Source organism: Tachyglossus aculeatus, chromosome 1 (assembly GCF_015852505.1).
Source record: "Tachyglossus aculeatus isolate mTacAcu1 chromosome 1, mTacAcu1.pri, whole genome shotgun sequence".
Lineage (NCBI taxonomy): Eukaryota > Metazoa > Chordata > Mammalia > Monotremata > Tachyglossidae > Tachyglossus > Tachyglossus aculeatus.
The window spans coordinates 132,417,561-133,549,123 of NC_052066.1; the positions used below are offsets into that span (position 1 = coordinate 132,417,561).

The 1,131,563-nt window shown below is 41.6% G+C and overlaps 4 protein-coding genes and 6 non-coding genes across 34 annotated transcripts; 4 read left to right on the top strand and 6 right to left on the bottom strand.

Annotated features, from left to right (window-relative positions):
• Window positions 1-388: 388 nt before the first annotated feature.
• LOC119928180 (E3 SUMO-protein ligase ZNF451-like) lies at window positions 389-69,277 on the bottom strand. 2 transcript variants are annotated; one of them, XM_038746190.1, is made up of 14 exons: window positions 69,127-69,277; window positions 52,435-52,515; window positions 47,948-48,070; window positions 44,805-44,916; window positions 42,470-42,620; window positions 41,634-41,760; window positions 35,340-35,493; window positions 34,633-34,780; window positions 28,719-30,316; window positions 25,372-25,515; window positions 19,067-19,197; window positions 18,554-18,740; window positions 13,353-13,430; window positions 389-1,177 (listed from the first exon to the last, which is right to left on the bottom strand). In XM_038746190.1, exons 1-14 carry the CDS (start codon window positions 69,259-69,261, stop codon window positions 1,131-1,133), a joined length of 3,216 nt encoding a protein of 1,071 aa, XP_038602118.1. In that variant the 5' UTR covers window positions 69,262-69,277; the 3' UTR covers window positions 389-1,130. The 2 variants fall into 2 exon arrangements, 1 of the variants encoding a protein (XP_038602118.1); XR_005451055.1 differs by lacking the exons at window positions 389-1,177; window positions 13,353-13,430; window positions 18,554-18,740 and adding an exon at window positions 23,967-24,093 and having other exon boundaries at window positions 19,113-19,197.
• A 7,578-nt stretch (window positions 69,278-76,855) lies between these two features.
• On the bottom strand, window positions 76,856-76,993 carry LOC119938081. The gene has a single exon (XR_005454342.1). It is a non-coding gene; the product is annotated as a small nucleolar RNA SNORA7 (small nucleolar RNA).
• A 5,977-nt stretch (window positions 76,994-82,970) lies between these two features.
• On the bottom strand, window positions 82,971-83,107 carry LOC119938525. Its single transcript, XR_005454452.1, has one exon. It is a non-coding gene; the product is annotated as a small nucleolar RNA SNORA7 (small nucleolar RNA).
• Window positions 83,108-92,332: 9,225 nt separating this feature from the next.
• On the bottom strand, window positions 92,333-96,611 carry BEND6 (BEN domain containing 6). The gene is given in 3 exon segments (XM_038745897.1): window positions 92,333-92,483; window positions 95,325-95,473; window positions 95,475-96,611. Coding segments are annotated over 3 exon segments (1,437 nt in total).
• Window positions 96,612-121,451: 24,840 nt separating this feature from the next.
• LOC119938226 lies at window positions 121,452-121,589 on the bottom strand. The gene has a single exon (XR_005454378.1). It is a non-coding gene; the product is annotated as a small nucleolar RNA SNORA7 (small nucleolar RNA).
• Window positions 121,590-131,752: 10,163 nt separating this feature from the next.
• DST (dystonin) lies at window positions 131,753-652,254 on the top strand. Of its 24 annotated transcripts, none has more exons than XM_038770518.1 (104): window positions 131,753-131,942; window positions 133,573-133,634; window positions 180,595-180,783; window positions 225,567-225,774; window positions 328,201-328,262; window positions 365,259-365,348; window positions 365,897-365,995; window positions 367,654-367,731; window positions 369,337-369,429; window positions 400,413-400,579; window positions 427,579-427,691; window positions 427,786-427,892; window positions 429,581-429,700; window positions 431,725-431,820; window positions 431,908-432,035; window positions 436,688-436,781; window positions 437,561-437,715; window positions 438,647-439,085; window positions 439,186-439,314; window positions 439,520-439,597; window positions 439,680-439,841; window positions 440,269-440,373; window positions 442,478-442,573; window positions 444,570-444,695; window positions 446,557-446,709; window positions 446,923-447,077; window positions 448,596-448,722; window positions 450,226-450,409; window positions 451,205-451,362; window positions 452,343-452,521; window positions 453,762-453,900; window positions 454,596-454,789; window positions 455,540-455,702; window positions 458,132-458,215; window positions 460,124-460,231; window positions 460,553-460,651; window positions 471,733-471,861; window positions 475,438-475,526; window positions 476,077-476,209; window positions 477,300-482,786; window positions 483,349-483,498; window positions 483,719-483,934; window positions 484,112-484,258; window positions 485,678-485,911; window positions 486,947-487,099; window positions 488,033-488,266; window positions 492,719-493,000; window positions 495,639-496,184; window positions 498,672-498,848; window positions 506,420-506,543; window positions 509,978-510,186; window positions 510,765-511,082; window positions 511,837-512,003; window positions 518,522-518,678; window positions 519,977-520,103; window positions 521,898-521,960; window positions 522,611-522,846; window positions 523,689-523,818; window positions 526,121-526,320; window positions 528,582-529,077; window positions 532,902-534,373; window positions 556,595-556,756; window positions 557,755-557,925; window positions 559,950-560,116; window positions 564,983-565,142; window positions 565,402-565,728; window positions 566,124-566,208; window positions 567,035-567,276; window positions 568,318-568,524; window positions 581,673-581,792; window positions 581,921-582,028; window positions 585,882-586,100; window positions 589,573-589,776; window positions 590,831-591,062; window positions 591,463-591,689; window positions 592,733-592,855; window positions 593,001-593,102; window positions 595,797-595,898; window positions 598,547-598,720; window positions 600,529-600,684; window positions 603,377-603,574; window positions 605,517-605,645; window positions 608,439-608,609; window positions 609,462-609,617; window positions 609,837-610,043; window positions 611,399-611,518; window positions 620,893-621,062; window positions 622,550-622,709; window positions 625,411-625,605; window positions 626,106-626,234; window positions 628,969-629,112; window positions 630,176-630,364; window positions 630,948-631,077; window positions 633,066-633,229; window positions 633,457-633,619; window positions 635,667-635,821; window positions 635,964-636,038; window positions 636,846-636,863; window positions 640,476-640,593; window positions 642,560-642,631; window positions 643,519-643,721; window positions 644,118-644,228; window positions 648,147-648,270; window positions 651,229-651,494. In XM_038770518.1, exons 1-104 carry the CDS (start codon window positions 131,762-131,764, stop codon window positions 651,492-651,494), a joined length of 23,451 nt encoding a protein of 7,816 aa, XP_038626446.1. In that variant the 5' UTR covers window positions 131,753-131,761. The 24 variants fall into 24 exon arrangements, with proteins under 24 accessions (XP_038626446.1, XP_038626520.1, XP_038627895.1 ...); XM_038770592.1 differs by having other exon boundaries at window positions 365,897-365,932; window positions 471,730-471,861; XM_038770442.1 differs by having other exon boundaries at window positions 131,762-131,942; window positions 471,730-471,861; window positions 651,229-652,254.
• LOC119938246 lies at window positions 543,925-544,030 on the bottom strand. Its single transcript, XR_005454382.1, has one exon. It is a non-coding gene; the product is annotated as a U6 spliceosomal RNA (small nuclear RNA).
• Window positions 652,255-812,564: 160,310 nt separating the features above from the next.
• Window positions 812,565-812,702, top strand: LOC119936365. The gene has a single exon (XR_005453711.1). It is a non-coding gene; the product is annotated as a small nucleolar RNA SNORA7 (small nucleolar RNA).
• A 37,723-nt stretch (window positions 812,703-850,425) lies between these two features.
• COL21A1 (collagen type XXI alpha 1 chain) lies at window positions 850,426-1,016,268 on the top strand. Its single transcript, XM_038742664.1, has 30 exons — window positions 850,426-850,525; window positions 908,192-908,315; window positions 908,576-909,127; window positions 922,625-922,793; window positions 922,890-923,106; window positions 924,429-924,602; window positions 925,011-925,088; window positions 927,798-927,806; window positions 928,243-928,326; window positions 934,056-934,118; window positions 951,875-951,928; window positions 952,024-952,077; window positions 969,239-969,292; window positions 969,946-969,999; window positions 970,802-970,855; window positions 970,947-971,000; window positions 981,386-981,439; window positions 993,970-994,014; window positions 994,640-994,693; window positions 996,165-996,218; window positions 997,776-997,829; window positions 999,956-1,000,027; window positions 1,004,566-1,004,601; window positions 1,005,483-1,005,527; window positions 1,008,322-1,008,354; window positions 1,008,835-1,008,981; window positions 1,009,661-1,009,715; window positions 1,009,878-1,010,078; window positions 1,014,211-1,014,288; window positions 1,015,046-1,016,268. Exons 2-30 carry the CDS (start codon window positions 908,219-908,221, stop codon window positions 1,015,231-1,015,233), a joined length of 2,883 nt encoding a protein of 960 aa, XP_038598592.1. The 5' UTR covers window positions 850,426-850,525; window positions 908,192-908,218; the 3' UTR covers window positions 1,015,234-1,016,268.
• A 96,915-nt stretch (window positions 1,016,269-1,113,183) lies between these two features.
• On the top strand, window positions 1,113,184-1,113,321 carry LOC119937254. The gene has a single exon (XR_005453960.1). It is a non-coding gene; the product is annotated as a small nucleolar RNA SNORA7 (small nucleolar RNA).
• Window positions 1,113,322-1,131,563: the final 18,242 nt, after the last annotated feature.

Below are 1,131,563 nucleotides of genomic sequence, written 5' to 3' on the forward strand. Positions count from 1 at the left end.
CACCCCAGAAAACCTGCTTGCCACTACAGCCATCACTCCCACGACTTACCTTTTCTCCTACCAATGCCTCACCAGAAGGCCTGAAGAATTTTTTTTCTTTCAATGCCATTTGTATAAGAGATGTAAGGAAACTCTTTGTGGTGCTTTGCATTTCTATGTCAGGTGCTCCATTTCCTGGTACTTTCAAAACAATGAAGACTGACAAGTTGAAAGCAAAGTTAAGTAAAATTGTTTTTCAATACTTTTAGAAAACCAAGGATTTCAATGTTTATGTCTGAAAAACTATTCTAAGAAGGAATACTGTTGAATACACTTTGGTTGGTTTTATGTTTTGCTTTTTAAATAGATCTGAAGGGAAATACAGCTATTATAAAAATAAAGACAAAAGTTGTTAAAAATAAATTTAATTCTATTCAAATGTTTTACCACCACCCCTTTAAACAAAAGACAAGATATATATTAGAACATACAGAAATCCAGTATGGATAAAATAACATCAAAATTTTACATAACCAAGGACCCTTTCTTCCTAAACTTTTTTTTTGAAAGGGGAATAAAGAAAATACAGGACTTAAAACTTGTCTAATTAAAGCAGATCACATAAAGCTGCATTCACAGCAGTGGGGATAAAGCCCGTAAAATTAAAAAAAGAAAGAAACTAAACAGGCATCCAAATTTACCAAATACCAAGGACATTAGAGTAGTAAGATGAATACTATGAAATAGGGACTTTCCAATAATTAGGTAAACATAGTTTTACTTGTATCTGAAATAACAAGTCACCTAAAAACTGAGAATGAAATTAAAGGCTATTAAAGATGATACAGAAAAAGCTAAGCATTCTCCTCAGCCAACTATTCAGAGTTATATGTCTCCTAGGGGAATTGTTAACAACTCAAAGTAAAACATAATAATGTTTTATTTATATTTTCTTTGCATATGTCTCATAGCAAATCTAGATGACTGGTATTGGTATAGCTAGAAATGGATGTTAGATTGAAATCAAACGAGGCAGCAATATTTTCCAAAAGCAGTTTTACTAGCGAAGTTCTTGTCCTTAAGTTGAGTGCGGGATTCCATGATCCCGAGACAATTCAATGCCAGGAGTTCATTTACAGGTGTAACTTCAACTACATTTCCTCAAGGCTGCGTTTGATAGCTTCTTGTAGTTCTGCATCTGTGAAAGAGGATTAAAATGTATTAGTTTGGGGACTGGAACCCATCACAGGTGTGATCTACACCAGAATTTCTGAGCCTGGTAATAGCACCTTCCAAATTACATCTTATAACGCATTTCTGTCAAGAGGAAAAGACAATTGTAAAGAGTAAGAATCCAGCATGCTAGCTATTCAACAATTCAAAATACGGAATGGGGTGAACATAAGCTTAAATCTTCCCTTCAAACAAATACAGTGATTTAATATGCTCTGGAATTTGTAGAAGTCTGCATAATACTGTAGTTGCGTTGCTGGATAATACAAATGTCCTATGCAATAGTTTCTTCTGAATCACTGTATTAACCCTAGATATACCTCCGGCCTGCAACTCCCAATTCCGTTCCCCAGTTTCCTGGAACTAGAGGAATTAATTGCGGGGCAGATATTTGAGGACCTTCACATTTACTTTACTCACAAGACTGTAAGGTACATGCTGCCGAAAAAAGTACTCACGGAGAGGGGAACCAGCTTTTAATTTCAAAAGGGAGAGTGAATTTGATGGAATGAAGGAAAAAATGAGGCAGAGACACCAAATCACGGAGCTACACACCCCAAAGTCAAGGAAATGGGCATGCACAGTAACACAAACACCCCACCCATCCCCACCACCTTGACCTAGAAGGTCATATACAGAAAGCAGTCCAGACTTGGTGGACTCACACACAAGGCAAGAAGGCCACACGGAGAGAGCAGTCCATGTTTGGAGTTCATCCTCCAGTGTCTCTGGGAATGGAGCAGAGTGCCTGTTTCTGGCCTGTGGCCAACATGCCCAGTTGCCTAAGTTGAGCAAGACAGGGGCTGCTGATTTCTGGCTTGAAGTAGGGGATGGGAGAAAGCAGACAGAAGCCCTGTTGCAGCTAATTTGATTGGGAGTCACAAGGAACAGGGGCCATGTCTAATTCCTACCTGTGTATTCTCTCTCAGTGCTTAGTACAGTGCTGTACGCATGGTCAGAACTTAATAAATTCTATTACACTACTACCTACCAACCCCCTTCTTGTTGAGAGGGACAGGGCAGTCCAGGGAAGCGGTGGGGGTGAAGCTAATAAAATTGGTCACAGGGTCAATGGCTTCCATTCATTCATTCAATCATATTTATTGAGCGCTTACTGTGTGCAGAGCACTGTACTAAGCGCTGGGGAAGTACAAGTTGGCAACATAGCAACATATAGAGACGGTCCCTACCCAACAACGGGCTCACAGTCTACAGGGGGGAGACAGACAACAAAACAAAACATGTGGACAGGTGTCAAGTCATCAGAATAAATAGAAGTAAAGCTAGATGCACATCATTAACAAAATAGAATAGTAAATATGTACAAGTAAAATAGAGTAGTAAATATGTACAAACATATATACAGGTGCTGTGGGGAGGGGAGGAGGTAGGGCAGGGGGGATGGGGAGGGGGAGAGGAAGGAGGAGGCTCAATCTGGGAAGGCCTCCTGGAGGAGGTGAGCTCTCAGTAGGGCTTTGTAGGGAGAAAGAGAGCTAGCTTGACGGATGTTGGGAGGGAGGGCATTTCAGGCCAGGGGGAGGACGTGGACCAGGGGTCGACGGCGGGACAGGCGAGAACGAGTGAGGAGGTTAGAGGGCAGAGGAGCAGAGGGTGTGGGTTGGGCTGTAGAAGGAAAGAAGGGAGGTGAGGTAGGAGGGGGCGAGGTGATGGAGAGCCTTGAAGCCGAGAGTGAGGAGTTTCTGCCTGATGCGTATGTTGACTGGTAGCCACTGGAGATTTTTGAGGAGGGGAGTAACATGCCCAGAGCATTTCCCTACAAAGATAATCCGGGCAGCAGAGTGAAGTGTAGACTGAAGTGGGGAAAGACAGGAGGATGGGAGATCAGCGAGGAGGCTGATACAGTAATCCAGTCGGGATATGATGAGAGATTGAACCAGCAGGGTAGTGGTTTGGATGGAGAGGAAAGGGCGGATCTTGGCGATGTTGCTGAGGTGAGACGGGCAGGTTTTGGTGACGGATTGGATGTGAGGGGTGAACGAGAGTGCAGAGTTGAGGATGACACCAAGGTTGCGGGCTTGTGAGACGGGAAGGATGGTAGTGCCGTCTACAGTGATGGGAAAGTCAGGGAGAGAGCAGCGTTTGGGAGGGAAGATAAGGAGTTCAATCTTGAACATACTGAGTTTTAGATGGTGGGCAGACATCCAGATGGAGATGTCCTGAAAGCAGGAGGAGACATGAGCCCGAAGGGAGGGAGAGAGAGCAGGGGCAGAGATGTAGATTTGGGTGTCATCAGTGTAGAGATGATAGCTGAAGCCATGGGAGTGAATGAGTTCACCAAGGGAGTGTAGATAGAGAACAGAAGGGGACCAAGAACTGACCCTTGAGGAACCCCTTGAGGAGCCTGCAAAGGAGACTGAGAATGAATGGCCGGAGAGATAAAAGGAGAACCAGGAGAGGACAGAGTCTGTGAAGCCAAGGTTGGATAGTGTGTTAAGGAGAAGGGGGTGGTCCGCAGTGTCAAAGGCACCTGAGAGGTCAAGGAGGATTAGGATAGAGTAGGACCCGTTGGATTTGGCAAGCAGGAGGTCACTGGTGACCTTTGAGAGGGCAGTTTCGGTGGAATGTAGGGGACAGAAGCCAGATTGGAGGGGGTCGAGGAGAGAGTTGGCGTTGAGGAATTCGAGGCAGCAGGTGTAGACGACTCATTCAAGGAGTTTGGAAAGGAATGGTAGGAGGGAGATAGGGCAATAACTAGAAGGAGAGGTGGGGTCAAGAGAGGGCTTTTTTAGGATGGGGAGACGTGAGCATGTTTGAAGGCAGAGGGGAAGGAACCAGTGGAGAGTGAGCAGTTGAAGATGGAAGTTAAGGAGGGGAGGAGGGAAGGGGCGAGAGATTTCATAAGATGAGAGGGAATGGGGTCAGAAGCACAGGTGGCCGGGGTAGCGCTTGAGAGGAGGGAGGAGAGCTCCTCTGCGGAGAGGGTTGAGAGCAGGGGGGTTGGAGAAGGGGGAGGAGTGACTTTGGGGAGCTCAGACCTGATGGAGTTAATTTTACTAATGAAGTAGAAGGCCAGATCGTTGGGGGTGAGGGCCTGGCCTCCTCCCCACCACTTCACCATTCCCAACTCCCACGCACCTCACCCAAGCTGGCTACTAGCCATAGTCCAACCCCTCCTTGCCTTTGGGTGCCCATTTAAACCCAACCCTTGCTTTGTTTTTAAAAACACCATTGTCAAAAAATTCCTAATACTGCAATCCAAAATACAATTTCTTCTATACTCAATGACAATGAAAAATGGATCCCTCTTCTGTATAACCTTCATACACCTGATCATTAACATCCCCTCAACTTCTATTTTGTTCATATTTGCATTATGCTCTTGAACTGTTACTCATGGGCCTACATTCATTCAATCAATCAATCAATCGTATTTATTGAGCGCCTACTGTGTGCAGAGCACTGTACTAAGCGCTTGGAAAGTACAAGTTGGCAACATATAGAGACGGTCCCTACCCAACAGTGGGCTCACAGTCTAGAAGGGGGAGACAGAGAACAAAACAAAACATATTAGCAAAATAAAATAGAATAGATATGTACAAGTAAAATAGAGTAATAAATACGTACAAACATACACATATATACAGGTGCTGTGGGGAAGGGAGGGAGGTGAGGCGGAGGGAATGGAGAGGGGGAGGAGGGGGAGAGGAAGGAGGGGGAGGGAAAGGAGGGGGCTCAGTCTGGGAAGGCCTCCTGGAGGAGGTGAGCTCTCAGTAGGGCCTTGAAGGGAGGAAGAGAGCTAGCTTGGCAGATGTGGGGAGGGAGGGCATTCCAGGCCAGGGGGAAACTCTTCCATTATTCTGAAGACCAAATAAGAAATGGATGGACCTGCTTTGAAGACTTATTTCAGGATTAGTCTTTCAAATTGGGAATTTACCCTAAAGTTCCAGAAAGGGCCCTACACAGCTTATTTGTATCCTACATTGACTCCTGTAAATTCATTTCTTGGAGCCATCATGCTTATTTAGATCGGGTTTTTTAAATTTTTACTTCCTGGCCAACTGAATTTTACCTGATCCTTCTTTTTTCAACTGCTTCTGCTACACAATGTATATATCTATCTCCTCTGTTAGATGGCAAACTCCTCCTGGGTGGGGATATGGGTTTTGCTTCTGTTGTTCTTTCCCAAATGCTTAGTATGGTGTGTTGCACTCAGTATGCTCTCAAACACCATTACACCTCCCATTACATCCCAGAAAATGAGCTTCATTACATCTCATACACAAATGACAACCAAAAAGTTAAACAGCATCTTCCTCTGCCATCCATTTTATTCCAAATTAATAGCCCTTTAATCTTCAAAATAGAGAGATGTTGTACTAGCTTATCTACATAATATCTTAGGCAAAATAAAACAGCCCCAAACTAACAAGAGATGATGAAATGGTATGAATTTTATTTCTGATTCAGTTTTAAAGCCAGATTTCTTTGGATAAATACTAATCCAAAAATACTGAAAGGGACCATGGGAAATGGTCATTTTAAATGGACTATACAACTAGACTGGCATGTTTAAAGGACTTTTGAAAAGAACTGAATAAAGGTTGCCAAGGCTGAACTTCATGAATGTTTTACAGAGAACATTCTTCGCTGGTTTCCTCGATAAACATTCTTTTGTTTAAAACATTCAAAAGCAGTCTCGGTTGCATAATTCAGTATTATGTGGCTGCTAAGCACTGTCCAAGACTTTGATTGACCATGTTGGGAAAACAAGCTCACTAAAAACCTTGTCTCCAACTCTGTCAGGTTTCACTACCAGCCAGATCTGGCATCTACAGCGAGAGTCAAAATGTTGTATTTTCTACTTCACTAAATCCATGTCTACTGCTGTGATTAAAACTTGCCAACAGTACAAAACTGTAGTATACTCTCAAAATTAACTGCAGTGGATGCATATACAACCAAAAAGGTGTTGAAAGATATGGTCCATTCATTCATTCATATTTATTGAGCACTTACTGTGTGCAGAGCACTGTACTAAGCACTTGGAAAGTACAATTCGGGAACAGAGACAATCCCTACCCAATGGGCTCACAGTCTAGAAGGGGGGAGACAGACAAAAAAACAAGTGGACAGGCATCAACAGCATCAGTATAAATAAACAGAATTATGGATATATGCACATCATTAATAAAATAAATAGAATAATAAATATGTACATATATACACAAGTGCTGTGGGGCAGAGAGGGGGGTAGAGCAGAGGCATGGAGTAGGGGCTATAGGGAGTGGAGGAGGAGCAGAGGAAAAGGGGTGCTCAGTCTGGGAAGGTCTCCTGGAGGAGGTGAGCTTTCAGTAGGGCTTTGAAGGGGGAAAGAGAGCTAGTTTGGTGGATGTGAGGAGGGAGGGCATTCCAGGCCAGAGGTAGGACGTGGGTCGGGGTTGACGGCGGGACAGGCGAGAACGAGACACAGTGAGAAGGTTAGTAGCAGAGGATCAGCGTGTGCGGACTGGGCTGTAGAAGGAGAGAAGGGAGATGAGGTAAAAGGGGACAAGATGATGGAGTGCTTTGAAGCCAATAGTAAGGAGTTTTTGCTTGATACAAAGGTTGATAGGCAACCACTGGAGATTTTTGAGGAGGGGGGTGACATGCCCAGAGAGTTTCTGTAGAAAGATAATCCAGGCAGTAGAGTGAAGTACAGACTGAAGTGGGGAGAGAAAGGAGGTTGGGAGATCAGAAAGGATGCTGACGCAGTAATCCAGTCAGGATAGGATGACTGATTGTACCAACAAGGTAGCAGTTTGGATGGAGAAGAAAGGGTGGATCTTGGCGATGTTGTGAAGGTGAGACCGGCAGGTTTTGGTGACAGACTGGATGTGTGGGGTGAATGAGAGCAGAGTCAAGGATGTCACCAAAGTTGTTGGCTTGTGAGACAGGAAGGATGGTAGTGCCGTCCACAGTGACGGGAAAGACAGGGAGATGACAGGGTTTGGAAGGGAAGATAAGGAGCTCAGTCTTAGACGTTGAGTTTTAGGTGGTAGGTGGACGTTCAGGTGGAAATGTCCTGAAGGCAGGAGGAGATATGAGCCTGGAAGGAGGGAGAGAGAATAGAGGAGGAGATGTAGATTTGGGTATTATCTGTGTAGAGATGATAGTTGAAGCCATGGGAGCGAATGAGTTCATCAAAGGAGTGAGTACAGATGGAGAATAGAAAGGGACCAAGAAGTGACCCTTGAGGAACCCCTACAGTTAAGGGATGGGAAGGGGAGGAGGAGCCCGTGAAGGAGACTGAGAATGAATGGCCAGAGAGATAAGAGGAGAACCAGGAGAGGTCGGAGTCCGTGAAGCCAAGGTTGGATAACATGTTGAGGAGAAAGGGATGGTCAACAGTGTCAAAGGCAGCTGAGAGGTCGAGGATTACGATAGAGTAGGAGCCATTGGATTTGGCAAGAAGGAGGTCATTGGTGACCTTTGAGAGGGTAGTTTCAGTGGAGTGGAGGGGACGGAAGCCAGACTGAAGTGGGTACAGGAGAGAGTTAAAGTTGAGGAATTCGAAGGAGCAAGTGTAGATGACTCGCTCTAGGAGTTTGGAAAGGAAGGGTAGGAGGGAGATGGGGCAATAACTGGAGGGGGCAGTGGGGTCAAGAGACGGTTTTTTTAGGATGGGGGGATGTGGGCATGTTTGAAAGCAGAGGGGAAGAAGGCATTGGAGAGTGATCGGTTGAAGATGGAAGTTAAAGAAGGGAGGAGGGAAGGGGTGAGAGTTTTTATAAGGTGAGAGGGAATGGGGTCAGAAGCACAGATGGAGGGTGTGGCACCTGAGAGGAGCGAGAAGATCTCATCTGAAGATACTGCTGGGAAGGATGGGAAAGTAGAGGAGGGGGTTGAGAGCAGGGGGGATGGAGAAGGGGGAGAGGTGCCTTGGGGAGCTCGGACTTCATGGTGTTAATTTTCCTAATGAATTGGGTGGCCAGATGGTTGGCGGTGAGGGATGGGGGAGGGGGAGGAACAGGGGACCTGAGGAGGGAGTTAAATGTCCAGAACAGCTCATGGGGGTGATGGGCATGGGTGTCAATACGGAAAGAGAGATAGTTTTCCCTGGCAGAGGAGGGGGCAGAGTTAAGGCAAGAAAGGATAAATTTAAGTTTAGACTTTCACCAGCAGCGTTCAGCAGCTTGAGCATAAGAGTGAAGTAGGCGGACAGTGGCAGTAATCCAGGGCTATGGGTTAGTGGTGTGAGAACGATGAAGGGAGAGGGGAGCGAATGAGTTGAGAGCATCAATTTGGTCATCAAGAGTGGGTACAGTGGATAGGGAGGCAAGGTGGGATGTGCTGCGCTGAGAGAGATGGATGGGGTCGAGAGAGTAGAGGCCTCTGTGGGGGAGTAATACAGATTTACGGGGAGGGGGATTGTGAGAGAGGAGGCAGGTGAGAAGGTTATGGTCAGAGAGAGGGATTTCAGAGTTGGTGAGGGTCGAGATAGAGCTAGCAGTTAGAGATGATGAGATCGAGGGTATAACCAAGTTAGCGAGTGGGCGAGGTGGGTTGGAGCAGGAGGTTGGCAGAGTCAAGGAGTGATAGAAGGTGGGCGGCAGAGGAGTCACTGTACATCCACGTGGATGTTGACGTCTCCGAGGATCAGAGTGGGCATGGAAAAAGAGAGAAGCAAAGTGAGAAAGGGATCAAAATGGTTAAAGAAGTTGGAGGTGGGACCAAGGAGGCGGTAGATGACGGCTACAAGAATCTGGAGGGGGTGGGAGAGGCAGATAATATGGGCTTCAAAGGAGGGGAAGGAAAGGGAAGGAGGAGGAGGGACGGTGCAAAAGTGGCATTGAGGTGCAAGAAGGAACCCGACACCTCCTCCTTTCCCAGTGAGTCTGGGGGAGTGGAGAAGAAGCAGGAGAAGAGACGGTGTTGTCAGAGGTTTGCCAGGTTTCAGTGATGGTGAGGAGCCGGGGTCGGGGGAGGGAAAGGAATAGGTCAAGGATGAAGGGGAGCTTACCTATAATGGAGCAGAGGTTCCATAGGCCACACTTGGCAGCAGCTGCAGAGGTAGGGGAGAGGGGGAAGGGTGCGGCAGGTGGGGAAGGTTTTGATGGGAATGAGTTGGCGGGGGCCTGGGTTGGGGGAGGAGGATGAGGGGTGGCATTGAGACAGGAGGACACGGATGGGATAGGGGCGAGAGGGAAGGGAAGGGGTTGGAAGGCAGGGGTTTGGTGGGGGCCTGCGCAAGAGGAGGGGGCAGGGAAAGGTAAAGACTGGGATGGGAAGATGGGAGCAGGAGAATTGAAAGGTCATGGTGAGGTCAGTGAGGTAAATGACAGCACTAAGAGCAGTTAACAATTAACATGCAATAACAACAATAACATAAATCGGGTGATGCCCAGATTTTTGGGTTAATTAAAAGGTTAAAAATAAATCACACACCCCCAAAACAAAAAGACCAAACCACAGCACAAACTCTCACTCACTTTATACCCATATTATTTCCTTCTAAAGATGTTTCTCCTCAAAAGCTCAAAGTTTTTGCCCCTGTATCTTGTACATCCCATAATATCCATGTAAGCTAAAATAAAAAGCAGAGATTTTCTTCTCAGATCCCAGATCAGTGATTTCTTTACAATCACTAGTCTATTGAAATATTGTTTGCAATTTCAAGTACTGTACTGGGCTTTACTCTATTCCTAATCCTCCTAGACCTCTCAGCTGCCTTCAACACTTTAGACCACCCACTTCTTCTTGCAACTTTATCCAACCTTGTATTCACAAACTCTCCTCTCCTGGTATCTCTCTCACCGCTCCTTCTGTTTCTTTTGCTGGCTTCTCCTATGCCTCTCACCCTCTGACAGTGGGGGTCTCTAAGGTTCAGTTCTAGGTCCCCTTCTATTTTCCATCTACACTCAGTGACTAGGAGAACTTATTCACTCCCATGGCTTCAACTGCCATCTCTATGCAGATGGTTCCCAAACCTACATCTTCAGCCCTGATCTCTCTCCTTCCCTGCAATCTCACATTTCATTCTGCCTTCATGACATCGCTACCTGGATGTCCTGCCAACATCTCAAACTGAACAGACTGAACTCTTTGTCTTCCCTCCCAAACCTTGCCCTCTCCCTGACTTTCCCATCTCTGTTGACGGCACTACCATCCTTCCCGTCTCACAAGCCCGCAACCTTGGTGTCATCCTCGACTCCGCTCTCTCATTCACCCCTCACATCCGAGCCGTGACCAAAACCTGCCAGTCTCAGCTCCACAACATTGCCAAGATCCGCCCTTTCCTCTCCATCCCAACCGCTACCCTGCTCGTTCAAGCTCTCATCCTATCCCGTCTGGACTACTGCATCAGCCTTCTCTCTGATCTCCCATCCTCGTGTCTCTCTCCACTTCAATCCATACTTCATGCTGCTGCCTGGATTATCTTTGTCCAGAAACGCTCTGGGCATATTACTCCCCTCCTCAAAAATCTCCAGTGGCTAACAATCAATCTGCGCATCAGGCAGAAACTCCTCACCCTGGGCTTCAAGGCTCTCCATCACCTCGCCCCCTCCTACCTCACCTCCCTTCTCTCCTTCTACAGCCCAGCCCGCACCCTCCGCTCCTCCGCCACTAATCTCCTCACTGTGCCTCGCTCTCGCCTGTCCCGCCATCGACCCCCGGCCCATGTCCTCCCCCGGGCCTGGAATGCCCTCCCTCTGCCCATCCGCCAAGCTAGCTCTCTTCCTCCCTTCAAGGTCCTGCTGAGAGCTCACCTCCTCCAGGAGGCCTTCCCAGACTGAGCCCCTTCCTTCCTCTCCCCCTCATCCCCCTCTCCATCCCCCCATCTTACCTCCTTCCCTTCCCCACAGCACCTGTATATATGTATATATGTTTGTACATATTTATTACTCTATTTATTTATTTATTTTATTTGTACATATCTATTGTTAGTATGTTTGGTTTTGTTCTCTGTCTCCCCCTTTTATACTGTGAGCCCACTGTTGGGTAGGGACTGTCTCTATAAGTTGTCAATTTGTACTTCCCAAGCGCTTAGTGCAGTGCTCTGCACATAGTAAATGCTCAATAAATACGATTGATGATGATGATGATGATCTCAAACTGAACATGTCCAGAACTGCACGCATCTTTCTCCCCCTGTCTTTCCTATCACCAAAGACAACACCACTATCCTCCCTATCTCACAAGTCTGTAACCCTGGCATTCTCCTCAACTCCCCCATCTCATCCTACGCACATATTCAATCTGTCACCAAATTCTGTTGGTTCTACCTTCACAACATCAAGTAAAATCCACCCTTTCTTCTCCATCCAAACTGGCACAGTGGATAGGCACGGGCCTAGGAAGAGTCAGAAGGTCATGAGTCCTAATCCCGGCTCCGCTACTTGTCTGCTGTGTGACCTTGGACAAGTTACTTCACTTCTCTGTGCCTCAGTTCCCTCATCTGTAAAATGGGGATTGAGATTGTGAGCCCCACATGGGACAGGGACTGTGTCCAAACCAATTTGCTTGTATCCACCCCAGCACTTAGTACAGTGCCTAGTGCTTAACAAATACCATTATTATTATTACCACCATGCTGATCCAAGCAATTATCCTATCCTGCCTTGACTACTCCACCTGCCTCCTCGCTGACCTCCCAGCCTCCCATCTTTCCCCACTCCAGTCCATACTTCACTCTGCTACATGGATCATTTTTCAACAAAATCATTCAGTTCATTTCTCCCTACTCCTCCTGAACCTCCAATGGCTATCCTTTCCACCACGGCAGCAAGCACAAACTCACCATTGGCTTTAAGATGCTCAGCTAGCCCCATCCTACCTCACCTCACTGATTTCGTACTCCAGCCCAGCCTGCACACTCTGTTCCTCTAGCACCAGCTTACTCACCGTGCCCCAATCTTATTTATCTCGCCACCGACCCCTTTTCCACATTCTCCCCCTAGTCTGGAAATCCCTCTCCCTCCATATACGCCAGACCAAAATTCGCTCCACCTTAAAAGAATTATTAAGGTCAAATCTCCTCCAAGAGGTCTTCCCTGATTAAGCCTTCTTTTCCCCGGCTTGCTCTCCCTTCTGCGTCATCTATGCACTTGAATCTGTGACTATCGACATATATTAACCCCACCCTAACCCCACAGCATTTATGTACATAACTTTATATTATATGTTACTTATTTACTCATATTAATATGTCTCCCCTTCTTGACCATAAACTCATGAGCAGGGACCCTACCTGCTGTTAATTCTGTGGTACTGTTCTCTCCCAAGCTCTTAGTACAGTGACTACACATAGTAAGCACTCAAAAAATACCACTGATTGACCTGTACTTCATGGGACTGGTCCATCACATCCTTCAGATAAATGTAAAGGCTTGTTAAATTCCCCACCTCACCTGTAGAAGTGGCCATAGTTCTTTATTCCATCTATTTAGGTAAGATTTTAACAGATCAGAAATTGAATAAATGAAAATATTTCTCAAGTTAAATGGAAACAGTTAATGATGAAAGGTAAGATTAATCCAGGCACCTAATTTTTCACAGGAATTTGTGACTTGCTAACGAAAAAATTTTCAAATTTTTCAAATTTTTTCAAATCATTCTTTCAAGAATGATTTTATGATTCTAATCTCACATTTGAGAAGCAATGTGGTCCAGTGGAAACAGCAAAGGCTTGGGAGAGAGGACCTAGCCAGCTGCCTGCTGTGTGACCTTGGGTAAGGCACTTAACATTTTTCTGCTTCAGTTTCCTCATCAGTAAAATGGGGATTAAATACACGTTTTCCCTCCTACTAAGTAGCACAGCACCTACTGTGAGCACCATGTGGAACAGGAACTGTGTCCAGCCTGATAACCTTATACCTACTCCGGCACTAAGAACAAACACCATAATTATTATTTCCCTTTTTCTATTTTATTTATTCCTTACTTCTTTCCAAGAAAATTTTCAATTGGTCAACACACAAATAAGGTGCAAATTTTTTTGCTTATGCAAATTACAATTTTAATCAAATGATCCTTATTGATAAATACAAGAGTGCATAAAACAGAGCCATTCAACATCTTTCTCCAATTCTGTAAATCCAATTAATATATAATAGATTTGAAGCAATACAAATGAACCAGGTGAACAATCTTGCTACATTTTATCTTGTCTCATCTAAATAGTAACATGATAATTTTTTTACCTTCTTTAGACACTTCTGCTTCCTCTAAGCTATTTTTGATTGTCTTTATCATGTCATCATCATCTTCACCATCACTGCCTATAATAAAATAACAGTAAGTGAAACAATTTTTGAAAAAGTATTTCATTTTCCACAAACATCAATATGAATAGGCTTCTTTAAAGTTTAGCTAAGCATCTTTAGCTGAAATATTTAACCATAAAAATTGTTCCAAATAATTTTTTTCCAAAAAGTGAATTCATACTGAAAACCCCAAATCACACTTTTTACTTTTTTTAATGGTATTTGTTATGTGCTTACTATGTTGTAAGCACTGGGGTAAATTCATTCATTCAATCGTATTTACTTGTTAGCCACTTGTTAGCCACTCCGCCACTTGTTAGCTGTGTGACTTTGGGGAAGTCACTTCACTTCTCTGTGCCTCAGTTACCTCATCTGTAAAATGGGGATGAAGACTGGGAGCCCCACGTGGGACAACCTGATCACCTTGGAAGCAGCGTGGCTCAGTGGAAAGAGCACGGGCTTTGGAGTCAGAGGTCATGGGCTCGAACCCTGGCTCCACCACGTGTCTGCTGTGTGACCCTGGGCAAGTCACTTAACTTCTCGGAGCCTCAGTTACCTCATCTGTAAAATGGGGATGAAGCCTGTGAGCCCCATGCCCCATGCGGGACAACCTGGTCACCTTGTATCCCCCCCCCCCCCCCCCCCAGCACTTAGAACAGTGCTTTGCACATTGTAAGCGCTTAACAAGTGTGAGCCCACTCTTTTAGACTGTGAGCCCACTCTTTTAGACTGTGCGCCCACTGTTGGGTAGGGACTGTCTCTATATGTTGCCAACTTGTACTTCCCAAGCGCTTAGTACAGTGCTCTGCACACAGTAAGCGCTCAATAAATACGATTGATTGATTGATTGATTAACAAGTGCCATTATTATTCTTATTATTGGATCACCCCCAGCGCTTAGAGGAGTGCTTGGCACATAGTAAGCGCTAAACAAGTGCCATTATTATTATTATTGGATCTTCCCCAGCGCTTAGAGAAGTGCTTGGCACATAGCAGGCGCTTAACAAATACCATCATTGTGATTATTATTATTAATAATCAATACGGTGGAATGAAGGAATGAATGAAAGGTGCTGTTGCGGGCAGTGGGTTCAGTTTTTGCCTGGTTTGTTGGGTGAGGTCCGGGCGGGACACTGCCCAAGGGCTGCGGCCCCACCCGATCGGGATCGGGACTCAATTTCTAGATTGTGAGCCCACTGTTGGGTAGGGACCGTCTCTATATGTTGCCAACTTCCCAAGCGCTTAGTACAGTGCTCTGCACACAGTAAGCACTCAATAAATATGATTTATTTATTTATTTATTTTACTTATACATATCTATTCTATTTATTTTATTTTGTTAGTATGTTTGGTTTTGTTCTCTGTCTCCCCCTTTTAGACTGTGAGCCCACTGTTGGGTAGGGACTGTCTCTATATGTTGCCAACTTGTACTTCCCAAGCGCCTAGTACAGTGCTCTGCACACAGTAAGCGCTCAATAAATACGATTGATGATGATGATGATTGAGCGCTTACTCTGTGCAAATCATTGTACCAGATGCTTGGGAGAGCACAATATATCAAGACACCACATTCCTGCCCAGGCTGAGCTCACAGTCTAGATGCAAGATAATCACGTTGGACATAGTCCCTGTCTCATATCGGTCTCACAGTCTTAATCCCCATTTTACAGATATGGTAACTGAGGAACAGGCACTTCCTTAATCTACAGTTACCATCTACAGGGAATAATGCACCAAGGTAGGACAAAAGGCTATAATTTTTTAAAAGCTGGCAAGAGAAATATGAAGATGAAAAGAACACCTTGCCCAATTCACTCACAATAAACAAAACAGTTAGCGACACCAGACTCTCATGTTGTCATGATTTGTGTTCCCCTCCCATTCCTACCATATGATTAGAGCAGCCAACGCCTCATACCGAGGCTTTTCCACTAATGTCCTCACTGTGCCTTGTTCTCGCCTGTCCTGCCATCAACTCCCGACCCACGTTTTCCCCTTGGCTTGGAATACCCTCCCTCCACACATCCACCCAATTAGCTCTCTTCCTCCCTTCAAAAACCTACTGAGAGCTCACCTCCTCCAGGAGGCCTTCCCAGACTGAGCCCCCTTCTTCTTCTCCTCCTCCCCATCCCCCTCAGCCCTACCTCCTTCTCCTCCCCACAGCCCTTGTATATATTTGTATAGATTTATTACTCTATTTTACTTGTACATATTTACTACTCTGTTTTGTTAATGATGTGCACATAGCTATAATTCTACTTATTCTGACAGTTTTGACACCTGTCTACATGTTTTGTTTTGTTGTCTGTCTCCCCCTTTCATTTATTCATTCAATCATATTTATTGAGCACTTACTGTGTGCAGAGCACTGTACTAAGTGCTTGGGAAGTACAAGTTGGCAACATATAGAGACAGTCCCTACCCAACAGTGGGCTCACGTCTAGAAGGGGGAGACAGAGAACAAAGCAAAACATATTAACAAAATAAAATAAGTATCTAGACTGCGAGCCCGCTGTTGGGTAGGGACCGTCTCTATATGTTGCCGACTTGTACTTCCCAAGTGCTTAGTACAGTGCTCTGCACACAGTTAGAGATCAATAAATACGACTGAATGAATGAACGAATCAAACATGCTCTGAGAAGAAGAAAATGAAGAACCTGCAATAAGGGAATAAGATCAAACCACATAAACCTTTACAGTTTTTCAGGCTGAACATGCCCTTTAGAGAGTTGGGCTGGGGGTAGGGGATGGAAACAGAGTGAAACCATTTGAAAATATCAAGTCAAATTAGGGAAACCAACAAAATAAAATCCAGGAAAAGAAGGACTAATTAGGATGTCAGGATGAAGAAAAAAGTTTTTTCCTATCGGGTTGTCCTCACGTAATGCTTAAATTAGACAATTTGTCAAAGAACTCTTAAGTCCCATCTTGGAGCTACAAGTTTAAATTCAGTATATGGACGTTAGTAAATAAAAGTGGTTATAACCTTATGACAGCTGCTTTGCCTCAAGAGTACTTTGCTTGGTATTGCCCAATCCAGACTGGGGACCTTAAGGTACTATGATGGTACTAGGTACCAAGTACTAGGTGTCTCTTCTCTGTGCCTCAGTTACCACATCTGTAATGGGATTAAAACTGTGAGCCCTATGTGGGATAGGGGTTGTGTCCAATTCATTTACCTCGAACCTACACCACTGTTTCGTACAGTGCCTGGTGCATAGTGCTTAACAAATAACATTAAAAAAAAATTCAATCCCCATGACACTCCCCCCTTCCTTCCTCCCTCCCTTACTTTCTTTTAAGAAAGAAAGAAGGAAAAAAGAAAAGAAGGAAAGGAAACAAGGAAAGGAGTAAAGGAAAGAAGGAAAGGAAAAGAGCAAAGGAAAGAAGGAAAGGAAAGGAGCAAAGGAAAGAAGGAAACGAAAGGAGCAAAGGAAAGAAGGAAAGGAACAAAGGAAAGAAGGAAAGGAGCAAAGGAAAGAAGGAAAGGAAAGAAGGAAAGGAAGAAAGAAGGGGTATCATGGTGGTGGAGCTTTTTTTTTAAATGGTATTTGTTAAGCACTATATGCTGGACACTGTTCTAAGCACTGGGGTAAATACAAGCTAATCAGATTGGACACAGTCCATGTCCCACAGTATGGCTCACAGTCTTAATCCCCATTTTTCAGATGAGGTAACAAGCACAGAGAAGTTACTTGCCCAAGGTCACACAGCAGACAAGTGACAGAGCTATGATTAGAACCCAGGTCCTTCTGATCCCAGGCCCATGCTCTATCATCATCATCAATCATATTTATTGAGCGCTTACTATGTGCAGAGCACTGTACTAAGCGCTTGGGAAGTACAAATTGGCAACATATAGAGACAGTCCCTACCCAACAGTGGGCTCACTATCCACTAGGCCAGGCTGCTTCTCATGAGTACAAAATAAAAATGGATGTGTCCCAAGGTTTTTCGTATGCCAAATACATTTACTTTCAGAAAAAGAGCAACTAGTACCAACTTTTAAGCTTCAGACAGTGTGGATAGTTTAAAAACTGTTAACTATCCTTGGATTAGCTTCAAATACCTATTCTTCTTTCCTTTTCTTCCTGAACTGTACTAGGATAAAAGGTCTTTTTTAAAAAAATGAGAAAAATTTGGAACATTCAACCTGAATCACTGGAGGCAGGGTAATCTAGTAGAAAGAGCCTGGGTCTGTGGATCAGGAGACCAGGATGCTAATACTAAGTTCTACCATTGGCCAGCTTGGGCTTGTGGGGTGGGAGGGGGGAAGGAGAAGGAACAAAAAATAAATAATAATTAAAAAAAAAAATCACTTCGTGACTCAGTTTCCCCAACTGTTAAAAAGGGGGATATTACTACTTCCTTCTCCCTTCCTTATTGGGATGTTAGGTGATTAACATGAGGTAACTTCTGTGAAAGAGCTTTGGAAAAATAAAAGTATTGTACAGATTTGGTGTACTGTTGACAACCTCTGATTTTCAACATCAGTGTTACTTTAGGGAAGAAAACTATAGTCATTTTAAAGAAACACTGATGTTGCAAATCAGAGGTTGTCAACAGTACACCAAATTTGTACAATAGTACAAATTCAATAGTACTTTAGGGACGAAAACTATAGTTATTTCAAAGAACTATTCGTTCATAAGACTATTACTGGGTACAATTTTAACTTTCAAGCAGAACTACAAATATTTAAATCAAGAAAATCCAATTAACTTTTTATTTCCAAAATACGAACCTGGCCCGTGACAAGTTATAGTAGCATATATGGGGGAAAGGGCTTCAGTCACTGTAAAGGCTTTGGCAACACGGCAGTTTCCTAAACAAAACTCTCCTTAAGGGCAGGAATTGTGTCTACCAAACTCTACTGTACTCTCCCAAGCACTTAGTACAATGCTCTCCATAAAGAAAGTATTCAGTAAATACCACTGACTGACTGTGCTCGATCAAGGGAAAAATTAACATGAATAGGGATACCAAACCCAGATTCAAGAAACTGATCCTTTCTCTATATTACCAATGACCATGTAAGGAAAAGAAAAGGAGAATTTGTAGCTGTCAGCCTTTTATTTGTTCCTCAATATTGATGCCTCTTTCTTTGACTTTCTGAACTCATTGTCACCCAGCATACCTTTGGTTGTATCAGAAATGCTGTTTAGTAAGGCCCACATCATGTCCCCCTCTACGTGATGAGGGTTGAGGATGTGAGCTGGCCTTTGAGTCTTCTTGAATTGATTCTCCAGCTCCAGAAAGCCTTTATCTCCTGAAAGAATGGTAAAAGGAATCTGCTTGGGTAGCTGTTCATCTAGGCGGCCGGCCTGAGTGGAAAGAGCATAGAGAGTACCGTAAACTTGGTATTAGCTCCAGTGCCAGCTACTTCTGCTACATAAACCTCCTCCACCAATGAAATATGTGCATGTTTTTCTGCTAATATTCTGAGGCTAGAACAAGGCCTCTATACTTGAAGCTTTTTTAATTTTTTTTTCCCTTTATAAATAAGAGAGTCTTCTGCCTGAATTCTTGAGGCAAAAACACATCTCTAAATTCAAAATCTCAAGTGACAGTTAATCAGGCAGCAGCACTCCTTTCACTGGTTGCAATGGGTTGGGGGCCAAAAAAAGATTTCAACAAAGTGAGGACTCACATGCATACAGATGGCAAAGTCAGCAGCATCTTTTCTTTTACTGCAGCGTGGGTGAAGGAAGAAGCATCCAATCTTATTAATGTAATTAAAGATCTTGCAGTTCACTGGAGGTTTCCAATTGGTGCCTCCCCCTTATAAGTTAAAATGAATGAAGAGTAAACAAATGAGGAGGCAGGCAAAAGAAGAAGAAAAATAATGATTTTAAAAGAAACTAACACTTTGAATTCTAAAAAAGAAATATATTACGGGGGATATCTACTAGCGAAACACAACTAAATCCATCCCTTTTCCATTTTCGTTTAAATTATGACTGCTTTTCTATAGCTGGAGAGATTAAGTTCCCTGATTATTTCATTAAGCATAAACTAAATAATTTTAATTAAAAACCTGTCTGCAAATCAATTCAATCTGACAATGACCACTGTTAAATTCCCATGTGCTTATTACTACTAAACACGCCTTTAAAATATGCAAAGATCATTTACTCAAAATGGACACACGCCTCCCACCATCTTCTGGAGTCTTATCTTGAGTCAATTTCCCAGTTTTCATATTGTTTGAGCTCTGGTTCTTCTACCATGATTTACCCGCTAGGTCCCATGCAGGTATATAAAAATGTATGGAAAAATTTATTTTATCCTTCAGAATTGTAGTCTATTCCATCAGGTTATGAACTCCTTGAATGCTAGGATCATGTCTATTAATGCTATTGAACTCTCCCATGTGCTTAGTATTCATTCATTCATTCATTCATTCAATCGTATTTATTAAGCACTTACTGTGTGCAAAGCACTGTAACAAGCACTTGGGAAGAGTACAATAGACACATTCTCTGCCCACAACGATCTTATAGTCTAGAAGGGGAGACTGACATTAATATAGATTACAGATAAGCACACAAGTGCGGTGGGACTGCGGGGGAGAGGGATGAATAAAGAGAGCAAGTCATGGCAATACAGAAAGGAGTGGGAGAAGAGGAAAAGAGGGCTTAGTCATGTAAGGCCTCCAGAGGAGATGTGCCTTCAGTATGGCTTTGAAGGTAGGACGAGTAATTGTAGAATTTGAGGAAGTAGGGCATTCCAGCCCAGAGGCAGGACATGTGCAAGGGGTTGGCGGAGAGTTAGACAGATCGGGGTACAGTGAGAAGGTTAACATTAGAGAAGCCAGGTGTGAGGGCTTGGTTGTAGTAGAAGGGTGGTGAGGTAAGACGGGGCAAGGTGATTGAATGCTTTAAAGTACTCAATAGGCACCTAGTAAAACACTTTTCTTTGGTTCCCGGGAACTTTTAAGTTCATAATTTATTAATTCCACCCATGATGGTTACTTCTTAAATTTCCTCTCTATCCCTTTTCACTCACTCATTGTATACGACCCAGATCCCACAACCAGGAGTGAACACAAGTCAGACGGTGAGTGAAGGACAATTTTCTGGACCACTATAAAATTTTGTTAAATTAGTAACCACTAAATAATAGCTTGGAGAGCAACTGGTTGACACTGGTTTCAGTTTAGAGAATAACTAAGAAGTCTTTCTCCTCATGCTGCAGCATTACATTTACTCGATTTATATTTAGAGACACTCATCCTCTTGGATCTAAAAATGAACCAAATGACATGGATGATCATTTCCTTCAAGATTAGTTTCCCCCAAATTAAGCTTGATGTTTGTCGTTTGATTTAGGGTGATTCTGTACTTTTCTTCCTGCAAAAACTTCCAAGAGATGTGTATTTTCATGCCCAAGTCTAGCTTGAAATACAACCAAACCGTGGGCATTCAGTAACACTGGTCCCAAATACAAGTGGTTTTTTTTTTCAAAGTTTTCTCAACCACAACCCCCAAGGGATTTCTCTTCAGCCACTGAGATACTGGTAATTCAAGATATAAGGAGACCAAGAGAAATAAACAGTGAGTTTATTTAAACAATATATGACTGATTCAGAAGTTTCAGCCTCATTTTAATAAGGTAAAGCCACTGGCCTAAAAGAAATCAAATGGCTAATGTCAGCACCTCAGTTGAACACTAAGCTAATGACAGATTAATCAACAATCCAATTGGGAAAGAGGGTGTGAGATCACACCAACGTTTTAACAAATATACAACTTCAGAGTGTCAACCGAGTTCACCCCACAGAAGTCCTCCACGCTGCATTTTGAGAATGGAATCCCGATGAAGACTAGCACCAAAGCTAATCTGTGACAGGCAAATTAAGAAAACTTTCCCATCTTCTGAAGCACTGTGCCACTCCTCACCAAACCCCATATGTGCCAAGGAAGTGGACTGGCTTTCATCTATCCAATGTGCCTGATGGATATTGAGGCTACAGCTGACAATCAACTAATTGTATTACTTCCTGCGTGCACAGCACTGTAATAATAACAATAATGATGGCATTTATTAAGTGCTTACAATGTGCAAAGCACTGTTCTAAGCACTGGGGAGGTTACAAGGTGATCAGATTGTCCTATGGAGGGCACACAGTCTTAATCCCCATTTTACAGATGAGGTACTGAGGCACAGAGAAGTTAAGTGACTTGCCCAAAGTCACATAGCTGATGATTGGTGGAGCCGGGGTTTGAGCCCAGGACCTCTGACTCCAAAGCCCGTGCTTTCCACTGAGCCACGCTGCTCCACTGTACTAAGCACTTGGGAGAGTACAGAGTAGGCAGACCTGTTGCCTGCCCCAACAAGCTTACAGTTGATATTCCTGACACCCAATTGTTTTATGTGGAGGGGGTGGTGGTGGGGCAGTCCTTCATCTTTATTTACCTTAGTGGTAATGGAATTTAAGCACTGGAAACGGACAACAGAAGCTACTGCCTGCTCATGAGGTGCTTACAATATACCCGAGTCAGACTATACTTCATCCCAACCTTAATCCCTCAACCTAGATTTCTTTCTTTCTTTCTTTTTTTTTAAAGAACTGGGTTTTCGTAAGTTCATTTTTTTTGTAAAGGTGTTGTCAACTGAGCATTCATCTAGAGCTTGTCTTGTCTTCAGTGATTACTGGAAAATTTTTTTTGGTCACGGCATTGGCGGGATGGTACTTTGCCAGCCTCCTCTATCTAGGTTTTTTCCTCTCCTATTGTTCGCTAACACCACTCTGCATGTTAAGTTTTTTCACCTTAGATTCAGCCTGTTCCTACAGGAAAAAAGAGTCCTGTGTTGATTTATTATTGCTCTAATTATTTGACACTTGTTATAGATGTTTCCAGAGTTCCAGGTCATCATTTATATTGTCAATTACTGGCATAAAACTACAACGGAAACAAGCGTCATAGTTCACCATAACATGGCAATCAATAAAAGGGTAGAAGTTTGTCACTCCACTAACTTCAGGCCAGAGACAACTGATTGAAGAAATGTGGCAGATCAATACAGAGGGTGGCCTCTTAATGGCCTATCACTTTATCCAAATGAGATGCTTCACTAAGGTGACAAGTAAAATCTTAGGCTTCAGCTACATTAGAACTGGACAATGTGTTTTCAGTCCTCAAATCCAACTGAATGACAATGGAAAAGTGAACTAATGAGATAAATCCTTATATCTTAAAGGCTCAACTATAAACAAGTGCAGGGTGATAAATGTATATTTCAATCACACTTATTTAGTGCTTATTGTATGCAAAGCACTGCACTAGACACTTGGGAGAGTACAATAACAGATTTAGTAGACATGCTCCCTGTCCACAGGGAGCAACATGGTCTAATGGATAGAGCAGGGATCTGGCAGTTGGAAGGCCCTGAGTTCTAATCCCAGCTTCACCACTTGCCTGCTGTGTGATCTTGGGCAAGTCACTTAATTTCTCTGGGCCTCAGTTACCTCATCTGTAAAATGGGGATTAAGAATGTGAGCCCCATATGATACGGACTGTGTCCTACTTGATTAGCTTGTTTCTAGCCCAGCGTTTAGTACCGTGCCTGGCACAGAGTAAGTTCTTAAATACTTTTTAAAAAAAAAATAACTTATTTTTCAAGTTCAGTGAAATTTTTATGAGTGTGACTGATAAAAAGCCCTTAATATTCTTGAAGTTATTAATCATGCATAGATGTTCTCCATATCCTCAAAGGACTAATTTATCCTGCATTTATCAGGTGCGCACGATATGCAGAGTGATGTACTAAGCGTTTGGGAGCGTGCGATATGACAACTAGCAGAAACATCCCCTGTCCTCAGTGAGCCTACTGTCTAGTGTCTGGATCAGTGTTTAATTTACAAATTGGTAATGCAGTCATAATTCATCAGGACTTGCTGAATTTGCCCGTTCTATTCACTGGGAAAATACTCCCCCGCCAAAAAAGCTTTTATTTTTTATTTTCCCACCCAAGGCATTCATCTTCCCACGCGTCCGGAGCAGACTGTGAACCCGTTGCTTGGTAGGGACTGTCTCTATATGTTGCCGACTTGTACTTCCCAAGCGCTTAGTACAGTGCTCTGCACACAGTAAGCGCTCAATAAATACGATTGAATGAATGAATAAATGAATGAATGAACTAAACAGAAATTGGGCTTAAGTGAAAGTAGGAAATTTTGGTTGGGCATGGGAACTTTCGGGCAATGCTTCACTGGTATCAGCTACCAAGACAGGTTATGTCAATTCCCAAAATATTAAATGGAATCCCCAGAACACCTGAGTTCTTTGTCAAAGCAAACTTAAAGAGAAAAACAGTGTTGGTTTACTAAGTTCTAGTAACAGTAATGTTCTACATTATGAAACCAAAAACTTCTCCCGCACGAATGCCTGGAGCAATATTTCTCAAGATCAAATCCATCATAAAGGATCCAAGCTTCCTGCCCATCTACCCCTGAGACAGTAATAAAAGGGGTTAGCTGCAGATTTTCCAGGGTATTTATTTTAAGGTTACTTTCCAGAGCCCTGTGGTTCCTGCTAATTCCATACCTGTTCGGAACTGGAATTACGCATCTTTGCCATCTCTTCGTCTCAAATTCTCCCTCCCACTTGCTAGGTGAGAGGAAGCTGGACTGAGGACCTTACACGCTAGCATAGCCAGAAGCAACATGGTCTACTGGAAAAAGAGCACAAGCCTGGGAGTCAGAAGATGTGAGTTCTAATCTCGGATCTGCCACTTGCCTGCTGTGGGAGTTTAGGCAACTTACATCTTCTCCATGCTTCGATTTCCTCATTTGTAAAATGTGGATTCAATGCTTGATCTTCTTTCTACTTAGACCGTGAGCTCTGTGAGGGCAGGGGGATTGTGTCCATCCCAACTATCTTGTATCTACCCCAGTGTTTAGTGCATAGAATGTGCTTAAATACCACAATTATTACTAGCAAGCTCTAGTAAATATTGATTTATTTGGCCATGCTTTGCTCCATCTCTTCCACCATACCCCAGCTCACTCACTTTGTTCCTCTCAAACCAACCTACTTACTGTGCTCCATTCTTGTCTCTTTCACCACCAACCTCTTGCTCACGCCTTCCCTCCTTCCTGGATCTCCCTCCCACTTCATATCAGGCAGACTACTACTCTAATAACAATAATAATAATAACAATAATGATCTTCAAAATGCACCTCCTTCAGGAGATCTTCCATGTTTAATCTCTCAGCTTCTCACCCTAATTCCCTCTTAGTACCACTTTAATCCTTCCCTATCACTTAAGCGCTTGGATTACACCCCCATATTTCCACCCCCTTAGCTCTATAAGAAGCACAGTTTAGTGGGCCTGGGAGTCAGAGGACCTGGATTCTAATTCCAGTTATGCCACTGGTCTGCTGTGTGACCTTAGGCAAGTCATTTCACTTTGCTGTGCCGCAGTTCCCTTATCTGTAAAATGGGGATTGAAACTGTGAGCCCCATGTCGGACAGGGACTGTGCCCAACCCAATATGCTTGTAACCACCCCAGCGATTAGTACAGTGCCTGGCACACAGTAAGCGCTTAACAAATACCACAGTTATTATTATTATACCCTTTAAACTGTTTCTGCCCTCACTTGCAATTTTAGGGTCTATCTCCCTGCTAGATTGTAAGCTCTTTCCGGACAATGTTCACATCTATTAACTCTACTGTATTCTCTCAAATGCTTATTATAGTGCTTGACCAGAAGTAATGCTCAATAAATACTATTTTTGATTTTTTAAGTTTGAAAGTTCCTAGATATTTTTAATTCACTTGCGCTTGCTGATAAACTGCATTCATGATTTAAAACAAAAGCCTACAATAGTTCTGGATGGTTCAAAAGCACCTCCGTTTTAAAAAAAATATTAATTTAAAAGGGGATTCATGAAGTGGAACTCTAAATATTCTTAAACAGCCTGATATTTTTCTTGGCATCCGTTACCTTGAAAGCCCCAGATATACGTTCCTTGATTAAGATGTCCTGGCAGATGACCAAAGAAGTTTGACCAGTTATCAAAATCCACAAAGACTATGTGAGTCATGGTCCTTAAGTACTCCAGGTCAGGTAGTTCAATATTCTCTTCCGCTGGTAAAAAGAAACCCAAGTTCTCATGTTAGCTCTTCATTTAGCATAAATTTCACTGCAACCTCTTCACCAAACTACATTTTCACATCCCAGTCGCCCACTTCTTGGCATGTTTCCAGATTTCCCAGGAAATGTCAAGAAAACTGAAAAAACTAAGAGGATATAAATTATCCTGTATTTGTCAACATGTACTTTTTCTCTTCTCTCCCTGAAATTCAGGGAAATCAGAATGTGCACCAAGAATTTAAACACTCCATAGGGTTTAGAACTCAAGTCGGGAAGGATGGAAGCTTCATCCTGACCTGTCTTCTACCATCTTCGCATGAAAGACAGAAGCACGTGCAGCAAGCCTTTGGCATCTCCCCAATCCTTACCAGACCGACATATTAGCTCCCCTTCATTCAACCTACAGCCTCCATCCCAACTTGCCTCGCACTCACCACCCCAGAAGAAAAATCAGAAGTTGCCCCTGCACAAGAGGCCTCCACAAACCTATAATCTTGGGAATGCTAAGTGGATGCTGTAGCTGTTACTATGACTAGCATTACTGGACTGAGTCGCGAGAAGCCTACCACTGTTTCTTTTTATTTTGTGTCCTTGTCTTTTATGTTACTTTAGTGCTTTGTTTCAACTTTCTTAATGTGTCTGTCTCCAGTCACATACTTATACTCCAGTCCTTATACTCTTAAACCCTGAGCACTTTGACAGCCAGGAACCATTCTAATTCTCACTTGTGTAATTTTTCCCAGCACTTAGTACGGTGCCTAAGTATAGTCAGTGCCTAATACCATCACTACATATTCATTTAATGATAAAAAATGAACTTCTAAAAGATTAAACACACTAAAGGTCACATTTGAGATGTAAATTCCCAAGCCTATACAACTGACAACCTGAGCTTGCTAAGAAGAAAATTCCTATTCAAGGTTCCTTTGGGAATGCCCTTAAACTATTCTACTCTAAAATGAAGACTCTCAATCTGCAATATTTTCCAAGTTTACTGTACTATTATTCTGACTACTTTATATCATATGAAGACATAGAAAGAAATCCATGTTCCTGAAACATTTCCCAGAATGGGTGCATGGAGACTGACTTTAATGGCCACTTTTAAAATCAGAAGCCCAGCTTTTAAAACCAGAATCCTAGGGGACCCAGAAATCCACATCCAAGTTAGGGAATCTCTTGGGGTTCTATGTTATGTACCCCAAGACAGCCCCAGTAGTTTGCTGCCACCATCATCCCGTGACTCTGATTTGGAATCCCCAAACCTCCTGAGAAGTATTTGGAATTCAGCTCCCAATCCTGTGCCCTAAAAGCTGGCTGCTGAGGCTAGGAGGAATAGCAAGTGCCTCATTTTCTCCAATACTGCTGGTTCCACACACGCAGTTCATTTTGACACACTCTTTGGTAAGAAACAGAATAAAAGCACCCAGTTTAATAATGGGTTCAACAGTAACATACACCTATGTCTTTCCCAGGCACTGCAAAACATTGCCACAGAACAATACAGTATATTAGTACAAGCAATCGAATTAGATCCAGAACCATCCATCTAATCCATCTCTGATACTTGTTCCTAACAAAGGTCTGAAGCCATTGTTACACTTTTGTGGCAAACTGTACATAGTCCTTCCCCTGGTATTTCAGCTTTCTTGAAAAAATCAGCTTCCCTCACCCTTTTCCTTCAAATAATTATCAGGAATTCTCCTCTCTGGGATTTTCCCCCACTCTCCCACTTCCCTCCTCCTTGTCCAAATCCTCCCCCATAACTAAGTTCTCCCCAGGTCAGTGACTGACAGCCACGTGGCTTGGCAAGAAAGAACAAGGGCCTGAGAATCAGAGGATATGAGTTCTCTTCCCGGCTCCACCATTTGCCTGCAATGTTACCTAAAGTCACAATTTCTCAATACCACAGTTTCCTCATCTATAAAACGTTCTTCCTCCCGTTAGACTGTAAGCCACAAGTGGGGCAAGGACTATATTTAGTCCTTACTAAGCATTCAGTACAGTTTTTAGCGCATAGTAAACACTTAATAAATGTAATTATTACTACTACCACTATGCAAAAGAACTTTCCCTTTAGGGACAGATTGGAGGAGTAACTTACTATGTTGGGGACTAGCCTAGTTTAGGCTGTCACAGAGCTATCTTAACTGGTCATGTCATTTTTAAAAAATCACTAGGCAAAACATATGAGAGGAAACATCCTTAAGTTTTAGTGCCTAAGTCAGTGAATTTTTTTTGTGTAACAGCTTTGGCTGGTGGATTTTTAGCATCTTCAGTGAGTAGCCAAACATCTGCCTCACTTTTTCAAACCATTCTGTCTGGTTCCAGCGTCCTTATTTTAGCACGCCAAAAGTTTCCCCTAAATTTGATAATAGGAGAAGCATCCTCTTAGAATCATAAACAGCTACATTCTAAAAAGGCCTTGGGAATGCCTCAGAGCTGGACAGAGAAGCCAAGGCACACAAGGTTTTTCTTTCATTAGAAAAATCAAAGGTCAGATTGTTCATTCCTTACCGCTCTAATGCTGTAGAGAGCTTACCAACCCCATAAAAGCACAAGATGACCCCTCAATATATTTTTTATGCCTTCCCCATGTCTTCTGAAAAGCCAGAAAGAAATGAGTGAAGGATGGAATCAGAAAATGCCTGTTAAGTTTTAGCCAACAATTGTGCTCAGCCTCCTCAAGCTTGATATCAGAATCAAACTGTGGTAAAGGAAATTTACGTATATCCATTAAAAACTACAACTTCATTTTATAGTCACAAACCTGCCCCCTCATATATACATATATAGGAATATTATATTACGTATATGCGTGTATATACATAATTGGAATCGTTGTCAGAAATTGGACCCAGCTGTCTCCTTCAATCTTATTAAATAAAACACAAAATAAGAATCTTATAACACATTTATAAATATTAACTTTATATAGACATTAAACAGCAGTATTAAAAAATATTACATACTATTCTGGATTAGACTGAGGTCAGGATTCTGCCTCCAACAGTGGCTTAAGTGACATCAACTGCAAGATTAGGGGTGTACTTCCTAGCAGCCTTAGCTTTTTCTTCAACACCACATTATGAACTTTTCACCTGTTACTATATCCAAAGCTTCTTTAAACCCACTGACACTTTCTGCCTTCACTATTACATAGGAACTAATTGCATATGCTTCCAACCTATGCATACCTATATTCTGATGGTCTCTATCATCCTCTGGTCCCATGTCCACATCTAATAGCTTACTGGAAGGAGCTTCTGATATTTTGGGATTGGCTGCTGACCGTTTCAGTTTCTTGTCTCGTGGAGCATCACCGGCTGTGAACCTGAATACATTCACTTTTGCAGATCCAAAATGGTCTAAACTAGGTTTCTGCAGAAAGCAGTGTTTGGTGTGAAAATGCTGCTGTGCACTTTCAGCATCACGGAAACTTTTGCTGCAGATCCCACACTTCACTAAAAAAAGTTCTTTAACTTCCTCTGCGTTGTGACCTCTGTGAAGATGGGCCTTCATATCTGCGACATTTTGTGCTGTTGCTTTACAAAGCTTGCAGTGAAACCACAGACGACCCTTGTCAAGCATGACTTGAAAACATCGACTATAATCTTCCTTTTTGTTCACTTTGCATCTGTAACTTTCCCGGCAGCCACAAGTTAACCTTTTTTCCACAGGCAGGAAATCATCCTCATTTTTAATGGAAATTTTATTTTGTTCAGACACAAACACATAATCAATGTTATGGAGATCCTCGTAATGATTCAAAAATTCTTCCTCCAAATCGAAGCTGAGGTCACAGAGCCCACAGCAGTATTTAATCCTTATTTCCTGTCCATGTTGGTCTTGGCAATGGCGATATAACGTTTCTAGCTTATGAAAACATTTTTTACAATGTCCACAGCTATACCTATGAAACCGATGGCTTTCTAGAGACCTGCAGTGCTGCTGAACCAACTCCTCGGAATCAAACATATCTTCACAGATCCGGCATTGCCATTTCCCTTGGGGAGGACTACTCGAGTGCTGGTTTAGATGAGAGATGGCCGAATTATTCCCCAGGGTCCTAGAAGACGATGGCAAAGGGTCATCTTCCAAAGTGTCATGCTCGTAAAAGAAACCATGTCCACTATGAAATTCGGTGGCATGAGTCATAATGCTCTCTCTGTTGCTCAGCTCTTTCTTGCACGTTCGACACCAGAGGAGAAAATTGCTCAAGTGTGCTCCTCCATGGAATCGGCTCATGTGCAGGCGGATAACACCCGGATCCTCAGAAAACTTCCCACATACAACACACTTGTAACACATAGTGTTGGCAGAGAAAATGTGCTTTTCTACTGCATCTTCAGTTAAAAACTTTAGATGGCATTCACAAAACCAGGCTTTTGTGGGTCTTTTCTTCTCCTGCTTGACACATGCTCCACCATCGCTGATCTTGCCTTCCAAACTCTTTTTCTTCTTTGGAGAGATGCTGCATTTCTGTTTCTCAGAAGGGTCTTTGGTAGGAATCAATCTCTTAAGTGATGAAAATTTTGAATGATCTAGTAGGAGATGCAAGTCAGAGGGAGAATGGTTGCTTTCATTAATGTGGCAGTACAGTAAGATAGATTCTTCCATCGAGGAAATAAGTTTGACATTGTGCCCTGAATTCTGTTTGTGCTGTTTTGCACTGCTTTCATCCACGTACAATTGGTTGCAATTTGGACAGTAGCCTCTTGCTTTGAATGTTTCCGCAACTTGAGAGATGCTCTTCTCTGCTATTGCAATGGGACCAGCATTCCGGCACTGGACTCTGCATGGGATACAAAGATACACTTTCACTCAACGTTCACAATTCCTGCATGCTTTGTGGCGGGGGGGGGGGGGGGGGGGGGGGGGGGGGGAGAGGGAGAGAGAGAGAGAGAGAGAGAGAGAGAGAGACACACACACACACACACACACGCAGCTGCCCTACGCTGTTCACATTCCTGGGCAGTCCCCATGCCTCCTACCTAACAGCATCCTCTTACAGGCTCTCTGGACGTACTCACTTGTTATTTCAGAGCTAAAAAGTTACCTGGTAATACTAAAGAGGGAAATATGCAAAATGAAGTGAGGAGCATGAATGTTGGCATGGGAGTGTTGGGGTGAACTCTGGTCTGGATACTCCTATTATCCTGGGATCACTAGTAGAATAACAATAACAACAATAATAACAAAAGCAAGCCTCTGCACACTTTAAGTGCTCAATAAACACCACTGATTAACTTTCTTAATGCTACCCATATACCTAATGCCTAAGTGCTGGAGTAGATGCAATAGCATCAGAATATGAGAAACAGCACGGCCTAGGCCTAGTTAAACGAACATGGACCTGGGAATTCAGAGGTCTTGGGTTCTAATTCTGGCTCCACCACCAGTCTTCTGCCTGACGTTGGGCAAGTCACTTCACTTGTGGGCCTTAGTTCCCTCATCTCCAAAATGGGGATTCAATACCTATTCTCCCTCCTACTTAGCTTGTGAGCCCCAGATGGGACCTGATTATCTTGCATCAACCCCAGTACCTAGTACAATGCTTGGCACATGCTAAGTGCTTAATAAATACCACAGTTATTATCAACATTACTAAAATAGACTGTCTCTGTCCCACCTGGGGCTCACAATCTAAAAGGGAGAATGTAGACTGTGATAATAATAATAATTATAATATTTGTTAAGCACTTATGTGCCAGACACTCTACTAAGCGTTGGGCTGGACACAAACAAATTGTGTTGGACACAATCCCTGTTCCACATGGGGCTCACAGTCTTAATCCCCATTTTATAGATGAGGTAACAGGCACAGAGAAGTGAAGTGACTTGCCCAAGGTCACACAGCAAAGTGGTAGGGCTGGGATTTGAACCCATGACCTTCTGATTCCCAACCCCTTGCTCTATCTACTATGCCACTATGCTTCACTAACTGTACGCTGTAAACTCATTGTGGGCAAGGAATGTGTCTATTATATTGTTATACTGCCCTCTCCCTAGCGCTTAGTACAGTGCTCTGCACAGTGAGCAGTCAATAAATATGATTGATTGACAGAGAACAGACTTTCCCCCCATTTTATAAATGAGGAAATTGAGGAAGAAGAAAGTTAAAATGAAAAACCAAGACCTCACTGGCCACTTCCATATATGGTAATTTTCCTTCTGGCAATAAGAAGTTAAAAGAAGCATAGAAAAAAAACAAATGAACAAAAAAAATCACAAAATGATTTTCCAAGATCAAAGAAAACACTAAATACCTGGCATCATCATCTAAGTGCTGAGCAACATAAGAGTTAGAAGATAGGGACTCTACTCCCACTTTCCCCACCTTTCCTGCCCTTGGTGAAATGCCAAACAATGATCCCTTCCAAGATGTTTTTGGCTATGTCGTTGGAAACTGGCTTTTGTGCCTGGGATTTGCTCTGACTCAGAAGTGCCTGGGTGATGAGGGGAGGGATCTCGAAGGGAAAGGTAGGGACTTGAAGGGTGGAAACTACAGGTCTTTCAAAATGGAGCTACCTCCTGGATAGCTTGCTGGACGACTAGTTTCTGACACCCAGAACCAGCCTGGGAAGGCTAAGGTAGGCCCAATCAGGGCAATATGCCCTATGAACAGCACAAATGTACAGTGTAGGATTTCTAGGGCAGGGAATTTCTTCTATAGATGCCCACTGGCACAGCTAAAAGGGGCATTTGTTTCAGCCTCGCTGCTCAATTGCTTCAAGGGGAAAAAAAAATGACACGAAAAACACACCATGGGGGATATAGCCCCTACAGCTCTCTGACCTGGGCTCCCAGCCCTTCTCATCCCAGGTCTCTGACAAGGACAGTTTCAATTAGGGCTGAAAAGTCCTTAAAAGGTGGATTTATGGCCTCTTAGCTCAAGGACGCCTGTACTTGCTCTGTCATCAGCAACTCTACTTGCATATCTCAAAGAACCTTCAAATTCTACATGTCTACAACAAAATTTCTCATCTTCCTTCCTAAATCTACTCCTTTACTGAGCTTTCCCATGTCCAATAGATAACATCACTCCCCTCCCTTCCCAGACGGAGGCCATCTTAGGGTCATCGAGACTCCCATCTTTTATCTCACACATCTGTTCTACTCCCAAATCTTAAGTAGTTAACAGTGCCTCACACATAGTGGGTACATAATAAAGCCATCACTACTACAATTACGCTACAATGAAGACAGTCCCTACTTCAAAAGAATGTTCAGATACAGGAGATATTACATAGGAAATTTTTTAAGCTCTTTCAAGAAGAAAATTCTGTAACTTCAAGGGAATGATACTGCTGCCTTGTGGCTTTTCAAAGGCTATAATTTGTGGTGAATGAGAAAGTAGGAAGTTTTAAACAGTCTTCAAAATAGCGCTAAAGAAACAGAAGTGATTAACCAGTCTTAACTTTAAATTTCATAAAAAGGTTGTTAGTGAGTAGAACCATGAAAAAAGGTTAACCATGCCACTTTTCCCCTGCTCTTAAATCTATCTGCATTGCTGGAGGATATAAATGCAAAGCCCCACTTCTGGAATTCAAAAGCAACTCCAGGATCCTCCAAACAGGAGACTAACAATAAGGTTTTTGGCAAAAGACAGATAAAGAAAGGCCATCTACTGCATACGACAGATTCTAACGCACAAAATCATTAGAGATATAAGGGACAGCTAACAACAGCTAGGAGAGAGCAACAGAGCAATATTCTCAAAAGGCTACATCTGGAGAAGTTAGACACATAAGACTGCAGGACACTTGATATTAACACTGACTCACATGGAGGCTGTTCAGACCTGGGGGCACAACCTTGGCAGGCTTGCTTAGCTCATTCCCCACATATGAAGACACCCACTTAATTCTTCCCCAACCATGAATTCTGTAATTGTAGTGTGTTATTTTTTCAGGGCGTAGGATGAGGAGCTAAAACATAAACCCTTCCAATCACTGTTGTCATGCCGTCCTTCCAGAATCAGACACTAAAATCAACTTTGTGCACTAGCTGGTTGCCTTCCTTGAGTTGCAGCTACCTTTAATAGTCCTGAACAGGTAATCTAACCTGCTTCTAGAGGCCAGGGTACAGGAGCCAGAGCCTCCTTTGGGAACCCACTCCCTTTCAGAACACCCTTCCTGACAGCTTGAGGTCACAGGTTAGGCCTGTTTGTTCCAATTGGGTCCTCAGAGGCAAGTGTCTAATTTTTTAAGCCTTTGGATTATGAAAAAAGGTTAATTATCAAAGAGGATAAAACACTCTATAGAAAAGGCACATCGGTTACTGCTAATATACGTGGGGGTAAAATGTGGATGGTCAAAACAACAAATACTATAGTATACCTGTAAATGAGATGTAGGCCCAAACATTACAAAGAAACACATCGGTATTAAAAATTGCTAACAGCCTCAAAACATAGAGGAAACGCAGTTCCCTAGGTTTCCATTTCCTTCAAACCAAGAAACACTGCAGCAAAGTCCCAGGCAGTGTGGCTCCATGGAAATAAAGGACAGGACAGTGTTCAAATATTATTGATTAAGAATTAGGAGACCTAAGTTCTAAATCCTGGCTCTGCCTCTTACCTGTTGGGGGACTTAGACAGATACCTTAACTTCCTTGTGCTTTAATCTCCTCCTCTCTAAAATGAGGATAAAAATAACTGCTCTCCTCCCTCTTAGACCAGTACATTGTTCAATTTGATCGTATTATATCTAGCACAGGGTTTGCCACGTAATAAGCGCTTAGTAAACAGCATTATTATAGGACATGTTTTCACTTTCTCATTCTCACTCACAGAATGCTTTTGAGGGATTAAGGAACTTTCTTCTCACAAAACGCATCCTCATGGGTACAGGGGGATGTGGCATCCGAAGAAGCAGTTTGGCACATGTCCGTAGCATTAGTCAAGGTGCGAATACTACGTGCAAGTTCTCGGGAATGTGCAGTTTTTATATGTGAAGTTACAGAAGAACAACTGACTTTATCATGCCTCACAGAGTAGGAAAACAACAATGAATTTGGTACAGGTTAATATCAAACTCTACAACTTTTGACAGTACATTCCATTATTAAAGAATCGATCCCTTTATCTTAGGCCGCAGATGTACAAACCTGAAATGAGCTGTTAGTTCCATGTGGGAGTGTAATCTCTGGTGACAGGCTATACATTTCACTTGAAATATGACATCTTTGCAGAAAGATATTAGAAGTTTCTTTGCGTAAGATGGAAAAGGTATAGGTTGTGCCACTTCTTTGTTATCTGGAAAACAGGATTGGACAAAAGAAAAAAAAGACACAAATTTAATAGCTGGGTTGGACATGAATGAGTGTCACAACCCTTCCCCCTCCCCCAATATTGAATTCAATAAAAAGAGGCATATATGTTGTTTAGGTGATATGGTTGTCATCATCTAACACTGAGCAGTAGTGGTTGGCCTATTTTTAGACAACTGAACTGATGTCCTCAAGGGTCAGGAAACCTCCTCCGGCCCGAGGGTACCGTGGATTAAAAAAAAAAAGGGGGTCTGCAGAGAAGCTCCCTTCACAAGGAGGGTGCTCCCACAGATGCATGGAATTGGTTCTTCAGTTACAACCAACAAGAGTTAAAACTTCATTTCCCTCACTAGATCTTTTCTCAAAGTTAGCGAAAGGACCACCATGGGTCTTGGATTCTGTTCTTGAGCATAAGCAGAGGGCTATTTGGGATGAAGTTAGGATGCAGGTTATCTAGGAAACTTATAATGGGTCTGTGAGAAAACCTGAACTGAGAACTACTAAACTACCAGAAGGTAGCTTAAAAAAACCAGGAGTTAACATACCACTCAGTTTAAATGTCTGAAGGAAATGATTCTTTCCAGACATATGCTGCAAGCACTCATCCCTGATACTGAAAAGAAGAAAACAATTCGGACATGCGAAGCACTGAATAAGTTGGGGAGGAAGATTGCTTCTGTGTCCATCGGCTGCAGCCACCTAAGAGATAAGATAGAGATAGAAATACTTTTACTAACACATATGAATAATGAAACTTTGACTCGAGAAAACTATGACCCCTATGCCTACAACCCTTCTGCTCCTTTTTCTGCCTGCTTGACTGACAGCGGCATTTGAAAAGAGTTGCTGCTCGGCGAAATGGATCTTTGAAATGCACACTGCTGTTACCAGGCAGGTAGGAAGGCTGTCAGAGCCCTGGACTACTGTAGTAATACCTCGACTCACTCAAAGTCCCCTTTCCAGCAGCAATTTCACATGGCAAGGTGCCAGAAAGAGGGCTCCAGAGCCCTAGGTACCCGGAAGAAGCCCCTTTAAGGATCTCATTCAGCAAACACTAGTTAAAACAAATTCTTCCATTTGGGAAATACTCCCTAGTAAACTAGGATCTAGGTGAGCTATTCAAATGTACATACATTTCCATTTCTAGTCAAATGTGGTTTTTGAAAATACTTCGGCAGAATATCAGGCAGAAACTCCTAACCCTGGGCTTCAAGGCTGTCCATCACCTCGCCCCCTCCTACCTCACCTCCCATCTCTCCTTCTACAGCCCAGCCCGCAGCCTCCGCTCCTCTGCTGCTAATCTCCTCACCGTGCCTCGTTCTCGCCTGTCCCGCCGTCGACCCCCGGCCCACATCATCCCCCAGGCCTGGAATGGCCTCCCTCTGCCCATCCGCCAAGCTAGCTCTCTTCCTCCCTTCAAGGCCCTACTGAGAGCTCACCTCCTCCAGAAGGCCTTCCCAGACTGAGCCCCCTCCTTCCTCTCCCCCGTTCCCCTCTCCATCCCCCCGTCTTGCCTCCTTCCCTTCCCCAGAGCACCTGTATATATGTATATATGTTTGTACATATTTATTACTCTATTTATTTTACTTGTACATATCTATTCTATTTATTTTATTTTGTTAATATGTTTGGTTTTGTTCTCTGTCTCCCCCTTCTAGACTGTGAGCCCACTGTTGGGTAGGGACTGTCTCTATATGTTGTCAACTTGTACTTCCCAAGCGCTTAGTACAATGCTCTGCACACAGTAAGCGCTCAATAAATATGACTGATTGATTGATTCGGCTGTTATGTCATTGATTTTATCAATAATATGACAGTGAAACCTAATAACACCCTGGCAAGGAACTGTGACATTTCACAGCCATGGTTCTGGAGGTTTGTGCTGGTCATCTTAATATTTAAACTGGAAATAAGTGTGCACAGCCAACACTGGAAGCTTGTTGTGGGCAGGGAACGTGTCTACTAACTCTGTTATAGTGTTATATTCTTAAATGCTTAGAACAGTGCTCTTTGCGCCGTAAGTGCTCAATAAATACAACTGATTGATTTTCAATCAGATTTTTCCTTTATTTAGAGGGAATGGGGTGAACTCCCAGCCCATTCTATCTGTACGCTTTCTTGAAAGGAACTTGCAAACTTGTTCTCAAAAATCATAATTGTTTTTTCACTGAGCTGAATTATCGAAGAACGGTGCTTTCCAAATCAACCATCTCATCTGCATTTTCAACTCTGGCATGGAGAACAGACAATGGGACAGACAGACCTGATTGTTGACAGTGTTTCTTCCCAGTTCATCCCCATGTATGCATGAAAAAGCCAGGCAGCGTATAGCAGCCAAGCCAGATCCAGCCAAATAAGCATAGGAGGAAACATTCAAGACTCTGGGTTTTTTAAATGTCAACACTACCGCTGGTTTTCTCTACACAAACAGATCACACTTATGTTTGAAGACTATGAACTGATAGGAGACAATTAATTCCAGGGAAATTCTACTTTTCCACAACATTTAGCATATGAGGGAAATGTCAACTAACAACAATAATGACGATGCGTAAGTGCCTACTATGTGTCAAGCATTGTACTAAGCACTGGGGTAGATACAAACTAATCAGGTTGAACACAGTCCCTGTCCCACATAGAGTAGGAGGGAATAAAAGTACTGATTTACCATTTCACAGATGAGGAAACTGAGGCACAGAGAAACTCAGTGACTTGCCCAAGGTCACACAGCAGACAAATAGCAGAGCTGGGATTAGAACCCAGGTGCTCTGAGTTCCAGAACTGTGCTCTTTCCACTAGGTCACGTTGTTGCTTCATGTGCTTGGAATGTACTGAAGAACATTTTGTACTCTAACTTTAGATACAAGAGCACATAGAAACCTGGGTGGAGAGAGTCAAAGTTTCCATTTTGTAAAAACTGCTTCGTGGCCTAAGAGGAATGTTTCAACTTGATCTAGGTCCAAGAAGGCTCGTCTTCACTCTGGGCAACCAAAAGCATCACAGGAAGACACTTATTGGCACTCTCTGCAAACTACAGAGGACTACAAAGCTTGCACTCAAGTTTGTCCCGACAAAGACAATAGGGAAGAGGAAGGTAAGAGAGGTTGCTGTTGTTGGGAATGATTCCCCACACATTTAAAAGTTAGAATGCTTCTAACAATGTTGAAATCACATCACATTCAACTTTCCTCTTAAAATCAGTTGGAAAAAAGTAGGCCAAGATGAACTAGTTCTTCCATTGTACACTAGCTTGCTGTCATAATTGCTTTTTCATCATTTCTACTCTGCACTCTAGGTAAAGGTTCCACAAAAGCACACTGGCAGTGGGAAGGACTGAGGGCAAAATGAGTTGGTATGGGAAAAGAAGGAAAAGACTGCTGCTGTGACATTTTTTTTTTTTAATCAACAGAAAAATATTTCTTGTGTTTTGGATTAAAACACAAACTGATGAGAATGAAATGATCCATATTACTTTGTGAGCAGCCCCGTGAAATGACACAATGGCAACATAAACAGGGAGAGGCTTCAGTCATCTGTGTGGGGACCACAGGCCTGAAGGTTCTGCTTGAGAGTAGAACCTTTTAGACTGTGAGCCCCCTCTTTTAGACTGTGAGCCCACTCTTTTAGACTGTGAGCCCACTGTTGGGTAGGGACTGTCTCTATATGTTGCCAACTTGTTCTTCCCAAGCGCTTAGTACAGTGCTCTGCACAAAGTAAGCGCTCAATAAATACGATTGATTGATTGATTGAGAGTAGGGACCAGGAATTGGCAGGGGAATGGGAGAATGACTCAGGTATTTTCAAGGGAATAGGAGAAACTGGCAGCTTGATATCTACGAACAGACACTGAATGTGGGGAAGGAGAAAGTGAACTTTAACCTTGGAATACAGATCCATGAGAATTAATTAGACACCAAGTAAAATCCTTGGGTGAAAAAGCAATGGAGACAACAATGTTCATTTCCTCTGATCCAGGACCAGATTAGAAGCTACAGTAAGTTCTCGGGAGACCTACTGGACTATGTGCAGCGCTCTAGTGACTTCCTGTGGCTGACGGTAGGATTTCCCTGGAATGAAAGTCCGTCACAAAATTCAGAGAGGAGGAAAAAAAAATGCCACTGTCACTATGGTAGAGGGGGAGGAATATTGACAATTTCTTCCACGAGAAACAAAACCCAGCACCTATGCCCATAAAAAGAAATGGGAGTCAGAAAGTAAGGGTGGCATTTCCACTTGTGCCTTTTCTTAGAGAAAACTTCAGTCAATTCCATTTTAAAAACAAAAACAAAATTCAGAAAAACAGAAGCTAAAAGGGTTATTTTCTTAAAGAACATTGACCAAAAAAAGGCCACAAACACTGAGGGATTAATGAATCCTAATGATTGTTCCCCATTCTTATTTTCCAATCCACCCATTATTTGTGCTGATGAAATTAAGCAATAACAATAATGATATTTAAGAGCTTACTATGTGCCAGGCACTGTACTAAGTGCTGGGATGGACACAAGCAAATCAGGTTGGATACAGTCCCTGTCTTCCACAGGACTCACAGTCTCAATCCTCATTCTAGACTGTGAGCCCGTTGCTGGAGAGGGATTATCTCTGTTGCCGAATTGTACTCTCCAAGCACTTAGTACAGTGCTCTGCACACAGTACACACTCAATACGATTGAATGAATTTTACGATGAGGAAACTGAGGCACAGAGAAGTGAAGTGACTTGTCCGAAGTCACACAGCAAACCAGTGGCAGAGCTGGGATAAAAACCCATGACCTTCTCACTCCCAGGCCCCGTGCTCTATCCACTACGCCATGCAGAAGTCAGTCATGGTTCTCATACCCATTTCCGTTTCAAGTGAGGACCGGTAAATGGGGAAGAGTGGGGAATTTCATAGAAATGGAGTGCAGATTAGGTTGAAATAGCAAACTCTCCTGAGCCACTGAAGTCCTCGTACTGTGAAGTTGGAACAGTAGACGCAAAGTGACAGACAAGCTGAGCTTGTCCCAGGACTTTTCCCTAGCTGTTATTCGAACAGTAGAAGTCAAAGACCTTCAACATGGTAAGAAGTGCTATATGCTGTTGCCCAATATTAGTCCTTCAATCTCCCCAGAGCCATGCTGGCCTTTCCTAGTTCTGTCTTCCAATTCTCTATTTACACCTCGGAATAATGATGAATGTTAAGAATTGTGATACGGTTCCAAGGGGACACTGCAGGCAACCAGACTGCATCCAGGAATGTGTCTTTGAGAAAGAATTTCTTGCACACTATGACCATGAAAATACAGTATTTTTTTCTGGCTCCTTGCCATTGTGGATATCTCAGCCACAATCGTTAAGAGGAGAAGGGACTGTCCTGTACTAGAAGTTCTTTTTGCAGCAGTGGGAATGACTGGCGAAAAACCATCCACACTCTCTCACATCGGGTCTCCCTATCCCAGAGGCAGACGGTATGAGATGGCTGGTAGGTGGAGTGTATATTATCTAGCTATAATATGATAACTGTTTTCTGTGGCAGATGAAAAGCTTCGGCTAAGTGAAGGGCTAGTATCTAAGCTCAGTTTTCTTAGGGCTGTCAGTTCACATCCTGCACTGACTCTGCAAAGAACACAGTCCTTGGTACTAAAAAGGACACATCTGACCTTTTCAAAGACCACTTGGATGGTTTTTGAACATCAAAACATCAAATATCAAGCACCCTATTTCCAGGTAGATTCCTCAGGGAAATCTTCAGATTCAGGGCTTGACTGCAATAATGACCTCCTCAAAAGTTGAGGCTAAAAACAAAGTAGTGAAGTAGTGGCCATCACCACAAGAATCCCTCTTTTACCTGGGATGAAGATGGAGCTACCTGCAGTCTTCAAAAACGCTATGGTAGTTTTTCAGAGCCAGACATATAGCTTCCTTAGTGATGAATAAAGTGTATTATTTGGTCAACTGCTAAGCTTTGAGCTTTTGGACAGTATCAGCAGGAGTGTAACAAGTGAAATTTCACCCACTTACAAGTTTTAAATTATTATTATTGTATTTGTTAAATGCTTACTCTGTGTTGAGCGCTGTTCTAAACAATGGGATACATATAAGTTAATCAGGTTGAACACAGTCCCTGACCCACATGGGGCTCACAGTTTAAGTAGGTGGGGAGAACAAGTACTGAATCCCTATTTTACAGAGTAGAAAACTGAGGCACAGAGAAGTGACTTGCCCATGGTCACATTGCACAACTGGCAGAGGCATGATTAGAACCCAGGTGTCCTCTGACGCCCAGGCCCATGCTGCTTCCTACATATCCAGTACCTCTATACTTCTTCTATATCTATATTGTCTAAAATTAGGGTGAAAGCTCCTTGTGCACTTCAGTACTCACCCCGGCCCCCTAGCTCTTATGTAAGTATCCTTATACTCTCCCATTTCCCCTATCTGTAATGTATATTAATGCCTGTCTCCCTCTCTAGACTATACGCTCCTTGTGGGGAGAGAACATATGTCTACCAAATCTGTTGTACTGTATTTTCACAAGCACTTATTACAATGCTCTGAACGGAGTAAGTGCTCAGTAAATACCACTGATTTATGGTGGGCAGGGAATGTGTCACTTGTTCATTCTGTACATCCCAAACGTTTAGTAGAGTGCATTGTACCCAGCAGGTGCTCAATACATGCTATTACTACTATCACTGTGGTATCTAGGTATTTTAGTCGGAACCTTATGACATTTCCTTTTACATCAGGAAATTTACAAATTTACAACTTTTTGAAAGTTTAAGAGCAGTTGAAATAATAATCAAAAAGTAACCCACCTTCTTTACTTGGCACCAAACAAAAAGAACGTCTGCCCTTACCTTAGACAGAAGGTGATCCCTGTATTGCTGTTGGGTGGTAAATCTTTTAAAACACATCACACAAACAAAGGAATTGGTGGGAGATCCATGCAGTGTAATTGTTGGGTCACATGGAGAGTGATCAAACCTACAAAGCAAAGATGCTTATCATAATAAAAACCCACCCTCTAAGGTAGACCAAATGGTTTAGTGCATATGGACTTAGGAGTGGTGCCTCTCTAAGCAGAGTTCTGAGTGGAGTAGCAGGCGGAAAAACCTATGCTGGAAGAGCTCCAACAGTTGTTTGGCTCTTTTCTCTCTCTGCCTCCCTGCCCTTCTTTGTAATAATAACAACTGTGGCGTTAGCTAAGCATTTACTATACACCAAGTACCATACTAAGTGCTGGGACAGATACAATAGGGTCAGACACAGCCACTGTCCCATATGAGACTCAAAGTCTAAAGCATAGAAAGAACGGATATTTAATCCCCGTTTTACAGAAGAGGAAACTGTGGCACAGAGAAGCTAAGGGATTTACCCTAGGTCAAACAGCAAGCAAGTGCCAGAGCCAGAATTAGAACCCAGGTCTCCGGATTCCCAGACCTGCACCCTTCATGCTGCTATGCTGCTTCTCTGCCTCATCCCTCCTTTTCTCCATAGCATTGCCCGTACTCTCCTCTCACCTATCATTGGAGATGAAGACGTAACTATGGCTCATCCTTTCTTAATATAGAAATATCATCAGTTTTATTCTTTATTAAAATGAGGGTGAATTTGAGAAATGGATGGGTGAAGGGGTCCCTAACAATGGGTGATAGTATAAGAAAGATTGGGATAGTTTCATTGCCAAACATACCTTTTCAAGTGACCTAACAGAAGGTGTCCATTGTCAAACTTCTTGTTACAGTGCATTATGGGGCATGACATGGGTCTACTGGCCAAGGGTGTTTGCCCTGTTCTTCGGACTGCACTTTTTCTTCCAGAATTTACTACGCCTGGTTTGAGTCCTATGGCAAAAAAACAATTTTAAATAAAATGCTATTCCTAGCTCGAATTCAAAATGTTTTGAAAATATTTTTGAGGATGCTCTTATGCTATCCAAATTTCAAAAGAGTATTAGGCACTATAAAAAAAAAAGTAACATTGACCTTGCCCTTAGCCAAATGCATCTGCTTGGACAAAAGTCTTTCATAAAAAAGTAGATGCTCAAGAGACAATACCAAAAATACCATCCTCATAAGAAGTATCTTGCAAGTCAACCTCATACTAAAATGTAAGCCATACAAAAAAAAAGGGGAAAAAAATCAATTTTCTTAAAGGAAATGATATGAAACAAAACTGAATATTCCCCCTTACAGTGGCGCAGGGACTGAGTCTGACATGATTAGGGACTGAGACTGATGTGATTATCTGATATCTAGTCCAACACTTAGTACAGTAAAGCACTACATTAAGTGCTGGGAAAGCCCTGGATGAAAATTAGACACTGTCCTGGAGGAATATGTGAATGGGTTGCAGGGGTCTATAATTAAGGATGTTTTTCCAGATCTTTATAACAATGGGCAGTTGCAAATCCTTCTCCTTAATAACCTTCTGCCTTTTCTTTCCCTGATTCTACACCCCCATCCCCAGAAACCCAATCTTTCCACTAGGTGTGCTTCAATGGGGCACGTGGCACTGCCCCTTTATAGCCCCAGAAGCTTCTGAAACTCTCCCTACCCCATATAGTGCCCGTGGGCACTACTTCCTATAGGCTGTGGAGAGGAAGTGGAGTAGGCTTCTCTGGAGGTTTGATGAATGAACTGAGGCCCAGTCAAGTGACTTGGCCAAGACAGCAGACAAGTTGGTATGACCTTCTGACTCCCGGGCCACGATGCCATGCTGCTTCTCTCATCCAGTGATCAGCACACGGCTAGGCGGGGCCTAGAGTCGGTCTGTGCCTGGAGACATCGTGAAGGACGGAGTCGAGTGTCATGTCCTTGAGCCTCGTGGTTGGAATTCAGGTCCAGGATCAGTTCAATGAAGTGGACCCAGATGATACAATACAGGCAAAAGCACTAGAAATACAGCCCTGAAGAGCCTGCCCTTCACAGATTTTCCCCTCGGGCTCTCCTGCCGGGAGTACCACCCTCAGCAGATTGACAATGAAGATGTGCTGTGCAGAACTAACTAGCTGACGAGATACTTAGCCGAGTGCGACAGGAAACTTAACATTCACCCTTCGTCTCCCGAAGCTGTCAAGCGAGAATGAGCGATGTGGGGAAGACTGTAGCGGGGATTGCTGGCATCCTGGGTCCGAGGGGAATATGCAGGAGCAGCAGTCGGGGAGGTTCGATTAATGGGGAAGCTTGAGACTGATCTACCAAACCCCTGCCCCTCCCCCTGGAGTGTTTGTTTGCTTGTTTGTTTTATTACACTGGTATGTACAATTCATAGGATGTTTGTTACTCATTGACTAGGTAGAGGTTATCTGTCTACAAGACTTTCTCCAAACAATGAAATTCACTTCATGTAGGTTGCTTAAAAGATTGACAGCTTCTTCCTACACAAGCTATCCATACAGATGGAGTTTAACATCAATTGATGTGTAGGTCTTCAGGTTGGCTTGAAATTCAATTCCTCTTACGGCACATTTAAACTCTATCTTTGCCTAATGAGGAATACCAAGGGAAAATAATAGAATTCAAGTAATGAAAATGTTTTAAAGCACTTAAACTACTAGAACATAACTACTTCCTATGACAAAATTTATTCTGCAGGTATTATCCCCCAGGGTAAAAAATAATTGAAAATGGCATTTGATTGTTCAAATCTGTCCAAGCCTATGGATTATGCTCACAGGAATGTTATAAAAATTGAATTTTTCATATTATTTTGAAATCCCTAAAATCCTGGCATTTTAAAGCATAGTACAGAAGCTTTACATATTTTTCAAACGGCAAAGCTTTTGAACTCTTTACGTGGACTGTACACAGTCACTGTTTGAAAGGAAACTTTTAAATAGAAAAATAATCATTCCGGAGTATGCTGCCTTGTGACTGGTATTTTTCTGCTAAAGGGGTACATATCCAAGTATGTAGACAAATAGGCTACAGCAGTGCTGCTTATATGGTTCCTCTACATTGTCTTTTCAACAAAAAAATTGTATTTAATTCAGTGTTTCTGAACCTTCCCTCTTTCCTTTGACTTACCTGGCATTTTTAGCCACTGGTCCACGCAAAGTCTTGCTGCTTCTGTGTCTGTACGCCCACGAATAAACTCCAATTCTTGTAGTCCATGAGCATGCTGAGAATCTACTTTTTCCTATAGAAGGTAAATATTAACAGGTAATTATGATTTTCCAACCAAATTACACTTTTAAAAAAGCATCTCTGAACACAAAGATTATTCAACTGCACTCATACACATACTGCTGTGCTCAATTCCATTCAAAGACAAAAACTAAAACCTCAGCTACTCAAACTTTATATTATCAAAATAGGCTTGCATATACTGAAAGTTTCTAAGTCAAAGAAAGCCATCAGCACAGAAGGGTAAAATATAGATAATGTCCTGCCTGGTCATTCTTGACTACAAACATGAATTTGTATTCATGTATGTAGTATATCAAAAATGACTAACAGGTGTTGAAAAAGAAAGATGGGAAAAATAAAATTCTTCTTAACCTTGTAAATTAGAACTTACCATCAATTTTTTAATCTCTCAGAGATCTACTCTGGAGCAGAAGTATTTTTTTAGTAGATGTGGCTTTTTTTCCCCAATACTTTTGATGAGGCCAATAATGAACACCACATTGTATCAATTTTTTCTCTATAACACTGAGGTTGCATCTCTACAGAGAAATGATTCAAGCGAGTTTTTTGGTTTTTCTAATTCTGTTATTTTTTTCTCAAGTCCTTAGAACAGTGCTCTACACAAGGTAAGTGCTCAATAAATACCACTGAATGATTCACAAAACAGAAACAAGCCAAATTTTTATAGAACAGATTTGGCCTGGCCTTTTCACCCCTTGATGATCTTGGTGTTGGTAATGCCAAAGCTGCTGCAGATTTATTTATGAGGAAATCTATTTGAAAAAGGAGTAAAATATTATTAGCAGCCCTGCTATAGGTTATTTCCCCTATTTGTCTGTGCACTTGGGTCTGTACTTCTTTAGTACTTGACCTTAACTCCATCCTCAGGGAAGCAGTGTGGCTCAGTGGAAAGAGCACGGGCTTTGGAGTCAGAGGTCATGGGTTCAAACCCCGGCTCCGCCAACTGTAAGCTGTGTGACTTTGGGCAAGTCACTTAACTTCTCTGGGCCTCAGTTACCTCATCTGTAAAATGGGGATTAAGACTGTGAGTCCCCCTTGGGACAACCTGATCATCTTGTAACCTCCCCAGCGCTTAGAGCAGTGCTCTGCACATAGTAGGCACTTAATAAATGCCATTATTAAAATTTTCCAATGCTTAGAACAGTGCTTTGCACATAGTAAGCGCTTAATAAATGCCATCGTCATTATTTATTATTATTATCCTCAGCCCCATAGCACTTTTGTGCATATCCATTTCCCATATCTGTAATATATCTGAATTTCTGTCTCCCCCACTGTAAACTCCTTGTGGGCAGGGATAGTGTCTACCAGCTCTACTTTATCACATTTTCCCAGGCACACAGTAGCTCTATTGTACCACATTTTCCCAGGCACACAGTACAGTGTTCGGTGCACAGTAAGCACGCAAATGCAAAATGATCAATTGGCTACTTATACTACAGAAACTTCCAAAACAAAAATTGTAAAAAAAAAAAAAAAAAGTTTTCCCACATCAACTGCCCCTATTTTGCTCTCCTGAAGTCATAAACAATTACTAATAATGGGATCTACCTCTGAATGCAGCTTCCAAACTCTAAGTTTGTTGTGGAAACAGAATGTGTCTACCAACTCTGTAATTTTGTTACACTGTTCTCTCCCAAGTGATTACTACAGTGCTCTGCACATTAAGCGCTCAATAAATATGATTGATGGATTGATCTAGCATTTGTGCTTCGTTTTCAGCTTGTTAGTTACAACTTATTAAGTATGCTTAGACTATCACAGTAGAAAGCAAGAAAAGTTAGACAACATTTGATAGTCTCCCAATTTACTACAGCTTCTACCAAGGTGGATCTGAATGATTTCTTCCATCATAACAAAATTTCTTCAACAGAAAAACTCTGCTAGGAAGTGTAAGACATGTAAAATTAACCAACTGAACCTAGAACAGCTAATATGAGATATTTCAAGGTGATGAAAACGGCAACTTTGATTTTAAGTGAAGACTTTTTGCCTCTGGTGCTTTTTTAATCCTCGATTCCATTCTTTGGGGTTTTTTGGGGGGGTTTTTTTGGTTGTGTTTTTTGGTGCGAGACAAGTTCAAAATAATTATGGGGAAGATAGGATCAGGCCAAAGGGAAAGGACATCTGAGTGGACATGGTTTCATTTCCCCTGGGTTCACCAACAATAAAGTCAACCCAAGAGAAAGGGGAGGTTCTCATTTCAGAGCCAACATGATACCATTTACTCTCGTTAGAGAATTAAACAGACAAAAAAAGAGCTGTTTGTTATGATGACTGTAACAAATTAAGTTGCGTCACAAAGTTTACCATCCACGCGGCATTTAAATTGTTGGGGAAAAGAAGCCAGAATGATTCAGGATACTTAAGCGGCCAACTGGGAAATTTGAGGAGAAGCACAGTGGCCGCTCCTCCACATCCCCCTCCTCCATCACTAAATAGGATTTCTTTCAAGATTCATGTATGAATACCTGTTTATAAACAGGTCTGTTATTATCCGTTCCAGTTCTGAACCAGGACCTCCCTCAGAGTGAAGGGCAAACAGTACAGCAATACTTTTTTCAGATACTCTTCTGCCCCATATGTTTTACCAGAAAAATTTGAGCAAATATCTCCAGTAACAATTCTACAGCAGAAACAATCCAGAACAGCAAGTCAGGCTGGGAGCCAGGACCAGGAATTTCCCATTTTTTCAATGAAAAACAAGGAAGCACCTTTTAGGAAATAGGAAGGATGTGGAACACCACCGGAGAAAGAACAGAGTACTACTCTGGGCTGCCGGTAGTGGGGAGTACTCCTCTCACTCCTCCCTTTGCCCTCTAGTTTTCTAGATTAACACTACTATGAAGGTAAATTTACAGAGAAAGCAAAAAAGCTAAAAATTCATAATCCATCTATTTGATTCAATTCTGTTTGATTGTAATTATGTTCAGCATTTTGAGTTGAGTTTTCATAACTGGATCAAAGATCCAAAGGATTCTACAATAAAAATAGGAACTGAGGTTCTGTATTCACCTTACCCTGAAAGCTTTGTTTTTCTCTTCTTTCTGTTGCTTTTCCACCTCCACATGGCGAGCTAAACGAGCAAGAGTCAAAGTAACTTTATCCTTCTGATGGTCAAGGAAATCTTTAGTCTTCACCTCCTATAATGAAAGATCAATTCTATGAGATCTTTGATTATTAGCAAGTTACGATATATATGTTTATTGGTAATTACAATTAAAGTACTTAAGACCTGTATAACGCTGCTCATTTGCCACTGTTCAATTAACTTCAATTACAATCAACAAGTTTTAATTTAATGCCTACTCTTGGCCCTTAAGAGGTTACCTAGGCCGAATAAAGAGTTATTTTAAAAAATCATAAATGCATAATATTGCACATCATTAACCAGTGGTGGCAGCTGCTAGATCTTACAGCAGCCACTTGCCAATACCTGTCTGAGCACCTGCCAATACTTGAGCACCTGTGTGCAAAACACTCTACTATGCACTTGGTTGGGTAATAATAATAATAATGATGATGGCATTTATTAAGCGCTTACTATGTGCAAAGCACTATTCTAATCAATCAATCAATCGTATTTATTGAGCGCTTACTGTGTGCAGAGCACTGTACTAAGTGCTTGGGAAGTACAAGTTGGCAACATATAGAGACGGTCCCTACCCAACAGTGGGCTCACGGTCTAGAAGGGGGAGACAGAGAACAAAACATATTAACAAAATAAAATAAATAGAATAGATATGTACAAGTAAAATAGAGTAATAAATACATACAAACATATAAACATATATACAGGTGCTGTGGGGAAGGGAAGGAGGTAAGGCGGGGGGGATGGAGAGGGGTAGGAGGGGGAGAGGAAGGAGGGGGCTCAGTCTGGGAAGGCCTCCTGGAGGAAGTAAGCTCTCAGTAGGGCCTTGAAGGGAGGAAGAGAGCTACCTTGGCGGATGTGGGGATGGGGGGCATTCCAGGCCAGGGGGATGACGTGGGCCGGGGGTCGATGGCGGGACAGGCGAGAACAAGGCACGGTGAGGAGATTAGCGGCGGAGGAGCGGAGGGTGTGGGCTGGGCTGTAGAAGGAGAGAAGGGAGGTGAGGTAGCAGGGGCAAGGTAATGGAGAGCCTTGAAGCCGAGGGTGAGGAGTTTCTGCCTGATGCGCAGGTTGATTGGTAGCCACTGGAGATTTTTGAGGAGGGGAGTAACATGCCCAGAGCATTTCTGGACAAAGACAATCCGGGCAGCGGCGTGAAGTATGGATTGAAGTGGGGAGAGACAAGAGGATGGGAGATCGGAGAGGAGGCTGATACAGTAGTCCAGACGGGATAGGATGAGAGCTTGAATGAGCAGGGTAGCGGTATGGATGGAGAGGAAAGGGCGGATCTTGGCAATGTTGCGGAGCTGAGACCGGCAGGTTTTGGTGACGGCTTGGATGTGAGGGGTGAATGCGACAGCGAAGTCGAGGATGACACCAAGGTTGTGGGCTTGTGAGACTGGAAGGATGGTAGTGCCGTCAACAGTGATGGGAAAGTCAGGGAGAGGGCAGGGTTTGAGAGGGATGACAAGGAGTTCAGTCTTGGCCATGTTGAGTTTTAGGTGGTGGGCAGACATCCAGATGAAGACGTCCTGAAGGCAGGAGGTGATGCGAGCCTGAAGGGAGGGAGAGAGAGCAGGGGCAGAGATGTAGATTTGGGTGTCATCAGCATAGAGATGATAGTTGAAGCCATGGGAGCGAATGAGTTCACCAAGGGGGTGAGTGTAAATCGAGAAAAGAAGGGGACCAAGAACTGACCCTTGAGGACCCCCTACAGTAAGGGGATGGGAGGGGGAGGAGGAGCCTGCAAAAGAGACTGAGAATGAACTACCGGAGAGGACGGAGTCTGTGAAGCCATGGTTGGATAGCATGTTGAGGAGAAGGGGGTGGTCCACAGTGTCGAAGGCAGCTGAGAGGTCGAGGAGGATTAGGATAGAGTAGGAGCTGTTGGATTTGGCAAGCAGGAGGTCATTGGTGACGTTTGAGAGGGCAGTTTCCATGGAATGTAGGGGACGGAAGCCAGACTGGAGGGGGGTCGAGGTGAGAGTCGGTGTTGAGGAATTCGTGGCAGCGTGTGTAGACGACTCGTCAAGGAGTTTGGAAAGGAATGGTAGGAGGGAGATGAGGCGATAACTAGAAGGTGAGGTGGGGTCCAAAGACGGGTTTTTTAGGATGGGAGAGACATGGGCATGTTTGAAGGCAGAGGGGAAGGAACCAGTGGAGAGTGAGCAGTTGAAGATGGAAGTTAAGGAGGGGGGAAGCGACAGAGTGAGAGATTTCATGAGATGAGAGGGAATGGGGTCAGAAGCACAGGTGGCCGGAGTAGCACTTGAGAGGAGGGAGGAGAGCTCCTCAGGATATTGCTGGGAAGGACGGGAGAGTAGCAGAGAGTGTTGAGAGCCGGGGGGCTGGAGAAGGGGGGGGAGTGACTTTGGGGATGATCTGGCACTGGGACCCACCAGGAGAGTTTGTGTGGGGGAAAGGAGAAAGTGAGGCTGGTTAAAATGATTGAAGCTCCTAGGACATTCCATTTGTGGGAGTGGTTCTGGGGTAGGATGCTCACTTCAGGGGTATGACTTTCTGCCCCAGACCCATGAGGGTCCCAAACTGAGCAATCCAGGAGCTTGCACCAGAAGTCCGGGCAAGTGGATTGCTCTACCGGAGTGGTTTGTTGCACGGGCCAAAGGGCAAGCGGTCCAGGGTGCCCCAGTGCGTGGATGATCACGAGGTAGGGACAAGACAGCACTCAGCATCTGCTCATCTGGTGAAAGAGTTTAAGAACTCAGTCTGAGCTGGGGTTGTCTGTAGCTACTACACAGAGGACACCAGTTGGTCTGGGCCTGATGCACCTAACCAGTGAGACGGGGGATGTCCACATCATCACCAGCTCGACAGGGAACGCCCACACTGTGACCAGCTCAATGGAGGACAGGGAACTCAGGAGGTTGGTAACCACTGAAGCTGTATCGAACTACTGCATTCAGCTTTCCCTGAGGCATGCAAGGAAAGAGATAGGAGAGCCGCAACTACATCAAGCTAAGTATAAGTAGCTTCAGAGAATTAAATGGAAGCACTTGTCTGATCATTTATATCGGCTGTTGACTGTAACTAGTAAACACCTGTCCATCGTGAAAGGCCTGGGGTCTTTCATTCATTCTTGAATTGTAATTCAAAACAAACTCGGTCCTGACTCTCCCTGTTCGAGGTTGGTCAATGACAAGATGTGAAATGGATTTATACAATGATCACCTTGCACAGATTTTAGGAATATGAGACTGGGGCAGGGGGTCATGCCAAGTGCCTGTAGTCTATGCTTTTTTTTATAAACATTCTGGAAGGTATCAATTGGAATGAATAGGATTTGTCTACTAAAGGAGTGGCATTTTTGAGACCTGCTAGAGGTTTTGCCTCAGTTTACATTAGGATTGCCTCAGTTTACATTTTAGACTGTGAGCCCACTGTTGGGTAGGGACTGTCTCTATATGTTGCCAACTTGTACTTCCCAAGCGCTTAGTACAGTGCTGTGCACACAGTAAGCGCTCAATAAATACGATTGATGATGATTGCATTCTGGGAAAAGGCAGTGCAAAACTAATCATTGTAGAGTTGATCAAACTCTCACTGGGTTTAGTTCGAGACCCCTTTAGGCTGAGTTTTTCTGCATTCTTCCAATGATCTGATCTAAAAGGGGAGGTTCCCCTGCTCCTGACTTCCTGTCAGGGATGATCAAGAGCCTGAACTTTTCTCTCTCAGATTTCTAGCATTCCTTCAGCGATTCCTTCACTATTTAGAAAACAGCACTTCCACACAGTCTTTCTTTCTTACTGCAATGCTGAGGGAAGTTGGGAACAGTCATTGCCCAGAGGGCATGGAGTCATTTGTTAGGGCATCACATGGGCTCACTAGCTGGGGAAGAGATTTCACAGCACTGGGGGTTGAATAGACCTTGTTCTGGAGAGGTCTTTCCTCTCCTCTAGTAGCTGTTGTGGGGGTAGGGAGGCATTCTGCAGCCAGACAAGCAGTTCTTCTAAACCTTCCAAAAGATAAACTCATATGACAGAGGATAAACTCCCACCATTTTTCCAGCTCTGAAGTCTAGTTGTAGGAGGACAAGTTTTTGTTATTCTTTGCTCCATGCAGGAAAGGGAAATGATTTTCCAGTCTCTTTCCCCCATTGAACCAATGAAGCCTTACTAAATCCTGCTGGGTTTCATATTAATGCTGTCTGCTGCTATTGAGGACTCATATCTCCTACTCTAACGAGACTTCCCACCTGTTCTCTCTACAGCCATCGCATCTTGGAAGACAAGCAAGCCCGCTGCCATAAGCAGCCTAACTCTCTGGCCCAGGCCAGCCTGAAGGCTTGGAATGATCCAATTCGGAGCTGATCTGGAACTCAACCCACACTTCAAGGCCCAGAATGATACCTACCCTGGGCAAACGCCATTTGCAAAAGGATGAAACTGTGGTACTCACGTTACCATGGGAGGTGCTAGGTTCTTCCTCATCACTACTGACCAGATCAATGTACTCCAAAACTGGTCTTTGTAGTCCCTCCTAAAAAAGAATTGAATGAATTTAAAAATCAATACTGAGTATCAATCAAGCCACCAATCAATCAATGGAACTTACTTGAGTGTTTGTGTGTAGAGCACTGTATTAAGTGCTTGGGAAAGTGCAATACAATGGAATTGGCAAACACAATCCCTGTTCACAAGAAGCTTACAGTTTAGAGGCAACAGTAAAAATCAGAATGCTGGTCTTTATATTTTCATGCAGAAGTTGGTTTAAAATAACTTATGCAGCAGAAGCATGCATACATTATTCTCGACCTTTTCTAAAAATCAAACCCATAAGTTAAGTGCCTGTTCTCAAAACATTGTTATGCTCTGAGAGGGTACCCTCATCTACCCAATTGAAAATATTCACGTTGTGTTTCTGGCAAAGTGCTTTACAACATTCAAATAGAAGGGAAAACTTCTTTTTTGAGAGTCAAACAAATGGATGCAGAGGTTCATACATAAGCCAAAGCATGATGAGGGACTTAAAGTTACAATTTTTTCCAAATATTCTGTAGCCAACAAAATAATTTTGTTGCCCTTCCTCTGAAGAGTGGACACTGAGGCAGTACTGACTTTTCAAGAATGCAAGATTTTTAAGAATGCAGTATACAAAAGTCAGAGCAAAGGGGAAATTAATGCATCATTTTTTTAAGGTACAGTCCTGTGGAAACACAGATGCAAATCTGTTCAAGGTGAATGCAAAATTACTTTGGTATCTAATGTAGTATGAAGTATCAATGCAAATAGTATTCCGCTTTGGAGCAACAAGCTGCTAACTTTATCTCAGGAACTATGTCAACAAGCCCATCTGTTTGATGAATAAACCTTACGTCTGGTTTTCCTGCCACCCATGAAATTTTGGGGAAGGGGAGAAAAAAAAAATCAAGGCTGCTGGCCCCTTCTAGGAAAGAGCTGTCAACAATGTTTATTTTGTTATATTGTACTCTCCCAAGTGCTTAGTACAGTGCTCTGCACAGAGTACATGCTCAATAAATACATTTGAATGAAAAGGCCAATTCTATAGGCAAGCAAGAGGCATATATAAAGCCACTATCCCTTAAACACTGCCTGTCTATACAGAGCAGCTTCCAACTAGTAATTTACCATGCTAAACCATGATTTTAAAAAACTGATCGCTACCGACCACTGAGTTATAGTTGAGATACACACAGTGTTTGGAAAGCTTTCAAACAGTCATTAGGTTTGTCCTGTGCAGGCCTGACCAATAAATAGCTTACCAGACACTAAATGTAACTAGAAGCCCTTACAAATGGTGAAAGTGGGAGTGGAAAGATCAGAAGGAGTACAGTACCAACTGTTGCATTTCCACTGTACAATCTGGAACTTGATCAAAACCTACAAGCATTTCCCTTAGTAGGGATGTGTCCAAGCCATAGTTTCAAGCAGGAGGTAAGCTCAGATTGCCCGACTTTGACCCACACCCTAGCTAAAGAACAGAGATCTATTCTTCACACATACTAGAGGTTTTAATCATTTTTGAATGGATTTCTTTGAGAGGCCCAACACTTCAAAAATTCATACGCTTAAGTGGACGCCAGACCCAGATTATCTGGGGGTCAAAATGGAATGTAGAGTTAAAATAGGAATGTTGTGGACCAAAATTCAGTGCCTGAAGTATGGCCGTAAGTGTCCATTTCCCAGCCTGAAGCACTCTTTGGCAGCCACACTCCAAGTTCCCATGAGAAAGTCAAAGGGACACACAATGCCAGCTAGGAATCTTCCAAGCCAAAGACATAATGCAGGTTTCCACCCATAATTCAATTACTTCAAGTACAGCCAAATTCACACTCAGTTCTGCCATGATGATGTGTGTTTTCATTTTATATTTTGACTAGAATCCTATTATTTTTTGTTTAATGGTATTTTGTCAAGCACTTATTATATGCATCGTACTGTACTAAGCCTTAGGGTAGGTACCAGCTAATCAGGTCGGATTTAGTCCCTGTCCCACACAGGTCTCGCAATCTATCAGGGAATCTTTTTCCCAAAACCTGTGCCTGTCTGGGTTCTGCATCATGTTCTCTGAAGCTGCTTGATCATGTGGTGTTGGAACTTTGGCCTAATGGGAGGATTTGCAAGGATGAAACCCTTCCCCACCTCAAAAATAAATCAATAAATAAAAGTTAAAACCTGTTTTCAAATTTTAGGAAATGATTCATTCTTTCTTGGTTACTCATTTTAATGGGTATAGCCTGCAACATGAAATTCTAATGCCTAAATCATCCATGATTTTAAAAATTCTTTTATTTTTCAATCCTCCATGAATATGAGCATTTTATATGTGTGAAGATTGTTGTAAAATAATCACCCTTAGTCTTCAATTCCCCAGTTTTGGGTCGAAATTAAAATCTCTCCTCCCAGGATTTAATTTCCAATCCTTTATATTTCCTTTGTGGCCCTCCTACAGATACTTTTCCATTTCCTTCTAAATATGGAGCCTCAACCTGGATGTAGCAATTTAGAATTAAATTTTACTGACCAAAGAGTAATAAGTGGAATGAAAGAAAAAAAGGCATAAAACATTTATATTTGGGATCTGAGAGCAAAATTGGGAAAATTTAATACGTTAAAACTCTACACATTTTTATCATTAGAGTATTCAATTTTATTTTTGCTCTTTACTTACCACAAAATGTAATATTCATTAATAACTCTACCCAAATGAATAAACAATAGTGGACTGGAACTAACAGAAGTTGTAGAACTGAAGTTGTAGAACTGAAGTTGTAGAATTGGACAATCAATACAGTTGCCAAAATAAATCCCTTCCAATTTGAGAAATGAGTGAAAATTTCAAAAAACCCCAAAACAACCACCTCCTTTGGGGAGGTTCTGTCCAATTTAATTGGATTGAAAGATAAGTACAAATTATAAAAAAAAAACACTGACTTCGCTGTTCTTTCTTTTCTTCATACAGAAATTGCCCAGGGTGACTTTCAAAAACAGAAGTTATATTTTCTAATTGCAGTTTACGTTTATCTGGGACTCATTAACCTTGTACCTCTAAGGTTAATGAGTCCCAGATAAACCTAAACTAAAATTCATGCTGTAATTTTAACCAGTCATTCTCCTGCTGAATAGACATTTCATACTAAAACAATCTCTGATACATGACAAAAAAAATGTAGTGCATGCTAATTTATCTATATGTTCTTAGGAGGATTATCCACAAAGGTTTTTTCTTAGTTTTGTAAATAGCCACACTGACAGCAACTTGAGGCAAAACTTTTTGTTGTTTTTACAGGAATCTGAGTTGTGGTCTTATTTGAGTGTGACTGTCTACAAACAGCATATTAACTACTGTCATGACACCCAAATCTACATCTCCACCCCTGTTCTCTCTCCCTCCCTCCAGGCTCATATCTCCTCCTGCCTTCAGGACATCTCCATCTGGATGTCTGCCCGCCACCTAAAACTCAACATGTCCAAGACTGAGCTCCTTATCGTACCTCCCAAACCCTGTCCTCTCCCTGAATTTCCCATCACTGTGGATGGCACTACCATCCTTCCCACCTCACAAGCCCGCAACCTTGGTGTCATCCTTGACTCCGTTCTCTCATTCACCCCACACATCCAATCCGTCACCAAAACCTGCCGGTCTCACCTCCACAAGATTGCCAAGATCCGCCCTTTCCTCTCCATCCAAACCGCTACCTTGCTGGTTCAATCTCTCATCCTATCCCAACTGGATTACTGCATCAGCCTCCTTTCTGATCTCCCTGCTTCAGTCTATACTTCACTCTGCTGCCCGGATTATCTCTGTATGGAAACGCTCTGGGCATGTCACTCCCCTCCTCAAAAATCTCCAGTGGTTGCCTATCAACCTTCGAATCAAGCAAAAACTCCTCACTCTTGGCTTCAGGGCTTCCCATCACCTTGCCCCCTCCTACCTCACCTCCCTTCTCTCCTTCTACAGCTCAGCCAGCATATTCTGCTCCTCTTCTGCTAACCGCCTCACTGTGCCTTGTTCTCGCCTGCCCCGCCATCGACCCCTGGCACATGTCCTACCTCTGATCTGGAATGCCCTCCCTCCACACATCCGCCAAACTAGCTCTCTTCCTCCCTTCAAAGCCCTACTGAGAGCTCACCTTCTCCAGGAGGCCTTCCCAGACTGAGTCCTTCTTTTTCTCTCCTCCTCCTTCCCCCCCACATCGCCCCCCCCACCCTACGCCCTTCCCCTTCCCACAGCACATGTATATTTGTATATATTACTCTATTTTTTAATATGTTTATAGCTATAATTCTATTTATTCTGATGGGACTGACACCTGTCTGCTTGTTTTGTTTTGCTGTCTGTCTCCCCCTTCTAGACTGTGAGCCCGCTGTTGGGTAGGGACCGTCTCTATATGTTGCCAATTTGTACTTCCCAAGCACTTAGTACAGTGCTCTGCACACAGTAAGCGCTCAATAAATACAATTAAATGAATGAATCAACAGCATTTCATGAATGCATATTAGGTACCAAAAACAGTAGGGGAGTATTAAAGAAAGGATCCCTAATCTGGAATAGTTTACAAACTCATGGGGAAAGCAGAGTTTACTCAAGACAACGCAAGCAGTTATGTACATATCTACAAATCATTTTGTTGCTGTCCATGCCCAGGACCACATCAATTCTGTGTTCTCCGAGTTTATGTCACTGCTCCCAAGACTTATATAGCAACTATGAGTCACCCCTGGTGCCAGATTTAGGTCACTGACCTCAAGATTTGCTTGAGGGAGCTCATGATGAGTCCTGCTCCTTTGCTTTCCTCCCTGCCATCTTGGCATAACCATTTTTGGTTGCCAGAGCCTGCTCTTGGTTTAAGAAAAACTTGTATGAGCTACAACTTCAAATCAACCATGACTATTTTTATTTTATCCTGCATTACCTTGCCATTTTCTGCCCTACGCTAGCCCTCCTGTGGATGCCTATTATAAAATTAAACTTCCTGAAGGCCAATTACTATATACTTAGTTTTCTTTTGGTCCACAGAAACAGACTCTCCTATTATCATCATGTTCACTATCCACCCATCCCACTCTGATAAATGGGCTCAAAATGACAAGCTGATTTGTGCCCCTCTGTCAACCATTTATTCAATGGGAACTACAGACAATGGAACCTCATGTTTAGGAGAAATTGCATTACAGTACTTATGTGTTGACTGGAATCAGATGGACATGCACAACCATTTCTTCTGACCCTGCATTCATTCACTCAGTCATATTTATTGAGCGCTTACTGTGTGCAGAGCACTGTACTAAGCACTTGGGAAGTACAAGTTAGCAACATATAGAGACATTCCCTACCCAGCAACGGGCTCACAGTCTAGAAGGGGGAGACGGAGAACAAAACGAAACAAGTGGTCAGGTGTCAAGTCATCAGAATAAATAGAAGTAAAACTAAATGCACATCATTGACAAAATAAATAGAACAGTAAATATGTACAAGTAGAATAAATGGAGTAAAAAAGTCTGTACTAACATATATACAGGTGCTGTAGGGAGGGGAAGGAGGTAGGGCAGGGGGGATGGGGAGGGGGAGAGGAAAAAGGGGGCTCAGGCTGGGAAGGCCTCCTGGAGGAGGTGAGCTCTCAGCAGGGCCTTGAAGGGAGGAAGAAAGCGAGTTTCACAGCTGTGAGGAGGGAGGGCATTCCAGGCCAGGGGGAGGACTTGGGCCGGGGGTCGACGGCAGGACAGGCGAGAACGAGGCACAGTGAGGAGGTTAGCGGCTGAGGAGCAGAGGGTGCCATACCAAGACAGACCAGGCTTGCTGAAGAATGTTCCCTTATTCCTCAAGATCAATCTACTGAAAATACATAATATTTTCCAATCTTTACAATGTCAAAGCTCTCAAAACTACAAGTCAGGCAGTGCCTGATTTTTAATAAACAAAATTTGGCAATTTCACAATAATACCATAAAATAAAGTGGGATTGATGTCCCTAAACACCACACTGGAAAAGCTTGTTACCTCCTAAACTGTCTACAGGCCAGAGGACACTGAAGTATGGCCACAGGGGTTGAGTGAGCTTGAGAAGCAGCATGACTCAGCAGAAAGAGCACAGGCTTGGGAGTCAGAGGTCATGGGTTCAAATCCCCGCTCCACCAAGTGTCAGCTGTGTGACTTTGGGCAAGTCACTTAACTTCTCTATGCCTCAGTTACCTCATCTGTAAAATGGGGACGAAGACTGTGAGCCCCACATGGGACAACCGGATCACCTTGTATTCCCCCCCCACCTCACTCCAGTGCAGTGCTTGGCACATAGTAAGTGCTTAATAAATGGCATCATTATTATTATTAGTATCCCTGCCCTGTGGTCTGAACAATATCACGTATTGCAATTTCCCAAGTGCTCAAGTACACTAAGCACTCAATGGATTGTTGAAGAGTGCAGACATTTTACCTATGGCAACCCTTTCTTCAACCCCAATGCCAGCTGAGGTACTTAGTAACCCCCATATGTTGTCGTTTCTGGGACTGCAGCACGTTGTAAAGTTATTAATTCATTCATTCAGTCATATTTCATTAGTAAAATTAACTCCATCAGGTCTGAGCTCCCCAAAGTCACTCCTCCTCCTTCTCCACCCCTCGGCTCTCAACCCTTTCCGCTACTCTCCCATCCTTCCCAGCAGTATCCTCAGATGAGATGTCCTCCCTCCTCTCAAGTGCTACTCCGGCCACCTATGCTTCTGACCCCATTCCCTCTCATTTTATGAAATCTCTCGCTCTGTCCCTCCTCCACTCCTTAACTTCCATCTTCAACCGCTCACCCTCCACTGGTTCCTTCCCCTCGGCCTTCAAACATGCCCACGTCTCCCCCATACTAAAAAAAACCCTCTCTTGAACCCACCTCCCCTTCTAGTTATTGCCCTATCTCCCTCCTACCATTACTTTCCAAAATCCTTGAATGAGTCGTCTACACGCACTGCCTCGAATTCCTCAATGCCAACTCTCTCCTCGACCCCCTCCAATCTGGCTCCCGTCCCCTACATTCCACCAAAACTCCCTTTCAAAGGTCACCAATGACCTCCTGCTTGCCAAATCCAACGGCTCCTACTCTATCCTAATCCTCCTCGACCTCTCAGCTGCCTTCGACACTATGGACCACCCCCTTCTCCTCAACACGCTATCCTACCTTGGCTTCACAGATGCTGTCCTCTCCTGGTTCTCCTCTTATCTCTCCGGCCGTTCATTCTCAGTCTCTTTTGCGGGCTCCTCCTCCCCCTCACATCCCCTTACTGTAGGGGTTCCTCAAGGGTCAGTTCTTGGTCCCCTTCTGTTCTCTATCTACACTCACTCCCTTGGTGAACTCATTCGCTCCCACGGCTTCAGCTACCATCTCTACGCTGATGACACCCAAATCTACATCTCTGCCCCTGCTCTCTCTCCCTCCCTTCAGGCTCATGTCTCCTCCTGCCTTCAAGACATCTCCATCTGGATGTCTGCCCGCCATCTAAAACTCAATATGTCCAAGACTGAACTCCTTATCTTCCCTCCCAAACTCTGCTCTCTCCCTGACTTTCCTATCACTGTTGACGGCACTACCATCCTTCCAGTTTCACAAGCCTGCAACCGTGGTGTCATCTTCGACTGTGCTCTCTTGTTCACCCCTCACATCCAATCCGTCACCAAAACTTGCCGGTCTCACCTCTGCAACATCGCCAAGACCCACCCTTTCTTCTCCATCCAAACCGCTACCCTGCTGGTTCAATCTCTCATCCTATCCCGATGGGATTACTGCATCAGCCTCCTCTCTGATCTCCCATCCTCCTGTCTCTCCCCACTTCAATCTATACTTCACACTGCTGCCCGGATCATCTTTGTGCAGAAACATTCTGGGCATGTTACTCCCCTCCTCAAAAATCTCCAGTGGCTACCAATCAACCTACACCTACGCATCAGGCAAAAACTCCTCACTCTCGGCTTCAAGGCTTTCCATCACCTCGCCCCCTCCTATTCAGTCATTCAATTGTATTTACTGAGCGCTTACTGTGCGCAGAGCACTATACTAAGCGCTTGGGAAGTACATGTTGGCAACATATAGAGACGGTCCCTATCCAACATTGGGCTCACAGTCTAGAAGGGGGAGACACAGAACAAAACAAAACATATTAACAAAATAAAATAAATAGAATAAATATGTACAAATAAAATAGAGTAATAAATACATACAAACATCTATACATATATACAGGTGCTGTGGGGAGGGGAAGGAGGTAAGGCAGGGGGGATGGTGAGAGGGAAGAGGGGGAGAGGAAGGAGGGGGCTCAGTCTGGGAAGGCCTCTTGGAGGAGGTGAGCTCTCAGTAGGGCCTTGAAGGGAGGAAGAGAGCTAGCTTGGCGGATGTGCGGAGGGAGGGCATTCCAGGCCAGGGGGAGGACGTGGGCCGGGGGTCGACAGCGGGACAGGCGAGAACGAGGCCCGGTGAGGAGATTAGCGGCAGAGGAGCGGAGGGTGCGGGCTGGGCTGTAGAAGGAGAGAAGGGAGGTGAGGTAGGAGGGGCTGAGGTGATGGAGAGCCTTGAAGCCCAGGGTGAGGAGTTTTTGCCACCTCCCTTCTTTCCTTCTACAGCCCAGCCCGCACCATTCGCTCCTCTGCCGCTAACCTCCTCACTGTGCCTTGTTCTCACCTGCCCCGCCCGTCAACCCCCGGCCCACATCCTCCCCCTGGCCTGGAATGTCCTCCCTCCGCACATCCGCCAAGCTAGCTCTCTTCCTCCCTTCAAAGCCCTATTGAGAGCTCACCTCCTCCAGGAGGCCTTCCCAGACTGAGCCCCCTTCTTCCTCCCCTCTCCTCCCCCTCCCCATTCCCCCCACCCTACCTCTTTCTCCTCCCCACAGCACCTGTGTATATGTTTGTACATATTTACTATTCTATTTATTTTGTTAATATGTTTTGTTTTGTTGTCTGTCTCCTCCTTCTAGACTGTGAGCCTGCTGTTGAGTAGGGACCGTCTCTATATGTTGCCAACCTGTACTTCCCAAGCGCTTAGTACAGTGCTCTGCACACAGTAAATGCTCAATAAATACGATTGAATGAATGAATGAATCTACTGAGTGCATACTGTGTGCAGAGCCCTGTACTAAGCACTTGGAAAGTAAAATTCAGCAATAAAGAGACAATCCCTGCCCACAACGGGCTTACAGTCTAGAAAGGGGTAGAGAGGGGAGTCAGACACCAAAACAAGCCAACAGGCATCAACAGCATCAATATAAATAGAATTATAGATATACACACCTCAAAACAAGTAAACAGGCATTAATAGAAATAGAATTACAGATATGTACATATATACACAAGTGCTCTGGGGCAGAGGGGGATACAGCAAAGTGAGCAAGATGGGGTGATGGGGAGGGGAAGCTGAGGAAAAGGAAAGCTCAGTTTGGGAAGGCCTCCTGGAGGAGGTGAATCTCCAGTAGGGCTTTGAAAGGGGGGAAGTGTAATTGGCGGATTTAATTGCACCTGCACCTGGCTCAGAACCAACTGGGAGTCAGGGAGGAGGGCAGTAGCCTGTTTGGAAGTCAGGCTAGATACAGCTGGGGATATATGGATTGGTTCTGGGGGAAGAGAAAGAAGAAAGGAAAGGGATCTGAAGCCTAAATAATAATAATAATAATAATATTTGTTAAGCACATCCTATGTGCCAAGCACTGTTCTAACCACTGGAGTAGATACAGCATAATGAGGTTATCCCATGTGGGGTTCATATTCTTAATCCCCATTTTACAGATGAGGTCACTGAGGTCCAGAGAAGTTAAATGACTTGCTCAAGGTCACCCAGCAGACGAGTGGCGGATGAGGGATTAGAATCCACATCCTCTGATTCCCAGGCCCAGGCTCGTGCCACTAAACCACGAGAAACTACCATTGAATCAACCTGCTCCAGTTCAGCACACTGTTAGAAATGGCCTGGGCTTCGTCCATAACAAATGGCTCTCGGCACCACCAGACATTTCAACTCTTTCATTCATTCAAACGTATTTACTGAGTGCTTACTGAGTGCAGAGCACTGTACCAAGTGCTTGGGAAGTACAAGTTGGCAACATATAGAGATAGTCCCTGCCCAACAACGGGCTCATAGTCTAGTTCACGCCCTATCTCCCTCCTACCCTTCCTTTCCAAACTCCTAGAATGAGTTGTCTAGACCCGCTGCCTCAAATTCCTCAATGCCAACTCTCTCCTTGACCCCCTCCTATCTGGCTTCTGTCCCCTATAGTCCACCGAAACTGCCCTCTCAAAGGTTACCAATGACCTCCTTCTTGCCAAATCCAACAGCTCCTACTCTATCCTAATCCTCCTCGACCTCTCAGCTGCCTTCGACACTTTGGACCACCCCCTTCTCCTCAACATGCTATCCAACCTTGGCTTCACAGACTCTGTCCTCTCCTGGTTCTCCTCTTATCTTTCCGGCCGTTCATTCTCAGTCTCTTTTGGGGGCTCCTCCACCCCTGCCCATCCCCTTACTGTAGGGGTCCCTCAAGGGTCAGTTCTTAGTCCCCTTCTGTTCTCTACACTCACTCCCTTGATGAACTCATTCACTCCCAAGGCTTCAACTATCATCTCTATGCTGATGACACCCAAATCTACATCTCTGCCCCTACTCTCTCTCCCTCCCTTCAGGCCTGGGTCTCCTCCTGCCTTCAGGACATCTCCATCTGGATGTCTGCCTGCCATCTACAACTCAATATGGCGAAGACTGAACTCCTTTTCTTCCCTCCCAAACCCTGCCCTTTCCCTGACTTTCCCATCACTGTAGACAGCACTACCATCTTTCCCGTCTCACAAGCCCGCAACCTTGGAGCATATCTTGACTCCGCTCTCACGTTCACCCCACACATCCAATCCGTCACCAAAATCTGCCGGTCTCACCTCCACAACATCGCCAAGATCCACTCTTTCCTCTCCACCCAAACCGCTACCTTGCTGGTTCAATCTCTCATCCTATCCCGACTGGACTACTGCATCAGCCTCCTCTCTGATCTCCCATCCTCCTGTCTTTCCTCACTTCAGTCTACATTTCACTCTGCTGCCCAGATTATCTTGAATGGAAATGCTCTGGGCATGTTACTCCCCTCCTCAAAAATCTCCAGTGGCTGCCTGTCAACCTACGAATCAAGCAAAAGCTCCTCACTCTTGGCTTCAAGGGCTCTCCATCACCTCTCCCCCTCCTACCTCACCTCTCTTCTCTCCTTCTACAGCCCAGCCTGCACTCTCTGCTCCTCTGCCACTAACCTCCTCACTGTGCCTCATTCTCGTCTGTCCCACCATTGACCCCCAGCCCAAGTCCATCCCCTGGCCTGGAATGCCCTCCCTCTGCACATCCGCCAAGCTAGCTCTCTTCCTCCCTTCAAAGCCCTACTGAGAGTTCACCTCCTCCAGGAGGCCTTCCCAGACTGAGCCCCCTTTTTCCTCTCCTCCTCCCCATCCCCCCTGCCCTACCTCCTTCCCCTCCCCATAGCACTAGTATATATTTGTACAGATTTACTACACTATTTGTACATATTTACTATTCTATTTACTTTGTTAATGATGTCCATATAGCTTTAATTCTATTTGTTCTGACGATTTTGACACCTGTCTACACGTTTTCTTTTGTTGTCTGTCTCCCCATTCTAGGCTGTGAGCCCACTGTTGGGTAGGGACCGCCTCTATATGTTGCCGACTTGTACTTCCCAAGTGCTTAGCACGGTGCTCCGCACACAGCAAGCGTGCAATAAATACAATTGAATGAATGAAGGTGGACAGACAACAAAACATGTAGACAGGTGTCAAAACTGTCAGAATAAATAGAATTATAGCTATTATAGCTATATAATAGTAATAATAATAATAATTTTGGTATTTGTTATGCACTTACTATGTGCAAAGCACTACTCTAGGCTCTGGGGAGGACACAAGGTGATCAGGTTGTCCCACGAGGGGCTCACAGTCTTAATCCCCATTTTACATCTGAGGTAACTGAGGCGCAGAGAATTTAGGTGACTTGCCCACAGTCACACAGCTGACAAGTGGCGGCGCCGAGATTTGAACCCATGACCTCTGACTCCCAAGCCCGTGCTCTTTCCACTGAGCCGTGCTGATATAGTAAATATGTACAAGTAAAATAGAGTAATAAATCTATACAAGTATTGTGTGGCGGGGAAGGGGGCGGGGCAGAGGGAGGGCGATGGGGAGGAGGAGAGGGAAAAGGGGGCTCAGTCTGGGAAGGCCTCCTGGAGGAGGTGGGCTCTCGGTAGGGCTTTGAAGGGAGGAAGAGAGCTAGCTTGGCGAATCAATCAATCATATTTATTGAGCGCTTACTGTGTGCAGAGCACTGTCCTAAGCGCTTGGGAAGTACAAGTTGGCAACATGTAATGTGAGGAGGGAGGGCATTCCAGGCCAGGGGAAGGACAGTACGAAATGAAGGAGTGCAGTACGAAATGAGAACGCTCTACAGGTGCCTCGAGTTGCTGCATCTAACTGGAAGCACAGCTAATGTCTATTTGGAATACATCCAACGAAATTTACCTGAAGGGGTTGCCATGGAAGTAACCAAGACCAGATTAGAAAAACTACCAGAACATATCAAGACTCCCATTTGGGACACGGAGCCACAGGAAGAAGAAAAGGCAAAACCTGAAGTTTGAAAACGCTCCCCCAACTGTGTCTGTGTAAGCCTCAAGGATGGGACCTTGCACCGAGAAGGCAAGACTCCATCGCTGGAAAAAATACAAGCAGAAAGAAAGAGATCACCTCACTTACACCCTTTACAATCTCATAGCCCCACAGTTTAAAAAAAACTTCAGCTGTTGGGAATGAACAGTTGACTTTATACTTTATTTACCTTTGTGTTAAATACATCATTACCATACAAAGAAAAGGCTATGTTAAATTTGCTTGCATCAAATAAGATTAACTTATAAAGATAATAGAATCTGTCATCCCCTAGATTTCAATTAATTTGATTGTTTTTTTAACATGCTTTGTTCCCGGGCCTGGAATGCCCTCCCTCTGCCCATCCACCAAGCTAGCTCTCTTCCTCCCTTCAAGGCCCTATTGAGAGCTCACCTCCTCCAGGAGGCCTTCCCAGACTGAGCCCCTTCCTTCCTCTTCCCCTTGTTCCCCCTCCATCCCCCCCTTCTTACCTCCTTCCCTTCCCCACAGCACCTGTATATATGTATATATGTTTTTACATATTTATTACTCTATTTATTTATTTTACTTGTACATATCTATTCTATTTATTTTATTTTGTTAGTATGTTTGGTTTTGTTCCCTGTCTCCCCCTTTTAGACTGTGAGCCCACTGATGGGTAGGGACTGTCTCTATATGTTGCCAATTTGTACTTCCCAAGCGCTTAGTACAGTGCTCTGCACATAGTAAGTGCTCAATAAATACGATTGATGATGATGATGATGATTATAAAGATAACAGAATCTGTCATCCCCTAGATTTCAATTAATTTGATTATTTTTTTAACATGCTTTGTTGACCGCTAACTCCACAGAGCACTTGTACAATGTTCACGATTTTTAGACTGTGAGCCCACTGTTGGGTAGGGACTGTCTCTGTACGTTGCCAATTTGTACTTCCCAAGCGCTTAGTACAGTGCTCTGCACATAGTAAGCGCTCAATAAATACGATTGATGATTGATGATGATGATTATAAAAATAACAGAATCTGTCATCCCCTAGATTTCAATTAATTTGATTATTTTTTTTAACACGCTTTGTTGACCGCTCACTCTGCAGAGCAGTTGTACAATGTTTACGATATGTAGACTGTGAGCCCACTGTTGGGTAGGGGCTGTCTCTATATGTTGCCAACTTGGACTTCCCAGGCGCTTAGTACAGTGCTCTGCACATAGTAAGCGCTCACTGTGGAGCCTAAGTTGAACAGGAAAGGATGAATCCATTATACTGTGAGCCCCATGTGGGACAGGGACTGTGTCCAAACTTATTACCTTGTATCTATCTCAATGCTTTAGTGCAGTGTTTGACATATAGTAAGTGTTTAACACATACAATATCATTATATGACCCAACTTGTACTTCCCAAGCGCTTAGTACAGTGCTCTGCACACAGTAAGCGCTCAATAAATATGATTGAATGAATGAATAAATACGATTGATGATGATGATGTTGATGATGATGATGACCGCTCACTCCACAGAGCAGTTGTACAATGTTTACGATATGTAGACTGTGAGCCCACTGTTGGGTAGGGGCTGTCTCTATATGTTGCCAACTTGGACTTCCCAAGCGCTTAGTACAGTGCTCTGCACATAGTAAGCGCTCAATAAATACGATTGATGATGATGTTGATGATGATGATGACCGCTCACTCCACAGAGCAGTTGTACAATGTTTACGATATGTAGACTGTGAGCCCACTGTTGGGTAGGGGCTGTCTCTATATGTTGCCAACTTGGACTTCCCAAGCACTTAGTCCAGTGCTCTGCACACAGTAAGCGCTCAATAAATACGACTGATTGATTGATTGACTGACGTGGGCCACGGACAATCTTGTCCCATCAACCCAAGAGCCGGGGGGCCCTAGAAACGACTCTCAATTTCCACCTCTTGGGACGACTTATCATCATCATCAATCATATTTATTGAGGGCTTACTGTGTGCAGAGCACTGTACTAAGCGCTTAGGAAGTACAAATTGGCAGCACATAGAGACAGCCCCTACCCAAAAGTGGGCTCCCAGTCTAAAAGGGGGAGACAGAGAACAGAACCAAACATACTAACAAAATAAAATAAATAGGATAGGTATGTACAAATAAAATAAATAGAGTAATAAATATGTACAACCATATATCCATAGATACAGGTGCTGTGGGGAAGGGAAGGAGGTAAGATGGGGGGGATGGAGAAGGGGACGAGGGGGAGAGGAAGGAAGGTCCCTTCCCTTCTCCCCCACTAAGCATCATCATCATCATCATCAATCGTATTTATTGAGCGCTTACTGTGTGCAGAGCACTGTACTAAGCGCTTGGGAAGGACAAATTGGCAACATATAGAGATAGTCCCTACCCAACAGTGGGTTCACAGTCTAAAAAGGGGGAGACAGAGAACAAAACCAAACATACTAACAAAATGAAATAAATAGAATAGATATGTACAATTAAAATAAATAAATAGAGTAATAAATATGTACAACCATATATACATAGATACAGGTGCTGTGGGGAAGGGAAGGAGGTAAGATGGGGGGGATGGAGAAACTGCTACCCTGCTCATTCAAGCTCTCATCCTATCCCGTCTGGACTACTGCATCAGCCTTCTCTCTGATCTCCCATCCTCGTGTCTCTCTCCACTTCAATCCATACTTCATGCTGCTGCCCGGATTATCTTTGTCCAGAAACGCTCTGGACATATTACTCCCCTCCTCAAAAACCTCCAATGGCTACCGATCAATCTGCGCATCAGGCAGAAACTCCTCACCCTGGGCTTCAAGGCTTCACCTCGCCCCCTCCTACCTCACCTCCCTTCTCTCCTTCTCCAGCGCAGCCCGCACCCTCCGCTCCTCCACCGCTAATCTCCTCACTGTACCTCGTTCTCGCCTGTCCCGCCATCGACCCCCGGCCCACGTCATCCCCCGGGCCTGGAATGGCCTCCCTCTGCCCATCCGCCAAGCTAGCTCTCTTCCTCCCTTCAAGGCCCTGCTGAGAGCTCACCTCCTCCAGGAGGCCTTCCCAGACTGAGCCCCTTCCTTCCTCTCCCCCTCGTCCCCCTCTCCATCCCCCCGTCTTACCTCCTTCCCTTCCCCACAGCACCTGTATATATGTATATATGGTTGTACATATTTATTACTCTATTTATTTATTTATGTATTTTACTTGTACATGTCTATTCTATTTATTTTGTTAGTATGTTTGGTTCTGTTCTCTGTCTCCCCCTTTTAGACTGTGAGCCCACTGTTGGGTAGGGACTGTCTCTATGTGATGCCAATTTGTACTTCCCAAGCGCTTAGTACAGTGCTCTGCACATAGTAAGCGCTCAATAAATACGATTGATTGATTGATTGATTGATTGATTGACGAGGGGGAGAGGAAGGAAGGTCCCTTCCCTTCTCCCCCACTAAGCAGGTGAAGGACTGCAGGCCCCCGCCAACGACAGCCAAGTTCCCGACGCCATCGACCCCCGGCCCACGTCCTCCCCCGGGCCTGGAATGCCCCCAATCCCTCTGCCCATCCGCCAAGCTAGCTCTCTTCCTCCCTTCAAGGCCCTGCTGAGAGCTCACCTCCTCCAGGAGGCCTTCCCAGACTGAGCCCCCTCCTTCGTCTCCACCTCTCCATCCCCCCATCTTACCTCCTTCCCTTCCCCACAGCACCTGTATATATGTATATACGTTTGTACATATTTACTACTCTATTTATTTTACTTGTACATATCTATCCTATTTATTTTATTTTGTTAGTATATCTGGTTTTGTTCTCCGTCTCCCCCTTTTAGACTGGGAGCCCACTGTTGGGTAGGGCCTGTCTCTAGATGTTGCCAACTTGTCCTTCCCAAGCGCTTAGCACAGTGCTCTGCACATAGTAAGCGCTCAATAAATCCGATTGATGATGATGATGAGGATGATGAGTCGGCTCTAGGGCCCCTACTTACACACACGAATTGGATATCGTCTTCGCCCAGGGCGGACGCCCCTTCGCCTTCCGTCCGGTCCCTCTCCTCTTTGATTGCGTCCTCTGCCATCGACTCGGGTTCGCCGGTGGCGGGACGGGGGGGAGAATCCATCATCTGGGCGGGAGGAAACCCGAGGTTCGCTCGGGCGCCGTCCTAAATGGGGGGGGGGGGGAATGAACCAACTTTTTTTTTGGGGGGGGAGGTGAGAGTTCGGCCAGAAATCCCCGTTCTTGGGGGGGGGGGCGTGGGAGGGACCGGAAGTGAAGAGGGGTTCCCCCCCCCCCCCCATAGAGGCGCCTCTACCTCATAATGCGGGAGCGGCGGGCTGGGCGCGGACCCTCCGACCCCGGCCCCGTTTGCAGCCGCCCCTCGAGGATCTTCTTTAAACGTAGCGGTTGCCGAGGCGCGGGCAGCAGGCACATCCGGGTCACGGCCCCCCGCCCCGCAAAGGCGTCTGGGAACTGTAGTTCGGCCGGCCTGCCGCCGAGGAGCTAGAGCGCATGCGCCCGAGGAACGGCCCAAGGCGCCGTCTGCGCCCGCTGCCAGTGTCCGACCACGATACTAATAGTGATGGCGTTTATTAAGCGCTTACTATGTGCAAAGCGCTGTTCGAAACAATGGGGGGGGGTTTACAAGGGGATCAGGTTGTCCCACGTGGGGCTTACAGTCTTAATGATGATGATGATGATGATGGAGGCCTTCCCAGACTGAGCCCCTTCTTTCCTCTCCCCCTCGTCCCCCTCTCCATCCCCGTCTTACCTCCTTCCCTTCCCCACAGCACCTGTATATATGTATATATGGTTGTACATATTTATTACTCTATTTATTTATTTATTTATTTATTTTACTTGTACATTTCTATCCTACTTATTTTATTTTGTTGGTATGTTTGGTTCTGTTCTCTGTCTCCCCCTTTTAGACTGTGAGCCCACTGTTGGGTAGGGACTGTCTCTATGTGATGCCAATTTGTACTTCCCAAGCGCTTAGTACAGTGCTCTGCACATAGTAAGCGCTCAATAAATACGATTGATTGATTGATGGCATTTATTAAGCGCTTACTACGTGCAAAGCACTGTTCTAAGCGCTGGGGGGGATGCGAGGTCATGAGGTTGTCCCACGTGGGGCTCATAGTCAATCCCCATTTTACAGATGAGGGAACTGAGGCTCAGAGAAGTTAAGTGACTTGCCCAAGGTCACACAGCAGACACGTGGCGGAGTCGGGATTCGAACCCATGACCTCTGACTCCAAAGCCCGGGCTCTTTCCACGGAGCCACGCTGCTTCTCTTAATCCCCATTTTACGAGAAGCAGCGTGGCTCAGTGGAAAGAGCCCGGGCTTTGGAGTCAGAGGTCATCATCATCATCAATCGTATTTATTGAGCGCTTACTATGTGCAGAGCACTGGACTAAGCGCTTGGGAAGTACAAATTGGCAACACATAGAGACAGTCCCTACCCAACAGTGGGCTCACAGTCTAAAAGGGGGAGACAGAGAACAGAACCAAACATACCAACAAAATAAAATAAATAGGATAGAAATGTACAAGTAAAATAAATAAATAAATAAATAGAGTAATAAATATGTACAACCATAATAAATATGTACAACCATAATAAATATGTACAACCATAAGCGCTTACTATGTGCAAAGCACTGTTCTAAGCGCTGGGGGGGATACAAGGTCATGAGGTTGTCCCACGTGGGGCTCACAGTCTTCATCCCCATTTTACAGATGAGGGAACTGAGGCCCAGAGAAGTGAAGTGACTCAATCAATCAATCAATCAGTCAGTCGTATTTATTGAGCGCTTACTGTGTGCAGAGCACTGGACTAAGCGCTTGGGAAGTACAAATTGGCAACACATAGAGACAGTCCCTACCCAACAGTGGGCTCACAGTCTAAAAGGGGGAGACAGAGAACAGAACCAAACATACCAACAAAATAAAATAAATAGGATAGAAATGTACAAGTAAAATAAATAAATAAATAAATAAATAGAGTAATAAATATGTACAACCATAATAAATATGTACAACCATAATAAATATGTACAACCATAAGCGCTTACTATGTGCAAAGCACTGTTCTAAGCGCTGGGGGGGATGCAAGGTCATGAGGTTGTCCCACGTGGGGCTCACAGTCTTCATCCCCATTTTACAGATGAGGGAACTGAGGCCCAGAGAAGTGAAGTGACTCAATCATTCAATCAATCAGTCAATCGTATTTATTGAGCGCTTACTATGTGCAGAGCACTGTACTAAGCGCTTGGGAAGTACAAATTGGCAACACATAGAGACAGTCCCTACCCAACAGTGGGCTCACAGTCTAAAAGGGGGAGACAGAGAACAGAACCAAACATACCAACAAAATAAAATAAATAGGATAGAAATGTACAAGTAAAATAAATAAATAAATAAATAGAGTAATAAATATGTACAACCATAATAAATATGTACAACCATAATAAATATGTACAACCATAAGCGCTTTCTATGTGCAAAGCACTGTTCTAAGCGCTGGGGGGGGATACAAGGTCATGAGGTTGTCCCACGTGGGGCTCACAGTCTTCATCCCCATTTTACAGATGAGGGAACTGAGGCCCAGAGAAGTGAAGTGACTCAATCAATCAATCAATCAGTCAATCGTATTTATTGAGCGCTTACTGTGTGCAGAGCACTGGACTAAGCGCTTGGGAAGTACAAATTGGCAACAACTAGAGACGGCCCCTACCCAACAGTGGGCTCACAGTCTAAAAGGGGGAGACGGAGAACAAAACCAAACATACTAACAAAATAAAATGAATAGATATGTACAAATAAAATGAATAAATAAATAAATAGAGTAATAAATATGTACAAACATATATACATATACACAGGTGCTGTGGGGAAGGGAAGGAGGTAAGATGGGGGGGATGGAGAGGGGGACGAGGGGGAGAGGAAGGAAGGGGCTCAGTCTGGGAAGGCCTCCTAAATACCAGATACATCAAATACATACTAAATACAGATACTAAATACATCATTTCCATTCAATAATAGTAATGATGACATTTATTAAGCGCTTACTATGTGCAAAGCGCCGTTCTAAGCGCTGAGGGGGGGGATACAAGGTCATGAGGTTGTCCCACGTGGGGCTCACAGTCTTCATCCCCATTTTACAGATGAGGGAACTGAGGCCCAGAGAAGTGAAGTGACTCGCCCAAAGTCACACAGCTGACAAGCGGCGGAGCCGGGCTTTGAACCCGTGACCTCTGACTCCAAAGCCCGGGCTCTTTTCCACTGAGCCACACTGCTTCTCCTGAGAATTAGTATTCTCACAATGCTAATAATGATGGCATGTATTAAGCACTTACTATGGGCAAAGCGTTGTTTGAAGCGCTGGGGGGGTTTACAAGGGGATCAGGTGGTCCCACGTGGGGCTTACAGTCTTAACCCCCATTTTACGAGAAGCAGCGTGGCTCAGTGGAAAGAGCACAGGCTTTGGAGTCAGAGGTCATCATCATCATCATCAATCGTATTTATTGAGCGCTTACTATGTGCAGAGCACTGTACTAAGCGCTTGGGAAGGACAAATTGGCAACATATAGAGACAGTCCCTACCCAACATTGGGCTCACAGTCTAAGAGGGGGAGACAGAGAACAAAACCAAACATACTGAACAAAATAAAATAAATAGAATAGATATGTACAAGTAAAATAAATAAATAAATAAATAGAGTAATAAATATGTACAAACATATATACATATATACAGGTCATGGGTTCGTATCCCAGCTCCACCACAAGTCTGCTGTGTGACCTTGGGCATGTCATTTAACTCTTCTCTGAGCCTCAGTTACCTCATCTGTAAAAATGAGGATTAAGACTGTGAGCCCCACGTGGGACAACTTGATCACATTGTATACCCCCAGTGCTTAGAACAGTGCTTTGCACATAGCACTTAACAAATGCCATCATTATTATTATTATTATTATTATTATTATTATTTACAGATGAGGGAACTGGGGCACAGAGAAGTTGAGTGACTTGCCCAAAGTCACACAGCTGACAAGTGGTGGAGACAGGATTCAAACCCATGACCTCTGACTCCCAAGCCCGGGCTCTTTCCACTGAGCCACGCTGCTTCCCATCAGGAGTGGTGCGGGGTTAGACGCGTATGCATTCGTGTTAAGGTCGGCCTCCAGAGGGGCAACTGTCTTCGCTTCTTTGAGAAAGTTAAAAATAATAATAATAATAATAATAATAATAATAATAATAATAATAATAATAATAATGGCATTTGTTAATGCCGGGCCTGGAATACCCTCCCTCTGCCCATCCGCCAAGCTAGCTCTCTTCCTCCCTACAAGGCCCTACTGAGAGCTCACCTCCTCCAGGAGGCCTTCCCAGACTGAGCCCCCTCCTTCCTCTCCCCCTCATCTCCCTCTCCATCCCCCCCATCTTACCTCCTTCCCTTCCCCACAGCACCTGCATATATGTTTGTACATATTTATTACTCTATTTATTTATTTTACTTGTACATATCTATTCTATTTATTTTATTTTGTTAGTATGTTTGGTTTTGTTCTCTGTTTCCCCCTTTTAGACTGTGAACCCACTGTTGGGTAGGGACTGTCTCTATATGTTGCCAACTTGTACTTCCCAAGCGCTTAGTACAGTGCTCTGCACACAGTAAGTGCTCAATAAATACAATTGATTGATTGATTGTTAAGCGCTTACTTTGTGCGAAGCACTGTTCTAAGCGCTGAGGGGGGATACAAGGTGATCAGGTTGTCCCACGTGGGGCGCACAGTCTTCATCCCCATTTGACAGATGAGGTAACTGAGGCTCAGACAAGTGAAGTGACTTGCCCAAGGTCACACAGCAGACATGTGGGGGAACCGGAATTAGAACCCATGACCTCTGACTCCCAAGCCCGGGCTCTTTCCACTGAGCCACCCTGCCTAAACTCTGGAAAGGAAAAAGTGGGAGAAGTGTCTTGTGATCCCCTGCTTGCGTATGTGCACCAGATGTTCAAACGCATGTGACATCCCAGGCGTTACCCAGGATTGTAACTCTCCACAGCACTTGCATGAATTTGTATATATTTATTACTCCATTTTATTTGTATGTATTTACTGTACTGTACTGCACTCTTCTAGACTGTGAGCCCACTGTTGGGTAGGGACTGTCTCTATATGTTGCCAACTTGTACTTCCCAAGCGCTTAGTACAGTGCTTTGCACACAGTAATCGCTCAATAAATACGATTGATTGATTGTATTTTATTAATGACGTGTATATAGCTATAATTCTATTTGTTCTGACGATTTTCACACCTGTCTACTTGTTTTGTTTCGTTGTCTGTCTCCCCCTTCTAGACTGTGAGCCTTTTGGTGGGTAGGGACCATCTCTATATGTTGCTGATTTGTCCTTCCCAAGCACTTAGTACAGAGCTCTGTACACAGTAAGCACTCAATAAATACGATTGAATGAATTGTAACCTGACATGATGATGTCATGCGCACTTGTAACATAGTTATTGGGGGTTACCGCAACCAGAGCGTTTGTTCAATAATAATAATAATCATGGCATTTGTTAATTGCTTACTATGTGCAAAGCATTGTTCTTAGTGCTGGGGAGGATACAAGAAGCAGCTTGGCTCAGTGGAAAGACTTGGACTTGGAGCTCAGAGGTCATAGGTTCTTATCCCGGCTCTATCACTTGTTTGCTGTGTGACTTTGGGCAAGTCACTTAACTTCTCTGTGCCTCAGTTCCCCCATCTGTAAAATGGGGATTAAGACTGTGAGCCCCACGTGGGACAACCTGATTACCTTGTTTCCCCCCCTCAGCGCATTAACAAATGCCATTATTGTTATTACAAGTTGATCAGATTGTCCCACATCGGGCTCACAGTCTTCATCCCCATTTTACAGATGAGGTAACAGGCACAGAGAAGTGAAGTGACTTGCCCAAAGTCACACAGCTGAGAATTGGCAGAGCTGGGATTTGAACCCATATAATAATACTAATAATGATGGCATTTGTTAAGCACTTACTATGTGCCAAGCACTGTTCTAAGCACTGGTGGGGGGGGGGGGTACAGGGTGATCAGTTTGTCCCACAGGGGGCTCACAGCCTTCATCCCCATTTTACAGATGAGGTAACTGAGGCATAGAGAAGTTAGGTGACTTGCCCAAAGGCACACAGCTGACACATGGCAGAGCTGGGAACTCTGACTCACAAGCCTGGGCTCTTTCCATTGAGCCACGCTGTTTCTCTCGTTCAATCGTATTGAACGCTTACTGTGTGCAGAGCACTGTACTAAGTGCTTGGAAAGTACAATTCGGCAACAAATCGAGACAATCCCTATTCTATGGACCCCCCACCTCAATGTGTTGTGGGGACTCTATGTTCCTTTCTCAGGTCCCTGAGAATGTAGGTACCGTTTCTGAGCCAGGGAGTTCGGCCGCAGAAGCCAAGGCACAGGGAAAGCAGCTGCTTAAAATCTCCAAGCATAAAGCCAGCTGGTGCCCTAGGCCTCCTGGACCAGGGATAGAGCAGCAGAAAATCAGCTGACTAAACACTCTAATATCTCCCTCCCCTCTAGAGCTGCTTGACAAAGAAGTGGGTGGAGAAATTGGGGATATCTGAAAGAAAAACTATGCCTGAAGGCTGGGGGAAGGAGAGCAACTGGCTGTGACATGTAGGAAGTCTCCATCTCCTTCCAGGCCCTATATTTCCAAAGGAAAGAGACCATCTAGGAACGACTCCCTTCCTTTGCTCTTCCCCCCTCTCCCCGCCCCACAGTATATATATATATATCTCCCCCCTCTCTATATATATAGACATATATATATGTCTATATACATATAGACATATATGCATATACATATATGTATATATATGTATATATATACATATATATATGTCTCCCCCCTCTAGACTGAGCCCATTGTGGGCAGGGATCATCTCTATTGGTGTATTGTACTTTCCAAGCACTTAATACAGTGCTCTGTACATGGTAAGCTCTCAATCAATATGATCAAATGAATGAATGAATCAATCAATCAATCAGTAAATGGCTCCTTGAGCAAATTGTCTGCACCTGCTCCCTCTACTGCTCCTCCAGTTCTCTCCTTGAGCCCCTCCAATCTGGCTTCACCCTCCCCTTCCCTCCACAGAAACCATCACTGTGACTTAGTGGAAAGGGCCCAGGCTTGGGAGTCAGAGGACATGGGTTCTTACCCGACTCCACCACTTGTCCGCTGTGTGATGTTGGGCAAGTCACTTAGCTTCTCTGTGCTTCAGTTACCTCTTCTGGAAAATGGGGATTACAGGTGTGAGCCCCACGTGGGACAACCTGATTACCCAGTATCTACTCCAGCGCTTAGAACAGTGCTTGGCACATAGGAAGCACTTAGCAAATACCATTATTATTATTATTAAATAATATTCAAAGGTCACCAATGACCTTCTTGCCAACTCCAACAGTTTCTTTTCTTGTCTTGGCTTATGCTGTGGAGTCATGTGACCCATAGCGATGCCATGGACACATCTCTCTCCCAGAACACTCCACCTCCATCTGCAATCATTCTGGTAGTGTATCCATAGGGTTTACTTGGTAAAAATAAGGAAGTAGTTTTCCATTGCCTTTTTCCCCACAGGAAACTTGAGTCTCCACCACTGACTCTCTCCCATGCCGCAGCTGCCCAGCACAGGTGAGTTTTGACTGGTAGCAGATTGCCTTCCACTCGCTAACCACTGCCCAAGCTAGGAATTGAATGGGTATGCCTCTGCTTGACTCTCCCTCCCATAGTCAAGTCTGGAAGAGTACTGGAAACTCTCCAGGTGCGACCCTGAGAGGGGCAACAGCCTCTACTCTGTCCTAATTCTTCTCAACTTTTCAACTGTCTTCAACTGTTGGACCACACCCTTCTTCTGGAAACATCAGCCAACTTTAGCTTCACTGACACTGTTCTCTCCTGGTTTTCCTTCTATTTCAGACTACTCCTTCTCAGTCTCTCTCCCAGGTTTAATAATAATAATGATGATGATGGTATTCATTAAGCACTTACTATGTGCAAAGCACTGTTCTAAGCACTGGGGAGGTTACAAGGTGATCAGGTTGTCCCATGGGTGTGCTCACAGGGGGTGCTCATCTGTAAAATTCCCCATTTTACAGATGAGGTAACTGAGTCCCAGAGAAGTTAAGTGACTTGCCCAAAGTCACATAGCTGACAATTGGTGGAGCTGGGATTTGAACCCAGGTTTCTTCTCTGTCTCCCACCCCCCAACTGTGGAAATCCCTCACGGCTCAGTTCTGAGTCCCCTTCCATTCTTCAACTACACACATTTCTGTATAGAACTCATATGCTCCCATGGCTTCAAGTACCATAGCTGTGTGGAAGATTCCCAAATCTACATTTCCAGCCCTGCTCTTACTCCTCCTCTGCAGTCTTATATTTCCTCCTGCCTCTAGGACACCTCTACTCAAGCTTAACATATCCAAAACAGAACTCCTCGTCTTCCCACCCAAACCCTTGACTTTCCCATCACTGTAGGGAGCCTCACCATTCTCCATCTCAAAGCTGGTAACCTTGATGTTACCCTGTACTTCTTCCTCCTTCAACCACGTTTTCAACACTTCAGCACTGCTAAAATCAACCCTTTTCTCTCCATCCAAACTGCTACCATGTTAATCCACCCTCCTTGTTGACCTCCCTGCTTCCTGTCTCTCCATACTTCCTGCCTAGTCCATACTTTACTTTGCAGCCTGCCTAATTTTTCTATAAAACCATTCAGTCCATGTTTCCCCACTCCTCAAGAACATCTAGTGGTTGCTCATCCACCTCCACATCAAACAGAAACTCTTTACCTTAGGCTTTAAAGCACTCAATCACCTTGCCCCCACCTTACCTACCTCCCTGATTTCCTACTACAATCCATCCTACACACTTTGCTCCTCTAATGCTGGCCTACTCACTATACCCCGATCTCATCTATCTCACTTCGGACCTCTCGCCCACATTCTGCCTCTAGCCTGAAACTCCCACCCTCTTCAATCACGCTCTCCACCTTCAAAACCTTGTTAAAAACACATCTCCAAGAGGCTTTCCCTCACTAAGCCGTCTTTTCCTCTTCCCCCACCCACTTCTGTGTTGCCCTTGCACTTGGATTTCCACATTTTATTCACTCCTCTCTGGGTCCCTCAGCTCTCAAGTACATATCTGTAATTGGTTTATATTAACACCTGCCCCGCCCAGACTGTAAGGTTATTGTGGGCAGGGGAAATTTCTACCAACTTCGTTCTACTATACTCTCTCAAATACTCAGTACACAGTAAATTATCATAAATATGATTGATTGTTGATCAATTAAAAGGGAGAACTGGTACAGAATCCCCATGCAGTGAAGGAGCTGAGGCAAAGAGAAGTTAAGTGATTTGTCCAATGTCACACAGCAGGTAAGTGGCGGAGCTGGGATTAGAACCCAGGTCCTCTTGACACCCAACCATGAGCTCTTTCCACTAGGCCACACTGCTTTTCTTAATCCAAGCACTTACCCTATCCCATCTTGATTACTATATCAGCCTCTTTGCTGACCTCCCTGCCTCCTGTCTCTCTCCAGTCCATAATTCACAAATCATTTTTCAAAAAAATGTTTTCAGTCCACATTTCCCCATTCCTTATGCACTTCCACATATAACAGAAACTCTTTACCATTGGCTTTATAGCACTCAATCACTTTACCCCTCCTATCTTATTTCACGGATTATCTATTACAACCTAATCAATCAATCATTCACTCAATAATATTTACTGAACACTTACTCTGTTCAGAGCACTGTACTAAGCACTTGAGAGAGTACAATATAACAGAGTTAGGATGGACCTTAGAGAATGCCTGAAGGTCCATGACTTGGCTCTGAGAGTAGACTTTTTCTTTGAACTTGATATATGTTATATTACCATTTGATTCTTTCTCTTGGAAAATATGTAATAGATTTCTGTTGGATAGCTATATACATGTACCCCAGAGATGTTAAAATGAGTTATTAGATGTTGAATTACAGACACTAGTAAAAGTAAATATAAAGTCATATTTGATGCTATGAAAGGTAATAAAACCACAGAGAGGTTCCTGGCAAGGCTGATGACTTAAGAAAGAGGGGTAAGGGTACAGAACTAGATGTAAGAAACTTGGGCCATTTTTTCTAATGGTATTTGTTAAGTGCTTATTATATGCCAGACACTGTACTAAGTGCTGGAGTAGATAAAGCTGATCCCACATGGGGCTCACAGTCTTGCAGATGAGCTAACTGAGGCACAGATAGTTTGGATGTCTACCCCAGGGTCACACAGGGAGTGACAGGGATGATGGAGTCAGGATTGAAGCCCAGGTCTTCTGACTCCCTTAGTCCACTTTGTTTCTTACTGCTTAAATCAGTGTCTTGCCACTGATTTGCCAATTGCGGGGTCAACAATTTTGATAAGTTGAAAATTTTTCCAACTAAAAGTTGCGATTTGTCTAAAGGGTAAAAATTTGTTTTGGGGTGGAATATTTTCAAGCTTGACTAGCATTTTTCCAGTCACCTACCAATTTCTGCTTTCTCTTTCTCACCACATTTCCCACTTTCATTAGAGACAGCAGCGTGGCTTAGTGGAAAGAGCCCGGGTTTGGGAGTCAGAGGTCATGGGTTCTAATCCCAGCTCTGCCATTTGTCAGCTGTGTGACTTTGGGCAAGTCACTTAACTTCTCTATGCCTCAGTTACGTCATCTGTAAAATGGGGATGAAGACTGTGAGCCCCACGTGGGACAACCTGAACACCTTGTATCCCCCATTGCTTAGAACAGTGCTTCGCACATAGTAAGCGCTTAACAAATACCATCATTATTTTTAAGCGCTTACTGTGGGCAGAGCACTGTATTAAGCACTTGGGAAAGAACAATACAACAATAAACAGTGACAATTCCTGCCCACAGTTTACAGTGGGGAAGACAGATATCAATGCAAATAAATAAATTACAGATATATACATAAGTGCTGTGGGGCTGGGAGTGGGAAAGAGCAAAGGGAAAAAGGCAGGGCGATGCAGAAGGGAGTGGGAAATGAGGAAAAGTGGGCTTAGTCTGGGAAGGCCTCTTGGAGGAGATGTGCCTTCAATAATGCTTTGAAGAGGTGGGGAATAATGGTCTGTCGGATTTGAGGAGGGAGGGCATTCCAGGCCAGAAGCAGGATTTGGGCCAGGGATTGGCAGTGAGAGAGGAGAGATTAAGGTACAGTGAGAAGGTTAGCACCACAGGAGCGAAGCATGTGGGTTGGGTTGTAGAAGGAGAGAAGCGAGGTGAGATAGGAGGGGGCAAGGTGATGGAATGCTTTAGAGCCAATGGTGAGAAGTTTTTGTTTGATACGGAGGTGGATAAGCAACCACTGGAGATTTTTGAGGAGGGGAGGCGACGTGTTCTGAACGTTTTTGTAGAAGTATGATCCGGGCAGCAGAATGAAGTGTGTACTGGAGTGGGGAGAGGCAGGAGGTTGGGAGGACAGCAAGGAGGCTAAGGTTCCCAGAACCCTCCCCCTCCTACCACTCCCCCACTTTCCCAACTTTTTGTCCATCTCCTCCCCCTCTAGACTGTAAGCTTATGTTGGGCAGGGAATGTGTCTGCTATATTGTTATATTATACTCTCCCAAGTGCTTAGTACAGTGCTCTGCACACAGTGAGCGCTCAATAAATACAGCTGACTGAATGACTAGACACATTCCCTGCTCACAAGGAACTTACATTCTAGAGAGGAAGATGGACTTAAATGTAAACAAATTATGAATATGTACATAAGTGCTGTGGGACTGAGGGTGGGATGAATAAAGGACGTAAGTTCAAACACAAAGGTGATTCAGAAGAGAATGAGAGAAGAGGAAATGAGGGCTTAGTCAAGCAAGTCCTCATGGAGGAGATGTGATTTTAATAAATCTTTGAAGGTGGGGAGAGTGATCATCTGTGGAACATGAAAGTGGAGAGAGTTCCAGACCAGAAGCAGAACATAGCTAAGGTGTCAGTGCAGAGATAGATGAGATCGAGGTACAGCAAGTACATTGGCATTAGAGGAGCGAAGTGGGTGGACTCGGTTTACAGTAGGAAAACAGAGAGGTAAGTTAGGAGGGGGCAAGTTGATTGAGTGCTTTAGCAGACTATATATATATATGTATGCATACATGCGTGTGTATACATATACACACATGTATGTATGTATACACACACATACATGTATGTGTGTGTTTATATATACATACACTTCCCTTTGCAAAATCATCCAACAATATCCCCAGGACCTGTTATCATCTTTGAATGAATATTTTTCCTCATATGCACAAATAGTAGTTAACCCAGCTGTACCTTTCGAATACAGGACTGGACCTAACATGCCAGAAACATTTGTGTGTGCACTAGCAGAAAAGTGTTCTCTTCTGTCTCTAACACCAGGTTAAAGAAGAGTAGCACTTCATTTCTAGAGATGAGAATGACAATAGCTTGGAATCCATCAGATTTTGAGTGAACTCAGGAATCTTGGAGTTGCCTATCCACCTCCACATCAAACAAAAATTGCTCACCATTGGCTTTAAAGCACTCAATCACCTTACCCTCTCCTACCTCGCTTCACTACTCCCCTACAACCCACTGGCACACTTCACTCCTCTAATGCTAACCTTCACACTGTACCTCGATCTCATCTATCTCACTGCCAACTCCTTGCCCACATCCTGCCTGTGGCCTGGAGTGCCCTCCCTCCTCAAGTACAACAGACAATTACTCTCCCCTGCTTCAAAACCTCACTGAAGGCACATCTCCTCCAAGAGGCCTTCCCTGATTAAGCCCTTTACCATTTCTCCCACTCCCTTCTGCATCGCCCTAACTTGCTCCCTTTATTCATCCCCCCTCCCAGCCCCACAGCACTTATGTACGCATCTGTAATTTATTTATTTATATTAATATGTATCCCCCTCTAGACTGTAAGCTCGTGGGCAGGGAATGTGTCTGTTTATTGTTGTATTGTACTCTCCCGAGTATTTAGTGCAGTGCTCTGCACACAGTGAGCGCTCAATAAGTATGAATGAATGAATTGAATGAATGAGTTTGAGAGATGGAATGAGCCCAAGTTAAACAAAAACCGCTGTGCCCTGCTCTTAGCTCATTATGGGAAGGGAACCTATCTGCTAATTCTGCTATATTGTACTCTACCAAGTGCTTAGTACAGTGCTGTAAGTACTCACAGTGTGGCCTGGGAGTCAGAAGGACCTGGTTTTTAATCCCAGCTCTGCCATTTGTCTGCTGTGCGACTTTGGACAAGTCACTTCACTTCTTTGAGCTTCAGTTACCTCATCTGTAAAATGGGGATTAAGACTGTGAGCCCCATATGAGACATGGACTGTGTCCAACCTGATTACCTTGTATCTACCCCAGCTTTTAGAACAGTGCCTGGCATATAGTAAGCACTAAACAAATACCACTTAAAAACATTATTGCTTTATTGATTGGTTGTTGGTAATCCCTAAAGCAAAGGAAATAACCATTCATCTTCTTAGAAATCAACAGGAATCACCCTCTACAGTCTAGAGGGTGAGTTGTTGTTGTCTTATGCTGCTGTGTTTGACCCATAGGGACACCATGGACACATCTCTCCCAAAACGCCCTGTCTCCATCTGCAATCGTTCTGGTAGTGTATCCATAGAGTTTTCTTGGTAAAAATATGGAAGCTGTTTACCACTGCCTCCATCTGCACAGTAAACAAGTCTCTGCCCTTGACTCTCTCCCATGCCGCTGCTGCCAAGCACAGATGAGTTTTGATTGTAGCAGATTGCCTTCCACTCACTAGCCACTGGCCAAGCTAGAAATTGAATGGGCAGGCCTCTGCTTGGCTCTCCCTCCATAGTCGAGACTGGTAGAGTACTGGAAACTCCCCAGGTGTGACCCTGAGAGGTGCTGGAGGGTGAGACGGATGTTAAAATAAATTATGGATATGTACATAAGTGCTTTGGGGCTGAGGGAGGGGTGAATAGAGGGTGCAAATCCAAGTACACGGGTGGCACAAGGGAGTGGGAGTAGGGGAAACGAGGCCTTATTCAGGGAAGGTTTCTTGGAGGAGATGTGCTTTTAATAAGGCTTTGAAGGGGGAGGAGAGAAATAACCTGTTGGATATTAAAGAGGAGGGAATTCCAGGCCAAAGGCAGGACATGGGCGAGGGGTTAGTGGTAAAATAAGTGAGATTGAAGTACAGTGTGTAGATTGGTGTTAGATGATCAGACCGAATAAGCTGGGTTGTAATAGGAAATAGTGAGGTAAGATAGGAAAAGGCAAAGTGACTGAATGCTAAAGTCAATGGTAAGGCATTTCTGTTGGATGCAAAGGTAGATGGGCAGCCATTGGAAGTTCTTGAGGAATGGGGCAACATGGACTGATTTTTTTTAAAAAAAGATCTAGGTAGCAGTATGCAATATGGACTGGAGAAAGGAGAATCTATAATTTACAGTTAAAGAAAGTGTTACCCCGAATGTATGGAACAGGTATTCCGGATTGTGCTGCAGTGTTATCGAAGGAGCAGTTGGGCTATCCTTTCTCTGATCCAAGTGCAGTAAGGGTCTCAAAGACCCCAACCAGACCTCTGGAATGAATCAAGGGAAGTTATTTAGAGTTGCCCCAAGGCTGAGTCACTGTCTTCTAGACTGTAAGCTCCTTGTGCGCAGGAAACATGTCTGCCAACTCTGTATCTTACTGTCCCAAGCCCTTATTACAGTGCTCTGCACACAGTAAGTGTTCAATAAATATGAATGATTGATTGACCTTGAGTTCCCAGTTGTAAAGAGGGAAAGTTGATTGCTCCTCTGGTAAAGGTCTCATACTTCCAGATCAGTCAATTAATAAATCATACTCACTGAGTGCTCATTCTGTTTAGAGCACTGACTGTTTGGGAAAGTACAGTATAACAGAGTTGCTACACATGTCTCCACCCACAAGGAGCTTACAGTCTGGAGTGGGAGACACACATTAATATGAATAAATAAATTTTGGATCAATAAATAATGTCTCTGTATATAAATGCTGTGGGGCTGAGGGTGGGGTTAATAAAAGGTGGAAATCCAAGTGCAAAGTTGACACAGGAGTGGCAGAAGACGAGTTTCAGGGCAGAGGCATGATATGGATGAGGGGCAGCGAGATAGGCGAGATCAAGGTACACTGAATAGTTTGGCACTAGATGAGCAAAGTGTTAAGGCTGGATTACAGTGGGAAATCAGAGAAGTAAGTAGAAGAGGGCAAGGTGACTGAATGCTATTAAGTCAATGAAAAGGAGTTTCTGTTGATGTGGAGGTGGATGGGCAACTCTGGAGGTTCTTGAGAATGGGGGAACCATGGACTGACAGTTTTGTAGACAAATGATACAGTCAGCAGAGTGAAGCATGGCCTGGAGTGGGGAGAGACAGGAGGCAGGGAGGTCAGCGAGAAGTCTGATGCAATAATCAAGGCAGGATAGGATAAGTGATTGGATTAATGTGGTAGCCATTTGAATGGCGAGGAATGGGCAGATTTTAGCGATTTTTTGAAGGTTGAACCGACAGGATTTGATGGCAGATTGAATATGTGGGTTGAATGAGAAAGATGAATTTCTATCAACTGTTGTATTGAACTCTCCCAAGCCTTTGGTATACAGTAAGCATTCAATAAATACCATTGATGATGATGATGATGATCAAGGTCAAGGGCTTGTGAGACACAGAGGATAGTAGTGCTGTCCACAGTGATGGGAAAGCTAAGTGGAGGGCAAGGTTTGGGTGGGAAGATGAGGAGTTCTGTTTTGGACATGTCAAGTTGGAGGTGTTGGCAGGCATCCAAGTAGAGATGTCCAGAAGGCAGGAGGAAATACAAGACAGCAGAGGAGAAAGATCAAGGCCGTTGATGTAGATTTGGGAATCATCCACCTAGATGGTAACTGAAGCCATGGGAGAAAATGAGTTCTCCAAGAGAGTGGGTGTAGCTCTATGAGTGTTGTCTCTGCCTGTCCTTCCAACCATATCTGTCTCTCTTCTTTTCCTGCTCTTTTCTCCCCACCTCATTCATTTGTACCTCTCTTTTCTCCCCACCTCATTCATTTGTACCTCTGACCCTCTGTTGGACATAGAAACCATTCCCATTAGGGTGTGGGACTAGGAACAATTCCCAATGGTCTCAGCATGGGGAGTATGCATTAGAGAATAGAAATTGCACCTTTAAATGTCTCCTTGGTGTGGAGTCTCCTGTCCCAGCCCTTCCTATTGGGATTCTGGTCAGCCCTGGGCCCCACCCCACCCGTCAAGGAGGAGTAGGAATAATAACAATTAACAAGCACCTGTTTGGTGTGGTTCACTGTACTAGGCGCTTTTTAAAAAAAGCATTCCAGAGTCTCACTCTCTAGGAGGGTCCTTAGAGAGGGTGCTTCTTTTGAGCGCTTCAGCTCCCGGAAGCCCCTGCCTTCTTGTTCCCCTGACCAGATGATATAGCCACCTTATATGGAGTAATGTCATCATCTTTGTTTAAAGAACAAATAGGAAAAAGTTAACTCAAGTTTGGGGTTGAGACTAACGTGATTTATTAATGTAGGTAAAACAATATAGGTAAAACAATCATGACATTTACTTACCCTCAGTTACAGGGACTTTAAGGGAAATTATCTTTCACTGGTTCTAAAGGAACTCTAAGGTGCATTGAGGAGGTAAATGAGAAGCTAAAAACCTTGGATTATAGTGCCTTTCAAAATGTCCTATAATCAAAATATTGGAATGTTGTAAGGACCATACAAAAACCAGTAGAACGAGTCATTTTTTGAAAAAGCAATTTATTTAAATTGAAGTACAGTGCCATTTTGACAACCAGCCACCTCACCAGCTAATGATAGGGTGAACTTTTGTTTCAAATCTTAAATTCAGTCAAAACTTTCTTTCGGGACATGGGTGGTCTACACTTTGACATGCACTCTGATTTCATTGAGATTGATGGTGCCAAGCTTTTAAAGTGTTAAAAGCAAATAAATAAATTAAGACATCTCTATAATATTGTTATAATTATTTCCTATAGAAAATATCACCTGCTCTGATTGTTTTTCTTCACACATTCTCTAGATCCTATATAGTAGAGTACGATACATTAAACTGACTGACGTTACGGAGCTGACAAACCAGCATTGTCAGGAAAAAAAACTGAAATTCATCTACTTTAAAAATACCTTTTCTTTTATAAAGATTAAAATTAGAAACAGTGTAATGTTCTGACACAATTTCCACTACTTGATGATTCTCACTGCACAGAAACTCAAGAATATTTATTACATCAATAGCCACTATTTATCCATATTTATTAATTGCCACTGGGTGCTTGATAATTAGAACTAAGATAGCAGCAGAATAATTTAAGTAGACTGAGATGAACAAGAACAAAGGAAAGATGATAGAATTGTTACATGTATATTAGATGTAGGATGGCTGGGGTCACCTTGATTTACACTGAACAAAGATTCAAATGAAAACTACTGTGGACCCCTCCATATTTGTCATACCCCAAAGGAAAAGATGGAGTGGGGAAGCTGGTGAGGATCTGATTGATTGATTGACTGATTGATCTGTTGCTAGCTCTAGAAAAGCCCTGGCAACCATAGCCAAACAAGGAACCCACCCAGAAAAAAAGTGGCCAATGTTTACTCAATATTACAATTGGAAAGAATAATAACAGAGGGATTAAAACAAAGGTTACACACAAATGGAGATTTACCCTGTATATACCAGGACTAACTAACGGATCAACATATGGCTTTGGCTAAGGCCTGCACAGTCCTCATGCTTTTGTTTGGGGAAAAAGGTAGAATCTATCATCCCCAAAAGCAATCCTTATGTCTCTGGTCTATTTTATCAGAGATAGTGGTTAAGCACAGAGAAACAATATTATGTGGCCTCTCCTCTGCTGGCAGGGACTCCAGCAGTAGGCACAGACCAGGGAGCAGCCATCCAGGAGGTAGACAAACAACTAGCTGAGGTAAAAGCAGCTAACAGAGGTTTTCCTCTGGGAAATCCTTTAGGTATAAACAAAACTCCACCCCAGGTCTGCCCGGGGTATATTTAAGCTGCCATCTATGGCAGCAAAGTCAAACCCCTCCCTGCATGTCCCAGTGGCCTTTGGGAAATGGAGGTCAAACAACCCCTTTGTTCCCTGGGTAACGCGGCTCTTTTTCTCTCTTTCTGCTGAACTGTAAGCTCACTGTGGGCAGGAAGCATGTCTACAACCTCCGTAATAATAATAATAGTGGCATTTGTTAAGCGCTTACTACATGCAAAGCACTGTTCTAAGTGCTGAGGAGGATACAAGGTAATCAAGTTGTCCCACATGGGGCTCAGTCTTAATCCCCATTTTACCGATGAGGTAACCGAGGCACAGAGAAGCTAAGTGACTTGCCCAAAGTCACACAGCTGACAGGTGGTGGAGCCGGGATGAGAATCCATGACCTCTGACTCCCAAGCCCAGGCTCTTTCCATTGAGCCATGCTGCTTCCCTTAATACAGTGCTCTGCAGACAGTAAGCGCTCAATAAATACCACTGATTGATTTTGCCCTGTTATTCCCATGCCACTTTCAACCATTCATGGACATAAATTCTCTGTGACTCAGTTACTCATCTGTAAAATAGGGATTGACTGAGAGACCTACATGGGACAAGAACCCTATTTTCTTGTATCAATCCAAGAACTTAGTACAGTGCCTGGCACATAGTAAATGCTTAACAAATGCCATAAAAAATACACACACACACAAGTCAACAAACAAAAAACAAGGTCTGTTTGGAATGTTTAGAAGCACCCCACTCTACTCAAGAGACTACCTGTGATTCAGCCATCTAACAGTATTGCAGGGTAAGTTTGTTAGACAAGGAAACACTGTTAAATTCTGCAGACAACTCTGCTGGCTTAGAGAATGGTACTTCTCTTTACATGCAATCAGCAGACCCATACTGATTTAGTTTTTTGGTACTTTTGGGATGATTAATGATTAAAAATGATTTTTTTCTGACCAGTTCAATCTTTTAATGTCAAATTCATAGCTCATAGATGCATAACTCATGCCCTAAATGTTTCTTGTTTGGGCCCATTAAAGTTTCATGAAAAGGTTGCATGATTTATTCATTCCAAGTATGAATATCTGTCTTCTAAAAGCTGATATTTTCATTTTAACAGACAAAAAAATTGGAACTGCTTGTCTTCAGGGGATAATTAGAGCATTTTATTAATATTTTGAAAATAATATCTTGACAGCCTTGAATTTTTCACATTTTTATTTTGATCCAGGTAAAAGCATGGCATGAATAATTTTGCATTGGTGGCCAAAACATTATTACTCCACTGAACATTTTTGTTACTTACAAATAAAAATGCTGATTCTAACAAGATCTCAAATATGTTAGAACTGCTTTCAAGACTTCACAATACTGAGACGTATCCTCCTCAGGTACCACTGGACTCTTCAAGACTAGAGTATCAGAAATATAGAGAGACAGTTATCAGATACCAATATCAAAACAACCCATCTGGACTCAGATAACCTGGAGAAATCTTAACTTATTAAAGTTTCTTTCGAGTGTTTGTTGAAAGAGCATGAGGTAAAACTGGGTTTATCCATACAATCTTATTACACTGAACAAGAGTTAAGCAGTTCAACCAATAAAGACATATGCTACAAAACAGGCCTCATTTTTATGGAAGCAGTTGCAGTAGTCAATCTTTTTGATTTGACAATAACAGTGGTAGTCAGGATAGGGCCACACTCAATTGCTTCTGTAGATTCTTTTTCTCTTGCAGAAAAGTACATTCATCATGTTCTTCCAGCTGTCTCACCACTCTCTTCAATTTTTTATCTGTTTATGAAATTAAGTACTTACTATGTGCCAGGCACTGTACTAAACTCTGGGGTAGATACAATTTAATCTTGTTGGACGCAGTCCCTGTCCCAGATAATAATAATGATAGCATTTATTAAGTGCTTACTATGTGCAAAGCACTGTTCTAAGCGCTGGGGAGGTTACAAAGTGATCAGGTTGTCCCACGGGGGGCTCACAGTCTTAATCCCAATTTTACAGATGAGGTAACTGAGGCCCAGAGAAGTGAAGTGACTTGCCCAAAGTCACACAGCTGACAATTGGTGGACCCGGGATTTGAACCCATGACCTCTGACTCCAAAGCCCGGCTCATAGTCTTAATCCCCATTTTACAGATGAGGTAACTGAGGCGCAGAGAAGTTAAGTGACTTGCCCAAAGTCACACAGCTGACAAGTGGCGGAGTCAGAATTTGAACCCATGACCTCTGACTCCAAAGCCCGGCTCTTTCCATTGAGCCACGCTGCTTCTCATACCACAATTTACTGTGGTTAAACTTTTAAGTTAAACTTTTTTTTGGAAGTGAATCAATAGCAGGTCCTGGAAAAAAAACAAAACAATAAACTCTACACTAAGGTAAGAGGATGAAAAATGTCCCCCAAAAGACAGCACTCATTTGTTGAAACAGCTGTTGGCAGTTGGATCAATCAATGCTACATCAACCTACACATACTCAGAATTTTGGACCTGCTTAGTTAACTCTGTTTTTGCATTACATTTACTAATATGAGTTTGCTGTAAGCTGACTGTTTAAAAATTGCCAGGCTCATGTCCAACATAATTCAAAGATTTAACATTAATCAATCAATGGTATTTAATGAGCGCTTACTGTATGCAGAGCACTGTACTAAGTGTTTGGGAGAGTACAGTATAACTGAGTTGGTAGACACATTTCCTGTCAACAACGAGTTTACAGTGTAGAGGAGGAGACAGACATTAATATAAACAAATTTTGGATATGTACATAAGTGCTGTGGAGCTGAGGGAGGGGTGAATAAAGGAAGCAAATCAGAGCAATGCAGAAAGGAGTGGGAGAAGAGGAAATGAGGGCTTAGTCAAGGAAGGCGTCGTAAAGGAGATGTGCCTTCAGTAAGGCTTTGAAGCAGGTGAGAGGGAGAGTGTTCCAGGCCAGAGGCAGAATCTAAGTAGTCTTCCAATAGTTCATTTGTGCATCCAAGAACTAAATGAGTAAGAGAAGCGAAGTTTAGTATGAAGGAGTGGTCTAAGACTCACAAGATTGGACAAATTCCTCATTTTTTTAAAAATGGTATTTGTTAAGCACTCAGCTGCCTTCAACGCTTTTGACCACCCCCTTCTCCTGGAAACATTATCTACCCTCGGCTTCACTGACATTGTCCTCTCCTGGTTCTCCTCCTAGCTCTCCGGTCGCTCATTCTCAGTCTCTTTTGCGAGCTCCTCTTCCGCCTCGCACCTCTTAACTGTGGGGGTCCCTGACGGTTCACTTCTAGGTACCCTTCTATTCTCTCTCTACAGCCACTCCCTTAGACAACTCATTCGCTCCCATGACTTTAACTACCACCTCTATGTGGATGATTCCCAAATCTACATTTTTAACCCTGATCTCTCTCCCTCTCTCCAGTCTCCTGCTTTCAAGGCATCTTTATGTGGCTGTCCTGCCATCACTTCAAACTTAACGTGTCCAAAACAGGACTCCTTATCTTCCCATCCAAACCCTGTCCTATCCCTGACTTTTCCATCACTGTAAACAGCACCACCATTCTCCCTGTCTCACAAGCCCACAACCTTGGTTATCCTTGACTCCTCTCTCCCATTCATCCCAAATAATCTATCACTAAATCCTGTCAGTTCAACCTTCACAACATCACTAAAATCAGTCTTTTCCTCTCCATCCAAACTGCTACCATGTTAATCCATATACTCACCCTATCCCATCTTGACTACTGTACAGCCTCCTTGCTGACCTCCCTGCCTCCTCGCTCTTCCCACCCATCTATATTTCACTCTGCTGTCTGCAACACTTTTCAGCAAAAACAATAAAGCCATGTTTCCCCACTCTCCAAGAACCTCCAGTGATTGTCCATCCATCTCATCAAACAGAAACTCCTTATCATTGGCTTTAAAGCACTCGATCACCTTGTCCCTCCTACCTCATCTCATTACTCTCTTATTACAAACCAGCCCACACACTTCACTCCTCTATTGCTAACCTGCTTACTGTAACTCGATCTCATCTATCTCACTGCTGACTTCTCACCCAAGTCCTGCCTCTGGCCTGGATCACCCTCCCTTTACTTATCTGACAGGCTGAAGGCACATTAAATAATGATAATAATAATAACAGCATTTGTTAAGCACTTACTATGTGCCAGGCACTCTTCTAAGAGCTCGGGTGGATACAAGCAAATCGAGTTGGACACAGTCTCTGTCCCACATGGGGCTCACAGTCTCAATTCCCCTATGACTGATGAGGTAACTAAGGCACAGAGAAGGGAAATGACTTGCCTAAGGTCACACAGAAGACAAGTGGAGAAGCTGGGATTAGAGCCCATGACCCTTTGACTCCCAAGCCCATGCTCTACCCACTATACCATGCTGCTTCTCTGACTAAACCCCCATTTCCTTTTTTTAAATGGTATTTAAGTGCTTACTATTCATTCAGTTGTATTTACTGAGCGCTTACTGTGCCAGGCACTGTTGTAAGTCCTGAGGTAGATACAAGGTAATCAGGTTGGACACAGTCCATGTCCCATAAGGGGCTTGCAGTCATAATCCCCATTTTACAGATGAGGTAACTGAGGCATAGAGAAGTGAAGTGACTTGCCCAAGGTCACACAGCACACACATGGCAAAGCTAAGACTAGAACCAAATTCTTCTGACTTTCAGGCCTGTGCTCTATACACTAGGCCAAGCTACTTCTCATGAGTATAAAATAAAAATGGATATGTCCAAAACTTCTTCATATGTTAAATATGTTCAGTTTCAGAAAAAGAGCAAATTCAACAAATTGGTATATAGGATGATGAAAAAACACTATCTACTCAAGTTAGTCAACTAAAGTAGTAGACATTATTTTCCAGGGACAACCTAGAATTGGCAAGAAGATGAATAAGTGACTTGACAAAGATTTTCTATCTATAAATCAGTGAGCTGATGACTTCCTTATTTAGTGATGTGATTTGACTGAATTGACCTTTAATCTCTGAATCTTTATTCAGACTGCTTTCCCATCCACCAGAAATGTCAATCTCACCCTTATTTTACCTTGACGCATACTCAATGATTACTGAAGGCGACAGTTTTCTCTTGCAGTGTCTTTCAATTTTCTATTTAGACTTTTTACTTTGGCACATAATTCTACTTTAGATAAGTGAAGAAAAGGCTCTTCATCTTCACGGCTACTTTCGCTGTACACTCTCAGAGTAGGGTTCTTTCTGAAAAGTAAGGCAAAAGTGGTACAAATTAAAGCATCTTATATGCTCCATTACATCAGATAACCATCTCTCTAAATGTAGCCAGATGTGCTCAACATACTTTAAATTGGCCATATAAATTTCCACTCAGCAGGGAAAAGGAAAAAGGCAATTCCCCTGAGAGATGTCACTGTCCTAACCGCACTGTGTAATTTGAGAAGCCCTTGGTACAATGGAAAGAGCACTGCTCCGGCAATCAGGAGACCTGGATTCAAGTACCAGCTCTCCCGTTAGAGGGCCAGTTTGGGCAAAAGACAGCACAAGCAGCTTGCAATATACTGCACACCTGACCACCTATTACTTTATGACAGTCCATGCAGGGAAGAGAGAGTGTAACTAGGTCTGTAAATGCCAGAGGCATTATAATGAATTCCTCTGATCAGGTTCTTGGGCCTGAAGTCATAGGACCAAGACTAATCTAGCCTTGTTGTCTGGGGTTTCCATTAGCTATTTTGAGGGCTGCTATTGTGGCTCTGAAACTTGGTAACAATCTCAGGCTTGCTCAACTCAGCCCAACCTTGTCCCTCTCCTGCCAGAACTCTGCCTTGACTGTCCAAATCCTCAGTAGATGAAAGGGAAGTGGAGATGTAATTAATCACCTCTCCAGCTCCTCCTCTCTACCTGGAAGTCATCAGCCTCATCCAATCAATCAATCATATTTATTGAGTGCTTACTGTGTGCAGAGATCTGTACTAAGCACTTGGGAGAATATAATACAACAGAGTTGGTAGACCCAATCCCGGCCCACAACGAGGTTACAGTTTAGAGGGGGAGACTGACAGACAGGCATTAATATAAATAAATGAATTGTCATGCTGTTGAGTTGTCTCTGACCCATAGCGATGCCATGGACACATCTCTCCCAGAACTCCCCACCTTCACCTGCAATCATTCTGGTAGTTTATCCACAGAATTTTCTTGGTAAAAATATGGACGTGCTTTACCATTGCCTCGTTCCATGCGGTAAACTTGAGTCTTTGCCCTAGACTCTCTTCCATGCCACTGCTGCCCAATATAGGTGAGTTTTGACTTGCAGCAGATTGCCTTCCACTTGCTAGTCACTGTCAGGCTAGGAATGGAATGGATATATCTCTGTTGACTCTCCTGCCTGTAGTCGAGACTGGTAGAGGACTGGAAACTCTCCAGGTGTGACCCTGAGAGGAAAAATAAATGAATTACAGATATGTATATAAGTGCTGTGGGGCTGAGGAGTGAATAAAGGGTGCAAATCCAAATGCAGGGGTGACACAGAAGAGAGTGGGAGAAAAGGAAATGAAGTCTTAGTAAGAGATGGACTCTTGGAGTAGATGTACTTTTAATAAGGTTTTGAAAGTGGGGAGAGTGATCATCTTTCGGATATTGAGAGAGACAGCATTCCAGGCCATAGGAAGGATGTGGGCAAGAGGTCGGCAGTGAGATAGATGAGATAGAGGTACAGCATGTAGGTTGGCATTAGAGGAACAGATCATCCACCTCTGCAGGACGGAATGAACAATCAATCAGTTTGGTCACTCCTCCTTGTCTCTTTTGCTGGCTCCTCCTCTGCCTCCCACCCTCTGACAGTTCTAGGTCCCCTTCTATTCTTCATCTACACCTACTCCCTTAGAGAACTCATTTGCTCCCATGGCATCAACTATCATCTTTATGCAGATGACTCCCAAATTTGCCTTTCCAGCCCTGATCTTTCTCCTTCTCTGCAGACTTGCATTTCCTCCTGTCTTCAGTACTTCCCTACTTGGATGTCCCACAGACACCTCAAACTTTTATTATTATTATCAATTATTAAATTATTAATTATTATTTAATTATTTGTTATTAATATTATTAAGTGTCGTCATTTCCAATTGGAGTCATAGCGACTCCATGGATATACTTCTCCTGAATGTCCTGTCCTCTGCCATAATCGGCAACCTTTCTAACAGTTCTTCCATTAGCATTGTTGTGGTCTCTATCCATCTAATAATAATAATAATAATAATAATGATGGTATTTGTTAAGTGCTTACTATGTGCAAAGCACTGTTCTAAGCACTGGGGGGATACAAGGTGATCAGGTTGTCCCAAGTGGGGCTCACAGTCTTAATCCCCATTTTACAGATGAGGGAACTGAGGCACAGAGAAGTTAAGTGACTTGCCCAAAGTCACACAGCTGACAATCGGCGGAGCCGGGATTTCAACCCATGACCTCTGACTCCAAAGCCCATGCTCTTTCCACTGAGCCACGCTGCTTCTCTAGCTGCTGCTGGTCTGCCTCTTCCATGTTTTCCCTGCACATTTCCTAGCATTAGTGTCTTCCATTTCAGTTCACTTATTCCTAGGATGTTGCTCTCAATTGGTCCATTTCATTCTTGACTATTTCCAACTCTCCCTGGTTCATACTTTGCATATTCCATGTTCCAGTAATAAGGGTATCTTTACACCTTCGGACACTCATTTCTCATATGGCAACATCAGCTACCAGAGGTCCCAAAGGTATTATTCCAGCCACGTCATAAACACCCACAATACCCTGAGGCATAGCCTGCTCTTCCCCAGTAGCTCCTGGAGTGCCTTCCGACCTGAGGGACTCCTTAATTCATTCAATCGTATTTATTGAGCGCTTACTGTGTGCACAGCACTGTACTAAGCACTTGGGAAGTACAAGTCAGCAACAGATAGAGACAATCCCTACCCAACAACGGGCTCACAGTCTAGAAGGGGGAGACAGACAACAAAACAAAACAAGTAGACAGGCATCGCTAGCATCAAAATGGTCTGTCGGAGATGGGAAGTTTGGCCTCTACTTTGTATTCTTCAAACAAACACAAAGGACCCGTGCAAACACCAACTCCGGCTCCTTTCCTTGAGAGCCTGGAGGGAGACGAGAGGAGATGGAGAACAAAATGACAATGGAATACTGAATGGGAGGAAAGTTTCGTTCCGATTGGTCTCGGCCAGCGCTGAAGCATGAGAGAGAGACATGATCCTGGTCAGCTTGGTCTTCTTCCTGATGGGAGGTGAACTCTTTAAGTTGTTCATCTTCCGAAAGGGTTTGGCTGTGTAGGGAGCAAGAGTCGTCGTTGGACTGGCTGCCTCTTCAACTAATGACCCGATAGATGCCAGAGTCCAGGATGCTGAAACTTTCGTGCGATGAAATGGAGCTCCTTCTGCTGCTGCAGGCAGAACCTAGAGGTTCCAGCGTGGAAATTGTTTTGTCCAGTTGAGCAATGAGATAGCCTTGGGTGGAGGCGTCGAGTTGGGGTTTCAAGTGCTCCAGCTTGTCGACGGGTAAAGTTTTCCGTACTCTGCTGGGAAGGATGGAGTTCTGGAAGGGCCAGCAGACTCGGGCAGCCAAGCCCAAGAAGCCTCTCCTGAGCAGGCGGCTCGTGCACTGCTCCACAGGCAGCAATGACAAATGTGACATTTTCCCAGTTGTGTGCAGGCAGAACAGCTTGTTCCTGTGGACGTCCATGTCTTGAATATCTTTGACTTCGCTCCACAACAGAACGTGGACGCTCTGAGGCACGAAGATGTAAATGCCCCTTCTGGTCCAGGTCATCACACAGTGCTCACTCAAGTACAAGAGTTTAGCAAAGGACAGAGACTGGGGTGATCCAGGCACGTTGTAATACTGAAGGTCAGTCCTGAGCGAAACCATGGGAAGAGGAGGGGACACGAGCAGCTGCTTGAACTGATGCGTGCTGAGAGCCTCGCCTTCCAAGTTCACCTCCCACATGCGCGAGATAGGGCGGGCGCAGTAGATGAGCGGCGCCTGGCCTGCGCTACTCCGGCCCGGGAAGAAACACGCTCTGTAGTCGCCGTCTCGCTCTTTGTTCCCAATTTTCCAGAACTTTTCCCTCTCGGTATCGCATAAGAAGGAGCGAGTAAGTGACGATATCAGCAGTCTCCCCTCCAAATAATCGAGCTACACGATTCGCAAGTCAACTGTGGTTATAACCTGGCCTGGGAACATCACAAAGGCAGCCGTGGCCTTTCCTTGTTTGGATGTATTGATCTTCATGGCGGACACTTACCCCACGTGATCACACGTGAAGACTCGGAAAGCGGCCGTGTCCTAACAGAAAGCCATAACGGACTCATCTTCCAGCATTATAGAGAAGCTATAGCACTATAGAGAAGCAGCGTGGCTCAGTGGAAAGACCATGGACTTCGGAGTCAGAGGTCATAGGTTCAAATCCCAACTCCACCACTTGTCAGCTGTGTGACTTTGGGCAAGTCACTTAACTTCTCTGGGCCTGTTACCTCATCTGGAAAATGGGGACTAAGACTGTGAGCCCCACGTGGGACAACCTGATCACCTTATATCCCCCCCCCCAGTGCTTAGAACAGTGCTTTGCACATAGTAAGCGCTTAATAAATGTCATTATCATCATCACTATATCTGTAGTCGTTCTGGTATGTGTATCCATAGAGTTTTCTTGGTAAAAATTCAGAAGTAGTTTACCATTGCCTCCTTCCACTCAGTGAAACCTTCAGTCTCTGCCGTTGTCTTTGATCAACAGCCTTTGACTCTTTCCCATACTGCTGCTGCCCAGCACAGGTGAATCAACTTTGTCTAATGCTTCCACTTAGACCTTTCCATTATGGGTAACCCTAGTGAGAGTATCTCTCAGTGGCATGGCTCTAAGCTTCATTGGCGTATGCAAACTCTTCTGCCACAGTAAGGTGTTGATTCATAGGAGAGACCTCAAATGTAACATGTCCAAAACAGAAATCCTCATCTTTCTCACCCAAACCTTGTCCTTTCCCTTGACTCAATCTTCCCATCATCACTGTAGACACACCACCAATCTCCCTGTCTCACAAGCCCATTACTTTTGACATTGTCCTTGATTCAACTCTTTCACTCAACCCACATATTCAATCACCAAAATCTGTTCATGCCACCTTCATAACATCACTAAAATCCACCTATTCCTTTCCATTCAAACTGCTACCTTGATAATCCAAGCACTTATCTGTTTCGCCACCTACTCGTCACCCAGGTGCTGCCTCTGGCCTGAAATTTCCTCCCCCTTCATACCTGAAAGATGATCACTCTCCCCAACTTCAAAGTCTTATTGAACTCACATCTTCTCCAAGAGGCCTTTTATGGCTAAGCCCCCATTTTCCCTATTCCCTTTCCTTGCTGTGACATAGATGCATTCAAATTTGTATCCTTTATTTACTTTAATCTCAGCCTTACAGCACTAATGTACATATCCAAAATTTATTTTAATGTCTGTCTCCCCTTCTACACTCTGAGCTCCTTGTGGGCTGGGAACATGTCTATCATCTGTTATATTGTACTCTCCTAAATGCTTAGGACATTGGTCTGCATACAGTAAGTGCTCAATAAATATGATTGACCTATTTGCCAATTAAGAGAAACAGCATTGCCTAGTGGAAAAAAGATGGGTCTGGGGGTCAGAGGTCCTGGGTTCTAATCCTGACTCTGTCAAATTGTTTGTCATGTGACCTTGGCCAAGTTACTTAACTTCTCTTTGCTTCAATTTCCTCAACTGTAAAATGGGGATTTAATTGGATTCAATACCTATTCTCCCTCCTGATTACAGACTGTGAGCCACATGTGGGACAGGGACTCTGTCCAACCTGATTAACTGCATCTACCTCAGTGCTTAGAACAGTGCTTGACACATAGTAAGTTCTTACATACCATAAAAAATACCTACTGTGTGCATGACTTTGTACTAAATGCTTAGGAGAATCTAATACAAAATAATTAGTAGATGTGATCCCTGCCTTCAGGGAACTTACACTTTAGCAGGGAAAGCAGACGCAGTAATTTACAGTTTAGGAGGAAAAAGGGAAAGGGGCTATGTTTAAAAAGAGGCTCACAGAATGACAAAGATGAGAACAAGGCACAGTGACTACCTAGTTTTAAAGGAACAAGGACTGTGAAGTGGGGTGTAGTAGGAGAATAGGGGGTATAAGTAGGAAGGTGAGATGACTGGATGCTTTAAAGACAATGGTCAGGAGTTACTAGTTGATATGGAGGGGAGGAGAAGTATGAACTGCAGGGGACAGACTGGAGGTAGGGACAGTGAGAAGCTGATGTAAGTAATGAAGGGAAGAAGAATAGAGTCCTTCACTGAGCCTCTTCTCCACTTCTCGATTCTGTTATATCCTGTCTGTTGTGTCAGTTCCCTGCAGCTTTGGGAAGCAGCTCTCCTGCTCTCACATTCCCAGCAGGTTCTAGACTGTCATCAATTTTTTATGGTATTAAGTTATTCATTCATTCTTTCATTTATACAGTCATATTTACTGAGCATTGGGTGCAGAGCACTGTCCTAAGCATTTAGTAGAGTACAATGTAACAATAAGCAGACACATTCTCTACCCACAATGAGCTTACAGTCTAGAGTGGGAGACAGACATTAATATAAATAAATAAATTACAGACATGTACATAAGTGCTGTGAGCCGGGGAGTGGGGATGAATAAAGGGAAAAAGTCAGGGTAATGCAGAAGAGAGGGGAAATGAGGGCTTAGTCAGGGAAGGCCTCTTGGAGTAGATGTACCTTCAATAAGGCTTTGAAGTTGAGCGTAGAAATTGTCTGTTGGATTTAAGGAGGGAGGGCATTCCCGGCCAGAGTCAGATGTGGGCGAGGAGTCGGAGGTGAGATACATGAAATCGAGGTGCAATGAGAAGGTTAGCATTTGAAGAGGCAGTGTTGTAGTAGGACAATAGGGAGGTTAAGCGCTTACTTTGTGCCAGGCACTGTACTGTGTGCTAGGGTAGATTCAAATTAATCACCTTGGACACAGTCTCTATACATGTTCCCTATACATTATGAGTTTAAGGCAGCAAGTCTGAGGAAGGGGTACAGAGTTATAAGCAGCACGTTAGAAGTAATGAGAAGAAAAAAATGGTTATAAGAGGTGGTAAGAATCAGAAAGGGATGGACATGCTGGTGGACAATTTTGGAAGAGTTGATAGGTTTTTCAAATATACCTGCAGGGCCGAATAAAATAGTTGTCATCTAGAGAACAGAAAGCTTATAGTATCTTCCACATGTGAGACAAGTGATGTCTCACCTTGTGAGGTGTTTTGTGAAAATACTGATTGACCATTATAAAATATTGTGAAAGTAGAACATTTTTAATGGTATCTGTTAAGTGCTCACTATGTGTTAAATAGTAATAATAACTGTTAAATAAGTCATTACGAAAAACATGTTCAAATTTTGAAGAGTAATCTAGGTTATAACTCTTAGAAAGCAGCAATGGACACTTGCTAATGATAACTCAAAATGCCCTGTTAGGGATAAAATTAGTCACTTGCATTTTAGTTTGACTCCAGAACAAAAAAAGAAAACAAGAAAGAGGAAGAGCCTTTTGAAATGTCCCTTTGGGTACTGTCATGCTTAGAACTCAGCAAAACATTAGCCCAAACCCCTCAGTGAGAGTCTCCATTCTATATCAGCAGGGGATTTTCCATGTTAGAGACTTGCTAGCCAGGATAATCTTATCAATCAATCAACTGATCAATCATATCTATTGCACACTTACCGTGCGCAGAACACTGTACCAAGCTCTTGGGAGAGTACAATACAGCAGAGTTGGCAAACACATTCCCTGCCAATTCAGGGCCAGAACTTCCATTTATGAGAACTCCAGTACTTGGAAACAAATTTAGATTCAGTGGAAAAAAAGCAGAGCAAGGGACATATGGGTGGCCAGGGAACAAATGATGCTTTCTAAATAGGTCAACCCAAAAGGAGGCTTGTGAGCTGAGGTAACCGATGTGTCAGAATTAGGCAGGATTTCCATTTTGCCAGTGAAAAGAAGTTGGCAAATTTTCTAACTAATGTGCTTGTAGATTTTTGCAGTGTAGAAAAATATCTTTTTACTAAGTTATTTTTACTCAAAATTTCCTCTGCTCAAAATGGAAACCAGAAGAGCTTTTCTCTTGCCTAAAATAAATGGGCTGAATCTATGTTTTTTAATCCAAGTTATTCTATCATAGATCCAACAATAGGAAACAGCAATGCATGTTAGGTCCTCCAGAAGAAGGGAAGGCTAGAACACTAAGAGGTGGGCGAAACAGAGCCAGTTACTAAAGACCCTATCCAGGAGTAGAGATTTCTGTAAGGATGCTACTAGGGAACTAGCATTATTGAGATGATTTTTAAAAAATAATCAAAGAGAGATTTCTAGAGTTCAGTTTTATTTACTCATATTTACATAACAAACTTTAAGAGGCACTGGCCCTTGATAAAAGCCTAAAATACCTGGGCTCATCAGTCACTGAATTTTGTGAGTTCCCAAGTTGATTTGATACTTCGTAGACATTTTTATTTTCCAATATGTGAGAGCAGAAGCCTCCATTTCTGGCATTTCTTCTGGGTTTTAATTAGTAGTAATCTAACACTATTTGTGTGCATGTCCTGTCTGGTTGTTATGGCAACAGGCAATGGATGGTGAAACAGATGTACGAATGAATAACATAAAATGATTCTGCATAAGGAGAAAAAGGGATGTTGCTCTAGACCAAGTTCCTTGAGACAGCAAGAGTGACCTCACCATCATGGGGATGGTGGGAGGAAGGGTGGAAGAGCACAACTCATTTCCTGCTCTGTGTGCACAATGGAGTGAGAGGAGGGGGGCGGAAGGAAAGATGGAGAACTGGAGAAGGCACAGTCTTTCAATACAACCATGATATCTTTTCTGGGTTTCTCAGAGCGAGCTATGAGGAAACTGATGGTGGGGAGAGGGAGTTAAGGGAGGGGCAGGCACTGGAGCAATTTACAAATTAGGATCATGGGGAAGCACTGGGCAAGTACGCATAAAAGTACACAGCAAGCAGCAGGGTCATTGGCAGGGAACAGCGGCACATAGCAATTGGTGTAGGACCATAGTTTTAGGGAGCGGAGCAACTTATCTGGACCAGATGGAAAGGAGAGAGAGGCTCCTTAAAGAGGGGCTCTTGCCCCAAACTGTTCTATGGGAGGGACAGCCTTATTTTTTCTTATGCTCTTTGTTAAGAGCTTACTATGTGCCAAGCACCATACTAAGCGCTGGGGAAGATATAAACTAATCTGATTGGACACAGTCCATGTGCCACACAGGACTCACAGTTTTAATCCCCATTTTATAGATGAGGGAACTGAGGCACAGAGAAGTTAAGTGGCTTGCCCAAGGTCACACAGCAGACAAGTGGTGGAGCTGGAATAAGAACCCAGGTTCTTCTAACTCTCAGGCCCGTGCTTTTTCTACCAGGCCACACTGCTTCTTGTGGCTGGCCACTACTACTTAGTAGCTCCTGGCCAGCAGCCACTATCATGGCACCCTACTAGCCAAAATGGAACCAGAAAAAGACACAAGAGCACAAGGTCTAGGGGGTGGGTGGAGTGGAAGGCTGGACCAGGATTATTAGACTTTTATTAGTGTAATATTCTCCTTATATTTCTAAACACCTATAGGATACAAGGGTATTAAACTAAGGGCTTGATACAGGATAAATCTAAGTTTACTGAACAGAGATCCAATCAATGCCTCAGAGGCCTTCCATTCCAAGATTTTAAAAAATGGCATTGACATTTTGGAAGAGAGTTAAATAATGAATATATATTGAAGAGGTTTTCCAAATGTAGCTTTAACTAACTTCCTGCCATATGTTAGCAGTCCCAGAATTAATCCGACACAAACTTGATACGTGTTTTATCTTCAAGTAAAAATCACCGAGTATCTTCCCCTGTACAGAGATTAAGAGAGGATGTTTGCAGGACTTTGGGATTTTACTTAATCAGCTGTCCGGTGGAAGGCATTGGTAAAATACAACAGAAGCATATTAAGTTGAGAAGTTTTAAGAAAATGAAACCAACCTGGTGTTTATCAGTGTTACTATCTTCACTGTCTGAGAATATCATCTCAATCCTTTTTCTCTTTCCTTTTCCAAGAATTTATACTTTGGTAATTTCACTGGCCTGCAGGATCTTCTGCATCACCTTTACAAGCTCTTGAGGATCATCTAAAATGAGGGAGGGAAATGACCAGATGTTGCTACTCTAGAGGTAGCCAAAGTAGTATTTTTTTACTAAAAACAAAAACCAAGAAAAATTCATTTAAAACTGGATGCTTCGTAATAGCATTCACCACTCATGTATACTACCTTCACCACATGTTTCTCTGTTATTCTTTCTCCCATTGCCCAGTTCACTAACATACTCTCATTTGGCTTTATGATTTTTTTTCAATTTCACTGTCATCAGTCAGGTCCTATATCCATGAATTCTCTCCATTCTGTAGTGAGTTGTCATTTACAAAAATCAAATAGTGTGAACTTTTTCTTCTTTTGAGTTTCTTTTCATTCAGTTTTGTAGAATATAAAAAAAGAGCAATATGAATTTATGACTCATTTGACATTTATGAGCACTCAAATGTACCCAAAATGAGTAATAGAAAATCTGGTTTGGGACCAAAGTTTTGAAACATAAGACTTAGACCAATAACAGTTGGTAGTTGGAGATTTTAAAAACATTTTCAGTGCAAAGTTAAAGAATATTACAAACAAACAAAGACAATTACAAACTGAAATCCTACGAATCATAGGCATCCCCATTCTGGTCTGACGTTGAGGAGCGGCAGTGCCAAGGTAATGCTCATTCTGTAGGGAAAGGGGTCGAAAATCACGAATTACTATATTTTTCTCAATCATAATCTATTTTTCCCTCTGTAGAGTAAGGTCCTTGTGAGCAAGGATCGCATCTACCAACTCTATTCAGTCGTATTTAATGAGCGCTTACTGTGTGCAGAGCACTGTAATGGTGATGATGATGGTATTTATTAAGCGCTTACTATGTGCAAAGCACTGTTCTAAGCACTGGGGAGGTTACAAAGTGATCAAGTTGTCCCATAGGGGGCTCACAGTCTTAATCCCCATTTTTTACAGATGAGGTAACTGAGGCACAGAGAAGTTAAGTGACTTGCCCAAAGTCACACAGCTGACATTTGGCGGAGCCAGGTTTTGAACCCATGAATTCTGACTCCAAAGCCTGTGCTCTTTCCACTGAGCCACTCTGCTTCTCTGTACTAAGAGATTCAACTCTACTGAATTGTAGAACTATTGAACTCTATTGTACTGTACTTTCCCAAATACTTAATACAGTGCTCTGCACACAACAGGCACTAAATAAGTACAATTGTTTGAGTGTAAAAGATTGTATTGCAACAGCACTCACAACCATGGATGCGAACACACTACAGCCATGTCATTCATTCATTCAATCGTGTTTATTGAGCGCTTACTGTCTGCAAAGCACTGTACGAAGCTCTTGGGAAAGTACAATACAACAACAGACACATTCCCTGCCCACAACTAGCTCACAGTCTAGAGGGGGAGAAAGACATTAATATACAAAAATAAATGAATAAGTAAATAAATAATTTACAGATAAACACATATGTGCTGTGGGGCTGGGAGTGAGGATGAATGAAGGGAGCAAGTCATTTTCAATCACAAAGGGGAGGTACATACATGCCATACATAGGATACCAAGCCAAAGCAGGATCTCTGCAGCTATAGAAATTTATATGAAATAAATTTATTTCATATCAGTTTTAGCAGTAGACTTGTGCTTCGATTGGAAGATGGTGCGGTTGATAGTGAGACCACACCCATGATAGTATCTTCAAGATAATCTCTTGCATACTTCTACACTTGATCCTAGATGTTTTGTGGTGACACCTCAATGAAAGCGTTCTATATATGGCTATGGAAAAAAATTCTGAGGCTACATTAAAAGTCCCCCCAAATTTTCAATTCATGACTTGAATACCTGATAGCTCCAGAGATTAGTCTTCAGAATTATCAAAAATGGCTGAATTTAAAGATAACAGTAAACTACTGTACTGCAGTTGACACACTCTGGCTATGTTGATTATGAATTATAAACTATCTTAAAAACAATTTTGGCATCTTATTTCCCTATGCAATTTGATGACGTGAATGGTGAATATCATGGAGAGTAATGAATGATCAAAGAGGTGGCATATGTTTTTCAGAACTGTATTTTTCAATAATTTTGTGGTGGAGATGCTGCTTGATATATGTAAACACTCTGGAGATTATTTTGTTAAATCAATGTAGAACTTCCTTGAAAAACTTTAGGATTTTTGATTGCATATTACTTGGACAATTTAGAAAGAATGGACTTTATGCAAGGGTTATCAATTGTAAATTATTTTGGCTGAACTTTAGTATGCATCCCTTACAGCAAACAAAATAAATACAAAATTTGGAATTATGATTTAATTAAATTTTGCTGTAATGAAAATGTAAAATGATTTAAAACATGACAACAAAAATATACGTTTTTCTGCATTGTTTGTTTTTAACTGCTCAGTGTCCATTCATTCAATCGTATTTATTGAGCGCTTACTGTGTGCAGAGCACTGTACTAAGCGCTTGGGAAGTACAAGTTGGCAACATAGAGAGATGGTCCCTACCCAACAGTGGGCTCACAGTCAATTATGAGAGATACAAAGTGAAGGGAGAACTGTACAGGAAAGAAGGTAGGGTTATAAAGACTTTAAACTCTAGACCATCAGTCAAATTTAATTCAAGGTGGCATCAGCAAACCACCTTTATATTTCTGAATGCTAATTATTTACTTTCTACAACAAAAATCAGTGGTTTCAACTTGTTTTCATGGGACAAATTCCCCTGTTCCCAAATAATTCAGTTATAATTGATGTTCTTCTGAACATTTTTTTATCAAAGGCAAGACAAGGTTGAATGAGTCTATGAATAAAAACATTCCAGTAGTATAAAGCTGAGAAGTAGGGGTATGGGGAAACTTGGTTTTGGGTATGGGGAAACTTGGTTTTCTAATATTAGTCATGCCATTTTGTCTCCAAAGATAAACCACAGTCTTCCTGGATATTTAAGAAGTAAGCCATACTTTATAACCAAATCTTCTTAAATAGCTCTGTTTTAAAATTATATTAGTACATTAATCTTCCCTTTCCAAGTTGTTGCTGCATTAACTTGATGAAAGAGACAACCTCAGTGCCTTGGAAAATTCTAATGGTTCTGCCAAACTTTATGCACTTACACATATTAAAATCCAGGCTAGAATTATCCATCAGCTTGAGATGCTAAATCCTCTGTGAGGGGCTATAAACACATTCTTCTTAAACTGTGGGGATGGCTCAGTACAAACCACCCACACTACTGCCAAGACAACTTAAATGCAAGTCCTATTGGTGGTGGGTCATATCTTCCCCATCTTAAATACTGTTTTCTGATTAATGCTCATTCTGAGTGGCAAAGAGATAGCAAAAGTGCCCTATTATAATTTCATAGGCACAGTAGGCAAAGGATTCTCAGAGTGACCACCACCATGGATACACCAAAGGACAACTTTTATGTCTACAAAACCATCTGACTTGAATTGGCCAATCACGTCTCCCTTAAGTTGCACCAGTGTTTCATCCCACTAGATTCTAAACAACACGATGGCAGGGATCAGGTCTACTGATGCTATCATATTCTTCCGACAATTCTGGTGATATTTGTTAAGTGCTATGTGCCAAGCACTGAAAGAGATACAAGACAATCACACTGGATCTAGTGCTTGTCTCATTTTTTTTAATGGTATTTGCTAAGCACTCACTGTGCCAGGTGCTGTTCTAAGCGCAGGGGTAGATACAAGATAATCAGGTTGGGACACAGTCCATGTCTCACATTGGGCTCACAGTCTTAATCCCCATTTTACAGATGAGGTAACTGAGGCACAGAGAAGTTAAGTGAGCTGCCCAAGGTCACACGGCAGACAAGTGGTGTTGCCAGGATTAGGACCCAGGTCCTTCTACTTCCAGGCCTATGTGCAATCCATTAGGCCACACTGCTTCTACTTGGGGCTCACAGACTAAGGGAGAGGGAGAACAGACATTTAATCCCCATTTTCACAGATTAGGAAACTGAGACCCAGATAAGTAAAGAGACTTGTGCAAGGTCACACTGCAGATATGTGGCAGAGCTCGGATTAGAAACCAGGTCCTCTGACTCCCTCCAAGTACTTTGTAAAGTGCTCTGCATAAAGTAAATGCTCAATAAATACTATTGGTTGATTGACTGGTAAAGTGCCCCTCTATCAAATATGAAACTAGGACTTTCAAGAGGAATACACTACTTAAGATCATTAGTACATGATAACGAAATGGCCAATCTTGAAAATGCAAAAGAAGTGCCAACAGCCTTACTAATCAATCAATGACATTTAGTGAGTACCTGCTATGTGCAGGGCCCTGTACTAAGTGCTTGGGAAGGAGCCCCACATGGGACAGGGACTGTGTCCAACCCTATTTGCTTGTTTCCACCCTAGCACTTAGTACAGTGCCTGGCAAATAGTAAGTGCTTCACAAATACCGTAATTATTATAAACAATAAAATAGAGTTGGTAGACGTGATCCCTGTCCACAAGGAGCTTACATTCTACTGGGGAAGACAGACATTAAAATGATTGGGGCTAAAAGAGATTAGTAGATGTTGTAATACTGACCCACTAAGGAGAAGGGGAGGGAGTTTCACTTTGGTAAGTGTGTAAAGTAATATTCATATCAGATTTAGCTATATTAAATGTTCCAGTTACTGAAGTGATGCCCAGGTTGTGATATCAAACATCTGATCCTACTCCTCAAGACCAATCAAAATTCATGGTGAAATTTGAAGAAAATCATGAAACCAAGATTTAGAGCCAGAGGATCCTAATATGGCTTCAACCTGAGGAAATCAAATTAATGTATTATTTACTGAGTGAATTCTTCATTCACAGCACCTGTGAAGGCACAAAGAAATGAAGAAATTAGATGAAAATGTCTCTCGAAGAGTTTACAATTAAAGGGAGAAATTCAATATGTTGAGATTTTCTCTGTTTCCAGACTAAGGTGAGTGTACGAGGAGGCTCAATGAGCTCCAAACTATTCAATTCCGCCCAGTACAGGCACCTGGGTCCTATGTTTGCAAATAGTTAACAGACTCTAAAATGGAAGATGTTAAGAAAATTCCAGAAATGACATTGTTGCTTGGTCAGTTATTACAAAGAACTCTGAACAGATGAAAACGCCAAGCAGTGTCGGCCAAATGGTTAAGTCTTGTAGTCAAGAACGCACTTTCAGTTCTAAGTTTAAAGCAGATTCCTTCACTCTGATCATTTCTGATCCTTGCCTCAATAGTCCTTTTTAGCATGCACATGTATTCCCTACAAAAATACTTTATCTCCAATTTACTATTTTTCCTTGCTATGAAAAAAATGGGTTCTGAAACAAGACAGTCTGAGGAAAACAGTAAAGTACAAGGAAGAACCATTAATTTACACTCTGAATGGAGGAAATGTAAATCAATTGAACATTTTATTTTTCAAGCTAATTCCAACACCATCACAACAAATGTAAATTTCTGCCTACAAATAATTAGAAGTACAATTTTAGTAAAAATAAAATTCTATAAAGTCTTGGCTTCTTGAAAATGACACAGTGTTCTCTTCCACATGGAATAGGTACAAGAGATTTTTGCTCTCACCCATTTTAAAATAGTGTGCTGAAAAATTCACACACTGTCATTATTATTATTATTGCAATATTTATTAAGCATTCATTAAGTGTAAATCACTGGGGTAGATACAAGGTTATCAGACTGGATAGTGCCTTTGACCCAAATGGGGCTCATAACATAATTATTTTATCTCCAGTTTACAGATGAGAAAACTGAGGCCCAAGGAGTTAAGTGATTTCCCAAGATCACATAGCAGGTCAGTGGCAGAGTTGAGACTGGAAGACTCACAACCCATGTTGTACCACTACACATTATACACTTTCTTCCCCACAAAATCTGTCTATGCATAAGAATCATAGGCACAAAATGAAATCATCCAGAAAATAATTCATAACAATTTCCAACACGAAAGATTAGTGCAATTTTCCTTGATGTGTTCAATCTGTCATACTGTATAGTAACATTATATATTAATAGGTTAACTTTTACCAAAAGTACCATCAGTCCTACTCTTACATACTTTGAAAATTTAAGATTTAACAGCCATTATATTAACAGTCTGGATCATTACAAATTTAATTGCTCTCCCCTTGAAGTGAATTCCCTTCTGTGGTAATTTATTAAAAAAAAAATGCCTCTTCTCATCTTCACCCTCCCCACCTAAAACACACCAGCTAGCCACTATCCCTACAAAATCGTCTGCAGCTAGAATTTTTCCTTAGGGAAAAATTTCCTTAGGGAAACTTCCTTAGGGAAGTTTCCTTAGGGAACTTTCCAATCTTAGGAGGCTCCTTAGGCCACTTCCCTAAAATGGAAGCTTCTCCTGCAGTTCCTTTGTTCTGTCGTGCTTCTGTCCCATGCTCTCTCCTCTAGGACACACTGCCACCGAAGGAAGAATTTTGATACATAGGAATGGAATTTTTTCTCCTGCTCTTTCATTCATATCCCACTTCCTCCAGACAGAAAGCTCGTTTTGGGCAGGGGACATGAATACCAACTCTACTGTCTTTTACTCTCCCAAGTGCTTAGTACAGTGCTCTGCACAAAGTAAGTGCTCAATAAATACCTCTGATTGATTGATTCCCCTGAGCATATTCCCAGCTTTCTGTTTCCTGTTTATTTTTTTCAATGCAAAGGAAATGAATTAGTTTGCCTTTAGAAAGTTAGCTTTCACACTTTCTCTAAAAAAGGTACCTTGTGAAAAAAAAAATCTCCATGATGTAAGTGGTATCAACAGGAATGAAGGAAGGAAGAATCCAAGATGGATCACTGGATCCATCTCTGTCTACCTAATGACCTCAGCTGGGCAATGTAAACCCGTTGTGGGCAGGGATTGTCTCTCTTTATTGCTGAACTGTAATTTCCAAGTGCTTAGTACAGTGCTCTGCACACAGTAAGCGCTCAATAAATACAACTGAATGAGTGAATGAATGAAATGGCTATTTTAAAATACTTCCAAGGAAGGAGATGTCACTAACTTCCTCAGTAACCCATCCTGGTGTTTAGAAATCCTCACTCTCAAAATGATTATCCTTATTTCAAGCTAAATCCCTCATGATACAGTTTAATATTTGTAGTGTCCTTAATTAAACAAGGAACAGCTGCTGATTCCCTGCTTTTATATTAGAATCCTTCATAAAATACGCTGAAGGAATGACTGAAGTTACCTTCCAGACATTTACAATTTTTCTAGGGTAACCTTTGACTTACATGTTTAAATTTGTGGCACTCCTCTAAACCTGCTCCACTGTTTCGATATCTTTTTTAAGCTTTGGGTTTAGAACCACAAACAGTACTATTCCAATGTGAATTCAGTAAATAAGAGGATTTCCTCGAATTTTCTCTCGGCTTGTTTCCAGCCATACATCCCAGTATCCTGTTAGCTATTCTAGGAAGTTACACTGCTGATGAATGTTCAGCTTATGATCATAATGACTACTGGGAACATTCATTAATTCATTCATTCAATTGTATTTATTGAACACTTAACTTACTGTGTGCACAGCACTGTACTAAGTGCTTGGGAAGTACAAGTTGGCAACATATAGAGATGGTCCCTACCCAACAATGGGCTCACAGTCTAGAGGGAACATGCTGTCATATGAGTGAAAACAACAGACCTGCAAAAGAACTCACTACATTTACAGGTGGAATGTTACCATAATGAAATCTATTATAACGAAACTCCATCACAATTAAAGTACCTTTGTGTTGAATTATTTCAGTGATTTCATATCCAATATTTTTCACGACAAAAGAATAACTTGAAAACCACCTTAGATCTTGTAGCAATGAAATTTCACAGATAATGTTACATTTGCAATCTGCATTAATGTTCAGGATAATTTAGTGGGTTACCTAGTACTCTTTTAGAATTTTAAACACTAATTTAATTGGTTTGAGATATGGCTCACTATAATGAACTCATTATCAGAACAATCCTGTCCTAAAATGCTATCCACAAATAGTACCCAATATAATGATGGCATTTGTTAAGCGCTTAACTATGTGCAAGCAGTGTTATAAAATAAACAATTATCCAATGGTAAATTTACAGGTTGTTGAAGGGTTTTTTTTTTGTTTTAATAAATGGCTTTTAGCATGATGCAGCAGTCACCTTTCCAGAATGTTGTATATAGAAGCTGAAATCACACTCCTTTAAATTTTTTAAAACTCATCCAGAGCCAGATCATTACTAATATGTGTGATAAATGAAATAAAAAATGCATTGCTCAGCATACATTAGAATGTCAAAGTTCTATGATTTTAATTTATTAGCTAGCCCATATACTTTATTTGGGAAGCTTTGAGTAAATTTCTCTTTCAGTAAGGATTTAGCTGCATGACACAATTCTATTTCTGAGTCAGAACAATGGTCTACTCAGCCTAGTATTCTTTCTCTTACAGAGGAAGTGGTGATGGTACCCTTTTTAAAGTTGGACCCTTCAATTGATTACTATTGTTTGTCTATGAATAAAAATTGATTTTAAAAAAATGCCTGAAAAGTAAAGCAATACTTGGGTCTTTGGGATAATGCTGAAGATAACACTGTATGAACAAAGAAAATTAATTTCTTCAAACTGCAGCAGGTTGCTTGGAGAAATCTGTGGAAGTCATGGCAGGATGATTATTTTCATGGGGTGACTAAAATATCTAAAAATCTACAGGCAAAACAATTATTAGGAATTTCTAAACACTTTAAAATATTAAAATGAGGCTCAATAATCAGGTGGAAAACTGAGCTTAGGAAACCCCGAGTCAGAGCAGCAGCGTGGCTTAGTGGAAAGAGCATGGGTATGGGGGTTAGAGGTCGTGGGTTCTAATCCAGGCTCTGCCACTTGTCAGCTATGTGACTTTGGGCAGGTAACTTAATTTCTCTGGGCCTCAGTTACCTCATCTGTAAAATGGGGATGAAAATCTGTAAAATGGGAATGAAGACGGTAAGCCCCATGTGGGACAACCTGATGACCTTGTATCTACCCCAGCACTTAGAACAGTGCTTTGCACATAATAAGCACTTAACAAATGCCAACATTATTATTATATGAATGCCTAATTTTTCCTAAAATCTTATATAGCAATGATTTGTCTTGAAAAAACATTGACCAGTCAAAAGCCTTACTTATAAAGAAAAAAATCAAAAATACATTAATAGTTATAGCCCCCAAATGCCTCCACTAGCCCCAAGGACTGGCTAGCCTTTATTATACAGTATTTGTATTATATTAACCAAAGATGACTTCCAGAATCAGATCAGATGACATATGGTATCCCTGGGAATGCCATTCCTTTGGCTTTCAATACCCTTGCAGGCATGCTTAACTGGCCCTGGACCAGTATCCAGTAGATGCATTAAATAACCCTGGAAAATTACAGAAAGGATTTGGAAATGGTAAATCCCAGAGTCTCCCCAAATGCATTTGCTTCATCTCAATCAATCAATCGAGTGAATATTTGAGTGTTTATTCTGTTTGAGCACTTTACTAGGTCCTTGAGAGAGTACAGTATACAATATGAGTAGACATGGTCCCTGTCCTCATATGCAAAGTTGCATGCTGAGCTACAAAATAAATTCATAAAAAGACTAGAGAAAGTTTCAGGACATCTTCCTACATCATTTTTCACTCAATAGTATTTATTCAGTGCTTACTATGTGCAAAGCCCTTGACTAATCACTTGGGCGGGTACAATATAGTTAGTACACATGATTTCCGCTTTCAAGGAACTTACAGTCTAGCAGGGGACACTAAACTAAATTACAGGTATGAGGGAGCAATGGAGAATAAAGATATGTATATAAATGCATGGGGAAGATATGTGAGTACCAAACGTCCCATCTCTCTCCTACCCATCCTTTCTTCTTTTAAGAAGCAGCATGGCTCAGCGGAAAGAGCCTGGACTTGGGAGTCAGAGGTCATGGGTTCAAATCCCGGCTCCGCCAACTGTCAGCTGTGTGACTGTGGGCAAGTCACTTAACTTCTCTGTGCCTCAGTTACCTCATCTTCAAAATGGGGATTAAGACTGTGAGCTCCATGTGGGACAACCCAATTACCTTGTATCTCCCCCAGTGCTTAGAACAGTGCTTGGCAAATAGCGCTTAAAAAATGCCATCAGTATCATTAAACTCCTGGAGCGAGTCATGTACACTCACTGTTTCTATTTTCTCTCCTCCAACTCTCTCCTGGACCCCTTCCAATCTGGCTTCTGCTCCCTCCACTCCACTGAAACCACCTCCTCAAAGGTCACCAATGACTTCCTTCTTGCCAAATCCAGCGGCTCCTACTCCATCCTAACCCTCCTCGACCTCTCAGCTGCCTTTGACACTGTGGACAATCCCCTTCTCAATACACTATTCAACCTTGGCTTCACTGACTCTAATCTCTACTGGTTCTCCTCTTATCTCTCTGGCGATTCATTCTCAGTCTCCTTCAGAGGTTCCTCCTCCCACTCCCATCTCCTAACTGTAGGGGGTCCTCAAACGTCAGTTTTTGGTACCCTTCTATTCTCCATGTACACTCCCGTTGAGAACTCATTTGCTCCCACTGATTCAACTATCATTTCTATGTGGATGACACTCAAATCTGTATCTCCTCTCCTGTTCTCTCTCCTTCCCTCAAGGCTCGCATCTCCTCCTGCCTTCAGAACATCTCTACTTGGATGTCCTCATGCCACCTCAAACATCTCGAAAGCTCCTTATCTTCCCCCCCAAACCCGGTCCTCTCCATGACTTTCCCATTACTGTGGACAGCACTACCATCCTTCCCTTCTCACAAGCCTGCAAACTTGGTGTCATCCTTGACTCTGCTCTCTCATTCACCCCATGAGATTTTCATCTCATTCATAACCAATCCGTCATCAGATCCTGCCAGTCTCACCTTTACAACATCACCAAGATCCGGCCTTTCCTCTCCATCCAAACTGCTACCAAGTTAGTACAATCACTTATCCTATCACAACTGGATTACTGCATCAGCCTCCTTTCTGACCTCCTAACCTCCTGTCCCTCCCCACTTCAATCCATACTTCACTCTGCTGTCCAGATTATCTTTCTAAAGAAATGTTCTGGGCAAGTCACCCCCCTCCTCAAAAATCTCCAATGGCTGCCTATCAACCTCCATATCAAACAAAAGCTCCTCACTACTGGCTTCAAAGCTCTCCATCAACTTGCCCCTTCTTACTTCACCTCCCTTCTCTCCTTCTCCATCACAACCTGCACACTCAGCTCCTCTGGTGCTAATCTTCTCACTCTGCCTCGTTCTCACCTGTCCCACCGTCGACCCCTGGCCCATGTCCTACCTCTGGCCTGGAACACGCTCCCTTCCCAAATCTGCCAAACAATCACAATTCCCTCCTTCAAAGCCCTACTGAAAGCTCACCTCCTCCAAGAGGCCTCCTTTTCATCAGCTCCCCCTCCCTTTCGCACTGCCCCGACTTGCTCCCTTGGCTCCACCCTCGTCCCCACCCCACAGCACTTGTGTATATACATACACCTCTATAATTCTATCTATTTATATTGATGCCTGTTTACTTGTTTTGATATGTATATATCTATAATTCTATTTAATTATATTGATGCCTGTTTACTTGTTTTGATGTCTGTCTCCCCCTTCTAGACTGGAAGCCCGGTGTGGGCAAGGTTTGTCTCTATTGCTGAACTGTACTTTCCAAGCACTTAGTACAGTGTTCTGCACACAATAAGTGCTCAATAAATACAATTGAAGTGCTTGGTTGTCACAGAAGTGTCACAGTGGCAGCAGGTGGGGTTATAAGAGATCAAACAGGTGAAGCCGTCAAAGGAAATGCGATTTTGGAAAATTAATGGCATCACATTGACCTACTTAGATAATCTGCTATGGTACACTACAACTCTGTACATTTACACAAAAGTGTAAAGTGAAGAACTGAAAACAGCATTAAAATGCCTGTCTCATCATCAACTGCATTTTTACTCTATGCATAATACTGTACCACGCATCATACAGGGTCCTTATTCTGGAGAAGGTACAGCATTAATGATCATCGTCAGACTGTCAACTACATTCTGTATAAATAGTCCAGCTCTTCTGCAGTTGCAGTGGGAAGAGCACTACTCTGGAAGCCACACTGTCCAATCTACTCCAGCTCTAGTCCTGGTTCTGCTTCTTACTAGTTAACGGGGGGAACGTCCCCACATGAATGTCCCAATGTTCCATTCCCTTCCCCGGCCGCCCACTCATTCATGCACTCTGTGCTTCAGCAGGAACGTGACAGGCAGAGATGAGAGCCCATGTGCATGATGTGTTGTCTGAAGCCCCTAGCACCAAGATCAATTCCTCATGCAGCCTCGTGGTCTTGAAGTCACAGAGCCAAGATTCATCTGCCAGCCTCATGAGAAGATTCCATCATTATGTAAACAGCCACTTCACCATTGTAGATTCATTCAATCGTATTTACTGAGCACTTACTGTATGCAGAGCACTGTACTAAGCACTTGGAAAGTACAATTCGGCAACAGATAGAAACAGTCCCTACTCAACGATGGATGCCTGCAAGCACTTGGCTTATAAGCACTTAGTACAGTGCTTTGCACAAAGTAGGCACTCAATCTCCTCCCTCCTCTCAAGAGCTACTCCGGCCACTGTGCTTCAGACCCCATTCCCACTCATCTTATGAAATCTTTCGCCCCATCCCTCCTCCCCTCCTTAACTTCCATCTTCAACCGCTCACTCTCCACTGGTTCCCTCCCCTCTGCCTTCAAACATGCCCACATCTCCCCCATCCTAAAAAAACCCTCTCTTGACCCCATCTCCCCTTCTAGTTATCGCCCTATCTCCCTCCTACCATTCCTTTCCAAACTCCTTGAACGAGTCGTCTACACCTGCTGCCTCGAATTCTCCAATGCCAACTCTCTCCTCGACCCCCTCCATTCTGGCTTCCGTTCCCTGCATTCCACCGAAACTGCCCTCTCAAAGGTCACCAATGACCTCCTGCTTGCCAAAACCAACGGCTCCTACTCTATCCTAATCCTCCTCGACCTCTCAGCTGCCTTTGACACTGTCGACCACCCCCTTCTCCTCAACACACTATCCAACCTTGGCTTCACAGACTCTGTTCTTTCCTGGTTCTCCTCTTATCTTTCCGGCCGCTCATTCTCAGTCTCTTTTGCGGGCTCCTCCTCCCTCTCACATCCCCTTACTGTAAGGGTTCCTCAAGGGTCAGTTCTTGGTCCCCTTCTGTTCTCTATCTATACTCACTCCCTTGGTGAACCTATTCGCTCCCACGGCTTCAACTATCATCTCTACACTGATGACACCCAAATCTACATCTCTGCCCCTGCTCTCTCTCCCTCCCTCCAGGCTCGTGTCTCCTCCTGCCTTCAAGAGATCTCCATCTGGATGTCTGCCTGCCATCTAAAACTCAATATGTCCAAGACTGAACTCCTTATCTTCCCTCCCAAACTCTGCCCTCTCCCTGACTTTCCCATCTCTGTTGACGGCACTACCATCCTTCCCGTCTCACAAGCCCGCAACCTTGGTGTCATCCTCGACTCTGCTCTCTCGTTCACCCCTCACATCCAATCCGTCACCAAAAACTGCCACTCTCACCTCCGCAACATCGCCAAGATCTGCCCTTTCCTCTCTATCCAAACTGCTACCCTACCAGTTCAATCTCTCATCCTATCTCAACTGGATTACTGCATCAGCCTCCTCTCTGATCTCCCATCCTCCTGTCTCTCCCCACTTCAATCTACACTTCACGCTGCTGCCCGGATCATCTTTGTGCAGAAACGCTCTGGGCATGTTACTCCCCTCCTCAAAAATCTCCAGTGGCTACCAATCAACCTATGCATCAGGCAAAAACTCCTCATTCTCGGCTTCAAGGCTCTCCATCACCTCGCCCCCTCCTACCTCTCCTCCCTTCTTTCCTTCTACAGCCCAGCCCGCACTCACCGCTCCTCTGCCGCTAACCTCCTCACTGTGCCTTGTTCTCGCCTGTCCTGCCGTCGACCCCAGCCCACGTCCTCCCCCTGGCCTGGAATGCCCTCCCTCCGCACATCCGCCAAGGTAGCTCTCTTCCTCCCTTCAAAGCCCTACTGAGAGCTCACCTCCTCCAGGAGGCCTTCCCAGACTGAGTCCCCTTCTTCCTCTCCCCCTCCTCCCCCTCCCCATCCCCTCCACCTTACCTCCTTCCCCTCCCCACAGCACCTGTATATATGTATATATGTTTGTACATATTTATTACTCTATTTTACTTGTACATATTTATTCTATTTATTTCATTTGGTTTATATGTTTTGTTTTGTTGTCTGTCTCCCCCTTCTAGACTGTGAGCCCGCTGTTGGGTAGGGGCCGTCCCTATATGTTGCCAACTTGTACTTCCCAAGCGCTTAGTACAGTGCTCTGCACACAGTAAGTGCTCAATAAACACGACTGACAATGAATGAATGAATAAATAGGATTGAATGAATGAATGAGTAGTGGATAGAGCATGGCCCTGGGACTCAGAAGGTCTTGGGTTCTGATACTGGCTCTACCCCTTGCCTTCTGGGTGACCTTGGGCAAGTCACTTCCCTTCTCTGTGCCTCATAGCCTCATCTGTAAAGTGGGGATTAAGACTGTGAGCACCATATGGGACAGGGACTGTGTCCAACTTCATTTTTCATTCATTCAATCATATATATTAAACGCTTACTATGTGTAGAGCACTGACTAGCTTGTATCTACCTCAGTGCTAAGAATAGTGCTTGGCACACAGTAAGCTCTTAAATACCATTAAAAACCCCCCAAAGAATGGATACATTACTTTCTACCCAGTAATTAGTGATAGCTGGTGATTTTTCTTTTCTTTTTTTCTTTTTTTTAGCAATACAGGGATTCTCTATGATATAGTAAGATTGTGTTCCTTGAAAATGTGGTTGTGTCATGAATGGCTGTATCATGGGGTACGTTTTCCCACAGGAATTAGGATTCATTCCAGAATCCCTCAAAAAATAATATGCTATTCCTTTACATGCCACGTATCAGGAATAGCCAAACTGTACCTCATGAGCCAGGCAGTAACTGTAATTATAATAATGAGTATGGCATTTATAAGACACATGTGTCTCTTCACTTTTGGTGCAGCTTATGCTAAAAATCAAGGATAACAAATACTTTCTTAATGAATGGCATTAAGCTGCATGGCATTGCAGCTGTGGCAGACTGTAGAGTCCCACTGCTCCAGCCTTGTGGCTGAGCAGCACCTCCACCCACATGGGATCAGGTTGGGACATGTACAGGTGCCTGGCCTGGTTCTCTGTCCCAGCTGTCTCTTGCTCACAGACATCATTTGCCCCCTCATCCCAAGAACTTAATCTCTGCCACTCTTTGCCACCCCTTTGGAATGCCCACTCATCATTCCAGTTAAAGGAATTTTTTGGACTATGTGACTCTTACCAAAATTACGTTCTTTAGGCTAGAGGCTCTTTAATTCATGAGGCTTGACCATCACTGAAATTTCTTGTAACGCTAAACATCACTGAACTGTCATTTAGTCTTTGTTCCATTGAAACCATAACATCACAACATTAACTAAAAGAGGAGTTTCCCAGGAGGCTGCAGAAGCAGACATTTGAGATGCGATTTTTCACCTTTAGTGAAGAATTTGTACAACTTTAGTCTTCTTGTTGTCATAAAGCACTTTGCAGCAGACTAATCCTTCTGGACACCTGTGAAACTTTGAACTCCTCACCAAGGATAATGCCCAGAGCCTTGCTGCTTATTGCACACAAGCCTGGACGCCCAGGTTCATGGGTATTGTTTCCAACTGCAGCTTTTCTATCTGAAATCTTTTAGCTTCACTTCCTCAAAATCTTCCTGTCAAAGAATCACAACAGACCAGACCTTGCTGACGGAGGAAGCTGCTAAATGTAAATTGGGTTGGTGACAGTGCTACCCACCTCCTTCCTCCCTCCCCTTTTCCCAGCAGCTTTTCTGTAATTTCTCCATCTGTAGACTCTAAGATCCTTGTGGGCATGGATTGTATCTACCAACTCTGTTGTATTGTTCTTTCCCAAGGATTCAGTAGGCTGCTCTGCACACAGTAAGCACTCAAGTACCATTGGCTGATTGATTTTCTGTCTCCCTTCCCCCCCATACTCCCTTTGAATGGTATCTTGAATATTTCTTTCATCTTTAATTCTAACTTTTATACTGCTGTCCCCTGTACCTCCACCTGTGCTCTTTGCTCACTGGCTTGTTGCCCTGCCTCACCAAAAGCCAAGGGGATATGTCAGTGATGGTTTGAGGCAGGATGGGTCAGATGATACAGAAGCAGCATGGCTTAGTGGAAAGAGCACAGGCTTGGGAGTCAGAGGTCGTGGGTTCTAATCCTGATTCTGCCACTTGTCAGCTGTGTGGCTTTGGGCTAGTTACTTAACTTCTCTGGGTCTCAGTTACCTCATCTGTAAAATAGGGATTAAGACTGTGAGCCCCATGTGGGACAACCTGATGACCTTGTATCTACCCCAGTGCTTAGAACAGTGCTTGGCACACAGTAAGCGCTTAACAAATACCAACATTATTATTATTATTATTATTATGATGGCCTTTTGGAAGATTGAGAAAAAGGACAGACACCTTACCTGTAACCCCGTGTCTCCTAAGGAAGTGCACTGAATATTTCTAGTTGATGTTCCTCATAACATTCAGACCTAAGGAAAAAAACCCAGAGGATCACTTCTACTCCTTTCTAGCTACACATTAATAAAGCTTAATGAAAAAGTCAAAACAGTAAACCTATCTTGCATTACAGATTTTGATGCTTCTACCTTCAACCTTTCACTCAAAAGTTCTCTTTAGGCTAAAGTAGAACTACTAGCCAGAACACAGAAATTCACGGAACAAGATGGAGGTAACTCTGCAAAGTCAGCAACTAAAGTTCATGATCAATCATCCTAGGTTAACTCAAGGATAAAAAACCCCAGTCTCCTAAAATACTGGACATCTCTTTTGTAAATATAACAATAAATCAATCCATAATCATATTTACTGAGTACTTATTGTGTACAGAGCACTGCACTAACTGCTTCAGAGAGTACAACAGAACAGAGTTGGTAGACATGTTCCCTACCCACGATGAGCTTGTAGTCTTCAGGGAGAGACAGACATTAAAAAAATAAATAAACTACAGAAATGCATAGAAGGGAGGCATTGTGCTGTAGGAGAGATGAATAAAGGGTGCAAAAGAAGTGCAAGAGCGACACAGACGGGAGTGGGAGAAGAAATGAGGGCTTAGTCAGGGAAGGCCTCTTGGAGGAAATATGCTTTTAATAAGGTTAATGTCAGTAAAAAAAACTTGTGGGTCACAATCAGGGAAAAGTATAGAAAATATAAATATTTTCCTTATCAAGACCTCTCAAAGTTGATAAACAGTTTGGGAAGGCATTGAAGACAGAAATTCTGAAGCAACGGTTTACGTTAGCCATAGATGTCCCCATAAACGGGAAGTGCTTTGTTTTTAGAGGTTATTACCTGCAACAGTAGGTGACTAAACTACCTAAGAAAGGTTAAGCCCATAAAAATCCTAATGCCATAAACTACTACCATTCTCCACAGTATATGTTGTGGAGAATTATGGGAGAAGGTAAAGGTAACATTACTTCACTACTCTCACTTGAACTTGGAAAGTAGTTTTCATTCATTCAATTGTATTTATTGAGCGCTTACTGTGTGCACAGCACTGTCCTGAGTGCTTGGGAAGTACAAATCAGCAACATATAGAGATGGTCCCTACCCAACAACGGGCTCATAGAAAGAGCATAGAACAGTCAGGAGACTTGAGCTCTAGTCCTGGCTCTGCTACTTGCCTGATTCATGACCTTGGGTAAGTCACTTAAATATTCTATGCCTGTTTCTATATTTTTATCCTTAAAATGGGGATAAAATTCCAGTTCTACTTCCCTCTTAGACTGTGGGGATGGGAGCTGTGTTTATTTATTAGGTTATTAACTCAATAAATCTATGTATTTATCTCATTGCCTAGCACCGTGCTTGGAACATAGTAAATGCGTAAGAAATATCATCATTTATTAAATGCCCTGTAACAGTGATTGCCTGATTATACACCCACCTCCGAAGAGGGAAACCCTCTGAATCCAGCACTATCTCCATGAGAAGCAGCATGGCTTAGAGGAAAGAGCATGGGCTTGGGAATCAGAGGTTATTGGTTCTAATCCCTGCTCCGCCACTTATCAGCTGTGTGACTCTATGTAAGTCACTTAACTTCTCTGTGCCTCAGTTACCTCAACTGTAAAATGGGGATTAAGACTGTGAGCCCCACATGGGACAACCTGATTACCTTGTATCTACCCCAGTGCTTAGAACAGTGCTTGGCACATAGTAAGTGCTTAACAAATGCCATCATTATTACTATTATTATTATTGTCCTGCCCACTGTTGGGTAGGGACTGTCTCTATATGTTGCCAATTTGTACTTCCCAAACGCTTAGTACAGTGCTCTGCACATAGTAAGCACTCAATAAATACGATTGATGATGATGATGATGGTCCTCCTTCCAGAAGTCTAGCCTAGGTCGGTGCTGTGATAGTGACTCTGTACCTGGCCAGTTCATGTATACTCTGCACACCCTAAGCGCTCAGTAAATACTACTGATTGGTATTAGACTTGCTCATTGTGAGCAGGGAGCAGCATGTGTCTATGAACACAGAGTAAGTGCTCAATAAATACTTGTCGTCTTATGCTGTCGAGTTGTCGCCGACCCTTAGTGACACCATGCACATATCTCTCCCAGAACACCCCAACTCCATCTGCAATTGTTCTGGGAGTGTATCCACAGAGTTTTCTTGGTAAAAATCCAAAGTGGTTTACCATTGCCTCCGTCTGTGCAGCAAACTTGGGTCTCTGCCCTTGAGTCTCTCCCATGCCGCTGCTGCCCAGCACAGAGGAGTTTTGACTTGTAGCAGACTGCCTTCCACTTTCTAGCCACTGCCCAAGCTAGGACTGGAATGGGTATGCCTCTGCTTGACTCTTCCTTCCGTAGTTGAGACTGGTAGAGTACTGGGAACTCTCCAGCTGCGACCCTGAGAGGGGCTCAATAAATACTATTGACTGATTAATTCTGATAGCTTGAAAACTATCATCATTAAGTAGGACCCCCATATTCCATGATAATAATAATAATTGTGGTATTTGACAAATGCTTACTATGTGTCAAGCACTGTACTAAGTGCTGGGGTAGATACAAGATAATCAGCTCCCACACGGGACTCAGTCTAAGTGGGAGAACAATGGATTATTTTCTTAGTATGTATTTTAAATATATTTGTTTTTATTTACCGTAGTTTATCTATTTGACCTACATATTGGCAGATCTCTATTGTGTTAGGTGCTTTTTTCTGCTGAGAAGGAGGTAAAACTTACACTTTAAAAGAGGAGTAGCCAGACTGAGTGAAAACATTCACAAAACCAAAAGCACTTTTGCAATATATTCACTCTTCAATTAAGTTGGGTGCATATAAGAATAAGGAGCAACCTCATGAACTCATTGAGGGGCCAGATATTGATAGGTAAAAAAAAAAATCATTTTCAAAATCTTTCATTGCTGATACATGTTTACATTGCTATTTGATTAGGTAACTGTTGGTTTTCCTCACTGTTTATCATCTTAATGTTAGTTTGGTCATTTTTAGATTTTAGGAATGGGAAGCAGTGTGGCTTAATAGAAAGAACATGGGCTGGAGAGTCAGAGAACCTGGGTGCTAATGCTGCCTCTGCCATTTGTCTGCTGGGTGACCTTGGACAACTCATTTAACTTCTCTGTACCTCAGTTACCTCACCTGTAAAAATGGGGATTAAACTGTTCTCCTCCCTACTTAGACTGTGATCCCCATTTGGGACAGATTATGTCCAATCTCATTATCTTTTAAAACTACCTCAGCACTTAGTACAGTGCCTCAGCACATAGTATGCGCTAACAAGTACCATAAAAAATTCACTTTACATTATTTTCTGTGGAAAGCTATTCTTTGTTTAATATTCAATTTCCTAACATCCTGTTTTCATGAGATCAACTGAGTGGTAATTAGGGTACAGTAATATATCTGGGACAAGTTTCACCAACTTGTGCCTAAGGTTTTATATAATCTAAATATAATGAATTTCAAAGAAATAACATTTAAATACAAAACATCGTGTAACAGTATGTTCAGAACAAATATGTGCTAGATGTTCTGAAAATAGCAAAAATAAAAAGCCTCATTTCTTGGTCTCGGATCATGGATTTTTGGTCTTCTTTCACCATCCTTAGGTTCCTCCTTGAAGTCAATTTATGATTTAGATCCTTAGTTTAATGAACGCTCAAGGGATGAATCTCAGCACAGTCATACATAGTAAATTCATTCGGCTGTCACTTAACTGAAATTATCCCCGCTTTAGGGAAGAACACACAGGACCGGGATTCTCAATGATATATTCCCCTGCTACTGGAGCACAGCTGAGTCATGATTTTATGAAAAAAAAATAATTGTGGCATTTAAGTTCTTAATATGTTCCAAGCACTGAACTAAGCCTTGGGGTAGAAACAACATAATCAGGTCAGACATAGTCCCTGTCCCACATGAGGCTCCCAGTTTAAGGGGGCAGGAGAATAAGTATTTGATCCCTCTTTTATAGATAAGGAAGCTTATGCATAGAGAAGTTTAATGACTTGCCCAAGGCCACATAGCAGGCAAGTAGAAGAGCCAGAAATAGAACTCAGGTCCCCAACTCCCAGGGGTTTACCCAAGGAAAACAGGTAATATGGGGGAAACTCCAACACTATGAAATGACAAAATTACCCAAACTGAACTTCCTACAGGGTTATTTGACTGATTTAATATCTTTCACATACACACTAGGTTCTGTGCAGGGAGGTTATTTTAAAATTTAATCTTGGAAGAAAAAAAATAGTTTGAAATAGGAGTCAGAGCCTCCAGAAAAAGAGAGGGTTCACATAAAGTGGAATCTTTCATTTTGGTTATTTTCAGTGACTAAAATTTTGGAAGCAAAACAGGGAAATAATAATTACAGAATTTTATTATTCACTCATTCATCGAATCAATCTTATTTATTGAGCATTTACTGTGTGCAGAACACTGTACTAAGCACTTGGAAAGTACAATTCGCTAACAAAGAGAGAGAATCCCTGCCCACAATGGGCTCATGGTCTAGAAGGGGGGAGACAGACATCAAAACAAGTAAACACGCATCAATAGCATCAATATAGACAGAATTATATATATATGTATATATATATATATATATATATATATATACACACACACACACACATCAGAACAAGTAAACCAGCATTAATATAAACAGAATTATAGATCTGTACATATATACACAAGTGCTGTGGGGCGGGGAGGGGGGATAGAGCAAAGGGGGCAAGTTGGGGCAATGGGGATGGAAGGGGGACCTGCGGAAAAGTGGGGCTTAGTCTGGGAAGGCCTCCTGGAGGAGGTGAACCTTCAGTAGGGCTTTGAAGGGGGCGAGGGGGAACTGTGATTGTTGTGAAGCACCTACTATGCGCTATATATCCCTTGTATATATCCCTGTTCCATAAAGGGCTCACAATATGAGAGGTATGAAGATTTGGTATTTCATTCCTGTTTCACAGATGGGAAAACTGATGCACGCAAAGGTTACGTGATTTACCCAAGATCACACATAAAACAGCCTGGTGGCAGAGCTGGAACTAGAACCAGAGTATCCTGACTCTGAGGTACACATTCTTCCTACCTGGGCTTAGCTGCCAATCCAAATGAATCTATTTTCTGGGGCACAGAATGGTAATCAGTGCAAGAACTTGGACCTCTGAGGTCCTTCGGTGAAACCACTCTTCCTCTCTCACCACTGGTAAAGTGAAGATCATCCTGCAGGAATGGGCCAGGGGAAACTGGAGCTTCTGGACACCTAGAACAACTATTAGAACATTGGGAAGGTTATGACCGTTGGACTCGAGAAAGCCCTGCTGGACAGTGAGAAACCTGGAGACTGTAACATACTGCAGCTTTTACTGTATTTACTATTTTTTTCAACTGCTTCATTGATTCCAACCAATTTACAGTGAAAATCAATTTAAAAAAGAGATAAAACGGTATTTCCACAAATTTGTGTCTTCAATCAAATTTATTGATCACATACTGTGTGCAGAACACTGTACTAAGTACTTGGGGTAGTACAATATAACAAAGTATATTGACGCTTTCTCTGCCCACAGCAGCGTGGCTCAGTGGAAAGAGCCTGGGCTTTGGAGTCAGAGGTCATGGGTTCAAATCCCAACTCCGCCAACTGTCAGCTGTGTGACTTTGGGCAAGTCACTTAACTTCTCTGGGCCTCAGTTACCTCATCTGGAAAATGGGGAATAAGACTGTGAGCTCCTCGTGGGACAACCTGATCACCTTGTATCCCCCTACCCTAGCATTTAGAACAGTGCTTGGCACATAGTAAGCGCTTAACAAACGCCATTATAATAACAAGCATACCATCTAGAGGACTTGTGAGTGAAGATTTTTTTTCAAAGTTTCTTGTATTTGCAGCATACTATAACTTGGTATCTGTTGTAGTACATATTTACTTTTATGTAGTGAACCATAAATAATCTTTTCTCAATAATCTCCATTTAATCTGTATTAACACACTTGTCTTACTGCAGTAACAGGAAACCTTAGTGTATCACATGAGGCAATGCTACTTGTTAGCATCTGTCAGTTTCCAGAGAAATGACAGTAATGTAATAGAATGACTGCTACACAAAAACTCAATTTTCCTGGGCTATTCCCAGATTTTGTAGACTCAGCATACAGGCTGCATCCAGTCACTTTGCCCCCTCCTACCTCACCTCGCTGGTCTTCTACTATCACCCAGCCTTCACACTTAACTCCCCTAACACCAACCTTCTCCCTGTACCTCGATCTCATCTATCTTGCCTCTAACCTTTCATCCACAACCTGCCTATGGCTTGGAATGCCCTCTTCATCTCTGACAGACAACTACTCTCCCTGCCTTCAAAGTCTTAACGAAGGCACATCTCCTCCAAGAAGCCTTCCTGACTAAGCCCCCCTTTCCTCTTCTCCCACTCCCTTCTGCTTCATCTTGACTTGCTCCCTTTGTTCTTCCCCCCTCTCAGCCCCACAGCACTTATGTACATATCTGTAATTTATTTATTGATATTACCATCTGTCTCCCCTGGCCTAGACTGTAAGCTCGTTGTGGGCAAGGAATGTGTCTTCAATATTGTTGTGTCGTACTCTCCCAAGCACTTAGTACAGTGCTCTGCGCACAGTAAGTGCTTAATAAATATGATTGATCGAATGACACACAATATTTAAAAAGCTAATCTTTCTGTGAGCCTGAACACCAATGTCTTACTTTTTGAAAAAGAAAAAAAATCTGGTCTGAAAGAGATATTTTAAGTTTATGCAATTACAAATAATTTATTGTACTTTCCAAGACATTGATTACATTCCCTGTATTCCATATGTACATTTATGCATCAGTCCACAGAACATTAATTTTAACATTAAAATACTATAACTCAACATCAAATTATGTTGATAGGACTATATAATATTATATTAAATAGTAACAATGAGATATTGACATGTTGAAAATTAAAATATTAAAAATAGAGCATAGGCTTGGGAGTCAGAAGGACCTGGGTTCTTATTTGAGCTCCACCATGTCTGCTGTGTGAACTTGGGCAAGTCACTTCACTTCTCTATGCCTCAGTTACCCCATCTATAAAATGGTGATTAAGACTGTGAGCCCTACATGGGACAGGGCGATTAGCTTGTATCTACCCCAGCACTTAGTACAGTGCCTGAACATAGTAAGCGCTTAACAAATACCATTAAAGCAAACAAACAAACCTCCAGTAGTTAAATTAATAATAATATAATAATAATAATTATGGTATTTGTTAAGTGCTCACTATGTGCTAAGCATTTTTCTAAGCGCTGGGGTAGATACAAGGTAATCAGGTTGTCCTATGTGGGGTTCACAGTCTTAATCCCCATTTTACAGATGAGGGAATTGAGGCACAGAAAAGTTAAGTGACTTGCCCAAGGTCACACAGCAGACAAGTGGCAGAGGCAGGATTAGAACCCATGTCCCCTGACTCCCAAGCCCATGCTCTTGCCACTAAGCCACAGAAGCCTTAAAGTTACCAAGAAAACCCTGGATACACACACAAGAATGACTTTAAGACAGAAGATGGGGCATTCTAAAAAGGCATTTGAAGAAATTGAACATACCCACTCCCTTCTCTCACTACACCTCAGTTCACACTTTCATTCCTTTCAAGATAACAAAATCATCATGCCCTACTCTCATTTCTTGCACTGATCTCGTGTTCACACACTTCCCCCCTGCCTTCACATCTGACAGACTACTACCATCTACAGTTTCAAAGCTCTTCATAAATCTTATCTCCCCTGGATGGCTTTCCCCGATTAATATATCTAGTCTCCCCACTTTATTCATTCATTCAATCGTATTTATTGAGCGCTTACTGTGTGCAGTGCAATGTACTATGCGCTTGGGAAGTACAAGTCGGCAACACAGAGACGGTCCTATCCCCCCTATTGCCTCTTTCACTACTTCTGGGAACTCCCTCTCCCCTTGTTTCCATGACATTTAGCACATATCTTTACATTCTCCTGCTTCCTCCTATCTGGAATTTATTTTAGTGTCTTCCCCTCTCACACTAAATTGTAAACTTTTGGAGGGCAGTTATTCTGCTACTAAATTTAGTGCACTATCCCAAAATCTTACTACAGTACCCCGCATATCGTAGGCTTTCAATAGATGTTTTTGATTTGAGTGAATAGTTGACTAAAGTTTTTGAAAAACACACCCCCTTATTTCAGTAGTATATAATTATCATAACCTAATATCCCTGAACATTCACTGAGTTGATAATCAATGCTACCTATTGAGTGCTTACAGTGTGGAGAGCACTGTAGTAAGCACTTGGGAGAGTACAATATAATCTTGCACATCAGATATCAGAGAAGCAGTGTGGCTCAGTGGAAAGGGCACGGGTTTTTGGAGTCAGAGGTCGTGGGTTCAAATCCCAGCTCTATCAATTGTCAGCTGTGTGACTTGGGCAAGTCACTTAACTTCCCTGTGCCTTAGTTACTTCATCTGTAAAATGGGGATTAAGACTGTGAACCCCCCCGTGGGACAACCTGATCACCTTGTAACCTCCCCAGCGCTTAGAACAGTGCTTTGTACATGGTAAGTGTTTAATAAATGCCATAATTATTATTATTATTATTATATCTGATAAAGGCTTTGGTAGCAAAACTAGGGATTGGAAAACTCTAGACTGTAAGCTCAATCAATCAATCAATCAATCAATCGTATTTATTGAGCGCTTACTATGTGCAGAGCACTGTACTAAGCGCTTGGGAAGTACAAATTGGCATCACATAGAGACAGTCCCTACCCAACAGTGGGCTCACAGTCTAAAAGGGGGAGACAGAGAACAGAACCAAACATACCAACAAAATAAAATAAGTAGGATAGAAATGTACAAGTAAAATAAATAAATAAATAAATAAATAGAGTAATAAATATGTACAACCATATATACATATATACAGGTGCTGTGGGGAAGGGAAGGAGGTAAGACGGGGGGATGGAGAGGGGGACGAGGGGAGAGGAAAGAAGCTCGTTGTGAGGAGGGAATGTGTCTGTTTATGGTTACACTGACCTCTCCCAAGCTGTTAGTACAGTGCTCTGCACTCAGTAAGTGTTCAATAAATACAGTTGAATTAAAAAAGTCACCGCTGAATGATCTTTGAGTAGAATACCACAATATTTACAAATGTGACCCAAACATAGAGAAACCTGAATTGCTCAACTCCATGATTTAAGTTTTGAGGCGATTGCACAAGGAAGGACCGAGAAGGCTTTAAGTATGGCTGTAACATGCTGCAGTTCACTGCAGAAGGCAATTTCTCTTTACTGCAGTACTTGGTATAACGGGAAGCTTCCGGGAGCTTTCCAAATACTTTCGAGGGATTAAAATGTCATCCTGAGGCAAATCACAACTTCAGGATATTATGTTCACCTGGATTTTGCAACAGCAAGAAAACTTTTTGCATGGCGTAGTGGATAGAGCACGGGCCTGGGAGTCGGAAGATCATGGGTTCTAATCCAGGCTCCGCCACTTTGATTGTGCGACCTCGGGCAAATCACTTCACTTCTCTGGGCCTCAGTGACCTCATCTGTAAAATGGGGATTGAGCCTGTGAGCCTCACATCGGCCAGGGACTGTGTCCAACCCGATTTACTTGTATCCACCCCAGCGCTTTGTACAGTGCCTGGCACATGATTAAGCCCATCACAAACAAATATTATTATTTTTTAAAAGCCAACGACCATAAAGTGCACTATACTTCACTTTACGTTCTGGGGAAATGCGGGGTATGATGCAGGTACGTTGTTTCGGTATTCCAATTTGCCCAAAGCTTGCCAAAGAAATAATAAAGAAAAAGAGGTATCAAACCAGAGGCTGAAGCAAAAGAAACACCCAAATCCAAGTCCCTTTTTGTAAAACAATCCCTTGTCAATCCCCAGTGCCCTTCAGATGCTCCGTTCAGAGAGATGCTCCTCTCTGAGCTTGCGGGAGCGGTTGCCATTCGAGGAGGCAATAGAAGAACCAGGGAAATCAGGTGCACTCAACTCCACCCTGCTGCATGAATGCCCCCCCTCTCCAACTGGCCCCAAAGTTTGGGGGTTGCAGATTCCACTTGGAAGAGTTGGGACCCCGACCACCGGGAGTTGGGCTGGGCCTGGGGGCCGAGGCAGGGGGCTTCCCCAGGACCGCCTCCCCCTGGTTAACGGGATTCCCTCCTTCCCCCCCTGCTCCTGCAAGAGAGACCCAGCCCCCAAGCAGCATGTAAACTCTTCTGGATAGGGCCTATGTCTACCAACCCTCTTCTAGCCTAATTTTTTTTGTTTTCTGTTTTATTTTGTGGTCTGTCTCCCCCGTTGTTGGGTAGGGACCGTCTCAATATAATAATCATGGCATATGTATGTTGCCGACTTGTACTTCCCAAGCTCTTAGTACAGTGCTCTGCACACAGTAAGCGCTCAATTACTACAATTGAATAATACCAATAATTATTATGGTGTTTATTCATTCAATTGTATTTATCGAGCGCTTACTGTGTGCAGAGCACTGTACTAAGCACTTGGGAAGTACAAGTTGGCAACATATAGAGACGGTCCCTACCCAAGTGGGCTCACAGTCTAGAAGGCCGTCGCCTCCGGGGGTGGAGACGGGGGGGGGGGGGAGAGAAAAGAGATGGGGGCTCCCTCCCTCATTTATTATTATAAATAAATAAGTTTATTAAGAGCTTACTAGGCGCCAAACACTGTTCTAAGCGTCGGGGTAGATACAAGGTCATCAAGTTGCCCACGTGGGGCTCACAATCCTCATCCCCATCTTCCAGGGGAGGTAACTGAGGCCCAGAGAAGTGAAGTGGCTTGCCCCAGGTCACACAGCAGCCAGGTAGCGGGGGCGACAACAGAACCCATGTCCTCCGACTCCCAAGCCCGGGCTCTCGCCACTAGGGCCTGGGGAGTGTCTCCCTTTATTGCTGAAGTGGACTTTCCAGGCGCTTAGCACAGTGCTGTGCACACAGGAAGCGCTCGGTAAATACGGTTGACTAAATGAGGCGCGCTGCTCGGCAGCCTAAGCACTCCACCAATCAATCAATCGCATTTATTGAGCGCTTACTGTGTGCAGAGCACTGTACTAAGCGCTTGGGAAGTCCAAGTTGGCAACCTACAGAGACAGTCCCTACCCACCAGTGGGCTCACAGTCTAAAAGGGGGAGACAGAGAACAAAACCTTGATTCATTCCTTCATTCAATTGTATTTATTGAGCGCTTACTGTGTGCAGAGCACTGTACTAAGCGCTTGGCAAGTGCAAGTTTGCAGCATATAGAGACGGTCCCTACCCAACAGCGGGCTCACAGTCTAGAAGGGGGAGACAGAGAACAAAACCTTGATTCATTCATTCTTTCAATTGTATTTATTGAGCGCTTACTGTGTGCAGAGCACTGTACTAAGCGCTTGGCAAGTACAAGTTTGCAGCATATAGAGACGGTCCCTACCCAACTGCGGGCTCACAGTCTAGAAGGGGGAGACAGACAACAAAACAAAGCATATAAACCAAATAAAATAAATAGAATAAATATGTACAAGTAAAATAAATAGAGTAATAAATATGTACAAACATATATACAGGTGCTGTGGGGAGGGGAAGGAGGTAAGGTGGGGAACGGGGAGGAAGGGGAGAGGAAGGAGGGGGCTCAGTCTGGGAAGGCCTCCTGGAGGAGGTGAGCTCTCAGTAGGGCTTGGAAGGGAGGAAGAGAGCGAGCTTGGTCGATTGCTGGACTTACTTTTCGCCGCCGCTTGTTTCTCGTCATCATCATCAATCGTATTTATTGAGCGCTTACTATGTGCAGAGCACTGTACTAGGCGCTTGGGAAGTACAAATTGGCAACATATAGAGACGGTCCCTACCCAACAGTGGGCTCACAGTCTCGTCGTCCTCGGCGGGGCGGCCGGGGGCCCCCCGCAAGGTGGTGCAGGGCATAGCGCCCGCCCCGCTGCAGCGGCTGCAGATCTGCAGCAGTTGTAGCAGGATTTGCAGCGGCCGTGATGTCATCCTGCAGCCCAGCCCCCTGCTCCCGCCCCCGCCCGCCCGCCGCGGGAGGCCGAGAACTTGGGGGTCCCTCCTCCGCGGCGCCCCGTGTCCCCGTGCGGAGGGTCGGCGGTCCGCTCCGGGGCCCGGGGCGCGCTGCTGCCGGCGGGCCCGAGGCCATGCCTCCCTGCCCGGCCGGCGGGCGCGCCAGGGACTCCGGCTCCCGGGCTCCCCGGACGCCTGGGTCCGAACCGCCGCCGCCGCCGGGCGCCCCCGCCGCGGGGAGCGGAGGCGGGCGGGGGCGGGGGCGGGAGGGGGCGGCCGGGGAGGAGGGGGCGGGGGAACAGAAACCCCAGCCGCTGCCTCCCGGCCGGCTGCTGACTCATGGAGTGAGCGACCCGCAGCCCTGAAACACCGCCGACAGACAGAGACAGCGCGGGAGGGCGGCGGCGGGGAGATGCAGCCGCCGCTCCTCTCTGCCCGTGTGTGACTGGTGTGTCTGTGAGACGGAGCTTAGCTCCGCACCCCCCCCCCCCCCGCCGCCCCCCACCCTCACCATGATCGCCGCCGCTTTCCTGGTTCTGCTGAGACCCTACAGCATCCAATGCGCCCTCTTCCTCCTGCTGCTCCTGCTGGGGACCATCGCCACCATCCTCTTTTTTTGCTGCTGGCACCGCAAGCTCCAGAAGGGGAGGCACCCCATGAAATCGGTCTTCTCGGGCCGTTCTCGGAGCCGAGGTAAGGGACAAGGGGACCGGCAGCCCCGGCGCCCCCCCGCCCTGCCCAGCCCAGCCTCTCCGAGGTCGATTTTTCCCCCTTCCCCGGCTTCGGATGGGCCTGGGCTCGGCGGCGGGCGGGGGTCATCATCATCATCATCATCATCGATCGTATGTATTGAGCGCTTACTATGGGCAGAGCACTGGACTAAGCGCTTGGGAAGTACAAGTTGGCAACATAGAGAGACAGGCCCTACCCAACGGTGGGCTCACGGTCTAAAAGGGGGAGACGGAGAACAAAACCAAACATACTAATAAAATAAATAGAATGGATATGTACAAGTAAAATAAATAAATAAATAAATCGTATTTATTGAGCGCTTACTGTGTGCAGAGCACTGGACTAAGCGCTCGGGAAGGACAAGTTGGCAACATAGAGAGACAGGCCCTACCCAACGGTGGGCTCACAGTCTAAAAGGGGGAGACGGAGAACAAAACCGAACATACTAACAAAATAAAATAAATAGAATAGATATGTACAAGTCAAAGAAATAGAGTAATAAATATGTACAAACATATATACATATATACAGGTATATATGGGGGTCAGGCCCCGAAAATCCTCTGCTGTCCGCTATGCTGGAGTGGGGGGGATTCCAGCGGACTGCGGCACCTTCGTCCCCACCCAGACTTTCCGGGATCATCAGCCTGGGGGGTGGCAATGCCCCCCGGGTTTCCTCAACGACCGCCCTCCTCCTCACCCACCCATCCATCCATCCATCCATCCCCAGCAGCATCCCCACCACCAGCACCCGCAGCCTGGCCCAGTGGAAAGAGCCCGGGCTCGGCAGTCAGAGGTCGTAGGTTCTAATCCCGACCCTACCACTCGTCAGCTGTGTGACTCTGGGCAACTCCCTTAACTTCTCTGTGCCTCAGTTCCCTCATCTGTAAAATGGGGGTTAAGATCGTGAGCCCCAGGTGGGACAACCTGATTACCTTGTATCCCCCTCCCAGCGCTTAGAACAGTGCTTGGCACATAGTAAGCGCTTAGCAAATACCATCGTCATCATTCATCTTTTAGACTGTGAGCCCACTGTTGGGTAGGGACTGTCTCTATATGTTGCCAATTTGTACTTCCCAAGCGCTTAGTACAGTGCTCTGCACATAGTAAGCGCTCAATAAATACGATTGATGATGATGGTTCATTCAATCGTATTTATTGAGCGCTTACTGTGTGCAGAGCACTGTACTAAGCTCTTGGAAAGTACGAATCGGCAACAGAGACTGTCCCTACCCACCAACGGGTTCGCAGTCTAGAAGCACCACCACCAGCATCTTCTCTGGGCCTCAGTTCCCTCATCTGCGAAATGGGGATTAAGACTGTGAGCCCCATGTGGGACAACCTATTGACCTTGTATTTATCCCAGCGCTTAGAACAGTGCTTGGCACATAGTAAGCGCTTAACAAATACCACCATTATTATTATCACCACCACTGCCACCACCAACAGAATTTGGCCGGAGCTCCCAGTGCCCAAATCCCGTTTGGGCGACCCCGTAGCTCCCTCCAATCGCCCAGAGTCACCAGAAACCTGGCCCGTTAGCGAGTCCGAGACCAATGCAGACCCCTTGTCTTTCTGCTTCCTTCCCCAGATGCTGTCATGAGATCCCACCACTTTCGCTCCGAGGTAATTTATTTAGCGCGCACTCTCAAGGTCAGAAGAAGTTATTTCCCCAGTACCACTATTAATTGCGATCTTCGTGATGAAATCGGTGGGGCACGGTAGTCGTTGAAAGGACTCTTCCAGCGACTCCAGTGTGTCACCGCTCACCCTCCTCAAGCAACCTCAGTGCATTGGTGCAAAATCGGCCAAAATTCCGTCTCGGGAGTTGAGTTTGGAATCCATGTCATGGGCCCAGCAGACCCTTGCTGCCTATTGTGAACTTGCTACCGTTGCCAAATTGTTCACTTGCAGGTTGAAAAAGAGGAGGGGGGGCTTGGAAAACTGATTAGGATTGAGATTTTGATTTAATTTGCCCTTCTCTTTCAGCTCTCACAAAAAATATTCCTAAATTCTCCACGGACGATCATCCTTATGCAGTGACTCAGTGATAATACTTCCAGAGTTGTGATAGTGGTGACTGGACCTTAGGTGTGTGGGTGACAGGCTACGTTTTCATGCTTGAGCTAGTCTCTCGACATTTGGACCAGCCCTCCTGAAGAAAGTGATCTCCGTGACAGTTGAGAGGCGTTTCTTTCTCACCGTTAGAGAAGTAATTGACTCTCACAAGACAAACAGTTCCACGTTAAAAGTACGGTCCAAACTCACTGGGCCTGTTTCCTAGCCTTCCTCCATCCCGTCCGTAGAATGGAATGACTATTTTCTGCATAATGTTTAATTACATCATCGGTCCTGCCTTCAATCAATGTTATTTGATCGAGGTGTGCTAGGACAGACACTGTCCTAGCAGTCTCTGCTAGGACATCAGCATCAGGACAGCATCAGCTAGGACAGCATTAGCTGTGCTAGGACAGCATCAGCCTAGCTGATGGCTCGACTACTAATAATAATGTGGTATTTGTTAAGTGCTTCCTAGGTGTCAAACGCTGTTCTAAATGCTGGGCACTGTTCTAAACTGAGGCAAGACTGTACAGATCCAATGCAAAGAACTGGTATTCTTTTTAGTCAATAACATTTATTGTGCACTTACTGTGTAGCACTGTACTAAACTCTTGGGAGAGTACAGTACAACAGAGCTGGTAGACGTGTTCCCTGCCCATAAGCGGAAGTATGCAGTTTTACTCATAATAAAGACAAAACTAGCCTATAATTATTCTTGCCCACGTGGGCATTTTTCCTGATGTATAAACCGTTAGAAGTTTTCCATGTGAGTCCGTTGTGGGCATGGATTGTTCTGTTGCTGAATTGTACTTTCCAAGCGATTAGTACAGTGGTCTGAACACAGGAAGTGCTTAATAAATGCGATCGAATGAGTGAATGAATGAATCTCATCGTACTCATGAATGGAAATTCAGTTTTCCGAACTCCAAGTGCTATACCTACGCTTAGAACGGTGCTTTGCACATAGTAAGCGCTTAATAAATGCCATCATCATCATCATCATCATTGTACATGGGTTCTAATCCTGGCTCTGCCACTCGTCTACTGTGTGGCCTTGGGCAAGTCATTTTTCAGTGCCTCAGTTACCTCATCTGTAAATTGGGGATTGAGACTGTGAGCCCCACGTGGGACAGGGACTTTGTGCTTGTATCTGCTCCCCCCCCCCCCCCGCAGCGTTTACTACAGTGCCTGGCACAAAGTAAGCACTTAACAAATACCACAATTATTATTATTATTATTATTGCTGTAGGACTTTTTGCTTGAAATTTGTAACTGTATTAAATTGTAACCACACTCTGGGGGTGTAGCATTTGAAGTACTGATCCTGTAAAGTCATTGGAAAGTGCCTACTCTGTATTCAGTTTAAAGTTCTTGGTATATTGGCCAATCAGATATTATGAAGTTTAACTTTGGAAAAAAAATATGAAAATAAATGTTTATTTTAGAAAACTTTCAAGGCCAGTATCAAACATCTCAATTGCAATGTATTGTAAATACCCATACACAAATATCTGCCTGTAATTAAACAGAACCTGTTGTATTTTTTAGAAACAGCCAAAATGTTTGCGATTATCTCTGTAGCACAATCAGAGCTGACGAAAAGCAGATACAGTCAGACTGTGGTGACATTAGGGCTTTGCAGAGTTTTTTAATCTTAAAAAATATTCCTAGACATGAAGTCCTAGTAGAGTAGGATTTTTTTTCCTGATCCTGAGACTGATAATTTATACTTATCAGTTTCATATTCTAAATGCATACCTACCTGTTAACGGGTTCTTGTAAAGTGCTGCAAGGTAAAGTGAGTTCATGCTTTAGGTTAAAACAATTTTTGTAGCTTACGACTGTAAACTCATTGTGGGTGGGGAATGTATCTACTAACTCTGTTGTATTGTACCCTCCCAAGTGCTTAGTACAGTGCTCTGTGCACAGTTAGTGCTCAGTAAATACCATCGATTGTTGTCAAGCTTATGGGTTAAAAGCAAGTCACTTAACTTCTCTGTACCTCAGTTATCTTATCTGCAAAATGGGGGATTGAGGCTATGAGCCCGATTTGGGACAGGGACTGTGTCCAACCTGTTTAATTTGTGTCTACTCCAGCACTTAGTACAGTGCCTGGCACATTGTAAATGTTTAACAGATCAGTCCCATTAAATGATCTTAATGGTTTTACGCACAGTTAGGGCTGCATTAGAGCCTAATTTTCTGAGACCCAGGTTCATGTTCCAAAAAAGCATTCATTATATAATTTGAAAAATCCCATAGTGGATTGTTCTTGTCAGAATCACGCAGTGGTTAGTAACCTAGTCCTGTAACTTGGCCAAGAGGAACTCAACTTCTGGAAGACGGAAATGATGCAGGTCCACAGGTCCTGCTGTAAAGGGAAGTCTGCAGAGGGTCTGCCTTTGCTGAGTTTCAGTATTTCTTTTTCTTCCCAAAGTCTAAGGACACCCCTAGGTAAGGGTATATTGTTAGAGCGCCCATGTTGCTAAGGTATTTAATCAATCAATCGATTGTAATTATTGAGCACTATGTGCAGAGCCCTGTACTAAGTGCTTGGGAGAGTACAATACAATAGAATTAGCAGACACTTTCCCTGTCCATAACGAGCTGACAGTCTACTGCACGGCAGAGTGGATAGAGCATGGGTGTAGGAGTCAAGGTCGTGGATTCTAATCCCGGTGTGACCTTGGGTAAGTCATTTCACTTCTCTGGGCCTCAGTTACCTCATTTGTAAAATGGGGTTTGAGACTGGGAGCCCCATGTGGGACAGGGACTCTGTCCAACCCGATTTGCTTGTATCCACCCCAACGTTTAGTATTGCGCCTGGCACAGAGTATATGCTTAACAAATATGACTAATATTATCATTATTAGAGAGGAGATGGATATTAATAGGAATAAATAAATAATTTATAATATTTAAATATATGTATATATGTGCTGTGGGGTTAGGGGTGGGGTTAGATTGAAGTGCATAAATGATGCGATAGTGAGCCAGAGAAAAGAGGGCTTAATCAGGGAAGGCTCCCTCGAGGAGATGTGACCTTATCAATGCCTGGAAGGTGGTCTGGCATCTATGGAGGGGGGAGGGTAATTCCAGGCTAGGGAGAGGGTTGGGAAAGGGGTCGGTGGTGAGATAGATGAGATCGGGCCAGAGTGAGGAAGCTGGTGTTAGAGGAGCAGAGTGTGCGGACTGGGCTGCAGTAGGAGGAGATTAGTGAGGTGAGGTAGGATGGAGCAATCTGAGTGCTTTAAAGCCAAGGGTAAGGAGTTTCTGTTTGAAGCGGAGGTGGATGGGCAGCCATCGGAGGTTCTTGAGGAGTACGGAGTCATGAACTGAACGTTGATGTTGATAAATGATTTGTGTAGCAGAGTCCAGTATGGATTGGAGTGGGGAGAGAAAGGGGGCTGGGAGGTTAGTGAGGAGGCAGATGCAGGCGTCAAGGTAGGGCTGTGAGCTCGTCATGGTCAGGGAATGTCACTGTTTATTGTTGTAGTGTACTTTCCCAAGCGCTTAGGTCAGTGCTGTGCACACAGTAAGCTCTTAGTAAATACGACTGAATGAATGATCAATGAATCAGCATGGAAACAGTTGGGATGGAGAGGAAAGGGCAGATTTTAGCAATGTTGTGGAGGTAGATCGACAGGATTTGGTGACAGATTAAATATGTGGCTGGAATGAGGGAGATAAATCGAGGACAACACCAAGGTTGAGAGGCTTGTGAAGTAAGGAGGATAGTAGTGTTGTCTACAGTGATGGGAAAGACATGAGGAGAACAGGGTTTGGGTGGAAAGATAAGCAGTTCAGTTTTGAACATGTCTAATTTGAGGTGTCGGCGAGGCACCCGAATAGATATGGCCTGAAGGCAGGAGAAAATGCGAGATTGCAGGGAAGGAGAGAGGTCAGGGCTGGAGGCGTAGATATGAGAACCAACTGCATAGGGGTGGAAATTGAAGCCATGGGAGCAGTTGAGTTCTTCAGGGGGGTGGGTGTAGAGGGACAATAGGTCTGAGTCTTGAGGGACCCCCACTGTGAGAGGGTGAGAGGCAGAGGAGGAGCCAGCAAAAGGGACTGAAAAGGAGCAGTCAGAGAGAAAGGAGGAGAACCAGGACTGGACAGTGCCAGTGAATAATTCTGGTATTTGTTAAGTGCTTACTATGTGCCAGGCACTGTACTGAGCGCTGGGGTGGATACAAGCAAACTGGGTTGTGGAGCAGAGGCTGTCAGATTTGGAGAGAAGAGTGGAGTGAAGGGGGCAAAACCAGATTAGAGGGGATCTAGAAAAGAACTGGAGGAGAAGAATGGAGACAGCGGGGATAAACAACTCTCAAGAAATTTGGAGAGAAATGGTAGGAGGGAGATGGGGCGATAACTGGAAGGAGCCTTGGAGTCAAGGGAGGGCTTTTTTAAGGATGGGGAATAAATAAGCATGTTTGAAAGCAGTGGGGCCCACGTCATCCCCCTGGCCTGGAATGCCCTCCCTCTGCCCATCCGCCAAACTAGCTCTCTTCCTCCCTTCAATCAATCAATCAATCAATCAATCGTATTTATTGAGTGCTTACTGTGTGCAGAGCACTGTACTAAGCGCTTGGGAAGTACAAGTTGGCAACATATAGAGACAGTCTCTACCCAACAGTGGGCTCACTGAGAGCTCACCTCCTCCAGGAGGCCTTCCCAGATTGAGCCCCCTCCTTCCTCTCCCCCTCGTCCCCCTCTCCATCCCCCCGTCTTACCTCCTTCCCTTCCCCACAGCACCTGTATATATGTATATATGTTTGTACATATTTATTACTCTATTTTACTTGTACATATCTATTCTATTTATTTTATTTTGTTAATATGTTTAGTTTTGTTCTCTGTCTCCCCTTTCTAGACTGTGAGCCCACTGTTGGGTAGGGACTGTCTCTATATGTTGCCAACTTGTACTTCCCAAGTGCTTAGTACAGTGCTCTGCACACAGTAAGCGCTCAATAAATACGATTGGGGAAGGAGCCGTTCGAAGGAAAACAGTTGAAGATAGCAGTCTAGGAGAGGGTTGGGAGCGCATGAAGTTTGAGAAGGAAGTTAAATCTCGGGAACAGCTGGCGCGGGCAGTGGGTATGGGAGTGAATTAGGAAAGAGAAGTTGTTGAGCAATAGAGAGGGCTGTACTGAAGCAGATAAGAACGAATTTAAGGTGGACAAGGTCAGAGAGTTGTCTGGATTATCTCCAGCAGTGCTGCAGTTTGGGCACAGGAGCGGAGGAAGCTTTTTGTAGAGCTGATTCAGGGTTGCAGGATCATAATAATAATAGTAATGATGGCATTTATTAAGTGCTTACTATGTGCAAAGCACTTTTCTAAGCGCTGGGGAGGTTACAAGGTGATCAGGTTGTCCCAAGGGGGGCTCACAGTCTTAATCCCCACTTTACAAATGAGGGAACTGAGGCCCAGAGAAGTTAAGCGATTTGCCCAAAGCCACACAGCTGACAATTGGTGGAGCCGGGATTTGAACCCATGACCTCTGACTCCAAAGCCTGTTTTCTTTCCACTGAGCCACATTGCTTCTCATAGCAGTAGGAGACCGGCGGAGGGACCCGGGAGCGAGGGAGTTCAGTTCAGTGGGAAGAGTGGTGTTGAGGGTGTCGATTTGCCCTTCAGGAGAAGGTAGTTTGGAGTAATTAACAAACGGAGTAGGATGGTCATAGAACACTGGAGGGGGGGTCTAAGGGAAACTGCCGAGGCCTAGTGGATAGAGTCAGAAGAACCTGGGTTTTATCCTGTCTTCACCGCTTGTCTGCATTATGACCTTGGGGAAGTCTCTTAACTTCTCTATGCCTCAGTTAACTCATCTGTAAAATGGGGATTTAGACTGGGAGCCCTATGTTGGGACAGGGGCTGTGTCCCTCCCAATTACCTTGTATCTACCCCAGTGCTTACCAAAGTGCCTGGCACATAGTAGGCGCTTAACAAATGCCATTATTATTAATAATAATACCATTATTATTATTAACAATAATAATGTATTTATTAGATATTTAGTTATTATTACTACTAATAATAATTATGGTGGTCTCCGTGGGGGGTAGAGGACAGATTTGTGGGGTGTGGGTGTATGAGAAGAGAGCAGGTGAGGAGGTTGTGGTCAAATAGAGGAATTTCAGAATTAGTGAGGGTAGGGATTGAAGTTACTGGAGATTATAAAATCAACTGTGAGCTCAAGTTGGTGAATGTGTGAAATGGGAGGAGCAGGAGGTCATTGGAGTAGAGGAGTGAGAAGAAGTGAAAAGTGGAAGGGTTGTTGGGGACATCCAAATTCATTCATTCATTCAATCATTTATTGAGCGCTTACTGTGTGCAAAGCACTGTACCAAGCGCTTGGGAGAGTACAATATAATAACAGATACATTCCTGCCCACAACGAGCTCACAATATTGAAGTCCTCAGGGATCAGTGTGGGGTTGGAAAATGAGACAAGGAATGTAAGAAAGGGATCAAAATGATTCAGAAAGTTGAAAGTGGGACCTGGGGGGTGGTAGATGACCGTGACTAGTAACTGGAGTGGATGGAGAAGGTGGATGATATGGACTTAAAAGGAAGGGAAAGAGAGGTTTGGGAGAGGTGGAGAAGCAGCGTGGTTTAGTGGATACAGCACAGGCCTGGGAGTCAGAAGGACCTGTGTTCTAATCCTGCCTCCACCACATATCTGCTGTGTGACTTTGGGCAAGTCACTTCACTTCTCTGTGTCTTAGTTTCCTCATCTGTAAAATGGGGATAAGAGGTGAGCCCTGTGTAGGAAGGAGACTGTGTCTGCCCTGATTAATTTGCAGCTTCCCCAGAGCTTAGAACAGTGCTTGGCATATAGTAAGGGCTTAACAAGTACCACAATCATTTATTATTATTATTATTAGGTGGGGTGGGGTGAAAACAGCATTAGGGAGCGAGAAGGAAGCCAACACCTCCTTCTTTCCCACTGAGTCTGGGGGAGTGGGAGAAGATGAGGCACCCTCTAGAGAGCTCAGCAAGGAAGACCTTGTTGTCTGGGGAGATCCAGGGTTCAGCGACGGCGAGGAGGAGTGACTGAGATAGGAACAGGGATGAAGGGGAACTTTCCCATGATGGAGTGGGGGTTCCACAGGCTGCATTTGGCTGAGGCTGTGGGGAGGGTGGGTGGGGTGGGAGCGATGCAAGGGGTTGAATAGTGGTGAGCTGGCAGGGAGTGTGCAGGGAGGGGGATGAGGAGCGTTAGGACAGGATGACAGATATGGGGAGGGGGAAATGGATGGGGTGGCTCAAGGGGTGGGGAGGAGTTGGATGGGAGGGCACTAAGGAGGCCCGGCCTCTGGGGAGGGTGATGAGGAGTGGTGCTGAATGTGAGGGACTGGGGATGGGAGGTCAGAAGGAGAGGACTGGAGGCGTATAGAGGGGCTAGGGCTTTAGTATGGCATAATGGATAGAGCACAGGCCTGGATGTCAGAAGGTTATGGGTTCATTCATTCATTCATTCATTCAATCGTATTTATTGAGTGCTTACTGTGTGCAGAGCACAGTACTAAGCGCTTGGGAAGTACAAGTTGGCAACATATAGAGACGGTCCCTACCCGACAACGGGCTCACAGTCTAGAAGGGGGAGACAGACAACAGAACAAAACATGTAGACAGGTGTCAAAATCATCAGAACAAATAGAATTAAAGCTATATGCACATCATTAACAAAATAAATAGAATAGTAAATATGTACAAGTAAAATAGAGTAGTAAATCTGTACAAATATATATACAAGTGCTGAGGAGAATCAATCAATCAATCAATTGTATTTATTGAGCGCTTACTGTGTGCAGAGCACTGTACTAAGCGCTTGGGAAGTACAAGTTGGCAACATATAGAGACAGTCCCCACCCAACAGTGGGCTCACAGTCTAGAAGGGGGAGACAGAGAACAAAACCAAACATATTAACAAAATAAAATAAATAGAATAGATATGTACAAATAAAATAAATAGAGTAATAAATATGTACAAACATATACATATATACAGGTGCTGTGGGGAAGGGAAGGAGGTAAGACGAGGGGATGGGGGGGCGAGGGGGAGAGGAAGGAGGCGGCTCAGTCTGGGAAGGCCTCCTGGAGGAGGTGAGCTCTCAGTAGGGCCTTGAAGGGAGGAAGAGAGCTAGCTTGGCGGATGTGCGGAGGGAGGGCATTCCAGGCCAGGGGGATGAAGTGGGCCGGGGGTCGACGGCAGGACAGGCGAGAACGAGGCACGGTGAGGAGTTTAGCGGCAGAGGAGTGGAGGGTGCGGGCTGGGCTGTAGAAGGAGAGAAGGGAGGTGAGGTAGGAGGGGGTGAGGTGATGGAGAGCCTTGAAGCCGCGGGTGAGGAGTTTCTGCCTGATGCGTAGATTGATTGGCAGATTGATTGATTGATGGGAAGAGAAGGAGGCAGGGCGGATGGGGAGGAGGAGAGGAAAAAGGGGGCTCAGTCTGGGAAGGCCTCCTGAAGGCCGTGAGCTCTCAGTAGAGCTTTGAAGGGAGGAAGAGAGCTAGCTTGGCAGATGTGTGGAGGGAGGGCATTCCAGGCCAGGAGAAGGACTTGGGCTGGTGGTCGATGGTGGGGATAGGTTAGAACGAGGCACAGTGAGGAGGTTAGTGGCAGAGGAGCGGTGGGTGTGGGCTGGCCTGTAGAAGGAGAGAAGGGAGTTGAGGTAGGAGGGGGCAAGGTGATGGAGAGCTTTGAAGCTAATAGGAGATTTTGCCTGATACAAATGTTGATAGGCAACCACTGGAGATTTTTGAGGAGGGGGGGTGACATGCCCAGAGTGTTTCTGTAGAAAGATAATCCAGGCAGTAGAGTGAAGTATAGACTAAAGCGGGGAGAGACAGGAGGTTGGGAGATCAGGAAGGATGCTGATGCGGTAATCCAGTCCTGACTCCACCACCTGTCTGCTCTGTGACCTTGGGCAAGTTGCTTAACTTCTCTGTGTCTTACCTCATCTATAAAATGGGAATCGAGACTGTGAGCCCCATGTGGGTCAGGGACTGTGTCCAACCCGATTTGCTTTTATTCATCCCAGAGCTTAGTACAATGCTGGCACATGGTGAGAGCTCAAGAAATGCTATTATTATTTTTAAGAGAAAGAAAGTTCTGAGCTGCAGCAGCTGATCTGTAGACTCAATGGGCTGTCAGAAGTTCCTCTAGGAGGGAGCGTACTCAGCAACTCCCAGCTGGGGGGAAATCCACAAGTTCTGAGGTGCTGTTAGCGAGTCTGTGTGGAGTGATTGGGTAAGTGCTTTTAAGACCTTAGTTGTTGTTAGATGACCGTTGGCACACTGTTATTAGAGAAGGGTAAGTACTGACTCCATACATTTATTCAAATAAGTATATTTCCTCTAATATATATTACATCAGTGATATGTCCAGTAACATATTTCAGTTTTTCTAGGGAATACCAAAAGACTCTTCTTATTCATCATTAATGCTATTTCTTTCAGAGCTTTTAGAAGCAGAAATACTCTGGATTTCTCTAAAATGCAGGATTTGGGCAGCACTGGGTTAAGAAACATACTGCTGAAAAGCAAAGGTATCATTTTCCTGGCAGTTCACCACCAAACCACTCTGTGAGTTAGATGATCCTTTTTCCTTACTCTAATATAACCATGGACAAGCCATATAAACACATTTACAGTGGTCAAATGAGACGGCAGGTTCAGAATATCTTGCCTCATTTTGAAGACAAATTGTAAGGTCGTTATGGAATGTGTCTGCTAGTTTTGTTGTTCTCTCCCAAGCTCCTAGTACACTGCTCTGCACATAAATACAATTGATTGATTGATTGAAAAGGGCTGCCGAGATGGGGCTGGAACAGCCCCAGGAGAGAAATAACCACTACTCTTAATAATAATAATTGTGGTATTTGTTAAGCACTTACTATGTGTTAGGCACTGTACTAAGCGCTGGGTTGGATACAAGCAAATCGGCTTGGACACAGTCACTGTCCCACGTGAGGCTCAATCTCCATTTTACAGATAAGGTAACTGAGGCACAGAGAAGTGAAATGATGTATCCAAGGTCATACAGCAGACAAATGGCAGAGCAGGAGTTAGAACGCACGACCTTCCTAATCCCAGGCCCGTACCCTATCCACTATGCCATATACTCTTAAAACTACCACGTCTTTTGAAAATGAAGAACATTTCCCTTCAAACTTACTCTGCCCTTATTAGCCAAAAGATTTTGTGAGATTTCCTGCCAAGGAATCCCCATTGCAAAGCTGTGTCACCTGGATCCAGACTGCCATGGAAGCACCACAGCACCAGAGCCTGCTGCTACTCTCCCGGGTGAATTTGTAAATATCATAATCTCTTTTCCACTCAGTTTCCTTAACTGCAAAGGGGGATTCCTAAATCATGCCAGAAGAGTAATGCATGTTAAACGACATTGCCTAAAAACACTTGTATGTTTTTTTATTTCATCAAATTATCCTATATGGTCCCTAATCTGAATCTTCCCAACTTTAAGACTCGGTATCCATCAGTCAACCCAAAGATATTGTTTGAATGCTTATTCATTCAATCGTATTTATTGAGCACTTACTATGTGCAGAGCACTGTACTAAGTGCTTGGGAAGTACAATTCAGCAACAGAGACAATCCCTGTCCATAATGGGCTCACAGTCTAGAAGAGGGGAGACAGACATCAAAACAAGTAAACAGGCATCAATAACATCAACATAAATAAATAGAATTATAGATATATACACATCATGAATAGATAGAATTACTGTATGCAGAGCACTGTACTAAGTGCTTGGGAGAGTGCAATACAATGGAGTTGGCAGGCATGTTCTGTGCCCGCAACAAACTTTACAGTAGTCTATGAAAGGATGACTACTGGCATCTCACTGATGATTGCCAGAGCCTGGTCTGTTAACAAAGGGCATTGTTTTGAGGGTGAAGGTTGATTCCCCAGACTCTGTAGGTAGAACCAGAAGAGGGGCCATTCTAAAACTTGTATGAAAATTTCAGAAAGCATTGCATTCCCTTATGTGGCTGCCTAGACTAGGTGACAATGAAATTAAGTTGTCAAATTGTGAGATCACTTTCTCCAGAGTCCTTAAGGAGGTTATGGTAATATATTGAGAGGTTATGGTAATACATTGATTAGTGAGTGAAGGTATCCTAAATATTCATTCATTCAGTCAGCCAATCGTATTTATTGAGTGCCTTCTGTGTGTAGAGCACTGTAATAAGCGCTTAATTTGCCAGCAGACCCTGGCAAATTGTCAGATCATATATTCCAGAACTCTTGAGGATGTTATGACAATATATTGATGAATGAGTGAGGGTGCCTAAAGGATAACAACTTGTGAAAAATATTTTTTGGCAGCAATGGTTTCTGGGATTTTCTGTTTTCAGGTTGACTGATTGATACCCCCTTGGCTCTTTCTTTATGAGAGAGTTAACTGGTACTGTTTGTCACGGGATAGTGAGCAGGGAACATGTTTTCCAACTTTGTTGTATTATACTCTCAAATGCTTACCTACTATGTTTTGCACATAGTAAGTGTTCAATAAGTAGCACTGATTGATTGATGGAGGACAGGAATAAAACTCTATAGCCATTCCTTCATGAGCAATTACATGGGCTTTGGAACTGTTGTGCCAAAATTACTGTTAGAACAGAGAAGTGAAACTATTTCCAACATTGGAGTGAGTTCACATGATCACAATGACCATAATTGTGCTGAAAGTGCCTGCCACTCACTGTTCCAACTTAAAATTACTTTCAAGGGAGAGCGATTCCATGGCTCATTTAATTCAGTAAGTGCTGAAATAACTATCTACTAAACTTTCCCATTTGTTGCCATTTTACCTTCCTGCCAAGAAAGCAAAATTTCTGCAATCTTCAGATAATGAAGGAAAACAAAATGAAAGTGATTGTTTATTGAATGGACATTTTTCTCAACTAAAGGGTCAAATCCAGTCCTCAGAGAGGGTGGCACTCTTGCATTTATTGAAGACCTAAAACTGTTCACTATCCCATATTGCTGTTGCCAATTTCTCAGAACTGTTCTCACCTAACCAGAAGAGGAAAGTTTGCAGAAAAATTGAAAGTCATAATTTTGTGTTAAATTTACATGTTCCCATTTCACTAATAATTGCCTATATAGTGGATCTGTGGCCTTGGGGATTGGTAAGAGTGTGATCTAGGTTAATGCATTGGTGTACATATCTATAAATTATATATACTATAAATTATTTATGTTAATATCTGTCTCCCCCTCTAGACTGTAAACTCATTCTTGTAGCACAATTTCCCAAGCCTTTTGTTGGCAATTTGTACTTCCCAAGCGCTTAGTACAGTGCTCTGCACACAGTAAGCGCTCAATAAATACGATTGATTTAGTACAGTGCTCTCCACACACTAAGTGCTCAATAAATGATTCATGGTGATGATCCCCCTTTTAGACTGTGAGCCCACTGTTGGGTAGGGACTGTCTCTATGTGTTGCCAATTTGTACTTCCCAAGCGCTTAGTACAGTGCTCTGCACATAGTAAGCGCTCAATAAATATGATTGATGATGATGATGATGATGATTGATGATCATTCCCATGTGTTTGACTTGGAGTTGCCAGGCAAAGCTAACAAAAGATGATATTTAACCCCTGCCCAACTCAAACAACTCAACGAGATATCATCCTCTTTATTCAGGCCGCTTCTGAGCCTGAGCTTTTCTGATTGGTCCAGATATAGAGACTGTAGTTTACAGGGCTTTGAAGTATTTTTCTACCTCCGCTAATTCCTGACCTGATCTTTCCAATTGTGGTGGAAAGAAGGGAAGATTCGGGGTACAGGAGGAGGGGGGTTTTCTGGCCTAAGATGGCCCTGTTTAGCAAATGTCACAGGTCCTCCAAAATATTTCAAAGAAGCAGTGTGGTCTGGTGGATAGAACACGGGCCTGGGAGTCAGAGGGATCTGGATTCTAATCCTGGCTCTACCTCTTGTCTGCTGTGTGACTTGTGACAAGTCACTTCACTTCTCTGGGCCTCAGTTACCTCAACTCTGAACTGTAGATTGTCTATGGCCCTCATATGGGACAAGTACTCTGTCCGACCTTATTACCTTATATTTACCCCAGCACTTAGAAAAGTGCCTGGCACATAATAATCGCTTAAAAAATACCACAATTAAAAATAATGATAATAATGATGGCATTGTTAAGCACTTACCATGTGCCAAGCACTGTTCTAAGCACTGGGATAGATACAAGGTCATCAGGTTGTCCCACATGGGGCTCACAGTCTTAATCCCCTTTTACAGATGAGGGAACTGAGGCACAGGGAAGTGAAGTGACTTGCCCAAAGTCCCACACTTTACAAGTGGCAGAAGGATTAGAACCCATGACCTCTGACTCCCAAGCCCGGCTCTTGCCACTAAGCCAAGCTGCTTCCCCATGATTATTATTATTATTATTATTAAATATTCCAGCAGATCTAAAAGGTTGAGGGAGAGGCAATGCAGTTACATAAATCATGGAGGAAGTGGTCAGTGTTCATATCTACCGCTGCCAAATGACTGTTCAGACCTCTGCGGTTATAGTCTCAGTATTGACCCTAGGCTCCCGACCCACCATTTGTGAAATAAGAATATAAGTATTTTTAAAATTTTGTTATTTAAGAAAGTGAATCGTCTACCTAGGGTACTATCCAAAGTCTGATTTTGAGTGGTAATTACTCTATTTACTAAGTGCTTACCATGTGCCAAGCATAAGAGTAGACATGAGATTTTCAAATTGGATGCAATCCCTATCCCACGTGGAGCTCATAATCTATTTTATGCCCATTTTATAGATGAGGAAATGGAGGCAAAGAGATGTTAACTGACTTGCCCAGGGTCACAAAATAGGCTAGTGCAGAGTTGGGCAAGGCCCCAGAGGTTTCCCATGCTCTTTCCATTAGGCAACATTGCCTCCATATACTGAACACTTTATGTTAGGATTCTTCACAAAAGGCAATTTACAACTCTAGGTTTTGTTCCTCTTTATTATACAGAGCTTTGTTTTCAAAACTGCAAACCATCTGCTCTCCTACATTCCTGTAATTGAACGGTTGTTTCTCTTAGTGATTCAGGAAATCTGGCACATATATGCTCATGCAAATAAGCACGTGCATGTCCACATTCATGGGATTCTCATCACTTCGTCACTCCAAAATAATCACTATTATTTAATGATCATAAACCCATTTCATAATTTCATGGCAACAAGGCAGTGAAGCGGAATAAACCGGAAAGAAAAAAATGTTTTGTTAAAAAACCCGACAAACCTTTCAATCTATTCACTCACAAAGTCCAATAAAATTCACCATATGGTCTAATTTTTTCATTGAGATCAAACAAGACTTTGATTCAGCCAAAGAATAGCCACCTTAAACAGCAAAGGCAAATGCTAAACCTACGATTCTCTTAAATTCACTGTACAAATTTGTGTTTTAAGGATTAATGATGTACATAAACTTTTCATAATTGTGCATTTGGCTATGCATGATACTACAGTTTATAAAGCCTTTTGAAAATGCAGATAACAGTTGTCTATGTTAACATATAAAGTTGAAGTTGTCTTGGTCACCACTAAATGCTCTGTTGGGCTCAGAGACCGGCAGAATTACGGTTAGGAGGGCTGGGCCACTGAAATAGCAGGGAGGATAGAGTTAGTAGCAGGGGCCATGGGGTGGGGTGAAGAAGCCTGAGGTCATGAGGAAGAGGAAGGATGCTAGCCAGGTAGGTGTAACCTTCTCCCTCTAGACTGTAAGGTCCTTGTGGACAGGGAATGCATGTCTACACTTACTCTTATAGAACTGAAAAATGAACACTACTGGAGAAACCTATGGCTTTAACCTACCCTATTTTGAAGAGCTCATCAACAGAACATCACAATAATTAGATTGAAAGATTTTCAAGGTGTTAGGAAATATGAGATACGGCTTAATAGTAAATGTGGTATTTATTAAGAGTTTACTCTGTGCTAAGCACTGTACTAAACTGTGGGCTAGATACAAGTTAATCAGGTTGTACCCAGTCCTTGTCCCATATGGACAGTCTAAAGGGAAGATTAAATAGGTATTAATTCCCTATTTTACAGAGGAGGAAACTGAAGCATAAAGGAAAATGGTTTGCCAAAAGTGCCTCAGCAGGCAAGTGGAAGAGCCTGGATTAGAAATCCAGGATTTCTGACTCCCAGGCCCATTATCTTTCCACTAAACCATACTGCCTGTGTTCGAGCCCTGATATTTCCACATTCTCCTGGACTGACATTGATTGGCAGTTCTTTGACTAAAGACTTTTGCAGAGATGCATTGAAAAGCCATGCTTTAATGGCATTAAGCCAGTTCAAACAGCTGTTAGTTACTCTCTCAACACGTAACAGACCATCACATAATGATCTTGTGCAGATGATGCAAATCTCCCAGTGGATTGGTTTATGTTCTAGCCAGCAATTAGAGCACGTGGATGAGCTGAGAACAAGCTGAGTAATACATTGCCCTTCCATTCTTTGCATATAATTTGGTTTAATGATCATCTCTTCCTTTCAGTTCTTTGTATTTCTCATTCCCTAGCCTCTTGGCTACTTTCTTGAAAAGAGTTACCTGAAGTCCTAAATAGCTAATAAAATTACAGGCAGTGAAAGATTTATGTTGCCTAGCAGTATCTTACGAAAAGCACTTATAATTCTGCCCACTTAAAAGGCTATCCTGCCTTTAGAGTATTAGGAATTATTCTTCACCCAGCATTTTCCAGTTATTCTTCACCATTCCTTATTTGGGCTTTCAGATCTAAAACTTAAATAGATCAGTTCCATTGGACATCACCAGTTTGATTTCATGAAGAATTAGACACTTTTCTTTTTGCCAGTTACGGCAACATGAGTAACTGCTAAATAAGCATGTTATGCAAAAAGCTGAGGGGTCTATGGGTGTATTTGAATATTTAATTATAATAATGATAAGAATAGGCTTGATCCTTCCTCCCCGGTATAGAATACTCAGTGCCCTAGTGAAAGCAATGCACCCAGTTAATCAATCAATGGTATTTACTGGGCACCTGCTGTTTGCAAAGCTCCATACTTAGTGCTTGGGAGAGTACAATACAATAGAATTGTTAGATATGAACCTGACCACAAGGAGCTTACAGACTATGGCTGGAGGGATGGGGACAGACATTAACATACATTAACTAGGGGAAATAGCAGAGTATAAGGACAAGTCCATTCATTCATTCATTCAATCGTATTTATTGAGCGCTTACTGTGTGCAGAGCACTGTACTAAACGATTGGGAAATACAAGTCGGCAACGTATAGAGACGGTCCCTACCCAACAACGGGCTCACAGTCTAGAAGGGGGACGGGCTCACAGTCTAGAAGGGGGTTATGCTGAGGAGTTGTGTTTACAGACTCAAGTGCATGATGCAGAGGAAAAGGAGCTTGGCCTAGTGGATAGAGCACAGGTGTGGGAGTCAGAGGGATCTAGAGTCTAATCTTGGATCTGCGCCTTCTCATCTTGGGCAAAATACTTAACTTCTCTGCGCCTCAGTTACCTTGTCTGTAAAATGGGGATTAAGATTGTCAGCCTGATGTGGGACATGGGCTGTGTCCAACCTAATTACCTTGTGTCTACCCCAGTGCTTTGTACAGTGCCTGGCATGTACTACAAATATTATTTTAAAAAAAGTTGTAGGAGAGGGCTAACGGTGGTGAAATAAGGGGTTAGAGAAGACATCTTAGAGGAGTTATGATTTTACTAGGCTCTGAAAATGGGGAGAATGGTGATCTATCTGATATGAAGGGGGAGGGAGTTCCAGGCCAGAGGGAAGATATGGGCAAAGCATCAGGGAGAGACAGATGAGATCGAGGTACAGTGAGTAGGTTTGCATTAAAGGAGACAAGGTGTGCGGGCTGGGTTGTAGTAGGGGATTAGGGAGGTAAGGTAGGAGAGGATGAGCTGATTGAGGCCTATCCTTAGGCATAGCCAAACTAGAGCTTTATCAGCTAGTTTTTCCCACTCATCAGGGAGGAGGTGGGTTGAACAGGTGTTTGGATGATTATTCAGCAAAAACTGTACACATATACTGGTCCCTGATTGCACTAGATGCCCAATAACTTTGGGACTCTTTTTTACTCTCAAAGCATTTAGCACAGTGCAGTTCCCTGGGGGAGCCCCCAAACTGATCAAGGCTTACCAAGGTCCAGGACTGGGAATGAGCTGGGAATCATTTTGGACTGTCTCCCTGCCCCAGGGTTGACCTCAAGTTCAAAGGGTTCACCCAAGACTATTCCGGCCTTGTTAATATGGAGAACTGAATACTTATATCATCAATCGTATTTATTGAGCGCTTACTATGTGCAGAGCACTGTACTAAGCGCTTGGGAAGTACAAATTGGCAACATATAGAGACAGTCCCTACCCAACAGTGGGCTCACAGTCTAAAAGACTGTGATTTATATGACTCACTGAGTTCAAATCAGTCAGAATTCAGGAATGTGCAAGGAGTATAGTTTGTGGGTCAGATAACATCCACTGCTCTGCTCGGCATGATCACATCCCACCTTGTCTTGGGCCATGGCCCTTTTTCTCTTTCTGCTTGTAAGGAAACCCAAGGCATCTACTGTTTTCTACTTAGACTGTGAGCCTTATGTTGAACAGGGACTCTGTCCAAACTGATTAACTTGTATCTACCCCACTGCTTAGAACAGTGCTTGGCACACAGTGAGTACCTAACAAGTACCATAATTATTAATTATTATCATATATATCATTAAGATTCTAATCTATGGGATAGTGGGTGAATGAGAATAGGTCTATTTCCCTAAGGTAAAGAACAATATGTGATTATCTCTTTAGTTGCCCTGGGTTCAAGAAGTGTTTTACAGTTGCAATTATTTCACAATTGTCTGTCTCCAGTGGTGTGTTGTGAGCACATAGAGACAAAAGCAGACCTTTCCCAGGAGGAATTACAGTCTAAAAGCCATTTGGGCATATAAAGAATTGGAATAGCTGAAACAACTTGGATTCTATTAAAGGTCATGTACTTCAAGTCTGTGTTCAAGGATGAAGTTTGCTACCCCTTTTTATGAGTTTCCATTGATTGGTCTCCCCTTTAAGGATTTCTGCCTTTAAAATATTAAATATTAATATTTAAATATTAATTATATTCCTCAAGATTTCTAGAATTAGGAAAACTTTCTACCCCAAAAAGCAGAAAAAAAGCACACATTAATATCATTGCCAATTAAGTCTTTCATAGTTTTAACTGCATTTATGAATTTGGCTTTTCCCTGCCTAGATCGATTTATTTTACTTGGACTTTTGATACTATAAATTAGTGTGGTATGAAAGACCAAAAGAAGACTTTTACAACATACTTTGACTGGGGAGTGAAACCTCAAATAGTTTTAGAGTATTCTGCATATGGGCCTGAATTTTAAGGGAGAGATAATGAGGACAAAATTAGTACCGTTTATTGGTATGTTACTGCCTTTTCCCAAACCTTAAGAAAAGAACTACAAGCTCAGAAATGCTCTTTTGAGAAACTATGGCAACATGAACTGTAATTAAAGTTAGAGTAATATCTGTATCTTAGAAAAACAGTGAGCTAGGTTGTCAACTGATACAGAACCAAGATTACATTACTCAGATTTCCAAGAATAGCGGGGAGGTATGCTCTAATGGAATGAAATCTGTTTGTCAAAGAAGATTTATTAAAATACTTTTTTTGTGTAATTATACAGTTCTTGAAATGAGAAGGTATACATTGGTATTCCATGCTGGGACTTCTAACTTTTTGTATGCTACCCCCAGAGTTGCAGAGAAGAAAGGATCCTGATTCTACTCTGGGATAAAGGAAGAAGAGGTTCCATATGTCTTTAATTCATTAATTCAGTAGTATTTATTGAGTGCTTATTGTGTTCAGAGCACTGTACTAAGTGCTTGGGCGAGTACAAAATAACAATAAAGAGACACATTCCCTGCCCACAACACGCTTACAGTTTAGAGAGGGGGAAACACAGAAGCTCCAAAATTATCAGCAGATCCCAGCCAAAGAGCAGATATCAAGGATGGGAAAAGATCAGTGCTAAGAAGAACTATTGTAAAGAGCTACCTTGCCCTTTTCACCACCAAATCTATAAACAGAGCCTAATAGTTCCATTTCTTGGGCCCCGGTTGAGGTCCAGCTAGTTCACCCTGGAAGCCAGCTGTCATAGGACTTTTTAAAGTTTTTCAGGAAAAAGGAAAGCATAAAACAGTATACATTGAGTGGTCCCTTCAGGTTCCCAATGTATTAGGCATGTGTAGTCTAATAATAATAGTGATAATACTAATAATAATCATGGTATTTGTTAAGCACTTACTATGTGCCAAGCAGTGTTCTCAGTGCTGGGGTAATCAGGTTGGACACAGTCCCTGTCCCACATGGGGTTCACAGTCTTAATCCCCATTTAATGGATGAAGGAATTGAGGCCCAGAGAAGTGAAGTGACTTGCCCAAGGTCACAGCAGACGTGTGGCAGAGCTGGGATTAGAACCTTTGTCCTCTGACTCCCAGGCCCTTGCTCTTTCGGATAAAAATCCTGTATTCGTTATAAACCAATCTTGTGGATAGGTTTACACATTTTGGGGGGACTATAAGAATGTTCACCAACCCTCCAAAATTTGAATTTATCCTCTCCATGCTTGCCACTTAGTATTGGTATTTATTAAGGTCCAAACCAAGCACTGTACTAAGCTATGGGGTAGATAGTAGATACAAGATAATAAGATCAAACATAGCCACAGTCCCATACGGCACTCACAATCTAAGAGGTAGGGTGACTCTTATCCCCATTTATCATATGAGGAAACTGAAGCAGAGGGGGAGACAGATATTAATATAAATAAATGATTTATACATATGTAAATAAGTGCTGTGAGGGTGGGAAAATATCAGGTAATTCATAACCATAGACCATCCCTTCCCTGCTCCGCATCCTCTTCCACCCCTGCCCTTCTGGCCTCTCTTTAAAAGCCTCTTCTTCTTCTTCCCACTTCCCCATTGCAGCATTTAGAATGATTTCCTGATTCGCTGCACCTACCCCTATCCATCCTGTAGAATGTAAGATTGTTGTGGTCAGGGAATGTCTACCAACTCTGTTGTACTGTACTCTCCTAATCATTTAGTAGTGCTTGGCATACAGTAAGCACTCAGTAAATACCACTGATTGACTGTTCAGTCCGTGTTTCCCCGTGTCCTGAGACCCTCCAGTGGTTGCCCATCCACCTCTGCATTAAATAGAAACTCCTTACCATAGGCTTAAAAACCTCAGTCACTTTGCCCCCTCCTACCTTACCTCCCTGATTTCCTACTACAGCCCAGCCTGCACACTTTCTTCGTCTAATGCCAGCCTACTCACTGTACCTTAATATCCTGAATGAGAAGGTTAGCATTAGAGGAGGAAGTGGGCGGGCTGGACCTCATATCTGACAGATGATCACTCTCCCCACATTCAAAGCCCTATTAAAGCATACCTTCTCCAACAGGCCATCCTGATAGCCCTTGTTTCCTCTTCTCCCACTCCCTTCTGTGTTACCCTTGCACTTGGATTTGCACCCTTTATTCACCCCTCCCTCAGCCCCGCAGCTCTTGTGCACATATCTTTAACATTTATTTATATTAATGTCTGTATCCCATCTAGACTGTAAGCTCAGTTTACTTAGTACAGTGCTCTGCACACAGTAAGCACTCAATAGAGAGGTTTGATTGAGCGATTACAACTTAGGGATACTAGCATGGGGTGACAAGATAATTTTACTTCTAGTAGAAGTAAAAGTCACCATGCTGTCCTCTATCTACTACTGCCTAGTTGGTAAGTGCTGATCCACAAACTTCTTCAACTTTGAGATGATAGAAAACAACAACTAGCTAATAGGGACGGAGGAATAGGTCTGGTATGGAAGTACAAAACAATCTGTATGTGGCACCATTAGGGAATGGTTTGAAGAAACTTCTGAAACTGTTCTCGTTTCTTGATTATAAGCGATTTTCTGCTCTGACAGACTTATCTGATAAGAATCTGGCTTTAATCAATTACTTGGATCCCTCAAGCACTTAGTACAGTGCTCTGCACACAGTAAGCACTCAGTAAATATGATTGAATTGAATGAATGAATGATGGGCTTTGGGACAGTGAGTTCAACTGATCTAATACACTAATTACCACTCACATGAACATTACCAGGTGTTCCTTCACATACATTCGTGGAGTAGGTTTTTTTTTTTGCCTGGATCTGGACAAAATCAGCAATAATGCTTTCAAGATTACCTTCATGTACCTTCAGATCACCCTAAATTTTCTGCAACAGAGAATTTGTGAGCATTTCTGTCCTCATATTAGTATACTATCATTTCCCAGACAACTCCCTCCCTGTAGAATGTCTCATTACCCCACAGAAACCCTTGATTTCTTGACTCCTGCCAATTATCCCGAGCTATCATACCCAATTTAGTCTCCTTACCCAACCTTATCACACAAACCCATACCCTCAACTTTGCCATCTCCACTGAACTCAGCTTCATTGCTTTCCTATGCCTCCATCACATTTGGTTTTGTACCACCAGTCTGCAGCCCTGGTTTACTTCCTCAGCATGTGTCTTTAGCTCTTGTGCTTGAGCAATAGAGTGCTGCTGGCAGTAATCCAGTCAGCAGGCCAACCATGTCGCACTTAATTCATCCTCCCCTGTTTTAATTCTGCTCAGCAACAATACTTCTCCACCTATATTGACCCCTATACTCATCATCATCGTCATCAATCGTATTTATTGAGCGCTTACTGTGTGCAGAGCACTGTACTAAGTGGTCATTGCCCACACCAGCTGTTTCAGACTTTAAAATTCCTCCTTAAACTCCATTCCCCAGCCTCCCATATCCCTTGCCCCAAGTGACCTTACTAGACTGTAGACTCTAGTCTTTAAGGCTGTTGTGGGCAGGGATTGTCTCTCTTTATTACTATATTGTACTTTCCAAGTGCTTAGTACAATGTTCTGTACACGGTAAGCACTCAATAAATACAATTGAACACTACCTATTTCATTGATAAATGAAACCATTAGCTGTGACAAACCCTAAAATCTTCTGTATACCCCTCCAGTCCCAATCTCCTTCTACCCCCTTTTTGAGTCCCCCATCCTCCCCAGGAGTATCTGAAGAGGTGATCTCCCACTTCTGATTAAAATCCAGGGCCCTCCATCTGGGCCCTTTGCATCTTATTGAAACATTTGCTGCTTCCTGTCATCTCTCCCTGACTGCCATCTTCAACTTCTCATTCTTCAATGACTCCTTCCCCACTGCTTTGAAACATTCCCATATATCCCTATCTTAAAAAAAAACCCTCTCCCTTAATCCCACAGAATTCCCCAGTTATCGCCCCATCCTTCTCCCATTACCTCTAGATTTTAAGTGCCTTGCAAGAGGGAATCATGCCTACCAACTCTACTGTACAGTACCTTTCCAAAAACTTAGTACAGTGCTCTTCACACGGTAAATGTTCAATAAATACCACTGATTGATTGACTGATTGATTCCAAACTCCTCTAGCAAGTTGTTCCACCCATTGCCCCCACTTCCTCTCCACCAGTTCTCTCCCTGAGGCTCTGCAATCCAACTTCTACCCACTCCTTTCCACAGAAACTGTAATCTGTAAAGTGATGAACGACCTCATTGTTGCCAAATCTAGCAGCCTCTCTTCCATCCTAATCCTTCTTGACCTCTCAGCAGCCTTTAGCTCCATGGACCACCCCTTTCTCCTGGAAACAGTCTTTGGCTTCACTGACACTATCCTCTCCTGGATCTCCTCCTACCTCTCTGACCTCTCAGTCTCAGTCTCTTTTTCTGGCTCTTCCTCCACCTCCCACCCTCTAGCTGTGCGTGTCCCTCATAGGTCAGCCCTGGGTCCCCTTCTATTCTCCATTTACACCCACTCCCTTGGAGAACTCATTCATCCCCATGGCTTCAGTTACCATCACTATGTAGGTGATTCTCAATCTACTTCTCCAGCCCTGACCTCTATTGTTCTTGGAAGCCTCACATTTCCTCCTGCCTTCAGGATGTCTCTTCTGGGCATCACCATTATTTCCTCTCCAGGGAAATGGCTTTCAATTTCTACCATTTTAATTGTGAATCTCATTGGTGTTAACTTGTGATTTTCAACAGGCAAAAACCTATAGGTGAAGGGCGAGTGTCTAAACTGAGCATACTAAAATAGCAGTGATAAACATCCTATTTCAAGTACCACAAATAAATATGATTTTTTTTCTCTTAGAGAAAAATTTTAATTGATTCCAGGTCACAGACACAGTCCTGTAACACATCTTTTCTGTTACCCTTCTTGCTGTGGATGGCATCCATGAGCGAGATAGGCTTTTAAATATAAAATGTTAGGATTCTATGATAGGTAACTTTGCAATAGGAATGTAATTACTGCTTCAGGCAATGATGATAGAAGGAAAAAACTCTAAACAAATAATGAAAGATGCTAAACAAAAAGGCATATTCAAAGTCTGGGCCAGAGCTACACACCTCAGAATATGTAATGTAAGTTGAGTTACAATTCAACTGGATGCTTGCTATTGCTTCTGACAATTTATGTATTTATTTTACTTGTACATATCTATTCTATTTATTTTATTTTGTTAATATGTTTGGTTTTGTTCTCAGTCTCTCCCTTCTAGACTGGGTAGGGACTGTCTCTATATGTTGCCAACTTGTACTTCCCAAGTGCTTAGTACAGTGCTCTGCACACTGTAAGTGCTCAATAAATATGATTGATTGATTGACTGACAAGAGTGTGTGGAGGTAAAATGAATTGAATTCTAAACATTGAGCAGAAAAAATAGGTGGAGGGAAAAGTGTTTTTAAAATATTACCATCTGGAAAGTACAAATATAAATGGACTGGACTGTGGAGTGATAGTCTACACTTCAAGTTTTTTCTGTCATGGCATGCTCAGGTAGTATTCATTGACATGCTGGTTGTAAATGAAATAGGGAAGAATTTAAAATTCTCTGGGGCCAGTTCAGTCTCCAGCAATAAAATTGAACTCTGCTAATACTCAGTGATCTTATTTGCCTAGAGCATACATTTATCATTTGTTCAAAAATTATTTCCACTTCTCTTTATAAGTCGATCCATTATGTTGTGACTTCTCTGCTATATGAATTTTAATCAATCAATTAGTGGTATTTATTGAAGCCTTAATGTGTGCAGAGCACTGTACTAAGTGCTTGGGAGAGGCCAATAAAACAGAGTTGATAGACACTATTTCTGCCCTCAAAGAACTTATAATCGACTGGAGAGACACTCATCTGGAAAATGGGGATTAAGACTGTGAGCCCCACATGGGACAACATGATCACCTTGTATCCCCCCAGCACTTAGAACAGTGCTTCGCACATAGTAAGAGCTTAACAAATACCATCATTATTAAAATAAAATAAAGAGGAGAGTATAAGGGTATGTAAAAAAGTGCTTTTGGTTTGGGGTTGGGTGAGAAATAAAGTGCTCGAGGGGTGCATACTCAAGGGCGTAGCTGACACTGAAAGGAGAATGAAAAGGGTGGGGAAGTGAGAGGTTAGTTAGGGAAGGCCTCTTGGAGGAGATGTGATCTTAGGAGTGTTTTGAAGGTGGGTGAATAGTAGTCTTCCAGGTATAAAGGGGGAGGGAGTTCCAAGCCAGAAGGAGAACATGAGCAATGAGTCCTTAGAGAGGCAAGATCAAGGCAAAGTAATTAGGGGAGTCAGATTTGACTCTTCTTGGAGAATATGTATCTCCAAATCTAAATCTGGTCACATTTATACTAATATATTTATTGCTTATCTCAAAACTCAAGAAACTCCAAAAACTCAAGTTGGCTAGCCTGAAAAAGAGAATGCTATTTAATGGCTAGCATGCATTTTTAGTCACCTTGTTCCCTCATGGCTTTCCTTATATTTTGTAACCACTCCATACCTCAGTTTTAATTCTTGCAAAGTTAAAGATTAAAATTCCTTCATGTAAAGTAATATGTGTTCTTTGGATAAAAGCCAGCAAACAAAAACAAATGCTAATATAACTGAATTCCATTAGAGGTACCATTCACTTGGCAAGAAAATTCTGGTCAAGATCCCGTACATTTGGGTTTTTCTTCAATTCAAATATCTACCAATATGAAGATTGGTAGATTCCATAACTATTTGAAAACTTTTGTAAAATTACTTAATGGCAACAACAATAAGGATCTATTTTGTTTTCTAAAATTGTTCCGGGAATTCCATTTTCTTTCATGTGCTTCAGGTGTTCAGGCCATGTGATGTGTGACTTAATCATTTACAACATTTCCACAGTGCTGGAAGCTTCCCAAAGCAGGGTCTGTATTTTTCCTCATTTTATGTTTCCTAAAATGGGTTTGAAAGACTTTCTCTCCATAGGTGCAGCAATACCCCTTTTTCTCCTAAGACTATAAGAAATACTGTTAATAAGTCAGACAATGAGTCAAAAATATGAACTAGTATATTTCTGAGAGTGGCAATAGGTTGCTTGGGGGAACCATGGGCAGGTTGCCTTAATTTAATAATCATGGTATTTGTTAAGTGCTTGCCAGACAGTGTACTATGCGCTGAAGTGGATACAAGCAAATTGGGTTGGACATGGCCCGTGTCCCACTTGGGGCTCACAGTCTCAATCCCCATTTTACAGATGAGGGAACTGAGGCCCAGAGAAGAGAAATGACTTGGCCAAGGTCACACAGCAGATGCGTGGTGGAACCGTGGCATAATGTGACCTTCTGACTTGCAGGCCCTTGCTCTGTCCACTACACCACCCATTATGGACCATTAGTCCATTATTAAGATGTTCAAATCCCTCTTGAACCTGATGATCATTTTCAGCCCACACAGTTTCCTTTAGTACTGAATTCCACTTCGTTCAAAGAAGACACCACTCATGGTGTAATTTACCTGTGGGTTGGTGTGTGGTGGAAAAGACCATTGTGGGACCTGCAGTTCTAGATACAGTGTGCACATAACCATATGCATATTCTTTACTTATATAAAGGAATATTTCCTTCTCTTGTTTTGAACCTTCCCACCCCCTTTCAAGTTTCAGTGAGTGTCCCTTCAGTCTGGTGCTGTGGGATTTGGTGAACATCAACTCCACATTCACCCTTCCCACCCCTTAAATTATTTTGTGGACATCAATCTTGTCTACTCATAAACTGTGGTTTCCCAGACCAGAGTCCTAAGCTTTTCTGTAGGAAGCTTTCCATTTCTTTGATCATCTTGGTGGCTTTTCTCTGCACCTTTTCCCAGTTCTATTATGACATTCCTAAAATGCAACGAAGAGAATTGCATCTAGTATTTTGAGGACAGGCAGACCATGCCTTCACATTAGCACAACTAAGCCTTCTTGTGTTTCCATCCATTCCTGATCCTGCCCAACTTATGGCTGTTTTTTATTTGATTGCTGTGGCACATTGTACAAGAATTTTGAAAGAACAGTCAACAATGACTCCAAGATCTTTTCTCATGAGTGACTGGCAGGTAGCTACAAACCAATCAATCCCCATTTTACAGATTGAGGCACAGAAAAGGCACAGAAAAGTGAAGTGACTTGCCCAAGGTCACACAGCATTCATTCATTCATTCATTCAGTCGTATTTATTGAGTGCTTACTGTGTGCAGAGCACTGTACTAAGTGCTTGGGAAGTACAAGTTGAAGGTTGGCAACATATAGAGACGGTCCCTACCCAACAACAGGCTCACAGTCTAGAAGGGGGAGACAGAAAACGAAACAAAACATGTAGACAGGTGTCAAAATCGTCAGAACAAATAGATAAGTGGTGGAGTCAGGATTAGAACCCATGACCTTCTAACTCCCAGGCCCCTGCTCTATCCACTACATCAGGCTCCCAAGTGCGTAGTACAGTGGTCTGCGCATAGGAAATGCTCAAAAGGTACTGTTGATTGATTGATTACAAAAACCTGTGTTTTTAAATGTCTTATCCCCAACCCACCCTGCTTGGTGGTGGTTGGGCTAGATTAATTCCCTCTCCAGGGCCCAGGGATACTCAGTTTTATGTTGCCCCTAAGTAACATGATTTAGGGAACGGATTGCTTCTTTTTAAATTCCTTCACTACTTCTTGAAAACACAACATTAAAAGGCGTGGTTTATTAGGCAATTCATAGGTCTCACTCTGAAACGAGAGATTAATTTGTCACTGAAGAAAATAAGAGTCTGAGGAAACTATAGGCTCTATTCTCTAAATTTTGGTGGGCAATCAAGGCTTACAAGGCTAACTTCTTCCTCCAGTGCACAAAGCATTCCCATCTTGTGTCTTGGGGATACAGAAATATCTTGAACATGTTTCATTTTTCCCAAAAGATTTGTGTACCCATCAACAATCATACTGTTTTTATTATACGAGATAAATGTCTGGAGCACAAACTGGATGGTAATTACAATTAATATGGTAATTACAATTAATATTACAAATTCATTCATTCATTCAATCATTTATTTAGTGCGTACTGTGTGCAGAGCACTGTACTAAGTGCTTGAGAAGTACAAATCGGCAACATACAGAGATGCTCCCTACCCAACAACAGGCCCACAGTCTAGAAGTACAAATTATGTATGCTTATGTACATATCTTTACATTATGTTATAAAATCTTTATATTAATGTCTGTCTCCCTGTCTAGACTGTAAACTTGTTGTTGGCAGGAAACATATCTGCTAACTCTGTTTACTGTACTTTCCCAATAACCTAATACAATGCACTGCACATAGTAAGTGCTCAATAAATATCATTGATGATAGTACAAATTCAGATTACCAAAGCCTCACAAGATCAACTGTTAATAATGAATGACCGATGTTGGTTATTAGAAATGGAAGTCAGTCCCGAGATATTTCATCAGGTGACCAGTGAGGTGCTCCAGTGGTAATACTGACAGTAGCCCTGGAATACCAGACCACTGTACCAGGAAGGACTTGGAAAAGTACAGAAAGGCCAGAGGGTTGGGAAGCACTGGTACTCATGGGTGCTAGAAATTCTATCTGGGAGAACTATTTTAGCCATAAATCCTGTCTCAGGGACAGTAATGAATCCCTTTGGGTAATGCTATCCTTAGTGGGCTTTAACCCTGAGTCCACTAAAAAATCTTATTTAATAGTAAGAGAAGGCTTTGGTTCTGATAAACTTTTAATAGCCATAAATGATATATAGCCTTCTCTTTGGCAGTTTTCTTATCATACTTCTGTTATACTTTATAGTGAATGACTTCTGGTAGTGACAATTGGTGATTCCTGGTTCAGAGGTTTGGTAATGCAGGACTCATCAAAATTACCACTGATCCTGAGGGAGTGGGAATCGTTAATTTCTAGCTGTCACCAGCCCCAGCAGTAGGGAGTTCACCACCTCTGAGGAAAGCCCAGCTTGACGGATTCCTCTCCCATGCTCCTTACCCAGTCCTATTCCCAGCTCTAGACTCCCTAACTCATTCAGTACAATCAATGCATTCCATTGATTGATTGATTGGTTGATTAAGGAAATGATACAACTCATTCAGCTGGGATTCTTCAAGCAGGTCTTGCCAAATTCAGCCTCAGAGCCTGCATGCATACACAGATCAGCCCCTCCATTCGGTCCATTCCCTCAAAGTTGCTTGCAATCTATAATTCTCCTAGTTCTGCCACTTGCTAATTTAATAAGGAGGCAATATCAATTACCATTTTCAGAGAATTCACTCATTCAGTTGTATTTATTAAACACTTGGTATGTGGAGAGCACTGTACTAAGCGCTTGGGAAAGTACAATACAATAAACAGTGAAAATGCCTGCTCACAACAAGCTCACAGTCTAGAATGGGGGAGGCAGACACCAGTACAAATAAATGGAATTACAAATATATACATAAGTGCTGTGGGGGCTGGGACTAGGGGGAAGATTGAAGGGAACAAGTCAGGGTGACACAGAAGGGAGTGGGAGATGAGGAAAAGCAGGAGTTAGTCTGGGAAGGCCTCCTGGAAAAGATGTGCCTTCAATAAGGCTTTGAAGGTGGGCAGAATAATTCTCAGGTGGATTTTAGCGGGGAGGATGTTCCAGGCCAGAGGCAGGACGTGGGCCAGAGTTGGTGGCGAGACAGGCAAGATTGGGACAAGGTGAGAAGTAAAGCACTAAAGGAGTGAAGTATGTGGGCTGGGTTGTAGAAGGAGAGAAATGAGGTGAGGTAGGAGGAGTCATGGTGATAGAGAATCTCATGCACCTTTCTGTTTTAGAGCCCTTTATAGGTCAAAATTCCAGGGCTTAGCCAGGATAAATGAAATCCAACCCAAACTCAAGATAAATCGGTATATTGAGTGCTGTGAGGATGGGGCTGAACCTGGACCATAACCTACTTCTCTGCTGCCTACCCGGCCCGGCCCAGACTGTTTTCCTGTTCTACCAGAACATAACAGAGTACAGCCCCACAGGCCTCAAGTCTCATCCTGACCCAGCTTTGCATTTGGCTCAGTCTGAAGTTTCAGGTCAATCAATCAATCAATCAATCGTATTTATTGAGCGCTTACTGTGTGCAGAGCACTGTACTAAGTGCTTGGGAAGTACAAGTCGGCAACACATCATCATCATCATCATCAATCGTATTTATTGAGCGCTTACTATGTGCAGAGCACTGTACTAAGCGCTTGGGAAGTACAAATTGGCAACATATAGAGACAGTCCCTACCCAACAGTGGGCTCACAGTCTAAAAGGGGGAGACAGAGAACAAAACCAAACATACTAACAAAATAAAATAAATAGAATAGATATGTACAAATAAAATAAATAAATAAATAAATAGAGTAATAAATATGTACAAACAAATATACATATATACAGGTGCTGTGGGGAAGGGAAGGAGGTAAGATGGGGGGATGGAGAGGGGGACGAGGGGGAGAGGAAGGAAGAGGCTCAGTCTGGGAAGGCCTCCTGGAGGAGGTGAGCTCTCAGCAGGGCCTTGAAGGGAGGAAGAGAGCTAGCTTGGCGGATGGGCAGAGGGAGGACATTCCAGGCCTGGGGGATGACTTGGGCCGGGGGTCGATGGCGGGACAGGTGAGAGCGAGGTACGGTGAGGAGATTAGCGGTGGAGGAGCGGAGGGTGTGGGGTGGGCTGTAGAAGGAGAGAAGGGAGGTGAGGTAGGAGGGGGTGAGGTGATGGAGAGCCTTGAAGCCGAGGGTGAGGAGTTTCTGCCTGATGCGCAGATTGATTGGTAGCCACTGGAGATTTTTGAGGTCAATGTAAGGCTCTGTTCTACTAGCGTAAAGGGAAATAAATTGGGGCCAATAGAAAGACAGAAATTGGTCTGGGATTGGCTCAATTCATTGCATCCATTAGGTTGGATCGGCACTTTCAGGTTCTTCCTGCAAGAATGAGAACAACGACACAATGCTATGTGTCCTGCGGTGGCTCAGTCAACATCCGTTGGCCGATTAGTTTTTCAGCACAATGCACACTCTATCAGCATCAGGTAGGAAGTGGTACTAGATGAAACATTGTCTCTGACACTTCCTTGCTGCAGCCTTAGAGACACTCTAACTGAGTTAGCTGGAAAAAGTGGGTCAGCAAAAGATGGTGAGTAGCTCCCTGCTCGTTCAATCTCTCATCCTATCCTGTCTGGATTACTGTATCAGCCTCCTTTCCGATTTCCCATCGTCTTGTCTCTCCCCACTTCAATCCATACTTCACGCCGCTGCCCAGATTGTCTTTGTCCAAAAACGCTCTGGGCATGTTACTCCCCTCCTCAAAAATCTCCAGTGGCTACCAATCAACCTACGCATCAGGCAGAAACTCCTCAACGTCGGCTTCAAGGCTCTCCATCACCTCGCCCCCTCCTACCTCACCTCCCTTCTCTCCTTCTACCGCCCAGCCCACACCCTCCGCTCCTCTGCCACTAATCTCCTCACTGTGCCTCGTTCTCGGCTGTCCCGCCGTCGACCCCCGGCCCACATCATCCCCCTGGCCTGGAACGCCCTCCCTCCGCACATCCGCCAAGCTAGCTCTCTTCCTTCCTTCAAGGCCCTACTGAGAGCTCACCTCCTCCAGGAGGTCTTCCCAGACTGAGCCCCCTCCTTCCTCTCCCCCATTCCCCCTCCCCATCTTCCCCACCTTACCTCCTTCCCCACCCCACAGCACCTGTATATATGTATATATGTTTGTATGTATTTATTACTCTATTTATTTATTTTATTTGTACATATTTATTCTATTTATTTTGTTAATATGTTTTGTTGTCTGTCTCCCCCTTCTAGACTGTGAGCCCACTGTTGGGTAGGGACCATCTCTATATGTTGCCAACTTGTACTTCCCAAGCGCTTAGTACAGTGCTCTGCACACAGTAAGCACTCAATAAATACGATTGAATGAATGAATGAATGAATCCCTTTGCTGAAGATGTATGACATTTTTCAGTAATGGGAGAAGTACCTCAGTTACCTCATCTGTAAAATGGGGATTGAGACTGTGAGCCCCAGGTGGGACATGAACTGTGCCCAACCTGGTCATCTTGTGTCCACCGCAGTGCTTAGTACAGTGCCTGCTTGACCCAAATCCAAAAAGTGGGAAGGAAAATCCAGGTGCTAAAGAAGGAAATGTGCAAGTTTAGGCCAGAAATGGGTCCATCGAAAGCTAATTTTACTAAGGGATGAAGACAGATAAGGTCAAAAGTGAAGAAAATAAATAGGTTGCTAGATCTATCAGCTTGCTGTCATAGTTTCTCAGCATTCAGTCAATTAATCAATCAGTGGTATTTGTTGAGCACATGCTATGTGCAGAGCACTGTACTAAGCGCTTGGGAGAATACATTAAAATAAAGTTGGAAGACACAATCCCTGCCTTCAAGATGTTTACAATTTTGTTGGAGAGCCAGACATTAAAATAAATTACTTATAGGGGAAGCAGAGTGATAAAGATACATAAACAAGTGCTATGGGCTGGGTTGGGGGGATGAGTTTAAAAGTGCTTACGGACTAGCCTATCCTATACTGCTTACATTACTGCATCAGCCTCCTTGCTGACCTCCCAACCTCTCCCCGCTCCAGTCCATACTTCACTCTGCTGCCCAGATCATCTTTCTACAGAAACATTCAGGACATGTCACCCTCCTCCTCAGAAACCTCCAGTGGTTGTCTGTCCACCTCCGTATCAAACAAAAACTCCTCACCATTGGCTTTAAAGCACTCCATCATCTTGCCCCTTCCTACTTCATCTTGCTTCTCTGCTTCTACAACCCAGCCCTCATACTTCTCTCTTTTGGTGCTAACCTTCTCACTGTGCCTCCATCTCGCCTGTTTTGCCACTGACCCCTAGCCCACATCTTGCCTCTGGCACGGAATGCCCTCCCTCATCAATTTGACTGACAATTACTCTCCTGGCCTTCAAAGCCTTATTGAAGGCACATCTCCTCCAAGAGGCCTTCCCAGGCTAAGCCCCACTTTTCCTCATCTCTCACTCCTTTCTGCATTGCCCTGACTTGCCCCCTTTGCTCTTCCCCCCAGCTCCATCCCCACAGCACTTATGTATATATGTGTAATTGCATTGATGCCTGTCTCCCCACCTCTAGACTGGGAGCTTGTTGTGGGCAGGAATTGTCACTGTTTATTGTTGTATTGTACTTTCCCAAACAGTGCTCTGCACACAGTAAGCACTCAATAAATATGATTGAATGAATGAATGGCTACAGATCCAAATACATAGGCGACGCAGAAGGGAGGGCTAATAGTGTGGGGAAATGATGGGCTAGTCTGAAAGGGTTCTTGGGATAGATAAGATTTTAGTTAGGTTTTGAAAATAGAGAGAGTGATAGTCTGTTTTATATGAAATGGGGAGAGAGTTCCAGGCTAGAGGGAGGATGTCATCGAGGCATCAGTGGTGAAAGAGATGGGATGAAGGTATAGTCAGTAGGTTGGTGTTTTGGTGTTAGAGGAGGCTAGCATGCAGTCTGGGTTGAGGTAGATCAGTGAGGTTAGGTAGGAAGGAGTGATGATTGAGCACCTCAAAACTAATAGTAAGGAGTTTCTGTTTGTTGAGAAGATGGATGGGCAACCATTGGAGTCTTTGAGAAGAGGAGAGATACATGGAGATGTCGGCTTACTGGTGGGCTAGCTGGTGAAATGACTCTCTCTGGAGCACACCTGAAGTAAGAGGCAGCGAGGGATGTAGAAGTAAAGTTTATTCTTATGACTGCCATGGGACTAAGGTTCTTTGCTAGAGAGGGAAACATTATCAGAGCTCTTGGCCACCGGAGATGTGTATTCCGCGTGGCTTAGTGGATAGAGCACGGGCCTGGGAATCAGGAGGTCATGGGTTCTAATCCCGGCTCCGCCACCTTTCTGCTGTGTGATTGGGCAAGTCACTTCACTTCTCTGGGCCTCAGTTACCTCATCTGTAAAATGGGGATTGAGACTGTGAGCCCCACAGGAGACAGGGACTGTGTCCAATCTGATCTGCTTGTATCCACCCCAGCACTTAGTACAGCATCTGGCACATAATTAAGTGCTAAACAAATACCATAATTATAATTATCATTAGTAGTATTATTACTATTAGTGTCAACTAACATTATTGTATTGTACTCTCCCAGGCAAATAGTATAGTGTTCTACACGGTAAACATTCAGAAAATACTACTGATTGATTGATGGAATAGTCAGTGGAAAGAGATGGTTTAGGTGGAAAGACACCGAGTTATGTTTTGGACATGTTAGAATTGAGGTGTTGGCGGGACATCCAAGCAGAGATGAAGAGCAGGAAGAAAAGCGAGACCAGAGGAGAGAGAGATCAGGCTGGGGAGGTAGATTTGGGAATCAGCCACATAGAGATGGTATTTGAAGATGTAGAAGTAAGAGTTCTCCTAGGGAGAGGGTGAAGACTGACAATAGAAGGGACCCAAAACTGAGTCTTGAGGGACACTGGAGGTGAGAGGGAGAGGAAGAGCTGGCAAAAGTCATTGAGAAGGATCAGCCAGAGAGATAGAACCAGGAAAGGACAGTATCAGTGAATCCAAGTTCAGATATTGTTTACAGAAGAGCTTGATCCACAGTGTCAGAGGCAGCTGAGAAGTCTAGGAGGATTAGGATGGAGTAGTGGCCATTAGATTTGGCAAGGAGTAGATCATTAGTGACCATGGAGAGGGCAGTTTCCATGGAATGGATGGGGCAGAAGCCAAATTGCAGAGGGTCAAAGATATATTTGGAGGAGAGCAAGTGGAGGCAGAGGGTGTAAACAACTTGCTTGAGGAGTTAGGAAAGGAACGGTAAGATTGAGATGGGGCAATAACTGGAGAGTCCTGTAGAGTCAAGGGAGATTTTTTTTAGGATACATGAGCATGTTTGAAAGCAGTGGGGAAGGAGCCACTGGAGAGTGAGCAATTGAAGATGACAGTCAGGTAGGGAAGAAGGGAAGGGCAAGTGTTTATGATCTGTCCAGCAGAGAGGTGTTGACCAAGCATCACTTCTGGTCTGCCAGACTGACAGTGTTTTATGATATGACGGTGAAGCTATCTTGCCATATAAGTTAAGGGTAGTTTTAGGACAAGAAGCTGGCTGTGACATCCAAATCTCTCACCCATTAACAAAGGTAGACACTACTGAGCTCTCAAGCCATTTGGTTAGGGGTTTGCTGTCTCGTTTTTAAAATACTTTGTCTCCCAAAAGACATTTAACTTAGTCGACAAATCAATAAGGCCAACCCATATGGTGACAAATGCAATAAAAATAGAAACGAATCCTGGCACCATTTCAACAATAGCAACAAAAGTTATTACTGTATTAAAAATTCCCCTGGAAAACTAGAAGAGTGTTCTTCAATTCTACTGTCAAATATGTTTACAGTCTACTGCAATCTCCATAAATGTGCTGATTTACCACATTTCTCAAAGAAGAAAATAGGCTATCATTCATTTGTGCAAAATCTCACTTTACAGCAGCACAAAAGTTAATTATCACAACTGACATTCAGTAATTATGTGCTTATAATGCGCCAAGCCTTGTATCAAGTGCCAGTGTAATTACACAAAAATCAAATTAAGATATAGTTCCTGGCCCACAAGGGGCTCATAATCTAAGCGTGGGAGGACAAACAGACAATGAAAGCATTGCGAAATTAAGCAATTCAAAAATAACAACAGAAAAACAGGTTAGTTGACCACTTCTTGTGGGGAGTACTCAATCAATCAGCAGTCAATAGTACTTATTTACCCCTTAGTGCTCTGGTCTGTCTTCTCCTACCTCACTGCTACAGCCAACACATATGTATATATCCATAATTTATTTTAATGTCTGTTTACCCCTCTATACTGAAAAATCCTTGTGGGCAGGGAACATGTCTACCAACTCAGTTTTATTGTACTCTCAAGTGCTCAGCACACAGTAAATGCTCAATGAATATGACTGATTAATTGATTAGTGGTATCTATTAAGCACCCATTGAATGTGAAGTATTGTTTTAGAGCTTAGGGACATACAACAGAAGGAAGACCCCTGATTACTCACCTTCTGGAATTTACAGTCTTACCTCACTAATGAGAAGCCAACCTTTTACTCTTGTGGGGATAGGGCATGTCACTGTGGTCTCAGACGACTGGGCCTCTGAGCTTTTAGAAGCGGGAGAGTTTGGTCCTGGTGTTTTGTAGTTTTTGGCCATCCTTCATTCCTGCCTGGAAGACAGCAGGGTTGGGGTGCTGTGGGGATGAGTGGGGATGGCTCAAGGTGAGAAATATAATCAATCAATCACTTTTATTTATTTAGCACTTATTATATGTAGTAGAGCATGAGACGTAATCAGAAGAATCTGGGTTCTAATCTGGCTCTGCCAATTGTCTGCTGTGTGACCTTGGGCAAGTCACTTAACTTCTCTGTGCTTAAATCATCTGTAAAACAGGGATTAAGATTGAGCGATGTGACACATGGACTGTGTCCAACTTGATTAGTTTGTATCAACTAACAAGCAAAACAAACAAATTTGAATTAGCTTAACAAATGCTAGTGAAAAAAAAAGAAAAAAAGGAACCGTCCAGGCAACCCCCCCACCCCAAACAAACAAACAAAAACCACCAACTGTATTAAAGCCCTTGGGAGGGTACAGTATAATAGAATTGGCAGAAATGTTCCCTGTCCATAAGAAATTTACTGTCTGAGGGAGCATTAGGGTTGGAGGCAAGGTTTAGATCAAGGAGTGATGGGGTAGATTCATTCAGTTCATTCAGTTGTATTTATTGAGTGCTTACTGTGCACAAAGAATGTGGAACACCTTTTCCCTGGGCTGGTAGTCCATGGGACAGTGGAGGTAGAGGTGGGCATTCCAAGGATGGGGGTGGTGAGGACTGGGGCGTGGAATGGCTTGGAAGCTACAAGAGTGTGGTGGTGGAAGTGTGGGCTGAGTTGGTAGCTTCCTGAGCTGGGGGTGGACTGGACCCTGGATGGCTCATCTCCTAGCTCCCTGTCTGCCCAGTTTTACGGCCTTCAGGCCTTGAAAGAAGGGGTCAGAAAGGCATCGGGACATAGTCCATACCCCTCACCCCCGCAGTTCTCATTTCCACTGCAACTAGTTCATGTCCATCATTCCCACTGTTGAGACTCCTGACCTTTTCTCTCCAGCTCCCCACTCCTCTGCCCTGAACTCTGAAGAGCGAGGGTCATTGGTGGAAGTAACCCACTGTGCACCTGAGACAGGGCTCTGGATTGAAAATGAAAGCCGGAACCACTGCTCTGGCTCTGTTGTGGCTGCCCCAAACATACCCTGCCCAGGAGGGGCTGTAAAGCCCTTGTACAGGGTGGTGGTTGCAAGCATCTCAGATGCTCTGCAATGTCCTATGCTACTGTAGAAAAGTTTGCATGAGTCCAGGTGGGAAAGGCAGAAGGGGCAGCGGACCAGGTACCCAGGGGAATAACCAGGTTTTTTTTTTGTTTTTTAATGGTATTAAGTGCTTACCATAGTAAGGTACTGTACTTAGCAGGTACTGTATTCAGCAGTGAGGTAGATGCAAATTAATCAGAGCGATACAGTCCCTATCCCACATCAGGCTCACAGTCTCTATGCCCATTGTACAGATGGGGTAACTGAAGCACAGAGAAGTAAATTCACTTATCCAAGGTCACACAGCAGATGAGTGGCAGAGCTAGGATTAGGATGCAGGTCCTGCTGACTCCGTGGCCCCTCTGGTTGAGGAGCTGGGGTGAGAGGTACCAAAAAGTGCAACTCTGCCCTCAAAACAGCCTTACCCACAGACAGTGCCTCTGGCGAGGCTCGTTCCCGCAAATGTCCGCAGGGGTGGTCTGTTCTTCTGGGCTGGGTGCCACTGCTCCAGCCCCTCAGCCACCACCTCACCATCCACCCAAGTGCCCCCTGCCCCGAGCCCGGTTTCTGGAGTGAAGGAAGCGATGATGACCGGCTTGTATTTTCTCTCCTTTTACCTTCCTTTCCTTTCCCTCACTCCACCTTTCTTGCTGTTGTTGCCATCACCACTTTTGGGGCAGGAGCTAGGGATGGGGCTCAGGGAAGAGATGGTTGGGTAAGTGGGTGAGGGGTGGTGAGAAGGGAAGGGATACCTTGGGTCTGAAAGAAAGGAACTGGCTCAGCCCCCTGACCACTGAGTGATCCAAACTGAATGCCCGGCTCTTCCCTCCCTCAGGCAACGGGGACAACTGCTCTGCCTGTTGGGTGGGGGAAAGTGGAGAGAGATAGAGGTAGCTTCATGGGGGTTCATTATTATTATTACTATTATTATTATTACCAATAATAATAATAATAATTGTATTTGTTAAGCACTTACCACATGTCGAGCTTGTTCTACGCAGTGGGGAAGATACAAGATAATCAGGTTATCACAGCACCTGTCCCAAACAGGGCTCACAATATAAGTAGGAAGGAGAACAGGTATTGTAGTTACCATTTTACAGATGAGGTACTTGAAGAACAGAGAAGTTAAGTGACTTACTCAAGGTCACACAGCAGGCTTGTGCCATACCTGGGGTTAGAACCCAGGTCCTTCTAACTCTCAGGAACATGCTCTATCCACTAGGCAACACTGCTCCTCAAAATGTTTCTGCCCTCTGCCTGACAGGTGGAGTCTGGAGAAGGGTTTGAGTGCTCTGCTTCAGGTGTGGTGTAATAAGTGATGTCATGGATACACAGGCAAGATTTTTTTTTTCTTTTATCACATTTGAGGATGCAGTGGAATAGGACAATAGATCAGGGAAGTAAGGCAGAATGGTTTGGAATAGAGTACTGAAAAGAATAAGTCCTGGATCACCCTTACAGTTTGGAATTGTTTCACAACCACTGTTTGTGGGGGTGATTTTTTTTGACACCAAGATGAATCACCTGGATTGCGACACAGGGGCTGGGCTGCTTCTTGTGGCCAAGAAGTGGCTTGGGTCCTGATGCAGCACCAGCCCTGTACCAAGACTGCAGTGTGGGACTGGGCTGTAGTGGGCCAGGCAGCCTGTCAGCTCTCGCAGCGAGTTAGGCTGGCCCCACGTGGGTGCAGAGGCCTCTGTAGATTTTTATTTTTTTTGGCATTTGTTAAGTGCTTACTATGTTCCAGGCACTATACTAAGCACTGGGGTAGATACCAGAAAGTTGGGTTGGACACAGTCCATATCCCACATGGGCTGACAGTCTTCATTTCCATTTTACAGGTGAGGAACTGCGTCACAGAGGTGTTAAGTGACTTGCCTGAGGTCACACAGCAGACAAGCAGCAGAGTGGGGATTAGAACCCAGGTCCTTCTGACTCCCAAGCCTGTGTCCCATCCTCTAGGCCGTGCTTCTCTTGGGTTGAGGACAGGGAAAGACCAACTTGAACTTCTGCTGTTCATTCAATCGTATTTATTGAGCGCTTACTGTGTGCAGAGCACTGTTCTTCCACTTCCTTCCAGCAGGATATGGCCTCTGGCCCGGGCTGGGAAACTGTAGTTTCCCCAGGTTCACATAGGGCTGCAGGGTGAGCAGAAGTTCTCCTGCTTTTGGGTTTTGAAATGGCCTCATCCTGGTCTTATCAGAGTGGCCAGGCTTTTAAAGGTGCCTTTGTCCCATCCCATTCCAGTGTGAATCAAGTTCTACTTTCATCCCTGAGCAGGGATGGATACCAGAACCCTAGACATTATCCTAATCTCCTAAGCAATAGAAAATAGATACAATCCATATCTCTTTCCTATAATATGTTTTCCCTATTGCTTCTCTTTGTGTCAAGGCCCTCCTTGACACATCCTCATGGTTAGGAAGAATGTACTAGCTGGCTTCACTCACCTTTCCATCCTCATCCCTAATGTTCCCTCTAGTGTACCTGTTACGGACCACTTGTCCATAAATTGATCCAAATCCTTCTTGACCAAACATGTTTTTGGCTTTCATGCAACTTTCCTGTGATAACAAACTTCAGCTGCTCTATTACCTGCTGGGAGACTGAATGTCCTTTTGTTTTGAATTAATGGCTTCAACTACATCCTCTTTGTGGATGATACCTGAGTCTACACCTCCATTCCTGATCTCTCACCTTCTCTGCAGTCTCGCAATTCCTTCTGCCTTCCAGACATTTCCAACTGGATGTCCTCCTGTCACCTCAAACTTAATATGTCTAAAACAGAACTTTTCTTCCCACCCAAACTTTGTCCTCCCTGTCACTTTCCCATCATTGAAACAGCACCACCATCCTTCCTGTCTCTCAAGTCTGTAACTAATCTTGGTGTTATCCTTGACTTCTCTCTCTCATTCATTCCACATAATGAATTTTGGAATCCTGTTGGTTCCATCTTCACAACATCGAAAAAATCTGCTGTTTCCTCTCCATCCAAACTGCTATCACATTAATCCAAGGATTTATCCTATCCCACCTTGATTACTGTATCATCCTCCTTACTGACTTCCCTTGCCTCCAGCTGCCTGGATCATTTTCCTACAAAACCATTCAGTACATGTTTCCCCTCTCCTCAAGAAACTCTAGTAGTTGCCCATCCACTTCCACATCAAACAAAAACTCCTCCCCATGTGCTTTAAATCACTCAATCACCTTGCCCCCTCCTACCTCATTTCACTACACTCCTACTACAACCCAGCCCTCACACTTAGTTCCTCTAATGCTAACCGTCTCATTGTACCTCGTTCTCATCTATCGTGCCGCCGACCTCTTGTCCACATCCTGCCTGACCTGGAGTGCCCCTGAACACCCTTTCCCCTGAATCAAAGCCTAATTGAAGGCATATATCTTCCAAGAGGCCTTTTCTGACTAAGCCCTCCTTTCATCTTTTCCCATTCCTTTCTGTGTCACCCTGACTTGCCCCTTTATTCCTCCCCCATCCCATCCCCAAAGCACTTGTGTACATATCTGTAATTTATTTATTTAATATTGTCTATCTCCCCCTCCATTCATTCACTCATTCATTCATTCATTCATTCATTCAATTGTATTTATTGAGCGCTTACTGTGTGCTGAGCACTGTACTAAGCGCTTGGGAAGTACAAGTTGGCAACATACCCAACAGCGGGCTTACAGTCTAGAAGGGGGAGACAGACAACAAAACAAAACATATTTACAAAATAAAATAAATAGAATAGTAAGTAAGTACAAGTAAAATAAATAGAGTAATAAATATGTACAAACATATATACAGGTGCTGTGGGGAGGGGAAGGAGGTAAGGTGGGGTGGATAGGGAGGGGGAGGATGGGGAGAGGAAGGAGGGGGCTCAGTCTGGGAAGGCCTCCTGGAGGAGGTGAGCTCTCAGTAGGGCTTTGAAGGGAGGAAGAGAGCTAGCTTGGCGGACGTGGGCCAGGGGTCAAAGGAGGGACAGGCGAGAACGAGGCATAGTGAGGAGGTTAGCGGCAGAGGAGCGGAGAGTGCGGGCTGGGCTGTAGAAGGAAAGAAGGGAGGTGAGGTAGGAGGGGGTGAGGTGATGGAGAGCCTTGAAGCCAAGAGTGAGGAGTTTTTGCCTGATGGCAGCCACTGGTAGCCACTGGAGATTTTTGAGGAGGGGAGTAACATGCCCAGAGCGTTTCCACACAAAGATGATCCGGGCAGCAGCATGAAGTATAGATTGAAGTGGGGAGAGACAGGAGGATGGGAGATCAGAGAGGAGGCTGATGCAGTAATCCGGTCGGGATATGATGAGAGATTGAGCCAGCAGGGTAGCAATTTGGATGGAAAGGAAAGGGCGGATCTCAATCATATTTATTGAGCACTTACTGTGTGCAGAGCACTGTACTAAGCACTTGGAAAGTACAATTCAGCACTGTAAGCTTGTTGTGGGCAGGGAATGTGTCTGTTTATTGTTATAGTTTTCTCTCACAAGAGCTTAATACAGTAAGTAATAAATAGGATTGAATGAATCGAATGAATACAGTGTTTTTCCCTCAGTAAGCACTCAATAAATACTATTGATTGATTGATAGTAAGCACAAATACCACAGTTGTAATTATTATTACTTATTCTTATTGCCATGTGAGTCAGTTTAATAATTCATTTCTGGCTTTTCTTATTGTCTTTGCATCTGTGTTGTCTGTGCAGTTAGATCCGTACCCTTTGGGCATTTGGTATTCACCCCACCCTTAGCCCCACAGCACTTATGTGCATATCCATAAATCATTCATTTATATTACTGTCTGTCTCCCCTTCTATACCTTAACTTTGTAGTGAGCAGGGAACATATCAACGCAGTTGTATTGTACTCTCCCCAGAGCATAGTACCTTTCTCTGCACCCAGTAAGTAGTCAATAAATACCATTGATTGATTGTCTCATTCAGGGAATGAGAATCTGTGTATTCTCTATTTTTTAGAATTTCTGGAAAGTTAGGGAACTTCAGGTTAAAATGATCAAAAAGTCATATGGCCTAGTGAAAAAAACACAGGCCTGGATGCCAGAAGACCTGGATTCCAATACTGATTCACCACTTGCCTGCTGTGTGACCTCGGGCAAGTCATTTAACTTTTCTGTGGCTCAGTTTCCTCAACTGCAAAATGGGGAGTCAATGCCTTTTCCCCCTCCTACTTAGACTGGGAGCCCCATGTGGGACAAGGACTGTATCTGGCCTGCTTAATTTGTACCTACCCCAGTGCTTAGCGCAGTGCTTGACACAGTAAGCACTTAACAAATACCATAAAAAAGTTCCATGATGCACAATAATTTATCACTTGACTCTGACCTGCATTTTCTTGGAGCACATCTAGCTTCATTGGTTTGTGATGATTATCTTCTCATTCATTCATTAATTTATTCAATTAATGGTCTATATTGAGTGCTTCCTGCATGCAGAACACAGTACTAAGCATTTTGGAGAGTACGGTACAGTAGAGTCGATAGACAAGATCCTTGCCCTCAGGCGCTTTCAGCTTCATTAGTTAAACCTTGGCAGCATCAGTATCTTCATTTTTTCTTTCCACTTCCAGTCAGCAGGGGTGGAAGTAAGCGGGAATGGTCTGGGATGGGGCACTGATGAAACAGGAAGTGCCATTGTGCCCCTTCCAATTTTAATTATTTCAGAACAGACACTTTTTTCTGGGACTAAACTGAGTCCCTGGACCAGGAGGGACTTTGGCGTTTTGGGATCTGGGCTGCCCCTCGCTGAAATGTGTGCCAAGGAGTGGGCTTGGCTGTGACATAGTTCCAGTTCCCGGCCGAGGCTCTGGGGCAGGGCCCATCCATACTGTCTGAGTGCCAGGCAGCCAGTCAGCCCCCAGCCTCACCATCTGCTCCCTTAGAGAGCAGGCACAACTCCAAGAAGGGCGGGTAGGGAAACGGCCTGGAGAGATGAGCTGTTCTCCTCCTACTCCAGCTCTGCTCGGACCTGGGGGGATTTGGGGGCCTACTCCGCCTGGCCCACCCACACCATGAACCTTGGTAACCCTGGTGCTACTTCCACTGCTGCCTCTCTAAATGCCTCATCCTTACTCTCAGTTCTGGTGCCAGTCGAGTTCTTTCTTTCATCTCTGTCACTTCTGAGGTACACCTGTGCTTCTCCTTTATTTTATTGTTTTATTTTTCTTGATTTTTATCTGTGCTCTTTTCCCACTCCTTTCTGCATCCCCCTCACTTGCTCCCTTTATTCACTCCCCTCCTGCCCCCAGCCCAGCACTTATGTACATATCCATAATTTATTTATTTATATTAATGTCTGTCTCTCCTTCTAGACTGCAAGCTCACAGAGTCAAGAAGGAAGTAGTAAGAATGTGATTTGGGATGATTTTGGATGTACTAAGCTCTAAGCACTTAGTACAGGTTATGAGTGATTTATATTGTTGTGTTGTGCTCACCCAAGAGTTTAGTACAGAACTCTGCACACGGTAATCAATCAATCAATCAATTGTATTTATTGAGCACTTACTGTGTGCAGAGCACTGTACTAAGCGCTTGGGAAGTACAAGTTGGCAACATATTGAGACAGTTCCTACCCAACAGTGGGCTCACAGTCTAGAAGCTCTCAATAAATACAACTGATTGATTGACTCTTACTCCCTGAAAGAATTCTGGAGTCAGTTCAGTTCTGTTCCCCTGAAGACTCAATCAAAGGTATTTATTGAGTACTTATTGTTCGCAGAGAGCTGTACATAGCCCTTGAGAGAGTATAATACAACAATCAATAGTCAATCTCTGGTAGCTATTGAGTGCTCACTGTATGTAGGGTACTGTACTAGAGGAACAAACAATAGTTGGAGCCACTTAAAGAATGGCTCTTTTTATTCCCTAGTTCCTCTCTTCAGTTTTTCAGTACTAGGATGTCAGCTCCGCAGGAAGACTTTAAGTTTAGGCACTATTGACCTCTTACTGTAATTTTAGGAATATTTTATTCTTACAATGATTTACTTATATTTTCTCTTCTATTTCTATAATTTTCTAGTAAGAAAATAGGCATAATGTTGTTTTAAAAATTTTGTAACTTTACCCCTTCTTTCTCACCTGACATCATAATACTATATTTAAGACAACAAAATTTACAGAGGCCAAAGAAATGATTATGACTCTGTGAGAGTTAAGAATTGTAAGTAGGTCTTAAAGGAGTCTAGAACAACCAAGATTGTCACTGCATGCAGATATTTTTAGTAAGAATTCTCCCACCATAAAAAAGGAGGGAAAATATTGCGTTTTGCTTGAAGAGTATTCTAGTAGGTGTTACTGGCTTGTTAATACTATTTTAACATGTTCATTACTTTGAATTTGTATTAATATTAAATGTGATTCCATTGAGTGTAATCTTACATGTGTTCCCCCATTTTGTGAATTCGTGTTTAACAACGTTTTCCAATTTTTTCTTCTTTAATGCACAATTCAATTTAAAAAGCCTTCTGTAAATATTATATAGCTGGGTTGCTGTTTTCATGAGCTCATCCATTTTTTCAGATGTTAGGGGAAAAATGCATGATTTTAAAAGGACTTGTTTGAAAATTATTAGATTTTTTTGTAACGGGCCCCTAAAATCTACACAGAAAAGATGAAAATCTGGTGATCGTATGTATGTGAGTGTGTATGCTTCTGGTGGATGGGTCCTGAGACCAGGGGCAAAATAAAAATAGCACCAGGTGTTGTAAATTGTATTTATTGGTCATCTGCTATGTGCAGAGCTCCCTACTAAGTACTAAAAAATGAAACAAAACCGAAAACAAACTGGTATTTGCTAAGTGCTTACTATGTATGTGCCAGACACTGAACTAAACTCTGGTTTAGATACGAGATAACCAGGTGGGACACAGTCCGTGTCTGACTTGGGGCTCACAGTCTTAATCCCCATTTTATACATCAGGTAACTGAGGCCAGAGAAGTTAAGTGACTTGACCACGGTCACACAGCAGGCAAAAGGCTGTTGCATCGTATTCTCTCAAGCACTTAGTACAGTGCTCTGTACATAGTAAGTGCTCAATAAATACAATTGACTGATTAATTGCGATTAGAACCCTTGTCCTCTGACTCCCAGGCCCATGATCTTCCCTTCAAAGCCCTACTGAGAGCTCACCTCCTCCAGGAGGCCTTCCCAGACTGAGCCCCCTCCTTCCTCTCCCCCACCACCCCCTCTCCATCACCCCACCTTACCTCCTTCCCCTCCCCAAAGCACCTGTATATATGTATATATGTTTGTACGTATTTATTACTCTATTTATTTATTTTATTTGTACATATTTATTCTATTTATGTTTTGTTGTCGGGTCTCCCCCTTCTAGACTGTGAGCCCGCTGTTGGGTAGGGACCGTCTCTATATGTTGCCAACTTGTACTTCCCAAGCGCTTAGTACAGTGCTCTGCACACAGTAAGCGCTCAATAAATACGATTGAATGAATGAATGAATGAATGATCTTTCCATTGGGCTTCATTAGAGCTTGGGACAGTAAAGGAGAAAAGACATGATCTCTGCCCACAAGAAGTTTACAATTTAGCAGGAGAGAAAGATATAAAATAAAGTACAAGTGAGAGCGGGAAGTGCTCAAAGACTAGACTGTGTAAAATGAGCTGTACATAAGCACAGTGGGATATAAGCACAGCAAAAGTGCTGAGGAGCAAAAGCTCTGAGGTGATAGTAGTAGTATGTGACTTGGAGAGAATAAAAAATAATCAGCAAGCGCTTTCTTTACGGAGGTAAGATTTTGGAAGGCTTTTGAAGATGGGGAAAGCCATGGACTTCCAGATTCAAAGAAGGAGGGGGTTCCAGGCAGGAGGAAGAGTGTGAGCCAGGGGCCAGAGGTGGGAGAGTCAAGAAGGAAGTAGTGAAAATGTGATTTGGGATGAAGAATGCTGGCGTTGTGTGTCTCGGGGCTGTTTAGCCATTGTTATCCTTCTGATCTGCCTGGAATTTTTCGGAGGTCAAATTGAAAGGATAAAAAATACACTGATGGCAACCCTACATTATAATAAGAGCAAGAATTATAAAACCATAATTTGCATTTCCCAAGCTTGTGGTTTTCAAAGGTAAACTAATAGTAACTGCAGGGTAAATTAAGTCTACAAGACAACCCAAATATTGTTATTAGCTTGCATTTTATTAAGCCTGGAGAGTGACTTTGGTTGGTCTTTTCAATTTCATTTTCTGGTTTCATGAAATGACGTAGCCCAATAGCAATGAAGAGGAAGGCTAATGAGCAAAGAGGAAAAACCAGTAGCAATTTTCACTGAAAGCCATGAGCTCTTTTCTGTTAATCTGAGATTCAATGAAACCATTAAAAAAACCCCAACAAAACATAAAAATAGAGGCCATTTACCAGAGTCACTTTAAATTTCATCATCCGGTTGATAGTCCAGCACAACTGGGCACCTTTGGTACTCTGCTTAGCTTTCAGAATTCCCACTGCCCTGGGAATGGAGAGAGTGATATTCCAAGAGTTATTCAATAGAGACTTTTCTAGAAATGAGATTATCTTGCATACAAGTTAAGCACAATTGTAGATGTCCACTTGGGAAATGCCAATCTTTCCATCAAGCGTGTTGACTTTTATATATCTTTGTACACATTTCTTCTGAGGCTTTCCAGATAAATAATGCATCCCTCACCCTTTTTTTTTGGCACAGGGTTATAGACCAAGTCCTCGTCATGCTAGAAGACGGGTAACAGCCCGTCTTGAAGAATCCCAGCCTATAGTGGAAGTACACCACCAGAGTGAGCAAGAAACTTCCATGAGGAAACGGAAAATCAAAAAAAGCAGTCGTGTCCAACCAGAATTTTACCACTCTGTTCAAGTCACTCCAACTCGAAAGCCTGTAAGTATAAAAGTGGCATACAAGTAAACTTGAAACCTGATCAAATTGTAAAATAATTTATATTGATTTTTTTTCTGTTTCCTTATCATGTTTAAAGTAAATGTCATGTGTACTTGGTATATTTTATCAGAAGAGAAGCAGTGTAGCCTAGAGTATGTGCCTGGCAGTCAGAGAACCTGGGTTCTAATGCCGACTCCACCACTGGTCTGCTGTGTGATCTTGGGCAACTTCTCTGTATTTCAGTTACTTCATCTGTGTAAAGGGGATTAAGACTGTGAGCCCCATGTGGGACAGGGACTATGTCCAACTTGATTAGCTTGTATCTACCCCACTGCTAGCACAGTGCCTGGCACATATTGAGCACTTAACAAATTCCATTGAAATATATATGAAAAAGCCGATGTACGAAGTACACTATTATGGATTTAAAAAATTTTGGATTTCAAACTGTATTTGATATTTTATGTTTGATGTAGCAAAGTATGTTTAAATTCACTGTGGCTCTTGGTTTTCCAAAGTTGAGCCAGTAACTAAGACATGCATTATCCTTGTCATTCGTGGGCAAACTTCCATGATGGCATTAAGACATGATTCAAAAGCTGAGTCACTTTAAACCGATCAATCAAATCAGTGGCATTTATTGAACAATTATTGAGGGCAGAGCACTGTACTAAGTGCTTGGGTGAGTTGAATACAATAGGGTTGGTGGACATGGTCCCTATCTTCAAGGAGCTAAGATAAATTATAAAAGGGGGAAGGTTCAAAATGTACAAATAGGTACATAAGTGCTATAGGGCTGGGAATGGGGTGAGTATCAGAGTGCTTACGTGGTACAGACCCACATTCATAGGCAACATGGAAGGGAGGGCAAAAGGGGTGGGGAAATATAAGGTTAGTCAGGGAAGACTTCTCAGAGGAGACATGACTTTGAGGGTGTGGAGAATGGTAGTCTGTTGGTTATGAAGGACAGGATGGGGGGATATTCCAGGCCAGACAGACAGTGACAGCAATGGCTCAACAGCAAGAGAGATGTTATTGAGGTAGTTTAGTAAGTAGGTTGATGTTAGAGGAGCAAAGCGTGTGGACTGGGTTGTAGTAGATTAGTGAGGTAAGGTATTAGGGGGAAAGCTGACTACCTTAAAGCTAATGGTAAGGAGCTTCGGTTTGATGCGAAGGTGGAATGGGAACCACTGAAGATTTTTAAGGAGTCGGGAGATGTATTGTTTGCAGAATTATTTTTTAGTAAAGTCATCTGAGACGCAGATTGAAGTATAGACTCTAGCAGAGCAAGGCTGGAAGCCAGGATGTTAGGAGGCTGATGCAGAAACGGAGGTGGAAAATGGCAAATGTTTGGACCAGCGTGCTAGGAATTTAGATGGTACAGAAGGGGTGGATTTAGAGATGTTGTAAAGGTAGAACTAGATGAATCGACGATAAAGCCAAGTCTGTGGGCTTGCGAGAAAGAAGGAGGGTAGTGTTGCCCTCTGTGTTGGGAAATTAGTCTTGTTCTGCCGTGGAAAACAATGTGGCAGCCTCTAAGGGTCACCACATGCAGCAACTGCTGGGATGAGACCCTATCCAAACTAACCACTGGACAGGGAAGAAGTAGCCTCTGTTTGATACCGATGTGCGGTCATGCCACCTGCAGATTGGGCAAAGCAGAGAGCTGTCAGCTAGGGAATCTGGCATGATGAGACTGTGGGCAAGAAATTAACTTTGAGAGATCAATTTTATCTACCTCTGAGGGACATCATGAGGGGAAAAAGAGACAAAAAAGGGAATGTACTAGGGTTTTTTTGAGGGCACCGTCTTCAAATAGTAGGCTTGCCAGAGAAATACAGAATGTGTGTATCTCTATCTTCTGGAGAGAGGCACAATAGAAACACAAGTCATTATTTATTAATAATAGTGATTATTATCCTGCATTAAAGCTTTCAAAGCACCCTGATTCAGATCAGTGCTTTGCATCATTGCCTGCTTGTGGTGATTACTGGCTGCCCGGTTCCTCCGCCGTATCCTGAACAATTAAGATCCAGGCAGGGCAGGGTGGGATTGGTGCTGTGTGTATTCAATCTTATTTAGTCAGTAGATGTCCCAGTTTCTCATGGCAGGGCCTTTATCTCTAGAGGCTGTCACCTTGTCTCTAGGGTTGGCTTGGGCCTTGCAAATTCAAAGGGAGTTTCCAAGAGAAAGAGATACGTTCTAACTGCATAAAGCCCCATGTGTTTATCGTTGTCAGTCTCTGTCCTTAGCAAGGTGGAAACTGAATCACTTTGCAAGTGAAAACATTGCTGACATCAGGGAGTCACTAGGCTCAATACAAGAAACCATCCTCTGATAATCTGCATCTTCTTTCTGTTCCTTTCCCCGTACCAACTTCTTCCCGATGGTTTCTGATCTCCTCTTCCCTAGGTGGTTGAAATGTTGTGGAAAAAACGTCTCCACTGTCAGTTACAGAACCTAGATTAGTCATCTTTCACTATCATTTCAGCCCCAAATTTGTTGAACATTACCATTCGTAGAGGTGAAAGATAATAGTTAGTGTTCTGCCCACAGTAAAAGCTTAATAAGTACCATTTTAAATGGTATTTGTTAAGGGCTTACTATGTCAGGCATTGTAGTAAGCACTGGGGTAGATGGAAGGTAATCAGGTTGGACACAGTCCATGTACCACATGGAACTCAGTCTTAATTTCCATTTTACAGATGAGGTAACTGAGGCACAGAGAACTTAAGTGATTTACCCGAGGTCACACAGCAGACGGGGCAGAGGTGGGATTAGAACCTGTATATATGTATATACGTTTGTACATATTTATTACTCTATTTATTTATTTATTTTACTTGTACATATCTACTCTATTTTACTTTGTTAGTATGTTTGGTTTTGTTCTCTGTCTCCCCCTTTTAGACTGTGAGCCCACTGTTGGATAGGGACTGTCTCTATATGTTGCCAACTTGTACTTCCCAAGCGCTTAGTACAGTGCTCTGCACACAGTAAGCGCTCAATAAATACAATTGATTGATTGATTAGAACTCAAGTTCTCCAACTCCCCAAACTCGTGCTCTTTCCACTAGGCCATGCTATTTCCCATCGATTGATTGGTTGCAGAAGTAAAGTTGGCAACATTCTCTTTCCTTGTTTCTTACCCTTGAGGAAGAGGCAGAACATGATCTGAGGCAATTATTCAAGAAACAGATTCACTTGTAGCTCAACTTTCTTTGGTGAGATCTCCCATGGGGATCCTAGTGACTGGCTGTCTTTGGGACAGCAGTGGAAATGGATTGATCAAGGCTCAGTCCATTATGGAAGGGTGCTGATAAGAAAGAGGAAGCATCTGGGAAGCATGACAAAGCAATCTCAGCCCCCGGGCCCCTCCCCACATGCAATTCCTGCAGGATCTAGCCTTGCAACTAAATAATGGATATGGGGAGCAGAGAACTCATTATCCTTTGGCTCATCTGGAGCCACCAGCCATCCATTTGCTTTGGGTTGGACTTTCATATTTTATATAGTAGCTATGCCCAGAAGCCATTATTCCGGATATGTCAATTACAAAGCCATTAAGCGATAAAAGCAAATGCGATTGAAACTCTCAAGAGAATTAAATCATTTTCAAAGATTCTGTGAACTGGGAATGTCAGAAGATTTGCTTCCATAAATAAAGTTTGGGCCACAAACTATGGGTACAGCCCTCCAGGAAAAAATAATCTTTTCTGTTGCCAATGACAAAATGAAATCAACTCTCAGCTCATTCAATTGAGCAATATTTTGTGTTTAAGAGACGTTTTTAATTCACTTGAAAGAGCCTTTCAAGCATTTTAATTGGATGGGGCACTGGATTGGGGGCCTGGAGGTTTAGGTAGTCTCAGTTTGTTACAATTGCTGTGTGATTGTGAGCAAGTCACTTAACCTCTCTAGAACTCAATTTCTTGTAATGTGAAATAAGGCTAAACACAGGTACCCCTCTCTACTTCATACAGGGAACTGAGATAAAGGCATTTCAAGCTCTTTGACGAAGGCACTCTATCATTTAAAGTTTTACGGTAGCTCTTGGCTCTCCATGGTAATGGCGGGGCAGGAGATTCATGGGAATTGAAATCCTTAGCCTTCTCTTTTGGCCATTTATTTGAACCTTTTCCCTCACCTATCGATCTCAGACCTTTTTCTAAGTAGCAAAACTGATTCATTGGCCAAGGCTGCAGAGAGAGAGTCCATTCTCCTCTGTTTTAATTTTTTTCCTCCCAAACTATTCAAGTTGACTCTGAATTTACATAAGTTAAAATTAACCCCTAGATGTAACTCTAAAACAGTGTGAGCCCCATTTGGGCCAGGGACTGTCTGTCCTGATCATTCTGTGTCCATGTCAGCGTTTAGTATAATGCTTGACACTTAGTAATCACTTAACAAATGCTATCATTATCATTGTGGTTATTATTTTATCATTATTATTACATGTGAGTGATGTGTTATGCAGAATAAAAGGAGTGTTTTTGAGCCTGTTGTTGGGTAGGGATTGTCTCTATTTGTTGCCATATTGTACTTTCCAAGTGCTTAGTACAGTGCTCTGCCCACAGTAACTGCTCAATAAATATGATTGAATGAATGAATGAATGAATGAATAGTGCACTTGCCTCTAGACTGATTCAGAGCCAACCCATACCTCTGAACTAACAATATGCATTTACACATACTATCTACAGTTTCCTTGTGCTATTTTTGAATCTTTCATTAGTGTCTAGTCTCATCATATCATTAAGGAATATTCTTTTTGTTTTCTTTCCCCCTTTCCCCTATCCATTCATTCATTCATTCAATCGTATTTATTGAGCACTTACTGTGTGCAGAGCACTGTACTAAGTGCTTGGGGAGTACAAATTGGCAACATATAGAGATGGTGCCTACCCAACAATGGGCTCACAGTCTAGAAGGGGGAGACAGACAACAAAACAAGTAGACAGGTGTTGATACCATCAGAGTAAATAGAATTATAGTTATATATACATCATTAATAAAATAAACGGAGTGATAAATATGAACAAATATACACAAGTGTGGGGAGGGGAAGGGGGTAGGGCAGAAGGAGGGAATGGGGGTGATAGGGAGGGGAGGAGAGCAGAGGAAAAGGGGGTTGAGTTTGAAAGGCCTCCTGGAGGAGGTGAGCTCTCAGTAGGGCTTTGAAGGGAGGAAGAGAGCTAATTTGGCGGATGTGTGGAGGGAGGGCATTCCAGGCCAGGGTTAGGACATGGGCCAGGGATCGATGGCGGGACAGGCGAGAACGAGGTACAGTGAGGATGTTAGCGGCAGAGGACCGGAGTGTGTGGGCTGGGCTGTAGAAGGACATGAGGTGAGGTTGGACGGGGCGAGGTGATGAAGAGCTTTTAAAGCCGATAGTGAGGAGTTTTTTCTTCATGCGAAGGTTGATAGGTAACCACTGGAGATCTTTGAGGAGGGGAGTGACATGCCCAGAGCGTTTCTGTACAAAGGTAATCCAGGCAGCAGAGTGAAGAATAGACTGAAGCTGGGAGAGACAGGAGGATGGGAGATCAGAAAGGAGGCCAATGCAGTAATCAAGTCAGGATAGGATGAGAGATTGAACCAAACTATCCTGGGTTCTATAATTTCCCTCCTTCCCTTTTTCTTTGTCTCCTTACCTCCATCAAATACATACAGATAGGAGAGTGAGAAAGGAATGAGGGAAGAGGTTAAAGAGAGGTGGAGTCTGATACTACAGAGATTATTCAGGTTAGGAAAACATCAGGAAAATGTGAAGATCTTACTTATGGGACGAATCAATCAATCAATCAATCAATCGTATTTATTGAGCGCTTACTATGTGCAGAGCACTGTACTAAGCGCTTGGGAAGTACAAATTGGCATCACATAGAGACAGTCCCTACCCGATAGTGGGCTCACAGTCTAAAAAGTGGGCTCACAGTCTAAAAGCCAGCAAAGGCAATGGTTTCGCTCCTGAAATGCATTGGCTCTGCAGAGTCTGGGAGATGGCTGGAGACTTTATAAACCTGTCATTCTACAAGTTTGTTGAAATAATTAGTCCTTAAAGTTAACAGACAATTAAAAGGAACAAGAAGAGTACACACATTAATCTCTACCATTGCTTAGGTTCCTGAGTTAATTCAGCTCATCTGGGGCAATGTGGCCCTTTCAGTCTAGAATGCAACTGAAAATTGCATTCTGAAAAATTGCAACTTAAAAACAAAGTAGTGTGGTCTAGGTGATAGAGCCCTGGCCAGGGAGTTAGAAGGACCTGTGTTCTGATCCCTATTCTACCAGTTGTCTGCTGTGTGACCTTGGGAAGTCACTTCACTTCTCTTGTCCTCAGTTCCCTCAACTGTAAACTGAGGATTGAGACTGTGAGCCCGATGGCGGACAGGGACTGTGTCCAACCCGATTTGCTTGTATCTACCCAAGTGTTTAGTACGGTGCCTGATACATAGTAATAATAATAATAATAACAATTATAGTAGTTTTAGTATAGTAGTTTTAGACTGTGAGCCCACTGTTGGGTAGGGACTGTCTCTATATGTTGCCAATTTGTACTTCCCAAGCGCTTAGTACAGTGCTCTGCACATAGTAAGCGCTCAATAAATACGATTGATGATGATGATGATAGTATTTGTTAAGCACTTACCATTTGCCAGGCACTGTACTAAGTGCTGGGGTGGAGACAAGCAAATCAGGTTGGACACAACCCCTGTCCCACATGGGGCTCACAGTCTTAATCCCCACTTTACAGATGAGATAACTGAGTCATGGAGAAGTTAAGTTGCTTGCCCATGGCCACATAGCAGACAAGTGGCAGAGCTGGGATTAGAACCCATGACTTCTGACTCCCAGGCCTGGGCTTTATCCACTATACCATGTAAGCACTTAACAAATGCCATAAAAAAATAAGGGGGAGCAATTTTCCAGTCCAGTTTGGATGATCAAAGGAGAAGTCACACTTCTAACTAAGAACCTGTTTGAAAGGATTCCAATGGATATAAACTGATACACGGACTGCATTACACATCCTTGCTTTATCTCACTGAACACTGGGTTGAAAATGTTTCTGCTGCTAAGGAATATAGAGATTTTGGTATTTACTGTAACGTCTCCGTGGTCAGGGACTGTACCTAGCAACTCCATTGCACTGTACTTTCCCAAACACTTAATATAGTGCTGTACACACAGTAAGCACTCAGAAATGCCACTGATTGATTGATTCAAAGCTAAAATCCTTCTTTGCTGTGTGCAGGCTCATTCACTGTGTTTCAGCTTTTCTTTCTGCTCTTGTACACCATCTGGTGGAGGGATTAACAAGCAAGAAAATATCCAAAAGGCAATCTGATAAGCGGAAGATGAGAAAAAGGGACTTTGCTGCTTATTCCACAGGTTGGATAGTCAGACGCCCAATAAATGAGTTAGATTTTTATCATTTTCAGGGTTGTCCTCCACCTTTCTCTCCCTTTTTTCCTCCAATCCCACCCTAAAAAAGTCTAAATAATTAATAATAATAATAATAATAATAATTAAAGGATTAATATTCACAAAATGGAGAATGGATACTTAAGGTGTTTAATTAGATTCCCCAAACTGCAAAGAGAAATAACAAGTGGAGGTGAAAGAAAAGATTCAGGTTCCTAGCTCCCTCTTGTGTCCTGCCTAGAGATGTGATGGTTGGACACAGTCAGGTTGGACACCATCCCTGTCCCACATGTCCAAAACTGTCCAAAAATTAGGGGTAGGGAAACCTGTTTTTTTTTCCCCTCAAAGATGCTATCCCTCAAATATATTAGTCTTTTGTTTCCTTTAGAACACTTGGAAATGTTTGGAAAAATTTTAAAAAATCTTATGCAACATCTCTCAAAATAATGAACAAAATTATTTTAAGCAAATGAGGTATTCACATTTTGTTACAGTTGTGCCCTGAAATTTCCCATAGATAATTTCTATCATCTATGAAAAGGTGCTTTGTCTGAGACAATGTACAGCAAGAAAACCCAACCTGGTTGAATTGTAACCATTTGCCGTTTGTTTGCAGACCATACAAGTTATGCAGTGGGTTCATTCAATCAATCGTATTTATTGAGCACTTACTGTATGCAGAGCACTGTACTAAGCGCTTGGGAAGTACAAGTTGGCAACATATAGAGACAGTCCCTACCCAACAGCAGGCTCACAGTCTAGAAGGGGGAGACAGACAACAGAACAAAACATATTAACATAATAAAATAGAATAAATATGTACAAGTAAAAATAGAGTAATAAATCTGTACAAACATATTCATTCATTCAGTCATATTGAGCGATTGCAGTTGCTATAGGCCACTGAAGTCTAGCTTTGTGCTATTTGTTAAGTGTTTATTATGAGCCAAATATTGTTGTGAGCTCTGGGGTAGATAAGGACATTCAGGATAGGACAGCACAGGACAGAAAAGCAGAATGACCTAGAGGATAGAGCAAGTGCCTGGGAGTCAGAAGGCCCTGGGTTCTAATCCCGGCTCTGTCACTTGTCTGCTGTGTGACCTGGGGTAAGTCTTTTAATTTCTCTGAGCCTCAACTACCGCAGCTGAAAAATGGGGATTAGCCTGTGAACCTCATGAGAGACAGGGACTGTGTCCATTTTGATTAACTTTCATCTTGGTAAGGGCTTAACAAGTGCCTTAAAAAATAAAAATAAATACCATTGATTTATTGATGGATTGATTGAGCTAATGTTCAGCTAATTGTCAATTGTAAGCTCATTGTGGGCCAGGAATGTGTTTCTTTCTCCCTTCCTCATCCTCCCTTCCTCCCTTCAAAGCCCTGCTGAGAGCTCACCTCCTCCAGGAGGCCTTCCCAGACTGAGCCCCCCTTTTTTCCTCTGCTCTTCCTCCCCTCCCCACCACTCCTACTCCCTCCCTCTGCCCTTCCCCGTTCCCCTCCCCGCAGCACTTGTGTATACTTGTACATATTTATTACTCTATTAATGATGTGTATATATCTACAATTCTATTTATCTATTTTGATGGTATTGACACTGTCTACTTGTTTAGTTTTATTGTCTGTCCCCCCTTCTAGACTGTGAGCACGTTGTTGAATAGGGACTGTCTCTATCTGTTGCCGAATTGTACTTTCCAAGTGCTTAGTACAGTGCTCTGCACACAGTAAGTGCTCAATAAATATGATTGAATGAATGAGTAAATACAATTGCTTGATTGACTTTTCTCTGTATGCATTAATGGAGGTTTTAGGAGAAGTTGTTGGGCCTAAAATGGTTCCCTCATCTTTCAGGAGTTGGGGCATCCTTGACCAATTTACTGCTGACTTACTGTTAATCTATTCATCCAGTCCTCAAAGAACAGTATCTTGAAGCTGCAAAATCTCAGCTTTGAAAATGAGCTCTTTGTTTTTTCCCAAATAGCTGTTGCTTGAACTTTGATGACATCATGAGATATGTCATGCAAACTTGAGCCCTTTCAACCTCTTCTAGGGCTGCTACATTCCAGGAAGGTTAACCATTACTGGAGATTACCCCGCTCCAAGGTTTCTTGGAGAATCTTCTCATAGTGTAGATGCAGAGAAGCTCAGGAGGGTGTGTACGCATAGACCAGTGTTGAGAGGTTGTCACTTGTGTGTAGATGGTCCAGTGCTTGTTGCGGTGCTTGGTTTGGACTCTTTATCACCTCAGAAGAGGCAGTAATAATAGTAATATCATCATCATTATAAGCATAATTGAAGTATTTGAAGGTAATAATAATAATATTTATTAGGCGGTTACTATGTGTCAAGCACTGTACTAAGAGCTGGGTAGATACAACATATTCAGATTGGACTCAGTCCCTCTTTCAAATGGAGCCTCCGAAGGAGGAGAGAGAACAGGTACTTAATCCCCATTTTACCAATGAGGAAACTGAGGTCCAGAGAAGTTAAGTGACTTGTTCAAGATAATGTAGCAAGCATTTGGCCAAGCTGGGACTAGAATCCAGGGCTTCTGACTCCGAGCCTTTACCCTTTCTATTAGGCCATACTACCTCGCTGCTATAGGAATTTGGGAATGATTCTTCTCAGTGAGGAAGGTGATCAATAGAACATCTCTGAGTCTGCTTTTAGTTTTGTTTGAAACTGAGTCTGGGACATCAATCGATGGCCTTTATTTTAGCACTTGCTCTGGGTTAATAATAATAATGATGGCATTTATTAAGCGCTTACTATGTGCAAAGCACTGTTCTAAGCACTGGGGAGGTTACAAGGTGATAAGGTTATCCTACAGGGGGCTCACAGCCTTAATCCCCATTTTACAGATGAGGTAACTGAGGCACAGAGAAGTTAAGTGACTTGCCCAAAGTCACACAGTTGACAATTGGCGGAGCTGGGATTCGAACCCATGACCTCTGACTCCAAAGCCCATGCTCTTTCCACTGAGCCACGCTGCTTCTCTGAGCAATGGGTTGAACAATGTACTAAGAACTTGTGAGAGTTGAATACAGTAGGCCTTTCCTCTCCATCCAAATTACTACCACTTTAATTCAGTCACTTACCCTATCTGGCCTTGATTACTGTATCAGCCTCCGTGTTGACCTCCCAGGCTCCTCTCTCTCCCCATTCCAGTCCATACTTCACTCTACTGCCCAGATCATTTTTCTGCGGAAGCATTCAGTACATGATTCCCCACTCCTCAAGAAACTGCAATGGTTGCCCGTCCACCTCTGCATCATACAGAATCTCCTTACCAACGGTTTTTAAGCACACAGTCACCTTGCCCCCTCCTACTTTACCTCGCTTCTCTCCTACTACAACCCAGCCTGCACACTTTGCTCCTCTAATGCCAACCTTCTCACTGTACCTCAATCTTGTTTCTCTCTCCATCAGCCTCTTGGCCACGTCCTACCTCTGGCCTGGAATGCCCTCCCTCCTCATGTCTGGCAGACAAAGCCTTATTGAAGGCACATTTCCTCCAAGAGGCCTTCTCTGACTAAGCCCTTCTTTCCTCTTATCCCACTCTCTTCTGCTTTGCTCTGACTTGCTTCCTTTATTCATCCCCTTCCCAACCTCACAGTCCTTTTTTAAATATTTATAGTTTATGTTATTTATACCTGTCTCCCCTTCTAGACTGTAAACTCATTGTGGGGAGAGAATGTGTCTACTTAGTTTTATAGTATACTCTCCTAAGTGCTTTGTACAGTGCTCTGCACACAGTAAGTGCTAAATAAATATGATTGATAAATGAATGAAACAAACTGATCCGCCATTTGAAACATTTAAAGAGACTGGGCAAGGACAAATCGGTGGTGATAGTGGCTCAGGCCCTGCTACTGCACCACCCCAAAGGTGACTTTGCCAGGCTTTGAGGGTGGTAATAATAATAATAATAATAATGATAATAACAATATTAACATCTGTTAAGCACTTACTATGTGCCAAGCACTGTTCTGAGAACCATAGTAGTCACTGATCCAAAGCAGTGGCAATGAAATGCTTCCTTTTCCAGAAGTTCCCACCATTCCTTCTCTCCCCCATACACTTTCCTCAGTATGACAAGGTCCCCTGGCTAGAGAGGCACAGACTGGCTTCTTCTAGCACAAAGGCAGAGTGTCTCCTTTCACCATATCTTTCTCTCTGTATCTTTGTTTCTGTTTCTCTCTCTGTGCTGCTTCCCTGTCTTTTCTTTTCCCTCTTTCCCCTTTTTCACTGTGTTCCCTCTCTTTCCCCTCAGATATGAACACCTGGGCTTCCTACCTCTTTGATTGTGAGCCCTGATTAGGACAGGGTCAGTGTATCTGATTTGATTGTCTTCTCTGTAAGCCAGTGCTTAGCACATAGTGAGGACTTAGTAAATACCATAAAGTACAGCCCTATGGCTGGTCTGGTGGAGAGAGCAGTGCTCTGGGAATCAGAAGACCTGAGTTTTAGTCCTTGTTGTGCCTATTTAGCTGCCATGGGCAAAGGCTATGCATGCAGTTCACAATGTGCTGCACACCTACTCTCTTGTTCAACTCCGTGCCCCACAGGGAACATGACTGGCAGGGAGGAGAGAGTAGCGGTGGTACTGTGGAAGCTGCTAACACCATAATTAATTCCTTTGCACAGATTCACATTTCTGAATTGTCAGGACTGAGGTTCAGCAGTTATTCCTGATGGGAGGCTCCATCTTCACCATATGCTAGTACTATTGTCTGGGCTGGGCTAGGGGTAAAGAAGCCCCATTTCCCTAGAAGTATAAGTAGTGGAGTGAGATGAATGGGGACCAAAGAACCTTATGCTCCTGTTGGGGAAGTTGTGTTGGAGAGAGTGAGGAAGTAGAAAGGCATTAGCGCTGCTGTCTTGCCCAAGTATCAAGGCAGATAATTAAATCTGGACTTTCCTAAATTTCCCTCCCCTCTAAATTAAGAAAGTTGATCATTCACAAGGGGAACAGAAGATCCTGTAATATAGTTCTGACTGTTTGATTTTTCTGACCAGTTTTAACTTCGAAACTTTGCTAGAATTCCCCTCACAAAAAAATGTGCAGTCAATTCTTCTGTAGGAGGTGTTTTTGGTAGATTATTTAGATAGTTGCTGGTGGAAAATTAGGGCACATTTCTCCATCAAATGTTTTCTGTATGGAGAAGACATGATGCAGTTGTGCACTTGCACATGATATCCCCAAGTATACTTTCTAACATGAGGATTCATGAGTTTGTCAAGAACCTAATCTCTATTTTATAGGAGAACTGAGTGTACAGTTAAAAAATATCTACCTATCTTTAGATAGATATTTTATACTTCAAGCCTCCAGATTGATGTTCTTGAGAAATTGATTTCTTTCATTACTGATCCCATATTTGAAAAAATGTGTTGTCACGTATTTACCCACATGCTCCTTAGATAACCAGGTACACTTGATGTGGATAATAATAATTTTCATCTATCTGTTCCACTAGCAGTAGACTAGGTCTTTAGTATTTAGGCCAAAGAAGATGTGTTTTTATTAGTAAATACTTAAATGCCATGCAAGGGCCTTTGGTTGGTTAAAGTTGGTAGCCTTGGGGCCGGAGGGGAAGGAAGGGGGATAGGAAGGGCATCCTGCTACCCCCGATACATCACATCAATCGTATTTATTGAGCACTTACTGTGTGCAGAGCACTGTACTAAGCACTTAGGAAGTACAAGTTGGCAACATATAGAGACAGTCCCTACCCAACAGTGGGCTCACAGTCTAAAAAGGGGAGACAGAGAACAGAACCAAACATACTAACAAAATAAAATAAATAGAATAGATATGTACAAGTAAAATAAATCAATCAATAAGTAGAGTAATAAATATGTACAAACATATATACATATATACAGGTGCTGTGGGGAAGGGAAGGAGGTAAGATGGGGGGATGGAGAGGGGGACGAGGGGGAGAGGAAGGAAGGGGCTCAGTCTGGGAAGGCCTCCTGGAGGAGGTGAGCTCTCAGTCGGGCCTTGAAGGGAGGAAGAGAGCTAGCTTGGCGGATGGGCAGAGGGATGGCATTCCAGGTCCGGGGGATGACGTGGGCCGGGGGTCGATGGCGGGACAGGCGAGAACGAGGTACAGTGAGGAGATTAGCGGCAGAGGAGCAGAGGGTGCGGGGTGGGGTGTAGAAGGAGAGAAGGGAGGTGAGGTAGGAGGGGGCGAGGTGATGGAGAGCCTTGAAGCCCAGGGTGAGGAGTTTCTGCCTGATGCGCAGATTGATTGGTAGCCATTGGAGATTTTTGAGGAGGGGAGTAACATGCCCAGAGCGTTTCTGGACAAAGACAATCTGGGCAGCAGCATGAAGTATGGATTGAAGTGGGGAGAGACACGAGGATAGGAGATCAGAAAGAAGGCTGATGCAGTAGTCCAGACGGGATAGGATAAGAGCTTGAATGAGCAGGGTAGCGGTTGGGATGGAGAGGAAAGGGCGGATACCTAAGGGAGACCCCAGACTGGTCAAAGAGACTTCACCCAGGCCCCACACACCCTTGCTGCCAGGTTTGCACTGCCACCACCTCCAAAGAGGGTGCTGACTCAGGCAGAAACTCTAATCAGGAAACCACACAGCCCGGGGAATGGGGGAGGTGAGTAGCAGAAGTGGTGGCAGTTCCAGGGACTGGCATGTGTCCTGGCAATCCCCAGTCTGGAAAGGAGCAGTCTTGTGAGGAAGCGACAGTGCCGTGCTTCCCCCAGCCTGAGGGAGGCTGCTGCCATCTCTGGAGATGGCTCCATCCTGATTGGAGTTCCTGCTGGGAAGTAACTCAGCTCTGGGACTGGGGAGACCCTATGCTGACCCCAGAAAGTTGATGCAATCTAGTCCAGCCAACAGTTTTGCCTTGATTACTTGCTTCCTGGCAGAAATTCTAGTCTCAGTTGGTGCCAACAACAGTAATAGTAGTATTTCTTTAGTGTTTATTGTGTGCAGAGCACTAGGAAAAAGTATACAAGTGGGAATTAGACACAGACCCTGTTCCTGGAGGGGTTCAGAATCTCTGAAGGCAGTGACAGCATGAAATCAGGTATCCGATACCATCCCTTGTATAATGCTATAAGTTCCCCAAGTGCCGACACATCAATGATCTCATTTTATTCTTAGAATATTCCTGGAAGGTGGGAGAGACAGGTATTACTCTCCTTATTTTATAAATGAAGAAACTGAGGCATAGAGAGGCTAAGTGACTTGCCCAAGGTCCCACATCAGGCCCATGGCAGAGCTGGGACTAGAGGTCATGGTATTATAACCCCATGCCCTTTATAGTGGAGGTTGCTGTCTCCCTATTCATAATGCTTCAACACTGTGGCAACATTACATGACTTTTTTTTTAATTGTTCAGAAGCCCATGCAATTTCCAGCTCTCTCTGCCCAAACCCTTATCAAGGGGACGCTGGGGGCCTGAACCCCCCCGCAGTGGTTGGTTGGCAGGTTGGTTGCCTGCTGTGCTTGAGCTCAGAGGATAATTGCTGGTTTTTTGACTTTGAAAAGCCCGTGTCAATCTGTGGCCTAGTAGTTTATTTTTAGTAGCGAGATTAAAAGGTAGTTCAAACATTCAGAATCGCTTTATTCTCCTCTAGACTTATTCTGTCTTCTCTGGTTACATTAGAGGTAAATCGACAAATTCAACTTAACTCTTTCTGTAGACGAGGGGAGCCCTTCTAGTTCTGGACTTTTGAGGGGTTGGAGGCTTTTAGGCTGTGAACCCCCTGTGGAGCAGATACTGTGTCCAACCTGATTATTGTATATCTATGCCAGCACTTAGTATAGTACTCAGCACACCGTAAGTGCTTTACAAGTATTAATATTATTATTATGGTACTTTTTAGCACTTACCTGCCCACACGGAGTTTACAGACTAGCTTCCTTCAAACCAAAGGGTACTTCAGACCCACACCCCATACGGGTTTCCCAAAAAGTTAATAGCTATTAAGGTAATTTGGATTGACCTGATCTTGGTCAACTGGAAGGATTATAGAAGCAACAAAAGTTATAGAAAGAGATACAGTTACCCACATGGATTTACAATGGTGTAGATTAGCCCATAGCCACCTGTGAGTTGTGGATGAGAAGTGACTTCTCTTAAGTGGAAAAATTGGTGGCAGGGGAAGAAGTTGCAATTTGCAGGTCTACTGGTGTAATTGCCATGTTGTGAGTGCTGTCTCACCCTGGACGCTTTTCTTGCTGAGAATCAGTGGAGTATGTGTAAAGAGAAGCAGAGACTCATAGAGTATTTGGTAAGGAGAAAGCTATTTCTGCCTCTGAAAATATTCATTCATTCAATCGTATTTATTGAGAACTTACTGTATGCAGAGCACTGTACTAAGGGCCTGGGGTGAGTTTTCAGTAGGGCTTTGAAGGGAGGAAGAGAGCTAGTTTGGCAGATGTATGGAGGGAGGGCATTCCAGGCCAGGAGAAGGACGTGGGCCAGGGGTCGACGGCGGGACAGGCAAGAACGAGGCACAGTGAGGAGGTTAGCAGCAGAGGAGCAGAGGGTGTGGGCTGGGCTGTAGAAGGAGAGAAGAGAGGTGAGGTAGGAGGGGGCGAGGTGATGGAGAGCCTTGAAGCTGAGAGTGAGGAGTTTTTTCTTGATTCATAGGTTGACAGGTAACCACTGGAGATTTTTGAGGAGGGGAGTGACATGCCCAGTGCATTTCTGTACAAAGATAATCCGGGCAGCGGAGTGAAGCATAGACTGAAGCGGGGAGAGACAGGAGGACGGGAGATCAGAGAGGAGGCTGATGCAGTAATCCAGTCGGGATGAAAGATTGAACCAGCAAGGTAGTGGTTTGGGTGGATAGGAAAGGGTCGATCTTGGCGATATTGTGGAGGTGAGACTGGCAGGTTTTGGTGACGGATTGGATGTGTGGGGTGAATGAGCCCACTGTTGGGTAGGGACTGTCTCTATATGTTGCCAATTTGTACTTCCCAAGCGCTTAGTACAGTGCTCTGCACACAGTAAGCGCTCAATAAATATGATTGATGATGATGATGAGAGAGCGGAGTCGAGGATGACACCAAGGTTGCGGGCTTGTGAGACGGGAAGGGTGGTAGTGCCGTCTACAGTGACGGGAAAGTCAGGGAAAGACAGGGTTTGGGAGGGAAGATAAGGAGTTTAGTCTTGGACATATTGAGTTTTAGATGGCGGGCAGACATCCAGATGAAGGCAGGAAGAGATACGAGCCTTGAGGGAGGAAGAGAGAGCAGGGGTGGAGAAAATATGACTGGTAGCAAGTAGAAGTGGTTGAATAGGATGCCAGGAAGTTGGAAGAGTTTTGGAGGATGGTCAGGAGGGACCAGAGGAATGATGGGCTTGGGGGTTGAAGGGATTGGTAAGTGAGGGCAGCGGTGTAGATTCCAGAAGCGAAAGTGACTGGTGGCTATAAATAAAATAGGCCAGTATGACTTGAAATCTCTGACTAGTGATCCCATTGCTAGCAAGGAAGATAATAGTGATTTTTTTTAATGGTATTTGTTAAGTGCTTACTATGTGCAAGGCACTGGGCTAAGTGCTGGGGTAGATACTGGCTAATCAGGTTGGATGCAGTCCGTCCCACATGGGACTTACAGCTTTAATTCTCATTTTACAGATGAGGTAACTGAGGCTCAGAAAAGTTAAGTGACTTGCCCAAGGTCACACAGCAGACAAGTGGTGGAGTCAAGATTAGACCCCAGGTCTTTCTGACTCTTAGGACTGTGCTCTATCCACTAGGCCTTACTGCTTCTCTAGCGTTGTTCATTATTCATTTTCGGGTCAGACTGTCTTGGATTACTCTATTTGTTTCTGATTCTTATTAGTACTTGAGCCCAACAGAAAAGGGGGAAAAAAAACCCCTCCCTACCTAGAATTGACTAGTTTCTGTTTGTAATTATTTGACCACCCAGAGAGCAGTTGCTATTCTCAACAACTGATGCCTACACAAATGGGGAAAAAGGGATTTATTTTAAGGCTCATATGTGGTATATTTTCAATTGTTTTAAATGCTTTCCAGTACAATCATCCAATTCACCCAGTCCCTTGCTTTTCATGTGGATGACACAGTAACCTTTGTTCCCTGTTAAGGGATAGAATGCATTTTTATGTCAAACAATGAGAGTAAGTATACTAATGGTTTCTTATTCATCAGAGTTTTTGACTCAGTCAGAATTAAACTATGAAACTTATTTGTACTTGTTTTACCACAGGCTGATGTTGCTGACCTAGAAAAAGACTCATTATATTCCGAAAGTATGGATAATTTAATCATTTTAAAAGCTAAATGTACTTTCTAGCTGTAATGTCGCATGGACTTTGATTTCCAAAGATAACGATACAACACATGGCAAAATCTGCCCTTTTATGGTAGCAGTCCCAATAACTTCAGGTAAAGGAATGTTACAGTTGTAAGTGAACTTTCTTTATATATTCTTGTTTTTATTTTTGCCATGGGAAAAAACATTCTGGGCAGAAAAACACAGGAATAGTCCTGCAAGTATGAATTGCCTACATTCATCCTTTTTGACTTGAGAGAAGATCCTTTTCCATTTTGCTCATGTACTATGGTACATAGATCATAAATCACTTAGTACAGTAAAATGTAAAACTTGCTTCATGAAAAATTTGAGGAGAAATTATCAAAGATATTGCAGCATTACAGCCTATCATAGTTGTCCAATGCAAACTAACAATTGGCTGGAATTTTAGTCTCTATTTGTACTGCTGGCAGGACTTAAGGCTGTTTTGCCCAGAAAGCCAATTAAATGCAAATTCTTGCAGCAGAACAGTGTCAAAATTATCTTGCTAAGCTATGAAGAAGCCAAGATGGTTGTGTTACTGGGATGCATTTTGCGAACTGTGCCCCCACTTTGCATAACTAAAGCAGAAAAATCTTGTCAACCTATTTAATTCCCCTCACCATTCGGTGCCCGTTTCCAAATCAAAGCTGTTCCAGAGTTTCCGTCTCCTCCTCCTCCCTGATTCTGCGACTAAGAGTTACAGATTCTTTCTTAAAAATCAAAAACAGGAATGAGGTAACTTTCATTTCAGCACATAAGATCTTGAAGTTTTTTTTTTTCATTAATGACTTCCACAAATTCTAAAGAAAGAGTGGCGACTTGGGTTACTTAAATTAATATTCCAGAGCAAGTGACATCACTTCAACCCCTTTGTTTATTGCAGCAATGAGCATGAAGCAATGGAATCAGGAAGTCTGTGGGTTAGTTTCCAGGATCCCAGGGAAGTGAAATTAGCTTCTTCATGGACCAAAACTTCAAGGACCATTTCTTTTTATAAACAACGGCTATCATTGCTTCCTGTTTTGAATCATATTTAACAGATCTTTGGAATTTGATCAAAACTCTTGTATAGCAATTTGGTAGTTTGAAAAGGGCACACACAAGCAAGGAAACTGAAAAATTAAAGCTGTGGTAGTAGTATTGACTTTTTTTATGGCATTTGTTAAGTGCTTACTATGTGACAGGCACTGTACTGAGCACTGGGTTAAATACAAGCTAATCAGGTGGGACACAGTTCCTGTACCACATGGGATTTACTGTTTACCCTATTTTACCCCATTTTACAGATGCCCCATTTAACTGAGGCACAGAGAAATTAAGTGACTTGTTCAGGACCACCCAGCAGACAAGTGGTGGAGCCAACTTTGTGTGTTTTCAATTATACGGTATTTAGGATGATAATAAATTATCCCAAAAGGACGTGTGGAAGAGCTAGGAGAACCTTAACCTATGTTTTTTTTCAGTGTTCATTCTTTCTGAGCTAGGAGCCATTACAATAGGGCCAAATTCTCAGACTCCATTTTTCTGGAGTGTAATAATAATAATAGTAATAATAATGGTTGTGGTATTTGTTAAGTGCTTACTATATGCCAGGTACTGTACTAAGCTCTGGAGTGCATACAAGTAAATTGGGTTGGGGACAGTTCCGTCTCACATAAGGCTCACAGTCTTAATCTCCATTTTACAGTGAGGTAACTGAGGCACAGAGAAGTGAAGTGACTTGCCCAAGGACATTCAACAGACAAGTGGCAGAGCTAGGATTAGAACCCATGACCACCTGATCCCAGGCCCATTGTCTATCCACTACGCCATGCAGCTGTTACCTTGCATTCCCATACTCCAGTACATTGTCATGAAAGATCTGTCCTGTAAATGCCTTATTTAATGTGCTGAGACAAGTAGCAGCCCTGGGATTAGAACCCAGGTCTACCAACTCCCAGGCCCATGCTTGTGGGCAGGGAATGTATCTACCAACTCTGTTATATTGTATTCTCCCAAGTGCTTAGTGCGGGGCTGTGCACAAGTAAGCACTCAATAAATACAATTGGTTTTGATTAGGCAGTTATGAGTGCATAGATGGGTGGTTATGAACGGTTGCTGAACACTCTGCTGGGCACTGAGGTAGATACAAGACGTGATGAGACATTCTGATTTGGGCAGGATGGTCTTATTTTGGGGGTTTCTCATCAGCTGCTCAGGGAGCTCAAGACGGACTCCATTAGGGTTGGTCTTTTGGCCAGGTGGAAAGACAATAATAATAATGACGGTATTTATTAAGCGCTTACTATATGCCAAGCACTGTTCTAAGCGCTGGGGTAGAAACAAAGTAATCAGGTTGTGCCACGTGGGGCTCACAGTCTTAATCCCCATTTTACAGTTGAGGTAACTGAGAAGTGAAGTGACTTGCCCAAAGTCACACAGCTGACAAGTGGCAGAATCAGGATTAGAACCCACAACTCCTGACTCCCAAGGCTGGGCTCTTTCCACTAAGCCATGCTGCTTCAAGCCATCACTCTCAGCTGCGGCAGTGGTGGTAGTATAACATCAGGGAAGCAGCATGGCATGGGGGATAGAGCACAGGCCTAGGACTCAGAAGGTCATGGGTTCTAATTCTGGCTCCGCCACTTGCCTGTATAACCGTGGGCAAGTCACTTCACTTCTCTGGGTCTCAGTTACTTCATCTGTGAAATGAGGATTGAGACTGTGAGCTTCACATGGTACAGGGACTGTGTCCAAACTGATTTGCTTGTATCCATTTCAGCGCTTAGTACAGTGCCTGGCACCTAGTAAGTGCTTAACAAATGCCACAATTATGATTACTATTATTATCAGGGAGGAAGAGGTGGAGTCCACTTGTCAGGTTTCCTTGCCAGTTCTGGGGCTGTGCATGCTGGGCATTTCAAATGCACCCAAACCTACGTGTTTCTCGTTGTCATGGAAACTATCCCCTCTCTCCCCTTTTTTTCTTCTCTCTCTCTTCTCTCTTTGATCTATTTTTCCTCTCTTCCTTTTTTCCTTTTCTGCCTTCCTCCTTGCTTCTCTTTCCCTTTGGCCTCCTTTCTCCCTCTCCTTCTCTAACCCTGTCCTAAGGTGATTAGAATTATGGTCATCTTAATCATATTTAATCATGAGCAGAGTGTCAGCTGAGGGCTAGATGTCCCCAAGTCTAGGGCTGCTAGCAGCCCATCACAAGGAAAGATTGAAGCAGACAACTACCCCTGCCCCAGTCTCAAGTGTCTTGGGTTTGCTCATGTAGTAATGAAGTAGGGGAGGTGTCAGGAGAAGCAGGCCTTAGGATGGGTTTAATAACAATAATGATGATGGCATTTGGTAGGCACTCACTATGTGTCAAGTACCTTTCTAAGCACTGGGGTAGATACAAGCTGATGAGGTTAGACACAGTCCCTGTCCCACATAGGACTCACAGTCTTAATCCCCATTTTACAGGTGAGGTAACTGAGACACAGAGAAATGAACTGATTTGCCCAAGGTCACACAGCAGACAAGGGGCAGAGCCAAGATTAGAACCCAGGTCCATGCTATATCTACTAGGCCATGCTGCTTTCCTTTAGTGTGGGAGCAGCTCCCATTCTCCAACAAAGAGAGCGCATGGAGAAAGTCTGTAGTCTAGGCCCCACGTGCAACTGGGGTTTATGAATTTTATTTCCATTTCTGTTGTGATAAATCTGCATATTGCCCCATCTCTCCTACCCTTCCTGATTGCCATTTTCACATACTCATTTTCCAGTGCCTTCTTTCCCACTGCTTTCAAGCATGCCCGAAAGTCACCTAACCTAAAAACCCCTCCCTTGACCCCATAAATTCCTCCAGTTCTCACCGTGTCTCCCTCCTACTTTTCTTAAATTACTCCTTGAGTAATGTGGTTACACTTGCTGCCTCCACTTCTTCCCTTCCAACTCTCTCCTTGATCGATCAATCAATCAATCGTATTTATTGAGCGCTTACTATGTGCAGAGCACTGTACTAAGCGCTTGGGAAGTACAAATTGGCTACATATAGAGACAGTCCCTACCCAACAGTGGGCTCACAGTCTAAAAGGGGGAGACAGAGAACAAAACCAAACATACTAACAAAATAAAATAAATAGAATAGATATGTACAAGTAAAATAAATAAATAAATAAATAGAGTAATAAATATGTACAAACATATATACATATATACAGGTGCTCTGGGGAAGGGAAGGAGGTAAGATGGGGGGGATGGAGAGGGGGACGAGGGGGAGAGGAAGGAAGGGGCTCAGTCTGGGAAGGCCTCCTGGAGGAGGTGAGCTCTCAGTAGGGCCTTGAAGGGAGGAAGAGAGCTAGCTTGGCGGATGGGCAGAGGGAGGGCATTCCAGGCCCGGGGGATGACGTGAGCTGGGGGTCGATGGTGGGACAGGCGAGAACGAGGTACGGTGAGGAGATTAGTGGCGGAGGAGCGGAGGGTGCGGGCTGGGCTGTAGAAGGAGAGAAGGGAGGTGAGATAGGAGAGGGCGAGGTGATGGAGAGCCTTGAAGCCCAGGGGGAGAGCCTTGAAGCCCAGGGATCCTTTGCAGTCTGGCTGCCTCTCCCTCCACTCCATGGCAATGGCCCCCTTTAAAGTCACCAGTGACCTCCTTCTTGCCAAATCCAATGACCACTAATTCTGTTCTAATTCTTCTCAGTGTTTTTGCTATCTTTGACACTTGAGGATCACTCCCTTTCTCCTGGAAACATTATCTCACCTTGGCCTCACTGACACTGTCTTCTGGTAGTTCTCCTTTTTCTCAGACAACTCCTGCTCAGTCTCACTCACAGGTTCCTCCTTGGTTCCCACCAACTGCAGTGTGTCTCAAGGTTCAGTTCTGGGTCCTTTTCTATTTTCCATCCACAGCCACTCACTTGGAGAGCTCCTTCACTCCCATGGCTTCAACTACCACCTCGTCGTAGATGATTCCCAAATATATCTTGGCAGCCCTGACCTCTGTCCTTCTTTGTGGTCTCACATGTCCTCCTACCTTGAGGACATCTCTATTTGGATGTTCCACCACCACCTCAAACTTAGCATGTCCAAAATAACTCTTCAACTTCATCCCCCTGACTTTTCTATCACCGTAGATTGTACCACCAGCCTCCCTGTCTCACAAAGCAGCATTATCTTTCTCATCTCTCTCATTCAACCCACACATTCAGTCTGTCATGAAATCTTGTCAGTTCTACCTTCATAGCATCTCTAGAATCTTTCTCTTCCTGTTCACCCAAACTGTTACCAAGCTGTTTATCATATCCCCCCTTGACTATTACAACAACCACCATGTTCATCTCCTCCAAGAGGCCTTCCCTGACTAAACACTCCTCTCCTCTTCTCCCACTTCCTTCTGTGTTGTTCTGGCTTGCTCTCTTTATTTCTCCCCCCGCTCCAAGCCCCACAGCACTTGTGTAAATAACTATAATTTACTTATTTATATTAATGCCTGTCTCTTCCTCTAGACTTTAAGCTCATTGTGTGCAGGGAATGTGTCTATTTGTATACTGTACTCTCCCAAGCATTTAATAATAATAACAATAATAATGATGGCATTTATTAAGCGCTTACTATGTGCAATGCAATGTTCTAAGCACTGGGGAGGTTACAAGGTGATCAGGTTGTCCCACGGGGGGCTCACAGTCTTAATCCCCATTTTACAGATGAGGTAACTGAGGCACAGAGAAGTTAAGTGCCTTGCCCAAAGTCACACAGCTGACAATTGGCAGAGTGGGGATTTGAACGCATGACCTCTGACTCCAAAGCCCGTGCTCTATCCACTGAGCCATGCTGCTTCACTATACTATTTAGTATAGTGCTGTGCACATAGTAAGTGCTCAATAAATATGATTGAGTGAGTGACTATCTTCTGGTCACTATGACTGTAAGTGGGACCTGTGTGAAGAAAACAGAAACAAAAAAAATCTTTGCTTGCACCCTGCCTACCTACTTTCCTTGCATTCTGTGTGCATCAGTGTGAATGCCTGGCAGGGATGAGAGAATGTGAGTGGAGCTGTGCAAATCACTAGCACTGTAATCCCTCCATGTGTATTCTCTGACCTGAGGTCTCAGAACTGCGGCTCATCCTGTAGGCTGTAAGCGCCTTGTGGGCAGGGAATGCATCTACCAATTCTGTTGTATTGTACTCTACCAAGCATCTGTGCAGCAGCAGCGTGGGAGAGAGTCAAGATTGGATACTCAAGTTTACTGCACGGAAGGAGGCAATGGTAAACCATTTCAGTATTTTTACCAAGAAAACTCCATGCATACACTACCAGAACAATTGCAAATGGAGTTGGGGCGTTCTGGGAGAGATGTGCCCATGGCATCGCAATGCATTATCCTTTGGCTGACTACCTCTCACTTAGCTTTCACCAGTACAGTAAGAAGATTTACATGATGTCATGGGTGCTATTTTTTTGAAGAATGAGAACGTCCTGTAATCCTAGAGTGTTTCTCTGGGAAGACCCTTGAGTTCTCCACTGGTCCTACTATTTAAGCGTTTACTCATCCATGTATTCATTTTTCCTTGTCTTTTTGTAAAATATTTTGTGTGCCACCCCTACTGGGCTGTAGGTTCTTTGAGTAGAAGTAGTTTGTATTAAGTATTTATTATGTGCAGAGCCCTGTACCAAGGGGTGGAAAAGAATACTCAGGAAGAAAATAGACCAAGGTTTTTTTTTTTTATTAATGGTATTTGTTAAGCACTTACTATATGTCAAACACCGTTCTAAACACTGGGATAGATACAAGCTAATCAGGTTGGACATAGTCCCTGTTCCACGTGGGACTCACAGTCTTAATCTACATTTTACAGATGAGGTAACTGAGGCACAGAGAAGTTAAGTGACTTGCCCAAAGTCACACAGCAGGCAAATGGCAGAGCCAGGATTAGAACCCAGGCCCTCTGGCTCCCAGGCCCATGCTCTTTCTACTAGGCCATGTTGCTTCCCTGAGGTCTCTGAAGAGTGGTAATAATAATGATGGTGTTTGTCAGGCGCTTACTATGTGCCGAGCACTGTTCTAAGTGCTGGGGTTGATACAAGGTTAACAGGTTGTCCCACGTGGGGCTCACAGTCTTAATCCCCATTTTAAAGATGAGGTCACTGAGACCCAGAAAAGTTAAGTGACTTGCCCAAATTCATGCAGCTGACAAGTGGTGGAGCCGGAATTCGAACTCATGACCTCTGACTCCCAAGCCTGGGCTCTTTCCACTAAGCCACACAGCTTCTAATGAAACAGTAAAAATGTAAGGTAAAGATATAAATACCAAAATAAAAACAAAAATCAGTAAGGTAATGTAGGCAGAGGCAAAGAATTCAAGCTCCTCTCGGTTCAGGGTCCAAGGCACACCTTTAGCCACAGTGATCACTGCAGCAGCTCCCAGTTTTCCTGAAGTTTTGTGGAGTCCTCATGCTGTGGGTGCTTTTCTCTTTCCCGCCAAGAATGTGCATGACACAAAGGAAAGTTGATGCCAGTTCCTGGAGAGATGGCATAGTGGTCCAGGAAGGGGGATGCTGAGGGTGCCTTGCTGAAATTTTAATCCCCATGGCCCGTAGCACATTAAGCATGCCAGTAGTAGGGTCTCTTGGTGGTGCAGGGAGAAGCAGTGGTTACTGGTTGCCTCATTTGACTGTGATGGAGAGGGAAGGAATCATCTTTATAACCCTTCCAAGTACTTAGTACAGTACTTTGCACATAGAGAGAGCCCAATAAATACCATGGATTAGTTGTGCCAGAGCATTTACATTCCCCTCACAGATCAGTGTGAGGTAGTAGCAGCAGTAGTAGTAGTAGTAGTAGTAATGATAATAATGATAATTGTGGTATTTAAGTGCTTACTGTATGCAGAGCATTGTACTAAGTGCTTGGAAGACTACAATACAATAGAATTAGTAATAATAATAGTGTTTAAGTGCTTATTATGTACCAAGTGCTGGAGTAGATACATGATAATCAGTTCCCACATGGGGCTCACAGTGTAATGGGGAGAGAGAACTGGTATTGAATCCTCATTTTGCACATTCATTCATTCATTCAATCGTATTTATTGAGCACTTACTGTGTGCAGAGCACTGTGCTAAGCACTTGGGAAGTACAAGGCGGCAGCATATAGAGAACTATATACAGTTCTCTCACTATATATAGCATTAGAGGAGCAAAGTATATATATATATAAATATGCATATATCAATCAATCGTATTTATTGAGCGCTTACTATGTGCAGAGCACTGTACTAAGTGCTTGGGAAGTACAATTTGGCAACATATAGAGACAGTCCCTACCCAACAGTGGGCTCATATATATATATATATATATATAGAGAGAGAGAGAGAGAGAGAGAGAGAGAGAGAGAGAGAGAGAGAGAGAGAGAGAACAATATATAGAGAACAGATGAGAGAACAGGCACAGAGAAGTTGTGGCTTTTCCTAGGTCACACAGCAGACAAGTGATGGGATTAGAACTCAGGTCTTCTGACTCCCAGGCCCTTGCTCTTTCCAGTAGGCCATACTCCCATAACCCTTGTCCTCAAGGAACTTTTTGCATATGGGTACTAAGTCAGAATAGGCCAGCTATAAACCTGATAGACTAGTATAAATACAGGTCTATATTTTGGTAATATTGTCTTGGGTGATTTAATCTATGACTTTGTGGCGGCCCTTGGAAGCAATGAGCTCTTGGATCAGGATGACTGAAAAAGGGATTTTCTTGGCTTGAGGGCTTTTTCCTTGAGCGATTTTGCAGTGCATTTCTGCAGTTTCCATTTTTGAATTTATAGATTCAGCAAGTGTCTGAACCAGTATGCTGGCATATCACCGTATTGTAGGGTTCACCAAAGCTAGCTATTCGGCTAGAGAAACACCCAATCAGCTCACCCCCTCCTTCTGTAGCTTGGCAATCTCCTACCACAACCCAATCCGCACACTCTGCTTCTCTAATGCTAACCCCTTTGTACCTCAATCTCATCTATTTCATCACTGATCCCTTGCCCATAGCCTCATTCTGGCCTGAAATTTCCTCCTCCTCCATATCTGACAGCCCACCACACTCCCCACCATTAAAGCCTTATTAAAATCATATCTCCTCCAAAAGGCCTTCTCTGACTAAGCCCTCATTCGTTCATTCACTCAATCATATTTATTAAGCATTAACTGTGTGCAGAGCTCAGTACTAAGAGTTTGGGAAAGTAAAATTCAGCAATAAACAATGACATTCCCTGACCACAACGAGCTCACAGTCTTAAGGCGCAGAGATGGACATCAATACAGATAAATAAAATTACAGATATACACATAAGTGCTGTGGAGCTGGGAGTTGGAGGAAGAGCAAAGGGAGCAAGTCAGGGTGAAGCAGGAGGGAGTGAGAGATGAAGAAAAGTGGGGTTTAGTCTGGGAAGGCCTCTTGGAGGAGATGGGCCTTCAATAAAGCTTTGAAGAGGGGAAGGGTAATTGCCAGATTTGAGGAGGGAGGGCGTTCCAGGCCAGAGGCAGGACGTGGGCCAGGGGCTGGCTGCGAGATAGGTGAGATTGAGGCACTGTGAGAAGGTTAGCACTAGATGAGCGAAGTATGCGGGCTGGATTGTAGAAGGAGAGAAGCGAGGTAAGGTAGGAGGGAGGCAAGGTGATGGAGTGCTTTAAAACAAGTGGTGAGTAGTTTTTGTTTGAAATGGAGGTGGAGATTTTGGAGGAGGAGGGTAACATGTCCTGAACTTTTTTGTAGAAAGATAATCGGAGTGGTGCAGTGAAGTATGGCCTGGAGTGGGGAGAGGCAGGAGGTTGGAAGGTCAGCAAGGAGACTGATGCAGTAATATAGGCGGGTTAGGATGAGTGATTATATTAACATGGTACCAATTTGGATGGAGAGGAAAGGGTGGATTTTAGTAATGTTGTGAAAGTGGAACCAACAGGATTTGATGATGGATTGAATATGTGGGTTGAATGAGCGATAGGAGTCAAGGGTAATGCCAAATTTATGGGCTTGTGAGACGGGAAGGGTGGTGGTGCCATCTACAGTGATGAGAAAGTCTGGGAGAAGACAGGGTATTGGAGGGAAGATAAGGAGCTCTTGATTTGGACATGTTAAGTTTGAGGTGACAGGAGGACATCCAAGTAGAGGTGTCTTAAAGATGTCTTGAAGCCCTCATTTTCCCTACTACCCTTCTGCATCACCCGTTCACTTGTATCTGTACCCTTTAAGCATTCGATATATTCACCGCACCCTCAGCCCCAGAGAACCTATGTACATATCCTTATATCCTGCCATTTCTCCTATCTGTAATTTATTTTAGTGTCTGAATCTCCCTCTAGACTGTAAGATCATTATGGTCAGTGATCATGTCTACCAACTCTATTGTATTCTCCTAAATGTGCAGTATAGTGTGCTACACTTTGTAATTGCTCAATAAATAATAATAATAATAAACGAATCTATCAGTTGATATACATTTGACTGCACCAAACATTATGAGAGCTCCACAAACGCAGCTTTTAATGAAAACAAAGGAGAATGTCAAAGCACAGTAATTTTATGCAGGCCTGCTATTGGACTTCCACTGGGCCTCTCTTGATTTCTTGTAGGCCCCAGGCACATGGGAGAGGGATCACTTTCAAGGCTGCTCCATCCTCATCTCCGTACTGCAGTTTATCCTGACTTTGAATCCATGGACTTCAGTGACGTTTCGGGAGTAGTTTTAGACTGTGAGCCCACTGTTGGGTAGGGACTGTCTCTATATGTTGCCAATTTGTACTTCCCAAGTGCTTAGTACAGTGCTCTGCACATAGTAAGCGCTCAATAAATACGATTGATGAGTAGTAAGGGATAAATTTTGCTCTTCTTGTCAGTGTGACTTTTGATGGATGCAGCCTAAAAAGATCAAGCTGGAGCTCCCTGTATTAGTCTTAACAAACAAGTTGGTAAACGAATATTCAAATCCACAGTTTAATTGCTTGACACTTTCTTCAGTGATTTGAAATGGAAACTAGGGAAAAACATTAATCTCCTTTCAGTTTGGTAACCAGATTTCTCTAGCAGAGATGAGAAGCTTTTTTAAAGTATTGTTCTAGTTGAAATACATAAACTGTGGTCCTTAAAACCCTTGCATAGCCAATATAGCATTTTACTCCAGAATTATAGAGCTCTGATGTTAGGGCCCATGGGTCTTCTAAAAAATGAATAGGATAGCTGGGTTTGATCACTTCTAACACTGTGTACAGACTAAAAAGCGCGTCCGTCCCTAAACAATTTTCTTTCTGCCTTGTAAGGCAAGCATGTTTAAAACTGTAATCTGCAGTATCTTCATTTGCATAGCACCAGCTGCAGGTAAGATAGTTTATTGAGGTTGGATATAGAATCACTTTTCCCAGTGGGTTTTAGAATAGGATAGACTCACATCTGCCTGGGATGACTTGGGTGTGGTCCTGGCTAAAGTACAAGGTCACTCCAGCCCCATGTGATTGGAGGCCAGCTCAGTAGGAGAAACAAACTCTTACTGCTCAGTACAATATAGTTAATCAACTGCAATGAAAAGAACCATAGGAGTACTGGTTTTGCAGACATCTCATCAAGGAATCATCAACTAGAATCATGTAATTATGTGCCTGTCTTTCTGGAGTAAAGGCCCTCTCCACCCAGGTGAAATAGGTAATTGTGGTAGTCTAGAGCCTTACATCTCAGTTGATAATGCAACTTTATGATGGGTAGGTTTTTGATGATAATAATTGCAGCATTTAAGAGCCTACTTTGTGCCAAGCACTGTAATGAGTATTAGGGTAGATCCAATATAAAAAGATTGGATACAGTCCCTGTCCCACATGGAGCTCTAAGTGGGAGAGAGTATTCATTCATTCAATCTTACTTACTGAGCGCTTACTGTGTGCAGAGCACTGTACTAAGCGCTTGGAAAGTACAATTCGGCAACAGAGACAATTCCTACACAACAATGGGCTCACGGTCTAAAAGGGGGAGACAGACAACAAAACAAAACAAGTAGACAGGCATCAATACCAGCAAAATAGGTAAGTAGAATTATAGATATATACACATAATTGATAAAATAATTATAATAATAAATATGTACAAATATACACAAGTGCTGTGGGGAGGGGAATGGGGTAGGGTAGAGGAAGGGAGTGGGGGTGATGGGGAGGGGAGGAGGAGCAGAGGAAAAGGGGGGCTCAGTCTGGGAAGGCTTCCTGGAGAAGGTGAACTCTCAGTAGGGCTTTGAAGGGACGAAGAGAGCTAGTTTGGCGGATGTGTGGAGGGAGGGCATTCCAGGCCAGAGGTAGGATGTGGGCCAGGGGTCGATGGCGGGACAGGTGAAAATGAGGCACAGTGAGGAGGTAAGCAGCAGTGGAGCAGAGTGTGCGGGATGGGCTGTACAAGGAGAAAAGGGAGGTGAGGTTGGAGGGGGCAAGGTGATGGAGAGCTTTGAAGTATCTTATCCCCATTTTACAGTCGAGCTAGCGGAGGCACAGGGATGTTAAGTGATATGCCCAGGGTCATACTTCATTCATTAAATTGTATTTATTGAGAACCTACCGTGTGCAGAGAATTGTTCTAAGCACTTGGAAGAGTAGAATCTGTTAAGCCGGGCAGGGAATGTGTCTGTTTATTGTTATATTGTACTATCCTAAGGGCTTAATACAGTGCTCTGCACACAGTAAGTACTTAATAAATACAATTGAATGAATAAATATAACAATAAACTAACACATTTTCTGCCCACAACGAGCTTACAGTCTAGCGGGTAAGAGTCAGAGTCGGGAATAGGGCCCAGCTCTTCTGATTCCCAGGTCCGTGCTTATTCTGTTAGATTACTGTGCTTCTCCATCGGGCTGGAAGACCACTTGCAGATAGATCCTTGGGGATTTGCGCAGTGGAAGGAACAAGGCAGCTCATGTCTGTAAGCCATCAATGGATATAGTTAGAAACTCCTTTCCGCCTTCCCACCAAGGCTGCCGTTCTTAGGTCATAAAGGTTAAGGAGGCTAATTGTTACATTTGCAGCTGGTCCAGAGCCAGGGTATGTATATATGCTCCTGTGTATATATAGTTTGTGTTGTCATTCTTAGTAAAAGAAGACATCACTGATGGTGAAATGAGACAGATAGGAACCACTGTGGACCAAAGTAGTTTGGATTCTGGCTGTGTCTTGGCCTGGGGCTGAATTTGGCTTATCCCTGCTCTAACATCATAATTCTGGTTTCACTCTGAATTGTCCTGTCAAAATCAGGGTAACAGATCAGTCAGGAAGGTCTGCCTCATCCCTATTTGTTCTTCACCCCTTTACTGACAGTAGTCAGTATGTGACACTTCTTTCAGGCCAGTACTGATGCACGTTCCATTTGCTGTGCAAGATTCCCACTGCCTGAGGCGAGAGATTATTTTGTTACATTGCTCGTTATGGGCAGAAAACATTTCTGCTGATTCTATTTTGTACTCTCCCAAGTACTTAGTACAGCGCTCTACACATAGTAAGCGATCAATAAATACCACTGGTTGATTGATTCACCCAAGTACATGGTAGTGTTTTGTACACAATAGATGCTCAATAAATATGAATAGATTGAAATATAGTCACTCCAAAAACCAAGATGCACGTGACATCATGCACATTATTCTGGCATACAAACAAATGTGATGATGTAATAATAATTATTCTGGTACTTGTTCAGTGCTTTCTATGTACCAAGCACTGTTTTAAGTGCTGGAGAAAATACAAGTTAATCAGTTTGAACATAGGCCCTGTCCCATGTGGGTAGGAAGGAGTAGGATCAAATGAACACCATTTTTGTGGGAGTTGGCCAGAACTTAGAGCATTTCTTCAGTGTACTTTGACCCCCTGTCTTGCTTCAGACCCTTTACATTTCCCTCCCAGTTCCCTCTGAATACAGACACCACTTCTGGGTCATAGAACTTGCTGGTAGGAAAGGAAGCTTGTTGCTGGAAATGTAAATAATAGACATAAAGATGTTCCATGTCAAATTTGTACTGGAACAAGAGATAGACCAGCTGAAAGCCAGGCCATGACTAATCTATAGTTACCTCCCTAAACAGCCAACATCCAAGGAGTTTTTTTTTTAAAATAGTATTTGTTAAGCATTTACTATGCACCAGGCATAGTACGAAGCACTGGGGTAGATTTAGACAGCAGTTTTTAGCCCATTATTTCTTCTTTCCACCTATTCTTCCCTGCCAGCATCTACAACCACCGTCCCTCCCTCTCCCCCCACCTCCCCCAAACCATTTTACTTCTCCACTTGCAATCTTATCTTATTGTTGCAACTGGGTGTGGGAGAGCTATAGTTTTTTCTCCATTTCTTCCAGTTCTTCGTCACTGTCTCTATTTTTTTCTTCCAATAGCTCTCTCTCTGTTAATTCTCATTCATCCTTAATCAATCAATCAAACAACCAATCATATTTATTGAGTGCTTACTGTGTGCAGAGCACTGTACTAAGCACTTGGGAAGTACAAGTTGGCAACATATAGAGATAGTCCCTACCCAACAGTGGGCTCACCGTCTAAAAGGGGGAGACAGAGACCAAAACCAAACATACTAACAAAATAAAATAAATAGAATAGATATGTACAAGTAAAATAAATAAATAAATAGAGTAATAAATATGTACAAACATATATACAGGTGCTGTGGGGAAGGGAAGGAGGTAAGATGGGGGGGTTGGAGAGGGGGATGGGGGGAGAGGAAGGAAGGGGCTCAGTCTGGGAAGGCCTCCTGGAGGAGGTGAGCTCTCAGTAGGCCTTGAAGGGAGAAAGAGAGCTAGTTTGGCGGATGGGCAGAGGGAGGGCATTCCAGGCCTGGGGGATGACGTGGGCCAGGGGTCGATGGTGGGACAGGCGAGAACGAGGTACGGTGAGGAGATTAGCGGCGGAGGAGCGGAGGGTGCGGGGTGGGCTGTAGAAGGAGAGAAGGGAGGTGAGGTAGGAGGGGGCGAAGTGATGGAGAGCCTTGAAGCCCAGGGTGAGGAGTTTCTGCCTGATGCGCAGATTGATTGGTAGCCACTGGAGATTTTTGAGAAGGGGAGTAACATGCCCAGAGTGTTTCTGGACAAAGACATTCTGGGCAGCAGCATGAAGTATGGATTGAAGTGGGGAGAGACACGAGGATGGGAGATCAGAGAGAAGGCTGGTGCAGTAGTCCAGACGGGATAGGATGAGAGCTTGAACGAGCAGGGTAGCAGAATGGATGGAGAGGAAAGGGCGGATATTGGCAATGTTGCGGAGCTGAGACCGGCAGGTTTTGGTGACGGCTTGGATGTGAGGGGTGAATGAGAGAGCGGAGTCGAGGATGACACCAAAGTTGCGGGCTTGTGAGACGGGAAGAATGGTAGTGCCGTCAACAGAGATGGGAAAGTCATGGAGAGGGCAGGGTTTGGGAGGGAAGACAAGGAGTTCAGTCTTGGACATGTTGAGTTTTAGGTGGCGGGCAGACATTCAGATGGAGATGTCCTGAAGGCAGGAGAAGATGCGAGCCTGGAGAGAGGGGGAGAGAGCAGGGGCAGAAATGTTGATCTGGGTGTCATCAGCGTAGAGATGATAGTTGAAGCCTTGGGAGCGAATGAGGTCACCAAGGGAGTGTGTGTAGATCAAGAACAGAAGGGGACCAAGCACTGAACCTTGGGGAACCCCCACAGTGAGAGAATGGGAGGGGGAGGAGGAGCCTGCAAAAGAGACTGAGAATGAACGACCGGAGAGATAAGAGGAGAACCAGGAGAGGACGGAGTCTGTGAAGCCAAGGTCAGATAGCGTGTTGAGGAGAAGGGGGTGGTCATTCCCTAGTGATTTGAAAGAGGTATAACACCTAACTAAACAAATCATTCCCTAGTGATTTGAAAGAGGTATAACACCTAACTAAACACTACCAGAAATGATTTACTCATTGAGGAAAATGGAAACCCAAGAATAATTAGGATGGATTTTCAGAGTTTTACGCAGTTAACCTAACTTTTATCCCTGAATATTCTTTTAAGAATCCAGGTAACCCCCACCAAAATAACTCATTTAAAGTATTAAGTCTATTTAGGGCAGTAAAAATGTCAAGGAGAAACTTAGTTTGATTTAGGAATCCATCCTAGTTCTTTGACCAGTGTGTCATTTTAGCACATATGGGGTGACGTATAAATATTTCCTCCATGATCGATAGCATCAATCATGTATTTTGGAATGTGATATCTGATAGGTCTGATAATTTTTTTCAGTGCATCACGAATATATGGCAAGCATAGGACAGATCTGTTTCAGAGGAAAAACCTGCAAGATTTGGAGAAAGACTGATTATTGCTTGTGGTAAACCAGAACTGAATAGGGGCCAGCAGTCAGTCAGTACCTTGTACTCTTTGTATCTCCATTTCTTCATCGGTAAAATGAGGCAGAAATATCAGCCTCCTGTCTCTCCCCACTCCAGTCCATACTTCACTCTGCCACCTAGATCATTTTTCTACAAAAACATTCAGGCCATGTTACCCCACTCCTCAAGAACCTCCAGTGGTTGCCTTTCCACCTCCATAGCAAACAGAAACTCCTCACCATTTGTTTTAAAGAACTCAATCACCTTAACTGCTTCTACCTCACCTCGCCACTCTCCTACCGCAACCCAGCCCACACATTTCGCTCCTCTAATGCTAACTTCACTGTACCTTGATCTTGTCTATCTCACTGTTAATGTCTACTTCATGTCCTGCCTCTGGCGTGGAATGCCCTCCCTCTTCATATCTGACAGGCAATTACTCCCCCAACCCCCAAAGCCTTACTGAAGGCACATCTCCTTCAGGGGGTCTTCCCTAAGCCATCTTTAGCTTTTCTTCAGCTCTCTTCTGTGTTGCTTCAACTCTCCTCTGTGTCACCCTGACTTGCTCCCTTTATTCATCCCTCCTCCCAGCCCTAAAGCACTTATGTGCATATCTGTAATTTATTTATATTTAAGTCTGTTTCCCCCTCTAGAATGTAAGCTTATTGTGGGTGGGGAATGTTGTACTGTTATATTGTACTCTCCCAAGCGCTTAATACAGTGCTGTGCACACAGTAAGCACTCAATAAGCATGAGTGACTGACTGTTCTCCCACCCCTTAATAATAATAATGCAATTATTATTATTATTTTGGTATTTAATAAGCACTTACTTTGTGCCATCGACCCCCGGCCCATGTCATCCCCAGGGCCTGGAATGCCCTCCCTCTGCCCATCCGCCAAGCTAGCTCTCTTCCTCCCTTCAAGGCCCTACTGAGAGCTCACCTCCTCCAGGAGACCTTTCCAGACTGAGCCCCTTCCTTCCTTTCCCCCTCGTCCCCCTCTCCATCTCCCCCATCTTTCCTCCTTCCCTTCCCCACAGCACCTGTATATATGTATATTTGTTTGTACATATTTATTACTCTATTTATTTATTTATTTATTTATCTTACTTGTACATATCTATTCTATTTATTTTATTTTGTTAGTATGTTTGGTTTTGTTCTCTGTCTCCCCCTTCTAGACTGTGAGCCCGCTGTTGGGTAGGGACTGTCTCTATGTGTTGCCGACTTGTACTTGTACTTCCCAAGCGCTTAGTACAGTGCTCTGCACACAGTAAGCGCTCAATAAATACGATTAATTAATTAATTAATTAATTGCTAGACACTGTTCTAAGGCCTGGACTAGATATAAGATAGTCAGGTTGGACACGGTCCCTATCCCACATAGGGCTCACAGTCTTAATCCCCATTTTACAGATGAGGAAACTGGGGCCTAGATAATTTAAGTGACTTGTCTAAGGTCACATAGCAGACAAGTGGACAAGTGGTGGATCTGGGATTAGAACCCAAGAGCTTGTGACGCCCAGGCCTGTGCTCTATCCACTAGGCTATGCTGCTTCTATTGTCATCCCCATGTGGGACTGGAACTGTGTCTGGTGTGACTGCATTTTATCTACCACACTGTTTGGCACATAGTAAGCACTTAATAAATACCAAAATTATTATTTTACAAGCCAATGGTAAGGAGTTTCTATATGATGTGAGAAAAATGTGTCAGCTGAAATTTTTAAAATAGGATATTTGATTCTTGGTTGTTCCTTTTCATTTCTCTTTGGGGTTAATTCACCTCTGTTAAGTTTGTCACCTTTGTTAGTAATATAGCATTGTATTCATCTGTAGTTTAAAGATATGATTCTGTATGTTTTGCTCTTGGCACTCATTTCCAAATGTATAACTAAAGTTAGAAATAATAAATGAATAAGAACCCTTAGTACTTTTTGAACTATGCAGTCAGACCTCTTAAATCAGGAGAAGGGCACCACGCACTTCTAATTTCTATAAATTTCAGGTTCTGATTTTTTTTTAACAGTATGAATAATATCTAATAAGTTTAGATTTTGTATTAGCACCAAAGTCTTTTTATGCTTATTGTTATTTGTTTCCTCTAGAAAATTGCTGACAATTTAGAAACAATCAAGGTGCTAAGCCTTGCTATGTTTCAGTTTAGGAGAAAAAACTCTCCATCATGGTTTTACTGGTCATTGTTATTCACTTACCTCCTAAACGGTTGAATGATTCTGGCTTGGCAAAACTCATTCCAGGATCCTTTTAAAAACAGAAAATTCAGTTTGGAAAATTTTAGTGTGAAAGGAGTCCTGCAAGATCTTACTAAACTTATTAAAGTAACAAATGAATGAAGACAAGAATTTCATAAAGCGAACCAAAAATCAGTGCCTTTTCAAGTTGTTTGAGGAGTCAAATTTAGCTTGTTCAAAACTAATAACCATGCATTTTATAAAGTAAAAATAGAGCTTTGGAGATGTTAACACTTTTAAATCTGGACTATTGTAATTACACCAATTTGTTTGCATGATATCACCCTGAGAGGGGCACCTAGAAAATGTTACTGTTTGGTTTATTGCTGGAAGAATTAATTAATTAATTAATTCAATCGTATTTATTAAGTGCTTACTGTGTGCACAGCACTGTACTAAGTGCTTGGAAAGTACAATTCGGCAAAATATAGAGACAATCCCTACCCAACAATGGGCTCATATTCTAGAAAGGGGAGACAGTTAACAAAACAAAACAAGTGGACAGGCATCAATAGTGTCAACATAAATAAATAGAATTATAGCTATATACACATCATTAATAAAATAAATAGAATAATAAATAATAAATATGTACATATATTCACCAGTGCTGTTGGGCAGGGGGAGAGGGAGAGCAGAGGGAGGGAGTAGGGGTGTTGGGGAGGGGAGGAGGAGAAGAGGAAAAGGGGAGATCAGCCTGGGAAGACCTCCTGGAGGAAGTGTGCTTTCAGTAGGGCTTTGAAGGGGGGGAAGCGTGCTAGTTTGGTGGATGTAAGGAGGGAGGGCATTCCAGGCAAAAGGTAGGACATGGGCCAGGGGTCGATGGCGGTACAGGAGAGAATGAGGCTCAGTGAGGAGGTTAGCAGCAGAGGAGTGGAGTGTGCGGGCTGGGCTGTAGAAGGAGAGAAGGGAGGTGAGGTAAGAGGGGGCAAGGTGATGGAGAACTTTGAAGCCAATACTGAGGAGTTTTGCTTGATACAAAGGTTGATAGGCAACCACTGGACATCATTGAGGAGGGGGGTGACATACCCAGAAACGTTTCTGTAGAAAGATAATCTGGGCAGCAGAATGAAGTATAGACTGAAGTGAGAAGAGACAGGGGGTTGGGAGGTCAGAAAGAAGGCTGATACAGTAATCCAGTTGGGACAGGATGAGAGATTGTACCAACAAGGTTGTGGTTTGGATGGAGAGGAAAGGGCGGATCTTGGCGATGTTGTGAAGGTGAGACCAGAAGGTTTTGGTGATGGATTGGATATGTAGGGTGAATGAGCGAGCGGAGTCAAGGATGACACCAAGGTTGTGGGCTTGTGAGTCAGGAAGGATGGTAGTGCCATCCACAGTGATGGGAAAGTCAGGGAGAGGACAGGGTTTGGGAAGGAAGATAAGGAACTCAGTCTTGGACATGTTGAGTTGTAGGTGGCTGGAGGACATCCAGATGGAGATATCCTGAAGGCAGGAGGAGATACAGGGGAGGAGATGTTGATTTGGGTACCATCCACGTAGAGAGGATAGTTGAAGCTGTGGGAGCGAATGAGTTCACCAAAGGAATGAGTATAGATGGAGAAGAGTGTGTATAGAGGGAAAACAGAAGGGGACCAAGCACTGACCCTTAAGGAATCCCTACAGTTAGGGAATGGGATGGGGAGGAGGAGCCCGCGAAGGAGACTGAGAATGAACGGCCAGAGAGATGAGGAAAACTAGGGGAGGGCTGAGTCCGTGAAGCCAAGGTTGAATGAAAAAAGTGACTAGCCTACAGGGTTGCTTAAACCATTGGGAAAATGGGAAATTCTCAGGCCCACTGAGAAAACTGATTAAGCGTCTTAAAGCAAATAGGTGTTCCTGCTTGATGTGAATAGGAATTGGTAAATTACTGAAGGTTTTTGAAAAGTGGGGAGAATGTTTACAGAATGATATTTTAGAAAAATCATATGGACAGAAGGGCAAAGTAGTCCTGGAGAGGGGAGAAACTGGAGGCCAGAAGAGCAAGTAAGGATGTTGGTGTAATAATGAAGCCAAGATATATGTGCTGGGACCAGCCTAGTGGCCGATGGTTAGAGAGGAAGGAGCAGCTTCTGGAAATGCCATGAAAGAATTAATAGGATTTGGTGACCAACTGAATATGGGGTCTTATGAAGAGGGAAGACTCAAGGATAATGTCAAGGTTTTGGGCTTGAGAGATGTAAAAGACCATGGTAAAGTCATCTGTGATGAGAAAGGTGTGTGAGAGGATTTTGGAGGGAAGAAGGGGAATTCAATATTGAGCTTAAGGTGCCAGCAGACCATCCATACAGAATGTCCAGGAGGCAGGAGGAGGTGTGAAGTTGCAGAGATGGAGAAAGGTCAGGGCTAGTGATGTAGATTTGGGAGGCATCTACCTAATCAACAAAACAGTAGTATTTTTGAGCCCTTACTCTATGCAGAACACTACTAAGTAATAGTAGTGTTAATAAATAATAATCTCTTAATAAATGCTATAAATCCTTAATAAATGCTATTTAAAAAAGTGCTTACAGTACTGAAGCCATGAAAGTGGATGATTCCCCAAAGGAGTGAATGTAAGTGATAAGAGAAAAGGACTCATAAAGGGACTCACAGGGAGTGGAGGCAGAAGAGCCAGTGAAAGAGATTTAGATGAATTGACCAGAAAGGTAAGAGAACCAGAATAGAACTCTGTCACAGAAACTAAAGTTAGTGTTTCCAGTTCAAGAAGGCAATCAATCAGTCATATTTATTGAGCAGTTACTATGTGCAGAGCAGTGTACTAAGAGCTTGGGAGAATATAATGCAGCAGAATTAGCAGTCACATTCCCTGCCAATAATGAGCTTACAATATAGAGGGGGAAACAGCCATTAATATGAATAAATAATTTTTAATATGTAATTTAAAGGTATGTATTTAAGTGCTGTGGGCTTGGGGGTGGGTGAATTGAAGTGCATAGATGACACAGGTAAGGAAAGAAGGCAGGTGAAGAAGTTGGGGTTGGAACATGGGATTTCAGAGTTGTTGAGGGTAGTGACTGTTCAGGGACCAGTGGTGGTGAGATCCTGCTTATGTTCAGATTGGGGAGTGGTTGAGTTGGGATGGAACAGGAGCTTGGCAAAGTTGAGGAGTGAGAAGAAGTGAACAGTTGGTCATCAGAAATGTTCACATGAATATTGGTATTTCTGAGGATTAGTGTAGGACCAGAGATGAGAGCAGGAAGGTAAAGGGCTTCAAAATGGCTCAGAAAATTGGAGGTGGAGCCCAGAATACTGTACATGTTGGGAACTAGTAATTGAAGTGAGAGGTAGAGGTGGATGATATGTGTGTGTGAAATGTGTGTGTCTATCTGTATATCTATATCTATAACTATATATATCTCAATTTTTGTGATTATGCTACTGATGGTGAATTCCATGTGTGCATTTGTGCTACTGAGAGATTCCCTTTCCCACTGTGTCCATGAAAATATAGTAAGGCACACTTTCTTGTCCTTTGCCTTTGAGATGAATGATGCCCTTAAGTAGGGCTTCTTGGTACTGTTAAAATGCAATTCTCTCTCCCTCAACAAAAGACCAATATTGGGGTGTGCTGTAGTACAGAGGACTTTAGGGTTGGAGAGTATCCTCCTGGTGACCATGGGCATGTCACATTTCTGTGCCTCATTTTCCTCATCTGTACAATGGTACATCCATACTGATCTCCCTCCATCTTAGACAGTGAGCCCCATGTGTGGCAGGGACTGTGTCTGATTGTCTTATCTACCTTAGTAGTTAGTACAATGATTGGCTCAGAATAAGCCCTTTAACTAATAGCAATAGGCTAATGATGATGATGATGATGATGGTATTTGTTAAGCGCTTACTATGTGCCAAGCACTGTTCTAAGCGCTGGGGGAGATACAAGGTGATCAGGTTGTCCCTCGTGGGGCTCACAGTCTTCACCCCCATTTTACAGATGAGGGAACTGAGGCCCAGAGAATAATAATAATAATGGTTTTGGTATTTGTTAAGCACTTACTATGTGCAAAGCACTGTTCTAAGCACTGGGGAGGATACAAGGTGATCAGGTTGTCCATGTGGGGCTCACAATCTTAATCCCCATTTTCCAGATGAGGGAACTGAGGCCCAGAGAAGCAAAATGACTCGCCCAAAGTCACCCAGCTGACAAGCGGTGGGGCCGGGATTTGAACCCATGACCTCTGACTCCCAAGCCCGGGCTCTTTCCACTGAGCCACGCTGCTTCACGTGAAGTGACTTGCCCAAGGTCACCCAGTAACACGTGGCAGAGCCGGGAATAGAACTCACATCCTCTGACCAAATCAGATCCAACACTGTGGCAGGAAGGGGTGGGCCTCTCCTCCCTCCTCTTTCTTTGCTCATTCATTCCATCATATTTTATCGAGCCCTTTCTGCGTGCGGAGCACTGTACTAAGCGCTTGGGAGAGGATGACAGAACAATACACAGATGCATTCCCCGCCCACACCGAGCTTCCAGTCTGGAGGTGAGTTGAGACTGCGGGAACAGGGTCTGACCTGCTGATCTTGGCTCGACTCCGGCGCTCAGCACAGGGCTCGGCACATAGCAGGTGTTTGACGAAGCGCTCGCGTCACCGTGGGACGGAGGAGAGGAACGAGTTGTCCAAGAGCTGCGGGGAGGGGAGGGGGAAAGCCCCGGGAGAAGAGTAAACGCACCTTCGTCCAAGAAACGCCGCTCTCGTCGGCAGCGATCGAGTTGAGGAATTCGACGTTCGGTCGGAGGCCCCATGCTCAATTTTCTCTTTATGGTACTAATGATAATGGGAAGCAGCATGGCCTATTGGATACAGCACAGGCTTGGGAGTCAGAAGGACCTGGGTTCTAATACCAGCTCTGCCATTTGTTAGCTGTGTGACCTTGGGCAGGTCACCTAACTTCACTATGCCTCAGTTACTTCATCTGTAAAATGAAGACTAAGACCGTGAGCCCCATGTGTCCAACCCGATTAGCTAGTTTCTACCCCAGTGCTTAGAACAGTTCTTGGCACATAGTAAGCACATAACATATACCCTTATTATTATTATTGGTTGTATTTGAGCTCTCCACACTCTCCTCTGGCTCCCTTGAGTGTAGCAGCATGCACTAGGTCAGCTAGCTAAACTAGGTAGCTGGTGCAATCTGTGGTTATGGAACAGAGTAAATTTTGTGGACACTCAGCAGCAGGTGATACTGCTCTGCCCTTACCTATTTCATCAGCTTTTAAGTATGGCACTCAGATTGGAGGTAGTAGAAGCTGGGTTTTTTTTTTCATAAAATTCACAGTGTGCTGCACCCTTTCCCACCTACTCCATTGTTGCCCCCTCTGCTCCAGAGGGAACATGACTGGGAGTGATATGAGGGTGGTGCTGCACAATCTACTGGTACTATGAACTGCACAAGTTCTCGGTTCCAAAGTCTTTATGACTGGATCGAAACTCATCTGCCGTTTACCGTGGGAGACTCCACCATCTTTTGTGAAGGCTGGATGGTCCTTTTCTGGTTCTTGAAAAAAACTTCTTACTAAAGAGTACTTCTAAAAATAAAGCAAACCAGAAAGAAAATGGTTGGAGAAAAGTACCTGTTGGGTAAATTTTAGGTCATTGGAATTATGGGTTAACTTTGGTTACCCATGCAATTGCTGTCTACAGGTTACTGAGGCCTGGCTGTATTGTTTTGGAATCCAACATCATTTACCTTCCACAGAGAAATTAGGTCAAGTTCTTGGTAGGACTTCTGAATACTCAAAGACACTTCCTCTTTCGGCATTGTTAATTCTTCTATCCCTTCCTTCTTTGGGCTAATTTGGCTCTGCTATTGACTTTTTTTTTCTATTTTTTTCCCAGCTAAAATTGTGCTTCAAGGAGCAGCCAGTTGGACTTAGGCCTCTTTGTTTTTTTGTGATTTTTTTTTTAAAGTAATTTTTCTTAGCATAATTTCTCCTTGTCAACCTAGTCTTTATAGGAATCTGATTCAAATCCCTTGGTCAAGTAGGTTGGGCAGAAAAAGCAGCAAAGAGAGCACTGTGGCATAGTGGAAAGAGCACTGGCTTGGGAGTCAGAGGATGTGGATTCTAGTCCTGGCTCTGCCACTTGTCTGCTGTGTGACCTTGGGAAGCCACTTCACTTCTCTGTGCCTCAGTTACCTTCTCTGTAAAATGGGGATTAAGACTGCGAGCCCCATGTGGGACAGCATGATTACCTTGTATCTACCCCAGCGCTTAGAACAGTGCTTGGCACATAGTAAGCGCTTAACAAATACTATTATTATTATTATTTAAAAAGAACTATAACCTTTCAAACAAAGGATGAATCTACAGTAAATTACATCCTTACAAAAGGAATATATGGAATCATTCTAGGAACAAAACAACAAAAGAAAACATAAGCCATTCCAGAGTCTCTAAGGGGGTCACCTCTCTAATTATCGAACAAAAATACAATCCCAGAGAGGGAGAAAAAGTTTCAAGATTATTTTCAAAGGAAAATGAAACACGTTGGTAATTGTATATACTGTTACTAATGTCATTGTCAACCATATTACACAGAAAATGTATTCAGTTTATTTATAATGTGCCCATGGTTTTGGGGCATCCAGAAACAGGCACAAGAAAGGAAGAAAAGTTAAATTTAATCTAGAAGTTAAATGAAAATTAAGAGCAACCATAAGACTACCTGCTTGGAAGTACCAGACTAAAAAAATAGTTCTTACCTCTATCAAAATGATGCTACTGATTATTTGGCTACGTAAAGATGTGAATGAGATGAACTAGACTGGTCCAGGGCTAGGAGCTCTATGGAGTATTCATTCATTCATTCATTCAATCATATTTATTGAGCGCTTACTGTGTGCAGAGCACTGTACTAAGCGCTTGGGAAGTACAAGTTGGCAACATATAGAGACGGTCCCTACCCAATAGTGGACTCACAGTCTAGAAGGGGGAGAAAGACAACAAAACAAAACATATTAACAAAATAAAATAAATAGAATAAATATGTACAAATAAAATAAATAGAGTAATAAATGCGTACAAACATATATACAGGTGCTGTGGGGAGGGGAAGGAGGTAAGGCCGGGGGGAGGGGGAAGGGGAGGAGGGGGAGAGGAAGGAGGGGGTTCAGTCTGGAGTATGAGTCACCTGCCCTTTTCAGTAATATTTGACTGCTTTGGGAACCTTTTATTGGTGAAACTGCCTTGACTTCATGGACAGCCCATGGTTTTACATAAATTGATTGTAAATGAATTTCTTGTTAGGAACCCTGGCTTCACGTTATGCAGACTATGCATCTTGAGTTGAAGGTCAGAAAGTAGAACTCAAGATGGGGAGATAAAGACTCCCTGCTTGATGCTTTATTTATGTTCCTGTCCTGAAGTTCCGATTGCAGCGGTTGTCCTTGTTATGTTAGTTAACCATCCGTTTTGGAAAAATAAACATAAACTAAGTGGCAAATTTCCCCAATAAACAAGAGACAACTAGCCGTCAGGCTGCATTTTCCTAGCTTGGGTAGTGTGACCCTGAAGATTTGTTCGTGATAGATGAACAGAGTACCAGCTTTTGGTCTAAAGTGCTTAGGCTAAAGGATCAAATTTCCCATTTCAGTGGGTAATGATTAGGAGCCCAGAAATGACACTGTTTCCTGCCACTGCACTGCATCATCCTTATTTACATTAACGGCAGCTGCTGCTTTTACTGTGCGTATCTGGAAGTTTAAACCATCAGAAAGATTTTAAACTGGTCTGAGATGCCTGTTTATGGAAGCCGAGTTGGCAGAGACTTCTAAAAAAGCAGGCTTTTGTGACTCTCTCCGTCTTGAGCTAAGCCTGTTCTGGGAAACGTTGCTTCCTCCTCCTTTGAGGTTGGAGGCATTTTTTTTTTCTGAGAACCTACGGCTATCAAAAAAGCCAGAGGGAGAAAGGCGATCAGATGATCAGGACTTTGAAGGAAGGAGACTTGAAAGGGTGTGGCTTCAGAAACATACATAAACAAAGAATCGACACCCTGCATCCCTGAGGGTTTTTTTTTTTTTCCTTTTTGATTTCGTGCCCGTTTTTGGTTTTTAAAACTTAGGAAAAAGAGTTGCGGTAATGAATTAACCAGCAGTCAAGTGGTAAAATCTTTCCTTTGTCCTGGTGGGGGAGCCAGCCGCTGTTGATTTGTAACCAGGAAGGTTGTTGCTTCTGGCTTCATTGTTGGGCAGGTCATTTGTGAGCCGGTTGCCTGACCGACTGCAGGCCACACACTTCTTCGGGATAAATCTTCCATGAATTTCTCCTGCCAGGATATCGCTTGTACGGTCTGAGCGCTCCTCAAGCCAAAATGGTGAGTCCTGTGTGTTTCCCCCCCCCTTTTTTTTCTTTAGTTTTCATTTGAATCTCCTCCAGCCGGCAGTGATGGCGAGGATGGACCAGTTGTGGGGCCCCTAGGTCTGGGTGGTTATTCATGCTCTCTCTCTCTTTCTCTCTCTATCTCTCTCTTTCTATCTCTCTCTCCAGAGCTCTGGCAACGCTTCTTACCGCTGCTCGATGTCTTCCTCGGCGGATTTTTCCGACGAAGATGATTTCAGCCAGAAGTCGGGCTCTGCCTCTCCAGCCCCGGGAGACACTCTTCCCTGGAACCTACCCAAACACGAGCGGTCCAAGAGGAAGATCCAAGGCGGCTCAGTGCTGGACCCCGCCGAGAGGGCCGTGCTCAGGATCGCAGGTAAAAGCAGTCGCCGGGTTAGGGATGGGAATGGGAATGGGAATGGGATCCCCCAGCCAGCCAGCCAGCCAGCCAGAAGTCCCCCGTGGAGCCTCAATTCCGTACGGAGCTAATGTACATCCCTTCTGCAGGTTGGTCGGGCCGAGGGGGAGGAGAGCCGAAATTGCCATGGAAAGATTTTTCTTTATTCATGTGCAGAGCTTCTTTTTTTTTTTTTACCTTTCCCACGTCTGTAGTCGTGACTAAGCTCTTCGGCCTGTCTTCTGGTTGGCTGAATCCAAGCATCCGAAATGCCGGAAAATATTTCCAGCCACCTGCATTAAACTTTCATGCCTAAACGCAAGTGCCAGGACGTGGGAATTTCGAAGCATCGATTTAGATGTCTCCCAGTCTTTTTTTTTTTTTTTGCCTCCTGTCCAGACAGTCCTGAGTGAGCATTTTTATTTGCCATTTCGGCCTCGAGGCATATGGCTGCGTAGAATAAACTGGGGTGGGTTTTTTTTTTGTGTGTGTGTGTATTGATGTCTGTTCCATGGCTTGTGGGGGCGGTCATCCAGATAATTTCTAGGTAAAATCCGACTCCGCGGCTTTTATGGCAGTACTGCGCGTCCATCTGTAAGGCCGCTTTGTCCCCATTCCCATTTGGGGGAAGCAGCGAAAGAGGCTTTGATTAATTAATGGGGGGAGGGAGTGCTGGTGTTTCTGTTCAGCCGGATCTGGTGTTGCCTTGCATTAGCGCTGCTACTAAACGAAACGGGGCCGAGAGCTTGTTTTACCCTGCTGAAAGGGGATAACAGTGTGTAAACGAATCCTGGGATCAGCAGGGTTTTTTTTTTTTTTTGGTGTTGCTCCTCACCCCGCCCCCAATAATTGCAAAGAAGGGTTTATAGGGGAGTGACAGTCGGGCAGGACTGTGTGTGGCCTGATGGCGCCTTCCCGAAGAGACCAAAGCATCTTTCGAAGGGGTGTCGAGGCAATCAGCCCTTCCCCCGTTTTCCCAATCCTCCCGCACCCCCTTCTGTCCCTTGATTTCTCACTTCCCCTCCCGTCCCCCCACTGCTTTTTTTACTGCTAGTTTCAGTCCTCGGCCGCAAGTACAATACAATGGTGGGACTTTCCCTGCCTCTAAGCCCAGTCCTGTAGGGAATTGGCCAAGCGAGTCCCCGCAGCTGGGATCCGGCAGCAACAGCCGCAGACCACAAGGGAGACAGGAAATCTGCCCCCTCCCCATCTTCCCATGGGACGTAGGAAAAACTGTCCAAAGCCAGCAGCTTTGTAAACCGTGTTACTGGGACAACCCCTGTTTCTGGGACAACAGCAGAAGTCCTGCTGGTCTTGAACTTCTGGCCTATGCCTCTTCCTTGGCTGGGAGGGAAGAGGGTGAAGGAAGAAAAGACAGAGTGAGAGAGGCTCTTTGTTTTGTTTTATGCTATTCATAAAGCGCTTACTATGTGGCAAGTGTGTTTTAAGCGCTGGGGTAGATAGAAGTTTATCAGACTGGCCCACGTGGGGCTCACAGTCTAAGTAGGAGGGAATAGGATATAATCCCCATTTTACAGTTGAGGAAACCGAGGCGTAGAGAAGTGAAGTAACTTGCCCAAGGTCACACAGCTTGCAATTGGCAGACCCGGCATTAAAATCCAGGCCTATGCTCTTTCCACTAGGCCACACTGCAGGAGAGGCTGGTAAAATCCAGGGCAAGGAATGGAAGTACCATTCCCAGCTTTAGTGAGCAGCCCTCCATGAGAGGTTAGTCACTCAGGGTTGAGTCATTTCCCAGCACAATCCTGCTGTCTAGATCTGAGGCAGGAGGAACAAGGGCGCTGCTGTTGATGCCAGATGGAGAGCCCAGGAAAGGAAGGGAAACAAGGAGATGGAGCAGAGAGCAGCAGACTACAGTAAAGAGACAGGTCAAAAGCTTAGTGAGCAGCCTGCTGTTTGCACACATTATTGGAGGTCTTGAAAGTCTTGAGGATTGGTGGGGCATTCACTGGGTTTTTATTATTAAGGCAACTAGTGAGGAGATGGTAAGCCACAGGAGGGATAAAAGGAAACTGTGTCGATTTGATAACTAATGTGCATAAAGCAGTAAGAGCTGCAGTAAGATGTAGTAGTTGTGGTCTCAGTGCTTACTACTTGCCAGTCGCTACTCTGGGGTAGATACAGTATAAGCTGATTGGACCCCGTCTTGCCCCACATGGGGTTCACAGTTCAAGAGGGTGGAAGAACAGGTATTTAATTCCCATTCTACAGATGAAAAAACTAGGACACACAGAAGTTTGAATAACTTGCTTGGATCACACAGCAGGAAATCGGTGGAATTGGGCTTGGAGTCTAGGTCTTGGAGTCCAAATCTTCTGATTCCCAAGCCCATGAGAAGCAGCGTGGTTCAGTGGAAAGAGCACGGACTTGGGAATCAGAGGTCGTGGGTTCTAATTCCGACTCCTCCACTTATCAGCTGTGTAACTTTGGGCAATTCACTTACCTTCTCTGTGCCTCAGTTCCCTCATCTGTAAAATAGGGATTAAGACTGTGAGCCCCACGTGTGACAACCTTGATTACCTTGTATCCCCCCAGTGCTTAGAACGGTGCTTGGCACATAGTAAGCGCGTAACAAATACCAACATTATTATTATGTGCTTTCAATTAGACCATTCTAATTCTGGTGGCTAATGTGTGTGGTAGTTGCAGAAGGAAGAAACATGGGGAGTATGGACACTGACCCTATTTCAGTGCTTTTCAACTAGAGAAGTGACATGGCCTAGTGGATGGAGCATGGGCCTGGGATTCCGAACCACCTCCGTTCTAATCCAGGCTCTGCCAGTTGTCTGCTGTGTGAATTTGGGCAAGTCACTTCACTTCTCTTTGCCTCAGTTACCTCACCTGTAAAATGGGGCTTAATACTGTGTGTTCCATGTGGGACATGGACTGTATCCAACCTTATCAGCTTGTATCTACCTCAGGGTTTAGTACAGTGCCTGGCACATAGAAAAGGCGTAACAAATGCCATCAAAAACAAACTAGTATCCAAACAATCAGTAGTACTTTATACCAGCTAGGTTCAAGCATTTTGCTTAAACACTGTAGTTTCACACTCAGAATGAGGATGATAAAATAATAATTTTGGTATTTGTAAAGTGCTTAATGTTTGCCAGGCACTCTACTAAGTGCTGGTGTGGATACAAGCATATCAGGTTGGACACAGTCCCTGTCCCATGTGGGGCTCACAGTCTCAATGTACATGCTTTCTTCCTTGCTTTTGATTTCTAATGTAAAAGAGTGGTTGTACTGTTTAAAGTTTGGTTTAGGTGTTGATTTAGTTCTTGATTACAGGCCTATCAGTGGTCTTTCCCCACCCTCTACCCACTTTCATCTGTCTGGCCTCAGGTGAAAAGAGAGAGATGGTGGTGTCAGTGCTTATTGGAAGTGTATGGCACATGGGGCTGTGTGACCTTAAGGCCCCTTCCTCACTCCTCTTACATGACCCTGGTTCAAGTCCTCATTCACCATCAGCTGATGGATGGCCTCCTTAACTTCAGTCTCTTTTCCTTCTGTCTGTTTTACCTGCAGCTGCACATATCCTGCTTTGGACCACTTCCCTCTCAAAAATCTCCAAATATTTTTTCTCATAAAAAAATCCCAAACTCTAGATCTTCACCATCAGCAACATATATAGAGCCAACCGTGCACAGAGCACTGAACTGGACATTTGGGAACATACAAAAAAAGTGAAAGACGTGGTCTTTGGTCTCAAGAAGTGTATAGTCTAATGGGCAAGCTTCAAAAACCCTACTGAGAGCTCACCTCCTCCAGGAGGCCTTCCCAGACTGAGCCCCCTTTTTCCTCTCCTCCTCCCCATCTGCCCCGCCCTACCTCCTTCCCCTCCCCACAGAATCTGTATATATGTTTGTACAGATTTATTACTCTATTTTACTTGTACATATTTACTATTCTATTTATTTTGTTAATGATGTGCATTTAGCTTTAATTCTGTTTGTTCTGACGACTTGACACCTGTCCACATGTTTTGTTTTGTTGTCTGTTTCCTCCTTCTAGACTGAGAGCCCGTTGTTGGGTAGGGACCATCCCTATATGTTGCCAACTTGTACTTCCCAAGCACTTAGTACAGTGCTCTGCACACAGTAAGTGCTCAATAAATACGACTGAATGAATGAATGAAAGAATCTCCATCAACTTGATTCCCTCTTGCCGATCTGCTCTCCTCTCTCATTACCTCCCAACTCTTGTTCTTCTTCCCTGGCAGTAACTCGGACTGTGGCTAACCTAATTATCACACAACCTGCCCTCTTGGGCTAAATCACGTTCCTCTCCTTCTTTAAACACCTTCTAAAAGGCCTCCCTCTCAAGGTTTTCCCTGTTTGATCTTGCTACTTCCTCGGCCATCTCTGCACTCTTGTACACTTATCTACGTATTGATTGATTTATTCTTATCCTTGATATTTATATCTGCTTTTGCACTCAGCTCTAATATATTATTAGCTCTTCTTCCCCATTAGATTGCAAGCATTCAATAGTATTTATAGAGCACTGACTCTGTGCAGAACACTGTACTAAACGCTTGGGAAAGTAAGTTCCTTGAGGGCAGGTATCACCTCTTACACTTCCAAGTGTCCTCCAAAAGCCCAGTGCAGTACTCGACACACTGGAAGTACTTAAGTGTTGGTAAAGTGAGAGTGTTCTGAATTTTAAAAAGGTTGATAAGCGTTGCTGTAATATATTCTGATGTATGAGATAACATCTTTGAACTGTGTGTGGGCAGGGATTCATTCATTCAGTTGTATTTATTGAGCGCTTACTGTGTGCAGAGCACTGTATTAAGCACTTGGGAAGTACAAATCAGAAACATATAGAGACAGTCCCTACCCAACAACAGGCTCACAGTCTAGAAGGGGGCGACAGACAACAAAACAAAACAACCTCAGCCCCAACAGCATCGTCTCTGTTGCTGACTTGTACTTTCCAAGTTCTTAGTACAGTGCTCAGCGCACACTAAGTGTTCAATAAAAATGACTGAATGAATAAACTGTGCCCTGCAGGTGCATGACTTGGTGTTTTGGTGGGCTAGCAAGGAAGATGTATTCCTGAGGTGGGGATCCTCTGGGAAAACTTCCTGCTCTGGTCCTCTTAAATTGGAACTGGGGAACTAGGTAGGTCCATTCAATCAATCAATGATATTTGAGCATTTACTGTGGACAAAGCACAATTCAACAGAGTTTGTAGATGGGAACCCTACCTACAAGGAACTTACAGTCTACAAAGGAGAGAGATGAATAACACCTATCTAATCATTACCGTGTTAGATAAAATATGGCTTCTACCCTCAAGAAGATTGCAACCTCTGTAAGGGAGAAAAAACAAGATATGAATGCAAATCACTGTTGACAACACCACCATCCTCTCTGTCTTACAAACCTACATTCATGGCATTATCTTCAATTCATCTCTCTTCTTCAACCTGCATATTCAGTCAGTCACCAGATCCTGCCGATTCAGTGTTCCCATCTCTAGAATCCACCCCTTCCTTTCTGTGCAATAACATAATAAACTTCTATTATGCTGGTCCAAGCACTTAGCACTTGTCATATCTCATATCAAATACAGCTTCCTTGCTGACCTGTTCCCTCGGTCCTTTTCCCCTTCCAGTCCTCCCTACTTCACTTCACTGCTGCATTATTTTTGTAAAAATAGAAAATAAATCATTCTGAGCACATTTCTCCCCTACCCACTCCTCAACCCCCCGCCACCCCCCCAATGATTACTCATTCATCTCTGCATCAAGCAAAAACTCCTTACCATTGGCTTTAAGGCATTCAACCAGCTCTCTACTTCTGTTTATCATTGCTCTCCTCCAGGAACAACCCAGCCAGCATACTTCCCTTCCCTAATACCACCCTAATTGCTGTGTCTCTTTCTTAACTCGCTTACTATTGGTCCCTTGATCACACCCTCCCTCTTGCTCGGAACTCTCTCCCCCTTCTTATCTGACAGCCTACCACTCTCTCAGTCTTCAAAACCCTGCTAAAATCCCATCCCCTCCAGGAAGCCTCTCTGACTAATCTTTCATCTCCCCACTCTATTTATCACTCCCTGCTACGCCATCTTTGCTTTTGAGCCCATACATACATAGACTATGAGCCTGTTGTTGGGTAGGCACTGTCTCTGTATGTTGCCGACTTGTACTTCCCAAGTGGTTAGTACAGTGCTCTGCACACAGTAAGCACTCAATAAATACGATTGAATGAATGGGTGAATAAGCACTGAGGCACCCCCCCACCCCGATCATTTATATTTTCAAAACTTGGTCCCCCTGTCACCTGTCTTTATAATTTATTTTCATGCCTGTATCCCCTCCTTGACTGTAAATTCCTCGAGGACAGGGATCACATCTACTTTACTGTAATAATAGTTATTAAGTGCTGTGTGCAGAACTCTAAGTGCTGGGGAAGAATGTACAGGTGGAAATCAGACAGGCTCCCTGTCCCCTCAGAAGGCTCACAATCTAATAATGAAATGGAGGTGAGGGGATTGAGGACAGGTACGTGAGGAGAGATGACATGAAAATCCTAAAACAACATAAAGACAAAACAAAGATTAGTAGGGTACTGTGGCTAGAGGAACAGAATTTCAGGCTCCTCAAGTCTCCATCTACAGCCACAGCTGCAGCCATGGTGGCCACTACATTAGCAGCTCCACAGCCTTCACGAGGTTTGGGATGGGGGGCGGGGAGAAGGGGGTGGGCGGAGGAGGGGTGGCATCATTTTGCGGCTGCCTGTTTTCATTCTGCCGGGATGGTGTGAGACAGGTTGGGATGGAGGTTTCTCGGGAGAGCCAGTACTGGATTCCAGGGAGGCAGCGATGTGGTCCAGTAGAGGAAGGCACGGAGGACTTTAGGAGCTATGTTTGGGAGGCGGCAGGTACCTGGAGGAGTCATGCAGCCATGTGGTGGAGAGAGAGGCACGGTGAAAGCCCAGGAATGCCCTAAATCCACTTGGCTGGAGACCTACCTTACGCTCTCAATGCCCTAAATCCACGTGTTCTGATGATGATGGTATTGGTTTAGCGCTTACTACGTGTCAAGCTCTGTTCTAAGTGCTGAGGTAGATACAAGCTAATCAGATTGGACATAGTCCCTGTCCCACGTGGGGCTCACAGTCTCAATCCCAATTTTACAAATGAGGTAAGTGAGGCACAGAGAAGTGAAGTGACTTGCCCAAGGTCACACAGCAAACAAGTGGCGGAGCTGGTATAAGAACCCTGGTCCTCCTGTCTTCCAGGTCTGTGCTCTATCTACTAGACCATGCTGCTTCCCTGTTCTGCAATCAGTAAGTGCTCAAATACTGTCGATCGATTTATGTACCCCGCTAAGTGATGATGGGAAGTTGAGTCATAGTAATGGAGTGGTATCAATCAATGGTATTTGAGTGCGTACTGTGGGCAGAGCAGTGTACTAAGTGCTTGAACACTGTGCTCTGAGGGAAGCAGCTAGGTGTAGTGGATAGAGCATGGGCCTGGGAGTCAGACGGTCCTGGGTTCTAATCCTGGCTCCACCACTTGTCTCTGTGTGACCTTGGGCAAATCGCTTCACTTCTTTGTGCCCCAGTTACCTCATCTGGAAAATGAGGATTGAGCCCATGAGCCCCGACAGGGGACCGGGACTGTGTCCGACGTGTGGCTCAGTGGAAAGAACCCGGGCTTGGGAGTCAGAAGTTGTGGGTTATAATAATAATAATAATGGCATTTATTAAGCACTTACTATGTGCAAAGCACTGTTCTAAGCACTGGGGAGGTTACAAAGTGATTAGGTTGCCCCACGGGGGGCAGATGAGTGAACTTAGGCCCAGAGAAGTTGTGACTTGCCCAAAGTCACACAGCTGACAATTGGCGGAGCAGGGATTTGAACCCATGACCTCTGACTCCAAAGCATGGGCTCTTTCCATTGAGCCACGCTGATTCTAATCCCGGTTTCACCATTTGTCAGCCATGTGACTTTGGGCAAGTCACTTCACTTCTCTGTGCCTCAGTTCCCTCATCTGTAAAATGGGGATTAAGATTTGTGAGCCCCACATGGGACCACCTGATCCCCTTGAATCCCCACAGCACTTAGAACAGTGCTTTGCATATAGTAAGCGCTTCACAAAAGCCATCGTCATCATTATTATTATTTCTATCCACCTCAGTGCTTAATACAGTGCCTGGCACATAGCAAGTGCTTAACAAATATTATGACTAAGAGCTGGTATATAGGGAGAAAGATCAAAGGTAATGGAGAAAAAAGGAAAGTTGAGAAGGTCTGTGCTTTTCTTGTGCATTATGAGATGCTTTCCGAATACGGGCCAGAAGGGCAGAATTTAGCACTGGTACAGGCCAGGTCTTAGTGTCAAAAACGTGATCTGTCTGATAAACACAGCCATACTTCTGGTGCCATCTAGGGGTTTAATTATTTTTGGCTACAGATTTTAATAGCCACTGGGCGGGGACGGGGAGCTAGGCTACAGACATGGAATAAGCTGGATTTTCTTATGAGGCAGGGATGGAAGATTCCGGGAAGGGAGCCACTTGAGATCATATCACCAGCACAGCATTGCCTGTCCCCACCCCTAAAGGCCTCATCGCCGAAGTGTACAGCGGGCTAGGTGGGCCTTCAAACTGGGCGAGGAGCCAGTAAATATTCCAGTTTTAGGGGAGGAATATTTAAGAAACGAATCCATTTCCCAGCCGTGGGGGATCGGGGGGCTGTAGGAAATGAGGGAATATGGGGTGGGGGTTAGCAATAGGGAACGGGGAGGCATATTTAAGAAACGAATCCATTTCCCAGCCGTAGGGGATCGGGGGGCTGTAGGAAATGAGGGAATATGGGGTGGGGGTTAGCAATAGGGAACGGGGAGGAATATTTAAGAAACGAATCCATTTCCCAGTCGTAGGGGATCGGGGGGCTGTAGGAAATGAGGGAATATGGGGTGGGGGTTCGCAATAGGGAACGGGGAGGAATAAAAAATCCAGAGGTGGAGACGAAGAAACAGGAGAGAAGCTGGAGGAGGCAGTTGGCTGCGGCGTTTAGTGGGGACAGGGGGTGGGGTGTGAGCCTGGAAAAACGCAGCAGCCCCTCGGGCTCAATGGGTGACAATGGGACGGGGGTTGGAGATTTAGTACAGTGCTCTGCACACAATAAATAAGCGCTCAATAAATACGATTGAAGGAACGGATGGAGACGCAGGGAGGGAGGATGTGGGCGCTCCGGCCTGCGGTGCCACCTGCAGAGCCCGCCCCTCCTCCTGCGCCTCCCCTCCCTGGGGGCGCCTGCTGCGCGTTATATCGAGAGTTCGTGTTGCGGGAGGGGCGGGGCTTTGGTCCCTCTGGTGGGCTCCCGCTGCGGTGCTGGGGGGGAGGGAGCCCCGCCTGACCCCTCGGGCAGCTGCGGCCAGGAAATGCGGCACAGACCGAGCTCGTTTGCAGCCGTTGCAGCAGCGCCGCAGGGCGTCGAGGGAAACCGGGCCGGGCCAGACCGGGGCGGAGGGGGTGGGGGGGGGTCATCATCATCATCAATCGTATTTATTGAGCGCTTACTACGTGCAGAGCACTGTACCGGCTCGGGGCCCGCAAAAAGGGGGCGGGGCCCGGACAAAAGGGGGCGGGGCCTGTGCGGGGGAGCGCTGCGATTGGAGGCGCGCCGCTCAGTGTATCCGGGTTGGGGCAATCAGCGCGCTTCCTCTGACAGCTGCAGCTGTCCGGCCCCGCCCCTCTCCGTCGGCCCCGGCAGCAGCCGGCTGTCCGGGCCTTTCTCTCTGTCGTTGTCTCTGTCTCTCTCCCCCCCCTCTCGGGCCCGGCCCGCGGCCCGCCGGGCCTGACCATGGCCGGCTACCTGTCCCCGGCCGCCTACCTCTATGCCGAGGAGCAGGAGTACCTCCAGGCCTACGAAGATGTGCTGGAGCGATACAAAGGTAACCGGCATGAGCCCACTCTTTTACACTGTGAGCCCACTGTTGGGTAGGGACTGTCTCTCTATGTCGCCAGATTGGACTTCCCAAGCGCTTAGTACAGTGCTCTGCGCACAGGAAGCGCTCAATAAATACGATTGATGAGGACCGGCGCCTAACGGGACCCGCGGGGGCGGGCGTGGGCACAAAGCAGGTGCCCGGAGCAGCCCCGCGGATCTGCCGGCTGCGGGGGCCGTAGCGACATGATTAACATATCATAACGCACAGACCTTATCAATTTTCCTTTTTTCTCCATTATCTTTAATAATAATAATAATAGTGGCATGTATTAAGCGCTTACTATCATCATCAATCGTGTTTATTGAGCGCTTACTGTGTGCAGAGCACCGTGCTAAGCGCTTGGGAAGTACAAGTTGGCAACATATAGAGACAGTCCCTACCCAATAGTGGGCTCACAGTCTACTATGTGCAAAGCACTGTTGTAAGCGCAGGGGAGGTTACCAGGTGATCAGGTGGGCCCACGGGGGGGCTCACAGTCTTAATCCCCATTTTTACAGATGGGGTAACTGAGGCACAGAGAAGTTAAGTGACTTGCCCAGAGTCACACAGCCGACAAGCGGCGGAGTCGGGATTTGAACCCATGACGTCTGACTCCAAAGCCCGTCCTTTTTAATGATAATAATGGCATTTATTAAGCGCCTACTATGTGCAAAGCACTGTTCTAAGCGCTGGACTCCACTGAGCCACGCTTCCCATATACCAGCTCTTAGTCATAATAGTCATATTGGTGAAGCACTTACTAAGTGCCAGGCACTGTATTAAGCGCTTCCAAAGAGTGTGTTTTTCTACTGCTACGCCGCCGAGCCTTCGCTAACGCTCTTAAATAATAATGATGGTATTTGCTAAGCGCTTAGTATGTGCCGAGCACTGTCCTTATCAGTCTGCCTTCATGTTCAGATCTCTCCATCCCCTGTATATATGTTTGTCCATATTTATTACTCTATTTTACTTGTACATATTTATTCTATTTATTTTATTTTGTTGATATGTTTTGCTTTGTTGTCTGTCTCCCCCTTCTAGACTGTGAGCCCGTTGTTGGGTAGGGACCGTCTCTAGATGTTGTCAACTTGTACTTCCTAAGCGCTTAGTACAGTGCTCTGCACACAGCGCTCAATAAATGCGATTGAATGAATGAATGTCGTTTTCCTCTGGGCGCGGGGATTTCGCTGATTTGGCTAAACAATCCCATTGCATTTACTCCAGACCTTGGTGTAGCTCCCTTGACGGGTTGGGTGGGGATGTCCGGGTGTTCATGCTAGAGGAGCGAACCTCTCGGGTGGCAAATATTCCCATTTTTTTCATGTCAGGCCATTAAAGAGTGTTTTGATCCTCAAACACATTTTATTTTAAAGTATTTCATGTTGCCCTTTTCGCTGGTACCCTATCGAAGCGACTTGATATAATGTCTGAAACTCGGTTATCTCAAACGTCTGTGATTTTTTTCTCACCAATATTCCTATCTTACCCCCAGAAAAATAAAGCAGTGTTGTAACATCTTTAAGTGCTTGAAGTGTGAAGTCAAGTAATGAAAAAAATCCGTTCAATCTAGGAATCGAACATTCCGTCCTATGCGTAAGAGTTGCAGCATCTTTGAATGTGTTGTTTTAATTCTTAAAATACTCAGGATTGCTCCGCACACAGTAAGCGCTTAATAAATACGACCGACAAAATGAATGAAGAGGTGGGGTGCATATGGTTTGCAGATTGTAATAATTACAAGGGTTTTTGCCATGTAACTTTCACTGGTTTCACGGCGATTATAAGCAACTGTATGAAAATATCATCAGTCATATTCTAGAGGATAAAAGAAAAACTAAAATGAAAAATATTCCCGTGTGCAGGATTTCAACACACGTTTTACACCTGTGCACTTGTTCTCCATAAGAAATTTCCTGGCATGCGTAAATGGTAATGATTCCTTTGTGTTGAGGGTATTGTGTTAGTGCAGCCCCTATACACGTGCAGCAACATTTTGGACTAAAGCGCATTAGAACATTTCTATGAAAGATAACGTAGTGTCAATGCAGGATTTGCATTTTGGATGAATATTTTTCATAACCTTCTAAAATACAGAATTTTATTTTCCAAAACCCCAAGGCCCTCGAATGAAGAATTCAAGAATTCATTTGTTCTATCTTGTAAATTCTGTAGGTGAAGCATTTAGTTTGTAACATGAACAAATTAAAGTTTTGATTAGAATATGCTCTATTGAGCTTCAGCCCAAAACAAACTCATTATATGATATGGTTCTTGAAAATAAAGGTGCGTAAATGATGCCTGTTTAACTTTACCTGAATTAGTGGACATTGCTTTGTAGTGTTTTGGAAGAGTTTAAGGAAAATACCTCATTGGAATTTTCCTTGCATTTTAACGATCAGAGCGGTGTGCATTATATTCATTCAAGTATAATCCTGCAAGTTGCACAATAAAATATCTCATTCATTTTTCATTTTCGAAAAAAAAGCAACACCTTTTTCATCTGAACTTGGATGGTCAGTTTTACTCTGATTACATTTATGCAGCGAGAAGAAGCCTAAAAATTTTGACTACTGTTAAGCATTGAAATGCAGAGACCTGGAAAATACATTATTTCCAATGTTTTTTCAAGCTGGTTATGATTTCCCATCAGTGTCCCAGTAGTATGACTTCACCGAAGGGTTTGTTATTCTTGATGACTTACTATGGGAGCTGATCTAATCAGAAAAGAATTGTGTGCTTTGACTAGGGAGTGCCAGTTCTCTAAACTTTGCAAATGCAGTTGCTGATTTTCTGAAACATATATTGTATGAGAGATCCTAACTTTCCATTTCAGTTGCTACAATCTTGATTATTTTTTGTTTTTGACATAGCTCGTTGGTGACGGAGTTTACATACTGCAGTCCTCTCTGATGTTTTTGGACTGCCAAGTTATCTTATGCCCCAGCTGTTGAATGGTGAAAATTGGTAGAGTCAGCTGAAGCATATTTACTATCTGCCTGTCAAAGGAGACTTAGAAATGTGTGACTCCGCAAGGTTCAGAATGATGGCTTTTGGATTTTTAAGTTAGGGATTTAATGAATCCATATTGCTCCTGTTTACTATTTTCAGATGGTCCAAATGTCCATAAGTCAGGAACACCTCAAAAATGTAAACACTCTAGCGATGTAACTTAAGTATTTGTAAGGGTGTCTTCTCATACTGTCAGCTGTCTGACTGTGAAAAATAATTAGGGAACTGTTTGCTGAAGGGGGGGGAGAACAAAGGAGAAGTTTTGCTGTGGAGAAGGAAACCAACCATTTTCTGATTCTGGATTCAGTCTTGATCCCATAATTCCAATTCACAGACAGAATCACTAAGTCCTTCTGATGAAAAGCAAAATTGCATTACTTCAGCCAGAACCAAAATCAGATGGAATAAAATCAGTTTTTCATGAGGAAAAAAATTGCTTTTGTTGTTATTTACACTAGGAGTTGTCAAGGGCAATGTTTTGCTTTCTGCAATGAATTATCCTTTGCATTTGTTGTAGAACATAAAATATTTTAGTCTTTGTTCTAGTGCGGTAAAGGAGCCTTTGAAGGATATGTACAGAGACAAAAGCTATATGATCAAAGTAGGCTATAACAATGTATTATGTAAGCCATGAAAAATAATTAGATAAATGCAATTTCTTGATTTTAACACGCAAGTGTTAGACTGGCTAAATTTTGTGTTCTTCCCCTCTCATGTTTTAATAATAAGAATTATCATGGCATTTGTTAAGCCTTTACTATGTACCAGGCCCTGTATTAAGCACTGGGGTGGATACAAGCAAATCAGGTTGGATCCCATCCCTGTCCCTCATGGAGCTCACAGTCTTAATACCCATTTTACAGATGAGGGAAATGAGGAACAGAGAGGCTAAGTGACTTGTCCAGGGTCATACAGCAAACAAGTAAGTGGTCAAGCTCGGATTAGACTGGAGGTTGTTCTGACACCCAGGCCCATGCTCTCTATCCACTAGGCCATGCTGCTTTTGAATTGCATTAGTAATTGTGGTTATAATAATAATTGTGGTATTGGTTAAGCATTTACTATGTGCCAGGCACTGTACTGAGCGCTGGGGTGGATTGAAACAAATAGGGTTGGGCATGGTCCCTGTCCCATGTGGGACACACAGTCTCAATCTCCATTTTGCAGATGAGGTAACTGAGGCACAGAGAAGTGAAATGAATTTACCAAAGTCACACAGCAGACAAGTGGCAGAGCAGGGATTAGAACCCATGACCCTCTGACTCCTAGGCCTGTGCTCTTTCCACTGTGCCATGCTGCTTCTCCAGTTATGATATGGTCAGTACAATTATCTATCTATAAATCATAGCTTATCAATAAAGCACAGTGTGACAGATGGATTTAATTTTTTGCAACCAAAATTGCAGTAGAACTAACTTTATCAAACTCTCACAAGGTCTCCACCGTCAATGAAAAGTAGAAGATTGAGGTAATTATACATTTGATTAACTGTGTTTTTATTTAGCTAATTGCAGACTTTGGGTGCTTAAAGTCATTTAGGCCATTTCCTCGACTCTCACTTCTTGTTGTGTACATCTATTATATTGTCAATTCCCTAGTCCCTAGTACAGTTCTGTACACATAGACTTACAAAAAAACAAAAACAGACTGATGTCATCATTATTCAGCACCATTGATAACCCTCTGGATAGCTTGGTCAAGTGTCAGTTAGTCAGCCAATCATATTTGAGTAGTTACTGTGTGCAGAGCACTGTACTAAGTTCTGGGGAGAGTATATTATATCAATAAACAGACACATTCCCTGCTCACAATGAGCTTACAGTCTTGAGGGGGAGGCAGAACTTAATATAAATTAAATGAATTATGGACAAGTACATAAGTGCTGTGGGGAAGTGCTTGGTGTCCTACTAGGTACTTAATTTGTATAGCATTTTTGGCTGCACACACATATTTCAGGTGACTTTGCAACTGAATCTGGAAGAAATAGCCATGCATTGTTGGGCAGAGTGATATGCATTCAGATTATTTTATCTTCTCATTTCTTTACCCCCCCCCAGTGTAAGCTTTTGAAGGGCAGAAATCATGTCTATTTATTGTATTCTCCCAAGTGCTTAGTACATTGCCTTGCACCTAGGCTTTCAATAAATACTATTCATATTTTTGCAACCAAAGTGCAGTGGGAGGCTTATCAGTTATTTAGTAAATTTGGACGCTGTAGATAGCTTTAATTTATTGCACTGATTGTTTCAACAGCCACAATTCATTGGATAATTGCTACACTCCATTTACTTTGGTTGTACTCCTATTGCCCCAGGTAGAATAAAAATAATCAAACTTTTTTTGATGGCTAAATTAAATACAACAGATGTTTACTTAATCAACTTTTAAAATTTTACTTCATCAAATTGAAACTCCCCTTCCTCCCAGTCAGTCTATACGTCTATAGTGTATGTTAATTAATACCATTGATTGGTTAGTAAAATACCTGAAATGAGCTTTGGGTTTTGTTTTTTTTTGTCTGTTGTTGGCATGTGGACCCCCTGAAATCCTGCTCTAAACAGTGTTGGAAAAGTAATAAGCCTTTTGTCTTGCCCATAGCCAGAGCTGTTAGGAAGCAGTGTGGCCTGCAGGGGCCTGGGAGTTGGAGGATCTGGATTCTAATTCTGACTCCTCCACTTGCCTGGTATGTAACCAGCAATTGCGTGGCTCAATGGAAAGAGCACGGGCTTGGGAGTCAGAGGTCATGGGTTCAAATTCCAGCTCTGCCAATTGTCAGCTATGTGACTTTGGGCAAGTCACTTCACTTCTCTGGGCCTCAGTTACCTCATCTGTAAAATGGGGATTAAAACTGTGAGCCCCCTGTGGGACAACCTGATCACCTTGTATCGTCCCTTGCACTTAGAACAGTGCTTTGCACATAGTAAGCGCTTAACAAATGCCATTATTATTATTATTATTTTGTGCTTCAGTCTCCTCATCTGTAAAATGGGCACTCAATGCCTGTTCACCCTTCCCTTTACATTGTGAGCCCATGTAGGACAACGACTGTGTCTGACCTCTGTTTATCTTGTATCTATCCCAGCAGTTGCTGCAGTGCTTGGAATATTGAAAATGCTTAGCAAATGCTTTTATTATTTTAGAAAAGGTCAGGGTACCCAGAAATAGGATTTTTAAAAAATCCCCCAAGCCTATATATGTAACATGTTGTCCCAATAATGTTGTCTTCAAAGTGGGGTGGGAGATGTAACTGTGTCCTTGATGAAGCAGCATGGTATAATGGATAGAACATGGGCTTGGGAGTCAGAAAGTCATGGGTTCCAGTCCCAGCTCCGCCACGTCTGCTGTGTGACATTGGGCAAGTCACCTCACTTCTCTGTGCCTGTTACCTCATCTGCAAAATGGGGATTGAGACTGTGAGCCCCACATGGGACAGGGACTGTGTCCAACCCTATTTGCTTCTATCCACCCCTCTACTTAGTACATTGCCTGGCATTGAGTTAGTGCTTAACAAATAGCATTATTATTATTAGTATGAGGTCCCTCTGCGGTAATCTAAAAAGGAACTTCAGGTTACTGACACAAGTTGCCTCACAGTGACTTGGAGAAACAGCTTTCCACCAAGTGGTATTGGCTGTGCCACAGAGGCCTGATGCAGGGTACCGTTTCAGCTTGCACCTCTGGACAATCGTGGCAACAGCTGTGCTGCGGCAGGGGCAATGAAGGTCGTAGTGTAGGCTGGCTCCATATGGTGCCCCACTTACTGCCCTCCCCTCTTCTGGTTTTGGGACTTACTCAGGGCTAAGGTTATAGATGAAAACAATGATTATGCATTTTATAAGAATGTTTTTAACCTTTTCCTAACTTAATGGATTTTTTTCTTACTTTGCTCTCCTTTTAAGGTGAGGTCCTAAAATTCAGAGGTACTGAGTTTAGTACAGTGCTTTGCACACATTAAGCGCTCAATAAATACGATTGAAAGAATGAATGAATGAGCTTTCTGGCAGCATGGGGACAGGGCCACTAGGGTAGAGAGAAAGGAAAGAGGTAAAGAGGGAGGGACAAAGGGAATGACACTTCTTTGTTTTCTACTTCTCAAGCGCTTTAATACAGTACATTGCATCAGGTGAACACTCAAATACTGATACTATTGTATGGGCAGCAGAGCAAAGGGAAGCTCTTATCTGCTCCGGGTGGAGACATGGTCCAGGACAGGCCAGTTTATTCAGGACCAACTTTGCTGCTTCTGCCCCGTTTGCGAAAGAGGGCAGGGATTGCATCTACCAACTCTTAGTGCAGTGCTTCGCACACAGTAAGTGCTCAATCAAGAGAGCAGCATCACCTGGTGGATAGAGCACGGGTCTGGGAGCCCGAGGGCCTGGGTTATAATTCTGTCTCCACCACTTGTCTGTTTTCTGACCTTGAGCAAGTAAATTCATTTCTCTGTGCTCCAGTTACCTCACCTGTAAAATAGGGATTAAGACTGTGAGCCCCGCATGAGGCATGGACTGTGTCCAATCTGTTAACTTGTATCTATTCCCATACTTGATGCCTTATCGTGGCAGGAGAGTTTACATACTCTGAGGAAGCTTAGAACTGTGCCTTATAAGGTTACCCATATGGAAAGGTCTAAGCTGAAGCATCAGATAAAGTCGATTCACCTGTGCTGGACAGCCGTGGCATGGGAAAGAGTCAAAGGCGGATGATCAAGTGATCAAAGTGTTGATCAAAGACAACAGCAGAGACTCAAGTTTTTACTGCGTGGAAGAAGGCCATGGTAGACCACTTGCATATCTTTACCAAGAAAACTCTGTGGATCCACATACCAGAATGACCTTATGACAGAAGTTGGGATGTTCTGAAGAGGGTGTGTCCGTGGAGTTGCTGTGGGTCAGAAATGACTCGACGGCATTTGAAGAAGAAGAACCCCCAGCACTTAATCAGTCAATCGTATTTATTGAGCGCTTACTGTGTGCAGAGCACTGTACTAAGCGCTTGGGAAGTACAAGCTGGCAACATATAGAGACAGTCCCTACCCAACAGTGGGCTAACAGTCTAGAAGGGGGAGACAGAACAAAACCAAACATACTAACAAAATAAAACAAATTGAATAGATAGGTACAAGTAAAATAAATAAATAAATACATACTTAGTTCAATGCCTGGCACAGATCACCTAACAAATGCCATTAAAACAAGTGAATACCATTGATTGATAGGGACAGGATAGGCTTGGAACAACTGGCTAGTTGGGGGTCCTGTCTCTGGTGGTTCTCTCCGTTGTTTGCAGGTCTGGAGCTTGTGGGGTGTCCCTTCCTGTGTCTTTCATCTAGCGCTTAGAACAGTGCTTGGCACATAGTAAGCGCTTAACAAATACCATAATAATAATAATAATCCCCTCATCCCCTGTGTCAGAGAGGGAGACACATGCTGGGCCACTCAGGCACTTTCCTCCTATGTGTTGCCTTCCATTGGCTGCGATATGGGTTTTTTTTTAATGTTTATGGGGATAATCAAAAATCACCTCAGATGAGAGCTGTTTGTCAGCTTCTAGTGTTCCCTGGGTAGTAGCAGTATTTGTATGGAAATGGCCAACTGGTGGCTGCTGTAGAGACCATGAGTCTTTCCCTGGAGAACTGGAATATTTAACCAAATATTATTCTTGATGCGGAAAGCTGTAATTATGTTTAATTGCCCCCAAACTACATGCCGCAGAGCACATTAGCAAGTAGAAGGCCCAGGCCAGGCCACCTTGTTGCCATTTTGTGACTTTCAGTCTTTTAGTCTTGGTTTTTAAATTTTTCCCTACCTGCTATTGACTCTGCAGCAAGAGGAAATTTAAAATTTGGAATGGGTCTGATCTAAAAAACAAACAAAAAATCCCTTTGTTTTTTTAGCTTTTCCCTCCTTTTGCAGAAAAAGATGTTGACTTGTGCATTCTGCTTCAGCTCATAGGTTTCATGGTTTATGAAAAGCAGCATCATGGCTTAGTGGAAAGAGCATGGGCTTGGAAGTCAGAGGTTGTGGGTTCTAATCCCAGCTCTGCCACTTATCAGCTGTGTGACTTTGACAAATTACTTAACAACTTTGTGCCTCAATTACCTCATGTATAAAATGGGGATTAAGACTGTGAAACCCAGTTGGGTCAGCCTCATTACCTTGTATCTACCTCAGCGCATAGAACAGTGCTTGGCTCATAGTAAGCGATTAACAAATACCATCATTATCATTATTAAAGTGCTGTTTATCAGGACACTAGGGTAGGACATTTCCCCTTCTATTTGTTAATGCCATACCCAATCTAATGTAAAGTTTGTCAGGGTGGATGGTAGTGCCGTCAACAGAGATGGGAAAGTCAGGGAGAGGGTAGCACATTTTCTTGCAGGACTTATGCTTTGTGGAGAGTGTGTAGAAAATTAAAGCTTCTTTTTAACATTTGACTATCCAGTTTAATTTTGAATGAGGTTTTTGTGTCCCTTATTTTGTCTACACTGGCTTGTCCATTCCAAATGATATAATTTATTTCCCTTTCATGGATCTTTGAATGTGGACACTTTCAGTGTGACTTCAGATTTATGGGAGGTGAAAGAATAGAGTTTTGTAAATGTCAGCTATGAAAGCCCTGTTACATGCCTGAAATGTTTCTTGGAGAGAATTGTTAAAGGGTGTGGACCTGACAAAGCCTTGATTTTTCTCTAGTGGGTGAAAGTATTTCACACAGAGAATGCCGGAAGGCAGAGGAATATTTAAATAAATGAAACAATGTTCACAAAGACAGTACTGAATTAAGCCATGTTACTGTATTCAATTTTTTCTCTAAATTGAATAAAATGTCTGTATGCCAGATGCACTTTTGGTATATTCTTTTGGAATTTTTAGGCTACTCTGCCATGCATAGTGGCCATTTTAAATACCCTCTTGCCTGCTACAAATCACTCATTGCAACCTATGAGTTTATCTTTTTTAAAAAATTCTTGCTTATATCTTCCTACACTGTAGAAATAGTCCTGTAGTTCATTTAAGAATTATGTGACCAGTAATTCACCCACCTAATTTGTGGATTAGAGTTCAAGCCTGCTAGCCGTCCTCAGGCTCAGGGGATATGTAAGGTGTAAGATTACATTTCCTTGCCACAAATTAATATTCAGGTAGCCAGTTACTTGGCAGCTCTGACATTTTACACCACTTGGATCTAAAATTAGTTGGGATCTATTTTGGGAGTAGATAGCCTACTAATTTCCATGTCCTGCAAAATGTGTGAAAGTCAAACTCCCTCTAGGTTTTGAATTGTTCCTTCAAAAAATATAGTTGAAAGTACAGCTGGCCAGAAAAGGATGCAAAACCAGTCAGAGTGCAGTGAAGTTCCTTTACTTCATAGCTGTGGTTCTTGCTAGAGGGTGAATGCTCCTTCTGTGATTCTGTCTCTTTCAGGAGCTGCAGCAGCTCAATACCTGTGAGTACCAGAATCAATCAGTCAGTATTATTTATTGAGCTTTTATTGTGTGCAGAGCACTATACTAAAGCACTTGGTAGAGTACAATAGAGTTGGTAGACACAGTCTCTGCCAACAAGGAATTTATAGTCTACTGGAATAGTTTAGAGTCCAAAAATAAATGCACCTTATTCCATGATGATTGATTTATTCCCTAAGTGCTCCTTATACTGTAAGCAGAGTAAAACCATTGATTGTATAAAAATTTGAACTGTAAAATTCTTGGATTATTCTGTAAATTTATGGCCATGGAGACATTTTGCTGTGATGTGCTGACTGTATTGTACCTTCTGTGTGTGTGTGTGTGTGTGTGTGTGTGTATACGATTGAATGAATGACTATATATATATATATATATGTGTGTGTGTGTATATACATATATATTTTTTGGTATTTGATAAGCACTTACTATGTGCCAGGCACTGGACTAAGTGTTGAGGGTAGATGCAAGATAATCAGGTTAGATTCAGTCCAGGTCCTATATGGGGCTCACAGCTTTAATCCTCATTTTACTGATGAGGTAAGAGGCACAGAGAAGTTAAGCAATTTGCCCAAGGTCACACAGCAGACGTGGTGGCAGCAGGATTAGAATCCAGGTCCTACAACTCCTGGGGCCAAGCTCTTTCCACTAGGCCAAACTGCTTCTCTATTTCTGGAAAATACAGTAAAGTAACGTTTTAAGACTGAAGCAGCATCATATAAAGTTAGCTGGCATCTTTAAAATCACATAGAGCTATCTTTTTGTTCAAAGATGTCACTGCTGATGGTGAGATTGCAAGTCATTGAGAGAGCATTCTTGCATACTGTGTCCTTGAATATATAATGGGGCATGTTTTCTGGTCCTTGGCCATTAGGAGTGAGGCACTACTTAGAAACTGATCACGCTGATTAATGTCTGGGTCTTTCTTCAGGAAAGAGATGAGACTGAGGATTTATCTTTCATAGGACTTAGTTTAGTGCTGTGAGATGAGCTGGGGGTGGGAGGAAGCAGAGGGAAGTATATTCTGCTGCTTACGAGGCATAGCTCAGTTGTTTTTGCAGTAGAGGTGATGATTTGTGCCATCCATACTCTCCAACCAAATTCCTCTGTGCCTGCTTGCATACTTTGTGAGAGATCTGGCAGGTCAAGAAACTGTATGCCTTAGAGTGTGAGCCCCATGTAGAACTAGGGCTGTGTCTGACCGGATTGACTTGTTTTTACCTCAGTGCTTAAAGTACTGTTTGACACATGGTAAATGCTTAACAAATACCATAATAATAATAATATATTGAGACCTCAACACCAGCCTATCCTCATTATGTTTCCACTATTTTCCAGGGGGAAAAAAGCAGAAGGCGGAATTAACAAAAACCCAGATTTACCCATCTGTGAGCCTGATTAGTTAAAGTTTACTTTGATTCATATTTGCTGTTTCCATGTTTTAGATTACTTTGCCTAGTAGAAGCGCTAAATTAAAATAATGACTGTGAGCATCTGGTACAGTGAATAGTATCTTAATCAGCATCAGGGTAATTGTAGAAGCTAGTGCTTATTGGAGAATATACCTACAACATAATAATTTGTCTACTGTCAAAATCCTAAGCAGCACGTGGGCTTCAGTGAAATTTAATGGAACAAATCATCATCTGTCCAGGTTTCTCTCTGTCTCTCTTGTTTTTTAGAGTTCTTAATTTCCAATTTCTTCATTCTATTTGATACTGCTGGCTGTAGACATTGTAGGCATTTTTCTTCTTAGCTAGATCTCTCTCCCTCTAGAGTAATAGGCTAAGTAGAGGCTAAGTAGCTTGTTAAATGCATCTCTCCTCTGCTGGTCTCCCATGTTTGGTGTTGAACTCATCTCTCTGGCCATTCATTCTCATTCTTCTTCGCAGGCTCCTCCTCCCACTCATTCATTCATTCAGTCGTATTTATTAAGCACTTACTGTGTGCAGAGCACTGTACTAAGCAGTTGGGAAGTACATATTGGCAACATATAGAGATGGTCTCTACCCAACAATGGGCTCACAGTCTAGAAGACAGGCACTCCCATCCCTAACTCTAGAAGTCCCTCAAGGTTCAGTTCTTGGTCCCCGACTATTCGCCATCTACACTCACTCCCTTGGAGAACTCATTCGCTCCCACGGCTTCAACTATCATCTCTGTCTGGATGACACCCAAATCTATATCTCCTCCCCTGTTCACTCTCCCTCCCTCCAGGCTCACATCTCTTTCTTCCTTCAGGACATCTGTACTTGAATGTCCTCCCACCGCCTAAAACTCAACATGTCCAAGACAGGGCTCCTTATCTTCCCTTACAAACCCTTCCCTCTCCCTGACTTTGCTGTCACTGTTAATGGCACAACCATCCTTCCCGTCTCACAAGCCTTCAGCCTTGGTGTCATCCTTGTCTTTGCTCTCATTAACCCCACATATCCAGTCTGTCACCAAATCCTGTTGGTCTCACCTTCACATCACCAAGATCCAGCCTTTCCTCTCCTTCCAAACCACTACCATATTAATCAATCAATCAATCAATCACATTTATTGAACGCTTACTGTGTGCAGAGCACTGTACTAAGCACTTGGGAAGTACAAGTTGGCAACATATAGAGACAGTCCCTACCCAACAGTGGGCTCACAGTCTAGAAGGGGGAGACAGATAACAAAACCAAACATATTAACAAAATAAAATAAATAGAATAGATATGTACAAGTAAAATAAATAGAGTAATAAATATGTACAAACATATATACATATATACAGGTGCTGTGGGGAAGGGAAGGAGCTAAGACGGGGATGGAGAGGGCAAGGAGGGGGAGAGGAAGGAGGGGGCTCAGTCTGGGAAGGCCTTCTGGAGGAGGTGAGCTCTCAGTAGGGCCTTGAAGGGAAGAAGAGAGCTAGCTTGGCGGATGTGGGGAGGGAGGGCATTCCAGGCCAGGGGGATGACGTGGACCGGGGGTCGACGGCGGGACAGGCGAGAACGGGGCACGGTGAGGAGATTAGTGGCAGAGGAGCAGAGGGTGCGGGCTGGGCTGTAGAAGGAGAGAAGGGAGGTGAGGTGGGGGGGGCAAGGTGATGGACAGCCTTGAAGCCGAGGGTGAGGAGTTTCTGCCTGATGAGCAGATTGATTGGTAGCCACTGGAGATTTTTGAGGAGGGGAGTAACATGCCCAGAGCGTCTCTGGACAAAGACAATCCGGGCAGCAGCATAAAGTATGGATTGAAGTGGGGAGAGACACAAGGATGGGAGATCAGAGAGAAGGCTGATGCAGTAGTCCAGACGGGATAGGATGAGAGCTTGAACGAGCAGGGTAGTGGTTTGGATGGAGAGGAAAGGGCGGATCTTGGCAATGTTGCGGAGCTGAGACCAGCAGGTTTTGGTGACAGCTTGGATGTGAGGGGTGAATGAGAGAGCGGAGTCGAGGATGACACCAAGTTTGCGGGCTTGTGAGACGGGAAGGATGGTAGTGCCATCAACGGTGATGGGAAAGTCAAGGAGAGGGCAGGGTTTGGGAGGGAAGGCAATGAGTTCAGTCTTGGACATGTTGAGTTTTAGGTGGCGGGCAGACATCCAGATGGAGATGTCCTGAAGGCAGGAGGAGATGCGAGCCTGGAGGGAGGGGGCGAGAGCAGGGGCAGAGATGTAGATTTGGGTGTCATCAGCATAGAGATGATAGTTGAAGCCGTGGGAGTGAATGAGGTCACCAAGGGAGTGAGTGTGGATCGAGAACAGAAGGGGACCGATAACTGAACCTTGGAGAACCCCCACAGTAAGGGGATGGGAGGGGGAGGAGGAGCCTGCAAAAGAGACTGAGAATGAACGACCGGAAAGTTAAGAACAATCACTCATCCCATCCTGACTGGATTACTGCATCAGCCTCCTATCTTACCTCCCATCCACTTGCCTCTCTCCACTTCAGTCCATACTTCACTCTGCTGCCCAGATTATCTTTCTACAAAAGCGTTCAGGGCATATTATCCCCCTCCTCAAAAATCTCCAGTGGTTGCCTGTCAACCTCTGTATCAAACAAAAACTCCTCACTATTGGCTTCAAAGCTCTCCATCACCTTACCCCTTCTTATGTTGCTTCCCTTCTATCCTTCTACATCCCATTCTGCACACTCCGTTCCTCTGGTGCTAACCTTTTCACTGTTCCTTGATCTTGCCTGTCTCGCTGCCGACCCCTGGCCCACATCCTACCTCCTCAAATCTGCCAAATAATCACTCTTCCCCGCTTCAAAGCTCTAATAAAGGTGCACCTCCTCTAAGAAGCCTTCTCAGACTAAGCCCCCTTTTCCTCAGCTTCCTCTCCCTTCTGTGTCACCTCAACTTGCTCCCTTTGCTTCCCCCCAACCCCACAGCCCTTATGTATATATGTACATATCTTTAATTTTATTTATTTATATTGATGCCTGTTTACTTGTTTTGATGTCTGTCTCCTCTTTCTAGACTGTAAGCCCATTTTGGGCAGGGATTGTCTCTATTGCTGAATAGTACTTTCCAAGTGCTTACTACAGTGCTCTGCACACAGTAAGCCCTCAATAAAATGATTGAATGAATGAATGATGATTGGACTACCCCAAAGGATTACCTCTGTGAATCTTAGCAAATCAATCATATTTATTGAACACTTACTGTGTGCAGAGCTCTTGGGAGGGTACATCATAACAATGTACCAGGCACATTCTGTACCGAAAATGATCTTTCAGCAGTGAGTTATTAACCATCCTCTCCTTGGGTTGACAACCTTTCACACCCTTGACATTCCTCTTATCCATCGCCATCAGTAGCAGCAACAGGATTTATTGGACACCATTTGTGCACAGAGCCCTGTACTAAAGGGCTTGAAAATATACCTTAGAAGTAAAAGATGTAGTAACTGTCACTCAAGGCTCTTACAGTCTAAAGGAGATGTGATCACAAACTGACAAACATCCAATAGAGTAGTACTCATGATTTAAAACCAAAGATTAATATAGGCAACTAGGACTAGCCAACACTCTGAGGCATAAATGAAACCATAACCTGGGGAGATAGTAGCGTTGATTGAAAATATATCACTCCTGCTCAGAGTAAGTGTTTTGAGGGCTTGTTTATAGGCTGTTATGAATTAAGACTGAAAAAGGTAATTCAGCACTTCAGCAGTAAGGAAGAAATATGTAGTCTTGTATGGCATGTTGCTTCAAAATTAGTTTTCAATGTGTTTTGTGAACACCTTATTTTGAATTACTGTTGCCATAGTCTTCAAAATAATAATAATAGCATTTGTTAAGCACTTACTATGTGCGAAGCACTGTTCTAAGCGCTGTGGGGGATACAAGGTGATCAGGTTGTCCCACATGGGGCTCACAGTCTTAATCCCCATTTTACAGATGAGGTAACTGAAGCACAGAGAAGTTAAGTGACTTGCCCAAAGTCACACAGCTGACAAGTGGCAGAGTCATGATTAGAACCTATAACCTCTGGCTCCCAAGCCCGTGCTCTTTCCACTGCACCACACTGTTTTTCCTGAACCACGCTGCTTTTAAATAGAACATGAGATATTGTTAATAAAAGTATTCTTTGTACATATTTTTTGCCAAATTGAAACTACTCACACTTAAATAATTCCATACCCTATATATTAAGAAATGCAATAATCTTTGGGTGAATAATTGCTTTTTTCAAGTAACGCTGTTAATTCATATGGATGGACAGGAGGTACAATTGATTGCTGGTTCTGCCTCATGTTGGGGAGATTAACTGCCAGTTATATTTTGTAAGGGAAGATACATTTTACTTATTTTTGTGCATGTCCTTTGTAGATTTGTACTGCTTAATGCCACTGTTTAATGCCACACACATTCTGAAAAGTTCCAACCAAGGGAGGTCATTGGTGAGAGAGTTCACATCTTGAGTGGATTTGGCTCCCATTAAAAAAAAAAAAATCCTTCTTTGTGTTGTCTTTCCACTTCTGAGGCAATTTTTAAATGATAGTGTAGCATGTTAAGCTTATTGTGAGGCACAATTTCTGTGTCAGCTGAAATATTAGCTCTGCAAATAGTAATTGTCACTGACAACAAATAAATTATTTTAGTGGTATTTGGAGAAAAACTACAAGTTAGGGATATTTAATCTGCATTACAATTGCTAGGGGAAATTATTCATCATGACCCTAGAAAAAAATCACTTTAATTTAATAGATTTGTTTTTATTGTCCTTTTTTAACTTATTTTTTATTTTTTTAAATTTACTTAATAGTAAAGTAAATGAGGAACTAGAACAAAAAGATTAAGTGAGTTTCATAAAAAAGCATACAGCAAATTGATGACAGCAAATAAAATGTACAGCTCTTGCAATTTTAGTCTGTCATTTAGTCTATCAAACCTTCTTGTATCATGCCTTTGGATGTTGATTTGTTTTCTTGTGTCATTTAAGTTCATATAATCTTAAATTAGCTTGCATTTGAGAGACAAGTTCTGGAAATGAATCCTCAGTTTCCTCTTAAAGTACTGTATGAAAATATCCACTCATTTTAAATAACTTGATATCTTATTTCTGTAATTGTATTTTGACATTGGCCCCTAAAGAATGAGCAGAGGCCAAGTAACTCTTAATGAAGTCCATATTCTGTAGGTGACTCACATCATGTCTAGGAAGTGGACAGAAATACTGAATACATTTCTGAAAGCTGATGTTAGCTTCACCTCTGCCGTGGCTGCTTTTATTTTTCAAACGGAAAAATGCTAAATATTATTGCTGAAATTCCTGCAGTAGGGTTGACTACCAAAAGGTTTCAGGTATCAGATTGTGGTTAAACATTGTTAGAAAATAACAGTAATGTTAGCAAAAATGTTTTACAGAGTATAGAAAAAACACATTTTCTTTCTGGGAAACCAGTAGATACCAAAGGCTAGAAAATAAATTTAGAAAAAGGGAATTTCTCTGCCTGCCCTATCACCACTAAAGAATAATGTTTTCCTATATAATTATGGGACAGTCAGACAGTTTTCATAGATACCAGGAAGGAGACTTGTGTGATGTCATATGTCTTGCTGGGCACATAATGAATATAAAAGTAATTATGTTATTAAGCACTTACTATGTGCCAAACACTATACCAAATGCTGGGATAAATACAGTCTAATCAGGTCAGACAAAGTTCCTGTACCATTTTGGGCTCACAGTCCAAGTAGGAAGGAGTAGGATTTAATTCCCATTTTACAGGTAAGAAAACTGAGGCACAGAGAAGTTAAGTGGTTTGCCTAAGGGCAAGTAGCAAGCAAGTAGCAGAGCCTGGATTAGAACCCAGGTCCCCTGACTCCCTTGCTGTTGCCACTGGGCTATGCTGCTTCTCACTGTAATGATGCTATATGTGCCCACTTTGCAGAAATGTGCCTGAAACCATCTGAATCTAGACCATTTCTCTGTGGGGGACTCCCTCGTCTTCCCTTTATTCTATCTTAGTTTCCTCCCCTCCCCCCTCCAATTTTTTCAGAGTCCTTGATTTCTCCTTCCAGGACAGTATGAACATAGACATATTACTGAGCTAGAGTTTGGTGGCAGGAGGCTGGACTCTGGAAAAAAATAAAGGATATGGTACAAAAGGGTATCTAGTGCTGTAGCCTTACTTGGCAAAGGAGAGACTTTCTGACTACAAGACTATCCAGTTATAAACTGGATGACTGGCCATCCTAATATAACCCCACAAAAATAAATCGTTTCCATACTTTTGTGTCTCTGCTTCCTTTTCTCATTTTTTGAGACTCATGTTTTAAGAACATAACTCCAGAAATACATTGTCTTTTATTCCTTTTAAAATGATCAAAATCCTTATTTGCTGCTTTTTAGCAGCAAATTAGAAATTAGAAAATTAGACAATTGAAGATTTTACTGGATAATCACAATAAAGATAATCATGCTGCCTCTTGGAATTTTAGATTGAGTGCTGTTCTTTGGGAAACTTTGGAAGAAGGGGATAGGAAAAGAATCTTAGGCAGTTAAAATGAACTTGGAACCTTTTAGAAAGAACTAAAACCTAGTTTTTACAGTAAACTAAATTAAATTACTGTTCTTATACTGTTTAACTTGACTGAGTGGTCTTTAGGGATTGAAACAATCTCTTAATTTTCTGTAAATCTTAATATCACTGATATGCTACTAGTTCTTAATGTAAACTGAAATCAATGTTCCAAGAATATTCCTGTTTCTCATCAATTGATCAGTGTTATTTATTGAGCACTTACTGTGTGTAAAGCTCTGTACCAAGTGCTTAGGAGAGTACAATACAAGAAGTTGGTAAACATGTTCCCTGCCCTCCAGGACTTAACAGTTTAGAGGGGGAAACATTAATATAAATGAATAGATATAGGATATATACATAAGTGCAGTGGAGCTGAGGGTGAGATGAATATCAAGTGCTTAAAGGGTGCAGATCTAAGTACACAGGCAACACAGAAGCAGGAGGGAGTAGGAGAAATGAGGGCTTAGTTGGAAAAGGTCTCCTGGAGCTAATGTTTGAAGGTGGGGAGAGTTGGTGGGGGGTGTCTGTCGGTTTTGAAGGGCAAAGGCATTCAAGGCAAAGGGCAGGAGGTGGGTAACAGGTTGACTGTGTCCAACCTGATTATCTTGTATCTACCGCAGTGCTTAGTACATAATAAAGGCTAACAGTTACCATAATTATTCATTCACTATAGTTTACTATATATGTACATATATAGTATATAATGCATGTGTATGTATACATATATACTATACTATATACTATAGTACTATATATATATATATCTACTATATACCTGTATTAAGGGCAGAGATGTTTTATGTGCCCATTTTATGCTTAGTCCTAGCTAGATGACAACCATGCCATGATGCATGCAACTCAGGGATGCAGCGGTTTATTGCTTGATACCTTGCATCAGTTTACAGCGAAACCCTGACACGTACAACTTGCAGCAATAGTCACTATTGCTGTAATGCCGTACTTTTCCTTTGAGCTGAGCATTATAGGTAAGTAAATCCCTCTTACCACATTCTTTATTGAAATGAGATTAAACAATCAACAGTGAATGAATCTTGGAGGAAGCTGTGCTCATGCTTTTCAAGGCATAAAAGAAACGCCTGAGCGTGTCATAAGTTACAGAACAGGGCCTTTTTCTAACACAGTCCTTTCCTGGTTCTCTTTCCTTTCCAGGCAGCCCTTCTCAGTCTTGTTCATTGGGTCATCCTCTGCCTTTCCCCAATTCCCAAACTGTCTGGATTCCTCCAGATCTGGTTCCCCTTTTCTGAATTAACATTCACCCCCTTGAGGAACTCATGCCCTCCTATTGCTTTAGTTACCGTGTCTGTGCAGATGATGCCAAAAACCTATCTTGTTATCCCTGGCCTCTTTTCTAATCTTCTAGTTTGCATATCCTCCTGCCTCATGAACATCCTTATATAGATGTCCTACTACCACTTCAAGCTCAATATATCCTAAATTGAACTTATTTTCCTTCCAAAATTTTCCCCACTGAACTTTCCTATCACAGTTGCCAACACCACTATCTTCATTTTCTCTCATCTATAAGTAGTAGTAATAATAATAACAATAATAATAATGGCATTTATTAAGTGCTTACTATGTGTAAAGCACTGTTCTAAGTGCTGGGGAGGTTACAAGGTGATCAGGTTGTCCCCCAGGGTGCTCACAGTCTTAATCCCCATTTTACAGATGAGGTAACTGAGGCACAGAGAAGTTAAGTGACTTGCCCAAAGTCACCCAGCTGACAATTGGCGGAGTTGGAATTTGAACCCATGACCTCTGAATCCAAAGCCCGTGCTCTTTCCACTGAGCTACGCTGCTTCTCAGTGTGGCATTATCCGACAAGTGTCAGAGCCAGGATTAGAACCCAGATCCTTCTGACGCCTACCAATTTTCTCCAAACTCCTTGAGTGAGTTGTCTAAACCTACTGTCTCAAATTCCTCTCCTCCAGTTATCTCCTTGACCCCCTCCAATCTGGCTTCTTTCCCCTTCACTCCACAGAAACTGCCCTCTCAAAGGTCATCAATGATCTCCTTTTTGCCAAATTCAGTGACCGCTACTCCATCCTAATCCTCCTAGACCTCTGAAATGCCTTTGTTACTGTGGACCACCCCATTCTCCTCAAAATGTTGTCCAACCTTGGCTTCACTGATTCTCTCCTCTCCTGGTTTTCCTCTTATCTTTCTGGCCATTCGTTCTCAGTCTCTATTACGGGCTCTTCCTTGGCCTCCCACCCCATAACTGTGGATGTTCCTCGTTCTATTCCCCCTGTACACCCACTACCTTGAGAACTCATTCACTCCTAAGGCTTCAACTACCAACTCTAAAAGGATGATACCCAAATCTACATCTCTGGCCCTGATCTCTCTCCCTCTCTCTAGTCTCGCATCTCCTGCCTTAAAGACATCACTACTTGGATGTCCTCCCTTCACCTCAAACTTAACATGTCCAAAACAGAGCTCCTTATCTTCCTCCCCAAACCCTGTCCTTCCTGAGACTTTCCCCATCACAGTAGACGGCATCACTATCCTTCTTGTCTCACCTGTCCATAGCCTTGGCGTTATCCTTGACTCCTCTCTCATCCAATTCACATATTCAGTCAATCACTAAATTCTGTTGGTCCCATCTTCCCAGCATCACTGAAAACCACCCTTTTCTCTCCATCCAAACTGCTACCACGTTAATACAGTTACTCATCCTATCCCACTGGGATTATTGCGTCAGCCTCCTTGCTGACCTTCCGGCCTCCTACCTCTCCCCACTCCAGTCCATACTTCACTATGCTGTCTGGATCATTTTTCTACAAAAACGTTCAGGACATGTCACCCTAATCCTCAAAAAAATACCAGTGGTTGCCCAGCCAACTCCTTGTCAAACAAAAACTCCTCTCCACTGGCTTTAAAGCAGTCTACCACCTTGCCCCCTCCTACCTCACCTTGCTTCTCTCCTCCTACAACCCAACCCACACACTTTGCTCCTCTATTGTTAACCTTTTCACTGTGATCAATTTCACCTGTCTCTCCGACAACCCTAAGTCCACATCCTGCCTCTGGCCTGGAACACCCTCCCTCCTGTATCCTACAGGTAATAACTCTCCTCCCCTTCAAAGCCTTATTGAAGATACTTCTCCTCCAAGTGGGCTTCCCAGACTAAGCCCCTCGTTTCCTCATCTCCTACTGCCTGACTTGCTCCCTTCGCTCTTCCCCTCTCCCAGCCCCACAGCACTTATGTACATATCTGTAATTTTATTTTATGCATTTGTATTGCTGTCTCCCCCCATCTAGGCTGTAATAATAATAATAATAATAATAATAATAATGATGGCATTTGTTAAGTGCTTACTGTATGTAAAGCACTGTTCAGAGCGCTGGGGAGGATACAAAGTGATGAGGTTTTCCCACATGGGGCTCACAGTCTTAATCCCCATTTTACAAATGAGGGAACTGAGGCACAGAGAAGCTACATGACTTGCCTAAGGTCACACAGCTGACAATTGGCAGAGTGGGGTTTGAACCTATGACCTCTGACTCCCAAGCCTGTGCTCTTTTCCACTGAGCCACTCTGCTTCTCTAATAATGATGATGACATTTGTTAAGCAATCAATCAGTCAATCGTATTTATTGAGTGCTTACTGTGTGCAGAGCACTGTACTAAGCACTTGGGAAGTACAAGTTAGCAACATATAGAGACAGTCCCTACCCAACAGTGGGTTCACAGTCTAAAAGGGGGAGACAGAGAATAAAACCAAACATATTAATCAAAATAAAATAAATAGAATAGATATGTACAAGTAAAATAAATAAATAAATAGAGTAATAAATATGTACAAACATATATACATATATACAGGTGCTGTGGGGAAGGGAAGGAGGTAAGATGCGGGGGATGGAGAGGGGGATGAGGGGGAGAGGAAGGAAGGGGCTCAGCCTGGGAAGGCCTCCTGGAGGAGGTGAGCTCTCAGTAGGGCCTTGAAGGGAGGAAGAGAGCTAGCTTGGCAGATGGGCAGAGGGAGGGCATTCCAGGCCTGGGGGATGACGTGGGCTGGGGGTCGATGGCGGGACAGGCAAGAATGAGGCACGGTGAGGAGACTAGCGGCGGAGGAGCAGAGGGTGCGGGGTGGGCTGTAGAAGGAGAGAAGGGAGGTGAGGTAGGAGGGAGCGAGGTGATGGAGAGCCTTGAAACCGAGGGTGAGGAGTTTCTGCCTGATGCGCAGATTGATTGGTAGCCACTGGAGATTTTTGAGGAGCGGAGTAACGTGCCCAGAGCGTTTCTGGACAAAGACAATCTGGGCAGCAGCCTGAAGTATGGATTGAAGTGGGGAGAGATATGAGGATGGGAGATCAGAGAGAAGGCTGATGCAGTAGTCCAGGCGGGATAGGATGAGAGCTTGAACGAGAAGGGTAGCAGTTTGGATGGAGAGGAAAGGGCGGATCTTGGCAATGTTGCGGAGCTGAGACCGGCAGGTTTTGGTGACGGCTTGGATGTGAGGGGTGAATGAGAGAGCGGAGTCGAGGATGACACCAAGGTTGCGGACTTGTGAGACGGGAAGGATGGTAGTGCCGTCAACAGAGATGGGAAAGTCAGGGAGAGGGCAGGGTTTGGGAGGGAAGACAAGAAGTTCAGTCTTGAACATGTTGAGTTTTAGGTCGCGGGCAGACATCCAGATGAAGTTGTCCTGAAGGCAGGAGGAGATGTGAGCCTGGAGAGAGGGGGAGAGAGCAGGGGCAGAGATGTAGGTCTGGGTGTCATCAGCGTAGAGATGATAGTTGAAGCCGTGGGAGCGAATGAGGTCACCAAGGGAGTGAGTGTAGATCGAGAACAGAAGGGGACCAAGCACTGAACCTTGGGGAACCCCCACAGTAAGGGGATGGGAGGGGGAGGAGGAGCCTGCAAAAGAGACTGAGAATGAACGACCGGAGAGGTAAGAGGAGAACCAGGAAAGGACAGAGTCTGTGAAGCCAAGGTCGGATAGCGTGTTGAGTAGAAGGGGGTGGTCCACAGTGTCGAAGGCAGCTGAGAGGTCGAGGAGGATTAGGATAGAGTATGAGCCGTTGGATTTGTCAAGCAGGAGGTCATTGGTGACCTTTGAGAGGGCAGTTTCCATGGAATGTAGGGGACGGAAGCCAGACTGGAGGGGGTCGAGGAGAGAGTTGGTGTTGAGGAATTCGAGGCAGCGCGTGTAGACGTGTAATAATGATGGTATTAAGTGCTTACTATGTGCAAACACTGTTCTAAGCGCTAGGGAGGTTACAAGGTGATCAGGTTGTCCCACAGGGGGCTCATAGTTTTCATCCCCATTTTACAGATGAGGTAAGTGAGGCACAGAGAAGTTAAGTGACTTGCTCAAAGTCACACAGCTGACAGTTGGCGGAGCTGGGATTTGAACCCATGACCTCTGACTCCAAAGCCCGTGCTCTTTCCACTGAGCCATGCTGTTCTAAGTGCTGGGGAGGATACAAGGTGATCAGGTTGTCCCATGTGGGGCTCACAGTCTTAATCCCCATTTTACAGATGAGGGAACTGAGGCACAGAGAAGTTGAGGGACTTGCCCAAAGTCAAACAGATGTCAAGTGGAAGAGCTGGGATTTGAACCCATGACCTCTGACTTCCAAACCAGTGCTCTTTCCACTAAGTCACTGTAACCTTGTTGTGGGCAGGGAATGTGACCGTTTATTGCTGTAATGCACTCTCCCAAGTGCTTAGTATAGTGCTCTGCACACAGTAAGTGCTCAATAAATATGATTGAATGAGTGAATATTGAAGAACCCAGCACTTAGTACAGTGCCTGACACATGGTAAGCGCTTAACATATACTATAAAAGATGTAGTGGTTGTGATTTTAATTCTAATAGTCTTAGCAATGGTTTAGAGACCGCTAAATGTAAAAGGTTTTTTTGTATAGTATGTAAAATAATTTCATATTGTCCTTCCAGATGATGTCTATGGAAAATTTACCATGCAATACAGCCATTTTCATAACATTCACAGCTTTGCCAAACACATCATGGCCGAATCGTGGGATATGTCTATACTCTGGAACATTTTTCTAGGTATTCAATCAGTTGTGTTTAGTGCTTACTGTGTGCAGAGCTGTGTACAAAGTACTTGTGAGAGTACAGTACAAAAGAGTAGGTATAGATGATCCCTTCCCACAAGGAGCTTACAGATTTGAGGGAGGAGAGAAACATTAAAATAAATTGCAAGTTGATATGTACATAAATGCTGTGGGAGAGGAGGTAATTTTATCATTGAACTGCCTTATATTTTTTTTTAAGTATTTCAGTTTCATTAGGTAACAAGCATTATATTTGTAGTAAGACTAAGGCTTGTTCTGTACCTAATTTTCTGTAGGAATCAAATGTCTTAAACTCATTCTTTTCATTGATAGTTTAAGCCTTTTTTATATTCTTTTAATGTTTAGTGTACTTTAAAGAAATGCATATGTGTTGCCTTAAAGCGAACTCTTGGGCTCTCCTGAAGAGGAAGCAGCATGTCCCAATGGAAAGAGCAAAGGCCTAGGTGTCGGAAGACCTTGGTTTTAATCCCAGCTCCACTGCTTGCCTGCTGTGTGACCTTAGGCAAGCCACTTAAGTTTTCTGTACCTCAGTTTCCTCAGTTGTAAAATAGGGATTCAGTACCTGTTACTCCTACCATTTAGGATGTGACCCCATATGGGACAGGGATTGTATCTGACCTGAATAACTTATATCTACCCCAGTGCTTAGAACAGTGCTTGTTATATAGTAAGCGCTTAACAAATACCATGGAAAAAAAGAAATACATCTACGTTTTCCATTTCTCATTTAATTGGTGATGTAATGCTCATAGAATGTTTTAGTATTCTACCAGAACACTTTGACTTGAAAAATCATCTTTTCAAGCAGTAAGGCAGAAGTTATATCTGGAGCTGGCATATGTTCTGGTAATTTTGAAAGAAGTTATTGTTAAATGAATTGACTACTTTTTAAGCTTTTAATGCATATTTTCCAGCCATAAACTTCATAAATCAAAATGGTTTACTAAAATATTCCAGACTCGTCTTTAGGCTTCATAGTGCATTTATTGTCTGGTTTTTTTTGAAGCCAGAACTTTCTAAAGACAGAAAAGTCATTCTCTCCTTCCAGCTTTCTATTCATCTTGAGAAACGGGGAACATATTGAGTGATATACATAAGAATCATTTCTAAAGGCTGGTTTTATTTTATTACCTTCATCATTTTGTTTTTATCTTTCTCTTTCAGTGATTAAATTGAGAATATCCCCATTTAGTTTTCTGATGGCCAGCACCATGTTTTGAAACTAAATGATCTGTGGTAGCCTTCTCCTTCTTGACTAACTCACCAACTGGACCACTTGAGAAGAGCAGGTCAAGAAAGAAGGCAGTAATCCCTGGTTCCACAGCCTGGCCCAACACCCAATTCTTGGGGAAAACCCTGGGCAGGTTCCCAGGATTCAGTGGCCCCATGACTGGTGGAACTCTGGCTCCAGCCCCATTGCAGGACACCCCAGGCTAATTCAGTGGCTGGGGATGGGTGTGTAGTGCAACATCTCTGTGCCTCAATTTCCTCAACTGCAAAATGGGGATTCAGTATCTTTTCTCCCAGAGGCTATATCTGGACTAAATAACTTGTATCTACTCCAGTGCTTAGAATAGTGCTTGACACCTAGTAAACGCTTAACAAATACCCTAAAAAATGATCTGGGAGTTGGGCTACATGCACCACAGTCTTCCTAAGTAACTGTTAGTCTTCATATCTGCCTTCACCCAGCTCGCCCTCCCTATCTCAGCCCCTTATTCTGTATCCTTTCCCGTACTCAGAGGAGAGAACGGAAGGATGAGCCCTTATCCCTCCCCTCCCTACTTCTGCAGAGAGCAAGTCCCATGTGATCCATGGATATAGATTGTGGAGTGCAACCATATCAGGGGCCCCTCTACTACCCTCCAGAAGTCTGCCTTATGGACTGTTTGTTAGATTCTTCCATTCTCCCAGTCTTGACTCTCCTGTAGCCATCTTCAGAGACCAGGCAGCCTCTGGCCGGGGACACTGAGGGTCACTTGCCACCTAGACAGAAGCTGTTAATCAGGCAGATTCCCAATCCTATTAAGGAAGCACACATGAGACTGGAATCTGGTCCGGACTTCTTTATCTTCTGGATCCTAGTCTGTTTTTTTCAGGTGAATCTCATTAATGGGTCCTGTAAACCAGTCCTCTATCCACCTATTGAATCAATAGTTGACATGTTAGGCTCTTTTTGATTTCGTGTTTTGTATTTTTATTGTTTTTCTGGTGGGGAGCATAGAGCTGTAATTCCTTCCTCAAGTCAGGCAGAGAGAGAAATTTGGAATTATTTCTGCAATCTTTAGGAGAGAGTGTATGCATCTTGTGGGCAGGGAATGTCTGCCAACTCTGTTTTATGGTACTCTCCCAAGTGCTTAGTACAGTGCTCTGCACATAGTAAACTCTCAATAAATATAATTGGTTGAATTCAGCATTCCCTGGAAGGTGGATTCTGTCCTAAAAGAGAAGACTAACTAGCAGAGTGAAGTTATTGCGGGGTGAGGATGAGATTCAGTTTGAATAGTGTAACATGATATGAGGCCTGCAAAAAATAACCGTAGGCAGAAGCTCAAAAGTGTAGCAAGTTCCCTAGAGAATAGTGGTGCCTGTGAGGATTGGAGAGTGGTGGTAGATGATAGTTTAGTTATGAGCTCAGCCTAAAAAGCTAACATGTATTTTTGAAATGCCATTTAATGGGTTTAGAAAAGTGGCAGTATGTGTCTTTAATGAAGTCATAGTGTTTTTGGAATGTTTGCATAGCTGATCTTTTCTTAAAAATGAGACATTTTAATTTGGAAAGCCCTGTGAAAATATTTGAAATAGCGGTATTAAAGAAATGCACTTTTTTGTACTTTTAGTGGTTTTTTTTGTAATTAGGAGCATTTTGAATTCAATGATCTTCTTGCCAAAACTAATCGACTCTCTCCGAATCCATCCTGACCTCAGCTGCCTTTTACATTAACCACTCCCTTATTCTGGGAATGCCATCTTACCCTGATTTTTACCCATCCAATTCCCTCATGATTCTCCTCTTACAACTCTGGCTAATCTTTCTTAGTCTCTCTCTAACTAGTTTCTCTTCTAATCTCTCATATCCTGAGTGTGACTGTCCCTCAAAGCTCACTACTGGTCCCCTTTTCTTTCCACTCACTCATTCATTCCTGAGGCTTTGGCTACCACCTCTCTGCCCCAACCTCTCATCATCTCCTCTGAAATCTCCACATCTTTATATCTAAAACTGAACTCCTCACCTTCCCTCTTAAATTTATATCTTCATTTAACTTCTCCATCACAGTTGGTAATACTATCCTTCCTGTTTCTGAAGCCTATAATCTCGACATTTTCCATGATTCGTTATTCTTTTACAAATCTTATATTTAGTTTATTGCCAAATCCTATCAGGTTTTCCTCCATAACATTTCTCCGATCTGCCTCTTTTTCTCCATCTTAATGAACACCACCCTAGCCCTCAGTACTTGTCGTTCTGGCTTGTCTACTGCATCAGCCACTTTGCTGATCTCCCTTCATCCAGTCTCTCCCATCTCCAGTTCACAGTTTACTTTGCTGCCCAAATCATTTTTTCTAAAATGTCGTTCTGAACCATCTACAATGGTTTCCTGTTTCTTTCTGCAGTAAGTAGAGACTCTTGGCCATTGGGTTTAAGATTCTCCCTCAGCTCTATTTTACTTTCCCACTTTTTCCCCCCCTACACTTCAGCTCGCACTTTTCACTTCTCCAAGTTGCCTTCTTCACTGTGTCTTCTTGTCATCTTGCCACCCACTGAGCCGTTCCCCACTCACTTTCTCCTGTTTAGAATTCCCTTCCTCTTTAAACCTGCTGACCACAGCTCTTTCCATCTTCAAAGCCCTTTTGAATCTCACCACCTTCAGGAGATTTTCCTCAATTCTTTTTCTTGCTAGACCGTAAACTCCAAATTAACACTTCCCAACTCATGACCAATAATATTTAATGATAGAATCCTCAAAATTTGTTATGTCTTCCATAGATTGCATCTACTTTAATGCAATCAAGTTCAAGTTATTGCAGGTAGAAATGTTTCATTACAGTATCATTTTTTTAAGTTTGTGGACTTGTAGTCAATACTATTGAATGCAAGTAAATGCTCATGCATTTGGGACACCTGGAAATGTAATTAAATCTGTTGGTAATGACAAATTCTTTTTTTCTTTTCCTTGAAGTACAGAGAAGCAGGATGGTGCAGTGGATAGAGCATGGGCCTGGGAGTCAGAAGGTCATGGATTCTAATCCCTGCTCTTCCACTTGTCTGCTGTGTGATATTGGGCAAGTCACTTCACTTCTCTGTGCCTGTTAACTCATCTGTAGAATGGGGATTGAGACTGTGAGCCCCATGTGGGACAGGGCTGTGTCCATTGAATCCACCTCAGTGGATAGTGCCTTGCACATAGTAAGTACGTAATACTATAATTGCTATAACAAATACGATAACTGCTAAAACATATTCATGAAACTATTTGTAGCTTGTTTTCTAAACAGTTTTTGGACTCCTGCTAGCGCGCGTGTGTGTGTGTATTTTAAAGTGAATTTTCAGCCTCTTTCACTTTGGTCAGAAATTTTCATGTTTCCATAAATATAAAGCTAGGCACCTCAAATTTTTCCTTAGTGTGACACAATTATAAGAACACTTTGTGCACTGAACAGTTGCAGGGCAGTTGACCAGATGAAAGTTAGTATTTGTGTTTTCCCTAGAATGTTTGTGGGCCCGTTTGATTAGTATGAGTTGCTAAGTAATATTTAGAGGTCAAGGCAGTTTTAAAAGATGCCATCAATTGTATCTGATGACCGTTAAGTAGACTCGGCCTGAACCAAGGTGGAATTATTTGTTGTTATTTTGAAGGAGCATTGAATCTGGCCTCTGGCTTTTGCTTTGAGAAATTGAGAGTCAAAGGAATGCTGTCCCTAAGGAACATGTACTTAACTTTTAAGTGTGTGTGCACACAGTCATTTGTAGGCCCTTGTAAGAAAAGGAAGCCAAGAGGGGACGAAATGACTATTTTCAAGTGCATGAAGGAATCTTGTGAGGAGAAAAGGAAAGTCATAGGAAAGAGTGGGCAATTGAAGATGGCAGTCAGGGAGGGAGCAAATCTTTTAAAGATGTGGAGGGATGAGATTGGAGGCACAGTTGGAGTCTGGGCACAAATTTTAAGGGAAGATGAGAGATCTCTCAAGATATGGTTGGGAAGGATGGGAGAATCAAAAAGGGGACAGAAGGAGCATGGGACTAGAGAGGTGCAGAGGAGATGGTTTCAGTTTTATCGATGAAATATGTGGCAAGGTCATTGGGAGCAGGAGATGGGGGAGACTGGGGAACAGGGGTGCCAAGTGGCAAAAGTTTGGGGGTGTGTGAAGGAACATTCAAATTCTTTTGCCACTGCAGAATTGAATTCTCCTTTCAAATGTAGTACCTAGAGCATATTGCTAGGCTACCTCTTTGAGGTCTTGTACCTATCAGAACGGGAGGCATCATGGCCTAGTGGAAGAGCATAGGACTAGAAGTCAGGAGTTCTGGGTTCAAGTCACAACTCTACCACCTGTACTTGACCTCTCCGGGCCTCAATTTCCTTATCTGTAAAATAGAGATGAGAAAGACTGAGTCCCATGTCAGACAGGGACTGAATTCCATCTGTTAGCACCTTATCTATTCCAGCACTTAGCACACAGTAAGCACCTAATAAATGCCACAGTTAATAATTGAACCATTGCCATGCCTACACCAGGAAAACACACTTGATGAAAGATACAGTACTATAGGAAATTTAAATCTTGGGCCCAAGTCTACATGTTAATCACTCCTTCAGAAAGGATCATGCCTACCAACTCTATTGTATTCCCCTATGTACTTTGTTTAGTGCCCCCTGCATACAGTAAGCACTCAGTAAATACCATTGAATACTAATAGGCCTGCCTTTGGTGTTTAGAATGTCTGTCTGCTGGCATTTTCCAAATTTCCGGCTCCTAATCCTGTTCTCCCATCCCCCTACCATACTGTGGCTTGTGGTGTGAGGGAAGTAACATGGAGTCACCAGGTTTTCAGGACAGCAGCTGTCATTGCAGCAGATTCTTGGGACACTCTGGAGACACACACAGGGATGTCTGTCAGCATCTAAGATCCAGTGTCTCAGTGTCTGCAAGACTGTTAGTCATTTTTCACCAATTACATACTTTAATGTGACAAAATGCACTAGTAGAAAATCTTTCTGTTGTTTGTGGCTTGATCCATCAGTTTTTATGAGGTCTGGTATAAACAATTGGCTATTTCTTTTAAATCACCTATCTTTTTTCTTTTCCATCTTGGTCAGAGAAGTTTGAATGAAGGACTCCAGTTAGACCTTTTTAGTCTATTTATAATGGAAAATACAAATGTGCCGTTAGTGCAATTTTTTTAATCAAATGTATATAGTAGTCAACAACATTTACTAAGTGCCCATTTGGTTCACTATACTAGATGCTTTAGAAGTATGGAATAAAGAAGTGACACAGTCACTGTCCAGAAAGAGCTTGTACTCTAACAGAGAAGACAGACATAAACATGTTTACAACTCTCAAGTGGTCAGAATAAAAAGATTCAGAAGAAGCTGAGAAACCATAAACTTGTGGACTAAAATAAATAGAAGGGACCCTAATAATACTAAAAACTGTAATTGTTCTTTGTTACTTTTGTTATCCTGTTAATTTTGTGGTGCTTCCATAATTCCTGAAATTTAGGTATCAACTGTTTTAGCCCAAAATTTCTAATGAAAGGAACCCAGAATAATAACAGTAAACCATTCCAGAAAGTAAATATTTAGGCTTCCTACTTCTCCTCCATTTCAAATGGGCACCGGCAATCCAGTACGTTCTCTGGAATGGCTTGTTCCACAATTGAGACGACGATAAATTACTAGGCTGTTACATGGATCCTCTAGAGAGATCTCTAGAATACCTTGTTGCTATGAAGACAGAGAATGGGTCTATAATGAGACATAAGGGTGAGTCCTGTGTGTAACAGAGTTTTCCCCTGCCCGTTACAATTTGGTGTTTGAATTTTTGTTGGAAATGTTTCCTATTGTTCTTTAAATAAATGATAGATTGATTTATTTGAGGGACCTTACTTCATATTCAAATAATGGCATCACACCCACACTACTCAATCACTCTTTTGAAATGATATTTAGTTACCAAGTGGGTGGGGATTGCAATGGTAAAAATATGCCAGCTTTTTCACAGACTTATTTATGTCCATGGGCATACTGCTTATTCTCTTTGCCCCTCAGTTGGCCCATCTAAAACTAGGAAACAGTATTCTCCTTTGTAATGTGCATTAGACACCCTTCTAGACTATGAGCTTGCTATGGGCAGGGAGTGTTTGCCAGTGGGTTGTATTATACTTTCCCAAGTGCTTAATACAGTGCTCTGTACCTAATAAGTGCTAAATAAATGCCATTGTTGATGATGATGATGAAGGGTCTAGAGATATTTTGATGTTATTGTTGTTCCTGCAGAAGTATCTTTTGCATGTCACCAAATATGTAAGCGCTTAGTGCAGTGTTCTGCACACAGTAAGTGCTCAATAAATGTGATTGAGTGAATGAATTATGCCTTCTTGCTATATGTATTATTTGAAAAATACTCTCAAACTGCAAATGTTTTCCTAGGTCCACCAAAACTTTCCAGGTCATATACTTACCAATGCCATCCTCTTTTCTTCCTATTCCTATCTATTCTAATTCTTTCCTGTCACTTTACATAGCAGGTAGGAAGCGTAAAATATTTTCTACTGAGAAGCATTGTTGGCTAGTGGATAGAGCTTGGGCTAGGGAGTCACATGGACCAGGGTTCTAATACTGGCTCCATCACTTCTACTGTGTGATTTTAGGCAAGTCACTTATCTTCTCTGTTCCTGTTACCTCATCTGTGAAATGGGAATTAAGACTGTGAGCCCAGTGTGGGACATGGACTGTGTCCATTGTGATTATCTTGTATCTATCTACCCCAGTGCTTAGAACAGTGCCTGGCATATAGTAAGTGCTTAACAAATACCATTTTTTTTAAAAAAAGGAAGTTATGAAGGCAGACGATACAAAGAGTGATTTAGGTAATTGATGGACAAACAGTCCACAGTGGATTTCTAAAAAGGAAGTTAGGGATGTAGATGGGAAATTTAAGGATGGATATCAAGGAAGGCACCCTTTGCATGATTGTTCTAACCAACTGTTTTGTTACTGTTGGAAGCAATGCTGGACTTGTGGTCTTATGTTCTAAGTGCAGAGGTATGCGTTCATATATGCTGAGTCCATCCACTCCATCCACAAACTGAAACTTCTAGGAAAACATAGAGATAATGTATTAAAATACTTTCTGGCTTGCCTACTCACTTCTTTGAAGTCCTAGACATGTGGGCAAAACTGAAAGTTTCACATGTAAATTACCGAAAATGTTTAGAGCTTTCATTATTTCAGAAACATGGGGACTCGATTGGTGTCCAGTGAAATTGTTCATAACTTTTGGAAATTAGCATTTTTTTTCTATTGCTAAATTTTACAAGAACTTAAAGCTTTATATTTTATATCAGAGGTGTTCAAGGCCTGTCCTTTCCAATATTACCATTTCTTTGGACATAATTTATTTCACATTTCTTAGGTAGTGATAGAAGACATTTCAGCTTCTGTGTTTCCTTCTGTGTTTCCACGCTTGCATTCTCTGCATCATTTATGTTTGCCAACCTTATTGGACAACTGTGCTAGTTTATCTTCGCTGCACCAGTTGGTGGCTTCATTCTGTCCGCAAGCCTGAAGTTAGAATTGAACCAAGATGTCTGGGCTTTGCCTATGAGAGTATTTCAGAGGATCTTCATTTTGGGCATACCTAAAATGCCCTTATATTTAATCTCAGAGTAAGCAGGTTCACTGAGTCTTTGAAGTTACTGAGTCAACTATATTTCTTTATTGAAGACTCTGTCTAGTCTACGCTTTTAAAAATATAAATGCCTCAGGCTGTACAGGTGCCAGTCAGATAGAACACTTGACTTTCAAATTTAGCCAGTTCATCAAAGAGCTTTCATTGGTGGTGGCAGGGGGGGCATGGAATATAAAGCCAACAATGGAGCTGGAGTATTGGAGCATTATTATCAGAAAGACCTGTGTAGGTTCGGTGGTTCAGGGGACTGTAAATCGTATTTGGAAATTTTTTTGGTCAAAATTCCATCTGGGTGAGGGAAGATGAGTATTCCCTGGGATAGTGTGACCTAATAGCGCTGATTAATTTTGTCATAGTAAGGTTCTATCTCTACTGGCACATGGATACATTTTTCAAAAATTTTTTATAGGATATAATTGTGGCATTAACATTTACTCTGTGCCAAGCACTGTACTAAGCACTGGGGTAGATACAAGATAATCAGGTTGGACACTGTCCCTTTCCCAGATGGAGCTCACAGACCTTCTAGGAAGGAGGGAACAGGTATTCAATCACAAGTTTACAAATAAAGATCCTGAGACATGGAGAAATTAACTGATTTGCCCAAGGTCACACAGCAGGTAAGTGGCAGATTTGGGATTAGAACCCACATCCTTTCATCCATTCATTCATTCAATCATATTTATTGAGTGCTTACTGTGTGCAGGGCACTGTGCTAAGCACTTGGGAAGTACAAGTTGGCAACATATAGAGACAGTCCCCACCCAACAGTGGGCTCACAGTCTAGAAGGGGAAGACAGATAACAAAACAAAGCATATTAACAAAATAAAATAAATAGAATAAATATGTACAAGTAAAATAAATAAATAGAGTAATAAGTATGTACAAACATATATACGTATATACAGGTACTGTGGGGAGGGGAAGGAGGCAGGGCGGGGGGATGGGGATGGGGAGGAGGGGGAGAGGAAGGGGGGGCTCACTCTGGGAAGGCCTCCTGGAGGAGGTGAGCTCTTCAGTAGGGCTTTGAAGGGAGGAAGAGAGCTAGCTTGGCGGATGTGGGGAGGGAGGGCATTCCAGGCCAGGGGGAAGACGTGGGCGGGACAGGCGAGAACGAGGCACAGTGAGGAGGTTAGCGGCAGAGGAGCGGAGGGTGTGGGTCGGGCTGTAGAAGGAAAGAAGGGAGGTGAGGTAGGAGGGGGCGAGGTGATGGAGAGCCTTGAAGCCGAGAGTGAGGAGTTTTTGCCTGATGCGTAGGTTGATTGGTAGCCACTGGAGATTTTTGAAGAGGGTGGTAACATGCCCAGAGCGTTTCTGCATAAAGATGATCCGGGCAGCAGCGTGAAGTATAGATTGAAGTGGGGAGAGACAGGAGGATGGGAGATCAGAGAGCAGGCTGATGCAGTAATCCAGTCGGGATAGGATGAGAGATTGAACCATCCTCCCAAGGCCATGCTCTTTCTACTAGGTCACACTGCTCTTCTACCCTACTGTACTGCATTATTTGCAGAAACACCGATGCATTTGGTGCCCTTTTTAGTCCTCTTTGTATAGTAATAGTCTCTAAGTTATGCCTGTTTCCCCAGCAAGTGGTCTGTTCTGGGGTAAGGCACTATAACCCTCTGAAATTTTGGAAAATGTACTGTTTACTTCTGTTGAAGCAGCTTTAAAGCACCAATCAATCAATCGTATTTATTGAGCGCTTACTGTGTGCAGAGCACTGTACTAAGCGCTTGGGAAGTACAAGTTAGCAGCATATAGAGACGGTCCCCACCCAACAGTGGGCTCACAGTCTAGAAGGGGGAGACAGAGAACAAAACAAAACATATTAACAAAATAAAATAAATAGGATAGATATGTACAAGTAAAATAAATAGAGTAATGAATACGTACAAACATATATACAGGTGCTGTGGGGAAGGGAAGGAGGTAAGGTGGGAGAGATGGAGAGGGGGAGGAGGGGGAGAGGAAGGAGGGGGCTCAGTCTGGAAAGGCCTCCTGGAGGAGGTGAGTCTCAGTAGGGCCCTGAAGGGAGGAAGAAAGCTAGCTTGGCCGATGTGGGGAGGGAGGGCATACCAGGCCAGGGGGATGACGTGGGCTGGGGGTTGACGGCGGGACAGGCGAGAACGAGGCACGGTGAGGAGATTAGTGGCAGAGGAGCGGAGGGTGCGGGCTGGGCTGGAGAAGGAGAGAAGGGAGGTGAGGTAGGAGGGGGCGAGGTGATGGAGAGCCTTGAAGCCGAGCGTGAGGAGTTTCTGCCTGATGCGTAGGTTGATTGGTAGCCACTGGAGATTTTTGAGGAGGGGAGTTACATGCCCAGAGCGTGTACCAGTCCCAGAAAGTCCTTATTCTGACAATTATTCCTTGTTGGAAATTGATTAATTTTGTATTTTCAGGACTAGCTTTTGATGTGCCCTTTGTTTTATTTAGATAGAAGCAGTGTGACTCAGTGGAAAGATCTTGGACTTTGGAGTCAGATGTCATGGGTTCAAATCCCTGCTCCACCACTTGTCAGCTGTGTGACTTTGGGCAAGTCACTTAACTTCTCTGTGCCTCTGTCCCCTCATCTGTAAAATGGGGATTAAGCTGTGAGCCCCACGTGGAACAACCTGATCACCTTGTACCCTCCCCAGTGCTTAGAACAGTGCTTTGCACATAGTAACGCTTAATAAATGCCAGTATTATTATTTTTTCTGTTCTCTCAGCCCATAGCTGTAATTGTTGCTTAGCTTAATGCTTTTAGGATAACTTTTGCCTTGCAATTTGGGTAGGGCTAAATGGTTGTGTATGTATTGTACATTTTCCTCCCATCAGTTATGGGCACAATAAGAGATTACAATCCTGTCTTGAAGGATTGTCAGGAGCAGGTGCTATTTGATGCAGTATGCCATCGCCAGTAGGCTCTGTTTAAAATTTTAAAATCAGTGACATCTAAAAATAGATATTGTGTCTTATTGCATTAAACTCTGCATCTTCTTATTGTTGAATCAACACAATTTTTGCTGCTTTGAAAATAATTAATATCTCTGACCAACTATCCATAACCAAAAAAAATTCTGTATAGTAGGACTTGGCATTTCAGAGAATTCATCATATTCCGTGGAAAAACAGAAAACTTAGATGGCTACAAAAGGTAGGAGTGCAATTTTGGCAGAAAGTGAAAAATACACTGTGTTTGGCATATATGAGCAAAGTATTGGCAAGACTTCAAAACATTAAAAACCCACAAATATTACGACATATGTCTGCTCTTTACTGCCGTTGGGTTTTATAGTAAATGTAAAGCAGTATGATCTAGTGGAAAGAGCATGGGCCTGGAGTTAGAGGAACTGGGTTCTAACCCTGACCTTGGACAACTCAACTTCTCTGTGCCTGTTTCGTTATCTGTGAAAATGGGGATTCAATACCTGTCCCCTTCTACCTAAACTGTGAGCTCCATTAGGGAAAGGAACTGTGTCCAATCTAAAAATCTTTTTTCTTCCCCAGAGCTTAATATAGTGGTTGGCACATAGTAAGCATTTAGCAAATGCCACAGCTAATATTATTCATTGAAAGGTAATTGATATATAAAACTCCAGAATCATTTGCAAGTATATTCTATCAGATCTGTACTAACAGCTGTTTGCTAAACAGATTACAATATTTCTGTTCAATTTCCTTTTTCGCTTACGGAGGTTATTTAACCCCAGCACGAAACAAGTTTATGTTGTCGAGTTAATAATGAAAGCTAAGTACCTTTGTTTTACTTCCCTTTAAGTGTAGGACAGAATTAAACTGTAACTGGTAAAATTTTGTTCTTCTTTGCACTTCATTTGCCATGTGAAACTGACAAATATTCCATTTGATTTTTTCAAAAATTTACTTTAGTTTTCAGTTTCATATGCAGATAATTGTTTTTGCCCAGTTTTTTTTATATCTCCTAAACCTTTTACAGACCCAAAATATGAATGTTAAAAATTGAAGGGATAAATTCAATAGGACTCTCTTACTACAGTTGTGACAAGTGTTGAATAAATAGTACGATGCTAGTGAATATTTTTAAAGTATATTATCAGCTCTCCCTATTTATCACTAAAAAGTAGGAGTTTTGCCAAATCTAATCCAAGACATTCATAGTACCACAATTATGACTTCTATTAGCAACAGAATGCACTTTTCTTTTCATTTCAGCAAAGCTTTCACACTGTCATACCCTGTTCTAACTTGCTGAAAATGAAGAAGACTTGATATTTTACCATATGCACAGTCAGCAAATGTGGAAACTTGTCCCATGTTCTTTCGTTTCAAGCTGGCAACTCCTTTTAATTGCCTTTTCTAAACATAATGTATTGTAGGGCTTCAGATACTCAGGGATTTTAAAAGATAGCATGAAATGTATAGATCTGGATTAGAGAATATATGTCTGTATATTATTTCAAAATCATGTAACCAGTAGCTCATAATTTTTAGTTTTTAATGTTTATTTTATTGTTGTATGCTTTTATGTTTTACATACTTGAAGAAATTTTGAAATTCATATTGGTAAATTTTCAGTCCATTTCTGACAATATAAAAAATTAATAGCATTATATAGAAAATACTGTCATTTGGAAGGTTATTCATATATTCTTCAATTTTGTAGAATTACAGTGCATTTTACTAAAGAAAAAGTAGAAAAAATGATCGTAGGAAACTGGGGAAATTGAGAAAGATAAGTGCCTTATCTGTTAGATTATCATTTGAAAAAAAATGCCCTCAAAGTTTTACAGATATTTTCAGAATATTGAAACAATATGATTGGTTAAGACTCTTCCTTACAATCCTAATGCTTAAATTCTGAAACAAGGCCTAAATTTAAATGCCATTTCTTTGATTTGTTCATTAGTAGGCCTAGGGCCCATTTTCAAAAGCTAGGCAGTAAAGGGAGGACTCATACTAGCACTTTGGGGTATACTCCCTGCTTTTTCCTTTCCTATCAGACTTTCTGGAGGAAAGACAAAATGGTGGAGGAGAGACCAAGATGGAATGGGTAACATGGTGATGAGGTGAAATATACAATCCAAAGGGAAAAAATGAAGGATGAATTTGGGATTGAGGGAGAGTGGGAAATTGAAGAAGGTTGTAGGAGCATAGAAGATTCCACAGAGAGCTGCTCTTGTCATTGTGATTTGCCTCTTCCTAAATTTAATATTGAACTTTTCTTTGTAGTGAATTATGTGGCAACATGAATGGAGATGTTCACAGAAAGTTGGAAGGGAACCAGCTGAAAGGCAGCATTATGAAGGGCACAACTTATTTTTTCTACCAAGATCTGTTATGCTCCTTTTATGCCTAGAGATTTTGCAAGTCAAGGGGTTTTTGTGCCGGGTTCAGGTTGAAGGGTGGACCTCTAGTAAATACATAAGGTTATGGGATACATGAAATAAATTGGCTAACATGTACCAGTGAGATCATGTGTTGATCTGAATGATAGCTTTGTCCTGATTTCCCGTTCAGAGAGTTTGGTAATTTGAGAATGGGAATGTAGTGTTCCGTGGTAGAATGGTTTCTGTGTAGGGCTGGGAAACCTATGATGCCCCTTGTTTCAAATTTTATGGACTCTGATTCAAATCTCAACTGGTTGCTTAAAATTCCACTGTAATTCTTGTCCCGATCTTTATGCAAGACAGTTTTCAAGAATCAGTTTGGATAATGATATAAGAATTGGTTAAAATATGATTGTAAAAAAAATCAACTCAAACATTTGGAATAATTTTATGCTTATATCCATGAAAGAAAATCAGCAGCTCCAATTTTCAGCATTATTTGCACTTAGAGAGTATGAACAGAATCAGAGGAAGTTTGATCTTGCACTGTGGAACTACTTTTTGAATTTGGCCAAGTAGCTTATGTCACATCTTCTGTTTTCATTAAAATAAGCATAGTAGTCGTATCTCTTTACCGCTCTCTCTCTCTCTGGGACGTGCCATTGCTTTGGAATTTTACTATGTATTTCAAAACCCTCAAACCTTTTTCAAGCCCAATATTCACTTCTGCTGAGACATGGAATGAAGAGAAAAGATCAAGAAAAATATTTTAATGTTCAAATGGAAAAGCATTTGCTGCAAGTTTTCTGTTAAAATTTAATATTTTTATATTTAATATTTTAATAGTATTTGTTAAGTATTTACTTTGTGCCAGGCACTGTACTTAAGCCATTGGGTAGATACAAGCTAATCAGATTGGACACAGTGTGTGTCCCACGTGGATCTTACACTCTTAATCCCCATTTTACAGATGAGGTAACTGAGGCATAGAGAAGTTGAGTAAATTGCCCGGGGTCACACGACAGACAAGTGGTGGAAATGGAATTAGAACCCATGTTCTTCTGACTCCCAGTCTCCCGCTCTACTAGGCTATGCTACTATAAATGAAAGAAGCAGTGTGGCGTAGTGGAAAGAGCCCAGCCTTGGGAGTCAGAGGTCATGGGCTCCGCCACTGTTCAGCTATATGACTTTGGGCAAGTCACTTGACTTCTTTGGGCCTCAGTTCCCTCATCTGTAAAATGGGGATGAAGACTGTGAGCCCCATGTGGGACAATGTCATTACCTTGTACCTACCCTAGCACTTAAAACAGTGCTTGGCACATAGTAAGTGCTTAAGAAATAGCATTATTATTATTAATACATATTTTAATATTTGAAACTAGATAAAATTAGAATATTTAAATATTGTGTCATTGCTTATAATCTCTTACTAGGTTACTGAATCCTATTATGTTCTGACATTTAAAGAAACATGTCATAGTTTTTGTTGACTAGGCTAATGTAATTTGGAGATTTTCAGCTGCACATGTGGAAAGGATCTATCAATAATGTCATCTCAGAATGCACTGAGAAAAATATTCCCTTCCCCCTCCACGACTCCATGTCTCCCTTTCCCTCCTTGAAGAAAATTAGTTTTAAGAGAAATCTATGGAAAATTGATTTTGCCTGTTTTTCACTTTTGAATAAATGCACAATGAATTACTATGTGTGCTCTGAGTGAAGTGGCCATTTAGGAAATGAAGCCATAGTCGGGTACTTAAGCAAATCCTAAAACATAAATTAGAATAGTACATTTTTTATACATTTATGGAAAAAAAAGTTTGAGTTTACAAGGAAAAGAAGAATCAAAATAGTTCCTTTTCAGTAAATTACAATTGGATAAATTGAAGTCAAATATAGTGCTAAATGACAAGTAGGCTGTAATTCTTGGCTCCTCAGTCCTGTAAATTTGCTGTCTTTAATAGAAAAGCAGATAGGTTGTCTGGTATGGAGAGCCCAAAAGAAACCAAAGGCAGACAATCCCTGGAAGAGTCACTTAGTGCAATAATGAGGACTTTTTCTTTGCCTGGCCTGGACATTATAGACTTTTGTCATTGATCTGAAGAGGTCCTGTATGTCCAAACTGATGCAATACAATAGGTCCTTGTCTATCTTCACAGTGTTCCTGAAATCTATCTTTTCCTCACAATTTAAACTATTACACTTATCCAAGCACTTGTCCTACCCTGCCTTGACCATTGCATCAGCCTCCTTGCTTAGTTCCCTGTCTCCTGTCTTTCCTCTTCAGTCCTTCATTCTGCTGCCTGGATCATTTTTCTTAAAAATACGGTGGGATCACATCTGTCCACTCCTCAAGAAACTCAGTGGTTGCACATCTAGCTCTACATCAAGCAGATATTTCTTAACACTGGCTTTAAAGCACTCAATCAACTCACTTCTGCCTAATTTACCCCACTGATTTCCTACTGTGACCCTGCCCGCACACTTTGCTCCTCTAATGCCAACCTTTTCACCAAACCCCGATCTCATCTATCTCGCCACCAACACCTTGCCCACTTTCTCCCTCTGCCCTGAAACTCCCTTCCCCTTCATGGAAGCACCATGGCTTAGTGGATAGAGGACAAGGGAGTCATAAGGACCTGGTTCTAATACCGGCTTAGCCACATGTCTGCTGTGTGACCTTGGGCAAGTCAGTTCATGTCTCTAGGCCTCAGTTACCTCATCTGTAAAATGGGGATTAAGATTGTCCATGTGGGACAGGGACAATGTCCAACCTGATTAACTTGTATCTACCCCAGCCCTTAAAACAGTACTTTGCACATAGTAAGTACTTAACAAGTACCATAATTATTATTATGACTATATGCAACAGACTACCACTCTCCCTATCTTCCAAGTCTTACTAAAATCACATCTCCTCCAAGGGGCCTTCCCCAACAGAGCCTTCGTTTCCCCTATTTCCCATTCATTCATTCAGTTGTATTTATTGAGCTCTTACAGTGTGCAGAGCACTGTACTATGCGTTTGGGAAAGTACAATCCAACAATAAACAGTGATATTCCCTTCCCACAATGATTTTATAATCTAGAGGAGGGAACGACATCTATGCAAATTAGTAAAGTTAACGATATGTACATAAATGTTGTGGGACCTTAGGGGGTGGAGGGAAGAGAGCTAAGGGAGCAAGTCAGGAAGATGTGAGACGAGGAAAGGAGGGGCTTAGCCTAGGAAGGCCTCTTGGGTGAGGCGTACCTTCAGTAAGACTGTGAAGGGGTGGGAGAGTAATTCATCTTTATTTTGTGGCTGCTATGCACTTGGATCTCTACTCTTTAAGTGCCCAATATTTAATCCACCCTTCAGCCCCACAGTAGTTATATACATAACCATAATTTGTTTTAATCCTTGTCTCCCCCTGTTCACTGTAAGCGCTTTGTGAGCAGGGAGCATTTCTATCAATTACATTGTATTGTACTCTCCCAGTAGTTTAGGACACAATAAGTACACAGTCAATACCATTGATTGATCCTAAAGATGCCCATTAAATCCAGATGCAATCAAACCAAATCAAGTATAGGCCTTTCATTTACATTGAACAAGTAAATAGTGTTGTCTTTACCCGTGCAAACAGCATTTCTCACATGTAAGTATATTTATATGTTTGTGCGACTGTAGGAAAATGGATAGGAACAACACTTTGGCCAGTGCAGATGTAATTTTGGTTCTTTGATGGAGATTTCTGATTTGAAAAGCCTCAGTTCTTCATTAGCTTCCTATGTATGCATTATAATGTTCTGCAGTTGCTTTCAGTGCCAAGAAATAATTCTGGTATAATTGATATGCTAATAAAGACGTAGTAGTGGATTAAATCTTTATCCACACTTCTTGGCTGGAAATATTTCAGTAATGACAATGCTGTTACTGTTCGAAGAGGGCGTGATTGCTTCTCTTTTTAGTTGGAAGCAATTCCTTATGTAACGTTTCTTAAATGAGAAGCAGTACAGCAAAATATATATTCACTAAATATGTGATCACTTCGTTTTAACAGTGATATTTAGGGTCCTGCTATTTTATTGCAGATATTTCAGCCTCCCCACTTTTCTTTTTAGAAAAATAAAAGATTCTTTTGCTCAGTGATAGTGTAGGCTAAATTGAGAAAAAAAAAACCCAAAATCAATGTTTAGTTCAATTGGCTCTCCATCCAGCAGGCACTGAGTACATTTAGGTTGATGTTGCAGTTAAAAAAAAAAACTGTAGGCAAACAAAGGACTAGAAAAAAAATACTTATTACTAATACGTTTATTCTGGCAGCCCCATATGGGAGAGGGGCCGTATCAACTTTATGCAGTACTTAGTAAATGCATAACAAATGCCATAATTACTATTTCTGTTTTTGTGATTCTTTCTGTGTTACAGTTGAACTCAATGTGGCCCTAGTGGATAGCTCACATTACTCTGGGATATGGGCTATTCAAGTTCAAACTCCTCTGTGACTGATATGGGGCCTGTTCTTGGGCATATCACTTAACCTCTCTTTGCCTCAGTTTCCTCATTTGTGAAATGGGTCTGTTCCAAGCTTTCTTTACCTCTTAGACTGTTAGTTCTGTATGGAACACAGACTGTAGCTGAACTTCTTATCTTGAATCTACTCCAGTGCCTAGCACAGTCCTTAGTACATAAGTGCTTAATAAATACTACAATACTAATGATGATAATAATAACTCCAGTATTCTCCAGTTAACCACTTCAAGAATATTTGACCAAGTACTGAAAATAAATCACAAAAAAGCTTATATGTTAGTCAATTCTGTTGTGTAAGGTCTTATTCCATATTGATTTACTAAATCCTGCAACAAACCAATCAACATACTTATATCCACCATTAACTTAATGAAATGTGCTTGTTATCATCTCTGAAGAAATTTACATAATACATTTGAATGTTCTCCATACAGTATCAGTATATTTATAAAAGGTGTCTCATCTAGGTCAATTTCTGACAGCACCCATAATGCATGAAGAAGAAGCAGCATAGCTCACTCGAAAGAGCATGGGCTATGGAGTCAGAGTTCATGGGTTCAAATCCCGGCTCCGCCAATTGTCAGCTGTGTGACTTTGGGCAAGTCACTTAGCTTCTCTGTGCCTCAGTTACCTCATCTGTAAAATGAGGATTAAGACTGTGAGCCCCGCATGGGACAACCTGATTACCTTGTAACCTCCCCAGCACTTAGAACAGTGCTTTGCACCTAGTAAGCGCTTTATAAATGCCATCGTTGTTATTATTATTATGATGATGATGAAGGTTAAGCAATACCTAAGGAATAAGAAATAATCCCTCCCTAGATGTAGTAAGCTGAAATATTGCATTCGTGCTTTTAACTATGCCTCATTTTGTAGCACTTTTTGGGCCTTACTCTATTGCGATCCTCAAATTAATGTATCTACTTTATCTAGATGGGGAAGGAATTATGTATGTAAAATTGTTCTTTATAAAATTTAAAATGGCACATGCCCCTCCCTATAATCTGAATGAGCACATTTAATCTTTATAACATATAGCATTCTTCAGACCTATGGCATTTTTCTAGTTTATAAGAAAATTAAAACATTTTTGTGACTAAATTTGATAATGATGAGTATTTATGTTTTAATCCTTATGGCAGCAAATACATTTCTGTATGGCAGCTGCATTAGTTTGTGAGGGAAGATTTATCTACTCAGGGAGCTAACACTGATGATCAATTTTTCCTTTCTATGACTTGAAGAAAACTAGATTTGTACAACCTAAAATATATACCACTTTCATTGTCCTATCCAAGGTCCAGGGCCATTTGAGTCCATTTGTGCCTGTGTCCATTATGGCTAGAATAGACCTCAGATCAGCCTAGACTCTAGACAGAAGATCTCAGGGCAGCCCAAGCTAGAGATGGAAGGAAACAGAGAAGGGAAGAGGGCCATGGAGGGCTAGACCAATGGAATCTTGGTTTTGTTTGCAGTGACTATAGCTGTCGGAGTGAGCAAGATTTAGCTTTCATTAGCATTCCACTGCTGCTAACCTCCTCACTTTACTTCATTCTCGCCTGTCCTGCCGTCAACCCCTGGCCACGTCCTTCCCCTGGCCTGGAATGCTCTCCCTCCACATATCTGCCAAGCTAGCTCTCTTCCTCCCTTCAAAGCCCTACTGAGAGCTCACCTCCTCCAGGAGGCCTTCCCAGACTGAGCCCCCTTTTTCCTCTCTTCTTCCCCATCCTCCCGCCCTGCCTCCTTCCCCTCCCCACAGCACTTGTATATATATATATTTGTACAGATTTATTACTGTATTTATTGTACTTGTACATATTTACTATTCTATTTATTTTGTTAATGATGTACATATAGCTTTAATTCTATTTGTTCCACACCCATCTACATGTTTTGTTTTGTTGCCCGTTTCCCCCTTCTAGACTGTGAGCCCATTGTTGGGTAGGGAACGTCTCTATATGTTGCCAACTTGTACTTCCCAAGTGCTTAGTACAGTGCTCTGCACATAGTAAGTGCTCAATAAATATGATTGAATGAATGAATTAGGTTTCTACTGTAGGCTACAAGCCACTTATGGGCCGGGATCAGATCTGCGAACTATTTTTTAATCATTTTTTCCCAAAAGCATAGTATGCCACTCTGCACACTCCAAGCACTTAATGAACACCATTTATGGATTGATTCCACTGTATAACCAATGTATGTGCCACCGCTCCAGCCCTTTCAGTCCCTTATCACTCTACCCATCCTTCTCAGTCTTTCACCAGCTTTTCTTTAGCTTTCAACATCCTAACTGTAGATGCCCCTCAACACCCTTTTCTGGGGGCCTTTCCTCTTCTCCATGTAATAATAATATTATCATTATATAATTATATACACATTATTATTAATATTATTGTTATGGTATTTAAGTGCTTACTGTGTGCCAGGCACTGTAAACTTACTCTCTCCCTTGGGTAGCTTGATGGATCCCATGACTGCTTTTAGTACAGTGTGGTGTACTCAGCTACTCCATTAACACCATTGACTGACTGGATGAGTCACTCCTCTATCGATCAAGATGTTACTCTGACATCTCTTGGGGCAGATGGAATCCCCTTCTGGTCAGGGTCTTTCTCCAACTTATGCAACTAGAGCTGGCTCTAGAATGGATGAAGGACCCATACTCTGTGGCAGGAGAAGTCATTAAACTGATTCCATATATGTTCCCACACAATAGGACTTCATAGTTGAGTTGATGTTGAATTAGATTACTTGATATTTGGTGTTATATGACTCTTTTCCTTTTTTTTTATGGCATTTGCTAAGCACTTACTATGTGCCAGGCTCTGTTTTAAGCGCTGGGATAAATACAAGGTAATCTGGTTGGACAGAGTTCTTGTCCCTCATGGGTCTCACGGTCTTAACCCCATTTTACAGATGAAGTAACTGACACACAGAGAAGTTAAGTGGCTTGCCCAAGGTCACATAGCAGACAAGTTGCAGAGCAGGGATTGGAGCCTAGGTCCTTCTGACTAACAGGCCCATGCTCTATCCACTAGGCCATGCTGCTTCTAATGGTCAATCAAATTCCTCCATCAAGAATGTCCCAACAAAAGCATTTCCTTTCAACAATAATAATAATAATAATTGTGGTATTTGCTAAGTGCTTACTGTGTGCCAGGCACTGTACTAAGTGCTGGGGTGGATACAAGCAAATTGGGTTGGACAGAATCTCTGTCCCACATGGGGCTCACAGTCTTAATCCCCATTTTACAGATGAGGTAACCCTGGGGAACAGATAAGTTAAGCTACTTGCCTAGGGTCACACAGACAAGTGGCGGAGCCAGGATTAGAGCCCATGTTTTTCGTAAAACAGGCTCTATCCACTAGGTCATGCTGTTTCTGAATCCCTTTCATAATATTGCCTAGTTTATAGGCTCATACAGTGCCAGCACATTTTAAATCATCCACATCAGCAGCAGCATTTGAGGAATCTTTGGGGAGGGCACTGTACTAATTGCTGGCTGGAGTTTGAAAGGAAACAGGAGGAAACCTGAAGTCTGAGGAGAATTTACGAAGCACATGCACGTAGAGAGACATAATGATGGTGTTTAAATGCTTACTATGTGCCAGGCACTGTACTAAGTGCCAGGGTGGATACAAGCAAATCAAGTTGGACACAGTCCCTGTCCCATGTGGGGCTCACAGTCTCAATCCCCATTTTACTGATGAGGTAACTGAAGCACAGAAAAGTGAAGTGACTTGCCCAGAGTCACATGAATTAAATATGCCACAGAACTATTTAATCATTACGTAAGTGACTGCAGTTGTGCAGAGCTATTCACAAATGAGTGGGTACTGCTTGAATGACTGCAGCACCTGCTCTGCCCGGACTTTAAAATCAGCTATCTATTTTGAGATGACTATAAAATCCTGGAAATGTTTTGGGAGACTGGAGAAGTGACCCAAGTTGCTTGGCCTGAGATACAATCTGTGTGGGGTTACAATCTGTGTGGGTTTGACTATTGAACTTGGCGGTGAGGGGTGGGGACAAAACATGCAGAAGAAGTAGCTAAATAGAGCCCCTCCGGTGGGGGTGGGGGGGGAGAGAGAGAGTGTGTATGTGTGTGTGTGTTTGTGTATAGCTGATGGTGCTCTACAGACCATAAAAGGAAATAGGTTCTGCTTCTACCCAAGGAGAGAAAGGCTGTTGATTACTCTGTTATTGACAGCTGCCTCTAGACCTCAGGGATCTTTAATGGGTTGGTCAGTAAGCCAGTTATTAATGGAGCTAGGATGTAGGTTGTCTGGATTTCTAGTCATTTGCTCTTGTCCCTGGAGCCTGGCCCCAGACTCCCTACCATGTCACCCATTAATAACAAAATAAAATACATAAAATGTAAAAGACAATGTCATTAAGTCAAAACAGCCATTGCCCCCGGCTCTAAAAAGCACAGATGTGAGCTCACTGAAGTAGAATCAAAGTCATCAAGCTGATATGCCTCTGCTTGACTCTCTCTCCCATAGCTGAGACTGATAGAGTAGTGAAACTCTCCAGGTACAACCCCGAGAGGAGAAATGGTTGGTAGAGTACAGTATATCAGAGTTGGTTGACATGTTCCCTGCTCACAATGAGCTTACAGTTTAAGGGGGGACAGAAATTAATATAAATAAATGAGTAATAATAATAATAATAATAATGGCATTTAAGTTCTTACTATGTGCAGAGCACTGTTCTAAGCACTGAGAGGGAATACAAGGTGATCAAGTTGTCCCACGTGGGGCTCACAGTCTTAATTCCCATTTTACAGATGAGGTAACTGAGGCTCAGAGAAGTTAAGTGCCTTGCCCAAGGTCACACGGCAGACATGTTGTGGAGTGGGATTCGAACCCATGACCTCTGACTCCAAAGCCCATGCTCATTCCACTGAGCCACACTGCTTCTCTAATAAATTTTAGTTATTGAGTACATACTTTGTGCAGAGCAATGTACTAAGTGCTTGAGAGTGTACAATATAACAGAATTGATAAACTCATTCCCTTCCCACAGTGAGCTTACAGTCTAGAGGGGGACAGAAATTAGTATAAATAAGCTCAATCGTCTTTATTGAGTGCTTATTGTGTGCTGAATACTGTACAAAGCGCTTGGGAGAGCATTGTATAACAATACAAAAGAAACATTTCCTGCCCACAATGCTAGGCGATAACTTGGATAAGCTGTCTAGAAATATTTCTCAAATAATCCTAGTGACTTTCTTAGAGCGTATACTCAGTCATATTTAGTGCTTACGGTGTTCAGGGCACAGTACTAAGTGTTTGGGAGAGTGCAATACAGTAGTGAACAGATACATTCCCTCCCCAAGATGAGCTTACAGCCTGGAGGGGGAGAATATATACATTGTTACTAGTTTGATCTCCTACAAAGGTTAATTACCACCGTTTACAGGCTATGGTTTTGGACTTCCAGATTCCTTTCAACCTAGGGTCTGGAGTAGAAGTGAGAGGTGCCTGTAATGAAGTAACATCATAGTGAGGAGGTCTATAGGTTCATTCATTCATATTTATTGTGCACTTACTGTGTGCAGAACACTGTGCTAAGCGCTTATGTGTGTCACTGGTAGGGGTGCTGATACTGCTAATTGACTGATTAATTAAGGGTATGCTGCTGTCTGTCTTTCCACACACACAATTCTCTCATGGATTACCAGTAGCCTAAGCTTCCAGCAGCCCATGGGGATGGTCAGACCGGCATAACAAAAGTGAGGTCCAGGCTACTTCTAGGCTGTCCCTGTCTCACTTCCCCACCTGTTTGGATCATTCATTCATTCATCCATTCAATTGTATTTACTGAGTGCTTACTGTGTGCAGAACACTGTACTAAGCACTTGGGAAGTATGGGTGTTTCTTAACTCTCTACTGTCTTAATTGCTATACTGCTTGTTGTGGGCAGGGAACGTGTCTACCAACTCTGCTACACTGTACTCTCCCAAGCACTTAAGTACAGTGCCCTGGACAAAGTAATCACTCAATAATTTCGATTGATCGAATGATTGAAGCTCCGTCAAAGAATACAGTAAATGATGTTCCTCAGGGAGTTCACAGTCTAAAAGGGAAGCTAGGAGACTGGTGATGAGCACACAAAGAAATATTGACTATGGAAAGACACAAACATTGCAGACCAACAACAATTATCAGACTGAAAACACAAAATCTGGGCTAGATTCAATCCCTGCAGTTTGGGCTTTTATTCAGGCAAGGGACAAGTTGGAATTGTCTGGCCTTAGTAGGACAATACAACTATAGTTCAAAACAGCAGAAACTGCAGGACAGTATTCCTTTAAATAATATCTGGAGCCATGTCTCTGGGGAGGACAATAATGTATTTTCGTGGAGCAGCCTAGTTGGAAACCAGCACAACACCAACCAGATTGCTGTGGCTTATCTGGATTTTAATGGGAAAAAAAAAGCACATTTACTGGGTTTATCAGTCTTGCCCAGCTCTAATCCCCACCACTGCAGGCATGAATGCATTTCCCAAACCCTGTTCGCATGCCTGTCCTATGAAAACATTGGCTATGGCATCATCATCCTTACAGTGATTTACTAAGCACATGTGAGGTGCGTAGGGCTATGTAAGGGGCTGGGAAAGTTGCCAAAGACTTGGTTCTGGCCCTTCCCAGAGTGTGTACAACCTAAAGAGGAAAGACACCCCCACCCCCCGCAACAAAAACAAAGGGAAAGCTAGAACCACCTGTAAACCTACAGCCCGGCATGATCAAACAGGAGCTGCCTCTTGGACCACACTGGAGTACTGTCCACCTCAGGGCTCTCTGTTTTCACTCTGTGCCAACATTTGAAACTGGGCGAATGAAGAAAAAGACTGCTACTGCCCACCCCTTGGTTCTGTGGGGGTGAAGCCCTTGCACCTGTGGTGGTAAACTGGTTGAGTCCTCCCCAAGCTCCAGAAGGAGGAAGGAGGATTCCCTGGGCCAGGTGCCGGGTGGCTGCTTCTGCCTACTGCTCAGGGGTCAGTTCCTTGGCTTCCCTGGTGTGAGTCTTTGAACTCATTCATTCTGCGTTTTGGGGTGCAGTAAAGTGGGAAGGTTTGATGTAGGAGGTGTTAAAACAATGAGAGGATTGATAGGTGTGACTCCCTCTAGCATCAGACAAGATCATCATCATCAAAGATGTGATGACCCAGAGTGTACATTACAGGATTCTTGGGCAAACTTTAAAGATGAAATATACCCTTTGAAAAACTGTGTGTTCGATCCTGAGTCCAGTACGCTAGGAACCAGTTTTTGGGTGCCAGCTGGTGAGTTAATCCCTCTCAAGGGAAGCTGGAAATACAGGAACTTTTAAGCAGCATGGCTCAACGGAAAGAGCACAGGCTTAGGAGTCAGAGGTCATGGGTTCAGATCCTGGCTCTGCCAGTTGTCAGCTGTGTGACTTTGGGCAAGTCACTTAACTTCTCTGTGCCTCAGTTACCTCATCTGTAAAATGGGGATGAAAACTGTGAGCCCCATATGGAACAATCTGATCACCTTGTATCTTCCCCTGTGCTTAGAACAGTGCTTTGCACATAGTAAGTGCCTAACAAATGCTATTATTATTATTATTATTATTATTTTAAATAGTTGATAAGAGAAAAAGTCTGTGAGGTAAAAAAATATTATAAATTATGGAACAAACTTTCCATTTGGGTATTTTTAGATACTACAAATGTACTACACAAAGCCCAAGGAGTTCATTTTAAAAGGAATTGTGCTTTTCAGGAATTTAATGCCTAAATTATTTGAACTGTAATGCTGCAGTACATTTCTTGAAAGTTCTCTAGGCTTGTTCTTGGATTCCAAATGAATCTCAGTATGACTTGAAAGGGAAATGAACTCTCTGTAGGTTTGTTTTATAAACTTTCAGTGAATTCAGTCATTAACCCTGAAGTGTAAAAAAATAAAAGAGCCCTCCTGACATCCTTTCTCTTACCCACAGTTGTAATCCCACAGTAACAAAACATGTGATTACAAATTGGCTAGTGTCTGCCATATGCCATTACTGCTTTATGTCTTTAAGTCTTGTTAAATTGTGACAGGTTTGGGGAATTCAGGAGCTAGGAGGAGTTCAGGAGGGATTTCTCAACAGAAGCAATTTCTAATTTTGGGTCTTGTCAAGAGTTTGGTCCACTTTTGGCACTCAGTAAGTGATTGCCAAGAAACAGAAGGAGCTGGTAAAATATAGTAACACATGGCTAGTGTTTCTAGACAGTGAGGCAGCAAAGAAAGAAGTTCCTCATCAACAGCCAAAAAACCATTTCATACCATCTGATTTTTAAAATGATTGGGAAAAATAGGCAATATGTATTTTTAATATATTTGGATGATGGTTGGAAGACTTCTTGCCCATGCAATATAATTTGGATAGTCTAAGGATGGTTCCTTTCCAGATTTGCTTCAACTACTGTCTCTCTGTGGATGATTCCCAAATCTGTCTCTCCAGCTCTGACCTCTCTCCTTCTCTGCAGTCTCACATGTCTCTTGCTTTCAGGACATCTCTACTTGGATGCCCCACCATCATCTCAAATTTAACATGTCCAAGACAGAATTTCACATCTTCCCACCCAAATCCTGATCTCTTTCAAACTTTTCCAATACAGTAGACAACATTACCATCCTTCCCTGTCTCACAAGCCTATAATCATGGCATTGTCCTTGATCATCCCTCTCATTCAACCCACACACTCAGGCTGTCTTCAAATCTTGGTTGTTCCAACTTCCCAACATCTCTAGACTCCATCCCTTCCTTTCCATCCAAGCTGCCTACCATACTGTTCCAAGCACTCATCATTTTACATCTTCACTATTGTATCAACCTCTTTACTGACCTCACTGACTCCTGTCTCTCCTCTCTCCAGTTCTTTCTTCTTGCTGCCTCTCAGGTCATTTTTCTAAAGAAAACAGTCAATTCATGTCTTCCCTTTCCTCAAGAGCTCCAGTAGTTGGCCATCCACCTCTGTATCCTTACCATCAAGTTTAAGGTACTCAATCAGCTCTCCCCATCATTACCATACCACACTGATTTTCTATTACAACACATCCTGCACATTTCATACCAACTTATTTTCTTTACTGAGATCTTGTCTGTCTCACCAACAACCCTTCCCCATATCCCCCCTCTGGTCTTGAACTCCTTCTCCCTCATATATGACAGACCCCACCCCCCATTCTACCCACCTTCAAAGTTCTGCTTAAATTACATCTCTTCCACAAGGCCTTCCTTAACTAGGCCATCAATTCCTCTATTTGTCTCCCAGTGCCTCAGCACTAAAATAATAATAGTGATTATAATTGTGATATTTAACTGCTTTCTATATGCCAGGCTCTTTACTTTGCTCTGGGGTGGATACAAGAAATTCGGGTTGGGCACAGTACTTGTCCCACATGGGGCTCAGTCTCAAACCCCATTTTGCAGATGAGGTAACAGAGGCAAAGAGAAGTGAAGTGACTTGCCCAAGGTCACACAGCAGACAGGTGGTGGAATCGGGATTAGACTTCCAGGCTTCTGCTCATGTATGTGTCAATTAATCAGTCAGTCATGTTTATTGAGCTCTTACTGTGTGCAAAGCACTGAACTAAGTGCTTGGGAGAGTACAGTAAAACAATAAACAAGACACATTCCTTGCCCACAGTGAGGTTACAGTCTAGAGGGGGAGACAGACATTAGTATAAATAAATTACAGATATGGACACAAGAATCAAGCAATCGTTTTTTAATGGTATTTGTATATATAACCCTATATCCTCCTTTTTCCCTTAATTGTAATTTACTTTGATGTTTGTCTCCCCATCTAAACAATCGTATTTATTGAGTGCTTACTGTGTACAGAGGACTGTACTAAATGCTTGGGACACATTCCTGCCCAGATAAGCTTACAGTCAAGAGGGAGAGGCAGATATTAATATAAATACATAAATTAGGATATGTACGTAAGTGCTTTGGAGCTGGGAGGGGGGAAGAACAGAGGGAGCAAGGCAGGGTGACACCAAAGGGAGTGGAAGAAAAGGAAAGGAAGATTTAGGGAAAGCCTCTTGGAGGAGATGTTTCTTCAATTAGACTTTGAAGGCGGGGAGAGTAATTGTCAAATATGAAGAGAGAGGGTGTTCCAGGCCAGAGGCAGGATGTGGGGGAGAGATTGGCAGGGAGATAGACGAGATCGAGATTACAGTGAGTAGGTTGGCATTAGAGGAGTGAAGTGTGTGGGCTGGTTGTAGTAGGGGAGTTGTGAGGTAAGGTAGGAGGGGGCGAAGTGATTGAATGTTTTTTAACAGATGGTAAGGAATTGCTGTTGGATGCGGAGGTAGATGGGCGACCACTGGAGGTTCTTGAGGAGTGGGGAAACATGGACTGAATGTTTTTGTAGAAAACTGATCCAGGCTTTGGGGTGAACTATGGACTGGTGTGGGAAGAGACAGGAGACAGGAAGATAAGCAAGGAGACTAATATAGTAAATCAAGCCAGGATAGGATAAGGGCTTGAGTTACTGTGTTAGTAGTTTGAATGGAGAGGAAATGGTGGATTTTAGCAACGTTGTGTAGATTGGACTGACAGAATTTAGTGACAAGTTGACAGGTTGAGTTTGTGGGTTGAATGAGAGAGAAAAAATGTCAACTTTCTGTGCTCAGGGATCATATCTTCCAACTTTATTGTATTGTACTCTCCCATGTACTTAGTACAGTGCTCTGGACACAACAGGTGCTCAGTGAATACCACTGGTTGGTTGATTATTCATTCTGGTTCTGCCAAGGATTTTGAAACGTGGACACTTTTGACAGGTGTAGGAAGGAGAAAGTCATTGCTACTGATATTTTGGCTTGTGTTGAAGGTCTGCCTGAAGTCATACCCTTACACTTATTTAGAATTTGGTATGGTACTTCAGTAGATTTCATGATTAGGTCTCTGTGCTTTTGAGCAGTTTCTGATTGAGGAAAACAAATCATTAGGTCAGAGTGTCTGGTTTTGCAAAAGACCTGCCTTATCTCATACTACTTTTTTGATTTATAAAATTTTGCATATTTAGGTGAGTTTGGGATTTCTTACCTTTGAAAAAAGTATAGGAGACAATTTGAGTTCCCCTTCCCCACCTTTTTTTTTTCCTTAACAAAGAACAAGGAGAGGAGGACACAGGCATAGGGAATGTTTGCAATCAAACTATTATGCAAATAAAATTTATGCAGACATGTTTGCTCATGTGCAAGTCATCATTTTGAAGATAAAGAGATTTGAGCAGTACAAGAACCTTTTCTGAATTCCCATTCTCTTTTTAAAAAGCTTTCTGTTGGTCACATGACAAACGAGTCATTTCCTATTTCAAATTGTTTTCATTTTTCTGGCAAGGGTTTTATGCTTAAATTGACTCAAAACTCTGACCTCACCTCAGTGTTTAATATTACAGAGATAAAAATATTCGCTTCCTTTTGAAATATTTTATTAATTCCCAATAAATAACTTCTAGATCTCATTGATCAGGAGTAAAGTGCTCTTAATAAAACAGAACCATTATATGCAAAATATATCAGTATACTCATCTTGGATAGAAGATCAATTTTTGATTTGTTAGCTCTACTAGTCCTAATCAACATGTTTCAAACAGCTTAGGACTCTAAGAAGAGTACAGATATGTTGCGCTTTCCTTCTGATCCTCCTTGTGGAGTGCATCCAGTTAGTGAAGATTAATTTTTTTGGCTGCAAAGAGTGACGTTTGGTATTTCATTGGTTTGCAGGCCTGTGCTTACAGTTAGTGACTTTTCAATGCAACCAGTAAGAATGGAAGTGCCTTGAGGACAAGGAACTTATACCTGGCTTCTGTTGTATTCACCTAAATGCCTAAGTATAATACTTGACATTTAGCAGGCACTCTGTAAAGACCATGTGTAATTTAGTTGTCCCCAGTTATCATTTGGCTTGAGAATTTCAGCTAGGTTTGTGGGGGGAAAAAAGTAAAATAGAATTTTCTGTTAATGATTCAGAAACTGAGACATCATTCCTTAACCACAGGGCTGAGTCAGTTTAGGCAAGATATACTATTACCTGTTTTCTTGATTCCCAGTGGAAGTGGAATCTACTGAACTGAATTCTTAAAGCAGTGATAAATACAGGTGACAGAAGGTCCATTTGGACAATCATGTAATTATTACAACTAACCTTGAGGGGTCCAATTATAAATCAGTCATTTATAACTTGAAAGAGCAAGAGCTACTGACTTTGAAGTTAAATATCTTCTCATTTTTGTGAGGATTTTATTTGTGCTACTGCACTTTCGCTCATTATATGGATTTGCAATGTCTCCTTAGATGACCACAGGATTCCTTTACTGCTACATTACAGACGGATCCAAAATGCCAGTCTGACATTTGCTCTTTACAAACCATTTTGGTCACATTCCAGAGTAAGGATTAGCTTGTCCTAAAATTGGTGGCCACGTGTAAAAGATACCACTGACATCTAAAATAATACTCGTCCCGTGGTGTGTTTTACCTAAATTAATGTTTATGATTTCAGACCCATTTGAAGTTTTTCTGTATTTGTCCAAATGAGTTATATGTAAGTCTACTCATGTTGATTGTTTAATCAAAATTGTTTTAAAAGGTACATGATTCTTCACGGACTAGAGAAGACATTTATAAATAGAACACTTTATTCAGTAGCCAGCAATAGACTAGTTTTTGGGTTCATGGTTTTAAAAGCAACTGATTTGCTGGAAATTTCATCAACATTCTAAAGGACATCAAAATCACAGGATTTTGAAATTGGGCCAAGGGCATTTATAGCTCTATAGCTCATTTTTAATCAATCAATCAATCAATCGTATTTATTGAGCGCTTACTGTGTGCAGAGCACTGTACTAAGCACTTGGGAAGTACAAGCTGGCAACATATAGAGACAGTCCGTACCCAACAGGGGGCTCACAGTCTAGAAGGGGGAGACAGAGAACAAAACCAAACATATTAACAAAATTAAATAATTAGAATAGATATGTACAAGTAAAATAAATAGAGTAATAAATATGTACAAACATATATACATATATACAGGTGCTGTGGGGAAGGGAAGGAGGTAGCTCCCCCTCTTTTAGACAATAAGCTCTGCTCTGGACTATAAACTCCCCTGTACATGCTAAGCTCCTTCCTAGACAGTAAGCTCATTGTGGGCAGGGATCATGTCTACCAACTCTGTTATATTGTACTCTCCCAAGGGCTTAGTATAGTGCTTTGCATGCCAGAAGTGGTCAACATATATGACTGATTGATTGACAGCTACACCCTAGATGTAGGCATCTAAGCACTATATGATGTGTCTGTGGATTCACAGCCTTTCTAAGTTTGTTTTTTGGGTCAAGTATGAGACAGTTGGAAGTGATATGATTGGAGGCTTCTTGATCCTTGAGAATCACTAAATACTCTGCGTATGCGCCAAATGTTTTGTACAGTGTTCTGCCCACATGACCACCGATTGATTGATCTGATGAGTTGCTTTTTTGGATACATTAGACTGAATTATAATTCCTTTACATTTTGCAGAAACTTTTGGTTTTGTAGTGGGTTTTTTTCATAGTATTTAAGGGTTCACTATGTGTCATGTACTGTTCTAATTGATGGGGTAAGTACAAGATAGGCCAGATACAGTCCCTGTTCCACAAGGGGCTCGCTGTCGAAGTAGGAGGGAGAAGAGGTATTGAATCACATTTTTGCATTTGAGGAAACTGAGGCCTTAGAGAAGTCAAGTGAGTTGCCCAGGTTTTCACAGCAGGCAAATTGCAGAGCCGGGATTAGAAGCCAAGTCTTCTGGCTCTCAGGTCTGTGCTTTATCCACTAGGCCATGTTGCTTCCCAATGCTTATTCCTACAAATGGTAAATTCCTCATACTCATAAAGATTTTGAGTTGTTGTGTTTAAGCATATATCTGCTTTGTTTGGAAATAGTTCATTCAGTTCACTCATTCATTCGGTCATATTTGTTGAGCATTTAATAGTTCATTGATAATTCTTTTTTTTTTGAACATGCTGTCCTTTATAAGCAAACAATAATTTCTAAATTGACAGTCCCAAATTGGGTCAAACAGACAGAAAATAGCAATTAAAGGCAATTAAGAATGGCTAGGAAATTACCCATTTGTTTAGACAATGAATTCTATTTTCCTGATTTGTCTTCCATAAAACTCTTGTTGAGTTGGATGAAAGAAGTGAAATCCTCAAAAACAGCAGGGGTGAGAGAATGAAGGTGCGTGTTTCAAAACTGGGCACTTTCTCCATTCAAACTGGTACTGATATCAGCACCAGTTTGAATCGCTCAGTACAGTGCTCTGCACACGTAAGTGCTCAATAAATACGATTGAATGAATGAATACTGGACCTTCTGGAAATGCCAGGGCTACTATGGTCAGTGTGTGTTGAACACACTGTGAGACTATCTTTGTTGACTAGCAACACTTATATTTTCTCCCTTATCTTGAAAGCTTACAGGAATGTAATTACGTCCACTAAAAGTCATCCCAGACCTGTCAGCAGCAGGAAGTCCATTTGATTAAAAATGATTAGGTGTGACAATTTTTAAGGTATACTTGAAATTCTGGTGTATGGCTGCCCATCAACATGTTGCCTGATTAGGGATTTTTCATAGCACATTGAAATGGCAGTGTTCATTTAAAATGCAAATGAGGATCTGTTGTTGTAGGACATGCAAGAGAAAGCACAAGCTTTGGAATTTTAGTTTTGAAAATCTGGTTTATCTCATATGTTAGAATCCTAAGAATGATGCAAATTAGAAAAAAGTCAGCAAAAGGAAGGAAAAAAGGAAGATGCTCAGGAATAGTGGGATGAAGCTTTTCCAGATGTGGATCTTTTAGGAACTCCAGTTGGAATTCCAAAAAATATGAACAGGCTGGCTGCTCCCAATGCAGGTCTTGGGGCACACAGGTCGACAGGATCCACTTTGGGCGGTTCTGTCCCATCAGCCCCATTTCCCTGACAACACAGACCTGGCCCTGGAGCAGAAGGAGTCATGCCTACCAAAAGGTACACGCTTTGCTGCTTGACTGAAGATTGGCTGAGTGTTGATGAGTTGGCAAAAAAGCTTTTGTAGATAGATGCTTTTTCTCCCTAGGTTTGCCAGATCTCAGCTGCTGCCTCTCACTAGGTTAGGGTCTGAGTTGGTATGGAATTGTGTAGCTGGAGGAGAGGGGAGAAGAGGGGCACTGGATCACACAGTTAATTCATCCCATATTATTTTCAATCAATCATTGTGTTTGAGTGCTTACTCTGGGCAAAGAACTCTAATAATAATAATTATGGTATTTGTTAAGTGCTTACTATGTGCCAAGCACTGTTCTAAACACTGGAGTAGATACAAGGTAATCGGGTTGTCCCACATCGGACTCACAGTCTCAATTCCCATTTTACAGATGAGGTAACTGAGGCACAGAGAAGTTGGCTTGCCCAAAGGCACACAGCTGTTAAGTGGTGGAGTGGGGATTAGTACTCATGACCTCTGACTCCCAAGCCCGTGCTCTTTCCACTAAGCCACGCTGCTTCTCTGTCTGTTCTCTACTAATCACCTTGGAGAGTACAATAGAATTAATAGCCACGATCCCTGCCTTCAAGTCACATAAAATCTAGCAGGGAATAATAATAATAATTGTGGCATTTGTTAAGCACTTTGTATATGCCAAGAAGTATACTAAATCCTGGGGTAGATGCAAGATAATCAGATTGGACGTACTCTCTGTATCACACACTGTCTCACACTGGTTTCACAGTTTAACAGGGAGGGAGAACAGGTAATTTATAAGAGTTTTACAGGTGAAGGAGCTGAGTTGCAGAGAAGTTAGTGAATTGCCCGGGGTTATATAGCTGGCAAGTGACAAAGCTGGGATTAGAACCTGGGTATCCTGACTTCCAGTCCCGTGCTTTTAGTAACAATGTGAAAGAAGGATTTGAGCAACAGCGGGTTTGGAAAATGTAGCCATCTTCACATAATCTCATCTGCAAGAAACAAGAGGTCAAACCGAATGGAAAAAAAAAAACAACCTATAAAGATGATACGTTGACTTCATTATACCCATTACGTATCTGCATTGGTATTAAAATAAATATTTCTGTTAGTCATTTTATTGCATTCTGTTGAAGTTATCTCTGTAAACAATGTAGCTTTGATACATATAAAAACTGCAAGAAAATGAATAAAATAAATTTTCCCAGGCTCTGCCTATTCTTTCTTAGATGAAATTTTTTTTTTAAAATGGTCATTACCGACACTTTTTTCCAGCTTATGCTTTCCTAAGTTTCTGAAATTTATATTGAGGACACCCATTATGGTTAATGTCTTTCAGCATATCTTCGTCAGTGTGCTAGAACACGAACTAATTATTTACAAACAAAATAGGTAGTTTGGTCCAATGAAGGAAATAAATTAGACATTTATTCAGAATCTTCAATTGTTATATGCATCAAGTAGACACATTAATGAATTTGGGAAAATAGCAACTTGGCTATATTTAGGATTCTAAAAACTATGCAAGGTTAGGGCAGATGGGGAAGGCTGCAAGTTAGGAAATGTATTTTGACCTAGTATCTTGAGAGTAGCTTTTGGTCTGTTCTGATGACTAGTTTTCATAAGTGTGCTTTCATCACAGTGTGTGAAGAGAAGCAAACATGACTGCATTCATTCATTCAATCGTATTTATTGAGTGCTTACTGTGTGCAGAGCTCCATACTAAGTGCTTGGGAAGTACAGTTCAGCAACAAGTAAAGACAGACCCTGCCCACCACTGGCTCACAGTCCAGAAGGGGGAAGACAGATATCAAAACAAGTAAACAGGCATCAGTAACACTATTATAAATAAATAGAATTATAGATATATACGTGTCATTAATAAATATGTACATATATACACAAGTGCTGTAGGGTGGGGTGGGGGGGTAGAGCAGAGGGAGCAGGTCGGGGTAATGGGGAGGGGGGGCATTCTTGAAATGGCCATGCATTTCAAAAAGAGCCCCCTATTCTTCTGCTCACCCTCCCCTCCCCATTACCCCGACCTGCTCCCTCTGCTCTATCCCCTCCCCCCAGGGGAGGGTGAGCAGAAGAAAATGGGGCTCTGACTTTTTGAAATGCATGGCCATTTCAAGAATGCCCCCCTCTCCCCCTGCCCCCCGCAAAACCCTTTTATTACCTGATGTTGAAAAAATGACAAATCACTCTGTTGATAAATGTCACCAGAAAATCCAAAGCTAAGATATTCCTGTTGATATTTGGGTAACACCAAAGAGATTGGTGTGAAAGGCCTGGTCAGTAGCATTTTATACCATCTTAGTTATTCAACCCAAGGCAATATGGTGTATACAGGTTCAGCTGTGCTTTCTCACATTACCCTTTCAGACTTTGCCAGGCAAAAGGGTGAGACAAACTTTATGAAGGATGAGCTATTTTATTCCCTACACTGGGGGGACTTGTTCAGAGTCATCTTCTGATCAATATCTGATGGCCACTCTAGATCTTTGTGAAGCCATGGACAGCCCATTTAGCAAGTGGCTAGGGACATTATGAAAATGTTCATGTACATGCATTATGCAGGAAAATTAATGGATCAACAGACCATTATGACCACTTGTATTAACCTTAGTTGTCATGTGATTACTTTGGGCTTCTTTTAACTGTCTCTGATTTTAGCTCAGTGGCCTTTCAAAATGTGTAATTTCTAGAAGTGAAATCCGGTCTTGTAGGTGATTCTTCTGGCCCAATCAGTTTAGGATGGAGGATATCCTGGTACTGTACGGAAGAGGGAAGCGACATTAAAAACAAAAAAAACCCCAAAAACCTAATGAACTCTTCATGTCTCCCATCCCCTGCCTTCACTCCCCATGCCCAGAATTGGGGTTTGAGAGAGGCTTGATGACCTGCTATGCTGGTACTTTTCTTGGATTCTGTCCAACATGTAACAATATTTTACCAGCAGTTTGTTGCACACTGTTTTCTTGAGTATTGTATTTGCATCGAGACCATCATATTTTCATTATAAGATAGTACATTAGCAGACTTCTTAATGAATGGGGAGATTTGAGTTTAGGTATGTCACCTGTCGTCCCGGGAGACGGGTTCGTTCAGTAACCGGTGCGGCGAGAGAGAGAGAAAGGCCAGGGACGGAAAGCCTGAGTTTTATATAAAATTTATTCTGCGAGGCAAATTGAATTATGTAATTGTTTAGGTGCAATGGATTGAACTTCCCTTTCGGGAAAAATGTACTCAATTAGTAATATTAGAGCTTCCCTAATGGGAGGAACACATGTATACATTCCTCACGCGAGGCAGAACCCCCAGGTCCCACCCAGGTGTAATTCCCTTACAGTTTGTTTGCACTCATGTTCACTTCTCTCTTGGGAGGAATCCACTTGAGTTACACACCCATGGGGGAAGCCCCTATCTCCCACCCACGAGGATTTTCCATTTGGGAGGAATCCATTCATTCATTACATACCCATGGCGAAGCGCCTGGCTTCCAGCCCCACGAGCATCCAGTGGGACGGGAGCCTCACTCCCCCATCGCACGGCTCCTCATTTGGTGCAAGTCTCGTCCTCTGCCTAGAGGGCCAGAGGCCACATGTATTTATCACCTGTGCTCCTAGGCCTTTCCAGCTTCTGGCCTTAGTTTATCCAGTCTCTGCCCTCCCCCTCCTCCATACCTAATTTGATTGGAACGGGGGCAAGGGACACCTTCTGTATTCCCAGCTTGGGCTGTCAATCTAGCAGTTTTGGTTGTGGGGGCGGTATCCCACCCTCACTTCTGAGTTCCACCTGCTGGCTCAGGTGGCCACAAGATAGCATTTGACCTTGAGATGGCTGGTACCCAAGGGTCACCTTGGGACAAGGTATTACTCCAGAGTCTCAGAATCACACACCTATTTTACTAGTGAAAGCAAGATGGCTGAAGCTTGTGTTTTCAGAGTGACATTTAAGAGTTATAAACATGCACCCTGGGTGTTTGTCATAGTTTAACCTTCGAAGAAACAGCAGGGTGTAGTGGATAGAGCAAGGGCCTGGGTGTCAGAAGGTCATGGGTTATAATCTGCACTCCACCACTTTTGTCTGATGGGTGACCTTGGGCAAGTCACTTCGATTTTCTGTGCCTCAGTTACCTTATCTGTAAAATGGGGATTAAGACTATGAGCCCCACATAGAACAGGGACTGTGTTCAATCTGATTTGCTTGTGTCCACCCCAGTGCTTAGTACAGTGCTTGGCACCTACTAAGCACTTAATAAATACCACAATAATAATGATGATTATTAGTGTTTTTAATAGTTATTATTAAAGGAAAACATGGCAGTTTGAGCAATCAACGAGAATGTATTCCTAAGGCAAAAGATCATTCATTGTACTCTTTGTAGAATTTTGATTTTTACTTGACTTCGATTTTATTTTACAAACAAAAACCATTTTGTAAAAGCAGCAAGCAGTCCGGGCCCTTGCTGGATCCGGTAAAAACATTGCAGGTTCCATTAGGCAGCAGGGCAGTGGTACCACTGAGTTATTATACTGCCATTAATATATGATCATTCATTAGTGTTCCAGGAAGAGAGACAGGGTTCACAGAAGCTCTTTGTGAATGTCTCTTGGGAATAGTCACATCACTGAATTGCTGTCAGAGGCTGCATTATTGAATAGCTGTCTCTCAGATGGGTAAGATCAGAAAGGAAACAAATGAATATGCACTTGCACCATTTGAGGCCCCCACCCTCACAAGGGCAGAAAAATGAACAAAAGGGCAAAATTGTGTATCAGAAGCAGAAATGGACCCCTCTACTTCCTGGGCAACAACACTTGATCGATGTTTGGATCAAATTATGTCTGCCAGTTGTTTGTCTTGAGCAGTCAGAATGCTTTCTTTTCTAACTGTTCTTGGAGTAGAATGTCGGATTGTTTACGAAGTTGAAGGAGGACAAAGAATTCAGTGTACAGCGAGAAGTAGCTGCATTGGGACTAATAAAATGTGGGTCTTTAGTCTGAACATTGGGTGATAACTCTTTTTAGTATCTTTTATTCCTTTTGGATAAGGGCGTTTCGTCATTTTATTGGCAAAATAGCAAATGTGGAATGTTTTTAGTTTCTTTTAGCAGTATTAGTCCATTAATCCTAATATTTGTTGTAATAATAATTGTAGTGTTTGTTAAGTACCTACTATGTGCCAGGCACTGCACTGAGTGCTGGGGTGGATTCAAGAAAATTGGGTTGGACCCAGTCCCATATGGGGCTCACAGTTTCAACCACCATTTTACAGATTCATTCATTCATTCGTATTTATTAAGCACTTACTGTGTGCAGAGTACTGTACTAAGCGCTTGGGTAGTACAAGTCGGCAACACATAGAGACAGTCCCTACCCAACAATGGGCTCACAGTCTAGAAGGGGGAGACAGACAACAAAACATGTAGACAGGTGTTAAAATTGTCAGAACAATAGAATTAAAGCTATATGCACATCATTAACAAAATATATAATAAATATGTACAAGTAAAATAGAGTAATAAATCTGTACAAATATATATGCAGGTGCTGTGGGGAGGGGAAGGAGGTGGGGCGGGGGGATGGGGAGGAGGAGAGGAAAAAGGGGGCTCAGTCTGGGAAGGCCTTCTGGAGGAGGTGTGCTCTCAGTAGGGCTTCGAAGGGAGGAAGAGAGCTAGCTTGGCAAATGTGTGGAGGGAGGGCATTCCAGGCCAGGGGAAGGACGTGGGCCAGGGGTCGATGGCGGGACAGGTGAGAACGAGGTACAATGAGGAGGTTAGCGGCAGAGGAGCGGAGGGTGCGGGCTGGGCTGTAGAAGGAGAGATGGGAGGTGAGGTAGGAGGGGGCGAGGTGATGGAGAGCCTTGAAGCTGAGAGTGAGGAGTTTTTGCTTGATTCGTAGGTTGACAGGCAGATGAGGTAACTGAGGCACAGAGAAGTGAAGTGACTTGCCCAAGGTCACAGAGCAGCCAGTGGTGGAGGTGGGACTAGAACCCATGACCTTGTGATTCCCAGGCCCATGGGAATCCACTATTCCATGCTACTTCTTCATATCTTCTGTTTGAATGCAGTAAGAATGCTGGTTGGTTGTTCAACATTCCCATAACTGTGTGGAAGTTTCTGACCTGTTGGCGCAGAGTGTCAGACAGCTGGGGAGTGAGCCAGCTAGGGGAGCTTGGGAAGCAGTGGTAGGCAGGCTGTACTACCTACAATCTACCTTTCTCCTTCTCTGCAGTCTCACATTTCCAACTGCTTTCAGGACATCTCTACTTGGGTATCCCGCCAACACTTCAAACTTAACATGTCCACAGTAGAACTCATCTTCCCACCGAAACCCTGTCCTCTCTGCTAACTCCCAACTTTCCCATCATAGACGACAGCACCATCCTTCCTGTTTTATAAGCCTGTGACCTTGGCATTATCCTCCACTCATCTCTCTCATTCAATTCACATAGACAACCTGTCACCAAATTCTGCCATTTCTGTGTTCACAACATCTTGAAAATCAGCCCTTTTCTCTCCATCCAAACTGCTACCACGCTGATCCAAAGACTAATAGTTCACCTTGACTACTGCATCAGAATCTTTGCTGACCTACCCTGCCTCCTGTCTCTCCCCAGTTCAGTCAATCAATCAATGCTCGTGGGCGAGTACAATACAACAGAGTTGGTAGACACATTCTCGGCTTACAAAGGGCTTACATCTAGCAGGGAGACAGTCATTCTAATAAATTTCTGATGGGCCTCTAAGTACTGTGGGAATGAAGGTGGAGTGTATAATTGATATACACCCCAATTTAAGTTCCATACTTTTTGCAATCCAGAAAGCATAACGGTGTCATAAGGACACACAAAAGTTCTTCCCAGAAGTTTGCAGAACTGTATTGTTGAAGATGTTACCAGATAGAACCCAGGCTCCTGATCCCCCTGCATTGCTCTGGAACCATTACAATTCCTCCCAATCCCTGTAAACATGGGCACCACTTCTGAGTCAGGAATCAAGGCAGAGGGATGCTGGATGTTAAAAATAAAAATCTCGACATAAAGGCATCCAGTGACATATCTGAAACAAGCAGGGGACGATCAGTTGAAAATTGGTTGAATAGCTGCACTACTGCTGCCCTTCCCAGTTCATCTGAATCCTAGAAGGCTATTCAGATTGGCTGTTTATATGAAAAATAATTCGAAGCTAACTTACTGAAAACTCTACAATTAGCTAAATGAGAAAGAATCGGACTCCACATTCAGGAACGCCCAGTTTCAGATTCAACCTTGTTGCCTTATTTTTGTGGCTGGATTTGAGCAGATTATTTCATTCTTATGGGCTTTCTTCACTGTAAAATGGAGTCAATCTAATGACTAACCAATATAAATGATATCCTGTGGAAAACAGATATAAATGATTGATATAAATGATGATTACCAATACTAATACAACAGTTTTTATCTAATAAACAGCTACATTCATCCCACAAAAGAGTGGGTATCTAAGTATAGCTATTTGAAGATTTGAAGGTAGTTTTTCAGTTATTTCTGCTATATTGTATCACTGCTTATTTTTCTGAGACTGCAAAATGCAACTCTGAATTCGGTTAGATTCAGTAACTGCAGGGCCCAAATGGACTGTAGACATCTATAATTAAGTTGGTTACTGTAAGAATAAAGCAGTTATAAAGTCTATTGTCAACAAAAAAACTGAAAAGTTAAAGAACGATTCAGATTTTGTGGTTATGTTGAAATAGTGCATTGGACTTTAGTGATTTTACTCCAAAAAAACCAACCCCCACCCCAAAAAACCCTCAAGAAACAACCCCCACCACCCCCCAATCAGAGTTGCTCTTCCAGCCCTGGTTTTGCAGGTGCCTTAGATGTATTTGCCTGCCTTGTAGGCTTTAAGGCTACATAGACTATAATTAGTGGACCATTCGAATCTGCACAGCTGGACAATCTATATATTTTTTAATCAATCAGTAGTATTTATTGAGCACATACTGTGTGAAGAGTACTGTACCAAGTTCTTAGGTGAGACAAGGTCCAGTTTTCCAGACAAACCCAAAGGGCTCATTAATATACGACTGTGCTATGCTGATGGTATGGCCAGGGTAGCAAGTGCCACATCTGACACCTGCTGGGGGAATGTGGAATGGCACCTCTCTCAAAGACTGCTGAGAGCCAGGAAGGTGGCAGGCACCCTTACTAGATGGAATCAATCATTGTATTTATTGAGCGCTTACCGTGTAAGCAGAGAGCATTGTTCTAAATGCTTAGGAGGTACAATATAGCCAGACACATTCCTTGCCCACAACGAGCTTACAGTCTATAGGGGGAGACAGACATTAATATAAATCAATAAATTACACATATATACCTAAGTGCTGTGAGTCTGGAAGTGGGGATGAATAAAGGGAGCAAGTCAGGGTGATGCCATAGGGAGTGGAAGAAAAGGAAAAGAGGGCTTAGGCAGGGAAGGCCTCTTGGAGGAGGTGTGCCTTCAGTAAAACTTTGAAAGCGGGGAGAGAAATTTTCTGTCAGATATGAAGAGTAAGGACATTGCAGGCCAGAGGCAGGACATAGGCAAGGGATGAGGGTTTGGCAGTGAGTTAGATGAGATCAGGGTTCAGTGAATATAGGAGTGAAACATTAGAGAAGTGAAGTGTGCGGGTTGGGTTGTAGTAGGCGAGTAGCGAGGTGAGGTAGGAGGGGGCAAAGTGATTGAGTGCTCTTAAACTGATGGTAAGGAGTTGCTGTTGGATGTGGAAGTGGATGGGCAACCACTGGACATGCTTGAGGAGTGGGGAAACATGGACTGAACGTTTCTGTAGGAAAGTGATCTGGGAACTGGAGTGAATTATGAACTGAAGTTGGGAGAGACAGGAGGGAGGGCGGTTAGCAATGGAGGCTGATAGAGTAATCAAGCTGGGATAGGACAAGTGCTTGAGTAAATGTATTGGTTTGAATGGAGAGGAACGGACAGATTTTGTTGATGTTGTGGAAGCTGAACTGACATCATTTAATGATAGAATGACTATGTGGTTTGAATGAAAGAGAGGAGTCAAGGATAATGCCAAGGTTATGGACTTGTGAGACAGAAAGGATGGGGGTGCCGACTACAGTGATGGGAAAGACAGGCGAAGGACAGGGTTTGGGTAGGGAGATAAGAAGTTCTGTTTTTGACGTGTTAAGTTTGTGGTGACAGCAGACATCCAAGAAGAGATGTCTTGAAGGCAGAAGGAAAAGTGAGACTGCGGAGAGGGAGAGAGATCAGGGCTGGAGATGTTGATTTGGGAATCATCTGCGGGAGGTGGTAGTAGAAACCATGGGAACGAATGAGTTCTCCAAGGGAGTGGGTGTAGATGGAGAATAAAAAGGGACCCAGAACTGAATCTTGAAGGACACCCACAGTTAGGGAGTGGGAGGCAGAGGAGGACCATGCTAAAGAGACTGAGAATGAGCAGCCAGAGAGATAGGAGAACTAGAAGAGGACAGTGTCGTTGAAGCTTAGGGCAGCTAGTGTTTCCAGGAGAAGGGGGTGGTGGACAGTGTCAAAGGCAGATGAGAGGTACAGGAGGAATAGGGTGGAGTTGAGGCTGTTGGACTTGGCAAGAAGGAGATTGTTTGTGACCTTTGAGTGGGGAGTTTCTGTGGAGTGAAGGGGATGGTAGCCAGATTGGAGGGAGTCAAGGAGAGAATTGGAGGAGAGGAACTTGAGACAGAGGATACAGATAACTTGCTCAAGGTGTTTGAAGAGGAATGGTATGAGGGAGATGGGGTAATAACTGGTGGGAATTGTGGGGTCAAGGAAGGGTTTTTTTAGGGTAAGAAGACAGGGACACGTTTGAAAACAGTGAGGAAGGAGCCTTTGAATCTGGCGGTTAGTCAAGGAAGAAGGGAAGGGGCAAATGTTTTAATAAGGTGCGAAGGGATGGGGCAGATGCACAGGTGGGGATGGATTTCAAGAGAAGGCAGGGGATCTCCTCTTGAGATGCTGCTGGGAAAGATGGGAGAGTTGAAGGTGGGGAAAGGTAAGGCAGGGACTGGGAAAATTTAGGGGAGACATCACCACATTTGTCTCTGCCTCTCAGCTAAAGAGCTGGGCTGGCTGAGGTTGAGAGGAGATCTAAGATGGCAGGTGGAGAGGTCAGGAACATAATAGCAAAGGGGTGGAACATGGAGGAGGGCCAGGCCCCAGTTACCACAAGGCTTGCAGGGTGCTTTGGTCCCAAGGATGACTCGGTGAATTCTCAAGAGGTGGGGGCCAGGTTGTGCACTTCATTACTCTTACCTTTTAGCTAAGACTGAAATTCTGCTTCAGAGAGAGGTCACTGGGATCAATCAACTTGCCTGAGGGTACTGGAACTAGGTATTCTTTAGGGTGGGGAAAATAGACTGCCCCAAGGCAAAGCCTCTGAAGTGGGACTGCTTCAATCCTTACCCAAACTACCCACAGAGATTCGAAGGGGCCTCCCAGCTCCCCCCTCCACCACTCCCAGGCCATTCTGCACCTGCTACCAGAGGCCTCCTCAGCCTCCAGTCTACTAAACTGCTGTTGCTAATGAAAATTCTCCTTGATTTGAGGGCAAGATGGCTTTCAAGCACCTATGTCCTATATTTACTAGCATATGTGTGTGTGTGTCTGACAGCCTGGATGGTGTGGACTGCTGCTACAAATAGAAAGCATTAGAGTAATCCTTTCTAGAGGCCAGAAAGGTCATTAATCACTCTGGCAAGGTCTGCATCTGTCTACCTGCAGATGAAGCAGTGTTTTGTTTTGCCACACTTGGTTCCTATTTTCTGAGACTGTTAACCGAGAGGAAAATATGGGCGTGACAACCTTCTTTCACTAACCAAATCTCTTGCCTGCTGCATCCTCTGCCACCTAGAGGGAGCAGTTTATGAAATGCATGGAAGACAGGAACATTATTCCTTAAGTCAGAACGTGTGGTTTGGGCTTGGAGCAGATGTAAATAATACATGAATTTGAGAAATTGCCCGTGGAGCTCAAATTTCTCACATTGATTCTTCCTCATTACTTGCCACGGGATCCATATGTTGGGGGATAGAAGCAGGCATTGAGGAAGTCACCCCTATCTGCATTTTCAGGGGAGGAGTTTAAGGAATATCCTGTCGGCTCCCTTGCTCATGATAATGATGACATTTGTTAAGCGCTCACTATGTTAAGGCATTGTTCTAAGCACTGGGGAGAATACAGAGCAAGTTAGGTTGGACACTGTCCCTGTCCCACATGGGTCTCACAGTCTTAATCCTCATTTTAGAGATGAGAGGTACCTGAGGCACGGAGAAGTGAAGTGACTTGCCCAAAGTCACACAGCAGACGCGTGGTGGAGCTGGGATTAGAACCCAGATCCTTCCGACACCCAGGCCCATGCTCTACCCACTAGGTCATGCTGCTTCTCCATGATAATATGACCTCATTGATAGACCTGATTGGTTGGTGGATAGAGACAGAAAATAGAACTGAGGTCTGTTGACTGACTGTGAGGGCTTGCCATGAGAACTTTGATAAGTAGTGAGGGGTCAGCTCTTCCTCTAGATGGTAAGATTGTTGTGGGCAGGAAATGTCTACCAACTCTGTTATTTTGTTATGTTCTCCCAGTCACACAAGTGCTCAGTAAATTCAATTGATGGATTGATTGAGTCCATCTCCCAGAGGTTGTTAACTTGGACCAAATCCACAGCCTGCTCCTCCCATTCAGGGCTCCTGCTGGGATGATCTGTGTTCTAGCCCATGAGAGTAGTGCAGGAAAGCTCAGCTTCTGAGCCCTCTCTCCCCACCAGCCCATCCCATTGTCTAAATAGTGACAGCCCATTCTGGTCCGCTTCACTGCAGTAACGAACCTTCGAGCCAGAGGATGAACCGTACGTAGCTCAAGGAAGTTGGTGACCAGAGCTAGCGTCCGCATGTTCATCTGGGATTCTCCAGTCCCCTCTGGCTGAGTTCAGCCACAGAACCTGTGCTCAGGTCCAGAGCGGTTTATCCTATTGCTCAACAGTACTTCTTGTTGGCATTTGGGAGGAACTTGGATGTTTATGTTGTTTAAATTACTCAGAATCAGGGGAGAAAGTGTACATCAGAATTTTAAGATTCTTTTTTGGTTTTATGGTGCATTAACAAATCAAGCAGCTCTCTCCACTCCTCTCAAACTAATGTTCTAGACTCTCCCTTCTCCATCCCCTGGCTCACGATGTTCCACCAACACAGAGTCTGACAAAACAGAGGTCTCCCTACCTTTCAAGGCTCTCAAAAAAATCCCACCTCCTCCAGCAAGCCTCCTCTGAATTGTCACCCCTGAGTCACATCAACCCATCAGCCACTTCCAGAGCTTACATATTTATTTGCATCCTCAACAATTATGTATTCTGATTACCCCACTTGAAAACATTTTTTGTCTATTTCCTGTTAGAAATTAATCTCCTTGAAGGCCGGTGATAGGCCTCATGCTTCTATCGTGCTTTCTCAACTGCTTACTTGTGTTGAACTCAGTAGGCACCAAATGAAGAGTTTTATTACTAATATAGCATTATTATTTTTAATGGTATTTGTTAAGTACTTACAGTTTGCTAGGCACTGGACTAAACACTGGGGCAGGTACAAGATTAATACCCATTTTGCATTTGAGGGAACTGAGGCACAGAGAAGGTAAATGATCTTCCAAGGTCACACAACAGACAAGTGGTGGAGCCAGAATTAGAACCAAGGTCCTTTGGACTCCCAGGTCTGTGCCACACTGCTTCTCATCTACATAATACTACATATTATGTATATTCTGGTATTTGTTAGGTGTTTACTATGTATCAAGCACTGTTCTAAGCACTAGGGTAGATGCATATTATCAGGTCAGTTACAGTCTCTATCCCACATGGGGCTCACAGTCTTAAGTAGGAGTGAGAACAGGTATTGCATCCATATTTTTACAGTAGAGGAAACTGAGGCACAGAGAAATTAAGAGACTTGTTCAAGGTTACACAGAAGCAAGTGGCATAGCCAGCAGTAGAACCCAGGTCCTCTGATTTCTAGGCCCGTTCTTTCTCCACTAGGCCAAGCTGCTTCTCTGCTACTATGCAGATTAGAGATCCTGAGGCTATCATGAAGATGTTATCTTTGTAGCTGGTTCTGAGGTAATTGATCTTCCCACCTCTAAAATTATCTGACAAAACAGTACAATCAGTCAGCAACATTTATTGAACTCCTCTTAGTGAAAGAGATAAGAATGAGGCTGAGTAGATAAGCCTGAGAGGAAAGTGCCAGAGTCTATTGCATTTTAATGCCACTATTCCATACAGAGTTCTCTTATTTCGTGATAGCCCTGCAAAATTTATCTAGCTTAAATCCCTTTGCTGAGTGTTTTCTCAGGTCTTGAGATTCAGGGATTGTGTTTGTGAAATAGTTTGAATTTCTACATGGTGTGTCAGAAGTCTTCCTGCTGAGTGGATTTGCCAGAGAAAAATCCAGAAAGAGAGAAAGCCAGGTGAAAGAGCTCAATAAATCTTTGGCATTTACTGAACACCTTCTGTGAATTAGGCACTGTACTAAGTGCTTGGGAGAGTACCACAGCAAGATATGCCTGTGTTGTTGGCCATCAAGCTTATACTTTACTGAGGTGGAGAAAGACAAAAATTAAATAGTTAATGAAAGTCAGAGGAAGAATGTATGAACAGAAATCAATATAAATATAATTAAATGCTAAATTATTCATATATTAATGTCTGTCTCCCCCTCTGGTCTGTAAGATTGTGGGCAAGGAATGCATCTACCAGCTCGTGTTGTGGTTTCCCAAATGCTTAGTATAGTACTCATCACACAGTAAGCACTTAATAAACGCCATTGATTTATTGATAAGTGCAGCAGGGTATAGTAGTTGAAAACAATGATTTGGATGATAATTTGGATGATAATGTGGATGTATAGGTAAACAATGTTTCAGTAAAAATGAATGCGGAAAACTGATGAAAATACAATTGCTCAAAATACGTCAGTACTGAGGGTGGGTGTTAATATGATGCAACTGGAATGTTGCGAGTTAATCTGGGAAGCTTCCAAAGTAACTCCAACATGAGGGAGTCTGGGATCTCTCCAGGCAGGCCTGTGTGGAGTTTTGTAATTCTCCTGTTTTAATCCAGGTGATTTCTGCCACCTCACCAGTTTTGCTGCCCAGGCTGCAGTGAGAAACTGTAAGGAAAGATTGATTGACTAGCATGTCAAGTGAATGAGTTTCAAAAAGAAGAAATTGTATGTCCCAGAGAGGTAGGAATTGGAAAGTCCAGACAAAAAGATCCAGGTGGTTTTTCACATGGCAAATAAGGACAGGTTCTTTAATATGGGACTAATACAGTGTCATTACCTGTATTAGTGAGCCCTCCTCTTTCCAGAAAATGAAGTACATTAATCAGCCACAATCTTAAAGAACCTCAGATCCTAAATGGGTATGAGGAGAAAACACTAGAATAATTATGATCTTGGCAGGAGGAGTGGAAAAGGGCAATCTTATTCTTTACCACAAAATCCTAACAACACTGGATTATTTTATAGGCAAGTCTAAGATTGACATTTAGGGCTGAAGAAGATGATGAGGGTCTGTTCTGAAGAGAAGCAGCATGGCTACTAGAAAGATCAAGGGTCTGGGAGTCAGAGGACCTGGGTTCTAATTCTGACTCTGTCAATTTCTTGCTGTGTGACTTGGGGCAAGTCACTTAACTTTTCTGTGCCTCAGTTTCCTCAACTGTAAAATGAGGATTCATTACCTGATCTCTCTCCTTCCTAGACTGTGAGTCCCATGTGGGACAGGAGCTACATCCAAGACTGAACTCCTTGTCTTCCCTCCCAAACCCTGCCCTCTGCCTGACTTTCCCATCTCTGTTGATGGCACTACCATCCTTCCCGTCTCACAAACCCGCAACCTTGGTGTCATCCTCGACTCCACTCTCTCATTCACCCCTCACATCCAACTTTCACCAAAACCTGCCGGTCTCAGCTCCGCAACATTGCCAAGATCCGCCCTTTCCTCTCCATCCAAACTGCTACCCTTCTCGTTCAAGCTCTCATCCTATCCCGTCTGGACTACTGTATCAGCCTTCTCTCTGATCTCCCATCCTCATGTCTCTCCCCACTTCAACCCATGCTTCATGCTGCTGCCCAGATTGTCTTTGTCCAGAAACGCTCTGGGCATGTTACTCCCCTCCTCAGAAATCTCCTGTGGCTACCAATCAATCTGCGCATCAGGCAGAAACTCCTCACCCTGGGCTTCAAGGCTGTCCATCACCTCGCCCCCTTTTACCTCACCTCCCTTCTCTCCTTCTCCAGCCCAGCCCGCACCCTCCGCTCCTCTGCCGCTAATCTCCTCACCGTGCCTCGTTCTCACCTGTCCCGCCATCGACCCCCAGCCCCCGTCCTCCCCCGGGCCTGGAATGCCCTCCCTCTGCCCATCCGCCAAGGTAGCTCTCTTCCTCCCTTCAAGGCCCTACTGAGAGCTCACTTCCTCCAGGAGGCCTTCTCAGACTGAGCCCCTTCCTTCCTCCCTCTCCCCCTCGTCCCCCTCTCCATTCCCCTCATCTTACCTCCTTCCCTTCCCCACAGCACCTGTATATATGTATATATGTTTGTACATATTTGTTACTCTATTTATTTATTTATTTTACTTGTACATATCTATTCTATTTATTTTATTTTTTTAGTATGTTTGGTTTTGTTCTCTGTCTCCCCCCTTTAGACTGTGAGCCCACTGTTGGGTAGGGACTGTCTCTATATGTTGCCAACTTGTACTTCCCAAAGGCTTAGTACAGTGCTCTGCACACAGTAAGCGCTCAATAAATACGATTGATTGATTGATTGATTGATTACATCCAACCTGACTAACATATCTACCCCAGCACTTAGAGCAGTGCTTGACACACAGTAGTAAGCCCTGAAAAAATACCATTAAAAAATATGGTTTCGATCATATATTCCTACCTGAGTAAAATTAGCTTATGCGCAAGAGGCTATGTTTGCCTGGTTATTATTTTGGAATTTAAATTGAGGGTTATAGCAGAATAAGGCTGTGTGTGTGTGCATGTGTGTGTGTAAGTTCATAGGAGATCTCAAAGGAACTGAATTCTTTGGCCTTTAAGGGCGGGCAAAGAGTTTTATTGGGAATATGCACCAAAGGGAGAGAAATTTTATGCATATTTGATAACATTAACATTCTTATTACTGTAGTGCGCCAAGATTATTTTTATGGAATTGTTAAGACAGGCACTGTACTAAGAGCTGAGTTAGATGCAAGGTAATCCAATGTCCATGTCCCATGTGAGGCTCACAGTCTTAATTCCCATTTTACAGATGAGGTAACTGAAGCATGGAGAAGCTAAGTGACTTGCCCAAGGTCACAAAGCAGACAAGTGATGATGCCGGGATTAGAACTGATGTCCTTCTGATTTCCAGGCCTGTGCCCTATTCACTAGGCAATGCTGCTTTTCAGCATGAAAGTAATATTAGTAACAATATATGATAGGTGGTGCAGACCTACTGGAAAGAGCACAGGCCTCAGAGCCAGGGGAGCTGAGTTCTAAACCTAGATCTGCTGCTTCATCTGCTGTATGATCTTGGGCAAGTCACTTAACTTCTCTGTCCCTCAGTTTCCTCCTCTGTGAAATAGATTCAGTATCTGTTCACCCTCTTCCTTAGACTGTGAACCCCATATGGCACAAATACAGAGTCCGACCTGACCATCAGCTATCTAGCCCAGTTCTTAAAACAGTGCTTGACCCATAATAAACACTTGAAAATGCCAAAATTATTGTTGGTACTATTATTATCATCTCAGGGGAAAAGTAGCTATTGAATTTTAGTTATAGGATACAGCATAGTGAGCTAACTTCTTTCAGATTCCAGTTTCTCTCATGTGGTATCCATCTCACATTATTTTCACAAAAGGCCAGGTAGAAAGAAGCAGCAGAATCTGAAAATATTTGTGGATTTTAGCTAGCATTATAATGAAGCCCACCACAAAACTCCACTCTAGTAATATCTTTGAGGTGGTTGCTTGCGTTCAGTATATTTTCTTCAATTGCACAATACTTTTACAATGAGGTAAAGGTGAGGGTCCTTTGATTTTTTCATATTTAAACTTCATCTTTTTCTCATCTGTTTGGACCCTGGATTGTTCTGGAAGGCCACTTAGAAATGGTTTCACTAGATTGCAAGGACCTTGAGGACAGGGATCATGCTTGTTCATTCTTTGAGATTCTCCCAAATGCTTTGTAGGGTCTCAATAAATCATCATCAATCGTATTTATTGAGCGCTTACTGTGTGCAGAGCACTGTACTAAGCGCTTGAGAAGTACAAGTTTGCAACATATAGAGACAGTCCCTACCCAACAGTGGGCTCACAGTCTAAAAGGGGGAGACAGAGAACAAAACCAAACATACTAACAAAATAAAATAAATAGAATAGATATGTACAAGTAAAATAAATAAATAGAGTAATAAATATGTACAAACATATATACATATATACAGGTGCTGTGGGGAAGGGAAGGAGGTAAGATGGGGGGGATGGAGAGGGGGACGAGGGGGAGAGGAAGGAAGGGGAAAATAATAAAATAAAATAATAACAAAATAAATGTTTTTGTTTGAAATACTTTCCTTAAATCTCAACTGTAGTGTTTGCAGTAGAACTATGCATGCCACCAGAGGGCTCCTGGAATTCCACTGGAGTGATCTGAATCTCCCTTTGTTTAGACTTGAATAGTGGTGAAAGATTTATTACCAGAAGGAAAGGAAAGCAAGATTTAATTTGGAGAATAAGAAGTTTTAGCGTTCTGTGTGCAAAACCAAATGGTACCTCTAGCCTATAAGGTATCTTTTATAAGTGATTTTGTACTCCATAGGTCCTGTTCTTATTCTTTTGCCTGCTTCTCCTGTCTTTACACCCTCTAACATTTCAGAATATTGACATCTGATTTAGTGGGGACGAATAATATTGCAATTTAGCAATAATGGAGAAAAACATAGTTCTGTACTTGATCAACTATTTTAAACAAGTACTCATTACTTTAATTTCCTGCTTCTAAACTCCTATTCTGCAAAGATTGGATTCCTCTGGAATTATTTCAATTATCTAAGCTACTGGAATGTTAATTGAAGTGCTATAAGTTAGCATTACAGAGCATTACAGATGTTTAGGTTACAGAGAAAAAAGTGTCCGATACCACATTCAGGAACATCAGTAAATGTTTGGTTTTTGGCAATATAGCAGGGAAGCTTCATTTTAAAGTGACACTAACTTCCCGAGCAAAGACGTAAGTGCAGACTGTCACATGAATGTTTTGGGATATGGGTGTGAAAGAACCAGTGAGGATACTGAAATGCAACCACTGATGCAGTTTTTGCATGACATCCACAGGAACAATATTGTACTGAGGCAGGTACTGAAGAATAGAATAATTTAAAAAAATCTTGGGTACAGATATGAGGAATATAATGATCCAAGTTGGAATTTAGTAGTTATTCGCTCTAGTTTTCAGCTGGAGTGAGGAAAAAATGGTAATCATCACCATCAGTATTGATTCAACTTCCATGCAATATCCAGAGGTTTTGAGATACTCAAAGCATTTGAGATGAGATACCCTAATTTTAGCTCTTATGCAATAGGGTATCTTCAGAAGCAAAATATTCTCTTCTCCCTATCCCCTACTGTTATACCATTGTATTTGGCAGGGGATGAGATACTGTCTTCAGAGGAAGACAGTTGTTGGATCTCCATTAATTTATTATTATTGCATTTAAGTGCTATGTGTTAAGCACTGTTAATTTAACTCTCGCAATTGCTTAGTACTGTACTCTGCACAAAGTAAGTGCTCAAAGAATATAATGGAATGAGTGAAACTCTTATAAGTCAAACACTGTTCTAAGCCCTGGGGTAGGTACAAGTCAATCAGATTGGAAACAGTCCCTGTCCCACATGGGGCTCGTAGTTTAAGTAGGAGGGAGAACAGACATTGTACTTTTGTTTTACAGATGAGGAAACTGAGGCACAGAGAAGTTAAGTGACTTGCCCAAGACCATAAAACAATCAACTGACTGAGCTGGAATTGGAAGCCAAGTCCTCTGAGTCCCAGGCCTTTGCTTTTTCCACTAGGCCACACTGCTCTTAGTTTATCTTGAAACTCTTAATAGTTTTGATATCAAAGTGCCTACAGCTGTATAAGTATCAATATCAACTGTATTTTTTGAACAGCTACTTTGCATAGAGCACAATACCAGATGCTGGGTGAACATACTCAAGAAATAAAATACGTTATTTCTGCCCTCAAGTAGTTAACCATTTAGTGAGTGAGTGAGGTATAAAGTGAAGAATATAATATTAAAAATAATTAAAATATAAATCATAGGCACAAGCTAATAAGTACCACGCACATAAATGCAGCGGGAGGCCCCACTTTAACATTAGGACACTGAGGTCTGCCATCCAGGAGAGAGACTGCTTAGCCCCCATTGACCTGGGGAGAGTAGTAGTCCCTTTTTTATGGTACTTATTAAGTGCTTATTATATGCCAGGCACTGTACTAAACACTGGGGTAGATACAAGCTAATCAGGTTGGACACAATCCATGTTCCACATGGGGCTTGCAGGTCTAATCCCCATTTTACAGAGGCACAGAGAAATGAAGTGAATTGCCAAAGGTCACAGAGCAGACAAGTGGTGGAGCTAGGACTAGAACCCCATGTCCTTCTCTTAGGCCCATGTTCTGTCCACTAGGCCACACTGCCTCTCCTGCTCCAGTCCAGCTGGGCAGGATGAAGAGCCAGAAGCAGCATTAAGCCCCCAACTTTTATACTGTTTCTAGAACCCCCCCTTAAGGCTGGGACTTGGGACTTGCCGCCACTGCCCCGTGCCCCGACCAGCCTCACCCAGTGTTGGCCTCAGGGGTTGGGAATGTGTCTTTGTGGCACAAGTGGGGGCCAGTTACAAGAGGGCTTTGGAACCCTGGAGCTGGGGAATCACAGCTGCTGGCCAGCTGCTGGCTGAGCCCCCCAAAATCCGGGTCGCTTGGGTTGGTAGCAGCCATGGCACTGACCGCTCATGCCTGGTGCATCCTGATCAGAGTGTGATGGTGCTTGTATGGTCCTGTGGTGTGAAGAAAGGAGGTGGACAGCCACAGTGCTCGGGATGAGGGAGGTAGACTTAGGATGGCAGTGATGGAGACAGAGGATGCGATTCCCCTTTTGTTTCCTCATCATTCCCTTCTGATCCAGTTAGGCCTTGAGGAGCTGATGGTGGCCAAGTGGAAAGAGCACAGGACTAGGAGTTAGAAGACCTGGGTTCTAGCTCTGCCACTTGCCTGATGTGTGACTTGGGTAAGTCACTTGACTTCTTTGTGGCTTAGTTTCCTCATTTGTAAAATGGGGACTGTTCTCCCTCCTACTTAGACTGTGGGAAAGGGACCATGTCTGGCCTGTATGTACCCCAGCACTTAGTATAGTGCTGGGCACAAAGTGCTTAACAAATACCAAAGTTATTATTATTATTCTTTCTCTTGCTTTTCCTTCTTCCTCTTTTCTTTTCCTCCCTTTCCCTACTTCTTCCTCCCTTAATCCATCAAAGCGTCACCCTGTAAAAATTCTATCCCCACCTTCTCTCCAACTCTAAAAATGAAAAGTCAAAATTCTTGACATTCTTGATTCAAACATTTGTTTGAATCGTTCCATAACCAAACCTCAAACCTGAACTCAACACATTGATAATAATAATTGTGGTAGTTGTTAAGTGCTAACTAGGTGCCAGGCATTGTACTAAACACTGGCATAGATACAAGCAAATTGGATTGTACACAGTCCCTGTCTTATGTGGGGCTCACAGTCCCAGTCCTCATTTTACAATTGAGGTAACTGAAGCACAGAAAAGTGAAATGACTTGCTCAAGGTCACGCAGCAGACAAGTGGTGGAGCTGGGAATAGAACCCATGACCTGCCAGCTTCCAGGCCCGTGATCTATCCACTACACCATACTGCTTCTCCCAGAGTCAACTAAAAAAACCCCACTGAATCTTTTTCTTCATCCTTAATCTCTCCAAAACCCTAAATCTTAATCTTGATTATAACCCTAGTGCCAGCCTAGCCTTAACCATTATCCTTGCTTTAATGCTGACCCATCCCCTAACAACTCTAGCCAAAGCCATCTGGTTTTCCCACTCCAAGGTTACTGCCTGCTCTACCTGGACAGAGTCCAGGTCACCACTCTCTGGGAGCTCACTTGTTTTAGCCCCAGTGGGATTACCCATTTCTCCAGGATATTGATCTTATTTTCAAGGAAAACTAGGGATTAGATGGATTCATGGAAGATTTTTTTTACTTCTGTAGGACTTGACCCTTCTGAAAAACAAGCTGTGTAATAGAAGCTCCAGGAGTAGGGTCCCACACTGATTGAATCAGACTGAGAAGTCCACCCTCTTGTAGTTGAAATGATTACTCATTTGAGGATAGTGGACAACAGGGAAGAATGTAATGGAAGCTTTGGGCTTTATCGAATTGGAGTTGTCTAGTCCATTCCTCTCTTGCCAGCCTGGACTGCATGTGAATGATTTCCTCTGTATGGGTCAGCACCACAAAGAGCCAAGATCTCTAGATCACTTAGACTACCTGAATTTGATAGGGCCAATTATAATTCTGTGAGGATTTTCTGTGCCTTACTTGAGGAAATAAAGTCCAAGATGAATTGGAGAAATAAACTGCATTAGGATTAGGCAGACAATCAATAACATCACCCTATTATTTATTCATTCAATCGTATTTATTGAACTGAACTCAGTAGGAATGGTGAGTGAGCTTAGGGATTAGTAGGAGAAGTTATAGATGGCTTGGGTAACATTTTGAGGTTTTATACCACATATACCCCAGGCATCTTTGTATCTGGACCAGTTAACTATTCAGTATTATAGAAAAAGACATTTGAAAAGTTCCCTTTGAGCACAGTACTGAGTGCTGTGACTTGAAGAGAGTCATTTGTCTTCCTTAGGTTATAGTTAGTTACTCATTCCATTCCTTTACAAGGCCCAACTGAGAGCTCACCTCCTCCAGGAGGCCTTCCCAGACTGAGCCCCTTCCTTCCTCTCCCCCTCATCCCCCTCCCTATCCCCCTCATCTTACCTCCTTCCCTTCCCCACAGCACCTGTATATATGTATATATGTTTGTACATATTTATTACTCTATTTATTTTAATTGTACATATCTATTCTATTTATTTTATTTTGTTAGTATGTTTGGTTTTGTTCTCTGTCTCCCCCTTTTAGACTGTGAACCCACTGTTGGGTAGGGACTGTCTCTATATGTTGCCAACTTGTACTTCCCAAATGCTTAGTACAGTGCTCTGAACACAGTAAGCGCTCAATAAATGTGATTGATGGATTGATTTACAGCATGCAATTGTCTGCCATTAACAAAAACAATCACTATTGAGCCTAGTGAAGAGAGGGCAAGTTTGAAGAGTGAATTATTGGTCACCTGCTATGTTGAAAAATGGGCTTTCTTTTCTAAGAAGAAATCTCAGGGAAAGTCCATTTTTCTTTGTGGATTCATTAGTACAATTTTTGGGACTAAGTGACACCAAAGATATCTTAATACTTTTCATTAGGATTCAATTTGGGTGGTTCATTGTGACAAGCTGTCCCGCAACAGGCAGGATGTTCACGATTTTCATGTGTATTTTTTTTAATGGAACTTAACTGGCCAGATCATTTTCCAAAAAAACTTTCAGGACACATCACCCCGCTCCTCAGAAAGCTCCAGTGGTTGCCCATCAAACAAAAACTACTCACCATTGGCTTTAAAGCACCCTGCCACCTTGCCCCTTCCTACCTCACCTTGCTACTCTCCTTCTACAACCCAGGCTGCACACTTCGTTTCACTGTGCCTCGATCTCATCTGTCTTGCCTCCAACCTCTAGCCCATATTCTGCCTCTGGCCTGAAATACCCTCCTTCCTCAAATCCAGCAGACAATTACTCTCCCTTCCTTCAAAGCCTTATTGAAGGCACATCTTCTCCAAGAGGCCTTCCCAGACTAAGCCCACTTTTCCTTTTCTCCCATTCCCTTCTGCGGTGCCCTCACTTGCTGTCTTTGTTCTTCCCTGCTCCCAGCCCCATAGAAGGCTGGGAGAACAAAACAAAACATATTAACAAAGTAAAATAAACAGAATAAATATGTACAAGTAAAATAAATAGAGTAACAAATACGTGCAAACGTATATACATATATACAGGTGCTGTGGGGAAGGGAAGGAGATAAGGCGGGGGGGATGTAGAGGGGAAGGAGGGGGCTCAGTCTGGGAAGGCCTCCTGGAGGAGGTGAGCTCTCAGTAGGGTCTTGAAGGGAGGAAGAGAGCTAGCTTTGCGGATGTGGGGAGGGAGGGCATTCCAGGCCAGGGGGATGATGTGGGCCAGGGGTCGACGGCGGGACAGGCGAGAACGAGGCACGGTGAGGAGATTAGCAGCAGAGGAGCGGAGGGTGTGGGCTGGGCTATGACCAGAAATCTGATCACCTTAGATTTTTCTACACTGCAGGAGATGGTATGTACTTACGTACATATCCATAAATTATATAGTACAAATGATTTACATGCATTAATGTCTGTCTAGAATGGGACATTCCCATTCTAGACTGTAAGCTTGTTGTGGGCAGGGAATGTGCCCACCAATTTTGTAGTATTGAACTCTCCCAAAGAGTACAGTGCTCAATAAATACCATTGTTGATTATGATGATGGCAAAAACATTGCAGAACCGTCATGGGTAATCCATCAAGTCATTCTGTCTAACCCTTGTAAGAATGGGGCAAGTCACTGAGCTTTCTTATCCTTAGGTACAGAGAAAGGTAACAGTAGCAACATGGCAGGTGTAGACTCCGGAGTGATGGAAGAGCTGGGGGAAGCGCACATAGTTTAGTATGGTCCAAGAGGAGGTGTCACCTTTATCACTGAGCCTTGGATACAGGGATTAGACTGCAGCCCACCTTTGGCCTTGACCTCTGTTTTTTTTTCGTCCAGGTATCAGTCTGGGTCTGTGTTGGCTGTGGGAGAGGTGTAGTCAAAGAGTTTGTGGGCCATGTTGGGGCTGCGCTTGTAAGCCCTCGAAGCTTGGTGGGTGAGGATTCTATTCGGGCACAATAATTGTCAGACTTCTTATTGATTATGCAGATAAGCACTTCATGGTCAGGATACAGTTCCTCAGAAACTAACCTTTTTGAGGTGGATGTCTGAAACCAGAATAGCTGCATAGCTCCCTGCGCGTTTCTTTCTGGTGCTGACTCATTCTGTGACTCACCCAATTTTGTTCCTGAAGTGGAAATTTGCTTCAAAGGTGAATCATACCTACATATTCCATTTGCTCAGGAAGGTGGAGCTTCTCACATTGGAAAAACAATGTTTATCTTGGTTGGAGAGGAGGCTCCTAAGAAGACAAGCTGGGGCATTTGAGGGAAGTCTCTTCAGTCATCTTGCTAATGTGTTTTCTGAGTATTTAAGTATTCCCAACATTTTGTTATCCCAAGAGCTGCTGGCCTAAAAAGGTATTTAGGCTCCTTTGTGTGTGCACGCGCACACACACATGCGCGCGTGCGCACACACACACACGTTGGAGCACCTTTAACTTCAGAATTTTTGTCAAAATGTGAAAATGAAAAATTCTTTAAGCATATAGCTTAATGCTAATTCATTTCAAATATTTAAAAAAATATATTGAATTTATTTTTGGTTTCAGTAGGACCCAGCTGTGGGAATATTGATGAGATCAATACCTTCTTATTCAATTGCATCTCCTTAGGTCCAAAGAAACCCTGCTCCTGGGCTGGGGAAGGGATTTCTCAATTTAGATAATGAGAAAAGAATAGGGAGAAAGGGTTGGTAGGGAAAAGTAGAAGTAAAATTGAGTAAGAGAACATTTGAACTCACCAAGAGAGATTCTGATTTTTTCAAACCAGTTTTCATAATCAGTCAATCAATCAATTATATTTATTGAGTGCTTACTGTGTGCAGAGCACTGTACTAAGCTCTTGGGAGAGTACAGTGTAACAGTAGACATGTTCCCTGCCCACAAGGAGCTTACAGTCTAGAAGGGGAGACGTTAAAATATATTACAGTTATGGACCTAAGTGCTATGGGGCTGGTGGTGGGGTGAATAATGGGTACCAATTCAATTGCATGGGTGATGCAGAACAGAGTAGGATTAGGGGAATTGAGGGCTTAGTTGGGGAAGACCTTTTGGAGGAGATGTGATTTTAATGTGTCTTTGAAGGTGGGGAGGTGGTGATCTGTTGGATTTGAAGGGGAAGGGCTTTCCATGCCAGAGGCAGGATGCGGATAAAGAGTTGGCAGTAAGATAGATGAAATAGTACTACAGTGAGTAGGTTGTTAGAGGAGCGAAGAGAACATGCTGAGTTTTAGAAAAAAATCAGTGAGGTAAGATAGACAGGGGCAAGGATCTGGATGTATGAAACTCTGTTAATTATAAAAGCCTGTGTAACCTAGGGGCCATACATTGTTAGATTTCTCTACCTTCATCAATTTGATGTTTAGTTGGAACTTTAGCCAAAATTTGTGTTTTTAAAATAATAATGAGGTATTTAAGCACTTTATATACGTGAACTACTGAACTGAAGTTCTGGGATAGATACAAAATAATCAGGTCAGACATAGTCCCTTTTCCACACAGGGCTCAGAGTCTGAATGAGGAAGAGTAGGTATTTTATCCCCATTAAACAGAAAACTGAGTCACTGAGAAGTTGTGACTTTCTCACCTGGTTATCTTATACACCTCCTGGTTCTTAGTACAGAGCTTCGCCCATAGTAAACACTCAACAAATGCCACAGTTACTAGGAAGGTGTTCGACATTCTGAGGAGTAATTGGTTGGGGTGAGGATCAGAGAGACTATGGGAAGGGATAAATGTATGGCTCATAAACCAGTAAGAAATTCTTCAGAAACAACTCCAGACATTTTACAGTTGGGGAACTATCTGTCCATTATAATCATATGGTATCCCCCATGTGGATTGTGAAGACGAGACTCATTTTTTAATGATATTTAAGTGCTTACTATGTGCCAGTTACTGTACTTAGCACTGGGGTACAAAATCAGGTTGGACACAGTCCATGGCCCACATGGGGGTCACAGTCTTAATCCTCATTTTACAGACGCGGTAACTGCATCAAAGAGAAGTTAAGTGACTTGCCCAAGGACACAGCAGACAAATTGAGATGCTGGAATTAGAACCCAGGTCCTTCTGATTTCCAGGCCCACACTCTAGCCAAAAGGCCATGCTACTTCTCAATTTTGAACATATCTGAAATGATATCTTCAAGCATTGTTATGTAACATGAACTTGATGCTTTAGTAGAGAAGTCAAATATGAGGAGTATATAGCCATGTTACCCACATGAGGATCCACTGGACTGAAAGAAATTAAACACTCATTTCCTTAAATTCCAAGCAGGCTGCAAGTAGCTGCTAACACATTTAAGATTAGTTTCCTTCCCCTTTGAGTCCCTGCATACACAAGTCCCAGTTATGATTCCATGAGGCACCAAGGCTGCTGCGAAAAAAGACAGTATTTTCAATCACTGACTGACAAATGAAGCTATTGAAATCCCTGTAGAGGTTTAATCTTCTTTGAAAATAGAAACTAAGTAGGAAATAATAACATCTGTACTTCTATAACTTTTTACCCAGATTTTACCCAAAGTATTTTGCCCATATGAAGTTTCAGAACATTTCTGTGAAGGAGTCAGCATTATGGATTTAAATGATGACGAAATCATTTTATGAGATTTATAAGCAGGAGTATTTTGATGGTGAAGCAATTAGACATTGGAATATTAGTTCTCTCTGTGTCTGAAGACCTTGGAAATATCTCCTCTGTCTGGAGTGGGTTAGGTGTGGTCTGGCCAGAGGGTGGGACCTTTGGATGTAGAATTTCTAGCCTCAGATTTCTGAGGATATGGCATGGGAGCAAACAGAGACTCCAAAATGTCAAGAGACTGGCTTCAAAACTTAATTTTTCTTTTGGGGAGGGACTCCTAGTTAGCAGCCCAGTAATGTTTATTCAGTGAGTTATTTCTGGTGAACAAGAACAGCATAACCAGACCTGATCATATGGAGGCCCAGTACATACTGGGAGAGGGAGAAGAGTAGGGCAGTTGGTTGGACTACACCTCTGGAGGTCTTTTATCTGCTTATGTACCTAAGAGTGTAGTTTTCAGCCGATCTGTCACCCTTCCGGTACAGATACAACACTGGACACCTCTTTGTGTAGTACCGAATTTGTGTAGCAAATTCCATATCTCAGAAGTGGTACCCACAAAGAGGGAATTTAGTGATTTTGAAGTAAGAAAAGGTGGGCAGTGATCAGGGGTTTAATCCCTGATCTGTATTAAAAACTATAGGATTTTGGTGACCTTTTGTAAAATATTCTGTTATGCTGTGTGGCTAGCATAACACATATGTGTCATATTTATCTATATGAGCCACATTGCCCATTTTAGCTGTTGGAAAGCTATCTTCATTGTATAACATGAAGAGATTTATCAATGATCTCATTGATTTGATTTCATTTATTTGATACATTGTAGATTTCCAAACTGGATCATTCAGGCCCCAAAGTGGACTCCTAGAGCAGGTTTGGGAAAAAAAAACAGTACAATACCATATAACTTCTATTTCCTTTTGTTGATATAACTGGCCTTTTCTCTTTTCTGTTGCTTTAGTCCCTTGGTAAAAAGAGATGAAGATGATGGAAGTTAATTTATATTTTGAACAATTGATCATTCTGAGATGTAGCGAGCTGTGCATTTAGCAACCTGGATTATTGTACAATTGGAAAAATATCCACTAATCATTTTACTGAACAGGATCCTTTGATAGTTGCATAATATTTTTATTGCTATTTAGAAGCAGTTAGTATTTCAAAAAAAAAATTTCAGGGTCCTTGATGATTTGGGCTATGGTAAATAAGCATCTCTGGCTTTGGCTTGTTTGTTCGCTATTATTTTCAACTGTTGTTAATCTACTGTCCTTGAAACCCAGAGAGTACATTCAGTGATATGCACCAGATGGAATTTTCAGCATTTTGTATCAAATTTGAACAGTAGTCCATTGTGCTGTGATCTGTAGAATTCCATTTTTTTTTTGTGGAATGTGTCCAAAGAGGTTATGACAATAGATACACTTACTAAATGGAGAAGAACATTTTAGCCCAAGTATTTAATATACCTATGGAAAAGATTTCCTGCAACGTCCTAACAAATCAAAGCCACTGTGGCCTAGTGGAAAGAGCTCGGAACTGGGAATTAGGAGACCCAGTCCTGCCTCCACCTGTTACCTGTTAAGTGGCCTTGGCTAAGTCACTTAACTTTTCTATGCTCCAATTTTCTCATCTGTAAAATGGGATAAAATAACTGTTCACCTTCCATCTTATACTGTGAAACCTATGTATGACAAGGATTGTCGGATCTGATTTATTTTGCATCTATCCCAGTGCTTTAGTACAGTGATTGGCACGTGGTGAGCATGTAAATAAGTGCTGTTATTACTGTAATTGTTATATGGATGCCTATTTTTAGCTTCCATCTGGGAAGAGGGGACTCTACAGCTGTGGAAGAAATTTGTCCTTTTGTGCCAAACCCAGGGTAGAATTAGTCAGTCCAACTGGATTAGCTGAATCAGAAACTATGTCTTTAGTAGAGGGGCTGATAAATCCGAGGGCCAGACTCTCCCCATGTGATGTCATTTTATCAAGTTGCAAGCCCCATGAGTAGCACATGAAGTAAAATGAGGAGGGATTGGGGTGCAAAAGCCTGCTTCCTTTCCTTCATCTGTGTGCCTGATTTCTCTGGGCTGGGTTCAGGTGGGAGAAGGAGATGGTGGAATATCCAGAAGAACCTGGCATTTCATGGGAATAGATTTTGCTCCTGGGCAGGTCTTATTTCTATAATGTATGCCTCCCTGCATTTGCTTTTTCTGTTGGAAGTATAAAGCCTACAAGGACACATATTTCCATTGTTTTGGTTTGGATTAAGTTTGCCAGGCTGAATGTTGTTGTGCATGTTCTAGTGAAATTGTGCCTGGAGTCCTAAAGGAGAGAAATTGATGAGCTTATCATTATATAAAATGATAAGCTCATCATTATCATTGATGAGCTTATGCTTACATGGCTGCACTGGTCCTGATGGACGGCCTGATTGGTGAGGAAGCTCAAGGAATCTTGCCTGTCAAGATTGGTGGTTTGGAAAAGCAAAAGTTTACATTTGGGACAGAAACATTCCCTTATAATAGCAGGTGCAACATTACAAGGAGAAACAAATCTTTTAGTGTAATTCTTTAATAGTGATAACCAAAGGGTTAGTAATTTGCTTACTGCAGCAGTGGCAGGCGGCTGACTTTGCTAATGTTTGTTTAAAAAGGGGAGTTACCCACTTCATAGCCTGTCAGCAGGAGTGTCTGTCATCAGGGATTCCTTTACTGCAAAGAAAATAACTGGGCAATGACATTTGTGAGCTGACTGTATAAAGTTTAGGAAGGTTTCAGCCCGTTTTCCTGAAGAATGATGGGACAGCTCGCTAAACGTGAGCAAGAATGGAATGCAAAGCTGGTGGAACGGATGTGCTGTATGGGTTAGTAGCATTACGGCTAATGTACTTCTTGGGTTTTCATGCATCTGATTTGGGATGAAAAGTTATCACTTCACATTAGCAGAGCAAGGGGTGGGCAGGGTTGGGGGGCACTTTAGGCAACCAGGAGTCTCTGCCCACCCACACTTAAGAAAAGCTTGCTCTTGCATTGTTTCTGTATATTTGATGTCTTTCAATTTTTAGAATTATTTTCATGGGGTTTAAATGCCCTTGGAATGAGTAGGACTCTTTTGAGCATTGAAGCCAAAGCAGTTTGTAAATATCTCACACAAGTGTTGTCTACTTTTGTTGGTCACTCAAAGGGTCATGTTAAAAATTCCTTTTTAGATTATATCTGTAGGTGATTGTGAACCATTTAGCTATGTACTTTATCATTCAGTATTATTCTTCAGATTAAGTTTATTGGGGAAGTGTATTGCATGTAGTTGGCAGAGAATTTTTTTGTTTGACAGTTGATTTACAGTTTGTAAAACCTGTTGAGTTTGTTGAAGCTCAGATACTTTTTTGCTCAATTGTTGCCATGGTAGCATTGCCCAAAATATAAACTTTTGTGGTAGACATAACAGGCTGAGGCAACATAAAGGATCATTATAAAACTGCACATTGGAAAGTGAAGTAGTCTACTGCAAACTTCTCCCTTTAGAAATAATGGAGGATAATAACATGTAGAACTAGATTTCTCCAAGTCCATGCTACTCCTTAATAATCTGAAAGACATTGAGACCCTGCAAAAAACACTTCTGAGGAAATGACTTTGTACTGAGAGACTTGGGTCTAAAAGGCATCAAGAACCAAGTAGAGATAGACAGTTTTTTGTTTTATTTTTCACCAAAACTAGGGTTGGTCCTTTGAGTGGCACATTACTGAAATCAGAAATAATCATTTATAGTTATAATTTAGCTGATGCCCTCTATTTTTGTAATCCTACTACATCATCAGTATCTCAGCAATTCTGTTATGTGTCTATTTTCAGTTGAGGCCATGTATTAATATAGATTCCATGTAAGACAGCAGCCCTTTTTAAAAATTGCATTTATTTAACAGTTTTCTACAAGGTGGGACATATGGTAAATATTTAATGCAAGTTTTCCTTAATGTGTGGGTCTGCAAGAATACATCCCTCACATCATTCATTCATTCAGTCATATTTATTTACTGTGTGCAGAGCACTGTACTAAGCACTTGTGAAGTACAAATCGGCAACATATGGAGATGGCCCCTACCCAACAACGGGCTCACAGTCTAGAAGGGGGAGAGAGACAACAAAACAAAACAAGTAGACAGGTGTCAATACCATCAGAATAAATAGAATTATAGCTATATGAATATCATTAATAAATTAGAGTAATATGTATAAATATACACAAGTGCTGTGGGGAGGGGAAGGAGGTAGGGCAGAGGGGGAGGGCAATGGGGAGGGGAGGAGAAGAGGAAAAGGCGGGGGCTCAGTCTGGGAAGGCCGCCTAGAGGAGGTGAGCTCTCAGTAGTGCTTTGAAGGGAGGAAATTACAAATGAGTACAACACAACATTGTTGGTAGATAGGTTCCCTGCCTACGACAAGCTTACAGTCTAGAAGAGGTGTCAAACATTAATATTTATAAATTACAGATCTGTACATTAGTGCTCTGAGGTTAAAGGTGGGGTGAATAAAGGGTGCAGATCCAAAGGGTGCCACACAAGGGAGTGGGATAAGGGGAAATGAGGGTTTAGTCAGGAAAGCCTCTTGGAGGAGATGCACCTTCAGTAAGTCTTCGAAGTGAGGGGTCAGTGATGGTGTGAAGGATGTGAAGAGGGAAGGTGCCCTGTTCCAGGCCATTGGCAGGACGTGGGCAAGCCTGGCATGTTTGGAGAAAGACCATGGGCCTCTAGGGTTTTCCCGGTTTCAGCTTTTAAAAGCAACTACCGGAAGAAAGCCTCTCAGGCCAATAATAATAATGCGGATGGTATTTGTTAAGTGCTTACCATGTGCCATGCACTGTTCTAAGCGCTAGGCCCCTGGCACCACACACCCCATTATATCCTCCCTTCTCACTCCCTCCAGGCTCCCCCTCGGCCCTCCCTCCCTCGTGCTGCCCCTCAGGCTCCCTTCCTCAGTCTCTGTCTCTCTGGTGCTCCCCCTCATACTACCCCTCAGTCTCTCACTGGTGTTCCCCCTCATGCTCCTCTTCAGTCTTTTCCTGGTGCTTCCCCTCAGACTCCCTCCCTCAGTTTCTCTCTCTCTGTTTCTCATGCTCCCCCCCAGTCTCTCTCTGGTGCTCCCCCTCATGCTCCTCATTATAAGAGAACTGACTGTTTTAGGAAGTTTTAACTGTTTTAGGAATTTGGGAACAGGCTTACCAATAAGAAGAATAAAATAATTCATCAATTACTAAATGGTATTTACTGTATTCTGAGCACTGTACTAAGCTCTTGGGAGGGTACAAAACAGTAGAGTTGGTAGATGTGATCTACCAGAAGCAGCATGGCCTAGTGGATAGAGCACGGGCTTGGGAGTCGGTCTTGGGTTCTAATCCTTCCTCTGCCACTTGTCTGCTGTGTGACCTTGGGCAAGTCACTTCATTTCTCTGGGCCTCAGTTACCTCATCTATAAAATGGGGATTGAGACTGTGAGCCCCATGGGGGACAGGGACTGCTTATAACCTGATTTGCTTGTATCCACCGCAGCACTTAGTACAGTGCCTGGCACATAGTAAATGATTAACAAATACTATAATTATTATATGATCCCTGCCTTTAATGAGCTTACAGTCTATTTGGGGGAGATGGCAAGAGAGGGGAAGCAGCAGAATGTAAGGATATGTACTAAAGTGCTGTGGGGATGGGGTGAGGTGAGTATCAAACTTCTTAAGGGGTACAGACCTAAATGCGTAGGTGACACAGACGAGAGGGCGCATAGGGTAGAGAAATGAAAGTTTAGTCAGGGAAGGCTTCCTGGAAGAAATATCATTTTAGTAGGACTTTGAGGATGGGGAAAGTCAAATATGAAGCAAGAGGGTGTTCCATGACAGAGGGAGAACTGTTAGCAGAGGGTCAGTGGCAAGAGAGACAAGATCCAGGCATAATACATAGGTACAATAAGTAGGAAAGATGGGTCAGTGAATAAGAACTTGAATAGTAGATTATGTAAATTTATGTACACAAAGTTCTGTGAGTGGTTATGAATGCAAAATTCCTCAGGGAGTACATTAGTGCTTAGGTAGTACTTGGAATGCCCTGACCTGAGGGTAAGGTAAAATATCCAGGGAAAGCTTCCCAGAGAAGGCAGGATATTAGGAGAGCTTTAAAGATGGGGAGAACTGAGGTCTAGTGGATTGAAGGAAAATACAGTTCCAGTAAGGAGGAAAGATGTGAATAAGGGGCCAGAGGTAGGAGAGTTGAAAATGAGTCATAGAGGGAAGGTGAACTTGGAAGGAATAAAGAATGCAAGGTGGGGCATAGTAGGAGAAGAGTTGATAAGTAAGAGAAAGAGAGGTGATGGAGTTCTGTAAGGCCAATTGTTAGGAGTTTCAGCTTGAGGCAGAGAGGTTTAGGTTACTATTGAAGGTTTTTAAGGATTGGAGAGCTGCGTGCCTAATATTGTTTTAGAAAAATGATTTGGGCAGCCAAGAGAAGTAAGAACTGGAGAGTGGGGAGATAGACTGGTGAGAAGGCTGTTATAGTAGTCTTACCAGAATATGATGAATTGAGGAATTGAAGATGCGGCTAGGGAGAGAAGAAGGGTCCAATCAATTAGTTGTATTTATTGAGCACTGATTGTGTGCAGCACACTGTACTAAGCGCTTGGGAGTGTACAATATATCAGAGTTGGAGGACATGTTCCCTGTCCACAACTGTTACAGTCTAGAAGGTTTAGATGATGAGAATGGTTGTGATCAGAGATTCAAGTAGCAGTGGTTGATTTTTAAAGTTGACAGGAGAGGGCATGTTGGATCTGGGGAGGAGAGGGAGACACTTGGGGGTGCTCATTCCTGATGGTTTCATTTTATCAAGGTTGCTAAGGGGCAGGAGAAAGCTGAGGTGGGAACACTAGAGGCTACAGGAGTGAGTTAATTGTTTGGAATTATGGGTTGTCTAGTGGGAATAAGAGTGAGTAAGAAGGGAGAGTAATGGTGAGTGGGAGAAAAGGAAGGGTTCTAGAAAGTGAGGGCGAATATGAAGGGGCAGAAATCAAACCTGGTGTCTGGATTTCCATCAGTATTGTCAAAATAATGTAGAAAGAAACAGAGAATGGAGAGTACTAACCCATCTTAATCCATAGACATAGCTCATTATTTGTGTCTTATATTTGCTAATTTCTACCAAGAAAATACAAATATATCCATATATATTGTTCAGTTATTCCTTTCTGTTATAATGGATTTAAAGTTAGGTCATTTTTAGATGGATTATTGTTGTAAAAACTATTTTGTGACCATTGTTTTAGACATGAAATAATTTTTTTTCATTTGTTTTTTAGATGAACGGGACAAAGTTCAAAAGAAAACTTTCACTAAATGGATAAACCAGCATCTCATGAAGGTAAGTTTATTTACCTTTCATCAGTGATAGTAGTTCCTTGGAACACTGTAATTGTGATAACTTTTTACGTGTTTAAATCAACATTTCAGAAATGTGAAATTTGTGAGAGAATCACTGCATTGCAAAGAGAAACACACCCACACCCACTTCATTTCATCTTTTAGTATTAATGAACTATTACTACATTTTTAGAGTTGGAGTAATGAAAATATTTTCAGGTTTTTTTTGTGCAGAGTTTACAGTGGTCTATCACTGGTACCTCTGGACTTAGCTGGCCAAAGTCCTGGCCCTATTCCTGGCTGCCCTGTACATAGTTGATCGTACTTTATGAAAATCAAACTAAAACTTAAGTTTTAGATCTGTAAACATTTTAGATATTGGGAGCATCAGACAGTTACAGAATACTATCATCACAGTTGCTCTTTCAAGTGCATTTGCTTTGACTTAGTATGTGGTGGTATTATTTTCTTTGATAATTGCAACTAATACTGAAATACAGGATTTTACAGTTTAACAATTTGAAGTGGCCAATTATGAAACCGCTTGAGCCTCAGCACCTCTTTTATTGCAAATTTAATAATGATTTTATGAATTAACTGAACTAAATGATAATCTAAAAAACAAGTGATATACTTTATTTTGAAGAAGGAAGTTTTTTCTTTGAGATTTTGACTTCATAACATTAAGTTATTTTAGTTAATTATGTTTTCATTTGTTAGAGATTTAAAAAAAATTAAACTGAAGGTAGATAGAGGAAAAGAAGGATTATGAACGCTAAGCACATAAAGCACCTAGCATATACTAGATACAGAGCATATTACTGGGCTTTCCAAGATGGCAGTACAAGCTCCCTGTCTGTGGGAATTTGCACACTAATGGGGAAACACAGGATTAGCACTAATATACAACATTGCAAATAGACCAGAATTGCAAGAGAGGCAAAAGAACACTTTGCAGACCTTTTGTTGGAGAAATGCTGAGGATCAAATGGTGTGACTGAAATATTCAATTGGCTGGGGTAAATGCAGCAGGACTGGATAAAGAGATAGATTTTTAGAAAAATGAAGAAAGTGAAGTTATTGGTTAAGATGATGAGAATATTTCAGGATGAAGGAATAGTAAGGGCATTGTCTTAGTGGTAGGGGAGGCAAGAGGAACACAATAATAATAATAATATGTACCAAGCACTGTAGTAGCATTGTGGCAGTTACAGTACAATCAGATCAGACCAATTCTCTGTCTCACAGGGTGCTCACAGTCTAAAGGGAAGGAGTAATTTTTTTATGGTACTTGTTAAGCACTTACTATGCGCCAGGCACTGAGCTAGGCATTGGAGTAGATACAAGTTAATCAGGTTGAACAGAGTCTGTGTCCTGTATTGGTCTCACAGTCTGAATCCCCGTTATACAGATGAGGTAACTGAGGCCCAGTGAAGTGAATTGCCCAAGGTCACACAGCAGACATGTGGCAGAGCCAGAATTAGAATCCAGGTCTTCCTCCTGACTCTCAGGCCCGTGTTCTGTCCAATAGACCATGTTGATTCTCATATTTAAGATCAGTCAATCATATTTATTGAGCACTTCCGTGTACAGAGTACTGTACTAAAGGCATGGGGTACACACTATACCAGAGTTAGTAGACATGTTTTCTGCTTACAAAGAATCAATCAATCAATCAATCGTATTTATTGAGCGCTTATTGTGTGCAGAGCACTGTACTAAGCGCTTGGGAAGTACAAGTTGGCAACATATAGAGACAGTCCCTACCCAACAGTGGGGTCACAGTCTAGAAGTGGGGGACAGAGAACAAAACCAAACATACTAACAAAATAAAATAAATAGAATAGATATGTACAAGTAAAATAAATCAATCAATCGAGTAATAAATATGTACAAACATATATACATATATACAAGTGCTGTGGGGAAGGGAAGGAGGTAAGATGCGGGGATGGAGAGGGGGACGAGGGGGAGAGGAAGGAAGGGGCTCAGTCTGGGAAGGCCTCCTGGAGGAGGTGAGCTCTCAGTAGGGCCTTGAAGGGAGGACGAGAGCTAGCTTGGTGGATGGGCAGAGGGAGGGCATTCCAGGCCCGGGGGACGACGTGGGCCGGGGATCGATGGCGGGACAGGCGAGAATGAGGCACGGTGAGGAGATTAGCGGCAGAGGAGTGGAGGGTGCGGGGTGGGCTGTAGAGGGAGAGCAGGGAGGTGAGGTAGGAGGGGGCGAGGTGATGGACAGCCTTGAAGCCGAGGGTAAGGAGTTTCTGCCTGATGCGCAGATTGATTGGTAGCCACTGGAAATTTTTGAGGAGGGGAGTAACATGCCCAGAGCGTTTCTGGACAAAGACAGTCCGGGCAGCAGCGTGAAGTATGGATTGAAGAGGGGAGAGACACGAGGATGGGAGATCAGAGAGAAGGCTGATGCAGTAGTCCAGACGGGATAGGATGAGAGTTTGAACGAGCAGGGTAGCAGTTTGGATGGAGAGGAAAGGGCGGATATTGGCAAAGAAGGGGAAACAGATGTTAAAATGCATTACAGTTATGTACAGAAGGGCTATGGGGGGTGAGGGTGGGTGAATAAAGGATACAAATCCATGGTATGTAGTCTATATGTAATTCCAAGATATGTAGAGTATATGCAAACAGACTCTTTGTGCATGTACCAAAGTCCTTGGTTCTGTGGTGATTTACATACACCTGGATCACTTCAGCTTTGCATACCATTTTTTGTAGCACCCGTTCATTAACATGATTTGAGGTTCCATTTCATACCTTTGCACCCTATGTCAGGAATGGATCAAGAGGAACTGCAGGGTATTGATAATTCATTACTTGTTTTGTTTGAAATATCTGCGTGCTCTCCTCTGCATTGTTTGCCTTTGATCAGACTTGCAGGGTCAGCTAACTTAGTTTAGAGTCTTGATTGCTACCTGGAAGATTGTATTTTGGAGACACCTCCATTTGCTATTCACACTTGTGCTCTCTGGGGCTCTCTGAGGTCTTCTTGCTCTCAGCTCCCTGCTTGTGTCCCCATTCTCCAGATGTGACTGTGTTAAGTCAGTCTCTTGTAAAAGGAGAAGCAGCATGGCTCAGTGGAAAGAGCCCGGGCTTTGGAGTCAGAGGTCATGTGTTCAAATCCCAGCCCTGCCACTTGTCAGCTGTGCAGCTTTGGGCAAGTCACTTCACTTCTCTGGGCCTCAGTTCCCTCATCTGGAAAATGGGGATGAAGACTGTGAGTCCCACGTGGGACAACCTGATTACCTTGTATCTACCCCAGTGCTTAGAACAGTGCCTTGCACACAGTAAGCGCTTAACAAATACCAACATTATTATTATAAAATGAGGGTTGCATTCCTGTGGAGCCTCATGTTAAGGAAAACCTGTGCATTTTCTTCTGATGACATGGCATGACCCAATCCAGCTCTGCCACTTGCGTGTTGTGTGACCTTGAGCAAGTCCATTAACTTCTCAGCATCTCTGTTTCCTTATTTCCTTATCTGTAAAATATGGATACAATACCTCCTCTCTTCCTTCTTTGACTTTGGAACAGGGACCCTGGTGGGACCCTGTACATATTTACTATTCTGTTTATTTTATTTTGTTAATATGTTTTGTTTTGTTGTCTGTCTCTCCTTTCTAGACTGTGAGCCCGCTGTTGGGTAGGGACCGTCTCTATATGTTGCCAACTTGTACTTCCCAAGCACTTAGTACAGTGCTCTGCACACAGTAAACACTCAATAAATACAATTGAATGAATGAATGGGACAGGGACTGTGTCCAACCTGATTATTTTGTGTCTACTCAGCAGTTAGTACAGTGAATACTTAATAAATACCACAATTACTAATTATTGTGATCCATGTGACTGGAAAAACATTCCCTAATTCGCTAATAAAAATATAGAGAGAAAATATCAACTATGGCAGAACTGAGTGTGTTCTAAGAAGTATTCTCTTTTCTGTGTTCAGTATTCTCCTGGGAACTTAAAACATGTCTTTGTTAGGCTGCAAGGCCATAGCAGTGCATATTAAATACACTGTCAAAGCAGTTCTGGTCAGATGTTTGTGGAAAAGAAAGCAGAGGAACAGAACTACAATGGCCATGGAGCCAGAGGCAGATTTTGCCTTCACTTTCAAGAATGTTATTTTATTGAAGGCACACTTTCTTCAAGAGGCCTTCCCTGACCAAGGCCTCCTTTTTTTTTCTCCCACTCCCTTCTGCGTCACCCAGACTTGCTCCCTTTATTCATCCTCCCTCACAGCCCCACAGCTCTTATCTGTAATTTATTTATTTATATTAATGTCTGTCTTCCCCTCTAGAGTGTAAGCTCATTATGGGCAGGGAATGTGTCTGCTTATTGTTATATTAAATGCTTCCAAGTGCTTGAGTGCAGGACTCTGAATAAAGTAAGTGCTCAATAAATACAGTTGACTGACTGACTGACTGACTGAGTGACTGGACATTTCCGAGGGAGACCAGCTCCTCTGCCAATAGTGGGGAAAACCCCTAGTTCTCAGGGAGTTGCAGTTGGTTTGGAGCTTCCTGTGGTGTATTGTGCCTGCTCTCTTGAGATCATCTTGAAGAGATTTCCACTTGTTTCAAGTATTTCTCTTGGCTAAACTATACCTAGGGCAAAATGGGAATTAATGTGAGTTAATTTGGGCATTATTTTAGATTAAACCATTTTTCCAGCTTTTTTTCCAAGCAAGCTTTCAGACATAGCGTGGCTGGAGCTTTTGGTGTCAGATTGATGCTAATCTGATGATCAGTTTGCCTGGAGTTTTGCCCTTCAGTAGCTTTAAATATTACCTTGTAAATCCCAATTTTTTTAAACTGGTATTTAAGATCTTATCATGTGCCAGGCAATGTGCTGAGCACTAGGATAGATACAGATTAATCATCTTGGTCACAGTCCCTGGCCGACATGGAGCTCACAATTTTAATCCCCATTTTACAGATGGGTAACCGAGACCAAGAGAAATTAAATGATTTGCCCACAGTCAAACAGCAGACAAGTGGCAGAACTGGTATTAGAAACCAGGTCCTCTGACTCCCAGGACTGTTCTTTTTCCACTAGGCAATACTCCTTCCTCTTTTCACTGTGTGGCCTTGGTTTAATCCTCACTTTGGTCGTTGTCATGTTTGGGAATCAGGTTCAGTCATGGTTCCTAAAATCTTTACCGAACCCTCCGTTGGTCCTGACTGGAAATTTGAATCACCCTATTTTCCTTGGATAACTCTGAATAGCAGATGGCTTACTTTGTCACTAGTTTGCAGTTCTACGACGCAGCAGCCCTGGTTTCAATCTCCAGAAGCCTACTAATATTACCCTCTCAATTCAAGTCATCTGATCTAGTGGAAAGATCATGGGTTTGGGAGTCAAGAGAATGGGACTTTAGTCCCAAGTTTGCCACTGGCCTGCATCATGGCTTCAGACAAATTACTTAACCACTCTATGCCTCAATTTCCCTCTCTATAATTGACAGTAAAACTGTCTGCCTCTCCGTCGGAGATATTGTTGAGATAATAAATAGGATCATTGACGTAACTATGAGAAATATAGAAACAATTTTGCTAACTGGAAGCTCCTTTTAATATTCACTCATATATTTGAATATTAATATATGTAAAATATATATATTTTAAATTTGAGTTTGTTAGTTCCAAATAGGCACAGTCAGATTTTCCCATGATAGAGCTATGTTCTGGGAGTTTCCTAGATACTTTAGGAAGGGACATTCACTTTTGTAAGTCTCCACTAGCAAACCTGACTCGGAAACTGTAGCCCTAGTTGCTGACAGCTCTAAGCATTTCCATTGGGAAAATGTAACAATCTCTTTAAGTGATAGTTTTAGAGAATGAAATTGCATCTTGGTCCTGGAAATGAACTAAACTACCTATTTAGCCCGAGTCAGCTCAGAGAGGTTGTTGATTGGGGTTGAGGTGAAGTCATGGGCTCTCTGTAGTGGTGCTATGGCTGGCCCCTCACAGCTACTGCTTTTGGAGTTGATTCTGGCTTAGATATAATGAGGACTGCTCTGGAGCTGAGTGAGGAGGGTGGAAACATTAAGAGAGGCCTTGGCTCATGCTGGAGCCATCTACGCTGGTGGCAGTAGCATTGGAGCCAGTAGGCAGCCCTGATCTGGGGCTGGGGAAACCCTTCATTTCTGCAAACAGCTTCAGCCCAGACCAAAAATTTCTGGTCCTCTCTCCTGGAGCCAAAACCACTCTGCCTATTAATGATGACCAGACCTGAACCTGGTTTGGAGCCACTCTGAAGAGGGTGGTGGTGTGGAGCCAGTGTAGGCCCCCTCCTTCTATGTCCTAGATCACCATGAAGCCAGCATCCTGAAAGCTACCTCATTCTCCAACGCCGCAGACCCCATGATTAGAGTTAAAGTTTCTTTAAACCCCTGCCATTCAGAAAGAGTCTGGATTTTTATTTATGGTTCATGTAAATAATTTAGCATTTGGCTTCTCTCTGTTTTTTATTTAAAAACTTTCAATGATGAGGAAAATGAAAATTCATTCAATCATATTTATTGAGCACTTACTGTGTGCAGAACACTTTACTAAGCTCTTGGGAGAGTACAATACAGCGAAATCGAAATAAATCATATATATTTTTCTTTTTAGCTTCAAACCGAACATTATAAATATAGAACTGTTCTAAAACTCTTGAAAATGCATAAGGGCATCCTTAAAATAGCTTCAGTGGGTGAAAAAACAAATAATTTCTTGCCTCTTCACGCCTTAGCATAGCAGATGGAATGTTTCTGGGCTGACTGTCTAGGAGATTCAGTGAATGTGAAGCTTCACTCTTGGGTTTGTATTACTTTTTTGACTTCAGTATTGATTTTCAAGCCATGAGAAGCAGTGTGGCGTAGTCCCAGGTCCTGGGAGTCAGAGGACCTGGGTTCTAATTCTGGCTCTCGGCTAACTTGTCTGTTGTGTCGCCTTGGATAAGGCATGAATTCCTCTGTGCATGTTACCTCATCTGTAAAATGGAGATTAGGACTGTGAGCCTTAAGTGGGATGTAGACTGAGGTCAACCTGATTAGCTTGTACCTCAGTGCTTAGTACATACAGTGCCTGGCACATAATAAGCGCTTAATAAATATGTTTAAAAATAGTGGGCCTGATTCATCTTGAAACCTGGTTAGTCAGAGTGGGTAGTTATTGGGCAACAGCATAGCTGCTTTTCAGAGGAGCCACCTGCTGTTAATGAATAGTGCAAGCATTACAGAACAGTGCAGATGTGCAAGCTGTCCTTTCATTCATTCATTCAATCGTATTTATTGAGCGCTTACTGTGTGCAGAGCACTGTACTAAGTGCTTGGGAAGTACAAGTTGGCATCATATAGAGATGGTCCCTATCCAACAGCGGGCTCACAGTCTAGAAGGGGGAGTCCTCGGTAGGTGAGAGCCAGCCTCAGATTGCACCCCACCTTGCTTCTGCTACTCAGTGGGAGCTGATAGTTTCTGTCCAGCACAAACGCCCTCAGAGGATTGTGGTAGATGAGTCCCAAAGGTTGCTGATGGCTGGACTCATGTCTCGGAGATGTGTACACCTGAGGTGTATCCAAAAGCATAGTTCCTCAAAATGGCAGTATAGCAGGAATTGTTCATTTTCTGTTTCTGCCATAATCAGGAGAAGAAGAGGGTGGGAAGAGTGGCCATAAAAGGACTTTCTCTTGTTTGCTTTTATTTTTCAATATATTTAAATTCATTTCCAAGTATTTTAGTGTCCTGGAGCATTACTGTGAAGAGCCTCATAAGATGCATGGTAAAAAATTAGTCTCAGTATCATCTTATCATGTTGATTTCTTTTTTTATGGTATTTAAGTTATAATATGTCAAGTTCTGTTCTAGGGACTGGGGTAGATACAAGTTTATCAGTTTGGACACAGTCCCTCTTCCTCATGGGGCTCACAGTCTAAGTTGGAACAAGGAGGATTTAACCCCCCCTCTTTCATATGAGGTTACTGAGGCACAGAGAAGTTTAGTTACTTGCTGAAGGTCACACAGCAAGCAGTTGGCAGAGCCTGGATTAGTGCTCATGCTCTCTTATCCCAGGCTTATGTTCTTTCCACTAGATCATGCCAGCAAAGGATCATATTGCTAACATATTGTTAGCCAAAAGAATAATAAAGATTTTAGTCTCAGCTTTTGGAGTACCAGCTTTCTGGTTTAACAAGTTTCATTTTCATTTTAAAAATGAATATTACTGTAGGGTTAAGCCAGGTATGTTGTTTTTTTTTTTTTTCCTGAGATCCAACGTTACTTTAAAAATACCTTGGGAGAATAATGGAAGGAGAGCTTGTCACATGTCACAAAACTGCCGTTGTTTCATTTCTGGCCAGACATTTTTAAGGAAATAGCAATTTTAAATTAAATTGTAAAACATCTTGGGGATTTCAATATCCAAGAAAAAAAGAAGATATGAAGGATGTTCACACGAGATGGTGGAATGAATGAGCTGAGGAGAACACTCAGTGGAAGCGCAGGGGAGGAGGAGAGTTGAGGGCATTTAAACAAAAGAAATGGCAAAAGTTGAGTATTTTGTTTTATTCCTATGTACTCCACGCATTGTCTTTTTATTTTCATCTCAATCAATCAATTGCATTTGAAATCTTATTGTGCAGAGCACTGCATTATGTAGTTAGGAGAGTACCATTACCATTTTCTTCTCAAGCATTACTTGGGGCCCTCAGTATCTATCTAGTTTTGTACTATGCGTCCTGTAGCTTTTGTAATGGGTGTCTTTCATAGCCATATTAACATTGAAAATAATAATAATAGTAATAATTATGGTATTTGTTAAGCACTTACTATGTGCCAGGCACTGTACTAAGCGCTGGGGTGGATACAAGAAAATCAAGTTGGACACAGTTCCTGTCCAACAGTGGGCTCACAGTCTTAATCCCCATTTTACAAATGAGGCAACTGAGGCACAGTGAGGTAAAGTTACTTCCCCATGATTACACAGCAGGCAAGTGGTGGAGCTGGGAATAGAATTCAGGTCCTTCTGACTTTCAGGCTTGTGCTCTATCCGGTAGGCCACACTACTTCTCATCGAAAGAAATCCTGTATCATTAATGTTAAAAAGAAGCTAATTCTGCTCAATTTTATACTCAAAATAGTCATGAAATCCAAAATAATTCTTAATATAAAAACTAATTTTATTCTTCCTTAAATGTGAACTCTAACAGTGTGCAATAAGACCTATATTCACTATTAATTTGGGTAGACCCTATTGTGGAATTGGAAGCTGGCAGCAGCAGGAGACCTCTAGACAGCTGAGGGCAGCAAAGAATGGGGTTTCAGTAGGTGACAGTGATTAGAGCCTCAGGGAACTGGGATGGCTGTCAGCTCCTTGGAGTTCCCACTGCAGTTTTTAGACTGTTTTAGTCTTTCAGACTGTGAGCCCACTGTTGGGTAGGGACTGTCTCTATATGTTGCCAATTTGTACTTCCCAAGCGCTTAGTACAGTGCTCTGCACATAGTAAGCACTCAGTAAATACGATTGATGATTGATGATGATGCAGTTTCCCTCCTTCACTGAGAGAAAATGCTGAGGAAACTTTGATGGCAATAGCTGCATGCACCGCCTCTCTCTGTAGCTCATTTTTCTCTATTTCTTTTCTGGTTGGCTCCCCTCTGAAGCAGACTAGCTTTGTGCCTGTGTAGAGCCACCCCTCTAATGCCAACCTACACACTGTATCTCGATTTTGTTTGTCTTACCACAGACTCTTTGCCCACATCCTCCCTCAGGCCTTAACTCTTTCTTAATATCTTCCAGACTACCTTTCATTCTCCCCACCTTCAAATCACAAATCACACAAAGAAACTTTCCTTAATTAAGCCTTCATTTCCCCTACTTGCCCTCCCTTCAACATCACCTTTGCATCTGTACCCCCTAGCACTTAATATTTATTCATCCCACCCTGGCTTGACAGCACTTATGTACCTATCCTTACACTTTTCCACTTTACCTATCTGTGGTTAATTTTAATAGCTATCTCCCCCTCTAGAATGTAATTAGATGAATGTAATATCCTTTTGTGCAGGGATTGTGCCTACCAATCCTATTTTATTGTACTTTCCCACACATTTAATATGGTCTTCTGCACCTAGTAAGTGCTTGATAATATTAATAATTGTGGTATTTTTTAAGCATTTACTATGAATTGGGCACCGTATTAAGCACTGGGGTGGATACAAACAAATCGAATTGGACACAGTCCCCTTACCATGTGGGGCTCACAGTCTAAATCCCCATGAGGTAATTGAGGCCCAAACAAGTGAAATGACTTGCCCAAGATCACACAGTAGACAAGTTGTGGAGCCAGGATTAGAACCCATGACCTTCTGACTCCCAGGCCTGTGCTGTATTCATTATGCTATGCTGCTTTGTAAATACCATTGATTGGTTCCGGCTCCGCCAGTTGTCAGCCGTGTAACTTTGGGCAAGTCCCTTAACTTCTCTGTGCCTCAGTTACCTCATCTGCAAAATGGGGATTAAGACTGTGAGCCCCCCGTGGGACAACCTGATCACCTTGTAACCTCCCCAACGCTTAGAACAGTGCTTTACACATAAGCGCTTAATAAATGCCATTATTATTATTATTATTATTATTATTATTATAGTTAAGTGTTTGTGTGTTGCTGAGCATCTGTATGTATGCGAGTTTGGTTATGTAGTTGGACTTACCAGTATTTGTGAGTGGGTCTGGGGTGGGATTTGTGTGGCATATCTGGAGTTGGGGCTTTTAGTGTGTTTGTGTGAAGATGTGTGTCTGTCACTCCTGCCTAGGACAATGGCTCTGCCACTTCTGTTTGTTCTTCTGCCTCTCTCTAACTCTCCACATGCTAAGTCCCTTTGTCCTCATTTCCCATATTCCCCACCCCATCAAAATTCCCTTGTTCTTTTGTACTCAATAAAATCTGGTCACTTTATCCAGTTCTTTTTTTGGGTACAGTGAACAAGACCAGGGATTAGCAACATGGTTCTGGCTGTTAGAATGAATTCAGTTCCTGTGGTCTAGAGTTTAGGGATTCTGCCACTGCTATCCCCATTAGTTGACAAGTCAGAGATGCTAGCCTTTAAACTCGTTGTGGCCAGGGAACATGTCTATCAACTCTGTTGTACTCTCCCAAGAGCTCAGTACAATGATCTACACACCGTAAGCATTCAAAAAATGGCGTAGTTTCTGACTATATCATACATTGCCAGTGAAGAATTACAGTGAAGATTAAAAAATTCTCATGAATTAATGGTTCTGTAAGTAAAATATGTTTACTATATAAATAGAAAAAGGAAACGAGTTTTCAGGATACAGTTAGTGCATATAAACATGTAATACATGTAAGCTAAAGTGTAAACAAGTTCTTTCTAAATATTTTGGGTACCTTTGTTTTTCACCACTTTTTCTTAAACAAACTATGTCTTGAAAGCCATATTTTAATTTGATGGAGATAAAACAATGTCAGTCTGAAATAAACATTTTTGTTACTAATTAACTTCTCTTTGACAGTTAGCAGAAGCTTTGGGCATCTAGGCAGATGGGACCAAGTTGTCATTGTTTTTCTGAATTAATTCATCAGTTGTGTGGGCACAAATGATCTGGCGAATGTTTTTCATTTTGATTCACTTTCTTCAGGAATAAACCACATAACACAGTCACAGTCTTGTGCCTCTATAGGTCGCTTCACGGAATAATAAGCAGCTGTTTACCACACCCATTCAGTTTTCATGCAACTGCTGAATGCTTAACCATTTATGTATCATCATTCAGCAAGTTGTTATTTAGATGAAGTTCAGCATTAAAGTGTGCTTAACAACATACCTGGCTGAGGTCCTCAGATAGAGTTGAGATAAGATGATCTTTTCATCATCTCTGTCTCTCCCCACTTCAATCCATACTTCATGCCGCTGCCCGGATTGTCTTTGTCCAGAAACGCTCTGGGCATGTTACTCCCCTCCTCAAAAATCTCCAGTGGCTACCAATCAATCTGCGCATCAGGCAGAAACTCCTCACCCTGGGCTTCAAGGCTCTCCATCACCTCGCCCCCTCCTACCTCACCTTCCTTCTCTCCTTCTACAGCCCAGCCAGCACCCTCCACGCCTCTGCCGCTAATCTCACTGTGCCTTGTTCTCGCCTGTCCTGCTGTTGACCCCCGGCCCACGTCATCCCCCTGGCCTGGAATGCCCTCCCTCCCAACATCCATCAAGCTAGCTCTCTTCCTCCCTTCAAGGCCCTACTGAGAGCTCACCTCCTCCAGGAGGCCTTCCCAGACTGAGCCCCCTCCTTCCTCTCCCCCTTGTCCCCCTCTCCATGCCCCCCATCTTACCTCCTTCCCTTCCCCACAGCACCTGTATATATGTATATATGTTTGTACATATTTATTACTCTATTTATTAATTTATTTTACTTGTACATTTCTATTCTATTTATTTTATTTTGTTAATATGTTTGGTTTTGTTCTTTGTCTCCCCCTTCTAGACTGTGAGCCCACTGTTAGGTAGGGACTTTCTCTATATGTTGTCAACTTGTACTTCCTAAGTGCTTAGTACAGTGCTCTGCACACAGTAAGCGCTCAATAAATACAATTGATTGATTGATTGATCATCGCCATCAGTAAATAGCTGTTGAATATTACATATTTACCTGAAACTGCACTAAGCTCTTATGGCACTTGATAGAACAAGGAGTTGACATTTTCCCCCTTCTAGGAGTTTCCCTTAAAGCAGTAATCCATAGAAGTGCCTTCATAGCTTGGAATCCAAACTTTCACAGAAGAAAATGAGTGAAGCAAAAAAGCTCACTGTATTTTACTGTATTACAGAAGTGCTGTGTAATCTATTTGAGAAACTTTGGATTTTTTCTTTGTCACAGGCTAGTATGGAAGGAGAAAGTAGATCATGAACTGTCAAAAGGGGGAAAACTGCTTAACAGTGTATGAAGCAGCGTGGCGCAGTGGAAAGAGCACGAGCTTTGGAGTCAGAGGTCATGGGTTCAAATCCCTGCTCCACCACTTGTCCAGAGCTGTGTGACTTTGGGCAAGTCACTTAACTTCTCTGGCCTCAGTTCCCTCATCTGTAAAATGGGGATTAAAACTCTGAGCCCCCCGTGGGACAACCTGATAACCTTGCAACCTCCCCAGCACTTAGAACAGTGTTTTGCACATAGTAAGTGCTTAATAAATGCCATTATTATTATTATTATTATTATGAAGATTCTGCTCATTTTAGCTACCATCCAGATAATTCATTCATTAACTTAAAGCCTACTTAAGTGACTTCACAAGAGTGGGTTATTTGGTTTGTCTGTGTTGTTCCAATGGCATTTTTAAAGCAAATACTGTCTGCCAGGCACTGTACTAAGTGCTGGGGTAGATACAGGATAATCAGATTGCACACAGTCCCTTCACCACACGAGTTTTACCATTTTAATTTCCATTTTACAGATGAGGTAACTGAGGCAGAGAGAAGTTAAGTGATTTGCCCAAAGTCACAAAGCAGACAAGGGGTTGAACTGGGATTAGAACCCACGATTCTTCTGATCCCAGGTGTGTGTTTTATCCCCTAGGCAATGCTGCTTCTCATGTTGGTTGTGTCTACATACTGGGACTCCATTTTCTTGAGCAATGGAGTGGTGGCTATAGCCGGTAATATTTTATTGTTGAAACTGACCTGGTGCTCCAGTTTTATGGAAGTCAGGCCATTTGTAAGAGAAGATAATTTTCAAATCACGTTAGTGATGTTGTAATGAGGTACAGCCTCTCCTTGCAATCAAGATCTCCCTTGGTTACTGCTCTTGTTAATGAAGTTTCCTTTATAGGAAGCTAAGACTAGGGCAAGTGGGGAGGAAGAGGAGTAGATAGATTCAGTCCAGGGAGTGAAGTAAAGAGAGTTGGGCGATCCAGGGTATGCAGGAGGCATTAAGTCTCTTTGCCTCAACTCCCTTTTTGGGTTGAGCTCCTGTCTTTGCCTTTCTGCTCCCTCTTCTCTCCCTCTCCTTTCTCCTTCCTCTATTATCCAGAAAGTCCAGGACCAGAAACCTGCAGTCCTCAAGCTGATTAAGCTAATGGAGCCAGTTCATTTTTGCTTTTTGGATTATTTGACCATGATCCAGTGCTGACCATTCTGCTGCTTTTTTCTAGGGAAGAGGGGAATTTGAAGTTTGGATAAAAAGGCCCAAAGAAGGGTCAGTAAATGGTTGCTTTTAATAAAGCTGATGAAGAAAAAAGAGGCTTAGCATAGATTCTATAATCCACTTTCCTTAGGTAGAGACAACCTAAGGAGGATGCTTTTTTACATTTTAAAAAAGGGGGTTACCACGTTGTGCTTCAGGTATGTCCATATAACACTCAACCTTTCTAGTTTGGTTGGCTATACTGTACAGTTTCTCTTGTGGTCTTTATTAAGAGTATTTGGTAAAAATTTCTTCAGTAGAGATTTCACGGGCAGAATTTCTCAATCCAGAAAGTGCTTAATAAAAAGTTGATAGCTCAGTGTATGTTCAGACAAAAACGTTCTGGATGCAGAGCTCCAACCATACCTAATGTATGATGTTACCCTGTTTGTTGCTAACCTGCCTTGGTTGCTGGGGTGGAGGCACCCAGGCAGACTATCAGATTAATATCTTTGTTCCATCATGTTCTTTAAAAGCTTAATCCTCCCATGACACTACACCTCCAATGAATCAGTCACATTTACAAGCACAGACTGCATTTCACTTTTATTTTGGTAGCAGGGAAAATGAATACTATCAATCTTAGAAAAGTAGTGATAACATTTAAGAAAGCAACAAAAAAATTGTATCCACATTATTTATTCATGAACTACTTGAGAATATTAGCATAGCTGAGACTGCAAAGCACTGAAGTTTCAGAGGAGAGAACAGATTTTTCACAAATGGTGTATTTGAATATGTGATCCATTGGAAAAGTTAGCTTTGCAACATTTGTGCTTTTTCGATGTACGTGCACAGAATTATATGGTATAGCCACGTTTAATTTTTTATGTTTGCGTTTTGTTTTCAGTAAGACAGCACGTTGGAGGGAAAAATGTTTTAGTGATAAACTATAGGTCTGATTGTGATAATTGTAATTGAAAAGTAATTCAAACATTGTGTTCTTCACTTACAAGAATATTTTCAATATCAGAATTTTGGTGTGACTAATTTTCTCTAGGCCCATCATTTTCACTAAGATCTGTATTATTTAGAAGCAGTGGAAATTTCCCAGCATCTCCTAAGATCAGTGAGTTGTGAATAGACACACACACACACACACACACACACACACACACACACACACACTCTCTCCCTTCCTTCCTTCCTTCCTTCCTTCCTTCCTTCCTTCCTTCCTTCCTTCCTTCCTTCCTTCCTTCCTTCCTTCCTTCCTTCCTTCCTTCCTTCCTTCCTTCCTTCCTCCCTCCCTCCCTCCCTTCCTTCCTTCCTTCCTCCCTCCCTCCCTCCCTTCCTTCCTTCCTTCTTTCCTTCCCTCCCTCCCTCCCTCCCTTCCTCCCCTGCCCCACCAGCATCCCAAAAATACATCTCCTTCCTAACAACTTGTACTTCCCAAGCGCTTAGTACAGTGCTCTGCACACAGTAAGCGCTCAATAAATACCATTGGTTGATTGATTCCTCCCTTCAAAGCCCTACTGAGACCTCACCTCCTCCAGAGGCCTTCCTAGACTGAACCCCCCCTTTTCCTATGCTCCTTCTTCCTTCCCCACCTCCCCTACTCCCTCCCTCTGTTCTACCCCCCTCCCTGCCCCACAGCACTTGTGTATATATGTACATATTTATTATTCTATTTATTTTATTAATGATGTTTATATATCCACAATTCTGTTTATATTGATTCTTTTGATGCCTTTCTACTTGTTTTTGCTTTGTTGTCTTCTCCCCCTTCTAGACTGTGAGCCTATTGTTGGTTAGGGATTGTCTTTATCTGTTGCTGAATTGTACTTTCTAAGCGCTTAGTACAGTGCTCTGCACACAGTAAGTGTTCAATAAATATGATTGAATGAATGAATGAATAAAACAAGTAGACACATATTGCCAATGATGAAAGCTTCATTTTAAGTATTCTGTAAAATGCTGAACTGAGAATCCAAAGAGCTGGGATATATCTCAAGATCTACTAAGACTGCTTAATAACTGCATAAATCACAGAATTTAGGTATCTCAGTCCCTTAACCAATGATATTTATTGAGTGTTTACTGTGTGCAGAGTGCTGAACTAAGTGCTTACCAATAGGTGATCTTCTTCAGATGGTTTGGAGAAGTTTATCAGTACAAGGGTACGGGGATTAAGGGTTAATTAATAAAAAAAAATGAGCTGGCACTTGAAAGAGGATAGGCCTGGGAGTCAGAGGACCTGGGTTCTAATCCTGGTTCTGCCAGTTGTCTGCGATGTGACCTTGGGCAAGTCACTTCACTTCTATGGGCCTCAATTATCTCGTAAGTAAAATGGGGATTGAGACTGTGAGCCTGATGTGGGACAAGGACTATGTCCAACCCTATTTGCTTATATAACCCTCAGCATTTAGCACAGTATCTCGTACCTAGTAACTGTTTAACAAATACCACAGTTACTGTTATTATTATTATTATTTATTATTATTATTATCAACCCTAGAGGAAATAGAATAAAAAACAGGGAAGATATAATATCCTAATGTCATCTCCCAGGAATGCAGAATAAATTAATCAATGGTATTTATTGAGGGCTCACTGTGTGCAGATCACAGTACTAAGCATTTGGGAATCAGTAAAAAAAAGATTTAAAAGATGTGAAAAGGGAATCATTCAAACACAAGAGCTATTATATCCCTTGAGCTATTGACAAAGGAATATAATAAATTGTGGGAAGTGATATTGATGAGGCACTAGATTCTGTATTGAATGAAATCCAGAGTAAAACTGATCAGCAAGCATCTCTTTTGATGGAAAGCATTGAAGTTCAATTCATAACCATGAAAAGAAGTTTTCAAGGACACCATTGGATATTAAACCTGAGAAGAATTGTTGAAATGGAAGATGGGTTGCTTTCCACCATCAATTAATGGTATTTATTGAGGGCTTACTCTGTGCAGAGCCCTGCACTAAGCACTTGGGAAACTACAGTGCAACAGAGTTGGTAGACATGTCCATTGCCCACCAGGAGTTTGCCGTCTAGTGTAGCAAATAGGAAATTTCTAATACATTTATTAGTGATGGTAAAATATCGATTTGATGACAAATGTAGGGACAAAAGGTAGTTATTTTGGGTACAAAGACCAAAAATGAAACTATTTGTACTTTTTATTGGACCCTACCCATGACATAGGGAGCTCCACATAGAAACTGCCCAGTCCTGTCATTATGCCTATTCAGTCCTTTTATCTGTCACAGTATCGCCAAGATGCACCCTTTCCTCTCCATCCAACCTTGTTGGTACAGTCTCTCATCATATCCTGACTGGATTACGGCATCAGCTTCCTTTCTGTTCTGCGAACCTCCTGTCTCTCCCTGCTTCAGTCTATACTTCACTCTGCTGCCCGGATTATCATTCTACATAAACACTCTGGGCATGTGAGCCCCGTCCTCAAAAATCTCCAGTTGTTGCCTATAAACCTTTGCATGAAGCAAAAAGTCCTCAGTATTGGCTTCAAAGATCTCCATCACCTTGACCATCTTACCTCACCTCCCTTCTCCTTCTACAGCCCACACCGCATACTCCACTCCTCTGCCGCTAATCTTCTCACTGTGTCTCATTCTAGTCTGTCCCGCCGTCAACCCCTGGCCCACATCCTACCTCTGGCCTGGAATGCCGTTCCTCCTCACATCTGCCAAACTAGCTCTCTTCTCCCCTTCAAAGCCCTACTGAAAACTCACCTCCTCCAGGAGGCCTTCCCAGGCTGAGCCCCCCTTTTCCTATGCTCCTCCTCCCATCCCCATTGCCCCTACTCCCTCCTTCTGCTCCACCCCCTCCCCACCTCACAGCACTTGTGCATATTTGTATAGACTTATCATTGTATTTATTTTATTAATGATGTATATATATATATATACATATATATATATATAATTCTATTTATCTATTTTGATGCTATTGATGCCTGTCTACTTGTTTTGTTGTCTGTCTTCCCCTCATAGACCTTGAGCCCTTTGTTGGGTAGGGATTGTTTCTATCTGTTGCTGAATTGTACTTTCCAAGCGCTTAGTACAGTGCTCTGCACACAGTAAATGCTCAATAAATGTGATTGAATCAATGAATGAATGAATGTGGTATTGAAGGGAGTTATATTTCAGCATTTCTGTTGCATTAGGTTTCAGTTACCTCAGGCTTGGAAGCACAGTAGACCGGTAGCAGGCAGAGGCTCATTAAGATTTCTCACTGAGCCAGCTACGTTTGGCTAGAAATTCCGGGAATTGAGATGGAAGGTGATTTCTTGGGAAATAAACTGCTTTCGTGACTTCTAACAGAGTACAAGAATAGTAGCAACCTGTGAGGATAAAAAGATGTTTTTGTAGGGATGTATGATACTTGGTGGAAAACTATCAGATTTCTTGGCTAAAAAACCCCAAACACAATAATTGTAGATTCTTTCCTCCAAGGAACTGCGAAGGGCTTCAGTATTTTATCTCAGCAGCTATTCTCACATAATCCTGTGATGCAGTTGGGGGCAAGATTTAATAATCTCTATTCAGTAGCTGAGATTACATAGTTTGCTTAGGGTCACTCAGTCAGTGATGGCATCAAGACTATAATCCATATCTCTTAAGCCTTATTAAAGAGCTTTTGCCTTTAGACTGTTCTTCCAATATTGGAAGACATTGAATAAATGTATGATTCTTTGAAATCCATGTAGGAAATACAGAATGTGTACTTTGCTCCTCTAACACCAACCGACTCACCATACTTTGATCTCATATGTCTCGCCACCTCCTGCCCCTGTCCTGGGACTCCCTCCCCCTTCATATCCAACAGATGATCACTCTTCCCACCTTCAAAGCCTTCAAATCACATCTCTTCCAAGAGGCCTTTCCAGATGAAGCCCTCATTATTTCCCCTTCTCTCTTTCCCTTCTGCATTCCTCTTGCGTTTGCATTTGTACCCTTTATTCACCCCACTCTGTCTGACAGCACTTGTGTACATATTTATAATGTACTTCAATATTATAATGTATTTTAATGTCTTTCTGTCTCCCCTCTAGACTGTAAGCTCCCTGTGGGCAGGGAACTTGCCTAGCAACTCCATTATACTAAACCGTCCCAAGCACTTAGTACAGTGATCTGCACACAGTGAAATATGATTGATTGATGTGTGGAAGTACTTAAATAATGATGCAATGTTGGTGCAGGTTTTCTTTGGATAAGTCTATAATAATTACACTATGATATAAAGTATAAACATTTATAAAGAGGAAATGACCCTTAATGGACAGCTGTCATTGCTGCATAACACTGTTCTTTAATGCGATTAAAATTATACATACATTTAGTTATCCTCTAATGAGTGTGTTACATTATAGACAAAAGCATCTTGGCCTAGTGGAAAGAGTAAGGGTCTCATAGTTATAGGACCTGGGTTCTAGTCCTTACTCTGTCAGTTGTTTGCTGTTTGACCTTGGGAAAGTCACTTAACCTCTCTGTGCTCCAGTTTCCTCAACTGCAAAATAGGGATTAAATACCTGTTTTCCCTCTTACTTAGACTGTTAGCCCCATATGGGACTATGTCCAAGGTGATAAACTTGTATCTACCCCAGAATTTAGAACAGGGCTTGACACATAGTAAGTGCTTAACAAATATCATAATGATAACCATAATAATAAAAACACACATTAAGGAAAACTCATGCTGCATTGATCAACTTCATGTGTGTATGCACAACAGTTTGTTCTGTTGGTGCATAAATAGGAATTATCAGAAGAAGTTTCCGTAATTTCTTACACTGTTCTAACCAAAATGATGGTAAAAACATGCATTATGGAAGAACTGAATGAATCAAAGTAATTATCATTTGAATGAAAATACCTTTGTCATTTGGTGTGAATTTTGGTAATAATAATAATAATAATGACGATGGCTTTAAGTGCTTACTATATGCGAAGCACTGTTCTAAGCACTGGTGGGGGGGATACAAGGTGATCAGGTTGTCCCATGTGGGGCTCACGGTCTTAATCTCCATTTTACAGATGAGGTAACTGAGGCTCAGAGAAGTTACGTGACTTGCCCAAAGTCACACAGCTGACAAGTGGTGGAGCCAGGATTAGAACCCATGACCTCTGACTCCCAAGCCCGTGCTCTTTCCACTGAGCCATGCTACTACCATCATAGTGCCAGAAGTTGTCAGACTCCGAAAGGACATACTAGCCTTCCAGCTTGTTTTCTACCTTTGTACCTACTCTTGTAATGTTGAAGAGTATGTTGCCTAATTGCCAATAGAGTCCTGTGGAAATTCTTGGCTTACTATGGAGCTTCTCATTTGCGAGAAGGGACTTATACTCATCTTCACACTACTGGAAGAATCATAGCATTTCAATGATCGTAATAACTTGTGTGTCTTTGCATCTGTGTCTTTCTACAGCACAGTCATCCATGTAAAGGACTCTAGACTCTACGCTCCTTGTGGGCAGGAAATGTGTCTACCACCTCTGTTGTACTCTCCCAAGCACTTCGTACATTGCTCTGCATAAAGTAAGATCCCTAAAATACCACTGACTGCTAAAAGAATGGTTCATGAACCTTCATTCATGTTCCTATTTTGTTGTTTCTCAGAGTTTCAGACACATAGCCTGATAGCAACTTTTGGATTCCTTGTTCCGTTCTTGAGCATGATAGTACAGAAATAGGTTGAACAAGATTGAACCAAGTTTATAAAGCCACACTGCCTCAAAGGATAGTATGGGAAAATACTTTGACCCTATGCTTTTGGCAAGAAGTTGATTTTTTTTGAATAGAAAATTCCTTTCACAAAATATGTCCGTCCCAGAAGTGCATGTCAAAGTTAAGGCAGCTAACTTAATTGCTTGAAATGGTGGGAAAGTTGGTCAGCTGTCCTTCCTTTTAAGTCTTTTTTGTTTCCTAGAGCTGATTATGGTGAAGGGATTTTGGAACTGGAAACATGGTACAGTGGGAAATGGAATCATGTCTCACTGGATTTTTTTTATTTACTGCACCTGCCCATACTTAGGAAATTACAAAAGTGAACAGGAAGAGAGGTTGTGATAAAGGATTCTTGTGCAGTGAGATTCTGTGGGCAAGAAGATGGGTTGATGTTTCCAGATCAGAGGAATCAATCATATTTATTGAGCGCTTACTGGGTGCAAGGGCATTGTAATAAGCACTTGGGAGAGTGCACTATAACAGAGTTGGTAGACATGTTGCCTACCCAAAATGCTATCCAAGGGGCAATTTTCTTTCTTCACTTTTGCACTAGTCCTGCCAGACTCACCCTCCCTCCCTCCCAAATCTCCCCCTTCTTCCCCTCCAAATTTTGGTTGTCTTCTCTTTTTGCAATAGGATGAAGCAGTTTTGGAAATCTTGCTATGTGGAGGATGTGCCTGTGCCATTAGTTTAGAGGCTGCTGCCTGATCCTTAATATATTAAGTTTTATAAACTCACCTTAAGCTCCCCTCTAGACTGTAAGCTTGTTTTGGGCAGTTAACATGTCTGCCAACTCTATTTTGTACTCTCCTACGTGCTTAGAACAGTTCTCTGCATATAGTAAGAACTCAATAAGTACCATTGATGCTGAGGATTATGAGGGTGATGATGATAGGGATGGAGGCATTTTCTACAAATGCTCAGGACATGTTTCTCCACTCCTCAAGAAACTCCAGAGGTTGCCCATCCACCTGCTCATCAAACAAAAACTCTTCCCTATTGGCTTTAAAGCACTCAATCACCTTGCCTCCCCTATGACCCAGTCCACACACTGCTGAACTTCTCAGGGTGCCTCTAACTCATCTGTCTCGCCACCAATGTCCTGCTGCTGGTCTGGCATGCACTCCTTCCTCAAATCCAACAGAAATTACTCTCCCCCCCCATTCAAAGCTTTAATGAGGGCACATCTCCTCCCAGACTAAGCCCCGCCTTTCCTCTTCTTCCACTCCCACTCCCTTCTGTCACCCTGACTTTCTCCCTTTACTCATCCCTGCTCCCAGCCCCTCAGCACTTGTGTACATATCTGTAATTTATTTATATTAGTGTCTGTCTCCCCCTCATTTGATTCATTGTCATATTTATTGAGCACTTACTGTGTGCAGAGCATCATACTAAGCATTTGGGAGAGAACAGTACAACAATAAATACATTCCCTGTCCACAACAAGCTTGCAGTGTGCCTCTAAGACTGTAAGCTAATTGTGGGCAGCGAATCTGTTCATTGTTGTACTGTTCTCTCCGAAGCTGTACTGCACTCTCCAAGTACAGTGGTTTGTGCACAGGAAGTGCTCAGTAAATATGAATAAATGAATGATAGGGCAGTAGCAGGGGGAAGGAGACCATGATGGAGACAACATGAATTGTGGGTGCAGTGGTTACTGTGTGGGAAAGGAGGCAGGGAAGGAGAGACATAGGGGAGCTTGAGGGAGGCCAGGAGGAGGGAGAAAATTCAGGGGATTGTTTTTCTCTGACAAGTTCTCCCTTGTGCCCTGTGGTTGAGTTTTTCTTCCACCCTTGTACCACTTCTTGAGCAGGAGCAGAAAGATGAGAGTTGGCAGGTGAAAAACCTTTGACCCATGTTCAAATGTTTTAATAATAATGACATTTATTAAGCATGTACTATGTGCAAAGCACTGTTCTAAGTACTAGGGTATATACAATATAATCAAGTTGTCCCACGTGGGGCTCACAGACTTAATCCATATTTTCCAGATGAAGTAACTGAGCCACAGAGAAGTTAAGTGACTTGCCCAAAGTCACATAGCTGACAAGTGGTGGAACAGGGATTTGAACCCATGACCTCTGACTCCAAAGCCCGGGCTCTTTCCACTGAGGCTCACTGCTTCTCACTCACTGTTTAGATGTTTTGGATAACTAAGCTTTGTGGGCAGGGAATGCGACTACTAATTCTATTTTATTATACTCCCCCAGTGTTTAGTACAGTGTCTGCACATAAATGCCAGTAAGTGCTCAATAAATGCCATTGATTGGTAACAAACATTTTTGCACTATTACTATATTTTACTCCACTAGAACAGGAGAAAATTGTCTAGTCTAATTGTTCTAATTGAAACACAAGTGGCTATTAAATGAGAAACACTAACCTTTTTTTTTCGTGGTTTTGATCCAGGAAAGTGTCTTTGTAGAAGGCAGGAGGGAAAATATTACCACCTAGTATGATCTAGTGATAAGGAGATCTGAGCCCTATAATTGAATTTATATTTGGCCTTAGATAAATTAGTTAATGCCTTTCAGCTTCCATTTCTTCATCTGTAAAGCAGGAATAATGCTGCCTTTTATGTACATCTAAGGAGTATTATGAGGATTGACATTTTCAAAGTCAATATAAGAAGCGTTTGGAGTTTTCCGAAGAGAGGTGCTATGAATAAAATAAATTAAAATGTAGTCACTTGAGGGAAAGTGGAAAGAGTTGCACAAAATTCTATAATTTACATAAGGGTCCAATAGGGTTTTATTACTCTTGAAAAAACAGTTCTGCCTTTAAGCCAGAAGTTGGTACTACTTGTGACTGAATAAGCAGGAATTTTATCTTTTGTTGAGTTGACCTTGCTACAAGCTAAGTTTGTATTAAATTAGCTCCAAGGACAGTGTTTTTAGTGTTTTGAATTGGAAGACAGCTTCTGCTGTTTTCTAAACTGCCAGCAATATATATATATATATATATATATATTTATTTTAGATCTTGAAATAATGCTGTCCCAAAACACAATAGGATTTGCTTGACAGTGAGTACTGGATTTAGAAAGAGGCAGGGGATTATCTACTGTGCTGTATTATCATTTGAAAAATGTGTTGCACTTATGGGTATTGGCTTGGTGGGAGTCCAGAACCCTCTTGCAATTCTATAAAAAAATGGAGAAATTTCTCACAGATTTTCTCTAGGATTAGAAAAGCATCCTCAATTTGTATAACTTTCCAACATGGCATTCGTGAATTTCATTAGGGTTGTAGCTCAGTTGATATATTTGGAAAATTATTGCACTTTTTCTTTAAAGTGCCAGTGATCTTTATGTTTTAAAAATGTGGTGCATTTTTTTTTAATTTCCAAGAAGAATGTTTGAGATATGAAGAAGCCCTATGTGTGTGGTCCATAGAGTCCTATGCACATTGAATTTGTTTGGACTTTAATAATAACAGTGATAATGGTAATCATGGCTTTTAGGTGCCTATTCTGTGCCAATTACTGTGTTAAGCACTGAGGTAGAAGCAAGATAAGATTGAATACAATCTCTATGCCATTTGGGACTCACATCCTAGGAGGTTGGAAGAGCAGGTATTTTATCCCCTTTTACAAATGAAGAATCTGAGGCATAGAGAGGTTAAGTGAAGCAGCATGGCCTAGTGGAAGGAGCACAGGTCTGGGAGTTAGAGGACTTGGGTTCTAATTCTGGCTGTGCCACTTACCTTTTGTGTGATCTTAGGCAAGTCACTTACCTTCTCTGAGCCTCAGTTCCTTCAGCTGCAGAATGGGGATTCAGTACCTGCACTCCTTCCTATTTAGGTCCCATGTGAGACCTAATGATCTTGTTATCCACTCCAGCACTTAGTTCGGTGGTTGGTACTGTCTTCTAGTCTAGTCTTATAGACTGTGAGCCCACTGGTGGGTAGGGACCGTCTCTATATGTTGCCAACTTGTACTTCCCAAGCGCTTAGTACAGTGCTCTGCACACAGTAAGCGCTCAATAAATACGATTGAATGAATGATTGAATGGTACATAGTAAGCACTTAAAATATTTTATTGTTGTTGGCTTATGCTGTCGAGTCATGTCCGACCCAGAGCGACACCATGGACACATCTCTCCCAGAACACTCCTCCACCTGCTACTATTATTATTATTATTACTATGTGACTTGTCTAAAGGTCACATAGCAGGTAAATGGGGAAGTTGGGACTAGAACCTGACTCTCCTGATCCCAATCCTTTGGCCTTTCCTCTAGGCCACACTGCCCCTTGCTTTGCGCGGGGATATCAGTGCATAGGGACAGATGCTGAGATCGAGGCAGAGGTTATTATCATCATTTTCATCACTCCACAGCACATGTACTTACCTATAAATTATATATTATAAATTATTTGTATTAATGTCTGTCTACCCTTCTAGACTGTAAGCTCATTGTGGACAGGGAACATGTCCACCAACTCTGTTTCATTGTACTCTCAAGTGCTTAGTTCAGTGCTCTGTACACAGTAAGCATTAAGTACATTTCATTGATTGGTCATTTACTGACTGCAGTGTGTATGTGTATTTGTGTGTGCCTTTCTCTCTTTACCAAAATGGAAGGGCAGCTTGGGGAATAGACAGAAGGAAGTAAGAGCCTCAAGGAGGTTATAGCCTATGAGATTGACTTGAAGAGAAAGAGACAGAGACCCAGAGAGTGAGGCTTAACTTCTTTGGGTATTTTTATTCTTCTCTCATCTCTGTAGTATTGCTGGCAACACCAACATGGCAAACCCCATTTGGAAAGTGCTTAGTACAGTGCTCAGCACACAGTAAAAGCCCAATAAATTTGATTGATTAATTGGAAGGGGACAGTCCTGGTTTTTCCCAGTCTTTGTCCCTACCCTAGGCGTGTTCTTTCAGGAGGTAAGGATGAGGCTCCAGCAGTTTGATGTGCCTAACTTGGGAAGCCAGCAGCAGATTGACAGTTTGGTTTAATCTCAGAAGGTGAAACTGAGCTGGCAGAGGTGATTGGTAGGTGGGAGGAAGGCAGCTGTTTGGGTCGGGAGGTAGGGGTGGGACCAATGGGAGAAAGGCCAAGGAGGAGTTGTTTTGGTTAGTAATCAGGTTGGACACCATCCCCGTCCCACATGGGGCTCACAGTCTAAGAAGAAGGGAGAACAGGCATTGAATCCCCAGTTTAAGATCCTGAAACTGAGGCATGGAGAAGTAAAGTGACTTTCCCAAAATCACTCAGCAGTCAAGTGGCAGAATTGGGATTAGAATTCAGATCCTCTTACTCTCAGGTTTGAGCTCTTTCCATTAGGCCGTGTTCCTTCGCCTCTAAGTAACTGGAGTTTAAACCAGTTCAAGTTAAATAGAAAAACTACTTTATTATATCTTTCCCTTATTTCTATCCAGAATTTGTAATGAAGGCAATACCAGCCCACTTGTTTATGGGTTAATAGTTCAACACTGAGAAAGCAGGGTATTTGGGGCAGTGAGAATCAATATGGAAAGTTACGTAGTCCAGATGTCATTTTTTTTCTGAAATAAATATGGACAAGTTTTGCATAGTGACCTCCTGTTTTGTTCTCTAATTTGTACTTTTTACATTTTCTTTTTCGCCTAAAATGTCTGAACAGGAAAGGTATTCACAGCAAATTAATTAGTAATGCCCTGTAGTGGTGAGAGAACTGCAGTGAGGAAATTGAATCAATGGACAATTTGTTCCGAATGAAATGATGATGGTGATGGTATTTGGTAAGGGCTTACTATGTGCCAAGCGCTGTTCTAAGCTCTGGGGGATACAAGGTAATCAGGTTGTCCTACGTGGGGATCACAGTCTTAATCCCCATTTTACAGATGAGGGAACTGAGGCACAGAAAGTGAAGTGATTCGCCCAAAGTCACACAGTTGACAAGTGGCGGAATCGGGATTAGAACCCATGACCTCTGACTTCGAAGCCTGAGCTCTTTCCACTAAGCCACACTGCTTCAATTAAAGGTTTAACACCCCTATTACATAATCCTGGTTATGTCCTACCTGTGGAATCCTTAGATGCCTTTTCTCTCACTATTATGAAGACTCATTTGTTGGTGCCTTTCAGGGAAAAATATGCCAAGGAAGATATCATATTACAGGCCACATTTTCTAGACTGTGAGCCCATTGTTGGTAGGGATTGTCTTTATCTGTTTCTGTATTGAACTTTCAAAGCGCTTAGTACAGTGCTCTGCACACAGCAAGTGCTCAATAAATACGATTGAATGAATGAGTGAATATAGAGGACAACTGCTGAAGAGCCTAAAGAGAGTCAAAAACTACTCTAACAGGATTTCTCCCTGAAAAAAGGATTAAAATTGAGAATCACAAGGCTTGCTTTTGCATCTGTGATAATAATAATAATAATAATAATAATAATAATAATAATAATAATAATAATAATGTTTGTGTTAAATGACTTCTATGAGCCAATCACCACAGAAGCTCCAGGAGACAGAAGATAATCAGGTTGGACATAGTCCCTGCCCCTTATGGGGTTCACAATTTAAGTAGGAGGGAGTACAGGTATCTTAATCCTCATTTTACAGATGAGGAAACTGAGGTACAGAGAGGTTAAAGCGCCTTGTCCAAGGTCACACAGCTGGCAAATGGCAGAGCTAGGATTAGTACCTAAGTCCTCTGACTCCCAGGTGTGTGCTCTTTCCACTGGGAACACTGCTCGGGAAATCCATCTGCTCATCAAGAGTATAGCTTAAGCTTCCCCATCTCCACCATTTTGTCTCCTTCCTTTTCCATCTTCTGGCATTGAAAACGGGATAGTGGCCAGAATCCAGGCAGGCAGATGGAGAAGTGATAGGGGCATGGGACTGGGGGGAGGGTGATTGATATAGGATAAAGCCATCTGCTCCTAGTTGCTGCCCAGAAGAATTGGGTGAACTCCCCATGTAAAGAGGAGGCACATACAGCCTCTACCATCAACCAGTGGCAAAAATAACTTGCACCATTTGCACACATTATTTACTCCCTTTCTGGATTTTTATTAAATGGTATTTGTTAAGCACTTACTATGTCATTCATTCAGTCATATTTATTGAGCGCTTATTGTGTGCAAAGCACTGTACTAAGCACTTGGAAAGTACAATTCAGCAGCAGAGAGAGACAATTCCTGCTCAAAGTATAGAAGGGGGGAGGCAAACATCAAAAGAAGTAAACAGGCATCAATAGCATCACTATTCCATCAATTATATTCCATCAATATAAATAAATGGAATTATATACACACACACACATCACAAAACAAGTAAGCAGGCATTAATATAAACATAATTACATATGTACATATATACACAAGTACTATGAGGTGGGGATGGGGGTAGAACAAAGGGAGAGAGTTGGGATGATGGGGGGGATGGGAAGCTGAGGAAAAGGGGGGGCTTAGTCTGGGAGGGCCTCCTGGAGGAGGTGAGCCTTCAGTAGCGCTTTGAAGTGGGGGAAGTGTGCTAGTTTGGTGGATTTGAGGAGGGAGGGCATTCCAGGCCAGAGGTAGGATGTAGGCCAGATACAAGCTATTCAAGTTTGGCACATTCCATGTCCCACATGGGGCTCACAGTTTTAATCACCATTTTTCAGGTGAGGTAACTGAGGTACAGAGAATTAAGTGACTTGCCCAAGTGACTGCAGATAAGTGGTAGAGCAGAGATTAAAACCCAGGTCTTTCTGACTTCCAGTCTTATGCTTTATCCACTAGGCCATGCTGCTTCAAAGTGGTTTTGATTACCATTTCAAATCCCTACTAACATTTGCCAGCCAACACATGAGATAGCCTTGAGGTGGACGAGGCACAGGTGGACTTAGTGAAGTCTTTTAATGGCTGTTAGATTTTCTTGTGTTTTGGCCCAGTTAACAAAAGTCTGCAATCCTTTGGTTCTCATTTTTGTCTAACTCTGCAGGAATGTTCAAGGCCGAGAGTTTCTAAAGCTATGCCAGGTTCACATTTGAAGATAAAAGATGAAGTGCTTATGTGTACTTGTAGGCTAGGCTAATCATACGGCTTATTCTCTTTATTGTCTCTTACCCTGCACTTTTCTCCCAGGGAATCTCAGCTGGTTCTCGCATCAACAGGCTCCCAGAACCCGTCAACCCCCGCAGTTTATTTCATTCTACACTTCTACCCTCTTGTGGGCTGTTATGGCCCGTGCAGACGACTTCTGCTAATATATGTTTATTGGCCGTAGGCCCAGATCAGTATTTCCAGTCTGTTCTGGTACTTGGAAGAACAGGATTGTGTAGAATGTGATCTTTGCACCCTCTTTTTCCACTGTTGCCTGTGCTCTCTTTGGAACACCTTTATGCTATTAAACAGCACAAAGCTCATTTCAAAGGTCAGGAAGATGATAACCACGTGAACTGCTGTGACGAGGTGATGTCATGCCTATTGTACTCAATCATGCGTTCAAGATGATGCTCAGTAAATGCTAGTGATTGAATGATCAGGGATAGCATGCTATTTTCCTCTGATCAGCTGCATCGTGGTTCAGTGGAAAGAGCCCGGGCTTGGGAGTGAGAGGTCATGGGTTCTAATACCGTCTCTACCACTGTCAGCTGTGTGACTCTGGGCAAGTCACTTAACTTCTCTGTGCCTCAGTTACCTCATCTGGAAAATGGGTATTAAGACTGTGAGCCCCATGTGGGACAACCTGATTACCTTGTATCCCCCCAGAGCTTAGAACAGTGCTTTGCACATAAACAGGGCTTAATAAATGCCACTATTATTAATATTATTATTATTAAAATGTCCAAGTAGAATAGCTTTGGTTTAAAAACACACGGTATTATCACCTAATAATAACAATAGTCAGTCAATCTTATTTATTGAGCACTTCCTGTATGCAGAGCACTGTATTAAGCGCTTGAGAAAGTACAATATAACAATAAAAAGACACATTCCTTGCCCACAAAAAGCTTACAGTCTAGAGGGGGAGACAGATGTTAATATAAATAAATACATTACAGTACATACAATAAATACAATGTAAACAAATACATTACAGTATAGTTCATAAGTGTCGTGGGGCTGTCTACTTGTCGGGGCAAAAGGGGCAAAAAAAAAAAAAATCTCATGGTTTCTTTCTGCATCACCAGTAATTGATTCTGCATGCACGTCCAGTAATTGACTTGCTAGATAGCTGCTTCTAAGGCAATGCAGTGTGTTTAGTCAGAAATAGTATAGGCCAGACTTCTATGAAGTGTTTTGCACTGGGGCTTGAGTCTTTGTGTTTTTTCCAAGGTGTCTAGAAGTCTGGTGGCATATTGCCAGGTGCTGCGTGGGGAGTTGAGGGCCCATCTCCCACTGTCAGCCTGACTGGATGTTGATGCATTCATTCAAGCAATCATATTTATTGTGCGCTTACTGTGTGCAGAGCACTGTACTAAGCGCTTGGGAAGTACAAGTTGGCAACATATAGAGACAGTCCCTACCCAACAATGGGCTCACAGCCTAGAAGGGGGAGACAGACAACAAAAGAAAACATGTAGACAGGTGTCAAAATCGTCAGAAAAAAATAGAATTAAAGCTATATGCATATCATTAACAATAAATAGAATAGTAAATATGTACAAGTAAAGTAAATAGAGTAATAAATCTGTGTATATATATATATATATATACATATATATATATATATATACAAGTGCTGTGGGGAGGGGAAGGAGGTAGGGCAGGGGGATAGGAAGGAGGAGAGGAAAAAGGGGGCTCAGTCTGGGAAGGCCTCCTGGAGGAGGTGAGCTCTCAGAGGGCTCTGCAGGTGATGGTCAATCAGGTTAACGTCCAATTGGCAGGGTTCTCAGTGCCATGGGACTTGAGAAATGGACCTGATGTCTAATTCTGGCTCTGTCAATTGCTTGCTGTGTGACTTTGGGCAAGTCACTTAACATCTCTGTGCCTCAATTACCTCTTCTGAAAAATGGGGATTAAAACTTCCTCCCTCAATTTAGACTGTGAACCCCATGTGGGATAGAGACTAGGTCCAACCTGAAAAACTTGTATGTACCCCAGCACTTAGAACAGTGCTTGACATATAGTAAGCACTTAAGGAATACCTTAAAAAAATCCCATCCACATAGTACCATGTTAGGCTGGAGTTCAGCATTAGGGGTGACTTGTGCAGAGCTCGGCCACATATATTTCTTCGTAACTGTTATCCTCAAAAAGCACTTTCCTCATGCATGCTTGACCTAAGTCTGTTCCCCAAGTAGATTGCTGCTTCTCATCAGTCCAGGCACATTTTAATTTCCCCTACTGTTGCACAGTATGACTAGAAATAATGAATTGTGATGCATGGCAAGAGACCGCAAGGTCTAAGGGTAGGAGTTTTCTCATCTGCAAAATTGGGATAGTAATACTTCACAGACGTGTCGTAAGGCTAAAATGAGATAATTGATGTGAAAGCTCTTCGGAAAAATAAGTGCCACACAAAAATATGTTGTGATTACCACCATCAGCATTACCACTATATTACATTCTATGAAAGTTTATCAGATTTTGAGGCATTCCAACCACTTCGGTAGTTTTGAGAAAATATTTGGTGTTCCTGTGAGCACCCGTTGAACCAAACTTCAATTTAAGACTATTCTTTTGGGGAAAATGTATCAGAGATACATCCCTACTACAGGAACTGTTTGAGGAAGGCTCAGGGTAACAGGCCGGAAAAACTAAAAATTAACGTTAAAGTAGGCGTAGATGTTGGCATGAAAGAACTTCTGACCATGATCCACATACGGTTTCACTGTGCTTTCCATGTGGTGCCAGACACTTGACAGAGCCATTTATTTTTTGCCAAGCCAGCATCTGAGAGGACATCAAAAGCCCCATGATGCTGTTTATAGAGATGGGAGATTGTCTCATCTTGGTACATTTGTGAGAGTGTACTGTATATATAACCATTTCTATTTTACACGTAGTGAATTACAAACATATGCATCATTAATATATGATTACTACCAGTGTGCTATTACATCTATTAGTACTGTAAACATTTAGTGGAAAGAGCACGGGCTTGGGAGTCAGAGGTCATGTGTTCTAATCCCAGCTCTGCCACTGATCAGCTGTGTGACTTTGGGCAAGTCACTTGACTTCTCTGTGCCTCAGTTACCTCATCTGTAAAATGGGGATTAAGACTTTGAGCCCCACATGGGACAACCTGATTACCTTGTATCTTCCCCAGTGCTTAGAACAGTGCTTGACACATAGTAAGCACTTAACAAATGGCATCATTATTAAATCCTACAATCCCAGTGTTAGAGGCTCAGTACAGTGCTCTACACACCGCAGTAAGTGCTCAATAACACTGATGATGATTACTTGTTAAATGCTTATTCAGTTCCAAACACTGTATTAAGCACTGGGGTGAATATAAGATAATCAAGTGGGACTCAGTCCTTTCCCACAGAAGCTCAAATGCAACTTGAGACTCTTACTTCCAGGTTGGACAGGGCCATCTGCAAGGAACACCCCATCCATAAAGCAGTAAGATCCAAGACAAGACAAAACTCTGCATTTCAGCAGCTCTGCAGTCTGCACCATTTCTTTAGAAGTGTGTGTGGTGAACTGCTTCGGCAACCATCTCAGTTACAAGTAGAGCTGAAAGTTCCTTATGGTCAAGTATCATGTATACCAACTCTGTTACATTGCACTCTCCCAAGCACTTAGGACAGTGCTCTGAACACAATAAGCCTTTAATGAATACAATTTATTTATTGATTGATATATATATGGTGAGTTTGAGGACCACACATTGTCTTAGTGTAGTTCATTGGAACATGGCTTGTTGTCTGGAGGCTGTCGTACTGGCTTGGCAAAGGGTTGAGTGTGGGAGATGAATACTCTGGGTTTTATGATGTGGAAAAACAGCTTGAATAAATATTTTTGAGCATATGTACTGTGGAAAGTCATTTGGATGTTCTACTCTGATCCTTTCGTCACAAATGCAGACAGAATTGGTCCAAATAAATTGATAACCTTGTAACTGGATTGGAGACTCATTTAGGAGACTGTTCCTTCTTGGCAGCATCCAGAAGTTATATTGGAACATGGTTGGCAGCTTGAGCCCAATCCTTGAGCTCACATTAGACTTCTGGAATGTCCCCGTCATCCTTGAGCTCACATTAGACCTCTGGAATGTCCCTGTCTGGCCTGAAATTCCTTTCCCCTTCATATACTACAGACCACCACTCTCCCCACCTTCAAAGCTTTACTAAAATCCCATCTCCTTTAAGAGATTTTCCTTGACGAAGCCCTCATTTCCCCTACTTCTTCTCCCTTCTGTGTCACCTAAGCACTAAGTACTCTGAGCCCCACAGTACTTATGTACACATCCATAATTTATTTTAATGTGTGTCACCCCCGCTAGACTGTAAAGTTCTTGTGGTCAGGGAATGTGTCTACCAACTGTTAAATTGTACTCTGAAACTCAGTACACTACACACAGTAAGCACTCAGTAAATACCATTAATTGATTTGCCCCCCAAACTTTGTTTCTTATATTGAACTTAAGGCTTTTTAGCTTTATAATCCCAATTTAGGACAAAAGTTATCCACACTGATTTTTTAAATAATGGTAATTGTTAACTGCTTACTGTGTGCCAGGCACTGATCTAAGCACTAGGGTAGATATGAACTAATTAGGTTGGACATAATCCATGACCTACTTGGCCTTACAGTCTTAATCTCTATTTTAGAGATGAGGTAACTGAGGCACAGAGAAGTTATGGGATTTGTCCAAGGTCACACAGCAGATAAGTGGCAGATCCAGGATTAGAACCCAGGTTCTTCTGACTCCCAGGCCTGTTCTATTTCCACTAGGGAGATTCAAGGTAAATATGGTATTAAAAATGCCAGCCAGGACCCAGTGGAGAGTTCAGTGAAGGCCTCAGAGACCATCGCCAAACCAGATTCTCAGACAAGACAATGAAACAAAGATCAGGATGGAATCTGTTCCACCCATTGCATAGAATTATCACAGACCATTGTGGCCTGGTGGAAAGAGCACAGGCCTGGGACTCAGAAGACCCGAGTTCTAATTCCGGCTCTGCCACTTGCCTGCTGCGTAACCTTGGACAGGTCACTTAATGTCTCTGTGCTTCAGTTACCTCATCTATAAAATGAGGTTTAAGACTGTGAGCCCTATGTAGCACATGGACTGTGTCCAACCTGATTAACTTGTATCTACTCCAGTGCTTAGAACAGTACCTGGCACATACTAGGCAGTTAACAATCACCATTTTAAAAACAAACAGAAAAACCTCACAGATTTACCAAAGTTGAGGTTCACAAAAATGTATTTAAAGCCGCTGGTTCAAAACTCTGAGGGCCAAATTTGGTGATCTGCATAACAGAAATCAGTTAATAATAATAATGATGGTGTTTAAGTGCTTACTATGTGCCAGGCACTGTACTAAGCTCTAGGGTGGACACAAGCAAATTGAGTTGTCCCATGTGGGACTCAAAGTCTCAATCCCCATTTTACAGATGAGCTAACTGAGGCACAGAGAAATGAAATGACTTGCCCAAGGTCACACAGCAGAAAAGTGGCAGAGCCAGGATTAGAACCTTCTGATTTTATCTACTATACCATGTTGAGTGTTGTGGCCATGCAGTTGCCTAAAGTCTCTTCTTTGGGGAATTGGCTATCAAAAGAGTTTAGTCTGATAACTCACTCTAAATTTTCTCTTACAGCAGGTAAAACTTGAGCAGAGAGCAGTCATTTACTGTGTAGAACTACTTTCTTTGGTATTTTTCCCATCCAGGAGCTGATCAGAACCACACATCTCAGGAAAACGAACCTGAGACTTCTGCCTCAAAATTAAGTCCTGCCCCTTGGGTATTTGGGACTTTCCCACTACTGACAGAGGACAAGCCTCCTCCCAAAATGTTCCAATAGCTTCTGGAAGGGTGGGAGGGAGATTTGTTCCTTATTCCTTCTCTCTTTATTTTTTATTGGTATTTGTTAAGTGCTTACAGTATGTCAAGTACAGTTTTAAGTGCTGGAGCTGATCCAGGTTTATTAGGTTGGACAGAGTCTCTCTCCCACATGGGGCTCACAGTCTAAGTAAGAGGGAGAACAGGGATTGAATCCCCATTTTACAGTTTGGGAAACTGAAGCACAGAGAAGTGAAGTGACTTACCCAAGGTCACAAAGCAGGCAAGTGGCAGAGCTGGATTAGAACCTAGCCTGTGACCTGGCTGTCTAATTAAAACTAGATCTGTTTGAAAATTAAACATGGATTTCTATTCTGTGATTTGCCATGGAAATATTTAATGGGCAGAGAAAGGTTATGATGAAGTCTCTGTTTCCCTCCTACATACAGATTTGAGTTGGTCCTGTTCCTTTGAGACCTTGCTAGAATTCACAAGTAGGGGGTTGGTGATTAAATAAGGAATCAGCCTCCTCTCTGATCTCCCTTACTCCTGCCTCTCCCCGCTTCAGTCTATACTTCACTCTGCTGCCCGGATTATCTTTGTACAGAAACACTCTAGGCATGTTACTGCCCTCCTCAAAAATCTCCAGTGGCTGCCTGTTAACCTACAAATCAAGCAAAAACTCCTTATTCTCGGCTTCAAGGGTCTCCATCACCTTGCTCCCTCCTATCTCACCTCCCTTCTCTCCTTCTCCAGCCCAGCCCACACCCTCCACTCCTCTGCCGCTAACCTCCTCCCTGTACCTCGTTCTCCCCTTTCCCACCGTCAACCCCCCCGGCCCACGTCCTTCCCCTGACCTGGAAGGCCCTCCCTCCACACATCTGCCAAGCTAACTGTCATCCTCCCTTCAAAGCCCTACTGAGGCTCCCCTCCTCCAGGAGGCCTTTCCAGACTGAGCCCCCTTTTTCCTCTCCTCTTCCCCATGCCCCCCTCCACTCTACCTCCTTCCCCTCCCCACAGCACAGCACTTGTATGTATTTGTACAGATTTATTACTCTATTTATTTTACCTGTACATATTTACTATTCTATTTATTTTGTTAATGGTGTGCACATAGCAATAATTCTATTTATTCTAATGGTTTTGACACCTGCCAACATGCTTTGTTTTGTTGTCTGTCTCCCTCTTTTAGACTGTGAGCGCACTGTTGGGTAGGGATCATCTGTATATGTTGCCAACTTGTACTTCCCAAGTGCTTTGTACAGTGCTCTGCACATAGAAGGCACTCAATAAATACGATTTAATGAAATGACTGAATGAAGGAAGAAGGCAGGCCTGTCTAATAACTTTTTTTGCACACTCAAGCCCCTTGTGCAGTGCTCTCACTAAAGTCGTTACATAAAGAATGAGACTGTACGACTGTAAAATCGTTGTGGGCAGGGAATGTGTCTGTTTTGTTTTATTGTACTTTCCCAAGCGCTTAGTACAGTGCTCTGCCCACAGTAAGTGCTCAATAAATACAATTGACAGACTGAGAACCTGACCTCCTACCTCTTTTGCTATCTATTTCGGGAAGGAAAAGCTTGATTTTGTTCCATTAGGTTGATAAAACATGTATCAAACACCGTTCTAAGTGCTAAGGTAGATATAAGTGAATTAGGTTGGACACATTCCATGCCCCATATAGGTCTTGTAGTCTTAGTAGGAGGGAGAACAGGAGGACTGAGGCACGGAGAAGTTAAGCAACTTGCCCAAAGTTACTCAGCAAGCATTTGGCCAAGCCCAGATAAGAACCCAGGTCCTTGGACTCCCAAGCCCAAGCTCTTTCCACTAGGCCTTACTGTTTTCACTAAAATGTTTACATTCATTTGTCGCACAATTCTCCTGGTGGGGCTTAGAGTGCTAATTTAACTCTGAGGGGCCAGCAGTGATTGCAAGAGATCTTCTGTTCCAGCCCGCTAACTATCCAGGACAAAATGGTGGTTTTTACATTTATTTTTAAAGATATCTGAGAACGGAGAGTCCACAATCTCTCTTGTGTGTCCTTTGAAAGTGTCTATCTCGTACCATTCACAGTGATTTTCTTTATGATTAACCAGATATTATCAGGTGTAGATCTGTGGTCATTAAAAAAAAAATTGAAGAACTATCAGGTGGATTAGTCAGAAGCATTAAACAAGATTTAGTGTCCTTAAAGGTCAACACACTTAAATTTTCTTTTTCCCTGCCCAGGTTCGAAAGCGTGTGAATGACCTCTATGAAGACCTAAGGGATGGACACAACTTGATCTCTCTTTTAGAGGTCCTTTCAGGAGACACCTTGGTGAGTTTGTAATTTCGTTTTTGTCCATTGATTTTGGAGGAGGCACATTGTTCCTTTTATGTCTTAGTACTGCCTAAACCCAGATTGTTCAAATTTACTGAAGCACTTCCCACAAGTTGTGACCATTGGCAACGAAGGATCAGGTTATAAGCCTAGTGATTCATACACAGATTAATTTAATTTGGAATTTGAAAGATCGCTTTCTTCTCTTATTGACAGTGAATTTTCAATTATTTACTATTCTTATAATGTAATAATACTGTTATTTTTTTCTGTCATTCTTTTTCCTCTCTTGGTTTTGCTTAGCAAAAGCTGGATGCATTATATAACTCCATATTAAAAAAACTCACAAATAGCCCAGAAATAATAAAACACCCCTACCAGAAATGGTTTAACCTGCTTCCCAGGTGTCATTTCCTTTCTTTGTGAACATTACTTCCCTTTCTTGGTTCTCTGTTTCCTTCATTATGTTTTGTTCACGCTCTTTTTTCATTTGTGGTCTGTCTTGTGTCTCTACTGTCCTATCTTCTGTCTGTTATATTCATTAGCCAAGGGAGCGAGATTTTTTGAAGACCTTACGGTTGGTGAGTTCAACAGAAGCATGCGAGTATGAACAGCATGAGGATGTGGAGGATGAGGATAAGGGGGTAGGTGTCGACCCCCATAACTATACTAACTTAGAATTTGAGGTGTGGTGATGGCTAATTGGAAAGTAAATCCTTCGTTTGGAATTATCTGTAGTTTAGCAGCAAGGATCGAAGAACTCACATCTATGATCCTCACTCAGTGTGCACCGAAAATCTTAACAAATAAAGAGATGTCTCCTCCTTTCATTCATTTTCAAGTAGCTGGAATGATTCTGTTTGTACTTACTATACTCATCACATAGTAATTGTATATATCAGGTAAGCCATGAGTGGTCAGAGATAAATTTTATATAAAATTTGAATAATTTTAAAATCCAAATTATCCAAATTTAACTTGTTGAGACTTTTGGGGTGACATCTTTATATTGATTTGTTGGGTGAGGCTAAAATCAGCATTCTTCAAGTGATACTATAAACTTGATTTCTCTAAATATCATAGCTCTTTGCAGCACATGTTCTTTTCCTCTTCTCATATTGGTTAGAAGGGAAAACAATAACAAATAAACTTTTAAATTTTGAACCCCCGGGTCCTGATTGCACCCAGACATTTTTTTTTTAGTTTATGTAGAGTTTACGAGAATTTACCAAAACTCCTCTGAAAGATGTGTCAAGTTATTCCATCTAGTGGAAGATTTCTTCCATTCTCTCATCGTATCACATCTGGCTTGGATGGAAAATGTGAATTTTCATTTAAGGGGTGAATGTGGGCCATGGCATTTATTCTTCAGTTTACACAGAAGTATATTTTTCCTTCTGTGGTTTTGCTATTTGTTATTTAATGACACTTTTGGCTTCACCTACATTTGAAAAGCTGAGCTGTCATTTTGATCTTTTTCTGTGGGGAAATTTGACCCGTTCCTTCTATTTTAGTTTTGCTCTTTTCCAACTGCATTATTCCGTATTTTCCTTCTGGCAACATGTGATCTATTGGAGAGACTGTTCATCAAGGAATATCCTTTGCTCTTTCTCAGTCTCAAACTGAGAGAATAGTTCAACAGTATGAATGATCAGAGTGTGCATTCAGTATATTGGAGAATGTGAAAAGTGCAAAATGAGGAAGAAATCTTATTTTTAAGGTTTGATGCCATAAATGTAACTGCTTTCCCACCATGACCCTCTTGCTGATAAATCAAGTCTTCCTTTTTCTAGCCATTATTTCTCTTAGTGATTTTACACTAACTGCATGCCATTTGGCCCCATTTCCATTAACCATCATCCATTATTTAAAAAATCCTTGCTCATTTTTAATTTCTCTTAAGAAGGTAAGAGGGTGATCTTTAATTATGTTCCTGCATCCTTTGCTAAATGATTGGAGACCACACAAAATTATCACCATGAATTTGAATATTATATTTACTTCTATGACTTTTTCAAACAAGCACTGTGTTTCTTTTCTTGTAATGATCCCCGTTTATGCCCTAATTATCACTTTAAACCATGAAAAAAGGGTAAAATCCTCATCAGGATTGTAACTCAATCAGTGGTATTTATTGAGTGCTTACTATCTGCAGAACCTGTTAAGTTCCACAGTAGATTTCAGTATTTTAAAAAAATGCTTGATGAAATAATTACTGTTTGTAAATAATTATCATATAATCCAACCATAGGCTGTATTTACCTAAGCAAAGCACTATATAATCTCTGTTTTCAACTTTTAGCCCAGAGAAAAAGGTCGGATGCGTTTTCACAGACTACAGAATGTACAAATTGCACTTGACTATTTGAAAAAACGCCAGGTAAGATAATTTGAAAATTAACATAAATATTGATAATAAATTTGTTAAACAGGAGCAATATGTGAAGTTAAACTCCATCAATGTAGCTGTCAAATGTGTCTTCATAATAGTTGAGTAATACAGTATTTTTTTAAAAGCTTTATTAAAGAATTGGAGAGCAGTATCTAGTAAGGCAACCAGCAAAAAAAATTATTATTGTTTGAGTTTTGAATAAGAACTATCCAGTATTTGAATTAGCAGTACAGTGACATAGCAAACTAACAACATTTCTAGGGATAAAATGGAATTGCAATTAATAATAATAATAATAATAATAATAGTAATGGCATTTGTTAAGTGCTTACTATGTGCCAAGCACTGTTCTAAGTGCTGGGTGGGGGGATATAAGGGAATTAGGATGTCCCATGTGGGGCTCACAGTCTTAATACCCATTACACAGATGAGGTAACTGAGGCACAGAGAAGTTAGGTGACTTGCCCAAAGTCACACAGCTGACAAGTGGTGGAGTCGGGATTGGAACTCATGACCTCTGACTTCCAAGCCCGGGCTCTTTCCACTGAGCCATGCTGCTTTGTTGATGGACACCCCCCTTCCCACCCGTTACATAAAACTTGCTTTGGTGCCTTACACAGTGCAGCTTCATTCTGTGAGGGCTGTGTATTGTCAGAACAACATTCTTTCTAGATTCCCTCCGAAACTGAGTGTTCCGGTAGTACTAAGAAAGTAATTTGGTTTCCTCGTCGTAATAGATTATCCTTTCAATTCAGCCGAATACAAACAATAAGACTGTTTTGGCCCTTCAAGATAAGGTATAGCGTCATGACCCTACAGCAGTCCCGAGTTGATTTATTTTCAAGATATATTGCTGGAAGATATGCAGCAAACAAGATAGTACCTTTTCTTTAGAGTGTGTTATGATGTCACAAATCAGAATATAACTGGTGTTCTGTGGAGGAGAGAATATTTTTATTTAGTACTGTGCAGGAAAACATTCTGTCCTTTTTTCATTTTCTATTAATCTGAAAGCAACTATCAACTATTCATTTGTTTTCTGAGGGCCAAAAAGGGGCTTCAGTAGACTTTGGTTAAGCCTCTGTATTATGCATTTCCCCGTTTGTTAGAAACTGTTTTTTTATTTATTAGGCCCTTACCAAAAACCACTTATTCAAAATGAGTAACAGTTTAAACCAGTGGCAGAAAATGGAAATCCTTGATTTTACCCAATTTTCCAGCTAAATACCACCTGGAAGCCTCCATTTTGCATTTTAGTAGGCTTTCTATGATGGATGTGTATTGTCTTTCTGTGGATGAATTTTGATTATTTGGATCCCAAACATTTTGGGGATATTTAGCTACTCCCTACCGTGGGATGAAATGTGCCTAAGGAAGGAACTGAATTCACCGAATTTCATTATGATACCTGCACAGATAAAGCATTTGGGGGATTAGAAAGGGGAAGATTTTGTTTCAACCCTGGTATAATTTAAAAGTTGCTTTCCCTGGTTCTTATTGCAGTGGATGTGGAGTGTTTACTGCATGTGAAAAACAAATTGCTCTGAGAGCATTTTATTTAATTTTGCTTGTTTCTTTTTACTCACATGATAGGTGAAACTAGTGAACATTAGAAATGATGACATAACTGATGGAAACCCCAAATTGACTTTGGGGTTGATATGGACAATAATTTTGCACTTTCAGGTGAGCCCTGTTTTTTCTTTACTCTGTTTCTTCCTTTATGACACGTACTGCCCTTCTCCTGATGAGTGTCTCAAACAGGTTAGTTTAAAAGAAAAATATAAAGAGGTAGATTTCCTTTAATCAAGATTATATTTGGAAAAGCTTGAATTATTCTTTCATGTCAACATTGCTGACCACTAAGAAGTCTGAATAATTATTATCTTTAACTCATTTCCTGATTGTGAACAAAAATACAAATGTAGTCTGTTATTTTAAGAACAGTGGTTTTCTTTCTTTCAGAGTAAAAAGAAAAGGATCTTGTGTTTACTGTATATTAACAGGCTTCTTTTGTTTAGGCAACCCCAATTGTTCTTCAGCACACAAAGGATTTCTGATTAGTTGCTCAGCTGTTTTTCTTCTTAACGATTTGTTGAAAACTTTTCAACATTTTGAAGCAAAACAAACCATTTTCTGTCTGTGCACTAGATGGCACTGTAATTAATGTCTTGACACCCCGTGGATAGCCCTTGAAATAGCCTTAGACTTTCTGAACACGAGGTTTGATAATGGGAATGTGAATTCAAAGGATTTAACCAAGATGCAAGTGTTTCTTTTATTGAGTTATATGAATCTTAAGAAAAAGTTTAATTTTAAGGTAAAAGTGAATGAAATTGTGCCTTATATACTGATTTAGAGTGCTGGGCCGATTTCATAAACTCAAATAAACATTTAGGGGAGTTTGTACCAACAGGGCTCTTCCCGGACTGGGGTAAACCTCAGTGACACGTAGTAGAAGTCAGCCCACACCTTTGATCACCAAGGTTAATGTGGAAAGGTTTTTACATAGTTTTACCAGTGTGCAAGGGAGTGACACATACACATGCTCACTCCACTCCACCAAAGGTCCAAAACCTGTGGTCAAAATAGCCCATTTTGCCAAATTTCTTCTTCATGCTTCCAAGTGTTTCTCTTCTGCTGCTCAAATACTTGTTTCCCTCTGCATCTCAGCATGCCTCCAGGTGCCCCTTCAGGATTTCATTCATTCATTCAATCGTATTTATTGAGTGCTTACTGTGTGCAGAGCACTGTACTAAGCACTTGGGAAGTACAAGTTGGCAACATATAGAGACGGTCCCTACCCAACAGCGGGCTCACAGTCTAGAAGGGGGAGAAGGATTCAAATCTAGAAGAATTCAAAGCAACCGCCTTTTGCCTGTCTTAGACTTGGCAGCTGTGGCTCTATGTGGCAGTCACTGATTGGTCCAGGCCCCTAATTGTGTAGAACAGGGAGAGAAAGCCACATCTCCCTCCATGCTCCACCCGGACAGGCCAGCAATCACCTACCTCAAATAGAGCCCATCAGTGCCTCTTGAGTCTCTTCCTTGTTGTTGTTCATGGGATCACAAACAGTCACTAAAAAGTCAGCTTGTTGTGGGCTCACTACAGATTAAATTTTCTAACCACCATTTCAATGCTGACATAGTTTTAGTTGCACTCTGTAACTGCCACTGTGTATATAGTTGTCCTTTGCCTAACCATGAAATGTACCTGTCAGTACATGTGTGGCTGAAAAGGCCAATGGGGGACCTACAGTGCCAGCCATCTTGTGCACCCAAAATGGACTGTTTCATGTTGTGTTGTCAGGTCTGTTTCCTGGAGCACCTAGCTCTAGTTTCCCCTTTAATAATAATGGCATTTATTAAGTGCTTACTATGTGCAAAACACTGTTCTAAGCACTGGGGAAGTTACAAGGTGATAAGGTTGTCCCACGGGGGGCTCACAGTCTTAATCCCCATTTTACAGATGAGGTAACTGAAGCACAGAGAAGTTAAGTGACTTTCCCAAAGTCACACAGCTGACAATGGCCAGAGCTGGGATTTGAACCCATGACCTCTGACTCCAAAGCCCATGCTCTTTCCACTGAACCACGCTGCTTCTCTTAGCCACGCTGCTTCCCTGCCTGCTTTTGCTCAAAAAGAGCCTTTCCTTTCTTGATAGCTGAGTGCCTATGTGGTCCATCCTCAGGAATTCAATCAATCAATGGTATTTATTGAATGCTTAATGTGTGCATAGCACTATGCTAAGCACTTGGGAGACTATGCTACAACAGAGTTGTAATCACGTTTCCCTGCCCAGAGTGCGTTTACAGTCTACTGGGACTCCCAATTCTCAACAGCAGTTGTCTCTGAAACTGCTTTATTATGTCCTTAGCTTGTTGGTATTTGGTCCTCTTTGCTTTCCAATCACATTATCATATGCTCATTTTATACATGGTGAAATACTTGAAAAGGTTGAGGTCCCATCAGATCAGTATATAACATGAAATGTGGTAATCTGGCAAAACTGTATAATCCTTGGGAAATCCCAGATACAGGTGAGTTTTCTTGGTTCTCTGCAATTGTTAGTTGCTTCTTCATCTTTTCTCTTCTGGTTTACATTATGCAGTTACAGTTTCCTGTATTTTCTGGGAGAGGGAGATTCTGGGATGTTTTGCCTTTTTGATATTTCCATTTGAAATTTTAGATTTTGAGTGAAAAAGATCAAAATGGTTGAAAGATTTTCCATGTTATCAAACCAAAGTAGATATCAGATCTCCCTTTCATTTAAGCTCTGTGGGTGAAGAAGATAGCAAGTAATTTTTCCTTTCTGCAGGGAGAGGAAGAAAATGGTCAGAATCAAATAACCCATTATTTGGAGATGAAAACTACCCTAGGCTCCCATAATCACTGGAAAGTACCACTTTTTAATTAAATTGGTTGAAGTGCTGCTACGTGGCATCACAGTAGAAACTCATGTTGTCTCTGCAAACCCAATGAAATTCTGGCAAAGTTGCCAGCAGTGATCTCTGTAAGGATGTTGTAGTGGTCTTGGTGATTATGTTTGTTCCAATTATAATACAGGTATGGAAAGGTGAGTGATAGTGGAAACACTCTGGCAGGGATGGTGGTTTATCAGAGTGGGAGGCTGCTTGCTTTTTGAATGGTATTTTAATGATTCAAAAGAAGTCACAAAAAATATATGATTTGCAGATTAAAGCCAAGTAGTTAAAAACACTGTCAGCTTTGAAATGAAAACAAAATAAGTCAGTGAGAGGTATTATCCACTGGAGGAAAGCTCAAAGGATCTCATTCTGATTTACGCATCATTACCGGCAGTCATTAGCTGCTGATCCACCTGATGTTCTCCCAGCTGTAGATTTAGGGATGGTTTAAAGTACTGAAGCAGAATGGTTTGCTGATTTTAGCTGTGCAGCTTACCTTCTCGAGCAGAGTCCTTCTGGCTGGTAGGGAATGATTTACCTAGCCTGTAAATCCCTGCCCTACTTGGTACCAACCTCTGGCCAGTTCTCATGAACTTATTTATATTAATGTCTTTCTCCTTGTGGGAGCTTATTTTGGCCAGGGAATGTATGTACTAACTCTGTTGTATTGTAATCTCCCAAGGTGTGAACCCGTTGTTGGGTAGGGATTGTCTCTGTTGCTGAATTGAATTTCCCAAGTGCTTAGTACAGTGCTGTGCACACAGGAAGTGCTCAATAAATATGATTGAATGAATGAATGCTCTGCACATAGTAAGCTCTCAATACATATCATTGATGATGATGATCTCAGCCTCAGGCCCAGAAGTGGGTCTGGGTCTCCCAGTGGTGGTAGTGCAGGACTTGCATGGTGTCGTAGGGTGGTATTTATTGAGTGCTTACTGTGTGCAGAGCACTGTACTAAGTGCTTGGAAAGTACAGTTCAGCAGCAAAGAGAGATAATCCATGCCCACAACAGGCTTACAGTCTAGAAGGGGCGAAACAGACATCAAAAAATAAACAGGGATCGATACCATCAATATAAAGAGTTATAGGTATATACACATCAAAACAAATAAATGGATATTAATGCAAATAAATATAATTGTAGATACGTACATATATATACAAGTGATGTTGGGTGCGGAGGGGAGTAGAGCAAAGGGAGCGAGTTGGGGCAATGGGGAAGGGAGGGGGAGCTGAGGAAAAGGAGGGCTTTGTCTGGGAAGGCTTCCTGGAGGAGGTGAGCCTTCAATAGGGATTTGAAGGGGGAAAGTGTGATTGTTTGGCACATAAGAGGGGGGAGGGCATTCCAGGCCAGAGGTAGGACATGGGACGGGTGAGAAAGAGGGTGAGAAAGCACCAGAGGAGAGGAGTGTGCGGGCTGGGATGTAGAAGGAGACAAGGGAGGTGAGATGGGAGTGGGCAAGGTGATGGAGAGCTATGAAGCCAATAGTGAGGAGTTTATGCTTGATATGGAGGTTGATAGGCAACCATTGGAGATTTTTGAGGTGGGGAGTGACATGCCCTGAACATTTCTGTAGAACAATAATCCCAGTAGCAGAGTGAAGTATAGACTGAAGTGGGGAGAGACGGGAGGTTGGGAGGTCAGAAAGGATGCTGATGTATTAATCCAGTCGGGATGGGATGAATGATTTTACTAACGTAGTAGCGGTTTGGATGGAGAGGAATTGGCAGATGTTGGTGACTTATGAAGGTGAGACTGGCAGGTTTCAGTGATGGATTGGATATGTGGGGTGAATGAGAGAGTGGAGTAAAGGATCACACCAAGTTTGCGGGCCTGTGAGACGGGAAGGATGGTAGTGCTGTCCACAGTTACAGGAAAGTCAGGGAGAGGACAGGGTTTGGGAGGGAAGATAAAAAGCTCTTCCTTGGACATGTTAAGTTTTAGGTGGCAGGAGAACATGCAAGTAGAGATGTGCTGAAGGCAGAAGGAAATGTGAGGCTGGAGGGAGGGGGAGAGAGCAGGGAAGGAGATATAGATTTGGTTATCATCCACATAGAGCTGATAGTTGAAGCCATCGAGCCATACACCAAGGGAGTATAGATGGAGAATAGAAGGGGACCAAGAACTGACCCTTGAGGAATCCCTACAGTTAGGGGATGGGAGGGGGAGGAGGAGCCCGCAAAGGAGACTGAGAACAAATGGCCAGAGAGATAAGAGGAGAACCAGGAAAGGACAGAGTCAGTGAAGCCAAGGTTTGATAATGTGTTGAGGAGAAGGTGATGGTCTACAGGGTTAAAGGCAGCTAAGAGGTTGAGGTCAATGGGAGTAGGAGCCGTTGGATTTGGCAGGAAGGTGGTCATTGGTGACCTTTGAGAAGGTGGTGTCAGTGAAGTGTAAGGGATAGAAGCCAGATTGGAGGGGGTCCAGGACAGAGTTGGAGGAGAGGAATTTGAGGCAGCAAGTGTAGACAACTTCTTCCAGGAGTTTGGAAAGGAAGGGTAGGAAGGAGATGGGGTGATAACTGGAGGGCGGCGGTGGGGTCAAGGAAGGGTTTTTTTGGGATGGGGGGAGATGTGGAAATGTTTGAAGGCAGAGTGGAAGCATCCACTGGAGAGTGAGAGGTTGAAGATGGAAGTTGAGGGGAGGAGGGAAGGGGCAAGAGTTTTCACAAGGTGGGTGGGAATGGGGTCTGAAGTGCATGTGCAGTGGGTGGCACTTGAGAGGACGAAGGAGATCTCCTCTGAAGATACTCCTGGGAAGGATGGGAAAGTAGAAGAGGGGCTCGAGAGGAAGGGGGATGGTAGGGGTGATTTTGGGGATCTCAGACCTGATGGTGTTAATTTTCCTAATGATGTAGGTGGCCATATCATTGGAAGTGAGGAAGGGAGGAGGGGGAGGAACAGGGAGCCTGAGGAGGGGGTTAAATGTCCAGAACTGCTGACAAGGGTGATGGGCATGTGTGTCAATAAGGGAAGAGAAATAGTTTTGCCAGGCAGAGGAGAGGGAAGAGTTAGGCAAGAAAGGACAAACATAAAGTAGACAAAGTTGGCCTGGTGTTTAGATTTCCACCAGCAGTGTTCAGTGGCTCGAGTGTAAGAGCAAAGGAGGCAGATAATGGAGACGATCCAGGGCTGTGGGTTAGTGGTGTGAGAGAGACGAAGGGATAGGGGAGCGTGTGAGTTGAGTAGAGAGGGTGGAGTGTGGAGAGCATTTATTTGGTCATCAAGAGTGGACAGAATGGGTAGGGTGGCTAGGTGGGGTGTGATGCTATGAGAGGGCTGGATGGGGTTGAGAGAGCGGAGGTCTCTTTGGGGGAATAGTACAGATTTACAGGGAGAAGGAGTGTGAGAGAGGAGGCAAGTGAGAAGGTTGTGGTCAGAGAGAGGGATTTCAGAGTTCGTGATTTTTTACAATGGTTTGAGATGATGAGATCGAGTGTGTGTCCAAGGGATCCGCACAGTGTGTCAAAATTTCCTTTCTGTCAAAGCGTTTTGGGCACAGCATCCTTTGCCTTCATCCCACCTGCAACTGGGTACATAAGCCACGGCCTCCATTCCTCTCTTTACCCACTTGCTCATTCCCTCTGTGCCTTCATACAGATTATTCACACACCCTCTCCTTGAGTGGCTCTCTGAAAGCTCTCCATGTCGCTCCTGGATTTTTCTGTCTGGTCTGACCCTTTCTGTGGACTGGGCCTAGCCTACACAGAGCTCTGGCCTATTATGCAAGTACTATTTGGTGATGAACCTGTACAATCTGCATCACCATGTCTCAGTATCTGGAAAATGGTCACGTCCCTTCCCCACTCCCCTCCCACACGTCTAACCAAAGTGTGGGAAGGCGTTGAATCCCAGGGCATTGATCCTGGTGCAAAAAGCATTTAACAAGGAGTTATACATTAACCTGTTTTCTTTCAGGTATTTTATGTTTTTCCCTACGGCAATTCACTTTTCTGACTTATGGTAAAGTTCTCTGACAGTGAAGTTCACTTATGGGGACCTGTGTAATTTAAGAGGGCAATGCAGGACCCAGAATCCCAGCTACATAGTGCCCATACAAAGGTTGTCCCTTGTTGTGCTGTCATGCTTGTTGCTTGCACTGATGGCTTTGCTCTTTTAACTTTTGCCTTCAGTGGATTATGGTTATAGGAAGGCAGACTGGCAACAAGACTACTTCTGTATTTCTTGTTATACCTCATGGAATCTTGGGCCTTATTTTGGGGGCACAAGGAGAAAGAACTTGGAAATGTGGCCTTTATGGGCTAAGGGGAAAGAGACCTGATACTTTTTTTTTTCACATTAAAGCCCTGTTCTCTTGACAGTGGCTGTAATCAAATCTTCTGGATGGTTATACCATCCTCACTTGCTTCTGGTCTAAACTCATTTTCTCTTTTTCCTTTTTTAGCAGGCCTCCCTCACTGATTAATAATAGAAACACTGCTGGGTTTCGCCTTTCTCTGTCTTCACAAGCATTTCCCCCATTAGGGAAGTAGATTTAAGTCCCCTGTATGTCCAGAGACCTAAAGGCATAGAGAGAATTCACATGATGTGACAGTGGAGCAATTTGACACCAATCTTCGGTCTTTTTAATCCAATGGCTGTACTGCCTTGCTTTCCAGTCCTGTGATAAGAGGGGGGAGAGGTATACACAGATATCCCCACACAGAAATACAAAAAGACAGCTATATGTATATATCTTTATAGATATATCTATAGCTATCTATAGCTATCTATATAGATATATACACATACATACATATATATGTACACACACACACACACACATCAGGCAGAAACTCCTCACCCTCGGCTTCAAGGCTGTCCATCACCTCTCCCCCTCCTACCTCACCTCCCTTCTCTCCTTCTACAGCCCAGCCTGCACCCTTCACTCCTCTGCCACTAATCTCCTCACCGTGCCTCGTTCTCGCCTGTCCCGCCATCGACCCCTGGCCCATGTCATCCCCCTGGCCTGGAATGCCCTCCCTCCCCACATCCGCCAAGCTAGCTCTCTTCCTCCCTTCAAGGCCCTACTGAGAGCTCACCTTCTCCAGGAGGCCTTCCCAGACTGAGCCCCCTCCTTCCTGTCCCCCTCCTCCCCCTCTCCATCCCCACCGCCTTACCTCCTTCCCTTCCCCACAGCACCTGTATATACATATATATGTTTGTACGTATTTATTACTCTATTTTACTTGTACATATTCTATTTATTTTATTTTGTTGATATGTTTTGTTTTGTTCTCTGTCTCCCCCTTCTAGACTGTGAACCCACTGTTGGGTAGGAAGCGTCTCTATATGTTGCCAACTTGTACTTCCCAAGTACTTAGTACAGTGCTGTGCACACAGTAAGCGCTCAATAAATACGATTGAATGAATGAATGAATATATATATGTACATGCACATATGGATACATACACATATAGTAACATGCTTCCATGCAGATACATATAGGTACACATACAGGAGCAGCGAAGCCTAGTGAAAAGATCATAGATTCACGAGTCAGAGGACCTTGGTTCTAATTCCAGCTCTGCCAGTTGCCTACTGGGTAATCTGGGACAAGTCACTGAACTTCTCTGTGCCTCAGTTTCTTCATTTGTAAAATACTTGTTCTCCCTCCTACTCAAACTGTGAACCCCATGTGGGACAGGGACTGTGTCCATCCTGATTAACCTGCATCTATCCCAGCACTTAGAACAGTGCTTGACACTTAATAAGCACTAAAGTACCATAACAATAAGAATAATGATAATCATAGTACAGTGTCCCTGGTACACAGAGGGATATCCACAAAAAAAAAAAAATACAAATGTGCTCTGAGAGATTCCTACCTTCTGAGAGAGAAACACTCATGACACAGGAAGAGAGGCAGGGCAAACCAAAAGATATCACCCCATGGAAACACTGGGCCATCACCCAGTGATCTTTCCCTCAGCTCAGCCAGTAGGGAAGGCAGCAGTGTATAAGGGCTCCTCTCCACTTCCTACTACCTTCCTCACTTGCTCTTCCAGTGATTCCAGAGCTATTGTCATTGCTGCTCTGTCCCCTAATGCATCCATCTCTACTACAGTAGTTGTAAGCAATTCTGTCATTGATACAGTGACCCCAGAAACATTCAGGGAGAAGACTGTAAAATGGTAGACTTACTGGCAGCAACCATAGGAACTGCAACAACAGTGATGGGATGGAAGTAGGAGCCTGGCAGTTTGACTGTCCCTTTCCTGCATCTGTCCAATGTTGGCCTTCTAAGCACCCTGACCTAAAAGGAGTTTGCTACCACTTTTAATAACTTGTGTCTATCCCTAAGTGTGTGATGGATAATCACACTTTTGGTATCTAAGAGATGGCAGCAGTGTCATTAAAGACCTGTTCAGTGGATTATGCGGGAGTTCAAGCTCTATGGATAAGCCTCCCTGACCTAGTATTCTCAAAGCACCAGTTTCTTCTTCTCAAGGATATTGATTACCTATCTCTTCCTGGATATCTGAATTACCACTGAATTAATTATTAATTGATGAGTTAGCCACTCACTGTATTAGCCTTTCTCCAGATGGCATTTTCAAAGTCAGGACTAGGCATGGAGTAAAAAGAAGGATTTTCCCTGAGATACTTTCCCCTCTTGCTGTAAGTTTTATGGGCAGGAAAAGTGTCCACTAACTCTGTTGTATTGTGCTCTCCCGAGTACTTAGTACGTTCCTCTGCACACAGTAAGGGCTCAGTATAAACTATTGATTGATTGAGGGGAAATTGCACAATTCGTAGTGATGCATTTAAAAGCAGCCCTGTTTTAATGCTGTGTGATTTATGGAAATGTAGTTTTATTGTCTTGCTTAACAGTATTTATTGAAGGCAGAATATTTTATTAGACCTTTAGGGAATATACAGACCAAGCATAAGGTATGGTCTCCTCATTTGAGGACTTTACAATCTAGAATGTGAGAGTAGAAGAAAAGGTTACAGGGGCAAGTGGATAAATAATTAGCAAATGATGGCACATGAGTGCTGAAGTAGCTGAGGTGGCCTAAACAGGTGGGTAGGGGTTTGACTGTGAGGAAGGGTCGGTGTAGAATTTTGATAGGGTCAGGGAGACATTCCAGTTGGGAAGATACAGTGGGTTAGAGACAAACTGCTATCTGCCATTTCCCCTAGCCTTAATTTATTTTAATTTCTGTCTCTCCCTGTAAACTCCTTATGGTTAGGAATCGTGCCTTTCAACTCATGGCTCAGTGGAAAGAGCACGGACTTGGGAGTCAGAGGTTATGGGTTCTAATCCCAGCTTTGCCGCTTGTCAGTTGTGTGACTTTGGGCAAGTCACTTCACTTCTCTGTGCCTCAGTTACCTCATCTGTAAAATGGGGATTAAGACTGTGAGCCCATGTGGGACAACCTGATCACCTTGTATCCCCTCCAGCACTTAGAATAGTGCTTTGCACATAGTAAGTGCTTAACAAATACCATTATTATTATTATTATATTGTATTGGACTCTCCCAAACACTCTCCCAAATACAATGCCCTATACACAGTAAGTGCTCAATATACCATTGATTAATTGATAGGATAATTGAGAGGATGGGATGATTGGCCAAAGCCAAAGAAGAGGAGAGTGACAGATGAGGGAGACAGGTTTTAGAGAGCCTCAAAAGCAACGGTCTTAGAGCTATTTTTCCTTAGAGAGACAATGTAGAACAATTAGAGGTAATCCAACCAAAGTCCTCTTCTGCAAGTCACACCTCACTCAGGGCCCAGGCAGAAGGAATAGAAAGTTCTTGTTTACATTGCCTTACCAAAAGCTGCTAAATGGATAACTTCTAACAATAATTAGTAATTATAGAAATTGTTAAGTGCTTACTATGTGCCAGGCAATATACTAAGCCCTGGAAATTTAATTAGAAAATGAAGCACTGTTCCAGATTCATTCATTCATTCAGTTGTATTTATTGAGCACTTACTGTGTGCAGAGCATTGTACTAAGCACTTGGGCAAGTACAACAATAAGCAGACCCACAATGAGCCTATAGCCTATAGTAGGGGGGAGACATACATTATTAAGAGAAGCATTTAGAGAACATTAAGAGAAGCAGCATGGCATAGTGGATAGAGAATGGGCCTGGCAGTGAGAAAGTCATGGGTTCTAATTCCAGGCTCACCACTTGTCTGCGTATGACCTTGGGCAAGGCACTTCACTTACCTCATCTGTAAATGGGGATTGAGACTATGAGCCTCACATGGAACAGTGACTGTGTCCAACCCAATTTGCTTGTAACCACCCCAGCCCTTAGTACCATACTTGGCACATAGTAAGCACTTAACAAATACCACAATTATTATTAATTACAATTATTATGTAAATATATATAAATTACATATGCATATATAAATGTTGTGTGGCTGGGAGGAGAGAAGAACAAAGGGAGCAAGTCAAGGTGACACAAAAGGGAGTGGGAGAAGAGGAAAGAGGGGTCTTAGTCAGGGAAGGCCTCCTGGAGGAGATGTGCCTTCAATAAGGCTTTGAAGGTAGGGCGAGTAATTGTCTTTGGATTTGAGGAGGAAAGGTGTCCCAGGCCGGAGGCAGCACTTAGGCTAGGGGTTGGCAGCGGAATAGGTGAGATTGAGGCATAGTGAAAAAGTTGGCATTAGAGAAGCGAAATTTGAGGGTTGGGTTATAGTAGGAGAGTAGCAAGGTAGGTAGGAGGGGTCAAGGTGATAGAGTGCTTTAAAGCCAATGGTGAGGAGTTTTTGTTTGATGAGGAGGTGGATGGGAAACCACTGGAGTCTTTTGAGAAGTGGGGTGACATGTCCAGTGTGTTAATGAAATTTGAGTGAACCAATAAAAAATTAAGCAGATGGTCACATAAAATATTTTGTAATAGACCTTAAAGGGTATTATATAAGCCACATCTATATTTCCTTCTCTTTCTGTGACTTTAGATGAGACTCTGACAATCTGTACCAAGGGTTGGCATTTCTCCTAAGGGCTTTTGTTCAGAAGAATGTTTTGTTCTAACTACAATTCCACATGAGACAGGAATGATGCCCAGCAACTAATAACATTCCTGGGGTTGGGCTGTGTAGATGCAGGAAGGCATCTACCTCTAGTGCTCCTTCCCTCCACTCTGGATTCTCTCATGGGAACTATTTCCTGATTTTTCTCCCTATCTCCATCCTTATCTCCAAACTTCCCTCTTTCCCCTTTGTCTTCCCTGCCTCCCTCCCCTCTTTCTTTCATTCTTCCCTTTGCCTTTCTTCCAGCCCTTTCTTTATGTATCCTTCCTCCCACCTTTAAAACTTAAGAATGTTAATTTTAATGGCCAATATTAAAATAATCCTTCTTTCAAAAGCACCAAAATGCTCAGGATTAATTGCTCAAATGATTTTGCAGTGAAATGTTCCTTTTTGAAATGTAGTAGCATTTTAAAAAACACCATGTGTCCTTTAAGAGTAAATTCCTATTAAATTCCAAATGGACATGCCAAGATGGGAAACTAATCATAATATTGGTGCTCATCATCCAAAAGTTGACAATAAAAAGGAAGGCACTGTCTTAAAGAAACATGCTTTTGTGTATTGGCAGTTTTGTTTTATTTTTTAAGCAGTTCTTAGGAATAAGGCAAGTTTCTTATTGACTAGGTTACCCAATGAAGTCTTTATGCTAACTCAATCTAAGGATTGTCTTAGTGGTAATAAAAGGAACAGTTAACTGAGTATCAGGCCAATCCATGTCATTAATCACTTTCATCACTAATCTCCTGCCATTCACTACATTTTAGTGACTTTCAAAGAAAATTGGTTCATGTTTGGAAATGTATACTTTTTACATCTCTTTTTAAATCCCCCAGCTACCAAGAAACATGCTTCACTTAATTGAATTAATGCTTCAGGGGAAACTTTGAATAGTTTCCAGTCTGTTCAATGTCCAGAGACATTTACAGTAAAATTCCCATTCTCTTCCTACTTATATTTCTTAGGAGGTTCTTTTACAACAACAAAAATGGAAAGTTGCTTGAGTAATATTTCATAAAGTGCCAGATTAAATTGAAATACTGTCACTCGGTGTTTTTTGTGTGTGTGTTTTTGTTTTTGGGTAGGTGATTTCTCTCCCCCTTTTAGACTGTGAGCCCACTGTTGGGTAGGGACTGTCTCTATATGTTGCCACTTTGTACTTCCCAAGCGCTCTGCACATAGTAAGCACTCAATAAATATGATTGATGATGATGATGATGATTTTGCTTAAGCAAACCCAAGTGGTATATTAAGAATTCAGCGTGATTACCTTGTGTTTATTCCAGCGCTTAGTAAAGTGTGTGGCACATAGCTTAGCAAATACCATAAAAAAGTATATGTTTGTGCTTCTGTGACACATGGAAGAATTATGTGTAATTTAAGTATCAAATTCCATGCTATTTTAAGGCGGTAGTAAAACTGTGTAATAGTTAACTAGGTGTGTATGTAATGTTCAACTGCTTCAAATTACACAGATTAAGCCCAAAGATTTAGTCTCACTAAATGTTTTCCTGTTGAAATCAAATTAGCTTAGAAAAAGCAAGTAATTTTCATCAATACAGCCCCAGGAATTGGTCAAGTAGAAGGGATAGAATGACATTTTGTTCTTTGAGTCTAAAAATGAGACATCTGTGCTTTTTTAGTTAATATTTCCAATAACTGTATTAAACTATTTTTTGATAGTGGAGTACATGTAATTTCATCTGTCTCTTAGATAGGGATAACTTAACTTGACCCTCAGTTATTCTTCCATGTTGTGATTCTGAGAAATTTATCTGTGTGCCGTAATTGTCCATAACCATATTTACAGTTGAGAGTTCAAAAATAATGAAAAATCAAAATCCTCCTAAAATTATCACCAGCTATTCTTGAATACAATCTGCAGTAATTCTGAACACCGAATTAAGCTTCATATGCTGGGTAGGCCCTCCGCTTAGTCAGTCCTGGCTGGTATTTGCTTTTCTGTTTGTTCCCTGGTTTGTAGTGCTGGCTTATGGTTTCAAAGGTTACAGTCTAGTTGAATAGTTTCACTTCCCTTGAATCTTCGAACAAAACTGAAAGAAGTGTGGCTGGGCATCTGCGAACTTCCATAATGCTCTGTTATTGCTGCGGCAGAGAATCAGGATTACAACTGTAAGCGGTACTGTTTGTATAAGAGGATTGGTGTCCAGAAATAAGCCACAGTTTAATCAGACACACAGGGCCAAACTGGGCAAGGTGCCATGACATTTGTTGCGTGTGCATTTCTCAGAAGCAAAATGGCTACATACTGAGAGGATGGACGAGAAGTCTGGAAGAAATTAGAATGCCAAGTGGAGTTTCAAACTTTCCGGGTAGGATTTCAGAGATTTTAAGGACCCTGAAATGAGTGAATCTGTGCAACTGTGATTTACTGCGAGGCCAATGGGGAATGTCTGTGGATGTGTTCGAGCTGAGAAAGAAGAACAGTATTTAGATCCTGCCAAAGCTCCTCTAAGTCCTGAAAAACATTCTCCTGGAAGAAAATATTTTAGGAGAAAGACAAGAAAGAAGATTGTGGAAGAAACAGAGTCTGAGCCCGTCCGACAAAATGAAGGAAGAAAACAGTATGACATTCGGATTTCTAAAGAGCCAGGGATCTTTCTGAGAGGCTCAGCACCGGAGGAATCCTCTATCCGGAAGATCAGTCAGGATGGTGACAGTCTGTTTTGGAGCACTGAAGTTTCAGTTGACAACGTCCAACACAAACCTTTGCCGAGAGCAGCAGGCAGTGACTCCTTCAAGGTGAAAACTTCTCCAACCAAATCCAATGAAACAGAAATCAAATTAGGTGAACTGGCCCGAATGCGTTTAGAAAACAGCCCCTCTCCATATTCAGCAAAGGGGAAGAAGCCTTCAGATGACGTCAACCAAAGAGAATTAACATTCCAGAAAGAAACGGATGGTTTTCATTTTCGAAAAGCAGCCAGTCTGAGCGCCATTCACTGTGATTTAGAAAAAACATTTGAAGAAAGTGGAGTGGGTAAAGACCCACTGGAAACTTGTGGCCATGTCCAGTATAAACAAGATTGCAAAATATTTGTCCCTTGTACACAACACAATCCTCATTTTGTACAAAAGAGGTCACTTTCATATCATACTGGTTTATCCTATATTTCAAAGAACCCAGCTATTTCTTGTATTTCATCAAATGGAAGCAAGGTAAGTGAAATTGGAATGAAACTCCTTAAAATATGCAAATAGCACATATTTAGTTTAGGTTTTGAAATTTCCGTTTTTTGTTTCAAGCCTCTGTTTTGGGGAATGTGGAAGATGTATTAATGGATTTGAATTTGATCATTCTGTTATTGTCCTATGATTTTAAAAATCACAATACATGTATTTTTTAAAATTAGGATTTTTTTTTGTATTTCAAAGTCCTGAAAAAATGTGAATGCTTTTCAGGAGGGCAATATCCATTTTTTATATCCCTTTATTTTTTCAATACCGATTGTTTGAGCTGTCTTGTTTGATATCCAAATTCCATTTTTGTCTACATACACACATGCTAGCTAAGCTCTGATTTAACTCTTGTTGTCCTGGGTAATTGACAACTGAAGAGAATTAAACTGTGGCATTGTTAAAATCAGAAATGAGTTGAATTGCGAGGCCTGAGCAGCTGAACACATCCATGAGAGCAGGAACTTTTGAGTTGTTATAGTGTTACCACTGACATGCATTCTGATTTTCAAATCTGCCTTGTTTGTGGTTTTTATTTGTCTAGAAAGTTGGGAAAATATAGTTTATAATGTATTTTCTTCTGAGAATCCTGGTACCTAGAAATAATTTGGGCATGGTAGAATGAACCCTGAAAGTTTCCAACTTAAGCCTGCTTTACTCCTTAGCTTTGCATCAGACATAAAGACAATTCTACTGCCCCTCAGCTCACTAGCATTCCTTTACCTTAGTACTTTGGCATTAGGGATTTGTTTATATCTAGCCAGAACATCAAGAATTCTGAGGGAAGAGTGCTTTGTATCATTACCACCTCAGTGCAGAGTCAATTTGCATAGTGATAAAATTTGGATTTATCTTGCTGCTAGTGCACAAACTCTTTGTTTACAATAGCAACAGAGTTCTAAAGGGCAGGCAGCTGATTGTGAGACAACAAAATACTTGGCATGATTATGTCACTCAGTCTCCTTACATTTCACAGTGGTCTGTGAGAAAATTTTCCAGTCTTTGCAGCCTCCTGAGTCAGATAAAGGAGACCTTATTAGACACGCTTCCATCTCACACATACTTTTCCCGTATGAGGTTTACACTATTCTCTTGCCAAAATTCCTAAGCTGGACTGGTGACAATACTGCTGATTAAACCCTATTTTATCATCAGTGGGAGTTCTGAGTTCCAGGTAATGGCATCATGTCACAGTTTCACTGGAATTTGAGTTCTGATGGTAAAGTTTTATTATTTCCCTCTGAGTCATATAGCTAATCATGTCCATAATCTGCAAGAGCAAACCCCATTAAAATCATACAGTTGCCTAACCTCCTTTAATGTAGCTCTGTGATCTACTGCTAAACCCAGATTTTCATTTCCAGGGACCACTTCCAGGGATGGGTAGCACCCACCTGCACTCAGACCCTAATGAGAGCCCATCTGGAAGTCTGCTTCCCCTCTGCACTGGGAAGGCCCAGGTCAGGGTGTGTCAGGATTTGCCGTTTGTCACCGCAGAGCGATGTTTTTTAGAGAGCTTTACACAGGCCACCCAGCAACCAGAAGGCACTATGAGAGACTCCCTGGCTGGCCCAGCATCCCAGTGCTCCACTGACCCACACTGGCAGGAAGGTCCCAGGGCACTGCAGACTCAGCCACAAATTCCCAGGGGTAGTCTATCCAGTAGGGAGCTGATGATAATAATAATAATAATAATAATAATAATGGTATCTGTTAAGCACTTACTATGTGCCAGGCACTGTACTAAATGCTGGAGTAGATACAAGCTAATTGGGTTGAACATAGTCCCTGTGCCACATGGACTCACAGTCTCGATCCCCATTTTTCAGATAAGGGAACTGAGGCCCAGAAAAGTGAAGTGACTTGCCCAAATTCACACAGCAGACAAGTGGTGGAGCCAGGATTAGAACCCATGACCATTTGACTCCTAGGCCTGGATCCACTACACCATGCTGTAGAGTGCTGGATCTGCTTCTGAGAGGCCATCCTCCTTAAAGAGAGGAGGAGAAGCGCTCAATAAATACGATTGATGATGATGATGAGAAACAAAGGGGAAATAATTGTATTTTCCCAAGCACTTAATACAATACTTTCCACACAGTAATTGCTTGATGAATTGATTGAAAGGGGAAGATGTAATTAGGATGAATAAAAATAGCCCCAAATGTTGACCTAGGACTCTTCCTGGCATGTTCCCTTAGCATCTCCTATGCTTGCTTTCCAGGGCGGGGTGGATTAGAATATGAAATCCAAAGGGCAGCTCTTCCCTTCCCCCTTTCATAAAATCAGTGCTCAGCTAAGTGCTGTGACTCACCCAGAGGACTATAAAAATGTAAACAACAAAAAGGGTCCACACAGTTCTTAAATATCCTCCATCAATGGTAATGGGGAGAGTCCAGGAAATTGAAATCCAAAGGCGTCACAGACCATATTTGTGCCAGTTACTTTTCTTTACACTCCCTCTCAAACAGTCCTCAGAGCTTCTCAAATACCAAAAATTACCTCCCTTTCTTACCCTCTGGCGGCAGTGCTCATGAACAGTGAAGTAGCCAAAATAGAAGTGGAGGAGAAGTCAAGGGCTTGGACAATACTCACACTGGGTGCTTAGCCCCTTCAATCGCAAGTTGAATCGACTTCTATTATTTCCCCTGTATTTAAAGCATCAACAAACTTTCATTGAACAGCGGAAGGGCCTTCTTATGAATGGGTGACACTTTAGCAACATTGAAAGCTTTGTGTCTTCCTTGCAGTGTGAGCTGTAGAGAAGTCTGGCTCTGCCTCATCTATATTTCGAAGCACTTTGTTCCCGCTGTATTATAGAGTGGCACACTGTCAACCTGAAGGGAAAACCTTGGCCTGCATTACAGGGCCAGAGTTGTTGTGGGCTTTCTGGGCCTGTTGGTTGTCATCAATCAGGACAGGGATGCAGCCAGCTCCAGGGTTGCTGTTGTCACAGAGGAGTTCCCAGGTAGGGGGAGGTGACAAGCACACCTTGGGAGCTTCCAGCTAGGTTGGGATGGGTTGTAGTGTCCTCCTTTGGTTTTGGGCCATGGAACCCCTGTCAGTGGATCTCCAAATCCTAGGTGAGGCCCAAATCTTTTTGCCTCGTTGGATTCGGGGCCAGACCTGGTTTGGTAGCTTTCTATCTCTATGATCTCTTTCTCTGTCCCTGCTTGGAGCGTGACTCAAACCCCCAGAGAAAACCGGAAGCCCTTAAAGCTGCCCTGATATTTGTAGATGAAGCCTGGGAAAGCCTGTTAGCTTGGTTATTGCTCATGGGTGCCCAGCTGTCCCTCGTTCTCCTGGCTTATAGCCAGTTGGGTGTATATCACAGGATATCTGTGCCCTCAGGAAGTGCTGGAAGGTCATACTGCCCTTCCTGAGAAACTCCTCAGTGATCTGTTGCCTTCATTAGCTGGGTTTTATTTTGGTAGGGAGCGAAGCAGTGCACCTAATACTCTGTAGATATTCCTTGGGGTGCCTTTCCCCAGGTTAAGCAGCTGAGTTGCTAACTGTGGACTGAAGTCTGTGTGTCTTAAAGCATAGCAACTGTGCACTGCCAGCACCACCCAAATCCTGTGACAGAGTACGGTGGGGCTGGGGGCCTGGAATGTGGGGGTGGGGTGATTCACCCCTGGGAAATCCTGCCTGATTTACGACCCATTCCCCTGTTTGGGAGTGGCCCAGAGGGTACCATTATTTTCCTGCAGCAATAATAATAGTTTTATTTATCAAGTGCTTTCTCCTTTCCAAGCTCTGGGGGAGGCATAGGATAACCAAATCAGATCCAGTCAGTTCTTGTCCCATCCAAGTTTCCCATCCTAAGGAGAGACAGGTGCTTTAGCTCCATTTTATGGATGAGCAAACTGGGGCATAGAGAAGCTAAGTGACATTCCCCAAGTCACACAGCAGGCCAGCGGCAGAGTTGGGATTAGAATCTGGGTCACCATGTTCTTTCCATGAGACCATGTTCCTTCCAAGCAGCCTCATTGGTTAATATGGGTATGTGGTTGGGAAAATCAATCAATCATTGGTATGTATCGAGTGACTGTTGTATGCTGAGCACTGTACTGAGTGCTTAGGAACGTACAATACAATAGAGTTGTAGACATTCTTGCCTATGCGGAATTTACAGTCCGAAGGGAGAAACAAACATTAAAATGAAGTACAGATAGGGAAAACAGAATACAAGGAAAGTTACATAAGTTCTGTGGGGCTGAGATACCAAAATATCATCATCATCACCATCAATCGTATTTATTGAGCGCTTACTATGTGCAGAGCACTGTACTAAGCGCTTGGGAAGTACAAATTGGCAACATATAGAGACTGTCCCTACCCAACAGTGGGCTCACAGTCTAAAAGGGGCTGAGATACCAAAATATATAAGGGGTACACAGCCAAGTGCATAGTCACTGCAGAGGTGAGGGAAAAATCTGCTTAATTAGGAAAAATCTGGCTTAGAATGTTCATATTACCTTAAATACCACCCTGGACTGGATATAGATTGCACTTGTGATGGATTAGAAGAGCACTTTGATCTAATGGAAAAAGCACAGACCTGTGAGCCAGAGGACTTGGGTTCTAAACCTGCTCTGCCACCTTCCTCTTGTGACCTTGGGCAAGACACTTCCCTGTGCTTCAGTTTCTTCATCTGTAACGTGGGAATTCATTCCCTTTTCTCCCTTCTGTTTAGACTGTGAGCCTCATATAGGGCAGGGGACTGTGTCTGACATGGTTCATTTGTATCTACCCCAGCACCTAACAGACACCTATGTGGGCCTCACAATCTAAGAGGTAGGGAAAGTAGGTACCATCTGCACTTCACAGATTTGGAGAATGAGATTCACAGAGGTTAAGTGACTTGCTTGAGGTACATATGAGGTAGTGGCAGAGCTGTGACTGAATCCAGTATTCTGGAACCAGTGCTGTGCTCTTTACAATAAGGCACACTGCCATCCAGTTCTGGAAACATTGAAAAGAATTTACAAGCACCTGGGACCATAGAAACAACTTTTTCTGCCAAGATGCTTGAAACAGTTATGGAAAAAAAAAACATTTTGAAAACAACGTTTTGACCCTTAATCTGGATTTCTGTGCACTGAGAAATTCTTGCCTTGGTTACCGTGACCGGAGTTGAATTTGTTTTTGCCTAAATTTGTGTAAAGCATAAAGAAATTTAGGTGTGGGGTTAAGTATTACTTTTAGAGAAATTTAGTTAATACACAGTATCATTAAAGAGATGTTAAGAATATGCCCATTTTAAATAAATTGGAAAATGAGTTTCCTTAGTATTTGCTTTAATAACCCAGTGTTACATTATATAATGTGCAAATGCCATTTCATAATCTCCACCCACAATTTGGGTTTGGATGAAAATGACTCTCTCAAATCTGGATCTTGTCATTCTTGGGTACTCTCTACTGCTTTTGTATGGCAACAGAGGTAAAAATAGGACATTACAAGTGGCCTCTTGTCTGGTAACATTGACTTTTGGCCAGAGGGCTTTGACATTTGCAGCCTCAGCTGACCTAGTTTTGTGAGGCTGTTGCTATTCAGCTAACAGTAAAGAGGCCCAATATTATCCTGATTTTAAATAGAATTGAATATAATCTCTAGTTCATTGATTTACAAATAAAATACATTTCTAGACTCTAAAGTGAACATAGCTTCCCAGAGAAGATCTTGTCTAGAGTTTTAGACTTGATCTGTCATCAGTTCCTTAATAAATGGATTCTGAGTATTTGGCTCAGATCTAGGCTGATTCAAACCATACACTGGTTTTCTGCTCTGACTAGAAACAGAAGTTATTGGAAATTATTAATATACTCAAGTGCCAAAGAACCAAGACCTCCAAATCTTCCTCATGACATCTTAAAGTATCTGCATATAAAAAAAATCAAGTAGTCAACAAGGTTTACTTCAGACAGTTTAAAAGAGACAGCTAAAACTGTTCTGGTAAGCTCACTTTGAGTGTATAAAGACAGTGAATAACTAAGTAACTGGCCTGGGAGTGGCTAATTTTTAGTAACAGGGTGTAGAAGAAGATTATTAGGATTCAGGATGAATTCTCCACTAACTTCTTAGGTAATAGTAATAACACTTGTTCTAATTTCGGACCCTTAATATGTGCTAATCACTGTTCTAAACAGTGGGGTGCATATAACATGCCATTCAGACACAGTTCCTACCCCACGTGGGGTTCACATTCTAAGTGGGAGGGAGAACAGGTATTCAATCCCCATTTTATAGATGAGGAAACCAGGAGGCATGGAGAAGTTGAGTGACGTGGCCAGAGTCACAGAGTAAGCAAGTGGTGGAGCTGGGATCAGAACCCAGATAATAGTAATAATAATTATGGTATTTGTTAAGTGCTTATTATGTGCCAAGCACTGTTTTAAGTACCAGGACTCATAGTCTTATGCTCTTACCGTGCTGCTTCTCAAGTAGGTCTGGGCTCAATTTTAGGTCCTGCAGGAGGGGAAAAAGTATATTTCCTCCCAGAGTGCACTATTACTGAGTGTACCCTTCATCGGCTTGCATTGTGGCTACAGATTTGCCTGGCCCTACCCGAACTATGAGCTGTCACAGCAGAGCAGGAAGTGCTATTTTAAGTGGTACCTCAACCAACAGCTGAGAATAAACATAATAAATCTGCCTCTGGAGGACAAAGAATATTCCTAGATTGTCTCCATGGTATTGGGATTAATCACCCTGATCCTAGGAGCACTTCTTGCCCTGAAACCTCATTCCAATTGTGTGAGATTAATCTAATACTATCTAACATTCTAGCTGCATAGAGTTTCTGTGGGGAGGAAAGATAAGGTGAGAGGAGAGAAGAGAGAAGGCACCATTTTTAGGTGTGCATATGTTTGGAGTGGGTAAATAGGTTTTATTTCTGTGATGTTATAACAGTATATATCAAACTGTTATAGAACAGGAAGGCCAGGAGGTTCTTCATCTACTTGCAATGCTCAAGAGGGAAACCTCTGACAATATTCATATTTGAGCCTTTGCCACCTGCTCTGCCCATTGCAGGGTTAGAAAAATGGTATTAAAAATGTTACCATTCAGCTGCACCCCAAGCAATTTCTTTATAAAATTACTTATTGCATTTTAACAGCTACAAGCAGAATAGGTCATGTGCCTTCTCATCCTCCACCTCTGCCCAGGGCAGAAAGTTCCGACAATGCTGCAGGTCGCTATTAGGAAGGTGGAAGACAGAGGGAAGGAGGCTGGAAAGTACATAACTAGTTAGGACACTGTCTGAGAATTGACTTCAACTCCTAAAGAATTCTATGAAGTTTTGCTTTTCAGTCCCATTTTCTGTCAAGTTACCTACTATAAAGGTTATGCAGATCTTCAATACTACTGCCCAGGGCTACTTTTAATCAATCAATCAATCGTATTTATTGAGCGCTTACTGTGTGCAGAGCACTGTACTAAGCGCTTGGGAAGTACAAGTTGGCAACATATAGAGACAGTCCCTACCCAACAGTGGGTTTACAGTCTAAAAGGGGGAGACAGAGAACAAAACCAAACATACTAACAAAATAAAATAGAATAGATATGTACAAGTAAAATGAATGAATAAATAGAGTAATAAATATGTATAAACATATATACATATATACAGGTGCTATGGGGAAGGGAAGGAGGTAAGATGGGCGGATGGAGAGGGGCACGAGGGGGAGAGGAAGGAAGGGGCTCAGTCTGGGAAGGCCTCCTGGAGGAGGTGAGCTCTCAGTAGGGCCTTGAAGGGAGGAAGAGAGCTAGCTTGGTGGGTGGGCAGAGGGAGGGCATTCCAGGCCCGGGGGATGACGTGGGCCGGGGGTCGATGGCGGGACAGGCGAGAACGAGGCACGGTGAGGAGATTAGCGGCGGAGGGTGCGGGGTGGGCTGTAGAAGGAGAGAAGGGAGGAGAGGTAGGAAGGGGCGAGGTGATGGACAGCCTTGAAGCCGAGGGTGAGGAGTTTCTGCCTGATGCGCAGATTGATTGGTAGCCACTGGAGATTCATCAATGAACTCTAAGGTCACCAATGAACTCCTTGTTGCCCCATCCAACAGCCTCTACTCCATTCTGATCCTCCTTGGCCAATCAGCTCCCTCTTCTCCTGGGATCAGAAGTGGGAATAGGCAACTTTAAATATGTTCATAGTTTTAAAAATGATAGCAAATGTGGCTCACTGAGTTTTGGCAGCAATTTTTTGTTTAGCTCTTTCTAGCAAGTCAGTACTTCTGAAAATGCCATGGGTTATGTGTAAATATTTAGCTGACATTATTTCCTTGAGTTGTCTGAATATCGTTTCGTGTTTTTGTAGTGTGTTGTACGGTTTTAAACTCTTAGGAGGCAAGGACTGGGTTGTTTTAATTTTCTTGGAAATAGTTTTTTTTAACAAAATACCATGCACAAGGGGAAACTTCATATCTTTAAAATGATGCTGTGGCTATTGGGCTAGTATATGAAATTCTGAGCATAGAAGTAGAATTCAGATGGCCATTCTCTAGGACAATCATTTAAGGACTTCTGAATGCAGTTGACTGTGCCCTCGAGGCATCCACACAAGAAGACATGCAAATGATGGTTACCAATTCACTGGATCATGAGGGCCAGGAGCTGATGATGATGAGCCTTAGAAAACTGAGGTGATAGCATGCAGCAGCAGAGCCATTCACACAACCATATTTTTATTCCTGTTTCAGGACTTAACATTGTCCCAGAACTCTGCTTCTTAGGCAGCACACTTTGGGAATGTGTCTGTTTATTGTTATAGTGTACTCTCCCAAGTGCTTAGTGCAGTGCTCTGCACACAGTAAGTGTTCAGTAAATACTACTGACTGACCAATAAGGAAGTAAACAATTGAATCAAGAGAGCTAGCACATCCTGTAGGAGACTGTTAAAAAGCATGTGGCAGCAGCATAGTATCCTGCTCCAGAACAATCTAAAGGGCTCCAAGGCTGAAATACTGTCTAAATTTCTCTGTGTCTGTGAGGCTTAGATCCCAGTTCCAACTCCTTTAGCAGGTCCATCGGTATCTTTTAAGGACTACATTGAGCATCAAATAATGACAGGATCACAAACGTGAAAGTTTGGAATGAAATAGGTGTCCTAGCATCAAAGCAGCTCTGTTCCTGTGGACACAGCTACACTGGGTGGGACACCTGAGAAGAATAAATGACAGCAGGACACTCAAAAGAGCTGCTGTATGTAAGCTGAAATTGGGAAACAAAAACAAGGAGATGATGCCTGTCTACTAGTTCTGTTTTGTTGTCTGCCCCCCCCCCTTCTAAGCTGTGAGCCATTGTTGGGTAGGGATTGCCTCTATCTGTTCCCGAATTGTACTTTCCTATCGCTTAGTACAGTGCTCTGCACACAGTAAGTGCTCAATAAATATGATTGAATGAATCAAGGCCCTACTGAGAGCTCACCTCCTTCAGGAGGCCTTCCCAGACTGAGCCCCCTCCTTCCCCTCCCCCACCTCCCCCTCCCCATCCCCCCCGCCTTACCTCCTTCCCCTCCACACAGCACCTGTGTATATATATGCTTGTACGTATTTATTACTCTATTTTATTTGTACATGTTTATTCTATGTATTTTATTTTGTTATTATATTTTATTTTGTTCTCTGTCTCCCCCTTCTAGACTGTGAGCCCATTGTTGGGTAGGGACCGTCTCTGTATGTTGCCAACTTGTACTTCCAAAGCGCTTAGTACAGTGCTCTGCAACAGTAAGCGCTCAATAAATGATTGAATGAATGAATGAATTAATTAAAGGAATTGGTTTAAGGGCCCAGTAAAATAAGGCCTCTGACAATACTGCATCCCAGCTGAGAAACCGGGAGTCAGTCATCAAGAGTAGACCAGCCTGCTGAATTTCCACCAAGAAAGGAGTATCTCTTTCTGAGCAAAAGTTTCAAAGGGAATGAGAGACAAGGGGGGAAAGGGAAAATAGCACCAGGAGCTTCAATCAGGATAGCTCAACAAGGGTCAGTCATTTTGTGAACACAATGAGGCCTGGACTATGGGTACCACATTTGCCTTGACAGTTAAACGTGCTCACAGATGAATTCCACCATCAGCATTGTCTCCAAGTATAAAGCATAACTCTATATATTTTTCATATTTCATCCTTCTCTCCATCCAAAGGAATCATTGCTGAAATAAAAATTCATCTCCCATGTCTTCAGCAAACTGTAATTCCTGTTTACAGCATGTTTTGTCAACAGAATGATTAGCCTGTTTTGCCTGCCACAATGATTGCAGATTTTTAAACTTTTGAAAATTGTTATGCAACTTTCCCACTTTGTTTCCCGAGCATTCACCCTGTTAATTCAATAGAGACACCAACTGATTTACTTAATGGATTGTAAAGTATAGTTAATGAATGTCTGTGGTACTGGGAGCATCTTTTTTAATTTACATTTTAATGTGACCAATCAACCAATGTGCTCAGTGAGAAAAACTACTTCCTCCCCATGGAGCTATATAGATTCATTGAGAGCTCAGAATGTTGAAGAGCAGAGTTGAAAACAGGGGCCTCTTGGTACCTACTTTGCTATTTGAAACAGTAAATTTGCACTCCCTTTTTGTGGGGGATTCAGAGTCCAGACTTGAAAGGAAAACTGTGTGTGAATTATTTTTACATCAAATTTAGGAGTCATTTTTTTGTTTCTGGATCCTATGCTCCCCAAAACTCATTTGGGATGGAAGGCAGAGTGGCCTAGTGGAAAGAGCATGGACCTAGCTAGGAGTCAGAGAACCTAGGTTCTAATTGTGGCTCTGCCACTTGTCTTCTGTGGGACTTTGGGCAAGTGAGTCAATCACTCAATCCTATTTATTGAACATTTAGTGTATTAGCACATATTCATTCATTCAGTTGTATTTATTGAATGCCCAATGTGTGCAGAGCACTGTACTAAGTGCTTGGAAAGTACAATTTGGCAGCAGAGACAATCCCTACCCAACAACTGGGTCACAGTCTGGATCCACCCCAGTGCTTAGAACAGTGCCTGGCATGTAATAAGTGCTTTACAAACACCATAAAAAAGAAAATGGAAGTAGTTTAAAATCTAAATAGGAGCTTAGAATCTAGCGTTCTAATGTATTGTCAAATTTAGGAGTCTAATTGTTTTGGAACTGGATCCTGTGCTTCCAAAATCTCACTTGGGATGGAAAGAAGCATGGCCTCTTGGGAAGAGCACGAGTCTGGGAAGCAGAGGACCTGGGTTTTAATCCCAGCTGTACCAGTGGTAGGCTGTATGACCTTGGGCAAGTCACTGAACTTCTCTGCGCACCTCAGTTACCTCATTTGTAAAATGGGGCTTAAAAATGTGAGCCCCTCATATGGAACATGGACTGTATTCAACCTGATTATCTTGTATCTACCCCAGTGTTATTACAGTACCTGGCACATAGTAAGAACTTAACAAATAACACTTTTTTTTAAAAAAAGGAGCACCTCTGATCTTAGCAGAGTGACTACTAATAATAACAATGATATTTGTTAACAGCTTACTATGTGTCATTGTACTTAGTGCTGGAGTAGATACAGCAAGATTATTAGCTTGGCCACAGCCCTTGTCCTTTGTTGGGCACACAGTCTAAGCAAAAGAGATAGCAGATATTGATTCCCCATTTCACAGATGAAGAAACTGAGGCACAAATTTAAGTGACTTGCCCAGGGTCGTACAGCAAGCCAGTGGCAGAGCAGGGATTGGAACCCATGTCCTCTAGCTCCCAAATCCATGCTTTTTCTTCTAGGCCATGTTACTTCCTATGACTAACAGCTGAGCAAAATGGAAAGGATGTTCAAGTTTAAGGTCATATTAGTATCTTTTGTACAGTAGGTTAAGTGGGAAGGACTCATTCATTCAAGCATATTTATTGAGCGCTTACTGTGTGCAGAGCACTCTACTAAGCGCTTGGAAAGTACAGTTTGGCAACAGATAGAGTCAATCCCTACCCAACAATGGGCTCAGTGTCTAGAAGGGGGGAGACAGACAACAAAACAAGTAGACAGGCATCAGTAGCATCAAAATAGATAAATAGAATTATATATGTAATTAATAAAATAAATAGAATAATAAATATGTACAAATATACACAAGTGCTGTGGGGCGGAGAGGGGGGTAGAGCAGAGGGAGGGAGTAGGGGCAATGGAAAGGGGAAGAGGAGCAGAGGAAACTGGGGGTTCCATCTGGGAAGGCCTCCTGGTGGAGGTGAGCTTTCAGTAGAACTTTGAAGGGGAGAAGAGAGCTAGTTTGGCAGATGTGAGGAGGGAGGGCATTCCAGGCCAGAGGCAGGATGTGGGCCAGGGGTTGACGGTGGGACAGGCGAGAATGTGGCACAGTGAGGAGGTTAGTGGCAGAGAAGCAGAGCATGCGGGCTTTGCTGTAGAGGGCGAGAAGGGAGGTGAGGTAGGAGGAGGCAAGGTGATGGAGAGCTTTGAAGCCGATAGTGAGGAGTTTTTGCTTCATACTAAGATTGATAGTCAACCACTGGAGATTTTTGAGGAGGGGGGGTGACATGCCCAGAGTGTTTCTGTAGAAAGATACTTCGGGTGGCTGAGTGAAGTATGGACTGAAATGGGGAGAGAGAGGAGATTGGGAGATCAGAAAAGATGTTGATGCAGTAATCCAGTCGGGATATGATGAGAGATTGTACCAACAAGGTAGTGGTTTGAATGGAGAGAAAAGGTGGATCTTGGCGATGTTGTGGAGGTGAGACTGGCAGGTTTTGGTGACAGGGTGTGTTGCGGGCTTGTGAGACGGAAGGATGGTAGTGCCATCCACAGTCATCACAGGCAAGTGAAGCAGCGTGGCTCATTGGAAAGAGCATGGGCTTTGGATTCAGAGGTCATGGGTTCAAATCCCAGCTCCGCCATTTAGCTGTGTGACTTTGGGCAAGTCACTTAACTTCTCTGGGCCTCAGTTCCCTCATCTGTAAAATGGGTATTAAGACTGTGAGCCCCCTGTGGGGCAACCTCATCACCTTGTATTCTCCCCAGTGCTTAGAACAGTGCTTTGCACATAGTAAGCGCTTAAGAAATGCTATCTTTATTATTATTATAAGTGAGGGAGAGGACAGGGTTTGGGAGGGAAGGTAAGGAGCTCAGTCTTAGACATGTTAAGTTTTATATGGCGGCCGGACAGGTACCTGTGAGTCTCAGTCACTGCTGCATTGCACACCTGTTGTGTGACCCCAAGAGAGGTCATGTTAAATCACAGTAAACTAATTATGTTGTCACGAAGATGGAAATAATAATATAGAAGACAGGTGCACTTTATTCCTCCTGAATTGACCAAGAGCCTTTAGAATTCAGTGACTGGAAGTGGACAAGTAATTCATATAGATGTAGGACTATAGAGGGAAGAGTTGAGGATATTTGTGTTGTCTGATAAGAATGAAGGATCCCACTTCCACATGTAGACCTAAAGTGGAAAAGAACCACGAGAGGTTCTGCAAGTAGGTTCTGAGAGATATTGAAAAGCAGTGTGGCCAAGTGGACAGAGCACAGGCCTGGGAGTCAGAAGGATGTGAGTTCTAATGCCAGTTCTGCCACTTTCATTCATTCATTCATTCAATCGTATTTATTGAGCACTTGCTGTGTGCAGAGCACTGTACTAAGCTCTTGGGAAGTAAAAGTTGGCAACATATAGAGACGGTCCCTCCCCAACAATGGGCTCACAGTCTAGAAGGGGGAGACAGGTAACAAAACATGTGGACAGGTGTCAAGTCATCAGAATAAATTAGAAGTAAAGCTAGATGCACATCATTAACAAAATAAATAGAATAGTAAATATGTACAAGTAAAATAGAGTAACAAATCTGTACAAACATATATACAGGTGCTGTGGGGAGGGGAAGGAGGTAGGGAGGGGGGGATTGGGAGGAGGAGAGAAAAGAGGGGGCTCAGTCTGGGAAGGCCTCCTGGAGGAGGTGAGCTCTCAGTAGGGCTTTGAAAGGAGGAAGAGAGCTAGCTTGGAGGATGTGCGGAGGGAGGGCATTCCAGGCCAGGGGGAGGACATGGGCTGGGGGCGGGGGTCAATGGTGGGACAGGCGAGAACGAGGCACAGTGAGGAGGTTAGCGGCAGAGGAGCGGAGGGTGCGGGCTGGGCTGTAGAAGGAAAGAAGGGAGGTGAGGTAGGAGGGGGCGAGGTGATGGAGAGCCTTGAAGCCAAGAGTGAGGAGTTTTTGCCTGATGTGTAGGTTGACTGGTAGCCACTGGAGATTTTTGAGGAGGGGAGTAACATGCCCAGAGCATTTCTGCACAGAGATGATCTGGGCAGCAGCGTGAAGCACTTGTCTGCTGTGTGACCTTGGGCAAGTCAGTTCTTTGTGCCTCAGTTATCTACCTCATCTGTAAAATGGGGATTGAGACTATAAGCGCTACTCCAGCGCTTAGTACAGCATCTGGCACATAATAGGCACTTAAATACCATGAAAAAACAAAAACAAAAGAACTTGAGACTTTCCATATTCAAATTAAAATAGTCAAGGATAGGTTTTTTCCATATATGGTATGTGTTTAACTCTAGTCTGTAAACTCCTCCTCTAGATGGTAAGCTCCTTGTGGGAAGGGAACATATTCTTAATAAATACAGAAAGCTCTCAATAAATACAGTTGACTGATTAACAAGATGCTAAAAGGGAGTACGAGTCGCCTATGTGGCAAGGCTTTTCCAGAAGTCAAAATAATGTGGTGTCAGGAGGACACTCTGGTGCAAACAGAGAAGAGAACAATCCCACCCTTTTTTAGAGATCCTGCCCTAGGATACCTGGGTAGGCAGGAAGTGAAGGATGATGTCTTCTGGAAGATTTAGGAAGAACTTCTCAACTCAGATTCCTCTTCCCCTAAGTCCCTTAGCTCCCATTCTGATAAAGGTTTGAATGTTTCATGGCCTAGTGTAGAGAGCACTGTCTGGGAGTCAGAGTTCTAATACTGGCTCTGCTATTTATAGTAATGATGATGGCATTTATTAAGTGCTTACTATGAGCAAAGCACTGTTCTAAATGCTGGGGAGGTTACAAGGTGATCAGGTTGTCCCATGGGGGGCTTACAGTCTTAATCCCCATTTTACAGATGAGGTAACCCAGAGAAATTAAGTGACTTGCCCAAAGTCACACAACTGACAATTGGCAGAGCCGGGATTTGAACCCATGACCTCTGACTCCAAAGCCCGTGCTCTTTCCACTAAGCCATGCTGCCTCTCAACTTGCCTGCTGTATGACCCTAGGCAAGTCACTTAACTTCTCTGTGTCTTTTACCTCATCTGTAAAATCAGGATTGAGACTGTGAACCCCATGTGGGACGTGGATTGCATCCAACCTGATTATCTTGTAGTTGCCCCAGCACATAGTACAGCGCCTAGGTCATATCTGTAATTAATTATATCTGTAATTTATATTAATATCTGTCTCCCCCTCTGGACTGTAATCTCATTGTGGGCAGGGAATGTGTCTGTTTATTGTTATATTGTATCTCCCAAGTGCTTTGTACAGTGCTCTGTACACAGGAAGTGCTCAATAAATACGATCGAATGAATGGAGAGTAAAAATTTTCATATATTACTTAAAAAAAAATCCCGAAAAAAAGAGTAACCCAATAGTTAGTTGTTCCTTCCTTAAACATTAAGATGAGTTTTGGGAAGGCAGCCATTCACAGTTCCTCAAAGCATCCCATAGTCATGATCATGTCCGGAATACTAAGCTGGATTGCTGATAATTTATAATTATAGTATTTGTTAAGCACTTACTAGGTGCCAGACACCCTGAGTCTCATATACTGTGAAAGAAGTTAAACAGTTTTCATGCAAAGCTTGTAGACTCTCGTGAGAAAATGAGAGAGTCACATTCCCCCCTCTATTCTGTATTTGTCTGTTGGGACACATTTTAGTCTTGCCTTCTTATTTCAGATGACCCTTCAGGTAAATGCCTTCAATTCAAATTTAATCTCGATTAAGCTTTATGTGTCCGTGGTTGTAAAAATGATTGTTTGGACTAAAATGAGCTAATGTAACTTTTTTCCATTGTTTTGCTTCAGATATCTGATATCCATGTTACTGGAGAGTCGGAGGATATGTCTGCGAAAGAGAGGCTATTACTGTGGACACAGCAGACAACCGAGGGTTATGCTGGAGTACGTTGTGAAAATTTCACTACCTGCTGGAGAGATGGAAAATTATTTAATGCCATCATTCATAAATACAGGTAATGAAATGATCGTTTCTTCCTCTACCTGCAGTTCAGGCAGATCTTGCCCTTTAACGTGGCTTTGTCCTGCCAAAGTGGTGTCAAGCACAGATATACAAACCGTGAATTAATAAAATCAGAAGAAATAGGGGATTAGGTTCCCACACCATTAGGAGTGCATTTAGTAACTTGGTATGTGGAACAAAGTAGGGCAATGTAGGACTGTCATTTTGTTCTTCCACATTGCAGGGAAATTAGTTTTATGCAGTACTCTCTGAAAGGCAACATATTAATCAATCAATTAATCATGTTTATTGAGTGCTTACTGTGTGCAAAGCACTTTACTACCACTTGGAAGAGTGCGGTATAGCAGAATTGGTAGACATGTTCCCTGCCCACAAGGTGCTTACTTTTTAGATGGGGAGACAGATATTAATATAAATAAATGAACTGTGAATATTCATTCATTCATTCAATTGTGTTTATTGAGCACTTACTCTGTGCAGAGCACTGTACTAAGCGCTTGGGAAGTACAAGTTGGCAACATATAGAATATGTATATAGGTGCTGAGGGAAGAGGGAATAAAGGTTACAAATCCAAATACAAGGGTGACACAGAAAGGAGTGGGGGAAAAAGAAATGAGAACTTTTTGAGGGAAGGCCTTTTGGAGGATATGTGGTTTTAATAAGGCTTTGAAAGTGGAGAGAATGATTGCCTGTCAGATATGAAGGGGGAGAAAGTTCAAGGCCAGAGGCAGGAAGTGGTCAAGAGGTTGGCATTGAGATGAAATCGAGGTATAGTGAGTAGGTTGGCATCAGAGGAGTGAAGTGTGCAGGTTGGGTTGTAGTAGGAAGTCAGGGAGATAAGGTAGGAGAGGGCGAGGTGATTGAGTAGTTTAAAGTGATTGGTAAGGAGTTTCAGTAATCAGTTGATGCAGTAATCAAGGAGGGATAGGACAAGTGTTTCAATTAACATGGGAGCAGTTTGGAAGGAGAAGAAAGAGCACATTTTAGCAATGTTGTGAAGGTTGAACTGACAGGATTTAGTGACAGATTGATTATATGGGTTGAATGAAAGAGATGACTTGAGGCTACTGCCAAGGTTTTGAGCTTGTAAGACAGGGAGGATGGTGGTGCTGTTTTACTGTGATAGGGGAAGTCAGGGAGAGGACAAGATTTGGGTGGGAAGATGAGGATTTCTGTTGTGGACATGTTAAGTTCTAGGTGTTAAAACTAATTCAGTTTGACCAATGGTACTTGAGGGCAGTTCTCTGGGCTTTCCATCAGAGGTAAGATGGAAGGGTGGTGCCAGGAGCATTACTATCACGGTGGGGACCTGGGAGGAAGCAGGGAGGAGGCCTGAGACAACTGATTCAGTGCAGAGTCCCATTGTCTCAGGGATGGTAGTAATTGTGTTTGAATGGAAGTGTTGCCCCTCAATATCTCCCTCTTTCACCACCAAGTGGAGGACCAGGGCCTTACAAAGTTATTTTGTAGTGCTACTTCTAGTTCCAATGAACAGAACTTCGAGCATCAGAGAAAGAGGGCAGATTATCTGAGCTAGGTGGGCAACCACTCTTACCTTCTCTCAACACCCCATCCATGGCAGCCATCTAGATTACTGCTGTTTGGGAGGGACAGGTCACTTGGTAGTGGTACAATTTACCCAAATTGGCATATGGGATGGGCGGCCCTGGTTGCAGCTGCGGAGAACCAATTAAGACCAGAGTAACATCAGTCCAGGAGTAAAGCTATTATATGGTGAGAGTGATGGTTCATCTGGTCCAGTGTTCCTTATTTTACGGTGGCAGCTAGATGAGTGGAGGAACCATGTAATGTTTACCTTTCCTGAAATCTATGTTACCATAAAAGGATGCACATCCAATATCCCTAACCTCTCCCTCTGCATGGAGAAGTCCATTGTGAACTGCTTAACTGGGAATTTCTTAATTGCGCCCTTGAATATACTGATGTTGTTGCTCTGTACAATTTCCTCTGATAACAAATTCCATATGCCTACACACATTTTTTGATGGTATTTGTTAAGCTTTATGTGTCAAACTCTGTGCTAAGCACTGGGGTGGATAAAAGATATATACAGTCCCTGTCCCACAAGGGACTCACAGTCTAAGTAGAAGAGAGGACAGGCATTGAATCCACATTTTGCAGTTGAGGAAACTGAAGCACAGAGAAGTTTAGAGACTTACCCAAAGTCACACAGCAAGCAAGTGTCGGAGCAGGAATTAAAACCCAGGTCCACAGGCTCCCAGGCCTGTGGTTTATGCATTAGGCCATGCTGTTTCCCATTGTGTGGTAAAGTGTTTCCTTGGGATTTTTATAAATTATGCTAACCTGAAGTTTTAATGCATGTCTCCTTACTTTGGTATTTGGGGAAGTTCACAGCTCATGGTAACCCCTGCCTCAAGTGTTTTGGTGACTTCTACAGTCACTGCAGAATGACAGTAAAGCACAAAACTGGTTAGGAAACTATAATAATTCCCTTTTGCAGAATCAGATGACTCTGCTTCCTCTCAAGTATCTTTTCTATTTCTCAAATAGGAATTCTTTGTCTTTCATGCCTAAGGAGTAAAACAATTATAATCATATATTTTAATAATAAACTCGATTTAACTTTGTAACTTTCTTATGAGGCCCTGGGTTCTAATCTGCCTCTGCCTCTGGTCTGCTGTGTGACCTTGGTCGAGTCATTTATCTGTGCCTTAGTTCCCTCATCTGGAAGATGGTGTTGCAATACCTGTTCTCCTCTTACTTGGGCTGGGAGTCCCATATGGGACCTGATTACCCTGTTTCTACTCAAGCACTTAATACAGTGCTTGTCATATAATAAGCACTTCCTTGTGCTTGACATATAATAAGCACTTCCTCTTCTTCCTCGTCCTCCCACTTCCTTTACCCCTCCTCTTCCTCCCCTCTTCTCCCTTTCCTCCCCCTCTGCTCCCCCTCCTCCCCTCCCCCTCCTCCTCTCTCCTCCTCCTCCTCTCCATCTTCCTCCCCATCTGTCCCCTTCTCCTCCCTCCTCCCCCCCCAACCCCCCTCCTCCTCTCCCCCTCCTCCTCTTACCCCTCTCATCCTCCTCCTCTCTTTTCATCATTTGGAATGTTGAACTGAGGGATGACAAGATTAAAGATCTTTTCTCAGGTCCTCCATCTATTTGCTAATAAAGCCAGACTCTCTATCAGTAGTTTCGCACACAATGTTTTCTGATTGATGCAGTGAATTATGACTTCTACCACTGAGCGATGTGACCAGAATAGCTTATTTGCTCCCAGCATGCCCAGAAAACTATCTTGAGCTTTATTAAGTCTCTGAAATGGATTGCCTTGAATCCTAAAAAGATGAAATTTTTTTTGATATTCTAGTTGAAAGCACATTTCTATACTCCAATTTCAGTCCTTTAAACCATTTAACCAGTTAACTCTTCCTTACATCTGGGGCATTAAACAGTGAAGTAATAATGAAACTCAGTCAGAAAATGAAGAAGAAAAGCCAAGCCCAACCTGGAAGTTGAAGAACCAAATTTTTTACGACCAGTCTAATCCAGAGGTGATAAAAGTACCCAAAGGCATCTAGATAAAATATCCAGATGAAATAGCAGTTGTAACAGTACCTCTTCTAGGTGAGCCAACTGTGACATCATAATTTGAGATATGGGTTACTGTGGTTTTAACTGGGACAATAAAAGCTTTCTTCCTTAAGAGGATTTAGATTGTTTCATGCTAAGGATTTATTTAGTCATTCCCCATTTCGGGGATATTATTTTTGTCTAAATGCTTTGCATCTGGCAAAGTGGTTTTAAATAATTCTTTTTAGAGCATGTGACTTTTCATTGCAGATTGTCTGTGGGCATGGATTCCATATAATCACTTTCAGTTTGGTGAATCATTACTTCCCCAATGAATACTTAGTGCTTTGCACACAGATGCTCAATAAATAGTATTGGATGAAATACAAATGCTGTCTAAACTGAACCACATTTTCTATCAGTTCAAAGATATGGAGGCAAAGTGACTTCATAACAAAATCTTTCAACTTGATTTTATTTTGGGCTTGCCGAAGCCTGTGTCAAATTCTTCACTTTAGTTAAAAAGCATTCCCTACGATGAGCCAAATTTCCTGGCTGCCTGAAGTAACTCCATGGTGATGAGAAGCATGAACTCTTTCAGACAATGATGAGACCATTTACTGCATTCCTGCAGTCTGTTCAGTGTAGGCAACAATGTTCCAAGCTTTTTTCCTGAGTGGTTAGAGTTAGTGTTTGTCCAAAATTCCCTGGCTTATGACTTTAGTTTTTAGGAGAATTGGGTTCATATTTTCAGTGAGTGCTTTCCTGACTATATAAGGGCAAAATTTGGATCCTGGTCATTGTTCATTTTTCTTTTTAGATTGTGATTCACCAATGATCTTTCCAAAGAAATATTTAACTTTAACTTAGAAGTTTCTGATTTTCACTGGTTTGGTGGAATACATGGTAAAGAGTCATCTAGGGCAAGTTTATTTGCTTCAGGGATTTAATTACAACTCCTTCCTTTTGCCATTGACATTCCTATATCAGTCATTTGTCTGAATCTTTAAATGCCTTGTTTAAAGTCAATGGAGTTTTGTTTTCCTTTGGAAAATTAAATTTAATCCCTCTAGACCTTTTTTTAAAAAAACAACAAACACATTTATTTCTCTATTAAAATAATTTATTTCCCCTTCTAGAACGTTAATGGTCTGAGCTCAGAATTTGAGATTGAACTGTCCGTCTCTCTCACAGAGGTGGAACATTGGAACAGTTCTGAGAACAAAGATATCTCAGTGATGAAGCTATAAGAAAAATCACCTAAAGCAAGGCTCAGTGACATCCAAAGTTATGCAACCATTTCTCTGACATTTGATTCTTGTGAAAACAAATAATGGCCATTACTTTATTAGCCTTTGTTGGTATGCACAGGTTTCTCTGTGAAAGTACATGCCTAGAAAAGTCTGTATGTGGAAATACATAATAATAATAATAATAACAATAATAATAATAATAATAATAATAATGGCATTTATTAAGTGCTTACTATGTGCCAAGAACTGTTCTAAGCACTAGGGGGGATACAAGGTGATCAAGTTGTCCCACGTGGGGCTCACAGTCTTAATCCCCATTTTACAGATGAGGTGACTGAGGCACAGAGAACTTGTGACTTTCCAAAGTCACACAGCTGGCAAATGGTGGAGACGGGATTTGAACCCATGACCTCTGACTCCAAAGCCCAGGCTCTTTCCACTGAGCCACACTGCTTCTCTAATACATCCATACTTAATTACATTTGGGATCCTGTGCATATATTCGTTGAAATATAATATACTGATTGAGGTTTATGTAGTTCTACCCATTTACTCAACAGAAAAAATACTTTCCTATAGGTTAGGATCTTGTACAGTTTAGACAAAGTGAGCAATTAACCAGTAAAGGAAAATGTTAGTTATTTGCTTTGATGTGGTGCTTAATACAGTTCCTGGTATATAGTGAACACTTTCATTCATTCATTCAATCGTATTTATTGAGCGCTTACTGTGTGCAGAACACTGTACTAAGCACTTGGGAAGTACAAGTTGGCAACATATAGAGATGGTCCCTACCCAACAGTGGGCTCACAGTCTAAAAGGGTGAGACAGAGAACAAAACAAAACATATTAACAAAATAAAATAAATAGAATAAATATGTACAAATAAAATAAATAACTAAATAGAGTAATAAATACGTACAAACATATATACATATATACAGGTGCTGTGGGGAGGGGAAGGAGGTAAGGCGGGGGGAGGGGGAAAGGAAGGAGGTGGCTCAGTCTGGGAAGGCCTCCTGGAGGAGATGAGTTCTCAGTAGGGCCTTGAAGGGAGGAAGAGAGCTAGCTTGGCGGATGTGCGGAGGGAGGGCATTCCAGGGCAGGGGGATGATGTGGGCCGGGGGTCGACGGCGGGACAGGCGAGAAGGAGGCATGGGGAGAAGATTAGCGGCAGAGGAGCAGAGGGTGCGGGCTGGGCTGTAGAAGGAGAGAAGGGAGGTGAGGTAGGAGGGGGCGAGGTGATGGAGAGCCTTGAAGCCGAGGGTGAGGAGTTTTTGCCTGATGCATAGGTTGATTGGTAGCTACCGGAGATTTTTGAGGAGGGGAGTAACAGGCCCAGAGCGTTTTTGAACAAAGACAATCCAGGCAGCGGTGTGAAGAATGGATTGAAGTGGGGAGAGACAGAAGGATAGGAGATCAGAGAGGAGGCTGATGCAGTAATCCAGACAGGATAGGATGAGAGCTTGAACGAGCAGGGTAGCGGTTTAAAACAATATAAACAGATATCTGAAAAAAATTGAGGATGAGCTTGAAAAAATGACAAAATGAATTGTGTAATATTAATAATTGTGCCTTTTACTGTGTGCCAAGCACTGCCAAAGACTTTAGTTTATCCTGTGCATACTTTGTAAAGTAAGTAAATGGCACATGGAGACACATTTACCTTTAAAACCATGAGAAGGGATTTAGTAAATTACTGATGATAATAATGGTAGTAACAATAATGATGATAATGAAATTGTGGTATTTGTTTAGTGTTTGGTATGTTGCCAAGACTGTAAGCTTTAGATTGTAGTTCATTGTAGGCAGCTAATGTGTCTGTTTATTGTTATACTGTAGCCTCCCAAGCACTTAATATGGTGCTCTGGCCACAGTAAGTGCTCAATAAATAAGATTGAATGAAGTACTGTACTAAGCGCTGGGGTAGATACAAGATACAATTTTTCAGAATTAAGTCCCATGTGGAGCTCACAGCCTAAGTAGGAAGAACAGGTATTGAATCCCCATTTTTTAGATGAAGGATTTGAGGTTCAGAGAAGTTAAGTGAGTTAGACAAGGTCACACAGCATAAAGAAGGTGGAGGCAGGATTAGAACTCAGGGTCTGTGACTCCCAGGCCCATGGCCTTTCACTAGATCATGCTGCATCTTTACTGATCTGGGCCCCATGTGGCCCTCTACTGGTCAGAAAAGGTAAATGAGATGCCCTAAACTAACTTAACTGGGATTGACTTGGACACCAGGAGAAATCTGGAGTTGTCAGAGTACTGTATTTTTCACACGAGAGCTTGGTCCCTAGAGATTTGTATTTATGAACTCAGTGCTTGTCAACCAGGATGGAACCACCCAATAGTAAAGAGGAACACAAATTAGAAGATAATTTTACAGGTTGAACAGAGGTGAAAGGGAAAAACCGCAGATTATCTCTTCCGTAGTTGTGACACGTCACTTTACAGGAAGAAAGCGAAGAGAAGAGTGAAGTATGCAGTAAGGTTGATGGAGAGGTAGCCGTATTTATGGTTGCAAGGAGCTAGACAGAGTAGGTTGCTGTAGTTCTGCTTAAAACTGTCCCCATGTGAAAACACAGTTCCATTTACCTCTATGACAAAGAGAAGAAACATTTATTTTCCCAGTTCCTTCTAGGTGTGCAATGTGCTACCTGCTAAATCATGCACTCTCCAAGGAATACAAATAGAAATCTGGGAGAAATCTGGGTGTGGATACCCAAATCCAAATCATTATTTATTTTCTTTGTTTTCATTCACAATTTGGGGAAAAAGCACGTGAGGTTTAGATGGACGTCCACTCTAAGTGGATGTCATGTAAGCATTTGATAAATGGTTTAATAAAAGCAGAAAAAGCAGAGTTAACAAAGAGTCAGAGAATGAAAGTTGGGGAATAACCTCTGTACACAAAAATGGATTAATAAACTGAATCCATGAGCATGAGCCAAAGAATTAGGCAGAGCTTGGAGAAGAAAAATATTTGACAACATCCCAAATTATTTGAAAAGTAGGTGGTACAAGCATAGACGGGCCTTATACCTTTTGATTGTGCAGTCTAAGAAAATTTCAGACAAAACTGAAACAGATCTTACTTTTGAGTGCAGTGAATCACTTAGCCAGCACACTGAAGGCTTCATTGTAAAATACAATCCACGATTTGTACAGCTTTATTAACTTTATAGAGCAGTGGGGGTGTGGTAAAGCCTTTGACGAAAGTTGTTTTGGGATTGCAGTGCACACGGCCCCACTAATTGTGAAAACATGTTCTCTCCGATCAGGCAGGGACTTGAATATGCTCCTGGAGGCTAAGTAGAATGGTGCCAAAATGTGCAATAACACAGTGAGAGCCTAAGCAGAAAGATGGAAGGAAAAAAAAATGCTGAGACCCAAATGCTTGGAGGATGTGTTTTTTCAGAAAAGATTATTGATGTCAGCCAGTTTCTGCATGTCTTGTTCTTGCTTTTGATTAATTGCCTTTAGTTTAAGTTTTTTTTTATCACCCTGCATTCTTTTCCTTAAAAACAAATCCTTAGGTGTGGTTCATATTCCCCACCCTTTGAGACTAAACAGCTTTGGAATATGAAATCTTCTACAATGGATCTTAAGGTTATTTGGATTGGTAAAGTTAGGAATATTTTAGTCACATAGGTTAATAATATGACCCAAAGCCATATGATTCAGTAACACCTCACAAGACATAGTGGATCGAGCTAGTTTAGGACTGGGGAGGAGGGCCCTAAGGGAAGCATTGTTCTTGCAGGAAGTGGGGTTGGTGATTCAATAAGTGTCATTTTTCTTCAGATTCAGTATTATCCCAGTGCTGGGCCTTGTTTGCGAATCTTTGCAGGTCAATTAGATTTTTCTCCATGGTATTTCTGCCCCTTTCTTTCCATCTAAAAAGTCACCGAACTAATCCAGGAACTTTTAATATCTCGACTTGAGAACTACATCAGCCCCCTCATTGATCACACTCCCCTTTGAAACATCATGCTTAATTTTTAAGCCCTGATAATTTATCTGAATTAAAGAGCTTAGAGAATATATGTGCCTTTGTGCTTACCATCTTTGACAATACTGAATATATACTAACGATGAGCAAGAAGCATTGTCGGAGTGCATATAACTAGAATACAGAACAGTACAAATGATATCATGATCAGCAATATTTTTTGAGTGCTTACTGTGTGCAGAGCACTTATTAAGTGCTTGGGAGAGTATAACAGAATTTCTAGGTGTCTTCCCTGCCCACAACAGCCTTACAGTCTATAGGTGGAGACAGACATTAATATAAATAAAAAATTTATAATATATAATTATAGATATGTACATAAATGCTATAGGGCTGAGGTTGGGGTGAATATCAAATGCCCAAAGGTCACAGAATCAAGCCCATAGATGATGATGTTACCCCCATGGGACAACCTGATCACCTTGTAAACTCCCCAGCGCTTAGAACAGTGCTTTGCACATAGTAAGCGCTTAATAAATGCCATTATTATTATTATGTATGAAAAGTGTAGTCAAAGTCCAGTGTTTTGGAATGTCAGAAGCTTGAATTGTTGAATGGAAAAGATGGATTTTGCAAGGGCTCTTTTCCACTTAAGCATCTTCCATTTCCTTGCTATCAAGAAGCCAGAAATCTAAATGGAAAAAAAAATTGAAGGCAGTCATTGAAGCTATAACATCTAGCTGATTTCTGTTACCTATCCCTGACATTGTGTTGTCCTGAAAGTTGTTTCCTCCAACTTGCCACTTTCGTTTAATATTGGATCTCTGTCTTTTATTGAGCTTTATCCTACCAGCGAGAACAGATTTCATTCTTGTTTGAGGATTGAATCAATCAAACAATCGTATTTATTGAGCGTTTACTGTGTGCAGAGCACTGTACTAAGCGCTTGGAAAGTACAAGTTGGCAACATATAGAGACAGTCTCTACCCAACAGTGGGCTCACAGTCTAAAACAGGGAGAAAGAACAAAACCAAACATACTAACAAAATAAAATAAATAGAATAGATATGTACAAGTAAAATAAATAGAGTAATAAATATGTACAAACATATATACATATATACAGGTGCTGTGGGGAAGGGAAGGAGGTAAGATGGGGGGATGGAGAGAGGGACGAGGAGGAGAGGAAGGAAGGGGCTCAGTCTGGGAAGGCCTCCTGGAGGAGGTGAGTTCTCAGTAGGGCCTTGAAGGGAGGAAGAGAGCTAGCTTGGCGGATGGGCAGAGGGAGGGCATTCCGGGCCCGGGGGATGATGTGGGCCAGGGATCGATGACGGGACAGGCGAGAACGAGGCATGGTGAGGAGATTAGCGGCAGAGGAGCGGAGGGTGCGTGGTGGGCTGTAGAAGGAGAGAAGGGAGGTGAGGTAGGAGGGGGGCGAGGTGATGGAGAGCCTTGAAGCCGAGGGTGAGGAGTTTCTGCCTGATGCGCAGATTGATTGGTAGCCACTGGAGATTTTTGAGGAGGGGAGTAACATGCCCAGAGCGTTTCTGGACAAAGACAATCCGGGCAGCAGCATGAAGTATGGATTGAAGTGGGGAGAGACACGAGGATGGGAGATCAGAGAGAAGGCTGATGCAGTAATCCAGACAGGATAGGATGAGAGCTTGAACGAGCAGGGTAGCGGTATGGATGGAGAGGAAAGGGCGGATCTTGGCAATGTTGCGGAGCTGAGACCGGCAGGTTTCGGTGACGGCTTGGATGTGAGAGGTGAATGAGAGAGCGGAGTCGAGGATAACACCAAGGTTGCGGGTTTGTGAGACGGGAAGGATGGTAGTGCCATCAACAAAGATGGGAAAGTCAAGGAGAGGGCAGGGTTTGGGAGGGAAGACAAGGAGTTCAGTCTTGGATATGTTGAGTATTGAATATTAGGAGGCTACAAGAACTCACTGAAAACTGGCCTCCTCAGAGGCACTAAGTGATACCCCAGTTTTCTAAAATGCCCTAGGTATTTTTGATCAGTGCTGTAAATACAATTGATTGATATTAATGATGAGCTAAACCTCAATCATTAATAGCAGAGTAACGTTGGTCTCTACCTTCTTTTTTTCCCTTTCTAAGAATCTGTCTCTCACATTGCAATAGTTGTCAAATCACCCACTTCCTTAGGGGTCATTGACTTGAATCTTGAGGCACTTGCAGAAAGTTATTGAAATGATCATGTTTCTTCTTTGCTCTGTGCCTTTGTAAACAGTGAAAACTAGGAGAATATGTGAAATACATTCAAGTAGTTCTAGATAAAAAGGGACCATTAATTAGTATAAGTAGCTCCCTGTTGATATCCAGATATCCTGTGGAATCTTTCTCCTTTCCTTTCACTCTCCCCCAAGCAATATAGGCCTAATATTAAAGAGGCAAAATGCCTACACCCAGTGACACAGCCGTGGGTGGGTCAACTACATGAACATGTTCATTTGTAGGAAAAATAACATTTCATTGGTTAGTGTAAGGTGTTGGCTTCTGGTGACCACACAGAGCATGTTAGGCCTGAACATGTTTTGTTCCAGTAAGAAGGTGAACAGTCACAGTGGGCCATATGTTTGAATTATGGTATCGTGGTAGTGCTGCTTGGCCGCAAACGTGATACCTTTCTTGGACAGGTCTTCCTTCCCCAGTGATTGTTTTTAGTTCTCCTGTTTTAGTCCAGGTGAATATTTGCTCTCTCTCCTCCTGGCTTCATGCTAAGCTTTCTGTTTGGATGCTTTTCATACATGAGGTGCTTAGTAAATACTGTTAGGATAATGGTTTGATTTAATTCCTACCTCAATTCTGAATCACCATATATTGCTGTATCTACTAAAAGACTTCATGACTTCACTATCTTTTTAATTACCCCAAGTTCATCTCAATGAAGTCTCTCTTCTATCTTTACTATTATACCTCCTTTAAGCTGAATGTTGCCCTAGTTCCCCAGACTTTTCCATAAACAGGCTATTGTTGCATTTTCGGTTTTATAAGAAAAAGTAGAATCAAATTCTCCTCTTTCAGACTAGTGGACTGGCTGACTCGTCACTTGAAAAACTGGTTTGGAGTTCCCTTGCTGATTTTTAGTTGTTGTGACTGAATTGCTTTAGTACTGGATGCAAAACGTACTATATTCTTTCAGTTCTTTTTCCTCTTTCACCCTTGACTGTTTTGTGTCTATAAATTTTGACTGGTGCCTTCTGAGAAGCTGAGTTTTACTAGGGTGCTGTTTGAAACAACTACATTTCAGAGGTGAAGGAGCTTCAAAGGTGGTGGGGATGCCATAGGTATTTTTGATCAGTGCTGTAAATACAATTGATTGATATTTATTGAAAATCTACTAAGAAAAGCAAAGCACGTTCCCCACTCTCAAGGTGCTTACATTCTAATGACCCAGAGAGGTAGACAAATAGCAAGAGTTTGGGGAGTAACAAGGATATAACTGACAGTAGTGTACATCAATCAATCAATCAATAGTATTCGTTGAATTCTTCTGATATGCAGAACACTATACTAAGTGCTTGAAAGAGTAGAGTAGACAGTAGACAAATTCTCTGCCCAGAGTGAGCTTACAGTCTAGACAGGGAGACAGACATTGATATAAATAAATTACAGATATGTACATATGTGCTGTGGGGCTGAGGGCAGCAGAATGAATAAAGGGAGCAAATCAGGGTGATGTAAAAGGAAGTGGAAGCAGAGGAAATGATAGTTTAGTTAGGGAAGACGAGGAGATGTGCCTTCAATAAGGCTTTAAAGGTGGTGATAGTAATTATCTGTTGGATATGAATAGGGAGGCTGTTCCAGGCCAGCGGCAGGGTGTGGATGGGAGGTTGGTGGTGAGATATATGAGACCAAGGGAAAGTGACTAGGCTGACATTAGAGGAGCAAAGTGTGTGGGCTGAGAGCAGTGAGGTAGGAGCCGGCAAGGTGAATGAGGAGGGAACAAGTTAATAAAGTAATTTGAAGTTGATTGTAAGGAGTTTTTGTTTGATGTGGAGGTGGATGGGCAACTACTGGAGGTTATTGAGGAGTGGGGAAACACGGACTGAATGTTTCTGTATAAAAATGATTCAGGCAGCAGATTGCAGTATGGACTGGAATGGGCAGAGACAAGAGGCAGGGAAGTCAGCAAGGAGGCTGATATTGGAGAAGCAGCATGGCTTAGTGGAAAGAGCCCGGGCTTGGGAGTTAGAGGTCGTGGGTTCTAATCCCAGCTCCACCACTTGTCTGCTGTGTGACTTTGGGCAAGTCACTTGACTTCTCTGTGCCTCAGTTACCTCATCTGTAAAATGGGGATTAAGACTGTGAGCCGCACGTGGGACAACCTGATAACCTTGTATCTACCCCAGTGCTTAGAATATTGCTTGGCACACAGTAAGTGCTTAACAAATGCCATCATTATTATTATTAAGATGGGATAGGTTAAGTGCTTGTATTAATGTGGTAGCAGTTTGGGAAGGAAAGCATAGAATTGTGCAATGTTTGGGAAAGTTGAACTGACAGGATTTAGCAACAGATTGAATATATGGGTTGAATGAGAGAGATAAGTCAAGGATAACGCCAAGGGTGAGGGCATCTGAGACAGGAAGGATGGTGGTGCGGTCTACAGTGATTTGAGTGGGAAGATAAATAGTTCTTTAATGGACAGGTTAAGTTTGAGGTGATGGTAGGACATCCAAGTAGCGGTGTCCTGAAGGCAGGAGGAAATGTTAGACTACAGAGAGGGAGAGTGATCAGGGCTGTAGATGTAGGTTTGGGAATCATCTGCATAGAGATGATAGTTGAAGCCATAGGAGTGAATGAGTTCTCCCAGGGAGTGGATGTAGATAGAGGAGAGAAGGGGATTCAGAACTAAACCTTGAGAGACTCCCAGAAATATTTCAGGACAAATAGCTAAATAAAAAGCTGATACACATACACTAATATGCAGGAATTATGAACACATAGTAATAATAATAACTGTGTATTTAAGTGCTTACTCTGAGCCACTGTACTAAGCACAGGGATAGATATAAGCAAATCGGGTTGGACACAGTCCTTGTCCTACATGGGGCTCACAGTCTCAATTCCCATTTTACAGGTGAGATAACCGAGGTACAGAGAAGTGAAGTGACTTGCCCAAGGTCACACAGCAAAGTGGTAGAGCCAGGATTAGAGCCCATGACCTTCTGATTCCCAGGCCTGTGCTCTAATCACTATGCCATGCTGTTTCTCGTGAATAAGAACTGTGGGCTGAGGGAGGGGTGAATATCGAATACTCAGAGGTTAAAGATCCAAGTTCAGAGTCAATGCTGAAGAGAGAGGGAGTCAGGGAAAAGAGGGCTTAATTGAGGAAGGCCTCTTGGAGGAGATGTGACCTTAAGGCTTTGAAGATGGAGGGACTGGTGGTCTGGCATTATGAAGTGGTTGGAGTTCCAGACCAGAGGGAGGACTTGGGAAAGAGGTCTGCAGCGAGGTAGGTGAGATCAAAGCCAAGTGAGCAAGCTGGCACAAAGGAGTGAGTCAGTCTTATTTATTGAGCATTTACTGTTTGCAGGGCACTGCATTGTGCACTTGGGACAGTAGAATTGGGAGACATGTTCCCTGACCACATGAGCTTACAGCCCAGAGAGAGAGAGACAGACAGTGATACAAATAAAATAAGCATATCTAAGTGCTATGTGGCTGAGTGGGCTGAATAAAGGGTACAGAACCGAGTTGCAAGGGTGAAGCAGAAGGGAGTAGGAGAAGAGGAAATCAGGAATTAGTCATGGAAGACTTCTTGGAGTTGTGCTTTTAATAAGGTTTTGATGGTGGGGAGAGTGATCACTGATCAGACCACTGCAAGTCTAGTGGTTCTCAGCTGTTTGAAATGGGAATCCCTCGAGTTTGATCTGTAATTTATTTTATTGGGTGTCTCCCCCTCCAGCTTGTATACTCCTTGTGGGCAGGGATCAACTGTATTACATTGTACTCCCCCAAGCACTTAATAAAGTGCCATGTGCTATTATTCCACCTTGACTATTTCATCAGTATCCTTGCTGAACTCCCTTCCTCCTGTCTCTTCCCACTCCAGTCCATATTTCACTCTGCTACCTGCCATTTTTCTAAAATAATAAACCATTCAATCCATGCAATCCCTTTCCTCAAGATTCTCCAGTGGTTGCCCATCCACTTCCACATCAAACTTTACCTCGCTGATTTTCCACCACAATCCAGTATGCACATTTCATTCTTCTAATACCAATTTACTCATTGTACCTTGATCTCACCACCAACTAATTGTCCGCATCCTCCCTCTAACCTGGAATTTCCCCATCCCCTCCATGTACAACAAACCACCTCTCTCCCCACCTTCAAAGATTTATCACATCTCCTCCAAGAGGCCTTCCCCAGATAAGCCCTCTTTTTCTCAACTCTCCTCTCCCATCTTTTTAACTATGCACTTGAATCTGTACCATTGAAGCACTTGATATTCAATCCACAGCACTACATATCCATAATTTGCTTATTTAAATTTATATCTCTCTCCCCTTCCACACTGTAAGCTTCTTGTGGGCAGGGAACATATAATAATAAATAGTAATGATTACAGTACTTGTTAAGTGCTTGCTATATGATGAGCACTGGAGTACATACAAATTAATCAGGTTGGACCCAATCCCTGTCCTACATAGGGTTCACCGTCTTATCCCTATTTTACAGATGAGGTAACTGAGGCCCAGAGAACTTAAATGACTTGCCCAGGGTCACACAGCAGGCATTTGCCAGAAGCAGGATTAAAACCTAGGTCCTTCTGACTCCCAGTCCTATGCTCTATCCACTAAGCCATGCTGCTTCCATAGCTATCGCCTTCGTTGTATGGTACTTTTCCAAGTGCTTAATGCAGTGATTCGTCGATTCATAATAATAATAATAATTATGATATTTGTTAAGTGCTTACTATGTACCAAGCACTGTTCTAAGTGCTGGGGGAGATACAGGGTTATCAGTTTATCCCGGGTGGGGCTCACAGTCTTAATTCCAATTGTGCAGATGAGGTAACTGAGGCACAGAAAAGTTAAGTGATTTGCCCAAAGTAACACAGCTGACAAGTGACAGAGCCGGGATTGGAACCCACGACCTCTGACTCCCAAGCCCATGCTCTTTCCACTAAACTAAGCTGCTTCTGGTTCATTCATTCAGTTGTATTTATTGACCGCTTACTATGTTCAGAGCACTGTACTGAGCGCTTGGAAAGTACAATACAGCAATAAAGAGGGACAATCCCTGCCCACAATGGGCTTACAGTCTAGAGATGGGGAGACAGACATCAAAACAAGTAAACAGGCATCAATATAAATCAACAGAATTATAGATTTATGCACATATACATAGTGCTGTGGGGCAGGGAGAGAGAGGGAAGAGCAAAAGGAGCGAGTTGAGGTGATGCAGAAGGTGGGGGAGCTGAGGAAAAGGGGGCTTTGTGTGGGTTCTGCACACAGTAAGCATTCAGTAAACACCACTGGTAGTCCACAGAGTACACCCTCAGTATATACCATTGATTGATAGGTCTTGGCTAGTGATTCAGCTACTCATGAAGATCTCATGGATTGCCCTTTTCAAACTGTTTAGAATCAATAGATTTGAATTTATCTATACCCCAGGAAAATTCTACATACCTATGAGATCTAAAAGCTTCCATTCCATTAATTAGGTGTGTGGAGTTTATGAGGAAGGGAGTGGTTCATTGTTGATCCCGAAAGAATTGGAACGTACTCACTAGGGAGAATCGGCATCCAGCCTGGGCTTAATTTGATGATCGTACATAGATGAAAAAGTGATGACACTTGATTTGCAAGTACTCAGCTTTAAGCACATGTGATTGTATTAAGTAGTATGTCTTCTTCAGTTCTCACTCTTTTCTAGTTCTGTCATGTCTCTTTCCCTCAAGTGCAGGGTAAAACTGCTTAATAATGAGTATGGCATTTCAGTCAAAGCAAGGGGCATAATCCCAACTAGAGAGCAATAGAATCGAGCACTGTAGATCAATGCTATAATTATTATTGTCTTTCAGTAGGCAATTAACTATTCTTTGCTCATTTTGGGCACTGCTGTTAGACACACACACACACACACACACACACACATCTATCTCAGAGAACTTCACTTGCCATTGGTAAAATGTAGTGACAGTGGATATAAACTGCCAATGGGCAATCCTGAATAATAAACCAGTAATCTGAAAAAAGCCTTCTTCATGATCCACGTTAAGTAAACAAGCAGTTTTATTAATTGCCTTCTAGTCACGGGCAGCAAAAAAATAACACTGCCTCCCTGTGTCAGCAAATTCCATTTTGAAAATACTGTGCAGGAATAGCAAGTTTAATAGCCCAAACCAACAACATATAGGAGTGGCTTTACATCCGTTTCAGATGCTCTTCTTGAAGTTCAGAGAGGTTGCTTTGGAACATCATATAAATACTGTACTGAATTAGATAATGCACTGAGAATGGAAAGGGCGAAAGTCAAAATGGGAAAAATTCCCTTGCAGTTCTCGAGACTTTATAACTTGCAGCTATTCCCAGAATGTGCAAAGGTCAGCATTTTGTCCGTGATCACCATTAATAAAGTAAAAGTCCACAGTCACATAGGGTTTGACCATGTCTAAAAAAACAAACGAAATAGATGACATGGTCTTTGTTCACTAGGGGCTAATGCTTACATATGTAAGCATGTGTACCTATGTACACATGTAGTGTATGGCCTAGGTTATACAAATAGTGATAGCCATAGCTCACAGACGATAATGATAATAATAATAATGATAATAACGGCATTTGTTATGTGCTTATTATTTGTTGAGCACTGTTCTAATCGCTGGGGTGGATACAAGCTAATCAAATTGGACAAAGTCCTGGTCCCACATGGGGCTCACGGTTTTAATCCCCATTTTACAAAAAAGGTAACTGAGGCACAGAGAAGTTGTTACCCAAGGTCACATAGCAGACAAATGGCAGAGCCGGGATTAGAACCCTGGTCCTTCTGACTCCCAGGCCTGTGCTCTTTCCACTAGGCCATGCTGGGTGGCAAAATATTTATTTTTTAAATGGTATTTGTTAAGCACTTCCTATATGCCAGGTACTGTACTAAGCTCTCGGGTCAATACAGGATAATCGGGTTGGACACAGTCCTTGTCCTACATGGGACTCGCAGTCTTCATCCATTATGTGCAGGGAACATGTCTGCTTATTCTGTTGAATTGTACCTCCCAAACACTTAATACAGTGTTCTACACATAGTAAGTGCTCAATAAATATGATTGATGGATTCATCCGCATTTTAGAGATGAGGTAACTGAGGCACAGAGAGGTCAAGTGACTTGCCAAAGTTCACACATCAGGCAAGTGGCAGAGCTAGAACTAGAATCCAGGTCTTCTGACTCCTAGTCTTGTGCTCTTTCCACTTGGCAACACTGCTTTTCTGTCTCTGCTTCTAATTTTGTTGTCCTCTCCCAAGCACTTTAGTTCATTGTGCTGCAGAGTAAGCACTCAATAAATACTACTGACTGTACTGTAGCAAGTGCTTGGGAAAGGACAACAGAAGTCTGAAGGATGTTTTCTGCCTGCAAAGAGCTCCCACTTGAACAGGGGAGACAGGCATCGATATTTTCAAGCAGAGAGATGCATTTTGGCGACAATGCCATGATATGGCTTGAGTCTAGACTCTTGTTGGTCATCCAGACTTACCCGATTTGGCATTACTTTCTAGGAACCTTCCCCAAAGAGGTGTGGAGAGCAGCCTGTGAAGGGCTCCTTTACCATCTTCTGTACATTCCTCTCAGTAACGTGCTAGGAGGAATTGTGTCTGGTCTAAAAATCGGTCCTTACCTGCTGTACCTTAGCACAGCCCTGCCCCTCTGCTGCCTTACACTTTCATCTTGCTGCTTTGTTACCTAACCTAACCTGGTGGCCTGAGAAAAGGGGAAGGTGGAAGTTAGTATTCATATTCTAAAGGATCTTGGACTTTAGTCCTAGATTTTGTCTTCTTGGTCTCTGCTTCCCTCTCCTAGTTAATTTCTTTGGACTTGAGTGATGATGGTGATAATCAAGTTAAAGGACATTTAAAGACACTGAGACGGGGAACACATTTAAAGTAGTGTTGTGGCAAGGGGTTCTTAGACCTAGTACCCTTTTTTATGGGTTCCGTGGAGTGGCTTGCTTCCCCCACTTGTACAAGCTGGAATTGTATGTGACACAGAGAACCACCTAACTCCTTGATGAAGCACAAGTAATGTTGTTGTTTTTTTCCACATAGAATTTTTAAGTGCCTACTTGATTCAGGACCATTCTAAATGCTAGTAGATAGAAATGATAAAGGTTGGGCCCAGTCCCTGTCCCACATGGGGCTCACAGTCCAAATAGTTACTTGAATAAACACATATTTGCATTATTTATAGATCGATTGTTTGGGCACTTTGTACCAATGGCTGAATGAGTAGGACATTGTTTGAAGGACATGGAGGGCTACATGGAGGAGGAATAGTGAATTCCTTTGTGGTATGGTTGTTTTCATCAATTTCAAAACATATTTTGTATTTAGTAAAATCTCTCTCTAGGCAATCTACAAAATTCCTCATTGGACAGCTTTATATTTTGTCTTTGTTTTAGGTCTCAGGTTCACATAATAATAATTGTGACATTTGTTAAGTGCTTACTAGTAGCCAGGCACAGTATTAAGTGCTGGGGTAGATATAATCAAATCAGGTTGGACACAGTCTCTGTCCCACATGGGGCTCATAGTCTTATTCCCCATTTTACAGATAAGGTAACTGAGGCACAGAAAAGGTAAGTAACGTGCTCAAGGTCACACAACAGGTAGGTGGCAGAAGTGGGATTAGAACCCAGGTCCTCTGGCTATCAGACTCGTGCTCTTTCCACTAGGCCAGACTGCTCGTTCTGGCATAGTTTTACTTTATTTTTATAATTTTCTTCCCCTTAAAAAATATTTACCCATCTTTTCCCATAGTCTTATTGACTACTGATGCAAGTAAAGTATTCGGCTATTGTTAAAAATTGTGAAAGGTGGTAATTGTAAGCTTGAGAAGATGCCTTATATTTCCAGCCCCGTTTTTCATAACCCACAAAATTGCCCATATAATCCAGTAAATTGGAAGATTGACTTGTCTTTTCATCTGTAGCCTTTTTTTGGTGCATTTCCCCTCTCTAGACAAGCCTCCTGCCTCTTCAAGGCACCTCTGAAATTCCAACTCATGCAGAAAACCTTCCTAGACTAGGGGTGGGATGAGAACTTCCACATTGTTGTACTAATCTTTTAAGATTCCAAGGGATGCTAGCTCTGGCAGCAGCATATCTTTTTTTTTTTGCCTTCCTCCTCTTCTCCGCTTATTCAAGCCATCCTACCAGTTGTCTCCCTCTTGCCTACTTCCTATTTTTCCCTACTATCCCTCAACATGTTCTCTTTGCTGTTTCCCACCCAACCTCCTAAATGTTCCTTGCTCCTACTCTCCCATCTCTGACCCATCATTATGTATGCCCACGCTTCTGCAAAGAACCCTATTCGTACTCAGATCACCAGGCCATGTCTCTCCCTAAATCCCCATGCCCTTTACCAGATTTATCAGATAATCCTGTTCACTATGCAGTGACATTCTACCTCTTACCTCACCACACCAAACCCTCTTCCTCCCCACACCTACATCTCCACTGGAAGAATGATATAATTCTAACAGGAGGTGGATGCTTCCTTGTGACCATCCTTTCTGTCCATCAGTCTTTATTAAGTGTCTACTGTGAGCTGACTACTAATGTATACTAAGTACTTGGGAAGAGTACAGAAAAATTGAAGATGCAACCCCTGTCCTCAAAGTGCATAATCAATCCATCAATCATATTTCTTGAGTACTTACTATGCAGAGCACTATAACAGAGTTGGAAGACGGGTTCCCTGCCCACAGTGAGCTTACAGTCTAGAGAGGGAGACTGACATTAATATAAATAAATAAATCATGCATATGTACGTAAGTGCTGTGGGGCTGAGGGAGGGGTGAATAAGGGTGCAAATCCAAATGCAAGGGCAGGTCACAAAAAGACAGTCACAGTTATATGCAGAAGTCAGTCAATCCATCAGTGGTGTTTATTGAGTGTCTGCTGTGTACAGAACACTCAATAAGTGCTCGGGAAGTACAGTACAACAGAGTTGGTAGACATGCTCCTTGTCCTCAGGGAGATTGCTGTCTAGAGGAGAAGATAGACATTAAAAAATTTTTTGGTTATGTAAGTACAGCATGGCTTAGTGGAAAGAGCATGGGCTTAGGAGTCAGAGGATGTGGGTTCTAATCCCAGCTCCACCACTTGTCTGTTGTGTGACCTTGGGCAGGTCACTTAACTTTTCTGTGCCTCAGTTACCTCTGTAACATCTGTTACATCTGTAAAATGGGGATAAAGACTGAGAGCCCTATATGGGACAACTCAGTTACCTTGTATCTACCCCAGAGCTTAGAACAGTGCTTGGCACATAGTAAGCGCTTAACAAGTACTATAATTACCATTATTATTATCATTATTAAATAAGTGCTCTGGGGTATCAAGGGCATATAGGGTAAGCAGCATGGCATAGTGGATAGAACATGGCCCTGGGAGCCAGAAGGTCATGGGTTCTAATCTCGGCTCTGCCACTAGTGCTTTGCACATAGTAAGCGCATAACAAATACTATCATTATTATTATGTGGCCTTGGGCAAGTCACTTCACTTCTCCATGCCTGTTACCTCATCTGTAAATTGGGGATTAAGACTGAGAGACCCATGCAGGACTCGGACTGTGTCCAACCCTATTTCCTTGTAGCCACCCCAGCGCTTAGTACAGGGCCTGGCACATAGTAAGCACTTAACAAATATCACAATCATTATTACTATTATTATTTTTACACATCCAAGTGTATAGGTGACACAGAAGGGAGAGAGAGTAGGGGAAATGATGGCTATAGTCAGGAAAGACTTCTTAGCGGAGATGTGATTTTTTCCTAAGCTTTTGAAGGAGAAAGATGAGTTAAGTGCTTAAACAGTGGAGTAATTTGATGTGTACTGAGACACTACTAGTATAGTAATTCTGAGATGGCAGACTATTATGATCTTAGAAGAAGAAAGTTAATCAAGGAGGTATAATTTCAGAAGGGCTTTTGTACTGGTAAATTTGAAAAGGGAGGGAGTCCCAGGAGAAAAAAAAAGCTTTTAAACAAGGGATCAGAGACAGTAGAGATAAAACTGGACATAATGAGTAGAGATAAAACTGGACATAATGAGTATACATTCAATCATATTTATCAAGTGCTTACTGTGTACAGAGCACTGTAATAAGCACTTGGGAAAGTGCAGTACAACAATAAACAGGCATATTCCCTGCCCATATGGCAGAGTAGTGAGTAAATAGGTTGGAAGTCCAAAAGATAGGTCTTTTCCTTCTCACATCGCTTCCAAAGATTATCATTTTATGGGTGAATGTGGCTGCAAACTATCAAGTCTCCAATGAGACTATTTTCCAATTTCTGTCTCTGTCCTTTCAATTCTTAATCTATTCCCCCCTAACCTCTTAACATATATGCACGTCTCTATTAGACTTGGTATCTAACTGTTTGTAAATAGAATACTTTAGTCATGCTCTAGTTTATCTTCCAGTTGGTCTCTGAAACAGTTTCATGTTATGTAACTTGAATTTTTATTTTTTCTTGGTTTCTCCTGTATCCCATTGAATTATAAAATTGATTTCTTTAAATGCCTAGAATATCTTTTATGCTGAGTCTGACTAGTGATGCTCAATGAGTATTATAGGCAGGTTAGCTGATTGAGTTCTTGAGCCAAGCCCATTTTGTAAATATAACTCTATAATATTTAGCCATTGTGCCACCTAATATTAAAATCTCATTAAACTCCCAGAAGGCGGGTACTTCTTGCTTCTGTTGTACTTTCTCGAGAGTTTAGTCCATGCTTAAGATGCAGTAGGGGCCCAATAAATCTGCTTGATCGACTCTTACTCTGCACACAGTAAGTGCTCAATAAATATGATTGAATGAATGAATGTGGATTGAATGGATTTCTAGAAAACTGAGAGGAAAGACAGGATGCAGGCAGGATGCAATCACAAATGCTGGTGTAGATGCCCTACTCAATGGAGAGGATACAGATGAACTGAGTGGATGATTGGGTTTGGAAATGTTAACTTGGTAATCATTCTAACTGCATAGTATCAGAAGCTATCAGTAGAGCGGGTACTCTGATGGAGTTTTCCATCAAAAGTGCCTGGTGATCCTTTTGTTTAATGGTATTTGTTAGCACTTACCATGTGCCAGACACGGTTCTAATCTCTGGGGTAGATACAGCCGCAGCAGAACTGGAACTTGAACCCAGATAGGCACTTTATTAAATATTATTATTATTATTACTACTACCACTAATAATAATAATAATTTTTACCCACCCTCATCCCCTCAGCAGTTACACACATAGCTGTAATTGATTTATATTCATGTCTCTATCCTCCTCTAGACTTTGTGAGCAAGGAATGTGTCTACCAACTCTGTTTTACTCTCCCAAGCTCTTAATACGGTGCTCTGCACACAATAAGTGCTCAATAAATATGATTGATTTATTGATTGATTATTTCCCACAAGAACAATAGTAGGGATAATTCCAAGGAATTAGGGATTAAAGTAATACTCAAAATGAAATTTTATTGAATACACTATTGGGGAGGTGGCAGGATGAAAGATAAATGAAGAGGCTCAGTGGATGTCCATAAGAGCTAAAAGATTAAAATTTATAGTAGAATTTTATGATGTTTGGATTTATTTTTCTTTTTGGGGTTTTCATTTTTCATTGTTTTCTTTCAGTATTCTTCATTAGCCATGTATGTGTCATTTGTGTCAGTTTTTCAAAGGAGTAAAACTGTTGGACTTACATATTGTGCAGCATTTATATTTGTATTATAGTGTTAACTGTTGTAAAAAAATGGTGATTACTAAACTGACATTTGAGGCTACCTTTGGGGTGAAATGGCTGTCACTATGGTGGAAGTTTTATTCTTCTCACTCTGAGTTACCCTTCAATGACTCATTCATCGTTGCTGGAATTATGCAGTGTTTGCCTGCTTTTTAAATTTTTGTAATGTGAGTGTTCATGTAACAACTTGCTCTTTCTTGTTCTAAAAATTAGCTGGTTGAGGAGGTCCTGGCATCTATTTCTCCAGAAAGTAAGAATTTTATGGAAACAAGACAGAATTTTTTAAAAAAAGCATATAAATATTTACTCTTGTCTAGATTATGGCCCAGACTTGATCCAACATATTTCTGTATTTATAGGCAATCTCCATCTTTACAAAATCAATTCAAATAGATATGGCGAAGTTTATTTAGATATTTATTTTTTCTGGAGGGAAGGTTTTTCAGGGGCAGCATTAACTGTACAAGAAATAAAATAAGAGCCCCAAATTTATATATTTGGGTCATAGAGTGTGATAGGAACAAATGACCATATTAATTTTTTTCTGTCTTTACATTGTATATAATATACAACAAAAAATTAGGTATATATATATATACTCACACATATGAATGAAAAGAAATGCATTGCTTTCCAGCTCTAAAATATGTTAAGTCCACTTCTCCCGTTTTCTGAAGTGTAAATTCAGAGAAGCAGCATGGCTCAGTGGAAAGAGCTTGGGCTTGGGAGTCAGAGGTCATGGGTTCTAATCCCGGCTCCGCCAAATGTCTGCTGTGTGACCTTGGGCAAGTCACTTAACTTCTCTGTGCCTCAGTTACCTCATCTGTAAAATGGGGATTAAGACTGTGAGCCCCACATGGGACAACCTGATCACGTTGTATCCACCCCCCACCCCCGGCACTTAGAACAGGGCTTTACACATAGTAAGCGCTTAACAAATGCCATCATTATTATTATTGAGAAGTAGCGTGGCTTAGTGGAAAGAGCATAGGCTTGGGAGTCAGAGGTCATGGGTTCTAATCCTAGCTCCACTGCTTGTCAGCTATGTCAGCTTGGGCAAGTCACTTAACTTCTCTGTACCTCATTCATTCATTCAATCGTATTTATTGAGCACTTACTGTGTGCAGAGAACTGTACTAAGCGCTTGGGAAGTACAAGTTGGCAACATATAGATATGGTCCCTACTCAACAACTGGCTTACAGCCTAGAAGGGGGAGACAGACAATAAAACAAAACATGTGGACAGGAGTCAAGTCATCACAATAAATAGAAATAAAGCTAGATGCACATCATTAACAAAATAAATAGAATAGTAAATGTGTACAAGTAAATAGAGTAATAAATCTGTACAAACATATATACAGGTGCTGTGGGGTAGTTATCTCATGTGTAAAATGGGGATGAAGACTGTGAGCCCCACGTGGAACAACGTAATTACCCTTGTATCTTCCCCAGGGCTTAAAACAGTGCTTGGCACATAGTAAGTGCTTAACAAGTACCAACATTATTATTATAATTATTATTATTATTACTTTTCTGGCATTGTTCAGAGGCAAAAGTGTCTTAAAACTTGACGTAATTTTCTGTGAATGTTAGCTTTTCCCAGTGTAATTTTGCATTCTTGAAATCAAATGCCTTTCAAAATATGGGAGACTCTAAAGTTCATTTGGTATTCAGCTCTCCAATAATTCAGTACAACTTTTATATTATGATAGGATTATATTATAATTTATATTATAGCAGGGCTTTTACACTTCCAGCTTCCCTTAGTTTTGCCAAGTAGTGAAGCCCAGTGATGTTATACATGGTATCAATTTTACTTTTATTAATGTCCAATATCATATCTTACACCTTGCTTCCTGTCAGATTTTGGAAAATTCATGTAGTATGCAGTGACTGGTTAATTTGGCAAAACTTCATGTAGGTTCATACAGGCTTTGGTTTTTCTTCTTTCAAGTCAAAATTTAAAATGTGGAAACAATTTTACCGAGGAACCAAAGATAAAGTACTGGACTAAGACTTATATTGTCTTGTTTTTCATTATACCCTTGTTTTGTTAAACCTATAATGATAATAATAATTGTGGTATTTGTTAAGTTCTTTCTATGTGCCAGGCACTGAACTAAGCGCTAAGGTAGATACAAGGTAATTGGATTGGATATCAGGTCCCTGTCCCACATGGGGCTCACAGTCTTAATCTCCATTTTGCAGATGAGGTAACTGAGGCCCAGAGAAGTGAAGTGACTTTCCCATGGTCACACAGCAGACAAGTGGCGGAGCTGGGATAAGAACCCAGATCCTTCTGACTCCCAGGCCTGTGCTCTAGCCATTAGGCCATGCTACTTCTCTTACTCATTAAAGGGCAATTACTGAAATGAGATATTGTGAGAATTAATGACAGTCTTTTTGCAAAAGGGATTGATCATTCATTCATTTAGTCATATTTATTGAGCACTTCCTGTTTGCACAGAACTGTACTAAGCACTTGGAAAGTACAATTGGGCAACAAATAGAGACTAGCCGTACCCAACAACGGGCTCACAGTCTAGAAGACAGGCTCACAGTCTTGTAAGAAAATAACATTGTAGAAATCAGTTGAGCTGCAGAATGGCATGCAAAATTGGCAGTTGTCCCTCCTCTGAATATCTTCATCTTATAACCTCCCATCACCCTCAATAGAGAATATTCACCAAAATATCACTTTACTTATTGCTTTTATCTTTAGTCTACTCCCTGTGGCCGTTTCCTTCTGGCCATCTGAAAGCTTCTGCTTCAGTTTATCTCATATGGCTATCAGAAACCAAATATCTCCCTACAGCACTATTATTACTTCTTATACAGACACAGTGTTCTCAGAAAACCCCCAGAATTGCTCTTTAAGCAGATGTTGAATCAGTCAAGTTTATTTCAGTGTCTTAGCATTCCGTTTTCCATCAGGGGGTCTTTTTCGGTCTTTGAAAAATGAATGATTCAGGTGAGCTTTGATCTAAGGCAAGAACACACCAGTAAAGGCACATTTTCTTATTTTGGTCTCCAAATAATCTCAAAAGTCTTTGTTTAGGTGGTCAGCAGTGTTAAATATTGTATTTGCTTATATTCATTTCTGTTTTGAAGAAGAAACCATAAGCATGTTCTATGGCCTAACAAGACCGCCGAGGCACCAAAATATGCAGTTTTGCCTTGGTATGTAAGAAAAAGTATTAAGACATATAATTTGCTTTTCTTTTAGGCCGGACCTGATAGACATGAGTACCGTTGCTGTTCAAAGCAACCTTGCAAATTTAGAACATGCTTTTTATGTAGCAGAGAAAATTGGTGTCACAAGACTTCTGGATCCCGAAGGTAAGTTCTTTAGTAATCATTGCTACAAATTAGCTAGAATAGAAATCAATTCTAATGCTCCTGGAGAATAATTTGTATATATTTCTGCTCTTAGATGTTGACGTCTCTTCACCTGATGAGAAGTCAGTAATAACTTACGTGTCATCACTTTATGATGCATTTCCCAAAGTACCAGAAGGTGGAGAAGGAATCAATGCAAATGTAAGTCAGTGAGTATGTATTTGTTGCTCTGTATGATATTATTCTGTTGGTGAATGAGCAGGTGAAATTGTTTGCTAATTAATCCTTTAGCTGAAAACTTTCAGAAATTCAAAGCTTTCATTACAAATCTAAGCAAAAAAATTTGAGTTGAATCATTGTGATTATACAATTGATATTTAATTTTATCTTAGAGTTAAATTAAATTAATACAATGTAGCATTTGCTATTTAAAATATATAATGCTACCTTGGCTAGACCAACATGTTAAGACATTGTAAAAATTGCTCTTTTATTTTTAAAAAGTTGAATTTTGGAATTTCATTTTCTTGCTGCCATCTTAAATCTTTTAATTAGTTTTCCTCCTATATTTGCTTAAAATTCCCAAATCTCTTCAAATTTTGACTATGCCTTTGGTGAAAAAGGCATGAACTCAGATGGGTCTGGGAGTCAGAGGACTGGGATTCTAATACTGGCCCCGCCACTTGTCTGCTGTGTGACATTAAGCAAGTCACTAAACTTCTCTGTGCCTCAGTTCCTCAGTTAAATCCTACTCCTTCTTACTTTGACTGTTAGCCCCACATGGGAAAGGGTCTGTGTGTCCAACTGTATTTATCATGTACCCCAGTGCTTAGTACAGTGCTTGGCACTTAGTAAGTGCTTAACAAGGACCAAAATTATTATTGTTATCACAATCTAGGCCAGCCTTTATAAATGTTCCCCTTTTGGTCTAATGTCCCTGCCCAAGGCCATCTGAAACCATCTCTCACCAGGTTCACCAAGGGTATGGTTTATGGTTTTATGAATATATCTGTTTATTACATATGTACCTGTATATAGATGTAATATTAATCTATTAATATTAATGTCTGTCCCCCCTCTAGACTGTGAGCTTGCTGTGGGCAGGAATTTGTCTGTTGTTATATTGTACTCTTCCAAGCACTTAGTACAGTGCTTTGCACACAGGAAGCACTCAATCAATACAATTGAATAAATGAATTAATAAATGTTCAGTCTTGCTGAATCCTTTAAAGGCCCTCACTGTCTTTATCACCTCAAAGTATGAGTAACGCATGTCTCTGGCCATCTTTTAATCACTCCTATCTAAATATTAACACAGAAGAATTTCGCGAACTTTTGGGTGCAAATCTGAAGAGACTACAATGATATATTTTGACATTCCATTGGTCTGGAATCACTCCTATCTATAGTTATAGCTTTAACCCTTTTGTAATTTCATGTTTTCAGCTTGTCAATACCCCTTTTCAAAGTTCTTTTGTTATGCTCTTTTGGGTACACACCTGAAGCATTCTGGGTTCATTCATCACCTACCAACTATACTTCTTGTATTATTCACTTCAACTCTTACATATATATGTGTTTGTGTGCATATATATGTAAGTGTATGTATATATACATATATGTATGTATACACATATATATGTATGTATATATATATATATATATATGTATGTATTAGGTAGTAGATTGTCGGGAGAAGGTCCAATTCTTTTCTTCTTGTGTAGGGTGAATCCTGCAGGTGACAAGTCTTGCTCAATATCTATTAACTGAACAAGAGCAGGAAATACATTTATGTCTTAACTCCCAAATGATCTTGTTATTGAATTTTATAGAAGAACATGTTCTGTTTGTTCATATTTTCCTTCTCTCTTTTCTGGTGTTCATTATAGGATGTTGAAGTCAAATGGGTTGAGTACCAGAATATGGTGAACTACCTCATCCAGTGGATCAGGCACCATGTCACTATAATATCTGACCGGACATTTCCCAACAATCCCCTAGAACTAAAGGTGAGAGTTTCTGTTCAGAAAGGATACTTGCTCTATTTAAACATCACCTCTGAGACTGGGAAGTCCAATGAGGGATGTCTGTATCTTGTATCTATCCCAGCACTTAGTACAGGGCTTGGCAGGTTGCAAGAGCCTGACAAATATCAAGATTCTTCATATTATTATTATTTATTATCAATAATGAAAGAAATTGAAATACATCATTAGCTTTCACCACAAGCTTTTGGAGGCTTCTTTTGGCCAACCCTAGGAAAAGAGAAGCAGGATGGCCTAAAGGATAGCACATGGGCCTGGGAAGCAGAAGGACCTGGATTCTAATTCCAGCTCTGCCACTTGTCTGCTGTGTGACCTTGGGCAAGTCACTTAACTTCTCTGTACACCAGTTCCCTCATGTATAAAATGGGGATGGAGACTGTGAGCCCCATGAGGGACGTGGACTGTGTCCAACCTGACTAGCTTATATCTTCCCCAGCGGTTAACAGGTACCACGAAAAAAGAAGCGGGGTGGGGAACAGGTGGGAAAAGTCATCATCATCATCATCATCAATCGTATTTATTGCACCCTTACTGTGTGCAGAGCACTGTACTAAGTGCTTGGGAAGTACAAATTGGTAACATACAGAGACAGTCCCTACCCAACAGTGGTCTCACAGTCTAAAATGGGGAGACAAAACCAAACATACTAACAAAATAAAATAAATAGAATAGATATGTAGAAGTAAAATAAATAAATAAATAAATAGAGTAATAAATATGTACAAACATATATACATATATACAGGTGCTGTGGGGAAGGGAAGGAGGTAAGATTGGGGGGGGGATGGAGAGGGGGACGAGGGGGAGAGGAAGGAAGGGGCTGAGTCTGGGAAGGCCTCCTGGAGAAGGTGAGCTCTCAGTAGGGCCTTGAAGGGAGGAAGAGAGCTAGCTTGGCGGATGGGCAGAGGGAGGGCATTCCAGGCCCGGGGGATGACGTGGGCCGGGGGTCGATGGAGGGACAGGTGAGAACGAGGTACGGTGAGGAGATTAGCGGCAGAGGAGCGGAGGGTGCGGGGTGGGCTGTAGAAGGAGAGAAAGGAGTTGAGGTAGGAGGGGGCGAGGTGATGGAGAGCCTTGAAGCCCAGTCCTTGTAAGCCTTGGGCATTGACACGGTTGCCCCTCTCTGCCCCCTAAATATCATTCAACACTACCTCGTGTTTGTCAACAGGGGTTGCAAAGCAATAGCAGGAAGTGCCTTCAAAGGGCCTTGGGGACTCACTGCTCTCACTTAAGATAGTTTTCATTAGTTACAGTAAGGTGGGAAACACAACAACCTGCACAGTTGTTTCCCCAATGCAATATTTTCATTATGACCATGCGTTTCGTTTCTTTTTCCCTTTCAAATACATTTCTATCATGCATCCTGCTCATTTTGATCAGCTTCATCTATTCCCTTTTCCCATTTATTATCCATTAATATTTATGGGAGGCCTTTGTAGCACTCTACAAGGTTCATTGTTATTGTAGAAGTCCAATAAAAAGGCCATTGGTTACTGAGAAAAGTAAAAACTTTATTTTTCTAAGGAATTAATCATTTAAATAAGTATAAATTGAAGGAAATATTAATATAGAAGACTGATCATTATAAAGACTGATCATTATTTATATGACACTGGGCTGTGTTATGAACAAAGTTAGCATAATACATTATGACTTTCTTACATTTTGATAAATTTGACTCTTAAGGCATGTCTTCAAGGCTATAAACGGGCCATATGCTCCCCTGTGTTCACTCCTGGGAATTTCCCCAAAGTGGGCAAGTAGTTTTGCTTACAGAAATTCCAAAATGATGTAGTTAAACACTGGGGAAGAAGAAGGTTTAATATTTCAGCATCTGAAAATCTTGATTTTCCTTGTTGGGCTGGAAAATTTTCACTTGATCTTCAACAACACCAGCAATTGGCAGGTATTTTGATGAAATAAAAGAACAGTGGAAACAGCTTTGTGAAATCATTCCAGTATTCTTATTTTTTTCCATTTCATTTTAGGCACTTTACAATCAATATTTGCAGTTTAAAGAAACAGAAATTCCACCAAAGGAAATAGAGAAATCAAAAATCAAACGACTGTATAAATTGCTAGAGGTAAGCAATATTTTCTTCAGGCAGTGTCCCATTGATATTTTATTTTACTACGATTTTATCTTAATCTTACATTCTGTATTTTGCAAGGTTTGGATAGAGTTTGGACGAATCAAACTCCTGCAAGGCTACCATCCAAATGACATAGAGAAAGAATGGGGGAAACTCATTATTGCCATGCTAGAAAGGGAGAAGTTGCTTCGGCCAGAAGTAGAGAGGTATGTGAATATTTTAGCATAAGTTTTACTCTTGATTCTTAATTGTAGGTTATGCATTCTATTCAGTCAATCAATGAAATTTATTGAGTGCTTACTGTGTGCAGAACACTGGACTATGCACTTGGGCGAGTATAATTCAACAGAATTGGGAGATGTGTTCCCTGCCCAGAACAAACTTTATTGATATACTTTTCTTTAGACTGTTTTAGATTCATTTTTTGGGGATCATGATCAAAGGCTAGATTAAAGGGGTGCCCTTTTCAGGTGAATTATAGCTTCTGATAGGGCCAGACCTAGACCTACAGTCCGTCCAAGTAGGAAGAAGCAGTGGGGCCAACTGAGAATCAGCATGGTGTAGTGGAAAGAGCATGGGTCTGGGAGTGAGAAGACTTGGGTTCTAATCCTGGCTCTGATAATTGGGCAAGTCATTTCACTTCTCTGTAACTCAATTTCCTCAACTGTGCAATGGGGATTAAATACCTGTTCTCCCTTCTGTTCAGACTGTGAGTCCCATGTGGGACAGGGGCTTTGTCCAACCTCATTAGATTATTAGCTCCTTGTCAGCAGGTATCATGTCTCATGCTTCTGCTGTACTTTCCTAAGCACTTAGTATAGTACATTGAACACAGTAGATGCTCATTAAATACCTTTACTACTACTAATAATAATGATGATGGCTTTTGTTAAGTGCTTACTTTGTGCACTGGGGGGGATTCAAGGTGATCAGGTTGTCCCACGTGGGGCTCACAGTCTTAGTCCCCATTTTACAGATGAGGTAACTGAGGCTCAGAGAAGTTACGTGAGTTGCCCAAGGTCACACAGCAGACGTGTGGCAGAGCTGGGGTTAGAACCCATGACCTCTGACTTACAAGCCGGTGCTCTTTTCACTGAGCCACACTGCTTCTTCTTTACTACTATAATGTAAGCTTTCTTCAATGTAGGATTCTACAAGAACACAAATCTCATACTATACAAGAATTAGGAGTAGTCATTTTAGAGCTTTGATAGTATGATATATCACATAGTTCCTTCCATTCTTTCAAAGATTTGATCTTTGGAGGTGGAAGCATGATGCAAATCCATTCATCATAAGCATTAGGCATTCTTGATTCAAGAAACCTGAAATCAATCAATCCAACAATGGTATTTATTGAGTGCATACTGGTTTCACAGCAATGTACTAAGCCCTTGGGAAAGTACAATACAACAGAGTTGATAGATATGTTCTCTGTCCACAAGGAGCTTATGGTCTATAAGGGGAGACAGACATTAAAATAAATTACAGATAGGGAAAATAGAGGAGCTCAAAGTGGAGCATATTGCTGTCTCTTCCTGAGAACGTGAATATACCAGATGTTCTTTAACATGGGAATTGCTGGCACTTATAGAACTCCCACATCAAGGAAGAATGTCTTGAAGTACTCATCTTGTCAGATGCCTCACAGATATGCATACATACAACCATTTTTTTCCAATACTACATTTATTCAATGCTGGACATAAAGGCTGTATCCAGTTAGGCTCACAAGATGAGAATAATGTTTTCTAGATAAAATATATAGTGCAAACACACTTTCTGGCAGTACTGAGTGTACTTTGAAAATTATAAAGGAAAGCTAAAGATTTATTCCTCTTCCAGAGCTGTAAAAAATGCCCAGTTTTGCCACTGGGTCCAAACATTTAACAAATGGTGGATAGGTCAGGGATTTCCTAAGCGCATACTATGTGTCAAACTATGTAAACATATGTTCTAAGTGCTGGGAAATGTACAAATTGAATTGATTTATTTCAGTTTTCTTGAATCAAGAATGCCTAATGCTTATGATAAATGGATTTGCATCATGCTTCCACCTCCAAAGATCAAGTCTTTGAAAGAATGGAAGGAAATATGTGATATATCATACTATCAAAGCTTTAAAATGATTATTCTGAATTCTTGTGTAGTATGAGATTTGTGTTGTTCTAGAATCCCACATTGAAGAAAGCTTACATTATAGTAGTAAAGAAGAAGCAGCGTGGCTCAGTGAAAAGTGCACAGGCTTGTAAGTCAGAGGTCATGCGTTCTAACTCCAGCTCTGCCACATGTCTGCTGTGTGACCTTGGGCAAGTCACTTAATGTCTCTGAGCCTCAGTTACCTCATCTGTAAAATGGGGATTCTGACTGTGAGCCCCACGTGGGACAACCTGATCACCTTGTATCCCCCCCCCCGCGCTTAGAACACTGCTTTGCACACAGTAAGCGCTTAACAAATGCCATCATTATTATTAGTAGTAGTAGTAGTAAAAGTATGTAATGAGCATCTGCTGTGTTCAGTGTACTGTATTAAGTGCTTAGGAAAGTACAGCAGAAGCATGAGACATGGTCCCTGCTGGCAAGGAGCTAATAATCTAATGGGGAAGACAGACATAAAGATATTTTCACATGGGTCAGTCAGTACTTGGAGTGGCAGACAGTTGATCACATGTACGTAAAGACTGAGGGACGTTATCAATAAATATTTAAGTGCTAGTGGGTGACTTTTGGTATGATATGAGTTGGGTTTGGAGAATTAGAGGAACAGGTGGGATTTTAGGAGGGCTGTGAAAGTGGGGATAGCTGTGGTCTTTTAGCTGGGGAGGGAGTTCTTACTAGATAGGATCAGGTGAGAAAAGGGATGGAGAAGGGAGCTTTGAGAGTACGTGCAGCAAGGAGGTTGGCTTGGGAGGAAAGGAAAGTGAACTGGAGATTAAGGGGTGAAGAGGGAACTCTTCCACAATCGGACCCTATGTACATCCACATGAACATTTCTTTCGACGCCCATTATGTGTCTGTCTGTTTCCAGACAGATGTGCATTATCGGCAGAACATTCAGTGCTGCCTGTGGGTTGTCTCTGAAACATGAAGTGTAAACACATATGCTAGCTGAGTAGGATTCTTTTAAGAGCAAGAATTTGCGAACATTCAAACTGAGGCACACATTCCTCCCTAGCTACCAACAAAACAGAGGGTGTAACTTGTGATACAATGTAGTTTTCATGAAAATACAGCTCTTAGTTCATCAGTGGCACAAACTAGAAAACTGACATCACATTTAAGACCAAAGAACATTATGTCCTCACGTGGATAACTACCACCGGGTTAGAGTTTGGGCCTTTAAATTAAAATGATTCTGTTTATTTGATTTGCGTGGAAACTATTTGTAACGCTATTTAATGGCAAGGTTTTCTGTTTATTTACAACCTGTCAGACTTCCACTTGCCCCCTTGTTGGGAGAAATTTTCCACCAGAGCTCCAAAGCCATATCATGATTTTATGGGTGTGTAGTTTAAGAGGGTAGAATCAAGCATTTTTTAGAATGTCTCATTCCCAGAAGATGGATGGGTAGATCCCTTAGCTTTCATGATGTAACAAGTTTTTTGGCAGTAACTGTTCATCCCAGGTAATAGCTCATGGTATGGGGTGGAGAAGAGGTAGAGTCAGAGAAGAGCAACCCACATTCTTATGCCTCTGAGACAACAGGAGAGAAATAGGATAAGGCAAATGACACTTGTGAATTTTGCCTTTGTGTTTTGATTTAACCCCTTAGTTTTGGAAAGAACAGTCATGGTATTTGGAGGGGATTACTAATTAGAGCGATGCTTAAGGAGAGGAAACTCTGGCGAGAGCCACATAGGTCAAGTACGCAGGAAGCTGCAGGTCTACAGTTGTCTAGTGAATTTAGAGTCGGTCATCATCATCATCAATCGTATTTATTGAGCGCTTACTATGTGCAGAGCACTGTACTAAGCGCTTGGGAAGTACAAATTGGTGCACCAATGAACTCAGGACAAAAATTGCACTTCTAAAAATACTGACTGATCCCTTTTAACTAACTGTCAATTCTCCATTTCACAAGGGGTTGGGTAAACCTGGTTAAGCACTTAACATAAGCTGCAATTGAATGCTGTGCTCTCAACAGGTGATTGGTATTTGAGAATCATTTATCCAAAGTATCATTTATCCTTTGAACAGTTGGAGTTGTTTTGTTGCTCATGACATCCGATGACTCTCAGTTAAAGTATTTGGCATATCTTTTTTTTCAGTGACGCCCAAATCACCCTGATTAGTCCATACTTGTAGGGTTTTAAGGCAAGCCACAAAAGGCAAACCTCAACTGGAAAACGCATTGCTGTAGGCAAGATCTTTGAGAAGTGATCAGAATACTATTTGCTGCATGTTGAATATGCATGTTGAAGCTTATTTAAAGAAGCAGACCTGAAAGCGTTAGCTTTCAGAAGCATTTTTCTACCGCTGGAAGCTGTGCATTTTGGAGGGTTTTTGTTCATTCTGTTTTTCTGTCGTGCATCAATGCTCAAAGAAAGGATATCATCTTTGGAGTAAAAATGCACACCAGTAGTTACAGTTACCACAGCAGCGATTCTGTGTTCAGTAACACGACGAGCACTCGCACCAGCGTCGACTCCAGCGAGAACTTTCTCTCGGTGAATTGTGGCCCGACATTGATCAATTCTTGCATAAGCTTTGGCAATGACTCCCCTGAAGGACATAGGTACCTCAAAGCTCCATGAAGTTTAACATGGGTGTTTTTTTTTCCTCCCGATAAGCAGGAAATGAGAGTGACTGACAATAGTAGAGGGAAAATCCTCTAATTTTGTATTTTTTTTGTCCTTAGATTGGAAATGCTGCAACAGATTGCAAACCGAGTACAGAGAGACAGCGTATGCTGTGAAGACAAACTCACGCTTGCTCGGAAGGCACTGCAGAGCGTAAGTCAGCTGCCAGGGACTTGTTGTGGGGTGGGGTGAATTGGTTGAATTACATTATTTGGCTCTTATGATCATAATAATTGATTGCTGAATAGCTTTTTGTTTGAGATCCTTAAGGAAGCTGTTGTACATATAAGTTACTGAGCAGTTACAGTGTGCTGAGCACTGTGCCAAGCCTTGGGAAACACAAACGAGCAGCTTGGGCATTGTTCCTGACACACACAAAGCTTGTAATATAATAATAATAATGGTATTTGTTAAGCGCTTACTATGTGCAAAGCACTGTTCTAAGCGCTGGGGGGATACAAGGTGATCAGGTTGTCCCACGTGGGGCTCACAGTCTTAATCCCCATTTTGCAGATGAGGGAACTGAGGCACAGAAAAGTTAAGTGACTTGCCCACAGTCACACAGCTGACAATTGGCAGAGCTGGGACCCATGACCTCTGACTCCAAAGCCCGTGCTCTTTCCACTCAGTCATACTGAGTGCGGGAGGGCAGGCATAAAGGAAAAGGAAAAGTTATAAACAATTGAAGGTATTTAAGGAACTGAGAATTCAGAAATTTAGAAATATTATGGAAAAATAATCTTTGGGACTGGGAGAACTGGTTAGGAGTCTCACCACTTCACACTCTCTCCTCCTGGTGTACAAACAGTCCGCCTCTTTTTGGCAAAAAATTGGAATGGTGACATCTTTTAAACATAAAACAGTAGCCAATATTATTATTTCTTTGATCTGAGAATGTGACAGGTGTTGATAATTGTTATTTTAAATTGAAGGATTCCAAAAGGTTGGAGTCTGGGCTCCAGTTCCAGAATGAAGCAGAAATCGCTGGATACATTCTTGAATGTGAGACCCTTTTACGCCAACAAGTAATTGATGTGCAAATTCTTCTCGATGGAAAATACTATCAGGCAGATCACCTGGTGCAGAGGTGAGTGGACCATTTTGACCTGCCCTCCACGTATGAAGGAACTGGAGAAAATATATACATGCGCTCACAAGAACACTGTCACACAGTTGTCCTTTTATTCTCATGTGGAAAATTCACATATGAGAACGTGTGTGACTGAAAAGGTCAGTACAAGATCCAAAGTCCTGGCCACATTGGGCACATAAAGAGGCTGTCCCTTCGCAATTTTTTAGTCAGCAATAATAATAATAATAATGATGGCATTTATTAAGTGCTTACTATGTGCAAAGCACTGTTCTCAGCGCTGGGGAGGTTACAAGGTGATCAGGTTGTCCCACGGGGGGCTCACAGTCTTCATCCCCATTTGACAGATGAGGGAACTGAGGCCCAGAGAAGTTGTGACTTGCCCAAAGTCACCCAGCTGACAATTGGCGGAGCCGGGATTTGAACCCATGAGCTCTGACTCCAAAGCCCAGGCTCTTTGCACTGAGCCATGCTGCTTCTCCTAATATCGAAGATCTTTGAAAGAATCTAGAATCTGATTTTTCTTTAAAAATATTTTAAACACACAATGATTGTGTCATGTTAGCAGTTATAATGATAGTAATAGTATTTGTATTTAAGCGCTTTTAACATGTGGCTAAGCACTGGTGTAAATTCAAGATAATTAGGTTGGTCACAATCCCTGTCCCACGAGGGGCTCACAATCTTGAAGGAACTGTTTCCATACTAAGTGTGTTTGCATGAAGATATACATAAGTGTTCTTCATAGTTCATTAATAGAAATGAGTAATAAAATGATCCTTTATATAAATGTTGGATATCATTTTTATCAAATGGTATTTATATTGTTACTATGCTTAGTGATTTGAAAACCAAAACCACTACATTATGATTTATTTTCCATGATGAACAAAAATGCTGGTTAAGTAAATGCAATTCTTTCCCGCAGGGTTGCAAAACTTCGTGATGAAATAATGGCCTTAAGAACTGAGTGTTCTTCAGTATACAGCAAAGGACGCGCTCTGACCACTGAACAGACAAAACTCATGATATCAGGAATAACACAAAGCTTAAACTCAGGATTTGCACAGAACTTAAATCCTTGCTTAAACTCAGGTTTGACCCAGAGTTTAACACCTTGCCTGACCCCTTCAAGCTTGACATCGGGCCTGACTACCAGACTGACACCATCTGTCACTCCTGTTTATACACCAGGATTAATCCAAAGTTATGGCTCAGGAGTAGACACAAATGCATTGCAAACCCTCAAGCTGATGCAGATCAGAAAGCCCCTTTTGAAGTCATCTTTAGTAGATCAGAACCTGACGGAAGAGGAAGTCAACATGAAATTTGTCCAGGACCTTTTGAACTGGGTTGATGAAATGCAGGTAGGTAGCTCTACTTCTGCTTAACAGTCCTTAGTTTATCTCCAGCTATTTCTTTTATGGATTTAGAGCTTATGACGTATGTTTTTCTGCTCCCTTTCAGGTACAGCTCGATCGTTGTGAGTGGGGGTCAGATTTGCCAAGTGTGGAAAGCCATTTAGAAAATCACAAAAATGTTCACAGAGCTATCGAAGAATTTGAATCGAGCCTTAAAGAAGCTAAAATCAGTGAGGTATAGTATTACTTCTGTTTTTACTTCTCAGATTGTATTTATTTTTCTGTTCAAATGTTAACCAAGTTTTCATCACTGCCCAACCTTTTATAACATTTAGTTTTATGCTTTCTATACTCTGATAGAGTAGTGGTGGACTAAGACAATGCTATTTGGGTTCCTTGAAGGTAATTAACCTTTTTATTGTCCTTTTTAATCCACATAGATTCAAATGACAGCACCTCTTAAGCTCAATTATGCAGAAAAGTTGCACAAATTGGAAAGTCAGTATGCAAAACTGTTGGTAAGATAATGCTTTGTTCTTAAACATTTCTTATTTTATTTGTTTGGCAAAGTTTTTAATTTTAAAAATCTCATATTTCAAGAATACATCGAGGAATCAGGAAAGACACTTGGACACTCTTCACAATTTTGTATCTCGGGCAACGAGTGAGCTAATTTGGCTGAATGAGAAAGAGGAAGAGGAGGTTGCCTATGACTGGAGTGAAAGGAATTCTAACATATCCCGGAAAAAGGAATACCATGCGGTAAGCACTCTCCTTGTTGAATGGAAATGATGTATTTATTTTTTTAGGTCGTATTTATCATCAGTAACATCACTTATTGAGCATCTGTTTGGGGCAGAGCTTTAGGGAATTACAGAAAAGACTAAGGAATCAGGTTCCCACCATGAAGGGGTTTACATTCTAATGGGAGAGCCAGTGTGAAACATAAACATGCACACATACACATCCTTTCACAAAACATCTTGTAAATGTAAAAGGGCAGTGGGCCAGAATAAAGAACTAACACACAAACCTTTTACAAAAAGTTTCCACTTCTAGATCAAGGAAATGCATATGCCTTGGTAGCACCTGAGTTGCGTGGCTTGACCAGGGTTATGGTGGGGCTCATCAGGGCAAGCTTTTGTGGGAAGGAAGCTGATCAAACAATCTCTTCTTTTTCTTAAATTAGGAGTTAATGAGAGAACTTGATCAAAAAGAAGATATTATCAAATCCGTTCAGGAAATAGCAGAGCAACTACTTCTGGAAAACCATCCTGCCAGGCTAACAATTGAGGTAAGGCAGTAAGAACAAGAATAGGAATTAATGCTGACATTAGACAGCTCTTCGGAGTCTGCTATTGTCTTAGGCATCTTTGAATTCAGAATATGGGAATGCTCCCTTCCCTACTGACTTTTCTTCATTTCAATTAAATAGTAGTTTGAAAGCCAATCTTTCAAAGTTTTTTTCTTAGCGCCTGTCAATACCTCTGTAAAGGGAGGGCACTTTTCAAATACTGAGTGGATTGAATTGGTTTTTGTACTGGAATTTGTTTCATGTATCAGTTAGTACTGATCCCCACCCACAAGGAGTTTACAGTTTTAAATGTAATATAACTACTGTGAATGACTTGCTAAATGCTCAAGTAGAGTACAGGCTTGAGGCATTCTGGAGAGGATGAGGGATTCTCACTTTGTAAACATAGGAAGGAGCCTTTGTCCAGTCACTAAGACCAGTGGACTGAAAGCCAGGGGGAGGAATTGGTTGGAATGCTAGTGGTCTGCATAGTGCCACAAACACTTTCCTGTCTCAGCCAGTCTGGTTTCTGCAGGCTCTACTGGGTGCTACAAATGAACAAGCGGCCAGGGGTGCATCACATTGTGACTTGCGTAGGGGACATTTCCCCACAGAATTCATTTATGGCCAAAATGACCTCAGCATAGCAATAGTGAAGGGCCCTATGTGCCAAAGAGCAGCAGAAGGTGTCCAGGGTAGCTGCTGTGGTCTTAACCAGCCACATTACCAGTTATTTTCCTGCTGAGCCTGCCCATCACACATCAGAGATATGTTAAGCGCTTACTGTGTGACAAACACTGTTCCAAGCGCTGAGGTAGATGCAAGGGAATCAGGTTGTCCCACATGGGGCTTACAGTCTTAATACCCATTTTACAGGTAAGGTAACTGAGGCTCAGAGAGGTTAAGCAGCTTGTTCAAGGTCACACAACAGACCAGTGGTGGAGCCAGATTAAATCCAGGTCCTCTGACTCCCAAGACCGTGCTTTTTCCACTAAGCCACGTTGCTTGACTGAAGTGCTGTTGAACATGACAGCCATGATATCATTTACAAAATCAATTTCCTTTATTCTCGGTTGAGGACACTTATTTCTAATTTGAGAAATAGCAGTGTCAGTTAAATCACCATTGTTAAAATATGGATATAATTTTACCCTGAATATGAAATATTGTCCTATTTCATAATTCAGTATTGCATTGCCAAAATATGATTTTGTGGCATTGATAACAAATTATCAGTTATTCATGAAGCAGTTGGCACTAAGGGAAATGGGAGTGTGGTGAGGCTAGCATTAGAATTCGTTTAGTTATGATTGATATATCTTCATAACTCAAGTTATGCAAGTATTGGACCCAGGCAAACCCTGTGCAAACTACTGCAGGTCTTTCACATTTAGGAGGGAAACATGCTTATTTAACACTTTTATCACAGCCTTAGTGTTAATTCCAGTATCATGGAGCACCCTCTGCTGGAAAACATGGTGTATTGTCAAACCAAAAAAAAAAACAACCAGAACAAAAGGATTTTCTTTCACCTGTATTCCTTTTAAATGAAAGCTACTTTAGAAGAGGAGCTTCATAGTGAGAATTTACTACTAATACCTTTGCAGTGAGGGAGGTGTTAGATAAAAGACAGTTGCTTTTCCATTACAAAAATCATTTTTTGTGTTTGAATTTTTCAGGATTTCAGGATGAAATACTGGAAATACGGAATTTTACGTTTATAGTTGAACTACAAAGATAATAGTTGGAATTTTGATTATGCTTAATTTTCCCTAGCAATATATTATACCTTCCAGAATTGTAACTGTCTTTGCTGATTTATAGAGAATGTAAATAATCTGAGAATGAATTGACATTTTAATGTAATAACTTTCAGCCGTCATAATCTGCATACCTCACTTTTTACAATAGCAGTATTTAGCTATGTCTTTAGTGATTTTGTTCAGTAGTCAATATCCCTGAATATCATTTTATTAAAATATATTGTATGTTGATAAAATTATATGGTCCAAATTCTCTTGGGATAGAGCCTATCTTCTCTTTTTAAGAAACAATTTTATGAATCTTTTCATTTATTTGTGGCCTCAAACTGTTCAACTTTAAGGCTTATAGAGCTGCAATGCAGACACAGTGGAGCTGGATTTTACAACTTTGTCACTGTGTGGAACAACATATAAAAGAAAACTCTGCATATTTTGAGGTAGGTAAATAAATCTACAACCAGATTAGATTTTTTTGTTTAACTAGTATCTTGATGATGACAGATACTTTGAGGCCCAAAGCAAAAGCTCTTCATGCCTAGGCTAGACAGTGACGTGTGAAGTGGTGGAGGTAGGAGGGTTTGAGTATGATGGAGAAAAATAAATTTCCTTAAGACATTAATTCTCATACAACCCACACCAGTCCCCCTGAGAACTTTCAGAGATTCCGCTAGAAAGAGAAGCAGCATGGCCTAGTGGAAAGAGAATGGGTTTGGGAGTCAGAAGACCTGGGTTCTAATCCCAGCTCTGACAGTTGTCTGCTGTGTGACCTTGGTCACTTAGCTTCTCCGTGTCTCAGTTTCCTCAGCTGTAAAATGGGGATTCAAAACCTGTTCTCCATTCTACTTAGACTGTCATCTGCATGTGGGACAGGGGTTGTGTCTGATCTGATTACTTGTGTCTATTCTAGTATGATGGATAGCACTTAGAACAGTGTTTGACACAAACTAAAAGCATAACAAATTATATAAATAAAAATAAATACATTATATAAATATAAACAGATTATATTATAATCTGGCTCAGGTTTGTGTTTAAAGAAAAACAGTTGTCAATCAATCAATTATATTTATTATGTTTATTGAGTGCTTACTATGTTCAGAGTACTGTATTAAGTATTCAGGAGAGTATAACACAGTAGAGATGGTAGGAGCTAATTCTAATATGATTACATATTTAATGGTATTTGTTAAGTGCTTATTGTGTGCCAGGCACTTTACTAAGTGCTGGAATAGATATATAATAGGTTGGACACAATCCATGTCCCACATGGGGCTCACTCTCTCCCCCTTCTAGGCTGTGAGCCTGTTTTGGGTAGGGACTGTCTCTATATGTTGCCAATTTGTACTTCCTAAGTGCTTAATACAGTAAGCACTCAAGAAATACGATTGAATGAATGAATGAATAAACCCCCATTGTACAGATGATGTAACTGAGTCACAGAGAAGTTGTGACTTGCCCAAAATAACACAGCAGACAAATGGCAGAGCCAGTATTTGGACTCTAACTAATTACCTCTGACTCCTAGTCCCATACACTTTCCCTAGGCTACACTTTTCATAACTCTTTAGAAACTTTGCTAGTATGGTTAATTTACTCAGATAGGCTTGGTTGGAATATTTTTTGTTAGGAAATAAATCCAGGTATGTTACATAAATATTTTTGTTGGGAGGAGAAAAAGAATGCAAAACAAGACTGTACAATGATTTGGTAAATTCTGAGGAAAATTACACACTCAAAGTGATAAAGTTGTCAGAGATTTTCTAGTACTTTAAAGGCACTTATTTTTAAGGTTAATTGACAACCTCAATACAGAATTCAGCTTCACACCAGAAGAGTGACATATCTGCTCCTGTGGGACAACCGATTTCAATTATTTCAGAATACCTACAGCATGTTATAGAGAATCAGTCAGGTGCAGTTGGCATTTATCTAGGCCACAGATGTGTGATGTCCAGTCCATGTATCAGCTTAAAATATTCAGTAGGTGATTTTCTGAGTGGTAAGGGGCACATTTGCAATTGATAGTAGCATAATGATAATAATAGTAGTGTTTATTAAATGCTTCCTATGTGTCAATGTCTCTACTAAACACTGGAGTAGATACAAGATAATCAGGTCCTACATGAGGTTTACAGTGTAAGAAGGAGAGAGAACGGATATTGAATACTCATTTTGCAGATGAGGGAACTGAGGCACTGAGAAGTTAAGTGACTTTCCCAAGGTCACACAGCAGAAAACTGGTGGAATGGAATTAGAACCCTGGCCCTTTGAGTCCCAGCCCCATTCTCTCTCCACTAAGGCCACACTGCTTCTCAACTGTTTTTTAAGACATAGCTACTTTTAAAGACATTTCAGATATATGCTCAGTTTTAATGCAGTCAGTTGCAGGCAGTGCTCTGTGTTTGATAATTATGCTGTTTTGTGTCCCAAAAGTTTTTCAGTGATGCCAAAGAAGCTACAGACTATTTAAAGAATTTAAAAGATGCCATTTACCGGAAGTACAGTTGTGATAGGAACAGCAGCATTCACAAACTGGAAGACCTGGTCCAGGAATCTATGGTAAGAACGTAAAATTCTTGTGGATTGAACAACAGCTTGCAAATTTTGATTTTAGAAAAACTTATGTTTTTAAACTCTTCAGGGATTTCTCCTCCAGCCATATTTCTTCAATAGCTTCATGTTTTGTCATGATTTGTGCTATAAGTTGTTTAAGCTATTTGATAGGATTCAATCACTGAAATATTGTATTTGTGCATTTATGATGATAAGGTGAAAAGAACCAGATTTTTCCAAGTACTTTTATTGATATCAGTCAATCAATCAATCATATTTACTGAGCGCTTACTGTGTGCAGAGCACTATACTAAGCACGTGGGAAGTACAAGTTGTCAACATATAGAGATGATCCCTACCCAACAATGGGCTCACAGTCTAGAAGGGGGAGACAGAGAATAAAACCAAACATATTAACAAAATAAAATAAAGTAGATATGTACAAGTAAAATAAATAAGTAAAGTAATAACTATGTACAAACATATATACATACATACAGGTGCTGTGGGGAAGGGAAGGAGGTAAGACGGGGGGATGGAGAGGGGGACAAGGGGGAGAGGAAGGAAGGGGCTCAGTCTGGGAAGGCCTCCTGGAGGAGGTGAGCTCTCAGTAGGGCCTTGAAGGGAGGAAGAGAGCTAGCTTGGCGGATGTGCGGAGGGAGGGCATTCCAGGCCAGGGGGATGATGTGGGCCGGGGGTCGACGGCGGGACAGGCGAGAAGGAGGCACGGTGAGGAGATTAGCGGCAGAGGAGCCAAGGGTGCGGGCTGGGCTGTAGAAGGAGAGAAGGGAGGTGAGGTAGGAGGGGGTGAAGTGATGGACAGCCTTGAAGCCAAGGGTGAGAAGTTTCTGCCTGATGCGTAGGTTGATTGGTAGCCACTGGAGATTTTTGAGGAGGGGAGTAATATGCCCAGAGCGTTTCTGGACAAAGATAATCCGGGAAGCAGCGTGAAGTATGGATTGAAGTGGGGAGAGACAAGAAGATGGGAGATCAGAGAGGAGGCTGATACAGTAGTCCAGATGGGATAGGATGAGAGCTTGAACGAGCAGGGTAGCAGTTTGGATGGAGAGGAAAGGGTGGATCTTGGCAATGTTGCGGAGCTGAGACAGGCAGGTTTTGGTGACGGCTTGGATGTGAGGGGTGAACGAGAGAGTGGAGTCAAGGATGACACCAAGGTTGCAGGCCTGTGAGACGGGAAGGATGGTAGTGCCGTCAGCAGTGATAGGAAAGTCAGGGAGAGGGCAGGGTTTGGGAGGGAAGACAAGGAGTTCAGTCTTGGACATGTTGAGTTTTATGTGGCAGGCAGACATCCAGATGGAGATGTCCTGAAGGCAGGAGGAGATGCGAGCCTGGAGAGAGGGGGAGAGAGCAGGGGCAGAGATGTAGATCTGGGTGTCATCAGCGTAGAGATGATAGTTGAAGCCGTGGGAGCGAAGTCACCAAGGGAGTGCGTGTAGATTGAGAACAGAAGGGGACCAAGCACTGAACCTTGGGGAACCCCCACAGTAAAGGGATGGGAGGGGGAGGAGGAGCCTGCAAATGAGACTGAGTATGAACGACCGGAGAGATAAGAGGAGAACCGGGAGAGGACAGAGTCTGTGAAGCCAAGGTTGGATAGCATGTTGAGGAGAAGGGGGTGGTCCACAGTGTTGAAGGCAGCTGAGAGGTCGAGGAGGGTTAGGATAGAGTAGGAGCCGTTGGATTTGGCAAGAAGGAGGTCAGTGGTGACCTTTGAGAGTGATATGAAGTCACTTATATTAAAAATGTCTGGAAAATACGATTTTTAAAAGAGCTGACAAGTCCTAAAAAAGAAAATAAGTTATTTATTAAAAAAAACCGAAACAAAACTTTCTTTATTGCTGTGTAGGAAGAAAAAGAACAACTCCTGCAATACAAGAGTACAGTAGCAAGTCTGGTGGGGAGAGCAAAGACAATAATTCAGCTGAAGCCTAGAAATCCTGAGAATCCACTCAAAGCATCCATTCCAATTAAAGCCATCTGTGACTACAGACAAATTGAGGTGAGATCTTTGCATTGCTTAAAAAAAATCAATCACAAATTTGAGAAGATTGCTAGCATGTTTATTCTCTGAATATTCCCTGAAAATAGGACAGAAAATATCTTCTATTCTGGTGGATTTATTTACTTGCTGTTAGAATTTTTCTCCAGATGAATGAACAAATTATTAGCTGCTATTTATTTTATTGTCACTTTCTTCTTTGGTTGAAACTAGATAACTATTTACAAAGATGACGAATGTGTACTAGCAAGCAATTCTCACCGTGCTAAATGGAAAGTCATTAGTCCAACTGGGAATGAGGCCATGGTCCCATCTGTGTGTTTTACAGTTCCTCCACCAAACAAAGAAGCAATTGAAACTGCAAACAGGTATGAATTAACTGGAACCATAGAGCTAGATTAATAAATTTCTTGTTTCCTTGCTGGTTGCATCGGGGATTGAGAAAGCCTTTGGAATTAGATTTATATAAACGTATTGAGCTAAAATTCAGAATTGCTTTCCATAAAGCCAAACCACTTATTAAAAAATAATCTAAGGATTCTACTTTATAAAAACCACAAATGGCAAGACAAAACTAAAACTGAAAGGAAAGTAAGTAACACTCTGGTGGAAACCTTTATTTTGGGAGGCAATAAACTCAGTTGGGTGACCTTTTGAAAAATTCTGGAGCAAATTTATAGTCTTTGCTCTTTTGGCAATTGCTACTGAAGCTTTCTTCAGGAAGGCAAAGGCAGAAGTGATTGCTTTAAAGCAAAGGAAGTGTGTTTGGCCTCAAGTCTCCTGTGCTTCCCACTTATTGAACGGAGCTTTAAGTTCAGGGCCAGAAGTTTAAGTATAAAAGTAGCCAATTTATGGACTGTCCACATCATGGCTTTCCATCCACAAATTATTTTCCCCTGGCTTTCTATAAGGCTTCGGAGCATAGCCCAGCCTCCTTGTTGCTGGGTGGGCACATCAAACCCCTTTCCTGCTTTACCCTTTGTGAGAAAGGTCAGTCCCTTTTTTTTTCCTGAGGTTATTCATTGGCTCTTGATTCCATTTGAGGTATTGTTTCCGTTGAAAGCTTAGGAGCAAAAGTCCATAATACCAGTTGCTTCTATTTCAGGAATGTTTTTTGAGACATCTATCTATGTGTTTAAGTTTTTTTACATTAAATTGTGAGACTCAACGTAATGAGAAAAAATAAAATCTGACTGATTTTATTGCAAGATAAAATTTGTGGGAGGCATCCAAGGGAAAATCAATCTTGAAGGTTTTTTTCCTTCCCTTGTGCACTTTTTTTAATAGTTTGGGTGCTGGAAGGACAAAGGAGCCCGTTAGGATTTTTTTCATGAGAATTGAGGCCCCAGGAAGGGGAATGGGACTGAAAGCTTCCAGAACAAATCCTATCCTGTGGCCAGAAGCTTCTTTCCTCTGGACAGTCATTATAGAATAGAATAGTAGAACAATCATGGGCCAGAGGGAAGGTCAGAGGATGCACATTCTAATTTCCGCTCTGCCACTGACCTGCTGTGTGACCTTGAAGTCAGTTAACTTCTCTGTGCCTCAGTTTCCTCATCTGTAAAATGAGGATTCCAGACCTTTTCTTCCTCCTGCTTAGATTGTGAGTCTCATGTGAGACAGGGACTGTGTCCACCCTTATTACTTTATATCTAATATAGTGCTTGGCATCATCATCAATGGTATTATTGAGTGCTTACTGTGTGCAGAGCACTGTACTAAGTGCTTGGGAAACTACAATACAATAGATTTGGTAGACACACTCCCTGCAAATAGTAAGCACTTAATAAGTACCATGATTAGTTAAAGAATCAAAATATAATCTGAAGGAATATATCTTGAGGTTATTCTTCATCCTTAATTCATATGTTTTCCATATGTTCCAGAATTGAGCAACAGTTTCAGAACGTGCTGGCTTTGTGGCATGAGTCACATATCAACATGAAGAGTGTGGTCTCCTGGCACTATCTGACCCATGAAATTGATACAATTCGGGCTGGCAATGTTGCTTCGGTAGGTGAAACCCTACTCCTCAAGAAACTCTAGTGGTTACCGATCCACCTCTGCATCAAACAAAAATTCCTCACCATTGACTTTAAATCACCTTGCAGCCTCCTACCTCACCTCACTACTCTCCTACACTTCACTTCTGTAATGCCAGCCTTCTCACTATACCTCGATCTCGTCCACCTAGTCACTGACCCCTCACCGATGTCCTGCCTCTGTCCTGAAGTGTCCTCCCTTCTCAAATATGACAGACAATGACTCTCCCCATGTTCAAAGCCTTATTGAAAGCACACCTTCTCCAAGAGGCCTTCCCTGACTAAGCCCTCCTTTCCTCTTCTCCTACTCCTTTCTGTGTCACCTTGACTTGCTGCCTTTATTCATCCCTCCTCCCAGCCCTGCAGCATTAGTGTACATATCTGTAATTTATTTATACTAATTGTCTGTCTCCTGCTGTAGACTGTAAGCTCATTGTGGGCAGGGTATGTGTTTGTTTATTGCTATATTTTGCTCTCCCAAAATGCTTAACAGTGTTCTGCACACAGTAAGCTTTCGATAAATACAATTGAATGAATGATTGAATGATTCTGGTCAGCCTGGCAGTGGAGGAGCTGGTCATATTACTCGGATCAGGGGAGCTGTAGCACCTGATTCTGGAGTGAGGAATTTCCTTTGGTCAATATGGAGACATGAAATATCAATTTCTTTGACTAATCAAATGTCTTTCTTGATTTTGACTGCCTGGAAAGAACACAGTCTAGGGAGTCAGGGTTCATGGGTTCTAATCCTGGCTCTGCCATTTGTCTGCTGTGTGACCTTGGGCAAGTCACTTAACTTCTCTATATGCTGCAGTTCCCTTGTCTGTAAAATTTGGAATTAAGACTGTGAGCCCCACGTGGGACAACCTGATTACCTTGTATCTACCCCAGTGCTTAGAATAGTGCTTGGCACATAGCAAACGCTTAACAAATACCATCATCATTATTATTATTACAGAGGAATGTGGCCAAGAGCTGCATCTAAGACCTGAGTGAGCTAAACCTGAACTCTTGTTAAGTGTTGAACTCGCTGTGGGCAGGAAATGTGTTTACTGTAATGTGTAATGAGTAATGTGTTGTTCTCTCCCAAGCATTTAGTAATAATAATAATAATAATAATGATGGCATTTATTAAGCGCTTACTGTGTGGAAAGCACAGTGCTCTGCACACAGTAATCACTCAATTAATTTGATGGATTGATTCTTTCATGGATAGAGCTCTGTTCAGAGAGACATTACATTTGTTTACATGTGCTTACATATGTCTGTTCTCCCTGAACCTGGCTAACATGGGCAAAGATCACACATGTACCCCCCACTTCACATATTTGCCCCTACACTCAGTGTCCCAGCAGAAACATAATGGGCAGAAATGAGAGTGTGTGAGAGCAACACTATTCAAAATACTAGAAGAATAATTAGTTCCCCCTTGAAAAGGAACCCTTCATTTAATATCACCTATCATTTCTTCTAGATAAAAACAATGCTACCTGGTGAACATCAGCAAGTTCTGAGCAATCTGCAGTCCCGTTTTGAAGACTTCCTGGAAGATAGCCAGGAATCCCAAGTCTTTTCAGCCTCAGATGTAACCCAGCTGGAAAGGGAGGTTAATATTTGCAAGCAGTATTATCAGGAACTTCTAAAATCAGCAGAAAGAGGTGAGGTGGAGTCTTTAAGATCAAGACTATTTGATCTTCTCTGTAGAGGTTTTAATAATAATATGGCCTAAGGCACTGCCAGATTTACAACTTGCTTTTTACATATTTTTATGTGATAGCTTCTCTTAAAAATTGTGATTTGTAGAGCGCACCATTTGGCTTTCAATGTACAGATCCTAATAATTCCTCAAAATATTCCAGCAAGTTGATTGTCATCATCCAAAATGAAAAGGAATAGAGATAACTGAGTCGTGTCTCTTGGCCCAAAAGGAATTGGACTAATATCAGGACTAGAATTCACATGTTTCTGGTTCCCTATCCCGTAGTCACACTACATCATCTTGAGATGGTAAATAAATAAAGAGCAGTGTTTGTCCCTTGACACGTTCTATCATCTAAAACCATGGGACAAATAGTGAACCTGAATTGCATGTTTAGACCTACTTTGAGATTCCAGTAACATGGACTAGTGGAAAGAGCATGAACCTGGAAGTCAGGGGACCTGTTTTCTAATCCTGACTTTGTGCCTGTCTGCTGGGTGACCTTTGCTTTACTTCTCCATGCCTCATTTACCTCACCTGTAAAACGGGGATTGAGATGGTGAGCCCCATGTGGGACAGGGACTGTGTCCAATCTGATTGGCATGTATCCACCCCAGTGCTTAGTACAGTGCCTGGCTCATTTCAAGCACTTAAAAAATTCCATAATTATTATTATTAAAGAGGTGAGATAAGAAGGACTTGAGAACAAAAAGTTTCAGTCTTGGTTGATCATTACATTTGCTTATTTTCACAGAGGAGCAAGAGGAATCCGTTTATAACCTGTATATCTCAGAGGTCCGAAATGTCAGACTTCGGTTGGAGAACTGTGAAGACCGCTTGATTAGGCAAATCAGAACTCCTCTGGAGAGAGATGATCTGCATGAAAGTGTGTTCAGGATCTCAGAACAAGAGGTGAGCTCTGGTAAAGGATGTTTCTGCATCAGGAGGATGTTTGTTTTGGCATTGAATCGAGTTAATGAGTTCCAGGGATTTCTTGTATTTTGAAGATTTTGGTGTATGAGTCCTGTGCCATCTTGGAGTTTCCTTAGCATTTATTTATCTTTCCACAGCTGTATCACAAATATTTGAATCTAGGTTTTCAGTCTTTTTCCTCTCCTTCAATCCTTCACTCTGCTATCCAGACCACCCGTGCCCCTCTCTTATCTGTCTCTAGTCAGGTACCTCTTGCTCACACCCACCCTTGTAGCCTTAAACTCATTTGACCTTCATACCTGGTGGATCACTGATCTGCCCATATTCAAGGCCTTCTGAAATTACCTCTTTACCAGGAGGCCCTTCCCAGTTAATGTCTCATCTTCCCATCCTATATAACTCTCTACGGCTTCTGTGGCATGGAAATGCTGAAAATCTACCTTTACATTCCATTGCCAAAATCATAATAGTGTATGGTTAGAGTACTATTTTTCATAGTCGTCTTTTTTTCTTAATGGTATTTGCTAAGTGCTTACTTCAGCATTTCCATGCCACCTGAATACATGGCTACTCACCGTCCTGCTCCATGGTGTTTACGGATATATTTCTATGGCTGTTACTTCTTTGTATCTGTAATTTATTTTAGTGTCTGTCTCACTATCTAGGCTGTTAGCTCCTTGAAGTTAAATTACAGTCTCTCCTGCACTCAGTGCACACAGTAGACATCCAGTAAACACTTTTAATGGATTGACTGGAAAATCATCTTCTTTGACAGCTGTATTTCTTAGGATTCATTGTGTGCAGAGCACTATGCTAGGGAAATATATATATATATATATATGTATGTAGTTGAAAAAAGTCGAATCAGAAACACAGAAATTGATCATCTCTTTGGACATACTCTAAATCTAGGAGGCATGCCTTTGGAATCATTTACTGATATGTTCTTTGTATTCCAGAAACTCAAAAAAGAGTTGGATCGACTCAAAGATGATTTGTCAACAATTACTGACAAGTGTGAAGAATTTTTTAGTCAGGCTGCTGCATTGCCTTCAGTCCCTACATTACGATCTGAGCTCAATGTAGTCATTCAGAGCATGAATCAAGTCTATTCGATGTCTTCTATTTATATAGACAAGTAGGTCACTGTTGCTTCTGCTCTTTATTGCATATAGCTATATAGTTTGGTTTTCTGTTGAAAACTGAGTGGAACAAATGTGCTCTAAATATAAATCTTCACCCCAAATAAGCTTTTGGAAAGGGGGCTAGGCAAATGGAAAGATAAGCTAGGTTACTGATGTTTGAGCTTTCAGGAGAAGGAGTTGGGGAAACAAGTGGGACAGTATACCTTTTAAACTGAGACTGAGGGTGTTTCACTGTTGGCTGCTTAGGCATTTTGATTGGCCCATAGAGATTTCCCATTAAGTAAAATGCAGAGCTGCTTTAGAGAGCTGCTGTTTTGAGAGCTAATGGTTTTTTTTTTTAAATGTTGCCTCATGGAAATAGACAGGAGACCTGTGTTCTAATCCTGGCTTTGCAACTTGCCAGCTGCAAGTTGCAGCTGCAAGTTGCATGGGACTGTGGGCAATTCACTTAACTTCCCTGTGCCTGGGTTTCCTCATCAGTAAAATCGGGAGTACATACCTGTTCTACCTCTCCTTTAGACTGTGTACCCATGTGGAACAGGGACTGTGTCCAATCTGATTGGCTTCTCTCTTCACCAGTGCTTATAATAATGATGGTTTTTGTTAAGAGCTTACTTTGTGTTGTAAGTCCTGGGGTAGATATAAGGTAATTAAGTTGTCCCATGTGGGGCTCATGGTCTTAATCTCCATTTTACAGATGAGGTAACTGAGGCACAGATAAGTTAAGTGACTTGCCCAAAGTCACACAGCTGACAACTGGCAGAGCAGGGATTAGAAACCGTGACCTCTAACTCCCAAGCCTGGGCTCTTTCCACTAAGCCACGCTGCTTCTCAGTGCTTGGCATGTAGTAACACTTAACAAATACCACAATTATTATTTTTTATGATTATTATAATTAAAGGAGCCTATTATCTTAGTGACCATATGACCTTTTCTTATTATAATTTACAGCTAGATCAGATAATTTTGCCAACCCCTTTAGTCAGGTTATTGAACATGCAGTGGCTTGGCTGATATTCATTCTTCCAACCTCATGTAATGGTCTAGCATGATTATAAGGCTCTTGTCACAGGCACCGTGCTATTATTGAGTTATACCTTTAAAATAGTGTCAAAGGTTATATTAGGTGCACAGATATACCATCACATGACACCTTGTGACTGTCACATGTTTTAGTTAATAGCTGTTTACTAAGATAGTGTGATTTTTGAAGAAAAAACCCTTTCTTCCAGGTTGAAAACTGTTAATTTGGTTCTGAAAAATACTCAAGGGGCAGAAGCTCTTGTAAAGCTGTATGAAACTAAACTCTGTGAGGAAGAAGCTATTACTGCTGACAAGAACAATATTGAAAATCTTATGAGTACTTTAAAGGTAGGTGCTGATTTTATGTTAATTTTTCAAAATTATTGTTCATTCCATTTTGCAAAATTGTGACATAGTAAATTGCATATCCTTAGTGACAACATCTCAGACCCAGATAACACTCTTAGTGACCACCAAATTATTTAATCAGTTTTATTGAATGTTAATCACCTCTAGTTATAGCCATAGCAGGCTGTGTTGAAGACACTTTGGAAGATATAGACATTTGAGGAATATATAACAAGAAGGTTTGATTCTATGTAATCTTTTAGCAAAGCCAGTAAGACACTAAAAGCAACTAAAAAGTTGGAAGGAAAAGGTTAAGTATTTTTATTAAACATCAAGAAAGGTCACCTCAATGCAGTTAGACATTTCTTGAGACATTTGGTTGAAGCCTCTAGACAAAAATGGGAGATACTTTATTTTAGATGGATGTGTCCAAGCAGTAGGCTTATGTACTCATTCATTCAATTGTATTAATTGAATGAATGAATGGATGAATGTATAAGTGTATAAAGTGTATTCATACATCTCTACATAGTGATCCATCTAAAATGCCCCTTTATACAGCAGTAATAGACCAGTCATGAAATCTAAAATTGGACTGGGCATTGTTGACTGAATGTCTATCATGAGTTTTTTCCACTGAGTTCATAGTGCCAATAATATAATTTCAGTGAATGCCAAATATTCTTTTATTTTAGCAATGGAGATCTGAAGTGGATGAAAAGAGAGAGGTATTTCATGCTTTGGAAGATGAATTACAGAAAGCCAAAGCCATTAGTGATCAGATGTTTAAAATGCATAAGGAACGTGACCTGGACTTCGACTGGCACAAGGAGAAGGCAGACCAGTTGGCCGAGAGATGGCAAAATGTTCATACTCAAATTGAAAACAGGTTTGTATAATTTCTATATTATTCTAGAATTATTCTAGAATAATTCTAATTATAATTTATTCCAGAAGTTTATTTGTTAAATCCTTAGATAATATATATTATGGATATTTGCAAGAACAGGTGGGTGTATTGAAGTTTTGTCAAAATAATTTTGAATTCCTGGAAGGTGTTTTAAAGCTTTGTCAAAATAATTTTAGACTACAATATTGAGAAAGCTTCCAAATTTTTTATTATATTCATAATATCAGCATAATTTTTTAATCATGCTGCTTACTTTGTCCATTATAAGCTCATGTGGGCAGGGAACATATCTACCAACTCAAGTTATATTCTACTCTCAGTATTGTATATTGTAGCATTAGTGTAGTATACCAAAGTAAGCAGCATGATTATAAATTATAGAGATATTACAAACATAAATGTGATTGGTTGAAAGACAGTAGGTCTTTAATCATTGCTCCCTGAATATCCATATTCATAACCACAGTTTTGATAAAGTAGGGTAATGTTTTTTCATTAAAATTCTGAACATGGCAAATCTTACTAAAACAAGCTTCAATTTATATATCACCCTTGTTGTAGATTTATGCAATTTACCTTCATGAAATATCTGTAATTTAGACTGGGATAATTGCCTACATAAAATAACCAGTTAGAGGCAGAACTAGGACTAGATTCCAGATCTCTTCCTGTGTATTTTTGGAAATTTCAGGCTTATTCCTTACATTCATTTTCAACATTTAAAACCAGGTTACGTGACTTAGAAAGTATTGGAAAGTCTCTAAAGTACTACAGAGATACTTACCATCCTCTTGATGATTGGATTCTACATGTTGAAGATACTCAGCGAAAAATTCAGGAAAACCAGCCTGACAACAGCAAAACTCTGGCAACACAGCTGAATCAGCAAAAGGTACAGAAAACATTCACATTTTTGAGGCTGCGAGTACCTCAGATGTCCTCATATTCACTTTCCCAAGATACAGATTAAAAAATGAAGCCCTGGCACGTGGCCAGCATAATGATTCTTATCTACCACTTTGAGGACAAAAAGGCAGCCAATGAGCAAGCTCAAGCAATCTTCAAATTGGAAATCAAAAGGCAAGCAGTGGAATGTAAATATCATCCCAAATCATCCGCTATTCCACTTCTCTCAGGACACTTCTAGGATAAGAGCAATCAAAAATAATTGAGGGAGAACATACTCCTCAGAATCGAGTGGGTGCCCCTGCTCTCACCCTCACCTAATCCTAATTCCTACTGCCAGGAGATACTTAGTCTAGTTTTCACAACATAAAACATGTCATTACTAGTCCTCCATTCCAATAGTCTGTCTCCAACAGCAGCAGTAGTATACTTAGAGGAGCCAGGTTGCCTTCTGAAATGGCATTGGGCCATGCACTACTCTATGTTCTTGGGTACTATGTCCAAGACTCTTCCAAGTAAATCTCTGCAAACTTGATATCCACCCCAATGTGGAAGCTTTCACCCTCAATATCTCTAACTTTCCCCCTAGTAACCTATTATGGTCCACTTATCCAGTTATTCCAGTAAGCCCCTATTGATCTTATTGCTATTTATCACCTGCCCAACGTTCTGTGGTAAGGAATTCCAAAAATGTACCACACAGGGTGGAAGGTGTATTTCTTTTGTATGTATTAAAGCTACAGCTTTTGGCTTCAGTGGGTATCCTTTAAACTTGTTGTGGAATTTGGAGAGCAGTCATTCCAAGCTTTTCTGTGTCCATCCCTTTATTGGCTTTTTAGACTTCAGCTATGTCTTCTCTCAGTCTTTGTATCTTCAGATGTAAAGTCCTAATTTTTTCAGCCTAGAAACATAAGAAATCTCTCCATCTCCATGATCGTCTTAGTAGTAATAATAATATTATTGATTATTATTAAAATTCTTAATTGTTAATGATAATTATCATTATTGTGTAACTTGTTCAGCACTTTTATGCCAAGCTTTGTTCTAAGCACAGAGAAAGAGCCAAGATAATCAGGTTCGACACACCTTACCGAGTTTACGGTCAAAGATGCGAGAACAGGTATTGAATCCCCATTTTACTGGTGAAGACACTGAGGCACAGAGAAGTGAAGTGACTTACCCAAGGTCACACAGCATGCAAGTGGTGGAACCGGGTTTAAAACCCAGATCCTATGACTCCCAATCCTGAGCTCTTTCTGCTAGGCCATGCTGCATCGTAATTTTTCTCCAGAACAACTCTAGTCTACTGTATCCTTCATAAAATATGGTGAATCAAAGTCCATATAGAGAACCAGCATGGCCTAATGGATAGAACATGGGCCTGAGAGTCAGAAAGATCTGGGTTCTAATCCAAGTTCCACCACTTGTCTGCAGTATTCATTCATTCAATCGTATTTATTGAGCGCTTACTGTGTGCAGAGCACTGTACTATGCTGTATGACCTTGGACAAGTCACTTCACTTCTCTGGGCCTCAGTTACCTCATCTGTAAAAGTGTGATTGAGACTCTGAATCCCACATGGGTCAGGGACTGTGTCCAACCTGATTTGCTTGTATCCACCCCAGCACTTAATACAATACCTGGCATAAAGGAAGTGCTTAAAAAATGCCATTATTATTATTCTGGGATGGGCCAAGCAGGATCATTTTTTTTCTATCCCTTTCCTAGTTATCCCAGCATTTATTAGGTCTTTTTAGCTGCTGCAGCTCATTTGAATGATGATTTAAAAGAGTAGTCAGCAATGACTCCAGGATTTCTTTTCTGGACCATTTCAATGAGCATTCTTTTCTGTTCTAACCTGATTTTTAACTCAGCATTTTGGCTAGAAAGTTATTAGAGAATTAAGGACCATCCCTGCAGCCACAGAAGCCCATGTGGATGTAGCATGCTGTGGTATCAGAATAAACTGCTTGTACACATGCCTATGTGCATAGTTTTGGACACAGTGAATTAAGAGCATAGTACAGTGCTCTGCACACAATAGGTAATGAAGAAATACCATTGATTGATACTACCACAATAGGCACTCAATAAATACCACTGGTTGAATACTGCCGTTTGGATTTTCCATAATGTGAGGTTTTGCAAGAATACTACCTGTTTTATAGAATAACTGGGTGAAATTGTAATTTGGATCATTTCCCATTTCTCATCACATTGGTAACACTTTTTTCACGCAGCTCCATGAGCCTATGTAGAAATGTCGTCATAGTCTACAGTGGTCCATTCTCTTGTCTTTTAGTGCAGAGACTTGGGCTCTTTTAGTGGAGAGAATTACCCTGTGCAGAGAGTAGAGGGAATAAAAAGTTCATGTTTCATTGTTCTGAATAATTTTTGTTCTTATGTATTTAATAGATGCTAGTGTCTGAAATTGAAATGAAACAGAATAAAATGGATGAATGCCAAAAGTATTCAGAACAGTATGCAACTGCAGTCAAGGTAAGTATTGCTTATAAATGAAACTTGGATAATAAATTTGTAGTCTCATTGGGTAGCCTCTGAAAGTGTCTGCTATACTCCCTCTCAACAATATTTCCCTATATGTACTTGGATATTCTCTGCTGTAGCTTTAGTTGGGAAAGGAATATGTTCTAGTTCAGATGCCCCAAATACCCTGGTGTTTCAGGTGCCCAAAACACCAGAGTGGATACTGCTTTTAAAGTTTGTAATTTTCCCTTGTGACTGTCCCAATTTCTAGGGCTTTTTCTGAACCAATTTGGATTAAAGGGCAAATATATATCTACATCGATTCATTCATTCAGTTGTATTTTTTGAGTGCCTACTGTGTGCAGAGCACTGTACTTAGTGCTTGGAAAGTACAATACAGCAATAAAGAGAGACAATCCCTGCCCACAATGAGCTCACAGTCTAGAGGGGAGGAGACAGACATTAGTATGAATAAACAGGAATCAATATAAATACATAAAATTATAGATATATACTTATATAAATAAGTGCTGTGTGGTGGGGAGAGGGGAAAAGAACAAAGAGAGTGAGTCAGGGTGATGAAGAAGGGAGTGAGAGATGAGGAAAAGTGAGGCTTAGTTAGGGAAGACCTCTTGGAGGAGGTGCGCCTTCAGTAGGGCTTTGAAGGGGGAGAGTGATTGTCTGGTAGATTTGAGGAGGGAGGGTGTTCCAGGCCAGAGGTAGGACGTGGGTCCGGGGTTGGCAGTGAGACAGGCAAGATTGAGGCACAGTGAGAAGGTTAGCACCAGAGAATTGGAGTGTGCAGGCTGTGATGTAGAGGGAAAGAACAGAGTTAGGTAGGAGGGGGCAAGTTGATGGGGAGCTTCAAAGCCAGTAGTGAGACTTTTTTGTTTGACATGGAGATTTTGAGGAGGGGGTAGTGACATATCCCCCTGGCCTGGAATGTCCTCCCTCCGCACACCCGCCAAGCTAGCTCTCTTCCTCCCTTCAAAGGCCTACTGAGAGCTCACCTCCAGGAGGCCTTCCCAGACTGAGCCCCCTCTTTCCTCTCCCCCTCCCCATCCCCCCCACCCTACCTCCTTCCCCTCCCCACAGCACTTGTATATATATTTGTACAGATTTATTACTCTATTTTACTTGTACATATTTACTATTCTATTTATTTTGTTAATGATGCGCATCTAGCTTCTGTTTATTCTCATGCCTTGACACCTGTCCACATGTTTTGTTTTGTTGTCTGTCTCCCCTTTCTAGACTGTGACCCTGTTGTTGGGTAGGGACCGTCTCTATATGTTGCCAACTTGTACTTCCCAAGCGCTTAGTAGAGTGCTCTGCACACAGTAAGCACTCAATAAATACGATTGAATGAATGAATGAATATCCTGAACATTTCTATAGAAAGATAATCGAGGCACTGGAGTGGGGAGAGGCAGGAGGCTGGGAGGTCAGAAAGGAGGCTGTTGCAGTAATCTAAGTGGGATAGGATGAGTGATTGTATCTCTGATCTATCTACCTATATATCTATCTATAACTTTCATATCCATATGCAGAGAGAGAGAGAGATTAGATGGACAGATTTTGGAAGCCATTCTAATGCTATAACCCCATCTCTTATCCATTCATAGTAACAAGCTAGGAGGAGCTGTGTATCCATAGTATTGTGGACTCCTAGAAAAGCTGGAAAATTCATTGACCTATTGAAAAATTCATGGACCCTCCAACTTCAAATCATGTTATTCACTGGATCCAGTAAATTGTAATTTAGCCTCACCGCCCTGAAGTTGTTGCTCATTATACAGATATGCTAAGTTTTTACTTCTACTAAATTGCAAATACAAACAAAATAACATCTGAGGCCCTGCGTTCTGAGATTGCTTTTAGATATTCCATTTTAATTTGCTTTAAAACTTTATCACACAGGACTATGAACTACAAACAATGACCTATCGGGCCATGGTAGATTCCCAACAAAAATCACCAGTGAAACGCAGAAGAATGCAGAGCTCAGCTGACTTCATTGTACAAGAGGTACAATAATTTTTTTTTAATTAAAAAGCATGTAGCCGTTAAAGGATCTTTACATATGCATCTTCTTTTAAATAAGTACTACTTGTCATGTAACTGTTGGGGCATGAGAAAAATGTTATATTCTTCAACTACAAAGCACATTATTGAGCAGCAGCATTGAGTTCATTCTTTATGCAGTGGGCTTACATTGTTCAGAAGTGTAACTGTGCCTGTGACTTCGTCAAGGTTAAATCATTTGAAAGTTGTAGTTGAACTCCACTGAAAACCTTTAAAGACAGTAGGAATGTTGTATTTTCATTTTGTTCTTTTCTTGTCTTATAGTTCATGGATTTACGAACCCGCTATACTGCTTTGGTTACTCTAATGACTCAGTACATTAAATTTGCTGGGGATTCTTTGAAAAGACTAGAGGAAGAAGAGGTAATCCTTAAATATGAAACATTAATCAGAAAAAATTAAATGCTGATAAATCCTAACATAATTTTATTTGAAGATGAAATTCCTTGAATTCTTAGTGGAATAAGGTGTTTGCAAGTTTTGAGGTTTAATTGGACAGTCATCAATTATCAATTACTCAAATTCTGTACTGAATACCAAATGGTGAACTAAATATTCTTTTTACTAGAAATTAATAGATAATACAAGATCTTTTTCTTAAAAAAGCAGAGGAAAATGTGTTTTTGATTTCTTTTTCATTTTTCCTTTGGGAATTATATATGCCAAATTTTGCATATTTAAACAGATTAAATTTACACATTTAAAAGGCTTGCAAGTTATTTTCAATTTCTCATTTAGTAAAATGTGCATTTCCATCTTGTTGGCAATGCCATAGCCTTCAGTGTAAAAAAAAATATTGCCTTAAAGTCAGTGCTTTGGGGTTGTAAAAATAGAAAACCTGACCACCCTCCTAGTTCTGGATTTCTTTAGGCTACTAACGCTCCCTTGCCAAAGTTGCATCTTTTGGATGACATTGGGAAGTATAAAAAGTAAATTTGAGATTGTAAATATCTCTAAGAGCCTTCTTGAAAGGTGATGCATTCTAGGGATGAACATTTACTCAGTAAATAGAGTCCTCAGTTGCTTTTACAACGTATTGCATAAAGGAATTTCTTCTTTAAATTAGTCATAGATCAATTCCTGTTCATTTATAGTATTTATTCGCTGTTCTTTTCTTTCATCTTTTTTTATGTGTTGATTCTTTGAAGGACAGTACCCATTCTGAATATCTGAGGTGCCTAAATAAAATAATATGCAAATGGTATTGTTATTAAAGAAGTCTAGCTATGCACATTCAAGAAGTATTAGCTTCAAAGAATTGAATCACATGATTTTATTTCCAAAGAAATGGTGGGAGAAGGAAGCAATTTGGTGCTACTCTTTAAGGACCATCTGACCTTTTTATAAACATCATAATTGGCAGTGAATATCTGTATAGCATAAACATAGTTGCATTTTTTGCTAACTGTGACAAGTCTGGATGACTTCATCGTTTATATAGACTTTAAATTATATAAATGCAATGAGACAGAAAAGTAGATCGTGCATTTAAAAAAATAAAAACAACAGCACAAATCTCCAAAAGGGTCTGGTTTCTTAAAGAGATGTACTTTTTCTATCTTTTTCTATTTACTTACCGCAGAACAGACTAAAATGTATAAAATATCAGGATAAATCCTGCAGTTTTAAAACTGTAACACTTAAAATAGATATGGATTATAGTTGGAAGTTTTGGGGTATGAATATATTCAGGATAAACACTATATATATTGTGTTGTGTAACGCAACATATATATATATATATGGGTTAAAAAGAAAAACTTTCTTAAGAACTAATGAATTTGACTGTCGGGAATGGTTTCTTTGCTACACAGTGTTACATTTTTGTAATCTATTTTGGTCTGTTCAGTGTTGTGGCTTAAATTTTTTATGTAACAAAATCCAAATGCTAGCTCTCTACTAACTATGATGTCTAATTACAAAATCGTATTATTAGCCTTCCTTTGTAATCAAGCTACCATTTAGATAATACTTCTAAGCCTTAATTAGTAGAAGTCATTTAAAGGAACACATTACATTTTAACATTTTGTTCTCAACAACTGATTGTGTCTTCAAGAGTGTCATGTATGAAATGAGAATGATTTTGGCTCGCTTTCCTTTCATTATGAAGTATAATTTAATTTTAGTCTGAATTGAAGTATGTGCACTATTATACTTAGAACTTCCCAGAAGAGGCAAATTTCCAGACATCAGTGCAAGCAGCCGATATTTGTGAAGACCCTAAATACAAACAAATAATGGATTTAAAACCAAATAATTACCAGAAGTGTTTTTACAGGAAATTAGAAATTTTCAGAAAAATGTCTCCCATTTTGATATTGAGAACAACTACACTAAACTGGGGAACAAAATCCCAATGTTTGGTGCCCATGATAAACTAAAACCAGTTTCTAGTAAACTAAAAATACCTGAAGAAGAAAGAAGGTAGGATTAGACTGCATCTGCAAGAAGACATAAAGGTATTTTCTGGTAAACCTTAGAAAACCACTGACTTTTTGGCAAGTATTAATCATGACTCTAATGCATCTGAAATGTATTTGTGTACAATGATTGATAACAATTTCAAAAAGAATAATCAAGAAGCCACTGATGGAATAACTATGGTAAGGGATGCAGTAACAAAAGAATTATTGCAGGTACATATGGAAGCAGCACAGGAGCTTAATGAAAACAAAACCCTTTTAAGAAATGAAACAGGAGAACTTCATTCAGAAGGAAATGTAGGAGTATGTTCGATATCTCAGTTGGAGGTAATGAACAAAAATAGTTTAGCCTCAGAAATTATGTGTATCATGGATGTTTCCAAAAGGCCATGCATTCCTGTTTCTATAAGTCGCCCTAATCAAGTTTTACAAAAAAAGGAATCAAGTCTTTATGAAGGTAGAAATTGAATTTCTGCAGATTCCATAGACAGAGAACTTCAAAAGAAGGGGCATTTCTATGAAAGAACTAAAGAAGTCACATGAAGCAGCATGGCTAAGTGGAAAGAGCGCGGGCTTTGGAGTCAGAGGGCATGGGTTTGAATCCCAACTCTGCCAATTGTCAGCTGTGTGACTTTGGGCAAGTCACTTAACTTCTCTGTACATTCATTCATTCATTCAATCGTATTTATTGAGCGCTTACTGTATGCAGAGCACTGTACTAAGTGCTTGGGAAGTACAAGTTATGCCTTGTAATATGCCTCAGTTACCTCATCTGTAAAATGGGGATTAAGACTGTGAGCCCCCGTGGGACAACCTGATCACCTTGTAACTTCCCCAGCACTTAGAACAGTGCTTTGCACATAGTAAGCACTTAATAAATGCCATTATTATTATTATTATGAATCAAACATAAATCCAAAGCAAATGAAAAGAGGTGGTCCAGGCAAAGCGGCTATATTACGCTTAATTGTTTCGGCTAAGAAAAATGATCAAACCCACGGGAAAGGTAGGAAAGGGTCGACAGAAGTAACAAGGGAAATAAAAAAATGATAGTATTGATTATACTGATGCCATTCAAGTGAGACAGTGTAGAAATGAGTTTTATTCTACCAATAAAGAAGCAAAACAAATGCAGTGAAGGTGATGATGAATTGTTAGCAAGGCACCAAACTGCAAATGATGAACTGTCAGTGAAAGAAGAAGTTTTTCTTAGGGAAGATTTTTTTTTAGATTCAGAACAGGAGCTGGGAGAGAAAATGTTTGAAAATGACAGCGTAAATAGTGAAGAAAATTTGACTCAAGGCAAAACTGCACTTTTAGAAAATATATCCACTTGCTTTGAAATTCAGAAGTTGACTGTTACAGATGGAGAAATGACCAAATATCATCAAAGACTTGTGTCCCCGACCGCACTATCATATAAGAAAGATTGTAATGTCCAATTTCCCATAGTTGGTAACAAAGGCTTTCAGAAGACTTATAACCAAGAATCATTGAAAAACATGATTAGTGAACAAGAGTGTGTAAATAAATTTCCTGGCAAAATTAATGAAGAGAAAAGGATTAGGAAAATAGATAAGGTATGCAGAGTATCTTTAATATAAATTAAACTCTTAAAATCACACAAAACTTGTTAGAAAAATAATAAGCCAGCTGAAATGAATATGATCAGTTTGCCTGATTTTCAGTTGATTGTGAGCAACTAACATCATTTTGATATGCAAATCAATTTAACATAGAATTTTACTTTCTAAATAACCTTTTGTATCTTGTTTTTTTAAAACGCAACTTATTTGCTAGGCTCCCAGCTGATAGTGGTTTTCATTTTATGTAAGAGATTCATAATCAAAATTACAGTTTGATTATCTATACATATGTATGCAAACATTGGTGGATTCAATATGACCCAATAAGTATATGAAATTGACACAATGTTTATTCAACAAAAATCTCTATATAGTTATGTACACTCAAGATAGGTGCTCTCAATCTGGATTTCTCAAGTTAAAATAAAGTCACAGAAAGAATCTGCAAGTATATATCTTGTGAGTAAAAAAGGGAACAGAGCTGCCTTTGCATTAGCAACTTCATTAACAAGGAGTAGAATTATGGTGTAATGGTAAGTAGAATTGTACAAAGACTTTTCTGATTGCCAGGTTTCCCAAAGCCTCCCTCTACTCCAGGTGAAAAATCCTTTGTGGTTTCTCCAGATTGGAGAGCTTTACAGAAGTTTGTGTTCATTTGTCAAAGTGAAATGTTTTCTCTTTTCACAGAATTAACCAGTAAGTATTGTGGTTAGCCTTCTTTGTCCCTTGCATGTACTGCCTCTTTTAAGAGGAAGAGCACATGCAAGCAGCTTTCTGTCTTCTCCTAACAAGTCTCCTAAGAGACAAAAAGATTCTTCAGGTCTTCCTTCCATTGTGGATTCTGTTCATGAAGGGTTTTTTTGTCTTCACCTAATGATTGCTTTCTGGAGCTTTCTGTGAGAAGGAAGTGGTGATGGTGGTTGAGCACAAATCCTGCACTTGGTCACAGGCAGCTTTGTAAGTACTTTTAAGCATGTTGTGTTATATTTCACTTGCTGTGTTGGCACAGAACAGATTTGACTCTTAAAAATGTCTCTTGTAGATTAAAAGATGCAGGGAGATGTCTGAGCATGGGGCATATTCAGATCTACTGCAACGTCAAAAGGCCACAGTAGATGAGAACAACAAACTCACAGGAAAGATAAATGAGCTGGAGAAAATGTTAGATGAGATGAAAAGACAGAAGTCCCAGGTAGAGCAAGAACTCCCCAAAGTGAAGGCAGCTGCCGAAAATGAACTGCGGAAGCAGCAGAAGAATGTGGAAGACATTTCTTTGCAAAAAATAAGGGCTGAGAGTGAAGCTAATCAGTATCGTAGGGAACTCGAGAGCATTGTGAGAGAGAAAAAGGAAGCCGAACAGGAATTGGAGAGGGTGAGACAGCTCACGTTAGAGGCAGAGGCAAAAAGAGCTGTCGTTGAAGATAACCTCCGCACCTTTAGGAATCAGCTGATGGAAAACACAGTGACTAGAAGAACACTGGAAGACCACCTGAAAAGGAAAGACTCGAGCCTCAGTGACCTGGAGCAGCAGAAAAATGTGTTGATGGGGGAACTAAGAAGAAAGAAGGAAAATGAAGAAGAACTTCTGAAACTGATGAAGCAAATGGAACAAGACCTTGCATTTCAAAAGAAAGAGGCAGAGAAACAGCTTCAAGAAAAGCAGAAAATCGAAGCTGAGGCTAGAAGGAAAATAACAGAAATTCAGTTTTCCTCATGTAGAGAAAACACGATGCCTATTTATACCTCAGTGCAAGAGCGATTGTGCAGTGTGACCTCAGGTGCTACAGACAGCCAAAATGGGGGAGAAATAATGAAAGCAGAAGAGCTTAAAAAACAGGTAGATGAATTAACTATTGCCAACAAAATGGCTGAAAAAGATATGAAAGAGCTAAAATATGAACTTAATGCCCTTCAGCTCCAGAAAACTTCATCTGAAGAAAAAGCTCGTTTGCTTAAAGAAAAATTGAATGAAACAAATAGTACACTTAGGTGTCTTAAATTAGAATTAGAGAAGAAGGATGAGGTGGAGCAAGGGTATTCACAACAGTTAAGGGAACTTGATAGGCAATTAAATAAAACCACTGACAAAGCTGAAGAAGTAAAGCAAGAAGCCAGTGATCTTAAGAAAATTAAAGAGAATTATGAAGAACAGTTGAAATCTCTTCAGCAGGAAAAAGGAAAACTGAAAAGGGAATTAGATAAGATGACCAGATCACATACCCAAACTGAAATGAATATTCAGTACTTAAATTCACAAGTGAATTCTCTCCAGAATGAGAAGATGCTAGCTAATCAAAGAACACTGTCATGCCAGGGACAGTCAGATCAGTTGACAGAGCGGTTTGAGAAAACCCATGAGCAGTTGCTAGAAAATATCAAAGCAGAGAAAGAAAATAATGAAAAAATCCGGAAGTTGAATGAAGACTTGGAAAGAAGCAATGAGTGGGCTGAAACTTTGAAACAGAAAGTGGATGAGTTAACCAGACAGAATCATGAAACCAAATTGACAATGCAGAAAATCCAGTCTGATTCAGAAAAGATAGTGCTGGAGAAACAGACTATCCAGCAACGATGTAATGTTTTAAAAACTCAGGCAGACAGTTTTAAAGAGCAGCTTCGCAACACAAATGAGCACTTGCATAAACAGACCAAAACAGAACAAGATTTCCTAAGTAAAATCAAATGTCTGGAAGAAGACTTGTCGAGAACCCAGAACTTAGTAAGTGAATTTAAACAAAAGTGTGACCAGCAGAACATTATCATCCTAAACACAGAGAAGGAAGTCAGAAATCTGAATGCTGAGCTTAATGCCTCCAAAGTGGAGAAAAGACTAGGTGAGCAGAAAGCGCAGCTCCAGGAAGCCCATGTTCAAGAGCTAAATAATAGGCTGAAGAAAGTGCAAGATGAATTGCACCTAAAGACTATAGAGGAGCAGATGGCTCACCGGAAGATGGTTCTGTTTCAAGAAGAATCAGCCAAGTTTAAACATTCTGCAGAAGACTTTAGGAAGAAAGTGGAAAAACTCATGGGGTCCAATGTCATCACTGAAAATGACATTTCAGGGATAAAGCTTGATTTTGTGTCACTTCAGAGAGAGAATTGTATAGCTCAAGAGAATGCTAAACTCTATGAAACAGATATTAAGGAACTAGAAGGAAGACTTCAACAGTATCGTGAACAAATGCAGCAAGGGAACTGTACTGAGGCACACCATTACCAAAAATGCCGGAAACTTGAGGAGGAATTGCTTACCCAGAAACGTACCGTTGAGAATTTGAAGCAAAAAATGGATAAACAGATGCAGGAACATGAACATCAGTTACTCTTACTTCAGTGTGGGATACAAAAGAAAAAGGCAGTCCAAGATTGTGCCATCAAACCGGGTTTTGAACGGAAGGTAGATGAGTTTAAGTGCTCCGAAGAACTATCACCTAGAGATATTGAACAGCTTCATCAAAGGGCGCAGTCTCCTCTGTTAAGATGGGCACAGGAACCCCAAGTTTCTCTGAACACCCCATTGTTTCAGTGTGAACCACTAGATGAAAAAGGGTTGCAGAGAGGTACAGAAAAGATTCATAAAGAGGTTCAATTCTGGCTTCCAAGAGTCAAGCAGCCCCTACCAGAAGAAGAAGGCCAACAGTGCTATTCTGAGTATTTTTCTCAAACTAGTACTGAGTTACAAATAACTTTTGATGACTCAAACCCAATTTCCAGACTCTCTGAAAGAGAAAAATTGAGAGAGAAGAGCTTGCACAATTCCAGACTACCTGTTAAATTTCAAGATGACAAATGTGAAATGGAATTAGTGAAACTCATGACACCTTTGGAGGTACACTGTAATATTCATTCTGTGAATGCTCATCATTCTGCTGCCTAGTCTCTCTTTTTCTCTTCTTGCCTCTTTACCTTACCTTTCTTGCTTTCCTATATAGGGTTCACTTTGTAATGCAGAAGCAAAAAATAACATCCTTCCCCTCCACTATTATTTTATAAATTGACCTGAACCTTATTTATCAATGACAATCATGTTTTAAATGTTGGCATTCTATCAATTGAAAGGCAATAGTAATAGTATTTATTAAGCCCTTATTGCACCCATGATTGTCAACATCTATCTTGGAATTGGTATCTGAAAATATAGCATCATTGATAATGTAAAGAACCAATTAGAGAAAATCATTTCTAAACTTTTTAAGCTCTTAGTTTACACACATTCTAGTATTTGTGACAGTAATTAAATTTCATACTCCCAGATTAATTTGATCTGCGTCTAGCCTATTGTTGCTCATAATAACTTTGGTTTGGAATTTTTAGTGTCTCTAGTCTATTTTCTCCTCGAGTAATGCTGTGAATGAGAGTGGAAAATGTGGTATAATTTCTGCAGACTGATTTTCTTACTGTGTCAAAAATTCCTGTTCACAGATAGCTAAGAGCAAGCCTTATGATATGCTTGTGGAAGTCACAAAATTAAACCAAGAAAAGGACACTCTTCTCAATAAAGAAGAATGGATGGCTGAAGAATACAGGACTTCAGAGGGATTTAGGAGAGAAGATGTGTCTAAGATAAATTCTGTCAGTTTAGAGCCAAGGAATTTCCAAGATGCTGACCGGGGTCATCACGAATATCCTTCTAGGGAAAATGACTTCACATTTCAAGGGCTCCGACACAGTGTCACGGCTAGGCAGTTAGTTGAGGTTAAACTTTTAGATGTGGGTACATTTGAACAACTACGCCTTGGTCTGAAGACCGTTGAAGAAGTTCAGAAAAGTCTCAGCAAGTTTTTGACTCAGCCAACTGCAATAGCGGGACTTTATCTCGAGTCCACCAAGGAGAGAATTTCCTTTGCCTCAGCTGCCCAAAAAATAATTATAGATAAAATGATGGCATTGGCATTCTTAGAAGCCCAGGCTGCAACTGGTTTCATCATTGACCCTACCTCAGGGCAAAAGTATTCTGTAGAGGATGCCATCACCAGAGGAATAGTTGATAATGAATTCAAGGTTAGGCTTCTAGAGGCAGAGAAAGCTGTCCTGGGATATTTTTATTCTTCCCAAACATTGTCAGTGTTTGAAGCCATTGAAGCTAGAGTTGTTGAGAGGCAGAAAGGGAAACACATCTTGGAGGCCCAGATTGCCAGTGGGGGAGTTATTGACCCTGTGAGGAGTGTCCGGATTCCCCCAGAAATTGCAGTACAGAAAGGCTTATTGAATAATGCTATTCTGCAATTTCTTCATGAGCCTTCCAGTAACTCAAGAGTTTTCCCCAACCCCAATAACAAGCAAGTCCTCTATTACTCTGAATTACTGAAAATATGTGTGTTTGACCTACAGAGCAAATGCCTCTTGCTTTCATTTGGAGAAAGAAATATTGCGAATCCATCCATAGAGAAAGTTCACAAAATATCTGTAGTTGACATTAAATTAGGGACAGAAATGACTGCATTTGAGGCCTTTCAGCAGAATCTCATTGAGAAAAATACCTATCTCAAACTTTCAGAGCAGCAGTATCAATGGAAAGAGTCTACCTTTTTTGATAATTATGGAAATTCTTCCCATCTGCTGACTGATGTTAAAACTGGAATGCAGTTTAGCATTAATGAGGCTATAGAAGATGGTACAATCGACAGAGCATTGGTGAAGAGGTTTAAGGAAGGCCTCATCACAGTCACAGAGCTTGCTGATACCTTGTTGTGCAGGTTAAAACCCAAGAAGGATTTCAACAGCCCGGTGGCTGGCTACTGGATATCTCACACGGGTGAAAGAATTTCCATCCTTAAGGCTTCACGCAGAAATTTAGTGGACAGAATTACTGCCCTGAGGTGTCTAGAAGCTCAAGTCAGTACAGGAGGCATCATTGATCCACTTACTGGGAACAAATACAGAGTGGCAGAAGCTTTGCATAGGGGGTTAATCGATGACATGTTTGCTACACAGCTCCGGCAGTGTGAGCTAGTATTCACTGGGTTTCTTCATCCTGTCACTAACAAACTGATGACTGTAGTGGAAGCTATGAATGTAAATATCATAAGTAAAGAAATGGGTTTCCGATGCTTGGAATTCCAGTATTTGACAGGGGGTCTGATCGATCCGCAGTCTCACTCCAGAATGTCAATTGAACAGGCTCTCAAGGACAGTGTCATAGATGTCCATATTGCTACGAAGTTGAAAGATGAGAAATCCCACATCAGAAATATCATTTGCCCTAAAACAAAAAGGAAGTTGACTTATAAAGAGGCCTTAGAAAAAGCAAATTTTGACTTCCATACTGGCTTAAGACTCCTGGAAGCGTCTGAGCCTCTAGTGTCTGGAATTTCTAGTCTCTATTACTCTTCCTGAAAGGACAGTTATATTTGTACTTAAGATAACACCCAAGATATTGGACAAATAGCATTTAGAAGTGTTATTGAATTGTCATGTATAACCAACTGTGCACTCATTTTTAGTGTAGTTTTGGAAATAGTGACAAATAAAGAGAGAATGTTGGCTTTCCGAAGACAGTGTATCTGTTATCATGCATTTTGAATTAAGATTAAAATGGCTTAATTACACTTTGAGGCTTGATATTGTTTCTTAGTAGAAGGTGTAAAACATCATGTTGGGATTTACCTTGGGCATGAGATGAGAAGAAGGTTAGTTTAATAAGAGGCCAAGTTCATCGTCACATCTTTTTCCTAAGTTCTCTACCTTCCAACTATTAATATTAATAATTATGTATATCCAGGGAATATTGAAAAGCACTACAGGATAACTGAAATATAAAGTTACTTCTTAGGACTAAACCAGAATTTCACAATATTCCAGACAGCATAAGTGACAAAAACATTATTTTGAAATACTTCATGTACCAACTTAACCTTTACAAACACATAAAATAATATAAATTTACCACCCAGTTGAATTTGGAGTCAAATATTAACAATTCAGTTATATTTAATATGGAGAGATGGCATGTTCAGATTTTATGTGGCAGTTTATTTTTTTTAATTGCTTTCATTCTGTATTCTTCCTAAATGTCATGTGCTTTATGCTTGTAATTTCGAAAATCTTACAGAATTGTTCTATAAAAGTGATTGTGACTGTAATGCTAATGCAAAGGCAGCAACCCGCAGATTCTATATATCTTCTTGAATAAAGACATGATTTTTGGTTTGTCATATTGAGCATCAGCTGGGAGAATTGAGTAATTTTTAAGTTGTGCTATGTAAAGTTGTTTGTCGTACTAGGCTCCATCAAATTTGCCACCAATTTGGATGATACAACTATTTCTAAGTATACAATATTTTTACCGTGTGTCACAGTAGTACACAAGGCTATGGGAGTAAAATAGCTCACTGGCTTTCTGTGATGGTGCTGATTTCACATGTTATTTTCTGAGCAGTAACTTAATTATGTACTCCAATGTATTTTTTTTTTGCTATGCATACCTGCCAGAAGTCAGTACAAGAAGAAAAGAAAGAGCATGTTGAAAAAGCCAAAGACTTACTGAAATGGGTGTCAAATGTGAGCAAGACCCTGAAAGGAGAAGGAGAAAAGTCTGGAAAGAAACCTTTCTCTAAGCAGCAGGTACTCCATGCTCTCTGCAGTTAGGATTACTTCAATTTTGACTGAGTAATCATGGTGTATGCCATAAAAAGAACTGAACTGCTCTGCCTCCTTACCTCCATAGTGGAATCGCCTCAGAGGCTAACTTGCCACAGGGAGACTTGTGTTCTGGGGAAAATTTTCCTGTAGAAAAATTTTCCTGTGGTGTTTGCCTGAAGCTGCACAGGGTAAACCTAAAATTATATTCCAATATAGAATCATACCTCAGTATAGCTTATTCTTGTGTCAGGTAGGCACAATCAATGTTGAAGGAATTGCACAACACCAGCCTCCCCTTCCAGGCCCACTGACCTCAAAATTGCATGCTGGATTTGCAGACTGCATTGTGACCTTCTCCACATTCAAAACTGACCCCCTTCTCTTTTCTCCCCTCTTTCCCCCTCTTCTATTGTCTGCTGTGTGACCTTGGGTAGGTCATTTAACTTCTCTGTGCCTCAGTTTCCTCATCAGTTCCCAGATAAAGACTGTGAGCCCTATGTGGGACAAGGACTGGGACCAGCCCAATCATCTTGTGTCTACCCTAGCACTTAGAACAATGCCTTGTGCATAGTTAATGCTTAACAAATACCACAATTAATATCATTATTATTCCATTCTCAAGTCTCCCAGGCCTCTCCATGATCCCTAGATCCCCTCTCCATGCTGCCACTTCCCTGACTGACAGTGGGGAGTGGGAGAGTCCAAAATTTTCAGTCCTCCCAGTTCTCAATCAGGCAGACCCCCAGGCCCATGAAGAAATAGTCGTGAAGGTACTATTGTTAGATTTCCCTATTAGCTGACAGCCTGTGATAAGATGTTAGGACCATCAAAAAGTGTATGCATGCAGAGGCAGACAGTGTTATGAAGTTGTTGATGGAAGTTTTGATGTGAATCTAAATACCTAAGGGGTCAGTCATCGAAACGAGAGGTGAATTTCCTTTTAGCCAGCATTCCCCAAGCAAGCTAATAAGCAGCACATTATCCATCATGTGCCTGCTGAACTTACCCATTATTTAAGGTCCCCTGGCATTCATCAGGAGTTAGGATGAGCTCCAGAGTGCTGAGGGAGAAGTTACCAACTCTTTTACAGAGCTCTGCACAACATAAGCACTCAATAAATACGATCAATTGATTGATAGTAGATTCCTTCTGTTGTCACTGCTGCTGTTCCTTTGACCCTGTGGCCTAAATGGAGCATAGCGCTGTTGTTTCTGCTGTTGGGAAATAATTCCTCCCCACCTGCCCCAACCTCCAGGGCCAACTGAGTCACACTGATAGCAGCAGATTGGTTGCTGGGTATTGCATTAATGACACAGGTATTCTGTCATCTGCAGTGCTGGTATTGCAGTACAGGTATTGGTTTGGTCTAATTCTGGATGCCTGGCTCTAAAATACACCAGAGGAACAATTAACTCCATAAAGAGCTGGGCATGGTAGAAATCCCATGGATATTCTTATCCCAGATATTGAGCTTTTAGTCTTAGGACTGGAAACTGTGAATCAGTCAATCAGTCAATGATATTATTGAGTACTGACCATATTTGGAGCACTGTACTAAGCGATCAGGAGAATACAACAGAATTAGCATATACGGTCGCTTCCCATAATGAGCTTACAGTCTAAAGGGGGAGACAGGCATTAATATGAATAAATAATTTACAATATATAATTTAAAGATATGTATTGAAGTGCTGAGGGGTCAGTGAGGGGGGAGGATATCAAATATCCAAAAGTCACAGAAGAACCAAATAGATGGGAATTGCTGTGGATCAAAATGTACAGAACTTTTGGATGCAAGAATAATGATGAGGGGAAAAGTGGGGCTTTTTCCCACACAGTTAATCTTCTATTTTTGCTTAGTTGGATAATAGCATTGTTACTTGATAGTGCTGCATTTTTTTCTCTGTGAAAGAAATAAACTCTCATGTGAGAAGAGAGATATGAGCCTGAAGTATCCCCTTCTTTTAGCTGTGCACAAACCACTCCATCTATTACTAGAGGCTTTATAACCTAAATGATGATCCTCTTTGCTACACTGAATGAGACAGAATGATTCCTTTAAAAAAATGGTATTTGTTAAGTGCTCAATATTGGCCAGGCACTGTACTAAGTGCTGGGGTAGATACAAACTAATTAGGTTGGGCACAGTCCATGTCCCACATAGGGCTCACAGTCTTCGTTCCCACTTTACAGATGAGGTAACTGAGGCACAGAGAAGTTAAGTGATTAGTCCAAGGTCACATAGCAACCAAGTGGTGGAGTAGGGATTAAAACCCTACTAGCCACTCTAGCCTACTAGTAGCTCTAGCCACTACGCCATGATGTTTCTCATTATTCCATTGTTTTATCTGTGCCAATGGTGGCTAATCTCGGGGGACATATACGGACAAAGGTAGGACATATTACCTGCTCATGACATGGGTAGAAGAACTTTAAAATATCTTAAAACCTTCTGGTAAAGGTAATGAAATTAAAATTCCTACAAATTGTCCATTATTCTCTTTTTTCTTCCCTAGTATTGAAAAAAAATCTGTTACTACATGTCCTTTCTTTTTGTCCAGTTTGCTAGATCTGTACCTTTGATAATTTACCTTTGTCCAAGAGTAACCCTTTTCCACTTGTGCCTTGGAACGATACATTCAAAGGAGCAAAGGGGCTGTAGAACAACTGTGATGGATGGGGCAGACACTTAAAAGACTAGTGAAAACATGAGTTACACTAATGAGGGAAACATTTACAAGTTTGTGATTTGAGTATTCGCTTATTCCCATTCTGGGGAAATAGATGTTGTGTATGTGTAAACGTCATGTCCCTGCCACCATCTCCCCACCTCTCCAGTGATTTAGCAGCTGATGGAGACCCTGCAGGGCTTTGGAGTGAAGGAAGGCAGGATGTCTTGCCAAGCTAATCCATATTGGAGAAGCATTAGGAGAAGCAGCGTGGCTCAGTGGAAAGAACACGGGTTTTGGAGTCAGAATTCATGGGTTCAAATCCCAGCTCCTCCAATTGTCAGCTGTGTGACTTTGGGCAAGTCACTTAACTTCTCGGTGCCTCAGTTACTTCATCTGTAAAATGGGGATTAAGACTGTGAGCCCCCTCCGGGGGACAACCTGATCACCTTGTAACCTCCCTAGCATTTAGAACAGTGCTTTGCACATAGTAAGTGCTTAATAAATGCCATCATTATTATTATTATATTGCTGCTCATGATTTGTCTTTGGAATGGAGATTGAATCATGTTGGGACTGAAGTTAAAATTTGTAGTTTTAGCCTCAAACTATGGTCTCAAGCTCCAGAGCACGTATTGCTCATGGAATTCCTGTTTGAAAATATCGAGAAAAAATCTTTCTCCAAGATTACCCCACTAGTTGTGTTTGGGTTTTCTTTGAAGACCCAGGTTTCCTGAAGAGATGGAGTTTTGTTTTTTGAGTTTATCTTTTTTTAAGCTAACAGCAATAGTGTGTTTCCAGTTGTGCCAGGAGAGAAAAGTGATTACTGGCTAGAAGTGACTCAATAAACCTTGCTGTAAGAGTCATATTTCCTCTCTTTGCCTTTCAGATTTCCAGTGAAGAAATATCAGCCAAGAAAGAACAAATATCTGAAGCATTACAAACTGCTCAATTATTTTTGGCTAAGCACAGTGACAAGTATGTTGTTTCTTATTCATTATATTATAGTTGCTTAAGCCAAGGAAGCACACTTAATAGCTCTGCAAATGAACTGAAAGACTGAAATATCTCACACTGCAGCCCTATCATCCTTATGATCTGTATTCGTGTGGCTCAGTGGAAAGAGCCCGGGCTTTGGAGTCAGAGGTCATGGGTTTGAATCCCAGCCCTGCCACGTATCTGCTGTGTGACCTTGGGCAAGTCACTTAACTTCTCTGAGCCTCAGTTACCTCATCTGTAAAATGGGGATTAAGACTGTGAGCCCCATGTTGGACAACCTGATCACTTTGTATCCCCCCCCAGCGCTTAGAACAGTGCTTTGCACATAGTAAGCGCTTAACAAATGCCAACATTATTATTATTATTCATTCACAGTTATTTAATACACTCTGATCCCTATCTTTATGTAAATATGAACTAGCAAAATATTATTCTTTCTATTTCCATACGATTTTGTTTAGAGGAAAACAATTCAGTTTTGTAATGAAAACCAACCCAACGATTTACTTTCACTCTTGCTTTGTTTCAGAATGACAGATGAAGAGAGGCGTGAAATGGAAAAACAAGTTAAATCCCTTGAAGGTTGCAATTTGTTATTCAATGAAACTCTAAAACAACTGCAGGATTCACAAATAGTGAGAGATGAAGAGGTGGAGGAGAAGGTAATATACTGCTGGACATGACTTGGTGTTCTATTGTGCTACTTTTTTGCATCTTTGTTTTGAATGCAAGTTGTTGAGAATCACATTAGTGATGAAGGAAGAATAAACCTTGAATTATATGTTGTAAAAAAAATTCAGCAGAGTGCAATTGGAACCTTGTAGGTTTCAAGGTCACTCAGTCACATGCAATCTTACTGAGCTGATCATCAGAACTTTCATAAAAAATACTTTTAATATGTGCCTTGCACAGTGCAAGATAAATTACTCGTTTCTTAATTATATTCATTAGAAACCATTTCTGCTATTAGATAAGTACTTATTGCCAGAATATCACACTTCATAGTAGGCAGAACTAATCTCTGAAAAGTCAGTATTTAGAGCTAATCTTGGAATTTGCCAGCACTTGTAATGAAGTCGTCACATGCTGTAGATTGGTGTCCTTGCTAACTGATCAGGAATAAACAGAAATATTTTTCAATTTGGTCTAAATCTGAAACAGTTGCCCCAGGTACTATGTATTGTTATGTTCCTGAACAAGGAGGGTCAGTGTTCTTTAAATGTTCTTTATTGTATATTTCATTTAACTCCCCTAACCCATGAAATTTTTTCCACACCAACTAATTTCAATTTTGGGGTGCTGAACGGTTTTATCTGGTTCCATAGTTTTGAGTGTCTGTATGCTGTAAACATGAAAAGCACGGTGTTTGGAATCACATTCTGTGTCTGTTCATCTAACCTCACCCAGATGCAGAAAGCATGATGGTTTGCCTTCTAGGTGTTTGCTCTCTTCTCTCCTGATCATCGTTTACTCTGCTGGGTCTTTACTAACTCTTTTTATGTATATGGAGGTAGATTTTCAATTTGCAGATGCATGTTGATTTTAAAGCTTTTACTGCATCCTATGCTGTTGAATAGATCACTGACATAGATCACTTGCACATATGAGCTGCCTAACATTCACAACATTGCTGCACTGTGGTAAGTAACCAATTTTTTAATTCAGATCTTTTGATTTAAAAAGCCCTTTGTAAAATGGTGTTATCCCTTAAAAAAAGCAATCATATTTAATATGATTTTTTATTGCTTTTAGGTGGACAGAGTGATTGCTGGTGTCCTTGATCAGACAACTGGAGAGGTTCTCTCAATCTATCAGTCGATTTTAAATGGTCTTGTTGATTATGACACTGGCATTAGGTTACTTGAGTCTCAGCTTATTCTTTGTGGCATCATTTCACCAGAATTAAGAAAGTCCTTTAGTCTGCAAGAAGCTGCAAGTCATAAACTTATTGATGAACAGATTCTATGTCAACTTCAGCCACTGAGCAAAACTAAGGAAATGATTTTGGCTGCCTCACCTACAACACTTTCAGTTATAGATGCTTTGAATAAAGATCTGATTCCCGAATCTATGGCCATCAGAATTCTCGAGATTCAGCTTTCCATAGGGTACCTCGTTCTTCCAGCAACCAGAGAGCATCTAACCTTAAAGAAGGCTTTCCAAAGGAATTTGGTTTCTGCAACCATATTTTCAAAGCTTTTGGACAGGCAAAGCATGTGCAAAGACCTCATTGATCCCAACACATTTGAGAAGATCTCTCTTACAGAGATGGTGCAAAGGAGTATCTTCCATGAAGAGACTGGGATGAGACTTTTGTCTGTAAGACCACATGAAGGAGGTAAAATAACACTGAAATGTGGAAGGAAGATGAACATCTTCAGAGCGGCCCACGAAGGTCTTATCAGCCGAGAGATCATGTTTAGGTTGATTGGTGCGCAGCTTATTTCTGGTGGCTTGGTTGATAGTGATTCTGGGCAGAAGATGACGATTGAAGAAGCTGTCCAGGAAGGGGTAATTGACCCAGATACTGCGAATAGTATTCTCATTCATCAAGTGCAAACAGGTGGAATCATAAGTTCAAACCCAGCCAAACGTTTAACTGTCGATGAAGCCGTTCAGTGCAATTTAATATCATCCAGCAGTGCACTTTTGATACTAGAGGCACAACGAGGTTATGTGGGGCTCATTTGGCCTCAGTCTGGTGAAATTTTTCCCACATCATCATCCTTACAGCAGAGATTGATCACCAGTGAACTGGCATGCAAAATGCTGGATGGCAGGCAGAAAATAGCTGCACTTTACATTCCAGAAACTTCTCAAGTTATTAGCCTAGATCTTGCTGCACAGTTAGGTGTTCTAGGTGAAAATGCAGTGTCTATTTTGAAGAATGTGATTCTTCCTGATAAAATGCCAGAGGTAGAAGGCTTGGAGCTTCCCCACAAAAGTGTTGGAAGATGGTTGTCCCCTTATGAATTCCAACAGTCTGTATTATATGAATACACAGAAGAAGAATTTTCAGCTAGAGAAGAGCAAGAGAAAACTCGGAGCTTTGAGCAAACTCAAAAAATATTCCTCTCTTATTTGATGATAAACAGCTACATGGATGCTAACACTGGAGAAAGGCTCTTGTTGTATGATGGTGACTTGGAAGAAGCCATCAATATGTTATTAGAAAGTGGTTGTACGATATTTTCTCCAAAAACAGTGAAAGAAGAATTTAGCAGTATTAATCTAAGTGGGGCTGGAAAAGCCTCATTTAGTAGAGCTACAGATAAAGGGATGCCTGATGTTATGGTTTCACCCAGTAGTGTAGAAGAAAGCTCTGATGTAGAGGGAGAGAATGGAGGCACCATTCGGAATGGAAAATACACAGTTAATAATGAGTTTCAAAAGATGGGAAACAGTTTGGTTACAAGAAATGTTGACCATCCAGAATGTGATACACTTACTCCCTATGAAACTGAAAGCCAGTTTAATTTTCCCAATCTGTGTGTCAGAATGAATTTAACCCAGCATGAAAAGGGAAAGAGTAGCAGTCTTAGCTATGATGAAGAAAATGTAGTTAACAATTTACAACAATACTATGAACAAAGCCAAGTAGACATAGCTGAGTATGTTGATAAATATGACCAGCACTCAGGAAAGATTCAGCAGAATTTTCTGGAGTGCTCAGGTAAAAGTGACTTAACAAAACTTGACCATCATGCATTGAGGGTCCTGAATAAAGCAGCAAACCAAGATAACCAAAACACAAATGCTAACTCTTTTGAGGGATCTCGAAGTAGAAATGATTTGTTATGTAATGAAAAAGTAAGATCCATTCAGGGAAATGGTAATGATATTTCTATATCAGAGAACAGGTCTTCCATTCATCAATTCAGTGATAAGCCCATGCTACCTGATCAAAAAAAAAGTGATTTTCAACATAGTTTTGAGCTTTTAGACAGAAAAGATTCAAGCATTAGTTTTCTGGAAAGACAATGTGAAAAAGATTCATTAAGCGATGAATGTACCATTCAACTGAAAAACCATAATGAAAACCTTGCCATTTCACAGTTAGTAGGAAGTAATAATAATGGCATTAAAACCCTTGAGGTTTTCCAACTGGAAGGTGAAAACAAGTGGAGTAATTCACAGCTTTGGGAGGATGCGCACTTGTTGACTTTTATGGATGATTCCAGCATAGCTGATAGGGATGGAACCCCTCAACTTGAAGTAACTGGCAGTGATAATGACTATGAAACTTCATTGCTTGATGATTATGACAGTGACAGTAGTGATGATGATGATGAGGTCTACGATACTCCAGGCTTAGAAGATGATGATCACGATTCTGTGCTTCTTGAAGGTGATGACTGTGATGGCCTGAAACCCGAAGACTGTGAAAACCTGCAAAATGAATGGGTCAGCACCCATCAGCCTGAAGATGGTTATAGTGACCTTTCAAAAGGGGATATAAGTGATCTAATGGGCCAGGGGGCAATAGCTGAGTCAACAAACTGTCAAGAAGCATCACGGTCTTCCCAAGACTGTTTCACAGGTGTCAAAGAGGCTGGATTGTGTTCTGGTGAAAGAAAACAATTAACGTCAGTCATTGCAGTTATGGATGATGACCAATTCCGGGAAAGCATATTGGAAGAAGAAAGCACAAGTTACTCAGAAGACTATGACACCGAATCATCAGTTACTCTAGAATGTGAAGAAAGCATGAGGATCCTTAGTGCTTCATTGAAGTTAGATGACTCTGGAAATCGGGAAGGTAGAAGTGAGGAACATGAAACTCAAGCAAAGGACAGTGTTGAAGCTTCTCAAAGTGAATGTGTAGAAGATGGCAGAAAGGATGGTAATGGAAAAGGTGAATGTGTTGATTATGGTCAGGTGATTGATAAGTCTGTATCTTGGGACAAAGATAGAAAAGTTATTGCTGCCCAATTGGGTGTAGATTCTATTGAAAGGGAAAGGAATGTTGAAAATAATCATAGTGTAGATAATATGAAACGTTCTGATGAAATTCAGAGTTATTTAGTAGGGATATCAGAAGTTAGTAGTGTTTTACAGTTAGAAGGGACTGGTGGAAAGAACTTAAATCATAAAGGAAGTGTTCTTACAGCATCCCCAAACAGTCCCGAATATTTAATTAAAAGCAGAGAAAGACAGCTAAATACTGAACAGGCTCATGAGGGCTTTCAAGAAAATAAATATACATTACAAAACATCAGTGAAAATGAGTCAGAAAAAATCCCTGGTATAGATGGAAGGCCTTCTGGCAAAGAAACACCTTCCATTTCACAAAAGCAAAACCCAACTTATGAATTTGATAATACCGCTACAGTGGATATGGAGGGGGAGCCTTTAGTTTTATCTGCATCTGTTATTAAAAAAAAGGGTGAAGATCAGTCCTTTGAAAACATTACATCTCAGTCCACCTTGCCTCTTTTAGAAAGCATAAGCGCTAATCATCACATACTCAAAAACCAAGATTGCCCAAGTCGTGAAACAAGTGATCTAATTCAAGGGAGACATGGAAAGAATATCATCCTTGTGGAGAAAATCTTAATTCAAAAAAATCACTCAGATGACCAAAAAAGCAAAGTAGAAAATGATAAAAGACCTGGGATTATCCTTAATGAAAGTCAAGGTGATAATCTTGATTCATCTCCTGAATCACAAATCACAAGAAATGAAAAATGCGTTAAGAAAGAAAAAGTCCAAGAAACACCCAAATCAAACATGAATCTAGAAAATGACTCAACAACTAAACAAACTTTTGCAGTTAATGAAATGGCCCATAATTTGGAAAGCACTGGACAAAATTTTGATGCATCTGCAAATAAAAGTGGCAGTGCTAGGGAAGACAATGCTAGCGAAGGTCCTAGTGAAAGTAGTAAAGGCTGCTCTGATCTTTTCTGTGATGAAACTAAGGAAGAGCTTGATCTTTTCTCCTACTTAAAACAGTGTGCCAGAGGCATGAAAATAGGAGGCATCTCTACCTGGAATCAGGGTGATCCTTGTTACAACCAGATAACTGTAGAAGAAGCGGCCCCATCAGAATTAAACTTGAATGAACACATTCTTGTTTGCCCACCTGCACTTATAACAGATGAATGCATAAATCCAGGAGATATTGGAACCAAAATAGAAGCAGTAATCCTCACCCAGGGTACTGATGTACCTCAGGACATATCAGTGAATGAAATAGCCAATAGTCATGCGTTTACTGTTCAGGAAAGAAACTCAGGAGGCATTGTTGATATTTCACAGAGTGTGCCTGAAAGCATTGAGACCCAAATTTCAGAGTCACCACTTAAAACTGTGAATGTCAAGGGTGGAAACATAGTGGTTTTACAGGTAGAAAGGGAAACCTTATTTTGCACAGCTGACATAAGGAATGATAAAAGCAGTAATATTTCTGACACAGAGACCCCATTTTTGGAAAATAACATCAGTAAAGAGGGAATTGGTCACCAACTCCTCGGAGAACAAATCCTGCCTGTGAAGGAAATGCAGACTCCCGATTCATCCGATGTAATAACTGAGGAACTGAAGGAGATTGTGAAGAGCAGGTCAAAGGAAAGCCAAATTTTCCACAAAGAGGAAGAAGAGACTTTATCATACTCTGACACAAACATTTTATTGCAAAACTTACTTAAAATGGTTGGCATCACACATGTGGCATGTAATCCTAATAAATCCAGTGGCTCTCAGACAAATGATGATTCTACAGCTTCATTAATAACTGAATCTTCTGAAATAAACGGAGACGATCAGGCTAACTCCTCTCTTTCTGGGCCTGTAAATCAAAGCCCCGATCTCCTTCTTGATATTCTGAAGCAAAACCAGAAGGCTGCATGGGCATTTGAAATGAGGAGTGAGGAGAGGGGGAATGCCATTGCCCCAGGAAAAATGGACATTACGTCCAAATTAATTCCATTGCTTGCTGATGAACATTCTTCAAGATTTGAAGATTTGGTTGGTGGTTTGGCAAAAAAAATGTTGGATAATTCTCAGAATAAAGATGGACAGATGGACAGAAATGATGAATTTAAACACAAAGCAAATGGCCACTCTCCCACTTCAGAAGAATTGCCAATGATTGGAAAAGGGCATACTACAGAAAGTGAATCTTCAAACCGTGATGGGAACTTTCAGAGCAGCCATCAACTGGAGAATTTAAGCACCACCTCAGAAAGCATTTCAGAATCCAAAGAAGTTACTTCTGGAGACAGTCCACTGGGCAAAGTAAGTCTTTTTGAATGGAGGATTCTAATAGTAATAATAATATTGGTAATATTTAAAGAACTGCCTATTTTCCAAATGCTGGAGGAGATAAAAGATAATCAGGTCAGACACAGTTCCTGTCTCACAGGATGCTCACAGTCTAAGGTGTGGGGGAACAGGTATTGAAATCCCATTTTCCAGATAAAGGAACTGAGGAAAAGTGACTTGCCCAGAGTCACACAACAGGCAACTAGTAGAACAGGCTTAGAACAGAGGCCCTCTGAATCCCAGACCCATGCTTTGAGTATCAAAAGATCAACATATGGTCTTCAAAAATATTTTTGTGTTACTTTGCCCCCCAAAATGATGTGTATAAGTAGTAGCTTTAAATAATTGTAAAAACTTTATAATTTCAGTTTATGGAGGAGAAAAAAAATCTTACTCTAAATTCTTCTCCTAAACCAGACTGGCAGGGGAATTAGAGTGTACTGGGATTCATCATTTTGTAGTTGAATATTAAATAAATAGGAAGACAAGTTCAGAAGTGTTCACTTATTTTTAAATTATTTCACTATATTTCCAGTTACCTAACAGAATACAGCAGTGTTCCCAGCACATTGACAAGATGCATGGGTATTTGACCATCATGCAAGATATGAAACTTCACTTAGATCAGCAGCAGCCCTTGGATAACAGTTTGGAAACCCTGAAAAATAAATTTAAAAAGTTAGAGGTAAGAATATGAATATAACATGATATAATATTCTACCTATTTATGAAAAATCATCATTAACAATAAGACAAAAGTTTCTATAACCCAGCAGCATCCCTTAAAAGTTTACATAAGCTTTGGCACTCAATGGTACTTATTGAGCAGTTACTGTGTGCATGTCATAGAATTTCAATTGTGTTTTAGCAAAAATCATGAGATACATTGCATGTTTTCTTTGCAGTCATTTGAATTGAGTTTGGGTACGATATCTGTCATTTTAAGAAATGATATGAAGTTGGCAGAAGAGTTCCTAAAGTCCTTCTCCAGAGAGATTCCCAATGAACATCTTCAGGAATTAATAAGAAGTCACCAAAATTTGCAGGTGACACTGTCTTTCCTTTATGACTTATCGTCAAGAAGAACAAAACATATATTGGCCGCTATAGACTCTGAAATGGTAGGTTTACATTATTTTTGAAGAGTGAATTTCAAATAGTGAATTTTAGGCTCATTTACTAAAATTCAGGAAAACTACATATAATTTTAATGGAATTGAAATTTTTAATTAGAAAAATATTGTTAAAATTTCATATTTTTGGTAATGATGAAATAAACATAAAACTTTACTTTCTAGTCTAAACTAGCCGTTTCCCATGAAGAGTTTCTAAACATCCTTCAGAAGTTTTCGGACTGGATCACAGAAAGAAGTAAAACTGTTAAGGATTTTGTGGTGGATGGTATTGATACTGAACATATGAAGAAAAATTTAGATTTTCTCAAGGCAAGTATCACTCATATTCCCAATTTAATAGAGAAGTCCTTGAATCTCACTTCATAAGCTCATTCAAGGAATGCAAAAAACCCTCAAGTGGAATATGTTTTCTTTAATTTTAGAATTAACAAAATGACCAGTGAGCTATATATTGTAAATTATTGTATTTATGATCCTCTCCTCAGAAACATCTAAGCCATTGTTTGGCTTACTTGTAAAGTGCCTTCTTTTGGTTTTTCTAATTTTTGAATAAGATACTGGACACAAGGTATATAGCTTTTACCATTAGCCATATTAAGCGTGATGAGGCCTTTCTTTTATTAAAGTTATCAGTCAATCAGTCGTATTTATTGAGCACTTACTGTGTGCAGAGCACTGTACTAAGCGCTTGGGAAGTACAAGTTGGCAACATATAGAGACAGTCCCTACCCAACAGTGGGCTCACAGTCTAGAAGTGGGCTTACAGTCTAGAGGGTTATATTTACCTCCTTTTAATTCTCTAAAATGTAATTCAAATGTCTGTAAATTAGCAATAACATCAAATCAGATTAAAAAAGATCTGAAATGTATAATGCTGTGTGATAAGTACCCCTCTGACTTTTATTGAGATAGAAATTACTACAATTTCCTTTTCTTATTGGTAATTCATATGCAGGAAGAATTAAGTATGAAATTCATATTGGTATTCTGGAAAATTGTGTCTCTTTCTTTCACCTTACAAGTTTGCAAGAACCTTCAAACAATTTTTGTTCTAGATTTAATTGGCTAAGTCTTGCAACTTCAATACCCAAGTTAAAATAAAAGGATTTAGTGCCCCTTCCTGAACGGCATGAAATATAAATCTGTATGTTGCTGTTTTTCTGATAACTCTGAGTGACTATTTCATTGTGGCTCAGATTCTTTACTGAATCACCAAGCTTATTCTTTACTCAGACTGTTAAGTAAATATTAACTAAAAGACAATTCTTAGTTTCATAAACAATTCTGAGCCCTTCCAAATGTGCTATGTTTTCAGGACACTGCCCCTATAAGCTGAACGCTCTATGTGGGCAGGGATCAGGATGACCCAATCTGTTACATTGTACTCTTCCCAAGCGCTTAGTACAGTGCTCTGTACACCTTAGGCACTCAATAAATTCAATTGATTGATTGCCCTTTGCCCATCTAAAGTTGAAGGCAAGACAAGATGCTAAGATGCTTAAGTAACTTCCAATGTGTGGGAGTATGTGTGGGAGTATCATTGTAGCACCTAGGGACATTTCTAATTGTGCCATTTATGCTAGCCTTGAGAAGAAACATTCTGGTAAACTGTTCATATTGCTCCTTGCAAGGAAATGAGTGATTTAATACATAGTAGGATCATTTAAATGTACTTCATCCAAATTCGCATACCACTTTCTGTGGTCATTTTTACTGCTCTGTTCACAGAACGTTTGGAAGGAGCTTGCCAGTAATAAAATTCAGCTGGAGACCACAGCCTTTGATGTCCAGTTCTTCATTTCTGAACATGCCCAAGACCTTTCGCCTCACCAAAGCAAGCAGCTGTTGAGACTTTTAAATACAACTCAGAAATGTTTTCACGAAGTGCAGGAATCGGTAACGTCCCAGGTGGAAAGTATAGAAGCCCAGTTGCGGATAGCACAAGATCTTGGTGATCAGAAGGTTTGCTTCCCTATAATAAGTTTTAGATTTCTGTTTTTTTGAATATGACCGAGCAACTTTTATAGTAATATCCAGGAATTGTGGGATTTCAGGTTTTGTATCATTCAGGAACATGATACAATTGCACTGTATGGATGCACTGCTTATGTTGCTAATGCATTAATAAAGAGCCATTTAACTTAGGGAATGTCAATTGGCAGTCTAGCATATTGGGGTAATTCTGGGATATTTGGAAATTCCTAGAAATGCTGTGGGGTGAATGCTTGAAGAACATATTTATATCACTGAAAGAAGCATTTATATCTGTAAAGAAAAGTTGTTCATGGCTCTATATTACCTGGAGAGGGCAATAACTTTACAACTATAGATACATATGTATAGAATTAGAATATTCCTTTCTCAGCGTGATGAGAATATTGCCAAAACTGGTACTTTGAATTTGGAGTTTTAAATGTGTGAGTCTTGTAATACTTTCAGAAAGCTTGGGCTAATATGTATTGGATTGCTAATAGAAAATACAACAGAGAGGATTCTGATTGTGGAAACATTGCATGTTATGTCCTTTTTTATGGCTTAAAACACATGAGCATTTTCTATTCTGATAATATATCTAAACATGTGCCAAATATGCTAACACAGAGATCACAACTAACTTCTGTTTTGATATCCTTTTTCAGAATTAATAGTGTGTATTGCAGGTTGCAAGAGCTTGAGAAAATTGGATGTTTTCCTGCTGTCGGTCAGAAATTCCATTTTCCACTCATATGCATGGCCAAAAATCTGATGTGCAGTTCCATCAAACCATGATCTGTTCACTTTCAGTATATGTGAGCTGTAGCCATAACTTTTATATTCCATCTTACTCAAACTCTATTCCATTTGTTAAGTGATATTCCACGGCTATCATGTTTACAGCATACTTTGAAAACCTTTTCAATAGGAATGGTACAAACATTGTGCTTTAATAAGGAGGTGTCACAAAATCTTTTATTTTTGCATATCATAATGTTTTGGGGGTATGTTCTTCCTATATAGCTTGTGGCAAAGCGGCAAAAGGAGTATAAGGAAAAACTCCAGGGAATATGTGATCTCCTCACACAAACAGAAAACCGGCTAATTGGACACCAGGAAGCTTTTGGGGGAGGAGACTGTCAGGCTGAATTAAAGCACTACCAAACGAAACAAGAGGTAGGAAATACTCAGAGGATCAGAATCACCTCAGCAGATTCTAGGTTCTAGTGCTTGATGTAATTACTTGTGATTTCAAGGTTCAACTTTGGCACTTCCAAGAACAGTGGAGCAAGAACAGCAAAGAGAAGAGAGAGTGTAGGGTTTTTGAAGTCCTCTCACCTTGAAAGTAAACATGGAAGTCCTTTTCCCCCCAGAATCTCTCCCGCTGTATTTGTTAAGCGCTTACTATGTGCCAGGCAGTGTACTATGCACTGTGGTGGATACAAGCAAAGTGGGGTTGGACACAGTCCTATGCTATGTGGGGCTCACAGTCTCAATCCCCATTTTACAGATGAGGTCACTAAGGCACAGAGAAGTGAAGTGACTTGCCCAAGGTCACACAACAGACAAATGGTGGAACTGGAATTAGAACCCATGACCTCCAACGTCCAGGCCTGTGTTCTATCCACTATGCCATGCTGCTTCTCTAAATGTTCATTTACGTGGAAAAGATAGGGAAAAATGTAGATTTGTGTTAAATACCATTAATAGTAATATCAGTTATGGTGTTTGTTAAGCACTTATTATATGATTATATGTCAAGCACTGTGCTTGATAGAGGGTGGATACAAAACAATCAGCTCATTCACAGTCTCTGTCCCACATGGGGCTCCCAGTTTAAGGGAGAGAGAGAGCAAGGATATCATCCCCATAATGCAGATGAGGTCAACTAAAGAACAGGGAAGTTAAGTGGCTAGACCATGGTTACACCATAGGCAAGTGGCAATGTCAGGATTAGAACCTGGTTCTCCTCTGATTCCCAGTCTTGTGCTCTTTCTAAGTAGCACTGCTACAAAGTCTAAAATCTGAATTACCCAAGGTGATTGTCTACAACCGACTGCAGAATTTAGTCTGTTAAATGTGTTTTTTTCCTGTCATTCTTTTACCAAGGAACTACAGAAAGATATGCAGGCGAGTGCTCAAGCAGTGGCAGAGATAGTGAAAAACACGGAGAAGTTTCTGAAGGAAAATGAAGAAAAGCTGTCCCAAGAAGATAAGGCTTTGATTGAAAAGAAACTTAATGAGGCTAAGGCCAAGTGTGAGCAGCTTAACCAGAAGGCAGAAGAGTCCAGAAAGGAGTTGGATAAAGCTGTAACCACAGCCATTAAACAAGAATCAGAAAAGGTTTGTAACCAAATATATTCATCTCCATTCTACACTCATTCAATCATTTGATCATATTTATTAAGTGCGTACTGTGTGCAGAGCACTGTACTAAACGCTTGGGAAGTACAATTCAGCAACAGAGACAATCCCTGCCCACAACGGGCTCACAGTCTAGAAGGGGGGAGACAATCGATCAATCAATTGTATTTATTGAGCGCTTACTGTGTGCAGAGCACTGTACTAAGCGCTTGGGAAGTACAAGTTGGCAACATATAGAGACAGTCCCTACCCAACAATGGGCTCACAGTCTAGAAGGGAGAGACAGAAAATAAAACCAAACATATTAACAAAATAAAATAAATAGAATAGATATGTACAAGTAAAATAAATAAATAAATAAATAGAGTAATAAATATGTACAAACATATACATATATACAGGTGCTGTGGGGAAGGGAAGGAGGTAAGACGGGGAGATGGAGAGGGGGATGAGGGGGAGAGGAAGGAGGGGGCTCAGTCTGGGAAGGCCTCCTGGAGGAGGTGAGCTTTCAGTAGGGCCTTGAAGGGAGGAAGAGAGCTAGCTTGGCGGATGTTGGGAGGAAGGGCATTCCAGGCCCGGGGGATGACGTGGGCCGGGGGTTGACGGCGGGACAGGCGAGAACGAGGCACGGTGAGGAGATTAGCGGCAGAGGAGTGGAGGGTGCAGGTTGGGCTGTAGAAGGAGAGAAGGGAGGAGAGGTAGGAGGGGGCGAGGTGATGGAGAGCCTTGAAGCCGAGGGTGAGGAGTTTCTGCCTGATATCAAAGACAGACATCAAAACAAATAACAGGCATCAGTAGCATCATTATAAATAAATTATAGATATATGCACATCATTAATAATAATAAATATAATTATAATTATAAATATGTGCATATATACACAAGTGATGTGGGGCAGGGAGGAGGGTAGAGCAGAGGGAGTGAGTGGGAGAGATGGGGAGAGGAGGAGGAGCAGAGGAAAATGGGGACTTAGTTTGGGAAGGTCTCTTGGAGGAGATGTGCCTTCAGTAAGCGGGGGAGAGTAATTGTCTGTCATATTTGAGGAGGGAGGGCATTCCAGGCCAGAGATATGACATGGGCCAGGGGTCGACAGCAGGACAGACGAGAATGAGGCACAGTGAGAAGGTTAGTACCAGAGGAGCGGAGTGTGCAGGCTGGGATGTAGAAGGAGAGAAGGGAGGTGAGGTAAGAAGGGGCAAAGTGACGGAGAGCATTGACGCCAATAGTGAGGAGTTTTTGCTTGATAATGGAGGTTGATAGGCAACCCCTGAAGGGGTTTTTTTTTGGGGGGGGGGGTGACATCCCCAGAGTGTTTCTGTAGAAAGATAATCCATGTAGCACAGTGAAGTATAGACTAAAGCGGGGTGAGACAGGAGGTTGGGAGATCAGAAAGGATGCTGATGCAGTAATCCAGTAAGGGTATGATAAGTGATTGTATTAATATGGTAGTGGTTTGGATGGAAAGGAAAGGGCAGATCTTGGAGAAGTTGTGAAGGTGAGACCCACAGGTTTTGGTGATGGATTGGATATGTGGGTGAATGAGAGATCCAAGTCAAGGGTGACACCAAGGTTGCAGGCTTGTGAGACGGGAAGGATGGTAGTGCTGTCCACAGTAATGGGAGAGTCAGGGAGAGGACAGGGTTTGGGAGGGAAGATAAGGAGCTCAGTCTTGGACATGTTGAGTATTAGGTGGTGGGAGGACATCCAGGTGAAGATGCCCTGAAGGCAGGAGGAAATGCAAGCCTGGAGGGAGGGAGAGAGAACAGGAGAGGAGAATAAATTGGGGTATCATCCATGTAGAGATGATAGTTGAAGCCATGGGAGCAAATGAGTTCACCAAGGGAGTGAGTATAGATGGAGAACAGAAGGGGACCAAGAACTGACCCTTGAGGACCCCCTACAGCTAGGGGATGGGAGGGGGAGGAGGAGCCCATGAAGTAGACTGAGAATGAATGGTCAGAGAGATGAGAAAAAACAGGAGAGGACAGAGTCTTGTGAAGCCAAGCTTGGATAACGTTTTGAAGAGAAGGGGATGGTCGACAGTGTCAAAGGCAGCTGAGAGGTAGAGGAGGATTAGAATAGAGTAGGAACCATTGGATTTGGCAAGAAGGTCAGTGGTGACCTTTGAGAGAGCAGTTTCAGTGGAGTGGAGGGGATGGAAGCCAGATTGGAGGGAGTCCAGGAGAGAGTTGGAGGAGAGGAATTCGAGGCAGCGAGTATAGATGATTTGCTCCAGGAGTTTGGAAAGGAAGGGTAAGAGGGAGATGGGGCAATTACTAGATGGGGCAGTGGGGTCAAGGGAGAGTTTTTTTTAGGATGGGGGAGACGACATGTTTGAAGGCAGAGGGGAAGGAACTGTTGGAGAGTGAGCAGTTGAGCACTGTTCACCTGCATTGTATTTAACTAACTCACACTGTAGAAGTTTTCACCCGTCTGGCTTGGAACAGCCAGATGTGATTGGCTTGTGTTGGGCTCGAAGAGACAAGGCCTGTGGGAGGCAGAGGGACAGGAACTGGAGGGGGGAAGCAGCGAGGAAGAGGAGAACTGGGAGGTAGGAGAACCAAAGCCTGAGAACCTGGATCCATCCTGGGGAGGGAAGTTAGCCGAGCCAACCCCTGGAAAAACTACTAGAGGGCAAAACAACTACAGTAATAGGACCTCTGACAATGACATTTTGTTTTATGTTAGTTATGATAGTATCCTGTGTCAAATAAAATAGACGCCTGGGTGGGTAATCACATAAGTAAGAAGCTTTGCAAAAGTAACATAATAATAATAATAACGATAATTATTGTGATATTTTATTAAGTGTTTACTGTGTGCCAGGCACTATACTAAGCACTGGAATGGATACAAGTAAATTGGGTTGGATACAGTGCCTGCCCCACATCAATCAATCAATCAATCGTATTTATTGAGCACTTACTGTGTGCAGAGCACTGTACTAAGTGCTTGGGAAGTACAAGGTGGCAACATATAGAGACAGTCCCTACCCAACAGTGGGCTCACAGTCTAAAAGCCCACATGGGGCTCACAGTTTCATTTCTCATTTTACAGATGAGGTAACTGAGGCACAAAGAAGTGAAATGACTTGCCCGGGATCACAGAGCAGACAAGTGGTGGAGCCAGGATTAGAACCCATGAACACCCATGACCCTCTGACTCCCAGGCCTGTGGTCTATCCACTACTCTATCCACTACGGAGAAGCAGCATGGCTCAGGGGAAAGAGCCCAGGCTTTGTAGTCAGAGGTCAGGAGTTCAAATCCCGGCTCTGCCAATTTCCACTGTGTGACTTTGGGCAAGTCATTTAACTTCTCTGGGCCTCAGTTCCCTCATCTATAAAATGGGGATGAAGACTGTGAGCCCCACGTGGGACAACTTGATCACCTTGTATTCCCCTAGCGTTTAGAACAGTGCTTTGCACATAGTAAGTGCTTAATAAATACCATTATTATTATTATTATTACTACTACTCCATGCTGCTTCTCATAAGCTTTCCTGGGCTTAGTTTGCAAATGAGGTATAAATCCGATGAGCTTTCTCAAGTCAAGGATGACACCAAGGTTGCAGGCTTGTGAGACGGGAAGGATGGTAGTGCTGTCCACAGTAATGGGAGAGTCAGGGAGAGGACTCCCTTGCTTTCTCATTCATTTTTTCATTCAATTCAATTGTATTTATTAAGCACTTACTGTGTACAGAGCACTATACTAAGCACTTGGGAAACTACAGTGCAGCAATAAAGACTGACAATCCCTGCCCACGACAAACTCACAGTCTAAGGGGGGAGACAGACAGACAGTACAAATAAACAGACATTAATATAAATAAAACAACAGATATATACATAAGTGCTACATCCTGTGAATGTAGCATTGGGCTGCTAATCAGGAATCTAGTCCCTGTTCTGTGAGGAGCTGGATAACTTGGGCAGAGACTGCCCATGCACTTCACAGTGAGCCACAGCCTTGCTTGCCTATTTGCTTATTGCCCTCTGGGCCCCAGTGGGACCATAACTGCCCCATAGCTTGCAGGGTTAAGTGAGTGAGAGTGGTGCAGTACACCGTAATAAATTCCTATCTTTGGGTTTTTGGTCCTGATGCCTCAAGTCTGGGGCTCCCGTGTTATCCCTTTGAAATGACGACAGTGCTGGTATGTGTGACACTATATACTGGATCTTGGAGAAATTACTAATATTATACTGTTAGAAATTATGAAGACTTAGGGTGTCTTATTTCAGTATATTTCAAAGCACCTGCCTCTGGGTTCTAAAAATAAATTGTGATCACAAAATGTTCATTTACAGTTAGTGTTTAGCATTCTTGTTTGACCTTTATGTTGTCAGACTAGTCAAAATATTTACATTAAAAGCATTTCAGACTAATGCCTAGAAAAATACTCAGAATTCCAACTACCAATTTCCATTGCCCAGGTTGCAGCGGTAGAACAGCTGGAAGAGAGCAAAAACAAAATAGAAGATCTTTTGGACTGGTTATCAAATGTGGATAAGGATGCTGAAAGAGCAGGGAAGAAATGTAAACAGCCAATTGAACAGAATGGGACCCACTATCAAGAAGGCGATATCAAGTCTGTGATTGGAGAAGAAGATGAAGTTAATGGCAACCTATTGGAATTTCAGCAACAGACTGAATCTGATGGTGGAGAATTCAAAACCTCAGAGAAAAATTTAAATCAGCAGTACCAGAAAGTCAAGGTGAGTAGACTAATATGGCCAGATAGTGCAAATTATATTTACTCCTTTTTTTTCCTAGACTAAGATATATTACAATCTTCTTTGCTATGGCACAGATAGACAAACAAGACAAAATTGTAGTTTCATTATTTTCGGGGTTCAGGATATCTGTAATAATAATTGTGGTATTTATTAAGTGCTTACTGTGTGCCAGGCACTGTGCTAAGTATTGGGATGGATATAAGTAAATTGGGTAGGGGAGAGTCCCTGTCCCACATAAGGTTCACAGTCTTAATCTCCATTTTGCAGATGAGTTAACTGAGGCACAGAGAAGTGAAGTGACTTGCCTAAGGTCAAATGGCAGACAAGTTGTGGAGTTGGGTTAGAAGCAAGGTTCTTCTGACTTCCAGGACTATGTTCTATCCTCTAGGTTATGCTGCTTCTCTGTATATGCTTCTCTCTGTATTTGAGTTTACAGCATGTAAGATAAATGGGGAGAACTAGGTGTCACTAACGGACAATTTTCTAAACTCCTTCTAGTCTGTAAGCTAGTTGTGGGCAGGGAATGTGTCTGTTTATTGTTCCATTGTATTCTCCCAATTGCCTAGTACAGTGCTCCACACACAGTAAGCAGTTAAATACAATTTAATCAATGAATGAATGAAGGGTGACTGAACCCCTACATTTCTGTTTCACTTAGAGCAAAGTGGTCATACACTGCAGTATGCCTTACAAAAATAATCACATTTCTCATTAACTCACCTCTTAAACTGTTATCCTCTCTAAATTTGTGTAAAATCTTTTGGTTCCTTAAGGTTTGTAATATTTCTTTACATCATAAAGTTCTTTGTTAGAGTCCCATCTAAATTTCTCACATTGTAAGACATTTAGGAGGGCTTAAAGAAGGCATAATGAAAATATGACTGAACCACATATACCACTCCCTACTTTTTCCCTTCTTATCCACATGGGGGAAATGGAGTAGGAGATATAGGCAATAGAGAATCTTCCAGGGGGTCTGGAACGTGTCATGATTGCTTCTGATAATGGAAAGGACAAATTTTCATTAAGCCGAGTAATCTCAAGTAGGCCCCAACAGCAGTAAAATCAGTTGAAAGAGTTTTCAAATTTAAAAATAGAGTGAACCTGCTGTGACTTTGATGAATTTTGGCAAATTAGGCCCCTTAAAGAATCTCAGCGCAATTTGTAAATGGGCTGCTACAGTGCTTTTGACTTTGTATGGATTTTCAAAACTTTCACGTAAAGATGTGAAAAATTCTTATATGGCATTATTGAGGAAGTTGCTGAGATCCATATTTAAAGTCTCAGAAGAGTTATGGGTATATTTGCTTAGAAAAAAGCAAATGCATTTGCTTATGAGCTGAATACGTTATTTCTCCCAATTATTACTTCTTCATTTTTTTGCTTCTTACCCATTTATAGCACAATTTTCAATTTCAATTTTCAATTTCAATAGCCCTTGCTGTTTGTCAAGCACTGTTCTAAAGCTTGGGCAGGTACAAGGAAGAGACACAGCTTGGCTCAGTGGAAAGAGCACAGGCTTGGGAGTCAGAAGTCATGGGTTCTAATCCCACTCCGCCGCTTGTCAGCTATGTGACTTTGGGCAAGTCACTTAACTTCTATGTGCCTCAGTTACCTTATCTGTAAAATGGAGATTAAGACTGTGAGCCCCACGTGGGACAACTTGATCACCTTGCATCCACCCCAGCACTTAGAACAGTGCTTCGCACATAGTAAGTGCTTAACAAATGCCATTATTATCATTTTTACAAGTCAATCAGGTGCCACACAGTCCCTGTCCCGCATGGAGCTCACAGTCCAAGTAGAAAGAAGAACAGGAATTCAATCCCCATTTTACAGATGAGGCAACTGAGGCACCGAGAAGTTAAGTGATATGCCCAAGGTCACTCACCAGGAGATTGGCAGAGCTTGAATTAGAGCTCAGGACAGAGTCAGAACTGACTCTTAAACCCGTGCTCTTCCCACTAGACCATGCTGCTTTTCTGTCTGTAATTCTCCTTGTTCTCCTCCACTCGATGTTTACCTTCTCACATGAAAGGAAAATGGAGACAAGAAAGGTCAGGGATAGAGGCACCAAAAATGCTTCATTTATCAGAACATTATATGGTGTATTTCCCAAGATTGAGAAGATCTTGGTAAAGCCCACAAAAAGTAACATTTCTTAAGCAGTCACTTTGTACAAAACATTATTCTAAACACCTGAGAAAGCTATGAGAAGCAGTGTTGCCTAGCGGGGACTAAGCATAGTCCAAGTCATAGGACGTGGATTCTAATCCTAGCTCTGCCACTTGTTTGCTATCTTGTATGCCTATCTAGGGATAGTGTGCTAGAGAAGTACTCACCATTCATTGTCGTATTTATTAAGCACTCACTGTGATGAAATAGGGGGCTTCTAATAGAATGGCCATTAATAATGATAGTTGTCCAGCGTCCATATTTGTTGACTATAAAGTTACAGATATTTGAAAGTGGGAGCAACAAAACAATTACTGCATAAGGCAACATTTTCAAGTTGATTTTAGGAAATGCCAACAGATAATGGGATGTTTTTATGGTTCAGGATGGCTTTACTATTTGGGGGGAAATGAGTGCCTATTTCTTTGTTTTTTTCCAATAGGCTCAACATGAGAAGATAGTTTCTCAGCATCAGGCTGTTATCATAGCCACTCAGTCCGCACAAGCATTGCTTGAAAAGCAGGGCCACTATCTTTCTCCTGAAGAAAAAGAGAAGCTTCAGCGAAACATGAAGGAGCTAAAGGTTCAATATGAAACGGCCTTAGCTGAGTCAGAAAGGAAAATGAAGTTAACCCACTCTCTGCAGGAAGAACTAGAGAAGTTTGATACCGATTATGGTGAATTTGAAAGCTGGCTACAGCAGTCAGAACAAGAACTGGAAAACCTAGAAGCTGGTGCAGATGACCTTAGTGGTATAATGATCAAGCTGAAGAGGCAAAAGAGTTTTTCTGAAGATGTGATTTCCCACAAAGGTGATTTAAGATACATTACAATCTCTGGACACCGAGTGCTAGAAGCAGCCAAATCTTGCAGCAAAAGAGATGGTGTACAGGGTGACAAGGATACCATTGACACTTCTGCCACGTATAAAGAAGTGCAGAGTAAGCTGGATAATGCAACAGAGCGTTTCAAATCTCTCTACAGTAAGGTAATTTTTTTCCTAACTTGTAACGGAAAATGTGTGTGTTTGTCAGAAACACTAGGCTCCAGGTTTTAAGAAATACAATTTTTTTTATGTTGGTACCACCAGAGGATGGAAGATGTTCTATTTTACTCTTTTCCTGAGTCATTTTAATCAAATTCATAAGAGAGTACTGAATTCACAATGAGATTTCCAAGCCTTCACAAACCAGAAATGCTATTTCACGTTATGACCAGTAGGTGGAGATGACGGATCGAGGAAAAGGGAAAGGAATGCTCCGAGACTTACAATTTTTGTAATGGAAAATTCTCTTTGATTCCTTAGATACGTTTCTTTTGTAAAAATGCTCTCCCTGTGTAATTTTCAAACATACTATGAACAGTGACGTTTTCCAGTCTTTCATGCATCCTGACAAAGAAAATTATCACATTTTATTAGTAGTAGTAGTAGTAATAATAATAATGAAATTTGTTAAGTGCTTACCGTGTACTAAGCACTGGGGGGGGGGGGGGGGGGGGGGGGGTTATAAGCAAATAGGGTTGGACACAGTCCCTGTCCCACACAGGGCTCACAATCGCAATCTCCATTTTACAGATGAGGTAACTGAGACACAGAGGGGTGAAGTGACTTGCCCGAGGTCACACAGTAGACAAGAGGTGGGGTCGGGATTAGAATCCATGACCTTTTGACTCCCAGCCCCATGCTGTATCCACTATGGCATGCTGCTTCACATTTTGAAAATACTTCTGGAGATGTGTCCTCTGTTACTACTGCTAATAATAATAGTTTTTGTTAAGTACTTAGTATGTGCCAAGCACTGTACTAAGCGCTGGGGTAGATACAATATAATCAGCTCCCACATGGGGCTCACAGTCTAAGTAGAAGAGAACACAGGTATTAGATCCCCATTTTGCAGATGAGGGAAATGAGGCCTAGAGAAATTAAATGACTTGTCCAAGGTCACACAGCAGGCAAATGGCAGAGGCAGGATTAGAACCCAGATCCTTTGACCCCCAGGGCTGTGCTCTTTCACAAGGCCACTCTGCTTATACCCTGCTAATGGGTACTTAAGAAGCCTAAGGAAACCTGTACTCTCAGAATGAAATAACCTATTTAACAAGTCTGGTTACACATTTTCCCAGCTTTCAAGGTCTTGGCTAGCCCTAGTTCCTGCCTTCTGACCCTTACAACTTTCAACTTTTAAGTGTGCTCAGATTTTTCGTTTCAGATCATTTGGAATGTTAATCCCTCTTTCCCCACCAAGCAACTCTATCTGAAAACAACAAAGATGTTCTTCTTTCCCTCCAAACTCCTCAGATTATTTGGTTTAGTGCTCTCCCTGCAAAGTTTGAAAAGGTGTCATGAAGTATCAGCAGCGTATTTGACAATCTAAGAGGCCTAATGTAAGCTCGCTTAAATGATGTGGATCCTCTGGGATCAAACTCATCATCCCCACACCTTTCTCCCTCTGGCTCCCCAAGAGGCTCTGAACTGGAGAAGAGATTTGATGAGGTCTACCCTAGGCCCCTAGACTTAATGGGACCAGAACCACTTCAGAGTTCAAAGAATGCCCAATATACTGGTCCCAATTGGAGCACAAACCTCAGCCACATGCACTGCCAGCTGACATGGGCGGCTGCTTTCTTGATGTATGTGGCTTTGGCAGCACATAAGGGCATCATAATAACACAGAAACAGATAATAAATGAGCCAGACACTCATCCTACGTAACCCAGTAGAAATGTTTTGATTCTGTGGGAGAGGCCAATATGCAACTCTCAGGTGTTTTCACTTTACTGATCCTTTTGCTGTCTAGGGTGATTAAAACACAAAAGAGCCTTTGGCTGCTATCTTTTTGAGTGATTTTACTCCTCTAAGGTAAGGACAAAAAATAATTATTATAATTAGAAGAAGAAAAATTGTTAAGTGCCTACTATATGCTAAGCACTGTACTAAGCTCTGGGATACATACAAGGTAATCAGGATGGACAGGTAATCAGGAGGACAAGGTAATCCTTGTCCTCTACAGAGCTCACAGTCCAAGGGGCAGGGAGAGCAGGTACTTAATCCCCATTTTACAGTGGAGGAAACTGAGCCACACAGAAGTTGCCCAAGGTCACTTAGCGTGCAGCATGCAGGATCAGAACCGAGATCCCCTGAATCCTGTAGACTGTAAGCCCTTCCAGACTGTAAGCCAGTTGCGGGCAGGGATTGTCTCCCTTTATTGCTAAATTGTATTTTCCAAGCACTTAGTACAGTGCTCTGCACACAGTAAGTGCTCAATAAATACAGTTGAATGAATGAAATGAATGAATGCTCTTTACACTAGGCCATGCTGTGTTTCTAGGAGGAGGGGCCTAACTTACTTTGACTAATAACTGTATGAACCCTTGAAAGCTATATAACCAATTTCTTTATTTTTCAACTGTTGCTTTGACATGTAGGCAAAAGTGGCTTTATAATTTACTTTTTTTCCCCTTTCTGAAAATTTAGTGTAGCATCCTTGGAAATAATCTCAAAGACCTAGTGGATAAATATCAACACTATGAAGATGCCTCATCTGGACTTCTGTCGGGACTCCAGGCCTCTGAAGTAGCTGTAAAGAAACACCTCTCCGAGCCCATTGCTGTAGATCCCAAAAATCTCCAGCGGCAACTGGAGGAGACGAAGGTAAAAGAAACGAAAGACTCATAATTGAAAAGGGGAGTCTAATTAGTATGACACATGGACACACATATGTACATATTATAGTTATAGTTCTGGTACATGTGTGTACACTTACTATGTGCCAAGCACTAAGTGCTGGGGCAGATGGAAGATAATCAGGTTGAACATAGCCCCTGTCCCACATGGGGCTCATAGTCCAAGTAGAACTGTAGGATAAGATTCCCATTTTACAGATGAGGAAATTGAGGCATATTTGTCCTTGTTCCTACAGCAGAACGGTGGCAGAGCCGTGTTAGAATCCAGGTCCTCTGACTATCAGGCCCATGCTATTTCCCCTTGGCCTTACTACTTCATACCTGTATTTTTATTTATTTTCATTAACAGTATTGGCAGTCTCCCCTTCTAGACTTTAAGCTCATTGTGAGTAGAGAACATACCTACCAACTCTTTTGTGTTGTACTCTGCAAACGGTAAGTGCTTAATAAATGCAATTGATTGATTAATTGATACACACTTTATAAATTCTCACATTAAGGACAATCAATTTATAGCATTTGTTTGGTATACATTTTCCCTGTTCTCAAGGATTTTATAATCTAGTGGAGACAGTAGGCACTTATATATTCTAATTTTAAGTAAAAGAATATATGACTTAGGTACACAAATGCTGGCATGGGGTGGGGTGGGGGTAAGGTGCAGTTATGACTTCTTGAGTGCTTAGACAGGAAGGGCTGAAGTGGTCATGGGGAGATTAGAGGTTATTTGTGGAAGGCCTCCTGGAGGAGATATAATTTCAGAGCAACTTTGAAGATGGGGAGAACTGTGGTCTCTCAGTTATGAAGGGGTCTGGAGTTCCAGGCAATGGGAAGGGTGTTAGCAAGAGTTCAGCAGTGGGAGAGATGAGAAGAGAACAAGGCAGTGAGTGCTACTTGAGCTGTAGTGGGAGAACAGATTGTATAAATCTGACAGTGCCTTGACAGGGTGGTTCATGGGTTAGTGGCAAGATCCCGGGCTTGGTAGTCAGAGGTCATGGGTTCTAATCCCAGCTCTGCTACTTGTCTGCTGTGTGACCTTAGGCAAGTCACTTAACTTCTCTGTGCCTCAGTTACCTAATCTGTAAAATGGTGATTGAGACTGTGAGCCCCATGTGGGGCAACCTGATTACCTTGTATTTATCCCATCGCTTAGAACAGTGCTTGGCACATAGTAAGCACTTAACAAATGCCATAATTATTATCCTCCCTCCGCACCTCCGCCAAGCTAGCTCTCTTCCTCCCTTCAAGGCCCTACTGAGAGCTCACCTCATCCAGGAGGCCTTCCCAGACTGAGCCCCCTCCTTCCTTCCCCCCTCCTCCCTCTCTCCATCCCCCCACCTTACCTCCTTCCCCTCCCCACAGCACCTGTGTATATGTTTATATGTATTTATTACTCTATTTATTTTCCTTCTTCCTTCCTCTCCCGCTCATCCCCCTCTCCATCCCCCCATCTTACCTCCTTCCCTTCCCCACAGCACCTGTATATATGTGTATATGTTTGTACATATTTATTACTCTATTTATTTATTTATCTTGTACATATCTAGTCTATTTTATTTTGTTAGTATGTTTGGTTTTGTTCTCTGTCTCCCCCTTCTAGACTGTGATCCCGCTGTTGGGTAGGGACTGTCTCTATGTGTTGCCGATTTGTGCTTCCCAAGCGCTTAGTACAGTGCTCTGCACACAGTAAGCGCTCAATAAATACGGTTGATTGATTGATTATTTTATTTGTACATATTTATTCTATTCATTTTATTTTGTTAATATGTTTTGTTTTGTTCTCTGTCTCCCCCTTCTAGACTGTGAGCCCACTGTTGGGTAGGGACCGTCTCTATATGTTGCCAACTTGTACTTCCCAAGCACTTAGTACAGTGCTGTGTACACAGTAAGTGCTCAATAAATACGATTGAATGAATGAATGAATGAGTGAAATAAGGGGAATCAAATAATCGAGTTTTAAATAATTGAGATTTAAAGCCAATGGCAAGGAGTTTTGCTTGGGGGAAGTATCCAGTCCTCCTCTCTGAGCAGCAGAAGAGCGGGCTGTGGAGTGGAGTCTCCCTTCGATACTTCACCTCTGGGTCATGGAAGATCACTCCCAGCATTGCTCCACAGCCACCAAGATGAAAGTGTGTAGTCCCTGTGAGAGTAGGGTGCCTCTAAACTAATGTCCAATTGTAGGAACAAAGAGCTCCACTGAAATAACAGGAAGACCCCCAACTCTACTTTCACATACCCCACCAAATAAACCATAGAGAGGTGGCAAGAGCTAGGATCTCATTTCACTGTAGCCTTGAGAATGCAGATGGGAGATTGAGCATTCCCTTAGTCTGCCCCTGAGATGATCTTTCCCTACAGGTGGAAAGGAGGCAGACATCCTAATGATAATAATGATTGTGGTCTTTGTTCAGCTCTTTCTTCGGGCCAAGCACTCTGCTAAACACTTGGATAGATAAAATGCAGTCAGATCAGAGCCAGTCCCTGTTCCCCTTAGGGCTCACTGTCTACTTAGAAGAAGGAATGGCTATTTAATCCCCATATGACAGATGAGGTAAGTGAGACACAGAGAAGTGAAGTGACTCATCCGAGGTCACACAGCAGAACAAATCTTGGAAGTGGAATTAGAAGAACCCAGGTCTACGACTCCCAGTCCTGTGTTCTTTCTGCTAGGCCATGTTGATGATCCTCTGGCTTGTGCAGTTTGTGCCCTCCTAGCCAAATCTGGCCAGTGATAACTTGAGTTGTAACCCAAAACCCCTTTATCTTCATTGCAAGCTCACTCCTTGTGTATTGTTGAGCCTACTCATCTGAAAGCCCATATTCACTGTTCTGCTCTCCTAGCATGCTGTGAGAAAGCAAATATCTCAACTCATCAGTAAGGTGCATATGATCTTGGCTAGCACCATCTGTACCCTTGCTGAGCCTAGGGAGAGGACTACTTTCTTGCTTTCCTCTATGGCATTTCCACATCTGGGGTAGCAGAAGACAGAAGTCATTTCTAGTAGGTCTTTTCATAGGAGATTAATCGTACAGTCCCCACAGAAGTAATCATGAATGAAATATTTATGGGGCAGTGGTTTTTTAAACTTAGATTCTTTGGGTTAATGTGCAAGTTAGGAGAGGGAAATGGGGAAAGTGATGATTGAAAGTGAATTTCAAAATTGGGTTTTAACAGAAAAATGTGATTTTGAAAAATCATTTGCCTTCTTCAGGTGGTGATTATAAAGCACCCGGAGGTAACTTGTGAATGAAATTTTTGTTCAGTTTCCAATTGGCAGAAGGAGTTGTTAGAAGAATATCCCTTTCCAGATGGAAAGTGACAAAAGCATATCACATGTGAAATAAAGTAGGTCTTAGAATCTAAAGATCATAGCCCAAGGGTCTACTATAAGCCATACCCCTCTTACTTTACAAGACATGCAGATGTCATCCTTCCTAGGCTCAAAGCTCAACAGTAAAAAGACACAAGGCAGAACTTTTCTTCAAGATTAGCAGTTTGGGGAAGTTGCCTTTTGAGATAATTCCTTTAGACTTCTGAGCCTTTTGTTTCTTCCATTTTCCATGAACATGATCCATAAAATACTAGGTTTCAAATTTCCAAGTGTCCCTTAGAAGGGTCCAATGAATCCTTGTTGGCCAGTACAATGTACTACAAACTTTATTTTTTGTTGCATTAAAGGGTACTTCAAGGTAATTCAGGGTTAGCAACTATTATTGAATACTAACATCATATCCTTGAAAATGTCAGCATCAACTCAGATTAGAAATCCAGGAAATAAAGAACTCCCGAGTCCTGGAAAATAAGGAGCTGGAGACATAGTGCAGTTTTAAACTAAGTTCCCTATTATTGAATGAATCAGACCCTATATTAAATCAACTTTTATGCAGCCAGCACAAAGCGGAGTAGCACTGGGGTTTCTTTATGCAATAAATACATGGATCACTTCCAGCAAAGAGGAACACTCATCCAATTTGTGCCAGAGAACAGGAGAGATAACTCTAGCCCCAAACAGTCAAACAGGGGGAAAAATGACAACTCAATTGAGAATGAATTTAGAAATCCGATTAATGCATGCAAAACAAAGCATGTCTTTGTAAAAATCAGATCCGCCATATAAAATTGCTTCTGCTCTATGGAGCTTGGCATATACAATCTGACCTCAGCTGCAAGATGAAAATTCACTTTTTTATGAGGATCTTCAAATGTGTCTAGTTTCTTGAGTACCTTCGTTGTCTAATTTATTTTACAATTCTTTCTGTAATGGTTCAAATATGAATACTGTGAAAATATGAAAAGGCATGCTCTGTGCAAATCTGATTTATTAATGCCAGTTCCTTTTTCAGTTCTTAAGAAATATGAAGAGTGATATCCTTTGAGGATATTTAGAGTGATCATAGAGTTATCTTGATGGTGTTACTTGAAGTAATATTGTTTAAAAATATTAAGGGAAGCTTTGATTATGCTATAAAGCTTCTTGACTTCAAGACCCACTAATTTAGAACTTGCCATATTCTAGATTGGGATTTCCCTCATCCCAGTGTCCTGCTCCCTTCATGCTTGGAACTTCTTGGTCTGAGCTTTGCCATTCACAGTTCTGCATCAGAGGAAGTAAAAGCTGCCTCTGCCTGCTAAGTAGTAGGAATAATATATTATGCAATGTACCAGAGACTTGGAAAAAAAGCATGTAGGTGAGAGTTAGATATATAGTCCCTGGCTCCCCAGGGACTCTGAATTTAAATATAAAAATGGGGAAAGAGTTGGCAGAGACCCATAAAGAAAGATTAAACAATAAAAACACAAAACAGCATAATAGTAATAATTACGGTATTTGTTAAGCACTTACCATGTGCCAAGCGCTGGGGTAGATATAAGCAAATCGGGTTCGACATAGTCCCTGACCCACATGGGGCTTGCAGTCTTAATCCCCATTTTATACATGAGGGAACTGAGGCTCAGAGAAGTGAAGTGACTTGCCCATGGCATATAGCAGACAAGTGGTGGAGCCAGGATTAGAACCCAGGTCCTTCTGATTCCCCAATCTGTGCTCTATCCACTAGGCAATGCTCCTTCTCTAGAAGACATGGCAGTGGTAAAATCAGTAGGAGCTACAGAATACTGTGGCTAGGGGAATAGAGTTTCCAGCTCTTCACAGCAGTAGCAGTTATAGTCTTTTTGATACGCTAATGGCTGAGAAGGCCACCCACTGATGCTGGTACCTCACTCTTTGTGCCTCACCTTGGTGTCCAACCCCTACTGCTCCTTTTGGCTTCTCAGGATGGGGACTGAAGAGGAGCCCACTAAAATTGGAAACATTTATATTTCCTGGATTAGGAGAGGAATTGTTAAATCACAAAGTTAGGGAAGGAAGAGCCATAGGAGTGACTTATCTGTCTTATGAATATATCCATACAGCTGGGTGACAGAGGGAGACAGTTTAGATGCTTAGTCTTGTCCATCTGTTGTGTTTTTTCAAGGTATTTGTTAAGTTCTCACTATGTGCCAGGAACTGTACTAAGCACTGGGGTAGACAGAGGCTACCCCACACTGTCCATGTCCCACATGGGGCTTACATTCTTAGCACCCAGGCCCTTCTGACTCCCAGGCTCTATCCATGCTGATTCTCAATTGTTCTGTGTGGACAATTTACATAGGCAGTCTCCACACAAAATTGTAAATGCAATAGTAAAATTGCATTTTTAAACCAGCTTTGACAATTTAGAATTTTCCTCATTTTCTGCCTTCTTTAGTCTAGAATCAGGGAGGCTTAGGAGGACTCTTGTCTTGGGAAATGAACATATCGGTGTTTTTAAATCATGCCCATGTTGACTTTTATAATGGCCCTTGAAAAGAGGTAGGCACCATCATAGGGTTAAAGCAAATGACTCAGGTCTTGGAGCCAGTCTGTGGCAGATGAAGAAGGACGATGTAGATTTTCTGACTCCTTGCCCAGTACTCTGCCAATTAGATCATTTTCTCCTGGAACATGCGCGTGATCTGTTGAAGGAATTTATTATTGCTCCTATAACAGCAACCATTTTGTGTTCCAAAGATAGAGTGTACATTTGAAGGCATTTCACAGGACTGCTTGGACATGGAGGGCAAAAGAGATAGGGCATTGATCATCATCAGTGGTATTTGCTAAGCACTTAAAAATGTGCATAGGACTGTACTGAATGCTTGGAAGAGAACAATACAGCAGAGCTGGCAGACATGTTCCCTATCCACAATGAGCTTACATCTAGAGGGAATAACAACCAGTCCTTGGCTGTTAGTCATATCAAAATTTGTTCTACTTCATAATATCCTTAATCAATCATATTTATTGAGCTTATGGTGTGCAGAGCACTGTACTAAGTGCTTGGGAGAGTACAATAAAACAGAATTGATAGTCACGTCCCTTGCCCACAAATTCTCAAATGGGATTCTGAAATCCTATGCAGGTATATTTTGGATTTTAATAGACGGAATACTTTGGCTGTTCTCTCTGTGACTGCCAGTGCACACCTCCTGAGAATACTGAAAGGCATTGGGCACTACGTCCAATAAAGATTTAGAGGGCTATTAAGGTGCTTAACAAGGATGTTGAATGGAAAACTGGTCCAGTTGAAGAGAGGCAATATAGTTCTCTATGATAACCTTTCAAGATGGAAAGAAATTACAAACCAATAGGAATTTTTATGTATTTGTTTTTTTAAAAAGTGCTTGGAAGTTTTCAGTGTCTTCTGAAAAATGAATAAGAATGTAGAAGCTCATAAATTTGACGTAGAGTGAACTAAAGTTTATTTGGCCATGTATTACACTGGTGTTAATAGATATTTCCCAAAGGAAATAGGCAACTAAAACAGGGAGATTGGAGCTAAATATATAGGTTAATGCCAGGCAATCTAACATTTTGGTCTGGTAGGTGAAACTGTAACAGGTCTTTTATTTTCTGAATATTTTGAATTCTTTCTGCATTAAACAGTTTTTATGGTATTTGTTAAGTGCTTACTTTGTACTATATATCAAAAACAACTAGATGGCATTTGTTGATGATGATACTATGTGTCAGGCTCTGTATTAAATGCTGGGCTAGAGAGAAGATTGAACACAGATTGGATTGGACTGCTTTAGACACAGTCTTTGCCCCATATAGGGCTCACAGTCTTAATCCCCATTTGCAGATGAGGTAACTGAGGCACAGAGAAGTTAAGTGACTTACCCAAGGACACATAACAGACAAGTAGCAGACACTAGATTAGAACCCAGGTCTTCCATCTCCCAGGCCTGTGCTTTCTCCACTAGGTCGTGCTGCTTTCTCTAACAGTTGAGGGAAAAATACATGTAAAACATTAACAATGTATTTTTAAGAATAGCTTCACATCCACATGACTGACTCAGCTCCTTTTTATTTTTTTCTTGTTATTGCTCTTTGGGTAAGATATAGTTAGATTTCTAATAACGAAAAATTCAGCCATGTCCATTTGATTATCTTGTGTGCTGAAAGTTTGATATTTAATTTTAGCGAGACGTATTTCAAATTATGAAAATCTCTGCAGGTTCTTCAAGGACAGGTGTCCAATCACCAGGTTGCTGTAGAGAAACTGAAAAAAGCTTCTGAAGTGCTTTTCGATGCCAGGGGGCCTTTACTGCCAGATAAAAATGAAATCCAGAAAACGCTGGGTAAGATGTTCATTTCCCTGACTTTGGTCACCAGTTTTAATTCTCCACACTTGCTTTACAAAAAATAAGTAGAGCCATTCCATGATTTGATCCCAATTCAGTGGATTTTTAGCTCTGACTTTGTTGTTTCTTAAAAAAAAGAACGCTCCCACGGCTTCAACTATCATCTCTACGCTGATGACACCCAGATCTACATCTCTGCCCCTGCTCTCTCCCCCTCCCTCCAGGCTCGCATCTCCTCCTGCCTTCAGGACATCTCCATCTGGATGTCCGCCCGCCACCTAAAGCTCAACATGTCGAAGACTGAGCTCCTTGTCTTCCCTCCCAAACCTTGTCCTCTCCCTAACTTTCCCATCTCTGTTGACGGCACTACCATCCTTCCCGTCTCACAAGCCCGCAACCTCGGTGTCATCCTCGACTCCGCTCTCTCATTCACCCCTCACATCCAAGCCGTCACCAAAACCTGCCGGTCTCAGCTCCGCAACATTGCCAAGATCCGCCCTTTCCTCTCCATCCAAACCGCTACCCTGCTCATTCAAGCTCTCATCCTATCCCGTCTGGACTACTGCACCAGCCTTCTCTCTGATCTCCCATCCTCGTGTCTCTCTCCACTTCAATCCATACTTCATGCTGCTGCCCGGATTATCTTTGTCCAGAAACGCTCTGGACATATTACTCCCCTCCTCAAAAACCTCCAATGGCTACCGATCAATCTGCGCATCAGGCAGAAACTCCTCACCCTGGGCTTCAAGGCTCTCCATCACCTCGCCCCCTCCTACCTCACCTCCCTTCTCTCCTTCTACTGCCCAGCCCGCACCCTCCGCTCCTCCACCACTAATCTCCTCACTGTACCTCGCTCTCGCCTGTCCCGCCATCGACCCCCGGCCCACGTCATCCCCCGGGCCTGGAATGCCCTCCCTCTGCCCATCCGCCAAGCTAGCTCTCTTCCTCCCTTCAAGGCCCTGCTGAGAGCTCACCTCCTCCAGGAGGCCTTCCCAGACTGAGCCCCTTCTTTCCTCTCCCCTCGTCCCCCTCTCCATCCCCCCGTCTTACCTCCTTCCCTTCCCCACAGCACCTGTATATATGTATATATGGTTGTACATATTTATTACTCTATTTATTTATTTATTTATTTTACTTGTACATTTCTATCCTACTTATTTTATTTTGTTGGTATGTTTGGTTCTGTTCTCTGTCTCCCCCTTTTAGACTGTGAGCCCACTGTTGGGTAGGGACTGTCTCTATGTGATGCCAATTTGTACTTCCCAAGCGCTTAGTACAGTGCTCTGCACATAGTAAGCGCTCAATAAATACGATTGATTGATTGATTGATTGATCTTAAAAATTGTGTTGATGTGTTTCTAAACGGGAATTACAGTATTTATGCAAAACAGAACCTATGTTTCTCTTCAAAAGACCTATTACAGATACAAATTCTCATTGCTTCATAGCTTTGTTGATGGCAGCAAGGCAAAGGATTTTCATTTCTAAATAGCTTTGTTTGGTACCTTGCATAATATAAGAGATTCTGTGAAGGAGAGAGCCAGGAAAATGTATGACCTTTCATTGCCTGAGAGTTCAGTGTTGACTCTCAGTCTATGGTTTCTGATAATAAATTTGCTGTATGATGACACACTATTTACTTAATCTTGAGCCTGAGGTCTAATCTTAGCATTCCCACCTAGACATTTTCCTATCAAAATCACCAGGGAGCAGAATAATAAATCTTAGAAGGACCAAATATGTAAAGACCATCTGGTTTGAAGGAAAAAAATCCAGAAAATTTTGGTTTTGCTGTTTATGTTTGACCCTTTCATAAAAATAATTTTTATGTGTTCCAATTCTGTTTGGTTTGGTGACATTGGAGACTTTCATAAGGAAGTGAAAGAAGCATTATTCCCTAATCAGATGCTCAACAAACATAAAATCAAATAGACTCTTTTTAAGTACGTGCATTATTATGCCTTAAAGAGATTTTTAGTTTATGAAATACTTCATTATAAAGCTGCTTCTTCCTTAACAATTTTAAAAACTTGGGCATACAGTATGAATTCTTAATTTTGTATATAAATACCTATTATTGCTACAGTGACTTCTAGGTATTGACTGATTGGCCATCAATAATCAATGAAAGGCAGAAAACTTGTCTTTCATGAAGAAGGATGATGAAGACACTAAAAATGGATGTTTTCTGAATTAGTTACAGGTCTGATAGATAATCTGTAATGGCCAACGTTTAAGCAAACCTGAAGGCTTTAATTCCCTGGTAAAGCCTTGATAATTGATAGAACATTTCTTATGGTATAGTTTCAGATTTCTCTCCATTTTCTGTTTAATGAATTTATTAAATATTGAATGTAATCCACCTAGCCCCACAGTATTTGTAGAATTAACTCTCTCAGTCTTAGACACTTTACTTGATTTTTCTTTTTTTTCTGCTTACTTATTTGATCCACATAATAATTACAATCTGAAGAACATAAAAGGCAGTGGTTTAGGCATATGAAAATCTAGGTTACTCTTGGCAACAACCCAAGGCAACAATGTTAAAATAAGTAAGTAAACAGTCCTTAGAAGGAAGATTCCAGACTTCTCACTGCTCCCGATAGTTGACCTTAGGCCCAGCTACGGCAGCCTCCGAGAATTCTTAAAGATCTGAAGTCTGCTTTCTGTTCTGTAGTGACTTTTGGTGGCTAGTCTGCTGGCCCTCCCTTACTGGGTTGGAGCTCCTTTATAGCAGTTTCTGCCCAGCTCCCAGTCAACCAGTCACATTTTATTGAGTGTTTACTGTGGTAAAGCCCTGTTTTAAGTGCTCAACTCCTACAGAGTTTGGCGATTATGTTGTGGTGGCCTATACATAGGGCATGGAGAGACTGTAAACTTACTGTGGGCAGGGAATGTTTCAGATTGTTATATTGTTCTCTCCCAAGCTCTTAGTACAGCGCTCTGCACACAGTAAGTGCTCAATAAACGTGATTGATTGCTGCATAGTCTATTATATAGTTATCAATTACCTCTATTAATTGGTTACAATAAATAGATTCAACCTTCATTTCAAAAGTTTCCTGTCTTGATTTATACATTCACATCTTCATACTGAAGAAACATTACTGCATAAATAGCACCATTCCCTGAATTGGAACTTCAGAATTTTGTTTGTATTGGTGCATCTATGCACACTAATTGAATTCCAAATTCAGTGAAGTCTGCAATTTTAAGCTTTAGTTAACTATTTTTTTAAAATGTTTGATTTTTTTCCCCACTCTATTTTCTGCTTGTTCTAGGCTGTATTTTAAAATGAGTATTTTTAAATTTTTGATGCTTTTCCATTTTGAATTTTTGAAAAGGTTGACAGTCTACACAATGCATTTTGCACAAGAAAAGCAGTGAGGCAGTGTATTCTGATTTATTTGCTTTGGGCTTGTTTGTACTAGATGATGTTATTGGGAGATATGATAATTTGTCCAAGTCTATCAATGAACGCAATGAGAAACTCCAGATAACTTTAACCCGTTCCCTAAGTGTGCAAGATGGTTTGGATGAAATGTTGGACTGGATGGAAAGTGTTGAAAATTCTCTGAAGGAACAAGGTCAAGTGCCCTTAAACTCTGCTGCTATTCAGGATATCATTAGTAAAAACGTTGTAAGTATTATCACTTTGTTTCACATTTTAAATAGAAATATTGCTACTGTTAAGTACAAAGTAAAACAACCTGAGGATTTCCTTAAATTAGAAGTGGCCGATATTTCGTTTTAAGTAGGGTCTAGCAAAATGCAGAATCTAGGCTATATTTCCATGGTCTTTTATAATCTGTGATGAAGGGGGCAGTAATCCTGTAAAGAATCCTGCTCATCTGTGCTCCACCCAGCTATTCAAGAGGACTCTCACATCATCCCTTCTATCACCCACTCTTTTAAACATTTGGACCCCTGATAATCCCAGGTCTCATCACATGTCCAATTTGGCTGAATAGCAACTCTCTTCCATTTCATTCAGTCAACTAGCCAGCTGGTCCTCTCTCTTCCCACTTGCTAAGACAGAGGAAGCAATTCCTCAGGGAGACATTACTCTTGTAATTCAATCCCAGCTGTTAGGTTTGAATAACCCATCTGGGAAACCCTGAGATGTTAAATCAGTGGTTTTTAACCTCTCTGTGATTTTATTCACAAAATGCAATTTCAAACTGGTTTTGATTGGCATTATTGGGGGTGTCATTTCAGATGTTGGAACAAGATATCGCAGGTCGCCAGAGCAGTATAAATGCCATGAATGAAAAAGTGAAGAAATTTATGGAAACAACAGATCCACTTACTGCATCCTCTCTGCAAGCCAAAATGAAAGACCTCTCTGTCAGGTTTTCAGAAGCAAGTAATAAACATAAAGAAAAACTCACAAACATGGAGGAGCTAAAGACCAAAGTAGAACTCTTTGAGAACCTCTCTGAGAAGCTCCTGTCATTTTTAGAAACCAAAACTCAAGCTCTTGTAGAAACAGATGGTCCAGGAAAAGATGTCACAGAACTGTCACAGTATATGCAGGTACCTTTCCCCTTGTAATGTGTAAAATTCCTTTCTATCAATTTATAAGATAAAGCACACACCAGTTCAAAATGCATTGGAAAAATTACAGAAGATAATAATAATTGTGATATTTGGTCAGGGGTTACTGTGTGTCAAACACTGTACTAAGAACTAGGGTAGATACAAGATAATCAGGTCCCACATGAGGCTCGCAATCTAAGAAGGAGTGAGAACTGGTATTGGATCCCCATTTTGCAGATGAAGGAACTGAGGCCCAGGGTCACACAGCAGACAAGTGGCAGAGCGATGACTAGAACCCAGGCCCTCTGGGTTCCCAGACCCATGCTCTTATTATTAGGCAACTCTACTTCTTTGACAAAGTGTTGTCTAAGATACAGGGGTCACGAGGATCATATTGGTCATGAATTAAATGATCTGTAGTTTTCACTGAATTTATAGAATGCTCCCTTTACCCTACGCAATATTGCAAAGCTCTCCTGTGTTTTAAAATTTGTTTAAGGTCCTGTAGTTGTTTGGTTTTTTTTAATCTTTGAAAGAGGGGCGGATAGTCAAGGTTCTTGAAAGTAAGGATCATGTCTATTAATTCCGTTGTATTCCTCCAAATGTTTAATACAGTGCTTTGCATACATTAAGCACTCAATATATTGATTAATAAACTCCACAAGAAAATGCAAGTGTGGAACTATTGGATGGTAGTAAGTATTATTTATTTATTACAATGATGGCTCTTTAACACATCTGTATTTTATAGGAATCAACTAGTGATTTCATAGAACACAGAAAAGACATTGAAGTTTTACAAAACCTTCTCAAAGATCTGTCTGCCTATGGCCTTCCTGGAGATAAGGCTTTGATTTTAGAAAAAACAAATGCTCTGTCAAAGAACTTTAAGGAAATGGAGGACACCATGAAAGAAAAGTGAGTATAGTTGTTTGCTTTTTTATTATAAAGTAAATTTGCTTTTTTGATAATAAAAACTATTACAACCTTGCATAAAACTTACATTTTTATAGAAAACCTGGTTCCCATGGCATTTACTATCCCTCATTATACAATTAAAAGTAGTTTGGAGACAGGTGAGATAACAGAATCTCACTCCCCTGCAAAAAAATGAACTCGACTTGAATTCAAATGTTGCATAAACCTAAAAATGAAGTGTTTTTCAAAATAAAACTTAGAACACATTTTTCTGGTCTCAGATTAGTGTAGATTCATACTAAAGGACTAAATAGACATTTTTCTTAATTATTTAATTTAAATGAACCTATATTTCTATGTAGTGTGCATATAAGGTAATACTTTAAAATATGCTCAAAATAAATGATAATTCACTCTAATAATCACAAGATAACTATAAAATGAGTTTCTCAAAATTCTTGTGATACAGAAAGTTTGCTTTTCTAGAGTAAAATTGTCTGTAAACTGCTTTTTGACGAACTGTTATAAAGTCTTTGCTCCGTAGTTATGCAGAACATTCCAGTATTCTGAGTTTTTCTGAAAATATACTTTATTTTTTCTCCGTCCTTTCCTTATGCAGGTATTCCGTACCAACCACAATTTTTCCAAGTATGGTTTTACACGGCCATGCTTATTTTTCTGTTTACCATTTTGGCAACTGTGGTATAAAATTTTCCAAAACCAAAGATAACAATAGGTTATTTGGCATTTCAAGCAGGTTGCATCTTTTTCCCAAATCCACTCTCACAACTTTTCAGTTTCAGTTGACACCACCACCATCCGCCCATCCCAGAAGCCACTGCCTTGGTGTACAATTCTTTGCTTTTATTCAATTCTGAAGTAAAATGTCCTGCCAAATTCTGATGGATTTTCCTTCATACCATCTCCTGGATCCACCCATTTCCTTTTCACTAAAACTGCTAGCATCATAGTACAAGCTTTGGTCTTGCCTTAGCTGGATTATCACATTAGCCTCCTTCTGGTTTTCCAGCCTCCTGCCTCTCTTCCTTCTAACCTGCACTGCATGTTGCTGCATGGATTATCTTCCTGAAGCACTTCTCAGCCCACACGTCTTCCCAACTCAAAATTTTTTTACTGGTTCTGTGTGTCTCTTTGCAGTAAAAAAAACCCCTCACATTCTGGTCCCACCTACCTTATATACTCCTTCACCTGCTATTATTCCCTGTAATCTTCTAGTGGACAGGGATTATATGTATCAACTATGTTGTTTATTCCCAAGATTTTAGTATAATGCTTTGCTCACAATAACTGCTCAGTAGATCCTATTGATTGAATGATTCCCCAGCCTACTGCCTGTGCTCATCACAAGTCAGCCTTCTAGTTGTACATCACTCAACTCTTTCATCACAGTCCCGTTACTCATTCTTTTCCACAAGCTCAAAACTCCCTTCTTCACCACACCAGACAGATCACAGCTCCCCACATTCAAATCCTCCCTTAAATTCCTTCCTTTTTTAAGAACCCTTTTCAGATTAATTTCCCAGGACCAAGAATCATATCATATCATCTCTTCAGCTTTCTGAATAACTAATAAATGTATTTACATTTTTATTATACACACACACATGCACACACACAGCACTCAAATATATACATTTATACATAGTACTCAAATACATAACACTCACACACATACACACACACACAATGTTCAAAGACTGTTATGTATGCCTCCCCTTTTAGAGCGTAAGCCTTTTTTGGGTAGGAAAAATGTTACTTTGTTCCCATACTTCCCAGTCACCTACTTACACAGTACACAGCACCAAGTACTACTACTATTACTGCCATTCACTACCTCCAGTGATAGAGTCATCTAGAGTTTGGTCTGAACTGCAAGTCCAAGGAAACAACTCTAGGTATTTAAAAGTCACTATAGCCATTGAACTCATGGCAGCAAGGAATTTTATGAACTACTAAGGCACTGATGTTGAAACACAGTGTGATTACAGTGTTGGTGGAAACAAATGAAAAATAGGCAATTTGAGGGAAGTTTAGAATGATTTTTAGAGGAGTTGTTTGAATTTTCCCACTGATGGAAGCTGGGCAGTCCCTGCCCCTCTTAATTCCATATGCCTTTAATCATCCCAAACTTTGCTTTGCCAACCTCAACCTAATTCCGTTGTTAGCAAGGGAAACATGATGTGTCCTACAGAGATGGTTCCTCATTCTGAGAAATTCCCAAACCAGAACCAAGTGTTATGGAAAGATGATCCATCTAGTTAGTCTGACTTTCTGCTTTAGCTTCAGTTTTTCTTGTTTTAAATTTGGAATTTTAAAATTTCACAAGCACACCTCTGACTCCTTCAGGTGAAAAAGCATGTCTTCAAATATGAAATTCCTCCTGTTTTATCAGAACGTGATTTCTCATTTTGCCTACATTCTCAGCATATATGAAAAAATGTTTATATCCCTGCTCCCCACATTCTGTGACATTTCCCTTATTGTAAATTTAAAATATTTGCCCATTGGTTTTGTTGGCATTTAAATTCATAAACGATCACAACAAGAGAAAATGTGCCCTTTATGAACAAGTAATCCCAAAGTTGACTCTTTCAAGAGGGACTTTTATAACTAGCTTTCCTGATTAATCTATTGATTCTCTGTTTTCTTATATATACTTTTGAATGGTGACCAGTATATTTCCATACTTATAGTGCTTTATATTACATTCTGAATTCCATGAGGAAAAGGACAAAAAATTGGCTTAGACCTTACATGTTTTAGTATTTGCTGGTGGTACTGATATGTTTTAGACTCTTGGGAAGCCTTTAGCTTTAGAAATCTTGCCTATATTTTTAAACAGTCCTAATGTATTTTCTGTCATCTCTCAATACTTTTTTCCCATCAAATTTCATGAGAAATACCCCTGGCATAGTCAAGCTCTAGAATATTTCCCCTTACACTGGGCCAAATCTGAAACTGTGGTTGTCACTAATTAGTCCAGCTGCAGCGTGTTTTTCACGTGTCAATTTTCCACACATTAGCCTGTTTGTTCTCATCACCCACATACTGCTGTTTATGTCATAGAGATTTTTCCTCATATGCAGGACAGATGTTAAATGGAGTCACACCAGAAGTTGTACTCTGGCCCTGAAGTCTATCTGTGAATGAGAACCATGATGAAAAAATTCATTGCATCCCATAAATAATTTCTTATTTTACGAGATTGTCACTCTATTAAGCACTCTTAAGAACTATTCGATTAATTTGTTACTTTGGCTCTTTAGAGTAAAAGTAACTAATTGGTATTTCATGTTTTTCCTGATTCAGTTATTTCTTCAACTTTCTCTTTTATGTGTTCCTGCAGGGATGTGAGGGGAGTAAATTGGAATATTCTTCTCCCTTTGGGAGAATCTTTATCTGGCTTGAAAGTATAGCAGTATAGTCCAGGGCACCATTTCCCTTTTTAGATCTGCAGATTATATCCCCTCCCACATGGGATTTCAGAAGGAAAGGCCCCTATTTTGTAGTCCAAATTTCCAAGAGGGCGGGAGTGATGAACGTGGTTATATTCTGCTGTTCCCTGACCAGTCTTGCCCACCCAGCTTGCTTCAGCCACCTCAACTAATAATTGTTGTATTTGTAAGTGCTTACTATGTGTTAAGCACTGGGGTAGATACAATTTAATCAGGTCTGACATGGTTCCTGTACCACTTGGGGAACACAGTCTAAGTAGGAGGTTGAACTGGCATCATTTTGCAGATGAGACACAGGTAAGTTAAATGATTCATCTGAGGTCACAGAACAGGCAAGTAGCAATGATGGTATTAGACGTAGGCCAAGCTGAAAGTACATTTTGCTCAACATGAACTAACTGCCCCACAGAAAGCATATCAGTCATCAGGAAATCAAACAATGGTATTTATTGAGCACTTTGTGAAGAGCACTGTAAAAGTGCTTGGGAGAGTACCATGCAACATCAGTTGCACTCTGGCCCTGAATTCTGTCTGTGAATGAGTACCACATGAGTTGGCCCTGACTCTAGTGAACACACCTGCAGGCAGGCCTTCTGCCACATTCCTTGCCACCTGTCACACAGCAGCCTTCTCTTCAATAATAATAATAATAATTATAATTATAATTGAGTTTTTAAAGAGCCTATTATTTGCCAAATACTGTACTGCACATTGGGGTAGATACAGTAGAATTGGATCAGACATGGTCCCTGCCCACATGGGGTGCAAAATCTAAAGGGGAGTGAAGACTAGTATTTACCACTTTACAGTTGAGGAAACTGAGGCACAAAGTAGTGAAGTGACTTACCCCAAGATCACTCAACAGGCAAGTAGCAGAGCCGGGATAAGGACACAGATCCTCTGACTCCAAGTCACATGCACTTTCCATTAGGCCATGCGGAAAGTACATTCTGTTAAGCATCAACTAACTGGCCAACAGGAGGCAGATCAGCAAATAAATCAATGATATTTTTCGAGTACCTATTATATGTACAGCACTGTACAAGTGCTTGGAAAAGTACAATACAGCCCATTTTACAGATGAGGAAACTGAGGCACCAAGAAGTGAAGTGACTTGTCCAAGGTCTCCCAGTGGGCAAGTGGCAGAGCTGGGATTATAACCCTGGTCTTCTGACTCATTCATTCATTCATTCAATCATATTTATTGAGCACTCACTGTGTGCAGAGCACTGTACTAAGCGCTTGGGAAGTACAAGTTGGCAACATATAGAGACGGTCCCTACCCAACAGTGGGCTCACAGTCTAGAAGGAGGAGACAGACAGCAAAACAAAACATATTAACAAAATAAAATAAATAGAATAAATATGTACAAGTAAAATAGAGTAATAAGTATGTACAAACATATATGCATATATACAGGTGCTGTGGGGAGGGGAAGGAGGTAAGGCGGGGGGATGGGGAGGGAGAGGAAGGAGGGGGCTCAGTCTGGTAAGGCCTCCTGGAGGAGGTGAGCTCTCAGTGACTCCCAATCCTCTGCTTTTTCCACTTGGCCACTAGCTAATACTCCAAAGCTTCAATGCTGCTTGTTGATGAACTGAACTGTGTTTCACAGAGTGATAGCGAAGGGAGTGAGAGAAGTAGTAGTGAGACAAGACTGAAGTACATGAATAGGTTGGAATTGGAGGCATGAAGTGTACGGGTTGGGTTGGGGCAAAGTGATTTAGTGTTTTAAAGCCAGTGGTAAGGAGCTTCTGTTTGATGAGAGGTGGTTGGGCAACCAGTGGAGGTTCTCAAGGAATGGGGAAACATGGAAGGAATAGTTTTGTAGAAAAATGGTATGAGCAGCAGAGGGAAGTATTGATTGGAGTGGGGAGATATGAGAGGCAGGGGTTTTGCAAGAAGGCTGAGGTAATGATCAGAGTAGGAGAGCAGAAGTGGTAGCAGCTTAAATAGAGAGGAAAGGATGGATTTTAGCACAGTTGTGAAGGCTGAACTGACAAGACTGGTGGCAGTTTGAATGTATGTGTTGAGAAGAGGATAATGCCAAGGTTACGGGCTTGTGAGACAGAAGTGATACCATTGATTTAAGCGCTTAGTACAGTGCTTTGCCATGTGTCTGCAATCAAGTTGTATCACCACAAATGACATGGAGTGATGCCTTGGTCAGTTTGTCATTCCTTCTGGAGTACAAGTTATCTGTGAGTGTGTGTAATGCCTAGAAGAAGGCAAACCAATGGAATTCTGATAAATCTTGCTTTCCATATTCTCCTCAACTCCAACACATATATGCAATCTACTGTGGCTCAGAAATCCAGAGTGTGACCTCATTTAGGAAATCTGCCAAAGAATGGGATTGTTTCTGAACTAAGAACAAGAAGGTAAATATGAGCAGCCATCTATTTCAGGCCCTTTAAGTTCATGTTTGATCAACAGGCAGGATAAGTGAGCAGATAAGGTGATTGGAGTCTTGATGGGCCATTTCTAAAATGACCAGTAAAGGGTTAGGGTCAACTTTCTCTGCTTTTAGACTGTGGCTCATTGGGGACAAAGAATGTGTCTGTTTTCTGTTATATTTTACTCTCCAAGGTGCTCAGTAAAGTGTTCTGCATATAATATACTCAGTAAAAATTGAATGAACTTGACCTTGGGGGTGGAGTCTAACCCTATATTGGCTGCTTTAAAGTGGTGGGTGATCCATCCCTCCCTCCCACCGGCCCCCATCCTATAGAAGCTTCTGTGGATCTCAGTGACAGTAGAGTTTCATAGCAATGTCAGTGTTTCTGCTTCCAGTCACCCCATAAGCACTAGATAGTCACTGCAGGTTACTTATGCTTTTTCCACATGGTGTTCTTCACATTTTTCTCCCTCATTCCACCTTCAGCTACTATCCTGTCTGGGATAGGGCTGGGGAGAGGTTGGTAAGGTGTTTTTTGGTTTGATGATGAGGCTGAAAGAATTTTTGAGTGGCTTCTTGTGGCATTATCTTTTGCCTGCTTCTCTTGCACTGAGTTTTGTGTGTTGGGGGCTATCCGTTTGTCTAGAGAAGAAGCTGTATCGTCTTGCCAAGAACAAATGGATGCCTTCCGGCTCCTTGTTGAGTCTTTAAAGACCTGGATGGAAGAAACATTTGAAAGAATTCCAGTTGTCCAGTCCTCTCTTGGCATGGATGATTTAAAGAAATCTTTAGAAGCTACCAAGGTAAGCCACTGAACATAATTTTGGGAAGGTAGTCTGAACCCCCCCCCTTCGTCTCCCCCTACTCCCCCTCCCCATCCCCCCCACCTTACCTCCTTCCCCTCCCCACAGCACCTGTATATATGTATATATGTTTGTACATATTTATTACTCTATTTTACTTGTACATATTTATTCTATTTATTTTATTTTGTTAATGTGTTTTGTTTTGTTGTCTGTCTCCCCCTTCTGGACTGTGAGCCCGCTGTTGGGTAGGGACCGTCTCTGTGTGTTGCCAACTTGTACTTCCCAAGAGCTTAGTACAGTGCTCTGCACACAGTAAGCGCTCAAATGCAATTGAATGAATGAACGCCATATTTGCACCAATTACCTGTGTGAAATTGAAGTACTGATATGATCTTTTTTATCCTGTATGTTCAGATTGCTTAATGACCTGGGATATTTAAATCACTCTATGCCAAGTCATTCTTTCAAGGAAGAACCTACTTTCATTTACGAATTTGCAGTAGGCCTTCAGTTCTTCCTTACATTCCATTCCCGTTCCACTCCAAAAGGAGCTGCCTTCTGTGTCAGTCCCTTTGGCCCTCTTTCCAAAACAGCTTGGCTTAGCTTTTGCTGGATACTATTTTTAAACATGATACACTCAAAGATAATTGTTACACAGTTTGCGTCAGCCCCGCAACATAGACACAAGTCAGATGGTGACCATATTAGGGTACTGTTCCTTTGCCTCTCTTTCAAGAATTAGTGTGCAGTTTCTGTACCATTAGACCCAATGTGTCTTCTGGAGGCCTCTTACATTGTGGAGAGGAATTTCGTTTTAAGTATATTTTTTCATTCACCTTTTTAAATAATGGGATGTTTAATAAATTTCAAAGTTCACTGATATCTGGAGTTCTGAAAAGTTCAAACTGTTTGTATTCAGTTCAATGTGTTACAAATTCTCTTTTCTGCTTTCCAAGCCTTCTCTCTCCCCTCTTTCTTTCCACTCCTACGTTTCATCCATTATTTACTGCTCTGCTTAAAAGTAGCTTTAACAGTACAGTTTTAAATACCTGCAGTTTGTAGATCTCGAATTTAATGATAGCTAGCAGCAGTGTGGATGGAAGCAGTATGTCTGACGCTGAAATCCATGAGGCTCCCTAGGACTCTGGAAAGAAAACAGAGATGGTTAATTATCCCACTTGCCCCTCCTCTTTCAGCATTCAAAATTATGTTTCTTCAAATGAATGTTTAAAAATTTGAAATGTAATGAAATTATAAATTCTGACACAGAAAAATAATGGGTTTTGCTCACTCAGCTATTGCAGGAAATGTGGAATTTAAAAGCACCAGAGATTCAAAAAGTTAACAACAGAGGGTCCTCTTTATGTAACCTAATAAGTGCAGTGACTTCCCCTGCAAAAGCAAGAACAATGGTGAAATCAGGTATGTGATTTTTAGTAATGACCTAAAATAAAAGTTGATCCATCCACTTGGTTATTTTGGGCACTGTGTATATTAATAAATAAAAGTAAAAGAAAACTTTAAAATGAGGGCCTATTTACCCTCCACAAAATGTTGCTTAGGGATTAACATGAATAATCTGTATTGCAGTTTATTTGGACATCTTTCCCAGTTTCTTTCTTTTACCTGTTTTCAGCCTAGAGCTAAAAAGTAGGTGGCTACAATTTCATAAACAAGAAATGAACTAAACACTGTCATTTTTAGAGACACATTATTTGTGTTTTTCCCCTGGCACAATGGCACAATGAAATTGAAGATATTGTTGAAGGATTCAGGTGGAAGTGAGTCTAGTTTTCCTGGGTGAAGAGGAAAACAAGGAGAGGGGAAGAATGCCTGTCTTCTACAAAGTCCAGGATACTTGGTTGCTTCCAGCCTGTTTTATTCAGGGAGATGTAGCCACTGTCAACAATTACATAGCACTCTAGACAGTCATTTGTTCTGTTACCCAGCTAAAATCTGAACCACTTTTGTCAGCCAGAAAGAGGAAAAGTGTATTTCTTGAATTCATTATGAAATGATTATTCCCCAGATTTTGCAGATTTATATAATTTTAAAGTTAAGGCAAAAATGTATTTTCCAGTCAATACTTGAAGTAGAATTCAGATTGTGGTAGCTAGGGGAAGCAATTCCAGGTCTTTATTTAGTGGATTACTGCTTTTCTCCTATGATTTATCTTCTCTGCCCATCCCCCAGCTGCCACTATTGTAATCCTCACCCTCCAGCTGGATGAAGGGGAGAAAGCACAGCCTTATCCATGTGGCCATTAATTCTGCTCCATTAATCTCGCAGCAGAGAATAGTCATCTTAAACATAGGTGTGATCTCTCTTCCCCTTCCTTGTCAAAGATTTGTCATTGGCACTTGGTAACGCGAGCCCTACTGGTTAAGAATTTTGCTTTTTTACCTATTTTCATTTTGAAATGATTGGATTACATTTAAGGAAGTCAAACACAGTTTTAATTTTCTTGAAAGAAACCAGAAGGCAGTCCTTGGTGTGTACATATTGTACACAACAGTAACAATAACAACTGTGGGAAATACCATTCTCTATGGTATAGTACAGTATATACCAAAACATTTTCTCTACTGGGCAGTTTAATAAGTTTTTTAACATGTAAATATGTACTGTAAAATAAAGTCTTCACTTGGGACCTGTAAAAATAGGGATTATTTGAAAATATGGTTTCAAGTTGGAGGCAGTTATCATGTACATGACTTAATTCTGTTTATTCTATCGCAGTGATTCTGCCTAAATTAATTCACAGTGGTAGTATTGTATTGTTTGTCCCATTAGTTGGGTAATTTTATGTTATTGGAAATGACCAGGAAAGCTTCTTTACCAATAACCACTGCCAGTATATAATATAATAGAAATCAGTTCGACAGTAGGTGCTCTCCAGGAAGGATCACCCATGTTCGTGTAACAAATAGAGGCTGGTTATCATATCCAGTGCTTGATTTTGAGAGATATGATCATTATTGGGTTAATGTTCCAAGTACCACCTGATTACAGTTTAAAAAAGAAAATAGAGATACAAAAGACATGATAAAGTCACTTCATTTTTGTCTTCAGATATCTTATTTAATCCGATGGTCCCCGATAATCAAAAACCCTTGTTAAAAACTGGAATGTCCTTATTTTGGAATGAATTGTTAAGCTTATATCTTTGCATAATGAAATTTGGAAGTTATATTCTATGAGCACTTTTTTTTTTAGGTGGAGCAGTATTAAATGGTGAAGGTACAGCTTCAAATTCTCAGGAGTTTTTAACAAACAAAGGTGAGCAACAACAGCAGAGAGGCAGCAATGTTTATTTGCAAGGCAGAATTCATTAATACTTCTTCCCAACTATTGTAGGAGCTGATATCTTTAGTCAGTATTTCAGAGAAGTTCAGAAAACTCAGTACTATGACAGTTTATTTTTTATCTATAATACTTTCAAGGCCTTGGGTTACTTAAAATTCACAAAGATCTAGTTGATATACCAAGAGATGTGAGAAAAGGACTAACTTGTTAAATTTGTTAAATTTTTTGTTGGGAGAATTACTATGGTAGTAGCTAACAATTAGCCATTTGTCTTAATTAAATGTTAAGCAGTTGCAAGATGTAGCAATACTGAGAATAATTATATTTATTCTGATGGTATTGACACCTGTATACTTGTTTTGTTATGTCATCTGGCTCCCCCTTCTAGACTGTGAGCCCATAGTTGGGTAGGGACCGTTTCTATATGTTGCCGATTTGTACTTCCCAAGCATGTAGTAGAGTGTTCTGCGCACAGTAAGCGCTCAATAAATACGATTGAATGAATGAATGAATGAATGAGAAAGTTAACTTAAGGTTTAACTTCCAGTGCTCTGGTAAATTGGAATGTGCTTAAGAGTTTTGAAAACATATTTAATATAGTTATTTTCCTCCTCTTTTCCCAGATATGACATCTGTTAAAAAGGATATGACAGACATAAGCCACAGTTATGAAGATCTTGGAATCTTACTGAAGGATAACATTTCTGAACTGGAGATGAAACTCTCAAAATTGCAAAAGGTCCAGGAAGAATCCGATTCAATGATTCAGTGGTTACAACAAATGGACAAAACTACAACAAGCTGGGATGCACCACCTACAGATAATGACGCTGTGAGGGCTCAAGTAGAGCAGAATAAGGTGATAGAGCTTTTGCCCATGATAGTTAATGGAATGAAAGAGAATTAATTAGCTTTTAGAGTGGAGCCCTGGTATTCAGGGGTCCTGTTTCTGTAACCTTCAGCAGTGACTTAATCTCATCAACTCCAAGGCCTCATCTGTGAATATGGATAATAATGGCCTCTTCTTGTGCAGGGTTGATTTGAAGATGAATGAGTTGATGTGTTTGTGAGATGCTTTGTGGTACTCTTCAGCTTGAGGACATTAATCATAGTCAGCCAGAAGAAAACTGATCGGATTTGGAGTGAAAATACCAAATACCAAGAGCTGTACCCAGTGTGAAAAGACTTGCTTGGGGGTCTGCTCTCCTTGCTTGATGTCTCCTGATATTGTTTAATGTCAGAAAGTGGTAATGGAGAATTTATATTGCATCACCACTCTGTTTGAAGTTGGCCTAAAGGAAAACAGTTCTAGTATGGTTTTAGTTTATTGTAGCTTTCTGGTTGCTTTATACTAATTCAGATGCATTGGTAAAGACCTTCCTTTAATTGCAGGAGGTTACTGGCAATACAAAGTGCTCTTCTTCATCAGAACCCAGATCATTGTATCTCGAGGGCTCCCCATTTTCATATAAAGAAATTCTAAATCTCTAGAATAATAACAGAAATCCAGCATCTGAACACAGATCTACCATGTTGAAGAATTAAGCACTTCCACTAGATTATTTGTTTGAACCAACAGCAACCCTTTGGAATAGATTATGTTTAGTTAGGTTGAACTGTAGTAGTAGAAAATCATGGTTTTGTGCAGATAATTTGAGTTAAACATTGATTGCTTTCATTGAATGTTTTCCTGCCTTGTAGACATTTGAAGCAGAACTAAAGCAAAATGTGAATAAAGTGCAAGAGCTGAAAGACAAATTGTCAGAACTGCTGGAGCAGAACCCAGACTCTCCTGAGGCATCCAAATGGAAACAGATGTTGGAGGAGATAGGTACTGTGTGGTCTTGCACTAACGTGAATATAAAGATTTTTGCAGTTTTTGCAGGTAGTGGTGCATTTTACCAGAAAGATGGTTATTGAACAGTGTTAGTAAATCTTTTATTTTATTTTCATAGTCATAAATCTTCTTAGATCTTGTTTGCATGCCTTTCAAATGCAGTTTGAACCAGAAATTGTTAGGCCATTCCATCTATGATGCAAGGACTAATTTCTTATTTTCTGAAAATGAGAGGAAGAACTTGAAATATATCAAGATTCAATGGGGTACATTTTGTAAAGTTTTACTGCTCATTGATCTAATTCATTGTATTGAATAGATTCACACTATTAAATATATTTAATTAAATATTAAATATATTTCATGTTGAAATACTGGAAGAGTCTCTTTTTAAAAGGATAAGCATTTCTATACTAACACTTATAATTATTTTAGGGATGAGAATAAAAGAGAATTTAAAGAATCCCGGGGGATTACTAGTTTACTAGCTCTGAAGAAGTGAAATGATTCCAGGAGATATAAAATGGAAAATTAGAGAATAATAGAAATTAGAGAGAGAGGCTCAGGAATGAGATTTCTATTTTAATTGTGCCTAGCAGAATTTTCTCTGAGCACTTTCAAGTTCCTAGTTTGTCAGTTATAGATTCGTTTTGCTTAATATTTAACCTAATCCATGTTCTCCTCCAAATTATTTTCTGTCACTGTGATTAAAATTCAGTAATAACAAATCTAAAACCTTTTTAATCCCTGTAAATGTGAGTTACAGGAGATTAAGGAATGTATTTGAAGACATTTCATAGTTATTATTGTAGTGTTAGGCACAGTGCTAATCACATGCAAAAAAGCACCCTTCCCATTAGCAAGCAAATGTTGTGGCTGGGAGTAAATAGATCTCTTTGTCTGTGACTAGCTGTACCTTAATATAGGAACTAATTGCTTAATCTCTATCACCACATTTTTCCTCTAGCTCTTCCTCTTGAGAGGAATTTTACAGATAAAGAACCTCCAAATTGGCATTCAGTGATCTAATCTTCCACACACTCTCTAGTTTCCTGTGGACAACAATCAATTAGATGGGATGTTCAGAGCCCAAAGTCATTTAGTTGTTTGTCTTGTTTGGACCAAATTAAAGAGATGGAACAGATTCTATTAATCAGGATCCATCAGCCCTAAATGGACTCATTTCAAATTTGCATTGCACATGATCAGAACTGGGCTTAATTGGGTAAATGATTAAAATAAAATAATTGATGTGGACAATAAATGACTCAACTACTCAACTGAACACCTTATATCAGAAAAGAAAAGGAAACACTTGAATTGCTCATACTGGCAAATTATGCTTTTCCCTTGACACAACTTCCTCTAGATCCACTGGGCTAAATAGGGTACAATAAATCAATCAAGAGTATTTACTGGGTGCCTGTTTGTTACAGAACACTATAGTAAGTGATTGAGAGAGCACAATAAAGTTCAAAGATACAATCCCTGCCCTCAAGAACCTCTCAGTATAGCATAGGAGAGGGACAAATAGAGTCAATCAATGATATTTACTGAGCAGTTACTACTTTGTGCAGAGCACTGTATTAAGTACTTAGGAGAGTTCAGTACAGTCGTTTGACATGCACCCGCCCCTTGAGGAATTTATACTCTAGTGGGGAAGACTAAAAAGGATTTAGATGGATGTGTGGTTGAATAAATGCTTAGATCATAGAAATATAAGTTGATGTACAGAAGTACTACAGTAGTTTGAGTGCATAAATGCACAGATGGCACAAAACTGCTTAGGTGGTTGTTAGCAAACTATGACCTGGAGTGAAAAAAAATTAACTGGGGAAAGCTTCATAGGAAGGTAGGTTTCAGAAGGGCTTTAATGATGCAGGAAACTCTTGTCTGAAAGACTAGAAAGAGGGAGTTACAGGAATGAAGGAGGGCATGAACAAGAAGTCAGATGCAAAAGAGATGGGAAAGAGGCACAGTGATCAGGTTAGCTTGAGAGGAATGAAGGATGTAAGCTGTAGAGTAGAGGGAGAAAAGAGCAGAAAAGTCGGAGGGCTGGGGAAGTGCCTTGAAGCCAGTGGCTAGAAGTTTCTGTTAGGTGTGGAGAGGAGTTTTGTTCTAAACAAATAAGCTTTCACAATTAATTTTCTCATGACTTCAGTCATTTCAGTGGAGTCTTTTGAACCAATTTTAAAAGTAAATGTAAGGATTGGGGGAGGTCAGTGGAACGCATATTTAGTAGAGTATTAAATGCTTAAGTGAAATGCCAAATTCATCATTTTTCATTTTGTACTAGATTCCAAGTGGAAGGAACTCAATCACCTAACTGCTGATAGACAACAAAAACTGGAAGAATCCTCAAATAACCTGAATCAGTTCCAAACTGTAGAAGCTCAATTAAAGCAATGGCTTGTGGAAAAAGAGCTAATGGCTAGTGTTCTTGGACCCTTGTCCATTGATCCAAATATGCTAAATACCCAGAAACAGCAGGTCCAGGTGAGTGTTGCATATCAATTTAAAATTCCTAAAAAGTAAAGTGTTTCTGTTTTGATTGTAATACCACAAGTCTGTAAATGATGTAATTACTATGGGGTATGCTAGAATAGCCATAAGAGGTGAGAAGATACCCCAAAGGCATATGCCTGAGCAGATATAAGGCCAAGTAATATTGGTGTTTAGGTCATACTTTGCTCTTACTCTGTTAGAAGGCTCTTTGAAGCTTTATTAATGTGAGCATGCAAGTAGCTAATAACTTTTTTATGAGAAACTTGTATTTACAGTTCTTACTGCTTAGACATTTGTCCTTTGAGGTTTTAGTCTTTTGATCATGATAGAAGATAATAAAAAATTTAAAAACCAGGATGGTACAAAGAGGTAACTGAATGAGAAGGGAAGGAAGAACCACAGAGGCAGAAGAGGTGACTGAAATTCAGCTGGTTTAGTTAGAGATTGAAAGGCAAATTAATTTACCAGAATTATTCTCTAAAATTTAAATCATACAAAATAGCAGAAATTAAATTTTATTCATAAATACATCTCTTGGAGCCAGTTAATTGCATTTTGGAATTTCACTTTGTGGGAATACAAATGAAAAAAATGAACTTCTGGAGTTCCATTTTATGGAAATTAAAATGAGGCTGGTAAAACTCCAATTTTTAAATCTAAGCAGTCCATATATGACTATTAGATTACACTGAGTAGTTCTTATAGTTAAGCTCAACATGACTGAGAGAGGAATTGTTTACAGAATTCTGTAAAACAAAACACTCAAATTTATCTCTGTAAGCATGATGACTTAATGACAAAAAGCTTTAATGCTAACAATAAAGGATATACATATCAATAAACCTTATTCTACAAATGTAGAGCACTTAATCTAAATGCAGCAGGTGTTAAAATGATATATCCCTACACATGCCCAAATGCTGTCTGTGCACATGTAATCAATAACCAGTCAATGGTATTTATTTAGCACTTACTGGCTGTGCTGAGTACTGTACTAATCACTTGGGAGATTATGTTACAATAGAATGGGCAGATACAAGGATCTTATAATCTTGAGGTTCAGACAGACATTAAAATAAGCACAGATAGGGGAAATAGGAGAGGATAGGATAGATGTGTAAGTGCAGAGAAGCTGGGAGTAAGGTGAATATAGCAAGTTCTTAAGTGGTACAGATGCACAGATGACACCGGAGGGAGGGTGGACAAGCACAGAGGTGGGGCACTGGACTCTGAAGGGTGTGTTCTGCAATACATCATTGCTTGGGCTAAAAATCAGGGACCTGAAATAGACCCTGATGCACGTTGTCCACTAGCTGAGTTGGATTGGAGGTAATCAAAAGCAACCTAGAAATGTGTCTTTGCTCATTTCCAGTGGGCTTCTGGAATGTGTAGTACCAGAAGTCCCACTGGCAACAAACACTTTGGAAAAATAAACTTGCATAACAGCCAGTCAGTGGTACTTATTGAGATCTTACTGTGGGCAGAGCATCATACTAAGCACATGGATACAGTAAAGTAAGTAGATCCAGTTGCTGCCCTTGAGGAGCCTCCAATGATGATGAAGGTATTTGTTAAGCTTACTTTGTGCCAAGCACTGTTCTAAGCACTAGGGTTGATACAAGGTAGTCAGGTTGTCCCATCTGGGGCTCACAGTATTAATCCCCATTTTACAGATGAGGTAACTGAGGCCCAGAGAAGTGCCCAAGGTCAAACAGCAGACAAGTGGTGGAGTTGGCATTAGAACCCATGACCTTCTGATTCCCAAGCCCATGCTCTATCCGCTATGCAATCAAGTAAGGGAGTAAACACACTTAGCCTCTTAACTTGAACTCTCAGAACTTGTGGAGGGAGAGCTTTGGAATCCAGCAGCTTTTCTGACCTAACTGGCTTCAGTTTTGAAAAGCAGTTTCTGAGCCTTCAGGCTCAGGGCAAGCTTTATCTATAAACTTTTCTACTTTCTCTGGGTGCCAGATGGCATTGCTGTAGGCATGACTGACATATTCTCTGCTTCCCAGGTCATAAGCAGGAAGAATGAAAGAGGGGAACGCAGGATATTTCTCTATTCTCCACCCTCAGGAATGTGCAGTTCATTCCCTCTCATTGTATATCGTTGTCACTGGGCAGTAGTTGAAGTGAACTCGCTTGCACCTAGAATTGAGAGAACAGATAATTCATAAGGAAACAAAAGCCTCGATTGGTGGGAATTTTGGATAGTACTTTCCTTAATCACCATATTTTCTCCATTACTCCAGATTCTGCTTAATGAATTCGATACACGGAAACCTCAATATGAACAGCTAAAGACAACTGGCCAGAGTATTCTGAGCAGACCAGGTGAACACCCCACTTTACATGGAACTGTGAAAGAGCAACTGGCAGCTGTAGCTGAAAAATGGGATTCACTAACGGGACAATTGAGCGGCAGATGTGTTCGAATTGACCAAGCCATTGACAAAAGCACTCAGTATCAAAATTTGCTGCGAAGCCTTTCTGATAAGTTAAGTGTCCTGGATAATAAACTTAGCAGTAGTTTGGCTGAGAGTGCTCACCCTGATGCTATGAAACAGCAGTTGGAAACAGCCAGAGAAATGGAGCAGGAAATAGAACAGGAAATGAAGAATTTAAAATTGGCCCAAGCTCTCTGTGAGGACTTGTCAGCGCTGGTTGGAGAAGAGTACTTAAAAGCAGAACTCAGTAGGCAGTTAGAAGGTGTCTTCAAAGTGTTCAAGGATATTGAACAAAAAGCAGGTTTGTATTAAATTCAAATTACTTTAAAGAAACTCATTTAAATTCGAGGTCCTTTGCTGTTCATTTTTTAATGAAAGAAGGAGCATTATGTTTTGATCTGGAAGTAGAATGGGTTGTCTGGGAGGTGCCACACCTAGCCTGTTATCATTAATTCTTAGGATCTAAGAAGAGAAGATGGATCAGTTGAAAAGTGGGACAAATCAATACTAAAATAAATGCTTACTGCTCTTGGGGCATGCCCATACCCAGGACAATCTATCGATCAGTGGTATTTATTGAGTGTTTATTCTGTGCAGAGCATTGCACTAAGCATGTAAGAAATTCAACAAAGTAATAGACTCAACAAAGTAGTATACACGATCCCTGCCCTCAAGAAGCTTACAATCTAAAGGGGGAGATGGATAGCAAAAGAAATTACAGGTAGAGGGAAGCAATGAGGTTTGAAGACATGAACCTAAATTCTTAGCTGGATAGAGAACCTAAGTGATTGGGTGGGGGGCTCAAGAACATAGGTGACACAGTAGGGAGGAAAATAGAATGGGAAGAGGACCAATTAGTCAGGGAAGACTTCCTGGATGAGATGTGATTTTAGTAGTGCTTTAGGATAGGCGGAGTAAGCAGTGGTCTGCCAGATGTAAAGGGGAAGGAAGAATATAGTCCTAGAACATTTCAGTTCTACTTCAAACTGGTTAAGTGGGAGGTTTGAAGAATCCCAAGTGAGTACATCTTTGAAATGATGTTGCTTCCAAACCATTGCTTCCAGGAAGCTGCAAAACTGTGGTGTTGTCTCAGGAATTCATTGGACCAGGAAAGCAGTTGCTTTTTCATAGGCAAAATCAATTCAAGTAGCATTTATTGAACAATTAGGGTGTACATACCACTGTATTAGGTATTTGGTAGAGTATCCACCCTAATGATGGAGACACAAATAGTTTACAGTTGTGAAAAGAGAGAATTGAAAAATGAATATGTACTCCATATAAGAGGTAGATGTAGATGAATTGCCACATACAAAATTGTTTCAAGTGGCTGAGGAGTGTCGGAGGAAATTGGGAAGATATTACCTGGGCAGAAGAAAATTGAATTGGGAAATGTTTCTTGGAGGAGATACGATTTCAGCAGAGCTTTGAAGATGAAGAGCACTGTGGTCTGGTGGATTTGAAAGGGAAGGGAAAATCTAGGATGGAGAAAGGGTATGAGCAAGGAGTTAGAGGTGGGAGAGTCAACAGTGTGATATAGTGAGAAAATCAGCACAAGAGGAATATAGAATATGACCTGGAATGTGGGGAAAGACAGCTGTATACATATTTGAAATATATTTTGCCCATATACATATAAGGAGAAGAGAAATAAGAGGAGAACAGCAGGTGAAATGTTTTGGTCAGGATTTTCTTCTTGATCAATCAATCAATCAATCAATCGTATTTATTGAGCGCTTACTATGTGCAGAGCACTGTACTAAGCGCTTGGGAAGTACAAATTGGCAACACATAGAGACAGTCCCTACCCAACAGTGGGCTCACAGTCTAAAAGGGGGAGACAGAGAACAGAACCAAACATACCAACAAAATAAAATAAATAGGATAGAAATGTACAAGTAAAATAAATAAATAAATAAATAAATAGAGTAATAAATATGTACAACCATATATACATATATACAGGTGCTGTGGGGAAGGGGAGGAGGTAAGATGGGGGGAGGGAGAGGGGGACGAGGGGGAGAGGAGGGAAGGGGCTCAGTCTGGGAAGGCCTCCTGGAGGAGGTGAGCTCTCAGCAGGGCCTTGAAGGGAGGAAGAGAGCTAACTTGGCGGAGGGGCAGAGGGAGGGCATTCCAGGCCCGGGGGATGACGTGGGCCGGGGGTCGATGGCGGGAGAGGCGAGAACGAGGTACAGTGAGGAGATTAGCGGTGGAGGAGCGGAGGTTGCGGGCTGGGCAGTAGAAGGAGAGAAGGGAGGTGAGGTAGGAGGGGGTGAGGTGATGGAGAGCCTTGAAGCCCAGGGTGAGGAGTTTCTGCCTGATGCGCAGATTGATTGGTAGCCACTGGAGATTTTTGAGGAGGGGAGTAATATGCCCAGAGCGTTTCTGGACAAAGATAATCCGGGCAGCAGCATGAAGTATGGATTGAAGTGGAGAGAGACACGAGGATGGGAGATCAGAGAGAAGGCTGGTGCAGTAGTCCAGACGGGATAGGATGAGAGCTTGAATGAGCAGGGTAGCAGTTTGGATGGAGAGGAAAGGGCGGATCTTGGCAATGTTGCGGAGCTGAGACCGGCGGGTTTTGGTGACGGCTTGGATGTGAGGGGTGAATGAGAGAGCGGAGTCGAGGGTGACACCAAGGTTGCGGGCTTGTGAGACGGGAAGGATGGTAGTGCCGTCAACAGAGATGGGAAAGTCAGGGAGAGGACAAGGTTTGGGAGGGAAGAAAAGGAGCTCAGTCTTCAACATGTTGAGCTTTAGGTGGCGGGCGGACATCCAGATGGAGATGTCCTGAAGGCAGGAGGAGATGCGAGCCTGGAGGGAGGGGGAGAGAGCAGATGAGGTTGATGCAGAGAGGAGTAAGTAACCATTGATATTTTCTGAGAAATGGAGAGACATCTGCCGAGCAACATTTATAGAAAAATGATCTGGGCATAGGTATATTTTCTTATGCAGAATTTTTTGTATATTTATCTGCACATTTAACTGTATTTTCAGCTAATTCATCATGACTCGAGGTTAGGGAACTTATGCGTCTTGATGCTTCTCTACTCTCCCAAATACTTAGTTGAGTCCCTAGCACTTAATAGAACCTGGCTTCTAATCCCGGGTCCACCACTTGTCTGCTGTGTGATCTTGGACAAGTCACTTAACTTTTCTGTGCCTCAATAACCTCATCCGTAAAGTGGGAGTAAGACTGTCAGCCCAATGTACTACATGGACTGTGTCCAACCTGATTAGCTTGTATGTATCCCAGCACTCCTTCCAATGCTTGGCACATAGTAGTCACTTAACAAATACCATAAAATATAGACACTGCTCACTGGGAAGCAATGTGAAGTTCAGACTGGAAAGGGAGATGTGAGATCAGTAAGGAGATTGATATAAATAGTTTAGATATGCAGAGCACCTAGATCAGAGTGGTGACTGCTCAGATGGATAAGAAGGGTCCAGTCTGGAAAGATTGTGGAGGTATTGTATTATTCCAAGCAATTAGAATAGAGCTCTGCACACAGTAAGTGCTCAAATACCATCGATCGATTGAAGAAAATCCTGCTGGGTTCAGCAGCAGACTCAATATGAGAGTTGAAAGAGAACCTTCACTCAGGAAAAATACCAGAATCTGTGCCTTCTGGATTGGGATGAGGATGTGTTTGACTGTGAAAGGAGAACTAAATGATAACAATTATGGTATTTGTTAAGAGCTTACCATGTGCTAAGCATTGTTCTAAGCGCTGGGGTAGATACAGGGTTATCACGTTGTTCCATAGGGGGCTCACACTTTCAATCCCCATTTTACAGATGAGATAACTGTGGCACAGAGACGTTAAGTGACTTGCCCAAGGTCACAAAGCAGGCAAGTAGCAGAGGCGGGATTAGAACCCACACCCTCTGACTCCCAAGCCTGTGGTTTTTCCACTAAACCACGCTGCTTCTCTGGAGCAGACTTGGGAGGGAAGATGAGGAGTTGTTGTAGAGAAATTTTAAAATTTTAAAAGTTTTTGATTTTTTTACTTGGCAAAGTATTGGGGTTATTTGAAAAAGGTTTCGTCCTTTTGCTTTGGTATAAAGTTACTTATTCTGTAGCCCAGTATTAACTGAGTATTTCTGAAATGTCATTTTCAGGACACCACGTTCAACAACTTCAGTCAGCCTGTGCGAGCTCTCATCAGTTTCAGCAAATGTCCCAAGATTTTCAGGTCTGGTTGGGCACAAAGAAAGAAGAGCAAAACCAATCTCCCCCTATATCAGCCAGATTGGAGAGCCTGCAGTCATTAATTAAAGACCAGAAGGAATTTCAGAAAGGTTTAACTAGCCAATGTGACTCATACAAAAAAATTGTTGCAGAAGGTGAAAACCTATTACTGAAAACTCAAGGGGCTGAGAAAGCCGATTTACAGGTTCAGATTAGTACCATCAAAACCAACTGGGATGGTCTTAATAAACAAGCAGTAGAAAGACAGGAGAAGTTAAAAGATTGTCTGGAGAAGGCCTTGAAGTACAAAGAGCATGCAGAAGATTTGCAGCCATGGATAGACAAGTGTCATAACAACCTGGCAGAAATAAAGGTCTGCATTGATCCTGCTGGAACTGAAAATTCTATTGAGAAAGTTAAAGCTCTGCAAAAGGAAATGGACCAACATTTTGGAATGGTGGAATTATTAAATAATGCAGCAAATAGTTTGCTCAATGCCAGTGAAACAGATCAGAAAGCTATTAGAGAAGAGAACAAGTCCTTGAACCAAAGAGTTGACACACTAACTGAACAGCTTCAGAGTAAGAAACAGTCCCTGGAGAACATGTCCAAGAAACTTAAGGAGTTTCAAGAAGCCTCTAAAGAAACCCAGAGGCTACTGAAGGGTGCCAAAGAGCAGCTGGAAGTGTACGATTCTCTAGGCCCACAAGCTTGCAGTAACAAACACTTAACAGTTATGCAGAGCCAGCAGAAGTCTCTTCAAACTCTGAAACAGCAGGTAGAGATGGCTAAAAGGGTGGCCCAGGAACTGGTAGTTGAGGCTTCTGACTCAGAGGGTACTGCCGACCTCCTGTTGCAAGCTGAGTCTCTAGAACGAGAGCACAAGAATGTCAGCCAGCAAGTCGACGACAAATGTTCCTTCTTAGAAGCCAAGCTTCAGGGCATTGGCCACTTCCAGAACAGCATCCGGGAAATGTTTTCTCAATTTGCGGAGTTTGATGATGAGCTGGATAGCATGGCTCCAGTGGGCAGAGAAAGAGATACTCTGCAGCGCCAAAGGGAGGACATTAAGGACTTTCTGAAGAAACTACAAGACCTCATAGTAAGCAACGAGAATGCAAATAAAACCTGCAAGATGATGTTGGCCTCCGAAGAAGCATCTCCCGATCTTGTCGGTATTAAGAGGGACTTGGAAGCTTTAAGCAAACAGTGCAACAAATTATTAGACCGAGCAAAGGTCAGAGAAGAACAGGTTGAAAGCACTGTTAGCCGGCTGGAAGAATTTTATGAAAAGTTAAAAGAATTTTCTGGATGCCTTCAGAGAGCAGAGGAGAACGAAGAGTCCCAGGGTCCGGTTGGAATGGAAACAGAGACAATAAACCAGCAGCTAAATATATTTAAGGTACGGAAAGCACTTCTGTTGAGTTATTATTATCATCATTCATGAAATTAATTTTGATAGTGTGAAAATGTGATGTTTATTGTGGTGCAGGTATGTTAATCAGGTTATTGTGTATGAACCAAGTAGTTGGTTGAGCTTGTGGTTTTTCTGGTGGCCTAAGATGCAGAAACCATCCAGGGTTTTTTCCTGGCTCTTTCATGTTGGAATGGCACCTGTTATGGCCTCTGCACCATTGGACTCTATGGCTCAAGTTTTAGCTCATGGGTCAGGTCCCAGGGGCATCAGGTTTGATATTGAGAACCCCTGAAAGGTCCACCACCTGTATCACCCAAGACAAGAGTGGGTCTAATCCTGAGGCTTCATGTTCTCTCCAGGAGTAGGGCTGCCGGATTTCAGATTTGATAAGGACACTGGCCACAGTTCAGTTTTCCTAGACCCTTCAGGAGTGGAGACTCCTGACAAAAACTCTCTGGGAAAATGGGACTTGGGACATAAGATATTTGGCAACCAGCTCCATAATTAATAATCACATGGGACTGGCACTAACTAGAGTACTGTCCCTTTGTTCCACCAGCAATTTGGGGAGGGTTCCTTCCTCTCCTGGGTTAGCATAAATTGGAGAGTGGGTTTGGAGTAGGGAGGTGGATGCTGACGACAAGGAAAGGTGGAAGTGCAACAGAACAACAGGAGAAAAACACTATTTTATTATCAAAGTACAAATCCCAGGAAACTATTGACCCTACTGCACATGCTTTCGCTACTATGAGATGGCATTGCTGTTATTGCTGATCCCATGGCTCTTTGTCACGATACCCTGGCAACCCTAACCATTGGTCTCACATCTGCGGTACTTCCTGAGCAACATCTCCTTTCTCTACCAGCAGTTCTCTAAGTAGGCAATAATCAAGAGCCAGACTTGACTACATCACAGTGTTCACTTCAAGAATAGCTGAGCAGGGCCCAGATTTAAACCTCCCTCTAGTTCATATCCCCTCTCATTTCCTTTTTATTGCAGGACCTTTTTATTATGCCTCATTTTAAAATGGCATTTTTTTTTTAGCACTTATTATGTGCCCAGCACTTGTACTAAGTGCTGGGGTAGATACAAGTTAAACAGGTTGAACACACTCCATGCCCGACTTGGCTCACAGTTTTAATCCCCATTTTATAGATGAGGTAACTAAGGCATAGAGAATTTAAGTGATTTACCCCAAGGTTACAAAGCAGACAGGTGGTGGAGCTGGGATTAGAACCCGGGTCCTCTGACTCTCAGGCCTGTGCTCTTTCCACTAGACCATACTGCTTCTCAGTCATTTCTCCCGTACTAGAGTAGATCATTTATATGCTACTATTCCTCTTTTGATCCTCTAATAATGTTCATGTATTTTTACACTGCAAATTGTGTTCTGCTCTTCTGCTTTGAGTTAGTCCTTTATTGACATCTGCTGGTGAGAGAAAAGGAGCAAACTCATCAGGGTGTAACAGTAGGTTAATGGGTTTAGTGGACCCAAGAGAGGATACTTTTGATTGTGCATTTTTGTTTTATGGAGGAATGCTGTTTACCCAGTTTCTAGTAAGACTATTTGAAGTATGTTGTATCATTTGTTGTGTCATTCAACAAGAATTAAAATGTATAAAATAAGACTCTAAATCTGTATTCTAGAAAAACATCTCCTTAACCTGTTGAATAACTTGGTGTCCTCCATAAGTGCATGAATTTGACTTGTCATTGACTTTCAGAGGTGAACTTCAACTAAATGTCCCATTTTTTTTCTTTTCCTGCCTTGTGTCTCCTTCATGACCCAAGACACCATTGAAATATCCCATAACTAAACTGCTAAATCAATACAATTTCAACTCCACTACCATATTCTGATAGTTCTAGTTTTCCTCAGTTCTTCTGCTTTGAAACATTCTTTCTTAAATGGGAAATAAAAAAGTTACTTTCTTCAGAAGAGGGCTAAAATGGGGTAAAAGGAATCACACTGTTACTTACGAGAAGGTGCTTCCAACTTGTTGTGAACCCAAGGATCGATGAAGCTAAAAAAGTTTGAAAATCAGGTTCTATGTGTCCTGATGTATTTTACCTGAGATCTAGCAATATTTGGGGATCTAGTATGAGTCTGCCAGGGCAAACCATTAGTTAAAAGTTTAAAATGGCAAATGAGAATATAGCGATTAGAAGCGTGAGTTATTTTGAACTAAATGTTCATAAATAATTTACAGAGGAATCAACTAACTTTTATTTTCTGAACAGAGAAGAGTTCCTGATTTGCTGGCAGTAAAACTATTCAGAATATGCCACAAAACAAAATTTGTTGACTAGTATAACAGATTAACACTTATAAGACTGCTGTCAATTTGCGATCATTGCTTTTCACATGTGTTTGTTCCTTTCAAATATTGTTACTCCTTAAAATACCCCCATTTTTTAGGCTTCAGTTTCAGGGTTTCAGTAACACTCCAGTTCTTAAGAATTTATGTTAAGTTTGGCGCCAGAATGTGATGACATTTTACATAAAATCAGGCACAGGAATTTTGGAGAGGAGGAGTGGTGAATGAAGGGGATAAAACTTGAAGATATTAATTTGTCTCACTGCTTCCCCTCCAGCTGGTCTGTTAGCGGATAGAGCACGAGCCTGGGAGTCAGAAGGACCGAGGTTCTAATCCTGGCTCTGCAACATGTCTGCTGTGTGACCTTAGACAAGTCACTTCACTTCTCTGGGCCTCAGTTACCTCATCTGTAAAATGGGGATTAAGAGTCTGAGTCCCATGTGGGACAGGGACTGTGTCCGACCTGATTAACTTGCATCTACCCAAGTACTTAACAAGTACTATTATTGTTATTATTATTATCATTCATTGTCCTACCCTTCCACTCCCCTTCCCTGCCTACCCCCCTTTACCAACAGTTAGCTCTTCATGTTTCTCAGCCAATCCTTGATGATGCGAAAGGGATTAGAATGCAGATTCTTCTGACTTCCAGGTTTGTGCTCCATCCACTAGGCCATGCTGCTTCACTCAAACAGAAAGAGGCAGTGTGGTCTAGTGGAAAGAGGTTGGGCCTGAGAGTCAGAAGAATTTGGGTTCTAACTTTGGCTCTGCCACTTGTCTGCTCAGTGACCTTAGGTAAATTACTTCACTTCTCTGCACCTCAGTTACTTCATCTGTAAAATAGGGATTAAGACTGTGAACCCTATGTAGGTGTGAACCCCATGTAGGACCCTGCACCTCAGTTACTTCATCTGTAAAATAGGGATTGACTGTGAACCCTATGTAGGTGTGAACCCCATGTAGGACATGGACTGTGTCCAATCTGATTATCTTCTGTCTACTTCAGCACTTAGTACAGGGCCTGGAACATAGTAAGTGTTTAATTAAATACCATTAAAAAAAAGTCCAAAGAAGGCCAACCCAGACTAGGCAGACATTTTTACATACCAAAAATTTACTTCAACATCCCTGGGTTTAATGTTGCTGTCCTGAATTCTTTTGCTCAAACAATACAGACTCCTATTATACATGGATGCACAAATAAGTAGAAAACTAATTTTGAAAATCCAGTCATAAATCAATCATATTTATTGAGTGCCTATTGTGTACAGAACATTCATTCATTCATTCAATTGTATTTATTGAGCACTTACTGCGTGCAGAGCACTGTACTAAGCGCTTGGGAAGTACAGGTTGGCAACATATAGAGATGGTCCCTACCCAACAGCGGGCTCACAGTCTAGAAGTGACAGAGCACTGTGCTGAGAACTTGGGAGAGTACGCTACAATAGAACTGTTAGACATGTTTCCTTCCCACAATTAACTTACAGTCTAGATGGGGAGAAAGACATTAATATATCCTCCAGTATATCCTTCTGGAGAGATTGACAGAGTTTAACAAAAATGAAGCCTCAAATTCCATGCCAGGTTAAAGATCTACACAACTGAAGTAACTTCCAACGTTTTCTACGACTAAGTGTCCTGGGCTTTCCCACGTAGGTGCCCCTGACTTCTTGTGAAGTGTCTTAGCATTCATTACCTCTGAATTTATACCCATTACTACTGTAAAATCAATGTCAAGGCCAGCTAGTCAATAATAGGATCCTGGAATGAAGTCAGTGAATGAACACTGAGGCATGTGCTTATTGCAGCATAATTTAGCCATGCTGGTCATGTAAGGAGATAGCAGGATGCCAAAATTTCTGCTTTATAGTGCAGGGAAAGCAACATATGTAGATCAGGGAAGGCTAAACAAATGCTTTAAAACTCTATGTAGCCTGGGAAATGCCTTTAGGAAGATCAGGATGCCAAGAGGTAGAAAAAGCCAAGAACTGCAAGGGAAACAAAAAAAGACCCAGCCAGGTGGTATAGGTGACATATAGGTATTTCAGGCTACTAACTCTACTGGAGGTCCCTTCCTTCCCACCATTTTGTTTCCTGTCTGTATCAATCAGTCAGAGATATTTATTGAGCAATTACTGGAAAGCAGAATGGCCCAGTGGAAAGAGCTTGGGCCTGCAAGTTAGAGGTTCTGGGTTCTGTTTCTGGCTCTGACACTTGCATGGTGTGTGACCTTGGGCAAGTCAGTTCACGTCTCTGTGCCTCAGTTCCCTGATCTGCAAAATAGTGATTCAGTACTAGTTCTCCTTCCTACTTAGACTGTGAGCCCCACATGAGACCTACTTTTGTTGTATCTACTCTAGTGCTTAGATGAGTGCTTGGCACATATTAACAGCTTAACCGATACCACAATTATTATTATTACTTTATGCAGAGCACTGTACTCCTTGGTAGAGTACAATAAAACAGAGTTGGTACACAGTCCCCACCAAGAAGCTTAAAGTGTAAAGTGCTGAGTGGCTAGGGTGATAGAAATTTAAAAATAACTTCATTTGAATTGAGGACATAAAATTAAAATTTAATTTGGATTTCATTTAATATAAAACATTGATTTAGGTAACTTTGGGTAGCTGTCATTGCATATTAATTTGGGGTCTAGAAAGTTGTTGATAATATTTAGCATTTATTTTGGCTTCAAAATCATGCACTAGTTTAAAAATGGTCCAGCTCACATTAATTTTGCTGTAATATTTGAAAATTAGACTGTGGACATTGCTCAAGGAACTCTTAAAAGAACAAAAAGAGAGCTATTGGTTCAATGTTCCTGCTCCTGCATTCATTGATAATGTTAATTTCAAGAGTGGGCTATTTTTGAATTATTTTAACCTTACCATTATTGCCAAAGATTTATCAAGTTTAATAGGAAATGTCAGACTTCAGGGGACAAGTGAATTTGGTTCTTACAAACATCACTACATTTAAAAATTTTCAGTATTCCTCTGTTAGATAGAATATTTCATATTCTCCATTGTGGGGGGGAAAAAAACATCCTTATAGGTTGGGGGAAATAATTCTGCCAGTCTTGGGATAGCATAATCTAGAATTACAACAAAATCCAAAGCTTGTTGAAGATAGTACCTAAATTCCCTCAACAAAACACACCTAATAATAGTTTCAGGTTTCTAAGGGTAGATTGTTAATGGGAAGTACTGGCACTAAATGAAGCTGGCTTTCACAGTCAGACTGTGGATATGGACTGTTTTCTTTCAAAAATGAAACATTTCCCCCTCAAATACAAAGGACCTTTTACACTACCTGATAGCCTTCAAAATCATTCAGTCCTTTCAGTAAGGGTGTTCCTTAATTTTTCATTGAGAATATAGAGTACTGTTGTTGTCAGCATTCATCAGTTGATGGTTCATCCCGTTTCTATACAAAACAATGAAGATTGCTGCTCTGAAGAACTGCTCTTTATATTCACCCAACAAAACACATGCCTCCAGGCTGGCTTCTCACTGGACTTGATAAGGCCAGCAGGGCAGCATATTCTTATCAATAAGCAAAGATTTAGATTCCCGTTGGTTTACTCTGACCATATAGACTTTGTCCTTTAACTTCCAGAGGAGATCCAGGGTCACGTGTTCTTCTTGGTAAAGCAGCCCAAACACTGTAGGCAAAATTCAATAGCGTGTTCCTGATGCGTAGTTTTTGCAGACAGTAAATATAGTCAAGGAAATTCCCCAGTCAGACTTTCTACTTCAACTGTGGAAGAAGAAGCTGGATCAAGGCTGACATTTTAACAAATCAACAGAGATTTTCCTTTCTAAAAACAAAGCTGCACCTGGTTGATTTGTACTGAGAGAATAGGTTCATTCATTCATTCAATCGTGTTTATTGAGTGCTTACTGTGTGCAGAGCACTGTACTAAGTGCTTGGGAAGTACAAGTTGGCAACATATAGAGATGGTCCCTACCCAACAGCGGGCTCACAGTCTAGAAGGGGAAGACAGACAACAAAAAACATATTAACAAAATAAAATAAATAGAATAGTAAATATGTACAAGTAAAATAGAGTACTAAATCTGTACAAACATGTATACAGGTGCTGTGGGGAGGGGAAGGAGGTAGGGCGAGGGGGATGGGGGGACAGGAAGGAGGGGGCTCAGTCTGGGAAGGCCTCCTGGAGGAGGTGAGCTCTCAGTAGGGCTTTTTAGGGGGGAAGAGAGCTAACTTGGCAGATGTGCGGAGGGAGGGCATTCCAGGCCAGGGGGAGGACGTGGGCCGGGGGTCAACGGTGGGACAGGTGAGAACGAGGCACAGTGAGGAGGTTAGCATCAGAGCAGTGGAGGGTGCGGGCTGGGCTGTAGAAGGAAAGAAGGGAGGTGAGGTAGGAGGGGGCGAGGTGATGGAGAGCCTTGAAGCGAGAGTGAGGGGTTTTTGCCTGATGCATAGGTTGACTGGTAGCCACTGGAGATTTTTGAGGAGGGGAGTAACATGCCCAGAACGTTTCTGCACAAAGATGATCTGGGCAGCAGAGTGAAGTATAGATTGAAGTAGGGGGAGACAGGAGGATGGGAGATCAGAGAGGAGGCTGATGGCAGTAATCCCTTCGGGATAGGATGAAGATTGAATCAGCAGGGTAGCGGTTTGGATGGAGAGGAAAGGGCAGATCTTGGTGATGTTGTGCAGGTGAGAGCAGCAGTTTTTGGTGCCAGATTGGATGTGAGGGGTGAACAAGAGAGCAGAGTCGAGGATGACACCAAGGTTGCGGGCTTGTGAGACGGGAAGGATGGTAGTGCTGTTAACAGTGATGGGAATGTCAGGGAGAGAGCAGGGTTTGGGAGGGAAGTTAAGGAGTTCAGTCTTGGACATGTTGAATTTTAGGTGGCGGGCAGACATCCAGATGGAGGTGTCTTGAATGCAGGAGGAGACATGAGCCTGAAGGGAGGGAGAGAGAGAGCAGGGGCAGAGATGTAGATTTGGGTGTCATCAGCGTAGAGATGATAGTTGAAGCCGTGGGAGCGAATGAGTTCACCAAGGGAGTGAGTGTAGATAGAGAACAGAAGGGGACCAAGAACTGACTCTTGAGGAACCCCTACAGTAAGGGGATGTGAGGGGGAGGAGGAGCCCGCAAAAGAGACTGAGAGTGAATGGCCAGAGGGATAACAGGAGAACCAGGAGAGGACAGAGTCTGTGAAGCCAAGGTTGGATAGCGTGTTGAGAAGCGGGTTGTCGACAGTGTCGAAGGCAGCTGAGAGGTCGAGGAGGATTAGGATAGAGTAGGAGCCGTTGGATTTGGCAAGCAGGAGATCATTGATAACCTTTGAGAGGGCAGTTTCGGTGGAATGTAGGGGATGGAAGCCAGATTGGAGGGGGTCAAGGATAGAGTTGGCATTAAGGAATTCGAGGCAGTGGGTGTAGACGACTCGTTCAAGGAGTTTGGAAAGGAATGGTGGGAGGGAGATAGGGCAGTTACTAGAAGGGGAGGTGAGGTCAAGAGAGGTTTTTTTTAGGATGGGGGAGACGTGGGCATGTTTGAAGGCAGAGGGGAAGGAACCAGTGGAGAGTGAGCGGTTGAAGATGGAAGTTAAAGAGGGGAGGAGGGACAGGGTGAGAGATTTCATAAGATGAGAGGGAATGGGGTCAGAAGCAAAGTGACAAATATATACAAGTGCTGTGGGGAGGGAAAGGGGGTAGGGCAGAGGGAGGGAGTAGTTGGGTTAGGATGAGTGATTGTACTAACGTGGTAGCGGTTTGGATGGAGAGGAGAGGATCTTAGCGATGTTGGGAAGTTGAGACCGGCAGGTTCTGTTATGCTTAACAAATACTATTATTATTATTATTATTATTATTATTATTATTATTATTATTATTATTATTATTGACTCCGCTCTCTCATTCTCTCCACACATCCAATCCATCACCAAAACCTGCCGGTCTCAACTTCACAACATCGCCAAGATCCTCTCTTTCCTCTCCATTCAAACCGCTACCACGTTAGTACTCATCCTATCCCGACTGCTCCCTCCCTCTGCCCTACCCTCTTCCCCTCCCCACAGCACTTGTTTATGTTTGTACAGATTTATTACTCTATTTTATTAATGATGTGTGTTTAGCTATAGTTCTATCTATTCTGACGGTATTAACACCTTTCTACCTGTTTTGTTTCGTTGTCTGTCTCCCCCTTCTAACCTGGGAGCCCGTTGTTGGGTAGGGACTGTCTCTATGTGTTACCGATTTGTACTTCCCAAGCACTTAGTACAGTGCTCTGCACACAGTAAGCGCTCAATAAATATGATTGAATGAATGAATGAATGAACAGGTCGCCGGAGTAGCACTTGAGAGGAGAGAGGAGATCTCATGTGAGGATACTGCTGGGAAGGATGGGAGAGTAGCGGAGAGGGTTGAGAGCGGGGGGGGGGGGGGGGGGGGGGGGGGGGGGGGGGTTTGGAGAAGGGGGGAGGAGTGACTTTGGGGAGCTCAGACCTGGTGGAGTTAATTTTATTAATGAAGTAGGAGGCCAGATCGTTGCGGGTTCGGGAAGGAGGAGGGGGAGGAACAGGGGGCCTGAGAAGGGAGTTAAATGTACAGAAGAGCTGATGGGGATGATGGGCATGGGTGTCAATAAGGGAGGAGAAATAGTTTTGTCTGGCAGAGGAGAGGGCAGAGTTAAGGCAGGAAAGAATAAACTTGAAGTGAACGAGGTTGGCTTGATGTTTAGTCTTTTGCCAGCAGCGTTCAGGAGCTCAAGCATAAGAGCGAAGGAGGCGGACAGTGGCAGTGATCCAGAGCTGTGGGTTAGTGGTGCGAGAGCGGCGAAGGGAAAGGGGAGCGAGGGAGTCGAGCTGAGTAGAGAGGGTAGAGTTGAGAGCAGTAATCTGATCATCAAGATTGGGTAGAGAGGAAAGGGAGGCTGAAACCTGTTAAGTAAAATACAGTTTTTGTCAACATTTGAAGACAGAGAAGCAGCGTGGCTCAGTGGAAAGAGCACAGGCTACGGAGTCAGAGGTCATGGGTTCAAATTCTGACTCCACCAATTCATTCATTCATTCATTCAATCGTATTGAGCGCTTACTGTGTGCAGAGCACTGCACTAAGCGCTTGTGAAGTACAAGTTGGCAACATATAGAAACGGTCCCTACCCAACAGCGGTCTCACAGTCTAGAAGGGGGAAACAGACAACAAAACAAAACATATTAACAAAATAAAATAAATAGAAAAATATGGAACTCTTCATGAATTTGCATGTCATCCTTGTGCAGGGCCATGCTAATCTTCTCTATATCATTCCAGTTTTAGTATATGTGCTGCCAAAGCGAGCACTGTGTGACTTTGGACAAGTCACCTAACTTCTCTGTGCCTCAGTTACCGCATCTGTAAAATGGGGATTAAGACTGTGAGCCCCCCGTGGGACAACATGATCACCTTGTAACCTCCACAGTGCTTAGAGCAGTGCTTGGCACATAGTAAGCGCTTAATAAATGCCATTATTATTATAGAGAAGGAGCGTGGCTTAGTGGAAAGAGCACGGGTTTGGGAGTCAGAGGTCGTGAGTTCTAATCCCAGCCCTGCCACTTAGTGTCTTCATAGGGGTTTGCTGTGCTGAGGTTGGGTTGGGGCTGGGCTATTTTGGGGCTGGGCTGCGTCTGGGCCATATCAGGCCTTCCCAGACTAAGCCCCACTTTTCCTCATCTCCTATTTATTTTATTCTGTTAGTATGTTTGGTTTTGTTCTCTGTCTCCCCCTTTTAGACTGTGAGCCCACTGTTGGGTAGGGACTGTCTCTATATGTTGCCAATTTGTACTTCCCAAGCGCTTAGTACAGTGCTCTGCACATAGTAAGCACTCAATAAATACGATTGATGATGATGTTGATGATGATCTCCCACTCCTTTCTGTGTTGCCCTGACATGCACCCTTTGCTCTTCCCCCCTCTCCCTGCTCTACAATACTTATGTATATATCTGTAATTTTATTTATCTGTATTGTTGTCTGTTTATTTGTATGGATGCCTGTCTCCCCCTTTCTAGACTGTGAGGTCATTGTAGGCAGGGATTGTCTCTCTTTATTGCAGTATTGTACTTTCCCAAGTACTTAGTTAAGTGCTCTGCACGCAGTAAGTGCTCAATAAATATGATTGAATGAATGACTGTTGAGTTGGGGTTGTGCTGCCCCGGGGTTGTACTGTACTGGGGCTGTGTTGGGGGCTGTGCTGAGGTGGGGTTGTGCTGTTCAGGGACTGTGCTGTGCTACGGCTGTGCTGTGTTGGGACTGTGCTGTGCTGTGGCTGTACTGAGGTGGGGCTGTGCTGTGCTGCCGTTTTGCTGTACTAGGGCTATACTGTGCTGTGCTGTGTTGGGGTGGGGTTGTGTTTTACTGGGACTGTTTGGGGGCTTTGCTGTGTCTGGGCTGTGGCTGAACAGAGGAAGGAGTGATGCTAATTTGTATTAACAAACAACATAGTCTAATGGATAGAATACAGGCTGGGAGTCAGAAGTACCTGGGTTCTAATCCTGAGTCCACAACTTGTCTGCTGTGTGACCTTGGGCAAGTCACTTAACTCCTCTGTGCCTGAGTGACCTCATCTGTGCAAAATGGGGATTAAGTGAGCCCCACTGTGTCCAACCTGATTAGCTTGTATCTATCCCAGAGCTTAGAACAGTGCCTGGCACATAGTAAGCACTAAACAAATACAAATACCATTATCAACTGTGTGGCTTTGGGCAAGTCACTTCACTTGCAAGTCACTTCGCTTCTCTGTGCCTCAGTTCCCTCATCTGTAAAATGGGGATTAAGACTGTGAGCCCCAGGTGGGACACCCTGATTAGCTTGTATCTACCCCAGCGCTTAGAACAGTGCTTGGCACATAGTAAGTGCTTAACAAATACCATCATCCTTATCATCATGTGATTTCTCTGGGTGTGAAGAAGTAAAGTGGCTCTAAAAAGAATGTCCATTCATTTTAACTAATACCAATGTGGTTTATTTTCTGATTTAGGAAAACTGAGATGATGGCTTCAAGATTAATATCCATTTTATGCAGTTTAATATCATGGTTGCATTTAATTGTGTAGGGATTGGAAACCGTATTTTCTGTAATAGCTGTGGTCACCAGAATTGAAAAGAGAAGATGAATCTTTTGGAAAACTGATATGGAATTTAAGTATATAAGGGAAAAAAGATACTAAAAAAAGATGACATAGAATCTAGTTACTATTAACTCTGCATTTTATCCCAGAAGTCAGAAAATAGTTGTGAGAGAAAAGATATATTTTTGCATGGTTAATCAAATTTTCCATCATTTCAATAGCTTCGATTAAATCAAGCTCATAATTTAAGAACTATTCATTTACTCCTGATTCTTTGCAACTACCAGTACTGGATCCTGGGTACAAGAATTAAAAGACCAACAGTTGTTCAACTAGAAGGCTACCCTTTCTTTCATAGGATTGAGGGCTCTGCTCTGGAGTGGCACAGTGGACTAAAGCAGGAAAGAAGTTGCAAGTACAGTTGTTTATCAGGAATTATAAACTCTCCTCCATCCTAACCTGTCATATGTATTTTTCCATACTTAATGATGATAGTAAAATAATAACAATAATAATTGTGGTATTTATTAAGTGCTTATTATGTGTTAAGCACATTACTAAGTGTTGTGGCTAGATACAATGCAGTAGAACTCAGCCCCTGTCCACATAAGGCTCACAGACTAAATAGGAGGGAGAACAGGAATGGAATCCTCATTTTACAGTTGAGGAAACCTAGGCATAGAGATGGTAAGTCACTTAATTCCAGCATTTAGTCTATCCTGCCTTGATTACTGCATCGGCCTTCTTGCTCACCTCCCTGCCTCCTGACTCTGTCCACTGCAGTCCATATTTCACTCTGCTGCTCAGATCATATTTCTTCAAAAACATTGTCCATGTTTCCCCACTCCTCAAGAACCTTCCAGTGGTTGCCCCATCCACCTCCACGTCAAACAGAAACTCCTTACCATAGTCTTTTAAGCTCTCGATCACCTTGTCTACTCCTACCTTACCTCCCTGATTTCCGACCACAACCCAGTCCACACATTTAGCTCCTCTAATGCCATACCTACTCACTGTACCTCGAACTCATCTGTCTCATTGCTGACCTCTTGCCCACATCCTGCCTTTGGCCAGCAAGGCACACCCTCTTCATATCTGACAGATGGTCATTCTCCCCACCTTCAAAACTTATTAAAAGCACAGCTCCTCCAACTGGCCTTCCCCAACTAAGCCCTCATTTCCTCATCTTCCCCTCCCTTCTGTTTCACCTTTGCACTTGGATTTGCACCCTTTTTTCACCCTTCCCTCAGTCCCACAGCACTTATGAGCATATCTTTCATTTATCTATTTATATTAATGTCTGTATACCCCTCTAGATTCTAAACTCATGGGCCCGGAATGTGTCAACATACCAACTGTTATATTGTACTCTCCCAAATCCTTAGTACAGTGCTCTGTATACACTATGCACTCAATAAATATGATTGATTGATTGATGGACTTACCCAGGGTCACATAGCAAGCAAGTGACAGAGCTGGGATTAGGCTTTCAGATCCATGCTCTTTTCACTAGGCCATGTCACTTCTAGCCCAAGATTGTCCCATCTGGGAGGACCCAAGATACCGCACACATCCCTGTCCTATTATATCCTGAAGCCCAAGTGTTTTTTTTCCTGTAGTTTCCTGGCATGCAGCCCAGTTTGTGCCAAGGTAGCAGAACTCTTCTAGTGTAGGTAGGCTCAGAATGTGGGAGATGTAAAATGAAAAAAAACATTGTGTTCAAGCCTCACAGAAGTAACTTCATCTCTTTACACAGAATTGGGATGATTGAAAGGAACTTATAATCAATCAGTGACATGTATTGAATGCTTGCTGTGTGCAGTTTACTGTACTAAACATTTGGAAAAGTGTAATATAGTAGAGTTTGTAGGCACGAGCTCTTCATGGATGGGAGAATACTTAAAGCTTTTGGACATCTTTAACATTCCCCCTCCACACCACCACATCACCCTGTTCTACCCCAGCCCCATACAATAGAAAAATAGGCTGTTTTAATTTGGGGTTGGGGAGTGCTATCGATACAGTGAAACACTGAATGTACTGCAGTTACTATAGACCCCACCAGCCCACCAGGATTTTTCTGGGAGAGATGTAAGGCCTGGAGCTCCACTGCTGTACTAGAAATAACATGGCCCTGGATGTGCCTAGAGGCAAAGGAGTGGTTATATTATGCGCAGTAATGCCAGGGCCCTGTTCTATTGTGAGACCTTTTCAGTCTTCTTTAAAAGGGAGCACAGGCTAGGTGAGTGGGAGAATTCATTCATTCAATCATATTTATTGAGCGCTTATTGTGTGCAGAACACTGTACTAAGCACTTGGGAAGTACAGATCGGCAATATATAGAGATGGTGCCTACCCAGCAATGGGCTCACAGTCTAGAAGGGGGAGACAGACCAAAAAACCCGAAAACAAGTAGACAAGTGTCCACAACCAACAGAATAAATAGAATTATAGCTATATACACATTAATAAAATAAATAGAGTAATAAATATGTTCAAATATACACAAGTGCTGTGGGGAGGGGAAGGGGGAAGGGCAGAGGGATGAGGGGATGGTGAGGGGAGGAGGAGGAGAGAAGAAGGGTGACACAGATGAATTCCTCCACCTCCTGCTCCATCAGTAGCCTCAGATGGACAAACTAGTTTTAAATGCTGGACTTACATTGCCTGGATACTGTGTTCACTTTGATAGACATTTTTACTAATATTTCATGTTTAGTGAATGCCGGTATATTCTAGAATCTTCAAAACATGTCCATTCAAATCTTTGGTCCTTTTTGAAGATAAAAATTCCCCACCTCAGAAACAGGAACAGTGGTGGACACAGGCACTTAAAAGAAGGGTTATAGTGTACACCATTAATATTGTTATTGAATATTAACTAGAGAAGCAGCGTGGATCAGTGGAAAAGAGCATGGGCTTTGGAGTCAGAGGTCATGGGTTCAAAACCTGGCTCTGCCAATTGTCAGCTGTGTGACTTTGGGCAAGTCACTTAACTTCTCTGTGCCTCAGTTACCTCATCTGTAAAATGGGGATGAAGACTGTGAGCCCTCCATGGGACAATTTGATCACCTTGTAACCTCCCCAGAGCTTAGAACAGTGCTTTGCACATAGTAAGCACTTAATAAATGCCATTATTATTATTATTATTATTAACTATGTCCATCTTTTAAGGGTCAGCTTACAAAAAAGACTTTAGGTCTTCTGTCAGGAATGGCAAAATAGATTTAATTCTAACTTTACACATATAGCTTTTGGTAAACATTTTCAGATTCATCTCAGAAACTCTTTTCAGAAAGGTGTTAGCAAAAGCACAGCAGAGTGCTTTTGCTTCCTTAGCTGTGACCCATTGAATGTGTGTTTGGGAATAACATGTGGCTTATTTTGTTTTGAGCATGATACTCAAGGGGTTGGTATTTTGTTTAAATTTTTTTCCTACTGTGACAACATACATTTCTCAGAGAAAACAAGTGTTTTTGTTATGCAGAACCTACTCATCCTGTTGATTGTAAGGTTTTCTGTGTAAATCATCCTCTCTCTACTAGAATTTAAAATTTCTCCCAGAAAGTCAAGATTTGGCTTCCTGTTTTTCTTTCCAAGTGATGGAAGATGTGGATTTTTATAATTTAACTGATAAATCTCCTTTGGTATGCAGTGCCTTGTTATCCAGAGCCATATTTGCTCTTGACTTGTGGTCAGCACTTCCACTGACCTCAGGAGCAGCATATACTTCCAGTAAATAATAGCATTCATGTCAGTGCTGCTGAGGAAGGAGTTTGTGTATGGCCGGTCTACTATTTAAGAAACAATGCGTTCCGTTTCATGGCTTTAAACTCAGACTTTAAAAGGACATGAGAAAATAGGTTGTGAACTGCCCTGCTGACAGGACACTTCTGCAGATATTTTTAACAGTCTAAGTGTGAATTTAGATTCCAATTCAAGTTAAAGGCTGGTGTTGGGCAAGATTTTTTGTTTTGTTTTTATATATACACTGAAGCGATTGCTGTGGTTTTCTGCACGTTTAAAAAATGTTATGGAAATTTGGTGGAGGTTGTGGTGTCAGGTTACCTGGCTCAGCAGTCTGCTATAGATTTCCACATTTTGAATCAATTAACCGGGTTCTCCAGAACACCGTCTCCTGTTCTTCAGAATTAAGGAATTCTTTCAGAGTTGAATGATGTCACTGCCCGCCAGCTTGTTGCATTTCAGGGTTTTGAGGCTGTAGGTACCTCCCACCGCAATAGCTCAGTCTCCCTCAGAGACGAGACAAACGGTAAAAGTGAAAAGATGACTAAGAAGTTAAGTCATAGGAGAGTAGAAAATGCGAGTGGGAGAGAGAGCTGAGGGGTCAGGCATCTACGGACGCTGGCGAAGAAGAATACCCAGAGCACAAATGGGCTAGTAGCAGATGTTGCCTGGAGAATAAAAAGGGCGTTTCTTTAAGCTCACTGTTGGGAGAATGCCTGCCGGATCATAAGAAACCAGGGAGAGCTGAGAAGCTTATCTACTACACTGGATAGTACACACGGAGACGGTCACTCCTGGAGCTGCTTTTATGCCGCCTTGTCTCCAGCTGCAGTTTCAAGCGAAGATGAAATTGGAACCACAGTCTGTTTGCTACAGGATAGAGATAAGTCGTAGAATTTTAACTCAGTATGAGTTGTGCAGTGCCTTAGAAAAATAAGCTGAAGCTTTTCGACTCTGCAGTTGCCTTCGGCAGGATAAACCTTCTCAAGGGGAGTACTTTGAATCAAAATCTTCAAATGGTGCATTTTTGAAGGAGAAACTATTTTCTGTTTGCTTTAAAGGGATGCTTGATTGTACTGGCCTGGAAATCCAGAACGCTGTATTTTTCTTTGGGAGTTCTTGAGTACGCCACAAAGGAGCTTAATATGGGAAGAAGGAAAAACTGCCTTTTGAATCATGGTTATTTATAGCTACTGCCAAAAAAAAATAAGTAAAGGACTATTTTATTTTTCGTACCATGTTAGATTTAACTTATTTCTCCCCGAAGACTTGTTCTGTGCCTTGGTCTAAACCATACCCAGCTACTGTGTTTTTCTTTTAAGTTTCTGAACCATGTCTTATTTATAAAGGAGATGGAATTGTGCAAGCCATTTAAATGGATTACAGTTAATCAGTGCCCTGCAGAAGATAATGTGCTGCCTGCTACACTGCTTATTCATTTGGAAGGTTTAATCTGGAGGTTTCAGATGCAAATTGTGACCTGCAAAAAGAAATGAACTGCCTGATGGAATATTAGAAGTGTTATAGTCAATTTTAGTATCTGGATATGTGTGCATCAGAATATTTGTGTGTGTGTGAGAGAGAGAGAGAGAGATGCTCATCTGTGTATATGTAAGGCTTTTTGGAAGAATTCTGAACTGTTATTGAAGCACTTTATATTTTAGAGTAATTCTAAAACACAGCCAGGTAAAGTTGCATTTACACTAATGCACTGACCGTGACCTTAATCACCTCATAAATTATGGCATATGTCACCTATGTGTATGGGTCTTTATCCTAAAGACAGTAATTATTTAAGTCTGAAGAGTCATTTTAAAAATATACTTCATCTTACATCCTACTTCCTGGAGCAAGAGGCACAATAGTAAGAAATGGGTAAGCCACTTAGCAGGCCAGACTGTTTACGTCAGAATCCCCCCTGTGTGGGGAAGGGGGAAGAAGAGGAGGATCTAAATATTGAGGACTGTTATGTTCCTCAGCGCTCAATCTATGATACCGTTAGGCTGAATGAGCAGATTGACTCTGGGTCTAAAGGCAGCCTGTCCTCGAGGCATTTTACCGATCGGACTTTACCTTACAGTCACAGAACACTGGATGTTAGTACTTTGTGTTCTAATGGTGCCCTTACTTCTTCTAGTGTGTCTGAGTTAAGAGGCAGGGAAGCTCACAAATTAGATGAAAAAGTGATTTTTGATGCACTCAAATTAAACAGTGATATAATTCGGACTACAGGGTTACCTAAAGCCAAGTCACACACAGAGAGGAAAGAACATAGGCGATCCTGGAGAATATTTGTTCCTCCCAATTTTGCAGAATGTGCCAGCAAGAATGAAGGCTCATTCGCTGAATATTCTGATGGGTTAGATCTAGCCAAGTCAAGTAAGTGTCGATGGGGCACTAATTCCTTAACCTCAGAAGAGGACGATTCTGGTTTATGTAGTCCCCCAACAGAAAGGGAAGAAAAACAGGATCTTTCCACAGGGAACCCAGATCAAATCCGAAGTTTATCTTCAGCCGAAGATATCCGTATTGCAGACCGGCATGGACCATTTTTTTCTGTCAATTCCACTAGTGAACAGAAAATTCCATTGCTCTCCTGTACCCTCATCTACCCCAATGAAAACACCAAATTTACTTTACACAATGATCCACAACCAGAAAAGACAAATCTAGATAGTCCACAGAAGTATGCACATGAGCAGAGAGATCCACGAGGGCAATGCTGCCCTACTCAGAGTATTTTGAAAGAGGCCACCATAAAGCATGATGTACCACTGTGGCGAAATGACAGAAAGGATCAATGTGTTTCGGACCACAAAGTGGAAAAGACGAACATGCTTGATGAACCAAAGGAAACACAAATTAAAGCAAAGGATAGGGAATCAGTGGGTGATCTTCCTCCTGATACAGATGACTCCTTTACTGATGTGGCAGTGAAGTATATAGATGGCAATAGGACAGATTTAATAGAAAAGGTGATGCAATATGAGTCCAAAGGATCCAGTCTACCATCCAAAGAAGAACCTCTTTCTGCTGAGGAGATGGAGTTAGTCCATAAGAAGTGCTGTCCCCAAACCACCCCAGCAAGAAATAAAGCAGATGCCTGGACCTCAAAGCCACAGCAAGAAACTTTGGAGACTCTCTGCACTGGCTTACTATCAGTTCAGGTAAATGAGCAGAAATATGGCTCTCAAGAGTTACTGGCACAGCACCCCTAAAAGAGTCATTTTGTTATCAGTCTAGCCTTTTATTTCTCCGTGTGTGTGTGTGTGTGTGTTTGAAGGAATTTTCATAACATACTACAAGATGCCAGAAATTTGAGAGTTGGTTATTTTAATGAATTGATTGGGGGCAATTTCTGTCATGGCTGATTATTCCCAGCTGTTGGGTGCCCTGATATTTATTGTCCAGATGGTGCCTGTTCCCCTTCATTTGGAGTGTTTCCACTGTGAATTTATGTTCCATTAGGGTTTTACACAAATTGTGGTTAAAGGCACTGCCATTGTCTTCAAGACCAGTAATATTGGATTTATGTAGCTTGACCATTCTTACTTGTCAAGGTGCAACACACAATATCAGATTGTTGGGGCTCAAAGAGGAACCAAATTAATGGCTTGTTTGCAGTGTTTCAGAATTGTTTCTCTGAATTTTGTCAGAAAGTTTTGAGGTCGTAGTGGCTATTTTGTAAGTTATCCATTTACTAACTTTTCCTGAGTGGTGAGGGAGGTAAGAAAGTAAAGAGTGAAGCTCTGTGGTAAGTAGAGGTTGTTTGTTAAGTCTATAATTTTTTCCATTCCACTCTGAACTTTTTAGCTATTTTAGGGGTTTTGCCGAGTCCTTCTGGTAAACTTTGCCTCAGAGATTATTTTAGTGTATTTTAAGCTTCTGTTTGTACAACATGTGTGTGTTTATGGACTGAATTTGAAAAGAAATCTATCAAGGATATTGTATTTCCATTGGGAGATATGGCATTTAGGTAGTTTTAGAGAAGTACCTCAGCAGTTCTGTTCATGAAATGGTTTACCCTGGAGGAGTGTTCTCTCAGATCCTTTAATATGCCCTCAAAGCTGTTGGTCATTTGAAATATTTTACTAAAAATAGATGAGAAGGGATTACCATCTTCTTGTGTGAAATGAATGTACAAAGCATTTCTCCCCTGATGTTCAGAGCATTCTCTATAGAAAACTAAAGGGATAAGAGGAAAAAAATAAACAAACTGCACATCATCTTCAGGCTGGGAAGGGGGAGCAGGTTTCACTCTGGGTTTTTCTTCTTCTGGGAATTTATCAAATGGAATGTTTGGGGGAAACAAAACTTTCCCCAAACATTAGAAGGTGATGCAAAATGTTAGAGTTAAGATTGGGTAGTCTTTCCATTTTTTAAAATTTTGTGCTTGTTGACTCAATCTTGTTGTGCACCTATTCGCCTCTAATAGACATAATTTAGAGGGCATTTTGTAAAAACAGTGGAATCATAATGCCGTAGCCTAACTTTCTGGCCTTGCTCCAATCTCCCTACTTATCTCTGGGCTAAATTATACTTTCCATTCCATACTTCAAATTCCTTACATTTTTTCCAATAGTTCAGAGAACTCTAGGAGTCTATATTTACTTTACAATTTTACTTAATTTCATGAAATTGAAATGTAATTGGTCAATAAGCTGGGTTCAGTGAATCTGGAGCACAGAAGCATTTATCAAATTTTATTCCTCGTTAATAATGGAAATGTCTGAATCATTTACCCCCTATCACTCTCTGCATTTTTTCAGGGTCATTTTTGATATGATTTTCAATCATTTATTACTTGAATTGTTCTTTAATTTCAACTCTAATACTATAAAAGGTTTATGTGCCTATCTATGATGTATCCTTATTCTACAATGCCTAGGATAAATAGAATATATAGATAGATTACCAAACTTTTCATCCTCTAAGTTTAAGCAATTGGTATTCTTTGTATTATCTTCTAGACCATTAGCTCCTTGTGGGTAGAGAATGCATCTGTCAGCTCTGTTATATTGTATTCTCCCAAGAGCTTAGTACAGTACTCTCTAAACAGTAAGCTCGCAATAAATGCACTTGATTAAGTCCGACTGCAAACATTACCATTATTTTGTAGCTATGTGTTGAAAGCATTTGTGGATACTGTAATAATAGTAATAATATTTATTGAGTTCAACATATTGTATAAACACTTGGGTAAGTTCAACAGAAGCATAGACACATTCGCTGACTACAAGAAGCATGGAGCCAGTCATTCGTATTTATTGAGAATTTACTGTGTGTAGAACGTTTTACTAAGCCCTTGGGAGAGAACACAGTAGAATTTAGTTGGAGACAGACATAAAATAATTTACAAAGGAAAAGTGGATATGTAGATGAATGAATTCTTAAACAGTAGAGTATATTTAAGTTTATACGTCAAACGTGATGCAAGCTTAATTGTTGGAGGAGTGCCAAAGTAATATAAGGGTTATATAACCTGGGATGAAGAAAAAATGATCACAGAAGGCTTCTGGGGAACATGTGGTTTCAGAAGGGCTGTGATGATGGAGCTAGCTCTGTGAACAGGAAAACTTTAAAGGACCGAAAGTTTCAGGCAGGAGGAAGGACTCTGAACAAGGGGTCCGAAACAGCTCCCCCTCTAGACTGTAAGCTCATTATAGGTAGGAAATGTGTCTGTTATATTGTGGTATTGTACTCTTCCAAGTGCTTAGTACAGTGCTCTGCACACAGTAAGTGCTCAATAAATATGATTGAGGAAAGATAAGAGCAAAGCATAGACTAGGTGGCATTGTAATGGTGGTGAGAGGCATATAAAGAATATTTAAAGATTGTGGGAAAAGGAGGAAGAATTAGGATCATATAGGGATAGAGTGTCCAGGCATCCAGTTCTTTCCAGTTCTGAAAACAAACCAATTTTCAGGTGGTCCATGTACTGTTCAGTATGTATTTGGTCTAATTTCACTGCCCAGACTCCCTTGATCGACTTCTGCTGCTGAGTTGCATGTCTTGAAAGAGCTAGCCATGATTAGAACTTGTACTTCCCAAGTGCTTAGTACAGTGCTCTGCACACAGTAAGTGCTCAATAAATACAATTGAATGAATGAATTAGAAGGACCTGGAAGGGTAACATGAGAAGAAGCCTGGCCTAGTGAATAGAGCATGGGCCCGGGAGTCAGAAGGACCTGGGTTCTAATATCTGCAGTATGACCTTGTGCAAGTCACTTCTCTGTGCCTCAGTTACCTCATCTGCAAAATGGGGATTATGACTCAGCCAGATTAAGTACATGGACTGTGTCCAACCTACAGCGCTTCGAACAGTGAGTGAGCCCTTGTTACGTAAGCACTTAACAAATACCATTAAAAAGCACACAAAAATGTGATTACTCTGGAGTGATTGTTGGGGGGATAGGGTACCCAGAAAAATGCTCTAGGTTCCGGCTGATTCAGTGGAATTAGGTGAACTATAATAAAAATAGCAATGGTTATGACACATATTATCAGAATAATAATAATTGAGGTATTTAAATGCTTATTATGTGCCAGTCACTTTACTAAGCATTGAAGTAGGTATAAGCAAATCAAGTTGAACACAGTCCCTGTCCCACATGGGGCTCATAAACTTAATCCCCATTTTACAAATGAGGTAATTGAAGCTCAGAGAAGTGAAGTGACTTGTCCAAGGTCAAACATTAGACAAGCGGTGGAGCCTGGATTAGAACCCATGACCTCCTGATTCCCAGGCCTGTGCTCTATCATCTTTACCATGCTGCATCATGTTACACTGCTGCCATAGCATCTGTGACTTCATGTGTATCTCAATGTCTGTTTTTTTGGAGTGCTGTCACTGGCCACCCTAGATAGGGAGTTGAACTAATGTGCTTCACATACACCCTGAACTGCAATGACCAAACTAGCATTTTCACCTAATATTGTACCTCAAAGATAGTTTCCAGCATACTGTTGTTCTGTAAGGGTTTTCCATGCGATTATTTACATTTTAGCAGCTTGAGGTAAAATGGCTCACATATGATGTGTTCTAACTGTAGGTGTTCCAGAAAGAAGAAATTGAATCCTTGCATGCTAAGCAACAAGAGGTAAACTGGTTAGGCCAAGGCCTGATTCAGAGTGCGGCTAAAAGTACTAGCACCGAGCGTCTGGAACATGAACTTGAAGATGTTAACACACGGTGGAAAACTCTTAATAAGAAGGTTATTTCCTTTTTGGCTTTTGTTATCCACGGTTTCCTTAGCAATATACATTTTTAATGAGGGGCTTCCAAAGGCTTTTCTTTGGGTTCATTCACCATTCCCAACTCCTTGGTTTCTGCCTCACCTATCCCTGAAAATTATCAGCTTCACACCCCCTCTACCTAGTAAGAGATGGGCAGCTTCAACTCCATTTCAGAGCTTTGTGGTGAGTTCTGTAAATTTTATTTTGCCCTGATGCTCTCAGGGTAAAACTGATACTTCCAAACTCTTCATGAGTCAGGCAGAGATAACCCAATGAAAAGCAAACATTTCCAGAAGATTTACTATTGTTGGGATTTTCTGGGTATAGATTGCATCATTCTTTATACTTAGGGAACTTATATTGTCTGGGTTCCTACATGAATCTACACTTTATGTTTCCTTGTACTACCACAGTCTTTCAGCTTCCCTTTAAGTGAATAAGCAGATAAAATTTAATGATTCGGAGAGCTGAGCACTGATTGCCTCCAAAAAGAACTTGAATTGACTGGTCTCTCCTTTATGACAAATGGGAAAAGGCTAAGGACAATGAAAAAAGACGTGAGTGGGTAGGCTTGGATTTACGAAGTATTGCTTGGTATTAAGGGAGGCTGTCACAAACCTATTATTAATAAACACTTTGACAGAACAATTCAAACTTATGTAACATATGCTGACTTAGGTTGCTACCTATTCATGAAGTGTAAACCATAAAGAGTTTCCATAGAATGCTTAACAATCCATCCCGCCTGCTGACAATTTTAAGCAATAATAGATATAAAAGTACCTGGCATTTCTAAAAATCTTTAAAATGCAAATAATTTCCAATTCTAGGGAGCAGGTATTTGGGTGCAGTTTGAAATCAGAAAAATTAGAGGCTTGTCTAGAGAGAGGGAGCCTATTCCACCAAATATGGAAACTGAAGTTTGGTGGTTCATGGTTTCTGCTAAGTCAGTTGTTAAAACTGTGCTGCCCTTCAGGTTGCCCAACGAGCAGCTCAACTGCAAGAGGCACTGCTCCACTGTGGAAGGTTCCAGGATGCCATGGAGTCTCTGCTTGGCTGGCTTGTTGACACTGAAGATCTCGTGGCCAATCAGAAGCCTCCATCTGCTGAGTTCAAAGTGGTAAAAGCCCAGATACAAGAACAAAAGGTAAGAGCACACTGTACAAGTTCAGGTTTTCTTTATCTCTCCCTGCTTCCAGATAAGGAATAAAATTCAGTCTGATGGGAAACAGGAGTTCATAGGTTTGGCTTAGCCTTGGTGAGTATGCTCCCTCTTATTTTCATTTTGAATTCCAATAATAATAATAATAATAATAAATAATAATAATAACGATGGTACTAGTTAAACACTATGTGTCAAGCACTATTGTAAGCACTGGGGTAGATAGATACAAGTTAATCAGATAGGACACAGTTCTTTACCCACATGGGGCTAACCCTCCTAATCCCCATTTTATAGATGAGGTAACTGAGGCGCAGAGAAGTTAAATGACTTGCCCAAAGTCACATAGCCAACATGTGGCAGAGCCGGGATTAGAATCCACATCCTTCTGACTCCCACACCCATGCTCTATCCACTAAACCATGCTGCTTCTTAAAGGTGTTGGATCGAGAATCTAGATAAGAATGTGCATTTTGCCTATTTCAGAAAGATTCCTGGTTTTCCTCCTATCTGGCTGCTCATTCTCAGCTCTTTCACAGGCTCCTCCTCTGCTTCCCACCCGCTTACTGCAGGAGTCCCTCAAGGCTCAGTTTCGAGTCCCTTTCTAATCACCATCTACACTCACTGCCTTGGAGAACTCATTTGCTCCCTTGGTTTCAAAATCTCTATGCAATGATTCCCAAATCTACATCTCCAACCCTGATCTTTCACCTTTCTTCCTGCCTTCAGGACATCTCTACTTGGATGCCTTGCTAACATCTCAAATTTAACATGTCCAAACATAATTCCTCATCCTCCCACCCAAAATCTGTCCTCCCCTGACTTTCCGATCACCACCACCCACCCTGTCTCACAGGGCCATAACCTTGACATTATCCTCTAATTATCCCACGTCTTCCCTCTGGCCTGGAACTCCCTCTCCCTTCATATCCAATGGACCATCACTCTCTCCACCTTCAAAGCCTTATTAAAATCACTATCCTCCAAGAGGTCTTCCCCCCACTAAGCCCTCATTTCTTTTGTTTCCTCTCCCTTTTGGGTCACTTTGATTTGCTCCCTTTATTCACCCCTCCCTCAGCCTCACAGCACTTATGCATATATTTGTAATTTATTTATTTATAGTCATGTCTGTCTTCCCCTCTACACTGTAACCTTCTTGTGGGCATGGACCATGCCTACCAATTCAGTTATATTGTACTGTCCCAAGCTCTTAGTTTTGTGATCTGTATACAGTAAGCGCTCAGTAAATGGCATTGATTGATTGATGAATGGATTCCATATCTGTTATGATAGTCCCTCAACTCAGTAAAACCTTCACACACTTTCTAGAGTTAGTAGATTTAATGCTTGTAGATACTGCTGGCCTGGCGTACAAAGAGAAAATGACCTAATGTTAGTCGTCTTTTCTGCCCTAGAAAGTTTTCAGATTCACTCTCAGAATAAATTTTACATTTAAGGGGGTAAGAACTCAGAATGCGAAAGGAGAGCATAAGGTTCACCTTCCAGAACTCTATTTTGATTCTGGCTTTCCATCACTGAGTGTCACTGACACTGGGATTCTTGAAGAAGTAAATACAGAAAATGGGTCTTTAGGCATTGCGTAAGTGACACTTCACAAAAGCTTCTCTTGTTCATGAGTAACTAAAGATTAATAGCTTTTGAAAAAGGCCCACCGCTTCCACTCCAATGTAATTATTACATTCAGACCTTTCTATCCTATTTTTGTGGATAAAGGTCAATGGTGACGGAAGAATGTAGGGAAGTAAGTTGTATCAACATTATCTTAAGCCAACCATTACTTTCTGATTTCTTAACCGTGGTTCAGTATAATAATTGTGTTATCCTTGAAACACAAGCTCCTCTTATCTTTGTTCACATGTTCTCCCATCTGAGTAATGGATTTTTTTTCTTCCCAGGGTATAAGTGAAACAATTTCCTTCTAGCTATGAAGCTGGCTGTTGATACAGTTGTTTCCTGGCTATTTAGATTTTTGATTGCTTTGTTTCCAGCTTCTCCAGAGGTTGTTGGATGACCGCAAACCCACTATTGAGGTAATCAAGCGAGAAGGAGAGAAAATTGCCGAGACAGCAGAACCAGCTGATAAAGTGAAGATCTTGAAACAGCTGAGCCTCTTGGATAGTAGATGGGATGCTTTGCTTAATAAGGCAGAAACAAGGTATTTGAAACTCTTTCACCCCTTTTGAGGCAATAATAGTAATAATGTAGCTCTTTTTATAAGCTTCCTTGAGACCCAGTGGTGGGGACCCAAACTGTCAGTGTTTTGTGGCATGATTTGGAGCTGAAATTGCCACATAGTCTCATCACTGGGGTGTTGGGGAGGGTCCGTGGCTGTAGTCCTCCATTATGCACTTCTGTGTTGCTGAAAAGAAAAGTTGATTCACATCACAATTTCATACTAATTAGTTAACTACTTTCCTGCAGTTACGTCGGCTGTTTTAATGGATCATTTGTGTTATTACATCTTCTGTGTCCTATGGTTTTCTACCCTGCTTTGGCATAGGATGTAGACTAAAATTTCAGAGTTCGAATAGTGATCGCTCTCTTCTACCCAAGTGATTGATAGAAAATTGAGGAACTGTATTGCTCAAACTTTCTGTCCTTTGTAACTTGCAAGTATAGTTTCAGACACATAAAACTCTTCCTCATATTCTATGATGATGCTACTCACCTTGAGTTTGGTCCATGGGTGGATAGAACTGTAGCAACTGATGCATAATAAAGATTGTGGCCTAGTGGAAAGAGCATGGGACTGAGAGAGGACCTGGGTTCTAATCTTGACTCTGTTACTTGTTTCTGCTGTGTGTCCTGGGCAAGTCACCTAACTTCTCTCTGCCTCAGTTACCTCGTCTGTAAAATGGGGATTAAATCCTACCCCATCCTCCATAGACTGTGTGCGCCATGACGGGCAGGGACTGTATCCAACCCGATTATCTTGTACCTACCTCAGTCCCAAGTACAGTGCTTGGCACATGGTGCTTAACAAGTACCATCATTATTATTAATTATTTTTATTATGCAAGACCAATAATCTCTTCTGCACTGGGTTCATTTTAAGATTGTACCTACTGGGTGAAATTTGGTATTTCCAGAGTCTGGCACTGTATTAGGTTCCATCTCATAGTATCAAGATCTTACTGAAGGCTTTGTTCAAAAAGAATCACCCTAGTCCTGTATCCCTTAGTCTGGTCTCTTGGTACCTGTTGTCTCCCAGAAGCCCACTGGTCTGCTACAGTCTTTGAGATTACTTTTCATTTGTCCTGAAAATCTTTTCTCCCCTCCTTATTTACATTCCCTATTGCAGCTCACCAAATAGCAGCTGCTTCAAGGTTCAGAAGCTGAGTTTGATTATGCATTGCTTTGATGCTGGTATACTGGTTGTATTCCAGGATTTAGCTGTGTGTAATCTGTTTTGCCATTTGTTGGCCACAGAGAGGAGGTTTATGGATAAAACTGTTTGATAAGTTGGATGTGACAAGTGGTAAATCCAGGTATTGCCATCATAAATCTTCTTTAATGATAATGGAAAAGGCCCAAAGAAGGTACTTTCAGACCTGACACAATTGGCCATATTATCCAGATAAACTTCTCAGTCCTTTTCTCAGTAGGCAAGAATTGATTCTGTCTAGATCTCTCAGTTGCTTTTGTAAGGTTTATGAATGTCAGATAGAGGTATTGACTGTTTTCTGCACTCCCATTTCTAGTTTTTGTCAGATATCATGCCTCTGTATGGTCTAGTCACAAAGAGTTTCATAAAGCATAGTTATATATATGTATATATATATATTTATATATCTAGATATATATGTCAGTAGCTGACTGGCAGTAACAAGTAGTGAGATTCCACGATAGCTTCCACAGTGAGCATTCTTGTCTTTTTCAAAAAGATGTTGAAATTTTGTAATATTTTAACAGTGTTCCAAATGTTAAGATGAAACCTGTGCAGGGTTCTGGGTTATTGGTAGCACAATCTGTAAATTACTGGTATTTACTAGGTGCTTCCTGAAGGCCTAGGTACAGTTTTTAGTGCTTGGCAAAGCAAAGTACAGCATTCATTCAGTTGTATTTATTGAATGATTATTGTGTGCAGAGCACTGTACTAAGTGCTGCAGCAGTAGCAAGACACAGGTTTCCTGAACTCAAGGAGCATTTTAAGTGGGATATATGCAGAAAGCATGTACAAGTAGTTTAATTGGAAGTAGAGCGAGAAGGTAAAGGAAAAAGCAGTATTCACACATGAGGATGAATTAGCGGAACAAGTAATTGAATATAAAGATGAATTTATAAAAAAAAATATATGAAATTCACATGAGTCCCAAGAATGGGAATAAAGAACCCAGGAGCTAGGGATCAAAGTTGGATTGAACATACTGGGGTATTACAAACTGGGAAGGCTTCCTGGAGGAGGTGGAATTTTAGAGTGAGTATTATTAGGAGGGTATTGCCTAATAAGGTTTAAAGATTGGGAGAACTGTGGTCTCGTGGATGTGGCTAGGAAGGTAGGTTTTGGTCTGTGGAGCAGCATGATCAAGGGGTAGGATGGTGGAAAAGTCGAGAGTGACATACAGTTAGGACAAGTGAAAAGTGTGATATGGAGATTATTTCTTGAAGAGAACAGATGGGTAAGATTAGAAAGAGTTGGTGGAGGGCCTTGAAGCCAATGGTAGCATTCTGCTTGATGTAGAAGGAGATGGACAACCATTGGAGGTTTTGAGGAGTAGAGAGAGATGCCCAGAATGATGGTCCTTGTAAGAGCATAAACTGTAGACTGAAGGAGTGGTAAGCTGGGGGCACAGCTCTGGTTTCCCTATTAGCATGTCAGTAGGTCTTACAGACTGCGACAGGTTTATGTGTTTTTAGAGCATTGATGATATATGGGCTGACATCTATTTCTCGTTACCTCGCTTTGGGGCATCAACGAAGAGCTTTGGAAGCACTGATGATCCAGCTTCTGCCTCCCCCATACAATTTCCGCACTATTTCTCTTGGGTCCCAACCCTTAATTTATGACACTGCTCTATACCAGTCCAAGAAAAGGAATGCCAATCTGATTTAGCAAGAAATATCAGCAGATGGGAATAACAATGCTATATCAAATTCAATTGTAATGTACTATTGAGTTTATGAGTCACAGATCCTTGACTCTCTTTTGACTACACCAGATAATTTGATAAAATTGCATCTACTAGTTTTGCTATCAAAGCCATTCCCAACTGTTAGAAGGCAGGGAAGCTTGGGATCAACACTTAAGTAAAAATTGCTCTTCTCTTTTTACTAAGATTTACTTTAGATTGTTTGAATTTTAACTGTTCCAATCCAGTGTCCTTCATTCAATTGTATTTATTGAGCACTTACTGTATGCAGAGCACTGTACTAAGTGCTTGGAAAGTACAATTCAACTCATAATTTATTTTCCCTCTTCCACATGTGTGTCCTCCCAATCTAGAGTTTGATCCCCTTTGGGACAGGCACTCTGTCTGAAATTTTCATCTACTATTCTCCCCAGCACTTAGCATAATGCTTGAATGGCACATCGTAAGTGCCCAATAAGTACCACAACTGACTTGTTTTAATGCCTGTCCCTCCCTCTAGATTGTAGAATAAATTATTAGCATAGAGAGGACCAATTGAGACCAATTAATCGATAAGGTCTATTTCCCTCAATTTCTGCCAACTTTGAGGTAAACAAATATTATACCTCCTAAATAGAAAGACAGTGTTAATAATTTCTGGGGGCAAGAAGCCCCTTATTACATTCAGCAAAATGGAGTAGGAAGAGGTTAAATGACTTGCTTAAGTGTTCTTAAAAAAAGCCAGATGTCAAGGAAGGAGTCAGATTAAGGTTTCTGCACCCCTTTCATCCAGTGATTTAGATTCAAGGCCAAACTGACACCTAGTAATGCCAGAGGCTATTATTGCTAACTGAAGACTATATCAACTGAAACAGGATGTGGGTAGTGTATTTGCAATTGCAAACAGATTTAATTAGGTTTCTTCTATCTGCTCACACAGTACTTCCTGTCAATTTGTCATAATTGTTCCAAAGTCTTTGGACTCACAGAGGACTAGTTTTTCATCCTGTGTAATTCCCTGAGGATTTTAAAAGAAATTACACAGGATGAGCAATTGGCCTGGGCTGAAATATTCAGAGATGATGAGAAAGTGAATCAGCTTGATGTATTTCTTTAGACTCTAGGGAATAGAAACCCATAAAATAACTAGCTCATGAGAATGTAAGCTACTGTCCTCCCTGTCCAAAGCCATATTTTTAAACCACAAACTACACTGACACATACTAAGTGAGAGGATACTGTTCTCCTTTCTGTGCTATTGAAGCAGATGAATTGGCAAAAGCAATTATCAAATAGTAAACTGTGGCAATGTATATTCTTCCATTACTGATCCTTAGGAAAAACAGTGGAATTTTATTAGGTTTTTGGTCCATTAGCATTAGTAGTTTTAACTAAATGAAGAATATAATGAAAGTATAATATTAACTGAATTCTTATGGTGAAGCAGAAGCAGCATAGCATAGCATAGCACTAGTGGCAAGAGCACAGGCTTGGAAAGTCAGAGGATGTGGGTTCTAATCCCTGCTCTGCCACTTGTCAGCCTTGTGATCTTGGGCAAGTCTTTTAACTTCTCTGTGCTTCAGTTCTCTCATCTGTAAAATGGGGATTAAGACTGTTAGCCCCATCTGGGACAAGGACTGTGTTCAACCTGATTACCTTGTATTAATCAACCCCAGTGCTTAGAAGAGTGCTTGGCACATAGTAAACACTTAACAAGTACAATAATAATAATAATGATAATTTTAGCTCGTTATTGACTCCTTCCTCTTTTTGGAGGGGTGGGGTGGATTTAAGTTTGAGTTTTCAACATTCTAGATAGGTTACTATTTTGTCTGCAAGCAAATTTCTCCCCAAATATTTAGATTGTAGAGGAGAAGGCTGACTGAAGGTTTTTATGGAACATTTCACACATACTTCATCACCCGATGACCTTTATCTTGGCATGTTCGTAGGAATCGCCAATTGGAAGCAATCTCCGTGGTAGCACAGCAATTTCATGAAACCTTGGAACCACTGGTAGAGTGGCTCACTGCTACAGAAAAGAAGTTGGCAAACTCTGAACCCATAGGAACCCAAACGCCCAAACTGCAAGAGCAGATTGCTCAGCAAAAAGTAAGGAACAAACCACATCTTAGAGCTTTAGTGATTCTGCTTTTTCTGTGGTTTTACGATAGAGGTAATGACTGAAAATTACTCTGGTGTGGGTATCCATACTGTGATACTGTCTTATGCACAACCACCAGCATCATGTTTTTTTTTTTTTTAATTTTCCCCATTTCTACTTTCCTTTGGTTCCATTTATGGTTTTCATTTTCATTTGTTCATTATTTTCTGTTTTCTTCATTTTACTTCATTAAAAAAATTCATTTAGGCCCTAGAAGATGACATCATCAATCGCAATAAAGGTTTACATCAGGCTGTTAGTATTGGCCAATCTTTAAAAATTCTGAGTTCCCGGGAGGATAAAGAAATGGTACAGGAAAAACTAAATGCTACCCAAGCACGGTACATTGAGCTTCAAGACAAAAGTACCAGCCGATCTGAGCTCCTCCAGCATGCCCACTCTAACGCTCAGATTTTTGGTGAAGATGAAGTTGAACTGATGAACTGGCTCAATGAAGTGCATGACAAACTGAGTAAACTGTCAGTCCAGGATTACACCACTGAAGGGCTTAAACATCAACAAACTGAGCTTCTGGTATTTTTATTTCATTTGTTTATTTTTAATTCTTTCCCTCAATGCTATTTCTTCATTCTCATTTCGTGTTAGCATACTTCAGGTTCAGTCCTGTGCTCATGCATCTATCCACCAGGATATCTATTTAGCATTCATCACAGAGTCTAAACACTGAATTAAAAAAAAAATAATGACTCATATACTTGATTATGGTGGAGGACTCTAAGAGATTTTGTGGGGGCAACGACATTGAGAAGAGTAAGCATTGTGGCATTTATAGGATACCAACAATGTTAGTGGGGCTTAATCTGCCAAAATACTTTTTTCTGTAAAGAGTGCAATTCGTTTTACAACTTCTTTGAAAATTAAAACTCATTTTAGTTCTTTCTCCAGTAAAATTATAATTTCTTCCTTAGATCCTACAGGAGGACATTCTGCTCAGGAAACAAAATGTTGATCAAGCAATACTGAATGGTTTAGAGCTCCTTAAACAAACAACAGGTGAGACCTTTCAGGGAACTAGTGTTAAATCCGGCTGTCTTTTTGCTGGCTTTAGCAAGCAACTGAGGAAAAAAAGAAAAGCTAAGTTCCATAATATTACTCCCCTTAAAATGAACTTTTTTAGTGACTGTTTTGAAAAACATGCAAGAAGAGAGTCTTTGATGTCAGATTGCCTTCACAATATGAGATTTGTGGGCATAAGAGATAGTCATTGTAGTTTTGGATTGAATGATATTACATTTTACCTATTTTTAAAGGAGAGAGTCCTTTTTCAGATTAAAGTTTAGGACACTGCGTTTTGTGAGATTGATTTCATTCCGGTTGCATGCACCATGTCTGGTCTGAAGATCAACACAAAGTAATTCAGAATTTCCCCTGCTTTGTTTACTTATTCTCTTTAAAACATACACCCACACTCCATTTGGAAAAATAAACCCCCTGTAGCATCGATGGTTATGTTAAAGTAAAACAACTTTTGCAGGAATAGCATCTTTGTCATTTAAAAGTGAGATCTTTGTTCTTATATGTTGAGTGGCATATGCACTATGATTGGCAATTGTTTGGTGCATTAATGTTTACTATTGCTCATACTTTTGTTTTGAGACCTCAGTAAGCTCTGTTTTCTGCTTTCACCAAGGCTTTTCTGACTTATATGAAAACTCACCCATCTGAGGAATTTAGAGTAGGCTTATATTCTTAAAGAGATGTAAGTCTTTCAGAAAAAAACACGCGTCTGCCCCACACAACTCACAGAGTCTCTTAGGCTTCTTTTTTGCTTTTTTGCCATTGCTCTTCATATGCAAATAAATGCCCTTTGACATTCTAGGTGATGAAGTTGTAATAATTCAAGATAAACTGGAAGGCATTAAAGCAAGATACAAAGACATTACTAAATTGAGTTCTGATGTAGCCAAGACTTTAGACCAAGCACTGCAACTTGCAGGGCAACTGCAGTCGACCCATGAAAGTCTTTGCACGTGGCTTGACAAAGTGGAAGTGGAATTACTTTCATATGAAGCCCAGCTTCCCAAGGGAGAAGAATTAAGCCAAGCTCAGGAAAGACAAAAAGTACGTTCTGGATCCCAGTCGTAATTTCTCCATTTACTATATTTTATAGAGAGGTTTTTTTTATTTATAAATGAAATGATGATTATCTATCTGATTTTACTAATATCCTGAATAATAGCAAAATAAACATAAATTGGCACCAGATCAACTGTCTAAATTTAGAGGCCCTGAGATTTAGAAAGCATCACAATCTCCCTGTGGAGTCATATGGTGTTCTTATAAGATGGGGGGTGGGGTTTATTAATAGCATAACTGAAGGAAAGTTACATGTTGTTCCAGTCCACCGTGATGTGTAATATCTTCAGAAACTCACAATGGTTAAAACAGTTTATGATCCTTTCCTTTGAGAAGTCTTTGGAAATAGCTCTGATTTGAGGCGTAGTGTCAGTTGTCTGCTAACAAAAATTTTGTTTGCTAAATAAATGGATTACATAAACTGGTCACTACAAATATTCTTAAATGAAATTGAGCAGAAATTCCATAATTAAACACTTCTCAGAGGTATTGGTTCTCTTTTCAGGGTCTGAAACATGTTTAATTATAGGGTGGTTCTTTCTTGCCTTAAGGTGTTTTTCACTGACCATATAATGATTTGATTGGAATTTCAAAGTCAGTAACACTCCACTTAAGAAAACCCTAAAATTTGGCCTGTTTCCTTCTTCGCTTCACTTTTCAGTGATCTGGTTACTTAGAAAATAGCCCCATGAATGCAAAGAATTGTATGCTCCTTTTCTTCTCTGTGTTTCCCAGATTGAAAAATGATAGCCATATTGAATTTCAAAGAGTGAAAGGTTTCCATGTTGACTCAAGGATTACATCTAAGTTCTCTTTAGAAACTTTCCTTCAGGAATCACCTGCTTTTTTGTCAAACAGTTTTTAATAACCAAGCTAATGTAACTAAGCTAAAATGAAGTGTGCCAGTGGATCTCTTTGTGTGACTGCTCAACTCTTCAGCCTCTTTGAGTAGAGTGAATGAAAACATGTGCAAGCTGTGTTTGCTTAGTCCATACATTTGTGTGTTTACTTAAATTCTCTTTAAAGGAACTGAAAAAAGAAGCTAAGAACAACAAAGGCTTATTAGACACCCTCAATGAAGTCAGCAGTGCCCTGTTGGAACTGGTGCCCTGGAGGGCTAGGGAGGGTCTGGATAAAATGGTGACAGAGGACAATGAACGCTACAGATTAGTGAGTGACACGCTCACTCAGAAGGTGGAGGAGATTGATGCTGCCATACTGAGATCCCAGCAGGTAGGAAACTGTCCTTCATTCAATCAAAAGGGTCCCCGGCCACCTTCACCTGAACAAAGATTCAAGTTAATAATGTTTCATTTGTTATGCTTCGACCTCTAAAGGGTGGTTTCTAAAGAATTTCCCTGGACTGCTGTGACATCTGAGTGCCAGAGCAAAATTAATCTGTATATTGTTAAAGCCATCTGTCTCACTGTTGAAAAGATTTATCCTTTCTAACACAGATGCTGCAAAGATCAATCCTGCTTTCCAAATCAAATGCCGTTTTCCTTTATATGCTGCCTGATTTGCTTATGCATTTGCGGGCTTGAGTAAAACTCACACTTGGCCTGCATAAAAATGGTTCCACTGATTCCAACCTAGCTAAACAAATAATAAACTGTTGATTCTAGATCCATTGGCCAAGATTGCCCCAAGCCACTGAAGGTGATGACCTTTCTGGATGACTCCAGAGAAGGCATGTTATTCTCATTCCTTGGGCCACAGATGTGGGTACATAGGCATAGGCCACACTTTTTAAAAGCTGTGAACTACCAATAAACTCTTTGTAAAATGAAGAACAGCCATACACATCATTAGATGGAAAAAAAGGAAATGGAATGGATAAAGACAATAATCTATTATTCTTTTTTTCAGACATAATGTGAGAGGGCCTCCCATGGGGCCAAGGTACTGGAATTAAAAAAAAAAAATGATGGCATTTGTTAAGCACTTACTATGTGCCAAGCACTGTTCTAAGCACTGGGATACATACAAGGTTATCAGGTTGTCCCACGTGGGGCTCACAGTCTTAATCCTCGTTTTACAGACGAGGTAACTGAGGCAAAGAGAAGTTAAGTGACTTGCCCAAAGTTACACAGCTGACAAGTGGTGGAGCCAGGATTAGAACCCACAACCTCTGACTCCCAAGCCCGCGCTCTTTGCACTAAGCCATGCTGCTTCTCTAAAAGTATTGGAAAGGAGAGAAGGACGGGAGACTTATAGATATCCAGAATGTGAAATCATTCATTCATTGAGTGCTTACTGTGTGCAAAGCACTGTACTAAACACTTAGACTACTATCTGTTTTCTTCTTAGCGAGTGTGGGCTGGTCTGGTGCCTGGCTAGAAGATAGCCCACCTCGGCTATTGGTCCTGGGCTCCAGTCTGGTTCTGCCTGGAGCCGGTAAATGTGAAACCATCCGTGTACTTTGCAATGTGCTGCATTCTTCGCCTCCCAGGGAACACTACTGATGGGGCAGAGAGGGAGTGCATGAGGCACTAACAGCCACATGGGTACATCGGGGCACGTTCTTGGTCCCAAAGTTTAGGGGTTCAGGCTCATCTGCCCTTCCTAACAAAAGACAGTCTGGGCCTTTCAATTTTGCCGTGGGGCAGTTGTGGGCCTTGGGTCTTGGTTCTCTCCCTGCTCTCGGGGAGTCCTGATGTCAGTGGGTCAGGGAGAAAAGGAAGGAAAAACTCCTTGGAGGTGGAAATCGTTCCAGGCGAGGAAGCTTTACTATAGAAGCAGTCCTAGTAGGTAGAGCTCGGGCCTGGATGTCAAAAGGACCTAGGTGCTAATCCTGGCTCTGCCACTTGTCTGCTGTGTGACCTTGAGCAAGTCACTTCACTTCTCTGTGCCTGTTACCTCATCTGTAAAATGGGAATTAAGACTGTGAGCCCCATGTGGGATAGGGACTGATTCCAACCTGATTACCTTGTATCTACACCAGTGCTTAGACAGTGCTTGGCACTTACTTACTTGGTTACTTAGCACACTGTCTCACTACCTTCCCTCCACCTACACACATAAACTCTCTCTCTCACACACACACACACACACACACAGAGCCTCCCCCTGCCCCCACCACCACCACCATCCCTCTCTCTCTCTCCTACATTCTCCTGCAGCTGTGCACACAGGACTTTCCTTTCCTTCAGGGATGGCAGCAACAGCAGAAAGGAGATGGAGCAGAATCTTCCTCTTCACATTGCAAGCTCTGCAGCATAACGAGGAGCTGCTGCTGCTGCCATTTTTGCTTCCTGGAACTGGGGTGGGCTGGGAAAGGGCTTGCATACACAGCAGCTTCTGGAGGCTTCTGGTGACTGGGACTCCAGAAAGTTGCTGTCTTGAGGGTCATCATGAGGAGAGGTCAGGCAAGGCTGCACATGTGAGCCCCCATCTCCCTCTTGCTCCTCTCTTTCTCCTCCTCTCCCCCTGGCCCCATGAAGAAACAGTGTCCTGTAATGCTAGTTTTCTGGAGAGGTAGGGCCATAGTAAGGTTTGGCCACTCTACAATGTCGGACCTAATGGATAGGGCAAGGGCCTGGGTGTCAGAAAGACCTGGGTTCTAATTCCAGCTCTGCCATATACCTGCTGTGTGAATTTGGGCAAGTCACTTCGTTTCTTCATGCCTCAGTTACCTCATCTGTAAAATGGGGGTTAAGACTGTTAGCCCAATGTGGGACAGGGACTATGTCCAATCCAATTACCTTATATCCAGCCCAGTGCTTAACGAATGACACATTATTATTATTATAGGGGGTGAGAGGGTAAAGATGGGAGCAAGAGGGACAGAGGAGTCAGAGGTCATGGGTTCAAATCCTGGCTCTGCCAGTTACCAGCTATGTGACTTTGGGCAAGTCACTTCACTTCTCTGTGCCTCAGTTACCTCATCTGTAAAATGGGGATTAAGACTGTGAGCCTCCCATGGGATGAACTGATCACCTTGTAACCTCCCCAGCGCTTAGAACAGTGCTTTGCACAGAGTAAGTGCTTAATAAATGCTGTCATATAAGGCTGAATTTTACTTGTCTGACCTTCTTCCCTGTGCCCATGGGATCTTGTAATGGGCTAGCTGCTTCCTCGGGATGCCTTTAGCTTGAAAAAGAGAGGGATTAAGCCAGCAGGATCCTAGAAATATAAGAAGTTTATAAATGTTTTGATTAGCTTTTATAGGATTCCGTGTGACTATTTACATTATGTCATCAGACTCTATTGTAAACATTCTTTGTGGGCATTAGACTGATAGTGCAGTGGACTCAACAGAAAAGACCTTTGGCAAGGTGTTTGAACTATACCTGTGTTAACATTCAAGTTTGGTGGATATTTTGGGAAGAAGTGTGTAGCTCAGTGGGAACACCATGGGCCCAGCTCTACCATTTGCCTGCAGTGTAACCTTGGACCAGTTACTTAATGTCTCTGTGCCTCAGTCTCCTCATCTGTAAAATGAGGATTAAATACGTGCTTTCCCTTTTCTTAAATTGTGAGCCTAATGTGGGGCAGTGACTGTACTTGAACCTTAGCACTTAGTACAGTCCTTGGCACTTAATAAGAGCTTAACAAATATGATTGTAATTATTAGAATCATTATTATTGTTGTTTTCCGAAGGCTTTTCCATCAGAATCCAGTTTGCTTAAGCAGACCTAGCAGAAAGCAAGGAAGAAAAGCCTTGCAAAAGTAGTAGCTGGATTACTTTTCCAGTATTGACTTTAAAAAGATTTCCTTTGAGCATGTATTCAAAAGATTTGTTACTTCTCCCCACTTTGATATCCTGCTCGTGGCTCAGGAAAGCTGTTAACGTACAGTGTGATTTCTGATGTTTTCCCATTCTTGCAAGGGGAATTTGGGCACTGAATCTCAGTTCATCAAGCAATCAGTGATATTTATTGAGTGCTTGCTGTGTGCAGCATATTGTAGTAAGCACTTAAGTGCCATAATGATTATTATTAATAATAAATTAATCCTTTGATAATAGTAATAATAATGATGGTATTCACTAAGTGATGACTATGTCTCAAGTACTGTTCTAAGCACTGGGGGTAGGTGCGAGCTAATCAGGTTGGACACAGTCCCTGTCCCACATGGGGCTCACAATCTTAACCCCATTTTATAGAGGAGGTAACTGAAGCACAGAGAAATTAAGGGACTTGACAGCAGACAAGTGGTCCTTCTGACTCCCACTAGGACTTGCTGCCTGGAATTAGTATTGCAGCGCAGCATTATATTGATCCTAAATTGCTTAATACAGAGTCAATAATAGGTTAAATCACAATAGGTTAAATCAGAGAAGCAGTGTGGCTTAGTGGAAAGAGCACAGGCTTGGGAATCGGAAGTTGCGGGCTCTAATCCCGGCTCAACCACTTATCAGCTGTGTGACTTTGGGCAAGTCACTTAACTTCCCAGTGCCTCAGTTGCCTCATCTGTAAAATGGGGATTTAGACTTTGAGCTCCACGTAGGAAGATCTGATTACCTTGTATCTACCCCAGTGCTTAGAACAGTGCTTGGCACATAATAAGTGCTTAACAAGTACCATCATCATCAACTATTATCACAGGACTATTATTTCATTCAAAAATCATTGTATGTAAGAGGAACTTCTAGTCTTGGATTTTAATCCTGACTTTCCCATTATTAATTTGACATTGGACAAATCTGTTTATTTCTTTTGCTTTGGTTCAGCTTTTAGGAAGAAAGATACTTTATAAAAAAAAAAGGTGAAGAGATTTCTGGCCACCTTAGGAGTGATGGACCTGAGCCAGGAAAAAGAGACAGGGAGAGGCAAAAATGGAGAAAGGAGGGGAGAAAGAGGGTGAAAGGAGAGAAAGCTGATAGAGGGAACAGAAAAAAGGGGGAAGCGGAAGACTGGAGAGAAAAGACACCTTCATTGTTTTTACCTCTACCTTTACACTGTCAGTCCCTGGATGTACACAACTGCAGCTGAAAGCATTCTTCTGCTGGAATTGCTGAGGCTAAGGTGGTTGTCCCTAGCTGGAGGGATATTGTTTGGTTTTTTTCATTTATATTATTATAAACTATTATGCAGGCAAGTGTGTGTGTGTGTGTGTGTGTGCATGTGATGCACACACACACACACACACACACTCTCTCACTCTCTCTGTGGGGAATGACAGCTTGAAGACTTGAAACCTACAAGACATCAAGAGGTTATTCATTTAATCATGTTTATTGAGTGCTTACTGTGTGCAGATCACTGTACTAAGCACTTGGAAAGTACAAGTCGACAACATATAGAGATGGTCCCTACCCAACAACGGGCTCACAGTCTATGTATGTATGGGCTCAAAAGCAAAGATGATGTAGCAGGGGAGCAGATAAATAGAGTGGGGAGATGAAAGATTAGTCAGAGAGGCTTCCTGGGGGGGATGGGACTTTAGTAGGGTTTTGAAGACTGAGAGAGTGGTAGGCTGTCAGATAAGAAGGGGGAGAGAGTTCCGAGCAAGAGGGAGGGTGTGATCAAGGGACCAAGAGTAAGCAAATTAAGAAAAAGACACAGTAACTAGGGTAGGTATTAACTCTTCCACCCAACCTCTGGACTGGTCAGAGAGGGAGACCCGGAGTAACCAAGGGGCTGCATTTTCCTAAGCATCTACCATTGTCTGCTCCCCACTACCTCCACTAGTCTAACCCATCCAAAGTCCAAGTAGTTGCATGCCAATCCAGAGTTTATACTTGGGAAAGATGTTCTGAGGTGGTTATTCCCTGGACAGTGTTCTGTCAGATGTTCATCAGAGTAGTTCTTTCTGAATGGAAATGAATGCAGGCAGTATTTGGTTGGTCAATCCATCAGTGGTATTTATTGAGCACTTACTATGTACTGTACTAAGAGCTTGGGAAAATGCAGTATAACAGAATTAGAAGAAACATTCCCTGCCCATAACTGAGTGGAAAAAATTGTTGCCCTAAAAATGGTGTTAGCGTGGCCACAAGAAAAGTACTAGTCTCTCAGAAAAACTCTATAACTTACCTTCCTCTCTAGGGCACACAACACCTTCCAATTTAAAGTTGTATACTTCTTTGGTATTTGAAATACCCATAAAATTCCAATTCTATTTCTTTAAATGGAAATTGATGTCGGGGAGTAGGGGATGGGGAACTTTTGCCTAAAATGTGGACAAACTTGTAGTCAGGCTGCAGACCACCAGAGTTGATGGTGTAAACTTCAGGGTTGTTTATCGTCCCAACTGTCTTATAATTGTGCCATTGTTAGTGGTAACTGCATATGTGTGTCTCAACAGATGCAAAAACCTGTGTCACTCCTCATTTCTCGTATGGTCTGATCCCTTCGTTTATTTACAAAGCCCAAAATAACCAAGACTGATTAATGTTTTCAGACTAGTAGTTATTGCAAAGCGAAAATAAACAGCTCATCAAGTCTCTGAGGAAACAACTATTTGGAACTGAAGTTGGAATAAAATAAAACAGGCTTGGAACACTAGAGGCAACGAGCTCAATGGAATTTGGGTGTATCTTGGTTGTGGCAAGAAGTTTCTCTGGCAGTGGGTAGAGGGATGTTCTCACTCCCTGGGGAAGAGGAAAGGGATTAGGATATGAATGGCAAAACAAAAGAGAAGGAAATCCTAATCAAAAGGGAGGGAAAAGCATCTCTGACAGAGGAAAGGGAGTAAAAGGATGTCCTGTATAGGGAGGAGAGCATATGTACCTGGTAGCCCTGGAAGGCAGATCTACCAGTCCGTTGAAATGTATTGATTTAAAAAGGCTTGGTGGGAAGCAGCGTGGCTCAGTGGAACGAGCCCGGGCTTTGGAGTCAGAGGTCGTGGGTTCAACTCCCAGCTCCGCCACTTGTCAGCTGTGTGACTTTGGGCAAGTCACTTAACTTCCCTGGGCCTCAGTTCCCTCATCTGTAAAATGGAGATGAAGACTGTGAGTCCCACGTGGGACAACCTGATTACCTTGTATCTACCCCAGCGCTTAGAACAGTGCTTTGCACATAGTAAGCGCTTAACAAATACCAACATTATTATTATTATTAATAGCTGGTAAAGTGGTTAAAGAAGCTTTGGAGGAAATGTTAATTTGGGAAATTTGAATAGGGGTTATGGTGTTTATGAAAAAAAAAATCCTAATTGCGGTACTGAAACTACAGTTTCTTTTTATGAAGTATCCAACACTCAGAACTCAGCTCCCAAAAGCTGTCAGAAGAAATTTTGTGCTAAAAGGCAGTATAGTTTTAAGAAACTCCCTACCCATATAAGTCTGGACTTGTCAAGGTGTCTCAAGCTTTAAATCTGTCAGTAGCTGACTGAATTACAGCCAAACCTCAGAATAAATGTGCCTTGTTTAATTTTTGCAGTTTGAGTTAATGGGTTTTAAATTTCTTTAAAATAATTTCCCAGAATACAAATATAAAAATTTAGTTTATTGACTCTGATCTGTTATTCATTTTAGTGTTTCTTTCCCCAACTAGATTGAAAGTTCCTTGCATGCAGAGATCATCAATCAATCATTGATATTTCCTTCTATGTGCAATACACTGTACTAAGCACGTGGGAGAGTACAGTAGAATTAGCAGACACATTCCCTGTCCATAGCAAACTTAAAGTCTGGATCTAGATCATGTCTACCAAACACTATTGTATACTGTCAAGCGCTTAGTATAGTACTCCACATAGAAAAGGCCCTCAGTAAATATCACCAGTTGATTGTTGGAAGTATTTTCTAATCACCCTGTTTGAACATTTAATTAGTTTGGACTAAAAGTTAATCAATCATATGGGTAGGTCTGTCCATATTCAAAAATGACTCATTCTGTGGTTCATTAGGAAAACAAAAGCTTTTATAAATCAAAAAAGTGCGTCATACTTTCTTAAATACCTTCTTTTCATGTGAATCAATTAGTCACTGTAGCACATTTTCCCGGTGACCTTCATTGTTCCTCACTTTTAGAACTGAGACTTAACTTAATTAAAATGGACAGACACACACACATACACACTGTTATCTGTAGCATAGGAAAAAATCAGTATTGACAGTGAAATTCACTTAGGTCTGTTTGTGACTGAGAGGTCGTGCATTGTGTTGTTATATTTGATTTTACAGTCCTTGATTATACTTTCATTTTTGCCTCCTTATCTCCTGTTCCTTGCTAAGCTTTTCCTCCTTTCCTGGGAGCAACATGCCCTGGTGCTGTATCCTAGGAAATTGACTTCCATTTACCAGCTGGACTATAGTGTTGTTTTACCATGTCTTTAAATTAAAATTTCTGAGGAAACACAAAGTTTTTATTGTTATTATAAAATGTTGGAATTTACAGACTTATAAGGTAGAAAATAATGTGGAAAATCAGATATCAATTCTCTTTCATTCTTGATGTTTACAAGGTTTCCTGGTGTTTGGTTATGTCATTTCCCACAGCACAGTTAATGTAGCAAGCCAAAGAATGCTAATAAACAATCTTGAACATTTTGAGCTACTGGATTACTAATAATAATGGTATTTGTTAAGCACTTACTATGTGCCAAGCACTGTACTAAGTGCTGTTTCCAATCCAATTAACTGTATCTACCCCGTTGCTTACTGCAGCGTCTGGCACATAGTAAGCACTTAACAAATGCAGTAAAAAAGAAGTAGATGAGACTGAGGTACAGTGCACATAGTAAGAGCATAACTACCATAAAAAAACCAAAGCACTAGACATGTTAAAACATCCAGAACTCAGAAATTAAGAAAAAGGGGGAAAGGGAGAAGCAGCGTGGCCTAGTGGAAGAGCATGGGCCTATGAGTCGGAGAACCCAAGATCTAGTCCTGGCTCTGCCCATTTCTTGCTGTGTGACCTTGGGCAATTCACGTAACCTCTCTTTGCCTCAGTTTCCTCAGCTGTAAATTGGGGATTAAATACCTGTTCTCCCTCCAGTTTGGACTGTGAGCCCCCTTGTGGAACAGGAACTTTGTCTGACCTAATTAACTTGCACCTACCCCAGTGCTTAGATCAGTGTTTGATACGCAGTCAGCGCTTAACAAAGGCCATAAAAGAAATAGATCCAAATACTGAACCTCCTCTGATCACTTCCCTAGTTTACATAGCTGGGTTACCCAGGTGGGGTTTAAGAACCCTCAGGGCTTGTTGGAGCTGAGGAATCCCAGAGGGTTGCTGGGGTTCTGGGGTTCTGGGCCCTGCGAACAGTAGATGTACCTCTCTGCCACTCCTAAGTGATGGGGAGGAGGAGGAGGAGTGCTTAGGTGGAGGTAGAGGAAGAAACAAGGGATGGGAAATCATCATCAATCATATTTATTGAGCGCTTACTGTGTGCAGAGCACTGTGGGATGCAAAGGACTTTGAGGCTGAGAAGTTGGGCAGCAGAGTCTTGGGCCAACAGTAATGGCAGCCTCAGCACTCTAATTCTTTGCCCATCTCAAGGTGTATCTCAGGAGCTCCACATTAGGGCTTTGTGCATACGTTGTCACCAAGGCATGGCTGCACTATGAGGGAGTGAAGCAGGATTGCCATGTATCCAGTTTTATGCCAGTCTGATTTTCAGGTAGGCTTTTTTCTCTCTGATACTGTTGAAGGAACAGACACCTTGATGTCTGGTATTTTTCAATCAAGAGTTTCTATCAAGCACCTGTATGCAGAGCACTGTACTAAGCATTGGGAGAGTATCATAACTGTCAAAGACAATATCCCTGTCTTTTTGAAGCTTGCATTCTGACAAAGGAGATGGACACAAAATGCAGGTAATAGATTGTGAGCCTCCCGAGACAACATCCCTGTCTAATTTATTTATAATAATAATGACATTAAGTGCTTACTATGTGCCTGCACTGTTCTAAGTGCCGGGGTGGATACAAGCAAATTGGATTGGATACAGTCCGTGTCCCACATGGGGCTCACAATCTTAATCCCCGTTTTACAGATGAAGCAACTAAGGCACAGAGAAATGAAGTGACTTAGCCAAGGTCACACAGCAGATAAGTGGCAGATCCGGGATTAGAACCAATGACCTTCTGACTTCCAGGCCCGTGCTCTGTCCACTATGCCATGCTGCTTCTCCAAAAATTATGGTATTTTTTTAAGCATCTACTATATGCCAAACACTGTTCTAAGAGCTGGGGTAGACACAAGGTAATCAGGTTGTTCCACCTATGTACTCTTTAGCAGAGCTACATACAGTGCTCTGCACACAGTAACACTTGGCAAATACTATTACTACTCTGAAGAAAAGATTGAAAAGAAAGATGTCTGTCCGGAAAAACAACTGCTTAAAAACAGGGATGTAAATCAATATGTATAAAACTGCCAAGGGTGGGGTTGAGAATTTATAAGTACTGAGGTGGTGCCAAAGTTCTAAGGGAAGGAAATGGTCTGATAATTTATCTAATTACCTTATAATAAGAGTGGTGCTGGTCATTAAATGCTTTCTTTGTGGCAAGCACTGTGCTTAGTGCTGGGGCAGCTACAAGATAATAATAATAATAATAATGGTTGTATTTGTTAAGCACTTACTGTATGCCAGGCACTGTACTAAACGTTGGAGTGGACATGAGCAAATTGTGTTGGGCACAGTCCCTGTCCCATATTGGGTTCACAGGCTCAATCCCCATTTTACAGATGATATAACTGAGGCCCAGAGAAGGTAAGTGACCTGCCCAAGGTCACACATCAGAGAAGTGGTTGAGCCGGGATTAGAACCCATGACCTTCTGACTCCAAGGCCCGTGCTGTGTCCAATCAGACACAGTCTCCATTCTACCAGGGCCTTACAATGTGAGAGAGGAGTAAAGATAGTTTAAACATATTTTGCAAAGAAGAAACTGAGGCACAGAGAACTAAGGGACTTTTCCAAGGTCACACGCAGGCAAATGGCAAAGGCGGATCTAGAAATCAGTTTGGGTCCAGAATTAGAACCCACGACCTCTGACTCCCAAGCCCGTGCTCTTTCCACTGAGCCATGCTGCTGCTGTGGAATAAGAATAGGAATGAGTTGTCTCACTCTACATTCCACAGTGCTACTTTCATACAACACCCCCACCCTCCATCCTTCTCTGTATCTTCCTTTGAAGCCTGGATCCGAACTGATTTCTAGATCCGCCTTTGCCATTTGCCTACGTGTAACCTTGGAAAAGTCCCTTAGTTCTCTGTGCCTCAGTTTCTTCTTTGCAAAATATGTTTAACTATCTTTACTCCTCTCCAGAGAACTAAGGGACTTTTCCAAGGTCACACACAGGCAAATGGCCAAGGTGGATCTAGAAATCAGAACTGATTTCAGTTCTGTGCACTTTGGAAAGAGTATATGGTGAATGTAATCAAGGTCTGGGGTTGCTGGTATGTGATCAGGAGAAGAGACAATGGAGTGAGGGAGTTGAGTTCAATGAAGAAGGTAGTATTGAAGGCATAGATTTGAACATCAAGGATGGCTTGGGATAAGCCACAGGGAGAGAGAATGGATTTTGGGCTTTATGTGAGGAAAGGTGGATGAGATGGCATGTGAGAAGGTTGTGGTTGGAGAATGAACTTCAGAGATGGAGGGTTGACAAATGGCGCAGTGATGTGTGATGATCAGATCCAGTGGATGCCCAAGTTGGCGTGTGATGGGGTGGATTGGGAGGTTGTAGAGTTGAGAAGTGATAGGAAATGGGGACCTGGAGAATCTTCTGGAACATCCATGTGAAGATTGAAGTGCCCCAGGGTAAGTGACAGAGTGAAGGAGAAACAGCATCAAAATTGCTCAGAAAAGCAGAGGTCAGGCCTGGGGAGGACTGCAGTTAATAGAGGTGAATGACATGGGCTTCAAAGGAAGATACAAAGAAGGATGGAGGGTGGGGGTGTTGTATGAAAGTAGCACTGTGGAATGTGGAGTGAGACAAATCATTCCTATTCCACAGCAGCAGCATGGCTCAGTGGAAAGAGCACGGGCTTGGGAGTCAGAGGTCATGGGTTCTAATCCTGGATCCATCACTTGTCTGCTATGTGACTTTGGGCGAGTCAATTAACTTCTCTATGCCTCAGTTACCTCATCTGTAAAATGGGGATTTAGACTGTGAGCCCCACCTGGGGTAACCTGATAACCTTGTATCTCCCCCAGTGCTTAGAGTGCTTGGCACAGTAAGTGCTTAACAAATACCATCATTATTTTGAGAAGCAGTATGGTTTAGTGGAAGAAGCACAGGCTTGGGAGTCAGAGGGCATGGGTTCTAATCCCAGCTCCGCCACTTGTCATCTGTGTGATTTTGGGCAAGTCACTTATGTCCTTTGTGCCTCAGTTACCTCATCTGTAAAATGGGGATTAAGACTGTGAGCCTCATGTGGGACAACCTGATTACCTTGTATCTACCCCATTGCTTAGAACAGTGCTTGGCACATAGTAAGTGCTTAACAAATACCATAATAATAATTATTATTATTTCCCCATGAGTGGGGCAGCAGGAGAAAATGGCTGAAGACACTGTGTCATTAGGCGCAAGCCAGGTCCTGGTGATGGCTGTTCCCCCCACTCCTCTCTATATCCCTATCCCATGACCATGGCAGCCTCGGTAAGGAATGTGCTAGGGAAAGGAAGGCTCTATGTACTCTACTGTAACAAAATAATAATAGTAATTGTGATATTCTTTAAGTGTTTTCTTTGGGTCAGTCACTGTACAAAGGGCTGGGGTACATGAGGCTGCAGTCTAAGTAGGAAGAAGAAAAAACATTGACTACCCATTTAACAGATGAGCAGACTGACACAGAGAGAAGTTAAGTAATCAATTATAGTATTTGTTAGGCATTACTGTTTCTCAACCACTGTAGTAGCCTAGATAATTAGGTTGGACACAGTCACTGTCCCACATGGGGCTCACAGTCTAAATTATTTGTCCAAGGTCACACAGCAGGCAAGTGGCTGAAAACCAAACTTGTTCTCTTTCCACTAGGCCATTCTGCTTAAAAAGAGTGCCAGGTAGGTAGGAAAAGGGAGCTATAGGAGGACAGAATCAGGCAGGTGAAAGGGTCTGGAGGAGAGCACATGAGAGTCACATGGAAATAGAGAAAATGATCGGGGGAGAAAAACTGTAAAGAGGGGTGAGAGTGTGTGTAATACAGTGCTTTAAGCACTTAATATCTAGTAAGAGTTCAATAAATGCCAGTGGTGAGGTCAAGGGGCAGGGAAATGATGAGATTACTTAGTCACCAGATGGAGTAACTAGCAGTTTGGCATGTCTATTTTGCCTCCAGTGAAGGACTGTAGGTGGAAAGGGAGTGAGTGCCATGAAGGAGGTGAACTTCTTAAAGGTGAAACCAGTGTGCTGTGAGAATGAAACCGTGTAAATTTTGAAATGTCTTAAGTGCCAGTCATTGTAACTTAAAAGTTAAGGATTGTCTCTACTGAGCCCATAAATTTGCTAAACAAATTTTTATGTCTCCCTTAATTAGTTTGATCAAGCTGCTGATGCTGAATTATCCTGGATTGCAGAAACTGAAAAGAAACTCATGTCACTGGGTGACATTAGACTTGAGCAAGACCAGACCTCTGCTCAGCTGCAAGTTCAGAAGGTAAAGAAATGCATTTCCAGCTGTCATTCTGATTATTCGCCAGTATTATCTGTGTCCAGAAAACGTCCTCAGGAATTGAATTTTCCATTGTTGTGTTTTTATAGTCACCAGTATTTTTTCTGTCACAGGCATTTACCATGGAGATTTTGAAACACAAGGACATTGTAGATGAACTTGTCAAGTCTGGGGATAAAATTATGACCACATGCAGTGAAGAAGAGAAGCAGTCTATGAAGGTAGTTGTCCAAGTTATTTTTATGATCAAAGATGACTCTCAATGTATATGGTTGGAAGTGATAAGATTTACATGGGAAGAGTAACCCTTCTGCAGAAATATTACCCTTTGCAGTGTTGTTGAATGTGCCATTTGGCAAGCCTTGGGCTGTTTTAGATTCTTCCCTGAGTTAAACTATATTCAACTCTGTTTTTTGTACTCTTCCAAGCACTTAGTACAATGTTCTGCACAATGTAAGTGCTTAATAAATGCAATTGATTGAAGTCCCTGCTCATAAGGAACCTGAACTTGCAACATCGGTAATAACTCTGAGGGACGATGATAGAGTCTTCTATCATAAATAACAGATGAGCCTTGGTCCAGTGTCAGTGCCTTTAGAACCAGGAAGCTCGTGAAGAAAGTGCGGCAACACGTGCACTCTAGTCCCTACCAGTCACTTTCTAAATGGGGCAGCTAGTGCAACAAGCGAATAGGTGAATAGGCCTTTATGTACAAAATCCATTCTTGGTCAAAGTCATCACAGCCCAGTACTGATGCTGTTTTGTAACGTTTTGTAGCCACTTTGGTACCACTGACATCTTGGTTGCTTGTATTTGCCAACTGTTTAGGATTCCTGCCGAATCTATCTCACAAGACTCCCTAGAACAGTTGAGTCCAAGTTTTTCTCAAAATTGGACCACTTGACCAGAAATTGATATGTGTGTAGGCCACTGGAATTTTTTTTCTTGATAGCAGTAGTGAAATATAGCCTGTTTCTCAAATATATTATTGTTTAGCAGTAATAAAAAAATAAAAAAAGTTTCATCAACTTTTTCCAGACAAAAGTGGACAGTTACAAGCCTGAGTACTCGCTTCTGATCAAGTTAGTGAGAATACTGGTATTTCACGGACTGGACTATTCTAGAGAACTGTAGAATGGTATTCAGTCAGGGCACATCTCAACTCTGACTCTCATAGTAGCTCATGTGTACTAACTACTCAAGTTAAGAAATAATTTTTAACTAGTCAAGTTAAAAAAATCAATATAAAAAAACTCAGGTGAGCCATATCCTGCCTGTGTCCCAGGAGGTTCATAGGTAAGAAGTTGTACCACTGATAGCATTCACCCATATCTCTGTGATGAGGTGTGGGTCATATTTTGGTGGGGACAATTTTTTAGCCGTAAAAGAGACAATCTCATCAAATGTGATTAAAAGATTTTGCAAGTAGCTCAATCATTTATTTACAAAGGGGACACATCCCCTCTTGGCGGACTGTTTTTCATAGACCCAAGCCTGAGGCTAGAATATTTGAATGAATTAGATTATTTTTTAATATGGTATTTGTTAAGCACTTACTATGTGCCAAACACTGTACCAAGTGCTGGGGTGGAAACGAACAAATCAGATTGGATGCAGTCCCTGTACCCCGTGGGGCTCACAGTCTCAATCCCCATTTTACAGATGAAGTAACTGAGGCACAGAAAATTGAAGTGAAGCCCAAGGTCACAGATCAGACATGTGGCACTACCAGGATTAGAACCCATAACCTTTTGATCCCTCGACCCATGCTCTATCCACTACACCATGCTGCTTCCCTTGAGGCCGAGTGTCTTATTGTTTTTTGAAGTGAAATCTCCCTCAGTTCTCTGCCCAACATGGATGCTCAGTAAATACTGCTGAAGATGATGTTGTTGACTTCTGCCTTTGATACTTCAGTGGGAGTTATGCAGTTGTTACAGGAGTGGATCTAAGCTACCTGGGCTACATCCAGGGGGGTTGGAATGTTTTAAGAGGAACCATCTCTGGTGTTCTATTTATAAAGTCCAGTCTTTACTACTTGGACACTATCAGATGGATTGTTAATAAACAGTCTTCAATTTAGTTCGTGTACTTTCAAAGTCCTTCCATAAGCAGAATGGAAAGCTTGCTAATTAAAAAAAAAATTGCAGCCTAGTTAAAAAAAAAAATGGACCCAAGTGAAAAATCTCATTAAAATAAATGCATATTCAGCTAAAGGACCATCCTTATGGTTCATGTCGCTAGGCCCAAGTATTTTTTGTAATGTTTTTGGCAGAATGTTGTTATGGCAAAAAGTAATCAAGTATTTCTGTCAGACTACTCAATGTCCTTCATATTTCACTTTGCCTTTCTCATTTAATTTGCCCAGGAGACAAAACAACTGCAGACCTTAGGTCATTTGTTCTGTCTTCCCTCTCCCCCCACCCTCCAAAAATATGATGCTCTACTTCATAATTAGAGGAACATTTTATTTTATTCCTCACAGGCTCTTCAGATCTTTGTCAGAGTTGAGAAGGATAATGTGGATGAAATATAACTCTTCTTTTTCTCCCACTCTCCACCACATGTTATTCTTCATTTGTAATAAAATTAGGTTTTTAAATTATTGCATCATTGCCAAAAACATTGATCTTTGTTTTTATAATCTAAAATGAAGTCAGAATCCATGAACTCAATCTTCTCATGCTTTGAAGAATTTGGAAATAGCACTCTGTGAGATTAACTGGGATAAATTCCTATGCCCCTGGCAACCTCCTGTACATGAGCTTCTTGCCATTCAAAATATAAAAATCTCAAGATCATTTTTACCTACTGTACGTAGTTTGAGAGTAGATCCTTAACAATCCATATTTAGGCAACTTTATCTCTTAAGGAAATAGTGAGTGGAAAGGCCAACTCCTTGAATAATAATTAATAATAATTGTGGTATATGTAAGCTCTTACTGTATGCCAAGCACTGTAATAAGCACTGGGGTAGATACAAGTTAATCAGGGCCCACCTGGGGCTCACAATCTAAGACAGAGAACACGGAGTGAATCTCCATTTTGCAGGAGAGAGAACTGAGGCATAGAGAAGTTATGTGATTTGCCCAAGGTCACAGAGATGACAATTTGCAGAACCAGGATTAGAACCCAGGTCCTCTGATTCCCAGGCCTGTGCTGTCTGCACTAGGCCATGCTGATTCTCAAAACTACCACTGCCTAAGGGAATGATGTTAGTAGTTTTCTTGACAACCGAAATGTTTTCCTTTTAGTTTTCAATCCGTTGCCCCAGAATGAGTGATAGACAGTTTTATGACTCCCATTGGCCCATGTTGGGCCAGACCATTGGCAATAGCTTGGAGGCACAGGGCAGTTGGATCCCTATTTTAGAATACCCTGGTGCCATCAGATAGAAGTGGCTTGTGTCTAGGTGATATTTGAGGAAGGACTCTCACAGGGCTGGCTCCTTTGGGTGAAATGCTCCCTCTTTACCCTGACACTGCTGTGAGACTTGGAGATATAGGCCGTATCAATCAGTGATTGGTTGCTAGCCTGGCCTGCAGATTTTCAGATTATAGGATGAAGTGTCTATGATAGGCTACTGCTGCTTTTATTGACCTTTCTCTACTGCTATTTCCTAAATTAGAGAACTTGAAATTTCAGAACTTCTGAATCAGACATCAACCTTAAAAAGTATCATGGAACTCTCTGCACATTAAAAGTCTATGTTTCCAAAACCTTTGGTATATTTCAATATGTATAAAGAAAATGAGACCTTCTTTCTTGGAATTCTGTCAGCCAATTATCCATCTTGTAATTTCATTTAGAAAAGTTGCTATTCTGTTTTTCCAAGTGTTCTGTAACGTTGATGGTTGCTTTAGGGCTGTCCTTTACCTCCTAAAAGGAGAGAAAGCATTTCAGAGGTGATTGAAAATTGGTCGTCTTAAATCTAGAAAATACTAATTTCCAGCACCATGATAACATAAAATCCTTAGTGACACATAACTGAAATTCAATAAATGAAGTGTGGTTCACCCTGAGGAATCTGACATGTGACCTGAGGTATTAAGTGTTTTACAATACTGTTTTTAGAAAAAATTGGATGATCTGTTGAAGAATTATGAAACTATCTGTCAAATCAACTCTGAGAGGAATCTTCAACTGGAACGGGCTCAATCTCTGGTTAACCAGTTCTGGGAGACATATGAAGAACTTTGGCCATGGTTGACAGAAACACAAAGGATCATCTCCCAGCTCCCAGCTCCTGCTCTTGAATATGAAACTTTAAGACAACAACAAGAAGATCATCGGGTAAGCTCATGAGTGGCTAGAACATTCTGCTACTTATATAGGACTATAAAGTTATGCCTCTTCCTGGATATATCACTTGTTAAAGAGCTGTTTACTGTAGTGAGGGTTAGCACTCTGCCATTCACATTTTCTTGCTGTTGGCCAAGTTAGTACTTAAAAGGCAAAGAGCAGTAGGGTTATAATTGCAGTGGAATGCAGCAATTTGGGAATTTTCTGTAAAGGAATATGACACTTTGAAAACTCAATTCCGGTTTTGAAGTACTAAGGAAAAAGGGTGTTTTTGAAGTGGTTTTTGTTTATGGCTTTCCTTGTTTTTCAGACTCTGTATGTGATTATTAAGACCATCTAGAAAAGGAAGTGAATGCTAGAAATGCATGAGGGAAAGAGAAGAGATAAGGGTTAATCAGCTTGGAAACACATTAAAAGGTTTCCATGGATGTCAATGTCAAAACAATGCAAATTAATGAAAACAAAGTAATGGGAAATGCTGGGTAAGATGAATGCAGGGAAAGCACTGAATATAAACTGATGGCCCACTTCTCCTTTTACTCTGCACCCCACAGAGCTGACCCAAGCATAGAACTCCCTTTGAAGTCATTCCACTCCACCGGAATGAAATGGGATTTTAAAATGGTTCAAATTAGCTTACACATGCAAATGTAATTGCAGGAGTAATACAATACATTTTTTAAAGAGAGACAACTTTATTATCATTGAAACAGTAGACTAGCTTACATATCCAAATATCCATGGGACTTTGAAATGGAAGAGCATTTTAATTTAAATATTCTTGTTGCTATTCCCAGACTGGTGAACCTAATTTTACTCCAGTTCCCAAATAACAGATTCCCTGGGAATGAATGACTTTCATGAAGAGTTGAATGCAAATTATGTTACATCATAGTTCAAAAATGCATTGTGTAATGTGTATTAAAATTGTTGTGTTCTCTTTTAAAACTGGGCCATATATTAGTAATGATGAGTGGTGTTAGCTGAAGAATTATTTGATCAGGAGGAGGTTAATGTAAATTTTTAAGAATTCTTATATAGGAAGCAGGATATAGATTTTAGGGAGTTGTTTCCAGGTAGTTTTGGGGAAGAACTTTAGAGCTTCATTTTAATTTTGATATGAAAAAATGTATTTATGGAGTTGTTAAATGGAGATCTTTTTTTAAATTGCCACAATGATATTGTTTAGTGCCCTCAAACCTAATGAATTTTACATTTGAAATATGTTTTACTTATTCCTTTTTATAGTACACAGTAAAAACAGGAGTACCCAAAATATGGAAACTAGGACTCTGAAAATACTTGAAATAAAACAATTTCACAAATTCCACCTGCTTCTTCATACTGTAAAATGATTCTGTTCTCTAGTGGTGGCTTGTGGGAAATAGTAGATATAAAACTTAACTATAGATCTGAGAATGCTTACTAGGGATCAGTTTTATAATGCTATGAAATAGCACTTTTCCATAGTTTTCTTAAACTGGAAAAAGTTATGAAGTATTGTTTGGGGAAGCCCCCAAATAAATACAAATTCTGCAGACTGTGCAACTTCTCTTTCCACATAACACGATTCTGACCATTAGCCTACCCCTTCTTCCATTTCTCTGGAAATTAAGAAGTCTAAGAAGACTTTTGACTCTTTTTCCAATAGTGGTTTTTCAGACTTTCACCTTTAGAGAAGGTGCCCAGGAAGGCATTTCAATTGTGAATACCCAGGAACAAAATGTAGTTTGAAAAGGAAGAAGCCTGTTAGTTTAGGCGTGGGAATATATATCTTCTGCTGGAAAATAGTGCGTGTCTTAAATGTTAGCAGGATGTAAATTCTAGTCAGTGAACATACCCATTGGGAACTGGCTTTATTGTCTAGCCATGTTGAACACAGAAGGCCAGTAGATTTGGGGGCCACTCTGCAAACCCCTAACTCCCAAAGTTTGAACTCCATTGGAGCAGTTGGCACACCCTAAGGTGCCCCAGTAGTACTTTGACTTTGGTTCAACCAAACAATGGCTTTGATAATTTGTTTGTTCTACCATTTTGAGGGGTGGTTTCTACCCAGATCTTTGGTTTAATGTTCTGTGGAACAGCCAAATTGGTGACTGCTAGCTTAGATGTGCTCCATAAGCTTGTCATGGGTTCTAATCCTGTCTCTGCCCTTGTCTGCTGTGTGACCTTGGGCAAGTCACTTCACTTCTCTGAGCCTCAGTTATCTCATCTGTAGAATGTGGATTGAGACTTGGGAGCCCCATGACTGTGAGCCCGCTGTTGGGTAGGGACCGTCTCTATATGTTGCCAACTTGTACTTCCCAAGCGCTTAGTACAGTGCTCTGCACACAGTAAGCGCTCAATAAATACGATTGAATGAATGAATGAGACAGGGACTGTGTCCAGCCCGATTTGCTTGTACCTTCCCAGCACTTAATACAATGCCTGGCACATAGTAAGCGCTTAATAAATATCATTATTATCATTATTATTAGTAGTAATAAATTAATCCATTTAATTAGAGTAAAATTGTGCAGGGGAAGTGCAGGAATAGGATTGATCTGACACTCGTCTTACAGGTCCTACTTCCACAAGTAATAATTAATCAACCAATGATATTTATCAAATGTTTACTGTGTGTATATACTATTCTACATCCTTGTGAGAGTACAGTACATTAGAATTGGAAGCCATGATTCCTACCCTCAAGGAGGCTCTTATATGTATGTGTATCTGTGTACCTCTCCTTTTGCCTGAAAATGCTTTCTGGGCTAGAGCCAACGGGGTTACTCAATCCCATATGCATCATAAAAGCTATTATATGGGCTGGATTGTGGACACTGAACCCTTGTTTACTTCTGGAGACCAGTTATTTGCTCTAAACTGCTTAGGCTCTATGTTGGGTCAGGATTGTGTTCCCTTAAAGGAAAGGGAAAACAAAACTCTGGTCAACATCTCTTTCTTGGGTCAATAAAATTGGGGTCAAAAGTTTCTTTATAGGACTAGCCTTTTGTTTGCTAATGCCCCTTCCCGAACAGAAATTAAGTGGGACTGTTGGAACTACCAGGTTAGAACCTGATAATGTGTTTGGCAGTTATTTTCAATAGGCAAATTACACAGAAAAGGGTCTCTGAAGTAGAGGCCCATTTTCAACCATGATATGGGTTTGAACAATTCACTGTTATCTGAAGCCATTGTTTGTGTCCTGACATGCATTATACCTTTAGTTTCCTTATCTAATTTACCAGGCAATTTAGAGTACCATTGAAAGGGGCTTTCCTGTCCAGACTATTGCTTACATTTCGTGTCAGGAATGTCTTTAGCTGGCAAAACTAGACCATGTAACATCATATGTAAAATGACTTATTTTGGGAGGGTATTTGTTTAGAACTCTTTGCCAGCTGGATGTGTTAGGAGCGCAGACAGCTGTAACATGGAGGGCGAAAGCCCAAACACTGATAAGTTGTTTGGTTTGTTATAGCAACTACGAGAGTTGATTGCTGAACACAAGCCTCATATAGATAAGATGAACAAAACTGGGCCCCAGTTATTGGAATTGAGCCCGGGCGAAGGATTTTTGATCCAGGAGAAATATGTGGCAGCTGACACCCTTTACAGTCAAATTAAAGAAGATGTCAAAAAACGAGCTGTGGCATTGGATGATGCAATTTCTCAGTCTACTCAGGTAACCACCTCTGCTTTTTGGACAGAAAACCCTATGAGTAAATGCGAGCGACAGCTTTTCCAAGAGTCCATATCACAGTATCAGCTCCTGAGACATAATATCACTTGGTTCATTTGCCTCTTTGTGGTGACATTTTCGGTGAACACCTATTACATTTTATTTTCAGTTTCTCTCTTCTCATATTGATCACAGTTTTTTGCCTGCTTTCTGGCACCGCAGAGATTTGAAACAGTGATTTCAGCTGCATTTGGAATGTCATTTTAATCTTTAAGAGAAATCCAGTAACTTTGTTATAAATGGATTTATGTTAACAAGTGTGTAGGTTTTATTTGTTCTCCTTTCCATAGACTCTCCCATTTTCATACCCTAGAATAATCACTGGTAATTCCAATTCCATGTTAGAACCAAGAACTCTGTAAGTCATTTTCTTAATAATGTTCTATAAATATGTCCTATTTTACATGTATACCAGTGTGCAGGTAAAACATAATAAGTAGGATTTGTTGAGTGTCTTCTGAATGCAGAGCACTCTACTAAGTGCTTTGGATAGAATAGAGTTAGTATACCAACTGGATATGATATCCAATTGTTATCATTACATAGATAACATTAGGTGGCACTTTTTAAACAGAAATCGATTCACAGCACGTTTAATGTGGTTCTGATTAGCATAATTGTTAAAGTAAAAATGAAATGATTTTTGACTTTATGCAGTTAAAGTGATAAAGAACCCAAAATTAGTCCATTAAAAAAATGAAACGAGTGAGGCAGCACAGATAGTATTTCCCAAACATTTCATTTAGAGTAGTAGGCAGTGATGTGCTTCCTCAAAGGCAGTTTGGAGCGGTTTGCCATGATCCTTGCTCCTTCCACTCCCTATGACAGGTGCAAAGACATTCAAAGAAACATCCATCTACTCTGGCCATATTACCGTTGATTACAGTTCAGCATTGCTGCAGAACTTTACATGGAAATTCATATCCTTCCATGAGTCAGTAGTGAGATTTTGGCCAGGGGTTTTACATATGTACTTTCTGATGTTTTTTTCCATCAGTTCCATGACAAAATTGATCAAACACTTGAGAGCTTGAACCGAATAGTTGAACGTTTGCGGCAGCCACCGTCTATATCTGCTGAGGTTGAGAAGATTAAGGAGCAGATCAGTGAAAATAAGAATGTGTTGGTAGATCTGGAGAAACTCCAGCCCGTGTATGAAACACTCAAACAACGGGGAGAGGAAATGATTGCTCGTTCGGGAGGTACCAATAAGGATATATCTGCAAAAGGTAGGTTGGGTGAGGTGAATTTTGTTACAGAAACTATGCTTTCCGTTCTTCTAACCTCCTTGCTAATACCGTTTCAAGACAAAATAGCACATTTTGCAAGTTATTTTCTTGAGTGGAGTTAGCTCTGGTTCAGGTCACAAGAAATATGAAGAATTATGTTAATGTAATTGTGCTTAAGAGCCCTTTCTGTGTAAAGACTATACAAGTTACAATTTTCTGCAACATTTCTGGACAGCCATTGTGAGAGTTGCTTTGTGGTGAGCTCATCGAAGGTGGTGAGCCCACTGTTGGGTAGGGACTGTCTCTATATGTTGCCAACTTGTACTTCCCAAGTGCTTAGTACAGTGCTGTGCACACAGTAAGCACTCAATAAATACGATTGATTGATTTTCCTCTCCAGCTGTCCAGGATAAGCTTGATCGAATGGTTTTGGCCTGGGAAGACATCCAGAATTTGGCAGAGGAAAGAGAGGCCAAACTATTAGATGTGATGGAGCTTGCTGAAAAATTCTGGTGCGATCACATATCTTTGGTGGTCACAACGAAGGATACTCAAGATTTCATCCGCGAATTGGAGGGGCCTGGAGTTGACCCTTCTGTAGTAAAACAACAACAAGAAGCAGCAGAGGTGAGCAAACAAATGGATACAGCTGATTGGAGCATATGCATGTCTAAGGAAAAGATGTTTATTATTTATTATTAATATAATAATAATAATAGTGCTTAAGTGCTTACTATGTGCCAAGCACTCTTCTAAGCACTGGGGTATGAACAAGTAATCCGGTTGCCCCACGTGGGGCTCACAGTTTTAATCTCCATTTTACAAAAGAGGTAACTGAAGCACAGAGAGTTTGCCCAACGTCACACAGCAGACAAGTGATGTTGTGGGAATTAGAACCCACATCCTCTGACTCCAAAGCCCTTGCTCTTTCTGCTAAGCCATGATGCTTCTCTAATGAATCTCATGATTTTCAAGTAATCATGACAATGTTCTTCTGTTTAATGCTGAAGATCAATGAAGTGAAATTACTATTGGACCCTGTGATTGTAATGATGTAGTGCATATGTAGATCCTCAGATTTTTCTGAGCAGAGTGTAGATTCTATATTTGACATGTTACAAATAAATACACATAAAGTGTAAATTAGATTCACAAAGTACATCCTATGGTTATAGTGTTTGGCCCAGTGTAGAATCCATATAAATACTTCTAAAGGACAAAGGAAATTAATGGTGTAGAATCGATATAACTATATCTAAAGGACATAGGAAATAAATATGCCATAGTTGATTATTGGACAAACAGGGATTGTTTGCTGCCTGGAGAAAATATCCAGGATCAAGCCAGGAATGTTGTTATAACAGCGGTGATTTGCTAACCATATATCTGTTTAAGTTAACAATGCTTGTGTGTATACTTTATAAATTTTTACTTTTAATATTTTAAAACAGTTGAACTTCTTTTACATATGGACATGAACATCTAAAAGGAGGTTAGGTCTGGAGACTAACATTTCCCATTAATTTTAAATGTATTTATTTCCCAATTTTCTGGATTTAAAAATAACTTGAGTTATTACAAACAAGAGAGTTTGAAAGTCATTACTTCATCTGTCAGACATACTTTCCTTTAACGTTGTTTATTTTTTTTTTAATTTTCCCCTTCTCCAGGCCATTAGAGAAGAAATAGATGGACTCCAAGAAGAACTAGATATAGTTATAAATCTTGGTTCTGAGCTCATTGCTGCCTGTGGAGAACCTGATAAACCTATTGTCAACAAGAGCATAGATGAGGTACAAACGAGATGTTTTCCATTCCTGGATTTACTATAGTATTTGCGGGGGACAAAGATAGATCTGTCTATCCCTCTCAAATGGAATAGTTAATAATTTGAGATGTTTAAGTTACGCTTGAAGAGTTCCAACATCTATTTTGCAGCTGAATTCAGCCTGGGACTCCCTAAATAAAACATGGAAGGAAAGAGTTGACAAGCTTGATGAAGCTATGCAGGCTGCTGTTCAATATCAGGATGGACTGCAGGTAAAATGATTAAAAATATCTGCTAAGATTCAGATGCCGAGAATCATCGTCAGTGTGTGTGACAAAGTGACCTTCTGGCAGGAGCCCTGACAAAGTGTATACATCTGGGAGAGGATCTCTCACTGCACTAGCATTCCGTCTCATGCCAATCTTCAGCTTTTGGGCCTTTAGGAGGTATTTTCTAGTAGTTTGAACTCCTAAAATGAAGTTCACATTTTTAAATTTATGATTACTATCAAGTGCCATCGAGTCGTTTCCAATTCATAGTAACTCTATGGATATATTTTCTACAGAACATCCTGTCTTCTGATAATCCATAACCGTTCTAATGGTTCTTCCATTACCATTGTTATGGTCTCTATCCATCTAGCTCCTGGTCTGCCTCTTCCATGTTTTCCGTGGACTCTTCCTAGCAATAGTGTCTTCTCCAGAGAATTAGTCCTCCTGATTGTGTCCAAAATATGCTAATCTAAGTCACGTCAGTTGGCCTTCCAAAGACCACTTTGGCTTAATTTGCTCCAAAATCCATTTGTTCGTTTTGCAGGCAGTCCATGGTATTCACAAAGTGACAGTGGACAGTGACAGTATATATATTTTGCTAGAATTGTTGCTAGAATAGAGTTGTTAGAGATGGAAATATATTATAGTGACAGTATAAAATATATGTATATATTTATATATTATACTGTCACTGTAAATATATATTAAATATATATAAAGTATATTTTTTATATATATAAATATTTATATAATATATTTTGCTAGAGTTGTAGAGATGGAAATAATTTCAGGAGTATTTCATTTTTGTTGATTGTAGTCCCCATTTAGTATCTTGAACTTCAGTATTGGCCTTCAGTCAGAAAGTGAAATGACAGTAAAGTGAAAGCTAATTTCTTTTCCTTTAGTTGAATGAAATAGAATGAAACAAAAAAGGAACACCTTAAATGTCGTGAAGTAAATTGGTTAAGAAGGGAAATTTGATTTTGTAGGTTAATATTATACATTGATTTCATCATATTTTTAAAATGCCCTCTGAAATCAAAGCATTGTTAGATTCCTACATTTTAAAAACACTGCTGTCTTCTTTCCTATGTATTCCAATTTCCACATCAGTCATATTTTAGACTACCTCTTATTCCTTGTCCATCTCCCTCTATATTTCAAACATTCTCAATGAATTTTATGAATTCTACTTTGGAATGATTGTATAAGGATCCTTCACCACTTCTTCATTTTCCTGGCCTTCTCCCTTTGCTTCACACAGTCAAATCAGTCAAATCAAATCAAATCAAATCAGTCAAATCAGTTTGCAAGAGCCTAACCCTCAATCTACCTGGCATTCTTCTAATATTCCACAAATCAGTTTACTGCTCTAATATTATTTGTGGTATTTTGGTAAAGGCTTACTAGGTGCCAAGCACTGTACTAAATGCTGGGTTGATTCAATAAAAAGTCCTTGTCTCATAAGTCTAAAATGGAGGGAGAACAAGTATTTAATCCCCATTTTAAGGATGAGGAACTGAGGCGCAGAGAAGTTAAATGACTTGGCCAAGGTCAGACAGCAGGCAAATGATAGAGCAGCAATCAGAACCCATGTCCCCTGATTTCCAGTCCTGTCCTCTTTCCATTAGGCCATGCTACTTTTATTTTACTACTATGAAATCTCTTTAAGGCCTTTCTGCCCCACCTTCCTTTCTTTCAGTCAACTGCCCTTTAACCTCTTAATTTCTTTCACTCCCTCCAACCTTTCACTCCTCCTTCTTTCCTTTTTTTCCTCTTCTCTCCCTCTATCCCATGGTTGTTCTTTTGCTTCATTAGTTTCTTTCAGGAATACGCAAGGCAGTTTCAAGCTCAATTTGAAAACTGGGATAAACTTGATTTCCTAAATTTTTGTTTCAAGTCAAAGATTGTCAGACTGTTTTTGTAAGAGAAATATCCCATTTTTTCTGAACTTTTCTTCCTATAAATTGTCTGACAGCTACATCCCTTCTTCATATATCCAGTACTTGTGACATTATGAGAGTTCATTTTTTTAGAGTGTTTATATGTGCTAAAAAGGATAAGAAAAACAAACCGAATATTCCAAGTTTTTTGTGTTGCAATTTTCATAGAGCAAAAAGCAGAATTGAGATAATGTTCTTTTTAGGTAGTGACTGGTCATTTATTCTGCAGTTTAACCATTATCACAATAGCAAACATGAATTTTAATTGTCAACCCATTTTTATTCATGTCATTTAAACTAATCAGAAGATATGTTGCCCTTAAGTGACTCATTTGAAAAATGCTATAATAATGCCAGCAATGATTTTTAAAATATGCCTTTCAATATGCTTCCTCTTAGCCTTTTATACATATGAGTGAGAAATAGCATACTCCTTTAAAAAAATGTAGGTTTTTATTTCAAGTAAATTACTCACCAAATCCTGTTTAATATTTCAGTTGAAATGTGGGATGATTTGGAGGCAGAAAAATTGCAGGTATTACAGAAGGTATATTTGACGTTTGCCATTCCATTATGACAGTAAGAGCTTTAATTTAGGTTACTGATTTTTCATAAAATTCATTTTTCTTAGTATATCTTTCAGTAATATACATAGGGGAGAATTTGGAACAGAATCCTTTCTTATGATGACATTTTCTTTTTATAATCACACATGTATTGTAACATTGAGTAATTGAAAACTGTTTTTCAGGCAATCTTCGACTGGGTAGATATCGCAGGAGGTAAACTGTCTTCAATGTCACCGATTGGAACTGATCTAGAGACTGTGAAACAGCAGATTGAGGAACTAAAGGTATGAAATAAACATTGATTTTTTTTTTAGCCAATACTTTTCAAAGCATCTTAATGTGCATGTGGACAAAAATAATTTATGTGACCGGAGACTGTATTTTCTTCAAACATTTGAAGTATCACTTGCCATGTAATTACAACATATTTATGGTATAAAATGGACCCTTCTCTCTCATGCTTACTCATCCCCTTCAGTATTTCAGCCCTCTTTCTCCACAAGATTTGACATTATAATTTAGGCTGATTGATTTGTATTTCGACTTTCCTTTTTTTCCTCGAACTTGTTTGTATTTTATGCGTTTGACCCCTCCCCCCACATAAGGAAAGTTGGCTGAGTAGTAGTTTCCTCCAAACTTTTTTTAGACCTTTGTGGCACACCACACATCTTTTATCAACTTAGCCTTTGGCTCCCTTGCACCATTATCAGTAGTGTTTGTTCAGTGCCATTTTTTGTAAAGCACTGTACTAAGCACTTATCAAGAACAATAAAAGGAAAATTCATGATCCCTGTCCATGAGAAACTTAGAGTCTGCACACTACATCATTTTAAGTAGGTTCTACAAATAATAATAATCATCATCATATATTTGTTAAGTGTTTACTATTTGGCAAGTACTTTCTAAATACTGGGGTAGGTAGAAGTTGATCTAGTCAGACACACTCCAAAGTGGGCTCACAGTCTAAGTAAAAAGGAGAACAGGTATTAAATACCCATTTTACAGATGAGGAAACTGAAACACAGAGACATTAAGTTACTTTCCCAAGGATTCATAGCAGGTTAGTGGCTGAGCTAGGATTAGAACCCTGGTTCTCTGATTCCTAGATGTGTGCTCTTTGCAGAATCAGAGATCATATTTAAAGGAGCCTCTTCCTTCTCTCTTATTGACTATAAGTTCCTGCTAGACTGTAAGGTCAATGTGGGCAAGAAACATGTAAACCAACTCTATTATTTTATACTCTCCCAAGCACAATACAGTGCTTCACACAGTAAATACTCAATAAATATGACTGGGGACATTGGATCCAGCTCAGCCCCATTTTCCAGTCATATCCCATCTGTGGCTCCAAATTTCAAGCAAAGACAATATGATGATCCTGTGTCTGAAGCTCGCAGCTAGAAATGGAATACCTTTGACATGAAGCTGTCATTAGCCCATGCCTACATAATTTACATATCAAACAAAGAGAGCCTAAAATGTATCACAAGAATAGAAAAAGTTAATGTAGTTGTAATATTTTTCCAGAGGAAATGTAGTGTTTATGTATGTCTCTTGTTAATACTCCCCAAATTTATCAATTGCAAAATGCTTGATCAGCTCATTCGTAGGTTTCCAAAGTAGTTTCTGAATAGGTGAAATATAGATAACATGTTTAATCTCAGAATAAAGTCTTTTTTCTCAGAAAGTCACAAGGTTGTGGTAAGAGAATCAGAAAAAAATCAGAAAAAAGTTACAAAATTCACGTTATTAATAGCTACTTGTATTTTGGAACTTCTCCATCTGTAAACATTCTCAGTCTCTTCTCAGAGATTCTGTTCACATTCTCAGTCTCTTTCACAAAGTCCTCCGCTACCTCCCACCCTCTCTTACATTCTCCATCTTCACTCACTCCCTTGGAGAATTAATTCGCTCCCATAGCTTGAACCACCATCGCCATGCGGATGACTCCCAAATCTACCTCTCCAATCTTGATTTCTCTCCCTCTCTTGTCTTGAATTTTCTCTCGCATTCAAGGCATCTCCTCTTGGATGTCCCACCAACACCTCAAAGTTAACATATCCAAATCAGAACTCCTAATCTTTCCACCCAATCCCTGTTCTCCCCACAATATTTTCATCAGTGTAGACAGCACCACCATCCTTCCGGTCTCACAAACCCCTAATCTTGGCGTTCTCCTCGACTCATCTCTCTCATTCAACCTCTTATCCTCTCCCTCCTTGAATACTACATATGTTTCCTCACTGACTCCCTGCCTCCTGTCTCTCCTCACTCTTGTCCACACTTCAGTCGGCTGTCCAGATCATTTTTCTACAAAGTTTTTAGTCCACGTCTCAAGTACCTCCCCTGGTTGCCCACCCACCTCCACATCAAACACAAACTCCTTACTATTGGCATTAAAGCACTGTCACCTTGACCCCTCCTACCTCACTTCACTATTCTCCTACTACAACCCTGCCTGCACACTTTGCTCCTCTAATGCCAACCTACTCACTGTACCTCGTTTTTGTCTATCTTACCACTCACTTTTCACCCATATACTGCTTCTGGCCTGGAACATCCACCCTTTTCATATATGACAGACAATTACTCTCCCCACCTTCAAAGATTTATTGAAGGCACATCTCCTTCAAGAGGCCTTCTCCAGCTAGGCCCTCGTTTCCTCTTCTTACACTCACTTCTGTGTCACCCTTGCACTTAGATTTGTACCTTTTATACACCCCTCCCTCAGCACTCTGCCCACAGTAAGTGCTCAATAAATGCAATTGATTGAACTGTGCTGGAGTTTCACGTCTTCTCCTCCTCCTCTTACAGAAGGATAACTAGGATGTGATTGGGAATGGAGACCTGGGCCTGCTATTCTCCAGGATATAATGTTTAACTCTTGGGGGAGCCAAGATAATTTTCTCTTTTTTTTTCATATTTATAACAGCAATTTAAGGCCGAAGCATATCAGCAACAGATAGAAATGGAAAGACTGAACCATCAAGCAGAATTGTTGTTGAAGAAAGTTACTGAGGAGAGTGACAAGCACACTGTTCAAGACCCTTTAATGGAACTGAAACTGATTTGGGATGGCCTGGATGAGAAAATTGTCAACAGACAGGTATCCAAAAGAATTTGAATATGGCAGTACTTGATACTTTGTTGCAGGGGACTTTTTTTCACTTAGCTCTCAGAAGCTATCCCTGGGTTTAAATGAACTATTTTAGGCATTTTGCCTAATGGAAGTAAGCCTGCTATATAAACCTAGGATGGAAATAGCCAGAATGAGAATGACAACTTAATAGGAGACTTATGATTTTCCCACTTGGGTTGCAGTAATGTTATGATTGGTATTGGGCATGGGCAGACCTTTCATTTTGAGCTCGGGGATGAATGCAGATTTGGTACAGGATTGGAGATTTCTAGACACTGTGGTTACAACAGTCTGAGCAGGATGGAAACAGAGAGATAAACTTAGAGGTAAAAGGAAAGAGATGGTGAGGGAGGGAGGCTGAAGAAAGTGGAAAGTTTTTGGAGATAGCAAGAGATTGATTTATATTGTTTCCTTCTCTCCACATCCCATAAGTTTCCCTTATGTCTCAGTCTTTACTCCCTTTTGGCCTTACCGCCCTCCCACCCATCTCCAAATCACTCCCCTCTTCCTTGTTGCCAAACACTTCTGCAAATGGCCTCCCATATCCTCCTTTTCTTCCTTACGGCTCGATCTTCCACTTATGGAGCACTATTCCCCGCCACAACTTTTCACCACCTAGTCACTGTGCCACTGCAGCCATGTTTATCAGTTCTCCTGTGGTGTGAGGCAAGAGTCTTTCCTTCCCTTTGCTGCCCTTCTTTGTCTTGACTGTGGGTGGGCCCTCGCTGGATCACCTAACCAACTTTATGGGTGGTGGTGCCATCTTGGCATCCTCTATATGGATAGTAAGATTGGGCAGTCAGTATCATGTGACACTTGGGGGAATGGCACTCATTATATCTATCGAAGCAGCTCTTATGGTTTTAAAGTCACCGTTTATAAGTTAAAAGATATGAAAACCCACTGGCATGACTCTTTCAGTAGAAGAGTACAGCTCAGATTTCCGAATGAGGTACCTGGGCAATTCTCAGAGCCTTCAAGGTATTTCAGTGCCCACTTTAGTCTTTAAGCCACTAGCTCCGAGGGCCAGACTGGCTGTGGACCCTCATAATAATAACAGCAAATAATAGTACTTAAGTGCTCACTATGTGCCAAGCACTGTGATAAGCTCTGGGGCTTAGAACCAAAGAACTAATTTGGACAGAGTCCCTGTCCACATGGGGTTTACAGTCTAAGTAGGAGGGAGTAGAATTTAATCTCCATTTTGCAAATGAGGAAACAGAGGCACAGAAAAGTTAAGTGACTTGCTCAAGGTCAGACAAGCAGATAAATGATTTAGCAGGGATTAGAACTCAGATCCTCCAACTCCCAGGTCCGAACTCTTTCCACTAGGCCACATTGCTCGGCCACATGAGGGTTGTAATGGTTCTGGCTCAGGTATGTTCTAGAGCATGCTACATGAAATCAAGCTGCCCAAATCCTGGACCCTGAGAGGGGTGGAGGTGTGAGGTGTGGATTTCATGAATCACACAGCCCTGTGAGTAAACCTGAACCAGTTTATGTGTGACCCAACAGGAAAATCCAGGGGTCTCTGGGCTGCAGTGGGTCTCCCAGCCCAAACTGTTTATGTAAATTACCCTAATAATCAATCAGTGGTATTTAAGGATAATTCCACGTAATTGGGAAGAACATTTGAAGCCTGGCTTTTCCAGTTTGGGCATAGAGGGTGACTTTTCTGGTGCTGTTGTTGGCCACTTGTTAGTCGTTCTACAACTGAAGTTAATTGCATTACTGTTGTCCTGATTGTGTCTTATTCCTTTGAACTTTTGCTCTAGCATAAGCTTGAAGGGGCTCTGTTAGCTTTGGGACAGTTCCAACATGCTCTGGATGAATTGCTGACGTGGCTGACCCACACAGAGGACTTGCTGAATGAACAGAAACCCGTTGGAGGAGATCCCAAGGCCATTGAAATTGAACTTGCCAAGCATCATGTAAGTAATTCTGTTTATGGCCCTCTAATGTTGCTTTTCACCTCTGGGGTGTTTCTTATTAGAAATTTTTGGTTTCATCAAATATTTGTCAGTAAGATGACCTCACTGCATAAGTTAGTGTCCATGACTCAGGCATAAAAGCTATGTTCAAAGACACTCCCCGCTGTCTTTCTGCAGTCTTTGATCAGGTGACATTTGTGAACTTGTTTCCAATGTAAAGGTGACTAAAATATTTTCCCAGCTCGAGAGTACAGCTCCAACACACATGAACTTCTTTTAACTCTTTTAACACTATCAGAGGATTAAATTATACCCTCAGTAAAATGAGGTTGATTGAAAATGAGTATTTTTTACCAGGAAAATAGCAGCTTCTAGTACTTTTGTATATGGTTCTTTAATTTCCCTTTTTCTCTTTAGATTTCCCTTTTTCCTCTTCTGCAGTCCCATTATCATTCTTCTTCTTCTGTTTGTTTCTTTTTGTCTACCTATTCTTCACTGCCTGTATTGTAATATTAAAAATAATAATTGTGGTATTTGTTAAACACTTACTATGTGTCAAGCGCTGTTCTAAACACTGGGGTAGATACAAGATAATCAGGTTGTACACAGTCCCTGTCCCATGTGGGGCTCACTGTCTTAATCCCCATTTTACAGGTGAGGTAACTGAGGTGACTTTAAATGTCTATACTATGACTGTGCTAGTAGCAGTGGAGACATTAGACTTTAGACTGCTGATGAACGCATACTTCCCTGACCATTGTATATTTAAAGACTTGGAAACTCTTTTGTCATTGCCCTGCTTTTGAGTACATCCTTCTGTCTTCACTCTTGAAACAATACTCCAGAAGCCACAGGTTTCAGTGATGTTAATCCAGTGCTCTGGAGAATGAGTTTTAGTGAAGATGTTTGTTAGTATGTATCCTTAGTAGATTTCATATTTAACTTCCCTATTTATCATTGTTGCCTTTCTTTCAAATATTAAATTCAGATTGTAATTTCCTCAAAGGTGACATGCTTTCAAAATAGGGGGAGAAACAGAGATCAAGAGATGTGAAAAAATAATCTAATCCAGCATTACCTATGCTCTTCCTTGCCTTTCAAAAATCCTCCATGTATCCTACTCCAAAAGGATTATGGGGAAGCAGTGTGGCTCAGTGGAAAGATCACAGACTTTGGAGTCAGAGGTCATGGGTTCAAGTCCCAGCTCCGCCAATTGTCAGCTGTGTGACTTTGGGCGAGTCACTTAACTTCTCTGGGCCTCAGTTCCTTCATCTGTAAAGTGGAGATTAAGCCTGCGAGCCCCCCGTGGGACAATCTGATCACCTTCTAACCTCCCCAGTGCTTAGAACAGTGCTTTGCACATAGCGCTTAATAATGCCATCATTATTATTATTACAACATGGTCTTTTTTTTTTTACACATTAACCACATTTTAGTAATCTATTGAGAAACAGAAAGTAATTATGAAAAAACACCTTATTTCTGAAAACAAATGGTAAAATCCATTTCTTGAAAAAAAATGTATTTAACATTTTTGCAAATAATACACTTAATGATGCCAGAGTTTTATAATGTCAACTTTCCCTTCATGTATGGAAAATGTTGACATTCATGTAGTGAATATTCATAGAAGAACCTTTAAATAACCCAGGAATATTGTTATGATTTCCCAAAGAGCATTTATAATAATATTTATTTCTTGGCAACCTTTGTCCAAGGTAGGTGTCTAGAAGCAGTGCTGCCTAGTGGAAAGAGCATGGGCTTGGAAGTCAGAGGTTGTGGGTTCTAATACCGGCTCTGCCATGAGTCTTCTTTGTGACCTTGGACAAGTCACTTAACTTCTCTGTGCCTTAGGTGCCTCATCTGTAAAATGGGGCCTAAGACTGTGAGCCCCATATGGGACTGGGACTGTATCTGATCTGATTATCTTGTATCTACCTCATTGCTGAGAACAGTGTTTGGCACAGAGTAAGCACTGTGGTAAACAAATACCACAATTATCATTGTTAGTATTACCAATGTAACAAATTGGGAAAAGACATGAGTATTTTCCAATTTCTATAAACAATAATGCATTTTCCTTCTAGGTGACTAATTTTAATATATGGCAAGCAGATTTTAGCTTAGCAGTAGTAACTTCAGAGGTAAAATCATAAAATCATCTGCACAAATCTTTGAGAAGCCTAAGCATATCTCATATTATGATGAATGTAGTACAATGATCTAAAAATTAATATAGCCTTATAACACAATAAAATTAGTTGTGGCATAAATAAACGTTTTAATGATATTTGGAAGTATGACTTGAAACATCTAGCTTTTTACCTCATATACATCATTCATTCAATCATATTTGTTGAGTGCTGGACGGAAAGTGAAACAGAGTTGGTAGACACATTCCCTACCCAAACTGAGTGTTCAGTCTAGAGACTAATTGATAATTATTGTTAATATATGGTTCTAAGGGGGAATCATTAGGAATTCTTTTTTCAGTTGGGATTCTTTTGAGGAATTACTTGAACCTATCTAGCCTTGAGGCAAAACAAAATCCAGTAATATCAGATTAAATCTAGCTGTTGAAACTCTGTTACAATACATTATTATCTTCAGGACCTCTGGAGCAAATAAAATTAAATCAGTCATGCAGTTAATAGTGTACTGACAAATGCCTGGTATATCTTCATATGTTAAGGTACTCCAAAATGATGTGTTAGCCCATCAGTCTACTGTGGAAGTAGTGAAGAAAGCAGGAACTGACCTAATCGAGTCAAGTGCTGGAGAAGAAGCAAGTAACCTGCAGAGCAAACTAGAGGTTCTAAATCAACGCTGGCAAAATGTGTTGGAAAAAACAGAGCAAAGGAAGCAGCAGCTGGACACTGCTTTGCTCCAGGTGAGACTAGAAATTCAGGTGTGGCATTTGGAACTGAAAGTGGTAGATGGTAGCTGAACCTGTGCCTGAGGTCAGATAGGGAGCAGTCCGAAAATGAAACTGAGTGCCAGTGTCCTGAATGTTAGCCAATATTCTATTTTGCCTGCTACCTCTCCCAAATGTGAAACTGTGGGACTTTCATAGCCCTTATGCTATAATTGGCTGTCTGCGGATGGTACTATATACTGTCTTTAAATTCATCCAGATATAAAAATCTGGTGAGGTTTGCCTGAAATTACTACCCTAACTTGCCCAAATGACTATCCTAGCCTATGTATACCTTGCAGGTAATGCGTCTCTTTCATTGCTATATTGTACTCTCCCAAGCGCTTAGTACAGTGCTCTGCCCACAGTAAGGACTCAATAAATGCGACTGATTCAGATGCTTCTATGGTTTTTCTGCTCTAATCTATCTAGCTACATTTTCTGTGCTACAGAAAATATATATTTTTTGTTACTGCTGCTGTTCTGATTTCTGTGGTATTTTAAATTTGATTTTTGTTTTTCTCTGGTTTTTCACAATAAATTGGAAAAAGCCCTTCCAACTCTTACCCAGCCAATCAATCAGTCAGTCATATTTACTGAGTGCTTACTATGTAAAGCAGTAAATTAAGCATTCAGAGAGTACAGTATAGCAGAGCTGGTAGTCATGTTCCCTGCCAACAACAAGCTTCCAGTCTGAACCAGTCTGTGTCATACTCAACTATGGTCTGCTTAATGGGTGGGGGTGCAGTAATGTCTGCCAATGTTGAGGTTTCAGAAATAATAATAATAATAATAATTGTGGTATTTGTTAAGCTCTTACTATGTGCCAAGCACTGTTCTAAACACTGGGGTAGATACAGGGTAATCAGGTTGTCCCACAAGGGGCTCACACTTTTAAATCCCATTTTACAGATGAGGTAACTGAGGCACAGAGAAGTGAAGTGACTTGCCCAGGGTCACACAGCAAAGAAGTGGCAGAGGTGGGATTAGAACCCATGTCCTTTGACTCCCAAGCCCATCCTCTTTCCACTAAGCCACGCTACTTCTCATCTATTTTGTGATAGGCTGCACTCATTTTCCCTGCACAATGTGTACTGCTGGATGTGGGATCTGGGAGAGTTAATATGGATGGTTCATTGAAAACTACCACCACTTCTACTAACACCTGTCTGCAGTGTGACCTTGGGCAAGTCACTGAACATCTCCATGCCTCAATTCTCATCTGTAAAAGGGGGATTAAGACTGTTAGCCCTATTTGTGTCCCACCCACTTATCTTCTATCTGTCCCTGCATTTAGTACAGTGTTTGGCATATAGTAAGTGCTTTAACAAGTGCTATTTAAAAAAAAGCCAAACCAAACAAGAAAAACCTTATTGTTTCCCTTGGAAATCTTGGGTACTTGAGCAATGACCATTAAAATATCCTGATGCTAGGAAATAATAGTTGGATTTGTGAAAAGCTCTGTACCAAGCACTTGGGTAAATACTAGATAATCAGGTGGAAAACAGTCCCTAGTCCACATGGGGTTCATGGTCAAGTTGGTAGGGAAGAACAGTTATTTCATCCCCATTTTACAGATGAGGGCACTGAGGCACAGAGACGTTAAGTGACTTGCCCTTGGTCACCCAGCAGATAAGGGGAAGAGCTGGGATTAGAACCCAGTCCTCTGACTCCCCAACCCAATCTCTTGGACACTTGTACTAGGCATTACTGCTTTTGAGTTGTATTTATATGGACAAATGATATAAGTGTGCAAGAGATTCTTTCTAAAGATGTTAATGCTCATGGGTTGCAGCCCAATTGTCAGTAGTGTCATCTTCATACCCAAGGATCACTATCATTCATGGTCTTCTCTGCTACACAGCATATTTTCTAGTTCCCTGTCCAAAGGCTTGCAAAATAACTGTGATTTCTTCAGGCCCAAGGGTTCCATGGTGAAATTGAGGATTTACATCAATGGCTGACTGACACTGAACGCCACTTGTTGGCATCAAAACCTGTTGGAGGTTTACCAGAAACAGCCCGAGAGCAGCTAAACTCCCATATGGTAAGTACTCCTTTGCGTAAAGGCTCTGCCAAAGGCCTGGGATTTAGAGACTAACTTTTGTAGGTAGTTATAATGAATGGAAAGTGTGTGTATACAGTGTTTAAGAATGCCTACAAAGGGCATTGCCTTTTTATAGTAAAAACCTTTTACCATTTGTGAATATACACCATTTATTAAACACCCATTTATTAATTCCTGATGGATACTCATGCAGGCATATAGAAAAGTACATTTTTAATTGGTGTAGATTGTAGGAGCAAAGAAACAAAAGGTTGTTATAGAGATTCAGTATAAATTACTCTTCACAGAGAGTAGAAAACATAAAGACCACGGAAGCATCATGAAAAGGTGAAAGGGTGAAGAAAGGACTTTGTAGACACTCTGGCAATTCTATGTTGGGCTTATGTAACACGAACACTATGTTGGGTACAAATAATCTGATTTACTGAAAGAAAAAACGCAACCAAGAAGCAAGTTGTCTACTTTTAAGAAGTGCACAAGGGCTCTATGATTTAGATAGCCTTAGGCCAAAGATTGTCAGGAAGACTTGAACTATGGCACTTGCAAACCATTCCAGCCCGAACATCCCTGCGTTCTCAGCTCTGGGGTGAGTCCAGAGTTCTCACCTGGGACTTGAGTTTTTGGCTCAGAAGAGAAACTGTGAAAAAACCGAGCTGAAGAAAGATAATGGGCTTGTTAGCATTTCTAGTGAAAACTTGGTTTTCTGGAGTCTAAGATGGAGTTATTAGAATTCCAAGAGAAAACAAATTCTGCAGTAATTGCCATTACACTCTGAAACTGCTCGATTTATTTTGGCAATGATTGTAATCAAAGTGAATCTCAGTCTGAAATAGTATGAGTAGTTGTAGTAATAGTATGTTTTGGGTGCCTACTTAGTGGCCTGTACTACAGTATGTGTAGTAGAAGTATAACAGAAGTATATGACACACATACTCTGCCCACATGGAGGTTACAAGTTCAGTGACTTGCCCAAGGTCACACTGCAGACAGGTGTTAGTAGAAGTGGTGGTAGTTTTCAATGAACCATCCATATTAACTCTCCCAGATCCCACATTTATAGAATAAATAAGCTGGATGTTCAATCAAATATATCCATGTGTATGTATATACACAAAAGGAGAAAATGTATATAAATAAATAGGCACATAAATGTTAAGAGAATTTTATTCAGGGAAGGCTTATTGAACGAGTGGGATTTTAGGATAGTGTTGAGGGTTTGAGGACAAAAGTGTGGTCAATTTGGGTGAGTAAGGAAATTTCAGGCAGGAAGGATAGCTTGATCAAGGGATCAGAGCCAGGTGAGCTGAGAGAAGGAGAATAGTTGTATGTAAGTACTAAAGGTTTACTGTGGGCAGAACACTGTATTGACAGCTGGGAAATAATTCACAAGAGGAAATAGAACAGTCCTTATCCCTCAGGGACTCACAGTCTAGAAATACAAGGGGGAATGGGTACTGAAGACAAACAGGAGAGATGAAACAAAATAGTAAGACAACATAAGGACAGAAATAAAGATCAGTGGGATACTGTGGCTGGGCATACAGTTAGACTTTGGATTTGGGAGGAGTGAAAAGGGTAAATAGGGAAGTAGTAGGTGTGAAGAGCTGATATGTAAAGCAGACAGAGCTTCTGGGAAGCCTTGAATCCTATAGTGAGGAGTTTTTTGGGGGGCAGATATTGGAAGTTTGTGAAGAGATAGAGACATGCCCAGAGGGAGGTTTCTGGAAGATGATCCAGGCAGCAGCACGGAGTGTGGACTGAAGTGGGAAAGGTAGGGACAGGGAGAACAGTAGTCTAACTGTGCTTGAACCAGGCTTTTTGGATAGAGAGAAAGTGGCAGATCCTTTAACAAATTTGAGGAAGAATCAGCAGGCTTTGGCCATAGATTAGGCTTGATTAGTCAGAGAGTTTTCAGGATGCAGTTACAGGGAAGATGGGGATGTCAGAGGAGATGGGAAATTGGGAGGAGAGAAGAGCTTAGGAGGGCAATTGAAAAGTTCCATTTGGACATGTTAAGTTTGAGGTGCTGACAGACCATCTAAGTGGAGAAATACAGGATTGGCTAGCAGGAGAGAAGAGACAACACCGGCTATTAGACTTTCTTCATAAAAGTGTGATGGACAAATATTCATTTTGAGGGTTGCAACTAAGTCATTTTGTGTGACACTTGGTTTTCTGAGCATTTACAGTACCTCTTTACTTTCTTGATGCCACACAGTTATTTAGAACTATACAAATTGTTTTAATGTGAAATTGCTAAGTAATGGAACAAATATGGTTGATATGGTGTAAGAAGCAAAACAACCCCAGGTCAGGTCATGTTTGGAAAAAAACCCCCATAAAATCAGGTTTTATCTTTTCAGTTAGTTAAATATGGTGGGAGTCTGTTAGGCTGTTTGGGAGATAAGGAAATTTATGCATTCAGGTCCCAAAGGGACCATTAATTGTCTGCATGCCTGGCCAAAATAGCCATGCTGTTGTTGCCCTTCACTATTTCAGCAGCTCATTTTGCCAAGGATGATAATATTAGTATTGTAACTTCTTAGTGGGACCCCAGAGAGTTAGACTTATAGTTCCCCATCCAAATGAGAGCAATGAAACTGGAACTGATGAAAGACAAAGTCAAGGTAGAATTGATTACAATTTGCAAAGGCTCATCTTTTTGCTCAGGAAAATGGAATTCTTTGAGTTTAAGATTTATTAATGATTTGAACATTAATAATGAAAATGAAAATGAAATGAAAAGTGCCATCCTTTGGTTTCTCAATTTAGGAACTCTGTACTGCCTTTGAAGTAAAAGAAGAAATATATAAACGTTTGATGGAAAAGGGCCAGCAGATGCTTGCAAGATGTCCAGAGTCTGTTGAAACAAACGTTGACCAGGACATAAATAACTTGAAAGAAAAATGGGAATCAGTGGAAACGAAACTCAGTGAAAGAAAAGTACGTGGTTGGTTGTACTATAAAAGCTTTTTTTTGTTTTTCATTATTAAAGGAACTACATTGCTACAATTTTGAATTATTTTCAGCCTAGAACTATCTGGCCAAGTGTTTGATATGTCATGCTTGATTGATTTTTCACTTAGATACATCTGCAGGTGACGATAGATTAGTGGAGAAAATATGTCTATCTTCTCTCATTAGAAAGTCCTCTAGACTATAAATCCATTGTGGGCAGGGATTGTCTCAAATTATTCTAGTTCTCAAATTATGAGCAAACATGCCTTATTTTGTAATAATAGAGGATTTAATATGTCAATTTACATGCAAATTCAACCTACCGATATTGTAAGTGTAATAACCAAAATGTCCCTTCTCTTCAAGCATAGTTAATATTTTAGAAAATATGAAAAAGATAAAATGATCTCAGAATTATTGTGCAACAGCAATGCAGCACTGCCTCAGGCATAGAACAATTTATATGCTTGATATGCTTTAAAAGCCTGATTAGCCAAGCAGTATCAAATATTGCTTAACAGTTCTTAAATATTTGCCATGGAACATCATCCTTGAAACTTGTGTTGCTAAGGTTTTATTTTAAGATTTTTCACAATACCAATGGTTAAAAGGCAGCATTTTCTAAGAAACTGACACACAATGAGAGTTGACTGACTCTGAACTCTGATTTAAATAGCATTAATTTCCTGATCTTTTAACATAATCCAGATCCAGCCAGAAAATGTTATTCCCCTATGATTTCATCACAAATGAAGTGGGAACATAGAGGGGGTCTGTCAGTGAACGGCTAAACTTGAAAATAAACATTTTACAGAGCAGTATCATCTTTTTTTACAGACTAAACTGGAAGAAGCTCTCAACTTGGCTATGGAGTTCCACAATTCACTGCAGGACTTCATCAACTGGTTAACCCAAGCTGAACAGACGTTGACTGTAGCTTCCCGGCCCAGTCTTATCTTAGACACTGTCTTGTTCCAAATTGATGAACACAAGGTGTGTAAAGAAACAGATTTATGGTATTTTTCTCTCACTCCTTGAAAATCCTGGGCTCTTTTACTGTCAAATCAGGAAGATCATGTTTACAAAGAACCTTTGGCCCAATTTAAAGAATTTTAAGTGTTTGTCACCAAAATCGGATAATGAAAGCACATTTATCTAAGTGAAGGAAAAGCTGAGTTTTGCCTGCTTTCTTTTTGTTTTTTCTCTTAATAGGTGTTTGCCACAGAAGTGAATTCTCACCGGGATCAAGTCGTAGAGCTGGATAAAACTGGAACTCACCTGAAATATTTCAGCCAGAAACAAGATGTTGTACTCATTAAGAATCTTCTGATCAGTGTTCAAAATAGATGGGAAAAGGTTGTTCAGCGATTAGTGGAAAGAGGAAGAGCTTTGGACGATGCAAGGAAACGAGCCAAGCAGGTAATTCCATTTATGATGCCCTAGCAGTCTTTAAATGTAGCAATAAATTCATCCTAATAGTCAAAGAACACCATGTAAAGTGCTAAAGCATTTTTATTGACTTCTGTGATACACATAGTAAACACCATCGTGAACCTAGTGCTTTTATCCATGGTGAATCTGGGTAGAATTCTGTTTTTAGAGAAGCAGCATGACGAAGTGGATAGTGCACAGGCCTGTGAGCCAGAAGGTCATGGGTTTTAATCCCGGCTCTGTCACAAGTCTGCTGTGTGACCTTGGGCAAGACACTTAAATTCTCTGTGCCTCAGTTACCTCATCTGTAAAATGGGGATTGAGACTGTGAGCCCCACGTGGGACAGGGGCTGTGTTTAATCCAATTTGTGTCCACCCCAGCATTTCGAACAGTGCTTGGCACATAGTAAGTGCTTAATATTTTTTAGAGAAGCAGTGTGGCTCAGTGGAAAGAGCCCGGGCTTGGGAGTCAGAAGTCATGGGTTTGAATCCCCACTTGTCAGCTGTGTGACTTTGGACAAGTCACTTAACTTCTCTGTGCCTCTGTTCCCTCATCTGTAAAATGGGGGTGAAGATTGTGAGCCCCAAGTGGGACAACCTGATTACCTTGTGTCCCCTCTCAGGGCTTAGAACAGTGCTTGGCACATAGCGCTTAACAAATGCTATTATTATTATTATTATTATTCTGTCAAGAGACATACTGAATGAATTAAAGATGCAGGGTGAAGGCGAGAGACATTCTCAAGGATATTCTCTGAGTCTACTATTGTTAATAACATTCCCACCATATAGCTTATTCTCCCATTTGCCCTCCCCTTTGCATTGACAGTGAAATTGGCTGTGTAGCTCTTGAACTCTGATTCTCACTCCAGCCCCACAGCATTTATGTAAATATTCTTCTACTCTACTATTTCCCCTATTGCTAATCTATTTTAATGTTTGTCCCCACCTGTATGTAGGCTGTAAACTCCTTGTGGGCAAGGACCACATCTATCAGTTCTGCAAAGAAGCAGTGTGGCTCAGTGGAAAGAGCATGGGCTTGGGAGTCAGGGATCATGGGTTCTAATCCTGGCTCCACCACTTATCAGCTATGTGACTTTGGTCTCTGTGCCTCAGTTGCCTTATCTGTAAAATGGGGATTAAGACTATGAGCCCCAGGTGGGACAACCTGATTACCTTGTATTCCCCCCCCCCCCCCCCCCGCCCCCGTGTTTAGAACAGTGCTTGGAACATAGTAAGCACTTAACAAATACCATCATTATTAATTCTGTTGTATTGTGCTTTCCCAAGTGCTTAGAACAGTGCTAAGTGTCACTGATTGATATTTGGATTTCTTTCTGCAGTTTCATGAAGCGTGGAATAAACTTATGGAGTGGCTAGAAGAATCAGAAAAGTCTTTGGATTCAGAGCTTGAAATTGCTAATGACCCAGACAAAATAAAGGCTCAACTCACACAGCACAAGGTGGGTTTCAAATTGTGAGAAAAGTGGAAGCCTATTTGATGTACTTCAACTCAATTTTCATCAACTAAAGGAAAAAAGGTGCATTTTATGGCATTGTAGACCAGTACCAAATCAAAACTATGGTGCTGTTCTAGATTGTAAAACTAGGAATAGTATGTTCCTTCATGATGCCTATTTATTATTCCCCGGTATAAGATCCTAGTACTGTGTGGGTACTCAGCAAATACTGTGGAATGACTAGTGGCAGTGGAATTAGTTGTTACGGGAGGAAAACATTTTGAACAAAAGGAAAGCAGCATCGTCTAGTGGTTAGAGCGTGGTCCTGGAAGGACTTGGGTTCTAATTCCAGCTCTACCACTTGTCTGCTGTGTGACCTTGGATAAGTCACTTCACTTTTCTGTGCTCCAGTTCCCTCATTTGCAAAATGGGGATTAAGACTGTGAACCACATGTGGGACAGAGACCGTGTCCAATCTAAGTAGCTTGTATCTACCCCAGGGCTTAGTATGGTGACTGGCAGAGAGTAAGTGCTTAAAAAATACCACTTAAAAAAATAAAAAAACAGAAACAAAGAAAGAAATATCTTGTAGTACAAAATGAGGCATTTAAAGGTGGTAACCTTGTTTGAACAGCATACTTTCAAGGAATTTGCCACTTAAGCAATCTAGTATTTTGGGTTATAGAATAAACGAGATCATTAAAATTGACAACCACAGTTTGGAAGTCATTCCAGGGTGACAGTAAGTATAGTTTCCCACAGGAAACTACAGTGTTTCTCTGCCTGGTGTAGAGGTATTTTTAAGAATGTGAATGAATAAAACATTGCTCTCACTAACCTGGTGAATGTTTCTGATTTTTTTATATTGGGAAGAGCATCATTTTAAAAAACAGAACCCAGATTTCTGTAGCCCTGCCTGACATTTTGTGCTCTTCAGAAAGCAAATCTGACCATGATGAAAATATTAATATGAGCCTTCCTGGAATTTTTGATGACAGGTGTCGCTTTTAGATTGCTTACCAGAGGGCCAGTGTCAAATCTGATTTTTTTAAAAACTTGAAGTATATTCAGAAGTGCTATTTTAACAGAGTGACAATAACTATGGTATTTGTTTAGCACTGCCAAGCACTGCATATGCCAAGCACTGTACTGAGCACTGGGGTATTTGCAAGTTATTCAATGTGGACAAAGTCCCTGGTCCCATGGGGCTAACAGTTTAAAGGAAAGGAAGAACAGGTGCTCAGCCCCCATTATAGAGATGAGGAAATGGAGGCTCAGAGAAGTTATGCAACTTGCCCCGGGTCACACAGAAGGCAATTGGCAGAGCCAGGATTAGCACAAAAGTCCCCAGGTCCCTTGGCTTCCACGTCTCTGTTCTTTCCACTAGGCCATGCTGCTGTTTACTGTTTAACAGATTTTCAACTTCAGTTTTTGCTGGGCACCATATGCAGGGTAGGTACCAGGGATGAAATGTTCCTTTTTTTTTTTTTTACTTTTACCCTTTTGACATCATTAATTTTGTATATCAAAAAGGGATTTCACCCCAGTTTGAATTGGAACAAGTCCTTTAAGTGTAACTATTATTTTAAACATTTTCAGGATAATTTTAAGGAACTGTTTTTATTTATAATATATTCTTTAGAGTTTACTTTTTTATCATACTGCATTCCAAGAAATGCTTCAAAAATTAAAATAGACATCTACCACTTCTTAAACATATGGAGCTGGTGTTTGAGTAATACAGTTATATACACACTTTTAGGGACCTAAGTATTCCATAAATATATTTTTCTAGAAGGGCACCTTTGAAGTCAAACATAAAGACCTCCTCATTGCCCTTAGCTGAAATTGCTTTCCACACATGGATATTCATCTAAGTGGTATGTGACATCTGCAATATCTCTTAATTCCCTCGCTGGAGACTGAAACTTGGAGAAAATCCAAAAGGCCCTTTCTCTTTTTCATTTGAATATTGCTGAAATCCCCTTGGGATTCAAGTACTCAAGGGTGATTTTTGATCATTTATCTCTATTCACATAACTAGAAAATGGGCTTTTGGCCTCATTACCTGCTACAGAAGATTCTCTTCTATATACAGTATTGTAAGACAATGAACTCCTCCAATCTGGTAATAGTTTTGTGACTGAAAAATAACTTCATTTAAATTTGATAGGTTTGAATTTAATTACATTTATTTAATTATAGTAATTCAGGTTCATTCATTCAATCATATTGAGTGTTTACTATATGCACAGCACTGTACTAAGTGCTTGGAAAGTACAATACAACAATAAAGAGCCAATCCCTGCCCACAGTGGGCTTAACCATCCAAATCATTTTCAGTGGTATTAATTAATCAAAAGTCTTAGAATGCACTCAGAGTTCTAAGGGAAAGGGAAAGGAAGGGCCATTTACTTTGCTTCTGGGCCAATAAGTGTTTGATTATCAAGGAAAACACTATCACAGTGGACTGCATTGGGATCATGATTCACCAACAGTTCATTTGTGGAAAGATTCTAAAATTAGTTACAACTTCAGAATAGAGACTACATTTTTAGTAGCTAAATATGTACTTTATTTGAACTTATTTTTAACTACGTAAAATGCATTCAATATTTTAAAGGCCTAGATGAAAACTATTTTCTGGGAGATGGTTCTTACTGAGGGATCAGGGAGAACAAGAAAGTAAACACTATAATACAAGCAGTCATGGGTATTTTATTCATTCAATCAATCAATCATATTCATTGAGCACTTACCGCATGCAGAGCACTTAACTAAGCACTTGGGAAAGTACAATACAACAATAAACAGTGAAATTCCCTGCCCACAATGAGCTTACAGTTTATAGTGCAGGAGACAGACATGAGTACAAGTACATGAAATTATAGATATGTATGTAAGTGCTGTGGAACTGGGAGAGGGAAGAGCAAAGGGAGCAATGCAGAAGGTAATGGGAGATGAGGAAAAGTGGGGTTTAGTCTGGGAAGGCTTCTTGGAGGAGATGTGCCTTTAATAAGACTTGGAAGGGGGAGAAAGTAATTGTCTGTTGAATTTGAGGAGGGAGAGCATTCCAGGCCAGAGGCACACCCAGGTTGGCAGTGAGACAGAGGCACAGTGAGAAGGTTAGCACTAGAGGAGGGAAGTATATGGGCTGGGTTGTAGAAGAAGAGAAGCAAGGTGAGGTTGGTAGGGCTAAGGTGATGGAATGCTTTAAAGCCAATGGTGAAGAGTTTTTCTCTGATATGAAAGTGGATGGGCAACCATGGACTTTTTTGAGGAGGGTGGGGCGTGACAGGTCCTGAACTTTTTTGTAGAAAAATGAACAAGGCAGCTGAGTGAAATATGGACTGGAGTGTGGAGAGACAGGAGCTTGGGAGGTCAGTCAGTAAGCAGGCTGATGCAGTAATCCAGATGGTATAGGATGAGCAATTTTATTAGTGTGGTAGCGCTTTGGATGGAGAGGAAATCTGCCCTTTCCTGTCAAGGATAATGCCAAGTTAAGGGGCTTGTGAGACAGGAAGGGTGGTGGTGCCTTCTACAGTGATGGGAAAGTTTGGTGGAGGACAGGGTTTAGGTGGGAAGATAGGAGCTCTGTTTTGAACATGTTAAGTTTGAGGTGATGGGAGGACATCCAAGTAGAGATGTCTTGAAAGCAGGAGGCGATGAGAGACTGTAGAGAGGGAGAGGTATCAGAGCTGGAGATATAGGTTTTGGTATCATCTGCATAGAGGTGGTAGTTGAAGCCATGGGAGCAAATGAGTTCTCCAAATGAGTGGTTGTAAATGGAGAATAGAAGAGGACCCAGAACTGAATCTTGAGGGACCCCCAAAATTTGGGGTGGGAGGCAGAGGAGGAGCCTGTGAAGGAGACTGAGAATGAATGGCCAGAGAGATGAGGAGAATCCGGAGAGGGCAGACTCAGTGAAGCCAAGGTGATAGTTTCCAGGAGAAGGGAGTGGTCTACAGCTTTGAAGGCAGCTGAGAGTTCATGGAGCATTAGGATGGAGTAGAGGCTGTTGGATTTGGCAAGAAGGAGATCATTGGTCACCTTTGAGAAGGAGGTTTCTGTGGAGTGAAGGGGATGGAAGCCAGATTGAAGGGGGTCAAGGGGAGAATTGGAGGAGAGGAATTTGAGACAGTGGGTGTTGACAACTTGTTCAAGGAGTTTGGAGAGGAATGTTGGGGGGAGATGGGGTGACAACTGGAGTAGTGGGGTTAAGGGAGGGTTTTTTTAAATAATGATGGTGTTTGTTAAGTGCTTACTATGTGTTCTAAGTGCTGGGGGCATATAAGGTGATCACGTTGTCCCACATGGGGCTCACAGTCTTAATCCCCATTTTACAGATGAGGTAACTGAGGCACAGAGAAGTTAAGTGGCTTGCCCAAGATCACACAGCTGACAAGTGGCAGAGCCAGGATTCAAACCCATGACCTCTGACTCCCAAGCCCATGCTCTTTCCACTGAGCCAGGCTGCTTCTCATGCTGCTGCTTTTTAGGATGGAGAGACATGGGCATGTTTGAAAGCAGTGGGGAAGAAGCCATTCGAGAGCAAAAGGTTGAAGATGGCTGTTAGGGAGGGAAGTAGGGAAGGGATGAGAGTTTAGAATTACTCAGATCAGCATCAGCAATGGGTTTGAAATGAGTAGCCATCTCCCCAGTTGCCCTAGCCATATTGTTAATACTTTTGTTTGCACCAGCCACTGGTAGCCTTAGAAATATCATACTGATATTTTAGGTAATTTTCTTTAAATTAATTTTTGCCTGCAATATGATTTCATTTTGTCCTGCCCCAAATTCTTCCATTTGGACCAGGAAATTGATAGAACAAGGATGGTGTGATTAAGATATAATTTACCTTTGGATTCCACTGATTAAACAGCTCCCTGGAGTCTAAAAAAATCACTTGATCATGATTTTTGAAATCACAAGGGTCCAGTTCATTCTAATTAAAATTCTTCCACTTTGGCATGTTTTTTTATTGAGTTCCTTGTTAGTTGGATTTAGGAATCAAGGAATGACAAGAGATTCAGCCCCAAGATAATTTATGCACAATGGTGGGTGTGTAAAGTTCACAGTAAAGCCTATTGTTTGTAAGTTTCAGATAACATTTTAAAGCTGTGGATTGTTAGCATCAACTATAGCTTTGAAAAACCATGTGTCATATACATTTTTGATCTATTCCCCATCATCATGTTTTCCTACCCATTTAAATAAGAAAATAAGCTGAATTCTTCTTTTTAAACCATTCATAAAAGCCTAATGCCTGAAACAAGCTGAGACTGGTTTTACAAGCACAGTGGATAGCCTGCTAATCTTTTAGCTGTTTTCTGACAAGCTTTATTATATCACGTGGCTCCAAGAACCATGGAGCATTACAGCATTGCTTTCTGAAAAAGACCAGATTAAGACCATCCAGTTGAAGCCTCTATACTGTATTATCAACTTGGTGTCTGGCCTACTTCCAATTGCTTGAAATCTGCATTTGCTCTAGCCAACACGAATCTCACGATTCGTATGTTAATTCTAAGCACCAGCCGGGCAACCACCTGATTTTTACACTGTATCATTATTGCTGTGAACATTGTATTTTGCAAAGCTAAAACTTTATAGAGGGTGCCGTGGAGGGTCGACAGATGGATGTGAAAACATGAGGTTTAGCTAGACGTTTCATATATTTTCATTGGTGAAATACTAGTCAAGTCAGTGAAGCAGAGAGGAAGTTAACATACCTCTGCAGGGAGAGAGCAAGGCAAAGGCAGACATCTCCACTGGTTGACGATTGCTTCCTAATTCTTTCTTTCAAATTCCAAAACTTGACCCACTTAAATAACTTGGTTTTTCAAGTCTGGGGATAAACCTTATCATTTAAATAATTACTTCTAAAATGTATTTGAAAAATGGCAGATTGGGTTAGGGGTGACTAATTGACGTAAGGATGATCACAGGTGTTATCTTGGCATGATTGTCTAGTATTTCCAATTTCTACTTTTTAAAAAAAAGCTACAGTGCAGTTCTTATATATGTCTTCTCATTTTTCTCCTTTGTCAAAGTTGGATAGGTAGCAGAATTTAGGGACAACAAGTTCTGTATTGCTAATTCAACATTTGGTTGTGAGTTGGGTTTCCTGGGTGCAGGGTAGTAAATACCTTTTACTTTTCATTAGGTTTATTATTAGTCCTTAATGCTGTGTTGACTGAAGTGATTCATAATTATCTGCATCTTATGTTCCTTCAGAGCTCACAGATGGGCTGCTTTGAAGTTGCATATGTTCTTAATTGACTGCTTCAAAGACTTCTGATGATACTCCTAGCCTGTTGAGTTGGAAGACTTTCTTGGTCGATTTGAAGTATATTCTGACTCCAGTTTCCAGGTCCCTGATCACATCCTCAAACATGACAGCATAGGATAGGTTACATAGGACTGCCCTTACTACACAGCCTGGCTTCACTCCAATTGCGATGGAGAAAAGGTCAGCTAGGACATTCTCATCTTTCACTTGAAAGACTATCACAGGATCTGAGTGAATTTCTTAGATTACCCACTCCTTCTTGAAGTTGTCAGATCCCTTGCCAGCAATGTAGATCAGTAAGACAACCTGGTAGCTTCCACCATTAGCTTTCTTACCCTTCTTCCAGATCAGTGTCTGGTTTTGTAGCATTATTCCAGACATTGGAGCCCATGCAGCTGCTTAGATTTCTGCAAGATAGTCATCAGATTCAGTTGCTTTATACTTTTTCATTTTTATGTGCATCCAGTTTGGAATGGTTTGTATTTTGTGCTGAGATCCTCAAAGCACTTAATGATGGGATGTCAGCGACAGAAGCACCATCTTCAGAAGTGAAGGCTGGGGTGTGTTAGTATCAGATACAAGTCTAGCTATGATGTAACCAGAGCTTGTACCCGGGTGGTCACTTTTGGGTGGTGAGGAAAGGGAAGATCTGGGAGATATTGTGTAGAAACAGCTGGCTAGATTGGGCAGGAGATTGAAGGTGAGAGTTAAAAGATAGTGAGGAGTTGAAGATGCCACAGAGATTGCAGACTTCTGTCCCAGAATTCAGGAAGAATAGTGGCTGAGGTGGGGAAGTTAGGAGAAGGTGTTTTAAAGGAAACTGGAAAGATAAGTAGTTTGTCTTAGACACTTCAGTAATAATGATGGTCTTTTTAAGTGCTTACTATGTGCCAAGCACTGTTCTAAATGCTGGGGTAGATACAAGGTAATCAGGTTGCCCCACATGGGGCTCACAGGCTTAATCCCCATTTTACAGATGAGGTAACTGAGGCACAGAGAAGTTAAGTGACTTGCCCAAAGTCACACAGCTGACAAGTGGCAGAGCTGGGATTAGAACCCATGGCCTCTGATTCTGAATCCTTTTCTCTTTCCACTAAGCCACACTGCTTCTCTGTAAGCTTAGTGTTTAAGTGGTACATCCAAGTGGAGTAGTCTGGAGGTAGAGGAACTGTGGAATTGCAAGTTAGAGGAGAGATCTGGGCTAGAGAGACAGATTTGGGGGTCATCTCCATGGAGATGGTAGCTGAAGCCATATGAGGGGATCAACTCAATTGTATTTACTGAATGCTTACTGTGTGCAGAGCACTGTATTAAGTGTTTGGGAGAGTCTAGAGGGGAATGCAGGCATTAATATGAATAAATAAATTACAGATATGTACATAAGTGCCATGGGGCTGGAGGGCGGGGGGTGAATAAAGGGAGCAAATCAGGGCAACATTGAAGGGAGTGGGAAGAGAGGTAATCGAGAACTTAAGGAAGGCCTGTTGGAGGAGATGTGCCGTCAGTAAGGCTTTGAAGTTGGAGAGAGTAACTGTCTGTTGGATATGAAAAGGGAGGGTGTTCCAGGCCAGAGGCAGGATGTAAGCAAAAGGTCAGTGGTGAGATAGACGAGATCGAGGTACAGAGAGTAGGTTGGCAGTAGAGTTGCAAAGTGTGTGGGCTGAGTTGTATTAGGAGAGCAGAGAGGTGATGTAGGAGGGAGCAAGGTGATTGCTTTAAAGTCAATGGTGAGGAGTTTCTATTTGATGCAGAGGTGAATGGATAAGCACTGGAGGTTCTTGAGGAGAGGGGAATCATAGCCTGAATGGGTTTTTTTTGGAGAAAAATGATCAAGGCAGCAGAGTGAAGTATGGACTGGTTGTAGGGAGATTCAGGAGGCTGGGAGGTCAGCATGGAGTCTGATACAGTAAACAAGGAGGGATAGGATAAGTGATTGGATTAACATGGTAGCTATATGGATGGATAGGTAAGGGTGGATTTTGTGAAGCTGTGATGTTGTGAAGGTCACACTGACTTTCCTGTGTCCCTCTGAATAAAAAAACTAAAGGCTCTCCACCCACTCACTCCATGTTACCTTTCTGCTCTCTTCACCCACTATTTCCCATCTCTCTCTCTCTTTCTCCAGTCCTCCCATTCTCAGCTTCTAACCATATCTGACTCTCAACTCATCCACCCCAGACTGTCTTCCCATTGGACTATAAACTGTATATAGAGAGAGTGGGCAGGGAACATGACACTTCTTTGTTATGTATTTCTCAAGAGCTTAATTTGAGAGTGGGCACTCAAATACTAATATTATTACTACTACCAGATTACATGTATAACATGGATTTTCCCCTCCAAATAAACCATGCAAGACAGTGTTCACTTTCCCTAATCACTTTGTGGTCCACTGTTTCTGTTTTATAAAATATGAGTAGTTTATAAACCACAGAATTAAAAGAAAGTCAATAAGAAGCTGTCTTCTGGAATCAACACAAAAATGGATCATCCACATTTGATGCAAGGGAATGGTGTTTAATGAAGGAGTGACCTCCTGCATCCAGCCAGAATGCCTGCATCACTTCATTTAAATGTTCAACATTCTCTCTGGCCCTACCTAGAATGACTGATGTGGAGGATTGAACATTTATGTGGCTGGTTTTTATCATAAAGGCCACATAAGTGAAAATTCCGTTAGACATATGTGCATTTCAGTATTTGAGGTGTCTACCAAGAGCAAATCAAAGAGGGAGGTGCTCAGTTAATCACTTCACTTGGGCAGTGCAGGCTCAGACAGAATACTCAGTGTTCTTTTTGACTCATCTTGTGGTTTTTTCCTGCTTCCCATAGAATCATAATTTCTTAAAGTAGTTCTTTGGCCCTAGTCTTAGTGCTTTGCCAAGCTGTTTTTGAGAAGTTACCCAAAGAGCCTTCAAATTATAAGCATAAAGATTATTGTATTTCCTAACAGGTTCTTGACTAATAATGTGTTTAATCATCATCCAACTCTTTTTTGTGCCCTAATAATATGGAGAACCTTTTCTTTCCCAAGATATCTGCTCTTAATTTTTATTCCACTTTGTTTTTATTTTCACATGAACAGGAATTCCAAAAATCTCTTGGAGCAAAGCATTCTGTTTATGACACCACAAACAGAACTGGACGTTCTCTCAAAGAAAAAGCTTCTCTGACTGACGACAACTTGAAATTGGATGATATGTTGAGTGAACTCAGAGATAAATGGGACACAGTATGTGGAAAATCCGTCGAGAGGTAAAACCGGGTCTTGATGTAGTTCTTTATTTTAATGCAGTTTAACGGATCCTTTTAGGCTGTGTAAATATAGAAAGTAGAAGAATAGAACTTGGCAAAGGCTCCAGTTTTCTGATGTGATTGAGAATGTAGTCCTGATGGGGTTTTATTCCCAAATACTTCTTTTGGATATAAACAGATCACCATGACAATTTTTATTGCTGCCATTGATGAAATATGGCAGGGACAAAGAAAATGTGCACGTGTATGTATGTGTTTGCTTGCTTGTTGGTGGTGGCAACCAGAAGTTTTAGAAGCAGTAGAGACTTAAGAAGGGAAAAGCATAAACAGTTTGTTGAATGTAGTTTGAAAGAAATCTCAGACACTTTATAAATTCATACTTTATTCTATTAATGATTGGTATGTGGGCATTTGTTATTCTGCACTGGTCTGCCTCCACAGCCTTCAGAGGAAGGGAGAGGGGTTTTTGGGTGGGAGTAAGAATTCATTTGGGTATTATTATTGAGGACGATAATGGAGCTTCCCAAAGAACTTCAGAGAATCTGTTGAGAATGCTGAAGGATTCTTAGGCATGAGATTCACAGTTGACCCAACAACAGGCAATGAATACCTTCTCAGGTATATCGGTTAATGAGGTCTTCCTCCCAGGGTTCCACTCTATCCTTTGGTCATGTCTCCTTTCCTTTCTTGACAGTGAGAGGCATAAGACTGGAATCCTGAGAGAAAAATTTTGTCGACTTTTTAATCAATTTTTAATACTATGCTGTCTTTTCTATTTAAAAGAAATCAATGATATTTGAGTGCTTACCATTTCATTCAGTCATATTTATTGAGCGCTTACTGTGTGCAGAGCACTGTACTAAGCACTAAATGTTTGAGAGAGTACAGAAGAGATGGTAGACACAGTCCCTGCCCAAAAGGAGCTTATGTTTAACTATGGAAAGAATGGCAGTAAGTGATACTACTATACAATAATGGCAAGTCCAGTAGGTGATAATATATATAACATTTTTAAAACATTTCAAATTCTGTTTTGGGTGCAAATTTCACTACTTAGGAGAAAATCAGGATGGACTGGGAAGAACAATCAGTTTGGGCAAGAAGGCTGATATTGAGAAAGGCTAGTGAATTAAAACTAAGGCTAAATAAATTAGGTGCTGGTAAAATAGCAGCAAAACAATAATTCAATTCTAATCAACAAAACAAAATCCAAATACTCCAGCCCAAGACATCCTACAGTCAATAATTTGAACATTTGACTGAGCCAATAACTGACTAACTTATGGTACAATATGGACAAGTTGGAAAATACTAGAAAACACATTTTGCCCTTTTCTTTTTTTTTTAACATTAAAAGCAAGTGAACCTTAAGGTTTTTTTTTTCTTTTAGGTTCTGCTAAATATTATGAGCAAATATTGGCCATTCAGTTTTTATTTCTGCTTTTTGTAATAAATATCATTGATTTTTTTCATTGATGATCTTATAGGCAAAACAAATTGGAGGAAGCTCTGCTATTTTCTGGACAATTTACAGATGCTCTACAGGCTCTCATTGATTGGTTGTACAAAATAGAACCACAGTTGGCAGAAGACCAACCAGTTCATGGGGATATTGATTTAGTGATGAATTTGATTGATAATCATAAGGTATTGGAAAAACTTTATTGGATGTTTTTCAGTGTGCACTGTTACATTGAGTTATTCTGTTGCTTGTGAAAACCATCAATTTTCTTCTTTCTTGGGGAGACTAGGAATTTAGGCAGATTTGTGATGTGTTTGATGAGTCCTCAGGTGAGTACAGTCCAAGAACAAAAGGTTTTCAGAATAAAATCAGGAAAGCCAGAGGATAATTTGAGATATGGTCAAGGAAAAGTAAATAATTGTTTTGGAAAGACACAGTATTTAAATGATCAAGGAAAAAGTTAGATAGGATGGTAAGAAATGAGTGTTGTTTGCTCAGGTCTTTTATTTTTGAAGTTTTAGCTCTATGTGCTTAGAAAAAAGCTAAACCACTACTAGACCACAAGGAATTTACAGTCTGGAAGGGGAGACAGACATTAATATAAGTAAAGTACATATATGTACGTAAGTGTGGTGGGGCTGAGGGTGGGGTGAATTTCAAGTGCTAAAAGGGTACAATTCCAAATGCATATGTAACAGGTAAGGAAGGAGTAGCGGAAAAGAGGGCTTAGTCAGGGAAGGCCTCTTCGAGGAGATGGGATTTTAGTACAAAGTGGTCTACATTTAACACTTAAAATGGTACACCATTATTGACCTGGGCTGATTCTAAGAGAGATCATTCAGGTTTAAGACTGCTCACTGTTTTATCAGTGACATGAATGCCAAACGTTTGCACACCATAAGCCCTCAATACATCCTATTGATTTATTGCTTGTAATAGGCAGGGAACATGTCTGCTAATTCTGTTGTATTATTCTCTCCCAAGCGTTTAGTTCAGTGCCCTGTGCATTATCAGCACTCAATAAATACCATTGACTGACTAAGAGAATAGAGAGGAATGCTCTTTGAGGTAACTGGTGAGATAGTTAAAAAGGGGCTAGCAACGTGAAGAGTTGGATTATAATTTAAAGGCTCTTGAGAAACTGGAGTTGATCAATAGCAAAGAGGATAACATTCAGTTGGAACAAGTGGATAGATACAGGAATAGAACAGTGGGAAATAACTGGTAAACCCCAAATCTGTCAAGAAAAGATTTGATTAATATATAATCCTGATTTAGTCTTAAGGAAAGGATGAAAGATACGAAAGGAATTCACATTTGTTGAGCTAATGGAATATGAATTTGAAAAAGTGATATATTTGGTAAATTTAAAAGCTTAAATGATTACCTTTTGGCACAATTTCCCATTTACTAATGATCAGACCAAAAGCCCACACAGGTAATGTCCTATATTTAGAACTGAACACAGTTGTCTTTCATGATAGACAATTTCAATGCTCTGAATTTCTCATTTATTTGAACTATTCTGTACTATAACTGAGGCTCATTCTGTCAGTGACCCAGAACTCAGCTATTGCTAAATCTGTGAAATATGTGGCATGATATATAGTGCTAATGTGCAGGCCAGCAGATGAGCTTCTCTTCATTTTTTTTTTTTTTTTGGAAACACTGATTTAACCCTGCCCCTTTAACTGTTGCACTATATGATGCTTCTTCATGCATTAATGGAGATTTGGCCATTAATCACTGGGGGCAGATCAATTTGGGCTGTAGCTGTTAATCGCCTATACTAAGGTGCCAGATGAGCCAAGGACAATTTTCTACTTAGCCAACCGAGATGGATTCTACAGTTGACTCCAACTACACATTTTATTCTGAGAGTTGCTTTAAAGTTCCTACATTTTATTAAGTAAAAAAGACTATTTCCTGGATTTACCCAATAGTGCTATTTTTTTTTCATCATCAGAGTCCAGTGATTTTGCTTGGTCTTTCTGAACAAATTTTTGCGTACTGCCACCAGAAATAAAGTGCTCTCTTTCACCTTTGGAGGAGGGAGAAGCATGATTCTTTGCACCTTCTCCTTCCATATTGCCTACTCCAACTGGGCATACACCTCTTACAGAAGAGAGGACTGCCATCTTTAGAGTAATGCCCAAAGGTCTTCATTTAGAAGCCTGTGGGAGATGTCATAAAGGAGCAGAGTTGTGGCCACTGCAAGCTTATAAAGTTGCTGAATTTAATAATAATAATAATTGTAGTATTTAAGCTTTTATTTTGTGCTAAGCATTGTACTAAAAAGAGGGCTAGATAAAACATAGTCAGAACACTGTCCCTATCCCACATGAGGTGCTTAGTCTAGGAGGAAGGGAGAACAGATATTTCATCCCCATTTGATAAATGAGGAAACTGAGGCTCAGAGAAGTTGTGACTTGCCCAAGGTCACACAACAGGCAAGTGGCAGAGGTGGGATTAGAACCCAAGTCCTCTGACTGCTATAAGCTTGCAGTGGCCAAAACTCTGCTCCTCTATGACATCTCCCATAGGCTTCTAAATAAAGACCCTTGGGAATTACTCTGTGCCCTTTCCACTTGGACATACTACCTGCTGAGCTATCCCTGACCATCTCACATATGGTCAGTGTCATTGTTTGCATGCCCAGCTTGTAGTTTCCTGAAGCTGGGTTTTATTTATGGAGCACCTCTGGCCTTAGGCATGTCATTTCATCCTCTGAAGTAGCCATGCTAAATTTTGGCTGCCAATTCTGGGCATAGAGGAGAGAGGACATAAACCCAAGCTCTCAGCTTTTTTGAACAAGGTCCAGTGGTGATTCACTATGGCATTTACAGGAAATACTGATTTTGATTTGTAAAACTCCATTGGTCTTAGGTCTTCCAAAAGGAACTGGGAAAGAGGACGAGCAGCGTGCAAGCTCTGAAGCGCTCAGCCCGAGAACTGGTTGAAGGCAGCCGGGACGACTCCTCCTGGGTCAAAGTCCAAATGCAGGAACTGAGCACACGCTGGGAGACTGTGTGTGCCCTCTCTGTTTCCAAGCAAACTCGCCTTGAAGAAGCTTTGCGTCAGGTAATTAGCCCTAAGAATATGATGTGAGCAGCATTGGACTCACAGTCCCACAACAGACCCATCTGGCCATGCTTTTCCTCTGAATTTAAAGAAGGGATTTTCTAAATGATGATGGTTGTATTATTTAGCTTTTTTCCTTAATTTAAGTGGTTATAAAGGAAAACTATCAAATCTTCACAGGAGAGTACCACTTGAGTAATTTTTCATTTTGAGAATATTCTGATTGTGAGTTCCTGTCTAGGCTATGTCAGGCAGTTAAAAGCATGAATAGTCTTCTCTAGATTTTAAGATATATTAGAGAGCTTTATAGTTATGGAAACAGCAATCTAGTCTATCACTGACTTTTTAATGGAAAAATAAATGTGTGTGTTGCTGTGAAACTGAAAACATAAATCTGGAATCAGCTTTCCTCACAGAAGGGAGGACATCTTCTGGGCATCATCATGAGGAAATTTGCCTCTCAAAGACCTGTACGGATTTTGTTTTGTGTGATATTGCAGGCAGAGGAGTTTCACTCTGTGGTTCATGTCTTGCTGGAATGGCTGGCTGAGGCTGAGCAGACGCTTCGCTTCCATGGCCTTCTCCCTGATGACGAAGAAGCCCTTAGGACCCTCATTGATCAGCATAAAGTGAGTGAGGTGCCAAGGCTGTTCAATTGGAACAAAATAGAGAAAAAAATCACTGGGGTGGCAACTATCTGCCAAGAAATGGGCTGTTATTTGTTGTAAATCTTTCTGTCCAGTCCTACCTCTGCCTCTTAAGAGAGTTCTCACCCCCTGTAGCTCCACCTCTTTGTGCTTTTTGAGGCTTTCCATACCTCTTCATTCAATCTTAAATGATAACAAATTAAGTTTTCCATTCTCCACTTTCAGGAAGTCCATTAATTGTGTTTTGATAAGGAGTAATGTCCGTGTAGGCTGTTATTTGCTGAAATTACTTTCAAAACTCTATCATTATTTAGCACCTGCTGTTGCCCAATAGAGAGGACTTACTTCTGCTTTCCCAAAGCAGTTTACAGGAAGCCTGATAAGTGGACTTTGCCCACAAGGGAGCCTCACTCAATGCAAATGAATGAATGAAGTGTTCAGTTTTTGTATTGTACTGAACGTCTTCACAAAAATGGCCATCTCTTCAAGGATAATTGGACCATTTTTCATTATCCTTTTTAAAGGGATAATGTCTGTAGTGAAGGCGAGGATTTTTAGTTATGGTTGCATCCAGTAATGATTAATTTTAAGGGTGGTGATTTAATCCCCTAAAAAGGCTGTTTCAAATAGCTTGCTATGGATGTGTTTCCACCTTTGACATTATAAGTTTGGAATTTGCTATATCAACACAAAATGCAATGCTGATGACAGCATTTCCAGCTCACTTCAAAAGATGTTTCAACACCACTTAATAGTCCTTTATATCAGGGTCATTTAGAAAACATATCAACAGTTACAAGATATTATTGATTATGTTATCCAGACGGCGTCTTCATATATTAATGAGTGTGTCACCAGAGTGACATGCTGCCCAAGCTTTTAGCTGAGAAATATTATTCTCATGTCAGAATAGTTATGGGCATTTATAAGAGGTCTCAAAATGCATTTTGAAGAAGGAATGCAAGAATATATATTTTTTAAATAGTCTGAAACAGATAATATGGACAGGCGTATATTAAAGTTCCTGAGCTACAATTGTTGAGCTTAATGTATAAGTATGAAATTTAGATATTGAAAATATTTTAAGGAAAATTAATATTTTTATAAATTTCCAATCAAATAATAAGCTCATTGAGAGCAGGGATGCTAACCTTCTTGCTGTAACATTAACCTTCTTGTTCTAACCTTTTTGCTCTACCTCAATCTCGTCTCTCTCACCACTGACCTCTCAACCCACTTCCTGCCTCTGGCCTGGAACACCCTCCCTCCTCATATCAAACATATAATTGCTCTCGCCCACTTCAAGGCCTTATTGAAGGCACATCTCCTCCAAGAAGCCCTCCCTGACTGAGCCCTCCCCTCTTCTTCTCCCACTCCCTTCCGTGTGTCACCCTGACTTGCTCCCTTCATTCATCCTTCCTCCCAGCTCCACAGCACATATGTATATATCTGTAATTTATTATTTATTTATTTATTCATTTACTTATTTATGTTAATGTCTGTCTCCCCCTCTAGACTGTGAACTTGTTGTGGGCAGGGAATGTATTTGTTGTTGTATTGTACCCTTCCAAGCACTTAGTACAGTTTCTGCACACACTGGGCACTCAGCAAATACCATTGATTAATTATCATAACAATGTCATATAGCTTGACTATACCTGATACATGATGTACATGTTGTACAAGGAAGGGTAAATACCTTGATTTTGTGATAAACATCACTGGTCTGCAGCACAAATATTGTGCTGTTTGTGGTGAGGAAATGCTCATAATAGGTATTTATGATTCGTTTACATCCCCTACTTGTACAGGATGTGAAGTAGAGGTTTTTGTGTTATAGGCAACTAGAGATGTGTTTAGTAATTTAACTCAATTTATACTCAGATATAAGGTTGAATTATTTGAGCTCTGGGGCTCATTATATGCCCCTTTACCAATTAAATGGCATTAAAGCAATTATAATCTCTTCTAGTCATGGAAGAATCTAACAAAATTGTTTAGTTGATTAATTCACTAGGGAGAACACAACGTAAATTGGATATTAGGCCCAGCAACCAGGAATTTCATTTCAGAGAGTTCAGATCTCTATGGATGAGAATTTTCTCAAGACAGGTAAAATTTTGAAGCTTGGATTATATGTGCATGCACATATACACACACACTGTTGAAGATGACAGCAGATAAAAGGCCCACTAATTCATCATAGATTTCAAAACCTGGAGCATATATTTGTACATATTTAGTGTTTGTGATTGAAATGATCACATTTCTATTTGACAGTTAAACCTTAGGGTCCATTGAATTGGAATTCCAAATCTGCATCACAGCCCATGTGTGAACTAAGGACTAATGAGGCGAAGTCAATCTATATTAATACCTTTTCTTCTAAATGATGAGTTGAACCATTTTGGGGGATTTGGGATTAACAAGGTTTGGGTAAACTGGTTTTGTTTGCCTTTGTCCTTCTCCTGCTCTGCTTTCTTTGTAAATTAGTCTCTACCTCTTCCTTTCCTGGTTATTTTTGTGCGTTTTAAATGCAAAGTTATAAAAGTGGTCTGGCGATTATTTTTTCCATTTTGTGGGTCAAGTCACATCAGAATGAGTCAATCATGTATTTTACATGCAACATTCAAGACATGTAAAGTCAATTAATAGTACCCAACTTTCTCTTAAAAACTAGTGCTAGGATCTAATTGAAATAATTCCTTTGCTCTAGGAATTCATGAAGAAACTGGAAGAAAAAAGAGCTGAACTAAATAAAGCAACAGGAATGGGAGAAGCTGTTTTGGCAATCTGCCATCCGGACTCTATCACCACCATTAAACACTGGATAACAATTATCAGAGCCAGGTTTGAGGAGGTTAGTATTTCAGATGGGGAAGAAAGACAAATTTAAAACCTAACTAAAAGATATGAGGGGTTTACTCAGTCAATGTCTGAATTTCATTGTAAACCTGGTCATGAGGAGCAGCATTGTAATAATAATAATTATTATTATTATTGTACTTTTGAAGCTCTGACTATGTGCCAAGAGCTGGGGTAGATCACAAGTTAATCAGGTTGGACACTGTCCCTATCCCACATGGGGCTCACAGTCCTAATCCCCATTTTCCAGGTGAAGTAATTGAGGCTCAGAGAAGTGAAGTGACTTGCCCAAGGTCACACAACAGACATGTGGAGGAGCTGGGATTAGAATCCAGGTCCTTCCAATTCCCAGGCCCATGCTCTAACCACTAAGACACACAGCTTGGACCAGAGGTTCTGGGTTCTAATTCCAGATCTGCCAGTTTCCTGCTGTGTAATCCCTGTGCCCCAGTTCCTCATCTGTAAAATTCAGATTCAATACCTGATTTCTGTGCTACTTAAATTCTGAGCCCCGTGTGTCTGATCTGATTAACTTGTATCTACCTCAGTGCTTAGAACAGATTTTGATACACAGTAAGTGTTTAATACAATAATATTGTAATAATAACAAAAACGTAATAATAGTAATGGGTCAATTGGAAAAATTGTCCAAAAAGTAAACATCAGTGCTGAAACTTATGTAGAGACCCTATAGATGGACTCATTCTGCATCATTCTGTTCTTTTTCCCTAATGTGCTAGCATTGACTAATCCGATTGCTGAATTTTATTTAGGTATATGTTTGAGGGGAGCAAATGGCAAATTGAAGAGGCCCAACTTTCCAACTATGTCCTTGATCAAGCTCTAATCTGGGGAGTGTTTGTATATTTAGAAAGCAAAAGTAGGTTTGTAGGTGGGTACATTATTGAGCATAAGAAACTTCAGTTATGCTTAGCTTGTAAGAGGCTGGTGGATTGCTGATTCCCGAATGTTATGGAATAAAAGGAAAGGGATGTTTAGCTTTCATAAAGGAATGGAAGAAATGACAATAGATTGACTTTTCTTTCAATAATTTATAGGTTCTTGCATGGGCTAAACAACACCAGCAGAGGTTGGCAGGAGCACTGGCTGGCCTTATTGCTAAGCAGGAATTGCTGGAAGCCTTGCTGACTTGGCTGCAGTGGGCTGAGACTACACTCAGTGACAAGGATAAAGAAACCATCCCACAGGAGATAGAGGAGGTTAAAGCTCTTATAGCAGAACACCAGGTAACATGGAGGGTTTGGTATTTTTTTGAGGAATCTGGTTTCATAACAGTTTCATTTGAGGAGATGAGACAGTAAGTGATTATCTGTCCAAAATAGCCTATATTGCCATATTGGATCAATGTTAAAAGAAATAGACAGAATTCAAGAAATGCAAAACTAGAGTGATAAACTGCACACTATGCACATTCAGAATTCACATATGGCCTAAGATACTTTGCATTCCAGGAAAAATCCTGTTGGAGAGGTTAGATGTTTTCTCAAGTTTTTTTTTTTATGCTGTGAAGAACTCAAGAGAAAACTTGGGCTTCTTAGTGGAAGAATTTATAAGCTCTTAGATCTTTGTAGTGCTGAGGTTAATTACTTGCAATTATTTCAGGCTTAAATTTGCCCTTTTATTGAATATGTACTTATCTGTATGACTTATTTTTACTAGGTAGAGAAATTGATATACTATTGCAGTGGTGAGATGATCTTTTCTTAAAATATGGACTTATTAAAATAGGTCACTGCCTAAGTGTTTTATTTTCTGCTGATATAACTTTTTTGGTACACTCTTAATCAAAGAGTCATCATATCATTGCAGACTTTCATGGAGGAAATGACCAGAAAACAACCAGATGTGGATAAAGTAACAAAAACCTACAAGAGAAAAGCAGCTGATCCCTACCCAATACAGTCACATATTCCAGTCCTGGATAAGGGGAGAACAAGAAGTAAGGAAAAAAAATCACTGATAACCTTTCTTTTCTAGAAAAATAATACTTAAACATACCAAGATGGCTTAATGCAGGAGTCCAGATTCGGTCATTTACAATGTTTGTTGCAGCAAGTTCAATTTACTTGTGGACTATTGTGCTCGTTCTGTCCTAAATACTTTTCTGAAATAACTTAGATATGAATACTAATTTCTCAATTGTAATCAGAAACCCCCTTCTTTCATTGCACTTAGACTCTAAAAGATCTTTTATTGCTACACCTCAAAAAATAATTATGCTGACTACATTCATGAATTGTCCACTGTTTTGTAAAAGTAGGTTTTAAGAAGTTTGACATAATAAAATGTTGATTTGCATTTTTTTATAAAATCCAGCAAAATATGAGTATTTTCCAAAAGCTAGTAGTAATATACTCGACGTATAATAGCTTGTTTCATCAGACATGTAAGTAATTTTGAAAAGAAAATCCAACAATATTTTCTGAACATGGAAAGACAGAAGGAAAATGATAATTACCCCTGAAGTTATCCTTAGGTTTGGGGATGATGCTGAGATTCTAGGGACCTTTGCCATCTGGGTGATCATTGTTCAGAAAGTAATTTGCAGGGAAGGTGTATCTCACCACCAGCAGGACATGCCTTTACATTGTTTTGGCCAGTTACAACAATTTGCACTGTTATCAAGTGTTGCTCACTTGATGGATGATGATTCTTTTATTGAGATACAAGAGATCTTATCATTGTGTATATACCCCAGTTCTTAGAACAGTGTTTGGCACCTAATAAGCACTTAAATATGATGCCTAATCAAAATTAGACAGGATATGAAGGGTAAAGTGAGTCTGCAGAAAGTGGAGTGAGATTATTAAAGTTAAATACCCACACTATGCTCTGTGCAATCTAGGAAGTGGGTAACTGGGTTTCCCAGAAATCTGCTTTCATGGGTCAGGCTGGGGAGAATAGCACTTGAAAAAAGAGCAGTGCTTAAACTACATACCAACCAATTGTTTCCTGGACTGTATTTGCTTCACTGTAGTGGGAAGAGGCACTCATGTCCAATGTGCAGTGGCAATTAGAAGGGGTTCAGTATGGGAGTACCAGCCCCAGTGAAAGTGAAAAAGAAAGGTGACCTTGCCTGCTGTCTTCTGTTGCCTTAAAATGATCAGGGGCTGAACTTCTTAACTTCTTCCAAAAACAAAAACAGCAGCACAGGGCCTAAGGAATCAAATTTGCATGGCAGTTGACAGGCCCGTACTTCTGAGTATTATTTCTACTTACATTGAAGGCAAGAGCATTTAAAGTAGGCGACACGATTTGCTTTCTTGGTCCTGCTAAGATAGTTCTCCCTCTTTTGCATGCCAGGGTAATCCAACCTGACCTGAGATGTGCAGGTTGGGTGAATGTGGCCCAGAGCCTAATACAGCTTTTGCTGTTGTTCAGCAGCAAGTGGTGAAGGAAGTAAGACTTGGGAGGGATAAAGGAGGAGCTAACTGTAAATTTAAATGGGAATTTTCATATGTATGTATCTTCCCACTTGAATTTGGGCCACAATGGACTGGGCACACCTAGGAGACATCTAAATTAGTTCCACGCACAAGGGCATATGAGTAGGTATTTTAACTGGGTTTATGTGGGGTTGTCCTAAATTTTAATGCCTCTCAGGCTCAGGCTGGGAGGATCCAGACCTTGGTTAGGTTGATCCCCTTAAAATCAGGCCCATATGAAGCCTTAGACCAAAGATCTTTGACGGTTCATTCTGCTTTTAGGTTGCATCTCATTGAAGGATTTCAATTTTATGCAAATTACATTCACTCCCTTCTGGTCTGGAAGAAGGCCAAGGACCAAACTGTTGGTACTGCTGTTTCCTTTGTCAACTGCTAAAATGCACCAGGACACCTTCTTAACCTCACCACTACCTTTGTTCATTTAATTTAACAATCTTTTGGGGTTTCAGAAACACAGGTAACTTGGATTCTCTGCTTACAGGAAAGCGCTCCCCATCTTCAGCTGTTTATCCCTCTGGGTCTCAGACACAAATCGAAACAAAGAATCCCAGGGTAAACCTATTAGTGAGCAAGTGGCAGCAAGTCTGGCTTCTAGCTTTGGAAAGAAGAAGAAAATTGAATGATGCATTGGACAGACTAGAGGAGGTCAGCAAAACACTTTATCTTACAATAAAGCAACATTCATTAATATTTATACCATGTCTGGCAAGTGAATCTTTGACATGATTAAATTTAGCAATAAACGAGATTATTGTATGCACTCTATGAACATAAATAAGAGTATCAAATGATAGTACATACTGTATTTAAATCAGTCAAATTAGAAATAATACCGTTATCATCCCTTGCTCTCTTTTCATTCCCCTCCACAGCTGAAAGAGTTTGCCAACTTTGATTTTGATATCTGGCGGAAAAAATACATGCGATGGATGAACCACAAGAAATCTCGAGTAATGGACTTTTTCAGGCGAATCGATAAGGATCAAGATGGAAAAATAACCCGACAAGAATTTATTGATGGAATACTTTCCTCAAGTAAGTGGTGAAAAAGGAGATTATTTCTAATGCACTGGAATATACTGTAAAAAGTTTTAGCACAGAAGTTGGTAGAGCAGAGCTTCCTCTTAGCCATCCAAATTTCTATTCACGTATGTTTCCAAGGCAAATGTACTGCCAAGTTCACTGTGTTTTTGTGCATGGCACTGCTTGCCTGGCTGCTAAATACTGAAAGTTTCTTTCTCTCCCATAATTCAGTCACCTCTAGAAGCTTCTGCTCTAATTTAATTTACCAATCCTGAGATAAAGTTCTATAGCCCCAATAGCTGCTCAGAAAATTCATGCAGCTATTTAGCAATGTGTTGAACTCTTCCTCCTGGAAGAGGTAAGTTTACCTGCATTTTCAGAGAGAGAGTGAGAGGCTCTGTTGTAGAGTGGATGGGTGTGGGTAGGAAGGGAGTATATGTATCTGGTACAGCCTGAAGCATGAAACTGAGCATGAGGAATACATTATGTTTGGGATCACCCATGAATTATGGAAATGTGGCACATTAATAGATGGCTGTCTTTACCTGTGAGAAGCACTGTGGCCTAATGGAAAGAGCATGGGCCTGGTAATCCCATTACTCTACAACCACTTCAATACAGTGTGAACACTTGGCACTTTTAACACCAAAGTACTCACTGTCCCTTGCTCTCACCTCCCCAGTCTTTGACTCCTTGTTCACACCCTCCCTCCTGCCTGGAACTCTTCAAAGCCCTAGTGAAAATCATGTCTTCTCCAGGAATCCTTCTCTAAGCTGTCACCCCCTATCCTATTTTCCCTCCTTACTGGCTCACCAATGCATTTAGCCCAACCCCGCAATTACTTAAGTACTCATCCGATCCACACAGCACTTATGCACCCTTTCTTATGCTCAGTTGCTTCCCTCACGTGTAATTTTTTTAAATGTCTCTCCCTGTTTGACTGTAATTTCTTTGAGGGTAGGAATCATGTCTGTCAACTGTATTTTACTTTCTAAAGGGCTTAGTACAGTGCTTTGAACAAAGAAAGTACATAATAAATACCAGTGACTGACATTGTCAGAGAACCTAGGTTCTAATCCCGACTTCTCCACTTGCCCACTATGTGACCTTGGAAAATCATTTAACTTCTCTGACAGTTTCCTCATTGGTAAAATGGAGATTCAATACCAGTCCTCCCTTCTGCTTAGGCTGTGAGTTCCATGTTGGACAGGCAGTGTTAGACCACATTATCATCAAATGCCTTTCCTGTGAATGGATATCTTTTAATGTGTTTTACAATTTACTTATTTTTCTAATCCAATAATTTTCTTTATAGTAACCTACAACATTATATGGTAGTTGTGACTTCCAAATTTATTCTAAAATTTCATGTTCTATTTTTACAGGCCACTTACATTCATTCAGTCAATCATATTTATTGGGCACATATTGTGTGCAGAGCACTGTACTAAGTGCTTGGAAAGTACAATTTGGCAACAGATAGAAACAATCCCTACCCAACAATGGGCTCACAGTCTAGAAGCGGAAGACTGACAGCAAAACAAAGCAAGTAGACAGGCATCAATTAGACAGGCATCATCTTGGGCTAGTCTGTGTGATGCCACTTTTGAGAAGGGATTAAGGTGTGTTTACTGAAATCATCTACCCTGAGGTGCTTTGGGAGCTCTTCAAATTGTTTAAATATTCATAAAGAATATTTTTGTACACATTTTCAATGAAGCACTCTTCTCCAGAACAGAGCCCACAAACTCTGTTGTCTTGCATGGCACACCAGGACTTGAGTTTTACTGGTTTGGGAACAATAGGGTTTTTTGGATTTCCTTGGGATTATGTTGAATTTCTTTGAAAATATTTACACTTGAAATTTCATCCCTTATAGTGTCTCTCCTTTAAAAAAAAAATCACCAGCAAGCATAGTACTTCAGTTGTAGTTGTCCAATATCAAAATTGGATGGAAATTGGGTCAGGGCATGAAGCAAAGTTTCAATGACACATTGCTCCTTTATAAAGAGATCAGCAAGCCACAAAGTTTTCCCATTTGCTGTGTTTTGATCAACAGAATTCCCAACTAGTCGCCTAGAAATGAGTGCAGTGGCTGACATCTTCGACAGAGATGGTGATGGATATATTGACTACTATGAATTTGTAGCAGCACTCCATCCTAATAAAGATGCATACAAGCCTCTAACAGATGCTGACAAGATTGAAGATGAGGTACTTATTCTGTTTTCAAAGATAGCCATCACCAAAACTACATGATCAGTTCCTACTCTCTTTAAGGATTTTCTGATAAGAATTTGAGCCCCACAATCCATATTAATATTAAAGTGAATATTTCAACCATGTCTCTCGGCAGGTAACCAGGCAAGTAGCTAAGTGCAAGTGCGCAAAGCGATTCCAAGTGGAGCAGATTGGGGATAACAAGTACAGAGTAAGTCTTCCAGAGTTCCATTCCTTTTTCAGGAAAATAGTTGTGAGGCTTTAATTTGCATATTTTCCCATTAGACTTAAGCATTTTCTCTATCATTGTTAGAAACTGGGCTTTTGCAGTGGATACAACTGTTTTCCTTTGTGATGAGTTTGTTTTTGAAAGTTTTAAATAATATAATGTACTTTTCAGACAGGTACCCCTTCCGTGTATTTAGAGAACTCCCACAGCTTCTTGGAAAAATAAGAAATGCATAGGATTTGTAAGATTTATAAGGCATAGAAGTGAAGTAAAATCATTTTTCCAATTTGGAGATCATCCTTTGCACTGGGCATTTTGAGGCATTATGTGTAGGCATTTAGGTATCAGAATGTAAGAATGTTTTCCAATTGAAGTTGTTTCTTTACCAAACAGAATTGGAATGACAATATAATTGAAGAATAGTGTGTTAGCTTCATGTTCTCACTATTTTTTTTTCAAAAAAATATATTCCTTTAATAACTAGGCAGGAAATGTGCTGGATTCAATAGAAGAATTTGCCAAATCACCCAAACACGTTTTTTTCTGTCATGTTCCAGAAAATATCTATGTGTATTTTCAAAATTGGGGGGGGGGGGATTAATTATTGATCTGGAGGATTTATCAAGAAGAGAGAGGATTAAAAAAAGACAAATTTGGCTATTTGAGTACCTGCACATCTCTAAACTAGATACGAGAGACCAGAGTTTATGTATGTTAGTGTTTGTTAGTTACACAGAAAATGTCTCTTGCACTAATTGTGTCTTTCTTCCATTTTTCATTTCTTATCAGTTCTTCCTGGGAAATCAGGTATAAACCAGTCAAATGTATTACAAAGTTCATTCCTAATGATTCCTAATACTCATTAAAACGCTTGCTGTGGCTGATCCTTTCCCTTGCTGTCTTTCATAGCTAATTCGTTGATGATTAGCTGTGAGTATTGCTGTAAATGCTACAAGGGTTTCCTCGATCCAGGATCCCTTTTTTTGCCTTTTGCCTCATTGAGGAGATTATTTAAGAGAACCAGATAATAGATTGTAGCACTGTAAATGTCTCTGGCTTCGCAGATGTCACTTGACTCGTCTCTTAGGCATAAATAATTTTATCAGTATGTATAGCCATATCTTACATCTCCAGATATCTACTCTATTGAATTACATCTGCTTCAGAGTAAGCCCAACAAATGCATACCATATCTGGTAACTGGGAAGGATGAGGTTTAGCAGAGAGAAGTGGGAGATTAAAATATTAGCAAAGAGAAAATCCTCCAGTACTCCCATTGTTCTGCACAGTGGTGCTACTGTCCATCCATCCTGATGTCTCATTTGATATTACTCAAGCACTTTGCCTTTCTTGATGATGATGATGATTATTATTATTACTATTATTATATCAAGCACGGTTCTAGTGTTGGGTTTGATATCAGTTAATCAGATTGGACAAAGTCCCTGACCCACATGGGGCTCACAATCAGGAAATCTTTGCATAATCCGGATTGATGACATAGTTACATATCTGGGACTTTAAGTTCATTCTACATGCAAGTCAAATGATAATTTAGACTACCCATCTCTATTAAAGACCCTCTACATTAATCTACTTTTCAGGCCACACTTCTTGATATTTTTATTTGAGTAAATAACTTTTTAAAAAGCAGCAAATCTTGAGCATAGTCAGAATATTTTCTCAATAAATTGGTGGTAATTAAGCAATACCTACTATATTAGCAGTTTGTGGCTGTGGGTATAAAGGGTTTTCAGATATTTATAGAATGAGTTAAATTTTAGAATTTTATCAGCTTGAAAAATTATAGTTCCTTCTGTTGATGAAAGGACATAAGACATTTTATTACAAATGTATTGATACATTTGATTTTTTAAAAAAACTCCAGTATAGTATTTCACCCTTCTTGCCTCTTATTTTCTGGGTTACTAAAAGCAGAAATATTTAAAAAAAGATATCTACATTAGACACGAGTACAGAACAAGAAACCAAAAGAACAGTTTACACGTTTCCATCTACCTAAAATTGAGACTGTAATGATATTGAGGGAATTAAAATAAGCTAAAATAATAGACCATGTTTAATTCCCACCTGTGTATTCTGTCCCAGTCCTCAGTACAGTGCTTTGCACCCAATAAGCACTTAATAAACATTATTTCTACTACTTTTAGGAAGTGAAAAGAAGCCCAACAGTTAGTATTTGGATAAATGTCTCCTTGGGGCAAAACTTAGTCATTAGTCTGAGTAAAATAAAACACTTTGGATTTATCCTTTACTGACAAGCTTAATATAAACTAGGATATTGTGTATATACATTTCCACCAAATCTACCATTTGTTCAGGCACTTGAACTGATCAGCTTGACCTAAAGAGATTTCTGTTGTCTGGTTCCCCAAAGTAATCATCCTTTTTGCTGCCTTCCTGCTTGGCAATACCAAAGATCTTTTAATAAGAGATAAATCTACATTCTACCCTTGAAATAATGTTACCTTTCATGCCCTACTACAGTGGTAGTAAAGTTAACCTGTCAAGGTGAAAAATGGAGTAGTTAGGCAGCAACAAATTACAAGCATAATCAAAGATTGGCTCCTTGTTGCTATGTTTAAAGAGTTCTCAAGTTCCATAGCACATACAGGACTAAATAAGGCTTTGTTGGATGGATTTATTTGGGTAGTTTCAAAGTCAAGTTAGCATTTCTGAAAGGAACTGGTTTGGGTCTACTGCTCTTGTCCCCAAATTTGGCACATAACTGACTTTGCCCTGATTTCTATAATTTTAATCACATGGGACTACCAACCTACAAACTTTGTTATATTTTACTCTCCCAAGCACTTAGTACAGTGTTCTGCACATAGTAAGTGCTCAATAAATATGATTGATTGCTGTGTCTCAGTGACGTACCCGAAAATTGTTTAATACTTTATTTGGTGGGATGTTTTTAAACTGAGCAACCTTGCAAAGTGATAGGCTGATATTTTCTTTTGGAATGTCAGCTTATTATTAAATGGCACAAAATTCAAAAAAATACCATATGGGTTCAAAAAAATGACTGAACTGAAAATTAGTTGGTAGCTCCATGACCTGTTCAACTGGATAAATTTGCAAGATGACTAAGTAATTGTTTGATCCTTTTGGGATGAGAATGGAGATACAGTTGCTAGTCCAGGTTCTGATTTATATAATTTTGAATCACTTCTGAATTTGCCAGATTATATCTTGTCAGAAATATGTCACTGAAAGATGTTAATGCTGTAAATACCATATTTACTCATATAATTGCTCCACTTGTGCTATAGTTTTTGTAACATTAAAAAGGGGTGGTGCTATTTCAGTGGTTCGTATAACAAGTGCTCTGCACACAGTAAGTGTTTAATAAATACAACTGAATGAATTAAATCCAGCAATCATGGGAGGAAGAGAAAAAGAATAAAAGAAAGACAAAGGCCAGAGAACACTAATGTTTCATCTCTTCCACTGTCTCCCCCAACACCCCTTAGAGTGTTTACTTTAAAGAAGAAACTTCCCTCTACTCATATTTGTTTATAGAGTTCTGACTCTTCTCCTCCCTCTCCCATTATTCTCACTTCTGTCACCACTTATGATGATGTGGCACAAAAAATGTCTTATTTTCTCATAAAAAATTTTCAGGGGGAATTATGAATTATGAAGTACAGACAATTGTGTGAGTAAATGTGGTAATCAAAATAGGAATTTTTTTGTAATGCATTCTCATGTATAGACTTAAACAATCATTACACCTGCAAGTTTTCATCTTGGCCCACAAAATGTGCAATGGTCTCACCATCTCTAGTAGTCCTTATGGGTAGTTAATATAGTGCAGTACATACAGCAGGCTTTCAGTTAATACCATTATTGCTTCCTCAAAGTGCAGTTTCTGCCCTTGAGGAGCTTAAAACTTACTCTTCTAGAATCTCTGTATGCTGCTGCTCCTTATAAACAAACTAGGAAAAGAGAATATAAATTTCTCCCCTTAAATATTTAAATCCCCACAAGAATGTAACAAAGAAAATAGAGAAAAATCAAAGCATATTAAGGCTCTTTTTAGGTCTGAGACATGTGGGCCAGTGCTCATTTTCATGGCTGCATTAATCCCTAAAAATTAAGAATAACTGTTTTAAGGTTTGCCTTACTAATTTGTTTCTTTCATAATACTGGAAAAATAACTAAGAATCAAGTCATGAAATTGTATTATTAACCTGTATTTTTCTCTCCTATTTTTCCTTTGGACTAAATCAGCATGCAGCAGAGACTAATGCAGATAATCTAGTGGGCAAATAAACTTCTGCAAGTTTACTAATGGCTGTAATAAATACAAATTAAAGTTGGTGACTGTTCACTGGGACCTTAAGGAGAAAGTACTTGTTGAAAACCTTTATGGATTCTTTTGTTTGTTTACAGTTCGGTGACTCTCAACAACTGCGTCTTGTTCGCATTCTACGGAGTACGGTGATGGTTCGGGTTGGAGGTGGATGGATGGCACTGGATGAATTCCTGGTTAAAAATGATCCTTGCAGGGGTAAGGAAATTCTTGTTTAAAATATGATGACTAAACTCTTTTGTAATGAATATCTTTTTCCTTTCCAACCTAGGAAGCATACAATGACTGTCATTTATTCCTACAGTGAATGTTTCATAGTAGTCTCTCTTCGTCAGCCTAGAGTTCTGAGAGAACTCGTGGCAGTCATGTAAACCATGCTCTTTCCATTGTTTTTGACTTCCTATAGCTACCTAGTAGGCAGGCAGCATTAAGTAGAATAATTTTCTGTGAGGCCAATGTGTCTGTTATATTGTAGTTTGTACTCTCCCAAGTGCTTAGTTCAGTGCCCTGCACACACTAAGCTCTCAATAAATATGATTGATTAATTGATTGGCCACTTCTCTGAGGCTTTCAGGGTGGAAACTGGAGCACAAGAAAGGCTCTAGTTGTAACTGACCAAACAATTACTCCATTACAGGAAAAATGAGAATTAAAGTAAGAAATAAAATCATCTGAAATACTCAAAGCTAAAGACAAAAGTTAAATTACAAGTAAAGTTTAACCAGAAAATACTGAAAAAGATATTGAAGTTAAATAGCAAAAATTTGTAGATAGACTAGCCAATTACTGCTTCTATATAATTGTGTAGAAAACACATTGCTTAAACCCAGAAACCCTAAGTTTACTTTAGCCAAGTAACCCTAGGGTGTCCAAACACCAACCAATGATCCATTTTCTATCCACAGTATTTAACTACAATTCAATTTCCTGCAAGACCTTCACTCATTAAAAGATTTTGAAAAACCTCGTTTAGTAGCAAAATTCGTAGTTAACATCCTTTAGTTTCTTTAGGATCCTGCCCTTTTCTCTTTCATTCTTTAATCAGTGCAAATAATTTTGGATGCTGGTTGCATACTTGGGACTATGATAGCCAGTGATTGCACTAAAAGATTCCAGATATCCCTTCATTCACTGTAAAGTAATAACATTTTAAGAATCCAGGTGAACAAGGTTCTTTGGGGAACGAAACACACCAAACCTCTATAGTTGCTAATCACATCAAAGCAACATAAAAGCATCTCTGTATCAGTACAGGATTAGTTGAAAATAGTAAGAATGACCACCCCACCTACATCTTTTCAGTAGAGGATTAAACCTTCTTAACTAGCAATAATTTATGTATACACAGTTATTTGGTCAAGCAATCTCAATAAAGGCAATAGGAACTTGATGCATAGGGCAGAGGCAGTTATAAAAAAGTAATTGTGGAATATTCCTCTCTTTATTATACAGCCTTGTCTGGGTGGAAAACCACGTTTATTTGACGTTTGCTGTGGGTCGAACGAAAAAAATTGATGGCAAAGTATTCAGGGAACTGCGTTTCAGTCCATAATATTTAATAATAACTGATATTTGTTATGCACTGATTACATGCCATGAGTTAAACTAAGCACTTGGGTAGATACAAGATAATCAGGTACATACATTAATTTGGGAAGGAAACTGGGTCGTGACAATTGATCACCTGAGAAGTGGCAAACTGGTCTTCATCGTCCAACCAAAGCAACAAAAAGCAGGAGGAGTAATGTCTGCCTTTCCATGTCGTTGCTTTTTATTGTTGAGATGTGGAAGTTGCTGCTCAGGGAAGCAGTTCTATCTACCAGGCAATAGCTTTGATAAAGGACTTTCATTTTACAGATATATGCACGTGCGCGCGCACACACACACACACACACACACAGAGAAAATGACAGTCTCCTCCTCCCTCCTTTTTCCCTACCCCTCCCACACCGCTCTTCTTCAGAATTTGCCACCTACACTTGGGATTATCACAAACCAGGTGACATTCCCTAGTACCTGGTTTTCAGGGACCCAAGGAAGATTTTCTCCAAAGTTATATCCTGTTGACCTAGGGGGCTTTTGCAAATGCAACTGCTATACTTGTTTTCTTCTCCTGCTAACAATATTCTTTAATGTGATTGGTATCCTATGTCATTTTTTCTAGTTCATCATCATGGGAGTAAAATGTTACGTTCGGAATCAAACTCTTCAATTACTACTACTCAGCCTACTATAGGTTGGCAATCCCTCTTTGCCTCTCCCATTCTCTTTTTCTCTTTCTTCCACACTATTGCTTTAACCCTTTTTTTATTATAAATAACATGCTTCATTCATTGCGTATGGCTTAACACATATACAGCGGGGCTGGTGCTTTCAAATGCAATATTTAAAATTGACTCGCTTGAGGTGTGTTTCAGTACAGTTGTTATTCACACTGATCAAATACTGAGCTAACATGTTGCTCATCTATTTCTTGTGGAATGTTCTCCGTGTGCATATGTGTTTGTGTGAGTGGTGCACCACTGACTTTCATTGATGTTAAGGGCTAGTGTGTCTTTATATTGCATGTTCTTAAAATGAATTTTTAAAGGTCATTTTAAAAATTGCTGCCTTATTTTGAGCTCTAAGAATAAAATTGAATCTGGGTGGTGTTTACACATGATGTTTGGAATTAGCAGGCTATTTAATCATCTGATGCGATTTTATAGGAAACTGTCTTTATTTTGTGCTGATGATACTGTTTGCATATACATTACATCCAAAAGATATATAGTCCTTGCCCTCTGGCTTAAATGTTTAGTATGGACAACAGGTAATGAAAATATGTGTTTGCATTAGTAGGTGATTAACAATATTTTAGCATGTGGGCATTCCAGTATCACTCTGACTCGTCCTTTGCACTAGCAGTGATGCCCACTATTAAAATGATAGAATAAGCATGCTCTCTCTCTGACCTTATCTGTATCTGAAATAAATGCATCATACCTTGATGCATTTGATTTTGGTGTTCTACCAAATTACAGCTGGCATGGCAAAAAGAGGATTTAAAAGATTGTGCTGTGCTCTGCATGTTGGCTTCTTCTTCTTCACTGAAAGGGCTAAATCCCTGTTTTTGTCCCACAGCTAAAGGGAGGACGAACATGGAACTGCGGGAGAAGTTCATTTTAGCAGATGGTGCCAGTCAAACCATGGTGGCTGCTTTCCGACCAAGGGGACGGCGATCACGGCCATCATCCAGGGGAGCGTCACCCAACAGGTCTACTTCGGTGTCCAGCCAGGCTGGTCCGGTGATCCCCTCACAGGCCATTGCCACCAGCACACCCAAGGTATGAGTTAATGTGGAAAACTGAATTGAGTGGTGCTTAGGATGATCAAACTCACTTCTATCTGAGAATGCCAATTCCTTCAGGAAGTTGCAGGGCAACTTTTTTAGGGGGGTTCGATCAACATTTCCCACCTTCTCATGTGGGAAATCCAAAGTTTATGCTTACATTGGTTCCTGGCCCATACATGAGTCATGGGGCATTATGTTGCCTTTCCAGATGCAGTTTTTTACAAGGTTTCATTCCAATGCAAGTATGATTTTCCATCAGATTTTTCTGCTTTTTCATTATGTTCATTCCAACTGTGAGGTGTGATCTCTAGCTCTGTGATCTCTGGGGATTTTCTTTTTTGTTTACTGTCCTTTTTTTTACATTTTGATTTGCCATTGTTTTACACAGACACCCCATCATTTAACACGCAATTATGGTAAACCATGGTTGACAAACAGCAAAACATCAACTCCTTCTAAACCATCTGAGTCCTCAGACTATCAAGTGTCATCTGCAGAGGTACAGTAAGGACCTAAATTCCAATCTAACAAAATTCTTCAGCTAAAACTCTCGGTTCACTAACACCCAGTGCTACCCTTTGAATCTTGTACCTTGTCTTAGTACTTCCTCATTTTTTAGACTTCTGTAAAATTAACATCTCCCCTGTCCTCTGCCTTTGTTCCAACTTAAACTGCTGTTTCCCTAAATGCACTCAGTTCCATAAATCCATGCCTAAAATGAAACCCCATTTCTCAAAGTTTCCTAGGCTCTGAAATCAGTTCTTAGTCCAAGTTCTTCAGTAAATAGACTTAATGCTGCCGGATAAGAAGTGACTAGTGCGAAGAAGTAGTCAAGGATGAAACAAGATACCATCGCCAAAGTACATACTTTGCCTGAAACAGACCACATATAGGTGTTGAGTAGAATGGCCCTGCCCGAAAACCTACAAAGCACTGAAATCTTTCCTTAAGATGGAGCAGGATCAACATCAACCGAAGAAGTAATGGGGCATTCAAATGTTTGGTGCTATAATAGGATTGACCACCTTCTCAAGGACCATTTTTCAACTGCCTTTGTCCTCATCAACCCTTCTTTCTACAATCCTGACCTATTGAATGGGGAAGCAGTGACCCACATCATTGATCACTAAAGAGAATCAATTTCAGTGCATACATTTGTCACAAGAAAGGACAACCCAATCCAGGTTAGGAAAGACTAAAGCAGCCACCTGAGAAGAGACAGCAGGAGTTGAGGAAACAAGTGGATACTTTGGCCCATTAACCACCAAACCCTACTTACCAAAAGCCTGACTAAATTTGGACACACATCTCAGAAGTTTCATCTGTTATTTAAATTGTTATTTAATTAGATATTGTGCTTTTTAGACATGAAACTACTAGTCAGAAATCCTTAAAGCATTTTCCTATTCACTCATTCATTTGTATTTATTGAGCGCTTACTGTGTGCAGAGCACAATACTAAGTGCTTGGAAAGTGCAGTACAGCAATAAAGAGAGATAATCCCTGCCCACAGTGGGCTCATGGGCTGGGGAAGAGTGGGGAGACAGATATCAATACAAGTAAACAAGCATCAATATATCTAAATAGAATTATAGATATATACATATGTACATAAGTGCTATGGGGCGGGAAGAGGGGGGAAGAACAAAGGGAGCAAATTGTGGTGACAGTAGGGAGTTGGAGCTGAGAAAAAGTGGGTCTTAGTCTGGGAAGGCCTCTTGGAGGAGGTGCACCTTCAATAGGGCTTTGAAGCGGGGGAAGAGTGATTGTCTGGCAGATTTGAGGAGGGCAGGCATCCCAGGCCAGAGGTAGGATGTGTGCCAGAGGTCAGTGGCGAGACAGGTGAGCTCGAGGCACAGTGAGAAGGTTAGTACCAGAGAAGCAGAGTGTGCGGGCTGGGATCTAGAAGGAGAGAAGGGAGGTGAGGTAGGAGGGGGCAAGTTAATGGACAGCTTTAAAGCCAATAGGGAGGAGATTTTGTTTGATATGGAGGTGGATAGGCAGCCACTGGAGATTTTTGAGGGGAGGCAGGGGATAACATGCCCTCAGCATTTCTGTAGAAAGCCCTTATTTCCTGTTAAGTAATGATCAATAACAGGGGTTTATGATACCGCAACTGCTCACTGTGGGTAGGTGAAACGCCTGTACTAAAAAAAAAAAAGCTCCCTTCAGTGGAGTGAAGTATGGACTGAATCGGAAGAGGCAGGAGATTGGAAGTCAGAAAGGAGGCTGATCCAGGCGGGATAGGATGAGTTATTGTACTAACGTGGTAGTGGTTTGGATGGAGAGGAAAGGGCAGATCTTGGTGATGTTGTGAAGATGAGACCAACAGGATTTGTTGACAGATTTAATATATGGGTTGAATGAGAAAGTAGAGTCAAGGATGACACCAAGGTTACAGGCTTGTGAGATGGGAAGGATGGTTGTGCCATCTACAGTGATGAGAAATTTGGGGAGAGGACAGGGTTTGGGAGGGAAGATAAGGAGCTCTGCCCTGGACATGTTGAGTTTGAAGTGGTGGAGGGACATCCAATTAGAGATGTCCTGAAGGCAGGAGGAGATGAGTGCTTGGAGGGAGAGAGAACAGGGGAGGAGATGTAGATTTGGGTGTCATCCTCATAGAGATGGTAGTTGAAGCCATGGTAGTGAATTAGTTCTCCAAGGGAGTGAGTGTAGATGGAGAATAGAAGGGGACCAAGAACTGAACCTTGAGGGATGCCTACAGTTAGGGAATGGGAGGGGGAGGAGGAGTCCGTGAAGGAGACTGAGAATGAACGGCCAGGGAGATGAGGAGAACCAGGAGAGGACTAAGTCAGTGTATGTAAATATTATTGTAATATTATTAAATATATCCTGAAAAGGTGAAGGAAAAATAACACAAGCTTAACTGAAAACTGATCACAGTTTTGCCTAGTAGATATTTTAGTTAGAAAAACCCTGCCCTGTGGAAGGGACCTAATGGGAGAGGGGTGATGAGCTTTTCCAGTAGTTTTTTTTTTCCTTCGGGAATGAGACAAATTACCGTCTCTAGTAAGTGGACCCAAAAGGACATTCCTCCTGACTGAGGAGTTCCCTGCCTTTTAAAGTGTGATGCTGGTGAAGTCTCATGCCCAGAATGATACATGCCCAGAATGGTCCTGTGATTTCAGGGCTGAGGAACTAGGGCTAGAGCCCAAGTCTAATTTTTTTGCTTTGAAGAAATCAGGACCAGTGAACTCTGGAAGACAGGAAGAGGAGTGAAAGTTCTTTTGCTTCTGCCACATGGCATCTCCTACCTGGCTGAACCAGATGGCTCAGCATTCAGCTCATTACATTGATCTTCATGTATTGCAGCTGATGGGAGTCAAGTGGTATCTGTGGAGGACCAGCAGGAGAGAGAGGCAACAGGAAAGGAGAAAGACCTGGAGGAGGCAATCAAGTCACTTACAGCAGCACTAAGTTTGCTTAATGAATTGCAGTTAGATAGGGGAGGGGAGGCATGGCAGATTCAAACTTCTATGAGCAGTCCAGCCTAAAAACCTCAACATGACCCAGAATGGGTCATGGAGGAGACCCTTCATCACAGAGTTAAAGCAGTCCTGCAAGAAATCATTCACTCCACTGAGTGTGGCATAAGACAGAGTGACAAGAGTTTCCGTTTGCTCATGACTACGTTTTGCATGACCTCTGTGTGAGTATCAGGGAATGGGTCAGGTTTTACTTGGAGTCTATCCTTTAGGGACCTCAGAAGACAATTATGCCATCATAGCAGGGAATATTATGAAGTTCTAATAGGCTGCCTTCTCAGAAGAGTTTAACTGCTATATAAATCATGTTTACTGAGCACTTACTATGGGCAGAGCATCGTCCTTATCAGTGTTATTCATTGAGTGATTACTATGTGCAGAGTACTGTACTAAGCACTTGGAAGTGAGTTGGTAGACATGTTTCCTGCCCACAAGGAGCTTACAGTCTAGGGAGGGAATTAGACATTAAAATAAATTTGGAATTTGTACATAAGTACTGTGGGTCTGGGGGTGGAGTGAATAAAGGGTACAAATCCAAGTGCAAGAGTGACACTGAAGGGAACATTCAGTTATCCTTTAGGAATAAATTCCCTGTAAATCTGAGTGACAGAAAGATAACTTTCTTGGTGTGATTAGTACCATGAACTAAACTATTTGACTCCTACTCAGAGGAGTTTAATTTTCAGTTTTGGTCATCCATACATACTTTCCAAGCCCTATTCCACTGTCTTCACCAAAGCCATATTCTTTCCAAAAGAATCCAGCATTCTCATGAAATGAATCTAGCTTCTCTTGTAGCTTAATTTCTACTAAGATCTGTGGAAGAAACTGTGTGAGATGGAATGTTGTGTGCTAAAGGGAGTTCAAAAAATGGAATCTGTGCCCTGAAATTATTTTTCATTGTAATCCAGGGAACTCCAATACAGGGAAGCAAGTTGCGACTTCCAGGGTACTTATCAGGGAAAGGATTCCATTCTGGGGAAGACAGCGGCTTAATAACAACTGCAGCTAGCAGAGTGCGAATGCAGTTTGCAGGTGAGTGCTGAAAAAGATAGTAGCTTATGCATTTTATACTAATGAATGAAGGGGATTCCTGCCTTCCTCTTGTTAGAGGAAACTGAAAGGAAGAGTAGCAGAAGAGTTAGTATGACAAGCTAATTCATGCATTTGTACTGCTTCTGGAATTCCAGTCAGATGGGAAGTCTGCCAGCATTGAAAAGAAAATACATGCCCCTTTGGGGACATAACTTTAAGCAGTGATATATTGCAGAAAAGGGTAAAAATGTCACCTGATCATCTCTTTCTACTTCCAGCCATTTATGGGAAATAAGGTTAAAGTAAATCTAATTGCAAAAATGGTTGTACTAATTGGCCTGGCCAAGATCTTATTTGTAGACATAGTAAATTTCCCCCTTAACAGACCCATAATAATAACGATGGCATTTAAGTGCTTACTATGTGCAAAGTACTGTTCCAAGTGCTGGGGGTGGGGGATACAAGGTGAACAGGTTGTCCACGTGGGGCTCACAGTCTTCATCCCTATTTTACAGATGAGGTAACTGAGGCTCAGAGAAGTTAAGTGACTTGCCCAAAGTCACACAGCAGACGTATGGAGGAGTCGGGATTAGAACCCACGACCTCTGACTCCCAAACCCGGGCTCTTTCCACTGAGCCACGCTGTTTCCGAGGCTTCCATTGTAAAGATATCAAATAATAATGATGGTATTTGAGATGTTTCAAGTGTTGAAAAGCAGCATGGCTTAGTGGATTGGGCATGGGCCTGGGAGTCAGAAGGACCTAGATTCTTATCAATCAATCAATCGTATTTATTGAGCACTTACTGTGTGCAGAGCACTGTACTAAGCGCTTGGGAAGTACCAGTTGGCAACATATAGAGACAGTCCCTACCCAACAGTGGGCTCACAGTCCTGGTTCTGCTACATGTCCGCTGTGTGACCTGAGGCAAGTCACTTCAATTCTCGTGGCCTTAGTTCCCTCATCTGTAAAATGGCAATTAAGAGTGTGTGAGCCCTGGGTGGGGCAGGGACTGTGTCCAACCTGATTAACTTTTTTTTTAATGACATTTATTAAGCGCTTACTATGTGCAAAGCACTGTTCTAAGCACTGGGGAGGTTGCAAGGTGATCAGGTTGTCCCACAGGGGGCTCACAGTCTTAATACCCATTTTATGGATGAGGTAACTGAGGCACAGAGAAGTTAAGTGACTTGCCCAAAGTCACACAGCAGACAGTTGGAACTGGGATTTGAACCCATGACCTCTGACTCCAAAGCCCATGCTCTTTCCACTGAGCCACACTGCTTCTGTAACTTGTATCTTTCCCAGTACTTGGCATATAGTGTTTAACAAACACCATAATTATTTTTATTATTATTACTAAGTGGAATGACAGTGACTGGTCCCACCCCTGGAGAGTGTTCTGTGTTCATTTCAACCACCATGTCCGTAAATCAGCTAAGGAACCCATGTCTAAAGGACCTGTTCTTTACACAAATCGGGCATGGAGAAGAGGGAAAAAGGCCCTTGTTGACTTTAGAGGGGACACATTCTAATTAAAATACGATAGAGTGAAAGGAATCTATTAACCTGGTGAAGTTGTTTCTGCTAGGTTTGGGCATGACAGCAACAACAAAAAATTTCTACCCATGGTACAGATTATCAACATTAATAATGGGCTAAAACATGAAAATGGTAGTTGCCATATTCTTATTCTATGACAAATCAGCCTGATTCTAAAACTCTGAACATATTATAGAATTGTTATCAACAGTGATTACAGACAAACATCAAAATGGTAGAAATATTTTTGTTGGCACACCGACTTTGCTCAGAGTTTTAGAATCATGCTGATTTGTCACACAGTGATGACTCGGCAAATCAGATATTTTAGCAGCCTTCAGCTGATCTAGTGCATAAGGATGCATTGCTTAATGCTTTCAGTGGGTTCCAGGGAGATATTGAATGTCAAACGTAAGAACCCAAATTGAAGTGTAGTTTTCCAAGCATGGTGTGATGGGTAGAGCACGGGCTTGGGAGTCAGAAGGTCATGAGCTGTAATAACCGCTCTGTCATTTGTCTGCTGTGTGACCTTGGGGAAGTCACTTCACTTCTCTGGGCCTCAGTTACCTTATCTGTAAAAAGGGGACTGAGACTGTGAGCCCCACGTGGGACAGGTACTATGTCCAACCCAATTTGCTTGTATCCACTCCAGTGCTGAGTACAGTGCCTGACCCATTGTAAGCACTTAACAAAGACAATTATTATTATAAATCATGTAAAGCATTTGAGATCCAAAATTGTACCAAATATATAACTATATTGAAGAAAAAAAAATGCTAAAGAAATAGCAATACAAATACATGCCAATAATGAAAGATTTAGATTTTTAGGCATATGTGTAAATATTTAGTTTTCAAAGTGTTATCTTTACATCCTCTTCAGCAAAAAGATTCCTTGTGTTTACATACTAAATATTCATCATTGCCATATTTGTCATTGTATTAAACAGCTGCTTAAATAGCCAGTTTTAATCTTTCAGTATTGAGGTCTGGGAAGGAGAGTGTGAAAGGAGGGTGGTATCAGAGAACATGAGCAAAACCAGTGAGAGAGTGTACTAAGGGATATTGGCATCGAAATGCAATGGCAATATTGTCAAATTGTGCTCAAAGAATAGCATTCTAAGGGTATTTTGTGTGCGTGTAGGCTGTAATAGCTTTAGGAAAAAAAGTTTGAGCAATTAAAAGTTCAAGGGCTAGAAGATGTGTGTTCTGAGACAGTGGGGAGGAAGGGAAAAGAAAAAAGGAACCAAATTAAATCCTTGTGCTAAGGACCCTGCTTGTAAATACCAGACACAATCCAGGTTTCACTGGAGAAAAACCTGCAGGACAATTAAAGAGGGGCTTGGGCATGAAAGGGAGGAAGTGGGCAGATGAATATCTTTGCTGTAAGAACAAAATGTCTGTGCCCTCCTCTCAGAATCCAAGCGAACGCCAAGCCGACCTGGAAGCCGGGCCGGAAGCAAAGCTGGCAGCAGGTCGAGCAGCCGCCGAGGAAGCGATGCATCCGACTTTGACATTTCAGATATCCAATCTGTGTGTTCGGATATGTCCGAGACACTTCCTCAGGCCAGCAGACCAGCCCCTCGAGCAGGTGCTCGGCCAGCCACAGCCAAGCCTTCCAAAATCCCCACGCCCCAGCGGAGGTCGCCAGCTAGCAAGTTGGACAAGTCCACCAAGAGATAGTGTGGGTGGCCTCGCTCCGGTCTTGCCTTGTGCGGTCAATATTTAAGTTTGTAAGATGTAAAATATGATGTAGAAATTATTGTGAAATATTGCAAGAGGTGGGTTTTTAATTCTGCAGATGGCCTTATTTGTGTATTTGTCTTATTTTATCCCTACAATTTGTCGTTTAAGCCACATCATGTGGAGGAAGAGCATTTAACACCTACTAATATTTCTACACAGTAAGTGTAGAAAATACACTAAAATCAGTTATCAGGACAGGTATATTTCTGCAACCTGAAGAAACTACATCACTAGTTAAAAGTTACGAATACCTCATGTGTTTGTTTGTTTTTTTTTAACAAAAGCCAAAAGACATAAGGACACATTTTGAGGCTATTCAAATACACACTAAAAGAGAGTACCAAAAAACAAGCACATTCACACTACAGTTATTAAACAGTATCTGTCAGAGAACTCACAGGATATTACTTAAAGCACTTCTTGGCTATATGATACTCATATCTTGCAGCATTTCTGTGCCATTGCTTTCCATGAGGCCAGAGACATTTTCGATATTAGAACTATTATACTGTAAGAATATCAATATAAAGTGCATTCATGTAAATGTGAGGTTTTCTTTTGCTTGAGTGGACTGTAGCACTGTATCATCAAATTCATTTTGTATCGAAGCAATTTTGCTTGCAGAAAGCTATGAAATAAATCATGTCCCTTAAACTGCTCTGTAATTACTTTCTTCAATAAATCATATTTGAGTCATTACTGTGTGCAGAGCACTATACTAAGCGCTTGGGAGAGTATAATGTGATTGGAAGACAATTGGCTCCCTGCCCACAACAAGCTTATGGTCTAGAGTGGAAGACAGACATTAATATTAATAAATCACATATGTATATAAGAATTGTGGGGCTGAGGGAAGGGCGAATGAAGAGTGCAAATCCAAATGCGAAGGGGATACAAAAAGTGCTGGGAGAAGAGGAAATAAGGGCTTGGTTGGAGATGTACCTTCAATAACTCTTTGAAGGTGGGGAGAATAATTGTTTTTCAGGTGTGAAGAGGGAGGGTGTTCCAGGCCAGAGGCTGGATGTGGGCAAAAAGTCATTGATTCATTCAATTGTATTTACTGAATGCCTACTGTGTGCAAAGCACTTTACTAAGCGCTTGGGAGAGTACAATAACAGACACATTCCTGCCCACACCAAGCTCACAGTCTAGAGGGGGAGACAGACATTAATATAAATAAATTACAGATACATACATATGTGTTGTGGGGAGAGAAGATGAATGCAAGAGTAAATAAGAGCAGTACAGAATGGAGTGGGAGGAGAGGAGGGCATAGTCAGGGAAGGCTCCTTGGAGGAGATGTGCCTTCAATAAGGTTTTGAAATGGAGGAGAGCGATTATCTGTCTGATATGAGGAGGCAGGCCAGAGGTGGGATTTGGGTGAGAGGTTGGCAGGCAGATCAATGTACAGTGAAAAGGTGAGAATTGGAATAATGAAATGTGTGGGCTGGATTGTAATAGGAGAGGAGCAAGGTGAGATAGGAGGGGCAAGGTTATTAAGTGCTTTAAAGCCAATGGTGAGGAGTTTTGTTTGATGTGGAAGGTGAATGGACTACCATTGGAGTTTCTTGAGGAGTGGGGAACCAGACAATGTTTTTGAAGGAAAATGATTCGGGCAGTAGAATGGCATATGGACTAGAGTGGGGAGAGACGAGGCAGGGAGGTCAACAAGGAAGCTGATACAATAATCAAGGTGGGATAGGATACGTGTTGGTATTAATGTGGTAGCAGTTTGGTCAGAGAGGAAGGGGCAAATTTTGGTGATGTGAAGGTAGAACTGACAGGATTTAGTAATGGCTTGAACATGTGGGAACAAAAAAGAGAAGTCAAGGATAATGCCAAGGTTATGGGCTTGTTAGACAGGAAGGATAGTGGGGCCATCAATAACAAGAGTGTTTGAGTAGGAGGATATTAGTCATATTTAGTTTTAGTCATATTAAGTTTGATGTGACAGGAGGACATCCAAGTAGAGATATCAATAAATGAATGAAAGAAGTGTGGAAATGCATTGTTTGAATCCTGATACCATGCTATCACTCACTGTGTCAGTCTCCCAAAGGGCATACTACCCTTCTTGATTACAGTGTCTGTCTACACCTATCTTTGCATCATTTAGTTGCCTAATTAGCAGAAATCTGTTACACCATACTTTGCCACCAGAAATCCCTGGCTAGTTCAGGACATTGGTCTTTTACCTGCTAATTGTCCATCAACAGCACTCAGCTGTTACTAAGCACAGCCATCAATATATAGGAGTTCCTGCCTGGGTTATTTAAGGATTTTCAGTAATGCTTTTTAACAGGTTGATTTGAAACTTTCCCAGAAGATTGGAATTTTCTATGATGAGCTTTAAAATAGCTTGGGACAGATACAGGACAAGAAGTTAACTGAACAGAGTGAACACACAAAAGACTTGAAAGTCACAGGGAAGCAAAACCTCAAATGCAGCAGCCTAACATAGAGGACAGTTGGGAGATAGTGATGTAAGAGTGATTACCCTGGTAATTAGAAACAAAGTGACTGCCTTAATGCAGAAGGTTTGCAAAGATCTTGACACAGAGGGAAAAACAAGCACAGCACCAGGCATTTGGGGTAACATGCTATGATGCAGCAAGGGACACTTTCATACACACACCATAACGACGATTCCAGATCACCTTTCTAAATCATCATTTTGCACACTTCACTCAAATATCTTCAATGTTTAGTCCATCTAATCAATAAATCTGTAGTGTTCAGGCCCTTACTGTGCACAGTACCACACTAGGCACTTGAGATAAAAACTCTGCATCAAACAGAAACCACTAGCAATTGGCTTTTATATACTCCATCCCGCATTGTTTACCCACCCCCCTCCATCTACATTCAGCCTGCACTCTTCATTCCCCCCAGATCACCTTCTTGTTCTAGGAGGAAGTGTGTGAACCAGAGGTTGTTCTTTATTCTTCTTGTCTCTTCTGTCCCCAACCTCTGGTTCACACTCTTCCTCCTGTCTAGAACTCTCACTCCCTTAAAGTCTACCAGACCTCTGCTTCCCACCTTCAAAGCCCTTCTGAAAACGCACCAACTCCAGGAGGCTTTGTTGTGCTAATTTTTCTTCTCCCCAGGTTGCATCCTCCGAACTACCATTTTAGCACTTTGCTCTCACAACCTACACATTTGTCTTTCATATATAAAAATCATCACAAGGATTGTGTAGATGAAACACTGAAGAGGCTGCAGCTTAATCAAAGGCTGTCTATTATTTTCCTGAGGCATGAAAGAACACCATATTCCATAAGTCATTTTTTCAGAAAGTGCATCTGAAAGGGGCTACAGATTAATAGGGTCTGTGCCTACTAGGAACTTGAGAGTACAATGGATAAATTCCCTGCCTTCAAAGGAATTTATACTCTAAAAGGTTACAAAGACATTCTTTCTTCTACCACTTGTAAGTCTCACCTTTCTACTCATGCCATCCGCTCAGCCACCTTAATGTTATCACATTTAATAGTTTATGTTTCATCATTTATATCTATGCTCCTCTTTTACACAACAAATATCTTTTTGTGTATTTGGCAACTGGTGTCATTTCTTCCATTATATTGTAAACTGTTATTTCACCTGTATGTGTGAACTCCTGGTACAGTGGTCTGCACACTGCATGTGTTTGTCCACTGGCCCTGCTGATCCCAATCTGGGACCCACTGTGGATATCCAGTTCAATCTTGTTACACCAGAGAGCCTAGATGCCCACTCACTATGTGAGCTCTTATCTTCCAAGGGCCTGCCTTCACAAGATTTAGAACACTGGCAGCTGAAGTTACTGTGGACTTGAGGTTTTCCCAAGTCTGTCCTCCCCACCCCATCATACCTTCACAATATCTCTAGAATCCACCCTGTCCTCCTTTGGAGAGCTCATCCACTCCTATGGCTTCAGCTTGCCCTCTATAAAGATGACTCATTAAGCTATCTTCATAGCCACAATTTTGATCACTATCTGCAGTCTCACATTTCCTCCTGCTTCCAGGACTCTTCCACACTGATATCCCTGGGCATTATGTCTGAAACTGATCTCCTCTTCTTCCTCCCCAAATCCTCTCTACCATGTGCTTTCCATAAATGTAGACAGCATCACTGACCTTCCTTTACCCAAAGTCCACAATCTTGACATTATCCTTCACTCCTCCTTCTTCCAACTCTCAGAATCAGTTTGTAGCTAAATATTTTAGGCCTGTAGGCTAAACACATCCTTCCACTACATCCAAATGGCCATTACTATGCTCTAGATTACTGTCCTCATTGTTCTCCCTGCCTATAGTCTCTCCTCTCCCTTGATTATTTTTTATTCTGCTCCTTGGCTCATCTTTCTAAAGTGTCATTCTGTGCATGTCTTCACTCAAAAACCTCCAGTTCTTTCCAATTCTTCACATCAAGCAGAAACTCCTGACCACTGGCTATGAAACATCCCTTCAGCTCACTTCATTTTACATCAATCAATGATATTTATTGAGTACTTACTATATGCAGAACCCTTACTCAGCACTTGGGAGGGTACAATACAACAGAATTAGCAGGCACATTCCTGGTCCATAATTAATTTACAATCTGGAGACAAACTTACAGTCTAGAGTCTACACTCTCTCCTCCAACAAGGAACTTTATTCCTCTCAAGTTTTCCTCATTGTTCTTTGCTCTCAACTCTCCAGCTTCTGACACTTGGCTCACACCCTTCCTCCTACTGAAGATCCCTTTGCCTTCAAATCTGCCAGACCACAATCCTCTTCCATCTTCAAACATTTTGAAATTTCACCTCCTCCGGGAATCTTTCCTATCATCAGGAATTTTCACTCACAATCACCCATTCCATTTATATATAAATCAATATATGTTTATCTATATATAATATATGGATTTTATACATGTGTGTGTATGTGTGTGAGAATATCTAAGTACATATTCTATTTAAGTATTCTAGCTGTAAATTATTTCATCTCACCTATTAGGGTTGTAAGCTGTGTTCATTTTTCCTACATCTACAGCATCTATCAAGTGTTTTGTATATTGTTCTGCTAAATGTATACTATTAGATGAATATGACAACTCTACAAAGGCATTAACAGACCTAAGCCCTGGAAACCTTAAACCTTTTCTTGCTGGAAAAATTTGCTAAGGTCCTATGCCAGTACAAAATTTAGATCACACCTAGGAAGTGCTTACTAAATGCCTTGATTATTACTATGTGCCAAGCACTGTGGTAGATATGAGAGAATCAGATCAGACATGCCCTGTCCCATATGAAGTCACAGTCTAAGTAGTAGAAAGAGTGGATATCTTATCTCCCATTTTCCAGGGGAGGATAGTTAGTCACAGACAAGTTAAATGAGTTGCCTGAAGCTGGCATGGAACTGGACTCAGAATGCCGACCTCCCAAATGCTAGTCCAGCACTCTTTACTTAGCCTCAACTAAGCTAGAAGGGCCACCTGAGGGACTGTGTTTTAGGTCCAAATTGAACCTCACCCCTTGATATCAAACCAAGCTCCCTTTATTTCAGCCAAAGACACTCAGTTCAGATCAAAAGTCACTGTTTGAAGCAGCTCCTCTCAGCTCCAACCAAGAAGGCTGGAGGATTGTCCCCATAGGCCAGAATGGCTTTTTGGAAAAGGCACCATTAGCCCCACCTCCACGTCAAGAATGGATTTAGAGTTTGTGTAGGGGAAAGTGGTTTAGCTCACCACAGCCCAGCATGGCTGCTATTGATACCAGCTCTGGTGCAGAAATTCAGGGTGCCCTAGGCAGCTGGTAATCAGTAGGCCTTAGAAGACTCCATGGCACCATCTTCTCTAAACTAATTCCTGCCCAGCCTCCTACCCACTTGTTAGAGTACTAACATCTTCCCCACCCCATGTTAGGATTACTGGATTAGAAACATGAAAAAAGGTCACAATATCCCCAGATCTATTCCCCAAAACTCAAAGTGTGGTCACTGACTTTAGTTGAAGAGGACAAAGTTAAATAAAATGATTCAAGTGGCCACACCTCTAGATTTATGGTTGTATATATAAAAGCCAAGTTCTTTAGAAACACACTGTTCTGGGTATAATTTCAAAAGTTTGAAAGATTTAGGACAGACAGGAAAAACTACGGTAGATTCAGGATAATCAGATTGGACATAATCCCTATCCCACATGTGTTCTCAGTCTAAGGAGGAGGGAGAACAGGCATTTAATCCCCATTTTACAGATAAGGAAACAGGCACAGAGAAGTTAAGTGACTCCTAACAACCAGTTCTTAGCTACTCCTTCAGCATTGTCCCAACTACTTATCCTCACTTCTTCCCCTTCACGACAGCTTGCCTGCTTTCTTCCTCCCAAGCTAGGCAATTCACTGTGCCTCATTTTCTTCTCTTCTGTTACTCCATATTACTCCCTCACAGAGATCTCCACTCTCTTGACCCCATCCATCTTTCTGAGCGCCTCACTCCCCACCTCGCCTCCCTCTCCTCTCTATCCAATCTTGATGATCAGATTACTGCTCTCAACTCTACCCTTTCTACTCAGCTAGACTCACTCGCTCCCCTTTCCCTTCACCGCTCTCATACCACTAACCCACAGCCCTGGATCACTGCCACTGTCCGCCTCCTTCGCTCTTATGCTCAAGCTGCCGAACGCTGCTGGTGAAAGTCTAAACACCATGCCAACCTCGTTCACTTCAAGTTTATCCTTTCCTGCCTTAACTCAGCCCTCTCCTCTGCCAGACAAAACTATTTCTCCTCCCTTATTGACACCCATGCCCATCATCCCTATCAGCTCTTCTGTACATTCAACTCCCTTCTCAGGCCCCCAGTTCCTCTCCCTCCTCCTTCCCTCACCCCCAACGATCTGGCCTCCTACTTCATTAATAAAATTAAATCCATCAGGTCCGACCTCCCCAAAGTCACTCCCCCCTCTTCTCCAACCCCCCGGCTCTGAACACTCTCTGCTACTCTCCCATACTTCCCAGCAGTATCCTCAGAGGAGCTCTTCTCCCTCCTCTCAAGTGCTACTCCGGCCACCTGTGCTTCTGATCCCATTCCCTCTCATCTCATGAAATCTCTCACTCCGTCCCTTCTCCCCTCTTTAACTTCCATCTTCAACCGCTCACTCTCCACTGATTCCTTACTCTCTGCCTTCAAACATGCCCATGTCTCTCCCATCCTAAAAAACCCCTCTCTTGACTCCACCTCACCTTCTAGTTATCGCTCCATCTCCCTCCTACCATTCCTTTCAAAACTCCTTGAACGAGTCGTCTACACGCACTGCCTCGAATTCCTCAACACCAACTCTCTCCTTGACCCCCTCCAGTCTGGCTTCCATCCCCTACATTCCATGGAAACTGCCCTCTCAAAGGTCACCAATGACCTCCTGCTTGCCAAATCCAATGGCTCCTACTCTATCCTAATCCTCCTCGACCTCTCAGCTGTATTCGACACTGTGGATCACCCCCTTTTCCTCAACACGCTATCCAACCTTAGCTTCACAGACTCTGTCCTCTCCTGGTTCTCCTCTTATCTCTCCGGTCGTTCATTCTCAGTCTCTTTTGCAGGCTTCTCCTCCCCCTCCCATCCCCTTACTGTGGGGGTTCCTCAAGGTTCAGTGCTTGGTACCCTTCTGTTCTCCATCTACACTCACTCCCTTGGTGACCTCATTTGCTCCCACGGCTTCAACTATCATCTCTACGCTGATGACACCCAAATCTACATCTCTGCCCCTGCTCTCTCCCCCTCCCTCCAGGCTCGCATCTCCTCCTGCCTTCAGGACATCTCCATCTGGATGTCTGCCCGCCACCTAAAACTCAACATGTCCAAGACTGAACTCCTTGTCTTCCCTCCCAAACCCTGCCCTCTCCCTGACTTTCCCATCACTGTTGACGGCACTACCATCCATCCCGTCTCACAGGCTCGCAGACTTGGTGTCATCCTCGACTCCGCTCTCTCGTTCACCCCTCACATTCAAGCCGTCACCAAAACCTGCCGGTCTCAGCTCCGCAACATTGCCAAGATCCGCCCTTTCCTCTCCGTCCAAACCGCTACCCTGCTCATTCAAGCTCTCATCCTATCCCGTCTAGACTACTGTATCAGCCTCCTTTCCAATCTCCTATCCTTGTGTCTCTCCCCACTTCAATCCATACTTCACGCCGCTGCCCGGACTGTCTTTGTCCAGAAACACTCTGGACATGTTACTCCCCTCCTCAAAAATCTCCAGTGGCTACCAATAAATCTGCGCATCAGGCAGAAACCTCACCCTCAGCTTCAAGGCTCTCCATCACCTCGCCCCCTCCTACCTCACCTCCCTTCTCTCCTTCTACAGCCCAGTCCGCACCCTACGCTCCTCTGCCGCTAATCTCCTCACCGTGCCTCGTTCTTGCCTGTCCCGCCGTCGACCCCCGGCCCCCCGTCATCCCCCTAGCCTGGAATGCCCTCCATCCCAATATCCGCCAAGCTAGCTCTCTTCCTCCCTTCAAAGCCCTACTGAGAGCTCACCTCCTCCAGGAGGCCTTCCCAGACTGAGCCCCCTCCTTCTTCTCCCCCTTGTCCCCCTCTCCATTCCCCCATCTTACCTCCTTCCCTTCCCCACAGCACCTGTATATATGTTCGTACATATTTATTACTCATTTATTTATTTTACTTGTACATATCTATTCTATTTATTTCATTTTGTTAATATGTTTGGTTTTGTTCTCTGTCTCCCCCTTCTAGACTGTGAGCCCACTGTTGGGTAGGGACCATCTCTATATGTTGCCAACTTGTACTTCCCAAGCGCTTAGTACAGTGCTCTGCACACAGTAAGCACTCAAATACAATTGATTGATTGATTCTGTTGCCTGTCATTCACTCACACTTTCCCTCTGCCTGTACCTTGCAGATCTCTCCTCTCCCTATCTTCAAGATCTGTCTGAAAGCAAGTCTCCAGGGGATCTTCCCTAATTAATCTCTTATCTCCCCACCTTATATCACCCCAAACTGCCATTTAGATATTTCCTTATCCCCTAAGCACTTCTGTACTCAACTCGACACACCTACCACAACATTTATGTCCTTATCTTGATCACTGCTTCCACCTTCCTGTAAATGGTTTCAGTGTGGGTTTCCCCCGCTAGATTGTAAACCCCTTGAGGGTAGAGATCATGTCTACTAATTCTATTACATTCTCCTAAGCCTGCACACAGTGTGTACTAAGCAGGTACTTAAGCAGTGGTACTTACTGTATGAACAACACTGAACTAAGCACCTATAATAGATTTAGTAGAATGATCCCTGTCCTCAAGAAAGCTGTAAGCAGGGCAAGCCAGATATTAAAATAAGTTACAGGTAGGAGAAGCAACTGAGTATGAGAATATTATCATCATCAGTATTTATTATTTAGTCTGTGCAGAGCACTGTACTAAGCACCCGGGAGAGTACAATATAACAAAATTGGCAGACGTTCCCTGCCTACAGTGAGTTTATGGTCTACAGGGAGAGACAGACATTAATACAATTTATAATATATAATTTAAAGATATGAGTGCTTTGGGGTTGAGGGGGAGGGGGGGCAAATATCAAATGCCCAAAGGTCACAAATCCAATTACATGGATAACACAGAAGGGAGAGGGAGCCAGTGAAAAGAAAGCTTAATCAACAAAGGTCTTTTGGAGGAGATGTGAACTTAATAATGCTTTGAAGGTGGTCAGAGTGGTGGTCTGGTATATATGGAGGCAGAGGGAGTTCCAACATAGGGGGGAGGATGTGGGAATGGGGTTAGCAGTGAGAGAGACAAGACTGGAGCACAACAAGTAAGAAAGTGCTAGAAGAGTGAAGTGTGCAGGCTGGGCTGCAGTAGGAGATCAGTGAGGTAAGATAGAAGAGAATGAGCTTATTGAGTGCTTTAAAGCCAATGGTGAATTTCCATTTGATGTAGTGGTGGATGGACACCATTGGAGGTTATTGAGAAGTGGGGAGATATGTACTATATATTTTTTTTAGAAAAATGATCCGTGCAGCAGAATTAAATATGGACTGGACTAGAGGGCAGACAGGAGACAGAGAGGTCAGAGAAGCAGTGTGGTTTAGCGGAAAGAGCACGGGCTTGGGAGTCAGAGGTCATGGGTTCTAATCCCAGCTCTGCCACTTGTCATCTGTATGACTTTGGAGAAGTCACAACTTCTCTGTGCCTCTGTTCCCTCATCTGTAAAATGTGGATGAAGACTGTGAACACCACCTGGGACAACTGATTACCTTGTATCGCCCTCTCCCCCGCCCCAGTGCTTAGAACAGTGCTTGGCACAGAGTAAGCACTTAGCAAATACCAACATTTTTATGAGGAACTAGATGAAGTAGTAAAGGTGGAGTAGGATAATCAATTGTATTTGAGTGCTTACTGTGCAGAACACTATACTAAGCACTTGGGAGAGTATAATACAACATAGTTGATATACATGTTCTCCACCCACAATGAGTTTACACTCTAGGGGGCAAGAGACACAATAATATAAATCAATTATGGATATGCATACATGGTATGGGACTGAGGGAGGGTGAAAAAATGGTGCAAGGACATTACAGAAAGGAGTGGGAGAAGAGGAAAAGAGGGGTTAATCAGAGAAGAACTCTTGGAGATTTGCTTTTAATATGGCTTTGAAGGTGGGGAGAGTGATCGTCAGTCAGACAGGAAGATGGAGGGTGTTCCAGGCCAGAGGCAGGATGTGGGCAAAGGGTCAAGGGTGAGACAGAAGAGATCGACTTAGAGTGAGAAGGCTGGCATCAGAGGAGTGAAGTATGTGGGTTGTAGTAGGAAATCAGGGAGGTGAGGTATGTGGGGGCAAGGTGATGGAGTGCTTTAAAGCCTATGTTAAAAGTTTCTGTTTGATGTAGAGGTGGATGGATAACCACTAGCAGTTTTTGAGGAATGGGTAAACATAGATTGAATGTTTTTTTGCAGAAAAATGATCCAAAAATATGAGTGAAATAAGGACTGAAGTGGGGAAAGACAGGAGGCGGGGAGATCAGCAAGGAGGTAGATGCATTAATCATAGAGGGATAGAATAAGTGCTTGGTTTAACTTGGTAGCAGTTCAGATGAAGAGAAAAGGGCACATTTTAACAATGTTGAAAAGGTCGAACTAATAGGATTTGGTGACAGATTGAATATGTGGGCTGAAAGACAGATAAATTGGGGATAAGACCATTAAAATATATTTTGGATATGTATGGATAAATTCAATGGGGCTGAAGGTAGGCTAAATAGCAAGTGCTTAAAGAGATCCAAGTGCACTGGCAGTGCAGAAGGGAGGGGGAGTAGGGGAAATGAGAATTTAGTTGAAGAAGGTCTCTTACAGTAGATGTGATTTTGATAATTGCTTGGCTCATTGTGGTAGCACTTCAGATGGAAAGGAAATGGTGGATTTTAGCAATGATGTACAGGTTGAACCGACAGGATTTAGTGGCAGATTGGGTTGAATGAGAGAGCTAAATTGAGGACAATGCCAAGATTATGGGCTTGTGAGAGAGGGAGGGTGGTAGTGGAGGGGTCATTAAGGGGAGGACAGGGTTTAGTGGGAATATGAGTAGTTCTGCTTTGGATATGTTAAAATTGAGTTATTGGTGGGATATCCAGGTAGTGATGTCCTGAAGGCAGGAGGAAATGCAAGACTCCAAAGAAGGAGAGACATCAGGGCTGGAAATGTAGATTTGGGAATCATCCTCAGAGATGGTATTTGAAGCCATGGGAATGAATGAGTTCTCCAAGGGAGTGGGTGTAGATATAGAATAGAAAGGGATCTAGAACTGCACCTTGAGGGACCCACACTTTCAGAGGTGGAAGGCAGAAGAGAAACCTGTAAAAAAGACAGAGAAGGAGCAGACAGAAAGAAGGAGAACCAAGCAAAGGAAGTGTGAGTGAAGCCAAGGTTGGGTAAACTTTCAAGGAGAAAGTGTTGGACTACAGCGTTGAAGACTGAGAGTTCAAGGATTAGAATAGAGTAGAGGTCATCAGATTCAGCAAGAAGGTGGTCATTTGTTAACTTAGAGAGGTCTGCTTCCATGGAGTGAAGGGGACAGAAGCCAAACTGGAGGGGATCAAGGAGAGAATTGGAGGAGAGGAATTGGAGATAATGGATGTAAAGAACACTCTCAAGAGGTTTGGAAAGAAATGGTAGGAGTCAGATGGAATGATAACTGAAGGGAGCTATAGGGTAAAGGGAGGGTTTTTTTTTAGGATAGGGGATACTTAAGCCTGCTTACAAGCAGCGAGGAAGAAGTTGTTGGAAAGTGAATAGTTGAAGATCGTAGTCAAGGGAGGGAAGAGGGAATATTGGAGTGTTTTAATAAGGTATGAAGAGATGGGATCAAAAACACAGTTGTTGGGGTAGATTTGGAGAGGAGTGAGAGATCTCTTTTTGAGATACTGCAGGGAATATAGGGAGACTTGAAGAGGGTGGAAGAGGAGCCAGAGTTTGGAGAGGAGCAGGAGAGATTTTAAGGAAATCATACTATATGGTTTCAATTTTGTTGATGAAGTATGTGTCCAGATCACTAGGGGAAAGACAAGGCAAGAGTGGAGGGGCAGGAGGTTTGAGAATAGAGTAAAATGTCTGGAACAGCTGGCAGTAACAGTGGGTGTGGGATTAAATTAGGGTGGAGACGTGTAGTTGTCAGGCAGAAGAGGGCCAAATTGGAGCAGATAAGAATGCACTTCAGGTGGACAAAGTCAGAGAGATGTCTGGATTTTCACCAACAATGCTCCACAGCTTGAGCACAGGAGCAGAGGAAGTATACTGTGGAGGTGATCCAGGGTTACAGCTTAGTAGTGTGAGATCAGTGGAAGGACATGGAAAGAAGGGAGTTGAGGTTGTATCAGTCAATCAGTAGTATCTATTAACCACTAACTATGTGCAGAGCACTGCACTAAGAGCTTGAGAGAATACAGTACAACAGAGTTGGCAAGTACATAATCCATCAATCAATGGTATTTGTTGAGCACTTACTGTATGCATAACTCTAAGTGCTTGGAAAAGTATAATACAAAAACAACAGTTTAGTCATGATCCCTGCTTAAAATGAGTTTACAGTCTCCAGGAGGAGACAGACATTAAAATAAGTGACAGATAAAGGAAACAGTGAAGTATAAGAATACTTATATAAGTTCTATGGGGATGGGATAAGTAGCAAAGTGCTTAAGGGGATACAGACCCAAATATACAGATGACACAGAAGGAAGGGAGAACAGGGTGGGGAGATTAAAGGTTAGTCAGGGAAGGCTCCCTGGAGGAAATCTCAATATTATTTATTGAATTATGCCTCTTTCAAGAAACTGAACATTGTCACAACCAAGCTCAGCCAATGGGGCTTACTTGGACTGTGTCTGACCTGATTAACTTACATCTACCCCAGCACATAGCACAGTGCTGACACATAGGAAGTACTTAACAAATAGTAACTGTAATAATGATGATGATTATAATAATTATAATATTGGCATTTAGGTGCTTATTATGTACCAGTCACTGTACTAAGCACTGGGGCAGATACAAGCAAATCAAATTGGAGACAATACCTGTCCCACTTAGGGTTCACAGTCTCGATCCCGATTTTACAGATGAAGTAACTGAGGCACAGAGAAGTAAAGTGACTTTCCCAAGGTCACACAGCAGACAAGTGGCAGAGCTGGGATTAGAACCCATGAACCTCTGACTCACAGACCTGTGCTCTACCCCCTATGCCATTGTGCTTCTTTGATAGAAAACCCCCCAGCCCCGTTCTGGTTGCCACAGTGGGTACCTCAGAATCTAAATAGGCCTGGATTAGAAGGCTGGGGCAAGTGCTAAACTATCATGCCCCTTAAAACCACAGACAGGTGGATTTCTGAAATGTGGCTGCAGCTTCTTGCCTAACATATACTGTGCTGCCTCTGGGATTCAGTTTCCTCCCCTTTAAAATGAAGATAAGGTAGATTTTGAGCTCAGTGTGGGACAGATACTATGTGTAATTCATTAATCTTGTATTTACCCCAGTGTTTAGCTCATGGTAAATAGCTTGGTCTAGTGGAAAGAGCCTGGGCCTGGGAGTTAGAAGACCTGAGCTCTAATACCAGCTCCACCATTTGTCTGCTCTGAGTTACTTGACTTTTCTGTGCCTCAGTTACTGAAGTTAAGAATGAGCCCCAAGTAGAACAGGGACTGTCCAAACTGATTATCTTATATCTATCCCAGAATTTAGTATGGTGCCTGGCACATAGTGATTAATAAATACCATTAAAAATTAATAAAGTCCAGAAATAGTAAGAAAGGTTCAATACAATTTGCTCTTGGTTTCATTTGAAACCATTATTATGTTGAAATCTGACTACTTGAAAATGATGAGATTTATGAGTGAGGTGGCTCATAGCTTTTGGGTCTGTTGAGTTACTCCCTTCTCCCGGGAGAATAGGCAAAATGAAAGGGAGATTGGGAGGCAGCTTAGTAAATAAGTACTAAATATATTTTGGAATTACTTATTAACATATTTTATAATCAGAGGCATCTTTGCATAGGCCTTAGTCATTAAGAAACAATGAAGAAACCATAGTGAAAACAATGTTTTATGGTTTAGCCTCAAAACATTGGTTTTACTATGGTTTCTTAATGGTATAGCCTTAGGTTTGTAAAACACAGCCATTAGCTCTGAAAATGCTTACCGTTGAAGACCTGATACCTTCCTAAGAAATCCCAGGCTTATTTCACAGTGTAATCCTACTGTTTGTATAGGTCTTTATGGTACTCTGTGAAGACCTGTGCCATGTCTCATACTTTTAACAGGGCATTGGCATAATGTCAGTAAAGAGTCAGAACTGTGGAGGAGGAAATAGCCTAAAGGAGCTTCTCTTATGAAACAAACACCCACCATATGGGGTTCGGTGAAGGTAAAATGGATGTCCACTATCATAGGGCTCTTCAGCCTTTTATAATTAACTAACGCATTTTCAGTGGGCTGGACCAATCTTCTCACGCTCACAAGCTGTTAATGCCTTGCCCCTTAATGAATTTTTTACACCAGAAACACCCCACCACCTGCCTTCAGCTCGGTATACAACAAAGCTCAGCCACATTGGACTGGCATCTTCAAAGACCTATAATTAGACCCCCCAAATGGAAATCTAATTATCGGACTAAAAAGACATCAGCCATAGAAACCATCTTCATCAAAATCCAACATTACATGAGGCAAGAAATACCTTGGAGCCTGATGAAGCATAAAGTTCATTGTTCTAAATAGGGTACACCCAGAAACATGAAAGAAAGGACCTGAATATAACCAGTATCCAAAATAAATTTTACAGACACACTAAAGTTACTAAAGCCAGTATGTCAAGCTCATTCTTTTGGGTGGGTTGCACATATAAATTATTTGTATCTGGGCTGGAAAATTATAAGCAGCCAAACAGTTAAAGTAGAAAAAAAGTAATGACATTGATTAATAAAGCCATTACTTTGTTGCTGAGTCAGTGGTTAGGGTTTGGGATGGTGCTCTAAGGAAAGAGAGGAGGAAAGAAAGGGAGAAACTCAGGCAGATTGAAAGAGAGCAAATGTGAAAGAAAAGATGAGGTGCAGAGGCAGAGCAAAAATACACACACACACACCCTCTCCCCCCACGCCCCCAAGACAGAAGAAAAGACAAAGCGAGAGAAATCCAGAAAGGACTGAGAAATTTCATAGCACAGACAGAAATTTCCCAAACACAGAAGTTTAGTCTAAAGCACAGGAAGTGAGGAGGCGGGAGCTAAACCAGACCTAAATTCTTACACACTCTTAGATGTTCATGCTTTGATTCTCCCAAGTTTATAAACATACAGTTTCTTAAAAACACCAAGTTCTGAGTGTCTGTATTCACAAATCAACAAGGAATGAAGCAAGTGAGCTAGGATTTCCTGTTCTGAATTTTAAAAGATCCTGCCCAAGTTGGTTAGCTCATTCCACAGGAGTCTGGGAAATGTAGTTCTCAGGGAGTAGGAGCACGGAGACAGAGCTACAACCAGTCACATACTCAAACATCAGTCATATTTATTAAGTGCTAGACTGTAGCTCATTGTGAGCAGGAACATGTTAACCAACTCTATTATGTTTACTCTCCTAAGGTCTTATTACAGTGCTCTGCACACAATAAGCTCACAACATAGGATTGATTCGGTGCAGAGCACTGTACTAAGCACTTGGGAGAGTAATAAAGGTATTTGTTAAGCACTTACTACATGCCAGGCACTGTACTAGTGCTGGGAAGGGATACAAGCAAATTGGGTTTGACACAGTCCCTGTCTCATGTGAAGTTCAGTCTCTTTCCCCATTTTACAGATAAGGTAACTGAGGCCCAGAGAAGTGAATTGACTTGCCCAAGTTCACACAGCTGACAAGTGGCAGAGGCAGAATTAGAACCCATGACCTTCTGACTCCCTGGCCAGTGCTCTATTCACTAGGCCATGCTACTTTCAATATGTACAATATAACAGAATAGGTAGACATGTTCCCTGTTTACAGGGAGCCAAACACGCACACTAATTTTTCTATAATGTGTTTTGGAAAGAAGGAGATTTTGAATTACAGAGAATTCTTCCTACCATGCCAGGTTTATGGTGCAAATAGAGTGAGAGAGGGAAGAGCTGGGAACCCTTAGGTTCTAGGGGCCACCCTTGCTGAGTACACCTTATTTACCTTTTAAAAACAGCCTAGAGCAACGGCTTCACCACCACAACTTGCAAGGATGAAGGGATTTTACCAGGTCTGTGCCCATGCTTCTTCCAAGAACCAGAATCTCAGGTGGAAGGCAGGGGTGTTGGATGAGGGGATCCCCAAAACCATAGAGGGACAGAGGGAGAACTGGGGATGATTCATTCAAATTAGATGTGCTCTTGCTTGTAAATGGGAGAGAGTGGAGGGAGCCTGTCAGTGACAGCACAGGTTTTCATTTTGACAGTCCTCTAGACTGTAAACTAATTGTGGGAAGGGAATGAGTCTGTTTATTGTTATATTGTACTCTCCCAAGCACTTAGTATAGTACTCTGCATACAATAAGGGCTCAATCAATTCCATAGACTGACTGGTGCAGGACAGGGAGAGTAAGACATGATCTTGGTGATTTAGTTTGGAGTGAGGAGCCGAGGGCAGTGGGGTGAGAGGCCACAGGGGAGCTGTAGGAAGGCCTTTGCCCCTAACCTCTGCAGTTTTGCTTCCTCAAAATAAAATCAGCCCAAAGATACCTTGTTCACAAGTCACAATATTTTTCCCTTCCTGCCTCTTCCAGCTCTGCCCACCACGGAAGACAGGCCCTCAGATGGAAATTAGTTAAGTGCCAGGTATTATCCCAACAATTAATGGTTTACAGAATCTCTCCTTGTATGGGGCATAGTGGGGTGGGAGGATTAGAAGGGGAGGGTGTAGTCAGCTACCAACTGGGGCCTTTTCCCTTCCTCACACAACTGAACCAGCCTTACTATACTGTATTTTGTGGGTTTTGCAGCTTTACCATGCTGTATTTAAGGCAAACACTCATTAAATGTTACTAGAAAAGAACATATAATGTCAGACTTTGTGTCATAAAAGTGTCATTTTTCGGCCATCAACCAAGTCATCAAGCCCAGTTTGAATCAATGGTTTCTAGAAGATGTGATTTTTCCTAACCGGATATTGTTCAGGAACTCTAGCTTCAGAGCAGAACTGTGTTAATACATCCTAAAACTCTTTCCCTCCAAAATATTGACAGTGGCAGGAAAGTGCTGTTCCCCTTCTCCTGCTGGCCAGGCAGCCCAGCTCTGCCTACAGGAAGGCTGCAGTAGAATTGGTTCATTCACTAAGAGGCGCATTCAAGGACATGGATGAGCACACAAGCCTTTCCCTCCACTCTTCTCCTTCTCTTTCCTCTTCCCCCCTCCTTTTCCCTCTTCTGGGACAGTAGCAGGATTAGTTCTGAGAATAGCACTGCAGAGAAATTAGTAGATGCCTGGATCCCAGGAACAGGGCCCAGGCTCAGAACTTAAGCATCCCTAAGGCTTAATTCCTTTATATTATGTCTAAACTATAGCAGAGGAATGGGAATGAAGCAGATGGAGGCAGTACATTGACTATGCATCAGCCTCTTCACTTACCTCCCTGCCTCTTGCCTCCTGTTTCCCCCATTTCCAGTCAATTCTTTGCTGCCTGGATCATTTTTCTTTAAAAACAAAGGAAAAAAACTCAGTCCACATCTCTCCTCTTCTCAGATGCTTCTAACTATTGCCCATCTATCTTCACATCACAAGGAAACTCCTTACCACTGGCTTTAAAACAATCAGCTCTCCCCTTGCTACCTTATCCTGCTGACTCATTATAACTCAACCCACACACTTTTTTCCTCTAATGCCAACCTACTAATTCATTCATTAATTCATTTGTATTAAGTGCTTACTGTGTGCAGAGCACTGTGCTAAGTGCTTGGGAAAGAGCACTACAATAATAAACAGTGACAATCGCAACCCAAAATGAGTTCACAGTCTAGAGCACAGGAGACAAATATCAATACAAATAAATAAAATTTCAGATGTGTACATAAGTGCTGTAGGTCTGCGGGGTGTGACAAAGGGGAGGGAAAGAGCAAAAGAACAAGTCAGGGAGTTGCAGAAGGGAGTGGGAGGAAAAGTGGGGCTCAGTCTGGAAGGCCTCTTGGAGGAAATGTGTCTTCAATGAGGCTTTGAAGGTGTGTGGTGGTGTGGGGGGAGTAATTGTCTGTTGGATTTAAGGAGGGAGGGCATTTGAGGCCAGAGGCAGGATATAGGCCAGGGGCTGATGGCAAGACAAGTGCACAGTGAGAAGGTTTGCACCAGAGGAGCAAAGTATGCAGACTGGGTTGTAGGAGAGAAGTGAGGTGAGGTAGCTGGGGGCAAGGTAATGGAGTGCTTTAAAGCCAATGGTGAGGAGTTTTTGTTTGATATGGAGGTGGATAGACAACCACTGGAGATTTTTGAGGAGGGGGATGACAAGTCCTGAACCTTTTTTTGCAGAAAGATGATTCAAGCAGTAGCATGAAGTATGGACTGGAGTGGGAAAAGACAGGAGATTGGGAGATCAGCAGGGGGGCTGATGCAGTAATCTAGATGGGATAGAATGAGTGACTGTGGTAGTAATGTGGTAGCAGTTTGGATGGAGAGGAAAGGGTGGATTTTAATGATGTTGTGAAGGTGGGATTGACAGGATTTGGTGATAGATTGAATAAGTGAGAGAAGTCAAGGATAATGCCAAGGCTACATGCCTGTGAGATGGTAAGGATGGTGGTACCATCTATAGTGATGGGAAAGTCACGGAGAGGACAGGGTTTTGGTGGAAAGATAAGGAGCTCTGTTTTGAACATGTTAAATTTTAGGGGATGGGATGGGAGGGGATGGGAGGACATCCAAGTAGAGATGCTTTGAAGGCATCAAAACATGCCTGTTTAAAAGGTTAACAGTAAACTGTTAAAAGACTTTATAGACACACTGTGGTGAATGAGGTACATCACTCCTGGTTCTTTAGTTAGTCAATGTGATTTAGTGAATGCCTACTGTGTGCAGTGCATTGTACTAAGAGTTTCAGAACTGGTTTGTTCCCCCAGAAAGAGCCAGGGTCTTAAAGGGATAGCTGAGCTCAAGGGCCAAAGACCTCACCTCTACCTTTTCCTCAGCCACATCTCCTTAGAGAAGCAGCATGGCTTAGTGAAAAGAACACGGGTTTGGGAGTCAGAGCTTGTGGGTTCTAATCCCTGCTCCTTCACTTATCAGCTATGCGACTTTGGGCAAGTCACTTCACTTCTCTGTGCCTGTTACCTCATCTGTAAAATGGTGATTAAGACTGTAAGCCCCATGTGGGACAACCTGATTACCTTGTATCTACCTCAGTGCTTAGAACAATGCTTAATTAATTAATTAATGATGGCATTTGTTAAGCGCTTACTATGTGCAAAGCACTGTTCTAAGCGCTGGGGAGGATATAAGGATCAAGTTGTCCCACGGGGGGGCTCACAGTCTTCATCCCCATTTTCCAGATGAGGGAACTGAGGCTCAGAGAAGTGAAGTGACTTGCCCAAGGTCACACAGCAGACATGGGGCGGAGCTGGGGCGGTGCAGCACCGCTGGGGCAGTGCAATGCTTGCACATTGTGTTTAACAAATACAATGATTATTATTATTTCTTCTCTCTGAAAAAGGATATCAATTTATCTAAACATTTCCAATTTATTCAGTTCTGATGCTGGGGAGGGTGGACAGAGACATTCTGTTCCATGGTTCCAAGCTACCTCTTTAATAATAATAATAATAATAATAATAATAGTATTTGTTCAGTGCTTACTATGTGCCATACCCCAACCACTCACCTTTATTTTTTATCCTTAACTTGTGACTAGTTACTTTGTGAGCCCTGAATAAGGATGATAATAATAATAATAATAATAATAAGTGGTATTTGTTAAGCACTTACTGCTCACCAGGCACTGTACTAAGTGCTGGGGTGGATAAAAGCAAATCAGGTTGTACACGGTCCCTGTCTCCCAGACATGGGTCTCCCAAACTCAATCCCCATTTTACAGATGAGGTCACAGGCATAGAGAAGTGAAGTGACTTGCCTGAGGTCACACAGTAGGCAAGTTTATTACTCTATTTTACTTGTACATATTTAGTGTTCTATTTATTTTGTTAATAATGTGTATCTAGCTTTATTTCTATTTATTCTGATGACTTGACACCTGTCCACATGTTTTGTTTTGTTATCTGTCTCCCCCTTCTAGACTGTGAGCCTGTTGTTGGGTAGGGACTGTCTCTATATGTTGCCAACTTGTACTTCCCAAGTGCTTAGTACAGTGCTCTGCACACAGTAAGTGCTCAATAAATGCAATTGAATGAATGAACTGGGATTAGAACCCACGACCTTCTGACTCCTTGGCCTGTGCTATGAATGCTATTGATAAATCAAAAGCTCTTATACAGGATAAGAATGGGTTATTAATTTATTCCAGCTATAGAAATCCTTTTATTGCCTGAGAAATATTGTCTCTATGCAGTAAGTGCTCAATAAATACCACCGTGACTGAATTAAATTACTTAGAAAATCATACAATCTAAAACCATAATCTACCACACATAATCGGTAAAAATTAGTAATGTGAGGGTTTTTTTTTTAAGAGGTTTGTCTTTCCAAAATCAATTTTGCAAGGATGAGGGTGAGTATTAAAGAAAATAAATGATTCTTATGTCTCTTCCATAGCAGCGTGGTTTAGTGAAAAGAGCCTGGGTTTGTGTGTCAGAGGTAGGGGTTCTAATCCCGGCTCCACCATTTATCAGCGGTGGAACTTTGGGCAAATCACTTCACTTCTCTGAGCCTCAGTTGCCTCACCTGTAAAATGGAGATTAAAATTGTGAGACCCACATGGGACAACCTGATTACCTTGTATCTACTCCAGAGCTTAGAACAGTGCTGGGCACATAGGAAGCGCTTAACAAATACCATAATTATTATTATTATTATAGTAAGTTCTTGCAACTTTTAAATTTATATAAATACAGAGGGCTATCCCTAGGAAGCTGTGGCGGGATCCCATCAGTTGTTTGAGGGGAGGGATGGGAGTTTAAAATAGGAAAAGTTCTGCCTTTAAATATTTCCTACATTCCTCTCATAACTTTAGACTGTAATCTCATCTCTAGATTGTAAAATTCATTATGGGCAGAAAACATCTCTGCTAATTTTGTTCAACTGTACTCTCCCAAGCACTTTGTATAGTGCTCTGCACTTAATAACTGCTCAGTAAATACCATTGATTGGTTGACTGAATTATACTCTCCCAACTGCTTGGTACAGTGCTCAGAACTTAGAAAGTGCTCAGGAAATATCATTGATTGATTGACAATGTTATGCAGGCTGTTGGTATCCCCCACATCTCGCAATGGGACTCCAGACCCTGCTCTAGGGGACCTCTGGGTCTCCTGGGAAGTGGGACTCTGGACAGCTGCTGGTATGCTGTGCAGAACCATCAGAGGCAGGTAGGAGTGGTAGTAATAATTAAGGTATTTGTTAAGTGCTTACTATATGTCAATCACTGTTTTAAGTGCTGGGGTAGATACAGGGTAATCAGGTTATCCTTCATGGGGCTCAAACTTTTAATCCCCATTTTACAGATGAGGTAACGGGCACAGAGAAGTTAAGTTACTTGCCCAAAGTCAATCAATCAATCGTATTTATTGAGCACTTACTGTGTGCAGAGCACTGTACTAAGAGCTTGGGAAGTACAAATTGGCAACATATAGAGACAGTCCCTACCCAACAGTGGGCTCACAGTCTAGAAGGGGGAGACAGAGAACCAAACATATTAACAAATAAAATAAATAGAATAGATATGTACAAGTAAAATAAATAGAGTAATAAATATGTACAAACATATATACATATATACTGGTGCTGTGAGGAAGGGAAGGAGGTAAGACGGGGGGGATGGAGAGGGGGGTGAGGGGGAGAGGAAAGAGGGGGCTCAGTCTGGGAAGGCCTCCTGGAGGAGGTGAGCTCTCAGTAGGGCCTTGAAGGGAGGAAGAGAGCTAGCTTTGCAGATGTGGGGAGGGAGGGCATTCCAGGCCAGGGGGATGATGTGGGCCGGAGGTCGACGGTGGGACAGGCGAGAAGGAAGCACGGTGAGGAGATTAGTGGCAGAGGAGCTGAGGGTGCGGGCTGGGCTGTAGAAGGAGAGAAGGGAGGTGAAGTAGGAGGGGGCAAGGTGATGGAGAGCCTTGAAGCTGAGGGTGAGGAGTTTCTGCCTGATGCGCAGATTGATTGGTAGCCACTGGAGATTTTTGAGGAGGGGAGTAACATGCCCAGAGCGTTTCTGGATAAAGACAATCCGGGCAGCGGCATGAAGTATGGATTGAAGTGGGGAGAGACACGAGGATGGGAGATCAGAGAGGAGGCTGATGCAGTAGTCCAGGAGGGATAGGATGAGAGATTGAATGAGCAGGGTAGCAGTTTGGATGGAGAGGAAAGGGTGGATCTTGGCAATGCTGTGGAGCTGAGACCGGCAGGTTTTGGTGATGGCCTGGATGTGAGGGGTGAATGAGAGAGCTGAGTCGAGGATGACACCAAGGTTGCGGGCTTATGAGACGGGAAGGATGGTAGTGCCGTCAACAGTGATGGGAAAGTCAGGGAGAGGGAAGGGTTTGGGAGGGAAGACAAGGAGTTCAGTCTTGGACATGTTGAGTTTTAGGTGGTGGGCAGACATCCAGATGGTCACACAATCACAAAGTCACACAGCAGACAAGTGGCAGAATTGGGATTAGAACCCATGTCCTCTGACTCCCAAGCCTGTACTCTTTCCACCAAGCCACACTGCTTTGTGGTAGTGGGCTGAACCCCCAAAGCCCCCAATAATCTCTCTTCCTTCCACTTCTCTAAGGTGCCCCATGTAACAGCAGTGCCTTGAGCCCTGCTCACTAGGAGGGATTAGCTCCCTGGATCTTATCTAGACCGTAAACTCATTGTGGGCTGTTGAGAAACTCACTGTGGGCTGTTGAGGAACAGCCTGTAGTGTGGGTCTGAGAATCAGAAGGTCATGGGTTCTAATCCTGACTCCACCACTTGTCTGCTGGGTGCCCTTAAGCAAGTCATTTAACTTTTATGTGCCTCAATTCCCTTATCTGTAAAATGGGGATTAAGACTGTGAGCTCTATGTGGGACAAGGACTGTGTCCAACCAGATTACCTTGTATCTACCCCAGCGCTTAGAACAGTGCCTGGCACACTGTAAGTGCTTAACAAATGCCATCATTAATTAATTAAAATGCAAACATGGAGAGAAGGAGAGAGATGGGGGAGGAGATGTAGATTTGAGTATCATCTGCATAGGGATGGTAGTAATACTCATTGTATTGTCATCATCAATGGAATTTACTGAGTGCTTGCCGTGTGCAGAGCACTGTTCTAAGCACTTGGGAGAGTACACTGCAGCCAAATTGGTAGACACGGTCCCTGCCAACAAACTTAACAGCCTAGAGGAGTCTTGCCACCAAACCCTTGCCCATGTCCTCCCTCTGGCCTGGAACTCTCTCTTCATTCATATCTGACAGATCACCACTCCCTCTATCATCAAAGCCCTATTCAAATCAGATCTCCAGCAGGAGGCCTCCCCTTAGTAGGCCCTCATGTCTGTGTCACTTCTGTTTCCTCTATGTAACCCTAAAGCACTCTGGTTTTCACCTATCCACGTACATTTAAAATCTGCAATATATTTTAATATCTGTTTCCCCTTCTAGACTGTAAGCTAATGGGCAGGAATTCATTCAATCATATTTATTGAACACTTACTGTGTGCAGAGCACCATACTATGTGCTTGGGAAAGTACAACAATAAACAGACACATTCCCTGCCAAAAACGAGCTTACAGGCCAGAGGATCACATCTACCAATACTACTGAATTATATTTTTCCAAGCCCGTAGTATAGTGCTCTGTCCACAGTAAGTGCGCAATCAATACTGTTGACTGATTGATTGAGAAGGAGAAGGAAGAAGACACGGGATGAGGGAGAAGAAATTTTCTCCCTGACCATGGCTTGCTAGCCAAATCTTACAGTACGGATCACAAGATGATAGGACATTACCCAGTTTGCTTTTTAAACCTCATTTTCTTTACTAATACAGAAAATGCCACAAAAAGAATTCAATCCTGAAAGATTCTAAAAAGAAAAAGTGATAATGTCTTATTCAGACTTTCCTCTCTATGGAGGGATATCTAATATTGCATCTTAAAAATTTTTTAGGGGAAATGGCTTTCCTAAAAATAATGTGGGAATAGACCAACAGTTTTATCTTTATAAAAAGTGGCATTAACTGATGACGTAACCCTCCTGCTCACTAGGAAGGATAAGCTCCCTGAATCTTATCTAGGCTGTAAACTTACTATGGGCTTTTTAGGAACAGCAGGGTAGTGGATAGAGCTTGGGCCTGGGAGTCAGAAGGTCAGGAGTTCTAATCCCTGCTCTGCCACTTGTCTGCTGTGTGACCTTGGGCAAATCACAACTTCTCTGTGCCTCAGTTCCCTCATCTGTAAAATGGGGATTAAGACTGTGAGCTCTATATGGGACAGGGACTGTGTCCAACCTGATTACCATTCATAGGGAATGGAACTGTGAAGCAACGTGGCTCAGTGGAAAAAGCACGGGCTTTGGAGTCAGAGGTCATGGGTTCAAATCCCAGCTCCACCACTTGTCAGCTGTGTGACTTTGGGCAAGTCACTTAACTTCTCTGGGCCTCAGTTCCCTCATCTGTAAAATGGGCATGAAGACTGTGAGCCCCACGTGGGAAAACCTGATCACCTTGTAAATTCCCCAGCTCTTAGAACAATGCTCTGCACATAGTAAGTGCTTAATAAATGCCATTATTATTATTATTATAACTGTGCTATCATTTTTCCAGGCCCTTGGCTCTGGAGTTTTCCACATAGGAGAGCATCTTGTATGAACAGCAGTGTTTTGGGGATCCTGAGTAGAACCATTCTCAAATGGATAGCAGGACTAAATCTCAAGATTTAGTAATTTCCTCAGCCTACCAGCCTCCACCGCTACTTAGGCCATCCTTACTGGGCAGGGGCCTGGGCCAGAGGTTCCTCTCAACCCCAGATCCAGCCTCCCCAGCGATGAGCCATCCAGAGCTACTGCAAAATTCCTGGTGTACGCCCATCCCGGATAGCACCGCTGCTGAAAACCATCATTTCTGGGGCCTACCCAGGATAGACCAGCTGAGCCAGAGTCCCAACTGGCCTAGTGATGGCAGCCATGGGCACAATGTGGCAGGGCATCTGTGGGGTTGGCCCAGAGATAATGAAGACTATTATTAATAGGCAATCCCAGAAACACAGTGTGTCTTTACACCAGGTGGAGTGCTGAACACCAGATTTAGAAATTCAAGGATCAATACCAGGAACTCTACCCTGGAGTCTACAGATCTTTTGAAATAAGAATTGTGGTATTTGTTAAGTGCTCACTATGTGCCAAGCACTTTACCAAGCGCCAGGGTAGATACAAGGTACTCAGGTTTCACATGGGGCTCACAGATATTGAATCCCCATTTTGCAGATGAGGGATTTACCCAAGGTTACACAGAAAGTAAGTAGTAGAGCCAGGATTAGAACCCAGGTCCTCTGAGTTCTAAGCCCATGTGTTTTTCACTAGGCCATAATGCTTCCCCAACTTAACTTTTCTGTGCCTCAGTTTCCTCATCTGTAAAATGAGGATTAAGACTGAGTCCCATAAGGGACAGGGACTGTATCCAACCCAATTATCTTATATCTACCCAATGCTTAGTACAGTGCCTGACACATAGTAAGCCCTAAATACCACAATTATTATTATCATTAACATTAATAAGAACATTTTCATTTTGAAGATCCCCATATGCAAGCATGGAGATTTATGGCTGCTAGTGGATTATAATGCACACTGTCCATATATATTTCAAATAATTCAGACCACTGGTTTAATTCCTTGATCAGCGAAGATCATTTACAGTTAAAAGCCTCCACACTGTATCCGGTGCTAGAGGGCAGAGTCCACTACACTCATCCATTTAGTAATCTTTCCCCAGATGCTTTCAGATCTGCCCTAAAGAAGGAGAGCTCTCACTTCCCCTGCTTTTGTATTTTACAAGATTTTAGTACTGGGGATTGCACTCAAAAGAGTACCATTACTGATACTACTACTGTACGAGTTTCCCTAACATATTTTATCTTAATACTGAGCCAAACTAACCCTGTCTATAAATTCTTTAAAACGTTTGTAACCATAGCCTAAATGCTCATACAAATCAAAAGCAATAAAATCTAACTACCTTTAATGGGGAGCATAAAGCAACTTGACTGAGCTTCTTATATAAATGTTCCAGGAAGAAAAACTAATAATTATACCCAAATGATAATCAAATGAGTAAATTTCAGATCATGCTAGCAGGGTTGTAAACCTAGTGCCATGGTGGCCAAGAGGGAAAGAGTGCTTTAAATCTTGCAGTTTTCCACTGACACTAATTTATTTGTCCAGTATAGCTCTGATGGTCTTGGATTTTTGAAGACATCTTGGACAATTTCAGAGAAACAGCCAATTCCAGGAAATAATAGTAATAATAATAATAATGATAATAATAGTGATAATAATAATAATAGTATTTGTTAGGTGCTTACTGTGTGCCAGGCATGGTAGTAAGTTCTGAAATGAATATAAGCAAATCATGTTGGACTCAGTCCCTGCCCCACATAGGGCTCAGTCTGAATCCCCATTTTACACATGAGGAAACTGAGGCACAGAGAAGTGAAGTGACTTGCCCAAGTAGCAGAGCCGGGATTACAACCTTTTGCGGACTCCTTCTCCCCTCCCATCCCTTAACTGTAGGGGTTCCTCGAGGGTCATTTCTTGGACCCCTTCTGTTCTCCATCTATACTCACTCCTTTGGTGAAGTCATTCATTCCCACGGCTTCAACTATCATCTCTATATGGATGATACCCAAATCTACATCTCCTCTACTGTTCTCTCTCCCTCCCTCCAGGCTCGCATCTCCTCCTGCCTTCAGGACATCTCAACCTGAAGGTCCTCCCACCACCTAAAACTCAACATGTCCAAGACTGAGCTCCTTATCTTCCCTCTCCCTGAGTTTCCCATCTCTGTGGATGGCACTACCATTTTTCCTGCCTCACAAGCCTGCAACTTTGGTGTCATCTTTGATTCTGCTCTCTCAATCACCCCACATATCCAATCCATCACCAAAACCTGTTGGTCTCACCTTCACAATATCGTCAAGATCTGCCCTTTCCTCTCCATCCAAACTGCTACCTTGTTCAGTCATTCATTCAGTCATATTTATTGAGCGCTTACTGTGTGCAGAGCACTGTACTAAGTGCTTGGGAAGTAAAAGTTGGCAACATATAGAGACGGTCCCTACCCAACAGTGGGCTCACAGTCTAGAAGGGGGAGACAGAGAACAAAACATATTAACAAAATAAAATGAGTAGAATATGTACAAGTAAAATAAATGGAGTAATAAATACGTACAAACATATATACATATATACAGGTGCTGTGGGGAAGGGAAGAGGTAAGGCGGGGAGGATGGAGAGGAGGAGGGGGAGAGGAAGGAGGGGGCTCAGTCTGGGAAGGTCTCCTGGAGGAGGTGAGCTTTCAGTAGAGCCTTGAAGGGAGAAAGAGAGCTAGCTTGGCGGATGTGGGGAGGGAGGACTTCCGTCCCCTACATTCCATGGAAACTGCCCTCTCAAAGGTCACCAATGACCTCCTGCTTGCCAAATCCAACGGCTCATACTCTGTCCTAATCCTCCTCGACCTCTCAGCTGCCTTTGACACTGTGGACCACCCCCTTCTCCTCAACATGCCATCTGACCTTGGCTTCACAGACTCCGTCCTCTCCTGGTTCTCCTCTTATCTCTCCGGTCATTCTTTCTCAGTCTCTTTTGCAGGCTCCTCCTCCCCCTCCCATCCTCTTACTGTGGGGGTTCCCCAAGGTTCTGTGCTTGGTCCTCTTCTGTTCTCGATCTACATGCACTCCCTTGGTGACCTCATTCGCTCCCACGGCTTCAACTATCATCCCTACGCTGATGGCACCCAGATCTACATCTCTGCCCCTGCTCTCTCCCCCTCTCTCCAGGCTCGCATCTCCTCCTGCCTTCAGGACATCTCCATCTGGATGTCTGCCCGCCACCTAAAGCTCAACATGTCCAAGACTGAACTCCTTGTCTTCCCTCCCAAACCTTGCCCTCACCCTGACTTTCCCATCTCTGTTGACGGCACTACCATCCTTCCCGTGTCACAAGCCCGCAACCTTGGTGTCATCCTCAACTCCGCTCTCTCATTCACCCCTCACATCCAAGCCGTCACCAAAACCTGCCGGTCTCAGCTCCACAACATTGCCAAGATCCGCCCTTTCCTCTCCATCCATACCGCTACCCTGCTCATTCAAGCTATCATCCTATCCCGTCTGGACTACTGCATCAGCCTTCTCTCTGATCTCCCATCCTCGTGTCTCTCTCCACTTCAGTCCATACTTCATGCTGCTGCCCGGATTATCTTTGTCCAGAAACGCTCTGGGAATATTACTCCCCTCCTCAAAAATCTCCAGTGGCTACCAATCAATCCACACATCAGGCCGAAACTCCTCACCCTGGGCTTCAAGGCTCTCCATCACCTCACCCCCTCCTACCTCACCTCCCTTCTCTCCTTCTACAGCCCAGCCCGCACCCTCCACTCCTCCACCGCTAATCTCCTCACCGTACCTCGTTCTCGCCTGTCCCGCCATCGACCCCCAGCCCACGTTATCCCCCGGGCCTGAAATGCCCTCCCTCTGCCCATCCGCCGAGCTAGCTCTCTTCCTCCCTTCAAGGCCCTGCTGAGAGCTCACCTCCTCCAGGAGGCCTTCCCAGACTGATCCCCTTCCTTCCTCTCCCCCTTGTCCCCCTCTCCATCCCCCCCATCTTACCTCCTTCCCTTCCCCACACCTGTATATATGTTTATATGTTTGTACATATTTATTACTCCATTTCTTTATTTATTTTACTTGTACATATCTATTCTATTTATTTTATTTTGTTAGTATGTTTGGTTTTGTTCTCGGTCTCCCCCTTTTAGACTGTGAGCCCACTGTTGGGTAGGGACTGTCTCTATATGTTGCCAATTTGTACTTCCCAAGCAATTAGTACAGTGCTCTGCACATAGTAAGCGCTCAATAAATACGATTGATGATGATGATGATGATGAGGGCATTCCAGGCCAGGGGGATGACGTGGGGTGGGGGTCGACAGTGGGACAGGCAAGAATGAGGCACGGTGAGGAAATTAGTGGCAGAGGAGTGGAGGGTGCAGGCTGGGTTGTAGAAGGAGAGAAGGGAGGTGAGGTAGGAGGGGGCGAGGTGATGGAGAGCCTTGAAGCTGAGGGTGAGGAGTTTCTGTCTGATGCATAGGTTGATTGGTAGCCACTGGAGATTTTTGAGGAGAGGAATAACATGCCCAGAGCATTTCTGGACAAAGACAATCTGGGCAGTGGCGTGAAGTATGGATTGAAATGGGGAGAGACAGGAGGATGGGAGATCGGAGAGGAGGCTGATACAGTAATCCAGATGGGATAGGATGAGAGCTTGAACGAGCAGTGAGAGCTTGAATGAGCACTCATACAAACAGTCATCATATCCCCACTGGATTACTGCATCAGCATCCTTTCTGATTTCCCAACCTTCTGTCACTCCCCACTTCAGTCTATACTTCACTCAGCTGCCTGTATTATCTTTCTACAGAAATGCTCTGGGCATGTCACCCCCCACCTCAAAAATCTCTAGTGGTGGCCTATCAAAAAGTTTGTATCAAGCAAAAACTCCTCACTCTTGGCTTCAAGGCTCGCCATCACCTTGCCTCCTCCTACCTCACTTCCCTTCTCTCTTTCTACAGCCCACCCCACACACTCCACTCCTATGCCACTGACCTCACTCTGCCTCATTCTAACTTGTCCCACCATTGACCCCTGGCCCACATCCTACCTCTGGCCTGGAATGCTCTCCCTCCTCATCTCCCAAACTAGCACACTTCCCCACTCAAAGCCTTACAGAAAGTGCACCTCTTCCAAGAGGCTTTCCCAGACTAAGCCCCCCTTTTTCTCTGCTCCTCTTCCCCTCCCCATCACCCCAACTCCCTCCCTCTGCTCTACCCTTCTCCCCTCCATAGCTCTTGTGTATATATGTACATATTTATAATTCTATTTATTTTATTGATGTTTATCTACAATTCTATTTAGATCGATGCCATTGATGCCTGTTTACTTGTTTTGATGTCTGTCACCCCCCCTTATAGACTGTGAGCCCATTGTTGGGCAGGGATTGTCTCTGTTGCTGAATTGTACTTTCCAAGTGCTTGGTACAGTGTTCTTCATAAAGTAAGTGCTCAATAAATATGATTGAATGAATGAACCCATGACCTTCTGACTCTGAGGCCCATGCTCTATTCACTATGGTATGCTGCTTCTCCATAATAATGATGGTATTTGTTAAGCACTTACTTTGTGCCAGGCAGTGAACTAAGTGCTAGGGTGGATACAAGCAAATGGAGACGAACACAGCCCCTGTCCCACGTGGCACTCACAGTCTCAATCCCAATTTTACAGATGAGTTAACTGAGGTCCAGAGAAGTGACTTGCCCAGGGTCACACAGGAGACAAGTGGTGGCCATACACAAACACCTGCCTTAGCTCTCTTTAAATTCTTGGATTTCCACATCCAGTCTGGACCATGCTCAATGCAACTCCCACAGGATTCAGTAATTCATATTATGGAAGCCCAAAAATGCTACCTACCTCACTTCACCCATGCCGAGATGAAAGGGAAATAAGCATCAGCATAGTGGCCCAATGCCCTAGCTTCAGCAATAATAATAATAATAATGATAATAATAATAATGATGGAATTTGTTAAATGCTTACTATGTGCCAAACACTGTTCTAAGAGCTGGGGTAGATGCAGGGTAATCAGGTTGTCCCACATGGGGCTCACACTTTTAATCCCCATTTTACAGATGAGGTAACTGAGGCACAGAGAAGTTAAGTGACTTGCCCAAGGTCACACAGCAGACAAGTGGCCATGGTGGGACAAGAACCCATGTCCTCTGACTCCCAAGCGCGCGCTTTTTCCATTAAGCCAAGCTGCTTCTCTAATAATATTCTAATAATATTGTCAATCCACCTTAGTTCCAAAAGTACACCCAGTTTTCCTATAACAAGGGAGTAGCATCAAAGCAGATTCCCTACTTAGGAAAGTTTGTGATGTAATTCTCACCCAGACGCTCCAAGCAATGAGCCTAATAGTTCTTTCCAACACCAGGGTGTGTCATATCCAATTATGTTCATGTCATCAACTGAACACTCTCCAGTTCCCAATTTTCTAGTCAAAATGCCCAACAAAACATTACGACAGAATGAATGAATGTACAACTATCCCAAACTGGCATTTCAATTCATAGTACTCTTCAATCAAGAGTAGTTATTAATTCTTTGAACTAGATCCAAGAACAATCAGTACTCGGCTTTGAACGCAGATATTTGTAAAAGCCAACTCCATACAACTCCTAACATTTCAAACCAGCTGAAAGTGTTGTGCCTTCTCAAAAAGTTAATAAAATGGTAGATGGTACCATTGGCAGGCACTGCTGAGCTGGACAAGAAGAGGGCTAAGAGGTGGGATTACAGCAACTGGGGAGGCTACTTCAGAACCCAAGTTGTTAAGGGATCCACTGGGAGGAGAGATGAACTCAGCTGCTTTTGTCTTTACTCTCACTCTGGGGAGGGGACTTACAACCAAGAACTCACCCTAGGGTTGGGTCCAGTGCAAGCTTTGGTGGAAGAGAGGCTTCATCCCTACAATAGCTCATACTGGTCCAGCAGTAGCCTTTTTCCTCTCTTTCCCAGGCCCATTTGGCTATTGTTGCTGATGCTTTTGTCTACCCTTTCCACCCACAAACTCCTCTCTCCCTCCTGTTCCCTTCCCAACCATCTTGAAGCTTATTGCTGCCTCTCTCCTCAGGAAGTCACACTGGCTTTGGCTCTAACCACCATTTTCTGCCTAACTGCATGAATTTATAGATGCCTGGCAACCCTGTCCACTTTCACCCTAATCAGGCAGTATTTGTATTTGTTGCCTACAATGTTTGATGCTGTTCCAAGACCCTCACACAGTGCAGCCTAACGAAGGGCACAGGCCTGAAAGTCAAAGTACTTGGGTTCTAATCCCAGCTCTCCAACTTGCTTGCTGTGTGACTTGAACAAGTTACTTAACTACTCTGTGCCTCAGTTCCCTCACCTGCAAAATGGGGACTCAATAGACTGTGATCCCCATGCATGACTTGAATATCTTGTATCTACCCCAGAGCTTAATACAGTGCTTGCCACACAGTAAGTGCTTAAAACCAGTATTATATTTAGTAACATCTCTGGTTCCTTCCAACCAAACCTGCCTTCAGAGGTGACCTCTCAAATGTCAGAGATACATTTTTCAGGGCTTGAAATCAAGACATGGAACATGTTCCACATCTTTTTTCCTTCCAACCCCTCCACATTATCTGAATACTTTTCCTTTTTAATTCCCTTATTCTCTCAAAACTTACCATTCAGCCTTCAGACAAAAAAAAAAAAACTTGCCCTCTATGAAGAGAATGCCTCCCCCAACCCATTCTGAACCACAGCTGTACTTAGGGGAGAGGGTCGACCACAAAATAGCTCTAAGCCAAAGGAGGCCGGATGCAGGAGAAGAAATGATTCAGTAGGCTCTTCCTCTACTCCTACCTTCCAAGACTTCTACTCCTTTTCATAGCCAAACCACACTTTACATTTTCATTTTCAAAGACTTCCATATCTATCCTTTCTGTTTTTTGTGTATTAGCACATTCAGTTGAAGATTAATTACTAGACTCAACATTGAACCATTAATCAGTGATGCAGCCATGCTCACTCTCATTTTGGAGATATTTTAATCTGTTTGGCACTTTGAATCCAGTCAGTCTCATGGGTCACTTCATTAGGGGTCTGGGGACCTGTGGAGAGAATGTCAAATGGGCAGGTGAGCAGTGATCCCTGCCCAAACCAAGATTTTGGCTGCTTAATAATGGGGCTGCTTCCCACATCACACCATCTTATTCATCCATTGAAAAGGAAAATCCATTGCTCAAGGGTAGGTAAGAAGAACAGAATACAGTTGGAGTTAGCTATGGCGACCACATTTAAATTACAATTTTCAAAACCCATGATGGTTACAAATTTTACATGACACAAACTTTGAAATGAATTTTTAAATTATTTGAAAAAATTATATTTCAATTATTTTTCTTTTTGACAAAATCCTGCCTGTCGCCAATGCATCTTGCTACTACCACATTCTCCCAAGTACAATGTCTACTACTCAGTAGGCAGTAAATGTCAATGCTTGTATTCAATTTTTTGTACTCTCCCTGCAGTACCTCCACCCCTTTTCCACACCCCACTACCACAGTTCTTTAAAGACTTGGTCCCTGTGGCTCTACAGTGAACCCCTCAATTTGCCCTAAACCTCATTCAACTCCTCCCCTGTGGATTCATTCATTCACTCATTCAATCATATTTATTGAGCATTTACTGTGTGCAGAGCACTGTACTAAGTGCTTGGGAAGTACAAGTTGGCAACATATAGAGATGGTCCCTACACAACAGTGGGCTCACAGTCTAGAAGGGATCTTCTACATTCTCCGTTCCTCCTACTTGCTGGTCCCATACTGGTAACAGAACCTGTAAGGGGGTTTTTGTTTTTTTTGTTCTTAAAGACATATACTAAGCATTTGCTATGTGCTGGTATTGTCCTAATCATGCTCACAGTATAAGAGGAAGGTTGAGCAACATCTTATCCCTTAAGATATTGTGGATTCCTCATTTTATGGGTGAGGAAACCAAGGCCTCCAGGGGTTGTGACTTATCCAATGATACAGGTAAAACTGAAACTAGAACCCAGGCCTGTGTTCCTTCTACTAGGCCATGCTGCTTAAGGAACCAAGTATTTCCCATATTCATTTTAGAAAGGACATTGTTTATTATGGGAAGAATTAGCCAAAATAAAGGGCCTGTGGTCACTATTTAGTTAAATGTAACAAATAGGGAAGCAGCATGGGCTAGTGGGCAGAGCACAGGCCCGGGGGTCAGCAGGACCTGGGTTCTAATTCTGGCTCCACCACTTGTCTGTTGTGTGACTTTGGGCAAGTCACTTCACTTCTCTGTGCCTCAGTTACCGCATTTGTAAAACGGGGATTGATCGTGAACCCCATGTGGGATATGGACTGTGTCCAACCTGATTAGGTTGTATCTACCCTGGCCAGTGCTTAGTACAGTTAATAATAAGTGCTTAGTACAGTGCTGTGCCCACAGCAAGTGCTCAATAAATATGATTTATTATTACCCCAGGGCTTAGTACAATGTCTAGCATAGATTAAGCACTTAAGTAGTATCATTTAAAAAGAATAAAATAATGGAGTTAAAGCATGTTCCTTATGAAAAGAAACTCTAAAGATTAGGTTCTTCAGTTCAGAAACAGGAATGCTGAGAGAGGACATGATTGACATTTCCACAATCTCAAAGGGCTTGGACAGGGTGAACACAAAGTTGTTTTTCTCCAAATCATATGACTACAGCATAGAATCACCTACTGAAACCCAGAAGTATAGTGTTTACAACAAAAGGTGAAAGTGGTAGCATTTGGAATTTACCACAGGAAGCTGTATTATACTATCAGCAGCTCTGACAGAGGTAAGAAATTCAGAGGGGAGAGGTTAATAATAGGCAACGGGAAAGTTGGAGACATTGAATGGGACATCCATAGTTATTGGCATATATGCCCTAAGGTAACCCTCAGGTGGTTACTCCAAAGTTCTACTGTCACTGACAGAGAGAATAAATAGGTCGGATGGACCACTGGTCTGACAAGTTTTCCTGTGTTGTAATTTCCTGTGTCCCCATGTAGTTTCCTGTGTTCATCTAATTTTCCTGTGTGCTAAAGGTAAATTTAAATCTTGGCAAGCAATCTGGCTAATAAGTTTAACACTCTGAACAGAATGAATGTATGAATCCTATCAAAGAACACCGAATTCAGCCTTTTGACAGAATCCATGTTCACTCAGTTCCAGAATCTATGTATTTCCTCAAAACGTTGGCCTACATTTTGTCCTTCTAGTGTTCTAATGGTGAAACCCAATCATTCATAGCTAAATCTGTTTGAGAGTTTTTTGAATAGAACTGCAAAAACAAAGCAATACGGACAACGAACTAATTACAACTTGAAAGGATTTCACTGAAGATTGTATCTATAGTTAACACCAGAGCTTTCCTACCATTCTTGGGAAAGTGAGAGCCAACACACATCCTTAGCAAAAAAAAAAAAATGTTGGAGTTTGGTATTTTAGAAGAAAATTTCATAGACTGGACATAGGCTTTTATCTCTGATAAATAGAAATCAAATCATATTAAATCCCCCAAATTGGAAGCTTTAGTCCTCTCAATTAATCCACAACGGAGGATTCTTTGTGGTAGATACATACTACCAATCCACAGAACAGTTTCACTACACTTTCTTCTCCAGTTATGAATCCGGGTGGGGTAAGGCTGGTGTGCTTTCATCCCAATCTTATCCTTAATTCCCGGGGAACCACAGCATTAGTTCCATGGGAGGAGTGTTCTTTAAAATGCTCTGGATGTTCAAGCAAAGTCCAGTTCAATCTTGGCTGTAACAGCGCTATAAGAGAGGAAGTTTTTTCCCCTTCTGTGGTTCAGCGACAACCCAATATTGAAAATCAGCATGGCCAAGAGGAAAGAGCATAGGCCTGAAAGTCAAAGGACCTGGGTTCTAATTCAGGCTCTACCACTTGTCTGCAGTGTGACTTTGGGCAAATCACTTAACTTCTCTGTGCCTCAGTTTTCTCATCTGCAAAATGGGGATTCAATACTTGTTCCCCCTCCTACTTAGACTGTGAGCTCCTTGTGGGTCCTGATGATCTTGTATCTACCACAGCACTTAGTACAGTACTTGGCATATAGTAAACACTTAAAATACCACAATGACTATTATTATTATTATTATTAATGTTGTTATTCATCTGTTCCCTTATTCAGGACTCAGAATTAAGTCCAGTATCAGAGATCTGAGAGACATATTTCCCCAATTTATATAATTACACAAAAACTGGTAGTCAAAATTATGAATTAGAACACAGAGTCTGAAAAAGAAGTTTGCTTTTACCCTAGGAATGTGCAGTTAAGGACTGAATAAATATTTGATTGAAAGGCTGCATGAAACAGCCCAATGGAACAATTTCAATCACAAAGAATTAATGATCCAGCACCTTGTTTATGTAGAGCAAATCAAGCTCCTATTGCTCAATTCTCCTCTTTCCTTGGACTGTGCAGATCAGCTAAGGAGTGTGAGGTTCAATGTGCTATTTCAATGCTAAAATATAGATGCCCCCTCTTCTTTAGAAGTCAAAATTTTGTCTTGGTTGAGGAAAATGATACTGAGAAATTAACTTTCAGCATCACCCTGGTGATTCAAGAGAATAAAACAAATTGGTGAACTGATTAAATTTATCGATTCCCTCACAAATTCAGTGGAGGTTGAAAATGAGTCCATTCTATACTCCAAAATCATTATTATCAGTTTGATAGGTTTTAAGTTCTCCACAGAACCTAGCACATTGACAAAGTGAGTTCTCCATTAACACTGTTACCCAGAATCACAGTTTTTAAGCTAGATCTTACTGAAAATGTAGCTACAGGTGGAGAGTGTGGTGTTGATATTTCTTTATTATAATTACTGTTTATTACATCACAACATTACAGGCAGACTAGAGGATCAATGTAGACATGAATTACCTATGGACAAGGTCCAGTTTCTTTCTCTTCCAATGAGAAAGCAGGTTGCATTTACAATTTTAGCACTTTATAGTCAAGGAAACAGGCAGAAAGATTGAATGGCTTACCCACACAGCTGACTCTCTGTCAGGGTCCCAGTGCTGCTTTCTTTATCTCCTACTAACTGAAGGGTAGTCACAGAATGCTGATCCAGGAATAAAGTTGTTCTATCCAACAGAGGAGGAAGAAGTCCTGAAATTAAGACAATATATGGTGAGAGCTTTGAAAGAGAATAGATTAAAATCCTCAGTCAACTTAAACCCTGCCCAAAAGAAAAGGGAGCTAAAATGCATCTCAATCAATTACAAAAGAGGGTGGATAATTTTTACCAGGTCAGTCACTGAAAAGCCCATACTATCAAACACCTAAATGTAACTACTGTTCTTTCTAAAGGTACTTGGAAGAGCTTCTTGCCTATTGATTGCACAACTTGTTCTTGCTGTGTCATTCAGGATTAAATATACTTCAGCTGTTGATAAATGCACCCTGAAATTTAGGTGGAAAGGAAGAGAACTGTTAACCCTATAAGCTGGGACCAGTGAAAATACATTTCTAAAAAAGTATCATGTGTAGTTAGTCTTATGGCTGTCTTCTCAATAGTAACCTCAATTTGTTGAGTACCTGAACTTCTTAGAATATTTTCACTTCAATTACCAAATTTTATCCGCATAACATTCCAGTGAGGTAGGAGTTCTTATCTCTGTCAGTCAATCAATCAATAGCATTTATTGAGCCCCTACTGTGTTCAGGGCACTGTAGAGAAACAGCATGGCTCAGTGGAAAGAGCCTGGGCTTGGGAGTCAGAGGTCATGGGTTTTAATCCCGGCTCTGCCACTTGTCAGTTGTGTGGCTTTGGGCAAGTCACTTAACTTCTCTGGGCCTCAGTTACCTCATCTGTAAAATGGGGATTAAGACTGTGAGCCCCACAGGAGACAACCCGATCACCATGTAACCCCCGCCCCCCCAGCGCTTAGAACAGTGTTTCACACATAGTAAGCACTTAACAAATGCCATCATTATTATTACTAAGGACTTGAGAGAGAATACAAGAAGAAGCATGATGCCTGGCATAAGGAGCTTGCAATCTAGCAAAGGAGACAGGCATAAACAAGTAGGAAGAAGGCATGGTTAAAATAGGATATGTAAAGTGATATGTACAAACGTGCAACAGGAAGTAGTGAAGACAAAAGTTGTAAGATGACTATAGGGAGGATGTGAGTTGGGAAGATGAAAAATAATCAGCAAGAACCCCCTGGAGAAGGTGGGATTTGAGGATGGGGAGAGTTATGGTCCGGTGAAGTTAACATGGGAATTTGAGGCAGGACCATAGAGGTTGGAATGGAAAACTGCAGTCACATGGCACACAGTAAACACTCAATAAGTACCACTGATTGATTCAGCAGGCCAGTCTCAGAGCCAATATTAGGAGCTGTTCTCCAGTCTCGCCTTCCCATGCACTTTCTACTAGGTCACATGAGACAGTAGGAGATTATATTTATTTTGAAATTAATCCATACCCATATTCCCCTTAGAATTACAGGCTAGGGGGTGTTTTGGAAGAATAGCTCCAAATTTCTGCCTTTAGGGATGCCTGAACTGTTAGTTTCCTTATTCTCAGACTACCATTTCTAAGCATACCACACTACATAAAATACTGTAAAATCATGGCTTGAACTCCATACTCATGCTTTGTAGTAACAATTTGGGTGTACTTTGGAAAGAAAGCCCAGTCTCTTGTGTTTAGCATATAATTTGGTGTGGGAATCTCAAAATATTTTCCAGAGACCCCAGGTATAAATTACTATTTATAGTACATAGGCCAAATGAACCATTCCAGAAGCCATTGCATACCATCTGTTTGGAAGTTGTGATACTCTGTGTCCAGAAACATTTTTGTGGGTTGCTATTTTCTTCACCTTCAAATTCATCTCTTCCACCAATCTATCATATTTAATAATAATTATGATATTTGTTAAGCACTTGCTATGTGCCAGGCACTGTACTAAGCACTGAGGTGGATACAAGCATATTGGATTGGACACAGTCCCTGTCCCGCACAGGTCTCACAGTCTTAATCCCCATTTTACAGACAAAGTAACTGATGCACAGAGAAGTTAAGTGACTTGCCTAAGGACACACAGCAGACAAGTTGTGGATTCAGGATTAGAATCCATGACCTTCTGACTCCCAAGCCCATGCTCTATCCACCACACCATACTACTTGCAGAGCACCATACCTAGCCCTTGGCAGAGTACAATATAACAGAGTTGATAGACATATCCCCTGATCACATGGAGCTTTCAGTCTAGGGGGAATCACAAACACTCTGGCTCCTAACTACTTCTCCAAGTCCTTTCCCTGTCCCACACTCCCATTTGAATAAATGCACTCAGGAATGCAACTGGGAATGAGTATTAGTGAAACTTCTACCCTACTAGTTTCCTCCCACTTAACTCAACTAAGCCAAAGGAATTGATTTTATTTCAGGCCCTATAAACCGAGGCAAACTGGGATAACATTTTGACAATCTAGCACATTTAGCTCTTGAATAAATACTAATTTATGAGAGCTCTTCATTTTTCTGGGTAGCTCAGTCCCACATTTTCATTATCAGCCCTAGCCAGGTTTAGAAAATAATCTAGAATTGGTCATATTGGTTATAGCCTAGCTAAACAACTGGTTTTATATATATATATATGCACATATATACATATATATAACTGATTCTCATCTGATGTTGCTCACTTCAAACACCTGAATGTCAACATTTAGGGTGGAACCTGCTAAGGGATTTTATATCCAACACCTTGCCTCTAACCAGCAAACTTGTTACCATGATAGTAAGATAAAGGTGCCCCAATTAGGGAGGATGATACACAGTGTGGATTGCCACAAAAATAAATAATAGAATTTGAGCCCCACTCTGAGTATAGCACTGAGTTAAACACTCAGAAAAGTTCAAAAAAGTTAGAAAACATGGGTCCTCAACCTCGAGACCTTACATACCATTCTTGTTTACACTGTAAGCTTTGGTAAGCAGAGAGCATATCTACCAACTCTGTTGCATTTTCCTCTCCCAAGCACTTAGTTCAGCACTCTACACCCCAAGAGTGCTCATTAAATACCACTGATTGAGTTTTCCTAATTATTTGTCCTATAGAGTTTCCTGTTTTTATTTTTTTACAGTGAATCTCCAGTCTTAAATTAAAATGCACAGACTGCATTTTCTTAGTCCTATGTCCTTTTTAATGAAACCACAAATTATATTTTTCCACAAGTAGATTTTAATTAGGTTGTGTGAATGTGATTTGTGCAGCTCTTGAACTCCTCATGAACTCTGGACATTTAGAATGGCTCCATTGTCATTGCCAAGGTTATACTGCACAGCTGTCTGTTTTTTCAGGATACTTGGCAACTTATAACAAATGGCCCTCAGTGAGGTGGCTGCTCATTAGTTCATACATTGCCCACAAAGATTGTTAGCCTGGCCACAGCTGTTTCAAAATGGGAACAGCTCTGATGCAGTTACTGAGACAGATAATAATTCTGAGAAAGTTTTTTCTTTTATTTCAATCAGAATATACATATTGATCAATCTGGAACACTGAAAAAAACCATCAAAGTGATTTACAAACTGCTCAGAGTAAGGGAGTCAGTTTAAACTAATGCCCTCCCTCTAGTTCTGCTATATTCCTAATTCCCTTTTGCATAGCTCACGAGGTCTGGTGTATCACAGTGGAATGGTCTTTCTAAGTCCTTGTTTTTCACTTTTCCCTCAAACTGTAAGGAGAAAAAGAAAATTAACTCACCTCTCGATTACAATACACTTAATTTGTTTCACAGATTCAACTATTTCCTTTCTATGATATTTTGCTTTTAGAAACTGAGAGGGTCTATTTAGCATAGCTTCTAAGACAAATCAGAGAAATATAAAAATCCATGAATATGATGCAAATCCAGTGCCAAAATACACAGTCAGGTGAACTTTGAAATAAAGAAACATCTTGGATATGCTGTCACACTCGATTCTCAAAACGTTACATGGCCATGGTTTTCCTGAAATGGTACTAAACAGGTTGTCCCCCTACCTCTCTGACCACTCCTCAGTTTCATTTGCTGGACTTTATTGCAGCCTCTCTCGCACAACTTCAGCTACCTCCTCTATACAGATGACTCTAAAATATATCCCTTTAGCCCTGATCTCTCATCTCATCTGTCAACCTACATATCCTCTTGCCTCCAGGCCACCTCCACTTAGAGGTCCCTCCAACACCTCATATCTAATAAGTCTGAAACTAAACTACTCCTCTTCCTTCCTAAAAGTACTCTGCCTCCTAACTCTACTATCTCAATTAATCATGCCACTATCCACCCTGTTTTAGAATTCCACAATCTCAGATTCAATTAATCCATCAATTGTATTTATTGAGCTCTTACTGTGCACACAGGAGGGTACTAAGGGGTTGGGAGAGTACAATACAACAGAGTTAGTAGAAACGTTCCCTGCATACTCAGGCTACCATTTCTCTCCAAACTTCTTGAGGAGTTGTTTTCACTGGCTGTCTCCACTTGCTATCCTCCAATTCTCTACTACGTACCCTCCAGTCTGGCTTCTGCCCTCTTCATTCCACAGAAACAGCCCTCTTTAAAATAACCAATGACCTTCTACTCATCAAATCTGATGGCCTCTACTCCATTCTAATCCTCCTAGACCTCTCAACCCCACTGACACTGTAGACCTCCCCTTTATCCTTGAAACTTTATCCAACCTTGGATTCACTGTTACTGGCCTCTGTTGGTTCTCCTCATCTCTCTGACCATTCCTTCTCCATCTCCTTTGCTGGTTCTTCCTCTGTCTCCCACGCTCTGACAGCAGGGGTCCCTCAAAGCTCAGTTCTAGGTCCCCATCTATTCTCTCTCTACACCACTCCCTTGAACAACTTGTTCTCTCCCATGACTTCAATTGCCATCTCTATGCAGATGATTCCCAAATCTCCCTCTCCATCCATGAACTCTCTTGTTCCCTGCAACTTTGCATTTCCTCCTGCCTTCAGGACATATCTACTTGTATGTCCTGCCGACACCTCAAATTGAACACATCCAAGATTGAACTATTTATCTTCCCACCCAACCTCTGTCCTCCCCCATCTTTCCCATCAACATAGACAACACAGCTATCCTCCCTATCTCATTAGTCTGTAATCTTGGCATTATCCTCAATTCATCTCTCTCCTTCTATCCATGTATTCAATCTGGCACCAAATCCTGTCAGTTTTACTTCCCAACATGGCTAAAATCCACCGTGTTCTCTCCATGCAAACTGCTTCCATACTGATCCAAGCACTTACCTGAAGCAGCATGGCTCAGTGGAAAGAGCACGGGCTTGGAAGTCACAGGTTGTGGGTTCTAATCCTGGCTCTACTACTTGTCAGCTGTGTGACTTTGGTCAAGTCACTTAACATCCTGTGCCTCAGTTACCTCATCTGTAAAATGGGGACTGAGACTGTGAACCCCACATGGGACAACCTGATTACCTTATATCTACCCCAGTGCTTAAAACAGTGCTTGGCACATAGTAAGCACTTAAATGCCATTATTATAATAATAATTATTATCCCACCTTGACCATTGCTTCTTCCTCCTTGCTGACCTCTTGGCCTCCTGTCTATCCCCACTCTAATCCATACTTCACTTTGCTGTATGGTTCATTTATCAACAAAAGTGTTTGGTCTATGTCTCCCTACTCAAGAACCACCAATGGCTGCCCATCCACCTTTGCATTAGAAAGTCCCCCAAGCACTTGCTACAGTGTTCTGCACACAGTAAGCACTCAGTAAATGCCAGTGATTGATTGACTGATAGGTATAATTTCTGATTGGGTGACTGGGGCATAGAGAAGTTGAGTGGCTTGCCTAGGGTCAAGGAGAGGAAGGGTGGAGCAGGGGGTTGGGGTCTGGGTGCTCTGACTCTCAGGCCTTGATCTTTCCACTAGGTTGTGCTTGCTTTCCCCATTTATCTTAATGTCCCTATCTCCTGCTAGATTGTAAACTCCTTGAGGGCAGGGAGTGTCTTTATGTATTCCATTGTACTCTCTCAAGCACTTTATACACTGCCCTACCTAAAGTAAGCACTCCATTTTGATGCTATTCATTCATTCATTCATTCAATCGTATTTATTGAGCATTTACAGTGCAGAGCACTGTACCAAGCGCTTGGGAAGTACAAGTTGGCAACATATAAAGATGGTCCCTATCCAACAACAGACTTACAGTCTAGAAGGCTATTGATAGTAGGCTCTTGATGCCTACTTGTTTTGCTTTATTGTCTGTCTTCCCCTTCTAGACTGTGAGCCCTTTGTTGGGCAGGGATTGTCTCTGTTGCTGAATTGTACTTTCCAAATGCTTAATACAGTGCTCTGCACACAGTATGTGCTCAGTAAATACGATTGAATGAATGAATGAATATATTATTGATGGGTTAAAAAAAAGGAACATACCTAGTAGATACAGCTTGGGCCTAGGAGTCAGAAGGACTTGGGTTCTAATTCTGATTCTGCTAGTTGTCCGCTGTGTGATCTTGAGTAAATCACTTAACTTATAAATGGGAATTAAGACTGTCAGCCCCACGTGGAGCATGGACTGTGTCCGACCTGATTACCCCGTGTCCAATCCAGCACTTAGTACAGTAACTGGAGCGTAGTAAGTGCTTAACAAATACCATAGTTATAGACTATTAGACCCTCTTCACAACATCAGGTGTATTTAAATCATCAGACTTTGATGACATTCAACTTAGGTAGGCTGGCTAAAATTTTTCTATTCATTCATTCAATGGTATTTATTGAGTGCTTATTGTGTGCAGAGCACTGTAATAAGTGCTTAGCACTGTACTAAATGCTTATCTATTGAAAGCAGGGTCATTACAACATCAGTTTAGTGGGGCAGTTCTAATTGGAAGACAACAGTACATTATCTGAAGTTACCTGGGATAACATAAAAATCCAACCTGGCTAGGGTCAGCATTAATTGTAGGATTTTTCAAATACTTAGGGATGTTAGTGCAAAGACACCAGATGTTTTTGAAAACTCTAGGAGAATGGGAGACGTCACTACGTATTGGGAAAAAAAAACAAATGAAGTGCTCAATAAATATCATTGACTGATTCATATTTAAAAATATGAAAAAGGAAAACCCTAAAATTTTAGACAGGTCAGTTTAGCATCTGAGAAGGTATTTTTGCTGACAGTACTCACCTGGTTTCCAACTCTCTAGTCACTCTTTCGCAGTCTGCCTCTTTTAGCTGACTCCTCTGTCTCTCACCCCACAATTGTGGGTGCCTTTCAAGCCTTCATTAGGGGTTCCCTATTCTTTTCATTTTATACTTCCTCTCCTGTGGAATTCATCTGTTCCCATAGCTTCAGCTACCATGTGGATGACCCCCAAATCTCTTTCTTTCACGAGCTCCAACTCCAGGACATTTCCCCTGTGGACTGTGAACTCCTTGTGCAGTACAAACTCTACTGCACTTTCTCAGGTGCTTAGTACAGCACCCTGTGTACAGACAAGCAGTGTGGCTTAGTGAATAGAGTAGAGGCTTGAGCATCTGAAGGATCCGGGTTACAATCCTGACCGAATAGCTTGTATGTACCCCAGCACTTTAATATACTGCCCAGCACACAGTAAGTATATAACAAATACTATTAAATAAAGGTAAGTGCTCAAAAACTACCATCAATTGATTTGATTTGAATTTCATATTGCTGAAAATTTATATTGTACCCATTTTTACTGGTTGTAGACAACTTGAAAGTTTGACGTTTCCCACAAACTATCTTGATATGAGCTTCCTCTGATAATGTAGTTTCCAAATTGTATATAAAATCCCACTTTATTTATAAAAAAGAATTAAAGTTATTACATTATTCAACCTGAAGTTATACTCATAGAGAAGATCAAATTACAGTATCCAAATTAAGACTCACACTGTGTTTTATAATCCAAAATAATAGAAACTGCTTTGCCTTGTACAAGTTGTACAAAAGGATTTCTTACATGCCAAAAATACTGATTTTTCTATCTGCTCTTTCTTTAGAGAAGGGATCCCATATGGGAGGATGGTTGATAAATGGAATGGGTTAGATTGTGGAATTTTATTCTTAAGAGGTCAGTAGAAGTAAACTCAATTCTCCTCTATTTTATATAAGGTAACATATGAAGTCCTGCCAGAAAGCAGAAGTATAAACAATACTTGGATTTATTACTTCATATTTTCTGATATTTTTGGAAAAAATATACTCTGCAGGGCCAAACTAGAAAAGCATGATACTTCAGTAAAATTGTGGACTAGAATAATGTCCAATTTATTTCCTCAAATGCTGTTGTGATGCAAAAACATGACTCAAATGCTCTGAGACGGTATAGATTCTACTGCTTCATTTGATCAAAGATGCTGCTGTGGTGTTATTTAGCACTTAATATATACCAATTTCCTCTCAGGGTCGTACCTGAAGAATTTTCAGTACTCTACCAGTCTTGACTATGGGAGGGAGAGTCAAGCACAGGCATATCTATTCCATTCCTAGCTTGGGCAGTGGCTACGGAGTGGAAGGCAATCTGCTACAAGTCAAAGTCACCTCTGCTGGGCAGCAGTGGCATGGGAACGAGTCAAGTGTGGAGACTCAAGATTATGGCACGAAGGAGGCAATTTTAAAACACTTCCCTATTTTTACCAAGAAAGATCTATGGATATAATACCAAAATGATTGTAGATGGAGGTGGGGTATTCTGGGAGAGATGCGTCCATGGCATTGCTATGGATCGGAGATGACTCGACAACATAAGACAAGACAAGATATGCCAAACACCACAGTAGATATAATCAAATTGGACACAATCCCTGTCCCATTTTTTATGGTACTTGTTAAGCACTTTCTATGTGCCAGGAACCATACAAAATGCTGGGGTAGAAACAAGATCATCAAGTTGGACATGATCCCTATCCCACATGGAACTCACAGTTTTAATCCCTATTTTACAGCTGAGGTGACTGAGCCACAGAGAAGTTGTGACTTGCCAGGTCAAACAGGAGAGAAATAGCAAAGGCAAAATTACAGCCCAGGTTCTCTGACTTCCAGGCCTTTGCTTTATCTACTAAACCATGTTGCATTTTACAGAGGAAGAAACTGGAGCACAAATAATTAGCTGCCTTGCTCAAGGTCCAATGGCTCCTACTCTATCCTAATCCTCCTTGACGTCTCGGCTGCCTTCGACACTGTGGACCACCCCCTTCTCCTCAACACATGATCCAACCTTGGCTTCACAGACTCTGTCCTCTCCTGGTTTTTCTCATCTCTCTGGTGGTTCATTCTCATTCTCCTCCTCCCCCTCCCATCCCCTTACTGTAGGGGTTCCTCCAGGGTCAGTTCTTGGTCTCCTTCTGTTCTCTATCTATACTCACTCCCTTGGTGAACTCATTCGCTCCCACGGCTCCAACTATCACCTCTATGCTGATCTCACCTAAATCTACATCTCCACCCCTGTTCTCTCTCCCTCCCTCCAAGCTCGTATCTCCTTCTGGCTTCAGGACATCTCCATCTGGATGTCTGCCTGCCATCTAAAACTCAACATGTCCAAGACTGAGCTCCTTATCTTCCCTCCAAAATTCTGCCCTCTTCCTGACTTTCCCATCACTGCTGACGGCACTACCATCCTTTCCATCTCACAAGCCCGCAACATTGGTGTCATCCTTGACTCCACTCTCTCATTCACCCCACTCATCCAATCTGTCACCAAAACCTGCTGGTCTCACCTCCACAACATCACCAAGATCCGCCCTTTCCTCTCCATCCAAACCACTACCTTGCTGGTTCAATCTCTCTTCCTATCCTGACTGGATTACTGCATCAGCCTCCTCTCTGGTCTTCCATCCTCCTGTTTCTCCCCGATTCAGTCTATACTTCACTCTGCTGTCCGGATTATCTTTGTGCAGAAATGCTCTGGGCCTATCACTCGCTTCCTCAAAAATCTCCAGTGGTTGCCTGTCAACCTTCAAATCAAGCAAAAACTCCTCACACTTGGCTTCAAGGCTCTCTATCACCTTGCCCCCTCTTACTTCACCTCCCCTCTCTCCTTCAACAGCCTAGCCTGCACACTCTGCTCCTCTGCTACTAACCTCCTCACTGTGCCTCGTTCTCACCTGTCCCGCCGTCGACCCCTGGCCCACGTCCGTCCTCTGGCCTGGAATGCCCTCCCTCCCCACAACTGCCAAACTAGCTCTCTTCCTCCCTTCAAAGCCCCACTGAGAGCTCAAGATCTCCAGGAGGCCTTACCAGACTGAGCGCCCCCTTTTTCCTCTCCTCCACCTCCTCCCCTTCCCATCGCCCCCAACCCTACACCGTCCCCTTCCCACAGCACTTGTATATATTTGTACATATTTATTATTCTATTTATTTTATTTGTACATATTTACTATATTTATTTTATTAATGATGTGTATATAGCTATAATTCTATTTATTCTGGTGGTATTGACCCCTACTTGTTTTGTTTTGTTGTCTGTCTCCCCCTTCTAGACTGTGAGCCATTGTTGGGTAGGGACCGTCTCTATATACTGCCAATTTGTACTTCCCAAGTGCTTAGTAGAGTGCTCTGCACACAGTAAGCACTCAATAAATATGATTGAATGAAAGAATGAATGAATGAAGGTCACATAGCAGGCATGGAGGGGGGCCTGTATTAGAACCCAGGTTCCCTGACTTCCAGTTTTGCCCTCTTCCTACTAGGATACCCTGTCTTTCAAGTCTGTGGATATCACTGAGTATATGTGAGCTGTATTTCATTTTGTGATTATAGTTACAAAGCAGTTTTCATTTTATTTCTTTGTTGGAGAGGAGGAGGAGGTGTGGGATGATGCTGTTGAAACTGCACCCCAAATATGTAATCAGAAAATTATAATGTTTTAGGGGAAATGCAGAGGAAGCAAAGTTCAATATTTTTCTCTCATTAGCACCAAAGTTAATCAAGTCAGAATGTAGAAGCCAGGTATTAAAAAAAGTAATCATTTCGTTATAGTTTTTGGCAAGATTTTATTCCATTTCTTTCAGGAATGGAGACCAGCCAACATGAAAACAGATTGCTTGTATCTTGCAACAGCAATTATTTGGCATGATTTTAATCTGGCAGCCGACAATATATGACTAAAAGTTCTCCTGGGAGGGAAAGATTGGCATAACATCTTAATCCATAGATAGATGTTGATCACTGTGGAAACTCTGCTCACTCCCATTTGTTCTAAGCTGTACCATGCTAATACATTATTTATCTAAGGCTGCTTAACCCAGTTCTCTTGTTGCCAGACTTCCAACTAGTTTATAAATGCTTAAGAGGACCAAGTGAAAGACTGAGAACCTCGAGCAAATGCCTGCCTTAATTCTGGTATGCCTCAATAGTGCTTTGATGACTCCCAGGACTTACATCAAAAACAAATGTAACACATTTCTCTCATCTTTCATCACTACTAATGTTAAAAAATTCTTGTTTTGTTCCCTTAATCTTTGTCCCGCCACATAGGGTGACAAGATATGACTAGTCACCCACACTTTTCTCCTTAAACCAGCAATTATTAACACAGACAAAATGGTGAAAGTTTTGGATAATGATATCTCCAGCTGATGGCATCTCTTTCATGAACAAAATAAAAGACTGATAAAAGTTGTGAGAGGGCACCACAGGTGGTCATTATTTTATATCCACTGACAAGGGAAGGAATTTTCAGGATTCCTGGGCCTGTTTTGAGAGATTTGAGTTATGAGTTAAATACAGCTGATTTCTTGGATTCCATCCAGATGACAAAGGAAACCAAATTTATCATGGTCAGAGCTTTAGAGATTCCTATAGTGCATTCAAAGAAATGACATGCTTAATATGTTCAAGCACCTGGGAAATGGTTTCCTTTTTCTCCCTTTAGGTAGGCTGAAAGAAGAATTCTGGGGCCTAATAGGATTTAAGTTACCTGGGTAATTTTTATTACACATCTTGTCAGTGGTTTTGCTTCTGAGTAGGGATAATGACAGTCAGACACTGCTTCAATAGTCTAATCTGCTTAATGAGGAAAAAAGCCCATATTAGATCTCAAATGAGAATTTATGGATACCAAAATAAGGGAGATGTTGTCAAGGCAGGTGCCCAATCCATTAGAAAGATGAAAATTAAGATTTGGTAGACAGAGGTATAGCCTAAATATCACTTTTAGGGGTTGAATCATGCAGGCTCCTCAAGGATAATTTTAATGTGATTGCTTTATTATTTCACTGAAATTGATAAATGTGAAGTGAAACTAATTGTATATAAAAATACAGATATGCATAATGTATTCATTTTCATCAATTAAAAATTTTGGTAATAATCATATTTAACACTGAAAGTGAACTGGGAAATTTCATGCAATAGCAGAGTGGCCATTGCACAATCCAGCAAGTTGTTGGACAAGGAAATGGGTAATTTTAGAATTAGAAGAGCCAAAAAAGTGATTTTAATATTTTGATGTATGCAATGTAGACTTTCTGAACTGCTCTCTAGAAGCAGAGATACACTTGCATGGACTTAACTCTCATCAAAAGCAGAGCTAGAAAAAAAGTGAATTAAAAGGAACTGTTCCCTCTTCTCTAAAATGTTCTTGTCAATGGACATTAAAAATAAGCAATGATTTAAAGCCAAAACAATTAAGAGGTACAGAGAATAATTCATCAGTATGGATGGGGAGTAAAAAAGGTAGAAATGGGATGGCATGTTCATGGTTATCCAAGTGTACTTAACTGAAATGATAATATACATTTAAGTGGCATCTATATGCAAAACAATGAATTAAATTCACTCATTCAATAATATTTATTGAGTGCTTACTGTGTGCAGAGCACAATTAATGCACGGAGTGTTCACATCTAACCAGATTGAGCCGGGGCATTAACACAGAACCCTTTTTCATATATTAAGCTGATATATGCTACTGTATTTCTGAGATGCCCCTGATTGAACATGCCCTTCTCCAGAACTTGGATGTGATGTCATCTGTGGGGATGGGAATTGCAAACCATCTGGAATATCATAATAACAACATATAATATTAACACTATAACCTTAAGGACAACAATTCAGCCATGGCCCGTGGTCCATAGGGTACTTACCATCTAAGCCTGGAGAGGACAGATGCCAATTTGGTTGTATCCACCCCATCGCTTAGTACAAGTGCCTGACACATAGTGAACACATAAATACCACAACTATCATTATTATTATTATAGGGAGAGAGAAAAAAAAGAGAAAATACTGTAAGATAAATAAAGCAATAATAATGGAGTATCTCCTTCAATTGTGATGGATGAGGCTTGGTCTGCACAAAGTGATTGAGTAGATTTGGGACAATAAGTCGTCCATTTTCTTATTCCTATCAGTCCTGCTTCTATTATGGAACAATCTGGCAGGGCTAAAGCATATTGGGAAATAGAAAAACACTAGTAATTGTTGATTCTTAGCCACAACCCTTGCAAGATCTTAAATTTGAGGATGACAGTGTAACCCCTGTTGCAAGTGATGCTTCACACCTGTGGCACTGGGGAGTGTGTTTGTGGTGGGGAGCACAGTGGGGGAAGAAGCCTGCCTCAGTCATCAGCCCACTAAACTCCTGTGGCATGGACGCTGAGGGCCATGTGAGTCCTGTTATAACTTAAGCACTGAACATGTGAGAAAGATTGTGATCTCATTTGAATGGTATAAAGAGTAAACAGGGAATTTTTTCCATACCCTGTCAACTTAGCCTAGAATATGTTCCAACTGGATGCAAAGAGCCACTGACTCTATTGCTATGCTTACTGCTGCTAAAAATGTTCAATATAAAATGCACAAAGACCTGATTTTTGCTGTTTCCAGGAACAAGGAGGTGTTTAGTAGCTCACTACCTTTCAAAATAAAAAGTTCCCACTATGACTGCATAAATGTGGTTTGGGAAATTAGAGAGAAAAAAGTCATGGAAAACTTACCTCATCAAGTCTAGACGCTGCACAGAAAGTAGGAACAAAATAGGTTTGCTGAAATGTGGTTTCCATATATTTGAATCCCCTGACACGTCATTCAACAATCTTAATTTGTTGAATTAAAGAATGTTGTGCATTATTTGTGATGAAGTTACACTAACAAATCACTTTGGGCTTCAATTTAGTTTTATAAAGTAATGAAAAACTGGTTTTCTGGAAAATCATGATCCATATGACCATTATTATTCAAAGAGGAAGAACACTGTTTTATGGTCCACATGGGTAATAAACCTAAATGGTAATAAATTTGTTAAGCTATGGAGTATTCTTTAGTACCAGTTCCCGTGGGGGACAAATATGGCACAGATACCTCTCCTACCAAACTTTTTCCCATCAGACTTTCTAGTTATCACAAAGTAAACTGATTTTACTTTCTCTCCCTGTCCTGATGTGGAAGTGATCCCAAGCAATGAAGGTGTAAGAAACAAGGAGAAAAATATAACCTAATGATACAGACCACCAGGGTGTTCATTCTTAGATGCTGTGGTTAAACTCATTAGTGTTAACAAGATGAGCTTTCCACATTCCAGTTACTTCAGGGTGGGAAGGGGGAGAAAAGAGGACAGGGGAGGGGGCGGCATAGAAACACCTCAATTCTTACTCATTGGGCTGTATGCCTTGGTCCTACAAGATTTCTAGGAAACAACCTGTGATCTTGATGAGTGCTTCAATTTGGCGTCTCCTTGGCCTTTGGGAAGGCAAAGTATGTAGCTGCTGTTGTTTGTGACTCTCCCAAAGGGTTCAATTTTGTTCTGGATAGAAGATGAAATCAAGAAAAGCCAATGGTGTGTGCGGTGGTGGAGATGACTGGAATGGAGAAGGAGGCTCAAGGACAGTTGTGGCTTTCTAATGTGTGGCCAGAGTTCCTGGAGGCCTGGATATATAGGGTGGGGAGTGGTTCTCTCACTCTGGATGGCCATTCTGCTATTATTTCACCGGCACCCCCATTTTAAATCAGCCAAAGGTCAACAAACCCACAAGGTATCATATGAAATCTAAATAGCATCTGATTCCTCTATTTGAAATCTGAAACCCTGATTCACCGATTTCACTGAAATGTTTTTTAAGGCCATCCAGAACAATTTCCTGAAATAGCTGATTGAAAACCAACCACATATTCTGCAACAATGACATGTTTACTTCTGTGGCTTCATGGATAACATATTCTATTGTCAGAAAACATGAAGTCTTTCCAATGAGAGGTTAAATTCTGCCCTAACGTAAACTGACGCACACCACATTTTCTTGTCTGTAAGGGGCTATGTAAAGCAACAGATCCCCTCCCCACTGCACCTGTATATATGTTTGTACATATTCATTACTCTATTTATTTTATTTGTACATATTTATTCTATTTTATTTTGTTGATATGTTTTGTTTTGTTCTCTGTCTCCCCCTTCTAGACTGTGAGCCCGCTGTTGGGTAGGGACCGTCTCTATATGTTGCCACCTTGTACTTCCCAAGTGCTTAGTACAGTGCTCTGCACACAGTAAACGCTCAATAAATATGATTGAATGAATGAATGAATATCTGGTCTGTGTGAATTTGAACTCTTTTATTAATTTTGTTAATGCTTGTTTCACATCTAATAAAAAGAATAGAGAGAGTCTCATGGGAAAAGCTGTATGAAGCCCAGAAAAATATTTTATTTCTTCCAGAGTGTCATTTGGTTTAAAATGCTGTAAAGGGTAATTGGGGCCAAGGAAAGGAATGACTGGAAACATAAAATAAGATTATGATACATCTTAAATATGAGCAGATTGAAAGCTTCTTGAGGGCAGAGATCAGTTCTATCTGTCAATCAATCAATCAGCAGTATTTCTTGAGTACTTACTATGTGCAGAGCACTGTAGTAAGTGCTTGGGAGAGTACACTATAACAGAATTGGTAGACACATTCTCTTCCCACAGTGAGCTTACATTCTAGAGGTGGGAAACAGAATATAAATAAATAATTTATTGGTATGTGCATAAGAGCTGTCCCCTCTCAGGGTCACATCTGAAGAGTTTTCAGTACTATTTATTCATTCATTCAATCAATCGTATTTATTGAGCGCTTACTGTGTGCAGAGCACTGTACTAAGTGCTTGGGAAGTACAAGTTGGCAACATCTAGAGATGATCCCTACCCAAAAACAGCCTCACAGTCTAGAGATCAGTCTACTATGGGAGGGACAGTCAAGCAGAGGCTGCTTCCCCAGCTTGGGCAGATTGCCACAAGTCAAAACTCACCAGAGCTGGGCAGCAGTAGCATAGGAGAGCCAAGGGTGGAGACTCAAGTTTACTGTGTGGAAGGAGGCAATGTTAAAACACTTCCCTAATTTTACTAAGAAAACTCTATGGATACACTACCAGAATGATTGCAGATGGAGGTGGGGCATTCTGGGAGAGGTGTGTCCATGGCATCACTATGGGTTGGAGAGGACTTGACAGCATAAAACAAGACATAAGAGCTATGGGGCTGAGGGTGGGGTGAATAACAAATGCCCACAGGACATTAACTCTATTGTCTACTTACTCTATTGTCATCCCCCAATCAACTAATACAGTGTTCTTGCATCTCACAATAGGAACTCAAATATCGATTGATGGACATTACATAAATATTTGGAATTTAATTTGGGTTATTGTCACGTCAAGTTTTGGTGAGGAAGTGGCAACACCCTTTCCTCCCCCATCCCCTCAAGTTCAAAAAGCACTTTGTATCCAAAGAGAAAGTAGGATTTGATGACACACAGCTAACATCTTTCCTTTGGGGAAAATTCTCAATTTGACAGGGTCTCTAAATTTCGCTATTTATTTCAACTGAAAGATGCTAAGGAATTAATAACCTAACATGGTGTTATTTGTTGCTTACTCAGAATATCTGCTGGAGGAACTAAAGCAAGAGTTGAAAATTATCTTTGCATCTGGGACCGTGGAATGTCTCTGTTTTAGTAATGCTGAAATAGGAACTACACGTAGGCTATTTCCCAAGACAGTTATAAATAGCATGTGCTGCAGGCACTTGTTTGACCCACCAGAGTTCAGGATTCCAAATAACTTTGGGCAAATGTAAAAAATAACATTGCCGTGACTAACAATGGACATTGTTGAGAACTTTTCTTTGGTTTACATTTCTTACAACAGTGAAGTTGGGGTTGAGGGTTTGCCCAGGCCTTCTCTGTAACTTGGATGGGTGCAAATAATAATAATAATGATAATAACAATAACAATAATAATAACAATAATAATAATAATGGTACTTGTTGAGCCCTTACTATGTGCCAGACACTCTTCTAAGCAGTGGGGTATATACAAGTTAAGCAAGTTGGACAAAGTCCTGTCCCTCACAGGGCTCACACTCTTCATCCTCATTTTACATATGAGGTAACTGAGGCTCAGAGAATAATAATAATAATAATAATTATTATTATTATTATTATGGTATTTGTTAAGCACTTATTATGTGCCAAGCACTGTTCTAAGCGCTGGAGTAGGTTCAAGGTAATCAGCTTGTCCCATGTGGGGTTTACAGTCTTAATCCCTATTACAGATGCGGTAACTGAGGCATAGAGAAGCTAAGTGGCTTGCCCAAGGTCACACAGCAGACAAGTGACGGAGCCTGGATTAGAACCCAGGTCCTTCTGACTTCAGGCCTATGCTTCATTCCCCTAAACCATGCTGGAAGGAAGCCCAGATTTGAGACCTGGCACTGTTAGCTTCACACAGACACTTTATTTTCTGGTACTTCTCTCAGTAGTTGTCTTGTTTTATGCTGTTGGGTCATCTAAAGCTCATAGCGATGCCATGGATATATCTCTCCCAGAATGCCCTACCTCCATCTACAATCTTCTGGTAGTGTATTCATAGAGTTTTCTTGGTAAAAATGTGAAAGTGGTTTAACATTGCCTTCTTCCACATAGTAAACTTGAGTCTCCACCCTCGACTCTCTCCCATGCCACTGCTGCCCAGTGAGTTTTGATTCATTCATTCATTCATTCAATCATATTTATTGAGTGCTTACTGTGTGCAGAGCACTGTACTAAGCGCTTGGGATGTACAAGTTGGCAACATATAGAGACGGTCCCTACCCAACAGCGGGCTCAAAGTCTAGAAGAGTTTTGACTTGTAGCAGATTGCCTTCCACTCTCTAGCCACTACCCAACTAGGAATAAAATGGATATGCCTCTGCTTGACTATACCTCTCATAGTCAAGATTGGAATCCTGATTCTGTCAGCTGTCTGCTGTGTGACCTTGGTCAAATGGCTTAACTTCTCTGTGCCTCATTTACCTCATCTGTAAAATGGGGATTAAGACTGTGAGCCCCATATGGGATAGGGACTATGTTCAACCTGATTAACTATCTACCCCAGTACTTCGTACAGTGCATGGCACATTGTAAGGGCTTAACAAATACCACAATTATCATTGTTATTATTACTATAATAAATATATAGGTGCTATCAGGCTGAGGGTGGTGTGAATATCAAGTCCCTAGATGGTAGAGATCCAAGTGAATAGATGATACAGAGGGAGAGGGAGTTTGAAAAAGGAGGATTTAATCGGGGAAGGCCTCAATCAAAAATATTTACTGAGTACTTACTGTGTGCAAAGAACTGTATTGAACATCGGGAGATTATAATATAACTGACACATTCTCTGCCCACAATGAACTTACAGTCTAGAGGCGGAGAGATAGACATTAATATAAATAAATACATTACTGATATGTACATAAGCACTGTGGGGCTGGGAGGGGGGATGAAAAAGGGAACAAGGCAGGGAATGGGAGAAGAGGAAAGGAGGGCTTAGGGAAAGCCTCTTGGAGGAGATGTGTCTTCAATAAATCTTTAAAGGAGGGGAGAGTAATTGTCTGTCAGATGTAGAGAAGCAGCCTGGCTGAGTGGAAAGAGCACAGGCTTGGGAGTCAGAGGTTGTGGGTTCTGAGTCCGCCACTTGTCAGCTGTGTAACTTTGGACAAGTCACTTAACTTCTCTGTGCCTCAGTTACCTCATTTGTAAAATGTGGATTAAGACTGTGAGCCCCACCTGGGACAACCTGATAACTTTTATCTATCCCAGCCTTAAGAACAGTGCTTGGCACATAGTAAGCATTTAACAAATACCATCATTAATATTACTACTATGTAACCATATTCCGGCGGGTGGGGCGGGGCAGGGATGGGGGTGGCCACTTGTGGGGAGACTGGAAGAGAAGCAATGGAGCCTAGCAGCTAGAGCCCAGGCCTTGAAGTCAGAAGGCCCGCTGTTTGGTAGGGACCGTCTCTATATGTTGCCGACTTGTACTTCCCAAGTGCTTAGCACAGTGCTCTGCACACAGTAAGTGCTCAATAAATATGATTGATTGATTGATTTAATTCCGGTTCTGCCACATGTCTGCTGTGGTTAGACGTCAAAGGTAAGTTGTCATCATCCTGGGCCTCCAAGTCTTCCTTGGTGCCACGGTTGAGATGGAATAATGGGCTGATGGACTATTGGTCTTGCCTGGCCAGACACCACTTATATCCTTACATAGGTAATTCTTCCTTATAGCTATTATATATTGTTTTTATTCTGGGTTGAGGCCATCTGATGTTTTTCTAACTGGAAAGAGGAAAAATCTATTTTTCACTGTCCATAATACCTCATTTTTTTTACCCTAGAAGATTATAAGGAGACAGACTCGGCCACCCCATACAGATTAAACAACACAATCCTTTACCCTTATCTCAAATTTCCAATTTTCCAACCCTTAAATAGTCACTATGACTCTCAACTGCACACTAAACAAAAACTTTTATGTGATCCATTTCATCCAGTTGCATTGATTAAGCACTTACCGTGAGCAGAGCACTGTTTTAAGCACTTGGGAAAGAACAAAGCAACAATAAACAGTGATATTCTCTGCCCACAATGAGCTCACAGTCCAGAGGCAGGGAGACAGATATCAATACAAATAAATTAAATTACAAATATACACATGAGTGCTGTGGGGCTGAGGCTAGGGGTGGGAGGAGGAGAGCAAAGGGAACAAGTCAGAGTGATGCAAAAGGCAGTGGGAGATGAGGAAAAGTGGGGCTTGATCACAAAACTTGAGCTGATCACGAAAAACGTTTCACAAAATGCTATGAACATGATTGAGAGATATGGACCATTTGATGTAAATACAGCTCAATGTGATGGCTGAATAGAGCATGTACCATCAAAACAGATGAGGTACAAATAAATCATGCACTATTATGAAGAAATGGTTGAAGTCTGCCTGAGAATAATAATGATAATGGCATTTATTAAGCGCTTACTATGTGCAAAGCACTGTTCTAAGCACTGGGAGGTTACAAGATGATCAGGTTGTCCCTCGTGGGGCTCACAGTCTTAATCCCCATTTTACAGATGAGGTAACTGAGGCACAGAGAAGGTAAGGGACTTGCCCAAAGTCACACAGTTGACAATTGGTGGAGCCGGGATTTGACCCCATGACCTCTGACTCCAAAGCCCATGCTCTTTCCACTGAGCTAAGCTGGTTCTCTGAGAAAAATACGAGACCACTTAAAAAGAAAGTATGATTGATATGATTCAGTAGAAAACATCCTGATGGGTGAAGCAGCATGAATCAGTGGAAAGAGCGCGGGCTTGGGAGTCAGAGGTCATGTGTTTGAATCCCAGCTCAGCCACTTGTCAGTTGTGTGACCTTGGGCAAATCACTTAACTTCTCTGTGCCTCAGTTACCTCATCTGTAAAATGGGGATTAAAAATGTGAGCCTCACGTGGGACAACCTAATCACCTTGTATCACCCCCAGTGCTTAGAACAGTGCTTTGCTCATAGTAAGTGCTTAACAAATACCATTATTATTATCATTATTATTACTATTATTATTATTTGGAGTCAGAGATCATGGGTTCAAATCCTGGCCCCGCCACTTGTCAGCTTTGTGACTTTGGGCAAGTCACTTAACTTCTCTGGGCCTCAGTTACCTCATCTGTAAAATGGGGATTAAGACTGCGAACCCCCCATGGGACAACCTGATCACCTTGTAATCTCCCCAGTGCTTAAACCAGTGCTTTGCACATAGTAAGTGCTTAACAAATACCTTTATTATCATTATTATTATTTGGAGTCACAGGTCATGGGTTCAAATCCCAGCCCCACCACTTGTCAGCTATGTGACTTTGGGCAAGTCATTTAACTTCTCTGGGCCTCAGCTTCTCTGGGCCTCAGTTACCTCATCTGTAAAATGGGGATTAAGACTGCAAGGCCCTCATGGGACAACCTGATCACATTGTAACCTCCCCAGTCCTTAGACCAGTGTAAGTGCTTAATAAATGCCATTATTATTATTATTTAATTCTTGGGCTAATTTTTGTACAAGAAATCTGAAATTTCCTCAGCTCTCTTTAGGGATTAGTTATATTTATCATCATCTTCATGAAGCTGGATTTATTATTTGCCTTTATAAAATAACTTTTTGTATAGTGCTTTTATTCGATCAATGGTTTTTATTCCCTTCCCCATCGCCCCCCCGCCCTACCCCTTCCCCACAGCACTTGTATGTATTTGTACATATTTATCAATCTATTAATTTTATTTGTACATATTTATTACTCTACTTATTTTATTAATGATGTGTTTATAGCTATAATTCTATTTATTCTGATGGTATAGACGCCTGTCTACTTGTTTTGTTCTGTTGTCTGTCTCCCCTTTCTAAACTGTGAGCCCATTGTTGGGTAGGGACCGTCTCTATATGTTGCTGATTTGTACTTCCCAAGTGCTTAGTACAGTGCTCTGCACACAGTAAGCGTGCAATAAATACAACTGAATGAATGAGGAGTATTGAGCACTTGCTGTATGCAGAACACTGTAGTTAAGCATTTGAGAGAGTACAGCACAACAGAGTTGGTAGACATGTTCCCTGTCTACAATGAGTTTACAGAGGATTATATTCCCAAAGCACTCTCAAATTACTCATTCCATTTTTGCCCTACCAACAATTTTGATGAGTGTTGAGCTTGGCACTGCACAAACAAGTGAAAGTATAAACACTGCCCTGCAGGACTTTATAATTCAACAGATATAAACAAAATTTTGTTTATGAATAAATACTTATCAAAATATATATGCTTTGTTGAGGGAGTGGAGAAAAAGCCCAACCACCCCTCTATTTATTTGGAGAAGGCACCATTAAGAGTGTGCTAAAAGAGAGCATGTTTGTTAGTATCAATGACTAGTATTCAGTGAGCATCTACTGTGTGCAGAGCACTATACTAAGTTCTTGGGAAAGTGCAATGCAATAAATTTGGTAGACAAGATCCCTGGCCTCAAGAAGCTTACGATCTAGTGGTGGAGACAGACATTAAAATAAATTACACATTAGGGAAGCAGTAGAGTATAAGGATATGTATTTAAGTGTTTTGGGAGCTAGGGGTGGGGTGGATATTAAAGTGCTTAAGGGCTACAGACCCAAGTGCATGGCTCCCTCCCACAGAGGCAAGGGCAATTGGGGTGGAGAATTGAAGGTTTAGTCAAGGAAGGCCCCTTGGGGGAGGTATAATTTTAAGAGGTCTTTGAAGAAGGGGAGAATATCTGTCAGATATGAAGGGGGTGGGAGTTTCACGCCAGAGGGAGGATGTGAGCAAAGGATCAGTGGTGAAAGAAATGAGATTGGCATATAGCCAGTAGGTTGGCATTAGAGGGGCAAAGTGCGCAGGCTGGGTTGTAGTAGATTAGTGAAGTCAGGCACGAAGGAGAGAGAGAATTGAGCTCAAAGCCATGGCGACAAGGACATAAGTTTAAAGGAAGGCGGGGCAGTGAGGTCTGGGCTTGAGTGGCAATAGAAAAGAAGGGTGGGGGAATATAGAGAAAAAAATGATTTCCTGGACAACTGGCAGTGATAAGGAGATTTCCTCTGCTCTAGCCAGCCACAGATACAGAGGACATCTATATGACACAGTACACTGGAGGATCAGAATCTTGAAACCATTATAGAGTCTGAACTTGGGAAATGACAAGTAATAAAAATAACCCATGTGGTGGCAAGTACTATATATTTAGGCCTAATTTTTTCCACTTAAAATTCTTCCCCACCCTCCCCAAATTCTGGTCTTATACTTGTTGAATTCACAATTCCCTCATAGCTGAAATGTCCTGGTTAAAGTCTGTCTAAAGATAGATAACCAAACATTTTGGATACTTAAGAAGGGAGGCTGGAATCGTCTATATCTCATTTCTTCCCTGAGGGAGTTTTCAGGAATATTCCCTCTCCCAGCAGCATTTCTACACTTCTCTCAGGGTGGAGTAGGGAGTGGGACACTGGGTTATTTTTACCTCAATCCCCACTCCAGGTCTAAAATTGTTGTTGAGAGAAGAAATGCCTGATGGCCATTTTTGAACCAAAATAAATGCTTATATCTTCTATTTTTTTATGGTTTTAACACTGTCCTGATAATCTAGTGAAAATAATTTCTAAATTATATATAAAACAAAGACCACTGGGAGGATGATGTGGCACTAAAAAGGCCAAGAAGGAGGAGATTATAGTAGCAGAGTCTGGAGATGCCAAAACCTGGATTAAAGATGGCATTACATACATGTAAAATGAATTAAATTCTAAATCATCTCCATGCTCTGTCCAATAGTTATGAGCATTCCCAGCTGTGCTAATGCTACATGATTCTTTAGAGTCATGATTGATATATTCAATTCTTGACAAAAGTCCCACAGAAATTATTTTAAAAATCTGTCACTGATTGTGCTAAGTGGTTAAAATTATACTATAAATCAGGATAGTCATGTTCCTACTGTTTCTTTCTAAAACTAGAATTTCCTAGTAGTGTAGTTGGGAAAGGGAAAAATCTTACAGCTTTGTTGTGGCAGAACAGTCAGTGACTGTGGATTGTCAGTGGGCAAAATGGGAAGAATACTTTGATAATGCAGTCCTACGACTTCCCAAACCACCAGAATGCTAAACAAATGATTTAATATTAATACATTAAGGATTCTGAGTAAGTAATTCCCATAGCCATTCCTGGGAACAATTAACAGATTGCTTGTGTGAGGCCAGTATCAATAGAATTTGGTTAATGTTTCAGGATTAAGCTTTTATTCCTTTGTTCAAAAAAATATACATTTCAGAGAGTGCTGCATCAAGTTGAATGCTTTTGTTAACTTTCCTTTAAAAATGCGGTATGATGTATCCTGGCAGACTGCACATGTGGGTTGTGATTTCACTTCTTTCACTGAGGCTGCAGAACTGGTGAAAGGGATAGAGGACAAGAGGAAGTCCTTAACACAATGCCATTGTGTAGAGATACACTCAGTCAGAAGATCAGATGGTATCTCCATTTCACAGTTTTCCCTGCTCTTGGCCATATTCTTGCAACTGAAAATTCAAGTATGAACCTGTTAATTTAGGAAAAGATGAAGATTGGCCCAATCACTGAAATAGAAAAGTGATTGGATTCTTCCTTGTGTTTGGAATCCTTCTTCAATACTGTGTGTTTTGACCAAATCCAAAATACTTCCATCTTATTAAAAGGGAAATCATTTATTCCTTGGCCAATTGATGCTGAAAAAGTCAACTATTTTCCTCTCTGAATCTTTTGGCTCAGGGAGGGGACCCAAGAGAACTCTATAACTAAAGGGTACACCCAGGGAAGAAGTGGGCCCATGATATATATATATATATATATATATATATATATATATATATATATATATATATATATATATATATATATATATATATATATATTCTCTATCTTTGCTCCTTTTCTCTCGGCTTTTCTTTCTTCATTTTCAGTTTCTTTCTTTCTTTCCATTCCCCTCCCTTCCTCTGTCTCTGGTTTTATATCTCATAGTCTTCTCTTTATTTTCATTCCGACTCACCGGACCTCTTGACTCAACTCTCATTCCTATTCTGTGCTTACCAAAATATGGTCTCCTCATGCCTAAAGAACCTTTTATTTTTTGAAGTAACACTTAGTTGTTCCTTGACTCTGTCTCAGCCCACCAGAGACCTTTTGGTGGGACAGCAATAGTTGGATCCACAATAGAAAACAACATTCTCAGAGACACAGTATATTTTAACACTGAACAAGTTGTAAATATAGGACTCCTAGCAGTTATCTGAAGCTGACATGGAGGCAAAAAGATTGACCTCATCATTTCTGAATAAGGCAAATACTACACTGAATTGTTTGAAGGACATGTGCTGAGTCCAGCCTGGCGTGCTGTGAAGTAGCAATAGATGATAGAACCAGTCTAAAATATCTAGGACAGATATTTGTCTGGTTTTTCTTTGCTTAGAAAGCTCTAAGAGCCTTCTGGCAGTTAGGGCCCACTTCAATTCACTTTTCAAATTTTTTTTAAGTTTTATGATTAAACAAAGATAGATATGATGATCTAACAGTCTTGGCTATTTCTAATCAGATAAATTTTGTCTTTTTGCTATTTGAAGGGAGAATGGTTCAGCTGAAGGCAAACTATCCACAACCTATTTCTTATCTCACTCTTGGCCCTGAGTGTGAGCAAATATAGTAAATCTCTTTCCAGTGTTTTACTCCATCATAAGAGTGCTGAGTACCTAAAGGAGGGTATTAAAGAAATGACTAGTGATGTGCTTCTAACTTTTCAAACAGGAACACTGAGGGTATCTGTACCTCTCTCAATACATTCCAAGCCTGGGTTGTGTCAAACTCATTGCATGTTTTCTTCCTTAGTACCAGAGGCTGCTCTGCACTTATATGATTAACTGCAAAGCAGAGAGGTCATGGTCAGCAGAGTTGTCTTGGGCCCTAAGGATGTATGAAGATTAAAAACAAAAGTTCACGGCTGCTAGAAACACTTCCGTTCCTCATAAAGAAAATATGTATATTGACACGATTGAGAATATATAAATAAGCCTTCTCCTCCTCTTCCTTTCTGGGTTATCTTTTGCTCTGAAAAAATCAGCTCTGTCTCTGGACATGGAAGGAACTGATGTAATTGTTCTATATCTAGTACAATGAAGCCTTAAAGGCCTGCTGCCAACAGTGCATTTCCTGCCAGTGTCTGCTCCTCCAATCAGTTTAATTATGAGCAATTGTTTGGGCTGGGCTGTGAAGAAATATTAGAGAATGGAAAAAAGAACATGCTTCAGACCATTATGTTGTATCTGATTCATATTTTGGCAGGGGTTGTTAGCTAGATTGTATGCTTTACAGCCCTCATAATTGTATCACTGCGGAGTCAACCTTGCCATATAAGCTCATAAGCAAGTTCTACAGTTTATTTTGAAAAGGGTCAAATAAAAGCATTTGAAAAATGTAGAAACAATATCAGCCATTGGCCAGAGCTTTGCATTAATCACATGCGAGTTCTTATCCAGGGGATCTAAGTTATTTAAAACTAACTTGTTAACACCTCCTAAATTTAGTTAGCGTCCAGTGTGACTCCTTAGTTTCCCTACATTTGACAAGCCTACCTTAAGAGGCTGCAGCAAATATTCACTGTATGATGAGAGGCTTAAAATGTAAATGTCAATTGGAAAATGGGTGACTTTATCTTTACCACTGATATTTTGAAAAGCTGGGTTGTTGAGAGATGATATAGGTGAAGGCAACATGATGAGATGGAGTACCTTAGACAAAGCAAGGGACGGATTGATAGAGGACCAGAAACAGATAACTTGAATACTTCATAATTTACTGTGTCTCCATCAGGAACTTGGAGATAAGCAAAAGTTGAGGAAACAGAGCAGGAGGTCAAACTAGCAGTTTCCATATATCCACCACCTGGTAATTAGCAGGGCAGATTCTAAGTGACTCACTCTTGGGCCTCAGGAAGTCAGTCACAGCTAGGTCAGGGATGAACAGGCTGTGACCCAAACTCTGAATGAGGTGAGTCACCATTTCACCCTGCAGTTTCCCCAGGGGATTCATTACAGATGAGACCCTAACAATGGAGAAGCTATGTGCTCCGTGAAATTTCACCAACTTCCAATACTTTTTAAAAAGAGTTTGCTTTGCTCTTATTTTAGGATCCTGAGTTTTTTCCAGGCTATTTCAGTTGACAGACAGAAATTATAAACTGCATTTTCCCCACTGCTTTGCCTCCTTGCAATGGGCATCTTCTAACTACTGCAAAGGCTTTGAAAGAATGAAAACGTTGAAAACAAAGAAATATGGTTGCAGCCTGTTCCTAGGGGTGTTCCATTAAATAGGAGCAGGGAGAACTGAAGATTGTGCCTGTTCAGACCTAGGGAGGCCATAATGGAAGTGATGAGGCAGTAGTAGGGATAATATTTATTAAACACATACTGTGCCCGGAGCAACATATTAAGCTCTGGGAGAGAATAAATAATAATGATAATAATAATAATGGTATTTGTTAAATGCTTACTATGTGTCAAAAACTGTTCTAAGTGCTGGGGTAGATACAAGGTAATCAGGTTATCCCACGTGAGACTCACTATCTTAATCCTCATTTTACAGATGAGGTAACAGGCACAGAGAAGTTAAGTGTTTTGCCCAAGGTCACACAGCAGACAAGTGGTGGAGCCAGGATTAGAACCAAAGTCCTTTGACTTCCAAGCCCGTGCTCTTTCCACTAAGCCATGTTGCTTCCCCAATAAACAGGTGGGAATTAGACTTGGTCCCTGACCCTCAGGAGCCTCAAAATCTAAAAGTACGTACAGGAAGAAGGGACTGGAGATTGACACATCAAGAATGATGAAATATTAAAACAATACAGACAAATACACAAAATAAATAGAGTGCTGTGGACACAGGCTCTGCAGGGCTCAGAGCTTAAGGTACACCAATCTTCTCGGGGTTTTATAATGGCTTCTTGTTGTGACTCCACGTGGCAGCAGACTTTATCCCTGGCCTAGAATGCAAAGAACATGCTGGGAGCTGAGACTCTCAGTGGCAGGAAGGAAGGTGGTAGACACCATGGCTGCTTTTCTCTGCACTGATGGAAGAGTCTGAGAGCGGCTTTTGATTTCTCCGTCTGTTGGTTATTGTCTTTGAATGACTATTTTTCTGTGTTTAGCCCATTACTTCTTTTCCTGTTTTTGTCAGTTCTCTCTCTTCTCCCCCTACCACTTGTGGACTGTGAACCCTCCATGGGATAAGAACGGTTTCTGATTCAATGTTCACTTTCCTAACCTAGCACTTAGTACAGTGTTTGGAACGAAGTAAGCTCTTACCAAAAGTTGGCAATAATGATCTAATTTACTGTCATAAAGAGTCTCCAGGATGTGAACTCTGGAAAAGCAGTATGACCTAGTGGAAAGAGCACTGGACTGGGAATTAGAGACCTGGATACTAATCCCACCTCTGTCACTTGCCAGCTGCTGTGTAACCCTGATCCCATCTGTTACACCGGAAACACCCCCGCCCCCCCCCGCAAAAAACAAAACAAAACAAAAACAGGGACTTTTAAACATTAAGTTTTTTTAAAAAAAGCAGCATGGCATAGCGGATAGAGCATTGGCCTAGAGTCAGAAGTCATAGGTTCTATTCCTGGCTCAGCCATTTGTCTGCTGTGTGGCCTTGGGCATGTAGTTCCATTTCTCTGTACCTCATTTACTCATCTGTAAAATGGTGAGACTGTGAGTCTCACGTGGGATAGGTACTATGTCCAACTCAATTTGTTTGTATTTACCCCAGTGCTTAGTATAGTGCCTGGAACATAGTAAGCGCTTAATAAATATCGTAATTATTATTATTATATTCAGATTAGACTGTGAGCTCATTGTGGGCAGGAATGTTTCCATTTGTTGTTATACTGTACTCTCCCAAGCATTCAGTTCAGTGCTTTGCGCACAGTATTAGAGAAAGCAGCATGGCCTAGTGACAAGAGCATGGGCTTGGGAGTCAATGGTCATGAGTTCTAATCCTGGCGCTGCCACTTGCCTACTGTGTGACCTTGGGCAAGTTACTTAACTTCTCTGTGCCTCAGCACAATCACTCATCCTATTTCACTAAGGTTACTGCATCAGCCTTGTTTCTGACTTCCCAACCTCCTGCGTCTCCCCACTGCAGTCCATACTTCACTCTGCTGCCCAGATTATCTTTCTACAGAAATGCTCAGGGCATGTCACCCTCCTCCTCAAAAATCTCCAGTGGTTGTCTTTCCACCTCCATATCAAACAAAAACTCCTCACCATTGGTTTTAAATCTCTCCATCACCTTGCTCCCTCCTACCTCACTTTGCTTCTCTCTTTCTATATCCCAAAGCACACTTTGCTTCTCTGGTGCTAACCTTCTCACTATGCCTCAATTTCGCCTGTCTCGCCATCAACCCTGGCCCACATCCTACCTCTGGCCTGGAACGCCCTCCCTCCTCAAATCTGCCAGACAATTACTCTTCCCATTCAAAACATCACATCTCCTCGAAGAGGCCTTCCTAGACTAAGCCCCACCTTTGCTCAACTCCCACTCCCTTCCACGTCACCCTGACTTACTCCCTTTGCTCTTCCCCCGTCTTTCTGCCCCACAGAACTTATGTATTTATCTGTAATTTCATTTATTTGTACTGATGTGTGTTTACCTGTATTGATGTCTGTCTCCCCCTCCCTAACCTCTGAGCTGGTTTTGGGCAGGGATTTTCTCTCTCTATTGCTGTATTGTACTTTTCTAAGCACTTAGTACTGTGCTCTGCAACAGGAAGTGCTCAATAAATATGATTTAATGAATTAACAAAATGGGATTTATGACTGTGAGCCTCATGTGGGACCTGAACTGTGTCCAACCTGATTACTTTGTACCTACCCTAGTGCTTAGAACAGTGCTTGGCACATTGTAAGCATCTAACAAATGGCATTATTATTATTATTGTAATTACCATCAGTGCTCAATAAATATGATTGAATGAATGAATGAATGAAGTTTATTGTCCTATTTGACTTCAGATACTTTGAAAGGTAGCATCTATGTGTAACCAGAAAAATGGCCTCAGTCAGGTATTCTGTACTCCAAGTCTTCCTTCAGGACGTTTGGTACATGAGTCATCTAACCCAGGTATAAAATAAAATTAATACCACTTACCTGCTTGCAGGGCAATTTGAGTAATACCATTTATAACGATTCAAGTTCTTAGTAATATAAAACACATTAGCTCTTCCTGCAAAAGTATCAAAGTCTTTAAAATTCAACTCATGGTCACAGTCACCTCTGAATAAGATTTAAGCATAGATGTAAAAGAAAGCAAAGATAAGAAATATTGGAATATTTAGAATTTTGGTCTTTCAGCAGGAACAAAAATGAACAGGAAATGAGTCAACTGACAGGAAATTAATTGTAGGAAACGACCCTTGTGAAACTTCTTCCCCATGAAACAGAAACAAGCCTTCCCTTCCAACCAAACATTAATGAATTTGAGAAAATGACATGGGTAAATGAGGGTTTCATAGACTGTACAGATAAATGCCTGAACCCTGACCAAGGCTAAATTTGTCTTTTTAACCCATTGAGAAAGTAAACAGCTTTAAAAGTCCTCCATGAAGCTTTACCTCATTTTTTTTTTTAAATGGTATTTGTTAACTGCTTCTAACTTTTCAAACAGGAACACTGAGGTTATCTGTTTTTGGGCCCTGCCCTAGGCACTGGGGTAAATACAAGATAATCAGAATGGATCCTATGCCTGTCCCACATGAGGCTCACAGTCTCAATCTCCATTTTGCAAATGAGGTAACAGACACAGAGTTATTAAATGACTTACTCAAGGTTACTAAGCAGACAAGTGGTGGATCTAGGATTGGAACCTAGATCATCTTACTCCCAGGTACATAATGTTTACACTAGGCCACAGTACTTTTCATTTAAGCAGAAAGTAGTCTAAACAATCGCTCTACTTTCTTGATGTTAGCTGAATATAACAGAGCTAAGGTTTTATCAGCTCTCATTCATTTTATCTTGTTCTCCTAGGAAATATACAGTTGTTGACTTTTAACTGATTATGAATCAGTGCCATTCTTTCCTTAGTGGCCAGGAAGACTTCAGCAATTTTTGAGGGTTGAGGTGAGAAAATTCTCTCTTTAGTCACCCCCAGATCCAGTATTTTCTGTTGGCAATGGAAGTGTAATTTCCTTTTTCCCACATCAGAAGAGGCCCAAAGAAGTCAGGCCAGTATAGAGGGAGAGATGAGAGGTAATTCAGGGCTACAATGCAAACAATAGGATCACAGCTCATCTCTTTGGCATTGGCCTCTCTGCTCTGAGTGCAGTGTGTCCGGGAATGGGGTGGGGATGTTTCACCTAACAGGACTGCTTCTGTGACCTGTAAAACAGATGATACCATCCACAGTGCTGCATGAGGAGATTATTACAGAGCCAGCAGCTTTAGGGATGGTAAAGTCGGAAGGTACTTGTGGGTGTCTTTAGTTAGTCACACATGCCCAGCCAGAGAGACCTGTGTTTGGGTACGAGTAAGGGAGGAACAAGAGTCAGGAAGATCCCTTACCATGACCAAATGTTATTTCCTGCCACTCCTCTCTTCTTCCCCACCTCCACCCTTCACTCCAGGACTTGCTTACCCAAATGCCAAGTTGCATATAGAATGGAAGGGAAGAAAAGCGTTGCTCATATCTTCCCTCCAGTGATGGTGATGCCCTACAGCAGAGCCTAAATGAACATACTCACAAAAACCCACATGGATACCCTCACATGTGCTCCAGTGGAGATTTCTCACTTTCCATCTTTCCTATTCTCAAACTTCTTCTGTGACCTGGATTCTATTCCCAGCTCTTCAACTTACTTGTTGTGTGACCTCAGGCAAGTCACAACTCCTCTGGGCCTCAGTTTCCTCATCTGTAAAATAGTGATTCAATACCTATTCTCCCTGCCACTTAGATTATGTGCTGTATTTGTGTTTGACCTGTTTAGACTGAAATCCCCATGTGGGCCTTTTGATTATCTTGTATCTAGCACCAGCACCTATCACAGTACTTGCCACCATAGTAAGCACTTCAGAAACTTGTAATTTTATTTATATGTATCTGTAATTGGAGCTCATTGTGGTCAGGGACTATCACTTTTTATTGTTTTATAATATTTTACCAAGTGCTTAGTACAGTGCTCTGCATACGATAAGTGCTTAATATAATTGAACTATTTAATGAATGAATGAATGAAATACCATAGTTATTATTAACCCTCCCTGACTTCTTGACTGGCTGCTCACCCTCTTGCTTTCAAAGATGCTCCTCTTATCCCCATCTTGAGAAACAAATCCTCCTTTGCCCCCATGGCAGCTTCCAGTTCATCACCTCATCTCCCTCCTACCATTCCTCTCCAAATGCCTCAAGAGAGTTGTTATAGTGACTGCCTCCACCCTTTCTCCTCCAACTTTCTCCTTACCATCCTGCAATCTGGCTTTCGCCCCCTTCATTCCATGGAAACTGTTCTCTCTCAAGTCACCCCTTTCTTTCCAAATCCAATGGTCTCTACTCTATCCTACTCGTCTTCAACCTTTCAGGTGCCTCTGACACTTTGGACCACCCCTTGTTCCTGGAAACATTATCTAACCTTGGCTTTACTGAAACATTCCTCTCCTTTTCAATCTCTTTCACAGGCTCCTCCTGTGCCTCCCAAGCCTTAACTTTGGGAGTCCCTCAGGGCTCAATTCAGAGTCCCTTTCTATTCTCCGTTGACACCCATTCTCTTGGAGAACTCATTTACTCCTGTGAGTTCAACTACTTTCTCAAATCTAACTCTCCTCTATAGCCCCACATTTCCTTTGGCCTTCAGGACATCTCTACTTCGAAGTCCCGCTGACACCTCAGATTTAACATATCCAAGCAGAACTCCTCATTTTCCCACTTGCCCCACCCTTCACATCACTGTAAACAACACCATTGTCCTCCCAATCTCATAAGCCTGTAACCTAGAGAGGGAGACAAATCCAGCAAAAAATTATGGATGGAAGAGGATAAAGAAAAATAGGATATATAGATGTGTGTGTTATTAGTAGGATATGTAAACTCACTGTGGCAGGGCATATGTCTGTTATAGTGTTGTGTTGTGTTTTTCTCCCAAGTGCTTAGAACAGTGCTCAGCGCACAGGAAATGCTCAAAAAATATGACATGTAGGTGGATATATAGAGAAAAACTATGGGTTGCTATAAACAGAGCCTGATTATCATACAGGGATAATAATAATATGGTATTTGTTAAGTGCTTACTATGTGCCAACCACTGTTCTGAGCACTGGGGTAGATACAAAATAATCAGGTTGTCCCATGTGGGGCTCACGGTCTTAACCCTCATTTTACAGATGAGGTAACTGAGGCACAGAGAAGTGACATGACTTGCCCAAAGTCACATAGCTGATAGATGGTGGAGTCAAGATAAGAACCCACGACTTCTGAGTCCCAAGCCCATGCTCTTCCTACTAAGCCATGCCACCTCAGGCTTAGGAGTTCTCAGCTGCCTCTCAAAGCATTTCTCCCTCTTGCCCTTTCCAATATGGTCACTGCTCTGAAGAATTATGAACATAGTTCTCTAGATAGATTTTTCCCAAAAATGGCCACTGCAAAGCAGTCTGTGGCATGAAGCTCTTAAAGAGGAGGATGATTTTTAAAGTTGCAAGGAATTAGCAGCAAGAAAGAAGAGTCTGCAGGTCCTGGAATTCACCCCAGAAGGACCTGAACTTGTTCCTTTAAAATCACCACTATTTCAGCTTCCCTTTTCTTCCAAGTTAGACTGCCTGGAGGGGTAGTAATAAATGAGTACTAATCACTGGCCTTCAACTCTTAACTATTCATCTCAGGGAAGAATGCTGTAGAATTCTTGGTTGGAGCAAGTCATTAAGCAGTCAGTAAATAGAGAAGGGAAATGATTACTATTAAATCAGTCAATCCGTGGTATTTATTGAGCCTTTAATGTGTGTGGAGAACTGTTCACTCATTCATTCAATCCTATTTTCTGAGCACTAACTGTGTGCAGGGTACTGTTAAGTGTTTAGGAGAGTGCAATATAACAATAAACAGACATACACCCTGCCCAAAAACTAGCTTACAGTCTTGAGAGGGAGACAGATACTATTATAAAAAAATTACAGATCCCTACATAAGTGATGTGGGGCTGGGAAGGGGGATGAATAAAGGGAGTAAGTCAGGGCGACACAGAAGGGAGTGGGAGAAGAGGAAAGGAGGGTTTAGTCCGGGAAGACCTCTTGGAGGAGAGGTGCCTTTAATAAGGCTTTAAATGGTGGGAAAGTAACTGTCTGTTGGATTTATGGAGGGAGGGTGTTCCAGGCCAGAGGCAGGATGTGGGCAAGGAGTCGGTGGCTAGATAGATGAGACTGAGGTACATTGAGAAGGTTCTCATTAGAGGAGTGAAGTGTGCAGGCTGGGTTGTAGAAAATAATGATGGTGTTTTTAGAAGGAGAAGGAGAGAAGCAAGGTGAGGTAGGTAGGGGCAAAGCGGTGGAATGCTTTACAGCCAATGGTGAGGAATAGCCCACTGTTGGGTAGGGACTGTCTCTATATGTTGCCAATTTGTACTTCCCAAGCGCTTAGTACAGTGCTCTGCACATAGTAAGCGCTCAATAAATACGATTGATGATGATGATTAGGTAGCCCCTGGAATTTTCTGAGGAATGGGGTGACATGTCCTGAAAGTTTTTATAGAAAAATCAACCAGGTAGCAGAGTGAAGTATGGGCTGGAGTGGGGACAGACAGGAAGTGGGTGGTCAGCAAGGAGGTTGATAAAACAATCAAGCCAGGATAAGATAAGTGATTACATTAACATGGTATTAGTTTGGATAGAGAGGAAGGGGTGGATTTTTGTGATGTTGTGAAGGTGAAATTGACAGGATTTAGTGATAGATTGAATATGTGGGTTGAATGATAGAGAGGAGTCAAGGATAATGTCAAGGTTACAGGCTTGTGAGACAGAAAGGATGGTGGTGCTATAATAATAATAATAATAACAATGGTGGTATTTGTTAAGCGCTTACTATGTGCCAACCACTGTTCTAAGCCCTGGGGTAGACACAAGGTCATCAGGCTGTCCCCTGTGGGGCTCACAGTCTTAATCCCCATGTTACAGATGCAGTAACTGAGGCACAGAGAAGTGAAGTGACTGGCCCATAGTCACCCAGCTGACAAGTGGTGGAGCCGGGATTCAAACCCATGACCTCTGACTCCCAAGCCCGCACTTTTTCCACTGAGCCCCACTGGTATTTGTTATCTACAGTGATGGGAAAGTTAAGGGGAGGAAAGATTTGGGTGGGAAGATAAGAAATTCAGTTTTAACCATATTAAGTTTGAGATGATGGGAGGACATTCAAGTAGAGATAATTTGAAGACAGAAGTAAACTTGAGATTGCAGAGAGGAAGAGGGATCAGGGCTGGAGACGTAGATTAGGGTATTATCCACACAGAGGTGGGAGTTGAAGCCCATGAGGGAATGAGTCCTCCAAGGGATTGGGTGTAGATGGAGAATAGAAGGGGACCCAGAACTGAACCTTGAGGGATACCCAAAATTATTAAACACTTGGGTGAGTTCAATACAATAGAGTTGATAGACACAATCCTTGCCCACAAAAAGCTTAGAGCTTAGAGGGAGAGACAAAGAAGCAGTATGACTTAGTGGAAGAGCACAGGCCAGGGAGCTAGAGGGCCAGGATTAGAACACCAGCTCTGTACTTGCCTGTTGTGTGACTTTGGGCAAGTCATTTAACTTCTCTGTGTCTCGGTTTCCTGGTCTGTAAAATAAGAATTCAATGCCCATGCTCCCTCTTACTTAGATTATGAGCTCAACTTGTGTCATGGACTGTGTCCAGCCTAACTACCTTGTATACACCCCAGAGTCTAGTACCTAGTAGATGCTTAACAAATATCTATTATTACTATTATGAATAAAGATCAGGGAAATAGCAGGGCATAGTGATACATAATAATAATAATGGTATTTAAGTGCTTACTATGTGTGAAGCACTGTTCTAAGTGCTGGGGGGATACAAGGTAATCAGGTTGTCCCACGAGGGGCTCACAGTCTTAATCCCCATTTTACAGATGAGGAAACTGAGGCACAGAGAAGTTAAGTGGCTTGCCCAAGGTAACACAGCTGACAAGTGGTGGAGCTGGGATTTGAACCCATGACCTCTGACTCCCAAGCCTCCGCTCTTTCCACTGAGCCACATGTTGCGGGGCTGGAAGTGGGATATAAAAACCCTTAAGGATTATACATTTTGAACATTGCATAGGTGATACAGAGGGGAGGGCAAATAGGATGGGGAATGAGGAGATCATCAAGAAGAGCCTCTTGGGGGAGGTATGATTTTAGTAGGACTTTGAAAATGGGGAGAATGGTGCTCTGTCAAATATGAAGACGGAGAGAGTTCCAGGTCAGAGAGCAAGAAGTCAGCAGTGAGACATACCAGATTGAAGTCCTGTGAATAGGTTGTTATTTGAAGATTGAAGTGGGTGGGTTGGGGTTTTATGGAGGAGTAGTGAAATTAGGAGGTGGTGAAACGACTGAGTGCCTCAAAGCTGATGGCAAGGAGTTTTTGTTCAGTGCAGAGATGGATAGGCAATTATTGGACACTTCTGAGGAGTGGGGTGACATGGACTTACTTTTTTTTAATGATCTGGGTAGCAGAGTGAAGTCTAGACTGGAGAAAGGAGAGACAAGAGAAAGGAAGGTCAGTGAGGTGGCTGATGCAGTAGTCAAGGCAGGTAAGTGTAAGTGGTAGCACTGTGGATGGTGAGGAAGGGGTTGAGTCTATAGATGCTCTGCAACTACTCCTGTAACCGAAAGGATTTGGCTACACACTGACTATACAGGGCTTTTTTTGTGGTATTTGAAGTGTTTACTATGTGCCAGGCACTGTTTAAGCACTGGAGTAGATACAGGCTAATCAGGTTGGACACAGTCCCTGTCCCACATGGGGCCCCCAGTCTTAATCCCCATTTTACAAATGAGGTAACTGAGGCCCAGAGAAGTAAAGTGGTGTGTCCAAGGTCACACAGCAGACCAGTGGCAGAGCTGGGATTAGAACCCAGGTCCTCTGACTTCCAGGCCTATGTTGTATCTACTAGGTCATATGTTGACTGAGAGAGATGAGATGAGTTGAGAACCATGCCAAGTTTATGGATTTATGAAATGGAGAACAGTGTTGCTATCTACAGTGATGTGAAAGTCCATGGGGAGGGCAGAACTTGTGAGGAAAGTCAGTCAGTCAATTGTATTTGAACACTTACTGTGCTGTACAAATAAATAAGCAATTTTTAATATATAATTTAAAAATATGTACATAAGTGCTGTGGAATTGGGGGTGGAGTAAATATCAATGTCCAAAGGCCACAGATGGAAGTGCATAGATGACACAGAATGCAGAGCTAGCAGAGTGATTAATTGGGGAAGGCCTCTCAGACAACACATGACCTTAACAATGATTTGAAGGTGGGAGATGGTCTCCTAGGTGCCTTACCCTGAGGGAGGAAAGTAAGCAGCTTTTAAGCCTTGCTATGGCATTAACTTGTAACTGAGAGGGAAAGAGGGGCAGTTGTCAGAAGAAACAAATCGTCAGCCCTTTTGAGGGGGCCAAGTATTAGACCTTAAGAAAATGCAGTTTGGACCAGAATTCTGTTTGTTTGTTGCCTGATAAGTAGGAATACTGACACAAAGACTATTAAACACTATTTAGATCTCAGATTTTGGTGGCTGCCTCAAGTCAGACTGGAAGAAATGTTCCAGGTGCCTGTGGACCTTAGAAGTCACAGGCAGGGTTGACAGAACTTTCTCCACCAGCTTCCTCTATCCAGTCTGTGGCTACAGACTGTGATTGGCTAGTCCTTGATCATCCCTTGCCCTTCAGGAGATACCTGGGCTCCATACAAGGGGTGGTGGCCTAAATGGGGTACAGTGATTTAGGGGGCACTAGGTAGACATTCCTAAATCTAGCCATCCCAGGGAGGAAAGAATTGGAGGACATTAGAAGCCAGTGGAGGCTAACAGGGGTCTGGGCATTCCTTAGGTGACTCTGAGGGATATTTTGACTGGGACTGGAATGAATTTAGGATGTGTTCCTTAAAAAAAAGTGAGAACTACTGTTCTAACCAGTGTGTGAAAGACTTTATATCGTAGTAGAGCTGTCCTTTGATTCGAAGTTGACATTGCTGATTGTGAGACTGTATTCATGAGTATGAAGATCTTTGTGAGAGAACCCTTATACATCATGCCCATGAAAATACAGTGCATTTTTTCTGGCTCCTTGTCATACTGCTAAAGAGACACTATAGAGCCCTGTTCATGCCATTGTGGTACCTCTGAATATGAAGATGGCTACAAACTTGTCGCAGAAGAGATGAGGAAATTTCAACCTCCTCCTTAATGCCCCTTATTGATGACAAAGCTTTGCAAAACCTACAGAACCTTCCAATAAGTGAAGACATGGTAGTTACCCCAACTATTGGGGAAGTCACAGCAGCAATCAGATTCATGAAAAGTAAAAAGACATCTGGACCTGATGGCATACCTGCCGAAATCTGACAGCATGGAAGTGACACCTGTTTAAGCACTTATGTTTTTCTTCTAGTTCTTTCCTCGAACTGAGGAAATGCCAAAGGATCAAAAGTTCTGAATCCTTAAATTGTCTTTGTAATATCTGACATTTCAACACTCCCGTGATGGACTTCAAAGGTTCAGTATGCATAAGCCACTCTGAACTGTAAAGAGAAGCTTGTCAAATTAGCAATATTTTTTCTTGGGAAGGGATGAAGGAAAAGGCATAACATTTGGTAAGGTGAAGAAATCTGTCATGACAGACAAATATCCAGCAAGGTCAAAATCCAAATAAAAGGAAGGAAAGTCTTATCATAGTTCTCCCCTGACCATTTTCATATTAAAATGAACCAAAAGGTGGGTAGTCTCGGCCAAAAAAGGAGTGATTTGAATGCTTTGGAGATTCTCATATCAAGTCCTGCACACACACACACACACACACACACACACACACACACACACACACACACACACACACACAGAGGATGAGAAAAAAGTAAAAGCCCAGAGGACCAGGGTGTGAAGAGCGAATTCTTAAGGTGTCTGGAGAACCTTTCACAGGATGTTCTATCAGGAAAAATAGGTCAGATTACTTCAATCAACCAAACTCCCAGAGAAGACCCAGTGTTTACAAAGAAGGTGGAGTAATGCATTGTTAAGGTCCAGCAGGTAACATCAACAGCTCCATGTCAGCCGGTGGAAATCACCCCAAAAGATAACAGATTGTGAGCCTGTTGTTGGGCAGGGACAGTCCCTATATGTTGCCGACTTGAACTTCCCAAGTGCTTAGCACACACAGTAAGCGCTCAATAAATAGGATTGAATGAATAACAGATTAAGTCTCTACTTGGGAGAATTTACAGGGGAAGCAACCAGATTCCTTAGCCCCTCTTCCTGTGTTCTGAACAGGTGGGTCTCCCTTTGTTTCCAGTTTTCTCAGGTCTCCCTATTTTCCTGAGTCAATTTTTTTTAACATTTAATTCTATAGCTTCAAGTGCAATGGATATCACCATAGTCCCTGATGCAGATCCTGCTACTTCTATTACGCCCACCAGGCTAAGACAGTACAAAGACAATGCCCAAGGCTCACCTCCCCAGCGTCTTTCTTCTCCTTCTCCTCTCCCTCCACAACTCCCTATGCCTAGTAAGCACCTAATAAATACCATTATAACAAATATCATTATCATTATCATTATTATTATTATAAGCACTTAACAGATATATCCATTATTAGCTGGGGCTTAGGGAGGTTATCGGTGTGAAGATGAGCCTTTCCCCAGCCCATGGGGGAACGCAGCAACATGCAGTTGCCTGCACCTTCAAGAGAAGCAGCTTGGTATAGTGGATGGAGCATGAGCCTGAGAGTCAGAAGGTTGTGGGTTCTAGACCCTGCTGTGCCACTTGCCTGCTGTGTGACCTTGGGGAAGTCACTTCACTTCTCTGTGCCTCAGTAACCTCATCTGTGAAATGGGGAGTGAGACTGTGGGTCCCATGTGGGACAGGGACTGTGTCTAACCTTATTTGCTTCTGTCCACTTCAGCTCTTGGTTCAGTGGTTGGCACACAGTAAGAACCTAACAAATGCCACGTTTATTATTATCAGACTTGTAAGCTCATTGTACACAGGAATGTGTCTGTTTACTGTAATACTGTATTCTCCCAAGCATTTAGTACAGTGCTCTGCCCACAGTAAGTGCTCAGTAAATTTGATTGAATGAATGAATAATCACCTACCCTCCCTCCTTTCCACCCTGTTCTATCCCCCTACTTCAAGTGGTTGGAGAATGTCTGACTTGAGTGGGACTGGAGTGGTCATGGGTTCTAATACTGACTCCCCCACATGTCTGCTGTGTGACCTTGGGCAAGTCACTTACCTTCTTTGAGACTCAGTTACCTCATCTGTAAAATGGGGATTAAGACTGTGAGCCCCACGTGGGACAATCTGTTCACCTTGTATCCTCCCCAGCACTTTGAACAGTGCTTTGCACGTAGTAAGCACTTAACAAGTTCCATCATCATCATCATCATCATAATCATCATCTGAAAGATGCTGCCAACATCACCATTTTCAAAAAGAAGGGAGAAAGATCCAATTGCAGCAACTCGAGGTGTTTCCTTGATCTCCATCACCACCAAGATCCTAGCCAGAGCACTTCTTGATTGGCTAGTAAAGTGCTCTGCATACAGTAAGCACTCAATAAATATGATTGAATAAATGAATAAATATCATCAGTTTCTCATCAGAAGTTCGCCAGTCAAGAAGCCAGAAACAGGGGACAAGTTATTTTCCAGAAGCCCTGTTTTTGGGTTGGGTCAGTGGAAGAAAAGAAAGAGAGAGAAAGCTTAGCCTGGTGACAGTTTGTGCACTCTTGTTTCATGAGACTCACACTTCCAGTATTCAAAATCCTGGGAAATGCAAGGGGTTCATCAGTAATGGAGGTGCTAGTTGGGAAAGCCAGAAATGAAGTGAAGGGATGTGGAGCCTGTGCATGCTTCAGGGACCCAATTTTCCACAGTTCCCTCCGTCCACAACCTTTTCTGGGATGACCAGGAAAGAACAAAAGTGAAAGACATGGACCCAACCCTGGAGGGAGGAGCTATGAACTACACTGGGAGAGATTGGCAGACAGAGTCTGTACGAATAGTAGAAATAGGGGAAATACTGTTGTTACAACTGAAAATAGCAAGGGTATGAACTGTAACTTCATTGTGGGCAGAAAAAGTGCCTACCAACTCTATTGTATTATACTGTTTCAAGTGCTTAGTACAGTGCTCTCTGCACCCAGTAATAATACCCCTGATTTACTGATAAGGAAAATGCATAGATTAAGTGGACTATGTAAATTATCTTCAGTTAACTTAATCCTCAAGATTCGTTCATTATGTCTTAGCAGAAATAATAATAGTAGTAGATGAGCATATATTGTGTACCAAGCACCATATTCAGAGCTGAACAACTAAAGAAGAAAATCATACAATTTCTATGTCTGTACTAAATTGAATGGAATTTTTTCTTAACCTGAAAAAGCCTCAGGTGAGATTGGAACCCCCATATCATTTACTGCTGAAAACAGTACATTCTTTTTTCTAGCCCTGAAATAATTTTCCTCTAGCTAAACTGTGGAAACACTTGTCTGGAAAATACGCTCATTTGTGCTTTTGAGGGATACTGGCAAGTAGTTCAAACTGTACTTCTCTCCATAAGCTTAAATTGTCCTTGCCAGTTTGTCTCACCAGTGAAGAATTCTCCTTTTGCTTGCAACCTGCCGTCTGGATAGAGCTGTGCAGGATATTTTGGAGGAAAGAGAAATGAGTGAAACAGGCCTCTCCATGACACCTGCCTCATCCCCTTTTGTTGTTTTGGCAAAGCTTTTGTTTTGGAGAATCGAGACGTGCTTCTTTCTTAAAATGTTTATGCTTTTGTTTTTTTTTTTAATTTCAGGGGACACTGCAGTCTCCCTGTGAACAAATATGATTTCAGCCAGCTGCTAACCAAAGTCCCTTAGTTTGATTCTTTGCTATCACATGAGTAACGAAAGCAGAATTTTAAGATTGCAGGAAAATTAGGGCTTTTCTCTTTAGGTTACATCTCTGTAGACACTCCCTCCGGAGTCTGCAAATATACTTAGCTCCAACGATGAGAAATGTTATGGCAGGGAGTACAGTCAGGGTTGTGGTAATAATAAATGACAAAGAGTTGAAGAGGCCAAGAGAATAAAGAAGCAAAGTATGAGGAAAAACAATGCCTCTTTTTTGGAGGTATATACAGGACTAAGCAGGCTCAATGACTATTCAGCTTCTGAACACAAACAGTTCTATTGATTCTATTCATTTCAACACAAGGCTGTTTTTCAAGGATCATATTCTCCTACTATATTCTCCAGTATATAGTTAACAGTTGAAAGGAGCTTCCTATGTGACTGAGAGTGTGTGATAGTACCGATAGGGAGAGTCTTTAATAAAACTGGATGCTTAGCTCTAGCCAAAGAAACAATCTGAAATATTTAATCAGCTAGTAACGTATTTTTCTGTACTTAGATTCATTTTAGTTCACTTGTGATGTTTGGCTTTATAGAGTCACAATTTAGTGTTTTTATGTCTCATTAGTGTGGCTTTAGGACCCCACTGTCTTTAACTGAGTTACTGATAACCTAAAATAGCAACTGGGTACTTTCCCCTAGACCATTTACCAGATGCTATCACTTCTCTTTACAGAGGAGAAGAAGAAAAAAGGGAGAAATTCAAGTAGTCTGTTCTCTCCATTTATGGGCACAAGCTTCATGAATGTTAATGAAAGCTCTCTAAATAAAAGTAGAAACATGAAGATCATATACTCCTTAAATGTAAATTTAAATAGAAAAAAATCAAATATATATTTGAAGACATATAACTCGGGATTTTTTTCTTTAAATGTGTTCCCAAAGCTACATTAGATTCTCCTAAGCCCTTAGCACTCAATAAATTAATTGGTTGATTCTACCCAGATTTTAAGCACCTTGTGAAATCCTACACTGGGCTCTTAAGCCTGATGAGATCTCCAATGATCCTGCACTAGCCCTCTCATTCCAGACCTTTCTATACCCCAGTGCCCAAGTGATCCTATCAGGTCTACAGCCATTGGCTACTGTCAGCCTGGATAACCAATTTCAGTGTCTCTTGGATGGTGGGAAGTCACAGGGATAGGCTATTCCCGTGACCAGTTAACCAGCTCTCGATTCCTACCCCACTACCTCTGGGAGACGGTACTATTCTAGCAGAAAGAGAGGATGAAAAACCACAAAAAAAAAAATCCATGCAAAGGAAAACAGATGCTGTGAAGCTTAAAACAATGCTGACTATTTTAATTAATGAATGGCTACATTGACCTCCCTTGCTTCCTTGGATATCCATGGCACTTAAGCCTTTTCTGTTAACTTTTAAATGCTGGGGCCTGATTCCAATTGAATGAATTTGCACAACACAACCATTCCATTCATACATCACAGAATTATGATTTGGAATCAGGTCATTTATTAAGGAGAGGCCCAATCAGTTAGTAGAGAGTAGCCTTTCTAAAACACTGGGATAATAATACCTGTCTCCAAACAACTTCATGCAACTATCTTGCGTAGCCTCAAACTGGCACTTGAAAGGCCTTCATTTGTAATCAAGAAAGGGTTAGGTTCCAAGCAAGTTGGACACTGCTTATTCTCCCTTAGTTGTTTTCATTCAAAGCAATTGAAAAGCTTTTCCAAATTCAATCTGCCAATTTTAGACTAATGGATTAATATCCCATGTTTTCTGAAATTACATTTACACTAAGCCCCCCTTGACATTTTAATATTCATTCCTATGACCTCTCACTTGCAATCCATTTCATGAAGATATCGTTGTTATTCTGTTTATCCCTATTGTTTCCCTCTTTCAGTATTTTTCATTTGATTTGCAGGAAATGGAGAATCAATGGCATTGCTGAGATTACAGCATCTGTTCTCCTCGACCGTGCAAATTTGAATTCCACTATTGTAACCCCTCAGAATGGCAAGCATTACCATTTCAGTGTAAAAACCAAACAGATGGTAGGACACAATGCAAAACTGCTTTCCCTCAAACCATTATGCTATGGCTTTTTTTTTGGTTTTGCCTTCTGCTTTCTCATCACCATAGAAATCTACAGGAAATCCTATTGTCAGATAGCGTCCTTAAGATGTGATATACTGTTTCTCCTTTCAAGGTTGATCAATGAGAGGATATGTCTTTGATGTCAAATACAATTTTCATCATTCTAAAATGATATGAGTCTACCATATTCTCTTATTACCACTTTATCTGCGATATAATTAGAAAAAAAGTGCACTGGTGCTTTTCCTATGATCTAGTACTCTGTGAGAGCATTTAGCCATTTGGAGATTTGGTATTTTGATCTTCTGTTCTAATGGTTCAACTGTACTGTATATTCATTCATTCATTCAATCATATTTATTGAGTGCTTACTGTGTACAGAGCACTGTACTAAGCGCTTCGGAGGTACAAGTCAGCAACATACAGAAATGGTCCCTACCCAACAACAGGCTCACAGTCTAGGACAGGGAGACAGACAACAAAACTAAACATGCAGACAGGTGTCAAAATCATCAGAACAAATAGAATTAAAGCTATACGTATATCAATAACAAAATAAACAGAATAGTAAATATGTACAAGAAAAATAAATATAGTATTAAATCTGTACAAATATATATACAAGTGCTATGGGAAGGGGAAGGAGGCAGGGCAGGGGATATGGGGAGGAGGAGAGGGAAAAGTAGGCTCAATCTGGGAAGGCCTCTTGGAGGAGGTGAGCTCTCAGTAGGGCTTTGAAGGGAGGAAGAGAGCTAGCCTGGCGGATGTGTGGAGGGAGGGCATTCCAGGCCAGGGGAAGGACGTGGGCCTGGGGTCGACGGCAGGACAGGAAAGAACTAGGCACAGTGAGGAGGTTAGCATCAGAGGAGCAGAGGGTGTGGGCTGGGCTGTAGAAGGAGAGAAGGGAGGTGAGGTAGGAGGGGGAGAGGTGATGGAGAACCTTGAAGCAGAGAGTAAGGAGTTTTTGCTTGATTCGTAGGTTGACAGGCAGCCACTAGAGATTTTTGAGGAGGGGAGTAACATGCCCAGAGTGTTTCTGTACAAAGATAATTCCGGGCAGCAGAGTGAAGTATAGACTGAAGCAGGGAGAGACAGGAGGATGGGAAATCAGAGAGGAGGCTGATGCAGTTATCATCTGGAGGTGAGAAACACTCTCTTTGATTTCTGAATGACATTAAGATAAAAATGAGAGTTTCCATTCCACATCCATGCATGTTTCTCAATCTCAGTGTTATAAAAAGGATTAGCAATCTACTCTCCTCACCAGATAGTACTCCCTTTTAGCAAGAATCATCATAGCTCATTAAATAACCTTTCTTAAAAGTTCATTTCTAATTTTCAAGGTGAAACTGAGAAGCCCAGAAAAGAAAATCCAGAACTGGGACAATAAAATTTCACAAATTTCACATTTGATTTGACCAGGCCAAAAATTCTAGAAAAATAAAGCTGATTGACATGCTTTGGCGCCCTCTGATGGTGACCCACTTCAAAGTGACTGAAGCATGTTTAACTTTGAATTGTAGAAGACACTGTTTAATTCTCATAAAATTCAGTTCTCGCTCATTAAAGCATCTGCAATAGGAAATGAGTATGTGTGGCTTAATATCTTGATTATCAAGTAACTCCTCTCAAGGAATAACAGAGGCAAAGGATATGGGGATGGTGGAAAAGACTGTGAACTCGTTGTGGGCAGGGATTGTCTCTCTTTATTGCTGTATTGTACTTTCCCAAGTGCCTAGTACTGTGTTCTGCATACAGTAAGTGCTCAATAAATACGATTGAATGAATGAATGAAAAATAGAAAGAGAATCAATCAGTTGTATTAATTGTGCACTTACTATGTGCAGAACACTGTGCTGAGCACTTGGGAGAGTACAACACAACAATGTAACAGACAAATTCCCTGCCAACAACTAGAGCCACCTGAGTTGCTCTTGTCCTTTCATTTCAATTAGTTATCCTGTCAACATTTCTCTGAAGAAATTATATAACCACATTTTAGAGTCTCATCATGGTATTATTACCCTATAATCTCATCATAATACTGCTTTATAACACACCTACCACAGCATCATTGCAAATAGGAGGGTTTTAAGTGTTTCCAATGAAAGTAGGTTCTGATTCCAAAGTATTCTTTCCTTTTTAGTGAATCCTCCAACAGGGAAATTTAATAACTTTCTCCAATAATGAAGTCATCTGAAATGGATCATGAGTTAGAACCTGTAGTATATAACACCCAATTTTTAGATCAGATCAGTAAGAAAATTCAAACTGTTAATGTTTAATACTATCTTAATTGAAGTTGTTGTTCAACTGATTTTGGAATCATTGTGAATTAGACTGTAAGCTCCTCAAGGGCAGGAATCGTGCCCACATGTTCTACTGTATTCTCCCAAGTGCTTAGTACAGTATCTGCACATGGTATGTGTTCAAATACCATTGATTGATTAAGCAGATAGTTTAGTCTAAATCAATCAATGGTATTTGAGCCATTACTGTGAGCAGAGCACTGTTCGAAGCAGTTGGGAGAGTTTAAATATTGTTCAAATTCTTTGAAAAGAGTGTCTAGTTGATGATTCTTTCTTTCCTCTGTCATATAGGTGTCATGTTTCTCTGGCTACAAACTATTCATTGGTTAGAGTAAAACTTTGCATAATTATGACTTTGGGTCAGATTTGGGTTGGTTTGATTTATGGTGACAGGATTGCTCCAGCTGTATGGTTGAATTGACTTTTCCACTCCTGCACTAATCCACTAAGCTGTTGTTGCTACAACCTTTAACATTTGGAATGAAAGAAATCATATTTCATTCTCTAAGATAAAAAGCACTGCTGCAGTGTGATACCACTGACCGTAGACTATGCATCTGGAAACCTGGGAGTGTCCTCTAGAGAAAACCACATCCTAGGAGTGGGTATTGCAAAAGCGTTTTGTCAGGCTGCTAGTAAGCAGCAACATAGTTTGTCTTAAATTTAATCTATGCCCTTCTTTTCCTGAAAATTGACAATAAGGGATTTTATTTTGAAATACTGGATATTTACCAGTCTTGTGTTCCCCAAGTAGGAAGAGCAGGGAAATGGTCTCTGGGGTGAGAGAGAAGAGAGAGGGGAAATGTTCATGAAAGGGATGAGAGAGAGAGAAAGAGGGAGAGAGAGATAGACAGAGAGAGAGGGAGAGAGAGAGAGAGAGAGAGCATGTACTGAAAAGGGAAGATAGTAATAATAATAATAATGATGATGGCATTTGTTAAGCACTTACTATGTGCCAAGTACTGTTCTAAGCACTGGTGGGGCGGGGGGGGATACAAGGTAATCAGGTTGTCCCACATGGGGCTCACAGTCTTCATCCCCATTTTACAGATGAGGTAACCGAGGCCCAGAGAAGTTAAGTGACTTGCCCAAAGTCACACAGCAGACAAGTGGCAGAGTCAAGATTAGAACCCATGACCTTCTGACTCCCAGGCCTGTGCTTTATCCAATAGGCCATGCTTCTCCTCAGGACAAGCACTGTACTAAACAATGGGGTAGATACAAGTCCTCAGTCCCCAGTGAGGATCTTTACCTAAAAGGGAGAATAGGTATTTTACAAATGAGAGAACTGAGTCATAGACAAGTTAAGTGACTTGAGCAGGGCCACACAACAGGCCAATCACAGAGTTGGGATTAGAACCCATAGCCAAGACTTCCAGACTGATTCTATTAGCATTCTGAATTGATGTGAGTTCAACTCAATGGACTAAAGCTAGGGTAACTTTCTCCTAAATTATGCTGACATCTACAAACTTCTATAGTCCAAGTCATAGCAGTAACTTTAACAAAGGAAATATTCATTTCTGTGATTGCTCTGAAATCCTCTATGAGCTGAGACAGTTAATTCTTGGTCTCACTGAACTCTCCCTGACGCACCCAGATATTTACCCTTTCCATCCAAAACCCACCACGCCTTGGGGGGACCCTCAGTAACAACTCTGAAGAGGCAATTCTTGATATCTCATTATAAAACAATGCAGTCTCTGTTCTGTAAGGTTGTTATAAGTAGGGATCATGTCTAATTCTCTTGTATTGTACTCTCCCAAGCGCTTAGTACAGTGCTCTGCATATAGCAAGTGCTCAATAAATACCATTGATTTATTGATTGCAGCTGCTGGCAAGAAAAGGGAGAGGGAAGTTTAGCGCTCTGTTGGAACAAAGATTGAGAAAGAGTCTCCCCCAATGCCCCCCATTCCCCAGCTACACACAGCTTCCTAGATGTGAGATCAGGAAAGAAGTGAGACAGAGATCCTATCACAGAATGAGGAGTGAATGACAATCTGACACCAGGAGTCAGGTAAGAAGAAAATTCCCATTCAAGGCCAAGGAGGGGCAGGAATGAGGTCTCCTATATATAGGGCTGAAGGAGAAGGTAAAAGAGGTACCACAACCCCTTGCAGGATTTGGGGAAGGGACAGAAGAAACCAACCTCAATGAAGAGATATTAAGATGGATCCTACTACCTCCCAGCCCACATAATCTACTACTCTACCGCCAGTTTACCATCAGTGCACTGATTTCATCTATCGCACCGCCAACACCTTTCCCACAGCCTCCCCCTACCCTGGAGCTCCTTTCCCCTCCAAATACGCCAAACCACCACTCTTCCCTCCTTCAAAGCTTTATTAAGGTCACTGCTTGAAGAGGCCTTCCCCAACTAAGCCCTCTTCCCTCAGCTCCCTCTTCTTTCTGCATCTTCTATGCACTTGGATCTGTGATATTTGGATGTTTGGTATTTGCACCACCCTCGGCCCCATAGCACTTATGTGTACATCTATAAATTATATTATAAATTATTTATGCTTATGTCTTCTTTGCCCTCTAGACTGGAAACACATTGTGAGCAGGAAACAAGTCTATCTTCTGTGCTGTATCATATTCTTCCAGTTGTTTGGTACAGTACTCTGAACATAGTAGGCACTCAAGATATACCATTGATGATGACTAAGAGAACAGAGAATCCCAGCTGCGGACTTGAAAACCTAATAATGATAATAATAATGGTATTTATTAACAAGTTACTATGTGCCAAACTCTATGATTGGCACTAGGGTAGATATATAATAGGACAGATCACAGTCCTTGACCCAAGGATGTCTCAAGGAGAGAGGGCAGGTATTTTTATTCACTTTACAGATGAGGAAATGGAAGCCCAGAAAGGTCCGGTGACTGCTCAAGGTAATGCAGCAGATATGTGATGGAGCCAGGACTAGCGTTCAGACCTCTTGGATCTCAGGTAACTGTTCTATACATTAGGCCATACTAACTAGGAGAAAAGGGGAAAGGATGGAAAGGGAGAAGTACTGGAGGGGAGGGACTGGTAACCAATTTTGTTTTTTGTTTATTTTTTCGCTCTTCTGTTTCTTTCATATTTTCTACTTCTCTCCCCCCACCCCCCAAATTATTTACCTTTCACTCAGATCCTCTTCATTAGGAAGAACAGGAAATTTAAGCACATTGGCAAGACCCTGAAGCAGGTTGTCCTAGTGGAAAGAGCATGGGACTAGGAGTTAGAGAACCTCGGTTCTAATTCTGGCTCTAACACTTGTCTGCTATGTGACCTTGGGCAAATCACTTATCTTCTCTGTTCCTCAACTATTCAACTGTAAAATGGGGATTAAAACCATGACCACAATGTGGGACATGGATTATGTCCAACCTGATTAGCTTGTATTTACCCCAGAGCTTAATACAGTGTCTGACACATAGTAAACACTTAATACCATAAAAAAAATCAAATGAAAGGACACAGGGCCACTTTCATCTTTCTTCCTCCCTTCCATAACCCACATCTCCAGCCCAGAAATGTTGACTCACTGGATCCAAGTTTGAAGGGTGCAGTATTAGAGATAAGATTATATTTGGCTCCTACTGGGAATCTCTGGAATTAAGGAGCTAATTATGTTCCAACCAAGCTCTCAGTCATTCATTCATCCACTCAATCATGTTTACCAAGCATTTACTGTGTGCAAAGCACTTTACTAAGTGATTAGGAGAGTAAAAAACAAAAATAAACATCACATTCTAGAGGGAGGGGAAACAGACATCAATACACATAAATAAAATTACAGATATGTAAATAAGTGCTGTGAGGCTGGGAAGAGGGGAAAAACAAAGGCAGCAAGTCAGGGCAGTGCAGAAGGGAGTGAGAGATGAGGAAAAGTGGTGCTTAGTCTGGATAGGCCTTTTGGAGGAGAAATGCCTTCAATAGACTTTGAAGGAGGGGAGTAATTGTCAGTCAAATTGAGGAGGGAGGGCGTTCCAGGCCGGAGGCAGGACATGGACTAGGGGTTGGCAGTGAGACAGCCGAAATTGAGGCACAGTGAGAAGGTTAGCATTAGAGGACAGAGTGTGCAGGCTGGGTTCTTTAAGGAGAGAAGAGAGGTGAGGTAGGAAGGGGCAAGGTGATGGAGTGCTATAAAGCCAATGGTGGGTGGTTTTTTTTGACGGGGAGGTGGATGGGTAACGACTGGAGGTTTTTGAGGAGGGGAGTGACGGGTCCTGAATGTTTCTGCAGAACAACGATCCAGGCAGAAATGATCCAGGCAGCAGAGTGAAGTATGGACTGGAGTGGGGAGAGACAGGAGGCTGGGAGGTCAGCAAGGAGACTGAGGCAGTAATCCAGGAGGGATAGAAGGAGTGACTGTATTAACGTGGTAGCAGTTTGGATGGAGAAGAATGGGCAGATTTTAGCGATGTTCTGAAGATGGGACTGAGAAGATTTAGTGATGGATTGAATGTGTGGGTTGAATTACAGAGAGGAGTCATGGATAACACTAAGGTTATGTGCTTGTGAGTCAGGTAGGATGGTAGTGCTGTCTACAGTGATGGGAAAGTCAGAAGGAGGACAGCATTTGGGTGGGAAGATAAAGAGCTCTGTTTTGGACATGTTAGGTTTGAGGTGATAGGAGGATATCCAAGTAGAGATGACTTGAAGGCAGGAGGAGATGTGAGACTGGAGAGAGGAAGAGAGATCAGGGCTGGAGATGTAGATTTGGGTATCATCTGCATAGAGGTGGTAGTTGAAGCCACAGAAGTGAATGAGTTCTCCAAGGGAGAGGGTAAAGATGTAGAAAGGGTAAAGATGGAGAATAGAAGAGTACCTGAAACTGAACCTTGAGGTACCCCCACAGCTACGGGGCGGAAGATGAGGCAGAGGAGGAGCCCGCAAAGAAGACTGAGAATGAATGGCCAGAGAGATAAGCGAGAACCAGGAGAGGACGGAGTCAGTGAAACCAAGGTTGGATAACTTTTCCAGGACAGGTGTTGGTCCACAGTGTCTAAGGCAGCTGAGAGGTTGAGAATTAAATGTAAGAGAGGCTGTTGGATTTGACAAGAAGGAGATCCTTGGTGAACTGTGGAGTGAATGAGGTGGGAGCCAGATTGGCAGGTGTCAAGGAGAGAAATGGAGGAGAGAAATTTGAGACAGCAGGTGTAAACAACTTGCTTAAGGAGTTTGGAGAGGAATGGTAGGAGGGAAATGGGGTGATAACTGGAAGAAGCCTTGGGGTCAAGGGACAGTTTTTTTAGGATAGGGGAGACATAGGCATATTTGAAAGCAGTGGGGAAGAAGCCATTCCAGAGGTCATGCTAAGCCATGTCCCATTTGCCACTGGGAAATTCTTTGCTTTCCCATCATATAGAAAGGAGCAAGTGGGTCAATATTTTTACAGTTAAATGGAAATAATATAATATTTACCTTACATAACTGCTGTTTCCCTATAAATAAATTTATTTTTGTCCAGTGCCATCAGTTTTTTAAGGGTAAAGTGGGATAATCTTTATATCTACTGTGCCTGTTAAGCCAGACAATGCTGTTTGGTGGTATTTTAATTTTGAATGTCAAATTTAAGCAAATTATTGGAATCACATAGTAACTGTCACACTTAAAACTAAGTGTCAGACACAAAAAGTGAATAGAATGAAAAACTCAAAATGTTGCTGGAGAACATTTCAGAACAGAACCAAACCTTTTCCCAAACAGCTCAATGATACTCTGTTTTTCACTTGAAACTGAACATGAAGAAACTAGAATGAAAGAAAATGAATGTAGGTTGAAGGCAAACTAAGAAATTGGGATTTATTCTTCCCATTAAAAGTTATTTGAGAAATAAAATTGGAAGATGATGCACTCAGCCCCACTAATTGCTCCTGAAATGACATGGATGTAGCTGTGAAGGAGATTCAAGCTATGTGGGGAAAAGAGAGACAGATGTTTCAGGCGACAATAGTTTCTTTCCAGCAAGTGGGCAAGAAAGTACAGGCAAAGCCTGATGCACATCTGGTCTCTGACAAGAAAGAACAATATGTAGACAAAAATAAAGTTATTTTTCAGCTTTTATATCTGGATAAAAGTTGACATTAATTCCATCTGTGTGGCGTCCTTACAAGCATTAAGAATGGATGAAAGACAAAAAAGCAAAACTGTTTTAGAGTTGATAATTACTAGAGTTTCTGGAGGTTATTAGCACAGTGAGCAAAAGACGAATGGAAATGTCTTCCTCTAGTTGAAGGAAACATGGTGGAAATTAGTGTTAACTTGTATGGATGAAGTGTAGAATCAAATTCATTAGAACCTCCATCTTTGGGAAAGACCCTGAAGTTCTGGATTTATCAAACATTTCAATTCACTGAGTTATTTACAGCATAGCCTGGTGGATAGAGCATAGAGCTGGAAGTCAGAAGGACCTGGGTTCTAATCCTGCCTTTGCCACTTTGCAGTGTAGCCTTGGGCAAGTCTTTTCACTTCTCTGTGCCTCAATTACTTCATCTGTAAATTGAGGATTAAAACTGTGAGCGCCAAATGGGATAGGGACTGTATCCATTCATTCATTCAATCGTATTTATTGAGCACTTACTGTGTGCAGAGCACTGTACTAAGCTCTTGGGAAGTACATCCAATCCAATATGCTTGTATCCACTCCCAGCATTTAGTACAGTGCCTGGCACGTAGTAAGTGCTTAATAATAATAATAATGGTATTTGTTAGACACTTACTATGTGCCAAGCACTGTTATAAGCGCTGGGGTAGATACAAGGTAATCAGATTGTCCCACATGGGGCTCACAGTCTTAATCCCCATTTTACAGATGAGGTCACTGAGGCCCAGAGAAGTTAAGTGACTTGCCTAAGGTCACATAGCAGACAAGTGGCAGAGCCAGGATTAGAACCCAAGGCCTCTGACTCCTATGTCCATGCTGTTACCGCTAGGCCATGCTGCTTCTCACAGTGGTATTTGTTAAGCCCTTACAATGTGCCAAGCACTGTACTAAACACTCGGGTAGATACAAGATTATCACATTGGATGCAATCCCTGTCCCATATGGGGCTTACAGTCTTAATCCTCATTTTACAAATGAGGTAACTGGGGCCCAGAGAAGTGAAGTGACTTGCCCTTGGTCACACAGCAGAGGAGCCAGGAATAGAATCCAGGACCTTCTGACTCTCAGGCCTGTGCTCTATCCACTATGCCATGCTGTTCCTCTGCACAAATGCCACAATTTTTATATTATCATACATCACTTATAAGAAGATGTCTCCCTATAGACTGTAAGCTCACTGTTGGCAGGGAATTGTCTACCAACATTGTTACATTGTACTCTTCCAAGGACTTCCGCAGTTCTCTGCACACAGTAAATATTCAATAAATACAACTGATTGATAGATCCTTGCAAATATTACCTTTCCTGACTAAGCCTTTATTTCCTCTACTCCCTATTCCTTCTGTGTCACCCTTGTACTTGAATCCAACCTACCCTCAGCCTCACAGCACTTGTGTACAGATCTGTAAATTTACTTTTATTTATGTCTGTCTACCCCCTCTAGAATACAACCACCTTTGAGCAGGGAACATATCTACCAATTCTGTTTTATTGTACTCTCTCAAGTGCTTAGTAGAGTGTTTTGCACACAGTGAGTGCTCAAAAAATTGATTGATTGAGTGATGGCAATCACTCTATTCTCTGTCTACTTCTTCAACCCTCCCTTCACAGTTTCTTTCACCGTCTCCTCTTCCACTGATCAGCCCTAAGCATAAGTGTCCCACAAAACTCTGGAGGTCCGTAATCTTCTTGATCTACACTGGAGAAGCAGTGTGGCTCAGTGGAAAGAGCCTGGGCTTGGGAGTCAGAGATCATAGGTTCTAATTGAGCCCACTGTTGGGTAGGGACTGTCTCTACAGGTTGCCAACTTGTACTTCCCAAACGCTTAGTACAGTGCTCTGCACATAGTAAGCGCTCAATAAATACGATTGAATGAATAAATGAATAATCCCGGCCCTGCCACTTGACAGCTGTGTGACTTTGGGCAAGTCACCCGCCTTCTATCTCTCCTTGACGCTGCCAACCTCTTCCTCCACCCCACCTCACCCACTCACCAACTTGGTCATACCCTCGACCTCATCATCTCCTACCGCTGCACTGTGTCCACCCTCACCAACTCTGTGATCCCTCTCTCTGATCATAATCTTCTCACCTGCCTCCTCACTCACACTCCTTTCCCCTGTAACTCCGTATTACTCCCTCACAGAGATCTCCGCTCTCTGGACCCCACCCATCTTTCGGAACGCCTCACACCCCACCTCGCCGCCCTCTCCTCTCTACCCAGTCTTGATGATCAGATTACTGCTCTCAACTCTACCCTTTCTACTCAGCTAGACTCGCTCGCTCCCCTTTCCCTTCGCCGCTCTCGCACCACTAACCCACAGCCCTGGATCACTGCCACTGTCCGCCTCCTTCGCTCTTATGCTCGAGCTGCCGAACGCTGCTGGCGAAAGTCTAAACACCATGCCAACCTCGTTCACTTCAAGTTTATCCTTTCCTGCCTTAACTCAGCCCTCTCTTCTGCCAGACAAAACTATTTCTCCTCCCTTATTGACACCCATGCCCATCACCCCCGCCAGCTCTTCCGTACATTCAACTCCCTTCTCAGGCCCCCGGTTCCTCCCCCTCCTCCTTCCCTCACCCCCAACGATCTGGCCTCCTACTTCATTAACAAAATTAAATCCATCAGGTCCGACCTCCCCAAAGTCTCTTCCCCCCTTTCTCCAACCCCCCGGCTCTCAACATTCTCTGCTACTCTCCCATCCTTCCCAGTGGTATCCTCAGAGGAACTCTCCTCCCTCCTCTCAAGTGCTACTCCGGCCACCTGTGCTTCTGACCCCATTCCCTCTCATCTTATGAAATCTCTCGCTCCATCCCTTCTCCCCTCCTTAACTTCCATCTTCAACCGCTCACTCTCCACTGGTTCCTTCCCCTCTGCCTTCAAACATGCCCATGTCTCTCCCATCCTAAAAAAACCCTCTCTTGACCCCACCTCACCTTCTAGTTATCGTCCCATATCCCTCCTACCATTCCTTTCCAAACTCCTTGAACGAGTTGTCTACACGCGCTGCCTAGAATTCCTCAACAACAACTCTCTCCTCGACCCCCTCCAGTCTGGCTTCCGTCCCCTTCATTCCACGGAAACTGCGCTCTCAAAGGTCACCAATGACCTCCTGCTTGCCAAATCCAACGGCTCATACTCTGTCCTAATCCTCCTCGACCTCTCAGCTGCCTTTGACACTGTGGACCACCCCCTTCTCCTCAACACGTTATCTGACCTTGGCTTCACAGACTCCGTCCTCCCCTGGTTCTCCTCTTATCTCTCCGGTCGTTCTTTCTCAGTCTCTTTTGCAGGCTCCTCCTCCCCCTCCCATCCTCTTACTGTGGGAGTTCCCCAAGGTTCAGTGCTTGGTCCCCTTCTGTTCTCAATCTACACTCACTCCCTTGGTGACCTCATTCGCTCCCACGGCTTCAACTATCACCTCTACGCTGATGACACCCAGATCTACATCTCTGCCCCTGCTCTCTCCCCCTCCCTCCAGGCTCGCATCTCCTCCTGCCTTCAGGACATCTCCATCTGGATGTCCGCCCGCCACCTAAAGCTCAACATGTCGAAGACTGAGCTCCTTGTCTTCCCTCCCAAACCTTGTCCTCTCCCTGACTTTCCCATCTCTGTTGACGGCACTACCATCCTTCCCGTCTCACAAGCCCGCAACCTTGGTGTCATCCTCGACTCCGCTCTCTCATTCACCCCTCACATCCAAGCCGTCACCAAAACCTGCCGGTCTCAGCTCCGCAACATTGCCAAGATCCGCCCTTTCCTCTCCATCCAAACCGCTACCCTGCTAATTCAAGCTCTCATCCTATCCCGTCTGGACTACTGCACTAGCCTTCTCTCTGATCTCCCATCCTCGTCTCTCTCTCCACTTCAATCCATACTTCATGCTGCTGCCCGGATTATCTTTGTCCAGAAACGCTCTGGACATATCACTCCCCTCCTCAAAAACCTCCAATGGCTACCGATCAATCTGCGCATCAGGCAGAAACTCCTCACCCTGGGCTTCAAGGCTCTCCATCACCTCGCCCCCTCCTACCTCACCTCCCTTCTCTCCTTCTACTGCCCAGCCCGCACCCTCCGCTCCTCCACCACTAATCTCCTCACTGTACCTCGCTCTCGCCTGTCCCGCCATCGACCCCCGGCCCACGTCATCCCCCGGGCCTGGAATGCCCTCCCTCTGCCTATCCGCCAAGCTAGCTCTCTTCCTCCCATCAAGGCCCTGCTGAGAGCTCACCTCCTCCAGGAGGCCTTCCCAGATTGAGCCCCTTCTTTCCTCTCCCCCTCGTCCCCCTCTCCATCCCCCCGCCTTACCGCCTTCCCCTCCCCACAGCACCTGTATATATGTATATATGGTTGTACATATTTATTACTCTGTTTATTTATTTATTTATTTATTTTACTTGTACATTTCTATCCTACTTATTTTATTTTGTTGGTATGTTTGGTTCTGTTCTCTGTCTCCCCCTTTTAGACTGTGAGCCCACTATCGGGTAGGGACTGTCTCTATGTGATGCCAATTTGTACTTCCCAAGCGCTTAGTACAGTGCTCTGCACATAGTAAGCGCTCAATAAATACGATTGATTGATTGATTGATTGATTCTCTGGGCCTCAGTTCCCTCATATGTAAAATGGGGGTTAAGACTGTGAGCACCACTTGGGACAACCATGATTACCTTGTATTCCCCCCAGCGCTTAGAACAGTGCTTGGCACATAGTAAGTGCTTAACAAATACCAACATTATTATTATTATTATTATTACACTTATTCTCTCAGGGAGCTCATCCATTCGTCATAGCTTGAATTTCCACCTCTTTGCCAGTCTTCTTTTCTAACTCTGACCTGTCTCCTGCTATTCAGTCTTGCATCTCTTCATGCCTCTAATTCATCTCTACTAGGATGACCTTTCACCACCACAAATTGAACATTTCCCAAACTGAACGTCTCATGTTTCTTCCCCAAAATGCACTCCTTCACATATATTTTCCATCTCTGTCAATAACCCCACCATTCTTCATCCCAGAAGTCCATAATATTGAATCATTTTCTACTCTTCACTGCCTTTCAGCTCTCATCTTCATTAAGTTGAAATTACTAGAATGCTAAATGCTGCTTTTCATTCTCCAAAGCATTTCCTGGTTCTTTCCTTCTCTTTCCACCCAAATAGCCCTGGTTCAAGACTTTCCTCACTTCTAGTCTCTCCCTACTTCAATCCATATTCCAATCTACTGCCCAGTTCACTCTCCTGAAATATCAGCACAGAGCTAAGATGCTTTAAAAACTCTAGTGGCTGCCTGTCCCTTCCCGCATAAAATAAAAACACCTAACCATTGGCTTCAACACTCCCTATCATTTTTCTCCATCTTATACATTGTCATCTCTATTCACCTGATACTCCCCCGAATACAGTCTTTGGCTTTTCCATGCTCACTTCCTAATTGTGCCCCTCACTCCACTTGTCAGCAGCCTCCACCACTTCCTGACACTGTTCCCCTGCCCTGAGGCTCCCTCCCACACCCAAAATCACTCAGCCATCCTTTTTCTAATTCCAAAATCCTAAAATCCCAAATCAGAAGAGGCTTGTTGGATGATAATTCCAATACGCAAGTCATATCATCCCAATAGCTGCTCCTAATATATATATATATGAATACATTCAAATGTAAGATCATTTATCCTTACTTGTTCTGATATTTCCAACAGTACTATTCATTCTAGTCATTCATTCAATCGTATTTTTTTGAGTGCTTACTGTGTGCAGAGCACTGCACTAACTGCTTAGGAAGTACAAGTCGGCAACATATAGAGACGGTCCCTACCCAACAATAGGCTCACAGTCAAGAAGGAGAAGACAGACAACAAAACAAAACATGTAGACAGGTGTCAAAATCATCAAAATAAATAGAATTATAGCTATATGCACATCATTAATAGTGTGGCTCAGTGGAAAAAGCCTGGGCTTGGGAGTCAGAAGTCATGGGTTCGAATCCTGGCTCTGCCACATATCTGCTGTGTGACCTTGGTCAAGTCACTTAACTTCTCTGAGCCTCAGTTACCTCATCTGTAGAATGGGGATTAAGATTGTGAGACTCATGTGGGACAACCTGATCAACTTGTATCCCCCCAGGGCTTAGAACAGTGCTTTGCACTTAGTAAGTGCTTAACAAATGTCATCATTTATTTTATTTTTATTTTTACAAGTAAAATAAAGTAACAAATATGTACAAATATATACAAAGAGTCCATATTTGAACATTGTTTTTACTATTGCTCCCACTATTCGTAATTTTATATGTCTGCTCTAACCTTTAGATTGTGCTCTTTGTTGGCAGAGAACATATCTTTTGCTTCTGTTGTACTTTTCTCAGGCATTTAATATGGTGTGCTGCACTCAAATATCTCTACTACACTAAAAGTTGCATAGGTGACCTTCAGGTGGTTTAAAAAGTGATTCAAGATGATCTACTGTGGCTCCAGCCAGATTTTAGAAAGCTTCCCAGATGTGTACTGAAATCATATTCTGGCAATGAATTTCAGATTTCTTGAATTCTAGAACATGGCTGGGTGGAGTAGGTTGAACAAGACTGGACTTAGTATGTAGTCTAGCTTTGTCCATTGTTGATGTGATAAGAATCAGACAAAACCTTTTCTTTTCTGACATTGTCAGTGATATTTGAAAACACACTCAAGAAGATAGCCAGATTATTAGGAACTGTTTTGCATCAAAGAGCACCATGGATTGTCAATCAATTTGAAAAATGCCACAGTTACGTACCAGCTCACTATACACCACATCAGTGGCAGAAAGCTAAAAGTCATCACTGAGTTGTACACATTCTTAACTGATGCATGCAAAGAGAAGCAGGGCTTTGGGAGTCAGAGGTCATGGGTTCTAATCTTGGCTCTGCCACTTAGCTGTGTGACTTTGAGAAAGTCATTTAACTTCTCTGTGCCTCAGTTCCCTCATCTGTAAAATGGGGATTAAGACTGTGAGCCCCATGTGGGACGACCTGATTACCCTGTATCAACACCATTGCTAAGAACAGTGCTTGGCACATAGTAAGTGCTTAACAAATATCATCATCATTATTATTATTAAATAGAAAACCCAATCTTGAGAAAGTGTAAGCTTTCTTTGGAACTGACAGAGCCAGAAATTGGTGCCAACAGGTGCTATCAGGAATTAGAACACTATACGTCTATAGAGCAATTTTGTCTACTGTTATTATGGCCCTGATACTAGAATTAACCTCACACTTCACATCCAACTTCCAGCATTATTACAAGAGCTGCTTGCATATTGTACTTATGTGAATTGCTAGAATAAGATCTCCAATAATACGGTACTAGAATGCAGTCAGTTCACCAACTCTTGTCCCAGCTGGAGCAAGAGAGAATAATGGACAACAGCAGTATATCCAAACAGTTCTTCTAATGGAAATAAAATGGAGTGGACATTTTTTGTCCATGATTACATTTAGGTATTAGAGCAGAACTGGTTGCCAATCAAATGAGTGAACAACCTGGCTATTAAGAAGTTGTTGTTCATTCACTCATTCATTCATTCAATTGTATTTATTGAGTGCTTACTGTGTGCAGAGCACTGTACTAAGCACTTGGGAAGTACAAGTCTGCAACATATAGAGATGGTCCTTACCCAACAATGGGCTCACAGTCTAGAAGGGGGAGACAGACAAAAAACCCCAAAGCAAGTAGACAGGTGTCAATACCATCAGAATAAATAGAATTATAGCTATATATACATCATTAATAAAATAAATACAGTAATGAAACGTACAAATATACACAAGTGCTGTGGGGAGGGGAAGGGAGAAGGGCGGGGGGGTGATGGGGACAGGAGGAGGAGAGGAAAAAAGGGAGGCTCAATCTGGGAAGACCTCCTGGAGGAGGTGAGCTCTCAGTAGGGCTTTGAAGGGAGGAAGAGAGCTAGTTTGGTGAATGTGTGGAATAAGGGCAATCCAGGCCAGAGGTGGGCCAGGGGTTGATGGCGGGACAGGCAAGAATGAGGCATCGTGATGAGGTTAGCGGTGGCAGAGAAGTTGAGTGTGTGGGCTAGGCTGTAGAAGGAGAGAAGGGAGGTGAGGTGCTGGGGGTAAGGTGATGGAGAGTTTTGAAGCCGATCAAGGGGAAGGGTCACTGTTGGTCTACTGCTCTGGGGACCAGTAGAACTGGGTTCTGCCTATAGCTGGATAACATAAGTGAAGACCACACATGCACTAAAATACAATTGTTATTCACCTTACAAATTTACTGCACCCCTGCCTACCTACTCAGTTCTGGCACTCTATGCCCGAATGATAGCACAACAGCAGGAGCAAGAGAGTGCACGTTATGCCTGCAAGCAACTAATACTGAATTAATATCTCCACACATATCCTCGGGCCAGAAGACTCAAGACAGAGGTTCATCCATTATTAGAAGTTAAGGACAGTTTGCTTAACATGTAAGCAGAATTAATTGATGGTACTTAATGAGCACTCAGAGCACTCTATTTATGACTTGGGAGAATGCAATATAACAGGAGCTTACAGTCTAGGTAGGGAGACAAACATTAACATGAATATATTACAAATATGTATATAAGTGTTGTGGGGCAAGGATCAAGTGCTTGGAAGGTAGGTAGTACAGAAAGGCTAGGGAGTAGAGGAAAAGAGGGCTTTATCAGGGATGGTCTCTGGGAGGAGGTGTGATTTTGATAAGGCTTTGAAGATGGGGAGAGTGGTGGTCTCTCATACAGAAAGGGAGGGAATTCCAGGCCAAAGGCAGGTTGTAGGCAAGGCGTTGGTGTTGAGATAGACAACACTGATAGATAAGATAGTAAGAATGTTGGCATTAGAGAAGTGAAGTGTAAGGTTACAGTAAGAAATCAGGGAAGTGAAGGAGGGGGCGAACTGACTGAGGGATTTAAAATTGATGGTAAGGAGTTTCTGTTTGATGTGGAGCTGGATGGGCAACACTGGAGGTTCTGGAGGAGTAGGGAGATATGGATTGAGTGGTTTTTTAGAACAATAATCCGCACAGCAGAGTGAAGTATAACCTTGAATAGGGAGACACAGGAGGCAGGGAAGTCAGTGAGGAGGCTGATGCAGTGGTCAAGGCAAGATAAGTGCTTGGATAATAATAATAATAATGATGGTATTTGTTAGATGCTTACTATGTGCCAGGCATTGTTCTAAGCACTGGGGTAGATACAATAACAATAATGATGGCATTTGTTAAGCGCTTACTACATACCAAGCACTGTTCTAAGTGCTGGGGAGAATACAAGGTTATCAGATTTTCCCACATGGGGCTCACAATCTTCATCCCCATTTTACAGATGAGGGAACTGAGGCACAGAAAAGTTAAATGACTTGCCCAAAGTCACACAGCTGACAATTGGCAGAGCTGGGATTAGAACCCATAACCTCTGACTCCCAAGCCCGGGCTCTTTCCCCTGAGCCATGGAGCTTCTCATCAGATTGTCCTATGTGGGGCTCCCAGGCTTCAGCCCCATTTTACAGATGAGGGAACTGAGGCACAGAGAAGTTAAGTGGCTTGTCCAAGGTCACATAGCTGACAAGTGGTGGAGGCAGGATTAGAACCTATGTCCTTTGACTCCCAAGCCTGTGCTCTTTCCACTGAGCCATGCTGGATCAGTATAATAACAGCATGAATTGAGCAGAAAGGATGGATTTTAGTGATGTTAAGGTAGAACCAACAGGATTTTATGGCAGATTGAATATATGGGTTGAATGAGAGATGAATCAAGGATAATGCCAAGATTATGGGCTTGAGTTAGGGTGGATAGTGGTGTTGTCTACAGTGAGAGAAAAGGCAAGGGAGGACATGATTTGGGTGGAATATGAGTTGTTTTGCACATGTAAAGTTTGAGGTTTGGGGGCAGGGAATGTGTCCATTCATTGTTGGATTGTGCTCTCCCAGGTGCTTAGTATAGTGCCATGGACACAGTAAACTCTCAATAAATACAAGTGAGTGAATGAATCCAGGTAGAGATATCTTGAAGGCATGAGGAAATGTGAGACGATAGGTCAGATCTGGAGGGGTGGATTTGGGATTCATCTGTGTAGAGGTGGTAGTTGAAGGCATGGGAGCTAATAATAATAATAATTCTGGCATTTGTTAAGTGCTTACTATGTGCCAGGCATTGTACTTAGCGCTGGGGATGGATACAAGCAAATTGGGTTTGACACAGCCCCTGTCCCTGGAGGGGCTCACAGTCTCAATCCCCAGTTTACAGATGAGGAAACTGAGGCCCAGAGAAGTAAAATGACTTGCCTAAGGCCACACAGCTGACAAGTGGTAGAGTCAGGATTAGAACCCATGACCCTCCTGACTCCCAAGCTTGTGCTTTATACACTACACCATGTTGCTTAGTTCTCCAAGGGAGTGGGTATAGATGGAGAATAGATGTGGACCTTGAACTGAGCCTTGAGGGACTCCTAATGTTTGCAGGTGGGAATCAGCAGTGGAGACTGCAAAAGAGACTGAGAAGAAGTGGTCAGAGAGATAGGAGGACAATCAGAAGGGGACAATATCAGTGAAACCAAGATTGGATAATATTTCCAGGAGAAAGGGATGGAGAAAGGGGTGGTCTGCAGTTCAAAGGCAGCTGAGAGAATGAGGAGGATTAGAATGGAGTAGAGGCTGTTGGATTCAGCAAGAAGGTCAGTGGTGACCTTAGAAAGGGCAGTTTCTGTGGAATGAATCAATCTATTTTTATTGAACACTTACTGTGCACAGAACCCTGTACTAGGCATTTGGGGGAGTAATAATAATAATAACAATGATAATAATGATATTTGTTAACTGCTATGTGCCAGGCACTGTACTATGTGCTAGACAATGTGGATTCAAGCAAATCGAGTTGGACACAGGCCCTGTCCCATGAAGGGCTAACCATTTCAATTCCCATTTTACAGATGAGGTGACTGAACCACAGAGAAGTGAAGTAACTTCCCCAAGGTCACACAGCAGACAAGTGACAGATCTGGTATTAGAACAAATTATCTTCTGAATCCCAGGCCCATGCTCTATGCACTACACCATATAACAGAGTTGGTAGACACATTTCCCGCTAACAGCAAGTTTACAGTCTAGAAGGAAAAGGTGGAAGCTACATTGGAGGGGTCAAGGAGAGAACTGGAGGAGTGGAAGTTGGGGGAGCAGGTATAGACAACTCACTCAAGGACTTTAAAGAGGAATGATAGGAAGGAGTTGTGGCAACAGCTTGCAGTCAAATAAACAGAGATGAATGGGGAGAGGGAGTGCACTGACTGGTCATCAGCAGAAGCAGATTAGCAAATAATTTATGCAAGTGTCCTGGGGGAATTCCGCAGTCCAAAGGGGGACTAAAATATTGTAAATGGTTTCTACTCAAAGAACCAATTAACCAAGATTTCCCATGTATTGGAGACACTGAAAGGGTGGTTACTAGAGCTGGTAGGGTGGAAAATAATAGGGTTCAAGCATGTACATCTATTTTAAAAGATGGTTGACACTAGGAATTCTTTGAGTGCTTAATAAGGGTCAATGGCTAAGGTATAACTCCAAAATACCGAGGGCCCATAATCACTCCAAAAATTACTCATAATATATATGCATGAAGATATATACTTTACAGCTTGGGGCTATAACTGTGAATTACTTGATAATCCTTTTCTAAGCACCAAGAATGAACAGCAAAAGGGCAGGAAGTTGAGTTCCTCTCTCCTGGCTTTTTTGGAAGTGTAGTACATACAGTTTCCCTCTCAGGGTCACACCTGGAGAATTTCCAGTACTCTACCAGTCTTGACTATGGGAGGGAAAGTCAAGCAGAGGCCTACTCATTCCTAGCTTGAGCATTGGCTACTGAGTGGAAGGCAATCTGCTACAAGTCAGAACTCACCTGTCCTGGGCAGCAGCAGTGTGGGAGAGAGTAGAGGGCAGAGACTCAAGTTTACTGTGAGGAAGGAGAATGGTAAACCACTTCTGTATTTTTACCAAGAAAACTCTATGGATCCCCTACCAGAATGATTGCAGATGGAGGTGGGGTGTTCTGGGAGAGATGTGTCCATGGTGTTGCTAGGGGTCAAAGATGGCTCGATGGCATAAGACGAGACGTGCATACAGTGTGAACTTGCATGGACACAAATAACATTAACATTTGTAAAATTATAAAATTGAGATTGAGCGTATCAGCTGAGAGGCAGTGCATGCTTAAGTTTACCTTCATAATGCAAGCTAAATTGTAATTTCTTTGTGGGCAGGGATAATGCCTACCAATTGTACTGTATGGTATTTGCCCAAGCACTTAATATAATGTTATGTATGCTGCAAGTGCTCAATAAATATCGATTAATAAAACCTGGACTAATTGCATAGCTTCTAATAAATAGTACTGCATGGATGAAACAGTGGCAGTGAATCTTTAAAGTCTTAAGGGCTCTTAGTGCTGCTGTAAGAATGCTAATTTCATACAGAAAAATCTCAATAATGGATTATTATGATTACTGTATTAATACTATTTCACATTCCAGCCTTTTCTTCAATGTGGAGAAGTTAGTGATAATATGAAGAAAATTCTGTTTTTAAAGATCTTTTTCTCTTTGGGGCAAAGTGTCCTGCTATTTTTATAAGCTCCCTCTAGACAGCTCGTTGTGGACAGGGAACATGTCTACTACAACCTGTTCTACTCTCTCAAAGACTTAGTACAGTCCTCTCACATAATAAGCACTCAATAGTTATGAATGATTGATTAATTTATATATGAAAGTAGATATACTTACCTATCCAGCTAGTTAGTATATTGTGGAGTCTATGCAAAACTTCACTACTGCCATATTTGCCGTGTTCAGATAAGCCTTCCTTGTCAGGTTGGGGATCTTATTTAAAAGAAAAGCCACAAGATTCTTAATGGAAACAGTGCAGAAACGATCTGTCCTTGACCAAGGCAATTTGCTAATCCCTTTGTTTCCACCTGCAGCAGCTTTCTCATTAGAGCAGTCCTCATTATATTTAATTGTTACCTGAAATCCATTTTGTCAGAGATTAGGTGCTGAACTGCTTTCATCCAATTGGAGATTATTTTCCACTTCCTCATCTAATCCACTCCTGGGAGTAAGCAGGGGAGTGCAAGCTACTTTTATTTGATTTAAGTAATGCAAACAGATTGTTAAAGGAGATGATTAAGATTAGAGGAAGGAAATAGAGGGAAGGATTATTTTTCTTTAGAACTCTGTCTTTCTTCCAAGAGGATAAAAGAATTATTATTTAATCCATTATTCCCAATAATTTACATTAAGTATTATGTAAACGATTAGCACTATATTCAATTGTTCTGCACACGTTTCTGCATTTCCTGATTGGTGACTCCATCATCATCAGTAAATTTTCCTACAATTAATCTTCATCATTCTTTTACCTTTTATTTTTACTCAAACCTGTTCACTGTCTCCCAAGCATTTAGTACACTGCTTTGCACGTAGTAAGTGCTCAATAAATATGATTGAATGGGTCACAACAGGAGGCTGATGGAGTCTGAGGACCTACCAGGAAATGAGTCAGACAGAATCTGGGCTGGTGGGAGGGGGAGTTAAGGTAGGTGGGAGCAGGAGAGAGTCACTTACAGACAGGCAAATATGTTTTCCCCATTAGGAATAAGCTAGGCAGGCATCCAATGAATGCAGCTGTTTGAGGGATCTCTGCCATACAATGGTGGTAAAATGCTCTTAAGGGCTTTCAGAGGCTTCTGGACATAGGGAAAAATGCAAAAAAAGTGTACCTAGGTTCTCTGCTTTTCATCTATTCCCTACTGTTCTAGATCCATCTTGTTGTCTGGCACTCGGATGGGTGGAGAGAGGAAAGAAGGAAATGAATTAACCTCAACTACTAGAATTTTAGAGTACTAATTTAAGATGAATTATTCATCATCATCATCAACAGTGGTATTTAGAGAGTACTAAGTGCTTGAGAGAGCATAGTTCAATAGAGTTGACAGAAATGTTCTCTGTGCTGTAGATGGAGTTGATGATGATGATGATGGTGATGTTGATGATGGAGTCACCAATCAGGAATCGCAGATGAGCCTAAGAGGTGTAAAAGTGTGCAGAATAATTGAATATAATGATAATGGTTTGCACAATACTTAATGTAAGTTATTGGGAATACAGATTAAATAATAATTATTTTCTCCTCTTGCAGGAAAGACAGAGTTCTGTACACTTACCCTACTGAAGAAAAATCATCCTCCCTTCTCTTTTCTTCCTCTAAACTTAATCATCTCCTATAAAAATCTGTTTCCATTACTTTAATCAAATAAAAGTAGCTCACACACACTGCTTATTCACAGGAGTAGATCAGATAAGGAAGTGGAAAATGATCTCCAATTGGATGAAAGCAGTTCAGCATCTATCTGTAACGAAATGGATTTCAGGTGACACCTCAATATAATGAGGAAACCCTCTTCCTCTTTTACCCTCAATTGCTTTGAAACTGTGGGTCCCTCCATTCTGTTTGAAGCATTCCTTGCCTCATTTTTGCTGTTTGGATGTGAACCTGGTTCTTGTACCACTGGTTCTTGTACCAGTTTCGTTTGCTGGCTCTTTCATTCAGTGGCTCCTCCTTTGCTTCTCAACCCCTTACTGTGGGAGTACTGAAATTTTCTCTTTTTCTATACTTTTTCTCTCAGGAAGCTCAACTGCTAATGTGACTTCAACTACCATCTTGATGCAGAAGATTCCCAAATCTTGATCATTCCTGACCTCTCACCTAATCTGCCATAGTACATCTCCTCTTGCCTCCATTTGGATGTTCCACTGGCTCCCCAAAATCAATAAAATGGAACCATTCATCTATCTTCCAAAACTCATTCATTCCTCTTCCTACCATAGTAAGAACATGGGCTTGGGCGTCAGAGGACATGAGTTCTAATCCTGACCCGGCCATTTGTATGCTGTGTGACTTTGGGCAAGTTGTTTCACTTCTCAGTGTCTGTTACCTCATCTGGAAAATGGAAATTAAGACTGTGAGTCCCACATTGGACAACCTGATTATTTTGTATACACCCCAGCACTTAGAACAGTGCTTGGCACATAGTAAGCACTTACAAAATACCATAATTATTAATATTTCTCATCTCAATCAATAACACTACCATTTATCCTGCCCCAGAAGTCTGCAATTTCGGTGTTATCCTCAATTCCTCTATCTGCACACCATACACACTTAATAAATATCACTGATTGATTGACTCTGATGTATTTCAACTTTCACATTTACTATACTTCCAAAATCTGCTAGTTCTTCCTACACAGCCTCAACCAGATCTTCCACTTTGGCATTACCCAAGCTCTGGTATGAGCTATGATCATATCACCAGCTAGACTATTATATTAGCCTCCTTGCTGGAGAATCCCTGTCTCCAGCCTCTCTCTGCTACAAAGTATATTGCAAGTTGCTGCATGGCTCATGTTACTAAAAGGTCTCTTGCCACATGTTTCTCCACTCTTCAAAATACTCCATTGGCTTTTTGGGTTCCCCATCATCAAACGAATGTTTGAGCTTCAAATGTTCAGGATATATCATCCCGCTACTCACAAAGCTCCAGTAGTCACCCATTCACCTCCGCATCAAAAACTCCTCATGAGTTGCTTTAAAGCACTCCATCACCTTGCCCGTTTCTACCTCCCCTGCCTTCTCTCCTTCTACAACCCAGACAGTACTCTTCACTCCTCTACTTCTAACCTCACTGTGTCTACATGTAACCTGTCTTTCCACTGAACCCTGGCCCATGTCTTGCCTCTGACCTGGATCGACCTCCCTCTTCAAATCCAAAAAAAATTACTCTCCCCGCCCCTCCCCCTTTTCAAAGCTTTATTGAAGGTACATCTCCTCCAAGAAGCCTTCCCTGATTAAGCCCCACTTTTCCTCATCTCCCACTCCCTTCTGCATGACCCTGACTAGCTCCTTTTGTTCTTCTACCCTCCCAGTTCCACAGCACTTATGTACATAGCTGGACTTGTATTTATTTGTATTCATATCTGTCTCACCCTCTCTGGACTGTAAGCTCATTGTGGAAGGGGAATGTCACTGTTTATTGCTGGTACTGTACTTTCCCAAGCACTTGGTACAATGCTCTGCACACAGTAAGAGCTCAAAAAATAGAATTGAACAAATGAATGAAACAAAAACTTACTCTCTTGCCCTGCTATTTCTCTACTTTCTTCCTTGTTTCCTTCCCAGTGAACTTTCAAGCTGTCCCTTGTTCCCTACTCTTCCACCTCTTTTCCTTCTCTCTCCGTTCCTCAGCTTCAAAGTCCTTCCCTTCACAAAACAGATTACAGATTCACTACACTCATAGCTCTCCTCAACAAATTCCAAACCCCCTACACTGCATAAACTCATGTGACATATCTAGAACCTATGAACTTATTCCTATCCTCAGCATTTTTGTATATATTTATTCAGTTGCATATCAATTATTTAACTTTACTGGTAAATATATCTGTTTTCCCCATTAAACTGTAAGCAATTTATGGCAGAAATGTACTTTTTCTTTTGTTTTGTACTTTCCAAATACCTAGTATTGCACCAAGTAGGCATTCAAATACTACTACTGCTACTACTACTACTATTACTATTGCCTGGTAAAAAAGGGTGACTCTTTGAGCTGAAGCTTTGTAAGACTGTGAGATAAGGAGATGAAAGCATGATCAGGAGCAAGACTGAAAACATTGATCAGGGCAGCACAGCAAGAATTAGTGTTTGTGTGTACACACAGAAGTTGGACCTTGTGGGTCCTGCCATGGGCATTTTGGTCACATATGTGAATATTGGTAAATTGGCTCAGTGGATAGAGTATGGGCCTGAAAGTCAGAAGGTCATGAGTTCTAATCCCAGCTCTGACACTTGTCTGCTGTGTGATCTTGGGCATGTCACTTCACTTCTCTTTACTTCAGTTCTCTCATCTGAAAAATGTGGATTGAGACTGTGAGCCCCATGTGGGACAGGGACTGTGTCCACCCTGATTTGCTTGTATCTACCCCAGAGCCTAATACAGTCCCTGGCACAGAGTAACCACTTGATAAAAGCCATTATCATTATTATTATTATTATTATTATTTCATGATTAGTTTTCTTTGAATTAAAAAGAGAACACACACATGCTATATATATATTTAAAAGAGAAACAATATATACACATATGTAAATGTAGATATGTATAAATGTATATACACGCACATATATATTCTGTCAGCTGTAAATTCTGTCAATTGTAAAACGTGGTCAGACTCTTTCAAGTTCCAATGGGGATGAGGATGGGTAGGATGGCCAGAAATCCAGTATTATACCAGACATTCCAGTTGTAAGCTGGTTTGTCCCTGTTGGAATGTATTTGACGGCTTTATGAACGGTATTCCTATTTTAAATGCCCCACTTCTCTTTGTCTCCCTTTGGTTCCAAGTCCTTCAGCTCAAACATAGCACCTGATCAGAGGGACCTGGGACGGTAACACAGTGGCTATGGAGCAAGTGGGGTGTCGGGGACCCCCCCGGAGAAGCAATGTAATTTTGGTGGATTTGGCCTGTTCCACAAGATGTCATGTATTATGTCAGAACATAATTCTCAAGTGCCTTCAGTGTCCACCTTTGAGAAGGAGCTGATGTTCCAAGACTGTGTGTTGTGGAATGGAGTTGGAAAAGGCAAGAAAAAAAAGCTAAAGAAATAGAGAGAGATGGAGAAGTCATAGAAATACAAAGATAAAAAGACAGAAACAGAGACAGACCCACAGAAGCATAGTCAGATATGCATTCTCTTTCCCTTGCTTAGACACAGAGTTCAAAAATGAAAGGAGGAAGAAATAGCAGAATTTGAGTTGCCACTACTGTCTCTCCTAAATTCCCACAGCTGCTTCCTGAAAGGATCGGAACGGTAAGTCAGCAGTGGAGGTCCACAAGTTGCGATACTTCCTGACACTCTGAGCTGCCACATGTTATCTGGAATTCTCACCTCCATTGCCACTATTGTAGCTTTTGCCACTAAAAGTTGAATATCTGCTTGTCTTGACAACATTAATGATAATAATAACTGTGGTATTTGTTAAGTGCTTACTATGTTCCAGGCACTGTACTAAGCACTGGGGTGGTTACAAGCAAATCAGCTTGGACACAGACCCTGTCCCATGTGGGGCTCAGAATCTCAACACTCATTTTACAAATGAGGTAGATGAGCCACAGAGAAGTGAAGTGACTTGCCTGAGGTCACACAGCAGACAAGTGGTAGAGCTGGAATTAGAACCCATACCCTTCAGTGGTAGGCCTGCTGAGGGAAAAGTATCTGTTCTCGCTGTAAATGATAAACTATGTTCCTAGCAATTGAGGATTTCTCCATAGCAGACATTTTCTTATGTCTTTATTTGGGTTGATCTAATTGCTCACTGAAAAATGACCAGGAAACTTTCTAGTGTGCTGTTTAATCCAACTGTACCAAAGTGAAGTGAAGTGTCCTGGAAGTGTCCAATTGTTTAGGAAGTGAAGTTTACACTAGAATAAATGATATGGGAGCACATTGGCAGAGTCTTTATTTTGAAAAATTAGCCGCCTCAAAGAAAGCCATAAAGATTTGGATGGTCTGGTGCCTAACCACAGAGAAAGAAAAAGAGTCAAGATATTATGGATGCTTTTAAACATGTAATGTATATATTGAAATTCATGTTCTAAAGCTAGATGTTACTCTTTCTGAAACATTTCGCTGATTTAAACAATTCTATTTATCACTTTAATGAAATGGTTTTTTTCATTGAGCAAAATGTAATCATATCTTGGCGCATAAATCGAGACCTTCTAAAGGGTCAGAGACATACAAATGTCCAATATATTAAGATAAGTAGCATAATATTCTTTGTTTTAACATAAAGGAAAAGTTGAAAAGAAGAGTTTTAAAGGTGTTTGGAGACAAATGATGAAAAAAAGAAATGATTCAATTTAGAAAGTATTCAAAGGGCAAATTTCTTGAAATTATACTACAATTTAAATTTTTGGCAAACAATTCTCATAATGTTACTGCAAATAGGATGTTCAATATCATAGTAACCCAGAATAAAAATGAGTTATAATCAATACGGCTTTCCATTGTTGCTGATAATTATTTTAGATAAATGTACTTACACAGAGTTTTCTTCTTATTTTTCTCTACAATACCATGCATATATCTTTTTTCAATGAATTTTGATTCTGTAGTAACTTTTTCTTTTCTAATATATAAATGAAATACGTAGAAATGTTTTCTTCCTATAATTATTTCTTCAATGAAGTCTCCAAGTTCTCCATAATATGCAAAAATATTAAGGTGTCTCTAAATTCAGTGAAACACAGATAGTCCATTTTTCTGAAGTAGAAAAACTGCCTGAATTAGTCCCTTTCAGCAGTTCTCATGAATTCTCATTGAGAGAAAAGCTGCCATATAGGAAAAATTAAATTCATTTAAACTCTAATAAGGATGGTATTTGTTAAGTGCTTACTATTGTGCAAAGCACTGTTCTAAGCACTGGGGAGATACAAGGTGATCAGGGTGTCCCAGGTGGGGCTCATAATCTTAATCTCCATTTTACAGATGAGGTAACTGAGACCCAGAGAACCTAAGTGACTTGCCCAAAGTCACACAGCTGAGAAGCGGCGGAGCTGGGATTAGAACCCATGACTTCTGACTCCCAAACCCATGCTGTTTCCACTGAGCCACACTGCTTCTCATAGTAGAATACTATGTAGAATATACTATGTAGAATATGTAATAGTATATTCATAGTAGAATAGTATAATAGCTGCTTCTCTAGTAGAATAGTTTGGGAATGACAGGTAGTCATGCTTGATATATTATAAATTATTTACTCATGTTAATATTTGTCTCCCCTCTAATCTGTAAGCTCACTGTGGGCACGGAACAGGTGTACCTACTCTGCTGTACATTCTTAAGCACATAGTACAGTGTTCTGCATACAGTATGCTTTCAGTAAATATTACTGATGTTGATGATGATAGTTGAAGTCCACACAACCATAGAGGAGGTGAATAGGGCAAATATAGAATGGTTGTTTATTTTTATGGTGCTTTTTAAGCACTTACTATGTGTAAAGCACTGATCTAAGCAGTGGGGCAGATACGAGTCAATCAGGAGGGACACAGTTCCTGTCCCACATGGGGCTCACAGTCCAAGTAGGAGAGAAAACATTTCCATTTTACAGCTGAGGAAAGTGAGGCACAGATAATAATAATTGTGATATTTGTTGAGCCCTTAGTATGTGCCAAGCACTGTACTGAACACCGGGGTGGATGCAAGCAACTTGGGTTGGACACTGTCCCTGTCCCATGTGGAGCTCAAAGTCTCAATCCCCATTTTACAGTTGAGGTAACTGAGGCCCAGTGAAGTAAAGTGACTTATTGAAGGTTACACAGCAGGCAATTGGTGGAACCGGTATGAGAACACAAATCCTCTGTTTCCCAGGCCCGTACTGTTTCCACTAGGCTACGATGCTTCTCTATGTTATTCACCAGATCTCACAACACCAAGTCAAAGGGAAGCCCACTGAAACTTGAATGTGATAAATTCAAATCAGAGGAAACACTTCTTCACCTAGTGAATGGTAAAAGAATGGAGCTAGCTAGCATAGAGAACTGTAAAGGCTGAAAATACAAGTATGTTCAAGAGAGGGTTGGATGAATTAATAGTTAAGCAGTCTCTAACTGGTTACTAGAGGAAAGTTATGAATGAAGAGGGGAAAAATTAGGAGTGATAATTGGTATATGGCTAAACACATAGATGGATGTTCAAACGTTGGGAACTGAGTACTGGGCTGGTCAGACGCAGCTACTTCATTTATGGTATTGTGCGTAGTATAACTATGTAATTTATTACACCTTATTTAACCAAGCCTATCTCCATGAACCATTATAGATGCAATGGTTTCAGTTATATAAATGTATCAGAGTTGCACTCCAAGGACTTAGGATACCTAATAGCAAAATTCCTAGCCACAGGATTACTGTAATGATCCAGAAGATTTGCAGTGATAGATGGTCTTTCTGCTAGGGAGTTTGGGAAACAGGCCTGAAAAAAACAAATAGTCCCACAGTACATGCTCAAACCCTCAAAACAAGGAAGTGGCCAGTCACTTGGTTTTTCAAAGGGAAGTTAGGTTTTCAACTGTCCTATCCCTATTAGGTACTGGGTGCTTCTACTTCAGTTTTTTTTCCTTTTCTTGTATTTGTTTTTTAGGGCAAAGCCTCCCTCCATTACAGCATGGTCTAGTGGAAAGAGCATGGGCTTAATAGTCAGAGGACTTGGGCTCTATTCCCAGATCCACCAATTGCCTGTTGTGTGACCTTGGGCATGTCGCTTCACTGTACCTCAGTTTCCTCATCTGTAAAATGGGGAGGCAATAGATGTTCTCCCTTCTTCATATGTGATGAACCCCCTGTGGGACCTGTTTATCTTCTATCTACCCCAATGCTTAATTCAGTGCTGGATACCTAATGACCACTTAAACAGTATTACTTTTATTATTAATGTTGTTATCACCATTATTGTATCACCGAGTTTTATGGCTCAGATGTGGGGCCAAATTTCACATGAACCTGAAAGCGGAGTGCAATAGCTCCGGCACAAGTCGTGGGGCTTAGAGAAGCCCCTGGAGAAACGCTCTAGGGCTGCACAAAATCAGTCCAGATCCATACAATGGTACTTGTGACACAACATTACACTGCAGGTCGAGTGTTACATGTGTTATATCACGTGCATCTCCTTGTTCATTATTCATGGTGCTGTCAGTGGCCCCCATGCTGAGAAGTGATGAAGGCAAAGGAGTTTCAATTCGAAGAATAATAAGGAAAACAGGGGAAAGCCAAACCCAAATCACACTTGGAAATGCAATTCTTATCACCGGTTTTTCAAAATAACTGCAGTTCTAACAAAGGTATACTAATGCTCAGTCGTTCATAAGGCTTCAATCAGTCAGTCAATCATATTTATTGAGTGCTTACTGTGTGCAGAGTGCTGTGCTAAGCACTTGGGAAAGTACAGTATAGCAATATAACAGACATATTCCCTACCCAAGTGAGCTTAAAGTCTAGAGGCAATGAGAGAAAACAACAGAGAGCAGCAGAGTAGAGAGCATCTAAGGCAGGACATGAGGCTAGGCAGAACATGAAGTTAGGCCAGATATGAAGTCTAAATCAAAGGCAAAACACCACTATAGAAGTAATGAGTAAAACAATGAGTCCCAAGGACAAGGTTCAACCATTTCATGTTCTCTGCCCAACTACCAAACAAAATTGGTTCCCAATTCCAGAACCTTCTGGAACTATGGGCTCTTTGGATCTTGGGACCTATAGTTACCTAGGTGAGACTTCCCTATTCATTTACCTACTTCCCTCTAAACTTAGTCCAGCTTTCAAAAGGCGTCTGCATATTTTTGCAAACAGTCCTGCCATGATAAAAATTCACCATCCTAAGAGACATCAGAATTTTCCAAACTTCATTATGAGTGATAAAAGCATTTTAGAATCAAAGAGCATAAAGTGATATGATCCAGAAACCAATCCTGTGGCAGAAAAATGTCAGTATAATCATTTTTATAGGGATTTAGAATCAGGAATATAAAAAATGACAATATGGAAAAATATTCAAGCCAGAATTATTATCTAAGTCTTGGCTACATGGCCAAAATGAAATCTTAAACATTGTTACAATTATCCACATTTTTCAGGTCAAAAACTGCTATTAGGAAAAAAGAGCTTTTAAAATTCAACCTGAATAATTCATCTTAGTTGTGTACATCAATTAGATTCCCCAGAATATTGGGGATTTTTTAAAGGCATTTGTTAAATGCTTACTATGTGTTAGGCACTGTACTAAGCACTGGGGTTGATATAAGATAATCATGGTTGGACACAGTCCATATCTCATTTAATCCCCATTTTACAGATGAGGAAACTGAGGCACAGAGAAGTTGAGTGACTTGCCCAAGGTCATATAGCAGACAAGTGGTGGAGCTGGAATTAGAACTCACGTCCTTCTGTCTCCCAGGCCTGTGCTCTGTTGTTACATTCTCTAGTTTGCTTTGCTTATGCCAAGCTAAGTTATAGCTAGTCTGGTTGAAGAGCAAGGCCGAGCCCATCTTCAAAATAAATTAACTAATGTTATAGTAATGAGATATTTTGGATAATTTTTTTTAGGGTTTACGGTAAATAACTTTTTTCAAGTTTCCCTCGAGTAATGACACTAGCCTGATCCCTGGCTGTTCACAAATCCTAAATAATCCCATTTCTTGAAAAGAAAGTTTACGTTTTAGTTCCATGATGTATTCAGCACTGTAATCTCAAACAGAAAAGGTATATGTCCCTGGAGATTTGGTTCTGAGAACACAGGAAGTACTGCATATGTTTTCTTAATTATGTATATTACATTAATATGGATCTCTTTTCCATATCTTATTTTGCAAATTTCTTTCTTCCCATCTTGGCTTTAATTTAAGGGTTGGATTGCATTCATATTTCTTTCATGTCCACTAAAAAAAACCCAACCACACATTAAACAACAACCAAGGAAAAAATTTTGCCAAATACATCATTACCCATTGATCTACAGGAAAATTCTTTCAAATGGCTATTGAAACCACCTCAACAATACAGATTTAGACACTAGCTATTTTGAAGGCTCGCACATGAATCTTTATTTCCACAAATTGCTGCATATGGAGCTGTTTTTCTCTCCTGACCAATATAATATTTTATAAGTGGGTTAGGTCAGAAGGTAAGTAGGTATCTTGGATATTTATTTTTGGCTGATGTGGCAGCCTGGTCTGATGAACAGAGTACAGGAATAGTAATTAGGAGAACTGATTTCTAGACCCAGCTCTGCCATGTTTATGTTGTATGACCTTGAGCAAGTCACTTTACCTCTCTCTGTCTCAGTTTCCTCATTTATAAAATACCTAATCTCCCTCTCCTTAGACTGTGAGCCCCATGTGGGACATGGACTCTGTTTGATCTAATTATATTCTATCTTCCTTAGTTTTAGAGACTGTAAGCTCCTGGAACGTTCAGGCTCATGTTTACAAATCTTATTGTACTCCGCACACAGTAAACACTAAATAAGTACTAGTGATTGATAAACAGTGTTTGGCACATAGAGAGTGCCTGATAAAAACCAATAATATTATTTAAAATATTTTAGTAAGATGATATACTTTTGAGCACTAGATTTAAATTCTAAAGAATTTAAAATGCAACATGTTCTTTTCCAAAGGATTTTAAATCAAACTTGTCAGGCAGGCAAAAAGAAGCTGGAGGTCATCTTTTGGAGGGCAGAGGGAAGGAACTGTTGGGCACCTAAAATCATATTCAATATGAAATTGTGTTCACATTGAATACAGAACATATACTTCGAGTCAAACAATGTTTATTATTGTATTCAATGTTGCAGCTCTTATCCCTCTCCATCTTCTTAGAGAAGATGTTTTTGTGTAATATCAAATTTATTCATAAGGAACCAAGCTCCCTCTGGACAGGGATTGTATCTATCACCTCTATTGTACTGGATTTTGACAAGACTTTAGTTCAGTGTTCTGCACACAGTTAGCACTCAGTAAGTACTGGTGGTTGGTTGATTGACTGAATAGCTACACAAGAAAACTGAAGTGGAGAGTTGAGTGATAATCCAGTGAATTTGATGAATCTTGAAAGTCAGTGTTACTTCCTCAGTATGAGATACTTTGGCAGTGCGGATCCAATCTTTATGAGTGAAATATATTTAGTGAAATGAAACATCGTTGTGATGTTACAGATTAGTCTGTTACATATGAAATCTGTTTCATACAAATTTGTTCCAAACATGGCTAAGAAGGTAATGTCATCAGTTGAGAAAATCGAGTATAACAAAGTGCAAAAGGAAAAAATATAAAAAGAAATAGTAGTCACTATATGATGAGTGAAATTGCTTTAAGGACACAATAAATCAAAATTGTTTTAAGAACACAGTAAGACAAAATCTAAGAGAGTTTTGCAGCTCAGCTTGAAAAGGGGAGACATGTACGGCAGACAGTGCTGCAGGGTGCATTGCCATTATGACCAGAAGTTTTGAGACAACTGTGAGACAAAGAAGCAAGAGTTTTTTTGTATTTTTAAAACTATACAGTACATTGTAGACTTTGGGTGTGCACAGTGCAGTTGGGACTCTGGCTCCCACATTGGCCTTTTGAGCCACATAACACACTCACAGGCAATTTCATTAATAGCACCTTCCTAGAATGAAAAGGACAATGATTTACCTATGTATAGATGTAACATTTTAAGAAATTTGCACTCCATTCCTCATAAGGAGAAATTTCACCTTCTATGGTAGCCTTCAGCAATAAACTTCTACTTTGCCTCTCATTTTGACTGGAAGAGAAAGGCACAAGTATACATCAAAGTTTTGTGTTCATAAATAACTCACTTTTCTATTTATTCTTTGAATACCCTGAAAGAAACACATCTTTTTCAGAAGGAACTGACTGTTCTTTCATCAAGTGGACAACAATATATCCTTGTACAAAAAGACTTTTCTTGGAGAGAAAATTAAATTTTCTTAAAATGAGTAATTGCTTTCAAGCAACATTACCTAGTGGAAAGAACATAGACCTAAGAGTCAGAGAACCTGGGGTTCTCATCCTGGCTCTGCCAATTGCTCGCTTTGCACCTCAGTTATTGGGCAAGTCACTAAACTTCTCTGTGCCTCAGTTATTGAATCTGTAAAATAAGTATGAAATCCTCTTCCTTCATACTTAGACTGTAAGCTCCTCATGGGACAGAGACTGTGTTCAACCTGATAAACTTGTATATACCCCAGTGCTTAGAACAGTTTTTGACACTTAATAAGCATTTAACAAATACCACTGGAAAAAAAGAAAGAAAGAAGGTGGATCACCTATTTAATGGGGAATAGTGACTATTGTGCTCTCCCAAGTGCTTAGTGCAGTGCTCTGCAAACAGTAAGTGCTCAATAAATATGATTGATTGATTGACCTGCAGGTGGGTTTATTAGTGCAACAAGAAAAGGTATGAAAGGAAGAGATCTTGAGGCTAGCTCCTTAGAGAACATATCCTTACAGGAAGGTACTCTCTCCCTAGCTGCTATTACAGTGCTCAGCAAACAAGAGGTGGTTATTAAAAAAATTGGTAGTGTTGAGAAGGAAGCTCCAAGCTAAGAATGAAATTCAAACATTTCATAACAGAAAACTGGGCCATGTAATGGCATGTAGATAAATACCATACTTGCTGTAGTTTTGTTCCAGGAATTGGCTACAACTTGCCAAAGTTAGTGGTTTTCATAATAGTTTCATCTGAAATATCTGTTTGGTTCTGGGCCACTGAAACTATTTGGGATTGAAATGCTTTAACTGACTTTGTAGAACCCAAAGTTTAGTTACTAGATAAACAACTGGTTGTCATGGAGCTGTTTACATCTGGACAAGAAACATTTCCTGACAAACAAGCCCTTCAATTTCCCTCACCTCTGAAATAGGATGTTGCAAGAAATAGTCTTAAGCTGTTTCAGGTGGTCCAGTAAGCAAATGCTAAAATCAAGATAGAAAATGTTTTATGGTTGTTTTTCCGGATATTAAATTTTTAATCATCATATGTGTAAAGTAAATTTTTCAGCATAGAAAACCCTCTGTTGTACCATCTCAAACTTAATATGTACAAAACTGAACTCTTCATCTGTCTTCCCAAATGATTTCCTCACCTTTTTTTTAATGGCATTTGTTAACTGCTTACAATGTACCAGCCACTGTACTAAATGCTGGGGTATATACAAGCTAATCAGGTTGGACACCGTCCTTGCCCCATGTGGATAATCCCCATTTTACAGGTGAGGTAACTGAGGCACAGGTAAATTTAGTGACTTGCCCAACTTCACACAGCACTCAACTGTGGTATTATCATCAATTCCATTCTATCTTTTAACTCCCCTATTCAATTTTTCAGTAAATCCTGTTCAGTTTGCCTCAAAGACATTTCCCCAGTCAGCCTCATCCCTTTTACCCAAATGACAAACACATTGGTCCAAGTCCTTGTCGTACTCCAGGTGGAATCAGGTTCCTCATTGGTCTTCCTGCCTTCAATCTCTGACCACTCCAGTCCAAAGTTCATTTTGCTGCCCAGATACTGTTTCTAAAACATCATACATCTTCTTACTTCTCAAAAACCTTCAAGAGGACTCATTCCTCTCCCTATCAAGCAGAAACTCTTGATTGTTGGTTTTAAGGCACTCAATTAGCTTTCTCTTCCCTCTGTTTACCATGCTCTTCTCTCACTTCACATTATGTTCTTCTCAAACTAATAACACATTGTGTCTCTTCTCCTCTGTCCCATCCACTCACCCTTTGCTCATACCTTTCCTCTTGTCTGGAACACACATCCTCTTCATAACTTCCTTACACAGCTCTCCTGAAACCCTTCTGAAATCATACTCCTCCAGACCACCTCTTTCAATTAACAGTATTCACTAAGCACATCGCTGTGTGCAGAGCACTGGGTGACACACTTCATAGAATGCAATGAAGGTAAAAGCCACAGTCCCAGCACTCAGAAAGCCTTTAAAAGTTATGTGTGTTTTTTTCTCCCTGTTCACTACTCAGCTGTTAATCCCAATATTCATTCCCACTCATGCTGAATGGTAATCTTAAAAGATAACAGTGGAAGACCACACCATAGGAGAATTCAAGCCAATAAAATCTTTTTTTTTATAATAATGATGGTATTTGTTAAGCGCTTACTATGTGCAAAGCACTGATTATGGCATTTAATGGTTTACCATTTGCCACATACTGTATTAAGTGCTGGGGCAGATTAAAGATAATCAGGTTGGAGGCAGTCCATGTCCAACATGAGGCTCACAGTTGCACTTTTGTACCTATCAGTATTTTATTTATATTAATGTCTGTCTCTTCCTCAGACTGTAAGTTTGTTGTGGTCAGGGAATGTGTCTACCAACTTGTTACATCATACTCTCCCTAGCTTTTTGTATAGTAAGTGCTCAATAAGTACAATTGATTGATTGATTAATTTCCATTTTACAGATGAGGTAATTGAGGCACAGGAAAGTTAAGTGACTTGTCCAAGATCATACATCAGACAAGTGGAGGAGCCAGGATTAGAAAGAATTTTGGCCTGGGAGTCAGAGGAGCCAGGATGAGAACCCAGGTCCTCTGATTCCCAAGCTGCACTGCCTTTTCACCATTTCTTATCTTCATTCTCTTCTTTGGAAACTGCATTATTGTAGGATTCTTGAAGGCTGGGATCGTGTCTACCAGCTCTGTTGTACTCTCCCAAGAATTTAGTATGGTGGTCTGTACACAATGAGAGCTCAATAAATGCCACTAATTAATTGAATTATTTATGCAGATTGTTTACATGGGCCAATCAACTGGATGATTGTCCAAATTTACTTTCCCTGAGTTTGTCACTCTCTAATGTGAGAACTGCAAGGGGAATAGTTAGTGACATTAATGTGTTATCGTGTTTGTTCATCCAGATCATTTAACAACAAATCTCTCATTTGTATATTAAATGGTATATTAGAAAGAATACAGTAACAATACTTAATAATGGAATACTTATATATAATATAGTATATTATACTATAGCATTTCCTCTATTTCTCCTACCCCCTATTCCATATTAATATCTGTCTCCTTCTGTAGAATGTAAGCTCCTTGTAGGCAAGGATTGTCTCTACTAACTTGGTTGAATTGTGCCTTCTCAAGCACTTAGTAAAGTGCTCTGCATATAGTGACATTCATAAATGCAATTGTTTAATTGATTTAATTTATAAGGTGACATTTCATTCCCAAGGATGAAAGAAGGGATTCCTGAATCTTTTTGTGAGTGATATCTATTTTTGAGCATGATTTTCTTGGACAATGCCTAATACTGATTTTGAAATATTTACTAATCTACAGTGTTCAGTATTTCAAAAGAAGAAGACTGGTCTTTTATGATTATTCTTTCTAATACTATTTTAGTGCATAAGTGAATGGTCTGTAATTACAAATTCATTTATAAACATTTTATTACACATGTGCAAACAAAAAATCATGGTCTAGACTGTTCTTCTCCATCTAGACTGTAAGCTTGCTGTGGGCAGGGAATTTGTTTCTTGTTATATCGTACTCTCCTAAACTCTTAGTACAGTGCTCTGCACACAGAATGTGTTCAATAAATATGATTGACTGACTAAAATCATAGGATGTGAGGAGAGACAGAGGAGAAGGTTTGAAAAGTCTGCAGCCCACAGTCAAATAACCAAAAACAAAAAAGATTAGAATGGTTATTGAGAGATCCATGAGCTACCCATCACTCTCTAACGTATTTTGTTAATAATGATAATAATAATAATAATTATAATTGTGGTATTTGGTAAGCACTTACTATGTGCCAAGCACTTTTCTAAGCACTAGGGTAGAAACAAGGTAATTAGGTTGAATACAGTCCCTGTCCCACATGGGACTCACAGTCTTGATCCTCATTTTACAGATGAGGTAACTGAGACACAGAGAAGTTAAGTGATTTGCCCAAGGTCACACAGGAGACATGTGGCAGAGGTGGGATTAGAACCCACGTCCTATGACTCCCAGGCCCCTGCTGTTTTCACTAGGCCAAGCAACTTCATATGCCCATTTTGTTCAGAGCACTACCCTGGGGAGGGGGAGTGGAATTTACCGAGGTAGAATAAGACATAATTTCTCGTTTAAAGAGTTTACAGATTACTGGAAAAAAGCAGGGCGAATTCAATAAACAAATAAACATGTTCAACAAAGTGTATATATGACAGAATATATATAGAACATTAAAAAACCCAGAAACCAAGTTCATAATGTACAAAGATATGCATATGAGTTGAGAAATGATTGAGGTGATTAATGTTGACAGAGGTTGGAGGAGTTCATTCAGAAGGTTTTCTCGACGAATAGAGTGTTTAGTAGGGTTAGTAATGAGAGTAGCTGGGCATACTGGTGTGTCACGGGCATGGCACAAGCAACTGCTTTTAAATGGCTTTTAAAGAGGACCAGAACAGTCTGTGTTCCTCTATTGCCCTCTAGTGGTCGGCTCCACGGGTCTTTAATAACTACTGCATAAAACCAGAAACCTAGCTTTGCCTTCAAATTGCAGCTTCCATCTGAACATTTACTGGCTACTTAAAAGACCTCCATCATTGAATGAAGCATGATTTTACTCTCAGAAACTATGTCACAAACTCTCACCTCGACCGCCTCCAGTCTGGCTTCCGTCCCCTACATTCCACGGAAATTGCCCTCCCAAAGGTCACCAATGACCTCCTGCTTGCCAAATCCAACAGCTCACACTCTATCCTAATCCTCCTCGACCTCTCAGCTGCCTTCGACACTGTGGATCATCCCCTTCTCCTCAATACGCTATCCAACCTTGGCTTCACTGACTCCGTCCTCTCCTGGTTCTCCTCTTATCTCTCCGGTCGTTCATTCTCAGTCTCTTTTGCAGGCTCCTCCTCCCCCTCCCATCCCCTTACTGTGGGAGTTCCCCAAGGTTCAGTGTTTGGCCCCCTTCTGTTCTCGATCTAAACGCACTGCCTTGGTGACCTCATTCGCTCCCACGGCTTCAACTATCATCTCTACGCTGATGACACCCAGATCTACATCTCTGCCCCTGCTCTCTCCCCCTCTCTCCAGGCTCACATTTCCTCCTGCCTTCAGGACATCTCCATCTGGATGTCTGCCTGCCACCTAAAACTCAACATGTCCAAGACTGAACTCCTTGTCTTCCCTCTCAAACCCTGCCCTCTCCCTCATTTTCCCATCTCTGTTGACGGCACTACCATCCTTCCCGTCTCACAAGCCCGCAACCTTGGTGTCAACCTCGACTCCACTATCTCATTCACCCCTCACATACAAGCCGTCACCAAAACCTGCCGGTCTCAGATCTGCAACATTGCCAAGAACCGCCCTTTCCTGTCCATCCACACCGCTACCCTGCTCGTTCAAGCTCTCATCCTATCCCGTCTGGACTACAGCATCAGCCTTCTCTCTGATCTCCCATCCTCGTGTCTCTCCCCACTTCAATCCATACTTCATGCTGCTGCCCGGATTGTCTTTGTCCAGAAATGCTCTGGGCATGTTACTCCCCTCCTCAAAAATCTCCAGTGGCTACCAATCAATCTGTGCATCAGGCAGAAATTCCTCACCCTGGGCTTCAAGGCTGTCCATCACCTCGCCCCCTCCTACCTCACCTCCCTTCTCTCCTTCTACAGCCCACCCCGCACCCTCCGCTCCTCTGCTGCTAATCTCCTCACCGTACCTCGTTCTCGCCTGTCCCGCCATCGACCCCCGGCCCATGTCATCCCCCGGGCCTGGAATGCCCTCCCTCTGCCCATCCGCCAAGCTAGCTCTCTTCCTCCCTTCAAGGCCCTACTGAGAGCTCACCTCCTCCAGGAGGCCTTCCCTGACTGAGCCCCTTCCTTCCTCTCCCCCTCGTCCCCCTCTCCATGCCCCCCATCTCACCTCCTTCCCTTCCCCACTGCACCTGTATATATGTATATATGTTTGTACATATTTGTTACTCTATTTATTTATTTATTTATTTATTTATTTTACTTGTACATATCTATTCTATTTATTTTATTTTGTTAGTATGTTTGGTTTTGTTCTCTGTCTCCCCCTTTTAGACTGTGAGCCCACTGTTGGGTAGGGACCGTCTCTATATGTTGCCAACTTGTACTTCCCAAGCACTTAGTACAGTGCTCTGCACACAGTAAGCGCTCAATAAATATGATTGATGATGATGATGATGATGATTGGTAGCCACTGGAGATTTTTGAGGAGGGGAATAACATGTCCAGAGCATTTCTGCACAAAGATGATCTGGAAAACAGCATGAAGTATAGATTGAAGTGGGGAGAGACAGGAGGATGGGAGATCAGAGAGGAGGCTGATGCAGTAATCCAGTCGGAATAGGATGAGAGATTGAACTAGCACCCTTCGGTGTCACCTATGTGCTCAGATCTCTATCCTTTAAGCATTTGATAGTCACCCAACCCACAGTCCCACAGAATGTACATACATATCCATAGTTATTTTAATATCTGTCTGTCTCCCTAGACTGTAAACTCCTTGTGAGAAGGAAATGTGTCTATCAACTCTGCTGTAACGAATTTTCCCAAGCGCTTAGTACAGTGCTCTGCATACAGTCAATTATGATTGACTGACTGACTGATTCCATATCTGTAATGGGCTGTGTGGGTAGAGGAGGGCAGGGAGGCTGCCCCAGCAGGGACAGGGGGGACAGGGTCTCTAGTGTGGCTGGGGAACAGACTGTCTTCTGGGGACACATGCCAGCTGGTGTCAGACTACTTAGTATGCCTGGCAGATGTCAATCATAGGGGATGTGACATGTTGGATCATAGAGATTGGTAGAACACCCAGACACATTTGTAATACAACCAGTCATCTCTTACCCCAATCATACCCCAATCACATGCTATTAGCAGGTTCAGCGTTCTGTTTGGTAACAGCAGCTGCTCAAGGATCTAAACCAATCATAACATTTCAACCCAGCAAGAAGCCCCACCCTGACAAACTGCTAAAGGAAGTACTAGTAATGGCTTCTAATATTAGCTGGTTAACTAGTTGAAAATTGTGACTATGATTTAGAATCACACAAAGATCCCTGAATATCTTTAGAACCCAGTATAGTCAGGCCTTTAATTTGACCCCAAAAGAACCCAGTAAGCTCAAAATATGCATAGTGGATAGAGCATGGTCCGGGGAGTCAGATGGTCGAGGGTTCTATTCCTGGATCTGCCGCATGTCTGCTATGTGACCTTGGGCAAGTCACTTTACTTCTCTGTACCTCAGTTTCCTTTTCTGTAAAATGGGGATTGAGACTCTGAGCTTTTATCCACCCTGGCGCTTAGAACAGTGCCTGGTATATAGTAAGTGCTTAACAAATGCCATAACAATAAGAATTATTTGTATTACTATTACTATTAATAAAAGGGAAATCAAATTTCTTTTCTTTGTTCTAAACTCCTTAAATCTGCTCCATTGAAGTGTTCATGTTCGGACTCTTTGTCACTCAGTTAAAACTAGGTAGGTATGTAGATAACACTGAAGATGGAATGTTTAGTGTCATTAAATTAATTTCTTTGCAAAATCAGTTCAAAGAAGTGTCAGTCTTGTGAAACCAAACAGCTGAAAATGAATAAATCACTTCCTAAAATAATGATAATTGTATTTGTTAAGTCCCTACCATGTGCTGTGTTTTGAACTAAGTGCTGTGGTAGATACAACATAAGCAGATGGGTCATAAGCCCTGTACCACATGGGGCTCACAGTCTAAGGGAGTGAGAGAAACACATCCAGGGAAGTTGGTCACACAGGCAGATCCAGGATTAGAATCAAGTCTCCTAACTCCCAGATTTGTGCTCTTTCCAATAGGTCATGCTGCTTCTCTGTAATGATTCCTATACTGTTTTTAGTACCACCAATACAAGGACAATGTGATTTTTTTAAATGGTATTTGTTAACGTACTATGTGCCAGGCATTGTAATAAGTGCTGAGATAGATATAATTAGATCTGACACAGTCACTGTCGCTCATGAGGATCACAGCCCAAGAGGAAGTATAGGTATTTTATCCCCATTTTATGATGCAGAATATATGTTACAAGCTAACTAGGTTGGATACAGTCCATGTCCCACATGAGGCTCACAGTTTTAATCCCCAATTTACAGATGAGATAACTGAAGTACCAGAAAGTTAAGTGACTTGTTCAAGGTCACAGGGCAGACAAGTGGCAGAGCCCCCAATTAGAACCCAGGTCCTCTAACTCCCAGGCCTGTATTCTTTCCACCAGGCCACGTTGTGATTGGAGCAAAAGATCAATTCTATAAAATGAAGCAATGAAGCACAACAATTCTTTTATCTTTTGCACCCACTTACAGAACTACTGAACTCTCCTTTTCCACTTATGTCCACTTTTCCTAAAATAATCGTATTTCCTTTCTTTGACCTAACCTTTCCTAAATCCCCTCTCCCAAAACCTGGTGTTTATTTTCAAACTCTTTGTCGCTCAATTAAAACTAGCCTCAGGCTGAACTGGCTGAAACTTTACTCATTTCCTTTTGGGTTTTGTTTTTAGTCAATGATTCATTAAGCTATTGTATCAGACTGAGCATCTAGGTGCCATGGTGGCTAATGCCATGGAAACAATTGCAAAAACAATAGTGAAATATCAAAATAAATATCCATTCTCAACAATTCAGTTCAATTTCTGATTATAAACAGCATTTTGAATGATAGAGGTTCCTGAGCTCAGTGCAGTATTCTTGTGATGTAAATAATATAGAATAAACCTGTTAGATGAAGATTTTTCTTCATCTGAGGAAGAAATCATTTATGCACTTATTATTATGGCTTGTTTAAAGCTATTTTGCATTGAATCTATGGACAGCTTAATGTAAAAAAAACCTATTCAATCTGTAAAAGATGCACAAAAGTCGCAAATTAGAAGGGATGTTAAATGACAATTCCTTTATCCAGTTATAGGGAGTGTCTGAATATTATACCAAGTGTAAGGATTAATTGAATATTTTTGAGTTACTTAAAAAAACCTGATCATGAAATTTTAAATTAAAGTTCCATTCTTCAGAAAGAAGATTACACGATTTAAACTAGGGTGTTTTGTGGGCTGTATCTCCACATTCCCCTCAGAAAATACTGTGCCTTGATGGTCTGGGGTAGAGTGGAATTTACTAATTAATCAATAAATCAGTGGAATTTATTGAGTGCTTACTGTATGCAGAACACTGTAATATGCACTTGGGAGAGTACAATATAACAGAGTTGGTAGACACGTTCCCTGCCCACATAGACAACAGAGAAGGGAGGAGGAAGCAATCTAGTTTAGTGGATAGAGCATGGACCTGGGAATCAGAAGACCCTGTGTTTTAATCCTGGTTCTGCACTTGTCTGCTGTGTGACTTTGGGCAAGTCACTTCCCTGTGATTTAGTTACCGCCTCTGTAAAAATGGGGATTAAGACGGTAAACCCCATCTGGGACATGGACTGTGTCCAAATTGACTACCTTGTATCTGACCCAGCATTTAGTACAGTGCCTAGCACATAGTTAGCACTTAGCAAATACCATTAAAAAAGGGGGAGAGTTGGAGAAAAGTGGGCTGAATTGGGGGAAGTCCTCTTGAGGGAGATGTGACTTTAATAAGATTTTGAAGGTGGGGAGAGTAGTGATCTGGTGTAAAAGGAAGGGGAGGGTACTTCCTATCAGAGGGAAGGTGTGGGAAAGGGGTTGGCAGTGAGATAGACAAGATTGGAGCACAGTAATCAAACTGGCACTAGAGGAGTGAAGTGTGCAGGCTCATATGAGTGGAAAGCTAAAGACTTGGGTGTGGTGGGGTACACTAGTCAGAGGGAGGATGTCAGTTGCTGGGGATAATGGTGAAAGCAGTGTGACCTAGAGGATAAAGCACAGGCCTGGGAGTCAGAAGGACCTGGGTTCTAATGCTGCCTCTACCACTTTGCTGTGTGACCTGGGCAAGTCACTGAACTTTAATGTGCCTCAGTTTCTTCATTAGTAAAATGGAGATTAAGACTGTGAGCTTGTGATTAAAACTGGCCAACCAAAGGGCAGTCTGGGCTGAACTTTAACCTTGTGGAGCACCTAAAGTTTTTTTTAAAAATTTTTTATGGTATTTGTTAAACTTCTGTGGAAACAGTGCAGGAGTATATGTAGGTCTGCCATCAGTCTTTTCAGTCATATTCCCACTTGTTCACTATATCTGGGATCTCTTCAAATATGAAGGAGAGCTATATACTATATTCAACAATATATAGATTTTCATATGCTCATATACATACATACATACACATATATACTATATACTATAAAATGTATAGTATATATTATATACTACATTTTATAAAATGATATATTTGGGCAACTATAAAATGTATAGTATATATTATATACTATATTTTATAAAATGATAAATTTGGGGAACTAAAACTAGGTTTGGGATAGAGATGGGTTGAGGAGAGGAGGTGGGTATGCAAGAATATCTATCAATCAATAGTATTTATTGAGCATTTTCTCTGGCTGAGCACTGTACTAAGTGTTTAGGAAGAATACCATGAAGTTAATAGACAACCATGGAAAAGAGAAGTAGAGAACCAAAGCTTACAGAAAAAGAAAATGACAGGAAAAGACAGAAAGAGGAGCAGTGGACCAAGAAGAGGGTAGGGGATGGAATGGGAGGACAGAAGGGACAGAGAAGTCAAAGAGAGGGAAATGGCATGTACATTCATTCATTCAATCATATTTATTAAGGGTTTACTGTTTGTAAAGCACTGTACTAAGAGCTTGGTAGAGTACAATAAAACAATAAACAGACCCATTCCCTACCCACAACGAGCTTACAGTCTAGAGACGAGATTAGATACAGACTGACATATGCGAAACGGCCCATACAGTGTTATCCACACATAGACACATAGAAATACACACACAAAAACTGATACTGAAAGGGTTACAGACAAACACTTTCAGTCCCAGGCCCACAGAAATCTAAACTCATGTCCACTGGCTGGAGATCATTACTGCCTCTCAGAGACTACTGTCATGGAACATGTCCCAGAGAGCCCTCCTGATAAGGGATGATTGGTGATGATGCTGAGGAAGAGGATGAAAGATGTATCCAGCACAGCTAAGAGTTTCCAATCCACTCCTTCTTCTGCCTAAAAGCATACTTTTCTTCGGCCTGTTGGAACATAGCAGAGAAACCCCCAGATCAGGTATATCAGGACTAGAGGAGTTGTGGAAGTTTGCCACTGTTTCTGATTCAGTCTCTTCAAACATCTTTCCTGTTCTTAGACAAATAAGACTATTGGCTGCATAATGGCCACATAACTGAGAATTGACTTAGAAAGCACGAAAATTAGGTCAGAGTCACTTTGACCTTAGTTCTGAAGTACATCGTGTAAATGATTGAAATGTTAGAAGTGCTTGCAGATATGTTCTTTATTGCTTTAAAAAGAAGAGTAATCAAAACCTTTTTCTTTAAGGAAGATGAATTTGGAATCACCAATGAAAGCAGAGGTCTGGAGCCCTGGAAAAACTAGAAACTACTGGGAACATTAAGAAAGATGTTTTTTAGATTCAGAGGGTCAAGGGCTTCCTAATTAGGAAGACAAAAGATAATTTAGTCAGTTATTCTAATAAGTGGAAAGGTTTTCAAAAAGAAAATGAGACAATTTAAAGCGATTAGCCAATTTAATAAGTATTAACTTTACGGGGGGATGAGAATACTAATGAAATTATTACAACAAAATTCCTGTTTTCAAAAAGCGCATTGATGTTGAAGATACTCAGAGAGAAGGGAACAAGGTAAAACTTCTTTCATTACATAGGAATGACAAGTAACCATTTTTTTATATAGAAAAGATTTGCAGTTTTGAGTAGTTATATTCTGTAATGAATTTTCTCTTATTCATGTTGACTTCCTGTATTTCCTGGCTGCCCTATAATCCCTCTGGCATTTGCTCTTTTCCTTATCAAAAGTGGCATTTGTACTGAAAAAATAAAATAAAGGAAAAACTAAATATAGAAAATAATTCATTGATCTGCATTTTGGTACTTTTCTGTTAATACTTTTAAGTCACATTTTAGGGAAAATAATCACACTTTGAAACATGAATTACAGCAATATTTGGAGAGACAACATGGAAAAAGGCTAGTGGAAAGAGCAAGGGAATAGGAGACTTGGGTTCTAGTTTCATCTCTGCCATTAGTCTGCTGTGTGTGACCTTGGGTAAGTCACTTGTCCACTCTGGACCTCAGTTACTCTTCTGTAAAATGGGAATCAATCGATGGTTTTATTGAGTGTGTACTGTGTGCTGAGAACTGTACTAAGTGCTTGGAAGAGTACAATGCAACAGAGATGGTAGACATGCTCCCTGCCCACAATGAGTTTACAGTCTAGAGGGTTTGAATCCTTCTCGTCCTTTACAGTGTGAGCCCTTTTGGGGCAGGTCCAATCTGGTTATTTTGTGTGTATCCCAACACATAGTTTAAGGGCTTGGCACATAATAAATAGTTAATAAATACCATAATTTTTATTATTAATGATTATTATTTGTATTTAAACGGAGAATAGTAATTTCTAGTTTCCAAAATTGTAGCCATTAACAATGGAACCATTGCTGACTGCCTGTTGAGACATAAAGAACGGATCCTGAACCATTTTGACTGAGAAGCAGCCATTCTTCATCTTACCCCGCTCCTATTCTGTCTGAGGCCTGGGCACACAGTGGGGAACAAAGAACAGGCCTGGATGTCTGACACCCTGGTGACAGAGACCCATATGTTTCTACTGCCAGCTTTCACTTCAACTGAGATGCCTGTTTATTCCTAAACATCCACCTCTTTACTCACAAGGACCTGCATTCATTCGATAATCAAAGGAACCACCAGATTAAGCAGCTACTGCTGCTGACAAACTCTCCTATAACCCATAAACCTCTCTAACATCACCATGACTCCTCAATCTTCTTCCTCTAATTAGCCCATCCCTGTTCTGTCCTTCCTTACCAGCACCCCCCCATCTCCCTTCAACCAACTTCCCCTCCCACCCCTTCTGCCTCATCTCTGCTATCCTGTCCAAGCACAACCCCTCATCCACCTTCCCCCCAGCACTGGCTTTGATCAGCTTGGTCCCATCCAACTCCTCCCTGCACTTGATGCTAAGCCCCCCTGTCCCCAGGCTCAGCTGAGTGCAGCCTGTCCAACTCCTGCTCCATCATGGGAAAATTTACCTTCATCGTTGACTTTTTCCTGACACAATCACTGCTCCTCAATCAAATAATCAATGGTATTTATCAAGTGCTTAATGTGTGCACACACTTCTCACCATTACTGAAACCTGGTTCACCTCAGATGATACTCTCTTCCCTGCCACTCTCTCCAGAGGAGATCTCATCTTCTCCCAATCCCTCAAATACACTGGGAAAGAGGGAATGTCACTTTCAAGCCATTCAACTTCCTCCATGACTTTCTTTTCTATTCTTTGAAGCCCATAACATCCACCTCTACCAGGCACTCCAGATACTACTCAGGATCTTCACCTCTCCTACCTCCTAAAGCAATCAGGCCATTCCTCTAACTTTCTGAACCTCTTTGGTCTTTTTCTCACATTCTTTCTCTCTTTCTCCACCCCTACATTGACCATGGGGAAATTTAATACCTATATGGATGTGCCTGATGACCCTTCTACTGCCCATTTCCTCTCACTCAACTCCAATGACTTCCTGCTCCATAGCACCTCACCCCACCCACCAATTTGGACACACACTAAATCTTATCATCTCTAGTCATTGTAAAATCTCTGCCTTTATCCACTCTAAAATCCTTCTATCTAACCACAACCTCCTCATCTGCCTTCTCTCCCACACACCCCTTCCGAGCAAATCTGTCTTGTTCCCCCATAGAGACTTCTGATCTTTTCACCCTATCCAATTTTCTCAAACATCATGCCCCATTTAGTCTCTATACCCAAACTACCCTCTCTTGATGCACAAATCCGTGCTTTCTATACCCTCTAATTGTTCATTTATTTATTTTTATAATATTTATTAAGCACTTACTATGTGTCAGGCACTCTATTAAGTATTGAGTTAGACACAAGACAAGTGGGCTGAAAACAGTCTCAGTCCTACATAGGATTCATAGTCCCCATATTAAAGCCAAGATAACTGAGGAACAGAAACGTTGTCTCAGTTGACTTGCCCAAGCTCACACAGCAGACAAATGGGGGAGCTGGGTTTAAACCCAGATTCTCTGACGCTCAGGCCCATGCTCTTTTCACAGGTCCATGCTGCTCTTTCCACTGAAATCAACTTTTTCACTCTCCTCCCCCTCTGCTGATATCATAGCAATAACCCACAACCCTGTATCACCTCCACAATTATACTACCTCTGATCCTGCTTATGAGCTGTGTTGTGCTGCTGGCTAAAATACAGACACTAGACCAACCTAGTCCATCTCAAATTCATCATTACTTGCTTTGATTCTGATCTCTCCTCTACTTGGTAACAACACTTCTCCAGTGCTATTGACTTTCATATCCACTGCTTATGCCAGCTGTTTCAGATGTTCAACTCTCTCCTTAAAATGCTTGCCCCCCGGCTTCCTCGTCTCTTGTCCTAATGAAGCAGCATGGCATAGTGGACAGAGCATAGGCTTGGGAGCCAGGAGGTCATGGGTTCTAATCTTGGCTCTGCCACTTGTCTGCTGTGTGACCTTGGGTAAGTCATTTCACTTCTCTGTACCTCAGTTATCTCATCTGTAAAATGGGGATTAAGGCTGTGAGCCCCAAATAGGATAAGGATTGTGTTAAACCTGATTACCTTGTCTCTACCCTTGTGCTTAGAACAGTGCTTGGCACATAGAAAATGCTTAACAAATACCATCATTATCATTATTATTATTAATAATAATGTCTTTATTAATAAAATTGAAACTATCAGGAATGATTTCCCTAAAATCTCCCCTGCTCCTCTTGTGAACTCTTCTGGACTGTGAGCTCACTATGGGCAGGGAATGCATCTGTTTATTGTTGTATTGTACTCTCCCAAGCACTTAGTACAGTGTACACAGTAAGCACTCAATACAATTAACTGATATAGTCCTCCGTCCTCCAGCCCCCTGTTTGACTCTCCCATCTTTCCCAGGATTAATTTGAGATCTTTCATATTCCCTCAAACTTTAGCCTTTCCACCTGTGCCTTAGACCCCATCCCTTCACATCTAATCAAACACTTGCCCCCTACCTTCTTTTCTACCTAACCGTTCACTTTTCAATGACTTCTTCCCCACTGCTTTCAAACATGTTCATATATTCCCTATCCTAAACAAACCCTCTTTGACTCCATGCCTCCCTCCACTTGTCAACCCATTTCCCTCCTACCATGCTTCTCCAAAACCCTTGAGTGAATTGTCTACACCAGCTGACTCCATTTCCTCTCATCCAATCTGGTTTCTGCCCCATTCACTACACAGAAACTGCTCTCTCGAAGGTCACCAATAACCTCCTTCTTCCCAAATCTATATGCCTCAACTCTATCTTAATCCTTCTAGACTTCTGAGCAGTGTTCAACACTGTGGACCACCTGCCTCCCTTTCCTTGAAACATTATCTAACCTTGGCTTCATTGATACTCTCCTCTCTTGGTCGCCTCCTATCTCTCTGGCAGCCAATTCACAGTCTCTTTAGCAGGCTCCTCTGCCTCTAACTCTCAAACAGTAGGAGTCCCTCAAATTCTGGGTCCTCTTCTATTCTCCTTCTACATTCATTCCTTTGGAGAACTGGCTCCCATGGTCTAAACTACCATCTATAGATGGATGATTCCTAAATCTACCTCTCCAGCCTTGATCACTCTCCTTCTCTGCAGTCTTGTATTTTCTCCTGCTTTTAGGGCATCTCTACTTCGATGTCCTACTGACACCTGCACTTAATAAATGCCATCATTATTATTATTATATCATTGTCTTGGATATGAAGAGGAAGAGAGTTCCAGGCCAGACATGGGACAGGGTATGGGATCAGCGGTGAAATAGATGAGATTGAGGTACAATAATTAGGTTGTCAGTAGAGGAGTGAAGTGTGCGGGCTGGCTTATATTAGGAATTCAGAGAGGTAAGGAAAGAAGGGGGCAAGTGATTGAGTGTTTTAAAACAAATGGTAAGGAGTTTTTCTTTGATGCAAAAGTGGATGTGCAACTACTGGAGGTTCTTAAGGAGTGAGGAAACATGGACTGAATGGATTTTCTGAAAAATGATGTGTGCAAGGAATGAAATATGAACTGAAATGGGGAGAGATAGGAGGCAGGGAAGTCAGCAAGGATGATGATGTAGTAATCCAGACAGGATAGGATATGTGCTTGGATTAATGTGACAGTCATTTGGACGGAGAGGAAAGGGCAGATTTTAGCGTTGCTGTGAAGGTTGAGCCTACAGAATTCAGTGGCAGATAGACTGTATAGGTTGAATGAGAAAGACCAGTTGAAAATAATGAAAACAATAAAAAAAGAAATGAAAAAATATCAGTGGTATTTTTTAGCACTTAATATGTGCAGAACACTCTACTAAGCTCTTGGTAGAATACAATGTAACAGAGTTGATAGACATGCTCCTTGCCCACAAGAAGCTTACAATCTAGAGGGAGACATAGACAATAATATAAATTAATACATTATGGATTTGTACGTGCTGTGTATATCTTGTCGTCTTCCCACCCAAACCCTGTCCTACCCCTGACTTTCACATCACTGTAGACAGAACCATCATGCTCCCTATCTCACAAGACAATAGCCTTGTCATTATTCTCAACTGGTCTTATTCATAATAATAATAATAATAATGATGGTATTTGTTAAGCACTTACTATGTGCAAAGTACCGTTCTAAGCATTGGGGTAGATAGAAGGTAATCAGGGTGTCCCACGTAGGGATCACAGACTTCATCCCCACTTTACAGATGAGGGAACTGAAGCCCAGAGAAGTTAAGTGACTTACCCAAAGTCACACAGCTGACAAGTGGCAGTAGTGGGATTAGACACATGACCTCTGACTCTCAAGCCTGGGCTCTTTCCACTAAGTCACACTGCTTCTCCCAACCTGTGAGAATACTTCTCATTCAACCTACATATTAAATCTGCCACTGAATTCTGTCATATTTCTTTGGCCACTGATTCTCGGTCTCTTTCTCAGGCTCCTCCTCTGCCTCCCACCCCTTAATGGTGGGAGACCCTCAAGGCTCAGTTCTATGTCCACTTCTATTCTCTATCTATACCTACTCTCTTGGAGAACTCATTCACTCCAATGGCCTTCAACTACCATCTCTATGTGGATGATTCCCAAATCTACATCTCCTGCCCTGATGCCTCTCCTTCTCTGCAGTCTCATATTTCTTCCTGCCTTCAAGACATCTCTACTTAGATGCCTTGCTGACGCCTTAAACTTAACACACCCAAAACAGAACTCCTTATCTTCACACCCGAACCCTGTCTTCCCCCTGACTTTCCTGTCATTGTAGGCAGTAAGACCATCTTCCCTGTCTCACAAGCCTATAACCTTGACATTATCCTTGACTCATCTCTCTATTCAACCCACATATTCAATCTGTCACCAAATCCTATCGGCTCAACTTTCACAACATTGCTAAAATCGTCCCTTTCCTATCCATCCAAAATGCTACCATGTTAATCGAAGAACTTATTCTATTCTTCCTTGATTACTGCATCAGCCTCCTTGCTGAACTTCCTGCCACCTGTCTTTTTCCACTCCAGTCCATACTTCATTCTTTTGCCCAGATCATTTTTCTACAAATCAATTAAGTTCATGTTTCCCCACTCCTCAAGAACCTCCAGTGGTTTCTCATCTACTTCTGCATAAAAAAACACAAAATTCCTTGACATAGGCTTTAGAGCACTCAATCACCTTGCCCCCTCCAACCTTAACTTTCAGATTTCCTTCTACGACCCAGCCACAAACTTCATTCCTCTAAAGGCAACCTACTTAATGTACCTTGATCTCATCTCTCTGGATGATGACCTCTTGCCCACATCCTGCCTCTGGCCTGGAATGCCCTCCCTTTTCATATCCGACAGATAATTATTCTCCCCATCTTCAAAGTCTTAATGAAGGTATATCTCCTCCAGAAGGCCTTCCCTAACTAGGTCTTCATTTCCTCTTCTTTCACTCCCTCTGCACTGCCCTTGCATTTGGATTTGTCCACTTTATATACCCCATCCTCAGCTCAACAGCACTTATGTACATATCCAAAATTTATTTATTTATATTAATGCCCGTCTACCCCTCTAGACTGTAAAATGATTGTGGGCAAGGAATGTGTCTGCCAACTCTGTTATACTGTACTCTCCCAACCTCTTAGTAGAGTGCTTTGCACACAGTAAGCACTTAATAAATACAACTAATTGATTGAGATGTGTTGCTGTTGCTGTTGCTGGGAGCATTGCTTCAATGCTGATGAGCTGAATGTATTTCAGGTTTTCAGCATTAGACTCCTGTCCTGTTATTAGATGTTTAGTACCGTTCACAGGCGACATTGTGGAAACTGCTCCAGAAGTTCTAGGAGATCTGTAGGAGATCTGTGGGAGATCCAGGTCTCACAGCCTATTGAAGACTGGACACTGTATCAACCTTGCAGACTTTAGTTTTCTATCTCATTCTCATCCATATATCATTGGATAGTATACTGCCTAGGTAGTAGAATTTGATATTTAGAATTATTTTTTAATTTATTAAGTGCTTACTATGTGCAAAGCACTGTATTTGATTTTTGAAGAATTTGATTTTTACCTTAAGTGTGTGGTTTCCCTGGTGATGACTGGTAATAACTTTGGTTTTCTTCAGATATGTATTCTGCCTCTAGTGCTGTACCGAACCTGTGAAATGATTTGTAATCATTTCCATATCTTCTTGGATGTGTGACTCCAGAACAAAGGCATTTGTTTATAGGAGTTCATGAACCACTGGAAAGTAATGAAGAAGCATCATGGCTCAGTGGAAAGAGTGTGGGCTTGGGAGCCAGAGGTCAAGGGTTCTAATCCACTCTCCACCACTTATCAGCTGTGTGACTTTGGGCAAGTCACTTAACTTCTCTGGGCCTCTGTTACCTCATCTGTAAAATGGGGATTAAGACTGTGAGCCCCATGTGGGACAAACTGTTGACCTTGTATCTCCTTTACTGCTTAGAACAGTGCTTGGCACATAGTAAGCATTTAACAAATATCAAAATAATATTATTATTAATAATTATTAATGTGGTTTAATGGAAAAGGCACAGGCCTGGGAGTTAGAAAACTGCAGTTATAATGCTGGCTTTGCCACTTACCTACGTGACCTTGGGCAAGTCATTTAACTTCTCTGTGCCTCAATTTTCTCATCTGTAATAATAATAATAATAATAATAATGGTATTTGTTAAGCGCTTACTATGTCCAAAGCACTGTTCTAAGCGCTGGGGGGATACAAGGTGATCAGGTTGTCCCACATGGGGCTCACAGTCTTAATCCCCATTTTACAGATGAGGGAACTGAGGCACAGAGAAGTTAAGTGACTTGCTCGAAGTCACACAGCTGACAAGTGGTGAAGCCGGGATTTGAACCCATGACCTCTGACTCCAAAGCCCATGCTCTTTCCACTGAGCCACGCTGCTTCTCATACAGTCTCTGACTTCAAGGAGTTTACTTTCACTCTAATGTCCCTGCCAATCATGTTCTTGCTGGGGCAGGGGTAGAGAAGTGGATCACAGTGAAAACTGCCACAAGTATTAAGTGAACACAATCGATTAATAGTCCAGCATATTGCCAATGCTATGTCATAATGCCATAGACCAGTAGGCATATGCCAAGGTAGTCTTTGCTGCCTATGTGACCCAACTCTCCAGGATTTCTCCTGAATCTACCTAATTCACAAGATGCTCTAGGTGAAATATGCACTTGGATAATAATAATAACAATAATAATAATAATAATAATAATATCATTTATTAAGCGCTTACTACGTGCAAAGCACTGTTCTAAGCACTGGGAAGGTTACAAGGTGATCAGGTTGTCCCACGTGGGGCTCACAGTCTTAAGTCCCATTTTACAGATGAGGGAACTGAGGCACAGAGAAGTTAAGTGACTTGCCCAAAGTCACACAGCTGACAATTGGCAGAGTAGGGATTCAAACCCATGACTCCTGACTCCAAAGCCTGTGCTCTTTCCACTGAGCCATGCTGCTTCTTGGCATGTCTCCAGCAGGCATTCCCCTACTTCTGCTGCTTCACCCCTCCTCTATAGCGAGGATGAGTCGGACATTGGAGAGGACTGTACTACAATAATCTGATACACTTACATAATGAAAGTTCAGTCTTGAAAAAATCTGAATGCCTGCCAAGGAAATCCTTAGGTGGGATAAATGTTTTCTGAAAGGTTGAAGGTTATTAGGCTTGAACCCACTTGAATTACAACAAAATTGGGTTGTGAACTAAATTTCTAAAAGACTAAAAACAAATCTCCATTTGAAAATTGTAACACAATGTTCGAGTGCTGGAAAAAGAAACTGAGCAATGCCCAAGGCATTCATATGCCTCAGCCTACAAAATCTTGACCTTTCAACGACCGAGACTTCACTGGGTAGTACTTTTAGTACTTTCCGATGTCTCACATTATTTATTATTATTTAACTTCTGTCAAGGGTCCAGAATGTGCTACGGGCTGTTTATAGCGCATAGAAAAATATACATGGTACTTGTTTTGAAGTAATTTAGTTTCAGACTACCACAAAGGGCAAACAACATTATTTTTATCAGAGTTTAGTTGCTTAGTCCTAAAGCCAAGTCCTTATGAAACTATTTAAAATTACATGAAAATCAAATATGCTACCATGAAATTCTACAAAAACATCATATTTATTCCTTTGAACTTTGTTTGTTCTTCCATCTGTACACTATAACCTGGTGATCTATGTTACCACGTGGAATGTGTCTACTTTCAACAAAGTGATATCTATTTTCATAATCAGGGAATAAAATCCAGAAGAAAATAAACATATATTTAGACAGCCTCAAGGTATCTGGGATAAAATGCTTTAAAATAGTGAGAAATTACATACGGTGTGCTGAATTTAATATTTAAGAAGCACAGAAAAATGATCTGAACTTTTAGAGGATTAATCAATCAATGATATTTAGTGAGTGCTTACTGTGGGCAGAGCACTGTACTATGTACAAAAAAGTAGGTAGTTGCAATCCCTGCCCACAGGGAGCTTACAGACTACTGGGGGAATGGACATTAAAATAAATTAGACCTGGATATGTACATAAAGGCCATTGGGATGGAGAGAAAATCAAAGTGCTTAAGGGGTACAGCCCAAGTGCATAGGCAATGCAAAAGGAAAGGCTTAGTCAGGAAAGGCCCCTCAAGGAGATGTGATTTTAGTAGGGCTTGAAGATGGGAAGAATTGTGGTCTGTCAGATATGAATGAGGAGGGAGTTCCAGGCCAGAGGGAATATGTGGGCAAGGGGTTGGAGGTGAGAAAGATGTGATCAAGGTACAGGAAATATGTGGACTTTAGATGAGGTAAGTGTGCGGGACTGGGTTACAGTAGGAGACAACATAGGTATGGTAGGAGGGGGAGAACTGATTAAGTGCCTTAAAAGTGATGGTAAGTAGTTTCCCTTTGACATACAGAAGGGTTGGTGAACATAGAACACTTTTGAGAAGTGGGGAGGTGTGCACTGACTATTTAAAAAAACAAACTCCTTGAAGTAGAGTGAAGTAAGGACTGGAGTGGGGAGAAACAGGAGACAGGGAAGTCAGTGAAGAGGCTGATCCAGTAGTAAGAGTGGGATATGATAAGTGCCTGGATCAGTGCAGTATCAGTTTGGATAGAGAAAAAGGCACAGGCTCTAAAGAGGTTGTGATGGTAGAACCAACAATATTTGGTTACCAATTGGATATGTGGGTTGAATAAGAGAAGTTAGTTGAGGATAATACCAAAACTACAGGAAGACAGGGAGGATAGCAATTTGTTTACAGTGACGGAAAAGTCTGGGAGAAATGAAAAATTGGTGATAAATTGTGATAGTGAGGAAATGACTGAAAATACTGGGAGGTCAATGAAAGAAAGGCCCTAGATTAGTAAAAATCATTATTTCAAAAGATTCTTCTTAGAAATTATTTGGAATAATAGGAAACTTTCTCTTTCTATCCTAATCCTTCTCGACCTCTCAGCTGCCTTCGACACTGTGGACCACCCCCTTCTCCTCAACATGTTTTCCGACCTTGGCTTCACAGACTCCGTCCTCTCCTGGTTCTCCTCTTATCTCTCCAGTCATTCATTCTCAGTCTCTTTTGCAGGTTCCTCCTCCCCCTCCCATCCCCTTACTATGGGGGTTCCCCAAGGTTCAGTGCTTGGTCCCCTTCTGTTCTCGATCTACACTCACTCCCTTGGTGACCTCATTCGCTCCCACGGCTTCAACTATCATCTCTACGCTGATGACACCCAGATCTACATCTCTGCCCCTGCTCTCTCCCCCTCTCTCCAGGCTCGCATCTCCTCCTGCCTTCAGGACATCTCCATCTGGATGTCTGCCCACCACCTAAAACTCAACATGTCCAAGACTGAACTCCTTATCTTCCCTCCCAAACCCTGCCCTCTCCCTGACTTTCCCATCTCTGTTGACGGCACTACCATCCTTCCCGTCTCACATGCCCGCAACCTTGGTGTCATCCTCGACTCCGCTCTCTCGTTCACCCCTCACATCCAAGCCGTCACCAAAACCTGCCGGTTTCAGCTCCGCAACATTGCCAAGATCCACCCTTTCCTCTCCATCCAAACCGCTACCCTGCTTGTTCAAGCTCTCATCCTATCCCGTCTGGACTACTGTATCAGCCTTCTCTCTGATCTCCCATCCTCATGTCTCTCCCCACTTCAATCCATACTTCATGCTGCTGCCCGGATTGTCTTTGTCCAGAAACGCTCTGGGCATGTTACTTCCCGCCTCAAAAATCTCTAGTGGCTACCAATCAATCGGCGCATCAGGCAGAAACTCCTCACCCTCGGCTTCAAGGCTGTCCATCACCTCGCCCCTTCCTACCTCACCTCCCTTCTCTCCTTCTACAGCCCACCCTGCACCCTCCGCTCCTCTGCCACTAATCTCCTCACCGTGCCTCGTTCTCGCCTGTCCCATCATCAACCCCCAGGCCACGTCATCCCCTGGGCCTGGAATGCCCTCCCTCTGCCCATCCGCCAAGCTAGCTCTCTTCCTCCCTTCAAGGCCCTACTGAGAGCTCTCCTCCTCCAGGAGGCCTTCCCAGACTGAGCCTCTTCCTTCCTCTCCCCCCCTCCACCCCCCCATCTTACCTCCTTCCCTTCCCCACAGCACCTGTATATATGTATATATGCCTGTACATATTTATTACTCTATTTATTTATTTATTTTACTTGTACATATCTATTCTATTTATTTTATTTTGTTAGTATGTTTGGTTTTGTTCTCTGTCTCCCCCTTTTAGAATGTGAGCCCACTGTTGGGTAGGGACTGTCTCTATATGTTGCCATCTTGTACTTCCCAAGCGCTTAGTACACTGCTCTGCACACAGTAAGTGATCAATAAATATGATTGATTGATTGATTGATTGATTGTGCTTTATTTGGCTTTAAAAATTGCAGATCTTCACAACCCTAGTAAAAAAGGGACTTAAAAAAGCACTCAGGGTGAGATGCAGAATAAGTTAAGACATATGCATGACAAATGATAGGCCAAGGTTGAAGAGGAATGGGCCAAGGCTATCAAATGGAGATAAAATACCAGTTCTCCTTTTGGCTTAAACTGGGAGTCTCATGTAGGAAAGGGACTATGTCTGATCTGACAGTGGTTGGCACATAGTAAAGTGCTTAATAGGTACCATCCTTATTAATATTGTTTTCATTCTTACTATGAAGGTTCTTGAGGGCAGGAAGGTCTACTCTTCCTGTTGTGCTCTTCCAAGAACTCACTACAGTGCCCTTGAAAAGAGTAAGTACTCAACATATTCTACTGTTTCATTAAGATTCCTTCAGGACTGTAAGCTTGTTGTGGGCAGGTAACATTCATTCATTCATTCAATCATATTTATTGAGCACTTACTGTGTGCAGAGCACTGTACTAAAAAGTTGGGAAGTACAAGTTGGCAACATATAGAGACGGTCCCTGCCCAACAACAGGCTCACAATCTAGATGTCTACCAACTCTGCTATTCTGAACTTTCCCAAGCACTTAGTTCAGTGATCTGCAACAGTAAGTGCTCAATAAATAGGATTGATTGAGAAATCAATCAATCCTATTTATTCATTCATTTGTATTTATTCAGTGCTTACTGTGTGCAGAGGATTGTACTAAGCACTTGGAAGAGTACAATATAATAGTAAACAGACATTTTCCCAGCTCACAAGGAGCTTACAGCCTAGTGAGGGAGACAGACATTAACATAGATGAATAAATTGCAGATAAGTCCATATATGCCATGGGGCTGGGAGTGGGAGATGAATGAAGGGAGCGAGTCAGGGTGACCCAGAAGTGAGAGGGAGAAGAAGAAAGGAGGGTTAGTCAAGAAGGTCTCTTGGAGGAGATGTGCCTTCAATAAGGGTTTGAAGGGGAAGAGGATAATTGTTTGTCAGATACAAGGAGGGAGGGCATTCCAGGCCAGAGGTAGGATATGGGTGAGAGGTCAGCAGTGAGATAGACAAAATCGAGGTACAGTAAGAAGGTTAGCATTAGAAGAGCAAAGTGTGCAAGCTGGATTGTAGTAGGAGAATAGCAAGGTGAGATAGGAGGCGGCAAGTGGGTTGAGTGCTTTAAACCCAATGGTGAGGAGTTTTTGTTGAGTGTTTACTGTGTGCAGAGCACTGTACTAAGCATTCAGGAGAGTAAAGTACAACAAAATAACAGAGTTGGTAGACGTAGTCCCAGCCCACACTGAGACTCATACCCAGAGCATATCTCTGAAGAGGGTACACACCACCACCACCACACAGACAGCACTAATGAAGTCTACAGATGGCTCTAACCTCATCACAGACAAAGCAGGAAATCATCACCTTAACACATCTCCTCCTGTAGACTGTAGGCTCCTTGTGAGCAGGGATCATGCCTACCAACTCTATTGTTTTGTTCTTTCCCAAGTGCTTAGCTCAGTGTTCTGCACACACTAAGTGCTCAATAAATAGTATTGATTGATTGAGAGATTGATTTTACTATTTGTAAGATGGCCTACCAAGATAGGAAGACATAGCCTTTACTCCAACACTCAATAAAGTGACCAATACATTCTGAGCTATGAGGAATAGCAAAGTTCATGGGCTTAATAGTATTACCAGATGAATCTACTAGCAGGGAAAGGATGTGTGGTTTAGTTTCCTATGCCAGACTTTTCTCAATATATCTTCTCAATGTATTGAGTAGTGATGCAATGCCAGAGTCCACCTTGATCAACTACTAAAGAATTTTATAAGACCTGTGTTCCCAGAATCGCAGTATGGCTTCAGACCACAATGGAGCACAGCTGATTTGATATTTGCTGCACATCAAATATAGGAAAAGTGCAGGGAACAATTTAAGAGCCTCTAAACAGTGTTAATAGTCTTTTCACAGTTCGTTTCCTCTGCTCCAGGGCACAAACTGCAGTGCGCTGCTGGTAGAAATCCACCTATTCGACTGACCTCATTCATCTGGACTTCATACTCACCTGCTTTAACTCTGCCCTCTCCTCCATCCAGCAACATTATTTCTCCATCCTTATTGACTCCCTTGCCTATTGTTCTCCAGAGCTGTTTCAGAAGTTTAACTTTCTCCTCAAAACCCCCTGCTCTCTGCCACCCTTATCTCATGACCCTAATTACCTGGCCACACATTTTTAGTGAGAAAATTGAAACCATCTGAAACCAATTGAAAACTGAACCATGCCCCTTTTGAAACTTTCCCAACTTCTACAGCAGTACCTTACCAGGCAACCTCCTGCCTTCTCTCAAAATCCACTTTTGCTACCTGAGCCTTCAACTCCAGTCTTTCTCACTTTATCAAAACACTCCCTCCCTCCCTTCTTGCCTCTCTGACTGCCAGTTTCAACTGTTCACTGTCCAATGGCTTCTTCCCCACTGCTGTCAAATGTGGTCATGTCTCCTCTCTCCAAAAAAAAGAACAACAATTTCTCCTTAGACTGCACAGCTCCCTTCAGTTATCACCCCATCTCTCTCCAACCATTCTTCTTTGACATGGTATTTGTTAAATGCTATGTGTCTGGCATTATATTAAGTATGGGTATAGATACAAGATAATTGGTTGGACACAGTCCCTGTCTCACATGGGGCTCATGGTCATAATCTCCATTTTACAGGTGAGGTAACAGAGGCATGGAGGAGTTAAGTGACCAGCCCAAAGTCACACTGCAGACAAGTGGTGGAGCCAGAATTAGAACCCAGGTTCACTGATTTCCAGGCTACTGGTATTTCCAGTTTTGCTTCTCAAAACTGTCCCAACTCCTGAGAGAATTTTCTACTTACTGTCTCCACTTCCTCACCTCCAATTTTCTCTATAACCCCCCTCCAAGTCTTCTGCCCCCTTCATTCCACAAAAACTTTCCTAATCCTGTCTTTAGGTCATCTCTACTAGGATATCCTGCCATCACCTCAAGCTTAACATGTCTACAAAAAACCCATCTTCCCACCCAAACACCGTCCTACCCTAGACTTTCCCATCATTGCAGACACCTTGTCTTCCTGTTTCAGAAGCTTGTAACCTTGTTGTTATCCTTGACTCATCTGTCCTATTCATCCCACATACTCAATATGTCACTAAATCCTGTAAGTTCAACCTTAGTAACATCACTTACATCTCTCCTTTCTAAAGTAAACCAAAAGGTAAGCATGTCATACACCCAACAAAATAAAAGCACTAGCAAAAATCTCTCACACTTATTTAAGTGGAGGAAAAAAAGTAAACATTCAAAAACTACTATTGATTGTTGTTTGGTTGATTATTTTTACATATGTTGTTCCATCACCACTGAGACTGTAAGCCTTTTTTGTCCACTTGTTTGGCATTTTAATGTTTTATTCATTCATTCAATCATATTTATTGAGCACTTCCTACTCTATACCTCTCTCTATACATGAAAAAATATATGTGAATATATATAGATATATACACATCATTAATAAAATAAATAGTGCTGTGGGGAGGAGAAGGGGGTAGAGCAGAGGGAGGGAGAAGGGGCGATGGGGAGGGGAGGAGGGGCAGAGATGCCTCTATCTCCAATCCCTTTTCCCCACTTAAACTTTCAGAATGTAAGCCCCATGTGGTTCAGAGAGTGTGTTTGATTCCCACCTGTGTAATCTCTCCCAGCATTTAGTACAGTGCTTTGCACATAGTACATACTTAAGCAATACCATTTCTACCACTAGTAGTATTTAGGATAGATTGACAGGGACTGGGATAGTAGTTGAGAAAAGGAATATGGAATTTTAATGATGAAAGAAAATTATCATGAAAAGCATTTCATCTGATCCTATGGGAAAGTGACTTATCCAAAGTCACACAGCAGACAAGTGGTGGAGCAGGGATTAGAATACAAGTCTTTCTGTCTCCCAGGCCTGCGTTCTGTCCAATCTATCCATTAGGCCATGCTGCTTCATGCTGTTTCACATCATTCATTCATTCATCCATTCAATCACATTTATTGAGCACTTACTGTGTGCAGAGCACTGTATTAAGTGCTTGGAAAGTACAAGTCGGCAACTAATAGAGACAACTCCTACCTAACAACAGGTTCACAGTCTAGAAGAGGGAAACAGACATCAAAACAAGTAAACAGGCATCAATTTAAATAAATAGAATTATAGATATATACATGTATACATCAAGCAGAAACTCCTGACACTTTGTTTTAAGACATTTAGTCAACCCTCTGCCTCTTAATTTTCCACTCCTTTCATCGACCTCATTTCATCTCACACTCTTCATTCCTCTCAAACCAACTTTCTTCCTGCACCTCCTTCTCTTCTGTCAATGATTGCTTGCTCATATTCTTCCCACTTCCAGAAGCTCCCTTCCCCTTGAAATTCAAAAAAAACACACCCCTCCCCAACTTCAAAGCCATCCTGAAATCATCATCTCCTCCAGGGGTCATCCCTGATTAATTTCCAGTTCTCCAGGTTAGAGTAGTAGCAGTATTTATTAATAAATCCATAGCATTTATTTAGTGCTTATTGTTGCAGAGCACTGTATTAAGCAATGGGAGAGAATATAGAGGAGGGAATTAGACATGATCTCCATCCCTATTGTCACCAACTGCAACTTCAGCAATTCTACACTACCTGAGATTTTAGGTTCTCACAACCTCCCATAGTACTTATGTGAATATATATATCTTAATTACCCTATTACTGAAGTAATAATAGTAATAATAATAATGATAATTATTGTGGTATTTGTTAAGTGCTACTTAAAATATGCTAAGCACTGGGGTAGGCAAAGTTATAGGGTTAGCCACAGTCCCTGTCCGACAGTGAGCTCACTTCTAAGTAAAAGGAAGAACAGTTATTCTTCCTGTAAAATTCCCATTTTACAGATAAGGAAACTGTCCAAGGCCACTTGGCAAGAAAATGGCCTGGGTCGTAATCCTAGCTCTACTACTCGTCTGCTGTGTGACTTTGAGCAAGTTGCTTAACTTCTCTGTGCCTCAGTTTCTTCATCTGTAAAAGGATGATTCAGTCAATCATAGTTATTGAGAATTTACTATGTGCAGAGCACTGTACTAAGTGCTTGGGAGAGTACAGTACCATAGAATTAGCAGATACCTTTCTGGCCCATAACGAGCTTACAGTTTAGAATGGGAGACAGACATTAATATGGATAAAATGCCTGTTCCTCCTTCTATTTCTAGTGTGAATCCCATAAGGAGCAGGGACTGTGTCTGCTGACCTGATCACCTTGTATTCTACCCTGGTGCTTAGTATAATGCTTGGTATGAGGTAAGTACTTAACAAATACCAATATAATAATAATAATTATTATCATTATTATTATTATTATCGAAGGAGGGGAGAAGAGAGTGTATAGAGCATAGGCATGGAAGACAGAAGCACCTGTGTTCTAATCCCGGAACTACCACTTACCTGCTGTGTCACCCTGGGCCAGTCACTTAACCTCTCTGTGCCTCAGTTACCTCATTTCTAAAATGGGGATTAAGACTATGAGTCCTAAGCAGAACAGGGACATTGTCCAATCTGATTAGCTCGTATCTATCCCCAGTGCTTTGTACAGTGCCTTGCACTTAAAAAATACCATAATCTCCTCACCGTAACTCGTTCTCGCCTGTCCGCCATCGACCCCCGGCCCACGTCATCCCCCGGGCCTGGAATGCCCTCCCTCTGCCCATCCGCCAAGCTAGCTCTCTTCCTCCCTTCAAGGCCCTGCTGAGAGCTCACCTCCTCCAGGAGGCCTTCCCAGACTGAGCCCCTTCCTTCCTCTCCCCCTCGTCCCCCTCTCCATCCCCCACATCTTACCTCCTTCCCTTCCCCACAGCACCTGTATATATGTATATATGTTTGTACATATTTATTACTCTATTTATTTATTTATTTATTTATTTTACTTGTACATATCTATCCTATTTATTTTATTTTGTTAGTATGTTTGGTTTTGTTCTCTGTCTCCCCCTTTTAGACTGTGAGCCCACTGTTGGGTAGGGACTGTCTCTATATGTTGCCAATTTGTACTTCCCAAGCGCTTAGTACAGTGCTCTGCACATAGTAAGCGCTTAATAAATACGATTGATGATGATGATAATGATAAAGGAGAGAGAGAAAAAAAAGAGGACACTTGAGACTGCTTCTGTTGTTTCTATTGTGCTCTCCCAAGTGCTGATTACAATAGACACTCAGTGAATTAACTCCCTTCACCATCTTGCTGTGTGTTCTGTGTTCTCAGCCTTCCTTTTGTTCCTCCTACCCTGATCCTGAGCAGTTGTAATGAATGAACTGCTCCCACATACTCCATGTTCTCAGTATTCTGCTCCTCTTATCACTGCTTAAAATTGAGTGATGCAATAAAATAATAATTCATTCAATTGTATTTACTGAGTGCTTACTGTGTGCAGAGCACTGTACTGAGAGCTTAGAAAGTACAATTCAGCAATAAAGAGAGATAATCCCTGCTCACACTGGGCTTACAGTCTAGAAGAGGGGAGACAGGCATCAAAACAAGTAAACAGGCATCAATATAAATAAGCAGAATTATAGATATGTACATATATATACAAGTGCTGTGAGGTGAGAATAATAATAATAATAATAATAATAATAATAATAATAATGTTTGTATTTGTTAAGCGCTTACTATGTTCCAAACACTGTTCTAAGAGCTGGGGGCATACAAGGTGATCAGATTGTCCCATTTGGGACTCAGAGTTTTAATCCCCATTTTTACAGATGAGGGAACTGAGGCACAGAGAAGTGAAGTGACTTGACCAAAGTCACACAGCGGACAAGTGGCAGAGCGGGATTAGAATCCATGACCTCTGAATCCTAAACCCGGTATCTTTTCACTATGCCACGCTGCTTCTCTAAGAAGAGGGGGTGTACAGCAAAGGGAGTGAGTTGGGGTGACGTGGAGGGCAGGGGGAGCTGAGGAAAAGGATGGCTCAGTCTGGGAAGGCCTCTTGAAGGAGGTGAGCTTTCAGTAGGGCTTTGAAGGGGGGAAGTGTGATTGTTTGGCGGATTTGAGGAGGGTGGGCATTCCAGGCCAGATGTAGGACATGGGCCAGGGGTCGACACAGGCAAGAACAAGACACAGAGAGAAGGTTAGCACCAGAGGAGCAGAGGGGGCAGGCTGGGATGTAGAAGGAGAGAAGGGAGGGGAGGTAAGAGGGGGCAAGGTGATGGAGAGCTTTGAAGTCAATAGTGAGGAGTTTTTGCTTGATAAAAAGGTTGATAGGCAACCACTGGAGATTATGGAGGAGAGGGGTGACATGCCCAGACCATTTCTGTAGAAAGATAATCCGGGCAGCAGAGTGAAGTAAGGACTGAAGTGGGGAGAGACAGGAGTTTGGAAGGTCAGAAGGGAGGCTGATGCAGTAATCTAGTCAGGATAGGATGAATGATTGTACTAATGTGGTAGTGGTTTGGATGGAGAGGAAAGGGCGGATCTTGGTGATGTTGTGAAGGTGAGACTGGCAGACTTCGGTGATGGTCATGAATTTCTTCCTCAATCAATTAGTCATATTTATTGAGTAGAGTAAATGATCACTCAGTTGTATTTAGTGTATGGTTATTGCAGCCAGACACTGTACTAAGCACTTGGGAGAGTACAACAGAAATAGTAGACAAGTTCCCGTCTCATTAGAAATCTACAGTCTAGAAGGGGAGACAGACATTACAATAAATTACAGATATGTACATAAATGCTGAGGGGCTGAGAGTGGGGTGAATGTCAAATGTTTAAAGGGTACAGGTCCAAGTGCAAGGGTGACACAGACAGAAGAGGGAGTTGGGGAAATGAGGGTTTAATCAGAGAAGGTCCCTTGGAGAAGATGTGGTTTTAATAAGGCTTTGAATAATAATAATCAATGATTATGGTATTTGTTAAGCCCTTACTAAGTGCCAAGCACTGTACTAAGCGCTGGGGTGTATACAGTCTCTGTCCCGCATAGAGCTCACAGTCTCAATTCTCAATTTACAGTTGAGGTAAGTGAGAAGTGAAGAGACGTGCCTAAGGTCACACAACAGACAAGTGGTGGAGCCGGGATTAGAATCCATGACCTTCTGACTCCCAGGCCTGGTCTCAATCCACTATGCCATGATACTTCTTCATGCTGCTTTTGAAGACAGGGAGAGTGGTGTTGTCAGATAAGAAGGGAAATGGCATTCCAAGACAGAAGGAGGTAGTGGGCATGGGGTCAGTGGCAAAATAGATGAGATCAAAGTATAGTAAATTGGTTGGCATTAGAGGAGTGAAGTGAATGGGCTGGGTTATAGCAGGAAATCATCAAGGTAAGATAGAAGGGGGCAAGGTGATTGAATGCGTTACAGCCTATGATAAGGAATTCTGCTTGATGTGGAGGCAGATGGGCAGCCATTGGAGATTCTTGAGAAATGAGGAAACATAGAATGATTCTGATCTGATTATGTTGTACTTTCCCCAGTGCTTAGCACATTGTAAGCACTTAATAAATACCATTGTTTTTCTCTTCATTTCTCTTGTGTATTATAAATTCACATTTTCCTCAACACTCACATGCATTTTTTCTTGTGATGTCTAGGCCTGCAGATTAAATTCAACAATAAGTCTACTCAGAATGCAGAGTTCTGCTAAGTAGCATAAATGATCCAAAGACCAAATCTAGGAGCAGTTTGGCCAATTGGGAAGAGCACAGGCTCAGGAGTCAGAGGATCTGGATTCTAATACCGGTTCTACTATGCTGCTGTGTACTTTTGAGCAAATCACTTACCTTCTTGGTGCCTCAGTTACCTCATCTGTAAAATGGGGAATCAACATGTCTTTTTTACTTAGATTGTGATCTCTTTGTGTCTCAGGTATTGTATTTGTCCTGATTATCTTACATCTTCCCCAGTGTTTAGAGCAGTCCTTGACACATAATAAATGCTCAACAAATACCACAATTATTATTATCGCTATTATTCTAGGAGTACTAATGGATGTGAAGGAGAGAAAATTTGGAAAAACAACACTGCACTTAGAGGAATTTAAGGATTTAACTGCAAATTCTATTTTACAGATAGGCTATTTGAATTTCACTTCTTTTCTCTCCCACCATCACAACCCTGAAGTGACTTATAAAAAGTCATTCACTGGATTATAGGTTGCTGGTCCCAAAAGGTCATTTCTAGCATGGGAAGGGGAGCTCTTCATCTGATTTGACTTACTCAACCCCTCACAACTCCAGTGTCATCTGAGGCTCTGAAGACCAAAGTCTCCAGGCACCTGCTGGCACCACCATTCTTTCATTCATTCGATCGTATTTATTGAGCACTTATTGCATGCAGCGCACTGTACTAAGCACTTGGAAAGTACAAGTTGGCAACAGGTAGAGACGGTCCCTACCCAACAATGGGCACATAGTCTAGAAGGGGGAGACAGACAACAAAACAAAATGTAGACAGGTGTCAAAATTGTCAAAAATAGCTATGTGCACATCATTAACAAAATAAATAGAGCATCTGTCTATCTTCAGCAGTGGGTGGAAAGTAAGTCAGTCAGTCAATCGTATTTATTGAGTGCTTACTTTGTGCAGGATACTGTAATAATGATGGCATTTATTAAGCGCTTACTATGTGTAAAGCACAGTTCTGTACTAAGCACTGGGGGGAGTACAATATAAGAAACACATTCCCTGCCCACAACAAGCTTACAGTCTAGAGGAGAAGACAGACATTAATATAAATAAAATTACAGATTCGTACATAAGTGCTGTGCAGCTGGAAGGGGATATGAATAAAGAAACGAAGTCAAGGCACCATAGAAAGGAGATGGAGAAGGACTGTTGCCTCCTTCTAGACTCGGTAATGAGACAAAGGTATTGGGATTATTGTCCTGGAGATATTTTCATTATAATTTCAATACTTACTCTTTGTTTCCCTATTCTTTACAGGCCTTCAGTGCTGAACTATGCAGTCTCAAAGTGATTCAGTATACCCATGAACCCACTCATCCACACTCACATAAAAAACCCTAAATGTCAGAAGTCATGGGAAGCTTTAAAAAGCATGAAAGTCTTGGAATTCATGACTCATGAAAACTGAGAAATAAAACCTTATTCATTAACTCAAAAACCATATTGTTTTATTAGGCATCTAACACACAAATTGCAAAACAACTGAAAATAAAACGAGAGATTGAGATATTGGTACTCAGTGGTAACAGTCATATTTTACTTGAATATTCTGTAAAATTTCTATTTAAATCAAAAATCTAAATTATGACACATACCTAAATTAAGAATATTCATTCTTTTTGAACCAGTAAAATCATCAAGATGATGATAAGAAGCAGAAGCAATATGGCCTAGTGGAAACAGCATGGGCCTGGGATCAAAGGACCTGGTTCTAATACCACTCCATCATTTGTCTGCTGTGTGACCTTGCACAAGTCAATTAACTTCTCCACACCCCAGTTACCAAATCTGTAAAACGGGGATAAAGACTGCGAACCCTATGTGGCACAGGGACTATGTCCAACTGAATAAATTATCTTGTATCTACCCCTTTGTGTAGTACAGTGCATGGCACATTGGAACACTTAACAAATAGTATTAACAAAACAGCAGCCACAAAAATAAAACATCAATTTTTATTGAGTCCCTACTTTGTAGATTGCATCAGACTAAAGAATTTGGAGAATTTCCGATATGATATGACATGGTTCTTGCCTCGTGTAAACGGGTCATTTGTTGTTCAAATTTCAGGAATATTTCTATTTGGTCTTAAGAATATTAAAAATATTTCAGAGGAAGCTCAGTTATAAATTAGTTTCTGGACCACATGTCTGAATTATCCACTGGGTGGCAGAAGTATCCCAGGAAAGAAATATGAATACCAAATTACAATAAATTTGACTAATATCCTCTTTAATATCACTGCCTGATAGATATTTAGAGCTCAGTTGAACCAAGTGAAAGCATAAACCCATGTTCATGAATCTAATTTAGTTGCTAAAGGAGTGAAACCACTCCTACAGCATACACTTCTACAGTTTATTAACTGTAATTAATTTAAGGCTCTATAAATTCTTGAAGGTGATAACGGTCTCGTGATGACCCTTTTTCAGAATAAAAAATGGGGACTATTTCCTCTCCCATGCTTCTATTCTTGTAACTAAGAAATATGGTGTATATCCATGAAGTTACATCATATTCTAATGTGTATGAATTCCTCTATTTAAATTGAGTCTTAGGTGGTAAAACCAGAGCCTTTAAGCAGTAACCTTCTGAGTCCAGTGGCTGCCCAGGGTGGTCGTGGATTCTGGAGGTGCTGAATGCCCAGCTAAAATGGTAAGGATTCCAAAGAGGATTCCTCTTTAGACTGAAAGCCCATTGTGGGCATTCATTCATTCATTCATTCATTCATTCAAACATATTTATTGAGAGCTTACTGTTTGCAGAGCATCCTACTAAATGCTTGGAAAGTACAATTTGGCAACAAATAGAGACAATCCCTACCCAACAATGGGCTCATAGTCTAGAATGTGTGTGTGTGGGGGCGGGGGGGGGCGGTGGAGACAGACAACAAAACAAAACGAAACAAGTAGACGTGCATCAATAGGGTCAATATAAATAAATAGAATTATAGATATGTACACATCATTAATAAAATAGAATAATAAAATAATAAATATGTACATATGCATACAAGTGCTGTGGGGCAGGGGGAGGTGTAGAACAGAGGAGGGAGTAGGGGCGATGGGGAAGGGAGGAGGAGCAGAGAAAAAGGGGGGCTAAGTCTGGGAAGGCCTCCTGGAAGAGGTGAGCTTTCAGTAGGGCTTTGAAGGGGGAAAGTGTGCTAGTTTGGCAGTTGTGAAGAGGGAAGGTATTCCAAGCCAGAAGTAGGATATGGGCCAGGGGTTAACATGGGGAACAGGTGAGAATGAGGCACAGTGAGGAAGTTAGTGGCAAAGGAGTGGAATGTGTGGGCTGGGCTGAAGAAGGAGAAAAGGGAGGTGAGGTAGGAGAAGGCGAGGTGATGGAGAGCCTTGAAGCCGAGAGTGAGGAGTTTTTGCTTGATTCAGAGGTTGACAGGCAACCAGTGGAGATTTTTGAGGAGGGGAGTGACATGCCCAGAGCATTTCTGTAAAAAGATAAATCGGGTAGCAGAGTGAAGTATAGACTGAAGCGGGGAGAGACAGGAGGATGGGAGATCAGAAAGGAGGCTGATGCAGTAAATAATGTTAACATTTGTTAAGCGCTTACAAAGTGCCAAGCACTGTTCCAAGCACTGGGGTAGATACAAGGTAATCAGGTTGTCCCACATAGGGCTCACAGTCTTAATCCCCATTTTACAGATGAGGTAACTGAGGCACAGGGAAGTTAAGTGACTTGCCTAAAGTCACTGAGGTGACAAGTGGCAGAGTCAGGATTAGAACTCATGACCTCTGACTGCCAAGCCTGTGATCTTTCCACTAAGCCATGCTGTTTGACACCAAGGTTGCAGATTTGCGAGACAGGAAGGCTGGTAGTGCCATCCACAATGACAGGAAAGTCAGGGAAAGGACGAGATTTGGGAGGGAAGATAAGGAGCTCAGTCTTGGACATGTTGAGTTTTAGGTGGCAGGTAACGTGTCTACCTACTCTATTATACTGTACTCCCCCAAGTGCTTAATACAGTGTTCTGCACACGGTAAGCACTCAGTAAATATGATTGATGAAAAAGGTAGCATTATGATTATGAATTAATAATAATGATGGTATTTGTTAAGCACTTACTATATGCAAAGCACTGTTTTAAGCACTGGGGAGGTTATAAGGTGATCAGGTTGTCCCACGGGGGGCTCACAGTTTTAATCCCCCTTTTACAGATGAGGTAACTGAGGCACAGAGAAGTTATGTGACTTGCCCAAAGTCACACAGCTGACAATTGACGGAGCTGGGATTTGAATCCATGACCTCTGACTCCAAAGCCTGTGCTCTTTCCACTGAGCCACACTGCTTCTCCAGGGCTACTGGGCAGCCTCGGCAAGCTTGAAATGCTTGAGACAACCTGAGTCCTCAGCCAAACACCCTAGCTGACCCTCATCTCATCATGTTGACAATTTTAGTGGTTCAAAAAGAATAAATATTCTTAATATAAATATGTGTCAAATTTAGGTTTTTGATATAAATATAAATTTTACAGACTATTCAAGTACAATATGACTGCTACCATTGAGTACCAATAACTCTATCTCTGGTTTAATTTCCAGATTTTTTGCATTTATGTGTTAGATACTTAATAAAACAATATGGTTTTTGAGTTAATGAATAAGGTTTTATTTCTCAGTTTTCATGTCATGAATTCCAAGATTTTCTTAATAATTCTCAAATTATTCCAGTTTCACTTCTGCCAGAGCCCACTGGTTGTGGCAGGAGTTCAATTAGGAGAACACTGATGGCTAAGGGGATGGCACTCAAGTGGGGCAAACCTATGGGTAATGACAAAATGCTGACTTTCTGGGATTTGGATTTTGCTCTACAGCCTTACTAGTGAAGAAAACCCATGATTCTTGACACCTTGGAAACATACATGTAGGACAGGGACTGTGTCATACCTGCTTATATTGTATCAACTCCAGCACATAGCGCAGAGTAAGCACTTACTGAATACCAGTTATTATTATGCCTTTGCCACAATTAGCTGATCACAGGGCCTAATATACTCCTTCCTTTTCTTAGTCTTTTTGGTCTGCCTTTGGAACTGGGATAAACTTAAGACTTCTCCCAAAGGCGATGGAGGTGTCGCTGGCAATCAGAGCTCTTGGAGTTGTTCTGCCCACAAGCCTCTACCCACGAGAACCACAGGGAAACAACAGAGTGGGACAAGCAGTACAATGCTGATTACAAAAAGCGTTCACTGCTTTTGGTGATGATTCACACTGGGTGACCAAAATAGCACACTGGATCAAGAAATCCAGCAAAACATTCTCTAAAGACTAGTGGAAAGAATCCAAGAAATCTTTCCTGTGAAACAGGAGGACTGTTCCTAAGGATGGGCTTGGGCACCCAGGCCCTAGCGACACTGAGAGGAGAGTTCTTTTGGGTTGTAATCAGCACCACCAGGGAAGTTCTGGGTCCCCTTCTATTCTCTATCTACATCCACTCCCTCGAAGAACTCATTCACTCCCATGGCTTCAACTACCACCTCTATGTGGATGATACCCAAATCTACATCTCCAGCACTGATCTCTTTATCACTCTGCAGTCTCACATTTCCTCTTGCCTTCAAGAAATCTCTACTTGGACATCCTCCCATCACCTCAAGCATAAAATGTCCAAAACAGAACTCCTTATCTTCCCACGCAAACCTTGTCCTCCCCCTGACTTTCCCATCACTATAGATAGCACCACCATCCTTCCTATCTCATTAGCCCATAACTTTGGAGTTATCCTTAGATAATCCTTCCTATCTCATTAGCCCATAACTTTGGTGTTATCCTTAGATATTAGAGAAGCAGTGTGGTTCAGTGGCAAGAGTCTGAGCTTGGGAGTCAGAAGGTCATGGGCTCTAATCCCGGCTCTGCCACTTGTCAGCTGTGTGACTCTGGGCAAGTCACTTCACTTCTCTGTGCCTCAGTTCTCTCATCTGGAAAATGGGGATGAAGACTGTGAGCCCCACATGGGACAACCTGATCACCTTGTATTGCCCCCAGCACTTAGAACAGTGCTTCACATATAGCAATCAAGGATCATTATTATCCTTGATTCCTTTCTCTCATTCAACCCACATATTCAATCCATCACTAAATCCGTTCGGTCCCACCTTCACAACATTGCTAAAATCTGCACTTTCCTCTCCATCCAAACTGCTACCAAATGAATGCAATCACTCATCCTATCCTGTCTACTGCATCAAGCTCCTTGCTGACCTCCCAGCCTCCTGTCCCTCCGCACTCCAATCCATTCTTCACTCTGCTACCCGGATCATTTTTCTATAAAAATGTTCAGGACATGTCACCCTGCTCCTCAAAAAATGCCAGTTGCCCAACCACCTCCTCATAAAAACCCCCCCCAAAACTCCTCACTATTAGCTTTAAAGCACCCTACCCCCTTGCCCCCTGCTACCTCACCTCGCTACTCTCCTTCAACAATCCAGCCCACACATCTTTGCTCCTCTAATGCTAGCCTTCTCACTGTGCCTCAATCTTGCCTATCTTGTTGCCAACCCCTAGCCCACCTCCTGCCTCTAGCTTGGAATACCCTCCCTCCATAAATCTGACAGACGATTACTCTCCCCTATTTCACAGCCTTATTGAAGGCACATCTCCTACAAGAGGCCTTCCAAGACTGAGCAAACCCTATCTTCTTCTCCCACTCCCTTCTGCATCACCCTGACTTGCTCCATTCATTCTTCCCCCATCCCAGCCCCACAGCATTTATCTTTAGTTATCTGTAATTTATTTATTTGTATTGATGTCTGTCTCTCCGGGTCTATACTGTTAGCTTGTTGTGGGCAGGGAATGTGTCTGTTCATTGTTGTATCGTACTCTTCCAAGCATTTGGTACATCATCATCATCAATCGTATTTATTGAGCGCTTACTATGTGCAGAGCACTGTACTAAGCGCTTGGGAAATACAAATTGGCAACAGTACAAATTGGCAACAGTACAAATTGGTACAGTGCTCTGCACACCATAAGGGCTCAAAAAATACAGTTGAATGAGTGAATGAGTAAGTCAGCATCCCAGATCCAATGTCACCTATAAGAAAGCTTCTGTTTCATCAGCCATTTAAAAAACATGGCCTAGTGGATAGAGCATGGGCCTGAGAGTCAGAATGCCTTGGGTTCTAATCCCAGCTCTGCCACTTTTCTGCTGTGTGATCTCAGGCAAGTCACTTCACTTCTCTGTGCCTCAGTTACTCACCTGTAAAATGGGGATTAAGACTGTGAGCCCGATGTGGGGGAGGGACCGTGTTCAACCTGATTTGCTCGTATCCCCCCCAGTGCATAGTACAGTTCATGGAATATAGAAAGCACTTAACCAATACAACAATTATTTTTATTATCACTAAAGGTCAGTTGGGATTGAATGATCTTACAGTATTGCTTGGGACACTGCTCTAGCACTCCTACTAAGATTCTATAAACCAATATTGCCTAGTGGCTAGAGCACAGGCCTGGGACTCAGAAGGACCTGGGGTCTAATCATGTGTCCTCCAGTTGTCTGCTGGGTGACCTTGGGCAAGGGGTGATGGTACAAATGAGAGGGGATAAAGAAGGATCATATTTTGGGGACTCATCCTCATTGGTTTAAGAAACTGTATGATAGCTTACTGGATGGAAAATACTGGAGTGAACTGTAAGGCCATAAAATGGTGGAAGGAGCATTGCTGCATCAAACAATTATTAGACTGCTCCCACAGCAGCTGTTAATGTGCAGTATGGCAAATGTTTTGTAATGCCCTAGCAGAGGCCTATTTCCTGAAAACTCATAAGACTGTCGGCAGAAAGAAGTTCCCTTGTCACATTGGACCTAGTTCCAGAAGAGAAGACAATAATAATAACTTGTACTTGTCAATAATTATAACTTAATAACTTGTACTTGTAGAATGCTTTATTTCCTATTATGCTTTCACACCAGTTATATTAATGTCATACTTGCAAGATAAACAAAAATCAGGTATAGTCCCATTTTACCAATGAGAAAACTGAGGTATAGGGTACCTTATCCAAGGCCACAGTGCAGGTTAGGGCTGGGACTATAATCCAGGTTCCCAACTCCCAGCCCATAGCCTTCCCATTAAATCACACTGCCATTTCTCTCTGTGTGAATGTGGATGAGAGTTAATTACACATGCATTAATACTCACCTTTGTATTAGATACATCACTTTTAGAAATAATGTTAATACGTTTTTGCCTCTGATGTTAATTAAACATTTGAAAAAACAAAATAGATTAAGAATTTAAGGAAAGGAAGGGAATGAAGTGAAGATGAATTGGCTACTTATGAACACTGGTATAAATGATTTCAATGTTTTTATTAAAATAGTGATGAGCTGAGTATAAAAGTATAAATACAAACAAAACTCCTTTGTTCTGGGCAAGAGGTTTCTTCCATCTGATTCTTGTGAGGCTTATAATATTCTGGATTTAATTCATTTTAGTACAATAAACAAGTAATGCATCTGGAAAAAGTCTTATTTCTCTGAAATGTTCTTTATGTTATTTTGACCTCAAGGGACTACTCCCATCATAAGTTTACTCTTTAGAACTTTGAATTTCTTTTAATAAGCTATCTGGCACCCCAGACTACCCTACATTACTGCATATGCCTCATTATAATAGAACAATACTAATTTGGCTTTACCCATCGTACCTTTGTCTGCAAGTAAATATATATTTCCCTGGGAAAATTTGCTCTACAGTTAATTGCTTTCTTTCAGCATGGCAAGAAGCCATCCTGCCAAAGCATTTTTTAATTTTAGTGGAAAACTAAAATTACCAAAGGAAGGAATATGTGTCATTCCCATACCATCTTCTCTTGGGTCACCACTAGATTTTCATTCCTTGTGGGCAGGGATCATGTCTCTGCACACAATGCACCTAATAAATATAATTAATTGATTGATGTTTCCACATCCTGTTTTCACCTAAAACAAGAAAAACTATCTCTTCATAACAGTCTCGATATGTTTTTTCTTTACTGACTTTGATACTGAACTTACAGCAACTGCCTCTAAAACACTAAATGAAATACAACTGTGAACTTGGCGTTGTGGATAGTCTGTGTTTTGCCAGTGGAAACTTCAAAATGTCTCGAAAATGTCCATTTGCTCTATAAACTTCTGCATAGAAATGAATGTGAATGACAAATAGATTATAAAATCTGCTTGAAATGCTCTCTCTGTATTGTCAGCCTTGGGGTAGATTATCAAAGGAAACCCTTCTTCTTCTACTTTGACTATGAGCCCCATGTGCAACAGGGACTGAGTCTAAAATGATTATTTTGTACCTACCCCAGAACTTGGTGCAGACAGTGTTTGGCACACAGTAAGTGCTTAACAAATGCCACAATTATTATTAAAATAATTAATCCTTAGTGGACACCTTCTGACTTGACAGGGTTATATTTTTAAGAACCCGACTAGACAATCACAGGAGGTTTGGGGTTCTTGGATCCCAAAGATGAAGAAATTAAGAATGCCTTTTCCTGAAAGGGGATCTCAGAAGTCCTCTTAGTGAATTTTAATTAGCCTGAGGGAGGACAAAGACAAGTGCTACGTCAAAGGAAGATAAAACATGCAATGCAGATGAGGGAAAAAATAACAGAGAAATTGCTTTAGAAAACCTCAACATATTGAATGACTGGAACATCTGCATGAATAGTTAACTCAAATTAGTGAGGAAGTATTCTTAAACCTTTTGGCAGCATTTTATGTTGTTGGGGAGGTTTCCTGCACTTATCATATCCCTCCTCGACTACTGCTCTGCCCTCCATGTCCCCTGCCTCACCCCACTCCAATCCAAACTTTACTCTGATTCGTGGATCATTGTTCAGTTAAAAAAAACATTAGTCCACATCACTCCTAAAAAACCTCCATGTGTTGCCCATCCATTTCCATATCTAACAGATATTACCACGGGCTTTACATTTCTCCTACCTTACCTTAGTGATCATCTATTACAATCTAGCCCCAAAATTTCAGTCCACTAACTCCATCCTACCTTCTGTTCATCATCTTTCTCATCACTGACCTTTGCCTACTTCTTCCCACTGGCTTGGAACTTCCTCCCCATTCACATGTGACAGATCATCACTCCCCCCACTTTCAAAACCCTCCTAAATTTGTATCTCGTCCAACAGGTCTTCCCTGACTAATTCATAATTTTCCCACTTTATTCACCCTCTCTTCAGTGTCACCTTCAGTTCTTGGGTCTGTATTCCTTTAGCAAGCCACCCCAACTCCCACAGCACTTGTGTATATATACTCTGTCTTTGCTCTCTGTCTCTCCTTCAAATCTGTAAATTCCTTGAGCATAGGGATCGTGTCTACCAACTCTATTGTACTGTGCTTTCCCAAGGACTTAGCACAGTGTTCTGCACTTAATAAATATCATTGATAGATTGCTTATTTTCTTAGCCATCTGATAGCCTACAGTCTAGACCATGTCCCTGCTCCTTTCCCAACCTGGTTTGAGTTACCATGATGTTTTTCTATTTATATGATGCACCACTGGGAGAATCAAAAACAATCTCATCAGCTAAAACACTCCCCTATGAAACATACATACTGTTGTAGTAGTAGGCCTACTTTTATAATTCAAAATATTTCTTGAGTACCCATTGGATGTAATGCATAATACTACACACTTGAGAAAGTACAAGTCAGCCAATTGTATTTATTGAGCACTTACAGTGTGCAGAGCACTGTCCTAAGCTCTTGGGAGAGTACAATATAACAATAAGATACATTCCCTGCCCACAATGAGGCTTACAGTCTGGTGGGGAAGACAGACATTAATATAAATAAATAATCAATGGTATTTATTGAGCACTTGCTCTATGCAGACCACTGTACCCAGCTCTTGGGAGAATACAACAGAATCAGTAGACAGTAGAATTAGTAGTAGAATTAGTAGACAGTCTAAAAGGGGGGACAAACATGAAAATAAATTACAGATATGTATATATTAGCTGTGGGGCTGAGGGTGGAGAGAATATCATATGCCAAAAGGGGAGAGATCAAAGTGCATAATGAGAGAGAGAAGGAAGAGTGTAGAGTAAATGAGGGCTTAATCGGGGAAGGCCTTTTCAGATATGATTTTAGTAAGGCTTTGCGGGTGGGGTCTGTTGTACATGAAAGGAGGAATTCTGGGCCAGGGAAAGATGTGGGCAAGGAGTTGTCATCAGGATAGATGGGAATGAGGTACAGTGAAAAGGTTGGCATTAGAGGAGCAAAGTGTGTGAGCTGAGAGGTAGGAGAAAATATGTAATAGGTGGGTGACATAACTGAGTGCTTTAAAGCCAGTGGTAAGGAATTTCTGTTTGATGTGGAGGCAGATGGGCAATGACTCAAGTTTCTTGAGGAGTCACCCCACCCTTTACCCAACAGCACTTATGAACATATCTACAGTTTTTTTTAATACCTGCCTCCCTGTCTGGAGTGTAAGGTCCTTGTGTGCAGGGAACATGTCTACCAACTCTGTTGTACTGTACTCTTGCAAGTGCTGCTCTGCACACAGTAAGTGCTCAATAAATACCTTTAATTGATTGGCTGAAGAGTGGGGAGATGTACTGAAAGTATTTTTAGAAAAATGAATCAGGCAATAGAGTGAAGTAAGGACTGGAATAAAGAGAGATAGGAAACAGGGAAGTCATATCCTGTCAAAGCAGGATATGATAAGTTCTTGGATCAGCAGAGTAGCAGTTTGGATGGTGAGGAAAGGGCAGATTTTAATGGTAAAATTGGCAGGATCTGGTGACAGATTGAATATGTGGGTTGAATGAGAGAGGTGAATAGAGGATAATGTCAAGATTTCAATTTTGTGAGACAAGGAGGGTAGTGGTTATATATATAATAATAATGATGGTATTTGGCAAGCACTTACTATGTGCAGAGCACTGTTCTAAGTGCTTGGGGGGATACAAGGTGATCAGGTTGTCCCACATAGGGCTCAAAGTCTTAATCCCCATTTTACAGATGAGGTAACTGAGGCACAGAGAAGTTGTATGACTTGCCCGAAGTCACAGAGAAGTTAAGTGACTTTCCCAAAGTCACACAGCTGACAAGAGGCAGAGCTGGATTAGAATCCATGACCTCTGACTCCCAAGCCCATGTTCTTTCCAATGAGCCATGCAGCTTCTCATATGTATATAGTAATGGGGTGGTCAGGGTTGGGTGGGAAGATGAGAACATGATAAATTTGAGGTGTCAGTGGGACATCCAAGGAGAGGTATACTGAAGGCAGGAGGCAACACAAGATTGCAGAGAGGAATATAGTCAGGCCTGGAGATTTGGGAATCTTCCACACAGACATTGTAGTTGAAGTCATGGGAGCAAATGTATTGTCCAAGGGAGTAGGTTTAGAATAGAGACTAGAAGGGGACCTAGATCTGAGGTTGGGGAAGCTGTGTGGCCTACAGGCCCACTGGCCTGGGAGTCAGAGGACCTGTGTTCTTATCCCAGCTCTGCCAATCATCTGCTGTGTGACCCTCGCTCGGTTACCTCATCTGTAAAATGGGGATTAAGACTGTGAGCACCATAAACAGTGCTTTGCACATAGTAAACGCTTAATAAATGCAATTGTTATTATTATATGGAACATGAACTGTGTCCAATGTGACCATCTTGTATCTATCCCAGTGCTGAGTACAATGCCTGGTAAAAATTAAGGGCTTAGCAAACACCATTAAGAATAACAAACAAACAAACAAAAAACCCACTGAGCCTTGAGGCTCCCACAGTTAAAGGGTGGGAAGGTTAGAAGGGAGAAGTGGGAGGAGCTGTGAAAGAGACTGAGAAGGTGCAGTCAGAGAGACAGAAGGAGAACCAGGAGTGGAAGGTATCAGTCAAGCCAGGGTAATATAATATTTCAAGAAGAATGAGGTCGTCCACCGTGCTGAGAGGTCTAGGAGGATTTGGATGACGTACAGGCTGTTACCCTCTCAGGATCGCACCTGGAGAGTTTCCAGTACTCTATCAGTCTTGGCTATGAGTGGGAGAATCAAGCAGAGGCCTACCCATTCCATTCCTAGCTTGGGAAGTGGCTAGTGAGTGGAAGGCAATCTGCTACAAGTCAAAACTCACCCATGCTGGGCAGCAGCGGCATGGGAGACAGTCAAGGGTGGAGACTCAAGTGTACTGCATGGAAGATGGCAATGGTAAGCCACTTCCATATTTTTACCAAAAAAACTCTATGGATACACTACCAGAATGATAGCAGATGGAGACTGGGGCATTCTGGGAGAAGAGATGTGTCCAGTGGTGTCGCTTTGGGGTCGGAAATGACTTGATGGCTTAAGACAAGATAAGAGGCCATTAGATTTGGCAAGGAGGGGGTCATTAGTGACCTTAGACAAGCCAATGGCCAGATTGGAAGGGATCAAGCAGAGAATTGGAGGAGAGGAAGTGGAGAAAACAGTAAGTGTAGACAACTTGCTCAAGGAGTTTGGAGAATTATAGACCATCAGGGCACACCAGGTCCAGAACTGGTGCTTCTCAACCACAAATATATCCTCGTTATCTCTATCCCCCAACCAAATGTGGCATGCCACCTGGTGGGACCAACACCAGAGGGGAAGAATGAAGCCACTGTCTATGGGATTTATGTAGGGTCCGGTGGGAGCCTGAGAGGTCTGCTCTAGCCTAAAGGCTATGAAGATCGGGCCCTCTTGGTCCTGGGAACTTAACTAGGTCAGAAAGATCTCAGGAAATCTGGACAGCATTAGATGTCCCCAGATACTTCAGAACCATTTAGAAATTCCCTACTCCACCTCTACAACATTGTTCCAAATTAGGGAGCCAGCATGGCATGGAGGGCTTACTTCAAAGTGACATTCTGTCCTTAACAAACTCTTGGAAAAGTTTAGACACTTCAGATCTCCCTCTCTGCTGAGTTTGGAGAACACTTACAGGGGCAGGGGTGGTGGACAGGGTTGGGGGTGGGGGACAAGGGGAAACAGGAAGGACATGATAGTTCACCACCCCTTTTCCTATCCCCACCCTACATTTCCTTGTGGCCAATGATCAAAGGAAGATGGCAAGAAGCGATATGGTTCCCTAGAGACTCCTGAGATATTCCCCTCGATAACCTCAGTAAGTAAGTGATGATCTTGGATCTCTTTCGAAGGAGAGCAGTAAGAAGGAGAAAAGGTTTGGAAAATAAGTGCCACAGTGAAGAGTTAAACAAGCAGAGATTATCTGACCCAGAAAGAGAACCCTCCAGGGTGATTAGTAACAGTCATCAATTATAAAGAGATGATGGTGACCAGCTGTTTTCCAACCCTGCTCAGAACAGAAAGCATAAATGTGCTTGAAAAGCAGCAGGAAAGACTAAGCCTATTTGTGAGGAAGAATTTCCCTCTAGAGTAGCTAAATATTATAATATGTTCCTGGAGGGCATTGGGAAACCTTCCTCCCTGGAGGACAGAGTTAGGAGGGAGGAGAGAGTGTTTCATTTTCTGGGATAGTTTAGGTATTTTGTGGCTGAAGGTTGAGGGTATTCTATATGATTCACCATCCCCTTTGGACCTTAGGTCCACAGTGAGAATAGTTTTGAAGGATTATGTTTTGGAACGGGAACTCAGCAGGGTCAAATGACTACAGGTCTACTCCACTTCATGATGGGCAGTCCAAGTTATGCTGCACCTGTTGGGATTTAAAAGTCTTCCTTACATGCCTTTTATTTTTCCAGCTTTTTTCAGCCTGCATTTCAGTTATCAAATCTGGCGATCAAAATGGAATGGCTCTCCTGAGGTCAGCATTAGAAAGGAGTGGTTGCTGATCTCTGGCCAGGAAAAGGCCCTCCTGGCCTCTGCTATTGTTAGCTGGGATTCCAGGATCAGTTGGAAGCCCAGGCATGCATCCTAAATGGCTAACAGCCGGGTGGAAGAGAAGGCTGGAGTGGCATGAATCACCCCTGTGTCATCTTCTATCCTCTTTCCCTTCCTTCCACCACTATCATTTCCTGGAATAAACTTCAACCTTCTGGGTCTCTAATTGCTGAGAAAGCACACTAACAGCACTAGCCCTGTATGAAGAGGAGGCAATTACATTGCTCTTGAAAAGCTAGGACGTGGCACTCTTCATTGCCATTGAGCTTAATTTGAAGAAACATTATCACCGACTGAAAGTTCTTGGATGGAGAGATGTGTAGGTGGTAGCAAGGGGTGTTATATGCTGTTCTGCAAATTCCCCAGTGTCTTTTTCTCCTCATTATCAAATTCTTGGGGAAAGTTAGAGAGAAGCCTATAAAAGGATCAATCAATGTTATTTATTGAGCACTCACCATGTGCAGAGCACTGTACTAAGCACCTGGGAGAGTATAATACAAAATAAATTAGCAGACACATTCCCTGCCCATAATGGGTGCACAGTGTAGAGTGATAAAAATAAACACTTTTTTTTTAATTTACATTACATCGCCAGCGTGACACTTGTTGACTTTCGGCTCCTGGACACTGGATTGTCTAATCATGAATGCATTTTAAGTTCACATTAGATCAAAGACCTAAATATCTCTCCCCCGTTTCCCCCCTCCTCCCCCCACCACCCAATCCTTTCTTTTACACCGCAATGCAAACAGCTCAGGTAACTCAAACAACCTCACAGAAGCCTAATGATTCTGGTCAGCAAAGTACTTTGCAAGTTTATCATGAGGAAACACTGGGGGAGGTGAATTCACTGAGGATTTCAGGAGAGAACCGAAGGTCTAAAAGAGTGGTGGGGGCAATTGGAATAGGAGTCATTCATCCAGTCGTATTTATTGAGTGCTTACTGTGTGCAGAGCACTGAGCGCTTGGAAAGTACAATTCACCAACAGAGACAATCCCTACCCAACAATGGGCTCACAGTCTAGAAGAGGGGAGACAGACATTTAAACAAGTAAATAGGCATCAATAGCATCAATATAAATGAACAGAATTATAGATATATACACATCCTTAATAAAATGAATAGAATAATAAGTATGTACATATATACATAAGTGCTGCGGGGTTGGGAGGGGGGTAGAGTTGAAGAGGGAGAAGTAATGAAGAATGGAGTAATGGAGAAGCAGAGTGGCTTAGTGAAAAAAGCCTAGGCTTGGGAGTCAGATGTTGTGAGTTCTAATCCCACTTCTGCCACTTGTCAGCTGTGTGACTTTAGGCAAGTCACTTATCTTCTCTGGACCCAAGTTCCCTCATCTGTAAAATGGGGGTGAAGCCTATGAGCCTTTCGTGGGACACCCTGATTACCTTGTATTTACCTCAGAGCTTAGAATAGTGCTTTGCACATAGGAAGTGCTCAGCAAATGCCAATATTATATTATTATTATTGTTATTATTAATGTCACTGAACATGAGAGGGCCGAGTTAACTAAGCCCCCCCATTAGCTCCCTATGCTCTACTCCCCTCCCCAACCCACAGCACTTGTGTATATATGTACATATCTATAATTCTATATATTAATGCCTTTTTACTTGTTTTGATGTGTATATATCTATAATCCTATTTATTTATATTGATGCTTTTGATGCCTGTGTGTTTTGACGTCTGCCTCCCCCCTTCTAAACTGTAAACCCACAGTGGGCAGGGCTTGTCTCCCTTTATTGCTGAATTGTACTTTCCAAGCACTTAGTACAGTGCTCTGCACACAGTAAGCGCTCAATAAATATGATTGAATGAACAATTGAATGGACAAAGTTGGTCTGCTGCCTGGAATTCCACCACCAATACTTTGGAACGGGGGACATGTCCTGTGTGTGTAATCCGTGGCTGGGGTTTAGTGGTGCGAAACTGATGGAGGGGTAGAGGAGAGAAGAAGTTGAATTCAGGAGAGAGGACAAAGTTGAGGGTGCAGATTTGTATATCAAGAAATGAAAGGTTGGAGACATAGCGCACCTGAAGCATGACAGCCTGGGATAAGTAAAGGGGGTCAAGAAATTAGAGGTCCTGATGTGGTACAGAAGTTTGGTTGTGGGGATGTGGTTGAGAAGACAGGTTGTGGTTGGAGAGTGGGACTTTGGAATTGGTGAGATTAGAAATGGTATAATGACTAGTGATGATGTGAGCCAGTGTTGTGTACAGGTTGGGATGTGGGTGAGGTGGGATTGAGTGACAGGTATGCTTAGTTGAAGAGTGAGAGAAGTCATCTAATAATGATAATAATAATGATATTTGTTAAGTCCTTACTATGTGCCAGGCATTGTACTAAGCCCTGGGGTGGATACAAGCAAATCGAGTTGGACACAATCCCTATCCCACGTGGGGCTCACAGTCTCAATCCACCATTTTACAGATGAGGAAACTGAGGCACAGAGTAGTTAAGTGACTTGCCCAAGGTCATACAGCAGACAAGTGGCAGAGCCAGGATTAGAATGTATGACCTTCTAATTCCCAGGCTATTACTCTTTCCACTGTGCCATGCCGCTTCTCGGAGGCTGGGGGAAGGCAGGGTCTTAAGAAACAGCGACATGATTATTGAAATCCTTGAGGCTCCGTGTAGGTAATGGTAACTAGTAACTGTAATAGAAGGTAGAAGCAGATGAATGGGCTTCAAACTCTATAAGGAGTTAGACTCATTACAGTTAGCTGATGTTATTAGGATGTGATCCTCAAAAATCTCCAGTGGCTACCAATCAATCTGCGCATCAGGCAGAAACTCCTCACCCTTGGCTTCAAGGCTGTCCATCACCTCGCCCCCTCCTACCTCACCTCCCTTCTCTCCTTCTACAGCCCAGCCCACACCCTCTGCTCCTCTGCTGCTAATCTCCTCACTGTGCCTCGTTCTCGCCTGTCCCGCCATCGACCCCGGGCCCACGTCCTCCCCCTGGCCTGGAATGCCCTCCCTCCCAACATCCGCCAAGCTAGCTCTCTTCCTCCTTCAAGGCCCTACTGAGAGCTCACCTCCTCCAGGAGGCCTTCCCAGACTGAGTCCTGGAACGGAGGGCAAAGCCCCCTCCTTCCTCTCCCCCTCGTCCTCCTTTCCATCCCCCCCCGTCTTCCCTCCTTCCCTTCCCCACAGCACCTGTATATATGTATATATGATTGTACATATTTATTACTCTATTTATTTTACTTGTACATATCTATTCTATTTATTTTATTCTGCTAATATGTTTGGTTTTGTTCTCTGTCTCCCCCTTCTAGACTGTGAGCCCACTGTTGGGTAGGGACCGTCTCTATATGTTGCCAACTTGTACTTCCCAAGTGCTTAGTACAGTGCTCTGCACACAGTAAGCACTCAATAAATACGATTGATTGATTGATTGATGTGGTCCCTGGCCAGAGACCCTGGGGAAGATTATTCTGACAAGTAGTCAGAATAGAGAAGCAGCTTGGTGTAATTGAAAAGGTATGGACCAGGAGTGGGATGACCTGGATTCTAATCCTGGCACCACTGCATGCCTGCTCTGTAACATCCATCCTTCAATTTTCTCATCGGTAAAATACATATTAAATAACTCTCTCCCCCATAGACTGTGAAGCCCATGTAGGACAGGGATTATGCACAGTCTCATGGCATGGTATATACCTCAGTGCTGGCTCATATTAAAGGTTTAAAAAACACAAGAATTATTATTAGATATTACAGATATAAACTACAGGGTTATAAAACAGTGCTGAGTTTTTTTCTGGAAGTAATAATAATTGTGATATCTGCTAAGGATTTACATGCCAAGCACTGTAGATTACAAAATAACTAAGTAGGACAGTCTCTGTCCCACATGGGATTCACAGTCTAAACCCGAGGAAGAATAAGTATTTAATCCCCATTTTACAAATGAAGAAACTGAAGCACAGATAAATTAAGTGACTTGCCTAAGGTCACACAGCAGGAAAGTGGCGGAGCTGGGATTATAACTCTGGTTCTTTGACACAAAGGCCTTGCTCTTTTCACAATGCTAGGCCACAATGCTACCATGCTGATGATACCAAAGATAATTAATTGGGACATTCACACAACATTCCAGAAAGTTGAGAATTTTAAGGCTCAAACTGCCCCTGTTGAATATAACTACACATTAAAATAGGGGCAAGAATCCTACCATCAGGGAGAAGCCTGAAATCTAATAGGTGAGTCAAAACAGACAGATACAGTCAAAATGCAAAAACATGAGTGAGCATAGATGCAGAGAAATTTGCCTTATGCATTTTAGATGATAATGCTAACAATGAGACCGTGAGCCCATTATTGGGTAGGGATGGTCTCTATATGTTGCCAACTTGAACTTTCCAAGCGCTTAGTACAGTGCTCTGCACACAGTAAGCGCTCAATAAGTACGATTGAATGAATGAATGAGACCCTAATCCTGTATGAGAGTGTTGTTAAAAGTTAGTTTCCTTCACACTACAACCAGGAAATCAATCAATCAAACATATTTATTTAGCACTTTCTGTGTGCAGAGCACTGTATTAAGCACTTGGGAGAGTACAATATAATGTTCCCTGACCACAATGAGCTTACAGTTTAGAGGGGGAAATTTAGTGGGGCACCTTTTTAAGTGCATTAAATAACTGGGAGACTCCTAAGAGGGAGGGGTAATAATAAAGATATTGATAATAATAATAACAATAATAAACATAGTGGTATTGTGAAGAGCTGACTCTGTGTCAAGCATTGTGCTGAAGCTCTAGATAGAAGATAATCTGATCAGACACAGTCTCTGACCCATGGGACTCACAGTTCAAGTGGGAGGGAGAACAGGTATTTAAGGAGCACCATGGCCTAGTGGATAGAGCATGGGCTTGGGAGTAAGAAGGACCTGGGTTCTAATTCCAACTCAGCCACTTGTCTGCTGTGTGACCTTGGGCAAGTCTTCACTTCCCTGAGTCTCAGTTACCTCATTTGTATAATGGGTATCAAAACTGTGAGCCCCATATGGGGCAGGGACTGTGTCCAACCTGATTAGCTTGTATCTATCTACCCCAACACTTAGTGCTTGATTCGTAGTAAGCAGTTAACAAATACCATTATCATTATTAATACTAGCATTAATAATAATACTATCAAGGCCCATTTTACAGATGAGAAAACTGAGGCATGGAGAAGTTAAGTGACTTGTCCAAGGTCCACAGCAAGTAAGAAGTAGTGTGGGTCAGTGGAAAGAGCACGGGCTTGGGAGTCAGAGATCATAGGTTCAAATCCCAGCTCTGCCACATGTCTGCTGTGTGACCTTGGGTAAGTCACTTAACTTCTCTGAGCCTCAGTTACCTCATCTGTAAAATGGGGATTAAGACTGTGAGCCCCACATGGGACAACCTCATTACCTTGTTTCCCCTCCCCAGCGCTTAGAACAGTGCTTTGCACATAGTAAGTGCTTAACAAATGCCATCATTATTATTGTTATTATAATTATATTATTAAGTGGAAGAGCCAGGATTAGAACTCCCAGGTTTGTGCTCTATCCTCTAGGTTACATTGGCTCTGACTGCTCAGGTACCCAGGATTCTGTTTTCTGATACAAAATGTTAGGACAGGAGGGAGGGAGGGAGGGAGGAGAAAGTTAGGCAAAGCTAATAGCTAAGACAGAAACAAGGGGAGCAGTTCCTCTACTCATCCTTTAGTGGGGTCTTGCCAAACTCGAATACTGAGGGGTCAACCTAGAACTTGCAGAAATTTGACCCAAGACACACACACTACTGACTAGAGGATTACAAGAGACCCTACCTCTTTCACCAAAGACTCGGTTGAGTTTTATGTGGTAATAATTACGGTAATTGTTAAGCACTTACTGTGTGCCAAGTACTGTTCTAAGTGCTGGGGTAGATACAAATAAATCAGGTTGGACGCAGTTCCTTTCCCACATAGGATTCAGAATCTATAGACTATAAACTACTTGTTATATTGTACTCTTCCCAAATGCTTAGCCCAGTTCTCTGCACACAGTTAGTGCTCAATAAATAGCATTGAGCATATATATATGCAGAGAGAGAGGGAGACATAAAGAGAGAGAGAGCTTGACTCTACACTCACTCCCTTGGTGACCTCATTTGCTCCCATGGCTTCAACTACCATCTCTACGCTGATGACACCCAAATCTACATCTCTGACCCTGCTCTCCCCCCCCTCCCTCCAGGCTCGCATCTCCTCCTGCCTTCAGGACATCTCCATCTGGATGTCTGCCCGCCACCTAAAACTCATGTCCAAGACTGAACTCCTTGTCTTCCCTCCCAAACTCTGCCCTCTCCCTGACTTTCCCATCACTGTTGACAGCACTACCATCCTTCCTGTCTCACAAGCCCGCAACCTTAGTGTCATCCTCGACTCCGCTCTCTCGTTCACCCCTCACATCCAAGCCGTCACCAAAACCTGCCGGTCTCAGCTCCGCAACATTGCCAAGATCCGCCCTTTCCTCTCCATCCAAACCGCTACCCTGCTTGTTCAAGCTCTCATCCTATCCCGCCTGGAATACTGTATCAGCCTCCTCTCCGATCTCCCATCCTCTTGTCTCTCCCCACTTCAATCAATACTTCACGCCGCTGCCCGGATTGTCTTTGTCAAGAAACGCTCTAGGCATGTTACTCCCCTCCTCAAAAATCTTCAGTGGCTACCAATCAATCTGTGCATCAGGCAGAAACTCCTCACCCTCGGCTTCAAGGCTCTCCATCACCTCGCTCCTTCCTACCTCTCCTCCCTTCTCTCCTTCTACAGCCCAATCTGCACCCTCCACTCCTCTGCCGCTAATCTCCTCACCGTACCTCGTTCTCGCCTGTCCTGCCGTCGACCTCCGGCCCACATCATCCCCTGGGCCTGGAATGCCCTCCCTCCCCACATCCGCCAAGCTAGCTCTCTTCCTCCCTCCAAGGCCCTACTTAGAGCTCACCTCCTCCAGGAGGCCTTCCCAGACTGAGCCCCCTCCTTCCTCTTCCCCTCCTCCCCCTCTCCATCCCCCTGCCTTACCTCCTTCCCTTCCCACAGCACCTGTATATATGTATATATGTTTGCACGTATTTATTACTCTATTTATTTATTTTACTTGTACATATCTATTCTATTTATTTTATTTTATTAATATGTTTTGTTTTGTTCTCTGTCTCCCCCTTCTAGACTGTGAGCCCACTGTTGGGTAGGGACCGTATTTATGTTGCCAACTTGTACTTCTCCAGCGCTTAGTACAGTGCTCTGCACACAGTAAGCGCTCAACAAATATGATTGATTGATTGATTGATTGATTGATTGACTTCCCTCTCCAGCCCAGAGGGAAGTGGAGCTCATTTAATCCCATTCTGCCTGTGTGCGGAGAAGTGGGGAAGAAGAAGAGGGGAGACACAATGAATCAACCTTAATTTCCTCCCCAATGCACAATTAAAGTAACTATACTGTAACTTCGTTTCACTTTGGTAGGACCCACACCCAGATCCCTCAAGGAGAACATGGATAGAAAGCTGTAGTTGGGACTAAAGATCATTAATAATGTGGATTGACTTGTTTTCCCCTTCCTTTGTCTTCATTATTACTCTAGCTCTACCTATGGATTTTGGAGCAGTCTATTATAATAATAATAGTAATAATTGTGGTATTTGTTAAGTGTTTACTATATGCCAGGCACTGTACTAAGTGGTAGGGTGGATTCAAGCAAATCGGGTTGGACACAGTCCCTGGGGTTCCCAGTCTCAATCCCCATCTCATAGATGAGGTGACTGAGACACAGAGAAATGAAGTGACTTGTCCAAGGCCACACAGCAGACAGGTGGTGGAGCCAGGATTAAAACTCATGGCTTTCTGACTCCCAGACTTGTGCTCTACCCAGTTCACCATGCTGCTTCTCCGTGGTCTATAACAATATGATAAACAAGAAACTAGACTCAGAGTGTCTGCCTATACAATCAAGGAATGGTTAATGGGGGTTTTGGCAACTGCTTTTTGTCATAAAAAAATATTATTATGGTATTTCTCAAGGGCTTACTATGTGTCAAGCACCATTCTAAGTGCTGGGGGAGATACAAGTTAATCAGATTATTAGGTACTGCTTGCCATATTAAAATTTATATAAAATTTTTATATTTTTATAAATTCTTTATACTTTTCTCATTGATCAATCAACGGTATTTATTGAGCACTTTTTGTAGAGCACTGTACAAAGTGCTTGGGAGAGTGCCATACAACAGAATTAGCAGACGTTCACTACTCATAACAAGCTTACAGTCTAGAAGGTCTTATATGGTTAAATCATACTAAAGAGCAGATTTCTGTTGCACAGTGATTTTAAATAATTTCATATACAGAGCTTAATCTATGTGTAGTTTCCTTCACTTAAATAAACTAAGAGAAAGTTTCACAAAAGTTCTACCCTTTGCCAGGTCCACAAGGAAGCAGGTGCTGTTTGGCAGGAGAAATAAGCAGAGAGCTTTCAACTGTCCAGGCAGAAACATGTCTAATGGGTATTTGCTCATGGTAATTTAATGGAACTTTGGCAGCAATCATGCTCAAAAGATTTTTGAAATCATGTTCTCTAGGAACAGTTGAAACAAACAGATTTTGAAACTGTTCTTTCTCCTACTACAAAGAGTAATATATCACTTATAAAGAAATTGGTTCAGTAATTGAAAAATAAGTTATCTAAATAACAATGTAACCATTCCCTTAGATGTTTTTCCTATTTTTAGTTTTAAGAAGCTATTCCAAAGGGCACTGACAAATCGCGATTCACTTTGTTGTCTGTCTCCCCCTTCTAGACTGTGAGCCTGCTGTTGAGTAGGGACTGTCTGTATATGTTGCCAACTTGTACTTCCCAAGCACTTAGTACAGTGCTCTGCACACAGTAAGCACTCAATAAATACAATTGAATGAATAAATGAATGACTAGGGTTTTATTTTCATTCATTCATTCAATCACTTACTGAGGGATTTCTGTGTGCAGACCACTGTAACTAAGCACTTGGGAAAGTTCAATACAGCAATAAACAGACACATTCCCTGCCCACAATGAGCTTACAGTCAGTTTTGTCAATTTGCATCCCATGTGTGATATAATCTGTTCCAGAGAGATTCAGATTTTTGTACATCCCAAGAAGAATTCCTAGTATATCTCAGGGAAGAGGTTATGGCCTGAGAAAATGACTTAGAAAATTTTCTATAAGGGAATTATAGGAAAGTCCTAGAAGAGCATAATTTCATACTTTGAAGCTTTCACATTATTCGATCCACATTTCTCCCACTGTTGGCTGGCCTTTTCTATTGGATTGTCTTAGTGTTGACGTGATTATCTGCACACACTTGTTCTATGCTAAGCACACAATGGCAAGGGAAGAAAAAATGTCTTCGAATATAAGGCATGTTATTACAAGGAATATTTTCACCAGCTGTTCTTCATCTCTATGGATATTCGATTTGGGAAGAGTAAGGGTTGAACAGATGTGGAAATTACTTGCTCAGCCCTAGCCTTGGGCAGAATGGAGTCTGGCAGGGTAAATGGGCATTAGCTAGAGGACTGAAGGATAGAAAGCCTAGGAAAGAAGGGTGACTTTGCAGAAGCTCCAAGTTTCCCCAGCTTGTCTATGGCAGTCATTGCCTGTACTGCTTGGGTGATCTGTCCAGAGCATTGTCCAGACAGTCCAGCTCCCTTCCCTGGACACGCCAGTATTCCCATCTACCCCCTCACCTAGTCAGTCCATCAATCTATCACGGATATTTACTGAGCATTTACTTGATGCTGAGCACTCTACTAAGCGCTTGAGAGAGGTACAAAACTGTCAGAAGACATGTTCCTGCCCTCAGGAACCCACAGTCTAATGGCTCCCAAGGGTTTTACTCTCCCTGTCCCCCAATTTAGTTTCCCTCCACAATGCTCCCCACACTTCTGTAAAAGTATGCAGGTAGCCCAGGATACAGAGCCAGCAATAGCATTTAATAGTATTTACCAAGCACCTACGATGTGCACCACAATATTTGAGGCCTGGATTTGGGAAGGCAGTAATTAGGGGAAATAACTTCTCAATTTTGTATATGTCTTTTTTTTTTTAATGTTCTTCCAAGCAGTCGGTGGTATTTATTGTGCGCTTACTGTGTGAAGAGCACTGTCCGAAGGCCTTGGGAGACTACAATGCAACAGAGTCGTTAGACACTTTCCCTGCCCGTGACAAGCTTACAGCCTAGAGGACTGGCTTAACTTCTACAAGTTTAACTCAGAAAAGCAAGAACTTCCAGAAGAGACATGGTTCTCTTGACCCAGGCCTCCTGGCTAACATGGAGAAGTCTGTCAAGTCCCTCCTGTGAAGCAGCTGACCCAGACGCTACACATTCTAATTTAATTTTTCTTTCCCTCTCTCTCACTCTTTTTAACTGTCACCTTTCCATTACTGATCCCCTTCTAAATGCCAATTTTTGAGACATCAATAGTGAGAATGTCACTCAATAGTGGTATATATACTATATCCAGGCAGCGAGCAGAGTAAGCCACTTCTCTTTTTCAGGTGTTCTTCCACTGACCTGACCCAAAAAGGGGCATGAGACGCAGCATGGCCTAGTGGAAAGAGCATGGGCTTCAGAATCAAAAGATCTGGGTTCTAATTCTGACTCTGCCAAATGTTTGTTGTGTGACCTTGGGCAAGTCACTGAACTCCTCTGAGCCTCAGTTTCCTCAACTGTAAAAAGAGCGTGGGCTTGGGAGTCAGAGGTCATGGGTTCTAACCCCACCTCTGCCACTTGTCAGCTGTGTGACTTTGGGCAAGTCACTTAACTTCTCTGTGCCTCAGTTACCTCACCTGCAAAATGGGGATTAAGACTGTGAGCCCCACGTGGGACAACCTGATGACCTTGTATTTACCCCCACCCCCCCGGTACTTAGAACAGTGCTTGGCACATAGTAAGTGCTTAACAAATATCATCATTATTATTATTAAACAAAAAAAGTGGGATTTCCCTGCTCCAGGATTCCTGACTGATGATGTGCAGAGTGTGGGATTTTATCTTTGTAACATTTTTAAGTTTTTCTATCCCCCTCTAGACTGTAAGCACCTTGTGGTCAGGGAACATGCCTACCAACTCTGTAATACATTTAGTGCAGTGTCTATACACAGTAAGCAGTTGGTAAATATGACTGATTCTAACATCCCTTCAGGAACTTCAAGTGTCTCTTCCATCTTGCTACCCGAGTGGTCAGGGTGCTGAATGACAGTAAACACTCATCTCCCAGGAAGGAATGGTCTACTTTGGAGCACACAGGCCTCAGTACTGGAACAGCACTGGATGAGGATGCCTAGCCTGATGAGGGGTGGCTCATACAGGCAGGGGTTACATGCACCTTAAAAGAGGTCTTTCCTTATCAGAGTCATGGCTTTTGGAAACGAGTCTTCCAAATCTACCCAGAGTTAGAAGTCCTTTTCTGGTGGCCCTGCAGTGGCCCATGAACCAGCCCCCCTTTACTTGAATATGCACTGCTCTGTTGTGCCTGCCCATTTCTGATTTTGGATGGTCTGCAGTGGACAACTGTGATTAAATCCATATTTTGTTACTTCTGGGTTTTTTAAATTTCTTGTTTTTGCCTTTCTTCTGTCCTTTTCCACGTTGATTTGAATATCATACTTAATGAATGCTCATGATAATTAGAGACATCATTTTGATTTTCGTTCAAGCTCTCATCCTATACCGTCTGGACTACTGCATCAGCCTTCTCTCTGATCTCCCATCCTCGTGTCTCTCTCCACTTCAATCCATACTTCATGCTGCTGCCCGGATTATCTTTGTCCAGAAACACTCTGGGCATATTACTCCCCTCCTCAAAAATCTCCAGTGGCTACCAATCAATCTGCGCATCAGGCAGAAACTCCTCACCCTGGGCTTCAAGGCTGTCCATCACCTCGCCCCCTCCTACCTCACCTCCCTTCTCTTCTTCTACAGCCCAGCCCACACCCTCCGCTCCTCCGCCGCGAATCTCCTCACCGTACCTCGTTCTCGCCTGTCCCGCCATCGACCCCCGGCCCACGTCATCCTCCGGGCCTGGAATGCCCTCCCTCTGCCCATCCACCAAGCTAGCTCTCTTCCTCACTTCAAGGCCCTACTGAGAGCTCACCTCCTCCAGGAGGCCTTCCCAGACTGAGCCCCTTCCTTCCTCTCTCCCTCGTCCCCCTCTCCATCCCCCCCATCTTACCTCCTTTCCTTCCCCACAGCACCTGTATATATGTATATATGTTTGTACATATTTATTACTCTATTTATTTATTTATTTATTTTACTTGTACATAGCTATTCTATTTATTTTATTTTGTTAGTATGTTTGGTTTTGTTCTCTGTCTCCCCCATTTGGACTGTGAGCCCACTGTTGGGTAGGGACTGTCTCTATATGTTGCCAATTTGTACTTCCCAAGCGCTTAGTACAGTGCTCTGCACATAGTAAGTGCTCAATAAATACGATTGATGATGATGATGATGATTTTCCCTTCCAGATACTGATTTAATTCTTACAAATGGGGAGAAAGAGTGGGAGACGGACCAGAAGATGGAAGAGATTGGGAGTCTAGCTCAGGAATGGACAGAATCAAAATTTGGCTCAGAGATTTTGGGCCAATAAATTATTTTGGCTAATGGTCTGGCTTCACTTTGTTTAACACAGCTCAGTGTGGTCTGACCCAATAAAGCTGCTGCTTCCAGCAAGGAGGGAGGAGGGAGAAAAAGGCCAGAAGACTGTCTCACGCTAATCCATGAGATTCAGATTGATTGACTTACTTCAATTGATTGATTGATTGATTTACTTCACTGGAAGTAAAAATATTCATGTCATTCTCATGCTGCCTCCCTGGTTGGTGACCAGGTAACCTGTCCTAACCCTGCTCCCTCCACACACACAGTCTCTCCTACCCTACTCTTCCAGTGGCTCCTTTAACTTTCTTCCCTTTTCTGACTCTCCCAAGCACTTAGTACAGTGCTCTGCACACAGTATGTGCTCAATAAACACTACTGATTGACATCTCACCCTTCTGGAAACTTTAAAATGTTTCCTCCATTCCACCTTGGCTTTGGGACATTTCATGTCCTTGCTCCCACCAGGTATGCTCCTTCTGATCCTCCAAGTCCTGCTCTTCCTGTGTCCCACGGCCATGGCCTAGGATAACCCATCCCATCCTCACAGCGCCTCCTCTCCTCCTGCCCCAGATCAACATCTTACTTCTAGGAAAGTTAAAGTTGGGGCCTTGCCTTGTGGAACTACTTTGAGTTCTATCTATATTAAAGAGCATGCAGCCAATCCAGCAGCACTGAGACAGTGCTCAATGCTTCAAAAACCTGTATTGGATGCTGGTTGGTTTCTGATGGGCACACCTTCTAAAAACCCACTTCTTCCATCAGGCTTTCTCCCACCAGCCCAGGCCCTGTCATCCCAACAGTTTCCTTTAGCACTTGTGTATACACTCAGTTTCCCGATTACATGGCAATTACATCAATCAATCAGCAGTATTTATTGAGTGATTATTATGTGCAGAGCACTGTACTAAATGCTTGGGAGAGTACAGTGCAACTGATTTGGTAGACATGCTCCCTGCCCATAAGGAGCTTCCAGTCCTGAAGAACTTCATGCTAAGGAAACTTGTACCTGTACTTTGAATGATGCTGTTTACATGCACGCAAGAATTTCTTCTAAAAGCACAGTTACATTCTGTAAACATGCACTTTTGGAAGAACGTTCCCTAATTTTGCAAATACTCTATTCAAAGTGAATAGTGGAGATAAAAATTGCATAAAAACTCTACTTATTTACTGTTTTAATCTTATAAATTCTTGTTGTTACCAGTAATATCTTTCTTATGGCATTTGTTAAGCTCTTACTATATGTCTGTCACTCTACCTTAGTAGAGTGGGTTAGATACAAGCTAATCAGGTTGGTCACAGTTCCTGTCCACCATAAGGCTCACAGTCTTATTCCCCATTTTACAGATGAGGTAACTGAAGCACTGAGAAGTTGAGTCACTTGCCTCAGGTCACACAGCAGACAAGTGGCAAAGCTGGTATTAGGACCTAGGTCTTTTTGACTCCCAGGCCAGTGTTTTATCCACTGGGCCATGTTGCTTCTAATCCATGGTTTTCCTCTTGTTCCCACTATTTTTAAATATTTTTTGTCTCCCCCATTAGATTGTTGGCTCCTTGAGGGTAGGGATTATGTCTCCCATTTCTACTGAACTCTTCCCAGTGCTGAGTATAATGCCTTGAACAATATAGGTATTCAATAAATACTGATGATTTTTGACACCAGAAAAATGGATGACAATGGGATACCCAAAATTCTATAGTAATCTGAAGACATAAAGTAAAACCAAATAGGGTAAATGAAACAAAAAGACATGAGGAAATGGAAGATGAGTACAGCTGGTAAGCAATAGCAGCAGGCAGAGCAGCCTGGCATTCAAAGATTAAAATGTGGCGAATTTTTTCAAGCAGAAACTCAGTGAAGATCATGCTACCAAGGAAATGTTGCCAGATATGCAAGCATCCGATGCAAAGGAGAGACAATCTTTGCATGTCAGTATTGAGGAAAGGAACGTATTAGTCATTGGTTTTGAAGCCATGATCAGACATGTTATTAAAATCTCATGGACAAGAAATAGTTCCGTATTCAAACTCAAAAAGACAGCTTTATATCCTGTGAACCATATTGGCCCTGAGAGAAAAACTTATCCATATCGTTCTTGCACACAGTACAAGAAAAAGTGCAAATTAACAAGTTCATTAAATCTTGCAAGCTATCCTTAATCATTTTCATGGAGAAAATTGTCTCAATGAGGAATGGTGCACGTAGGGACCATCATCATCATCATTATTATTATCATTTATAATATTATGAACTTATATTAAGCACTTTCCATATGTCAAGCACGGGGGTAAATAAAAGCCCATTATTGAGCACATTCATAAGGTACCAGGGCTTAAAGCAGATGCATAGGACAATAAGATTAGAATCAAACAAGGAAAAATTTAACAATACAAATACTAGCACTAAAATACATAGGTGAAACAATAATCTGCTAGGAAGTACCTCACCACTCCAGGCAAAAAGTTCTATATAAAGAGAAACCACCACAACCTTCCCCACGTTCTAAAAGTCATCAAGGCAGGTGTGATCAGCTTAGTGTTCTGCAGAAATGGAAAGCTGCCCCAGTTATACAGCAGGCTCTGGAGGGACCAGGTCATGTGGCCTTGAGTTTCTGAAAATCAATCAATCATTTTTATTGAGCACTTACTGTGTGCAGAGCAGTGTACCTACCCTCTGCTCTGAGGAAGGGGGAATCTGGTATGCATGGAGTTCTCTGGGAGGAGGAAAGTTGCACTTGGTATCGAACAACTCCCAATCCCAGAATCCACAGTGCATGGAGGGTCCGGGCTAAGTGAATTGTGTACAAATGATTGCTGGCTTTTTTGGAAAAGTATATTTGATTACTCAATTAAGTCCTAATTGGCTTTTAAGTTTCCTATGAGCAGGAAATACTTCTGTTGTATTTTCTCAAAAGCTGAGTAAAATGCTTTGCACTTAGCAGGTACTCAATAAATACAACTGATTGATTTGTGTATGTCTTAGCAGACAATTAAATGAGGAAGAATACATTTCAGTTTTTTTTTTTACAGCCTCTGGAAAAATATCCTAACATCTCCTCCCAGTCAATATATCTTACATTATCTGGACTCAACAACTGTTTCAAGGTCATAGTGTCATAGTTTTAGTCTTATTCATTTTTCATATTACAATGCCACTAAAATGTAACAAGGCAGGTTAAAATGGAACATTTTTCACTCAAAATATTAATAAAAACATACATTTTCTCAGGCAATGCTACAAAATAGCAAAGATATTTTTTGATTTTCAGAATTGCCTTGAGGTAAGAGAAATAAGCTAATAAAGGCTTTGTAACTAGATTATTTAAACTATATCAATAAAATGAAAGTGATAATATGAGTTGCCTTTGCATGAAGCAAAAACTCCTCACTATTGGTTTCAGAGCAGTCCATCACCTTGCTCCCTCCTACCTCACCTCCCTTCTCTCTTTCTACAGCCCAGCCCGCACCCTCAGCTCCTCTGCTGCTCACCTCCTCACTGTGCCTCGTTCTTGCCTGTCCCACTCTCGACCCCTGGCCCACATCCTACCTTTGTCCTGAAATGCCCTCCCTCCTCACATCTTCCAAACTAGCTCTCTTCTCTCCTTCAAAGCCCTACTGAGAGCTCACCTTCTCCAGGAGGCCTTCCCAGGCTAAGCACCCCCTTTTCCTCTGCTCCTCCTCCCCTCTCCATCGACCCTACTCCCTCCCTCTGCTCTACCTCCTTCACTGCCCCACAGCACTTGTGTATATTTGTACATACTTATTATTCTATGTATTTTATTAATTATGTGTATATATCTGTAATTCTATTCATCTATTTTGATGCTATTGATGCCTGTCTACTTATTTTGTTTTGTTGTCTGTCTTCCCCTTCTAGACTGTGATCCCATTGTTGGGTATGGATTGTCTCTATCTGTTGCTGAATTGTACCTTCCAAGCACTGGTACAGTACTCTGCACAGTAAGCACTCAATAAATACAATTGAATGCATGAATGAATGAATGAATTTGATCCTTTTTAATAGAATTAAACAAATATGAGCAGAAATAGTGGGAAAACTTTTCTGAATTTAATTGCAAGTGCCTTGAAAATTAGTTAGGTTGTATCTGGATTATTTAAAGGTGGTTCTTGTTAATCAAGGAAGGTTTCCTGGAGGGTAGGGGAGATGGATTTGAATGTATCCTTAAAATGAGGGAAGAATGTTGTTTGTTGAAGGATGAGAGTGGGGTTTCCAGTCATAGAGATTAGTTTGGGTATATTCATTCATTCATTCAATCGTATTTATTGAGCGCTTACTGTGTGCAGAGCACTGTACTAAGCACTTGGGAAGTACAAGTTGGCAACATATAGAGATGGTCCCTACCCAACAGCAGGCTCACAGTCTAGAAGGGGGAAGCAGACAACAAAACAAAACATATTAACAAAATAAAATAAATAGAATAAATATGTACAAGTAAAATAAAAAGAGTAATAAATATGTACAAACATATATAAATATATACAGGTGCTGTCGGGAGGGGAAGGAGGTAAGGCAGGGGGAGGGGGAGGGGGAAGAGGGGGAGAGGAAGGAGGGGGCTCAGTCTGGGGGAGGTTTTGGTGTAGTGTTTAAGGGCTGCCACCCACGTGAATAACGGCACCTGCCAAGGGCTGCTGCAATAAAAGCAACGCAGGAAGGGGACAATATAAAAGGCAGGACATTGGGGTCCCAGAAAGAATCAGGAAACTTCCACCCAAACTGGATCAGCTTCCCAGAGTTTCCTTCCCATTGCTACTCTCCTTTCCTTAGGGTCATCCAAACATTGGGAAGCTGGGCAGACAGGAGGAACAGCTAGGCAGCCAGCCTCCCAATTTTTCAGGCATTGGCAGGAAAATGAGACAGGACATCAAACCGAGTATCGCTGTCCTGCTTTTATCAGCTGGAATTTTGCCCTGGACAAGGAGGGGGAATTAGAAGGGGATTCCCGCCACTGAGATAGGGGTCCGGAGATTATTTTCTTAGGGTACTGCTGGAGTCCTTGGTCCCAGAAGTGGAGGACAGGACCCTAGCCAGAGAAGGGCTAAAGTAGGTGCATGGCCTAAGATTTTCAGATTCCCTGAACACCCAGGTACCTGCCTAGCTTAGAGAAAACATTAGCTTTAACCAGTGTTTGATTCAAATATTCTCAATTTGGTAAGGATGAAAAATTTTTCCCACAGGTCTTATACTATTCGGTATTTTTAAAACTTTTAGGCATAGAGGTGAGAAAGAATGTTGACTGTATGAGGGAAATCTCAAAAGTTTGAGTGGTTCTCATTGGAGCCAGGCAAGCCTTCGGTAGTGGCAGATGAGAGTGATTCTGCACAAGGGGCTGGTGATGCAGAGAGGAATGTGTCCTTAATCTGGAGACTGGCAAGGAAGAGACGACTAACTACATGGTGGATTGTTTCTGAGAAAAGGCTCCTCTAATGTTAACCTTCTCACTGTGCCTTGATCTCGTCTATCTTGCTGCCAACCCTTGCCCACATCCTGCATCTCACCTGGAACACACTTTCTCCTCGAATCTGACAGACAGTTACTCTTCCCCCCTTCAAAGTCTTACTGAAGGCACATCTCCTCCAAGAGGCAACCAGACTAAGCGCCCCTTTCCTCTTCACCCACTCCCTTCTGCGTAGCCCTGACCTGTTTCCTTTGTTCTTCCCCATTCCCAGCCCCACAGCACTTATGTACATATCTGAAATTCATTCTTTTATAATAATGTCTGTCTTCCCACCTCTACACTGTAAACTCACTGTGGGCATGGAGTATGTCTATTTATTGTTGTATTGTACTCTTCCAACTACTTAGTACAGTGCTCTGCATACAGTAAGCACTCAATAAATACAAATTAAATTAATGAAATTATCTTTGCTGTAGTGTTTAGAATGAATCAGAAGGGACCAAGATGGAAGATAAGGAAAGGGATACGAATTTTTAAAGGATGAAAAACGATTATTATACAGCATTTCGACAGCAGCATATATCAAATGCTACTATGTGCAAAAAAATCTACTAGATATGTGGGAATCAAAAGAAAAAGTAAACAAAGACGAAGTTCCTGTTCCCAAAGAGTTTATTATCTAATGGAAAAGAGATGGGGAATTATAAATTGCCAAATATGTAACAAATAAAAAGAAAAAAAGGAATAACTATAAATGATGAAGCGCATAGGCAAACAAATAAAACAGATAAATAGAAATATGTGAGTGCTAAGGCGGCAGATGTCGTGGGGTCAGGAAGGTGGTATGTGTTAGTTGGGAAATGATCCTGGGAAAATGTGACTTGGTAGAAGGATCCTGGTGGGAGGAAAAGGCATGATTTTGCAGATTTCACATGGAGGCGTTCCAGGCAGGAGGAAGCATAAGAGCTCTGAGGGGGAGTCAGAAGTATTGCAAGAGAATTACACTCACCATAGCTCTAGGTCAACTGTATCACTGACAACCTCTTGCACTTGTCCTCCCACTGACTTGGGATCTCTCTCCTCCTTCATGCCCGATAGACCATCACTTTCTCCATCTTCAAAACTTCCTAAAATTATATTTCCTCCAAAGACCTTCCTCGATTAACCCCTTTTTTCTCCACCTCATTTGCCCTTCCTTCTGTGTCTCCTATGCACGCATCACAGCACTTATGTAAATATTCCTATATTCTGCTGCTTCCCTCATCTGAGGTTTATTTTAATGACTGTCTCCCCCTCTAGACTGTGAGCTCCTGGAGTGCAGGAAACATTCATTCATTCATTCATTTGAATTTTTTGAGCACTTACTATGCAGAGAATTGTACTAAGCACTTGGGAAAGTATGATACAACAATAAACGGTGACATTCCCTGCCCACAACAAGTTCGCAGTCTACAGTAGGGGACACAGACAGCAATACAAATAGATAAATATACAGATATATACATTAAGTGCTTAAGGGCTGGGAGGGGGGAAGAGCAAAGGGAACAAGTCAGGGTAATGGAGAAGGGAGTGGAAGATGAGGAAAAGTGGGGTTTAGTCTCAGAAGACCTTTTGGAGGAGATGTGCCTTCAGTAAGGCTTTGAAGTTGGGGAGAGTGGTTATCTGTTGGATTAGAGGAGGGAGGGAGTCCCTACCAAGCCTATTGAAGTGTTTTCTTGCAAGTAATTAATATAGGGTTCTGCAGCTGGTAAGTGCTCAAGAAATACTATTGATTGATTAAAGAGAGATATAGTTTGCAGTTTCATGTGTGTAGAGCAAATAGTGTCAGATATGGATATAGCAGGAGAAGAGAGTTGATGGGGTCATATGTTCAAATCCCAGCTCCACCAATTCTCAGCTGTGTAACTTTGGGCAAGTCACTTAACTTCCTGGGCCTCAATTACCTCATCTTTAAAATGGGGATTAAGACTATGAGCCCCCCGTGGGATAATAATAATAATAATAGCATTTATTAAGCACTTACTATGTGCAAAGCACTGTTCTAAGTGCTGGGGAGATACAAGGTGAGCCCACGGGGGGCTCATAGTCAATCCCCATTTTACAGATGAGGTGACTGAGGCACAGAGAAGTTAAGTGACTTGCCCAAGGTCACACAGCTGACAATTGGCGGAGCCAGGATTTGAACCCATGACCACTGACTCCAAAGCCCGTGCTCTTTCCATTGAGCCACACTGCTTCTGATCACCTTGTAATCACCCTAGCGCTGTGAACAGTGCTTTGCATATAGTAAGCACTTAATAAATGCCATCATTATTATTATTATAAGGAGGAGGTAGCTGATGGAATGGCTAGAAGTGCAGTGTTTTACGATGATGAAAGATCCTAGCAGCTACTGCAACAGCCTCCTCACTGGTCTCCCTGACTTGGGTTTCTCTAACCTTCAGGATATATTCCATTCCATTCCAGATCATTTCTCAAAACTCCTCAAAAACCTCCGATTATCCACTTCTCTCTACAACAAGCAGAAGCCCCTAACCTTATTACTTATGGAACTTGATCAACTCTCTCCATTTTACTTCACCATGGTCTTCTCCCACTGCGCTGTACCCAGATTGTACTCTTTGTTCTCTCAAGCTAACCTACTCATGGTGCCTTGCTCTGATCTCTCCTACCACTGACCTCTTGCTCTTGCCCTCTGGCAACCCTGGCTCACCCTCTCCCATCAAATTTAACAGACCACAGCCCTCCCCATTGTCAAAGCCCTTTTGCAATCACATCTCCTCCCACAATCCTTCTGCCCCAGTTGATTGATCAATTCTCCTGCTTTTCATACTGCCTTCCAGTATTTCTGTGCCAAATAAACACTTGAGCACTCACATCCACCTATTACCCTCTTATACATATCTTACATACACTATCACTTAAACACTACTCATATAAATATTCTCTTTTCCTACTTCCTTCTATCAGTAATTTATTTTAGTGTCTGTTTCCTTGGAGGGCAGAGAATATATTTACTAATTCAATTGTACTTTCCCAATCACTTAGAACAGTGCTCTACACAAATTAGGTGCTCACTAAATAATATTGATTAATTGTCCTCATAAGTGAGCACACTCTGCAATGATAAGAACTGAATCACTGTGACTGATTAAACTGTCAATGGTAATGTCAGTGAGTAAATTCTGAGGTTTAGTCATCATTTAGTAACTCCTGAGCTCAAGATAAAATCCAAGTACTTTTAAGTATTAGTTTTCATTAGCCTAACCAAAATTGAACAATTAAATGTGAATAATTTCAGGTTTAATGATTAATATATGCAGATTAATAAAAGTCACATTATGAAAAAAATCATTTAATATTCATTCAATTCTATTTACTGAGCACTTACTGTGAAATTATGTCCCAATTATCCATGGAAAGGCCAACAAGGATAAAAGAGATAAATATATTTGTCGTATAATACCTAATCCTCATACAATAATAATCATAATGATAATAAATAATAATTATGACATTTGTTGAGTGCTTACTGTGTTCAAACTCTAGTCTAAGTTCTGGGGTAGGTACAAATTGATCGTCAGAACCAGTATCTGTCATACTTGGGGCTCACAGTTGAAGTAGGAGAATGAAAAGGTAATCCCCATTTTACAGATGAGGAAACAGGCAGAGAGAGTTTAAGTGACTTGAACAAGGTCACAGAGCAGGCAATTGATGGAGCTGGGATAAGAATCAGGTCCTCTGATTCCTAAGCCTGTGCTCTTTCCATTAGGCCTACTTCTACATTTAGCAATTAGTTTCCCCTTTAAACACTTTTATTATGTTTTTATTGATAGAATTAGAGGGCTAGGAGGTCTTTGAAGGATTATGTAGTATTTCTCTCTCTTCCCAGGCAGAGCTGCACTTAAAAACTTTTTAGAAAAATTCCTGCTTTTTTTTACAAACCTTTATAGTATTCTCACATAATCTGCCACATCCTAAACTTTGCTGAACAGTTAGGCCCTAAAATTGTTTGAACTTCCTCTGGGTAAAGTGTATAAAGACATCCATCAGATCTGCCCTAGCAGCTGCTAAGAGATTGCCTGGAAGGGGAGAAGCATTCTTTTGTTTCAAACACAGCTTGCTGTTCAGTATTACAAACTCACAATGCTAAATCAAATTCTTTAGCTGGCTCCAAACATGTGCAGATTTAGGATATCTCTTCTGCTTCAAAAATTAAGTGTTGAGGATACACTCCAGCAAACCCTGTTAGATTCCAAATTCCCAATAATCTCTAGATAGTAAACTTAGAAAAAGAAACTGCCAGAACATTAAGGCAATCTGTTGAGGCACTTTCATTTAAATTGTCTTGGGAGCTTTACTAGAGTCCAGAAAAGGGTATATCCAAATGCTGTGTAAAGCTCCAACTTTCAGGAAGATATCCCGGAGTTATGGAAAAAGGGACCATTAAAGGGTGACTTTTCTGAGCATTAACAGCTAAATAGGTTTGAGTTATGACCCTGGTTTATGGAAACACAGTTTTCCTAAGATATTAGTATCCAAATATTTTTTCACCCACAGTTTTATTCCTTGGGTGAGCCTGAATGGCAGAATTACTAACAACAGAATAGCAGTTGAACACCCAAATCAGGAGCTCACGGTCTGAGTAGGAGGGAGACAGGTATTGAATTCTCATTTTACAATTGAGGAAACTGAGGTACAAAGAACTTAAGTGACTTGCCCAAGGTCAGACAGCCTTTCACTTCTGATTTTTCACATACCCAGATGACATCAGCCCAGTGCCATCATCTTTAAACACGAAGGTAGAGAGCAAATAGTGTCTATTTTCCTCAATATCAAATATAAACCTATTTGGCCCTAACTACACACTTGCAGCACAATGCACCTTATAGTGTATACTTGGTGGGGAGGGGTATGTGTTTTGGGGAATGTCAACCTTCATTTGTATTCCTCTTTCCCATTTTGTTACCTTAACACTGTCCCTCACTAATGTGTCCCACTCCAGATCCATTTCCATCATAGATATGGAAGCCAGACAGTCTTGACTATAATTCATTGACCAATAGCAGGAGCCCTCATTTGTAATAATATGTGAAACATTGCTGATCTCCTCACCCTCGGCTCACCCTCATTCCTCACCCTCGGCTTCAAGGCTCTCCATCACCTTGCCCCCTCCTACCTCACCTCCTTTCTCTCCTTCTACAGCCCACCCTGCACCCTCTGCTCCTCTGCCGCTAATCTCCTCACCGTACCTCGTTCTCGCCTGTCCCGCCATCGACCCCCGGCCCACGTCATCCCCCTGGCCTGGAATGCCCTCCCTCTGCCAATCTGCCAAGCTAGCTCTCTTCCTCCCTTCAAGGCCCTACTGAGAGCTCACCTCCTCCAGGAGGCCTTCCCAGACTGAGCCCCTTCTGTCCTCTCCCCCTCGTCCCCCTCTCCATCCCCCCATCTTACCTCCTTCTCTTCCCCACAGCACCTGTATATATGTTTATATGTTTGTACATAATTATTACTCTATTTATTTATTTATTTTACTTGTACATATCTATTCTGTTTATTTTATTTTGTTAGTATGTTTGGTTTTGTTCTCTGTCTCCCCCTTTTAGACTGTGAGCCCACTGTTGGGTAGGGACTGTCTCTATATGTTACCAACTTGTACTTCCCAAGCGCTTAGTACAGTGCTCTGCACACAGTAAGCTCTCAATAAATACAATTGATTGATTGATTGATTGATCTCCTACTACAAACAAATCCACATAAACACCACTCCTCTAAGGCCAACCTTGAACTCATCTACCCCACCATCTACCCCTAGCATACATACTGCCTCCAGCCTGGAACTCCCTCTCTGCTCATTAGACACACCATCAGCCTCCCCACCTTCAAAGCCTTATTAAAATCATATTCTTTCAACAGGCCTTCCCTGACTAATCCCTCATTTCCCCTACTCCTTCTTCATTTTGCATTGCCCCCGCACTTAGATTTGTACCTTCGAAAGCACTTTGATACTCACCCCAGCCCCACAGCACTTGTGTATATGTCCTTATACTCTATTATAGAGAGTATACTATGACTACTACTAAGAGAAGCAGCGTGGCTCAGTGTAAAGAGCACGGGCTCTGGAGTCGGGTTCAAATCCTGGCTCTGCCAATTGTCAGCTGTGTGACTTTGGGCAAGTCACTTAACTTCTCTGGGCCTCAGTTACCTCAACTGTAAAATGGGAATTAAGACTGTGAGCCCCCCATGGGACAACCTGATCACCTTGTAACCTCCCCAGGGCTTAGAACAGTGCTTTGCACATAGTAAGTGCTGAATAAATGCCATCATTATTATTATTACTATATTCCCATCTGTAATTTGTTTTGATGTCTGTCTCCCCCTGTACACTACAGCTCCTGTGGGCAAGGATCACATCTACTAAAGCTTAGTTCATTGCTCTGCACACAGTAAGTACTCAAAAAATACCACTGATTGATTGGTTGATATGAAATAATGACCTAAATGGTGGAGGGGAAAAAATAGAGAAGACAAGGGGATTCAAGAGTTGGATTCTTAAATTCATTTTCTTTTTGTCCTCAGTCCCTTCCAGGTGCAAGGAAATAAATTTTTTATACCTGGGTATTCCCCCTGGAGGGCTTGTAATCAACAATACATTTTACAATATATTTGTTTACAAACACTATATCCATATATATGTATATAGTTTACATATATATAGTTTACATATATACATATAGTTTATATATATAATTATCTTACAATAGAATGCAAATAATGTAACTGGAGTTGAATACTTTTGGCTCTTTTGGCACAGAGAGCTAAGAAAGTTCCAAATAGCAAGAGAAAGAATGAAAAACATAGCCTTCCTGTCTGTCCTACAGCCAGATTGTTGTAGTCACAGTACTGGTGGTGCTTGCTAAACATTCGCTATGTGACAACCACTGTACTAAGCACAGGGGTAGATACAAAATAATGCATTGAACACAAGGGCTCACATTCTAAGGAGGGTAGGGAGAACATGCATTGAAAATCTAAAGATAATAGAATTTTGTCCAAAAGGACTTTTGTCTTTAGAGTGGATGGGTTCACGCTCATCATTTTTTCCTATCCTTAGCTGAGTCCCGCAACCCACTTAACTCTTGTTCATATATGAAACTGCTTGGAAGTTCTTTGAGGCAAGAGCTGTCTTCACCAACTCTATCGTACTCTCCCAAGCATTTAGTACAGTGTTCTGCATAATAATAATAATAATAACAAATACCATGAAATTGAACTGGAGGAGGTCAATGATCCGGAGCATGGAGCAGTTCCTGTACAAAAAGTAACACTTTTCTCAAGAGTCGGGAGAGGACCGTAGACCACAAATGAAGACAGGAGGTTAGTGAAAGAGGGTGTTTAGTCCAGTGCTCTGCACAGAGTAAATCCCCAGAGCCCGACCCGCGTCCCGTCTGGCAGGCATCTGATCGGGCACCTGGCCCTGGCTGAGGAGGAGGAGTGCTGCTGCTTTCTGAAAATTTTCCCGAATTCATAAGTGAAATTGGGGTCGTCTGAGGACACAAATCGGGTCATGGAGAGTTCATGGGGTCATCTGAGGACACGAGGGGGGCCATGGAGAGTTCATCAGTTATTCCTCCTTTCAAAGCCCTACTGAGAGCTCACCTCCTCCAGGAGGCCTTCCCAGACTGAGTCCCCTCTTTCCTCTCCTCCTCTTCCCCCTCCCCATCCCCCCCGCCTTACCTCTTTCCCCTCCCCACAGCACCTGTATATATGTATATATGTTTGTACAGATTTATTACTCTATTTATTTTACTTGTACATATTTATTCTATTTACTTTATTTTGTTTTGTTGTCTGTCTCCCCCTTCTAGACTGTGAGCCCGCTGTTGGATAGGGACTGTCTATATGTTGCCAACTTGTACTTCCCAAGCACTTGGTACAGTGCTCTGCACACAGTAAGCGCTCAATAAATACGATTGAATGAATGAATGAATGAATGAATCATTAACTAAGCCCTTCATGTGATTGATGCTTAGTATATAAAATATATACTATATATATCCGCCAAGCTAGCTCTCTTCCTCCCTTCAAGGCCCTGCTGAGAGCTCACCTCCTCCAGGAGGCCTTCCCAGACTGAGCCCCTTCCTTCCTCTGCCCCTCGTCCCCCACTCCATCCCCCCCATCTTACCTCCTTCCCTTCCCCACAGCACCTGTTTACATGTATATATGTTTGTACATATTTATTACTCTATTTATTTATTTATTTATTTATTTATTTTACTTGTACATATCTATCCTATTTATTTTATTTTGTTAGTATGTTTGGTTTTGTTCTCTGTCTCCCCCTTTTAGACTGTGAGCCCACTGTTGGGTAGGGACTGTCTCTATATGTTGCCAATTTGTACTTCCCAAGCACTTAGTACAGTGCTCTGCACATAGTAAGCGCTCAATAAATACGATTGATGATGGTGATATAAAACCACTTCTTGTCTCCAAAGATCAGTTCGTCTTGACTCAGATGCATTCATGTGGCCATCTCCTCTCTTCTCATCACTACTTCAGAAATTATAAAGGATTTAGGAATTGGAAGAACAAATTTTGCTTTCATCATTGTCATTTCTCCATGCCTCAAATGTGAGTACTTGACTTGAGGAGAATGAATGCTAGAAAAATATCAGGCAGCTGCTATATGTTTAATAAAAATGAGAAGGAGAACAGTACAAAGTCTTAATGAGGCAGAGTAGTAAATAATGTCATATAGAATAGCTGCAGTTCTCAGGAAAGACGTTACTCTCTTTGAGCATATGGTTTGGAAAGATCGTGGTACCAACAGGCAGATTTGAAAACGGCAGCAGATGCTGCAAGGACAACATCAGCACAGAAATCTTTGCCAGCACCAATATGGAAAGGCTGTCAGCAACATATATGTTGGACTTTGCAAACATATCTGTTATGCCCTGGCCTCATGGAAAGAACCAGCTATGAAGGAGAGCTCTCTTTCTCTTTTATGATTATTTCTTTATATAGTAATAATAATAATAATAATGGTATTTGTTAAGCACTTACTATGTGCCAAGCACTGTACTAAGCGCTGGGGTAGATACAAGGTAATCAGGTTGTCCCACGTGGGGCTCACAGTCTTAATCCCCATTTTACAGACCAGGTAACTGAGGAACAGAGAAGCTAAGTGACTTGCCCAAAGTCACATAGCGGACAAGTGGCAGAGCTAGGATACGGTACTAAGAAACTTATTTCAAATATGCATATATTCTTTAAGAACAACCTATTACAGTATCAGTAAATTCAAAAGTACAAAGTGGTCCTAGAAAAGACTTACTTGGAAGCTACAAAAAGTTACTTTACACTAATTTTGATGATGAAATTAATGTGCAATATGGTTATGAGGTTCATTTCAATGTCTGTCTCTCCTTCTAGATTGTGAACTCCTTGAGGGTGGAGATCATGTCTATTTCATTGAACTCTCCCTAGCTCTTAGTACAGTGCTCTGTACAGGGCAAGTGCTTAATAAATACTACTGACTGGATAGCTATGGGTTATTTAGAATAAACCTCTTGTACATGTATAAGAGTTTATGATGATATTGATGCTATCCATGCCTGTTTGCTTGTTTTGATATCTGTCTCCCCCTTCTAGAATGTGAGCCCATTGTGGGCGGGGATTGTCACTCTTAGTTGCTGAATTGTACTTTCCAAGCACCTAGTAGAGCGCTCTGCACATAGTACGTGCTCAATAAATACAATTGAATGAATGGATGAATGCCTATTTAACAATTAGGCCAGAAAAAGATTGTCAGGTGTCGGTTGGGCAGAGGTGAAAGTAAGCCAAAGCCCTATGGAATGGCACATGATTTAAAAAGAAACCCAACAAAAAACAGATGTCATGGAGGCCATTCTGGTATGAATAATTTCCAAGTGGACACTTCCTTTCAGTCCTACCTCTATCCTGGCTCAGGAGAGGGGCATCTGATGTAGGACTTGTTGGATATGGTTCTCTAATATTGATAACTTTTTTTGTTAATTGCTTACTGTGTGCTAAGCTCTGTTAGGCACTGGGCTGTCCCTTATTGTTTAGGGGATTCTCAACTTTAGGAATGCAAAGGTGTGGACTTGGCCCTGGTATAGCACTGGCCCCTGTCCATGGAGCAGCCTTCAGGCCAGGTGAAAGTTTGTCAGGCAGCCTGCTAGTCATAAGTGATGCCATCCGCTCACCCTAAGTGGCTCCAGTGATGGGGTGGGGGCTGTTCTGGGGTGTGGATGGAGAGAAAGCGAGGCACTGCTTCAGCAGCTCCAGCCTCTGTGGTCCGGAGTGTCCTCTAGGGTTCTCACCATTCCCACAGGGCTGTTGGGACAGATGGAGCCCCTCTGGCACCAAGCCTTAGTTAGGGCCTGGGGGAGTGAACCACCTCTGCCTCGTGCAATCAATCAATCAATCAATCAATCGTATTTATTGAGCACTTACTGTGTGCAGAGCACTGTACTAAGCACTTGGGAAGTACAAGTTGGCAACATATAGAGACAGTCCCTACCCAACAGTGGGCTCACAGTCTAAAAGGTGGAGACAAAGAACAAAACCAAACATACTAACAACAAAAAAAAATAAATAGAATAGATATGTACAAGTAAAATAAATAAATAAATAAATAGAGTAATAAATATGTACAAACATATATACATATATACAGGTGCTGTGGGGAAGGGAAGGAGGTAAGATGGGGGGGATGGAGAGGGGGACGAGGGGGAGAGGAAGGAACGGGCTCAGTCTGGGAAGGCCTCCTGGAGGAGGTGAGCTCTCAGTAGGGCCTTGAAGAAAGGAAGAGAGCTAGCTTGGTGGATGGGCAGAGGGAGGGCATTCCAGGACTGGAGGGCATTCCAGCTTGTCCTGCTTAGAGAGCATAACTCTATACAGCTGCTATTCCAAAGGGAGTTTAGGCACCGAAGGAGCAATCACAGGCCTGGATTACCTGCATTTCCTGTACACCTTGGCAAATCAACCCCACCTCCATGCAATCAACCAGTGGCATTCATTTCTGAATGATATTTGCTAGCACTTACTATGTACCAGGCACTGTTGTAATAACGTGCAGGGGTAGATAAAAAATAATCAGTTTGGGCAAGGTCCATGTCTCATGTGGGGTCTACAGCTTTAATCCCCATTTTACAGATGAGGTAACTGAGGCACAGAAAAATTAAGTGACTTGATCGAGGTCACACAACGGACAAGTGGCTGATCCTGAATTAGAACCCAGGTCATCTGTCTCCCAGGTCAAGGCTTTTTCCATTAGGCCACACTGCTACTCATTGAGCATTTACAATGTACAGAAGCCTGTACTAAGCACTTGGGAGAGTATAATGCAGTAGTAGAGTTGGTTGGTACAGTCCCTGCCCACAAGGGATTTAGAATCTAGTTTTGCAAAAGCAAGAGTGTACCAATTGGCCTTGTCCACATCACAAACTCCTGAATGCGGAAGGCCCTAAAGTGAGCAGCTACTAGAAATGTTGCAGTCCAGGTATGGAAATCCAAATATTTAAAATGAGTAAGAACAACTGAGGGTCAAGGCAGAATAATCTGCCCATTTTATCTGGGATAATCCCAATCCTGGGGCATTTGTATATTTTTATAAAATTGCCATGGAGGATTTACAAAAATTTGAGACTTCCTTGGCTAATTGCAAGGAAGCACATGGTCAGGCTGCCCAGATTAGGTCGAAAAAGGAATTTTCCACTGGAAAATAACTTACAAAAAATACTACTGCTGTGAACAGACAGCGCCACAACCTGACTACAAATGGGAAGGTTCCCACTAGACAGCCCCTTGAGAACACAAGTGTGCTATCCAGGAGGCCTTCCCAGACTGAGCCCCCTCCTTCCTCTCCCCCTCGTTCCCCTCTCCATCCCCCCATCTTACCTCCTTCCCTTCCTCACAGCACCTGTATATATGTATATATGTTTGTACATATTTATTACTCTATTTATTTATTTTACTTGTACATATCTATTCTATTTATTTCATTTGTTAATATGTTTGGTTTTGTTCTCTGTCTCCCCCTTCTAGACTGTGAGCCCACTGTTGGGTAGGGACTGTCTCTATATGTTGATGATGATGATGGCATTTGTTAAGTGCTTACTATGTGCAAAGCACTGTTCTAAGCACTGGGGGAGGTTACAAGGTGATCAAGTTGTCCCACAGGGGGCTCACAGTTTTAATCCCCATTTCACAGATGAGGTAACTGAGGCACAGAGAAGTGAAGTGACTTGCCCAAAGTCACACAGCTGACAGTTGGCAGAGCTGGGATTTGAACCCATGATCTCTGACTCCAAAGCCCGTGCTCTTTCCACTGAGCCACGCTGCTTCTCCAAGTATGTTGCCAACTTGTACTTCCCAAGTGCTTAGTACAGTGCTCTGCACACAGTAAGTGCTCAATAAATACGATTGATTGATTGATTGATTGATTGATTAACCGACCCAGGCTTCACAAATATGCCAAGTGACCACTAGCCTGGGGAAAAAGTGGAGACACTCCTTTGAGGGTGACTAATGTTTCCTTTGATTAGGAGTGTTACAAGGTGTGTGAAAGGTGACTATTAGCTTGTTGGTAAAATCAGGAGATTGGAGAGAGAGGAGGAAAGGGTCATCTGGGATCAAGGGGTCTGGGTTCTAGTCCTAGCTCTGCTATAGGCCTGCTGAAGTCACTTAACTACTCTGTATCCCCCATTTTCACCTCAGAAAATTGACTAAATAGCCCTTGCCCCTCCTTAGTTCTCTCATAACAATAATAATATAATAATAATAAAATTGTGGTATTTGTCAAGCATTTCCTACGTTCCAGGCACTGTACTAAGTGCTGGGGTAGATACAAGCTAATCGGGTTGGACGCAGTCCTCGCCCCACATGGGGCTCATGGTCTTAATCCCCATTTTATGAGGAAACTAAGGCACAGAGAAGTTAAGTGACTTGCCTAAGGTCACAGCAGACAAGTGGCAGAGTAGGGATTAGAATCTTGGTCCTCTGACTCCCAAGCCTGTATTCTTTCCATTAGGCCATGCTGGTTGCACAAAGTAAGCAGTCAGTAACTACCACTGATTGACTAAAATGAGACAATTGGTATAAGAGGTCTAACTAATTATAGTTTTGGAAGAGATATAGTATTCCTTTGATAAAGATTCCCTTTCTCCAGGGCCTGGTTTGGATTCCTGTTGGAGAGTAGTAGGAGCACACACCTTGGAGTCAGAGGACCTGGGTTCTAATCCCAGTTCTGTCAACTGCCTCCTGTGTGACCTTGAGCAAGTCACAACTTCTTTGTGCCTCAGTTTCCTTGTTTGTAAAAAGGTAATTCCATGACAGTTCTCTCTCCTACTTAGGCTGAGGTCCATGTCCAACACATTAATTTACATCTACCCCAGCATTTACAACACAGTAACAAAAACAAATACCACATTAGTAATAATTAAAATTTGAATATCAATGAACTGTTTATACCACAGTTTATTCATGGTGCAGGACACCGGCCATTCTCCTAGTGAGTCTTCCCCCTATGGAAGCAGTGTGGCCTGGTGGCAATATCATGGGCCCGGGAGTCATAAGGACCTGAGTTCTAATCCTGGCTCTGCCATTTATCTGCTATGTCACAACTTCTCTGGGCCTCAGTTCCCATGAGAAGCAGCATGGCATAGCGGATAGAGCACTGGCCTGAGAGTCAGAATGTCATGGGTTCTAATCCTGGCTCCACCACTTGTTTGCTGTGTGACCTTGGGTGAGTCACTTCCCTTCTCTAGACCTCAGTTACCTCATCTGTCAAATGGGGATCGAGACTGTGAGCCCCATGTGGAACAGGAACTACGTCCAACCCAATTTGCTTGTATCCACCCCAGCACTTAGTACAGTACCTGGCACATAGCAGGTGCCTAACAAATGCCACAGTTATTAGTATTGCTCATTCATTCACTCAATCATATTTATTGAGCACTTACTGTGTGCAGAGCACTGTACTAAGCGCTCGGGAAGTACAAATCAGCAACATATAGAGATGGTCCCTACCCAACAACCGGCTCACAGTCTAGATCATTACCTCATCTGTCTTAATGGGGATTAAGACTGTGAGCCCAATGTGGGACAGAGACTGTGTCCAACCTGATTTGCTTGTATCCACCTTAGAACTTTAGTACAGTGCTGGCACATGGTAAGCCCTTAAACACCATCATTTATTGTTATTATTACTATTATTACTCATGTTTCTAGATCTCTGGTCAGTTTCCCATCAAGCCATCCTGAAGCCTGGTGGGGTCCTGGTTGCCTGTCAGTCTCCACGGACCAGACACCCAGGGGATTTTGCACTAGCTCTCTTCCTCCCTACTGAGTGCTCACCTCCTCCAGGAGTCCTTCCCAGACTGAGCCCCCCTTTTCTTCTCCTCTTCCCCATCCCCTCTGCCCTACCCCTTTCCCCTCCCCACAGCACTTGTATATATTTGTACAGATTTATTACTCTATTTATTTTACTTGTAGATATTTACTATTCTACTTATTTTGTTAATGATGTGCATATAGCTTTAATTTCATTTGCTCTGACGATTTTGACACCTGTCTCCATTTTTTGTTTTGTTGTCTTTCTCCCCCTTCTAGACTGTGAGCCCGTTGTTGAGTAGGGACCGTCTCTATCTGTTGCTGACTCGTACTTCCCAAGCACTTAGTAATAATAATAATGATGGCATTTGTTGAGTGCTTACTATGTGCAAGGCACTGTTCTAAGCACTGGGGAGGATACCAGGTGATCAGGTTGCACCACGTGGGGCTCATAGTCTTCATCCCCATTTTCCAGAGGAGGGAACCGAGGCTGGGCCCCAAGTGTGGCGTGGCTCAGCGGAAAGAGCCAGGGCTTTGGAGTCAGAGGTCATGGGTTCGAATCCCGGCTCCACCACATGTCGGCTGTGTGACCTTGGGCAAGTCACTTAACTTCTCTGAGCCTCAGTTACCTCATCTGTAAATGGGGATTGACTGTGAGCCTGATCATCACCCTCTCCATCCCCCCATCTTACCTCCTTCCCTTCCCCACAGCCCCTGTATATATGTATATATGTTTGTACATATTTATTACTCTATTTATTTATTTATTTTACTTGTACATATCTATTCTATTTATTTTATTTTGTTAGTATGTTTGGTTTTGTTCTCTGTCTCCCCCTTTTAGACTGTGAGCCCACTGTTGGGTAGGGACTGTCTCTATGTGTTGCCAGTTTGTACTTCCCAAGCGCTTAGTACAGTGCTCTGCACATAGTAAGCGCTCAATAAATACGATTGATGATGATGATGATGTTATATCCCCCCAGCGCTTAACAAATGCCATCATTATTATTATTATTATTATTTTTAAGTGACTTGCCCAAGGTCACGGGATTGCAAACCATGACCTCTAACTCCCAAGCCCGTGCTCTTCCCGTGCTGTACACGCAGTAAGCTCTCAATCAATGCGATTGAACGAATGAATGATGGCCCAAAGGAGGGCCTGGCTTTGGAGGGGGCAGGTACGTATTTATTACTCTATTTATTTATTTATTTTACTTGTACATAGCTATTCTATTTATTTTATTTTGTTAGTATGTTTGGTTTTGTTCTCTGTCTCCCCCTTTTAGACTGTGAGCCCACTGTTGGGTAGGGACTGTCTCTATATGCTGCCAATTTGTACTTCCCAAGTGCTTAGTACGGTGCTCTGCACATAGTAAGCGCTCAATAAATACGATTGATGATGATGATGATCATGTTATATCCCCCCAGCGCTTAACAAATGCCATCATTATTATTATTATTATTATTTTTAAGTGACTTGCCCAAGGTCACGGGATTGCAAACCATGACCTCTAACTCCCAAGCCCGTGCTCTTCCCGTGCTGTACACGCAGTAAGCTCTCAATCAATGCGATTGAACGAATGAATGATGGCCCAAAGGAGGGCCTGGCTTTGGAGGGGGCAGGTACATATTTATTACTCTATTTATTTATTTATTTTACTTGTACATAGCTATTCTATTTATTTTATTTTGTTAGTATGTTTGGTTTTGTTCTCTGTCTCCCCCTTTTAGACTGTGAGCCCACTGTTGGGTAGGGACTGTCTCTATATGCTGCCAATTTGTACTTCCCAAGTGCTTAGTACAGTGCTCTGCACATAGTAAGCGCTCAATAAATACGATTGATGATGATGATGATCATGTTATATCCCCCCAGCGCTTAACAAATGCCATCATTATTATTATTATTATTATTTTTAAGTGACTTGCCCAAGGTCACAGGATTGCAAACCATGACCTCTAACTCCCAAGCCCGTGCTCTTCCCGTGCTGTACACGCAGTAAGCTCTCAATCAATGCGATTGAACGAATGAATGATGGCCCAAAGGAGGGCCTGGCTTTGGAGGGGGCAGGTACATATTTATTACTCTATTTATTTATTTATTTTACTTGTACATAGCTATTCTATTTATTTTATTTTGTTAGTATGTTTGGTTTTGTTCTCTGTCTCCCCCTTTTAGACTGTGAGCCCACTGTTGGGTAGGGACTGTCTCTATATGCTGCCAATTTGTACTTCCCAAGTGCTTAGTACGGTGCTCTGCACATAGTAAGCGCTCAATAAATACGATTGATGATGATGATGATCATGTTATATCCCCCCAGCGCTTAACAAATGCCATCATTATTATTATTATTATTATTTTTAAGTGACTTGCCCAAGGTCACGGGATTGCAAACCATGACCTCTAACTCCCAAGCCCGTGCTCTTCCCGTGCTGTACACGCAGTAAGCTCTCAATCAATGCGATTGAGCGAATGAATGATGGCCCAAAGGAGGGCCTGGCTTTGGAGGGGGCAGGTACATATTTATTACTCTATTTATTTATTTATTTTACTTGTACATAGCTATTCTATTTATTTTATTTTGTTAGTATGTTTGGTTTTGTTCTCTGTCTCCCCCTTTTAGACTGTGAGCCCACTGTTGGGTAGGGACTGTCTCTATATGCTGCCAATTTGTACTTCCCAAGTGCTTAGTACAGTGCTCTGCACATAGTAAGCGCTCAATAAATACGATTGATGATGATGATGATCATGTTATATCCCCCCAGCGCTTAACAAATGCCATCATTATTATTATTATTATTATTTTTAAGTGACTTGCCCAAGGTCACGGGATTGCAAACCATGACCTCTAACTCCCAAGCCCGTGCTCTTCCCGTGCTGTACACGCAGTAAGCTCTCAATCAATGCGATTGAACGAATGAATGATGGCCCAAAGGAGGGCCTGGCTTTGGAGGGGGCAGGTACATATTTATTACTCTATTTATTCATTTATTTTACTTGTACATATCTATTCTATTGATTTTATTTTGTTAGTGTGTTTGGTTTTGTTCTCTGTCTTCCCTTTTTAGACTGTGAGCCCACTGTTGGGTAGGGACTGTCTCTATATGTTGCCAACTTGTACTTCCCAAGCGCTTAGTACAGTGCTCTGCACATAGTAAGCGCTCAATAAATACGATTGATGATGATGATGCTGTACACGCAGTAAGCTCTCAATCAATGCGATTGAACGAATGAATGATGGCCCAAAGGAGGGCCTGGCTTTGGAGGGGGCAGATGCCAGTTTCCAGCCGGTGTTGCGCTTTTCCCCGTGGCGGACCGGGCTGCCAAGCCCCACCTCGGCCTCCTTCTCCCCCCGAAGCAGGGGCGGGCCGGCTTCGCCCAGCTTATCTGCGGGTCTCCGCCCCTCGGCCCCGGCTACAAGTGGCGGCCCCTCTGCCCCCCACCCCCTTCCTGCCCGCGGGCGGCTGCGGGAGACAGAGGCCGGCCCGACGCCCTCTCCAGCGCTTCCCCACGGGCTTTGGGCCGGAAAGAAAAATCCCAACCGAAAAAGAGTTCGGTTAGACTCTGCAGAGCCCAGGCTCCGCAGCCCCGGACGGCTGCTGCCACTCGGACATCTGCGGGTACCAGGTAAGGAGCGCCTCCGGGCTCGGCCCTGCTGGCGAGGGCCGTGGATGGCGCCCATTCCCCCCTTCTTTTATTCAGTAACTTCCCCTGATTGACTAAAATGAGACAATTGGTATAAGAGGTCTAACTAATTATAGTTTTGGAAGAGATATAGTATTCCTTTGATAAAGATTCCCTTTCTCCAGAGCCTGGTTTGGATTCCTGTTGGAGAGTAGTAGGAGCACACACCTTGGAGTCAGAGGACCTGGGTTCTAATCCCAGTTCTGTCAACTGCCTCCTGTGTGACCTTGAGCAAGTCACAACTTCTCTGTGCCTCAGTTTCCTTGTCTGTAAAAAGGTAATTCCATGACAGTTCTCTCTCCTACTTAGGCTGAGGCCCATGTCCAACACATTAATTTACATCTACCCCAGCATTTACAACACAGTAACAACAACAAATACCACATTAATAATAATTAAAATTTGAATATCAAATTTTAATAAGTAGTTATTGAGCGCTTACCGGGTGCAGAGCACTGGACTAAGCGCTTGGGAAGTACAAGTCGGCAACATACCCAACAAGGAGTTCACAGTCCTAGTGGAAAGCGCTCCTCCTCCCCTCCCCATCGCCCCGACTCCTTCCTTCGGCTCTACCTCCCTACCACCTGCACAGCACTTTGTGTGTGTGTGTGTACATCAATCAATCAATCAATCGTATTTATTGAGTGCTTACTGTGTGCAGAGCACTGTACTAAGCGCTTGGGAAGTACAAACATATTTATAATTCTATTTATATTAAATAAATAGGTCTCTATAGGTCTCAACACATCTGTAATTCTATTTATTTCTATTAATGATGTGCATATATCTCTAATTCTATTTATATTGATGCCTCGTCACTTGTTTTGATGTCTGTGTCCCCCCCACCCCCTTTCTAGACCTGTGAGCCCGTTGTTAGGCAGGAATTGTCTCTGTTGCTGAATTGAACTTTATAAGCGCTTAGTACAGTGCTGTGCACAGAGGAAGCACTCAATAAATACGATTGAATGAATGAATTGTCTCTGTTGCTGAATTGAACTTTCCAAGCGCTTAGTACAGTGCTGTGTACACAGTAAGCGCTCAATAAATACGATCGAATGAATGAATGAAGGTCGGGAGGACTGAGTCTTAATCCCATCGCCTCCTCGTTACCTTGGTCAAATCACCGACCCTTCCCCGTCTCCCCTACCCTTCTGCGTTTCCTTGACTCTGACCCTTTGCTCCCTCCCACCCCATAGCACTTATGTATATATCTGTCATTTTGGACTGTGAGCCCACTGTTGGGTAGGGACTGTCTCTATATGTTGCCAACTTGTACTTCCCAAGCGCTTAGTACAGTGCTCTGCACACAGTAAGCGCTCAATAAATACGATTGATTGATCTGTAATTTTATTTATATTGATGTTTGCTTGCTTGTATTCATGTCTGTCACTTCACTCCCCCTTCTCCCCCCGCCCCCACCCCAGACTGTGAGTTCGTTGTAGACAGGGATTGTCTCTCTTTATTGCTATATTGTAATAATAATAATAATGATAGCATTTATTAAGCGCTTACTATGTGCAAAGCACTGTTCTAAGCGCTAGGGAGGTTACAAGGTGATGAGGTTGTCCCACTGGGGGCTCACAGTCTTAATCCCCATTTTACAGATGAGGGAACTGAGACCCTGAGAAGTTAAGTGACTTGCCCAAAGTCACACAGCTGACAGGTGGTGGAGCGGGATTTGAACCCATGACCTCTGACTCCAAAGCCCATGCTCTTTCCACTGAGCCATGCATAATGATGGTATTTGTTATGCGCTTACTATGTGCCAAGCACTGTTGTAAGCGCTGGAGTAGATACAAGGTAATCAGGTTGTCCCACATGAGTCTCACGGTCTTAGTCCCCATTTTCCAGATAAGGTAACTGAGGCACAGAGAGGTGAAGTGACTTGCCCAAGGTCACACAGCAGACAAGTGGAGGAGCTGGGATGAGAACCCACGTCCTCTGACTCCCAAGCCCGTGCTCTTTCCACTAAGCCACGCTGCTTCAACTTTCTCAAGCGCTTAGTACAGTGCTCTGCACACAGTAAGCGCTCAATCAATGCGATTGAATTAATGAATTAACTTAATTTCTCTGTGCGTCAGTTTCCGAATCTGCAGAAGTGGGATTAAAGACCTCGTCTCCATCCCCATCAGGTTCTAAGCCCCATATGGGATAATAATAATAATAATAATGATGGTATTTGTTAAGTGCTTACTATGTGCAACGCACTGTTCAAAGCGCTGGGGGGATACAAGATACGGGATAGGGACTGTGTCCAATCTGATTACTTTGTGTTTTCCCCAGCTTTGGAGTGCTCAGCACATAGTAAATGCTTAGCAGATAGTAATAATAGTGGTAATTTTTAAGTGCTTACTATGTGCTAAGCGCTGGGGTAGATACAAGGTAATGAGGTTGTCCCACATGGGGCTTACAGTCTTAATCCCCATTTTACAGATGAGGGAACTGAGGCACAGAGAAGTTGAGTGACTTGCTCAAGGTCACACAGCAGACAAGTGGCGGAGCTGGGATTAGAACCCACGACCTCTGACTCCCAAACCCGGGCTCTTTCCACTGAGCCACGCTGCTTCTAGTATTGCAGCTATTAATAGTGTACCAAACGCGCCACTTGGAGGGTGAGGTCCGATTAGGAGCCTTGTTTTGGCGTTGATTAGTCGGAGGCGGCGAGAACGCCTGTCAATGATGATGGTATTTGTTAAACGCTTATCATCATCATCATCATCAGTCGTATTTATTGAGCGCTTACTGTGTTCAGAGCACTGTACTAAGCGCTTGGGAAGTACAAATTGGCAACATATAGAGACAGTCCCTACCCAACAGTGAGCGTTGTACCGGTCGCGAGGGAGATGGCAGTGGGGAGGGGAGGCCTTGCGGGGTGAAAGGGGGATGTGGGGATGCTTTCACGCCTCCGCATCTACCTTTGTGGGCAGGGATTGTTTCCCTCTATTGCTGTATTGTACTTTCCAAGCGCTTAGTACAGTGCTCTGTACACAGTAAGCGCTCAGTAAATACGATTGAATGAATCCAAGGTCCCCGGTGCGCCTATAGGTGTGAGCCAGGCCTTTAAGAAGAACAAAACAAAACAAAAAAACAGAAAAAAAATCCCTCATTCATTTGAGTGGGGGAGAGATCTCGCAGGTGCCGGCCGCCCTATCTCTCCTTATCTAAGAGTCACAGCTGAGTTCAGCCTGCCAGCTTTTCTTGGAAGAGGCGAGATGGGGCGGGGATTTGGCCCTTCCTGAAGGCATGTTTCTCTGATGGCATTGGGGCATTTACCTAAAGCGTGCAATGGGAATAGGGTGTGTTAACTGGAAATTTGGCCCAGAGGAGAGATGCACATGATTCATTCATTCATTCAGACGTATTTGTTGAGCGCTTACTGCGTTCACAGCACTGTACTAAGCGCTTGGAAAGTATAGTTCATTCATTCAATCGTATTTATTGAGTGCTGTGTGCAGAACACTGTACTAAGCGCTTGGGAAATACAAATCGGCAACATATAGAGACGTTCCCTACCCAACAGTGGGCTCACAGTCTGGAAGGGGGAGATAGACAAGAAAACAAAACAAATAGCGCTTAGAACAGTGCTTTCGGCAACAGAGACCCTGCCCCGACCATCATCAGCGGTATGTATAGAGCGTTTACTATGTACAGAGCACTGTACTAAGCGCTTGGAAGAGTTTAATACAACAAAAGTGGTAGACGGGGTAACCTGAGAAACTGGCACCACGCATTGGCTTTCGGGAAATACCTCTGCGAATCGTTGTCATTTAACGAGAAGACAGCGAGTTCCCGGGGGAGGGGAGAAGAGCCAGCTTACTGCCTTTTTTCCTCCTGTCTCTCGGGAAGGAAATTATTTCAGGTCATGGTTGGGGACTCTTCAGCATGGGGGTGTTAGTCCCGTTTTCATGGAGACCTAGAGATTTGAAGCAATTGCCGGTACTTCCTCTGTTGCTATGCTATTCGCACAAAAATAGAAGCAAAAGATTCTATAATTGGGCTGAAATACGGGACATCAGAATAGGCACTGGTCCAGACATAACACATTTACTCTGTGGACATAGTGCTAACTGTACCCAAGACTTTATGTACAAAGCATCTGAATGATTTTAGAGGCTATTCTTTTTTTTGTGCCAGTGGGTATTCTTTTTCATGAACATTTCTGTGATTTAATGTGAAATGATTCCCTGAAAAACAGATAGGAATCCTGTGTTTTTGGTTAATTGCTTAACACTCCAATACAGTATATAGTGTGTTGATAATGAGCTAATCCTTTATCAAGATGATGAATACTCTAGGTCATTTGAATTATTGGAGGAGCACTGAAGAACAGTTTTTCTCAATTGGTTCCACTCTGTAAGTGTATGTGTGGACTTCTAACAGACCATCCTCAACAACCCTGAGTGTTGGTGAAGTTGAACGTCATCTAGAGGAGTGTCTCATTTGATTCTCATGTTAGAACAGTGATCAATCAGTGGTATCTGTTGAGTGCTTCACTATTTGCAGAACACTGTAGTAAGCACTTTGGAGAGTACATTCCTACAGTCTGTAGACATGATCCCTGACCTCAGGGAGCTGTCCTACTACAAAACCTGGCTTTCTAACACTGTTCATAATCAGAAACATTGTCTATGTATGTTGATGAAGCATCTAAAAATATGGCTCTATGGTAAATAAGGAAACACAGGATTTAAAAACCTAAACATTTCAGATACCTGAACCGGCAATGAAACTTCAGTTCCATCAAGGTGGTTTGAGGAAACTTGAGCGGGTGTGCAGGGTGGGGTGGGGGAAACGCTTGGAGACAAAGAGAATGAAAACAGGCCAGTACTGGTGGAGTGGGCATGGGAAGTGAGTAAATGATATAATGGGTCATTTCCTTCTCTAATTACAATAATCCCAGAATGCTTCACTAGAAGCAGCTCTTCAGTAACATAGGCAGATTGCTTTACTTCTCCAGTTTTCCCTACTCTCTTTAATTTAAATCACACATTTTGTTCTTGTATGGTTGGCACAAATTGGTAGCTTTATGCAGTGAGGTTTAGCATGTGCCCAATCCCGTCCCTCTAATCAGGCTTTTCAGCAAACACCCCCCACCCATCCTTCTCCCTCCAATCCTTCCTGACTTCTCATGGTGCTTCCTAGCCCACCTCCTCATCCCCCTACCCCCATGGCGGTACCTTTCAGCTAACTCCCATCCAGTCCCTTCTTACCTCACACAACATTTTCCCCCCCCCCTCCCCAGCCCCCAACCTACAACCTCAGCCAAATGTGGCCTGCGGAACCCTCGTTCCATCATGGGAAAGCTTTCCTTCATCCTTGATCTGTGCCTAAGTCAGTCACCCTCTCTACTGAACACAACTCAGTCACTCCCCTATCTCTTTGCTGGTGTCATATCACTAGCCTACACCTCTGAATCACCTCCATAATATGGTTCCTTTTCTCCTGTGCACAAGCTGTCCAGCGCTGCTGGAGGTTATCCAAATATCAGGCAGACCTTGTCCTTCAGAAATTCATTCTTGCCTGCTCTAACTCTGCCCTGTCCTCCACCCCACAACATTATTTCTCCATCCATATTGACTTCCATGCCCATTGCCCTCGCCAGTTGTTTCACTCTCTCCTCAAACAGTCCCCCTATCTCCCTCTTGTCTTCCCTTTAGTGTCCGGGTCATGTACTTTATTGAGAAAGTTGAAACAGTTAAACATGATCTCCCTAAGATCTTCCCCTTCTTATTTCATCCCTCCTGCCTCTTGTCCCTTCTTCAACTCTCTCATCTTTCCCAGCTTTGTTTCAAGAGATCTCCCACCTCCTCAAAATCTACCCACTCCACCTGCACCTCTGACCCCATCTCTTTGTACTTTATCAAAACACTTGCCCCCACCCTTCATGCATTCATGACTGCCATCTTTTTTTTATGGCACTTGTTAGGTGCTTACAATGCATCAAATGCTGTTTTTTAAGCACTGGAGTAAATGCAAGGTTTTCAGGTTGGACAGAGTCTCTGCCCCATATAGGAGGGAGATAGGAGGGATTGGATTTAATCCCCATTTTATAGGTAAGGAAACTGAGGTGCAAAAACATAAAGTGAGTTGTCCAAGGTCATTCATTCATTTATTGACCACTTGCTGTGTGCACAGCACTTTACTAAGCAGTTGGAAAGTACATCACAGCAATAAAGAGAGGCAATCCCTACCCAAACGGGTTCACGGTCTAGGCGGGAAGACAGGCATCAATATAAATAAATAGAATTATAGATATATGCATCTATGCATAAGTGCTGTGGGGTAGGGGGAGAGGGGAAGAGCAAGAGGAGAGAGTCATGGTGACGTGGAAGGGAGTGGGAGTTGAGGAAAAGTGGGGTTTAAACTGGGAATACCTCTTGAAGGAAGTGCACTTTCAGTAGGGCTTTGAAAGGGAGAAGAGTGATTGTTTGGTGGACTTGAGGAGGGAGGGTGTTCCGCTGGACGTAGGACGTGAGCCAGGGATCAGTGGTGAGACAGGCGAGATTGAGGCACAGTGAGAAGGTTAGTACCAGAGAAGTGGAGTATGTGGGCTGGGATGTAGAAGGAGAGAAGGAAGGTGAGGTAGGAGGGTGCAAGGTGATGGTGAGCTTTAAAGCCAATAGTGAGGAGTTTTTGTTTGATGGGGAGATTGAAAGGCAATCACTAGAGAACTTTGAGTGGGGGCAGGGGGTGACATGCCCTGAACGTTTCTGTAGAAAGATACTCTGGGCAGTGGAGTGAAATATGGACTGAATTGGGGAGAGGCAGGAGATTGGGAGGAAAGAAATGAGACTAATGCAGTAATCTAGGCGGGATAGGGTGAATGATTGTGACTCATACAGCAGAGCTGTATAAGTGGCAGAGCTGAGATTGAAACCCAGACCCAGGTTCATTACGCTAGGAATATATTGTACAATGACTAAAGATGATGATGACCCCTCTCAGGCTCACACCTGGAGTGTTTCCAGTACTCTACCAGTCTTGACTATTGGAGGGTGGGTCAAGGAGAGGCCAACCCAGTCCACTCCTAGCTTGGGCAGTGGCTAGGAAGTAGAAAGTAATGCTACAAATCAAAACTCACCCGTGCAAGGCAGCAGCGGCATGGGAGAGAGTCGAGGGCAGAGATTCAAGTTTACTGCAAGGAAGAAGGCAAACCACTTTCTTACTTTTACCAAGAAAACTCTGTGGGTACACTACCAGAACGATTTCAGGTAGAGGTGGGGCGCTCTGGGAGAGATGCGTCCTTGGAGCTGCTAGGGGGTGAAGATGATTTGGCAGCATAAGACAAAACAAAGATGATGATGATGATAGTGAGTATGAGTCCAAGTTGGAGGGTGGAGAAGAACAGGTCAGTGGAGTGAGGAGTGAGAGGAAGGGCCATGGAAATGTAATCGGGAACAACCGCATGAATATTGAAGTCCCTTATCAAAATACTTGCCCCCTCCCTTCTTCAGTCCTTGATTGTATCTTCAACTTTTCACTTTCCCATGGCTTCTTTCACACTGATTTTAAACGTGCTTGTGAATTCTCTAGCCTAAAAAAATTCCTTGACCCCACAGCTCCCTCCATTTATTGCCCCATCTCCCTTCTACTATTCTCAGAACTCTTTGACCTAGCTATCTACATCTACTGACTCCATTTCCTCTTCTCTAATTCTCTCCTTAACCCCCTTCTGCCTCCTTCACTCCATGGAAACTGCCCTCTCAGAGGTCGTTGGTGATCTTCATTCCGTTTCAGAGCCTCTTCCTCTAACTGTGGGAGTCTCTCAAGGCTTTTTTCTGGGTCTCCTATTATCCATCTACACCTACTCTCTTGGAGAACTCATTCTTTCCCATTGCTTCAACTATCATCTCTCTGCGGATGATTCCAAAATACGTCTTCAGCCCTGGTCTCTCTGCAGGCTCATATTTCCTCCTGCCTTCAGGACATCTCTACTTGGTTGTCCTGCCAATGCCTCAAACATAACATGTACAAACGAGAATACCCTCATATTCCCACCCAAACCCTCTCCTCCCCACCCCCCCATCACTATAGACAGCAGAAGCACTCTCTGTGTCTCATAAGCCCATAACCTTGGTGTTTCTTCAACTCATTTCTCAGTCAAACCATGTACTTAGTGTCACCAAATCCTGTTGGTTCCACCTTCACAACATTGCTAAAATCCTCCTTTCCTCTCCATCCAAACAGCTACTATACTCATCCTATCCTGCCTTGACTACTGCATCAGCCTCCTCTCTGACTCCCTGCCTCCTGTGTCTCCTCACTCTAGTCCATACTTCACTATGCTGCCCAGATCATTTTTCTAAAAAAAAATTTGGTCTTTGTCTCCCCACTCAAGAACCTCTAGTGGCTTCCCATCCACCTCCACTTCAAACAAACCTCTTACCATCAGTATTAAAGCACTCAATCATATTGGCCCTTCCTATCTGGAGTCACTGATTCCCCTATTACAAACCAGCCCACATACATCATGCCTCTAGTGCCAGCTTCCCTCAATATGCCTTGATCTCTTCTATATCACTGCCCTCTCCTTTCCCAACTCCTGCCTCTGGCCTGGAATTCTCTCTCCCTCCATATCCGCCAGACCATGCTCTCAATCAGTGTTACTTAAGAGCAATATGCTAAGCACTGTGCTAAGTGCTTGGGAGAGTACAGTATAACAGAATTGGTAGATACTTTCCGTGTCCACTTTGAGCTTACAGTCTAGAAGGGGAGACACATTAATATAAAAAGATAATTTAAAGATATGTATTTGCTGTTGGGTTGAGGTTGGGGTGGATACCAACTGCCTAAAGAGTGCAGATCTAAGTCCATCACAATGCAGAAGGGAGAGGGAGTTGGGAAAAAGAGGATAATTGGAGAAAGCCTCTTGGAGGAGATGTGACTGTATGAAGACTTTGAAGTTGGAGAGGATGGTGGTCTGGTTTATGTAGAGGGGAAAGGAGTTCCAGGCCAGATGGAGATCATGGGATTAGCGGGTAGTGGCAAGATAGACAAGACCAGGACACGGTTAGCAAGCTAGAACTAGAGGAGTGAAATGTGTGGGCTGGGCTGTAATAGGAGGTCAGTGAGGTAGGCGCTGATTGAATGCTTTACAGCTAATGCTAAGGACATTCCACAGGTGGATTGGCAACCATCTTTCCGTCTTCAAAGCCTTAAAGTTACATCTGCAAGAGACCTCTTTTCTGTGATTCCCTCTCTCTCCTACATCACCTATGAACTTGGATCTGTAACCTTTAGGCCCTTGATATTCAGCCCACCTTCAGCCACCCACACACTGCACTTATGTACATAGCTGGAACTTTATATTATCAATTTACCCCGCAAGACTTTGTTGTGAGCGGGGAAGATATTCCACCAACTCTGTTGTTGTGTGCTCTGCACATAGTAATAGTTCAATATCATAGTGGGCAGGGATTGTCCCTGGTATTGTACTTTCCCAAGCACCTAGTACAGTGCTCTGCATAAAGTAAGCTCTTAATAAATATGATTGAATGATTAAATTGGATTGATTGCTCTCCCTCACCATCACTGAAACCTACCTCTCTCCAAATGACACTGTCTTTCCTGCTGCTCTCTTCTTAGGGGATTATTATTATTATTATTATTATGGTATTTGTTAAGCTCTTACTATGTGCCAAGCACTGTTCTAAGCTCTGGGGTTGATACAAGGCAATGAGGCTGTCCCACGTGGGGCTCACAGTCTCAATCCCCATTTTACAGACGAGGCAACTGAGGCACAGAGATATCAGTTGACTCGCCCAAAGTCACACAGCCAGCAAGTGGTGGATCCGGGATTAGAACCTACAACCTCTGACTCCCAAGCCAATGCTCTTTCCGCTATGCCATGCTGCTTCTCTACAATTGGCCAGCCCCACTCTTGTACCATGGAATCTCAGAAATGCCAGTTTCTACAGCTTTCCAGATGACCACATGCCAGATATCACATTGTACTAAAATCAGAAATGATGCCCAAATACTCTTCATAAAAATTTCAAATATTATATTAGTTAACATGAAAAGCCAACTACAAATAATTTCAACATGACTCTTCCAGGATTAAGGTTTAGTTAGCAAAACCATCCCTTCTCTGCCTTTAGGATTAAGACAGTGATGGATTACATACACTTGCTGCTTCCACTTCCTTTCTTCCAAAACACTTCTTGACCCTCTATACTTTTGTTTTCATTATGTTTACTCCTTTAAGACCACCTTGTCCAGGTTCAACAACATCATCATCCTTCTTGGAAAACTAATGGATCTCATCTTCTTGACACCCATGCCCATCACCCCCGCCAGCTTTTCCGCACATTCAACTCCCTTCTCAGGCCCCCGGTTCCTCCCCCTCCTCCTTCCCTCACCCCCAACGATCTGGCCTCCTACTTCATTAACAAAATTAAATCCATCAGGTCCAACCTCCCCAAAGTCTCTTCCCCACCTTCTCCAACTCCCCGGCTCTCAACACTCTCTGCTACTCTCCCATCCTTCCCAGCAGTATCCTCAGAGGAGCTCTCCTCCCTCCTCTCAAATGCTACTCCAGCCACCTGTGCTTCTGACCCCATTCCCTCTCATCTCATGAAATCTCTCGCTCCATCCCTTCTCCCCTCCTTAACTTCCATCTTCAACCGCTCACTCTCCACTGGTTCCTTCCCCTCTGCCTTCAAACATGCCCATTTCTCTCCCATCCTAAAAAAACCCTCTCTTGACCCCACCTCACCTTCTAGTTATCGCCCCATATCCCTCCTACCATTCCTTTCCAATCTCCTTGAATGAGTTGTCTACTTGCGCTGCCTAGAATTCCTCAACACCAACTCTCTCCTCGACCCCCTTCAGTCTGGCTTCCGTCCCCTACATTCCACGGAAACTGCCCTCTCAAAGGTCACCAATGACCTCCTGCTTGCCAAATCCAATGGCCCATACTCTGTCCTAATCCTCCTCGACCTCTCAGCTGCCTTTGACACTGTGGACCACCCCCTTCTCCTCAACACGCTATCTGACCTTGGCTTCACAGACTCCGTCCTCTCCTGGTTCTCCTCTTATCTCTCCGGTCGTTCTTTCTCAGTCTCTTTTGCAGGCTCCTCCTCCCCATCCCATCCTCGTACTGTGGGGGTTCCCCAAGGTTCAGTGCTTGTTCCCCTTCTGTTCTCAATCTACATGCACTCCCTTGGTGACCTCATTCGCTCCCACGGCTTCAGCTATCATCTCTATGCTGATGACACCCAGACCTATATCTCTGCCCCTGCTCTCTCTCCCTCTCTCCAGGCTCGCATCTCCTCCTGCCTTCAGGACATCTCCATCTGGATGTCTGCCTGCCACCTAAAGCTCATGTCGAAGACTGAACTCCTTGTCTTCCCTCCCAAACCCTGCCCTCTCCCTGACTTTCCCATCTCTGTTGACGGCACTACCATCCTTCCCGTCTCTCAAGCCCGCAAACTTGGTGTCATCCTCGACTCCGGTCTCTCATTCACCCCTCACATCCAAGCCGTCACCAAAACCTGCCGGTCTCAGCTCCGCAACATTGCCAAGATCCGCCCTTTCCTCTCCATCCAAACCGCTACCCTGCTCATTCAAGCTCTCATCCTATCCCGTCTGGACTACTGCATCAGCCTTCTCTCTGATCTCCCATCCTCGTGTCTCTCTCCACTTCAATCCATACTTCATGCTGCTGCCTGGATTATCTTTGTCCAGAAACGCTCTGGGCATATTACTCCCCTCTTCAAAAACCTCCAATGGCTACCAATCAATCTGCGCATCAGGCAGAAACTCCTCATCCTGGGCTTCAAGGCTCTCCATCACCTCACCCCCTCCTACCTCACCTCCCTTCTCTCCTTCTATAGCCCAGGCCGCACCCTCCGCTCCTCTGCCGCTAATCTCCTCACCGTACCTCGTTCTCTCCTGTCCCGCCATCGACCCCTGGCCCACGTCATCCCCCCGGGCCTGGAATGCCCTCCCTCTGCCCATCCGCCAAGCTAGCTCTCTTCCTCCCTTCAAGGCCCTGCTGAGAGCTCACCTCCTCCAGGAGGCCTTCCCAGACTGATCCCCTTCCTTCCTCTCCCCCTCGTCCCCCTCTCCATCCCCCCCATCTTACCTCCTTTCCTTCCCCACAGCACCTGTATATATGTATATATGTTTGTACATATTTATTACTCTATTTATTTATTTTACTTGTACATATCTATTCTATTTATTTTATTTTGTTAGTATGTTTGGTTTTGTTCTCTGTCTCCCCCTTTTAGACTGTGAGCCCACTGTTGGGTAGGGACTGTCTCTATATGTTGCCAATTTGTACTTCCCAAGCACTTAGTACAGTGCTCTGCGCATAGTAAGCACTCAATAAATACGATTGATGATGATCTTCTCCCACTCCCCAAAATTCAGAGGGGAGGAGTCAGCTTCCTTGTCACTCTCTAGTGTTGCCTTTGTACCATTCCACCTCCCCTATCCCTCTTCTTCCTTTTCTTTTGAAGGCCATATCATCCACCTCTGCCACCTACTCCAGTTACTAGTCACTTCATCTATTGCCCCACAGACTCCACCTTCAACTTTCTGAACCATTTTGATAGCTATTCACATGTCTTCTCTCCTTCTCCATCCCCATGTTAATCCTTGGGGACTTCAATATCTGTTTGGTTTTACCCAATGACCCTTCTGCTGCCCATATCCTTTCACTCCTCAATTTCACGGACCTCCTGCCCTATCTCATCTGAGCCACTCACCAATTTTGACAAGCACCAGATTTCAGCATCTCTAGTCACTATGCAGTCTTAGTACCTTAGTATGGCTTATTGGAAAGAGCCTAGGCTTGGTAGTCGGAGACCTAGTTTCTAATCCCAGCTTCTCCAATGGCTGGCTGTGTGACCCTGGGCAAGTCACAACTTCTCTGTGCCTCAGTTCCCACATCTGTAAAATGGGGATTTAATTTTACTTCCTCCTGTTTAAACTGTGAGCCTCATGTGGGACAAGGACTGTGTTCAACCTGATTATCTTGTCTACCTTAGGGCTTAATACAATGTCTCACACATATTAAATGCTTAAATACCATCATTATTATTATTACTCTTACCAACTCTGAAATATCTCTATCTGACCACAACCACCTCACCTGCCTTTTCTCCCACACAACCTCTCCCTGCAAATCTGTCCTATTACCTCACAGACTCCTCTTATCTTTTGACCCTCACAAGCCTCATTTAGTGTCCATACCCAAACTACTTTCCTTTTTATAGGCCCAACACAATCCTATATACTGCATGCAACTTACTTGCTCCCCTCTCTTGATTCTAATGACTTGGCCACGTACTTTTATTGACACCATCAGATCTGGTCTCCCGAAAGTCTCCCCTGCTTCTCTCCATTTCCTCTCTCTCTCCTGCCCCTCCTTTGCCTCTCCTGTCTTTCCCAGCAGTATCTTAAGAGCTGGGCTACCTCTCAAAATCTACCCCCCACCTGTGGCTCCATTTCTTTGAGCCTTATCAAAATATTTGACCACTCCCTGACCACCATCTTCAATTGTTCACTGTTCACTCCTGGGCAGGGAATATGTCTACCAAGTCTGTTATACTGAACTTTCCCAAGCACTTAGTACAGTGCTCCACACACAGTAAGCACTCAAATATGATTGATTCACTCTCCAATTGCTCTTCCCCACTGCTTTTAAACTTACTCATGCCTCCCCTATCCAAAAAAGAATAAAAATCGTCCCTTGACACAGTTATCATCTCACCTCCTTCTTCCCACTCCTCTCCAAACTTTTTTGAGCAAGTTGTCTACACCCAACTGTTTCTACTTCCTCTGCTCCAGTTCTTTCCGTGATCCCCTCCAATCTGGCTTCTCCTTCCTTCACTTCATGGAAAACTGCCCTTTCAAAGGTCACAAGTTATCTTACCAAATCCAGTGGCCTCTACTCCATCCTAATACTTTTCAACCTCTTAGCTGCCTTTGACACTGTGGACTACTTCTTTTCCTGGAAACATCCAACTGGGATTGTCTCTCTACTGCTGAATTATACTTTCCATGCTTTGCACACAGTAAGCGCTCAAAAATATGAATGAAAGACTCTCTTTAATCTCACTGGACCATAATACATGGGTTACATAGTTCAGTCATTAGGATTTGCATAGTTGGTCAGTTTAGCAAGGCATTATTTGAAGTTCTATTTTATTGTCACTTCACTTCTGTGTGCCTCAGTTAACACGTCTGTAAAATGGAGATTGAGACTGAGCCCCAAATGGGAAAGGGACTGTGTCCAACCCGATGTACTTGTATCTACCCCCCTGCTTAGTGCAGTGCCTGGCACATAGTAAGTTCTTAATAAATAACACAGTTATTATTATTATTTGTATATATTTGGTGACCAACCTGTAGCAGAGATATTTTCATTATACAGATCAACTACCACTATAGTTTTGATGGTAAACTTAGGTTTGTCTATCTTTGCACCTCTTTCTTTACATACCCACACACATGTATATATTTGAATATAAATTCATGCATATACTCAACTTCGGTGATATGCTTTACTTTCAGATTAGATTAACACATTTCTCCTGAGAAGTTTGCAGAAATCAGTCTAATCTGGTGCAAATAGTAATAAACTGGGAACAAGAAGATGCTGGGCAAATTGCTCAAATTTTGAATGCTTCAGTTTCTCCATCTTTAAAGGTACAAAAAAGCACCAAATCATTCCAGTGACTAGTCTATCCTTGGGATCAAATTAGAATCCTAGCTATCCTCTGAATTTCATAGTTTTCCACTCCTTAAAGGCATAGAGGAATTTATGCAATTTCCTATGCAGTCTCAACACCCTGAAATTTAACAATTATAGAGATGTAAAATCATTGGGAATTAAGGAGAAAGAAAAGATAAGATTAATGAATGTGGAGTCAACTGCCCTCCCTTCTGGCTGAGTGCTAAGTATCTTTTGGGAAGCTCCATTTAATGAGGTGAATTTTCAGCAGCTTGAAGCATGTTATTCAGATCTAGAAATTATCAGTTCATGTAATATTCAAACAATAAACAGTTTCCAGTAATCACCTGGTGAGATTCCCCAAACTGACGTCCTCGCTTCAGTACACCTCCTTTGTTAGTATGCTGTTTCAGGCACAAAGAAAACTTGGTTGTATATATGCTTTCATAATTGAAAGCTGGGGATAGTCTCAATTAAGTGGATGGTTATTGGATATGGAAATCATTCCAACCTCACTTCTGCCAATTCAGTAGTTTCAAAATCTTACTCCACCACACTTCTAATGAAACTGTTGATGGCACTACCATCCTTCCCGTCTCACAAGCCCGCAACCTTGGTGTCATCCTCAACTCCGCTCTCTCGTTCACCCTTCATATACAATCTGTCACTAAAACCACCGGTCTAACCTCCGCAACATCACCAAGATCCACCCATTCCTCTCCATCAAAACCGCTACCCTGCTGGTTCAATCTTTCATCCTATCCCGACTGGATTACTGCATCAGCCTCCTTTCTGATCTCCCATCCTCCTGTCTCTCCCCACTTCAATCTATACTTCACACTGCTGCCCAGATCATCTTTGTTCAGAAATGCTCTGGGCATGTTACTACCCTCCTCAAAAATCTCCAGTGGCTACCAATCAACCTATGCATCAGGCAAAAACTCCTCACTCTCGGCTTCAAGGCTCTCCATCACCTCAACCCCTCCTACCTCACCTCCCTTCTTTCCTTCTACAGCCCAGCCCACACCCTCTGCCACTAACCTCCTCACTGTGCCTCGTTCTCGCCTGTCCCGCCATCGACCCCCAGCCCACGTCCTCCCCATGGCCTGGAATGCCCTCCCTCCACACATCCGCGAAGCTAGCTCTCTTCCTCCCTTCAAAGCCCTACTGAGAGCTCACCTCCTCCAGGAGGCCTTCCCAGCCTGAGCCCCCTCCTTCCTCTCCCCTTCCTCCCCCTCCCCATCCCTCCCACCCTACCTCCTTCCCCCCTCCACACAGCACCTGTATATATGTTTGTACATGTTTATTACTCTATTTTACTTGTTCATATTTACTATTCTATTTATTTTATCTTGTTAATATGTTTTGCTTTGTTGTCCGTCTCCCCCTACTAGACTGTGAGCCCTCTGTTGGGTAGGGACCATCTCTATATGTTGCCAACTTGTACTTCCCAAGTGCTTAGTACGGTGCCCTGCACACAGTAAGCACTCAATAAATATGATTGAATGAATGAATGAAACTGACTGTCCACTTTTTCCTTACATTTTTTTCTGTTCCCAATCTCTGGCAGAGGTGCCAGCAAATGGAGAAAAATCAGGGAATACGGGCAACAGGTGAGAAGCCTAGTGGAAAGAGCATAGATCTGGGGGTCAGAGGACAGGGTTGTAATTCTGGCTCCATTGAGTCAGTCTGCTATGTGAACTTGGGCAGGGTACCTCACTTCTTTGTGCCACAATTAATGGAGGTTAAGATCATGAGCTTCATGAGGAACAAGGACTGTGTCCGACCTGTACATCTTAGATCTGCCCCAGCGCTTCATACAGTGCCTGGCACAGAGGAAGCACTTAGCAAATACAACAATTAAAAAAAGGCAGGTGAAGTAAGGGACCTGGAAAACCCATAAACTGACTTGGATTTTATTTATGCATGTTATCTGTTCTCTGAGGAACTCTCAGCTTTTGGGAACATGTCTAATTCCCAACTGGGTATTTTCTCCCAGTGCTTAGTAAAGGGTTCTGCACCTGGTAAGCACATAGTAAATGCCATCACTACTTTTGGTCAGAATGGAGTGAGGTATCCTTTACCATGGAAACAGCCCTTGCTAACCAGTGACCTTCTCAATGGACTCTACTGTGTCCTAATCCTCTATCCCTTAAGAGGCTTGCATTTTAAGTAGCAGAGAAAACAGTCCTCATTTTACAGATGAGGAAAGTGAGACACAGATACTTGTTCAAGGTCACACGGGGGACAAGTGTTAGAGCTGGACTAGAGCCCAGGTCCTCTTTCTACCAGGCCAGTGCTCTTTCCACTTGGCCATGTTGCATCTTTCAAGGAATGTTGTTGCTGTTATCTAACTGGTCTTTAGTCTTTCGATCATAGTGAAATCAGTTTTCTTTAATTCTTTCAGTGCCTCATTATGGAACTCTTATTAGAAAAAGTAAGCTATAAAATAGTAAACACAAATGTGGGACTATTTACACAATCATTTAATTGGTTAATTTGACATAATCAATATTATGGAATAGTGGGGGGAAAATAAAAGACTTGAGACTGAGAGTTGGGAGACTTTGATTCTTGTCGCATCTTTGCCACTTTCCTGCTTTGTGACCTGAGCAAGTACCTAACCTTAGGGCCTCAGTTTCCTTATGTGTAAAGTGAGAAGATAGATTATGTGACATGTTGTGGCAGTGACTGTCCAGTCTGTTAAACTTGTCTACCCTTGGTGTTTAGCACATAGTTAAGTACTTACTAAATGCCCATGTAGTAGGAATATCAAATTGTTTTGTAGAATAGTTGTAGTCCTTTACATTCCTTCTGTATGATTCGTTCATTCAATCATATTTATTGAGTGCTTACTGTGTGCAGAGCACTGTACTAAGCACTTGGAAAGTACAATTCAGCAACAAGTAGAGACAATCTCTACCCAACAATGGGCTCACAGTCTAGAAGGGGGGAGACAGACATCAAAACAAGTAAACAGGTATCAATGTAAATAGGATTATATATGTACATCATTAATAAAATAAATAAAATAATGAATATGTACACATATGCACAAGTGCTGTGGGGCAGGGAGGTGGGTAGAGCAGAGAGAGGGGGTCAGGGCATTGGGAACGGGAAAAGGAGCAGAGGAAAAGGGGGGCTTAGTCTGTTCTAAGAGCTGGGGTAGATAACAAGGAAATCGGGTTGCACCATGTAAGGCTCAGTCTTAATCCCCATGTTACAGTTGAGGTAACTGAAGCACAGAGAAGTTAAGTGACTTGTCCAAAGTCACATAGCTGATAAGCGCAGAGCTGGGATTAGAACCCACAATCTCTGACTCCTGAGCCTGTGCTCTTTCCACTGTCACGCTGCTTCCCGAATCTGTTCTCAGAATACTTTAACTTCTCTACCAGATAGTGAAATTTAACTTTGAGCATTCTTGGACAAATCTCTGCATTGTTAAATACATAAGTATTTGAATCAATTTTTATACTCTGTATCATTTTCATTTTGTTGCCAAATAGAACAGCAGGGTTTTCTTCCAATAACACTCCATGTTTTGGGGCATTGGGCCTAACTTAGTCCTGTATAGTTACAAATATATATGAAGGAAGTTTTAAAAATATGATTGTATGCTCATTGGCTCACTTACAATTTTAAAAGAGATTTCATGTAGTTAGGTAGTAAAGCTATCGGGAGTGGAGGGTGAATGGAAAGTTCTGGACAGTAAATTGCTGGGGGGGTGGTGATAGTTTCTCACAATGAATGGTTTTACCAGAAATTGTGAAATGACCAGCATCTATTTCCATGATAATTTTCTTATTGGTATTTTTTTCTTGTCCAAATTTCACTAATTTGTTCATCTCTCAATGTGAAATTGCTTTGAAAAATGAAAGTGTTGCACACAGGCAAGGTTGATCTCATCTATTTCATTTCTGATACCTGCCCCATGTCTTGCCTCTGGCCTGGAATTCTCTCCCCACCTCAAAGCCCTACTAAAATCACATCTTCTCCAAGAATCTGTCCCTGACTAAGCCCTGATTTCCCTTACTCCTTCTCCCTTTCCATTGGATTTGTGCCCTTTTTCAGTAATAGTGGCTTTGAAGTGCTATGTATTAAGCACTGTGGTATGTTCAAGATAATCAGGTCCCACATGGTTTCACAGTCTAAGTAGGATTCCCATTTTGCATATGATGGAACTGAGGCACAGAGGAGAGGAAAAAGGGGGCTCTGTCTGGGAAGGCCTCCAGGAGGAGGTGAGCTCTCAGTAGGGCTTTGAAAAGAGGAAGAGAGCTAGTTTGGCGGACGTGTGGAGGGAGGGCATTCCAGGCCAGGGGAAGGACGTGGACCAGGGGTCGATGGCGGGACAGGTGAGAATGAGACACAGTGAGGAATCAATCAATCAATCAATCAACCGTGTTTATTGAGTGCTTACTGTGTACAGAGTACTGTACTAAGCGCTTGGGAAGTACAAGTTGGAAGTTAGCAGCAAAGGAGTGGAGGGTGCAGGCTGGGCTGTAGAAGGAGAGAATGGAGGTGAGGTAGGAGGGGGCGAGGTGATGGACAGCCTTGAAGCCAAGAGTGAGGAGTTTATGATTGATTCATAGGTCGACAGGCAACCACTGGAGATTTTTGAGGAGGGGAGTGACATGCCCACAGCGTTTCTGTACAAAGATAATCCAGGCAGCAGAGTGAAGTATAGACTGAAGCGGGGAGAGACAGGAGGATGGGAGATCAGAGAGGAGGCTGATGCAGTAATCCAGTCTACCCTCAGCCCCACAGCACTTAGGCACATATACATAACTTAGTTTAATGTCTTTCTTCCTTTCTGGTCTGTAAGATTCATGTGGGCAGGGAACATATTTACCAGCTCAGTTGTATTGCACTCTCCCAAGTTTTTATTAGTGTTCTGCATACAATAAGTACTCAAATACATTTGAGCGCTAGCTTACTGAGGAGATTACCATGTCTTTCTCAAATACATACTGGCCTTCTTAATTAACTTCTTATTTCTTGCTCTCTCCATGTATCCGTGAGTAACAAGCTACATAAATTGTAGAATTAGGTAACAGTACTCAGCTTTGTATTGCTTATGAGAACTCCTCATTCAATCATATTTATTGAGCGCTTACTTTGTCCAGAGCACTGTACTAAGTGCTTGGGAAGTACAAGTCGGCAACATATAGAGATGGTCCCTACCCAACAACGGGCTCACAGTCTAGAAGGGGGAGACAGAGAACAAAACAGACTGGTGTCAAAACTGTCAAAATAAATCCAGGCCAGAGGTAGGATGTAGGCGAGCAGTCAGCAGCGAGACAGATGAGATCGAAGTACAGTGAGTAGGTTGGCATTAGAGGAGCGAAGTGTGTGGGCTGGGTGGTAGTAGGAGAGTAGCAAGATGAGGTAGGAGGGGACAAGAAGACTGAGTGCTCCAAAGCCAATGGTGACAAGTTTCTGTTTGATGCGGAGGTGGATGGGCAGCCACTGGAGTGGGGAAACATGGACTGAACATTGCTGTAGAAAAATGATCCAGAGAGCAGAGTGAAGTATGGACCATGGTGGGGATGCTTAGACTCAGCACGCATTTCCCTACTGCTGCCTGTCAACCCATCCCCATGCAAGAAGGGGAACTGTGAGCCCCATGTGGGACAGGGTGCATCTGATCTGATTACAATGCATTGCCCCAGTGTTTAGCATGGTGTTCAGCATACTGTAAGCACTTAACAAATACCAATTAAATCATTTATTATTAATGTCTGTCTCCTCTCTAGACTGTATGCTCCTTGTGGACAGGTAATGTGTCTGTTAATATTTATTGTACTCTCCCAAGTGCTTATGGAGGGGACAGGGATCAAGCTTAGAAAGTTTAAAAGGTCACATAATTGTCAATGGAATTACCAATCACGGGGTTTACCTTGGGATCAATGGATGATATTTATTGGGCACTTACCATGTGCAGCGTACTGTACGATTCACTGGGAAGAGTACAATTCAACGGTTAGTAGACGACGAGCTTACAGTGTAGACATGAGATTAAGGTCTAGGATGCTGTACCCTCTCAGATGCCACCCATGCCCGTGACCTGCTGATATTCCTAATGTACTAAAATGATCATCTCATCTCTCTAGACTGAAAACTCGTTGTGGGCAGGGAATGTGTCTAATGTGTACAGTGCTCTGGACACAGTAATCACTCAAATACGACTGAATGAATCTTCATTAGCTGGGGGATTGGACAAGTGGGAGGACCCCAATGGGAGCAGGGAAAAGAGAGACCCATTTTTGTTTTGTATCACGTTTCCTCTGTACTGACCAGTATAAAGTGGGCATCCTTTTAATTAATAGACTGTGGCTCTACAAATTGTTTCATTTCTCTTTTAGAGTGTAACTTAAGAGCAGCTATTATATAGCACTGTCAAGGTAACCATTTCAAAGATTTCCAGTGATGATTGTAGTCTGGCCTATAAGAACATTAGACACGCTGTTGCCAGGTCAAATCAGTGGTCCAATCAGACTAGACAACAGGATCCTTAGAATGGCACTCTAATGACCACTTTCCCTGCCATCCATCAAAGTCGCAATTGAATGTTTACTCTGCCGAACACTGAACTAAGCACTTGGAAGAGTACAATCTAACAGAGTTGGTAGACACATTCCCTGCCCATAAGGAATTTAAAGTCTGTTTGAGGATTGTTAGGGGTCATCTAGAAGCAACATGGCCTAGAGGATAGAGCATGGGCCTGGGCCTCAGAAGGACATGGGTTCTAATTTTAGTTCTATCGCTTGTCTGCTGTGTGACCATTGGCAAGTCACTTCTCTGGGCCTCTGTTGCCTCATCTGGAAAATGGGGATTAAGACTGTGAGCCCCACGTGGGACAGGGACTGTGTCCAACCCAATTTGCTTGTATCCACTCCAGTGCTTAGTTCAGTGCCTGGATTTAAGTAAGCTTAAATACCACAATTATTGTTTTTATTATTAACTCTGGGGTTTTCGGTTTGTTTTTTTTTTGCTTTGTTCCTAACGTTCCTCTAGTATCCAAGTTTATACTGCTTAGTTCCCAGAAATCTTAAACATGCTCTGATTTCAACTCCCAAATCATCTTTTGCATCCTCAGGCATGACAGCACAGAACAGATCATCAGTATTTGTGTGTACAGATCAGCTTTTCTTCTGGGTAACTATAATGTTGAACTCCTTGAAAGGAGCACCTTTTCCACCACAATTTCTTTCAGGAGGGTATCTGCAAATACACCGTAATATGTATTTGCATGGTTGTCTGCTAATGTAAAGCATACACTGCTACAGTTCAGATTTAAAATAATTTCAGCATAGACAATTTGACATGCCCTGGATTTTTCCCTCAAATTCTAAATTACTATGTCAACAAAATGTGGACAAGCATACTGCTGATTTTGGATTGCTAAGAAATATTCCTTATGGATTCTTTCTCACAGTTTTTTCCAAACAGCATCTGGGCATCTGGATAAACTCTAAAGTAATTCTGCATAGCCTCAACATACTTCCTAGAAATGTCAGTTTTCTGAATTGAGTTGTCTTTTTGGTACAACTATCAGTATTTCAGGACACAAATCAGAGAGCTCATATGGGGAATACAGTTAACCAACAATTAATCCATCAGAATTAATCTGTCTCTCTCTCTCTCTCTCCACATATATGTATATACAACCCACACAGTACAGTATAACAGAGTTGGTAGACCTATTCCCTTCCCACAAGGAGCTAACTGTCTAGAGGGAGAGACAGACATTAAAATAAAGTACAGGTAAGTACGTAAGAGCAGTGGTGCTTAAGGTAGGATGAATTAAGGGTAAAAATCCAAGTGTAAAGTTAGTAGTACCATTTCTATCCCTACTCCAATACCTTGTAATACAGCATTGCTTATTCTAAAAAGTACAAGGGACTATGAGTATAATTGTTGCAGTTTTCTGCTCATGCGTAGGGCATCACATTTTGCCCATATTTCATCCTATCACCATTTTTAAATTTGGATTAAATCTGAAATTTTTGTGTTTCTCTGCCCAAAGAGCTCCCTGCTTTCCCTTCTTATATTCCTGATTCACACTCCTTGTTTTACTTTGGCACAACTTTACCTTTCCTCCTTTCCCTCCTTCTTCCACCTCCCACCCTTAGTTGGGTTGGATCTCCCTCAGGAATTTGGAATTACGTAAATTTTTCTTTTCAGATCCATTCTCTTTTGTCTGGGTTGTGGGAAAGGTGGGCTGTAGGAAAGGAAATTGTCTGCTGGTAAGCCCTTGGGAGTTGGCATTTTGTTATTGTCATTAGAGGTCTTATATTATTAATCATAAGCTCAATATTCTAGTTGCTGAATGAAAATGTTTCAGAGAACAATACCAGGAAGGAATTGGGCATCATCATGCTTGATCTGACAAAAGATGCCAGAAATCAAAATCTATTTCTGTCTTAAATGACTTTGTGAACATCCAGGATGTCATTTTTTTTCCACACTATGACCATTCAGTATATTCAAACCTACACTAGCTAATTTTTGAGGATGGCTTGTACATATTTCCATTCTCCTAAACATACTTAGTCATACTTGTTTGGTTCTTTTCAATGTCGGGGTAGTAGATGGTGGTATTATCCTCTGGAGATGTTGTGTAACTGGACACCTCTTTCCTTCTGAAAAAAAAAGAAACAAAAAAGCCTTCTAACTTATAACTGGCCGGGCAGTCACTTATGAGCTAAATAGCGTCTGTCGAGACATTGTTGTTGGCAACATGGCAGATGTTTCTTCTAGAAATGGAGGCCAGTTTTTTTTTTTTTTTTTTTTGCTTTTTCCAGTGCTGCAAAGGGAAATGAAAAGATGGACACTTAAAAAAATTACTGTATATTTTGCTTTTAGTCTCAATTATTCTAATGGATGTGTGTCAAGCATTGTGGCCTAGTGGAAAGACCGAGGACCATTGTTCTAACTCAGGTTCTACCACTTGCCTGCTATAGGGAAGCAGCATCAACTTTGGAGTCAGAGGATCTGGGTTCTAATCCCCGCCCTGTAACATGTCTGCTGTGCGACCTTGGGAAAGTCACTTGACTTCTTGTGCCTTGTTACCTACCTCATCTGGAAAATGGAATTAAATTCTACTCCCTCCTACTTAGACTGTGAGCCCCAGGTGGGACAGGAACTGTGTTCAACCTGGTTAACTTGTATCTACTCAAGTGCTTAAAACTGTGCTTAGTACATAGTAAGTGCCCAACAAGTACCCTCTTTTTTATTTAAGAAAAAAAGAGGCATTTAGGTTTTGTGTATCTTCATATGTGTAATGGAGATTAAACATCTGTCCCTCCTCCCTAGACTGTGAGCCCTATGTGGGTCGGGAACTGTGTCTGACCTGAATATCTACCCCAGCACTAAGTTAAGTGCTTGGAACAGAGTAAGTAACATTATGCTCTTGCTATTTACAAAATTATAGAATTCTCCTATTTTCCTATTTCCAGTTACCTAGAGATCCCAACCCCTCTCAGGGTCATACCTGGAGAGTTTCCAGTACTTTACAAGTCTCGACTACGGGAGGGAGAGTCAAGCAGAGGCATATTCATTCCATTCTTAGCTTGGCCAGTGGCTATCAAGTGGAAGGCAATCTGCTACAAGTCAAAACCCACCTGTGCTGGGCAGCAGCAGCATGGGATAGTTGAGGGCGGAGACTCCAGTTTACTGTTGCCAACTTGTACTTCCCAAGTGCTTAGTACAGTGCTCTGCACACAGTAAGCACTCAATAAATATGATTGATTGATTGTGCAAAAGGAGGCAATGGTAAACCACTTCTGTATTTTTACCGAGAAAACTCTGATATGCTACCAGAATGATTGCAGATGGAGGTGGGGTGATCTGGCAGAGATGTGTCCATGGTGTCGCTATGTACTGTAGATGACTCAACAGCATATGGCAAGAGAAGAGATCTCAGTAGGATAGAGGTAGTAGTAATAATAATAATAATAATGTTGGTATTTAAGTACTTACTATGTGCTGAGCACTGTTCTAAGCACTGGGGTAGATACAAGGTAATCAGGTTGTCCCACGTAGGGCTCACAGTCTTCATCCCCACTTTACAGATGAGGTAACTGAGGCACAGAGAAGTTAAGTGACTTGCCCAAGGTCACACGGCTGACAAGTGGCAGAGCCGGGATTAGAACCCACGACCTCTGACTCCCAAGTCTGTGCTCTTTCCACTTAGCCACGCTGCTTTTCTAAGTAGTAGAGACCTAGCAAGATGATAAATCCATCTCTGACTTATAAGCGGGATGTTCCAGGAAGAATCTATGTTGAAAGAGACCACACATCCTCTTTGGATCACAGATTCCAATAGCTGGCAATCCTTCCTATCAAAACATCCTCCTTTAATACTGACCCAAATCCCTCAATTGTGCCTTAAACTCATTTTCTCCTGTGTTTGTAGGGATGGAGTACAGTTGGTAAACATCAGGATGGCAATATAATTGATGGAGATACTATGAGTAGGACATTGTTTTGAGTAAGCATGACTTGAAAGCAGAATTGCATGTAAAATCTAGTACATTATTTAAACTGTACTAGTTGTACCTTGTTCCAGTTATCTAAGATATTGTCAGTATGAAGACAGAGACCACAAAGTGGTAGCAGTGGGGCAGCATATTACTGTGTCTAAAGCTTCCCTTTGAAGGCAGACTATTCTGTCTCTGTAGTTATCTCTAGCATATAAGCTGACACTTGCTGAGTGGAATAAAAAAAGGCATTCCAGAAACTACAAGTGACATTAATAAGGTGAAAGATCTGTGAAAGCTTCCCTCAATTCCAAATTCAAACTTTAGTAAATTGCATTCTTATGTATGGATAAGTCCTAGTTGACTGCTGATGTAGCAATTCTGAAACAAAACTAACTTCAATCTGAAAGAAAAGAGCTATGAGAGAATTTTATTGCTTTTGAATTCATAATCAAGTTCAGAAAAGTTCAGGCATTGGCCAACTGAACTTTTTTCTGTTTTCTGAAGCCAGATGTCTTGTCCTTAGCTGAAATGGCCAACTCCCTGTGTGGGGAAGGAATACAAGTATCCATGGGAAAATAGAAAATATCGCCTTCTTAAAAATTCATCTCTTTCCTTTAGCTACTCAAATGAGTCAGTTCTAATAACAATTAGTGGTATTTAAGCATTTACTATGTTTAGAGCACTGTACTAAGCACTTGAGAGAGTATAATCCAGTTGAGTTGGTGAACATGATCCCTGCCCACAAGGAGTAAAGAGCAAGTTAGGGACATTTTGATGGGACTATGCCATTCTGATCATAGAACCTCCAGGGCGTTCTGTGAGGTGGATTGGCATAGTGGGAATCCTGAAGAAGCAGTATGGTCCATTGTAAAGAGCATGATGGCTCTGGGAGTCAGAGGTCCAGGGTTTTAACCCTTGCTCCACCACCACCCACTTACCTGCTCTGTAACCTTGGGCAAGTCACTTAGCTTCTCTGTATCTGTTACCTCATCTGTAAAATGGGGATTAAAACTGTAAGCCCCACTTGAGATATGAACTGTGCCTAACCTGATTACCCTATATCTACCCCAGCGTGTAATACAGTCCTTGGCACATAGTAAGTGCTTAATAACTGTCATTTATTTAAAAAAAATCAGCTGGCTAATGTGGATGGCAAAGACACCTCCTAAAGCAATCACCTGCTGATCACCTGCACAGCATCGGCATTAAGGTGAGTGATTCCTCAGGGAGAGAGAGAGAGAGAGAAAGAGAGAGTGTGTTTAAAAAAAAAAACCCAAAACAAAAAACCCCAAACCAAAAAGAACCCAGTAAATCAAACAGCAAACGATACATCTGTGTAAGTTTGCAATGTGCTGCACTTCTGCCTGCCTACTTGTTGCACTGTCAGGGACAAGAATATGAGTAAAGTTGTGCAAACCATTATCACTATAATCAATTCTTGCACATGTTCTCAGTCTCAAAATCTCTTGAGACTGAGTTTCCCTCTTGTACCTGCCACACATACACTCCTGATGGGGAAACTAACTGGTTTCAGAGGATATGACAAATGAATCATTGCGAAGTCCTAATTTCCCAGATGAGGAAACATAAACTGGCTAGTGACACAATATAGAGATAACTCAGTCTTGGAGTTTCTAGTCTTTTGTGTCTGGGACCTAGTTGCCTGGCCCTCACTAGGCCAAAATCAGTCCTGGAAGCCAGACAACAACAGAAGTGATGTTTACTTTATATCCAGGTAGCTGAAGCATTTCTATAATTCAATCATATTTATTGAGCCCTTACTGTGTGCAGAGCACTGTTCTAAGCACTTGGGAGAGTTCAAAATACCAATATAACAAACACATTCCCTGACCACAGTGAATTTACAGTCTCTAGTTCAGGAGCAGTCAAGCATCATGAACTGAAGAACCACAAACCAAAAACTTAATATTACCAAGATTCACAGATTAAAAAAAAAAATGCCTTTAAAGAGGACAGCGGGTAGTTGTTCCTGGGGTTTGAGATGGCGAAGAGCAGGAATTCCTGTGGAGTGCAGTTTGAAAACTGTGCACTGCAGCCAACCGCCACCAAAATTCAAAAATATTGAAGCATTTGAGAGGCAACATGGCCTCATGGAAAGAGCCCAGGCCTAGGAGTCTGAGGACTTGAGTTAACTTGAGAAGCAGCATGGTCTAATGGTTAGAGCACGGGCTTGGAAATCAGAAAGACCTGGGTTCTAATCCCAGTTCTGAAACTTGTCTGCTATGTGACCTTGGGCAAGTCACTTAGCTCCTCTGTGCCTCATTGCCTCATCCTTAAAATGGGGATTAAAACTGTGAGCCCTATGTGGAACATGAACAGTGTCCAACCTGATCAGTTTGCATCTACCCCATTGCTTAGTACAGTGACTGGCACTCAGTAAGCATTTAAGAGATACCCCAAAAAAAAAAGTTCAAATCCCAGCTCTGCTACTGCCTGCTGTATGACCTTGGTCAAGTACCTTAACTTTTCTATGTCTGTTTTCTTGTTTGTAAAATTGGGATTAAATACTTATCCTCCCTCCCAGTTAGACTGTGAGCCCCACATAGGATAGGGTTCAGTCTGATTGTCCTTTATCTACCACAACACTAGGCGCATAGTAAGCAGTTAACAAATACCACAATTTATTACTAGGTCTCCTAGCTTTGCACTGTCTGCCACTAAGCCAGCAAAGAGGAGCTGAAGTCAGTCAGTTCATTGTATTTGTTGAATGCTTACTGTGTACAGAGCACTGTACTGTACCTGGGAGAGAACAGTATACCATTAAACCGAAACATTCACCACCCAAAATGAGCTTTCACTCTAGAGAGGGGGGACAGACATTAATAATAAATAAAAAACATTATAAGCCACAACTTGACCACCTTGTTAGAGCTGTTTTAATTCTTGCCGAAGTTTTTTAAGGCGGAAGTGTGCACATATTTTGTGCAAGATTGAGGGCTATATCTGAAATAGGGAAAGCTGATGCCTTTTCCCCAGTTTTATTGATATTTTAAAAATTAAGAATGATCTAAAAACATTGCTCTGGTTAGGTCAGGAAGGTCTAAACCTCACCATTTCAGGAAAGGCTAAGTGTGCTCTCTGGCCAGACAGACAGGGCTGACTTAAGACAAGCATGTGAGCAATTTTAGCAGGTGCACGATTTGGGATACAGGGAAAGGAGAGGAGGGCAGCAGCAGTTCATAATTTAAAAGCCACAAAAGCAGCACCTATGTGAACAGGGATTCTGGGTGTGGAACTTGGTGCCCCAAGAGAAAGTGGTGGGTTCAGGGGAGCTACTAGAGAAATTCTGTAGTTTCTAGGGCCTGATGAACTGCCATATGATAGCATCCCATTATGCTTCATTCACAGGCTGGACAATACAGTGATGTCATACAGAGTGGAAGGGGACTGAAATTTTTTTCATTACTGCAATTTTTTTCATTACTTTGACAGCCATTGTCTGAAGTCAGCTCTGCTCTGGCTCTAGGAGGCAATTTAGTTGGCCTGTGACTATCATCAACATCGATGGGGCTTGAAATCTGGTTGTCAGGGTGGCATTGGGCAACATCAGAGGCTTGGTCCATGCCTCATTCTTAATGTGTCAATCATATGTACAAAGTGCTTACCATGCGCAGAACACTGCACTGAAAGCTTGGGAAAATACAGTGTATTCATTCATTTATTCAATCTTATTTATTGAGCGCTTACTGTGTGCAGAGCAGTGTACTAAGCACTTGGGAAGTACAAGTTGGCAACATAGAGAGACAGTCGCTACCCAACAGCGGGCTCACAGTCTAGAAGGGGGAGACAGATAACAAAACAGAACATTTTAACAAAATAAAATAAATAGAATAAATATGTACAAATAAAATAAATACATAAATAGAGTAATGAATATGTACAAACATATACATATATACAGGTGCTGTGGGGAGGGGAAGGAGGTAAGGCGGGGGGGATGGGGAGGAGGAGGAGGAGGAAGAGGGGGTATATGAGTAGGTGGACACGATCCCTACCCACAAGGAGCTTACAGTCTTTATAGGCATTGATAAAATAAAATACTCTATGTTAAGCCAGTCAAGAGGCCTAATACACTTTTGCACGTGTCACTTAAACTGTCAGAGGGCAGATGTGAATAGATCTAGTAAGATAAAGGCCCATAGGACCTACGAGATAAGAGCCAAGAAGAGCTTTTCTGTAGTCTGAGTCCTTTTCTCTTCTCCACTCTTCCATTCCATGTCCAGCCATGGATTTGGAGGGCTTAATTTTGTTGGGCTGTTTGAATTCTGGCCACATAAAACTTTTTGATCTGGAAATGTGAGTTTGTCATAGGGCAGGGCTCTACTGGCTGAAGAGCATTTTGGCCTGAATGAGCTAAATAATTGTTTAATTTTCCACTGTGCTTTGGCAAAAGAGACTGGGCCATGCATTGTGTTGATCTACTTAGAGTTCTAAATTGAAACTGTAAAAGCAGCATCCTACTGCACCGTAGGGTTCCCAAATAAATGTGGACCAAAGCCCAAGGGAGCTAGTTAGCTTCTTATTGTGACTTTTTTGATTCGATCAGTCATATTTTATTGAATGCTTTCTGTCTGCAGAGCTCTGTACTAAGTACTTGGAAAAGAACAATGTAACAGAGTTGGTAAACACATTTCCTGCCCATGGGGAGCTTACAATATAGAGAATTCAGATTAGTTTGAAGAAGCAAAGCATTTAACCCTTGAATAAGTCCTGAAATGACTAATGGATGACTTGCAGTGACACCTGAAAATATGGCTCAGATCTTCATTTCCCATATTAGCCCATTCCTTTCCACCCTCACTTCTACCATCTTTGTCCAAGCCCTTTTCATAGAGAAGTAGCGTGGCTCAGTGGAAGGAGTCCAGGCTTGGGAGTCAGAGGTCATGGGTTCTAATCCCGGCTCCGCCGCTTATCAGCCATGTGACCTTGGGCAAGTCACTTGACTTACCTGTGCCTGTTACCTCACCTGTAAAATGGGGATTAAGACTGTGAGCACCACGTGAGACAACCTGATACTCTTGTATCCTCCCCAGCGCTTAGAACAGTGCTTTGCACATAGTGATCACTTAATATATGCCTCCATTATTAAGGCTAGACTCTTGTCACTTCCATACCCCCATCCTCTACCTCTACGATCTGTGCTATATAACATGTTCTTATAACATCACTCATCTGCCATCTCCTCAGAACCCTCCATTGCCTTCTCAGTTCCCTTTACGTCAACCAAAAAACTCTTGATGATCAGCTTCAAGCCTCTTCACCATCTCTCAACTCTCTCCATCTTGCGTGTCAGCTCTCCCCACCCACAGCTTTCCAACTCTCTCTCTTCTAACCTGCCTGTCCCATTACTCAATGCTCTTCCACCAGCCTGTAACTTTCTGTACTCTAGTCCAACAGACCACAACTCTCCCTGCCTCCAAATCCTTCCTCCTTCAACATACTTATTCCTGTTAACTTCCAAACTAAATCACGTCAAACCATCAGCCACTTCACACTTATAAATTTAGACTTTCCCTCAGACCTTACATGAATTGATCAATTATTATTATTGTATTTAAGTGCTTACTTTATGTCAAACACTATTCTAACTGCTGTAATAGATACACACAGCACTGTTCTAAGCACTTGGGAGAATGCCTGGGCCATAGAAAGTGCTTAACAAATACCACAGTTATCATTATTATTATTAAGAGGCAGGGAGGTAAGAAAGGAGAGTGATGCAGGAAATGAAAAGTGCTTGGATCAGTATGGTAACAGTTTGGATGGAGAGGAAAAGATGAATTTTAGCAATGTCATGAAGGTAGAACACACTGGATTTAGTGACAGATTGAATATGAAGGTTGAATGAGAGATATAAAGTGACACTAATTCCAAGGTTATGGGATAGTGAGACGTAGTGTGGCAGTGCTGCCTACAGTGATGGGCAAGTCAGGGAGGGCAGAGTTTGGTTGGAAAGATAATGAGTTCTGTTTTGGACATATTAAGTTTGAGATGTTGGTGAGATATCCCGGGAAAGATGTCCTGACAGCAGGAAGAAGTGCAAGACTGTAGAGGAGAAACATGGGGGCTGGAGATATGGATTTGGGAAGAATCCACATAGAGATGGTATTTGGCAACACTTCGGGACACCATTTTCAATTCTGCCTTTTGTTACTAATTTAGTCCTAATGTATCTGAACTAATCTAGTCACCCATATTCTGATAATCACTGTTGGCCTGGGTTCTTGGCAGCTGCTTCTTGCCAGTTCCAAAATCTGATATGGAAAGATTGAGGATGATGATACTGGGTTTGAAATGCCAAATAATGTTCTGCTTTTCTTCAGTGATATGGTAATAATAATAATGATGATAATAATAATAATAATAATAATGGTATCTGTTACCATTACTTCTATGTGCCAAGCACTGTTTTAAGTGCTGACATAGATACAAGGTAATCAGGTTGTCCGAAGTAGGACTCAGTCTTAATCCCCATTATACAGATGAAGTAACTGAGGCAGAGAAGTTAAGTGGCTTGACCAAGGTTACATAGCAGATAAGTGGCAAAGCCAGAATTAGCTCCCATGTCCTCTGATTCCCAAGCTCTTTCCACTAAGCCATGCTGCTTCACATCAAGCCAAGCATAGACATCAAGAAGGATGTCAATCAAATACTGAAGGTCTTGCATAGATTTTATTGTCTGGAAAACAGCTTTTGAAAGACAAATTGATCACTGCACATGAGAATACTAGAACTAAAGAGGGCCAGGGATGTGATGAACACCACTAAATTAAGATTACATATGAGGAACCTGAAGCACAGAGAAGTCAAATGCCTAGCTCAGGGTCACATGCCAGAGATGGGATTAATCAATCCATGGTATTAAGTGATTAAGTGATTATTCTGTAGAACACAGTACTAAGCACTTAGGAAAGAAAAAATGCACTAGAGGTGCTGGAAATGCTCTCTGCTTGTCTGGTGAGAGGCAGACATTAAAATAAATTGTAGGAAGGAGAAACAAGAGATTGCAAGGATATGTATGCAAGTGCTGTGGAGATTACTTCTAACTTTCAGTTCTGTGCTCTTTCCACAGTCACACTGTTGTACATTTTGGCTAAAGGTGCAGCTTTTAAGGCTTCTAAACACCTTGACACCTCATTTAGACTCCAATGGTTACAACCATCTGAACATGGTGGTTCCAATGGCCACATCCCATGGAAGATGATGATAATAATAATTCTGGTATTTAGGCACTTACTATGTGACAGGCACTGTACTAAATGCTGGGGAGGTTAGAAGTAAATCACCCTCCCTGTAGGGGTTCCTCAAGGGTCAGTTCTTGGTCCCCTTCTGTTGTCTATCTACACTCACTCCCTTGGTGAACTCATTCACTCCCACAGCTTCAACTATCATCTCTATGCTGATGACACCCAAATCTACATCTCCGCCCCTGCTCTCTCTATTCCTCCTTCCAGGCTCGTATCTCCTCCTGCCTTCAGGACATCTCCATCTGGATGTCTGCCCACCATCTAAAATTCAATATGTCCAAGACTGAGCTCCTTATCCTCTCTCCCAAACCCTGTCCTCTCCCTGGCTTTCCCATCACTGTAGAAGGCACTACCATCCTTCCCATCTCACAAGCCTGCAACCTTGGTGTCATCCTCGACTCTGTTCTCTCACTCACCCCACACATCCAATCGGTCACCAAAATCTGCCGGTCTCACCTCCACAACATCGCCAAGATCTGCCCTTTCCTCTCCATCCAAACCACTACGTTCAATCTCATCCTTTCCTGACTGGATTAGTGCATCAGCCTCTCTGATCTCCCATCCTCCTGTCTCTACCCACTTCAGTCTATACTTCTCTCTGTTGCCCGGATTATCTTTGTACAGAAACGCCCTGGACATGTCACTCCCCTCAAATCTCCAGCGGTTGCCCGTCAACCTTCGAATCAAGCAAAAACTCCTCATTCTCAGCTTCAAGGCTCTCCATCACCTCGCCCCCTCCTACCTCACCTCCCTTCTCTCCCTCTACAGCCCAGCCCACACCCTCTGCTCCTCTGCCGCTAACTCACTGTGCCTCATTCTCGCCTGTCCCGCCATCCACCCCTGGCCCACATCCTGTCCCTGGCCTGGAATGCCCTCCCTCCACACATTCACCAAACTAGCTCTCTTCCTCTCTTCAAAGCCCTACTGAGAGCTCCTCTCCTCCAGGAGGCCTTCCCAGACTGAGCCCCCTTTTTTCCTCTTTTCCTCCCCCTCCCCACAGCACTTATATATTTGTACAGATTTATTACTCTATTTACTTGTACATATTTACTACTCTATTTTGTTAATCATGTGAATATACCTGTAATTCCATTCATTCTGAACGGTTTTGACACATGTCTACATGTTTTGTTGTCTGTCTCCCCCTTCTAGACTGTGAGCCCATTATTGGGTAGGGACCGTCTGTATATGTTGCCGACTTCTACTTCCCTTGTGCTTAGTACAGTGTTGTGCCCAAAGTAAGTGCTCAATACATACGATTGAGTGAATGAAGTAAATCAGGTTGGGCACAGTCCCTGTCCCAAGTGGGCTCACAGTCTCAACCCCCATTTTACAGATGAGGAAACTGAAGCACAGAGCTGTGAATTGATTCGCCCAAGGTCACACAGCAGGCTAGTGGCGGAGCCTGGATTAGAACCCATGACTTTCTGACTCCTGGATGCCCCCACTTGTTCCCGGCTCCACCACTTGTCTGCTGTGTGACCTTGGGCAAGTCACTTCACTTCTCTGTGCCTGTTAGTTCATCTGTAAAATGGGGATTAAGACTGTGAGCCCCACGTGGGACAACCTGATTATGTTGTATCTACCCCAGTGCTTAGAACAGTGCTTGGCACATAGTAAGCCTTAACAAATACCATCATTTATTATTATTATCATTATTACCAGGACCATGCACTGCCTACTATGCCATGCTGACAATGATGATGTAGTGGGTGGTATCTCAACTGTGTCTCTTGTTATGGTGGCAGGAAAGCAGCCAAGGCCAATGAGGTTATTTCCCTAGGGTATTTTTTTATTCTTTTTCTCCAAAGGCTAAGAAAGGGTGAGAAGCAGTGTGGTCTAGTGCATGGAGCATAGGCCTGGGAGTCAGAAACACCTGGGTTCTAATCCTGGCTCTTACCACTTGTGGGCTGTGTGACCTTGGAACAGTCACTTAACTTCTCTCTGCCTCAGTTACTTCATCTGTAAAATGGGAATTAAGACAGTGAACTAATGTGGGATAGGGACAGCGTCCAACCTGATTAGCTTGTATGTACCCCAGTACTTACAAAAGTGCCTGGCACATAGTAAGCACACAACAAATACTGTTTTGGGTTTTTTTTTTAGAAAGTAATCTCCTCCTTTTCAGCATCTACTTAGGTGTCAGAGTGCTCAGTCCTTGACTTTATAAACTATAGGCATTGTATGAATTGAACACTGTACTAATCACCTCGGTAGAATACGTTAAGTACAGTACAGTGGAGACATAATCCTTCAGATAATAAAAACTATACTCTTCCTTTCTGTAAAATACAGAACTTCTGTCTCCTGCAGTCAAGCATATTTTCCATAGAACTTTGAGAATTTTTTTGTGCATTTGAAGAGTTTATGAGGAAGCAGTGGTAGATGCCACTATGGGTAATGTCTGCAAGGGAATTGTTTTAATTGGAAAGGGAATTTATCAACCTCCTTGAGGGCAGGGATCAGGTCTACTCACTCTATTGTACTGACCTAAGTGCTTAGTACAATGTTCTGCACACAGTAATTCCTCAGTAAATACCACAGATTGAAGATAAAGAATTAATACTGGACAGGAAATGTCTTTGTTCAGATGCAAATGGAAAAATATGCCTTTGGGATTTGAAAAGAGTGAAAGCAAATCTTCTGGGAATGGGGCAGCATGTACTTTTGTAATCAGGACTGTAGACCCCAGGCCGTAAGGTTGTTGGGGGCAGCACAAACTGTGTTTCATTGTACTCTTCCAAAGGCTAAGTGCAGTCCTCCACAGACAGTAGGGTTTCAATAAATACCATTGATTGATGGATAGGATCTTCCTAGATTTTCTCAGATATATGTCTGCAGTTTTACAGGAGGTTAGTGAAGAACAAAAACTTTGAATCATTTCAAAGGACAGAGGGAATATGTGCTGCAGAGATTGTAGCCTCCTAGAAAAGCTGAGCAAGGCCCACTCTGTGCTATTTGACCTTTGCTTTAATAAAAAAGCAATTCTGAAGGTTCCAAAGAGAGCCCTCTTTTAAAACAAGAACAGGGTGGGAGAGGAGAGCAAAATCTTAAGGATTCTCAGGACCTCCCTGAGTCATCCTAGGGTAAATTGAAGACTTCACTGGCCAAAAAATGAAAAAAATCTCCATTTGTCATCGTTTTTATTTCCAATTTGGCTTTAGTACTCTTCTGGTATTAACCTTTCAACATTTTCAAGCTGAAGATGGTAAAAGCTTCTGCAGGCAAACCTGGTCGCTATATAGTTATAATCTTACTTTTGGGCTTAATAAGACCTGTTTTATAATGATGGTGGTGTTTTCTGAGTGTCATGCTATGGCTGGCTGTAGAGAAGCCCTTCAAATCAATTTATTAGTCATTGAAAGGCTGATGTCTAAATATTTTACATGCCATAGCTTTTTTCCTTCCCCCACTTACCTTCTTCCTTTGCTTCTGCCCAGTTTACTGCTTGTTCATTCATTCATTCAATCGTATTTATTGAGCACTTACTGTGTGCAGAGCACTGTACTAAGCGCTTGAGTTAAATCTCACTCAAGTGAAATAAATGGGAAACACAAATCCATTAATTTTTGTCATTACTACTAGCTACTTTAAAAGTTTAAAGGGGAAGAAAAAGTCTCAGGCTAAAATGAGGCTTCCAGATTGACTTCCATGCAATTCTTTTATCCTATTATCTCAGATAACTGAGAGCTAGTAGGGATAGAAAATAAGCTTTTTGTGTCTTGTGCTGCTGGTTGCTGTTAGAGGAAATCCAGAAACTGATTGGACTTAATCCACTATAAATTTGCCCTACCCTAATTTTGATGAAACGGATATTTGATTTTTTTTTTCATTGGACATCCTTACCCGTAACTCACCCTGCCTTTATGGGCCTGCACTTCCCTTCTTGAGACACCAGACCCTGTTCTCCTCTCTTCCTACTTACTAAAAAATAGCCAATCATTCATTGATATTTACGGAGCCCTGAGGCAATGCAAAAGTCTAGTTCTTGGCAACTTGGAGGATACAATTGCAGCATGGCCACAAGGAGTTTACAGTTTAACCAGCCGACCTATTTTTCTGAGGTTACCGAGATTATCAGTTATGAGGTGCACAAGCACTTGTGTACCTATCCATAATTCATATTAATGTCTGTCTTCCCCTGTAGACTGTGAGCTCATTGTGGGCAGAGAATGTGTCTGTTATATTGTACTCTCCCAAGTGCTTAAAACAGGGCTCAGCACACAGTAAGCACTCAATAAATACAATCAACTGATTAAGGTACTTGATAAATACAATCAACTGATTATGGTACTTGAAGTGCTCCCTTCCTCTCTTCCCCAATACTTACCCTCCTGCACCTGTAGTTCTTCATTCCTTCTCACTTAAGTAAAACAATTTTACTCCTTTCTTTTCTCCTTCCTCTCTCGGGTATCACTAACCTTAAACAATTGACAATAGTAAGTAATCAGCAGTATTTGAACACCTGTTGAGTGCTAAGTACTGCTCTCCTACTGAGTCAAATAGTAGCTTGTAAACTAGATTTTAAGATCCTTGAGGGCAGGGGTGTGTCTAGTGCTTTGCTCACACTAGGGATCACATATCTTTGTGGCTAGGGAATGTGTCTTGCTTCTGGGGTCAATCAGTTTACAATGAAGTGGGGAAATCAGATAGAAATTGTTTACAGGTAAACAGTGGGAACAAGGATGGAGATATAGGAGGAAGCACTCTAAGTAAATCAGTGTGAAATAACCAAGTAGGTAATTGAATGTACAAGAATAATGTATAAAACTATATTTAAGTGCCGAGGATAGGCATGAAATGCATGTTATAGGGTTGGTGTTGAGTTGGCATGACTATAGTTTGGGGACTGAATTGGGGATAGGGCTGTGATTGAGAATGGTTTATGTTGTGTGATGAAACACACAAAATCTGGATGTCTGCCTGCCATCTGAAACTCAGTATGTCCAAGACTGAACTCCTTATCTTCCCTCCTAAACCCTGCCCTCTCCCTGACTTTCCCATCACTGTAGACGGCACTACCATCCTTCCTGTCTCACAAGCCTGCAACCTTGTTGTCATCCTCGACTCCACTCTCTCGTTCATCCCACACGTCTCTATAGAAGCATCTCTATATGTTGCCAACTAGTACTTACCAAGTGCTTAGTAAAGTGCTCTGCACACAGTAAGTGCTCAATAAATATGAATGGATGAATGAAACCAATGTTAAGGCATTCTGCTTCTTGCAAAGGGAGATAGGTAGCCAAGGAAGTTTTTGAGGAGTGAAGAGTATGTGTAATGTGCTTCATGAAGGTGATGCTTTTAAGTAGCCTGGTGTATGGATTGAAGGGGGAGAGAGGTTGGAGGAAGATAAGCAAGAAATTGATATGGTAGTCTAACCAAAGTGTAACAATAGCGTAGGTTGATTAAGCGCTTTAGTACAGTGCTCTGCATACAGTAAGTGCTCAAATACAATTGAATGAATGTCTCTTTAGGAAGAAAGGGAAGTATTATTGAAGAAAAACCGTGAGGCTTTTGAGGTTTGGCTTTTGAGGTTTGAATGTAAGAAACATGAAGTACAATAAGGATTCAATACCTGGCTTCTTCATGTATGTTAAGTGTACCTGTCTCCTCAATTCTTAAAATTTCATTGGAATGCACCAATCCTCTGTGTCTAGCTATAAAAATAATAGTAATAATAATGACATTTCTTAAGTGCTTAGTATGTGCAAAGCACTGTTCTAAGCACCGGGGTAGATACAAGGTTATCAGGTTGTCCCAAAGGGGGCTCACAGTCTTAATCCCCATTTTACAGATGAGGTAACTGAGGCACAGAGAAGTGAAGTGACTTGCCCAAAGTCACACAGCTGACAAGTGTTGGAGCCGGGATTTGAACCCTTGATATCTGACTCAATCAATCGTATTTATTGAGCGCTTACTGTGTGCAGAGCACTGTACTAAGCGCTTGGGAAGTACAAGTTGGCAACATATAGAGACAGTCCCTACCCAACAGTGGGCTTACAGTCTAAAAGGGGGAGACAGAGAACAAAACCAAACATACTAACAAAATAAAATAGAATAGATATGTACAAGTAAAATAAATAAATAAATAAATAGAGTGATAAATATGTACAAACATATATACATATATACAGGTGCTGTGGGGAAGGGAAGGAAGTAAGATGGGGGGATGGAGAGGGGGACGAGGGGGAGAGGAAGGAAGAGGCTCAGTCTGGGAAGGCCTCCTGGAGGAGGTGAGCTCTCAGTAGGGTCTTGAAGGGAGGAGGAGAGCTAGCTTGGTGGATGGGCAGAGGGAGGGCATTCCAGGCCCGGGGGATGACGTGGGCCGGGGGTCGATGGCGGGACAGGCGAGAACAAGGCACCGTGAGGAGATTAGCGGCAGAGGAGCAGAGCGGGGTGGGCTGTAGAAGGAGCCATCCCTACCACCTCAGATTTCCTCAGGCCCATTCGGACACCTGCCCATCTGTGTAACCCGACTGACTCCAAAGTCCATGCTCTTTCCACTGAGCCATGCTGCTTCTCTAAATATGATCTGGCTGTCTCTATGGAGGTTTCTCCATCTTTTATCAAGTCTCGCACCTGTTTCTCCTCAGCTCACATGCTTAGCATCTCCAAAACTCACTTTCTAATTGTATCTCTTTCTCAGCTCTCCCCTAGCTCATGTTCTACATCTTTAGAGCCCACCTAAAATCCCACCTCTTTCGGGAAGCTTTCCTTGATTAAATTGCAACTCTTCTCTCCCATCAGTCAATGGTATTTATTGAATGCTTACTGTGTGCAGAGCATTGTAGTTAAGTGCCTCAGTGAGTATAATACAGTACATTTGGTAGATATACTCCCTGCCTACAAGGAGTTTACAGACCAACATTCACCCTTAGCACTTGTGTACTTTAATCTTATCCTCTGTTCTTATAGGTATTTTTTTTACACTTTAATCTGTGCATTTAATCATTCGTTCAACTCTTTCAACCAGAAGGGTTTGTACAGCTCCCTCCTTTATATTTGTTTTTCTAGCTATCACTAGCTGTAAATAATTTTTTACTTTCTCCTAGAATATATTGTAAGCTCCTTTAAAGGCAGGGAAAGTGTGTCTTGCTACTTTTGTCCTCTCCCAAGAGTTTGATAAGGTGGTTGATCAATAAACATGCCAACTGCTGGTACTCAAAGTCTCCATTTCTCCTCAACCCTTAATCTGAATTGTCTTAATTCTTGATACATTTCTCTCATATCTTCTGTGGCCTATTTTTGGCCAATCAAGTGGCCTCTTCTCTTTCCTGTACTGGCTGGAGCATTATTAACTGCTTATTTCCCAGTCTCCCCTCTGCTCATTTCTCCTTTCTGTTTTTGAAGGGTTCTGATAAGGCTCATTTATTGGCCTTTCAGTCTTCATATTTGTACTCTTGAGTTACTCCACAATTGACCCAATTAATCTTATTTATTGAGCACTTACTGTGTGCAGTACATTGTACTGAATGCTCGGTAAAGTACAATACAACAAACTTGGTTAGAAGCGATCCCTGCTCACAGTCAACAGGGGAATACTAGACTTCTAGACTGTAAACCTTGTGTGGGCAGGGATTGTCTCTTGCTGAATTGTACTTTCCAAGTGCTTAGTATGGTGCTCTGCACACAAAGTGCTCAATAAATACGATTGAATGAAGGACAGACATTCTCCCTCTCTCTCAAGTTCCCACCTCCTCATTTTTTTCTGTCATTATCAACATTTCCTCGCCCTTCCTTGTAATTGATGAGTCATATGGGTGTCCCTCACTCACTTTCCAAATCCAGTCTTTCAGCAGGTCCTACTGATTCTTCCTAAACAGACCACGGAACTGCCATCCCTCACTATCTTTCTATCCACAACTCTTTTAACTTCACGTCTGGCTTTCTCCAGTACCTTCCTTGATGTTCTCTCTGTGTCCAGCCCCTCCCCTTTCCTAACCACTGTATATTCCTACTTTAATCCAACTTGTGTTCTCTCTTCCATCTAAGGAATTCTGCTCATCATCCTCTCTCCTTGACATTTTAAGTGCAATTCCTCCTCCCAGGAATGTCATTCCAAACTTACTTACTGAGTCAAATCCCTCCCCACCAATAGTCATTCATATCCATTTCCCAAAGTAACTATGTATACCTTCCTCATATGAGTTAAAGTTCTCTTTGCTGGAAAGTGCTACATTTCTTCTTTTGAAATCTATGCAAGGGCAAGTACAGTGAAAAGAAGGCATTCAGTAAATAAATTAACTACTTTGAAAGGCTTTTGAAATTTGAAGTTTACTAAAGCTTCCTTTTTATGTTATTCATTCATTCAATCGTATTTATTGAGTGCTTACTGTGTGCAGAGCACTGTACTAAGTGCTTGGGAAGTACAAGTCGGCAACATATAGAGACGGTCCCTACCCAACAGTGGGCTCACAGTCTAGAAGGGGGACACAGATAACAAAACAAAACATATTAACAAAATAAAATAAATAGAATAAATATGTACAAATAAAATAAATAAATAAATAGGGTAATAAATACGTACAAACGTATATACATATATACAGGTGCTGTGGGAAGGAGGTAAAGCTGGGGGGATGAGGAGGGGGAGAGGGGGCTTAGTCTGGGGAGGCCTCCTAAGTGCTTACTCTGTACCAGGCATTGTTCTAAGCACTGGGGTATTTACAAGATAATTGGATTGGACCCAGTCCCTGTCCCACAAGGGGCTCACAGTGTTAATCCTCAGTTTACAGATGAGGAAATTGAAACTCAGAGAAGTTAAGTGACTTGCTCAAGGTCAGACAGCGGACAAGTGACAGAGCAAGTATTAGAACCCATCTCCTTCTAGACTGTGAGCCCACTGTTGGTTAGGGACTGTCTCTATATGTTGCAACTTGTACTTCCCAAGAGCTTAGTACAGTGCTCTGCACACAGTAAGTGCTCAATAAATATGATTGATTGATTGATTGATGTCCTTCTGACTTTCAGGCCTGTGCTCTATCCCCTAGGCCACACTGTTTCTACTGGTAAAAAGTACCAATGGAAGAAAAGAAATAATACATTTTAACATTTTTGAGAGGCAGCATAGCCTACTAGAAAGAGAATAGGCCTGGGAGTTAGATGTGGATTTTAATTCAAGTTCTACCACTTGCCTAATGTATGACCTTGGGTAAGTCACTTTACCTTTCTGTTCCTCAGTTTCTTCATTGGTAAAATGGGGATTAAATATCTGTTCTCTCATTCCTTTGGGTTGTGAGCTCCATGTGGGACAGGGACTGTTCCAATCTGTTTATCTTGTATCTACTCCAGATTTTAGCACAATGTTAAGCAGTTAACAAATATTGTTATGATTCTTTAGATAACTAGTCAAGCAAAAACTCCTCACTATTGGCTTCAAAGGTATCCATCACCTCACCCCCTCCTACAGTCCAGCCCACACACTCCGCTTCTCTGCTGCTAACTTCCTCACTGTGCCTTGTTCTCACCTGTCCCACCATCGACCCATGGCCCACATCCTACCTCAGGCCTAGAACATCCTCCCTCCTCACATCTACCAAACTAGCACACTTCCCCCCATTCAAAGCCCTACTGAAAGGTCTCCTCCTCCAAGAGTTCTTCAGATTGAGCCCCCTTTTTCCTCTGCTGCTCCTCCCCTCCCCATTGCCCCAATTCCCTCCCTCTTCTCTATCCCCCGCCCCGCAGCACTTATGTATACATGTACATATTTATTATTCTATTTATTTTATTAATGATGTGTGTATATATCTTTAATTCTGTTTGTTTACATTGATGCTATTGATGTCTGTCCACTTGCTTTGTTTTGTTTTGTTGTCTATCTCCCCCCACTTCTGGACTGTGAGCCCGTTGGGTAGGGATTGTCTCTGTTGCTGAATTGTACTTTCCAGGTGCTTAGTACAGTGCTCTGTGCAAAGTGAGTGCTCAATAAATATGATTGAATGAATGAATATTGAATAAAGTGTCCGATATTAGATCCATATATTGGATATTTTCAAAGCTTTCTAACCAAACCAATTATCTCCTGACTTTAGTCTAAATGTTTTTCAGTTGTGTGTGGGAAGGTGAATGTTATTCATTATCACTATGTTCTAGGCAAGCCTTAAAGCCTGATCTTAAAGTATCAAATGAAATAAGATTTGAAATATTAAAAATGTACAACTGGTACCTTGAACCAACAGTAAAGGTGAATAAATTTAGAAGAAACATAGATTGACAAAAAGTCAGAAGGTTTTGTGAAACATTAATGCCACATATTAAAATGCTATTGAGGAAATGGATCTCATTATGAGAAAAACCACTTCTCGATTGAAACTGTTTGAGAGAAGAACTACAGGTCTAGTTTTGCTAGGATGATTCAGTAAAGACTATTAAAGCCGTCAGATTCCTCCAGTTTACAGTAGAGGAAGTCTCCATCCCTGTTCTTACTCCAACATCTGAGGCAGGGAAAGATTGGATTTCTGATTCAGTTTATTCTGGCACTTCCCATAGTTGTCTGAATTTGTTCCCATTTTAAGCAATCTTTTTGCCAGGTGATTTTGGCATGGTGATTAAAGAATGAAAAAAAAAAGAGAATAGTTAGAAATGCTTTCCTGCAATGATTTGACAATAATATACAGGATAGAATGGATACATTCATACAAACTGCCAGATTATTCTTGTAAATTTGCCACAATTGCCAAGTTAAGATTCTGGCTACAACAAACTGATTCACAGTCTCTGTGGAAAGCATGATTTCATCCCGTCTATGAAAAACCCATGTTATTTGTTTCTCCCTTTATCATAGAATTTGAAACTCTGCAATGTTTTCCCTAGGTTAACTTTTTTTTTCTTTTCTTTGGAACACTTGTCTGTCTCCCTCTTTCTAGACTGTAAAGCCTGTTGTGGGAAGGGATTGTTTATTGCTGAATTGTACTTTCCAATCGCTTAGTACAGTGCTGTGCACAGAAAAGCACTTAATAAATATGATTGAATGAATGACTGAAAATTGAAATTCTCAGCTGATTGAAGTTTCAATTTAGGGTCATTAGAGGATAATAATAGGATCATTAAAAGTAAACAAAAACCATCAACACAACTGGTTCATGGTTTAGAATACAAAATACCATCTCTGATTTCATTATGGGTGGGTTTGTTTGATATTCGTATCTTACTTTTCAACAAAATAGTTGTGATGCAGGTTATTACCTCACATAGTTACATTATCCCAAAGTATAGACCACTTTTTATACTAAAGACTCAATTTACCTCATACATTGAATTTTAAAATAGCTGGGATATGTCCATGAATAAATAGGTTACATTCTTCCTGTATTCTTCTAATGATATTGTTCTTGGAAATGCCACTTGGGTTTAAGTATTAGACAATAGCTATTTTATGGGAAAATTCAGGCCACAGTGTTAATTAAAATATTGGAGGGAGAATAAACCAATCATAGAAAACCAGTGAGGGTCTGTACATGGAAATGTCCTGTAACAATAATCTCAGCTACACAGAGCATGCATCATATACGACTTGCCAGTGAGAAAAATGAAATATGGCAATACACTTTCTACTTAAGTATTTATTTTATTAAAATATTGGGAAATCACATGGCCTAATGGAATGAGCCTGGGAGTCAGAGGACTTGGGTTCTAATCCCAGCCCCACCACATGTCTGCTGTGTGACCTGGGCAAGTCACTTCCCCACCTTCAATGCCTTATTAAAAGCACATCTCTTCCAAGATGCCTTCCCCAACTAAGCCCTCATTTCATCATGTCCCACTACCTTCTGCATCACCTGTTCAGTTGGATTTGGATATATATAAAATTAATGTCTATCTCCCCATCTAGACTATCAGCTCACTGTGGGCAGGGAATGTGTCTCCCAACTCTGTTATATTGTACTATTCCAAGAAGTTAGTACAGTGCTCTGAACACAGTAAGTGCTGAATAAATGTGATTTATTGATTGAATGATTGAAGTAAACTGGTTTGATGGACATCAGAATGTTAGGCCCAAGGGTAGAATTCAGAGTTACATCTTACTTCTAGTATCTCACTTCCTTTTTCTCCTTACAGCCTATCCTTCTTCAACTGGCCTGTGGACTAGATACTGGGTACTCTAGTAGTGTAGCCTGAACCTTCCACTTCCTGAAATTTGTTTGAATTAGCTCCCTATCTCACTTTCACTAATGATATCTTTTCTTTGAACATGGCTTCTAATAGCTAGTGACAGAGAGCAGGATCTTCAATTGAAGAATTCTGGAGGAACTTAGAAACAGGGTAGGGATAGTTATGCAGCGACTCAGGAAAACAATTTCTGGTAAATCAAAAGTTCAGTTTGCTCGGTGTAGGTGGGAGAGACTTGTGCCTTATCTCTTGCACTTCTAAATCAATGAAAATGGTGTTTAAATATTTAATTGTAATTATCGAGCACTTACTGTGTGCAGAGCACTGTACTAAGAGCTTGGAAAGTACAATTCAGAAAGAGACAAATCCCTGCCCACACTGGGCTTACAGTCTAGATCTCCAATTTGTGTCTCTCAGGCCATTTTTCCTTCATTGCTGCATCAACAATTTGGAAAGAAAATTTGGTTGAACAAAGTACTGCTCTCTCTCTATATATATTGAGTTTACCCACACTGAAGAAATTAGGTTGACAAGAAGTAGTATTTAGCAGCTTTTCTGCCTGTTACATCCCTCTGCTATACCTGTGTAGAAAGTACTTTATTTAATCAGTGATTATTTACTGAGCACTTAATATGCACAGAGTACTGCATTTAGGGCTTGAGAGAGTTCATTACAGTAGAATGTATTCAGTCCCTCCCCATTCAAAAACAGTCTGCCGTTTCAGTGAAGTGTGTGCTTTCCGGTATGAATGATGTTCAGAAGCCTCTCATTTTTTACACATTTTCTCCTGTTGCCTTGCTGCCTTCTAACTAGTAAGTGTTCAATAAATACAATTGAATGAATGAATACTGTGTGTGTTTTCACCACTTTATAAATTTTATAATCATGGTACTCTAATAACCAACATTTCCTGAGCATGATGTGGTAGGGCCTGTCCTTGAGTTATTGCTGTATTATGTTGATTCCTTGATGGGGAATCCATACATCTTTTTATTTTAGTGCAGAAGCCCAGCATCTTCTGCCCCTTGAATCTAGCTTCAGATATCTTCCTTTTATATTGGTAATTGTACTCTGGGCAACTGTCAGTAAAGCAGACCTAGGAAACTCAACAAGGTTTCAAACAAGCATAAATTCAGTCAATCACATTTGTTGAGCACTTACTGTATGCAGAACACTGTACTAAGCACTTGGGAGTACACTTGAATGGAGTTGGTAGACATGTTTCCTGCCCACAAGAAGTTTACCATCTAGAAGGGGAGATGGACATTTATTTATACCCTGGAGCAGGGTACATGGATTTCAGTAAGCAGGATTAGGGAACACAGATTTCCCAGGATCAGATTAGTAAGATCCTTGCTCTGGGCCGGAGGGATCAGAAGGCCAACTCCTTCACAGCTTTTCTTGATTTACATGAACAGAAGAGACAACTGAAGAGCAAGAAGTTGATATTGAGTCATCTTCCAATAGTGCCCTGCCCCCTGCCCATTGAAACTCAGACCTACAAGACACCAGCCCATCCCACGCCCAAACAACTCCACTGTAGAAGCTCAGAGTGATGGTGCCATTTTGCACCAGCAACTGCTATGGCAAAGCTCATGTCCAGCACAGACCCTGTCTGTCTGTAGGAATGTGTGTATATCTGTAATTTATTTATTCAAATAATAATAATGATGATGGCATTTAAGTGCTTACTATGTGCAAAGCACTGTTCTAAGTGCTGGGGAGGTTACAAGGCGATCAAGTTGTCCCATGTGGGGCTCACAGTCTTAATCCCAGTTTTACAGATGAGGTAACCAAGGCACAGAGAAGTTAAGTGACTTGTCCGAAGTCACACAATTGACAAGCGGCAGAGCCAGGATTAGAACCCATCACCTCTGATTCCCAAACTCGTGTTCTTTCCACTGAGCCACACTGCTTCTCGCATCAATGTCTGTCTCTCACTATAGACTGTAAGCCATTGTGGGCAGGGAATGTGTTTGTTTATTGTTATATCGTACTCTCTCAAGCACTTAGTACAGTGCACCAGTAAGCACTCAGTAAATATAATTGAATGAATGAGTGAAAGGGTTTCAGGCCCTCGTCATGGTCCTGGGGATGTACAGAGGGTACCTGGCATGGCCTTCAATCTATCTCGGATTTGTTTCAGGAACAGATTAACACTTTAGCAGGTAGGGAGCTGGCAGAGAGAATCTCTGTCTGTATAAAGACAAGTTGGGAATCTGCATCTGAAAATATCCCCAACAAGGATAGGCTCTCCAAACAACAAGCCTCAACCCCTACCTGAAAAGATAAGTTACAAGGATGTGAGGATAGAAGAGAAAATGTTTTCTTTGTCTGCTTTGTCTTGGACATGCTAGGTTGCATTGTTTTTGGTGATGAAGAGGGATGATGAATAAATTGTCAGCTTTTCTTTAATCTTTCACTCATAGATGTAAGATGTCCAAATCTCCAAATTGAAGATTCATAATTTTTGTGTTGCCGGGAGTCAATCCAAGTTTGTCAGGAAGAATTCAGAATCACCTCAAAGTGATTCAAAGGGCCTTTGGGATCATTTGGAGTGCTTTCCAACAGACAGCAATGGAGACCCAGCTTGGGAAGGTGGTGGCGTAGGATGGAGGGGTGTGTGCAGCCAACAAAAGATGTGGGCTCCTAATTTGGGAATGGAAAAGGAGACTTGTACTTCCCAAGCACTTAGTACAGTGCTCTGCACACAGTAAACACACAATAAATATGATAGAATGAATGAATTGGGGGGAATAGTACTGCTCTGAATATTTTAAAGGGGTTTTCATGCCAGAATAGCCTGAAATTTACCTCCTTGTTCTCTGAAAGGAAGACATAAGCATGTCAATCTTGAAACCATTGAAGACACCATACAAAATAATGTCCAAGCTACCATCAATGCTGCTTGTTTCTGACCAGTAGAGGTAGCTATTCAATAACAGAAGGAGAACCAAGAACATATATGCTATCTTTGTTGAATTGCCATACTTTGGAAGCTGTAGGAATTGAAGACAACTTGCCTTGGTACTGTTGTGGTCTGTGCTATCTGTGTTCCACTAAATTCACTTATAGACTATACATTCCTTGAACCTTAATGTCAGCCTTGTGTTGCGTGAGGGGGAAAGATCCAATGATTATCAGTGTTGTATTTGAACACTGAGATTCTGAAGTCAATCAATTGACTGTATTGAGTCCTTACTGTGTATAAAGCACTTAATTACAGTAGTAATTTAAAATAATACTTATGGTACTTGAGTGCTTACTATTTCCCCACCACTATTCCTAGTGCTAGGGTAGATACAAGTTAATCTGGTAGTGCTGTAGGGAGAGACACTATGATGGCAGGGGAGAGGGAGTGGGAAAAGAGGAAAAAATCAATCAATGGTATTTTTTTTTTTTTGTGTCCTGAGTACTGTACTGAGGTGGCAAGCCCAAGATGGAGTATATTAACACTTTTGTTAATGAATAGAACTTCTAATAGGAAACAGTAACCTCACATTGAACCCTAAAGCTTACAAGTAATCACATATTTTATTTTTCCTTATATTTTGGAAGAGAAATACTGAAGTGATGTACCTAAAGAACTTGAGCTAAATACTCTTTGGTGGTCTTTGAGATGACAAAGTAGTAGTGCTCATGTCAGTTGCTGAAAAGCATTTGTCTAAACATCATAGCCTTTTATTACAGTGCTCTGCACACAGTAAGCGCTCAATAAATATGATTGAATGAATGATTAATCTTAAACTTGATTGCCCTAGCAGTATTTCTGTTTCCCACCTCTATCAGTCTATATGTGTGGCATTTCCAGTATTACTACTAATGATATTTATGAACCTTCAGCCAAGTCTAGGAGTTACAGATGGAGAATAAAGTTAGGCTAGCAGTCCTTGGAATGATACACACTTAGAGGCAGAGCTATGAGGTGTGTTTTGAGACAGGACTTAACATTTCCAGCAAAAATCCTTGACTTCAATGGGTTTGTTGGACCTAGCCCTGAAAAACACTCTGTACTCCATGTTCTTTGGCTAGCCTTCCCCTTCTCATTTTTAGTGATTATATTGCCATGAATTCTTTTTCAGCCTTGTATACTTGGAAGTTGCCCTAGCCAGACTTGGCTAAAAAACTGGTAGACAATTGAATGACATGTTAGGACTTATTTAAACAATTACAATATTCTCTTCCTGCTGCTTTAATGTATCTGTACACTTCTTCTAGTGAATGTAAAAATATTTTTCTCTTCTGTATGGTATGTAAATATGTCTGTAGGTGTAAACTTTCACTGTTACCCCTCTACATGGTATCTAATCCACCACAGAGATTGTACCTTGGGTTGAGGGTGGGTGGGTTGAAGGGAGGAAATAAATCTTCACTAATATTTACGAAAGTCTTTTCATTATTCCTACTCTCAGCTCTGTTTATTCAGCTCTCTCTGTCGTCTGTCTTTCTCTTCCTTTACTGGTTATCGTACTCATTTTTTGGCTCTTCTTCCTCATTCCTCTCACCTTCCTTACTAATCCCATGTTGAGCTTTAACCAGTCAATAAATAGTATTTATTGAACACCTACTGAGAAGCCTGAACAAAGTGCTTAAGATAATATAATATTTCTATACTTAATCCCTGGCCTCAAGGGATTTAACCTATTCAGAGTGCAGGGTTAATTTGAGAGAAACAAAGTGGGTGAGCTGAGGTGCCATGCCTTGCTCTTCTTAGCACTTTGCTGCTAATCATATAATAATAATTATCATACTTGCTAAGCTCTTACTACATGTCAAGTACTGTTCTAAATTCTGGGGTAAATCCAAGTTAATCAGGTTGAACTTAGTCCCTGTCCCACATGGGGTTCACACTCTTGATGCCTGGCACATAGTGAATGCTTAACAAATACCAGAATTATTATTAATCCCCATTTTACAGATGAGGTAACTGAAGCCCAGAGAAGTTAAGTGACTTGCCTAAGGTCATAAAGCAGGCAAGTGGCAGAGCCGGAATTAGAACTTCTGTCCTCTCCTCCTCTCCTATCTCCCATCCTCCTGTCTCTCCCCACTTCAATCCATACTTCACGCCGCTGGCTGGATCGTTTTTGTGCAGAAACGCTCTGGGCATGTTACTCCCCTCCTCAGAAATGTCCAGTGGCTACCAATCAACCTACGCATCAGGCAAAAACTACTCACCCTTGGCTTCAAGGCTCTCCATCACCTCGCCCCCTCCTACCTCACCTCCCTTCTCTCCTTCTACAGCCCAGCCTGCACCCTCTGCTCCTCTGCCGCTAATCTCCTCACTGTGCCTCCTTCTCGCCTTTCCCGCTGTCAACCCCCGGCCCATGTCATCCCCCTGTCCTGGAATGCCCTCCCTCCACACATCTGCCAAGCTCACTCTCTTCCTCCCTACAAAGCCCTACTGAGAGCTCACCTCCTCCAGGAGGCCTTCCCAGACTGAGCCCCCTCCTTCCTCTTCCCCCCCATCCCCACCGCGTTACCTCCTTCCCCTCCCCACAGCATCTGTATATATGTATATATGTTTGTAAGTATTTATCACTCTCTTATTTGTACATATTTATTCTATTTATTTTATTTTGTTAATATGTTTTGTTTTGTTGTCTGTCTTCCCCTTCTAGACTGTGAGCCTGCTGCTGGCTATATGTTGCCAACTTGTACTTCCCAAGCGCTTAGTACAGTGCTCTGCACACAGTAAGCACTCAACAAATATGATTGAATGAATGAACAAATGAATGTCCACTTAAAAATGGTCAGTTGTGTCATTATAAGCCAAAATGTTGTATACCAGTAATATTATGCAATAAGATAGTGCTAGAATTGTGGAGCTTCAGACATCTTATCTATTCAAGTGTGAGCTGCAGATTTATGGAATCGTCACTGCATTTTCCTGGAAGCTCAAGATTTTTCCTACTTAGTTATTTAAAGATCTTATCACAAAATTAATTGTTTGAAGACTTGAAGTTAACACTCCTTGGGGTGGAATCATGGTGTTTTCACCTGCCACTCAATCATGATTAATATTCTGAGAATGATTTTACTGTTGAAACTTTGTTTTATATATTCTTGGCATGAATATTTATTAGCAAGGTCTTACTTATTTGTAAAACCAAGTTATAGGACGAAGTGATACAAAATGTCTTTTGCAGGGACAAAATTCCTATTGATACTCAAACAGCAGTTTTATCTACTGAAAAACTAGTATCCAACATTTTAGAGACACCCTCCTGCTTCCCCCCCCCCCCCACAAAAAAAAAAAGAAAAACAGGAAACAATTCGTTGACTGTAGGAATTTGCAGTATTTGAACCTTCCACTTCGGGTATACAGTTCTTTTGGGATGTTTGCAAAACTTTGTACTAATCTGATTAAACAAACACCTACTCATAGTAATGAAGTCCTTCTTCCTCAATTTCATACTTTGCTGTTCTGTTACTGTGATTAGCAAACAACACAACCTCTTTGATGGAGCTATTAGAGGGAATCTCTTAATCTGATCAGCAAACAGTTCTGTCCTAATTTGGAACTGTAAGTGGCCAGGGTTTATTGTGGTGGTGTTTCCTCACACACATTCATAGGTCTGTAAAGAGAGAAGGGAGGACTTTATTCATTCCTGGGTGATTGTGCAAATATGAAGGGTTAATTAGCAAACATTTCTTTCATGCTCTGTAAAACTTTCCTGGGGCTTCTAGAGATACTTTATTGAGCTTTCTATGCAATTTCACAAAGCCTTCAGAGATGAGCACCCTTAACTCTGAGAGTGTTAGAAATATTTATCTGTCAGCTCCCATTCCCCCTGCATGTCAAATAACAAACTTTTACAGTATCTTATGTTTTGGAAGAGTGTGATTTAATCCTCAGAAAAAACATGTCCACTTTTTTCACCCATAACTTGTGTTTTCACTATCTGCTTTGGCTAAAATGCTGTTGGGGAATTAAGGAATGTTCTTCCGGCAATACATATGTATCTGGATGGATGGGTAAATCTTGAAAGAAACTGTTACGTGCATCAGTCAGTGTGTAAATAATATGGTACAAGTATCAATCAATGCTATTTATTGAGCACTGACATCCCTGGGAATGTTCAGTGCAAATCATAAGTCATGCTCACAAAGAGCTTAACAAATGCAGTGATATTAAGTGCTTACAATGTGCCGAGCACTGTACTTAGCACAAGATAGGTCAGACACTGTCTCTGTCTGACATGGAGTTCACAATATAAGGAAGGGGGGAGAACAGTTATTTAATCCCCATTTTACAGATAAAGAAACTGAGGCACAGAGAGGTTATGTGATTTCCCCAAGGTCACTGCCTGAAGGCAAGTGACAGGGATCAGATCCCAGGTCCCCTGACTTCTAGTCCCATGCAAAAATGTAATCCCTACATCATAGAAAAACTGACTGGCAATTAATGTTTGTTGATGTTTACTGAGTGCCTACTATGTGTAAAACATTTTACTAAGTGCTAGGGAAGAGTACCTTAAGGGGAAAAATAAGGCTCAGTTCTTGACACTCAGAAGAATGGGAGTTTGGCAGCAGGCACATGAGAAAAGAATGAACATATAAAGACAAAACAATATGAACACAATAACAAGGACAACAATAAACACCGAAGAGCTCCATAACGCTGAGGTTCTGGCTCCTTACCCCTCAAGCAAGACCTATCTGTAGTCCAATAATTCCAAGAGCTAAAGCCTCAGTGTTCTCAAATTTACAGAACTGCTGCTTTTGCTGCTGGAAAATCTTGCCCCTCCCCTGGCAGTGCAGGTGGGGAGTCTCATGATTGCCCAAGGGGATAGAAGCATTTGTTCCAGATGGCCTGGTTCTATGGCCCAGGAGCTTTTCAAAGGTGGAAAAACATAATACAGGCTTTAAATGATAAATCTGAAGCAGCAGTGTTTGTTTGGAAATGTTTTTAGGGTACGTGAGTTAGGCTGTTTTACAATTGAAATAGTCTTCTTGGAGAAGGCATCCTACAGTCACTCACTAGGGATTTGAACTGATCTTTGGAAAGGTGGTTGGGTACCAAATGGCAGGGAAAAGGGGTTAATGTTACTGCTGGGTTGCTTATAACTGAGTAGAGAATGAAGTTCATCATCATCATCAATCGTATTTATTGAGCGCTTACTGTGGGCAGAGCACTGTACTAAGCGCTTGGGAAGTACAAGTTGGCAACGTATAGAGACAGTCCCTACCCAACAGTGGGCTCACAGTCTAAAAGGGGGAGTCTAAAAGGGGGAGAGTTGAATTAACTTGGTTAACTTGGTTGGATACCAAGTTAAGGGAACAGTAAAATATTTTGCTTCAAAATTAATTAGATATCCCAAAACTTTGAAAAGTCCAAATGTGTGGAAACAGACTTTGTTCAGCCAAAGTCTTTCGCCCTATCAACTGTATTTATTGACCACTTAGTGTGTGCAGTTCACTGTACTAATGCTTGGGCAAGTGCAGTAGTACAGAGTTGGTAGACATGCTTCCTGCTGACAGTGAGCTTAATAATAATAATAATGATGATGGTATTTGTTAAGCACTTTGTGCTAAGCACTGTTCTAAGCAGTGGGGTAGATTCAAGGTTATCAGGTTGTCCCATGTGGGGTTCAGAATCTTTATCCCCATTTTACATATGAGGTAACTGAGGCACAGAGAAGTTGTGACTTGCTCAGTCAGCTGATAAGTGGAGTTAGGACTAGAAACCACAACCTCTGACTCCCACGCCCATGCTCTTTCCACTAAACCATGCTGCTTCTCTACAATCTAGAGAAGTAGACAGACATTAGTATGAATAAATTACAGATATATACATTAAATTCTGTGAGGCTGACGTAGGGATGAATTCATTCAATCGTATTTATTAAGCACATACTGTATGCAGATAACTGTAATAATAATAATGATGGCATTTGTTAAGTGCTTACTATGTGTGAAGCACTGTTCTAAGTGCTGGGGGTGATACAAGGTGATCAGGGTGTCCCACGTGGGGCTCACAATCTTAATGCCCATTTTATAGATGAGGGAACTGAGGCACAGAGAAGTGAAGTGACAAGCTGACAAGCGGTGGAGCCAGGATTCGACCCAGGACCTCTGACTCCCAAGCCCGGGCTCTTGCCACTGAGCAAAGTGGCTTCTCTGTACTTCTCTGTGTAAAGCACTTGGGAAAGAACAATACAACAATAAACAGCGACAATCCCTGCCCAACACAAAACCTTGCAAATCCAAGTTCAGGGGTGACCCAGAAGGGAGTGGGAGTAGCGGAAATGAGAGCTTAGTCAGGGAAGGCCTCTAGGAGGAAATAAGCTTTTAATTCATCTTTGAAGGTGGGGATCGCCCACCTTTGATTGTTTGGCGGATATGAAGGGGGAGGATGTTCCAGGCCAGAGGCAGGATGTGGATGAGGGGTCAGCAACATGATAGAAAAGATGTAGAATATGAGGGTTAGGCTGTTTTACAGTTGAAATAATCAAGTCTTTTGGAGAATACATCTATGCACACTCACTAGGAAACTGAACTGATTTTTGAAGAGGTGGTTGGATACCAAGTTTAGGGAAAGGAGTTAATGTTACTGCTGGATTGCTCTTAACTGAATAGGTAATGAAACTAAGGGAACAATAAAATTTATTTTCTTCAAAATTAGATATCCCAAGACTTTGGAAAGTCCAAATGTGTTGAAACAGACTATGTTCAGCCAAAGTCTTTCATCCATTTGGGAGGCTCAAGATCTGCTTTCCAAGATTCAATGAAGCATTTAAACCCCCCCCCCAAAAAACCCTCCTCTTTTCCTGTTTAGGGTGACAACTTTCTCCTCCTAGCTTTTCTATCACTATCGATAAAACGACCAACCTCCTTGGACCAGAAGCTTAAAAATCTTGGTGTATTTTGAACTAGTTTGAGCTTTCACATCAACTGCTAAATCCTGCCTGTTCTTCCTTTAAAGCATCAGTCAGTCATTGGTATTTATCACTACATACAGAACACTGTATTAAGCTTCTGGGAGAGTACAATTCAGTGGAGTTGGTAGACATAATCCCTGCCCTCAAGGAGTCTTTTACAATCTAATGGGATTTCTTGGACCCACATCTCTACTCCATTCCAACTGTCTTGGTTTAAGTTCTCATATCTCACATAGAATACTGAATCCACTTCCTCACGGGTCTGCCAGCCTTCAGCTTCAACAAAGATTACACATTGCTGTCTGGCTCATGTTCCTGAAAAAACAGTCTGCACATGGCCCTTACACACTTCAAAAATCTCCACTGACTAGCCATTTTACATCGTCAAGCAAAAGTCCATCCCATAGGCTTCAGTGCTCTCCACCAGCTTATGTTAATGCCCTCTTCCGGCCTCACAGCACTTTCATTCATTCATTCATTCATTCAATCATATTTATTGAGTGCTTACTGTGTGCAGGGCACTGTACTAAGTGCTTGGAAAGTACAAGTTGGCAACATACAGAGACGGTCCATACCCAACAACAGGCTCATAGTCTAGAAGGAGGAGACAGACAACAAAACAAAACATATAGACAGGTGTCAAAATCGTCAGAATAAATAGAATTATAGCTATATGCATATCAACAAAATAAATAGAATAGTAAAGATGTACAAGTAAAATAAAAATAGTAAATCTGTACAAATACATACAAGTGCTGTGGGGAGGGAAAGGAGGTAGGGCGGGAGGAAGGGGAGGAGGAGAGGGAAAAGGTGGCTCAGTCTGGGAAGGCCCCTGGAGGAGGTGAGCTCTCAATAGGTCTTTGAAGGGAGGAAGAGAGCTAGTTTGGCAGATGTGTGGAGGAAGGGCATTCCAGGCCAGGGGAAGGACGTGGGCTGGTGGTCGACAGCGGGATAGGCGAGAACGAGGCACAGGAGGTTAGCGGCAGAGGAGCAGAGGGTGCGGGCTAGGCTGTTGCAGGAGAGAAGGGAGGTGAGGAAGGAGGGGGCAAGGCGATGGAGAGCCGTGAAGCTGAGAGTAAGGAGTTTTTGCTTGATTTGTAGGTTGATAGGTAACCACTGGAGATTTTTGAGGAGGGGAGTGACATGCCCAGAGAGTTTTTGTACAAAGATAATCCGGGCAGCAGAGTGAAGTGTAGATTGAAGTGGGGAGAGACAGGAGGATGAGAGATCAGAGAGGAGACTGATGCAGTAATCCAGTCGGGAAAGGATGAGAGATTGAACCAGCTAGGTAGCGATTTGGAAGGAGAGGAAAGGGCGGATCTTGGTGATGTTGTGGAGGTGAGATCAGCAGGTTTTGGTGATGGATTGGATGTGTTGGGTGAATGAGAGAGTGGAGTTGAGGATGACACCAAGTTTGCGGGCTTGTGAGATGGGAAGGATGGTAGTGCCATCAACAGTGACGGGAAAGTCAGGGAGAGGACAGGGTTTGGGAGGGAAGATAAGGAGTTCAGTCTGGGACATATTGAGTTTTTGATGGTGGGCAGACAGCCAGATGGAGATGTCTTGAAGGCAGGAGGAGATGGCCGTGGACGTGAGCCCACTGTTGGGTAGGGACCGTCTCTATATGTTGCCAGCTTGTACTTCCCAAGCACTTAGTACAGTGCTCTGCTCACAGTAAGTGCTCAATAACGATTGAATGAATGAATGAATATGAGCCTTATATACTTATGTTCTTACGTACATATCTGTAATTTATGTTAGGCATTAAACTCATGGTCAGGGAATGTGTCTGTCTATTGTACTTTTCCCAGCGCTTAGTACAATGCTCTGCACACAGTAAAGTGATCAATAAATAAGATTGACTGACTATGTATATATCAGCTTTCGTCTACTGTCCCCAGGTTGTATTTTTTTACCCTTTCTAAGATAACCTAGCAATAGTAATAATAATAATTATGGTATTCCTCCATAATTATCTCCAGTGGCTACCAATCAATCTGCGCATCAGGCAGAAACTCCTCACCCTGGGCTTCAAGGCTCTCCATCACCTCGCCCCCTCCTACCTCACCTCCCTTCTCTCCTTCTACAGCCCAGTCCGCACCCTCCGCTCGTCCACTGCTGATCTCCTCACCGTACCTCGCTCTCGCCTGTCCCGCCATCGATCCCCGGCCCACGTCATCCCCCGGGCCTGGAATGCCCTCCCTCTGCCCATCCGCCAAGCTAGCTCTCTTCCTCCCTTCAAGGCCCTACTGAGAGCTCACCTCCTCCAGGAGGCCTTCCCAGACTGAGCCCCTTCCTTCCTCTCCCCCTCGTCCCCCTCTCCATCCCCCCATCTTACCTCCCTCCCTTCCCCACAGCACCTGTATATATGTATATATGTTTGTACATATTTTTTTTACTCTATTTATTTATTTAATTTATTTCTACATATCTATTCTATTTTATTTTGTTAGTATGTTTGGTTTTGTTCTCTGTCTCCCCCTTTTAGACTGTGAGCCCACTGTTGGGTAGGGACTGTCTCTATATGTTGCCAATTTGTACTTCCCAAGCGCTTAGTACAGTGCTCTGCACATAGTAAGCGCTCAATAAATATGATTGATGATGATGATGATATTCGCTAAGTTCTTACTATGTGTCAGGCACTGGGGTAGATACAAGGTAATCAGGTTGTCCTATGTGGGGCTCACAGTCTTAATCCCCATTTTACAGATGGAGTAACTGAGGTACAGATAAATTAAGTGTCTTGTTCAAGGACACACAGAAGACAAGTCGTGGAACCGGGATTAGAACCCACATCCTATGACTCCCAAGTCCGTGCTCTTGACCCTTGTGATCCCAAATCCTAGCTCATGCTATTCCTCCGCTTTGGAACACTCTCCATACTCTGTCATCTGAATCACAATCCTCTCCTCCTACAAAGGCTTCTTAAAAAAAAATTCTGCCACCTCCAGGAAGTCTTCCATGATTTTGAAGTAACTCTAATTGTTGGATTTTCTGACTTTTACTCTAGAAGAAAAACTTCTACCATTTTCAGTAATTTCCTATTGTGTTAAAGCGAGGGCATACATGAGTCTATATGTTTGTTACATAATTATACTCTAACTGCATTTTAGTTGGGCAGTCTAATTTTAAATACATCTTTACTCGGATATTTCAACATTTCTTGAATTTTATGTTTTCAGATAAAAGCAGGATCAGAGACTTCAGAAATGAAGCACATGGCTTATAAGATAAAGTTTCTTCAGGCACTTTTGGTTCTGTTGCTTCATAATTACACATCAACTGGAGATGGCGAAATAAGATCAAGTAAGATATTTTATTAATTATGCACTTAATATTGCTAGACTTTGTCAGATTTAAAAACTTAGACCTGAATGAGAGCATGCTGAGGAGTGGATTATGTAACTCCATGAATATACAACTGAAGTTTTAATGTGTCCTCAAAAAGCATTGCTTTTTTAAAAAATACCTAATACAAAGCACTCTAAGCTTTCGTCGAATGTGTACATTTTTTAAAAATTTGAGCCATAAAGTGAAGTTCTAAATATTTTCTTTTCTTTTTCTAGGCTGCAGAACTGCTCCAACAGATTTGGTTTTCATCCTAGATGGGTCATACAGTGTTGGACCAGAAAACTTTGAAATAGTAAAAAAATGGCTTGTCAATATAACAAAGAATTTTGATATAGGACCAAAGTTTATTCAGGTTGGGGTGGTTCAGTACAGTGATTACCCTGTACTTGAAATCCCACTAGGAAGTCATGATTCTCTAGAAAATTTAATACAAGCAATGGAATCCATCCAGTATTTAGGTGGAAACACCAGAACAGGGAAAGCTATTCAGTTTGCTCTTGACCACCTTTTTGCAAAATCACAGAGATTTCTAACTAAAATAGCAGTTGTTCTTACCGATGGCAAATCCCAGGATGAAGTCAAAGATGCAGCAGAAGCAGCACGAGACAGTACAATAACTATGTTTGCCATTGGTGTTGGCTCAGAAACTGAAGATGCCGAACTCAGAGCAATCGCCAACAAGCCCTCATATACTTATGTATTTTATGTTGAAGATTATATTGCAATATCCAAAATAAGAGAAGTGATAAAACAGAAACTCTGTGAAGGTAAATTTTAGTAATGTGTTTGTTGGGAAAATTAAGTTGAACTTTATACATCATTAGCATTTTGATAATTTTGCTTTTCTTTCAGAAGGTATTAAGTTGGAATTATTTATATCCTGCTTTCTTATAACATGGTCACTGCATTCTTGCAAAGCCCCTAATTCAGGAAAACTTGTGCTATGTTACTTCAGTGTAGGATGCATCACAAATGGTTTCTTCCACAATTCATATTTTTGTTTGAAAGTTACCTAATTCCCAAATGTGACTTTAGCCAAAATGTTTCAAGAAAACACGCATTTTGGCAGAGCCAAGTGTATTTTCAGTCTGTGATCTTTACTATAGTAATGTAACCTCCTGCTCCACCTCACCCACTCACCAACTTGGACACACATTCCATCTGATCATTTCTAGCCACTGAACAATCTCCACTCTCACCAACTCCGAAATCCCTATGTCTGAAACCTTCTCACCTGCTTTCTCTCCCACACATCTCCTCCCCACAAATCTGTGCTGTTTCCCTGCAGAGACCTCTAATATTTTGACTCCATCCAATTTTCTTAACACCACCCTCTCTACTGAACTCACTCCCCTCTTCCTTCGTTGATCTCATACCACTAACTCACAGCCCTGGATCACCTGCACAGTCTGCCTCCTTTGCTATTGTGCATGAGCCACTGAGCATTGCTGGCCACTGAGCACTGCTGGCAGAAATCTAGATATCAGGCTGACTTTGTCTACTTCAAATTATCCTTGTGTGCTTTGATTCTGCCCTCTCCTTTGACTGGCAAAATTATTTCTCCATCCTTATTGACACCCATTCCCGTCACCCTTGCCAGTTGTTCCAGACATTTTACTCCCTCCTCAAGCTTCCTATTCCCCCTGCCTCCCCCATCCCTTGCCCCTAATGACCTGGCCACCTACTTTATTGAGAAAACTGACCCTATCTGGAGTGACCTCCCTGAAGTCTCCCCTGACCCTTTCGAGTCTCTCCCTCATCCCGTCCCTTCTTAAACTCTCCTGTCTTTCCCAGCAATATACCTAGAGGAAATCTCCTGTGCTCTCCTAAAACCCAAGCCCTCCACCTGCACACCTGACCCCATCTCTTCCCATCTTATCAGAACATTTTCCTCCTCCCTTCCTCCCTCCTTAACTGCCATCTTCAATTGTTTGCTTTCCAAAGGTTTCTTCTCCACTGCTTTCAACATACCCATGTCTCTCCTATCCTAAAAAGCACCCCTCCCTTGACCCCACGGCTCCCTCCATCTCCCTCCAACCTTCCTCTCCAAACTCCATGAGCAAGTTATCTACACCCACTGCCTCAAGTTCCTGTCCTCCAATTCTGTCCTTGACCCCCCTCCAATCTGGTTTCCATCCTCTTTACAGAAACCACCCTCTCAAAGGTCACCAATGATCTCCTTCTTGCCAAATCCGAAGACCTCAAATAATACTAATAGTTATGGTATTTGTTAATGCTTACTATGTGCCAGACACTGTTCTAACTGCTAGGGTAGATACGAGATAATTGGGTTCAACAGTCCCTGTACTGCATAGGGCTCACAGTCTTAATTCCCATTTTTCAGATGAGGGAAATGAGGCACAGAGAAGTTAGGTACTTGCCCAAGGTCACACAGCAGACAAGTGGCAGAGCTGGGATTAGAAGTCATAGGCCTTCTGACTCCCTAGCCTTTGCTCTGTCCACTAGAAGATGCTGCTTCATCCTAATCCTCAATGCCATCCTAATCCTCAATGCCATCCTAATCCTCAACACCTTAGCTGCCTTTAACACTATTAACCACTCTCTTCTAGGGGAAACGTTATCCAACCTTGTCTTCACTGACACTAATGTCCTGGTTCTCCTCCTATTTCTCTGGCTGCTCATTCTCAGACTCTTTCACAGGCTCTTCCTCTGCCTTTTACCCCCTAACTGTGGGGTCCCTCAAGGTTCAGTTCTGGGTCCCCTTCTATTCTCCATCTACACCCACTCCCTTGGAGAACTCATTCACTCACATGGCTTCAACTACCAGCTTTATGCAGATGAGAGGCAAATCTACATCTCCAGCCATGATCTTTCTCCCTCTCTGCGGTGTGCATTTCCTCCTGCTTTCAAGGCATCTTTACTTGGATGTCCTCCCATCACCTCCAACTTAATATGTTTAAAGCTGAACTTCTTACCTACCCACACAAACCCTGTCCTCCCTGTAACTTATGCAACATTTTAGACGGCCCCACCATCCTTCCTGTCTTACAAACCTGTAACGTTGGAGTTATCCTCTACTTCTCGCCCTCTCACACGCATGCTCTCTCTCTCTCTCTCTCTCTCTCTCTCTCTCTCTCTCTCTCTCTCTCTCTCTCTCTCTCTCTCTCTTTCTTTTGCTCGCTCTTGCTCTTGCTTGCTCTCTCTCTCTCATGCTCTCTCTTGCTCGCTCTCTCACTCTCGAGCTCTCTCTTGCTCTCTCTCTCGCTCTACCCATATATTCAATCCATCACTAAATCCTGTCTTCCATCTTCACAACATCACTAGGATCCACCCTTTCCTCTCCATAATAATGATAATGATGGTATTTGTTGAGTGCTTAGTATGTGCCAAGCACTGTTCTAAGGGCTGGGGTACAAGGTAACCAGGCTGACCCACAAGGACTTACAGTCTTCATCCCCATTTTACAGATGAGGTAACTGAGGCACAGAGAAATTATGACTTTCCCAAAGTCACCCAGTTGACAAGTGGCAGAGCCAGGCACTCATCCTACCCTGCCTGGATTACAGTATCAACCTTCTTGCTGACCTCCCTGTCTCTCCCCATTCCAGTCCATAGTTCACCCTGCTGCCTAGATCATTTTTCTACCAAAATGTTCAGGCCATGTTTCCCCACTCCTCAAGAAACTCCAGTTATTGAGAAGTATCTTGGTATAGTTTTTAGAGCACGGGCCTGGGAGTCAGAGGTGATGGGTTCTAAACCGGCTCCACCACTTCAGTCATTCATTCATTCAATCAATCATATTTATTGAGCGCGTACTGTGTGCAGAGCACCGTACTAAGTGCTTGGGAAGTACAACTTGGCGACATATAGTGACGGTGCCTACCCAACAACGGGTTCACAGTCTAGAAGGGGGAGACAGACAACACTTGTCTGTTGTGTGACCTTGGGCAAGTCACTTCACGTCTCTGTGCCCTTGTTACCTCATCTGTAAAATGGGGATTGGGAATGTGAGCACCATGTGGGACAGGGACTGGGTCCAACCCGATTTGCATGTATCCACTCCAGCACTTAGTACAGTGCCTGGCATATTGTAAGCACAAAAATGCCACAGTTATTATTATTATTACATCTCCACATCAAACAAAAACACCCCAACATTGGCTTTAACACACAATTACCTCATCCCCTCCTACCTCATCTCGCTACTCTCCTACTACCACCCTGCCTGCACACTTAGTTCCTCTAATGCTAACCTTCTCCCTGGTGCTTCAGTCTCATCTATTGTGCCACTGACCTCTCACCCACATCCTACCTCTGCCCTGGAATGCCCTCCCTCCTCGTATCTGACTACTGTACTACTCTCTCCCCATTCAAAGCCTGACTGAAGGCGAATCTCCTCCAAGAGGCCTTCCTTGACTAAGCTCTCCTTTCCTCTTTTCCCACTCTCTTCTGCATCACCCTGACTTACTCCCTTTCTTAATCCCCCTTTCCAATTGCACAACACTTATGCATGTATCTGTAATCCATTCATTCATTCAATCGTATTTATTGAGCGCTTACTGTGTGCAGAGCACTGTACTACGCACTTGGGAAGTACACGTATTTATATTAGTGTCTGTCCCCCCCTTTCTAGACCGTACACTCACTGTGGTCAGGAAATGTGTCTGTACCTTTCCAAAAGCTTAGTATAGTACTCTGCACAAAATAAGTGTTCAATAAATGCAATTGAATGAATGAATGAATGAATAATGTTTACTGCCTATATACTTGATCCATTAAGGACTTTGATACCCATGCCTCCCTCTGTGGACTAAGCTCCTTGTGGGCAGGAATTGGGTCTACCAACTCTATTGCATTGGTCTTTTCTAACCACTTAGTACAGTGTTTTTTAAATAGTAAGGAGTCAAATGCCATTAATTGATTTTAGCTGTGATCAATTATATTTAGAAACCAATGACTTCCGAAAATCTAAAACCTCCATTTAGGAATCAAGGGATTTTTTTGAGCACTTAATCTGTGCAGAGGACTGTACTAAGCATCCGGGAGCATACAATACAATAGAGTTGGTAAGCAAAATCCGTGCCTAAAAAGACCTTACAGTTTAGAGGATTCTGTTTAATATATTATGTATAATTCAAGTCCCTATCAAAAGAGTATAAGTCTACAAATTCCAAAAACTATCAAGACAGTTGTTTTATAGGTTCTCTAAAGGCTTTGGCCAGAAAACAGCTCTGTTAATGCTTCACATATTGTTATTTTTACATAATGCTATTAGAAATCTTTGGAGAGAGGAATAAGAAAACAATTGGTCATTATTTTTTATCCTTAACTCCCTAGTGTTTTGAGATTCCATATTCTAATACTCTGCTGCCCCTCCTAAAGAGGGAAGAGGAATTTGTTTATAATGAGTAGTGTTTTGTTCAACTTTGAGAAGAAGCCCAAGAGGAATATATACATTCTTGTAAAAATTCCAGTACTTTTCTGCCAAGCTATCTGTTTATTTTTTTTTAAAGCCTCTTAGTGTTTGTTTAGAAGAAATAGCCAAATGGAACATTTTGAAAACATTGTTTTTTAAATATTTAAACAAAAGGACAGATTTTTCTTTTTAAATTTAGCTGAGACAATTTCCAGGACTATGTATTTGTCATTCTAGAACTATAAGTATGTTTATGTTGCTCATCATAATTCTGAAGTGATATTGCAAGTCTCCTCTTTATTGTGATAGTTTCATATATCTCTTATCTTCAATGCTATTTATTGAGTAGTTAGTTAATGTGTTTGGTACCTACTTAGAATTGGCTTGATGGTTGTGTTTTGGTTTGCCATTATGATAGGCTCTCTCTGATACTCTTCCTTCTTTCTCCCCCAAGAAAGAGAGCCTATCTTACTCTGACTAGGAGAAGAGTGGTGACAATGGTCTATTGGTTCCATAGTCTGCTCTTAAATTAAGGGAAAATTTTCCCTTAGTGTGGGGGGATTGCTACACCACCCTCCTCTTTCTGGACTCCTCCCATTTGTAACCTCTGACAGGATCAATTTTATCAGCAGCATGGGTTTTTATGTGAGGAAGTGGGCTCTAGAAAATAGGAGAATTGAAAACCCAGGCAATTTGAGACTGGGAGGAAAAAAATATATAACATCTAGAAATCTTTGATTCTCCTTCAGCATTGCTTCTGTTTGTCCCATCCAAGGATACTTGGCTTCAAGCCCATTTGTGTAGGCAAAGAGATAGTTAAAATTTGGCTTTAATTATGATTTTATTGGCACTGAGAAGTGAGTTATTTTGTATTAGCTGTGTGATGTCTGAGTGTGTCTCAGGAAGTAGTTGCTTTAAAGAAGACTATTTTTGGCTTGCTTCTGGTGTCTGGGTAGTCAGTGTGTCTGCCCTTGTTAAACTCATTTTCCACTTAAACCATTTTTTATTCTTATGTTAAGTGGAAGAGATCAATGACGTCCTATGCTCCTATGCTTAGGATAAATTTCAACTATTTTAATTTATTATTCCTCAGAGTCTTGTATAGAAAAAAAACAAAAAAAACCATTATTCTTATGCGTTATGATTTGTTTGAAACAATACTCATGAGAGCATATTTCATGATGAATAATGAGATCTAGACACAGATGGAGAGTCTTATCGGGCAGGTGTTTGTCTTTACAGGGCAGGAATGAAGAAGAGAAGAAAAATACAAGTGGCAGAGCCAGGATTAGAACCCATGACCTTCTGATTCCCGGGCCCGTGCTCTATCTACTACACCATGTTGCTCCTCTAGGATGTTCAGGTGGAGGGGGTGGATTTTGTGAGAAGGCAGGAGAAGATCTCTTTTTGAGATACTGCTGGGAAAGATGGGAGAGTTGAAGAAGGGGCAGGAGGAGGCAGGAACTGGATAGGAGCAGGGAAGATTTTAGGGAAATCACACCTGATGGTTTCAATTTTCTTAAAGGAGGTGGCCAAGTCACTAGAGGCAAGAGATGGGGAAACTGTAGGGACAGGGATTTTGAAGAGGCCGTTAAAATCTGAAACCACTGGCAAGGGCAATGGGCATGGGTGTCATCGCACCCCAGCCTCTGCTGGCTTCTTTGGCCAAAATCAGCCCACCAGAAACTTTCTGTCTTCAACTAGTAACAAACTACTCTCATTCACCTTCCAGTGGCCAGACATCCTTTATTCTTTCGTGCTCTTCGCTTGCAGCAACTATAACAGCTTTGTCTGCATCCCATCTCTGAGAGTCAGTCTTTGGCCCTCCTCAGTGTGTACAATTTCTTGCAAATTCATCAACAGTACCTGCCTTCTGTCAAAAGTACTTGTTGTAAGTACTTTTGAAGCATTATGGCATAATGGAGAGAGCACAGGCCTGGGAGTCAGAAGGTCATCCCAGCTCTGCCACTTGTATGCTCTGTGGCCTGGGGCAAGTCACTTTACTTCTCTGGGCCTCAGTTACCTCATCTGTAAAATGGGGATTGAGATGATAAGCCCCATGTGGGACAGAGACTATGTCCAACCCAATTTGCTTGTATCCACTCCAGTGTTTAGTATAGTGCCTGGCACATAGTAAGTACTTAATGCCATTATTGTACACTCTTCCTTGATTGCCACATCAGGGACTTATATTCTTTAAGCTGCATGATCACTGCTTTTAAAGTCTCAACCAATCTCATTCTTATTGTACAGGCTTCCATGTGAGCAATAAGCTGTTTCAGTTGATCAGCACCTTTCCCCTTGTTTGGGATGCCCTTGCTCAGGCCAATATCAATCGTGTTTTCTCTTGTCATATGAGAATTGCTCTCTGTGCTTCTAAAGTAATCTGGGGATAAACTATTCTGACTAACCAAACCCAAAATTAAATCTCAGAAAGGTTTGTTATCCAATTAAGAAGAAAAAAAATCTGCAATTGGAAAAACTCTGAAATACAACATCAGAAAATTAACTTCTTTCAAAAAGCAGCAGCAAGGCCTAGGGGGTAGAGCAAGGACCAGAGAGTCAGAGGGTCCTTTCTGATCCCAGCTCTGCCACTCATCAGGTCACAACTGTGTGACCTTGGCTAAATCATTTAACTTCTATGTGCCTCAATTACCACATCTTTAAAGTGGGATTAAGATTGTCAGCCCCATGTTGGACAAGGCCTATGTCCATCTGGATTAACTTTTTCTATCCCAGTGCTTAGTACAGTGTCTGGCACAAAGTTGGTGCTTAATTAGCCCAAATCAAACATATACATAGGTCTTTAAATTTTCTATCCTTTTTGGGAATCTGTATCTTAAAGCTCTGAATTAACCTTTTCTTCAAGAGATGGAGTAAGCTTTCTCTCCTTGTCTCATAGTCACCAAACCACTTTCCCCATCTTTCTCTTAGCTCTGCTAAAAAAATGCCTTCTCTTATTTCACAGTCTCAACGTTGTCAACATTCCTATGCAGTTAGATGTATTTAGCTTTTTATTTCTTTATCTTGTTATTTCTGTTTTTTTCTTCTGTATCAATTGTTCATTTGATTAATCTCTGCTTGTCTTCTGTATTTGAAATTGCTGGAGGACAGGAACATTATCTTTTTCTATTTGTTCCTCAGTTGTCTAAGATGCTACACTATAAGGTCTGAGTGTATGATAAGTACTTTCGATAGATGACATACATTTGATGCATTTACAATGTTAGCATGCATACACATGTGAATTGCTTGGTATGCCTTGTGTTGATAGAAGTAAATGTTTGTCCATTTTCCTTTTGCAAATTGATATACATTCTAAGACGGAAAATGGTGTATGTAGATTTTGATGGTTCCATAACTAGCATAAGCAGATATATTACTTTGGCTTCAATGTCCAAATTTTTAACTTTAAGATTTCAATTTCAAAATAAATGCAGTAATACTGTATTTTGTTAAGATCAGTGTTGGTGCTGACATTGACCTTCTGATTCCAAAGTTTTTTTCTTAACCTTTAACGTTTCATCCTTCCAGAATAAGATGTTATAAGATATGACATCAAAAAATTTAATGTTTAGGCAGTTATTCTGCAACACAGAGGGTTGTGGTTCTGAAGAATCTTACAGTCATAGAAATACATGCTGTAGTACAATGTAAATGTTCTAGTGCTCCAGTATTTCCCTTATCCCTAACCTATTTCAGTATCTGGCTCCTCCAGTGGACTGTAAGCTCCTTGTGGGCAGGGATCACATCTACCAACTCTGTATTGTACTTTCCCAAGCACATTGTAACATGCTCTGCATGCAATAAGATCTCTCTAATATCATTGATAATCAATGATAATCAACTGATTGATAATTGATATTGATACTAGATAATTGACAGTTGATTGATAATCAATTGATAATCAGAGAAGCAGTGTGGCTAGTGGAAAGAGCACGGGCTTTTGAGTCAGAGGTCATGGCTTCAAATCCTGGCTCTGCCGCTTGTCAGCTATATGATTTTGGGCAAGTCATTTAACTTCACTTTGCCTCAGTTACCTCATCAGTAAAATGGGGATTAAGACTGTGAGCCCCCCTTGGGACAACCTGATCACCTTGTAACCTCCCCAGTGCTTAGAACAGTGCTTTGCACATAGTAAGGGCTTAATAAATGCCATTATCATAATAATCACCTACTGATCCTGTGAGCTTGCAAAAAACCATATCTGACACTATATCATACTTTTCACAGAACAGCCCCTAATTCTTCAAATGTTATATAGCCCAAATATATAATTAAAGCATATGTTATAGAAAAATTAACAGTAGGATAGATGTGCTTTTTGTGAAGGCATACTTTTTTTGAAATTAGATCTTCTCTTTTTAATTATAGCTACTTTACTCAGAAATTAAGCCTAAGTTCTGTGAAATAGTAAATGACCATTCTGTTTATTAGATATCATGATTCTGATTTGATTGTCTTATCTGTGTGTGCAAATTTCATTTAAGGCTAGTTTCGACCTGTTTCTAGATCTCTTTGCTTAGGCAAATATCCCATTGATTAATGCTGGAAGGAATGTTATGCAATTCTCTGCTTACTATTGTAGATGACTGCCAGCTACATGTCTGGCAAAAATGCTTGCTAGATGAGACAGTTGGATTAAAATCAACATGGGTCTAAATGTAGCGAGCAAATTGCCAGTGTTCAGTGAGATCATGTTTTTGGCTGTTGAAGTCCTGAAAGACCGTTGAAATGGGGCCTCTCTAGTTAATTACTTTCTAAAAATCCTATGGCAAAAATTTGATTTCTACAGCTTAATTCCTTAATTTCACTCTCTAGCACCTGCTGAATGCAAAATAATTGTATTAGGCTTTTTGATCAAAGGATAAAACACTTCATTCATCCTTTTAAACTTTAAGTAAGATTGGGCTATGATATATTGAATTCTTCCTACCTTGAAAGACCTAAAATTACATAGCTCTGAACATACTGCCACAGCACTGCCGAAGAGAACAAATGGCTCTATTTTCAACAGTGATAAGGAGGAAATGCTTTAATTTTCCAAAAATGCTTTCTAGACTGTGAGCCCACTGTTCGGTAGGGACTGTTTCTATGTGTTGCCAGCTTGTACTTCCCAAGTGCTTAGTACAGTGTTCTGCACACAGTAAGCGCTCAATAAATACGATTGATTGATTATTGAGGGTGAAGCCCTAGGCGATAAAAGGACTAGTCAAATGATGAAGCAAGGCCTTAGTTCTGACATTCTAGAGTTAATACCTCAGACAAAACCATGAAGAGTACAAAGCACTTGGATCTGATAGCTTTCCTTCAGAAATCTATAAGCAGAGAGGGAATTTGTTGCATATCTGCCTGGACTAACTAACGTGATGCTACAGTTATCTTCATGAAGAAAGCCGAGAGAGCTGATTGAAGAAACTACCATGGTAGCTCACTGCTCTCCATTTTATTGCTGTATCCCAACTACACAGGTTGCTGAAGAATAGTGTTAATCAGGCACCCCTTTGGATTTGCCATGAACTTCAAATCAAGGCAGACAAAGGAAAGCATGGAAAGATATACTTAGACCATGATTTGTAGACCTTCCAACTATCATTCGACTCGGTCAGCAGATCAGGGGTCTGGCAACAAATAAGCTTATTTGTCTGAGTGAAAGATTCCATGAAGAAACAGTGTCTTTTTGTATCACGATCCTGCTATTTGGCAAATGCCTTAAAGATTGGCAACCATGAGGCTGGCACAGAGGTCTGATTCAACACTTCCCCAAGTCAGGTTTCTTGTTTTAAAATGTGCAGAGTGAAAACTTGGCAATTCAACTGGGTTTGGGTGGGAAATTGGGGTTTCTGAAGCACAGAAAACTAGCTTCTGACTGTGGTGGGGGTGATGTGGCCATATTTGCTGGGAATTTCATGCTTCATAATTAAAATTGTCCTAGAATCCTTGAAGAAAACAGTATCAGGTTTTTATTAATGTATATAACGAAAGCGTCACAGTCCAGCTGGGTCAAGCTAGAGAACTAGCATAGTTAAGATTAAGATTCAAACCTTGCTCCTGACATGGCTGTAGTCTGAACAGCTGTAACTGTATGTTGTCTTATGAAGTTGTCGTCTTCGACCCATAGCAATGCTATTGACACATCTCTTCCAAGAATGCTCCATCTGCAATCATTCTGGTAGTGTATCCATAGACTTTTTAACAAGATGCAAACTTCTATATCCTCTCAGAGAGTTCACCAGTATTCTAAGTGAACTCCTCAACCAGGTGGCTAATTCAGTTGTAAAGGGGCCCCATCTGAATCTTCTCCCTTTACTTAAGAGCCAAGGAGGGTGATGTAGAAGGTTTGGTTCAGTGTATTTTGTATAGTTTGAAGAACAGCTTCCACCTTCCTTGTCATGGTATGACAATGTTTCAGTTCAACCATGGATGTCTTCCAACTTGACAGGCTGAGTGTCATCTTAGTGTCTTTGAGATAGTCGTCCAGGAACTACTGTAAACTGATGACTACTTTGTGAAAGGCACATACATTAGAAAAGATGCAAATAAGGAAGCAGCATGGCCTAGTGGAAAGAGCACATGCCTGGGAGTCAGAGGATATGGGTTCTAATCCTGGCTCTGCCAGTGGCTTGCTGTGTGATCCTGGGCAAGTCACTTAACTTCTCAGTGCCTCAGGTCTCCCTTCTACTTAGGCTGCAAGCCCCATGTGGGACAGGGACAGTGTCCATTCTAATTAACTTGTATTTACCCCATTTCTTGGAGTAGCCATTTTTCAGAGCGATCACAGTCCTTTGGACTGACGGTAGGCCTTTAGGAGAAGCAGAGGAAAATGCTAAACATGATCCAAGATCATCATCCAGAGCTTATTGCATTCACCAAGTTCTACTTCCTATTCAAAGATGCATGAAGAAAACAAGAATAAAAATGAATGAAAGTGGTCCCTGTGTCCTCTGGGAAATTGTGAGAATGTAGCTGCAGTAGGGTAACCCTGGCTGCCAAGGGAGAATGAATGTTCATTCATTCATTCAGTCATATTTATTGAGTGCTTACTGTGTGCAAAAGCACTGTACTAAGCGCTTGTGAGAGTACAATACAATCAGACACATTCCCTGTCCACATCGAGCTCACAGTCTAGAGGGGGAGACAGACATTAATATACATAAATAAACCACAGATATGTACATATGTGCTGTGGGTATAGGAGGGAGATTGAATAAAGAGAGCAAGTCAGGATGATGCAGAAGGAAGTGGAAGAGGGGAGGAGGGCTTAGGGAAGGCTTCTTGGAGGAGATATGCCTACAATAAGGCTTTGTGGGGCAAGGGAAATTATCTGATATGAGGAGGAAGGGCATTCCAGGCTAGAGTTAGGATGTGGGCAAGAGATTGGTGGTGAGACAGATAAGATCATGGTGCAGTTAGAAATTTAGCATTAGAGGAACAAGTGTGTGGACTGGGTTTTAGTAGGTGAGTAGCTAAGTGGGGTAGGAGGGGGACAAGGTGATTGACTGCTTTAAAGTCAATGGTGAAGCATTTTTCTTTGATGTTCCAAAGATAGGGTAATTCCATTCTAAAACCATGTTGCATAGCAGAACTTTAGGAGACCAAAAACAATGGAAATACTGGCCTGGCACCATAGTGTTTAGGAAAGCAATTGCCAAGGAAGTCTTGACGTGAATCTAGTGTAAATTAGTGGGTGTTTTAGCTGCATCTTCATGTACACTTCACATCTGAAAAGCTTATTGTATGTCTGTGTGTATACAAATGCACCTAAGTTCTTCATAAAGGGAATTCTCATGTCAGCAATATAAGTGTATCAGTGAAGCACCACAGGGTACTCCTTTGTTGCGGATTTGGGTTCAGCAAAAATAACCCTGACTGGACCATGCTGGGAAGAATCATTTCACCTGCAGTTCAAATCTTGGGAGCTCCAGTTAGGTGGAGGGATCATGTCTGAATTAATCTACATGTATTAACATCTAACACCTTAATAAACATTTTATTTTTGAATTAATAATACATTCCTATGACTAATGTGAACATGATCACAATGTATTCCCTTTTCCCCAATTTATTATTCAGGAAGATTTTCATTCATTCAATAATAGTAATGGCATTTATTAAGCACCTACTGAATGCACTTTGCTACAGTAAGCACTTGACATTAGTTATTGTCTAACCAGTAGTAATATAAAATGCTGGGGAATAACTCCTAAAATCTGCTCTCAACTTTAAGTACTGACTATGTGCAAATTCAGAGAATCTTTGTCTTTTCTGGGCAAGCAGTGTGACCTAGTGGAAAGAGCACAGGTGGGAGTCAGAGGACCTAAATTCTAAGTACTCTGCCACCTGCTTTCTGTGTGACCTTGCGCAAGTCACTTAACTACTCTGCACCTCAGTTTCCTCATCTGCAAAATGGGGATTCCTGTTCCTTTTTAGACTTGAGCTCCATATGGGACCCGATTATCTTGCACCTACCCCAGCACTTATTAAAATCCTTGATACACAATAAGCACTTAACAATTATCAGGATTGTTATCATTATTATGATTATTACTCATTTTACTGGAGAACCTGCAGCATAAATATACTTGAAAATTACCTCACATGGGTGATTAACATGAATACATTGTAAGTTCCATATACTTTTACGATCATCAAAGAGAAGAGATTGTAAAATATACTTGGCAGAAATGGTATCACTGAAATGTAGCTTATGCATTTTTTGTCTTTTTTCCAAAAAGTTAACATTTTTGAGGGCTTGGTTTCAAAAATCTTCATCATCCCCATACTTTCTTCCTGAAATTCATAAATATGATAGAATTGCATTTGGAAGTGTATTAAACTTTTACAAGTGGAATATCTAAATTTGTCACTGTCCTTTATTGCTTTGTAGAGTCTGTATGTCCAACAAGAATCCCAGTGGCAGCCCGTGATGAAAAGGGATTTGATATTCTTTTAGGATTAGGTGTGAGGAAAAAGGTTAAAAAACAAATCCAGGTTTCACCAACTAAGACAAAAGCTTATGAAGTAACATCGGAGTTTGATTTATCAGAATCTACAAGGTATGAAATGTGTGCATTTTGAATTTTCCCTTTCGTATTTAGGTGTCTGTATTTTGATATTTGTGAATCTAACATTATGTGTGGTTCTTTTTCTAGCAATGTTTTTCCTGAAGGTCTCCCTCCATCATATGTATTTGTCTCCACTCAGAGGTTTAAGGTCAAGAAAAGGTGGGATTTGTGGAGAATTTTAACTATTCATGGGAGACCACAGATAGCAGTTACCATAAATGGAGAAGATAAAACCTTATTGTTCACTACTACCAGCAAAATAAATGGAACACAGGTGGTCACCTTTAATGATCCAAGGGTTAAGGTAAAGACAATCTTCCTGTTCTTCTGGAATATTTATGGAAAGATAATTTATTGTGAGGTTCTTCACTTTTATTGGGTAGAGTTGATTTATGTCCTTTGGAGCATGCCATTTGAGAATATCTTAAATATTTGTTGTATTGATGTTTCATATTGTGAGCTTTCAACCTTTTTTAGAAACTAACCCTGCACTCCCAAGGATTAATCCGTTATGACCTCCCTTTCCCTTCTCTTGTTTCCCCTCCCCCTCCCACACACACAGCGCCTCCACTTATCCTCAAAATCACACATAGGAGCTGAAGTGGACAGATGACAAGAAAAAAACAGATCTTACTGGGCCCCAGAACTTTGAATCACTGAACACGGTGGTCTCTTTTCTTGCCTGGTCTTATAATATGCCATCATTACCTGTCAGGAAGTGTGTCATCTTACTTTTCCTTGTCCCTTAAGTGCACAGTAGGTGCTTGGTAAATACTGTTAATGATATTATTAATGATGTTATAGGATGTTACAGGATGGCTATATCCTTGGCAGTGCTCAGAAGTTGTCACTAGAGCATATTTATGTCATTGGTTAAAACCTTATACTTCAGATCTTCTTGCCACAGAGAAACCTGAATTTCAAATCCATAGCAAGTGAATTATACATATAGTCCATTTCCAAATGACCTGCATTTTGGGATTAGCAGAACATTTAGAATGAGATGTAGAGAAAATAGTTTAAAACTGAAGTTGAGTGGTAAAATCAAAGAAAGACCTAAGGTCAGAACTTGGGTACTTCTTTTCTGGACTTAGCATTCAAAGAAGTTAGTCTTATGACCCCATCAGATGGTGGAATATGGTGACTTGTCAGGGCAAGATGGGGAACTGGGGACCTCCAGGGCAGGAGATTTGGTGGACACAGGGGTAACTGTTTGGGATTAATGAGAGGGGAGAAAGGAAGGAGAGAATAATGGCTGGAGAGAGCCCTCCCAAAGGAGCTTGGGTAGGAAGATGGCTGTGCACACTGGACTGGGGAGTCTGGAACTGCTGGTCATTCACTGGTCCTCTTGCCACTTCTCCCTCTGGCTTCTCACAGTAGATCATTCCACAAACCTTGGCTGAAAGGGTGTTGATTGGAAAGGAACTCCTGACATGTGTACTGGAATTTTTGACAATTAACCAACATTCAAACTTGTACTTCCACTGTTATACTTGCTAAATTATCTAAGGAAGTACCAATTCCCTTTAGAAACTCCATTTCGTAGAATTGATATAAACATGTATTTCAATCGTATTCTTTGGGCATGATGAACAGCTTATTTCAAAAACATTTTTATTATTGTAGACACTTTTTGATGGAGGCTGGCATCAAATTCGTCTGTTAGTTACAGAAGAGGATGTAACTTTGTACCTTGATGATCAACCAATTGAAAGCAAGTTACTCCATCCAGTTTTGGGTATATACATCAGTGGGCAAACACAAATAGGAAAGTACTCTGGGAAAGAGGAAACCGTCCAGGTAAGTCCATGATATTCCACTACCTTGTTTACATATTTTACTTGCATTTGTTTCTGCAGAAGAGTTAAATTTGATATATCCAACAGTTTTTTTTGTAAAACTGTTTTTGTTACAAGAATGTCAAGTAAATACCCTTGCCTTGATTCACAGAAATGAACATGTGCAATTTTCACTTTATTTGACAGTAGTTCTCAGTAAAATCAACTGAGTTTGTGTTTTTATGGCAGTGCTATTCAAATCAAGTTATATTATTATTTAAAGCTTACTCAGTTTCATCAAAAAGTCACTTATTTAAGTTATTTAAAAAGGCTCATTGTTTAGGGTGATAGTTGTCTAGCATTCTAGCCAAAACATGTTATAAAAATAAACATTATGGCAGAACTAAATGTACTATATTCTTTATTATAGTTTGATGTCCAAAAATTGAGAATCTATTGTGATCCAGAACAGAACAACCGAGAAACAGCTTGTGAAATTCCTGGATTTGTGAGTATGATGGGCCTATTTTTGAGCATTTTTTGAGATTTTTCAGACAATAATCTGAAGCCAGAAAGTAGTGAACAGAGGTCAAATGTTTTTGGTTTTAACTTTTTTCTGAGCTAGAGTGAAGAAAATTACTGCATGCTTTAAAAACTGCGCCATAATTAAATGGATTTCAACTAATATGATGATCTTGTTGTACTTTGGCAAGGGATGTAGAACTTTAATTTTATCTAATGCCTTTTAACTTACTGAAAAATTTTCAGTCTATCAACAAGACAAGTGTATGTTTGAGTCTAGGAATGTAGACTCACTTCATATAATCTCAATGGGCAAATCAAGATTGGATATTCTGGGCTGGAAATGCCATCAGATATCCTGAACAGGAGGATCACATATATATTCACCAGGAGCTGTTGTATCCAGTATTTTTATTTTCTGCTCCCAGCTTCTAGCCACCAGGTCTCTTAGCTTGGAAGCAGTGCCTGAGTTGCCACAGATTGGGAAGGGAACACAGTGGTTCTGGAGAAAATTTGGAGACAAGGAGTGCCCCAACAGAGAGATGCTTTAGATTTGTGTGAATTTGGTGTACTTCCACCCAATGTTGCATGTGAGCTATTTGTGCTGTGCTAGGTGCATGTGACTTAATCATGTCCACTATTTTCGAGTGTTGCTAGTGGCTACTCTGACAGCTCATCTGTGTGTTGCATGGGCTAAGTGACAAATGTTAGGAAGTGGATGGAGTAGGGGGAATGAACCAAGCAAAGACAAGTCAATAATCCCTAACCACAGAATTTAGATATCCTAGGTGATTTTGTCTATCAGGTAAATAACTCTGTGAAGACCATGATGTGGTTGTGCTTAAAATCACTGAGATTTATTGAAATGTAATCAGAGGAGGATGTAGTAGACAATGCAGTGAAGATTTGTTCAACTAAAATGTAATTTTTACAATTTCTAGTTTAAAAAAACTAGTCAAATTTTTTGTGGTGGGTACATCAAAGTTGTATATTCATTCAATTATATTTATTGAGCACTTACTGTGTGCAGTACACTGTACTAAGCACTTGAAGTACATGTTGGCAACATATAGAGACGATCCCTACCCAACAACAGGCTCACAGTCAAGAAGGGGGAGACAGACAACAAAACATGTGGACAGGTGTCAAGTTGTCAGAACAAATAGAAATAAAGCTAGATGCACATCATTAACAAAATAAATAGAATAGTAAATATGTACAAGTAAAATAGAGTAATAAATCTGTACAAACATATATACATGTGCCGTGGGGAGGGGAAGGAGGTAGGGCCAGGGGAATGGGGATAAGAGTTGAAAGCCAGTGAAGTTTGTTCTTGAGTCAAGAACTGAAATGACACTAGCCACAAGGTGTGGTAAAAATGAGTTGATCATATTTTCTTCTGTTCTCAGATAGAATGCCTTATTTTCTAAATTTAACTAACCTCCACTCAACAGTTTTGAGTTGTTGTTTTTTTCTGCCAAAATATGAATGAAATTGTTCTTGGAAGTCTTTCTGGAATACACTAAATTCTCCTTACATGTGCTAGATGCACAATTTGGTTAGGTTTATCATTTTGATGGAGACTGATTTGTCACTCTTTATAGCTTTTGTTTTTATCCTCACTTTATCAAAACTACAATGTTGGCATGAGGGAGTGGAACGTATACTTTACAGCTGTAATTGTTTTCAGCTTGGGAAATAGGTTACACATGATTAAACCTTTTTTTTTTTTTTGAGGTTTATGTATACAAAAGTTGCTTGTCTCTCCTGAAGTAGGAGAGACTGCAGTGGAAAAGGCCTATTTCCATGCCATCCTGGTTGGTGATGGTAATAATAATGATAGTATATGTTAAGCTCTTACTGTGTGTCAAGTACAGTACTAAGTGCTGGGGTGAATACAAGCAAATTGGGTTGGACACAGTCCCTGTCCCACATGGGACTCAGTCTCAATTCCCATTTTACAGATGAGGTAACTGAAGCACAGAGAAGTGAAGTGATTTACCCCAGGTCACACAGCAGACACATGGCAGAGCTGGGTTTAGAACCCATGACCTTCTGATTCCTAGGCCCGTGCTCTATCCACCACACCATGCTGCTTCTCAGCATGGTACCATAACCCAAATCAAGGAAGACTGGATTTTGCCAAAATATTAAAAGGATACAGTATAAACCTAAAGAATAGGAGTAAAATCACATTGCCCTCCTGAAGTGCAGTGGATGATCCAAGTTAAGACACCCCCTTATCCTTTTCTTAATTTTTTAAAATGGCATTTGTTAAGCCTTGGGCATTACCAAGTAACTTTTTTTTTCTAAACAATTGTAATCACTACCAATCTTAAGATTGACAAAAGAAACTTATATAATGAATCAGGATATTATACTGTACAATGGTTCTTTGAAAAGAAAGTGAAGGAGATCAGACATTTTGGTTACCTTTCTTTTCTTGTCATCCTTCCTATTTTCATTATTCTTCTTACGTATTTTGCCTAATTGTTTTGAGACTGTCGCAAAATCAATTTCCTGAATGTCCTAAGTTGATTTAATGAAAGTGCATCCACCATTGTCTCTTCTAGCATTTTTTGGAAATTTAGAGAACTAAAGTACTTTGAATTAAATTAGGCAGATGCAATTAGATTTAAATTTCATTCAATAGATTCCTCCCCAACATAAATATGTAAATTTGTTTTTCTTTCAGAATGGAGAGGTAGGCTTGAATGAAGATTTTTACCCACACTCAACTGAAGGTAGTATTTAAACTTTCATTATAAATGCCCTTCCATTAACTGTAAGTAGAACAGGTTTTAACACAGCACTTATTGTGTGTCAAGTGCTTGGGAAAATATAACATAATTGGTTCAGAGTCCTTGTACAAAAGCCAGGAATCACAGATTCCTGTTCTATGATATAGTGAATAATCTTGTGTGGATTAATTATTATTAGCAATAATTTTGTACTAAATTGGCTAAATTCTTGACATAGCCTTGACATTTCTTTTTCAAATTTTAGTTATGTAACTTGATTTTAGTCATTGAATGTGTTTTAATGGCCGAGTAATCACGGCAGAACAATGCAAAGGCTGTGGCCATAATTGACTGGGCTCTCCTGGTTTGATGTGCACTTGTATTGGTTGGTTTTCACAGTGCCGCAATGGCCCCAGTGATGTCGGTTCTACTCCATTGCCTTGTGTATGTCCACCAGGCAAACCAGGACTACAAGGCCCAAAAGTAAGTATCTGTGGAATCAACTTTAACAATAACTGGCTTGATTTTTTTTTATTCACCTGCATGTCTGTTTTACACATTTTGACCTAATTTTGGTAGTAAATATCCAGTTCTCTTATTACTAGGATGTAGTGTATGTGTAGACACTCCATTTTATTTTCCCCTCCTGATACTGTGAACATACACAAAGTCATTTCTGCCCACAGCATGGTAATCTCTATCCAAACAGGCTTTCTTACCGAGTGAATGGTCTCCAATTCCCTAACAATGTTTGAGCCAAAGCAGTGAAAAGACACCTTTTCACTTTTATAACATTAATTGAACATTGTGCTTAACACTGATCTAAATGCTGAGGTAACTACAAAATAATCTCATTGGACACTGTCCCTTATCCCATATGAGGGGACCGAATATATTTAGGCATGGTAAAGGAAAAGCAATATTTGGCTAGCAACATATTTGTAAGAAAAAATGCAACACAAGAAGCATGCTAAATAATTTTACTGTTAATTTGTTCATAATGCTAAATTCTGTATGAATTAAGGTGTATTAACTATTTGAATTTAGTTCTTTCTTCTGATGGGTCATTTCATCCTCACCATAATTGGAATCTATCTAGTAGTTATTTAAATAAATCATTTGGACTTTTCTAAAGCTTTTGCGGGTACCCCACATAGTTACTTACCATGATATAATTCATGATGATCTTATTAGAGTACAACATTCCTTGGCTTTCATTAGGATTCAGAATATAATAATATGTTACAAATTACCCGAATGTGGCTAACACCTATTCATTCAATATTTAAGAGTGCTGCAGAGGAATTCCAGCTGAAGTTGTGATTACAGTAGCATTTGACTTTGAGTTTAGCTTTTGATTGGCTTAGAAAATAAACTTATGTAACATTCTTAGCTGGTAAAATGAATTCAAGCATGCAGAGTAGTACTGGTAGTATTTTGTTTTTACTATGTGAAGATGTTGACTGAAGGTGGGTTTGCTTAAATTGAAGTTTATTGGCTTTCAAAATTCTGTTTGGCATTGCTTTATCCTATTCATTCTTCATAGGAATTAATGGTAACACTGTAGAATTTGGTAAATTAATGTAATATTTGAATGGTTTTTCATTCATTCATTCAGTCATATTTATTGAGTGCTTACTGTGTGCAGAGCACTGTACTAAGTGCTTGGGAAGTACAAATTGGTAATATATTTATTAAATGCTTATTGTGTCCAGGCACTGAACTAAGTGCTGGTGTAGGTACAAGCTAATCAGGTTGAGCACAATCCACGTCCCTCCTGGGCTCACGGTCATAATCCCCATTTCACAGGTGAGGTAATTGAGGCACAGAGAATTTAAGTGACTTCTCAGGGGCACACAACAGTCAAGTGGCAGAACCAGAATTAGAACCCAGGCCCCCTGACTTACTGGCCTAGGCTCTATCCACTAGGCTATGCTGCTTCTAGAGTAATTACTTATAAATTACCTCAAATAAGTACACCAAGTGGCCCTCTTTTGGGTGCCATAGCATTATATTATATCAAATCCCCAAGTTAGTGCATAAAGCTACTCCATTGACCTTGGATTTAAGTCAGTGGTATTTTTTTGCACTTAATCTGTGCAGAGCACTGAATTCAGTGCTTCATAGTACATGATAATAGAATTGGTAGACATGATTCCCGCCCAAGAGGAGCTGGGATTAAAAAAAAAGGAGTTATTCATCTAAAAATTATTTTAAACAATTGGTTCATGACCGGATATAATTAACAAAGTAGTTATTGTCTCCACATAATAAAGTGCACTCATTCATAAAGTTAATTATCTCCTCAGATATTGGCTGACCTTTTTAATCGAATCAATAGAAATCCCTTTGGGCTTTATAAATAGACGTTCCTTGAATGGCTATGTGCCCAAAAGTGAAATGGGTTTGCACAATTTCTCGGGACAATGGAAGCAGCATGGTATAGTGGACAGAGCATGGGCCTGGGAATCAGAAGGTCATGGGTTGACCTTTTTGGCCACTTGTTTGCTCTGTGGCATTGGGCAAGTCACTTCTCTGGGTCTGTTACCTCATCTGCAAAATGGGCATTGAGACTGTGAGCCCCAAGTGCTACAGGGACTGTGTCCAACCCTGTGTCTCTGCCCCTGCTCTCTCTCCCTCCCTCCAGGTTTGCATCTCCTCCTGCCTTCAGGACATCTCCATCTGGATGTCTGCCCACCACCTAAAACTCAACATGTCCAAGACTGAACTCCTTATCTTCCCTCCCAAACCCTGTCCTCTCCCTGACTTCCCCATCACTGTTGACGGCACTACCATCCTTCCTGTCTCACAAGCCCGCAACCTTGGTGTCATCCTCGACTCCGCTCTCTCGTTCACCCCTCACATCCAATCCGTCACCAAAACCTGCCGGTCTCACCTCCGCAACATTGCCAAGATCCGCCCTTTCCTCTCCATCCAAACCGCTACCCTGCTCGTTCAATCTCTCATCTTATCCTGACTGGATTACTGCAGCAGCCTCCTCTCTGATCTCGCATCCTCCTGTTTCTCCCCACTTCAATCCATACTTCATGCCGTTGCCTGGATCATCTTTGTGCAGAAATGCTCTGGGCATGTTACACCCCTCCTCCAAAATCCCCAGTGGCTACCAATCAACCTACGCATCAGGCAAAAACTCCTCACCATCAGCTTCAAGGCTCTCCATCACCTTGATCCCTCCTACCTCACCTCCTGTCTCTCCTTCTACAGCCCAGCCCACACCCTCCACTCCTCTGCCGCTAATCTCCTCACTGTGCCTCGTTCTCTCTTGTCCTGCCATCGACCCCCGGCCCATGTCACCCCCCTGGCCTGGAATGCCCTCCCTCCCCACATCTGCCAAGCTAGCTCTCTTCCTCCATTCAAAGCCCTACTGAGAGCTCACCTTCTCCAGAAGGCCTTCCCAGACTGAGCCCCTTCTTCCTCTCCCCCTCCTCCCCCCCATCCCCCTGCGTTACCTCCTTCCCCTCCCCACAGCACCTGTATATATGTATATATGTTTGTACGTATTTATTACTCTATTTTATTTGTACATATTTATTCTATTTATTTTATTTTGCTAATATGTTTTGTTTCGTCATCTGTCTGCCCCTTCTAGACTGTGAGCCCGCTGTTGGGTAGGGACCGTCTCTATATGTTGCCAACTTGTACTTCCCAAGCACTTAGTACAGTGCTCTGCACAGTAAGCGGTTAATAAACACAATTGAATGAGTGAATGAGCCTTATTTTCTTGTATTCACCCCAATGCTTAGTACAGTGCATGACATACAGTATGCACTTAACAAAACTATCATCATTATTATTATAATAAACTGGACTCTATAGAAGATTATTTATAAAAAAGAATGCCTTTCTAAAATTTTGCAAGCGATAGGTTGTGTTTGCTTGTGCGTATGGTGGGGGGAGCATTATTTCTGCAGACGTTTTGCAGATTCTCCCTTTGTAACAGTCTATAAATGTTAGGGACATTATCACAGCAGTAAAAGACAATATTACTCTTTTCTGGGCTTTCTAACTGCCATTGGAACCCTAAGATATCTTTGTCTGTGAATTTATAATTCTGAAGATTAGAGTCGCTAATCTACTCTGTCTCCTCCTCTCAGATAAAATGTAAATCCAACTTTCTTTTACCATTACCATACCAATGCATACTAACCATAAGGACTTCCTCGGGTTTCTCAGATGTTTACAGCTATTGTTTCATTTTTTACTGGAATTCTTTCTAGAGGCTGAATTTGCAAATGTAATTACCCTTTGCTTATTCCTAAAAGGGAGGTAGAAAGGGTCTCTAAGATTTGTCTTCCAGTTCACATTCACTTAGGTCCCTTGCGATGAGCCTGAAACCCTCTTCTTTCTCCTGTTATAGTTCATGAAGGTCTTTTTCCAGTAAAAGTCTGTTACAGCAAATCAAATATAGCCAGTACTCTGAAATGGCAAGAAAAGCTCTTCACATTTGTCCAAGGGATAGAATGATTTCTTCTCAAATTATATTTATGATCCCCAAATATAATTACTTGTGTAGTCTTGTTGAACTTGGCTCAGTCATGATTGTTTCAAACACTGTGTGTAGACTGATAGGCTAAATAGTGAGCTTCAGTTGATTTCATCAAGGAATCTCAAGACAAGATATCATTAAAGGTTCCTGGAAATAGGTGGTATTTAAAGAATTAAAGCAAAATGGGAAGGTTTTTTTTTTGTGTGTGTGTGTCTGTGTGTTTGTGTGTAAGTGTGTTCTTTATCCAGAGCCTCTTCATTTCTTATTTGGTGAATGATAATGTTTTGCTCTTTATAAACTGGATACAGTACCTCGATCACAGCGTGGCTCAGTGGAAAGAGCCCGGGCTTGGGAGCCAGAGGTCATGGGTTCTAATTCCAGCTCCACCATTTGTCAGCTGTGTGACTTTGGGCAAGTCACTTCTCTGGGCCTCAGTTACCTCATCTGTAAAATGGGGATTAAGACTGTGAGTCCCACGTGGGACAACCTGATTACCTTGCATCCCCCCCAGTGCTTAGAACAGTGCTTTGCACATAGTAAGCGCTTAACAAATGCCATTATTATTATTATTATTATTTTACTGTCACAATCAATTGTACTTATAGGTGCAGAGCACTGTATTAAGCACTTGGGAGAGTTCCCTGTCCACAGTGGGTTTACAGTCTGGAGGAAGATACAGATATTAATATAAATAAATAATTTATAACACATAATTTAAATTTAAAGGGCTGAGGGTAGGTGATTATTAATATTAAAGGTCACAGATCCAAGTGTGTTGACTTGGATCTATGCATATATTCATTCATTCATTCAATCAATCAATCGTATTTATTGAGTGCTTACTGTGTGCACAGCACTGTACTAAGCACTTGGGAAGTACAAATCAGCAACATTTAGAGACAGTCCCTACCCAACAATGGGCTCACAGTCTAGAAGGGGGGTGTATGTATATATATTTGTATATATATATTTGTATATATATATATTTATATATATATAGATTTGCATATATATATATTTGTATATATATATATAATAGATCATGACATGCAAATTTGTGAAGCGCTTCATATTTTTACTGAGCTCACCTCCTCCAGCAGGCCTTCCCTGACTGAGCCCCCCACCTTTTTCCTGTCCTCCTCCTCCCCTCCCCACCACATCTGTGTATATTTGTACATATTTATTACTCTTTGTACGTATTTATTACTCTATTTTATTAATGATGTGTCTATAGCTATAATTCTATTCTGATGGTGTTGACACCTGTATACTTGTTTTGTTTTGTTGTCTGTCTCCCCCATATAGACTGTGAACCCATTGTTGGGTAGGGACTGTCTATGTTGCCGATGTGTACTTTCCAAGGGCTTAGTACAGTGGTCTGCCCACTGTGAGTGCTCAATAAATATGATTGAATGAGTGAATGACTTATAGAGGGAGCTGGGAAGGCCTCTTGGAGATGTGGGGAGAGTTGTGGTCTGGCATATTTAGAGGAAGAGGAGGTTCCCAGGTTAGGCAGCAGATGTGGAAAAATATGGAATGGGTCAAAAATTTGTGTCACTTTTTGTTATGCAATGATGTTCTTTGAAGTCTTTGAATTTATGAGGGCAAAAATAAATCAATACATCAATCAATCAATGACTTGCTTCTACTTAATACTACATGTGGCATGCTCCATGGAACTGATAGACCGCTTTTTTTCTTTCAGGGAGATCCTGGGCAGCCTGGAAACCATGGCTATCCTGGACAACCTGGTCCAGATGGTAAGCCTGTGAGTACTGAAAGCTTAGTCATATACAGTATTGTATTTGCAAATCAGAATTTTGGCTTGAGTTTTCTGTTGCAAAATGATGTGGATTTTAGACACATTTCTAAGTTCAGAGCTAAATGACAATAGAAATACTTGGTTCAGGGATTTCCCTGTCATTTGCTGAACTGTTTTCATGGAGATGAATCTTATCTATCTGTCTTTTGTTTTCAGAGTTGATGTTATTGATGGTCAGATCCACTAGATGCTTAGTGCATAGTGGAATGTCCTAGAGGTAGTCTCCAGGTGATACCAAACCCTTCAGTCTTTACATCATCATGTAAGCTATAATCTCACAATGTGAACTAAGAAGGAAGATACCACCTGCTTCCTTCCTAGTGCTCCAGGCCGAATCAGGGGCACCTTAGTAATAATAATAATAGTAATGATGGTGTTTAAGTGTGTATTATGTGCCAGGCACTGTTCTAAGTGCTGGGGTAGATACAAGATAGTTGGGGTGAACACAGTCCCTGTCCCACCTAGGGCTCACAGTCTTAAATCCCCATTTTACAGATGTGCGAATTGAGGCCCAGAGAAGTTAAGTGACTTGCCCAAGGTCACACAGCAGACAAATGGCAGAGCCTGGATTAGAACCCATGACCTTCTGACTTCCAGGCCTATGCTCTATCCACTGGGCCATGCTGCTTCTACACACCTTCAGGGCTGTGTGAATCAGAACTGAGTCTGAATTTGGGGACTTGTAAGCAGCCCCAGAGAATATGAGCCCAGATGTGGGAAACACTTCTAGACAGGCACAAAAGTTCAGCTGTAGGGACATTGAAAGGTGGTGGGGTAGATTTTAAAGTTGGGAAGGTGTCAGATTTCTTTCTTCCCACCCATGCTTAAAATGACCCTGAACTCTTGGGTCACCCAATTGACTGAGATTTTTTGGAGCTCGTCACTCATCCCAGGGCCTAATAGGACTATGGGATAACTATACCTACCCTGCTGGTACAAGCACCCCAGGTTCAGACATTTGGGCCACAAGTATCTCTAGGTCTTGGTAAGATTGTGGGGTGATTAAGTGCATAGAGGTGTACAAGAAATGCAAGGCACATATCCTCTACCAACAAGGATTTCTCAGTCTAACTAAAGTGACTATATTCTAGCAAATTTAATGACAATTGGGGTATTTGTTCACTGTAGGGATAAGGATGGAGCTTTTATTGAGGCAGGGAGAGGGTAGGATAAGCAATCTGAGAATGAATGGGGCAGGAGTGGAAAGGGAGAATCAGTAGAGATAGATAAATTAGCAATCAGTCGATGGTATTTACTGAGCAATTACAGTGGGCAGAACAATATACCATGTGCTTGGGATAGGAGAGTATAACAGTTTTGGTACCTGTCTACATGTTTTGATTTGTTGTTTGTCTCCCCCTTCTAGACTGAGCCCGTTGTTGGGTAGGGACCGTCTCTATATGTTGCCGACTTGTACTTCCCAAGATCTTAGTACAGTGCTCTGCACACAGTAAGCATTCAATAAATACAATTGAGTGAATGAATGAATTTGGTAGAAACATTCCTGCCCACAATAAATTTAGGGTGAAAAATAAAAAAAGATGAAGGCATTTTCCAGCTGGAACAATTTATGAATCAATCAATCAATCAATCGTATTTATTGACTGCTTACTGTGTGCAGAGCACTGTACTAAGCGCTTGGGAAGTACAAGTTGGCAACATATAGAGACAGTCCCTACCCAACAGTGGGCTCACAGTATAAAAGGGAAGTCTACTTCAAGACTGAGTGCAGAGAGGAATTTTAAGTGCTAGAGGCTTGCTTAGTGCCACTGTCACTCTTCTGTCCCTGCCAGTCATGTTCCCCCGGGGTAGTGGGGTCAATGAGCCAGTAGTGTAATTGTGTGTGTAATTGTCACCCAAGCTGAACAGCTACAGATAGGACTGGGACTAGAACTCCTGATTTTCTGAACAGTGCAGATTGTTAAAGACAACATAAGCATAGGGGCACACAGGGCCAGTGGTCATGGGTGAGATCCTGACATACTGATACCTCTAGCCTGTGCTCTGATGTTGTTTGGCATAATTGGAAATTTCTAGGTTTCCACCCTACTGGAAAGCCTTAGGATGAAAAATGTGGAAATATTAAAGGAGATTATAAATAGCTGTTGTATCGAGGTCATTGGTGGTAAATTTGGGCAGGCTCATCTGTCTCTCTCTTACCTTTTCCCTTTGATCAGCTGCTACTGCTTTACGCTGAGCTCCAGTCTCTGCCACTGGTACTGTTGTAACTCCAACTGAATATAAATTCCTGTCAGCCAGTTGGCAGAATGGAGATCTGAGACATGTGCCCATTTTATATATTATGTGATAGATGGTAATGTGAATTTGAAAATTGAATACACCCAGACTGCTTCAACTGGATTATTATCTAATACTTTGGTTGTTTGCTGCTACTTTCCTTCAAAAATAGTATGAGGTCTTTTTCCTCTATAGGACAGCTATCCAATCCAGATGATTTCAGTGAAATCCTACCCGGATCTGAGGTTAATCCAGATTTTTTTTAAGTTATTGTTGGCAATTAAATTACTATCTGCATATGCTGAAGTATTCTATTAAAATACCACACTGCAAAAATAGTAAAAAGCACATGAGCATTTGTAGTCATGACCAGTTCCTAATACATTTGAGAGAGATAGTTTGTGTTGAAGTTGACACCCAGCAATATGGATCAGCATTCTGTGAAGATACAGCCTGTGTCACCACACCAGGAAAATGTATTTGTAGTGAAAGGGCCTTTAGGTGGTTACTTTTGTGACAGTTTTAGGTTGATTTTGTCCTCTAGTAGGGGTTCTGATATATTTAAATCCATGAAAATGTATATAGTAAACTGACTGTCTTCCAAAGATACCATATGTGAAATAAAATCAACTACAGAACATAAATTTAATTTTACTTTAGGGAGGTTCTTTTAGAAATAAAAGCTGCTATGACCCCATAATGAAACTTCAATTAATAGAATAAAGGTCAATCTCACAACTTCCCATTGAAGTCACTAATGAGGAGTTATGATTGTATCCTCTAGAATGTTAAATTCTTGTGCTCAGGAAACAAAAGGCTAATCAAACTTGGGAGCAACTGAGAGAGAAAAACTGAGGTTTTAAACTTTCATATCTTTGTTGATTTCAGCTAGTTAGGTCTTGTGTGTATCATTCACTTAGCATGCCATGCACGCGGCAGCATGTGTGTTAATTTGCAAGGTTGTGGGGCCAGTCTGCTGCCCCGGGGCTGTTCTTGGGTACGCTCCAGGCAGGCCTAGTGAACCCGCTCCTTCCTAAGAGGTTTATTCCAGTCCCAGTCTCTATCTGATCCAGAGAGTTCTCTGGAGGTCCAGAAAATTCTAGAGCCCTCACAAGAAGTACTGAACAACTCAGAGTGAAATGTGTTCATCATTAAAACCAGATTGCCCTCATTCTGTTCTGCTTCTAATCACTGCTTTGAAGTCCCAGAGACTTTATGAGCAACTAATTCATGTCTGGGTTCCCTCAATATATCAATCAATGGTATGTAATGAGCACTTACTGTGTGCAGCTTACTGTACTAAACACTTTGAAAAATGCAGTACAGTAGAGATGATGATATATTCCCTGCTTACAAGGAGCTTACAGTTTAGAGGCAAGTCTACAGTTTAGGGGAAATGGCGAAGTGAAGGATATGTACATAAGTGCTGTGGGGTTGAGAATGGGATAAATATCAATTACTTAAGGGGTACAAATATGAATGCATAAATGACTCAAGGGACAGGGAGCTTAGGGAAGGAGGAGATGGGATTTAAAGACTGCTTTGAAGGTGGGGAGAGTGTTCGTCTGTTAGCAGTTGAGAGGGAGTTTCAGGACAGACGAAAGATGTGGGCAAAGGGTTGAAGATGGAATAGTTGAAACGACGCATAGAGAATAGGTTGGTGTTAGAGAAACAGAGAATATGAATTGGATCATAGATAAGTGAGGTAGAATGGGGAGAGCTTATTGAATGCTTTAATGCCAAGAGTAAGGAGCTTCTGTTTGTGGTGGTGGATGAGCAACCATTGCAGGTTTTTGAGGAGTGGGTAGATGTGGACTAAACCATTTTTAGAATAATGATTTAGGCAGCAGTGTGAAATATTGGACTGGAGAGCGGCTAGGCAGGAGCAGGGAGGTCAGTGAGACTGATACAGTAGTCAAGGTGGGATACGATAAATGCTTGGGTCATTGTGGTAGTTTGGCTGGAGAGAAAGTGTGAATTCTAGAGATGTTAAGGTAAAACCAAGAGGATTTGGTAACAGATCGAATATGTGGGTTGAATGAGAGGGATGTATTGAAGATAACACCGAGGTTGTGGGCATGTGAGACAGGAGGATGGTATTGTTTTCTATGAGGGAACGTCAAGTCCTAACTAGGTCTAGAGGCATTCCAAGAGCTCCTGGATAAAGCGAGTCCCAGAAATACTCACAATCCATGGAACCCATAGGAACCCAGCTGGCTCAAGGCTTAGGCAAGAACCCCAGGAGAATTAACAGTGTGTATCATGCAGTCTGCTATGCTTCTGATTGGATGTACAGTGATCCTCAGGGCTCTCCAAATGATTTGCATTTTGCTGGCAAGAAAAATTCTATGCTTTTTTGTTGCATGAGAAGAGGGCAAACAGTGATTTGCAAACTTGGAATCATCAGGTTGAGAGGGGGTGATTACTTGGGCCTTATTTTGTATTGGAAGGATGGGGGCAGTGAAACCTAGAGAGCAAGTATAAGATACCTGAATGTTCCTAAACACTTCAAATGGATGCAGTTTACATTACAATTATTGCTTGACAGCTCTTCATATCACCCAAAACCAAAAGGAGGGGTAGAACTCCACTGTATATTAACTTGGCCATCCAGGAGTGGATCTCTTCAATTTATTGAAGTTTACTCTTTCTTTTTTTTTGAGCTCAAGAGATGGAAGGATGGGTGGCCAGAAGCGAGGGGAAAGAATAATGAGCCAGACAGCTGGGGATCATTAGCAGAAATCCAGGGCCAACAGAGTGAGTGGGAAGGTACGGGTGGAACCCTTGATCGTGCTTTCAAAGCCATCTGGACAGGGGAAACTTGTATAAAAATAATTTAAGGGAACTCTGCTTTGTTTGGATTTGTTTTTTCAAGATTCTCCTCAAACTACTTGAACCTTTTTCAATTATAACTAGTACAAACAAGCTCTAGCAATGAATACAAAACAAATTTTTCTTAAAGCACTACTAATTTCCTCTAAGAAAATGTCCACAGCCAAAACCAAAGCACTTTTTCAACTCCGCTAAATTTTTCGTGCAATTTTTTATCAGCTAAACAGTTTCTATCGTCAGAAGACCCAAGTGTGATAAGCTTTATTCTTTTAGTTAGAGTCAGTTCAAAACAGTGAAGAAAATAACCTATTTTACTTTAAACTATAACCTATTTTACTTTAAACTACAGGATGCTTCTGAGACCAGGTAATAAGATTCATAGACCATATCAATGAATCATTTGATTTACCAAAGCCAAGAATGGAAAGACAAAAATGGGATTGGGCTTATCCTGCTGACTTTCATTCGGTCTTTTTAATGGCAGAAGGATAAGTTTTGTTGGTGCCATCAATTGCACTCTGGTCCTAGAGAGATACTGCAGTCATGATAGAGATGCTTTTTATTATTTGAGAAGGCATGTCCCTTTTAAACGGATTAACTCTCCCATTCTGTCCCTGAGGAACCCAGTATGATTGACTTTTGACCTCCGCTTGGCTCCCTCCTTCCACTTCCTGTGTAGGAATTGAAGCATGAGCTTGTGGTAGGTAAGTAGGCAGGAAGTAAGCGCTTTTAAAATTGGTGGTTGTACTGAGGGTCAGAACCAAAGGTCAGGACATTGAATTGCAACCTGGTTAACTGCCAGTTTCCATTAGGTGATATGCTGCTGAGTAAGCACTCTTGTAGTGATTTTCTGTGAAAATAATAATGATGGTATTTGTTAAGCACTTAGTATTTGCCAAGCACTGTACTAAGCACTAGGGTAGATGCAAGATAATCAGGTTCATATTCTAAGTAGGAGGCAGAATGGGTATTGAATTCCTATTTTGCTTTCATTCATTCATATTTATAGAGCACTGAGTGTGTGCAGAGCACTGTACTAAGTGCCTGGAACAGCACAATATAACAGCAGACTCATTCCTTGTCCACAAAGAGCTTACAGTCCAGGGGGAACTAAGGCACAGAGAAGTTAAATGACTAGCCCTAGGTCACACAGCAGACAAGTGGCAGAGCTGGAATTAGAACCCAGGTCCTTTGACTCCCAGGCCCACACTCTTCCCTCTAGGCCATGCTGCTTCTTTTTTACAGGTGTTCTCAATAAAATTATATCTTTACACGCAAATGTGTTTGTAGTGATATTGGTCTAGTAGGTCCATCGCACAAGATTGTACTTCGTGCATTCATTCATTCAATCAATTATATTTATTGAGTGCTTACTGTGTGCAAACCACTTAAACTGCCATGGAAAATATGGAAGTCTAAATTACTCTAAATACCTGAGAAAATGATAGTATACTATCTAAGTAAACCCTTCCAGGAAGTCCGTCTAATTCCTAGTGTTGTTTATGGTTTTTGTTCTTTCTTCCTGGAAATAGAGAATACCTGGTCACTCTGTTATTTCTTGACTAATTGTTCCTCTTTTTTTGCTGATTTTTCAAGACCCATGTGAAACTTTCTAGAGAATCATCACCATTATGAAATAGCTGTACTTGATGACCTTCTTGAAATGTGGTACTGTTTTTGATTCCACAGTATTTAAGTACTTTTCCCTCTCCCCTTTTTCCTTTCCTCCTCCCCATCCCCCTCCACCTCCTTCTCCTCCCCACAGCACCTTTACATATGTTTATACAGATTTATTACTCTATTTTACTTGTACATATTTACTATTCTATTTATTTTGTTAATGATGTGCATTTAGCTTTAATTCTATTTGTTCTGACGACTTGACACCTGTCCACATGTTTTGTTTTGTTGTCTGTCTCCCCCTTCTAGACTGTGAGCCCATTGTTGGGTAGGGACCATCTCTTTGTTGCCAGCTTGTACTTCCCAAGTACAGTGCTCTGCACACAGTAAGCGCTCAATAAATATGATTGAATGAATGAATGAAGTAGGAATAGTAATTTTATTTGGGCATATTTCATCAGATCCTAGCACCCAGTTTAATACAAACTAGAGAATAACCGTTTGTGTGTGTGTGCGTGTGTGTGTGCGTGTGTATGTGTGTGATATTTTAAAGGTATATGAAAGCATAACCTCAGACAATGTGGTTTGGAAGGGAACTGCAGGAAAAAACATTGGCTGGTAATCAACCTGGCAAGCAGCATTAAGGAACGAGATAACTTTTCTTGAAGAAGTCTTTGGTCAGACCACAAATTGTGGAGGCAAATAGACTCAAAAAAGTGCCAAAAGATGCAAGTGTTAGCTGGAGCTGCAAAGTAGAATACAGTGCTAAATTGAGTGCAGTGTTGAAGGGTGAGGAGATTGAGTAATCTTTTGCCTATATGCCCAAACGCTAATGGTAATTTACCATTAGTAACAGTATTTTCAAGTGTAAGTGTGTGTGTGTGTGTGTGTGTGTGTGTGCGCGCGCACGTGCGCATGCACCCCAGTAAATTTTGCAGGGATGACCTTGGATCCTGTGGGGACCATGAGGGTGAGACGTAGATAGGAAGCATGATAAGGGCCTATAAAATAGGAGGCTGGTTCTTAGGAACAATGATACACTTCTGAGTTTTATTCAGCACCATTACTCAATCACTCAGTGGTATTTATTGAGCACTTATTTTGTGCAGAGCACTGTACTATGCATTTGGAGAGTACAAGACAACAGAGTTGGCAGACACGTTCCCTTCCCATAAGGAGTTAGTCCAGAAGGAGAGACAGATTTAATATAAATTATAATTTATAATATATGCATTAAAATATGTATGCATGTGCTGTGGGGTAGAGAGTGAGGCAAATATCAAATGCCCAAAGGTCACAGATCCAAATGCGCAGACAATTCTGAAGGGAGAGGGAGTTGGGGAAAAGAGACACTCAACTTAATCTTGGGAGGTCTCTTGGAGGCTTTAATATGGGAAGGTCTCTTGGAGGAGGTGTGACTTATATAATGCATTGAAGGTGGGGAGTGTGGTGGTCTGGTGTATATGGAGTGGGAGGGAGTTCCAGGTCAAGGGGAAAATGTGTGAAAGGGGTTGGCATTGAGATAGACTAGATCAGGGCACAGTGCGTAAGCCAATGCTAGAGGAGCAGAGTGTGTGTCCTAGGCTGGAGGAAGGAAGGAGCAAGCTGACTGAGTGCTTTAAAGCCAGAGTCAAGGGGTTTGTTATGATGCAGAGGTGGATGGGTAACCATTGGAGGTCCTTCAGGAGTGGGGAGACTGAACATCCTCTTTATGTAAAATCATCTGTGCAGAGCAAAAATCACTCAGTTGTTACAGTATGTAAGATGGTATGGACAAAAGTTCAATAAGAAGGAAATAAGAAATTCATAAGTGCTTAGTACAGTGCTATGCACACAGTAAGAACTCAATAAATACGATTGGTCAATTAAATACCAAAATCTGTGAACAAAGTATAAGCTCCTGGAAATGCTTTGAAGCAGCCTATATGATTCATTGTCCAAATGGACATACTAGGATTTGTTGATAAACTCGTTATCTGAAAGATGCAGGAGATAATTGACTTCAGTATTCACATATTATGGGAAGAATATTTTGCCTTTGAGTGGTGTTCACACAATGATAGGCTGCCAAGAGAAATTACAGAATCTTAGAGGAGAGAACTGGAGAGGAGCATGGCAGATTTTAATGAGATAATGCCTGAGGGTTTCAATTTTGTTGATGAAGTATGTGGCCAGGTCATTAGAGAATCAGAGAATTACCGTGGCCTAGTGGATAGAGCACGGCCTGGGGATCTAAAGGATCTGTGTTTTAATCCTGTCTCTGCCACTTGTCTGCTGTGTGACTTTGGCCAAATTACTTAACATCTCTGTGCCTCAGGTACTTCACCTGTAAAATGTGGATTCAATACCTGTTCTCCTTCCTGCTTAAAACTGTGAGCTGCCATGTGGGACAGGGACTGTATTCTGACCCAATTAACTTGTACCTACTCCAGGTCTTTGAAGAGTGTTTAACACATAGTAAGCCCTTAACAAGTACCATAAACTGTAGTTGTAAGACTGTGAGCCCAAGTGGGATGGGAACTGTGTCCAATCCAATTAAGTACAGTGTACCAGGGTACATAGTAAGTGTCTTTTAGACTGTGAGCCCACTTTTAGACTGTGAGCCCACTGTTGGGTAGGGACTATCTCTATATGTTGCCAACTTGTACTTCCCAAGCGCTTAGTACAGTGCTCTGCACACAGTAAGCGCTCAATAGATACGATTGATTGATAGTAAGTGCTTAACCAATATCCTTCCCCCACCCATCACAAAAATCTCCTGAGGTCTTATGTTGCCAACTTGTACTTCCCAAGCACTTAGTACAGTGCTCTGCACACAGTAAGCACTCAATAAATATGATTGATTGATTGATTAAAATTATGTCAAATCTTGACTGGTAATTAGGATACTTCCTTTTAGTATCACTAATTAACTCTTTCAAAGTCTGTGTCATCAGGAATACACATAGCAGAATTTCTGGAGAGCTCAAAACTTCTGTTTTGTATATAATTTTGTGTAGTTGGTACAGTGCCTTGAGTTCAAGATACTTCCTTGAGTTCAGGAAACGAAACATAAATGACATTTATAAATAAAAGTTGTATTTTTCAGTCAGTGATATTTATTGAGTCTTTACTAACACTTGGGAGAGCACAATACATTTCATAGACGTAATCCCTGCCTTCAGTGCTTACACTATAATGGAAGAGATGGGCAATAAAGTAAATGAGGTGAGGGAAGTGTCTGAGTATAAGGATATGTATACATAAGTACTGGAAGTACTGAGAAGGTGGAGTGGCAATTCATCACCATTGCTCATGAATTATAAGGCTCCTGTACCATCTATAGTTTTGCCACAGCTGCTTATGTTGCCACACTTGTATTTCATTGAAATGATTGTTTTAAAAATGGAGAGGGCCACCAATTCTTTCAGTGCATTTTATTAAAGCAGCATGGCTCAATGGAAAGAGCCCGGGCTTGGGAATCAGAGGTCATGGGTTCAAATCACGGCTCCACCAATTGTCAGCTGTGTGACTTTGGGCAAGTCACTTCACTTCTCTGTGCCTCAGTACCCCCATCTGTAAAATGGGGATAAAGACTGTGAGCCCCACGTGGGACAACCTGACCACCTTGTATCCTCCCCAGTGCTTAAAACAGTGCTTTGCACATAGTAAGCACTTAACAAATGCCACTTCATTATTATTATTATTATTATTATTATTATTATTATTATTATTATTATGGGAATGCTTCAAGAAGTCTTTCAATATTATTTCTCTTCATAAGGAATTAAAGTAGTTAGAAATATTCCCTGCATCTAAGTTTATATACCATAACCAAACATAGAGGATCAGTATATTAGACTATTCAATTATGAAATGGCTGTGTAAGGAAGGAGATTGGTGATATTTTGGAATTATATTTGAGAGAGCTACAAATATGCCAATTATTCAGAGTAAACCCCACGCAGAACTTCACTTAACATACCCAAATTCCATATTTGGTTACTTGATTACTGTAGAAGCAGTGTGGTCTAGTGGAAAGAGCACAGGCCAGCAAGTCAGAGGACTTGGATTCTAATCCTAGACCCATCACTTGTCTTATACGTGACCATGGGCAAGTCACATAACTTCTCTGTGCCTCAGTTCCTTCATCTGAAAAATTGGGATGCAATACCTGTTCTCCCTCTTGCTTAGACTGTGAACCCCATATGAGATCTATCCCAGCGCTTAGTACAGTGCTTAGCACATGGTAAGCATGTAACAGTCACCACTATTATTGTTATTATTTAGCTGTAAATTTAAGTGTTAATTAAATTTAAGTACAATCAATCAATCAATCGTATTTATTGAGTGCTTACTGTTTGCAGAGCACTGTACTAATCAAAGATGTTTTTTATCAACGGCTATGTGGATTTTCTTTTTCCAAAATTCAAGTTCCCAAGCCAAACATTTCAAAATGTGACTAATCAATTCCCTATCATTTACACATTAAGATTCATAAGCATTTAATATAAAGTGCTACAGGAAAAAAATAAAACTTTTCCAGGCTGTTAATTATTTGGAAAGATATTTTTAGAGCTGTGACAAGTATTTTGGGTGCCATTAGAATGGTTTAGAGAAGTAATTGTGACTCTTGTATGTTTTGAGATTTCCTTGGTTTCCACTTCATTGCTATACATCTTCCCTGGGGTATTGTAATAGAATGAATCATGGAAGAAAAATAAATTGATTCTGTATTTTTTTGCTGCAACCCTACAATTTGGCAGTGAGATTTTTTCCTGCAAGTGACTCATAATTTACAAAGAAAGATTTCCTGTGAAAATGGAAAAGACATAAATTTCTCAGAAATCTTAGGGGGTGGATTTTGAACCCAGTCTTGGCAGAAGTGGAGAAAACTCAAGATGAACTTGAATGAACCAAAGTTCAAACCAAAAAAATTTAATTCTAGAATACAAAACTTCAATGCAAATAATCGATTTTAAAATTCTGTTCTTAGAAGCTCAAGGCATCATTTTCAAAACTATTAAATTGGAGCAAAGGAAGCAGTGTTGGCTTAGTGGAAAGAGCATCAGCTTGGGAGTTAGAGGTCGTGGGTTCTAATCCCGGCTCCACCACTTGTCAAATGTGTGACTTTGGGCAAATCACTTAACTTCTCTGGGCCTCAGTTCCCTCATCTGTAAAATGAGAAATAAGACTGAGCCCCATGTGGGACAACCTGATGACCCCAGCGCTTAGAACAGTGCTTGGCACATAGTAAGCACTTAAAAAATACCAACATTATTATTATTAATTGAGGTGAATAAGATGTTTCCTTTGACAGGTGGAGGAGACATGTTCCTGGAACTATTGGAGTTTGCCAACCATCTTCTGGTTCCTGAGAAAATGATTACATAGTTTAATAGACCTTCCTGTTTGAATATGTTTTTTCATTCAGTTCAAAGTTTCATAGATTTTTCTTGCCCTAGAATTCCCTTCACCAGTTCTTGTTCTTCCCTGGAAAAACATGTCTGTCTTTAATACTTTTTCTGGTCATTCCTCTATTCCACATTTCTTCAAGTTTCATTTGCTTATATAACTGACCGACAAACACAACAATAATTTAGCACATACGTTCCAGTGATCTATTGCCTGGAAAAGAAAGTAGAGAAACTTTTAATGTAAAAATCCTTGATCTACAACTAGTTTTCCTGTTTGAACTGCTTCACATGACACTATTGACATACTTCAATGTTGAGAAACACTAGACATTTCTGTCTCCAGGACAATGAAGGCTAGCTCAAAACAAATATGGTATCTGATTTCTTCCATGATAATTTACCATACTGAATTTCTTTTGGCAACAATGGGAATTTTTTGCAAAAAATGTTAGGATTTATGTTCTAATACACACAAGGAAGCTGAAGGTGAGTGGAATTAAATGTTACACCATGCATCTATAACCATGACAATGGAATTGGCCCAAACCTAAAGCTTTTTCCAGGGATATCCCCAATCTCCTGAAACACTGTGCTCCTCGTGAAGCAGTGTGGCTCAGTGGAAAGAGCATGAGCTTGGGAGTCAGAGGTTGTGAGTTCTAATCCCAGCTCTGCCACTTGTCTGCTGTGTGACCTTGGGGAAGCCACTTCACTTCTTTGAGCCTTAGTTCCCTCATCTGTAGAATGGGGATTGAGATGGTGGGCCCCACGTGGGATGGCGTGATTACTTTGTATCTACCCCAGTGCTTAGAACAGTGCTTGGCACATAGTAAGCACTTAACAAATATCAACATTATTATTGTTATTAAAGTTAGCACCATTTCCAAATTCTAGGAATTTGCATCAGGAGCTGGGGTGGAGGTGGGAATGATACCTGTTTTCAAATTTTTCACTACCACTGCCCTACAGCAGCCCTCTCTACCTGTGGGCCCTGCAGGGGTTCACTCTCTTGCTTACAGTTTGAAGCTGGCCCTGCTCTCCAGTTGTTTTGGAAGGGTGGTGACCAAAACAGGATCCAGTACTCTACTGTGAGTGTGAGCAGGGCAGAATTGGGTAATTGGATGACTTTGTGGTCTTTTACATGGTGTCTTTTGGTTGACCCAACCTATACTGTATTTTTCTTTTTAATGAAGACACCGTTCAACATTGCCAATGCGTGTTCAGCTTTTAATCCCCAGTTCCCTTTGAACTTCTGATTAATCAGTGAGTCTCCTACCAGATTTGTGGTGTTTATTTTTCATTTCTAAGTGCATGACCTGCACATAGTCCTAATGAATTTCCTTGTGTTTATAGACCCCCCTACTGTTTTTTGATATAACTGACAGACACTTTGAGAACTTCCAGAACCCACTAGATGATTTCTAATTGAAATAGTCAACATTTGGTTAAAGAGAAGTTTATCAGTAGCAATTACATAATTTAGATCAATTTTTTTTTCAAGTTGGCAACTGAAGCTCTTACGTTTTGAAACTCAATTCCGCCGTATATGAAATAAAAGTAAAATCTTACCTTAAAAATTTGCTAGATACATTTCTACATCATATTCTGCATAACGACAACAATCAGTTTATAAAAACAGTATTAAAAGGTATACTGAGTTTCAGATGCTGAACAATGGAGATTTATAGTAATTTTCAATGGTGTTCAATATTAGAAGGATTCTTTAAAGCTGGTTAAGGAATGAATAAGCAGCCATCTACCTAGGATGGATTTTTAAAGCACTCAATCACTTTCCTCCCTTCTGCCTTACCTCCCTGCTCTCTTAAAACTTAGTCCACACACTTCACTCCTCTAATGTCAACCAACTCATTGTACCTTAATTTCAACTATCTCACCACTAACCTCTCACCTGTGTCCTGACTCTGATCTGGAACTCCCTTCCTCCTCATATATGACAGACAATCACATTCCCCACCTTCAAAGCTTAACCGAAGGCAGCTCTTCTCCAAGAGCCTGTGCTGACCAAGCTCTCTCATTTCCTCTTCTCCCATTCCCTTCTGCATTGCCCTTGCACTTGGATTTGCTCCTTTTATTTATTCACCTCCCCTCCCCAAAGCACTTATTTACATATCCATAATTCATTTACATTAATGTCTTTCTCCCCCTTTAGACTGTAACTCACTGGGGTCAGGGAACATGTCTACCAACTCTAATCTGCACACCGTAAGCACTCAAATCAGTATGATTGATTGGGTATAGATACACAACTACTTCAAGCAATAGAGTAAATAACTTCTTAAAAGTTCCTCCCAGAACTAAGATGCTATGCACTGGGGCTCCAATATAGCGTTACCGGAACTCATCCCACCTTCTTTCAAAGGTATATTCTAAATATTTGTTTTCTAATACAGGGATAAATCTATACAGCTAGGAGATCACTAACCTATCTGAAAATAATAGAAAAAATAGAAATTCCCAGTTGATTATCCTAGCAACAAAAGTACATTTCTAGTATTTCAAACCCTAATACAAATAAAGACTTATTTGTTAATAAGATTGTAATAGCTTTGATTTGACTCCTAAGACATAGCATCATCAAAGATACCATCTCAGATTCCTAACCAGTGCTTATGAAATATCCAGACAACCAATTTGTAAGACAGTCCACTGCTTCACTGTAAAAAATGGTGATTGAATCAATCAATAATATTTAGTGAGTGCTTACTGTGTGCAGAGCACTGTACTAAGCTCTTGGAAAAGTAGAATATAATAAAGTTAGTAGACATGTTCTCTGCCTGCAAGGACCTCATGCAAGTAATCAATCAGTGGCATTTTTTGAATGCTTACTATGTGCAGACCACTTTACTAAAGCTTATATATCATACTATAACAGAATGCCTGTTTGGTAGACATTCTCTGCCCAAAAGCAGCTCTCTTTCTCAGAAGGGGACACAGAAATTGATATAAATATACAAATTAGGGCTATGCACCCAAGTACTTTGGGGCTGAGGAAGGAGGTGAATAGCAAACGCCTAAAGGATACATATCCAAGTGCATAAGAGATACAGAAGGGAGAGGGAGTAGGGGAAAAGGGGGCTGAATTGGTGAAGGCCTCTTAGAAGAGATATGATTTTAATAAGACTTTGAAGGCTGAGGGAGTGGTGGTCTGTCTTGTTCTCCCAGGTTGAAGGGAGATATGGGCATGGCATCACCAGTTGGCTGAAATTGAGGTAGAGTGAGCAAGATAGCATTAGAGAGCCAAGTCTGTGGGCTGTACTGGAGTAGGAAATAAAGTAGGAGTGGGTAAACCAACTAAGTGTTTTAAAGCTGATGGTAAGGAGTTTCTGATTGAGCCCATGATGAACAGTTTCCACTTAATGCAGAAGGAGGTCATTACCATTGGAGGTTTTTGAGGAATTGAGGCTAATGTTGGGTGACACTGCATGAAGATTTGCCTAATATGAACTGAAAATTTCCTTTCTCTATGTGCATAATTGGTAGTAGGAGGGGGAACTCTCAAGAGACCCCAATGTTCTCTGTCTTTCCTTTGGTATTCAGAAGTGGATTGGTTCCCAATTGGTTCCCAATTCAGATATTAGAGCATTTGCCAAAGTTTATAACAAATTTCAGGGAAAATCCTGAAAGAGGCTTTCTTTGTAAAGCCTGATACTTTTCTTTAATGATTAGTTTAAATGGAGAACAATGGTGTCTTTGTATGGATTATCACTGAAGGACAACTTCCTTCTTCTTGAAATTTAACTAGCCCATCTAGGTGGTTTCCCAAAGACTTTTGGGTATGTGTTTATCTTCAGTTTACTGTCTTTAAAATTCCATATTTAAGGTCAACCTCAAGAAGATCCTTTCAATCAATCAATCAATCGTATTGATTGAGCGCTTACTGTGTGCAGAGCACTGTACTAAGCGCTTGGGAAGTACAAGTTGGCAACATATAGAGACAGTCCCTACCCAACAGTGGGCTCACAGTCTAGAAGGGGGAGACAGAGAACAAAACCAAACATATTAACAAAATAAAATAAATAGAATTGATAAGTACAAGTAAAATAAGTAGAGTAATAAATACATACAAACATATATACATATATACAGGTGCTGTGGGGAAGGGAAGGAGGTAAGACGGGGGATGGGGAGGGGGACGAGGGGGAGAGGAAGGAAGGGGCTCATTCTGGGAAGGCCTCCTGGAGGAGGTGAGCTCTCAGTAGGGCCTTGAAGGGAGGAAGAGAGCTAGCTTGGCGGATGGGCAGAGGGAGGACATTCCAGGCCAGGGGGATGACGTGGACCGGGGGTTTAGATGGAGGGACAGGTGAGAATGAGGCACGGTGAGGAGATTAGTGGCAGAGGAGCGGAGGGTGCGGGATGGGCTGTAGAAGGAGAGAAGGGAGGTGAGGTTGGAGGGGGCGAGGTGATGGAGGGCCTTGAAGCCGAGGGTGAGAGTTTCTGCCTGATGCGCAGATTGATTGGTAGCCACTGGAGATTTTTGAGGAGGGGAGTAACATGCCCAGAGCGTTTCTGGACAAAGACAATCCGGGCAGCAGCATGAAGTATGGATTGAAGTGGGGAGAGACACGAGTATGGGAGATCAGAGAGAAGGCTGATGCAGTAGTCCAGACGGGATAGGATGAGAGCTTGAACGAGCAGGGTAGCGGTTTGGATGGAGAGGAAAGAGCTGATCTTGGCAATGTTGCGGAGCTGAGACCGGCAGGTTTTGGTGACGGCTTGGATGTGAGGGGTGAATGAGAGAGCGGAGTCGAGGATGACACCAAGTTTGCGGGCTTGTGAGACGGGAAGGATGGTAGTGCCATCAACAATGATGAGAAAGTCAGGGAGAGGGCAGAGTTTGGGAGGGAAGACAAGGAGTTCAGGAGTTTTAGGTGGCGGGCAGACATCCAGATGGAGATGTCCTGATGGCAGGAGGAGATGCGAGCCTGGAGGGAGGGGGAGAGAGCAGGGGCAGAGATGTAGATCTGGGTGTCATCAGCGTAGAGATTATAGTTGAAGCCAGGGGAGCGAATGAGGTCACCAAGGGAGTGAGTGTTGATTGATTCAATCAATCAATTATATTTATTGAGTGTTTTCTGTGTGCAGAGCACTGTTCTAAGTGTTTGGGAGAGTACACTACAACACAGCTGATGGACCTGATGGACTCACAAGGAGCTTACAGTCCAGTCAGGGAGAAAGACATTAAACTAAACTACAGATAGGGGAAGGGGCAGAGTAGAGGGATATGTACATAAATGTTGTAGGGGTACAGACCCAAGTGAGTAGGCAACGTATAAGGGATGGCAAACAGGTTGTGGAAAAGACTTGAGTTTTAGTAGAGCTCTGAAATTGGCAGGAGTGGTAGTCTTCCCTGATAGTGAGGACCTCCAATCCTCTTTAAACATTTCCAATAACTGTCAAATTGGAAGTTTCATATCTTGATCACAAGTTTACAGTCAAAAGCACTAGATTCCAAGAAATCCCAAGAAACAATTTACTAACTCATGATATAAGTCTCCTGTCCAGCCAATAGTTGAAAGTCTATGTGTTTTCTGTGAGACAAGTAGGTGGGCATAATTGATAGGTAGTATTGATTAATGTTTTTCTTTTCTTTTTCCTCAGGGATATCAAGGAATCTCAGGAACTCCAGGTAGTCCAGGGTTGCCCGGCATGCAAGTAAGAGCTCAAGAACTTACATACATTTTGGCAATTTCATGTACAATGGACTCAATGGGAAGTATTAACATTAGCTTATATTTTGAATTACTTAGGGGCCACGTGGCATACCTGGCTATAAAGGAGAACCAGGAAGGGTTGGTGACAAGGTAAAACAATGCTTCATTGCTCTTAAAAGTAATTTGACTCAATTTATAAAACACATATACCAGGACTTGAAAAATAATTCAGTTTTTAGAATAGGCTATTAGGATACAACTTTTGTGCGTATCCAGGTGACATGTTATCAGTTGTTGTGATGGAGAAAAAGGCAGTACTGTATAAAATTGTGGAAAGCACAGAACATGTTTGAGACCAGCTAGATAGACTCAGTGGAAGCAAATCACCACAATCTGAGAAGCACTGTGGCCTACTGTAAAGAGTATGGGGTTGGGAGTCAGAAGACCTGGGTTCTAATCTTGGGCTCTGCAAATTGCTTGCTGTGTGATCTTGGGCAAGTAACTTAACTTCTCTGTACCTCACTTCTTCTTCCTACATAGACTGTGAGCCCCATGATGGGCCAGAAATGTGTCCAACCTAATTAACCTGTCCTACCCCAGCACATAGACACCTTGTAAGCACTTAACAAACACCATTAAAAAAGAGCAATCTGAGGATACCCACCCAAATTTCCCATGGGACTGAAAGAAGTAGTTTTGGAACTTCAGAAAATGGGAGACCTATTATAACAAACTCTGTAAGAGGTCCCAGAGATATCCCTGGGAATTATAAGCCACTGTATCTCACTTTGATATCTGGCAAATTGGTAGACTCTATAACTAAATTTAGGATAGGTTAATAAACACTTAGGAAAATACCATAAAAGGAAAGTGTCTTACTAACTACAAGAGGTTCATGGTAGGGGGCAATAAGACAATGAAACAAAAAGAACAAATAGATATATTTTGAATCTTCAAAAGACTTTTGATCAAGTTCCATACCCAAAATGTAAAAACAAACTAAATATTTGTGGAATTGGAGAGAATGTTCCACTTCGGTTTAAAAATCTGGCTTAAAGATGGAAAACAAAGGATAGGGATAAATGCCTGCTTCCCTGAATGGATAAGTGTGTAAGTACTGAAGTTACTCAAGAATCAGATCTGTGATAAATTTTATATAGTGCATAGAGAAAACTCTGTGATTGCAGTGATACCCTGGGGCTAATCCAACCCAACCTGCCTCTAAAAACTTGGTTTCTAGAGTAGACTGTGAGCCCCTCAGGTACTCTGTCCAACTTAATAAACTTGTTACACCCTAGCACTTACTTAACAGTGCTTGACATATAGCACTTAAACAAATACCATTGGGAGGGAAAAAAAAGGCATGGCCTGGGCCACACCAGATTTAGGGACAGATACCAGCCACTCTTCAGACTATTGATAATCTGTAAAATAGAGTTTTAGGACTACAAAACCTTGGAGTTTTGAATGAGAATTTTTAAGTATACTTCTTTGGTTGCATTTTAACCACCTAACCACATTAAAGTCAATATTTCTCCGTAGCAACAATTTTATTGAAATAAAATTATTTATTTTATCACTGGCATCCCACTTGGATAAAATGTTTTGGTAGTGGATGTTTCTCATACACACTTCATCCTGTCCCAGTGGAAACACTGCTGGCAGGAATGAGGCAGTGGGTGACACTGCTCAAGCCACCATACTTATTATCAATTCTTTGTCTAGGTTCCAGGTCCATCATCATCATACCAACTCTAAAAAATTTTCTAGGTAAATTTAAGGACATTGATTTATGAGGATACATGAATACTTGTCTTTTAAAGAATGAGTCATACATACATAATGAAGCGGCTACCTTCAATTGTGAAACAATTTGAAAATCTTCCTCAACTATCTGACTATGGCCTGAATTCTTTCAATTGTATTTGAGTGTTTACTGTGTGCAAAGCACTGTACTAAACACCTGGGAGAGTACAATACGATAACAGACTCATTCCCTGCCCATAACAAGCACTGTCTGAATGATCTTAACAGTTTTTTTCAACAAATCCTCTGTGTTTTCTGGGATTTAATTATCATCAAGGAGATATTCTAGTTTATACCAGTGATCAGCAACTAAATTTGACTCTGAAGCCTTTCTTCATTTTCATAAAATTTAGAAGATGGAAAAATTTAATTAGACAATGCTGTCACGCACGCCTATATGTGTGTGAGTGTATGTCTCTGAAGCCTTTCTTCATGTTCATACAATTTAGAAGATGGAAAAATTTAATTAGACAATGCTTGTCACACACGCCTATATGTGTGTGAGTGTATGTGTGTGCATGTACTTGTATAGCCTTGCCAAGACCAGTTTCAAGGCCTAAAGTTTAAGGTTCCCACTACTTCTGGAAAACTGTCCCACAGCCTAATACAGTTCTCAAATAGGACACGATTTTCCTTAAATGCAGCTTAAATTTTCCATTTTCCAAACTTCATCCCAAGACTCTTACAGTAGTAGTTTCCACGAAGCTAATTAAAATTCTATATTTTTTCTAGCTGAGTTTTCTGTTCTATAATTAGTTTTTCTAGGATAAATGCTACATGCCGCACATTTCAAAAACAATAGCAGTTTTTTGTATTTCAGACTATTCTAAATTTGCAGACTCAAATGGAATATTAAATTAGTAAGTGCTTGCAATATTTAACTGTGCATCTTTATTCAATCCTCTGTGCTTGAAAAGATTAAACCGATTATGTTGAGTTTGTCAGACTGGTAATTTTAAGTTATAAGAAAACCTATTCTGTGAAAACTTGCTTTGGTGTATTTTGTGTAGTTATAATAGCACTTTATTTAATTCAAAATAAGCTAACTACTAAACGTCTTCAGTTTGAAGGAACATAAAAAGTTCTCCTCCAAATACAGGGGTTAATTGCTTGGCAAATCCTGTATTATGGAACAGTTGTGCTATAGTACAGACACTTTGAATATGAGTGAATATGAACACCACATATGAGTATGAGTGTGTTTTTCATACATTGCATCACATTATATCCTAATAAGCATGTATTTTCTCAGAAAGATTCCCTAACTCCTAAGAGTTTGACCCCAAAAACCAAGTATTATCACACAAATTGCAGTACCACAAAAATGAAACCATCCAATTGCCTAGACTTAAAGTTTGAATGAACAGACTCAAGGTCTTGACTCCCCCAAAACCGACCATCTCTAGGAGGCCTTCTCAATCATACTATCTGCCAGTCACATAGATCAACACCTCATGCAATCAATCAATCACCTTTATTGAGGTTTTGCTTAGTATCAAGCACTATACTAAGGGCTTGGGGAATACAGTACAACATTTGATAGGCACTTTCCCTGCCCACAAGGATGTATATTGTGAGTTTTTCATTAACACATATATTAATGTAAGTAGCTTGATGATCTATAAGGCTATTTAGTGAACATAAACTGTGGTAGAAAAAGTTTTAGTAGATGACTTAGATGATTAACTTTTTACAATTTTACTTTCTTAATCTCAAATAGCCCTTAAACTCAACGTGAATTCCTTTTGAGATCATAAATTAAATCTGAATTTGTCTACACCTACATCTTGCATATTTTCACATTCTTAATCTGTTTATCTTGTCAGTAGCTAGATGTGCCTGGCCAAACTGTTTTCTTTAAGTGAAAAATTTCCTATAGAAAATGCAATCGTTGTTTATTATGCTGGTCCAAGCACTTGTCATATTCCCCCTAGACTATGCATCTGCCTTCTCATTCACCTTCTTGGCTCTGGACTCCCCGTTCAGTCCCTACTTTATTCTCCTGCTCAGATCAGTTTTCCAAAAAAATAGTCCTGCACACCTCTCCCAGCTCTCAGATACCTCCATTCATTGCTCATCCATCTTAGCATCAAACCCCTTACCATCAGCTTTAAGACAGTCAATCAGCTCTCCCCCTCCTACCTAATATTGCTAACTAGCCCAAATACTCCAGTTGTAACACTAATATATATACTGTTTCTCAGTCTTATTTCTCTCTCCATTGACTGACCCTTGCTCAAGTCTTCCCTCCTACTTGGGACTCCCTCCCCTTTCATATTTAAACTGTGAGCCCATTGTTGGGTAGGGACCATCTCTGTTGCTGACTTGTACTTCCCAAGCACTTAGTACAGTGCTCTGCCCACAGTAAGTGCTCAATAAATACGTTTGAATGAATGAATGCTCTGCACACAGTACATGCTTAATAAATATGATTGAATGAATATCAGACAGATAATAATAATGAGAATAATAACAATAGTATTTTTAAAGTGCTTACTATATGCCAAGCACTGTTCTAAGTACTGGGGCAGATACAAGGTAATAAGGTTGTCCCATGTGGGGCTTGCAGTTTTAATCCCCATTTTACAGATGAGGTAACTGAAGCACAGAGAAGTTAAGTGACTTGCCCAAGGTGACACAACAGACAAGTGGCAGAGCTGGGGCTAAAACCCACAACCTCCGACTTCCAAGGCTGTGCTCTTTCCACTAAGCCATGATTCCAACTCTCCACTCTGTTCATCTTAACAGCCCTACTTAAATCACTTCCCCTCCCAGAAGCCTTTCATGACTACTAGCCTTCTATCTTCCCACTACCCTATTCTTCCTCCCTCCTCTATTGACTAAGGGCTTGGATCTCTATCCTTTAATCAGTTTGATACTTACCCCACCCCCATTACAGTTATGTACATATACTCTGCTGCTTCCTGTATCTGTAACTTTTTTTAATGTTTCTAACATCCCGGCTCTGCCAGTTGTCAGCTGTGTGACCTTGGGCAAGTCACTTAGCTTCTCTGTGCCTCAGTTGCCTCATCTGTAAAATGGGGATTAAGACTGTGAGCCACTCATGGGACAATCTGATCACCTTGTATCCTCCCCAGTGCTTAGAACAGTGCTTTGCACATAGTAAGTGCTTAACAAATGCCATCATTATTATTATTATCCACTAGATTGAAACTCTTCAAGGGCAGGAATTGTGTCTACCAATTCTATTGCACTCTCCCTAGCTCTTAATACAGTGCTCTGCACACAGTAAATGCTCAACAAACACCACTGATTGCTTAATTAAGATCAGTTCAAAATAAAATTACTGAAAATTTATAGTGTTACAGAAGCAGAGAGTGTTGCATGTAGATGGGAATAATGTTTCATGTTCCTCATATCACCCCTCATGCTTTTGAGTCTCCCTGGATTCTGTGGGTCAGTCTGTCACCTATAAACATAACATTTTAGGCTCTTCAACCTCCTACCCCTTTCACACTATGTCAACACACTACCTGTATCATGTTAAGAGCCCAGTCAGAGTGATAGTACCATGAGGAAAAGAGGCAACACAGAAGCACTAGCACCTTGAGCATCATCTCTCTTTCAGAGAATGTCTGGGGTCCCTCAGTAAAATCCCACAAAGGCATGATTTCGTAGAATATCAGCAAGATTTCTTTTTTTCCTGAGCTTTTGTGCTATTGCTACTCTGCTACGTGGGAGTTTATTCATCCATTATGCAGTCTATTGCTGGTTTTCTTCATGGAGAAAAACAGGAACAGGAAATGTATATTTGGTAGCATATTTTTTTTCTTTGGATCATAAGGTCCTACTTGTCAGGAGAGAAGTTAAATATATTTCCTTGCCACAGAATCATATCAAATTCAGCTTTCCAATTTTTTCCTTGTAACTGATAATTGGAGTGCTTCTTTGCTAATCAAAATATGGAACAGATTAAATTTGCACTGAACAAAAAACTGAACAAAAAAATCTCTTAAATTTTCTGAAAAGGATGTGTTCCTTATATGGTTAACCTGTAAATAATGATTACAATTAAATACTTGCAGAAGTATAAGTAGTAATATTTGTTACTTTGAAAGTTTTTGGTTAATTTGGGGATTATCTTAAAATTTATACAGTTTTAAAACTTTTATTGTTAATAGTCCTTATCAAATATTCTCCTGAGGAAAGAACTGCCCTTTACTTAAAATCTTGTAGAATACATGCAGTATATTTCATTATAAACCTTGTAAATAGATTCTAGTACAGTGCTCTGCACACAGTAAGTGCTCAGTAAATATGAGTGAATGAATTCTACATTTGGATTTGCTTGAAGAGGAAGGTACACATAATATTAACAATAGTAATAATTTTGGTATTTAGGTACTTAATGCCAAGCACTGTGTCAAGAGCATGGACAAATACGAACATAAGCCCATTTAATTGGAAAAGATGCATTTAATTCTCATTTAATCCCTGCATGCCTGGAAAGCTGCCCATGTTTTCTAATAAGATAATAGGGGTAACCCAACTATGCAGCTCTGTCCCTCCTACTGCCAACCCCTTGCCTATATCCTCCCTCAGGTCTGGAACTCCCAACCCTTCATAGTCCATCCCTCTCCCCACTTTCAAAACCCTTCTAAAGTTACATCCCCTCCAAGAGGTCTTTGACTATGCCCATATTTCCCCTGTCTGACTTCCCATTGCTGTCAACTATGCATTTGACTATAAGCATTTTGATACTCACCCCAGCCCCACAGCACTTATGAAAAATCCATATTCTCTACTATTTCTCCTGTAATGTTATTTTAATGTCTATCTACCCCTATAGACTGTAAGCTTCTTGTGGACTGGGTTTGTGTCTTCAGTATAGCTGTTAGATTATATTTTCCCAAACCCGTAGTACAAGTGCTCTGCATACAGTAAGCACTCAAATACCATTGATGGATTGAGTAATTGATATGGAAAGGTTGTGAAACTTACATCCCAATAATTGTATTAACTCCCTCTCTCTAAAAATGAGTGGATTTCATCAGCGTGAAACTAGCAGAAATTCAATGAATATATGATTTTACAAAAAGGGAGGAGTCATAATGTGGTCTAAAACATATTTCAGACATCAAAAATACATTTTACCATTTTTTCCTCACTTGTCAGTGAATACATTTAATAATTAATTTTTCTAATCTTTTGGGAAACAATTTGCATAACATATAAAATAGGCTTTGATCTGTAATTCCAATGTCTTCCTCCTCTGCTAAATTGTAAGCTCCTTTAGGACAGGATAGTGTTTACCAACTTTGAACTCTTCCAAGTGCTTAGTGCAGTGCTCAGCACACAGTAAGTGCTCTGATGCCATTGCTTTATTAACTGGACGATAATTGTTCAAATTCATTTAAGCTGAATCAATCAGCAGTACCTATAGAGTGCCTATTATGTGCAGAGTACAGTACAACTGATTTGGCAGATATGGTTCTTGTCTCCCAGGAGCTTAAGATCTAGAGGGTATGAATTCTTCATTACAAAAATAGTTGATGTAATGAACTCAGAACACTTTTGGAAATTTCCATTGTCTGGTACAAGTAAAGATGGATTCTAAAAAATAAGCATAATTGAAATTCAGTAGGTCAGAAACTAGTAGTAAGTTCTTCATGGTGATGAAATACAAAATGTTGCTTTGAAGCAGCGTGGCTCAGTGTAAAGAGCACGGGCTTTGGAGTCAGTGGTCGTGGGTTCAAATCCCGGCTCTGCCAATTGTCAGCTGTGTGATCTTGGGCAAGTCACTTAACTTCTCTGGGCCTCAGTTACCTCATCTGTAAAATGGGGATTGACTGTGAGCCTCCTGTGGGACAACCTGATCACCTTGTATCCCCCCAGTGCTTAGAACAGTGCTTTGCACATAGTAAGCACTTAATAAATGCCATTATTATTATTATTATTATCATTCAACCCCCGAAACTGAATACAGTCTACTGAGTCCCATCTTATAAAGGGGCAATAAAAAATGGCAACTAATTAACTGATGTAAAAATTCTCTAAAGTTGATAGCCTAGAAATGAGCAGTTAAGGATTACCATTAAAAAAATTTAAGCAGTCTCCTCTGTCCAGAACACAGTTTAGAGAAATTTCTTTGGCAGTCAATCTGAACTCACTTTAGAGACTCAAGCTGCTTTATGAGCTCAAGGTGACCTAATGCCAAAGGATCGGAATGTAATGAGACTATTTCCAGGACAATTTGATGAGGCTCCATGTCTGAGTAAGTTGCTTATTGAGAATTGAATAGGAACCCAATTGATTGTACATTCCAATTTGAGTCAGCATTAAGGGTGCTAGCGATTGCATCAGCTTCTTCCTGGAAAGAAGTAAATATGACTCTTCTCTACAAATGAGAGGCAGGGGATGGTTTTAATCTCATAATGCTGGTATGAGCATGACTTTGTGTTACTTTCTCTTTATAGAAATGTAGATATTAGTGTGTCTTCCTTCTAATACCTGCAGCTGGATGGATTCCTCTACTTGCTGAGAGGCTCTGCAGGCTGAATGTGTGTGGGGTGGGAGGGAGGGCTTTTGGAGGGAAGGAGAAGGTGATTCAACTCCAGCTGGACCTCCTGGAGCAGTTTAAATGAGAACAGCTGTGAGTGCAGGCAGAGTGGAAGGGCCAGGTCAGGGAGAGGACTCTCACTTGTGGAGAAGGGTTGGAGCTGACTGGAGAAAAGACCAGGAATTGCTGGAATTGGGAAGTAGCTGAAGAGGAGTAAAACCAAGGTGGATTTGTCTAGTTCATCAGAAGTGGAAGAGCCCTATTAGAGAGTTGTGGCCTGAGGCCACAAGTGGATGGTTGGTTTAGGATCAATCTAATCCCTCTTATTGATATAGTTTGGACAATTGTCAGGAATCAAAGATGATTCTTAAGAATTTGATAGTGAGCAAGTGTTCATAGTATTCAATTTCTTGCTTAATTCTGATGGCTTTTATAAATTGTTATTTGTGAGGCTTTTAATTGCAGCATTCTTATAGTATATAGTCCAAAATGTGCCGGGAAATACATTTTAAATAATAACATTACTATTCTTTTAAAAATTATTGTATTAAACTCCCATTATGAATTAAATAGTCATGTTAAACACTGGAATAAGCATAAGGTAATCAGATCAGGCACCAGTCCTACCCACTTGGGGCTCATAATCTGAGAGGTAAGGAGAAGCAGATATCTTCTCCCCATTTTACAGATGAGGAAATGAAGGCAAAGAATTCATAACATGCCAGAATATGCTAGCCTGTGAAATGAGTATTCCAATGCATTTCCATAACTTGTCCTATTTGATGTAACAGTGTTTGAATTTGGCCCTCACCTCCTAACGGTGAAGAGGTTCATACAGTTATAGTCTTGAACAGCATTTCATTCACTTTCTCTGGTACATATGTTCATCCTCAGCACTTTGTATATATGTATATTCAATTTCACATAATTCTACTGATTCATTCTTTTTCCATTCCTTTGAATATTACAATTAATCAACTAGGGGTATTTGTGTTTACTACATTATACCAAGCACTTGAGAGTACAGTGCAACAGAGTTGGTAGACATGTTCCCTGCCCACAGTGAGTTTACAAGTAAGATTGAAGTGTAGTTATGCTCTTTGTGGGCTTTCTTTTTAAACATTTTAGTTAAATCAGTTTCTCTCAAAATAAACTGAAACATGTAATCCACCATGGTATCTCAAGTGAGACACTCTTCTGAACAAGGTGCTTGTGCGTGCTTGGTGTTATTGATGGAATGAGTGAAGCAGGGGTGGGAGAGAGCAGAATGCTTCTATATGTTTTCTGGGTAGTATTACTGACCTTTCTATTTGTATTTATTCCCCGAGGTCATTTGTAATCTTTAGTTATTCATGGCAAGCCCTTTCCCTTTGCACACCATTGGAGAATTTGGGCTTTCGTGATTACACTCATCATTTCCACAATAATTATTTGGCCAGTGCAGGGAAATTTAGTGCTTTACAAAAGCACTAAATCACTGATATGAAAATTGGTTCTCTGCATATGTATGTGTTTAGCAGCCTTGAAAGTTGGTGTGAAGTCATTCAAGATGAAGGCATATAACATTTTATTTTGGGCCTTGATTATTTTAAAGGCTGCATGAGGCCATAAAGCATAAATCCAGCAGGAAAATAATTCACCTCTGACAACTTCTCTGATCTGTCATAATGTGGGTTGATAACATTAAGGTTTTAGGTTTCGGAAATGTTACTATTTCATCACAGGGCACTGTCTGCTAATGACAAGGAGAGTATGCATAATGCAGTCATGAACAAAGATTTACAACCTGCTCCCCAGTCAATCTTAGCTCTTGGGTTATAGGAGCAGTAGACATCAAAATGTCATGTATTCAAAGAGTCCTGAATTTTTTTTTTTCTGATACCAGTAAGTTTTTAACTATACGAGCGTATTGTATAGCCTTCATCTACTGCAGCTTGGGACTTCTAGAAGGGATGGTTTAAAAAAAAAAATCAGAATGGGTATGGAAGGAGAAGGATGCCCAAATACAGGGTCTAAGCTGCTAGTGGCCCCAATATTTCTCTCTCTCTCTCTCTCTCTGTCTCTCTCTCTCTCCCCCCCCCCATCCCTCTCCCCCCCCCCCCATTCCCTGCCCACAGTGACCTTACAGTTTGGTGGAGGAAACAGAAATTAATATAAAAAAATTACAGGTATGTACATAAGTGCTGTGGGGCTAGGAGGGAAGATGAATAAAGGGAGCAAGTCAGCGCGATGCAGAAGGGAGTGGGAGAAGATGAAGGGAAGGCATAATTAGGGAAGGCCTCTTGGAGGAGATGTGCCTTCAGTAAGGATTTGAAGTGGGGGATAGTAATTGTCTGCCAGATTTGAGGAGGGAGGGTGTTCCTGATCAGAGGCAGGACATGGGCAAAGCGTCGACAGCAAGATAGATGGGATCAAGGTACAGTGAGATGGTTAACGTTAGAGAAGCAAAGGGTGGGGACTGGGTTTTAGTAGGAGATAGGTGGGGTCGGAGAGGGCATGGTGATTGAATGCTTTAAAGCCAGCAATGGTTAGGAGTTTTTGGTTAAATCAGAGTTGGATGGACTGGGGTTTCTTGAGGAGGGGGGGAATGTTCTTGTAGAATAATGACCTGGGCACCAGAATGAACTAGAGTGGGGAGAGGAAACTGGGAGGCTGATACAGTAATCAGGGTGGTAGAGGATAAGTGAACATGGTAGCAGTTTGGATGGAGAGGAAAGGGTGGATTTTAGCAATGTTGTGAAGGTGAGACCAACAAGATTTAGTGATGGATAGAATATGTGGCTTGAATGAGGGAGAGGAGTCAAGGATAATGCCAAGTTTATAGGTTTATGACACAAAAGGATGGTGGTGCCATCTATAGTTATGGAAAAGTCAGGAGGAAGACAAGGTTTGGAAAGAATGATAAGAAGTTCTGTATTAGATGTGTTAAACTTAAGGTGATGGAAGAACATACAAATAGACATCACGAAGGCAGGAGGAAAAATGAGACTGCAGAGAGGTGGTAGTTGAAGACAAGGGAGCAGATGAGTTCTTCAAGGGAGTGGGTGTAGATGGAGAATAGAAGGGAACCCAGAACTGAACCTTGAAGGACCCCCCTACAGGTGGGGTGGGAGGCAGAGGAGGAGCCTACAAAGCAGACTGAGAATCAATGGCTAGAGAAATAAGAGAACCTGGAAAAGACAGAGTCGATGAAGCCAAGGTTGGATAACATCCAGGAGAAGGGGGTGGTACACAGTATCGAAGGCAGCTAAGCCATTGGATTTAGCAAGAATGAGATCATTGGTGACCTTTGAGAGGATGATTTTTGTGGAGTGAAGGGGACAGAAATCAGATTGAGGGGGTTCAAGGAGAGAATTAGAGGAGAGTAATTTGAGACAAGGTGTAGGCAACACACTCAATGAGTATGGCGAGGAACCTAATCCCATCTTACATAACTCATAACCTCACCCAGTATTTCCCATCCTGCTTTCTTTGTTTTTCTGGCTGGACTGCATTCATCCACAGGTTAGAAATAGCCCTAGGAGTTTGAATAGAGTAGACCTTAATTACTAGTGATTCACAATGAGACATGCACCATAAATCGTTATAATTATAGTCTGCTCCAAATGCCTAACACAGACTAATGAAAGCTGTCAGTCTTGGAAGGCTGCATTAACTCTTTCCAATCTTTAGGAAACCAATCATTAAATTAATTGCTTTATGTTATGATTGTATCTAATGGGCTGAAGAGCTAATCCATCTTCCAAAACTGGTTAATTTAGGCATAACGCAACCACATGGAACAACTGATTCCCAGGCCAGTTGGGAAATCAGATGGCATTGTTCTAATATGAAAAACTTGCTTTGAAACCGATTGTTCTGGTTTCTTAGGAAGTCACAACCATTTCTGAAGTTACTATTTAAATTATTTACTAGTCTAATGCTTAATACTGACTACCTTTAATAATCCATGCGACTATTTTTATGTAGGGCCCCTTAGACTTTAAGCCTCTTATTGGAAAGGTTCACATCTACGTAATCAGGAAAAGAAAACTGTATGTCCATGTTTAACTACATTTCAGTTGTCTTTGGCCTTGAGATTTCTTCCATGATCATGTAGTAAAAGATCCTATCATTGGGGCAAAAACATTACATTCTAAAGCTTTTGCTTCATAAGATTCATTCATTCATTCAACCCCTGTAGACTGTGAGCCCATTGTTGGGTAGGGACCGGCTCTATATGTTGCCAACTTGTACTTCCCAAGCGCTTAGTACAGTGCTCGCCACACAGTAAGTGCTCAACAAATACAAATGAATGAATGTTTATTACACACTTATTGAATGCAGGACACTGTACTAAGTGCTTGGGAAAGTACAATACAATAATATAGAGTGACATTCCCTGCCCACAACAAGCTCACAGTCTAGAGGTGGGGGAAACAGACATCAATACAAATAAATAAAATTACGGATATATAAGTACTGTGGGGCTGGGGTGGTGGAGGCAGGGGAGAGCAATGGATGCAAGTCAAGGTGATGCTAAAAGGAGTGGGAGTTGAGGAAAAGCGGGGCTTAGTGTGGGAAGGCCTCTTGGAGATATGCCTTCAATAAGGCTTTGACTGTAAGCCCAGTGTGGGCAGGGATTTTCTTTATTGCTGAATTGTACTTTCCTAGTGCTTAGTACAGTGCTTTGCACACAGTAAGTGCTCAATAAATATGATTGAATGAATGAAGGTAGGGAGAGTAATTGTCGGATTTGAGGAGGAAGGGTGTTCAGAGCCAGGACATGGTCCGGGGTCAATGGCAAAACAGGTGAGATCAGGGCACAGTGAGAAGGTTAGCACTAGAGGAGCAAAGTAAGCCGGCTGGATTGTAGAAGGAGAGAAGCAAGGTGAGGTAGGAGGGGGCAAGGTGATGGAGCACTTTAAAGCCAATGGTGACGAGTTTTTGTTTGATATGGCGGTGGATGGGCAACCACTGGAGATTTTTGAGGAGGGGGTGACATGTCCTGAATGATCCGGACAGCTGAATGAAGTATGGATTGGAGTGGGGAAAGATGAGAGGTTGGAAGGTCAGCATGGGGGCTGATGCAGTAATCTAGGTGGGATAGGATGACATTCATTCAGTCGTATTTATTGAGCACTTATTCTGTGCAGAGCACTGTAGTAAGTGCTTGAGAAAGTACGTAATATATCAACAAAGAGTAACAATCCCTGCCCACAATGAGTTCACAGTCCAGAGGGGGGGGAGAGACAGACATCGATACAAATAAATAGACATCAATATGAATAGAGAAGTAGCATGGCTCAGTGGCAAGAACCTGGGCTTGGGAGTCAGGGGTCATGGGTTCTAATCCGGGTTCCACCACTTGTCTGCTGTGTGACCTTGGGCAAATCACTTAACTTCTCTGTGCCTCAGTTCCATCATCTGTTAAATGAGGATTAAGACTGTGAGCTCCCAGGAGGACAACCTGATTACCTTGTATCTACCCCAGCACTTAGAACAGTGCTTGAAACATAGTAAGTGCTTAATAAATACCACCATTATTATTATTATTATAAATAAAATTACAGATATATGCATAAGTACTGTGGGGTGGGGAGAGGGTAGAAGAGCAAAGGAAGCAAGTGATGAGTGATTGTGTGATGAGTGAGTTATGAGCAAGGGATGAGTGATTGTATTACTGTGCCAGCAGTTTGGATCGAGAGGAAAGGGCAAATTGTAGCCAAGTTGTGATGGTGGGACCAAGAGGATTTGGCGATGGATTGAATATGTGGGTTGAATGAGAGAGAGCATTCAAGGATAACACCAAGGTTATGGGCTTGTGAGATGGGAATAATGGTGGTGCCTTCTACAGTGATGGGAAAGTCAGGGAGAGGACAGGGTTTGAGTGGGAAAATAAGGAGCTCTCTTTTGGACGTGTTAAGTTTGAGGTGACAGGAGGCCATCCAATTAGTGATATCTTGAAGGCAGATAAGATTGTGATTGGAGCTATTTAGCTGTGTGACACCAAAGGTAGTCATCCGTATTTAGAGGAATCCAAGGAAAATGTAGGATTAGAAACTTCAGTTAAGTTCCAGTTGATAGCTCTGAAATCCCCAGTAATCCTGGGTAAGCCAAATCTCCAAATGAAATAATGACCAAAGGCAATATTTAATCAGTATTACAAATGAGCGAAAATTGCAACAGAACATAATGAATCCAAAATTAAGTCCCTGAGGGTTAAAACTGCACATTCCAAATTTGATCAAATGTTTATCTGTCACTAATTGTTCAGCTGCATGGCAATCAATCAATCGATCGTATTTATTGAGCGCTTACTGTGTGCAGAGCACTGTACTAAGCGCTTGGGAAGTACAAGTTGGCAACATATAGAGACAGTCCCTACCCAGCAGTGGGTTCACAGTCTAAAAGGGGGAGACAGAGAACAAAACCAAACATACTAACAAAATAAAATAAATAGAATAGATATGTACAAGTAAAATCAATAGAGTAATAAATATGTACAAACATATATGCATATATGCAGGTGCTGTGGGGAAGGGAAGGAGGTAAGATGAGGGGGATGAGGGGAGAGGAAGGAAGGGGCTCAGTCTGGGAAGGCCTCCTGGAGGAGGTGAGCTCTCAGTAGGGCCTTGAAGGGAGGAAGAGAGCTAGCTTGGCCGGATGGGCAGAGGGAGGGCATTCCAGGCCTGGGGGATGACGTGGGCTGGCGGTCGACGGTGGGACAGGCGAGAACGAGGCACGGTGAGGAGATTAGCGGCAGAGGAGCGGAGGGTGCGGCGTGGGCCGTAGAAGGAGAGAAGGGAGGTGAGGTAGGAGGAGGCGAGGGATGAAGAGCCTTGAAGCCGAGGGTGAGGAGTTTCTACCTGATGTGCAGATTGACTGGTAGTCACTGGAGATTTTTGAGTGAACTTTGCTTGGAGAAGTTGGTGGACAAGGGTTCAGACCAGAAATATCCCCAAAGTAGCTCACCCTAGCTTCCTTTTTACCTCAGGTATAGTGTAAATACAGAGAAATACTTTACCACTTGGAACTCTTCCTCTGGTGCGATCCCAACCAGGAGCTGATCACCAGCCAGCATACCTGCACACTAGCCTGACTGATTGATCAATTGATTGATTAAAAACCTAAACTTCCCCAAAGGGGAACTTGGCCCAGAACTCAATGGGATTGGGCTTTCCCACTACTAGCAATGGAAACAATTCATCATTAGCTCCTGGGTACAGGTGTAAGGATAATACCCTAGCTTTCTTTCCTGTAGTACCCCTGTGGAAGGGTTTCAAAGCAAGCTGTGACTTTGCTGTCTAACAAAAAATAAATTTCACCAGATCTTACTTGTGATTCAGATGCAAAATGCTTTATTTTTTTCAATATGAATTTTATAGAAAGATCTATTTATGAAGGACTTTGTTTCAATTGAAAAATATATTTTTGGTTACTTTTGGTCACATCTGTTATTTGGTTGGCAAGATATGTTGTTCATTGTTAGCATGAAATATTTACTTATTTTAAATTAATATTCCTTATAGCTTGTAAAAGCTCTCAATACTTGGTGAAGCTATTACACCAAGAATTGGTTAAAATATTTCACCACGTACTTTTCTGAGAGAGAGATCTTTCCAACTTTCTAATGAAATACATTCATTATATGCTTTTTGCAATCCCATCGCCAAGCTTGAACAGGATAAAATAATTACTCATTTGAAAAAATAATTGCAACATAACCATGAAAATGTTAGCAGACTTGCTTTCCACCAAGTTAAAGACAGATTTGCAGGTTCGACCTTTTTGTTGCAGAATAGCATGGAAACACTGGGGAGTTAATCTTAAAAAAACCAAGAAAAAGGGAAAGGCTTTTTATAGGTTCGGGAATCTGTCCAGTTACCTAGGAATTTTGATTGTTTTCTTTTTGGCTTTAAATGGTTTGCAAGTGCTTTACAGTTTAGATTTAGCCAAAAAAATTACTTTTGAGAAGTGAACTTTATAGGAATTAGTGGGACTCCATATGGAAAAGGGAGTTGTCTATTGGAGTGGGAACCTTAAAAGTTTTGGTGTATAAGGTTCCTGGTAAGTGACCTTAAATAAATACAATCTGCTCCTTCCTTAGCTCACTGTAGGAGTAATGTAGGGTAGTTGCCATGTAGTTTTCATTATTACAACTAATAACATCAGCAAACCTAACAGCTTCGGGTAAAAAACAAAATGTACCCAGATAACTGCAGAGGCAGCAACTCTTATCTGTTCCAGAGTGGATAGTGGCCGAGTCCTACTCCTCTGAACCCTTAATCGAACAATGGCATTTGAGAGCTTACTATGTGCTGAGCAGTGTACTAAGTTCTTGGGAGAGTACAGTACAACAGAATTAGCAGGCATGTTCCCGCCCATAACCAGCTTAGAGGGCCCCAGATTGAATTTCTATTTGGGACGTCATGATGAACTACCACAGAATACTTCTTTTGGCACCCACTAGTAGCTGAATTCCTTTCGCAACACAAACCAGAACAACTAACTCACTCTCACTCTCTCTCTCTCTCTCTCTCTCTCTCTCTCTCTCTCTCTCTCTCTCTCTCTCTCGGAACTTTGTATTTTTTCTGCCTTTTCTTTCACATAGTGACTTTATGATCCATCTAGAAGAGCACTATTGGGTATTTCCATACCCACCCTGTGGGCTGTTTTAATAAAGACATTGTTGTAGTGTAATAAGGATTTAAAAACATAGAATGATGAATACTTTTCCATGGGAGACTTTAGTTCAGTCAAATTAATAGATACTTCAGGGAAACAGGGATTTTCTTCCACCTAAATTTATTTAAATTATTTATTTAAATTTCATCCCAATAGGTTTTCAGAAAAATTTGGCCAACAACTCAATGAATCTAAAATTTGAAAAGCTTGAAATCATGGCTCTGAGTTGGCAGGGTATATTCTGAAGTTTCTGTAGATTCTTAGATGCAGTCTATAAGGGTTTGGGGCTTTTTCATTTAATATAACTTTATGTTTCAGGGTGAGCAAGGACATCCTGGATTTCCTGGCCTGCATGGAATACCAGCATCAAAGGTTAAAGACATCAAATGATTTTGCCACAGTATTTCTCTATTAGCCTTTGGAATAATTCAATTGTAAGCACTTTGAATGCAGGAATGATGTTCTCTCCCAAATGTTTAATGCTGTGATCTATATAAAGGTGATCAATAAAGTACTAGTGAATGATTGATTGATGGAATTTGCAACATTTCCAGAACCTGAAGCAATGTTTCACTCATAGTTTACATCTAATTAAATTCACTAATTTTAAAAATCAGTGATATTTGAGCACTTTGACTATTGTATTGATTCTATACCATTGTATTAATGCGTGTTGAAGCAAATGAACAAAGCCCTTGAATGTATGGGTAAAGAGTCTGTCATCTTTGACTCTGTTTTCTTTGTTTTCTGCCCTCCAGTATTATTCCCTAGTTATGTTTGTTTTGATTTCTCCTTATACCCATCTCCAAAAGCCATATGTCATTTTAATGTTAAATACTGATTTTCTTGAGGCTTACTGCTCCAGTATCTCTCTGAGATCACAATTCTCAGCAAAAGTTTGTTAGGCATTATAGATGGTCATAGTTTATAAATTAACTGAATTAAATGTTGCTAGTAATTTAGACATAATAGTAATTGATATTCCATTTCAAATAAATTACTATTTCCCATATTTTCTCTCCTAGGGTGAAAAGGGCCCCAAAGGAGAGAAAGGATTGCCAGGATTTTATGGGAAAAAGGAAAGTATAAATCATAGGAGGAAGCTGCTGTGCTTCACTTTCTCTCCAGCACAATATAATCCAATTGATATCTATCAAATCAGGTTCTCTCCTACCTCTACCTCTTAGGGACAAATGAGATGTGTGTGATAGAGAATTTATTTTAAATAAAAAAAAAATTCTGTGTGGCTGTTGGATTAGGGTATGGTTAGAACCCTTTACATTTTCCTTAATATTGGCTCTCAAAAAGACTGTCCATTTCTAAGCAGAGATCTTCATAATAATAATAATGATATTTAAGCACTTACTATATTTCAAGAACTGTGCTAAGCACTGGGGTAGATACAAGATGATCAGGTCCCACGTACAGAGTAAGGAGGGGAGACAACAGGTATTAAACCCCATTTTGCAGGTAAGAAAACTGGGGAACAGAGAAATTAAGTAACTTGCCCAAGTTCACATAGCAGACAATTGGCAGAGCCGGAATTAGAATCCAGGTCCCTTAACTCCCAGACCAGTCCCTTTTTCCTAGACCATGCTGCTTCCCTACACATGTTGTAATAAGATGGGCAAGGTCTGGAATCCTGTTTTTTCTTTTCTTAAAAATTCCAAACTCCCTTTGATTCCTCAATGTATAAATAAGTTTGTTTATTGAATAATCAATATTTTGAACTCTAATGGTAATATTGAGCATACACTGTATTGGGCTCTTAGTACAAGGGTACAGAGCCCTAACAAGCAGTTAATTACAAATCTTCCTGATCAGGTAATTTGGTTATTTTTACAAAATATGATGACTAATACTAAGTTTCATCTTTTACAGGGGGCAAAAGGTGAGAAGGGTGATCCTGGATTTCCAGGTCTACCTGGACGTGCTGTAAGTTATAGAGGAAATCTACCTCCCCACAGTATTGGTAAAACAATGTATTTAATGCATACTAATATGCATGCACTCTTCATTGCTACAGGGGGAAACTGGAAGAAATGGGAAGGATGGGTTCCCCGGCAGTCCTGGCTTCAAGGTATTTATAAAATATCTTCAGTCTGGCCTATGTAGATCTGGAAAATAGGATGCATATACCTAGTTAGTCAGTTTTTCCTATGAAAGAAAATGGGTCAGGGAGGTTGGTGTGAGGATATATGATTGCAGCTCATTAAAGTTTAAGGGAATTCAGCTTAAGCTGAAGTTAAAACACCAATTAACCTTTAAGATAGCAACACAAAGTGTAAGATTTTTTCACTCATGGTGAGGAAAGGAAGGCACTTCTAATGAGTGCTGTCAGGTCAGAGATTCTATCTCCTTTGGGAATGAGAAGATCTCCATTCCCAGGGTGACTTCACAACATTCTTCTCTTGTAGGTCGATGGAGGAGTCTTGAGGGGCTTAAGTGGTTGCTTCCTAGAACTATGTTTTCCTAGCTACTCCCGGTCCCCAGTTACTCCTCAGGGAAGAGGAGAAGTGGAGAGAGATCAGATGGGTGGTTTGTCAGGCTGTTGGTTGGATCTGGCATTTCATAGAATTGGAAAGTATGTATACCTAGATGTTGGGGACTTCAGAACTGTATCAACATAGAGGTTCTACGTTGTCAGAAATAATCTCCATGCCGTATCCTTGAATGGTCACCTCCGAAGAAAATTCTGGGTTTGACGTCCAATCTGATATCTTGGAAATTAAGTAATATTTTTCACTTAAATTATATTTGCAGCCAGAAGCCCTTAAGCCGTATTTAATAACTTCATGAGATTGAATTCATATACGATAGTCAAACAGTGACTAAGTAATATGATTCTTCTCCTCCTACCTTACCTTGCTGATCTCCTACTACAATCCTTCCCTCACACATTGCCCCTCTAATGCCAACCTACTCACTGTTTCTCTGTCTTGTCTGTCTCATCACACATACCTTACCCACATCCTCCTCTTGGGCTGGCCTGGAGCTTCCTTCCCAATAATTTCATTCATTCAACCATATTTATTGAGCGCTTACTGTGTGCAGACCACTGTACTAAGCGCTTGGGAAGTACAAGTTGGTAACATATAGGGACGGCCCCTACCCAACAACGGGCTCACAGTCTAGAAGGGGGAAACAGACAACAAAACAATACATGTAGACAGGTGTCAAAATCATCAGAACAAATAGAATTAAAGCTATATGCACATCATTAACAAAATAAATAGTAAATATATAGAAGTAATCGAGTAATAAATCTGTACAAATATACAGGTGCTGTGGGGAGGGGAACGAGGTAGGGTGGGGGGAATGGGGAGGAGGAGAGGAAAAAGGGGGCTCAGTCTGGGAAGACCTCCTGGAGGAGTTGAGCTCTCAGTAGGGCTCTGAAGGGAAGAAGAAAGCTAGTTTGGCAGATGTGTGGAGGAAAGGCATTCCCCTTCCCCACCTTCAAAGCCTTATTACAATTACTTTTTCTTCAAGAGGCCTTCCCTAAGTCCTAATTTTCCCTATTCACCCTCCCTTTTGTATCAGCTATGAATCTGTACCCCTTAACCTGATATTTGCTCTACAGGACTTTATATATACTTTCACGCTCCCATTTGGAAAGAGCAGGGTCCTGGGAGTCAGAAGGACCTGGGTACTAATTCTAGCTCTTACACATGTCTGCTGTATGACCTTGGGCAAGTTGCTTAACTACTCTGTGCCTCAGTTTCCTCATCTGTAAAATGGGATTGACTATGAACCCCATCTGGGACAGAGTCTGTGTCCAACCTGATTATCTTGGGTCCAGCCCAGTGCTTTGTGCAGTGCCTGGCAAATAGTAAGCACTTAAGAATTACTTGAATTATTGTTATTATTATTGTGAATAATAATAATAATAGTAATAATTTTAATGTCCATTTCCCCCTCTAGACTGTAAGTTCCCATGAGTTGGGATTGTATCTACTATTGTAGATTAGCTTGTATCTACCCCAGCACTTAGAACAGTGCCTGGCACGCTGTAAACATTTACCAAATACCATAATTATCATTAATAATCATTATAATATGCTTCCAAGTGCTTAGTACATTGTTCTACATACAGGAAGTGATCAATAAATACCATTGATTTATAATAAGTAATTTTGAATCAAACAAAGTTTAATATTGAGCTGGAATATTGTTAGAAGCTTTATCTAGTGCCCTGTTGTGTGTTCTTTATGCAAGTTAAAGTCTTTCCATGTATTCCTATATTTTGGTGGGGGGGGGGGGGGGTGGGGGGAATTAAGGTATCCAGTCTGTTTCACCTGCAGGTCAGTTTGGTGTAGTAAGACAACTTGGTCTTCATTTCTGTACCCCTTCTACAATCCTTTAACATCGCCTTCATTCTGAAATTTGGTCATATTGCTTTAGCATCTGTTCCTTATAAAACTTAAATTCATTGAGCCTGTAACTATCTAGGTCAGTGAATTTAAAAAAAAAAACAGGCTGTTTTTAGTGGAAGAATTTTCAACAATCTCTCGGGTCTATTACAAATGAATATTTATTTGAAACTACATCACATAAATATTTGCTTCCACACCCAGGTGATTCAGAATGAATTCAGTAGCCCATTTTATGTAGATAAATGTCCATGTTGAGCATGGCAGACAGAGAGTTTGGGGAAATCATTAGGCCCTCAAGACTTTTAAGCCCTGCCACATGCACAAAGCATGTGGAGAAGGAGCATGGCTTAGAGGAAAGAGCACGGCCATGGGAGTCAGGTCATGGGTTCTAATCCCGGCTCTGCCACTTGTCAGCTGTGTGACTTTGAGCAAATCACTTAATTTCTCTGTACATCAGTTACCTCATCTGTAAAATGGGGATAAAGACTGTGAGCCCCACGTGGGACATCCTGATTACCTTGTATCTATCCCAGTGCTTAGAAGAGTGCTTGGCACATAGTAAGTGATTAACAAATGCCATCATCATAACAAGCACACATACTAGTCCAACATAACAGCTCCTACAAAACTCCTTCAAAGTTCTATGCTACACATGAAACATTTCCTCAGGTGCCTTTTCGGATAAAGCTATTGGAAAGAAATTAAGATTGCATCTCCAGTGTTTGAGTCTACAGTGGTCATTTTCAGTTTCATTTATGTGAGGTATCCCAAGAAGGTTTCAGAGGAAGCTATATTCTCCTTTGTATACCTGAGTTTGAGGAGTGGGGAGCACCTGCCTCCCTCCCTCCATCCCTCCCAGTTTCTTTTAATTTGGGGGCTCACTGTCAGTGAATTGGTTAGTGCGTGCAGCAGCAAATAACCTTAAAAAAATACTTCCTGGCTCCACCCTCTCTGCTTCTGGCCAGTCTCCTCCTGGGACTGCCTAACCCAGGATGTTCCCTGGGTAGAGTGACCATGAATTGAACTGCTCCTTCCAAATATGGAGCAACTCTCTCCCCATGTGTTTGTCAATGCTTCTGGATGTGGGAGTGTGTGTTTAGGCTAGCCCACTCTTCCTGCCCTAAAAGAAGCAATCTTTTGTTCAGAATTATGCTCAATATTTCAACTTGTTTTTTCATCCTAATATCCCTGTGTGGACCCACTTTAATATTTGGGAAAATGGTACAATTACCCAGGATGAGGAGCATCCTTTGTCGCCATATGACTTCTGGCACACATGTTCATGCACATGAACAACTCCCCTTGTGCCCCCTCTTCTACCGCCCGCCCCCACCATCCTCACCCACCTACTTTCACCAAGCAATCAAGCAATAGTGTTTATTGAGCAGTTACTCTCAGACCACTGTACTGAGTACTTGGTAGAGTACAATGAAGCTAGATAAGCAATGTAGCCAAGTAGATAGAACATGGTCCTGGGAATCAGAAGCACCTGAGGTCTAATCTCATCTCCACCACTTGTCTACTGCATGATGTTGAGCAAGTCATTTCATTTCTCTGTGCCTCAGTTACTGCATCTTTAAAGTGGGGATATCCCCATGTGGGGCATGGACTTTGTCCATCCTGATTATCTTGTATCTACTCCAGCACTTAATATATAGTACCTGCAACATAGTAAGCACGTAACAAACACCATCAGAAAGAAAGGAGTTTATTTTCTAGCTGAAAAACAGTACTAAAATAAATTATATGTAGAAGGAAGCTGAGTTTAATGCTTAATCAGTGACATTTATTGAGTGCTTACTATGTGCAAAGAGCTGGACTAAGTGCTTGCAAGAGTACAATGCAACAGAATAAGCAGACACATTCTCTGCCCATGATGACTGTACAGTCTATTGAAGGAGACACCAATATAAATAATTTATAGTATATAGTTTAAAGGTATGTACCTAAGAGCTGTGGGGTTGAGGGTTGGGAGAATATCAGAAGGCGTCAGAGAAGCAGTGTGGCTTAGTGGCAAGAGCACGGGCTTGGGAGTTAGATGACATGAGTTCTGATTCCAGCTCAGCCACTTGTCTCCTGTGTGACCTTGGGCAAACCACTTAATTTATCTGTGCCTCAGTTACCTCATCTGTAAAATGGGGATTGAGACTGTGAGCCCCACTTGGGACAACCTGATTACCTTGCATCTAGCCCAGCACTTAGAACAGTGCTTGGCACATAGTAAGCACTTACAAATAACAAAATTATTATTATTATTATTATTGTCATTAAATGGCCATAGGTCACATATCCAACTGAACAGATGACACAGAAGGGAGAGCAAGTTGGGGAAAAGAGGGCTTAATAGGGGAAGAAGGCCTCCTGGAGGAGATGTGACCTTAATGATGCTTTGAAGGTGGGGATAGTGGTGGTTTGGCATATATGGAGGGGGAGGGAGGTCCCAGTTGGCAGGGGAGAGGGGAGGGGAATGTAGGAAAAGGGTTGGTGGTGAGATTGGCAATATAAGAGTACAGTGAGTAAGATGGCACTAAAGAAGTGAAGTGTGTGGACTGTAATAGGAGATCTGTGAGAGAGGATGAGCTGATTCAATGCTTTAAATTCCGTGCACATGTTTAACAGGAAGCCATTGGAGATTCTTGAAGAGTGGGGACCCAAGGGCTCTATGCTTTTTAGAAAAAATGATCCCTGCAGCATGGGAAAGTATGGACTGAAGAGGGGAGAGACAGGAGGCTGGGAGATCAGTGAGAAGGCAGCAGCAGTAGTTAAGGCTGGATAGGATAAGTGCATGGATTAGCATGGTAGCAGTTTGGATGGAGAGGAAATGGAAGATTTTAGCAGTGTTGTGAAGGTAAAACCAACAGGATTTGTTGACAGATTATGTGGGTGGAATGAGAGAGATGAGTTGACAGCCATGCCTTATGTAAAGGTATTTCATTCATTCATTCTTTTTATTGAACACTTACTGTATGCAGAGCACTGTACTAAGCACAGGGGGAACAACAAGCTCACAGTCTAGAGCTCCATCCAGAGGTGGTGGCAGGGAGGGGGAAGAAGGGGATATTTATATAAATGAACTATGGGAAGTGAGTTGTGATACAGAAATGCTGAAATATCATTTAGAGGGGATATAGAGTGGAAATATGAAAAGTTAATCAGGAAAAGTTTCTTGAAGCACATGATTTTGAAGAGTTTTGAAGATGAGAAAGTCAATAATCAGATGGTTATTAAGCAGAAGGGAGTTCCAGGCAAAAGGGAGGATTTGAGCAAAAGATTGGCAGTGAGTGAGATGAGAATTAGGTCCCAAAGAAATGAAGTGTGTGAGCTAATAATGATATTAATAATTGTGGAATGGAAGTGCTTGCTGTATATACTAAGTACTAATCAGGTCAGAAATGGTCCCTGTTGCATATGGGGATCCCAATCTGAAGGAAGGTGGATACTGAATCTGTATCCTACATCTGAGGATACTGAGGCACAGAGAAGTTGATACTTTTCCAAAGTGACAAAGCAAGCAAGTGGTGGAGCCGGAATTAGTACCCAGGTCACATAATTCCCAGGCCCATATTCTTTCCACTAGGTCACTCCTTCTCAGGCCATGCTAGGTTGTAGTGGAGCAATAGTTGATTGGGTGCTGTAAACCCAAGGTTCACCTCAGTGCAGCCTCTGTTTTGGGCTAAAAATTGCAGTGGTGTTTGGACTGAAAGCAGGGACGAAACACTCCAGGAAGGGCAGGAGAGAATGAACTTTGAGCTTTGGGGTTCCTCTAGGGTACCTGTTCCATATGGGGATCCCAATCTGAGGGAAGGTGGGTACTGAATCTGTATCCTACATCTGAGGATACTGAGGCACAGAGAAGTTGATACTTTTCTGAAGTGACAAAGCAAGCCAGTGGTGGAACCAGAATTAGTACCCAGGTCACATAGTTCCCAGGCCCATATTCTTTCCACTAGGCCACTGTTTCTCAGGCCATGCTGGGTTGTAGTGGAGCGATAGTTGATTGGGTGCTATAAACCCAAGGTTCACCTCACTGCAGCCTCTGTTTTGGGCTAAAAATATTGCAGTGGTGTTTGGACTGAAAGAAGGGAAGAAACACTCCAGGAAGGGCAGGAGAGAATGAACTTTGACCCTTGGGGTTCCTCTGGGGTACCTCAGGGTGGAGAGTGTCACTAGGCCAACTTCCCTCCCTTTATTTAGTGGGGAGAGACAAAGGGTGGAGACGAGAATATGTTAGTACATCCAAGGGGATGTACTGGCATATCGTGCATGGCAGCAGACTTTGGATTCAGGTGAAAAATGAAGTATATAGAACAAGGCAATCCCTCAGGGAAGCTGTGATCAGACTGGGAAATTGGTGTTATGCTACATGTTCACGTCACCAAATCAAAGGCACACTCAGGGGAAGCTCCATGCTCTTTCTGAATGATTTAGGAAGGAAAACAAAAACTGCTGCAGCTGTTCTGTTCATGGATTCTTCAGCTGAAGCATCTCATTGTTTGCAAGCCTTAAAAATTCAGCATTATATGATCATGTGGAAGAAAAGGTGTGCTGAACGAACTTGGCTCAATAGTATATTCTAGCTGACTGCCTTTGCCCTATGTCCATCATTTTGCATAAAAGGATTACATGAATAACTCCAGTGCTTTTAAATGCTGTCTTTACATAATGAATTGTAAAACTAGCATTGGCTAGACCAAGCGTCACATCCTCACATGCGCAAAATAGAAAAAATTGGCAACAAATGAGATACATGAGTATTTCTATGTATAAATATATTTTTATTTATCTCAATTTTAAGCAAGAAAAGTGCCCCCAAATTCATACATTGACTATCCATAATCTGGTAGAATGTCAACAAGTGTAAAGATTTTTAAATAAACTTAGAGGCAGTATCAAAATGCTGTCCCTTTTATTTCATTTTATTTTAATATTTGAAAATGAAGTATCTATATTTAATCACATTTTTGTGGTAGGTATCTCCTTCCACTCTCTCCTGAATGTTACCATGACCACAAACTGCATTATTCCCAGTTCATTTATTACTTGTGGGTAGATCCCAAAGACCGCAGTACCAAAGAAAAACATACTTAATACAATTTTCCTAGATCTGTTTCAGGTTAAATTTCCTCTTATTTTGTGGTTTGTTGCAAAATGAGTCATTCTCTGAAATTAGATGGAGAAACTTGATTTAGAAATAATTTTGAGCATGAAATCCCTTAAATCATTTTATGTTAAGAAGGAAATTTAGAAACATAGCAAAATTAATGCATTTGTGGATAGAAATGTGCTGTTCTTGTGCAAATTATTTAGGGCTATAGTCCTGAAAACTTAGATTGAGCCTGAAAGACCTTTGGCAGAGCTACTCAAACTAGAATGGTGAGGCAGCAAGTCTAGTGGTTAGAGCCCAGGCCTGGGAGTCAGAAAAACATGGTTTCTAATCCTGGCTCTGCTGCTTGTCTGCTGTGCGACCTTGAGCAAGTCACTTAACTTCTCTGTGCCTCAGTTGCCTCATCTGTAAAATGGAGATTAAGAATATGAGCCCTATGTGGGACATGGACTGTGTCCACCCTGATTAGACTGTGAGCCTGTTGTTGGGTAGGGATTGTCTCTGTTACTGGATTGTACTTTCCAAGCACTTAGTACAGTGCCCTGCACACAGTAAGTGCTCAATAAATATGATAGAATGATTACCTTGCATCTACCACAGCACCTAGAACAGTGTCTGACCCATACAGTGCTTCGCGCACAGTAAGCGCTCAATAAATATGAATGAATAGTAAGTGCATAACAAATAGTAAGCGCTCAATAAATATGAATGAATAGTAAGTGCATAACAAATACCATTTAAAAAAAAATGGGCACCCAACTTTCAAGTAGAAATGTGGTCCTCAGTCACATCATGCTTTCTGCCACCTGATACAGGATTGACACTGGAGAAATTGAGCAATAAAAAATGATGAATTCAAAACACATATCTAGTTTGATATTGTTGATAAAAATCACTACTTTGAGTTACTAACAGGCTAAATAACTGGAGACAAAACTACTGGCCCATTAGAGCTATTTTTCTTCTTCTTTGGCCTGGTCCCCAAAATGCCATGGCATTTGCCAGTTAGGACACTGATATGCTAAATGGCCCAAAAGGTAGAAAGGTAGGCAAGTTATTGGAGCTCGCTTGAGACAAGAGGACAGCAGCCTATTAGGGTTTATTCCCCACATATTGCTGGTTGACCTAGGCCCAGTGCCCAGGAACTTACAACATTTCAAACAGGTTGCTTTCACATATCTAGTTTGGAGATCCTGATGCCTCCTTATCCATTCATGTTAATCCATGCTAAGGGGAAAGGCACATCCCAAATGCAGTAAATTATTTTAAATATGGGTTCTGAATGCATATTAAATTATTGTTTGTGATCTTTAAAGATTACCCAACAGTTTCTATTGGGTTAATAGCTCCCATCCCTCTTCCTACGCTCTATCACAACAATAATAATAGTAACTGTGGTATTACCATGTACCAAACACTTCACTACAAGATAATCATACCAAATTGTGAACTCTATGTAGGACAAGGACAATGGGGATTAAGAGCATGAGGCCCATGTGGGACACAGACTGTGTCCAAACTGATTTGCTTGTATCCATCCCATAGCTTAGTATAGTGTCTGACATGTAGTAAGTGCTTAACAAATACCATTAATTATTTATATTACTCTCTAAAGTAGTCTAGCCCTGTTTCTGACATACACAAGGGGAGGGAATTAAAGAGAGCTGGAAGACAGTAAGTGGACTTTGTCACCTACTTCTTGTATTTTTCAAGTTTTAAGCATTTTGATGAACTGCAATTTAGCAACTGACAACAGATATTTGACATTATTAATTTGTATCTTAAATACAGCGACATTTTGATAAACTCATTCATTCAAACATATTTATTAAAAGGTTACTGTGTTCAGAGCACTGTACTAATTGCTTGGGAGAGTATAATATAACAAACAGACACATTCCCTGCACGCAATGAGCTTACAGTCTAGAGAGGGATACAGACATTAGTAAAAATGAATAAATTATAGATATGTACATAAGTGCTGTGGGGCTGGGAGGGGGCGGAAGAAAGGGAGCAAGTCAGGGCAATGCAGAAGGGAGTGGGAGAAGAAGAAAGAAGGGCTTGGTCAGGGAAGACCTCTTGGAGGAGATGTGCCTTCCATAAGGGTTAAAAGGTGGGGAGAGTAATTGTATGTCGGATTTGAGGAGGGAGGGCTTGTTCCAAGCCAAAGGCAGGATATTGGTGAGGGGTCACTGGCCTAGCTTTTATCTGTAAGGAAGGAGCAATTGGCTCCCAAAAGTGATAAAACAGCTTACTAATTACTGAGTCAGTCAATTTGTAGATTATACTGCTGAAAGTGAAGGCCACCTTCTGGTATTGGTTGTTAGAAATGACAATTTGCTGTAGACATCTGAGTTTAAGTTCTGTAAAGAATGTATTTGCCCTAATTACTAATTAATGGTGTGGTCCTTTCTGGTTCTTTTAAAGTCTCTTTATATATCTCTGGGAAGTAATGAGGAATAATCTACATTTATTAACCCAGCCTCCAAACTATTTTCCTACTTGAATACTTTGTTAAAGAACAAGAATGTTATTTGAGTGTTGAAACAATCAATGCCATTTATTGAGTGCTCACTGTTTGCAAAGCACTGTACTAAGTGCTTTGAAGAGTACAGTACAGTTGCTAGTCATGATCTGTGATTTCAAGGAGCTGAAAACTCAATCAATCAATCATATTTATTGAGTGCTTACTGTACTAAGCGCTTGAGAAGTACAAGTTGGCAACATATAGAAACGGTCCCTATCCAACAGTGGGCTCACAGTCTAGAAGGGGGAGACAGAGAACAAAACAAAACATATTAACAAAATAAAATAAATAGAATAGATATGTACAAGTAAAATAAATAAATAAATAGAGTAATAAGTATGTACAAACATATATACATATATACAGATGTTGTGGGGAAGGGAAGGAGGTAAGGCGGGGGGGATGGAGAGGGGGAGAGGGGGACAAACTCACATATGTTTCTTTGTCAACTCATTTCATAGGGAGAAATTGGGGAGCAGGGTGCTCCAGGACTAGAAGGACACCGAGGAGAACCTGTGAGTACTTTGAATGTAATTCCTGAAAAATGGTGTAACATTGCCCACAACATAATGATGTTTCAAGTTAACACCTCCAGTTCTGCAGTGTAACTGTATTTTCTATATTGAAATGATTAACCAAAAGATATATTTTTTCAGATTCACAAATTATGTATTATACCTAATTGAAAGTCATAAGTAATCAAAAATAGGTAATGTTGTATGTTTTATTGTATTTGAAAATATTCACATTTGGAAATGCTCATGATTGTTTCCAGTTGTGCTTATCTTTTTGGAAAATTCAAGGAAATGTCTATCAGTTATCACTTGAGGATTTTGCCTGAATCCAGTAAGATATAATGGGGAAATGTAGTTTTCTTACATTTCATATGGTGATGGAAATGTTAGCATTATAAGAAAACTTTTGAAAAAAGATTTTGAAAGGGATGAAATCTGAGTTTTGAACAGATTTACAAACTAATGAAAGCTTTCCAACAGAACAGGAAGACTAAAAATGTCAATCTTAATAGCACAGAGTCCTTCAGAAAACTCAATCCTGGAGGCCACTGCTGTAGATTTGAGATATAATTTTAACTTTAACAATATTAATCTTTAGCAATTCCCCAGTCATTGGCTTAGAAGGGACTAAAATTACTATGTAATTATCTAATGTTTCCAATCCACAAGGTCAAGCCAATTAAAATGACATTTTGCATGATTCCAGTTAATGCTTATGACCATTCAGAAGGAAAGCAGAAGGAATTTTGGAAATTAAGGCTAATTTTAAATTTTCATGGCAATTATAAAACCAATCAATATTATTTATTGAGTTCTTACTCTGTGAGGTTTTTGAAAAGTACAGTAAATTTAGTAGGCATGGTTCCTGCCCTCAAAAACCTAAAACATAGTGTGATACATTAAAATCAAATACATGTATGAAGAAGCCATAAAGTATGCTCTAAGTGCAGTGGGGGCTATCATCTAAGTGGCAGGTATCACAATAGTGGTGAAATGGCAGTTACTAATAATGATGGCATTTATTAAGCACTTACTATGTGCAAAGCACTGTTCTAAGTGCTAAGGGTTTACAAGGTGATCAGGTTGTCCCATGGGGGGCTCACAGTCTTAATCCCCATTTTACAGATGAGGTAACTGAGGCACAGAGAAGTTAAGTGACTTGCCTAAAGTGACACAGCTGACAATTGGCAGAGCTGGGATTTGAACCCATGACCTATGACTCCAAAGCCCATGCTCTTTCCACAACATGGTGCTTCAGTTAGAATATAGAATAGTCATGGAAGCCTCCTTGGAGACAATGCTGGTTTCAGAGGGGCTTTGAAGATAGAGGAGAGCAGTGATCTGTTGAATATATAGGGGAGGAAGTTCCAGGCAGGAAAGAAGATCTGAGCAAGAGGTTAGTGGTGAGAAACAAGAATGAAGTATTTGAGTAGATTGGCTTGAGAGGAATTATAGTGGTAGGGGAGAGAGGATGAATAGAGTGGCAGAAAACTGGTTGAGAACCTTGAAGTGAAAGTTTCTGCATCACATGTGCACTTTGGTCTTTACCCCTTAAGCAGTTTGATTTTTATCACCTCACCCCCACAGCACTTCTGAACATATAAAGATGTAGTTAATTTCCACATCAGTCTCCCCATACTGTAAACTCCTGTGGGTAAAGATTGTGTCTACCAACTCAGTTGTATTCTCTCAGGAACTTATTGCAGTGTTTTGCATGCAGTAAGTGATTCAATGAATATCATTGGCTTGTTGATTCTGGAGTTTCTGCTTGAAGTGAGGAGGAATGGGTAAGCAATAAAGGTTATTGAGGAGTGGGGAGCATGTGCATAAAGTGATGTTTTAGAAAAATGATCCAGGCAGCAGGGTGGAGAAGTGTGAACTGGAGATGGAAGAGACTGGAGCCAGGTAAGCGTATTTGGAGGCTGATGCAGTAGTCCAGTTGGAATATAAGTGCTTGGACTAGCCTGTTTTGGATAGAGATGTAAAAAAAAAACTTGGCAGCATTTGCTGACTGATTATTGTTCTAAGACAGGTGTTAGAGATAATACAAAGGATGTTGACTTGAGAGGAGAAGAAAATGGTTTTGTCAGTAGGGATGGGAAAGTGAGGAGAAGATGATTTGGAGGAAAGATGAGGAATTAAATTTTGGACATATTGAGCTTGAGTTGTAGGGTGAACTTCCACTTCCAGTAATTTTTGGCAGGAAGAGTTACAACATTGTGGAGAAGGAAGGAAGTCAGAGCTTGATAAGTGGACAGATCTCCTTATCCTATGAAATGTCTAGATTTGTTTGTGTTTTTATATGAAGATGATACTACTATTTTCCCTGTTTGACACTAATGGGGGTATTTGCTTATGTGCCAAGCACAGTGCTGAATGCCATTGTATACGTGTTAATCAGGTTGGATGTAGTTCCTCTTTCACATCAATTGCATTTATTAAATGCTTACTGTGTGCAGGTCACTGTACTAAGTGTGTGACAGGGCATAACACAACAATATAAAAGACATAGGCCCTGCTCATAACAAACTTTCAGTCTAGAGGGGGAGACAGACATTAAATAAATAAATTACGGGTATGTGCATAAGAACTGTGGGGCTGGGAGGACCCAGTGGTGAATAAAGGGAGCAAATCAGGGTGATGCAGAAGGGAGTGAGAAAAGAGGAAATGAGGGCTTAGTCAGAGAAAGCTTCTTGGAGGAGATGTGCCTTCAATAAGACTTCGAAGATGGTAAGAGTAATTATCTGTTAGCTATGAAATGGTAGGGTGTTCCAGCCCAGAGGCATGACATGAGAAAGGGATTGGTGGTGAGATGAATGAGATCGAGGTACGGTGAGTAGGTTGGCGTAAGCTCCCATTCTAGGTAGGTGATACAGCAGGTATTGAATCCCCATGTTACAGATGAGGAAATGGAGGCACCTACAAATCAAGTGATTTGCCCAAGATCACATGACTGGCAAGTCATAGAGCCAGAATTAAGATCCAAGTTATCTAGCTCAAAAAACAAAACAGAATAGTATGTCCCCACTAGTCAAACTTTAAAATAATAGGGTACCTTTCTAGTCACTCGCCCAATTGGGTTAAACAGCACATTCTTCAGTGGACCTGGCCAGAGTTGAAATATTATATGAATTCACTATTTCATCTGTGTATTCAATCCATGGTATTAATTGTGTTCTTACTGTGTGCTGAGAATGGCACTTGTAGAGGAAAGGTATCTGGTAGAGCCCAGCCATGCAGATGAATGAAAGGAGTCAGTCACAATTTAAGGACACATTTTCAACAAGGGAATTCAACTGTAGGTTTGGGTGTGATCAATGAAGATTAGTTTCATCCTCATTCTAGGTTTTACCTTCAAGTAGAGGAGACTATTGTATTCTTGGAAACACTTTGATAATACTTTCTAAATTTAAAAAGTGCAAGTGGGAGAGAGCCCATGGATTTTTGACTTTTATAGCTTGGAATTAGCATTTGCCATCTTTGAAGGATGTTGTATTACTTAGCCAACAATTGAGCTCACTAAAAGGGATGAACCTTGGGGTTTGTGTGTTACTTCCATGATCCTATTAGGGATATGAGTCAGTATTTCAGGAGTACATATTTTCTCTTGGTGTACTATTCCCAAATACAACAAGCAAATATGTTATGAGCAATTAATGGAGAAATAGTTCCTTAAAATCATCCACTGAGCCTTGATTTTTATAATTTGTGAAGAGCTCTGGAAGCAAATTCAATTTGGGTATAATACATTCCTGGCACTAATTAGATGAAATGTATCCAAGCTGTCCATACATATAGTAGATTTAAAATTTTGGAGTGACTGATTTGGCCATTGTTAAAAGTACAGTAGTTAATAAACTCCACAGTGTTTAGATTAGAAAGGCAGAAACCCTGGACTAAATTACAGTTGAACTAATTAACCACAGTGTATGGAAGCCTAACTTAATCCATCCATATAAACAGAGTTTTAAACATGAATGGGCCTGTAGTGCTTCAAATTTCACATTCAGAATTAGTTTCTAAAAATTTCATTTCAATAAATTCACTTAGAAATTTCTATTAAATACCTCTGCTATAAGTTAAGGACATTGTTAATCAAAATGATGTTGAAAATATTCAAACTTGAAAGCAGTTTACTTAAAAACTAGTAAATTATATCTCAGTTGCTCAGTTGACTATCTGTGGGACTTCCTATATACCAAGAACTCCCCTTAAGATTTGAAGATGATGCTGTTGATGGTGAGATTTTTTTTTTAATCAGTGTTTGTTGGTTTGGCCAGTGAAAACCAAAGCTCATCTGACCACTCCTAGGCATCATGCACATGTAAAGATTGCTTTTTGCTGTGTTGTTGTATTCATTGCCTACCAATTCTAGTATTGAAATAATCTAATCTATAAAAAAACTCCAGTCATTCCTTGCTCTCTTGTATAGTAGATTCTTGATCATGTGTTTAGATCGTCATCTAGTTTACGAAGAGATCGGAGGAGCATAATAATAATAATAATAATAGCATTTATTAAGCTTTTACTACGTGCAAAGCACTGTTCTAAGCGCTGGGGAGGTTACAAGGTGATCAGGTGATCAGCCACGGGCGTTCACAGTCTTAATCCCCATTTTGCAGATGAAGTAACTGAGACGCAGAGAAGTTAAGTGACTTGCCCAGAGTCACACAGCTCATGTGTGACCCATGACCTCTGACTCTAAAGCCTGTTTTCTTTCCACTGAGCCATGCTGCTTGCTTATAAGACTCTCCAAAATAATGATAAAAATTTTGGTTAATATCTTAGGTAACAAATGGTGAATGAACTTGCAAACACAAGTGGTTTATAAGGGGACCTTTGTAAGTGACAGTCTGGAAGAACCTTGAGCTATCATTCAGCCCACCCCTTCACCCAAGCAGGGCTATAAAACAATCTTCCCAGACAATTGGGACTTTCTCCCCACCCCCGAAGATGTTCAGATAATGAAGATTCCACAAATCTCCTGGTAATCCATTCCTGTGTTTTTAACATCTGTACATTCAAGGGTATTCTAAGTCTCTTGCCTCAGTTAAGCTTACAGAATTAATATTTTCCCAAAATCTATGTAAGTGTTTTTGCTTTGTGTAAACACTTCTATTGATATGTGCTATGAAGTTACATCATGTAGTTGACAGTGTCACCTTCGTGGTGAAGTCCTACTTAATTTAGTATACAAACAGTTCTCTTCATCTCAGATGGCAATCAGCAGCTCCTAGCCACTAAAGACACTGCTAAACTCCTCCAGTTCCAGTCAGCTTTATGGACTTTCATCACGTGTCCTGAGGAAAAATGCTCAAAGCTTCAGAGCCCTTCGTTAGGCCTTGGGTTCCCCTGGAAATGAGGCCATAAAGATCTCGGGGTTTATGGAGGTGAGTATGTCATGTTCGAATGCTGATTTGCTTATTTACCCTATAAACACTTCATTTATGCTTGCCAAAATGTTTCATTATGAACTGTGAATTCTTTCTAAGCTATAAGCCTAAATCCCCTCTAAAATATTATGGCAGCTACCTAGCTGGAGTTTGTTGTGCATTCTTTGCATAAGTGAAAAGTAGCATTGCTTCTGTTTAGTCACATGTTCTTTGTTCTCTTTGTCTTTTATTGTCATGTTGCTGTATGTTTTTTGTTTTTACACAGGAGGAAGACAAGTGCATGGCATACATGGAGGGTATGTTGTGGTGGTGTCTGTAATGGCTCCTTTCTTACAACATTGCACTGCAGCTTGCCAACAGGGTGACAACTTTCTTTAGTCCCTACAGGGATAAGGTGTCACAGAGGGTTTGAGTGAAAGTGATTGGTAAGTGAAATATCATAAACATATGATGATTTTATTGAATGTTTGGGTGGAAAATCATATAATAGTATCATTCATGTGAACTAATAACAATTTTTCTTAACTGTGTTTCAGGTGAAAGCTAGATACAACCTTGTCGCCCGCCCAAACATGGACTAATACTGGTGGTAGCTACTTCTGGGCAGGGATCACGTCAACCAAGTCTATTGTATTGTACTCTCCCAGGCACTTTACACAGGGCTCTGCACACAGTAAGCGCTCAATGAATGCCATTGATTGATTTGATTATATGGTACTCTGTAGTTGAAGACAGCAAAGTACTTGGAAAACTTTTAATGTTACTACATTTAATGCTGAAATGTAGATACCGCCAATATTCTTTAAAAAGGGTTCTTTAAACCACTCACTGGAAGACATGATTTATACATAACTATATGTGATCATAACCTCTTAAACATGTTTTTCACCAGCTTAAAAAATGACAGAGAAATTGGGTAGTGTCAAGCAACTGCCAAAGCTATTGATAGACAACCACAAAATCAAATAAACTCTTTATAATAAAATTAAACTATTCAAATATAACTAGATATATAAGCACTACCTACACAACTACCTGCGGCATGTGCTTGTGATGAAATTGTACCCTGCATTATCTGGCTAGAATGGTACCAATTTTTTCCTTGTTATCCTTTTTTTTCCTTGTCTCTTGCTGACCCAGATCTGTATGTATACTGGCTAATAAAGTTGTACCAATTTAAACATGGCTTTGATAGTTCCTTCCTAAGACCCTTTAAATGAACAATTTGCATTGCAAAAATAATACATTGGCAGACAACTACACATTTTGCTTTTCTCAAAAGCATATCTTGGGGCTTGCAAGGAATTATTCATCCCCTGACACTGATGCAGTCAACTCTTGATTATGCTTAGTAATTAAGGGTTTCTCCCAAATATGACCACATAAACTACTATTGCATAATAAAACTTTCCTGATTTGAGCTACACCTGATTGCCCTTCATCAAGAAATGGAATGGTCTTCCTACCAAACGAAGATAAAAAGGTGAAGGCTAATGTTAGTCCTCAGAGAAGCATGCCCTGGAAGAATTAAGTGACCCATGCTTGCCTTAGGCTAGTATAGTGCAGATTTTTTCATAGTTGACCTGTTGACTAGATAGCCTCTCTTTAGAACATTCTGTGAAACAAAATGGCTTGGAGTTTATGAAAGACCTCAGACAACTATTATTAGTAAATAAGCTTTAGTCTCCCTTATACCCAAAGTTGTGCAGATTCAACTCTGGGGAATTCATGGGAAAACATGCAGTCAATAAACTCTGATGACCATTATATTTTTATTCACAATCTTTTTTCTTCAAACAACTCCATGAACATGAGGACACATTTCACTAAAAGAGAGGTTCTTTCCAAAATCTATAGCAGTTCTCCTACAAATTATGTACAGTAGTGCCCTTCCTACCCAAGGGATTTCAAGATGACTCTCTCATTATGTCATTCATTCAGAGGGGACCATGCATGTTGATTTTGCTTGATTGCTTCAAAAATATTCATGAACATTTTTGGTATCCTAAATTTCCAACTACTAACTGCAGCTTATCCCTGTTAGAAATACATACATCTCATTTTGGTTAAAATTGTGGATGTTAACCATCTGTTTTTATTTTGTGATACAAAATATCGTGGATTTAAAATGTTTCTGGCGGGGATAAGAATCTTTTACAAGACAAAGAGCAATTACAAAAGCTGTTTCTAAGCAGTGTCTGCATTTTGTAGGCACACTACATACCATGCATCTTGACAATATCATAAAAACCACCCGAGAGCAAAGGAAAAGTGGCTATGTGTTGCTGTTAGTTTGGGGGGCGGGGAAGACTTGTAACAACTTCCAAGAGTCACTCCAAGAGAAGATCCTTTTGGAAACCACATATTTTTCAGGTGTGAAGAGGTGTCTAACAAAATCCCGCATTTCTACTCTCAGCTGCTCTTTTATTCAAAGGAAAGTCCATTGATGACTTTCCCGAGGTCTTTCACTATGCCATTGCATGACTAGATCTATGTTTCAGCTTAATCTGGAATGCTTGAAGAAATGGTATGATAATTGTTCCCATTCTCGTGATCATGGAGATGCCAACATATAACCCTTCCCTCTATTATCCATTGCCTAACTCCATCAGCTTTTCTCCCTAGTATTTATAGTTGTTGCTTAAAATGACCTATTGTGGAGAAGAACTGGTGAGAACGACGAGGAGAAACAATTTTAGCATGGATTAGAACCTGTTATCTGCTTGTTACCTTGGGCAAGTCATTTAACTTTCCTGTGCCTCAATTACCTTATCTGTAAAATGGGAATTAATCTTGACTCTACCCCAGTATTTAGTATCATGCCTATATGTAGTAACTGCTTAAATACCATTTTTTTAAAGTGTAACTAGTGGGAAGATAAGGGTAAAGTTATAAGAGATATGAAGTACAAAGAAAGAAGCCAAAATTGGAGGAGAACCCAGGGCTCCAATTAATAACAAGGAATAAAAGGAGGGTCTAAACAAGATTTCTATAACAGAGCTGGCACAAGTCCCAGGAAATACAAGAGCAAGGCAGATGGAAGGAGAGCCTGTAGGGCAATCAAGAGAATTCAAGTTATGAAACACGGTGGGGAAAGGTAGAAAATGGGACCCAAGAATAATCCAGGAGAGCTATCTAAGAGAAACTTTAAAATGGATAGGAGGAAAGCCTGTGGAGTGGGCAAATGAGAAATTAAGTTGACTAAGCCTTCTTGTGTGCTCCCTTGTTCATTTCCCTATAGAGAAGTCCAGGGAGAGGTAGATATTCCTTACCCTAAAAGCAGATCTTACATACTGAAACAGCAAATAACTTGGGTACCTAGAACACTTTGCAGTATAGGTGATATATCTGGATACTAAAAAATTGACGTTTTAGGGAAAAATGTGCAAAAGGAAGTTGGTAATACCAAAAGAGAAAGAGGAGATGGGGAGGAACAAATGATGAAGCAGTTGATGCTGATACTTTTATGCCTGGGAAGGATCCTTTTCTTTGAAATCTAGGACCACCCTGGTTACCGTTTGTCAGTGGACATTTATCAATATGTTTCATTTTCGTTAGAATAAGTAGACTGATATTTGATCTTTTGAAAGTTTTACTGTTCCCGTGTTGACGGAAATAAATGTCAAGATCCCTGATAGTCATAAAAGTCCTTAGCAAAAATTCTGATTACTAGCTTAGTATGCTTTTTCAATGGCAGGATGCTCTAATGGTTGGTGCCTAGGAGGGCTCATCATGTAGGAAATATAATGGGAACTCTGAAGGGGTAGGCTCTAAACTTAGCCATCTCGTCAAAAGAACTCAGGCTAAAGGAGATTTTTCCCAGTGGAAATAAACGAAAATCAAAGCCTGCTTCTTTTAGGTAAGACAGTGGAAAAAATGCCTGAATGGTAAACTTAACTCATTACAACATTTATGACAGTTTATGGGGTCTCTTTTGAGGTCTTTAAAATCATGAGTCTCACCTGTTGATCTAGGGGATAATAATAGTTGTGGTATTTGTTAAGCATTTTGTATGAAGCACGGTACTCTTGGGTAGATGTAAGATCATCAGGTCTCACATGGGGCTCCCAGTCTAATTAGGCAGGAAAGCAGGCATTGGAATCCCCCATTTACAGATGAGGGAACTGTGGCACAGGGAAGTGAATGAACTAAGTGACTTGCCCAAGGTTACACAGCAGACAAGACTTGAAGTCTGGGTTAGAACCCGGGTCCTCTGACACCTGGGCCCAGGCTCTTTATACTAGGCCACACTGCTTCACTTGGGGTATTGTAGAATTGCCCTGTTGATCCCTTCCATTCCCTTTTTAAATTAGGAAGACATAAATACGAAGGACCATGGAATTAGAAGCAGTGTGGTTTAGTGGAAAGAGCGCAGGCTTGGGAGTCAGAGATTGTGGGTTCTAATCCCAGCTCTGCCACTTGTCAACTGTGTGACTTTGGGCAAGTCACTTAACTTCTCTGTGCCTGTTACCTCATATTTGAAATGGGGATAAAGACTGTAAGCCGCTCGTGGAACAACCTGATTACCTTGTATCTACCCCTATGCTTAAAACAGTGCTTGACACATAGAAAGTGCTTAAATACCAGAATTATTATTCTCTGTGTCTGTTACCTCCTCTTTAAAATGGGGATAAAGACTGTGAGCCCCACATGGAACAACCTGATTATCTTGTATCTACCCCAGCACTTAGAACAGTGCTTGGCATATAGTCAGCACTTAAAAAAATGCCATCATTATTATTATTTATCATTTAACTACATTTATTGAGCTCCCACTGCAAGTTATCATGGTGAGTTATAAAGGAAGTATGAGACATGATTCATGCCCTTGAGGTCTTTCCAGGAATAATGAAGATAGTGGAGCAAAAGGTGCCCAAGAAGCATCAAAAACAAATTATTTAATTAGCTCAATGTCTTGGAAATAGAGAACTGTATCATCAGTAATTCTGTGGAAAAAAGTTTGAATTTTTTTGTTCCTTGTGGATTATTTATTTCTATTTGAGTTTGCGTGTCACAGCAGTGTAAAATTAACATTTTTAAGAAACAAATATGTGGATGTTCTTTTCTGGCCATGGGTTGCCTGCTACTGGATCAGTATGAGAAATCTAATGCTGATTCTCTTTTAACTTTCTCTAAGATTATTTCTGTCATTTTGGAAGTTATGCACTAGCTGTGAAACTTACTTCGGACAGGTTTTTAAAAATCTGATTTACTATGCTATCCATTCCTTGCCTGAAGAACATTTCACTGCCATGAAGCTTTCAACATTATCCAGAATACTTAAGTAAATGTTCTGCTTTTTCTCAAGCTTTTTCTCATCCCCCTAAAATGAAGACTTTTCACCTTTTACTCTTGCAAACATGAAACCATTGATGTTGGCTTTTACGTCAGTATTCTCCATATCCAGAGGAAGCCTACTAAGCTAGAAGCAGAATCAAGAAGCATACAAGTTGAATTTTCTATTGAGGGATAAGCTAATGTGTGTTCAGTTGGTAAGATAACATTCAGTGGGTACCAGAAAGATGCTATCAAACAGGAATTGCATTAGTGATTAAAATATTACTTAAGGAAGTTCATGCTAAGTGGGGTCCAGTTCAATTTTGTTTGAATTTCCTGTTACCAACTAAATATTGGAATGAGATCTCTATCCCTTGTGATCTTTTAAAATGAGGTAAAAATCACATCTTGAATGGTTTAGGTAGTGGTCCCCCTGTAACCAGTGGCCTGGAAAAGTGATTTTCCAGTGTTGTTCTGCTTTGGTGCTCTCAATTGCCGTTCAATCCTGAAAGTTTTATTTGGAACTGAAGAGTCCAGAAATAACATATTCTTAGACATTCTGGTGTCTGCTTCTTTAAATCATGCATATTAGGCTGTTGTATTGATATGTTTTACATATTTCTCAACAGAGAGGGTTTGAGGTAAAAGGAGAAAGAAAAAGGCATGATTTCCTCCTAGTCCCTTGGGAACCCTCCCATACTTTATAATCACTCTTCTGTTTGGGTGTTGACACTAACCATATGGCATTATTTTTTAGAAATGTTTATTTGTCTATAGTGTTGATACTTTACACATTCCTCAGTGGTGGTTATCCAACAAAAAGGCAATGGTACCTAGAATGGGTTCTGTTTTTACCTAGTTAGGGGAGCAGTTGGGGAGCAAAAATGCTGCTCATCAGCTTTGAACTCAAGGTACAACCGATAGGTGGAGACTGGCAGGACCTTGGAGACCCCAAAAAGGATATGCACATCACGACTGAGCATGAGGAACCTGTGGAAACCTGTAGCCCCTGTTTCCTTGTCAATAAAATCCCTCATCGGAGTTTGGGACCCTCACTAGGAAGCACTGGGGTCTCATTGAAGGTTGAGATGATGCAAATATAAGACGTGAATTATTTCAATATGTTCCTATACAAATGACAAAATCTTCATCCTCATACATGGAAACCTTTGTAGCTTCACTAGTAGACAAATTCAGGGGCTTAAAGTTTGTACAGCATTAGAATCACGTAAAACAATCTCTAATTGTTCCATCTGAAAATTAGTCCAGCTTTTTCTCGAATATCCAAGCCAACATTTTATTTTCATACTCTTAGTCTTGAAAATTTGGAGAAGGCAATTATTTTGAAAGAAGCAGGTTACAGTCTCTTGGATGCCAAAAAAATGTGCAGTCCTTAACATTTGGATTTGGAGAAAGTAAAAAAAAAAATTGCTTACTTTAGGGGGATATTTTTCAATGTATTTTTCTAAACAAATTCCAATTTTGATTTTAAGCAGGTGTTGCAGGTTGATTGTTAAGCTTTAAATTTTACTTTTCTTTCATGAACTTCCTAAAATATGAGGCAGTCATACTGAGGTTTTAACAATATGTTTCTATATAACTTAAATATTTGAATTTTTTCTCCTAACTAGCATTTATAATTTCAAAAACTGTATTTTTGGCTTTATGATTTTATGAAGATATGAATGAAAAAGAGGGATGTCATTTTGTTTTCCATTATAAAGGTATTATTAAAATCTCTAAGGTTTGGGTACCTCATTTATAAAATTTGAGACATATTTAGCAGTAATATTTTTTTTTCTATTAAGCATTACATTTTTGTTAAGGTGATATAACATTAAATTATTTTGAACTTTTTAGGGATTACCTGGATTTCCTGGAAATCAAGGACCAATGGGACAAAAGGTGAGTGTTACACTCAACTCTTAGTGTTTTCCCGTTCTCAATTGAACAAAGAAGAATAATGAACTCTTTGGAACATTAAGTCCTTATCTATGAGAAGTATTTCATGCCACCTAAGACATCAAGAGATTGATTATTTAAACTTGTATCTCCTATCCAAGGCCTTGTCTTGAAAAAAGAGGAATCTATCCCTCCCACCAGCCTATCATATTCACTGAGGACCTACTGTGTGCAGTTCAGTAGATTAGGAGAGTACAATAGTTGGAGGAGAAATATTCCCTGGCCATATGGAGTTTACAATCTCAATCGTGTCCACTGTTCCACTTCCTTTTGAAGAGGTGTAAAGGAGAAAAGGTGCAGCATGCCACTCAAACTGCCCCACTTTTCATCCGGTGTACCCCTCCATGTCCTGGTTATCTTTGCCTGACAATGTTCTGAGGTCAGGATTTGGAACCCAGGTAAACTGATGTTTGGCCAGGTTGGCACTGATTTAATTTCTAGTTTCATATCTATCTCAGATGTAAATACTAGAAAATATACCTACATGAAAAGAGGTTTGGATCTTTTGGAGTTTCTATTCCAAATTTATTTAAATTGTCAATTCATTTCAAATGTGCTTAATTTTTAGGGAGAAACTGGCCCTCAAGGAGATCCAGGGAAGAAAGGAGCGCCCGGGATAGCAGTATGTTTATGTAGTGTTACGGGTTTTTTTGTATTTGGGCTTTCTAGGTGCCAGGCACTGTACTAAGCACTGGGCTGGATACAAGTTACTCAAATTGGACAGAATCCATGTCCCATATGGGGCCCACAGTCTTAATTCCTGTTTTACAGATGAGGTAGGTAAGGCACAGAGAAATTAAATGATTTGCCCAAGGTCGGACAGCAGACAAGTCGCAGAGCTGGGATTGGAACCCAGGTCCTTCTTCTGAATCCCAGACCTGTCTCATTAGTGGTGGAACCCTACTTAATTTAGTATACAAATAGCTTTCTTTGTCTCAGATGGCAGTCAACAGCTTCTATCCACTAAATTCATTGCTTAGCTCCTCCAGTTTGCTTTATGGACTTCCACAATGTGTAATGAAGAAAATTATCAAAGCTTTAGAGCACTACGTTAGGACCCCCTGAGAATTAGGCCATAAAGTGCTCTATCCGCTAAGCATTCTGCTTCTTTAACATGATTTCAGTTATCCCATGGTTAACAATGATCTTTCCAGCTTAAATCTAGAACTATAAAAAACAAATTGGGAATTTAGGATCCTGGAAATAATAAGATTAAGCCAGTCAAACTAAATGAAAGCCTTGTAATTTAGTAGGTAAAGCACTGGGTTGGGAATGAGAACTGGGTTCTAGTATTGCCTTTGATGCTAATACGCTGGATTTGACAGGCCCATCAATCAGTCCGTGAGTGGTATTTACTGAGCACTTACTGCATGCAGGACACTGTACTTAATGTTTGAGAGAGTACAATACAATGAATTTAGTATATAATACAACCAAATACAATATGATACAATTGGCAGTTGGTATAAATGATCTCTACTCATTCAGTCACAGTTATTGAATGCTTACTGTGTGCAGAGAACTGTACCGAGTGCTTTGAAAGTACAATTCAGCAACAAATAGAGATAATCTGTGCCCACAACAGGCTCACAAGGAATTTTCCATCTACAGGGGCCCAGATGTCTGTGCTCCAGAGTCCTATCTATAACCTTGGGGCATAATAAGAGTACTATGGCCTCCTAGGAAGCTTGGGAGGGAAATGGAAAAAATATAGGTGGAAGTTTTCAGGAAGAAAGTAACTATGTATATTTGCAGTAATCTAAATAATTCCATATTCTTTATCAAGGAGAATATTTAGGTCCCAGGTAATTTTTCTTGAAAAAAATTGCTTAACTAATGATTTCTTGTGCTAATATTTGAAAATTTCCATTAACCTCTGGACCTATCTGATCTGAGATAATTAATTGTATAACACCGTATTTCTATTTTCTATAGTCTTTTGTAAAGACAGGCAGGGGAGAAAGAATTGAATTTTCCTAGTAACCTGTTGTTGAATGGCCTAAACTTATCTAAACCTTGGTCTTTCAGTACCCCTAACTTCTGGGGCCTTCCTTGTTTCCTTGTCTGGAAACTTCCATTTGTTTTTTCCATAGGGTGCGATGGGACGTGACGGTTCTCCTGGACTCCCTGGAACACCTGGACTTAAGGTAGCTAAAAATTGAGTAAGAGAAAACATGGATCTAGTGGTAATTCAGAGAAATTTTTTATTTCTACCAGCTATGAAACACAACACAGTATATTTTGAGAATCAGTAACTGCTTGAGGGGACCATTTTTAGATTCTCTGTGCTTTTTGGTTGAGAGGTTGAGGAAACACACACTTGGGTACAAATGTAATTGATCCTAAATATGGCAGCCATTTTTAGTCAGATCATTAAAATGAATTCTGTTAGTCATTCCTTCTGTCCTTGTAGGAGCATATTAGGATGGTATTTCCACTTTTCAACCAAAAAATGTTGAAATGCTGAGTAATTTATTCAGTATTACATACACATCAAGTCAATGGCCGAAGTGAAATTGGAGCTCAATCCCTTTGAGTGCTCAATTACTTAGCCACTAATTTTTCCCAGAGTACATGTAATGCCATGCCGTGAGCATGCTTTATTTATCCTGGTTAACCAGATGATGGAACTAAGTGAAACCACTTCTAGTTGCTTGGTAATCCAGTTGAATATTTTGGCTGGAATTCAGGAAATGGTCCCTTACTTTGGCAAAAATGATTTTGGAATGTATTTCTGAAGGAAGCAAATGAATCTCTGATTTTGAACTTGGTCAAACTTCGGGTGTTTTCATTGATAATTTAAAATAGGAGATTGTAGAAATGTTTTTCATGCCTGGAGTCTGATCTTGCTTCCAGTGTGTGGGAAACCAACATATGACTTATTATCTTTTCTCCCTCAGACTGATAAGGTACATTTTATTAAGGCAGGTTTTTCGTATCTTGCTTGGAAGCATCTTCTGTGTTGTATGTTAAGGATGTGTTGAAGAGATGAGTAAATTGTTGCTGATGAAGGTGAAGTAATATTCACTTTTAAACAGGGATGGAAACAGCCATACATGCCCTTCTAGTCTTGTTGCTTCAAAAGAGAATCACAATAATAAGTACCAATAGTGCTCTGTTGGACAAATTAAACAAACAATGAAGGAAGGCCATCACATCTTATGTCAAGAGTTGGGAGAATCTAACATAAATGTAGGCAGAGATTTCTCCAAGATCCTTTTACTGTGATTATTTGCTTCTAGACCAGGAAGGGCTGGGGTGGGAAGAAATTAGCTGTAGTACTTGGCAAAAATATTGGGTCACTTGGGCATATGCATAGGGTAAGTTATCAAACAATAAAGGCTGTATTTCTGGGTTGGTATTAAACGATATTTGTTGTAATCCTGTGTTGCCGTACCATGAGGTAAGCCTGAAACAATAATAAGTGTTAAGAAATGCAACTCTCATTTGCATTGATTGATTACTTTTCTGGACTCAAATGTGTGGAGGATTCATGATGAAAAGATCTCTATGCACCTCCTTAAATGTGAATAGAAGTGGACTGATTGATAGAAGACATACCAAAAACAAAGACTGGCACAATCTTAGAATGGGATAAATTGGGAAGCTGAAAATAATCTAATGATTTCCAAAAGTCTCATAAAGTACCTCATTGATAGACGTAATTCAGATTTATTTTAACTTCAAAAACATTTTCTCAACAGGGAAGTAAAGGTGAACCTGGAATTCAAGGAATGTCAGGAGCTTCTGGGGGCAAGGTAATTAATTGCTTCCTTGCTTTAAATAAGAAAGACCATTTAGCAAACTGGAAAGTTTTTCATCTTTTCCATACTGCTGTTTCTTACTTGTCTCCTATCTCTGTACCTCCCTCCCCTGGATGGCAGAGACAGAGAACCAGAGGTTTTGTCATCTTTTCCTTAGGATTTTGGCCTACAGATAATATTTCCATACTGATTACATTAGTAATTATCAATAAAATGATATCCCTTTTATTTTTGACTGAGACATTGAAAATGCTTTCCTGATGAAGTATGTATCCAGATTTGACCTTCCTTACTGAGTCAGCAAGGGTTAAATGCAACTGGTTCCTGGTGGAGGTAAAGCTGGAAGTGAAAAGGAGTATAACCTGTCACATCTTTCCATCACAAAGCAAACAAAGATAAGGGTGAGAGGCAGGATGGAGAGATATACATTAGAGAATAAAATAAGAATAAAAAGAGTGATGTCAATGAAGGCAATTCGAGAAGGGAAATCTGAGGAGCAGGGACGTAGGCAAAGATAGGAAACCTGTAGCCATCCTGAAATGACAGCAAGCTGCCATGATAATGAAAGTATTAGATTTCCCGTAGGGCTATGGTTGAGCTGGATCAATCCCGCCAGCATCTGGGGGCTTCAGCTTTACAAGGCCCTTGTATGGTATGTGATGCTATCACAATTGGACAGCAGCCGCTGAATAAGGACATTTCCTTGGAATCTCCAGGACCTACTCCCTGCCCCTAAAGAGAGTAGATCCCCCAAGATGCTGTCCCTTTTCTTTCCACTGCCCTAACCTACCAGCTCTCTGTGCCATTACCATCCTGTCACCCTACAGCATGGCTCAGTGGAAAGAGCATGGGCTTGAGAGTCAGAAGTCATGGGTTCAAATCCCGGATCCACCAACTGTCAGCTGTGTGACTTTGGGCAAGTCATGTAACTTCTCTGTGCCCCAGTTACCTCATCTGTAAAATGGGGATTAAGACTATGAGCCCCACATGGAACAGCCTGATCATCTTGTATCCTCCCCAGCACTTAGGACAGTGCTTGGCACATAGTAAACGCTTAACAAATTCCATCAGTATTATTTTTTAGAGAAGCAGCGTGTCTCTGTGGGAAGAGCACGGGCTTGGGTGTCAGAGATCATGGGTTCTAATCCCGGCTCTGCTGATTGTCAGCTGTGCGACTTTGGGCAAGTCAATTAACTTCTCTGAGCCTCAATTACCTCATCTGTAAAATGGGGATTAAGACTGTGAAGCCCACGTGGGACAACCTGATTGCCTTGTATCCCCCCCAGAGTTTAGAACAGTGCTTCACACATAGTAAGTGTAAGTGCCATCATCATTATTATTATTATTGTTACTGCTCAGTTCCCCACCCCCAACCCAGGCATTGACCACCTGCTTGTCAATCATGTGCAGGATTGGCCCCAGCAACAAATCTCTAGGTGGGGAGAAGGAGGAGAGAGGAACGAGAGTGACTGGGGAAGGGAAACTGTGATCCATCCAGTATGCTTAAAGTCAGCTTTTTGCTTGGATGCTTGGATGGGCTGTAGTGTTGGTGGCAGCTTGTGCTTCTGGAGGCCACATTATGATGTTCTTGGGCCTCTATTATCCATAGACCTCTTAAATTCAGACCTGCTGGGCCATGTATTAATCTGGCCATGGACTATAGGAGAATTCATCAGTTCCCCAACCTTGGACCAACCAATGTATTAGGACAGACTTTTTTCAGCATATGGGTTATTTTTAATGGCATTTTTAGATGCTTACTCTGAGCTAGGCACTGTATTAAACACTGGAGTAGATACAAGATAACCAGGTTAGACACAGTCCGTGTTCCACATGGGGATCACAATCTTGATCCCCATTTTACAGAGAAGATACCTGAGAAGTGAAGTGACTTGCCCAAGGTCACATAGAGAATTAGAATCCAGTTCTTCTGTCTCCTAGGCCCATGCTCTTGCCACTAGGCCACATTCCTTCTTTAGGCCATGCTGCCTCTCTCATAAACTACGTCAGCCATTTCAGAACATCATAACCAAAACATAAAAGCTTAACTTGTAAAAGAAGGCAATGTGTTCTTCCATGAAGCACATCAGAGAGGTTTATGAAGCTTTTTTATTGCTTAGGGAGAACAAGGACCTTTGGGGCCTCCAGGAGAACCAGGATACACAGGCTTACCTGGAGCACAAGGGCAAAAGGTAGGTACTTTTTAAAAGTGGCATTTTAGTGATGACTTCTGAGTCTATTTTATCAAAATCATGAAGACTGTTAGCTGGAAGTGTTTTTTCAGGAGTTACACACTACCCTAAATATTTTTCTAACCTCTTGGTACAACTCATCCTGAGGCAAAGTGGAGGGTAGAGCAGGTAGCTCAAAAATGTGGGAAGGTCAGATGGCCACACAAGACAATTCAAGGGTTAAATATATCATTTACTATCTTGGATTCTTCCCTTTGAAGCTCAGAGAGATGGGCAGTGAGTAAAATGGGAAATTCAAAAATTTCCTGAAGAAACCAAGTAAGAATGGGGTGCATGTGTTATAATTTCAGTTAATCTCAATGAATCAGTTTTGGAAAGGCATAGCGTTCTCTACTTATGAGAAGATTATTTAAATTTAATGTGTTGGGTATGTATATCCTGTACTGTGTGGGAGGATTTGTTGGTCATGTATCAGAGTTAATAAACACCGACCCCCACCACACACACACTCTTTCATCAATCAATCAATCAATCGTATTTATTGAGCGCTTACTGTGTGCAGAGCACTGTACTAAGAGCTTGGGAAGGACAAGTTGGCAACATATACAGTCCCGACCCAACAGTGGTCTCACAGTCTAGAAGGGGGAGACAGAGAACAAAACATATTAATCAATCAATCAATCATTCGTATTTATTAAGCACTTACTGTGTGCAGAGCACTGTACTAAGCGCTTGGGAAGGACAAGTTGGAAACATATAGAGACAGTCCCTACCCAACAGTGGGCTCACAGTCTAGAAGGGGGAGACAGAGAACAAAACAAAACATATTAACAAAATAAAGCGCTTGGGAAGTACAAGCTGGCAACACATAGAGACGGTCCCTACCCACCAGCGGGCTCAGTCCTTTCTGTGGTGGCCCGGGACGTGCAGTCCCTTTTAGACTGTGAGCCCACTGTTGGGTAGGGACTGTCTCCACATATTGCCATCTTGTACTTCCCAAGCGCTTAGTACAGTGCTCTGCACACAATGAGCAATCAATACGATTGATTGATTGTGTGTTGCCAACTTGTACTTCCTAAGCGCTTAGTACAGTGCTCTGCACACAGTAAGTGCTCAATAAATACGATTGATTGATTGAGTGGGCCTCGTAGGCTCTGAAGTAATAATAATAATGGCATTTATTAAGCGCTTACTACATGTAAAGCACTGTTCTAAGCACTGGGAAGGTTACAAGGTGATCAGGTTGTCCCATGGGGGGCTCACAGTCTTAATCCCCATTTTACAAATGAGGTAACTGAGCACACTGTTGGGTAGGGACTGTCTCTCTATGTTGCCAACTTGTACTTCCCAAGCGCTCAGTACAGTGCTCTGCACACAGAAGCTTTATCTTCAAACCCTAAAATGTATCTGTGCATGTTCCCTTTTTCTGAATGGACCCATGTGGACTGGCTTATTCTTCCACCTGGACCACTGGATTTGTTTCAGTTGGCCTGTGCCCCTGAAATGATCATTTTAATCCAAAGCGTTTCCTATAGGACAGGACCTTCTGTGGACTTTGGCAGGGAGTGAACAGTTCAACAAGTTTCCTAGTTCCCAAATGATTATTGATGTGAATACTGAGCTTCTATACTCTGCCAAAATGGAGGAAAGAATCATCTCAAAAATATTGTTTTCTGAAGTCTCTCAGATTGTGTGCAGCAGGAAAATATTTTCACAATAAATCTTTCTTTAAATGAATTCCAACGCGACTGAAAAAGTTTGTAAGTGACTTGCCCAAGGTCACACAGCAGACAAGTGGCAGAACTGGGATCAGAGCCTAAGACCTCTGACTCCCAAGGTCCTGCTCTTCCCATAGGCCATGCTGCTTTCCTTCCTCAAGTGCTCCTCCAAAGGATTTCAGATGTGAGTTATAGTTACAGTGTGTGCTTTGTTACATATAAGAATAAAGGTTCATTGATAGCAAGGACATTTCACTTGGCCTTTACTTCCTGTTCCACAATAAATTTTAAATGTCACTGTGCAAAAAATCAGAAATAGTACGTCAAAATTTATAAATCATTCTGAATAAATTCTGATTAAGCAAGCATGTGTTTTTTTTAAAGTTCGCTCCAGTGAGACTCTCTTGTTTTGGCTTAAATATGAGAAATATTCACCATGAACTACTTGGGAGAGAAAATATTAAGGAAAAGAGGGAACGTGTCTGCTTATTGTTGTACTCTCCCAAGTGCTTAGTACAGTGATCTGCACACAATAGGCACTCAATAAATATGATTGAATGAATGAAAATAGAGGAAACCCAGAGAAAATTAAGAAGAGTAGAGATGAAGAAAAACTGAAGGAGATTGGAAAATGGGAACAAAAAATAACAAAGCGGGAGAGATTGGGAAAGAAAAACAACTAGCAACAAAGCAAAGTGTGAGGAATGAAGTGACTGTCCCCATAAGTGAAGAGCTAGAAAAGGAATAACAGGAAGAGAAAAGGAACAAAAGACATAACCTATTTTGTAGCTTGGATTAAGAATATTTATGTTAGACCTGCATCTTATTTCCTAAATTTGAAGTATTTATTTGATAAACATTCCATCTCTGCCCCAGGGGCAAGGAAAATTGTAGGGAGGATATGTGCATCCTCTCTCCTCTCTCGCACACACACCTCTTCCTATTAGAATGAGAGAGGGTAGATGAGGAACACCTCTCTTTTCCTGATTTTGTATTTCCAAAATAAGTCCCATGAGCAGGCCCCTCCCGCTCCTCTGCCCTTCTCCAGGACCCAGAAGAGACAGCTAATATTGGTGGGGTGCATTTGGCAAGGCTTTATATGCCTGTTGAGTTGTGAACTGCGTGTTTCAGCTGCAAATGAAATGTTCAGGCTTCAGTTAACATTATTAAAATATTCTATTTGTGAATATTATTGTTGGAAGAAGTTTGGCTGGGTTAAAAAAATATCACCTTTCCTCAAAAGTCTTAATATTTGCAGTGGAGGAAGTTCAGAACTTCATTTCTTGTCAAATTAATTTTTGAACATTCAGAAGAAAGAAATTAATTCATATTTGAAAAAAATGTGTTCAATGGTAAACTGTGATAGAGAGAATAATTCCATGTTATTCTACAAATATAAAGAGAATACAATTTTTCAGGCAGCATTATACATTTTGTATTACTATTTAGTTTTTGTCCTAAATGAAAGCAAACGTTTCATTTAGTAAACCAGTCAAGATATATAGTAAAAAAAAATTGACTCCCTCCATTTTATCATTGATAAAATTGAAATTGGGGAAAGGAAGAACTACTATCTGCTGCAGATTATATATTATATGCTGACAGGTAGAAGTTTGGATTTTATTTTATATGAAAGCAACAACTTGCTTTATATTTGCTCTTCTATTGAAGAGTGCTCTCACAAGATAGTTCCCCAAAATGGTCTTAGTTGTGCATTTTGACTATTTGCTGGCATTCAGGTCCTTAATTCCTTGAATGAGCTTTGGATTTGTGGGCAGCATTATTTAGTTCCTAGTGGTCTGTATAAAACATGTCATAAGGGTGATGATATTGAAAAGTTCTTAACTTTATCCAAATGTTTAAATGGGAGCAGCAGCACAGGCTAGCAGATAGAGCACGGCCCTGGGAGTTAGAAGGTCTTGGGTTCTAGTCTCAGCTCTTCCATTTGTCTGCTATGTGTCCTTGGGCAAGTCACTTAATTTATCAGGGCCTCTAATCCTGGCTCTGCCACTTGTCTGCTGTGTGGACTTGGGGAACTCACTTAACTTCCCTGTGCCTCAGTTACCTCATCTGTGAAATGGGGATTAAGACTGTGAGCCCCATGTGGGACATGGACTCTGTCCAACCTGATTTGCATGTAACACCCCAGTGCTTAGTACAGTGCCTGGCACATAGTAAGCATTTAACAAATGCCATTATTATTATTATTATTATTATTACCTTATATCTACCCCAGTGCTTAGAATAGTGTCTGCACGTAGTAAGAGTTTAACAGATACCACAATTACTGTTATTATTATGTTGAGAGTAGAGATGACACATAATATAATAGCTTGGGAAGCAAGAGATTCTAATTCTAATTCTAACTCTGCAGCTAACATGCTGTGAGTTCATGACAAGTCACTTTAGCTTATCCCCAGTCAAAGAAAGTTAAAAATGGACATTCCCTAGTATTTTCCTTGATACCCATGGGGAAAAATCCTCTTTCAACCTGTTGTGAGACTAAGATCCTGGTTCATGTAAAAGTATTTGGAGATTATTGGAAAAAAGTCATTGAAATCAAAGTGGGTGATATGCTTTTTTTAACTGTCTAGTAGTTGCAATAGTATTTATTAAGAGTTTACTGCTTAGGTAATCTGATCTTTATCTGAACAACACTGCAATTTTAGTTATTAATACCACACTGTGTTAACATTGTCACCATGTTTCCCTAGGTAGGACACCTTTACCTGATCATTTTCAGGATTAACTTGTAGATATTTCACTTTCTTAGATGAAGGAAAATACATTTCTAACTCTGTTTCTTCCTGTGTTTTACAGGGTGACAAAGGAAACTCAGGTGAAAGAGGTATCCAGGTAAAATGCCTTTTTTTTCTGAATGATCAAGTAGTCAAAAAATGTCCTCATAATAGGGAATATGTCTTTCTGCTTTTACAATTTGGTATTAAGCACATAGCACAGAGCTCTGCACACAGCAAGGGTTTATTAAATTGGCTGCCTGACTGAGCTGGAAATGCATGCATTGCTGTGCAGTACTTTCAGCTCATAGCCAACTGGACTCACACAGATCCGCCAGCATTGTTTCCTGGGTTTAAAAAGATGCCAGAGCAGCGGTACAGATGCCACCCTTCCCCCCGCCCCTCCTGCCGAAACACACTCACTCTCTCTTGATAAGCCCTATTTGAGGCCCATTTAGCAAATCATGCCTCTCAAGGCACTAAAAGTTACCTCTGTGCTAGAATATGGGAGGTTATGGCCTTCTTGCTGGCAGGATTACATTCAATTTTTTTCTTAATACTGTGTTAGTTCCCCAGGAACCATTGCAATAATAATAATAATGCTATTAGTTAAGTGCTTACTATGTGCCAGGCACTGTGCTGGAGTAGATACAAGCAAATCGGGTTGGACCCAGTCACGGTCCCACCTGGGGTTTACAGTCTCAATACCCATTTTCCATATGAGGTCACTGGAGCCCAGAGAAGTGAAGTGACTTGCCCAAGGTCACACAATAGAGAAGTGGTGGAGCTGGGAATAGAACCTGTGACCTTCTGATTCCCAGGCCTGTGCTCAATCCACTATGCAGCAATCACAATGATTTCTGATAATTATTATTTTATCATCTTCGAAAAAGATAGCTATTTTAACCTTTTTTTCCACTTTTTTCAGTTTAGTGCATATTTAGGGATTAATTACATCTGGTTTTACAATTTACATGTTTTATTTACTTTTTTTGTAAGGGTCAAAAGGGAGAAGATGGAAGATCAGGAACTCCAGGGCAACCGGTAAAAACACAAAATAATTAAGCTCTCTAAATTTCCTTTTCCACGAAGTATCACCAAGATGAAAGCACATCTGTAGACATATAGGCAGAGGAAAGTGTTTTCCCATGAATTTTCATGGGGGAAAATAACAGGTGTAAAATGTCTGCCTAATAAAAAAAGACCTGAGGTACATTGTCCATGAGGCTTCTCCTCAGACAATTCTTAACAAAGCTTAGCTTTCCTAGAGTTGGCAGCCATTCTGACCATCTCCATGCCTGGAATCATGAACCTCACTGCTCATTTTGTTCCCATTAAGTGGCTAGAGTGGAAGAAACAGCTCCATCTTTGCTTTTCCACTGCAACCAGAGGGAGCTTTCATCTCCAAGGACCCCTGCTCCCCTTCCCACCTTCACCTCCTGCCCCTCTGAGACCCACCATTGTATTGACACATGTCCTGGGGTGAAAATAAGCAGCACAGGGGAGAAAGAGTGGTGTTTTTCCCACCCCTCTCCTCACAATATTTGTGGCTTGGTATTGTGAGCACTAGGAATGATAAAAATAATTCTTCTTCCATTCATGAGCAGAAGAGCTAAGGCATCCCCTGCTTACATTATCACAGGATTTTTAGCACAGTATGAATTGGGCAGATCTTTCCAGGATTAGGATAAAAATTGATGGCAAATTGTACTTTCAAACAGATGGAAAACCTGAAAAAGATTGAGTAGGTCATAATTATGCAGCCAACTTTTCATTTGGAATGTGCTGGTGAAAAGGGGCCAGAGATTTTTTCTTTTTGAGGGGTATGGGGAGAACTTGGATGGGAGAGGTTTTGTAATACCAATAGTACAGACTGCCACTATGCCCATTATGAGTTCTATTGGAAACTCTAAGGTCTTGGAATCAGCAAGTTTGTGAATTCCACTCAAAAAGTGAAGGGACTCCCTTCATTCGCTCCCATCAGCTCCATGGGGTGGACACCTGAATGCTTTGTTGTTCAGTATTTTTGAGTACTTTGGTTTCCTCCATGCATGCTGCTTTTCCTTTCCACCTGTCTGTCATCACTCTGCTTCCCATCTATCTCTTTAGCTTTCCTCTACTGCCTCCAAAATATTGTAATATTTTTTTGCTGTTTACAACAGCCAGTGTACTGGCTCCTCTTAACTGTTCTGTGAGGTCAGGTTGCTAGGAAGCTGCAAATCTCCCACTCCTTGGACACTAGTGTTTGCATGCTGTTTAGAGGGCTCTAAGATTCTACTCAGCAATGGTTCATTTCTTAGTTACCTGTACACACACTTCCTCTAGGTTCTGCACATGTGGATTTGTATTGGCTCTGGTCATGTGGGAAGTCCAAGCAAATGCAGCGTGGTCTAATGGATAGATCATGGGCCTGAGAGTCAGAAAGACTTAAGTTTTAATCCCATCTCTGCCACTTGTCTGCTTTGTGACCTTGGACAACTGACAACTTCTCTGTGCCTCAGTTACTGCATCTGTTAAATGGGGATTAAGACTGTGAGACCCATGTAGGTCACAGACTGTGTCCAACCTGATTATCTTTTGTTTTTTAAGCTATTTGTTAAGCATTTACTATGTTCCAGAACACTGTACTAAGCGCTGGGGTTGATGCAAGGTAGTCCTGTTGCTTGCCTTGTTACTATCCCAGCACTTTGAATAGTTTCTGACACATAGTAAGGGCTTAAAAAAATCCATTTAAAGACGCTTTTCTCATACTTCATCAGGGATGCATATTTTGAGCTTCAACTACAATTAACTGTTAATTCTGGAGAAAAGCTCATTTCATTTTCCTTTGTCCAACACTGTGATTATCATACATGGCAACCAGAACAAGCAATAGCGAGGAAGCATTTCTTTATATAATGAAACCCAAGAGAAGAATCATTTCCCTGTAGGGATAGTAGGTTGCATCTCTTCCCATTATGCTTTTGCCAATACAATAGTTATTTTAAAGGAAAACAATTTTTGAATCAATTCATTTCTTTTTCAGGCAAATGCAGTGTCTGTCACCCAGTCTTGTCAGGCCCTTCTCTCTGATTCACTTTTCTCCTTTGATCCCACTTTACATTGTTCATATTTAGAGCTGCTTGCAAGATCAAAGTTAACTATCAAAAATAGGGCTTCACAGATGAAATGTTTTATATTTTAATAACAAACTTTGATCTACTTTGTTTCCTATAGCTTTTTAGCCAAGTGGGATATTTTGTAAATAAATAGAAACCCCATATAGGGAGGAATTTCATATTGTTTCTTGATGTGCTTTGGATTCACCAGCTGTTGGCAGCTTAGTAGCAAAAAGGTTAGAAATTAGAAAAAACATCCTTAAAAGTCCTTATCAGCCATGTTATGCCATTGGAATGGGTGTGTTGAAAAGAGGAGTATGATAGGCTAGTAATTAGAGGAGATAGTATATTCTAGGAGGGTGAGGAATGGGACATTTTTCTCTCTCCCCAGGGTATCAGTCACTAAGTGTGATAGCTTTAACAGAGGTTGTTATTAATGGAATAATAGTAAAATAACAAATGTGGTATTTGTTTAGCATTTACTATGTGCAGGACACTGTGGCCTAGGAATGTCTCTATTGTTATATTGTACACTCCCAAGCTCTTAGTATACTGGTCTGCACATGGTAAGTACTCAATAAATATGATTTATGTTTTCATGCAAGTAAAATGGATACAGTATTAATTCATTCAATCGTATTTATTGAGCACTTACTGTGTGCAGAGCATTGTACTGTTTAGCAGTGTACTAATGACTGTCCTTTCACATGCTAAAGTGATTTTTCTTTTTATTTCCAAAGGGAACCCAGGGTCAACATGGTTCAAGAGGGGAGGTATGCACTTTCATTCTTTAAAAACTTCTCACTGACTTGTGTGAACTTATCTGAAAGAGGTGACAATAGCATAGACAGTTAAAACTCACAGATAATTCATAAATATCATTTTCATCAGTGTTTTTGACTGACAAAATATTTTACCAAAAAGAAGCAGAATTGAATTGGAGCTTCATCTCAACTTCCTTTATCCATCTACCCAATGGTAATGTTCCAAATATACTTAGAAATGGTAAAAAAAAAATGGGCCAGAGAAGAAGAAGGAAGAAAAAGAAAGGGCCCAGGTGGCCAGAAGATGTCTACAACAGGAAGCCTCAGAAGAAGAGTCTGCACTAAATTTAGCTTCTAGCTTTAGTCATCTGGGGTCTTCAGAAATCATAATATGCTTCCATAGGCTATGTTTAGAAGGGCTTTTTTTAGTAAGTAACAGCTGTGGTTTCTAGGGCATTTAAAAGGATGTTTTGTTCTGTCTTGTTTTAGAAGGGTGAGAAAGGAGACCCTGGCATCCGGGGTCCCAGCGGTCAGAAAGGTGAATCAGGGGAGGATGGCTCAATGGGCCCTATGGGTCCAAGAGGACAACCTGGAGACATGGGTCCACCCGGACCTTCTGGATTAGATGGAAAACCGGTATGTATTTTGGAGTCCAGTGGTAAACTGAGATAATAATGATAATAATGATGGTATTTTCTAAGTGCTTACTATGAGCGAGGAACTATACTAAGCACTGGGGTGGATACAAGCAAAGTGGGTTGGACCCAGTCCCATGGAGGGCTCACAGTCTCTAGCTCCATTACCATGAGGTAATTGAAGCACAGAGAAATGAAGTGACCCACCTACGGCCACACAGCAGACAAGTGGCAGAGCATGGATTAAAATTTTTCCACTATGCCATGCCACTTCTCCCCAGCTCTGTAGTAGCTGCTAGATGGGTGTCTCCAACCAATACCTTTAGTGGGTGTAGGAGCCTTGGAGATGGTGTCAGAGTCATGCTCTCTTCTTTCTGAGGTACAGGAGCAACAAATTACTAGTTACAAACATCTTCTTTTCAGGCTACTTTTCTACTTAGCCAGAGAATTAGTGCTTTTTTTTTTTTTTTACTGAGGAAATAGGAGTTGGGGGTCATTTGGGGCACCTTACATTTTCTCCCTACCTTGTTAAAATTGGTTCCCTCTAGGCCACAGTCCACAATATCAGTTGTATAACTATAGTTCCATTTTGATTCAGTGCATGCCATGTTTTTGTGTTGTTTATTAATGTTTTGTGAGCAGTATTCATGTACAGAATAACATGTGGATGTTTAATGCAGGGAAGAGAGTTTTCAGAGCAGTTTATCCGGCAGGTTTGCACAGATGTGTTGAGAGGTAAGCCCAAACTCAATTCAAACAGCAGCTATTTATAAGTATAAATTTAAAAAAAGTATTCGTCATATTTGGTGTAAGGGGGAATGAATTACTTTGTCATATTTGAATTCATGGATCTACAACCAACACCTAATTAACACTATCCGTTTTAACTTGTTTCAGCCCAGCTGCCGGTCTTACTTCACAATGGAAGGTTGCAAAGTTGTGATCGTTGTCAGTCCCAAGATGGCTCTCCAGGTGCTCCCGGACCACCTGGCCCAACAGGACCAGAAGGCCCCAGAGGATTTCCTGGTTTCCCAGGGAGAGATGGGGTTCCAGGACAGATGGGAGGGCCTGGGCGTCCTGGTGCCCGGGGATTAAAAGGTATTCGGCTATTTTTATGTCTCTCTCACCATTAGAGGGTGAGCAATTTGTGGTCAGGGAATGTGTATCACTTCTGTATTCTCCACTTCTCAAGAGTCTAGAACCACTGAGTGGGTGCTCAATCAATCAATCAATCAATCACATTTATTGAGCCTTACTGTGTGCAGAGAAATATACAAAGCGCTTGGGGGAGTACAGTATAACAGAGTTGCTAATCATGTTCTCTTCCCACAATGACTTTACAATCTACTTAATAATTGTGATTGCTCTACTACCAATTGAAATGGAAATTTCCATGTCTCTTCCTAATGTATTGTGCTTGTGGCATATGGCATGTGTGGATTAGTTCCTTCACCTAATATAGAGGTTCCCTGTGGCTGCTGTGCTACAAGTTTTATATACTGTGCCATCCTTTATGAGATATATGACTCATTTGGAAGTTGAGGGAAAGCTAATACTCATTATTTTCACCAAGAGTCTTTAGGGAGTGAACTGACATTTTCAATTGGGTTTCAGTGTTTTGAATGTTTTTGAATGATTAAAAGAAAACCTTCCATTCAGATCAGAACCAAATAAGAATTGATTTAAAAAAATTACAGAACCCACAAATATCTTAATAGTATAAAATATTTACAGGCTTACTTTCCACACAACAAATGGGGGAATATGTGCTCATGTATATATCCATAAATTATTTATATTAATGTCAGTCTCCCCTTCTAGAATGTAAATTTGCTATGGGCAAGGAATGTGACTACCAACTTCATTGTATTGTACTCTCCTAAGCATTTAGCACTGTTCTCTGTACTCAATAAATACTATTGATTGATTGGTATTTAATCATTTGTTCTGTTAAAGGTCAGCAAAGAAGGCTCATATTGATTTATTTGAATTTCTAAAGAGTATTCATTTTGTTCTGGGGAAATCTAGCTTTGGGAGTCCCTCCCAATTAGTCTAAAAAACCCACCTAAATATCAGTTGCCCTTATGTGGTAAGGGTAGGTAGGTTTAGGATTATCAGTTTAGTTTGGTATTTTGTTATTGGCACCATCCCCAAATGGAAAAGTACCCTTGGGGAACAATACTGTTTTAAGTGGAATAATCCCCACTGTATCCTCTTTAGGCTTTTATATTGCTTTTACCTTCCTCATCTGAGGAATGGGTTGAGATGATTTTCCCTCACTTCCAGGCCACTCTCAGGTAGATTGTTTATTCCCACATCTTTTTTCTTTATCCTCTCCCTCTTTTTTCTCTCCTACATGTCCCCTATTCTATAAGAGAAGAGGGAAAGAGGGAAAGGGTAAGGACCTTGGTGCTGGGAGGGAGTGTAGCTTAATAGATAGAGCACAGACTTGGAAGTCAGAAACATCTGAGTTCTAATTCTGGCTCCACCAATTGTTTGCTCTGTGACCTTGGGCAAATCACTTCACTTCTCTGTTCCTGTCATCTCATCTGTAAAATGGAGATTAAGACTGTGAGCTTCATGTGGGACAGGGACTTTGTCCAACCTGTGCCAACTCCAACTCTTAATACAGTAACATTAACAACAACAAGGTGGCAGTTACCACTGATGTTTTTTCTTAGCAGCTTTTATCCCCGGGTTGATGCATGGTGAAAAAAAACTTGTCTTGAAGAAGATGGAAGCTTTGACAGAAGAATGCTTTTCAAAGTCCTGCTCAATAAGTCTCAGGGTTGAGAGGAGGGAAGGATTAATAGAATGGTGGGCAGATTCTTTCCTCAATATTGATTTTTGGGTTTTTGGAGGTACATTTGCCAATATGGTGACCCTTTCATTCGTCATCCTGTGGGGCTTCATACTGGATATTTGAGGCAGTAGTATTTCATATTAGAAATTAATCAATCATATATTGAGCATTTACTGTTTGCAGAGTACTATTCCAAGCACTTAGGAGAGAACAATATAACATAATAACAATACAATAGACAGTCAAATGTTCTTTTGCCATTTTGTGGAGTTAATGGGATTTTTTCTCCCAGAGACGAAATGAGAAACATATCTGAAGGTGATCAGTACCCATTTTAGTGACTGAGGCAGTGCAAGGAAACTTCAGAGTTCCAGAAGCCACTGGTTTAAAGAGATGATATTTGGGCAGAGGGAGGAAGGTGAGTGTAGAGAGGAAGGTTTACATTACATATCTTGAAAGAGGTACTAGCTGTGAAATTCCCACCTTTTCCTGTAATCTTATCTTCAACACTTCAATTTAGTGACAAAAGAATGTCTATAAATCTTTAATCGACCCAGGACTAGGTTAAAACCCATTGTTGGGTAGGGATTGCCTCCATCTGTTGCTGAATTGTACTTTCCAAGCACTTAGTAAAGTGCTCTGCACACAGTAAGCGCTCAATAATTATGATTGAATGAATGAATAAAACCACTATTACATTTTTAAGTCATAGGCCCCAGAGATTAGTTGCTATTTGACTTAATTTCATTTAAATAATAATAATTGTAATATATGTTAAGTAATATGTGCCAAGCCCCGCACTAAGTGCTGGGGCAGATAAAAGAAAATCAGAGCAAACATAGTCTTTGTACCACACAGGGCTCACACTCTAAAGGGGAGAGGGAAGAGATATTTAATCTTCATTTTACAGGTGGGTAAACAGAAGCATTAAGTGACCTACCCAAGGTCACAAAGCAGGCATGGGGTAAAGCCAAGATTGATTCCCAGACTCCTGCTCTTTCCACTAAATAACATACTTTGGTTAAGCTTGTTCATTCATTCAGTCAGTCGTATTTATTGAGCACTTACTGTGTGCAGTGCACTGTACTAAGCACTTGGGAAATACAGGTTGGCAACATATAGAGACAGTCCCTACCCAACAATGGGCTCACAGTCTAGAAGGGGGTGACATACAACAAAACAAAACATGTAGACAAGTGTCAAATCGTCAGAACAAACAGAATTAAAGCTAAACGCACATCATTAACAAAATAAACAGAATAGTAAATATGTACAAGTAAAATAGAGTAAGAAATATGTACAAACATACATACAGGTGCTGTGGGGAGGGGAAGGAGGTAGGGTGTGGAGGATGGGGAAGAGAAGAGGAAAAGGGGGACTCAGTCTGGGAAGGCCTCTTGGAAGAGGTGAGCTTGTGGTTGGCCCAATAGAAGAAGCACTGCTCTGGGAATAGGAGATCTGAGGTCTAGTCCCAGCTCTGCCTATAGCTGGCTAATGCGGGCTAAGATCACATGCACTTGGCAATGTGCTTTGCCCCTGCCTACCAACTTAATACTTGCACTGCCTTCATTAGAGGGAAAATAAGCAGTGTGGCCTATGGGATAGAACATGGGCTTGGGTGTCAGAATAATAATGGGGTATTTGTTAAGTGCTTAACTATGTGCCAAGCACTGGTCTAAGCGCTGGGGTAGATACAAGGCAATGAGGTTGCCCTACCATGGGGCTCATGGTCTTAATCCCCATTTTACAGATGAGGTGAGTGAGGCACAGAGAAGTTGGTGACTTGCCCAAAGTCACATAGCTGATAAGTGGTGGAGCTGAGATTAGAACCCTCAACCTCTTTCTCCCAAGCCCGTGCTCTTTCAGCTAAGCCACTCTGCTTCACGAGGACCTGGGTTCTAATCACAGCTCTATCACTTGTCTGCTGTGTACCCCTGGGCAAGTCACTCAACTTCTCTGTGCCTTAGTTACCTCATCTGTAAAATGGGGATTAAGACTATGAGCCCCATGTGGGACATGGACTATGTGCAACCTGATTATCTTGTATCTATTTCAATGCTTAGTACAGGGTCTGGAACATAATAAATGCTCAACAAATGCCTTGAAAAAAATGTTTGGTAGGGTCAGTAGAGTGTGAGTAGCACTGCAGATGTCCCTAAGCACTATAACGAGTTCCTTTGCACAAGTTCTAAATCAAGGCTCATCTGTTATACCTGAGGGAGAGACTCCATCTAGAGGATAGTTCTGGCAGGCTAGTTCTTTTCATATTTAGCAAACTGAAACAGAATAGATAACAAGATCCACTGGATATATGTCTTTATTTTTAAAACTAATTTCCTTGCAACATTGACATTTACCATCTTGAAAAGATTTTGTAAAATCATGGTTTTCAAGAATAGCATTTATTTTGTCTTTTGCATCTTGCAGGGCAACCAGGAAGAAATGGAGCAAAGGGCAGCCAAGGGTTCGGGAATCCAGGAGAACAGGGACCCCCTGGCCCACCTGGTAAGAGATGGGATAATAAGTGGGACATATCCTAGTAAGAGAAGAACCCACCCACCATCGGGGTTTACAAATACACCAAAATAACTCCATGTTAGGAAACTACATCAATCTTTTAATTCTGGATAGTATGTATGCCTCCACCAGCCTCTTCAATTACAACCAAGGAAACAACAGCTGATATAAAGTGGGCTCTTTCTCACCCTTCCCTTGATCCCCATCAAAGTGCTAGGCTTCTAGGCACACTTGTGTGCATACACGCACATGCACACACACACACACACACTCACATTCATACTCACAGAATCACATACACAAACACTTTTCTGTGACACTTGCCATTCTCCTACAGAATCCATTGGGTTTTCTTTAACGGCGAGTATGGATTGCCGTGTTATCTACTGGGCATAAATGCCCATTTTGTAGGGGCCTTATATTACTGTGATACTGTTGGGGCAATGCCCTTGGCTTGTTTCTCCTCAGCATCATTGATTTCTCTGTCTGCATTGTCATTATAAATTATTTTCACTTGAATAGCACATTTCTACATTGCTACATTTACTCTAAAGTGAACATTCTCAGCTGAGGAAATGAGTGAATGCACATTACATAAAGGAAACCTGATTTAGCTTAGAGAAGAGGACAACTCACTGTCCAATAAGAAGTCAAACAAGAGAGTGTGGTAGCATAAAGGAGTTCAGTTATGAAGAAAAACTTCTGGATTAGGTTCACCACATTGGTATTGCTCTGATTTCTTTAGGTCCAGAAGGTCCTCCGGGAATCAGCAAAGAAGGGCGTCCTGGGGAACCGGGTCTTCCAGGCAAAGATGGGGATCATGGAAATCCTGGAATACAAGGACAAACTGGGTCCCCCGGAATATGTGATCCATCTCTCTGCTTTAGTGTTATTGTAGGAAGAGATCCATTCAGGAAAGGACCAAACTATTAATGTGTCATGCCTTCTCCAGCAAAACAGGTCTGGTGCTTACCTTCTATGGTCTTTCAAGTCTCAGGAAGATTACCAATGACACTCCCTTGAAAATAAACTAACGTACCTCTAGTTTTGTAAAAGAACAAATCCAAAGGTCTTAATAACATATGGAAAAGATCAGCCATTTGATTCTAAAGGCTCTTCATTAATACTTGGGGCTTTTAGTTTAGTAGCATTGATTAACTCCCAAAGGGTTCTGGTTGAGTCCATTTGTTTCATTGTGTAGATTGAATACAATGAAATTATCCACAGCCATTGCCTTGTAGCAAACTGAATATTAGTTGATCACTTGCAAATCACTGTGAAATGTTTCACATTTAGCCTTCGTGCAGTAAATCATTTCATTTTATTATCAGAATGTGGCTAGTTCATTTTGTGTCTATGTGAATCTCATCCTTATTTATCCTTCTTATCTCATAGTTCATGCTTTAACACTAGCCAAGAAAAGCTGTATTTCATTTTGAAAAAACTAATACTGTCCTGCTTTGTCATCATTTCAACCACATCCTAAATAAGTTTGTTTAGTGATAATGGTTTTTGATTGTGGATAGAATTAGGCCAAAAATATTTGACATTCAATTTTACCAAAATTATTATTTTTTATCTACATTTATATTCTAGAAGACCATTGGAAAATCTTATTTTTATTTGTGCATGTAAATGTTCATCCCAGTGTTATTAAATCTGTTAAATATGTCCAATGACAAAAAAAAGTTTCACAAGTACTTCATGCTCTCCAACTGCCAAGTCTGTGTGCTGGTTCATGTTTCAGTTTTAATTAAATAAAACAACTGTATGCTAATTTTCATTGTATGCAAAGTTAGGAAAAAAGGGTGAGTCCAAAAGAAAGCAAATGCACAAATTGTATTAGATTTTGACATGTGGTAAGACTATTAAATTAATATGAACAGTCCTAGTACTGTACTTGGATTTATAAGTGATTTTTCAGTTTTGTTCAGTTGACATGCTATAACTTTTGTAATGTGCTTGACATTCAAGGTAAAATAAAATTTTGTACAGATTTTATGGTAATGAATGAATTATACTTTGAATTATACAGTGAATTATAAACTAATTATGACTCCATGAAAATGAGTTAAGCAAGTTAATGATACTTTGGCATGTCAGTCTCCCTCTGCCAAAAACTCAAATATGCCTGCATCATCCTGAGCGTGTATTTTGGAATTATGGTGGGCACCTCTGTGAGCCCCCTGCTTGTTGCCCAGTATCCATCTTCCCTATAATGGGTATGAGCAAGTCTCATCTTCAGGCATATCCCATTCCACATAACTCAGTCCTTGGTCATAGAGAGCCAGCATCGTCTAAGGGAAAGAGCAAGGGCCTAGGAATCAGAGGATTTTGGTTCTAATCCCAGCCCTGCCACTTGTCTTCTGTGTGACCTTGGGCAAGTCACAACTTCTCTGTGCCTCTGTTTCCTTCTGTAAAATGGGGATTTACTGCCTGTTCTCCCTCCTTCTTGGACTGTGAGCCTCATGTGGAACTGAGACTGTATCTGGCCTGATTAACTTGTATCTTACCTCCAGGGCTTGAAACAGTGCTTTACGTATAATAAGCACTTAATAAACACCATAATTCATTCATTCATTCAATCGTATTTGAGTGCTTACTTTGTGCAGAGCACTGTACTAAGCGCTTGGGAGGTACAAGTTGGAATAATGATAATAACAATAATAGTCCCTAATTGGTTATTTCTATAAAGGTCTGGCTGTCAAGTGGTTCCCCTCTGCCCTGCTGCCTGTGTGACAGGCAACAATTGGGAGGGATAATCTCAAAAATAAAGCTGATACTTTGATGGTTCAATTTGATAAATCTATTTTCAACACATCTATTGTTAGTAATACTTTTCCATTGACTCTGGAAGTCAGGAGATTGGGTTCTAGTTCCAGTTCTGCCAGTTAGGTAATGCTTGACAGGACTATGCAGTGAAGGTTTTGTCCGAAGAACTGCCTAAGACATTATGAGTGGTGGATAGCCCCAGTGGACATCCTGAAAAATACCTTGGTTAACATGAATGGTGAAGATCATGGTTGCTGCCAAGCCACTGCCTTCTGAATTATGCTATACTGCACTAGGCACTATGCTGTGGTCCCTTTGGTAGTGAACAACTTATGTGTGGAGTTTATAATGTGCCACAATCAATCAATCAATCGTATTTATTGAGTGCTTACTGTGTGCAGAGCACTGTACTAAGTGCTTGGGAAGTACAAGTTGGCAGCATATAGAGACAGTCACTACCCAACAGTGGGCTCACAGTCTAGAAGGGGGAGACAGAGAACAAAACCAAACATATTAACAAAATAAAATAAATAGAATAGATATGTACAAGTAAAATAGAGTAATAGATATGTACGAACATATATACAGGTGCTGTAGGGGAGGGAAGGAGGTAAGGCGGGGGGGGGAGGGGGAGGAGGGGGAGAGGAAGGAGGGGGAGAGGAAGGAGGGGGAGAGGAAGGAGGGGGCTCAGTCTGGGAAGGCCACCTGGAGGAGGTGAGCTCTCAGTAGGGCCTTGCAGGGAGGAAGAGAGCTAGCTTGGTAGATGTGGGGAGGGAGGGCATTCCAGGTCAGGGGGATGACGTGGGCCGGGGATCGAGGGCGGGACAGGTGAGAACGAGGCACGATGAGGAGATTAGCGGCAGAGGAGCGGAGGGTGCAGGCTGGGCTGTTGAAAGAGAGAAGGGAGGAGAGGTAGGAGGGGGCGAGGTGATGGAGAGCCTTGAAGCCGAGGGTGAGGAGTTTCTGCCTGATGCATAGGTTGATTGGTAGCCATTGGAGATTTTTGAGGAGGGGAGTAACATGTCCAGAGAGTTTCTGGACAAAGACAAGCCAGGCAGCGGTGTGAAGTATGGATTGAAGTGGGGAGAGAAAAGAGGATGGGAGATTAGAGAGGAGGATGGGAGATCAGAGAGGAGGCTGATACAGTAGTCCAGACGGGATAGGATGAGAGCTTTGAACGAGCAGGGTAGCGGTTTGGATGGAGAGGAAAGGGCGGATCTTGGCAATGTTGCGGAGCTGAGACCGGCAGGTTTTGGTGACGGCTTGGTTGCCACAACCAGCCCCATTTTCTTATAACGCTCAGTACCCCACTCTGAACATGAATGGGTGGGACTAGAGAGCAGTTCTGCACAAACTACTAGCATTACAGTCAATTATTTTGGCAGGTTCATGGAGGGCTGTGGCTCATCTCTAATGAATCTGGGGGTCTATAATTAATTCATCATCCTACATCCAGAGAAGTCCCCAGAAACCTTTTGGCAAGTTACCTCTTCTTGGACACTAGTGTTCTTCACACAGTAAGCCCTGAATAAATACACTTGAATGAATTGAATGAATGAGAAATGCCACCTCAGGATGAGGCCACCATTATATATAACAATAATAATAATAATAATGATAGCATTTATTAAGTGCTTACTATGTGCAAAGCACTCTTCTAAGTGCTGGGGAGGTTGCAAGGTGATCAGGTTGTCCCATGGGGGGCTCACAGTCTTAATCCCCATTTTACAGATGAGGTAACTGAGGTGCAGAGAAGTTAAGTGACTTGCCCAAAGTCACACAACTGACAAGTGGCAGACCTGGGATTTGAACCTATGACCTCTGACTCCAGAGCCCGTGCTCTTTCCACTGAGCTACACTGCTTCTCCAATCGTATGGTATAGTATACCATAAAGGCTTACCTATCCTTTATGTTGATCCATAATAATGAGGGTACAAATTAGTAATGTGGAATTTGCCCACACTTCAGTAGAAGAAATGGTCTTTGGATATTGAGAATTACTATTACTGAATACTTCTACCAGTGGCATTTATGGGCTATACTCAGTATCAGATGGCAGGGCAAAATCACAAATGATGAAATCCTAGAATAAAGTCAATCTTCTAACATTGAAGGTATGTTCTCTGCAACAAAAAAAAAAAACAATGGTTGGTACATGTGAGGATGGGTACAGCAAGATATCCAAGCAGCTGCTATATGGTGAACTGAAATTAGTAAATCAAAAGCCAGAAGAAACTATTTAAGGATAAAGTAGAACAAAGCATAAGAAAATGCTGTATCCTAGAGGAAAACACTGCTGTAGCATAATCGCAATTTTGGCATTTGTTAAATTCTTACTGTGCTTCAGGCACTGAAGCTCTCCAGGTGCGACCCTGAGAGGTAAAATCCCCATTTTACAGAGGAGGTAACTGAGGCACAGAGAAGTGAAGTGACTCACACAACAGACAGGTCGCAGGACCAGGATTAGATCCCAGGTCTTTCTGGCTCCCAGGCCCATCCTCTATCCACTAGGCCACACTGCTTCTCAAGCAGAAAGTCCATAAGGATTGTGAAACAGGTAGACAAAAGCACAAAGAGTGCCAGGTGCTGCAAATAAATATGTCAGCACACAGTGGTCCAAACTATGTGTGTATGTCCTACATTGGCTTGTCCAGTCATAGATATACCCATTGGTGAATTTTTCTATCAGTAGCATCTTTGAGTGTAGACAAACCATATTCCTAAAAAGGTTTTTTGAATTTCACACACACACACACACACACACACACACACACACACACACACACACACACACACACACACACACACACACACACGTGTGTTTTTACACATATGCAAAAGAATGAAGTCTACTGCATCTGGACATTACCATTTGGCCCCGTGGCTGGATTGGATCTGTGCTATCAAATAATCATGACTTGCCTTTTCCCAGCAGATGGCAGCAAAAACTAAAACAGCCATTAGATGAGTACCTGTGTCTACAAAATTGCTCATATACCAGATATTTTTATTCTGACTTGTTGCCTAGATTACTCTTTCTAAATAAGGTAAGTTGCTGGGCACTTTGCAAGGTAGCATCTTAGTCATTACTAGGAAAATATATTGCCATATTTTTATGATAGTGATTTAGTTAAGTGTGCTATTTGCATTATATTTGGTGATTTTCCTGCAAGGCATTTATATGTATAAATTATCTTTAAATACATTGCTGAGCATTAAAATTTATAATTTTTGATTCTCTGCATTCTAAGAAAATTCTAAGGATATGCTGAAACCGTATGAAGATCCTTGATTTCATTCAGGCATTCATTCAATTGTATTTAGTATTTATTGCAAAACACTGTACTAAGCTCTTGGGAGGGTACAATATAATAGGAAATAGTCTTCATTAAGAGAACTAGAATAGACCCTTCTTATTCAAAATCCCAGAGAATATGATCTCACTATTCTTTACCCTCAAGATTTTGTATTTGGGTATAAAATCACTGCTCATATTTAAGTGCATCAATGTGAAATGCACTATACTAAGTGCTGGCGTGATTACTTAAAGCTCAATTAAGACAGGGCATTTCATTCATTCATTCATTCATTCATTCATTCATAATAGAAATGGGGAAGGAAAGAGAGCTCAAAGAGAACATAACCCTAAAATATAACAATAACAAAAACAACTCTTTTGAGAGAATTCAAGAAACAAGCTAAAATGTTTGATTATGTGCTAGATTATAAGATGCATGTCTACTTACTCCACTGTACTGTACCAAGCACTTAATACAGTATTCAGCACTCAATAAGTGTGATTGCTCTGCACACAGTAAGCGCTCAATAAATATGATTGAATTTGTATTAATTGCATATTAATTGCAGATTAATTGCAGAGCACTGTACTGCCTCCTTCACTGCCAGTCATATTTCTGTCTTCCTTTCTATTCACCACTCCACACCACCTATCCCCAGAGATACTCTAACCTCAGGCCTTCCCATGACAACCACTTGCACCTTTGTTTTTCAATTAAATATCAAAAGCAAAATTTCTTAGTTTAACACTACTTGGAGAGAGTTCTTGGTTACCTCAATTCTCCAGGCAAACAGTCCTTCATGTAAAAGCATCACTACCTTCCCAGCTTTCTAAACGTTAGGAAAATGAAGGTTTCATCATTATCGGCGGCAACAGCATCAGCAGAGAATTTACTGTGCACAGAACACTACACTAACACTTGGGAACATGCAATTAAAGTTGAAGATATCAATCAATCAGTGGTATTTACTAAGCACTTCATGGCATAATGGATAGATCATGGGACAGGGAGTCAGAAGGTCCTGGGTTCTAATCCAGCTCTGCCACTTGTCTGCTGTGTGACCTTGGGCAAGCCACTTGACCTCTCTAGTCTTCAGTTACTTCATATGTAAAATGGGGATGGAAACTGTAAGCCTTATGTGGAACAGGGACTGTGAACCATGTGGGACAGGGACTGAGATGTATCTACCCCAGCATTTAATATAGTGCCTGGCACATAGTAAGTGTTTAAAAAATTCCACAAATACCATAACTGTCCCAAATGCTTAGGGGAGAACAATTCAATAAATTTGGTGTTCACAATCCCTGCCCACAAGGAGTTGGAGTTTAGATATAGAGGTTTTACAGTATAATAGAATTTATTATCTGGCCATGATCCACTACTGTGGGACAGGGCTTGCTTCTCACAGTGTTGGACAGGATTAGGTAGGGTAGCCTCCATCACTGTCTGCCCCCCACAGTGCCTGGGGATGCTATTAATGGTCTGCAACGTCCACCTGGTGCTTTCTGCTATTTAGAAAGAAAGCTCATATTTGATCAGGGGATTTCATGCTCTCACTTTCTGAGGTCAGCCTACAGAGCTCAATTTTCCAATTTGGCACCGATCATGACCTCCTGGTTGTGCCAGAACCAGCTGACAATACATCATTCAGTGGTTCCACAACCGATTTGCAGCATTTTGAATTATGACCCATTTGTCAGGCATAGTCCTTCAAGGTGACCAGATAAATGGCCTCCTTATTTCATCTCCTCCACTGTCTAAGTAGTTCAAGTCATGCAGTTGCCAGCATAGTGACAAGAAGTGGCACTGGGTAAGAGGGAGGATGGGACATTCCATGATGCCTGTTCCTATCCATCTCTAAGCTTCTCGGTGTTCTAAACCCCTACCACAGCTTCTTTTTCCTCAAAAAGAACAAGCGGTAGCTGTGGTGGCATGACACCACCAGAGTTCCCGGCTCCACCTCCCCTTCCTCTGGAGGGGTGGAGGCCATGGGCTTATGATGGAGCACCATTCTAAGTGCTTGAAAGAGTGCAATTCAATAGAGTTGGTAGACACACTTCCTGTCCAGTAGGAGCGAGTCTAGATACACTCTTGCCCTATACGTTTTACAATAAAATAGAATTTATGATCTCACAATATTCCATTATTATGGGGCAGGACCTTGTTTCCCACAGAGAAGCAGCATGGCTCAGTGGAAAGAGCCTGGACTTTGGATCAGAGGTCATGGGTTCGAATTCCCACTCTGCCGCTTGTCAGCTATGTGACTTTGGGCGAGTCACTTAGCTTCTCTGTGCCTTAGTTACCTCATCTGTAAAATGAGGATGAAGACTGTGAGCCCCCTGTGGGACAACCTGATCACCTTGTAACCTTCCCAGCACTTAGAACAGTGTTTTGCACATAGTAAGTGCTTAACAAATACCATCATCATTATTATTATTGTTGGTCAGAACAGGGAGGGTAGCCTCCACCCCCAACCACCCCCCACCATGTTGTGCTACAACTCCCTGGAGGGTGTATAGTGGCCAACGTGATATTCCTCACCCTCTCCCCCCTAAAAAGAGACCCAGGTAGGCAGAAAGCATCAATGTGAAGCTAGTAGGAGTATAAGAGGTTTGCAGTGAAATTTCTTAGCTTTCCCGTGACTCCTCATAATCCACAACAGAGTACATCATATGATTGGAAGACATTTCAAATAGTAGTAATAATAATGGATAATAGTGGTATATTATTAAGTGCCTACTATGTGCCAAGCAGTATGTGAAATGCTCTAGTAGATAACAAGATAATTAGCTTCCACATCGGGCTGGAGTAGGAGGGAGAAGAGATATTGAATCTCTTATGGGGATCTTGTAGATGTGGAAACTGAGGCACAGGGAAATTAAGTGACTTGCCCAAGGTCACATAGCAGGTAAGTGCTGGAATAGGGATTGAAACCCAGGTTCTTTCACACCTAGGCCCATGCTCTTTCTACTAGGCAACACTGCTTCCAATCAGATTGGCTGATTAGAGGGTTGTAAATCACCCCTTTTAACTAGCTGGAGGACAGTCAGATAGGATGCCCAGGCACTCCCCATAACACCTTAGGCCAGTAAACCAATCATATTTATTGAGCACTTACTATGTGCAGAGCACTGTACTAAGCAATTGAAGAGTACAATACAACAATATAACAGATAAATTCCCTGCCCACAACTATTCACATCCCAGTTGTGTGCCCATTCAGCCACACCAGAGCCTCTTCCTAATGTCCCCAAGAACCAGTTCAGCTGCAGTGGTAATGGGATAGCAGAAGGACTGGTGGCAGTAGGTGCACTGAAGAAGAGGTGGACTGTTATTCTTTTTTTTCTTCAGCAGGGACAACTCCAGCCACCATTACTGCCACCTAACTAAACACAGCACCCTTAATTTGTTCTAGTGTTTTCCACTGTGATGTCAAGTGTTATCAGATGTGGAATAAAACAACTATAGAACAAAGCAGCCATACTATTGCAGACTCTTGGCTCCAAAGTGTCTCTCCAATTTCTTGCCTGATTATATTTCACTCTAACTTATGGGAGGAAAATTCTGGGACCAATGTGTCAGGGTATAGACCAATGCATCAATAGTATCTATTGAGCCCCTAATATGTGTAGAGCTCTGTACTAAGCACTTAGCAGAGTACATTATAGTTAGAATACATGAACCCCTTTCCTTACCAAGGTAACAATCTAGTGAGGGAAGGAGACACAAAATAATTTACAGGTGAAAATTACAATAGTGGTACAATGGCATCTGCCAGAGACCATGTTTAAATAGTACCTATTTTTCTGCTTCCCTTGCCTTGGACCAAAGGAAAATGTTATCAAGTTGTTTTCCTGAGAAATTCAGGATTAGAATCATCCTCTCTATTAAAAGCATTCTAAACTTCACTAGAAGACATTCCAAGGGTAAAGCAGCATGGCTTAGAGGCAGGAGCACGAGCTTGGGAGTCAGAAGGTGTGGGTTCTAATCCTGGCTCACTTGTCTGCTCTGTGACCTTGGGCAAGCCACTTCACCTTTCTGGGCCTCAGTTACCTCATCTGTAAAGATTCTGAGCCCCTTGTGGGACAGCCTGATTACCTGTGTCTATCCCAGTGCTTAGAACACTTTTTGGCACATAGTAAGCGCTTAGCAAATACCATAATTATTAAAGACATTGCAGAACACCTGAACAAGCTTGGCCTAAGCTCTTGACATGTGTGAGATTGAGTTCAACGCGACTGCGTTCAACATGAGTCATTAAGCCAAAGTCTTAGAAACTAGTTAGGATGGTTATGGGAAGAAGACATTGTGCACATTTTGAACAAACTAACTACTACTACTACTGATAATAATGATAATTATGATGGTATTTGTTAAGCACTTATTATGTTCCAATCACCGTTCTATGTGCTGGGCTATATACAAGATAATTGGGTTGGACACAGTCCCTGTCCACTAGGGCTTACAGTCTTAATACCCATTTTACAAATGAGGGAACTGAGGCACAGAAAAGTGAAGTGACTTGCCCAAGGTGAAATAGCAGACAAGTGGTGGAGTGGGAATTAGAACCCATTACCTTCTGACTCCCAAGCCCATGCTCTATCCTTTTAGCCATGCTGCTTCTACGAGTGAGTGCCATATCCCTTTGTTACTCATTTCACAAACCAGGTGACCTTTCCTCAACAAGCCTTAGTCCTGCTTTTATAGAGGGATTGATACTTATGTTCTTCTCCATGCTAGCAGTGGATAGCACTTATGCTTGTAAAGCAATTATAATAAGAATATTTGTTACGAGCTCACTGTGGACAGGAAATATCACTATTTATTGTTGTTTTGTACTTTCCCAAGCATCTTAGTTCAGGGTTCTGCACATGAAAAGTGGCTAATAAATATGATACAATCTAACAAGCACTGTTTAAAGAGCTGGGATAGATACAAGATAATCAGGTTTTACAAGATAATCAGGTCCTACAAAGGAAGACTTGGCACTAATATAAGTGATTGGAACACATAGCTTATTTTTTTTACTTATTAATTCATCTACTCTTTATTATGTCTATTGCTTCCACTATTTGCAAATGATTTGTAGCTAACTTTCCTTGTCAGATCACGAACTCCTCCAACACATAAGCTATGTCTTCACTTTTATTGTACTCTCCCAAGTGTTTAGTACAGTTCCTTGCACACAGTCAGCACTTACCTAGTGATTACGATTCTTTCTTGGATTCCCTGATTTATAACTGCTTGTAAATTAGGACAAAATATATCAAGCACAATTGGCTTTCAAACTTGCCAAAAAATGCTCTCTGAGGGGCTTTCAGTTGAATGGGAACTGCAGTCAGGAACAAGTTTTATACACGCATTGGGAGTAGAAGAAAATGTAGATACAATTGGTGATAGCAAGAGTATGGAATAAATCAAGAATGGATATATGAATAAACAGATAAATCTTAACCATCAAAACTGCTACCCCATTAATTCAAGCACATATCGTATCCCGCCTTGATTACTGTATCAACCTCCCTGCTGACCTCCCTGCTTCCTGTCTCTTCCCAATCCAGGTCATACTTCACTCTGCTGCCCAGAACATCTTTGTACAAAAAATGCTCAGTTCATCTTTCCCTGCTCGTCAAGAAACTCCAGTGGTTGCCCATCCACCACTGCTTCAAACAGAAACTCATCGTCGGCTTTAAAGCACTCGATCACCTCACCCCCTCCCACCTTACCTCACTTTATTTCCTACTACAACTCCACCCACATACTTCAATCAATCAATCAATCAATCGTATTTATTGAGCGCTTACTATGTGCAGAGCACTGTACTAAGCGCTTGGGAAGTACAAATTGGCATCACATAGAGACAGTCCCTACCCAACAGTGGGCTCACAGTCTAAAAGGGGGAGACAGAGAACAGAACCAAACATACCAACAAAATAAAATAAGTAGGATAGAAATGTACAAGTAAAATAAATAAATAAATAAATAAATAGAGTAATAAATATGTACAACCAAATATACATATATACAGGTGCTGTGGGGAAGGGAAGGAGGAAGACGGGGGGATGGAGAGGGGGACGAGGGGGAGAGGAAAGAAGGGGCTCAGTCTGGGAAGGCCTCCTGGAGGAGGTGAGCTCTCAGCAGGGCCTTGAAGGGAGGAAGAGAGCTAGCTTGGCGGATGGGCAGAGGGAGGGCATTCCAGGCCCGGGGGATGACGTGGGCCGGGGGTCGATGGCGGGACAGGCGAGAGCGAGGTACAGTGAGGAGATTAGCGGCAGAGGAGTGGAGGGTGTGGCGTAGGCCGTAGAAGGAGAGAAGGGAGGTGAGGTAGGAGGGGGCGAGGTGATGGAGAGCCTTGAAGCCCAGGGTGAGGAGTTTCTGCCTGATGCGCAGATTGATCGGTAGCCATTGGAGGTTTTTGAGGACTTCAGTCCTTCTAATGATAACCTACTCACTGTACCTAGGTCCTGTCTATCTCACTGCTGATCCACATCCTGCCTCTGGCCTGGAAGGCCCTCCCTCTTTGTATTCGACAAATGATAACCTTGATCAAGTGATCACAAGGAGTCACCTTCAAAACCTTAATGAAAGCACAGCTACTCCAAGAGGCCTTTCCCAAATAAGCCCTCACTTCCTCTTCTCCCACATCTCTGTCACTCTTGTATGTGGATTTGCATCCTTTATTCACCCTTCCCTCAGCCCTGCAGCACTCATGTACAAATCTGTAATTTGTTTTTTTGTATTAATGCCTGTCTCCCCCTCTAGACAGTGAGCTTCTTGTGAGCCCTTAGCACAGTGCTCTGCATACAGTAAGCACTCAATAACAATGATTGATTGGTAAATAAATGCCAATATTGGCCATGTGCAAATGAAGCAAGTAGAGAAGCAGGGTGACCTTATGGAAAGATCATGAGCCTGGGAGTCAGAGAATCTGGGTTCTAATCCCAGCTCTGCTATTTGCCTGTTATGTGACTTTGGGCAAGTCACAACTTCTCATGATTCCTTTTCCTTATCTGTAAAATGAGGATTCAATACCTATTCTCCCTCCTACATAGACTGTAAGCTCCATGTGGGACAGGGACTGTGTTTGACCTGATTATTGGTGTTAATCAATTAGTCAATCAATGGTATCTATTGAACACTTATTTTGTGCAGAGCACTGTAAATAAGCACTTGGGTGAGTACTTGCAACAGAGTTAATAGGAGCATCCTCTGTCTACAATGAGCTTACAGTCTAGAGACAAGCTTTTAGTGTATCTGTCCCCAGGATTTTGTATAATGCTTGCCACAAATAAAATGTTACAAATAACACAATTATTAGAAGTGCTAGCCAATTTCTTTTTGTTAATTTATTATTAAACAGTTTTTCATTCACTCATTCATTCAGTCGTATTTATTGAGTGCTTACTGTGTGCAGAGCACTGCACTAAGCGCTTGGAAAGTAAAAGTTGGCAACATATAGAGATGGTCCCTACCCAACAGTGGGCTCACAGTCTAGAGGACTGTTTTTATTGCTTTTATTAAACAATTGTGTCCTAAGTGCTGGGATAAATATAAGATAATCAGATCCAGCACAGTCCCTGCCGCATATAGGACTCACAAAAAGTCAACTGAATAATTGCTTAATATCACATGATCTGAAACAGTTTCCTGTCTAAAAAATGAATTGATTCTAGGTGTTATAGAGCTTCATAAAATTTCCTGTTCAGGAAGTGCTAAGATAAAAGCTGTATTAAAACAATTTGTTCCAACAAAGTCTTTCGCTAACTAAAACAATGAGAAGCAGTGTGGCCTGTTGGAAAGTGTGTACACCTGAGGGTCAGAGAATCTGGGTTCTAATCCTGGCTCTGCCAATTGCTCACTGTGTGACCTTGGGCAAATCACTTAACTTACCTGTGCCTTAGTTCTTCTATTGTCCCCCCTACTTAGACTGTGAGTCCCATGCAGAACAGAGACTGTATCCAACCTGATTAACTTCTACCTAACCCAGGGCTTAGAACAGTTTCACGTAAAAAGAAAAATCTACCAGAAGCAAAATCAGTTTAATGTTGTACCATCTGCAGTCTTCTCTAGGGCTTTACAACAGTGTTTCTCACTAAATGTGCTATTGTACCTTTGCCATAGCACAATGTATGCTTCCTTAACTCTTCTGCATTGGATGCAGAACACTTTTGGCAGAAATACAGACACCATCCCCACCTTATCTATCTTGAATTCATTCTCACCTGTTTTAACTCTGCCTTCTACTCCACCTGACAACATGATTTCTCCATCCACAATGACTCCCATGCTATGAGAAATTCTGTTTTGGAGATACTAGGTTTGTGGTGTCAACAGGACATTCACATGTCCTGGAGGCAGGAGGAGAGGTAGATTTGGGAAAAATCCATGTATAGATGTAGTTGAAGTCATGGGAGTGAGACAGTGTCAATGGAGAATAGAAGGGGACCAAAAACTGAACCTTGAGGAACTCTGACAGATAAAGAGTGGGAGGCAGAGCAAGAGCCTGCTACAAAGACTAAGTTGCCACCAGAGAGACAGGAGGAGAATAGGAGAAGACAATGTTAGTGAACACAAGGTTAGATAGTATTTCAAGAAGTGGTGGTCCATACTGTTGAAAGCACCTTATTAATCTACTAAAACCCAACCTGTACACTTTGTTCCTCTAATTCCAACCTGATCTCCATAATTCTATCTCCTCTATTTTGCCACTCACCCCTTTCTCACATTCTCCTTCTGGTCTGGAACTCTTCATCTCAAACAGTCCACCACTCCTCCATCTTTACAATCCTCCTAAAATCACATTTCCTCCAAAAGGCCTTCCTCTACCAAACCTTCATTCCTACTACCCAACTTCCCCTCTGCATAGCCTATGCACTTGCTGTGAATCTCTTAAGCACTTTGATACTCATCCCCCACAGCATTTATGTTCACATCCTTCTACACTACTATTTCCCCTATTTTAAGATTCCCCTATTTTAAGATTTCCCCCTGTGGACCATAAGCTCTTTGTGAGCAGCGAATGTTTATACTAAGTCTATTATATCGCAGTTTCTCGAGACCTAGTACTGCACTGCACACAGTAAGCACTCAATAAACCATTGATTGATTAATTCATGTGGGAACAGACATGTTTGACTCCACTGGACTAGTCCTTGTGTGGTTACAGGGGTTTGCAGGGTGAGTCCAGGGTCTTCGTTATCCCAAAGTAGAATCCAGGATCTGAAATGTGGCCCATTAGTGTGCCCCACTCCCTCCTATTGAAGTGGTTTCTAATGGGTAGGGAGAGAAGAGGTGGAAGCTGAGGGCCACGTGAGCAAGTACCACATTCTTAATGTGTTCTATTATAACCCTGTGCTTAATGGTGTTCAAGCTCTCTGGCTCAGAGTAGAGACCTGTGTAATCTGTTAATGATGTCCCTGGAACCCAACACCTATCATTGCATTATATTGTAATGGATATATTATAATATGCAGACAAAGAATCAGACAAATGGAGTTTTCAGACAGCATGGCTATTCAGGCGTGGTTGACAAGGCTGAAGGACTTCCTCATTTCCACAATGTGCCCACCGGTGGTCTATTTTCTGATTAGTGACTGAGGTCATTCTTTGCACAGTTGCTGACTGGATGCTTATCAGACTATCAGGGCTATGAAGCACATTGTTCAAAGTTAGCCTCCTTTTACTGCATTCCAAGTTGGTCTGTCTGCTGCCTTCCCCAGCCTTATCTCTTTGGATTGTGATATAGCAAGTCCTGTTAGCAGGTCTTTGTTTGCCCAGATTCAGTTGACTATTCAGTAGCCCAATGTCTCTCACCAGAGGACAGAATTTCATTCCATTAGAAACAGTTCAGGCTTTTTCTTCGGAATCATATGTTGCTTTCTTCCTCATGGAAAAACAATCCTTGCCCCATGACTGGAATCCTGCAAAGTATTCAGTTTCTTTCCCTATCATTTCTTAATGAACTAGGAAGAGAATATTTGAAGTCCTGTCTCAAATAGCCAGAAAAAAATGTGACTTAAAGGTTATTAAAGGGACCAGGCTCATTTTAGTCTATGGACAAATATAATGGTAGGGGAATGCTCAAGTAGTGAAACAATCATAATAGGAAAATGATGAAAGTGAGAAATTCTGAAGAGAAGATGACTGAGCAGAGCCATAGATGAGTCATTTTTCTTTGTTCATCCATTCTGATGAAACACCTATTTCAAAATGATGTATTTTTTGAAGTTATATAGGTGTCAGCAGAGTAATTATTCCCCTGGCTCCAACAGTCAGGACTATAAAACCTTTACTTATAGTAACAATAATTTTGTACTGAGTGATAGAGTGGGTTGGCATCTTGCAGTTAAGACTTGGACAGAAAAGAAATAAACACACAGACAATGTCCCAAATGCTCTTGCCAAATAGTGAACTCTGATATTGGAAATCAACAATAAAATGACTGTTTCTAAATAACAGGCTAATTTAAAAAAAATTTAGGCTCTCACCGATTGATGAATCTGCATGAAGCAGAATAAACCTCTGATTCCCCATGCTTGATAATGGATTTTTTTTATTGTACTTGTTAAGCACTTACTACTTGCCAGTCACTGTACTAAGCAACTAAATGTTCTCCTTTTACTGTACTGTGTTCTAATTTTCCAACCAACACTATTTTTTTTTTTAACCATAAGGGTTGGTTTTCTCGCCCAGCCTGGATATTGGTGACTATGTACAGTGGAAGTGCCTGATATCATGATTGTCAACCAGGAGGATATATTGATACCTGGGATTCGTGGTGGACTGGAAGGTAAAGACTCACAGTTCAGGGTTCCAAAGCCATGCCTATTCACTAAACAATACTATTCCCACAGTGTCTGGTGTTTGGCTTTTATTTTGTGCTGACCAAATCCACCAGGTAAATCCTCAACAGAATGTGGTCATCTTGAGGACTAGACAATTAAAAAAAAGTACTCACAAAATAGTGGATAGAGCACAGGTCTGGGAGTCAAAAGGTCATGGGTTCTAATCCTGCTCCACCACTTTTCTGCTGTGTGACCTTGGGCAAGTCACTTCACTTCCTTGTGCCTCAGTTAGCGCATCTGTAAAATGGGGATTGAGACTGTGAGCCCCACAAAGGACAGGTACTGTAGCCAACATGATTTGTTTGTATCCACCCCAGCACAGAGTACTTGGCACATAGTAAGCACTTAACACATACTACAATTATTATCTCTTTTTAGGCAATCTCTTCTCAAAGAGAATTCCTCCAGGAACCTCAAAGGAAATTTGCCTCCTGATGATGAAAATAGTACTGATTCCTTTTCACAGTATGTGGAAATGTTTTCCTTGAAAGACCTTTGTTTTGATGCTAGAATATGTGAACCTTCTCCTTGAGCAGTTCTAGTGACGACCAGATTGGCTGCCCTGGACTGAGGCAGGCTCAGTGTGGGTATCTTGCTGTGATTATTCTGCAGCTGGCTTGCCATATGCCCAGGGGCCCCTGGGGCCACTGGTAACAAGAGAATATAACCACAGCTCTGCTTTTATACCATTTTCCGACTTTTCCCTATGCCTGCCCTTAAAGAGCCTTCAATATAAGGGAGAATAGCTCATCCAATATTAATGCTGTTAAATGAGTACTTGGTTTAATCCACCATTCAAATTTTCCAAAGAATGCTTTATTATTACTATTATTATTATTATATTTGTTAAGTGCTTGCTATGATGTGCCAACAGTGTTCTAAGTGCTGTAGTAGATACAAAGTTCTTTGCAGCAGAGCATGTTTCAATTAATTTTTAAAAATATGCACCCTCCATCTTACTTTCTCCCAGATACAGCTGAGAAATAGTGCCAGGAATTGTTCACAGAAGTAACCTGTTGATCACTTTAAGTTATTCATAACAGTCATAGTACATCCATTTCAGAGCCAGCTCTAGTGAGTTACAGGTGACAAGATAAATCACATTAAGTGAATGAAAATACATTTTCTAAATCTTCACTTAATATAGGAATTAGAAGAGAGTGGTTCTTAGACTATAATTCAAAAGCACATAGACCTGTTATGAGCCTATTGAAGACAATGCTTTTCCATTTCCTTTCAGTGTTTGTCTAAGTCATCTCCAACCCATAGCAACTCCATGGACACATCTCTCCCAGAATGCCCCACCCCCATCTACAATAGTTCTGGGAGTGTATATGTAAAGTTTTCTTGCTAAAAATATGGAAGTGGTTTACCATTGCTTCCTTCCCTGAAGTAACCTTGAGTCTCCACCTTCAACCCTCTCCCATGCAGCTACTGCCCAGGACAGGTGAGTTTTGACTTGTAGCAGATTGCCTTCTACTTGCTAGCCACTGCCCAAGCTAGGAATGTAGTGGGTATGCCTCTGTTTGACTCTCCCTCCCATACCCAATACCAGTAGATACCTGGAAAATCTCTGGGTGCGATTCTGAGAAGGGCTTTTCAGTTCTGCCATGCAGAAATTACCTTTTTTTCTGGCAATAAAGCATAATAATAGGTTAATTTGTGTTTGTCTCTCTATTGGTAAACACAAGTAGACAGGGGCAAGGGGACTTTGTGTTAAACTGAGAAGCAGCATGGCCTAGTGGATAGAATATGAGCCTGGGAATCAGAAGTCGTGTGTTCTAATGCCAGCACAGCCATTTATCTGCTGTGTGACCTTGAGCAAGTCACTTAACTTCTCTGTACCTCAGTTATCCCATTTGTAAAATGGGGATTATGACTGTGAGACCCATGTGGGACAGGGACTATGTCTACCCTGATTAGCTTGTATCTACTGTAGCACTTAGAACAGTACATCGCACACAGCTAGTGCTTAACAAATATAAAAACACCCCACAAATCCTTCTATTGCTATCATTTGCACTATGAGTATTTGAAAACATACTGAATTTCTACTTATTTCTATTGCACTCCTCCCTGGAAGTAATTTAGGCATTTTAGCAGGAGCATTAACCCTTTCAGAACATCAAGATACTGTTCAATGATTCAGAGTAGGTAATGGACAATATATTCAGCAATTTTACTAAACAGTGTCCTGGGGCAACGGAAGAATGAACACTTCTTCTAAAGTGCCTAACTTACTATTAGGGGGAAAACCTATGCACTGGGAGAATTGGGTTAGTGCCACAGGGCTCTGGGGAGCATGGGGTCCTGCCTAATAATAACAGTGATGATGGTTTTTCTTAAGTACTTACTATGTGCTGAGCACTGTTCTAAGCACTGGAGGAGACACAAGGTTAACAGGTTCTCTCATATGGGGCTCACAGTCTTAATCCCCATTTTATAGATCAGAAAACTGAGGCTCAGAGAAGTTAAGTGACTTCCCCAAAGTCACACAGCTGACAAGTGGAAGAGCTGGGATTCGAACCCATGACCTCTGACTCCCAAGCCTGGGCTCTTTTCCAATAAGCCACGCTGCTTCCTGCTGTGCCTAATTGCCACAGCAGCCTTGCCTATTACTACTGACACTGTAGAAACCAGGTCACTCCCCACTGAGAAGCAGCTTGGCCTACTAAATTGAACATGGACCGCGGAGTCAGAAGGACCTAGGTTCTAATCCTGGCATTGCCACTTACCTGCTGTTTGATCTTGGGCAAGTCACTTCTCTTCTTTGTGCCTCCGTTTCCTCATATGTAAAATGGGGATAGGACCGTGAGCCCCATGCAGGACAGGGACTGTGTCCAGGATGATTTGCTTCTACCCACCCCAGCACTTAGTACGGTATCTGGCACATAGTGCTTAACAAACATCACAATTATTATTATTATCATTATAGTATTTGATTGGTGTCAACTGTGCACAGAGCACTATACTGAGTGCTATAAGCATAAACTACATCCAGAGCCTCTATAACACCAGATTGTGGAGGTTTGGTTCCCTGGAGGCGAGGATAATCTCTGTTCTACTCTGACTCGGTGGGAGCCAAAGCTGCCTTCTCAACCTGTGGAAAGTCGGGAAGTTTGTCACCCTTGCACTTGGATTTGAATCCTTTATTCACCCCTCCTTCAGCCCTACAGTACTTATATACAAACCTGTAATTTATTTGCTTACATTAGTGTCTGCATTCCCCTCTAGACTGTGAACTCATTGTGGGCAGGGAACGTGTCTTCTACCCACTCTGTTATATTGTACTCTCCCAAGTGCCTTTTTCAGTGCTCTGCATACAGTAAACATTCAACAAAAATGATTGATTGGTTGATTGATATTCATAAGAGTGCTTAGGATGTGTTTAAAACATTACATAAATGCTGGAGACTACTGGTGGGCTTCAGATGCTGGGCAGTAATTGGGCAAGGCTTGTCTGAAATGGGATTGTGGCTGGGGGAGCAGTGGGGCGAGGAGACAAAGATAGGAGAGGCTAGGCTGAGGTTCAGGGGGTGAACATGAGTAGCATATCAACAAGGATTTCAGACCTTGATTATGATTTGGGAAGGTAACAAATGGATCAGTTTTATGGGGAAGAGGATGAAGGGATAGAGCTACTTGAAACAGGGTTAGATTCAGAATGTTCTTTGGAATTTACTTCACTCTTCTTGCTTTAATTTTAATAGTTTGGAAACACAGCAACATGCAGGGAATATAGTCAGATTTATCAATTCATTCCAATTTATAACATTTTCCTGTGCGGTACGTTTTATTTTATGGGCTATCTCTATGGCCATAATTTTTCCTTTCCAATTTTTCAATTAGTTTTTAGGCTTGCCCTTTGAAATACATCTTGAAGTGGCTTTGTTTTGTTTACCTCAGCCTAATAAGAAATACTGTACTGATAGTGTCCAATTATTAAGAATCAATCAATCATTCAATCGTATTTATTGAGCACTTACTGTGTGCAGAGCACTGTACTAAGTGCTTGGGAAGTACAAGTTGGCAACATATAGAGACAGTCCCTACCCAACAGTGGGCTCACAGTCTAGAAGGGGGAGACAGAGAACAAAACCAAACATACTAACAAATAAAATAGACTAGATATGTACGAATAAAATAAATGAATAGAGTAATAAATATGTACAAACATATATACATATATACAGGTGCTGTGGGGAAGGGAAGGAGGTAAGATGGGGGGATGGAGAAGGGGACGAGGGAGAGAGGAAGGAGGGGGCTCAGTCTGCGAAGGTCTCCTGGAGAAGGTGAGCTCTCAGTAGGGCCTTGAAGGGAGGAAGAGAGCTAGCTTGGCGGATGTGCAGAGGGTGGGCATTCCAGGCCAGGGGGATGACGTGGGCCGGGGGTCGACGGCGGGACAGGCGAGAACGAGGCATGGTGAGGAGATTAGCGGCAGAGGAGCAGAGGGTGCAGGCTGGGCTGTAGAAGGAGAGAAGGGAGGTGAGGTAGGAGGGGGCGAGGTGATGGAGCGCCTTGAAGCCGAGGGTGAGGAGTTTCTGCCTGATGCGCAAATTGATTGGTAGCCACTGGAGATTTTTGAGAAGTTTATGACTTACTATTTACTACCCTGTTATTAAACTATTAGTTCTGTTTAGTTCTAATTTACTGGGTTGAACATTTATGGTTTGTTTTGAATATCATTGTATGTTCACCAACATGCATTACTTTTTCCACTTGAAATCCTTCAATCCAGCAACTCAGTAAATTATTCTACCCACATACAGCTCTTTTGTTTTAAACAAAGACCAATAAATTTCATAGAATGGTATGGGATTTATTAAATTTCCAGTTATCATTATGCTAGAAAGAAAGACACCTCTTGATGCCCAGGATGGATCTTTTCATTTTTACTTTGACAAATCATTAGCATCTGCTAGCTGGATATAGAGTATAATCAGGATACAAGTTCACAAGTTTGGAATTAATTTCCAAATTTTCAAATCAAGAATGTTTTTCAGGATTGTGTCCGTTGTATTAAGGGAATTGAAAAGTACCAGGATACTTCTAATTAGGTTAGGGACTTAACAGAAACCTTGTGCTATAAACTCATGCTATGGTTAAATGATTAGTACAGTGCTTTGCACATCACAAATGCTTTATAAATACCATTGATTAAAACTTGTCTGAATTAGTTTCTAGCATTATAGTAAATCAATAATATCAATAGCATTTTGTGTTCAGTGAAAATGTCTAAAGTGCTCTTGGGCATAGGCATACAATTAGGCCTTGCAAATCAAGAAGGTCATGATTGGGCATAGGCATACAATTAGGCCTTGCAAATCAAGAAGGTCATGATCAAGCAAAAAAAATGCATTTTTAGGAGCTTACTATGGGCAAGGCACTGTGCAAAGCATTGGAGTAGATACAATATAAGCAGGTCAGACAGAGTCCCTGTCCCGCATGGGACTCAGTGGGACTAAGTAGGATGGAGAGCAGGTATGAATCCCCATTTTACAGATGAAGAAATTAGAGGCATAAAGAAGTTTAGTGACTTGTCTGAGGTCACACAGCATGCAAGTGGCACAGCTGGAATGAAACTCAGGTTTCCTGTCTCCCAGGCCCATGGTCTTTCTACTAGGCCATGCTGCTTCTTTCAGACAGAGAGTGAGGAAACAAACTAAAAGCTAAGCAGTCACACTGATCATCCAGGAGCAAAAACTGTCTACAAAATAGGAGATTTTTTATGTTTTTTTTTTTTGTTTTTTTCTATAGCATTTGTTAAGTGCTTGCTATGTGCGAGGTACTGTTCTAAGCACTGGAGTAGATGCAAGATAATCAGGTTGGACACAGTCCATGTCCCCCATTGGGTGCACAGTCACAATCCCCATTTTACATATGAGGTAACTGAGGCAGAGACAAGTTAACTAAACTTGCCCAACATCATACAGCAGACCAGTGGCAGAGCCGAGACGAACCCAGAACATTCTGACTCTCAGGCCAATGCTCCATCTTCTAGGCTTGTAGTCTCCCAAGTGCTTTGTAGAGTGTACTCCACATCCAGTAAGCGCTCAATAAATATGATTGATTGACTGATTGATTAGACCTCTGTAGCTGGTCTGGCTAGTCCATCTAAAGCTGGTCAGGCTAGTGCATCCTCTAAGAGAAGGTAATATTCATCCTAGGACTAGGCCACCCCAGCCAGGGCCTCAAATACAATGTTCTTGCAGTTGCTACCACTTTGAATCCCCACTTGACCCAAACAATTTAGCTAAACAAAAGGGCTTTCCCACAACCAAGATTCCCTTCTGATGCTCTTTGATTTGTTAGAATTAACTTTGAAGAAACATTACAGGCTAAATATTCAGAAAGCTTCACAATTACTCTCCAAAAGACTGTTTTTAATAATAATAACTGTAACTGTTAAGCGCTTACTACGTGCCAAGCATTGTACTAAAGCTCTAGGGTGGATACATTCAAATTAGGTTGGAAACAGTCCCTGTCCCACGTGGCTCACAACCTCAATTCCCATTTTACACATGAGGTAACTGAGGCACAAAGAAGTAAAGTGACTTGCCCAAGGTCAGAGAGCAAACAAGCGGCAGAGTCGGGACTAGAACCCATGACCTTCTGACTCCCATGCCTTGCTCTATCCACTACGCCATGCTGCTCTGAATACATCCTTATAATTCATTGAATTCACACGGGGCTTTTCAATATATGCCCATGTGAGATTGGAAGGAAGCTATCCTTTGAAAGTAATAAGGAATATAAATCAGTTCCAAACCTGACCCAATTTGAAATTCCCCACCAAGAGACAGCATTTAGACTGTGCCTGTGGTATAGAAAGATTAAAATACAGCCTGCTATTGCATGCAAAGAAGGATCCAGTAGTGAGAGAATGGAAATTTCAATTGCCACCCTCTTTTTGCGATTTGTCTTAAATATGCGTGCTGTGTTATGGAAATGGAGAGACTGACATACCATTTGGAGTGTCTTAAAAGACTTTTACTATGTGTGGCCTGGTCTCTCTTGGAATATTTCACAGTATTCACAGGGCCCACAGATACTGTGCTGTGAAGACAATGGATCCTTGGTAGAATTCTAATTTGTATCAGGCAGCTCTTTTTCACACACTGTATACAAACATAACCACTGAGGACTTAAAATCTCTTAATTGAATAGATAGAGTTTCTGTGGAAATTCCCAGGTTTTTGTCTGAGGACCAGATTTGATTCTAACAATTTTGGGGGTTATCTAGATTTGTCTGTCTAGTGGATAATTGTTTGTTGTTTGGATAGGATGTGCGAAAAGAAATTAATCAGCTTTGAAAATATGAGAAAAGATGTAGGAGGTTTGAATTATATAAACTGGGTGGCAATTTTAAAATTTGGCAAGATATAGCTATTGCTCAGGACTTGTAAAATTGCTCCTAATGGTGATACTTTATTTCTAATAGTAATAATTATGGCATTTGTTAATGCTTACTTAGTGCCAAGCACTATATAAAGTGCTGGGGTAGATACAAGATAATCAGGTCAGACACAGCCCCAATCCCACATGGAGCTCACAGTCTATGTAGGAGGAAGAACAGACATTGAATCCCCATTTTACAGATAAAGAAACGAAGGCACAGAAAATTTAAGCTGCTGCCCAAGGTCACATACAGGTTAGTGGCAGAGCAGTCATTAGTCCTCTAATTCTTCATCCTCTGCTCTCTTAACTAAGCCACAATATATCTAAATCTTAGATAATCTTCTTCTAATTCTTCTAGTTCCAAACCTGAAACTAACAGAACGTTGAAATTATACATTTTGAGAAACCCAGTTTGTGAAATAAACTCCCAAACTATTCTTTGAGGAAAGTAAAACAGTTCACATAAACGAAATTATGAACCTCTAAAACTGAAAGACATTGTGTCTTAAACCATCAGATCGACACACAAAAAGGCAAAACTAGTTACTAAAATACTTGGACTCATTCAAACAGGCTAAACACTTTTCACACTGTAAATTCTTTAGCTAGTTAAAAGGGCATAGGTCTTGAATCTAAGAGATCTAAGACCTCTGCCCATCCGCCAAGCTAGCTCTCTTCCTCCCTTCAAGGCCCTACTGAGAGCTCACCTCCTCCAGGAGGCCTTCCCAGACTGAGCCCCTTCCTTCCTCTCCCCCTCATCCCCCTCTCCATTCCCCCATCTTACCTCCTTCCCTTCCCCACAGCACCTGTATATATGTGTATATGTTTTATACATATTCATTACTCTATTTATTTATTTATTTTACTTGTACATATCTATTCTATTTATTTTATTTTGTCAGTATGTTTGGTTTTGTTCTCTGTCTCCCCCTTTTAGACTGTGAGCCCACTGCTGGGTAGGGACTGTCTCTATATGTTGCCAACTTGTACTTCCCAAGCACTTAGTACAGTGCTCTGCACACAGTAAGCGCTCAATAAATACAATTAATGATGATATGAGATCTGGAACCTAACACCAGTTTTGCCACTAACATGTTGCTTTACCCTACACAAATTATTAAACCTTTCTGTACCTCAATTTCTGTATCTGTGACCCAGGGGTAGTAATCCATAACTCTATTTCATATAATTTTGTTGTTGTTCTATTTTTTGTCATATTTTTAAGCACTTACTCTGTGATAGACATTATGCTAAATGCTGAGGTAGATTCAAGATAATTCGGTTGGACACAGTCTCTGCCTCACATAGGGCTCCCAGTCTTAATTCCCATTTTACAGATGAGGTAACTGAGACACAGAGAAGTTAAGTGGCTTGCCCAAGGTCACACAGCAGACAAGTGGCAGAGCTAGGATTAGAACACATGACCTTCTGACTCCCAGCCCCTTGCTTTATCCACTACACCATGCTGCTTGTTGTCATTCTAAAGACTCTTAATGATCAGAGCTTAAGTGATAGCATTACATTTCACTTTAAATGGCTATATCAGTCCAAAACAAATGTAATAGCTTGGAATCTGTCTCAAACCTAAGTTGCCCCAACAATATTTTCCACTTTAAGATGCTGAAATGAAATGTCAGAAGAATTTGATATACACATTTAATCACAAGAGCATTATGTAGAGCAGGTGCCGATAGGCTATTTTTCCATGAGAATCTGTCCTTGGATAGGACTTCTGATTAGTGCTAGAATTCTCCCTCTTGATGGATCATGCACATGGCTGTGCATTAGCCCAATTACTAGCCTAATTCATCATCATCAATCGTATTTATTGAGCGCTTACTATGTGCAGAGCACTGTACTAAGCGCTTGGGAAGTACAAATTGGCAACATATAGAGACAGTCCCTACCCACAGTGGGCTCACAGTCTAATTACTAGCCTGTTTGCATTCAGCCAAAAACGCATGAAGCCACAGCAGCCCAGGGGCTGGACACTAACCCACAGCCCACGATCACCTACACAGTCTGCCTCCTTAACTCATGTGCATGAGCCACAGAGAGCCGCTTGCAGAAATCGAGATATCAGGCCAACTTTGTCTACTTCAGGTTTATCCTTACGTGTTTTAACTCTGCCCTCTCCTTTGCCCAGCAAGATTTTTTCTCCATCCTTAATGACACCTGTGCCTGTTGCCCTTGCCAGTTGTTCCAGATGTTTAACTCCCTCCTCAAACCCCCTGTCCCTTTGTTTCTCCTATCCCTTGGCCCTAATGACCTGGTCACTTTATTGAGAAATTGACACTATCAGGTGTGATCTCCATAAAATTTCCCCTGTTCCTCACTAGTCACATCCCTCTCCTGTCCCTTCTTCAACTCTCCCATCTTTCCCAGCGTTATCTCCAGAAAATATCTCTTGCCTTCTCTCAAAATCCACCCCTTCACCTGCACATCCAACCCCATTCCTTCACACCTTATTAAAATGCTTGGCCCAGCCCTTTATCACTCCCTGCCATCTTCAACTGTTCACTTTCTAGTTGCTTCCTCCTCACTGCTTTCAAACAGTCCCATGTCTTCCCTATCCTTAAAAAAACTCTCCCTTGACCCCACGACTCCCTCCAGTTATTGGCCCATCTCCCTCCTACCTTATCTTTCCAAACTCCGTGAGTGAATTGTCTGAAACCTCTGTCTCAATTTCCTCTGCTCCCAATCTCTCCTTGACACCCTCCAATCTGGCTTCCCACTCCACAGAAAGCTCCATATCAAAGCTCACAAATGATCTCCTTGTTGCCAGATATAATGACCTCTACTCCATCCCAGTATTCCTCAACATCCTAGCTGCCTTTCATACTGTTTACCACCCCCTTCTCCTGGAAACATAATCCAATCTTGGCTTCACTTTCCTCTCCTGATTCTCCTCCTATCAATCTGGCCACTCATTCTAGGTCTCTTCTGCAGACCCCTCCTCAGTCTCCCACCCTCTCCCTAACTGTAGGTGACCCTCAAGGTTCAGTTCTGGGTCCCCCTCTATTCTTCATCTACACCCACTCCATCATTCGCTCCCATGGCTTCAACTACCACCTCTATGTGGATGATATGCAAGTCTACATCTACAGCCCTGATCTCTCTTCCTCTCTGCAGGTTTGCATTTCCTCCTAATTTGAGACTACTCTATGTAGCTGTCCTCCCATCACTTCAAGCTTAACATGTCAAAGAACTCTTTACTGTCTCGCCTAAACCCTGTCCTCCCCATGACTTTCCAATAAACATTGACAGCACCACCATCCTTCCTATCTCACAAGCCCCTAATCTTGACATTATCCTTAATTGATTAGGTTAGTTTTTAATTAATTCATTCATTCAATTGTATTTATTGAGCACTTACTGTGTACAGAACGCTGTACTAAGCACTTGGGAAGTACAAGTTGGCAACATATTGAGACCATCCCTAACCAACAATGGACTCACAGTCTAGAAGGCTTACTATGTGCCAAGCCCTATTCTAAGCTCTTGGGTAGATGCAGAGCTGATGCAAGTTAATCAGATTGATTATGGTGCTTGTCTCACACAGGAATCACATTCTTAATCTACATTTTACAGATGATAATGATAACAGTATTTGTTAAATGCTGTTCTAAACACTGGTGTAGATAAAAGGTAATCAGGTTGTCCCACATAGGGCTCACAGTCTTCATCCCCATTTTACCTATGAGGTTACTAAGGCACAGAGCAGTTTAAGTGACTTGCTCAAAGCCACACAGCTGACAAGTGGTGGAGATGGGATTAGAACCCATGACCTCTGACTCCCAAGCCTGTTCTAGTCTGGAACTTCCTCTCTATTCACACCTGATGGACAAACACTTTCTCCATCTTCAAAGCTCTATTAAAATCATATCTCCTCTAGGAAGGTATACCAACTAACCTCTCACTTTACCACACCCTCCCTCTGTGTCATCTTTTCACTTGGATCTGAACCCCCTAAGTGCTTTTTGATTCACCTCACTCAAAGTCCCACAGACCTCATGTATGTATCCCTATACTCCTCTTCTTTATTTTAATGTCTCTCTCTCTCCCATTGGGGACAAACGAGAGCTGGAAGTAAGCTGGAACTAGCTGGAATTTGGCTCTGGTTTGTGATAAAGTCTCAAAACAACTGCTTTGGGACAATGGGGGTTGGCAGGACTAGGTGGGTGGCCTTGATTCTCCCCCTGAGGGGCTGGGCCACCTTCATTCATTCAATCGTATTTATTGAGCACTTACTGTGTGCAGAGCACTGTACTAGGTGCTTGGGAAGTACAAGTTGGCAACCTATAGAGATGGTCCCTACTCAACAACAGACTCACAGTCTAGAGGGTGGAGACAGAAAACAAAACAATTAACAAAATAAATAGAATAGTAAATATGTACAAGTAAAATAAATAGAGTAATAAATCTGAACAAACATATATACAGGTGTTGTGGGGAGGGGAAGGAGGTAGGGCAGGGGGGTGAGGAGGGGGAGAGGAAAGAGGGAGCTCAGTCTGGGAAGGCTTCCATCTTTGACTCTCCCATTTTATTCTAACCTAAGGCACTGGGTTACTTGCCTCATGCCTTCTTTAGTGACTGGCTGGCCACCACCAGGTCAGTGAAAAAGACCAAGTATCACCAAACTAGGTACAGGCTAAATAGCCCCTTACCTGCTACCTCTTCACCTAGAAGACCCCCAACATCGTCTCCTCTTTTCCCTGGGAATATTGCTGCTACCAGTGTTATGGTTAGAACTCATTCAAATGCTTAACACTAGTACAAATCAGCATAAAACCTTTCTGTTCATAGTAAAACTGGATTACTCTCTGAAGCATTTTCAAACACCAGCCCTCTTCACTTCAGAGTTTCAAAGCAGGAGAATTATTGGTTGGAGCTTTTGCTAGAAACCTCAAGCTAATCTAAAGGTTGATTGTAATTTGTTCAGTTTTAAGGACAGCTCTCTCCCTTTTTTTCATCATTTCCTTTCCTTCTGGACATCATCAATCAATCGGGAAGCAGCATGGCTTCGTGGGGAGAGTGGTACACTATCAAATATGAACAAGTAGGGAGTTTCAGGCCAGAGGGAAGACATGAGAAATAATAATAATAATGAAGGTATTTGTTAAACACTTACTATGTGCCAAGCACCATTCTAAGTGTTGGGGTAAGTACAAGGTAATCAGGTTGTCCCATGTGGGGCTCACAATCTTAATCCCCCTTTTGCAGATGAGGTAACTGAGGCAAAGAGAAGTTAAGTGACTTGCCCAAAGTCACACAGCTGACAAGTGGAAGAATCAGGATTAGAACCCATGACCTCTGACTCCCAAGCCTGTGCTCTTTCCAGTAAGCCACGCTGCTTCTCAGTCAACTTGATAAAGGAGTCAGCAGTGAGGAAGATGAGATTGAGATACAGTGAGTAATTTGGCATTAGAGGAGCAAAGCTTGCAGGCTGGGATATATTAGCAAATCAGCAAAGTGGAACAGGAGGGTGCTAGCTGATTGAATGTTAACAGTACATGGTAAAGAGTTTCTGTTTGATGTGAAAATAGATGGGCAAACACTGGAGATTCTTAAGGAGTGGGAAAACATGGGGTGAACATTTCTTTTAGAAAACTGATCTGGGCAGCAAACTGAAGTATGGACTGGAGTGGGAAGAGACAGGTGGCAGGGAGGTCAACAAGGAGACAGATGCAGTAATCAAGATGGGTTAGGATAAATGCTTAGATCAGGATGGTGGAAATTTGGATGGAAAGAAAAGGGTGAATTTTCAAGGTGTTGTGAAGGTAGGGCCTACAGCATTTGGTGACAGATTGAATGTATGGGTTAAATGAGAGAAAAGAGGATAATGCCAGTTTTGAGGGCTTATTAGACAAGGAGCATAGTGTTGTCTGAAGTGATGGGAAAGACAGGCTTTAGGTAGAAAGAGAGAATCTAGGCTTTGGACATGTTTAGTTTAAGTTTTCAGTGAAACATCCAAGTAGAGATGTTCTGAAGGCAGGAGGAAATGTGAGATAGCAGAGAAGGTAAGAGGTCAGGACTGGAGAGGTAACTTTGTGAATCATACTAAGAGATTTCCATTACAATACATTGCATTTTCATTACAAGCAAAAATTCAAGACTTATATTGGCCTAACTTTCTACTGTTTCCTACCAAGTCTTCCAAGCAACATCATCATTGGTATTGGAGTGCTCACTATGTTCAGAACACTGTATTAACACTTGGGAGAATACAAAATAACAATTGATCCATCATTGAAATTATAGCTCACTAATCCAGCTGTTCTTGTTTCTGTACTTCCAGCATTTTGTACTGCTATTTTCTCCCCCCCCATCAGACTTTCTTGTACATGTCACATTGCTTTTACTAAAATTATTCAATGAAATTGCTTTTTATATTTTATATGGAATTTTCCCAATTTCCACTGAAAGTCTTTGAACATAACCCTTCCCAGAGCTGTTCTGCTGTGAACTATCTAAATTTGCAAATTTGAAAATTTTAGTAATCATTGTCAGACTCTAATTTCACCACACACACTATTTTTACTCCATTACTTCAAGTTTTTTTTTCTATTTCCCTACTATGTCCTTTATTTTCATCTTGCTCTGTACAAGGTAAGCACTCAAACTGATTAATAGTGATCTGTCTTCTCTATGCTTCCATCCTTTCACCCAAGTACTTGACTTTCCAACTACTTATTAATCAAACTGAATCACACAACCCTGAAATAGAATCTGTGTATTGCACTTCAAATCTGCTACCCATATGCAAAATAAGTCCCCACATATGAAAACCTGGTGTGCTTGAAAATTTGGGGAAAACTACTCTCTTCTACAAAGCTTATTTCAGTTTTTCTGTTCATCAGAGTTGGCAGCTGGTAAGCAATGGGCAATAGTTTCAATGACCTCATTTTCTTTTACAACTATTTCTAATAGCTCCCTCCCTCTCTTCTCTCTCTGCCATCCTTATTCCTATGACTTTTTCACCCTTTTTCTAAACTCTCATTTCTTTTTCCTACCCTTTCATGGTCTTGGTCTGGACAAGTGAACGTTTTAAAAGGGTTAGCCCCAGAATTACAAACTGGTAAAATCTGATGGACGTGACAAGCCTGACAAGCCTGCATTTGAGAACTTTGCAGAGGAAAAGAGAGAAAAGATTACCAATCACTCTAATTACATACAGCAGGACAACATCCGAGATGTTATTTCCCACTGCTGTAGAGCTGTTGGGACACCATCTGCAGCTGTATGCAGTGGGGACTTTACTAATTATCTCTATTTTCACTTTAAGAATTCATTTACATACCCTTTCCAATTTGGCCAGTTTGCTGTTGTAAATCAAGAATTTTTATATATCAAAATTCAAACACCTAAATTGGGGGCATTTATTGAAATTCAAAAGCTTTCTTTGAAGATAAAATTCCTTAAATCTGTTTAAATGGAGGATTGTTAATAGGCTAATGCTCGCCACCATTTCCAATCCATTACTGTGGAGGAACAGCTGCTGGGAAGCATAGCCTAAAGAGTTTTCAGTTGGGGTTAAGTATGTGTTCTGACCAGAGATGCCAAAATGATCATAAACCCTCAGTTCCTCGATGGAGTAGAGAAAAAAGATCTGAGAAATACTTGGACTGAAACATGAGATAGTTACTGACATGATCGATTTTAGCTCCTTTCTACATTTGGAGAAAAGTTTATGCTAAACAATTTCCATGGGAACAGAGTTCTGCTAGCTCTGATGACAGTGCAGGTGAAGAATATCTATGAAATATACCATAAACCTAAAAACCAGAATATAAAACAGCTAAAGAAGGAAAGGTTGAGAGATGGAAGATATATTTTTTTTTAAAACCTCTCAATTGATCACCACCAAATAGAGTCCAGAAACATTCTGTCTGGAATCCAGCACTGACACTTTTGAAGAAAATCACTATTTCACCCTAATTTGGACCCAGAGTTTTATAACTGTGGCACATTTTGTACAGGGAAAAAAGAACTGTAATGAGCAATTTGGGTATAATTGGTTTATGTCCTGTTGGTAGAGTTATAGTTTTGCTTATTTTCCATGTAACATACCTCTTAGGCACTCACCAATGTTTTCCCTTTTTTGATCTTTTCATCAAATACTTTTTGGAGATGATGCTATGGACAGTGAAATCCAAGTGTCCTGGAGTGGGTGAACAGCAGGTATTTCACTCCACACTGTGGACTGACACTTCCCAGCTCTGCCTCTTGCAGGACCGAACACTGTTTTCTAGCCTGAGTTTTAATAACCCAATCATTGCAAAGCCGCCACTTAAGGAGGCCAACTCCTCTTCTGATTGCTTGTGATTGCTACTCACCAGGATGGTCTATTTGATAAGAGGTAGCTTCCTGATAGACCATTGCTTTATTGCTGTGTTTGAGATTGGGCTTCACTATGATTCCTTTAAGGCATTTCTTCTATCTTCCCTGTTTGTGCATGCTCCTCTTAGTTCACCTCAGAGCATCTGCTTGGGTATCTTGTTTTTGTCTATTCTTTTTTATTATTAAGTGGTATTTGTTAAGCACTTACTATGTGCCAGTAACTGAACAAAGCACTGGGGTAGATACAAGCTAATCAGGGTGGAAGCAATCTATATCCCACATGTAGCTCGCAATCTGAATTCTCATTTTACAGATGAGGTAACTGAGGCACAGAGAAGTGAATTGACTTGCCAGGGTTACAAAGTAGAAAGGTGGCAGAGATGGGTCCTTCTGACTTCCAGGCGCATGCTCTATCTACTGGGCCTTGCTGCTGCTTCTCATGTGCCCTGCTGAGCAGAGGTTTTTCTTTATATGGTATTCGTTAAGTGCTTACTATATGAGAGGCACTGTACTAAGCACCGGGGTAGATACAAACTAATTAGGTTGGACACAGTCCACGTCCCACATGGGGCATACCAATATCTCAGTTCTAGGGAAGCAGCATGGCAGAGTGGATACAGCATGGCCCTGGGAGTCAGAAGTTCATGGGTTCTTATCCTGGCTCTGCCACTTGTCTGCTGTGTGGCCTTGGACAAGTCAATTGACTTCTCTGTGACTCAGTAACTTCATCTGTAAAATGGGTATTGAGACTGTGAGCCCCATGTGGAAAATTGACTGTATCTAACCCAATTTGCTTGTATCCATCCCAGTGCTTAGTCCAGTGTCTGGCACACAGTAAGCACTTAATAAATACCACAGTTATTATTATTATTATTAGGGACCTTCCTGAGTTTCAGGACCTTATTGTTGGCCATCTTTTTTGTTTGTTTGTTTTGTTGGTATTTGTTAAGCGCTTGCTATGTGTTGTCCTGCCATCTGGTATTGAATATGACTTATATGTGGTGATGGTAAAGCTGCTCAACAGGTTGAATTTTTTTTGTGTCTTATTTCTAGAGATCAGTCAACCAATTGATCAGCGCCATATCTTGAGTACTTAATGTGTGCAAAACACTGTACTCTAGATTGTAAACTTGTCCTCTAGATTGTAAGCTTGTTGTGGGCAGGAAATGTATCTGCTTATTGTTATATTATACTCTCCCAAGTGCTTCTACAGTGCTTTGCACATAGTAAGTGCTCAGTAAATATGATTGAATGAATACTAAGTGTTTGGGAGAGTACAATACAGAAAATATACACTCTTCTTCACAGCAATCTGAAGGATTGGACAACATGACATGTTTGCAGAGATCTAATTAGGTGTAAAATTGGAAGACCTATCATTGTCAAATTCTCAAAATCTAGCTGACTTTTAAAAATTCTGTTTCTATTTCCTTGCCTCTTTCTTCATCAATGGATAGTGTGCTGCTTATGTAGCATATGACAGTGACAACCTTCATCTCTTTGACCTTGATAATCCTGGCTCTGCCACTTGTCAGCTGTGTGACTTTGGGCAAGCCACTTAACTTTTCTGTGCCTCAGTTACCTCATCTGTAAAATGGGGATTGACTGTGAGCCCCACATGGGACAACCTGATTACCTTGTATCTATCCCAGCGGTTAGAACAGTGCTTGGCACATAGTAAGCATCATCATCAATCGTATTTATTGAGTGCTTACTGTGTGCAGAGCACTGTACTAAGCACTTGGGAAGTACAAGTTGGCAACATATAGAGACAGTACCTACCTAACAGTGGGCTCACAGTCTAAAAGGCAGTTAACAAATGCCATTCTTATTATTATTATAAAAAATCTTTGAATTTATTGAGGGCTTTCTGGGTGTAGTCTGGTATGTAATCTCTGTTTTTATTCAAACAGTGATGTTTATTGAGTTCTTAACTGTGTGCAGCAAACTGTACTAAGTGCTTGGTAGAGTACAGTACAACAGAGTTGATAGACACTTTCCACGACCACTGTACCACAGTGATTCATAGTCATTTGTATGTTCTCTTGTCTGTGCCTCTGGAGCACAGCCAACTACATCCTGCAAGCCCGAGTAACTCCCTCAAAGACATTCGATGATCCTCAAAGTAGATTGAGTTGAGATACTGATTATTTAACATGGCAGTTCAGATAGTGACAACAGGCAGATGGGGTGATAGTTTTTTGTGCAATTAAATAGAATTTTTCCTTTCTTGTGATTTGTTTGTTTTTGTTTATAATATGTGCTGCTGCAGCTGTTTCTGCACATGATGTTACAACAATATTCGGCTCTTGCTGGATTCATCATTAATGTTTACCATACTTTTCGTGCAGAGAATCGTGGATGCTAAAAAGGTAATCTTGAGTGGGATGCCAGTATACTCTCCTGCTTTTAGGCAAGGCTTCATTTATGCCTGTATGCATTTTCTTCTTTAAGATCACAGGTGAGTCTAGGAGCACACCAACTGCCCCCTGAGAATGCTTGATTTCATAAAGATATTTTTAGACAAGTTGCCAAACCAAACCCACTTTTCCCATTAGTTTTGGGGGTTTTTGGTATTCAGCATAGCAGTACAACTTAATTAATTTTGGCGTTCGTTGAGTGCTTACTATGTGTCAAGCACTGTTCTGAGCACTGGGGTAGATACAAGTTAATCAGGTTAGACATGGTCCCTGTCTCACATGGGGTTCAGGGTCAATGTAGGAGGGAGAACAAGTATCGAATCCTCAAACTACAGTTGAGGAAACTGAAGCATCAAGAAATTAAAGGACTTGCCAAAGGTCCCACAACAGGCAAATGATGGAGCCAGGATTAGAACCCAGGTCTTCTGACTTACAGATCCGTGCTCTTTCCATTAGGTCATGCTGTTGACTTAAAGGCCTATTTGTGATTCCTGGTAAGCAACTGAATCCACTTCCATAATGTCTTAGCCTCCTTGTTCACTACAGAAGGAGCATTCTACTTGATTGTAACTCTGACAGTGTTCTTCTCTCTCCATGTGTAGTGCATTATTTCCTAGAACAAAGCTTTCCCCACCATGGTATTGAGACCATTAATGGTCCAACAGAGAGATCTGTGGCTCTCACTGTTCCTCTGTCAACTTTTCACTCTCCTTGCTAGCTCTCTTGCCCTCTATAAGGAAGGAGCATGTTGGGTGTAGGTGGAGAGATAAGGTCAATAATAGTGAGTGTGTGAAGGGTGAAGAATCAAGGACTGACACTGTTCAACTTGGCAATGACATTTTAACATGGAAAATTGCCTGAAACTTGACCACATAGGCCCATTTGAATGACTCAGAAATATGCTGACAAGCGCCTATCTAATTCATACAGCTGGATGGGGGCTCTTGGGAGAATCCTCCTGGCTACCAGTGGTCTAGAAGGAGGTAAAGAATGGAAGAAGGAAGAGACAGGGAAGAGGCTTTCATTAATTAGACTTGGGAGGGTCAGGCTTTCCAGGTTCCATGGATACACAGAGACTTGTTCACAGCCCAAGAAATAGTGAATTGGAAATGGAATTTGTTATAGGTTGCTAGTCTCTAGGAGACTCAGCCTCTGACTCACAGTCTTCAGGGAAAATCTTAAAATCTGGTGTGTGATCTAAACAGAGGCCAACAAAGCAAGACGCCCAGGTTATATGGAAATAGTTGAGCTTTTTAACTTAGAGACGGCCCATGTATGACCTTAATTAAGCACAACAAAATAGCCTGCTTTCAATTAAATATAAATGTGATATAATTTGACACTTAAAGAAAACCAGGGGGAATAGAGATTATAAATAATCCTTGTCATGTAAAGAACAGAGAAGACATCCTGAGGAATACAATTTCAATACACATTTACTAAAGATGAAAAATGGTGGGATGTGAGAGAGTCTTATGACAGATCATAAAGGTTGTCATATCACTAGCTTTATTTTTGAAATGATAGATGAGACAGGAGAAATCACTGAGAATTGGAAAGGATCAAATGTTGTGTCCATCTTGAAAAAGGAGAATGGAAAACCTGAATTTCACACACCAGTTGTTTTGGCACCGATACATGGAAAGTTATTAGAATGATTAAAATATAAAATTTGTCAATACAGTCAGTTCTTCTGCATAACATGGCTAAAATAAAACCTTCCCTAATTTTTTACAAGTAGAGATGCACTATTTCCTTTGCACTAATGGGTTGCTCCCGCATCAAGCCTATCTCTTTTGTTGAATCTGCCTCCTCACATACAATTTTTCATGAGGTTTGGCTTGAGGAGAGCAATCCTTCTCCCTAATTCTATCTACCATTCCAGAATGCCTGCTGCATGGTCTAACAGCAGTCCATTGCTATCAATCAATTTTTTTGAGTGCTTACATTGTACACAGCACTGTACTAAGTATTTGGGAGTTGCTATATTGTTTGAAATAGGGCTTCACCATGTTTTGAATTGCTTTTACTGCCTTTTGGACTTACACTTTCTCCCTTTATAGGGGTGATCCTGGTACAATTTGCATAAGAGGCATGTGGTTGACTTTGAGTTGCCTGAGTGGTCTATTTCCATACCAATCCCTAGGAGAAGGGGTTGAACTCCAATCAAACATAGCATCTCCTTCCCCCCACCCTCTTCTGCACCATTGTCCAGTTATACAGTGCAATCTGATGCTGCCCTGCTCATGACACAAGTGCAGGAAAGTAATGGAGGTGATGATAATGATGATGGTATTTGTTAAGTGTTTACTAACTATGTGTCAAGCACTGTTCTAAGCAATGGGGTAGATACAAGCTAATCAGGTTGGATACAGTCGCTGTCCAACATGGGGCTCATGTTTTTAATCCCCATATTACAGATGAGGTAACTGAGGCATAGAGAAGCTGAGTGACTTGCCCAAGGTCACAAAGCAGACAAGTGGTGGAGCCGGGATTTATAGATGTTCAATGTGCTATGGAGCTTGTGTTCCTGGGTGAATTGGGGCATCTGCCATTTCCAGGTCCAACACTATTTCACACCTGCCCAAGTTAGCAAAGTGGAACTCAGAAGAGCAGATTGGACACTGTCCCTGCAAATGAAACCTAGAGATAGACATCCCAGGCCAGCACTACAGAAAGTGCCCCTCACCCCTGTGCCAACCAAATAAGACATGGAAGAGCAGGGAGGGGGGGCGGGGGGGAGACAGAGATTGGAAAAGCAGAAACCAGAAGCCAGAAAGGCCCAGAAGGACAGGTGATAAAGATCTTCTTCATCTGACATTTTGGCAGTGGAACGAGACTTGCAGCAGCCAGCTGTCTGTCACTTCTGCCCAGAGCAAAGGATTCTCGTTCTGCCTTCACCAAGTGAGGAACCATGAGACAGGTGTGTGTCCTGTTCAACACTGTGGGGCTGGAAGCAAGGGTGCTTTGCCACAGGTGTGTAATGCATAATTAATTTCTACCGAGTGGGAAGCATTCGTGGGTGGGAGCTAGGTGCTTCACCCCATGTATGTAATGCATAAGTGAATTCCTCCAGAGTAAGAAGCTTTCGTGGTTGGATGCTGGGAGCTTTGCTACATGTGAGTAATGTAAAAGTATATTCTGCCCAAAGAGAAAGTTCAATTCACCACATAGAATGAATCTTGCATGGCTCAGCCTTTCTGACTCCGGTCTCCTTCTCACCACACTGATGTTCTAATCCATCCTCATGTGATGGATGACAGCTTGATGCTCACAGCCTGTCTTTCAGATTTAAGGAAACTGTGCAAATCATTTTTATAATGTCCTTCTATGTGATGTGATAGGTCATATATGAGAGAAGCAGCGTAGCTCAGTGGAAAAGAGCCCGGGCTTGGAAGTCAGAGGTCATGGGTTCAAATCCCGGCTCCGCCAATTGTCAGCTATGTGACTTTGGGCAAGTCACTTCACTTCTCTGGGCCTCAGTTCCCTCATCTGTAAAATGGGGATGAATACTGTGAGCACCCTGTGGGACAACCTGATCACCTTGTAACCTCCCCAGCGCTTAGAACAGTGCTTTTCACATAGTAAGCACTTAATAAATGCCATTATTATTATTATTATTATATAAACAAGAGAGAAACAATAGATTCAATCCAACTTAACTGCAGAAAGACATTTTGACTCATCTATGAAGAAAAGTTGAATAAACAGGGTCTTTTGCAGCTTAAACCTAAGTACAGGCAATCAATTGATGGTATTTACTGAGCACTTCTTTTGGAGAATCAGCATGGCCCAATGGATAGAGCACGGGACTGGGAGTCAGAAGGTCATGAGTTCTAATCCCAGCTCTGCCACTTGTCTGCTGTGTGACCTTGGACAAGTCACTTCACTTCTCTGGGCCTCAGTTCCCTTGCCTGAAAAATGGGGATTAAGACTGTGAGCCTTGTGTGGAACAGGGACTGGGTCTAATCCAATTATCTCGTATCTACCCCAGCGCTTAGAACAGTGCCTGGCACATAGTAAATGCTTAACAAATACCACAGTTGTTATTATTGCTATCTATGCACATACGAATGTAATACATTTTTGAAAGAGTACATTACAATAGATTTTGTGACATGATCTCTGCCTTCACTGAACATTCAGTCTAGAGGGAGAGATAGACATTACAGTGAATGACAGATAAGGGACATGGCAGAGGATAAAGAGATATACATGAACATCATGGGTCTGGAAGTTGATATCAGAGTGCTTATAGGTACAGACTCAAGTGTATAAGTGAGACAGAAGACAGGGAAACCTGAAGGGTTAGTTAGGGAAGGGCTCTTGGAGAAGATATGATTTGTTGTACTCTTCCAGGTGTCTAGTACAGTGCTCTGCACACAGAAAACGTTCAGTAAATACCACTGACTGATTAGTAGGGCTTTGAAGTTGGGCAAAGTGGTGGTCAGTCAGATAAGAAGGGAAAGGGAGTTCCAGGCCAAAGGTACAACATGGGCAAGGGGTTGGTTGCAAGACAGATGAGATTGAGCTACCGTAAATATTAATGTCTGTCTTCCCTCTAGATTATGCCAGCGTTGTGGACAGCTCATTGTGGACAGTGAATGGGTCTGTTAGTTCTGTTTTACAGTATTTTCCCAAATGCTAAGCATAACATTTGTAGCCTGCTTTGTAGCAAAGTGTGTAGCCTGCTTTGTAATAGGAAATTAGCAAGTTAAGGTCAGAAAGGAGAGCTGCTTGAGTGCCTTAAATATGATGGGAAGGGGTTTCTGTTTGATGCACTGATGGATAAGAAAACACTGGAGGTTTTTGAGGAGTGGGGAGATGTGGGCTGAACATTTTTAAGAAAAATGATCTAAGCAACAGAGTGAAGTATGGACTGGAGCGGAGGGAAACAAGGCAGGGAGGTCAGTGAGGAGGCTGAGGCAATAGTTAAGACAGGATCTAAGAGCTTGGATCAGTGGGGTAGAGATTTGGATGGAAAGGAATGGCTTGTTGTCAACTGGGGAGTCATATTGAATAATATTCTACAAAGATCACTCCTGGGATTTTTCCTTGTCATTATATTGATTCTGGACTTGGAAGGAGGAATCAAGATTTGCTCATCAAATTTACAGATGGTATTAATGTTGCAGGGCTGCTTATAGTTTGGAAGACAAAGCTATAATTCAGACAGATAAAAAAATGGCCCTAATAAAGCAAAATTCATTTCCCGGGTAGTGCATTCTAGGATTAAAAACAGCTTTTAACTGTAGGATGGGGAACGATTAGCTGGAAGAAGCAGCATGGCCTAGTGGAAAGAGCGCAGGACTGGGAGTCAGAGCACCTGGGTTCTAATGCCAACTTCATTGCTTGTTTGCCGAGGGTTTTTGGGCAAGTCACTTAATTTAATCTGTGCCTCAGTTTCCTCATCTATAAAATGGGGATTCAATATCTGTTCTCCCTCTAGATTCCTTAGAATGTAGGAATGGGACAATGTCGCCCTTCTTGGCTCCCACTAGTTTCTGCATTGTCTATGCACTTCCATACACCTGGATCTGTGACCTTTGGACATTTGATATACACCCCACCCTCAACCCACAGTGCTCTATACATATCTTTAGATTATATAGTATAAATTGTTTATGGTAATGTCTGCCTTTCCCTCTCCCTCTAGACTGTAAGCTCATTGTGGGAAGGGATGTGTCTGCTAATCTGTTGTACTGTACTTCCCAAGAGCTTTGCACATAGTAAGTGCTCAATAAATACCACTGATGCAATTTTTTAGGAGCCACTGTGGAAACACATCTAACTGGGCAGAGCAATTTATGTTTCAAGTTAGTCATCTTGTTGCTTTCTTCAATTAAACATAGAGCACAGGGTACTGTATTAACTCCTTGGGAGATTACAATAAAGTAGACAAAATGCCTGTTCTTGGTTTCACAATCTAACAGGGTAACCATGCACTAAAATTACAGATAAGGGAAAGAAGCAGAGTGTAAAGACATGTAAGTGGAATTTAGACAATAGGTAATGAGGAGAGTAGTAATACCAGCTTGATGTAGGTAGGGAGCATGTCTACGAACTCTGTTACATTGTATTGTTCCAAGTGCTTAGTACAATGATCAGCACAGAGAAAGAGCTCAATAAATATGATTGATTGATTGATTGAGCTCCCACAGTGATCATCACACTGTGCTAGGAACTCAAGAAATATGCTTTAAGTCACTCAATCATCTTTCTCCCTCCTACTGGACCTTGCTGATCTCCAACTACAACTCAACCTGCACACCTTGGCTTCTCTAATGCTCATCAATTTTCTGTACCTTGATCTAATCTATCTCACCTCCAGCCCCTCACCCACATCCTCACTCTTGCCCAGAACTCCCTCTCTTCATGTTCACCAGGTCATCAGTCTCTGCACCTTCAAAGCTCTCCTAAAATACTTAAGGTATTTCCACTAAATGCCTTTTCCTCTTTGTTGCCTATGCCCTCAAATCTATTCCCCTTAAGCACTTGATAATCACCCCAATCTCAGCCCCGAAACACTTCTGATTGTATCTTTATGTTCTGCAATTTCATCTATCTGTAATTTATTTTTATTATAATTTATTTTTAATGTCTTATTTTTGTTAGGGTGAGCAACGGGCTTAATGGAAAGAGCATGGGCCTGGGAATCAGAGGGCCTGATTTCAAATCCCTGCTCTGCCAAGTTGCCTGGTATGTGACCTTGGGCAAGTCCTAACTTCTATGTGCTTCAGTTTTCTCATTTGTAAAATATGGATTCAGCGACATTTCTCTCTCCTACTTTGATTGTGAACCCCAAATGGGATGGTACTGTATCTGAGATGATTAACTTGTATCTGCCGCCACACATAGAGCACTGGTTGACACAAAGTAAGCACTTTATAAATATAATATTAATAATGCCTGACTCTCCCTCTAGACTGTAAGCCCCTTGTGAGCAGTAGTCATGGATGCAGTAGTCCAGGCAGGGTATGATAAGCAGTTGGAGTAGTGTGATGGCTGTTTGGAAGGAGAAGAAGAGGAAGAATCTGGAGATGTTGTGAAGGAAAAACTGGCAGGATTTGGGTCCCCTTTCCTAGCCTTCTGTGTGTCAAAATCTCTAATTCTTTCCCCAGCCCTTCGGGGAGCCACGTCCCAAATTTACCCCGTGGTTAAATTGATTAGTTGGAACCCCTGGCCTGTGGAATATTTCATAGGTCAGGGGAAAATCCACTGAATGTTGCCCATTTTCCAGTTTCCTGGTTGAATCCATCAATCTTCCCTTCCTACTTCCCTCACACTCCACCCCACCTCTCTGCTTCTTACCACTGATTGGCTTCTGGGAGAGGGGAAGGTTTGTATACAAATTACTCCCTTTGGCCCCTTTCAACCTGATTGGAAGTGGTATGGCTGGTGAGGGGTCCATAAAAATGCTAATGATGCTACTCATTACAAGGTATTGGAATTTCCGGTCATGTGACTGCTAATTCTAATTTTATTTTACATTAACTGATTTATAAAGATCTCTCCAGTTATGAAACAGTAACTTTAACCTCTCGTCACTAATCATTCTTCCAGAAGTTAACCTGGAAAATAATATGAGTTCATAGAGTATTACTGTTAATTTTTAAACGTTTTCTCCCTAAATTGAAGTTACTTTCACTCTTTTTAATTGTTCAACCACATTGACAAAAACTAGAAAGTGACTAAAGGATACACTGATCCAAGCACGTTTCCAGGAATTATCTACTATTCATCCAAATTATTTGCGCAGTTCATTGAATTGGAAAGAAATACTTGCAGCTGTCAGAGAATTAAACAGCTTCTGTGCACAGCTGATCTTGGAGAAATCTGCCTTGAAAAATACTATGAGTTAATAGAACTAACACATGTTTTGGCCAGTGATTTGCATCTTGTTGCTATGACCATTGTATCTGTAAACTTCCTTTCCTGCTTCATGTTAAATCATGACACTTGCTGTAAACAGAATAAGAATAAACTCCCTCACTGAGAGTGAAGCTTTCATTCTCAAGGTAGACATTACCGAGATAGGCAAGTTCACATGCATTAGCACATTTAGTGAATTGATCCAGTGATATTGACATTTAGAGGAATATTAATAAGATATGAATTTAGGGCTAAAATGAATACATTTAGGGATTTTAAAAAATGGTATTAAGTGCACACTACACACAAGGCACTGAACTAAGCACTGGGGTAGATTTGAGTTAATCAGGTTGAACACAGTCCATGTCCCACATGGGGTTCACAGTCTTATTGCACAAACAAAATAAACAAAACAAGTGAATTAAATGAACAAAATGTCATTTGATTTTTTTCTTTTCAATATGAACTGACCACTATTTCAATATTATGGTATCTTTTCTCATTCAAAAAGCGTTTAAAAATATACTTTCCGCATGATATTTGAGTTGGCCCAACACATTATTTTGAAATAATGAACAGATTCAACTTTGAAAATGAAATACAAATTTCCTGCAATTTCCAATTCCCTTTTTTATCAAGGTTCCCACAGTGATGGGCATCATAGTATTACTGTAACCAATGGCCATTAGCAGCAGAACTTGATAGAATTATAATCCAACAGTATTGAAATTGTCTTTTTAAATTTAATTTGACGTCCTGAGTCTGAATTCTTTCAGATTCCCACCCAGTTTATTTCAATAGCTTCGTGGGGTTCTGTTTGACTTGCAAGCTCTCTTTAGTAATCATTTCTGCTATGGAAGCCTTTGTTTTTGTGGTTTGCTTTATGTGGAATCCTATTGTTAAACATACACTCTCTTCTTATCTAAAGCAGTGTAGAAACTGTTTGAAAATTTTTTCCCACCTCAGAGTTACATACAGTGATTTTTGTTTTTCACCTATCTTAACCAAATAAAAAACCCCAACTGTAGAATTCCAGTTCCTTCTATGGGTTTGACATTGCAAATGGAAATGTAGAGTAGGTCACTAAATAATATTAAAATATTAGTAGCTTTCATCTCTATAGAGCAGGTAGCTAGGGTCTTGGAGCCTCTGTTCACATTGGCAGAGCAGAGCCACCTCATTTGAAATTTCCTCTTTCTCCTGGCAGAGGAATTTGTTTTTTGCTGTGTCTGTGGAGGTTTATTGAACACCTGCTATGCAATTTTCACTTCTCCCATTGACATGTTTATCCCAGTATGTTCCTTCAGAGTCCATATGGTTCCTTTAGACTATATACCTCCAGGATACAGACTATGAGTATTATAACCTGTCATAAAAGAAAACAGCACCTTCATCTTGGAACCCAGAGATGGGTTGATTAATCCATGGTCTCAGGAGGGTATGTGCAGACCAGGTCCACACAGGTGGATTTGGTTTACTCCAGAACAGTGGCCAGATCTAGAGCTGTTCCAAGATCTGACTTTGTCTAGGTGTCCTAAATGCTAAGTGCCCTGGAAAGTGCACTTTTAAGCACTTTGATACTTACCCTATCTCAGCCCCACAGTACTGTGTATGCCCTCTACTACTTCCTTATCTGTAGTTCATCAAGCGCTTAGTACAGTGCTCTGCACACAGTAAGCACTCAATAAATTCTATTGAATGAATTTTACTGTCAATATATCAACTGTATTGAACATTTATTGTGTACAGAGCATTGTACTAAGAGATTGGGAGAGTACAAAATAATTTAGTCTGTTTCTCCCATTGGATAGTGAGATCCTTGAAAGCAGAGATCATGTCTTTGAATTGTATTGTGTTCTCCCATGTGCTTAGTACAGTGTCCTGACACAATAAACTCTAAATAAATACCATGGATTAATTGACTGTTTGAATGGAAGTAACTCAAAATTCCAGGGGTCCTCTCACTGGATGATCCAGGACTGAACTGGACCTCCTGAGGCTATCCATACCAGAATGGATCTTCCACATTGGTATTCCACCATAGGGAACAGCCAGAACCAAACCAACCTCTGGGTGGTGAAGAAAGGTTAACTAGTCATGCAGTCATTTGGGTTCTGCTTAGTGTTGGCTCATAAATTCAGAAAACCCCACATGTCATTGAAGTTGAATGTATTTTATGAAATGTATCTCCTGAATCATTGAATCAATAGAAAATATGGCATTAGGTTCTTAAATTCCTTCTCCAGATAACAGAGCCAATGGAAAGTTTAACAGTGAGTCCCTACCACAGCGATTTTGGGTGGAGTTAGATGGAGATTACACCGCCCAGCAGAAATTTTATAGCTTCAGTTTCCACATCATATGCAGCAACATAGCGTAGTGAAAAGAGCATGGTTCTGGGATTCTAACCTCAGCTCTGCCACTGACTGCTCTGTGACATTGGGAAAATCACTTAACTTCTAGATGCCTCCCTTTTCTCATCTGTAAAATGGGGATTAAAAATACCTGTTCTCTATCCTACTTAGATTGTGAGCCCAATGTAGCAGAGAGACTGTATCCAACCTGATTAACTTGTATCTCCCTCAGTGTTTAGAATAGTGCTTGACATATAGTGAGCACTTAACAAATACTATTATTGTTATTATTTTTATTAATATTATCAGTAAACAGGTGTTCTTGCTCCAGAATCCCAAAAGCAGCAGCACCTAGGTGGACAATGTTCTGGATTTCTGATGATCCAGGGTCAATCTGGAATGGGACATGAGACCTGATTAACATGGGATCCCCAGCCTTGTTAATACTAGGCAAAAGTTACACCACTGGGAGACCATCTCAAACTAGGTATTAGAGTAAACTGCTACTTCTCTTGGGGATCAGGTTGCATGTGTGTGCTGTATTTTGGCAAAAGTGCATCTTTTACAAGAACACTGTAAGAAATTCAGCTGCATTTAAGGACTCCATTCTGAAATTATCCCTTAGGTGGTAAGGAACTTGACCTAAAAAGTAAGGGTATTAGAAATGGCAGTCATCATCATCATCATCAGTGGTATTTATTAAGTGCTTACTGTACTAAGTACTTGGGAGAGTACACTATAAGAGAGTTGGTGGATTCGTTCTTTGTCCACAGCAAGTTTACAGTCTAGAGGGGGAGACAGGCCCAGACTGCAAATATTAAATAAAGGAGATTTAGGAAGCTCAGAATACCCTGAAATTGAAGAGATTAACTAGGGATGGTAATTAAATTTAAGAACTGTCTGGCTTGGATTTATATCCCTGAGAATATGTCAGTTTGGGGGAATGAAATGGGCAGGAGGAGAGATAAGGAGAAACAGTAAGGAGATATTTCTAAATTCACCCAATCTCTGAAGGTGCCTTAAATGGGATACCTGATTTGGATTACCAAATTTTATGAGTGTGCAAACTTTGGATGTACCATAGTTTGGAATCACACAGAAACTGAAAAACAACACTCCCATACCATTCCAAGCTATGTTAACTTAATGGAAAGAAGAAAACGTCCTTAAGTTAAACCATATTTTGTAGGTGCTTTTCTCATAAAAAGAAATTGAATTATGTAATGGAGATGGGATTCAATCCAAACAGAAATATATATGAAAGTGAAGCGAAGAGGACAAGGGAGTGAAATTGTTTTCATCAGCAGCATATTGAACAGATAAAGCCTGAGAGGGAGCCTCTCATCCTCAGCTCTGCACCCACTGAATGTCTGAGTGACTGAACCTCAACTCAGTTCTGGGAAGCAGCATGGTGTCGTGTTTAGAGCATGGGACTGGCAGTCAGGTCATGGGTTCTAATCCCTGCTCTGCCACTTTTCTCCTGTGTGACCTTGGGCAAATCACTTCACTTCTCTGTGCCTCAGTTACTTCATCTGTAAAATGGGGATTGAGACTGTGAACCCTGTGGGACAGGGACTGTGTCCAACACAATTTGCTTGTATATACCCCAGTGCTTAGAACAATGCCTGACACATAGTAAGCTCTTAAAAAACAATAATCATTGTTATTATTATGATTAATAATAATAATAACTCTGTCTCCATCTGCCTCTGTCCTCAATTGTCCCGTTCAGATGAACTCCCTCAGTAGTATCAGAAAATGGCTCAACGGTTCCCTGAACCCAGGCCCCCAGCTCTCGGAAATGCAATGGAGCCTCCCGACAGGCCTGACCAAATTTCAGCAGGCATGCACTGTCCTGCTCCTTCCTTCCTCTTCTTCTGTGGTAAAATGAGATGATGGTAATGAGGATGTTAGGTCACACTGGGTGGTAAGCAGGTCGGGACCAGTCTGTCTCCTTGGATTCTGTTACCATTGCTCTGGTAACTCACTTGGGGGTGCAGTTTGTGAAACATGCTCTGGAAACGAGAATATTGAGAAATGCCCTTAATTGTTGTGCTTATTTTAAAAACAATTTTGAATTCCTTGGAAGAAAGTTCCTTTTCCTCTCAGCACCGTTAGAAGAATCAGTATCTGCTGAGGAGGTAGTTAGTGTTTGTGAAAGTTTAGAGGTCTCTCAGAGAAAGGTGTTTTGTAAATGTGAAATAATAGCAATAATCAATTTTATACTGCTTTTAGGGGATTTTTATGGATGATACATTGACTTTTTGGAGAGTTAAAAGTTGTGATAGAATTTCAGCTTATTTCCTACTCTATATTTGGACTGCATCCTCCTTAACGCCTACTATTCCTTGGATTTCCATCCTGTAGTCACTTCCAAAGCCTGAATTGTAAAATTATTTCCACCAGAGAAACTAGTGTTCCTATTCAAGAGAGGACTGACTTTCTCCATGCACTCACTTTTTTTTCCAGTATTTGGGATCCAAGGGAATTTCCTGGGTATGTCATGGCAAAAAGCTGTTCTCTCCAGATGTCACCCACACATTTGTCAGACACCAATCTAAGTCATCCTTCTTTTCTTTAAAATCAAGAGTATTTTATTTTGTTTTTTTGTTCTATGATATTTAAGGCAAAGTTTGACAATATATGCAAATAAATCCTTCTCTTGAACTTTATGATATCGAGGCAAATATTTTAAAGAATTTTTTTCAGTTGGAAATATTTCTTTTGGACAAATCTGCTTTCTGAGCAAGGAGTGTAAAATGCAGGTCAGATGAAAGAGAAATATGCTGGTCAAAGCAACACACAGTCAAGTTGATTCTTAAAAAATAATAATGATAATGATGATATAATAATAATGGCATATTTTAAGTGCTTACAATGTAATCCATCACTGTATTAATTGTGGAGGTTGATATAAGATTACCAGGTTGGACACAGTCCCTGTCCCTCATGAGGTTCACAGTCTAAGTAGGAGGGAATCAACTATTGAACGGCCATTTTACAGATAAGTTAAGTGAGGCACATAGAAGTTAAATAACCTGTCCAAATCACACAGCAGGAAGTGGCTGGACAGTGATAGAACCTCAGTCCTTTTACTCCCGGGCTTGTGCTCTTTCCACTAGGCAATGCTAGAGGGCACTTAGTTTGAATATTATGTACCTTGTGTTTCTACAGCATGTTTTTATATTTTTCTAATGCCATTTACCATCAGTTGGCCATTTTATTGCCACACATTCCCATCAGATAGGGAGAGGCAGATAATATCCCCATTTTAGAGCTGTGGCAATTGAGGAATAGGAGATTGAGTCACACAGCAGGCCAGTTGCAGAGTGGGGAATAGAACCTAGACCTTATGATTTAGAGCACTTTTCACTAGACTATTAATATCAGGCTTGAATATTTTCCACTCAGGTTGCCATCCAAACAGCCTCACAGCTCAAGAACCTTCAGGTTACCTGTGAGTTGTGGGTTGGTGGGTGGACAAACTACTTTCTCAAGTAACTTTGGTGATGGTGGTAAATGGTGACTTACTTGTGGGTTATAGGGCACTGCAAGTGACTCATATAATCCAAAGGCTTCTTGGTAACAGGAAATTCAGGTGTTCATGAAAGCCATCCTGGGACTTCACAGGACAAAGAGGGCATCTGGAAGATGGACTTCTAGGCAGGACAGGAGAGTTAGCTACTAGGCCAGACAATCGTGACAGAGGAAGAAGCATAAACAGTGATAAACAACTATTTCAATTATGGAAATGTTATTGAAGTTATCATAACCATAGACAAAATACTAAGGACACTGCCATTTAATTTACTGTTAACATGGGAATGAGAATAAGGAGAATGACCAAAATCACATTTATTACAAATAACCGTATAATTGTAAAAGTATAAAATGTATAACATTAGAGACATCTAGAATGGGGTGAAAATGTTAGAGCAAAGTGCAGAGCACGTACATAGAGCACATCCATATCTCAGCTTAGTATCTTTGAAACCCTTAGCTCACAAAGTTTAAGTAGAGTAACTGCTACTATGCTGATCCAAAAAATTTTCATTTGCTGCCTTGACTAGTGCATCATTCATTTATTCAATCATATTTATTGAGCACTTACTGTGTGCAGAGCAGTGTACTAAGCACTTGGAAAGCACAATTTGGCATCAGCCTCCCCAATGACCTCCCTGCCTCCTCTCTCTCCCCACTCCAGTTCACTTCCCATTTCTCTCTATTGACTGGATCACTTTTATACAACTAAAATCAAAAACAAGCATTCAGTCCATATCTATCTTCCCCAGTGAACTCTAAGCTCATTGTGGTTAGGAAATGTACCAACTATGTTATGTTGTACTCTCCCAAGAATTTAATACAGCACTTCACACACAATAAGCACTCAATAATTGCAGTTGATTATCACAGGCTCATGCTCATGAGATTAATATATATATATATATATTAACATATATATATATATATATGTTTCATTAGAGTTTGGCTGTAATTTGTGAGGGAATAATTAATTCTCCAAATTTGGATGTCAGTGTATCCAATCAATCAATGATATTTATTGAGTGTTTATTGTATGTACTGTACTAAGCACTTAGTCTATTCTGAAAGCCCATCATGGGCAGAGAATCTGCCTAAATACTTTAAAGTTGGTTGGGGAATTCAGAGATTTCCCTTTAATAGGAGAGAATGAGCTTCATTACAGCATAACTGGAATTTATTTAGACTCATCACTCATCAAATAAATTCCAAGATTCATTAGCAATGTCATGAATGGCTCAATCAGGAAAGGTCCGATAGCCACAACTTAACAATGATTGGCTATTTAAACTTTGAATAAGATGTTGTGCCACAGAAAAGAAAAACTAAGCCACAAAATGGATTTCTTCACAATCCTTGCCTTCCCTCCCACACAACTGGGAAGCTATACTAACAGAACATTTAAGAAATAAATTGTAGATATTTATTTGGACAATGATTTTAGAACGTGCCTTTGAATCACCAGCTGCAGTCAATGTCCTCACAAGGAGAATGGTTTATAAACAGCACCTCTGGGAATGAGTTCAGAGCTCAGAAATCAGGGTTCTCAGTAAATGTTGGCCAACATTATAGTTATCTTGAATGCCTAAGACAAGATGTGGAATGTAAAGATTATGTTCTTCTGCTACTTCCTACAATCACACCTCTAGAGAATAGAAGGAATTGTGGCAAGAAACACTGACACTTTCATATAGTATAAAGATGTCAGTATACTGCTTATAAAGTTAAACTTTTATACCTCTCTTAATTGGTACTGATAATTTCAGAATGATTTGGGAGAAATACAGTCCAGGGCTGGCATCTCTTCTGTCCTCCATCTCTTCCATGGTTAAAGTTCTAGAATGCAAAAATAAAACCCAAACCCAAAACCACTTTGCTCTAAAAGCAAAGAGATAATTGATTTGAGAAGTGGTGTGGCTCAGTGGAAAGAGCGTGGGCTTTGGAGTCAGAGGTCATGGGTTCAAATCCCATCTCTGCCAGTTGTCAGCTGTGTGACTTTGGGCAAGTCACTTAACTTCTCTGTGCCCGTTACCTCATCTGTAAAATGGGGATTAAGACTGTTAGCCCCCTGAGGGACAACCTGATTACCTTGTAACCTCCCCAGTGCTTAGAACAGTGCTTTGCACATAGTAAGCACTTAATAAATGCCATCATCATCATTATTATTATTAATAAAATATTTGGATTAAAAACAAGCCATGCCTTTCCATTATTAAGGATTAGGGATAGTTTCCCAAACTCAGAGTCCACTAATGGGAAATTTTTCTACTATTATTATTAACAATTTGTAGTCGCTACTTGGGGAGTGGATAGCATGGAACATAGGCTTGCTATTCCCTTTGATAAGGCCCTAAATGGGAGAAATCCTGTCTGTGACAGGACTGCTAGAACATTATCATTGTTATCTGGATGATTTGAATATAAATATTTCTGTACGTTGGCTGTGATCCTGGTGAAAGCATGGGTATCCGGAGATGTTCAATCCAGACGCCCACTACAAAACATATGAATGTTAATATGAATATCCTTCAGGTTTCACACAGTGAGAGCCAATAAAGTGCCACAGGCTAGATCGTTGGCCTTTTTCTCATTCAGTGAACAAGAATTACATTGCTGATTACAAATTGATTCTCAGTATATTCACTAAACAGGTGTTACAGTGGCTATTAAATCAATACCAGAAACCCCCAATTTCCTGGCATTAAGGGGTGTGTGTGTGTGTGTGTGTGTGTGTGTGTGTGTGTGTGTGTGTGTGGTATGGAGGGGGGTGTAAATAGCTCCTGGTTGAGGCTATCCTGGTTGAGGCTATTCATCTTATCAGCTGTGCAGCAAGACTTGGGCCTAAGTCCAGACTGTCAAGAATATAATCAAAATAACAGAATCCTGTTATCTCACATATATCATTTTCATCATCATCAATGGTATGTGTACTGTGAGCAGAGCATTATACTAAGCATTTTGGAAAGTACAATGCAGCTGAGTTGGTAGACATATTCCCTGTCCCAAACAAGTTTACAGTCTAGAGGGGGTAACAGATATTAATAGAAATTAATAAGTCATAATGTATAATTTATAGATAATATTACTAATAATAATTGTATTTGTTAAGCACTTACTATGTGCCAGGCACTGTACATAGAGCTGGGGTGGATACAGGCAAATCAAGTTAGACATAGACCCTGTCCCTTGTAGAGCTCACAGTCTCAATTCCCATTTATCCAATTCCCAATTCTACCCACCCTGCAACACCACAGCATTTATGTAATATCTGTAATTTATTTATTTATATTAATATCTCTCTCTCCCTCTAGACTGTAAGCTCATTTTGGTCAGGGAATGTTTCTGCCATTTTGTTGTGTTTTACTCTCTCAAGCTCTTTGTACAGTGTCCTGCAGACAGTAAGCACTCAATAAACACAATTGATTGATTATTGTTTTTATAGACAATCATCCATATAATGACAGCAATTGTAGTATTTGTTAAGTGCTTACTAATGTGTCAGGCAGCTCTCAGTCTTAATCCCCATTTATAAGAATTATATATATATATATATAAATGAATCCTCATCTTACAGTGCAGATTTTCCACAACATTTCTACTGGACAGTCAACTTTGAAACACTCTATCATGAGTAGATGAGGTGCCTATGGCAGATATGGCATCTCAATTTTGTCTCCAGCTCTCACACTTCATGGTTCACTGCTTGAACAATACGCGGAGTAGGGGTAGGAACTCAGGGATCCTTGCCTTGAGCTTTCCATAATTTCTCTGGCTACCACTAGCTTCTCATATCTTCATCGAATAATTTTATTATCCCCAGTTATTCAGTTCCCTGGGTAGTCATCTTTCTCTGCCTGACTGTAGCCTGTTGTTGGCTGTGTCTTAGCAGAGTTTAGAGAGCACTCACTGCTGTAGATAGAAATGACTCATAAAACAGATGAAAGTGAAATCAAAGCAGAGCTGGTTAATTTGTTTATTCTAAGGGGTTAATCACATCTCAGGGTCACACCTGGAGAGTTTCCAGTACTCTACCAGTCTCGGCTACAGGAGAGAGATTCAAGCAGAGGCATACCCACTCCATTCCTAGCTTGGGCAATGAGTGGAAGGCAATCTGCTACAAGTCAAAACTCACCCAAGCTGGGCTGTAGCAGAATGGGAGAGAGTCAGTGGAGGAGACTCAAGTTTTACTGTGTGGAAGGAGGCAATGGCAAACCATTTCCATAGTTTTACTGAGAAAACTCTATGGATATACTACCAGAATGATTGCAGATGGAGTGTGGGGTGTTCTGGGAGATATGTGTCCGTGATTTCCCTATGGGTCGGGAATGACTCGACGGCATAAGACAAGACAAAGGCATTAATAACCTAAACCTCTGGATGAGAAAATGGAAGATCTTGCACTCTTCCCAGCTATACCAGTGGCCTTGAACATATTTAATTTCTGTCTTCAATTTCCCAATCTGTGAAACTAGAATGCCATTTTATATCAGTGAATATTGGCAAAATATTTGGGTCTCTCTAGGATCAAAAATGTTATATATAAATAGTATATTCATCATAAGGAATAGCTACTAATTAAATGTCACAATATCTAGAATACCAGTTTAGCTTTTATAAAGTGCTTTCCAAAGCAGGTGGGCTGTTTCAAGAATAAAAAAACTGTATGATTTCCAAGAAATAGTCCTCTTGCTTACAAGAATTGACCTTTGGAGGATGATTTTTCAGCTAAGGACATGCCATACCATGCTTATATCTTCTTTGGATCAAACCCATGTTAACCTTTAGAGAAGAGGGGTAAATTTTAGTATAATGTAAGTATGGGAAGCAAAGAAATTTTAAAAGGGCTGAAGGATAATGCACTTCCAATACACAGAAAGAGAGAGTACAGATGAAGCACTCTGGAATTCCTGGAGCTGTTGCTGTGGGACCTAAACTGACCCCACACAGAGGATACTCCAGCCCAGATGAGGAGGTAGAAACCTTAAACCAAGCAAGAGCAGCTAGGAACTGGGGAAAGTCAGGGAGACCAGTTTAGCAAAGACAGTCACAATTTTGTGACACTCCACTATTTTTCCAAAATTTTCTTTTACCACCTAAAAAACCTGACTCTGCCCGAGTGTAACTTATGTGATGCACATACCATGAAATTTCCAAGATAACATTGACAACCACTAAGTTTTAGGATAATACCAGCCACCAGCATAATAGAGATGCTTCCTGCAAAACAGCTCCATTCACAGAGAATGTGTGACAAAAGAAAATCTCCATTTTAGGATCAGCCAGAGTAGGATGACCACACCAGGGCTGGCAATAGAAATGTTAGAAAGTTCTACTGAAGCCCAACTTTAAGCAATGGAGTGGAACTGGGGAATTCTAGTAAACCAGCAGCTAACAGAAGGCCAAGCTAGAAAGCAGCAAGCCAGTCTCTGTGACTGCTTTGAAGTAACGTATCACATCTCCTTTGGAGGGAAGAAACAGTTTACAAACAGTGACACTAATAACACAAGACAGAAGAAGGTATATAAAGTTCAGAATGAACTCTATCCTGTTTCTCAAGCACTGGTCTTTTCAGACACACACACACACACACACACACACACACACACACACCCCACCCCCACCCCACCACCACCAGATCCACAACACCAGTTTCAAATATAGAAGACAATGAGAACTGCTCCCCTGGCTTTACACAGGCATTGTTACACAATCCTGACACATGTGGTCATTTTTTAACATGAAGTATATTTCGGTCCAACTTCTGACTTTATTCGTAAAGCCCCCTGGCCAGATTGTCTATGTAGTATTTACAAGCTAGCAATCCCTCTAATGGCGTGCGTAGCAAGCCAAAAGGCCGAACAAATGCTGCAGCTTATTGAACTGCCTGGTTTTCCTGGACACTGAGATCCTGATCTGTGAAATACAAACTCTTTATTTTCCACTCGCTGAAAAGCAGGGAAGGTTGAGAGCCTGTCAAATGGAACATTTAGATAATTAAGTGTTCTATCAACAGGCTTAAGTATTAGCATGAGTCATTTTTTAAAAAATGGACCCTCAGCCACTTGAACATAGTCTGTGATTCTTTTTTCGGATGTGGGGAAGGAGGGTGGGGAGATTTGTTAAGTGCTTATTATGTGCCAAGTATGACAGATATGGGATAATCAGATCAGACATTGCCCTTGCCCCACATGTGGGTTACAGTCTGAGGGAAGGGAGAACAAGAATTTAATCCCCATTTTACAGATGAGGAAATTGATGCATAGAGAAGTTGTGTGACTTGCCCGAAGTCACAAAGTAGGCAAGTGGTGCAGTCAGGATCAAAACCTAGGTCTCCTGACCCCCAGGCCCATGCATTTCCCTCTATACTAGTAAAACTGGGGGAGAGGTGGTAGTGGTAGCACTAATAGTAGTAGTTTTATTGTTGTTCATTAGTTCGTTGATGATGCTAGTGGGGGGTGAGAATGCATTCATGAATGTAAATATGTTTGAGAGAGAAATTCTTGCACACTGGCATACTTGTCGATTATATAGCAGTGGACTGTATCAATTTAGTAATTAATAAAAAATGAAATCATACATAACATAATACATAATGCATTAACATATTTTGGGTATCAAATTGGTGGAAGATTCATGGTGTTTGTAGGGCTCTGTTACCTGGCTTATCTTGCTAGAGAAGCTGAAAATAGAAATTTAAATGACAAATAAATTTTAAAATTTTTTACCTCCCCCTTTAGATGTCTCTACAGGGGAAAGCTCTCTCAGGGACGCACCTGGAGCATTTTCAGTCCTCTATCAGTCACGACTACGGAAGGAAGATTCAAGCAGAGAGCAGAGGCATACCCATTCCATTCCTAGCTTGGGCAGTAGCAAGTGAGTGGAAGGCAATCAACTACAAGTGAAAACTCAGCAGCAGCATGGGAAAGAGTTGAGGGCAGAAACTTTACTGTGCGGAAGGAGGCAATAGTAAACCACTTCCATATTTTTACCAAGAAAACTCTATGGATACACTACCAGAACGATTGCAGATGGAAGTGGGTTGTTCTGGGAGAGATGTATCTATGGCGTTGCTATGGGTTGGACATAACTTGACAGCATAAGACAAAAACAACAACAACAGGGGAAAGGAAACAGGACCAAAACTATACTCTAAGGAACCTTAAGTACCAACTTTGAAAATGGCAGAGTTGTAATTATTACTTAAAATACAGAAATTGCTCTTTTACAGATCCACTTGTCAGCTTTTTCATGCAGAGAACCAAAACACTTTTTTGGGACTCCCATTTCTTTGATTGCAATAAATTACTAGCAACAGGACTTTCACTCTGACCCACCTTAGGTATTTTTGCTAATTATCATTTTAAGAGGGAAAGTCCCTATTTTCCAGCAATGTCTTTACTCTCTGTAAAAGGTTCTAGTGATGTTTTAAATTTGTAGCAAAGTTTATATCCTGACACTGCAGCGCTTTCAAATATTCTCAGAACTCATGCTTTACAGATTGACAATTCACCAGGCTTTATCATCTCAGGCAAAAATGATTATTTTCCTAAATTAGACTTGTACTTGGATTTGTACTCTTCAATCGCCCCAACCTCACCCATAATTTATTTTAATGATTGTCTCCCTCTCTAGACTGCAATTTCCTTGTGGGCATGGTTGTGTCTACCAACTCTCTTATATCGTACTCTTCCAAGTGCATAGTATAACAGTCTGCACACAGCATTCAGTAAATATGATTGATTGATTCAGGGCAGGAAACGTCTGATATACTATCCCAAGTTCTTAGTCAAGTGATTTATATTCAGTAGATGCTTGATGAATAAGATAAATTGATTTTGCCTGAGAATCAGAGGGAAAAACATTTCTTCGTGAATGTGTCATTATTTGTTGTTCTGAAGAGAACCTCTGAACTATCATCCAAAATAGAGCAACTAAAATCAACATGCCTAGAAACCATCAAGTTTGCCTAATTCTCCAACTTGAAAAAATAAACCAATCAGTCAGATTACACTTTCTGCAATATTCATCATATGTTTAGTTCCCATTGATTTTTGGACTCTGCATTTCTGCAAACTTTCATAAATTATTTTTTCTGGTTATATGAAAAAAGCTATTGCACAGGATCACAATGAGGTCACTTTTTTTGGTAGGAAACGGTTTTGAATAGATTAATTGTTTTGATTTAAACACATTTGTCATCAGATCTCCTGGGTGCCAGTCTTTGCGGCCTGCAGTTGAAGAACTTATTCATTCTATTAGCCGTTTCTTGTAAGAAACTCATGTGCAGAAATGAGGCCCTTAATCATTCAAAAATGAAATGTGAGCCTCAAAAATGGAACAACTTCATTCCTAAGAATTCAAGGGAATTTGTCATCCATTAGTTTTTGTCTTCCTTGGAGCAAAAAGCATGTATATATCATGTAATGTCATCATCATTATCATCTCACTATTCATTTTGCATGGCCTATGTGCAGAGCATGGCACTGCCAATCAATCATTAGCATTTACTGAGCTCTTACTATGTGCAGAGCATTATACTAAGTGCTTGGGCAAGTATAATACTGCCCACAACGAGCTTACAGTCTAGAGGGGGAGACATACATTAATACGAAAAAATTATAACATACAATTGAAAGAGATGTACATAAATGCTGTAGGTTTGAGAGGCAACTATCAAATGGCCAATGGTCACAAATCCAAGTGTATAGATTACATAGAAGGGAAAGGGAGTTGGGGAAAAGAGGGCTTAATTGGGGGAAGGCATCTTGGAGGAGATGTGGCCTTAGTAATGCTTTGAAAGTGCATGCAATGGTGGCCGGCATATATTTTATAAATTATTTATTTGTATTCATGTCAGTCTCCCCCTATAGGTTCACTATGGGCAGGGAATGTGTCTGCTAATTCTGTTGTATTGTATTCTCCTACTACTTAGAATAGTGCTCAGTAAATGCCACTGATTGATTGATCATCATCATCATCATCAATCGTATTTATTGAGCGCTTACTGTGTGCAGAGCACTGTACTAAGCGCTTGGGAAGTACAAATTGGCAACATATAGAGACAGTCCCTACCCAACAGTGGGCTCACAGTCTAAAAGGGGGTGACAGAGAACGAAACCAAACATACTAACAAAATAAAATAAATAGAATAGATATGTACAAGTAAAATAAATAAATAAATACAGTAATAAATATGTACAAACATATATACATATATACAGGTGCTATGGGGAAGGGAAGGAGGTAAGATGGGGGGGATGGAGAGGGGGATAAGGGGGAGAGGAAGGAAGGGGCTCAGTCTGGAAAGGCCTCCTGGAGGAGGTGAGCTCTCAGTAGGGCCTTGAACGGAGTAAGAGAGCTAGCTTGGCGGATGGGCAGAGGGAGGGCATTCCAGGCCTGGGGGATGACATGGGCCGGGGGTCGATGGCGGGACAGGCGAGAACGAGGTATGGTGAGGAGATTAGCGGCGGAGGAGCGGAGGGTGCGGACTGGGCTGTAGAAGGAGAGAAGGGAGGTAGGTAGGAGGGGGCGAGGTGATGGAGAGCCTTGAAGCCCAGGGTGAGGAGTTTCTGCCTGATGTGCAGATTGATTGGTAGCCACTGGAGATTTTTGAGGAGGGGAGTAATATGCCCCGAGCGTTTCTGGACAAAGATAATCCGCGCAGCAGCATGAAGTATGGATTGAAGTGGAGAGAGACACAGTCTTTTAGACTGTGAGCCCACTGTTGGGTAGGGACTGTCTCTATATGTTGCCAATTTGTACTTCCCAAGCGCTTAGTACAGTGCTCTGCACATAGTAAGCGCTCAATAAATACGATTGATGATGATGTTGATGGGAGATCAGAGAGAAGGCTGATGCAGTAGTCCAGACGGGATAGGATGAGAGCTTGAATGAGCAGGGTAGCGGTTTGGATGGAGAGGAAAGGGCGGATCTTGGCAATGTTGCGGAGCTGAGACCGGCAGGTTTTGGTGACGGCTTGGATGTGAGGGGTGAATGAGAGAGCGGAGTCGAGGATGACACCAAGGTTGCGGGCTTGTGAGACGGGAAGGATGGTAGTGCCGTCAACAGAGATGGGAAAGTCAGGGAGAGGGCAAGGTTTGGGAGGGAAGACAAGGAGTTCAGTCTTCGACATGTTGAGCTTTAGGTGGCGGGCAGACATCCAGATGGAGATGTCCTGAAGGCAGGAGGAGATGCGAGCATGGAGAGAGGGGGAGAGAGCAGGAGCAGAGACGTAAATCTGGGTGTCATCAGCGTAGAGATGATAGTTGAAGCCGTGGGAGCGAATGAGGTCACCAAGGGAGTGCGTGTAGATCGAGAACAGAAGGGGACCAAGCACTGAACCTTGGGGAACCCCCACAGTAAGAGGATGGGAGGGGGAGGAGGAGCCTGCAAAAGAGACTGAGAATGAACGACCGGAAAGGTAAGAGGAGAACCAGGAGAGGACGGAGTCTGTGAAGTCAAGGTCAGATAGCGTGTCGAGGAGAAGGGGGTGGTCCACGGTGTGGATTGATGGGCAACCATTGCAGATTCTTGAGGAGTGGGTAGATATAGACTAAACGTTTTTTGGAAAAACAGTCCATGTAACAGAGTGAAGTATAGACTGGAGGTGGGAGAGGTAGGAGACAGGGAGACTGGGAGATCAGAGAGGAGGCAGACGCAGTAGTCAAGTCAGCACAGGATAAGTGCTGGGATCAGTGTGATAGCAAAATGGCTATAGAGGAAAGGTTGGATTTTTACAATGTTGTGAAAATAGAAACTGACAGGATTTGGGGACAGATTGACTATGTGATTGAAGTGAGAGATGAATTGGGGTCAGTGCCAAGGTTACAAGCTTGTGAGATAGGGAGAATAGTGGTATTGTCGACAGTGATGGGAAAGATGGGGGAATACAGGGTTTGGGTGGGAAGATAAGGAGTTCAGTTTTGGACATGTTTAGTTTGAGGTGTCGGTGGGACATCCAAGTAGAGATGTCTTGAAGGCAGGAGGAAATGTGGAATTGAAGGGAAGGGGAGCTGTCCGGGCTGGAGGTGTAGCTATGGGAATCATCTGCATAGAGGTGGTAATTGAAGCCATGGAAGCAAATGAGTTCTTCAAGGGAGTGGGTGTAGATGGTGAATAGAAGGGAAACCAAAACTGAGCTTTGAGAGACCCCTCTGTCAGAGGACGGGAGGCAGAGGAAGAGCCAGCAAAAGAACTAAGAAGAAGTGATCTGAGAGATAGGAAAATTAATAGAGGATGTCAGTGAAACCAAGGTTGGATAGTTTCAAGGAGAAGAGTGTGGTCTATTATGTCAAAAGTAGTTCAAAAGTCTAGGAAGATTAGAATAAAATAGAGGCCATCAGATTTGGTAAGAAGGTCATTGGTTGCCTTAGAGAGGGCTGTTGGTGTGAAGGGGACAGAAGCCAGACTGGAGGAGGTCAAGTAGGGACTGCACTTGGTGCATGGGGACATCTTCGAAAGTGGTAGTAGTAATAGTTGTCCTTGAGAAACTTTCTAATTTGATCTCCCATTCAGACACAGATAAGAGAATGGACATCTCCCCTTCCACTATCAGTGCTATTTTTTGCTGCTCACTGAGTGCAGAGCACTATACTAAGTGCTTGGAAGAGTAAAATACAACACAATCAGTAGACATATTTCCTGTCTAGATCAAGCTTACAGCCTAGAGACTGAATGCAGTCTTAAATTTAAAGAAAAGCTATGGAAGAGAGGCTGAATGATAGATATTGGCAGCATGACCATTACCATCCTTCAAACACACTTAGTCTCCATTTAATCTGAGCCTTATCATGGCAAGAGAGTATGCATAAGCTGATAAAGCTTAGAGCTGTGCCACATAGGACTATCCATAATGGAAAGGTCTAAGCCAAAGCATCCAAGTTGATTCACCTGTGCTGGGCAGCAGCAGCTTGGGAAAGATTCAAAGGCAGATGATTGAGTGATCAAAACATCAATCAGGCAGTTCCTGATCCGCCGCCTCGGGCATTGCAGCAGTTCTTGATTTGCTGTCTCAGGCATCACCGCTATTGTCAGTTTCCCAAAGTACAGTACTGGATAAAGCAAGGAGGAAAGGTATTTACTACCTCCCTGCCCACCCCACAGCCTGGTTTTTAGCTTATCTGGTGTGCATATTCCTTTTGCCCTGAAGCAAAACAGCAAATAATAATAATAACAATGATAATAATGGCATTTGTTAAGTGCTTGCTATCTGCAAAGCACTGTTCAAAGTGCTGGGGAGGCTACAAGGTGATCAGGTTGTCCCACGTGGGGCTCACAGTCTTCATCCCCATTTTACAGATGAGGGAACTGAGGCCCAGAGAAGTGAAGTGATTTGCTCAAAGTCACACAGCTGACAATTGGCAGAGCTGGGATTAGAACCCATGACCTCTGACTCCCAAGCCTGGCCTCCTTCCATTGAGCCACGCTGCTTCACATGCACACAGTGACTTGACACACATTTCCTTTCCATCCAAACTGCTACCACATTAATACAATCACTCATCCTGTCCCGCCTAGATTACTGCATCAGCCTGCTTACTGACCTCCCAACCTCCTGTCTCTTCTCAATCCAGTACATAGTTCACTAAACTGCCTGGATCATCTTTCTACAAAAACGTTCAGTACAAATTTATTCTATTTATTTTATTTTGTTAATATGTTTTGTTGTCTGTCTCCCCCTTCTAGACTGTGAGCCCGCTGTTGGGTAGGGACCGTCTCTGTATGTTGCCAACTTGTACTTCCCAAGCGCTTAGTACAGTGCTCTGCACACAGTAAGCGCTCAATAAATACGATTGAATGAATGAATAAATGAACATGCCACCCCCCACCCGCCCTCAAAAATCTCCAGTGGTTGCCTATCCACCTCCATATTAAACAAAAACTCCTCACCATTGACTTTAAAGCATTCCATCACCTTGCCCCCTCCTACCTCACCCCACTTCTCTCCTTCTCCAACCCAGCCCATACACTTTGCACCTCTGGTGCTAACCTTCTCACCATGCCTCTATCTCATCTGTCTTACCGTTTATGCATGGCCCACGTCCTACCTCTGGTCTGGAACTCCCTTCTTCTTCAAATCCACCAGACAATTTCACTCCCTTCTTCAAAGCCTTACTGAAGGCACATCTCCTCCAAGAGGGCTTCCCAGACTGAGCCCCACTTTTCCTCATCTCCACTCTCTTCTTTGTCACCCTGACTAGCTCCCTTTGCTCTTCCCACATCTCCCTACGCCATAGCACTTTATATATATATCTGTAATTTTATTTGATGACTGTTTACTTGTATTGATGTCTGTCTCCCTGCCCTCTAGACTGTGAGCTCATTATGGGCAGGAATTGCCTCTCTTTATTGCTGTATTGTACTTTCCCAAGTGCTTAGTACAGTCCTCTGCACACAGTAAGTGCTCAGTAAATACAATTGAATGAATGAATGATTCAGCTAAAGGAATTTTCCAAAAGGAAATCCTATTTTGCCATTGATTTCCTCTGTCTAAAACTCCCATCTCTTTCAAATATACCAGACCACATTGCTGATCAATCACTCAGTCAATAGTAATGTTAGTAGTAATAATATATATGTAGAGTGCCTATTGTGTCATAAAACTGAACAACATGCTGGGTAAGAATGAATGCATAGGTGGGATTTAAATGCTGTCCCTGGCTCTAAGAAAACTCCTCTATGACCTTCTTCTGTGAGTTGTCCACACCCACTGCCTTCACGTCTACTTGATTTTCTTCTAATCTGGCTTCCACCCACTTCACTCTATAGGAAACTGCCCTCTCTAAGGTCTCCAATGACCTTAATCACTTAATCAGTTTGCCCTCTCCTGTCTTACTTTTCTGATTTTCTACTGCAAGCCAGCATGCTCACTTTGCTCCTCTAATTCCAACCTACTCACTGTACCTTGGTCTTGTCTATCTTATTGCTGATCCTTTGCCCGTGGCCTCCCTCTGACCTGGAACCCCTTTCCCCTTCATATAATAATAATAATAATGGTATTTGTTAAGCACTTACTATATGCAAGCACTGTTCTAAGTGCTGGGGTTGACACAAGGTAATCAGTTGTCCCACGTGGGGCTTACAGTTTTAATCCCCATTTTACAGATGAGGTAACCAAGGCACAGAGAAGTTAAGTGACTTGCCCAAAGTCACATAGCCAATAAGTGGCGGAGCAGGGATTAGAACCCATGGCCTCTGACTCCCAAACCCGTGCTCTTTCCACTAAGCCACACTGCTGATATCTGACGGCCCACTGCTCTCCCCACCTTCTAAGCCTTATTAAAATCACATCTCCTCCTAGTGGTCTTCCCAACTAAACCCTAATTTCCCATACTCCTCCTCCCTGCTGTGTTGCCCTTGCACTAAGATTTGGACATTTATTCACCTACCCTCAGTCCTACAACACTTATGTACATATTCACAACTTATTTCAATGGCTGTCTCCCTATCTAAACTATAATCTTCTTGTGGACAAGGAACATGTCTACCAAGACTGTTGTACTCTCCAAAGTGCTCAGTCCAATGTTCTGAACATGCTAAATCCTCAATAACTATGACTGATTGTTTGGAAACCTGTCTACCCACTACTGTATTCTACTCTCCCAAGGACTTAGTACAGTTCACGGTACTCAGTAATTGTTCAATCAATATCATTTACCGATTGATTGATTAGGATTGGGGACTGGCCACAGACACTTAAGGAGAAATGAAAAAAAAAATACAAAGTCCAGAAGGATGATGTAGGCAAGGAATCAGTGACAATAATAATTAATAATGATTATGATGTTGGTTAAGTGCTTACTATGTGCCAGGAACTGTACTAAGTGCTGGGGTCGCTATCCAACCTTGGCTTCACAGACTCCGTCCTCTCCTGGTTCTCCTCTTATCTCTCCGGTCATTCATTCTCAGTCTCTTTTGCAGGCTCCTCCTCCCCCCCACCCCCATCCCTTTACTGTGGGGATTCCTCAAGGTTCGGTTCTTGGTCCCTTTCTGTTCTCAATCTACACTCACTCCCTTGGTGACCTCATTTCCTCCCACGGCTTCAACTATCATCTCTACGCTGATGACACCCAAATCTACATATCTGCCCCTGCTCTCTCCCCCTCCCTCCAGGCTCGCATCTCCTCCTGCCTTCAGGACATCTCCATCTGGATGTCTGCCCGCCGCCTAAAGCTCAACATGTCCAAGACTGAACTCCTTGTCTTCCCTCTCAAACCCTGCCCTCTCCCTGACTTTCCCATCACTGTTGACGGCACTACCATCCTTCCCATCTCACAGGCCCACAAACGTGGTGTCATCCTTGACTCCGCTCTCTCGTTCACCCCTCACATCCAAGCCGTCACCAAAACCTGCTGGTCTCAGCTCCGCAACATTGCCAAGATCTGCCCTTTCCTCTCCATCCAAACCGCTACCCTGCTCATTCAAGCTCTCATCCTATCCCGTCTGGACTACTGTATCAGCCTCCTCTCCGATCTCCCATCCTCTTGTCTCTCCCCACTTCAATCCATACTTCACGCCGCTGCCCGAAATGTCTTTGTCCAGAAACGCTCTGGGCATGTTACTCCCCTCCTCAAAAATCTCCAGTGGCTACCAATCAACCTACACATTAGGCAGAAATTCCTCACCATCAGCTTCAAGGCTCTCCATCACCTCGCCTCCTCCTACCTCATCTCCCTTCCCTCCTTCTACAGCCCAGCCCACACCCTCTGCTCCTCTGCCACTAATCTCCTCATCATGCCTCGTTCTCGCCTGTCCCGCCATCGACCCCGGGCCCACATCATCCCCCTGGCCTGGAATGCCCTCCCTCCCCACATCCGCCAAGCTAGCTCTCTTCCTCCCTTTAAGGCCCTACTGAGAGTTCACCTCCTCCAGGAGGCCTTCCCAGACTGAGCCCCCACCTTCCTCTCCCCTCCACCCCCTCCCCACCCCTGCCTTACCTCCTTCCCTTCCCCACAGCACCTGTATATATGTATATTTGTATATATGTTTGTACATATTTATTACTCTATTTTACTTGTACATATCTATTCTATTTATTTTATTTTGTTAATATGTTTTGTTTTGTTCTCTGTCTCCCCCTTCTAGACTGTGAGCCCAATGTTGGGTAGGGACTGTCTCTATGTGTTGCCAACTTGTGCTTCCCAAGCACTTACTACAGTGCTCTGCACACAGTAAGCGCTCAATAAATACGATTTAAAAAAAAAGTAAATTGTGTTGGACACAGTGCCTGTCCCACATGAGGTTCACAGTCTCAATCCCCATTTTACAGATAAGGTCACTGAGGCACAGAGAATTGAAGTGACTTGCCCAAGGTCACACATCAGACAAGTGGCAGAACCCATGACCTTCTGACTCCCAGGCCTATGCTTATCCATTACGCCATGCAAGATAGATATGATCGAGGTATAGTGAGTAGGTTGGTATTAGAGTGAAGTGTGTGGTTTGGGTTGAATTGGGACATCAGCAAGGTTAGAAGGGGGAGAATTGATTGAATGTTAAAACTGATGAGAAGGAGTTTCTTTCCAAAATGGAGGTGGATAGGCAACCGTTGGCTCTGAGGAGTGGAGAGACATGGACTGAATGTTTTTTCAGAAAAATGATCCTGACGGCAGAGTGAAGTAAGGATTGGACAGGGGAAATAGAGGAGACAGGGAGGTCAGGGAGATGGCTGATGTCGTAATCATGGTGGAAATGATAAGTGCTTGGCAGAGTGTGGCAGCAGCTTCAATAGAAAAGGAAAGGGCAGATTCTAGCTATGTTTTGAAGGTAGAACCAACAGGATTTTATGACATTGAATGTGTACATCAACACAGTAGACCACACCCTTCGCCTCAAAATATTATCCAACCTTGGCTTCACTGACTCTGTCCTCTCCTGGTTCTCCTTCTATCTCTCTGTCCGCTCACTGTCAGACTCATTCACAGACTCCTCCTCTGCTTCCCACCCGCTAACTGTGGGGGTCCCTCAAGGTTCAGTTCATTCACTCAATCATATTTATTGAGCACTTACTGTGTGCTACCTCACTACTCTCATAGTACAACCCAGTCCACAGACTTTGCTCCTCTAATGTCAACCTACTCACTGACCTCTTGCCCACATCCTGCCTCTGCCCTGGAGCACCCTCCCTCTTCATATCCGACAGACGATATCTCTCTCCATCTTCAAAGCCTCAATGAAGGCACAGCTTCTTCAAGAGGCTTTCCCTGACTAAGCCCTCTTTTCCTTTTCTTCATCTCCCTTATGCATCTCTGTGACTTGCTGCCTTTATTCATCCGCTCTCCAATCTCCACCGGACTGTAATTTATTTTTTATATTAATGTCTGTCTCCCTTCTAGACGGTAAACTCATTGTGGCAGGGAATTTGTCTGTTATATTGTTATACCATATTCTCCCAAGCTCTTAGTACAGTGCTCTGGAAACAGTAAGTACTCAGTAAAACGTATTGATTAATTTATTGAGTCAGTGACAATGGAGTACACTTCTTCATTTTCACCTACTCTTGCTGTTACCAGTTGTATTGATACTTTTCCTCCTGCTCCTTCTGCTCCTTCTCCTCCTATTGCACTCTGAGAAATTTTACTCCCCAGTCAAAGGGAGTAAAAGTCAGCTTTCTGTTCAACTTAGGCAGTCAACAAATATGCTATTGAGTGAATTCTATGCAGGCACATTTAAGCCACCTCCTAGCATACCCTGCCCCAGAAATCCTATCAGATTCATTGTATCAGTGACCCAGATAAGCATGGAAGGGGCTGAACATCGTGTGGGGTGGTTTGATTGCAGATGACTTTACCTCATTAAGTTGCTTCTCTTCACAGAAGGTGAATTTCTCTTCAACCTTCGGGGTTGATAAGAAAGAATCACCCAAATTCTACATGAAGTCCTAGGCCACCAACTTTGAGTTGATTTGAGTTTCATTTAATGTAGTCTGACAGATCTTCTTGAAGTTATCGTGCTTTGCATATCTGATGGTCACAAGAGTCACATGAAATGAATGAAAATATTCATGTGTACGTATATGTATATATATAAATATATATACATATATTATATATATATATAAATAAATATACGGTGTCTCAGCCGACCATTGCTTAGAGAACACTGCCCTCTAGTGTGCAACGAGAGACAGCTTTTAGATCTTTCAAATTCCCCTGCTCTCCTAGTAGATGATAATAATAATAATAACGTTGGTATTTAAGCCCTTACTATGTGCCAATCACTGCTCTGAGCGCTGGAGGAGATTCAAGATAAAGTAATGATGATCATTAGATTTTCCTTAACCATTCCAGGTAATGCTGTTTAATTGGCAGCTATTTAATTCCTTATGTGAAGGTCTCTTGTTTTAACTTTGTGTAAGACTTTTGGGCTCTGAGTTACAAGCAGCCTGAAATTGTGATCCCCTACCCTCATTGCCCTAAAGCTTTTTACTTTACTTCATATTTATTCCTATCCTTGTTTACGTTGAGTTTTTATGTATTATTTCATTTTCTTCACATGTGCCTGTCATCATTTCTCTCCCTTATTCATAGAACGGGAGCCCCTTTAAGGCCAGAGATTCTATATAATTTTCACCTGTGAATTTTTTTCCCAGCATGTAGAACAAAGAGTGCTTTGCACACAGTAAACAATGAATGTCAATAATATTTGCAAAAAAACCTTGCAAAAATAGTGCAAGATGCTTGATGCTTGAAAATTTAGGGTAGCTCTTTAGAGGGTTGGACCTATGCTAAGCACAGTCAACATGGCAGGCAGTGTGTCATTCCCCTTTGATCTTTCCAGACATACTCACAATTGAGAGTAGGATTTTACCATTCATGATGGTCTCCTTGCAAATGAAGGACAGCCATATATGTAGGCACATATACATCCGTTCCAGAAACACTTGAGCTGTAAATTGTATTCTGAAAATATAGACCTTTGGTATGTAGTTTGTGTGAAGATTTTTATTGAACATATGTTGTGGCTTCTGGAAAATGACTATGAGTTTCTATCTGTGAGAAATGCAAGAACTTTAATCAAAGGCTTTTGCTCCAATATTTTGGTTCTAATTTTGATATTTGTCTGCTTTCGATCGGGATTTTGGGCCATGATTAATGTGATCTTCAGAAGAAATTGGATTGGTGGGCACACATTTGAATGAAGGACTAGGGATTGCCAGGCAGATGTGGAAAAAGAGCTGGCTCCTTGGTTATAATCAGGAGTAAAGAGAAGACCAAGTGAAGTTTCATTTAGCTGGAGAGAGGAGAGTGGGGAGCTGTCTTTCAACTGAAATTTGTTGGGCTCCTCTATTCTCTGAACATTCAATGGAGTTTTGTTTTTTTTTTTTGATGACTAGTTTGATTTGAATTTGTAGGTTCCCTGAATGAACATGGAGAAGGCTATATATATATATATATAGGTAATAGCAGGATAGTGGCCAGCTCCTATTCCTGGAGGCCAGCAAATGCCTGGGGCCCTTTCTTGAAATGGAGCCATTTAAGTCAAGGACTTGGCCCCATTTATTTTAGCAATCACTGTTAAATTACTCAATATGTCCAATACAGCTTTTAAGCAAAGATAGTAAAGAGTTTCTTTGCTACCCTTGTGTTTTGACATGTACTATACCAGAAATCAATCCTTGCAATGGTCATGAGGACATTGCATTAGTTCAACATTTGAAGCGTTGTAGTTAAACTGTGTTTCAGAGGTAAATGTTAAGGCCACAGCTAAACTGGCACAAAGAAGTATTTCATTTGCAAAATCCTTGAAGTTCAGTGGACTGGGCAGTTCCTGGGGTTTTGCTGTTATTTAGTTGATCTGAACAATTATAGGCTATGCATGAACCTGGCTTCCCAAACCCTGTATATAGTTACGATTTATATCATTTATAAAGCTGTTGTTCCTTTTGGATGTGAATCATATCTACCAACTCTATTATACTGCACTTTTCCAAGGATTTAGTATCGTGCTTTGCACACAGTAACCTCAATAAATACCACTGATTGATTGATTTTAGACTGTGAGCCCACTGTTGGGTAGGGACTGTCTCTATGTGTTGCCAATTTGTACTTCCCAAGCGCTTAGTACAATGCTCTGCACATAGTAAGCGCTCAATAAATACGATTGATTGATTGAAGTGCTGTGGGGAGGGGAGCCCGTCTTTAAGGTCCTTGCCTAGCTCAGCCTCCCTGGAGGGACTAACGAAGCCCCACACCCTCTAGTCCACCTGACTTGGTAGGCTTTGAGCTTTTAAGGATCTCCCTCTATGTTTGGGCTTGAGAACCAATCTGGCATCCACCATGGAACCCGGGCCCAGACTTTAGTAAGGCACTCAATGCCAAGTTCAAAGTGAAACCAAACCACCACTCTATATACCAGAAAGCAATATTCCAATTGAAGGGAGTCTAATTGAAGGGGTAACACATACAAGCGCGCGCACACACACACACACACACACACACACACACACACACACACACACACACACCGCTACATATTAGCTAACCGCCTGTTTACCCCAAGTTCATGCAGATGGTCCCACACCAGAGGAGTTTGAGATGTCTGGCTGGTTTGTGGCAGCTGCACCACAGCTTGTTCGTGATATCCGCTGGAGGTGACTTGGACTCCTGGTGCAAGACTTCACTAGTTCATGGAGGCCATGCCATGGTCCAGTTCTCAGCTCATTGTGACGTCTTGTTTCAGCGCTTTGGCCATAAGTCTTGGATGGTACCTCAGCCAACTCAGTTGTTTGGCCACATTGGTTCACAATTTTAGCTCGTGGAAACTGCTTTGGTCCAGTTTTAAGCTCACAGTGACTGACCTGGTTCATGATGGAGGTGGTTTAGCCACCACTCTGTGGTCCAGTTCTTCCTCCTTATGGCCTCACTAGCTAGGGCCTTCCTAATTCACTCTTCAGGGTGTTCTGGTGGTTCCTGATTTGGTGCCTCAGGCATCATGGCAGTTCCTGATCCGCTGCCTCGGGCATTGTGGCAGTTCTTGATTCACTGCCTCAGGCACTGCGGAGGTTGTCTTTTGCTCCAAGCACATTGCTGGATAAAGCAAGGAGGGAAGGCTATCTCTACCTCCAAAGACTGGTTTTGAGCTTATCTGGTGTTTGCATTCCTTCTGCCCTGTAGCAAAACAACACACATGCACATGTGCCTTAACACATATTTCCTCTCCATCCAAACTGCTATCATGTTAATACAGCCACTCATCCTATCCTGCCTAGATTACTGCATCAGCCTCCTTGCTGACCTCCCAACTTCCTGTCTCTCCCCATTCCAGTCTACACTCCACTGCCTGGATCATCTTTCTACAAAAACATTCAGGACATGTCACCCCCCTCCTCAAAAATCTCCAGCGGTTGTCTATCCACCTGCATATCAAACAAAAACTCTTCACTATTGGCTTTAAAACACGCCTCTCCTACCTCACCTAGCTTCTCTCCTTCTACAACCCAGCCTATATACTTGGCTCCTTTGGTGCTGTCCTTCTCACTGTGCCTTGATCTCATCTGTCTCACTGCCAACCTCTGGTGCATGTCTTGTCTGTGGCCTGAAATGCCCTTCTTCCTCAAATCCACCAGAAAATTACTCTCCCCAGCTTCAAAGTTTTATTGAAGGCACATCTCCTCCAAAAGGCCTACCCAGACTGAGCCCCACTTCTCCTCATCTTCCACTCTCTTCTGCATCACTCTAACTTGCTCCATTTGCTTTCCCCCCAGCCACATAGCCCTTATATATATATATCTGTAATTTTATTTATTTGTATTGATGTCTGTTTACTTGTATTGGTGTCTGTATCTCCCCTCTAGACTGCGAGGCCACAGGCCACTGGGATGAACTAATAGCATAAAGTTCATCAAAAATGTCCAGTGATTTCTATCCACCTTCTTCATTGGGTAGGAGAAGAATTTGATGATTTGTTCTTTAGGATGATTTTGGTTGTTAGATTTGAAAATTCAAGATATATGAACTTTCTCCAGTACATACCTCATTCTCCAAATTGATGAAAGAACACTCATCAATTAATAAGTAAATCAATAGTATTTATTCAGTATTTGTTGAATGCAGAACACTGTACTAAGAACTTGGGTTAGTATAGTACATACAATACAATAATAGAGTTGGCAGATATGATCTATGCCCACAGGAGCTTACAATCTAAGTAGAGGAGTTTACATTGTATTGGCAAAAGGTAAGATAAAGAAAGATGAGAATCAGGAAAGGGAGAGGAGTCAAGAAAGATTCCTAGTCGCAAATGGAAACATTCTTACTTTGGAAAGGACAAAAACGAGTGTAGCTTTTCATTGTTCTCCTTCATCACTAGGATTACCCCCTCCTATCTGAGTTTAGCCTCATCCCTGGCCACTTATTCATCTAAGCATTAGTATATTTGGACAACTGAAAGCCCACATTAGCTGGTACATCATCGAGAGAGCAATATGCCTCCTCCCCATCCCCCCCGCCCTACCTTCTTCCCCTCCCCACAGCACTTGTATATATATTTGTACAGATTTATTACTCTATTTTACTTGTACATATTTACTATTCTATTTATTTTGTTAATGATGTGCATATAGCTTTAATTCTATTTGTTCTGACGATTTTGACACCTGTCTATATGTTTTGTTGTCTGTCTCCCCCTTCTGGACTGTGAGACTGTGTTGGGTAGGGACCGTCCCTATATGTTGCCGACTTGTACTTCCCAAGCGCTTAGTACAGTGCTCTGCACACAGTAAGTGCTCAATAAATGTTATTGAATGAATAAATGAATGCAAGCAGTTTTCCTTGTAGAGGGAATGAGAAAGGTTAGAAAACAATTAGTTGAAATGAAAAAGATCTTCGCAACCTAAGAGCAATAATCTTTCTACACTGTGGCCTTTCCCTGAGAGCCAGAAGTGAAGTACCCCTTAATTGTCTCAAGAAAACAAAGTTCATTATGCAGATTATGTAACAGGACTTGAAGTGAATATTAATGATCTAACCACTCCATCTTTTTGAGACAGCAGACAGCACAGTTATAAGTGATAAACATGGGCAGATTTACAGTTTTAACAAACCTGGCAGACTCACTTAATATGGTACTCATTAAGTGCTTACTACGTGCCAGGCACTGTTCTAAATGCTGGGGCAGATACAAAGTAATACAATACAATGTGATACAAAGTAATCACATTGGACACAATCCCTATCCCACATGGGTTTCACAGTCTTAAACCCCATTTTACAGATGAGGTAACTGAGGCACACAGAAGTTTAGTGACTTACCCAAGGTCACATAGCAAACAAACAGACAACAGAGAATTGCCTAGTTGAACTTTTGTTCCTAACATGAAATTAATGGAAATGATCTGTTGGCAGGATGTAAGCTGGGGTAAAGGAATCTAGCTGCTCAAGGTACTAGGCTGAGATATGGCAAGGTAATAGGTAATGTGATGGCCACGAAATGCTATATAATGAAATATTGTGCATGAAGACAGTACATCATGCTACGAGTAAGCACTCAATAAATACGATTGATGATGAGTACATTCATTCATTCATTAAATCATATTTATTTGAGCACTTACTGTGTGCAGAGCACTGTACTAAGCATTTGGGAAGTACAAATCAGCAACATATAGAGACAGTCCCTGCCCAACAATGGACTCACAATCTAGAAGTGGGAGACAAACAACAAAACAAAACAAGTACATAACCTTAGGCTGATAGATAACCTCCTCCCCATCCCCCTGCCCTACCTCCTTCCCCTCCCCACAGCACCTGTATATATGTTTGTACAGATTTATTACTCTATTTAACTTGTACATATTTACTATTCTATTTATTTTGTTAATTATGCACATCTAGCTTTATTTCTATTTATTTTGATGACTTGACACCTGTCCACATGTTTTGTTTTGTTGCCTGTCTCCCCCTTCTACTGTGAACCCGTTGTTGGGTAAGGACCATCTCTATATGTTCCCAACTTGTACTTCCCAAGTGCTTAGTACAGTGCTCTGCACACAGTAAGTGCTCAATAAATACAATTGAATGAATGAATGAATCTTGTCCATCTCCACAGTAAAAGAAAATAGTCCTTATCATTGACTTCAAGGCACTCAATCAGCTCTTCTGTTCCTACCTTACCTAGCTGATTTTGCACTACAATACAGTCTATAAACTTCACTCCTCTCTTTCCAACCTATTCTCTTTACCTTGATCTCATCTAACTAGCCACTGACCACTTGCCAACATCCTCTCTCTGGCTTGGATCTGCCTTCCCCTTCATATTGTACAGTCCACCATTCTGCCCAACCTTTAAAACCCTTCTAAATTCATGTTTCCTCCAGGAGGCCTTCCCTGATTAAACCTTAATTTCCATTCATATCCTCCCTTCTGCATTGTCTATGTATTTGGCTGTGTACCCCTTTAGCACTTGGATTGTTCAGCCCTGCCCCACAGCACTTTATGTAGGTAGCCTTATGCTCTCCAACTTACCTTATCTGTAATTTATTTAAATGTCTGTAGCTGGGTCATAGACAATAGTCTTAAATTAACAGATTACTGAGTTTGAAAAAGTGAATATTTTATGATTTTCAGCATATTTATTCCTCTTTTTAATGAGATGTTTTGTGCAATTTAACTTTATCCCTAATGTTGGCTGACATTTTAAAGTATTAACGTGTGAATTCAGATAAATAGGAAACCAAGTCTTTGCTTAACATGAATTCTTGCGGGTGCTTTAGTATTTGCTGGGAATAATAATCATAATAATAATTGCAGTATTTGTTAATCGCTTTCTATAAGTCAAACCCCGTACTAAATGCTGGGATAGATGTAGAATGCATTCTGCTGGGGGTGCTCTCTGGGGCTGTTTTAGCACTGCTATTTTTGGATATGCAGCCTAGGGTTCAGGTGCTATAGAGAGGCTATGTTTTTTCAGAGGTGCCAGCCAAGTCTGTGTAGTCTGTGCACTCTCCTAGGGAGCTCATTCTGTGCTCTGGAGTTTCAGGCATTTCAATTAGCTGAGAGGGAATTTGAAGAAAAATCTAAAATGTTCTCCTCAGAAGGCATCTCCTTTTAAAAATGAAGGCATCTCCACAAAGCTTTAACATTTTCTAGCCTAAAGGTTTTCTTGGGTCTATTTTCCAAATGCCAACTTTACAATATTCCCTCCTCAAGTGCTGATAAATATTCTAATTATCCTTTTCTGAGTATTTTCAAATGACATATTTGCACAATAACAGAAATTTTAATTGAAATGGTTGTCTAGATCAGAGATGTAGGATATCTGCTGGAAAATTCCCTGAATCAGGTCTTTAAAAGTACTGAGGCATAATCTTCCATGTTAGGATTCAATCATTCTGCAAACCTTAGCTACTGTTAATATAGAACTCTGGGAGTATTATTATATACAGTGCAGGTGTGCACAACAAAACAATGTGTTCCAGAAAAAATGGTATCTGGGTAAGTGCTCGATTTGATGCTATATCGAGACACTTGATCAGAAAGCCTCTGGTAAGTTGATTCACAGGTATCCAATTTGAAATCAAGTCCTTTGGGCTGGTTTTCAGTTCCCAAGTCTCAGAACTGAGCTTTGTCTGTATTTCTGGATTTGAAACTCCATCAACCCTTGTGCCAGTTGATCTCTTTCCTAAGAAGTCCAAAGATTGTCTTGGTCAATGATAAATAAATGCTAAAGGCAAAATGGTTTATAAGAGGTGATATTTACCAAAATCCCCATCCTGATTCAGTTCATCACTTAGTTCAGTGCTTGGTACATGGTAAGCATTTAACAAGTACTGCACTTATTATTATTAGAAATAATGAAAGTAACAATTGTGATTTTTAATTTGTATTTATACATTTATAATTTATAATTTGTATTTATAAATAACATATTTCTATTTCTATTTAACAAATATCATAACAAATCACAATGGTTACTTTCATTATTTCTAATAATAATAAGTGCGGTACTTGTTAAATGCTTACGATGTGCCAGGCATTGTGCTAAGTGTTGGGGTAGATCCAAGCTAATCAGGTTGGACACAGTCCATATCTCACATGGGGCTCACAGACTTAATCCCTACCCATTTTGCATATTAGGTAACTGGTGTACAGAGAAGTTAAGTAACTTGCCCAAAGTCACATACAAGACAAATGGCAGAGCTGGGATTAGAACCCAGGTCTTTCTGACTCTCAAGCTTGCGCTGTATCCACCAGGTTATGCCACTTCCCATTATTATTTCCATTATTATTATTTAAGAGGTGGACAAACCTCATGAACTGAAAAAACATAACAGGGTTAAGAGTCAGGGTGAGGGGGTACCCCCTCCCTGTCCTGGGCTCATTTGTGTGGAGGTGCAGCTGATGTAAAAGGTCTTGAGCAGAGGAAACCTCTAGTCCCCACAACAGAAGAGCCAGTGGCTAATAATAAATCATATGACACACAGTAAATGAGGAAGAGCAGCCTGTGGCTTGTGAGTCAGTTTCCATTTGGCCTATCACATTTTAGATTCTTGAAAAGTAAATTTGGGGTGCCTAGGTTTTCCTGGAATTTTCAGGTGATATCTAAGGGAGAGTAAATAATTTATCCTAGAGACAAGTTCAGCATATTGTATCCCTCTAGACTGTAAGCTCATTGTGGGCAGGGAATGTGTCTGTTTTGTTGTGTTGTACTCTCCCTAGCACTTAGTACAATGCTCTGCATACTGTAAGTGCTCAATAAATATGATTGATTGATTGACTGATTACTCCAAATAATTTTTCAAAAGAAAGAGAAATTATCCATATGCTAAATCTTTAGAGGCCGTTGGATCTAAGGTTCACAAAATTTTCTGTATTGGAAAAGAAGTAAAGAATTTTCAAACTCAAAGTTGGTATTTTCTCATCTTTGCCCCCGCAATAGCTCTGTGAGGTAGGGAAGGCTAATACTACTATGCCTATTTTTCAGATGAATAAACTATGGTACAAAGAGTTGAACTGAACCAATTTGCCCAAAGTCACATAGCAAGGTTATGTCAGAGCAGAAATTAGAACTCAGTTCTCATAACTCGTGCTCTTTCCACTAATATGCTACCTCAAGGTGGTAGCCCTGTAATGGTGAAATACAAACTGAAACTTCTCTCAGAGGCTATTCAAGTGAATGAATTCAAAAATACACTTGGTTCTCCATGAGTTGTAGATATCTTCTGGAGGCAGTTCAGAGCATTAACCTTTAATTTATATTATTCATTCATTCATCAATTGCATTCATTGAGTGCTTACTGTGTGCAGAGCACTGTTCTAAGCTCTTGGAAGAGTACAATATAACAACAAACAGATACATTCCTGCCCACAACAAACCCACAGTCTAGAGGGGGAGGCAGACAAAATACAAATAAATACATAGATAAATAAATGAATAAATATTATCTCCATCTAGACTTGGAAGCTTGTTGTGGGCAAGGAACACAACTACCAACTCTGTTGTGTTGTACTCGCCATAGTGGTTTTAGTACAGTACTCTTCATACAGTAAGTGCTCCCTAAATGCAATTGACTGATTGATTGGTTGACTGATTATTTACCTTCTCTTCACCATTATAAAAGAAGATGCATGTCTCCTTGAAGAACTCCTTCCTGATTCCTGAAGGGGAAGCTTTGGAGGATTTAGATTTTGGCTGGCTTTCTGTGAGATAAGTTCCATTTGAAGTTACTATGAAGTTACTACCATCCTCTCCTGGTTTTCCTCTTATCTCTCTGGTCGTTCACTCTCAGTCTCTTTTGCAGGCTCCTCCTCCCCCTCCCATCCCTTTACTGTGGGGGTTCCCCAAGGTTCAGTGCTTGGTCCCCTTCTGTTCTCGATCTACACGCACTCCCTTGGTGACCTCATTCACACCCACGGCTTCAACTATCATCTCTACACTGATGACACCCAGATCTACATCTCTGCCCCTGCTCTCTCCCCCTCTCTCTAGGCTCGCATCTCCTCCTGCCTTCAGGACATTTCCATCTGGATATCTGCCCGCCACCTAAAACTCAACATGTCCAAGACTGAACTCCGTGTCTTCCCTCCCAAACCCTGCCCTCTCCCTGACTTTCCCATCTCTGTTGACGGCAATACCATCCTTCCCGTCTCACAAGCCCGCAACCTTGGTGTCATCCTCGACTCTGCTCTCTCGTTCACCCCTCACATCCAAGCTGTCATCAAAACCTGCCGGTCTCAGCTCCGCAACGTTGCCAAGATCCGCCCTTTCCTCTCCATCCATACCGCTACCCTGCTCGTTCAAGCTCTCATTCTATCCCGTCTGGACTACTGCATCAGCCTTCTCTCTGATCTCCCATCCTTGTGTCTCTCCCCACTTCAATCCATACTTCATGCTGCTGCCCGGATTGTCTTTGTCCAGAAATGCTCTGGGCATGTTACTCCCCTCCTCAAAAATCTCCAGTGGCTACCAATCAATCTGTGCATTAGGCAGAAACTCCTCACCCTGGGCTTCAAGGCTCTCCATCACCTCGCCCCCTCCTACCTCACCTCCCTTCTCTCCTTCTACAGTCCACCCCGCACCCTCCGCTCCTCTGCCGCTAATCTCCTCACCGTGCCTCATTCTCGCCTGTACCGCCATCGACCCCCGGCCCACGTCATCCCCCGGGCCTGGAATGCCCTCCCTCTGCCCATCCGCCAAGCTAGCTCTCTTCCTCCCTTCAAGGCCCTACTTAGAGCTCACCTCCTCCAGGAGGCCTTCCCAGACTGAGCCCCTTCCTTCCTCTCCCCCTCGTCCCCCTCTCCATCCCCCCATCTTACCTCCTTCCCTTCCCCACAGCACCTGTATATATGTATATATGTTTGTACATATTTATTACTCTATTTGTTTATCTATTTTACTTGTACATATCTATTCTATTTATTTTATTTTGTTAGTATGTTTGGTTTTGTTCTCTGTCTCCCCCTTTTAGACTGTGAGCCCACTGTTGGGTAGGGACTGTCTCTATATGTTACCAACTTGTACTTCCCAAGAGCTTAGTACAGTGCTCTGCACACAGTAAGTGCTCAATAAATGCGATTGATTGATTGATTGATTGAAGTTGAAAGTTGAAAAAACTTAACCTTTTAAGGTGCTTAATAGATCTTATCAAATAAATAAAACACGGAGAGAGTGATTTGATTCAGATAAGAGCACAAACAATTAAGGGCAATATCCCAGATTTTTCTGTATAGCAACAGGAGTAGAGTTGGCTTTTGGGGGAGGATTAGAAGTCAAAATCAGAATAGAATCACATTCCTGGAATAAATTATGAATTGTCTCATAGAATGAAAACTGAAGAGTGCACATTGAAGTCCAGAAAGATGTCCAGTTTTTACCTGTAATTTTTAGTTTTAATGTGTACTTATTTTTTCTTTGCTTGGACCTCAACAACTGGCTTGGAAAGTTTGGGATTATTTTATGTAATAATGTTCAACTTGGTCACCCAAACCCAACTAACCTACATTTTAAAAATAAAATATCGAGTAAAACAAGGAAAAAGCTTAATTTGGTTCAAGAAAAATCCTTAACTATATTATCCCAACACAGGATTTAATACAAAAATTTAATTTAATGTCAGTTATCAGCTTTCTGTAGGTTTACACACATGCTGTTCACAAAAAAAATGGTCCAACCTCCACACCCGTAGCATTCATTGTAAATCAGAGTGACTCACTTTTATTCCTTAAAAGAATCAGCAGGGGTCTCCCATGTTTCACTCAAATCTCCTAACACGGCTTTAAAGCTTATAGAGGCTAGAAGTTTCTGGGAATGTATAAGTCTGCAAGTCTGTGTTTAGTTCCTGAGCTGGGACTATCATATATAAAAACAATGGTAGTTAAATTAGTCAGAAAGGCTAAGGGGCTGTAATTCTGGTTTATGTTCTCCATATCTTTTCCAGTGAATTTCCTAAGTGCTGGATTGAAGTATCCTGTTTAGGAAAAGTAATACTCATTTGTTTACTGTTTTGATAGTGTGTGTGCTTAAAACACAATGAAGCCTTCCCTCAAGGTACTCATATGATGACAGACAGGACACAGAGGCACAGAGACTCACAAAGATAAAGCTGACAGAGAAATAGAGAAGCACCCAAATGGATAACTGTATTAATTGCATTCATCTTTCCCAAGTATCCAGTGGGCATTAACTTTAGCCTTTCTTGTTTCCTCAGGAGTATTTCTTAGGTTATGCAGAACCCCAGCAGCTGAGGAAAGATCTTACCTCTGGAAGAAGGAAACCAGACACCCAATTTGGTTAAATTAGTCAGTTTTGGAGTTCTGCTACCTGTCCAATCAATCAATCAATCAATCAATGGAATCTATTGAGTGCTTACTATGTGCAGAGCACTGTACTACGTGCTTGGGAAAGTATAGCATAACGGAATTGATAGACAAGTGTGCCCTCATCCCATTTTCCCTTCTTTTTCCTCTCTGCCACATTCCCCCTTCCACTTTCCCCTTTTACTTTGCTCCTTTCTCTCCCTCCAGTTTCCCATCCTTTGCTATTTGTTTTCTCTTCTTTCTTCTTTCTTTTTCTGATCACTCTACTCGTGTCTTTTCAGTTTTTCTCACTCATATCCTCTTAGAATAATTCCTAAAGGATGGGATCAGTATGGATTCAAGATATACCGAGCATAAGAATCAATTTGTTGAATGCAGAAGTGCAAAGGGGGCAGGGATTCCAGAAGGAAAGGGATTGGGGGGGATCAGGATTCAAAGAATTAACAGAACAGAAAGCCACCAATTTTGTCTTTTTTGTCCTGACTCAGGATTCTTGGGCCCCATCAGAGACCTGGGATGATATGGGCTGGAAATTCAGTTCAAAAAACTGTAGGGATAATTATCACCATTGTCCCCACAGAACTGGCACCTACCACCTATCAGAGTCTAAAAGGGTCTTTGGGACCTGAGGAACCAAGCCATATAGCAACAACAGTGATTGAAGTTCTTATTAAGTGTTAATTATTAAGCGCTTAAGTGCATGGTGCACTATACTAAGCACTGGGAAAAGAGACAAGGTGAAAATTGGATGTGGCCTCTTTCCCTCAGGGAACTCACAATATAATTTGGACACAATCTAATCTAACCAAACTCTGAATGGAAATTTTAGGAGAGTGACCAGTGATCTGCCAAGGAGCCCGGGCTTTGGAGTCAGAGGTCATGGGTTCAAATCCTGCCTCTGCGAATTGTCAGCTGTGACTTTGGGCAAGTCACTTAACTTCTCTGGGCCTCAGTTCCCTCATCTGTAAAATGGGGATGAAGACTGTGAGCCCCAGGTGGGACAACCTGATCACCTTGTAACCTCCCCAGCATTTAGAACAGTGCTTTACACATAGTAAGTGCTTAATAAATGCCATTATTATTACTATTATCTTCTATGCCTCTTGTCAGTATGGATACAGCACTGTTTGTCTTTAATCTGGAATTTTCATTTTCGGCACCCAGCCATCCTTAGGCTTGGATCCTGATGCCATGTTCCCTGGTTTGTAAGTGGCAACTATATTCCCAGAGACTTGATAAGGGAACACTTAGGCTCAGGAATAATTGGGAGGTGGTGGTCTAGGGTTTCCCTGGGGAAAAGTACTACAAATTCAGATGGTCAATGATGAATTTTTTCAAATTGGCATATATGAGGTCATTTGATTACTCTCCTGCCTGGAGTAATGCTTATGGTGTCCTAGCTTCTTTGATCTGTCATCTATGAGGGCTATCAATAGTCATCAGGCATTTTAGGAGAGATGATCATATTGCCTATTTTGGATTATTCAGAGCTAGAGTTGGGCCTCCCAGCTGACTATGATGGGCAATGATGTGGCTGACAGTACCAATAAAAATCTCACCCAGGAAATTAGGGGAAATATTTTGAACCTACCTTCTTCTATTTCCATGGCAATAAGAAGTACAGAAAACCATGTTTTTGGCCCTGCATATCAGACGGCCTTACAAGCCTAACATTTACAGCTTTGACCTGCAAGTTTGCAATTAGCTTGTGGCTAAGAAAAAACACTCATACAATCATAATTCATTTGTACAATTTTACTGACAACTTAATGGTAACTATGCCAATGTTTTTCAGGTATATTTACATATAGATAAATATGGTACAAGTTGTGGTAGCGAGCTGCTTTGATGGAGGAAATGTTGCTGTTCAAACTGAACACTTCTTGGGAGTCCATTAATGTAAGAAGTCAATATACTTGAGAGTCTCTTACTGGCTGGAAGTTTACTACTTAAAATGCATATATTCAAGATAACTATTTGGTTTCATTTTCTCAACAATTATTCCTTGGAGAATTCTGTTTATGCTAAACACCAAAAACAGCCCACTCAGTAGGAAACGTTGTTTAACATCAGCCATTAACTAATGCATCCCCCACCTCACAAAAAACGAAAAAGAAAGAAAAAAAGAGGGCCATCTGGGTTGTAGGAGTGCCTTTTATGAGTTAGAGCACCATTTGGAGGAGAGTGCATGAGAGGAAGGGAAAAATCCTAGCTATAGGAAACGAAAGGAGGGTGCCTTTCTTTGAGAAATGTAATGAAACCCTTTATATGCTTCCTGTACTCTATATATTGGCACTTTTTTTCCTAAGAGGAATTTTGGGGATAAACTGTATTTTTTTTTACGTGAGCCGCCTCCATTTTAAAAATTGACTTATGAGTTTCCTTGTTTTGTAAAATTTGTAAAATTATTTAATGTGACATTTCATAATATCCTGTGGACTTGACTTATATCATTTCTCAAGGGCCAGAGAAAGAAAGCACTGAGGATGAGGTGAAATGTTATGGTTTTTATCAAAGGGTTATGCAGCTCATTAGTATTGTAAGGAAATGTAAGACAGGAGAAGGCTATAAATAGGTGCTGTATGGTAAACTTAAGGGGTCCTACTCAGGCAGGGAGGGCAGAACAAATGTTTTAAAGACCCAGTGAAAGAATCTTGAATAACATGGCATAACATGGACTGGTGAAACACAACAGCTGTGCACAGACCAGCTTGGTGGACAACATTCAGGAGAGGGATAATAATAATTATAATTATGTTTTTTCTTAAGCATTTACTATGTGCCAAGCACTGTCCTAAGTGCTGGGGTGGTTACAGGGTAATCAGGTTGGCCAATGTGGGGCTCGCAGTCTTAATCCCCATTTTGCAGATGAAGTAACTGTGGCACAGAAAAATTAAGTGGCTTGCCCAAGGTCAAACAGCAGACAAGTGGCTTGCCCAAGGTCAAACAGCAGACAAGTGGCAGAGATAGGATTTGAACCCACATCCTCTAAGTCCTTGAAGGCAGGGGTCATGTCTACCAACTCTATTATATTGTACTCTCCCAAGTTCTTATACAGTGCGCCAAGCACAGTTTCTGCAAAAAATATAAATGATGAGTTGATTTTGGAGACTTTGGAAATATCAGAATGCCAAGAGGCATACTAAAAATAATAGCAAATGCACCTTGTTCCTGGACATCAGAAAATGTAATAATAATAATAATAATAATAATAATAATAATAATAATAATAATGGCTTTTATTAAGCGCTTACTATGTGCAAAGCACTGTTCTAAGCGCTGGGGAGGTTACAAGGTGATCAGGTTGTCCCACAGGGGGCTCACAGTCTTAATCCTCATTTTACAGATGAGGGAACTGAGGCACAGAGAAGTGAAGTGACTTGCCCAAAGTCACACAGCTGACAACTGGCAGAGCGGGATTTGAACCCATGACCTCTGACTCCAAAGCCTGTGCTCTTTCAACTGAGCTACGCTAAGCACATGGTACAGTGCTCTGCACATGTTAAGAGCTTAACAAATACCACTTATTGATTGATTGATTTATCTGCAGTCACGTACACATGCGAAGCAACCCATTTCAGCACAAAAATTAGCTTTATGGAAAGGAGAATGTGATGAACCATTAATTGCAGAAGGCCAATTTTAAAATAGCCCCATTAATTTGTCTTGATATGATTGCTGTAAAAAAGAAAGCTCTTAATTTTTCTTAAAATATGTAAAGATTTCTTCTGGACAGATGAGTCCCTTAGACAAATCTACTAGGAGAAAGTGGTCCTGATTTTCGTTTTATAAAATATGTACAAAAGGTCCTCCTGTTCCCTTATAACTTTACAGAGCAAGACTGTGAGCCCACTGTTGGGTAGGGACCTTCTCTATATGTTGCCAACTTGTACTTCCCAAGCACTTAGTACAGTGCTCTGCACACAGTAAGTGCTCAATAAATGCGATTAATGAATGAATGAATAAACTTGGCCAGTGCATACATCTTGAGACCCCCCATTACAGCATGCTACTTAATGAGGTATGTTCCTCCATACATTTGCGATTCAAATAATAGTCGTCTGCGGTTACCCCAGCATGCTCCCTGCTTCTCTGCTCTTTCTACTGTCTCAGGCAATAAGAGCTTGTTAGGCTTCTAAGGCCTTGAGTCTTTAATAAAGTATTAAAGTAGCAGCAAACGAACAGCCTCATTTTTTCCCATGTATCCAACCCATTTCCTTGACCAAGATGTCTTCAGTACCTCCTGATAGAGTTATTGGTAGGGCAACAAGTTTTTCTGAACTTCTTGACATATACCAGTATTTTGGACAGATTGACTGAATGTAGTACTTTTGGTAATTTCTGGTCACCTGACTCTTTAGTCATTCAGCTTTTCTCAAATTAGTCAATTTATCAGTTGTAATTATTCATTCATTCAGTCAGTCATATTTATTTAGCTCTTACTGTGTTCAGAACACTGTACTAAGTGCATGGGAAAGTAGAATACAAAAATAGACTCATTATTGAGTTCTTACCATGTGCAGAGCACTGAACTTGGGAGGATACAATACTAATACCAATAGAATTGATAGACATTCATTCATTCATTATTCAGTTGCATTTTTTGAGCGCTTACTGTGTGCAGAGCACTGTACTAAGCACTTGGGAAGTACAAGATGGTAACATACGGAGACTGTCCCTACCCAACAATAGGCTCACAATCTAAAAGAGGGAGAGAGACAATATAACAAAACATGTAGACAGGTGTCAAAATCCTCAAAACAAATAGAATTAAAGCTATATGCACATCATTGACAAAATAAATAGAATAGTAGATATGAACAAGTAAAATAAATAGAGTAATAAATCTGAACAAATATATATACAAGTGCTGTGGGGAGGGGAAGGAGGAGAGGAAAAAGGGGACTCAGTCTGGGAAGGCCTCCTGGAGGAGGTGAGCCCTCAGTAGGGCTTTGAAGGGAAGAAGAGAGCTAGCTTGGCGGATGTGCGGAAGGAGGGCATTCCAGGCCAGGGGAAGGATGTGGGCCGGGGGTCGACTGTGGGACAAGCGAGAATGAGGTATAGTGAGGAGGTTAGCGGCAGAGGAGCGGAGGGTATTCCCTTGCCAACAGTTTTCCTGTAAGGATGTTGGCAAGACGAACCAAGCTAGAGTTGTGATTTAGACAATTCTATTCTGCTTTTCTCCAGATGCTTTTGGGAGGCTTGTGCAGATAGAAGTCTAGATTTCATTTGATAAGAGCTTTATTTCAGGCATGATTTGTCTTGTCTTATGCTGTAGACTCTTCTCTGGCTCATAGCAACACCAGTGACATGTCTCTCCCAGAACACCCCACCTCCATCTGCAATCATTCTGGAAATGTATCCAGTGTTTGCTTGGTAAAAATATGGAAGTGGTTTACCATTGCCTCCTTCCATGCAGTAAACTTGAGTTTCTATCTTCAACTCTCTCCCATGATGCAGCTGCCCAGCACAGGTGAGTTTTGACTTTTAGCAGATTGCCTTCCACTTGCTAACCACTGGCCAAGCTAGGAATGGAATGGGCATGACTCTGCTTGACTCTCCCTCCATAGTCGAGACTAGTAGATAATTGGACACTCTCCAGATGTGACCCAGAGAGGGGTCAGGCATGATTTACGTAGTCCTTATACTGCAGATTTCATCTACTACAGTACTCTATGTAGTGCACTGTTTATTTATTGAATGAGGATGTTTAAAATGTAAAGGACAAAGATTTACTGTATGGATTTATATTTATATTTCCATAGGAGAAAAAACAACAAGATATTCTAGTTGCATATCTGGCTTTCTATTTTAAATCCTGTCTTCAGGTGGTTCACAGCCCAGCTAATAAAATGAGCTACTTTGTGCAGAAAAGTGCCCTAAACCGTGTTTTAAAACCTACCAACAACTTTGCCATTGCATAATGCCTTTTATTCAAGAACATTAAGCATCTTACAAACACTTTAATCCTCTTCTAATAGGTCATGTTATCTCTAACCAGGCAGTAAGAGCTAGTAATGGCTTAATGTCAAAGCCACATGATAAGAGATGATAAAGTATCTATCTTTGCTCGGTCTGGCTGTGGGCTGAGCATTAGAAGGAATGAAAATCAGCTCTGGAATCCTCTTTCCTACACTGGCCTATCTCTCAGTCTTTTATCTGGGCCCTCTGAAAGAAATCTCTCCCATCTCAGGAGACCAAGCTGGGTGTCACTCTTCAAGTCATCTAAATTCAATGAAGCAACTATGATGGGCTTTGACCTATTTATAAACAGATGCATATCTGATGGTTTAAATGATCTTAGATTATTATGATATTGTTATATTAACCAAAGCAGCATGGCTCAGTGGAAAGAGCCCGGGCTTGGGAGTCAGAGATCCTGGGTTCTAATCCAGGCTCTGCCACTTGTCAGCTGTGTGACTTTGGGCAAGTCACTTAACTTCTCTGTGCCTCAGTTTCCTCATCTGTAAAATGGGGATTAAGACTGTAAGCCCCATGTGGGACAACCTTGATTACCTTGTATCCCTCCCAGCGCTTAGAACAGTGCTTGCAACATAGTAAGTGCTTAACAAATACCATCATTATTATTGTATGTCATACTCACCTCTGTCATCACTGACCCTTGCTAATGCTATCCTTCCTGTCCCTTCTTATCTGACAGACTGTAGTTTTCATTATCTTCAAAGCCCTACTAAAATCACATCTCCTCCAGGAAGCCTATTTTCTCCCAATATTGCATCCTCTATGCATTTGAGTCCATACCCCCACAGCACTTACTTACAGATCCTCAACCTGGGTTACTTCTCCTAGCTGTAGTATATTTTTATGTCTGTTTCCCCTTCTGGACTGTAAGATCCTTGTCCTGTCTACTTAGTCTATTGCAATCTCTGAAGAATTTAGTACAGTGATCTGCATAGAGTAAGCACTCAATGATTGATTGATTATAAATTAAACCAGTTAATTAACATCTCTGGACCAAACACCTATAGTAAGATTCATTCATTCATTCGTTCAATCATATTTACTGAGCGCTTACTGTGTGCAGCAGTAACTTGGGAAGTACAAGTTGGCAACATATAGAGACGGTCCCTACCCAACAGCGGGTTCACAGTCTAGAAGGGGGAGACAGACAACAAAAGAAAACATATTAACAAAATAAAATAAACAGAATAAATATGTACAAGTAAAATAAATAGAGTAATAAATACGTACAAACATATATACATATATACAGGTGCTGTGGGGAGGGGAAGGAGGTAAGGTGGGGGGATGGGTAGGGGGAGGAGGGGGAAAGGGAGGAGATAAGATAATTTGAAGAGGTTTGAATTGCTTTCAAAGATAGCTTTACTTTTTGTTTAGCCTTTGGTGGCATCTTTGGTGGCATCTGCAGTAGGGGTAGTTAGTCACTGGTCTGGTCAGTAGCTTTTCTATTGCAGGCAGAGTAATGGTGGCCTTTTAATAATCTGGAAAATGGCTAGCCACGGGAAGATAATGATCTCCTGTAGAGGCCACTGTGAAGATGGAGAGTGGTAATCCAAAATTTTGTTCCATCTAAAATCCAAATTTCTTAGTTACTATCTTTCTGTTGAATTTTTACAGGGTGGCATTTTGAAGAATAAAACTTTTATAGGCATTTAGTTTGCTCAATCCCAACTCTTTATTCCACCAGATTCTCAAACTGAGAACCCAAGAATAAAACCACGATGAGATCATTGAAGTGGCAATTTAGTGCGTTAAAACATATGTCTTTGCACTCTACAGCTTACAGTATTTAAACCAACATAATCATAACTTCACAAAATGGTCAATGACTTTTAACATTGAAATTATTCTGATCAATTAAAATCATTACCAAATTAAAGTACTCTGTGTTTTTATAGTGCCTTCCATTCACAGAATCCAGAGTAATTTATGAATATTATCTTGTGGTCAATACTATTACCTTCATTTACCAGAGAAAGAAATACAAGAACAAAGAAGTTCCATGAATTACCCAAGGACACCTATCAAGTTAGTGAAACATCTGGAAATAGAAATCAGGCCTACTGATACCCATTTCAAAACTCTTTCCACTGGCCTAAACTTTTTTCCTCAAACACATCCAATAGACTCTTTAAAGGCTGCTAATTCAAAAAATAAATTATGGGGAAGTACTGTAATTATAAAGTGATTCTTCTATTTAAAAAGGCAAGGCCAGGAGTTCCATAGAAATAATTTAAAAATAGCATTCTGTCAAGTATTACAGCTGAGAGTTTGGGTAAAGTTTTCAAGTGCAACTGTTATCCTAGACCTATTAAATCAAAATCCATTAAAACACCATTGACATCATTTTTCTTGACCTGGAGATAGTTCCTGTTGATTGGACTCACTTGAAAAGGTTTGGAGTGAGAGTTTAGTCAGAAAACCTTTCCCAAGGTTTGAATTTACATCCAGTGATCTGATGTCTAGAGCCAGTGAAATCAACCTCAGATTTTTTGGTACAAGTGATCTCGTGGGCTTTTCAGCAGTTGCTTCCGGTTCTATCTGGCAGTATTGCAAGCCTAACTTTTTGTTAGATTATTTTGCTCTGTTTCCTAACCAGAAGTGAGGAAAAACTGCCTTAACATTTTAATATTTCTAAATTTGGACCTAAGTCTTTGGATAAGCTAGGCTCTAACTTTATATTTATATATACTGCTTTGTTCATCTCTAGAATTTAATAATGGGAGAGCAATATGAAACTAGACAAGCCTCTCTGGTGTATAAGCCTGTTTATTTTATTGTGCTCTGTTTAGTTATTCAAGAAAAAGTTACAGGAGTGTAATTGTTGCCATCTGTTGTGTTTTAAGTCCAATCGAGCCCAAAAGTCAAAAAAGTCATGGCAACAACTTATAAAAACAACTGCAATAATATGAACTCACTATGGTTACTGGTGAAACTTTATTTTTCTCCCAAATGAAGTAAGTTTCCTTAGAGGATTATTCTAACATTTGATTTATAAGGTTATTAAATTTGCCCACAGTATAATCAACATCTCCAATAATACTATCATTTAGCTCTTTGCCTGATAGGAAACTAGCAAACAGTCCTGTCACTCAGATCACTTCAAAAGATCTTCTATGGGGTTTCTTTAAATGACATTGTTATTGAAATTAAGTTACACAATGCTTATAAGGAGAAAGAGGCACATGAATGTTTTTACATCCCCTAGAAAAAGACTACTTTCATGGAAGAGCCTACCAGGAACTAGTTTATTTACAGAAATATAGAGGATAGTTTTGGGCCTGGTTAATTTAATCAGTCAATCAATCAAGACTATTTATTCACACTTACTATATCCAGAGCACTGTACTAAAGCACTTAGGGGAGTACGCTACAACAGAGTTGGCAGAAACATTCCCTGATCACAACAAACATAGAGGAGGTAGACAGACATTAATACACATAAATAATGTGTAATGTATGATTTCAAGATGTGTATATCAGTGCTGTTGAGTTGCAGGTGGGGTGAATCTCTAATTACCAAAGGTAACATATTTAAGTGAGTAGATGACACAGATGGGAGAGGGATGTGGGGAAAAGAGGGCTAAAGCAGAGAAAGCCTCTTGTAGGAGATGTGACCTTAATGATGCTTTGAAGATGGGGAGAACGATGGTCTGCAAATATGGACAGGGAGAGAGTTCCAGTCTGGGGGAAGGACATGGGAAAAGGATCGGCCACAAGATAGACAAGATTGGGGCACAGGGAGTGCCTGGTGCTAGAAGAACCTTTTGTGCAGACTGAGATGTAGTAAGAATATCATTAAGGTGAGGTAGGAGCATGCAAGCTGATTGAGTGCTTTAAAGCCAATGGATAGGACTTTCTATTTGATCAGAGGTGGATGGGCAACCACTGTAGGTTTCTGAGGAGTGGAGTGACGTGGATGGAACATTTCCATTGAAAAATGATCCATGTAGCAGAGTGAATGTGAACAGGAGTGGGGAGAGACAGGGGGCAAGGGGGCCAACAAAGAAGCAGAATAAATTGTCAAGTTGGGATAGAATAAGGCAATGCAGAAGTTCAGATGAGGAGGGACGGGCAGATTTCAGTGATGTCATGAAGGTAGGTCCGACAGGATTTGGTGACAGATTGAATATGTGGGTGGGATGAGAGAGATGAGTCGAGGACAACTCCAAGCTTATGGGCTTGTAAAATAAGGAGAATTGTTTTGCTGTCTACAGCAATGGGAAAGACAGGGGTAAGGCAGGGTTTGAGTGAGGAGGTAGTAGTTCTATTTTGGACACATTAAGTTTGAGGTGTCAGAGGGACGTTCAGGTAGAGCTGTCCTGAAAATGTGAGATTGCCAAGATGGACAAGGATCAGGGCTGGAGGTGTGGATTTGGGAATCATCAGCAGAGAGATGGTGATTGAAGCCATGGGACTGAGAGAGTTCTCCAAGGGAGTGGGTATTGATGATGAATAGGAGGGAATTCAGAACTGAGCCTTGAGGGACCTCCCCACCCCTCCCCCAGCCAACCCCATCTGGAAAGGACTGGAGGCAGAAGAAGACCCAGCAAAAGAAATTGAGAAGAAGAAGAAAGAAAGAGGAAAATCCAGAGAGGATGATGTTAGTGAAGCCAAGGTTGACTGCTATGTTGAGCCACAGCCTAGTTTTGAATCACGGGGAGGAACATACCAAGCAGGACAGAAGAAAGCACCTTTCTTCTGCAGAGGCACACAGAGAAGCAAGCATTGAGAGCTGCAGAAACAGCAGGAGCGCAGCACTTGGAAGCAGAAAGAGTAAGCATTGGTAGAACGGGCTCCTTTGACCAGCAGACTCGTATTGGACCCTTGGTGGAGTTGAGTGAGTGAGTGTTTTTATGTGTCACTCCCTTTCACATTGGTAAAACTAAGTAAAAACCTTTCCAGAGTAACCTTGATGATCATAAGTTTGGCTTGACTTGATTAGTGTCACCAAGGCATCCCTAGTCCAGCAAGGTCCTTGTTGGTACAAACTGGAGGCTTGCGACATATCAAGTTTTAAAGACAAAGGGGTGTTCTACAGTGTTGAAGGCATCTGAGAGGTCTAGGAGGATTAGTAGAGCGTAGAGGTCCTAAGATTTGGAAAGAATGACTATTGGTAACCTTGAAGAAGGTTGTTTCTGTGGAGTGAAGGGGTCGGAAGCCAGATTGGAGGGGATCAAGAGGAGAACTGGATGGGAGGAAGTGGAGACAGTGGGTGTAAACAACTCTCTCAAAAGTTTGAAAAGAATGGCAGTATGGAGGTGGGAAGATAGTTGGAGGGAGCTGCGGGGTTAAGGGAGGGTTTTTTTTAGAACAGTGGACATGTAAGCATGTTTGAAAGCAGTAGGGAAGAAACCATTGGAAAGTGAATGGTTGAAAATGGCAGTGCCATTGCTGCCTCCACTGCTGCTATTCCACTTCTTTCTCTGACTCCCTCTCATCTAGCTGATAGAGAAGCAGCACGGGCCTGGAATCAGAGAACCTGAATTCTAATCCTGGCTCTGCCACTTGCCAGTTTTGTGACCTTGGGCAAGTGGCTTAACTTCTGTGTACCCCAGTTTTCTCATCTGTAAATTCAATACCTGTTCTCCCTCCTACTCAGACTATGAGCCTCATGTGGACAGGGATTGTGCCTGCCTCGATTTTTTTTATAATTTTCATTAATGGCATTTGTTATGTGCTTACTATGTGCCATGAGCTGTACTAACCATTGGGGTTGATAGAGAAGCAGTGTGGTTTAATGGAAATAGCACGGGCTTGAGAGTCAGAGGTCATGGGTTTTAATCCCAGCTCCATCACTTGTCAGCTGTGTGACTTCAGGCAATTCACTTAACTTCTCAGTTACCTCATCTGTAAAAAGGGGATTAAGACTGTGAGCCCCATGTGGGACAACCTGATTACCTTGTATCTACCCAAGTGCTTAGAACAGTGCTTGGCACATAGTAAGCACTTAACAAATGCCATCATCATCATCATCATTATTGTTATTATTATAAAAGATAATCAGCATCAGATAATCAGGAGAAGCAGCATGCCTATTATGAAGAGCACAGGCTTGGGAGTCAGAGGATGTGGGTTCTAATCCTGGCTTTGCCACTTGTCTGCTGTGTGACCTTGGGCAAGTCACTTAACTTTTCTGTGCCTCAGTTACTTCATCTGTAAAATGGAGATTAAAACTTTGAGCCACATATTGGACAATCTGATTACCTTTAATCTACCACAGTGCTTAGAACAGTGTTTAGTACATGGTAAGCACTTAACAAACACCATTATCATCATCATCATAATCAGGTTGGACACAATCTGTGTACCACATGGGGCTCACAGTCTTAGTCCACATTTTGCAGGTGAGGTAACTGAGGCCCAGAGAAGGTAAGTGACTTGACCAAGGACTCATAGCATATATATGGTGGATCTGGGATTAGTACCCAGGTCCTCTGATTCCCAGGCCCGTGCTCTTTCCATTAGACCAACCTGACTCATTAACGTGTATCTTCCCAATCACTTAAAACATTGCTTGGCACAAAGTAAATGCTTAACAAATGTCACCAATTAGTATCATGATTCATCACTAATGACATAGCCAAAAGCAGAAGCAGGACCAAAACTTACATCTTCTGATTCTCAGAACCACTGGATCAACAGAAGAGCTAAATGTTAGTAATAATAATAATACTCAGAAACACATTTAAAGTGATTAAATTCTTCCTTCTGGTAAGGAATAATAATAATAATTATTCATCAATCATCATCATCAATCGTATTTATTGAGCACTTACTATGTGCAGAGCACTGTACTAAGCGCTTGGGAAGTACAAATTGGCAACATATAGAGACAGTCCCTACCCAACAGTGGGCTCACAGTCTAAAAGGGGGAGACAGAGAACAAAACCAAACATACTAACAAAATAAAATAAATAGAATAGATATGTACAAATAAAATAAATAAATAAATAAATAGAGTAATAAATATGTACAAGCATATATACATATATACAGGTGCTGTGGGGAAGGGAAGGAGGTAAGATGGGGGGGATGGAGAGGGGGACGAGGGGGAGAGGAAGGAAGGGGCTCAGTCTGGGAAGGCCTCCTGGAGGAGGTGAGCTCTCAGTAGGGCCTTGAAGGGAGGAAGAGAGCTAGCTTGGCGGATGGGCAGAGGGAGGGCATTCCAGGCCCGGGGGATGACGTGGGCCAGGGGTCGATGGTGGGACAGGTGAGAGTGAGGTACGGTGAGGAGATTAGCGGTGGAGGAGCGGATGGTGTGGGCTGGGCTGTAGAAGGAGAGAAGGGAGGTGAGGTAGGAGGGGGAGAGGTGATGGAGAGCCTTGAAGCCCAGGGTGAGGAGTTTCTGCCTGATGCGCAGATTGATTGGTAGCCACTGGAGATTTTTGAGGAGGGAAGTGATATGCCCAGAGTGTTTCTGGACAAAGATAATCCAGGCAGCAGCATGAAGTATGGATTGAAGTGGAGAGAGACACGAGGTTGGGAGATCAGAGAGAAGGCTGATGCAGTAGTCCAGACGGGATAGGATGAGAGCTTGAATGAGCAGGGTAGCGGTTGGGATAAAGAGGAAGGGGCAGATCTTGGCAATGTTGTGGAGCTGAGACCGGCAGGTTTTGGTGACGGCTTGGATGTGAGGGGTGAATGAGAGGGCGGAGTCGAGGATGACACCAAGGTTGCGGGCTTGTGAGACGGGAAGGATGGTAGTGCCATCAACAGAGATGGGAAAGTCAGGGAGAGGGCAAGGTTTGGGAGGGAAGACAAGGAGTTCAGTCTTCGACATGTTGAGCTTTAGGTGGCGGGCAGACATCCAAATGGAGATGTCCTGAAGGCAGGAGGAGATGCAAGCCTGGAGAGAGGGGGAGAGAGCAGGGGCAGAGTTGTAGATCTGGGTGTCATCAGCGTAGAGATGATAGTTGAAGCCGTGGGTGCGAATGAGGTCACCAAGGGAGTGCGTGTAGATCGAGAACAGAAGGGGACCAAACACTGAACCTTGGGGAACCCCCACAGTAAGAGGATGGGAGGGGGAGGAGGAGCCTGCAAAAGAGACTGAGAAAGAACGACCGGAGAGGTAAGAGGAGAACCAGGAGAGGACGGAGTCTGTGAAGCCAAGGTCATGTAGCGTGTTGAGAAGAAGGGGGTGGTCCACAGTGTCAAAGGCAGCTGAGAGGTCGAGGAGGATTAGGACAGAGTATGAGCCATTGGATTTGGCAAGCAGGAGGTCATTGGTGACCTTTGAGAGGGCAGTTTCCGTGGGATGTAGGGGACGGAAGCCAGACTGGAGGGGGTCGAGGAGAGAGTTGTTGTTGAGGAATTCTAGGCAACGAGTGTAGACAACTCGTTCAAGGAGTTTGGAAAGGAATGGTAGGAGGGATATGGGGCGATAACTAGAAGGTGAGGTGGGGTCAAGAGAGGGTTTTTTTAGGATGGGACAGACATGGGCATGTTTGAAGGCAGAGGGGAAGGAACCAGTGGAGAGTGAGCGGTTGAAGATGGAAGTTAAGGAGGGGAGAAGGGATGGAGCGAGAGATTTCATGAGATGAGAGGGAATGGGGTCAGAAGCACAGGTGGCTGGAGTAGCACTTGAGAGGAGGGAGGAGAGCTCCTCTGAAGATACTGCTGAGAAGGATGGGAGAGTAGCTGAGAGTGTCGAGTGCCGGGGGGATGGAGAAAGGGGGGAAGAGACTTTGGGGAGGTCGGACCTGATGGATTTAATTTTGTTAATGAAGTAGGAGGCCAGATCGTTGGGGGTGAGGGAAGGAGGAGGGGAAGGAACTGGGGGCCTGAGAAGGGAGGGAATTAATAATAATTATTATTATGATGGTATTTGTTATGCCCTTACTATATGCCAAGTGCTGTTCCAAGCACTGGGGTAGATACAAAGTAATCAGGTTGTCCCAAAGAAGCAACGTGGATCAGTGGAAAGAGCACGGGCTTGGGAGTCAGAGGTCATCGGTTCAAATCCCGGCTCTGCCAACTGGCACCTGTGTGACTTTGGGCAAGTCACTTAACTTCTCTGGGCCTCAGTTACCTTATCTGCAAAATGGGGATTTAGACTGTGAGCCCCACGAGGGACAACCTGATCACCTTGAATACTCCCCAGTGCTTAGAAGAAGTGCTTTGCACATAATAAATGCTTAACAAATGCCATTATTATTAATAATAATAATTATAATAATAATAATAATCCCCATTTTACAGATGAGGGAACTGAGGCACAGAGAAGTTATGTGACTTGCCCAGAGTCACACAGCTGACCAGTGGAGGAGTTGGGGTTAGAACCCATGATCTCTGACTCCCAAGCCTGTGCTTGTTCCACTAAGCCACGAGGAAGTGTCTCAAGTGTTGGCCAATTCTTGTGTTGTATTCTAACAAAGTAGCTAACAAACAAATTAAGAATTGTAGCCTGCAGTGAGATGGTAACTGCTATTTTTGATGAGCATTTTAAATTAGACTGATGATGCATCCAAGAAGGCAGCCTGTTCTGGAGGCAGGAGCATAGAACAGTGAGTCAAAAATCTGGGTATTTATTCCTGGCTCTGTAGCTTCAAAGACTGTAACATTTGAGAAGCCACTTCACCGTTTATCCTTCAATGTCTTCATTTAAAAATTGGACTCAATAACAGAAGCTTTCTGGGATTTTGCAGGCACAAATGAGGAAAAAAAAAAACTAGGAAAGGGCTCTTCAGACTGTGAGCCCGTTGTTGTGTAGGGACCGTCTCTATATGTTGCCAACTTGTACTTCCCAAGTGCTTAGTACAGTGCTCTGCACACAGTAAGCGCTCAATAAATACAATTGAATGAATCAATATACCATCCTATTCAGCATTTTCATTATCTGTCCATATTTAGTGTTTTTTTTTAAATTTTCTGTTTAAAATTTATAGCATTTGAAGTTAAAGTCCAAATTGGTAATATACTCATACAAAATGTTTGAAGAAAAATGAATAGAAATCAATCAATCATATTTATTGAGTACTTACTGTGTGCAGTGCACTGAACTAAGCACTTGGGAGAGTACATTATACCAGATTTGCCAAAGTAACAGAAATTACAGCAGGGAAGTAAATATTTTAAATGATATTTTTACCTAAGTACAATGCTTGTAAGTTTTTATATTCTGATCCATACTCACAGCTTGAAGTGGTATTGAAGTATTTTACAGAGATGTAATTTTGATAATTACTGGTCTATCATTTTAGAATATTGAAGCCCATATATTGACATATGAATACGACCCAAAGTTGTTTTTTTAATGAAAGTTGCCTTTTTAGAAAAATTTTATATCAAAATAGAAAATGATACTATTATGTAATCCTCCTGAAATTTTGCCAATGTAAAGCAGTACCTACTTGGCTGAAACTCCACCCCCTTCTATAAGCTTGCCCCCTCCTACATTAACTCACTGATCTTCAACTACCACCCAGTCCATCCACTTTGCTCATCTAGCTCCATCTCACTCCCTTTGTCCTCATCTAATCTTTATCACTGCCTACCCCTTTCCCACATCTTCCCCCTAACCTGGAATCCCTCCCCCTCCACATTTGCCAGAACACCACTCTCTCAACATTTAAGCCTTAAGAGGGTCACATCTCCTCCAGGAGGCCTTGTCCTATTGGGCATCTTTTACCCAGCTCCCTCTCCCTTCTGTGTCTTCTATGCACTTGTAACTTTGACCTCTGGGAATTTGATATTTGTCCACTGCATTTATGTACATATTCATGCATTTCATATTATAAATTATTTCTTAATATTGATGTCTGTCTCCCACTCCATACTGTAAACCATTGGGGGCAGGGAATATGTCTGCCAACTCGATTGTATTGTACTCTCCCAAATCCTTAGTACAGTGTTCTGCACTCAGTAAGCCCTCAATAAAAACCATTGATGATGATGATGGAGTAGATACAAGATAATTAGTTTGCCCAGAATCTCTGTCCCATGTAGAGCTCAAAGTCTAAGTGGGAGGAAGAAGTATTTAACCCCTATTTTACAGATGAGAAACCTGAGAAACATAGAAATTAATGACTTGTCCAACATCACACGGCAAGCAATTGTCAGATCTGCAATTAGAACTCCTGTATTCTGACTTCCAACTCCATGCTCTTTCCACTAAGCCATGAGTAGTGAAGGTCTGTTATGATTCATATTATTTTGATGTTGGAGTTCTGACTGCATTCTAGGATCCTGTTTCTTCTGAAACTTTTAAGTTAAACTTCTGTGAGTTTGATGAAAATATGATGAAAATATTCAAGAAGTCCCTTGCCACAAGGAGTTTACAAGTAGTAGTAAATATTGACTTCTGCAAGTAAGGTATGTTTATTCTCTGATGTTTTGACTTTCCTTTGGGAGAGGGAAAAGGGGGTTGTACAAACCAAATGAAAGGATATCTAGGGGAGGAGAACAGTGAAATTACTGGCTGGAGAGCTCAAAGAATTTCTCCAGTCAGCATAGCAGTCACCATGTACCAGGCTCAAACTCCTTCTTTGTTGGACAAAGTCACTGACATGAACCCCCAATTTTAGACACACACATTGACTTCAGTCAATCAATGGTATTTATTGGGTTTTTACTGTGTACAGAGCACAGTAACTGGGAGAGTTTAGCACAATATAATTCGAAACATGATCATTGCCCATATCAGTTTTACAGTATAAAGGGAGTGACAGACACTGAAATGAATAATAGATGAGGAAAATGGCAGAGTGTAAGGATAAGTACAAAAGATCTGTGAGGGGGTGGGGTGAACCTAAAATGCTCAAGGAGTACATATATCCAAGAGTATGGAGAATGCAGAAGTAAGGGTAAATAGGATTCAGCATTGGGCTGTGTTTGACCTGATGATCTTGTATTTACTTCAGTGCTTAATACAGTGCTCAGCTCATAGTAGGTGTTTAAACAAAAAGCACATATTGAGAAATATGAGGACAACAGGGGATTTTCAAGAATATGCACATGTATTTTGGAGTCCCTGAGGATTAGTATAGGGGAGGAGGAGAGAAGGAACATGAGAAAAGAGTCAAAATCACTCTGAAAACTAGAGGTGTGGCCAGAGGGGCTAGATGACACAATCACTCATTGTAGTGGGTGAAAGAGGCAGATGATGTTGGCTTTTAAGGGAGAGATGATGAGTTGCAGATGGTGTTGGGATAGGGGATGAAGCAAAAGCAGCATTGTGGGGGCAGGAAGGAAACTTTATCTCCTTTCCCAATGAGTCAGTGGATGGCAGGAGGTGACACTCTCTCAGGAGAGTGTTGGGGAGAAAGTATTATCTGGAGTCTCAGTGATGGCCAGGAGGGCTGTGACTGGGTCAAGAATAGTTTGAGGATACAGGAGAGTTCACCCATGAGGGAGTTATGGTTCCACGGGCTGCATTTAGATGAGATTGTAGTGGGAGATGAGAGTGTTGAAGAAGTGATGAACAAGAGGTGGGAAAAAGTTGGATTGGAGTAAGATGATAAGGTGCATTCCTGGTCTTGAATGGACACAGATACCAACCCCTAGTCCTGAATGACCACACCTTCAAATCCATGGTCCTGGTTGACCACAGCTAGCTGCTCCTGGTGTTGAGAGATCACAGCTTCAAGCTGCTGTTCCTGAGTGATAACAGCCTCTAGGTCCTGGTTCTGAGAGGCCACAGTTTCTGGTAGGAGATCCTAGATGACTGCAGCTACCAGATTCTGGTCCTGAGTGATCACAGCTTTGAGACTCTGGGGCTGAGTGGCCACTGTCTCTGGTCCTGAGATATCGTAGCTTCCAGTCCCTGGTCCTGAGAGGCCATAGATTCCAGTCCCTGGTCCTGAGTGACCATAATTTCCAGTCCCTTGTCCTGGGTGACCATAGATTCCAGTCCCTGGTCCTGTGTGTCCATAGCTACTGGCTCCTGGTCCTGAATATCATATCTTCCAGTCTCTGGTCCTGAACGACCATAACTTCCAGTTCTTGGTCCTGGCTGACCACAGCTACCAGTCCCTGGCCCTGCTTGATCAGAGTTTCCAACCCACTTCCAGATCTATGTTCTGAATGCCCCCAGCTTCAGTCCCTGGTAGTGAGTGACTGTAACTTCCAGTACCTGGGCCTGAGCAACTTCTATTTCTGTGGATGAGTGTGACCATAGTTATCCAATATCCTGAAGATGAGTGCACACACTCCATGAGGCTTCTGCCCCAGTGAGCCATGGGCTGGTGTCAGTGATGAATGCAGCTTGGAATGGGTCATGATGGCAGCATGGGGAGAGGGATGCCATGGGATTTCATGTCCACCTAATTAGCTGATGTCCTTCAGGTAGTTACACCAATGAACCCTGTTTCTCAACCAGAGGTTTCCCTGAGTATCTTCTGGTCTGTCCTCAGGGCTGGGCATACAAATAGCAGGATGAGTGTGACTGTGAGACTGTGAGCCCGTTTTTGGATAGGGACCGCCCTCTATATGCTGCCAACTTGTACTTCCCAAGCGCTTAGTACAGTGCTCTGCACACAGTAAGTGCTCAATAAATATGATTGAATGAATGAATGAATGGGTGAGGAAGAAACATGGGGACAAAACGGACAAAACTCCCTCGGGCAGTTTGTCAGTCTGCTGCTTAAGGGAGGAGTTGCAAGGCCAAAATATTATTTTCATAAATTCAATTTATGGTATCCTAGACCTACCTGCCTGAAGTAAAATTAATTAAATAATGGTATTTATTGAGCACTTAATATGTGTAGAGCACTGCACCACGTGCCTGGGAGAGTACAATGCAAGAGAATTGGTAAACATGTTCCCTGCCTACATATGTTTCCTTAATTTTCAAAAGGTTACACTACTGGTCCCCTCTCAGGGTCATACTTGGAGAGTTTCCAGTACTCTACCAGTCCTGGCTACAGGAGGGAGAGTCAAGCGGAGGTATATCCATTCCATTCCTAGCTTGGGCTGTAGTTAGCGAGTGGAAGGCAATCTGCTACAAGTCAAAACTCACCCATGCTGGGTGAGTACGCTGGGCAGCAGCGGCATGAAAGAGAGTCGAGGGCAGAGACTCGAGTTTACTGTATGGAAGGTGGCAGTGGTAAACCAATTTTGTGTTTTTACCGAGAAAACTCTATGGAGACACTTCCAGAACAATTGCAGATGGAAAGCCTCTGTGTTCTGGGAGAGGTGTGTCTGTGGTATTGCTGTGGGTTGGAAACAACTTGATGGCATAAGACAAAATAAGACAAGACACTACTGGTTAGATGGTTATAGGTGTGACTTCAAATATTGCTATATTTAAGATATGCATAATCTTGTGAATTTTAAAAAGTCTATGGCTTAAGGCTTGTCCTTGAAATAAAATGACCAACATACTGAAATTCATAATCTTTCTTCTTTTCAGATTAATAATGCAATGTCACCTCAAAATAGAGTTTTCCTTTTCCACTGTATGTCTTCACTGGGAAGCCAACTAGAGAATATAACTTTTATACAAGTGCCTTATTTATTTAAAGGATTAAGTGATTTCCAAATGAACCTAGGTTAAACTGTTCTCCTACTTCTCCAAATTATATTGCTCTCCTTTTTGCATTCCTAAACATCCTTTTCTTAACTAGTACAACACTTTCTACACCTCTTTTTTAGCAATCTGCCTCTTTCCTACGGGTTACTTTAGGGTTGTGGGGCCCAAGGCAATGGAGTGATTCTGGGCCCACTTAAATGCTTAATTTTGATGAACCAATCAATAAATCAAAGCCATTTACTGAGTACTTACTAAGTGGAAATCTTAAAACAAGAGCCCGAGAGAGAATAGCAGGGGCAGCACATTCCCTCCCTCAAGGAACTTACAATCTAATGGTTGAAGGCTAGAAAAAAAGCTATTATTAAATAACAACAGCAGGAATAAAAAATAAGGATATAACAGTAAATAGTATGAACATAGAATGAAACAGTTGAATAATTAATTGGCTGTGAATAATGAAATACCAAAATACAAATGCTATAAACAAATTGAACATTTAAAAATTTATATTTCATATTTCCCTATTCAAGAAAGGGTAAACATATTAATGTGTTTTGGAAAATGTTTATTTTTTACTATCCATTCATTCATTCAATGGTATTTATTGAGTGAATACTGTGTGCAGAGCACTGTACTAAGTGCTTGGGAGAGTACAATATAACAATAAGGAGACACATTCCCTGCTCACAATGAGCTTAGAGTCTAGGCTTGCACTAGATTTCAAGTTCATTTTCTCTCAAGTATTAAACCTTGGAGGTTCCATGACGAATTGCTGCATATTGCACTGCGGTTCATCAGTCAGATAAAATCCTTCAAGATGTGATTCCATAAAAGAGCACTTTTTAGCATCTCTTAATCTGAAGTCTGCACACTTCAAATTATGATGTTGTTCTACCTTCTAACCAGGGTAGGGCTGGGAAAACGAGAAGTAGAAATTTCCTCTGGAGCTGACCCCTGTGGGACGGGAAGGGGGACCCCAGTCTGGTGTGCCACAGCTGGAGGTCTCCTTGCAGGGAGTGGAGAGCTGACTCCATCATGACCACCATACCCAGGACTATGGGAGGGGTGGGAGCCGGGACAGAAGAAGTCGGATGGACACCAGGCTTGGCATTGAATTGAATCATATGACTGGCTGGGGGAGTTGGTGCCATGTTTGATCAAAGTTAAACTCCTTTGTTTTGGGATTAATGGAATTGATACCCAGACAGATTTGTAAGTCAACCAAGGAAAGCTTATCAAATTGGATCCCCATCATAGACAACCCCAGATGGCCACCCAATGTGCATTTCCTAATGCCATAACCAAAAATTAGCTAGGATGTTGTCAAAACTGTTGCAAAATTGTTATTTCCTTACTTTGTCTTGACAACTGCTTTTTTTCCTGTGTATTTTCCTGAATAGTTTCTTTGCTCCTATTTTTCATACCTGATATACTAATGCCATCCACTTTCTAGCTCCAGGAAGTGGAATTATATCTTTCTAAGCCGATGGCACATTTATTGGCTCTCTCTGAGCCCCTGAGTCAGACCCATAATTACTTCCCTAGTTTTATAATTCTCCATGGGATTACAATTTGTCCTACTTCTCTGGCCCAATACCCCTTCATTCCCTGTCTTCCTCATTATGCCTGTAAAGTGTTGGTCCCTTCTCCTCTCCCTTTCCAAGGGTTCTGAGTAAATGAGTCATGTCTGTCTAAATCTCACCTTTCAACTTTTCTTTTCTCTTTAGCCTATGGATTGAAGCCTCTGGAAATCTGAGCCTTGGAGAAAGGGGAAAATAAACAACTGCTGTATTCTTTTTTCACAAGAATGTTCTGGCGTGTGTGTGTGCGTGTATGTGTGAGTGTGTGTGTGTGTGAGAGAGAGAGAGAGAGAGAAAGAGAGAGAGAGAGAGAGAGAGAGAGAGAGAGAGAGAGAGAGAGAGCATAGACACCATAGCAAACACAAAGAGCAGGTGCTCACACAGCTCACACAGTTCTTTCATGTTGGCTATTTCCTGCCTGGTGTTCTCTTATTCCAGATCTATGCAACAAATAGTAAGTGGAGGATTGATAATTATCTGGCTAATCTGAGCTAAAAGGGGAAGCAAATCCAAGAATTCAAGGCAAAAAAAGGACTTCTGTTTCTTGGAGAGGGTATTGTTATTTTTAGTTATTGTTGTTTTGGGTGGGGGTTTTTGGATGTGATAGTCTAGCAGTTTGGTTAAAAAACCAAAATAGCTCAGATTGATCAAATGATTGTGTACCTACCATTTTGTGCTTTATGGAACAGGGTATGGAGTTTTAGCCTCTTAATCCACCTCAGAATCAATCATATTCATTGAGAGTTTACTGTGTGCAGGGCACTGTATTAAGCACCTGGGAGACTACAATATAACAGATTTGATAGATGTGCTCCCTGCCCACTCTTTCAATTCTAGTGGCCCCTCAGCCTAATATACTCAGATAGTCCTGATTCCAGTAGAAGTATCTTATTGTTTAAGTCCTTTACCTTACAACCCTTCCCTACTTCATCTCTAGACTTATAAACTAGTTGTGGGTAGAGAATCTATCTGTTTATTGTTATGTGGTACTCTCCCAGGTGCTTAGTAATGTTAATGTTTTTATTATTCAACTGGGAAGTTTAATACTACAAGACTAAATCCTAAAATGCTTATTTGAATTTCCATAACATCCCAACAGGATAGGAAACTGGAGTTTGAATAGTTAACTAAAAAAGAATTCTCCTTATCCTGGGAAAAATAGTGATGAACACTGATTACATTATTATTTCCTAGTGCTAATTCTTATATTCTAAGTTTCAGGTAACTAATCTCATTGAAGGACACATATGAGATGCCTGATGATAGTCCACATGGAAGACATTGAAAAATATAGTATACTCATATTTCCCAGCCTTTTCATAGGCCAATGCAACAGAAATCTTCTTTCCTAATCTTAGCAGAACTCAGTGATTTGATCTTTTAGACCGTAAGCTCCTTGTGGGCAGGGGTTGTGTCTACCAGTTAACTCTGATATATTGTACTCTTCCAAATGTTTAGTACAGTTCTTTGCTCACAATAAGCTCTTGATAAATATGATCGATTGGTTGATTAATTACTACTATCTCCGCTTCCTTCTGTGGACAGTGTCTTTCCAGAAATGTTGTGCATGAGTAGTCGATTGTGTTGAGACTTATTTGGGTTCTTAGTCATTCCCCTTCTAACCCCAAATTAAGCCCTGTTTCCTTCATCGTTAGTGATCTTGAAAGCTCTTGGAATTGAAACTAAGTGTATTCATAATTGAAGAAAACAAAGTAGGACCAATTCTTTCAATAGCCCCTGGTGATTTGGCCACTGAAAAAGGCAACGTAGAAGGGAATCTGACGTGAATGAGTGCTTCCTGGGTCAGTGAAGAAGCACTCTTCATTATAGCTTTGCAGAATTGTTCTTGGCAAAAACATCAAATCACAAAGCTGCAAAGAAAATAGAAAACTGCAGGCCACAATCCAAAGCTTTATTCCCATGATGATCAAGTTTTTGTTCATATAACCTCTTGTTATAGCTTTAGCTATAGTTCTAGTTTTCTCTCCAAGTATTTAGGATGCAGCTTTTCCTCCATTTGCTCCTAGTGATTCCCTCTGTGTGGTGCTGGTTTGTTATTTGCTTCTTATTAAGGCACCAGGTGAACTCAGTTTAATCATTCCTCTTTGTGCAGAACCAATCCATCAATCTATGGTATTTATTGAGTGCTGACTGTGCAAAGCACTATACTAAGAGCTTGGGAGAGTACGATACAACAGAGTTGGTAGAAACAGATACAGAAAGATGGCTTCATTTCATATGTAGCTGAGATACATGCATATACTCTTTTACTCCAAGCACTTATTATCTATTCACTGTAAGAAGTGCCCACATTACAACATTGTTATTATACTTGTAGCTTAGGCATTTTTAAAGATTTATGAGTTAAACTCTTTAGATGAAATGGCACCAATTCTCTAGGCTGAAAAAAATTTAATTACCACTTTAGCTGAATTTATATGTAACTTGCTAAGGGTCATTTTCAAACGTAATAATAATAATGATAGCATTTGTTAAGCACTTACTATGTGCCAAGCACTGTTCTAACACTAGGGGAGATCTAAGGTAATCAGGTTGTCCCATGTGGGGCTCACAGTCTTAATCCCCATTTTACAGATGGCATAACTGAGGCCTAGAGAAGTGAAGTGACTTGCCCAAAGTCACACACCTGACAAGTGGCGGAGCTCGGATTAGAACCCATGACTTCTGACTCCCAAGCCCGTGCTCTTTCCACAGGGCCATGCTGCTTCTCTAGTAGTGTGACTCAATCTAGAAAGAAGACAGAGACATTTCATGGCAAAGCCTGGCAACATGAAAACCCCATTCTGCTTTTCATTACAAGGTCATTACATGTCATTTTTCACAAAATAAATGAGAAATTATTGTCCAGTCAGCAACACTGAGAGTGCCATGCCAAAGCACCCTGTCTTTCATTTGAGCCTCTGACAGCACCGATTGTCCCTCCACCTCTGTATCTGCAGCAACAAACTCTGAGGGCAGCAGAGATACTGTGGGAGACCTAGAACAGTGGAAAGGCTTTGGGAGGAGGGAGCACACAGACATAGACACAGACATGGGAAGCTGCGTGGCTCAGTGGAAAGAGCCTGGGCTTTGGAGTCAGAGGTCATGGGTTCAAATCCCGGCTCCACCACTTGTCAGCTGTGTGACTTTGGGCAAGTCACTTCACTTCTCTGGGCCTCAGTTCCCTCATCTATAAAATGGGGATTAAGACTGTGAGCCCCCCGTGGGACAACCTGATCACCTTGTAACGTCCCCAGCGCTTAGAACAGTGCTTTGCACATAGTAAGTGCTTAATAAATGCCATCAAAAACAAAAAAAAACCCAAAAACATAGAACCACAACCGTAATTAGCCAAACTAATAAGGGCTTCTAGGCATCTACATTTTATGTAACCAAAAGGTGGCAGTGTTCCATCATGCTTTTTCCAGAATCAATCCTGCAGCACTGCATAGATTTACTGCCTCTTGGTTAAATTTTTCTTTGAAGCATATTCTAATGATTTCAGCCATTATCTCATCCCCTAAATGACACTTATATTAGGCGGAAAATTTGTTTCAGCGATTAAGCCAACGATGTGTTCTCCACTTCAAATTCATTCGTACAAGCAAGATATTAAGGGGGCATAGTTTCAGAAGCAGTGTTGGGAAATTCTACTTATAGTCCATGTTATTGTTTTTGGATTCCCTCTAGGCTGCTTTGCCATTTACTCTTGAGAATCAATCCTTGAATAATTTCAGTTACAAATCCTCTGCACTAGGATGTAATTTTACATTTAGCAAAAGTAATGCATGGGACAATGGAGCTATTATCTATGTACTAGATAATGTATTTCAGGTATATAATATTGTTTCCAGATCTTAAAAAAAATGAGCTTTTCTAGTCACAGATGAGGAGAGAAAAACTGCATAATAGGCATTATAAGGTAATTGACATTTTCTCTGATGACAGCTAATGAAAGAAATGCGGTACATAATTGAAGCAACATTTTAGACACAAATTCCAAATCTGTTTACCAGGATAGATCACTTCAGGCAAAAATCCTCTTTTACAAGAATGGACTCCAACAGTCAATTATTTCAAACAAAATCCAGGTTCCTTAATTAAAATACAACATATTGGCACACTCCTAGACTGTAGGAAGTCCTGTCATAAGGGGCCTACAATTAAGGTGGCACCTGCCAAGGCCACCGATGTGAGCAGTCTATCACCCTTTTCATACACTCAGCCCCTCATTCTGCTGTGAAAATAGTGATTTCAATTATAGGTTGGCATCAATCTTTCATTGAGAAGTTTTAAAATGTAATTTTGGGCAGAGGAAATTAAAATTATATTGATTTTTAGTTTATTAGGAATTGAAAATATGTTAGAAAACAGATGTCAATATCTAGGAATGCAAAAATGCTCCATCTTAATATTGACATTTGTTTTCCAACATAATTCTCATTCAGAGACACTCACATTCATGGGGACAAGCTCCCTTCCAGCAGAATCACCTTAAAACTGAAGAATAACTGGGAAACCAGATTAATTTTACAATATAGTATGTGGAGCAACTTCCATTAAGGAAAGTACAATTTTAATCAAAAGCTTAAAAAATCTTGTGGGATTTGCTTGAGAGCATCCTTGTCTGGCGAATGAGGCCTAAGCACATTGCCTATGGGCTATGAGCATCAGACCAGGAGAATGTTATGTTTTAATGATCTATGCCTACTAGGTGAGGCATAACAAGTGAAAATTGACAAATAAACTTAAACTTTGCCTGTTACTTCTTTTAGTGCCCATCACCATTAATCGCCAGAAGGGCAATAGTTCCTCTACTCCTCCCACCTTTTGCTTATTAGAGATTCTAATGGAAAATGAGGGGCCAGAAGTAGTCTGAGAACTGATTTCATCAGTAAATGTGTCAAAAGGGAAATTGGATATAATTTAGAGTTTAATGTTTTTCATCCCTGCCTTGCAAAAATATCCCATAAAATAGTAGAGTTGGACTCCCATTCCCTGAGCTAGATAATGGAGGAGGAATTTTTTGTACCATTATACCCAACCTCTGTTTTTCTGACCTGCCCTGGATTAGCAGGACCCACTGCTGCTGGTGACATCAGCTCTGAAAACCTTTGACAAAATAATTTCACGTCAGGATTTGACTTGTAGCAAAACATACAGCACTGGCATGCTAAATACTACTTATTCAATTAGCAAGTACTGTACACTGGTATTCAGTGAGATAACTGGTTTGTGGAGGCAGTATTGCTGTTGTAGAGCATGTGCATATGTTATAAAATATTTCTGGATATCAAAATTAATACTGGGAGTCTGTGAAAAGAAAGCACATACAAACGTTCAGAAACCTTTGGTTTTTGGAATCAGTTGATGTGTATTCAGTTGGTATCACAATTATCAGAACATTCATAAGCCTTATAAACTATTCTAGGTGGGTTCTATTTACCTATTTTATAGCTAGCAAAAATACTGTGTTGTTCTAGAATTAAAAATGAATTGAGGACAATCCCCTTCTCAAAGTAAGAATTAATCACATTTATAGGAGATTAACTTTTCCCTGCATTTTTGCAACCATCCAGGATAAGTTATTATTTAAAATTCTGTGGTATGAAAGTCAAGCTCTTTTAATGGAACTGTTCTTAATGGGATCTCTACTTTATAGCTGTGCATAGAAAAGGCATGGAGCAGGGAGCCAGGAGACCTAAATTCTAGTCATAGTTCTACCAACCAGTTGTGTGATGTTGAACAAATCACTTAATCTCTGTGTGCCTCAGTTTCCTATTCTATTCTTTAATGGGGAAAATAATATCTGCCTCTTCCTATACCACAGGGATACTGTGATGATAAAGTGAGATAACTGATGTGAAAGTGCTCTGAAAAACATGTGCCATGAAAACATAAGGTGTTATATCCAGTAGAATTGTGATTAGCATGCTCTGAGACGTTGGAGTTGATCTGTGTTGTCACTTGTGCTGATGTGAAATCAATGCAGCTCTATAGAATATTTGAGAAAAACCATAGCAGGCTCTCGCCCCTACAAATGAAGCTTTGGGTTTTGGTGGGTGATTGTAGAGAAAGAAACCATATCCCCCTTTGAGAAGGGGGGATTAAAGAACCCAGTTGGATTCATTAAAGGGTAATTTTTCAAGAGGGATGAAAGGGAAGAGTAAGGGAGAGGTGAGCTGGCAGCTATAGGCTTGGAAGAACATTCATTCAATCATATTTATTGAGCACTGTATGGACTCCTGTTCTGAGCTTGAATTTTTTTATGGTACTTTCTAAGTGCTTACTATGTACCAGGCACTGTACTAAGCACTGGGGTAGATTCTAGCTAATCAGGTTGGACACAGGCCATGTACCCATGTGGGGCTCACAGCCTTAAACCCCACTTTTTAGATGAGGAAATTGAGACCCAGAGAAGTTAAGTGATTTGCCTAAGGGTGGGACCTGGGATTAGAACCCAGGTTCTTCTTACTTGCCATCTCATGATCTATCCACTATACCATGCTGATTCTCACCCAGAAGTCTCACAAGACTTCCAATCTGAACCCTGGAATCTAACTTTCATTTTCTCTCAAACCTCTGTTTATTTTGGAATGACCCTGGGCTCCTCAAACTAAGAGGATCCAGCACCCTTCGGAAAGAAGAATCAAGCAAAATAATAATGGTAATGGTATATATTAAGCACTTAATTATGAGCCAGGAACTCTACTATTACTACTACTACTAATAATAATGATGGCATTTGTTAAGCACTTATTATGTGCCAAGCACTGTTCTAAGCGCTGGGGGGAATACAAGGTAATCAGGCTGTCCCACATGGGGCTAACAGTCTTAATCCCCATTTTACAGATGAGGGAACTGAGGCCCAGAGAAGTTAAGTGACTTGCCCAAACTCACACAGCAGACAAGCAGCGGAGTCAGGATTAGAACCCATGACCTCTGACTCCTAAACCCATACTCTTTCCCCTAAGCCACACTGCTTCTCCTACTAAACACTGAATACAAGCAAATCAGGTTGGACACAGTCCCTGTCCCACGGGAGGCTTGCGGTCTCAATCTCCATTTTACGGATGATGAGGTATATGAGACCCAGAGAAGTTGAGTAACTTGCCCAAGGTCACACAGCAGACAAGTGGCAGAGTCAGGATTAGAACCTATGACTTTCTGAATCCCAGGCAAGTGTTCTAGCCACTTTGCCATGCTGCCTCCATTCCAGTCAGGACTCTGAGTGAGAATTCCACCTCTGAGCCTGAGGCCTTGGTTTAGCAGGAAAGTGCGATGATTATATGACATTTAAGTGCTCCTTGTAGGATGGCATGCTATTCCAGCATATGCTCAGTGGCATATGACCCTCTAGGCTTTATGAGCCACTCCAGGGACCTTCAGGATCTTCAGTGCCTTGATACATTCCTACCATCTATGACAGTTCTGGAGTATCTGAGACTCAGGGAAGTAGTCATGAAGGAGATTCAGGAGACTCATTCCAGTCCAGAGCCATGACAAGAATCCAGATTGGCTAATAGCCCTTGTCTGGTTCTGACTTGCTGCTTGGAGGCTCTGAGGATCCTGGACACAATGCTTGGTGACTGCCTCCTTGCTCATGACTAAGATGAATGCTAAAAGGGGAATAGAAATGATATCACCTGACATTCAACCTGTGATTTATTATAATCTTTTCTTTTAACCTCCTCTAAATTACATTAATGTAAGCTGGAAAAGTGATGGAAGTGGGTAAGATGCCTGAAAACAAGAAAACCGATAGTCAGTGTTTGAAAGTGAAAGGGAAGACTTGGAAAATATTCAGCTTTGTTTGAATATGCAAGTGCTCAATAAATGCCAGTCTTTGAATATCTGGGAAAGTCCTGATATAAACAGTTATTACAATAAAAGCATTCTGATTCTGCCAGAGAGAGGGGAAAGGAGAAAAGATGGATCTGCATTTCAGAACTGATAGTCTGAGAAACGATTTGCTAATCTGTGGCATTTACTTTGTCCTAAGCTCTGTTTTAAGTGATGGGGTAGATAATAATAATAATAATTATGGTATCTGTTAAGCACTTACTATTGACCAAGCACTGTTCTAAGCGTTGGGGTAGATAGAGGATAATCGGGTTACCTCACGTGTGACTCACGCTTTTAATTCCCATTTTATAGATGAGGTAACTGAGGCACAAAGAACTTAAGTGAGTTGCTCAAGGTCACATAGCAGACAAGTGGTGGAACCCACATGCTCTGACTCCCAAGCCCATCCTCTTTCTGCTAAGCCATACTGCTTCATTAAGATAATGAAGCCAGGTGAATCAGCCAGGTTGGCCTAATGGAAAGATCGCAGGCCTGGGAGTCAGAGGATCTGGGTTCAAATACCTGCTCTGCCATTCATCTGCTGTGTGTCCTTGGGCAAATCACTTAGCTTCTCTGTGCCTCAATTACCTCACTTACAAAATAGGGATTAAGACTATGAACCCCATGTGGGCAGAGACTGTATCCAGCCTGATAATCTTGTATCTACAAGTTCCTGACACACAGTAAGCTCTTAACAAACACTACAATTATTTTTAATTGGTTGAGCACAGGCTTGGGAGTCAGAGGTCATGGGTTCAAATCCTGGCTCTGCCACTTGTCAGCTGTTTGACTTTGGGCAAGTCACTTAACTTCACTGGGCTTCAGTTACCTCATCTGTAAAATGGGGATGAAGACTGTGAGCCCCCTGTGGTACAACCTGATCACCTTGTATACCCCAGTGCTTAGAACAGTGCCTTGCACATAGTAAGTGCCTAATAAATGCCATTCTTCTTATTATTATTATTAGCATATTATTCAATAAATGTGATTGAATGAATGCTCTGCACATAATGAGTGCTCAACAAATAACATTGATTGGTTCTTAATATTAAATTACACATTTGGAAACATACTCCATGCTTGAGCATGGACTCCATTATGCTAGTTCATGTGTATGAGGTTTCCCACTATTTCAGTTTATTTTCTTGAATGCTGCATATGGGGATATTGTATTTCAGAAAAAATGTATTTGTTTCTTCAGTAACTTATTTAATGTTGAAAATACCCAAAACAGATCTTGCTATTCCATGTAGATGTACATCTTTGTTTTGTAAAATCCTAAAAATTCTGTAGCTGGGTGGATAGATTACCAGAAATGTATCAAGCACCAGTGTAACAGTTTAATAACAAAATCCCATTTGAAAATGCAAATCTATGATGAAGAAAAATATTGCTTAATTTGTCCTCGAATGGCCAAAGTGTATCCAACCATAGGAAAGATAATTCTCCATGGGAGCAACAGTCCTGGTTTTAGGTTGGAAAGAGAAAATGAAACCTCTCTGTTTTCATGAGAGAGGTGATGAAATGCGAGAGATAAAGAAAGTAGTGGTCCACAGAGTACATAGATACCGACTGAAAAAGAGCATATCTTAAAGAGTGAAATAAAGACACAGACTTGTGTCTGAAGTTTAGGGTAAAGTAAGAGAAAGATATTCTACTGTTAAAAATTGCCAGAAAGAAATTGAAGTTGATGGTGGGGAAGTTTGCCGCTGCAATTGTACATTTATTCTTATTGAGACTGACCTGCAGTCTTGAATTAACCACAGGATAGCTGACATGGTTATTCCGTTCTCCTGGATTACTAAAACCAGTCCTGTCTATTGAAGGGAGCTAGGAGATGTGGAGGCAGTAGAAATGGGAAGCAGTGTACTAAGTACTGGAGTAGATACAAGCAAATTGGGCTGGACACAGCCCATATGGGGCTCATAGTCTCACTCCCCATTTTACAGATGAGGTAACTACAGCACAGGGAAGTGAAGTGACTTACCCAAGGTCACACAGCAGACAAATAGGATTAGAACCCATGGCTTTCTGACTCCCTAACCCATGCTCTATCCACTCCAGCATGCTGCTTGTCATCTGCTTCTCTAGACGATAAGCTCTTTGTGGGCAGGAAATGTCTACCAACTCTGTTATATTGTACTCTCCCAAATGCTTAGTAGTGCTCTGCATACAATAAGCATTCAGTAAATACAAGCAATTGGGAAAGTTTCATGTAATATGTCCCATTGTAGGACAGGGGTTGGATATCTCAACTGGATTTCTTATTACCTTTCCTAGTGTAATCTGGGCAGAAGGTGATATGCAAATCTAAAGTTGCAAACTTGATTAGTTTTTGGAACACTTCAACTGGCTGACAGAAGGTAAGACGTCAAATCTGTAGTAGAGCAAAAAGAGGATGGAGAACCCTTCAGTAATTTGTTCTTCACTCTATGAAGGTGTCTGGTGGTGCTGAAAAGAAATGGACACTTTAGGGGAAGATATAGACTGCTCAAATTTCCCTAAATCTCAGAATCTCAAACATCACTGGAGTAACTCCACTTCCTTATATTATATACTGCCCTCTGAAAGGCCCATCAATATCAGGGGACTCCATCACTGTCATGGCAATACTTCCTTCCTCCTCTTACCTCTGCCACAGCAGGATACTTTAGTAACAATAGTATTTATTAAGCTCTTATTATATGCAAATTATGATGCTATGCAAGGTAAACTGATTAGACATCTCCTGCTACACATAGTGTTCACAATCTACATAGCGCTAAGATAATAGAACAAAAACTGAAAGTAAATTCTCAAATCGAAAAATGAATTCCAAAATATATTGCAAAAGGAAAAACAGGAGAAAAAAGGGTAAAACAAAGTAGCTAAGCACTGTGCTTTTCTAAGATACTCGTTAAGTGCTTACTATGTGCCAGCCATTGTACAAAGTGCCGGGGTAGAAACAAGTTAATCGGGTCAGACGCAATCCCTGTCCCACGTGGGGCTCACAGTCTAAGTAGGAGGAAGAACTGTTTTTGAATCCCCAATTTACAGTTGCAGGAACAGAGGCAGAGAGAAGCTAAGCAATTTGCCCAAGGTCACACAGCCTGCAACTTGCCAAGCTGGCATTAGAACTCAGTCCTTCTGACTTCCAGGGCCATGCTCTTTTCACCAGGCCACAATGCTTCCAGTCCTGAAAGGAGGAATCTTCACTCTTCTCCATGCTCCAGGAACAGCTGGGTTCATAAACTCTTTTAGCTACAGAGCTCTAACCAGAAACTCTGGGCAGATGCAGGAACACTTGGAGCTCGTAATCTTATAGAGCCTCCACATCATGTGATTCTTTATTAGTACCCACCCTTGCACAGGCAGAACAACAGGCTTTCCATTCCAAAGTGCTCTGGCAGGGGGCAGAGAGGCCAGATTGGCAACAGTAATCAGCTGCAGGTTCATTCATTCAATAGTATTTATTGAGCACTTACTATATGCAGAGTACTGTACTAAGCTCTTGGGAAGTATAAGTTGGCAACATGTAGAGACGGTCCCTACCCAACAATGGGCTCACAGGGTTCACAGGGCTCCTAGTCTTATGGGAAATTCTAGGCTATGAGCCCGCTATTGGGTAGGGAACGTGTCTATATGTTGCTGACTTGTACTTCTCAAGTGCTTAGTACAGTGCTCTGCAAATTGTAAGCTCTCAATAAATACAATTGAATAGATGAATGAATGAACTCCCAGGCAATTGGATCTTTGCTTGTACCTGTCCCTGCTGCTGAGGGGAAATGAGGGTCTTCCCCCAGGCAGCTGTGAGGCTGCATCCAGATCAAAATGAAGGAAAACATGTTCATAGAGCTCACATTCTTTTGGGAAAGGCAGAGAGGAGCAAGCATTTTCATGAGGGACTTTCAGCTACCCTGTAATTCATATTTATCAATCAATCAATCAAAGTATTTATTGAGTGCTTAATGTGTTCAGTGCATTGTACTAACCACTTGGGAAAGTATTATATAATGGAACTGATAGATACATTCTCTGCCGGCAAGGAGCTCACAGTCATACCGCCTCATGGTATTGAACAGCCTCCCAGTGACCTGGTCTAAAAATGTGCAAGCTATCTCTCCAAGGAGGAAATCCAACCCATCTTAACAGGAGCTTGTTGGGTGTTTTCAGATCTAAATAGTCCAGTAGGAATCCTAAGGCATATGTTATCCTTAGATCTCATTACTGGAATTCTAAGTGCGGAGAAATTACATCGCAGCAGAGAGCTATCTTTAATCCCCTTGGGTGCGTAATATCCAACGATTTTAAACCCAGAGTGTAAAGGGCTCATGGTTGCGCTATAATAAAAAGAAAAGAAACAGAGTAAAGAAAGGGAGGAGAACTATCTTCCAAGAGGAGCTGTGATTAGGAACAACCAATTCTTTTTTAGTCTTGGATATGAGAGTCAGGTTATCAGGGAAAGGTAGGCAGATAGTAATTTGTTGTCTGGTTACAAATACAGGCTTCTGTACAAATCAAAGATATCCTTCTGCAGGTCAAAGAACAAAATTGTTACTGAATATTTCCTTAGGTGGCCGTGTTTTGGATTTGCAACTGTACAATCTCTGTACTAACTGGAGCTTCGTTGTAACAGAAGGAATTGAACAGGAATTTTCAGTATGGTTTCCAGATCTGCGGTAGGTCACAGCTATGAATCCACTAGGGGTCAGACTATCCCAAGTAAGATTCATCTTCTGTTGCCTGAATAGGGTTCAGAGCTAAAGAAGGTTCTCAACCCCTATGACTTTTTCACCTCCTACTTTCCCCGTATTTCGCTGGATCTTTTGAGTTATAATGCTTCAGTTATTCCAACACAACTACTCTGCATCCCTTGCTAGTTGCCAATGAAATATCACCTCCCACTCTAGGCTGCTAGCTCCTTGTGAACAGGGAACATACCTACCAACACTGTACTGTTCTCTCTCTATTGTACTTTCCTAGTGCTTAGTAAAGTGCTCTGCACACAGTAAGCACTCAAAAATACGATTGATTGATCGATTAATTAATATAATATTGTTGTGGGAGAGGAATGTGTTTACCAACTGTTGTAGTGAACTCTTCCAATTGCTTAGTACAGGACAACAGAGTAAGCACTCAATGAATACCACTGATTGAAGTGCTTCCCTAAAAGTGCTAACTGATTGCTTATTTTAATAAGATCTCATATACTTACACTTCTTCCTGTTCCTGCTATTTGTAAATAATTGATTTCTACCTGCCCACCTGCCTGCTTTGAGTGTGAAATCCTAGAAGGCAGGAACGATGTTTTTTGCTTCAGCTGCACTCTCTTTCTACTCTATTAATAAGTTTAGTATTTCTTTTGTTCTTACCATGTACCAGGCACTGTAGTAAACACTGGGGTAGATACAAAATAATCAAGGCTCAGATCCTGTCCCAAATGGAAAATACAGTCTAAGGGGAATAGAGAACAATATTTCATCCTCATTATACAGATGAGGAAATGGAGGCACAGATAAATTAAGTGATTTGCCAAGGCCACACAGAAGGCAAGTGGTGGAGCTGGGATTAGTACAAAGGTCCTTAATTTCCAAGTCTGGGCTATTGCCATTGGACCACAATGCTTCTTAAATCAATGATTTCTAAACAGTAGGTACTCGATAACTGCTAGGGACTGATTGGGTGTTTACTGTGCATCTTCAGACTTGCATGGATGTTTTCTCAGAAAATGAGGAGAATGATGAGAGTCAAAGGTTTTTGAGGGCTTCCTGTATTTCGGCCTCTGACAATACCTGAGAAATTGGGCAGGGGGTTAGTCCCTCACTGCACCTATTAATCATTATTTTATTAAGCATTACTGTGTGCAGAGCACTCTATTAAGTGCTTGTGAGAGTTCAGTGGAAGCAAAAAATATGGTCCCTACTTTTAAGGAGCTACACGCGCGCGCACACACACACACACACACACACACACATCTATAAATGGTGACTTAAAAGTATACAAACCTCTGTCATATGGATGTTTCAGATAAAACTAATATTAGAGTAATTCAGGTTAAAGTATGACTTCATTACATCCAGTCATTCAGTGGACTTAAACAAGCTGCCATTAAAAAACCAAAATGATTCTCCTGCCCCTCTGTCTCTCAAAGTGATTGTAAGAATTCATTGGATAGACATTTTTAGGAATTTTGAGTGCCTTGTGGTAATATATTTTATATATACAAGTTACTATGAGAAACAAAACCATTAGGTTTAAGGCACTAGTCAGAAATTGGTTAATTGGAAGTTGAAAGAAGTGAAGATTAAAAGCTGTACACACATCTGTCAGTCAACCAATTGTATTTATAGAGTGCTTACTTTGTGCAGAGCACTGTACTAAGAGTTTGGGAGAGTACAATATTAACAATAAACAGACATATTCCCTGCACTAATAGATTATTATTGTTTCTTAAAATACCTGAAGCAGGTTTTTTTTTTAATGGTATTTGTCAAAAATTTCCAATGTGCCAGGCACTGTATTAAGCTCTGTGGTAGATACAGATTAATCAGTTTTGACACAGTCCATGTCCTACATGGGTCTCATAGTCTTAATTCTCATTTTACAGATGAGGTAACTGAGGCACAGAAAAATTAAGTGACTTGTCCAACATCACAGAGCAGACACGTGGCAAAACTGGGATTAGAACCTAAGTCATTCTGACTTCCAGGCCCAAAATCTATGCAGTAGGCCATGCTGCTTCTCAAGGTTCACTTAGAATAGATATTCAGTAAAACAGTAACAATAACAATAATTATGGTATTTGCTAAGCGCTTGCTATGTGCCAAGCACTCTAAGCACTGGGATAGATACAAGGCAATCAGGTTGGACACAGTCCCTGATCCACATGGGGCTCACAGTCTCAATCCCCATTTCACAGATGAGGAACCTGAGGCACAGAGAAGTTCAGTGACTTGCCCAAGGTCACACAGCAGACAAGTGGTGGAACCAGAATTAGAACCCACGACCTCTGGCTTCCAAGCCTGTGCTCTTGCCAAAAGACACTTATTTGCTAAGGAAAATAATGTAGTAACAGAGAGCAGCATGGAAATAGGAATGCACTTATGTCGTTACATGAATCTCAGTGCCCTTTCACTGGGTAAGCCAATGCACAGTCAAAGTCAATCTGCTCTGGTCAGTCTTTGGAAGAAACACCTCTCTAAAGACAAACAAGTGTGTTTCAGGAAGTGGTCCTGAATCACCACAATCAACAAGAACCCTTCAGGATCATTTCCTGAAACACCCTGACTTCTGAATCCTCATCCTTCTGAGTCAATACCCTTGTCTGGTTTGGGGCTGCTTTCTAATGAGATTCGTAAACCCAGAGAATAATCAATCACCATGTTCTTCAGTGAGTTAGGAATAGTCACAGATGGTTAAGGCCTCCCAAAATCACCATGGTGAAATACCTAAAAGACTTTCCATTCATCAGCTCTGCTGGACAAGTTTCCAGCAGGCTGTAACTTGCTGTGTCATTGGGCAACCCTGCAGACACCCTTGGTCTCTGTGGAATTTTGGGGTTACCCTGGGACTTCCACAGATGCCTATGGGGGGATGGGGGGGTACCCACTCTGTACTCTGACTCTATGGCTGGAGAAAAAGTCTATATTAGGACTCTCCATCAAGATCTGGGCCTCTTCCAGAGATATTTGCTGTTCTTCCGATCTTTAGGGGGAACCTAGAGCACAATCTGACTCCAGTGGGCTCTCCATTTACTTCTCAAAGTCCACTACAACCTTGTGGGAACTCTGAATTGAGAGGCATCCATTCTACTTCAGCTCCTGCCAGGGGCATACAATCTAGAAGAACAGTGCTGGTAATAGTATTTTTTAAATAATTTATTTAAATCATAATGACAATTATAATAATAATTGTTGTGCATTTATTATATTTCAAGTGCTGAACTAAGCATTATGGTGGATACAAAATAATCAGGATGGGGCTCACAGTCAGGGGAGCATCAAGGCCTAGTGGAAAGAATTTAGGCTTGTGAATCTGAGAACCTGGGATTCTAATCCCAGCTCTGCCATTTATCTGCTGTGAGACCTTGGGAAAGTCACTTAATGTCCCTGAACCTAAGTTTCTTCGTCTGTAAAATGGGGGTTAAATCCTCTTCCCTCACATTTAGACTGCAAGCCCCATGTGGGACAGTAGACTTTATCCAATCTGATTCTCTGGTATCTACCCCAGTGTTTAGTACAGTGCCTAGCACATAGTAAGTGCTTAACATTTACTATAAAAAACGTAGTGGGAAGAACTGGTATTGAATCTCAGAA

What these genes read in the sequence shown, in the direction of transcription:
- LOC119928180 (XM_038746190.1), bottom strand. Translation starts at nt 69,261, where the DNA reads ATGATGGATTCTCCCCCCCGTCCCGCCACCGGCGAACCCGAGTCGATG. An exon ending in ACGATATCCAATTCGTGTGT is followed by an intron (nt 52,516 to 69,126) that starts GTAAGTAGGGGC and finishes ATTCTTTTTTAG; the next exon opens with GAGGGACTACAAAGACCAGT. An exon ending in TCAGACATTTAAACTGAGTG is followed by an intron (nt 34,781 to 35,339) that starts GTATGTTAACTC and finishes CCTGTTTTCCAG; the next exon opens with ATAACAAAGAAGTGGCACAA.
- COL21A1 (XM_038742664.1), top strand. Translation starts at nt 908,219, where the DNA reads ATGAAGCACATGGCTTATAAGATAAAGTTTCTTCAGGCACTTTTGGTT. An exon ending in CAGGAAGGGTTGGTGACAAG is followed by an intron (nt 952,078 to 969,238) that starts GTAAAACAATGC and finishes TTTATGTTTCAG; the next exon opens with GGTGAGCAAGGACATCCTGG. An exon ending in ATGGAATACCAGCATCAAAG is followed by an intron (nt 969,293 to 969,945) that starts GTTAAAGACATC and finishes TTTCTCTCCTAG; the next exon opens with GGTGAAAAGGGCCCCAAAGG.
- DST (XM_038770442.1), top strand. Translation starts at nt 131,762, where the DNA reads ATGATCGCCGCCGCTTTCCTGGTTCTGCTGAGACCCTACAGCATCCAA. An exon ending in ACTACCAAACGAAACAAGAG is followed by an intron (nt 487,100 to 488,032) that starts GTAGGAAATACT and finishes TCTTTTACCAAG; the next exon opens with GAACTACAGAAAGATATGCA. An exon ending in ATCAAGTGTCATCTGCAGAG is followed by an intron (nt 644,229 to 648,146) that starts GTACAGTAAGGA and finishes ATTGTAATCCAG; the next exon opens with GGAACTCCAATACAGGGAAG.